The following is a 927,072-nucleotide window of genomic DNA, read 5'->3' as shown; positions in this document are numbered from 1 at the left end:
TTGTAAGAACACTAAATCTCTTCCAGACTAATTAAAGAGTTATGCTTCCCTGGCTGATGTAGTCCCTATTAAAGCTGCTATGCCCTATTAAATCCAGAACTTCCAAGGTGCAACTAATTGCATAAGTGACTATATAACACGCTGATTGGGTGAAGTTCAGATTTCCTTACACAAGTCCCATAATATTCTTGTTTATGAATGGAAATGCGGGAGGAATTCATCCCCAGCCCTTGGGTAAATCAGATAGCACAGATGCCATCCTGCCCAGAACATATTTTGTAATAATTTGAACCCGCAGGCTGCAATCACTTCTGCTATCCCTCTGCACTGTGCAGCAATCTGGGGGTTCTGAATCACAAACAAATGGATTTGGTTGCCTTATTTCTGCTGATGCTTCTGTGGCCTTTGCTTAGTAACCAGGAGGACAGCAGGGCTCCCAATCCAGATACCTCAGGGCTCAAGCAGCATGGTAGCCTTGAATTTCTCCTAATACAAGTAGATTGCATTAATAATTGCAAGGTACACCTTGAAAATAGTATCTGAAAAAGTGTATTTCCTGCCATTTATAAATAGACCTTCAACAGAAATGTAAATGTTCATCTTGAAACTGATGTACATATTTCTAAGGCATTTTCTTCTGTATTCAGCTGTATATATGTGTCAGTCTGCTTGCTAGGTAGGATTCTGTTATGCATGGAGCTGAGTGAGGCATTATATTTGTCCAGTGTTTCAAGAGCCTTAAGCATGTGTGCCCTAACTTTTGAATGTACAAGATACTTTTTCTTTTGCTGTCAAGTAAATTTAAAACAACACAACAAAATCCTAATTTTCTACTTCTATTAATTTTCTGGTATTGGATTTCATTAGCTAGTTACACTTAGATTTATTGTTTTCACCTTGCTCAGAAATTTCCAAAATATTGGAACCTAGATATGGAAAGGTTATACATCTACTTTTAGGGACAGTTTTCCCTTCCACTCAGTAGTATTTGTGCCATGTGGGATACTGTTAAGAAACAAATGTTTTCAATATACTTCCTTTAATAAAAAAAAAAAATTTACATTACTTAAAGGTCATTTTGTTTCATTGGGCATGGGACAAATGACAACTTGGTCAAACATGCTGGCTTCTAGTCACTTCAAAAGTTTGACTGTAATCACATTTTGATTCCAAAATGCATATGAAAAAAGCACATTGAGTGAAGCAGCTGGGGGGAAGTGCCTCTCTTTAGGAGGAATTTTTTCACAAAAGCATTTTTCCTTTTTTTATTTTGCTAAAACAATGAGAGTATTTAAAGAGAAGCCTCAAGGTTCATTTTCCATATTTCCTAATAATAATGTTAAGTATCAATTTTGATTATTTGAGGGTTTTTTGTCTTTATAATGTAGATGGCAATGGCAATTTGTAAATGAAGAGTGTAATTAACTAGAAAAGCTTGTCAACAGTAACCGAAATTTAGGTGTATCATTATATATGACTGGCTGTACTTATGTATTTATTTGTCTAAATTGTATATATTGTTTTATCTGTAGTGTCTGTAGGAGTGCATTCTTTTAGATTAATGTATTATTTACAGTTTTGTGGGATTGCCAGCAAAGCTGCTAATCAAGATACTATTTTTTTGTATCAATGTCAAATAATAATAAAAAAAAAATCAAGATAAAAATGGAAGGTGTCCTGCCTGTAAGTTTTCTTCTTCACCTCTTTCTAGAAAAGTAAATTGTATTACCTGAAAACAAGTGTCAGTGACTTGGCTCATTTGTCATGAGGAAGAATATAGTGCTGTAAAAGCAGATTTAAAAAAAATTGAAAAAAAATTAAAAATAAATACTACTTTTATTCATTATTTGTGCAACAACTTCATCAAGCTGATGTCCACACGGATGAGGTGTACTACTTCATCTGAAGTTTCTGAACTTCAAAGCAGTAGTATCAGTGCAGCCATGGCAATATCTGGCAAAGCAGCACAGGGGTTCATCCTCTGCCCTGCCCTATTTAGCTGCTTTGGCATCCCCAGCCAATGAGACCCAGACTTGGCCAGTCTGAGGTGGCAAAGCTTTTTGACACCCTCAGCAGGGCTCTTCTGCTACTGGCATGGTGGCTTAACATGTGGGCTTGCAGCTATCAAAAGCTGCATGCAGGAGAAAAGGAGAAATGTCCCAAACCCCACATCACATCAAACCACAATGAAGTTGTTGGAAGCTGCTGTGTCACCAGCTGGGTCACCCACACAGAGGGAAGGGGTCCTCCCGGGTCTCTCACATCACAGTGACCATGACGGAGCCTTTTGACCCCAATATCCAAAACTCAAACTCATTCATGACATGGAGGGGCAAATAACCCCACCCCTGAGAAGAAAGGTAACTTCTGCAAACCAAAGTGGTCACCAGAAGTAGTTGAAGCCTCCATAGAGTCCTCAGGCATCCCAGGAATGTCGCAGCAACCTTAAAAAGCAACCAAGAGTTTCACATACAGCAAAACCCCTCCAATCGTTTTCATCTCTCATGTTTCCACCAAAGCAGCCTGAGTCTAATTGCAACACTTACATGGTGTTTAATTAATAGACAGCTTGGAGATATACAGATATTAGCACTAGTAGGGTAGATTTCATGTAGCTTGATTATCTTAATTACAAGCATTCTATTTTCTCATTTACTTAATTGATTCTCATAGATTTTCCAGAGAAATTTACAGTGCCCTGAGTGGAAATAGTATGCAGAAAACCTTCTTAAAACTGCTGACACTGGCCTATTACAGCAGCAATGCACCAAAAAAGGCAGATCTATATGACAGGGAACATTGTACTGAATAGCATCTGCTACCTTTTCTCTTGTTAAAAAATATGAATTTATGAAATGGAAGAAGAGGAGTCATCTGGGGAGAAAAAAAAAAAGAATGTACCTTATTTATTCAACCACACCTGCAATTAAGTTGTGTCAAGTATCTCCTCTGATGACTTGCCTAACACAGGAAAAAAATTCATTTTTCTGCTAGGTCTGCATATTAGCCGAATCTATATTATACCTCTGCCTCACCTGAAAGAGCCAAGAGCAAGAGGCATTTATTAGTCATGCAAGATTTATCCTTGAGCACTTGTTCTGCAAAGGCAGCATTACATATCAAGCTGGACAGAATTAAGTGCAGTGGTTTTGTAATGCAGACAACTTTTATTTGGGTGAAGCAAATACCCCAAACTTTGGGTGTGCTGGCTGATACCTACCATACTGCATCTATCAAGCATCTCTTAAAAAGAGTTCCTTTCTCTGGCCTATTTTCTAACATGACATCTTTCTCCAAAAAGAAATGGGACCTCTAGGTATCTCAGGATAGCAGTAAAAACATCATTACAAGCTTTTCCCTTGATTTTGAAAAGTCGCTTAGCCACTTTCTCCAAAAAGAAATGGGACCTCTAGGTATCTCAGGATAGCAGTAAAAGCACGGGGGAAGCATCATTACAAGCTTTTCCCTTGATTTACAAAAGTCGCTTAGCCTTGCTCTGTCCTTCTGTCCTTCTGTACTTTTAATCTGATTCAATCTGGTACATTTCCCTGTTATTTCCAAAACTCTTTCCATTTTCTTTATGTGCTTTTGCATAGCTCAGCATTCTCCAGTCTAAAAGTATCCATTCAAACCAGCCACAAAGATAAGAACAGGTTGTTTCTCTGAAGACAGGGCCTTTGCCTGACAGGTTTACAGTCCTACACTAATATCTGGCAAACTGATTTCAGCAAGTTTCAAGGGACAAGTAGCACTTGAAGTTTTTCCTTCAAAAACCTTTTCTTTCATATTTCCTAGTTCAGGTATATGGGGGGAAAAAAAGATCTATCATCTTTCATCTTGCCTCTGCCTGCCGAGATCACTATCACAAGTCTAAGGTTGTTTGGCTTTTTTTCCTTATTCCTTTTACATTTCCTCACAATCTTGGATAGTTCATCACAACTCATGTTTCACTTTAACTCCTGCTTAATCAGGAATACTTTATTTCACAATTTCAGTGTTTTAACCCTTTTATCTGCTTGTGCTCTCTGTGCTGCCCCCGCTGCCCCCATACCTGGCTAAGTCAGACATGTGGTATTGAATCAGAGTATTTGCACGAAGGCTGAGCACAGCAGTACTTCTCTCTGTCGCTGTCATGGAGCTATCAAAAACGGCATTATCGGATTCGTTTCACCAGACAGGACAGCTTGTCTTACTAATATCACATTTGCAGCAGAAAAGGAACTTCCGCTAGCCTCTGGAGCAGACACCAGGTCTGCGAGGCTGCAGCAGCCCCGGGCACGGCAGGTGCTGGGCAGGGATCTCCCCGGCGTGCCCATTCCCGGGGCTCCGGCAGCGGCTCAGGAACAGCCTCGGCGGAGCCTCCCAGCCAAGGAACCCGGCCCTTGATCCCTCCAGCCCCAGCCGGGCTGCCCCGGCTCCTGCCGTGTCCCTGTGTCCATCCCCGCGGCTCCAGCGCCCTTTGGCTCACGGGTCTTGTGTCCCCGAGCTCCATCTGCAGCCTCCACCCGCGCCAGGAATTCCCCACAGCCGCCTGCACACCCAGACTCTTTAAAGTCCGCGGTTAATTAGTTTTATACAGAACATCATTCCCACTCACAAAGGCCACAAAAAGGCCCAGATCATTCAGGACTGTGAAAAATGTGTATTTTATTATTAGCTTTTCGCAAATATTAAAATTAATATTGCATGTATTATGTTAGGAAGTTATGCTGTATTAATTTTCTTAAGTAGTGTGTTAAATATAGTTTTAGGTTATAACCTAATATTAAATAGAAACTATGCTATGTAAGATTTTTTTAAAGAAAGGAATGAGGTACTCCCATTAGACAGCCACAGGACACCTAAAATTTCGCTTTCAGAGAAAGAGAATTTATTGCTCTTTTATCAGGAGAAATGAACTTCTTCCCACCTTGCTCAGCCATGAAGGCGCCGTTAGGATTAGGAGCAAGAAGGTGATGATGACCAGGCAGAATCCTTTGTTTGAATGGAACTTATGCATCATGTATGAGATGTAAGAATATGCAATAGGCTGTTGTTTTTAAGGGTTAATCCTCTGTTAACATGTGTTCTTTTTTGGGCTTCTTTTGCCCAGAAAAAGGTACCTGGACATCTGTAACTCTTTGTTTTTTGTCTCATATTGTCCTAATCCAAATTGTCCAGATTTTTATTATTCTAATTATATTACTACTTTTATAACCATTTTATTACTATTAAACTGTTAAAATCTTACAAACAAGTGATTGGCGTTTTTCACAAGGACAAACTGTGCAAGGTGCACCCAGCTCTGTATGATGTTTGCCATCACTTTGCAGGATGGGTTATGTGATGAAGAACTGCTGCCCCTGGAGAGTGGTACCCTGTGAGGACGAGCCTGTACTTCCCCAGCACCGCTTTATTCCAAGCATAGCTGTACTTTGAATTAGTAACACAGCTGATGCCAAGGCTGATGATAGGCTGCTTTAATTGCTCATTAAAAGGCAGCATTATTTACTGCCTTGTTTCTTGGATTCAGCATTTCTACACATGGGGATAAAAGTAATGGGCTAGAATAAAGAATATATACAGCATGTAATTAAAATTACATTTTTTAATAGGGGAATATACATGCACACAGTGCAGGTGCTGTCACAGAAGTAGAGGTTATGGAAGTATACTTTTTTAATCGTATTATACTGCAATTTAGATGTCAATTCAAACAGATGGGTGAGTTGTGCAACATTTTAAAACTGATTTAATTACTTGCAAAGGTATTGGCTTGTGTTAATTGGCACAATAAATTACACAATGGTTCACAGATTCCATTAAAAGGGACTTAGAACATGTAGTATCTATAGGAAAATAAACTGAGCCTTGCAAGTCAGTATTTGACAAAACAGTTACCGGCTGTTTTATCAACTCATAAACAAGACCAGAAAAGCCCACCATTCACACAAGACAACGCGCCTAACATGATAGACATTGATGTATAATGGTATCTCAGAGACATATTGAAGACAATATACCAGCCATATGCCCAGAAGAATGATCAGACTAAGTAAATGTTAATAGGTGACCCTTACTTTCCCAAAAAACACCCCACTGGTTGTGTGCAGTTTATCTGGTGTGGGATGATAACTGCTGTCCTTCATCAGGACAAAGCCATTTACTGAAACATGAGACAAGGGGAAGAAGGTCCACAAGCACATGTAACAGCTTTTGAAATACCTAGGCCTCTGCTCTAGGCAATTTAAGGTTTAAGCTCCAGAGGTTGTTTATTGTCTCAACTCCAGGAATACCCCAAATCCCCTAAATCAACAAGTAGAAAAATGTCTAACCTATAAAGTACCATAGCAAACTACACCTGTATCAGACAGCCAAACAAAATCTGTAGGGCAGTAATGGTTATCAAACTCTGTAGTAGCAATATTAGGAAAGCTTTCCAGCACAAGCAGACAAAAACCTTGCAGGATCGTTGGTTACACTTGGGCACAAACTTTACACTGGGGAAGAGCACACTTTACCTTGGAGAAAAGATCATGATGGCCTGAAATATTAGATTTCGGGATTTCTATGAACTAAGGAGGGTAAGGAGAGTGAACCTTTAGCAAAAATGTTACTTCATTTGTGACAAATCACCTATTTCCTGACCATTTAAAATGAAATGTTTTTGATTTTTTTTCATGGTTTTGAAATTGCTGTGCATGAAATGTCATTGAAAACAAGCTTGCACTTTTATCTTCTGCTAAACACTAGAGATATACCACTTCAAAGGAGTACATAACATTTTATTTGAATGCTGGGACAGACACATCTGTAAGTAAAATAAAAATCATATGAATTGTCAATGTCAATACTACCACCTGGCCATATTTCCCCTTTACAGCAATAATTTCATTATTTTCTTTTCTATGCCTTTCATTTCAATAGCACCTAACAATTTACTATTTTTTAATGCATCACGATTTCTGTAAAGCTGCATTTTGTTTAAATGAAACAAAAATGTTTCATGTACTGCAATTTTAAAAGAAAAACCAGAAAAAAATCCATCTGGAAAATTGTATTTGTATGCACGTGGCTGGCTGGCAACATGGACATGAAATACAGAAATAAAATGAGAAAATTTTGCTTTTTCCCCAGCAAGTACTGTGAGGATGGGTGACAGCTCATAAGGACACATTAGAGCAAACAGCACTGCCCTTTCCCAGGTATTACTTTTACTGGTTGTGATATGGCTGGAGACTAAGAAAACCTGATCTAATTAAAGATTGAGTGTTGGACTAGAAGACCTTTAAAGGTCCATTCCAATCCAAACTAGGAATGATTGTGTGTTTACTGCTCCCTGCAGGGGGCTGGACCAGACGACCCTTTAAAGGTCCCTTGCAACCCAAACCATTCTATGACAGGAAGCAAAGAGAACATCACATCATCACCACCCAGAGGTGCAGAACCCTGGACAGAAGGAGGAACAAAGGAGCCTTATGTACAAGGACTAGACAAAAAACGGGAACTGCAGAAATTTTCATGGAAGCAACACACTGCAGATGACAAAAATACTAATTTCTTTGAAACCTATGTCAGATAACAAAGCTCTAGAAAAATAAATATGTTCAGAAATTTAATGTACACCACTGATTCTAATTTGCATGTCTATTCTCAGTTTGGTGTAATGCCAGGACGTGTATTTGCTTTAAGCAATAATTCACAATGGGTGAGATATCATAATCTGTGGGATTTTCAGCTGCCTGGAATACATCAGACAATTGGCAACAGATTTATCTGAACAGTTCTGAAAGTACATATTTGTAAAACTGCAGTTTTAATCATATCAGGACCCACACCATGATGAAAAGCAGCATTTTCAAGAGGAGTAGTACACATTCTGTCTTCTTCCCACAACTCTAACATCTATTCCAATAAACTCAGATCATTGCATTTAGGCCAAAATTACATGTTTGATATAACAAATATAAATCCATACACATAAATATACAGAATTCCATGAACACAAAGCACTTCTAAATAAGTAATTAACATAACTAAGTTGTAGCTCAATAGCTCTTATCCAAGAGTCTAGATTCATCTTTGCAAAAATCCTTTTGAAGAAAAAACAAAAAAGAAAGTATCGAGCAATATAGAAGTGCAGGAGTTTCCTCACCTTTCCATCTTTTGTAGAACATCAGGTTTATGGGTGATTTGGCAGTGCCCCACCTGACAGGCAAATTTACAAGGTTAGCACTGAACCTAATCAGAGATAATCAGAAAACTCTTTCTCTCTGGTGTAATTTTCTGCTTGGATAGCTCTGCTATGCTATTATAAATAAGAAAAGCTTGCAGCACAAGGAGGGTAGAAGACTTCAGAGAGATTTTAGTAATCAACTTCCATTCAAATCACACCTACTCTTTAATCAGGATTGGATCCTTTTCCATTTTATAGCCCCAGGAGTAAACTGAGGAGCTCATAATCGACACAGACTGGGAGTGAAATTTTAGTCCCACTGAAGCTGTTGTGAAGTATTAGTAATTCATGGGGCCGAGATTTCAATAATGGTCCTTCCCTCTGGATCCTCTGTTCTAATTCAAGGCAGATTTCTCCACCTTCTTCCTATTTCTCATAATATAGAGTAAATGCTCCAGTGCTTTGTTTTAATCAGAGGTGATCTAACAAGGAGAGAGAAGAAAGATAGTCAGAGAGAAATAGATCCTGAATGCAACAGGATTCCTAGCTGATTCTATGAGATGATGGGAATAGGTTCAGGTTTAACAACCTCAACCAGATAACTATTGCACTTTTCCTCGCTGAAAACACTTCACAAAAAGCTTTCCACAGAGCTCAAAAAAGGGGTTAGGAATTTTATTTAATTTCACAAATTGCCCATCTTGCACCATCAGAAAGCTGCAGCTTTCAACATATGTGATAAGATCTCTCCAACAGAAGCAACCTGGAAGACCGTAAAATCAATTTCTTTGCCGAAGTACAAAGTCCTGCAAAAAAGGCACAGTAAATTTACCTCTAGGAAGGTACTCTTTACATCCGAACGGAGCACTGCTAACTTCTTGCTCAGGCACATTGTGAGGCCAAGCCCCCAGCCCAGGTCTCGCTGGGGCAGCGAGCACCGCGGCTCGGAGCAGTGAGCACCACCTCGCTCAGCCAGCGCTCAGCGAGCAGCAAGGCTGACCCCAGCGAGGCCGGGCACGCGAGGAAGCACCGACACCCACGCCTCCCTTCTTCCCAAACACTTGTGTTTGCCGACCATTTGATTTTATACTCTGCTCTTTCCTGGTCAATAATAGAGTAGCACAATGCAGAGCACTGGAAAAGGATACTCATTTGCAGAAGGAAACAACCAAACTTTCAGCAACCTTAATACAAATACCAGAGGTGAAGGTAACCTCTTCAAAAGTCTTCAAAAAGCTTTCCTTGCCCTCTACATTATAAACAACCACAGGCACAGCACAGGTGTGGGTTGAGGGGAGCAGTTTGGTGGGGTTTCCCCCCTCCCAATACTAGAATGCTTTGTAAAACCAATTCCATGCTTTCAAAAACAGAGATGCAGGTAGAAATGCAGGCTTCTCCCTTAAAGCAGCAATTTAGTGCTACACAGCCTGTCCTCCAGAACACAGCAGTTTTACTACCTGTGAGGTTAAATCTTTTTGCCTACTGATTTATTTTTATAGGACAAGAGTAGTGCTAAGTCCACCTACTCAAACCCTCTAGACACTCTCTGGTTCTTCTGCTTCATTATTTACAATTGCCAGTTAATGACAGCTACGCACACTGCTTTTTATGTGAAAAGACAATTGTATTACCAAATAACCACACATTCCTATACATTTTGAGATATCACAACACAATTTTCCTCAAAGGAAAGACAACTAGATTGATGGGGTCTACAGAGTAAACATGACACAACTCAAAAAGCCTTTTTACTAAATCTAAAGAACCCCAGCACTCTTACACATGAGCAGCATGTTTCCTTAATGAGCCTGAATGATTACATAGATGGAAAAGAACCAGGTAACAATTTGGTCTCTTTCCATAAGAATAAATAAATAAATACATTTCCCTATTTGAAACATTGCTGGTTTTTTTATTAATTTTTAGAAGTGTAGCTATGGGGAAAAAATTGAGTAAAGGCATGTATTTTCCATCTACTCCAATTCCATTTTGTATAGCTATCCCTCTACATAAACACATCCACTTGCATAAGTGATTTTCTACACCCTACTGAGACAATAAATAAGCACAGCCTTTCAAATTCATGCTTGAAAATTATGCATATCCCAAAAAGGACAAGATTGCCTCCTTATTGATTTATGCAGGGAAAATTATATTTCTCCTTCTTACCACATACTCTTCCACGTCCCTGTAATTGCTCACTGAGCCACCATTGCCCATATTCTCAATGTTATTAGTGGCAGACAACTTCACAACTACTGAGTTTGATTCAACATCTCAGATGAACACAACTGTGAAAGCAGCTTGATGAGCATCAATCTAACAATCATAAAGCAGATATAAAACCACATTTTTATGTGCATTGCTATGTTACTCTTAGTCATTGAGGGAAAATGAATAACTAAAATGGCACAATGCTCAACTAATATGCCTGGATTATTTCATCAGCTGGGCCACTGTGCAATAAAATGCAAGGAAACCAGGCTTTGCTGGAGTTTTTGTGGTTTGAGTAAACCTGGCTGTTCATTAGCAGAGCTCATGCACAGGGAACTCAAAGATGTAGGTTCCTGATCCTTTTCCAACTTCTCATTTTAAAATAATTAGCATTCTTTGTGCATGCACATGCATGAGTACACTGCAAGGGCATGGAAAGGCTGCCCACTTGATGCAGCAGAAAAACCCACAGCAAGTGACTGAATAAAGTTCTATCACAATTGATTCAGAGAAAAAATAGACTAACTGCTATTTGTTATCAACAAGGTTTCTCTTTTTTTTTTGGTTTTTTTTTTTGCTGCTTTGATAAAATGTGGGAGGGTAAGGTGGGAACGGGTGGCAACATCCTCTGCTCCCTGCTAAACAGAAATCAGCATTTCCAATGCACTCAATTAGCAATGTTTTAGGTCTGTGTCAGAGTCCTCATCAGAGCTAATTGATTCCAGGCACAGGCAAATCTCACCATTCAACATCATTATGCAGAGGTAGGTGGTGAAAAGGAAAACAGATCTCTGATTAAAGAAAAGCATGAGGGGGAGGCACACCATTTACAAGCTGCACACAGCATTCCCACCCAGAGAAATAACAGTGTTTAAAAACATTCTGAAGAGAGATGCTTCACAATCAAATTTCATAGGATTGATCTGGAAGCCCAAAAATTGGAGCTGTGACAATGGACCAAGCTATGTGAAAAGGCTTTCTTTATCTCAGGAGAGAACATGGGAGAGAGAAAATTCAATTATATTTCCTGACTTATTTCCCTACTCCTCCTTCCACTCCCACTCACAAAGGGTGTTCTAGGGCAATAGAGGAAATTGTGATAGTACATAGGGTAATAGTTCAGAAAACAAGAATACTTATCAAATGAGCTAGCTGAATTGCAGTTTGAATGCACAACTCTGTAGACGTTGGTGGGAAGATCTGAGGTCAGCACTTGTCAGAAGGAAGAGATGCTGTGCTCCTGTTCTCTTGGCACAAAAAGCATATGTTGCCAGCATGGGAAACAGCTTTCCTGGCCTAAAGCCCACGCTGGAGTCCCACAAGATAAAAGGCTGGAAATGTCCCTTCTCTCCCACTCCTTTACACATGCAAAACCAGTCTCCAGATCTGGTTTTGTGCTAAGCTAAATTCTATGTTTATATTCATACTAACACTTTGAAACTAATAAATGCAGAACTGTATTTTGACTGACTTTCATCTCAGTCCACAGAGCTACTTTCAACAAGCTAAAGCACAGCACACTGGCATGGCTGGCTCCACGGACACTGACATTAATCAGCCCACAGAGCCTGCAAGTGCCCAGCTGCAGGCACTGGCATATAATCACCATACAGATGATTATATTTTTAGCACCATCTAATTAAGCCCTATTTTCCTGGCCTTAGAGACAGCTACATGGCAGCTCCCCTGTTCCAGCTTCACCTCATTAATTAGAGACCTTTTCTTTCAAACAAGACAGGTGCTGTAGCCAGCACCACAACTATTTTGGGGCAAGTAATGTCACATCTATAAGAACTTCACCCAGCTTCCTAATGCTTTTTATGTAAACATGAACGAATGAATAGCTGCTAGTTTTTTCCCTTATTATTCAACAGAGGATGTGTATATAATAATAAAAAAGCAAATTGCTATGACGTTTGCTATTTACTTCTACTCATCATAGCTTGCTCACTGCTTTCTACTGCAATGTACTATACATTTTCACCTTCTTTTTACCTTCTGTATATACTAAAAGTATAAACTACTTACAAATGTCATTTTAACACACTAAAGCCTTAATTACCCTTTCTTTCTACCTTTTCAAAAATGCATTTTGCTCACATTGTGTTTATACACAATATCTTAGCAGTAAAAACAAGAAAAAAGTTTTAAAACCCAACACAGTTGTGACAAAAGTGCAACATGAATTTGCTGCCTCATTGAACCACAGAAGTATCACCATGTTTCTGCATCAGATCACAAGTGAGCAACAACTGTTAGGACTTTATCTCGGTACAATACTGCTGACTGCCTCAATTAAAGCGTTAGGTTCTTTATTTAGATACCTCCTGCAGCCCCAACCAGCATAGCAGATGAGCACTTCTGACAGTTGCTACTCATATCCCAACACTTTTTCCCACCTTCTGGGGAGGTGTATAGTGAACATGGAACATTGTTTTCATCCAGATATATATATTCTATATATATTCCACTTCTTTTTCTAGAACAGTGGAAACAAGAAGCTTCCCTTTGAACATTCACTTCATCTGAGAAAGTATTGTAGCAGTAGTACAGTGGATTAGTCAATAACGGTGCAATGCTTAGAAATGCACATTAAAATACATAAAAATAACCCCATAGCAACGCTCAGAATTTAGCCCCTCCCCGTCGCAGTGCTACAAGTTATCACCTGGGTCACTGGTATGTGCACGTTTCAGGAACCTTTTGTTACACTCGGGCACACAGGTGAACAGCCAGCTGCGAACCGCAGCCGGACGAGCAGCCCTGAGCCCTCACGGCCGGGCCAGCCCTGCCCGGCACCGCCGGCCTCGGGGCCCGGACAAAGGCTCGCTCACTCACGCCGCTGCCCGCCGGCTGCCGAGAGCCAGCCCAGCGCCGGGGCTCGCCCGCCGGGAGCCCTGCGGGCACCAGCAGCCCCGAGCGGCCTGGCCGGCCCCAAGGCGCCTCAGCTGGGCCGCCGAGCCCACCCCGGCCCTCCCGCTCTCCCCCAACACAAACCTGCCCCGGGAAAAGCATTGATTTATTGAAGTAACCCCTTGGGAGCCTTAAAAATGGCTTCGGTAAAGCCTCGGAGAGCAAGGAGCCAAAGCAATCCTTTCCTCCACCTCCTCCTCCTCAGATGCCTCTCCCAAACTAAGGGCAGCAGCCTTTTGTAACAACTCTGTAATCCAACCAGAACATGGAAACTCAAAATACAAACCAGTTTGTGCAATACATCTTTATTTTAATTTTATTTTTTTTAATCTTTGCAGTCATCTTGGAGTAATCATCATGTAAACAGTAGGATGGGATGGGATTACATTTAGTCGAATGCAAATAGTTCTAGAACACCTCAACGATTATGACAAGGCATTATAAATAACTTCTCTTAACAATATATATTTGCCATTTTCAGTACATTAAAGAGCTGCCACTTATCTAGGATTAACTAGGAAGTAGTTTAAAGTGTAACCTCTGAGAAACATGTCTCCAAATGTGGAAGTCTTTCTAAGGTTCCCTAGCTCCATAACATCTATGTCACAGGTTAAGCAGAGGACTACTTGGGTCAAAGTGTTTTCTTTGTAATAGTTTTACTTGATCATTGCACAAAGCCCTATTATTCCACCTTGGTATTTAGCAGGACTTCAAATAAAGCTTCAGTTCCATTCTTCAAGTTTTTATTCGCTTGTATACAACTGGTTTCTATCATTTAGGGTAAGTCAGATCAGAGATGGACACAGTAAGCATTCTACCTTAACAACGGTTCACAGTAGCTCTAGCTCATAGACTCCCCAATAAAGCATAGTCAAAATACTCTAACACCTTTGCTACTGTATATCACCTCCTCGCTCAGATAACTATATATATTTATATTTATTGTACCATATATATGGTACTTCTAGAAAATGGAGATTATTTATATAAGCAGCCTCAGGCACATTCTTAAAACATTAATATCTGCAAGGCACCTCCCACTCCCTTGAGGATCAGTTTGTGGACTGGTTTTTTGACACACAGCCAACAAAAGCTTGCTAATGCCGGATCAAATTATTTCAAAAAACCCCTAGAAGTTACCAAATACTTCAAAGATATACCTGAAACTTTTTTAAATAGTGGGAGATTAACTGCAAATAGCACATAATCAAGTCAAATAATTTTCTTATTACTAGTATGTGTAATGCATAAATATATGAAAAATAAAATTCACAGTCATTTTTTAAACTAGAATTCAAGTTTGGCTAATATTTCTAAACTTTTATATGTATGTTAATTTCTAAATGTAACAGAACAGAGGCAGTATTATCAACCACAAGTACAGGTAAAATAGTATCACTCAAAGTCTATGAAAGAAGTAAGCTTGATAGAAAGTTCCTTTTTTAACCAATAAATACAGCCACCTGAGAGCAATTCCACAGGCTTTTCACTTTGGGGCAATCCAAATCAACTGCTAAGAGACATTTAGGAGCATTTTGAACGTTAACAGCAGCGGTGTAGCTGTGGGCTTTGCTTGTTCTGACTTTGTGAATTGCTAGATAATGAAGCAGAACTCAGTGTGTGGTGCATTAATTTTCCCTTGTATCTAAGCTGGCTTTTTCGCAATCTCACAATTCGGCTTGGGGTCAAGGGACAGACATCAGCTGACACTTAACTGAGCAAAACCAATCAGTTTCACTTCATCAGGAATCTCAGTGCCATCACAGCCAGAGGCCTGCAAGTACAAACAGAAATGTTTAGTATATCATGCTACAAAGGAGCATTTGACAGCCAGGATATAAAATTTCCCCATATCACCCAGTCAGCAAACAGCTTGATTGAAGGAAAGCTTTCAGACTGCTTCAAGTGGCCTCAGTCAGCATCAAACAATTGCATCCTTAATTTTAGCAAACTCTTGTAGTCAATACTAAAAATTATGGGAAAAAATACTGGAAAATGGACACTGAAATACCCAAAATCTTTAAACCAAACCTTCTAGACTGGAGCCAAATTTGCTTTTTCATGGGAGTAAACAGTTTTCACTCATGAAGAGCATCCAATATACATGTATAGAATCCACTTTTTACCACTGTGCTGTACACAGCAAATGTCTCATGAGTCCAGCCAGCAAGTTAGTTCAGCAACCAGCTGAATTCTTAAACAAGAAACTGAAGCAGTCTTCAGTAAAAGAGTAAATACTAATATTTGCAAAAGACAGCTCCAGCTGACAGTACAATCTAGTACTTAAAACTCTACATTTTAAATTCTTCAGTAAAGCCTGTCACAAAACAAATTAGTACAAGTGATCAGTTCATTTTTCATATATAACAGTAAGAATATAAAACCACTTTGCTCAGGACTAAACAATTACTTTAGGTCTGTTTTAAAAAAATATTCTGGAGGCAGAGTATTTCTATGTTTTGATTTTTAAACACAAAAGCTGCTTCTGTAGGACAAAAGTGACATTTTAAATAAAGGGGTTTATATATTTTTATCTGTATGGTAGATAAGTCAAAGTATTAATATAATTGGATTAAAATGTGCAATGCTAACTTACTTATAACAGATGCCTTCAGATTCTTTTGCTTATCACAAAACATCTCCAACACAACAATTGGTCCACCCTATAAAAATTATTTTGATCCTTTTTTGTATTAGTAGCAGTTGACCCCTTTAATAGAACTGGTTTGTGAACATGTGCTGTAAGGTTAAGAGCTCTCAGATTGTGCACAGAAGGTGCACTGACACAATCCATGGAATTTGCATGACCAGAATTAACACTGTGTTGACACTTGTGGAAATATTACATCAGGCTACTCCTTCAAATTTACTTTGAGAAGACACAGAGAACAGAAGTTCTCTCTTCAGGTAGTATTTCATATCTCTTACAACACAGAAGCACCAAGTTAAAGGTCTGAGCTCATCACTCCTGGTAACTATTCAGATATCTGAATGATGCTTGGATTGGAAATTTACCAAATAAATGGAGTTTGAATTTTGCACTTAAAATGTAATGCTAAAAAGTGCTACTACTACTAACACTGTTCTATACTCTAACTAGCTATCAATCTCCTCAAAGCCATGCTAAGTAACGTGTCTAGATGCATATAGATATTTAAATGCCTTCCTTATCAATAAATATTATCTTATGGATATTCAATGCATCTGGAATCTATTAACTTATATTTTGTGCCTAACATAAATACAAATACTATACACAAACTGCAACATAAAAGTACTTGGTAGAGACTGAACACACTCTTTCATTATTGGGTTTCTTTCCACCCTTTTTCATAAGCAAAGTCCTTATACAAAATGCAAGTTATGCCGTGCAATGATTTTGTGTTTCCTTGAGTGTTTCCAGGATTATTTGTGCATTAAAGCAGCCTCCTTCCCAAAGTGTGGACAGCTGGATCCTTCAGGGAAGTTTTCATTCCATATTAGCCAAGACAACTAGGGGATATTTAATACTATATATGTTCTGCAGAATTACATAATTTTAAGAGCAAAGATATATTGTTTATAAAATATGCAAGAGAAGGAATCCAGCCCCTGACATCCAGACACCTCACCTTAAAATTTTTCTTTACTATTTCTGTAATAATTAGATATAAAAATAGTTAAGACATAAACTGTTCCTTTTTCACCACAAAGATTAACAGCCTGCTGTTTGAATAGAAATATTATTTACCAGCAACAGCAACCTGTAAGCAGTAAGATACTAACCAGACTCCTTGTCCAGAAATAGTAGCAACTAATCCTAGACTAAGAAGTAGTTTTGAATTGAGTTTTCTGAATGGATATATGCTACATTTAGACCTTTAATCCCCATTAAATATTTCCCAACACAATGTGTTTTAATCAAGTTGTATATAAGTGTTCAAATTCAGTGAGATGTTGCTAAGAGGTAACAAAGACCCAGTAGTGCATACAAAGATATGAGAGAGTTCTCATAGGCAACAATTCACTTAGCAACTTCATTATACAATACAGAAATAGGCAGAAGCAGAACATATATGAAATTAATCCAAGGAGAAAAATCAATTAGGATACTTCTTGTTATAGTCTTTCTCTGTGTAAACAGGAACTAGTGCAGGAAACCTAGGTCAAAAGTATGAGGAAGAAAGTAAGGTTAAAAATTAACCTCCAGAATTCCTACCTATCCAGTGGAACTTACCTACAGCGGGGACAAAGACATTGAATTTGGATTGTCTGCTAATTCTGAGTATGGTAAGGAGCAGGATGATAGCAGCATTCACTCACTGGAATCTGAAGTTCTAGGTGACATTGACTAAACCTCAGCAATAAATCCAACTAGATCACCAAAAAATAGAAAAAAAAATCCCAACCTAAATTTTCAAGTGGATTTGTTTTCAGCATACCTAACCTGGATACTACAGGATATTACATTTTGGAATCATAGACCTCTATTTTAAGTATGGGAATGAGAAATCCAGGCTTCTCAGAGCCTCTCGAGTATCTGTTACTTAAATGCTCTTGGTGAGATGCCATTTACTACACAATAAAGCCAAGTCAGATGTTTAGAAGACAAGAGCACAGATCAGCTGCAAAAAGAAAAGACTAGCTTTTAAGCTATATTTATAGCAAAGGCCAGAGAAAGAAATGAATTTGAGTTACGTGTCTTTATTCCCCTACCCCAACCCCTTCTCACAAGGAGGGTGGAAGTTCAGGGGATTTCACTGGACTGTACAGGAAAAATGAGTTCAAATGAGTCAGCTAAAACTCCTCAGATCTGTATAAAGAATGACATGGGAAGAAGAGTCTTGAATTAATACATCATCATCAATTAGGTCTAAAAATGGCTCTCTACAGCAGCTGCTTTTATAAACAAAGCTGTGATTCTGGAGACCTGCTTATCTAACACATTCAGTCTAGTCTCTCATGTGACTGAGTCACTCTCAGCAAAAGGTGCTGAAAGCTAATTGGTATTTACATAACTAATAATTCAACAGCTTCAGATATATACATTTTTCAACTTAATTTTAACAATAAATAAAAACAAACACAGCACATCAATTCTAGCTCAAGTTTTTGCAATTTAAATTTATTAATATCAAATTAAGTCTATCATGCTATGATCGATATTAACCAAAATTAAGGACCCATGGTCCAGTGTACAAAATGCAGCACAGAAAGGAGTCCCAAGCCCCAAGCCCCAATCCAGGGTCTGATGACATACATACAGAAGATAGAAAGAGGTAGAGAAGGAGAAAACAATAAAATACAGTGGGAGAAAGACCAACATGCAGGTGTGGATGGTCAACTGAAAGAAGGTTGAAAAGAAGAACTAAGGAGAAGCAAGCAGTGGAGAAGGTGACCTGCATGCAAGAAAAATGAGGGCAGGTGTTTGAAAAAAATGGGATTGGAACAATATGTCCATGAGCAGAGGACACTTCAGCCAGGGTAGATCTAAGGGGGTGGGGGTGAAGGAGTGTTAACCTAGCTATTAGAGTTTTCTCTGCTTTACTTGTTTCTGCAATTCTTCCCAAGGGTTTTCTTACTGCAGCTTCTCCCCTAAACCTCAGGCTGCCTCAGAACTCATGTGACTGAACCCCCTTCCCCATGGCACTGTCCCATCAAAACAGGGTTTAAACTTTTTCTCTAATACATGGAAATTTCAGTCACTTTATCTGTCAACACATTCAACAAAGTAGCTGTAACTGAGATAGAACCCAGATTCTATGTGAATATTGTGATATATTGTCTGTTTCTTCCATAGATGCTTTTACTTACCAACTTAAAAGTCAATGTTTTCAAGGCCTTTGGATCATCTACTATCTTCTGTAAGTTAGCAGCAACTGTAAAACAAAGACAAAAAAATATGATTTACAGAAAACTGCATTCAACTTGACATCAAGGCTTTTGCTGAATCTTCTACTTCATTCTACACATATATGTGTCTGTAAATTACCACTTGAATCATTTAACCCTCTCTAGCTGTGGTTTCAGAGGGCAGTTGGGCTGCCATAAATCCTACTTCCTTTCTTTCACAGTCACTGATACTTTGTGACTATGTGAACTGATTCAGGGGGATAATCTGCCTGAAAACCAAATTACAGAAAAAAAGCCCAATTTACTAATTCTCAGTTTAGTCTATTCCATAAATAGTTAACAATCACACAAATACAAGTGCAAGGAAGATGGGAGAATCAGACAGCCAAGGATAAGGTGATGGCTAGCATGATTTATATCATCTTTCTGCCATAGCCAGGGTCACTATCAGCATCAGTTTCTAGCAGAACACTGAGCTCACTGTCCTCTCTAACTGGTTTTATGCATGTGCTTCTCTCCCTTTTTGGGGCTGGCACTAACACAGACTCTAGGTGATATGTTACAGCTCACTAGCAGAAAAAAACAACAAAAAAAGTTAAAATACAAGAGTGACACAAAAAGAGCTGATCTTCAAACTACTCTCTTAGAAAACATGATCAAGATGTGTCATGTAACAGCAATAAACACTTTAACTGGATGAACAGAGCTTGAGTGTCCAGAAAAGGAAGCTCTGTGCTGTAACAGAAATATCAGGAAGGAAACAATTTACTCTTTGAAAACAGAGGAGAATGCAGGAACTTAATAAACACTTTTTCTATCAAAACACCTAAGTTACATTTTAAATTGGTCTGTTTTACAAATATTGCTACCATTAGTCTTGACTCCAATCTGCTTTCAGCTTTGTATGTTTACTAAACTGGCTCCCCAACTTTGCACAGTCACAGATCCTGAACTAAATCAGACCAAATCATTAAGGGCCTTGGTTCAAGACTGATATATGAGCACAAGATGTAATCAACAGGATATGAGCATGAGATAAATATTTCACACCTGGCAGAGCTGTTTAAACAAGATTATAAAAAGAAAATGAACAGGTATTAAGTAGCAGACGTTTCTTAGTACACTGACTAGGTGCGTACCATAGAGGCAAGAAAGAAAATGCTGCTCATAAGTAACTCTCTCCACATCATTCATATGGTAGAAGATCACACCAAACATTTGCATGTTCCATGTCCTACAGCTACAAGCTTAGGTTTCTGCTTCCTCCACCTTCTAACATTGTGAGGACAACATTTTCACTCCCACTGTGCCTGACCATGCATGATCCACTGTGTAATAACAGAAATTCACCTCACAGGGGAAGTACACTACCTGGCAAGGGAATTTAGAAAAGTAAACAATTCAGCCAATCTGTCACTGTTAAATGCAAATCAGTTTTCTGTGGGTCTCATTTTCTTTATACAATTAAAATAGCATCAAGGATTGTTTATACACTTGTAATAAATTTAACTGGAGATGAAAGTGTATATGAAATTAAAAATAGAACTTAAAAGCAAGCATAAGGTACATTTAGTAGAGAATGTTTTTTGTAAAGAAAAGACTTAACCTTCACTGTTAAATGAACTCAACTGCAGGCACTACAATAGGAAGTCTTTCAATTTTTAAAGCCTCATTATTAATAAATTTTTTTATTCTACCAGTTACAAACAGCTTTTTATTTTAGTCACACAATTCACTTCCAAAATCTTTACAAAACTTTTATTGCAGTACCTCCTACCTGATGAAATACATGCAAATACATATAATGCATATTAATTGCAATTAATATTTAGAATCTTAGGAACATTCAGCCTTGTATCTCCTGAAGCCAGGATAGAATAGCTTCAATTTTTTATGTTTTAAAAATGTATAAAATACGATCATGCACTCAAGAGCAGCTCAGGTTTATCCAAATCTCTGTAAACAGTATCTTAAAAAAAAAAAAAGAACAAATTCTCCAGCTAGTGCTAGCTGGCTGCATTGAACTGAAGACAGTGCTACAAAGCCAGATAGGCATTGGATCCTAAATCCAAAGATTTCTAACTTCACCTAAATAAAATGTTACAAAAATATGAGCTTCAAGTGCATGCATATCTTTCGGAAGGGCAGCCTTTGATTTAATGTCGACCTGCTGTGGAACAACCAAGGCAAGTGAGCGTGCTCTGGGCTGCTCCCCCAGGAGCAAACCTTCCAGCTGCCCTCAGGCAGTTACTGGCAAAGGTATTATTAGTGCTTTTGCAAACAGCAGCCCACGACCAGCAAGTGTTTTAATGAACTAGCATACATTGGTAAGGGGCATCAGGATGTCACAGGTAGTATTGAGTCTTTAAAAACCCTAACCCCGCTCATGATTGATTCTTTAGCAGGGAAGAGATTAAACATTTCCAAGTAAAAATAGCAAAATTGGATTTTTTATATATGTAAATAGTTAATGGTAATTACTTTGTTGTTGTTGTTAAACACTGTATCAGAAATGAGTGGTATTTTAGATGGTTATCATTCCTGAAGAAAGCCAAGAATAGTGCTCAGTAAAAGGCTATGGGACACAGTTTTATTTATTCACTTGTTTTTACTTTTAATATGAACTCAAGTCAGAAACTTTTACATATTAAATATGCTTTATTTTTTTTTCTGATGGACCATAGCTAGAGTGGGATATGTGTAATCAAATAGAAGATTAGGAGGATTTAAGGGCAAAATGTCACATATTTGCAGGCTATGCTTGAAAATAAGAAAGCAGACCTATAGAATTCATAATATTAGAATACAGGTTCACATCAAGAATAGTCACACCTGCAGTTTCCTACAGAGAGATCTTTTCAATTTTAATTGTACATATTCAGCATTTTCAAGTACAACTAGCATTTCACCTCTGACTTTGGTACTGTGTTTTACACTTTCTGGCCTTTAGAGAAAGGCAACAGAAATCATCTAGCCAAAATAATGTCATTAATCACAGTCAATCAAGCCACCATGAATGCAAATCCTCCCAAAAGCCTACTCTTTCTGCAATATCTGAAAGCATATATAATTATCATCAACTAAGAGCCAAGTATTTGCACATACTTATCCAGCAAAACCATATCATCCTGCTGGTATCTTTTTCATTTTTCTAACTCCTTGCTTTTGTTTTTCTAGATCTGAATTTGGATACCTAAAGTCAGTATTTCAGGAAACTCTAAAATATGGTTCATTACCTGTAGGGATGAGACAATCATTACTCTTTTCACCTTAATACAAGCCAAACTTTCTAGGACCTCAGTTAAGTACATAGCTTTGGATGTGTCCCTCTGCACCCAAAATGTTTAAGATCTGTGTTCAAGTGGTAATTGAAATCCTATGGAGCCTGATGAAGTCACCTAAGAAAAACATAACACATAAACTTCAGGTGTTCATGGGATCTCTAGTTTAGGTAAATTCCACTGGAAACAGAGCCTGCAGCACAAGCAGTAGAAGCCATCCCAGCATGTGAAAGTACTTCCTGAATGCCTGCAGTCCCTTCCAGTTATTTCTCCAGAAGATCTGGGGATCCCATGCAGTGAAGACATCCTCAGAATTATAAATACAACAACATACTCTACAGTTGAATGCTCATCCTACTTTAAATGCAATTAAAGATATCATTTGCAGTAATTATATCTTGTAAATGTATTTCTAAAAATTTAGGACTATTACTAAACCTACACAGTTTGGACCACTAGGTATGCAAATTACCCTCAAAGACACCAAAAAAATTCATGCCAGGCATACACTCGTGACAGTAAAGAATGCTTTCCCTTACAAGCAGTTGCTGTTACTGTTCAGCCCTATACAGAATTACTTGTCCCTTCAGGCAAGTAAAAAAACCCAATTATTTTTAATTTGAACTATTAGGCTTTATTGACGAAAATCTTCTCCAGCTACTGGATTTAGGCTTCTCTCATTCAGAAGAATTACTTACTAGGCTAAGACTCACTAACCCTCCTAGTACAGTTCATGTGCAAAGTTCTAATTTGCCTTAAATACGACAAATGAGACTGAAGTTTCTAAATGCTCTGTTTCTAAATTAACCCAATCACATCTGCAAACCATAGTGAGGAAAATAACCACCCCATTCTCACCACCTTTCCCCACCCCCCAGTCCCAACAATTCTTGTGTTGCAAATTGGTGAACAAAATCAATTTAATACAGTAACACTCCCTAAAGTGAAAAGGAGTTTCATACTAGGACTTTCTAGAGAGGCAGGAATTGTTTCCTCCACTGATACTTAGATTATTTGGAAAAGTGAGGAGCATTGTAAAATGTCTCTTTACACCTTATCTCTAAGCTAAGTATACTGCAGTTCTGATTGACAAAGCCATTTTTCTTTGAAATAATCTGAAGCCATGCCTTGGATGTTGTACTTGTGAAATTCATAGATTAGCAATTGCAAGCAGCACTAACTGATATTAAACTCCTTTTGGGAATTCCCTGTTTCTACAAGACCTGGATATTCTATACTCCTTTATTTTGCAGAGTGTTTTCTCAGTATGTTATGGCCATGCACCTATAAAAGTCAGAAGAAGAAACATGAACAAGAAAAAATTAAGTGGTGATGGAAAAATCTTTGCCAGCAGTAACCTCAGGTAAATAGAGTATACTTCAAAACATGCCTTGGAGCAAAAGCTCTCTTTAGACATTAGTAACAGTTAGGACAAGAGGCTTTTTGTTGTTTACAACAATAAATGAGGTGCTGTTCACTTTCTTCAGAAGGCTTCTGAAGGACATGTAATCAACCTACACACCACAAATCTTTCCAGGTTCTTTTGCAGGTTTTGCTCAGTGACAAATGGTTGTGCCACTCTGACAAAATAAGTGTCTGCATTTGCAGAACATGCAATAGGAGAAAAGGTCAAACCCAGCATATAAATATACAGAACACAGGGTGTTAATTGCAGATGATATCAATAAAAAAAACCCCCACATAACTAGAGGCTTTTGCATGTGTGTAATGCAAATTACTTACTCTTTGCAATATTAGAATTTTGGCCAACAACATAAATTACAGTTCTTAAATGAGTGATTGATATGAGGTAACAGAACAAAAAAAGCCTCTTCAAATCTTACAAATACAAGATAATAATTAATAATAACCAAATAACAACCAAACTTTGGGCAGTCTCAAATAGCTGGTTTTCTCCTGTGATGTGGCAAAGCGCTCTCTCTCTGGTTACTTAAAATTCTTAGCACGACATGAAACTTAACCCTAATAGCTTCTGAAGAGGGAAAACTTCTGGAAAAGTTAAAATTAATGAGACAGTAAATAAAGCTATATGAAGTACAGTTAAACTATTTCCAGTACAATGCCCACCCAGCCAACTAAGCCAGAGCCATCTGGCATAAACACAGACACAAGCAGAATCTAAAGCTTGAGATGATATTTCTGGGGTGCTCTCAAAAGAATAATGATTCATCTGCTTTTCCATTTTGCAAAGAATGGATGGGTAACCTCAGAAATAGCTTATGAACTCATGCTTAGGTTCAACAGTTTGCAAAGCTAGTGCATATTGTAATCCTGAAATTCAGATATGGGGAAAGGGAAGTATTATTCAGGCACAAAATTACTGTCACCAAAAAAAGAGAAAAATTATAACCTTGGAGAAAATGAAAAATATTTTTAATAAGTTAGAAGTGAAATATTTTTTATGTAGTCTAAAACTCAGTCTATAAAAAATAGCTACCTTCAACTGCTCCCTACTTCATCAACAGTACAGCTGTTAGAGAAGACAAGCTCAAACCTCCACAGATTTATTGGCTTTCTTGCTGATTGTTTCAAATATTACCTCTTCCCCAACAGCAGGCAGTTATTTTACCATTTTCATCTGATACATGGAGCTCACCATAATTAACTGCCTTGGGAGTCTGCTGGTTTGAGGATTAATGCTGTGTTCTCCTGTATAGGTCTTAGGACACAGGGTGCCTGAGTAAGTGGAATTATCACTCCTAAAAATTCAGCTACTGGTAGGGTTTTCCTCCAAAGGGCTGAATTTATTATGCACGCTCTTGAGGCTCACATATTGCAAGATGTTCATTGCAATCTATGCACTCATTTATATTTCATATTACACAGAGGTGTTCACGCATTTGCAAGTTCAGAATGAAGTCAAAACTAAGTTTTAAAACCTAGATAGTACTGTATTATAGTATATTGTGCAAAAAATGAAAACAATCAGTGTTTAGAGCTTTTGGTAACAATTCCTCCAGATCTCTGTCTTGTTATTATCTAACAGCTCACCAGCTGTCTGCCTTGAAAGATTAAAGGGCTCTTCAAAGAGAGATCAAAAAGGTCACTTAAGTGTAATGTGATTCCATTAGTTCAACCATTCAGGACGCTGTGAAAAAATTCCTTTAGTTTATGTTGCTTAGTAGCAAGGGAAATGTTGAAGCATTTGAAGATCTGTGGCAGCTAACCAGCAAGTGTTTATTGGTAAAGGACTGCAAGGATCTAGACATGATTCTTGTAAGTAAGAAATAAAAGAAAACAGAAAGATCAACAGCAAACCTGGCTTCTCTTCTGAGAAAGCTATTGGACACTGATATGGCAGAAGCATTAAAAACATTTAGAAATTTATTATTTATGAAGTGTCATTAGGAATTTATCAAAGGGAGATTAAGGCTCACAAATTTGTCTGAATTCTCAAAGTGTGCTGCTGAATCAGTAGATATAGATAAAAGACAGTGGAAATTATCTCCATTTCAACTTTCGATACTATGATAATTTCCTACAGCTCAATTAGCAGCCTCACCATCAGAAAACACAGATTAAAGAGAGCAGGTGCAGGACAACAGAAGGCCAAAGCAGCTCTGCTTTGAAAGGAACACCAAGACTGGAAATGGTCTCCTACAGCATCCCAGTGAACAGGGACCCCAGTGAACAATTTCCACATGCACTTTCCACAATTTAAAGCAATTATTAACACCCCTTGAATTCTGTGGTTCATATGAGTTCTGAGTCCCAATACTGTATTAATTCCTTATTCCATACAGACATCCTAGGTTTAGGCTGATTCATGTCATTTTAGACATTAAGGATATTAACCAGCATTTGGCACCAGGCAATCTCATTCCAAAAGGAAAAAAAAAAGTTTTGGATGGGACCAAAGCTTTAACAACTAACCAATTACCCTAGGTTATTTAAATGAATGGCAGAGACATCAGGGGGATATATTCCTGATTGACTTCTACCCACAAATAAAGACTTTAAATATTTACCCTTGCTCAAACTGAAAAAAAAAAATCTCAACACATTTACAAAATAATAGCAGATCTCAAATGTCTTCACATTAAGTGAATTAGGATTGATTACCATGGAGTATTGATATCCAGGGGTCACAGGCAAAAACTGGAAAACTGAGAATTGGTAAAGTAATTACAAGTTGTAAGTTTTCTTTAGGTAACTGATGGAAAAATTCACACCCAACAGAAGCAGTATATTTTATGAAACAGGAGTACTGTATCCAAATAGAAAGTGACATAAGTTAGTGCTAGAAGTCTACCTACATCAATTCCAATAACACATTATTAAGCTCCTGAATTCTCAATTACTTAGTATGGATATCTGATTCAAAGGAAACATTTTATATTCTACAGTCTGTGAGAAGAGGAAAAAAAAAAGGAAAAAGACCATAACTGTGACAATTGGTTTTATTGATAAATTAAAATATTAATTGTACAACTGGAAAATTGTAACTTTTCCCAGAAACTTGTAAAAAAAAGGCGGTTGATATTTCAAATTGTTTTTTCTTCCCCCAGAGGATGTAAAAAATGCTTAGGGTAGCCACTGCATGTTTAAAACAAACTAAAAGGATAAGCAAACAAAGTAAAAGGATATTCTACTTGTCTTTATAAAAGGATAGATGGAATATATTTGGATAATTAAATACTTATGTATTTCAGACCTTGATTCTTCATGTGCCTAATGGAATAGATTATTTAGGAAGGTGAGGGATGAGTATATACATATTTCATCACTTCCCCTTCATTTTGAGGATTCTGAGCAATCTAGACCTCAGTCTATTCTCAAATGAACATTTATAATAAAAATTTAGACCTGCTGCCCAGCAGCAGGGCTGCTAAATAGCTAGTAGGGCTATTTAACAAGCCTGAGATATTACAGTAAATTGTTCTCTTAAATTCTCTACACAAAAGAATGAGAGTACTAGCTTGAAAAAATCATTTCCCCATGACTGAATGTAGAAATCAAGTGCTAGTTTTCTGACACAGGTTTTGACAACAGTTTGATAATCATCAAGATAGTGAAGACAGCTCTAACAAGTATCTCCATCACACTGGATTAGATCTGAAATATAGGTCTATGCAGAAATAAAGCAGGTCATATTCTGCTATGCATATTATTACTTTGCAATCTCCTTTCCCTATCAGGTCTTCACAAGTACTCCTGTCCCAAGTTCAGCTATGAATTATAGATAATGTTCTGACAAAACTATTAAGAAGATGAAATAGCAGCCAGGCTACTTCAATACCTTGTATCTGAAACTTGAAACAAGAAGAATATATTTAGAAAAGACTCCCTGATGTGCCAAAGGTAGGTTCTGAGATAGAATACATCTAGCTTGAAGAACCTCAATAAATCCTTATTTTGACATACTAGCCCCTGGCAGAGAAGTGAATGCAAAGGAAATAAAGAACAGCAAGTAAATTGCTATTGAAAACAGGAACATTACATACATTGCTGCTTTTGCAATTTCTGATTCAAATTGACAATTGTTTTTGTTTTGTTGTGTTTTGTTTTCTTCTTAACTAGAAGGGAAACTCATTGAAACTTTGATTCAGATCTATGAGGGGCAGAGAGTTTATCACTTACTGTATCAGGCAAAACTCAAACTAATCCCACTAATAACCATTGGATTTATTCATTTGCACATTTGAGTAGGAAGCAGTAGACTGCAGGTTGAAAAAAGGAACTTTCTTTGAAGGCAGTTGCCAATTCTACCTTTTTTTTCTTCAAAATAACTAAAAATTATTAGTTACTTTATCATGGCTGTAAGACAGGCACATTCATTATGACACATGAAAACACATATGTATGCAGAATAATTTGCACACTTGGAGAATTTCTTATATCACATGTTTATAGTTCAACAACAACAGCAACAGTGATTATTCACCTAACACAAGGCTTTTTGCATCTTGAACCTTTACATTTTCACCAAACTGAAAATTCATCATGTTAGGATCTTCCATGAAACCTGCCAGCTTCACACAATACACTTTCTCCAGTGCACCTTTTACATCCAACATAGAAAGTCTAAAATAACTTAGGTGCAATTAGACACAAAATTCATTAGCTGCAGGTGCACCTCAAGCTTCCAGAACTCCCGGCAGTCTCATCATTATGAGTCACCCTTCAGTGCATTAGCTCTAAGTGAGCCAGATGTGTTGAAATATTTAAGTCCTTGTTAAAGCCCCCAGGGATTTTAGAGATATTCTTCCACTTGTAATGTATTTGCATATCTTGCTAAAGAGATACTGAGTTATGTACACATGTTGAAGGCACGTAGGTTTCTACAAAATGCCTTAAAATACAGTCAAGTCTTCATTAAATCTATATGTTTTCGTTCTGAATAATATATTAAAATAAACACAAAATATTTAGTCTATCTAATTTTGTTGAAATTAATTTTTAAGGATCTATAAAGGCATTTTCTCATTAGAAAGTTTATGGGTACACTGAGCTTTGGAATAAATAAAGCTGTGATATATTTAACTAAAAATTTAGTTGTTTCACTTGGTTTGAACCACAAGTAAAACAAACGAGACTTCTAAAAATTTCTTAAATATTACAAAAATCAGTGCATTTCAAAATATCACTGATATTAAATGACAAACCTAAGGTGCCCTCAAATGGTAGTGCTATTCCAGTTAGCCACCCATCCTGCTCTTTGAGCACAAAAATATATGCAGCATGTCTTCCACTCATGCAGCTCTAGCCCATCTCCTAACTGCAGTAAGATGAGTTGGAATTAGTTAAACAAAATCATCATTTTGTTTCAAAGATGACTAATCTAAAAAGACAAAGTAAAACTAGGTATAAGCAAATGCAAGGCAAAACCTAGGAAAGCAAAAGAATATTTACTGTTTAAGTCCATGGCTTTTCTAGGAATGTGGATTATCAGTGCCACCATAAACTAACTGTACTAACAAACTGGGCTGGTGCTTTTTCATCGTTCCATTTTAGAATCAAAGTACCTTCAGCATCAGCAGATATCACATTGTAAGACAGTCAGCTGTTTCAATTTCAAATGCTGTACTACTGTGAGTAATTAGTAACTATATATTATTGCTACACTATGTTATATATATTACTTACTGTTTAGCAACATGAAATAATGTTATTCTGGGTTTGGTTTGATACATGTTCTCTGAACTCATGGTCATTAACCTATCCACAGCCATGGTGGGCTTTCTTTATAAATGTAGATGCTAATTTAAGTTCTGTTTACTTACAAAGTAATTGTACCAAACTATTCTGGTACCTATTGTATTCACACTTATAAGAAAATATTCAAGATATTGATGAAAAAGCTTGCTACTTTCAATATATGACCTTATTACAAAATAGCATCTGTTGGGTTTTCAGCTGGTTCTTCTAAACACATTAGGCCTTTCAGCAGGAAGCTTTATTTTTAACTGACGAGAAGCTTTTCTTCTGCTTACTAAGTGGATATCTCCAACATCTCCAACAAAGACTTTCAGCAGTAGTTTATGTCACATGTATTTAAAAGTGAAGGTGTATCCTTCCATGATGCTCAACATAATGAGAGATACTTTTTTGACAAAAACATCGTTTAAAAGGTACATTAATAGAGTAGAAGGCAACTGGACAGTTCTTGTTGGCAGTATTGCCAACAGTTGACAGTTCTTTTATTAAGCAGTATTCAGGAAGGGAAGGAGGTGGTTGTTATGTATGTACTGCAATTTAGTAATTACAAATACACCTTCAGGTTCTGAAATTTAAGCAAGGACTCCAGAAAATTAACTGTAGTCTAAGGCTTCATTTTAATTAAATGCACATTGTATATACCAGTGGAGTAGGACTGCAACTATGTGATTTTTAACAGAATCGACTGTTGATATGATTTGAGTTTTCCTTATGGTATCAAAAATATAATGAAGCATTATCTGATGAACATTTACCAGCTAATATACGTGTATTACCTACAGAGACACATTATCACAAAAGAAATTTTGAAAATATTCCAGATCTGATTTACCTGATATCTATTTCAGCACTGCATAAAAATCCCTCATCAGCAAGATATCACTGGCTCCAAGGCTCATTCTCTTCTGCAAACACAAACTCTAATCTGCTTTTGAACAAATCTCTGTGCTGATTCCCATGATCTAGGGACCTTCTGTGAAACAATGCTAAAGGAAAAGAAACCAATCAGAGCCATGTGATTTCTCCTTTTCTGCAGAACAGGTAGCTGACCTTCATGTACATCAGAAAGGAAATCTTCCTGGGAAGCCTGTGTTAAGTGAAGCAAATCCAGCAAGACTCAAAAGGTGAAGCTTGTTGATGTTTTTAAATTCTATACACTAACAGCTTCAGCTCACACGTGCCATGGCCATACTTCCACAGCATCCGCTGACTCCTATTTAAATGCCCTTTTAGGAGATCGGCCATTATGCCAACAAATTGTTGAGTTCAACATAAAAACAGGTATTTTCACCTTCCTCTTTTGTCCAAGTCTACTTGTTTTAACATCCATGAAAAGAATCTACAGGAACAACTTTCATGAGACTATCTCAGAATCTTGTTTTCATTCAGGTTACAGAGGCTGAATTTCTGCCTGCTTCAGCTAAAAAATGAAAGGTAATTTATCACCTGCTTTCAATCTGGAAAATAATGGAATCAGTTCTTCTGGTGAAGAAGGTTAACCCTGCTTTTCTATACTATTCCCTTCTTCCTATATAGGAAGATTTTAAACCTTTTGAGTGAATGAGGTGCTAACATAATTTCACACAGAAAATTAATTTTGTAAGCAGATTTACATTTTAAGCACCATCTGCTCTCTCATATGACCTCTGGCTTTAAACTAAAGCACTTCTTAAGATTGTACTGTTACAGTGAAATATTCTAAGAAAGTGCAAATTTAATTTTTTACTTAATTAAAATCAAAATCACATTTTGCAGAAATCTTCCCTCAATAAAATATGAAATCTGAAATAATTTTCTAGGAAGGTAACAATGTCCAAACATATCTGAAAACTTCACAGGTGAAGCAGACACAAGATTATAACACAAATTCACTCAAGAATTTGTACCTGTGGAGCTTGAGGTAAGTTACATCATAAAAAACCCACCATATAAACTAAATAAAGATTAATATTAACTAAAAATAAATTACTGACATTAAATACAAGTTGATTCATTCCATTACATACAAGAAATTTTATTTCCTTAGATTTTTTTAGTACCACAATAAAAGATAAAACATGAAAGTACAGAGAAACCATCATGATCCTAAAAATCAAAGTCTGATATAATTCAAAACAGGGACTAAGCAAGAAGTAAACTTTTATCACTAACTAGACAGTGCCTCTAACCAAGCCTGATAGGGCAAATCTTGTTTAAATATTTGTGCTTCTTCAAGGACCAAAATGATACCACTATGGGATGGGAATTTATCACATGATGGACATCTATTTTCATTTGCATTTCCCCCACCTTGCTAGGTGATAACAAATTCCATTCATGCTGCCATTTTTACAGAAGTACTGGCACTTTGCATTGAGAGAGAATTTTGCAGCAAAGGGAAAATGAAGAAGGGAAAAGATTTCTCACTAGTTCCCAGCAGGCTTTGCACTACAGCATCACCAGCTGCCAGTCAGACCTGACTGCCCAGGCAGTCAAATAACAATTCTTTTGAAAAAGAAAAAAAAAAAAGTCTTATTTTTTAAATGAAAATTCTGCCAGAAATATTATCAGTACTATGGTAATGACATTTTTCATACTGGATGTTTAAATGACAACAAACCAAGGCCAAGCAACTCCTCTTCCCTTAAAATAACCATGCAGTAGAAGTGACTTTAAAAGTACCTAAAGCTTGGATCATCTGCAAGCCTCCCTAAAATACTTTTTCTTCAGAAATAAAGGTAAAAGATCAGATAAGAATTTTAGTTCTTAGATCAGCTAGAATTAATTGGTATTCTGATCATCAAAAAGCAAAAAGTACTGAAGTACTGGTTTCTCTCAGAAGGAGTTTAACTACAAATGCAGTGAGAATGTATTTTAGATAATCTTCCAGGCAAGTAATGAACTTCTGGAGCTGTAAAACACTCTCCATACCACTGAGGAGTTTGGTAAGGAAATCTTAACCTACTGATAAGAATTTTATTGACCACAACACAAAAATTGACTTGGTTGTATCCCTCAATTCAGTTCTCCCTCATCTAGCATATACCATTCCCTCTGATTCTGGTGACTATACATCTACTGGTCTTGAGCGTCCAGAAGAAAGGAAGAAGATGCAGAGAAATAAGCACTTCCAAATTAATCATCTTTATGAAGCACTGAAACTCAAGTAAAAGAAAAAAAAATTAAACATTACCAAGCCTGGAACAGAAAAACAGAGAAGCATCTCTCAGGCACCAGAAAACATTTCTGATTACCTTTTTTCTTTTTTTTTTTTTAACCACAGAAATAACATCACTAGATGCAATTTTCATAGTCCTGAACACTGTCTTACACCTCCTTCTATGAACCCAAACAGAAGACTTACTAACTTCAGAGTTGCCAAAGCACACTCTGCAATATCCTACTGACAAATCATTTTATTGTTACACAAAAAATAAAGTTATCACAAAAATGCTCAATCATAGAATTGTCAATAATCCTTCAGGAGAACTATATTATATCACCCCTCTCAAACCACTGAAGAGTTCTGACTTCCAAAAGCAATTCTTGGACTGGTATCAAAATCGCCTTGTTGATTGAAATATGCATACATGAAAGCAAAATTAGGACAAAAAAGATTTTCTGAAAACCAGCATCAGAGAAAACATTTTTTCACATCCATTAACACAAACTTGTCACAAGAGCATAATTACAAACAAAAATGTAATTTACCTATAACTACATCATGGCCATCAACCAGGCCTGCAGAGAAGAGCTCCTGAGAAACGCCATCTGCTGTGTCTGTCCAAAAGGTGAAAGGAATAAGTGTAAGAGTCCACAAAAACAACAAAAAATATCAGTCATCCAATGCACTTCAACAAAAAAATATATTTTAGTTCCAAAACACCCATGGAGGCAGGATTGAATTCAAAATTATCTTTAATTAGGAGAAAAAAAAGATAATTATCTTACCAGCCTCAGCACAGCAAATCACATAAGGTAACGACTTGACTCATTGCAAAGCCCCTACAGACCTTTCCTGGCCACCAGCACTGCTCTCTTAACTAACTACATCCTCGTACACATTTTGCAAGTTCAGTATCTTCACAACCAAGAAAATAAACTGTGCTTTAGTGTGGTTTTCACTGTTTTCTTTATGCCCTCCATTGTTCTGCATATCTAGACAGAGACATGATTGAGTAGGCCTTCTGGCTTGTTGCAAGTGGTGTAAAGGACGTACATGAACAGTCATTATTTTGAGATCTAGGTTTTAAATAGCTTTTAAATATTGTGACTCAGGAAATTCAAAGCTTGGATGGATTTCCTATTAACTGCTGTACCTGCGTGGGTGATTCCTAAGTCCCTGTGACTAGTACTTGCCCTGGATGAAGACCTTAGAAGGCTTAGATGTAAGTAGGCAGGAACAGCAGGAACAAGCCTAAATTCCAAATAAATCTCAGCTGTAATCTGACCCCAGCACTTACTGTGAAAGAGACACCTCTTCCAACCTGGATTTAATTTTAGGTGAAAGCTCTTTGAAGGTTTCTCTAAATAAAGTGAATACTGACTTCTAAGGAATATAAAATAGGTTCATAGTTCAAAGGGTTGCAGTTTTACAAGGATGATACCTTCTTACTCAAAATATTAGCCTTCTGTGCATTTCATCCCAGTAATACCTGATTTTTTTTTAAACAAAGGCAACTGTACAAGTCCTTACAGCTATCAGCACTGGAAAGCCTAGAGTTCTATAAGCATGCAGTAGAGTTTAAAGTTTCAATAGCAGAATTTCTTTCTGGTGATAATACCAAAGCTAGAGATACAGCTAAACTTTCAGCTGAAGACAGCATTTGAAAAATGGTGTGCACTTTTTACTCGTTAATAGACCGTCTTTTATTATAAAAGGGAAAGAAACTTAAGTATTACTACCATCACCACATACACTTTTATAGCTACTATATTCTATTTCCAAATGTGAAAATGAAAATATTGCTAGGCAAGTTCTTATATACCATATAGATCATTTCAATAAGACATGAAATTGATAAAAGTATACTGTGAATAAAGTTTTCTAATATATATATTATGCAACCTTGCGACTAGAATTTACATACATTTACAATTCTTACTCCACTGAGGTTCAATATAAAGCTCTGCACAGTAGGAAACATTCCAGAGAGCCAGTCTGCATTAAGCATAAGCAGTAATCCATTTCTGAAATGCCTTTTTAAGCAGTAAGAGAATAATTCAGTTGCAGGAGCCTTACCTCTGCCTGGAGTAAACTCAAACCGTATGTCATTAAGTTCTTTCCTGGAGTTCCTGAAAAACAGTCAGTGCATACATTAAAATGTAATGAAGAACAGAACAACTATTCAGTTCCTACACCCAAAGAATACCTCTGGCATTGACAACCACATTTTTGTTGCATGTGCTTCCTTGAAAATACTGCTGTCACAAAGCACCTAGACTGGAAATACTCCACTGCATTTTCATGGCAGTATTTTGGGAAAACTAGCAAAAAAATATGCTTAAGTTGAAAATGCATTCAGTACCATAAAAGATAAAATAAAGTCCTCTGATAAATACTTTCCTTTTCATCTTCAAAAGACATTCTGCCATACTGACTCTAATAGTTAAACACAGTTGGAGTTGGATACCTTATCCTCCAAGGACAACAGAAGATTCACTTGGACTTAAAGCTCCCCATTTGAGGTCACATTTATACAAAGATGTTTAAGAGACAAAGTATCCAGCAAATGGTACATGCTGAGAAGTAGAGGTGATGCACACTGTTTATAAAGGGTAAATTCTTTACTCCAAATGAGTAAATTCTTTCACTGACCATCCTTGTCTCAGCAGTGAGGTTCCACCTATATACAAAATGAGCAGTAAAATGTTAAATCCCAATGTTTCTTGTCTTCCTGCTTGCCACAGAGTGTTTTAACCAGTTCAGTGTGTGACACAGTCTTAAGGGAATTAACAGCAATTTTAAAGAATTTCTTTGCAGCCTTATACTGTGCCCCATGCCATACATGCTCTCTTCCATGCATGTTTACAGCTTCAGGTTTAGTTAATACTTTCTTCCATCAACAAAACATCAGCCTCTGCAAAACAGACGTCCATCTCATTTTTGGAAATGACAAGTCAACTGAGCACAGGGAGGAACCTAATTGCTGTAGCCCGCTCTTTTTCTAATGAATAGCTCAATCCACTTGAAATGCTAATAGCAACAGAATGTGTTTTGCAGTTCATTATTCTTCTCCTCAGCAAGGAAACTGTATGCAAGCTCCTATTTCAGCATACCAAGCCATGAAGTCTTGCTGGGGGAAAACTGAATCCAACAGGCAGGCATATTCAGCTGTGACTTACATCTATTACTGCTTGCTAAATACTTCTAAGAATATTACAGAGCCAAAAACAGCAAAATGCAGAAACACAAAACCCAGAATGATTGGCAACACACACAACAGCAAGATAGCAAACCCTGAAAAATGAGTATGCCACATGCAGTGCTTAAAATGAAAAGTACTCATTTACTGAATCCACTAAATGCTTCAAAGCTGAAGGAGTTTCGAGTTCCCAAAATTCTACTCTAAATAAAGAACTATAGGAGTTTAAGATCACTAACACAAAGCTTCAGATAATGAAGCTAGCCAGCTTCATTACCAACTTCTTTCTCTCCCTCCTAGAAAAAAGGGGATGGCTTTCTGTTAAAACAAACAACAACAACAACAAAATAATATAAAAAACATCAACTTAAACCCTATCTCCAAGTTCCCTTTTGACAAAAACCACTTTCCAATAAAAGGAAAATGCACAGAAATGTAACATTATTCTTAAATAAGAAATGTTTTGACTGAATGTGTGATGTAACTCAAATCCTCATTTCCTGCACACTTCAGAAGAAAAAAAACAAGTGAATAAAGACTTTTGCACCTTTGCAGAGCTAAACCAGGAGGTAAGAACTAGATGACCTTTAAGGTCCCTTCTAAGCCAAACCATTTTGATTCTATGACCAAGAAACCTAATACATTAGGTTCTCTGATTATATCTTTCCACAGACCTCCCAAAAGCAGAACACCTACCATATAACAAGGCACCAAGTAATTATGAGCTCATGAAAATTGCCAGCCTTTCACAGCTGTGTGAAAGATGAGCTGCTCCTATACACTCTTTCCTCACGCAGGATGAACATGGCTTTTATGTTATTTTCTTTCCAAATTCCAAAATATCCCAAATAAAAAGTTAAGGAGTCAAATCAGTTTATTTTAATCAAGGTGAAAATTCAGAGAAGGTTGATATGTATTCAGCAATCCAACTTTGCTATTGAGAATTATTTCACTCTGAACTATTTTGAACTTAGGACACTGCTGCTTTCTCTATAATGATATACAACTATTCAGGAAAGAAAAACAATGAAAGTTTGGCAAGATTAATTTGCTAGAAGCCTGTAAGTGCTTTTGCTTATTGTTCCATTACCTGCCAGACATTTATTGATTTCCATAAATTATGTATCCCAATATATAATCCACCAAATAGCAGATGCACTTGAGTTCTCCCCTAAAAGCTCCTCATGCTCTTTTCCAGCCTTTAGACACTTCTCTGGTTCTAGTTAATGTCACTGTAAGTGCAAATTAGTTTGCTAGTTCCCTTGGTGAAAACAGTTTGGATTTGTTGATTTATTTGTAGGCAGAGTTTCCAAGCAGCGTTTCATTTCTTCCTTTTTTTCTTACATCCATTACACTCTTATCATGCAGCAGCATACAGACTTGATTTCTGCTATATAGAAATAGGATTGGAAAAAAGGCACTTAGTATCTTTGTGATTAATAATTTTATCTTCTTCATCATTTCTTAATGGTTCCTATTTTCTCAAATGCATTTTTGAAAAAGTTATTTCTGTTTTAAAATGCCGACTCAGACCTTTATACCATCTCTTATAATACCTCTTATGTGCTTCTAGCTCTGTGCCATTACAGACTAATATACCTTGATTATCATGGATATAACCAGCCCATCCCTCATCTCTTTTTTAAAAGTAGTACATTTTAAGTACTTTGTGCATTTTTATTCACTTCAATTTGATTTTCATTATGCACTCACCTCCAACAGGAAGAATTCCAAATGTTTTGAATAACGGTGATACCAAAGCATGCCATGCTAAGACATTTTGGCAGCCATCTTACCAGCAAAGTAATTTCAGAATCTAAAACTTCCCATTTTGTGAAAGCATGTTCTGCAATTCTTCACTGTTTTTTTGTTTTCATCAGAATCACCTGATGTGCACACCAAGATTGCAAAATCTGATTTTCAAGGGAATAATGCTTCCTCAAGGAAGCAGAAAAAGCACAAAGGCCACCCACTTAGCCCCTCACCTACAAACTTTGGCAATCCTGTCATTAGGATATAAAAGAAAGATATTCTGTTTTGAAGGAAGTATTTGCAAAACAATGCTAATATTGACCAAAATCAGGATTAGAGAATAAACAAATTATGTAACTATTCAGATTGACATGGTTCTACTGACAAAATCATAAGACATGAGAGAGATTTCAAGCATTTGCATTTAAAGACAAAAGTCTTCAAATAATTACTAATGATAGCATGATTCCTGCTACAGTCAATTATCTCTGTTCCACATGATTGACAAAAGATGTGTGTTGTTGAATTAAAACAGAAAATTGCTTGTGTAATGATACAACTTTAAATTAGAGACATTAAATGTCATTATTTCTTTTGTCCTTAAAAGCAGAATGTCTGTCATTCAAAGCAGAATGTCTGCAATTCAAGAAAATGAGATGCCTTGGAATTAAACTTTAGGACTAAAACATGCTGGAATGCTTTGGTTATGTATCAAGCAGTAGATTTACTTTCAATTTTGCCACCTTTTTTACCCTCACAAATTTATCCATCATTTCTTATGCAGGGTTATAAAAAACATCAGCTTCTATTTCACACAAGCTTCAGCATCTCCCATACAGCATTCAGGGAGAGTCTGTGTTCCTGGATGAGATGCATCCTACCATAGCTAAATAACTGTATATTCTTCCTTCCCAATGTAAGAAACAAATTTCTCAGACAAGGTAAACCAAAAGAAGTGTGTGTGCAGGTGTGTAAGAACATCCACATTCTGTCTCTGCACTGCTTGCGTAATTTTCAGAATTCAGCTACTCAATCATCACACGTGGTTTCCAAAGACTGATGTAGGGAGCTAAGTGTCCAAGAATGCAGGTACTGACAGAATGGCAACCACCACAGCTGACTCATGGCTGGAAGAGACAACAGCAGAATGCAGAATGTGTATTCTTTTCTAGAACCAGAAATAAGCTCACCTTTAACCAAAACTGTAGAAACTTTATTATGAAAAGCACCATAACAATGGTGCCACATGGCACCCTCCACCAGTCAGATTTTTCCCTCCTCATATTCCTAATAAGCCCTATTCCCACCAGGACAGAAGCTCCTCCACCACCAGGGACTAATGACACTGGCCAAGCCAGTGTGCTTTAAGAAAAAACACATGCTTAAAACAAACAAACAAACAAAAAAAACCAACAACAATTATCTCACTTGTACAAAATTTCAGTCCCGCAGGTGTTCCTACCATCTAAAATTTGAACTGCATTGAAACTACCATGGAAGCAAAGTTAGAATGGAAAAAACAAGACAGCATAGCCTAAGAAGCAAGGGCGAGCAGTTTGGCATTTGTACTACCTCACTGCAGTGTTGCTGTAATTAAAACCACAGAAGAATTCAAATGACTTGCTCATTTAGACTGCAGAGAAAGCAGAAGTTCACATCAAAATGAAGTGGACTAATCAGAGTGATAGGTGGGTTTTACATCCTAGAGCTGTACTCATCCAATTTTCATTCTACATCTCTGGGGCAAGATCTTGGTGCATACAATGCAAGAAATATAATTGAGGAGGGAAAAGTACAGAAGAGTGGGGTTCGCAGGTTTGTTTAAAAGAAATTTTACTTGCATTATTTTTCTTGCTGGAAAAAATGCTGGAGAGACAAATGTTTGGCCTCACCAAATGTCACTCAGATTTCAAAAGGTCATCTGCCTTTTCTCAATAAAGTGTCACCCATTTTTCTCTTTCACCTGCTTAAGGCAGAAAGCCCAGGATAAATACAGTTCCCCCACGTAGCCTACGTAGCCTTGTTTTCACACTGCCAGCTTATTTCACTGCACTTATTTCATTGTATTTTTTTATTAAAAGCAGAATTTTAAGTATTAAATACCTGTACTGATGATCTGCAGTACCTGTTTATTATCTCAGTTTTGATTAATTAAAACTTTATCTCAACTTTATTTACAGAACATAGTTAATATATACACAACAGTGAAATACAAACTGTCACTTTACTTTCAATATTATAAAGAGGATGAGGGAATAAAATCTTGGAATAAACAAGTAAACATATTCATTCATGCCATATTTGAGGATTAGCCAGGTCTCAATCTTCTACACATTTATGTTCTCTGCCTTACAACTTTTTTATGCTTCAGCTGTGGAATTTAGTTATTAATCTAGGGTAGAGCAAGTGAGAATCTCCTACCTAAACAGAAATCACAGTTTACTTTTTTCCTCCTCCTGCCCCCACTTTCTTGATTTCTGAAGTCAGGATAATATGCACACAGATGAACCAAAGCAGGAATAAGAGGAATTTATATTTATTAATGTAATTTTGTGAATCAGAACTCAAAGGCTCCTGTGGGATCATATAAACACAACAGAACAGAGCATTTGTAAAGAAGCATTAGCCTCCTGAGGATTCACCACATGCTTGTGTAAACCTCTTTATTTCTAACCCTTTCATGCTCAGCTGTCATTTACTAATCAATACCCAGGCTCCTCCATTACAAATTACCATCCTATCAAGAGCAGATCATGCCTGTTCAGCACTGCAGAGATGGCTCTGCTCTACTTACTTTTAATTACTTCAGGTCAATTCTAAATTAAACCAAAAGGCATTGCTGCTAACTTTTGGTAAGAGCAAAAGAGATGCTTGAATTCTCTTCTGCTTCCAGATTCCCACCAAGAAGAATGGGACTAAAATCTCTCTATTAATAAAATGTGGTCCCAAATAATTATTTTAAGTTCATCAAAATCTTACCATTTACCTCGGTGGTTCTGGAAAAACTCTATGATTTTATAACTTAGCTCCCTCTATAGATATTGCTGGAAGAAGGAAATACATTTAGTTTATGATGTTTCACAATCAAGTTATAGGACTCAACAGTCTAATACACAAAAAAATGCCACTACTATTTAATCATCACATGATCTTGGGTGAAGAGCAGACCCCTCACTTGTTAATCAGTACACATCAAGAGGTAGCAGCAACACAAACCACAAAACACACCCAAATGATGCTTTCAAAAGTGAACAGCCAATGCCAAAGTGAAACGCTGTCATTTGGCTGTTAAGCTGTTGGAATGAGACAGCAGCAGTTACCTATTAAAAGATTTACTGTCTCTATACCACTTACCAGACAGAAAAGGCAAGTGCACATTAAAAAATCAGCCAACAAGGGAATTGTTATGGTCCCAATCAGATCAGCTGGGAACACTGTCCAAGCTCCAGGGCAGCTAATAGCTCCTCTCTCAGGAGGGGTCCTTACAAGGCTTCTATACATAGCTGGTATGTCTAAATTGCTTAAGACTCAAAAGAAACTAGAGTGCTTTCCATCTAGTAGAAATGAATGCGATATGATAGTGAGACTTAGAAAATGTGTGACAGAAGAAACACAAGAAAACTGATACTATTTAGAAGTGACATATATACATTAAGTCCTTTCTCTCAATCCACTGGTTTACAGCCCCAAGTCTACATATTATGACAAAGAAGTGTTAGAACTAGAGACATTTTAAACATATCTATATCCAAATATGTTGTTAGAACTAGAGACATTTTAAACATATCCAAATATGCTGCTTCTCTCTTTCTGCAGTTGCTGATGCCAGAAGCTAAATCAGAAGAACATTAAAAGCCCTTCAATTTTTTGACTTGCTATGTTCATTTCCAGCTAAGTTAAGCAGCAAATTCTGAAACAATATTTTTTGCCTCAGTTATCAGTGACTCATTTCACTGCACAGGCAGTGAAAAGCAGTATTCACTTGCATCATCTTTTTTGAAATTCACACTTCCTACCTGCTCTTATACATCAGCAGTGGGAATAACTTTGGCAAAAAGCTATCAGTTTTTTTTGCAGCAGAGATGGCAATATTGATCATAAGTTTTTTCCTCTGAAATTATTCTGAAGTAGCACAGAAGTTGTTTTTTTTAAGAGCAGTGGTAAAGATTTAACTTCTGAAAAGCATCAGTTTCTAACAAGTACTTGAAATACAAGAAAGGCATACATAATTATACTTAGAAATTATTAATGTGGTAAAACCTTAATGCTTGGTGAAAACCAGAAGTGATCTAAAACAGATTTTTTCCTAGAAGGAACTGGAATTAAGTACAGAGAACATCAGTAATGTTAAAAAAAACAATCACCTGGAAGTATTCAGAGAGCATTTCAATAACACAGAGGACAACATGCACATAATTTGATCACTTTGTACAATATTACAGCACATTGTGGTTATAGCTCCCTTTCTGGATTTGCCTGTAATTTGACTTATCCACTCTGAGTGTATCTCTTTATGTAAAAAAAACAATCACCTGGAAGTATTCAGAGAGCATTTCAATAACACAGAGGACAACATGCACATAATTTGATCACTTTGTTAAACATTACAGCACATTGTGGTTATAGCTCCCTTTCTGGATTTGCCTGGTAATTGACTTATCCACTCTGAGTGTATCTCTTTATGTTTTGATACCAAATATTATTGATCAGTGCACACTTTAAGGAAACCTGTATTATCTGCATGACTGAAGTGATACATCATCTGCCTGACTGATAAGAAATACCAGTGGAACTTAGAGATTAAGCAAACAAAGCCTTGCTTTGTATGCTTCTGCATGCCTGGTGCACAAGAAGAGGGATTATAACCTGTTATTCCAGTGACAAATTCTTCAAGTACAGCGCTGAAAACCAGCCACAATGCTCGAAGCCAAATGTCAGTTCCTTAAATCAGAAAGCGTGAAAGGCCAATCACTGCCAGGAGGCTGGGGGTGTTTCAGAATAGAGCTCTAGAAAAGTGATTTTATTTATGAAATCAAGACACAAGATTTACAACAAGTTCTACAGGTATATGGAGATTTTTTAATAGAACCTTGTAATTTCCCAGTGCACAAAACAGGCTTCAAGGGGAAAGCACAGAGAAACTTTTGACTTTATCCAAATCAAAGAAAGTTTTAAACAAGTTGAATCAAAAACTCCCTGAAAGTCTGCATCCTTTCAGTCCTGCTGGCTCAGGGTTTTACAGTGCTGATCACCTGTCAGTATATTACTGTAAAACAAAAGGAGACTTTTAGGCAAACCAGAAAGACTCCTGACCACCACAAAAATTACAATCTGTATATTATCCATCTAAAAGTCATGCATCCTGACTAGCTTATCAAAAAGAGTGGGAAGCATGGAAAAAAAGTCTAAGCTTTGTTTTAAAATCTTCAAAGGTTTCATCTGTTTATCCCACCAAACTTTCTCTTTACAGTAAATCAGCTTCACCAGCAAAGTCTGCTCCCATTTTTGTCACACCTGTGTCCCAGTGCACCTCTTGTGGCCATTCACTTGCACCACTACAGCAATGACAATTGTGAGGCAAAACAAAATAAATAAAATCAAGTTCATTTAAAATTTTGCCTTCCCCTCAAAAATATCAGAATTCACAAACCAACCAACTGAAAGGGGGCTGCTTTACAGGGACCCAGCACAGTGCAGAACATCCCTCCCAGTGGAAAGATGGAGAGCCACACCACTAAGTGGGAACACACAAAAAATTATTTCAAATTATTTCAGCCCTGCCCAATGTACTACACCAGCACATTCACAGGCATCTCTAGAGCAGATGAATGGAGATGGAAGAGTGTGATCTCTCAAGGCAAAATAAATGTTTTTAAAAGTATTAGAAAAATATGTAAATAGAATCGAATTTTGAGCTATCAAAATGCAAACCCTAATTACGGTTCACAATGTACATACATTAGTAATGTACATACCATTAATAATACAAATAAAATTATTTTTAACACTGAGATCGATTCAAGTTTTCAATTGTTTCCTTTAACATAAAGAAGGTTGGGGGTGGTATTTAGGTTTCATTGTTATTTTTTATTTCTCCTCTTTTTTCTTTTGCAAATAGTACCATAAAAAAGGCAGAATGGAATAAAAAAGTTCTAATTATTTTAAATTTTCAGTAGAATCAACATCCCCAAATGCAATTGCCTGCATGATTTACAATCTCAGCTGCGCAGGTTAAAAGCTTATTCCTTTCCATCTCAATATTTAGACATACAAATCTTCTTGATAACCTAAATTTAATAAGCAAAAAAAATATATATTGATTCCTTGACTCAATAATTATAAATTTTTCATTGTTTTGATAAAAAAATACCATTTTTCTATAAATGAGTGATGATATAGCAATTGCATACAGGATTATCTAGGTGATAATTAAAGTAAATTTTTCAATTTTTAATTTATTTTCAATAAAAATACAGCAACGCATAAAAACATCCTTAAGTAGTGAATAAGAAATACATCATTTACCATGTTTAAGAAGCAAGCTTTGAAGGAAATAATATATGTAAAAAGGAAAAGCAGGATTAAAATCAATAGTTTAATCAAGGGTTCCTGCTTATGATTTCAGTCATAATTTAATCACGGTTATAAAGGGTATTTAAATGAAATCTCCCTGCTATGAAAATAAAATTCAGTTCAGTAACAACATCCTCACACCTCGCAGATTCCCAGGACAAACCCCTTAGATGTGGTGACAAAATACAGCTTAATGCTGTAATCAAAGGTACATTTATTTCAAGAATCATACAAATGTTTTTGTTCTTGAAATTTTATTTATGATGTTTGTAACTGGATCAATTCCCAGACTACACAGAAGTTCTGTTACTTTACAGTTGTAAATCTATTCCACAGCTTGGAGTGTGTTTGTGGATTTTGTCATTGAATACACTTGATAACAGAAGCCACTCAAATGGTAAAAACGAGGGTGAAAAGATATACATTAGCCCCACTTCTTACAAAAGAGATTGAAATGATGGAAGTTTTAGTTTAACATATCAAAACAAACATATAAAACCATTTTAAACAGAATGAGAATTGAGAACATTGATTTGTGGTACTAAGCTAATTATCAAACTCATTCTGCCCCCAGCCAGACCAGATTTTGGGATTTGCTTGTTCATAGTTCTTGGGGGTTTATTCCTATAAATGTAAGCTTCAAACTTGGGTATTAACAAACACAAGAGTAGCTCTACTAGGTACCTCCAGCCAAGTACCTTTTTCTTATGACTTTACATGTAATTAATTTTGTAAGAAAGATGTCAAAAAGCCAGGCCAACATAAAAGCAGGAAGATCAGCACTTGAGCTCGTGCTCAGACTAGTGAGTGATACTCCATTGCCTGTGTCCCGGTGCACACAGGAAATCACGTTTGACTCAAGTCCTACCAACTCTGCTGCTGCAGTGCTTGCTGCCAGCTACTCCTTGGACTTGTGTCTGTCCAGATCCCCAGGAGGTATAGTTCACAGAACTCATCAAATGCCACAGTTTCCAGCTACATTAGCAGAAGAAATGTTTTTCTATTATATATACACACAAACATGCAAGTAATAGAGTGACATTACAAGCAATTTTGCCTTAGCATTTTCTCTACACTTTATTCAAGATAAGATACACAATATCAGAAATATCCCAGTAAAATATTTGGCAGTAAAATATTTGCATTTGCCCCTTTATTCTTCCATAGGCTAAATTCATCTAGTGTGCAGGAACTGTATTAAATTAGGTCCTGGGACCTTCCAAATTACTGTCAATAAATTATCTTCCTGTCATAGATGCTAATTTAACCATCTGAGATTGCTTCAGATAATTTGCAATTCTTTACTATTAACCATTAACAAATCTCCTAATTTAACATGAAATATCTCTGTTATTAATCCAAGTAGTCAAACCTCTAACAGTGACCTTCCTAAATCTGTAACTGCAGCAGCTTGGTGGTTAGATTGGAAATTTCAAATCCAGGGTGGTAATTCCTCCCCACTTGCTTTCCCTGGTGCTGTGAACAGTCCTGTTGGAGGACTAAATCACAGACAATTGCCTTGGCCTCTCTTTATGGAGTTCCTGCCAGGGTCTGCTGCTGAGACACGCGGTCTTCACAGCCTTACTGGAAACAAATTTGGATTACAGATTTCATTCCTCCCTACTCTCAAATACCACTTCCTCTTGAGGGTGAGGATACAGAAGATACAGAAGAATGCATCAGCATTTCCAAGTGGCAATTGCTCAGGCTGGGTCAGAGTTGCACACTGTGGTAACAGATCCAGCCAGTCAGAACCAGTATTTTCAGCTCACTGCAAAATTCGAGCATGGTCTCTTAACTACATTTGAGCTTTAAAACACTAATGGCCCATATTAAGCATTTAATACTAGAGCCTTTCAAGAGCTTTGCATGGAATTACCTAAAACAGCCTGCTGATAATTTCCCTTTTGGGGCAATGTACTCCAAGACACAATACAGAAAAAGGTAGAAAAAATTTGGAAATTGCTGTCTCCAGCCAATGAAGTAATCCTGACAGTAGAGAATTTTTTGACAAATTAGCTCACTGAAAAATCTATGAAAACAGAAATGTATTAAATACAAGGTAAGGACAGATAAATCAGTTAGTTTTGATGGTTTTCCCTTTTCTTGAGTAGGGGAGTTAAATACCACCATTTGTATAAAGAGTACCATGGAATTCTTCAAAGATTATTTCAGACTTTGAGTTGTGTTTCTGATCCCCAACAAGGCATTTGCAGTAAACAGAGGATGGTGTTAATTTAGCACACCCTACTGAATTACTTAGTGAGTCCAACCCTGCTGTGACTGGGAAAAAAATAATAGAACCTGACCATCCAGGTAAAGAACTACTTAAATGCATTGATTCTTCTGCCAGAATTCCTTTTTCATGAAAACAGTTTTTAATTTTTATGGGTAATATTAACCTTGTTCTGGAACATACTGCTAGGAAAAAAAATGCAAATACCTTGCTAAAGACAATACTTATAGACAGCAAGTGGCTACCTGAGCTTTGGTGAATGTTCCATAAGAAAATAACTCTTGCCTTTAAATTAGTAAATATAAAGAAATTCTAAATACTGTCTCAGAATCTGTTGCTGGGCAGAGATATAGGCAGCTTGTAGCCCCCACGGTCAAATCAGCCCTTCACAAAGTGCCAAACAAAAGAAAAGTGTGTTACTTAGAGCAGCCCACACCCCTGCACTTCTCCCAAACACACACACACACACATTCTGACCCTACTCACATGCTCAGGCTGCCAGCAGAAGCAAAGCCTGTGCCAAGATTTATAACTCTGCCCCCCTCCTGCCACTGAGACCAGACACAGACAGAGCTTACATGGGACAGAGGTCTGCACCACAGAGCATTCTTCCCTCAAAAGCAGGACAGTTAAATTAACAAAACTCTGCAAAATTACACATCAGATTTTTGGTTTTTTCAATGCTGCTAACAGTGTTGCCAGGCTCGAGAGCATATCTGCTTTTCAAGACTGTTTTTTTTTTCTGTTTAAAGGAAACTCTCTGATTCCTAAAACAGAAATTCTTGTTTTTTCCCTTTCTACCAATAACTACTTATATGTTCATAAATATAAGAAATTAACCTCATTACTACAGACTTGTTTTTAAGGAAGGTAGGGAGAGGGAATTTTTTCCAGCCATGAATTAAAGAGGATCCTTAAAAAGAACAGAAGTTCATTGTGCAAGTAAGAAACTCAAGTCTCCTAGGATCAGTCCTCCTTCACTCGTGGCTTTGTGCAGAAAACTGAAAGCATAATTCTTGATGTTTCACTGTACTTGCAGGTCTAAAATGTTTGCCCTCTGAATATGCAAACACTGCAAATAACTGGGTAAAACACTAATCTCTCTCTGGGATTCATGATAATTTATGCATTAATAAATTATTGGTGCAATATAAAGCACCTCACTGGTACATCCACACAGCAGTACAAATTGGTCTGTTTGTAAATGGTTTCATCTACCTGCCAGCAGAGAGATGAAAAAGAATATTGATAGCATAACTAGGCTGTTATGCAAATTGGACAACTAAAATTATTCCAAATAATCTCTAAGTCTTTCCTATTCCCACAATAAAATTCATTAATCCTCTCTTTTGTATACAACCTTTGACAGCCATGCACTTTTTTTTTTGCAGCTGCCACTAGAAAAGAAAAGGGAAGAAATTAGATTTTGAAAGTTGGCACTCATTCTGTATAATTTTTTTTTCTGCTTACAAACAGTGGAAACAGGACACTAACAATTTTTGATGTTACTGTTTTAAAGCTATTTGTTAAGCATAAATCTGCTATTTGTTTCTAACATACTGGTTGTAATTTTCTAATTATTTCAGACTTCTCATGTTTTTGTTAGCATAAAAAACAGTAACACTTAACTTTTCTCCATAGCAATAATTAGGAATTTACAACCTCACATAGATATCCTGTCAACACAAACTGGATGTAAGCAAGTTTTAAAGTGAGTGGTAATAAGCTTTTTAAGAAAAAACATTAAAAAAGCTATCATACACATAAAAAGCTATCAAAGTTTCGTATGAAGAAATAGTTTTATCCAAGAACTAGACTGCATAATTAAGCAATTCAAACCTTAGTTATAAACTAATTTTAACTAAAGGTAATCTGACTAATTTCGACTAAGTAAAATTTTAAGTCAGACAACATATTTGTATCCATTTTCTAAAATACCCATCTCTTCTCCACAGTGGCTGATCAAACTTGCCAGTGAAAAACATTTTGAGTAGGCAACTTGTAATACAGCTATGGTTTATTTCTGTCAGAGGCTGACTGCTGAAGTGTGAAAGAAACTCATTAAAAACTTCTCACTGTGATTCTGCATTATAAGGAAAAAAAGAGAGAGAAAATACTTAATGAAGGGTACACTTAGCCTGAAGACACATTCATATTCTGCTTTTCATTTTACACTATTTCAGTAAACTATTAAAAGACAGCAATTAGTCCAGAAACACTATTCATACTGGTCATACTGGGAGATTATACACTTCAGCACTGATTTTATGTTAATATTATGAAAGCAATGAGATAGATCAAAATAATACAGCTAAATAAATAGAAGGATCTTTTACCTTAATCTTAAGACAAGATTCACCGCACATGGAACTTCACTGTATTCCTCACTAACAGCAGGCTGAGACTATTAAAGAAAAAAGCAAAAAGTCTTGTAAAGGATGCCAAGGGAAAAAAACAAATCACAAAAAACTTTTCATGCTAACAGTTTGAAGTTAGCACAGAATATTTAACACATTCTCTAACTCTCAGAAACCCTTTAAACATTTTCAGTACACAGCCTATAATATAGCTGATACCAGTAAAATTCCCATATTTCAAGTACAGAGAAACAAGTAATAAACAAGGCCTGCATTAAAGCACTGAGTGTAGGAGCTTATAATCCACCTTGCACCAAAGCAACAATTACCTATTGAATAATATGCACACAGTAAGAATTCCAAACCTCTACTCACATTATTTTTGCATAACAGTTTTGGTTGTTAAGGGAGTCTTACATCTACCCATATGCAAGGAACTAGCAGCACATCAAAGCAGGTATCAAGCTCAGAGGATGTCTTCCACAGAGAAAAATCAGGAACACTGACATCTTTCACCTTATCACTCCTCCCTCACACTGTGATATCCTCCAAGCTCTCAACTAAAATCTGTACGAAGTCTCAAACAAAAGTGTATCCTACATACAGAATGCACCAGGCTCCTCTACCCTACTATGATTTCTTACCCAACTTGGCATATTTTCACCAGTCACAGAACAGCCTGTTCAGAAGTTACAAAGGGTTCAGAAGCCCTCCCAAAATAAAGACTTACATTACAAATTTAATTTTACTTTTTTTAACAGTTCCATATCAAAGCTACTTTAAAAAAAGTTACATGAGATCTGTATTTTATTGTCTGTGTATTTTCAGCAAACATAATTGAATTTTTGGAAAATTCTTTTCACAATCACTAAAATGAGAACGGGGTTTTCTCTGCTTCAATTAAATTCCTTTCATTCATATAAGCTAGTATTATTTCTGCATCTTCAACAGACATGTTATGCCAGTATATAAGAATGTGGATCCCAAAGACCCAAGAGGCACACACCAACAGTGACAAGATGCACTCGTCTCAATTCCAAGTTATCTGCTAGAGCATTTCAGGAAACAAAAATCAACAGAAGACTTCAAGCAGAGGGTTTTTCCTCTTTTATAAACTAAGCAACTATTTTATTATGAGTTACCTGTATAAACCAGGTCACAAGTAGTAGAACTCTCAACATTTAAGACAGTAAGACTGTGTGGTGAAAGTCCTTTTTCTGTACCCTGCTTACATCAAGTATCTGAGATGCTAAAGAGCTTTGTAACTTAGGCTTGCAATGGAGACATTGGGTCATCACAGGAGCTAACAGGACTAGGCAGGAAGCTGCTAGGTTTTTAGAAGATTTCTCTGACACCAACGAAAATCAGAGAATCTAAAACAGCAGGTGAAGTGGCAAGGGTCACCCACCCAAGGAACAGACATTTTTAAAGACCATTTAGCCTGTAAGCCATAATCCTATTAAACAATTTATTATAGCAGCAATGCTTAGCACACTTAGCACAGGCCATGAAATCCCATATAGCATTTCATTCTTCTGAATTATTTAATATGCTTCAGTACTGAACTATTTTACTGTGTATGGAAGGAAATATTTTAATTATAACTACATGTCATGATATGGATACTAAGAAGAAAAAATTATTTGGAGATGTTCTGGCTACTCCAACGCAGCCTTCATTACCCTTATAGACAGCAATTAGTGTGATCTAGTTACAAAGATTCATTAAAAACAGTCATATTACCTATCTTCATAAATTTTCCTGGGCACAAACATAACATGACTTTTAAATTCCTATCCATCTTATCCACTGTGTGCTGAAGTTCATTGTTACAGGCACAATGGCATAACAGCTCTCTCCTCACAAGCACTTGCCATACAAGGCTGCAGAACACTACTCCCACCTCAATTCTCATTTTTAACAGTAGACATGAAAAAGAAATTCCTTTACTCAAATGCTTGGAAGAAAAAAAATTTGATAAAGACATTTTTACCTCTGCATTCTCCTCCTCTTTCAGTCTTCGTGACTGGAAAACAAATGCAGTGAGATATGAGCTTTATGCAACAAAGATCCATAAATACTAACAATTAACATAAAGACAGAATGTCTTTTAGAGTATAAATGTCTTGGCACAAAAATACCTTTTCCTGAGAAATAGCAGCTTTGCCTTCCTCACTCTTCTCATCCATTTCATCATCACTCCACTCCCAGTCCCCATCTTCTGTTTTATGGAGGTGACCACTGGAACCTGGCACTCGTCTGACCTACCAAAATATTGTTTACTATTACACAGACATCTTCAGTCTTTATTGGTGTTCTGATTAATCAGCAATTATTTGCAATTTTTATTCTGTGTGCTCTCATAAAAATGCTGCAGGAGCCACTAACATGTTCTATTAATATCTGACCACCTTAAGCCAGGTGTGTTTTGATGCCTTGCATCATATAAGCAGTGATCAACTTGGTTCTACATTCTGCTGGTTCGTGGCAGTGATGGAAAACACAAAACAGGGAAAAAAAACAACTAAATATACAAATCTGACTAGAAAAATTACTGTGTTTTTCAGCATAATGAAACTTTAAAGAAAGACTGAACTGGTATTAGCCCTGCTCTAAACCCCTGTGGTTTGCTGCAAACTATAATGTGCAGAGAGATGCAGCATGGGACAAATTCCAGCTGCTTCTAAATCCCATTAGGTACCATAACAGCAAGATGCATGACATGAAAATAATTTAGAATACTTCAAGTCTGAGACCATGAGAAAGGAAATTGTGATTCAGGCATTAATACAATTTTTCCAAAACTCACAGAGAGCTGGACACTTAGGTTATTCCTGTACTGGGTTTAGGCCACGCACAACTTTGAGTTGGCTGGCCTGACACAACAAGAGCATGAGTGATAGGAGCCTTCTTCCAAAACATTGTCTGTACACAAACAGGTATCTTGATGTCTGTCAGGACTCTTTTCCACTCTTCACTTCCCAAGCACCCACCTGCTCCTTCCCCTTTGCATATGTAAGACTAAACCAGAGAAGAGGGTGACATTTTCAGACCTCACCACCCTTCTGCATTTTCTTATGATATTCCTCCCTTACATTTCTTCCCTGTACAACGGAATTAGAGTGCCCTACTCAGTTTCTCCATATTTTGTTCTCATTTCTAACTGAGAAGAGGGGAACCTTATGCAGGACACTGAGGAAATACCCTACTCCATCTCTTGATGGACAAATTCTGCACAATTTTCCCTGTTTCCCATACCAAGCTCCTGTTGGACCAATTTTAGCCTAGCTACCTCCAAGCTTGGTAGAAACAGCTCTGTTGTGTTTGGGAGGGAGGACCAGGCAGACATCAAAGCAAGCAGTAGCACAGCAATTCTTTCCTCAGCTGCAATCAGCCCAGGCACAATCAGTGGGCTCTTACTGTCTACAGCATCAGGGATCAGCACAGACACAAGGTAATCTAGCAGGAAATTTGCCTGCTGCTTATGGATGTAATTTATTATCCTTCAAGGAGACTGAGGTAGGTTTTTGTTTAACAGCACAGGCATCTTCCAAATGCCTCTACACAAACCTAGCAGAGGACATCATCCACAGCTAAAACCACGCTCTTCCAGCACAATAGGATATATTGATTTACAGACACATTCAAACATTGCATTGTGCACTAATCAGTATCTTCTTCTTCTGCTTCCATTTTCAGTTGTTTTGAAGACTTATTCTAAACAGAATTATTCTAATGGGGCTTAATGATGCTCGCATCATTTGCAGAGAGGAGCGCATTTCAAGTTTTTAAATCGACTGCCTTTTAATAAAAAATAAACAAATGGCTCAAGTACAAAGCAAAATACCATATTAAATTAAATTATTTTCTTGAGAGGTTTCTGAAAGCAGAAAAACAAGTTTACTGGTACTCTGTTTCAATCAGATTGATTCCCACCAACACACATATTCACAGGAAAGAAATTATAATTTCAGCTAGAGCAAATTACCCAACCTATTCTACTTTCAAAAATGTGAAATTGTTGTCTAGAACATTTTTTTAATTGGTGTGTGTGCTTAGCACTTGCAACACTTGGTGAACTAATTTGCACAATTTTTAGACTAACAAGCCTGGCTTTGATCACTCAGTTCTGGTTAAAGCCACAATGAATCAGTCACATATGGAGGGCATGTGCCCTATCTAGGTGAAGGAAAGAGCACGAGTGGCAAACATCATGTCTGCAAAATAATTGGGGTCTTTTTTGTTCATAGTAAACATCTCACTCTAGTATCAGATTTTGGATGGAAATATACATGATTTATATAACATATTAAATTTCTGTCCTGGCTATCATTTGAGATACTAGTAGCAGACTGATACCACAGGCAGCATGCCTGCGTTTCACTCCAATAATAACAGCATTGAGGCAACTGAGAATATTCCACACATTTCTCCTGATACCCTGCTACAGGTTGTCCATTTTACAGAGAGAAATAAAGCAGAAAACAAAGGAAGTTACAAGGGCACAAAGCAAATCCAGGACAGCGCATGGAACCTAAACAAACTTCTTGTGCATCTACAAAAATAAGAAATAAGTTGGTTACATTGCATGCAGTAGCTGTACAAATGTAATTTCCGCATCAGCTTTGGTCAAAATACACAACATTGATAATTCCTTATGCTGGAATTGTATATCTCTTAGAAAGTATTTTAAAGGGAAAGGAAAACAAATTAAAACATGCTCAATTCTAATTTGGACTTTTCTGATTAAAAATCTAAAGGATCCTTCCAAATAAGAACTAAACTGAATATTAGCTACATAACTGTAGCTTATAAAGAAAACAATGAAAGTTCAGTTTTACGAAACAAATTAACTCATATTAGAAAACATATTTCACACAAGTCAGAAGACACAGAGAATAAAAAATTACTTTGAATGACTGGCAGTTAAACTATAGCCAACACAAAAGCAGTTCAGAACATTGTAATGTACAACCAAAAGCTGTTTCTAGAAGGAAAAGCTTAATAAGTGACTGTCAACATCACCACAGCTGTGGAGGACATGAACATCAGTTAAAGCAGAGAATGTTGGACAAATCAGTAAGTGAAAAAAACATGACCACCACAGAATATTAAGCATTATATTAGTAGTAGTAGTATTGTTGTATATGTTGTTCCTGGTTAAAGCTTATTGCAGAATTCAATACAGTCACAAAGATTTAAGCATAAATTAAGCTGCTGACAGAACTCTTTGTCCCCACCTTTTTAAAGTAGGATATAGATAATTTAACATTCCCTGCCAATAACACCATGCACTAGCTTTCCAGGAGAATGTGTGTTAACAGATGAACAGGGCAATTGTAAATCCCACCCAGTGAAGGTCAGGCCTAATCAGCCTGACAGAGAGAGAACTCCATCAGCAGAATGCAGAAGCTGCCACATTTCCCAAGGCTTGATGAAAAAAAGGCTACAAGGTAGAGAAGCAAAACATAAATTGTTGTCTTCCAGGCACGATGTGCTTGCTATATGTAGATGTTAGAGACTGGGGAAAGAAGAATCTATTATTCATTACTGATTCTTTAGCTGCTGCAATCTCTTTACAAGTTTATTTTTGTAAAGAGACAGCAAAGGGAATGAACACTTTCTGAACACTAAGAATTTTCTACTTCCTTATTCACAACTGCTCAAAACAGAAGAGAACTGGGCTCATTTACAGATGATTTTATTTCAGTGTCTAAATTTAATAAAAAAATAAATAAAAAGTATACACAGCGGGATACCAGTGCATCCACATAAAGCATTACTGCATTTCATACATGGTACAATACATGATCTTAGACTACATTACAAATCCAGTCTGTCAGTAAGAGCAATATTATGCATCTACTGTATTTTTTCCCTTCTGCAGGAAGATGACTGAACTAGTATCATTGACTTTCCTACTACCTGAAATATTTAAGGTATTCCTATTGAAGCTCTGGCAACTGAATATTTGCAATGGAGTCCTGGGGAGATTTAAACCAGCATTTTTAAACTTTGTTCCACAGAAAGAGTTTGGTGACCTGAAAGCATGGGAAGTAAGATGCATTTGTGTAAGTAAAACTTATGGCACTAATAAGCACTAGTATTGAGTATCATGGGAAGTGCCTTGCCACCCTCCATATACAGGTAACAGAGAGCCCAAATTTAATTTGTTCCTGAATTCCTGGAGAGTAGCAAATTGTAGATTCCACACATTTAAAGCACCTCTGCAGAAGTCTTTGTGGAACCCTGACACTGCTTCCTATTAATTTCTAACTAGAGAACAGTCAGTGCTGTTGTCCAGTTTTTGCATTTGTGTATCTCTACAGAGGGCAAGCTATACTTTTTTATTTTAAATTTTTAAACACATATCCTTCCAGAAATACTGCAGCTGGAGATAAAATTGTCTTTTATTTTACCACTGATTGTCTTTTATTTTGCCAGAGGTACATATATTAGTATAGTAATGAAGATACACTAAATCCCACATACCCCTAAGAGCAGTAATTACAAGGTGGTTATTTAAAAACCTCACTTTCATTTTCTGCACTCTGTCCTCATAAAAACCTAAAATTCATTTTCAGGCAGAAAAAAAGAAAGGCCTGTCAAATGACACTGTATACCTTCACCGCACACTGGTTCTTACAGGAGACTGGACTCCCACTGCTACACAGATCCCAGAAGATCTTATACAAAAAATATACTCTGCAAAGTATAAATATTTACTTGGTAATTGATAAGGAGAGGGTTTTTGCATAGCCAGTGATCCCCTCTTTTTTTGTTTTTTTAAATATCAAGTTTCAAGAGCTTCACTTCTCATACAACTTCATGAGAAGTATTTATAAAAGCAGTTCCATGCTAGTTATTTTATAGAAAGAACAATGATGAGGAATAGGACATTGCTGAATAGTTTTGGGTTTAGCACCGCACTTAGCTCCATCTATTTTTTTCTCTCAAAAGAAATACCTAGACCTGTTCCTTCCATACACAGCTTAAGTTTTTAGAGCAAACAGATTTTATAATTTTTACATTTCACCATCTTGCATACCTTTCCTGAATGTTTCCTAAGACAAAAAAACTTTCATCTCCACCCCTATGCATTTATTTCTTTCAGTGCAACAACAACAAAAAAAAATCAGCCTATCATTGTGTATTCGATTGTGGCGCAAGTGTTTTGCTTAAAACAGTTACAGCTTTAATCACAGCTTAGCTCCTGAGGTTAATGGCAAGAAACAACAACCTACAATATATATACAATATATATACAATATTATTAAAGTAAAAGAGCACTGTTCTTTTTGCATAAGAACACCTCTTCTGTAACCACATTTTTGCAAAAAAAACCAAATCCAAACCACAAAAACCCTGAGTTTCAAGACAGAACATGAATTCCCACATGTTCACATCATCCTTTGTGGAAGAGTTGAAGCACTGTCTCAGGAGAAGGCCAGTCTCACAGATCATGTGAACATCCTAACCCCTTCACTGCTGGCTATTCTTAAACTCCTCTGAATTCATTACATTGTGAAATCTTATTTTTATTCTGATGGAAGCCACAAAACTTCTGCAAGCCTGAATTTGTTTTATGCAATTCAAACCCTTTGTTTTTCCCACTACAATTTATGCAGGCTATTGTTATTAATGGGATGTACCACTGCCTTTGTAAAAAACTACTCTGGCAATCTGCTTTGTAGAACTCAAAAAGTGATAAAATATCACAGCATTTGGTTTTAATGTCCCCTCCTCTTAAACCAGTCTGAACACTGCAAATATCATAATGGAAAAAACCCTCAGTCTTTTGTTTTTCTCCAACTTGGGAAAAAAGTTAGTATTTGCAGTGTTTCATATTCATATGCAGAAACTATTGGAATACTCCCTCCTAGAGGAATCAGTTACACTGGCAGCTTAAAGTCAAGAAATACAAGATCATTATCTCTTTCTTCATGAAAGAACACTGAGTACAGGAGACTGATAATTCTGCATCGAATGGGATTTCTTCAGCTTTCTACTGGATATGGAAGAGCACCCTTTTTAAGGGATAAAACAGCAGAAGTCAACAAAAGCCAGATATCTGTTACAAAAAAAAAAGACCATTTGCTTTAAATATTTATGGAACTGGTTTGTTTTTATAAGCCAAACAGTATCACGGTTACATGATGACAAGTGTGACACCCAAGGGCATGGCCATCAGTTGAGAAGACTGCCATGAAATCTTACCTATGCTCCCAATTTAGAAATGGAATACAGTGCAGCTGTCAGTGAGAGGAAAATAAAGCCATTATTAGCTGAAGAGAGACGGGATGAGGGAGCACATTCCTGCACCTCTAGAGGAAACGATGAGAAAAGTACCAGTGAATCAGTATACCAAGTCCTCACCCGCTCTGGGAGATTCTTTATCCAACACTCTCCCCCTTTCCACTCTTCGCCAATTCTTCTATTGCTGGGACAATGTTGCTTAGAGACAGCAAAATGTAGTGGGTCAAAGTAAGACATTATTTTGTTACCTAAACATCTTGTTTACAAGTGCAGGTGTTCCCTGAACGCCTAATTCTGCTTTCCTTAAACATGAGGTTTTACCTAAATACTACAAAATACTTATTATCTCTGCTTTCAGCCTGGGTCCAAAATTGGAATCTGATTTTGCTCTGAGAAATTGCGGTTTTGCTGAAATTCCAGTCACATGGGAAATGTGAAATTTAGTAACTCAGTATGATTTTTGCTTTTCAGACATTATTTCTCCATTTATTAGTTCCACTATGTAAACTTCATTACTGAATGTTATTAGCTGCAAATAATTCTTTCACTCATATTTTAACAATAGTCCTTTCAGGCATGAATGTGTACCTGTGCTCAGGAGGATGTTTTCAATTAATTGTGCAGAGGAGACACATTGTTCCACAAAAGTGTCACTCTGCCTTGAACACAAGGAATCCCAAATGGCTGACAGGCATGACCTGATGGCTAATTCACACATGCAGAGTGAGGCTCTTTTCTATCCTCTTTCTTTTCTCTGCCTGCTTCCCTCCACCCTTCCAATCAAATTAAGGTGCCAAGGCCAAGGGTACCTGGCAAGAATCAAAGAAAGCAAATCAAAGATATAGCAAATTGGTGAAGTAACTTAGTACTCTGAAAGATGATGAAGACAGATCCAGATCTTTAGAGCTCTCTTTCCTGGTTGCTCAGACAAATGCACATCATAATGGTGAATTGTGGTATTCACATACTCTTTGAAAAGAGAGAGACATAATTCTCTCTCCCAGGATTTTTCCTGGGGAAGGCAGCGAGAAAGCTCAGAGAGAGAAGAGAAAACAATTCTTACCTCTACTTGCTGTTCTTGTTGTTTGGCACATGTAGAATGTGTTATGGAGATTGTTTACCAAAAGGGATTTGTTAAATGGACTCTGGTGATGGTTCTTTTGACTGATTGACCATTATTCCTAGGGCTCCCTGCATCAATAGTGAATCACTACTAGAAGACTTTCCACTAGAGGGACCACTACAGTCATCTTGATAATCATCATTTTCCAATTCCACCATGCTTTTCTACCATCCAAGCTGTTTACTTTCTTAAAATAACCAGGGGTGAAAAGAAAGAAGACAAATACAGCCTTTCAAGCTTTCATTATTCAGTATTAAAAAACTCATTATAAGGTGGGTTTGACTGTCAGCATTAGAGACACAGTAAAGAATATTTAGGAAAATAGTATATTACTATAGAATTCAAGTAAGAAATTACTATGACTTTCACTTTCAAACTCAGAGGCTTGAAAGTACCATTTCAAGGTGAAATTCTAATTTTTACCTTTTTCTCTTTTCTCCAAGGTTTCCAATTGCTTATGTACATAAGAGAAATTACTGTAATACACATTCTCCATTCCACACAGATTTTAAAGAGACCTGAATTTATTCAAGGTCTCTCTCAAACATTAAGGTGATCAAATTTAAACTTGCGTGTAGTTCTCCAAAAAAAAGTCATAAATTAACATGAAAATGATTAACAGAGTTCTGCAATTTTTATAAAACCCGATTTTCTAAAACCCCCCAGTGTTTCTATTTTAGTCAGATATTAAGAAGCAGCATGCATTCAACCAGCCAAGAGCATTTAAAATCCCAGAGCTGGAGCGAGATCTCCAGCCTGTGAGTGCAGACCCAGCTGAGGCAGGATGGGTCCTGCCAGCTGCACAGCACTGGATGTGGCTGCCCTCTGCTGCCAGTAAATCCCACACTGCTGGCATGTGCATCCCTGACACTCCTTTTCTCTTCCCATATTGCCTGACTTTACCTTTAGCTGCAGATGAACTGTTTGAATAACCTTCTCAAGGAGCTGTTTTTCAGAGCTAAACAGAACTATTACTGTTCCAGACCTTCCTTCTGCTCTGCTGGTCTTAATCTACTTGTTCTGGTTAAAGAACAAGTACTTTACTTGTTCTTTAAGTTTTCAGCTCCAGACATAATTTTAACTCCTTGAGACAAGAGCATTTTTCAGCTAAATTAAAGCCCCTATAGTATTACTGGGTAACACCATCTCAAGTATGTCCTTGAGATGTCCTTGTCACCTGTACTTCCCTTGCAGCTCTCCCCAGAAACTACCAAGAATATCACCAGTATCAAGCACAAGTGTAGGGGGAAAAGGAGTGTCAAAACAAATGACACACAATTTTTTTTGCTACTGTACTTGTAAAAGCTTTACAGGGTCTAACCAGGAAAACATGTTTACTCTACACTTCCTTCAGATTCTTGAGCTTGGCCTCTTTTTCTTTTTAATTCCCCCCCCCCCTTTTTTTTTCTTTTCTTTTTAAACTATGAGGGCTAAATATTTAATTTCTCCATATAAAAGCAAAAATTCTCACATACCTATTCCATCAGTCTTTAAGCAAATGGTAACAGGTGGGAATGCTGCTTCTGAGCCACCTGGCTTTTAGAGAATCCTCTTTGTAATTCATCCAACTGCATGACTTTCCAGACAAACTTCACAAAAATATACAAAATCGCAAGTAACACACACTTCCACATCCTCCCAAAACTCCTTGTTACCTTTAAGAACAAAGACAGGCAGAAAGGCTGCCTCTTCCACAAAAGGAAACCCCATGACAGTAAGGTGATCCCAGCTAGCCTTCGGATGCTGCCTGCATTGACACAATATTGATTTGGCCTATAAACTGGGAAAATTATTAAATACAAACTAATTCCATTGAGACACTTTCACTTAGGAAGCCATTCCAAATCCAAGAGAAGCGATCTGGTATTGGATGCCATGCGAGTGAAATGTTTGAGGTTTCATTTCTCAGAAGGTAAACAGGTAAAACCAGCACCTTGCTGCACATTTTCAGCAACAGAAAACCAAATCCTTACAAAACAGAGCAATAAAATAGGATTATCTTCTGCTTATTTACAAGGCTTAATCCCTGATCAAAGACTACCACCAGCCTCGTACACACCCAGACTTCCTTTATCCTGTCTTGATTCTTTAATCACAACTCCTTCAACAGCACTTTTAAGAAAATCCTCCTCCAGTTCTGCAAGTTTCAACAGCTTTGATAAATGCCAAACACTTGGAGCTACTGATCTAAGCAGAGAAGTACTCAATACGCACAACTCTCTGTCAGTCCATGTTCAAGATGTTTTTGAACAAGCCAACAGGTCATGAACACAATATTAGCTAAGGAGCAGTTCAATGCAGAGACACTGAGGCAGGGACTCACTGCAGAAATGAATTCTGAAGTGGAACCACGATGGCCCATGGACTGGAACATGCCTTCCAATAGGGAACAGGGCTACTTTGCAACAACTAAGATGAATCATGTACAAGCTTTTAAACTGGCATAATAAGTAATCCAAGTTATTTTAGACATGCATATGGCTATCTGAAGTACAAAGGCACTCAACTAAGCCATGGTTTGTTTCAAAGCTCACTTCATTATGTAACAATTAAATCCGTTTGAAAAGGCACAAAATCCACCCTTACAAGCAACCACACAGACGGTAAAAGCACCCTATGAAAGAAAAGATGGACAAACTCAAACACTGCATGAAGTTCCTTGCATCTAATGGCACAACTACACGGTGGCAAAAACACTAAGCTGTCTTATTCCTTTATATGAAATGTTAAAACAAAGATGGTGCACGTGCATGTGTCTGCCCCTTAAAACAATTTCCAATTCTACTACCCACTAATGCAGGCACTGCTTTCTCCTTATTTGAATTGCTGTCAAATTTACACTGGACACTTGGAAGAAGTGTTTTTATTAAATTTCCCTTCCAATAACTTCTTGAAAATGAAAATATTACCTGACATGGTGTGAGTGGAAATTTCTTTTTTTTTTTTTTTAGTAATATTCAACCATATAAATTCAGTTCCACTAGTTTTTTTTAGATTTGTGGCAGTGTTCTGGATAACCTGAACAATTAATTCTCTGCAATGCAGGGCCCTCCCTCACACAAAGCCTTGCCAAACACATATTCATAGTTCAGCTACTGCCTTCCAGAAAAAGTGTTCCAGTGTAGCCCATGTCCCTTCCCTTTATACCTCAATATTATTTAAATAAGATTTTCTTAGACTGTAAAGAAAAGTTAATACACAATTATATTAACAATCTGAGCTCAGGTTCATATTTCTCCCTGCTGTTCAATTCAGCTGGAGTCCAGCTGTATTAACATACATCACTGGTCAGATGGATCTATCAGATTAAATCCATTACTGAAGCAAGGAAGGGCTGCACATGTATGTCTTGCTGAGGTGCAATCATGCTGTTATAGCTGTCCAAGAAATCTGGGATATAATGATAGTTTTCTCATTAAATGCAGGGGATTGATGATATCTTATGTAATGAAATATGACCATTACCTTAAAATAGCTGTATTGAGGAGCTAGAATTGCAACCCATCCATAAAGGCATTTTTAGTGAAGTATAATAAAAACCGGTATCACTCACACTAATCAGCTCTTCATGCTGTCACAGGTTTTTTCCTACTAACACAAAACTCTCAGCTCTAAAAAAAGTTTCTATTACAAGCAACTATTACAAGTTTTCTGCTACAAGTTTCTATTACAAGCACAATGCAATACCACCATTCCAAAAAGAGAAATCAAGCCCAATTATTGCTCAGATTTTTTTTTTATTAGCAGCACTTCAGACAGCAATAAAATTAAATGCAAATACATGTTTTTCCCTTTTTACTTTGGAGAAGTGGCAGTCATGCAGGAGATTTTAAAAATAAAAAAATAGGATTATAAAACCATAAAATTGACCCAGGGCCTTTGGGCATACAGAGTACTTAGAGTTATAATTAATTTTTTAGTGTGACAAGATTTGAAAACTGACTGTGGAACTCTAAAAGCTCTTTCAAATTTTAAACTGCTCTCTTCCAATGCAGCAATCCTAATCACAAAAGAAACAACTTAGTGTTCAGTTCAAAATTAAAACTACTTCAGCACATGTTAATGAATAGTATAAGCAAACTCTTGGTGAGCCGTTTTATGCCAGCAGTGCACACAGCCCTCATCCAAGCAGGACAGAGCAGGCTGCTCTCCCATCACACCATCTAACCAGGCACAGGCACGGGATGTCAGGACTCCTACATTTATATCAATGACAAAAGCATGGCTCCAGAGCATGTCCCTGCTTACCTAGCCATACTGAGCTTGGACCATTCCTCACCACCTTTTCTCCAGCTCTTGACAGCAGCAGTGCTCTCACAGGTGAGCAGGCCCATTAGTGAAACCCAGAATTGCCAGTAAGAAGTTGCATGGTGTAACACCCATTCCTGTGGGTCAGTACCAATCTGTATCCAACCAGGTCCTGCACAGGAAGAGGCAGGACATGCTCCTCCTGCATAAGGGGTTCAGCTTTATCCTTAATTACTAGGCTAGGGCATGGCAGAAGTACATCATTTAAAATTCAGCAGAATTAAAAGCAGTGGAACAGGGGAAGCGTGCATAAACATGTCGCTTACAATCCCAATGTTACACAGTATTTTAAACACAGTGAAAATGTTGCTCAATTATCAAATTGGAGTTTAAAGCAGGACACATCTTTACAGCACCAAATGTTTTCCTCACACATACAAGACCTGTGTATTTGCTTTCAGGATTTCACAAACAGACCCAAACTCATATTTAGAAAAAAACAGATGCCAAGTATAAGCTATAAAGGCAGAAGCAAAACGTGGGAACACTATGTCAAGAGAGAAGAATTTAAAGTTAAAACTAAACTGAGGCTGGAGTTCTGGGCAACAAGGCAAAGCAATTATACATGTGGTAAATGGAAGAAAAATTAGATTACCGGAGGGCAGATCTGACATCTGTACTAGCAGTGGTGCTACAGATCATTAGTCATAGGCATTTTACAGCAAGTGCCACAGAAGATAATTTAAGCAGTGATGACACCAGCTCCTTCCTATCTATTGCCCTAGTAATATTAGTTTTTCAATTACAGGGGTTACTTCTTCCAAGAGCAACCTCTTAGACATTTTACATGTTAATGTTTAAGCAACCAAACTCAACTTATACAAGCTTTTTAAACAAAACCCGAGTTTTATTATTAAAGTACATTTATATTTTATGGTGTTTTAAAACAGCAGCTACATGCACAGTTCTAACAAGTGAATTAAACTTTAAATCCCCAATGAATTTTAATATTGTGTCCTTTTAAAATATAAATAATTTAGCATTTTCAGTAGCTAAAACCCAAACATTTCTCCCATTTATGATGTAATTAAAGACATATTAATTTGTTTCCACCGCTTTGATTTCATAAGATTCACACCTCTTTCAAATTAGAAATAATTGTCAAAGAAGCAATTCAGAAAATTATTTCTGGTGGTGTACAGCAGGCTATCCTGCATTCATTCCCTTCGTAATTCCAAGTGCTATGTTACCTAAAGAAATATCAAGTATACGTGCGTGCATGCGTGCGCTCCCAGGCAGTCTGGGAAGCTGCCCCGGGGATGCAGCTGGGAGGAGGCAGGGCTCTGTCAGCTCCGGCTGCCACCGGCACGCGTCTGGATCCCTCCTGCGCCCCGAGGTGCGAACCGAAGCAGCGGACGGGCTTTCTGCGGCTGGAGCACGGTTTGTGCGGGCATTGCTGCCACCGCACGGCCAAACCCTGAACTCCTCCTCGCCCCTTGCAGCGCGACACCCCTGCCACAAACCCTCAGCAGCCCTTCCTACTCCAGCCTCTCAGAGCCCACCACTGAGTTCCCGAAATTACTTCCAAACACTCAGATCTTGCTGTCTCTTTCAAATGCGAGCCACCAGCTGTGAGAACATTTCAGTGTTGTAGAACTATGTTAAACCAATAACCCCAAAGACAACAGAAAATTGTGCAGGTGCTGGTCAGGGTAGCTGCAGCCCAACTGACCTGCAACAAAGGCTGAAACAGCTCCTTTTCTAAAATAGCCTCCTCAAAATATCTCCCCAGCAAAGGCTGCTTTTAGAAGGCTGGACTCAGCACGCTACTGTGTCTGTCACCTGCAGAGGCTCAGCAGCCTCTGAGCAGGCATCTCATTCTGAAGAGACATGGTGAGTTAAGTCACAAGAGAAAGGGAAAAGGGAGTTCAATAATTTTTCACACACAACAAACAGGAGTCTACATTCATTCCTTTTTCTTAGCTCTTATGAACAGCAGTTTGCTTCATATTTAAATATTTTATAATACTTACCTGTTAGGAGTCACTATTTTTTTTATTCTGCTGCACATGACTTGGCAAGCTCATTTATACAAGTGCCAAAGGCACCACAGAAATACAAGCATATGCCATAGCTGTGGGTTTAACTCTGTCACCTGTGGAATAAAGCTCCACTGGTCTGAAAAACTCAGCAGCACTCTTGCAGAGTTTCGACCTGACTTTTTGAATAACATTTGAAAAAGTCCAAAGAACCAGGCCGTTTTCAATAAATAACATTTAAAGTATCTTCACCCTCTCCCTAGGTGATCAATGGAGATATGAACTGTGCAGTTTATGAACCTATATGTTTGCAGGTCACCTTTTCTCCTCACAACTACTTCACCTGTGGCTTTCTAAGAGGAAGTGAGAAAAAAAATCATATCTAGTACGACAAACATCATGTATCATTTTGACAAGGTCAGAAAGGAAGTAAAAATGCCTCAGGCCTTCCTAGAGAAAGCAAGGTTGCAGAAACCATTCATTGAACACTCACTATCTTTGAAGGACTACATTAGAAGTATGACTCAGTCAGCTCAAAATGTAAGGCAACTGAGGGGTCCCTGCTTTATCTTCCACACCAGTCAAGAAATATATGTGAATGCACTCACCTTTTTTGCTCTTTGTGCTATATTAGGTGTTCTAGTGAGAAGCTTTTCAATCAGGTATTCTCTATTCTGCAAAACCAACATTGGTTATGTTAAAAATCAATACAAGGAAAGAAGACATTTCACATAGATTTTAAGGCAGAGCAAAATTTACTCATAGGGTTAAACGTTTTACCTTGGCTTTCTGGAAAAATTTGCATTTTAAAAGTTCTGCTGCTGTGGGCCTGAAAGATCAATAATAAATTAGAACAGAAAACAAAGACCCCTCTCAGTGAATACAGTACAAGACGTTAGTTAAATGGTACGTCTCTAATACTTTTGAATTAGTACTGTATGAATGGGGAATGAATGAGCATTGCTACTGAATTAATTCACACAAACTCACTTACCACACATGAAAAAAATTAAGCCTCTCTATGGCAAAATACCAAAAAAGAGAGAAAAAAAACCAGTCTCTTAAGCTGCCAATTTCCCCCCTTTTTGTTCAACACAAATTCATTTAACATTAAAAAAAAACAAATAAGACAAAAAGAAAAAAAAAAAACGCAAACAAAGGCAGGTATTGCTTTCTTCCCCAAATGACTCTATGAATACAACTAAAACTTTGCTCCGCAGCAATAAAAGCATAATTACATTTTCCATACAGCAGCATCAGTACCTCCTATTGGCATTCTTTTACCTCACTGATGTCAGCAGATATTCTCAAGAAACTATACTGACACTATTAACAAAGAGTCACCAGGATGATCTTTCAATCAAACAGACCAATACAAACCAAAACAACAGCCGTAAGGTAAAACCCGACACACTTCATTAATTTCACTTGCAGTTCTGTTTAAGTTTGTTTCAGCATTTCCAAGAGATAAACACAATCTCACAGCTATCAAAGTGATTCCAACAGCAGGTTTTGTCTCCCTAGATTCAGGGATCCAAAAAGCCACTTATCTAGCCAAAGCCAGATTCTGGTACTGAAGCAGACTCTGAAGAGAAAGTGAAGCATCACTTGGGATGAGATGAAATCCTCCATCATTTCCATTAGGAGCCCATACCATCATCCAGGACTAATTTTGACACAGCTAAATTTAGGGAAGTCAATATCTTCAAGACTCATAATTTCTAAATAAACAGAAGAAACATCTGCTCTAGTTTTCCATTTGAATTCCAGCAAGAGATTGAATGTAGAAAAAATAGGTAAAACAGTGAGAAATCTTCCATTTGGAAAATCTCAATCTCAAGAAAACTCAAAAATCTGACCTAGTTTATTTCTTTGAGGACAGATCTGTAAAGTAAGTGAGCAAAAGAGTAGTAGTAAATAGTCTGTATGTATATACCACTTCATAATTGCAAGGAATAATGAAACAACTTGACATTAACAAAAAATTCAATTTAGACAGACAGTAGGTTCCATAGAGCACATAGTTTTCTTCACCTCCAAAGCACCAAGCTCTACAATAAAGCAGTTCCAATCAGTAGTCCCATGGAGACCACCAGACTTGGTAGTAATTAATGCATGTATCTTGGATGAGCAAAAAGGAAAGGAATACTATTTAAAAGAAAAAACAGCTTCTGTGCCAAAGTTTTAAGTTCTCACAGTACCATCATATCTCATAACAGGGCTATGCACACTTAAAAGCTACATTTTAGTAAAGTTTTATCCAAACTAGTGTTCTCCATTCCTCTACCATTAATTACACCAGACGCTTCTGAACTGGTCTGGACCTGCTTTCTGGCCCTGTTTTTCCACACAAGCTGCAACAATGAATTGCAGCTGTGGACTGTGAGCAGCATCCTTGGCACTGGGGCAGAGAAACACCCACAGAGATCCCAGAAAGAAAAACGTCATAGTCTGAAACAGTAGCAGTGCAATGCCAGTCCTAGAATTTGCCACAGAGAGCAAGGACTTCTCCCACTTCTGACATAATGGCTGCTGGAGGGATCTCCGTGCAAAATTACATCCTGGATTCTAAGAAATATGATGACACCCCCACTATAAAAACAATTGCTCTCTACCTGTTTCTATCTGAACATCTATTTGCTGGTCTAATTGTTCCATTCAAGGCAATCTTGAGTATGAAGGCATTGCATGTGTTTTAATAAATGTATAAATTCAAATAAGTACCTTAAACACCAATGCCTTTACTACATGTCAGGTAACTCAACATTATGTATTCAAGGAGACAAGGAAAAATCATTTTATTTACTTCTCATTACTTTATACCACTTTAATCTTGCCCTGAAAATTACTAGATACAGGAAACTAGAAGAAGATGGATTATGAAGAGCTTGATTATCCATTATTATTATTATTTTTCCTATCTGTAAGCACCTAAACTGCAGTACTCAGCTTGAAGCATCAGGACTTGCTACTAAGACCAATAAGGTAAGGGGTTTGAGAATCTGAAAGCAGTACACAAATGATCATTGAGTGAAAAAATTTTCAAGTATTTCAAGAATAAAGATGTAGCTACAATCTTTGTTGTTAATTATACTTGTTCTCTGGTATTCCTGCTGTCACCTTTTCAATGTGACTCCCTACAACCGTATCCTGGACTGAGGCTAACATTACATCAGGAAGTACACATCATAAATGACACATACAATCAGGATTGCTCTCTCAGAACAATCTTTCCCCAAGAAGAGTAGCTCTGAAACTCTACAAAACAGTGATATACTAAACACCTTAAGAAATAATGCTAATTAGAATGTGCTTCCTACAATTCTTCAGCATAAAAAAAAAGCCTGCAAAAATGAGTCTGCATAAAAATAAATAAATAAACTAATCATTCAGGGAACTTGGGATCTCAGCAATGGTTTTGAAATAAATGTTTAATACTTTCATCACCTTAGCTATTCAAAAAACATAGCCAGAAAGAACAAACAGCAAAGACACCATGACTTGCAGTTCCCTACATAAACATGAGGAAAATTCAACAAACTTGGAGCCCTAACTTTACAGTAAAAAAATAAAAATACATCTTAGTAAAAAATTTTCCCTAGATATATCCCAGTTAAAAACAACACTTAAGTTTATGTCACACAATGAGAAAAATCAACATTAAATTATTCATTTTTAATTTCTTTTAAAGGCCAAGAGAATTATATATTTAGTTACCAACTGTTCTGCTGCTCAATCTCAACAGTCTTGTTAGACTTGTGCACAGTATCAAGATTTATATCTTACTTCAGATGAGAAATTAAGATGTAGAGCAAGGACTTTTTATTTGATCAATATTTAATTCAATACTGTGTTTAAGTAAAAATATATTAGGTTAACAATCAGAAGAAGTAAACTTAAGGAACAGTAAAAAGGCAATTTCTTCTCCCCAGGTGGAGGTGACTGAAGACCGCTACTTACAAAATTCAAACCATACGCTTAAAGATTATATCACTGTAATTTAAAGTAGTCTACATATTTTCAAAAATAATTCTGTTTTAATGGCAATAGTGACGTACCTTTTGGAAGGATCTTTTTGAAGGCATAATGAGATTAGTTTTCTAAAGGATTTGCCATACTTTTTCATCATCTCCTTGTCCTCTACACCAGTCTCTAAAGTGGGAGGGTCATTTTGAAGCGTTAGCATTAAGACCTAAAATAAACCCAAAAATGAAGTGTCATAAGCAAAACTAACTTGAAATGTAGAAACTAAGAGAAAAAATACTCCACAGAATACATCTATTTAGATACCCTGAGTTGCTATTGAAGTAGTACTAACTATCTAGCAGCATTAATAATACAGCTAGCATCATTAACAATTACAAAGTGATTGTTACTTTCATAGGAGGGTATTTGTGATAAGGTGCTGCTCCTGTTGCTAACTCAATGGCTGTTATCCCAAAACTCCACATATCGGCCTTGAAGTCATAACCTCGCACCTGAAACAGAACCACAAGGGAAAACCAAGGTGGTAAGGTCTCAAGTTCCAAAATTAAAAGACAAAATGTTTTACATTTCTGATTAGCATTAGAAATACCTGCTCCATTACTTCAGGGGCCATCCAACAGGGAGTACCAACAAATGTTTTCCTTACTTTGTTACGCGTAACATCACCTCCAGTTGCTAAAAACGCGCTAACACCAAAATCTGGGAAAGAGGAGAAAAGTTGAAATCTGTTAAACTGCCAATAACAAAGCAAAAGTTTTATATTTTAGAAATAAAGTCAGTTCCTGAAGGAATGCTTATAGAAATTCTCCATTGCAAATCTGACCTTTGCTGCACAACATGCTGTTCATGAAATGCTATGGAATAGAAGGTATAGCTTTATCAGGGAAATCCACACAAAAACATCCTCAAGTTTATCCTCCTAGTATGTATCTTCCTGGATAAAGTTGCAAAGGACTCCAATACATCTGTCACCTAGGGTTTTCAAATATTCACTTTGTGCCAAGGTTTGCATCTGCTATTGTTCAAAGACAGGGAGCTTCTTCTGCATAACAACTAAATACGAATGTGATTTGAACAAGAGAGAATACTATATGTCATTTCAATTCTTACAGGACTTTGACAAACCAAAGGCAATCAGAAAAGCTATCACTAATATGTACTTAATAGTAGACCAGGACATGATTAGCTTTTTCCAAATTCTGAAATAGAACAAAAACCAAAAGGCTCAGTGTTCTGTTAACCCATTACTACATAAATGACAGCTGTATGGGAGAGGTAGGCTGTAAGTGGATGAAGAGCAGGTTCCCAATGTATGTAGAAATTCTGTCAATTTTGAATGGAGCTATATGAAGAGTATTTTCAACTGTACTATTTACAATCCAGTTATACTGAAATTTCACTATAGACTTCTATTCATTCTCTATTGCTTTCCTGTTGTTACCTGATTTTAAGGCTGAAAACACCTCCAACAATTACAGAAAAATGTAGTGTTATCATTATTTGACACTGGCATATTAAAGGCCTTAAAATATATGTTTACATGGTACTTTGAAAGCACACTTTATATAAAAATTACAACTTCTGTCTATAGCCATTTTCATTACCGAGGGCTCTCAGTGCTCAGTCACCCACTACAGACTGTGGAAGGCCTGGCAGTGTGCTGGGGGAAGGGGCAGGTATCACCACCTGCTTCCATTGTTTTCCAGATAATCTGATACCAGCCTGAGGGATGGGATATGAGCCTTGCTCTTAGGAGACCAAATAATTCAATTCTTACAGACTACAGCTCAAGAAGCACATCAACGCAGAGGATGTTTAAGATGCTAAACTGTATCCAACAGATACCACTGCCAGACAAATGGCAGATATGCCAAAAATAATTCTCAATGAGATTTATCTCTTGAATCTCAGTGACTAGTAAATTTATAGTCAAAGTCCTCACAAAGGACAGTACACACAGATTGTTGGATCCCCAAGACTATTACAATTACTTGCAGGAAAAAATGCAATGAACAGAAATATCAGCTTCTACCATTTGCAAGCTGTTTAAGGTTCATGGGTGAATCAAATGGAAACATGAGAAAACTTCCTTATGTATTTGATGGGACACAGAGAAATATTGAATAATTTCTGAGTCAAGTATCATTCATCAAGAATCCTGAAATCTGAAAGTGGGTAACTTGCGGCTACAACACTCCAAAAGGAATAGTTAAAAGCCAATAGAAAAGCTTTCCCCCTTGATACCAGTTGCCCCTGATCCAGCTTCAACTCCCTTTTGCTTTTATTTATTCATTACTCTACCACCACCATTACCTGCTATTTGTACAGAGCCATCCTCACCCAATAGAATGTTGCCAGCCTTCAAATCTCTAGAACATACAAACAGGTGTTAGCATGAAAGTGCACACTGCACATTTTATGCAAGCAAATAAATATTGCACACTGAATAGTTTCACAAGATAGCATTTTCAAATTTATAACAGGAAAAGGATACTGATGTGTAAAATGTAATTTAATAACATTAAAACAGAGTGCAGAACTCAAATTCTAAGGAATTTCTGCATATAAAAAGACCAGAATTCACCTCAAGCATAAAGAAGCAAAATTCAGGGATAGATTTTAATAAGGTAGATATACAAGTTCAAAGTCTGGTTTACCACCTTTTATAAACATAGTCTCACAAACTGAAAACCTTCAATAAGCTACAGTCAATTTTGAAAATGCTTTTCACTATGTATATGCTCCTACCTGTGAATTTGCCCATTCCTGTGTAGATAATCTAAGCCCTCCAAAACTTCTTTAAGAATTGTTGCTATTATGGGTTCTTCAAGCACACCATTTTTGTGCTCTCCTCTGTTGACAATATACTTTATTATATCAAGCATTGAACCTGTATTGCAGATCCAGGAGAGAAAAAAAGAAAATACAAAGCATTATCATATCAGATTCCTTAGAAAGCTGTATTTCTTCATTCTTTCTATGCTAGTGCAATTTAAATTTTTGCATGTATGTGTAAAAGCTTCATGTAACTAGCTCTTAGAATAAAGCCCACTAACCCATTCAAATGAGATACAAAGTACTGCTTTCTGTCAAAAATACTGTAACACTTAATGATCCATTAGAAAGATCTGCGAACACTTGCAAAGCAACCACTAATTAAAAATTCAGGAGTACCCCATATTTAAACAGACATGTACTGCAAAGGTCTTGGTTTATTATCCAGTTTAGATCATGGTTCATGTATTCACAATGTAAACACACAGCCGCAAGATTGGAAGGAGACAAATGCAAACAAATGATAACATTCCCTGTGACACATAGTTTGACATTGAACCTCAGTTATTACACACTTCAAGGCTTTTAATGGAAACATTTTGTCTTTATCCAAGCACTATTCCACAGCTCACAGTAAATTCCTGTCATGTATCACTTGTTTCTCTCATGGGCTATGCTTGCTTTTGCTTGAACTGACCAATTCAACCAAATGCAACACAAGTGCTATGAGCACTTCCCCTCCTTGTTTTCCAACATCATGGTGAAGCAGCCTGCTGCCATCAAGATTAATCTTGAACAATATCGTGTAACAACCAGGACCATCACATCTTATTCAGGGGGCCTCTCTTTTCTAACCTACAAATACATTAATTTCAGCCTCCTTTTTCCTCTTCCAGAACTAAATAAGAATTTTATACCAGTAACTATTATCATTAAAAAATGCAATGAGTGTTTGGATAGCTTAAGCAATAAAAAGGATGCACTGTGTGTAATACTTGGCCTAGGATGGATCTTGCTTGAATAAGGAATGAGTAATACTCATTATGAAATCAGACATTTTTTATAAAAATACAGAGGATTCTAGAGAAACTCCATAAAAGATCACACTGACAAAATTGAATTAATTCCAATCAGTTTTCCCTACACAGCCTTAATAAAGAATTTTAATAAATTGGTTCAGAATGAAAATTAAATTCTCTTTATATACTATATTTCAGTAATTCTTAGCCTGTCCTATGACTACAGATATACAAACTTTGTAAGTTTGCACATTCCTCCTTAACATGCCTGCATCTCGAGGTTCATCCTATGTAGTGTCTAGCCCTTTCTCATTAGTTTAGCTCAATGTACTCACAGGTGGTACATTAGCAAAAAAAAAAATAAAAATCCTACAATTGCCTTGCAGCTAAACAAGTAAAACCAGTAACTTACCCCCACTTAATAGCTTCATAACCAGCCACAGTTCATCCTTCACCACAAAAGATGTGTAATAGGTCACCACATTAGGGTGATTGCACTGACTCATTGCTTGAATTTCTTTCTGTAAGAAATACAGAGCCCAAAACAACAGAGCCAGCTATCAGTTTTGCTAATATAAAGTTTCATTTCCAAAGTGAAATACTATAACAGAGCTAAAGTATGTACAGAGTATGCATCAAGGCATTAAAACATTTCAATTTACCTAAAGATCTGCATGCAAGAAAAACCATTATTGCTAAGAACATGAGGGAAGTTTGGCCATGAGATACAGGCATAGCTACATCACTTTTCTCCTGAGAACAGCAAAGAAATTACTGTTAAAGTCTCAAATTCAGAGTAAGCAATGAAGAATGAGTAGTCTCCAAGAGCTGAAGATGTGGGTACAGGCTGGACAACAAAATGCAAGGAAAGGTCAAAATCTACTGCATTTTCTGTTCAAAAGGGATATGAAGAGTAGAATGGGAACAGGTAGGAAAGGAGGAAGGAAGCCATCGAACAAAGGACACAGCTCCACTGGCTCAGCTACTGTGGGACAGACAGGTAGACACCAGAGCCACACAATAAACAGAAATAGAAAAAAAGCAATATTACAGGCCAAAAGTCATAGGAAACAATTGACTAGAGGAACACACAGTCACTAACAGATGCACAACGTGGCACTACCAAGTAACAGCATCTATGACATGCCACAGCTGTACACATTAAGAATGACTGTCTTGTGTCTGTTAATTCAAGCAGAGTTCTTTTTCTCTTCACCCTTTCACATAATTGCTCTGTAACACCTTTTCAGCCACTCTCATTCTCCTGCCAATCCTTTACATAGGAGCATGAGGCCTCTTGCGTACCACAGGGTTTGGCCTCAAACCCTACTTGTCTCTCTCTACTTCCAGCCACAGAGCCCCGATCCACCCCTTGTGCTAGAGCATATGCTCCTGGAGGGTGAGCCAGTCTGGAAGCCAATCCAGCTAAAAAAACTCTTCTTCTCCTCTCTCCCTGAACAGCAATTGTTTGAGGTGAACTGTTTCTCTCTGACTCAAAGCACTTGTGCAAGTTACGCACTATGCAGGTCCCACTTAGGTTGATTAAAGCTGCCACAAATGCCATTTTCAACTTTAAATTTCATTTTAGCAATTGTTTGAAAGAGGTTTTTTGTTATTTGCAAAGCATTTAAAATCACAGCTGGTTTCTAATAAAAAGTTAATTATATGTATTAAAGACTGGGATTTAATCTCATGGTGCTTGTAGGAGACTATTAAAGTCAGGCTGTAGTTTGACATGCATTTCAGCTCGTTCTGCTGTCCAAAGTCCTCCTCCTTAGACAATTTCTGAACCCTGAAACACAGAAGGAAGAACGCCTGGATAATGAATCAATGAGCCTGAATAATAAGAGCAATTTGCAAGATAGCTCCCTGACATCCCCCAGAAGACAGTAGGTGAAAGACAGAAGACAGACATGTAGAGTACATTTCCCTCTCCCAGAAGACATGTCATCTTAAACACAAGTCAAATTACTGCCTCACGCTCTTAATTCAACTACCCATTCCAAACCTTAACTGTAACTCTCCCAGTCCTGGTTACTATTTCATTTCTTACACTGTTTTATTATTTTCTATGCTGATAATATATCAGTGACTCAAAAAGTCCAGCTGATACCACTGGGCAAAAATGCATCTCATCTATTTGTCTCAGACATTAATAATGCAAAAATGTAACTAATTGACTGAGATAAGCTTCACTATCTTTAACTGAAAAGTGCTTGGAATATTTTACCTCCCTGCATCAACTCATGGGCAACAATTGAGCTACCACAGTAACCATTGCCAAAGGCACCTTGCGTCTCAGCTTTCATGACTTTTTTTCCAAGAGTCTTTGCAAAACAAAAATAAACAAACAGAAAGCACCTCATGAGAGATAAGGGATGAAATTTTAGTCAGGAAAGAATTAAATCATTTCAGACTTGTGGTTCTAGAAAACTCCTATCACCAACAGAGTAATAAACCTCCTCAGACTTCATTTGTTTGGCTGTGGCCCGCAACGTGCACAGGTGAGAAAGAAAAGCATTCATTTAAAATACACTGCCAGAGAAACAGCTTGCAGCAGAACATTCAGGAGAAAACACTGGAGCTTTCTTCACATTTATGTCACCTCAGGCATTCAACAGCAGCAAAGAATAACAGCAATTTAAGTCTCCCACATCCCACTCTTCCCCCTGCCTTGCACTAGCACAGGCATTTGTGCGCTTCACCAGGCAATATGCCCAGGTTAAAAGCTAACCTCCTTCAGCCAGGTTATTCCTGATCCAGTTTCAGGGAGCAGCTGCACAAAAATGTCTTTCAGCCTCAGGGCAGGTGGGTGACACAGTTAATAAGCAACTGCGAGACAGCTCCTTTCGGTGCTGAGCTGCAGCAGCCAGGCCGGGCCCGGCTGCCGCTGCCCGGGAGGTGCCGCCGCGCGGGCCCGGCCCCGGCCTCCTCCACACGGCCTGCCGCCGAGGGCAGCCACCGCAGGAACTGAAACAGCCTGGAAAACCCCTTCAACCAAACCGCCATGCTACAGAACATTCTGGAGTTGTGGACTTGAAGGTTTGATTGTTCAAAAAAACTGGAGGTGAAAGAACGGGGAGGATACCCAGCCAGGACAGTACTAAGGACAGGACTCTTTCCTTGGCTTAGGGGATAAAGTTACACTTAGGTTACAATAGTGAGAACACAGGACATTGCAGGAAACAGAGTATCGAATTTCAGGAGTTTGGCAGTTTGTGTAACCTCAGTAATATTTAAACTCCCTCCCACACTGCCTTTCTATTTTAATTGACACTGGCCCAAATCCTAAGTCTGCTTGCATGGGTTGATGCATTTCCACTTCTCTGAAGGCCACACAGCTGAGAATTTGTGAAGGGTGCCTGCGCACAGCATTCATAAGCACTCTGCACCATCCTTTTAAAAAACAGCGTGTTCAGAGAACAGACAGTTTTAGAACATTCCTGTGCCAACAAACACTGTTTCATCAGAAAAATAAGTGATTAAAAACTGATTAAACTCGGAATTTTTAGACTCAAATTCTGCCAAAACCACAAGAACATTTTAAGTACTATTAACTGAAATGAAAATGTTAGTACAGTTGTAACAAGAGTTTTGAAGGTCGATTATGCCTTTTTCCAGAAAAAGTCTCTATTTTTCAAACAAAATTTTAAAGTTTCTCTAATAGAGTCATAAGTATACTGAACCTCACAGAACAAAGTTAATTATATATGTGTACGCATGCACATGTGTACACACTTCTATAGCTCTCCTAACCAGGAAAATCCCAATTCACGTTCAGATTAAAACAGATCAACAAATTAAAGAAACTAAAAATCTGAGCACAGAAAAGCAGAAATTGACTTATGTTATAAAATAAAACAGATGGTATGGACAGTTGTCTTTGTACCAAAAGAAAGCAATATAGGACCAAAAATTCAAGACCTACTGCCTCATTTGACAGACAGTGGAGACATGTCAACAGTAAAGACACTCAAGCATTTGGCAAGGTAACTTTTTACAAGCTTGTAACTAACTGCAATCATTTCTCCAGACCACAAGAATTTTTCTTGCAGATTTCTGGCAGTTTTGTCTGGTTTTGCTTGTTTGCTTGTAACATTTTAATTCTTAATTCCCAGCATTAGTTCAAATTCTAACCAAAAATTTCCAATTTTAATAAATTTATCTTAGTTATTAGTATTTATCTTTCTATAGAAATGTTCTTTGGGGACTGTAGCTGTTAACACATCATGCACAGCATCTCACCTTGGGCTTAAAGACAGGTCAGAATTATCTTTTGAGTTTTCAGTTGACAGAATTCTCACTACCTCAGAAGTAACTTCCACTACCACAATCCTCGTAAAAAGCACAACAATGTTGCATACAAGCGGTCACATAAACTGAAGGTGAATGCCATCAATCACCAGGGGAAGAGCATTTTGGGTCCTCCACTGTAAAAAAGCCATTTTATCTGAAGAAACTGGACGGACCATACCCTCTGTATCAAATTCAAGATATCTTTTGCACTGGCAATTCCCTGCTGAGGAGCTCATTTCCTTCAGAGGCAGGAATTTCTGCATTAGAAAAAGCCCACAGTCTCTAGGCTGTAGTATAACCTGTGGAACAGAAGAGAGTGTTCTCACTTTTAGAATGGTTTTGTGTCCTTCAAATCTTGTTATGCTGCCTATACATAAACACACATTAGTCTTACAAGCACCTAACTAGGAGCATTAGAAAGCAATAGGTTTTGTGTTTCAATAATTCTTTGTGAATTTTCTGTATTGCCATAACCAGTGCAGAGGAAAAACTCTTGCAGTTCCTTTACAAATGGCTTCTTACAGGCCCCTTTCTTCTCTGATCAGTGGCCCAAACAAATAATATTCTTCAAACATTCTTGATAATGTTTGTTACAATAAATGTGTATTAGCTTTAACAAGAGTTTCCTTGTGTAGATGGCAGTGTAGCCATTCCTCCTTTCCTCCTTAAAAGTTATTATGAAATGATCCAACATGTTTTCGTGCTTTAGACATTTTAAGGAGACCTACTAAATTTTTTCTTCATGTTTTTAATCAGTGTTGAACTGAAAGAAAATGTATTTTTCCTCAATATTAAAAAAGACAGACAACCAGACAGCAATCACTTAAAAACTGAGCTTCCAGAAAACAAGAGTTTAGGCTCTTCCCACAGTTATCCCAAGCTGATTATTTCAAAATTAAGTTTGCATATTTAATTTTTGTGACATGAAAAAATATGCATTAAAAAATTATATCTTTAGGGAATAGTGTAATTATTTCAGATTATTTTCAAATCCTTCTCTCATATCCTGCATAAAATTCTACCCTCACTCTTGGACCAAGCTAAAAACAAAGTCAAAACAGAAGGTAAGTCTCCATGTAACATGCTGCCCCTTTATTTACTTACAAGTAATTCATCCATACTGGTTTGGCATTTTTCTAAGTTGATCCTCTTTATTGCTACACGTTCTTGCCTGGGTTTGCAGAGCGCTGCCTGGACAACTGCTGTAGCACCGCTACCTGAAAAAGGGCAGAAAAGGAACAGTCTCAGAGATTAACAGAGTTTAACAGATGAGTTAAACCAGTGACCAGCATGAGAAGCCCATACTGACAAAGAATTTCAAAGCTGCTGTTTATCCCTTTTCAGTGCTTTCTCCACATGCATACCTTTCCACTAGCAAGACACTTTTCACACGTCTCAGATGGAAAAGAAAAACCTGAAAGTTTCTTTTCCATATACCACAAAAAATTCCAAGGCCAATGATATCAAATGATGTGCTCATTTATCAAGACATAACCATGACCTCAATGCATTTCATAGTTCATTACACTTCTGTCTTTGGATACATCTGTTTTAATCAAGAACATGACCTGCACAGTTGATACATGGAGTGGTGGGTACTGTGAAAGCACAGATAAAGATCAATTGTTGTTTTTCTTCTGTTCTTTTAGGCCAGTCCCTGTTTAACCAGGTTTTTTGTTCCCTTATCCAATGAACAGAAAAAAATCAGTAAACTGTACATGCCAAATCTTCTACAGTTCCACCAGTGTTCATGCTCATTCATCACGACTGGACTAACACCCTACAAGGAGCATGCTGATCCTTGTGAAGAGCACAGGAGCACAAGTACCACACCAGCAGTGAGAAGATGCAGGTTACTGAATGGCCCAGCAGAGAAAGTCACTCATGTTTGCTTGGCATGCAAATCACATATGGTCACACAACCACACTGATAACAAAGCCCAGGGAAATTGAACAAATGTGGAGGAAAGAAATAGAATAATTTTTTTCTAGAATGCTTTATTTGTGAACCACAGGAGTAAAAGGCATTGTTGCTTCTTTTATCAGGCACCCGCTCAGTATTGCCTCACTAAATTAATGAAATGATTGCAAGTAATATTCAGAAGGAGTTTTGCTCAAGTTGCACATCTTGCTGCCACATCAACTATAACAATGTGTGCTCCCTCAAATAATTACACTGTGCTCATCCATGCAGAAATCTAAAAGCTCCCAACAAGCTTCTATCTGTAATTAATATTTTGATGTAAATTATGAATTTCTGGTAAGTCATTTGAGCAACATATTGGCCTGCTTATAAACTATGTTCTATTTATTTGGCATGTTCTAGATGAATACAAATTGTGAACAAAAAGCCTTTTGTTGTCAAGCTCTACAAACGTGGATTCAGTTACCAGCCGACTTAAGAACAATTGAGAGCTTTTCCCTCTGCACATCTGAAAACAGCACCAACAATACCTCATGACTGAAAGTTATTGTACATGTTTTAATTGCTATTTGCTTAGCTATATTCATGAATTGTTTGCTCTCATGATGTTTTCACTCAAATCACAAAGCTTTTTAACTGCATATGAATTTTGTGTCAAAATCCTGAGCTCATCTTCAAAAAAAAAGTCTCTTTAAAAAAAAAACTCTCAACAGGACTAACTAGTCATGTTTCTGCAGGATGTGGTCACAGACAAATATTGACATGTCCTGTTCCGTCTGCTTACAGAACAAAGCTTTTAAAAATTCCAATAATGTAGGTAATAAAAGAATTAAGAGATTTTAAAAATTAAATAAGACATCCCAAGGAAGAAACCACCAAGTCAGCACAATTCAGCTAAGACTCATATACATCACTTTAATGAATTCATCATTCAGTAGACATCAAGACACAAATACTCTCATTACTTTGACTAAACAAACATACATTGAAACAGGAGAAAGAGTATTTTTAGCTATTAAATATACAGGAAAAAAAAGACCAAGATTTTCCTTATGTATCTTTTTCATCTATGCTAGTAGTTTTATCTACTTGTAGAAAAGAACCAAGATCTTTGCTTTTAAATTAGATTTGTATACAAAAGCCTCAAAAAAGACAAACAGAATAAGCACACAGAGAATTTATTCACCCAATGCCAGGATAAAATCTTGACTACTTCCTCAAGTTAAATGACAGCAAGTAACACTTCAAAACATTTTGGAAAAATTAAACTACAAAAAAAGGATACTTTTCTGTGTTTACTTCTCAGACAAATGACTTGCAATGGGATGTTCTTCACCACATTAGTAAGATGTGCTGACAACGCAAAAAGCTTTTTAGGTTTAGAATAAAGCCAATATACCTAGCTTCTTCCTTCTTCAGCTTTTCTAATTCTTTACACAATACACTAGTTTGAGAGTAAAGTCAAATTGCGCAGTCTTCTCAGCTGGACCTACGTACATCTAAAACCTGCTCGAAAAAGCAGTTTCACATACTGAAGCAGGAGCCAGAACTGAGCAGCTATATGCCTCCTTCCTCTTAAAGATGTTCTCTCCTTCTCTGGCTCACAAAGTGAACAACCAGGGACAGAGATAAGGAAAACCTGCAGCTTTCACATCTGGTCAAAAGGTTCCTTTTGTCCCATCTACTAAACAAGGAGAAGTGTGAAGTGTTCCATAGGAGCAGCTATTAGAGACTAGACTACATAAATAAACATTTCAGTTGAGAGGTAACAGAATACAGAAGTAATGCACTATCATACAGTGAAACTGAATTGTCACAGGCAACCATTTAGCATAACAAATTAGGATCACAGAAAACTATTTCATAGAATAGATTACAGTCAACCATTCCTTGTCAGAAGGTAGGGCTTCCTGAGATACACTGAGCCTTGCAAGTCTTCCAAAACCCTCAAAGCAGAGAATACTAACTACAACATAACCAAAACATAGACTGGTTTAACACTCAGTCTCTGTTTAGGAAACTGATATAGTATAATGAAAGCTCAGGTTGCATAAACCATGAAGCCTTTACATCCAGTTGTCTCCTGCAGAACAAAACAAAAGTATTTCCCAGGGTCATACTAAAAAAAAAACCAGCTTTGTAAGAACAATGGGGTTTTCCACTACTAGAAAAGTCTTTCTGCTACAGACAATTCTCTTTGCCAATTTCAAAAGTTAGCAGTGAAACAATGCAATTTCAGACCACATCAAGATGCCTACTACTCCCATTTCACAACAGACAACAGGTCAGAGTTTCATCTTGTCCTGGTGTTTTTGCTGCCATCCTCTCTAGTGTAAGCATGCCCTTACAGCCAACCTGTCCCTTCATGCTGCAGACCACGCACTCTCTACCACCCCATCCTCAATGCAACAGAGCCATTAGAATTGCTTTTAACCATCTGGGTTCACACAACAGAAACCTTCTCAAGAGCTACTACATACAGCCACACCTCACCTCTTCTGAAAGGATGTAACCTAAAAGCAGTTTTCTGCATTCCACTTTGCACACACTTCACAGAGAGCATATAAAAACTCCACAAATACTCATCTGGGATTTAAGCTTACCTGAACAAGTTCCTTCAAGTTGTTCTAAATTTGACATAAAGGTTTTTTTTTTTCTCTCTCCTTTTTTTTTAAACATGAATTTAACCCTGCAGAACCTGACTCAACAAAGAGAAGAAGGATATTTGACATTAACCTTTTAGTTTTAACTGCTCTCCTCTAGTCAAGTCTCAAAAAGACAGTGAGGTGAGATGGTTGGTCCATATCACTCACATATTGCACATGCCCACATCCTTCATACAAGGATGCAACACTTCATTTATTCCATTATTGCTAAAGGTCTGATACTTTCCACTTACCATGGCACAGTAACTGTATTCAAAATAGATCACAAACATTTCTTTTCAATTTTCTTCTTCTCCTTAAAAACAAAAGCCCATTAGCCCATAATGACTCATCAATCTCTCTTTTAGAGGCTCAGTGTTAGTCTCCACAGTATTTCAGCACAAACTTCCTTTAAAGATCTCTGCAGTTTAGGTCACTCTAACAAAAGAGACCTTTCCCAATACTACACTGGTTCTAATTTCTGAAGAGGAGGATGAAACTTGTTGATAATGGTAAGTTTTCTTGTTGACTAAGTATCTTCAGATACCTAGGCTACAGAACAGCTGCAATTGGAGAAGACTAAATATCTCAGAATCTATAAAGTCTTACATACCAACCTATGCCAGCTGCATTTTTGTACACTTCTGCTTGCCCAACCTACAGAAACCTCCTATTAATATTTCATCTCCCATGACATCCTAGTTCTGAAGAAGAGCCCCCCAGGTAATTCTTAAACTTAACTCCTACACTGCAGTGTAACTGCAGGACTCCTTTTGCATGGAGCAGAATGCATATGTGTACAAAAATCTAGATTAGGTTTCTACTCATGAATACATGTGGAGTTTTTGAATGTAATATACAAAGCACCCGTATTACATACAAGCTTGGAAAGCTATGTTGTATGTCCTGCATGTTGCACACAATATCGTGTAGCATATTTCCAGCATTGCTAAATGTGCTATGAACCAATCAGCCCTTCAAAATATTCCAGAGCAGCACTGGCCTGAACTAGTCTCTTCTGTTTCGAAAGAATGAATTCTGTTGGTGGCAAAGCAATACTTTTGGTTAACAAACAGAGAACAAAGCAGATTTAATTCCTTTCAATTTCTAGATTTTAGCCCACAATACTCTAGACAACTTTCAATATTACTCTTTTTCTTTCATATTACTTCCACTAATTAAAATAAGTTATAAATCAGCCAGGTAAAGCTCATTTACACCTCCATACTGAACTCTAAATCTTTCTGAAACTTAGCTTCTTCACAGAAAATGACCCATTATTTCCCTTTACATCTTCACATGACAAATACTTGAATTCTTAAGAACTTCACAATAATCATGTAAATACAATTCACTAACAATTCCTGCCCACTTTGTGTTCTGAATTCATGCTGGGATCAAATCTCTCTCCTTACAGCTCACTTGGATACTACTTTGCTTATCCTAGCAATTATGACATAATTCACTTAAATACACTAAGTGTTACATGAAATCAATGCCCACACATAGAACTGTTACTTCTGCATTTTCAACATTCAACAATTCATCTCCAACTCCTCAATGAATTTGTTTTGCAGTTGGAGATTTAAAAACATTGCCATTATGGCTACAGAACCACTGGGTTACTCAGTTATTGTATTTGACTTTTTGTGGGAAATTAGCTTACACAAAATCTGAGATCTAGCTTATCCCATACTGCTTTTTAAAAGCCCATTGTATAAACAATCCAGAAAAACCTATCCAAATATGCTGTACAGATATTTCAGTGATTGCAGAGAAGTCATAAATAGCCCAAATGTTGATGTCAAAATGATTATGCATCATAGAAAAGTTCTATGCAATGTTAAGACAACCTGTGCTAAGGCTAAGATAAAGCAAGCTTCAGCATTAACCAGATATCATATTCTCCATACAGAAGGAAAAAGGCAGGGGGATTCACAATCAGCAATAAACCCTACCTGCATGAAAAATAGCCACAGGAGGAAATGACCTAGCTTTCTGAGATATTCTCTTTGTTATCTCACTAAAATAGCAAAAGAACTGGTTATAACACATGTTTTGCCTAGATAAATCACAGAAAATATTTTGAGGTTTGCTATGATATAGTTCCCTGTCAAATCTGCAGAAGAGACTAAAATTTTCTGCCAATAGCACGTGAAATAGAACTACCCCTGAACACAGGGGGTACAATCATCAGAGTATAGCAAACATGTGTCATTACAAATTAATTATTCAAGAAATATGACAAATTGGAACTGTACAAGAAAGTAGAGACGCTCTGCCAATTATCTGGAAAATACAAGACTTACTTCCCTCCATCAGAGAGCTCAGACACACTGTATTGCAGGATCTCTTCTGAAACATCTTTCTTATCTAAAGAATAATCAGCTATCACCACCAGCCATGGGTAAAAGAATTTTAAGAGTTCTACTGTCACTGACAAAGGTATTTAAGAAATCTGTGGCTAGAAAGTGAAACCAGATATATTTAGATCTGACATAGTTGTTTGTTTTTTTTTAATAGTGACTGTGTTCAGCTTTAAAATGCAGTATCAGCCTAAGTGATGGCTTTTTGCTTTCAGACACTTTCTTGCTAAGGAGACTTCTACCTAGGGTCATACAGAGCTCAGCACTTGTCAGCTTGATACGATGCCATCAACACACTAAGATTAGACTGAAAAGTCCAAGGATGATCATTAACTATGTTTGGGGCATTCAAGTAAACCTGTCATGGAAATGTCAGCATCACAGCTGTTAAGGAAAACCTAAACAAAAGCAGTTCACTTTCAGTAGGTGTTATTTTCTCCCTGACTTGTCCTTTAAAATAGGTGAGTCATCTAAATAAAGTTGAAAGAGAACTGTCTAGGGAAACCCCCTATTATAAACATTACTCAAGATTAAATTCCTTTTGCTCTGCTCCACATCTCAATTGTTTTCATAAGAAGTTTTATTTATAGGTGAGAAATGCCTATATAAAAAATTCCACAATCACCACTATTTGAGACTTTGGGGTTATCAGAACTGGAATGTGCTTGTGGAAAGGTCAGGACAAGATGGGTGTGACCTGCAGGCCCTGCTCCTGACCCCTTGTGAAGTGGCTGGCATAACTAATGCCACTTTATAAGGCAAGCACCCTGTGGCTGAACGGGTGATGTATTCATTCCTTTCCCCCTTATTCTCAGGCACTGGAGGTCCTGTGAACCAAGTAGACAAACCAAACAGATTTCTCCCTCCTCTCACTGTGATTCCTGGGAATCACAGTGATTACTCCCTCCTGTACAGCACTGAACATCCCAGGTCCCAGTGCTGGTGATGAACCCATCACTGGGAAATGCAACAGTATAGGGAATACTAGAACTGCCTGTAAGATCAAGCACTTACAAGTTCTGAGGAAGGAGCTTGGACTCAAGCTGCTGGTGTACAGTGAGACCCATGACCCTTGTGGCCAGAGATGCTTCCATCATCATCTGCTACCTCTAAGGAGTGGCTCGTATCTTCCCTATCATCTTGCAGTCTAGATTATGATTGTAATATTGACACATGAAACAATGCATTGGATTTTGACCTGATCTGCAGAGGGTTCCAGTCACTGGAAACAGTAAGCTAAGTTGTATTAAAAATTCTATGGTACTATGCTGGGGCTGCCATGGGATAAGGACAAATGTGGATGTACAGTACTCCACATGAATACATCCAACAAATCCATATTAATTCTGAATTTTTCCAACAAAAAACATGAAAAAGAGTGAAGGCTACAACTTGATTAAGAATTTATGGATTTTATCTGCCATGTTATTATCCATTCATCCTCACTTGAAAAGAACATGGATTCTGCTAATTTCATTCTCCCAGTTGTTTCATCATCAATATAGAAACCATTATTCAATATGCATACAACTCTAAAAATCTGGAAGGCAAACCCATGCTGAAAATGTCTCTGTATAACCACGGAAGAACTTGGTATCTGGTATTCACTGTGGAACCGAAAGTTACCTTACCAGGGTACCATCAGAACTCCCTGATAAAAATAGAACAAATTGAAGATTTGCTATGCTGAGTCAGATCTCCTGCCTAGAAAAATAGCTGTTAAAAAAGAATTACTATTCATTTCTGAAGTAGCACTATAAACAAATTCTGGTGTTGATTTAGTCGGCATATTTTATTGTTTCTCATTTAGTTTGAAAGTAAACACTTGGAACAATTCTAATACCATGAATGCAGTATTTTCCAAGTATTCCGGATGTCACCACATAGTGCATCATTCTCTTCCGAGAATGCAAAACAGCCATCTACCAAAACAAAGGCATTATTGCTACTGTAGCGTCATAAAGATCTCTAATTAATACAGCAGTGTTGAGTTACAAATGTTCATCTAGTTCACCCCAACAAAATGTGCCTCCTAAAATTTGAGTTTACTGTGACCACACACTACAAGCAGAAAACTTACCTATTTCTCATATATTGCTTCTCATGAAACAATGGAAGAGTTGGAGCAATATTAACACTATCATATAATTAAATTTTTATTAGGCAATTCTAATCCTATTCTAATGATGTTCCTATTATTAGTCTGAAGTGGCTTAGAGTCTGGAAGCACAAGACACTAAGAGGAATAAATTACAAGCTTAAATTCAGTCCCTGTAATAAAACGTCTTCAAAGCAAGAAAGTGAGAAGGAAAAAGCAACTTTATAATTAAATGGCTATGCTTCTGAGTCCAAATATGTTGCTTTTGAGAAGTCTAATGCAATAGCTCAAGTTTATGCTCTTGTTCACATTACTCCTAAAAGACAGAAGCCACAATTAACAAATACACAGTATTTTTCTGGTCAGTTAAATTAACTATTTTTCTACCTCTTCCCTAAACCAGGTATACTTGGCACATAGCCATTCAATATAGATCTTGACTTTCAAGACCTTTAAGTACACGATTCTTCTGAAAGGATGATCAGGAAGACAGAAAAGCTCCAAATTTTCAGTCTGCTTCTAATTCTAGTTTCTCTAAGTGCAGAAGCATAGTTCAAAAGCTATGTAATGATTATGTTACATCAGCCTATAGGACAGTCTCAAGTTTCATCTATATTTAACTTACAATCAAAATACCTCAGAGGCATTTAGACATCCACAGGAATAATTAGGCTAATAAAGTAATTCAGAAATTGTTATTTGTAAAGATAAAGAATTAATGGAGACAGCTAATTTATCATAGTGAAGTTTCATTTCTTGTAAGGAAAAAGTTACGTTTGAGAGAGAATTCTTTCCTCAAGACTTTTATATCATACCAGTCTCACCTCATTCTGCCTGATAATGTTCTTACATTTCTGCTGCATGACAATGTTCTTCAACTCACAAGCTTCAACCATGTAACCCTTGTGTACATCCAAAGACCTTCAAACTTAACAAAAAACAGTGAAATCTAGTAGAGCTGTAAGGATTTCATCCCACTGGAAAGGTTGTGCTGTAAAAGGCAGAAATATGGAAAAATCCACTCATTCAACACAGCTCATTCTTTATTTACACAGGGTAAGTATCAACACATATTAAGTATGATTTTTGGGGGATGGGGAAAACTCACTTTTAATTTTGGGTACCAGAAAATGTCCTAGTGACATATTTGTTTTCCAAGTGCTGCAAGCATAGTACTCCTCTGCAACCTCTGCTCAGCAGTATCCCAGTGACTTCAGCAAACCCAAGAAGTTAGCAAGAGTAGCTAACTTAATTTGATTTTTAGGGCCCATTCTTTAAACATCAAGAATTACTATTATTACTGAAATTAAAAAAAAAAAAAGCCTCTATCAACTGCTGCCTTAAGTTCTAAATTATTTTGGAAGGGCAAATGGAGGAAGAGAAAGAGAGAACCAAGTACACACAAGAATTAAATATGACCTAGACAAGTAGCCACTATATGAGCCACCCAGATCTCCTTTGCATGGAGAGCTAACTGTGTTTTCCCCTCAAGCCAACCAGAACAGATGTGGTTTTGTTTCCAGTTAACAAAGAGAGGCTCCATTTGACAGATTCTGGAAAAAAAGCAACTGGTGTAGGACCTGAGAGAAAGTGATTCTTCACTAAAAGAAAAAAAGTAAAGCAGTTCTTAAGTTGTTTCAGAAGAACATCTGACCCAATCTAAAATAGCTCTGCCAGGTCTGAACTTGGTCCCTGCCATCAGAGCACAGGGCTGGTTACAAGAAGCTGTACTCTGAAGATGAAAATCCTTGCTGCTGTAACACTTAGCAAGGGGCAAAATCATGCAATGCCTTCAAATTTCTACACGCTCACCAGTAGAGTGGCTCCTCTTCTAACACTCAAGCAAATCCTGTGGAGCCAGGACTTTGCAGATTCCAGAGGTATTGGGCCTTAACTGGAAGAAGAGCTTGGATGGAAGGGAAACAGAAAGCACAGGGAGAAGAGAGCAATCAATAGGGAAGTAGGCAGATTGGAAGAGCAGGAAAGCATATCTTCTATAAATTATCATTACACAGCACCAGCCAGCCAACTGATGTTTTGATATATGTTCCTTTACCCTTACAATAAAAAAAGCAAAATTCATTAGATTATTTTAAAAAGTTTGAACATTGAATCAATTAAAGTTTTACTTCTATTGAACCAAATGAAAACTACAGCTATGTACAGCCATGTCTCCAATCAGGGTATTTCTAATGTACCTCCATTAAAAAAAAAAGGCACCAAGACAGTTCCCTTCACCAACACTACCATGTGGAGAAAAAGCAAATAATTAACAACTTCAAGCTCTGCACAGCCTCATTAGCAGCACAGCACTGTGAATGTTCCACAAGGTGTTTTTAAATTGCACCATGACCACTTTTACCCTGGCAACTGAATTAAAAGCCACTTCTTATTAAAATATTAAATAGGGATTTAATATTTCCACAATTTCTACAGATGGATATTAGCAGACAGAAAATCTCAACCAATTACTTCCCAAAATGTAAAATTTAATTTACAAAATTAAACTCTTCCTGCCAAGCTGCAATAGTATTAAGTTACAATTAATATTGCAAAGGCTGTGTTTAATATGTGCATGTAAAATATGCTTAGGCTACTGTAGTAACTTTTAAAATTTATTGGTAAGGAATAGAATATACTATGGAGCAGAATTAAGGCAGACACATTTTTCTTTCTACAAAAAGTTTTTGTAAAAAGACGTTAGGTAGCATTAACTATTACTTATCAAATTATGCAGATTCTCATGCAAGAATTATGGAGGTTTTTCAAGAGCAAATATGACATGTTGCCATAGCTTTAGTTGTTAGTGTGGTATTTCATTCAGTACAGTGTGATTTACTTTACAGCAGATACATAGAAACTACTGCAAAAGAACGACCTTCAATGTTTGAAAAAAAAAATCCTGATTCAGCACAGGGATAAAACATTTTGGAAAATGTGAATGAGACATGAGCATCTGAATAACAGAAGAAGAACACAGAACTGTAAATTTACCTCTAATTATAGAGGCTTTTCAAAACAGTGTACAGCACTACGAACGTGAACATGGGTTCCTGAGGATCATAAACAGAGACAGTAAAAGATCTCTGATAACAACAAATATAGGAGAGTCTATTCTCTGTCAGACAAAGAGCCATTAGCAATAAATGCAGCAGGGGAGAGAAAAAAATAAAAAGTAAATAACATCCTGGATACACCACCAAAGACCCCAGAGCCATTAACCAAGAGCGATTCTCAGGCTGCTTGTAATAAGAACCATAAAATCAGCAGAACAGGCTCACATAGTAACTTGTTCTACTCAAAATCCCAACACACTTGACTTAGCAACACTGCACCTTATGAGGCAACAAACCAGAAGGTATTTTTAAGCTCAAAGTTAGAAAAAAAAATAGACAAACACAGAAGTTCAACTAAGGTAACTTTTGCAGCCAATATAGATAATCCACCTCATAAAAGTAACCCTTTATTTCAATCTAATTCTGGCTGTTTCCCAGAAGAATCCTTGTTCTGTGAAAATTTATATTGCTTCTAAAAAACCTCATATGTACATGACAAATGCAAAGAAATCTATTTCAGTTAATTTATTCTGAATACTTGGTTATAAATCCAAACTGCTTAAGAACACCTCTCACAATATTGCATTTATTAGGTGCTATTTTTTTAATCCAAGTCATATTCATCTTACAAAAAAAAAAGACAAAAACCAACAAAATCCCCTCCACACATATTAAAATCCACTAAGCATTTTAATGCATTTAAATCTTAGAGATCTCCCAGGTCTTCACTAATTTAAATCTGGCTCTACTTTAATAGCAATTATAGTTCTTATCTCTGTAACTAGTGCCAGAAGGTTGGTTGGATCCTCCTTTCCTAACAATTAGGAATCCCATTCTAATGCCTACATGCTTTTATATATGGACAGCCTGTATTAATGTAAAAGTTTCCTCTTTACGCTATACATTTACAGAGAGCAGCCAGCGTTTTTCTCCCACTCCAGAAAATATAAGCACCTAGGCATTAATCGGAAGAGCCTCTTCCTTGCATCAAACCTATCAATCACAAAGGCATGCAGCAAGTCAAACAGGGAATCTGATCCAGCAGAAAACTGACCCGGCAGAAGAACTAGTTCGCTGTCAGATCAATGTGATCCTTTCAGCAGCTGCCTGTTAGAGCAGATTAAATGTATCATGAAACTGCACACAAAGAGTTTACAGAGAACTGGCAAGCCACCTAAAAGTAAAGCAGACTTGGAATAACATCTCATGAGAAACACACTCCTTAAAGCTAGACTTTTCTCCTCACAAGACTCTTGACTCCCAGCCATCCTGAAGGACACAGTAGTCAGAAGATGAAAAAAAAAAAGCTTTTTCATTGGAAATCCATATCATATGGCCTTGGTTTTCAACATAGCATGTAGCTAGACAAAGATGAGGAATAAGACGTGTTCATGTTCTCACAGAGAAGAATCTAACTTCTCCAACTGCTAAATCCAAGGGATGGAGATGGCCCACAAGACTAACAATTACTTTAACGTCATAATCCCCACCAAAACTTCTAAAAATACCTAAAATGGCTATTCCTGCATCTCTGCTTCAGTTACCAAAGAATCTAAAATCCATTCTGTCAGGAAGATCTGTCAGGTTGTGATAAACCATTATGGTGTATCTTTCCTCCTGCAAAGCCCAAAATGGAGCTTCACTGCATTGTTATTTTTTCTCATTTAACAGGGAAAAGGCTGTTGTAGCTGAACCCAACTGACACTACACAGCTCCTCAGGGAGAAGAAGTACGTGGTGCTTTCCAGAGGTGATCAGCTGTGTTTCAGCAAGAGGTGACTACTCCTGTTCACAACTCAATTAACCCTGGCAGAGCGCATGCAAAGGGTTGCTGCTGAACTAAGCTCAGACTGTGTCATTCTCTCCTCCCTCAGATATAAAAAAATATTCTTTAAGAGTCCCTTACCATGTTCATTAAAGACAACAATACTAAAACCTACTGCTCCAAAATTATGTTAGCATGTGGTCAAACACATGGAATTTACATGGGCCTTGGTTTGGCTGGGTTTTTTTTAGAAAGTGGGGTGGGGTGTGTTCAGTTGAGGTTTTTTACTATTTTTAATAGTATACAGACTAAATTTAATCTCACAGTGAGTCTCCTGTAAATTAAGAAGGTATTAATGAAAAAAGACACGTTCATTGAAGCACAAGATTTTCTAGTCAAGTGGTACAAGATAAATCTCAGCAACTTTCAAAGAATGTCATGGAACAAACCGAAGTTTAGTGAAATTACAGCAGGCAAGTTCAGTGTGTCCAAGAATCTGACTCAATATACCCTGACCTCACTTTACTCCCTAGGCATTCAGTTAAATAACATCAATATTTAGGAGGTAACTAGCACACATAGGTAACTAGCAATAAAGTTTCTCTACAGATCAGTATCTGTAAATTCAATTTAACATCCACTCATTCAATGGATGTATATAAATATATTTATTAGCAGTTAGGATTACAGTTTACATATCAAAAGATACAAGCTTTTAAGCAGAAAAAATAAAGTGGAAAGGAGGTTTTAAAGGAAATTCTCACACAGGCATTCTACAGGTACTGTAACAGAAAACAACTATTATTTAAGTAAATCATATGACTCATATTACACACTAGACAAGGATTAGTCCTACATCTTTGAAGCCTTTTTCACCTTAGAAGAGAGATCTTCTCAGCAAAGATACACCTTTATGCTAGTGGAATCACTTCCACTTGGCTAATTTGATCTATTCCCCAGGCAGAGGAAGACACAGTCCTCTGTCCAGTAAACCCATACTTTTGGGGGACCTCCATAGGCAACACCTGCTCAATACCAAACATAGTGAGTCACCTCCAGGGACCTGAACACCTGAACCCTCATCCCTCTTTAGTCCCTATTCACAGGGATAGGGAAGTACAAACTACTGGAAGTACAAACAGAAACACAAAGGTACCACCTGGGTCAACAAAAAGTCATCCCATTTTAAGGAAGAAGTACTTTTCTGAACTATTTTGTTTCTGCCTGTGGAAAATAAAAAAGCTTAATGACAAAGCTGAGTACACACAACTTCCAGATTGATAACATGCAGTTCTGGTTGTCATCAGCCTGACAACAATTAGCAATAAGTGTAATACTGAAGATAATCAACAGCATCCGCAGGCAAGTCACCTGGACTTTTCTCACTTAAGTGGCCTTATTTGTAAGAAACAGAAATCAGAGTTGGCCTTTGCCATCTGCAGTATTTGCCAGAAGTTTAAAATGTTACATACAAATAAAAGCAAGTTTTCCCAAAGTAGAACATTAGCAACAAGCAGCATCTAGGGCAAGAGATGAAAAACTTTCCATCGCACATACTTTCAACAACAATTAGCATTTCACAAAGTAAAATTCAAAATAACCTTATCCAAATAAAGGGAACGGAAACTGAATACATCTGAACTGAACACATCTGATCTGCATTAGTTGGATACGTGAACAAAGTGCTGAAACACACAACCAAGAAAGTCCCCTTCCTACGGGGACACGGGAGGGGGCCAGCAGACGGGTTAAACTTCCATGGCAAACCGAGTCAAAAGCAGGTTGGCTGGCGTGAAAACGAAGCTGTAATCCCCCGCTGGCCTTACGTGCCACCGACGGGCATAGGGCCGGGGGGCATAAGGAGATGCGAACAAGATGAAACGGTGAGGGAGAAGAGGAAATAGTTTAAATATGTATACACGTATATATACAGGTTAAGAGAGAGAGTCGTCACGTGAGCAGCAGATCTACGGGTGAGATTTACCTCCCCCATGAAAGCACCGGAAAAATGCAGAGTAATCTAAGCGGATGCGCGCACATGTGCGCATCCACGGACACACACAGCGCAGACACACAAAGCACACAGAGCGCATCTGCGGAGTTGCCGGGGTCCCAGCGCAAAGCAGCAGGTCAAGGCTGGAGTGACGATGCACCGCAGGACAGCGGCGCCTCCGCCGAGCCGCACCGGGCGGGGCGCGGCGGGTTCCAGCAGGAGCCGCCGCCCCCCGGGGCCGCCCGCTGCCGGGCGGATAAAGTTTGCAGCAGCCGCCGCTGCAGTGCCGGGTGCGTCCGCCGCAGTGAACGAGCCCTGCCTGCGGGAGAGCGAGCGCCGGTAGGCCCGGAGCCGGCCGCGGCATCCCTGCCTTCCTTCCCCACCTCCGCCCCGCCGCGCCCCCGCTCCACTGACCGATCACCTCCTGCAGCTCGTAGGCGTCCCTGCAGATGGGCCAGCCGGCGGCCGGCGCGGCGGGTGCGGGCGCCGGCTGGGGCTGCTGGACGTGGACCGGCGACTCGCCCTGCTCCGCCATGATGCTACCGGAGCGCCCAGGCACCCGACGACCTTCTCCAAACTTCCCCTCCAGCAACACCTTTCAGCCGCGCTCTGCCTCCCGCCCGCCCTGCCCGAGCAGCCGGCCGCCCGCCCGCCCGGCGGAGGGAGGAGGCAGGGCACCGAGGGGGAGGAGGCAGAGCGGCGCCGGCAGAGCGAGGCCGTGCCCCCGGCCGCGCCCCCGCCCGAGGGAGCGGCGCTGGCAGAGGCGCCCCGCGGGAGCGGCCCCGGTGCTCGCCGCCTGCCCCGGCACCTCGTAACCTACCTGCCCGCCTGCTGGCGGCAGCTCTGGCCGTCGCCCTTCCCCGCTCATCCCGCGGCTCGCTGGGATGCTCCGTGCGTCTGGAAGCACGGCGAGGTCCTGCCCAGGGCGGCGGGCTGAGCGTGTGCAGGCCACGGCCCTGCCGGCCGACAGCCGGAGCCCGCCGGGGCCGAGCGGGACGGCAGGGAGGGAGGGAAGCCGCGTCTTGTGGCGGATGCTAAAGCACCTGTTAGGCCGATGGCATAAGCACACAGGCTGATCTGGGGCACAGCTCACTAGAAGTGTCACTGCTGAGTGTGCTGCTGCTGCTCAAGATGACTTGTATTCGAATCTGAAGAGATGAGGAAAGCATTTTCTTTCATCCGTGATCGTGCTGCAGTCCTGCAAAGTGTTGAAGTCACCACATGATGAGTAGCCCTCTCCAGGACGAGTAGGACAGCTGCACCGTGTCACTTCAGTGCAGACACTGCCTTAGCTCATGACACCGAGAAGGACTGAGGACAGTTGAAAATGCTCCCCTTGGCTAACCACCACCAAATGATTTAAACAAATAAGAATAATGATTAAATGTCTCTAATGTTTCCCATTATACAGTGCAAGGTTTAACAAAACAAAAAAAAAAACCACAAAAAATAAAAAGCACACCAACCTGGGCTTAAAAGAAACTCCGCTGTTAATAATAGTATGGATTTTTTTCTTCTACACTCTTAGTAGTGTCAAGTATTCAATGATAGCATCAGGATTTTACTTACTATGAAGTAATTTAGAGACTAGTTATTTGTGTACAGTCTCAGTCCTATCAGTCCTGTTTTGAATGTTTTGCATTTTAAGACTTATGGAGCTCTGAGAAGAAGAATGATAACATAAGATATCCGTATAGTTCAAAATCTTACTTCCTGCTACAGAATGAACTTAAAGTAATTAGAACTAATACAGTATGTGAGCAGGAAAGCTCTAGCGCTGTCTAAAAGAACAGAACCTCACAAATCCTTAGGAAGTGTGATGAAGTGTGATTTAGAGTCAAGAAAAGATACATGTAACAACTAAAAGCTCTTAGATACTTTTTTCCGCTTGGGATAATGCCCTTTTCTAACTATTTTTTTGTGTGTTTCGTTAATTCCGTGAGAACAACTAAAAGCTGTTAGATACTTTTTTCCGCTTGGGATAATGCCCTTTTCCTAACTAATTTTTTGTGTGTTTCGTTAATTCCGTGACTCAGTTAATTGAAGGTTACTCCAAAAAGGAAAGCAAGTTACTTCTAGTTTATTGTGTTGCTGAGAAAGCTGAAGGAAGTCCTAAACACTGCTTAATGATTCATCAGGTGTATCAGCAACTTGCAAATATTTGTGCACTGCACTTCCATTTTCTCATAAGCAAAAGTTTAGCTTAGTATAGAGACTTTTAGCAGTCGAATTTAAAAATTGCATGTTTTTGTGCTCATGATTCCTCTCAATCTCATTTTTAAAAGCTATGTGATTGGAGTATTTTCCTATATACAAATTAGAAATTACTTGCCACAAAACTGAAGGTCAGCAAGACTTGGAAGAGGAAGTATTAAATTGTCATTCGTCATTAAGTTTAATGCCAAGACCTTTCTGCCAGAAATAGCATAAAAAAATAGTAAAAGAGCAATAGCACAGGCCAAATCAATCAGCAGAGAAAATGGGTTACTCACTATTGATGGAAAACAGCCAAGTTCTCCATCTGTACTCAGTTGTTGTTGGGGGGAGGAGGTTGGAGGTGGTTAGTTTCTGAGCCATGAATTTCTGTGATGCTACTGCCATATCACTCTTTAAATTGCTGGTTAGCATCTGATACCATTATAGTTACTTTTGTCCTGATTATTGCCCAATTTGCCCAACTAATCCCTACAATTTTGGGGATTTCTAGAGTGCACCTGCACTCTCCGGGACCTGGGGACAGGGAAGGGCCCCGCAGCCCCGGGCTCGGCTCCGCCCGCAGGCAGCGCCCTTCTCCTCCAGGCTTTCCAAACACCGGAAAGAACAGCAGCCTGCCGGTTTAGAAGGTTCCAGAGAAACTGATAGGACTCATGTACAAATCATTGTTCTCAGAATTGATGACGGTTCAGAATGATCGTGTCGGAATGTGATTTGGTCTTTCCCAGTGCCTGAACAAAGAGGGTTCCATGAGATTGTCAGGGTCACTGAGTTCTGTCACCAAATTACTGATTCCAAAGTGAATAAAGGCTTTACATAGCCAGGTTACAATCAAAACTGGTAGAAATAGAAAACCACACAGAAAACCACACAGGCCACTATGGCAGGAGAGTTAAAGGCACACTCAGACCTTTTGAAAGTTCCGTGCAGTACCCTCTGCAGATGGGACAAAAATGTGTTCAGAGCAAAATAAGTCAGACTTCTTTTCTAGGTTTGCAGAATTTAGGCAAGATAACATTGGTGCTTATCTGTTATCATGCTATTGGTGCATAACAATGACATTGCAGACCAACTAATTACTTTCAAACATAAGCATACCTATATAAATCACAGACAAGCATAAGGACTGGGGCTCATAAGCATATGGTGCATATGCTAGTAGCATAGACAAGGGACAGCATCCACCCAAACTACTTTTTTTCTGAATAGAAAGGCAGCAGATGCAACCAAAACAGCAATATAACCTACCACAGACTAACCCAGAGTGAGAAGAAACTCTTCTCTCTACTGTCACTCAGTCTACCTCAGAGAAATGAGTGAAGTAAAACCACCCTCTCTTCCACAAATGGCCTAAAATGCAGATATGACTATCACATACAGCAGCACTGCTCTCTCCAATTATGTAGGTAAGGTCTGAAAGCCTCTAATTTGGTAGCACTGAGGGGTGGCTGTGCTTTACACAATGCCATGAGATATGAATGCTGACACAACAGCAGCTGGTGGTGATGGGAACAGATTAAATGCTTTCAGCCTCCCTTTCTCCTCTAGTGAATGTAGAATTAAATAGGTACCATGCCCATTATTATTACTAGGATGCTTCCTTTCATCAAAGCTTACAGCTTAGGTTGGTTTCTGCTCACAGAGAACACATGAGTATCTTCTTGGCAATTCACATTACAAAATGCATTGTACTTAATACAGAATCATTTGGGTTAAAAGAGACCTCTTGAGATCATCCAGTCCAACCCTGCCCCAACCAAGGCAGGGTCACCTAGAGCAAGTTACACAGGAATGTTTCCAGGTGGGTTTCAAATGTCTTCAGAGAAGACTTCACAACCTCCCTAGGCAGTGTGTTCCAGTGCTCTGCAATACTTAATGTAAAGAAGTTCTTCCTCTTGTTGAGACAGAAACATCTCAACATTTACACTGCCACATTTACACTGAAAAGCCTTCAATTCCAATGACACTGTCATTGCAATTGGACACTAAGTTTCACTGAAGTTAATGTCCATCAAAGCATAGTGATGCTTTACAAAATAAGCCATTTCTATTTTTTTCCCTAGGTTGAAGGCCTTGATGCCTTCATCTCTTTTCTTCTCTCTTCCCCCCCTTGTAAACCTTTGTAAGCTGTTCCACTCAGCAGATTAGTCCTTTTAAGATCCTAGGAAAAGCTAGTTATATTATTGATTATTGAGCCAACTATGATTAAGCTAAATTTTGTTGCTATATAGTGAAATGGGTATTTTAATTATTTACTTATGCAGCACACCCCAAGCTGTTACTGGTCCTGCAAAAGAATTTTTTTAGGTATTTTTTTGTTAACCTGGTTTTCAGGCTACAGGTAGAGGAAATGCTCACATCTTTGTCTCAACCCCTTTGAAAGTGAGAAGGCCTGACAGGCATATTGAAGACATAACTTAAAAAGAATAAGGGAGCCTGGGTGAGCTTCTCTGCAGAGAGCAGATGCAGCCTGTGTGCTATCAGAGCTTGTTCCTCTGTGTCACAGCTGGCTTTGCATGTTGGGAACCCCTGTCACAGCAGCTAAGCCTCCCCATCCTCCCAACCAGCTTTTCAAAGCAGGCCATGGGAACACACTGTGCTGTTAACTTGCTCTTGCTGCCAAACCACCCAAAACTTTACCATTACCAGATAAATATTACTAGCTCATTCCAGCACCATGAGTCCCAGTGGCTAATTACCTAAATCATGATGGCACATCAATCATTATACATTTCAAACATTCAAAATTCAGAATTTTGCATGCATTTAGAATATTTACATGCTAGCCATTCATGTATTGGCAACATAGCCTTTTTGGAATCTGCAGGAACCGCAATCTCCACAATGATTATTTGAATGAATTTAGGATACAGTCACCATGAAAATGACAGTGAACTAAATATTATTGTTGCTTTTGAACTACAGTTTAATATAATTAAGATGTTGTGGAGGTGTCCAGCTTACTGAAGCTTTTAGCAGGAATAAACTCTCCATTGCTGTGAATGAATAAAATTCAAATATATAAAAGATTTGATCTAGGAACTTCTATGGCTTTCATCACTGTAGGATATGAACATCTCATGCATATTAATAAATTAATTTTCACATACAAAAAGACTGGGGAATATAATTACCTCAGTTCACAAGAGGAAACAGAAAAAGCTTAAGGGATTTGCTAAAAGTCATAAAAGAACTGGGTAGCAAAACTGTGGGAGTGTAACACGTATTTCCTAAGGATGAGATTTCACACAGCCTCATGAGACCAGGGATCTAATCTGGTTGACAGCTAATTCCAGTTTGGTTCATCTGAAAACATTGGCTGGTCACTGGTTAGCCAAACAAGCCATAGACAGGATAAACAAGGGAGACCTGAAAAAAATGTGGCCAACAGTGGGGAATAGGAAACGCCACCATTCAAGCAGAAGAACAGTTTTAGCTTTGTTAGATGATCATGGAATGGCCAAAATAATACCTTAATTAGAAAAGGCTATTCATCATTTGAGTAAATGACCCTAGCCTTTTTAAATTTTCTTTTTATACTATCAGAGAAGAAACAGTCCATATTTTCCTGGGAATCTACAAGCTTCAATGCAGCAATGTGCTTGAGTTCTTGGGATTTAAAAATTCCTAAAGGTTTTCCTTTTAGTTTTGGGGGTGTAAGTTGAAATAGTTTTGAAATCTATATGCCATAAGTGTGCCTGTATATGAAACTCAACCATTAAACAAAAAACTGTGATTACATTTAGACGTTCTCTTTTTTCCTTCTGGTGTTTGGTTTTTTGGGTTTTTTTGGTTTTTGTTTGTTTGTTTGTTTTTGTTGGTTTTTTGGGGGGTTTTTTGTGGGGTTGGGGTTTGGTTGGTTTTTGCTTGTTTTGTTTGGTTTGGGGTTTTTTGTTTGTTTGTTTGTTTGGCGGGTTTTTTTGTTTTGTTTGTTTGTGGGTTTTTTGTGTTTTGTTGGGGTTTTTTTGTCCTGGAATATTTGGGGTCTGATGAGCAGGGCTTCCTGGGAAATCAAAATGGCACTTAAAGCCAAAATAAACTTTGCTCAAATTTTATAATTTCTCTCTATGTTGCTGCATAAATTTCCCTTCAAGTAAGTCAACAAGATTCCCAGTCAAACTTGAGCATTATAAAAACCTCAGGCTCCCATCTCTCAGGGCAGCTTGCTTGGCTTTTACAGGACTGGCAGAGTTCCTCAGTCTAGGTCACCCTTGAGGAAGAAAGGTGTTTAATGAAGAGCTTCTGTCTGAGCAAGTCATGTCAGCAAGCAACAAGGGCTGGGCTGCCTTGGAGGCCAGGAGCCACAAGTGCTAGTGAGGCAGCAGGGCCAGTGGCCACGCCAAGCAGAGGCATCCTGCCAGGAGCCCAGACAGACCCAGGGGCAGCAGCCAGAGTCAGCTGACAGTCCAGTGACTGCCAGGTGAGTCTAGGGACAGGGCAGCTCCAAGGTGCAGCCAGAGAGCTCAGCCAGCAGGCAGGGTCAGGAGCATCCATGTGCAAGACTGGGCTCTGCTGCTGTGTAAGTAGGGAGGCAAGGACCAAGCACAGCCATTGCTCAGGCAAGAACCACAGGCAAAGGTAGGAGCTTGAACACAGCAGAGGACCCAGGCAAGACTTCTCACACCTCTGTCTTGCAACTTGGCTGTTTTCACAGCACTTTGATCTGAGATTACAGAGCAGCACCATGTCTGAGCTGGCCTTGAGTAGAGACAGTAAAACTCTAGGTGTAGGGAAAGCAAATCCAGCTGGTGTGCTCAGAGCCCTGGCAACGTGGGCTTAGCATCAAGAACTCGAGTGTTTCTCTTGTTAGGAGTGTTTGCCATACCCACCATTAATTTCCAGAGTCACGTGACAGATCAAAAGTACTGTCAGTGTAGGTTCAGACTTTAATTCAGAAAATTACCTATTGCTCCAATTCCCTCTACTCTAATAAAGTGCTGAAATGCTACAAGAAACTACCCAAAGGGGAAAGTACAGAAGTTACCATCCTTTCCTGTGTATCAGCTAAATCTCTTCCTGGATTAAGACAAGCTATGGAATAATATCTGAATCAAAACCCCAGTAACACAGCGTAAATCCACCAAATGAGCAGCCTCTACTCTAGGAAGATTAAAATACCAGTTAAGGCATTAAAAATAGAACTCAAACTAAAGAAAAATCTTCCTCAAAACAGTTAGGTGCTTTAAAATTCCTAAACACTTCTTTCTCTCCTCTCTGTATCTCCTAGGATGTCCACAGTATTAAAAAAGCCCATTGACTCAAAAATTTAGGTGTGAGTCTTCTTTTAAAGACCTTTAACAATTACTTTGGATCTGGCATAATTTGTGTAATTCACAAAAAGAATTTAAATGTAGAATTAAAAATAACATTTTTTCTAACACATCTCTTATTGTTTTTATGATTTCTTTAAAAATCTAATTTATCCAAGAATAACAGAAACCTAAACTAACCAACATCGTGGTTTTTTTACATGAGAAACAGAAATTAAACATGTTAAGTGCAACAATTTTTCAAGTTGTACTGGCATATCATCAAAATATACAAAGTATACTGACATCATTATTCACAGATGATGTACCCATAAAAGCCTTACTTTTAGTATAAACCACTAGGTATAACATGCCAAGACAGAGCTCTTAATTTTGTTTCCTGCTTTACCAATAGTAGAATCAACTGTGCACAAATATCAGCTACTCTAGTTTAAGCAGGCTTTGCTGTTGCGTCCTGTAATGCATCCCCTGCAAATACAGCTAAGTCCTCACTCTCACCTGGCATTCTGGCCAGCACAATTGCACCTACAATATTAGGTATAGCTGCAGAAGCCACACTTTGACTAGTTCTTTTTGTTGTGCTTATGTAAGGGTGCTTGTTGTATTGATATAAAAGCCTGATTTTGCCAATATACCAAAAAACATACTAGGAAATGGTGCCAGTAAAATGCAAATTATCTCAGTTGGTAAACATGTCCTAGCATAGGCATAGCTGGTTTTTGGGGTTTTTTACCAGTGATTACACCACCAATACATGGCTTAGTGCTGGTATGAAAGTACTCACTGATCTAGGTCACACCACTTAGCCAGAGCATCAGCTGGAGAGGTGTAGTTCTGGGATGTGATCTTTGAGTGGCACCAGAGAGAGCTGTATGGGAAGAGCATGCTACGAGCCAGGGCAGCAGGCACAGCTTGCTCTGGGATGTGTACGGTCCAGGGAGAGTATTGAGGGGTAACAATCAAAAGGCAAGAAAGTTGTTTCATGGGAAGAATGGGGTATCTGGAAGCTCTGGTAACAATTAAATATCTAGAAAATGGTCTTCAGAGGTCTCTTCCAACCCTAACAATTCTGTGGTTCTCTGATTCTGTGATCCAGCAGTACAAATTACAACAGGAAGACACTTAAAGAAAAATTTCATCTGAAACTGTACTATTAGTGTGAAAAAAAAAAAGAAGAAAACTCTTGGGATATCAGCTCATTTCCTACAATAGCACCTTGGACACGATTTACTTAGAATAAGTTTACTATGAATTTTTATTACAAAGACTTGCGCAGTGTATTACACATATTTTTGAAATGGACATGTGCAATATCTTTTAACCAAAGGAAAGAGAAACTCTAAGGAAATATGCAACCTGTCTAAGCTGTGTGCCTTTATGAACTTGTCCTGTTTTTTTACAATTGAATGGGTTGTGACTGGAAGTGTGAACAGAAGCATCATTCCCAGACTTTCAATAGTCAGAATCTTGGTTAGCCTGCTGACATGCTGAGACAACTGAAGTTATCCACTCTAGGAAGAAATCTGCAGAGGGTGGAAAACATGACACTGAGAACTAGCACAGTCTTGAGGGAGGAAAGGTGGCAGACCTCTAAATCCAACTGGCAGAGCTCTAAATCCAGGAAGACTGCCAGGTGGTCCTAACAGTAGCACTGAACATCATGAAAGCCCTGAAAGCCTTTGCCTCCATGAGCAAAGAAAAGGCAGGCAGGTAAATAATTATTAGATTAAAAAAAACCTAAACAAACCAGAAAACTGACTCGAACAAAATGTGGGCTGTGATTGTCAAAAATAATATTCTTAAGGGCACACCTTACAAAGCTAAAGCCATTAGCACAAACAGGGACAGGAGGTGGCCAGCTCCAGTTAACAATTCTGGAGCAAGATCCTACTGATATGCTAACTTTAATTTTTTGTAAGACAGCAGAGATCTGATTTTTAAGATCAAAATGTATTAAAAATTGTAGGCTATATGTGGATTTCACAAGCAAACAAGATCTGCCACAACACAAGTTCAGTGGAGACAAAAGAGTATTTCCTGAAGACAAAAAAAGGAAAAAAGGGCATGGGTAAAATCTTTCATAGACCTGTGTATGTTGATAGCAAAAATACACAATTTAATATTCTCAATTTTCTGGAATAGATATGCTAAAGGAATATCTCAGCTAAGCAGCTGATTGACAAAGTCAGCCTTTTTTTAGCTTTGTAAATATTCTAAATTGACGTTTGTGTGGAACAAGTTTGGGCAGATCACAGCAAAGTTGATTGTCTTTATCCCTTAATTTAGTAGGTTGCTGCAAGTCCCTTGCCAGTAACACAATCCCTATTGAAAAGGATTATAGAGAAACAGTGTCAGATTCAGTTTCATTGATGCTATATCCTGTTACTTGATAGCACAAAGTATAATTTGACAGGTAGCATTTGGCAGTAACCTGCAGACATTTTTGATAGAAAACTCTCAACTTGAATACTTATAATAGAGGAAGCTGGAAGCAGAAGAGATGGGAACAGGTATCAGATGACAAATATCTGATCTCCTACCAGAGACATTCAAAGAAAAAAGGAACACGTGGCACCCAGCTTCCAGAAAGGTGTGATGCCAAACACATACAAAATGTATGAGATGTAAGAATAATGGCTTGCTGCAGAATTGAGGCAAGACCACCAAATCTCCTGATATAAAACAAGTAGAACAAATGAACTTTCTGTATCCATAGTGGCAATGGTATTTCAGCTGAGAATCACTGTCATTTCAAAGTTGTTAGACATCTAAGTAGACTCCATTTATAACATGAAATTTTAGAAATATTCATATATTTTTAATCTACCCACAAAGAAATTTGAAGCATTAAAAACAGCTAAGGACTTCCCTGTGGTCATTTACACCACCCCAACTGAAGGCTAGAAACTCTTTTTCTGCCACAAGCTTTTTAGCAAGCAGATGTTTGAATGTATTCCAAGAATGTATTAATACCATGGTTAAGGAAGCTCAGAGGGTTTTTGCTTCAAATAGGATAGTTTTTCTCTAATAGGCAGAAACATGGTAGCCTTTAATAATGGCAAAAGAAATTAATATTTCCTTTGCTGCCTTGTCAAGCAAAGAATAAAATATGAGTTTGGTTTTGTTAATGCTTCCAAGTCTCCAAGCAAGTGACAATACATAAAGGGCTTTTTGCTGTCTCCCACTTAAAGGAACAAGTTTATGTTGTCTCTTTGATGTATTCCTGAAGTTATATATTAATATATTTCACTGCTTGAAAAAGTACAATATGTAAACTCAAAATGCAGGAGTTATAATATTTGCAAGAATTCGCTATTCTGCTTCACTAAAATGCCACTATTTTTAATAAAATAAACAGCACAAAAGCTTTCTTTTCATACAAATTGTGTGCATATTTATTGATATTCCCTGACAGATTATGCAGTATACACGCTATATTGAACAATTAGAAGAAGAGCATATTGAGAAAATATGTTTACTTTTTAGATTCAGATCTTGTCCTCCAAATGTCTTAAATCAAATAATAAAGACTTACACTTTTAATTAGTGCCATAGATTCTGGGCTGTAAAGTAAACATTATAACAAAAAATTAACTGCTCTAGGCTTATGCAAGATTTTTCTGTAATAAGAATAAAATAGTTTTGGATATGTTTGCTTGAATTAACATTTGAAGTGCACATAATACTAGTCCTCTTCAAAGCTGCCTAGAGATTCTGGTAAAGTCTTTATCCAACTATGTAACTTCCATGAAGCATAGTCAAAAATCAGGAGGAAGGTCTTAAATCAGTTTAAGTATTTTTTATCCCACACCAATAACACAGATTGGAAAAAAAAAATATTGCCAGCTACATTTGCAGGGAATGTAAAGGTGACTTGTGAGAGGTGCAGGACTCAGTCCTACTGTCTGAGGCACACTGGGCACAGTACAAGTGATGCACCAGCATATGAATGATGAACCCTTCAGGAAACTCTCCCTGCTGACTGTGATGACCCCGAGCTGGAAATAGTGATGCTCATTCACCATCATCGCTACATCACTAGGGCTTTTCTCAGGGCACACATCCAAACACATTTAAAAACCTGGGTACAGGTTGACAATGTTGAATGACAATATGAAATCCCTCAACAAGCCTCAAAACTCACTATTTCTTTTAAATGGATATCTTATATTCTGCAGAGCTGGGCATGGATTCAAGTACAAATAAATATATTAGCCAGGCTGCCTTCAGCCATGGGAACCTGCACACATCATGAATCAGAAAAGTAACTTTTATTGATTTATACTAGTGCTGATCTTACATTCCTCAGCAAGTTTCAGGTGACGTTTCCTCTCTCTTGATGAAGTATAAGTTCATACTGCTTGTAGAGACAAGTCAGACAAACACAAAAAACTATCACTTTCAAATGAGAGGTTTCAAAACAGAAAGAGCTAATGTTTTCTCAGGTTTTGAAGCATTTTAACCTTGTGGCCCGAATGTTGCCAAGCTGGCTAGCCTGGATGCTAGAACCACTTACTTAATGGAAGAAGAGTAATACTGCAGGGCAGGCAGACAGACTTCCTATGGTTGCATTATCAATACAGTTCCAGGCTCCACCACCCCATCCATCTTCAAGGTCTCTGCAGAGACTGCCACACAGCATTATTTAGCAGTGCCCCCAGACTGCAAGGAGAAAACGAACTGATTTCTCTCCACCAGGTGACAGTGCTGGGGACACTGTAATCAGAGGCAAATAGACCTACCTAACCTGCAGACTGTCAGTTTCTGGGCTTGAAGGTTGATCAATGCTCTATAAAAGATGTAATCTCTCATATTTGTCCCACCATAGCTTTACAATACCACTCCTTACTCTTCCATAAACCTTGACTGCTTTTACCCATGGGCTTATTCCTGGAACTTATCACAGACCACGGGGTGAGCACACATCATTTAGGTGCATACAAGGGAGAATATATTTTCTGGTTTTGTTTAGCTTTGGCTGTACTCCCAGACTTGAAGCTTTCTGGAAGGTGACTGTGTACATCTGCATCAATCAGGGTGCAGCAAGGACAGGGTAATCTGGGAGCTCTGGGTGCCAGCAAGGCCAGTGGCAGGGCCAGCCTGGCACAACCCCAGCCAGGGAACGAGGGCAGGTCCATCTTTCACAGCAGGCTGGTGAGCTCACCAAGCCATGCTGTGTCAGAGTGGGCCTCGAGAACAGGCAGAGCAATCCCTGAAAGGTAACACTGGGTGGGCCTCAACAGTCATGGCTTTGTTTTAGCTCAGGTCTGTCCATTGGGAATTGAGGTTTGCAAAGGACAGGGCCTGCTGGTGGGACCTACAGTCAAAGAAGGAGCAGTGCTCCTTCGCTTGGGTCCATCAGGTCTAACAGAGCTCTAAAGTTTGGGATCTCACAAGTGCAGTAATGCTGAAGAGAAGATGATGCAGGTTAACATTCTGTACTACTTATATTGTGCTTAATGGTAATCAAACCAAAAACTTCAGTGGCCATCTGTGTAACAGTAAAATTATCAGAATTCCATTAATGCACAGGGATCCAGAAAGTTCACAGCTGTGCCTGGCTCTTTCTAGCACTCCCTAACACTGGTCAGAAAATGTGTGTCAACAAGTTTCTCCCAACGTATATCAGACCACTGCTGTTTTATTTATTTAACAATGCTCTTTATCTTATTCTCATCATGTCACCTGATTTTTAAGCCATCTTTTTTTTGTCCCTTTTTTATCTTTTCCTTGTCTTTAGAGAAAAAAAAAGTTATAAATTAACAGCAGAATTTGAATGCTGAGAACTACCATCTAAAATATTTTCCTTTAATCAGAAAGGACATCTACATTGATGTGCCTGAAACAAGTCTTATAAAAGTCTGTATTGAGATAACAGAGGGACAAAGAATTGATGCAGGTTTACTTGTTCAAGAAAGTTTTCAGTGTATTTGTTTGCAGCAGCTTTATTGCCTGGTGGATACATGCATGCATAAGGAATGTGCAACATAATTTTGTTGGTATCCAGTGCAGTTAACAAAGCTCTTTGTAAAAGAGCTACAAAACCACATGGATTGCTAATATGAAGATACTCAGAGAAGTTGCAAGCTACTGGAATTATTCTACCACCTTCTGTCCCTAACATTCTCCTTGGAGGGTTAAATAGTTGTTTTGCAAAGCTCTTTGGAAGTGCGTAAAAATACATCCCACCATCATGCCAGCATACCAAAAAGATAAATCCTTACACAGTTTACTTTACTTCAAATATGGTATTTGGCATTAAATGCTTTGTTTAAACTACTTCTAATGCTTTGATTTTTTTCTTTGAAAGATACCCCAGTCTAGAGTTTACTGTTGGACTTAAAGCATTCGCCAGAGTGCAGAGGGATGGGAGAACAGAGACACTGGCTTCTCCCAGAAAAGCCTGCTGCTTCTGTGAGGAAGGGGTAAGATTAGACACAGAGAAGTGAGACAAATATAAAACAGAGTCACAAAAAGCAAAGCCCTTCCATTACCACCACCCTGTGGTATGCTTGCTGAGATGTGCCAATGGCTGTGGGAGTTGCTGCTCAGAGCACGGGGGAGCTGCGTTTTGCTTCCCGGAGGAGCAAAATCCATCTCCTGGAGTCAGGGACATCTGCACTGCACCAGGCACTGCTGAGAGCTGCGAGGACTTCCAGCCTGGCACTGTGCACCAGAGCAGGGCTGTGCTTTTCTCTGATTGTACCAAATTAAATTGGGATTATGGAGCTGAAATTTATATCTACTTCATTATTGATTTAATAAAATCTTCTATTGGAAAGCAGAAATTGTGGGCCACGCAACACTTAAACTGATAAATTACTTAAATAGGAGCTGAGAAGGAAGAAGTAACTTTTAATTAATTACCAACTCAGAAAATTCTGTCCCCAGTTTTTTGTTGTGATGTATGTTTAAAGTCTGTTTATGGCTTCTACTGTAAGAACTGCCTCAACAGAATTCTTATGTGCCACAAATTTTAGAATCAACCAGGCAATCTCTCTACAATGTCATTATGGCAACTTAAATGACCATCATAAAATTTAAATGTAAAAATACTTTCCTTTATGTTCCAATCATCATTATTATGACTCAAGTGTTGGAGAGAGTGAGGGAAAGAAGAGAAAATGGAAATCACTTCACTTTCCAAAATCATTGTTAATGAATCATAGTTAATCACAGTTGGACTCCATGATCTTAAAGGTGTTTTCCACCCTTAACAATTCTATGATTCTAAGGCATGGATTTATTTTAATCAGTATTACTCTAATTTGGGCCAAGGTTATTTAAAACCTGTGTCTTGCCATTTGTCTGCATTTTGCTTTTGGAATACAGTGTTTTGGGGTGGCACAGACTGACCAGAGTAAATGCTTCTGGAGGCTCATGGAGGCTTTATTTGACTAGGTTTCACTTGGTGTAATGGTGCTTCTAACAAGTATCCCGGGGGGCCTCAGCTCTCCATGACCAAAGAATCTGGTGTGACTGAGGGTTAGACCTGGGCAACAAGTTACCATTTGCAGTTACCATTACAGAAGGCAGAGTCTATCAATGTGTGCCAGTCAGTGAAACACTTCTAAGGATAAATACAGGCAGGTCCCAGGAATAGTTTAAGAACACTGAAGAGCTGAGCCAGATCCTGCCTCACTGAAAAAGCAAGAGATCAAGCTAGAAATGGTGCCTGAATTCTGTACAGACCAAGAAGATTTGGATGCACAGCAGATCCAAATTTCAGGACGAATTACCAAGAATCCTAGTGGACTTTAAGACTCTGCCAGTAATATTATACACCACCACACCACCTATTTGCTGTGGAAATTACTTTTTTTTTTCCTGTTCTGCAGACTAAAATTATCCCTGTTTGACAGCTGGAGAGGAAGCAGAACTACAGTGATATGAAGCAATTTGTGTAAGGCCATGTTGTGTTCCTTTCACAGATACAAAAACATGAATTCATATTCTTTAGCTTTCAAGCTAGTTCTGGTTCCCATTATTATTCTTACACTTAATCAAGTGATCATTTTTTAATGTTTTTACAAATTTCTCCTCCTGACACAATGATAAGTGGTTGTAAGCATTTAAATAGCTTGCTAACCTTCTGTTTTGAGACAGCAGTGGAATGTACTTGAAATGAATGACAGAATCAATTTCTGAAAGCTGAAATTAAGATATAGAAGGAGTTCACTCACCTGATAGAAGTACTTTTGTGGCCAGTTGTTAGGCAGCTCTGCTAAACTGGTTTCACAAAAGTATTTCATGGGGTACTCATGATGAGAAGTGCTGCTGAACGGTTCATTTTGTGTAGAGCAAAGCACTTAATCCTCAGCTTCAAGGAAATCTTTGATCAGATTGTTCACACAAGTGTTATTGAAGGCTTGTCATACTTGACATGGCCGGAAAGTACCAAGCAAGGAGGGTAAGCACATATGCTATGGTATCACTGAAGTTATCAGAATTTTCCCATTACTATACTAATAAAACAGCATCATTATGTTTAATTTAGGTAACTAATAAGAAGTTATTTGCCATATTTTTTAAAAGGTTAAAAAAAAGCACGTTTCATTAAATGAATACACTTGACTTAGTTGGGTTCCTAAATAAATTTTTAAGTAAGGTTTTAAAATTCTTACAGCAAACAGGCTTGTTCCATAATTGCCAAAAAAGACAGTATTAGTATTAAAATAGCTTTAAAAACTTACCCTACAATTCCCCAAGACTCACAATTTTCTTGCACGTTTTATATTGTGAAATTGTAATATAAATGTAAATAAAGAAGTATTTTTAAAAATTATGTTTTCTTTTTATCACCCCGGTTTACTTCCACAACAGAAAAGAAGCTGAAATTATCTAGGAGGTCATCATGCAGGAAATTATCTAGGAGAAATCATAGCTCATGAAAAGAGAGTGGAATATTTTAAAATGGTCTCTTTGAAGTTTGTCAGATGAGACAGAATAGATTTTTCAGTGTTGAAATATGCAATCTACTGTAGATTGGAAGTGAAAAATTAAACTAATCATATGTTTCATAGGAGTCCAAACTAATTTACCAGCTAAAATGAAAGATCACTGCTGGTTTCTCAATAGGCATTGGCGGCCAAAAGAGCAAACAAGTCACTAAAGAGGAAGAAAAGAATAACAAATACACTGAGATGGAAAAAAAATCTGTCATTGTTTGTATTGACACTGCAGCATCAGCTGCACAGTCTTCATAACTACATTTCAAAAAGGGTATCACAGAAAGAGTTAGAGTGGTTTCAGAAAAAAAAAAGGTAAATAAAAGATGGGAATGGAATCAAGGGAATGGAAAAACTTTCACATGGAGACAAATTAAAAATACATTATATGTTTGCTTTAATGTGAAGATAATTAAGAATAAGGTAGATAAAAATAATATTATGAACTTGAAGCTGTCTGTCTGCAGTACTTTTACAGGAAAGAACAAGGCAGCATTCAATTACATTAAAGAATGGGCATATAAAAGCAATGAGGCTCTACACTGGCAGCTAATATAATCTTTGTATTCCTCCAGCATGAGGAAAATTATGAAGACTGACAAGTGACAATCAGAGTTTCTCTAAATAACAAATAGCCAGAGTTTTAACTATGGTCAAAACTCTCTGAAAGGTATTTTTAAGTATTTAAAAAATCTCTATTAGATCAGGGAGAAATCTAAAGCATGTGCAGAGTGAGAATAGAAGACACAATATTTCCCTCATACACTGGCTGCAAAGGTCTTACATATTCTTCTGAAACACCTTGTACTGACTGCTGGCAGACAAAAAGAATCCTTGGTCTGATTCAGCTGCCAAGTTCTTGATTTGTTCTGGGACTCATCAAAATATTAAATTTTTGACCTTACCTTTCAGAAATGTATTAATTGCTTTAACTGCACTGACAATCAATCATCATGATACAAAATTCTAAAGTAGCACGTGCCTGATGATGAATTTCAGGGGCTAGTTTAGAAGGCTGGAATGCACCCTTAAGTCTGTTTGCAATGGCCTGCACTATGTGTCAGAAGAGCTGCAGAGCCTTGTCTCAGGCCACCTGCAAAGGCTGTATGTGCCCTGAACCCTCTGGGCTGCATTCTCACCAGGTGGCTCTCTCTGACACGACGTGTTTTTCTTCAGTCTGCTGCAGCCATCAGCTCCAGAGCCTCTGCTCTGTCCTCCTGCAGATCTCCTGGTACAGCAGGCCAAAGGATTATGAGAGGTTCTCCCAGCAAAGCAGGATTTCTCGTGCAGAAGGTATCTTAAAGCCTCAAACACAAGAGGCCTCCCTAAAACTGTGCCAAAGGGAAGTGTTCTCTGGCTGTAGCTGCTTGAATTTTTGAGGTAACTTTGCTCTTTCTCTGCAGGGATATTGCTTTGTATTTGGGACAAGGGTGGGCTGCTGGGACAGTCTTCCTTTAAGTGAGGAGCAGGCTAGGTGTGGGTAGAAGGAAATAGTTTCAAACTATTTGTGTTTCAGAGGTCTCAAATTAAAACACATCAGAATACAAATTACTCAGCTTATGTTAGTATTTCCAAACAAAGCAGTTATTGAAAAATGAATACACTTCATCTAGATATTATTATTCCTAGCACAATATTTAAATGGTGAGCAATCACCCAGTAACTGCTTGTGTTCTGGTACAATGACAGTCTGTGGTTTATATGCTGTTAGCTTTTCAAGCTAAATCCTAGCCCTTATGCTAGGGTTAATTTTAACCTGCTCATGACTGCAAACTTTTCACAGCTTGGTTTACACTAGGATTTGAAAAGGTGTTAATAAACAGTTCATGTTAAACTGAAGCTTTCTGCAGCAGAGCGTCAGTAGGGTAAGCATAGCCACAGGGTACATAAGGATAGCAGCTGCCAAGTGAACTGAAGGATTTCTCATGATGGGGTATCCCTTTCTCCCCATTCCCAGCCTGGCAAGATGGATATGATCTTGCTGCCAGCAAATGTCACTGCCCGAAACTCTTGCATGCCAGAAAGCTGACTATTTGCAACACTCAGTTTCCAAACAGCATGTGCACAAGGAGGCCAGATTTCCAAACAGCAGAGTTTGCCTTGCAGGTGAGGCCACATCACTCAAACTTCCAGGGAGTTACACAATATCCATACCAGCCTCCTACCTTCCTGCCAGAACATGGTCTCCAGTCTCCCTAAGGTTGATGGCTTGGCTTTTTTTGATTGTGCCCTCAATTTTGCATAAGGTTCTCCTGGACATCTAGCCCTTGGGTTAGCTTTAAGGTATGGTAGATATTGCACATTCTTCAGTAAATTGTCTGCTATTGTGAAGTCAGGAGGAATGCCCCAGGAGAAGACTGTGTCTTTGCTACGGGAATGTATGCAAAGCAATTGGAGTAAAATGACTTCTCCCCTGGGGAAATCTGTCACAGAAAAGAACTCTGGTATGTAATGACGCCTACAAGGGTGAATACAGAGTGAATGACTGTGGGACAGTCCCACTGTGCCTTCCAGAACCCTGGGCATGTGGGCAGCATGTGGGCTGCAGCTGCTGCTCATCCCTGTGGCATGTTTCCCTCCTGGCATGTTCACATAGGTGGCATTGCAGTGCACAGTTTTCTTTGGAAGTCTGTGACTCTACTTGTTTATGTTTAATTAGTGTATTCCTCATTCATCATCAGTTGCAAAAGGAAGTGAACCCCCTGCACCTTGCCCTGCTGGTCCATGAGCACGGAATCAGGAAGGCAGCACCTGTAGGAGCCCAGGGTCAGGTGGGAGGACAGGGCAGCATGGGCTGTGCTGCACCAAAGCCAGGTGTTCCACCAAGGCCACCCCTGTGGTGGGGCACCAGGCACCCTTGTAGCAGTGGCAGGTAGAAGTCAATCAAGAAGTCAATAATTTCTGCCCCCCCACCTGCTGCCTGATGAGCCACAGCCTGCTCTCCCCCAGGTTATGGCAACCGAAGACAAAGAATTCAAAAGGTCCATTAAACAGATTTTTCTCTGAGTAAATCCCAGTCTAGAAGCCTGAAGCATAATGGAGTGACAAGTCAATTATTTTTCTTCCAATTGCTAATCTTCCTTAGCTTCTGGCTGTCTTTTTGCTGATTCTCAGAAAGGGTGATTTGTAGGTGTTTATTGCTGGAATTTGAAGTGATTTAAAATGAATGATTAAATGTAGCATGACTTTCAGAACTAAGTTATTAATATATTACTAATTTTCTAAGCAGTTAATACTTTTTAAGGACTCTTACAATTTAGTAGCACACTTCATATATTATAGTTTATGCAGAAATGCCAATTAACCCACAAAATGTGCAGTCAAGATAGATGAGGATTAAGTCCCTACAGCCATTGTAATAGAAGAGATGCAATGACCTGAAAATTGTGTCCTTAGTTCCTTTGCCTGTAATTAATATAAATTCACCAGTGAAGTGCCTTTCCTCTTTTTATTAATCCCTTCTCTGCAGTCCTGGATGTCTGTTGTTCAAGCAGTTAGGACAGATGGCATATGTTTTCCTGATTCTTCAGATCTGACTTCAGTCTTGCAAGGGCTGCGCAGCCAGGCTTGATAAGCTGGGGGCTTGGGAACAGGATACAGCCATCCTGGATATGTGCCACAAATTTCCAGTTATGCAGAAAATGCCAAGGCATGAGACCAACCAGCTCTCCAGCTCCTATTTTGTGTGCATTTGTCTTCCTTGCACATCTCTGAATATGCATTATGTCTCTTCTTCTTTACTCAATGTCAGCCCTTCCACATTAATTTTTTTTTGTTGCTGTCTGCTAGGCCACAAGTAAAAGATTCAGCGCCAGGACTATGGAGGATGTTCTTTGGGGCCTGGAGCAGAAGCTGAAAATGAAGACTCATGATCTTGTCTGCAGTCACAGAGGCATGGATCAGGACAGGATGGCCAAAATATTTTAACAGGGAGCAGAAGTTACTGCTTCCATGCTGTTCCCCTTGTTTCCAGAGGCACATGGTGAAAGTAAAATCCTGACTCCAGTTGCTGTGGACTGCACACATTTTCACACATACTTTGTTTCTGGTTTGCATTTCAGAGCTACACAGCTGTCATTGGAACCAGGGAAATGAGTAGAGCTGTACGTGCATGTGGTTAGCTGAGTCAGAGAATATTTGAAACTGCTCAAATCCTGATGTGGCTATCAGCCACACAACTCAGGATATTAGGAAAAAAGGCATAGCTGACAGAGGCTCTGAGAGGCCAGCTGTGGTGAATGCTGTGAGGCAATTCAGATTTCAGATTGGCAAAGAAGTTCATTACAGTATTCCTTTTCTCCCTGTGAAATTAGTTAAGATTTAGCCTCAAAAAAAAAAAAAAAGAAAAAAAAAAAAAATACAATCCCTTGTTTGTCCTTGAAGACAAAACATGCTGCATACTGTTTCTGCTATTTTACAAATGTAAAAATTAAGGGAGGTAGCAGGACTTCACTGAGACAATAGAATTTTAGAAGTAATAGGATGCTTATGCTGCTTAAAGTTGCAGAAAGACTAAGCTGTGTTTTGGTTCAGAAAGCTTGTCCCATCAGCTGAGTTATTTATAACATTACACTCCCTTATGCATGTCCTTATATATAGCTCATTTTTTAAGAAGGAGGGGGTCTTAAAATTGATAAAATATTCCTTTGAGAATTTCTTAAATCAAGAAGTACTGGAAATCTACAGCAAAATGAAATGATGGAGAAGGCACGAATGAATGTGTTGGGAAACAAGCCAGGAGTCATGGTGACAAAAGGATCTTAGTCACCATCTCACAATCATACAGTAGGCCTATGGAAGGAAATACATCTAGTGACTTAATAGGCAAAATTGAAAGGATTAGATCAGTGCTGAGGAGCAGCTGTAAAGTCATATGTATAAGATGGAATTATATTAAAAGTAGAAGGTCAGAGGATTTAAGGATTTGGAATATTAAGCTTAGAAAAATGGTAAAGTCAGAAGTCAAAGCTGCTAGACAATTGGTCTTTGGCACAGTATCAGTTACTGCACCAGGGGAAGAATAGTGGCATTTAATTGACATAGCTATGTAGTTTGAGCCATGTAAAGAGATGCATTTTTCCTGCTTGTAAAACCACCAAAGTATCTTCAAGTTATGCATACTTTTTTTTTAAAGGCCTTTAATGGCTAGCCTGGGAAGGCAAAGATTGTTAAGAATTTTTCATTCAATATCCATGCAGATATGTGTCAACATTAGCAGACAAGATGAGAAGAAACTTGCTATTAATTGCTGGAAAATACCATGGTGCTCATGGTCATTTCTGTATGATAGTGGAACAGTTCACTGGTAACAAAAGGTAGATCTGCTTTCCATTTACATTTTCTATACAGGTAAAACAGACATGCTGTCAGCAGTCACCCAATAGTATGACATGGCCAACCCACAGAGGGGTACTCAGTGGTTGCTCTACTAGCAAATCTCATTCATGGGTCATGGCTCCATAGGTATTTTTGTAGTGCTTTTAGCTAGTAGATTGGGAAATAGCATATGAAGTGTCCCTTAAGGTAAGTGCTGTGCTGTGCTGTGCTGTGGACAAGCCACTGATCTCTACTCCTGCCAGGCAGACAGGAGCCTTACCACCCTTAAATAATGTATTGTCAGGTGCAGTTCTCTTTATATCTTCTTCACCTGATCCTTGAGTCAATCTGAGTTACCATCAGAGCTCAGGCTTCTGCTACTGCTGCTTCCTGCTCCTGTGAAGTCAGTGGCAACAAAATCCTGCTGCTGGGAGTGTTTCTCGTGCACCTTTCAGTCACTCTTTTTCTCTGTTACCTCAGCTTTTTTGCAGAATTAACAGCAAATGCTGAGGTAGACAAAGAATGAAAGATGAGGTTTTAAAAAACACAAATCCATTTATCTCCTTGGTAATATGCATTCCTTATGGCTGGTACCTTTTTCCATACTAAAATTGAAAATCCGGCAATATTGTTTCACATGTAACTGGTATTAGATGCATCCTTACTCGTATTTTCCTTGCTGGCTTACGTGATGACTAAACATGCTGAAAACGTTTTGGTAGACAGGACAATTTTCTCCAGTATTTCTGGGTGAGTGATTTTAAAAGCATATTTTAACACCCTCTTAATTCCTATTTAAATCATCCTCTACCTCTATACTCTTTGCTGGTTTCTTTCAGTTCCTAGGATAATCTAGTAATCAAATCAGCATGAAGTAAAAACATCATAATTCTGTGAGTGCACTAATAAACACAGTAAATGTTTCAAATAATACTTCAGTAAAAAGATACATATTTTCATGACTTAAATTTATCAAACATAGTGTTTGAATAATAAGCGAGTGGGAAAATGACCACATACACAGGAAAGAACAGGCAAGTGAGAAAGAACAAATGGCATAGAAGCTAAAAAAAATGTCTGCTGAAAGAAAGCATTAAGAAATTGTTGATGCAGAAAGTCAAGGAAATAAATAGCAATTACAGATTTAAATACCTAATTAATGTTATCATGTTACAAAAGAACACCTGCAAAGCACTGGTGGCTGGTCTTTTTACACTTACTGATTGGTGGAGTAAAAATAAAAGGAGAAAATTGTCACTGCCAAATGTGGCTAAAAGAAGTTGACAAATTGACATTAAGTCCTCCCTCACACGGTGACTATCCACACTGTTATTAGCTCAGCCCATCCTTGCAGATGCTTGCACTTTGTTTAGTGCTCAGTGTTATGATCCCTTATGATCCTCCTCAGTTTGTTCTATATCATATAGTAGGTTTGGTGAAACACCATTCAACACAATAAACTAAATTTACCAAAGGAAAAGCAGGAAAGGTTTTCCTATTTTACTATATTTCCTTTAATTTTAAAAGTCATTAAAACTTAAGTATATAAGATACTTGTATTTTTGAAGTGGGATTTGTCTACATTTTATAACACTACAGAGTCTGAGTCAATATACTGTAGTGTATAACTCCTTCCCACAAGATGTGTGTTGAGGGTTTAATCCCATGACTTTGTTTGGACCCTCTACATTCAGACTGACTTATGGAATATTATTGTAGTGAAATAAAGGCTGTTATGGTACATGGACAATCCTGCATACATACTGGAACAAGCAGAGGATTATAGCAATTGTATTGTGACTGTACCTGCTGACTAACTTCAAACAGGATGTAAACACTCATTTAGCAGGAAGGCACAGCATATGATCCAAAATAACATGCCAGAGAGTTTTTATTTTTCTATTCAGTGAAACAACACAAAATTTTCATTTAAATGGTAGAACTGTGTACATCCTGTCCCCATCATGCAATAGCCTACCCTCCCTCTAGAGGACTTGAAAAACATAACACAGCATTAGTGTGTTTTAAGGAAGTGTCATTTATTTAAAGACAGGCAAATTGGGGGGAGGAGGGGTTTGGTTGGTATATTTTGGAATTCAATGCAGCTCTGTGTGTCTGCCTCTGCTTAACCACAGCTCATGTAAAGAGTTTTTGTGTTTGAAATTATATAGCTACAGGATACTGCCTGTCTTGCTCTATCATTTCCTGAAAAAGTTTGCTATGGTGCGAGCACATCTTATTCCAAAAGTGAGGCAGCAGCTCTATTCCCCATTTGTAAGGGCCACAGCATATCCCAAGCAGCACAAATTGAGCTCTGAAAAAGAAGACCGAAGAACCTGAACTTGTCGTGGCAAGACTGGAGAACACTGACCTCATTGAAGAGATGCGGGTTCAGCTGTAATAAAGTCAGTGTTTCTTTTCCTGAGGGCAGAACAAAACTAAGTTGTACTTGGTGATCAAATCCACTGGAAGGTGCAACAGGATAAAGAAAGATAGTATTTATCTCGTTGAAACTATGTCCCTGTCACTCCCTTTCCTACTCCCCCTGCCAACACTATAGCGCCAAGTCAGCTGCATCTTCATCCTCTGCTGATATCCTAAGTGCACAGTTAGAAATGAGTGCATTGTGGTTTGCATTATTTCATTTGTTTCTGTGACGAGTTCTTATTTCTAGAAGCAGCATTTTCTTACTGGGGTTTAATTACTTAGGGTTTTAGTAAATGAAAGTCTCTTTCATTGATAAACAATAGCAAATAATGACAGTGATGAGAATGCTAGTTAAAAGATTATTATTTAAATTAAATTATACAGTTTTTCCCTATGGAATATACCTTCCAAGAAAAAGTCATTGTATCGACTGAAACTCTGGGGATTTTTTTTTTAAGAAAAGTCTACCAATGTTAATTGATATTATTCAGCTATCTTCATTTGCTTGGCTCAGAGTACTCCAGTTTAATTTAGCTGTCTTGATGTGGACCTTATCCACCAGGGAAACTTTTGCAGCTGTATTTATTCTGATCTTTTATGAAGTGGGTTAGCTAACAAAACGTAGTTTTCAATGTACAGTTTATGTTTGCAAAGTACCCAAATTCCAGCCAGGCCCCCTTCATTGTGCAGAAGGAAAAGATTCCTCAGAACTGCAACAAAAGCCAAAGTGTAAGGAGGCCACATTAGCATGAGCAGTGTTTTGCAGCAGTGCTGATCAGCATGTAGTGTGATACCTGAATTTGGTTAGTCTGGAATGAACACCACCCACCTCAAGAATATCTTTAACAATCCTCAACAATAACTTTAATTTGGAAATGAATGAAATTGTACAACTGTGCTGCATGTGGCAAAAGGGTGCCCTCCACCAAAATTCTACTTCCAGAAAGTTATTCATTGGTGTACCTGGTTTGTTCAGGTCAATTTTATAGAAATTCATTAGATGGTACATCTACTCAGTTGAAATAGCCTTCTACTATTTTTTTGTTTCCAATTTATATACAAGTTACAGCAAAATAACAACAGTCTGATGACAGGGAGAAAATAATAAGCTCAGCCCCTACCTTTTCTATGAGTCTGGTAATATTCCTTAGAAATCAAAGACAAAACTGCCACTGACTTCAGAAATGGATTGCAAGGCCTTTGGCAATAATGTCAAACGCCTTCAGCAAGGCTTTCAACACTGTGTCTCACAATAGTCTCATAGGCAAACTCAGGAAATGTGGACTGGATAAGTGGACAGTGAGGTGGGTTGAAAACTGACTGAATGGCACATCCCAAAGGGTTATAATCAGTGGCATGGGGTCTAGTTGGAGGCTTGTCACTAGTGGTGGTCCCCAAAGGCTCAATAGTGTTTAACTTATTTGTCAGTGATTTGGATGAAGGGGCAGATGCCTACTCAGCAAGTTCACTGATGAGACAAAGCTGGGAGGAGCAGCGGACACCTCAGAGGGCTGCACAGCCCTTCAGGAGCTTGACTGGTTGGAGAGAACTGAAATGCAAAAAAAGCAAATGCAGGATCTCTTAATCCTGCACCTGTGAGAGAATAACCCCACAGACCAGTACAGCCTGGGGACCTGGGGGTCCTGGTGGACAACATGCTGTCCATAGGCCAGCAGTATGTCCTTGTGGGCAGGATGGCAAAGATATCCTGGACTACATTGGGAAATACACAGAAACGGATGCACAGGAAGTTCCACCTGAATATAAGGAAGAACATTTTACTGTGTGGGTAACCACACACTGGAACAGATTGCCAAGAGAGGTTGTGGAGTCTCCTTCACTAGAGGTATTCAATAACCCTCTAGATGCAATCTTGTGCTCTAGGATGAACCTGCTTGAGCAGGGAGGTTGGACCACATGACCTGCTGTGGTCCCTTCCAACTTGACCCATTCTGTGATTGTACACAAATTATATAAAACCACAAAACCACTAATACCTAGGGGTTTTTTTCCTTAACATTACATGCTTTTAAGAACTCTGGCTTCTAGATCAAAAGAGACAAAGACATTAGAGCTTTGGAATATTTTCTTAAAAAATCACCTCAACTCTAGATACATATATTATTGTGCTAAGAATAAGTCTTTAATAACCACTTTTAGTCCTGTTTGAAAAAAATGCTGATCTAGTTAAATATGCAGATTATAAACGTCTAGCTGCATGTCTTTTCAAGTACTTCTTGTTTGGCTCACTAAGCTGAATGAGAAATTTCAGAGCCTTCCATACCATTCCATGAGGCTGGCTGCGATAGTCACTTTAGAATCAGCGTCATTTTATGGAGCAGGAGGAGCCTTGATCACACCAGGATTTTCCCCTACACCTCAGAAAAGTAAGCAACCGAGTCCAAATATTCAGCATCTCTTTCTTTCTCTTGGTGTAAAATGCAATGGGGAAAATTCCACCAAAAAATCACCCAGCACTGAAGTCAATTCTACCTTTTCAAGAAGGTAGTATTGAAGAAGTGTTACTTCAGAAAATATAGTCTTTCCTATAAATAAGAAAATATTTAGTAACAAGGATCCAGGAAAAAAATCATTCCTCTTGGTTGATCTTCTCTGGATCTTTTTTTATAAATTAATGTTTCAAGCATATAAAAAGCCAGCATTGTACATATGGTTTTGATAAATGAAATTATTCTCAATGAAGTTTCCATAAAACAATCTTAGTGATTCCTTTGGAGCCCTGTGAAATGTAAAATTCTTGAAAAAGTTTCTCCAGCTTTGCGTTGTCTTTCCAGTAAATATCCCCCAGACATCATTATGGTGCTATTCTTGAGCCCTTGGAAATAGTAGTGCTGAGATGTTGTGCAGCATCAGCAAGAGTATACCAGCTTATTTGCTGCGAATTTCTGCAGTCTTGTATCACACTGGCAATCCAAGACTTCTGGCAGTGAGGACCTTTTGTACTCATTTGATTCCTCAGTATTCAGATTATTCATCAAGCACTGAGGTAGTAGCAACTGCATGGATTTTTTTAGACACATCAAACATGAATTATACTAATTGCATTAAATTCTGGACAAATTCTCTCCCTTACAGCAAACAAAACAACAGTAAGGCAGCTCTGATGCTCTGTATATCACATGTGCCATGTGGGTACAGGGGGGTTGGTTGAGGTTATTCCCTCTTTTACTAGCACACCTCAGGATAAATTAATTTGGATTTCTCTAGATCCTTACTTCCAGATGAGGTGGTTACTGGGCTATTGCATAAAGCAACATACTCATTTTTACTCATATTTATATTACATTATCTGTGCAGGCTTCCTATTTCTGTACACAGCAAGACCATGTGAGGGTGAAAACCCCCCTCATCTTGTCTCCTGGATGCTGGAACTGACATTTATAGATCTTTACACTTTTTATCAAAAACACAGTTGCTAAACAGCTAAGCCACTATTTATCCCCCCAAAAAGGCACTGTGGATGAGAATAAATTGAAGGAGAGCTAGATCCCTGAACAGATTTTGCTTCTGTGTCCATGCTGCTGTGCCTGGACACAAAGCAGCTATTAGCCTGGGCTGACCAGCTGATTTGGAGGGTGGATGGCAGCTTTGGGTATCAAGAGGGAGACAAAAGCTCTGAAGAATACAAATGGGCTGCAGCCACTAATTAGAGGAGTGTTACCCATAAGAACAGGTAAAAAGATGACACGGGTCAAAGACTTAATACAACACTTAAATCAAGTTGTAAATATAATGTTTTGTGTAATAATATAGTACCTATACATATAATCTGGCAGACAAAGTTTGTTGGTGCTTTTTTTTTATAGGAGGAATAAAAACAACCCCTTTTTCATAGCTGGGATGAAGGTACTCTCGTTTTTCTGTTGATTAATTATCCCCCATAAACTTGTAAAAGAGGGAACACACACTGGGAAAACTTGAAAGGTTGTTCTCTGGTTTTGCCTCTCCACAAGTCCAGAGAAAACAGAAATAGAGTATTATATTTCCAACTCAGAAAATGCTTAAAGCCATGCCTAACTAATCCACTGTGTCAGTGCCCATAATAGATGCGGCCTGTATCAGAGGGAGGAGATAAGATAGTCAGCTTCCATTTTTGGAGCCAGGACTGTATTTGCAGGACACAGTAAGTTGTCACGTTCACTACAGAGCATAAACAGTGGTAGTTACTCCAGCAGGGAGTGTGGCCTGTTGAGTTACCACTTCAGCTTTCTGGTCTTTTCCACTTAACTGATTTAAGCACAATAATGTGTGACCTTTAATCTTGAGAATTTTGACACAGTCAGTAAAGCTAAGGGAATCTTTAATTACTATCTAGAGCTTTAAAGATAAACTTGTATCAAACAATTACTGTATGTTTCATTTTACCCAGTCCTTTGATGTGCATTTTATTTCCAAGTCACATAAAAAAATAAAATTACCTTACTCCTGCAATGCCATTATGAAATAAAAAATTGATGCTTTGGTTTAAAAATGTCAGAATACATACATGATAATTGGTGGAAATTAAAATGTTAATTTAATAATTTCAGCATTAATTTAGCAATATTTTCAGTCAACCCAAATGTATATTTTGGGTGAAAATAAAATTCTGTACAGCTGCGACATAAGTATAACTGAAATTCATAAGGAAGTTATTTAAAACTGTGATAAGAAAATTCAAATTTATTGCTAGCCTGTTAACTGTCCCCTTAGTTCCTAGGAAAATAGTAATTTACATCTAGATGGGGGTCTTAAAACCAAATACTAAATAACATTGTCTTCATTCAGATATGAACACAAAGTATTACCAGGTAGCCAGCAGATGACATTGTGACAGTAATGTTAGATGAACTTTGAAGAAAAATCTGAGATGACCAGGTGAATATTCTTCTGAACAGAATGTAATTACCTTGGAAGCTGTCTGAAAATTACTAAAGAATAAGAAAATTTAGCTCTGACAGTAATTTCTGGAGTTTTTGGGACTGTAGATTAATAAGACAGCAAATGACTGCCAGGCTGACAGGATTGGAACTCAGCTTGCAGGCACGAGATGGGAGGTACTGATCTCCAGAAGCTCCCACTGACAATGCGAATTCCCTGTGAGTGATATGACAGGTCAGCATTGTAGTAGCTGACATTTTATGCTAGATTAGAGCTCCCATTGCATGGAGAGCCAGGTATTGTCTGTCGCCTCATAGCTGACACCAAGCTGGCAGAGACCCCAGGTTGCATGTTCTTTGGCAAGCGGGGCACACCAGTGCGGTTGGTCAGAGCCCAGATTTCACTGAGCATTGGAGACAAGGCCTGGCTGCTGAAAGTCTGCAGTCCTGTGGGCATGTCTGGATGCTGGGGAAACAAGATGCATACAGTATACAATATATTTTGGTATCATGCAGCTCTGAAAGTCCCTTTACTGAGTAAATTCTAATGTGACTCTACAGCCCAAACCTGGCCACATGAGTAGGCATGAAGCAGATGTTTCTGAAGGGCCAGTTGAAGTGTGACACAATGTGTCTAGTTTAAGCTAAAACTGGCACTTTTTTCAGCTGCCTGTCTTTGCTCAGAGTTGTGCAAGCCTCATTACAAGGTTTGGGGTTTTTTCCATGATAATTTAGTTACAAATTGGTATGGAAGACTCTGACTACTCTTACTGTAGTTTGAGTGGGCCTAGTTCAATGTAGAATACATTTGGGTAGTTAAGCAACATTGCAATCAAGTGAACTATGATGGTATCATGATTAGGACATACATTTTCACACACTTTCTTTAGAAATCTAGAGCAGGAAGCTAACACAAAGTGAACAATGAAAACAAATGACGCATGGAGACATACTGACTCAGGCAAACCCTGCTTCCTCCTCTCCTTCTGAACTGTCCTCACAGGGCAGTTCTGCTTCAGCTCTTGACTTTAATTGGAGCTCGACACAAAGCAAAAACCATCCCAAGGCTTGTAAACCTTTCTTTCAGCTAGGGCTATTTGTCCACAAATCTTTCCATGGCAGCCAAACTAATTACCATGGCATGTCTTTCCAAGTAACAAAACCTGTTTGTCTGCCAAGATAAAACATTTGGAAGGCTGTGAAGTGATGTAACCTGGGGACACCTTTGTACTGCTGTATTTTAAGTGCTATTACACAGAGCTCTGCTAGTGATTTGAATTCAGGGCATGTTATTTGATAATTGGGTGAAGCCAGACTGGTCTCTTCAGACTAATACAACCCCACATAGGAGTCAGGACTGGCAGAGGTTTTGTAATGAAGACGGCTGCTCTGTTAGTGTGATTCTTAGGTGAAATTATTAGAAGAGCTGGCAAAACTAGTAGCACAAGAAGCTAGAAGGGAGCACAAAGCTGCTGGGACCAGCAGGTAGAAGACATGTTAGAAGAATGGCAGCTCATTGCCATGACTTGCACTGCCACTTCCCCTGGGCCCATGGTCCTTCATCTTCCCCAGGAGGTCACAGAGCAGTCACACAACACCCAGGCAGTCCTTGGCCTTTCTGCTTGGAACACCATTAGCAGTCTAGTGATACTGACCTATGGAAATGAGACCGGCCCGAGTGCTTTTATAAGTACCAACCATAGCCATCTCTTCTGCTTAGGAGCATTGCAGTTCAGATTTGGATAACAAGAAGTCTCAGTGGATTGTGTTATTGGCTCCTGTACTACCCAGTTCATTAAAGGCACTGGTCCAGAGTCTTATCACAGTTGCCTATTTGCAAGTGTGATGCTACTCCAGAAATACAGTAGACTAAATGAGATTTTTTTTAAATTAGCTGATTGCTTCCAAATCTTCAGCAATCTTTTAAAATCAAGAGGTTTTTCCAAAGCTTCTCCTCTTTTAGTGGACAAACTCCTCCAGGTGTTCAACAATATGGCTCAAGGTCTTGAACTAGCAATGTGTAGGCTGTCAGTTTTCTCTTCTCCTTTTTGGAATGGTAACATAAGTTCAGTAATTTTGCAGAATCCATGTATCTGTTTTTGTTTAGCTATTACTAATTCTTGTGAGTAATTAACAAGTGCCCAGGCTGGGCTGTTGAGGAACCAGTCTCAGTTTCAGCCCTTTACCTTCTTTTAGGACAGCCAAGTTTTAGCACTATCTTGGAGTAAGTTCCTTCAAGGTAGGAGACCACAGTTTTTAAAGTTCTACTGGGCTCCATTTTGTGGGGGGCAGGAAAGAAAAACACCGTGGTAAGATCTCCCTTCAAAGCACAATATTCAAGCATTCTTATTCCACAGTCATATCTTGGCTACAGCTACAGTTTGAATTCAGCTAAAAGCTTTTAATTGGTCATCCTTCCAAACATTTCCAAACTGTCATTCATTTTCAGGTACGCCTAGAGATCTATTGTCCTAACATCATTAAAAAATTTTAGTCTGAGACAGAAGTCAATTACACTAATTGTTCAGCAGGAATTAACCTCTTATGCATCATCAGATTATTACTGTTGCTAGGTTCATTTTGCAAAGATCTTTCCTTTATCTGTACATAAGCAAAGCTAAGCACCAGCACTTGTGAGTCTCAGTACTGACTGGGAAATAACTACTTTATTGGAATGAGAACGGACATGTATATTGAATGTACTTCTGAACTGATTGGAATTTTGAAATAGGCTGCAAAAAGACAGGTCACCTTCAGCTATGGGAATGACACCAATTGTCTGACTAAAAATAGCTTTGCCATAAACAATTATTAACAAAGTAAATGGTTATCTGTGTGTTGACAGTTATTAAAACAAAAAATATCTAATAAAACTTTTAATCAGAGGTGATGCTTCTGAGGTCGTTCTGAGGATGTGCCCTCATACCTCCATTTAAAACTCACTTATGCACATCCATTCAGCAAATGGAGTGATCTGGACGATTTGAGAGGTGTATGTGTATGTGCAGGAGCCAGCTCAGGTGTATGTGACAATGTGCTGAAAGATAAGCTCCCAGGGGAAATTCTAGGGGAGTTCTAGGTCAGCTGGAAGAGAGGTGAAATCTGACTGTGAGGACAAGGCAGAGAAGTTGGAAGGAAGGACAGGCAATTTTTTGGCGCTGGATGGAAGGACTCTTGATGATTTGAGTGCATAAATATTTTCCTATGCTCAGAAAATCTTATTTTTATGTGAGTAAAACTTCATTGGGGTGTGGAACTCATATTCTGCTTTCCCTCCGAACTGAAATTCCAGCAAAGCCCTGGATTTTGACAGGTCATGTCAGAAAAGAATCCTGACACAAAATGAAGGAAGAACTGGGGCCAGGCAGATCTGGCAGTGGTGCCAGAACTCACACTTTTTTCCAGACAATTTGAAGGAGAGACTGTACTCTCTCCCCTAGAAGCAACCACAAGAACTGAATTGGAATAATAATACAGCCACTTAGGAAATTGTCTCATCAATAAAACAGAAACATTCACTGGCAGGTTTACCTGCATGGCTCGTCAGCCATCCTCCAAAGTATTTCCTGAAATTTCCCTGAAATGTCCTAGATGGAAATTATCTCCATGTAGAGAAGTTGTTTGCTTCCTTTAAATTGATGTGACATTTTCCACAGCATTATGTTTGACTTATGATTTTATTCAGCACATAAATGTCAGCACAGACACAAGGAGCTGTGCAATTAATTTTTCAGGAAGGGCAAATAGAGCCAGTGGGGTAAAAAGAGCAAGTTAGCATAAAACATAAAAGTGGGATGATAAAACTCTGAAGTGTGTGCAGAGGTCTGGGTCGCTATTCAATAGCCTGACAGAAAGTATGATGATACAGTGAAGAAAACAGAAGGCATCTAAAATAAACTGAGGCAGGGCAGAAAAAAAGTGATGTTCCAGGAGCTACTATTTCAAGTAATTCTGTGTGTGCCAGGACCACCACACGTGCAGCCCTGTGGCTATAGCTATACTAAAGCCTGCTGTAAAGTTTAGTCAACTCAATTGTAGTTTTCCTCTTGCAGCATATCTCTAGCAAGACATGGCAATGAGATAAGGAATCAGAGATAAAAATCTGTGTTAAACGAAAAAGGTTTTTTTTAGCCAGGAATGCAAAGCCACAGTCCTAACCTCAATCTTGTTGCTGATGAGTCGCGTGCTTTCCCACGCCACATTTACACGTGTTTGCTGTAGCCGCGTTCAGAGTAAAGTCATTGAATGTTTGAGAGTCCTTCCACCCGGGACAGTTCCGTGTTAAACACCCCAGCCGAGAGGGCCGGGAGCAGCGCTCGGGGCAGGGGACACTCTCGGGGACCGGACTGCGGAAGCCCACCCTGGCCCGCCTGGCTCTGCAGAATTCCTAGAGGGCTTTTCACTCCTGCCCCCTGCCTACTCCTACCGGGCGACAGCCTTTCCAGGCTCGCCGGGACCCCGGCTGGGCGGCGAAAGGGCGGTGGGTGACGGCGCGGGGCCGCCAGGGCCGACGCTGAGGCGGAGGCTGCCCCGGTGGGCACAGGGTGGGCCGCGGGGAGTGCCCCTGGGACGGGGTCCCTCTTGCTGGGCTGCGTCACTTCGGTTTCGGGCTTCGGAGCGGTCTTTCGCTAGGGGAAAGGGGCGGGGGAAGGCGGCTCCGGACCGCCCGGCGGGGCCCCGAGCAGCGGCGGGCGCGGGCGGGAGCCAATGGGTGCCGGCGCGGCCGTGTGACAGGCGGGGCGGCCGCTGCCCCCGCCGGGCGGGAACCTGCTCGGCGGCGCTTGGCAGCATCATCCGCGGCTGCGGGGCTGACACACGCCTCCATCCTCCTCTCTCCCGGCAGCCGCTCACACGCGCCTCGCCGCGGGCGGAGCGGAGCGAGGGGCGCCGCGGCAGACAAAGCAAAGATGGCAGGGATCCTCGCCTGGTTCTGGAACGAGCGGTTCTGGCTGCCGCACAACGTCACCTGGGCGGACCTGCAGAGCACGGAGGAAGCCGCCTTCCCGCAGGCGGAGGACCTCTACCTCGCCTTCCCCCTGGCCTTCTGCATCTTCATGATCCGGCTGCTCTTCGAAAGGTAACGCCGAGCCCCTCGCTCTGCCGCGGGCTTGGCTGGGCTGGGCGGGCCCAAGGGCAGCCGAGGAGCTTTGTCAGCCCAGCGTCTTCCCTCGCCGCTGCTTCTCCGCCGGCCTGGCCGGGCCCCTGCGTTATGCCTGCCCCCTCGGCTGGTCACGTAGCGGGCCCGATGCGGGAAGGTGGAGGGGTTCGAGAGGCAGGCAGCACGCCGTTCCCGCTGCCTGCAGCGCGGCCCGGCGCGGGCGCTAGGAGGCGAGGTCTGCCCGGGAATGGGCGCAGCCCTCCCGCCACCTGCGCCGGCCGCGGCGGCCGGGGGACAAGGGCCCTCCGGCACCTGTGCGGATCGCGGCGCCTGCCCGCGACCCACGGGCTGCGGCGGGGTCCTGTCCGCCCCCCTCGCGGAAGAAGAGTGGCGGGAAGTGGTCCCGGCAGGAGAGTTTGCCCGCGCCCCGCCGCAGGGCCGCTCGCCACAGCGAAGCCCGCGCTGGGTCCGCTGCGCGGCCGGGAGCGGCGGCGGGAGCCGGGGCCGGCGGCTGTTCAGCTGTTCAGCGTGGGGCCTCAGGTGGGAAGGGGCAGTTCTTGGTGGGGGCAGCCCGGGGCAGCGGGGCTGAGCAGAGCTGTGCGTGCCCAGTGCAGATGGTATCGGTGAGCGGTCCGCGCCGAGTGTCGGAGCGCTGTCAGGATGTGGAAGCTCAGTGATGAAACGCGCCAGACGCTGTTCGTCTCTGAACCTAACTCACCGTTCCTCGAGGCTGCTGAACTCATAAACCACGTTTCACGAATACATAGACACGAATATATGTACACTTAAGCACAAGGCGTCAGACCGGCTCGGTCAGCAGGGACGGTGTTTTCTGTGGGTGTCCTGAGCAGGGCCGCCTGTCAGGGGCAGGCAGCGGGAGCCCGGCCGTGCTCCCTTGAGCACGCTGCTGCGCCGCCTGACAAAGGTGCTGCTCCCTCAACAGCGGAGAACAAAAGAACGACTCCTTGTGCCAACACCTACGTGTTTTCAGTGTTGTTTTCTTAGGCATGCTGTTAGGGTAGTCAAGGAAGATAAAGGAAGACCTGTAGTTACTGCATGCCAGAGAAGGGCTGTAAATATACTTTAAAAATGATAAAAGATCTTATCTGCCAGGTACCACTTCAAATTTCCTAAGCATTCCCTGTCCCTGGTTAGAACTTGCCTATATTCCTTTCTTCGTTCAGAGGACCATATTTGTTTTGAAAAATAAGCTGTCACGGGCTGTTGTTATCTTGTGTGTGGTTTTACAGATTTACTGAACAGCAAAAATTGTCATCTGCCTGGAAATCGGAGGTTGTGAAAAGTTAATTGGAGCAATTGAGTTAAATACTGCAATATAGTTACAAGTGGAGTAATGAGTACAATTACAAGTATTTAGATTATGTCAAATAATTATTTTTTTTTGCAATCTGTATGATGTGTACTTTTGACTGTTGAAAGCAGGTGCATGATATTGCATCTCTTGTCATCTGAACTGCAGTAAGCATCACAGCAGGACTGTGTTTTGATGGAGGAACAGCTAGTCAGAGAGATAAACTTGAGGCTGAAACTAACTCACATTTCTGCTAATCCTGATGCGGCTATTGTTTGCATTTTAGAAGCTACTCTGATTATGTTGTAGTTTGTATCCACTTACTCTGATTATTTTTCTTCATTCATTTAAAGTAATGTTTAATTTTGAAATGCATTATGTTATAACGTGTTAGTTATAGATGAGAATACCAGATTTTTTTTAATTCTCTTGTATTCATTAGGCAGATTTTGAAATTTATATCTAGAAATGTGTTCTGCTAACCTGACTGCAGGTGGGAGACCTCTGAAGATGTTATATTAACAATTACTTAGGTATGTGTGTTTTCCTTTTAAAATTAAAATAAATTTCATAACTCTGCTGTGAGAGTAGGATCAGGCTGTTTTGTGTGGGATTAATCCACATAGCATGGTACAACAGTGATTTTTCATGTAGAGCATTTTATTAAAGCAGGCTGAGCAAAAGCAACTGGACCTGTTTCCACTGATGAAAGCAGGGGGATTGTGTATGACTTTGAATGGGGGAATGGTCAAGCTTTATTATTGTTTATTGTTAATTGTTTTTTTTCAGATTTCTATGCTTTGGTTGTTGGGAGCTACAGAAATCCTTCATGTACATCATCAATTAAGGTCTGAAATTATCCACGATTAGAAGGGGGAAGAGAGGAATATCTTTAAAACTGATTTTTCCTTTCTTCTCTGTATTAGAATATGGGGGTTTTTTAAACTCAGTTTGTGGATGACTGGTGTATGTGATGCATCCTGCAACATACTCCTACAGATGTTTAGCAGTTGCAATGATAGCAGCTAAAGAAGAAATAAGAATAGATTCTGTTACACATTTTAAAAAACTTGCAGATTTATTTTAGATCTATGACTGTACTGTAGCATTTGCAACATCAATGTATTCTCTCTTTTGTTTTGTAAGATACCCTAACTCTAATGCAGGTTCACTTGTAATTCTGTACACTGGTAGGTAAGCAGACACAAGGTGTTAAGAATCTGATTATGTGTTTTATATCCTTTATTTTCAGACTGCTTCATAGCAGCTGACTGCTAGGCTGCTGTAGTAGTATGGTTTATTCCTCTGCTTCATAGGAATGGTTACTAACTTCATGAACCCTCACAATAGTAAGAAATACAGTATGGGGGAGTTGGACTTTACATGTCTTTGCTTACAAAGTTCTTGACATGTTTGGGGGATGCAACTTGCAATGCTGAAAGTTGATATTATGTTTATATTCTATATACATATGTGTTTGTGTGTACATATTTGCAGGTGGAATTGAAACGATAGAACTTGGAAATTTTGTTCTCTACATAGACACATATTATTTACAGAATTAATCCTAGGAGGATTGCTGTTGCTGTTTTTTACTGGTTTGGTGAATCAGCTAACCAAGCCAAGAAAATAATCTAGATGCTTCTTCATTTTTTTTTTCTGCTTTCAAATGAGTTACTTTTTTGTTGATGGTATGTTCAGTGGCCTCAGCAAGTGGATCCGATGATGATGAGCGCTCCTGAAATAATCTTTGGTCTGAGGTACAATCTCACAGTCATGAGATTTAATGGATGTATCCACTGAGGTTATCATAGTTATGGATGAGGTGTTAAAATACTTTAACAACTTTGTTTCCCTTCCTTCTCATTCATCTTTCTTTAAACACAAAGTACATTTTAGAAAATTACAATAACTAAGCACAAAGATAGTGTTACCTAGTAATTTGGAAGATGGCAGAAGTTTAGCAATGCAGTGAGTAATGTGGGAACATATTTCCCCCAAGTATGTATCCATTTTTTGTGTCTTACTCTGTTTTTTCAAGGCATGTAACACTTAAGGATACCCCTTGTACTATACAATGCCTTCAGGTAACGTAAGTGCTCAATAGTATGTCTTGTCTCCCTGGATCCTTTCCAATTCTAGTGTGGGAAAGACAGCTTAAAGCTGAATTGAAACTGACCTTACTAAGAGCAGGGTGTTGTAGTTTTGATTGGCCTAAAAAAATAAACAAACACCTGTTGTCCTGGGTAAATGCAATTTTTCTTCTTTTGTTTATGGGATAACATGGCTCTTCTCCCTCTGTGCTAGACCTCACTGCTCAGAAGCAGCATCCTTTGCTAAACTCCTAAGCATGTGCTCTCCGAGGAGTGTGTGCTTATACAAAAGCTGTATTCACTCAGCAATCAGTGTGCTTGTTGGACACAAAGCACGAGGGTGACACTCCTGTTTTAGAGACTTCTCTCAAGAGAGAAATTGACTGAATCCTCCAAAAGGATTCCTCATGAAACAGATTTCTGATGAGGTCCAGCAATCTTCTGAGTCAAGTAGTCTTATATTACTGCTTTCTTTACAGTTGGCTCACCTATTGAAGTTACTCATACTTCATCTTTGTACTGTAGTTGCGCTGTATTTTATTTCCCTCATCTTGTAAGCAGCAGTTTGGGCTCAGACCTAATGAAATCACTCAATGAATCAGCAAACTGCTTGTACTGCTTATATTGTAATCTGGCCTTGATGGGGAGCAGTTCTCCAAGGTGATGCTGATATTCTGCAGTTGATGGAATGGCTCATAAGGTCAGAGATAGCTTGATTATATATAGCAACAGCCCTTCAGCTGCGCTGACTTGAGCTGAGCCAGCCACATCATTTACTATTACTCCAATCAAGATACTGTAGACACTGAGCATATGGAAATTCATGGCTTTTATTTGAAACTGCTTTTGTAATGATAATTCAGTCTCAAAGGTAACCTCAGCTGATTTTCATTTAGTATGACACAGTAGAATACCTAGTGGATCTGGGTGACATGATACAATGACTGTATGGGCATGTATATATATATTTTTGCTAACTAGAAAAATTCATTTGGATGACAATACATCCAATCTTACGAGTTTTTCTGGTGTGTAGTGTATACATACAAATTTTATTTTTGTGCTCCCTAGGACATCTAGTATCGGTGGTTTTTTACAACAAAAAAGAGGCTAGACAGGATACAAATTTTGGAAGTGAGTGTACAAACTTCCTGTACTTCCAGCAGCCCAAAACCTCATTGGGAGAGGTTGGGTGGAGCACTGATGGTTATTTCTGTCAAAACCTTTTTCTAGGCTGTAATATTTATAGATTTTTTGCTTACTTCCCCTTGTGTTAGGCAAAATCTGATCATTCAGGTGTATGTAAATGGATGCATGTGTTCTGACAATAACTTTCTCAGTTCTTTCTTTACCTTTTTTTTTTTTGTAATTTCTTTTTTTTCCATAAGATGACATGTAGGGCTTTTTGCTTGATTGCTATTTACTAAGTGCTTGATTGTGTCAAAATTGAATAGGATATTGAAATTGCTAACGTGTATGAAAAGACAGACCCTGGAAAGAAAATAACTGAAAAACTATTTCTTTTCAACTTTAAATCAATTTTATTTTAAAAAGTAACAATAGAGCCTTAGCAGTAAATAGCTTTAAAATGCATTTATATCTTGCTGATTGTACTATTCATTTCCCTGTGTTTCTTTAAGCTACTAATTTTCTGTCATTTATCTTTATATAACCAGTTTTTGTTTCCTAGGGTTGCAGGATTGAGCTTCAGCCACTAACACTTGCAGACTAACACTTCCCAACAAAAGGATTGTTTTACCTGCAGAGCTGTTGTCTGTCTTGGCCGCTCTCTTACCAGCTCACACCAGTGCAGTGTATGCTCACACACGCTGCTCCTGCTGCCAGTGCTGGCTGGTACTGTCTCTGTTGTTCAATGCAGTTGTGTGTTCGCACATAGGCTTAGAGTGTTCCTTTGAAAGAAGGTGGAGTGGATAAAATGCACACTGTTTGAATGTCCTTCATGTAAGACCATTTACAGATGTGCATTAGTGTCTGTCTTAAAATTAGGAGTTAAATGGGAAATGTGTGCTGAGCTCCAGAAGATAATGCCATTAAAAGTGATTCCTAAAATATCCATGTGAGAGAAGTGTGACAGCTAAACCACAGCTCTGCCAATGGAAAGGTTTCAGTGACAGGTCACTAGTGGGTGCTGGGAGCCTGTTAGGTTAGTGGGGTTTTGTCTGAGTGCGGGTTCCAGTTACTGGTAGCAACTCCAATTTGGTTCCTGCCTGGATTCCTGCAACCATGCAATTGTATCCAAATTACCTGTGTTGTGTCTCTTTCTGCTGCCCTACTTCTGCCTCTGTCACTGATTAATAGGCATTTGCCAAGGATTTGTTGTTGGGAAAAGAATAGCTTCTGGTATGCTGCCCCTTCTATGCATCTGCAGCCCAGTGTCTTATTAGCCCTTACAAAATATTTAGTAAATTAACATTTGGGATATTCTGTTCCCTTAAATCTATCACTGTTCCTGTCAACAGGGTTGATGCCTGAGCTGAACAGTGTTTATTTGACTATATTTTGGGGGGGAGGTTTGTTCTTTTTTCTCAAGTTGTTAAATATCCCATGCCTGCCGTAGGTTGACAGTTTATTAACATGTGGTGTTTCTGTGCCTGTCTCGAGATGGTCTTGGAGTTTTGAGAAGAAAGTTAAAATTACCCCATAAAACTATATAGCTTTTGTAAGTGATGTAACCTTATATAATATCCAGTTGTATGCTTAAGACTGTGGTTGGCGCCTGATGGACAATCAGATGCATACGACGTGTATCAACAGTTCCTTGGAGGAGTTGATCTAACACCTGGATTGCTTTGTGTTTCCCCCCAGAATGACTTCCTTCACTCACTGGGCACTTGCAGATTTTGCGGGACAGCCAAGGGAAAAGAAGGGTCTCTGATCATAAACATGTGGGCCTCTGATTATTTGGAACAGGAGGAATCACTAATGTCTTGCTTTAAGGCGAGCAAAGGTTCTGACAATCAGATGGGCTGAGAACTTCTGTCCTCTTGGGGGGAAATGTTTTTAGCGCATAGTCCTTACAGAGGACTAACTACACCTCTGACAATCAGATGGGCTGAGAACTTCTGTCCTCTGGGGGGAAATGTTTTTAGCACATAGTCCTTACAGAGTAATATGGCATCCAGCAGTTTCTGGTGATGCCTTTCTGGTTATTGTAAAGTAGTCAAACTGCAGCCAGGGTGAGAGCTGGAGTATTTAGCACGGTCAGTTGAAATCTTAGAGATGGTTTTTGTAATACAAAGTTGTGACTTCTGCACATAAAATGGAAAGTAAACTGTATTTTTTTCCCCTATGTAGTTAATACCTCTCTTAATATCAAATTTTGCTGCTTTTAAGCTTTAATATTTCTGAGCAATTGTAAAACCTTGTGTAACTATTACTGATGTAGCACAATCAAATTTTAACTTTCAAGGTAATTGTACAATTACTAAGAAAATTTAAGAATTGTAAAGGAGTGTAACATCCAGCTAACTATGTCATGTATATTGGCTATTAATCCAAGTTATGTTTTGCACAGGGAGGAATGAAATGCTAAGGGTCTCCAGACTATGTTGTATTAATGAAGTATCTTTCAGGTTCACTAAGCTAAAACTCATTTTAATATTATAAATGATGCACATTAAAGTTTGGTCTGAAGTGATGAAAAGCCTTCTCTGTGCTCACAGGTCACACTAGAATAGTTAAATCAAAATACCTAATCAAACAGGTAAATCAAAATACTTGTATTTTTTCACAATACCAGTGGAGTAGAAGCTTCCTTTTAATAATATCTTCACTGTATTGGTTTCTCCTGCATGGATGAGGGCAATAGCCTATAGTACTATATTAAAAGAAATAAATCTAGCTGACGTAGAACAGAGCACTGGTGCACAAACAGAGGTTAGATCTTGGAATGTGTTCATTGGCATAAAATCTTCTTGAGGCTATTTGAGTATTTGTGCTTGCAGTAGTGTTTATCATTTCCAAAAGCTAGTAGCTCTATTTTTATCAGTAGTGAAATAATGTAACATGTGGTGTCATCAAATCTACTCACTGCCCATTTGCCATCCTCTGAGGTAAACTTAGTATTTTTTAGTTCCACAAGCAGAAACAGAAAAAGGCTTAATAGAAAAGATGCTGAAATCCTCACTTCAGCATTGGGAACTCTTCACTCCCTTTTCACCTCTGTTCCTGACTGATTTCAGTTCTATATGACATTGAGAAAGTTCAGATACCTGATTTTTTTCATTGGGACTGCTGTTTACCATGTCTGTGGGACTCCTATCTTTTCACTGAGAAGACAGTGGAAGCAAAGACTACTCTCAGTTTATACTTTCCTAAGGTGTTTGACAGAACTTTAAACTATGCTGTCTACCTTGAAATGGTACAAACGAGCTAAACTGCCTAGACTAATGAGAGATGCTTTCCTGCAGTGGCAGGGAATTGCTTATTTGGAAATAAGACTGTGCTCCATAGCTCAAAGTAAAGAGCTTACTCAAAAGGAGTCCCTGATCACAGAAGTAATGTGAAAGGAAGATCAGAGTGCTGCGTTGTAATATCCCTTGTGCTTGCTCTTCCTCATGTCTGCTGTGACTGTGCTGTGTGTATTGCTGAGACACAGTTGCCTCCATAGTTAGACAGTTTGGTGCACTTTTTTAAGGGGACTGCTCAAACAAGGTATGTTCCTTGAGGTGCACAGAAATTAGCCTTGATATGGCAACTGCTGAAACATTGTAAGTGGGCAGTGTAAATGTGGAATGCTAGTGTAAACCAGTGGGCATTACAGTGTGACAAAGCAGACAAAATTAAATCTACATGAAATGAAAGTGAGCTCAGAAATTTTTGGGGTGGTGGGTGAACTCGGGTAGCACTTCTCAACCAGGAGGAGACCTGTGCAGCTGGGGTGCTGGAGGGCTCCAGTCTTTCATCAGCTGACTATCAGAGCTACAGCTCTCCTGAGCTCTGCTATATCAGATGAGACCAGTGCTTTGTCAGGACCAAAATCCCCCTTAGACCTGGAAAGACCAGTTGTTTCTGTTGAAAAAAAAGTTCTAGGAAATGAGTGGGTCATGAATATGTGCCTGTTGACAAGCATTTTCTGCATTTGTCCATTAGCTTTTCCCACTTCAGTACTTGTGGTTGTCCAAAGCATGCTGCTGGATGAGACAATCAGGTCCAGTTGGGTATAATTAATTCCTGTTATGGGCATCATGTTGGAAAGAAACTGTTGAGAAAAAGAAATGCAGGTGGTTAGACCACAAGCAGAAACGTGTTGTGTATATATTGAAGCAATAATTGAGTGGTAATTGAGTGGTTGATTCTTATCTGTCAAGTTTTCCCACACAGTAGTATGAGAGGAGGGTGAGAATTGATATGATAAGAGAGTAGCCTGAAAATATTTCAGTAGTTCTGGCACCAAACATTTCCCAGTGTTACAACACTTGTACTAAATTAACAGTGATTGCATTGTTATGATGATGACAAATTGAACTGTAGATGGAGTCCTGGGAGTGCAGGTGGACAGTTCTTCTTAGTGGTGTACAGTGAAAGAACAAGAGGCAACAAGCAATTGATAGGCTGAAAATTCTGTTTAAACAAACTTGTTCTTGGGATGGTTGTGAAACACTGTGACAGGTTACTCAGAGAGGCTGTGGAGTCTAGCTGTGGATGTACTTGGAGAACATGGGCATGGTTCTGCACTGACTTGCCATCCAGCAGACTTGGTGATGATCTCCAGAGGTCTCTTCCAACCTTGGTGGTTGTGTGAGATCATCAACCTCACAGAAAGACAGTGCAGGCCTCCAGGGCCCTCCTGAGACCTATGTCTGGATGAAGTTTGTAAACCGTGTGGGAAAACTGAATAGGAGAGGATTAAGTTGAAGTTTACTGGAAGCTTACAGAAGAAAATTCGGGCAGAGCACATAACATTTGATTGAATGGACATCTGGATTTTCCATTTTCTGTAAGATGGATCTTTTGATTTTTATTGTAGGCTGGTATGTGAGCAGATGGGATGTAAATTGAGAAATAGGTGTGGACCTCCTCTACCTAAGACAGGAATTACCTTATGGGTACCCAGAATGAAGTTTGAGTTGCTTTGAAGTAAACACATTCTGTCCCCCTTCTAGGATCAATGCTTTGAGTCTCCTACAGCATAAAATTTGATTATAACAGGCCATTTTGAGGATAATTTTAGTTTTGTTCCACTTAAGTTTTTTCTTCTCAACACTGCAATATCTTTAAGATAATTTTGGGTTTCAAAAAATTCATGGAAAAAGATGCTTAGACGGCAGAAAACAGAAATCACGTCCCTTACTGGAAAAGCTTTTATTCCCTTTGTGTTCAGGATAATAAGAGTAAATCAGACTTAGGGGGAAAAAGAGAGAAGGCAGTCTTTAGTCTCGTTCACTAATTCTTTATATTCTTTATATTGGTAATAAAATGCATAGTTGAAAATACATTTGTATATGTGTGTGACAGAGAGTAATTTGTATGCCACAGTGGCATCATGTCATTCTGATACAATGTGCTTTTTTCTATTTTGTTTTTAATATCCTTACATCAAAAAACAGTTGTAAGGCGTGCATGTAAAATATTGAGCGCTCTAGAAAATGAGATATTTCAAAATGTCACTTTTTGGGGTGATACTGAAACAGTTTGGCACAAGAAACATACCTTTTCTCCTAATTAGAGGTCCTGTCATGTGTGCTAATCTGGAATTGTTATTTTCAAGAGCATTTACAGGAAACATGAAAAATACTTGATTTTCTTCCAGTTTGGCATGAAATGGAAAGTTAGAAATGTCAAAATTTCATCAGGAGCAGATGTCCTGTCTTTCAGCCAACACTGATAAATGAGTTTGGTTAGAAGACAAGGATGTAGAGATAAAAATGAGATCTCCATAGTGTTGCCAGCCTCCAGAATCACACGTTCTTCACCAGTTAACCAGTGTGTATCATGCATGAGACACAGAAAGTTTCATTGTATTTTTCTATTTGTTTGGTTTGTGTTTTATCAAAGGAAAAAATACCCCTTAACAGGTAATCTCTAAAATCACCTCTAATAGGTTGATTTTTTTGAAAATAGGCTGATGGTTTGTTAGAATCATGGCAAGAGTTTGAATCTCTAGCATGACATTTACCTTCAGTTGTCAAGAGAAGAGTGTGCTGGCAGAAATAGGACTTCATCTTGCTTACTCTTCCATCAAGAGCTGCCTGTGAGGTTTCAAGAGAGCCCAGCTGCTTGTATCCATCACATGAGTATTCCTTGTGTATTGCTTTGTTTCCCAAATAATTCAGGTGAAACACTAGAGTGGTTTAGAGCTTTAAATACTAATAACAAACCTCTTAAGTAAGTTGCCTCAAAGGAAAGAAAACTTCAAATTTACCTTGAAGGATTTGCTTTTCCACTTATTTTTAAGGGTTCTCAAGGGTTTCAAGCTGATCATAATTTTATCAAGGATCTTTCTCAGTTTGGTGGAAAAACAATGTGTTGGTCATCCTCATCTCAAAACCTTTCATGTGCTTATCAAAAAGAAACCGTAGCTTCTTTCACATTTTCTTTCTGTAAAGTCCTGTATCTATACCAGGATTTTTTTTAATGGTTTTAAAATAACCCAAGTGCATTGACTAAGAAAATGACATCTGCTAAATAATCTGCCTTCCTCTTCCAGCTCTCAGACTAGAGCACAGCACATTGAGAAACTATATACAGAGAGGATGTATCTGTCAAAGCAAGGATGTTGCCAGCTATGTGGTCCATAAAGTGATTCTTGGATTTCAGTCCTCCATATCCAGTGTTTTGTGTACAATATGCAAGGGACTTCTGCTTCCCTTGAGTACCCGTGGCTGACTTGAGACCTTGGCCACAATAGGAAGATGTTATAATGGATTTTGTTTGACTTCTTTGTTTTCTTTTTTGTGGTGGTGGGTTTCTGTCTTGGAGCAGGCTTGTTGGAATGAAGAGCCAAGGCACTAGTATCCAACATCTGACCTTCTTTTCACATGTATAAATTACAAATAAAAAGCGAGATAAGTTCATCTTCATATATAAAAACAGTCCTTAGAATCCAGATATTACCACTTGCATCTTGTCTTCTTTTTCGGACTTGTATTAACTTCGCCTGGGGCTCCTATGAATCTCTTGCAAAGCTTTAGGCCTGCCTGGTGCACATGGACTGGTAAATCCTAAGTCCTACATGAAAAAATATGGGCCAGGGGTTTTCATGCTCCCATCCCAGTGACTTCATAGAGCTTTCTGTGAAACATCCTGGATTCCATACATCAGGCTAGTTGTTGGTCTTCCAACATTAGCATTTGTTTTCCTAGATGAATTTTAATGTAGAAAGAGCATTAATTTTGTGAAACAGTATTACATGCATAAAGAGTTTTGTCACACAGTCTTATCGGGTCATTGCAAACAGTAAGGTGTGCGGGAGGTGTAAATTATAGTGTCTTTGAGGGTGGTTGAACTGATTTGAGGATCTGTATTACACTTGAATATAATTTATTTACTCATATGTCCTGAGTCTGATAATTTGCCAGTATAAATTAGAAATCAACTTTTGCTGAGTTCTGGTGTTTTATCAGCATATAACTTCTGTTAAAGACCAGAAGTTTTATGATATTATGCACGGTCATGTGTATCCATGGAATTTTAGTAATACAGTAATCTAATAATTAGGTTGCTTTTTTAGTAATTATGAAGCAGAAACAATTCTATCTCTATATCTCTATATACATATATATAAATATATTAAAAATATTTTTTTGCATTGCATTTTTCTTTCCTCTACTAAGTGCCAAATTTTCCTCCCTCTTCCATTTTTTCAGGACTAGTTGTATGTGTGCAGCCAAAAAGTATTAATTTTGTCTGAAAATCCTCACACAAAGAAGGTTGGATAACATTTCATGTCAACTAGAATGACTTGTTCTTTTTTCACAGAGTAAGAACTGCTCCTGCATTCTGTAGGGTGATGGAGCAGTGAGAGGGACCACATGCTAGCCTTGCTGCTCCTTCCCTCAGCCCCTTTAACAAGAACTGCTCTAATAGTGACTGAAGACTGAGCCTGCTGCTGGTGTGCACCTTGTGGACTGCTTTTCTGTGTCCTGCCTCAGTTCTGCTCTTGCACAAAGCTGCTTTATGGTGGAGAAGACGGTCTGGTACATCTGTGCAGTGGTTTTAGCTCCTCTCTACACGTGTAGGGTGGCTGGAAGTAGTATTCAGGTGTTGCCCTAGCAGGCAGTGTGCTGCAATGTGCTGCAACTGCATTGCTGTCAGTCCATGTGACAGGTAGTTTAATGTGAACCCAAGCATTCTATGTCAACTGCAGTCACAGCCAGAGTAACAATATAAGCAGCTATTAAGAGCTTTGAGTACAAACAGAAAAAAAAGCGTCATCCTTATGATGATGGTGATGTTTGTTCCACATGTGATGATTTTGTGATTTAGAGAGTACGATGAGGTGTGTGTACATGTTGATATTAAAATAGGTTGTAATGACGACCTCCATGACTGTCTCAACAAGTCTGCCACTCTGCTTCACAACAAGGCTTTTTTTGCCTTGCCTGATACTGCTGCAGGTATTTGTTTATACTGAATGACATAAAGAGGCCTCTGAATGAGTACACTTGCATAATGAACAGTGCATTCATTGGATCCACCCTGTATTTTCTTCCAGCTTCCATTCACTGAGCTTTCTTCAATTGAAGGCTTGGCAGATGTTCCCTCTCAGCTTTGCCTACAGAAGAGCGGTTGCCGACCAGAAAACTTAACCACAGGGGTGGGCCTTGCATCCTTCTGGCCCTCCACACTTCTGGCCTATGAGAAAGTCATGAGAAGTATTTTGGTCTGGTTTTGCTGTTGACATTGAAAGAGTGAGGCTTCTGATCTTGGAGGTCTAAATTTGAATATTATAGTCAAGTAGAGAACTAAAACTTAGTGTGCTTGTGTTTTCTGCTGATTATTTTGAATAATCTATCACGGGGCCTTGGATCCCTTTTCTATGGTATGAACATAACTACAGTTACTGCTTACTGCTTCTAAAAAGTTTTCATACTTTTTAGCTGAAGCTCCTTTCCCCTTGGACAGTTTGCTCAGTTTTACAGGTGCAGTTGCTTCTGTCCTAGAATAATTTCAGGATGTGTCTGGGATATGTGAGGATGGAGCAGAAGTAAGAAGATGGAAAATTTCACCTTCACACTGCAGTTTTATGGGAAATTTTCTACCCGTCTTAAATAAGACTTACACATATAAGGTCTCAGTGATTGGCAGTGACCCTCAACTGTGTGAAGCATCCACTTCTAAGGGAGCAACATTAATCAGTTCCCCCCTTCATGGTTTGACAAGGGCAGATCTGGAAGAAGATGAAACTACAAAACATGCAGGGCTTGTGGGAGTCCTTACCAGAAATCTGTTTTGGAGAATTCTGATCTTGAAAAAAGGCACTTCTTGCAGCTCTAAGCTCTAACAGCTACTGAAGAGTTGATTTATTTTTTTTTTACTTCTTGACACCTTCTTGAATATTGTCTTGTCTGGAAATTTTCTAGCTTATTACTTAAAAGAACAAAAGAAACTCTTCATGGTTGCAAAATGCAAACTGTCAGATTATCTTAATTTGAATAGTATCACCTTGTTCATCCCTTTACAGTGTGGCCAGATGAGTCATAGACATTTTCCTTTCTCATTTCTTACCTCAGAAATTGTATTGAAAGCATAGTAATAACAACAAGAGTAATAGTAGAGTTGATTATTTGCCCGTTTTGAAGGGGCGTTTCTGATGCAGGTCTATAAAGTGAACTTAATGCATATGAACAGTTGAGAAAGGTCTGAACAATAATGCGATGGCTGCATCACTGCCTGTGCCTAACAAGGCTGTGTAAAAGTGAAAAACAAGCAGAAGGAAATGCTGATGCTGTTCTACATTAAGCATGGGATAATTCTTGGCATGAAGACCTGTGAGTGGAGGAGGGCTGCTGCGTGTGGCAGTGCTCTGTACCAAAGGGATGTGTCCTCTTTGTTTGGCTAGAAAGAAATAAATTTTGTAGCTCACTAAAAATAGGGGTTTTAATAATGCTTTTGGACACCTGAATGTTATCTAGGACACAAAAGAAAAATACTCACAAAGTTATTCTCCCGTGATTGTTGTAATTTTAATGAAGGACTTTTTACTCATAGGCTTTATTTATGACAATAGCACACTAGTGGAATATGCTTCAGCTCTGAGTTTGTAGTTCTGTGTTTAGATCTTCCTTCTGCAGCTGGATTATTTATGGTATAAACAAAATTATAAGTTCTTTTGGTCCTACTGCAGAACAAGCTGACTGAATTTGGCATTCCAAAGCCTCTTAACAGCATTAAAAGAATGAGTTATAAAAGCAAAAGTTGGAATACTCTGTGCCATCAATAAATATTTGCATCTCAGATGACAGATCACGACAAGTCAACCCCCTCATGAGTGTGAGTAATGTAGATAATTTTTGTGGAAATGCAGTGCAGCAGCCACATGACTTGTGGTATGACAATCTGCTGCTCTTCAATATCTTGACACTTCTATTGCTTACTTGGAATTTAAAGTTTAGAGAACTAATTGCTCACCAAACTTTTCCCATACTTGCTAGGTAAAAATCGTTAATGGAGAGGTTGAGGAGCAGAGGTAGGGATGAGGCAGAGAAGTAGAATTGGAAGGAACACAGAGATGTCTTCTGTAGTGTGGGAGAGGGGAGTGGGACTACAGATACACTGTGTGTGGGAAAACATGACTGTGATGTAAGGCTGTACACCTGGGGGGAATGTGGTGTAACCAGGCATGCCTGTTTGTTTGTGTCACCAGAAACAATGTGTTTGCAACTGTTCCCTTCAGATATGCTTCTAAATTCCAAGGTATATGAGAACACTTCTATCCTAAGCAAGGAAGAGGCTTGATGGATGTATGTCTTGTCTTCCTCAAGTTGTTTATGAAACAGACCTGAAAATTCTTCAGAAGAATTCAAATTTTACCTTTTTTTTTCCTTTTTCTGTTTTTTTTTTTTTTTTGGCAGTAAGAAAGGCATAGTGTTTGTATAATTACACTCTGGTCCCACGTGGAAAGGTGTAGCATGCCCAGGCACCCCACCCACCTTCTTGCATCAAAAGAATTCAAATTTTCCCCTTTTTTTTTTTTTTTTTGTTTTTTTTTTTTTTTTTGCAGTAAGAAAGGCATAGTGTTTGTATCATTGCACTCTGGTCCCACGTGGAAAGGTGTAGCATGCCCAGGCACCCCACCCACCTTCTTGCAAAATCATTGATGAAGACAGATGACAACTAAGAGATGCCAGCTGGGTCAAAATGATTATGGACAGGTATATATTTAGCTCTTCTGATGACATCTAGAAGTCTGTTATTTGGGAGGAACAGCACCCTTTCTTCTCTTTCCAAAATAAGTCAATTAATAACCTTCCAGGTTTGGCTGGAAAATGTAGGTACTGTTATTTCTGGAAGATCTTAGTGATTGGATCCTTGTCATTCAGCAGAACCCTGGATGGTCAGTTAGACCAAGAAGTGGTCTGAAAGGTAGCTGAAAGGAAATAAAGGAGATTTATGTTAAGTGTCATTGGGGAAAGTGATTTGCATCTGTAAAGGTTAAAAATAGTATTAAAATGAGACAATTTCTGATTGGTGAGCTGGGAGTTCCAAGAACAGAGGAGTTACAGCTGAGGTGATAAACCTCAATATAGCCAAGAAGAATGGGAGACCTTGAGCATGGAGCAAGTAGGTGAAATTTGAGTCTGGTGGGCCTTTTGCAAGAAAGAGAAATACTGCTATTGTTAGTTGTCTAAAGTGGACTTTTCTTTGCCCATTGCAACTGCCTAACAAACTCTGCTGTTGGCAAACCAGGACTGACAAAAGGATACTTGATTTTAAGATAAAGAACATTTCCAATCAGCTAGGCAAGGCATCCTTCATGTTCTTAAGCTATCACAGTGCAAAAGTACTGCTTAAATCATCTGGGGAGCCTAATAGCGTGCTACTCCTATGCGTTGAATAGCACACAAAGTTTCTTTTGTGACATTAAGAATAATGCCAAAGAATTGTTCTTGTTTTATGATGTGCTGTAAGGGGGGGATGTGTGCCTGTGTGTGTGAGAAAAATGGTAATGTTCTCTAGTAACCCAGAACAGTTATGATTGCCTGGATCATCTAGAAGCACAAGATGTTTTTAGCAATTAATTTATAGACTGAGCAGATGTTCATTATGGCAAAAACCCAATAAAGGACTAGAGCTGTTCTCTGAAAGACTCACAGATATTTTCCCATTAACTGAGGTTTAGGGAAAAAATCTGCAAACTTCATTTCCTTATTGTGAAACACCTATTTCATAAAGGAGATCTTCTATTAAGTTTGTCATTAGACTATCAGTCATAAGATACATTAATGATCTAACACAAGGAATTTAAACAATTGAAAAAATTTACTTTCTTTACTTAAAATTTTAAGTGTTCTTAAGAGCTGTTGTTAATATGTATAAAACATTTGTTTTAGTAGCTTTTTTTAATAAATGAAGGAGAAAGTAATTTCCATCTTAATTTTTGTAATTTCAGACAGTATTTTAGAAGTAAAAATAAACTTGGCATCATGTAAGAAGCAAGCTTAGCTGACAGTGTTGATCTGCTAGACATCGTTAAAGAACAGCACCACCAGTTTCTGATCAATTTGGGAAAAAGAAACCATACTAATGCAAATGAAGTTTCACAAGTTATTGTACAATTTATCTGTTGAATAGGATAGTGAAAAAACACCTTGTTGAATCTCAGTTTCTCTTTGTGGGGCAGTATTTAAAATGAAAGATAAATGAAGTATCATTTAGATAAATACAGACATACTATCTCATGACTGTTCAAAGGATTAACACAAAACGTGCTTTGCATTTTTCTAGAAGCAAAAGATCTGTTTTAGACCATAATGCATGAGCACAGCTCAAGGAGAAACACTGAGCATTAAAGTACAGGCTTCAAAACAGTAAATATGCCAAATGTTGCTACCTGACAATCTAGTGGTTCCAGAATGTTTTTAGTTTGTCAATTCCCTTGCAAATGCTTGTTTTTCCTACCTCACTTTGTCAACTCCTCATATCTGCCTCAAGAATTCTGTCCTTGCATTTCTTTGCTAACCCTCTGATCCAGTATATATTCAGCAGAGGTTTCCTAATGTCTTTTTGGGTTCAGGTCCAAGATGCTTCCCCCCTCTAAATGAGCCACTATCGAAAAACCTGATGAAACAAACATGAACCAGTCAGCCCAAAAGAGAACCCAGATGTTTTCCTCAGGATTTCCAGGGTTGTTTATCTAAGGTACTGAGGCAATAATTGTTTATGGCTTGCTGAGTTAAGGGTGAAAAATTATTCAAGACAATGAAAGTTCAGCGATGGATAAGATGCTACTCAGGAACAAAAGCTAAATGGGGCTGGTTTAGATGAGTTATGTGTAGCATAGCCTTAGCTTCAAAGGAATTTAGCCAAAGGCAGAAATGGTAAAAATAAAAAAAATATCAAAGGCTCCCTGTGCACATTCTTGAATTTAGGATGCAGTCTGTGTAGTCTGCTACTCAGCTGCATACTGTGCTCCAAATGGCTTTTCTGGGTGGTCTGTGATAGTCCTGGGTTTGCTGGTGAGAGAATGGCTTTAGCAGCACAATATACACTTTGCATAGCACCTGTGTGGAAAGTGAAATGATGATGATTTCCATTGATTTGAACTAATAGGGCTCAAGACTGGTTGTGAATTTTGCCAGCCGGATCTGCACGTGTCACATTCCACAATGGTCTTTCTTTTCCACCAAAGCAAATGAATGAGGCACTCCTGCCTAATAGCAGCACCCTCCCCTCTGCCCCCAGCACTTGCTTGCCCACCACTGCAGTCCCTTGGCTGTTTCCCAGTCCTCCTCACATGGAAGGCAGCAACAGCAGCAGCATGCAAGGCTGCTGGCACCACACGCTTAGAGGAGGTGCTTGCCAGTAAGAGTTGGGACTGGTTCTCCCCAGCCTTCAACTGTCAGTCAACAGTCCTGTGGCCCTGTGGCATTCACCCATGTGGAGGTTGTGGTATGAGGCTTGCCAAACCAGTTGGGTTGGCCATCACTGCAGAAAGTCAGGAAGTTGATTTCTTCACCTTCTTGCACAAACTTGTCCGGTGGCATATTGCATTTGGTGGAAAAAGGGTTCAAGAGTGATTTGTTTTAGTATTTGCCTGATACAAAATGGCAATTTTTTTATGGTAATGAAATGGAGTTCCTTCTGTCTCTGCAACAGAAGGAAAGAAATGAGTAAAAATGAGTAAGCTGCAATTGGACTTAGTCCCTACATTTTGTGAAAATTTAAAAACCCACTTAATGCCTTTGTGACAGTGAATATATGAATTCCAGTGTGTGAGTCCTTTTTTCCAGACAAGAATTGTTTAAACATACAGAGGGTGATGAGTAGATAAAAACCTAGTATTATAGTTTTCTCTTTGAAGTCTAGTGTCAAAATGGATATATTTATGAGATTTCTAAAACTGTTCACCAGGAAGCTGTACAAAATACACTAGCAAGATGTCATTAAAAACAGCAGATGCTATTATGGTTTTGCTGCAAGTACAGCAAAACTGAAAGCACAGTAATTCCTCTATTTTTGCCTCTTTCTAGCCTATATTTGTCTGTCTCTTGCCCCTTTCCTTCTACATCTATTTTCTGACATGCATCATTTATTTGATTGCTAATGGATCCTAGCAGCATTGAGTATGGGTGCTCTAGGATTAGGATTTGTGAATAGGAAAGATGATAATGATTTAATTTTTCCCCCTTCCATCTGTAGTTGCACAGATGACCCCCCTGATATGTACCAGGCAGAAGCAATTCTAGACCTGCATGACAGGTCTGTTAATTGATTCCTTCAATAACTGCTGAAATCTATAGGGGGAGGAGGGCTGGGGAGGAATGGCAGTGAGGTTGACTAGCAAAAGATTTGACCTAGTTTTTTCAATCTGCATGGCTGTGCAGACAGCCTCAATTATAAATCTGCTGCTTTAGAAGAGGGTTTTTTTTTCCTTATGTGAACAGCTGCATTGATTTTGAGTGTCTAAATTTGGTGTGTTAAAACATAAAATTTTGTCATCATTGCATATAGTGTCATGAAATATGCACGTGTGGTGAGGAAGTAAGGGAAGTCACCTACTTCTGGTGGATTGCTGTGGGGTTTGCTGCTTTCTGCCCTGCTGCTCGATCTTCTCCTGCGTGACATTCCATACTTGACTTTTTGTCCTGCCTGCAGTGTTAGTATATGTGTGAAATACACTCACTCTTTACTTTGCATGGGAGCTATGTGGTACTGCTTTGCACAGAAAGCTGAAGGAGGCTGAAAGACTTTTGTTTTAAATTTTTTGATAGCATCTCTAAACTAATAATTTGATCTTCTTATATCTATTTATACCACTTGCCCTGGCCTTTGCTTGGTTTGCTTGTTTGTTTATTTTTCTTTCCTTATTTAGCAGTGAAGCACCAGGGATTAGTACTAAATTCTGCAGCAGCATGGGGATTCATGACAGGCTTTGACCAGAGCTTTGATCCTCCAGATGCTCTGAATAAACACGACGACAGACATTTGAAGGGGGATATTAATTTGCTGAATAGATTTATGCCTAATATTTTTCTTCCTTTTGATTACAGATTCCTTCTAGAGTGCTTGGTTTACTGAATGCATGGCTCTGGGATTGGCCAGCCCAGCAAGGGATTTTTTACCTGTTCTGCATTTCTTAATAACTGGTTTCGTTCTTGAGCTGCTTGCATCTGCTACAGGAAAACCATAACCAACTGAAAACCAGGAAACTGACTTCTGTTCCTGAAGCTGCTGTGAGATACAGTTGAAATGGTATCAGGAGGCTGCATAAACCTATCCTTGCTGGTTACCTGGCTTCCTAGCTCCTCCCTGGAGGCTCTCTTTCATTGTGCTGTAGGCAGTGGCCTTGGAATGTGGCTTTATGCTGCTTTGCAGTTTCTCACTGCTTGCTTGTGATCTCTGCTCTCTTATGGCACTGGCTGTGGCTCCAGTGTTGCTTTGTGCCAGCTGGAGAGGCTCTTGAAAGGGCAAGAGTTTGCAGCTCTCAGCTGGCAAGGTGACCAGTGATGGGGAAAGGGCAAAGCAAACGTGGTGCTTGGACCAGGGGAGCTTCATGGGAACTCCTCCTTTAGCCAGCCTGTATGTGTCAGTCAACAACATTGCCCTGCATTAGGCTTGGAACTGGATACATGCTGCTGTGCCCTTGGTGTAACACCATTCATTAGACTTCCTTCTTCCTCCCCACTTTAGTTTGCCAGTGCTTCTCTCTGAAGCTGGAAGGCTATCCCTGTAGGTAGAAGCTGGTCTTGCAATGGAATAATTTTGTCACTGTTTCCTGTTCTAAAGGAAAATTTGGAATTATGCCATAGTCCAGGATATTCTGAAGACTTTTGCTTTTCTTTGTGTGCCTTGCTGTAGCTGGTGGAGACAGCAGTCATGCTTTTTGGGAGCCAGGTTGTGTCAGTAAAATTTCTCTAGGGGATGATGACTAACATGCATGTCAAGAAGGTGACTGCCAGCCCCAGGAGCTGAAAGGAGGTGCCTGCTCACAGGAGCTGCTCTGAGTATCCTTCTTTGGCATCATACCTGCTGGCCTGACATTCCCAGTCCTGCTCTGAGCAATGGTCTTGGGCTGAGGTACTTGGTCGTGTATCTTGGATGTAGACATCATGTCTAATTTGTTCTCAAGGGAAGACAGAGACTGATCTGTGATTCTCTGTAAAGTCACTAATTACCATGTCCTCAGTGCCTGCAAAGCCTCACTGCAGTTCAGGCACTGTGCAGATACTAAACTGATGTGCTTGCTGAGTGCTTGGGAAGTGTGAGGGTCTTGGCAGCACGCTGGCCAAGTGCACATGGTGGGTGTAACATCTGCGTTTGCCTGGGAAATAGACTGTTATGGGCACGGCTTCAAAAGGGGTCCTGCAGTAACTCCTGCCTCGGTATTTCTCCTCCCTACTCCATCTTCTCCTTTCTTTGTCCTCTTGCCAAGTGTACAGCACTCCACATGGAGTTCAAGTGCAGCAATATTCCACATGGCTAATCTCTAACCCATCTGGGTGAGAGACTGGCTGTCACTTCCATTTGAATTGTCAGATGAACAAACTAGATAACATTCTGGATAGACTTTGTGCTTTTTTGGCTGAGCTGCCTCATAATTGTCCATGTGCACCAGAATGCTCAGTTTACTGCAATACCCAGAGCAGTGGGAAGAGCTCTGAAGACCTGTGGAAGAGCTGATCCCCAACAAGGCAGTGTGTTTGTGTCTTGTGTTCTGCCTGCAGGGTTTTGGTGGTTGGGCAAGCTTTGTCTGTGCTTTCAGAAGTGTGTACACACTGCTGCTTTGCTCAAACTGCACCCAGACATTGCCATCAGAGCTTGTTGCAAGGGAATTTTTTTCTTTTTTAGTTATAGTCTTAAACAAGAATTATTCAGTGACTAAAAATTATGTTTCTTGCCATTAAAAAATGTAACTGACAATCTACAATTGTCTAAAAATCTGCTATAATTATATAACTCATATGGGTTCCTGGTTTTGGTTTGCATCCCAAGCAGCATGCATTGTGGCGTGTTTAAAAACAAATAAATAAACAAGACAGTTCTAATGACCCAAAGGAGATGAAAACAGTTATGGCATCCTAGACAGGCATTCAAAGAGTAACAAATACTTGCCACTTGAAGGTTTTGAATAACTTTATTTTTCACGTAGTTTGTGACCAGCCAGGGCAGATAGGTGCTCTGTCTAGTTTTCAGCATGAGGCACCCTTCTTCTCCTTTTTTTCAAATTCTTAACCTTTTCTGTTACTATCTTAGCATCACTTATTTGAGGCGCCTAATAGCAACCGCTGGGGAACAGCGTTACAGTGTCAGGTCAGGCTTCCTCAAGTACCCACCTGCACGATTTTATTTTTTTTCCCCTTCAACTTCTGCTGGTAGAGGTGGGAATTTATATTGCAATACTAGTAGGGAATCGTGTTTTAGTCAGGTGTCCTTTGAAATTGTAGTGTGCAAAATTGCTGACAAAAATCTTGTAATGAGCTAAAAGAAAATATGATTGCAACAGTTTCTTGTGTTTTGATGTAGAAAATAAATTTGCTTATAGATCCAAAGTGTAAATCATTCAGAAATACCCAAGATATGAGATTACTTCTTTTCTTTCATTTGACACATGCTGCAGCATGTTCAAATTCTGTCAGAACCGGTGGGCCAGCATTGTTGTTGCATGGTGAGCTCCTCTAGATGGCTGGAGCTGTGCATGCAGCTCACCAATGTGTCCTGCAGCGTGGCTCCCTTCCCTGGCTGAGGTTTCTGGCTGCAGCAGCCCAGGGAGTTGTATCCAAAGTGTCATTTGGGTGATCCACAAACAAATCCCTTTATTTGTTAATAGGATTTGTTCTTGCACTGTTTGGTCCGATCACTAATTGTTTATCAGGCATTAGGACTACAGTGAGATGCCTGTCAGCTGTGTTTGGAGCTTTTTGTGTGCAAGACTCATTGTTTGTCTGTGATGGCAGGTTTTGCTTTGGGACAGCCTTAGCGTGGAAGGCAGAAAGCATAAGGCTCTGCATTTCAAACAGTGCAGTGTAGTATTTCCTGCACTCTGGTGGGCACTAGTTTCCCCAACTCCCCAGGACAGGGTCAGAGGGTCAGTAAACTCATTTGGAGGGCTGGGTGTTCTGCACTTTTGCATACAGAGCTGCAGCTGCCTTCCAGATTGCTTCCCTGCCTTTCTGAAACAGTGTCCTGTTGAGCTGGCAATTAAACAAGAAAGCTTTAAGAATATTCAGTAATAGAATAGAAAGGTGAAAATGTACAGGAAGACTTGGAAGCTAGTGAGGCCTTGTTTTTTATCTTTGTTGAATGTTTTGATCAGTCCAGATGGTATTTAATGATCATACAATGCAGGTAGAAACTACTTCTTAAAAGGGGTCCATCTGAGCTGGTTTTTAAGATTTTAGGTGTGAGCACTTGTATAGGTATTTTAATAAATCTTTTGCTGAAGCACTTATTTTGGAAAAAAATTATAAATCTTTGAATTATAGGTATCCTAATATGTTTTAAAATCCTTTTTCTCAGAAGAGAATACATTGTAAGAAATACAAAATCAAATTTCCAAAGCATAATCTGAATATGTCCTTAAATTGAGCATCTAGAGAGAGTTCACCTTCAAGTTTGCCAGTGTCTCAGTTTAGTGATGCTGTGTTAATAGAGTGATTCGGATCAGATCACTGATCCTGCTGATAACTCCATGCTCTTCTGGGTGTTGTGCAGTGACAGTCATCAGTTTCTTGAAGGCCAATTAGTCTTCTGTGGCTGCAGTAAAAGTGGCAGAAAGGGACATGTGTGGGAGAGGGAGCCCAAGCACTTCAGGTGGCTGCCCTTTCTTAGGGTGTGGTACCTATGCTGAAGTTTGATTGTATATACACAATATATTAAATATGTACGCACACACAAATATATAAAAATCTATGCTATTACATATGGTTTATATATGTACGCTTGTTTCAATATATATATTGTATATATATGAACACAATATGTATTTGTGTTCATATATATACAGAAAATACAGTGAATTAATACTATTGTGTTCTTTTTTTTTTTTTGGTTAATAGCTGCCAGCCAGAATGAAAATTGGTTCCTCTTGAAGCTCCTGCAAAAGATTTGATGATTTTGTGACCTAGCTCTTGGAATCAAAGCTTAACCTCCAAGTCAAACCAACCATCCCTATTTCCAGTACATACAGAAGTACAACCATCCTGCAGGGAGGTATCCATGACCTGTTCCCTCTACAAAGGGAACAGAATAAAGGTTTAGTGTGAGCACGCAGAGCAGGAAAGTTCCTGAAACATGCCCTACCTCTTGAGGTCGGGAAATACGATTTGCACCAGAGGTAGCAGTTTGCCTGTAAGATTGAGGTACATATTGAAATTCTCTATGTCTTATGCCATGACAGCCCACCAGCAGTACAGAAGCTGAACTCACACAAGGACAAAGAGAAAGCTTGAAAATATTTAAATCCTTTGTTGTGTGTGCTTTTCTTAAGTTTGTGCCACTGCCAGGTAGTGTAATGCCAATATTCAGGAGCAGAGCACGCCTTCAAGTTATGCAGGCAGGCTGGGTCATTTGCTCAAACACAAGTGCACACTTGGAGCAGACAGACAGAGGTTTGGGCTTTACTTTTCTTGCAGCTCCTGCCCTTGCTCAGGGCCTGGCTGCATAACCCGTGGAGCAGGGCAGGAGGTAGGATACTTGTGCCCCTGAAGCCCTGAAATATTTTAGGGACTTAAAATTTATTTTAATGTTCCATTGAATATAAAGCATTATTTATCTTCTCTGCTTTCAAAAAATGTTTTCTAACCTGATGTAACTTAATAAGTTTCTGTTCTTGGTGAATAGTATAATTTCCCAACATTTCAGATATTTGTTAATATTTTCCAGGAAGTTGTTGCTGAACTCTTCAAGTGCTGTTCTGTGACTTGGTAAGGTCTTTAGTAATAATATCAGATAGACTGTTTGTTGTTAGTGATTGCTAGGAGTTTTTAACAACATCCTTCATTATTTGGCCTTCTGGTAGTAAATAGATCAGAAAGCAAATACATTAGAATTTAAGGGGACATTGATGAGACAAGTTACCACATGCTGATCAGGCTAAGACCTACCATGGGGGAACCTGGAGGAGTAGCATTGACTTTCTAGTGGGTAGAGCTGTGTTCTTTATCAAAATGATTGATGAGGCTTTTGCTTTAAACAGTTGCTATAGGCCACTTAGCAACTTTTGGGTCTTGCCCAAGTGGCAGGTAATTGCTGTTTCTTTTGCACCTTGGAATCTGCCTTGGTGGATGAGGGAGAACTGCAGTACAAGAGTGTGCACCTATCAAGAAGCCAGTGGATGGCATGCTTTGGTTGTTCCTCTTCTGTAGACATGGGGATCAGTAACAATTGAAAAAATATTTTTTTGCTCACATGTTAAAGATGTGACCAAAGTAAAACATTAAGTAATGCTGAAGGGCCTGGAGGATTAGAACAGTGTCATTGTGTTAGGGTAACCTACTGCAATTTAAAAATTAATTTGTCAGTCTTTAATTTCTTTCTGTGCTGTCTTCCTGCCCTTTTCTCTGTCCAGCATCAAATCCCATTTGGACCGTGTGTCTTTTCATATGTAGATGTTTTATGGTTGGTTCTTTGCTTTGGTTGTCCCACACCTGCTGAAATGAAGCGACTTATCAGCTCTGTATTTTAGAAGTGCCAAAGGAGAGTATGAAATCTATAGTTGCAGGAGTGACAAAGGATGCTTTGGGATTGACTGTTCATTTTTACCCAGTGAAAGAAATAAAAAAGCAAAACCAAAACTGACTGACCAGCAATGTGTTCAAAATGAAGTGGGATGGTTATCCTCACAGAGTCTGAATTTACATTGGAGAGCTCTGCCATAGACTGTGGAAAGTTTTCACAAGCTCAATGAGCTACTAGTGCAGCTTGGGGATGAAAGGTCAGCTCTTTGGGGACTGCTGTGTGCAAAGATGCCTTTTTTGGTCTAAAAAGTCCCTAAGCCACAACTTTCTAGAAGTTGGGAGAATATTTTTGTCTTCATTGACCTTTAGCAGCGGGCTACAATTTTGGAGCCTGAATTTTACCATTGACCCTGACTTGTGTGTCCTGATTCTAGTGCAAAAAGGGTGAGAGTGGTACCTTCAGAACTGTATTATTCATACCTTCTACAGCCTTGGTGAGGCTGGTGGAGGGCAGCTGAGAGAAGGCACCATGTGTTAGAGGTGGGGGGACTGGAGTCTATCACCCCTTCTGTTCCTTCTCCCTTTCTCTGATCTGTGCTTGGAAAGTTACAGAGTGACTAAACTTTATTTTTAGAGATTACAAAGAAAGAAAGCATTAGACAGCTGGCTGCAAAAATATTTATTTGTGACCTTTGTCTGCATTTGTGCAGTGCTTGTTGCTATTCTGGAGCATGTAGTTTCCCCTGATTTCAGTCTTAGAGTTTAAGGAGAAACTGAAATGCTTAAAACTTTATACATATGTATATATTTTTTAAAAATGCTTGCATATTTGGAAAAAAGGACTACTTCTGTTTGTAAAGTGCTGGCCTTATTTGCTTCCCATTTTTGTAGTAACATATGGACTGGAAAAGCAACTGGAGCACTGCTGGGAGAGGTTGGGCTGGAGTAGTCCCATACTGGTGGCAGAACACCTCCTGCATGAGTCAGTCCTATTATGAACTAACCTGGAGAAAGGATTAAATAGATATTCCAGTTCTGTGGGGCACAAAGGATTAGCAGCATGTGTGAACAGGGTCTGGAATTGGGTCAGTGATCAGTGGGGTCTGACCTCCCGCTTGTGATGGGAGCTAGCAGGTATGCAAAGGCAGCTCAAACCAAATGTTGCTCGTCGTGGTTTTTGTTATTGGATCAAAATCTTCAGAAAATGGGAGTATTTTTAACTTTGCACCATGAGGAAATGTGTCTTTTAGTGATGTATTTTCAGTCAAAAAGACAGGACAATATAAATATGAGAAATCCACTGCATAAATGAAACAGTTTTACAGTGATTGAGAGAAGGGTATGGGTTAGTCATATCAGTTGTGTTTCCTAAGAATAACTCTGTTAGGACAAAGCTTTTCCTAATACTGCTGTCAAGTGATAATGATAATTTGTTTCATTTACTTAAAATTATGGTTTTGCTCTGTACTAATCAGTAAGTCTGAAAGCCGAAATACAGATACCAAATCTGTTCTTTTTACACAACTACCTTTTACCTTAGCTTTTGTTTTTTTGGAAACACATGTGGATTGAACCATAGAGTTTTTAGTTTGTATAATTTAATGTGAAGTATGGGATAATGATGCCAGTGTGGGAGGAGAGGAGAGGAGGAGAAGCACTGAACATCTCAGATGAAAGGCAGGTGTATGTGTGTGTTTTTCTGAAGTCATTGCAGGAGGGTTTGGAATAGGTGCCCATGGAGAGGTTGGCTCTGTGCTGTCCTTTACACTGCTCTTTGAGATGCTGCTTGGGATGCTCTGTGGAAGAAGGCTCTTGCTGACATACAGAGTTGTGTGCTTGGCTTTTTGCTTCACCAGAGAGGTTCTTTCCTTTGGAAAGGTTTCATTGTGGGAGTTCTGACCCATTTCTCAGCAAATCCAAAAAAGTTCAGTGAAGTTAACTGTCCTGTGTACATACATTTTGGATGAGATTGCCTCCATTAAGAGCCCTGCCTGTGCTTCAGACATTGTGTCCTATTGGATCTTCTGCAACGTAAGTTGTGAAACATAAAGCCAAAATCGCTTCTGGGATGGGTGTACTGAAGTGACAACCCTGTTTATCTACTGATTTTGTTCTGGAACTATTAAGAGGTTTTGTGGGGGGTTTTTTGTTTGTTTTATTTTAATTGTTGCTAATACAAGTAACTTCTGAATTAAGTAGGTCAGCTATACCAAAATAACAAACTCAGTAATTGTTTTTGAGTGTTGTGGCAGTAAATCGGTTGAGCATCTGCTCAGACACAAGCCTCTTCTGCTTTTACTCATCCTTTGAGCAAATTTAGATTGTTTCTGTTTAAAACCAGCAAGCAATGTTCAACAAGTTAGACAATTGTAATCATAAATCCCTGGAATAATCTGTGTTTAGTGAGCATAAAGTAGATGAGCTGGGAAAATTTGCTCTGCATCACTCTTTCAAAAAAGGAGTCAGACTCCTGTAAACAGATCTGTGTACATTTTTAGCACAGAGAGAAATTTTTGCTGGTTTAACTGCTTTCCCTGATATCTTTAAGTGCACTGATAGGAAACTGAGATTTTATGGACATATTTGATTGGCAAGGAATAGTTTGCTTGTTTGTTTTTTGGTGATTTTTGGAGCTCCCAGCTGGCTGGTGTTAGCAATGTGAGCAGCCTTTTATGCAAGCATCACTTGAACTATGCCAGTGTGTGAGAGTTTTTACTTGTTTCACAGAGATACTGAATGTATGTAATCAGAGCCTACCACTTCACTAGAGTTTGGTATCCCAGAATGGTTGCAGTGGGAAGAGACCTCTGGAGATCTTCTAGTTATGCTTGGGGTGACTCAGAGATGTGCTGCACACCTTAACATTCACCACAGTTTTTTCACTGCTGTACATAGATGCATGCTCAGCACAGGAAGAGGAGACTCAACTCTCATTGTGCATTGACAAGTAATTAACTCAAATGTTTTTGTGGACATGAAAGGCTAAAACAACCTTGCATATTGTCAGAGTACATGGGGACTTCATAGCTGAGGTCCTGCCTGTTTGCTCCGTTTTACTTTTTATCTGTTAGCAGAGGTCGTGTAGGAGCAGTCTCCAGAGCAATTTTGTGCAGATCCTTTGTGCCATACTGAGGTGTCTTCTCAGAAAATAGATTATTAGTTAGGGGATGGATGATATGTAATAACAGGCCTTTAGTCCTGTCTTTTGGTCCATAAGGTGACCTACTTTTGATAAAAATGAATGACAAAAGTGACTGATTTAAGCTGTGATTAACCAAGATATTTCAGGAAAGTGTGAAATATGCACTGGCTTAGCTTTTCTCACTTGCACTAATGAAAATTTCTGAGTGGGCTTCTGTATTGAAGTTGGCCACAAAATAAAGTTACTTAAGCGAGGGAATGAACTTTGTGTACTTAAAATACTGCAAGGGAAAAAAAAGGTTTACTAATGTGTGGGATGATGTGTACCTAAATAATAATAATAATAGTAGTAGTAGTAGTATTGTTATTATTTAAAAATCTAAACGTACTTTGCCAGTTATTGCTGGGTTTGGGACCTGGTAAGACTCTTGCATATCTTTTCCTCTGAGGATGTTTTAGACATGCCAGTTTTAAGTGCAGAGTATAAGGGTTTTTTCGTCTGTAACACACTAGGAGCAAATAGTAAGATCACTGATATATTGCACACTGCATTGTTTTTGAATATGTCTTCTCACTCTCAGTCAATCACCAACATGATTTCAGTCTATAGAATTGCCTTTCATATGGAATTGTGTCAATGTATCAAGAATTTTTCTCCGGGAAAACAGGGTAGTCTGGCATCACCCATCTTTCTTTATCACTACCACTTTACCACTTTCACTACCACAGGTATTGCTGTAACCATTATCACATTGATTAGGACTTAATTCCCTTTAATCAGCAGTGCTGTCTTAAACATGGCAGAAACAGCAGTTGTAGCTCATAACAGGGCTTAAAATGGGCCTTGTGTGTGGGTAAGAATTCCAGAATTTTTTTTTATAGCTTGTGGTCATTCAGCTGGATAAATGTGGAACTGCTTAAGCACCAAATGTTGTTTTGGTCCTTGTTAGCAAATGAAGTTCTGGGAAACAGAGGCTGTTTAAGTGAAATCACGAGTTCTATAGTTCAAAGATGGCAGAAGTTCATAGTGTGCAGATAGGAATGTGATTCTAATGCAGTGTTTATGGCTTTCATGGGAATTCCAGATTTAGACTCATATTTACAAATAATTCAATTTTTTGTGAGTACAGTGGTGATCTTTGACGACATGTAATGCAAACTATGCAATTCAACTCTAAAATGTCTCAGAGAACTTAGAGATAGGTGTTAGGATTTTGGACAGCCTCATACTTCAGCAGAAGAGTATTGCTTGTGTCTCTGTACCATGTAAATTTTATGCTTTTAGAAAATTGTATTGACTGGGCAGCTTAAGCTTGCTGCCTCTCAGGATTCTGAAATTCCAGTGTGCCAAAGGAGTCCTGAGGCAGTAGCTGCTTTGGAAGCTGATTTTTAAAAAGGCTGTGTTTGGAGGATAATATTATATGCTCCTCAAGCTGCCCTGCTCTGCTCTTTAGTTGGTGCTTCTCTAGGAGGTATTCTTCTCATGCTTTTGTTGTAATCTCTTTCTTCACAACATGAAAGAAAATCCTCTGTTTCATGTGTTCCAGGAGTTCCTTTCATCCATCAAAGTGATGTTCCTTATTTTGTGATGTAATTGCCTATAAGAGCTTGCTTTTGAGCTGTAAAACTAAGTATTGTTTTTGTTGGCAGGGTTATAATGTTTGCCCATTTACCAAATTGATAACAGTAATGAAGTAAATAACTGAAGGATTTCACCTGTTTTCTTCTCTCATTTTTCTGTTTCTCACAGGTTCATTGCTAAACCATGTGCCTTAGGCCTTAAAGTCCAAGCCAATGGACCACAGAAAGCTCAACCTAATGCTATCTTGGAGAAGGTTTTTACAGCTATTACAAAGGTAGTGTGTCTGACTAAAATATTTACCTTATGAAGTGGGATGTGGCACTGTAAACTATGTCTGAACAAAGGGTGGCTAACAGATAAACACAGTGCTGCAGTGCTGCATTTTGCACCTCAGTTCAGAAATTCAAATATTGAGGATGTCATTAATATGCCAGCTTGAGTGGTTGTCTGTCTGTTTGTGATGTCTCCTGTAAGTTTTCAATTTTAAAAAAATTGTCACAGAAACACCTTTTAGATGCCATATGCCACCTACGTATTTTTGCTTCTTATCTGTTTTTGCTTCTTATCTATTTTGTATCAATTTTTGCTAAATTGTTGGGGGTTTTAGTAAAAAAAAAAGGGCTCATTGTAAGCCAGTAATATTGATACTGAGTTTTCCATGAAACTTCAAAGCTCCTCCTTCTAGGGAAAGGCCTGTCTTACTGGTGTCCCAGCTAAAGGGGAACAACATAGAACAGTGGGAGACACTGACTGAAAAATGTTTTATTTACAGCTTGCATATCTTTATTGTACAAGATTCTCCCCCACAACCTACATATCTGTCTCTACATCTCTCACCATATGACATCTCAACCTGTTTGTTGATCTGTCCATGCTTTTCAAGCATAAATTTTTCTGCAGGAGCTTTCCATTCCCACCTTGGCTCCAGACTGCAGCTAGGCAGCAGTGTAAACTTCAGAGAGTAGTAAAGTCTTAAAGGGAAACATTGGGTTCAGTGTCACAGACAGTGAAATAGGCAGTGGATCTGTCTTGCTTGTGTGTCCTACACTATCCAGAGATCACCATGGCATTTGCTGTGACTTTTGTCCTGTTTTTAGGGAGGGAATTGCATGTACCTTGTTTCTGAACACTGCAGGATATACTCTCACACAGACTCAGCTGAAGGAAGAATGCTTAGGTTTTGTTAGTTGTGGGGTTGTTTATTTGTTTGTTTTTAATATTTCATCATAAAGTCTGGTAGTCTGACACAGGGCCTGAAATACCTGTGAGTGTGAAGAGCTCCAAACAAAAGTATCTGCTTTCCTGCAAGAATCTGTTAGCTGCTCTCAGAGAAACTGTCCAATTTAGTAGCTACGTGCCTTTTTTGAATCTTACATAGCAAGCCTGTGAATTGAGCAGTTCACTCTAGTCAAACTCCCAAGAGCTGCATCAAACATTTCATTTTTCTAAGGTTACAGAAATTGCTTTTCTTAACCTTCGATTGAAAAACTAGTAGATACTGTGGTTGACTAAAAAACTTTATTGAAATGGATGGGAATACTTCAACCTTCTCTTGTCTCATCCTTTCATTTCCCTCTCTTTCCTGTGTTTTCTTGGAGGCTGACAGACAAAACTTCAGCCTAACAGAAATTTTGCTGGTTTGTGTCTTGCAACAATTAAAAATTTAAAGCTCTTTGTTATAAGAGCTCTTGTACTTCAATATACATAACTTGTTTGCAGAAATAAAGCTAAAGTTCCAGAAAACAGATTGTGTATTTTTCTGTTTATTTAAAAAAAAACTGTGTGATCAGGAGAAATATATAAGTAGTATGTATGTGTCACTGTACATATCAAATTGTTGTATGATTGGAGCTTTGTCCTGTACTGCTCTTCAAATTAAGGACAGATTCATTTTCTTTTGCCTTACCTCTGCTCTGGTTTGCATTTTCTGCTTTGGAGAATATTTGTGTGTATTTAGTTTTACAGAAAACAATTCTGTCTCCCTGTTGTCAAGGTAATGTTCCTTTTGAAGTTGTCACTTTGTTTAACGACCTCATTTTTGAACATTATCATGCAGAAACATGGGACTTATCTTCTTCGTGTGTCAATCAAACCATCTTCCCTAGTGCAATAGTCGATAGGACAAAGATCCTGATGTAGGAGACTGGAACAGGTATCAGTATGTGGCAGGCAGTGGGGTGTTTGTAAGAGCCACTGCTCCAGAAAGGCATGGCATTTTATGGCTGCTAAACTTCACTTCCAAGTTTCAAGCAAGTTTCAATCCCATTGTCTCTTTAAAGTTTTTTATCAGTAATGGACCTGCATGTCATGTTACAGCATCTGTACTTCTAGATTAGTAATGATGGGAATCTGCCAATAGAGATTTCTGTGAACATATTTCTGTGTATCCATGTGCCTGACAGACAGCCTTGGTAAGAAGCAAGAGTCAATTACAGTGGTTCTGAATTTAAAGTGTTAATGCAGTTGAGCTAGAAAATAATTTTTGTGCTTCTCTGTTTTGTAGCATCCGGATGAGAAGAGGCTGGAAGGCCTCTCCAAGCAGCTGGACTGGGATGTACGCAGCATTCAACGTTGGTTTCGACAAAGGCGCAACCAGGAAAAGCCCAGCACCCTTAGGAAATTCTGTGAGAGCATGTAAGGATGCATGTTCTCTTCTTGAGTCTTGTTGAGCCTGTGTTCTCATCAGTTTGCCCCTTTCTTTTTCACAGGTACTTTTGCAGACAGTTAGAAAATTATACAAATTGGTAGAATATAACTAATGAGAAACATAATCTTCTTTCTCCTGAAGGAGTCAGATTGTACTTTTCGGGTATTTTCAGTGGTCAAAAGCTTCCAGTGACAGCTTTGTTTGGAGGGAGCCATTGGCATTTCTGCTATATATGTGTATTTATTACTAATGATAAAATGTGTCCAAAAAGGAGCAAGATGGCCTAAATCATAGGTTGATACTTAAGGTTCTATCTGTTCATGGTTTGCAGGAGGTGCAGTGGGAGCTGCTTCTCCATTTCCACATGTATGTAGTGCTGAGAGAATGTAGTGTTATCCAACTAATTGTGTGTGCCTTGCCCTGGGAGCATTTCCAGTGTGCCACCAGCTGACCTGACACATCTTGGACAAAGTTGTTGGCACATAGACTGCTAGTGGGAACCCAGGGTTACCCTTTATCCCCTCAGTATGGATTCAGTTAAAGTGTTGTTTAGTTAAATCTGTCCATCAGAACACTAAGTGAGGTACTTCAGAAAGTTTTGACCAAGGAAATCCTTTGGTATTAGTTCTATAGCCTTTTCATAGCTGTTGAGTTAATGGGGTGGCTTTTCAGAGGTATAGTGACTGTGTGACAGGTGCTTTGAAGCTCTGAGCTACCTGAAGTATGTGTTCCCACTGCAGTCATGGGAAGAAAAGCACTCCAGTCTTCAGTAATTCAGGTGCCAGTGGAGAGTTTCGACAGAGCCAAGTGTGCCCTTATCTCATAAGCAAGAACAGAGCAAGCAAAATAGCAGTGATCTCTGCCTACACCTTCATACTGCTGAGCTGCTGTTGTCCCTCCAGAGAAGGCTTCAGTTTGGCTGGGAACAGCACTAATTGAATGGTGCTTGGGAAGAAAAATGAAAGAACCCACAGCAAATGTGGATCTGCTTAAAAAGAACTCCAACTCTTTTTACATGGAGACAATTGAATTTACTGCTAGACAAAGTGTTCCTTGGGCCCAAAGTTGCTTTTCCATGATGAAAGGGAAGAGGAGCTATGCCAGAAAGGCTGTAGGCCATTTTTGACTGCCTTATGTTTCTTGCAAATGAATAGCTTGGGCACTATCTAAGGTAGAGTAACTTCAATGTGACAAAAGCTGAGAGTGAAATTTAATGATAAACACACTTGCCTGAGATGAATGATGCCAAAGTTCCAGCCCCAAACACACTCTGCCAGTAACTTCATTACTAGATTGTTATTGTCACAGATTTCTCACTTTCTCCAACCCTTCCCTTGTTTTCAAGCAATTACAATTCTGGTCATGAGCAGAGTGCAGAGAAACTCCAAAACCTACACTACTCACTGCTTCTTGAGGGGGAAGGGGTGTTTGGTGTTATTTTTGTTTTGTGTTTGTTTGTTTTTGTGGGGGTTTTATGGTTTTGTTTTGTGTGGGTTTTTTGTTTGTTTTGTTGTGTTTTGTTGTTTGTTTGGTTTTGGGGTTTTTGTTTGTGTTTGTTTTGGGGGGGTATTTTTTGTTTATTTTGTTGGTTTTTTTTCAAAATTGAATAATTCTTTTGCTGTCAGTCTTTGTCAGATATTCAGGCCATGTGCAGATGATGGTTATATGAAGAAAAAGGCAGTAATGAAATCTCCTGTTTATAGACACTGTTTGTGTCACAGCATTATCGTGAAGATAAATTACTTTTTCAGGAACCTTAACCAGTATTCATGCCATAGAGTTTTGTCTGTCAATCTGAAAGAGAAGGTGTAATTTGATTATTGGAGCCATAGAAACCCTAATCATGAGATGTCAGTGGTATTACATAACTGCTTAAGCTTTCAGGTGTTATGGTGATAAGTATTTATATGAAATAGATAATTTCACTAGGTGGTGATTAATGTATATAATCACCAGGTGGTGATTAATGATCCAGTCAGAAAGTAATAAATGCAGCACTGAGTATTATTTTACTAGCAAGTCAGTCCTCGTATCCCAAGGATTTGGTGGTTCTAGCATGAAACCTGGAGTTAAAGTTACCGTTTGTAGTCGCTAGGAAGGGTGCCCACCTAGCATAACCTCAGATTGCAAAGCTCAGGCACTTAGCCTACTGTATTAGCTGCAGGGGATAGTCTGTCCATAGCTTTTCTTTCTGTTTTGTGAATTTAGACTATTTGCACTCTTTTCTTCAACTTGAAAGATCCAAGATGCATAAAGGAGGCAAAAAAGTGGTCAACTGGGTGTGCAAAATGGACTTGTCTATTTCCATGTATTTCTGTTGGGTTTTTATTATTCTTTTCTCTCCGTTCCTATGGCACAGCCTAACATCAAGAACATTACTTTGCTTATTGCTGCACAGAATATAGGATCCAATAATCTCTTTCTTAGTTAATGTTTGATGTGTCAGAAAGCCAATGCAGCAGTGATTCCCAAAGCACTTCCAGTGTCTTCCCAGTTTCAGTGTGTTGTTTCTGCTCATACTACCAGTGTGTAGGCATGTCTGGTTTTCTCAAAGAAAGAGACAGCATTCTGTCCTCTCCCCTTGTCGTCTGTCTCAAAGAGAGAGAACCTGTGATGCTGTAAGTTCCTAGCCTGGGATTTTGGAATGTCATCAGGCCGATGACTTGTCTGTCCTACAGCTACGTACATTTAAGCAAGCTGTTTATTAGAGACATTTATATGGTTTCTAAGGAGTGTCTGGAAGAAGCTTATGGCCAAGAGAGATGTTTTGAGTTTATGCAACATTCTGCGTGTGAAAACATGGAAATCTGCAGACTGAAGAGCCAAAGATCTATTTTTACCCCTCCTTTATTCTCTAGAAGAAGCTTGGATACTAAATTGTCTGTATGTAGGGTGTCTTTTAGTTTTGATGTAGGGGAGAGAAGAGCCTCTGTCTCATACCCTAGCTAGACATTCTTTTTCTTAAGGAATTGAGATTTTGTTTATGCACATTGCTTTGGAGGAAGATTTTATCTATCTATGACTGTATGTGTGTGTGTGTACATATATGTGTTTAGGTATAGAGAAATACTGATTGGGGTTTTTTTGCTTGTTACACACATTTGTGTGTAACACAGAAATTTTATTGGCTGTTTGCAACTCCTTGGGCATACTGCTTTTCTCACTAGCAGAGTAATTCTCTCCTGCAAAGTTTTACTGGAAAAATAACTGTGCAAGGGAAAGAAATGAAGACAGCTGTTTGGTTGTTGAAATTCTGAACTGTGCTGATGCACATGATAAAAAAAAAAATGTGTGAAAGAATTTATCAGTCTGTGCTTTGTGTTGAGCAGTAAAGCATTAGAAAATAAATAGGCTTTTAGCTCTGAGTATTTAATAGCATCAGGCTCTCCTAAGCCAGCTTCTAACACACTTCTGATCTGAGCAAAAATTTGTGGTAGATGGTACTTTGGGTCCATTTAATTCTGATTTGGCAACTGCTCCAGTGCTACATGGAGTGAAGGACTAACCAGTGTTTCATGACCAGAAAAGCAAAGGGGGATGGGTCTGTGAAGACACTCAAAATGCTCTGCAGCAAGTGTGGTAGTTTCTCTTCAGTGGCCACAGAACTGCACTATCTCCCTTGTTTTCCTTTGCTGTTTTCCATGGAATGTGAACTGCTGTTACTTGGGCAATCAGATATTTGGTATTGTGTTGATAAGTGGATTATGACATGAGGGGCGAGTAGGCTCAGGTGTTGGCAGAGTCAGATTTGTGAGGCAGCTTGTGGATCAAGGACATAGCTGTTGAATGAAATGTGAAAGGAGTTGGGGTCTGTGAAATTGTTCCAGAACAGGGAAGATGTGATTTTGCTGGGTGCAAGAAGTGTTTATTATGGCTTCAGGTATTAGGGGAGTTGAGAAAGGAGACTCTTAATTGCTAGCAAGTGGTAATTGAAGTGCAGAGTAACAAAGATGATCTGTCAATTTTTATCTATACTAAGCATGTAAAATATTGCAGTTTTACAATAGAACTGTGAGAGCTGCATTTAGACTCTGTAGTTCATACATTCAAGGACCTATTTGTAATAGTAAAATACTGGATCTGGGTCTGCTTTTTTTGCCCTCCTATCCTGCTGCACTGAAAAGCTGAATCATCTGGAGAAGATGGAAGTAGACTTCTTGCAACTCCATGGTATGCTGCTCAAAAGGCTGCAGTTAGCTCAGGGCTCATCATATGATGCAGACCCCAGCATTGGGCAAGATTGGCAGCCATGGTATGCTGCTCAAAAGGCTGCAGTTAGCTCAGGGCTCATATGATGCAGACCCCAGCACTGGGCAAGATTGGCAACTTCCCTCATGATTCCTCTCCTACTGTGTCTGCCATACCCACATATGAATCTATGGTGGTCTATGATCACCATTCTGTCTTTCTAAGCTGGGCCTCAGGACTTTTCACTGCCCAAACATGGTATTAGGGGAAAATTACAACATTGGTTGAGTGTCAGGAGTTGCCAGCCCTCTTTCCCTGCTGTTCTGCTGTGCCATGTCCTCATAATATGCTCACTGTGTTTTAATATTTGAGTGCTTTAAGCACGTAATATTTTGCATCTTATGAAATTTCCTCTTCCCTCAAATTGAATTACTTAAAAGTCTGAATTCCCTGCCCTTACTGCCTTCTGTGACACAGTTTTTAACACAGTTAATAAATTTAAATTAACTCATGTGTTCATCCTGCAGACACCATCACTTAACATTATCACTGTACATTAAGCAAGGTTATAATTAACTAGGTTTCCATTCTCTTGTGGGTTGTATGGGCTCACCATTATCTTATATTATGGAAATTAAATAATTCCTCCCTAAGTTTTAGTTAATGTGAACACAAATCCAAAACTACAGTCACAATATAACAATTTAAGCAACTGAAGGAAAATTGAAAAGGCTGCAGTAGCTACTGCTTTCTTGTGTTCTATGCCCCTTAAACTGTCTAGTTCCTGATTGTGGCAGAGACAAGCTGCCACCTTCAGTCAGCCTCAGCTTTAAATGAAGTTGGCAAACACTGGAGACAAGTGCCTTGAAACACTGAAGAGTTAAGTGGCAGTAAGATGTTATTTTATACACAGCAATGAATGAATTTTATTTTATGCACTGCAAATCCTTACTTCTCTCTTCTGCTTTGTATTTATGTTGTTACACAGTTTTGTTTCCTATCTGATTGCCTTTCATTTTATAGATACATGGACTGTGCCTTTTCACAGAGACACAGAGTTAAGAGGAGAATTAGCTTTCACATTGTTTAGCATTTTTCACTTACATATAACTAGACATACTACTACACTGGTTTTTGTGTGTTAGTGAGTTGTCTGCCAATGGAAGGGGGCTTGCAGTGGCCTGTAGCTGAATTTATGTAGTGGTGGTGGTCTGTGTGAGAACATGTACGTGATGCTGATGGAGATGAGAAACTTGCTAGTTCATCTAATGCTTTTTGGGATGATGGTAGGTAATGTAGCTACAGGCATGTGGTAACTTAGTGTTTGATCCAGCTTCTGTCTTCTACTTTGGTGTCTCAGCATAGACCTGCTCTGACAGCACACAGAGCCCAGGCTGCAGTGGGGACCTTTCTGGTTACTTCATCTTTGTGCTCCTGTTTTGCATTATATTAAATATATATTAAATCTATATTAAATCTATGAACTCGTTACATTTTACATATCAGTGTGGCAGGTCCTTCTGCTTGTATTGACTGGTGACCAGGATTTGCTCATACAGGCATGTTTATTTTTCAATTCCCTCAAGTTCAAGAAACTAGCAGATTAAAAAAAGGTATATGTGATTTAAATTCTTCACTGATTTTTTCAGAGGATTCAAGTAGTGCATCAGCTCATGTAGTTGTGGTTACTAGCAGGGTAAATCTTCTAAGATCAGGCCCTGAAACAGCCTGAAATTGTGGCTATCAGACAGGAAATATTTAGTATAAGGTGCTGCACAAAGTGTGCTTTGAAATTCTTAATGCTATCCCTTATGGTTAGTTATTTAAATACTTTAATGAATATATTTTGGTTAGATGGTTCTTCCTGGTAAATTTGGGTTTCTGTCTTCTTTAGTTTCATTGCTGCTGCTCTGATAAAAACACTTCTGCAAGAAAAATAGTGCAAAAATTTCCTGTCCCTGTTTCTTTATACAGTGCTTGGAATACTGAGGGAAAATAAATCTTTAAAAATGAAAAATGGACTAAAAAAAGCCTTCACTGTCATGAGCAACTTATAGAGGTTTTTCTGAAGTTTTCAGTGATCCAACAAGCAATGAATGGGAGACAGGGAAAGGGAAGGAACGTAAATGACAAAGTAAATACACTTTAGCATGTAAAAGGGAAAACAAAATTGACAAGATGAGGTTTCAATACTCTGCTAAAAACATTGCTTGTCCTCCAATCTTAGCTGTGCTAGCCCTGCAACTCCCACTTGGAAGTTGGGGAGGTTTAACTTCTGAAATGGAAATACCGAATGTGACAAAGCAGGCCCTCCCTGGCAGACTGATCTCTCCCGTGTAATCAGAGGGTGTGTGGTTGCTGGGCACAACCTTGGGAGGTGCTGCATGGATCGAGCACAGCTGGCAGCTTCCTCGGGAAATGGGGAAACAGCGCTGACACCTAGCCTGCCTCCACAAAGATCATACTCCTGAGGGTTCAGCATCTGCTTTAGCAGGCTAAAAACCACTCTGGGGCACACTTAATGCTACAGGAAAGTAACATTCAGCATGGGAGCAAAAGAAAACAGGTAATGCAAGTTGGTCTAAGAAGGCACCTGACACAAAGGTACCTTATGCATACAAATGTTGGCCATCGTGGCTAGGACAGTATTGCTAGGTGAAATTCAAATGCAGTCTGGAAGATTCAAGTTTTCATTCCTCTGGAGCTGTAAAGGAGTGGGACAGTGAGCAGCTGTTGTGTCTGCAAGCAGGCAACTTGTGAGATCGCTGTGAGAATGGAGAGTAGAGGTCCCTGCAAGAAAGGCTTTTCAGTTGGTTTCTCTTTCCAAGACTCATCAGCTGTTTGCATTGAGCATCACTGATGAGAAAACAGGTCTGCTGGTCAGACCACAAGGGACAGTGCATGGCAGTGACATCTGGTTTTTCTGTGTGTGCTTCCCATGAACTTTCCAGATAGTATCTCTTTGTAGGGCAGGATTTGGCAAGGATCATAGATCTCTGAGGTCTTATCAGTCCTTTATTTTATGTAGCCCTCAAAGTACTCAGAAGAGAACAGTTGCATAATCATTGAACAGAAACTACATAACCTAGAATGAGTTATCAAAACACCTTTTGTATTATACATATTTTCTGGCCTAATTATATAAACACACTTTATTATTTATAAAACTGCATCACTTCAAAATTTAGTACTGTGTTTCCTTTCCTCTTTTCTGCACTACTAAATTTTGCTCTTAAGACTTTCAGAGCGGCATTTTGAGCATACAGATTTAGGACAGGACTGGTCTCAAGTGGCACTGTAATACTTAATATTAAATAACTGATTCAAACTGCAACCAAGAGGAAAATCAGATGACAGTCAAGTCTTAATCCAGAAGATTAAGAGGAGAGCCAATACAGTGTTCTCAATTTATCACACCTGCTGTTTTGCACATCTTAGTGAGTTGTGCATAACTGCCTTCTTCCTGATATAACATCTGCTTAACCACAGTGCAGGAACATTTACCATTTGCATGGTCCTGGCTGACTCAACAGCAATACTGTGCCAAAAGAGGCAAGAAGATTTTATTCATTCATTTATTTACCTATGTATTATTTTTAATGAACATTTTTTGTATCTGCTTGCATCTGTCAGGCTTTGTGGAAATGCAGCAAATGGTCATTACAGAAATCTGGGAAGGCAGGGAATTGGAACAGTGGAGCTACTTCCATCAACCATGCAGTCATACTTGCAGCTTTGTATGAGACGAGGTATCAGCACTGAAGATAAGGAAAGATTTAGTGGAGTCTACTGTTTGACCTCCTATTTATTGGATGGATTAAGCATTATTTTTCAGTGCTCTGTCTTGTATTTTTACATGATTTGTTGCCTAAAAAATAGTATCTCTAGGGAAATTTTTTGTTCATTTAGGGGAGAAGGGTTACTGTTTGTTGTGATTAGTTTTGGTTTTAACTTAAAGTTGGAGTAATAGGTAGGTAGACAATGTCACAAATATTAATAAGTTGATCCAGAAGTTCAGAGTCTGTTTTTTTTAGGTTTATCCTATAAATATTTGTCTTTAGAGGTAGTCATCTAGAAGAAATGTATACCTCTGGCTATATCAGAAGCAACATTAATTGGATTAAGTCTTCTTGAGTGAATTGAAAAGTTGGAGGCTGTCATACTGTAGTTGGGGGGGCAGAAAAATGCAAATTGAGGATAAAACAGACTGCTTTAAGTCACAGTGAGCATGTGTGGAACTTAATGATGCTTCCCATTTAAAAGAAATAAACATTGAATACTGCTTAAACTCAGCCTCGGAAATGCTCCTTTGAGCACTTTCACAGTGAATAAACTTTTCACAACCAAAGGAAACCTTTGCAGCAAAAAGTAGTTTTCAGTCTCAACTAATGATTCCATAGCCCAGCGACATGTTTGTGCAGTCCATTCAGTGTGGGGATTAAAATGGAGAACAAGCTATGTGATGGTACTTCAAGCCTTCTCATCTCCAGAGCCAAGACCTGCAACTGTGGTGTTTGCATGAAGCTCAGTGTGACTTTCAGTCCAAAGCCTGAGCCCAGAGGTCTGTCCACCACTGCCAGAAGGTGAGCAGTAGATGATGGAGAACAGCAAATCTTACATTTTACTGGAATCTTACATTTATACATGGAATTATATTTCCATGGAAAAACTTCAGGCATGTGCAGTTTCTCTGAAAATAGTTTTCAGAGCCAGAGAGCCAGTTTCTTCAAATGCAGGCAATGTGGTGAGCCTATGACTAGTTGCTAAATAACAATGAGGTTTTTTTTAATGTTAACTGTTTTGAAGTGTGACATTCTTACGTTGCTGTTAGTGGCCCTGTCTGTAGCAAAGCAATGGCAAAGGCATCTCTGTAAATAACAGCTACAATTCTGCAAGCATAATGACTTTTATGTTTTTAACATTCTGCATTTACTATGTTTGATGTTTTGTTGTTAGCAGTTGGATAGCCTTGGATCCTTGCACACCATTGCTGAGCAGCACACACTGGTTTGGCATCAGAGCCATGAGCACTGTGCACTGCGAGGTGGGTGCTGCAAAGTTCTCAGGAGTGCCACGTCCACAGCCTGGCCACTGTCTTCGTGCAAAAGAAGTGGAAAAAAGGGAAAATTGCAGGAGCAGAGAGGCCTTGTGCCTCTTCACCCGTGCCCTAGGGAGAAGTGTCCATTTTTTGTAGGGAGGCACCCATGCTGAGCTCACTCAGCTGGGCAGCAGGTCCATAGGGAGGATGGCATCTTCCTCACAGAGCATGAACCCCATGTGGTGAGCTCTGCAAAAAGTATGGAGTAGGGGGGTGCTCTGCTTGACCACTGATTGATCCTGGGTTTTTTGGTTTTGTTTTGTTTTGGGTTTTTTTTTTTTTGTTAGCTGAAGTTTAATTTCATATCTCAGTGCAAAAATTCAGAACAAAATTTGAAGGACAAAATTTCATCAGTGTGATGAAGGGAACCTGTCAAGACATATGCATGAAATTGGTGAAGTGCTTGCTCAAGTGGGCACTTCAAATAGTTTTTGTTGAATTGAGCATACCATGCCTTGTATCAGGTTAGATGGTGGAGGCTCTCCAACTTTTCCATCTTTTTAGATGATGTTCTGTGTCATGCTGAAGCATCTTTAAAATTTCATTAGCAGCTCAAAGTTAAAGGGGTTGAGACTGTGCTGTGGACTGGGAATGCATTCAAATGCAGAAAAGAGCAGTCAGATCTGCTGCTGCACCTTTGAGGGACTCTACAGCATTCTTTTTAATGGTACATTAGAAAAGAATTTATTTTTGGCAGAGTCACTTTTTAGCTTGACTTTTTTGCTGCAGTGTGTCACATTCATGTTTGAAGCACTGGCCCGGTAAGCAACAGCACAACCCAAAGAATTTTATGGAAGGTCCATAAGTCCATTTGATCTCCCTTATTCCGAGTTTCAGCAGACCAGATGTAAGCCTGGTTCAGTTTGTAAGTCTTTTAGTGGAGGACTAAAGTGAGCTCATAAACCTTATTGTGAGCAGACAGATCGGGTCTTTCAGAGCTCTTGTGCCTTGAGTGCTTTCATCTAGGTTTGCTGGATTTAAACTAACTTCAGTCTTTCAAGCAGCACACTTTGTAAATGGGTAATTCAAATTTTGTCTCTATACAACTGACCAAAGGAATGCTTGAAGTCTGAGGGAGAGAGTAAATTCTCACAAAACAGAGAAGCTTCAGTTGTTTTCATCTTTCAGTTAAGCATGAATTGAAGTGGCAGTTGCCCACGATGGAGTGCTTCACCCCGTGGCCTCCTCTGTATGTCTTTAATAGGGCAGAGAATTTTGCTGGAGGGAAAGGGGAATGAGAGATATTTTAATATGCATCTTTCCTTGCTTTTCCTAGTCTCTTGGGCTCTGCTACTGCTGCCTTAGAAGAAATTGCTTTCCCTGTTGGAGGCAACCAGCTGTGACCAAACAACAGCAGTATCCAGTGACATGTGGACACTCAGCATGAGCTGCTGATGCTTAAGGAGGACCTTAAGCAGGATATAGAAAGGGTACTAGGAGGTTTTATACCACTGGCTAGGCATCTTCCCTTTCCTGGATTCTGTAACTGTTCAGACTGTGCTTAGGCTAGGGGCACTTTCCAACATTAAATTTGGGACTATTACCTAGGACAAATTCAAGACAGCACTTCATCAACTACCACTTTGTGAATTCAGTTGGAATAAAACTCAATAACAACATACTAAGAAAGATATTCTTCTCTTCTACAATGTTCTGTGCAGACAGAAAAAACATTTTGCCCAAGTTCCCAAAAGGCAGAGATGTTTTGGACACTGGGCTATACTGTGAATAGGTGTGATTACTGCTTATAACATTTTCCTTTTATTTGCATTTCCTCATCAGTGGGCTTCAGTGAGACCCAAATAGAGGCATAAAGAAGTATGTACTGTAGATTGAAATCCATCATTCGTATTAGAATACTTGTTGCAAGAGAATTGATTTGAGAGTTCACCTTTGGAGGAATCTTGCTTGGATATATCTGCACTGTATGGAAGGTATTTCTCACATGCATTCTGTCCTTGTCTGTATGATTTTGAGTGAATAATGCAGCTTCATAACCTAGTTCCTGTACCTTTTCTCCCTGTCTTTAAACCCAAATTATTGAGTATGCATTCATCTAGTTTACCTTGGTTTGTGGATGTTGTACTGTTAAGTGCAGCAATAAACCATCTACAAGTACTGGTAAAACAATGTGGGAAACTCCTTGGACCTTCTTGTATGGGATTGAGATTCCTTTTGGGGTATTGAGCTGGGAGAATTGCCCTTTAAAGTCTGCAGAAAAAGCAGCTAGCTGACAGCTACAGAGCAATGAAAGTCTTTTGTTGATCTGCTACCACCAGAGTTAGCTGGTAAATGGTGATAAACATGCCAGGGGCCAATTCCAACTTTGCTTTGCTTCAAATTTTTGTTTATTGGAGTTTGACCAAGCCGGAAGTTTGTAGAATAGCTTTTGTGTTTGTTGTTCAGCAGGAATAAGCTTTTTTTTCTATCAATACTTTTCTTTTCTTTAAGAAGTTAGTACTTTGACCTGCTTGGTCTATCATTCAGTTCTTAGCCTTTCATCTTCTGGTGCTAAATCCAAGTCCACTTGCTTGGTAAATTCGGGAAGAAGAACATATCATCTTATTGTGTGCATCTATCACCTTTGTAGCAGTTGAACAGTTGAAACAAACTGACTGTTTTCAGCAGGCTCAAATAATACCCAATGGCTCTTGTCTCTGAGGGTTTTCTGATGCTCCAGAAACTCTCCTCCAGGGCAATCCATGGCTTTAACACAAACGTATAGCAGTGTCAGTGCTTTGGGAGGTGGTGGAGACTTAGATGGGAATATCGGTGTTTCTTAATTTCCCTGTTTTGGGAAAGGGTCTTTTTATTTTTTGAGGGGTGGTAGCTGCAGGAAATTCTGCAATCAGAGTTTTCCAAATGTCCATGCAGACTGGAAAATCCCTGATACCTACCAGCTAAACTCAGCTATTAGCATATTTCAAATACATCAAACTGCCTTTGAACTCCTCTGTGCAATATTGCATCTCCCAACAGCAAGCTAGAAAAGCCCTTGAGCATGTTATGAATTTTGCTTGGAGAAATGTGAAAGGTGATAAGACCCTTTGCAAAGAATTTATCATAGTTGCTCACATTTAGGAGTGAAAGAAGGGCACTGAAAGTGCTCATCAGTGAATAGGGTAGGCAGGGTTTTCCTCCTAATATTTTCAGTGACAGCCTTCAAACTTTTCACTAGATGATATATGTGACTGTGAAATTGAATGGCAAGTTTACTGGCTGTAGGACTGGCCTAACGAGAAACTTTCCACCCAAATAAATCCTTCCTTCATAATACTATCCTTTCTTTGTCTTTCATCTGCATGATTTGAAGGTTTCTGCCACAACTAACTTCTTGCTTCCAAGTACTCTATTTTCACAGTATCTTGAAAGTGCCAGCATGAAAACGGTGTGCCATGTTATTTCAGTGGCCAAACCCTTGAAGGGTTTACTGTTTCTCTCATATCAGTTTAATAAATTAATTTCTTCCATGCTATGGAGACCACAATGTAAAATAGAGTTTTTGTTCAACTGAAGTATCACACTTTAAATCTCATTGATGTTCTTACACTCTCCTCAAATTGTCAGAGGGTTATTTATGTATGACACAACTGTCTTTCTAAATACTTGTAAAAGTAGCTTTGAAGAGAAAGGTTTGGATTAACCTTTGGCATAGGAACGTTTTCAGTTTTGTAACCATTCCAGTAACATTTGAAAGCACTCCAGTGCCAATTAACTGGAAGCTAATAGTTTTGCCAGTGGAGAGAAAGTTGTAAGTGCTGTAAAATATGTCATTGAAGATGATTCACGTTGCAGCATTGCTTCACACTAAGGTAGCTAAATCTCATCCTGCTATAAACATTATGATTATTACTTCTCTGGTGTTTATATTAAGCATGTGTGTGTAATCAGTCCAACCCTTGGGGAAAAAAAACCCCAAGGAATTCCTCTTAAGAATTTATACTGCACAAGGTTATGATTTTACTTCCTCAGACTTCCAGTAGCTCTTTCATAAGTAAGTAATGGGTCCAAAAGATAGGAAGTTACTGTGTCTTCTTTTCTTGAAGACTGGAGAAAGACAGAGGAGACAATAATTTTTTTATTAAATCTCCTGGTGGTTTCTTTTATTTACCATAGCATCCCATTCTTAACTTCTACTTTGCCTTAATCTAAAAAGAAAACCAGAAGCTCAGCAATTATTCTGAGTGGATTTGGGAAAATGTAGATCATTTTTATCAAGGGATACATGGGAAGTGGATGTAAATTATGGATAAATATCTGTATCCAGCATATCTGTCTGACGCAAATGCACTCCCTAAAACCAGATGTGGAGTGCTGGAATCTGTCAAGTGAATTTCCAGCTCATTGTGAATGACACTTTTTACTAAAGAGTCTGTTTGACATTCAGTACTCCCAAGTCACCTGTTGAAGTCTTAATAAAATTTCTTATTATCTTTTTCCTGGTGTCTAATAAGAGATGAACTTTCCTGCAACAGATGGTTAAATTGTCCTCTCTCCTCCATTGTCCTGCTGGTTTTCATTAAACTTTTAAAAACTTAATATCCTCGAAAATGTGTGAAGAATTTTTTTCCTGTTTAGATAAAATTAGCAAGTATTTTCAGAGAGCTAATGAGAAGCCAGGAAAAGCAGACAAATGAGCACGATGCTTGATAACAGAAGTTGTAGAAAACCAGACCAAAATTTTGCTTCAACTTCTGTTAATGTAACCAGGGTGTGCTGGTTTGGTGGTGAAATAAGAAATCATGTGTTGATTCTGTAAAATATGTAAACCTGATATTTTAGAGTTAATCTCTTGTACCTTTTGCAGGTGGAGATTTACATTTTACCTTTATATATTTACCTATGGAGTACGGTTCCTGAAAAAGGTAGGCACTTATTATTATGCTTTCATGACATATCATAGAATTGAAATCTTGTACAGGTATAATATAAAGCCCAGGCATAAAGTCTATGTTCATGAGGAGTGAAAATGAATTTGCATTCATAAAATGCTTTGCTACTAGCATTGGTAAGGAATATAAGTTCTTATCAATATCTAATGGGATTTTAAAAGAAAAAAAGGCATAGCAGCATGCCTATTTCACTTGATTACTTTTCATTATAGGTATTAAACTGGCAGTAAGTCTTACCAAAGTATTAATGTCAATTTCACCATCATCCTTGCTTAAATGCCTCTGGCAGAGGTTATTTTTTATTAGCAAACAAAATGCATTAGTGTTTTAGAAAAAAATACATTTTTTGCCTATTCTTTGTCTAATGTACTGTGGAAGGAGGTTTCTGTGGAGTTTCTCATCAATGCTGTGTTTCACCTGGTTTAAAAAAATAAGGGTATTGAAAGCTTCTAAGCACTCTGACATAGGTCTGTTAACCCTGCAGTAGAGAGCAGTATGGATTTTGGTGCAAACTGTTTTTACAGTGTGACTAGTTCTCAGAGCTCCTGAAAGTTGGGCCATATTTCTGTAATTCTAGGAGGTGAAATTAGGGGAATGGTGTACTTAGTGTGTTCACGTAATCTTTGTTTTGGTCAAAAATTTGACACAAGAAAATGTATCCTGATTGTCATTGGTGCTTTGTAAGTAAAAATAGGTTTATTAATCTTTTTTATGTCTGTAGTTCTTGAGGCTGTCTCAGGTGCAAGGCAGCTTGGTGTGAGCAGGAATAACGATGTGCCTGTGCAGGGAGGGCACATCAGTGGTGTTCTCAGCTATTTAGCAGTAGTCAGCCCCAGGGGAAGTGTGGGCCAGAGCAGCATGCAGTTACATTCTCCCTCTGTCTCCTTGAGCACTTACATTTTATGTGTACTTCATCCATTCACATGCTGTGTGGTGGTCACTTGATCCCATAGCACTGTGTGTTTCAGAGCATGCCCTGCAGTGAGGTGGCTAATGCACTGAGGGGATGAAATAGGTTATCATAATCAGGATTTGAACTCACCTGTGTCATTTCTGATACTTTATGAGAAGAGGGAATCAGTGTAATTGTAGGTTAAGTGTTCAAGTTGTCCACCTTCTACCTCAAATACTATTTTCAAGAGCAGATTTGGTAATGAGTGTTCTTCTGTGTGAGGAAATGGACCAAGGTACCAACTTTGAAAGAAAATATGAAGCTTTCTGTGTTACTAGCTGCCAGCTCCAGTCTTCATTGTTTTCTAGATCAGGTTTAAATTATTTGTGTCTGCCGAGTGCCCACATAATCATTTAATGTGAAGCATTCACCTTTCCATCTAATCCTCATTGCCTCCACTCTTGGTAAGATGGCAAATGCTAGATGTGACCATCCCCATCTTAATTTTGAAGACTTCTGAATGAGGTGTTTTAGCACTGAAGGACTGAAGCCAGCATTCACTACAACATTCTTAGTGTCTTTATAAATCACTAATATTTGAAGCATAAAAGATAAGCAACCAATTATATTTCCACTTTGATCATGTATATGCAAGTTCTTTCTTTTCTGAATGAAACTGAGATTTTTCAGCTCTACCATTTGTTTCATTTGCATGTCTATAAAACACTTCTTTGCAGAGTACCACACCAGTAGTCATGCCAACAAAACATTAAGTTCCAGTGAGTTGCAGTGGCATTAAACTGACTGCTTTGCTTATCATTAACACAGGAATGAGATAATGTTTTTGTTTTTCTCAGTAATATTTGTAGTTAAATAAATGGTGGCTTTGCTAATTAAGAGTTAATGGTCTGATCATGCTCCAATTAAATGGAAAAAATATCATTATCTTTGGTGATAAAGAAACAGAGCAAAGAGTTCAGGATTGGCTTGTTTCTTGCTTGCTCATCCTTGGTGCTGAGCAGTGACTGTATAATGTTGTAAGATCTTTACAGGCATACGGAAGCAAAGCTTCCAGGTGGCATATATAGACTTTTCACATTTAATTTCCTTCCTTTAATTGCCCATGAGAATTACAAACTCACAGAAGAGAATGAATTTTCTGCGAGTCTTCTGAAGTCTATACTGAGACTTGGAAACCTGAAGTTGCATGTAGGTATTCTACTGGGAAAAGAATCATCTGCCTGCATAAACAAATCCTGCTATTTTTCAAATTCAGTGTTGAAGTAAGGCAGATGATATGAGTATGCTGTGGCTATATTTAAAAAATGCTGGGTGCAACAAGCTTCTGTGTATATGCAGCTGATGGAGTGTCCTTCCTAATGAGTCATCCCCTACAGAAGAACTGAGAACTGTCTGGTGGGTAGTTACAATTTCTAGTGGTACATCTAGAGGGAAAGCCATGTTGAAGTGTAAATTTGACTCCAAAAGCCTACCAAAGGGACATAAATGTATGGAAGGCAAATAAAAAATAGCAGGGTGGTATGAAGGAAAAAATCCCTTCATACAGGTAGATCTCCAGTTCTTCTGTTACGAAAGTTCCCCTTTCTTGAAACTGTAGGATGTTTCAAATTGAGAAATTGAAGTGCTTATCCTCATGTGTACACTAACCACTGAGCCAGTGAGCTTCTGTGTGACAGCAGGAGATGTTCTGTTAATGGCCCACAGTTTCTGTGTGCACATTGAGAGGAACTGGCTTCGTGCTTTTTGTGAGAGAGAATATGGGATTTTGTTGCTCAGCTGAGTTGGCTGACTCTTTGCCTCTTTTTGGAATGAAATAGCAGCAGTGATACATGCACATGTTACAGTCCAGAGAGAGTAGTGTAGAACTTGTAAATGCCATTTCAGATTGCTTGTACTCCAGAATTTTAGAGCCTGAAGTCAGACCACCTTCATTTGAAATACAAAAAAAGACCTTGCCAATAAACTGGTGGCTGGTTATTGACATTGTTTCTGTATTACAGTTCACCTGCTATCGAGATTGTTGAACATAAATGAAGAAAATAATGATTGTTATGCAGAGCCACTTCATAAAATTAAATTGCTATATTCAAAATGTCTGGCGCTCTAGACAGTTTACAGTCTTTGTAGCAGTAGGACAGACTTGGTTTTGTCGTAAAAGTTCCTCAGCTGTTGAAAAGCTATTTGCAGAACACATTGCATATTACATTATTTGGAGCTGAAAAAAATTACCTGCATCAGAATATTCAGTATTCCATTTGTTGTTTCCATCTTCTGTTACCCTATCTGCTGGATCTACTTTTTCATGGAACTAATGCTGCTGCATATTTTGTGGAACAGAACAATAAGAAAAATGCAGCATCTTGGAAAAATTCATACCATTGTTTGGATTATGTGTGATCATCTGATTCATAGAATAAGGCTCCTTAAAGCAGGCTGATTTTTTTTCTGGTTTTAGCGCTGAGATACCAAAGCACGAGTTTGGAAAATACCTACCCCCTTGGTTTAATTCAGAACTGACTCTAGAAAACAGCACTGTGGCAAAAGCTGGGAAGCTGGGGTTTTACCTCCAGAGCTCTTGGTGTCTCTTTCACTCTTGAATCAATTGAAGCAGGCATTCTGCTGGGCACTTTTTCTGCTCTAGTCTGCATCTGCTGTGATGTTTCCTTCCCACGTTCTTCCCGAAAGGTTGTATATTATTGTTACTGAAGCCTTGTAATTCCTTTTGTTCAGTGAGCTTGTTTGCCCAATGCTGGATAAATATTCTCATTTAAATGAAGAATGCCAGAGGCCACTGTGGAGCCCTTTTAACACAACGCTGATATTTGATATTTTACTGTGCTATTAGCAGAGGGATAATGTGATACATAGGCCACTAAGGAAGGAAATGAAGCCCGCATTTGGTAGATTGTGCTTGCTTTAAAATTGATTTGGATTCTCTGGAGGGTTTGATTGTCTTTTTTATTTTTTACTTGTAATACCAATTGCTGAGTTTCTGTAAGTGATGGAAATTTTTAAGCTGAAATCATTTTGGATGTTAAAATTGAATTATAATCTTATTCCTTTCCATGAAAGCAGGACTGAACATTAGGTGATAAATAAAACAATTTATAATTCACTGAGTGAGCAAGAAGGAATACCCATGCTCTGGAGTATTTTGAAGAATGCCATTGTGAGAAAGGGGAAATGCCATATTAATTTTTAAATAAACATCACAAATGGAAAAGGTTTCCAGGAAGACCATAGTTAGATGCCATCTCATGGAAAAGGAATTTGTTTCAGATTTATCTTCAGAAGGGCATAAAAATTGTTGAGAGCATTTAGGAAAGATTAATAGAGTGTTTTGGATGCTTGAGATATAAATCATGAGTCATGCTGTGAGAAAGATCAAAGCTACTGGAGAAACTTAGTTTTAAATGACTGCAGCACCTCAGTGTACATCAACAAGGAGAATGAATGCATTTTGGACAATGAGGCTTTGTAAGAGAAGGCAAGTCAGCATAGGAAGTAATTCATTGTGTAAGCTGTTGCAAGTTAAGATAATAACTGGATCAGGCAAAAGAGGACAAAGCTAAGCAAGCTGGCAGAATTTATTTGTGGCTGAAAGGAAACTGAAGGGTTTTGAAAGAAAAAGCAAAAGGAGAATATCAATGGTATCCTAATTCAGTAATAGGATGGCAACAGGACTTTCAAATGTATACAATGGGGACAAATTTTACATAATCATGGGAAGAAGAAGCAACACACTAATTCAAAAAATGCATCTAGAATTGAATTTCACTTTATCTGTTTTGAATCCAGCTGGGGGTATTTAATAACATCAGAGTAGTAAGTAAATGCTATGTAATCATCAAATTGGCAAGTTAAGCTGGTACTGAGCCATATACAGCATCTCTGCTGCTTGTGCATTATGCTGTTGTTTGGGGCAGTGAGGAGGGGCTGCCACACCTCGTGTCTCCCTCTGGACTGGTGGCTAATTTTGCCTTCATTTCCTTGGCAGCCCAGCTTTCTGAAAGACTGAAATTATTTCAGGGCCATATCATACAAATGGCACATATAGAAGAAGTACTTCGTAAAATGTTATATTTGGGCAATTTTATGATGAAAATAGTTTTAATTCATCTATAAACTAAGGTGGCTCACTCATACCTGTAGTAAAGTATTAGCTCAGTATTAACTCTATTGCCATGAGCTTTTCATTCATCTATAAACTAAGGTGGCTCACTCATACCTGTAGTAAAGTATTAGCTCAGCACTCTATTGCCATGAGCTTTTCACGTTTCTCTATTCAAATTAATGAAGCAGTCCTGTTTTTCACAGTTAATTAAACCTGAGCAAAGAGTACGTGTTTGGATGTAGGAACAGGTTATTGCTAATGTAACTGAAGCTTGCATTGCCCTTGTTCAGTTGAACTCACTGCTGAGGGAATGACTTGGAGAAGGGTAACTGTATTCTCAATTAAATTAATAAATCCTGTAGAATATGTATGTACAGTAAAACCTGTAGAATATGTATTTTTATACCATAACTGCTTTATTTTATCTTTCAGCAGTAGAGGCAAAAATCTTGGCAAAAAATAAATACATCATTGATGATCTTTTGGGTTTTTTCCTGTTATATTCCCTCCCAGTGCTAACCTGTCACACCTCTCAGAGCTTTATAATTTCTTCTGCCTACTGATGCTCTTGGCTACTGGCTATTGAACAGCAGCCAGGTTAGCATGGGGAAGTACTGCTGTAAATTTGAGACTAATTCAGAGTTTTGCTTCTATTTTTTAACTGCTGTTACCTCCCAGGTAACTTAAGGAGTTTCAACAGGGATTTTTGGCCCGTCCCCAGGAATTGTAGGCTCAAGATGAGGAAGAGGAAATTCTTTTCCCTTGCCCAGTTACTTTAGGTTTTTGGCGGTGGCACAAATTCACTATTTATGGTTTTATACTAAAACTTAATACAAATTTGCAATTTATGAAACAAAATCTTATGATAGTTCCCCTGTTCTCATCCCTACCAGCCAGCCTTATTGTTAGTTGTTTTAATAGATCAGTTGCAGAAAACTGCAACTTATGTCAGAATCGATCCATCAGCAGATGACAAATGGAAACATCAGAAGACTTGTGTCTTTGCACTTCCTCAGCAGGAGGGGAAGGTGAAAAACAGAGGGAAAATGAATATAACATTTTATGTAAGTTTAGACATTTTGGGAAATTATTTTGGCTGTCTTCATTTGCCTTAGAGAAGGAAATGTTGTTATGGTCACTGACTCAGAACTGAGCAGGAAAAAATTCCTTGCAAACTGTGTTTTTATATTTAAATTAATTAACATTTCCCCCTTCTGTCTTTCTGTTAGAGGAAAGCACAATATAAGCGAGATTCTTTCAGTGGGATTTTTTTCATTTAGTACTTAGTACTTGTGGCGTTATTACATAGACCAAGAAATGTGATTCTTGGGGTGCTGTCTGCAAGGCCAGGAGTTGGACTTGATGATCCTGATGGGTTCCTTCCAACTCAGCATATTCTGTGATTCTAAGTATTTCAGTTGTAATGAAACAACGCAGTGGTTGCAGGAGTGGAAGGGGAAGAAGCTCCTTCAGTGTGTCCTTACTCACTGTTGCTTAGGGTTCTGCCTCGTTTTAGAGACCAGGGTGCTTAGAGGTGGGTTCTTGTCTAGTGACCACACACTGTGCTGGCTTTTGGCCTGCCTGTTCCAGCACCCTGTCTGAAGGAGTTCTGCTCTCTCATTCATCACATGGGACTTGGTGGTGTCTGTGTTGAGAAGCAGTCAGCTCCTTCTGCCAGGGCTTTAGTGGCAGTGCTTGAGAGCGAGGAGTTCACTAGTCAAAGGTCTTCTTCACCACCTGCCCATAATGGCACTGTGTGATTCAAATACATTCTTGCCTCTCCAGGACCCTGTAAACTAGAGAATATTGGCCCTGTGAACTAGAAAAAAACTGTATTTCCTATTAAAAATTCTGTAGTTGCAGTAACTTCCTAATTTTCAGACTATCAGGGATGACCCTGAGACCTTGCTACAAGGTGCCTATTTGAAAGTACAGCAAACACATCAGTTGGGGCTTTTGTTTGGCTTTTCCCTATACAGTGTGCTTCCAGTAGGCAGTGTAGGTTCATAAATACCACAATCTTAAACATCTGGGTTTAGGTATGACATTTTATTTGATGTTTACCTTGGTATGGAGTTGTTCTTATTATTAAAATTTTACTCTGGCTCTCTTCATGTACTGCATGCAATGGTGGAACATATTATATGTCAGTGAAGCAAGCCACAGTGAATCCTGCAAAGGAAGACAGCTGCCTGAGGATTTCCAAAACTCAGCATGAGGAGTACAATGAATCTGGTAAACACTTGCCATCAACACATGCTATTGGAAGGCAGTGGCTGGCAGAATCAGCTGGCAGAGCAGCCACAAATAGGAACATAATTACAAAAAGTAGATATGTAATGATGAGTTTAATTATTAACCACTTTCCTGTATGCCTTTGAGTAACCATAGCATCAGAGCACTGGAAGCCCTGGAGCTTTGTTGAAGCTGCATGCTGTAGGAAGATTAGGAGTAGTCTGAAATAATGCTACTCTGCAATGATCAATAAGGGTTGAAGAGCCCTATTTTATTTTTTTAATTATTTGCTCTTGGGATTTTTCCTGGTCTCTTAAAGGTTTGATTTTATGCAGGTCTCCCTCCTAGCAAGGTAAGGTTTCCCAAGTGTGAATTTCAGTACTCCCTCATAACAAACTAATTCCAGGCATGCAGTTGTGTGTTGTCTTTTTAAATAAAGTAACTCCATAAATATCCTCTTAGATGCAAATGCTAGGCTAATTGATGTGGTCTGGCATTGTGATCAAAAATAGAAGGCAGCTGTAAAGCTAATGTACAGCTGCTTTGCTTCATCAAAGGGTTATCAGGCATCTGCAGTGCACGGGTGAATGTGTCCACTACTTTCTATGCACAGTTCTTACAGTGTAGATTGAGGAACTACAAAATACACTGAATAGTGTTTCTGAGAACTTAGCCTAGCTCCTGTAATATTTATGTAGACATCCAGGGGCTCTAAAATGTCATAGCATCCCTGGCCACTCAGCTTACTCATGACCAAGCAGTCCTTGAAAATGTTGCCATTACACATGAAGGCAAAAGTTTTTAGAAGTTTTGTTTACTACAAAGCAACCAGCAGAGCAAGTGTCAGAAGAAAAGGTACACAAAAGAGCAAATATTTTGATAGTTGAGCTTGGTAAGGGGACTGGTGGCTTTCTGGGGAAGGAGGGAGAGGAGATGCTGAAGTCACCAAATTCTCTGTCTGGAGTGTTTTTCAATTATGTTCAGTGCATTGCCTTAATATTAGGACCCTTCCATATTCTAATTATCAGTTCATTTTGCCAGCTTCATTTTCCTCATAAGCTGTAAGTTGAAAGTAAACTTTTATCAACATGAGACATAAGCTCCAGATCTGTGTACAGAATATTTTTAAAGAGAAAAGTGGATGTGTGCGTGGAGCTTACTCTGCCTTTCCAAATATCATTTTATATAATACATTAAAACTTATTTTTTCTAAAACCTTTTTTTGAACACACATATATTTGCATTTGAATGTCAAATGCATCTTGCAGTGATTGTTATTAATCTTGGCCTTTAGAAGTTCTTCCATATTTTATGGTTTACCATTAGAAGAAGTATAATTTTTAATTATGTTTGGAAGTCAACAGTGCAGATTACTGAGAGGAAACACTGAGCACTCTCCATTGCAGAAGCATTTTTTCCCCTAAAGCCTTTTTTCTACAGACACAAAGCACTGAACTCTAGAGGGAAAAAAAACCCCTGTTCTGCAGAAACTTAAAACAGCTTGCTTAGTCACAATATATGAAAAAAGAACCTCAGGAGGTTCATTGACAATGTGTCATATTGTCTTCACTTCTGTAGTTAGCTGTGCCAAGAAATACGAACAACTGCTTGGATCTGTGAAAGATTTATGGAAATTATGAAAATTTATCTATTCCTGGTGTGAGAAGCAACTGCATTCTAAACCAAATTAACAGTCACTGGAAGGAAGAACTTGCACAAATTGATGCAAAAGAGTAGCCGTGGATTTTGTTGTTTTGCTGAGTTCTCTTTGTTCCCAGCATGGTGTTTGATCAGAGCTTGGTGGTTTTGTGGCTAGAGGGAAGCCTGCATAATTTTGATGTGTAGGTGACTTGCAGTGGTGCTTGCAGAGTGTCAGTTTATTGCACACCTCAGCCTGTGCTGAGGCATCGTTGCCTGCTAAGGTTGTGCCCTCAGAGCCTGTTGTGCATGGCCAGTAGAGACTGGAAACTGCCTGTGGTTTTGAAATCAGTGAAACTTTAGTGTGAGAAATTCTTTAGTAGCAAAACAAATACAACAGTAGCAAGGAATGTTGCTATATTCAGGGAAGTTTTTCAGAGGATAGTAGGAAAAAGCACACATCTTTAGGAAATCAGTGAGTTTCTGAGACATCATAAGGCAGACTTAGTGGAAGATGGTAGAAACTTTGAAAAGCTGACTCAGTTCTGGTTGTTGCTTTATGAATTTTCTGAAAATCAAGGACAATGAGGAAGAGTTTTATTTTCTTTCTGCTGGAGAGTAAGAAGCTGAAAATTATTTATACTTGTGAACAAAAAGAGGTCACTTTCTGTAACTTGTAAAACTGTGGCTTGTTTTACAACAATTAATACCAACGAGTTTTTCTGTAGTTAAGAAGAATAAGAATGTATTTTTTGTACATTATATGCAGAAGCAAATATTTTCATGGATATATATGCTCCTTAAGAGTGAAAAACTGCAGTAGTGTACAGTTATGCTGACCTTCACTGAGCCAAGATAGGGAAGGAAGCCCAGGATCATTGTGGAATTTGTATCTAAGAGACTAACTTATTAAGAAATCCATGTTTACCATACATGGATGGAGTAATTTTAATAGTAGAACATACAGCAGCTGGCAGAGGAGAGTAAGAAAGGATGCTTTTTGTATTGCCAAGTAATCTAACTTTATTTCTAATGTCAGCAGCCATCCAGCACACCATACAGGTGTTGCAGGGAAAAAAAAAGAAATCAAGCATTTCAATTTACCTCTAAGCAAGTGCTGATTCATCCAAGTGATGTCCAAAAGGAATTTTTATTAATACATTGTAAAAGAAAAAAGTTGCTATAAACCCTAGCCATAATGGGGGAAAAATAAGCATTGAGGTACTATTTAATTTAAACAAGTAGAAATGCACAAAAACAAAACCAAACCTAACCTAACAAAAAAGAACTACTACTCAACAACCCAAAAAAATGTTAATTATGAATAATTGTCCTTCTCCTAATGTTATGAAAGGTGCTGTTGACTAAAAGGCTATCAGTTTCAGTTCCTGAATAATGAAAAATCTGTGAAAAATGTTAAATGTTACTGTCTTTCACAGTTAACAGAAAGCTGGTCGTCTCCTCTGCTGTTGCAGTTGCACTCTTGGGTAGATGAGGTGTAAGGCTGGGGATGCACCAAGGCAGGGGACTGCCCGGGGCAGCAGGAGCTGCTGTTCTGCCTGCACTGGGACAGGGCAGCTGCTGCTGGGGAGGGGAGTTTGGCTGTGTCTGCCCTGTACACAGGTATCAGTGAAGGTTTGCTGCTGGGCTAGGAGCAAATTGCACTCAGCATTTTGGGGCTAAGTGAGCGCTGATCAGGAGGAAATCTGCCGGCCTTACTTTGTACCGCTTGTTTCTGTGAAGAGCAAAGCAAGGACCTGCTGTAACTTGATGAATGTAGGTATGAATGCCATGAGACATCTCTGGCATCTTTCCCTATATCAGCCCCCAAAAAAATGAGATCAGTAGAGGTTTGCTGAAAGTATATGTTATCTTGACTGTAATTAATAGTGCTAATTTCCATTCCACTTAATATTGCTTGTAACAAATGATACAAAATTGTATTCAAATGCATTAACCAAGCCAGATAAAAATCTTGGCAGAGTAGTGAACATATACACAGTGAATGCTCTGTATTTTGCTGGTTTTGCTCTACAGGTTCAAAAGCTCTCTAATTTGAAAAGCAACTTAAAATATTTTTTTTGGACTAAGGATGTCTTATTTGATTTGAAATGTGTTTTGAACTAAATTGACTCTAGTGGGGATTCTGTCTTGATGTTCCTGGATTTTTACATTCTGGATTCTGGTAAAAACAGCAGCCAGATTTCTTTATTTGATGGAAAAATCAGAACATTTTTCTTACTTACCAAAAAATTTTGGAAGAACCCCTTTGGGAGCTACACCATGACCTCATAGGCATGACTAAATCAGGTGCATAGCAGCTCTTTTGTGATAAAGGGGAAGTTTTTTATTGTACTGCTTATTTTTCCTCCTTCATTTACTATCATAACTGACCTTTCACATATACTAAATACTAGCTGCATTTTGAGCAAGACCTGGAGATTTTAATTTCTTAGTGCTTTCTGAAAGCTAGGGGCCAATTAGATGCTTTCTCTAGAGATAAGTGAATGAGACAATGGATACAAAACAACCCAAGGCTTCTGGTTAAGCATGCAAACATGAGATAATTTTGGAAGGCTTTTTTTGGGTTTTTTTTTCCCCAAAATCCTTAGTCATTCCCTTGTCTCAAGAGAAGTTTTATTTCTGAAAGAATTATTTAAAATTACTCTATTTAATCACAGAGTTGGAGAGAGATTTGATGGAGTTTTTAACAGATATTCCTGTAAGGAAATTATGGTGATTTGTTCCTTAATACTGTAAATCTCAACAGATTGAACAGCTGTTTACATCCTCTGTCACTGCTACTGCATTCATTTCACACTGCACCTAAGTGTGGTAGAACTTCAGTTCCCATCTGGACTCCTTTATGGTCTGTAAGGCAGGGTGTCAGCATTGTAGGGCTGGTGCTCTGTGCCTAGCATAATTGGTACTGAAGTTTCTAGAATTCTGTTTCCAGCTTAAGGGGGGACCTTTTGTTATCAAGATCTTTGCATTTCCTCTCTTCCCCAATCCCCTTGTGTCCGTCCCTTCCTCAGACATCATATACCAAGAATAGGAAGTAAAATGAAATTGGGTATTCAGCAGGCAGCAAAAACAGAAGCATGCTTTTATGTTCATCAAAAAAGGTTTTGTTGTGGAGCCAAGTCACTGACCTTTTCTTCTCATCCAATGGCACTTTCAGGCAGAGCTGTGCTCTGCTTCACAGTGAACTTGCCTCTTATGAGGAAGTTTGCAGACATATCCAAGGAGCACACACAGGACTCACTTGAGCCCTGGAATGTCGGTCTTAGGTCCCTTATGATTAATCCACCTTTCTCTGATGGGTCTAGGTCTCACACTGCAGACTGTGTGAGCTTTTTTTAGATTGTTGCTTCCTACTGAAGCCCCTACGCAGTATTCCACAGTTGTGAGGTTCACAGAGGACTAAATAAGGTGCTTCTTGGTCCAGATGTAGCTGTGGTTTACATTTAGGTGCTGAGTGCAGTCTAGGGCTGTGCTCATTGTGGAGGTCAGAGAGAAAGGTTGTGCTTAACCAAGCTCTTCCTCCACCTCTTCCCTAAAACCCTCCGGGACAAGCATAACCAAAGTGCCCTGCTGCTAAAGCTATTAAGAGCAATTCAGAGATGCCAAGGCAAGTCAAGGAGAAGGGAGACTGAGGAGGCAAGAAGGGTAAGAAGGTGCTGCAGGAGCCCTGCTATTTTAAGTGCTCTTGCCCACAGAGGATCCATTAGGTTTCCAAACAGCAACTCAGAAGAATTTTGTCTGAGATGGCAGCATGGCTTTCTGAGCCTTATGTGGCTCAGAAGGGGCATGTATTCTGCTGTATTGGTCTTTGAGGCTTAATGCATACATTACATTATTTGTCAGTTGTGATACCCTGTAAGGCTTTGTGGTTATAGGTTCATCAAGAAAGGCCTAATTTATTTAGCAATCAGCATTTTAATTGCTTATAAACCTTTGTATCTGTAGCTCCTGCAGCAAGCATCTCTATGAAGAAGACTTAAGATGTCATAATATTTGAAAGACAAAAATATGCTTTTTTTGCTAGGACCTGTAATTTAGGCAGCAAAATAATTGGGTAGGAAGCATCTCTTATCTTTTGATGAGTATGATATGAAAGACAGTTACAGCTTTTCAAACCTGGCTAAAACTATGAATTATCCTAGAATATTTGTGTGGATCTAATATAGGCAACTGTCAGACAGAAATATTTTAGATTCTTTATATTGTCTTGCAGAGATACTGTGGCTGTTTCCAAATACTTTTTTTTTAAATTTTTTTTATTGCATGAAATGAGGGGAACTTTTATAGCACAGTAAATATTGTGGAGACATTCAAATGAATTAATTGATTAATTGGTTCCCTGAAGAAGTTATATCTAATGGAGGGAAGGATAAGTTTGGATGGACTTTAAGCATTCTTACAGCATCCTTGAGAGAGACATATCAGAAACTCCAGGAGGTCAGTTACTTCAAATGTTGGCATACCTTTCAGGCTACTGTAAGAACTATTCTTTGTCATTTCAGGAGCACTGGGGGTATTGGTGTGAAAATTTTATTTTGTCTTCTTTTTCATTAAAGGGCATATTCAAAAATTCTTCCTACCTAGCCTGATTCTCAGCCTGAGGGCTTTAACATTCTGCCTAGTGTCGGTTTTCTTGCTTTGACGCTCACCCATTGTATTTTGGATGAGTTTGATATGGTTTGCCTGAGCTGAGCTGCTCCACCTGATGGTGAAAACAAGAACATGCCTCCTCTAGGCAGTGAGGATTTATTTGAAAAGCTGTGATCTAGGGGAAGCATTTAATGCTGTAAGTGTAAGCTGTGTGCTGCCTTATTCCAGGAGACTTACTAATGATGCTCTGTTCCCTTTGTACTCGAATGTAGAGTAGGTAAGGCTATGTAAAGATGAAGGATGGATCCTATATGGAAGAATGCCTATATATAATGGCACATGCAAGGAATTTTCTTTGAAATATTTAAGCTGGATGAGGTCAAAATTTCCTGTGGTATTAAGAATATAGTGTGAGATCTGACCATCCTAACACGAGCTGGTTACTTTTAGTCTGCACTCTTGCAAAAGTGAGGTCATGGGGTACCAACAAAAAAAGACAAATTGCTCTAATTCGTGTTGTGAAACTGAGAAGTCTCCTTGTGGTCTATTTGGTTTTCATAACCTCTATCAAAAAATGTGAATTCTAAGCTGTTCTTATATTTTTTGTTCTTTGTTAGTATTAAATATATACACTTATATATACACATATATACACGTAGCACAAAGTGGTCTGTACTGACCTTTGTTTTGCTTTTTCTTCCTTTCAGACACCTTGGCTCTGGAATACCAGGCAGTGCTGGAGTGGGTATCCATATCAGGTAAAAGTTACAGTGTTGTCTAAAACCAAGCATGACACTTCTGCAGAGCTCTGGTTTTATTATGGTGGAGCTTTGTGCCAGTGTGTTTGTGTGAATGGCTACTCAGCATTTCAAAATGTTGCTAGATTCTTCCCATCTTGCTTGAGTTCAAGATGGGAAAGATGAACATAGCTGTCACACCTGAATTCCATACATTAAATTCCAAAAGCTCCAGAGAAGAGTCTGCAGTTTAAGGAATTCAACCTAGGGTATATATAGCTATGTATATACCCTAGATGTCTAGGATATATGTATTTTTTTTTCTTCTTCTTCTTCTTCTTCCCTAAGAGTAGGGAAGGGGAAAAAAAAAGCAATTGCCCAACTGGAAAGTGTGAATAAGAGTATTGTCCCAAAGACACATGAATCCCTGTGACAGTCAACAGCCCTTGAACAGAGACTGAACAGAACTGTGTTTGGATGCTGCTGTTCTTGAAGGTTGTGTCTCTGTTGGAAATAGATGAGTGGAGACAGTTCAGCAGAAGTCTTGATCTGAGAAATGTTGAGGGAATTAAGTCATGTAGCCTCAGAAGAAATAATGGCTTAAATTCTACCCAGAGCCAGGAGGGTGAACTGAACAACATTAGGGAAGCAGCAGCAGAAATTGAATTGGGGAAGTGCTGAAACTTAGTCCCTGAGAAACTTCAGGTACACTTGTTTCTTAGATTGATGTAGCTACAGTTGCTGGTGCCTCTCAGCCCTGTTTCCTACTTTTTTTGTGTTATTACATGCAAGAAGACGTTGGCTGAAAACAAAAGACTATGAAGCTTACTGATTGAAGAATATACATTTACCAGACTTACCAGATGAACAAGGTCATTTAGAAAGTTGGTTACAGCTTTTAGAACGTGGGAGCTAAAATTACTATATCTAATATCATTCTGGTAGTGGTGAGGAGCCGACATAAAGCAAATTTTCAAATTAAAGTCATTATGAAAATCATTGTCTCAAAAAAAAAAAAATCTACTGGGTGCTAATCAGGGCTAAGTACTGGGTTTTCAGTTTGTTCTGTTATTTTTTCCACAGCTACATAAAATTTCTAATCGTTTGTTTGCTAAAACTCCTTTTTAAATTACTTAACAACGCACTGCAGAAATCTAGCTGGACTTCAGTGTAGACATAGTCAAATGGATCATTTGGGTGATGACACAGCCATAAGCACAGGTTAACCTATTGAGGTTAAGTCTATGGAGAACTGGAACCTAACATTTGAACTAAGTTAAACACACTATTGATCCAAGAAGGAATCTGTGACATCTTTAGAATTGCCCTACACTATCACCATGTATGGCTTTAGAAATACTAATGCTGTTGTTAATAAAGCAGCTGAAATTTTACTTGAAATTTTCCCCAGTGAGTTCCCTTGCAATAATGGGTATAATAGTTGCAGTTCATTGCAAGCTCTTATTTTCTTTCCTTTTTTTAATAACACATCATTAAAAGTCTGTTGGCAGTGCCTCTGACTCAGAAAAGAGTTATATTGGCCCAAGAGATGGCTTTAAAGGATGGGTTTTGAGTTACATATTTTTCATAAAACATAAGCATATGTCTGTATTAAATTAACACCCATAGCACATTCCCTGGGAATCCAAGGACTGGCTTTCAGCTGCAAAGAATTTGTCTGCAAAAGGGAATGGGAATAAAAGGTGCAACTGAAATACCTCTTGCCAATGGAAACAGCTCATACCCTGCTTGGGTGCGTAGCTGTGCCAGTGCAAGGTGCTCTAGAGATGATTTATCTAATCCCTTGGGAGATGCCCTCAGGAGGTTCTCCTTTGCCAGTGTCCCTGTCTATCGCTGCCATGGAAGGTGTGACTATCATGGGGGCACATTTGCATGGAAATTAGAGCAGCTCCTAGGAGTGGCTCTCTTAGCTGAGGGTGGAAGTGTTTATGTACACTACCAGTTACCTTCTTTGAAGTTACCCCAAGTTGGGTTTGGTTGTGAATTTCTTTTATTTCTTTTACTTTGAAACAACTCTGTAACCACATTGTCTATCAGACAAGATGCTTGGAAAAATTTGTTTTATTTTCTTCTTTCCAAATGTTAATATGTCCCCAGAAAATGGTTAAATTTTTCAAAAGTAGGCATTTCTATTATAAAGAGCCCTGCTCAAAGCCCACATTTTCATAATGAAAAATGAGATTATATACTAGCATTAATTTTTTTCTAGTCTACTCTAGCATTGGTTTTTTGCTATGCTTTACATCCACATTTATAATCCACTGATATACAGCAAGATGTTTCAAGTAAACTTTCAAAATAGACTTAGGAATACTCAGAATTTAGTTTGTTCTGGGTTCCAAATGGACAATGTCATAATTTTTGGTATTACAGTATTGTCAGGGCTAAAACATTAGAAGAGAATATGTTAGGGAGCTTTATTTTTCCAGAGCCATCAGAGTTTGAAAGAGGCAACCATCATCATTTTTTTCACATAGGATGTTTCTGTATAATTCAATAATCCTGTCATTAAGCATGTTTCCTATAGAGCACAGCTGCCTGTAATGTCAGTTAGACTCTCTTAACCTTTTCTCATCTCCATCTTTCAGCCCCTGATGCCTGACCTTCATTACTACTACATCGTTGAATTGTCATTCTACTGGTCCTTAATGTTTTCTCAATTCATTGACGTCAAAAGAAAGGTAAGAACAAGAGACTAAAAACACAGAGAGCTTTAAGCTTTAATATATAATTTTCTTTACTTGAGGAATAGCTGTATCACAGGTGCGGTGAACTGGAAATGCAGTTCTTTCTAGTGTTCAACTCTTGCAGATATTCATCACTGTGATTGTCTTGCTCTGCTCCTTGTTGCTGTAAAGTGAGATTTTTCTGCACATGGAAAGAAGAGCCTGGAGAAAATATTGAAGGGCAAATAGCAGAAGCCAAAATAACCTTCTGCTATCATGCAGTGACTTGAATGGAATTGAACAGGTAGTATCTGGTAGATGTACTGCTTCTTCTAAGAGTTAAACAATGAAAGACCAAGAAAAGGGCAAGACGGCCTCATAAATTCACAGTATCACTTTGTGAGATAGGATCTATGAGGGCTTTCAGATTTTTCTACAAATGGACAGCAAAAACTTTAAAGCAAAAATTTTAAAAAGTGATGTTATATTTAATTGTTACCCTTCCAGTCATGTAGCTGAGCATTGCTATTAGAGTGTTGTTAATGAAAAAAACCAAGACTGTATCCAAATAGAAGTATTTTCCAGAATTAGTTGCAACCTGTTCCATATTCCGAGTTCTCTCCTCCAAGATGAATCCTAGTCCATAGCAGAACAAGCAGCACAACAGTTACTCTGTAATAACTGTCCATTGAGCTATTCTTGCAGGGGCTTTAATGTTTCAGAATTAAATTTTTTAAACATTTGTAAGGATTTTATAATATCTTTATGTGCTTCCTTCAGCTGTCATTTAAATAAATTATTGTAGGCTATGCTAATGAAAAAATTCCTGTTTATTAGAATTTTGTCTGGAGCATAACTCTGAAAAGAGTAAACGGAGGATGCATTATGACCTGAATAAACTTACCTGTCACTTAGAGCCAGAGTATATTTCTGGGAGTCCTGTGCCAGAGCTACCTATATAGAAACACACTCCTCTATTTGGATTTACAGATTATGCCAGAAGTAGAAATCTCAAGAAAGCATCCACAAAATTTAAATCCATATTGGAGGATAAATTGTAAGTAAAACAACCAATTTAGGATGAATACATATAAGTCCCCTGCTTGCATTGTCTGTAGATGCTAAACATTCTGTTAGCCATGAGCTTAAAATGAGTATAAATTCCCTGTTTCACAAACAGATAGAAACAATGCTTAAGGGAGCTGTATGATAGTGGAGATGAATTTAAATCAAGAGTAATATTGACTAAACTGTTACGCTGCAGGGCCCAAGTCTGTTTCTAGTTATATATAAATGACTTGTACCTGTTATCATAAAAACCTTAGGGCAACCAGCTGTGGAAATAGGATGGGACATGGAGGTGGGGAAGTGAATTGCTAAGAGCCTATTGACACCCCAGCCACAGCTCCTGCACCCAGAGCACCAGATCCAAGCAGTGTCCCGAGCACCAGCTCTGTCTGAGAATGTGCAGTGTCCAGCAGAGAGCAGGAGCACATCTGCAGTGCAACGATAGCAAGTCCAAAGCCTTTCATTATCAGCACCCAGCAGGGAGCACTGGAGATGCCGTATGCATAAATGACCTCTTAGATCACTCACCCGTTTGCACTGTGGAGACAGCTCTTTTTGTAGTGTAAGCAGAATTGATAAGGAGGAAGATCAGATTGGAGAAATGCAGCTGTGTCCTGGTGTCACACAGTAAAACTGTTTGGAGTGCAAGCTGCCAAGGAAACCCACTGAGCTGAAAAACGTTAGGACTAGAGACTTACAATAGTTGGCAAAAAGGAGTGCAAGCTTGACAGAGACACCAGTTATTGCAACACCATAGTAGTTCTCTTTTAAAAGAAGCCTGAGTTTAAAAAAATGTGGAAGCCTTGTAATGCACTCTGTTTGCAATGTGTGGAATGGTGCCCATATGAAATAGGGATCTGTTTAACAGGAAGCAGGAAATTTGTCAGCTAATATCAGATACTATTGTAATATTTCACAGTTGGCTTATATGGAGCAGATTAACAGTTCTCAACCTAAGTAAGCTGTTGATGTTTTCATGTTACAGTGAAAGGAATATTTTTATCTAAATCTTGGTTATCGTTTTAGATACTTCAAATTCAGCAGCAGTAAATGTGTTGTATTCTGGGATGGTCAGAAGTGTCCAGGCAGTATTGTGCACTGCAGGAATTCAGCCAAGTGGGTTTTTTTATGTAGCTGAGTTTGTCTGAAGGAGAGGTGCAGTGTGTCCTTGCTGGAAGCAGCAGCCCTCAGCACTGGCCTTACTCCAGAACTGGTCTTTTATTTACTGTAGATCAAGAGAAATGTACTTACTGTTTTTCATCTCCATTTTATTCTTCTCTGATAGTAAACTGTGTATAACTAAAGTCTAATAGGTACCATCTTCAGAGCATAGTATTAATTAATGTCTTTAAAAAGTGTCACAAAGAGGAAAGAAGCAATCCCAATAACAAAGCAGTCTTATTTCTATCATTGCTACTTTTTTCCAATCGTTTTCTGTAGGTCAGTCCAGCACTTCTGTTTCAGAGGTGTCAAAGTCAAGTAACTTTCTTTTTAAAGAAACAGTATTACAGGCATTCCCCAGACAGCATTTCTTTAAGAAGAGTCATGCAAAAATGCAGAAGACTGCTGCCCAAGAACATTAGGATTTCTTAAGAATAATCCATATTGTCAGGAATGCCTTGAAGAATATCCAAGAGGGACTAGAAATCTGGTATTTGTAGAACATGAATGTGTCAGCTGTGAAAATAGAGGAGATCATCTGCTTGACTTTTTGCCCCATTAGGACTGCCTATGTGCTAGCATAATTGCATTTGGAAGGAAAATTAAGAACAGTGCCATAGTGCCTGCAGGTGAAGGAGGTAAAGAGCTATGCTGCAGTATGGCCATAGGGCAATAATAGTAGCTTACTTGTAATCCCATGGAATAAGGTAGGTGCTGTGCTGGTTTATTATTGTGAAGTGGTGAAATGATCTTCGTGTGTGTTTGTAGTTCCTGAAATGACTGAGATGCCATACCCTTGTTTTCTCTTAGGACACGCAGAAAGGGAAACAGCCTTTAATTGTCTTTTTCTTCTGTCTGCTTGAAGAAAATGGATTTAGAGCAATGGCTTGATATGACTGCTAAATGTATTTTATTGTGTTCCATGCTTCTGGGGGCCAGATAACCTGGCTGGGAAATGTTTGGTACATGCTAAAGTGGCTTATGAGTCTCTGCTTTTCTTATCTTTTCTCCCTTTCCCTGCCCTCCTAACCTTCCTCAGCTTTGTGTTGGAGGTACTGGCAGTACCTACTGAGGAGTAGGAAATAGGATCTTGTAGCACCTGATAGCATTAAACATAAGTGATAGGCTGGGAGCAGGTCCTGTCCCTCTTCAGTTAGTGAGACTGCTCAAGCTGCAGGTTTTTCCATGGACTGCAGGTGTACATTGCAGGGAAGGCATGTGCTGGGGCTGAGAGGCAGGGGCACTGCACGACCTTAAAACCAGTGGTGCCTGCTACATTCCCAAAGAGAGCTGTGGGAGCACTGTGCAGGTTCTCAGTACTGAACAGACAGTGCAGTCGGGGGCTGGAGTTGCTGCTTTTCCAGAGCTGCCCCTGTGTTAATTTGAGCTTGTGGCCCTTTCCATAGGGCCTCCTGCCCAACACAGGTATCTTCAATTCCTTTGCAAACCAGGTGCTGCCCCTCTAAAGGCACAGTTTTGGTTTTCTCTGTTGTGGCCCACTTAGCTGAAGACTACCACAGCTCAGGACTGGCCAACAAAAGCTATCAGAAAGCCAAATTCCAGCTCCCAATACACTTGGTGAGCAGGCTGCCTGAAGGAGCTGCTCCTTTTGACTGCCTGGATTTCTCTCCTTTCTGACAGCTCTGCACAAGAGCCGCTAGATCTGCTGGGAGCTGTGCTACAGATTTTACATCTGGTGCATAGAGAAACTTCCCAGTTAAATGTTGCCTGTGATCTTATCTCAAGGGTTTTAATATCACTTCCTTAAAGTTGTGCAGATAGTTCAGCAAATGGCAACAAGACTTATTTTTTACTAATTTAGTGCCTTGCTGAGAAGAGTCTCGTTAGGTCCTGTTCTCTCATTAATCAGTCTGGGAGCCTAGTCCAGACAGGCAGGTTGTTCCCTCTGCTTTATCTGCCCTGTGGCAAGTATCTGGGAATGTGATGTTACTTCTGGGAATGCCTCCACTCCCAAATTTTTCAATAGTAACAGTTACTTTATGGCCAAATAACAGAGTTACTGGTGTGGAGACCAGCTAGCCTGCATCATTTGGGAGGCAGTGGATTAGAACCAATTAGGAGGAGATGCTCCAGCTCATTTGAAGACTTTCCTGACCCTGTAACAGTGTGAAGACAAAGCAACTTGATTAAAAACAAACAAATAAAAGCCTGGATCTGGGATTCTCCCAGTTGTTCTTGGCAGGTGTCTGCTGTCCTAGTGCACTATTGCCTTCCTTTGTAGCTGTTTTCTCTCTTCTGAATGGTGCATTATTTGGCACTTGGTTATGCATATTGTTATAATCATATGTTACTTGATGCATAAAAAGTATGGTGGAATTTGATTTGCATGTACATATGCCTTTTCAAAGTAACTTCAACTGCAAATGTTTATTTTATTTGGTTAAATTACTATGAACTGAGAAGTGTGGCCATTGCTTAGCTTTCAATAATATTTTTGCATTGGTTAACAATGATTATTTTATTCAGCCTAAATGAAATATAGAGAAGGGTGTATAATACACTTATATAAGTAGATATTTTTATAATTTAAATATAATGCTGGATTTAAGAAACAACCCTCCAATTTTGTATATGAGTACAGAATATCAGTGTTTGCCTCATTGAATTTTTGGTTTTTGTGTCTTTTCCTTGCTTCTGCTTCTCTAGGACTTTGGAATCATGTTTACACATCACATTGTAACAGTCACCCTGATTACCTTCTCATACGTAACGAATTTGACACGAGTGGGAACCTTGATCTTATGTCTCCATGATGCAGCTGATATTGTCCTAGAGGTGAGATCATTCATATGTCATCATTCATATGTTTGCCATGCAGAACAAGTGTTTCCTAAGGCAGTTCAAGATGGTAATGGTGATTAATATATTCTATTTCCTTGCTTAAATCTTGCACTTGTAGCAGCGCATATTTCTGATTTCTGGTTTCTCCTTTGATATGTTGCTTGTACAGAGCAGAGATTGTAGTGCATTGCATGCCAGGGAGGGTTACATGCAGATTCTAAATACAGCATGGGAAAATCAAAAGCTGAAGCTGCAGAGTCTGGAAAGTGGTGCAAGTGAGTCACGTGGTTTTTAACCCCTGTGACATGGTGTGTGGAGCAATGACCCTGTCTCTGAAAGAATCAAGGTGTCATGGTGTGTTTCTGCTCTGCTTTACTGGGCAGAGGGTGTTGGACCATTAGTGGCTTATTTGGGCATGGCCAGTGTGAGCTGACCTCTGACTTGCCAGGTTCCCGTGCCTCAGGCTCCCAGTACCTGCAGTTGTATTTGGAGAAGAAGGGATGATTGAAATTCTTTTAAGTCAAGTTGGTCTGAACTTCCATAGGGCAACGTAGAGATGTTGTCATCCTTTATCTGCATCAGTTGCTAGAGAGCTGTGGGTCATGCTAGAATTTGGCTGTCTCTGAACTCTCCTCCAAAGTTAATAACTATTTTGTCTGAAATTATTTTTATTCAAGTACCTGCAAGGATACCTATTATGCAAGAATATAGACTTACTGCATGAGTCACCTATTGCAAAATCAAGATCCTGCCATTCTGATTCAGTGGTGCTTTAAATATGGTTTTATTTTTTAATCTTTTTTTATCTAGAAGGCACATGACTGCCTGAGATAGAAAGCAAAAGAGAATATGGAGTTTTCATGATAAAAAGAATCACATCTTTGCAAGTTTATTTTTCTATTTTAGCAATGTGTATAGCTAGCTGTGACTTCACCTAAACGTTCTTCATTCCTCTTTTCTCACCACTAGAAAGAAGTACTTAAAGATGTTTATTCTGGATCAGACCAGTGTCTGTGGAACTATAAAAACACTAGAGAGCAGCTGTACTAGGCTAGCTAAAACTTTACCCTCTGTTCATTTACTAAGATGAAGAGAAATTGCTGGTATTCCCACCAGAGTTGCAAACTGCAAATTGCTCAGATATGCTTCCTCATGAGGCACATATATACGTGGTCTTTCTAGTCAGTTCTTTCAGTCTGGTTTAACTGGAAATTCTGCTAGGGCAGTGAGTCACAACACTGGTGCCATATGAGAGGAGATGGACTCATGCATACTGCTGACATTACTGAGGGGAAAGGCAGTGCAGAGGAAGAAAACTATCAAACTGCAAAAGAAGTTGATTAAATAGCTTGCCATGATGGGTCAGTTGTGCACCTGACTTGTGTTACCTATTACATATTTGTAAAAATGAAAAGCTCTTTCTGGAGGGCACTAGACTCTTTCCATCTACCATTTCATAATGAAGCATATCCACTGGAAAGCTGGAAAGCGCCATTTTTTGTTATTCTTGTTACAAAATGTAGTGTGCCTTGGTGATAATACTGGAGGTGAGATTTTTTTCACAGGTATTAAGGTGTCTGGACATTTGGAAGAGCCATAGTAGGATTTTCAGGAATTTGAAATGCTGTGTTCCTTAGTTGTAGTAATGTTTTTTTTTAATTCAGAAAATTGTGTTCTATTGTCTTAGGTGGCCAAATTCTATCCAAGAACAGCATATTGTAGTTTTTTGTAGTCTTTCTTTATCACTATAATTTGTAGTCTTTCTTTATCACTGTAATTTGTAGAATTATTGTAATTTGTTATTTGAGAACCAATGTCCCAATAGCTCTACTGTTTTTGAGAAATGACTTGATGCTACTACAAGTTGCTATAGTAATATCAGCTTCATGCACTATGAAACCAGATTTTTAGACTGCCACCATAGAAATACAGCCAGAATTCTTGGACTGAATTTTTTATCATCTGAAAAGCAAGGAAGTTAGTAATGCTTCTGCTTTGTATGTTGGCCCCAAAGTGTTCTCTTTTCCTTTAAACTAGGCTGTGAGTACGAACCGCTAGGAAATTTGTATGTGTCCTCTAGAAAACTGAGCTGATTCAGAAGGGTTATGTTTTCTTCACAGCAGTGGTGGCTTTGGTGGCTCATGTTCTGGGTGCTTCCTAACTTGGTTTCTTTAGTGAGGAATAATCTTCATGTTCAGGTTTTTAGTGGGAACATTGCAGAAATTGGGTAACAGGCAAAAGTGCACGTTTTGTTTTGGCATCCAGATTATCTGTTTCTCTGGTTTGAATTCTGCATTCAGAATCGTATTCTGTATGCATAGTTGTAGTAATTTTGCTCCCTCTTAGTACTCTGGAAAGCCTGCACAAGTATCTTCTGGGGTGCTGGGAGCTGGATGCAGGTCCCCTCAGAAAAGAGCTTTGAAAGGGTTCCCAGTGGCTTAAGTGGACACAAAAGAGTTCCCAGTGACTTAACTGGACTCTGTGGATACACTTAGCAGAAAACGTGAAGACTGACCCTGTCTCAAAGCAGATGTTGTTTTAAAATAATTAACTGCTTGCACACATTGACACTCAGGGAGCAGAACAGACATCTTTAAACAAGCTTCCTTCCCTAAATACCATTTTCTTCAGGGAGAAAAGGGTAAAGAAACTTCTGGGAAGATCAGTGCTTTAATTAGCAGTTTCAGAGAAGAGTAATGAATTAGTGAGCCCTTCCCTGGGAAAGAGTCAGCAGATTGCATGAAGACAAGTGAGAAAAGCATGTAAATATACGCATAAGACAACAAGTTAGAAAGCAGAAGCTAAAAAGAGAGCCTTGGGTAAATACTTGAAGGGGAGGGGGTATAATCTTTGAGGTGGAGACTGTTCTGTATAGGCAGAAAAGGAAGAAGAGATGCTTCAGAAAAATGTAGTATATGGGGTGTACTGGAGGAATTGAGACAAAGTTTATGTATAGCAGCTACTAGAAGGTCAAAAAGCATGGGGCACATGGAAGGTAGATGGATGCTGAAAATACCAGTGGAGCATACTGGAAAGCTGAGAGATAAGCAGGTAAAGAGGTTGGTGACAAAGACACCATAAACATACTGGGGTTCAATAAAAGGTTTAGAAAGAGTTTTGCAAATCTGAAATCATAGAATCTCAAAAATGAAATTGAGTGGGAAATAAAGAAATTAAATACATACTCTAGTTTTATGTAGTTTGGTTTGTTTTTTTTTTCTAAAGAAGATATTTTCCAGCTGGTTGGTGGAGAGGAGTTCCAAGATCACTGTGAGGTGGCCCAGTGAAAATGTTAGGGATTTCATAAAAAATTGATTTCTTCTTTTTCTTACAGCTTATACACAGTACAATAGAATTCAGTTGTCCTCATGGAAGTAAAAAGACATATTTTTCTTTTGCAGGCTGCCAAAATGGCAAACTATTGCAAGTGTCAAAAACTGAGTGATCTTCTGTTCCTTACATTTGCCGTTGTCTTCATTGTCAGTAGGCTTGGCATATATCCCTTATGGTGAGTAAGGACATTGTTTTCCTCAAGCTCTAGGCACCAAACAAGCTTGGAAATAACTATATTATAATTGAAAACTATTCACTGCCGTTACTCTGTTTCCCAAAGCACCAGGGAGAGTTTCAGACGGAACCAGGTGCTGAAATAGCCTATTTGCTAGAGTGCCATTGTGTTTACTGTGTGCTAGATGAGAAACATCTGGACCTTCTGCTGGTTTTAAGCTAGAAGTGGGTTGGAGACAGCATAGATTCAGACTAGCAGGTGTTGGCAGAAAGGAGAGGAAAATTAAAATATTAGTCACCAAAAAACCCAACCAGCAGCTAAGCTTGAAGCTAGAATGTTCTCAATAGCTTTTAATGCATGCTTCATGAACACTTTCATCTTAAAGAAAAGCACAGTGGAGTAAGTGAAGTCTGACCTGCTGAAATTGGTGTAAGGATGTTATTGCCATGCAGATTGCAATACTGCAGGCTACTCCTTTTCCACCTCTCCTTTGAATTGGGTTCCTGGGGCAGCTGTGTAACACTTATGTCTAGAAGGTAGTTACACAGCTCTTACTGTAATCTCACACCTTCCCAGACAGTCAGCTGCTTGCATGTGCTCACATTCTTGTAGGTACACAGACACGCGTGCACACAGTCTGAGCGTAGATGTTTGGTTCTTTAGCTGGGATCTTCTGCATCCAGGGGGCAGATGGCTAATTAGGAAACACATGGATATACTTCATTGTAAAAATGCCTTAAAGTTTTTCTGCAACCTGTGCACTATATATGAAGAGGGCTGAGAGAAGGTGTTGGCATTGGCTCTTTTCTATTCTCAATCCTTTCTTATAAACAGGACTGGCACAGATATCTGTATTTCTAGGGAAGTAAGAGAGGTCTTTCATTGCATCAGAAGATAACAGTGACAGTTTTGTTTTTGGGAAGCAGCAATAATGACAGAAATTGTACCCTTTGTAGTGTTTATTTAGATTACCACCAAGCTCCTTATTCAGATATGCAGAGGATTTACAGATGCCAATGTCAACCTCCCTGCTACAGTTTCCTTTGCAAACCTCACTAATGGTATCTCTTTGAGGTTTTGTTAAAGCAAACAGGGTAAGACCAAGATGCCCTTAGGGAGCTGTGTCATCAGCTCTGCTTAACCCTACAATGTGGAAGTCTCATTTAACATTTTATGACTCTAGATATTGTCATAATGCCTGGTTCCTACTGTGTTGTGAGTTGGTGAAGAAACATGACAAAACATGAAAATGGATAGACACACAAACTCCATGTTTAGAAACATGTTATTATTACTTGTTATTTTCTTCAAGGAGCATTTTTTTCTTTCTTAAACAGTTTTGCTTTCCTTCCTCAGTCCTTTCTTGAATCCAACTGGACCATTCTCTGAATTTCTCTAAATTAAATAAGCTGGTTTTTCTACTTCCATGATCTCAGATAGGAAAAATGTTGGCATTCCTGCTCATAGGATTTCACCTGACCCTTGCTTTCTGTTTTATATTGAGAAATGGAGGGAGGACCCAATTTCACCAGTGCATTTCTGCCACTGGAGACTGCAGTATATGACTGTGCTTAAGGGAAGGCTTAGTCAGATGAGGGCTGGAGGGCTGGATGGGTTTGCAAAGGGGAACTCATACTTGGCCAACCTGATAACCTGCTATGATGAAATTACTGGCTTGTAATTACATAATTACTGGATTATTGGGCAGAGTGCACCCTCAGCAAGTTTGCATGTTCCAGCGAGTAAGGAATGGCTGATAACCCCAGGGTTGTGCTGCCATCCAAAGGGAAGGAACCTCAACAGGCTGGAGATACAGCAAACAGGAACCTCAGATGTTTAGCAAAAGCAGTGCAGAGCCCTGCACCAGTATTTTCTGGGGGCTGACCACAAGGAAACAGCCTTACACCAGAGGAACTGGGGGTTCCCGTGGACACCAAGGTGAACATGAGCCAGTTCTGTGCCCTGGTGCTAACGAAAGCTGGTGGAACTCTGGGCTGCCTTAGGAGGGGTGTGGGCAGAGGCTGGGAAAGGTGACCCTTCCTTTCTACCAAACCTGCTGAGGCCACATGCAGAGCACTGTGTCCAGTTCTGGCCTCCCCAGTATCAGAGAGGCACAAAGCTACTGGAGACAGTCCAGCACGCAGTCACTGAGATTCATTAGGGGACTGGAGCACCTCTCACATGAGGAAAGGTTGAGACAGGCAGAGTGGTTTAGCACAGAAAAGAGAACGTTTAAAATGGGTATTATCAGTGTAGAAATACATGAAGGGAGAGTGTAAGGAAGTCTGAGCCAGGGATTGTCCACTGACAGGAATGCAGCAGCTGACAGTGTGCTGTGTGCTCCCTGTCACAACCAGAGTGGTTGCCCTGGTCATCCCTCTGCCTTTATGCTTTAACCCCAGCTGCCAACAAAGCCCCACAAAGCTGCTCACTCACTCCCACCAGTGAGATGGGGAGAGAATCAGGAGGGTAGAAGTGAGAGAACTCATGAGCTGAGATAAAAACAGTTCAATAGGTTAAGGCAAGAGCTGTGCACACAAGCAAAGCCAAACAAAGCTTTCATCCCCCACTTCCTGTGGGCTGGCAGGTGTTCAGCCATCTCCAGGACAGCAGGGCTCTATTTGTAATGGTGACCTGGGAAATGTAAACACCAACACTCTAAATGTGATCCCCTTCCTCCTTCTTCCCCCAGGTTTGTATGCTATGCATGACACCATATAGTGTGGGATATCCCTGGAGGCAGCTGTCCCAGCTGTGTGTCCTTCTAACTCCTTCTGCACCTCCATTCTCCTCACTGAGGGCTGTGTGAGGAGCAGAAAATGCTTTTGCTCTCTGTGAGCACTACTCGACAATAACAGAAACATCCTGAAATTACTGACAGTGTTTCCAGCACAAATCCAGAATATAGCCCTATACTACCTACCATGAAGAAAACAAAGTCTGTGGAAGCCCAAACCAGTGTATCCCTCAATCAATGAAAAATACATTTATTTATTTGAATACGCAGATAGTTTAGTGTGGTATAAAAAAAATTCTTTGATTTTTGACCCTTTTATTGCCAACCAAAGCCTTGATGTATGTCAATCCATCTATGGGCCATTTACTTAAGAGTTGGACTCGATCCTTGTGGGTCCCTTCCAACTCAGAATATTCTGTGCATATCTATCCCTTAGATAAAGCCAAAGGCAGTTTCATTGTTCTCAGCTCTACTGTAAGCAATGCATGTGGGAGTCAGAGTTGGCAGGGATGAGCCATGGCATACATGAGCTTCTGTCTCCCAAATCCTTTTCCTCTATGAAACAGCAATTCTAAATCTTCAGCTCTATTAGTTTGCATGTCAGCAAAGATGACTCACTGGAGTGGCAGCAGGCCAGGAAGTATAGTTTTGCTCTCCTTTGCTGAAAATTCAAAATAGCGAAATTTGGTGCCTGATTAATATTACATAAATATGCAAATTTTTCTAGCATAAAGGCTGAGAGGTATAAAATCAGTGTGCATGTAATGTAAAAGCAAGGCTGTAATTTATAAGAAAACTTCCCCCGCGCAGGAAGGTGAATGCCCGAGACGGGCTGGCAGAGACGTCACTTCCGAAGCGCTGGTGTGCTGCCCCTTTGCACAAGTGCCATTTCATAAAGGTGCAGAAAGGTGCTCATAACGAATTCAGAATGTATCAAATGCTGTTGTTTGAAGGGTGTTTAACAGCAGGGCTAAGACAAAAGAAACTGGCAATTAGGTATATATTTAGCAGTCTTTCTGCAGGCATCTGGAGTTCATTTCAGCAATAATTCAAAAACCCCAGGATGCTTTCTGCCTCCTGCTGCTAAGTGAATGTAGGAGTAAAGCTGCTATTTTCACTGACAAGACATTTTGCTTGTGAAATTCTCCCACTTGCACATAATCACTGTTCTAGCAAATTACAGCATAGAACACAACTCTCCATGAGTCAGGGGGAACACGTTGCCTTCTCAGGTGAACCAGGATTGTAGAGAGAATGAAAGCAATCTCAATTAAAAATTAATATAAATTATACAAGCCCTTGGCTAGTCTAATCAGGCTGGGTAAAACAGTTACTTCAAGCTCTCAGGGAAGCTGGGCTTATATTTGTTTACTAGGGTAAGGCACCAAGCCAGTAAAGTTAAGGCTCTTTCAAATTGCTCTGACTAGTTACCAGCATGCAGTTTTCTGGAGTTTTTCACTTCTTTTGATTACACAAGTAATCAAACCCTAACCCAGGCAGTAAAAGCAGCCTTGGGCTAAGGCTGGTTCCAAGGAAAAAGCTGTGGAGGATGCCATGTTGTGGCAGTTTTTTGTTCCCCTTGGCATGCCTTTTGCAGCTGTGGTGTGCCTGGAGCTGTGTATTCACACCGTAATTTGATTACACAGACAAGGAGAGAAGCAAACAGGTCGCATTCACATAACCTGTGGGGTCTCAGCATGCACATATTACATGCATGCACTGAGAAATGTAACAGTGCCTTAACAGTGCAGATTCAAGTCAAAGCCTGATTGAAGCAGGTTATAAAGAGCTGAGGTCATGTTCTGCATATGCTGTGACACAAGTTCTCATATGGGCAAATTTGGTATAACCCAGGTAGTCCTTATTATGCCCTTCCGTTCTTGCTCTCTTCATAGACTGTCCATATCCAGAGTATTGTATCACATTAAAAGCTGTGAAGATGGACTTTGATTAGTTGGTGTAGTCTTGTTTCATACCAGTAGGTGCATCTTAGCTGGATCTTCTGTTTGCGAGTCTGTTTGGAAATATTCTGGGTAAAAAAAAATATATAAAAAAAAATTCTTACTCTTAAAATTCAAAGCTGTTTCAGGTGTATGTCTTCTCATCAACTGCAGTGTGTGGCTTCTAAATGAGATTTTGGTGCCAATGTACCTTATATGAGTATGGGTCAGCCAGTCCTCAGAAGAACAACTTTCTTCCTTGCTATTCTTTCATTTTTAAAGCTTGCTCATGACAGTACACACAGTCTGGTTCATGGCTGATATGTAATTGCCTGTACATGGCAATGAGTATCTGCATGAACGAGACAAGCCTGGCGTGATTCTTCATGAGTTACAATTAACTTCTGCTCACCATGGTGAGCTGTAATGAACCCTAGTTACTTATTACCAGACCTACAGACAGCCCTGTCCTTAATGCACTCACTGTGTTTCCAGACAGTGATGCAGTATTGCCAATGTGCACTGTTCTCTTTCATTTATCCTGGAATCAGCTTCTCTCTGAGCAATAGGGCAGTGCAGAACCCCTATAAGAAGCAGCTGCTACAAAGATTTGCTGACCTTTTTTCCTTGTTTTGTTCTTTAGCTGATATTGGCTGGGTTTGCACAGCTCTTAACAAGCAGTGAAGTTGAATTGTTGTCTTTCATGCTGGTTTTCTTTCCTGGCACGTTTTCTCCTGACTGGCCCTTGGAGTACGTGCGTTGTGTGGGAGGACAGCATGTGGACCCCAGCAGAGTCACTCTGCCTCACTCCTCTGAACATACTGGTAAAACAGAAAGCTCCAATCTAGCCTTTAAAGCACCCTACAGTGCCAAAGCAATATGTAGGCAGTGGGTAAAGCAAGAGTCCTGGTCAGGTACTTCACGTAGTAAGAATTCAGGTAGCTAGATGAATCCCAGCTGCCCAGACCTTGTCTGCACTCTGAATGAACACAATTTGCTTTTACTTACTCTTGTTGGATTGTAAACCTTTCTAGCCTAACTAGGATAATAAAATAACTTTTTTGTTAAGATGATCTCTTCTGACACTGTATCAAGCTTCTTTTGCTCAGAATATTGTCTAAATCAGAGCATAATCATAATCACATGTTGCTTGTGGGTAGCAGATACTGAAAGAATAAATTATAATTTTGATACTTGATTCCTGATGCTATTCATACTGTCATTGAGTGGATGCTGTAGAACTAGCAAAAATTATCTGATGTGCTTACATTTCAGTCTGTTTATAAGGCAACTTATAATCAATCAGTTTATCAAGAGCATTTAATAACAAGGTTTTGGCAAACTAACAATAGTATATTCAAAGAATTCATAGACTTCAATTTATGGATTAAAAAGAAGGTTTAATTAACTAAGGCTCTATAAATTTACTCATAACTCTTGTCCTAGCTCTTTAGCAGAGTGTATATAGTGTTGTCATCCCATCTGCTTCTGACAGAACATTTTCAGATATTATCTTTTCTAATGCCTAGTTATTTTATTTCCTCAAATTTTTACAGCATTTGTAAACTCAGGCCTCTGGAGTTTTACAAGAAGCAAGGATGAAATCTTTGGAGTACCAGGTTAATACTGCTCCAGCTATTTACAGGGAAGCTATAAGAAATGGAAAGGTTAGAGGTGTCATTCACCATTATGGGCTTGCAATGTAAATAACAAAAAGCAGCATTTGCTCAGTGTTGCCGTTTTAAAATTTTCATGTGATCACAGCAGGAAGAAATTATATGAAAAAATATTTCATCAGACTTCCAAAGCCATTCTTATCCTCATTTTTAGTTTCTACAGATGGTAATCTGTGGTTATAAGAATGCTTTCTGTTGTCAAGGATAGCATATTCAGTCAATATTCTTACTTCTTTTATTAAGAAAAATGTCCTGTCTAAAACCTGTGCACCAATTGGAAACAGAACAGATACCTGTGCAGTGGCACTTCTCCTGCTCAGAATTATTCTGCCAAGCATAAATGTGTCAGGGCAAGGGAAGCAGCATGGTTGTTTTTGTTTTTCTTGTGGCCAGACATCTTAGCCACTTTTAAATCAACTCAGGTAAGTAGTTTGAACTTGTGCAAACGTTCTGCCTCTTCTCAGCCCCTTTTCTCTTAGAGATATCTTCAGCACCAGGGTTTGCTATTACTGGCACATATTTTGTGGTGCTACAGAGTCAATACAAAAGCAGAACAACACTACTGCAAGCTTCTGACTTATGTGGGATGTAAAAATCATAGCTCTGCAAAAGCAGGAGAGTAAGTTAACTTACCAGCTTGAAATAGTAAATGACTTTTGAACACTATGATCAACAGCCGTGATGGAGCTGGCATATCATTCATGTTCAGCTAGGAGAGGGTCATTGTGGCTGAGCACCCTGGGAAAAACCCAGTGCCCGTGTAAATGAGCACATTCTATAGCTTTCATTGCTGTTGCATAATAGCAGAGTTTGACCCATAATATCTCTGAAAGTATAAATAATTATTAAGAAAATTGGATTAAACTGAAAACTGTTTAGGGATGATTTCACAGACATTGATGTTGCACATAGTTAAGCACAACTGCACTTATTTTCAGCCAACAGAAAGGGGCAGGAGGATGGCTTTTTTATATTCTGATACTCTCTTCTGCAAAGATTGGAAACTATAGTTTACAACAAATGTTTTTCCTCTTTGGAGAAAAACATGCAGTCCAGGAAAATGGATCTTGATACATGTTCTCTGTTGCTCATATACAAGTCTTATATGTGCTTGAAGATTTTCAGATTTGGAAGTGTCATTCTTAGTATAACTTAGTATATAGTTCTTCAGTGCTTGTGAGTTATTATCATAGGCCTTTACACAAGCATTCTGCCATAACACACTACTGATACAACATCTTGCTGAGTATAAGTACATTCTGCTAGGAATCTTGAGTTCACTCCATATCCTGATGTCTATGAAGGACTCTTCTGAGGTTTGAGTTTGGATTGTGAGAGTGCCTAGGACCTTGTGTCTTTGTTTTTTCTGTCCACAAGAGTGTAAATACTACTATTCATACCAGTGGCTGCAAAATCAGCTAATGGGCAGTAACTGCTGATGAGAAGGAATTGAGTGAAAAGCACAGCTGAAACCAGGACAGTGACGGCTTGATCAGGTCTCTACTACAGTACATCAAATATGAATAAATTCCTGCCTGCTCCATCATTTTAGTTAAGTAATTGGAAATCCTATTGATCTGCACACAGGACTTAACACAGTTTCAGAGGCAGGGCTGTAATTTCTGCAAAGACATATTGTTTCTGATTAGAATTAGGACAGGAGCCACCCATCTCCACAGCAGCTGGGCAGGTGTTGGTACCATGTCAGGAGATCCTCTGATGCAGGGCTGCTGTGGTGAGCAGAATGCCACGTGGTGGTGACCTCACTGATAAAATTGAAGTGTGTGGATTTAATGTTGCTCTGAATACTGACTCAATAGTTTATATTCTTTCTGTCACTGCATTTTGCAGAGATCTTTCATCAGCTCTCTAAAAGAAGGAGGGTAATGAGCATCACCAACCAAACAATCTGATGAAACAGTCTGAGATGCTGTTGAAAGATGATCTCTCTCTCTCTCCCCCAGTCCTTTCCCTGCTTCATTGCTTCTGTGTGGGTGACTGGTTCATCTGACTGTTCTCTGTTCACAGTGGGTCTCTGCTACTTCTCATGTATTTGCCATGCACTGATACTCTGGAGGGCTGGAAATGTAAGAGACAGCAGGATCTGAAAAGGGAAACAAGCTTGTTCTCCCACTCAGCAAGAACCAAGAAGCAGAACAGTGATGTAGACACAGCAGCTGGCCAAGCTGAAACTCAGATGAAAAACTTGGCAGTATAGCCTTTATGTACTGGATTTGCTATAATTAAATATTTAACTGCACTGCAGCTTGAGGACTCTGGTACATGGAGTGCTGTAAACCAAAGTTTCCTGAATTTGATGACTGTTTTGTGTATGATTCCATACACTTCTCAGGTAAAAAGTTGTTTAACTCATTTGAAGTTTCATGCAGAAACATCTGTGTGTAAGGTCTGTTATGTAGCACTGTCATTAAAAGTAATTAGGACAGCCTGGGATATGCAGTCCTATTAGATTCAATCAAGGTCTAAATCCTAGAGGTGAATCTTGACCACTGATGAAAGGTATCTGATTTATCATCTTGTGGTTGATCAACACGTGCACACACATGTACTCTCACACTCCACTGCTCTTAATTTATCTGTGTGATATTTTTTCTACCTAACAGTTTTATGGCATCTGTTAAGGAAGTAGTCCACAGTGTTTTATAAACACACTAATTATTCTCACAGCATCTTTATGTGGCCAACAAGATGTGCCAGTACTTTGTGCCCATCTTTAACAAAAAAAGAACTGTGTAAAGAAATCTGAAAATTTCTTAGATCATATAAGTTAATATAACAGCTAAATCCATAATTTAGAACTCCTGACTCTTTATTCTCTGGTCATAGTCACTTTTTACCAAATATAATGAAGAAAAAACTGCTGTGTTTTGGTGGCAGAAGAAAGTGCAATTGTTTGGTTTTTTAAAGGAAAAATTTTAAAAAGGGGCAGAAATACTGAAGTGTTGCTGGTAGGACTACTGTTGAGTTACTTGCACTAAATGGGATAATTAATGTAACTACATAATTACATAAATGTAATTATGTATTTTCTTGGTAATGTATGCAGTATTGAAAGGTGTCCCAATACAGGTGTTTTGGTGCAGTAGAGTATTGTTGTCTGTTATACACATAATGGGGATAAAGGCATTTATTCTGAATTATTTAGACAAGCTGGTATAGTATTGTGCTGTCCTTGGTCATATCTGAGTCTTCCATCTATTGTGCTGTGTTAACAAGGTGACTTTAATTCAGCATGTTGCAGCAGAATATGTTGGGCAGTGGACAGTGCTGCAGAAGGGAAGGCAGCTTGCAGTAGCACTAATTTCAGCTGCACAGTTTCTGCTCCCATTGGATGATAATAGTGCCCATCATCCAGCTGTGCATCATTCTGCAGTTTATCATTAATTTCTTGCTTGTCTGGAAGAATACCTACTCCTTTCACATGATCCTCCTTTTCACCTCTTTTCATTTCTCTCAGGATCCTTTCAGAAGCAAACACAGAACATTTTTGTCAGTTCTCAGACAATATAGATAAGGATTTTACTCTTCCATGCACTCCTCTCTTTCTTTAACTCCCTTAATCTACAGGTTTTCCTTTCATCCTTGGTGCAAGACAAGGGATCAACTTGCCAGGAATTAGTAGCTGATACCCAAGAGCCTGGATTTGGGCCCACTGAGTTGTGGGAGGGGATTGTAATGTTAATGAGTTAGTGTGGATCTGTTACCTCTAGTGTCCCAAGTACTGCTTCGCTGGCTAGATAAAGAGCTAGTGACTAGAGGAAAAACCTGTGTTACTGTTGGTGTGTTGCGGGTGTAGTTGTTGAAAATGTGTCCATTTTATTCTGAGTGTTTAATTAGAGTGGTAGTACAGTAACGACAGGATTATCTCTCCCAGTGGCTCAGATATTGTGGCAGGGTTCCTGAAAAAATACCACAGATTTCTGTAAGAGTAGATTGGATCTTAAGTGGTGAATTTATTTTTATTTGCTTTCATCAGCCATACTGCTTAATTCAAGATGCTAAACTGAGTGCTTCACACAGCCAGGTGCACAACCCTCCTTGGGATGCATTTAATGAGGGAAGAATACCTTCCATGAAATTGTGTCATGTTCTCCAGCTAGCAAAACCTTCCAGGGGCTCAGAAAAAAAAAAAAAACAGTCCAGAAATTATTTTCAAAAGCAGAAACTAACATTTAGTTTCAAATTGCAAAGATCTGAGAAATGCTGACAAAAGTTTTCAGAAAGGTAGAGCACTTGCAGCTTGAAAAATAATTTTCCCTTGTGAGATCAAGTCCAGCTGCTTCAAGTCAGATACCGAAGAATCAAAGTTTTCACCATTCATTATGAAAAGCTGGGATTTAATCACTGGAGAGCTTTGAAAAGTCCCAGCGAGTGTGTTTACAGATATAAGTGCTTTTCTGAGTATTTGAATCTAAGATTTATTTGCATATACATCTTATAGGCACTTTCTCCTCATGTAATCTATTTTCGTGCTGCTATTTCCAGTCCCCATTATTTATGTAGTTGATTAAAATGTTTCCATTGAATACTTGAAGCAGTGAATTTGATGGAAAATGGTCTAACCTCTTTCTTCCTCAGTCTCTACAAGTAGAATTTCTCCTTATATTCTGACTCATAACCTTTTGAATTTTTCCCCATTTCAGAATTTAATATGAAATTATTTATTTATTTTGAGAGTTTATTTGCTTACTTCTATTTTTTCTGTAGTTTTCTGTTTTTCACTCAGCTTCTGCTCTGTAGGTGCTTAGACATAGCCTTAGCTCCACGTGAAAACCTAGCCTGCACATCAGACCACTGAGCCCTCTTAGCATTGCTGGGCAATTAATGAGATCCTTTTTGCAGCTTTAATAGAAAATTCCAGTCCTGTCCTTAGTTTGCCAGACATAACAGATTAGAAAGAAGTCTTCTTTTTCATTGAGGCTTATTTCCCTATCAAATACACAATATATGAATCATTTGCACAGGAGACTGTTTTTGATACCAAAAGCGCTCTTTTTGGCCTCGCTTTCTTCCTGACTTCTGCAAGAGCAGACTAACTCATCTCTAGTGCTGCTTTTTACATGACTTCTGTGGAAGTGCCCAGAGATTAATTTGGTCCAGTAAATAAAATATAAACAGAAACCTGCAGAAGCTTCATTTACAGTTCTGTGGCATTTACAGTTTTAGACATAGAGGCAGTTGAGTGTAAACAATGGTAACTTTATACACAGGAGTTGTTGATTTCAAGTTTGAATTTGATATAATGGTTAGAACTGCAGTAAGCACTGGTGAAGTTGAACAGTGCTGACTCCACGTCTGTTTTGATATGATGAGTGTCCCCTTGAACTGTAAAGTGGGGTGTTACTGTGACAAATATAGCTATCCCTGGCAGAACAGATTGCACAAAGCTGAGACTGAAGAGTTCTACCTGACAGAAGCAATAAAATGATGGAATTTTTGCAAACTGGAAAACATTTTCTGCTGTTCACACCATAAACACAAGACTGTGTAAAAACACAGCTGTATAGGAAGGTTATAAAAATTCAGCTTCTGTAAGAAGGCAAAAATGAAAAGGTAGAGGTACTATGAAATACCCCTGCAGTATTAAGTCCAGTGTATCAGAAATCACTGGTTGATTTTTGATCAATGGAGTTGCACACATTGGGCATGTATCATTACCACTAAACGTTCTATTCCGGATTTGTTGTCTGTACATATTTCACACTAGCACTACTTAAACTGGTTTTACGTTGCTGGAAAGGGCTGTGGCAAATGTTGTTTGTGTAAAAGCTGAGGTCGGTATGCACGAGTTCTCGGGAGCTGTGCGGGGTCCCGGGGCGCGGTGCTGGGCGGGCTGAACGCGCCATCTAGTGACCAGCGGGGATGGTGGGTGTGAAACAGGAGCAGTGGGGTTTTTCATGAATTCCTGCATCAGCAGGGAAAGTGGATGAAGTTTGACAGATCTTTATATTGCCTTATTTTTCTCCCCCTAATTAACAGACGTTCCTAAATCATTATTTGTTTTTTTAAATGTCATTGTTTCTATTGACTGTTCTCCACTCTGCTCTCAGGCTGTTTGCTAAGATAGGTTGAAATCACCTGCTGTGGCAGAGCATTTGAACAGAAAGTTAGTGCTTTATTCACAAAGCTTCAGAATTCATTGTAACATCAGTTTACTGCCTGCATCTGAAATGCTGATTCTCAAAAATTTGTTTCAAATGTGTAGAACTGCCTGAATTTCTTAGAGTCATTGAATGATTCGGATTGCAAGGGATCTTTAAATGTGATTTAGCCCAATCCTCCTGCAGTGAGCAGGGACATCATCTAGATCAGGTTGCTCAGAGCCCTGTCCAACCTGACCTTCAATGTTTGCAGGGGTGGGGAGTCTACAGCCTCTCTGAGCAACCTATTCCAGTGTTTTACCAGTCTCATTGTAAACATCCTCATCTTTAAATCTAGTCTAAATCTACCCTCTTTTAGCTTAAAACCATTAGCCATTGTTTTATCTCAACAGGCCCTACTAAAAAGTTTGTCCCCATGTTTTTATAAGCCCCCTTTAAGTACCAAAAGGCTGCTATAAGGTCTCCCCTCACGGTCCCATTGCCCCTGTCCTGGATGTAACTGCCCAAGCCTCACTCTTGGTTGTACTTAAGTGGTGTGCAAATCAGATTTGGTGCAGAACAATGGCTAATATGGGGGCCACTAATTTTTTTTATCAATCAGGGAAGGAGTTATTTGAGTCAACCAACACCTGCTAGCTGTATAGATGAAGAGAAGAAATGCACACTGAAGACCTTTGTTTTCTGTATGCAATGTTTACAAATCGAGTTAAATATTGAAAGCAACATTTTGATGTTGTTTCTCTCTGGAGACACCTGTGTGATTCAGTCCAAGTCACTATTATTTTGAAAATCAACTGTCCATGTGGATCCCATCTAATGAAGTGCTTGTCATTTTGATTTAAAAATAACTTCTTTAAGATTGTTGGCTTAAGGAAAGCGTTATTATTTTTCTATCCCTTTTTTTTTCTAGGATATTAAATACGACGTTGTTTGAACTGTATGAAGCTCTGGGCAATTTTCCTGCCTTGTGGGTCTTCAATGTGCTGCTTATGGTTCTTCAAATTCTGCACTGTTTTTGGTCTTACCTAATCATAAAGGCAGCCTACAAAGCTATTTCAAAGGGCAAGGTAAGACAGCACTGTTCTCTTTCATGATTTTAAGTTTTCCATTATCAATAGAGGTCACTTTTTGTTTGGGTTTGGTTTTTTTTTCTAATCCGTAACATGCTACTAAAGACACATCTTGTTTTAGATCTTCTTTCCTTTCCTGGAAACTTTTTCCCACTCCTAATGATTGTCAGATAAGTTAATATACTCTGTATAGTGATTGTCTTTATATGTGCTTCTGCACTTCCTTTTTACAATGTAGTACACTGAACTAAACTACATTAGGGAAATCAGGTTAAAGAAACCCAACAAGTAAACTGCTTTCTTGAGGCTGCCAGTTCTGTTTTTCTTCTTTACAGTAGTTGTTAGCAAAATGTTCATCTCACAGCTGGAAGTGAAATGAAGCAATAATAATACAAAATGAAATTCTGCTGTGTTTGCTAGTGGCAAAATTACTGATCACAGCCTCTTCTGGGTTTTGGTATTAACGAGGTATTGCAAAGAGCTCTGTATTCTCTTTCTAGTATTCCCAGAGCAAGAGTGTTTGGGCTAGAGTTCAGTGTCTTGCTGCCAGTGGTACATTTGACAGGAAGATGTCACTCCCAGAAATATATTACAGTTGCTGTGCAGACACAGGGCTTATGTGCAGATGGTAGAACTAATCCTTACAGATCATGTAAAGTCATGATACTTTGCCCTTAAAGAGCAGAGCACATTGATGTGACTGACCCCAAAGTGAATGGGATTGTTCTCCAGAAAATTGCTATCTATGAATGTACTGGAGAGCTGAGCCGTGCACTGGCAGAGCCCAGAATGTGCCACTCCATCTGTGACAGACAGTGCATTCACGAGCTCTATTTTGCCTGGAAGGCATGCTTTAGTCTGCTCTGCTTTTAGAAATTATTAGCCTCAGCTGTTCTGTCTGAATTATACCAGTGCCTTCAAAGACTGCTTCCTCCTCTCTTACTCTGCTTGTTTATCCTTTCCCTTGTGCTGTGCTGGAAGGCTGGGAAGTGGAACCCCTTGCACGTAAGTTTCTTTAAATTTACTATGCAAAAGATTTATTCTGACAACACTGGTGTTTGTGGTTTGGTTCTTTTAGTTTGTGGTTTCTACTTGGTATTTATCCATTGTTTGTATTTATATATATAAGTAAAGACTATCTTAAAAGGCTATTTTTTACTTCTTGGCTATGCGTCACCTAAAACCATTCAAACCCACTTCTATCTATAGTATCTGAGTGCTATTATGCTTTACCTTTTTTACATACAGAGGTAGATAGATAGATATGGGGCATACAGTTGAACTGTGATTCCTGTTTTAGAGACTGAAGTGGACTATGTCCACATTTACAAGTGCCATTCTCACCACTTGTCTGAAGTCAGAGACCAGAGCTACCTGATGTGGTGAGTTTTATTTCAAGCAGTACTTGTGTCTCCTCCTGCGAGCACACAACACTGTTCCTTGGAGCCATGTGGTCTCCAGTGAGTTGGGAAGCAAGGGGCAGGAAGTTGGGTTGAACATTTTGTACTACCAGGTCAAAGAGCAGCACTCCAAATGAAGGACAGGAAATATAGGTGTAGTTAGTAGGAGGGCAGAGGGACTGAGCCTAGGTTGAATTTGAGAGCTTGGATTGTTGTTTACTTCGGTCTGTGCAAAACCCTTTGCCTTGAGCACTTGGCCATAGTACCTTCAGTGCACCAGTGCTGAGTTCTCACCCTGCCTTTGCACGTGGCATATGTATGTGCAGACATCTGTGTTTGAAGCGAGTGCACGCAGGCAAAGGCGGAGAAATTGCAGCCAAAGCTGAAATTGCCTTCAAAACTCAAATTGAAAAAATGTGTGAATTCTCTGATTCTCCTGAACCAAAGAGCTGTTTCCTTACAGTCACCTGCTGCCTACTTCTTTTCCACATTCTACAGGTAGCAAAGGATTCCCGAAGTGACGTTGAGTCAAGCTCAGATGAGGAAGAAACAGTACCTCGCTCAAAGGCCCCGCACAGCACTGTCGCCACCAATGGGACCAGCGGTGCCAATGGGACAAATGGGTATCTTACTGGTGCCACTTCCTCAGAGGAGCATTAATCCTTCAGTTCAATCATGAGACACGAACAGAATGAACTGTTTGCTACTGGAAGTAAATTATAAGTTGTGAATGCAGTTTATTCATGTATTTCAGCACCAGAAAAAATTAGGAGTATCAAAGCATTCTGATAGCGCACTGCCATATTTCCTGTTTGTGAATGAAGACAGCACACCATTCTGTATACGTAGGCATGCTGTATGTGTATGTAACTGACACAATGGGAGCAGTATTTTCACTTGTACTGTCTGAAATATTATTTATTTTTTATTCTTTTGGGAACTTCTGGACAAAAGGGAATATCCATTCTCAAACTTTGCGTCTTGGATTCTCGGTAATGGAGAGCATCATGCTCAGATCTCTTCTGTCCATCCCTGTTGGTTTTGCTGAATCTGCTATAAGTAATAGTTGCTTGATTTGTTACTTACAGTAAGATAGAACATAGCTTTATAGATTTTAGATCTGCTTCAGATATTTTTGCTATCTTTGTGTTTTAAAGTACTGGTTTTGAAATCGTCTATCAAATCACAGTTACTGTTCTTCCAACATAATTTGGGGGGAAAAAAAGTGGTAATTGTGGGATGTTATTTTATCATAATTTAAAATTCCAATTTGGTGGTTAATTGCATTAGAAGTAGACTTGATTTGTTGTGCAAATACCCAAAAGCGTTGTTGTCAGCACTTTGGATAAATTCGTTATTATGGTTTTTTTTGGCCTTTCAATTTTTGACCTCTACAGATTTTAGCTTTTTGCAGAGATTCCATATAAAAAGGTGTTTCTTCAAATGCACCATTCTGAATCCAGACTTAACTCCTGAAATTGTTCTTGTACGTTCACCTGATTGACAGCAGGGATGTAATGGAAAAAACAGCAGATGAAAAGTTCATTTCTTCCTCCGACTCAGCTCAGTCTAGGTATTGTTCTCAAAATTATTGCCACTTCCTTGGCAGGGAGAAGAGAGAGAAGGCAGAATGTCATACATTACTAAAATTAGTTTCTTTTACAGTGTGAGAACTTGAGCAAAATTCACTTAGCATAATTCACAGCAACCTTTGGATGCTCAGCAGTATTTCATCACCTCTACAAATAAAGTTAGGGGGTGTTTGTAAAATAATTGTGCATTCCTTTTTCATTCAAGATTTACAAATAGTGTCCCAAGGAAGACATAATAACACCTTAAGTAAACATCTTTTTAAAAATTATATACATACTTCTTCCAGTCTCTAGATGAAAGTTTGATGTAGGATACTAAGGATCATACAGCTCTTGCAGGACACTCTTCTGTGATTTTGTGATTTGTGACAGCAGTGCCAAAAGTAGGCAGGGTTCTTGGGTAACAGACTCTATGCAACCTACTGTTCAACAGTATTGTGTGTGCACACAGAACCAATCTGCTTATAGACCAAAGACTTACACACACACACACACACACACATATATGTATAAAAGTTAAAAAAATAAAGGAAGGAAAAAAACCAGGGGAAAAAATCTCAAACGTGTCTTCTATATACAAAGGGATTGAAGTGCTGTGTTCAGCTGGAAACCTGAGCCACGAGGTCATTTCTGATTCCTTCCACCTATGCAAATAGTAAAATATAGATGATTTCTGATGCCATAAAACATGTTTAAAGACTCTGTTTTATATAGACTTCATTGAAGAAAGTTGTGTTGTCACTTCTTTCTTTTGAAAACTGAGATTTGTCCTATTCTACTGGTCCCTCTTGAAAACTTCTAAAACTTTTATTATCCATAGAAACTCCTGTGTGTTAGGAAAAAGGAGGTGTGATAAAAGCAAGGTTGGAATGGCATGAATGGAAATAGTACCTCAACTTAGTAAAGAATAAAGGTAAGAAAACTCAGAAATTGTAAATCACAAAAGGTCTGTCAGTTCTGCTACAGAGCATCTTTTGAAAAAGCCAGATAAACTTGTAATCCAGCAGCTGCATAGCTTATATGTCCATGAATATAACTGAGGGAGCAAAGGAGCCTTACTTAAATCTCCTTCTCCCCAAAAAGTTTCTCTGCCTCTGATTTTTTTCATCTGTCTTCTGTGCATTTGATTTAATACAGTTTGATTCAGGGTTATACATATGAAAATATGCTGATTGCAATAGAAAGTATCCTATCCATGATGTTTGCAGCTGTTTAGTAATTACTGTAAAGATTATTCCAAGATTTTAAAATAAAACCATCCTGGGATCAATTAAATTAAGATTATAATTTGTGAAATCTGACCTGCTAAAATGGTAATGGAGAATATCAGTTTAAACACACCTCTTTCATGGTGTTGGTTACTGCCTCCACTGAACCATTCCCTTCTGAAAAGTTGGTTACAAAAATGGCATTCTGGCAAAATATTTTGTCTCTCATGAGAACAGAATGTTGCTCTGAACTGTCAACATGCACAACATAGACCACACTGCAGTGTTGGTGATACCAGGGCATAGAGCAGTCCCCAACAACGATCCCTGTGCCAGAGGCCTTTAGTCCCTGTTGGTCCTCTTCAGCAATGCTCTGTAATGTTCGTTCAGATGTAGAGTCAAGGCTACAGCCCTTGAGATTATTTACCATCACTACGTATGCTGTTAGGGTATCACAGAATCTTAGATTGTTAAGGGTTAGAGGGGACCTTGAAGATCATTTAGTCCCAGCCCCCCTGCCATGAGCAGGGACACTTCATACTAGACCAGGTTGCTCAAGACCTTATAAAACCTGGCCTTGAACAGTGCCAGGGTTGGGGCATCCATAGCTTCCCTAGGCATTTTGTTCAGTATTTTACCACCCCTGAAGTAAAGAATTTCTTTCTAATAACTAACCTAAACTTTTCTCCTTTTTGCTCCAATCCTCTTATCAACTTCATGACTCTTTTCTGAATGTGCTTCAGCAGTTCTGTGTCTTTCTTATATTGGGGGCCCCAGAACTGGCTGCAGTACTCTGGGTGGAGTCCCACGAGAGCAGAGGGACAGAATCCTCTCCCCTGCCCTGCTGCCCACACTCCTCTGGATGGCTGCCAGGATACATTTGGCTTTGTGGGCTGCGAGTGCACACTGATGGCTCACGCTGAGTTTTTCACCAGTCATCACCCCAAGTCTCTCCACAAGGTCGCTCTCAATCAATTCTTCACGCAGCCTGTAAGAGTGCCTGGGATTGCCACAACCCAGGAGTAGGACTTTGTACTTGGCTTGCTTGAACTTCCTGTGGTTTCCATTGGCCTCCCTCTCAAGCCTGCCAAGGTCCCTTGATCCCCACTGTTAAATGGTGCATCTGGGATTGAAAGCCTTCCCTTGAGGTTTAAACTCAGTTGCATCTGTGATGTGCTAAAGTATGTACGCAGTTACCTCGGTTCAGGATGTAATTGTACCCAATTACATACTTATCCCCTATAATCCTGGCTTTTTGGAGTCAGTTCTTAGCAGTCTAGGATAAACTTCATACAGATATGTCTGGAAAGGAAGTAAGAGATTCAAATGACACATTTGGGGGAATAGGGTAAGAGGAAGCCTTAAGAAATGCACTAACCTTGCTAAACAATGACTGATCTTGCAAGGTAGAGGTTTATTATAAAAATCAGGAATTCACATTTTTTTTCTGTCTCTAGTGGGAAGGAACAAGTGATTTAGTGATGAGACATGGCAGTGTGCTTTCATTCATTGTTTCAACTAACAGGTACGAAAAGTTTGGCTTCATTTTCCACTCTGAAGAGAAAATGCCATGCAATTATTTTCTTTTTCATTTGAATTTGATTGCTTTTCTGATTAAGAGCTTTGCAAAGTACATTTGGAGGTCATCGAGTATTTAGAGGTTGATTGCACGTGTTTTAGAAGATTTGACTGAAATTATTCGCATGGTTCGTGGTACATGTGAGACCTTAAAAAGTTCCTTATATTCACACCTTTTGTAGAATTGTAATTTAGTAATTCTAGAAATGAGAGTTTGTACTCTATAACCTCTCTGTCTTTGAGCTATATGCTCCTTGTTTATAGTACAGTACATGACACAGTGGTTGAGATGTCAAAGTAGAAAAATGAGGAAATTAGAGTTTCTTAGTAAATAGTAAGAATTTGTCTTCTCTCCTTGACAGCCCAGATTACAGTAAAATAAGATTCAGGTTACCCTTTATGTGGTGTTTCCCATATTGGCATATTTTGTATCAAAAGAAAAATATATGGTGGGTTGGTGGTTTTGTTTGCTTGTTTTTCATAAAGAACAACATTGCAGAAAATGGTAAAAATACCTGATCAAACAACAAGGGTGGACATTGGAGTCTTTTGGGTCTTGGTCAATGTTAAGTAGTGCTAGTTTTAAAATACCAAAGTGCCCCATGCTGTTTCCTTCTTGCCCTTTTGTAGTTTTTTCTATCTGTTATTTATTTAATAAATTCCAGCAGAATGGGTACAGGTGTCACAGCTTCAGATCTCCTGCCTCAGCCTGTGACCATTCTGTGACTATGTGATTGCCAATGCCAAATGCTTTTTCTGAGACCAAGTACATGCACTAAAGCTTTGCTTACAGTGGAGTGATTCTTGTCTTAAATCTGTATCTGATTCAGGTGAAAATCATTTCCTGGTTCTGACCAGGACATGAGGGTGAGAGCCGTGACCCTGCAGCACACGCCACTGCTGATCACTGCTGCTCGATTGAGGCACTCCGTGTTTTACACTGACTGCTCTAGTGGGAAGCCTAATGCCCATTTCATTCATTTTCCCATTACCACAGCCTTCTGTATCTCAGAGAAATATGGGCTACCATTGGTTTTATACAGCTGATGCTTTGGTATTTTCTTAATCTCTTTGCTACAACTCATTTTTGTATGTCTCCTATTGTCTATTTCCTGTGACATTTGTGGGGAGAGGAGTATTAAATACTTTTTACCCTTCCTGTAATGTAGACCCTCTTAGGCCTAACTTCAGTGTTCTGCAAACTCCAGTTGCCTTTAAACCATGAAGCAAAACCAATTTGTATTACTTGTTTTGACTGGGTTTGATTTGGAACAGAGACCTAATGGAAACTTCAGTAAGACAACGTTACTCTTTTTTTCCCTTTTCTTTTAAAAAGCTCTAGTGGAAGTTTGGAAAGGTGGTGTACATGTACAGCCTTTACACTGTAAAGATTTCTGATTGTAGTTGCAATGAAAACACAGTGTTTGAGTGTGTCTCTACAGACTTCTCAATCTTTGAAATTGTCTTCAATTAAAAACTGGAGGAAATACCATGAAAGGATGTTTTGGAATCATATGTCAATGATCACATGTGTCAGACAAAAGGCAAAAAATACTGTCTTACATTACTTAAAATGTGTGCAACAAAACACATTTTCTGGCTTCTGCTGAGCTTCAGCTTTTTGCTGTTCTGGGGTTTACTTTACACAAGCCCTCACACCATACTGTGCATGTTGACTGCTGCAAGTCAGGGTGAGGCAGATGACACATTTTCACCTGTGTTTTCATGACACTCCTGTGCTTGAGCAACTCTTTCAGAAATGTGGTGATGTGTAGGAACTCCACTGTTCTGGATACAGTGATGCACTAGCTAGGAGTCCTTTCATGTATAGCTATTGTGTGGAACTTTGGGAGTTATTTTGTCTTTTATTTGACTGGGTTTGGGGTTTTTTCTAATACGGAAAATAATTATTCCTCATAAAATCTCTGGAACCAAGAGTATTGTGGGCTATTTTAATTTGGAGACAGTTTCATAATAAACATAAGTATTAGAAATGTAGATTTTGTTTTGTTATTTTTTTATGAGATGCAGACAATGTTTTCCATTGTTTTAGCTCAAAGATTGTTACCCACTCCAACACTCTTTCAACAGATCCAAGTATGTCTTTGCTGTGTTCATCACTGCAGTACTTTATGTTATTTCTTGTATGAAACTGTAACAGGAAGTGTTGGTAGATCAAGTTCTCTTGGTACAAACTAAAATATTGTCATTATCAAAAAAGGATATTTTTCTGGGATTTAAAATTAAAAATTTTGCATGGTAATAACTTCTGAATGTCCAGCTGAGCCCACTTTGGAAAAGCTGTCTTTTTCAGTCTAGGTGAGCAGAGTTTCTTTAGAAATACACATTCAGAAGCTTTCTTTTAGGAGAAACTGTCACTCAGCAAAGCACCACCTACTAGCCTCTTGTGTAAGTGAGAGATCACTTCGACCTATTCCTCACTTAGCCAAAAGGTTAATATGTGCAGTCTTCTCTTATAAGCCTGGATTCCTTTAAGGTAATTGCAATTGCCATCACTATGAAGTGTAGCATGCTTCTATAATCAAAATTTGGTGTTCCAACAGAGCTGGTGTTCTAACAGACCTGTTTCTCTGCCCAACCAGTTATTCCAGCTGAAGCTGTGGTGTAGAAGATAATGGATAATGAAGAATTGAGCCCATGATCCAGTAGCTAGTGCAAGTCAGTCAAAGAGCATGTTTCCATGTAGAGAGTTATCCATCAGTCACAAAACAGGTGAGTCAGTAGCAATTTGCATTGTTCAACATGCTTTGACTGAAGAGGAAGAAAATCACACTGAAGCTAATTGTATCTCATTTCAATTAATCATTTCAGTGCTTAACTACTTATATATATCTATGAAAATGTCATATGAAAACCACCACACACTTGCATGACTAAACATTATTTTTAGCTTCTGTCAGTCTCCCCAACAACTTTTGAATGTGTTGCTCAATTAGTCCAAATTTGAAAAGAAGATTGTGTGGCAGTTATCCCTGTCCTTATAATGTACTTAAAGTCAGCAGTCAGGTACAGAGGAGAAGCACAGATCAGTGTACTGGATGAAGAGTAGGCAGGATGCAACTGGTGTCCTGCAGCTTTAGCAGCAGCAAAGCAGGAGCCAAACTGGCATAACTCAGGAGTGCTTCTATGGCTCCGATCCTTAGACTGCAAAGAGCTGAATATCACAGTGAAGAGAATGGCACTGTTCAAGGACAAACCCACAGATCTGTAAGAATTTCTTACAGATCTGTAAGAAATCAGGCTTTATTGCCTCTGCTTCTACTGCAACAACTTATTTATAAGCTCAAGACTCCAAAGGGCTCTTCTGTGTGTAGAGCTGTCAGAGTAATTAGGGATAATATGGATAAAAAGAATGGAGTGTCACTGTCTGGCAGTCAGAGCCATTCCTCCCAGCCCTTCAGGCATACAATCCTGTTTTAGCAGTAATGCCTCATATCACTGAATTGCAACTATTGCTTTCAAAAACGTAAGACTAATACCACAGTCATTTAGTATTGCTTATTCACATAATTAAAATACGTACTCTTACTCTGCCTGTGGGACTGATTTATGCATGCTTATCTTTGTTACCTAAAGTTTCACAAGCCATTTTAAAAGTTATAAATTCCAAGTGAGTTCACAGCAATGTTATGGTATTACAATGACAAAACTAATTTAGATAATTTCAAAGTACTGAATAAATTCAGTTTATTGACACATTTGAGAAGACAGTATGGCACAAGCACAGCATACTTCCATGTCTTTTTTTATTTTCACAAGTGTAGCCAATACCTGTTTGTTTTTCAAAATATAGCTAACAACATCCAAGAGTAACCACCTCCACTCTTGTTTGAATAGGTGTGTAAAAAAACTGTTCTGTTAGCCAGGAGTGTCACGGTAATTTGATTTATTTTCAAATCTGACCTCCAGCTAACACACAAACGATAGTGATTAAATACATTTAATACATATGCTATTAACATTTAATATTACTTTGTCTTCCCAGCAGTCTTTAAATTCATTGTGTATTTCCAGTATCTCATAAATTCAGCTTTTCCCCAGATTTTTACAACATGAGATAAATTTGATGCGGTGCTGAGCACCAGTACATCCGCAGTTTACTGTATAGTCAGCATTAGTTCATAGCCCATGCATTTCAGACTTGACCCTTGGTGGCTAAGTGTGGGTCAGCACTTTGAAAGGGAAAGCAATGTTCAGCATTGTGCAAATTGATTTATTCAAAAAGCCTTTACTGACCTTCATTAAAATCTATGTCTGCCTTAAGATCCTGCTAATAAATGGAGCACCAGCATTAGCTGATTGTGTGTCACAGCCCTAAGCTGCATATTGCTTTTGAGCTCAAGAGCTTTCCCATCTGCTCTTTGGGACATTTCAGTCTGTATCTGTCTGCTAACCAGCATATCAGCTTCTCAATAGCTGTACCTGTTGGGTCAGTCTGTTCTGTTATCCTAGTTGTCTTTACTATTATTTGTTCTCACTTTATTGTGAAGCTTCATAACAAATAGAAAATAGAAATAAAAAATTCCAAATCATCACAGATCCAGGTGTGTGGCATTCTATAAGTACTAACTGTACATTTAAAACAAAGGTTTTAAAATGTCAAGACAGATCTTCCACTAGAATGAGGCTGTTTCATAGAAGTCACAGGCCAGTTTTACTCATATTTTAGAATAAGAAGCACATCTATTGTGTACACTTTCTTAGCTTAAACCCACTTTTGGAATACCTGGCTCTCTTTTAGTGGAAGTAAGATCTCTGTCTGATTTGCTCTGGCAAATATAAGTAGGCACATTATTCTAGCTCCAGAAGGAGTTGTAAAGGTTTTTATTGCACACAATAAATATTCCCAATTTCTTGCTTTAGACATATGCACAGGACATTTATAACCAGGCACATCATATTCTCTAGCATATCATTTCTAAGAATGCATATTCCAATAAAGTAGTTGTCACATATTTTATGTTCTGTGCATAGCAATCTTGAAAATTCATTCTGTCACTGTCTACTTATGCCTGGGATTAACAAGAAAAGAAAATGGCTCTAAGTTTGAACATCTGTCTTCCTTTCTCCAGGCATTTCAGTTTCTTTCTCCTGTGAACATGATCAAATCACAAATGTTACAGAGGGTGCCTGAGCAATACGTACACCCTTCATGATTAAACAGCTCCATTGGAAATCATGGAAAGGAGGAGGTTGTGTTCTGCCTGTCTTTCTGCTTTCATACTACAGCTGTAAACTATTTGGTTGAGCTTGCTGAAGTTTCCTTTCAGAGCAGCACAGAGGTGCTTGGCACAGACAGCACGTAGGGCAAGGCTATGTTTCAAAATGAGTAGTCATTCTGAATGTGAGCAATGCCATTAGAGAGAAGCTGGAAGGGACAGGCTTCACCTGTGGAAGGGCTTCTGTACAAGGGAGAGACGCCAACAGCAGCCATAATGCCTCAGAGAGATGACACAAGTGGGAAGTGCACTGCTGGCTCAATAAATTTTTTTAACCCCCTGGCTAGTCTACTGACATCCATAAAAATGCCTACAGCATTCTCTTAATGGTAGAAGCAATTAGTTGAAAGAAATACCTGCAACTTAAATCCTGTTAATTTGACTGAAAAGGAAGCAAATCCACTAATGAACAATGAGACCCCTGAAGTCAGGCTCCCATCACTCGCCTCTTTGGACCATTGCCAGTTACAGAATTCTCAGAGAGGACACAGGGTTTGTCCTGAGAGACGACACAAAGCAGAAACTGAGGATTTGTTTTATTTGAGATGTCATTATAGTAATGCTTAGTAATTCTCTGCTGCTACTCAGTTCCAAAAGTGCAGTGTAATCAGTTGGCACCTTTTACTGTTCTTTGTGTATAACTGGCTGTAACACAAGGGAAAAAAAAATCAATAGGACACACCAAGGAAAATGATGCACTACTTAGAAAGCAGCAAATTGTGCCCCATAGGGAAGAAGAAATGGAAGATTATTTCTTTTACTTTTTTTGTTAAGTTTTGATCCTAGAAGACGAGGGTGCAGTCTGTGGTATATCCATCAAGCTATATGGTTAAGTTCAGACAAACTAAATTATTTAAAATACAGTTCACATGTGACTGGGAAATATTCCCAACTGTACTAAGAATATCTGATCAGATAAGATCTGATGACCAGATTTAAACATGCCTAAATGACTAGGTCATAATATTAGTTTTTGATTCACTACAATTTCTAGGACTGAACTTAAGTCAACACCTTATATGAACTGCAGCAAATTGTGCCCCATAGGGAAGAAGAAATGGAAGATTATTTCTTTTACTTTTTTTAAGTTTTGATCCTAGAAGACAAGGGTGCAGTCTGTGGTATATCCATCAAGCTATATGGTTAAGTTCAGACAAACTAAATTATTTAAAATACAGTTCACATGTGACTGGGAAATATTCCCAACTGTACTAAGAATATCTGATCAGATAAGATCTGATGACCAGATTTAAACATGCCTAAATGACTAGGTCATAATATTAGTTTTTGATTCACTACAATTTCTAGGACTGAACTTAAGTCAACACCTTATATGAACTGTGGTATATTATCAAATTAAGCCTTTCCTTTCTTGTTGCAATAGTCCTTTTAAATATTCTTTAAAAAAACACTTTACAAAATAGAAAAAGAATATTTTCAATCAAAGCTGAGCATTGTGGTAGTAATAGTCTTCTTGATAAGATGCAAAATACTTACATTATTTATCTGTCACCACTATATTTCATACTTGAATACATTATACTTCAGGCTTTGCCACGTCAAAAGATTTCCAATGACAAAGTTTAACAGACCAGAAGAAAAGCATGAATAGAAATGCTAACACTGTAGATACAAATTAGGGTAAAAATCAAGACAATGACCTATGACACAAGTAACTGAAGTAAGTGCTAGGCTTCAGCACACGTTATTTTTTTAATAGGTTTCAGGTCTATTTCAACTACACAGAAACTTGAAAGAGACATCAATGCTTTTGGAAAAGATAAACAAACTACAGAAGGTACTTCATTTTTATTATCTCCCCAGGGCAGCTAAATACAAACCATTACATCATTAATGCATGTAATCAAAGCTTACCTGTCCAGAGACATTCAGTTAAGGCTGCAGTTACAGATACTGTTGTTCAAAGAATGATCCAAAATGTATCCAGATAACAGTAGACTAAAATACTGCTTTCATTATCTTTATTTAGAAATTAGGAGTCAGACATGGATAAATACACCATTTCAGCAACAGGAAGGGAGTAAGGATGCTCTACAGCCAGAAGGAGAGGTACAAACCAGTTTCATGCAGACTGTTTGTATGATAAAGCAGTGAAAGCTTTTCTGATGTTGGCAACAAATGCAGAAAAATTGTTAGTTTCTCTCAGTTTGAGCTGTAACTCTGCAATACAGTCCAGAGGAGGAGTACAGGAAGTCACTAAAATGACACAAATTTGCAAAAGATTAGACTATTATTAAAATAATAAATCAATACCAGTGTTTTCCTGCACCTATGAAATACTAATGTAGTTTGTTATCTTTTTATGTTTTTGCTCCCACCTGCATTATTTTTGAGAAGCCTCATTTTCTTTCAGCAAAGAGAAAGCCTCTAAGAACATAACAGGTTTTTAGCTTTACTGACCTCCCACTCAGTGCTGTGCTCCTGCCTGAGTTGTTACAGTAATTTCCAGCAATCCATAGCCTGCTCAAAAACTGAAACACATTCCTAAACTATTTTGTTGCTCTGTAGGCAAGCAGATTGTAAACTGAGGTAGCCCAGCATGTGATATACTTTTAACTTCAATAGTTTAGATCTGAATTAGTAAAACCAGAAATCAGTTCAGTTCATACCTAGAGCCATGGCAGAGCCCCAGTAGCATCTGTCTAGAAGCTATCCAGCACTCAAATTCCATAACTGAAGTAAGATCCATGCAGCCAAAGCAGCTTTGAGATTCAAAAGGCTGTGCCCTTACAGAAGGGGAATGCTGGATTTCAAGTTTTATTCTTTCACCTGTGTCACCCCCTTTCTGCCCTCTAGGCTCTTGGAACAAGTTGAAATATGCCTGTCAGCATACACACCCACTTTAGCAGTAACAAACTACAAATGAAGCATGCTCATCTCTGTATATGGTCCTTCTCTTGCTTTGCTTGATACAAAGTAAACAGCACCTCCACAAATGGAGGGCAGTGAACATTAGCAGTGGTATTTTCATGTAAGTTAACAAGAAAAACATAATTAAAGCAACATTATTGCCATTGCAAGATTTTTCATTTGGCAATTGGAAGATAAAAGATTACAATTAAACTGCACTTTACTCCTCTCCTTTTTTCAAACACAAGTGTCAGATTCAGTCCTCTTACTTAAGTATTCAAAATTCACGTACCTTCATAGTCCCCTTGTTCATTTATGGAAATGGTACACGTGTATGGCTTATCAGGATCTTTGTGGTCAATGTGTCTGAATATAAACTGTAATTGCTCGTCTAAAATAAACACAAACAGAAGTAATTAACACCATTAACCTCTGCTGAAGAGTCACAATGATGACTAAAATGATGACTATGATGACTAAACTAAACAATGATGACTAAAAATCACAATACAAAGTTAGTTTCAATTCATATTCTTAGAACACTGACAGATTAAGGAACACTGGCCTCTTTGCAAGACAAATGCATTTTAGCATATTTTGCCATTTGAGGGACAAATGTAGTAGCTGGGCTAAGCCAATGATCAAGTGTGTAAGCTGTGTGCTCTTCACTGCACAACCCAACATGAAGCACATTGCATCAGTGCACAGAGACTATGGAAACTACAGAAACCTACCTGGAATTCTGCGCATCTCCAGTGCAAGATGCTCTTTAAACAGTGTTTTAATCTTGCTCACTTGTTCCATTTTCTCCTTGGCAGCTTTATTTTTAGAAGCTTTTACTAGAATTTAAAAGTCCATCGTAAGTATCAAAGGCAAAACAAGCACATAAAAAACCATCTAGAACAGCAGAAAAGCCACAAAGAGCAAGTGTTAAAAACAACCCCTCCTTCAATTAAGAAAATTTACTTATTATCCTTTTCTTACTTACTTTCCATTTTCTTCATCAACTCTTCTTTAAGCTCTTGGATGCTGTCAGTCAAGTTCTTCTGCTGCTCTTGTTCTTGATTTAGCTTTGATTTTATTTCTGTCAACTCCTCTTCCTTTTCTGCTACATATTTGCTCTGCTGGAGAATCTCTGAAAGGAGGCAAGAAAATATGAACATATACAGTTGATTAAGTATGTCCCTGCTATATAAAACCTAAGTAGTTTGAAATTATTTATATTAATAAAACACAGTGGAACGCATGCTACCACAGCTTCAGAGAGAAGTCAGCTTAATTCTATCAAGAGCATTAAAGTGAAAGTTATTCTTGAGAGAAGCTACAAAGAAGCTGCTGTATCAGAAGCTCTGATACATTAAAGCACCAGAACAGCTATGGAGCAGCTCTGACACTTTAATGAGATGAAATTTGTTTCTGGTGCCAGTACTATATACATCTTCAGAGCATGAAGATGATGGCTCCTGCCCACAGATAATGACAGAAAGACAAGAATGGAAACACTGACTGATAGGAGAGTTGCAATTATTTTTACCTGGTATTCTGAAGTTTGCAAAATTCAGCCAAGTTAATCCTAGACTGATGAGCTGACACTATTCTCTCACTAATAGGGAAAAGACATAACTTCACAATACTTAGCTTTACTAAGCAATTTAATGTATTTTCGTACGGCAATCAGAAAAGTCTGATACTCTATTGTTTTAAATACTTATGCTCTATGCAGAAAACTTATATTTTTGCATCATCAAGGAAGTTTTTCATCAAATTGCCTTTGACTTGAAATTTACATCGTAGATTTATATTGTAACCAACCCTTTATGTTTGGGTTTAATTCTGTGTTCATTCTGATGTTATTACACACCTTTTTAAATGTGAAGTTAAACATACTATTTAGCTGTATTAAGTTAATTTTATAAAGGTTGGACATAATAAATAACTGTACCATTGTTATACTCGTGAATTTTGTCAATCATCACATCCTCTTCTTTCAGCTTCTTGGACCATTTCTCTGTAAGGGAAAGTTACTTCAGTTATTTGAAGAAGTTTGATGAGAACTTGCGAAAAGCAGAGTTAACAGAAGCACAGAACCTTTGTACCTGAAAGAGCTTCTAAAGTCTCCTTGCACAAATCTCTCAGCGCTGACGTCTGATTGTTCTGTTCAGTGCCATAACTGATTTTAAACTGGATCCAAAACTCTTTCATATCTCGTTCAAAGAGCGCTACTTCATCTTCCGCCTGTGCGTTTCCCATAGCGCCGTACCAAACCTGGCGGGAACGGCGGCGGCCTCAGCCCACGGGAGGCAGTGGCAGCGGGGCGCAAACGCTCACGGTTGCTTTTACGGCCCCGCCTTCTCGTTCAAACCTCTTCGCGCCAGTTGTCGCCACCGGCTCAGCGGGAGCCGCGTGTCCCTCGCAGCTCTCCCAGCGCTCGGTCCCCCGCCAGGGCGGTTCCCCGCCGCCCCTCACGGCCGCCCGCCCGCCCCGCAGCAAGCGCGCCGCTGATTGGCTGAGCCCGCCCGCCCGCCGGGCCGTTGCTGCGGTAACGAGCGCGAGGCGCGGCCGGCGTGAGGGGCGCGGCCGCCATGGTGGGGGCGGCAGCCGGAGCTGCCCTTCCCCTCGGGATTGCGCCTTGGGATGCCTCGTCCGGGTCCGCCGGTGGCCTGGCGGTGCGGCTGCCTGCCGGGCCGGTGGGGGAAGCAGCCCGTTCAGGGCTGAGCAAACAGCGCCGCTCACTTACGCTCCTCTGAAGGCACGGCTTGTTCCCAGTGTCTGGTTTACACTCATGGAACACACTTGCGGTAACCGGTCTTAAATTTTGTGAGTTTCCGAGTTGCTTTTTAATTCGCCCGGCTTGAGTTCTCTCATGAGTGTGGATGAAGTGCGTTCTGACAGGAGAATGACCTGTAGGGGTAATTGCAGTACTTTTTGGTACGAACAAAACCAGAATACAGTAGCCCTGCCTGTACCCAGTCAAACATTTGCCATAAACGTCTGTCAAAGTGAGTTTGCTCTTTATGACAGTGTGACAGGTTTTTCTCCAGTTGTTTATATTCCCTTTTAGCTCTTGATAAGCGCTAGTTTGTGATCCAAGGTCGCAGCCTTCGGTTTATTATGAAAGCTACTTTAAAAATTTTCGTTACCATAGCTAATGAATTTCTCCTAATTTTAGTTTATGTGAGTGCTATTTAGATAATCCCAGAATAATGTATATTTAGCATGGCTTTGAGGATTGCTGTCTAAAAGTACTAATTACTGTCTTCCACCTGTGCAGTGCTTAATGATGTCTGAGCTGGGACCACCAACTATTAGTTCCATTACTCTTGTACAAACTTCCTGGATAAACACTTTTACCCCACTGTATTCCTGCCTTGTTTGACTTGGACACACTGTTCTCCAGATTGCACAGTTTCAGCATTGTTCCTAAAGCTAACAGACCCCTGTTTCTTACCTGCCTCACACTTAAATGAAGTTGGGCTGGTCCAAGGATGATTACCTAGCCATGTATGAATTTGGGCACTATGGGCTTATACCTTATGGCTTTTTTTATTTAGGAACATTTCTTGCCTAGCCAAGTGCATGCTGTTAATCTAAAGTTTCGGTGTTGCTCCTGACATTATTAGCCTTTATTACTTGAGCTCATAACGTTCAATTAAATTAATTTTCAATTTCAATCAACTTTAAATACACAATTTTCCCAGGCCCTGGAGTTTGGTAAATACAAGTTAAACTAGTCTAAACAAGTCCTATTTTCTAATCCATAATCTTTTGGTGGGCTCTACAGCTGGTGTCTTCTGAATCCTTTTGTTAACACAGATAATGGGTTCACCCCACGGTAACTGGCACTAGCTCAAAAATGTTAGGTATCTTCTTCATCAGTGAAGTTCTTCTAGACTCATTAGTCCTATTCCTTTGTTGTACACTTTCACCCACCAAAGACTAAATGCCTGTGGCATTTACTGGCAGAATCCATACCTTCATTGATCTCTTTTCCAGTTCATTTTGAGGCTTTGAGAGACGTGAACTATACTATAACCTATCTTCAACCTTTCCCACTACTGTCCACCATGAGTTTACCAAGTGTGTGTTTCAGGGAAGCACACTTATTTTGGCAAGTCCTAATTTTCAGTTCAAACTGATGGTTTTTTGCCAGCTACAAACAGGAATGTGGCCTCATGGCCCAAACTAGTGCAGGTCAGGTGCTTCTGGGTCTGATTCAAGAGGCTCCATAGAAAGAAATGCTGGCAGCCACCATAACTCTAGCCCAGACAATTTTTTTGAAATATTGCTTTCTAAATGTCTGGCCTAGCAAGCCATGGAGTAGTTGTGGATGGAAAAAAGTTTCAACAGTGATTTACCCTATTTTTAACACTGTGAGCTTAGCTGGAGACCATTAATTATGGTATTTCTGCATTTTCCAGCTCTTCATGGGTGTCCTTTTAACCCCAGGCTACTTGGTTAACTCAAGGTTCCAAGGGGCACAGCAGCAGCTGCAGGTGACAGTTCCCTGCAGTCAAACTGAAGGGCAGAATGTTGCCAACAAAAATCTGCTGCTTTATTTTATTGGTAACAGAAAGTCCATCCTGGGCAGTTCAGTGCTGGGTTAAGAGGCAGCTGAAAAGTCCAGCTCAGCTGGTTGGAGAGCTACTGCAGCTTATGAGGATATTCTGAAGGAGCACAAAATTGACAAGCTGGTACTAATAAACTGGCTCAGCTACTTCTTGTGGCAGGTTTCTGACTCCCTGGGCTATGGTTGGCATTGGGCTAGTTTTAACAATGAGAGCAGGCTGGTTTCAGGGGTTGGAGAATGACAGTAAGACAGGAATCTTATTGGAAAGGGAATTGAAAAATGGTTTGGAGATTGTTGCACTAATGGATCCAGTTCCACTTCTGCCTTCATGGAACTTGAAGGAATTTTATCTTCTTTAGGTTGCTTCTAATTTCTAAATGGTAGTTCTTCATACTTAAAATAAGTAAAATTCCTTATATGTAACTGTCATAGGCATGCCAGAATTGTATTCCATGCATTGTTTGTATAATTTATACTGGTGCACTTATAAACACAATGTAATGTAATTACATTACTAATTTGCATTACTAATGTAAACAAATATTAAGCTCTGGCAGGTCTGATTATTGTTATAGTGCACAGATTAGGTTTTTTGGCTTTGTGTGCTTGCATAGTTAACTTTGTAGCAAAGAGTAATGACTGTACTAACTAGGAAAGGTCAGATTAAGGTGACAGAATGAAGTGAAGGAGACTGGGTCATATTAACTAGTGCTAAACCTCTATTGGTCAGCCCAGCCCTAAAAAAGCCTGGGTCCAATGAGGAATGCTTGAGGACATGGGATTTGAAAGTAAAAACTGGGAGAGAGAGAGCGCAGAAGCGTCTTGAAATATTCTTGTCTTTCTAATTCAAAAATTAAGTTGTATCTTTTCAGTGTTCCACTTGGAAAACATTCACACCTGAGAAAATACCTGTCAGCTGTTGTATACAGTGTCTGCTGGTGAATTTAGCAAATTGCTTGTTAATCCTTGTAACTGGTCCAGTGTCAATGGAAATACTGGTGTGGAAATTCATGTTATTGTTCAATTAACTAAGCATAATGTACCAGAAAGTCAGGCCCATTACACAGGCCTCCATTAACAGTGTTTCAAAAAATGTTTGCTTTGGTGGTTTTTCCATGCCTTGCAAACATTTACTTAAAAGCATCTGTTGACTGTTATGTAATACTTGCTCTAATATGTAGGTGCAAGGCAGCTGTAAACATTTTATCCTCCCTTCAGTGGATCATCAGCATGACTCTTGCTTTTACATTTTATGTGTGTATATATATACACACACACGTGTATATGAAGTCTTTGGTTTTGTGTGTCTTGGAAAACACAGTAAATCAAGAAATTATCAATAAATTTTAAAATATATGAACAGATAGCATTTGAAAGGCGTTTGCTTTGAACTAAGAACTAATTTATGTGAAGGCCAAACCTTGGCTCTCTAATATCAAAACAAGATTTAAAATCTTGATTGCCTCCACTTTCTGACCATTTTGTATAGATCATTGGGTTTCCCTGCAATTCCCCATACTAAAATACAGCAAGGAGTTTTATTTCATGTATTATTTCGAGTGACTTTGAAGCACTAGGGGGATTACAGAAGCTTTTTGCAGTGCTTTGCATAGAGGAATGATGGAAGAGGGAACTCTATTGAGGAATGTTTCTCCTTTGTCAAACAAGGTATTAAATATAGTATTTCAAGTGATGTTTCACCATCTTTTTTGGTTATTACTGCTTGGAAGGTCTTTAGTGTCTCAGACTTTTATTGGTTGTGTAATATGACAGGCAGGACAAGCGATTACTAACATGTCAGTTTTTGATTTCCTCTTGGATGGAGCAGGATCATGGCTCATTCCAGGCACAGTGAGAACTGCCTCTCCCACAGAAACACACTTACCTCTTCCAAAACCTCCATTGTGTCTGTTTTGTAGATTGTGGATTTGGTGAGGTTTTTTAAACATCCTTTATAAACATGACTCCTCTGGTATCTCTAAGGTGAGGATTTAGGAGCTTCTGAAAGATTCAGAAAGAATGTAGGAGAAAATGAAAGCTTTTTCTCTTGCTGTTACTCTTTATTGTGTCTGAGGTGCTTATCTTTCTTTATCTAAGCATAAGAATCAGCAGCAAAATCCTGAAAGTTAATATCAAGAGGTCTTCAGCATTTACACTAAAAGAGGTTACTTTACTGAAACATTGCAAAGACATATCTTCAAACATTAAATTTACAACGTTTCTGGAGAGCCAAAGTGTGCCTGAGGGGCTCTGTCTGAAAAAGAGTTCAGCCTGAGCAGATGCATCACTGTCCTAGTGCATAGATAATATGGGTGGGTAGTTTTGAATTTATAAATAAAGCAAACATGCAAAAAGCTATTGCGATTATTGCAATGCTTCTGCACATCCTGTGTCAGAGACAATTTTTTTGATACCACTGACTAACAGTGGTGCCATTAAAGAGGGACTGTAAAATGAACTATTTTATTACTTGGTAGACTCTCCTGAGGACATGAAGTGTATCTTGATGGAAACTTTTGTACTGCAAAATATTTTTTCCTAATAGAACAATAAAAATAACCTCATTGTAATTGTTGCTCTTTTAACCAAGTACCAGAAGTCAGATGTCTGTTATTCAGCTGCCGACTGACTTGGCATTTGCACTCATGTTTGAAGCTAACTGTTCTTGCTAAACTAGATTGGAAAACAGAGGAAGACCTCAGATTTTCTACATTTCTGCATACTAAACCCAGACATGTCTAAAAGAGTGATTTTTTTAAATTGTTATAGTAAGTCTTTTTTATCTGTAAAGGCAAGATACTTTTGCAGTAAAAAAAAATGTAGCAAAGGAGCAATTTTTTTAGCAATAAGGTACAAAGAGTTATTAGAGAGAGATTTCTAAACAAGTATGGTCTGGGGAGGTATTGGGAGAGAGCAAATTAATTCATTGATATCTATGACAGTTGCCTTGCTGCACACTCTGAAAAACAGTAAAGGTATACAACTTAGCAAGAAACAAACATCCTCAAATATTTTCAGCTAAAAAATCTAAGAAATATATTTTTAAAAATATCCTGCAATTTTGAATCTGGAAGAGTTTCCCTTGAAATCAGACAACACTAATTAATGTGAATAATTCAGTCAATATATAGAAAAATATTGTAGATATTCAGAAGCAGCACATTGAAACTTTTAACTTTAAGGTTTTCTATATGCCTTAATGCAATTGGTAGCAATAAACATATAGGATTTCAATCTGCTAAAAAATTCTAAAACCAGACTATTATTAGCTAAAGTAAATGGGAGTAGTTAAGGTAAATATGAGATTGTGTCATGAAGAGAAATCTTCTTTGTCCATTTAATTGTCATGCCTTATTTGTTGAACCTACTTAATGTTTCCATGTGACTTCCCTGACCACACATCATGAAGCCCTGTAAGCCATTAAGCCCCTCTTCAGCAAAAACAGTTAAGTGGTTCATGTCTTTGTCTCCACAGCCTGTGCAGTTTAGCTTGAAGCGCATGGGAAGAGTATTAGGGAAGTGTGCAGTCCATATATAGAGCTGCTTTTGTTTTCTGACTCACACTGTTTCAGGTACACAGATAATAATTTCATATAAGATATGAATACATCAGAATATTAGAGCCTGATAAAGAGCTTGAAGTTTTCCTCTGATGATATCAGAGGTTGGTATCATCAGGCTTTTAGTATCCATTTAATCTCCTGTAGGAAAAGTTATTTTCATGAAGCCACCTCAAATGAACATAATATTCTACACTACAGTTACTACTACTAATATTGATAAATCTGATATGCTAATATATTGCCTGCTGTAATCTTTTAAACTCCTGCTGTGTGGCAGAATCTGTTTGCTCTTGGCTGTTGGCTCTGGAGAACTGCTGTGCTTCACTTGGGAATGGTTCAGGGAAATACTCCTGGTGATGTGTTCCCAGCCTTGCTCTGGTTTGTGCAGCAGGTCTCATTCCTGCCACGCTGAGCAGCAAGAAGGGGGGGCTGCAGCTCCTTCTGGCAGGGGGGCACAGGACTGGCATCACGTAAGTAATGCCCAAGAATGGTGGTACTGAAGGATGGCTCGGAGACTGAGCATCATCTGCATTGGGCCCTGGATTGACAGGCCTCTTGTGGGAAGGAAACAATTGTTTTTCAATATTTTAATAATATTGTTGCTTTAAAAATAAATCTAGAGCGCAACAGCGTGGTTGATATATGGATGCTCATTGCATTTTCCCTGACTGAAAAAATGTGTTGTGCAAAGTATTAGTTACAGCCAAGTTCTGTTTCAAAGTGAAATGTACAGCTTCAATGACAGTTCTGTGAAGATCAGTAATTTGTGTATTCTTTCTATCCTTTATACAGGCAACACTTAATGAAGTACACACATTAGTAAGATGTCCATCTTGCTGAGAAATGAACTGTGAAAAAGTTTAAGTAAACATGTGCCAGCTGTTCCTACAAGGAATTGCACGAGTCACACATTTTGTTTCCACAAAACTTTCCCCACAATTTGCTGCTGCTCAGCATATACTTCACTTAGCTTCCTACAATTAAAATTTGCAAACAAAAAAGCTTTCCAGTGCTAAGAGACTCATATGCTTTTCCAGAGATTTGGAGCCACGTGTTTCAGGAATGACTGGGTACACCACGCCAATATAATATAAAGGCAATGTCAATCACCTTCTCTCACTTTTTAATAGCTCCCCTCCGTGATTCTCATTCTCTGTCTCTAGAAACTTAAGATTAAAGGAACTTTGCTATATTTCAAGTACAGTTTAATCCACTAACATGGATCTCCTTCACAGCAATGGAGTGCTTATCATTCAGCATTTACAGAGAGACTACAGGGCTTACCAGGATTTTCTTAATTTTATGTCACATGTTGGTGATCCTCGGAATATATTTTCAATTTATTTTCCTCTTTGGTTTCAGCTCAACCAAGTGGTTGGTACTAAAATGATATGGGTGGCTGTCATTGGTGACTGGTTCAACCTCATATTTAAATGGTAAGAAGTTGGATTTGTTTTAAAATTTGGAATTTTTAATAATAGTTACTATATGTATTTTAAGTTTAGAAAACTTTCTGTGAATAATGTACTAGTAGATTTTCCTTGGTAATTATAAATTAGTAATTCACAAGGAAGATATTTAAGATATGTTTGAAATAATATTGTAATAAGATGAGAAGAACCTGTAGAACTGTTATAGAACAGCTTTCAAATGTAGCTCTTCATATTCTTTGTATGATTATTTATCATGCTCTGCCGAGGCCTTCTTATATAAAAATATTTTCATTTAATTTCTTCTTTTCTCTCTCTCTTTCTTTTTTTCTTTTTGGGTGGGGGTCAGGATTTTATTTGGCCATCGCCCTTACTGGTGGGTGCAAGAAACAATGATCTATCCTAATCAGTCAAGCCCATGCCTTGAACAGTTTCCTATAACATGTGAAACAGGACCAGGTAAGAAATGTTGGAGATTTCCTTGGTTGGTCCGTTTGATAGTGATAGCGGCTTCAAGGGGGAGAGTGAGACTTAGGAAGGTCTTATATGATGCAGAAATCTCAGAGCTCATGTATAAAATGACAAGACTCTTGTATGACAAGAGTATTTCCATCATTGCCTTTAAAAGATGCAAGGGAGGGGGGCTGGCTTTAAAAATAACTACTACTACTAAAATGAACTGGCGTATTGGAAAGAAATTTTCACAAAACTTGTGAAATACATTGTTTAATGTGTTCCAAGACAGAGCCCAGGGCTATTGAGTTTGAGGTCTTGTTTGCTGTTGCAACAAATATTCAAACCCCATAAACTAAGTAGATGGTTCAGTGTAAATAACAATAGTCAGAGCAATCAATTACATAATTTATCACAAGTGGAAAGGAACCAGAACCAGACACTGCCACTGAATGTGTGTGGGAGTATGTGTACAAATATATGGGGAAAAAATATTTTTGAAATGCACCTTTTCAATATATTTTCACTTTTTATGTCTCATTATCTTCTCTGTGGAAATCAAATGCAATACTAATGAAGGTAAATGAACTTGTGCAACCCTATGTGCAATAAGATGAACTTGCATTGAGCTAAGTGAATTTAGTTTAATTTGTTGTGCAAGAAAATACTGACTGTGGAAATGATGTGCTTTGCATCTTGTTGATGCCACTGAAAGCTTTTAAGCAGTTTGCATGGCTGTATTTTGTTAACAGTACCCTGCATTGCATCCCATTGTAATTGTGAACAAGAAGCTTAAGCCCTTCTATGAGGCAGGGTTTAATAATGCCTTTATGTCTGCAGTGTCTTTCAAGTTACTTCATTTGGGACCTAACACAAGGTATTGAAGTCCTTCAGACCTTATCAAAAGCCTTCAGAACTGAGCCCATTCAGTGCCATGTAGATCCGAGCCCTGGCTCAGGAGACAGTCAGTGTGCTTCATTTTGATTCATTGAACCAGAAGGTGTTTCTTCTTGTTACTGTCTTTCTGAAAGGTCATTCCTATTTCTGTCCAGTGGGTACAACTGTCATATTGATTCCTTCTTTGCACTTACAATGACCACATTTTTTCCCACCTCAAGACTTACTCTGGACCATTAAGACTGTCACTGATCTGTTTCTCATTAGCGAGAGGAGGCACAGTCAGTGCAGGTGCTACATGCATCATGGTATGAGCTTACATGGTACTTCACACACTTTTAAAATAGCAATTTATATTAAAAGATTAGAGAAGCAGCCACAGAGAAAAGCAGATCCAAATACTGCTAGGATAGACTGAACCCCAAACTCCATGTCTCAGCAAAAGGGAAAGCTGAAGGAACTGTTCATATGACTACATGGCAAACAGTTTAGGACCTGAATTTGCTTTGTACTTCTGGAATTAACTGAACTAAAACCCAGCAGCTATTTGTTTTCTGATATTTGTAAAACTTTAAGAACATAAACCTTAAGGTGGAATTTATGTTGTTTTGATTAGATAATTTGCAATAAGCTATGAAATATTATTCCTTGATGGCATTTTCCTAGATGACAGAAAAGAGAAGCTCTTCCACTGATGACATACAATGTTACTGTTTCCTTATCGGTGACATTTGTTCCATTATGAGGTTTAGGAGTGCACATCTGATAGGAAATTAACAAAAGAGCTGGTAGAGTGACTCTAAATGTACTGCCAAGCAGAACAGAAAAATTTAATGCAGGGAGTCAGAAATCATTGTGCTTGTCCTGCCCAGACATTTCTGCTTTGCTACTTCACTGAAATATTCTTTTACTCTACACACTACTAGATAGTGCTGGCTCATAACACATTCTTGAGCCAAAATGATTTCTTCTGATAGTGAAATAACCCTGTTCCTTCTCTTTTGTCTCCACAGAAAGCCAAGATGTAAAGGTCCAAGATTTACAGATTCCAATGATCTAATTTTTTCTTTCCCTATTTTGATTTGCTGAATGTAAATCTGGTGAACATGAGAAAGGAAGTGACAGAGTAATTTTAGGAATCACTTCCCTTGCATCATGCCAGCATACCTTGTTTTATGGTGATTTTCACAGTTGTAGGAATTTCTCAGTGGTTTCATATTGCTTCCAGTAAAATAAAAATTTTACTTTTAAAATTAAAACAAAGTACACATATATTGTTATAGCCTGGACTAAAAAGAAATCACTGTTGTTATCTATATGAGAGAGTGTTCCTTGTCATAGACTGCTGTAGGTAGACTACAATGTGCTGTACCTGTGGGTACAGCAATTAGAGCATCATATCATGTACCAGTTTCTTTGACAATCTGCTTTTAATCTGGTTGATATTTTGCAGCACGTTAAAATTTATAAAATGAATCAAAGTAAAGCATAAAGACACATTTTTCCATGCTTCAGATGCATTTCTAAAATTATTATAAAACTACTCAAAATGTTAATTACCTGCATTGTAATATTGCTAATGAGACACAGCTTACAATTGTTAACACCATGGTAATTGCAAAAGCAGATAAAAAGCAGCTTGGAAGTGCTATCTAAAGTTATACTGGTCCTTTGGTTTAGATTGTTACAAAGAGCTAAATTTCTGTGGGTCCTGTTAATTATGGAGAGGCTCATTCAAAACTTTTCTTATGTGATCCTCATACATAATTTCTACATTCCATGCTACAGCTCTAAGACAGCCCTAGGTGCTTTTCAAATTTTTTTAATCCAAGTAATGGGAAAAGAATATGTTTTCCTTCCAAGATTCCAACTCACACCAATATAAAATGAGTAAGCTATTACCTTTTTTATTTCAGAAAAGTATTATGGATTCCCTATAGATGAACCTTCTGAACAATTCATACAGCAAAAATTAACTTCTAAGAAGCAGTTTACATTCTTTCAGCCTTTGTTAGCCATTTCCCTTCTAAATTATTAGGTGCCTGAGTAACTGCCAGTAGACATTTTCTGTATGACAGATATCACAGTCTTCATGCTTGAGTTGAATATTTCCTTTTTGTTTTTACTAGGAAGCCCATCTGGACATGCCATGGGATCATCCTGCGTTTGGTACGTAATGGTCACAGCAGCACTTAGCTACACAGTTAGATGGAAAGATAAATCAGCTGTTACCCTTCACAGGTCAGTGTCTTTCCAGTATTCCAACTCATTATTTTCAGATAGTTCTTTAAATATATGCTATGTTTTTAGCGGACTTAATTTAAACAAATATTCACAGTTTGGTCTATTTTGTGAAAAACCAACAACCCTTTATTATGACCTACTTCAGCTGAAGAAAAAGTATATTAAAAGGATTTATCTGTTTGTATAGTCTGGTATTTATTTACAGACATTGCATACAATTACAGACATTGCATACAATATCTGAATCAGCCCTAAATCTTCAGTGCTGGAAATTTTAAATTCTCTAGTTGTCACTATGTATTGGGGTTTTTTTGGATTAGTACATAAATTTACTGCTTTGATGGTTATTCTTCGCCCATTTTAAAGCAAGTGCACATAATGTTGACAAAATTTGCTGTAATGTGTTGCTCAGCTCTGTGGGAAAGTCCTGCAATTGCTTTGGTGGCTGTTCTTTCTAAGGCTCCAAGGTTGTTTTCACACTGTGTGAATTTTGTCATGAAATAATTGAGTTTTGCATATAGCTATGACTTCATGATGAGATACATGTTTATGGTATTAGTCCTAATTTAATATGCCATTGATTACTTTTATCACTTAAACCACAGAGGTTTCTTGGACCTGAAACTCCTGAGATCTGTTCCTGTAACCGCTCATGATAATGTTTTTGTACTGACTTCTAGTTTTTAATCATCTGATTCTAAACTACTCTGTTTAGTAAACCTCTGCTGGTAAAAGCATGAGCCTTACATGATGGATCTTGAGGAAAATAAGTAGATGAAATATCTTGTCTTAATTTTTAAGCATCTTCCTTTTCCTTCTTAGACTGACATGGTCATTCCTCTGGAGTGTTTTTTGGATTATCCAGATCAGTGTGTGCATCTCAAGAGTATTCATAGCAACACATTTCCCTCATCAAGTTGTTCTTGGAGTATTTGCTGGTAATGCTGCTATTTTTTCTTTCCCTTTTAACCCATATGCTTTTTTTTTTTTTTAATATGAGAGAAGACAAGAGATTTTTACTAGTTGGACTTGTCTTGCAACCCCAGTAGTGCTGTCCACTCTCTGGAAAATCAGGGATTTGATAATAGTCCGAAGGTAAAATTTGTGAGGTAGAATGTACCTGCTGCCTATGTAATTCACAGTGAAGGGAGTGAGCCCTTGTCCACCTGACAACTGATGCTGACTGTATTGTGTCCACGCTGCTCTAGACTAGCTCTGACTGCTTTGTACTGGCTGCATCTGGTCTTTAACTGTGCTGCCTGTGTGGAAGAGATCAGAGAGGAAGATGCTTCTACATGACTCTGACCTTTCCTCTCAGGAGGAAGTTGTTTGGGTCACTTCAAATGGTGTCCAGGTGCAAAATAGCATGTGTGCAATGTGGACAAACACAGAGACCTGGGGCAAAATGGAAAAAAATGTAAATAGCAGGACAAACTCCCCTGGGTGATTTAAGATGCTGCAGTACATTTTTCAGAGTTACTTAAGCATATTATAATTTGGCATTCAGGAAGTCCAAACTATGAGCAGTACCTCGGTATCTATCTGATTTTAAGGAGGGTGACCAGTGCATTGAGTAGGGGCTTCCTGCTCATGTTCTCTTTCATGGATGCAATGTAGCCTGGGGTGCCCTGGCTAACAGCTTTCCCTCTTCACAACCAGGTAAAATGAGTACAAGAGAAGATAAGTGTGTTCAGTGTCTTTTCCTTCAACACTCAAAGCCTGTGTGGGAACTGGTGTTGAATCCTGCATTGCTGGAGCGAGTCTTTTAGTGAGGGACTCTTTTGGAAAAGGAATGTTCCAGTTTACATCTAATGTTTGATAGGTTGTCATCTGGGAGATGCAGTCAGGCCTTAAGGTATGCCTCATATCAAAACCATGTAGTACTTGGTTTTTTTGGTTTTGGGTTGGTTTTTTTTTCCCCATAGTGGCAGTTTTGAGTGGTAGGAAAGGTTTTGTAATGTGCTAAATTGTGTGTGTATATGTGTAAGTATAAATATATATATATAGACACACACATAGATATTTATTACACAGATATATTCTTCTATCTTCAAAAGTCAAATTCTACAGGGACACTGTAGAAAACGCTTCTTCAAAGTACAAGTGTGTGGTTCCCTGTAACACTGAGTTTCTAATCCACAGGCATTCTTGTGGCAGAAGCATTTGAGCACACCCCTGCTATTCAGACTGCAAGCTTGAGAATGTACATCAAGACAAACTTGTTTCTTTTCATCTTTGCCCTTGGCTTTTATCTATCCCTCAAGCTTCTTGATATTGACTTGCTATGGTCTGTTCCAAAGGCCAAGAAGTGGTGTGCCAACCCAGACTGGATAAACATTGATACAACTCCTTTTGCTGGATTGGTGAGGAATTTAGGTGCACTCTTTGGTTTAGGTCTTGGAATTAATTCTGAAATGTTCATCACGAGCTGCAAAGGTAAAAATAGCTGCAGGATAAGTTTCCGCATATTGTGTATAGCTGCTTCTTTAGCTGCCCTGCAGCTGTATAATTTTGTTAAGATACCTACTCATACTGAGTATTTGTTCTACATTCTCTCTTTTTGTAAGAGCGCAGCTATGCCTCTGACTGTAGTTGCCTTGGTTCCATACTGTGTCCACTCGTTAATGAGGACAACTGAAAAGAAACTTAATTAGGTAAAGTTTCAAAGTGCTTAGCAATGTGGGGATGGATGTGAACTGTTCGAGAACCCTCTGCAAAGGCAGTTTTGCTAGTTCATTTAAACCGAGGGGATGCCAGTGCATCTTTGATGTACTCCTGGTAAGTAACCAGTACATCCAAAATCAGTACACTGAAGCAGCTGAGAAATATTAGTTGCCTGATTTTATTCCTAGAAATATTGCAAGCGCACTGCAGTATGGGTAGAAATGGCCCAATATCTGGGTCATAAGGAAGTTTTAAAGTATAACCAACCATCTTTACTTAGCTATATGGTGGTCTTTTAGTTCTGTCCATCTCTAGCTAGATAATGCTTCAAGCATGAGTTGTACATAGTGATACTCAGTATTTAATTTTTTTGTAAATAGATACTGTGTGTTATACTGCTACTGCTATGGTGTGACAGTATCACGCCACCTACTGTTCAGCTGTCCCCAGGCACCGTGAAAAAGGCCAGCATAGTCATAAACAAGGCTTTAGATTTAATTTATTGAGCTTCCTGAGCAAACCAACTTCTGATTAAGTCAGATGAGAAAAAAAAAAAGTTTCTTTCCATTGGACTCTGTAGAATATATTTTTTGCATTACTGTGTAATTTTTGTCATTTTTACTTTTTCAAAGTGGTCACATAAATCATGAATTATACAGATCACAGCTTCGATAGGGAAAATCCTTAAATATGGTGTAAAAAATCTTTGGTTTCTGTACATCTACACAGAGCAACAAATGAAAAAAGTTGTCAATAATGAAATTATCTCAGTATATGACTTGAAGAATGTTGTTCGTGCTCCTGTATTGCAAAGGTAATTCTCTGCTAATTCTCTCAATCAACAGTCACAAGCCTGAATCACTGTTAGCAGTTGTGTAAATCATGAAAATATGGTTGCAGACTGTCACTTCAAGTTTCTATACTTTGTTTAACTAAGGACACAAGTAACTAATATGTTGAATATATGTCTGCTATATAAAATGGATTTTCTAGAGGAGTACTTTCCATTTTATTCATTATTGGCATCTATTGTTGTATATTTCCTTTCAGAGCACAGTCTTTAAGTAGTATTTTGCTGATACCATTCCATAAAGCTCTCTCTTTATGTGTGTGTATATATATATGTGTGTGTGTGTGTATATATATATATATATATATAGCCTTAGTATGTCTGGCTATAATATGAGTAATGAGGGCTGCATATATATGATCTGAAAGCAATGAGGCTTAGAAGATGTAAACATGATATTGCTTCTAGACTTCCAATTAGGTAGGAGATAATTGAAAGAATTTTATTTAATTGGGTAACAAGGTGAATAGTTTGGTGTTGGCCTTTGGGAATGAACAAGATACAAATTACAGAAGCAAATCTGAAACAGGCATCTTTAATTAAGAGCCTAGTAAGACTACCATGACTTAAGAGAAGTAGTCATCTGTTTTTAAGTCTGAGGAGTATTCTGCTTTGTGTATCTCCTATCTTCTCTAATGGTTTTCTGAACTTTTTCCCACAGCAGCTGACCTGAAGCCACTCTTTTCTATAATTGTGACTCCTTAAGCAAAATCACTAAGTTCATGGGACTAGTCGCAAACAGGGAAGAACAAAGACAGCTATGACAAAGATTTCAGCTGTGTTCAAGTTGCTGTGTGCTTTGTTATTCCCTATCAGTGAGATGACCTACAGAGGCATTGCAGAGCAGCAGGTTAATTGAGTTGTGGGTCTGTTCCTAGCTCCTCCTAGCCAGCAACAGGGGATTCTTCATGCACAGCTGTCCAAGGTTCTCACAGTAGCATTTGCATTTAGTGGCAATTTGAAGCTGGGAGTTATGGGCAGAGATCACATTTCTAGGCTTCTAATCACGTGAGAGTCTCTGTTTCCCAACACTGACAAAGAATCTTGGTGCTTCTGTTGGGGTAGACACCACCATAAGTGTAGAATGACAACTGGCATTCTGCAGTATTCTTCTAAGCTCTGTAAAGACATGTGGGCTCTCAGTCACTTTCTTGGAGTGTCCTGTTAGTTCATTCTTTAACTTCAGTGCTTCAGGGAAAAGGCCATAGAACATTTTCCTCTCTGAACCACCTCTTAATTTTTCTTCAGTTATTAAAATGTTACTAAATCAAAGAATGGTGATGTTAATATGAATAATATCAAATGAATCAATTTAGTGTAATTTTGCTAGTAACTTCAGAAATTAACTGACTGATAATGCAATGGCTACAGGACACTTTCTGAGCAGCTGAGTGTGTTGTGGTATGAAGATTTGTGTAAGTGCTTGAAGAATCTCCAAAGAGGACTCCCAAACCTTCCAACAGGGTTAGCATTTTCCAGACTGGTGGAATAGAAGAGTGTCAAGATAATCATGATATTTTGATAGAATTAGAATTGAAAATCAGGAGCCAGGCATGTAGTTGTTGCAGTGAAATAAACCTGCATGTCCCTTACTCAGGCTTCAGTAAATTGATTGCAGTCGAAAATTACAGTCCAGACCTTATCTAAATAGATTGCGTGACCTTACTAAGAGCTCAAATTGTTAAACATTTAAGCTGTAATTTCACCAGGCCTTTGCAGCCATATTTAAATTGTTAATATTGGGAACAGATACAGCACATATACGCTTGCAGGATGAGCTAGCAACTCAGCTTAGTTTGGGCCACAAACCTTTTGAATTAAGGTTTTCTTATGTAATAGAGTGGAAAGTGTAAGACTGATCCCCTTGCTCCCACTAGTAGGATCCTAGGAGAAATTTAACCTTTTATTCTTGATTTAGAGATGCCAAATAATTCCTGACTTAGAAATGCCCGTAATAACATTGGGAAAATGCTATTCCAAAAGTACTTCCACCTCTCTGCAGAAAGATTCTCATGAGGCAGGAGTTATATGAAGTGAAGCTGTCCCCTGCTTCCCATATAAACTAGCTGACAAGTTGTCATTACATTCAGTTCACAACACTCTTGCTACTATGCAGCTATTTCTTTTCATCCTCCTCATTCCCTGTTTAGCCTTCCTGGTGGAGGGATTCTGGGCCCACACACACTCCTACCCAGAGGAATCTAGTTGGAGCAGACCAGTTACTCAGGTGCTATCCCAAAACAGTATCATAGTTATATCTGCCTAGAGGAATCGGGTGTTGGAAAATGCAGCTGCTGTGGACCATACACAGAGGCATACAGCAGGAGACACCAGCTACTGTCAAGACTAATAACCCAGGTCTGGCTTGAAAGATGTAAGCAAATGACTTTGGAATGGTTTGGGAATATTGCCACCAAGACCCAGGGCTGGGACATTTTACCAGTGAGGCGGCTGCAGCAGCAAGACCAGTCCAGCTCTGCACTGAGCATTCTATCAAGTCTTGCTGCTCATGCCCACACACCATGTAGTGCCACCTGCAATCCAGTCCCTTTTCCCAGGTACCAGAGGTTTTTCAACAGCACGCAGGAACAAAGTGGCAGGACATGGCATCCAATACACAGTGAGTGCATTTTGTTGGAGAAGCACGCTTCCCAAAATTTAGCCCTCCATGTTTCCCAGCTGCCTGGAAAGAAGGTAATGTTACACTGAAGAGCAGCAGCACAATCACCCAGCTTGGGCTGTGGCCCTGTGCTCCTGCAGGGAGACAGCCTGCTCCTGTGCAGCCTTCTCAGCAGTGCTGTCCTGAACAGCAAACCTTTGTCACAGACATGATACTTGCTGGCTGCTGCAAGATACTCATGTGCTTAGCTGAAGGGTAATAGAAGAAATGCTAGAGTACAAGAGCCAGTAAAAAAATACAATTTATTGGTTTAATTTGGGTCACAAAGGTATTGCCCTTTAGGAAAAAGAATTACGAAATAAGTTTACATAGTCATGGTAATTTTTAGTGAAGAGTCATTCTTTTTCTGTGTCCTTAAATAATAATATTAATTAAATATCATATACATCTGTCTGGCAGGTTATTGATAGTCACTCTGTCAATAGTTTCCTGAGCCATCAAACTACTTATTGCTCTGAAATGTAAAAAGGCTAAAAAGATTAAAGCAAATAATGCATCTTTTTCTTTTACTTTTCAGTTAAGGTTTAAAATACAGACTTCCTTAGAGAAATAGCCATTTCAGTGCTGGCTGTGTGATTTCAATAGGGTATGTGGCAGTGATTCTGTTAATGGAGTCATATAAAAGTTGAAATTGGGTTTTGCTGCCTGGAATTAAGGGATGTAGCCTAATAACCTTTTTACCTTTACAGCTCTATTTACATACTGCTACTGTTGCAGCATTTTATAAGAAGTGGTGTGACTTCTTATAAAGTAAGTGGAAACCTGCCTGCCCACCTGCCCACCCAGCCCAGATGCAGATTTTAGGACATGGAGAATAACTTTTCCAGTTAATACTCTGCTGCACACAGTTTAAAATCAATATTTAAATATTGAAACTGTAACCTATACTTTCCTTCTATCTGCTTTTCTCCAAGATCCTAGTCACTACAGGAAAGAGTCCTGTTGTGCTGCAGACAATAACCAATAATATATTTCAGTGAAACTTATGGTAGGTGTTACAATAAACTGTGACAGATACAAGGTTCTCCCAAAGAAGCTCCTTCCTGACCTCCCTCATTTCTGAATATATTGCTGCTCTGTTTATCAACTGTATTTAATACAAAGAACTAATTATGGCTATTTTTTCCACCTTCACTCATGACTGTGTTACCTTCTGAAAAAAAGAACATATCCATCACCATTTCAGTAGAAGAGGTTTAAATAACTGATGATTAACTGTAGAATTTTACATTAATTTAACCAAGGCATTTATTCCTATTCAAAAATCTTATTGACAGCTGATTAGAATGATCAGTATTAGCTGGAGAGTGGTAGGCTAGGAAATGATCCTCACCAGCTTCTGTTCCTTACCTTGCTTGCTTTCCTTACTTTTGTGGAGCTGCCTTTTTGTAAGTACTGACTGGTTTGTTAAAGGGGCACAGCTGTGTCAGTGCTGCAGGTGCATGCAGGGGAAGCCCAGCCTCCCCCACCAGCACAACTGACGTGTGTGGTACAATGGGTGAAAGAGTGGGGCTTCTGCATGCACAGGAAATGCCTCTGCTGTGACCAGCTGCAGACCAAACGTTAGGAAACTTTTGATCCCTTCAGATGTACAGCATCATTTGAGGGGTTTTCACTCATTCAGCTTACCTAAAGAAAGGGCAGTTTCCTGAATACCAGAGTCTTCCTTGTTTGCTAGTTGAGGCATCAGTCTGACTGCAGGTAGTGGCAACTCCCCAGATCACCAGGAAAGATCTTACCCAGTTTCAGGCTTTTTTTCCCTTATCAATGGGCTAAGATACTTCCTAAATTCATCAGCCTGTGCTTAGTGCCTTGCATGTGCTGGCCAAGTGTGCTTGATGCAGACAGCTACATACATTCAGGGTTCCACAGATCTCACTGTATTGTATAGCACTCACTCTGTAGCACAATGGAGCACCAACATACACATCCTTACCACAAAGCATTTGCTTACAGAAATCTTTCAAATTCAGAATCACAGTAATTCAGCTAATTGGAGCTCCAGTAGTAACAAGCTTCCAGTAGGCTCCTTCCATGGCCATCAGTTCATCGTGAGTGCCCCTTTCAATGATGAGTCCTTGAGACATCACAGCAATGATGTCAGCGTTCTGGATGGTGGACAAGCGGTGGGCGATGACGATGCAGGTGCGCCCTTCCCTGGCTTTATCCAGTGCTGCCTGCACAGTCTAAAGGCAACAGACAAAGTGTCAGAATAAAAATGTGCAAACACAACAGGGCTCAGAGCTGGAGGAACCCAGTTGCTTCAGATTAATTAACCATACTGTGCAACACTTGTAAAAGGGACAGTGAGACTAAATCAGAGGTTCTGCTATTGATGTGCTTAGCTGGGTCATGAACTCTGTTTACCAGTAGTACAAACAAGGGACATCTAAACAGAGGTAGAAATTAAGGAAGGCCTTTACTCTGCTGCCATGCTAAATGTCAACTGAATGCTTTGAAATCCAGGCAATTCAGACATTTTTGAAGTGCTGCCTCTCATAGATAGTTTAAGAGCACTTGGGGCTGGCTGCTTTTTCTTACAGCTGTATCTAAGTGCAGGCACTTTTGGAAAGATCATTAAATGTGAAAGTGCTGAATTCACAATGTGGAATAATGTGCAATCATGCAGCAGAATATGTTGGCATATCTATATAACACAAAAGGTATTGTATGTTGTGGACCATTGTGTTAACTTTCCCTTTATTATCACTGTGCATTTACCTTTTCACTTTCCGTGTCTAAGGCAGATGTAGCTTCATCCAGTAATAAAATTTTAGGGTCTCGTATGATGGCCCTTGCTATGGCAATGCGCTGCTTTTGCCCACGAGACAGCTGGGATCCCTGAGCCCCAACATTAGTTTCATATTTCTGAAAAATATACAAAAGGAGTATTTTATTCAGGTGTAATTTAACACACCAGTACACAGCTAGAGGAGGAGCAGGAGAGGCAAGAAAGTCAACCACTGCTGACCAGCTGCAGAACCTGGGGAATGCAGAAATAACATACAGCAGCAAACATATTTGGGGTGAGGTTTCCAAGCTCTGCTTTGTCTGCACATGGCCCTGAGGCAAAGGCAGTACAATGATGAGCCTGGAAGGAAAACGTGATAGCAAAATGTTGGCTGATTTGTCTGAGGCAAAAAGAATTCTCCCTGCCCTAGATTTGGGAGAAGAGACTGAAAGTGATTTAAGGCCTTTCTAGAAAAGTGCTTTGTTTGGGTGTCTAAATTGTATCCATACCTTATATGTTCTTTTAATATTATTTCAGTGCATTTAAATACTTCTCAAGTGTACATAAGCAGCAAGCTTCAAATATTTTTGTCTAAGTATCATTCCTACTCACAAGGCAAATCTCCCACAGCTGGGAACAGGATTTATGTATTTACCTACTGTGTAAGAATTCAGTAGTAACTCACACCCAGACTTTAAGGAACACAACAAATGGTCACAGCACCCTCTTCCTCCTACTGTCACAGCTGTAAAAGGACATAAAAGGTGCATGCATGTAGCAACTTCAGCTGGTTTCAGAGCAACTCCTGCAATGAACACTGAGCAGCCAAGGCCTCACAGGTACTTACATTAGGCAGAGACATGACAAAATCATGCAGTTGAGCCTTCTGGGCTGCTTCTATGACTTTTTCCATCGTTGCTTCTTTTGTGTTACTGCCATATTTGATATTATCAGCAATGCTGCAGTCAAATAGCACAGGCTCCTGTGACACTATTCCGATTTTTGATCTAAGAAACTGCACGTTTACGTTCTTTGAGTCATGTCCATCTATTAACTATGAGGAAATGGAAGAAAACTTGAAACATCATTACAAAACAACAGCTTGCAACACCCAAATTTCATAGCAAAACTAAATGATTTAACCATATCATTAAAACACAAACACAACTGATTTAAAGTGATTGGTTGAATTACTTGTCTCTGACTCCTTTGTTTATGATGTGTGTTTTGTGGTATGGCTTTCATCCATATCACAAAATACAGTAGACCATTTGCTCAACAGAAGTCCTAGTGAACTATTAATTGCTTAAAGTTAGGCACATGCTTTATTTGCCTTCCTGACATAGTGATCACCACACACATTTTTCCCAAGATAAATCAATATAGATGGGTAAGTATTTACATTAGGAAAACATATAAAAGCTTTCTTAGCTATCAGTAATTGAATAACTGGAAGTTAAATCTAGGCAAGTTCCTGGCTCTTTGTTGCTCCATTCAGACTTGATTTTGCTTGTGCTCTCACAATTAAAGCATATATTTGTATGTTTCATACAGGAGCTACCAAGGCAAATGCCTATGGCCTACCTAATGCATAAGAGTGCACCTGAGACATGTAGTTCTCTTATCTTGTCTGAATATATCTGATATAATACTTGGGAACTGTCCAAATAGTCCACATCTGTCCTTTCGAGAAGGAGAGGAAGCCTCAAAGTGCACATGTATGAGCCACCACTGCGAGGCTGGACAGTAGGACCCAGGCAGAAGGCCCTTGGAGTACTGCTGAAAACCAGAGCACAAAACCCATATTTTCTTTGCTTACCACACTTCCTTTCTCAGGGTCATAGAAACGCTCCAGAAGTTGGACACTGGTGCTCTTACCACAGCCACTACTTCCAACAAATGCCAAAGTCTGTCCAGGTTTAACAGATATAGAGAGTCCTTTCAGGACCTGAATATCAGGCCGAGAAGGGTATGTGAATTTACAGTTAAGAAAGTCAATGCTTCCCTTGAAATCATCCTGGTGGAAAAAAAAGGAGAAAGATGTTATAGTGAGCTCGAGCTCAGCTCTGAATTGTAAGTACAAGACAACTCTACCTCAGACCCATTCTTGCATCTTTTGCTTAAAAATTGACATTTGTACTTATGAAATTATCTCAGGAAAAGGGAAAAAACCATACTGGAGTAGCTGTCCTAGAGGTGAAGCTGTTAGTCATAACACTGTTTCTCTCCTTATGCTTCCCTGCGTGGCACTGGTCAGAGGCATAAATTGGAAATGGCATTGCCTTGCCAATGTGCATATTTTTCATTTTAATATAGACACTGTGTATAAAATAAATAATTTCAATTTTCTGGGTCTGACTTTCCAATTCACAAGAAACTAAGCATTTTCATTTTGTCTGACTCAATAATTCTTTGTCTCCTTATGAACACCCCCCGCCAGTTTGATGTGAATGGAAAAACCTCCATTATAATCAGCAATAGTAAGGTTTGCCATGAACTGTAAAGCAGGAAATAAAGAGCTTGCTGTTCTGTGAGTCATCCAAATCAGTTCCATTCCAATTTACAGGAGCTTTTCACTGACAAATTCCTAATGGCTGACTTTATATTACTCTTTATGTCTAGTACAGAGCTTGCTTCCAAAACAGCAAAGACAAATAAAAATTTTACAATCAGCATAACCTTCTTGCAAAGCATTGATTCTCATTGACTCCTAAATCACTAGTGCAACATCCATGCCTGTAGTGAGCTGACTGACATCACAAATTACGCATCTCCACTCTTACCCATTTTTCCCCTTGTTCACTGTAAACACTGATTTTAGGAAGCCGATCAATCAGTTGAAAAAAGCGTGCAGCAGATGTTTTGGCTTTGGCATAGTTTGGGGTGTAGGAAGAAGCTCTTCCCAAAGCAGTTCCACTGGTGACAATTGCAGAGATCACCCTGTGGGGAAAGGGGAAAAGTTCATTCTTGGAAAGCCATCAGGAAACTGAACACCACATTGAGTCCAGAACCTTTAGAGACCTGTCTGTGGCTCTGAGCAGGCTCTCACCTGAACACAAAGCTGTAATGGAGTCCTTCATTCTCAACAAGAAATCCCCCATATCGGTAAGAGACGGAGTTGGCAATGAACACAATGCTCTGGGCAAAGCCAAAGCAGAGTCCATACACGTGTGCTTTTTTGATTGCACCTCTGTAGGGCATATCCAGGTGCTTCTCAAAATTGTCAATAAACATTTTCTCTTTTCCTATCCCAGCTACTGTTCTGATGTTAGAGAGAGCTTCACTGGCAATCTGGAAGAGAGGAAAAAAAATTGGGTAAAAGCTCCTAATTTTTACTTTGAAATGTAGAGTGTGGTCTCACAAGTGCATGATTCTTTCATGAACTCAGTACACTGATGCAATATATAAATTCTTTCAGACATGATACAGACTGGCCCAAACATCAGACAGCCTAAAGAGAACTTTTCCTACAAGAATTTCTTATTCATTTCCTCAAGAGCAATGCTCTGCCTGTTCCACTGGAGCTGTTACTGTGAGCACTTTTAGGGAATCAGGCACGTGCTCTCACTTGTGACTTATTTCACATAATGTGAATAAATGTGACATCCACAAAAGGAAAAATTGTTTTAGGAACTTCTTTTGTTGCATGGAAATATTAATTAAATATGTTTATTTAAATTATTTTGTGTCACTTTTAGCAATAGTCAAAGAAAGAGTTAAAAGGGATAGCATCCCCAACTTCCATTTCATAAATTGAATCCACTTGAATTTAATAAGTTTCCCCACCTGCTCACCCTCCCTCCCTTTCATGTCCGAAAGGCTGGTGAGGTGGAACATACGAATCTTCAGTGACACAATTTCTAAGATTTTTACCTTGTACATAGGTAAAGAGTAAGCAAATGCTTGCCTATGCACATAGAAAAATGCAACACAGGAAATTATGATATAATCACCACAGAAACTTGTGTGGAACTTTTATTAGTTGTAGGCTTCATATTGTAATTTATTGCCAGTCAGAATTTCAGTATATATCCCAAGAAAAGAGTACCACAATTTCATCTACAGAAGTAAATTGATGGCTTGTTTGGTCCTAATTTCACCATTTTAATTTCAAGTAATTTTACTAAGAAATTGTTTTAAAATGCTGTCGTTTGCTTGGACTTTGATAGTAGATTCATAATGTAACACATTGCTTTGGGAGGGAAGTGTGGTATTGTAGCTTATGAATGTTTTCAGCATGTAGGAAAAGATCTGAATGTAGACAATCAAAAATCCAGTTTCAGGGTGGTTTTTTTCTGACCAAAATTGAGAGTCAATGCCTTGCATTATCATTCAATGTGAAGGAACAGATAATAGGTATTTTGAATTGAATTGTGCAGACTTTTTCCATGTTTAGCATGGCTCATGAGCAATTACTTTGGAAGAATTCAGTGTTTCTAGCATTTGGGTGTAGTACTGGCAAATAAATTAGAAAATAACACCAGACACAATCAATCATCACCAAAACTGCTGAAGCATTGTTTTAAATATGATTTCATCATAGCCTCTGGGTTGTTCTATTGAGTAAGAGCTGTTGCCTTGACTCATTAGTGAAGTTACTCTCCTTGTCAAGAAGTATTTTGATTTAAGACTTTTGTAAATAATTATTTTGGGTGTGGGCAATTGGTCAGGTCCTAATTCTTAAGGTGGGAAGGGCTATGAGCTTAATTCTTAAGCTGGTGTGACCCACCAAAGGAACAACTGTCCTCTCTAAAATCCACGTACTGATTTGAGGTTCAGTGCCAGATTCTCAGGTGCAAGCATTTCTAGGTGAACAACTATCACTGCTTTCTGAGGACAGCTTAATCACAGGTCATCAGCAAATGGGAGTTTAAATAAAACCCAACAAAGGTGAACCAGACTGCCGAGAGATCTGTGTCTACCACTTCAGTAACTTTTGCAAGGTCAGTCACATACCATGCAGCAAGTGCTTTTGCAGTTAGGGAGTTCCCATTGCAGTTTCAATGGTTTAACAAGCTGAAATATTGCAACTTATTCACAAAGCATTGCCAGTTTCATGACATTTGAATTACTGATGGTCCCCTTTCATCTAACAGTGACTGCAAATATAAATTAGTCTTTAAACAGCATTACCCGTCCAGTAGCTTCCAGTGCTTTCTTGTCCTGCGAGGCAAATCCTGTCAGCATTTTAGCCTGCACAGCTCCAGATAAAGCCAAAAATGGCAGGAAACACATTATTACCAAACTCAGTTTCCAGCTGAAATAGAAGGCAATGACCATGGCCACCCCAATGTTAGTAAGGGAATTGACAATCATTCCTATCTGCGATCCAGTTGCCTTTGAAGAAAAGAAACAGACATCATTGATGTATACTTCAAAAACAAATTAAATAAATCTTCCTATAAAACTTTAGAAAGCTGTAAATTAAAATAACATAAGACACTAACAGTTGGACTGCACTGGAATTTAGCCAGTCTGGATATACTGTTTCCAGTTAATCCGATCAAGAGCAGGACTGCAAATGTCCAATACTTCTTTGATTTCTTCCAATTTTTCCATTGAGAACTTAGAAGATTGTTTCTACTGTTTGTGAGAAATATAATGTAATTATTGAAATCTGTTGCCTTGGTTCCCTGGAGAATCACTCATCTGAATACATTGTTTAGCCTCTACATTTATCCATGTCGATATAAATAATCAACAGGACCATTTTATAGCTTAGCTATTAACAACAAACCCTCAGCAGTGCTAAAATCAGTAAGTAACATAACTGAAAAGGGATGAAGCAAAGTTGTATTTCTGCCTATCCCTTTATTAAGAAAAAAAGTTAAATACAGCTCTGACATCATCTTTATTGAATACATTTGTCTGCTCCTTATGTACTTCAATAATGCTATTCTTTCTGATAGACTTATTTACTCAAAAGTAATTTTCTTTCATAGCAGTAAACAGCACTCTAAATAGGAACTATATTGCTATGTATTAGAATAAAAATGTACATTTAATATCCTTCATAATTTTCAGTCAAACTCATTTGCTGGGTATGAACTTGGCAGCACAAAATGCTCATCATTTCCTCTCTGACCCGCAGCAAGGTCTGTGTCAGGCCGTGAAAGGTGCAGGGTACTGTTGCACAGGTAGCTCTGGTCTCCCTCACCCCCTGCAAGCTGTGGGTTGGATGGCTGTGCCTCACTCTTGTGCTTTAGAGATGTCCCTTAGGACATCAAATGGTTCAGTCAGAGTTTTACAAGTTTATTTATTTCAATTAAAAGATACCCTGTGAGGTTTGCAGCAGTTTTCCCTGATTCTGTAGAAATTGCTACTGACACGGCTTTTGGAAACCTCTTCTCTAAACCCCCCGTTAACTTACAATCTTCAGTCAAGCTGAAACATGGCAATATTTGCCACAAAAGAAATCTGTACGTCTCCTTCCTTGTTTCTAGAAAATTGCTTGCATTGCAGCCCAGCAAAATGGCATCTGACTTCTACCTAAGGATCTGTTCAGATAGGGGACATCTATAACTCAGCATGATTTAACCCTCAGCCACTAAGGAACACAATGCATGCAGCTAGTGTCTCACTTTCCCAAACACTGAAACTGGCTGCAGGATTCCCAGCTGGACCACCAGCCAGCACTGCAGAAGTGGATTGTCAGTTTAGATCAAAATTGCCACAACATGCACAATACCATGCTGAACACTGGAAAACACAGTTATTAATGACTGTCACTAACATATTATTTTGACATGTTTTTGAAATAAACACTTTAACATTGTGGCAAAAAGCTAATTCTTCTCCAGAAAAAAAAAAATCAAACTTCTGCACTGGGTGTTCCTTCCCATTCCATTGCTGGTTGATATTTTATTGATTTCTGTGTTCTTTTTTTGTACTTTCAGGGTATACCATATACTATTATTGGTTCCATGGTGGCAGAAATAGTTTAATTGGCTTACCAAGAACTGATCTACACTGATCTGGCTGGTTGCATGGTAGCTAATTTCTGTGACAACATGCCAAAATAGGCCTTCAATCAGTGTCTATAGCAAAATGATTCATAAGGTGCCAGGTCTTACCCCTTGGACCTGTGAGGCATCTGTTGCAAGCCTGGTAGTCAAAGCACCAGGGCTGTTCTTCCGGTCATCAAACCAACCAATGTCTTGCCCAAGCATAGCCTGGAAACCAATTTTCCTTAACCGTCTTGTAAGCAGCTCACCAGCCTTGGCAAAGGTGTATCCCTGGGGTACATGAGAATAAAAAGACTGTACAGAAAGAGACCACCGAGAAAGGGTGCAAAACCAAAAATATATATGGCTAAATTGGACTGTTACCTGGAGAAACTGTGTGAAAAATGAAAGAACTCCGACTAAGACAAAGAGCACACAGACACCATTGATCTGGTTTTTTTGTTTTCCTTCATCAAGAATGGAGAAGGTCTTTGAAAAGAAATAAACAGAAAGGTTAGTTTTGCTGTGTGTGACATATGTATTTGATTCCCAATTGCCAAGTGCAGAAACCCATTCTGCAACCAAAGCCAGAACACAGAGTTCTCCCTCACTCCCTGCAAAGGTCCGATTCCTTATTTTTCCTAAGATGACCCTGTATTAAAACATAAAGGGATTTACTCCTGTTAACCAACGAGTTCAGTATGCTTGGTGTCTGCACACACTACTCCTATTTGTGGCCTACCCCTGGTTATAATTAACTACTCACCCCCCACTGTAAATAATGATAGCCAGAGCATAGCAATGTAATAAACAGCATAGCAACAAAGCAACAACAGTAAAATCTGTCCTGTAAAATCAAACTATCCCAATTCTGCAGCTATCCTAACATGGTCAGTTATGTTTTTAATCTGTGCTCTTTATTAAAAAGGTAAAAAAACCACTGATCATGGCAAAATGCAGCATGGACAATAGCAGCAGGTTTATACAAAAGATTTGTTGCTGAGGTGTCCATATTCAGATCATATAAGTCTCAACAGTTGCAGTGTGGACTCTCATCTAGAGCCATGGACTCCATGCCCAGTAGGAGTAATAGCACACCTTTCAGCTGAGTTTCACTGGAAAGGATCCATACTCTGAGACAATTCCACAGGGAAAACCAAAGCATAAGTAAAAGAAACTACTGAAAACCTTGTTCAAAAGGTACATACACAGTATTATCTAGCTCTTCACTGACTTTTTGGGACCTATTTCTGAAGACCTTCAGGGCAGACATAGCTAAATTTATCCTTTCACTTCATAGCTGTGGGGATTTTTCCCTCACTTCCCCAGCATATTTGTCCCAGAGTACAAGCCCACGTGTCTGACACAACAACATTGCAGATATTTGGGCAGATCTGAAAGCACATGTATATTCCATCTGCCTGACTGCTTTGGCATCAGACAGAAATATTTTAAATTTATGAATAATACAACACAGATATTGGACTTCCGTCATGTTCATAATGGCTTGCTTTTTCTTGCAGCCTCTCTTCTTTGACAGACTGAGGCCTTCAAAAGTGGAAGTTCATCCTTGGCAATGAAGGTTAGTATCGTTAGCCCTAGACCTCCCAAGGTCTAGAATACTCCTCTCCAAAGGAATCAAAGGTAAGATTCACTGTGGAATGTGTACAGCAGTGTCTCACCTGCTGTCTAGTGAAAGCCACAGTCCTTGACATGAGGTCTGGACACTCAAAATGTGTTTGGAGGTGGCACACCTATGCCTAAAGGCATTGGGCAGAAATGTTAAGTGGATCAACAAGGACTGGAACATCCTTTTTTCTCCTGCTCATGGGATCTTACTTAAATGCAAAACTGGAAGTAAATGTGATTCAAAGTTCTAAGCAACTTCCCAGTGAGGAATGTCTAAACCAAAACAATACTTGCAAAAAAACAAACAACAAAAGGTCAATCTCTTTTTTTGATAGATTGCTGGCACTGCTCTTAGAATCCTTTTCTACCAGGAGCTCAAATGCTGGGTCTTTCATTCACTCATTCATCCATTTGCTTTTTCCTGCCTGTAAGGTTTTTGACCTCCAACATCTGTCTACCTTTTAGGGCATATATTTTTGCACCCATGTGTACCTACCATGACCTATGCAAGTGAGTGGGAAGCACAAGTTTTATCCTACATCAGATGGGTACCAAAACCACAAAAAACCCATGGCATTCCCATTTTGTTCTCAGTGAATGTGTTGTTTACTTAAAAAGATACAGCTTGAACAGATGGGATTTCTCTAGCCTAATTCTTGAAAATTCAGGACACTTTCCTAGGCACCAGTTAGAGCAGTGCTGAATATCTTCAGGCAGCCCTGCAGTTTCCCACCAACTTGGCATTTCCCCAGAAAGCTTTTACACAAAAGGGGACACATCCTTTTTTCTATCACCACAAGTTTTTGAAGAAATAAACACTCATGGCTGAACTTGACAAGTTTCAAGAGAGGTGGTGGCAGTGGATCTTGACAATATTGTATCTTTTAGTGACTGTTAAAGTTTAAAGCACATTCCTACTTCCTGCTTCCAAACCTATTGATGCAAGCCTACTCTTTGCTGGTGGCTGTGAACCAAGATAAAATTACCTACTTCTCCCTAGGCATCCTGCAGGAAGCAGGCAGCAAAAAGGTGCTTGAAATATGTAATCAAAAAAACTGAAGTATTTTTTAGATCTGATCCAAAGCTTTCTCAAAGGCTTTCCAAGTCTCTATAATAAAATTCTGCAGAAAATGACCTTTGCATGTATCTCTCTCCACTGTACCTGCATGTGAGGTATTTTTTGTCTCATCTAAAATAAAATGTATGCAAGTATAGAAACCCATTTCCAACAATTCCTGGAAAATGAACAAAAGAGATAATGAAGAACACATGACAAATGCTGATAAGCTTCCCCTTCAAAGAGCTCTAATGATAGTTTGATGACAGTGATATTTATATCTCTACTGAATAATTGTTTACAGGCAAGAAGGTTAACCCCATTTTCATTATGAGATCTAAAGATTTGCCAAAACATGTCAAGTTGTGCATTATATATTCACTCTCCTCTGTTTCTGAGCTAAAATACACTTTAAAATGTTACCATAACATACCCCAAGAATCTGACTGAATAACAAAGCATAGAGTGGACTGACAGCTCCATTCACAGCTGCTGCCAGAGATCCAAGCAGCAGGTATGGCCATTCAGAGGCATTGTATTTCAAAATTCTGGTAAATGGTACAGGCTTGGCATCTTCCTCCACAACAGATTCCTAAAAAAAAAAAAAGGTTGCATTTCCAAAGTGAATGCATTCCATCAGTGATGCCCTACCTTTGACAGTGAGATAAAATAGTTAGCCAAGTTTGTTAAACTAGTGGCCCAAACAGCTGCTCTAGCTTTGGACAGGAGGGGCAGAGACAGCTGCTGTCTGGAGCTCTTTTGTGGACCTAATAAGTCAAGTTTACTTAAAAACTTAAAGTAAACACTTAAATAAACAACAAACTTTACCATCCCTGGGGAAAAAGAGAGATATTCGTATCTTTTGCAGCCCTAATTGTTCCAGCTGCAGAGGTTATTTACAATCAGTTTGAGCTTTTCTGCCACTGAAACTCAGGCCATTCCCTTTCAGCTGTCTCCAGACAAGGTGTGATGAAATATTCAGTGCCAAAACTTAAATTCCCTCCCCACAAGCAGCTTTTTCTGTCGCTCATTCAATCTCTTAAATACCATTTTAAAGTATTGTGAGTGACCACACTGATCAGACTGCATCAAATTAACAGTATGTGATATCATTAAAACAAAAGAGATTTCAGAGTGATAGCTGGATTCAGGCTTTTTACATGGTAATTATTCCTCCCTTCTGTGAAACATCCTCAGACTATATGCTGAATTTCCATAATTATGCCCAGTAAGGGCAGAATATTCATCATCAAATTATAACTTATCCTTCAGTTTGATTTGTGCAGAATTTTTGTAACACTTAGTGAGCTCAGCCCTGCTCATCTCCCTCGATTCGTATGACTAGAAACAGTCAGACAAAAAACACACTGTGTAAACCTATCTTTTGGAAATATGCAGGGACGAGTGGGTGGAAACATCTTATATTTTCTCTTTTTTCTGAGCTGGTGCCAGAGTGATAGCACTCAAGCCCTCTATTTATTCACAGAATAGGCTTGGCAATAGCAAGAAGGGTAACTTCTATCTGCTGCTCTCTGTACTGAACAACTGCGGCCATGCAAATTGATGCAGGGAGCTTCATAGGAAACCCAGTGTGCACATTCCTACATATTCTGTTTAATTTTAAGGCATGCTGGCCTTTATTTTCTATGCCAATTGAATGAGGATAATGAAGCAAAAGGATTTTGAGTTAGCTTCCAGTGAGGGTGTCTCTCTGCTCAAGTCTCCAGATGATTTTCAGATGAAAGTGAATTTGTTCTTTACTGAACAGGAAACAGTGCCATTTGTATTACTGAGTGCCCATTAATTATATTTCACAGACTGAGCAGTTTGCTTTGTGTCATTTAATTCAGCTTTTAGGAATGTATGTTTTTCAACTAAATCTACAACATATATAAATTTACCAACAGGTAGAGAGCAAATAGCAAAGTTTCTCTGCTAGAAATTTTATATGGATCAATAATCAAAACAGCCATCAAAATGCAGCCTAGAGTTTACAGAGAGATAAGAATTGAAGCTGTGATTTTGTTTAAGGAGAGAAAAGGATCAAGCCAAGATGTACCTGCCAAGAACTCTTAAGCTACAAGCACGTAGGTACAGGTGAGCATTAATGAGTAATATAACCTATTCAGTTGAAAAATTCATGCAAACTATTGGACCTGACCTTTTTTGCTTTTCCATCATCTTCTCCATAAGAAGGCGTAAGATAGGTAGACTCTGCAGAATCTCCTCCAATAGACAGTGGAGGGTCAGGGATCACATTGGAGAGCTGGGATCTTGAGCGCTGCCGAAGTGAAGCTCTGCAGAGAGAACAGAAATGGCCTGCTCTTACAGCTTAGTAAAAACAATAATTGCTTGCAAAGCAGGTACAGTTGTCATGTCAATTAAATCAAAATGCATTGAAGCAATTCATAGGAATCCCACAGACATTTTCTTTCTTGAATATGTTCTCTCAGCTTCTTGGGAAGAAAATATCTCACCAATCGGGAAAATTCTTTTCAAAATCATATTCCACTCACACCACTCAGACATTGTCTTAGATGACAATGTACTGTGTATTTGTTAAGTAAAACTGTGGTGTGTCCTACTACATTTTCACAAGTTATTAAGATACCAAGTCAAATCACTGTTACCACTACCAGTAATTCAGTCTAGTACAACAGGAAACTGAAACAAAGCACCTCTCTCTCTGACAAAACATAACTGTAATGTAAGAGATGTATTCATTTGCACATGCCTGACATAGGCTTGCCTGGAAGAAATAGTAAGTGTCTAGCTACAAGAAAGTCTGGCTGTAAAATACTTTAACTTTCATCAAGTAGGGGCCATAATAGAAATATGCTTGTGGATTGCACTGATTTCTCAAATAACTGCACAAGTAATTTTTCAAACGACTGGACAGAAAGTGCATTAGATATTACAACTAAGGCTGTATGTTAGTAATATCAAAACCAGAACATTAACAGAGTAGATCAAAATTGGAGAGAATGTGCTATGGATAGAAAAGACCAAAATAAACAGCCTTGCTGTTTATCCATGAATTTCAATCAGTAACATTACTCAAGCTATTTCTTTGCAAGAGAACTCTCAGTAAACTGCTTGCAGCCCTTCGACCCTCTTTTACCCAACACACAGAAAAGTTAGTTATTAGGATTTTGGAATAGTGGGATGAAGCAGAAACATTGAGAGTAGTCTGGAAACATTGTGGTTTACAACCATTTTTAAGACTCACCGCAAACTGGCCTGATAGCTTCCCCTGGTGAATGACTGGACATTCTCAAGATTTGGCTCAACCACATTATTCTCTGCTGCTGCAAAATACAGTATATAAAGCTTTGAAGTTAGTGCCAGAATTGAAGACAACCTAAATACACTGTGGTTGTGCAAAAAAGTGCATATCCTCCAAGTTATAAATGGAATACTCCGTAGAAGGAAAGACGTGTAATATAACTGTGCTATTCAACCTACATGTTTCACAAGTTTTATATTTGTATTTGACATAATGAAGTTAAGTGAATATTAGCCCAATGACCATCTCACTTCAGATGTGACTACTAAAGCATTTTTACCTATTTTAACTCTGCAATTGCTCACTTATTTCAAGATAATAATATCCAATGCATGTTTCACAAAAATACAACAGATCATCTATTGAACCTTAATTTCCAGAAGCTTTGATTTAAATCTGCCTCTAGCAAAACAAATAGGATAACTTCAGCATAGTCTGTAATGTGCCTGAATTCCAAACACAGCAGAACTGGACTTTTGGCACTCAGTGGAGTTATAAAATGATGGATACTTCAGGTCAGAACTAACATTCCAGGGCAGACTTGTATTAGGAAGGTCTTTCAGTGCATATGCAGCAAAACCACTTTGGCCAGGGCTATCAGTGTATTGCTTCTATGAATGATAAAATTCAGCCATAAAAGCAGAACAAAAAAAACCAACAGTTACTAGCCCTTATAAAAAAGAAAAAAAAAAGAAAAAAAAAGAAAATCTGCATTCTGTGGGATTTCACATTATTTTTCATAAAAGAAAACAAAATGCTTACTTTGTGTTTCTTCTCTATTAGGTGCTTCTCCTTTGCTTTGTAAGGTCACCAACATGAAATAAACCCCTTTCCTCTGCAAGAGTTCCTCGTGAGTTCCTCTCTCTACAGCCCTGCCGTGCTCAAACCCGACGATGACGTCGGCGGCTTTGATGGCTGACAGGCGGTGAGCGATGGAGATCGCTGTGCGGCCGAGGCGAGCCTGAGGGAGACAACAACAGCCCCACTCCCAGCACAGCACACTGAAATGCTGCCAATGAGCTCTGCAACCTAAAGGCTCGTCAAATTAACTGGAGTCCTTCTAGTGGGTTCAGCCCACTTCGACTTTAGCTCCATCCACAGCCCACAGAGAAGCATCTGCTTTTGGGCAAAAGGAGCTATAGGTTTCTGTTGATGTCCCAAGGTAAGTAAAAATTATTCTCAGTCCATAATGCTACGGTTCTACTTGTACCTATAAAACAGTTAAGACATGTGTCTGACTGATTTGTTGCAGTTTAGGAGCACCCTCTGCAGAGTGCATCATAAATAACTTCTGCCCTTTCGAGTCTGATTTTTGCTATACTGTAGCAAACCTTATGAAGTGCTTCTTGGACAATTGCTTCACTTTCATTATCCAGTGCTGATGTAGCCATATCCAGGAGCAGGATTTTGGGGTTTCGCACCAAAGCTCGAGCAATAGCTATCCTCTGTTTTTGACCTCCACTCATCTGGCTTCCACCCTCTCCAACATGAGTGTCAAATTTCTGTGTGAAGGAAAAAAAATTGAAGAGATAAGAAAAAAGCCTGTTAAGATCCTGATGAAGGTATTGGTAAGAGGTTTGGTAAGAGTTTTCAGATTTGTCCTTGGAGTAGACTTTAAACAAAAACATTGTAGTGTAGCAGATTCAAAGAGCAACAGGTGAAATAACTTTCTTCATAATGTACAAGATCATTTTGCCTGAATCAGGTTTTCAACCCCACGCCAAAAGTATGCACTGGCCAAAAAGGTGAGATGTTCTGGTTCAGCTTGAAACAGCTATATCAGCAGAAGCTGAAATGGAGAGGAATCACTCACCCTCTCCATCAGATGACTCACAAGCAAACTTTTCCTGGCCTTGTCTGTTGATGACCTGTAACTCATGAACACTGTGTCTGTGATTCATGGATACCACGCTCTGGCAGCAGTGGGTTCAGGTAAAGAATTAACATACAAAGCCTGACATATTGAGAGACAGGATCATTATATTCACTTAGAGCTAAATCTTTTTTATTCCTCCATTTCTATGAAATAAATAGGGGCCTTTGAACAGCCTTTCAGTGAATAGTTTCCTGGAAGCCTTGAAATGCACAGATGAAGGATAAAGACCAGACAATGTACTAATACTAGTTAATGGTACTTGAATCATGTCAATAACATTCACTGTTGTAACGTGTCATTTTCAGAAGCTACTTGGCAAAACAATATTCTACAAAAGTAGAGAGCTTGGGTAGTAACCCAGTTTAGGCTTTGTAAGGAGGAATTATTGAAGCTCTGTCATCATCAGGGAAGAAACTGGAGAAGGAACCTCCAGCTGGCTTACAGAGCTTGTACAAGGAGGTGAGGTTGTGAGTATCAGTACGGATGGGTGAAGTAACAAATGCTAGCTGGTGAGAGGCTGAGCTCTACATTGCTTTTGGCCTGAACAGAAACATCTCCAAAACATGAAAAATACAAATTTTAAACCATGCTATGATTATTACCATGACATTGAATGTTGTGTAAATGATTCCTGAGGAACTAATACTCAGGGTTGTATTTTGTGGTGGGGAGTTTGCTTCTATAACATCATGGCATACATGTAGTAAGACCTAAATAACGGTAGTCAGAGGAAAGGTTGTTTCCTCCTGTCTGTATTAATCTTCTGTCTGTCCACTTGAGCATAAATTGCTGCAGGCTAGAAGGGACAAAAGGACAAAAATATTCTTTTTTGCTTACCAAATTCTTCCAAACACCTTCCAAGGCAGAGCATACCTGTGGTAAGTCCATGATGAAATTGTAAGCATTGGCCTGTTTGGCTGCTGTGATTATGTCTTCCATGGTAGCCTCGTCCCGCCCGTAGCGAATGTTCTCTGCAATCGTGGTGGCAAAGAGCACTGGCTCTTGTTCAACTATGCCAATCTGTGAGCGCAGCCACTGGATATTCAGGGAACGAATGTCATGGCCATCCAGGGTAATCTACAATTAGAACATGGACACAAAATCAGGAAAAAAATCAGGGACATTATGCCCTCCACTTCAGAGACAAAGAAAGATACAGTGGAAGTGAAGGGCCTGTGATGCAGTGTTTCCATAACCAGCATAAAAATCAGCTTTCAGATACAGAAGGTGGCAAAGCAGTGGTAGTAGTGTTGGCTCTTGGAGTTGTGCTCTTTGATTTCCTTTCCCATTTCTGCTTGGCATCAGAAATAAAACCAGGTGAAAAGTAATCATGAAAGTGATGATTATGTTATTTACAATAATTTGTTTCTTTGTTTTTTATATATTCAAATACAGGTCAACATGTATGTGATTATGTGTTCCTATTTGATATAGGAACACATAAATGGAAGGAGATTTTCAACAGCTATAATTCATATTCTTAGCCAAGCCATTACTGAGTGGTAATTGCATATACTGAAGTGATATTATGGATTAATGTTTAAATGTTCAATACGGTGTTTTCCAGAAAACATTTGTCACTCCTGAATTATCATTTCTATAGGTATTGTTTTTTCACAGATTTAGCACTGAATTTTTATTTTCTCCTAACAGTTTGCTCTTTCACTTAATTGTTTTTATAAGACTATTAAGCACAGTTTTATAAAAGAAATGTGCAAGAAGATATTTCACTAATTTAAAAAATAATTGGCAAAAAAATAAGAAGAAGGAATAAATGAAAAGGAAATTTGTACTCTTCCTTCCCACCTTGGAGAAGAAACCATGCCATTCTTTCAGTTTCTGGGGCCAGAGAAACACATTCTAGGCTGAGACACTCACCATGCCATCAGTGGGGTCATAGAAACGCTGGATGAGCTGTATTGCTGTACTTTTCCCAGCTCCACTAGCTCCAACAAAAGCTGTTGTCTCTCCTGCTTTAATCACCATATTAAGGTTATCCAAAATCTGGATAGGAAAAAAAAAGAAAATAAACAGAATCTATTTTCATTCTCCCACAGTCATACATCCAAGTGAGTATATTCTGTACCTTAAAGTAAAGATTCCAAGCAATTTTACAAAATTCAGAAAAAGTATTGTGAAGAAGACGATAAAGCAAACCACATATGTTTACACTGTTTGAAGACTTTGTAGATGCAGAGCACTCATTTCTGCAACAGGTAGGCAGATTTTGACCTTTAATTGTTCCTGTTGTTCATCATTAAGAACTAGTCAAGTTAATACACTAGAGGAGTTATTAAATTATATTCCCTTTAAAGAACACTGTGTGTGTATTGTGAATGTATGATACAGCAAAAATATTAAGAATGTAACCATGAAAACATGTGCTTCCATATTTAGAAGTAATAGCACTAACATGCTTGTCCAATAACATGCTTTTCCAAGGAGAATTTGTCAATTCAAACACAGGAGTAGAGAAATAGAGGGATATACAGCCTACACTCCTGTTGCTTTCCTAGCCTTTTAATGGGTCACATGGTGCATCCCCAGGGCAATGGAAGAGTTTTATAAATCTCCTTGCACCATTCAGTTAATTACTTTGTGTGCTATCTCCCACACATTGATACAAGGGCATCACTGATTGCAAGAGAAGCTGTACACAGGTGAATTTGCCCAGAATTACTGGGAGTTTATGTTCAGCAGCAAGGAATATGCAAATGTGGCAATGGATATGTCAGAATGGTAAAATAAGCCAAACAGTAAGCAGAAGAACACTTTAATGGAAGAATTATTCAGTCTACTTTTAAGCAAAGAGTCTGGGCTTCTGGAAGACAATCTCTATGGAAAATCTAGAAACTGATGGCAGAACCAGGATATTTTTCTTGTTTACAATAATTGTGTTCACAGGATGGGCGATGAATAATTACCTTTATGTCTGGTCTGGATGGATAATTGAATGTTACGTTATGAAATTCAATTTCCCCTCGTACTTTATCCAGCTTGTAGCCATCTTCTGACATGCAGTCAATGGTGGGTTTCTAGGATGAAATTTATTGGGTTATTTATTTGCTGTGAAACAGTCAGCAGTGATGCAGTAGATAAATACAATACCATACAAAGCCATGGCACTTCTGTTTGAACAGCACTTGGCTGCATGGAGCCAGCTGCAGGCTCTGCCCCAGGGATAGCAGGCAAGGGACATGGAATTGAGGGCCAGAGTGATGGGGGAGTTGCCACTGGTGCATAGCACAGACAAGAAGGATGCACCCTCTTCTCACTGTAGGCTTACTGTAAATACCACAGCCAACCACTCAGGCAGTTTTTGCTGGAACTGAGTAGCTGACTGACAGAGGCATTTTGGCTAAGCTAATTTAGCCAGCTCCTCAGGGATAAAATGGCACTACCTCACTCAAAAACATCCTCCCACAGCACTGAACAACCAATTCATTGCTGAAAATCTTCAGGCCTTGCCACTTGGCAATTAAAACATCTATCCTTGTGCACCCAGTTCTAAGAGCTGAAATACTGAAGTTTTCCTAGGAAGTGCTTTAGGTCTCCCATACTTTTGGCCAGGTCTTGGGTATTGTGGACTGCTAGACATGAGGAAAGAACTAAGAGAAATTTGAGGAATTACAAAGAAATAAAATTTTCTAAGGATAGATTTCTGAAGCATGGAATACAAACAGTAAATTAAAACTATAGCAATGAATATTTGATAACTGAAATGTGCATGCATTTTTAATATAGCCTAACAGATTGAAAGGAAGGTTAAAATGAGAAAGGTGTATGTTCTAAGATGTTAAAAACAGCTACAAGACTGGTTCAACTTTAGGAATATAACTTACTTAAATTCTGATACTAATCTATGAAGAAGTTTCACTGATCCTGCAAATGGGAATCTCAACAGGACTAGCTTTAATGCCAGGGCAGAGCTGTGCTTGTACTGTCTAATCACAAATCTACAAATGTGGCAAGCAGATGGATCTAATTTTGTCACCCTTTCTCTAGATAGATGAAATGTGACGTTGGTTTGCTTTTTTCCCCTAAGGTTATTTGACTCAGCCTTATCCCAATATTGTGATTAATCGTTCCTGTTAAAACTCTTTATGATTTTACATTTTTTCTCAGAAAACCACATCCCTAATTCATCTCTATTTTCAGTTCATTTTAGAGCTTTAGCTTATGAAGTGTATATGTTTTTTCATTATTACAGAAGTTTGAAGGGTTACTAAAAACTGTTAGCATTACCATAGCCTTATGTGCTCTGTAGAAGACAAGCAGCATTTTAATGTGTTTGCACAGCTTTCAGGACAACAAAGCTTGTCAGTGAACAGAGATAATACACACTTTAAGAAATCAACATTACATTTCCAACCACTAAATTTATAAAGCTATATTTATAAAGGTATCAAGAAAGGAATCAATAAATTTCAGTGGCATCTCAGGGTCTCTCATACAATTATTTCAAGTATCTGTTTAGATAATATTGTGATTAACATTTATGACAGCTGCATGACCAGTGCCTGTCCCATTTTTGCTCAGGGTAGCTCTGGGACAGGTGACTTCACCGCTAATGCCAACAAAGACACAGCTTTTGATGCCATCTGGAGGCTGGGAGCTATGGGTAGTTGCTACAAGTTTGGTTGCAGAGTGGCTATTACTGCCTGCCAGTACACCTTCCACGGGCCAGCACTGATAAGTAATTGCCTGTAAGGAGAAATGGGAACAAGGAACAGTAGCAGCTGAGGTAAAGCTTCAGAATTCAGAATCAGGCCACTTAAGAAATCTTGCCTGCCAGTACACCTTCCACGGGCCAGCACTGATAAGTAATTGCCTGGAAGGAGAAATGGGAACAAGGAACAGCAGCAGCTGAGGTAAAGCTTCAGATTCAGAACCAGGCCACTTAAGAAATCCGTTCAATGCATTCTCTGAGCCCATGTGCATCTCACTGGACTTTTCTATTGCACAGTCAATTTTTCTTTAATCAGATTCCTTTTTCCTCATTTACACTGCAGATAAAACTAGTACCACTTCAGGCTTATTTCATTTTTTTTGCACTGCAAAGTAACACAGCTTAGAAATGCATTACTTACTTTATCTATTGTCTCAAAAATGTTTGTTGCAGCCCCACGACCAGTGGCAAAGGCTTCCAGACAGGGAGATGCCTGGCCAAGATTTAATGCTCCTATTAAAACACCGAAGAAAACCTGAAGAAGTGGAAAAAGAAGTTAACAAAATATGACATCACATTTTTATTATAGCTTACAGCTTAGACAACCAAACCCAACTATAATAGCTTTATGACTTCTCATGCATCTGCTGAACTGAAGTGATTCACTACGTGAGCATTGTTAGCCAACAAGAAAGCAAATAAATGCATTTCAGAAGGTATTTTTGCTGTCTTTCACAGCTCTGCTTGAGGCTGAACTCATATTTATCTTTGCCTAAAAAAGTATGCATCTAGGTATTTACTGAGATGCCAGTGATGTATTTTTAAGCCATCTGAGTTTGACTGGGTGCCTTTTCCTTGTAACAAGGTCTTGAACAGGAATTGGTGGGATGTAGATTATTTCAGGGATGCCTTTTGCCAGTAAGGAAAAATAGAAAGGAGCTTAAAACACTGTATTACAATCTTTGTATATTGCAGCTCCTGTCTCATCCAATACTCACAAAGCTTACTTTTGAAGGAAGTACCTGCTATAGAGAATATTTTTTCTCTGTCTTACAAAGAAATTAACTGTAAGGGTTGCTACCAACATTAGATAAGCCACTTTTTGAGGTGAAATTATTCTATCAGTGTGGGTGGACAGTTTCTACAGGTAGCACATACCCAGTGGGCTCACAGTTTTAAGTCCTTTTCTAAGAACCAAAATGAAGAGTTACTCACTAATGACCCCCTTCTGAAAGCCCATGGACCCCCTTTTTGCCTAAGCCTAGGACAGCATGAGAGAAAATGAACAGCAGCTGCTCTTCCTGGGAAGACTGACAGACAATAAAGGCAGCTGGATACAGTATTGAATGTCAGAGGACCCTGAGTCCAAGAATTCAGCCTTGGTGTGTGGCCTTGCAATCAGAAGCAAGTGAAGCTGTAGCACATCAACTAAAATACACAAGTGTTTGTTCAAAATTTCCCAGGAGTTGCCAATACTTCATTTCTATGAAAGGTTTTTATGAAGGTTCTTAAATATAGACAGGAACTAAGACTGCAAATGCTGGCAGGGGCTTCAAAGCACAGAACACTGGAAGGTGGTGAACATAAAGAAGGTAGAGGCTTATCTAGCACTTGTATACCACATAGATGCAAATTATTTCATTGTCTGTTTCTGCATTGTATTGTAAGTACAGCTTATTCTCCTCAGTGCTACCATGTAGGGTGTGCTTTTGAACAGTTTTTGACAGTTTTTTTTCCTAGAATTTGCTCTGTTTTACTTCTCCTTAGTATTTCAATTACAGAGGTGTTTTGGCAGAACAGTTTATAAGGGTTGGACAATATGGAGTTCTATGCCTGTCAGTGTCCCTCATGAACATGAAGGAGCATGTTCTGTACACCTGGCAGAAGAAGAAGGGAAGGCAATACTTAGTACATCTCAATGCAGTATGGGAGGTGTATGACTTTTTGAGTGAGCAGGAAAAGCATATTTCAATGGTTTGTATCTAGAAATTCCCCCTCCTCCCCCCTGCCAAACTAGGAGTGTATGGTAGGAAACATGAAGTAGAAGAAAATGACTGGAAGCTCTGAGGAAGGGCATAAGGGAGGCTCTCTCCATTGACAGCTACAGTTTTTCAGCTACAGGGTAGCCCCCCACTGTTTGCCATTTGTCATTTGGAAGCACTGGACTATAGTTACTGTGAGCAAGGCAAAGAAATTGCTCATTTTGTTTTTCACAGCACTACCTCGTATCAACTATGGGTATTGAGAACAGGTGCAAATGTTTTCCTCCTTGAACAGAATGACTCAGGTTTACAATGTTCTCAGAGTAATTTGCAAAATTCCATTTAGCAGGAAGCTTTGCACTGTGTACAGCAGGTGGTTGGGAACTCTCATGGTGTGCAACAGGCAGAGAAGGAGCAAAAGTAGATGTCTCATCAGAATACCCAGAACTTACTAAGGTTCAGGAAAAGTTCTTCAAAGTTTGGACTGGAGTCTGCCATTTGGGCAGTCCTGGCTTAAGCAACTAGCCAAAATACCTGTAGATGTTGGCTTTGTTGCATTGAGGCCAAAAGTGCCTAAAGCACCTACTATGCAGAAGTGACTGCATGAGTGCCAATCAGGTCAATGTAGTTTTTGTACACGCTGCAGCAGCCACAGCCAGGTGTGTTTTGATCTGCATACATGTTTACATGGCCTTTGTAAAAACAAAACAACAGGAAATAGTTTCTCAAAGGAACTCAAAACTGTTCATGAGAAATTAGATGTGACAAGACTTTCTTTAGTTAGGTGTCTCTTTACCTCAGCATTTTTCATCATAAAATTCTTCAGAAAAGCCCACATCCCAGAAGCCCCATGCTGACCCACAAAATGGAAAAGCTAGTTTCAGGCCTCTGACAATTGTGTGGGCTGTCAAATGAAGGCATTATTCTGATAACCATAGGTAATATTCAAAATACTTAAAATAAACATAGAGGGTTTTTTAATCTTATGCAGTTGTGTCATACATATAGTGAGTAATGATTTTTAAAAGACATAAATAATTTTTGTTACCATGGAGCCACCAGATACCAGAACAGATATGTGTTCCAGAATTATTATTTTAAAGAAAAGTCCAGAAAGGTTGCATCAAGCTAAAATGAGTACCTGCAGAAGAGTGCCAGGTGAATATTCTTCTTCCTCAAGGACAAGTTTAGAGCCATACCAAAAGGCTAATGCATAACTTAGAAAAATTATAAACCACATGTAACCACTGAATAATCCCATTATCATTCCTTTTCGAATTCCCCAGTGCTGAGCAAATACCAAGTTTTTGTCGTATCTGTAGAAAGAGAGAAAAATAAGAGGGAATTAAATAAATTTGACAGAAATTTCAAAATGAGCAAAGATCATATGAGGCACCTTTGATGACTCAGCAGAATGTCCACATATAGGGTCGATACAGAATCACTCTGAGGTGGAGAGCACTGCTGAAACCAGAAATGCTCCCAGATCATTAAATCCTTGTATGTTCTCATGTGATAAGCACAAGAAAAGCCACACTCATTGCAGATACCTCATCATGGGATGTGGAGTTTTAGCAGATTAACACAGGATTTGAGAATCTGGCCAACACTCCAGAACACATCCTACAGCCATATTATATTTTCATAGAATTTAAGAGAAATTTGCAGAAGAAAAACCTGATGTTTTTCTAATGAAAAATGATGTCATGATTAAATGCCATCATGAGGATGTCCTGATGGAACTAATTCTCCTACTTAGCTTGAAAATACTCAAAGTTTTCAGAAATGCTGCAAAAGTGATATATCAGACAGCGTTTAGGGGAAAAATTGACAGAATGTTCCTACAAGTAAGCATGAAATGAAGATAGTATTGCTGGTGCTTTATTTTACTGACAGACTGAATTATAAAACTAATTCTGCATACATTACTTGAAACTTAAATTTCTGAAACATACATGCATGTAAGTTTCAAAGCTACTAGATAGTCATAGTTGTAGAATATAGAGATTAATTGTTATGAATCTGATGTGCATTACAGCATTACATCGCTTCAGGAAAAAGAAATCAGAGACCTTAGAGTTTGCTCAAACAAACCTTTCAACTTCTTTCTTCTCCCCACCAAAAGCAGCCACTGTTCTGATGGATGAGAGCACTTCATCAGCCACAGCTCCAGCTTTTGCATAAGCCTTTAATTCCCGGCCTGTTAGTTTTGCCACAGCCTACAAAAGCATAAGCAGTGCTGGTTACACCTGAATGTCAGGTACAGAAAAGTACAGAGATGAGCAATGCTGGCTATCATCCTGTGCTGGCTGCTCTGCACTGGGTCACCTCCTGCACTCCAAGCAGGCTTTTATTAGGCATGCTGCACACTTGAAGACTTAGGCCTTCTAGTGCCAGGAAATACACCTTTGTAGCATATGTTTTGCAACAGCTCTGCTCCAAGTAGCTGGAAAGAGCAGCTGACAACTCCTGTTTTCCCTGCCTCCCTCCCTCTCTGCTCTAACTAGGCTGAAGCAGATTGCATTCTGAGGGTTTGTGCACTGTGGGAGGAAGGGGGAGCTTAAGCACCAGGAGCAGCCCGTTAACCACCGTGGCAGATCCCAACTTCAGGAAGAAGAGGTAACTGTAGTGGTGGGGGAGGATAAAAACAGATGTTGCCACCACTGTGTTTTGTTTCATGGGCTGATAGCAAACAGGTCCCTACACAGCAACCAAGAGCACACTGGATACCAAAAGCTTGCTTAGACTCAAAAAAATGCTAAAATTAGTGGAAGAAAATGTAGTAATTCTACACAGAGATACCACATTGACCTGGAAATGAGATATCATTAGAAAGTGTAATGTGTCAGTCTTTCCTTTCTCTTTCCAAATACCCTACCCCTTGCATCTATTAGTCCTTTTTGAAGATAGGAAAGCAGGCCAGATTGACTTTGGGTCTATTTTCTTCTTGGTGTAAAACAAAGACTTGGGCTGAAAAGGCTCATAATGAGGAAAAACTTAAAAGTAGCTGTGTGACTGGAAAGAGATGGGTAAAGTAAGAATGGATAGGGAGAATAAGGTGGGAATAAGGGAGAATAAGGTGGAACAAAGAAGGAAAAACATTTTGGGTTTTATTTCATTCCCTGCCAAACTTCTGCTCTCCCACTTCACATGAGTCATTCATATCAGCTACTTGCAGTCATCACAAGGTGCTAAAGGAGAGCTGGAGAGCAAGAAATTAGTCAAAGTTATAGCAAAATGATAGCAAGCTGTTACTGGTGTGAAAGAAATGAGATTCCAGAGGACTGAACCCAACACGAATGAAGAGGACGAGCAGGAATTACCCAGCCCTGCTGAGTGTGGGAGAGGAGATGAGAGGGCAGAGGATCCTGCAGTTTCCCTTTTCACTGTCCTTTGTGCAGTGACAGGAAGTTCATAGGAAGTGGATGGAGAAGCAGGACAGAACAACTGGAGAAGGTGCAGCAGCTTCTGGGAGAAGGGACTGTTTGAGGTAAGTTTGAGTAGTTGTTTTCAACCATTTTATGTCTCTGAAACTTAGCACCCATAAAAGTCACTCATTTACATAGAGCAACCAAGTCCTGTATCTTGTAGCCATCTAAAGCAGGTGTGTAGTTTGAGAAAGGTAAAGGCCCGCTTCTGACCTCAGCATTAATACCCATCCACAGGACCCACAAGGAGGTAAGCTTACATTCATTCCCCTCTTAGAAGCAGAATTTATTATTCTGGGAACCAGAAAAAACAAAGTGAAAGCAAAACCCACCTCCCCTCTCCCACACTCCTCCCTCCATCCATCCCCTCTCCCTCAGTGCTACCGGGACCATAATCTGTCTCTCTTGACTTTAAAGGGGTGTAAATCAGCTTCACCAATCCTCACAGTTTTCTGGCCAGATCTTTCCTGTTCATTATTGCTCAATGTGAACCTTTCACAATTCACTTACCAAGCCATAGAGAGCTGCTCCAACCCCAAGCAGAGGGCTGACTGCAATGATAACCAAGGTCAGTTTCCAGCCACTGACAAATCCCAGCAGGAACCCACCTACAAAGGTGGTTATGCGCTGGATGAAGATTGCTACTTGATCAGCAATAGCCTCATTAATTTTGTTAACATCACTGGAAAACAACAGCAACAAAAATCAACAGAAGAGTGGTGAGCATAACTTTTGTTTGTGTTGCAGGTCTCTTGGCCACATTTGGGTTAGTTGCTTTTCATTGGAGAGGGCCCATCCTCATCCCTATTCTTTCACCATTACCCCATATAAAGACCCTGGAGTACAATGAGAAAACCTGATGCCTTTGCAATGGAGAAGCCTTTTAGGCATGAATACTGCAGAGAATATACTATCCTTTCTCAGGAAATGTTCTGGCAGCAGGCTGATACACTAGCTGGCTCTTACTACTGTGCCCCAGCTGATTCAGGAAGTGTGCACTGGCAGCCAAATTAGAGATCACTCTGGAAGGACTGGGCATAAAAGGAGAAGAGAGGAGAGGACAAACTGGAAAAAAAAAAAAACCAAAACCCTTCTAAGCCACCCACACACCCACACATTTGCTGTCAGACAAGGCATGAAATGGAAATAATTGTGGTTCAACAGTTATGGTACTGAGTACAAAGATGGGAGAGCTAATCAGTCTGGTTGCTGCTCCCACAAACATAGCTTTATTTCTACTAAAGGTGTTTGTCACATGCCTGATTATTGGCATTCTGCAGTGTTTGGAAGGAATTGCAAAATGTTTTCTGTAGCATATGGGTTTCTTAGATTACTTACTCCGAAATTCGGGTGTTCAGTTCTCCTACAGATGTACAGTCAAACCAGCCTATATCCATTCGCATTATTTTCCTGAAATAAGCTTTCCTGATTTTCTGTATCTGACGAGCTGCAGACATAACCCAAAAGCAGATCTGGGAAAAGCAAAAATAGCTGATAATTGCAGTAAAAAGTCTTTCTACTCCCAACAAATCAGAAAAAACAATTTGGCTAGAATGGGAAAGGCTATTGATAAAATTACTATTCAGGTAAAATACATTCTGGCTACATAGACATGATAGCTGTTTTGATCTTTAAATAGTCCAACAATTTTGTATAGCCTCTGGATCAGGCATTTGTCTCAGCTCTGATAAGATGGGAGGAGAGGCAAGTGAAGTTCCTGATGCTGTTACATGAATGCCATATGGACAACATTTTTCCATCTACAAATGTAAGTAATACAGGGATGGCAGCCAACCTACCTCTGCAAAATTCTTGGATAGTTTTCAGGAAGGAGATTGAAAAGTAATTTTTGCGATTATAAAAAGCTTCAAAAGGCATGAGCCCTTCAGCAAACTATGCAGGGATCATCCAAGCTTTTGACTCACTTCAGTCATAAGCCTGAACAATTACTACAGAATATGTAGGGTATAATTCTTCTCCAACATTAGTTTTACACTAGTAGTGCTCTGTAATATCTCTGTAACAGAAATAGGGCTCAACACAGTTGAGATGCCTACTGGGAATCTGCATGCCCTTCAGCTGTTATTTTTGGAGGGCATGTGGATTCCATAGTTGCCACACTTGATCAAGTATTGCTTGTGGTGTGGGTAAAATGCATCCTTTTACAAAGGTATGCATGTGCAAATCCAAGGAGCTCTCAGATTGCCAGAGCTAACATATTTCAGCAATGGAATGAGAATTGAAAGCATCTGTTCTGCTCAAATAAGTAGCTAAGCAGTTAAAACCAACACAATAATTATAAACTTAATTATTTAGTGATTTAAACTTTGAAATCAAAATGGAAAACAAAACTGACTTGGAGGTATCCTAACACAAGTATGGCACAACCAATTCCTGCATAGTATCCTGCAAACTTGGTCATTTCATATTCAATGTCCAGCAGCCTGAAAAAGGAAAAAAAAAAAGTGAGTAATACTTTTTTAAGTTTCTCACAGGTTTCTAATCTGATTCTCAAGTTAGATTCAGGTGGAAGTCAGCTTGTTTTGCTAACAGAGGCATTGTCTCCCAATACTGAGGCTATTGCTAGTGGCTGGTTTCCTTGTTCTGGCTGTTGCACAGGGGTTGGGAGCTGGCAGCTACCAAAAAAAGCTCCCCCATCCCACAGCACCCCTGTAGTCTCCAGGAAATGCCCGCAGCCTGCCTGCTCCAAAACAGCACAGGTGAGAGGGTGCTTCAGAGAAGAGCTGCCCACCAAGTTTTCATTAGATGTTGAATGTGCTTGCTTTGTGCCATTATAGCAACTAGTAACATTCAGATTTCAACTGCATTTTATAGGGAGAAGTGAGGGGTGCTAAAGTCAAATAAAATATTACTTTGTACCATAAACTTGCTAATCTAAAAGGATAACGTGTTCTGGTACACAAGTAGTAGTGATAATTACTCCTTGTATGAGTAAAGGGCACTGAATTGCTGCTTTTGCATTTAATCTACTTTGAAATAGGTTGTTATAGGTTATGCATTTAGATAACTTTTAAAAAAACATCCTGCAGAACAGCAAATTTTACTTAATTTACCCAAAATTTTGTACCCTGAAATTTTAAGCCACAAGCGAACATCTGCACCTGACTAGCTCTCTGACAAAAAACAAGCATGGAAACAATTTAGGTTGTTAACCTAAGTTATCTGACGCCAATATCCACAATAATTTTACATAATAATTAGGATCGTGGAGCAGATCCTCCTAGAAACCGTGCCAAGGCACATGATAAATGAGGTGACTGGTGACAGGCAATGTGACTTCACTAAGGGCAACTCATGCTGGACAAATTTGGTGTCATTCTATATCAGAATTACAGCACTGATGGATGAGAGAAGAGTGACTAACATAATCTACTAACTGGATTTGTGCAAAGCATTTGATACTATCCTGCATGACATCCTTGTCTCTAAACTGGAGAGACGTGGATGGTTGCACTCGGTGGATAAGGAATTGACTGGATGGTTGCACTCAAAGAGTTGCAGTCAAGGGCTCAATGTCCAAGTAGACACCAGTAGCCGATGATGTTTCTCAAGGGTTGGTACTGGGACCAGTGCTGTTTCACATCTTTGTCAATGACAAAGTGGACAGGGGGTTTGAATGCACCCTCAGCAGGTTTGCTGATGACACCAAGCTGTGTGGTGCAGTTGACACGCTGGAGAGAAGGGATGCCATCCAGAGGGATTTTGATAGGCTTGAGAGCTGGGACTGTGTGAACCTCATGAAATTCAACAAGGCCAAGTGCAAGGTCCTGCACCTGAGTTGGAGCAATCCCAAGCACAAACACAGGCTGGGTGAAGAATGGATTGTGAGCAGCCTTGGGGAGACAGCTGGGGATGTTGGTAGACAAAGTTTAACGTGACTTAGCAATGTGTGCTCTCAGCCTAGAAAGCCAACCATGTCCTGGGCTGCATCCAGAGCAGTGTGGCCAGCAGATCAAGGAAGGGGACTTTGCCTCTCTACTCTGCTCTGGTGACACCTGGAGAGATGCATCCAGCTCTGGGGGTCCCAACATAAGCTCCAGGAAATGCCCGCAGCCTGCCTGCTCCAAAACAGCACAGGTGAGAGGGTGCTTCAGAGAAGAGCTGCCCACCAAGTTTTCATTAGATGTTGAATGTGCTTGCTTTGTGCCATTATAGCAACTAGTAACATTCAGATTTCAACTGCATTTTATAGGGAGAAGTGAGGGGTGCTAAAGTCAAATAAAATATTACTTTGTACCATAAACTTGCTAATCTAAAAGGATAACGTGTTCTGGTACACAAGTAGTAGTGATAATTACTCCTTGTATGAGTAAAGGGCACTGAATTGCTGCTTTTGCATTTAATCTACTTTGAAATAGGTTGTTATAGGTTATGCATTTAGATAACTTTTAAAAAAACATCCTGCAGAACAGCAAATTTTACTTAATTTACCCAAAATTTTGTACCCTGAAATTTTAAGCCACAAGCGAACATCTGCACCTGACTAGCTCTCTGACAAAAAACAAGCATGGAAACAATTTAGGTTGTTAACCTAAGTTATCTGACGCCAATATCCACAATAATTTTACATAATAATTAGGATCGTGGAGCAGATCCTCCTAGAAACCGTGCCAAGGCACATGATAAATGAGGTGACTGGTGACAGGCAATGTGACTTCACTAAGGGCAACTCATGCTGGACAAATTTGGTGTCATTCTATATCAGAATTACAGCACTGATGGATGAGAGAAGAGTGACTAACATAATCTACTAACTGGATTTGTGCAAAGCATTTGATACTATCCTGCATGACATCCTTGTCTCTAAACTGGAGAGACGTGGATGGTTGCACTCGGTGGATAAGGAATTGACTGGATGGTTGCACTCAAAGAGTTGCAGTCAAGGGCTCAATGTCCAAGTAGACACCAGTAGCCGATGATGTTTCTCAAGGGTTGGTACTGGGACCAGTGCTGTTTCACATCTTTGTCAATGACAAAGTGGACAGGGGGTTTGAATGCACCCTCAGCAGGTTTGCTGATGACACCAAGCTGTGTGGTGCAGTTGACACGCTGGAGAGAAGGGATGCCATCCAGAGGGATTTTGATAGGCTTGAGAGCTGGGACTGTGTGAACCTCATGAAATTCAACAAGGCCAAGTGCAAGGTCCTGCACCTGAGTTGGAGCAATCCCAAGCACAAACACAGGCTGGGTGAAGAATGGATTGTGAGCAGCCTTGGGGAGACAGCTGGGGATGTTGGTAGACAAAGTTTAACGTGACTTAGCAATGTGTGCTCTCAGCCTAGAAAGCCAACCATGTCCTGGGCTGCATCCAGAGCAGTGTGGCCAGCAGATCAAGGAAGGGGACTTTGCCTCTCTACTCTGCTCTGGTGACACCTGGAGAGATGCATCCAGCTCTGGGGGTCCCAACATAAGGAGAACATGGACCTGCTGGAGCAAGTCCATGAAGGGCATGAAGATGATGAGTGGGCTGGAGCAGGCTGAGAGAGTTGGGCTTATTCAGCTGGAGAAGAGAAAGCTGTGGGGAGACCTTAGAGCACCTTCCAGTACACTAAGGGAGTCTACAAGAAAGCAGGAGAGAGACGTTTTACCAGGGCATGGAGGGGAAATGGCTTTAAACTGTAAAAGAGCAGCTTTAGGTTATAAAGAAATTCTTCACTGTGAGGATGGTGAGACACTAATACAGGTTACCCAGAGAAGTTGTGGATTCTTGATCCATGGAATTGTTTAAGGACAGTCTGAATAAGGCTTTGAACAACCTCATCTAGTGGAAAGTGTCCCTGTCCATAGCAAGGGGATTGAAACTAGGGGATGATCTGTAATATCCCTTCTAACTAAACTATTCTATGGTTCTGTGAATGTGTTCTGCTTGGTCTGTAGTTGCTGCTTCAGAGGTACAGAGGTCAGTAGTAAATCCGGTATTCTATCTGCCAGCCCATCTCCAAAGGCTGGTTTGGATGGCCTGGAGCAAAATAATTTGTCCCTAGTCACCTACATCTAAGAATATGAATACCTTCCCATGTGCCCTGAATTTCAGAGACCTTTAGACAAGTAACTTTTAATTCCAATTAAGTATGTAATGAAATGTCACTCAGAGATTAGAAAACTTTTGTAATGATGCATCAAGAAATGATTCTTAGGAAAGGTTACAGGTTCATATTTGGTCTTTACAGATATCTGTATCTGAATGAATTGTCTAGACTACATTTATTATATTTAATGGAAAGAAACAGCCAGTCTTATGCGGCAGTTCTTTTGACCTGCCTCAGACATCCCCCATAAGCTAAGATGAATTGCATTCTAGACATGCTCATTTCTCTCAGTGACAAAAGTTTAGCTAACTTGCTCAGAAGTCAGCAGGAACCTACAGGTAGCTAAGTCCTGGCCAGAATGACCGTAAGTCATTACTACCTACAGTGTAATCACCAAAAATAGATTAATGAACTCAGATATGTAACATATATATCTGTTATCTGAACAATCAGAATTGAAAAATATCCTTGCTGACAGCTGTAACTGAAAGACCAAGATCCCAGCCGACCTTCTGTCCCTCCAGATAATATCACCAGCTCAGAAACAGGACTGTGTAACAAGAACCATGCCTCTTTTCTACTTTATGAACAGAAAATATAACATTTAGAGGCTGAACAGGACCTTCAATAGCAATGCATTCTCTGACAAGCTATGATAACAATGGGATATGAAAACAATGATAACAGCCATACTTACCCACATCTTATTGTGGCATTCTTTTCATTCTGATGAATAGTACCATTAATCCACACTATGGTGTTATTTACACATGTCTTGTTTGGGTCTTTAAGCTCTTGCATTTCAATGTCATATTCAATAAATGTGTCTGCCATTGCACCAAACACAAGCAACACAGCTGGTTGGGCTACTCCATGAACAATAGCACACAAACTACCAGCAACCATCATTAAAATCTCCATAGATGATGAAAATCGAAACTAAAGAGGGAAGAAAAAAATATGATCTCTGCTGAGAGCGAGTCTTCATACTGGTTGTGTAACAAAAAATCATTAATTAGGTGGATCACATTAAAAAATTCTCTTTAAATTTCATAATTATCTTCAGTATAGAAAGAAGACAAATCTCTCTGTCCAATCTAATCTAATTACATCTGTGATTACAGCCTTATAAATTATTACAAGCTTCCTTTTAACATGTGAATGAATGTATTATCAGATAACATTAATAACTCAATATCATTCCGCATTACCATCATTCCAGAAACCAGGTAAGAGATTAAGAGTAGTAACTGTAATTCATATCTACATTCTGCCTTGCAGACTTCCAGTGGAGAGAGTGGGAGGGGAGGAAAAAGCCTTAGGGCATTATGTAGAGCCTCTGAATATAGTTAGCCAATTTCTCAAAAGTCTGCGGTGCTGTGGTAGGAAACCAACTAAACATCTCAGAGCAAGTTTTCATAGCTAAAATTCTAAAATGCTTTGGCTGAGCCAGGCAGTTGTGGATTGGCTCTTAATCTGAGAGAAATGTGTAGAAAAGAGTTTTCACACAGGTTGCTTGGTAAAGGTACAGTGATTTGAGTTGCCTTTGTAATGACTGTATGAAATCTGATTCTCAGGGTGAAGTCAGGTGCAAATATATAGATTAAAGTGTCCATACAGAATATCAGTATCAAATACTATACATTTTAAAATAGGTGTGTCAAGAGGAATCGTAGCCTGCTGAAGAACCTATCCAGGTTCTGTAGGTGCTATATTGTGTCCTAGAGAAGAAAGGGTGGGAATTTACAGCATATAGGGAAAGGCCATTAGGGCAAAGAAAATATAAAAGAAAAACCAGTTAACACAAAAAGAAAAAAAAAAAAAAAAAAAAAAAAAAAAAAAAAAAAAAAACCAAAAATAACAGTCAGAGAAAACTGTAACTCCACCACTGTTTTACAAACCTTGCTCATAAGAAGCCCAGGAATTCATTGATTAAAAAAAAGCACACAGAAAATGCACAGACATGTGATATCTGATCTCTCAGCACATCTGAAGCAAACATACTGTATTTACCAACTGCACTTCAGGAGTTAAATATCTGTGCAAAAGAAGCTACAGAATTCAAACCTGTCTGCTTGCCCTGTGTGGGGACAGACTGTTCTCTCCACCCAACCAGGAGCTGAGATGCTTAGCCTGGTACATTGCAAGGGATGTTACTGCACTAGCCTGCTGCTACAGTCAGGACATCCTCGTTTGGTCACATTACAGACTGACTGGGCTGTGTGCAGAACAGGAGTAGTAAGATCTCTTAGCTGCATGCTGCTCAGTTGGATACCTCTTGACTATATTTATTTTAAAATTTAGATGAACCCAATGGAATTACATCAAAGGCTAGATGTAGCTCATACCATATGGTATTGTGCATCCACAAGTTCCCATTGCAACCAAGTCTTCTAAAACCCATGAACAATTATGAGGGAGCTCAATTATCTGCCAAATATTACACAGAAAATTTTTGGCAGAAATAAGAACGAACCAAGGTCACCTTAATCCCTGCTATGCAACTTACCTCATTTCCATATATGTACCTGTAGCTTAAATATGATATGTTTAATAGACATTTTTGACACCAAACTGACAAGATGACAAGGGGTTCTGGTGAATTCCCACTGAATTTTATTGGTAGGATTTCAGGCCAAAAGATTTAATCCTTAAGAGTTCAGCTAAGTCACTGCTATACCCCAAAACAACCTTATTGGTTATTGTCACTTATTCTGCAACACAATACACATCAAATATTTATAGACATTGCTTTCATTACCAGCTGAAAGAAGCCAACATGAACACTGTTTTCTTTCTTCTTTGATGACCTTCAACAACAGAAAACATAAAATTATGAACTTGTATTTTAATACTTATTTTGTTTTATATGCTAAGTATAAAGAATTAAACTTAACTCACTTTTTACTTTTCTTCTCTATAAAAGGTTCTTCATATGCATAGAAATTTCTGGCAAAAAGGATAAGATTTTACATTATTACTTTTACTCTCTTGGTTGCTCTGAAATTACATTTTACTTGAGATATTTTGCCCAGAATTTTAAGAGACAAGCTGTTTCTTTTAGATTTCTTTGGAACCAGTGATTTGATGGTTCTTTGAAATTTTAGACAGAAACTAGAATGGAGGTTACTTTAAAATTCTCTAAAGGTTTATACTTTGTTTCATAAGCAGCTCCTCAACACACTGTTCCTATAATGTGGATTGTGAGTTCTTTGAGGTCAGCTAAAGAAAAACCTACTGGCCAAATTGTTGGTTAATCCTTCCTTTAAGACAGAGAAATTTCCTGTTCCCATAGCAAGGAATCATCATCAGCTGTGTACATTCAGTGATGAATGAGTAGGTATCTTCTGTTTGTGGGGGTTGTTTTGGTTTGGTTTTTAAGGAAGTAAACTATTCAAGCCATATTTGTCACAAAGTGTTTTCAGAAGCCAGATGCCAGAAAGCCTAAAGGAAGCTTTCCTTCAGGTATGTATGGATCACATGCGTGTTAGATGTGAAAGTCCAACATGGGTTTCAAGGTGGAAAGATGTGGTAGACTTCTGACAGTGGGCTGGTGCTGTCTTAGATGGGCAACCTGACAATGGGAAGAATGAAGAGATACTCTGGTTTCCCTGTTCTAGAGGTAGCTCCCACACTGGGTAAACAGTGTCAGAAAGAGTTGGCTCAAATTATAGTATTGTTACTGTCCAGCCTGCTACAGAGTTGTCCAGAGGTCTAGGAAGGAAGGTGCTCTTAATTCCAATCAGACCTCTAATAATAGCTGAAGGTCAAATTCTCTAAATCATTCCAAATTTTAAGTATCTGGAATTCTACCCTGAAATCTTAGTATCTGAGACCTTTTGTTTTAAGATCTCACAGTTAAGTTTTGAGAAAAATTAATCAAGGCTGATTAAAATTCCTGAAAATGTGATTTCTCAAACTAAATACACTGAAGAAAGATAAATTTGAATATCAAAAACATTTTCAGAAGGAAGATCATATTCCTGGCATTTATGTTTTTAAAAGTTTCTAGGACTGCTTTGGTCTACCTGTTTCAGTTGTATCAAATAAGGAGGTTCAACCACTAGAGAACAGCTTTTTAAAATAAATAAATATTCCATCAATTTGAGCCGGTAACATTAACTTCTTTGAATATTCCTAGAAATATTGATTGCTCCAATCATGTGCATGACTTACTCTGATTTCTTGAAGCTGTTACCTGCGAGGGAAAATAAAAGCACAGTCTAGGTTAATGATTATTGTTAAAGTACATAACCTTATATAAACATGTGAAATATAAACTCTAGAACTCCATGGGACCTGATCATTCCTGAGTTATAAACATCTTATTCTCACTAATACATATAGCCAGGATGTGGTTTAAACTAAGAACATTATTGAGGACATTTGCCAAAAGTAATTTTCATTGCCAACTGTTTGCTAATATTCAACTAGTTGTCTTGGACACTGCCTCCTTAAGGATACTAAGCTAATGCTCACTCCATGCATGCTCCCTGAAAGGAGGAATGGTAGCTCTTCACTCTTGTCTTCACAACTTACCTGTGGAAGATGAGCACTTGTGATCTTGGAGGGTAGGATTAACTTTCCACACTGATGTCTGTTCTTGAGATATTGTCTAAGGAACCATAGCTTAGAGAAATGGAATCATACTACAAGATTTAAATAAGTTGTAGGACAATTCCTTAGTCCTCAGAAAAGGTCTGGATATAGACTCCTTTCAAAAGAGGTTGTGAAAGACATAATAAAGCACAGCTTGTGTTATCAGGGTCCCCAAAGAAGGGTCATCTGAAGGCCTGATGTAGAAAATATTTGTTGTACATCACTTGAGATGACAATGAATAAAGAGTTAGTTTTGGTTTTACTTTTATTAAACATTTATTTAACTTTTTTTTTATTTTTACATCACAATATGGATAATATAAGGCACTGAGCATGTGTACTTTGCTCAATTACAATGCATTTGCCAGTTCAACATTAAGTTCAGAACCATAGTTTGCATTTCAAGCACTGCCTTCCTTTCTTCACATCTAGAGACTCATCACTGAGCATGCACAGGGCTGTTTCACAGAGCAGTCACAGAGGAAGTTTGCATCACAATTCACAGAGGATACAAAAGTTGCTGAAACCACAAATTTTGCCTCTATAATATTTCTACCCAGGGAAGAAGGCTTTTCCATTACCTCCAGGGTTTTGCATTTCTCAGGAAAACAATGTTAGATGGAAACAGTCTGAGTTTGGGACTGAGAGAACACCTGAGGCATCTCCTTTTTAGGGTTAATAAGATAACTTTATTTGGCTTTAGTTAACAATTACTCTGATGGTTGTATTTTGCTCTCTTTTACTTTGGGATGGTAAAAAAATGTTATTTCAGTAAGGGCACATGTATCCCAAGAATCCCAGACATTTTCCAGGAAAGTTCTAATTTCTGAAACTGTTATTACAAAGGATCATTTGGTTAGAAAATCTTTCTTTTGTGAAGAAAGAATATATCTGGTTATTTGAAGTTTGACAGCAGGTAACAGTAGTGTTTTGAAACCATTTCTGGAGGATTCTTTAAGGTTTATCAGAAAAGTCAAGGTTTAGAGAAAGCTCCTCCTATAGGCTGGTAAAGCCTAGTGTTTTGCAAGAAATAAACAAAATGGCTAGTGGAAGGAAAATGGGAGAAACAAGAGCCAAGTGTAAAAGCTCTCTGAGTCATGAATTTAGAGAAGCAAAACAAGCACTCTCCAAATGTGAAAAATCCGTAATCTATGAATTTGAAAAGGGAAACAAGAGTGTACCAATGCTATTCAATAGTGCAAGAAATTGCAGGCCAGCTCCTGTGGGCCAGCAGTTTTTAGGCAAAGAATTTATAAGACAAAAATTTGGAATTATGTTAATTTGAAAGAAAAAAATAGATGAATAACAGTTCACACTGTGAGTACTGAAAAAGTAGAAAAAGAGGACATAGCATGATGTTCACAGAAGAGAAAAGAATGTAGGGAAGATAAAAGAATTTATTAACCCAAAAGGAAAAAAGCCATAGTTATCTTTGAATGCCCAAAAAATTCTGAAAGAGGAATTAAGGCATTTAAGAAAGAAATTTTACAATTTGGAAAAACAAAAACAAAAAAAAGCAGCAGACACTCAATGAAAAGATGAAAAATACTGGCAAGAATTTGAGTGTTTACTGTTAAAGTGAGAACACACAAGAAGGAAGTTCCATGAGGGTCAAGTGATGAAAAATTATACTCAAAAAGTTCCCAAATAAATCTGTCTCTTAACTACACATGTGTGGTGTTCAAGGGTTGATCCAGAGAGGGCTAATCCTAACTAATTTGCACAAAAGGTGGTTATTGAAGAAAACCCCACTGGAGATGAGATCAATCAGCAGAATCCCAGTGGGGTTTTAAAGCTTTATCTGCTTTGGGAATGGTGTTCTAGCAGTTTAACAGCCTGCTCCTTACATTAAGCAGAAAACAGGGCATATTTCCAAAAAAACCAAGAAACCAGAAGCAACCTGACTTGATAGCCCAAAAGAACAACCCAGCTGCCAAAAGAAAAATGGTCTTTTGCCAGTAGACAGCCTTTTGCCAAAATCTCATAACAAGTAAAGGCAACAAGTGTGTAAAAAACCAGGCAGACAAAGAACAACTCCTCAAACCAGCAAGATAAGTCTAAGCAACATGGGAGTTCAAAGTAAGTGTTTGGAAGAGATGAACAGTTTTCTGTCCCAGAAGTTGGCCAAATCCCATTAATCTGTATGGCAATTTAGCTTCCATTATGAACTATTGTTTTACTTTCCTTTGTACTTTATGATCTGTATAAATATTTAACATCCTCTATTTTTTATTGCTTTTCTCAGGTCTTACAAAGAGAACTCAAAATATTTAGCAGTTTCTCTTCATGTTTCTCCTTGACTCTTTTTGCATTTCAACTGACAAAGTGGAAAAATGCATATTGCAAAGGAAAAATGGAAAAAAAAGACAAGCTCTGATAAGAAGAGGGAATGCAGATCTTAGCATTAGCTAAGATCTTAGAATTAGCTCATACCTCTATTTTTTATTGCTTTTCTCAGGTCTTACAAAGAGAACTCAAAATATTTAGCTCATGAGAATTCTGCCGATTACACGTGTGACTACAAATATGAGTGTTTGCTGGAAGAAACTGTGTAAGACAGCACTTTTTACTTTTTTTCTTCAATAGAACCCTTTTACTTGTACAACAAAGTACTGAGTATAAAAACCTATGTAAATACCTTGAACTTGTTAATTTACCTGTTAACACTGTCCATAAGTAGGGATTGTTATATTTTTTACAGAAAAGTTTTGGGGACAGCATACTTATGACAGCAGGTACCATGTAATACTATTTATTTCACAGACTACTTGCTTGTATTCTGTACACTACTTCTTTTGCTTAGGCCACCCACCACCTATTTTCCATGCTTTATAACATAAGGAGGTGACTGAAGAATAAATTTCTTACATTTGCCATCCGAGTCAAAAGCATAATTATCCTCTCCCAGTCTCTTGATGCTACGCAGAACTACTGGGTCAGACATGATGATTATTGACTTCAATCAAAAGTCCTGAAAAGAGATGGGGTGTGGGGATAGGGAGAAGAAGAGTATCAGCTTACATTTGTCTGTGAACATGAAAACATTATGTTATACTCCCCTTTGCCCTCATGATCCCAGGACAACACCACTGATTACAGCACAAGTTGTAACAGGACAGATGTCATGGACTCAGTGAAACCACAGTGTAGAAAAACACCTTGGAGAGTGCCCAACCCACCCCTGCCAGGCCTCTGAGGCTTCAGTGCCTCCTGCCTCGAGTGCAAGCCACCCTGCAGGGCTTGGCAGCTCCTGGCAAACAGCCCTGTCCCCAGGCATGGCTCTGCTGAACTACTGCCTCTGCGAGGGTGGCATCTGGGAGGGTAGCTTAGAGTCTGAGACCATAACAGCACAGATCCTGCCTCAGTTACAAGGGAGCAGCAGGACCTGCCCCTGCCTTGTGCTGTCCCAACTGGCAACAGCTGGGAGAACCATGACAGGGGACAACTGGGGCTCAAAAAGGGGGAACAGTGAGAGCCCCAGGGCCACATTGACATCTGCATCATCACCACCCGCTGCACTCCCACAGCTCTTGGCTACCAGAGCTGCTCCCCTGGGTAGTCTTATTCCTGTAGTCACACCGACATGCTGAGCAGATATCATACATGAAAAGAAATAAGAAGACAAAGTTAATACCTTTTTGTTAAAGTTAATACCTTTTTGTGCTTTCGTGAGGAAAAATCTGCCAGGGAAGCCTGGCATCCGAGATGCACCCAGGAGGAAATGCTGCAGAAGTCATCCCCAGAGTATGCCCTTTCACAAGTAATGTTATCTCATCTACATCTTGCTTAATGTAATGTATGCCAAGGCATCGTTACTGCACCTTCTTCCAGTCTTTAAGTATCAACACTTACATGATTATACATCTGTATAAAACACTCACAACCTCTCATTTTAAGCATATTAAGCATTTAGATAACATAGTTCAGTTGTCCTTATTTCATTTTAACAAATGTTTATCAATTTGGTAATTGATAATTGTAATTGTAACTTTTTACTGAATTCTGATACAGTTTTAAGTAACAGGAAAAGTGAAAAAACCCCAATGATTGACAGACTTGACTGTCCCACATTTCTGAAGCATTTTTCCTGTTTTGTCAAAAGCTCAACACATCAATTATTGTCCTGTTCCATAGGCATCATTCATTAGTTTACTTAAAACCGTTTAGTACAGCAGATTAATGTGCTGTACTAGATTATTAAAATAACCTTCCTCAGGGTCTGAATGTTTAACGGGCATCACTTAGAACATCTTGAAAAATACTGTTGCTGATGTTGCAATTTAAAAACAGAGAAAATAGAAAGCAATAGATCTACCCATGTGTGTGCAGAATACAACCTAGTAGCAGAGAATAACTCAAACTGCACTCAAATGAAAAGCATCTTACTCTAGCCAGTTACAGTGAGTGCAGTTGTTGCATTTTTGAGAAACAAAAATCTTTGAGGAACTCAAAATCCAGATTTAAATAAGTAATATTGAAAAATGCTAACAAAGGAACACATAGTGTAAATGGAGTAACATTAGGATCTCATCCAAAGTCCTTTCAAATCTATTTGAAATCACCTTTTTATTCAGATCAGATCTTTATTTAACATAAATGGGAATGGAAGGGTTGAGGAAAAAGAAACAATTAAGACTGGTCCTGAAAGCACTATCCTTCATGTTTCTCTGAAGTTAGATTCCTCACATATTGGTGATAGAATTTATGCAGAAAGCATATATTGCTTCAAAACAGAACTTAAATGTCTTGTTCTTCAAATAGTCACATTAAAAAAAAATTAAAAACTGGGGAAAAAAATCCAAAACAAAACAAACAACACCAGCACTAACTGTGCATAGTGTGCACAGGAAATGCAGCATTTAGGTTAAATTGTCCCAAAAGAAAAAAATACAAATACCTTTCAGTTCAGGAAGTGTCATCAGTTAACTCTGAAATAATAAACGGGACAAATTTGTTACTCACCTGTGACTGTGAAAAATCATAGGATCATAAACAAATTGCAAGGACTCTGTTCAATTCGTCAGTGAAGCACTCAAGCATTTTCCAGCATATTTTGATTATTTTAACCCATTTGTCAGAACAGAACCTTTCAATTGGGCATTGGCTATTTGCACCTGGGTCAATGACCATGTGGTCACAATGTTTTCAGTTCATTGACATCTAATGGAGTGTTTAAATTTGACTAATGCAATCTCAAAACAAAGTCAGTGCACTTGGAAAACAATTATACATGAGGAGACCAGACAGTTTTCTGGAAAACAACTCACAGTTGAATGCACAGGAAGAATTATTATAGCATAATTTTATCAGCAACTTTATTTGGCAGACAATAATTGTGTACGCTCTTGTCCCCACCATACATGGCAAGATCAGCTGAATAACATGACAATTGGTTCAGAGATTAAGCTAAATTCAGATTAAAAACTTGCTCAAAAGCTTGGTTTTCTAACTAAGATTGCCTGTCTCCACATGGATTCTAACTTTTTTCCAATTTTTCCTTTGAAATGTAAGATTTTACAGCCTGGAAGCTTGTGCATAGTAGTGAATTCTCATTGGATACAAGCCCTCCATGGATTTTTCAATAAGGGACACTGATGAGGACAGTGCTATGACCTCAGACAATATCACCACATAGCTTAGAGGGAAATGGCAAACAGGGTTTAGTTCCTCTCTGAAATCAGTTCTCACTACAGAGGGTCCTGACTGATATGACAAGATAGAAAGACAATGTCTTAATCACAGTGACTGTCAGGTCTCTTCAAGTCTTCTGTGCTCTCACACTTCCTAAGATAAAGCCCCATGCCCAAAAGAGTGTCACAATTAAATGTAGACAAGCAGAAATCCAATTTTCCTCAGTAAGCATCATTACTGTGTTTACAATGACAACATAACTAAGTGCAAACCCAATGTCTCCTCCCACTATTTTACGAAAAGAAGTCTCCAGCTATACCTCTGTACGCAGCACAGATTTGAGAATAACACTATTGGAAGTAACATCACAGTGATAATGATTTAGTCCCCTACAGCACAGAGCCAGAGTAAAACAAACAGTTACTTGCAGTGCTGGGACAGTTACCTTCATGGTAGTGGAAAGGCTGGAAGAAAAATTATATGATGAGCCGAACCCTGCTTTATTTCAATCCCCACTGAGAGCTTCTTCAGGAGCAACATGACCAAAGGCAGTGCAACGCCTTTGGTTTTCAAGGTACTTTAGCAGAGTTCACACTGGTCCACTCTTGATGAGCCCTTTGTGTTTTTTGGGTTTTTTTCATATTTGGTTTGTGGCCTCTATAAAAAAACGCAGGTAGATTTTTACATTGCAAAGTTGGACGACTGCCAACAGACTGGACCTGTCAGTCTCCCTGGCAGGCTGGAGATAAAACAGACTGTGGAAAGCACTCTAAATGAAAGCCTTGTAATTACAGCACTCCTATTAATTTGATATAAAGTTCCACTCACTGATTAAAGCCCACAGAGATCGGTTTAAGTCCCGTGTTTGTAAACATGTCTGTTGTCATGGCAAAAACAGGCTTTCTCCTTCAGTCCAGCTAAACTGGCTTTTTTGTTTATTGGCCAGACTGCAGATCAAGCCAAAACTCTGTTGTTTTTATATTGATTTACAGATATACATTATAGCTGATGAAACACAGTCCTTCCTCCTTCTCTAGAGGGACTATTCTCAGAATGTCTCTGAGCCTGGGCCCCTGGGTTGCTGCCATGGCCCTGCACAAGCATTAGCAGACACATGGTGTAGCTCTCTGGCATGGCTAAAGTCTCAGGACAGGTAGGTGTGGGTGGGCAGGAGTGTCAGGAAAACAGGGATTCCTCTGTGCCAAGGAGGGCAGGTCTCTACACAGCCTCCAGAAGGAAGCCTGGTCCTGGCTCTGATGAGCAACAGCCAAGGACTGCCCAGACTGCATCACAGCTGCAGGCAAACAAATGCTTCAGCAAAGGTATATGGCAACTCCAAGCACAGTAAGGGATATTATAAAGAAAATGTTACTTTTAATAAGGTTTGCAAGAGAAGGAAAGCCAGCCTGTGTACTGGGTCTGTTCTGCTTGCATACATATGCCAAGAGAAAATTTTCCTCGACCTAAAGGAACTCAGAAATACTAAACTGGGAAGGCAGTTACCTAATCTGTTCTTCATACTTTCTTCACTACTGATGCTGCAGAGGAAGTAAAGCAATAAAAGCTAGCATCTCTCAATTGCAACTTTTACAACATGCTGGGTAACTTCCAGCCAGCACAAGAAGCTGCATTTCACCAGCATACATGCTTATGTAAAGCACAACGAGCAGCCATAGGGCTTGCAGCAAAAATGGATATCTTAAATCTGCCATGCCAGAGCAGAAAGCAGATGTATGAGCAGAAAATAAAAGCAGTGATCCTGTTCCTACTATTATGCTTAAAAACATAATAAGTGATTGCAATTTCATTTTTAATTAAGCTTAGCCAGAGCAGAATTTGGCCATAATAAGTGCAAATTCATTGCATCTTGCCCTGCAAGAGACGGATTGTCCACAAGCAATCTCTAAAATTTCTGTTCTTTATTTAAATCTTTTTTTAGTTGATTGCATTAGGCATTCTCTGTTTTCTGGGCCAAGAGTGCTCATAGAGAAATATAACTGAACTTTTTCTCTAAGCAGAATTCCATCCATCATCAATAATTACTTATAAATTCACTACTAAATCAATTGGAGTATAATCCCAGATATGCAGGCTCTTCCCAAGTGTATTTTGCAGTATTGATGTTTCCACACAGCCTGAGCTTCAGTTCAGCAGGTGAAGTGCTCCAACCTGCACCCTACTTCCTATGCTCAGGGACCACAGGCAAACTCCCACAGCCTAGTGGTGCAAATTTATTGCTTCAGAGGCAAAGAGGCAGTACTTGCTCCCTTCTTTTCTGAGACTTCAGCATTGACAACAAAAGGTTTTAGTAAAGTAAAGCTTTTCTGGGTAGCACTACTTCAGTATCCATAGTAATGGAAAAGGTTCTGGGTCCTGCTTACTTTGCTTGACTTCTTGTTGGCCTCAGTCTCACTCATATCACCAGTTCTCATTTCTGCTAAAGAAAAAAAAGGGAGGAGAGTATTCCTGAAAATATCATGCCACATTCACAGCTTATTTTACTTGACATTTGACAAACCTGTGTTTGTTAGAGGGATCTACCACATCTAGTTAGTGGTAGATAAATATTTGGGAATGTGCTCAAAAAGGCAGGGTTATCAATACATCATTGTCAGAACAGAAATGCAATTCCTGGAATCTTCATTGGGACTTTTTGCATTCACATGCTTATCTAGGTTTTGGCACAAGTGCTCAGCACCTCCCATGCTGTGTTACCCAGCTAGAAAACAAATTAAATAAATTCCACTTAACAAGTGTCATTTTGTTCTAAAATTTGAATACTTGTAATAAATGACTTCTAAGTTATCACTCATTATATCAAAAGCAAAAATTACATATGCGCTCTACTGAACAAATCTGAATGTAACTGTTTTGGAATACTCCTTGCAAAATATCTGAAAGCTGGAAAAATCCCATATGTCTGACCCAGCAAGATGAAAGACAAGATGCTGCTGCTGGTCCTGGTGCTAATTGATTTCAGCAGGAGAAGCACTGCAGGAGAGCTTGCAAAGGCCCAAGATCCTACTGGGTGGATCCTACTGGGTGGATCCTACTAAATTTGAGTTTTAAATTTGGTCTATTATGATGTGCCATAGTACCAATTATACTTATTGCTAAATTCCAATCTCCATTTGGGATTTCATCTCTTCATAAAATTGCTTATAACTTGACAAATTGCTTTTATTTGAACTATGTTTGTTTTCAGGCCAAAAGTGATTTTTTTCCCCCCTTGAAAAATTATGAATAAAGTCAGAACAGCAAAAGCATTCACTGAACTCTAAGAGCTGATACAAGCTGATTTATATTTTTTTCCCCCTCCCCCAAATTTCTGAGGGCTCAGAAATGTTTTCCAAATCATTTCCAAACTGAGATGCCTTTGCAACATGAAAAGTGCACCTAGAAATTTCTCACCACCACCCATCCAGAAAAAATACATACCATGAGCTACTGCACAATAATAACTTCTTTCTAAGCTTTCTCTTCTGAAGTGTTTTTTCTTAATTATCACAATTGTTACAAATATCTAGAGAACACAGCAAACTAATTCTGGGAACTACCATGGTGGCTTCTTGTAGCACAGACAAGGAGCAATTTGTGTGTCTAAAACATATACTGCCATTTTAGATACCAGAACACTTACACAGGACTGACTGATACCAGATGGGCCAGAAGAAACCCTACCACCAGCCAGAGGTCTTCCCTAAAGAAGGGATTTCCTAAGTTATAAATTGGCTCTACATACGTGCATTTAGGCAGGCAGGCAGTCAGACAAGTCAGATAACTGATGATGTAGTGCATTGAGAACTAGGAGCTGAATTACACTGTCAGCTACTCCACAAGCACATTCTCTCTCTGGGAAGTAGGTAAGATAGCTCACCCCGCTTTCATTTATGGATAACAAGCTGAAAGTTCACATGAATCATGAATAAACCTTGCAGTATTTGTGGGCTGAGTGCCATATAAAGACAGAAATAGAAGTGTTAATACAGCAAAAAATCCAACTGTATAAATATTAATAATGTCTAAAGCAATTAAATCATAGGGCTGCCTTCAGGAAAGATATGGAAGCTTTTGGAGTAAAGGTTTGTTGCATTCAGCCCAGAATGTTCAAAACAACATTATGAAATCCAGCAAAGATTACAAAAGAGAAAGTTATATGAAGCAAGATTCTCCCAGATATTAAAATGCAATATTAAGGAAAGGAGCACTTTCAAAAAGGTGAGGCAATGTCCAGACATTTTTGTCAAAAGAAGCAATACATTTCTCACTGAGAAAGCCTTGCAAAGTAGCATTATATCTCCTCATAATTCTGACTTTTTGGAAATACTGTCATATGAAAAGCTAATCTTAAATGCATCTGCACCACAATATGACTATCCACATATATTTGGTCTAGAAAGATTTATTCAAATCTCAGTTAAAGATTAATTATTCATGTTGGCATGTAGTTTAGAGTGAACTCCCAAACAGAAAAATTTTTATCTGCTGATGTATTCAATGTGCTCAATGTGTTTTTTCTGTCATTATTGTTTGCTTATTTATTTAGAAATCAAACAGAAATCAAGAAAGTCCCTTTCTTCTGCTAGCCCCAGTGAGGAACCAACCATTCAGGACCTGTCAAACAGACACTTGCCAAGCCTGTTGGAGCAGGGGCTGTTTGTCTTTTGATCCTTGGACTTTCTTGTTTCACACAGAGGCTTTTTAGAAAAGAAAGCTTTTTATCTTTTCTCCACCAAGATTACTCAGTTAAAAGGATTGATTAGGGAAACAAAGAAACTGTGAAATGACAGCACCTACTATGATCTTTATCTTTAGGAATTAAAGTTCGGTTGGTTGAATTCAGTCCCTGTCAGACCACAAGTATACCATCAGCTGCTGTGAGACACTATCACTGCAAACTTTAACATTTGTAAGAAAATATAAACAGGATTTGAGACAGGCCACACTAGTTGTAAATACATTATTTAAATTATAAATGCAGGAGAAAAATACAATTTGCCTAATGCATTACTTCTCACTGTATGGAGGACCAGATTGTGCTGACATTTACTCTCCTGGGACCAGACACCTCATTTTGTCAAATGCCAGCAAAAGAAGCCAGTGACTTCTGGAAAGAAGCAAACCACGGTGTGCTGTGCTATGAGTAGCAAAATCTGACCTGTTCACAAGGCTGTATGAGGCAGATGAGAACATATTTAGACATACATTTTTAAGGACTAGAAGGGACATTTCATGGGGGAAGACCCATAACATCCACAAGGTCAGAATGTCCTGGGGGATTGCATCCACAGAATATGGATTGGTTTACTTGTTAGAGTCAGCACAATGTGTGCTTCAACACCTTCACCTGTCAGCAGGAATAACTCCAGCTTCTTGCTTTTCCCTGGAGAACCAAATTTTCTTCCCCAATGTTATGGTTCAAGTATGGCAATTTTTCCTTTCTAAGAGTCAGAGATTTCATTACAAAATATACCTAAGGAATCAATAGGAAATCAGTCAAGGTCTGCTTTCTGCAGAGAAAAGCCTGTCTCATGCCACACTGACAGAAAACTATGAATAGAGCTCAGATTTTCCTTATGTGATTTCTTTTCCAGTAAGGTCCCCCACATGCTGTGTTCTGAGAGAGTTGGAGGATACTCTGTGAAGAAGGGAACTTATTGGGAAAATTCCCCATTTTAATGTTTTCTGAGATGCTAAGCAGGTTCTATTCAGCTTTCTGAAATTACTTTCTGCAGTTCAAAAGCAATTTACTGAGAAAAAAAAACCAGCAGTACAGAGAAACTCCTTTTATGTTTTTATCTCCTATTCTTGCATGGCAAAGGATTGCTACCCACAACAGCAGGATCCCTGACCTGACACTGATTGAGCAGTGTTTCCCTGCCACGGGCTTTGCATGCTGATGGAGTGCTGTTCTGTAATCATTCCAACCACACTGCAGAGCCTATCATTAGAATCATGCCAGACACGGCTCTGCAGGCACTTCTGGCAGGCTTGCCCCAGAGAGGAAATTTTTGCCAGCCACCTGTTGAGCCCCATGTCTCCAGCAAAATGCACGCACATCCCAACTGGCCCAAGGGTGCTGAAAGTACAGTAATGACCAATACGCAGCCTGTGGCACTCACAAGGCAAAAGAAGAATTTCCAGGCCCAAGCCAAAGGGAGCCAGGAGAGAAACGGGGGGGAAGAGCTGCCCACCACGGAGAGGATGAACTAACAACCCTGCAGTTCTTGTCAGGGACCAGCCAGACCACATGTCACCAGCCAGCCTGGGACAGGCTGCCATTACCATCATCCACTCAACTGTATGGGCAAGATCATTTCCAGCTCCCTCCTACCACTTCACTTGGTTTCCTCATTTTTCATTTCCTACTCATTCAGTTAGTTTCAAATCAATCTTCACAAGAAAGCTTATTCATTCATTTTGCTGTTGAAAATGGTCTTTGCCCAAGCCTCCTTGCTGACTGCAGCACCTGGCACCACAGAGCACTGCGAGATAAGAGATATGAGAAGCGAAAAGAAATTCTGCTGCCATGTTTATGCAGCAGTACTCAGAGCTGGATCAGAAGCGCCCACCAGATTCTGAGCCAAAGATTAAGCAAGCAAGACACCCAGCAATCACATGTTAGTATCTGTGCCCATTCAAGCTCTAGAGATTCTGTTTGTACAGTTTGTAGTATCTGAGCATTTATTTGAGAAACATTGAAATTGGTTTGTTCTTAGTATCAAAAAACTGTCCCTAGACTAGTAAAAATAATTTAATCCCTGACAGTTTTTATACATAAAGAGGTATTTTAAGAGATTAAGTCACAACAACAAAAACATTGTTCACATGCAAAAGAAAAGCTGGAAGTCTGAAGCAAGCTCTACTAAATCAACAGAAGGACTCCTGATTTCATGACAGAGCACAGATCAGTGCTTTCAGCTCAGTAGATTAGTTCTCCTTAATGAGCCTTGACAGTCTCCCAGGCTCTTTAAATCACTATATATAGACAGCAATGCTTATACAACATAGATAGGTGGGGCAGGCATAGAGCATAGCCAGAAGATTAATACCAAGTACATCCCTAAAATAGACAGATCACAGTACAAGTCATTAGCAATAGCAGGGAGAGGGGCCCTGCTGATGTGCTGATTAGAAAAGTACCACCAGACACAGAATTTATGAGATTTTTTTTTAAACCAACATGCAGGTCTTGGCACACAAGTTTATGAGTAATTTGGGCTGTTTCTATGTTCTGACACTGGAAATAACTGGTGCAGTCAACTCATGAGCATGTGGAGGTACAGACTGAGCTTGCAGATGTCTCCCCAGAATGTAAGTAGAACTTGCTTCTACTGTTATAGTGAGCAGTACCTATTATATGCATTTGCAGGATATCTAAGAGAGCTAAGCATTTGTTTTCTAGTGCACAGACAAGAGACTATGCAGTCCCTTCCTTTCTAGAGTAATTTTTTAAATTGTTGCTTATCTTTAGCACCTACAGGGTCTGAATAAAATGCAAACTCAGAAATGTTCTTCCCAACATGTGGAATCTTTCCCCACTTCAAGTTTCAAATATTGGGTTGGTGACCTAAGATTTTAAATGGTTTTGTTTTCCTGGGGCTTTTATGATGCTGCGGTAAAATTATGGAGTGGACCATACAAAGAAGATATAATCACAGGGTTTTCATCAGCTGAAAACTCACTGTACCAGACTACATTTATCTCCCTACAAAATGCTCTGTAGGAGAGTCTGGAGGTGTCTTTCTTTTCAGGTAACATATTAATAAAGATCCCAAATTATTTGTTGATCACCAAACCAAATTATCACCTATTTACACAGCATACCAAAAACCACTCCTTTTCCATGAAACAGAAGTGCAAAGCTCTGCATGTTCAACTAAGAGATCTGATGTTTTGTGCCTGCCAATTTGTTCAATTAATTAACTGAAAACTAGAGGTTTGTTGCTATGGAAGGGTGACTCTGGAGAGCTCTTGGATGATCTTTTAGTGGGCTGCCTGATATATCTAAACCTTCCATTGTGTGCTACGTGAGTGCTCATTCTGAAGAACCACAGTGCCTAAATTTCCCATTGGCAGTTCTTCCTCAGAATGCCTGGCAGGTTGTTGTACCCATTGCAGAGCACTGACTTCTGCACTCTTGCACTGCCTGCACAGTGAGGGGTGAAGCAATCCAAAGCACACACACCCTGCACATCACCCCAGCCTGAAATTCTGTGGCATAAGCAAACTGCCTGTGGGAGTAAATTAACACCCTCCTTTGATATGGTGTCTATGTGCTTCGTTTCCTTCAGTGCAGAGCAGCAGAGGGATGCTGTACTTTGCAGTCATCTAGGGATCTTAGAGGGCTCTCAATGCAGTCATGCTGCTTTTCTCTAAATTCAATTGCTTTTACAATGGCACATGTGTAGACACGAGCAGCCAAGTTCTATCACACAAGTTCTCAATTTGCCAGGCAAATATCAAAGTTTGATGGAAAACAGAATTTGCCTTTAATTATTTACTGGCTACATTATTAATCCAAATGCAATATTTATGAAGATACATCAATACTCTTGAAATATCATGCTGACATTTTCTCTGGAAATCCACTGTTTGCCACTCCATGCAGCTATTTCAAAATCAATACGATCTAGGAAGCCAAGTGGCTTTTTTTTTTGGCTTTTCTAGAACTTCACAATTATCAAACAATAGATATTTTGGATAACATTGTACATTCACAGAATTAGACGATTTTCTTGTAAAAGAGCTTTAACTGAGACTTTTTCTCTTGGTCCTGGCCCCAGATTCCTTCCAGTAATGACATCATCTAGCAGAATACATAAGGCAGAAGGCTCTACCAGAGCAAAACCTACCATGATACCGTGTTACTGCAGAAGCAGTGCTAGCACATGGCAAGAACCAGGCAGGTAGGAATTACAGACTTAGTAACACTGGCCCAGGGCTGACAGGGAAAAGAAGAGCAGTGGAGACTCCACAGTGCTGCCCTCTCAGCTGTCTTCCCTAGAGCCTTTTGTCTTACAGAGCTTCTGTGCCAATTATTGCTACATAAACAGAGCGGCTAGCACTAACCAGAGCAATCCCTGGTGTTTTCCTTACAGAAGCCAGGTTGGCATCCTGGCCAAATGCTCCAGGATTTATCTACAGGATACTGTTTCAAATTTAACTTGCTTTCCAGTAGTGCAAGCTCAACGCCCACTGCACAGCCAAGAAAGCACAGAAAGAAGATGTGATTTACAAGTCCGGATTTCAATTAGGTTAACTGTTTGCCCAAAACTTGAATTATTTTGTTTAATTTTGTATTGGGAAAAAAAGGAAACTTGAGTCCTAAAGTTATGTATATATATCACTGCATCAGCTTGCCAAACACCTTGCTGTGATTTAGTGGCACGGGGTTACCAGAGTCTGCTGACAGCAGCTCCTCTCTCTTTTTGTGTCTAGCACTGCTCCAAATTCTAAATGGGCAGTCAAAAGAAATGTCATTGCCTGGCACACCATTGCAAATGGACTGGGGGATCCATGAATAGCTGTTACAACATTCTGGTTTCACACTTTATTTTACATTACAAAAGCCTTCATTAGCCTGAGTACTTTCACATAGTTGTGGTGACAATTTCAGAGCACTCTCTGCGTCCTCTCAGAAAATAAATGTCACCAACACAGGGAAAAATTACAAAGATTATTTGAAAGTGCACACATTCAGGAGCACTGCAATCCTTGTCAAATTTAACAGGGACATTCACAGCAAGAAAGCCAAGTGTCTAATCAAGGTACCTGAGCTAGAGGGCTGATTACATCAACCTCAAAAGAACAGTGAGACGGGCCACTAAAATAAGCAGTGCAAACATCCCAAAAATTTGGGATTTCAGTTTTCTTCTCCTTCTACTGCAGTAGAAGAAAACTCTTACCTGTATATATTTGCTTAATGTTTTAAAATCAGAGATCGTGAGTCAATAGCTCAGAAGTTCATGTTGATGGCTACTAAGGCACTCAAATATCATTAAGTGGCAATGGATGTTGTCACTTGTTATTCTTTATTAGCTTTGTAACTGACTTAATTATTTAATGAGAGTTCAACATCCATTCACTATCAGATTCTGAGATTTCTTTCCATACGTACTTGGTGACATGACAGCAAAATTTAGGGTCAGAATAAATGCAAAACAGTTCATGAACTCAGTAGGAACAAGAACAACAGACAGGGTCTAGCAAACAGGCCCAATACATTGAGCTTCCATTAATATTCATGTCTTGAAATAGAAATAATGTTATACAGAAGACAGCCTTTAAAAATGTCACATTTTAAAGGTGAGATGTCTGCACAACTATATATATGTAGGTAACTAGAACCTAGGTGACTGCTTAGAACCTGTGAAAAAGTTCCTCTTAACAGGATGTCTGGAATGTGCTTATTGGATGTCCCATAAATATTGGCTTTAATGAATTAATTTTGTTTAGTTCTTGTAAAAACCAAAAACCAAAATACAAACAGAAAACTAGTAATCAGTTATCAAGGTTAGGAAACTTTGAGTTTCCTTAATACCTTTTTTTTTTTTTTTTTAAAGGCAGTATCTCCATGCATTTCCACATTTCTTTAAACAAACACACTTTCTATATAGTATGTTCTGCTGTGCTTTGTATTACTCCGAAACAGGCAAGAAGTGACAGAAGATTCAGGCACTGCCCCAAAGTGTATCTTGTCTAAAGGGCATAGAACAAATCACTCACTGTCACACAATACAAGTCACATAACAAATTAGTCATCAGATCCACCACTGCAGCTTACACTTCTCATGAGTTTTCTCGGGGTCACTGTGCTTCCGTGTTACAGATTAGAAAAGCAGCCTGGGTAGCATCATAAAAGTGGTCAAAGAGAATCATCGTTTTTCCCAGAGCAATTTCTCTCTCTGTTATCAGCATAAATAATGACCAATGTCCACAAAAAAACCTTTCAGAACTGATAAGGTCATTCCTTTCAGTCTGAAATGTCCTTAAAGGACAGAGCTGACTAGAAAGTCGGGTCAGCAAAGCTTGAAAGCAGTGAAAATCTATTGAAGAAAGATACAGAAGGTTTTGTCAAGGCGCACACCATTCATGGCTTCTGATCGCATTGTGCCAAAGCTCCTACTCCTGCTCTCCTCAGGGACCCAGTGGGTCTGGAAGGGCTGCAACCAGAAACAAAGCCCCTTACAGGAGTTGTGTCTCAGGAACTTGGGGGGTTGGCTGAGCACATTTGCTTCACTGCACTTCTACTTCATTAACTTATTTGCTTGTAGCTCTCACTTTCAGACTCATTGAACATAGCAGTTTTGGCTTCCATACTTTCTCTTATCATTTACTGGATCATCAGAGACAGATACAGAGTGAGAAACCTGGATGGAAAGCATATCTTTATAACAGGCTGTGACACGGGACTTGGAAACTCACTGGCTAAATGGCTCGACAAAAAGGGATTTTGTGTCATTGCTGCATGTGCCACAGAACAAGGAAGCCAAGAGCTACAGTGCTGCTCTTCACTCTCACTGAAGACAGTGAATCTGAACTTAGCAGACTCCAACAGCATTGCCAGGGCTGTGGTGTTTGTGACTGAACAGACAGCTGGAAAGGGTAAGTGACAAGGCAACTTCTCAGAAAGATGATTCAATATAACCAAATCTGGTCTAGCTAAAACTTGTGTTGCCTCTCTACTCACTGCAGAGGCATTTTTAATCTCACTGATGAAACACATTCAGTCCTCAGTTCTGTCATTTCTCAGTTCAAAGATATTCCTTCCAGCAATGCTGCCCATTGCTTTCACCAACAGGACACCTAAAAATCTATTTGCTCGGTCTGTTAAAACCAGATCATTCCCAGCTGTGTTTTTTAAACTCCTTCTGGTGCAGTTGAAGTATGTCAGAGGAAGGAAGTACTAACTGGTACCAGAAAATTTTCTTGACAATTCAGCCCACTCAATTAAAAATGGTTAATTCAGGGCCTCTGCAGTCCTCCTCTAGAAAAGAGTATATTTTTGCATGCCTGGATAAGTCTGACATTTGCATTGTGCTCCACAATTGCACTGACTATAACAGTTAAACACTTGCAATTTCAGCCAGTTTTGTTGGAGGCAGCTCTCACTACCCCTATCATGAGTACTCCTGTACAAGAAGAGGAGCTTACCCCTGGATACCTATGAGACTTCTGTGATGGGTTTGGCAAAGGCTAAAAAGATCTGCATGGTAAATATATTCAACTGTGGCAATACCCATTTATCAGCATTGGTAGCTCAGACTAAAGGCTAGCAAAGGGCATCACAGCACTACAAATACCAGTTGTTACACAGTTATACCAACTATTCAATAGGCTTATTAATAAATTAAGTACCTAAAACAGCAAAACATGTATCTTCTACCATAAGACTTTCTCCTCAAAGCTTGTAAAAGGCTTTTGGCCTTATCATGAGTATTCCAGACCACTGCTGAATGCAGAGATTGAGAGCAAGTTTAACAAAATTATTAACACTTACGCCCTCCAGCAGACTCTTGCTCCCAACTTGTAGAAAGCCACACGTTCTCAGCCAGGATAGCCACTGCTAATGCTTTCACCTCAGTGTGTAAGACTCTTTATGGAGGCTGAGTGCTGGACTTTCAGCCTCTCCCCTCAGGCACAGGCTGTCCTCAGCAAACTCTAGGAAACGTCACTATTTATCTAAAGTCCCTCGAGTAATTTATAAAGGTAGTAAAACAGTATTATCAATACACAGGGGTAAGCTAGTATCCTTAGAAGCATTGACTAATTCTACACATTTGGTTCAGACCTTTAGACCCCAAACCAGAACTATCAGTCTCTCCACTTCTATGCAGACTATTTGACTTTCACAAGAGTATGTGTATTAGGAGCCTACATACCTGAGTGGATCTGGATAAAGTGGCCCACATCTCCAAACAAAATAGTTTTCCTTTAACACTTTAGCCATGCTCTTCAGCAAATTCTAACAGGCGTACAAAATAGACCATCCAAGCAAACCCCAGATAACTGTATTAATCTCACTGAAGCTTTTGCAGACTGTGTGATTGGTTTCCAATGCACACATGATACTCCAGGGTAAGATATTGCCATATGCTGAAATAAATGGTTTTGCATTCCTCCTAGGGCTTTTTGGCTTGGTGAGCAATGCTGAAGGAACAGCACCTGTAGGACCCACCGACTGGCTGAGGATTGAAGACTTCCATTCGGTCCTGGATGTTAGCCTGCTGGGATTGATTGAAATCACACTCAAGCTTCTGCCACTTCTGAAAAAAGCAGAGGGAAGAGTTGTCAATCTAATTAATGCCAAAGGTCTCATGGCTTTTGTAGGGGGTGGCTACAGTCTGTCCAAATGGGGCATGGAAGCTTTCTCTGACACCTTACGGTGAGTAGCCAGAAACACATGCATGAATCCAAGAACAGATTCCAGACATGCTAAGGAAGGGTGACTGTATGTTTGCCCATTTTGATTCCTCTCTGGATATCTTGCCTAAAGGGGAAAAGGAAAATGGACTGGTCACTTTTATAAGATTTCAGTCTCCAGTACTATGGACAGACCCAGCAAGGAGGTGCACTTGGAAAATTTTCATGTACCAGACAAGTTGTTAGTGTGCAGATTGCAGGCGTGTGAATCCAGTGCATATCTGAAAGTAAATCACAGTAAATCAACAATATAGCCTGGTCAGACATCCATTTTCTTGGGCAAGTTATACTTGCCTGTATATTTTGCAGTAATTCTCCACACCAATCTGAGCTGGGTAATTCCAAACAGCAACCACACTAGCAAAGGTAATTGTAACTTCAGAAAATTAAGCTAAACACCCTTTGCTGAAACAGTTATGCTGCACTGCTTCTAGAAAGCCAAGGCCCAGCCCAGTGAGTCAAGTCTTCATGAGTCAGAACAACTAGGAAAGCTGGTTTCAAACCATTATGAGTACTAAAAGAAACCATATAACCCAAAGAAATAGAAACACATGGCTAATGTACATGTGGTCCATTTGTTTACACACTGTAGAACATGGCTTACTTGGTCTCTTGAGCTGCCCAGCAAGACAAAGTTGTCATTTTCACCCCAAAGGAGCTGCACTGCAACTTGAAATTACATAGAGGGAACTACATTACGAGGAAGCCCACTAACCTTTATTGCATTAACATCTAATTATTTAACCATAACCATTTAGCCATAGGCTAAAATTCTAATCCAATTGAAAATTGTTTTCACTTTTACATTTTCTCAGACACTTTAATAATCTGCTGGTGGTGTGAACTAAAATAATGCAACGGTATATTAAATTGTCTAAAGTTTTAGTGTGATAATACGTGACTAAGATGCACCTAGCTGTTACACCCTTTGCAAGAGTCCAACAGAGAATTGTGGATCTACTTGACACTGCTTTTTTTCTCTCAGTTGTCTGCTCTGCTTTTACAGAACAAGTACACTGCTATGAATCTAATTTGAACCTTTCAAAATAATTCTGATGAAGATAATCAAATTCTCAAATATTAATGTGACAGATTTTCAACTTACTTATGATTCATAGCTGTGCCGTTATTGGATGGTCATGGAGATTATTGGGTTTTTTTTCCTTCTAGGATAGAAATGCAGCATTTTGGAGTGAAAGTAAGCATTGTTGAGCATGGTTTCTTTAAGGCAGAAGAAGTTAATTCAGATATCATTGAGAAATACCTCTTCAAACTTTGGAACAGACTGACTCCTGAGATCAAGGGCTCCTATGGAGAAAAATACTTAGTTGAATGTAAGTAGAAAAAGGATTCCATGAAAGCTCAGGGGGGATATAATCAAAATATATAAATACCTGAATTGAAGCTGTAAAGACAACAGAGCCAAGCCCTTTTGAGTGTTGTCCAGGTGTAGGACTCAAGGCAAAGGGCACACACTGAAACAAAGGATGTTCCTGCAGAACATTTTGGTGTGAGGGTGACTGAAGAGTAGCACAGGTTACCCAGGGCAGCTGTGGAGTTCCCCTCTTTGGAGATATTCAAAACCATCTGGACATGTCCTGGGCAGCCTGGTCTAGGTGACCCATCTAAAGTAGTGGCGCTTGATGCCAGTGGTTCCTTTCAACTTCAGCCTATCTGTGATTCTGTGAACATTTACTAGACATCATTAATGATCATTAAGGACCCACCACTGACTGTTCTTTACTATCTGCATGTTAGATGAGGCCAGAGATATTAGTTCACACATGAGAGTGGTGAGATACGAGGTCATGCTACTTTTCCTTGTCTCTCAATACTTACAGGTAGGATGGCCAGTGGGAATGAGCTGCTATGGCCTTATGCTACACTTATTGTTTATTGGTATCTGAAAAGTTAGTGCAGTGTGACACAGAACATACCGTATGGAACATCAGCCTCCCAGTATGGGCCAGGGAGGTTTTTGCTTCTTGGACTTCTGGGTGTTTTGTAGCCTTTATTGTCTCTGCTTTGCTGTAGTTATACTGCTCTCAGCACTTGAGACAGTAGTTTAAAGCAAGCCTGAAGCTGTAGCCAAAGCTTTGGATGTAAAGAACATTTCTCGCAGAGATGTTGTATATAAATGCTTTCAGGAATATTTTTTTGTTTACAGATATAAAAGCCCAAAGATCATCAGTGAAAAGACTGTGTGACTATGATATTTCTAAAGTCATAAAATGCATGGAACATGCCCTGATAGCAAAGTACCCCAGGACACGATACAGAGCTGGATGGGATGCAAAGTTCTTCTGGCTGTTTCTCTCCTATGCCCCAAGCTGTCTGTCTGATATGCTGCTGCGCATTACATTTCCAGCTCCAGCAGAGAGCAGGAGACCAGTTCATGGAGTTCAAATGAATGTTTAGTATTAACACAGTATCAGTTGTGCAGAAATAAATATTTATCCTATCAAAACTAGATGTTCTCTTCTTTATCAGTTACTAGACTGCTAAAATTCTTTTCAGAAAACACTTTCTCCATCCCTCACTCCACCTTACCAGAAATTCTGAATTCACAGGTAGGCTTGTAAATCCAGCAAGTTTTTGAAGGCTGTTACTCAGAAATTATACCTCTATAAGACCTGCATTCATAAAATTTTCAGCTACAAAGCTAGTTAATACTATTCACACAAGACATGAAGTCAAATAATAATGAAGTACAGCTATTGCAGCATATTCCAGAAATTACAATTATAGCATCTGACCACTTGATTATTTAATTCTGCGGGAAAAAAACCACAAGCAATTTTACAGATATGCAGCTCTATGGAAAATCAAAACTTCACTGTTCTATGCAAACAGAGTATCAACATGCATACTTTAACTGTCTTCCTAATATTAGTATAGTTTATGGGGAAAATACAAAAACAATATGCATTTGTATTTCTTTCATCCTCAGTGTGTTTTTCAAGTTAAAATTTTTATTATTTCACTTATCAGATGAAATAGGTCATTAGTGTAGGCTATAGCAAATTCTTTCAGTTGTACAGAGCGTGTTCAGAATGGCAAAACATTAGCTGACGTTACTGTGCCTTTTGTACACTATTTCTGTCTCAAGCTGTTGGCCAGAGGCTCACAAATTGGTGCTCCTAGAGATATTAAAATTGAAGGGGTAAAGGTTTTATTTGCTGAAGTGCTGTGCTGGTGATTAATCATTAATGTGCAATTCAATTAAGCTTAAGAAAATACCATGTGCAGGTCAGAACTCCAAACATAAGAAAAGAAGTTTCATCACTATGTGTGAGAGGGCATGTGTGTGTGTTTGCAATGGGCAAAAAAATGACAGTATGTAAAAAGGGATAGTAACCTTCAAGTATTTCACTGAAGTTCTATTCTCTAGCAAATGGCTTCAAGAATAAATTTATTTTATTTCATCTCACAATAAATACCTGCAGAGAGAGAAATCTTTCTATCTGGCCTGGAAGCTCTCAAGAGAATGTATATGAAAAAGTTAATGGTAAAATTGATCAGCTCTATAGTTGCAGAATACAGACAGTTTTTGAAATCTCTAAAAATCAGCTTTCTTTGAAACAGAGTGTCCAAAATTTAAGAATTCAAGCAGGGACTGTCCTGATAAGAGAAAAAGAATACAAGTGAAAAATGAAGTCATGAGTATCATCTAAAACTTCTGTTGTACAAAGTACCAAAACCTAAATTTTACATAATCAGAAGGGTATTCAATAGCTATGCTACTGAGAGGAGGAGTCCCAGTTGAAGCTTAGGAATCCTTCACTTTAGCATCAGATATGCTAAACAACCAAACATACATACTTCCTAACTACAGAGTAACCCAGGGTTTTCTTCCGTATCTGAAAAGTTAAAATTATTACAGGGAAAAAACTAAAAACATTTCTGATACATGGCTCATATATTAGGAGTTTTCACCAACACTGGTTCCAAATCTTTCAGTTGACAAAAACTATTCCCAAAACTGACACTACTTTTTCTCATGGTATGCAACTGCAGGCAAGTCTTTTGGAAGGGTCAGCCCTGCCTTCCCCCTTTAAAACCTTGTGAATTCTTTCCTTAAGAACAGCACCTTGCATCTCAAAGAAATCCTTACAGATGTGCCTGCTGTGTTGCAGAACTCTAAGGAATTTTCTACATTAATGCACTCAGAAAAAAAACTCTTAAAAACACATAGTGTGCTTAGAGAAAAAAAAAATTACGTAGCATCAATTTTGACATCAGATATAAAAGGTAATTGAAATAAGGTTTTAATCACTTAAGTCCATACTACCTTGATTGCCAGTCTCTCAATATTAAGAGTTTCCTGTTTCAAGGTCCAGTTTATTGAATGTGTGTAATAGGGCAGCTTTCACACTTACAGAGATACCGTGTCAGTATCAAGACATCATCTTCCAGGAAGAACTTTAGACAGTTGTGTGAAGCAGTAAGCACTATTCTTATTTGACTTTATCTAAAGCATTGTTGTTTTCATCTCAGAGTGCACGGAAGTCTCCACAACTGAAAAAAGTACATAGAGCCTCGACACAAATTATAGAATAGGAATGTGATAAAATAATATGTTTATTAGACTTATTCAGCAGCATAATTTTCCAGTTGTCTTTTCTAATCAAAGTATGTTACAATGTAATTACAAGCATTCTAATTAGAAATAGCATATATTTTGAGAATTTGGATATAAAACAATCAAATAGCAAAAGTCTCAATCATTAAAAAGTTCAGGAAGCTTTTGTATGAGTAGCTAGCCAGGAATACTGAAGAACATGGTCCTGTAATCAGAGTTTTCTCAAATGGTTCATGTTGTGGAAACTATCTTGGCTAACTAATAGAAGAGCTAAAAAGATCAACAGTATATTCTGATGGAAGGTTAGAGGAAAAAACAGATAACTACAAAGACTGCATTAGTAGAAATTGTTTCCCTTTCTATCAATATCCACCTCAGGAAATAAATAGTCAATAAAATTAAATTTTCACATTTAAAAAAAAAACCTGAAGGATTTCTGAAATGAACCAATATCTTTCATATTTTGCTGTTTGGAAATAAGCTGTTACAGAAACCTAGCTACTTCATAGTACAAATTAGTTCCAGAGACTCCAGCCAAGAACAGAGGTATTCCATTGATGAGCAAGAGAAAAGCTCATTAAGTACTTGTGGCACTAAAATCTAAATATATCCAGTCTTCATAGGAACACTATTAATGGAATTGGGTTAATTGGAACCTAGAGGAAAAGTATGTGTCTTATAGATTGAGAGGAAATTACATCAGGCAATTAAAATATTGTAAGAACAACATTTTGCACAGGTAACTATTCAGCATAATAATGCTGTATTGACTCTTTCATCTTTTGTTCAACACAAGATAAAGAGATACCCATTTTTATATACAGTACTATATAAAATAGGTGGCAAAGATGCCCAGAGCACCAGTAGAATTTTTAAAAGGTGCTGTTATTAAAGTACACTCTAAAGATCCTGTAAATCAGTAATTCCTTTATTTGCCTTGTTTGGTTCTCTTTTTTTTTTTAGTTTTAAGCATTTATATAATTAATTTAGCCCTAAATATATGACCAATTCCATACAAATTTCTACTAGCAACATCACTGAACAAGATAATCTTAGAAAAATTTACAAATGTACAATATATTTATAACATTACTTTCAGACAGCTTCAGTGCAAAGATATACATATAGTACATCACGATAATTGTTCATAAAAATAGAAATTGGCATTTGTCAAAAAAACAAGGCATAGTTTCAACGTATGTCTCCAGCCACTGGCTAAGAGATGTATATATTTTTATAAAGCATTTGAATGTGAACCTTACTCTTCTGTTTATAAAAAATATATGTGCAAATGGATGTGTCTAATTTTCCCTAAATGAGTTACCTAGTTACACCACAGAGTCCTCTTTAACAAGGTTGGCGGTGTCTTTAAATGTGTCCTCTGTTGCTGTGTAAGCTAGTGGTTGTTCTCTCTTCAGAATAATCTTGGGAGGCAGTGAAGGAGAATGGGTAGGGACATTTTCTGTGTCCTGTTGCTGTTGCTGCTCCTTTTCCATCTGAAACAATAATCATAAAATAAAACCTTACATTTGAATGCACCATACATCCAATATTAGCTTTCAGAAACAGTAAATAAATACTTCTAAAGTTAAATGTCATGGTATAAATTATTGCTGCAACACCACCTGTAACAAAATGAAATGCTAATTTCACCTTAATAGTACAACTGAGTGAAAACAATACTAGAAGCTTACTCCATACACTGGAACTACTACTTCAATGCTTAACGTCAGGAGCAGCTGTGCCACCTGAGCTGAGCCTGCTCAACACCTCATTGTTGATGATATTTAGTAACCTCTGACAACCACTTCATTCCCTAACCTGGACTGGAATTTCTGTGCTGTTCCACATAGCAGCAGAATCTACCAATAATCTTTATCCTATGAAAGCAAGAACAAAGTCCATCAGTACATCAGCTGAAAAATAGAATTATATAATATAAACAATACCTCTGCATATATTGGGTTTTCAAAATTAGTGTTTTGTTTCTTTTTTCTCTTGAAGAAACTCCACTTTGATTCCTGAAACATAAAAATTATTAGAACTTCACACATTTTTCTCAAAACTTCTCTAGAAACTGTCATTACAATGTTGGATTTCACTTGCATTGACTGCTACCCCAGTGACTTCAGATGGATGTTCTTACATCACTATGTTGTAATTCTAAGCATGGAATACAAATTTCTCTTTTTGCTAGATTACCAAGTAATTTCACCTAAAGAAGTAGTCACAAAAGACTAGGCAACAAAAATTACTGAATTACTTCATAGAAGCCTATATTCCAGATAAGTACATCAAAAAGGAAAAAAAAAACTGTCTTGAAAACAACACAAGAGAAATTACTGAGAGACATGAAACTACAATAAGTTGACTGCATCTTCCCTAGCATTTCAATTTTTCTGATCTGGAGCAGAAAACAAACAAGACAGCCTTAGAGCACTTTTATTTCCTACCGGAGGTGCATCTGTACTCTGAGGGGTTTCCTTCGGGCTAGTAGATATCACAGAGGAATACACAGGATTTTCAAAATTTTCATTTTCCTCACTACCAGCCGCTGCTACCTGTAGGAGAAGATAGAAAATCAGCATTCTCCAAAGAAGAAAAGGTGGTCATAAGGGAAAATGAAAGGTGAAAGTCAAGCCAAAATTTATCTTACAAGTGTTGGCCGAATGACTGTAACTGCACCAGCTGTGCTGGCTCCACCATCTCTGGTTGTATACATTGGATTTTCAAACGTGATTGGTTGTTTCCCCGACTCCACTGCAAAGTTTTCATTCTGTGGAGGAAAAAACCCAACAACCGCAGTGGAATAAACACCTCCATACTCCTAGGAATTAATGTCTAGTCAAACTCTTCCTCTTGGGGAACAACACATGTTTATTTTCACATAGGCTTAGACAAAATCTTTATCCATTAAAATCACAACGTTAATTTACTTTTACTCCCTGACTTGGCAGCCTGGACTACTGATTGTTCCAATATTACTCCCTTTCCTAGACGAACAAAAACCCCAACACACATTTCAATACTTGACTCAAAGTATTTTATGATGAGGACTGATGACTTTCACAAATCATACCTTCAACAGGGAAGGGATATCAAGGAAAGAATAATACCCAAATAAATATTTTAATTTAGAGACTTCAAAAGTACATACAAATTAATAAGCAGTAACTGATATATAAAAGAATGGGATTCATTCGTTTTGTCCCAGCAAGGAGATTGCTGTATTTTTTGAGACAAAGCAGTGTGTCCCCTCAGTCATGTCAGATGAGTTACATCAGGTATGAGGATAATAAAGGAGGATAAAACCCCACCCAGATGCACTTGTCCTGCTCTTTGACACAGCCTCATGACAGAACCAGCAAGGAATAGCACAGGAATAGTACAGCAGCTAGTTCTTTAAACCTGTCTCATTTTTACAAAACTACTGCTTCATGCCCAATGGATTCATGCTTTTTGCTACCAGAATATGGCCTTTTTTAACACAGTAAACTCTTGCCAGCTCCCTCAAACTAGATTGACTAAGAATAGCCCCACAGAAAAATATCCAACATCTACTCATGCATATGTGATGCTAAAATTTTAGGAGGCACATCCCACAGTTCATCACTGCTGTACACCAAACCCTTGGAATTCTTTCCCAGTGCACATAATAATTTTTTTTTGTTTATACTCCGATTACATAGGGAGAACTAACGCCACATAAGTAGAGATAGTCTGGATCCAGACCTGTTATTAGCAATGTACAAACTCGAGCTTTGGTATGTCAGTATCAGGCCAGAAAATGCCAAGCACAGCCAAGTTCTTTTATGCATGAAAAAGATTTGGGCAATATACAAGGCTAAAGCTATTTTTCCAGTATTTACCAAAATGCTCATGTGGATGTTTTGTCACATAAGCTGCCTAATTTTAACAATGACTGTGTTTCTTCATCTAGGCAAAGGTCATATAGGAGCTTATCTTCTTTAGCTGTTTCATTTCATATCTATTCACCATCAGTTTAGGGAGTTTCCACCTTATACTTGGCAGCAAGTGCTTACTATTCAAACATATCCATGATCTGTTTCCTACAAGTAAAAGTCATTTGTACATTGTACTTCTTGTGGTAAACAGGAATAACACAGGGATCTGCTATTTCTCAGATGTGCATAACAAAACATGGATGAAGTAGAGTTACATTTTACAATGTCCCTATAACTGTTAAACGTGATTTGTTTAAACTTCATAAATTAAGAAATTTTCAAATCTATACCGCACCACACAAAATAGTGAATCCTGTGGTTAGGAGTGAGTTTTACCTCTGAATTCTCTAACATACTATCTGGTTTTGAAAACTATGCATTTTAAACTGTTCTATGGAACACAAAGGTCCTAAAAAATTCCCTGTTACAATGCTGTCATTTGTCTACTCATTCCCTTTATATCCCACGAACATAGTGAAAGACAAAAGAGGGTAATTGACTTAATTTCTGCTACATAAATCTTGGAAAAATGCACATTATTTTGAAGAACATGCTATATTTGTCCTTGCTTTCAAATTACGAAAAGCTATTTCAGGAAACTATCAATCATTGTTCACTTCTTTTTCTAGAACACATTTATCATCCCACTATCATTTTATAGATAAAAGGCTCCCTTCTATAAGCTACTAATTACATCACAAGAACAAAATTTTAAAAATTATTTGAGAACTAAACCTTACCATTTGCATTGCTCTGTCTATAGCAGAATCTCCCCCAAAGCCAGAGACTCCTATGTCCATGGTCACATCTGCTCCAGATCGGAAAGTTACCCCATTGCCATTTTCATTAGATTTTACAAGACTGCTTAAACTATAAAAAAACCCAAACAAACAGACAAAAATAAAAAGAAAGTAGAAGAGATTACACAGAAAGAGAGTTTATAATACAGGTTTTTTCACTTGCTCTCTTCTAGGCATAATTATCACTCTGAATTTTAGCAATCTAGCGTCAGAAGTTGTATTTCTTTATTAGTTTAATGAGTTTTTTAACCTGTTAGCCCACTCAGAATCATCTCAAATACCTTTGTGTGCTCCTGTAGACACCAAATGATGTCAATGAAATAAAATTTCACAAAATTTACCTACATTTTGAACACTCTTACTTCAATGCTGATTTAAAGACAAATGTATGGATCCACTCAATTATTCAAATTTATTGAAACTGCTTTTTAAAACATGCATCTGAAATTTGACAAAATACATCCACGAACACCTATACTGAAAATTTATGCATGAAAATCATGAAGATACCTACAAGACACTGTTTTCATACTAGTGAATGTTCAATCTGTGTATTTATGACAACCACAAGTGCTCTCTAGATATTTATGATTAATACTGGAAATGGTCTGAAAGCACACTGTTGGGCTAAAAAATAATAAGAGAAGTGAAAGATAGAAATCAGTAACCAAATACAGGATATTCTCACACAGAAATCCAAGTATATAACATTCCAGAGGCATCTAACTACAAATCTGCTCCATAGGTAACCTTTGGTTTCATTTTGTCAAATGTGCCTAACTTGAAGGAAGGCAGAAGTACTGGAATTGTATATCCAGTTATATGTCCTCACTGGATCTGGCTCATGCTAGACTTCTTTCCTACAACTGGTGCAATAGGTCACCAGTTGGCCCTGTAGGCATCAGCTGATTCAATTTTAAAAAGGCAGCTCTTAGCTATGATTCCTGTACATGGACAGGTCTCAAATCACAGGCAACAGCTAAGCCACAGCTTGAGTGAAGTCAGCTGTAAAGGTACGAGTTCTGAATTTAAAGAGGGATTGAGCAATGGCAGCACTAAGACATACTCATGGCAGAAATAAATGCAAATCAAGCCTCATAGACAAAAAACTGACATCTCGTTTCCATACAGTCTCGTAACTTATGCGGGAAGCATTGTTGAATAGTAAAGATCAAGTCAGAACATTAAATTTCAGCTTGTTCACAATGCAGGAAAAAAGCAGGAAACGGGGAATTTCAGCGAATAGCTTGGCAATCTCCTAAAACCTCTTTTTCCTTCAGAATTTACCTGCACAAAAATTTTGCCCCGGTTTAGGTACATAGACTCATGAATAAATTGGATTAGAATCACAGATTCATAGAATGGTTAGGGCTGGAAGGGACCTTAAATATCATATAGTTTTCAACCTCCCTGCCATTGGCAGGATCCTCTTCCACTAAACCAGGTTGCTCAGAGCTCCTTCCAACCCAGCCTTGAGCAATGCCAGAGATGAGGCATCCACAACTTCTCTGGGAAATCTGTTCTAGTGTCTCACCACTCTCACAAAGAATTAATTCTTAATATCTAATCTAAACTTACTCTCAGTTTGAATTAATTCCCCCCTTGTCCTGTCATTATATGCCCTTGTAAAAAGTCTCTTCTCATTTTGCTTGTTGACTCCTTTCACCTACTAGAAAATCACCCTCAGGTCACCCCTAAACCTTCTCTTTTCCAGGCTGAACAAACTCAATTCTCTCAGCCTTTCTATGCAGGAGAGTTGCTCTGTCCCTCTAATTATCTTGGTGGTCTTCATCTGGGCTCACTCAGTGTCACTAGTTCAGTGTAATCCTCCAGTGAGGAAGCAGTTTTAGCTTCACCCACATTACTGACTACAGCAATTTAATTACATTGATTTAAGAGCTATAACTGGGAAATTGGTGCAAGGACTATGAAGATGTGTTTTTAGGCATTTTAAAACACGTATCTAGCTTAAAGCTAAAAAAAAAATCAAAGCAACATATTCTGACATCTTTTCTAAAACAAATTAAATAATTTAAAATATATTTCCTTCATCCTCATCTTCCTTTGATTTAAAACATTTAATATTTTTGATGACATTTCACAAAGCTGTTTTTCACTCAACAGTATGACTGTCAGCAGTGTAGGCACTGTCTCAGGCATTGGAAACAAAAGTTCACTACACCATGCCATATTTTTAAGCAAATGAATAAAGCACTGCAGATGAGTACAGCCTTTCACTGTTAAAAGACCTCTTCAATTCATCTCAGGTCAAAGTTTCATAAAAAATGAAAACATTTAACTTTGGTCTTTTGCATCTTTTTGAACTGAATATGCAGCTTCAGATCTAGTAAACAGTCTTCTATATTGTCCATTATTTAAAAGCTGATTTAGAATGTCAGAGTTTTACAGTCATCCTTTGTTACACAATAATGATCAGCTATGGTATTGTCTGGAATGAAAAATTCACTGGAGTTTCTGCAGCACTGCAGTTCCCATATTCCACCAGAATGTGCACACAGCAAAAAAACCTGATTTTTCAGAAATATTTAGAAACAAATATACACTTCCAGTTCCTAGCATTCCTGCTCTGAAAGCCTTCAAAACATACCTTGGTAGTTTGGGAAGTGCTGGTAAAAGGGAGCCTGTTCGTCTGTAGTTAAAAAAGCCGCCAACCGCTAACACTCCGATTATTATGATTAGTATGACTGTCAGCAACACTGCTACTGCTGCTGTCAAAGACAGAAGAATAAGAAAACATTCAAGCAAGCATTGTTCAGTGCAAAAAAAGAGCCGAGAGAATTAAAAGCCTGACCCTGAACAGGTATCATGGTGAGGTATTACAAATTCTTTAGCTCAAATGTCAAGTGGAATATATTCTTGAAGCTTACTTGTTCCAGGAGGGACTCCTTTTGACAATCCTATTTCACAATAATTCCCAGTGTATCCATAAGAACATCTGTAAATGTAAGAAGGACAGCTGACTGAATGGCTTTTATTAAGTGTGGGATCTCAGCTTTATGATTATATTCTGAAATGTTTATCTGCAACCCAGAAATTTTAACTCCATGCTCAGTAATTACATATTGCACTGACTGTATGTAAATATAGTATGTCTCCTATACTCAGAGAACTAAAAGTGAAAATAAAAAGTGCTGAGTCAGAAGGTCTGGTTTCAGTGGAGCATTGGTGGCACCTGCTGGCTGTTCCAAGTTACATTTATTGAGAGTTACTTTTCTATTGTTATAATTTTGGGGTATAGCATTTTATTAGAATCTTCAGAGGTTTTCCTTTTTGGGTTTTTGGTTTTGGAGTTTGTTTGGGCTTTTTTTCCCCAAACTGATACATTTACATTACTTATTTGTCGATATTTTTATGCATGTATTTTTCCATAATTGTTATAAAAATGCTACTGCAGATGTATGACACCTTCTGAAGTGTTTCCAACAGATTTCAAAGAGTTTAATTGCTTCATGAGACTAAACCAGCACAGGCTGAGCCAGGACTACCCTAACAACATACAGACTTACTTGCATTTGGGAAGACTGCTTTCATCTATATAGCAAGTTCCACCGTTCATGCACCTGCAAGCTGGTGGCATTGTGGGAGGTGATTCAATAGCTGCAAAATTCAGAAGCCACATATGCATTATCAAGACATCCTCAACAAGCTAAATAATATCAATAATGCATTTTCTTTGTCTCTATAGATCTTGCATGTGCAAACTCACAGGCTGCTTTTCAGAATTTTCAGTTTTGATAGCACATGTGCTCGTTGCTCTTGTGTCTGTTTTTTTCTGCCAAATCATCTTAAATTAATTGAAGCAGAACCTCTTCTCAGAACCTAACAACTTAGTAGAGTGTAGGCACAGCCAGCTCAAGAGCTGTGTGTCTGCTCACTTTCTTTTTTTCATGCAATACAGCCCAACACTACACTTCAAACCTCTCCATTCAGAAAGCAGCAAAGCTTTCTCTCTTTGTCCAGACCCTTCCATTCTACCAGCAGGAAGTTGTACAGAGAAGACCAAACTGGAATGCAATTACTTATGAAGAAAAGCAATGGATGGAAATACACAGAGGAAGAGCATTATTCTAATGTTGAATCAAGTGGGGGAAAAAATCATACTAGTCTTCAGTAAGAGCTCTGGACATACTGTCAGAAAAGTGTACTTAACATAGGAAAACCCCTAGATCTGAGCCATTATTATAGGCTATAGATTGAGGATGGACATAAATCACAAAATTATCAGGCAGAGGAAGGAAGTGTTGCTACAATGTTTCTTACAGGTAAAACACCCTTCAAGTAAAGGGAGTACAAAAACCAGGAAAGGCAGAGGTTTTGCAGGCTGTTTCTCAGTAGCTGCAATAGGGCCAAATAAACTAAATATATGTACAAAAGCTATTCTTGGTCGCTGCACAAGCACAGTTTTCTTAATTCCCAAGCATTTTATATAAAGCAGTGTGAGTAAAGAATATCAAATTCAGTATCCCCTGAGCAATAGGCAGCAATTAACAAGTGCAATCAACACAGCTATGGATCCCTAATTTAAACACATATTGCATACATTCATTCACTACTACATATTACTATAACCTCTTTCTGCAGCTCAAATACATGGCAGTAGGAAAAATCATTAATAATTATAAAGAAAGTGTAACTTAGAGGTAAGGCAGTGTAAAAGTGATGACATTTTCTCTTTCAGTGCAACAAGAATATAATTCAGAGAAGATTAACCATAGGAAAGATGCCAGACATAATGTTACAAGTAATAAAACCTTAAAGATATGTTTCAAGGACAAGTACAAGGACATCTGGCTACCACCCACAACACTGTAAGCTAAGAATGCAGACTCTCAGCTACAGAGAAATAGAAATTCTTCAGAGGTATTTTCACTGTTCTCACTAAAGGCTGAGAAATTCTATTTGATTTGTGCTCCTAGAAGCACTGTGAGGGTTTTGCTGCAGTGCAACAAATGCATTGCAAGCATGAAATTCTGGTGCCTAAAAGACTTTCCAGAGTATAAATATCCAGAAGCTATTTCTGTCCACACTCTTTAGTTCTGTAAACTTTAAGTTTCTATGATACTGATTAAGTAAGAGCTTCTACAGAATTGTAAACAAAATTGTTAACAATAATTTGTCAGAAATTCTAAGTTCTAAAATCAAGGTATTCTTAAAAATATTTTGAAATTTCAAAAATATTTTTGGAATTTCAAAACAAAAATCAGAAAGTATGACCAGTTTTGTAGCTGGGTCGGCCCTGGATGGATTGACAGACCTATATCCATTTTACAAATGACATACAAAGACATTAAAGAAAATGTACAAGATGACCACAAATCAGTGATGACTGAGAATATGAAGCCAGATATTACATCAGTTAGCATATCTCTCCATAATTCTAATGCAGTAATGCATTTGTATTCCTAAAGAAAAGCTTCTGCTGCTTTCACTTCCAGTTTGACAAATTATTCTACCTGCATCACATTCCGTGCTGCTGCCTTCTAGGAACCGAGTCCCTTGAGGACATGAGCAGGTGTATCCTCCTGGTCTCAGCAAGCAGAGGTGGCTGCAGACATCTTTACAAGGATTAGGCACTGAAAAAGTGATAAAGTGATAAAGATTTGAAGAAGCAATGCAGCATATTCCTGAGGTAAGGCAGGGCAATTCCATAGACAGCTGTGTCAACACACCACATTTATACTAAAACCTTCTCTCTGCCTTTTCTTGCACCCTTACATTCTTAAGGGAGAGACAATGGCTGCTAAGAGCCCATATAGCACCAGAAACAAACCACTCCAAGTATTAAATGATCAGCACTTTGCCAGGATAAATATATATTACAACTGTTCTCATGAGGGAGGGGGAAAAGTAAAATGACAGGGTCATATTTCAGAGACTCGAAAGACCAGTGTAAGTGTTCCACTGTTGATTTCATTTTAGGTGTGCAGAAAATACTTGTCATTCTCTACTTAACTTTTAGGTTTTCAGAAACTAATGTTATCATTTACTTCTAGACACATTATCAAAAGTTTACTAAGCTCTTTGCAAACATCAATACCAGCTTCAATTTCATAGCAGGAAATGGCTCACTGGGATACTGATCACCCACCTGACTGATTGTATCTGTGCTGGTGATAGATGCGCACTTGGGTAAGCCATGGATTTACAGTCAGCACTTTCACTTTTTCTCCACTTCCAAATTTATCCTTCTTCCAGACTTCTCCTCGTTCTTTAGCTATCCAATATAAATGGCCTTCAAAGACATCAAGGCTGTATGGACTGCCTACTTCTCAAAGGAACCAAATAACAGACTGTCAGCAAGAAAATCTCCAGCAGAACAGACAAAACTGCTGTTCTTCAGCTTAAATACATGATTTATTGCTTTCATTTCAGGACACATGCAGTCATATATTTATATCCTCATGTGCCTGGCCTCTTTGTGTCTCAGTGCTCACACTGATTAATACTGATTAATAGTATACATAAAAAAGCAAGAACCCAGTTTTCCATATTATTTCCTATTTGGGTCACAAACTCCACCCTGGGAGTCCGGTTACCAGGTATCCCTGAGCCTTGTGTGCCACTGATCATTGTATAAAGGAGAAAACACTACTAAGACTTAATGTGGAATAGCTCCCAAATGTAGCCCCACTTATGAAGCCCAAGTGCTTGTTAGGACACATCTTGGTTACTATTAATTGCATAGTACATTCTTACCTCCATGTAGTACAATGGTTCTGTCTGTCCCATCAGGTCTCATGGATTCAATTATATTTTCTTTAGAATCACTCCAGTAGATCCTATCATTGTTCAAATAATCAATAGAAAGACCAGTTGGCCAGCCAAGGTCTTCAGAGACCAGAGTTTGTCTTTGTTGTCCATCCATCCAGGCACATTCAATCTTTGGCTGCCTTCCCCAGTCAGTCCAATACATAAGCCTGAAAAGACAGAATGAGAAATGGGTAAGGTTCAGAATTTGGTCACTGTGATTATCCTTTGGAGTTTCATGGAAAAGGTCAGTAATGGAAAAAAAAGCTGTTCAGCAACTTATGTTTTGCAGATGTGATTGGGAAGGCACAGAGAGTTCACTGAACAATAAATACCGAAAGAACACCCATCAGTCACAATAAAGCTGTAGCATCCATATCACTTCAGGAAGCTATGCTGCTGTACTGCAGCTGAGAGAAGCACATATCACAGTATCTCATGATCTACCGTTTAATCCAAGTTGCAGCAAGCCCAGCTATTGAATCTACAAGTGCATTTACATTGCTTTTCCCCATGGAGGAGGCTATGACTGTCCTGCTTGGAGCTGGTGAAAAGACATTCCCATCTATTTCCCTGTTTCAGTAGTAACAGAGAAATTTGGTGGGTACATAATAATGTAGAAAAGATATTTTTATTTGAACCATCTGGCCTTGTCACAGGCATCCATGTTAAATCTAATCCTAAAATGCTTTCCCATGCTCACAAATTTTTCAGTGTTAGTAAAAGGAAGTTCCAGAAAACATTTCCTTAGTCTTTCCTGAAAAATTTACCACTGTGGGGTTTTTTGGTTTCGAATAGCATTGAAAATAATTCTGGTAAGCCCTGCAATACTCACCCACGTTTTGGATTGACAGCAATAGCTGCTGGTTGATCCAGGTGAGAAAAAATAAGCCATTTTCTATACCGTCCATCTAATTTTGCCACCTCTATGCGATTAGTCCCTGCATCAGTCCAGTAAAGATGTCTGAATTGCACAAAACACAAAACATTCCAAAAGTAAATAGTTTACACTTGGAAGAGGAATAAAAAAATTAAGAAGAAACACTCTATCAAAATTGAAGAAAATTAATATAATGAACCTGCATTGATTACTGAACTTGTATAGAATACACAGACCCTAAATATAGGTAAGTTTAGCAAATGCATGTGATCTGTTGGCTCACTTCTTTTTTTCCTGTGAAAAAGTTTCTGCAGCTACCTCTGGTCCCTGTCAAATAATCTTCATTGAAGGGCTACTGAAAACATTCATTGTTACTTTTAAGCAGCAGAAGTGGCTAATAAGCATTTTAAAGACTGTTTTTCAGGAGATGATGAGGTTCATTACAAGTAAAAATTCATTTACCATGTAATTTATGCAGCAGTCTAAAGATATCCAGCTTATTAGTTCACAGCTCCTTTCTAGACTTTTGTCTTCTGACAGAGATACTAATGAATAAATTGTTCCCACATCAGATGAAAATGCTTTTAATCCTAATAAACAGGGTGCTCAGTCCACTCTTCCTTGAATTTTGTTTATCTTTATCATAATGCCTTTATAAATTTTTTGACCTTAGATAATAAACAGACTCATTATTATGCACTCACTAATCACACGGTGCCTTCTGCTTGAATAAATTATCTCCTAGCTGTCCTGGGAACATGAAAAAATAATTTCTGTAATTTCTATTTGGCAGATATGCAGCAAGACTAAGTGTCTCAAGCCATGTGTAGCATTTTATATAATGTGCAGATAATTAAATGTAGTTCTTTAAAATACATTTCAACATTGTTCTGAAATCAGTGCAGCACTATGTTTGAAGTGCTGGTTGCTCACCAAGATGAAGCTGAAGCCTCATCAGGATGTTTGTGATATATATTGTGGATGCTTGTTCTCGTGACCATATGAATTTGTCAACAGAATTCCGACACTCTTTTTTGCCTTCAGAGACATTTTGTTTTCTAGGTGCCTCCAGTTTATGAAGCAAACAGCAAAATAACCTGAGGGACAGCCCAGAAGCTAATATATCTATCTCTAAACTGCTGGAAGAAAAGATACAATTTTTCACTTTTTCTCATCATTTTGTATCCAAAATCCAGCAATACCATTCAGAAGGTTGACTAATCTCTATAACTTCTGTCCATTCAGCTTCCAACAGAATCCTGACTACATTTTATAGTGTACATATTCAAACATCAGGTTCCTCTCAACATTATATCACACGAGCTACAGCTATGCCTGTCCACCATATCCTTTAATAGTTATATCACAAGATGAAATGACACCATAAACATTAAACTCCCAAGAGTCAGGCCCAACTTTGTCCCAGATCTTCCCAGGTAGTAAACATAGGGAGTGATCCCATGATTTCTATTATTAAGTTCAAAAAATTACCATGTTTTAGGCTCAAAAAATCCACAGTCAGTAAAAGAGAAAAAGACCTCTGAAACAATTACAAAAACTTAACCATTTTCTGAGAAAATGCATTTATTCATCAAACTTCAGAGCTCCTTGTGTTTTGGGATTGCTCATACAGCACAGGGTTGGTAAGGAATGAGCAAAGATAAAAGATAAAATTCCATTGTGGGTTGGGGAGCTTTCCTTCCAACAGCAAAGAAAGCTTGTTCCCTGGAGCATACCCAAGTCATTGAAGAAGAATCCATCTGACATGAAGGAGCAGTATTATCACTTTACACAGTTGCACAGAATATGTGATGCAGTCAGCCACATGCACATCTATTAACCTGCTGTCTGGGCAAGGACAGCTTACTACATTGTTCTGAACCACCTTCAGGCTACACATATTCAGAGACGATTCATAAGGAAGAAAAAATTGGATTTTGCACAGCCTGATCAAACTTACAAACGGACACATTGAAGGTACAGCATTTTTCTAGCTTTTCAGTGTACTTACCTTCCAACCCAGTCAACAGCTAACCCATCAGGATTAACTATGTATTTGAGATTCAAGTCAACTTCCTTTGTTGGATTGTTCCTACTGCTGTCAAACGTGGGGAGATAAGCACGTTTGATGGCTCCAAACTCAGAGCCTTGTCCCAGAATGCTGAAGTACACAACACCTTAAAAAAAGATGAGAAACGTCTAGTTAATTACATATTTGTCAAAAATTCTAATTTTTCTGAGGCTCTCATGTGAAGTTACCAGCCTCATTTATTTATGAGTAAGGTTGCTTTAGTGTGTAAATTCTAAAGTCATCCATCATATGCAAGACACACATCCAAAGTCATCTTGAGCTAGATTATCAAGAAATATTTATCACATTTTTCAAGAGCAGAGGATCTTAGCTCTGAAACCTTTACACATGATTTTGAGAGTAACTTAGACTCTCATAACCCTAAGGAGAAAGTATGGCCCAGGACAATAGCACTGTGGAAATAGCAAAGAGAGGGAACTTGAGGAATAAGCGAACATATAAGTTAATACAGGGATCTATTGGTCATTCCTGCTTAGTATAAATTCTTGCAAGACTTGGACCAGGTTTGGGAACTGCAGAGACAAAAGGAAAAGGAAGGGGTTAATAACAATCTTCTACTGCAGCGTAATCCTAAAAAAACACAATTCTACACCTAAACTTACACTATAATGAAAGGAAAAACAGATCAAAATACAGCTAAACTAAATTAAAGCACTAAAAGAAACCACAATGATGCTGGAGAATGAGGAGAGGGGAGGGACACATTCAGTGGAGACATGGCCAGTTGATCTAATTTGATTTTGCTTTCCAGTGTAAATTAAACACCCATGCTGCAGAAATGCATCTTTTTAAACCAACCATTGCATGGCTGAGTGTTAGCATACTCACTCAGGCCTATCCCTTCGGGGTCCCAGTCATAATCCAGAGCTTGGATGCGCTCCTGGTTATCAATATAGTCAGAGTACTGTTCTGATGAGATATTGTACCTTCGAATCCGCACATTGTCTGGCAGCAGTAACAATGGAGGATTACCTGGGAAACAATCATGAATTTATTTTTATGTATTTCTCATTTTAGAAAAAACAGATTTTATGTATTTCTCATTTTAGAAAAAACAGAAAAAAGTCATTTCTGATTAAAACTAGTTGTATCGGTACAAGAAGTAGAGGAAATCTAGGGTCTCTTCAAAAACTTCAGAGCTATTCAAATTTCATGGCTTTCCAAAATTCATAAAAATTGAAATGCTTACCACTTATTATCCCTTTCACCACAGACCTTGCACAGACATAATTCCTTAAAAATTCTTAAACATTACATTGTTGGCATATCACCACATCTCAAAAACAGAATGCCACTACACACTACACAGTTCCACTTTCCCCCTCAAAGTACAGCAAGCAATTTTGAAAGTACAAATAAATTGCCAGTCACTTAAGCCATGATATGTCCAAGTTCTACCTTAAAGTTTGTGAATTCTAATGTCTCCATATTCCGATGAATGTTCTCCTGGCCACAGTTTAGTTTTGGGTTAGCCTGATAATATCCCATCAGGCCCTCATTTATGAGGGCTATGAGATTGTATGACAAAGCAGGGCAGAGTTCTATTCTATAGAAATAGAACTTAGGCACATTGTTACCAGCTACAATTAGATTATCTTCTATCACTTAGCCATCAACACACTTCCTGTGTCTAGATGCTTCCTGAACTAAGCCTGTGAAGAAGGGTATCAAAGAACTGGATTTCTGACTCAGGCACAAACAGGCAGGCAGGCAGGCAGGCAGAAACTGAAGTGTAAATGTCCTTTGCATTTCCATCCTAACATTCAGCAGTAAATATTTGCTGAACTAGGCCCCTGGACGGTAACCTGGAGACCTCATTTTCTTATAGTATTTTTCATATTACAAATAATTTTTAGGTTTCAAAACCTCCAGTAGCATGTAAATTTGGTCACAGGCATTCTATCCTGAAGATTTTACCATTTGACTAGGCATACCATTTTTCTATCATTTAGCTCTTAAAGCTGTTAAAGTGTAACTACTTTTCTAGATACAGTACTGCTTTTAGTTTTTATATAACACCACTCCATTGTCACTTTTTTCTATTATCTTCACCTCTTTATTTTTATTATTACTGATCTATTACTATTATTTTCTGAGTCAGATCTGCCTACTGAAGGACTGCCACACATGGTAGTCACTGCACTGAGGTATGATAAAAAGCCAATGACTGATCTGAAACATTGGCCAAAGTCCTTCTGTTTGTGTGTATCAGTCCATGAACAATGAACAGCAACCTGTCATCAAACTGCCTTTGATTTATGCCAGTTTAATGCAACTTTTTTCTGATGCATTATTTTGTTGAAGAATCTAAGCTTCGGGAACAGGCAACATTAATTTCCTTCTGATGATAATCACAGGACAACGGGTTTTTGTTTGCAGAAAATTTCAGGAGAAATGAAGGCAGGCACACAAATCAAGGTATCATTTCTAATGTTTACAATTGGAAGCAGAGATGAGCACTTTAATTCCTAATTATGGAATAGGTGGAATACACAGATAGTATTATCTTACAGAATAAAGTTTGGCTTTCATTGTCCTCTTATAAAAGAGAGGATTACATTCATTAAGTTGCTATATTGCACTTGCTCTTTACAGGTGGCAGTCAATCTTGCTGTCATTTAACATACCATCAGCTGCACACTGTTTCCCTTGTTGATCACCCACAGACCTGAAGCCATCTGCACAGAAACATTCATAGCTTCCTTTGGAATTCTTGCAGTCCTGGGTGCATGTTCCAAAGATCTCACACTCATTGATATCTAGACACAAGAAGAGAAAAGATTCCTAAAACTTGATTTATTTCTAGTTTAGTCTTTAGGAGTCTCAGGGGTGACCTCATCACTCTATACAATTCCCTGAAGGGAGACTGTAGTGAGGTGGGAGCTGATCTCTTTTGCGCTGCCAGCAGTGAGAGGAGCTGAGACGGGAAATTCAGATTAGATATTAGAAAAAAAACTTCCACTCAGGGTAGTCAGGCATCAGAGCAGGTTGCCCGGGGAGATGGTGGAGTCACCATCCCTGGAGGTGTCTCAGAGGCATCTGCATATGGTGCTGGGTGATGGTTTAGTGATTTAGGGGTTACAGTGGTGATGCTGGGTTGGTGGTTGGACTGGATATTCTTAAAGGCCTCATCCAACCTTGACAATTCTATGCTGGTCATCCTTACCCCATAAAATGGTAGGGTTGTGCTTTCCCCACATACTCTAAAAGATCAGTGACCTAATAAGTGACCTTAAAATCAGCATCTGTTATCAAACAGAACTCCTCATCACTCATCTGCTGTTTACCATGTCTTAACTACAGATTGCCAATAATTACTGCAATCCAGCTTAACAGGTTTATTTTCAGAGATGCATTTTTGATCATGTATTTTTGTGTTAAATCAGTAAGGCAAGGCAAAAGATGACTAAAATGAGACACAAGAGCAAAGCTTTCTTGAAATGCTGACAAGACACACAGTCCTCAGAAACTATATCAGCAGGCAGGAAAGGGAGGGGTGGCCTTGGATTTTGTTTAATAAAACTACACAAATTGTCCACAGAAGCTGGGAGAAACAAGCAGAAGGGTTCTCATGAAAACATACTGAAACACCAACTGGGAAAGTACTATTTCTCATGACCACAAACCATGGCCTTTGAGTAGACTCCTCACCACATTTTATCTGCATAAAATCCAGGGCAAAAATATGGCACAACACACCTTTACTGAGGTCTATTCAAGAACAGAACACAAGGAGAGTATAACCTGCAGTAAGTTTGTTTTCAATAAGAAAAACAAACCCATCAAATTTCTATCCCTCAGATTGCAAAGCTATAACAAAACCTACATGCTGTAAAACAAAAAGATATCTACAGGTACCAAAAGCTTAAAAGAAGTCTTAACTGTGGAGCCAATTTTTTGTTGAATGAGGCATACATGTTAGAAAACATAATTCAGCAGTGGAACATCTTAGGAAGCATCTGATAAATGTATAATAATCCTATTAGAATGTGAAAATGAGTGGTCACATTAGAATGATGAAGTGACAGGTCACTGAACACTTATTAGCAAAAAGACATTTATAAGATTAAAAATACCTTCACAGGAGTTGCGATTACTTTCACTGGCCTTGTACCCTGGCCTACAGGAACAGATAAAGCCTCCTTCATTCAGATTGGTACAGTTATGCTCACAGATATTTTCTGCACAAGTTCGCTCTGTTCCAGGATCTGAAAGAAAAAAAAAGAAAGAAAGCAAATCATACCATTATAACAAAAAAACTCGAAGTCACAAGGGGGAGGCATAATAATTTTGATCATTACTACAACTGAAAATAGTTTTCAGATAGATGAAGTTAGTTTCCTTTTTTTTTTTTTTCTAATTAAAATTAGAAGACAATAGTAACCACTGGTTAAGAGAGCTGTCAACTAGTGAAGAGAGTCAGGAAAAGAGCCATAACCATTAAAGCACAACTTCCTTAGCAGAAATTACATTCTAAATTACCACCAATCTGTAGCAACTGCAGAATTTAAGAGATTTTAATCTAATGTCTAACTTTGCCAACAGGGCTCATTCTTATCCAGTGCTTTCTTATCAGCTGAACAAGAAATATTCTTAATTGATATCATGCATAACACAGGTCTTACATTATTAATATCAGGAAACTAGAAAGAAGATGACATGTAGTTCATGCCAAACCTAATCTAAAGCTCCTGCAGTCAGTGCAGGTCATTGCACAGAATGCACTGCCCTTTAAAACATTCCTATAAAGGAAAAGCCAAGACAGGGATAATAGTCAGTCTGTAACAGATAATGAAAATTATACATGTCTGAAAGTACATATAGAATTCTATTGGTTCACATATACTCTATATATGCATAAAATACTTGAGTACAAATGCAAATGTGTTATATAAGCAGAAAAGATAAATAGTATGCTTATTGGAAGATCATGAGGAAAAGATACAGATGTATGTAAAAACTTTACATTAAGCTGATTATCTCCTTTTTACATACACATTCCAATGCTGATTAAATTAAGTTTAAACAGCTCAATTTCATATACATGTAGAAGCATAAATTCATTACACACATACACACACAAATATTCCATTTTCATTATAGCAGGTATTTGATGTTGGAAAGGCTCCGAATGTCACCATCTGATCTGTATTCACATTTATCCCCAAAGAGCCAAATGCAGACATCAGGAGGTGTCTGTTTCACACTGCTTCATTGCCTTTTTATACGTCTATATTTTCATCAAGTCATTGCATTGGGCTATATTACCTAAAGACCATTGGGATGGTAATTGAAACAGAGAAATCAGCTGCTTCAAAATGGACTACACTATAGGCTTCCAAGTTATTTGTGTTTTGGAAGTCTGCTGGATTGCAAATCACCAGTGTAGCATTGGGCACACTTTCACTTGATGCCATCACGCCTGACAACGTGAAATTACAAGTGGATGCTCATATTACCACTCCATCTATACACTGACATAAAAAATTAGGGTTTTGTTTTGTTTTTTTCTGAGATTCATGGAATACCTCTCAAAGTTCAAATCAAAGCTTTTACATTTAAAATGATGCTAGTAAATATATAATAAATAGTTCATAAAAGCTGTACAGAGGATCTGAGAAGGCCAACAGGCAAAGAACTAGTGGTGCTTAGAAAGTTCTGTGGTCCCGTCTATAAAAATGAAAATAGAAGCATCTCAATATACTTTTAATTTTAACAGGGCTAGAGCAACATGTATCAGTTTGGAGTCTGCCCACTAATAACTCCATAGGTTGGTCTATTGCAGCTATGGTTGAAATAGATGGATGCTCTTACCTCTGTAACACAACCTATTTCAAAACAAGATCAAAACCGAGATCAAATTTTTTTTTTTGTGATGCATAAATACTCTAAGACTAAAATAGTCTGTGTTCAGAGCACTGAATTTCATGTAATGATGGAATCATTCAAGCAGGGAAAGATCTTTAAGATCATCAAGTTGTACTATAAACAAAGACCCACAGAGCCACGTCTCTAAGTAGCACATCTATATGTTTTTGGAAGATGTACAAAAAATAAAAACAGAAGAGAATTAAAACAAAATAAACTAAAATAATGAAAGAATGAAAACAGTAAATCTTGTCCTCGCTAACCAAATAATCCTAGAACAGGCTTATTAAAAAACAATAAGGAAATTCAATTCACAAAGGCTACTTTAAAAACTATACTTCTTAGTATGGCATTCAAGAAAAAAACACTCATTGCTTTCAGTTTCAGAAAAATCTATTTCAACAGCATTGTAATTTTGTATTTTATTGATATTATTACTTACTGCAGCCTATTTCATCAAAATGGTCTCCACAGTCATCATAATTGTCACAGACATAATGTAGGGGAATGCAATTTCCATTACTGCACTTGAATTCTTCAGTTTTACAAGGTCTTGGTGTTGGCTCTCTACCTACAATCAAGAAGAGAAATATTCCTCTGTCACAGTTTAAACTACAAAGTACTAACAGACAGCTCTATTTCCCATTGCTAATGGGGAAGCTGATGCCATCTGGTAAAACAGTGACAAAACTACTTTGGAAGTCTGTATAAAGTTAAAACCATAACCAGGATGTAACATCCTGATTTCTAGTCACATCTCCATGAACTGAAAGAAGTCCTGCAGTTTTATAAAAGAGACAGAAGAAAAAATTTTCATGTTAATAGTTGAGTAAACTTTCCTTTTAATAATGCAAACTTATTAATATCCTTTAATGATATACTTCATACACCTACTGCAGATTTCAAGAAATTATAGAGATATTAGCAAACTATTAACATTTAGAAGATTGTACAATAAAGCCAGTAAATAATATTATTAAGCAACCAAAAATATGATTACACTTGAAAATGTACAGCACAGTAAACAAGAACTACGTAAGGTATCTGAGGGCAAAAACCTACTAAATATTAACAGAGCTGCTGCAGGGTCTGAGCCTAAATATAAAGACTGTTAATACATGCTTAATAGTGCCACAACTTCAGGAAGTATTACCATTTGTTTATTTTAAAAGTCCCAGCTAGCTATCGCATCCCAATTTTACGATACAGCCAAACTCTTTCCTCTTCCTCCATTTAGGTAGAGCTCATAATAAGATGAACAAATATGTAGCTGGTGCTTATACTAAAATCTAGTATTGCTTTGAAAATCATGATCTTTACTTTTTAGACAAATGTTTGCCCAGTTTTGCTGCTTATACACATTACACAGAGCTATAAATACATAGTACCAATAACCACAGTTAAAATTATTTCATAGTGAGCTCTTGTTACCATTATCTAAGGTTAACTTTGACATCCCTTGGGTACTATTAAATATTAAGCACATCAAAATTACTGAATTTGATGTTCAATTTTTGTAAACGTACAGTGTTCCTCTTTCTCATCACTCCCATCTCCACAGTCATCCTCCTGGTTGCACAGCTCATGACTGTATATACAGCGATTGTTTTCACACCGGAAACGGAATGGAGATTCACAAGCAATATCCACTAAAAGCACAAGAGGTCAATCAGTCACACTTTGATACTTTAGGCCACTGGGTCACAAATTATTCATATAACTTTTCTCTTGGAATATTTTATATGTTTTGTATATTTCAAAAGATGAGGAGGCATTCAGACAAAAAATATTTTCTGAATACTTTGACGATTGCATGTTAGAATGTTACACATTTTTTTATCAAAACACAGTACCTCATCTTTGGCCAAAGACAAATTCTCTAACTACATACAAAACTGAGGTTTCTAGTTTGTTTATGAAGAAAATTGATTGGAAATCTAACTTGTTATTTAAATGCATAACTGACAAAACCAGTTTACATAGTACCTCCAACATTTAATTATTACACCTCAGGACTTCTCAGTCATATTTACAAAGATGTCCTGACAACACTAATAGCTTTGAATGTTCAGCACCTGTGACAATATACATTATCTGAATTAACCTTTTATTTCAAACTGATGTTCTTATTTTTGATAACCAACTTGAAAAACATGAAATAGTGACCTTATCTCTCTGATATGCTTCTCTCTATTTTCATAACAACATATACAAACATCTGCAAAGCAGTGAGACATACTGTCACAGAATGAACTTGCATGTAAAGCAAAATCCTTACCACTCATCCCAAATAATTACATTTATTTTCTAATTGATCTATTATATGTAGAGATTAAGCATATGATTCATTTTAATATAATTCCTCTCTCTTACAGCAAAGGTGAAGTTCTTCATCAGAATCATCTCCACAATCATTATCCCCATCACATTTCCAGTATGGCTGAATACAGACATGGTTTTTGCATTCAAACAGCATGGGTGGACAGTATGTACCATTAGGATACCGTGTTGCTGAAAAAAAGAAAATTATGACATTTTCCTTTACAATAAAAATTCTATGTCTTCATGAAAAATATTCAGTCCAACACCATATTATTGTTAAAAACACATAATAGGAGATAAGTGTAATAGGATAAGAGGTGCTTCAAAGATGCATAGCAACAACAGGCTGCAAGGACTGAAGAATTATTCGCAGCTACAAGTAATTAATTTAGGTTTAAATGAAGAGTGAAATAACTTATGTTAGACGAGCTTTTGAAAATAAACAAATTAATTTAACAAATGCTACTTGAATTTGTTATCGACAAATCTCGATCAATAATACAGATAATTAACCTCACTGGCACCAAATGGGAATGATTGAAGAAGCACATAAGATATGTAATTTCAAAAGGAGTCATGTTGTATATAGCAAAAAAACCCCACTCATATTCTGTAAAAACTGTGAAAGGAACTTAACTAAACCAAAGAAAAATCAAAAATATTCTTCTACCACCCTATATAAATAAACCATACACTTGTTCTTTCAATGGCTTCTCATACATTTCATCCTCCATTTAAGAACAAATGTAAAACAGAAATGGAAAAGTATATTATTTCATAAACCATCACTTGTTCTTTCAATGGCTTCTCATACATTTCATCCTCCATTTAAGAACAAATGTTTTATAACTCAGGTTCTGAAAGACAACTGGTATGATGTGGTAACCATCAGAAAAATAAAGATAGTACTGTGCAGATGCCCTTTCTTACTTAAAGTACAGGTGTTAAAATTAAGTACATGGAAAGACGTACTTAATTGGTATCATGTTGCCCTGATACCAACATGAAGAGAAAGGAATTCTCCCAAGTACTGAAGCATAAGATCATGGAAACATGTAAGTCAGAACCAACACATCAATATCACCCAAAAAGCCGATGTCAGTCAATGCAGATATAGCACAAAGGGAATATTTTCATTCCAACTGGGAACAGTACTTTCTGGGTAAACAGCTGCAGCTGTAGATTCAGGGAAACTACAGATATTTTTTTCACAGTAGATCAATATACCAAAAGAAAACAGAAATGAAAAAGTATATTATTTCCTTGGCTTCACTGATACTTTAGGACACTTTACACTACTTTGAGAATTATAGAAAACAATCTCATTACAAACCTTGTTAGAATTTGGTACAACTGAAATAGTTTGGTTCTTGCAGTGCTCATGGGATAGTGAAAATTTTCAATTCAATCACATGTGTATCTTCTCCTGGACTTGGTAAACACATTCATTTCCTACCATTAAGAATGTGTTTGCAATCAGTGTAAGAGATGGCAACACATCATCATTTTAAAAAGCTGATTCAAAACACTATGCTTACCCTGAATTTTTACTAAAATCACTGACCATTGCAGAATTCTATACCTCTAAGGAGTCATCTCACTTAAAAATATGGAAAAGAGCAAATCTTTCTGAAAGTGAGCACAATGGGCACCAATTGCAAAGCTTGCAAAGCTTTTAACTCACGACAAGTTGCTTCATCAGAGAAATCAAGGCAGTCCGCATTTCCATCACATCTGAAGCGCTCTGCAACACAGTGTCCACTATCACACTGGAAATAACCTGGGTGGCAGGTTCTCAGCTCTGAAAAGATTCAGAAGTAACCGTTGAAATGTCTTCTTATTCAAAGACAGAAAAACTTTTTATGTTTTGAGAGCAATCTTCTAAAAATGCTGGAAAATCCCAGGCTACTGTGGTGTTCTCTACTTTTGGTGGAGTGACTAACGTGACAGAGTGAATATCACTTATTTAAAGATGCTTCCCAAAAAAGATCGTTTTGCAGAATAATTTATCACATTAGAAACAAGAGACACAGCATTCAGATAATACACACCACAGTCACGTTCATCTGAATTGTCTTCACAGTCATCATCGTGGTCGCAGATCCACCGGGAAGGAATGCAGCGCAGATTGTCACAACGGTATTCACTTTCTGTGCACTCACGAGGACCTTCATTTAAAATCAGTGGACAAATATGAAAAGTTTCCCAGATGTAGAGTTAAACATCCACACCTATCTCATTGAACCCGACAAAAGTAATGTGGGCAGAGGTAAAATCTTAAAAATTGAATTATGTTAAAACATCATTACCCTCAAGTACTCTTTAAATATGGTAGATATTCCATGTCCCTCTTGACACAGAAAAAAAGGAAAATCACTGCAGACTTTGTTTCAACACAGAATTATACAGAATTATACAGAAGTTTTTAATTCAAGTAAGAAAAAAAATCCTCTATGATTGTTAATCCTCTATTATAAGAAACTATACATTTGCACACAGGATAAAATTCAAATGTCAGTTCTCAGTGGAAAACAGGAATTTGTGTTATTGTGATGACTGGATGGATTAGTGTTTTTATGAATCCTTGATATCAGTGTGGTATTTCAGCAAATAAAAGAGAGACTACCATATAAAACAAAGAAGGGCTGCATTTGACAGCTGCCTTGTTCTCATTAAAAATAGAAGGATCTTTAAGTCAAAAGTGTGGTTATATAATTACAAAGAAAACAAGAACTCACTGCAGTTATGCTCGTCAGAGTTATCTCCACAGTCATCATCTCCATCACACTTCCAGCGCAGCGGGATACATCGATGATTGTCACAACGGAAGTCTCCAGAAGGATTGCAAGTCATCTCCTCTGAGTTCAGACAGTTTGACAACAAAACAGCACACATTAGCATAGTCTTTGCCCAGGTACATTATTACTGAGGGCTTTCAGAAAATCTGGGCGTTTGCAAATTGGAGAAATAGTCTATGCACAAAGTAACATTGAAATGACCTTCTCCAAACTTACCACAGCCTTGTTCATCACTGTTGTCTCTGCAGTCGTCATTCCCATTGCACACTGCCCACAATGCTACACAACGGTAGTTGGTTCTGCAGCTGAATTGTGTGTGATTGTCACATCGATAAGCAGGTCCCACTGAAAGAGGGAGGCAGTTGTCAAAATTAATTGTGTTACTTAGCCATTAACCATCCTCCTTGCTTTTCTGCCTCTCCTAACCTTTTATGATTTACAGTCAATTATTTTGACTAAAAAGAGCTATCTGATAATTTTAGTGTTGTAAAAGAGAAAGCATTATCTGATTTCTGTATAATAATCTGTATCTGATTTTACTATCTTTTCCAATCTATGCTCCTTGTATTCTGCATATGCTACAAACCCATCACAGGATCAAATCACTCTCATTGTGTTTTTCCCTAAACTATTCAGAGTTGGTGACACTGGCAATAGCCCCAAATGTGGAACCCAGAGGAGGCAGCTTGTCCTCAGATGGCAAAAACTTGATCACAAGTTCTTGAAGACACACATTAGTTCAGAGAGACATGCTATAGCATCTAGAAAAATTCTAGCATCAAGAAAGTCAAAGTGAGATGCTGCCAGTTTCTGATAATCTGGCCTGCATAAACAGGCTTTCTCTCCTTCAAGAATATGCAAATAGTAAATTATCACATAGTCTCTATGTTTTCTAACACTCTTTACTATACAAATGCAATAAGCTTGCAGAAAATACTCCTTTCCAATAAACTTTCAATCTTAGGAAAATTAAATTATGTGGTTCACTCTGCCTTTAGTGCACTTTAATGTAGGCATTTTACTACAGCTGTGTGCTTACTGCATTCGTGGAATGGCTCATCAGAGTTATCACCACAATCATCATCCACATCACACTTCCAGGACTGTGGGATACAGCGGCCATTGTCACATTTAAATTGGCCTGGGGGACAGGTTCTACTGGCACAGTGAGTACTATCTTCATCCGAGTTGTCACCACAGTCATCCTCTCTATCACACTGCCAGGCTTCTGGGATGCATCGTTTGTTGGCACACTGCCACTGATGAGTTTCACACTGGTGATTAGCTGAAAGAATACAGATCAGCTGTTAAGATACTGAAACTTACAAAAATGATCTGCTGCTGTTATATCAATTGAGCCCTTATGTTGACATCAACAGTTAAAAACAAAGCCAGAGAGAAATTTAAAGAGACACATATACTTGTCCAGTTAAAGCAGTCAAGGTACACATTTCTAACATCACATGTCACATTTTCCCCAGGTACCTTCAGGCAATCTCACTAAGGCTCTACAGTTCTCTAGGAGCAAGACATATACTACCTTCTCCTAAAGCAGAGGGAAGTAAACCCAGCATTCAACATGATTGAGGCAGGGTCTCCCACTCACTTCACAGAGGAGCTAATGGCATATTGGCTCTGACCATGCAATCCTTATGAGTGTGTTGCCTAATGAGCCTGTTTCTCTATGAATGAACATGACAGACAACACAGGAGACCATGCTAATATCAGCTACAGAACCTACAAAAATATAGCCTCTATTCCCAAAGGGCAAAGCACTGAAAGGTGGTATCAGCAGTGCTGGCAAACTGGGGTAGCTCTGAAAACAGAAGTCAAAACTTATGTCTGCTTCCAGAATTTCTTGCTGTATGTACTTCACTCTACTACTTTCTTTTACATACACTGCCGAACTGTGCAAGAAAAAAACGTGTATTATAATTTCCATTGATGTTCTAGACCAAAGGATTCTGTTACCATGCATGAGATAAAAAGTAAAAGGAATTACATAAACCTAAACTGATTTTTATTGTACCCAGTATGTTATGCTGTACACAGCATTACACAGCTGCCATAATTCTACTTTTAAATTCCCCTGAGGTATACTTAAAATCTTAGCTATTTGAAACTCAGTTAAAATTGACATTCCATTTAATTCTGTCATTGTCAGAACCACGTTGGAATGGAAGGCAATGACACTATCAGTTATATAACCACATTGCTTTCCCCTTTCCTTTATATTACTTGCTTGCAACTGCTAGAACAATATTATTTACAAAAAGAGAAAGAAGGATATGCTTTTTAAATTAGACATAAGTATGTGGAATACCATAGGTTTTTAAAGAGATAACATTATTCCACAAGCATAATTATGCTACATTTCTATAAGACTGCTATCACAAATCGCTCTCCAAAAGAAATCTTTCCACATGAACTGGATTTCAGGATGTAATAATTTTGTCCCATCACACAAAATAGAATAGAGGGAAAATTAGAGTGACCTGGGCATTAGGAGGCCCTAGATTCTTCATAATCACCATGGCATTACTCAGAGCAAAACAAAGTGAGTCCTGTTTCTAATATTTTATACCTTAGATGGTAATTTACCTCAGTGCAAACCTGTCTTGGAGGTACAGAAACTGTTTATGTTTTGATATAGTATATTTTCACTCTCCTTTAACCTGCTTGCACAAAGGTGAATTGCTCTAGCAGGTGCAAGAGTACAGAAGACTGCATCTATCTATCTTAGCTTTTTATCTTTGAAAAAGGGATATTTATTATGAAATTTATATGCTGATTGCATGTTTTATACTGACAAAAAAATTAATTTATGTGTTGGAACATACCACAGAGTACAGGATCTTCATCTGATCCGTCATGGCAATCTGGCTGGGTATTGCATAAGAAATGTGAACTTGTGCAGTTCCCATCATTGCACTGGAACTGCCCCACAGGACAGTACCGGTGAGGACAGGTTGGTGGCTCATCAGAGCCATCTCGACAGTCCCTCTGTCCATCACATTTCCACCAGATGGGAATACACCTACAAAGAGAAAGCAGTGTGTTCTTTGTTGAGGATATGGCTTTACAGATGTGCAACCATCCTTTTACAGCACAAAAGACAGTCTTGTCTTAGCGATATTTATTGAAACATCCAAAACATCTTTAATTTCTTCTATTTATATTGAACATCTTTTATTTCATATGTCAAATGCTAATAAAATATGCCAGAACACTGTCACCAGAAACAGATGATAAACAGATAACATTGGTGGACCTCTAGGAGGAAGTTCACAGAAAATAATATTTAATTTTTATGTTTATTTATGGTAATCCTCGCTGATATTTTTTAGATCAATCATTTAATGAGACAATAATTCACCCAAACTTTAGCACAAAAAAATTCACTAGGGATTATCATTACAATACTGCTTCAAAAGGCAACCCAATAAGCAAACCTGCCTCATAGGCTCCAGGGTGATACATCAGTACAAGAGCTCTTATATCACCATTTCTCTCCCTCCACTGCTGTCTCAGTAAAAGGGTTTAGAAATGTGCTCTCACATCAGCTAAATGGCTTTCCTGGGCCACTGGCAGACAGTATATATTTGGCAGAAACAGATAATTGTAGAAGTTGTTTAAAAAAAAAAATTCCAGGTTAGAGAATTCAACAAGTGATTTCTGGAAGTACATGCTTCTAACAACCCAAACTTTGCTACATCAGCAATGCCTATAACAGAAAGAAAAGTTAAAAAGTACTACTTAAAGGAACCAGCCTAGAAGTACTTTTCCAAAATGAAAGCCTGTCTTCCTGTCTTTTCCTGGTTTTCTCTCTGCAAGCATGTCACAAATTCATAATGAGAACAGAAAGAAGGAAGCCCTAATTTCCTGCCCTTTTGAACAGACTAAACTGTAAAATATATCCTTAAAAACACATAGAAAAAGCGATGGTGAGCAGCAGACTTACCTCTCAGTGTCTGCACAGAGAAACTGGGTGCTAGAGCACATTGGAAGGCAGTGGGCTGTATTGCCAAACTGTATGACCATGAAGTTATCAGGACACTCACAGGAAAACCCCTGACCACCAGCTTTTATTAGGCAAAGATGGGAACAACCACCATTATTGGTGCCACAAGGATTATTTACTGGTAAAATAGAAAAATAAATATTACCATATTTCATAAATTCCGGAACACAAAGGTTTCAATCTGTGATAGATTCCTCTAATACTGTTTTGAAACCCTATATGTAAGAGGCTGAAAACCAAAACCTAGATATGTAGGCATTTCAGGAGAGAAATATATGCCATTTCATGTACACAAAATCTATGCTATCAAGCAACGATGTTTTAGAAACTAATTTAAAATTATGCATTAGCAGTTATTGCTTTTCAAAGAAAGGGCATGTTGTAAATGTAAACTAGATGCCTACAATTACTCTGTGCATTTTATTCCAGTCAGCAAAGGCAAAAGCTGAGTACACTCGGGGTCCTTTACTACCAGTCCCCCAAATAACAGCTGACCATCTAAATGCAAATCTAAGTCTGTTTTCTCACCAAATGGTTGTCTGTATGGATGGTAAACATGGATGTCAAATGGTCTGTGCGTGGTATTCACAAGAACAGTCCTTTCTGATCCATCATATTTATTTCCTTTTTCAACCGTCCTTGTGTTCCAGTCAGTCCAATATATTGTGTCTTCAAAAACTGTTACTGCAAATGGATGAGGTAGAGTCCCGTCGTATACCGTGTGACGATGATGTCCATCCAGGTCAGAGTACCTCCACAAAGAAAAATTTGTGCAAAACATTCAGATAAATGCTAAAACTTCTTTCCATCTTTTCTCTTCACATATTTTGTATGCTTATGGTCCTTCATTATTGGTGACCAGAAACATTAAATGTAGAATTGCAGCTTCTTTATGCCCTAAAGACAGATCACCATCCTTAGAAAATTCATTTTAGTATATGGAGGAAAGTAAAACAGGTTATTTCAGGAAAATAAATGGAATAGAGTAACATCCACTGAAATGCATAGTCCTCCAGAACCACATTAGCAAAGAACAATGAAATTTTGCACATTTATTGCCTTAACAGTGAGTTATTTTTGTCACAAAAGAGACTAGCTTGCCTAGATGATTCAGACACATAATAATGAAACACTAAAAACAATAGACTTCCTATATTCCTAAATTTTACATGTCTTTCTGATTTAGAGCTTCCTTTGCTGAGACATCTTTGGCAAGATTTTACATTTTTCTATCACCTTCCCCATGTAGGGGGAAATTATGAAATACAAGAGAGGAGAGAGAAAAACATATATGTAATTAACTTACATTTTTAAAAAGATATCTCTAATACTATATCATAGAAAAGGCTGCCAAAAGAATTAATGTACAGAAGAATAGAAGTAAATACAAACATAAATCTAAATGTCCAGGTAAATGTGAATACAAATATGAACACTAACATAAATACAAGCTACTAGTTTCAAAATATTTCAGTATTATGAGTTTCAAAACAATTTAAATAGCCAGATAAATATTACTTATTTTTACTGCTATTTAGGTGGGAATTTTCTAGTACTAGAAGCAATGTATAGATTTTTTTTGATTGACAAAAGAATCCCACTCGCCTACAGGAAATTCCATACCAAACTTATGGACATTCAGTCACCTTCTGAAGGTTTGTATACAACTTATTAGCACATAACTAGTTTAGTTACAGCTCAATTCTCATCTATAAGCAAAAACAAGAGAATCAGAAAATAGGGAATTTATAGTCATTTTTTCTTTGGTTCAGGTTGTATAACTAGACAGAGAAGTTGCATATTTTAGTACCGAGTGTGAACCATTTCACTGTAATTTTTGGACAATTTTCACTGAATGTAGCAACTAGGTTCCTGTGTAATCTAATGATCCATATCATCTACTACTCCAGACATTTTGACTCCAATTTTCTATAGAGTCAGTGGGCAGAAGTATGTATTCTTTTTACAACACCTATAAAATCTCCCACCACAATCTGACATGAGCAATCATTCAGTTGTTTTACTATTTCCTGTGTACATACTCAATATAGTTTAGGTGGGCATCTGTCCAGTAGAGCTTGTCATTGGTGTAATCTATGGTAAGTCCATTGGGCCACTCTAACTTTGTAGAGATGATTACAGTCTTCTCCTTGCCATCCATGCCAGCTCGTCCAATATAGGCTCGATCTGCCCAGTCTGTCCAGTAAATCTGTCTGTTCAAATGAATACCTAGAGTTAGGATTGTTGAAGTAAATACTAGAAGTCATGCTTCAAATATAGTATTTCCTCTCACAGAACTAAAGCAGAGATCAAGGAAGAAGAAAGCCAATATATATCTTAGTTTAACTGCAACAGCAGACAATTGTGCAATCACAATTTAATTCAGTCAGCCCCAACACCTACCAGAACATACACACTTCTATCAACCTTTTTAGCCTTGCAATCAGAACTTTCTAGTCTGTATGGAACCAAATTCCCCTTTCAATGGTAGCTGACAGCCATGCATATACACCCACAACAGGGAACCTACTATTTCTCCTAAGCTGCAAATAAGTGCTAACACCACAGAAATCCAAAGGCAAGCAGCCCATATTTCCTTCAGAATACTGCAAGATTATTTGCAAAATAAAGGAAAAGGACTCTTGGAAGGTCATACCCATATTTTGGATGAACAACAATTGCTCTGGGATACTGAAAGCAGAAAGTATTGTTGGCATCCACACACCGATCCACCAGTTTTTTCCGGAATCTTCCATCAAGTTCAGAGACATAGAGACAATCTCGATAGGCATCCACCCAGTACAATTTTCTGAAATATTTTAGAGTTAATTTATTAAATATTTTCCCCCTTATTTTGCTTTACAGCATCTTTAATTTTTTTTATCCTAGAAGCAATGTATCCACTGCAAACAAACACATACTTCATTGACATCTCTTCTACACCATGCTCCAGGCTGCCCTTTTCACTTCTGTTTTTCCTGTAACCACAATCAGTGATGCCAAATTCAAACTTGCAGGTGCCCAGTTGAGTAATAATATGCCATTTGCCTACAAATTCCTAAACCTCTATTCCATTTCTTTCCTACCAACAATGGCCAGGAGCAGGAAAACAGACATGCAGTGCAATGGACTGTGACCAGGGCTATAAGCCATTGTAGAGAACCCTCAACTGTTCCATGCTGCCACCTCTGCTCTCATCAAACAGGCAGAAAAGTCCTAAATGGTTTGACACCCTAATTTAAACTTCATCGTGAATTTTCTAACACTTCTATTACTTTGCCTGGGAATTACAGCTGTAAGCCAAGAAATCATACAAGCAGAAGCGATGATTTTTTTTAAAGCCTGCATAAAAGCAAAATATTAAATTCAATTAGAACTACAGCAGGATACTTTGAAATTCTCTGCAGAGCTGGTCAGATCCAGCATCCACAGTGTCATTCCAGAAATAGCCTCACAGATATAATTCTGCCTACACCACCCTAAGTAGCACCATTCCCCACCAGGGAGGAGGAGATAAGAGTCTTCTCCAACCTTCATCTCATGGCATCCTTTAATCCTCTCTCTGCACAGAAAACAAGCAGGATAATTCAACCAGTGTACTGTTCTTCAGCCTGCCTGGAACACCTAAACAAGAACTGACTGAAAGCATAACTAATGGTAGCTGAAATAATTCAATAATTCAAAATCTGTATTAGGAATGAAGCTGTAGGACCAGTTCAGCTAAAATTTGCCTTTTGCTTCATCATCTCTCCATGATTCATAAAGCATTTTGAGCTTCTGGCAACATTAATTATCACTAGGTTTAGAGTGGCCACCACACAATGACAGAGGTTCTGTGGCAGTAAATCAGACTACTTTTTGAAACACAGCAGGCAACTAAAAATTTACCATAATGAGATGTGTTTTCCAATTACCTCACCCACATGCTGGCCTCCTGACAGAAAATTATGTGGATCATGTTGCTTGAGTGTGTCAGTTAAAGGTTCAACTTTCAAGAGCCAAAGACACATGCTTTTCACATGGGTAGAGGAGCTAAATTTCATTAAGGCTTACTATTTCTTACTTCACTGGGATCTAGTTACCTGTTACAATATTTTGTTTATGCAGAGTGAAACCTTCATGCCAATCCCAACAACTGCTAGCAAATGATCAACGGAAGAGCAAGTCTGACAGAACCTCAGTATACTACATATCAGAGTAATTTAAGTGTTATGTATTAGATGCTAATAAACAATTTCAGAACAGTTGTGTAACACTGCATCCACAACCCAAAGTATTTCACTACTCATCTGGAATTTCATATGGAGTGGGGGAAAAAACCCCTAAGATAAACTCCTTCACACATCATTTCTTCAGTAGCTCAGAAAGACAAAAAATGTATTTTCTTACCTGCCAACCCAGTCAACAGCGATACCTTCCCCGTTGGGCACATCATCATTTATCACTGTCTCCTTATTTGTCCCATTTAGGAACATTCGTTCAATGACATTCCTCCCCACATCAATCCAGTATAACCTCTTTTCCACCCTGTCAAAGTCCAGTGCCACCACATTTCTCAGTCCTTGCAAAATGAGAGAGTAAGACTGGCCATCTGCTGTGAGATTTCTCAGATAGTAACGGTTGCTAAAAATAAGGTATGGGGAGATATTACTATTTTGCCGGCAACTTTTTCCATCAGGCTCCCGGATATAGCCTGGGGCACACTTACAGATGTAGGAGCCAGCTGTGTTCTCACAAATCTGGCTACATACTGATGGAGTTTCATTGCACTCATCAATATCATCACAAGTCCGTTTATCAGACATAAGTTTGTATCCAGGATGACAAGTACAGTAGAAACTTGTCTGTGTGTCTGTACAGTCATGATCACATCCACTGATTGAAGGGTCACTGCATTCATTTACACCTGGGGAAGGAAAGGAGTTCTATTCAAGGAGCCAGCTAGCAGAGTAATAGTGCAGTCACTTCTCTCCTTGCTACCCCCTGAAAATGCTGAATGTGGATGTGGGCTGCTGTAATAAAGGAAAAAAAGTAAAAAACATAATCTAATATAAAATTATTCTACTACCTCTGAAGTCTGTCACAAAACACCAAGTGCAAAGTATGGACTATGGCATATTTTGGAAATGCAAGGGCAATGCATAACAATGTATGAAATACATTTTGTTTATATCATTAGCTCATCGACATAGTCAGTTAAAGCAACACATGATAAGTATGACTTAATTAAAGCAAAAAAATTAAAAAGTTACATTTCTTATAATTTTAATTTCTGAAGAATAGCCATGGAATAGATAGGACTGGAATTAAGGAATTGTCTTAAGAGTGTATTTTTTCAAAGGTGCCTAAGATTTTTTAATTAGACAGTACAAATGAATGTATACATACCACATCCTTTTTCATCACTGTTATCTAAGCAATCATCCAGCCTATTGCAGACTTTAACCAGCTCAATGCAGTTTCCATTGTCACATTTAAAATGATGGGGAGAGCAGGTCGCTTCTGGTGTACTACAGAGATGTTCCAGCTCATCAGATTCATCACCACAGTCATTATCCCCATCACAGATGTAGGCTTTGGAAATGCAGCGCCCATTCTGACAAGTAAACTGGTGCTGTTGACATGGTTCATAGATGCATCCTCTTTCATCACTGCTGTCACCACAGTCATTCCGCCTGTCACACCTGAAGAAGAATGAACACTTCTTCAAACATAAGAAGGCAATCACTGTCTTCAGGGAAGATGGATACATACACTCTCCCAAACAAGGTTGATATTTTTGGCACAAATAGAAGAGACTTTCAGAAACTGTGTCATATTGTATAGTCTGATCTTGTGAGTCCTGCTAATATTCCTTGTGTGCATTAGGGGCCAGACAGAGTCACCCCAGGAGAGGTTACTAATAACAATAAAAAGGATTAAATGCTAATGGTGAGCAATGAGAATATTAACAGAAAATTCTAGAGCATATTCAAGTCAAATCTAATGCATGAATGCAGAGCAAATAAATAGTTTCATTACAATTACAACTAAATGGTGTGAAAACAAAGGTTGAATTAGCTCCTTCACAATAAGCAATTTTGGGAATTTCTACAACCGCTTAGGTAGTTACAAACCTGTATGTGTTACGGATGCACAAGCCATTACTGCAGGTAAACTCGTTTTCTGTGCAAGATCTTCGTGTGCAGTTCTGGTGTTCATCAAGAGCATCACTGCAGTCAGCATCACCATCACAGACCCATGCCCGAGGAATGCACCTCCTGAGCGGGGGTCGATTGTTGGCACAAGTGAACTCTGCTGCTGTGCAGTTGCGGTTTGCTGAAGGAAAAGCACACTCACTGACCAAGTTATACTCTGTGTATGTGACACCCTTCTCCACCACCTACACAAACAGCTTGGATATCCACCCATAATCCACAGCAGAACCATGTCCTGCTGCACATGCAGAGATAGATACCACTGTACCTTCTCATGTACAAAACTGCACATTGCTCTTCGTGGAGGCTGACTGGGAGCCAAAGCATTCCTTAGGCAGTGTTGACACATGCAGAAATCTGCACCTTACTGGATTCTCAAATAAGTTTTTTAAGCCAGATTTTCTGGGAGCTGAACAGCCTCTATTCCCTATTTTGTTCAAGGTATTCTGTGCTCCAGGGAGCAAGCAGAGGTAGAAGTATTACAGTTAATAAGGGCAAGGACTACAAGTACAACCAGTTGTTCTCAAAAGAATGAAGCAGGACCAGACTTGGTGAACCTCCTTCTCTTTGTTCACCCTCTACACAGATACACTTCTTTTGTTCACTAGTTTTTAAAAATTTTAAGCCACAAACATGGTTATTAGTATGCACAAGATGCAGTGCATTATAACTAGGGAGTATCTCCACTGAAGCTGCTCTAGCTGCCCAGATCATACACAAAACCCAGGTTAACTATATCTCCATTTCAACTCAACAATACAAAGAAGAATAATTACAAAATTAGAACAATGATTTTTGGTTTTTTTAACCAGTAAAATGTTCAATTTTGATTCAATATCATGAAAATGAAAGTATAGGAAAACTGTACCTCATGCTTAATGTGCACCTTTATAGGGTAGAAAAATTGGCAGTGAGTGAGAGTTTGGCTGTTTTCTAAAAAATACCTGCAGGACAAAGTGCAGTATCTACTTGCATTAACCACCTACCACAATTATGTCTTTGATCCTCATCGCTCATATCCCCACAGTCATTATCACCATCACAGATCCATGTTGCTGGGATACATCTGCCATCATCACATCTGAACTGGTCACTCGAACAAGTCCGCATTTGGGGCACTTAAAAATGAACACAATCACTGTGCTTGTTAACTAACCTGCACTGCCATGAAATCTACTGAGGACTACTTCAGGCAGAAGCTTAGGACAGTGAAATGTAAAATCAAAGCTGAATCGTAAAATACTTAATGTATAAGATGCAAAACATTTTCTTAAGATACAACTCCAGTAATGTGCAAAGTAAGCTACCAGCCCTGCTGAAACCACAGAAGAATCTTGTCATGTGTTATTCTTACTTTTACAGTGAGAATAATAACTATGTCCTTTTTTTCACCTCCTACTCTACTCCTCTGCTTATTCCCATCAGTTTCTATTGTACATACAGGATTTGTTTACTGTAATACTATGATACCCATGTACTGTGTCAACACTGCTCCCTTCTGCATCCCATATTCCCTTTTTCCCCAAATGTAATACTGCATGCACACTTTCTGTACAGCATGACATCTGCTTTTACATGCAAAACAATACCAAAATACTTGCTAATTTTTGCCATTTGATTCACTATGATCATAGTCTTATAGGGATAAGATGTTATATATTAAGAGTAATCACATTACAAGCAATAAGGTGTTGCAACTAAAACCTTCATATTCCATACACAGCTTTAAGTATTTAAAACTCAAATTACTCAGTGACTCAGATTAGAAAGAGTGAATAAAACTCAGAAGATACTTATTTTCTATCTAGTCTGGATTAAAGCTTTTGCCTACAAGACAAACTACTGATTTGCCATAACCCATCATGTTGTATCTTCTGAGTGCAGACTTACCACAAGAAGCAGGTTCATCAGAGCCATCAGCACAATCTATTCCTTGATCACAGTACCAATGAGCAGGAATACAACGTCCCGATGTACAACGAAACTCATTATTTGTGCAAGTCAGAGAGACTGGAAGAAAAAACCTATGCATGACTTTTTTTTTCTGCTACCTTTCCAACTTAAGTTGCTTTTGAGTCCATGTTATGCAAAAAATATTACAGTCCCCAAAAACGAAAGAGAAAAATTATGCTAGGGAGGATTTTCTCAGCTTCTCTGAAAAGAGTTCATTGTACAAACTAGCTTGTTATTTGTATGCAAAAAATGCACTTCATTTTCTCCTGGGCATGTGTATCAGCCAGTAAGTAGACAGAATTTGCCCTGGAAATAGGATTGCATGCAGCAACTGTACATATATTCTAGATTTATACTTGAGACTTGAGATTTGTACACAAGAAAATGACCACATTCCAGTGTACTCATTTCTCCAGTGCTCAAACCAGGTATAACAGACTCAGTGCTTTACAGAAAATCAAAATGTGCAGTAAGTAGTACCTCATGGTAGAGAATTTTACTCCTTCCATTTTTCTTCAATTGCTGGTAGGAACCTTTCCTTAATGACAGTGAAGAACAAACCATAACACTGAGTAGCTCCAGCTCAGCATGCTGCAAGTACTCTCTGCACTTTAGCCAAGCCCCTTGATCCTGGCATGTATAAGGGGTTTTGACAATTTCTTCAGTTGTTACCAATACTTTCCTGAACCCTCTGATAGTTTCAAAATACCAGAAGGATTAAGTCTGGCCTTTTAACTTGCTCTTCCCTGTGTCTTTAATGATGGAAATCAAAGACAGTTAACTATTGCTCATTAACATCTTAGTGTTCCTTTTGTCTCTCGTTCTTTCTCTCTCTCCCTCTTCCTTGCTCTTCACCACTTCTCAATTTATATAATTCAGCAGGGATATAAAGAGCAGAAGGGATAAAGCACACCTTTGACAAGCAGAACAAGGCTCACTATAGCAACATATTCTTGACACACGGGTGTCCATAGATAACAGTGGCCACATTTTGACTACAAAAATTGAACTCACATTTTAGAAAAACTGTGGCAGCTAGTTCAAAGCATGTACCTTTAGAAAAAATAGTGAAAGCAAAAATAATCTACTCAGGCAATACTAAAACTAAATCACGACCTGAAAATATCCATTATGTTTTACAAATTGATCCATAGTATTTCATATGGGAAAACTACTACCTAACTTCCACCTAATAAAAATGTCCTGGCAGAGTTAATCTGGTTTGTAATTAAAGCTGATTCAAAACTAGGCACTTCCATATCCTAACTGGAAGATACAAAAAAGAATGAATCATATGCTAAAGCATAACCACATGAAAGAGCTAAAAGAAATTCGAGACCATAGACAAATTCATTCAGTTAGAAGGAAGAATATTCTAAAGTTAAAGTTATGGAAAAAGACAACCCTCTATAATACTTAAGTTCCAAACACCTTGTAAAACAATAAAAAATACAGACCAAAATAAACAAAAGGAACAATCCTCAAATGCTATATTAAAACTCTGCAAAAATGTATAATCTTTTTTATTAGTTAAAAGCATTATTTAGATAATTATGAGATAATAGTATCATGCATATATAACCAGTATTACAAAAGTATAAGTTTTGAGAACAGTTGGAGTTATATTAAAATAAAAGAGCAGTGGAATAAATTACAGAAGTATCAGAGAAGTAACAAAGGCCCTTTAACTCTCTTAACTTACCACAGTGAGTAGGACTCTCATCACTCATATCTCCACAGTCATTATCACCATCACACAAGTATGTTCGAGGAATGCAAATATTTGTGCTTTGACATTTTGTAAAACCAGACTGGCACGTACGCTCCGCTTTAAGGAGGGAGGAAAAAAAGTGCTTTAGCACTATTTTAAACACTGTCATGCAGTTATTTTCATGAACTGCAAAAGTAGCCAATATTGAACTAATCATAGTTTACATCCTAAAGAAAACAAACATAACTGATAACTTTTATAAGGTATATAATTTTAAATTGTGCTATTATGGGATCACAATATACACTCCTGATTATTAAATATAGTATAATTAACATAGCATGACACAAAGTAAAAGGTCATTGTCAAATTACAGGCTAATCCTGCAAAAACATAAACCCTGAATCCAAGTTATCTGAAATAGTATTTTTAAATGCATGGAATTACTCACAAGAATTAACATCACATACTGCATGAGTATTTGTCGCCTCAAGGCAGACTACTTACAGCAACATTTATTATGTAATATCTTAGGGTGTTCCAGAATGTGATTTATGAACTCTATTTGCTTCAAACAGCACTAAACAGTACCTGTAATGTAAATTTTAAAAACTTTTGTCCTTCTTGTTGGTTTTGTCAGATTTCTTCACATATAACCATATTTCCCTCTTCCTTTGTCTAGAGAGTCAGACACCAATAGGCACTAGGTACTAAAGCTCAACTTACGACAATTCCTCTCATCTGATGTGCCATTGTCATAACAGTTGTTTACTCCATTGCAGACATACTGAAGGGATATACACCTTCCATTATTGCAAGTAAATTCTGTGTGGGAGTCACAGGTTCGGAACAAGCAGCCAATCTCATCACTGTTATCTCCACAGTCATTGTAGTGATCGCAGCGGTAATGATAGGGTACGCATCGCCCATTGCCACAGGTGAAAGCTGTTGGCTGACAAGTATGGAAAGCTGCAGAAAATAAAAAAGAAAAGAAAAGTGGATAAAATATAATCCAAGTTCTCTGACAAAGGAACAAGTAAAATCACAATATTTTTACCTGCCAGGGCAAACACAGCTGCAAAACGGACTGCATGAAAAGTAAAATACATATTTAAATTAAAAAATTAGAAATTGGCTATACATGACAAAAATTCAATACTACAGTGCTTCTGGATTCTACAGCAAACCACTAGTCTTTCAGATCCGAAATCTGTAAGCAAACAAGGGATTGTCTCTAAACTACAGCCATAAGATCCATGATCATAAAGCCATAAAAGTGATAGAGACTACAGAACAGGCAAGACAGAGTATACTTTCTAAAGCAGTCCTTTAAAATGCTTACCACACACACTTTCCAACTCATCACTGCCATCACCACAATCATTGTCATTGTCACATTTCCACCGCTCAGAGATACAATGTCCATTAAGGCATGTGAAGAAACCAGTATCACACCTGGTACCATTATCCACAATACAGTGCTTGTTGTTATTGGCTAAATACCAGCGACCTTCAGAGGGGCACTGACATTCTGCACCAGCTGGACCTAAATTTATGTTTGACAATTTAAAAAAAATAAAAATAGGACACAACAAAAAGGAAACAAATTTAACATTGATGTATTATATAGGTTTCTGTGAAAATGTTCACAGATGTAACACTGTAAAAGGCAAAGCAATTTTCGTAATTCCTACGCAATCTATTTACTTAGATAGTAGTCTGGTGACTTGGCCAGACTTTTTTCTCAGTTAAACATATGCATACCCATTAAAACACACAGAAGTTATTTCAGAGTTCCCTAGAGGAACTGAGACCAGAATTTGGAGTATCTTAGTACTTGTTTGTTGTCCAAATGCCTTTTTAGTGGCAGCAAGATGGCACGTGATGCTTTCAAATATCACAGCTATATACACGGATACTTTATCCCTCAAAATCAAAACAGGTGTTCAAAATTTCTTGCGATAGGTAAGCTGCTCTTCTCAAAATTAATGAGACGTTTCTGTTGTTTTCAGGAAAGATAGACCTTTAATGGTATGTAACACACTACAAATGAAAACAGGCACTGAATGACTTTTTCAATGTCAAGGATCATAACTCCCAAAAATCTACAACACATGAAAGAGCTCTCTAACACTTATGTAAAGAAATAGCAACCATAAATTTTTAGAATGTCTTGTAGGAAACAGCTGATCGGTAAGAGCATATACTCTTAAGATAAGCACATCCTGCAGCACTCACTTCATGTCTCATCCAAGGAAATTTTAAACCCCAGAAAACAATGGTTTTGTTTAAGTTAGAGAAACCCATAATTTTCACTTGTGAGGATTCTCAGACACAACCCTTAGGTGTGTTGGTGAAATACCATGATCTTAAATGGCAATTATTTTGATTGCATTTATAAAAAAAAGAGATATTAAAAATTTGTGAACAGTAAAAAATATTTCAGCTGTCCCCATGTGACTAGAATTGTTATAGTCTAAACCCTAATACAGGCAAGAGTAATAGCTCACAGTATCAAGCACAACAGCTTACCTGGTGCACAGATGTGACTGCAGCCACCATTGAACTGGTTGCAAGGGTTCATACACTGCTGCTGCTTACTTTTTGCCCAGACATGAATATCCATTGGTCTTTGTGGAAGATTCATGATCATTACAATCTGATCTGAACCATCGTACTTATTAGCTCTATAAATGCTCCGTGTGTTCCAGTCTGTCCAATATATGTGCTGATCAAACACTGTCATTGCAAATGGATGTAGAGCAGTGCTAACAATTACCTCACGATTTGTACCAGTGAGAGTGCATCTCTCAATCTTCTGCCTACAATAACAAAGAAATTATAACATCTTAAAGAAGTCTTTTAACTTATGTATAAAACCATGCCCTAATTAGTCTGGCAACTGACATCCACCATTTCAGTAGTGCTCACCAGTATCTCAGGTGCTGCTATGCTCCCCCAACTCCATTAACTAGAGTTTGAAACAGAAAAGTGTACGTTCCATTCCACACCCTGAATTCCCCTTAAAACAGACATCCCATTACAAGTGCCTTGCCCTCCTGCATGCAGATAAATCCAAACAGCCACCTTCTTCCCAGAAGATTCCATAGAGACACAGGCCATGGGACTCATTACACTACAGAGAACACTCTTCTGATACAACAAAAAAGTCTGAAAAATAACTTCTATGCTGAAGGAATCAGAGGGGAAAGGTCTGATTGCCGCAGTGGTTTCTCTGAGACCATGGGTAAATTTGAATACTTAGAAAACCAAACCATTTTTTAAAACTTTCCTGCTGATGGAAGAAATTCTGTGGCACAAATTCAAGGGTAGAGCTCTGTCTGGTAGGCAACAGCAAGAATATCAGGCCAAATTCCACCGGTGACAGGCATTAACCATGAGCAATGAATAATGTAAAATGTGTACTGCAATTGTATTCGTTGGAGAAGACACTTATGAAAGTCCCAAACTGCATGCAAGACAAACGAACTGACAGTGGGTGCAAGTGCATAAAGCAGAGAAAAAAAATCTACATTGTGACATAATATAACTTATTGCACAGTAGTTTCACAGCAATATTAAAACCTGACACTGTATTGCTATTAACTCGTAGCATTCTATAATGCCAAGTACCAAATTCAACTGAAATGCTAACCAGCTAAGAAATGAGGAAAAATAAATACAGCTATTAAAATATTAACTAAATGTAAACCAACAAGTGTGTTATCAATACATACAGATTTGCATCAGCCCAGTACAGCTGCTGTTCTTCATAGTCCAGGGTAAGTCCATTTGGCCATACCAAGTTTGTGCTCACAATGGGTGTTCTGAAGTTTCCTCCAAGTGTAGCTCGTTCAATCTTTGCATTTGAACTCCAGTCAGTCCAGTACATATACCTGTCAATAACACAATTATATTTTCACAAACAAAACTCACAAACTCTGCTTTTGGTGGTGTTTCCACCTTTGTGTCGCTCACTGAATTGTGCATTGCAAAACTACAGGAAAAGATGTTCCTCTCTTTTGGCTCGCACGGACAAGGGAGTCTTCTAGAGGGATCATTGGGGTCCACTACAGTGAACTTCAGAAAATTTTTTCCAGCTCCTATGTGAATCCAGTAAAGCCAGTTAAGCTCTTTCTTATATTTTTTAATTATAACATGTTTTAAGTATAACTGGTAATGAAATTAAAAGCACAGCATCATACAGTAATCCTCTCAGGAAATGTTCTGATACTGAAACAAGGATTCTTCTGAAGCATTCAAGGAATACAACAGAAAAACGGTTAGGGTTGTAGGAAGTCTCTGGCAGTCTTTGTCAAGGTCTAATTTGTAGTTTCACCTGCAGTCAAAACAAAGTGCAAGACATACCCTCTGCAGGGATCTAATACAATGGCTCTGGGCCGTGGCACCCGGGCGATCACTGTGCGGTTTGATCCATCCACAGCCATCGAGCTGATGGTCTGATTCAGGTAGTCACTGTAGTAAACTCTGTTGTTGATCCAGTCAAAGGCTATGCCATCTGGAGTCCCCAGGTCTTCGGCACATGCAAGCAAACACACACAAGCTCAGCACCCTTTCCTGATATACTTCAGCACTCTTCATCTATTATAATTTGGCTACACCGAAGACTTCTTTGAAATGCCATTGCAAATCTGTCCATTTAAAAACCTGGCGTAGTAATACCTGGGAATCAGGCAGACCTGGGTATACAATAGTGTTACAAAGAACCTTCCCTCACATAAATTTAAGTTCTGGTTGCTATTATTCAAGTAGCAAGAATCCTCCCTCACTCCATTATATTAATTTATTACATATCATTTTAATTTATTATGTATCATTTTATATACAGAATAATATCTATCCAGTTTTATATTTCCATTTAATTGGGATCAAGATTAAATAAGAATCTCAGAAAAGGAAAAAATGAGAAAGAAAAAGTATCATTTTATTAGATATCTTAACTAAGTGGTCGACCTTGACCTTTAGCATAAAAATACCTGTTGAGATAGTGGTAGGGGCTGCAGGTAATATTTTTAAAGTATCTGATTACTTTGTACTATATTTCAGTGCACTTACCAGATGCAACTACAGTTGGAGAGCTAATTCCTGAGTAAATACTAACATAACTGATTCTTCCTGTTCCTGAAGGATAACTTTGTGTAAAATATATTCGGTTATTTATGCTGTCAAAATCCAGGGCCACAGCAGTTCTTAACACATTGACTGTGCGGAAGGGAGGACTGTGGTTTTCAGGATCTAGGTGGATACTTCTGAGGGCATTTTCAAGAGCAAAAATCAGGTAATCATCCGTTGAAATGGAACATCTCTTGCCATCACTGCCTAGTGTTCCAAAGGCACAACCACATTTCGGTGTCTGAATGTCAGGGAGGGCAAAACAGAGGTGAGAACAACCTCCATTGTTGTCCAAACAAGGATTGTTGTTGACATCAAGGGGAGAACGTGACTGGAAATTACTGTTGTAAATTGTAACATCCCTTAGCCAATTAATGTTATCTCTTATTACTGTTGGCTGATCAGTATTGCCTGGCTGCTTGCTGGCTTGGAAGATTTTTTTCAGGTTTCGATCCACCCAGATCATGGAATTGCCGAAGATCGTGATACCATATGGAGTTGGATAGCGACTGCCATAACGTACAATTTCAACATCACCACCATCAGGCTGAATTCTTGCAATCATATCTAAGGAATCATCCACCCAGTAAACGTAGCCATTGCTGTGATCTATGGCCAACCCACGAGGTGTGACAATGCCCTCAGACACAAGAACTGTTCTGTTGGTGCAGTCAAGAAAAGCACGTTCAATCTTTGGATTTTGCCCATAATCAGCCCAGAAGAGATATCTGTTTTTTGGGTCAACTACTATGTGCCTTGGCATGTCTATGGTAGTTTTCAGAAGCACACGGCGATAAGTTGTGTTTAAACGTAGAACTTCTATAAAAGTCTCTGTCAGGAAGGCATTTGTAAAATAAAGATTTCCTGTATACAAAAAACCAAAACAAAGCAAATCAGAAAAGCAAAAGAGAAAGTTAATATTAGCATCAATACCTGAGAAACACAAGTTGCTAAAATACCAAACCACAAAATGAGTAACCATCATAAATATGTTAGCAGTTGGAAGCATAAGGTACTTGACTACCATCTGATGAATTAGAAAGAATACAGCCAAACTGACTGTATTCAATTAATTTCTAAATTCTCATGGATGGCCATGGGTATCTATAGCACAGTTGCCTTTTAAAACACACAACTATGAAATCCATATTATGGCACAAGACTATATACAGGAACTAAATTAAGTCTTTACAACAGATGATTATCCTAAAACCCATCCCAACAAGCCTATCCATCAACAGAAAAACCTTTGCAAAACATATACACAGTACGTATACATATATATACAAAACTAAAGTACTAATGGCAGTTGTTGATTAATACTTTCTGAAGAGTTAATATTTCAATTAATCTCTAATATGTTTAAATAGGAACAGGAAGTACAAGTGGAAATTATAGTTCAATGATAAATATTTCTTCTGCTTTTTTTACTTTTCATTATAAATTATAAAATGTGTACACATCAGTCTGAGGGTAGATAAAAAGTCCTTTCTTATTTACAATGTCATAACACAGGTTTTGTGCATTCTTCTCTGGTACGTGTTTTCACAATGATAGTTCACAGGTACATACAAACGTACAGACAAGAACAGAGGCCTAAGACAAATATTAAAGCACCAGGCTCTCTACATCTTCTCTGATAAACTTTCAACTTTACATATATATATATATATATATATAAAAATAAACGTAAACCACAAGCTAGAATGACGGCACATCCATTCAAAATAGTTCCATTAGAATCTGCTTATGTTAGCATAAAAAATTTATAATATGTAAAGAATAACATTCTCCTAAATTCAGCTGTGCTTACCTGCTACCCAGTCAATTGCAATGCCACGGATCCCATTTCGTCCTATTCCATTTGTAACAACATTTCTAAAATAAGAACCATCAGGTTTAATTTTACGTATTGCATTCTGAGAAGAAACTGTGCTACTGAAGTCACACCAGTAAATGAAACCAGAAGGCATGTGAACATCCACATGAAGTGCATTTCGTCCTGAAATATTTTGAAAAGTTTTAATTAATGATTTTTTATATAAACTAAATTATTTAAAGTATGTGCTATGCTAGAAAGAAATGCCAAAATCCTAGGCATGACAAGATTTTTTCCTATTATAATATTCACATACCTCTTCCTGCCAGTGGTACCATGGCTTCAGAGTGATCTGATGTCTCTAAACTAAATCCTTTAATTGCAGAGAGCATAGAAACAACTACAAATGAACTGTATGGGGAACAGGTTCTGTTATCAGGGTTTAGCTGAAAGCCAGTAGCACAGGCACAGGTGAATAATCCACCAGGTACAGGCAGGCAAAGCTGCTGGCAAACTCCAATATTATTACTGCAGCCATTTGTGGATCCAGCAGAATCTGCAAAAGACATACATGGCAAAAAAAATCTTAACTGTATCATCACAAACATCTATAGTTAAACACTCAAATGCATATAGTTGTATAGTATTAACAATCAGCTGACAAAAATAAAGGTCCTAATCAGAATACATTTTAGCACCGATGTGATAGTACTGGGTTTATTGGCCTCTTGTGATCTAAGATCAATGAGGCAAACAGTCAGGTAAAACACATTTGAAGCTAAAGTCACAACATTTCTTAGTCAACACGATTTTAATAAAACTACATGAGCCAATAGATGCCTTAATTAGATGGTGGAGCATCTCTTTACCAAAACCAGGCAAAATACTTCTGACACTTTTCCTGTAAGCCAAATAAAAGCATATCCTTTGAAAGAGCAACCATTCTGTCTCTAAGGAAAGTTCGAGTTTTTGCAAGTTGAATATCCTGAAACATCTCTCTAAGCAAATACTCACTGTCTCTGTAATACACTCGCAGGCTCTTCAGTCTTGGGACATTATCTCTCAGTGCTACTTTGTTTGCACCGGTGGCCTTGTCAACTCGTTCAATTACTTCATAATCTCGATCAGTGTAGTACAGAAAGGTACCGTACACAGCAACTCCCCAGGGATGAGAAAGGTGAACCACCAGAGTCACACGATTTGTACCATCCACATTGCCTCTCTCAATCTAAGAAAACATTTTAAAGATTAAGATTATATTTCCTATAGCAACAGTTCAGTGTTATAATATAAAACTAAAATGCAATGCATGATACTAAAATCTCTTTTGTGCATGAAATATTTAGGTACAAGGTAGGAAGAAAAGGTAGGCAGTATATGATTTCTGATCTTATACTTTTAATGGTATTTAATAACAGCTATCCAGATTTTGCTTGGTCCTGCAACTCCCATTTATAAGAGAAAACTGAAGTAACTGAATCACTCATGTGAACCATAGATACAGAGACAGGTAAAGAAGCAATTATTTAAAAAATATCTCCTACCATTCCTGTGCTTGTAACAGCCCAGTACAACTTTTGTTCCTTAATGTCAATGGTAAGAAACTCTACATGGTCCAGGTTGCCAGTGAAGAGGTTTTGTATGCCTGAGCCATCCATGTTTGCACTGGCAATCTTTGCCGGGACACCACTGTCAGTTCCCTGGTCTGTCCAGTACAACTTCCTGTAACAGACATTATCAGATCTGTTAGCAAAACTGGCAAGAGAAATCAGTGGACCAGAGTCACTTGAGTATATGCTTAAAGCCGATTCCTCTGTCAATCAAATACTCCAGGACATGCTGAGCAGAGCTCATGTTGAATCAAACCACAATGAAAAAGAGCTAATCTGAGAAAGAGAAGAATGCTTGTTCTCTTGACAAAGATAAACACCTGGCTCTCTTGGAAGAGAGGAATGCCTCTTAAATAATTTTTAGAAATCCATAACCTCACCTATTTCATCTCATGATACAATCAGCAGATAAATGCACCAGAGTATTACAACTATAATATAAAAGGAAGAGAATAATAATTCTGTTTCACAGATGGCTGCAACATTTCAGAGCGAGTTTGGTTTCAATTTTCAATTAAAACTACAGAATCAGAAAAAAACTAGATGAAACAGAGAAAAGGCAAATTGTCCTTTTTGGGAGCAAGCAGCAAAATTAAAATTAGTGCTATGCTTTTTGACATGTGACATTTTTCCAAGTAATACGTCTTTCTACTAGGCTCAAGTCAGACATCACAAGATATTTTACAGAAAGACTTTGGAGCGCTCTTTATTCTGGGTTCCCATTTTTCAGGGATTTGTTCACAATCATAATATTCTGATTTTTTTTTTAATTAAGAAATGGTACTATACAAGCATATTGTAAATTAAGGAGGATGAACATCTATGTAGTCATTTAGGTAGCTATGCACTTATTTTTTACAGCTTATAAAGAGTAAATAAATTCTGCACAAATATGAAACAAATAAAACAATGTCAAGTTTAGGATGAAACCTGAAAACCCTAAAAAACAAGAAAAATATGGAGAATACACTCATGAGCAAATACAACAGCAGTTTTGGAAATTTACCCTCTTGCTGGATCAACTGCCAAACCAATTGGTGTGCCAGCTCCCAGAGAGGTGCCATCATTGGTAATCAGTGTTTTCCTGTACATTATGTCACCATGCAGCTTCAGGACCTATGCAAACATTTAACTTATCAGACCATGCAATAGAGAACTTACAGTGCATTTTCAAATTACATGAATGAAGCCTAAATCAACACGGAGTTGAAATTGCAGAAGACTTTCTCAAATACCAGGAAAAAAAAAAAGCACATTGTTTTGTACTCCAACCATCTCTCTTCTCTAACAGGCATCCCTTGAAGGAGCTGCTTGCAGCTAAGAACCTGCCTATGATAACAAGGATCCTAGGTATAAAACCAGTTTATCTCTCAGTTTCCATAATATCTTCAAGGCCTGAATGGGTTGATGAAATTCTGATTTAGGAAGCATCCCATTTTATTTGCTCAAATTAGTTGCCTTTTAATTTAATAGTAGGCATTTATATTTTGGAACAAGAACACTAATGACTTAGTGATGAAGTCATCACTAATGAATGAAGTAAACACTAATGAATGTGTTTATTCACAGTCATTACTGTATTACATATTACTAACCCTCCATTTCTCTACTCTGAATGACAATTTTATCCCTCACATACCATGAGACTACTTGTCTCTAGAAAGCTACATGACACATTATCTAAGCATATGGGAATGGACCTTACTGCATTCAATGGCAGCACTCCTTTACTATCAGAGGCATTGCATTGGAATTATTGATTTGAAGTAAGGACAGTAGTAACTCTAGTCATCATAGATGCTGTGTGTTAAACACTAGAAGCCTAAGGTGTTGTAGGGAGAAAACAAAAAGAGAGACTGATACACAAATAAAATTTGCAGGATAGATCAATGCACAAATAAAGTGTCCAGAATATATTGCTTTCAATCTTTTTGACTATGTTTAAATTTAAGTTTCTGTTCAAGTTTGTAAAGTATTTTTCTACACACAGATTACACTTTAAATCTAATTTAAGTTTTTCATGAAATAAATATTACTAATTTCAACCTGTATATGTAGCAGTGAAAAATCTAGGCTCTTGTTTTCCAATTGTCCCTCTTAAATAATTACCTCAATTGACTGTGTTCCTGGGTTACTGTAATACAGGTTTGCAGATATCCAGTCTAGTGCCAGACCAGTAGGAGCACCAATAACAGCTGCTGGAGCAAAAACTGTCCTGTTGGTTCCATCTGACCTCACTCTATGAATTTCACCCTTGGAAAGAAAAATAACAAAAGTTTAAAAAATGTCAAGAGCAGAAAACACCCCTCTATTACAACTACACTAGCATTTTTATACTGCAATCTCTTCTAATGCTAGTGCAGTTCTAGGAGGAAGTAGGCAGAGGCAGAGATAGGGCAGAACAGGCACATAAAATGGAGCACAGAAACTAGAGAAATATCTTTATTGCAGAGGGTGATCCATGACTGACAAAAGCATTTCAGCTCTGTTTGGGAGCAACAGAAGCCTGAGGCCTGCAGGTCAGGGATACAGCTGGGGGGCACAGTCCAGAGGCACTCATTTGTCAGGCTTTGTCAATACCCACCAAAAGCAGACCAAACACTTGCCCTGCAAAGGCACCTGCCATTCCACTTGCCAGGATTTAACTTGCTGTTAATGATGTATCAGCCCTTGACCTCCTACACTATTGTATATGTCAGCTGTATCTGCTGGCTGACATCTGCCAAGAATATTTTTTTCAGACTGAAGGGAAGATGAAACAGATTCCCAAGTAGTTAAGGAGTTTCTCAGGCAAAGTTTTTCTTAAATAGGTCTATTTAAAATACTTTATTGAACAGTCTAACTTTAAAAGAACAAATAATTAAACAAATTGTAATTTCTTTTAAGTGGTATAGAATACAGTTTAAAATTAGTTATTTTAAAAATTTTATTTATTTCAGAGCTGCAAAATGTAAAGAAAGCAGGTTGGGGAAAAAAGCAAAAATCTTGTGTGGATGAAACATAACAAGTTTGTGTGAACTGTTTCTGTTAGAATATAATTACAGAAATCTCCTTATCTACCATCATACTTCTCCAAGACCTAATTATTGCTTTTCTTGACGAAAATAATTAAGTTTCTGAGAGTGAAGACATGTTGCAGAATCAGTAGTTTCCTATCACATCTGTCTCATAGATGACCATAGATATTTTCCCTTTAAAGTGTCTCCATTCACAAAAATTATGTATTTTTTGTCTTTTGTTTTTTGTGACAAGTTAGCCTTATAAAACACATAGAGTTTCTTAGTTCATGACCAGCAATAAAAGTAATTAGTCAAACAATTATAATTAACTATTAAGAATTAGTTCAAATTAATTTTTAAATCTATAAGCCTCACATGTGCTACCTGGAAATTATTGTGAGTTTGCAACCATTTTCTATTGAAAGAGGTGCTTCTCTATGATAGTTCATTAAGTGCTCAGGCTAAATGCACATACATTCATTCTAGTGCTAAGTGTCACTGTGTCCCATGCACTGCTCCCATGGGGAATGCTCTGGCTGTGTTTGCAGAATTGACTCCTAAGTCAAGAGGGTAGAGAGAGTCGACTACGGCACAGCAGAGTTGAGAGTGTGGGTCTGTCAGTGCTGTCCAGTATTTCCTGTTCATGCCTCCGAGGCAGAAAAAAACACTAATCAGATGTCTCTGCTGACAAAAATAAGAACTACTTTACAAAAGAGATGAAACTTCCTTACTTGTCCTAGGAAAACAACCAACCAAATAAGAAAAAAAAAAAATTAAAACCCAAAAACAAACAAACAAAAAAAAACATGAAAAAACCAACCCCCCCCAAAAAATAACCAAAAAAACCCCAAAACAAAACAAATAACCACTACACCACAACAAAAAAAAGCTAACGTATTTCTGTCCAAAACACTTCAAAAATAAAAAAGGTTTTAATTTAGTGCACATTTTGAACACAAATAGTAACATACCGGATTTTCAACCCAATAAATCATCTGTTCAGAGTCATCAAAGTCAACATCAACACCATTTTGAACTCCTGCTATTGGAACCATAGCATCATTTGTCTTCTCCTCAGGGTTCAGAGAAATTCCGTAAATTATATTATCTCTTACAGCAATAAGGAAAGGGTGTTCAACTGTGAAAACAAAGAGTAATTCAGAGTTGCTTCTGGTCAAGAAAAAGGCATTATGATACCTTTCCCCCTCCCAACCAAAAGTTCCCTGACGCTGAGAATGGTTCAATATTACTAGTGATGTTTTGAAACCACTTACATAAAGGTTTGTTCCCTCACTAGGAACACAGTTATCAGTTATTTAAACTGCTGTAACATTTTAAGTTTCAGCACTGTGCAATCACAATGCAAATTCTGAGAAGGAGGAAGTAAATAAGACAGGATCACTCATTGCCAGATGAGAGAAGGGTATTTGTGCAGCTGCTCTAAGCTGCTTTTTCAAATCTCAGAGAAGGGGAACCAGCCAAAGCTCTGAGGATTCTGCAGAACCTGCCTGTGATAGGTTCTAATGCATATTAAGCAGGACCCACAAACATGGAACGACATCACAGTGGAACTGCTGATCATTATTATGAAATATAACTGCAGTTCTGTTTTCTTGTTTTATCCCTAATGGTATATTTACTTTTAGGTAAACCTGTACCCTCTACGCTTAAATCTTATTAACAAAGGACAGTGCATCAGGTGATCTGGGAAAATGCATCAGAGAGCTGCAGATTGAGAGTCAGCAACTGCATTTCTCATCTGCTAGGGACTACGGGAAGAGAATCTCCTGAACACAGATTCCCTCTCCTCTTCCTTGTGCTTTGCTCTTTGGAGAACAAATCCTAGCCTCTTCTTCCCATAGGCACAAGGTGCCACTTAACAAGGAACTTGGTTGTTGTAGAAGTAACCCATTTCCTCTTTTATAATAGATCAAAGACTTGGTTCATTGGTTTGGTTTTGATTTTCTTTACTGGCTGCTTAACACATTTATATAAATTTTGCAGTAAATTTCTGGCATGAAAAAACACAAAACACAGCATCACTGCACCTCTCAAAAATTATTCTCCATACTTCTCTCTGTCTTCTTTCAGAAGTATTAGTCAAATACAAACAAAACAAAACCTACCAGTGCTAAAGGACAACTACTCGTGCTATTTATTGTGAAAGATAAAAATAGCATCAGAAATGGGAATAAAATGAGGAAAGGCTATATTTGAACAGAAAACTAGTTTTCCAAATATCAAAATTGTGAGGTTCAAATTGTGAATTTTAGGGGCGAGAACCCAGATTAATCTAAGACTGGAGCTTGACTGGTAGAAGGCAACATGTATTCACAGCCGAGGGCAACAAAGAAACAAAGTTCAGTGACCAACGAAGTCCCTTCCAGTCCTGCATCCTGACACTCTTACAATCACAATCCCCGCTTCCAAGCTGAACACTTACAATGAACACAATCATCTGACACAGCATGTTTTTATTTTTTACTGATACTAAGCTCCTTCAATATGTATTTCAACAGCCAGACATTCCATGTGGTGAGAAATTTTAAAGTGAGGCTTCTTTAAAGTGCTTATAAGAAAACTAATTTCACCCATTTTTCCCAAATGAAGAATCTGAATCTCTGATTCAGTTCTTTCCCAAACCTGTCTCCAAACCTTTAGGCCAAGTATATTCCATGTGTCCTAAATGAAGTCTGTCTGGAGTGGCCCAAACTGATTTCATGAGCAGCAGCCCACAGAAGTATGCATTTTGCCTGGGAGAGGGATGGATTTGACAATATCAGGTCTTTTTTATCATCTCATTAATACTGCCCTACCTCTCATGCAGTTCCTGTCATCAGGAGAAAGGATCCATCCTGAAGGGCAAGCACAGGAAAAAAAAAGTGGTCCAGATGAAGAAAGCAAGCAGAGGTGGCTACAGGGGGATGATGCACAGGAATTAACACCTGAAAATAAGAAAGGGACTATTAGCAGCTATAACAATATAAGCAATTAGAGAGAATATTCTCATTGTTACTAACATTAACCCAGAACTAAGACAGTTTTGCTATTTCTTTAAAATTAAAACAATGAATTTCTAAGAACCACAAGCAATACAATATACTTGTGACAGGATACAATATTCCATGGAAAACCAGTACATTATCATAGTGATCTTTGCAACTTTTCTGCATCACAAAAAAAACCTATCAAATTCTATTTGAAACTTTTCTTAACTGCATGGGGAAACCTGTGGGATTTGCAGTCCTTGATTGCAATAACCCTTCTAGATGGGACGATGTAAATTATTTGCTGAAACTTCTTGGAGAAACTAAAGAGAAAATAGTTGCAACATCTTACTCAAAAATAGTGGGAACTTCTTAGCTCACTTTGAAACTGTGAATCAAAAGTTGTAAAATGTAAAAAAAAGACACTGAAGATCTCTCCTGACTGCTATTATTCCTAGACTACACTAAAATTCAAACTAAACTACTTCCACAAACTTGCTGGTGAAGATTTTTCAGAATGAGTAATTGTCATAAGAAAATAAAAAATCAGATTTTTAGTACATCCTTAGCAATGGCAGCAGACCTTATTCTAAAAAGCTTGGAAGTTCCAGGAATTTACACAATTGTTACTAACATAAAAACTAACAAGAACTGAAAACAAATTAATATGACAATAAAAAAATGGCATAAACTCAGAACTCAAACTGTAAGAAAATTGCTCATGTAATCAGTATTAAAAAATCTAAACTCTGGTTACTGTAAGATCCAATGGTTTACAAAAGAGGAGAGTGGATGACAGTTTTATTACTGCATCTGGAATTTCAGTCAGCATGTAATTATTTCTTCATTTGTCAACATCAGTATATTTCGCTATTCTGCAAGTACTCTATTCCCTCCTTTTTTGCCTGGCCACATAAAGTACAATAGAATAATTCAGAATGAAAAATTATAAAATGTACTAAATACAATTAAGAAAAAGAAGAAAAAACTCTCCAAGGACAGAAATTTTTTTAAACCTTGAGTTGTAAAATAAAACCTCTCAAACCATAATTATGATGAATCAATTAATGCTATGCCCTGCTAACTGAACATTTTACAGTGAGAATAGGTGGCTTTAGTTCTGAACATGTCTGAGGAAGCCTTTAGTCCAAAAAAAAAAGTGGTCCAAAAGTACTAGTGCCTTACTCAGATACTCAGGGAAGACTCCACCCTCCCTGGCATGGGGGTGTATTTCAAGGAAAAAAAAAAAGTAATATTTATTAGCTGGAAACACTCCATACACAAGAAATATAACTAAGGCTGAAAGATAATATTCATATCAACATGCTCCCCACTCTTCAAGTCATGCCATGAAATAACAAAAAAGTCTGATATGAAAGATCTCTACCTAACAGAAATAATGTAGTCTTTAAGCTTTTAGTCTTTAAGCTGCAAGAGATCACCTGCACAAGATCTCAGAGAGAATATTTAATGCAATGAAGGGGATTACTTATCATTATTGTTTCATTGACTAAAATAGTGTAGAAGTACTTTCAGAAGAACTTGATGACAGCAATCTTTTAAAAAAAAATTATTACTGCACAAGAAACTAAATCTAGTATTCCACAGAGAGAATTTTTTTCATTTAAAATGCTTTCCAAAAATGCTTCAATTGTCTTGTAAAAACATTCAGAATAAAATACAAGAAAATGGTACATACTACCTCCTTGTTATTCTTTAAAATTCTTATTCCTGAAATGCTGCCTAGGTGGATACATTCCCTAGCACCAGACTGAACAGTTGCAACTCAGTAATATGAATTATTTGCTTGTTTTAACCCAACCTATTTGCTGAAAATACTGATTCTTGGTATTCCAATGCATGACACTACTGCACGCTTATTTCTGCAATTACCAAAGTTGTTTTGATGAACTTACCATTCGGCTGCCTTACAGGATGGACTGCCACAAGACCCAAGGGCTGGTGAATGTTATAAATCATAACTGTCTGGTTTCCTCCATGCCATTTATTGGCCCGAATTACTCGATTGGTATAGCGGTCACTCCAGTACACAAAATCTTCGAAGACAGTTAGACCATGTGGATGCTGCAATATCTGAAAAGGCAAGGTTGATTATCAATTTATTTCTGGAGATTTGCAGATGGAAAGCTTTGCAATGAAGTAATAACAGAGGTGAGCATAGTTTTAAATAAATAAATAATGAAGCAACTGTGTATCAAAATACATTTTTCAGAAAAAAAATGAAATATCATGTATTGTCTAAAAACAATACATTAATAATGAGGAAAATATATATTTTTTAAAAGTGGAATGCTATATAGACCCTGTGAGCTGAAGAGAATGAGGAATTAACAAAGCAGTCTAACTATTTTGGGCAGAACCCACAGATAAAGAGCCAACTGTAGATTTTCAAAAGCACAAGAGGAAATGTCTAGTGAGAATTATGGACCTGTCAGGAACCTGCATTCTTGTTAAGCTCCCCTAAAATTTACCAGAGGATCAAAGAAGGTGGCTTATCTAGATTTCAGACAACCAGGAGTGGAAATATTGCCTTGGCTCCTATATCACACTAATTGTCTCTCCAGTCAAAAGTAAAAGCCCCAAGAGTCAATTATTGAAAACATTCACATGGTTCTTGATACAGTTTCTGTGTGCCAGCTGAACATCTGCACTATTGTGTTGGTACAAGGACAGTGCTACAAGCTGTCAGCAGCACTTCACTGGGACATAGACTGTAAGAGGGATGGTCTTGATGGAGTTGCTGCACACAAGTTATAGCACAAAACCCTCCACTGCTGTCAAGAATAGTAGTAATAAACACTCACAAAAGACCAGGAAAAGTTTCTCCAGGCTTTCTTTACTATATTTGCCTACAGAAAATGCACCATCTAGTAGCAGCAGTGTTAGATGTCACCTTCAGATTTCATATATGCAGACAGAACAGATGAGAACGTTATAAAGCACCAAGTCTACATGCAGCTCTAGACTCTGCTGAGAGACTGAACAGGATCAGCAATTTCTCTTTTTTCAGCAGCAGGAAGCAGATAAAATACTCCACATCTGCTTCACTCAATAATTTTGAAGAAAAATACACACAAGTCTATGACAATGATAAAATATTTTTAAGTACTATCAGCAGGGACACAGGAAAACAAAGAGTCCATATTAATGTCTTACCAGATCACTTGCAACCACCTGTCGCCTGTTGTTTCCATTGTAATCACAGAAATCAATATAATCAAGATAAGCATCAGCAAAATAGAGAAGTTTATTTGGATAATCAATGGAAAGTCCATTGGGCCAGTAGATTTTATTATTAATAATCACTGTGCGCATTTTGCCATCCATGCTGGCTTTTTCAATGCGAGGGTTTTGGCCCCAGTCCGTCCAGAACATTACATGAGCACTGAAAAAAGTAACTCATGGTTAGCAATCTGGGAAAAAAAACTAGCTGCCTATTGAGAAACATTACATAAAGAGTCATTAGCCAAAAATAGCAGCAATCTTTCTGTGAACAGTCCTACATAATGATACTGAAATAATGTATTTTAGCAACATGCTTACTGAAGATATTACAGTAATTTCTGTTTTAAAAATTCTTTTAATACTTCTACTGCTGTTTCTATATTTCAATAATAGCAGCATACGGAAGCTACTGGTGTCACTGGTTTTTAATGTCGATTATAATCTCATTCTCCGGCAGCTACATAATAATTTAATACAGGCTTTTACTCTAACAGGTTGCATTGATAATGTTAACAGCACTGAAACTGGCAGTAAACAGAGTTCAAGGCATTGAAAACCTAAAAAAACCAGTAAAATTTAGTACATGAACAGCTCAAATCATCACATTAACTCTATACCATTTGCTGTCTGAAATGGGAAGGTGCTTTTGCGATAACAACACAATCTAGATAATTATTTCACACTTGGAACTATGAAGGTAGGCATATGACATGAAATCACATTAAGTTTGTGATATACCACCAACTGAAGAGATACATCATAATTTTGAATTAATACTTCTTAACTCAGAAGAAAATGTAGAAAAGTCTTTTATAGGTAAAAAGCCACCATGTCACACTGAAACAGAGCAACATATCACCAGTATTTACTTCATGACTTGAAATATTAATCAACTCTGCAAACACGCTAAATTGTTTTAAGTTGTGTCTGCCACTTGTCAATTACAATTCCAATACAATTTGGGCATGTCTTAAATTTTAATAGTTGCATCATAAAATAAGCATCTTAATAAAAAATAATTTGAAAAATCTTACTCAGTTCTGGGATCTAATACTAGTCCTCTTGGGTTTGTTATATTTTCACTGATCAGCACAGTCCTGTGGCTCCCATCCATTTTGGAGACTTCAATTGTTTCCAGAACAAAGTCTGTCCAGTAAAGGTTACGACCCACCCAATCCACCGCTATACTCTCAGTCACAGTGACACCACTGTCGAACACCTGTTCAATGACACAAAAGCAGGTGGGGGGAGGAAAAAAAAGTTAACTATATTAAATTTTTCCCTTTGCATTTCTATAGATATGGAAAATGATGAACCAAGTTTCCAATATCTTCAAGGTCTATTATGCAGAAAGAATCACGAGGTACATATTCAAAATTATGGCAAAGCATAAACACAAGCACTCCTACTAACTCTCAGCAAGTGTACTGAAGAAGCTAGAATTTACTAATAGGAAAACCATTTTTTATTTTGATGTTTAAAAAAGGGCTTCTTGAAAGCATTCGGTTTCCTTTTTCAAACAGCTATATGAAATGTTATCTTAGCATCTACAAAGTTGTTTCACTTTGCCTCTGTTATCTCTCTTCTTACTATATTTGGATTTCTCTCTTCCCTTTTTTTAGCTGAAGATACAGTGTCTTCATTTTGTCTCCATAAAAGACAAGAAAACTTACTCAGCAAAACTTACTATTTTTCGGTCAGTCCCATTCTGATATGCACTCCAGATCTTATCCTGTGTTGTATCAGACCAAAAGATCCGATCTGTGATTGAATCAAAATCAATAGCCACAATATTTGTGCCATCCCGAACCAAAGAATAAATACTGTGTGACTGAGAAGTGATGTTATCCACAACAATTTGATTACGACTTGCCACCAGCAAAAGAAGATTCCCAGATTCTGTCAGAGGAATAGAAATTAAAATAAACCAATGAGCTATTCAACAGTAACTGGGAGAAAAAGAAACACTGAGTAATTTAACATGACTTTATAGCATCAAAAATGTAGTATCTAGACATACGTATTGAAAGGAAAAATTCAAATCAATTCTCAGGCCAAGATATCCAGTCTGTCCACCCTGACTTTTAAATCTACCTTGGCTTTTCTCCATAACTTTTTACAGATTTCCCTTCCAGTCTCCTATCTGGACCTTAGGTCCTATCCCCCACTGTCTAACCAGTTTGCTGCTGACATCCAACACTCATTCCTCCATAAACCTCTTTCATCTCCCACTCCCGATTCAACTCCCAAAGTTTTTGGCACCTCCAATTAATCTACTCAGCCTCGTCTCCTTCCTTTGTAACCCAACCACTCTTTTTTCCACCTTTAGACCATGTGGGAACAAGGGAGAAGAAACAGATTACAGGAAAGCCATAGATTGCTGTAATTAGGTTCACAGATAAGATGCTGAAAAACAACTGAAGAGTACAACCATAAAGACAGCAAAGTACAAGAAACTCCCTATCAGTAACGGCCAAGCTTATGTGCAGGGAAAATGCAAGGATCTTCCACAACCTGAGTATATCCCTAAATCAGGAAACCTGTAGAGACAAATTCCACTGCGTTTATGGCTTCTCTGCCCTGTCAGTGTACTATGAAAGAGACAGAGACCAACTGGCATCCAGGCTGTACCAGTGATGTCTGCTCCTTACAAATGAGCAGAGTACTGCACAGGCACCAGGTAAATCTTATGAAAGGCTGGGATTAAATACTTCGTAAGCATTTAATTTTATGAACAGTTAATTTTGACCTATGGCTTACAAGCCTTTCACATTGCTTTTCTTCAAAACATTATTTTTGACCATTGCAGGCTAAAAATAGCAGTGTTCATTTAAATACTAATTCAATATAATATTAGTTTCTAATGAACCCTACAGCTGACAGTCTTAATTCTCAAGGTCATCTCCCATGAACAGCTCTAAATGACTGTTTACATCAATTCTTTTAAAAGAGAAAAATATCATAACCAAAGTGTTGGGGGTTAGGATTTCTCCTTTACTTGCTTTCTCTCAGGGAATTTTCTCCCATTTGATGCTAAGAGATAACAATGACTTGTACTTAAGAGGGAGACTAAGGATATAGCCAAGGAGAAGGGGGATAAGCGCAGCTGGCTACACTGTCTAGCTGGGGCATTCTCTTGGGAAGGGCAGCAATACCAGATTTTGGCTGGGGGGTGAGGGGCTGGGCTGGACACTTCTTGTTCTTGCTCTCGGCATTGGAGGAGGACGGTGGGTCGAGCTGTTGCCACTGCCACCGCCCAGCCCTGCACTACTTCTTCCTTACTGTGGGTGAGCCTCTGCTCGTAAGAGCAGCAGTTGGACTGGCACCTCTACTCGCTAGAAAGGACCCTCACCATCTACCGGAGTGCCTCAGGGGAAAACCCGGGACCCCGAGGCCCTTCCAAAGGAGCCTCACCGGGTTGCGCGGAGCCGGGCTGCCGCTGCCCAGCCCTGTGTTTTCTCTGCCACTGCTCCGGGTTTTTGCTGTACTAAAACTTCACACCCTTGCCTGCCTAGAAACCCCAGCGGCTCCTGCTACAGCTGTGGAGTTTCGTTTGCTACTCTGGGGTTCCAGCTGCCTCCCCGAGGTTCCTGCCGCAGCCCCATTCTCCATCCCGCCGCCGCCATTACCCCATGAGGGAGACGTGGCCGCGCTCGCGCCACAGCGCCCCCTGCCGGCGCAGGGGAAGCAGCGCAGCCGCCCTGCCGGGCCGGAGCCAGCAGCGCCCCCTGGCGGCCGAGAGCGGCACTGCGGGGAGGGGAAGCGCCCGCAGGCGGGGAAGGCGCCGCGGGCTCCGCTCCGCTGCTGCTGCTGCTGCTGCTGCTGAGCGTTGGCTGTTCGTCTTGTTACACGTATCTACATGTGTATATATAGTAACAAAGAACTGCTATTCCTCTTCCCATATCTTTGCCTGAAAATCCCTTAATTTCAAAGTTATAATAATTTGGAGGGAAGGAGGTCATTTTCCATTACAAGGGAGGTTCCCACCTTCCTCAGCAGACATCTGTCTTTCAAACTGAGAGACAAAGCTGGACAGTTTTCAGGCATTGCTGTCATTCTTTGACTGACATCAATGTTTCTCACCTGCTGCTTTACAAATCCTCCCATTGGCTTCTAGAATGTATCCTTCATCACAATAACACCTAAAAGATCCTCTCTCATTGTAACAGTGCTGACTACAAAAGCCTGGAGGGTCACATTCATTAATATCTTCACAGGTCTTGGAGTCATTTGCAAGCTGGTATCCAATAGGACAGGTACACTGAGCTCCAAAAGGTCCTTGAATACATTCATGAGTGCAGCCAGCATTATTGTCAGAGCAGCTTTCCTGATCTGAAGTTGGGTTGGGGAAAGAGATAAGCAAATAGTCAATAAATAATCCTCTGATAAATTTAAATCTTTACAATTGCATTATTAGCCAAAGCCTGCTACTAAAACAACTGCAGAATCATCATTTAGGCAGTGTGAGAATGGACTGTGGTCCTTAAGCAAAATACAACATACACAGTGCACATTAAGGCAGGTATCAACATAATATGTACTGAATCCCACCAAATGAATGCCAAACAGAAGGCTAAGTATATACAACAACTTTTTCAAACATAGCTAGAAATATACGAAAATTTACTTTACCACTCCAATCCTAAAGCTGTACAAATAATAATTTAAAATAGTTTATAATCATACCTGGCTGGGGTTCATCTGAGAATGTGCATTGATTAAAGAGAAGAAGGAGAAAAGAAGGAAAGAAAAAGATTATGTTTAAATCAATTCATAATCAATATAAATACAAATTTTTGCTACAAATGAACTTCTTGATTTTAATAATGATTCTTGAAGTTAAAAATTTAAAAGAGAATATTAAAGACTGAATCACATTTCATCTGAATATAAAGCATACTATGCTTTAGTGAATGTGTCCAGGAATACAAAGTTCATTCCCATGTTACATAAAAATCTAAAGTCAGTGAGAGTCACACTGGAATTCAGAGCACAAGATTGGACATAGCAGATTAATTCCTCAGTCATCATTGTAGTATCTTTTCACAGAAAGCAAGCTCCACTTAGAAATTTGAGCTGAAATTACATTGGGCTCACATTTCAGCCAGAAACATTGTGACATTAAATAGAGCATGCTGAATATCCCATTTCTTTCTGAAGACATGACACATAATCTACAATAGATACTTGAAGAGTAACTTACTGCACAGTGGGGATTCATCAGCTCCATTAGGACAATCAGCAGAATTATCACATACTTTGCTGAGATTCACACAGATACTGTGCCCTGGACACTGCCACTGCCAGCTGGGGCACCGGAAAGGCTGAGTTGGACAATCTCTCTCATCGCTCATGTCTCTGCAGTCGTTATCACCATCACAGATCCACGCTCGATACACACAGTTGCCATTATCACAGCGGAAAAGCGATGGAGGACACGTTCTGGCAGGACACCTGTGATGTTCATCTGAGCCATCTGCACAATCAGCATGGCCATCACATTCCCAGTTATCAGGAACACAACTGCCATCTGATTGACACTGGAATTCATTCTGGTGGCACATCCCTGGTGGTCTTGTAGCTAGAAAAGTGACATTCAACAGCTCAGAAGTTGTTTCAATTTTAGACAGAGAAGCAAAACCACTATGTTCAGTTCATCTCTTATATAACTAGTTACAGTGCTACTAAGAAATGTGTTGCTTTTAGATCAGGCCATAGATTCACAGTCAATCTACATGACATTTCAAAATGTGACTATTTTAACCTCTACTTTACAATGTGGTCAACAAGGCAATTAAACTATTTTTATACTTTGAGTAAGCACATATTTATACCTATGTACCTGTCCAAAGCTACAAAAAATCAGTTTCTTTTTCACCACCCTGTGCTGTAGCTTTTTAACCAATTTAAGTGTTAAAAATTACTCAAAAAAAAGTTGCAATCTAATTCTCGTGAATACCAGGTTTTTCAGATGAATAGACTTTATTTTACTTTAAAATCCTGAGACTGAAATGCCAAGTAAAACAAAATGTTATAGCCAAAAGGAATGCAAACTGTCCTCTTTGCTTGGACCATCTCTTCTTGCCAGCATAACCTGCTTAGTCTACTCCAATATGATTAGAGGGATGAAGCACCTCTCCCATAAAAAAAAAACCTAAAAGAATTGAAATTGTTCAACCTGGAAAAGAGTAAGCTTAGGGGTGACCTAACTGTGGCCTTTCTTATAGGCTCCCTTCAAATACTGAAAGATAGGGAGAAAATTTTTACAAGGGCATGTAATTACAGGACAAAGAGGAATGGCTTCAAACTGAAAGAAAACAGATTTAGATTAGATAGCAGGAAGAAGTTCTTTACAGTGAGGATGGTGAGGCACTGGAATAGGTTTTCCAGAGAAAGTGTGGATGCCATATCCCTGGAAGTGTTCAAGACCAGATGCAGTGGGGCTTTGAGCAACCTGGTCTAGTGAAAGGTATCTCTGCCCATGGCATGGAAATTAGATGATTTTTAAGGTTCTTCCCAACCCATGCCATTCTATGATTCTACGATATTCTTGCATTGGAACCTCTGTTTGAAATTCCTGCTCAGGAAAATGACATTAAGACAAGTTTCCCTGAAAAGAATATTAAGATTTCAAGGAGAGTATTTGACATAGCAGATTAAAGGAAATTTCCAGAAGCATCACTTAATAACTGAAGTCTTTCTTTCAGCATCAATATACTTACGGCAGTCAGCCTCGTCTGAGTGATCATTGCAGTCAAAAACACCATCACACTGGTAGTAGGTGCTGATACACTGGTCTCCACTTAGACACTTAAACTCTGTGGCGCTGCAGTTATATACTACAAAATTTAAAAATATTGAGTGTTATTTATTTATTTTACAGAGCTAGACTGCATGAGATTTACCCTACAGGTGCTTAAGTCAGATATGGTATAAATTCCACTGAAGACCATAATTTTCCTGAGGCACAGAAAATGCAGTGACTTTGTAATTCACAGAAAACAGAGGAAACAGATTTCAGCCCTCCACAAGCAGGCCAGAGATCAAAAGCATTACAAACAGGATTAATTTATGGATAGATTTATTATGCATTCTTGGAGCTGGTAATATGAGATCACCAAAGACTCCTTTGGGGGCAAGTGTGAGGAAACAATAAAGAGGCATTCAACAAAGAAAGTTACACTTACTGCAGCCATGCTCATCAGCACCATCTATACAATCTTTGTCTCCATCACAGACATAGAATGGGTCAATACAGCGATGGTCTGGACACTGGAATTGCCTGGGTTCACAAGTACCTGTGAAAGCTATTAAGAATGACAATAAATGCAAATGTGTTTCTTTCCTCTCTTTTGAAATCAGCATATTGCTTAGAAAGTAGAAAAAGATCCCTAACTTGCAGCATATAATACAGCAACTAGCAATCATATAAATTATAAGCACTAATAAATTAATATAATGTAATTTTTCATTTATATGTAGGCTTGGGCTCATGGAAAATAAACAAAAGATTCCACGTAGTGGTAAATAACTCAAAAGAAAAGCATACTAAAAAGCTTTACTATCTTACTTCTGCTAAAAACTTTCAGCCTAGGTTAGCTGACTACACCATTAGCCATCAGTGAGATCACTCATGAAGTAGGTGTTTAGAACATTTCAGCTTTAACTGCTTTTTGCTAATTACAGTGTATGACATTATGCAACACCATGATTATGATTATCACATTTGCCTCTTTTAATTTTTTTAAGTATTTCTCTGCATTCTACTTGGCCCTGGAACTTCAAATTAGACAAGTTTTCCACATCTTAAGGACTAAAAAATATCAGTCTAAATTAGATACTAGCCCTTTTTTCCCAATTTCATTTATCATCCTTATACCTACAGATATAGCTATGAAGATACGCACAGTTCACTACAAAAACAACACACAGTCATGATACTCACTGCAGTTTTTTTCATCTGAGCCATCACCACAGTCATTGTCAGTATCACATAGCCAGATTCTTGGAATACATCTTCTGTTTTCACAGGTGAAGTGGGTTGCAGGGCATGAAGAGGGTCCTTGTGTAGGACAATGCAATTCATCACTGCCATCAAAACAGTCATTATGTTTATCACAATGCCAGTGACCCGGAATACACTGTCCACTGGCACAGGTAAAAGCTGAAGAAGCACAAGTATTGTCTGAATAAAAATAAAAAAAAAGTCTTTATAAAGATCTCCAAAACTTGCCTTTCCTGCAACAGTTATCAGTACATTCCTTACACTTAGAGAACATACTAAAATATGCATCAAATTCTAAAGTGCACACTGCTTAGAATTAAAATGTCTGTTATGCAACATGCTACAGAATTTAACAGAATACTTACAAGTTTTTTGAAACTCCAAGAAGCAATAAAAAATTAAACAGTTAAGCGCTCCACAACCATCTAAAGAACAAGAAAAGGAACTTCTTCTAGTAACCATTTGCTTTATACTTTACCCCAAAAGATATTCTAGTTATTCTAAAATGACCCATTAATAAGAAACAGTTTACACCTCAGTCATACTAGTTAGTCCTGTGCATTAAAGAGCACATTTTACTACTCTGTCCTATTTTCTTGTTTGTGATTTAAAATAAACTCTGAAGAAGCACCAGATATGTCATCACCTCAGTCATACTAGTTAGTCCTGTGCATTAAAGAGCACATTTTACTATTCTGTCCTATTTTCTTGTTTGTGTTTTAAAAGAATAAACCCTGAAGAAGCACCAGATATGTCACAAAAGTCTCTTTGATATCTTCAGTATCTTATTCTCTCTTCCATGCCTTATCAAGTGTTATTAGCCCACTGTTCTTTCAATTCACTTGAAAAACAAAATACTTTGTGAGAGACACTTTAGTGTAAAACCAGGAAATGAATCAATGTGCTTTTAATTTACTTAACTGTTAAAATCCAGATGTAACAAATAGATCAGCATTGACTCATTAAATTTCCTGAACTGCAAACAAGGAACACTAACTGAAGATTACAGTACTACTCACTTAAAGAACCACAGTTTTGTTCATCAGTGTTATCATGGCAATCATCAACACCATCACACTGATAGTATCGAGGCACACATCTTCCATTGCCACAGGAAAATGAGTAAGAGCCACACTGCAGAGTGGGTGGCTCATTGGATGGATCTTCAACGCATGTCAGTTGATTTGGAGCCAGCTTCATGCCATAAGGACACCCACAAACTCTCTGAAAGTTTGGTACTGGGAAGCAGAAATGGCTGCAGTCTCCATTGGGATTTGTTCCTCTATTACAGTAGTTAGAGCCTTAAATAGTGATAAAGAAGTTCAATGCACACACTACATATAACATCTTGGGATCTATTAAAAGTGCAAAATAACTGTAAAAAAAGTGCTGTAGCAAGTCCTGATTCTACATACACTGCACAATAAGGTCAAGCTCATTGACAGTAATAGTAGCAGTAACATAAAAGAAGTGTTGCATTCTACATACTCTTCCTAACATAAATGTTTATGGAAGATAAAAACATACTATTAAATTTCATCCAATTTTCTGACAATATTCAGCAGCTGCCTGGAAATAAGTATACTACCACAAAAGAGAACCTTTGTCTGATCCAGGCTGCGAGACCAGATCCAATCTTTTGATACCAAGTAGTCAGTGAACCTTAAATTTAATCATATGTTTGATGAGTGTATTGGCTGTTTCACAGAACTAATTACAATACCAAATCCTTGGCTTAGATCATACAATCACATAGAATTTCAGAAAATAAGAAAATAAGAGAAAATCAGTGATTTATACATAGTAGTTACTTGACAAATAGTAATTTAACTAATAAACATGTACCTAATTCCTCAAAATAAATTTTTTAGTTTAAATAAAACTTCTACCAGAAAAGGAGAAATACGAAGTTGTAGTTGGTGATACAATTACCCAAAACACAATGGAATAATAATTTCATTTTGTTCAGTTGTTAAGTACAGTAACAGGAGGGGTAGAGGGAAATTGCATCCAGTCACAACTGGAGATAAACAACGTGTGATTGTAAGGGCCTGTGCTGCCTCCTTTGTGTGTCAGTTATGATGCAATGAAGCCATTCATAGAATTGAAACTGGAAATCTACTGTCCTGACATTTTGTCTCCTATTCCCTATTTCACACCCTCCCTCTGCAGAAGAAAGGGGCTCACCTATTTGGGAATGAGCGTCGTATGCTTTAACATGCATAATGTTACTAATGCCCCTCCTAATAATAGTCATTTCTCCTCCATCAGACTTCCTTACTCGAACTATTCCACCAAGTCTCCAATCAGTGAAATAGGCATAACCTGTTTTGAAAAATATTTAACATATTATATAGAAATATATCATAAAAGTTCAAGTATCATAAAAAAAAAATTTAGAAGACTTTACATGAAAATTTAACCATTTTTCATATTTGTTTCATAAAAAAGACAAAAGGACTTTCACCACTTATAATGCTGTCAAAAGTGAAACTTCAATCACAGGCAGACATACCATTTTTCATATCTGTTTCATAAAAAAGACAAAAGGACTTTCACCATTTATAATGCTGTCAAAGTGAGACTTCAATCACAGGCAGACAAAACTTAGGGAAGCCTTCTCAAATTTTACTGAAATTGACACATTACAAACCCAAATACAATTTCAAATTCCAAGGCAATTTTAAGTAATTGACTAACACTACTTCACAGAAAATTTTAGAATATTTTTGAAGATATTTTTATACATGATCAAAAAGGGTCACATACTGACATCTTTCTTCAGATACAACATAAATCCAGTAATAAACTTTACATATAATTATTAGAAATCCTGAAGTGTTGACCATCTCTGGAGTGGTGATTCACTTTGTCTGTTCAGCATGAATAGCTCAGCTTGGAAGCTATAATTAGTACAGCATATCTGACTTGTTGCACTACATTAATTACCTGACCTATCTAAAACTATTTAAAAATAAATATACATAAAACCAGTTCTATAAACAAGAAAGAACTACTAAATACATATTTTTCATAGAAACATTCAAGAGTGCTTTTGGGAAAACCAGTATTGCAAAATCTCTGTCAATTTATGTCACAAACTCACAGATCACCATATGAAAAGAAAAATCTGTGATAATAATAGATAATATTTTTCAGTGCCAGACTTACCTCCAAAAATTGTAAGGCCAAATGGGTGAGTCATCTGAGTAATATGTTCAAGAGTCCGTCTGTCCAGCCCATCAAAGGTGCTGTGCTCAATCTTATCAAAAAAAGCATCCACCCAGTACAACCTCAGAGAACTAGAAATAATGAAAATTTTATATCTTTTTAAGTGACATTATGTCCATTATGAAGCACTAGCATCTTCTTAAATAATAATCTTCAACCTACAATGAGCTATTGGAGTCTGTGGGGAGGGATTCCTGAGAAAACCTTATATTTTAAGGCTTTTCAACCAATTGAAAGATAAGGTCTTCAAGAAAAGAGTGCCAGTGCATGCAATCTGACATCATTACTTTGTTTTTACTCCATAACAGTTCAAAGGAAGAAACATGCTTGCTCAAAAAAGCCTCTCTGTCCTCTGTGTTGCCCTTACCTCCAGTCAATGGCGAGGCCATTGGGCCAGCCTAGTGTTGTATTGACAATCGGCAAGGCATGGGATCCATCGCTCCAGGCCCTCATGACTTTTGCTGGACGGAACCAATCTGTCCAGAATATATACCTGAAAGGACACATGGCAGAAGACACATAAACTAAATTATATAATGTGATTAAACAGAGCAAACATTTGAAACAGCATTAACACTTTTCTTTGTATCACATCCTTCACATAACTTAAAAAAATACCCTTTTGTGTTGTCCCTCTCCTCAATTGGCAGTAGTATCGACAACTCATATTTATCCTGTATACAACCACCAGAATATTTGGAAGTGTTTTGGTCCTTTAGATATAAAATATCCATTACTTGGTTAAAATTGTTACGGTTTTTGTGTAATTACTGACAGAGAAATAGACCCAATCAAAAATGCATCTTCCAGCATGAATGCTACAAAGAATTTTCTCCTAATCCATTTAACTTATGCTTACAGTCAAAGAGTTGAAGTTAATGTTAAGTAATTTTATAAACCAACAAACAAAAAATGTTAGGATATCCAAGGATCCAGGTTGAACATTATTCTTATGACTTTCAAAATAGTGTGTTTAGTTACACATGAAAAATCAATATCCAAGAATCAAGAAATTAAGTAGTACAACATTACAAACTATGCTGTGAAAGAAACACTGTCTTGGCACTGGCAAAGAACACAGTAAGCAAAGAACAAAGTAAGCATTTCCATCAAAGTAAGCATTTCAATCAAAGAAAAGCAGGGCTTTATTTTGTGTATGGAGTCACGTATTTTAAGGTCTGTAATCCAGGACAGCATCAAATACTACAGACAGTAGTATCCCATGTGTTTCAAATAAATAAATTCAGAGAGAAAAAACTACAGAACCAATGCTAGCAGTCTGGGAATTGAAAGTATATTAAAAACAATATACTGATGGAGTTTAGCAAGATGGACTTTAGCAAACTCCATCTTTCAACTATGAGAAATAGCTTTGTGAGTGATACAAACAAACCAAGTTTTTTTTGCCTTTTTATCAATGAACAGGAGTAAAATTTAAAAGGCATAGTGCTTTTAAAGAGAGTTCTTTTGAGTGCTTCTGTCATGTAGAATCTTTCTCACCATACCCTTGCCTCTGAGTGCTGAATCCTAGGCTGGAATAAAACAAATGAAATAAAGACAAGACAACTGAAAAGAGATGGTATTTTGAAAAGAGCAAAAACCCAGAACCAGATGTAAATCTAATCTCACCAGTTCTGCTTAAACCATGAATTTGTACATATAGTTTAAAATGAGAATCTAAACTTACCCAATAACAGGATGAACCACTATTGAACGAGGATTATTTAAATTCTGAACAATAGCTCTCCTGGATTTATCTGCCAGCCTCATCACACTAATGCTCCTGTATCGAGGATCTGTCCAGTAAAGATTCTTTGAGATCCAGTCAAAAGCTAAATCTTCAACACTTTCCACTCTATTAGCAGTCAAGATCTCTCTTCCTAGAATTTATAACACACATAATGATTGCAAATGTTTAGGAACAGGGGAAATAACATCAGTGCAATATTCTATTGACAAAACTTGTGGTTCCCCTTGGTAAAAATGCTACCTCTGTGCTACTTAATATAAAGACCAATAACCAAGGGGAGGGAGGGGTGCCCTTTGCTCTAGACAAAGAAGGTGTTTGTGCACGGGCACAACTGGAAAAGAGGGGAAATAAAGACTAGCCAAAGGTCAGAGAAAAATCTGCCACTAAGTTTACACTGAGGGTTTTACAAATGAAGGTGAGTAAGGTCAGTGCAGTAATGACATCTTGCTCAATAGCCAGACTTTACCTACTCTTTGCATAGTAATGGTCAGCTGCAGTCTACCATTAACCTGACCCAAGGCAGCAAGCAAGTACAGAAGACTATATGCTGACATTTGATCATCATTATAAATTAGACTGAAACATTACATTCTTTACACTAGCATAAATAGGATTTCCAAAAATCTTACAAAGGTAATCTTCTTTTTCTGTATTACAGTCTCATAGCAAACATCCTGCTCTCCAGATAGGGAAATTAAAATAGAAACACAGTTTCATACTAGTGAACGGCATACTTGTCTGCATAAACAGACTGCTGAGGGCAAAGACCAGTTCTGAGAAGTACTAAAAATAGTTCATTCCCAAATACATTCAGCAAGTTTGTCAAACAACAAGAAAATTCAACAAGCTTAATACGAGTTGTACAAACATTTTTGAGAAACCTTTTCCAGGTTACTGGGGTCACACTGAGATTTATCTGTATATCTCATAATGTGACTTTTTGCTATTTTTTTAAATATATATTACAGTCTCCTTACCATAATTACTCCACAATTCCCAATCATGATTCTCACCTGAACCATCAGTTTTCTGTTTATAGATCATGTCTTTACTTGTGTCTGAAAAAAAAATTGTGTCATCCTGAGCAGAGAAGTCAATTCCAACAAAGTATGAAGGGCTCCCTGTTACAGGTATGATCACATCTTCCTGGGTGGAGAGATTGAATGGGATTCCCCGCACTGCCGTCTGCGATGAAAACAGCAGAAACTGTCGCACAGCTGTGAAAGGAAAAATCAGACACATTCACAAGGGGAGACACCTGAGCATTAAGAAAACCCTTGTTTTATTTTGACAACACTAATAGCCTGGAAGTGGAAAAAAGAAGAATGAGAAAACAGGGATTTATATACGGACAAGATGTAAAAACTGAGGAAGAAAAACAAAACCCAATCCAGAATATTAGGTGATGTGGTCAAATATTCTACTTTCATTGTAACTGTGGTCCTAATACACTTTCAAAGCAAACATGCCTATGGAAGCAGAAATAATCTTCTATACTCTTCTCTTTACAATAATCTATAAAAAAAACCTCACAGGCTTTGTCAACCTACCATAAAACTAGACAATACCTGGGGTAGCCAGATAAATGAATGCCCAAATACTAAAGTTATGGACAACATATATGACATACTTTGTCAGTAGACAGTCACAGTAAATGTGCATCAGTGAAAATTCTGCACTCAAACAGAAAGCAGAAGATTGCTGATAGAAACACACAGCTCTAATACTGTGCCTATTATTCTTGCCATGTGTTCAAAGGGAGATAGGCCAACCTAATCTGCACAGTACTGCACAGAAAAGCAGGCTTATATGTTCAAAATAATGCAAAATCTGCGTATTAGCAAGCATTCATGCTTGATTTCAGGATTAAGAGCTCAATCATACAGCTGTCTACATATATTCCGTATTTAACTCAAAATCCTCATTAAAGGAGGTGAGTTTAAGTTCTGGTTTGAAACGAACATCAGCAGAAATTACTACATGTAAAGCTGTCGAAACGAATTGTGGTGAAAAGACAAGAAGTCCTCAGTATATTGAAGCTACTGAAGAGAGGAAAGATGTTCTAGAAGCAGCTCTAGAGCTGATGGAGCAGCATTACTTGCAACAATTGTAAGGCATTTTCTTACCAACACAATGTCGTCCATCCACGTGTAGGTCAAAGCCCAGGATACACCTACAGCGATAACCTAGGCCATCATTATCTGTTTTGTGGCTGAGAACACAGACCTGTTCACATCCCCCATTATTACTTCCACAAGGATTTCTTACTGGAAAATAATACAGATAGAATTATAACTTCCTCTGTTAACAGAATGGCATCATTATCTTGATTTTTCAGGATTTTTTTCAACACCCACAATAAATCACGTAGATCATGTGAGAGTCACATCACATGGACAATATACCCCACCAGTTCTACTGTGGAATGCACCAAAATCACATCAGGGGTAACCACCCTTAAGGAATTTAGCTTATAAAGAGACACTCAGCACACAGCATTAAGGCCATAATTTGGGCTATAGTCTTCTGCACACAGACCTACTTCAGAACTATATCTCACAGAATTAATTGAATAATGGTAGCCTTTTCACTGCATTCATTGCAGTGTTGAGGAAAAAAGTCCTAAACACCAATACTACTCAAACCCAAAAGTTTGACTCCACCAAGTATCAATCTATTTATAAAGCTCCCCCTACTCTTGAATGTTGCATTTGACAGTTCATCAGCTACAGGAGCTGGATGAAACAACTGGCTGATAAAAATCAGCCCAGTTTTACAATACCAAATTATGTATCATAATTACAGCAAAGTAAAAGTCTCATAATTTTTACCAGTTTTGGTAACATACTTCCTAAATCTCCCTCTATAATCTACTTATGGTCTTACCAAATGGCTGCCTGGCAGCGTGGTAAACTGTCACTCCATAAGGTCTCAGTGAAGACTGGTAGATCACTTGAGGGTTAGACTCTGAAAATTTGTTAGCTTTCACCACTGCCATTTTGGTCCAATCAGTGAAATAAACATTGTGTTCAAATAAAGTGATTCCATATGGATGAGGAATCAGTGAGCCTCCATGAGCTACTGTTTTCCTGTTATAAAGATGATTTAACATTATTTACCAAATATTACCTAGACAATAACATTATTAACAGATGAAAGAATACAGTGTTTTTAATTCATTCATGGATTTTGGTTTTAACAGAGAAGCTACTAAAGTACAAATGAAAAAGTTCAAATGAACTGAAGGGAAAAAGCTAAACATACACAGCTCATCATTCAAAGGAGACAGCAGTAAAAATAGAGAAAAAATGCTAGCAAATTCCAAGAAAATACAGTGAGTAAAGATGAGAGGAGAAAAGATACCAACATTAATTTTATAATTTAATAAGTAAAAAATACATTGAACAATAGACCTGTCAAAAAAGCAGAAGACTGTTTTCTGAAGTCAATACATAGAAGGTATGCTAAAGAGGACATTTTTTCTTGTTTTGAGTAACTTATACTAATCAGAAATATAGAGATAAGCAGTCTTCTAAACAACACTTGCTGTAAGACACAGTCACATAAAAACTCAAGGACTCCCTTCTTGCATGCTGTGATTTAGTCTCCCCAGCATCATAATAAGGTGAAGGATGACTTAATTTTTGACAGCAAAGATTACAAAATGTAAGTAAAGCATTTAACACCTATCACATAAATTAGTGCTTTAAAGTGGGATAGTTCATATGAATTCATTCATGAAAAAAATGCAAAGAAATTATGATGGAAAATAATGAATATAATTGAAAAATAATAAAAAGGAAATGCTGTAAAAATGTGTACTGTACTGGTGGACTATAAAATGTACATTACAAAATAAGGGCAAAAGGCATTCAAGGTCGTAAAAGAGCAAAGAATAATGAATTAAGGAATGTCTAGAAGTAGCATGACACCATAGAGACAAAGGTACATCACATTCATTATGTTGTAATTTTCATCCTTTGAGTATCTTGTTTTGTTAGAGAAATCTTTTTTTGAACTAGACATAAAATAATCAGTGTATCTGTAGCCTGCAAGGAATAATATTTCACCTACCTTTGAAGTCCATCATAAGTTACAGTCTCAATGTAATCAAACCGGCTGTCAACCCAGTAGAGCCTCTTTGACACAATATCCAGGGTTATTCCAGCAGGCCAGCCTAATTTTGTTTTTATCAAATCCTGACGATTTGTGCCATCCATGAAGGCCCTTTCCACTTTAGGATCACCAGACAGACTGTCCCAGTCTGAGAAAAACAAATAACTATAAAGAGATAAAAAAGAATAAAGGTCACATTTCCTGGAGATTTTCTAAGAAACCCCAGCATTTCACATGGAATTTAAAACCAACGCCCTTGCAGAACAGAATTTGTTTCTGGCATACTATGAAAACATACTTTATACTTTCTAAACAAAAAAGTAGTTTTTATTTTCTGTTATAGAATAAATCCATAAGGAAGCATGCTTTCACCCAAAAGACCTCAGAAGTACTAGTTTCCCTTATTAAATCACAGGCTTAAGTTTACTGCCAGAAAAAAAAACAATGACTAATAATTGCATCATGAAAGCAGCAGCCATGACTACAAGTTGCATGAAATTTCTCTTCCCATTCTCTGAAGATCCATGTTTTCATGGTTCACATATACTTCTGAAGCATATGGATTAGGAGACACTAATTTTCCTGGCTTCATTCCATCTCTTTATTTCAGATAGTAGGAGATCTGTGGGTGCTACCATAACTGAAATCTTTAAGGATAATACTCCTCTGCAGGGCAATTCCACAGGTCCCATTTTCAGTGCTGCTCATGCACACAGAACTCCAGCCATGAAACAGATTCCACACATCATAAATAAATGCATTGCACAGTCCTCTTATAAATTAAGGTGCAGAATAGGTTAGGATAGAGTGCCAATATTCAAAATATTTTATATCTGATTCTAAAATGACCACTCTTACTGTTTCCTAGTTGTTTTCCATTTACATGGGGATAAGAGAATTTCTGACATCTTTTACCATTATCTGATAAGTATCACTTACCCAACAGTTGGATCAAGTGCTATTCCTCTAGGATTTCCAAGATTTTCAGCAATAAGAGTCACACGGTTTGTTCCATCCAAGTTAACCATATCTATTCTGTTCACACTGGTCTCAACCACATATAGCTTGTTGTTAACCCAATCCACTGCTAGGTTTTCAGGCGTGTCAACTGAAATATTTAAAACTTCTTGGAAATCAGAGCCATCAATATTAATAGAAAAAACCTGAAAACAATACAAATATTGTCAGTATCCACATGATGTTTTGAATCACAAGTCACATGGTATTTGTCTTTTATCATCACATTGATCACCAATCTACAACTATATCTGTATCTGCCAGCAGATACAAGCAAGTTACCCTCTAAGTTATTCCTTAGGTAAGGATTTTTTGCAAAAATCTGGAAACCAATGCAAAAATTGAAGAAGGCTTGCCTTCAACTAACATTTCTGCAAATTGGACAAGATAAAAGACTAAAACAGTCTTGTCTGTTAGCAAATGGTTAAAAAAAGAAAAAAAAAGTGCATTTGCTTTTCTGGAATCTAGCAAAACCCAGCATTTTTATTGACTGAAAACAAACGATCATGCTTTGGTTAAGCTCTCAACAGTGGCCAGAAACAAGAGGGGGAGCTCTTACTACAGCTACCATTAAGGGGAAATAGCAAAATTAAGAAAGTAAGGGAAAGCTGTCCATCCTCACAGAAAGGAGGTCTCAGCTTGTGGTTTCCTTTATTTAAGGCTAATTTTAAGAGCATCCTGCTCAAGAAGAATCATGCTGTTATTTTACAAGCAAGTTCAGAGCTGCATGAAGCAAACAGTCCAAACACAATAATTTTACATATATAGTAATTGTGTGATTATAACACTGGGTAATATGAAATGGTATAATTATTTTTTTTTTTGGAACAACAGCATGAGATTTGGAAGGCAGTCAAATGAAAATAGAGATGACCAAGTAAATATATGCATGAAAAATAAGAGCTGAAAGAGTTGTATAATTTTTAAATATTCTTCAATTCCAAGTAACAATAATCAAGATAACCACTTAACTGTCTACTCTGTTCTTTGGAAACCCTGTTGATGAAAGAGCTTATGGGCATTAGGTTATCTGGCAGTACACTAAATGAGATAAAGATCACACAAAACACAACCCACAATTTTCTGGTTTTCTTTGTGTCTTAAACTTTAAAAAGAAAAAAAAAAAGAAAAAAATGCCCTGGTAATACCATTATTTTAAGATATCAGGTGGAAATATTCATAATTTAAGAAAATTCTAAATTCAAATGTTTTTGTCAGGATAGTCTAGCAAGGACTTAATTAGATTAATTAATCTTAATTAATTAATTAGGATTAAACTATATTGGGCAGATAAAAAGGCAGTCCTGGCCATCTGGGGAGTGCAGCAAAAAATCCCATATTATCTTTTATTTATATCTATTACAAAGCCAGAATAAATCTCCTGTCTCATAAAAGTGAAGATTTGACTCTGACTACATTCAGCCATTGACAAAGCAACTGCAGCAACAGGAACCTACTACAGCCACAATAAAAATGCCAGAACTATGAAAAAGCCAAAAATTGTGCACACAAATCTTGTTCTACTTGACAGCCATGCAGTGAATGTTCTTTCCACAGAACCAGCATGGAACTGTGGTGAGAACTAGTTTTTATTAGATGTCTTGTGTGTAGGTTCAGAATTATGACAGTGGCACCAAATTGATCCGTCAGTGGCATTAGAAGGAGCCAGGTCACAGATTCTCCTTCACTCTGCATGACAATCAACATGAGGACAAAGATTATGAAGTTTCAGCATTTGATCTAAGACTTTCTTTGGTTTACGTAATTTATGCACAGAAAAAAAGAACCAGGGTGCCATCCAACTTCCACAAACAGTTCTGGAGACTATTTTTTTTAAATTACTGTGCTCTACTGAAGCTAAAATAATTGCTCTTAAAAAAGAGAAAAGTAACACAATATTGGCTCATTACACAAAATACTGTCAATATTTGTTATTCAAGCTCAATTACAGTGCCATTTGAAGTACATGAAGTCTGATTTTTATCATCTTGGAAGGCACACGGCTTTTACATTTTAAATGATCATGTTTCAAAAATTACCGAGAAAAATTTGTTCCGTTTTGAAAGAATGTCTACTATTTCTCTTAATTAGTTTTTTGGACTCAGTCTCAAGTAAAATTAAAAGTTGCTCAAGACATTCCCATATAATAGGATTCTTTGTTTAATATGTCACAAGTAATAGTATAGTTGAAAAAATGCAGTCATTAACATAAAACATTTCAAGGAGCTTTTTTGTTAGAAAACAAAAATTCAGCCAGCTTTGGCTCTCAAAAATGAGGGCCTATCAACACATTCTGCCTCTTGAAGTTCTCTACTTCCAGGTACACAAAAATACATTCTTCTTGAAACTTCCACCAACCTTATCTTGCACTGTGTCAGTCCAAAAGATTCTGCGCAGATAAAAGTGAAAGTCCACTCCCACTGCAATCCCACGATTCTGTGACTGCACCAAAGTACGAAAATTCCTTCCATGAAGATCTCCAATCAGTAAATCACGGCCATTGGAAAAAATAATCGATGCAACACCAGCTGAAAGCAGGAGTGACAGAGACTGTGCAGGCAAGATCTTTTGCAAAGGGGCATTGCAATAGATACATACTGGCTCATACACACTGGACACAAAGTTTTAAATACATGCTCAGACTACAACCTGCATAAATGTTACTGTGTGAGTACTAACTTGCTGTGATTTGCCTTTGGTTTGTATACTTGGATCAAATCAGGCAGGAACATATATTTAAAACATTTAAAGCCATACCAGCTAAAACTTTTATAAAACCCCTGTGCACCAAAAGACTATTTCTATTAAAGCTAAAATGAACCTAGTGAGACTGACAGCAGGTACTAAATTCTCCCATTTATAAGAGAGACATACTTAGAAAATGGTGAGCTGAAGACTGGTGTGATGTGTCTGAAGAAAGAAGGAAGGGGGAGGGAACTAAGCAGTTCTTGTTTTTCTTAGAAACAAGACTGCTAATCAGTTATGCCAAGCAGGAACTCCCATTCCCACCAATTCTCTGCAGGCAGGATCACCTGTCTTACACAAAAGCCTGTTAGGACATTACATCTACACAAAGCAGAGTTTTCTTGGTCCTGCTCTCAGAACTGAGCAGGAGGTCAGGAGAAGGAGCCTACAGCTGATGAGGAAGTACACTCTGAGAGATAAGTATTCTTCAGAGTTCAGACTCTGCGACACTCAAAGCCAAGAGCATGGCTTCTCTCACAGGCAAGTGCTTGATCTCAACATTCAGCAAAACCATCTTTTGGCAGAGTTCTAGAAAAAATGAGGTTTCCTGATTTCTTTACAACACTAAGTGCCATAGAGAGCATGACAGAAAATTGTCCCTCACAGAAATAAGAATTTTTTTGTTCAGGCGTGCTCTGGCAATAACCTCCCAACTCTGCAGAAGTCAGGAGTGCTGAAAAAGCAATGGAGCCTAAAAGACATTTGTTGATTAGAGGAGAAGCAGCCCTGATGAGGCTACCAACACCAACCTGCACATGCCAGCTGATATTCTGAAAACTGTCCTGACCATAACTCCTTAAGGGCAGAGTTAAAATCAAAGAGAGCTGTGTGGCATAGACATTAAAAATACCTGATTTTACCTAGTTTTATCTATTTGCTCAACAAGACACTTGAAATGCACTAACCTGAAGTGTTGGCCCGACAATGCCGGTGATGCTCTAGGAAATAACCTTCCACACAGTGGCACTGGTGATGTCCCACACGATCTTCACACAGCTGGTCACAGACACCCCACATCTGACAGTCATCAAAATCTGTCAAGTGAATAAGGCATATTTATAAAAACCACTTTGTAGAAAATTCATGTCGTAAAGAAGCAGCAAGTTTGTCCTCTCTGTTTGCTTTATAACTATTTGCAAAACTATAGCATGAAGAAAGTGAGTTTGCATGTTTTTCTACAGTGTTTCAGTTTTTCTGGATAACAAAAAAACCTGCCCAAGGACCTACCTTCAATTCTGCCCCCCCCCCCCCCCCCCAAAAAAATACTAACCAAACAAACAAACAAAAAAAATCTAAACCACACCTGCCAGAAGAAAAGGAAAAATTATTTGAAGGGATGTCATTGTCTACTTTCCACAATACAGAATATGTCTATGAAGTATTTTTCCTGCAAAAAATCTCTACACTTGGCACACACAAGGACTTGGCTGGATTTAAGCTCACTCTGAAGGTGAGTTCCTCCTTTATTTTAGCGCAGTGCTTAAGCCTTTAAGTCCTACTTGAAGGCAGCGTTTATTAGCTCAGAATTAGTACCATGCTAACAGGTATCTGATTTACAATTAAAAGCTGTCTGTGCACCAGAACTAGCAAGAAAAATTTCCTTTTAGCATGCACAATACCATATAGGTAGAGTACTGGATCTAGAATTATACAGTACTGACTGTCAGCCTTTCCTCCATGACAAGTTTTGCTCTGGTCACAAATATGTGCCTAGATTTCAGCAAACCAAAATACATTGACTCAGATTTACAAGGCAGAATCTGATAACTAGGTTTACAGGGCAGTCAAAAAAACAACAGAAGACTCACTGAGACTGCACCACTTTTGGGAATGTGTCCTTCATTTATTTCCCACAAAAGCATGAAAAATTTGAGGAAATTTTATGCCTTATTTCTCTGCCTCTACAAAGAGCAACCATTCTGCCATTGCAGCTTATACAGCCTTAGGCCACCCAGTATTCTCAAAAATATAAAAATCTCATTAGAGACTGAGCATCTGAAATGCTTTTAATGGCACAAACACCATAGCTTGGGTTGAAAACTCATAACAGATATTTATTTTCTTTTATTAGGCAGTGCTAACTTTCATGATTCTGAAGTTACTCAATTGCCAGCTACTGAGATAAAGCATTTGTCTAATATTCTTCTTTTTCATGTAAATTATGTATATACTGAAACCCCAAAGAAGACCCAACCTTTCCATAATGCAAATACAAAACACCCTTTTTATTTTCAAGTATAATGTTCTGCTGTCTTCATATACAGCCACTTTCCAAAAGTAACAAACAATTCAACATCATTAACTGCTTTTTCAGGCATGCAACACACATTGCTGAGGCAGAAACAAACTCTCTCTATGTAAACACTTAAAGACCAGTAAAAACTTTTGAGAATAAGCCAGCCATCCAAGAGTACATATTTTTAAACCTAATCAGGCTGTCACAATGTCTTTAGGTCAAAGTGAAAGAGGTCTTTATGATGTTTCTCTGGTTTGTCTCTGTGTCAGCATGCTGCCATTGTGCTACTAAAATTTTCATACCTTTGCTGACTCCTGATATTTTCTTATTTGTCAGTACATCCACACAATTGGAACAAAGTCACCTTCCTGGAATCTCAACTTTCCCAATGAGTTGTGAGAAAGTACTGGATAGCTGTAGTCCCTGGACTTTACTCACCAATACAAGTACGACTGTCATTGGTGCTTATTGTATATCCTGCAGGGCAATAGCACATCCCTCCTGATGGAGAGGAATGGCAGCGGTACTGGCAGCTCAGCGCAGCGCAGCGGGATACGTCTGAAAGGCAAATAAAGTATCTCAGAAACACAGCTACTACAGAAGAACAGCTTTCTGCCTTATTAAGAGTTACAAAGCTGAAGTTTTTTCTATGACGAGCCTTCAATTTCAAGTACAGCTTCTTAAAACTAATCTGCAGAGAAAATGATGTACAAAGTTCCACAAAATCCAATACATTTACATACATGTAAGCAAGGGCATGGAACACAGAAGAAAAGGTACTGTTTTTAATAGGTTTTTAGAACACAGTTAAAGGATAAGCATCAATCCTATATGAACCACCAATGGTAAGTGCTGTGTAAAAAGGTAACCAGAGGAAGCCATCTGTAAGGCACCAAAACTTTCCATGGTTCCACAAGACCTACTTATGAGCATCACACCCTTGAGTTCCATCTATTGGTACATAACCTCATCATTTACACTTCTATGTGAAAAACAGTTAGTAATTTATATTAAGAAAAATATGTATATCATTCCAATGTACTAGAATATACTGTTTGCATTGTGTTCATGGACAAATGATTCTTTATCCTTTCATTCTCCCTCTTTCTCATTTTTCCTTCACTAATTCTACTAGTATTTAATAAACAATTAAAGTGAGTAAGCTATGATTGTAAAACACTTGAAAAAGAAGGAGGTAAAAGTCAGCATTTTCCTTTTCCTCAAATTTTTCTGTTAAATGCCCTGCTTTACAGCTCATATTTGCTGTAACTATCAAACACTCATCAAAGCAAGAGGTGCATTTTTACAATAAAGTTTCATTTCCTCTTTGTTTTTTTTGCCCTCCTATTCCAAAAGGCATTATTTTGTTAATAGGAATTTTTATCTTCCTAGAAATTAAAATACACTGGTCCTTGTCCTCAGAGGCATTTGATATTTGTAAGGTTAGAGTGAAATTAACAGGAACTATGCATGCTCATTGCCTCCAACATAAAAATGCAGTGTACTACTAACTGGAGAAACACACATCCCAGGTAAAAAGATTTTTTTTTTTAATCCTAATCTTTAAAGTGAATTAGTCAAAGCTTAGGATATACTGATTCAATTCTGTGTTCTGATCAGCACAAATCATTACTTCTTACACAAAGGGACAAACAGATATTTAAACAAAGAAGGCATGTAGCATACCTTTCCCTGACTTCACAAACATATTTTAGGGTATGGAGAGCAAGTTAAAATCCCTATTTGTGAAATTTAATGTACAAATGTTTTAAATATAAATTGTCTCTTTGCAGCATATATGCCTGTTTCAGATCATCCAGTCAGAACAGTGCCAGTGAAAATAGTGAGCTTCCAAAATTTCAGCATTGTTTAGGAGACAAAAGGCAAATGTAAAAAGATGTCAATGTTAATGTTTCTGCTAGTCTGTGTATGTTTTTCATTCTAATACATACTGCAGTGTCTGCCTGCAGTGATGTTAGTTTCATCTTCTCCTTCAGGGCAGTCTGCAGCTCCATCACACACTTTCCCAATAGGAATGCAATGCCCTGATCCAGGGCAGGCCCACTCTCCTGGGTAGCATTCACGGTGACCAGTTTCTATGGAAAAGAAAAACAATAATAAAAAGTATATTTCAAATACTAAAATTTCTTCTCTAAGAGCTTCCTAAAGCATCTCTATCCTTCAATATCCAGTTTCCATTTCTTGCACACAGATAGGAAAGACTATAAAGAAACATTATCTATACTTACTTGTCATGCTTTCTTTTACGTTCAAACTACAATGCCAATGATACTCGGGTAGACAACACATGAATCCCTTTAGTTTTCTGTTTTGTTAGAAACAGTAACACCATTTAGCTCTAAACTAACCAGTGCACCAGAAAGGGAACTATAGTTTTGTACTTTCAAAACATATAAATGCTACCTCAATAAAAAGAACCATGTTCATGATAGAAAAGGCCAATGAAAAAGAAATCTCATTCACACTTTCATTCATTAAAGCTTCTGTTTCTCACATGAGGAATCTTGGCAGGATCTGAGTAAATTTCATTTTGAATCAATGGGGTTGGGTTATTAGCAGCCTCATGTCTCTTAACAGATGACCTGAAAAACCTCTACAGACAGAAGAACCAAAACAAAATATAGAAGAGAGTATATATAAGAGAAAATATATATATTGCTATATGCTAAACTTAGTTTGCATCATACTCAGTATCACAATTATTCTCACACACAACAACAAAAATATTGCCAAAGTTAAAAAAATAAATAAAAATGAAGGTGGAATTCTAATTTTTAAAATAAATCAAAAGTATTTAGAACATCTTGACAGGCCTAAATTTCATAGATGTAGGTTAGTGTCATCTTCCTCTGAAAATACCATTGGAAGTTAGCAATAGTAATTACCACATCCTCTTTCATCTTCATTGTCTTCACAATCATCATCTCCATCGCAAATCCAGCTCTGATGAATGCAACGGCCACTCGGGCAAGTGAAGAAGTTGCCTCTGCAAGTTGCATAAGCTACAGAAAGAAACATAAGAAAATCCAATTGCTCTAAGCAGCTAAAAGGTTAAAAATAACAATATTGTCTCATATACAATCATTTATTACATCTCTTAAAAATTTAGGCAGTTCTATATTTTGTAAGTATTGCAAACACTGCTGGTTTCTTCTCATTTAGGGATGAATTACCTTTGTTTCATGCTGAAATTAAGAGGATGACAACATAAGTGTAACTAATATGTATTAAGAACCAGACTGTCACTCTGTCACTCAGTCCAGCAAATTCAAATAGTAATGACATACCCAGGTAACTAGCAGCAAAGACAACGTCTATCAAAGTAGCACTGCAATTTTTATCTTTCTGTACAGAAGAGTACTTGTAGAACAGTGCTTAGTTTTTGATGGCTGTACAGCCAAGCATCTGCTTCCTGCTATCTGCTTGAATCAGATCTTAGTAAAACAGTTAGAGAAAATGGGGGAAAAAAAGAAACATCATACTGCAAGAGTTTTCATCACTCCTATCTCCACAGTCATCATCGTGGTCACAGATAAAGGCTTGTGGGATGCACTCTCCATTGGCACACTGGAACTGCGTACTGGTACATCCACGTGCTGGAAAAGATTTTAGCACAGAAACACATACAGAAAATCTGTTTAACTCCAAAAGAAGGTCTATAAAGCAAATTTGTTTGGCATCACTCTACACAGGGGACTTACTGCAATTAGCTTCATCAGAAGAATCTCTGCAATCAACTTTGCCATCACATCGCTGGCTCGCATTAAAACATGCTCCATTTGCACATGATAACTGTTCACATCTTGGGTAGTCTAAAATAGAAAATCCTTTATATTAGCATGAAGTTAGACTATAATGAGTCATATCCACCTAGTGTCAACAGAATATCTTGGTTTAAAGGAAAAAGGGAATACAAAACTCCATTACAAGTAGTCCTATACTAGTAATCCATTTATACAGTATATTGTCTTCTCCAACAGATATTAAAGAATATCCTCCAGATGGAAGCTACAAAAATTTGCAAGCAACAAGAGAAAAATTAAGTGCCTTCCCACAGTCCAAAAAGTTTTGAAACCCAAACAGTTTATGATATGATAGAAAGCAATGGAATACAAAAGGAGAGCAAGCAGTGAACATTTGTTTTATTTCTTTATACCTCAGTTTCACACTATCCCGACCTTAATAAAAGTATTTTGATAGCAAAGAATTTCCTGAAATTTGCAGTTCCTAGGTCGTCTTCAAGTGACTTGAGTTCTCAGACTCAGAGACCTCAGGTTTTAATGGTTTTGTACCAATTAAGCCAAGGATATTAAATTTCCATGTTCCAGGAACAATGTTAGAACCGTTGTTTTTTATTACTTACTTCCCCCTTCACAAAAGCAAATAGATCATGCAAAAATAATGACTTTTTAAGTTTTGGATATTCTACTTATATAGATGACCTATATGCAAATACAAGGGAGTGTTTCAAATATTTCAAATTAAAACAAATTCTGAGAACACTTATTCATTCAAGCAGTCAATGAATTCAGTGGAAGTATCTAACAAATTAAGCATATGCACATGGTAGAGCTGAGTAGGAGAACATGAGCTCATAGTTTATCTTGTTACTATTCAGACAAAACTTGCATTTTTCAGTCAAATGGCAAGAAAGCAAAGAATTGGTAATTTTAGGAATCAGATTGATAGAACCTTTGTCTCTATATAGAAGATAAATGAACTCAAGACACAGAAGAGCCAAATAGCATTTTTTACCTTTTAGATTTTCAGTTTGAATTCTTATCCCATTTTACTTTTCTAGGAGTTAATAAAGCAGATCAAGAAGGCTGTCACTTAGGCACATTTTCATTCATACCCTTGGAATCCAAAACATGGGTTATAAAATTGCTTCAAGCAGATATCAAGAATCCTGCAATTTTTCCAGACAGTGGCAAACAATTTTGCTCGCTTCTGCTGTTTTGTGTATTATCACATTCCCACAAAACTTCAATTACCTACAGAATAGGCTTATATGATTTTAACTGTTAAATTGTTAAAATCAGGGGATAAGTAGCTGTGTTCATGTCCACTACATGTCTAGCCAGACTATCTCCCCAGCTGATTCATTTACATTTAATTTGTTTTCAGTTAATGTCATTTCATTTTTGTTTACATTTCATTATATTAACTGCAGTTAATATAAGGTGGCAACCTGCACGTAGGAACAGTGTGCACCTAAGCGAAGAAGAACAGTAGTTACAGATCAGCAGGGTTCCAGCTACAGCATTACTGCCTGTGGCCTTCTAGGGATAGTTCCCAATCTTCCATTCTGAAAGTCTGAAAATGTCAACATGTTCCCTAAGCATTCTTTGGTCCCTCTTCTCAACCAGACAATCACCTTTTTAATACATCCTTTTCTTGCTTCACTTAGGCTCAGATAAAACTCATTATGCTTTGGAAATAACATAGATTTTTAAGTGTTACCTCTGCCTACACAAAGGACTAAAGAAAGGCCTGACCTGGGGCCAAGTTTTAAGTTCACCATGGACTTAATGCTTCTTCCCTGTCTGAAAGCAGAGAACGTATCACAGGGAGAAACCATCAGGAGATCTATGGGCCAGCAGAAACAGCTATGGCAGTACACTGTATTATAGGGCAGCTGGAAGAAAAGGAGGAATATAAGGTGATTCTGTTTATATGGTATAAACACAATCACTATTAAAAAATACCAAGAAGATCCATAAGTAAAAATGTTTTGAAGATACTTCAAAGTATACATTCTGACTAAATTGGTGTTTTACTAGAATGTGAACAAATGCTTTTTTCTCTTATTCTCTTTTCAAAACTGGTGTACAGAGTCTTTATTTTAATTGTACTTGCATAAGCAAGAATGTTCTTTGAAAAGCCTGACAGAGATTAATATAACTTTTTAACTCTGTACAGGTAATCCCATTTCCAATCCCTTGTCAAAAGACCAAGGTTAGTAAATTATAGTTCTGATCACAGCCTGCTCACTGATCTGAAAGATATTTTTCACTGCATTCTGCACTGCAGATTGCACTCTTTGAATCTTATAGCATATTATTTTAATAAATTGGTTTTAATTATTTGAGGCGTTAAGAACTAAGCCTCATGAAAATAGGCAAAGCTGTGAGCTACACAAAAGGCTGTAGCCAATGCACTGCATGATCCAGGAGCATCTGTGCCATCAGGACAGTTCCTCAGTACCTGGGTTAGTTTCATGTAAGGAGAAGTAGAAAAGGTAAAAGAATCAAGGAAGAAATGCTGGCTTCTGTGAGGGCTCAATGCTGAGAGAACGAAGGAAGCCAAAACAGAACTTCATAACAATACTAGGATATCTGAAAACAAAGGAATGACTGTCCTTGCAATTGTAAAAACCCCAGGACTTAAACTCCCTTTCTTTCTCTCCAAATTTTAGAAGACATTGGTCCTGAGCTTAGTTCTTCTACACCTATCACCAAATTGGAACTTCCTAAAAGAAAAAGAAGAATCTGAACTTTGGCAGCAAGAGGGGAGGAATGGGATTAATTCCCTAAACAGAATGACCTGTACAATCCAGCTTAATGAAAACTCTCCAGTAAATGAAGTTGAAAAGTGAGTATCACAACATTTTAAATTTAAGAGGAAAGGTCTTACATCAGTCACTGCATTTGGGGATTGCAAAATAAATATTTCCTAGCTTTTATTTTAATTTTTATTTAAACTAAGAATCCTCTGTACACACCTGATTCAAGATTAGAGCATTTGAGTATAAAATCCCACAGCTGTGCAAGAACTGATAACAATCAGAGAAATTGATCCTACTGTCTCTGTTGTAGGGGACAACATGGAAAAAGTGTCAGTGCTCTGTGAATGACTTGAAGGGGTTCTCTTCCAGGCAATGGGACTTTTTTTCTTTCTAAGTTGTTGACAAATGGACTAGAAAGAGCAAAAAAGGAAGGATCAGGTTCTGAGTTAAAAGGACAACAAGGTAGGTAGTTTGCATCTGAGGAGGTCTGGGAATACAGCTGTACAAGAGAGTGAAAGGAGAAAATATGAACACAATATTAAGAGAACAGTGAAGGGAGAGAAAAAAATATAAACACTGTTTTCTTTCACCTTGTTTTGAGTGGTCAATAGCCTCCAACATACATACTGTTTCCTTTACCTTCTCCTCCAAAAAACATAATTTTACAGAAAATTAAAAAGAAATGTTTCTGTAGTCATGACAATTCCTAGAAGACCATACTGTTTCCTTTACCTTCTCCTCCCAAAAACATAATTTTACAGAAAATTAAAAAGAAGAAATGACAATTTCTTCTAGTCGTGACAATTCCTAGAAGATAATATGAGCCTTGTGAAAATAGGGGGAATGTTTTCCACCTATGTTCATTCCAATGCTCTGGAAGAAAGGGAGATCTTTCTGTCCCCTCCCCTCAGGCTTTTTCTTAGCCAAAATACTTCTACACAATCTGTCTCCCTGATGTATGCCAATGCTTCAGTTGCAAAACATAAATAACTGGCAAACACCAGCACAAATGACAGCACCTTGCTCCTTGTAACTGTTTTGGGGCGACACTTGCAAACATATTTGAATGGAATCTTCCAATGGACACATGGAAGATGTTTGAAACCTATGTCACAGCTGTTTTGGGGCGACACTTGCAAACATATTTGAATGGAATCTTTCAATGACACATGGAAGATGTTTGAAACCTGTGTCACAAGGATTGCTAAACCTGCATTATTTTGTGCTCTGTCTAACAGTTCTGTTCTGCAAGCTGGAAATAAATCCATGCAAAAACAGCAACAGGAAATAGTTGCAACTAGTATTTGATTCAGCACAAGCTGATTTCTGTCACACAGCCAGCAGCATAGGCTTCTATACCCTAACCCATCTTACAAGTAGCAGAAATAAAAAGGAAAAAGGCAATTTCCTACTAACAAGTGTCTTTTATTGCAACATGTAAAAAAATTTTACAAAATAAAATTAATTAAAACTCTTTGGTTCACTGCCATGAGTCACCACCTCACAGTGGTCAAAGCATTGCCCAGACAGCTCACAGCCTACCAGAGACACCAGGAGGGAGACTTACTCCAAGCCCAAGAGTCCTATGAGCTGCATGATACCAGGCAGTGCTCATAGCAGAGATGCTTTCAGAGCTGGCAGACAGACCAGACCCTCATTCCTGGCCTTAATTCCTGATTTTGATCCCTGAGACTCTGGTCTTTGGCTGCCTGCCTTAGATTGCTCCAGTTTTGCTACTTCCCTCTCCCAGACTCTTCCTGGTGGAGGTATGTCCTTCAGCCTGAACTTCTCCCTCATCCTATAGCTGCTACATGTAATTTGTCCAACATCCAGAATATTAGTCTCTGACTATGGCCTTTTTCTTCTTTCTTGGACTACATCCCTCATGATCTCCTCAGTTCTTGATCTCTGTTCACTTTCACCCTGGTCTCTGCAAATTAATCCCAGAGCTGGCTGCCCACTTCCTGACCACAACAGTTATTTAGCATAGCAAACAAGAGGCAGGAATTTACAGGTTAGGCAGCTAACCTATGGCAGCCGCTCAACATCAAAATTAGAATCAAAAATGCAGTGTATCTTGGAAAACACTCAGCCCACTAGCATTGAACAACATGTCTTTAAAGTACTGCCCCTTTCTCCCTCACAGCCTCAGTGTAGTGCTCAGCTGCCAGAGCAGTATCCAGAAAGGTCATTCTGTCACAGCAAAGCAAAATGGACATGGCTGGGATTTTCATTTCTCAGCTATGAAGCTGAGGCAGGAGAGAGAATTCTATATTGACTGAAAGAAATAAAGAATATAACAGAAAAATTATACCAGTATTGGCTGCCTACTCCCAAAAAGTGTTTGCTACCCCAAATAATCTGCCATGTCATTCTGTTTCTGAAGTTTTAACATTAAAGTATTTGCTAGCTGCTGACTATTTAAAAAGCTAGAAAACAGCTTGATATGTGTATTCAAAAAAACCTAAAAGCTGTAATTTTATGAAATCAAAACAGCTTCAGTGCACTAATTGTGAGACATGTAGCTGAAGCATTTGTTCTGATGTTTATCTTAGTCTCTGCATGGGCAGTTTTCCCTTGCTGCTAATCCCATTAGCAATAAAATGGACTAAGGCTCTGAATTCCTTTTTTCTGGTTTTTTACATGTTTAATTGCAGACTTACTTTATACTGGTGACATTTTGCATTTGACTACTTTCTTATATAATGTAACTTATTCAGGAATAAAAGTTTATCTTCTTTACAATCTAAATCTGTTTTCAGACAGATGAGTGAGTGTAAAGCGTAAGTAAAGAGACCTAAGTCTCCATTTTGTTATGCTCCATGAAACACCAAAATCAATTATAAATAGCTTTGTTCTTTCCTTGTTTATGGATGTTTCGTTTTTATTAATGAAAACTTTTAGTTCAAATTAAATAAGGGGGATTTAGTGACAAAGGAAAAGGCCAAAATAGTACTATTCCTCTTACATTTGTTTATATCAGATAATGTGGAAAAGGAAATACATTAAACACTGGGGAAAATGAACATTCAAAGCAAGTATTAGAATCTGCTCCAAAACTAATATGCTAGTACACTAATCTGTACTATACAGTTAATCATATAATCCCCAATTTGTAACTTTTATTTTATGGCTTCTGTTGAAATTTCCAGGCCTTGCAAAGACAAAAAGGGAATAAAATTAACCAGCCTTCCTCAAGAGCATTGTCATTACATTTTCCTTGGATCCTCTTGTCTTCAGCACTGTCACATTTTTTTAAACTAGTCTAACTGCTTTCAAGGTTCCAAGTCACAGTCATTCTTCTGTCTCAGAGGGACTGTCAACACATATTCTAATAAACCAGAGTGGAGGCTGTTGAATGATAGGAGGCAGTCCCTCTCCTTGGGGCTAAATATGCTGCCCCCACTACAGTCATGGGGCCCATTTGCTGATGCAGCAATGACTGGCTTTCCCTCACAGCAGTAGAGTGCTACTGCTAACATATCTAGAGGGTCCTTTCCCTCTAGATATGTTAGCAGTAGCACTTTTTAATTTACCTAGCTGAGAATGTTAAACATGAAATAAAATGTGTACTTCATTTTTCAAACACCACAGAAGCGTCTAGTTTGAAAAAAGAGTTTTAAGTATCTTACTTAGGACTCCACTCCACACTGACACAGATCTACTGCTTTATAACAATCACACCACGGCACCTGGCTGTTCCACACTGTATTCAATGACTACTCACGGGTTTCTCAGAGCTACTCAGCAATTCCAGTTCTATCTACTGCTTTATAACAATCACACCACGGCACCTGGTTTATCCATTAATTCATGGATAATACATTTTTAAAACAGGTACCTTTTCTTCAGGATTTTTTTCATGTGTGACAGATTTGCTAAATTAAGTTATCAACTTCATTTCTTACTCTAAACTTTAAGATAAAAAAATGCCAACCTACAGAAGATATTCTTCCACAATGAGATGGGGTACTTTGGATCTTGGCTTTTAGCCATTTGTATTGGTGACCAGAAGTGACTGTGGGTCTATCACATGATAAACTCCAAACTCGATGACTTAGCAACATTTTATTCCAGAGTATTATACAGTCCTAAATACCCTTTCATTCTACATAGGGACAATTTCAGCCATTTGTGAGTCAAGGATAAACTACATTAGCAGTCAGATGAACATACAGCCTTCCTTTACACAGCACAGGCATATGCTTGTTTTTCCTGTAAGCACGGCCATTAACAAAATTTAATTTTTTGCTTCTTTGTCTATCCATTACCACCCCACCTCCTGCCCTGGGCCTGGTTCTAAGTGGAGTTGACAGTTACGTCTGTTTCCCAAAGGCACACTATGTTCTAACAGCTGGAATAGCAGCTTATATGTTAGAAGTGACTCAGAATGTGTGAAGCTTTTCCTTAAGGCTAACAATGAACAGACATGCCTGTTACACACTGTTGTGTAGGAAATAGAAAAAAGCATTTCTGAAAAACATCACCTCTATTCTGGCCAGCTTTCCTTTCCATCAATATTCAACCCAGGCCATAATTTAGGGAGACTGTCACCTCAGTCAGAGAGGCAGCCTCAACTCTGGGGAAGTTAGGGTGAAAAAAACTACTTGTCCATCTGCATTTTTCTGGCACAATATAAACAACTCATCTGAATACAATATGACTAAATCATCTCCACAGGAAGCTGCAGTCTAGAATAAAATGCTTTTGAAGAGATCAAATCTCCTCAAATAAGTCATTTGGAGTCCAATTTTTCTTTTCTGTATGGGCTATAACTACTACTGATTGTATAGGGAGTATGCAAGAAACAACAATCAGTAAAGTTAGCTCTGAATGTCCCAAAGCCATAAGACAACTAAACATGGCTACCTTTTTACAGTGCAATATTAATTATCTTTCAGACAATGAGAAACAATATGACCTGTGAAGAAAGATAAACAGCTGATCCTGTGCTGACAGTTTGCACTTGAGTTCTGTGGTAACAGATCTGTATCAGAACATCAGCTCTAATACACAGAAGAATCTGAAATGAAACTCTTCTAACAAAAAGCATATTGTGGTCATCCTGTCTATCAACAAGCCCTTTAATCTTACAAATGTATTAAAATGCCACAGAGACACGAGGTGAAACCAGATCTGGTGCTAGGAGTTAACACTCACGGCAGCCTCTTTCATCTGTGCCATCGGCGCAGTCCTCCACTCGATCGCACCAGTACGCGCCGGGGACGCACTGGCCATTGGAGCACGTGAACTGCTGACTCGAGCACGTCCTCCCCGCTGCAACAAACAGGCACACTGTCAGTCCTCCCTATCAACCAAGGCTTTTTAGCAGGAAAAATATTTTCCTTCCTCTTTAACTACTTCATCTTTCTCATAAATATCAGTAAAACATTTTCTCCCCTGGTACCTTGGTGTGTTCAAGAGATTAAAGAACACTTGACAAGCACGTAGCAGACAGCATAGCTCTGGGAGGGCTCCTGCAGTCTGCAAGGTCACTGCTTTTGTCCACTGAAGAATTGACCTAGGTTAAAAAGTACCTCCCTATAATTATTCTGCCTAAAACATTAAATTACCAATTCTCACTGATTTAAAGTTTTCTCTTATTTTATTTACTGGGTCAAAATCTGTCAGTAACTCTTAAGTTACTCAGTCAACTAGAATGCCACAATGCAAACACAGCAGAGTTGGAGGTAAGGCACCACTTTCTAACATAGCCAGGGTCTCAACAGTGAGGAATAGTTTGCATATGTAACTAATGGAGCATTGAAAATGATTATATCTCTTCTCTTGACAGTCAGAAAAAAGCAACCCCATAAAACTGTTCAATTCTACTTTGATTTGTCTCAACAGTGAGGAATAGTTTGCATATGTAACTAATGGAGCATTGAGAATGATTATATCTCTTCTCTTGACAGCTGTCAGGAAAAAGCAACCACATAAAACTGTTCAATTCTACTTTGATTCCCCTACAGTTAAATGACATTTTCAGTTCTTAGGCAAACTAACATGAATCTGTGAAGATACAGTTGAAGGACAAGCTTACTACTAACTGTCCCTTCCCTCTGCCCCTGCACATTTGTTTCTTTCAAACTCATGTTGTTTCTCAACATCATCCCAGTCTATACATTGGCATCTTGTCATCTGCTGCTCTACAGGGGCTCTCTCTGCTGCCTTCTGTCAGCAGTGCTCCCAAAATAAGATCAGCTACTGGGATACTAGTGACATGAGGAAAAACAACAGCATGACAGTAAAACAAATTTCTGCATTTATGAGTTCCAGAGCTGTCAGACAGTTTTACCAAGAAAAAGTTTTAATATTTCAAAGAGGAAAATCTCCTCTAGCTTTCCCAAACACTGAGATAAAAAAGTCCTTTTAGAACAACAAGGACAAATACCAGGAGATGACTCAAAAATGGCAGCAGCACAGTCCACTGTGTAGATAATGACACTCGTGATTAACCAGTACATGGTGAACAGTGTTACAGTGACCCAGTTCCAAGGTCAAACTCAGAGCTTTTGCTCATTTTGCATTTTGTATCTACAGATTCTTTAGTTAAAACATAACCAGCATTTGTGCTGACTCCTTCTCAGAAGAAGAGGGGAGAAAAAGGTAGTTATCTATTATTCAAAAATTTCCATCCTCAGTGGATTAAGATGGAATCAATATACAAAAGCAAAAACCAAGTCTGTGAGCAAAATACTTCCAAAATAAACATTTTAGCCTCCCCGGGGGTTATGAGTAGCTCCAGAGCTGTTCAGTTCAAAGAAGTTATCAAAAAAATATACATACAATCAAAATGAAAATAAATTAATCTTATCTTCATCACTTAGAGTAACCTTTAATACTAGAAATGGCAGGAAAACCATCCTTCAGAACACTACATTTGTTCTCTTGTCTTATGCAATAATGCAAGAATGTAATTTGGTGCAGTAATCAGCTCAGTTCACCACTTCAGCATGAACTTGTAGCCCGTCAAATGCTTAGTCATGAAAATCTAAGCTAGAATAACATATTTTATTTGTCTATCAATACTAAGAAAAGAGCAAAGTCTATGGCTATGGCAGTTAGGCTGTTAAAATATTTTCTTGATCTAAACTGTGCACAGAACACTAAACACTTCACTTGAAAACAGCAATTCAAACATGAATAATACACTGTTTAGCACATTTAAAGTAAAATACTAATCAGAATTATGTTCTAAGTTTAAACTGTCCAAATGATAATGAAAGACTAGACTCCCACCAGACACCAAGACCATAGATATTTCTCCTCTCTGAGTGTGAGAAAGAATGGCTCTCTTAATTCTAAATAATAATGCTACTAATAGCATTGCTGAAAATAATGCAATACCGGCCAATGTTTGCTGATAATTGATAATTCCTCCTGTTTTATATATAAATATATTTCAAAGTCATCTAAAAATAATTAAATTTTGTAATATATAGTTCTGAGATGTCACTGTGAATTTTGCTAGCCAATGGATGGAGCACATACAATAATATGTAATATCACCATTTTTGAAATTACTAAACTTTTTATTAAGTATAAAACTAGTATACACTTTACATTTTTTCTCTTTTTAATTAAAAGAAATCTGAGTAATTTTCAGATTTCAAGACCTGATTATATCTTCTTAGACATATTTCCTGTATTTTATCTACTTCAGATTATTTTATTTCTATAAATACTACAGAGAGATTTCTGTACTTACAGAGGGCTTCTCTATATTCTCAATATGCTGTAATGTAAATTACATTGTTTCACAAAGCTGGTATAACACTAGAAGTTAAAATACTTACGACATTGTTGATGTTCATCTGAGCCATCATCACAATCCTCCTCATCATCACAAACCCATGACTGTGGAATACATTCCCCATCAGTCTGACACTGAAATTGATTTCCTTCACAGGTAGGTTGTGCTAGTGTAAGCAATGAAAAAAATTGTCATTTCACAGACATCTGTGAAAGCACTTTCAAAGAAAATAACAGCATAAGGGAAAAGAAATCTAAGATACAAGTGTCAATGAATTGTAACTTCCATGAAACACATGAAGCATTTAACAGATCAAAGAAAATGAACAGGGCAGAGAGGTGAAAGTGAACCAGCAAAAGGATGCTCAATGGCAAAATTCAGCTTAGTAAACTCCTGCCTAGACTCTTCAGCCTTTTATCCTCTCCTGGAGACACGGGGTCCTCTAGAAGGGAGACCCCAAAAAAGGCAGAGCCCTTCTTTTCACTTTAGTATAGAGCAACACTAAATTTCCCCAGTCTCACAGGAGGTCTGTTCAACTGCTCTCACTCCACCTCTGTTGCTTTATCCCTGGTAAGAACATGATCTCCCAAAACAAGCTCATGACTCTTCCCAGTGAATTCATGAGGCAAAAGTGAGGGTCAGATCAGAACAAGTTGAATGCTGCTCTTCCAGCTCCACTCTGTACTCTTCAAATAGACAAACAACAGGGAACCATCAAAGAGAAAGATCAAACTAAGTGTTTGAGACTGTGCCACAGCTCACTCCATTCCTAGTTAATACTCCTGGAAGAATCTCTAGTACAACACAGTCCAGTAAACAGGACTCTGGTCTTGATCATCTACATTCTCAGGATTACGTTTTTGCAGAAATACAAGGTCAACTTTGTGCTCATGGGATGATATGCAAGCACAACTATCAATTTAACCAAAGCACAAGGGAGAAAATTAAAACAATTTGTAGATTTAGAGTTGAAAAATACCAAATAACATCAGTAGTAAACTGATGTTTAGAGGGATAAAATTGATCACATACTACAGACATGTACTTCATGCATACTTTTTCCCACTTTAAGAACCAAAGAATAATCTTTTAGTATGATTTGAATCTCAGCTCAGTTTTAAACAATCTTGCTAGGCACTCACGTGCCCCACTACCTATAGCATATTAATATATTTTTTTTAAAGCACAACTAACTCAAAAAAATAAAGTTTAATTTTTATTACTGCTGCAGGACAACACCATTTTGTTTTGCCAGTTTAGAGGCATTGTTCACCCAGGACCATGCAAGATTTTTTGGACATAAAGTGCTAAGCAAAAAATCAGACTGCCAAGCCATGTCAGTGGCCTCCAATTATGATGTGGGTCAAGCAGCAAAGAAATAATAACAGTGTAAAAAGAACAGATATAAATTAGTCTCACTCCATATCAGCTGAGGGGCAAAAATTGGCCTAGTCTGTAAATGGGCTGATAATTGCAGCAACCCACAAGACTCAAAGAACACCAGAACTGAGAAGGTAAAATACCAGCAAGTTCCTGAAAACAGACTGTGGAAGGCAATTCTTCATTTTCACAACTTTTCCAGAGAATCCAATTTCTCCATATGAGAGAATCTTTGTGCGTGGATACTACAGTCCATATGAATAAAATTGCCTGTGAGCTGCTGACACAGCACAATCAACTCTAGACAATTAAGCATGACTCTGCTTTGAGCACAGTACATACAGTTAGTTGTCCAGGGTCTGAAAAATCCAAAGATTTTGAGCACAATTGATGCTGGTGGTAGCTGTATATACATCCAATATTCAGGATTACTACAGTAACAGAACACATTTCTACATCTACTTAGAACATTACTCATAATATGAAACTGCATTATGGGACAGTAAGATTTTTAAGAAAAGGTTAAAGTCATGTTAGAAGCTGAGCACTACTTGATTTTCTGTGTACCAAAGCTCATGGAATATGACTCAAATAGATTCTGCAGCATCTCATGACAACTCGTAGTTTTCTCTCAATTCAATATTCATTCTTGTACCATAGGCACAGTTCAGCACATTGGAATGTCCCAATTTCTTAGACTACAAAGGAGCTGCTCTGTATTGTTCCACTTACGGCAGCCAGCTTCATCTGTATCATCGGAGCAGTCTCGGGCCCCATCACACCTCCAGTCTGCAGGAATGCAGCGACCGTCGCCGCAGCGGAACTGCCCCCGCTCACATCCTGCGGTGAAACACCAACACGCAGCTCAGCAGGACAAGCACACGAAAACACAGTGAAAATCACCAAGAACTCTGGTTTATCCACTGCCTTGCAGCACGGAGATAGAATGATAATATGAAAAATTATAGAAAAGATACTACAAAAATATTTTAAAGTATATATATATAAAAAAGAGCTCTATACACCAAGTCAAACAAAAAGCAAAGAACCATCTTCAAGTATTACAGAAATCTCCAACTAAATTGCTAGAAAATTCCAATAATTTTAGCATTTGTATATTATACAAACAAAACAAAAATAGTTACACAAAAGGAAAAAATAACCCAAACAAGTCTCAGAGTACATACACTACAGAAACCTATTTAGCATGAATGTATCAATTTTAAATTCCAAGCAGTATAGACTTTAAATAAACGTAAGGCATCATTTTCTACATTATATCTAAGGGCTAAACATGCTAAACATTAGCGCTCTCCCAAGTGTATGAGGATTTAAAAACATGCAATAATAATCCCCTTAGCTGATGTGGAAATCTTGTTTCAGTGGTAGCAGCTTGAAAGTAGAGAAAGATCTCACTTTTGTTTTGCTTTTTAATAATGCCCTCATACTTAAAATACTTCCTCTGAAGTACAGGAAAGCATGTCTTGAGTCAAGATTTGAATAGCAAATAATTTTTTTTAAAATTAAGCTTTCAGACATTTATGGCTGATCAAAAGCTATCCTGCTGTCATTCTCTCCTGCTTGATCTACTAAGGATTAAGACCTGATAAAGAAGCATTCATTCCCAGGTGTAAATGCAGCTGGATCAGGCCTTTATTAGAGTCAACTAATGAAATCTCCAGACTGTAGGAAAGAGAAAAGGCACTGTTTATGGCCTTTCATTGTGACTACAGCCTCATAAAAAGGGAGTGAACAGTTTTATAGATCCTCAAAACAATAAGCTACAACATAATTAGGTTCAACAGAGCTCTGTTTCATGTTAATCTGTTGTCAGCACCTCAGAGAGGGGAACACTGAAAAAACCTGAAGTAGTAGCAAAGTCCAATTCTGAAAAAAAATCCCTTTTCCTGATTAAATTAATAACCATATAATAAAATTACATCTTTCAATTCTTGTGAGTGATCTGACAAAGATAACCTCAGTATACATAAAGCACAACCACCTATTTTGTGAATTCATGATGACATAAATAACACGCTACCTAACTTTCATGTAAAACCAGGCATATCAACACTGTCACATAAACATAGTTAAGTGATGTATTCCTCAGGGATATAGGCAAGCTACTTTATGCAAGGAATGTTCAAATCTGATTGTCTGTTAGTGACACCCTGATTTATAATGTATCCTGCAAATGGTCAAAAATTTCACTTGGATAAATGGTGGTACGGAGTGGTACAGGAGTATGTTCACCCAAATACCTTCTATAGACTAATGCATGATGGTGGTTGGTGGTGCAGGTCTGGGGTTGGTGGTGCAGGTCTCTTATCAACTACCTTTAAAACACAACAACCTCCCTTGCAAAAATGCCCTGAAGGAATGTACAAGTTCACTCTGGAATCCCAGGCCCTCTCACTGAATTTTGCCCTACAAAGCAACATTTTCATATAAGATTAGCAGTTAAAGCTCTAAAAACACAACATATAACCCACCATTTATCAATTCTAATTACTATGCAAAACAAATACTAAATCTTCTTGTATATTTAGCATATTATGGCTATTCAAAAATATTCATAGTCACTTAAAAAAGGAAGTTACAATATAGAATCAAATCTGCATCCACATTATTAGGATTTTTTATTAAGCATGCTTATAAACAAGCAATATCAGCAACTTGCATATTATTTCTAAATAATAACTAGCTAAAAAAATTTAAGCATTTTGTACAACAATAATTTATTTTGCCTATCTTGTTTTAAGTTCTTATACTTAAACATACCCTTATAGTGATTAAAATGAGGTGATAACACTGATAAACCTTTTTAAAGGCAGTATAAACACAGCAGTCTTTGTACAGTACCAGAAATGGTAACTGAATGTTAACAGAAAACCTGCAAGTCACACAATTCTGCTACTCTTTATAATACTTCTCAGAACTATAATTTAAGATGCTCACACCTATATACAGTAAGCACCAAATCAAAGTCCATTTATACAATTCTTCAGCAAACCTGTTACAATTCATTTCATTGTGGCGATAAGCTTTACAATGTTATCTGCTGTGCTTACTTATAACTGAAGGCAAAGAGCTCTGAAACACCTATAAATGTTATGAAAGAATATACGTCAATTATCACTGTTTTATATTATCTTTAGAACAAAGAAAATTACCTAGCAGATAATTATGTAAATTCATTTTAAAAACCCAATCTTTGAAAACCAGTAATATGAAAGAAGTAAAAGTGATCTGCAGTATTGAGGGCACTTCTCACAAAGGTTCTAAAAAGCTTGTGTTTCATCTGTGAGTGAAAACAATTCTAACTTTGATAAAGGCGAAAGTAATCGGGAAAAATACATGATTACAAAGTTACTGCTACAAATACCCAAGAGGAAGAACCAGAATGAAAGAAAAATAACCATGTCAGTAATAACCAGATTTGGTATATTCTATGCAATGTGAGTCTGCAGCACCTGGGTTTCAGCAAGAGCAGGATCTGTCAGAAAAAAGGGCATTCCCTTGTTTATTGATATTATTTGAAGCTTCAAGTCACTGAAGAATTCGTAATCAGTAGTTTTATGGAAGGTTTTCCTTTCAATAAATGTTTGTGGGTTTTTTAAATGGTAAGAGAGCTCATTAATCAGTCAGATATTACAAAAAAAAATTATAGTAATGAACTAATTTCCATAGAAATTCAGATTCACTGTGACAAACACTGATAGGAAGGAAATCACTGACTTTAAAAATGAGCAAAAAGTAATCAGTCTTTATTTTTATATTTAAAATTTGCTAATAGAACAGAATTTGGATGATTTTTGAAAGTTCAAGTTCCAGAAATTATTGAATTTTTGGTGATGCTCTACTATTACTATAATTCAGTTTCAGTCTTCTGACTGTGATTAAAGCACTACTAAAATACAGGCTAAAAAATGCATGGCAGATCTTAAGAATCACATCAGAACATATACACATAAAGAAGAATCTCTTGGCATTAACAAAAATAATTTTGAAAGGAAAAATTGGTTTCAACTGCTCAATATTAAGGAAAACACCAAAGAAATATATGATATTGGCTTTAATATAAGCCAGTCTAATACTGAGATTGCAAAGCAAGGATCAGAAGCATTACGGGAAAAGTGTAAACCAAAGCACTATTTCAAAACTTCTCATTATACTCACTATCTTGGGGCTTCATGCTAAATTGGTCACTGGAATTTAGATTGTTCTCTGTGTCTGGGATTCTCTTGTAAGAGATTCTCAGCAGATGTTTCAGATTCAGAATTTGGCCCAGGTAAAACAAGAAGTCTTGTATTACTAGCTCTGGGAAAGCTATTTGCAGAAAGGTTTTGTCAGGTAGTCATTTTCCACTGGAACAGAACAACATATTAGTGATTTTATCAGAGCAAAGACTGAGCTAATTACTAACTAAACACTTTTAATTTATTAAAAATAAGTGCATCTTCTTTTATATATATACCATGATGCAATATTATTCACCTTATTTTTCTGCAGGAATTGTTGCCTGCATATGAATGAAGTACCCTATGGTAAACCACTGCCAAAGACAAACCCCACTGCCAGTAGGGGATGGTACTCAACATTTCACACCACTAATGAATGTTACTCAGTGTCACATTAAGTCACAGGGAATTCCAGCAGAAGAGAGAGAGGTTAATAGCATCACACATTTCACAGCACAATGCTTAAACCCATAGGGCCACAGTCTTCATCAGGAAGGCAGGCCACTACATGCTCTCAGCCTCCACTGGCTTCACTTCATGTAGAAACATTTTGTTTCAGAATTAAACCTAAAATTCAATCCTTTTGTATTAAAACCAGAATGCTATGTTTGGCTTATGATAGAACCAAAACAGCCTTACCATTCGCCTCTCTGTGTTACTTTTGACTCCTTGCAGTACTTCTCTGAACAGTTCTAGTATTTTCTATTATTTTCTATTATTTTTATATATTTTCTACCTGCCCATTTAACCTTGAAGTCTCTCACACTTTTAACTCTGACATCACATCTTCTGAATTACATTTGTCATCCACAGATTAAGGGCCAAACAGATTAAGGATTATTCATTCTGACTACACAGAATATGCCAAAACCCCTCATTTATTCTTCCTTTCTTGTGCTCACAATGCCTTTGAGAACTGCTAACACTTCTTCAGCAGTTAAGTCTGAATGAAGAATTTAAAGTAATGAGGAATGTATTAAGCCCAGGGTAGATTGTATCACTCTCAAAATGTCCGCTCAGAAATCAAACTTAAACTACTGCAATTACTTTACACTTCAAGAATCAACACTCTCGAGAGATTTATTTGCATTTAAAAGAGTAATGTTCTTCCAGGTAATATTTTTTCAACTGAGCACTTAACACTTGTAATACAGCTTCAGATTTTCAACAAATAAATGCAAACAGACTGTGCATTACAAACCTCTTCCACACAAAACTGACAAATAGAAAAATAAGTGACAAGCTCTTTTTTCCTCTCTTTCTGGCTTCCAGGAAAGGATATTCTCTTTCCCATTTGGCCCCCAAACAGAGCAGCCCACTCTAGGGGCCTTGCAGGTAAAAGAATCCTGAAGAATCATCTTCCATTCACTTTGATGTTAGATTTTTGCCTAGCTTAATTACATGTCAAACAGCCTGAGGTTTTGGAATGCTCAAGGAGGGACGGCTGAAACTCTGGAAATTCCACCTCTGTTCCCCCTCACTAATGCAGAAAGAAGCAAAATTCAAAGTTTAGGAAAAACTTCAGCTTATTTTCAAATAACGCCCTACGATACTAAAAAGCAGTATTCTGCTAGCAATTATAATAGGAGAATGAATATTATTTAATAGACAAGAAAAATATCTGTCTGATGAAAGTCTGATGAAATTATGGTAACTTTCATATATCTCCACATGATATTTAACCTTCAGTCCTTCTACACTATTTAAACTTCATTACCTTTAATACAAATTATTCAGATTTTTTAAAAAACCACAGCACACAAACATTTATAGGTATTACATAAAGGAGAAAAAGGTTTATCTGCAGTTTTCAAGCCCTTGCAACACAAAACATATTTTGTACCTACATATTTCTAAATTAGATTAAAAAAGTAATTTTTGCTGGCAATATCAACAACAAGACAGTACAAATGTGCCTCTGCACCCACTCCACATGACTGTAAGATCTTTACAGACAGATTGATAGGCAGACAGAGGACTAGTCAAGGGACAACCTGAGGCAGAAAAGCTCAAGTGCCAGATATACAGCAATGCATTGTTAAAAGGGAAGTGTAGGATTTCTTTTACTGAATTATCATCCAATTACATATAACAATATTATTATTCGTATAATAGCATCTACAGACTCAGCAGCTGACCAAGAACTCCTTGTGCCTTGCACTGTACAATCATGTAACAACAAGGGCCATGCCCTGGATAGTTTGAACACAAAGACAGCAGGCTCTTGAACGCCCGGGGGTGCGCCAATGTCAAGAGGCCAAACAGACCTGCTCTTCCTTTCGCCAAAACAGATTCATATTTTATTTTTAATCTGTTACCACTCAAAAAAGAAGTCACAATACATGAGAGGCACAATCTGTTTTGCTGGTATGTTTTTTAGACAGTACAAGAAAAAGGAACATATCAGATTGTTTGGGGGTGGGAGGCAGAGGACAGTGGTGGAAATGATAAAGGACTGAACTTGAAGCAGGAGATCTGCTTCTTCACCAGTACTGGCTGGACGTATTTTTGAGTAAACCACATTCTGTGTTCAGCACAATGACAGGTATCAGAAACTATAATAAGCAAGTTCTACTCTGACAGGTAAGATCCCATACCTACATTTGAAATTTTTACTCATTGATTTTTTTTTTAAACACTTTAAAATTCAAGACCAAAAGTGAAAATATTGTTTTTCATTATGGACTTAGAAATACCATGTTTCCCTGCAGCATCAGTATATTTTTATGGTTTGCCTTTACTTGCCAAGCAGGAAAAAAGCCCAGCAAAATCAAAATTATATTCTGTGCTTTGTACAGATATTTGTCAGCTAAAGCAATTGTTAAAGCAGAAGCATCAAATATCCTTTTAATAATTCTCACATGCAAAATCTTTGATAAAAATACTTAAAATCATTGTATTCAATGTTAAACTATTTGTTTTCAGTTAATACAGTTATAAAAGGGCTATAGATTAATTTCTGCTAATGCCCCAACATAAATCCAAGAATTAAAGAAATTCAGGATTTTAATCTACTGAAACTAAGCAGGAAAGCTTTCCTGCAAAGAAAAAAGGGTTCAGGTCTCCTGCAGACAACAAGTTCAAACAAATGACACTGTAAGTGCTTCCTAGCAACATTAAAGATATTCATAATCCTCATCTCCTCCACCTTGCGTTTTATTAATTGAAAAAGCAGCAAACAGACTGATAAAAATGGAAGTGGTTTATTAATTTGCTCCTAACAAATCTATTCAATTTTATTTTTTTCAATTTTAAGCCTGAATCAATAAAGAGACCAAAAGAGAACAAACTCTCTTTTTTTCTTTTTTTTTTTTACCACATATGGACCTCCTAGGAAAAACAAACAAAAAAACCCAAAAAAAAAATCCATTTTTATGTTTTTTCTTAAGGCTCTGGTATTCACAACAAAATAAAAATGGTTTCTACATTACCACTTTCAAACCAATTATTCTGGGAAAAGTAAAAAAAAAAATTAAGATATTCAGTCTTTTAAAGTTGTTCACATTGATTCCAATGTAAAAAACCCAACCTTATAAATTTAAAACCATAACAGTTTATTTATCATACATGCTCACAAAAACTACATATCCACACTATGTATCTTTCCCATCATGCAGTACTACAAACACAATAACAAAAAATAGGTTACTTTATAATGTTTCAACTCACTTTTTTTAAGCAACAAATAAACTTTTACTATGTTTTTAGTCCTATAACAAGGCAGGAATAAGAAATAATCCTTTTAAGCTAAGACTAATTCTAACAGACAGGAGGTGATACTCCTTTCTACTGATAAAGTCAATATTCTTTATATTGAACAGACCAGGCTCCTTCTTTCATTTAAGTCACTGACAAATTTCTTGTATTTCAGTGATAACTGAGGGTAAGCCATTAATTTTTCTTGGACACCTTCTTTAATCTAAACTGTAAATAAAGCACTTTCCAGGAGGACACTAACAAAAACTATTTATACTCCTTAGAGATTTTAGTAAAATTATTATCTGTATGGCCAAATTCAAGAGAACCAGTACTCACAGTGTTGCTGAAAGATTAACCTTCTCAATATAAAAATGTGTTTCAGACATTACATGTTCTGAAGAAGAACATGTTCTGCCTTCAACTGGATAACCCCACCCAGTTGTCTTGACATTAGGTGTCTTAATCCACATAAATCAGATGTGACTGTGTTAGTTGGGGAAGTGAAGCAAGAACTGTGGATCTCTAGGGAAGCATACACATCCCAGCTCTCCCAAAGCTTAGTAGCTTCTTTTTAATGAATGGCAAATTAAGTATGCAAAAATCTGTTCTAATTGACCATATGACATAAAGAGGAAGAAGAACACGCAAACACCATAGAAATAAAGACAGCCTCAGTTACTCACAGAAGGAAGCATCCCAAGCATTTTCATAAGAATGAACCTTGCTAATGGCCCCAAGGCTGCTGTAGAATAACAATTGGGTAACAGAAGGTGGGGGGGAATATGATGAAAAGAGGAAAATCTTCAAGACTAGGAAGTATTTACAACTACACAGTGTGTGGAAAGTGAAAAGAAAAAAAAAAACAAAACAACACCAACTTAACTTAGAGAGAACATGTACAGTATATATCACTGAGAAAGTCAGATGCAGTAGCAGATGATAAAAAGATGATAAAACCCTCTCAGGAAGCTTTTATCGTTTTGAAATCCTGTACAATTTTTTTAATAAATTTACCAACCCATGTGCTGTTTTTTCTCAGAATTAGACCCCATGCTGAGATGATGACCTGCATTCAATTCTGTCATGCTCTCCTGAAAGCTGATGAGTCATTCTAGCACTAGGAACCTGCCTCAGTAAGAGCTTTCCTGCGCAGCTGGTGACTGTGAAATTGTTTCATTTTTGTATTTATTTTCTGTATCATAGAATGAAAAAGGCTATGCAACATATAATATTTTGCCAAATTATAAACCTTACTATAATTTTATATTACAAGTTATTAAACAGAAAATGAAACCTGCCATGCAAAAATTAAACCACTTTCCCTTACAGATAATAAACATGGTAAGCACATAAAATTAAAGCTATTTCTGTCTTCCCACCACAGAACCCATATCCACAACAAAATTCTTTAGCATCATACCAGTAGGACTCTAGATTTTAAAAAAAAATTTAAAAAGACCATTTAAAATGTGTCCCAAAGCTTCACAGGGCACTAGTAATTTTGCACAAATTTCAAAAATTGCACCAGTTACTCATTGCAAACAAAACGTGTGGGATCATTGTCAGAACAGCAGAACTGACATGTCAGTACAGAATAGGTAAGACCACATGCTACAAGCATCTAGTGTGCCTAGACAGACATTCTAATGCTTCTTACTACTGCCCATGACATTGGGAACTACATCTATTCCTTTGGATGCATTGACACATCACATTTCTCCCTCTTTCAGCAGTGACTGTTTCAGGCAGCAGCTAATGGCTGGTCACTCCTTACCAAGCTTCCCAAGAAGGAAATTCCATATGGCAAGGCAGGCCTGAGTAAATGATGGATCATAGAATCATGGAGGGGTTTGGGCTCAAAGGGACCTTAAAGATCATCTAGTTCCACACCTCCTGCCAGGATCACCTGAACTGAAACAAAAATGTTGACTGATGTGCTCACACAATGTGCAGTTTCATCTAAAAGACCCTGAACAAGAATCATGGAGGGGTTTGGGCTCAAAGGGACCTTAAAGATCATCTAGTTCCACACCTCCTGCCAGGATCACCTGAACTGAAACAATGTTGACTGATGTGCTCACACAACATGCAGTTTCATCTAAAAGAACCTGAACGAACAATAAGAATTAAATAATCCTTTGGCTGTTTCATTTCTAAGTGTAGCATATTTTCCTTCTAGTTTTTGGTTTAAAAAATAATTTAAGAAATCCTTTTACACAAATATTAATATTAGTGAGTGTACCACATTAAAAAGACAGTCCTTGAATTCATCTTACACAAATATTAATGAGTGTACCACATTAAAAAGACAGTCCTTGAATTAATCAGAAGAAGATAAATACAAGAATTATCATCTTCTCCTGAAACATTACTCTTCCTGTCAATCCCAATGGAAGTATTTTACCTATAATTTCTCTAAGCATCATTTTGACTTTTTAAGGATGTTTAATTCTGCTGTGATTCTCCATTAATGGCTGCTGGCCACTATGTTAAATAATTCTTATTTCAAATAATTCATAAATTGTTATTATTAAGACATAATAATCAATAAATTCATAAAAATAATTATTTAAATTACATTAGCTAGCTACTCTTAGCAGCATTCCAGACACAGAGGTTAATAGTAGGGAAGAACTTCTCTAGCTGGTATAGCTGCATAAGCCCTACACTTGCAACATGTTTGGAAACACAAAAGCATACATGTACTGCACCCTATGTCCTTACATCCAGAAGCAGCACAAAAAACTACAGGAAAGGCATACACTGTCTCCCAGGTATCTCAGTGGTAACACACAACATACAAATCACATTGCTCAGAGGATTGCAGGCACTTGCCTACAGGTCTGTAACCTTTAACTTGGAATCCCCTCCTCACAGCAATACTTTTTCATCAGTCTTTCACAATGTCTGCTAGGAGAAGATTGCAACCACACCTGTTATATTGCTGTCCAGAGAGTCAGTATCTCCACAAAGTCTGCTTAAAGACAAGATTTTTCATTTAACAGAGTGATCATTTGGGGCTCTCCCTTCCTCTACTGTGAGGATTTAAGTCTGTAAGAATTCTTAACTCCTATTAGAAAAAGTTGCATAGACAAGAATTAAAAGTTTTATATAAGTTTTAAAGTGCATTCTGTGGCTGATTTCACACAGAAAATTAATAACTGCAGAGCTAATAAACACAGCTCAAATATTCTTATGGAATACACCACAGATTTTGTCACTCATTTCAGACAAACTGGGGTTTGTTTCACACAAAAAGGTTTAAAAAAGTATTAGATCTTGGCAGAAGTAAAAGTAATTTTTATTAACACATCTAGAAGGCCAACAAGAACTGCAGCAACACTCCATGTGCTTGGTTATCATCCAATTCACTTCTTACATTGCAGGTTGAGAACAGCCCTACAACCCTGCTCAAAAGTGAACATGTGAGCAGCCCCATTCAAGTCAAGCCATCTGTTTACTCAAGACAACTTTACAAAAGGGTTTCCAGCAGTGCTAGCACATGTTCATAGCCCTGTTAGGACTACTCTTGTTCCCAGCATGGTAAGGTTTTTAGCAGCAGCTTTAGACAGTGGTTGCATGGCCACCTTGACTTACCATAGGAAAATGGAGTGTCTCTTTCTCACCCTCGTTCCCACAGCTCTCCTTGTGCATGATGCCAAGGTTCTCTTTCTTTTCTAAACTCCAGGAACTACCAGGCCTTTCTTTCTGCATGCTGCTTAAAATCCCTAAGCCATAATTCCATAGGTCTGGTTTCTTTTTCCCACAGGTTTCTAAGTGAAAAGAGCTCAGAAAAGGTCCAATGAGCAGTGACACAAAGGAAGTACCAAAAACTCAAGGTTGTCAGCAACAGGAGCATGGGGCATTGGAGAAGAGAAGGAAGATGAGTGGGGGCATCCTGCTCCCAGGAGCAGTGAGCTAATTGTCACTGCTCATCACTTCTCATGAAACTGTACCCTTAGATGACAAGGGCTTGATTAGATCAAAATAGGTATTGAATTATATGAACTTGACATAGCAGATTTCCTTCTTTGGGATAAATCTGGGACACATATGTCTGTATTCCAGTTCTGCAGGCCTTATACTTCCTCAAAGTAACCAGAACATTCTAAGGTATATTTATTTGAGTTGTTAATGTGCACCATGGTTTCTGAAGACAAAAACCTTACCTAGATTCTAAATACATCAGTGAATGTATCAGTTCCTGGGATATCTTGTGGACTATGCCTTCCTTTTTTGTTTTTGAGGGGTTTTTTTGTTTGGTTGGTTTGGTTTTGTTTTGTTTGTTTTAAGAGATACCACAGAACACAACTAAAGCCCCAGCCTTCTTGGTCCACAAAAGCATGACCCTGCAATGCCCTTCAAAGGGAGTCCCAATTCCCTGTTCTCTGACTTGACTCAGCAGGCTGTAGTACCATGACCTGGCTGTGCAAGAAAATAATTGGGCAGATATGCTGCTGCTGTAAAGTCCCTTTTTGCTGAAGATCTGGCTTCTTGATTGTAAAATAAAGGCAACTTATTAATGTTAAAACTATAAAATAGAACAGGTCATAGAAATAGAACCATTTCAGTCAACTTTTATATGTCGTTTCATTAATCCAAAGCAAAACCTGTAACAGCGATCCTTTGATCTCTAATCCACTTTAGGCATTGCAAAACAAAGAAAACATTAAAACCCCTGATACCAACAGTAAAAGCTTAAGGAATACACTAAAGGCTATCCATTTAATTTAACAATTCTATCCTTACTCATTAAGTTTATTTTTTATTCAACTGTTCTGTAAGTGTACCAAGTAAAGGGAGAAAAAAGTTGTTAAAAAATTAACATCATAACAAAATGGACTTCAAAATGGATCTCAAACAATTAAGAGCTATTTAAAGAGATGTTTACTCTTCACTGAATCACATTTTCGGTCTTAGATCAGTACAACTCAATAATTTCTTTGAAATTAAAGGAATCACACTGGGTTGACTTAGAAAAAACCTTGTTATTCTTTCATCTAGAAACAGCTCAAGGTATTTTTAAGAACAGTGTATTATTATCAAATTATATAAAGATGCACTTTAGTTGTAAGTAATTTTTAAAGCAGCTCTTTTATCTGCCACATATGAGTAAAAGCTATTAAAAAGAACCTGACAAATTATGATTATCATCACTAATTAGTCAAAGTAGAATAAAAACATCCACTTCTCTTTAAACAGAAGTCAGCCTCTAGATCCTTAATTAGAAGGGACCTTTAATGTTTTTCAACAATGACAACTTCTAGAAAGTGTAAGTTCCTTTGAAACAGCCAAAGTACTATATGTTTCCAGTGTGTTTTAAGTAGAGTTCTGAAAGAGAAGATTCCACTCCTGCTTTAAAAAGTGGTAGTACAGTGTGATTCAAGTTACATATTAGTCTATCTGAAAAGTCATCACAACCACTCAGATCTAAACATAAGTATCGTAGAAGACTGACTGGATCCAATAATATAGATAAAATAAACTACGTCTACAACATGCCTGCTTACTGCTCAACTAAAAAGAAGAGTATTCACATTCAGAAGAACCTAGTGCAATGTTAAAGAACAAGAAGCTGAGTGCAAGAAGGTGCATGGAGGGCAAAGGCTCCAAACAGTACAAGTGATTTCATGTCAACCCAGGAAGTCCAAAAGGAAAATAATTATAAGGCTGTAATGAAATTGCAGTCTACCTTTACCCCAAATGAATCTTTGCTATTTCCTGCAAAACACATGGCAAGTAAATCTGGATTAAAGTAGGATTTCATTGCTCAAATTTCCAATCAGCTCAATTTATGAAAGAAGGTTTTGGTTTGTCTTACAGGGAAATAGAAGCATCACACACATCCCACATTTATCTGACTTGAAATCTCCTTGGATGCTCTGTCTCTGTTTGTCTTCACTCCTGTAGCTTAATTATTTACTGTAATTCTAGCATTTGGCATAGAATCTAAATCTAACCAGGTGTCATCCAATTACTGCTTTCAATATTTAACTAAAATTCTGGGATTTGACCCATTCTTTGCTTTAGCTGATTACTTTGCAAATACCTGATATGCTTTACTGAACAGAATACAGAAAAAGAGTGAATTATTAAGAAAATTCAAGAGATGTACTAGAATTGGGCTATTCATTAAAAAGAACAAAGGAAAAAAAACCTAAACCCCTGTTAGTGCACAGAAAAACTCATTAAAATGTGAGCAGACTATAACGTGTTTCACTGACAGATACTTGCAAATTGTCAGGCCTCGCAAAGTAAACCAGTTTAGAAGCCAGGTAGGTGGACACACAGCGCAATTTGTGCTTTTCATTTTGTTTGAATACATCTCCAAGAGAAACCAAGAAAATTGTGCTAGCACAGGATTATGAACACTGAAATGTAAAATGTAAATGTAAATTGTATGTCAGAATTGCATCAGCATACTCATATTTCTTGCCATACTTTTTCCCTTCCCATTACTTCTAAATGTTCGGTCCCCATTCACTCGAGTCTCCAAACTCTAGGTCTTGGCAGGGCTGGAATCTTACAGACAGGCTTCTCTGTCATGTAAGAGTGTGCAGTGCTGTACAAGGAAGTATGAATAGTGACTCTGCCGTGTCGCCCGTAGCAATGTCACTGTACATCATCCTACAGACAAATTAAATAGTTTTGAGTGAAGACAATGTCTAAAAAACACTGAATTATTAATTTGGAGATTGAACTATTACAATGTGTTATGGAAAATATGTTTCTCCAAGACTTCCAGAAAGAACTGCTGTACCTCTTCTCTACTTGGTCTTACCGTATCTATTTCTTAATGGCCTGCCATGCTTCATGCAAATGTTCATTGTGATTTCTGATATCTCTTATCATACCATATGCATTCATTCTTAGAATAGCCTTCATTCTCAGCCTAAGAGAGACCTCATAATGGTAACAAATTTTAGTTGTATTTGCCTGGGATGTATCAAGCTGATCATTTATCAGAGGTGCAGGATACAAATCAAATTTGGTGCACTAACATCCATCCATTGTCTCTAGTTTATGGCTGAGTGTGAAGTACTTTGATATTTCTCAAAACAAACTCATCACAACAAACTCATCACAACAGTCCTGTGATGCTCTGCTTGACACCATCTACTTCACTTAACTACTTTTTAGATTCCAGTTACACTTTTTCTGACAACAATTACCCCACAGACAAAAAGACCTGTAGAGTAAAGGTTGGAGAAACAGGCCCTGCTGGCAATTACAAAACACAGCATTTTTATTCTGTTTATGAGCACTACAGTTACTCTCAGTAAAACCAGAATTAGGAAAATTGAGGAAGACTACTATCATTTGAGCAAGTCGTTAGGTGAAATTCTTCTAGAAACATCCATCTACACTCAGATATTGCCAACGAAAATCTCAAAAAACTTCAGTGAAATGCCTTTGGAAATACTGAGGATTAGGCAAGATAACAGATTTTTCCCCATTTTCCTTCAAAGGCTTGGGATTACTTTCATGGATCCCCAAATTTTCTTTTGAAAATAAAGAGTCTGACACAATCTCAACATTCAAGGAACTGTAATTTAAAGTTACCAAATGTTTCACTATCATAATCACAGTGCAGGCAAAATTGCTATCCAGGTATTTTGCTACTAACAGTTACCCATTACTAAAATTATAGTGTTTGATTTCCACAGCTATTCATTCTACTGTGGAGGCAGGGGGAGGGGAGAATGGGAGAAAGAGAGGGAGGAGCACCATAAAAGTTAAAAAAATTCTGTACTTCTACTACCTATGGATACTAGTTCAAAGCCTCTCTCTACTTATTCTGTCACATCTTATCAGGTATGTTCTGGACAATCAGAAGCAGCTGTAGAACAACAACAACAAAAAATTTTTTTATCTGTACTGCAGGTTCTATTCTATCCAATGTAAAATAATAGTGCGTAGGATTAATTCTGCCCAGTGTGACCTGCTTGGCTGGAGTTTTTGCAGGTCTCCAGCACATTAGCTATCTCTTATTTCCCTGTCCATAAGTGGGAGCTGCTAGCAGCAGTTGCTGTATAATTACTTAGTTGATTCTATCTAAGGAGCTTAAACTAAGAGTTGAGCAAAGAAAGCAGATTAACAATTTGAACACACACGTAATACACAGACACACACAGAAGCAGCAGGACTGCAGGTCAACACGCAGGGCGGAGGAAGTGCACTTTAGCCACTCTTGCTCCAACAAGACAGGCTTGATTTTCAATGCAAGGCAATTAAACAGCGTGAAGAAGGGGAGGCAGAAAGATCGGCTGCAGTCACAGCCGGAGGGAGGACTGGGGCACACGGCTGCTCCATCCCCAGCAGCCAGATTAGTACCGGAGGAGCGGCACTCAGCCTGCTCTGCCAGTCACATGCTCCTCGATGTCGCCTAGCAACGGTAAAGCCCAGAGAAAAAGTTCTCCCTCTCTCAACTTCAAATCTGCGTCTGAGACCGACTGAGGGGAGCTTATTGTGCTCCAGACTAAGCATCTGTTTCTTTCTTATAGCCTTCTGTAAATGACTGCATATACCACACGTACGCAAGCATGTCCATGCATAACCCCCTCCCCGCCCCCCCCCCGGCCCAACCTGTCTACGTGCAAGTGCTGCAGCCTGTGCACTCCTCACCAAAAACAGCTCTAGGTACAATTTTAGTGGTCACCAAACCAGCTCTTGGAATGCAGGTGAACTCTGCTCTGCAAAACCACCCGTATTTCAGTAGCAAGAAAGGCACAAAGATCACAAGGAAAAAATGCAAAAAGTCTGGGGATTTTTTTTTTTTCTTTTTTGGCCTTATTCACAGCAGTAATCAGGACTCACAGAAAAACCTGCCTTCTTGCATTTCCATAAAACCATGAGTTTAGACCGTGGAGTTGCAAAGTCTGACATGTCCCTCAAAATTTAGCCACATTTGTGTGTTGCTTTCTTACACAGCTAGGGGAAAAAAAAAAAAGTTTCTACAAACGAGAAAAACAATCAAAGGAAGCATCCTAGGATAATTTAAAACCAAGATGAAGTGAAGCTAAAGAATCGGTGGTGTTTGCAGTGCTTTTAAGGCGCTACTTACTTTTCCACAACAGAAACCGACTCCATCGAATGACTCCTGGAAAGAGCCACTGTCTCCCCTAGCTAATAGAAAGAACTCCTTGAATCAGCGCCCGTTAACCCTCTACTTTCAGACACTTTGGTCTTTTTCTTATAGAAGTCCCCAAAGTAGAGATATGCTCCTTGCGGTGCAATTCCCATTCCGGAGAGGCTGGAGCATAGCGCTTACCTTGGCAACTGCCCTGCATCACGCATGCAGTGAATAATATGAGCAGTTTGCAAGCAGTTGCTGCTCTTCCATCCATCCGATGGTGAGGTCCCATCTGGGCTGGGATGCTCCAGCTTCCTCAGAAGCTGGCTCCTGGACTCCGGGGTGCTGATCTGCACAGCAGCAGCACAAGGAGTCTGGTGTCTTTTTCTTATCCTGCTAGTTGCAGAAGAAAGGCGTGTTCGCCTGTTGAGACATCGCGTTTTCTATAAACTCCCACCCTCCAGACATTGCATAAAGCTCTTTATACCCGGCGGCCCCGGAACCAGCATGAGGGAATCAGGCACTGCTCCAGGCCCTGCAGCCACAGGCTGCCTCTGCCCCTCCTTCCACACTGCAGGATAGGCAAGATGCTTCCAAGACCCTGCACTTTGCTGACTTCATATCAGAGTCTGTGATGCTGTATTTAATGTGCTCATCTGTTTTGAGTAGTTCTGGGAATTGCAGGTGGCAAGTGAAGTATGTCACTGGTTTTTGTGTCCCAAATGCATGTTCCAAATAAGAAAAAGTATTTTTTGATAACTGAAAAAAATCCATCCTCTACTCACCAATGCAAAGGTAAAGCTTAGAACTTAGTAGTCCTCACACAAATACTATGAACAGAAGACGTAGGGATGAAACTTACTTTTGCACTTTCTTAGCAGATAAAATCAGTTTGGTAAAGTGCTTTGGCTGTGAATTCTCAAGATATCAGCTGAAGACATGCTCCTTTAGTTCTAACTCTCCAACAGTGTGTGCAATACACAAAGAAATATCTCCTCGTGTTTTACTGCTGCCATTTCAGGAACCATATACCCACTAACAAGGGAAGAGCAGTTTGTAGGATCACAGGGAAAAGATAAAGACTAACTTCAGGCTGGAATGCAGCCTTGGTAAAAAGAACAAACATTTTGGAGGCTTTGCTTGCAGGATCAGAAGCATCGTATATAAAATGTGTGAAGTTAAATCTTTTTTTTTTTTAATATTAGTCAAAAATAGTCTTTCATATAGGAAATTTAGTTATGCCAAGCTGTACTTTCACAAATACACATGCATGTCAATAATGACTATTGTGCATACATATCATGGGAGGAAGACTGTTCTATTTATCTTCCAAGAGGCTCTGTCAGATTAATTTTAATGACACCACCTTTATAAATACCACATTATCTTTTGCATTAGCATCATGCCATGCTCATTATACTGCAATGGTTGTTTGCTGATGCTGCAAAATAAGTTAAGCAATATTTCAAACCTTAACTCGTCTTTTTGCCATGGATTGCAAGTTCAATGAAGGGGTAGAGGTGCCTGTATTGTTCCTGCAGAAGTTGCACAGGAACATGTTGCTACTTATTAGCAGACTGTGATTTCTCTCCAGGTCCTGTAGGACGCTAATCCCTCTAAACCTTTCCGTAAAGGCTTTCTATCTATCAAGATAGTAAAGAGGGGGGGTGGGGAGAGAAGATGTGGAGCATAGGCTTTTGCAAGGTTGTGATTTATGCAGGTTCAGGGCTGTTTGGTGTAGTGGTACGACACAGCACCGGGGTCAAGCCACAAGAAACACTGGGGGCAGATCAGAATATTCAATTAGCTTCCTGGCACCTCTGAATCACAAAGAGAGGATAAGATCTCTCCATCACAAGATCCAGAGCTGCCGGGGGAGGGGGAGACATGCCCTCTTCAAATCTCCCTCCTCCTTCCCACCCTCTCTCCTTTCACTGTAGGGGAATAGTGCCTGAAACATTCCTTTCTGCACGGAAGGTCTTTTCCTATTGTTGTTTTCTTTGTGTTTCAGTGTTGCCAACTTACTGGAATTCTTGTCGTGGTTTCACAGCAAGGCTCAGGCTGACCAAACGGAACCAGCTGCGTTTGTGTATGGGGCCGCTGCTGCTTTAATCTCCCAACAAGGCCGATGGGGAGGGAACGAAGGGATCCTCAGAGGGGAGCAAGCAGATCTGCTCTCTACAGATGGGTGCCTGCAAAGCCAACACAGACTGACCGTACTTAATTAGAACAGGAATTGTTCAAAGGAGTTCACACCCCACCAACACACAGAGAGGGCAAACAGTGCTTGGGAGCTGCACCCCCAGGCTGGCAGCTATGTGTACTCTTCTGTCACTGTATGCTTGAAGTGACCTGGATGCAAACTTTGGGAGGCACCTACCTGTTTCACTCCCTCACTGCTGGCAGCCAGAAGGTGTGCCCCTGCCCTATTCACCATCACCATTTCTACACATCTGTATTTCCCATAAGTGAGAGGCTAGGAGTCTCCAACAGGAATGGCGGCAATGCTGTTCACAGGGAGCTGAGATGGTGGGTCATGCCCTTCCCACCCATTATTCTTTGCAGTCACAAGACAAAGTTTTCATTTAGAGACATATAAACTGATAAACCCAGATATTTTACTGCTGAATAATAACAAAGGGGCCAGCACAAAACAATGCTATCTCTTTACTTCATCTATTTTCTCCTCTCACTTTACCATGTCACCTCCTCATACAAATAAAGGGACCCTGTCCTGCTGGACACCATTAAATGGGACTTCTTTGAGACTAGAGATATCAAGATCAGAATAAAAATTCCTTTTGGAGTATGGCTTTCCCATAACTACACCCAAAACTGCCCATGTCGGTACAACACATCTCTTTCTCTCATCTTTCTGTTGACTGTTCCTGTTGGCAGCTCATGATTTCTTACTGAAGTACACCTAGGCATTTTTAGTTGATTATGCATGTTTAAGAAGATGCAGACTACGTCTGTTAGAAGGTCAGAGGCAGAAAACATAGGCAATGCTATTGTTCATTGAACTCTACTTTTGATTCAAAATACAGTTTGGGATGTCTTTGCTTGCCTGGTTTTTAGTGTAAGCAAGCACTCAGAAAAGCAGTTAAAGGTGTAATTTAGAACTAACAATGACACTGCTTACTTATTAAAGATATCTGCTAAGCAAGGAAGTTAAAAATTAAAAGGCTTCATTTTTGACCAAGGTTCAGTCTAAACTAGAGTCCAAACTCATGCAGTTTTTCACAGACAGATAGAAACATCCAGGTTGATGTATGACTAGATAAAGATAGAAAGCTGATGGTTAAGGAAAGTAAAAAAATGTATATATATATTCACTATAGGAAAATGTGGGTCAGATCTGTAAATTTGTCTCTTCTGAACTTCTTGGAGCTAGGACAGTTTAGAGAGGCTAAGGATTCTGCCCAGTGCATTATCCAATAAGGCTGTAATTGCCAGTGGCATTCAGTAATCTTGTGGTCAATCTGTCCTTGGATAAACCCAGGTGTTTCCACATAGAAAATATTTTAAGTTACAAGCTGTGTTTCCAATTTCACATTTCAAGTTTAATCATTAAATCCTATGCCTTTATCATGACAAGCTTTTTTTGTTATTTTTGTACAATCATGATAAAGCAAGGCTATATTTTAAACATACTAAAGCTGTGCTCATTTTTTGGGAGAACACTGGTAATGACAAGTCATACAAGTCTAAACTAAAGACTTTCTCTCTGCTTGGGTAATAATATAAGTACCCAACAGCAGCAATTAACTCTTCAGAGTTCATCCATCTTTGCTATTCTACAATCTAAAGTATCCCATTTCTTTAACTGAACCTTAGTTTTATAGCAAGCAACAATGTGTGTGTATGTGTGTGTGTGCGTGTGTGTTAGAGGCTTCCTTTCTTAACAGACTATTTATGGCAGGATGGGCTCTTTAGAGATACTATTTTTGAGACATTTCCTTCACCTAAGGCCCACTTCAGTTTGCATCAAAGACATGAGACTTCAGGGAGAGCAGATTAAGCTGTTTTCGTGGGGAACCACAGTAGCAATATGTATTTGGATTTCACCACTTATTTTTTCCAAACGCATGTGTTGTGAGCAGAAGTTTTCTTAAAAGGTCATGTTTTAGGGAACATGCATCTTGTACAAAGAACCAGCATTAATTTCAACTCTACAACACACGAAAAAACCCAAACAAACAGACAATAGCCCTAAGTTCACCACGTTTCTCATATGAGCCACATTACATTTCACAGTATCTAAAACAATAGAAATTATTTCCCAGGGAAGTATTTTCTTCCAAGGATTTAAAGACACAAAAAAAAATCCACCTAATCTCAAACTAAGAAAAAGAGAGACTTAGTTGATATAATACCCAAACATCTAATGCATATTTGTAACTAAAGCACAGATTTCCAGAAGACTGGATCAAAAGTGAGTCTCCAGGCCACAAAAAATGTGAGAAACATTAAGCTGAGGAGATATGAATTGGTCCAGAACAGAAATCACAGAGTCAGAATTGCACAATGCAGCTGGCACTGTGGCCAAAAGTTTCCTCAAGGTCTTCTGGTTAGTGACATATTACAACTTCTCATTTTCAACCTGGTATTATATTACTGCATCCTGGAACAAGAAGCAGTAACATGGGAACTTTTTGGGTAACTGCCACTGAACAAGTGAGACTAGTAGATCCAAAACACCCCAGCTATATTTCATCTGCAGAAATGGGCCTGTGGTGGAGTTTAACAGTAACCATGTAGAGATGAGAGAGTTTTTTTATTCACCTGGAAGGCAGAAGAAAGTGGAGAAAGATTAAACAGATTGCAGTTGTCCTTTCCAGTTGTCCTTTGGCCAGCACTCTCTGGTCCACCCTGGAAGTCCCTGTGCCCCATCCTGGAGACACAGTCACAAAGTAAGGGCAAGTATGCTCTACCTCAGCTGCATCTCTAACTACCAAAGATCTTGGTACTTGCCTTACTTCAAACAGATTTCTTTGGAATTTTCTCTGTCCATAAGGAACAAAGGTCCTCATTTTTGCTCCAATTCACTGGCCTTTCAGTGCCATTCTGCCCTGCAAGGAAGCAACACATGAGATTTGTACCTGAAAAGGAATGGGAGGTAAAGAAACATTTGCAAATTACTTATGATCCAAAAACTTTATAGGGAATTCACAAGGGAAATAGGCTGGAATAACTCTGAATCTCCTTCACTCTTTTCATTGGTTTACTTCCCTATTAATAACAGATATGAAGTCTGTTCAAGACAAGCACCTTTGTAAGTGGGATTCATACTAAAAATGGTTAGGTCTCATTCCTGCAATAGCTAGGATGAAATGCTTGAGAGATCACAAAAGCAGTCAGTCAAAGACCTGAGAAAAGATAAATAATAAGACCTCAGTAGTATTAATTGGAATTCCAGGGCAAACATAACAGTAAACAAATGTGAACATGGTTTAGCAGTATAGCGATTGCAGTTGACAGATTCTCAAGGTTTTGATATGTATTTCAGAACACAAATGTTCACCACTGCTCACTTTATAAAAAAAAGTTGAAAATATGGCTTAACTCTGAATTTTCTAAACAAGCCTCCACACTTACTGAAAAAGAGGACTAGACATCAATAGGCCTATTAAACACCAAGAACAAAGTCACTGAGTATAAGCTGAAAGTATAGCTATTCCGGCAAACCCTGTGAATGACAATCACTGATTTGTATACAGAGATATTTGTAGTATAAATATATTTTTTATGTTAAATTAAATGGAAAAACACAAAGAAAATCATAGCTCAAGATAAGCCACACTGTAGCAATTCTTAACTGATTGCAAAGGAACAATACCCAAAATATTTGGTTTGAAAATAGCACCTGATTCAGTCAACCCGCAAAACTACTTTGACAAGAAGAGACCAAACTCATGAATGCATGAGGTCAAAAGGATTACAATAATTAAAAAACCTAACCTCTCTCCTCCTTGGGGGACTTGTTCACAGGAATGAGATATAGGACAGTTCAGTGAGCACAAACTTTGGTAAGCAGGGTGACTGGCTTGACTAGTCTACCCTTCCCCCTTTATCCACTTTCCCTCAGAGCTGTAGCACAGCCACTGCCAGTCCCTTTTGTCCCCTCAGTCAGCAGACCCTTAGGGGAGCACTGGCAGCTGTGCCCACTTCACAGCACAGCCCCACAAGTGCACCACAGAGTGGCCAACGGCAGCGGGGACACAATAGCCTCACAGCGGCTGCACTGCTCTGCCAGAGTCTCAGCAGCTTGCACCTCACTGGCCAGGAGGAGCAGGATAGCATGCCTGGAGAAGCTACATCCACCTGAGGCACCACGAAAAGAGTCTATAATGGTATTTTTATAGTCACTTCACAGAATACCAAATTGTGAGGTAGAAGTTTGCCATCAAAAATAGCTTGATGGCGTGATTTGTACTTCACAAGATAGCTAACTGAATTCCTCCTTCCCGTCAGCATAATTTTTTTGCAATCAGAAGTTATTATTGTATAATTCAGTTTCAAAATTTAAGATTTTCCTAATTCGAATTCATCTAAAGACCTCGGCACAGTAAAAGCTACCTCCTGTTGCTTTATTATTTTGAATACATGATGATCAGCATTATGAAGGATGATATCTCAAAAGCCACATGGAAATTACTTTTCTAGTGAGAAAAGGAACTTTAAGAAAATTTAGATATGCAACACTTGAGTTTCTAGTGCAGCTGCACAGTAGCATAAGCTGAAGAGCATATTCAAGAAACTGAAACACATTCTTGACTCCTTTTGCTTAAGTTCTCACTGGAACAGTAGTTTGTGAGTTCTAAAAATATGTATGAGAACAGCTAAGCAATATACTCATTGTAATTATCAATGTCTTAAAACACCTTGGAGGGGCTATTTTTTGTTGGGTTTTTTTTGTTTTTTTTTTTCTTTAGGATAAATAATTTTGCTAAAGTGTCATTGTAAGCCAGAGCCAGAAGCTATTAAATGGAAATAGGAAGTTATATATCACATACCCTAGAACTAAAACTTCTTTGTTCCTTAAGAGCAACTTTAATACTTAGCCTTCTAGAAAAACTGAAACTATGTCACTTTGTGTCAGACACTTTAAGAGATACTAATGAAAATGCCCTCGGTCCCCATAATCCTCTGTGGCTGATTAGGTACAGTCGAAGAAGTTGTTTCATTAATTTGAAGGCCATTAGCTTGAGCTCTCATATTGACCTGAAAGTAATGTTTTATTCATATTGTAGTGTTGTAGTCAAAACTCCAGAAATAATTAAAAGGACAAGTCTCAAACCTTAGACCTTTGATTTATGAAGCTGGATACACAGTTAATTATTGCATGATGAAAAAAGTGGAGTAGGGAACCAGCAGTCCAGATATATTATTATTGCCATCTTCCTGTGAAAAACCGATGGGTAATCAAATACATATCAATTAGAATGTCTTCCATTCCACAAACATTCCAATTATTTCCACAGTCACAGTTAAAAACCTTCCTTCTAAATTTTAAAAAATAAAATAGACATTAGGTTAAATTCAGGCTCCAATAGACTTTGGAGGCAAAAATCCAAAGTTCAGTAGTTTCAGTTAAGATTCATCAGCAGTCAGTGAACCCATAGCCATTATTCAAATGAAACATGAGATGCCTGGATCTACTACAGGAACAAAAGAGAGCATTTTTTAATAAAAGATGACAAAAACCTAAGCCTGACTTTAGAAATTAGATTTCCAGTTTTCCTAGATATAAGTAGGAACTCAGTGTAGTCAACCATCAGTTCTTCCAGTCAACCTTTCAAATAATCAGTCCCCTGAATTTTTATTAGCTGTTGTTTGAGTGGTGTTCAAGGTTTGATACCTTTTGAATGTAATTAAATTATTCAGCCTGAAGTGCAAAGGCACATACATATGAATGGTAAAGTTTTCCAAAAAAAGTTGTTAAAAATCTGTTACAACAGGCAGCCAGTGACATTAAGAAATACTGAAATAAAGACTAGTAAATAGAATGTCTACTGATCTGTCTTTACCTTTTCCAGCAGAAGTTTATCTCATTTTCTTTATATCCAGCAAAGAAACATAATGAAATTGAAGACAAAGATTTAGCCTTTGTAATCAACACAGGCATCCTACACCATCCTTGCAGTATGATTTAGTCATATCTGTTCCTTTATGCACATTGTTGCCAAGAACCACTATGGATTCCATCTTGCTTGGGATTTGACAAGTCTCCTAAGTGTGGCAATACATTATCTTTAGATAAGCTTTTTAATATTTTATATCAAGTGAGATAAGTGAGCTTCAATGAACCTTACAGAACACACGCAAAATATGTGAAACTCTTCTCCTGTTTTACTGTCATTCAACTTTTCCATGTCATCAGACTACAGCTGCTTCAAATATTGAAGCACTGACTACAGTTAGCAGAGATTCAGATAATATATAGTGTTAGTGTCAGCACTCTTCATTTCTGCACCAAAGTATTTTTAATAAAAGAGAATATTAAACCCAAATTTTGTTCTCAGAGCCACAGCACCAATAACCATTTACTGTTCTCTTAAAGGACATCATGGTCTTCCCTTTATTTCTGTTGCTATACTTGTGCTTATTCTGGTATGGATCACATATTCTTCTACATTGCTCTTTGCTTTTCCTTCATTCCCAGTATATTTTGGTCTTCCTAGTATTTCATTGCAGATTAAGTTTCAAGACACAGCAAAGAGGAATGCAAGCCAAAACCAATATAATCAATATATGCAGAAGTCCTTACTACTCTTAGAGCAAAACACTTGCTTTTTATGTGAACTGACATACTGATCAAGCACTAGGAGACACAAGGTGAGATTCACAGCTGTGAAACTGCTGATTTAAACTAACTCACCAGTATAAGAAAAAACATATAAACTGAATATAGTTTAAGATCTCTCTGGTGAATCTTACTCCAGCACACAACTAGAATACATAGCAGAAAGAGATGAAGGTACAACACTATAACCTCTATATTTTCCTACTTCACAGGGATCCCTGGAAACTATGTATGAGATAGAACATTTCATTGACTACTTACTATGCCTGAGATGCTTAAATCCCCATAAACCAGGATTAGGAATGGACAAAAGGTACTTTAAAGACACCTGTCATTATCTCACACTCATCCTGAGTTAAACACAGTGAAATACTAGGGATTCGTGGCCAGTTTTCCATTTTCGTTTGACCTTTAGGTTTTAACAGTATAAGGTTATATTAGAAGAAAGCTATGCAAAATATAATTCTCACTGGGATCCAGTTAAGGACTGGAATAAAAGAATAAAGAAATAATACATAAAAACATGTCAGAAATGACTGATTTCCAGAGGGACACAATTGCACTCCATACCCTCAATCATATGCTGCAGGAGGTGCCTTTTTTTTCCCTCCATAGCAAAAGGTAGCTTCTCATGGGTCACATTCCCAAAATGATGCTAAAGAATCCATAATCTCTGTTCATGTTTCATTATTTCTAAATATAGAAGGCATAAGGATATTTCAAATAGAATTTTTCATTAAAACCTACCATCTAGTAGCCTAATCATATAAGCAATTTGAATACACTAAATATTGGTTTAGTGGGTTTACCCTATAAGATAATAAAATATTCCTTCTTAGTTTTAATGCCATTTAGATCTTTATGTTTTCATTCCCCTACCTGCAAAACAAAGCAGAGATCATAACTCCTGTCACTTGTTTTCTTAAACTAAAATAATAACCATTAGTGAGGAGGATCAGAGGTAAAGTTTTCCAGTGAACGTTATAATTTACATTTTCAGACTACTTAAGTTTGAAACTTAAGTCAGTTTAAACTAATAGTCAGTTTAAACTAATAGTCAGTTTAAATAAGCCAAAACTAAATTCAACAAGAAACCTCTCAGATTTTGGTTTGTAGCTCTTTTAGTATTTGATTTACACAATTTTCCATAGAGGATGAATGATACAGAGGAATCAACAGAATCTTTTCTATCAACTCAAATGCAACATCAGAAAAGAGCTCCACTGCACACACACGTTTGCCAAAATGAGCTCTATTTTCTTTGAATTTGCATTTGTGCACATTTGAAGTAGACTCAAATTCTGCAGCTAGTGTCTGCTCTTTTTCTCAGCAAATTTCTTCAGGTGGAAAAGTGGGAGATGCTTGGAAGGAAGCCTGGTTCTTTTAATCTTATCTAAGCAGTCCTGAAAGGAGTTGCAGCTAAAGATAAGGGATGTGGAGTCACATGCCTTTCTCCCTTAGAGTTTGTATTGTGTTATGGGGAATGATCCCATTTCTGTAGCACCAATTTGAAGCTACTGCAATTCCAGCATCTTTACAGGAGATGTTCCTGATACACACAAATATGAAGAGAACTAGGCATAGTCATAACATTTAATTGTGGCAGTAAAATTAGAACGACCATCTACTGCCACATTAATGCCATGTTAAAAAAAAAAAAAAAAAAAGAGCCATGCTTTGCCCCTTTGAAGTGATCTTTACTTGGGCTGTCCCTGGCTAAAAGGTTTTCAGGGGAGGAGGTGAAATTTTTCCTCATTTCTGAGGTGACATTTAACAGACCTGGGAAACAGACATCAGCTGTGATGGTCTACTCAGGAAGGGCTATGCTATGAATGACTTCTAAAAGCAAATAAAATAGTAATGCATTCAGTATATTTAAAGTCTCATTCTTTGACAAAGGACTTCTTCCTTCTTGACTTTATCTTCTTCTTGATAGCAACTGTTACCAACAGGGCTGAGATTGACCAATTACGTGACACAGTGAAGACTGTAGCAAAAAAACACAATTCTACTTCAAAATCCTTGTAAACTGCAAATTCCTCCTGCTTGTATTTGACAGAGTAACTGTACTATGCACAGCATGCTTAATAATATACAATGATTAGAACCAGGAGCAAGCATTTACATTTGAGACAACATCATTTTTTCCCCCTCAAATTATTTTTAAATCCTTCCACTAGAGCTGCATATATTTAGAGTGGGGTAAGAAGTTCAACTCCAGGCTAGAGTTCTCAAGAGGTTCTCAAGCCAAGGAGGCAAAAAGATCTAAGATCCACTGTTTTGCACCACAGCACAAGTAACAGGCAGGTTGTTTAAGTGGTTGTTGCTTTGTCTAGGTCAGGCCTCATGAGCATGCAGAGAAAAAAAAAAAAAAGTAAAAAAAAGTACTGCTGTTTGCTAACCTTACTGCATCCATAATCAAAAAAAAAAAAAAATTAAGAAAATGTACTGCTGTTTGCTAACCTTACTGCATCATCCATAATCTCCCAGTTCCCAATTACAGCTTAGAACCATCATCCCAGGACTCAGCAAACCTCTACAGGTATGTGGTAGTTGTCATTATATAACTCATGGAAGCGAGTTTTGAACCACGTTTTGAGCAGTTCTGTCCCACAGTGCTCCCAGCATCTCTAATGTCTACAAACAACTGTGAAATAATTAAAGACACTCCACCAAAAAAGTCACTAATCTGTAAATTAAACTGAATTCACATATCCACATAAAAAACTGCCTAGAACAGAAAAAAATGTAATGAAGATTCTTCAAGATCCTGCTCACAGGCACTGGGCCTTTCAATGTTCTCATATGCAGCTAGCATGTACTTGAAGTTCTCAGCTCAACATATCATCTCAAGAATATTAGAAACACAAAACTAAGAAGTTTCTTAACTTTAACCAGAAGGAACATTCCTTCCCAGTTATGACACCTTCATCAGCACTACCACCTCATTCTTGAAAACTTTCATCAGGGAAAAAAAGATTTCCTGAAAATGTGAGCAACGAATGCAGTTAATTAAAAGGAGAGAAGGAGCAGACTGTTAGGCTACCTTTGGATCCAGAAAAAGACGGAAAAGATGAGCTTGTAATCTGCTCACTTTAGAGAGCTTCTTAAATGAATTTCATTTAACTAGAATTATATTTTTACACATTTCTTTGAATTTGGTTACTCTTTTCTGAAGGTCTTCATACTCTGATATGATCCAAACAGAACTCATTTTAAGCACTAAAACATTACAGAATATTCATAGTCACAAATAGAGTGTAGCAAAACTAATTTACTATTTGATGCTCTGTAAGTAATCTTTTTATTTCCCTGTCCATGAGGTGAAGCTATGGTTAACATAAGGAAATGCAATATAGCCTTAGATACTTATTGTGTATGCAGTACCCAAAGCTCAGTAAAAAACACTTTTGTGAAGAGAGTGTAGAAATCTATTGTTCAAAAATCCACTTTATTTTCCACAGTACAGAAAAACTGAAGATCTTCAAGAGGTTTTCAGAAAAGAATGTTGAAGGTCTATCACATTAAAATAACACTAAAAAGGTCTAAGTTTTTATAAAAAGGAAAAGTACATGCGAAGGGCAACCATATACTAAGCAGCCCAGGTTACCTAACAAACTCTCTCTGCCATTACAACAGGTGACACTTTCATACAAGAGATCTTTCCCATGTCTCCCTTTTTCTCTACTTCAAGGACACCTCCAGTAGCCCACACCACATTACAAGCCAGGTAGGAGGATAAATCAGCTATTCCCATCCTGATATTTCTAATCCATAGGCAGTACACATTGCCCAAATAGACATTCAAAAGCAAACTATAAAAACATCTACCATATAACGAGTTTTGGTCTCTTTTTGAACCAAAGTGGCTATAGTGATAGCACTGTAGCTCCTACATTACATAAATTGCCTGAAGTTTTAAAAAAAGCTGTTAGCGGTAGTACTGATATTAACAGCCTTGCTCTATCAATCATCTCTCAGCCACACTGTGCAGTCAGCAATAACCATGCAACCTTCAAACGTGAATCAAGGCTGACACCCCGTGGACATATCTTGTAACTGATTTGTTTGGTTTTATTCAACCTGACTTTAAGAACTGAGATTCTACATTGAAATTTTACTCCAGACCTTCGGGACCCTTCTGAAAAACATTTGAAAAGATTCAGTTGTTCAATAAGATTCATGAGACAAAAATAAATCAGCTGAAAACTCACATTATGTATAAAATTACTTGCTTTCTTAAGAGCCTCTAACAAGTTAGATGTTTCCTAGCACTACACATAAGTATTTAACAAGTTAAGAATCCTGTAAGCTTTAAAAATTCAGAAAATCTAGTCCCACCTCTATAATCATTACAGTTAATATATGATAATACCAAAAGCAGAGTAGAAAGATGTTTTGATATTAAAGTTTTGTGGTAGGTAAACTACTTCAGAAATTGACATCTATTTTCTGTATTTCCACATAATCCTTTTTACAAGCATTAAAAAGTGTAAGCATGATATTAGATTCAAATATTAGTTATTATTTAGAAACTACAGTATTAATACTCACTTCTAGCCATTGAATTTCAATCTAACACCAAGGGAAGTAATTTTTTGTGGAAGTAGAATACACAACACATGTAAAATGACCACTTATACATAAAAAAACAAGTTCAGTTTCTATGTCTCCTGCTTCATTTATTTCAAAAGCATCAGTGCTATCACAGACAAGTCGATTTTGATTGGGGGAGTATCATTAAATCTAACAGAGAGATAGGTCAGCTTCGCATATGTTTGCAAAATATTGCAAAGCAGAGAAGTTTACATTATTCTCCCTCAAAGACATCAGCCATCAAATGTTTCCAGGCATGATACATCTGCCACATCTCTAAACAATCTGGTCCAGTCTTTTATCATCTTCATTGCAAAGAGTGTCTTCCTTATATCTAATCTACCCTCTTTTAGTCTAAAAACATTACCCCTTGTCCAAGCTCTGCTAAAAAGTTTATGCCCATCTTTCTCATAGGTCCTGTTCAAGAACTGGAAGGCCACCATGAGGTCTCCCTTGAGCCTGCTCTTCTGCAGACTGAACAAACTCAACTCACTTAGCCTTTAAACACATGCTTATACATACCTTTTTAAAAAGCTCTGAATGAGGTAGAGGTTTACTAGTTTATGAGTGTGAAGACCTACCCCTGCCTCCTAGCAGGGGTAGCACAGCATTTCACCACAAGCAAATGCTGTGTAATAGGGCTGATGTTTCACTGAGGGCTCTCCGAGGGGTTTGTGAAGAGCTGCAGATACCCACTGACATTGAGATGCACACCAGCATTCATGATGACCTGTAAATAATGGCACCAATTTTGTCAGGAGCAGCAGAACAGCTGCATTGCTGGGACAGGGGAACAGGAAGTCCCAAATGGGACAGCAGAGCTGGGCTTCTAATCCCATTGCCCACAGCAAGGGACATGGGCTGGGAGCAGCCCCTAGCCCAGGTTGAGACAACATCATACAGGACAGGACAGGACAGGACAGGACAGTATGGGACACCAATATACCCAGACAAGGCTGTGGCAGAGCCAGTGACCCACCAGCCCTTGCACTACTATGGGTAAGGTGGAGGGCCTCAGGCTGAGCTGAAATGGAGCCCTCAGGTGCCAGGGGGGGAGGTGTCAGCTGAGGCTGGTCAGGACCACTAAATGCTCTGAGAGCTAGTTTACAAGCACAATGACTGCTCTGAGCTCAGAGGCTAATGTGCATTACAAACTGTTTAAAAATAGGTCAAAAGATCAAATTCTAACACTAATGCAAGTTTGGAGTTATGTTGACAACAATGGTTGTAAGATAAATCTGTGCCTCCTTACAACACTATAATCACCTCTCTGAAAGACAAAATCTATTCCCAGCATGAAAAGGATCACAATTTTAGAACTGTATAGAACATGACTTTTTCTATCAAAACTCTGTCATTTGCTAATATCTTGTACCACATACAGCAACACACTTTAACTATCTGATTATATTTCCAGCAGAGTTATTCCACTTAAAATTATTGGAAAATATCTTCTCAAAATGTGCCAGGTGAAATTAATGCATCTGCTATTTATTGCACCTTCCTTAAAAATATATCAGCTTCCACTCCTTAAAAATGTATTTATTGTATTATAAAAAGAGTTTTGTGTTGCTAATTACAGTTATCAACATGAAAATCATGCAGGTGGAAGAAAATAATTATGCGAAGTGTACTGTACAATGAGAAGTAACTGGCATGTAATGGCAAATTCAAAATAATTACTTGTCAAATACATTTTCATTGGCACCAACGCGGCAAATCAAATGAAATCTTTAAGAAATAATGTTGAAAGTATTCTTGATCTAGTTAAATGTTCATGTTTGTACCATCAAATGTTAAGTCAAACATTTAGTATGTTAGAACTGTAGCTGTACTATTTTATTAGCATGCTTTCATTCTCTTGTTAGGCTAAATGCTTCAAATACTTTTGAAAATAACTTGCTTATGTATAAATAGACTTACATACTTAGGCTGTAAGATGAAAAATATCTCTTGGTGAGGGAAACTGAAAATGAAAGGAAAATTATTAGAATAAAAGTAGAAATAAACAAATACCTTAAAAACAAAACGGAAGCTTTGACATTGATACTGCATGCAGATTATGAGTACTTAATTACCACTAAAATTCTCAGAGTGAGTTTTTGGCTGTATTGTCTCTAGATAAAATAGAATAAAATAGCAAAGTACTGAACACAGCCTCCTCCCTTTCATGCCTTGTTAGAGTCTTTTTCTTGCCACACTTCCTGAAAAAACATTGCATAAGAGCCGTATCTAAAAAGAGGAAGATGGAGACCCACATTTATACCAGCTGCAAAAGAAAAAGACATGTTTACTACTCCAGTCTCAATCACTAAAATCTGTTGGGAACTATACAAAGAGCAAGTCTCTGCCATCAAAGCCTTTGCTTACAGCATTTTTGGTGACAGTGAGTTCAGAGGAAAACAGCTGATTTACTTTGATCAGCTCTTTCAGTCTACATGCTCAAGACCTGTACTAAAAAGCAAAGATAAAATTCTGATTTTGCTGGAATCAATAGTTCTGCAACTGCCTTTGTGTACACCAAGATTTCATTACTGTTTTTATAAGGCTGTGCCATTAGATTATAATTTTTCATACAGAATAACAAGGCGAAGTTGCAGAACATAAGTCCATATTAAAAAAAATTAAACTGTAGCCTCACGAGTTGACAAACAGAAGTCAATTTGTCAAGAATTAACCATGATTAACTGACTGCTCAGTTGAATCCTGGGCTGTCAAATTCACTAGAACACATTTTGTAGTCAAAAGGTGAAATAAGGTTTTTATCTTTCTTGAGATATAATCCTCAGTAAAGTTCTGATTTTTTAAAATTTTCTTGTTCAATTTCTTCAAGTATTTGAACTTCTGAACTGTTTTTTCACAAAATTTGCCTATGTGATACAACTTACAGAACTGTGAATCACATTCTCTATAACATTGTTCCTTAGTGTCAGGATTCAAAATGTTGTAAATTATGTGCTTTCACTATTTTGCAAGTTCAAGTCAGGTAGGTTTTTGTTTCTTCTGGACACTTTGGTCATGTACTGACTTGTCTAATATAATGAAAAAAATACTCTTGAAATACCATTACACCATGATGCAATCAGGTTAAATGGTCAAGACTGTCTTGAGGCCATGAAACACCAGAAGTTTGTGTGAAGTATGCGTATTTTTAACAGTTCACAGCAGATTTGATATGTGAATTATTCACACTGAGGTAGCAAAAAAATGCAAACATATTTCAGGAACATCGTGTCAAGCTCTTTGGGACCAAAAAAATTACCATCGGAGCAGAGGAAAATTGAAGGCATGGTCTGTCTGCTTCATGCTGCTCCCACAAACTGGCTTCCCTGGTTCAGTATTCCTTTAGCATATGGAAATATTCAGATGGTATTTCGCCAGCTATGCTGGCTCATGATTACTCCACATCCAGTGATGTAGGACAGCTGAAGGGCTAGTCAGGACTCTGTCACATTCTAGTGACATGATATCCTGCTAGAAGATATTAGTTACTCTATCTTAAGAGAAATTAGTCAAGGCTTCTCAATAACGTATTGAATTTTGTTAAACAGTGGAGGAAGGAGTTACAGTTGAGCCAGACCAGGCTCAAGAGTCTGTGTAAAGTATGCACCCACAGACAAAAGGGAGGGGCAGACAAAGAAGGGCGCTCTAGGGAAGAAGTTTGGAACTGTCAAACTTGCTGCTACTTCTGCCCATCAGGAGGCAATAGTGAGGGCTGCAGCTGACACGAGGTCATGCTACACCACAGCAAGTGGCATCTAAGCCCCAGTTCTTCATTCAGTGTCCCTGCAAAGTGCTCTTGCAACCTCATGTCGCTCTGAAGCTGTCACCACCTATGCAATGGTAATGACACCAACAAAGGGTCATAAATATCACCCTTTTTTTTCCTTTCATAAAAGTGCTTAAACACACTCACTTGCAAAAAGATCTTGCAGATCTTTCTTCATGATGCCTTTCCTCATGGTTCTGAAATTGTAAGGAATTCCCTTTGACTGAGTATGACCTATTTAGATGTGATTTTAAATAGCTCTCATATGCCCCTCTATTCTTTGGAAAAAAGTGTTAGACCTCATTGCAAAGACTAGAAATACTGGGATCAGACAGCTGAGAACTCTTGGATTTCAAACAGTGATGGAAAAAATCCATAGATCTGAATATGCAGCTATATCTGTGATCTCAGCTTCATTTGGTGCATTTATATTCATGTCAGTCTTTGACTCCTGCAAAGATTACCAGTCCTAATGTAGGAAGCATATATGAGGTAAGATAGTTGGGCCCAACTTACATCAACTGAGTACAGAAGTCTGAAGTGTCATCTTCCAGAGATGTGCCTGTGATAAGTGGGCTGAGCTGGTTGGACACTGAAGATCAACTTACATCAACTGAGTACAGAAGTCTGTAGTGTCATCTTCCAGAGATGTAAAAGATACTTAAATATATATAAATATGAGTGGAATGGAAATTCAATTAATTGTGTGCAGAAGCATCTGATGCCTAGATTCCTCAAGAAAAAAATACACTTTTTTACTCCTTTACAAAAAAAAAAAAATCAGCAATAAGTTTATGATACTTAAATGACAGCATGAATGTTCCTTAGCATAGGTTTTAAGGCATTTATTTTATTTTAAAATACATACAGAATAATGCCATTAAAATATTAAATAAGCACTTAGTAGAGTTTGTCGTACATGAGACAAGAAGTCTTGCTGTTAATTTTTAGTTTTAAGAGCTATCTCAGATGTATCAGGGCATGCATATTTTACATTGGTATCATTCAGGTTTTGATAAGCTGTCACTATAAGAATAGTGCAGGTATTGTGAACTTCACAAGTTCAGAAGACTGCAAGTCTAGAAGTGTACTGTGTTATGTCACATAGCTGGAATGGACAGAATAATACCATGCAAACAGGTATAAAATGTGGAGGCCTCACTAAGCTTTAAAGTAGCACCTGGCCAAGACAAAAAGAGAAAAGATTGTCCCGAAGGTAAACATTATTCATCAATAAAAGGAAATATCCTGAAGCCAGGAACTTGCTACTAAACATGCAAGCAGAATAGTTACTTAATTAAAAAAATATTTGCCAGCTATGTTTTGAGGTAGGAATTAGTAGTGAAAATGAAAGAATTACAATGTTTTGCTTATGGGAGGCATACAGTTCCAACCATAAATAACATGCTTTTTCTTGCTGAAATTAAATTGTTTTCTCAATAAGATTTAGGGACTATGGGAAATTTATTATACCTATTTCAGTTAACCATATAATTTGTGCTCCTGAATATTGCCTTTTCATTCCTTGCCTTAATCAAAATCTGAATATGACAGTCTAAGCACAGAAAAATCAACATGGCTGGAGAGAAATAAACATCAATTGTTTCCAGCCCTGAAAGAATATTTTTTCTTAGCTGTAATTGTGGCACAAATAGCTGTAGCTGAGTTAGTTTCAGCTTAGGTAAGGATAAGCAGCCGTACAATAGGTAGAATTGCTTTCAGCCATCCTAGTTCACCAATTTTGGACTAATTACTGCCAAATACGGAAAATAGAAACTGGGGTTAGAACCATAGCAAATGGCTTCAGCATCCAGCTGCATTGTCCTGTCTCTCACGTATCTAAACTGGAGCCAAGCTACATTCTTTCCCCACAATCTCCTCAGCTGCCTTGGCTGTGCCTGTGATAAGTGGGCTGAGCTGGCTGGACACTGAAGAGGAAAGGAGGACAGCAGTTAGCAATGGGTCCTCTTTGTGTGCTTGTTGGTGGAAAATGATGAGTCCAGAGTAAAAGAAAAAAGGTTTTTCTGTGAAAAAACCCTACTTGTTTAATATGTTAATTTGGAATGAAAAGTTTTCTGAGGATCTTTGAAGAATTAGGTAACAAGCTGCAGTCACTGGTAAAAGAGATAGCCTTCAGGATCCTTAGCCATCCAGCTTAGATCTTGAAGGCATCATACTATGTGTCAGTCATTGTTCCCTATTACAGTCTTTAAAAGGAGATGTGTGACAAAGACAAATCTGCAGAAACTGAAACTGGCTTTCAGACTGGCCTGCTTTTTTTGACGACCTCATCCTGAACAGTTTCACCGGGAACTGAAATTTAAGTTGGCCAAGTTCATGAGACAGTAAATATCTTTTTAGTTCAGTAGTTAACAGTAAGCGCTCATTATGAGGAGATCTTTTAGGTTTGAAAGGGATCCAACAGCCATCAATTGCTAAGATGATGTTGACAACATGATGCCCATTACAAAAAGCTGTCTAGTCAAGCATGAGAGATGTCAAAAGTATGAGGGTAAAGTGTGTATAGTAGTGATGGGAGAAGAGAGTGAACAGGGCTGGGCGGGTGTGTAGGGAAGTGTGTTGGGGTAAGAACAGCCCTCTTCTATTCATCTCCCAGTTAGGGATGAGCATTTTTGTGTGTAAACGGCTGTGGGGGCTAAACCTAGAATGTACATGCATAGCCTCGGGGGGAGGAGAGGAGCGGGTGGGTGCGGAGGAGGGGGAGCCAGGATTGCTGCTCTTTGCCTTACTCGTTTCTGCTGGCCCCTCCTGACATACGACACCGATCCTCACACGAGCTCGTCGCCCGGCTTCTCCCTCCTTTCCTCACAGAGCACCCATCACAGGGAGGGCAACGCAGCTGCCAGCGAGCCCAGAGCAGCATCCTTCATCCCTGCACAGCCTTTTGCTTAGGAGCATTGAGGTAAGGACCCCCTGCCCTCTATGTCTGTGTCTGTGGACACAGGAATTCCCACCCTAAACTATCAGAAGCCAAGAAACCCTGCAGACAAGGCTGTGTTAGGGAATTTTATGAGTCAGATGACTTATGCTCAGTCCTGGGAGGTTCATTCCTGCCACCAAACTGCCCTCTTGGTATGCACATTCATTGCCAGGGGGATGGCAATGAATCTGAAGTGCAGCAGGAATGATTTATCAGACCCTGAGCAGGCTGTGAGCTACTTTGGGTGTCCATGTGAGACCAGGACAAACTGGTATAATCCCTTCTGAAGGAAAAATTCCTATCAGTAGGTAGCTGTTGAGCCTAGGCTCAGCACTCCAGGCCCATGTCCCCAGGACTGCACAGCAGGTACATTCATGCCTTGACAGCACCCTCAGGCCATGACTGTTCTCTATAGGGGAGACCCTATGGAGGCCTGGGGGCTGGGATAGCAGGGAGAAATGTGCACAGCAATCAGTTCTTAACTAAAGAGAACAGGGAAAAACTGAGGTTTGCTTCAGTACCTCCTTCTCTGCATGTCAGCCATGAAAAAAGCAGGTTTAAAAAAAACACCCCTGTGAATTACACTTGGGGTTCACAGTGCATCCACATGGGTACAGCCATGGCTTGTACAAACAATACCAGGCAATGAGTGAGAACTGAAGTGTGTTTGTAAAAGTCTGTCTCCAGTGTGTCACATGCTAGAACGATATGCACCATGCCTGAAAATCATACCAGTATGTCTCTATTTATTATTTATAGTGTGGTTTTGGAAAGATTTTACCCAAAGAAAGCAAAATCAGCTTGTTTTTAGGGATGTTAGTTTAAAATACAAGACTGCTAAGCAACCTGTTGAAGCAAAATTGAACAATGTTTTATCATCCTTGTACTGCTGTGCTTCTGTATTTGTGTTGTTTAGGAAACAAACAAATGATGTTCCTCAGATTCTGGTGGCTTTTGTGGATACTTGAACAATTTTTAGCAGAAAATCTCAGGGAAGAGAAGATATATGGATTGAGAAGATCAAAACCTAAGCACATTCTGTCAAATATTGTAGAAAAATATCCCAGCTCAAGTGATCAAGGTGAATATTGTAATTTTAAAACAGATGTGATTTTAAACATCCTGATTTATTTGGATTCTGTAGTATATGGTTAATTTGCCTTCTAGATGCTTATAATCAGCCAGGTGTGCCTCATCCTACTTGTAGTAAGGCACATCCCTTACTTTTGCACTTTTATCTTTTTACTCCCATCTTTTCCCTCCCTTTTTGTATATTTCAGAAAAGGAGATAGCATCTGTATTTTGTTATGATGTGGCTGAGAGCCTCTTACTGTCATAAGAATAACAGCCCATATAACTATTTTCATAGAAGTAATGTCATCAGTATTTCAGAAAATTAATACTCTACAGAATCTGCTTTTGGAAATTTTTGTCACTGGATGCAAGTTTTAGTACTAGGAACAGTACTAACACTCACTCACTCACTCACTCACTCACTCACTCACTCACTCACTCAAAATCCAGCTCTGTCAAATCACATTCCAGTGTCTTGTTCAGTAAGCCTCCTTTTCTTCTACATCACTTTCACCTATGTCAGTAGGATATACAGTGAAATACCAGGCAAGATGACAGAATGAAATTTAAAAACCACTACAGTATTTCTCATTTTATACTACATGACATCAACACACCTTCAGTTTTTTATTCCTTGGGGCATCTGTTCTGGAGCAAATCCCTCAGCCTCTATCAGCTCTGTCTTCATGAAGGGCTCACACTTGTGAACACAGATGTCATCAAAAGTTTCCATTTTTTCAATCCCACTCTTCAACCCTAAAATACATGTAAGGGTAGAATGAGATTTAGTATGAAGTCGCTCCACTCACCTACATACCTATTTATTCTAGCTGAAGATTGCATTCTGGAAATTGCTTTTTTACTGGACAGCTCCGAAAGTGCTAAGGACTATAATCATGAACAACAGAAAAGATTTGTACTGCAAACAGTAGACAGAATGAAAAGTCTGCAGCTTAGCTCTGGACGTACCCTGCGCTGGAGGATGGCCTTACTTCAGTACAGCAGCACTGTTTTCATAGAGCAAACTTTCCATGACTGGAAAGGTCCTGAAGCATTCAAATCCCACATTGCTCCCATCGCCCACATAGGTCATGGCACCTACACAACTTATGCCATAACTAACCTTACCCAGCTCTACATGGCTGAAGGGACTTTGGGTAGTGTCAAAGTAGCCGTGCTTTTCACTGATGGAGTGGATCATCCAAGAAACCCGGATATTTTTGCAGCTACAGCTGATGCTAAACACCAAGGAATTGTATTTTTCACAATGGGAATGACTAGAGTGGCTGAGGAGGTTAGCAATGCTGCCAAGCTCCGGCTCCTGGCCAGTGTCCCAGCATCCAGGTTCGTTTTCAACCTCCAGGAGAAAGGAATTGTGGAGAAGGTTCTCAAAGAAATGGTATGTATGAGAAAGAATTTGAAATAGTGGTAGGAACATAAGTAAATCTTTTTTTTTTCCAATATTTTGAAAATACAATTCTTCAATATACCATTGAAGAAACTTGTACATTTTACATGTTAAAGTAGCCCAATTATTAATGAGATCACTGTGCCAAAATACAGTCTTCATTTCTCTTCCCACTATTCAGATCTTGTAATCAAAAATATTTGACACTGCAAATTGAATTCGATTTAAACATTATTTTTATCTTTGTTTTTCCTCCTAAGAAGGGTATTTCAAATATCTTGTCTTAAAAAAACCCTTTTTTTTACATCCTAGTACTTTATTCTGTAGCATGTAGGAAAGTGAAGCTGCCTTTTGTATCAGAAAAAGATGCAGCTCTTGAAGAAGTGAAAATAAATTTGCAGACCATGGAGATAGTTTGATTTAGATAAAATTTGAACTTGGTGATAGACATCTTTAAATTTCCATGGAAAATCTTCCACATAATCAAGAGGACATATGTAAATTGAGCTTGAAGCTTTGTTTGGATGTCTTTCTTCTCTATTTAAACTTAATATATAAAAAACATTCCCTGCCAAGTATGGAGAATACAGCCATATTCTAGCCTATAACCCTGGTGACACAAGCTGTGGATGGAGTCCTTATCTGAGCATGCACAGCGATATAAACTAGAATTATGAATAACAACCGGGAGACTTCTGCAATGAAATGGACACCAAAGTGATCTCACACAGGCCTGGAACGTGCACCTGGGCTGGTTTTTGTGTCTCCCTGTCCTTCACTTTGACAGCCTGCTACTTTGCATTGGTGCCCTGAAGAACAGACTTCCCATCTTCTCTGGTACTATCCCTGCTTTCTGTGTCACAGTAATCACCTCTCAAGTAACAAAACACACTTTATTTCACCTCTTCTAAACAGGCAGTCATCCTCAGGTGCCTTTTTTCAATAACATGGCTGCTGTTTGGTTTAAATAATGGCTTTGTCATAACTATACGTGTATAGATGAGAATTTTAGAGAACTGTATTGCATTGCTGCTCATCAACACATTTATGTCCTCTCAAGAGACTTGCATTAGTTGTGCAAAGTGGGAGGAATGCATTGCATGAGGGTGTCTCAGCTCTACAGATCTTCTCAAAAATAACAGCTAAATCAATGATGATAACTTTATGTGATCATTGGCAAAGTCAAATCTTTTCTAGGGTGCTCTTCTTGCTCTCATTTTGTGTGTGCTTAACAGTATGAATACAAGAGCTTCTGATTTCCCAAGTGTAGAACATTCATCCTTCACTCCTACTATAGAGCAGCTGCCATTCAGCAGATTGTAAAAAATGCAGTTTGTGGGTGCACTGTTCCCATATGTGTAGCTAACCTGTTTACTGTTGTAATTTTAGAAAACTATGGCTGGATATGGAGAGTCAGTGATTTCAGTCAGCAATCTATAATAAGAATTGAAAATATTTAAATTATTTTTTTAGAATGGAGAGATTGCTAGAATGCTTCTTAGAAATTAAAATTTAATTAAATGTTAGTCAATATATTAATTTTAGAATTGAATTAGCTAGTTGCTGGATCTATTTATTTTCACATTCTGCAGTGTGTTTTCTGTAGAGTTGGACTAAGGCTTTAAGTTTCTAATGTTGTTTTCAATATCTGTCTTTTACAGAAAGACCTGTCTGAGGAAGAGGTAAATATTTTAAGGTTTTAAGGTTTTTTTCCTGTGCAGACTTACTGCTTAATACAGATATTTACAATTATATGGAAACATAATTCAGGACAACTGTCAGCTCAGGGAGCTGGTTAAATGGTGAGTCTAATGGGATTGTCTTCAAGTTAAACATGTTTTTGAATTTGCAGGACAGAGCTTTAATTTGCTATCCTAAGGTAATTTACTAATGTATTTAGTAATAAATAATTTATTAATTTCCTAACTACTAATGTAAGTTGCTAACCTAAAGTATTTTCAAAAAAACAAACAATGTGTGAGTATTCAGGCTTGCAAGAATTTGCTGATACATCTTGACATGTCCTCTGACAGACTCAGTGAAAAAGAAAACATGATGCAGAGCTGAAGACAGAGCAGTTCTAACCCTTAACCCTCTTCCTATGTGGGAGGGTTTAAAAAGGGTAAGATCTCAAAGCCCCACCACTGTGTTCTTCCAGTTTGTCCGTGCTGTGTCACCCTGACTGCAGGCATTGACAGGTCTGGCTGGCATTTTGTGGACAATAAAATTAGTTTTCCTTTTAAAGATCTTAGTGCTATTTAAGGCACAGTTATCTCAGACAAAAAAATGTTCTCCTAAGCAGCTAAAGCAAACTGCTAAATATTGTGAGTGTTCGCAAAACTTTCAAACGTTTCATTTTTCACTCATTTCCAGTGACATGTTGATTTTTTTCCATCAATATAGAAGTAATAAGACACACAATGTTAGCCTTAGAAAACATATTATGACTAATATGGATATTCAGATAAGAATGATATTTGAAGCCTTCACTTATAGACATCTTCAAGATGAACAGAGGTTTAACAAATAACTAAACCTAAAATAAAAATTACATTCCTTATCCCTCCTTCAAAAACAATTCCAGTATCTGTGATAACTATGCATTTATGTAATGATCTTAAAGTTTCAAAAAGACCTTAAAAAGCACATAAATACATACCATAATGATGTTCGACTGCAACACCCAATGGTAGAGATGACAGATGAGAAAGAAAGATAATAGTGTTATAATGAGTTGCATTAACTAAAAGCATATATCCATACATATTTTGTTTATAGATCTAGCTATACCTAAACTATGAACTATCCTGCATGCAATGGAATTAAGTAAAGGGATGTAAGATGCTTTTTTACTTCATCTTCTTGGCTATTTCTACAGTGCATAGTAACGAAAACAAAACAGACACAGCATACCCATAAACTGACCTTGTGAAGAGTTTGGAGGTAAAGCCATTATCAAGATTATTGAAATTTTAGGAGTAGGAATGATACAAAATTTTGGATGGAGTATAGGAGGCCACATTCTGGATGAGCTGTAAACTGATAGTTAAAAGATTTCTGTAAAACAGGTAAATATAATTGCTGCTCATTACAGGTGTATTTAAACTAGCCATACAGTAACTTAAAGGAAGTGTCTGTGTGTTTTCTATCTCTTCCATTAAAATGTGCTGATTTGTACTATTTTCATTCAAAGTGTCCCCAGGTTGACACATGTAACTGTGAGAAGGGGGAAAGAGGCCTTCCTGGTCCTGCCGTAAGTAGCTGTCATTTCTCAAATAACTGATATACAGTATAAGTTAAAATGTAATTCACTGTTAAAATTTTTAAAAGAAATTGTTTGAACCCAAATCCTGAGACAACAGAAGTTCAAGGGTCAATACATACTCCCCCATGGCTACATTGCATGAAGATGCCACAGCAGCAGGAAGTGCACAGAGACCTGAGAATGCCATGAGACACTCCCTCTGTGTGGGGACAGACAGGAGGAGGAACAGTGTGGTCCAGTAAGGCTCTCCTTTGAGCCACAGCAGTATGAAAGGCAGAAAGGAACACCTTTCCTGTTGCAATCAGACACAAGCAGATGGATCTAACTAGCCTCAAATCAAACATTAATATCCAAAAAGCTCTTTGAAAGCAAGAGAGAGAGCAAAATACTGAAGCATTAGGAACAACTAAGACAAGAATAAAGTGGACTGGACTTCTTTCAGAATATTCTTACAAATAGGATCCCTTAGCAAATCTAGGGGGTTGCTTCATACAAGGCTTGGTGATATAAACTGAAGGGCTTACATATGGAAAAGAACTGAATAATATGACATTATACCCCTGATACTGAACTAAAAGCACTATAGTACCTTATAGCCCTTGCTCAAGGTGAAGGGACAGTGTCAGAGCTTGAAAGAGAACACTGAATTTGCCCATCTTCATCCTTTTGACCTGAATATCCTATACATACACAAACAGAAAGACACCCTGGGTTTATGCATCACAGTACAATGCACTTGAACTGAAAATGTACCCTCGACTGTGTGCAAACAGTAGTTTTGTTTGGGTTAACATCTGCTGTCTTTACTTGGAAAGTGCAGGTATTGCTTACACAGAAGCATACACTCCAAAGAGTTGAGAAGAAAACGAAACATCCCCTTAGCAAGCTGGGTAGTTACAAAAACAGCTGATCACCTCTTTACCTCAGAGAAGAACTGAACAAACTAGTTTTGTTCAGAAAATAGCATATATATTGTAAAACAAAATTATGTTTATTAACATATATCATAAGAATTGTATTTTGCTGTTTCCAGGGTAAAAAGGGTCGCACTGGGGATGATGGAGCTCCTGGCCTGAAAGGAGCAAAGGTGATTGGTTTTTCAGATTTAGTAGAAAGATCTGTCTTGTCCTTATTTCACTGATCTTGATGTTGAATTATTCACAGGGGGAACCAGGTCTTAATGGAATCCCAGGACAAGATGGAATAGAGGTAAAAAATACTTTTTTTTCCTCCTTCTCCAGTGAGCAGTGTTCCTTTAAAGCAAAATACCACCTTTTCTTTTTTGATTGTTATAAGAACAAATTTCAGTTCTGGTTTACCATCTAATGATTCATTAATGTTAGAAGAACTGCAAACATTCTCATTGCTTAATGAAAAGGATAATTCCTCTTTATATGTGTGATCTAGAAAATACTCTCCAATAATACATAGTACCTCCAAAACAATGAAATGCTCTGATGTGATAATCTAAGAACATTACAGAAATGTACACTCTGCCTGCATCATTCTGGGTTTATTTAAATCTGACAAATGAAGGACCCTGTGTATAACAGCAGTGAAAAATTTGAATGAAATACATATAGGGAGTAAGTGTAGGACCAGTCTCTTAGTGCATAATTCTGAATATATTCACATATGAATTCCTCTATTTTATGCTTTCTTATTTATTCGGTATATCCTCTTTAATTAGTATCTTTGTCTTGTTTTTTTTTTTTTATTTTAGCATGTTTTTCACTAAGACAAAAATATCAACTTTACTTGATCTGCTTTTACATCACCAGAATCCCAGTCTAAAATGACACATTAAAACAATTTATTTACCCATACAACAGCATCTGCCATGACTAAAAAGCACAATATTTCAAATAATATTGCCATATTTATCAGAGTAATCTTTTCTATTTGAATAACTATTTTTCTGAAGAGAATAGAATATTAAGCATGCCAATACTCATGTTCCTACTTTTGGGTTATATAGCATCACAACCTGCTTTACTTTTTTGTTTTCCCAGGGGAAATCTGGATATAAAGGAGAGAAGGTACTTCTTTTAGTCAGAATTGATGCCTACATCTTTGTTGTTATTTATGATATATAGTGATGCATTGAACTTACAGCACAGTTACTATAATATGTCTTGAATAGAATAACATTTAGGTTTTCAACTAAAGCACCTAGAGAATAAGGATGATATGCCAATGTAACTCATAAGTATTTATTCCTATTCCTTTCCAGGGTGAAAGAGGTGAATGTGGAATCCCAGGAATAAAAGGAGACAGAGTAAGTAGCCATAAAGTTGTTATGTTTCCAAGAAACACAGTTAAACCACAAAAAAAAATACAATTCCCTGAATAACAGCCGTGGTGATAGATTTAAGGCATATATTAGTTCTAAGGCTGAGGGAAATTGACATCTGACAGTTTTGAAATATGTAGTGAGCAAGGACACCATTTTTACTGACTTTCTGAGCTCTTCCTACATTTTCATATGATCCCTTTTATGGCCCAAGGCTGAGTCTGTTTAAAACAATGCTAAAACTCTACTTTAACAGAGGCAGAAGGCTTGAAATAGTAAGCAAAGATAATGAGGCATAAAAATGAAAAAAGATTTCTTACTCCAATTTAAAATTTAGTGCATAATTGCTTTAAATATTTCAAATAGAGCAAATAGAGTTTAATCCTGGATTACTGGTCCTTGATAATGAACTCTGTTCATCATTACACTGTATTTTCATTACCAGTCAATTTTAAAATATTTACTTAATACTTTGTGGCTGCTGAACTTCTCTTAAATTTAGTTTCAATTTTAATGTAAAGATATCTAAATAAGATACCTTAGTAAAAAGTTACCTAAAAGTGGTTTTGACAAAATCTAAATATACAGAAATATATAATTTTTTTTTTACTTATCTTTCAGGGCCCTGAAGGTCCAGTAGGTCCCAGAGGAGTAAGAGGGATACAGGTAAAAGAAAAAAAAAAGAAAAACTAACTATGAAAACAACAATACCTGGTTCTCTGGGATTCAAAGATCTGAAATAATATCATACCTCTACTGACATGGAATCTTTTGAGTTGCTGTGTTCAAGGCACCCAAAATCTTCTTAAACACCAAAATTAATAAGAATTTGGAGAAGAAATCTAGACAAATAAATCATCCTTATATGAAATGTATGAAAATACATTTCCATAAAAACCAGAATCACTAATTTCTCTTTCAGCGTCTCAACTATTTCATTTCCTCAAGAAGTACATGGAAAATATTTAGTCTCTTATCATCCCAATAGTCTCAGATTAATGGCCAAGAAGCTTAGCCCATCATAGATGTTTCAGTAGATCTTGACTGTAGATTACCTTTAATTGTATTCAATAAAAGGAGAGCCAATTTCTCTCCCAAACACCAGAACCAACTCCTACTGGGTTGAGAAACTAAAAATATACATGCATCACAAAGCAATTTTCAGTTCTGCTATGTTTCAAACTCTTATTTTTATGCAGACATCAGCAAATAATAGATTGTTTTTCAAGCTGCCATTTTTATGATTGCTTGAAAGATCTCATTGAAACCACTCCTGTTTTAATAGGGTCTGCAAGGACAATCTGGAGATCAAGGGCCTGAAGGCCTGCCAGGAGCAAAGGCAAGAACTGCTCTATTTCTTCTCTTTATTAATGTTAAAAGGTATTAATATAGCCTCACAACAATTATTATTTTATCCTTACATTCTATACCCTTCTTGTAGTGGATACAATTTAACTTGACACAGATAGCAAATTGTGTACTTTTTGTATTCTACAAGGCTCTTAAGAAAGGTATTTATTACTTTGCTCTTTGTATTGAATTCAGGTCCAAATCACACTCTCATCTTTAGTAATCAACAGTCAAAATATGGTAGAGTCACAGAATACTACTTAGCATTGCACTTCTTCAGTTTTCAGTTTAAAACTTTTTTTTTTCCCTAAGTGACAAACAGGAATTCTGTTTGGCATCTCAAATCAAGTCTTTTCCTGAAACTGAACATTCTCAAGAAGAATTCTGTAGTTCAAAAGGAATATTGTCCTGAAGAAAAACTTGAAAATAAGTGTATAAGGAACATTATTTGTTATCTGTCTTGATATCTTCTTTGCACCAACTGGCCAATAGTGACACACAGAACAGTTGAGTGTCAACACTTACATGATATGAAACATTTTTCCTTTTGTTTAATCTCTTATCTTTATATGAGAGGAATCATCACAAGGGAATTTTGAAGCTTTGAAAGAATGAACAGATGAAGTACTGTGTAAGACAATTCCAATGGGCGGAAATTCAGGATGCACTAAAAATTAATCTACAATGTGAGTTAAACTGATTTTCCTAGATACTAATTTATAAGCAAAGTCGTTTTCTTTCCGTTCTTTGAAAGGGTGAAAGAGGTCTCCCGGGGCCACCTGGCTTGCCTGGAGAGACTGGAATAGGACTGCCAGGCCCAAAGGTACAAAAATCTCATCTTCTGCATTGCATGTATTGTAGGACAAGGATCAAGACAGCTAATAGGCTTCCTGATTCACAAGAGAATTCAAGACTGTAAATGCTGGTTTTGTGGTACCGGAAATGTATTTTGTATGTTATCAAAACTGTTTACAAACAGTTGCAAACAAAAAGTACATTTTAAGTATATACTTTAAAGGATTTTTTATAGTAATTGTTATGCTTGACATAAACTCAACCCAAGAAAGCTATGGTTAGGTAAAAACACATTTGTAGTCTTAAACAGAAATTAATCTGTGCAAAACAGGCTTGTTGGTTTAGATGATGGGCATAAAAAGAACAGAAACTCCATGATAGAAATACTGACTTCTTGGGAAAGGACAGTAAGTGATATATGACTGAGTGCATGAAGGGAATAATTAATTTTTTAGACTCAACATTGTCCTCTCTCAAATGCAGAACTGACCTCCCCTAAAGCTGTGAAACTGTCCCAGTTCAATGCCTGCTGGGCCTTGTGTTGTGTACAACTCTGAGAACACTCAGATTTTCTCTGCTGTTCCTGTATTCTCCTACATCCAATATTTCAATCACAGAATGCCTGATGAGTTGTTATATGCTGCACACATAAAAATACTAAATCAGGAGTATTAAAGTACATCTTTCTTTGAAGGGTGACACTGGTTTGACAGGAAGACCGGGCCCTGTTGGCCCACCTGGAGTTGGTGAGCCAGGATTTATGGTATGTCTGGTTTTTTATTTGGTGAGAGGAAAGCAGGACAGAAAGCAAAAATTCTTAATGCTTCCCCATAAAAATGGGGAAGATTTAGCACATGTAAAAATGTGTGCTAAATTATAGCTCTTTCTTCTACCATTTCTACCATTTCTTATACATATTACATTGTCTGACTCTCATTTCCCTCAATAAACTGGAAATATTTCCAATTTATTAACTTTTCTAATTATCATATCTCCAAAACAGATATGAAAATATAACATCTGATGTAAAACCATACAAATATATAAATAAATCTGTCCCCTAACAGATTTAATGGTGTCAAATCCCTATGTGATAACTTTGAAGTCGACTGCTTTTCAGTATCAATAGAACATTAACATCAGCATGGCTTTGAGGAGGAGACTTTCAGAATTTATAGCAGGTTTGGTTCTGAAGTGTCTCCCTGCTTTCCCTTCTCTTCCTCTTCCTGGCAGTTGTAAACTCCATCTCTTTGTGGTAATTCAGAAAACCAGCATGTTAATTTTACGGTCCTTTTTTTCCTAAATATCAGGCAGCACCTTTTACTGAGATATTTACAATAAAACAGACTTAAATTCATTTCTCTTCACTTGGATGAAAGATTTCTAGTGCAACCACAAGGGAAATTTTGTTGTTTTTCACAAATACCTTTTCCCCATTAACAAGGCAAAATTTGGAATGAACATTTCATAAGAGGTGCTCCCATGAAAAAGAGAATCATTGTTTGGTAGGTGAACTGACTGATTTCAAACCTGCTTGAAAATACACCACTGGAGAGCAGTGAGTTCTTGCTGAAGAGCCCAAGGAGAAGAGCATTGCAAATAAGGCTGGTGGTGACAGTCAGTCCAAGCAGGGCAGTAACACTTCCAGAGTCTCCTCAATAACACCATAGAGCAAAGACCCACTCTGTGGGGGAAGAGGTGCCTATGATGTGAATCTTTCCTAGATAAAAAAAATTACTACTATAAAAAGAGATTCTGATTTTTTAAAAAATATTCTAGATATGCTTCTTTTATTTATTTAAAGTTTATTTGCTTCAAAAGAAGTTATTTTTAATGGCTTAATAGAATCCAAATATCTATACCTCAGGAAATATTCTAAAGCTCTGTGCAGAAGGAGAAGCATATTTAGGCTATGCAGAGACAAATCTATGAGCATTCTATGATGTATGTGTAACCCCAAGCAATAAATCTGAGGAAAAACCCTCAAAGAACAAATGCAAGAAAACACTGTGAAGCAGGCTCAATATGCACAGGTGTTGGACATGCATTTTTTTTGTTATTTGCCCCTTGTGCTTCTATCAGATCTTTTTTCAAGAAGAGAAGGGCATGCTACTTCTCTCTTTGCCAATTACAGTCAAATCTTTCTACTGCTTTGTCTCTTTCAGCATTACTCTGCATGGGTTTTAATCTGGTTCTGCCTCTCATGATTATACTGATACATTAATAAAGATTAGCAAGAATTTGTAAAATGTAAATTTAGGGAGTGAAGATTTCCAAAATGTAAGGAATAGAAATTTCATCTGTATAATCTGTGATTCCTTAGTAACCTGAAGGGTATTGTTACTGCTACAGGCAGGAATGCTCATCACTTATTCACTGGGAATGCTGTGTTACTGCATTATTTGTAACATTATAACTACACCAACATCTGAAGATACCCTTATAACAGACAATGCCATAGAATACACTGCTGTTCATCTGAGTGATTAATACATATTCTAGTTCATTTTAAACTTATGTTAACAGGGGCCTCAAGGACCACAAGGTATTCAAGGAGAAAGAGGTTCACCAGGAGAAGGACTTCCAGGAGCAAAGGTACAACAATCAAAGGGTTCTAAGACCAGAACATCACCATTAAATGAGTGCATGCCAAAACAAGTCCATAGAAGGCACAGGAATCTGAGACAGTACCTTGTAAATTAATACTAAAATATTCCATCAAACAATCCAATATATTTTGATGGAATTCACTTGATCCAAACATGACTTGTAGGCATAGCTAGCCTTTGGGGCCTATAAAGCCAATATTTAATTTACCTGATGCTTGATTTGTGGGTCTAAGCCTGGAATGAATTCCATCATTTTAAAACAGCCTCAAGCATTTGCCTTTAAATAAAATACCATTAAAATGTTCCTAGATGAAAAATTTAGCATTTTGTTGTTGGGTTTCTTTCTTAATCCTTTTATAGAGATTTTTACTGTCACTATAAAGACAGGCTTCTAAGCTTCTTACATACCTCAGCCACTGACTTACGTATTTTAGCAGAAGACTGAATTCAGTTTGTTGGAAAAGAAAGGTGCTGTTACTAATTTGCAGATCCAGTGGAAGCAATGAGAGTGGTAGTTGTACCTACATGGATGGAATTACTGGAAGATTCTTTTGCTGCCCACTGAAAACCAGTTCCTAGGCGGAGTTGTTGCTTTGGCCTTTGGTTACAATAACAAAGAGAACACAAATTCTACATGAACTAAATGAGCAACTAAACAGTTTTCTCATATTTATGCAAGTACTAATTCTGCTTGAGAAAACAATAAAAAATGGTTTCACAGATGCAGAGCACAACTAAAAATCAGATTTTCTCTGAGAGCAGCCCTTTACTAAAAATCTTAGGATTTCTGTTTAACACAATACTGTTGTCAGCCAGGTTGAAATTTAACTGCTGCTAGCAACATATCTTCAAACATCCACTGTGTATTTTATGATGATGAATTATATAAATTATTTAACCTCATTGTTGATGGCTTGTATCTGCTTAGCAGATCTCATAAATGAAAACTAACAAAAGTACAATTTGAAGAAAATGCATTTCAAAATAACTCAATGGCCACTGCAATACCAATTAGTGTGGGAAGAAACACTGCAAGTAATAACTAAAACACAGCAACAGGGCACAGTGGGAACAAGTACAGATGAATGCATAATCTAACCAAAACTATTAAGCAGTTGAGATGGATAGGCAGAATGAAATAATCAAAGTGAAATTCAGCATTATTGGAACTCTTCATTCTATGAAAAATGTATTACTTTTTACTGCCAAGTCTGACCTGGAGCCAAGCATGTATCAACAGAGTCCATATGTATCTCCAATCCAATCTGTGGCTGCCAAGCATGTCAGTTCTTTGGTTTTAAACACATTTTAAACAGGTGATTTGTTAATCTTAGCAAATTTTACAGTTGCTTTCTTCACGATTTTTTACTACAAGCTCACAGTTTAGTAAAAAGGATAATGAAGGCAGATGTTCTAAAGCATCAGGAGCAAAGAATGTTATTTCAAATACAAATCTTCATAATGAATTCCTGTCAAAGTTAAAATGATGGAATTGGTTAGTAAGTATAAAAAATATCTGTCTGGGGCATAATTTTGTTGTCTTGGGTGATTTTTTTACAATTTGTACAAGCTAACATCTGCCTCTACATGTTTTATTAAAAGAAGTACAGGAAAGCACAATATTTTTACCTTTATTAGTAACTGGCACTTTCCCCAAGACCACTGTTTTGCAAATGAACATTTAGAAAGACAATGACACGTACAAACAGACTTCTAGAACAATACAGTCAACCTGGTCTTCATTCTGGCAAATTCTTAGTGGGAGCCAGATCCTCATTACCCCACTTCAATGAGATTAACCCACACTTTAATGAGATTAACCCATGATAAAAATATGCAGAATTCAGTTTTTAGTTAGTCTCAATACTCAGGCCTGCAGGCATTTAAATCAGTTGTGGTTTTGCCATTGATTTGAGAGGAAGCAGAACAGGACCTTAAGTAATTGAGGTGGGCAAAAAGATAAAAAAGAACCTTGTTCAGCTCTTTCATCAGCAATTTCAAATTGCAGGGCAAACTCTTTTGAAAAGATAATCTCTTTGATATCCTGGAACACAGATCCAGGAGCAGTTCTCTGGTTCTTTTCATTTTGGTTTTCATTATGACAGAGAAAACATTGTCTCTAGTTACTTCAGAGAGAACAGCTGTGTGTCTCCACAGTTAACAACTTACTATTTTTTCATGTAGGGAGACCGTGGCTTTGAGGGACCAAAAGGCCCTCGTGGACTGCCAGGCATCAGCATAAAAGGTGAAAAGGTGAGCAATAAATACACCAGGGGATTAATGGAGTGCAAGTAAATAATAAATCTAATGTTGGGAATACAGGGTTGATACTACAGATGGTACAGTGGGGAAAGGAACCCATAAAAGACACCAGGTAATGTGGTATTTAGTTGAGATTTATGCCCAGTAAATTCTCTTAACCCATTTTAACATCTCCTCATATTAAAATAGAGGATGTTAGAAAAAGCATCTGATTCTGTGTGAAAGTTAAGTTTTTAAAAGGAAAAAGAAGACTAGAGGTTGTTTTCAACTGAACCAGTGGGGAATAAATGCATGGGTTAAAGATAAAAGATCAGATCCCCAGCTTTACTGACTTCAAAAGAAGTCAACATGTACTGACTAGCATGGGAGCTGTCCCAGATTGCTTCTGTATCTTTGCACAAGTAAGCAACTGTACTTTGTTTGCCAGGGTGAGTGTGGTCCTCCTGGTTTACCAGGATTAGTTGGATTACCTGGAATTGGAATTCAAGGAGAAAAGGTATCATTTTCCCCTCACCCCACACTTCAGTGTATAGTAACAGAGGTTATTTTATTTTTAATAATTACTTAACTACTCTTCTCAGGGAGTGGAGGGCCCAAAAGGACCACCTGGCTCCAGAGGGCTACCAGGACAGGGGATACCTGGACCAAAGGTTAGGGAATTTTCTGAAGTAAAAATTTTCTGTGCTGTTTTTACTGTTATGTTTCATGATCAAGAAATGGTCTGTCTCTATAATTATCCACATTAAACTGGATTCCTGAACACCAATCTAAGTATTGACATAGAGGAAGGAAAATATTTTCTTTATTAATATTATAAACCGTACAGCAGATCCTGCTCCACTGAAAAGCCTTGGTAAACTCATGCCACTCATGTCATGCCTATTCATTTAGCTTTTTGCTTGACTCACAGAGAAGCTTTCAGGTACCACATACCAGACAGTGAGTTGCACTTTGCCTGATACACTTCCACTGAGAGGGCTGACTGCCTTGAGCTTGTGGTTTCTTCATGGCACGTGGAGGTGCAGTAATCCTGTTACAAAACCTAGTTGCACTTAAAAGAGAAGACCATCCCAATTTCTATATCATCTTTTATTCTCACTGTACTGTTTCCATTCCAGAAAAATACATACAAAGATACTTTAGATATTGATTGCCTTCCTTGCAACTTCTGCTACCTATTGTCTCACCGGAATTTGTGTATCCACTGTATCTAGATGTTAAAAATGGTACAAGGTGTAAGGAAAACTACTTTTTCAGAAGAAAAACTGTCAGAATAATTTAGCCTTAACTGATTCACAAAATAGAAAACAGTTAATGAAAGACATCACCCTAGAGGTGTTTGGAATGGAGATTTAAAGTAATTTCCTGAAAGATGTGACAAAGTTCTGAATGACTGAAAGCTATTGAAGCATGGTATAAAGGAACTAGAGGTGCAAGTGGGTCAAGTGTCCATGACAAGTATAGAACTTTGCAGGATTAAGTGTCACCTCTTGCACTTTAAGTGACTGTGCATGGATATGATTACTACTGCTAAAAAGTTTTTAAAAAAAATTGTCTTTGGATGTCATATATGCTCCTGAAATATCAGCTCTTTGGCAGGAAAGATTCCTGGGGACATACAAGTGTAGATTTAGAGCACGAAACTGAAAGCTATTGAAGCATGGTATAAAGGAACTAGAGGTGCAAGTGGGTCAAGTGTCCGTGACAAGTATAGAACTTTGCAGAATCAAGTATCACCTCTTACCCTCTAAGTGACTGTGCATGGATATGATTACCACTGCTAAAAAGTTAAAGATAGAATTGTCTTTGTATGTCATATATGCTCCTGAAATATCAACTCTTTGGCAGAAAAGATTCCTGTGGATATACAAGTGTAGATTTACAGCATTATTAATTTCCACCAACAGCTCTTTGGTGACAGCTCAAAACATGTGGCAAATTGCCAATCTTTGTGACCAAGGGTTTTTAACACTTACTACAAACAATATTACATTAATCTTTCTTAAAATTTAAGCAATGAAGCATATGTTTTTATATTTTTCATAATAATGCTGTTAAAAACTAATATCTGCTTAAGGGTGAACAAGGCTTACCAGGAGAGACTGGCGTGCCAGGAGAAAGAGGTATTGGAGAACCTGGTTCTAAGGTACATTGTTAATAGAGGAATTATTTAATCTATTTATTCATTTGGATTATAAATTTATATTTCCTGAGTATGCTTTCAGAAGCCACATAAAAACAGGTTTAGAAATAAACCTGTTTATTTCTTATATTTATATTTACCTATATTTATTTTAGGTTCTTTGTCTTTTGAATTTTTAACACAGACTTTCAATAACCTCCATATGGCAGCATTTTAAATACCGCTGTTCTGTAAAAAAAATAGTAAAAATTATGGTGCTTATATTTCCCTATATTTATTTTAGGTTCTTTGTCTTTTGAATTTTTAACACAGACTTTCAATAACCTCAATATGGCAGCATTTTAAATACCCCTGTTCTGTAAAAAAATAATAAGAGTTATGGTAACTGGAAATTTCCACCTGCCTGGCTCATGCTCCAGTCATCATTGCACACAGCTCACCTACAGTTCTGTGCAGAAAACCACCCAGAATATGAAACAGCTGCCAGAACTCGCAGTCCCAAGTATAAGCTACACTGTAGCCAGAGAGGTGAAAAAGGCCCTGAACAGTGGTTATTGTGATGCTCCTTCCCTTTCCACACAGAATATGATGGAAACAGAACAGCTAAATCCTCACACCTTCATAAAAGAAACAAGCTGTGCTGGTGGACAGAAAGAACAGTTGAGTTGCTTAGAGGAGAGGAAGCTGTAACCAGGTTATTTTAGTGCTGAAGTGCCCAAGATAGTAGCCAGTCCCTATGCCATTAACAGCCAGATTAACACAGAATAGGGGAATCGATGAAAAAGTACTTTTGTGACAGTGGAAAGGCACAAAGCTGTCCTGGTTTTGCTCTTGTTTGTTAGGGATTTGTGACAGGGGCTGGAAAAGAAAATAAATTATTCAATTTCTCTCTTTAATTTCACAAAATACCGTAATGCTGATTGAACCCATTTGACCCCAAATTCATCAAAAACCAGGTCAGGCTCCTGAATCTTACATAATAGGGCGATGATAATTCCACTGACATTAAATTATTTGCATTCATATTCATCAGCAAGATGTCAATCATTGTGTCACAGTCAGTTAAATTTGATATTTCCTTCAAATGCTGCCACTTAATGAAAAGACTGCATTATTTTTTATGAATAAGCTGAATCATTAACAGGTAATAATTTTAATTGCATAGACAAAATGCACACTTGAAAACAACCAGACAGTAGGATAGTACCAAGTAATGAGAACTGTCTTTATAAAAAAAGACTTCATATGCATAAATGTTTTCTACAAATATATTTAAACTTTTAAAAAAATTAAACAGATTTCCTTAATTCAGAGAAGGAATAGTACTGAGTCTGAATTTAATAGAAGAACTTACTTTTTACTGGTGTCAGGGTGATCCAGGGCCTTCAGGACTAGCAGGTCTGCCTGGTCTTCCAGGAGAAGATGGAGCCCCTGGACAAAAGGTTGGTTCATCTCTCTCTGCAGTCTGTCTGCTTCACCCCAAGCATTGCTACTGTTCTCCCTGACACCCAAACCTAGAAGAGAGGGTGTTCATGGACAAGGGAAAAAGTACCACATTTTTTTCAGCAAAAAAGAAATCTCTTTTGAATATACTTTTTTAGTAAAAACCTCACTTTTTCTAATTTTTTGGGGTGGGGCATTGCTTTATCTTGTTTACCTTGTGTGCTTTGTGTAATTCATTAAATGCCTTGCAACTCAGGAAGGAAAGCACTAAAATGGATACGGGCAAGCTTTCATGGCCTTCTGACCATGTTTTTTTCTAGATTCAGAAACTCCATTATTTAAAGTTATATACTCAGAGTTCAGCTGTCACTAAGGAAATGTGCTATTTCTTGTACTCCACACCGAGTTGTACAGTTCTTGCTTCTGAATATAAGAAAAAACCCCTGAACACACCTGACATCAGTGGGAGTTTTGTCATTGACTCTGAAAGGTCTATGGTTTTAATGAATTTATTCAAGGGAATACAAAGTTTGTCTTGCACCATGTCCATGCAGTGCTCTGAAACACTCCTTTGATTTTTCTGTTCAAGGGTGAACCAGGGCTGCCTGGTCTTAGAGGTCCTGAAGGTGCTCCAGGGATTGGAATACAAGGAGAAAAGGTGAGGTTTTCTTAGTAAAGGTGTCACTCAAAATTGTAATGTTCCAGGAATAGGTTTGTCAAAGACTTCTCTCTCTTTTTTGTCCAGTACAAGTAACAAGAAGATATGATTCTGGAATCATAGTTGTTTCATTTCTGTTGTAATTATTACAGCTCAGTAATCTGCCTGAACAGCAGTTTTCTCTTTAGAATTTTACAATATTCTTAGCTTTTCTTTATGATCAATTGATTTGCCCTATTTGCCTTCAAATTAAAAAAAAGTATTAGCAACTGCATTCTATTTTCCTGTTTTGATTATTTTTCTTAGTATCTTTTTCATGTAACTGCTTAACTTGCTTTTCAGCTGCAACTATTCAACCTTTTAGATTCCTTGTTGGCTTTTCTGTTTCTCACAGTATTCTGGGGTAAACTGGTTTATTTAATTTCAGATGAAATTGATGTTATTATAATTGTACAAACTCAACACTGGACAATTCCTGAGCAGAATTAACTGACTTGCCCGTGAAGGCAATAGGAACAGCTCATGTGCACCACCTACAAACAGAAGTTTGCTATCTTTCACTGACATTTACAATTGATTTCAGTTAATACATTCTCAAATTATTTGACATATGTGACATGTCTTTTCCATTTTTGTAGGGAGATCAAGGGCAGAGAGGAATACGTGGATTAACAGGCCCAACAGGAGTGCCTGGACCTGTCGGAGCTAAAGTGATTTCATTACTATGTTATACATGTAAAATACTCTCCCAAAGCTGTACATTGTTCCAGATCTCAGAAACAACCATTCTAGAATGAACTCCCTTCATAAAAAAATAATTTCAAAAAAGTTCAGCAAAGGCTTCTCTTAGCAAGAATCACCATGATTCCTACAAACAACTAGCAGTGTTTTTTAAAAACCTTTGCATTTATCATATTGCTTCCCTGTTGGTTTGGAAAAAGTAAAGCTATATATTGATATTTTTATACAGAAATATTTGAGAAGATAGTATGGTGTATGGCATATAAATACATGACAGGACTTTATTTCCCCTTGCACTGACTCATGGCTGATATTCTTTTATGGATTTGGAGTTTCTGTGAAAATATTAAGTACTTACTGAAAGTGAGAGAAGAGCTACTCCAAGTTTCTCCTCCAGTTTCTTATTCTTCTATTATTTATACACACGAGTATTTCCACAAAAATGAAAAAGAGGTAAAAAAGTAAACTGAAATATAATTTTTTAAAAATCTACTCTAACAGAAATGTATAAATGTTTTCAGTATACCTACACAACTGGGCAGAGAGTCTTGAGCACATTATGTGATGGACCAAGTCTTGAATACACCAAGAAAGGGACTTCTAAAAGCTTCAAAAATGTTTGTTTAGTGACCGAGAAAAATCTCTTTTCCACGGAGAAAACAAAATATGTTTGTTATCAGTTCTCCAAATAGTTAGATTGATCTCTGCATAGAATAGCTTATTAGAAATTCTAATAGAATTTTAATGGAATTAAATGTAAAATGTTGCATAAATATTTTCTCTATGTGGTAGTCATGCTCACTTTCAGAAAAATCCATTGTTTTTTCTCTCCTACCTTCACTGCAGGGGGAGCCTGGTGCACCAGGACGTCTTGGAATGCCAGGCCCTCCTGGAAGATCTGTGCCTGGACCAAAGGTACCATCCACATTCCATCTCCTAGTGCTTAGAAATGCAGGGTGAAAACTGAAGTAGGCCATGCTAATATTTGTGTAAACAATTCCAGCCTTATGAGGTCAACTAAAACTTCTGGATTGCATCCAGTCTAATTATCACTGTGCCCTGGTATTAATTGTATGGCAGCTTGAGGTATGGCCTACCTTTGTTCATTTCTTTATTTTGAATAACTTTGCATATCAAAGCACATTTGTTTATTCCTTGTATTTTTAATTTATTCTTTCATTTTATTTATGCTTTTGGTATTTAATGTTTGCAATAGCAGTAAATAAAATAAGCTGTTATGTTCATTATATATGAATTTGTATAAAAGAAACCCACAGCCTGTGGTGTTTATTAAGATATGTAACCAGAGGATTTATTTTCTTCATTGCAGGGTGACATTGGGTTACCTGGTCTTGCTGGACCAATTGGAGAACCAGGTTTTGGGCTTCCTGGGGCAAAGGTAGCTCCTAAATTGTTAAACTAATTTCTGATACAACTGTAAAATAAGGCAGGAGGATTTAAGTGAAACAGCAACAAATCTCCTAGGACAGCCACAGAGTTACACTAAAATGTTCCACAGTTAATGTGTGTGTCCTACAACTCTGGCAGCCAGAGTAAAAGGATTTGCAGAGCTGGAAAACCATGGATGGCCAGTCCTCCAGAGTCTGTAACTGTAACATTTCAGATGGCAGAGAACCAGGGGAGGAATGACTCTAACTCATGAGGAGTGAATTCAGAGAGAACACCCGATTAACCCTGCTTACAACAGCCTACATGTTAATTAGCAAGCAGCTGATTTTTCTCAGCCAGGCTCCTTTGCTTCATTCATAACTTCAGGGTTAAATTCATAACATTCATAACACAGGGTTATAATGTAAGAAGAACATGAATATCTAGCTAATCTCCAATGGCTTCTGTATACCACTACCTCAGTGGTACCTAGATTCAACTTTCATAAGCCACTCTTCATTCCAGGAAAGATTTTGTCTGAAGACCAACAAACTCAGGACATATAAACCTGTGTTTCTCCAAATATACTGGATCTTGCCTGCTCCTCCCTCACCTTTTGTTCTTAGTGAGTTTGACAGTACTTTTGAATACATCACTAATCCCTTGTTCTTTGAGTGAACTGCACAGAGTAACAAAAGCATGAGAAACATGTGACAATCTCCATCTCTTTTTGATCAGTCAGCAGTTTTCAATATTTTTACATTTATTTTGATCAGGAGGAGATTATGCTGATGGAATCACATAATTTTCTGGTATAGTCAAATCAATTCAGAGAACTTAATGTTGTCCCATTTCTGAGGATCTAACAGGAATTAATCAGCTGGAAGCACATCCTTTGCTCAGAGTTGCAAGTCTCTCTCCCTCAGCCTTGAGCCCCCCGAAGCTCTTTCAATTTGGTGATACTGCATGTTTCTGTGACTACATTCCTCACTTTTTGCTGTCTTTGTCAGCATTAGTGGTCCTGCTTTTGCTTAGTTCTTAGACACACAACCATACAGGGTAGAGCCATAGAGGGTAAAGATTTTCACAGCCTAATTTTTTAAAGTTATTTTTGCATGGGTCTTTTCTTGCCACTGTTTTAAATGCCCATGTTTTGTGTAGCTACAGGAACAAATGCAATCTTGATCATCCATTCTATGGCAACTGAGCAACTCACTGCACCCCCCAGTGTGGCTGGGAGGGTTAAGGTCCTCTGAGTTTTCTTGGTAAATCTGTTCCCAAGATACTCCAGCTGTCTTGACCCATGAAACGAGTTTAGTTGTACATTCCTCATAGGAAGATCCTGTTATACTTCAAAGGTTTAATGAGGTTCCACAGCATTACAGGAAAATAGAATTCTAGAACAAATTATGATAAAAATATGAGAAATACAACTAAAGTAATTTCTTCTTATGTGTAGGCCACAAATGACAACAGACAGAGGTCTTGAAAAATATTAAAATTAGTGACTCAGGAGTGTAGATCATGATCACTATGAAATGTCACTGGTTTAGTCCAAGATTAAATAAACCTAAAATAATAATTCACATAGTAAAATATATTAGCTGATAGATAAAATCAAATGACAGCATATTTGCCAAGTAAGTTTCACTTTCATGGATAATTTCCTGCTAGCAATTGTCTTGGCATTCACTGAACTGTTTCTCCTGCCTTCATCAGGGTGACCAAGGCCTTCCAGGACCCCCTGGGCCCTTTGGGCAAAAAGGAGATGGTTATCCCGGCCCACCTGTAAGTTTATAGACTTTTCTTTTATGTGGATAGGGAAGAAATAAGTGCTATACATAAGGGATTATCCTACATGTCTGACATCCTAGGAAAGATTTGCTGGTCTAAAAGCCTAAAAAGTCTAAACCTCCTCAACTGTGGAAATGCACTTCAACACAGAATAAAATGAAATCTCTCTCTGAAACAGCACAAGATCATCCCTGTCCTCTTCTCTTGATTACACCCTGAAACATATTCCAAGTGGGTTCTTTTTGCCAAAGTATCACTGATGTTTCAATCAGTTCCCTCAAAATCTTCCTGCAGGGTGCTGTCTTCTGCCCAACCACACAAAATTTATTCCCAAACAGGAAAATACAATCTAGCTAAGCAGTTGGATCCATATACATCCCAGAACTGCTAAAAAAGCAACTGGTGTGCAAAGAGCCAGAACTGGTCTTTACAGAGGCCTTTATTGGGAGATATAACCAACCCCTGCAAAAAGGGTGCAAAGAGAAAAGGCTCCTTCTTCTCCCTTCCCTGCACATGTGTGCAATGCTGACCTCACATGTCCAGTGTGCTCATCAGCATGCTCCACCAGCCCTGGCAGTCACCTGCCTGTGCAGCGAGGAAGTCTCAGAAAGATTGCTGGCTACAGCCAGGGAGTTTGGACCACACATACTTGCATTTGCCTATGCTAAAGACAACAGCAGAAGTTCTTGCATTTGCCACACTGAGGAACCAAAATTAACAAACATCAACATGGAAATTGGAAATTGATTTATAATACTTTCTGATATTTTTGTGTAACCCAATGAACTGCTTCTGCAACTGCCTCTACAGATTACATTCCTCTGTCTTCAAACACACTGAAGCCCCTGCATGACATGCAACACACATGTTGTAAATGCTACTGACACTACTTCTGCATCAGAGTAAAGTTTAACCAGTTGTAGATCACAGTGATCCCATTAACAGACAATATAGTTAAGATACTGCCATATAAATATTAACAAATGCATGTAGCCAATGTAGCTGTAAATTAAATTTATATTTTGTCTGTGCATAAAATTTCAGGGCTTGCCAGGCCTCCCTGGAATTCCAGGTGAACAAGGCCCAGATGGAGTTGGACTACCAGGACCTAAGGTACAGACTTCAAGTTCCAGAAAAGCAAATGCTTGTGTATACTCTACTTCATAGAGATACAATTCCTACTTATAGGTCATAGTCAGAACACCTATTTAATCCAGCTTTAACTTTCTTCTCAGTATATAAAAGGTAGATTTTTTTGGTTTAGGTTTGTCGGGGTTTTTTTTGTTTGGAGAATCTGGAGTTCATTTTATAATATGGGAATTGCAATTCCTGTGTAACTGTGCATAATTGACTTGAATATGTTTAGACCACCAGCCACTGTTCATCCCCAATAATTTCCTTGCCTTGCCAGCAATATTCTTGGGTTAGCATTGTTTGGACATGCACAGTGCAGTTCAATTGTTTTCTTCTCTTTGTCCCATTTGGGTGTAACAGATGCTTGGAGTTCTAGAGCTACATTAAACTTTGGTATTCACTACTTATCTCTTAAAGTATCGGCTTTCAGGGTGATCCTGGTAGTAGAGGACCAGTTGGCCCTGCCGGTCCCCCAGGGAAAGGCTTGCCAGGACCAAAAGTAAGAGATTTAACTATTATGTCTCTCTTTGTCTAATTTCTAAAATTGGAGGGGGGGGGTCGGGGTGGGAGTATACTATAAAAATGTGTAATTATATATAGATATCTGCATGTTTTCTGTCTTCACTGGAAACAACTAATCCAACAAATAATCTTTATTTTATGGAAAATCAAAAATATTTCTGGTGAATAGCCATAAACCATAGCCTCCTTGTGGCTGCACATGACAAATGATAAGGTGATAACCACCAGTGAAGATCAGTGACAAAACATTTAGCTCCTGCAGACATTAGTTGCAACTGAGTGGCAAAAATTTATTCAGACCTAGCATTGGTCAGAATTAAGGGCTGGGCAAGCACTTAGTATGTCTTGCCTATACTATTTGTTACAGCTATAGGTACTACTGTTGAATTCTTCTGGGATTAATTCCTCTTTTTTATTGTGTAAATCAAACAATCATCTAATAGCCAGTATGAGGATTGATCCCTGCAAAAAGGATTATAATTATTTTGTAACCATGACAAAGGCCTGAAAATAACTAACTATAAAAAGCAATTTTCACTGTGAAACTTCCCAAATTGGAAACTCATATGCTCCTACAGCTGTTTTAGAAGTCTACTGAATACAAAAGAAATTGTTTGAATGTAAATATAAAGGAAGTCAACAATGTCAAATGCAAAGATTATGCAACATAATAATGAGTTACCTGCACATTGTGACTTATTGGTCCCTGAGATACAGTTTCCATTGACAGGAAGACAGGGTCCAGAGAAAAGCAGTGGTGGAGCACCTTCTCAGGCAGCACTAGTACCAAGAAATAGCATGTCCATGGGATCCTTACAAATGAGGAAATCGAGAATTTCATGTAGGGGTACTAGAATAGCAGTATAGACATAAAATTAATATGTTCTATGTGGGTTTTGATTGCTTCCTGTGAGCAACATGGAATGGGAAACTTTTTTTCTAGAGTTCCATTGAAAAGTAGCTTATAAATTAGCAATAAGTGTTTATTCGCAATGCCACATTAGTGTGTGTATGTGTAAAGGTCTTACTGTGTAATGGTGGTAAAAGATAAAAAGCCAATAATAATCTTCTCTTAAATTCTAGTTCAGTCCCCAGTGTCCTACCAATACGATCCATCCTTCAGTGCAGCATAGATCTCTATCAGCAGGATGATTCATGTTCACTAAGTATTAAGCCAACTGACTCCTTCAAAGTATAAACTGGATTATTAAAATCTGATAAAGGCCAAAAAGACTCTTTTTCAGCTAGAGCAATCTTCTTCTTACTATTTATAAAAAGACATCTTTGAGGGTAAAGGAAGGACAAGAAATTACACAGTGGTATAACAATTTATTGTGTATTTTTATTGTGAACATTCTCTAGGGAACCACAGGACGCCCAGGGCCACCTGGCTCTCTGGGACCTCCTGGTGAAGGTATTCAAGGAGCTAAGGTAAAAAGACTCGGTGTTTTCAATATTTAACTTGTGCTGAGTGGTCAATCTGACCATCACGGTGTTAAGGAGATTTCACATTGTTTCTTTTATGAAGAGAGCCTCAGGCTAGAAAATGAGGAGGCTAATGTGAGCACCTGCAAAGTTTGTTCTGTCTACTGCTGCAAACTAGCCCAAGCATGTGTGCATTGAGGAAAGAAGAATGAACTTTTATCAGTTAAAGATACCTTTACAAAATTAAAAATACCACTCCCTCTTCCTCAAATCTCATGCCCACAGAAACAGTCTGAATTAGTTATGTGTACTAACACTCTATTCAGTAGAGAAAAAGGCTCCATCCTGAATGTGAGTACTATTAATTTTTCCTTGTAATATGCACTTTTACCCAAAGCATCAGTCAGATAATACAGACTCAATAGATAGAAATAAGAAAGGCAGAATGAGAAGGAATAAAATGGGATGGAAAGAGGGAAAAGATTAAAATTGCAATCAAATTAAAATTGCAATCAAATTAAAATGCAATCAAATAATGATCAGATGCGTTTTCAATATTGTTTATCTTTATACTGAAGAAGTATTTGAGAAATATAAGTTAGCCACTAAATTGTCTCAAGTGCCTCAAGATCCTTGTTAAAATGCAGTTGAAAAAAAACTTTCTCTTTTAACATTTTAAATTACTGTGTGATGAATGATTACAAAGGGTTAATATCACTACGTGGATTATCATTAGGGAGAACAAGGTATTCAAGGAATGCCAGGACCACGAGGCCCCCCTGGAGATGGGCTTCTGGGAGAGAAGGTATGATATCTAAATGAGAGATATAGTGAGATAATGCCCTAAGTGGAAACCAACACATTCAAAATGCTCTTTTGCAGTCAGTTCTTATTGAACGCATGTGAATTCTGTATAAAAGGAGCCCCAGACACCAGAAGATTATATTATTGTTAGAAGTTATATTGTTATTAGAATTTATATTATTCTTTTATTATTAACATAAATATTAGATTTAATATCACTTTCACTGATCTGCTATGCAAAATTTTGTAACTAAATCAGTGTTAAGCAAAAGAGAACAGTGGGTTGGAATAAGTTTTTAGATGTGAACACAATGGCTCAAAAAGGCTGTACAGTCTTCTAAAAATCAAACCAAGATACACTAATACATCTGTTTGCTATGCCAAACATCTTTTCTGGCCCAGAAGGTTTCTCAGAGTGATATTCCCTTTATTCATTCTATTGATACCCTTGGATTTCTTTTCTATTTCTCTAGTGTTATCTTATTTTTCTAAGGCATAGATAATAATTTCCATCATGCAATAGCCCATGAAACCCCTCCGTCTGCATGTAGTTGTTTGAGATGCTTCATTGTTCAAACCACTTCAGGTATTTTTCCCATAAAAATGCTTAGTCAATACTACAAGTTATTAATGAAATTCACAAAGTACCAATTTATTTAAATGATCCCTAACAAAGAATTCTAACTCATGTCACAATCTTAATATGCATTCAACAAAGGCTATGAGAGAGAAATTTGAAAAGTGTAACAAAAACTGACTTAAAATTTCTTTCTGCTTACCACCATTTTAAAGGGAGATCGAGGAGCTACAGGTGACAAGGGGAAAAAAGGAGAAAAAGGTGATGTGGGTGACCCTGGTCTATCTGGAGAACCTGTGAGTAATTCAGGTTTATCACAGATGTTTTCGTAAAGCACTCAGAAACAAAGCTGGGTTGTGTGTTCTTCTTTCTCTTTAATTACATGTAATCTGAAACATTTTAGAAACTGAAACTATTAAAAACTTTAAAAGCACAAAGAAGACACTTACTTGATTAATACCCCACTTCCCACATGGATGTGGTTTCTTCCTTAAGGCAGTTGTCAGGTTTAACCCCAACCAGCAGCTAAATACTACACAGCCACTTGATCATCTACCCCCCAACACTGGTGTGATGGGGAGGAAAATCAGGGAAAAAAAGTAAAAAAAAAACAAACTAAACAAGCAGAAGACTCGTGGATGGATATAAACCAGTCTAATAACTGAACCAAGGATAATCATAGCCATAATCATAAAAAAGCCAGGTGAAGCCCACTAAGGCTGCTCACCACCCACTGCTGGATGCCCAGCCCATCCCTGAGCAGAGATGGGCCCCTCCCGACCGACTCCCCAGTTCCTGCACTGAGTGTGCCCTCCCATGCTGGGGAACATCCCTTTGGCCTGCCCAGCCCAGCTGTCCTGGCCATGCTGCCCCAGCTCCTTGTGCAGCTTCTCACTGACACAGCATGGGAAACTGAAAAGTCCTTGACTAAGGGTAAGCACCACTTCTAATATCCAAAACAAAGAGTGTGTTATCAACATGATTCCCATAATAAATCCAAAACACAGCACCGAACCAGCTACTAAAAAAATGAATTCTATCCCAGCCAAAACCAGGACAGCAGTGAAAAACAACTGACAATCAGTGACCCAGTGGGAGACTTGAGGTCATCCACTTCCCATAAACCACCTTAGGAGGTTGCAGGTATTACATGCACAAGGCAATGCATGTGCATCAGAAGCACACGTTTTCTAGTTTAACTTTCTGTTGGAAAAATATTATTCTAATAAAGGTATTGATGAAGTCTAATTCTGAATTACAATGTTACTATCTAATTGCAATAGCTTAATTAGCAATCACTGTTACAGGGCAAAACCGGACCAAAGGGAGACCAAGGCCTAACAGTAAGCAAATTCCATTCTTTAAATCCCATTACAGCAAGATATAAACAACTCTATCAGATGAAACGTAGCCTTTTAATTATTTTGGAAAGAGCTTTCTGATTAGAAGCTGCCTCAGCAATAATACAGAAAGAAACCAACTCAAAGATTTCTGATTTTTTTCTTATTTACTTTATGTTGAAATGGAATTAGAAGTTCCTGGTGACTTTGGGTATTTTTCTGCTATATTTTCTTTTATAGCTAGTGTTAGATCACCCAGGTGTGTACTTGCTGCAGGAAGGTTTTTTTGCAAGTATTTAAGAGTATAAAGAGCAAAGATCTTCAAACTTGTCATGGTCTATCATGCTATGAACTTATTTCTATTTCTGCTAAGCCTGTACCACATTTGAGTCAAATTCAGTAAAATATGTCAGTGAGAATATAAATACTACTACAGTTTATGATGAAAGCTGAGAAGCAGTAGCAGAAGGTTGTATTTGAAAGACTGACTCAATGCCAGATGAGTCCTGTCTTGCACTTCAAAATATATAACAAATGATTGCTCTGAGAAACACTTTGTTCACATGTCACATGTCACACATGTCACAGAAGCTATCATTGTTCTGAACAGGCAGCTCTGAAGGCAGCAGTTTTGGGGTTTTGTGCTGATGAAGGTTGGGTAATAGTGGGCCAGGTATATCAGGGCTGACAACTCCTAATTCCATTCTGTATTGGTGCTCTGGCATATGTCACCTCACTACAAGCAATCCTACTTCCTAAAGCTGGGTCTATTTCTCTGCTCCCACAACATTTAAAAGGGAAATTATATTATTCAGATGCTAAAATATTTATGCCTTTCATTTTTAATGAGAATCAATTAATCACAAAACATTTTTTAAAATAACAGGAGTTAATTGTTTTAGATAGAGACGTTAATGTTTGTCAAGTTATTGATCCTTGTATGCATATGAAATAGTTCATTGTAAAATGTGGAACTCAAGGAGAAGTTTGGAAGTAAAACAGTAAGATTTTTGTAAGTTACTGTAGGACACAAATATTAATTATAACCAAAATCTTTGTTAAGTGTCAATATTATAGCTCGTTTGAAAGAGGCAAACTGTAAAATATTTTAATATTTAATTTTTTTCACATCCAGAGAGAAGATATCATTAAATTAATTAAAGAGATATGTGGTAAGGACTCAGGAAATCTTTATGTTCAAATTCTATACTTCCTTCATGACATTTGCATTCTTCTGTTTTCCTAAAGCATGCCAAATTAAGTCATTGTGATCTGGGTTTCTTTTCCCTTTCCTTTGTAGGTTGCAGTATTAAATGTAAGGAAATTCCTATGGAGCTTGTATTTGTGATTGACAGTTCTGAGAGTGTGGGACCAGAAAATTTTGAGATTATCAAGGACTTTGTAACTGCTTTAGTAGACAGAGTAACTGTAGGCAGAAATGCTACCAGAATTGGCCTTGTGTTATACAGTTTAGAAGTTCGGCTAGAATTTGGTCTCAACAAGTACCCAACCCGCCAGGATGTCAAGAGAGCAATTAGAACAATGCAATACATGGGAGAAGGCACTTACACAGGAACTGCTATCCGCAAAGCAACCCAGGAAGGATTTTCTGGTGCTCGAGCAGGGGTGAGAAAAGTAGCAATTGTGCTAACAGATGGCCAAACAGACAAGAGAGAAGCTGTAAAACTAGATCTTGTTGTTCGAGAGGCTCACGCAGCAAACATCGAAATGTATGCAATAGGAATCGTAAATACTTCAGATCCAACACAGGCTGAGTTTGTGCGTGAGCTAAATCTGATTGCTTCAGACCCAGACGGAGAGCACATGTACCTCATCGATGACTTCAACACCCTCTCAGGTGCGTTCATTGAGGTTTTACTCTGCCTTGTATCCGATGCTTCTCACAAGGGGGCAGGGTGGGAGAGGAGCATTACCTTTGTGGATATGTTTGATGCTGCAAAGTAATAGGAATCTAGAGATACAGATCCCCTTTGTTTATGGTGTCACATTATGGGGCAACATGCCAATGGGGGAATGTCAATCACCCAGTCTAGGAAAACAGCTGCTTAAACAAGTTTTCTAAGATGAGTAAGTGCTCATGCACTGAAAATCTGACTGTAAACCAGAATGAAACCCATTGTTGTAAATGCTACTTGTTCACTCCCCTGGGGAAATAACCCATTTTCATGTGGTTATTCACAGGAGCAAGATAAGCAGTTATTTTCCCATTACCAACTAGTAGTTGTTACTAAGCTTAGATGAACACCCTAACGTGAGTTCACTGTATTTTCTACCATGTAGAGGACTTACATGCTGGCAAATTTGTGACCAAAAAGTCCATACTCCAAAGAATCTGGAATAATCTTCTTAGATGCATGTAAACAATCCAAAGGAGATCTGGATTACCTGTGAATTAGTGACATATATAAGTAATCTAAATTTTAACAATAATTGAATTTCTCAGTATGATAAGTTTTCTACTTCTTTTTTTTTTTTAACAGCTCTGGAGTCTAAATTAGTGAATCAATTTTGTGAAGATGAACATGGCACCTTAGTATACAACCATAATGAAAATGGTGCAAGTATAAGTGGGCAATCCTTCCATTCAGTATCTCCAAGTTCTTTACATTACATACTTCAGAAGAACAATGTTAACAGACAATCACTTTCAGCACAGACACCTGGAGTATCTACAGTAGAAAGTCCTCTGAGTCTTGGCCATCTTCCTCAACCATTAGCGCCGGTATGAAAATTCAGGAGGCTTTAACGAGCAGAATCTTAAAGTATATCTCTTTCTGTGCCACCTAACGTAATTTGTACCATTTCCCTTAATTTTCTGCAGCACAGGTACTTTAACTTGGTACGCTCAGAGCTGGTTGTTCTGAGTAAGAGCTGTGATGTTGTATGCAGGCAATTAACTGATAGCTATAACTTATTCCTGATACTCTTACACAGATTCCTTTGTTTAATAGAGTAATATTTGTGCCACAGTGTGAATCATAACAATATTAAAAAGCAATTACACTGTTATAATTAAGTCTAAGAACAGTAATTGAACTCAATTGTAGATTATAATTTTAAGCCTATAAATAAACTTCTGTAAAGCTCAACTAAGAAAAATATTTATCTAACATTTACATATGACAACTTTCCTGGTAAACCAACCAGGAGAAGTTAAAATTCTGGTTCTTAACGCTGAAGTCAGGGTAAATGGAAAGGAAAAACACTAGAAAATCTCTAAGTCATGGAGGGCTTGTTCATTTTGAAACACTTCACAGTATCTGGAAAGAAAAAAATATCAAATGCTTATTTCAGACCAATGTACCTCCTGTAGTCTATGACACCTATGAAGAGGAACAAGATGAAGAACAACAGCCAACCTTAACAGGAAACACCAGAGGTATTTCTATTGTCATTAATTTCTTCATTTTCATTTTTGGCTGATGAAAAATCAATGTCTCATTCTGTTTCTTTTCACCTGCAGCTGTGTTACCATTACTGTCATCTAAACAACCATCATCCAATAAAGTGATGACATCATCTCTTTCAACTGCAGACCCCACACCAAGACCTGGTGGGTAATAGATAATTTTTCATTTTGTTACCTATTTTCCTGGTACTAACTTTTAATAAGGCTTTAAATCAGAGTAATTTTGTTCCCTTCTCCAAAGATTTTGTGAGTCTGTGATGCAGAAGAGAAGTCGTTTCGGGATTTTATAACAGATCTAGTTGCAGTTCTTGTCTTCCTAAGTCCCAGATCCCACCTCTCCACTTAAAGCAAGGCTGTCTACAACCTGAGAGGGAGCTCCTAAGGGGCATCAAAAAGGGAACATAACGCTCACTGAGGGGGGAGCAGTCAGCAGGCCATTCATCAGCCAAGGAGGGGCAGTCCACAGAGCTGGGAGACTTCATCAAAGACAGCGATTTCAGAATTGGACAGAAAGAATGTGTTTCTCTTTCAGAGGAGCAAAAGGAAAAGGAAAAAACAGTGTTTAGTCATTTTAAGTATAATAATTAGCTGAGTGCTTAAAGGGTCGATTCTTTATTATGAAATGTCCAAATGTATTTTGTTCACCATTTGGGGGATTTTCAGTTCCAGTAATAGTGTATTATCATGGGAGCAACAGAAGAGAGTGATGGAAACATGTTCCCAATGTTTCCTGGGAACAGTGGCATGACTCATTCAGTCTCTGGCACTAACGTTTTTTTCAAAAAAAGTGACAATATACCAGTTTCAAAAGACAAAATAATAGTCACAAAATTAAAATTCACAGAAAACTGTTTTCTATCTCATTTAGAGATTATTAAAGTGAGACTAAGTATTATTAAAGTGAGACTAGATTAGTATGTCACAGTCCTCTAATCCATATCTGTAGGAGTTTTAAATTTAAAACTTATGTACATAATTACTACAGCTCTTTGGCCTACAGGTTCAGTTTGCTCACAAGACTGGTTGAACACAATCAGATTTCAAAAAAATATATTTTTAAATTATCATATTCATATTGTTTGCTCTTTTTGTATTTGGAGCCATAATACTTTTATTTCTGGGAATTACTAGAATCATGCCAGTAAAGGAACAGTTTATTTGACTACCAAGATGCACTTATAACTTGTCTTCAATATTAACATCTTTAGAACTAAAAGTGAATCTTATACTATTGTATAAGACCAGCAGAAAAAAAAAAAAAAAAAAAAAACACCAAAGTAAGAGTTTTAAAGGTAAGATCTATGGAATACAATTGGCTTTTACAAACTGAATGGTTTCTATTGCTCTTTTTTTGTTTTCATTTCAGAAAGCCCTGTGGACCCGCGCTGCAAGCTAAGGCTGGAGCAGGGGCCCTGCCGCGTTTATACCATCAGATGGTATTACGATGGACAGGCCAACGCCTGCGCTCAGTTTTGGTATGGGGGCTGCCATGGCAATGCAAACCGCTTTGAGTCTGAACAGGAATGTACACAGGCTTGTGTGGTTTTTTCTGGAGGTAGAAATTAGTCTCTACATTAAAAATTATAAGGTTGAAGCTATTGATTGTTTGGCTTTTTTTATCAGGTATCCAGCATGGTATCTAAAATCAAACAAAGTAATTTAGAGAATGCTAACATTATGAAGTCACATGCCCACTAACTAAAAAATGTCTACATATGCAAGCATACTTAAATACTTCTTAGCATTTATAATATGACAGAAATTACAACAAAATAGCAAATTTTCAACAGTATCAAGAGTACAAAATTTCCTTTTTTACTCCCTTATAGTAAGGACAGTATAGCATTTGCCATAGCAGTTTCCCTTCCTTCACCTAGATCTTTAAATACTACCATTGTACAATCATTAACTAGATCTTATTTTAAACTGCATATATTGCTTTGAAAGCCAATCCTTGGTCATTATGTAAGTTCTTCTTTTGTTATGGAAATCTAATATTTGGCATGGATTCTGCAATGAAATCTTCACTTCTTTTAAATGAAACTATTCTCACAAATAGTATTTTACTATTTAAAGCACAAAACATCAACTTCCAAATGAGATGCAGAGTACTGCTTAATACAGATAAATACATCAAATGCATCAACTTGTAAGCAACAGAGAACCTATATGCTCTCTGGGTCACAAGACAGGGAGTTGTTCACTTACCCACCTTTCCTAAGCCCATCACAGGTACATTTCATCCTTTTTTTCAGTAAACTCTCCTCAGTTTTTATTAGCTATCCAAGATCCATTACAATTACAGTTGAAACACATCCACAGACTTCTATGAGTGAATACACCAATAACTGGCATTACTGTGTTGGGTTATTTCATGTCTAAAATGGTTTTTCCAATGTGTGGCTTCTGAAAGCCTAGTCTAATTTTTAATTGCATTTTAGTATTTTCATCTTCCTTAGTTAAACATTTAAACTTATGCTTAAAACATTAAACACAGCACACTGTGTTTATTATCTGTTTCTGTGATATTGCTTTTTACACTTGTGTCTGCTTGTATATGTCACATTTCCTGTTATTTAATACACTTTAAAGCTTATTTCTAATAAAACATTTTTGGTTTTACTGCCAGGGCAGAAAATGGATAATGGTACATTTACAGGACTGAAAACTTACCTCACAGCTAAATGACATTCAGTGTGTCGTGTGTTTCTGATAACATAACTGGATTTCTGCCACAGCCCTTAACAAGGCCAAACATCTCAGCTTATGCACTCCTGTAATGAAACTCGTCAATCTTTTTTTATTGGGTTTCCGTGGTTTGTTTGGTTTTGGGGTTTTTTGGGGGGGATTTTTTGGGTTTTTTTTTGGTTGTGGTATTTTTGGGTTTTTGTTTTTGTTTTTGTTTTTTTTTTTTTTTTGGTTGGTTGGTTGGTTGGTTTTTGGGTTGGTTTTTTTTTTGTTTGGTTGGGTTTTTTTCCCCCTGAGCAAATGGTAACTTCAAGCGTATCAACAAAAAGCGGAGTTTGGCCTCAGCTAAGACACCCTCCGCCCTTTGTGCTTTGAGGACGCTCAGCCCCTCTCCTGAGGGCCCGGGGCACTTCCCGCCCGCTGCTTCATTTCACCCAGCTTGTGTCAATTTCCAGACGGGTACAACAGGCTGCTCGCCAACCCACGGATAAGCTGTAAGGGAAGAACTACCAAAGGACGAGTTTTTTTCTTATGAGTCTTATTTGGAGTGTTATTTTTTACATTTGAAAGTGGTAGGGCACTGCAATTGAAATTTGGATGCAGTTTCCAAGTAACTCCAAATTAGAAATGGCACATCTCATCTATTTTAAAATAAACCCAAAACCACCAAACAAACACTCAGCCCCGCAAATCGCGAGGGCTCCAGGCTGCATTACCGAGAACGCCAGGGTCCCTCAGGTTTTGTCACCTGTCAGACCGCTTGTCACCCTCAGGTTTCGCGTTAGAGCCCCTCAGCCGGGCTGAGGGGGAGGAGCCAGGGCGGGCGCGAGTGCGCTCGCGCTGCCCGCGTGCGGCGCCGCAGCCAATCCCGGCCGCCGAGGGAGCGCGAGACCCCACCCACCCACCCCCCCGCAACTCCTCCCCACGCCGTTGCCAGGGCGGCGCGCGGACTCGGCGGGACGGGTGGCGGCCATGAGCGGGGTGCTGGACGTGCTGTGGGAGGACAGGGATGTCCGCTTCGACATCTCCCCGCAGTGAGTGTCCGTGGCCGTGTCCCGACCCGGTCCTGCCCTCACAGCGGCGCTCTGGGGCCCGCCCGACGCCGGCAGGCGGGCGCTTGGGCTCTGCCTCCGCACGCTGAGGCCGACCGGCAGCGGGAGGGCCCCAGCGTGGGCCGGGAGCGCCCCCGTGTGGCGGCGGCGGGGGAAGAGCGACTTCGCCTGGCGGGGCGGAGCGGGGCGGGCAGAGCTTGCGGCGTGGGGTCCGCGCGCCGTTTCCAAGCTATAAAAAGAGGATAAAAGAAAAGATTGGACACTGGAGGATTGAGGGAAGGGTGTGTACTTTTCTCAGCTGAGCTTTTTCTAGCCCTGAGAAGTACAGCCAAACTGAAGGCGTGTGTCTGCGGGGACGGGGCCACTCCTGTTACCAGGGCTTGGCATCCCCCGCAGGGAGCGGGGCGGCGGCCCTGCAGTATTTCACCAAATTCGTGTTTTAATAATACTTTTTGTTTCTGTCGTGCTATACATGCAGAGTTTTGGCTGCTTTTGACATCACGACTAAAGTACAACAAAAATTCACGCTGCATTGGTTGTTATGTAATTAAGTGGTTAGATCAGTTAAATAAAGCAAAATAATAATATAAACAGATAAATAGAAGACTTCACCACAAAAAACCAAACAAACGAAAAACCAAACCACACCCTTTGTGGGAATTTAGCAGAGCATTTCACATATCCTTATACATCTGATATTTCCTTTGCTGGCATCTCTTCTTTCCTGAGCCTAGCTCCACTCCTTATGACCTGAATTTACATAAAGAGGCAAAAAACTCTATCCCCTAAAAATTACATTAATGCAAATGGGTTTTTTTGTTTTTTTTTTCTTTTTCCTCCATTTTCCACACAATTTATCCTTATTTTGGAGTATAGGTTTCATGGTCACACTTTCTACATAATATATTTATATTTATTGTTTAGTTATAATTTAGTAGTAAACATATTAATATTTTTCATCCATGAGATGTAGTGACAATTTCAGGTATGTAAAGTTGATTTGTATGTATGTGTGCATGTGTGGATTTTTCATTACATGATGTACTGAGCAGAAAACAGAGGAAAGTGAAGCAGGGAAATAAAAATGACCTTATTTTTGGAAGATAAATCATATTATTTGCCCTTTTTTTTAGACAAATGAAAATGAGACCTGGAGAGGTCCTTATAGACTGCTTAGAGTCTGTTGAAGATACCAAAGGAAACAATGGAGACAGAGGTAACTGCATATTCAGGGAAATTGTAAACTTTCTGCTCTTTAACCTGTGTAGATTTATGAAAGCCCTGTCAGGTTCCCATTGAACTCTGTATCAGTGCTCTGTTGCACAGAAGAGATCCTGCTTATTTCTCAAATCTGCCTTGGAATGTTTTTTTAAAGTTGTAGGAACATGATTCCTGTCTCAGAATTTGCTTAGAATTGAAAGCCTGGTGGGAATAATCCATTTATAAACAGTGTGGTGCTGTTCTGCTGTAATCCTCTTTAATGCTTAGCTTGTCCCACCCTGTTTTTAACTGAATCAGTAAGGAATACCTAGTGGGCAGGGGCTGAAGCTGCCAGCATGCTGCATGGCCCTTCAGGGGGGTTGGACGTGCTGCTCTCCAGGGTCCAGAGTGGAATAAATTAGCATATGGCAAAGGGGTGAGGTTTTTCATGAGTACTGCTGTGATAGTTAACTCACTGCCTTCCCTTCTCCTCCCCAGAGCAGTTCTGCACTAATTGTGTCTACATTTTTTTTATAAGCATCTGGATTGGAATCAATAACTGCTCTTGGTTTGATTTTGAGGAATGCTGGTATTTATTAGAGGTTCTTTAATTTCTTCCTTGTTGAATTTTCTCTGCTAGCATTTTAAGCATTTAAGTATTTAGTGCTTTAGTGATTTTTCTGTGCTTGTCTTCTTTTTCTTCTCAAGGGAAATGAAGGGAAATGAATATCCTGTTATTTCAGAATATTTCATTTAATGGAATTTATTTAGATTAAAAATAGCTACACTCTTTATCTCCAGGCAAACTGCTTGTGACAAATTTGCGGATCATTTGGCGCTCACTGTCGTTGCCCAGAGTCAACCTCTGTAAGTATTACCTTTTGTTTCCTTTCTGGTGGCTTGCTATTCCTTCACAAAGTATAGATTTCAGTACAGAATACTGAAGTATGGCTGTGTTGCTCTGGAAAGTCTGAAATAAACTTGTTACTAATGAATCTCTTTATAATGTAGGAATGCAATGATAATTCATAGCAAAATAGTAATATTCAATATTCTGTGTTAATTTATCAGAAAATAAATTAAATTCATTAATTTCTTGAGGCATGTTTTTCATTTGGCCGATGTATAATACCATAATGCCATCTGATTCATGTGCTTTTTTAGAAGAAGTTTGAGCTTCATCATACATTGCTTTACTTGTAGCTCTTGTTGCCACCTGTTTATTCACATTCTGCATTTCTGTATTTATTCCCCACAAGTACCTGCCTTTCCAGTTTAAGAATTGTAAACTCTGAATAAATTCATTTTAACTGTATGAGTTTAAACTGTATGAGCAGTGAGAGGTTTGCTCATATTTAATTCAAAGAGCTGAACCAGGAGCAGGATGCAGTTACTTTGTACATGAATTATTTCCAGTGCTCAGTGTGAAATTCCCTTCTGTGGAAATACTTACTGGATTGGTTGGTACACTGAGCAGCCAGAGTTGGTCCTGATTTGAGACCAGCACTTGACCAAAGAACCTTCCAAGATCCTTTCTAGCTTAAATTAGTCTTCAGGGTTGTGATGAGGACCCAGGGTATTAACCACAAGGTGTAATTCTCATACATACCATCCAAAGCTGCACTAAAAAATCCAGTAATATATTTTGTAATTTTGACTGTTATTTTTTCTTGTTCTAAAAACAATGTTTTTTTCTCCCTTGACTTTCAAGCTGTCGGTTACAACTGTGTTATAAATATAACTACAAGAACTGCCAACTCAGTAAGTTCCAAAAAATACTTTTTAAAATAATAAAAGAAGCTGTAATTAGTTTCTTATACTTACTGCACTATATCAACAATAATCTGAAAGTTTACTTGCAAGAACAGTAAAGAATAGTAATAAATAGTAATAAAAGTTTTGTTTTAAAAGTGGAGAGCTCTCAAATACATAGCCTGAATGGAATTGCTTGCAACTGGGAAGCTGTTTGTTTGACCTGCCACAAAGAACTAGCAGGAAGATGAAGTAGATTTCCTGGGCAATCATATGGTAACAAAACCAAAAATACAGTTTCAGTCATGATATTGCAGATGTAGAGCAGGCAGGCTGCATTAGTTTTCATGTTGATGGAACTGCTAGTTGGTCAAAAAGAAAAATAAGTTCAGTTGAAGACAGCAGTGGATTAGTGGTAGAATCAGGATTACACCTCTATAAACACTATCTTAGACAATATCTGAAAATTCTTTATGATTTGTACAATCAAGCTACTATTTTGACAAAATGTAAAATTTCATTTTTTCCTTACAGAAATTACGAGGGCAGACAGAAGCTCTGTATATATTGACCAAATGTAACAATACTCGGTTTGAGTTCATATTTACCAATGTTGTTCCTGGAAGTCCCAGACTCTTCACTTCAGTTATTGCTGTGCACAGGTAGTGTGCTTAAAATAGTGTTTGATCAAGGACTCCAATATGGGGGATTACAACTGCTGATAGACACAGTATATGACTGCCCATATTCAACATTCAGAAAACTTTCCCAAAAGAGAACAATCTCTGGAAGGAAGGGGGAGAATGATCACAAATTTTAGTAGGTAGCTGAACATCTTAAAAATGAATGTGTATTTATACTTTATTGATCACAATTTATACACCTCATGTGTATAAACTATCTGAACAAATAAGAGTATAAAGGAGCTAATTTTAGTGTGCATTTTCTAGATACAATTTCTGTGTGCAGTAATTTCCTATAATTTCAGACCATGTAAAGGAAATGAAGAGTTAAATCCTGGTCAGAACTCTTCATTGACTACAAAACACTGTATGCTTCCCACCTAAAGACAAGTCATCTGAATGAATGCGTGCATAATACATAACCATGGGTTATGTCTATTTAAGAGCTATGGAATGCTGTCATATATATTGGATGTTTGTGATTTAACTGGCACTGGAAAATAAATGATTGTTAGTGTCCATGCTATGTATATCATGGGACCCAGAGAACTCAGGCTTTGCAGTAGAGGCTGGGTGATGAGTGTCTTAAGGGAAAAGAAAAAATAGTATAGACATGAACACTGCAGGAGATCAAAAAGTCATTAAAAACCTGTGTTAAGTTTAAAGATAATTTCATTAAGGAAAGCTGGAATATACTTAATTATGTTGAAAAAGTTTTAATAGTACTCTCACTTTTGTGCAATGTGGTGATAAGAAAAGCTGAAAATAAGCATTTCATATCTGTACTGAAACAAAAGGCGAAGATGGCAGAAAAACAGAACTATGTATGAACTAATACATATTTTATATTTTTTGCAGAGCTTATGAGACTTCCAAAATGTATCGTGATCTGAAGCTGAGAAGTGCATTGATTCAAAACAAGCAACTGAGATTGTTACCACAAGAACAAATATATGATAAAGTCAATGGAGTTTGGAATTTATCAAGTGACCAGGTAAAGAAATAGAATACATTGACTATAGAAAAGTTAAAATGTTTCAGCTTTCATCTAGCAATTGTACTATAGTTTTGTAACCTCCAAGGAATTACCCTTAATGCTGTTCATCAGCTGATGCGTGCAGAGAATCTGATCCTATATATTTGCTACTGACTACAACAAAATCTCCTTTTGGTAACCTGAATTCTACATGACCTGGCTAATATTCCAGGAGCTAGATATACAATTTTTGTTAAAAATATATATTTAGGAGCCTAAAGCTCTGTATGATACTGAAAGAAAACCATGTTTCTGAAGTGCTCTGCAGAATATTTGTATGTTTACATGCAGCTTTGACTAAACAGTAGTAAGACTATATTGTCTTTTGATTAATAAAAATTGAAAATACTGGCAGGGATTCTGTGTCTTAAAAAAATACAAACTTAAAGATAAAAATAGAAAACATTTATTATTTTACAGGGCACTAGTTGCAAGCATTTCCCGGAGCAGTGAAACAAAACAGGAGCTGATATTTCTGTCTGTGCAGTTTTAATCCAGAATAGAAATATGATCCACTCTGACAAGCTAAAAAGTTCTTTCCTCTGCATTCCCTTGGCACACACACATCTCCTCAATTACCTAAGTTTAACCCACATGCCTTTATAGTTACGCTTTATGCCAATTCCAGATCTGTACAGTTAATAACGCTCTCAGATGCTTCATGTACTCCCATGAGGCTGGCTGGGCTGTGACTTGATCCAGCTTTGCTGCAGTAGTAGGCACTCACAGCTATTTTCATTACTCAGGTTCTGGAAGCCTGCTTCCTTGCAATCAATAGAAACATTTCAATTGGGTTTGGCAGGGAAGAATCAGACTTTTAGTGAATGTAATAGGAAGCTGTATCTTGCTTATAGATAAATGGATAGCAGTAGTCATCATGTTTGGGAAAAAAAGCTCTGTACTTAAAGCAATTCTAACATAACTTTTCTTTAATAGGGAAATCTGGGAACATTTTTTATTACTAATGTGAGGATAGTTTGGCATGCAAATATGAATGACAGCTTTAATGTCAGCATACCATATCTACAAATCGTAAGTATCTTACACAACCATTTTCAAAATGAAACAGCATATGCTCACATCCTTGGTTAAAACTCCCAGCTTACCAAAGTTTTATTTCATATCCTTCATTCAGAGAGGAATTTAGTCTTGCTAGCATCAACGACAGGGTCTATTTTCTTTTCTGTCCAGATTAGTTGGGTGATTTCCTGGGCAGGTACAGGTATTGAAAATGGCTTGTATTTCAAACTTTTTAGTATTTACTCTGATGCTTCATGGCACGTACATAAACTGGGATTAATGATCTGTGAAGCTGATGTTCAGAAATTTACTGTTACCATTGTTATCACTTCTAATAAAACACTTTTCCCTGAGGTTTCTGGGGTTCAGATTTGTAATGGTAAATGGGAGGGAATGCTGGTAGCCAAGCTTCCAGAGTCTGTAATTGTAATTATTACACTGTAAAAGAACAAATTGAAACAATGAGATTTTTATCCAGTAATTAGAAAATTTTTAACAGTGTTATACCTCTTTATCATTAGCGTTCAATAAAAATGAGAGACTCAAAGTTTGGCTTGGCACTTGTGATAGAGAGTTCTCAGCAGGTAAGAAGCTTTAAAAGCCTTTTTCTATTAATTATGTGTTTATTATACATATATACAATATTTCTCTAGCAATATCTTTATATACAATATTTCTCTAATTCTGAAATGTCATGGGTTTACTTTTAAGTTACATAGAGCATTTCTTCTGTGTGGCATTTTGAAAACTTTTAGAAAGTTCTCTTTGCACTGCTTTAAGTGTCTGTTATGGTCAATGTGGCTGTTGGGAGTTACAGTTTCTCTAAGCAACAATAGGCCAGCATGATTAACTTGTAACTGTCAAATACACTGTCTTCTGACAGATTATCTTTGGGATCTAATTAAGTCTGTACTTAATTAAGACTACTCTTTTAAATATTTTTCATTATTTCTGTGTATCTGAAAGCTTCTTTAATGACATCCTCAAGACCTAACAGACTCAACATTTGTTGAGGGGCTGGGAATAAATCATTAATACACTTCTGAATTTGTCCCACCCTTGTTTGCTTGTGTTTTTCTGTATAAGGAGTTTGTTCCCCTTTTATATAATGGGCTAATGGTTAAAAGCTTACCTACCTCATAGAGAAGCATTGTCATTGTTTTTATTTCACCCATGATTCAAGTTTTCTCAGCAAGCTGAAAATTACTATAATTAAACTGAAAATCATTATCAAGGAGAAAAATAGGTTTAAAAAACAACACTAATAAACAGATATTGTCTTTTTTCTCTGTTATATAGAGTGGAGGATATGTACTTGGTTTTAAAATCGACCCTGTAGAGAAACTACAGGAGGCAGTGAAAGAGATTAATTCACTTCACAAAGTTTATTCAGCTAATCCTATATTTGGAGTGGATTATGAAATGGAAGAAAAGGTACTCAATTTATTTATTTTAAATTAAATATAATACTGTGTTAACAATAATAAAAATATATTAAACTTATTAGATATGTAAATTTACTTACTACAGTGTTACAATTTGCAGCCTCAACCCCTTGAAGATCTAACAGTGGAGCAGGTTCCAGATGATGTGGAAATAGAACCTGATGAACATAGAGATGCCTTTGTGGTAAGTGGCTCCACAAAAAAAAACCAGAAAAACAGAATCATTCTTGTTTGATTATTCAGATTTAAGCAATGTACAGCTGTAATCCTCTGTTAAAGATAAGCTGCAACTGCACTTTCTATATTTAAAACACATCAACATGCCTTTTATTAAACATCTTGATTATTACAGGAATTTATTCTGTATATGAATTTTTTATTTAAGAACAGACTTACTCAAAATAAATAGTAGTAGATGTTAAAACAAATAATTGTATGTGGTTTCTCAACATATTAAAATTGGGAGTGGCTTGGCAATCAGCACTACAATATAATCGGATACATTATGTTGAAACAATAATTCACCTTCTCTTAAAACAGATGAATAGGTGGTGATATCTATATGCTCAACATTTATCTAAGATTCAAACTTGGAATACTTTTAGAAAGGCAGCAATAATTTTACATTATTATGTCTCCCAGTATTTTGGAAAACTTACTTTAAAATGAATTAGGTTGCTTGATTGACCCTCTTTCAACAAATTTCCAAACTTATTGTGCAAACCAGTAACACTCGGTTCCGTGATTGACTGCAAGGGTAGGTGGCACATGTTTTCAAGTAGTAGCTCTGATGCATTGACCAATCTCTGAAATTTGATAAATTAACAGGCCTAGCAGGAATGTTATTTCCACTCCTTTTAATTTTGCAGCCTCTTACTAACACAGATAAGCTCTTGTTTTTTCCTTTCCCTCTTTCCTAGCTTTTTGGCTTATGTCTTTTCCTTTTTGCACATTTTTATTCAGTCTTCAGCATATTTGAAGACATACCTTCTCCTTAAATGCAGATCTGTTTGTTCTATTGGTGCCTTTGTCACCTGAACTAAATAACTGTGCTTTGTATATTCTCAAACAAAAACTGGAAGCTGAAAATGGTTAGAAAGTTGTTGCTGTAGAGACACAGGTTGCCCAGGACCCGAGGAGCAGCTGCCCACCAATATTCCACAATCCTTGATGCTGCAGGAAAGCACTTTCTTTGCTGACCCTCACCACAGGGACAGCTGAAGCAAGACTGGGGTCTTTTTGGTAAATAAGATCTAGAACCTGCTGATCCAGAGATTTCTAGAGTGTGGATATTTTCAGAGATCTGATATTCCTAGGAGTTTGAGCCTCAATTTCCACCCACACAGAATAGGAAAGATGGTATCTCTTTCCCACATCTCTGTTTATGGAGTTGTTCTGTTACTCTGTGTTCTTTTCTTAGATGGAGTATGATGTCAACTGAATTTTGATATTATACATTTTAAGCTAGTTTTTGATGTTGAATAGTAAAAGCTGCTGCACATGAGGCAAAAAGATACCAGGATGCTGTCAGTTTGTCTTCATATTAATATTCCCTATAAAGTGTTTGTCAGTGTAACAAAGATAATACAAAAATGTTGCTATTTAAAAAGTCTGTGTTTATTATGATGGAAATTTCAGAGGTTGGTATTTAATGAAAAATACCATAATCCAGTGGTATCTAATCTATAATCCAAAACAGAAAATTCTCTTTGAACCCTTTTGTAAATTATTTTAACATAGAAGTAAAACCCATATAGACTGGATTCTTGTGGAAGACCTACTCAATACAGTTTTGACCCCAAGGAATTATTAGCAGATGTGGTTTTTAGACTTCTGTTTTCATGGTTCTTTTTTGTTTTCCTTTGCAGGCTTACTTTGCTGATGAAAACAAGGTAAGGAGATACTTTTTCATATTATAAAATTCCTGTTGATAAAATGGGATAATGGAACTAAAAAGTGCCTTCTGTTTTATTTTATTTTCTCTTATATGTCACATATTCAAAAAGCAACATGATCGGGAGCCTGTTTTTTCAGAAGAACTGGGACTTGCAATAGAGAAGCTAAAGGATGGATTCACACTCCAGGGACTCTGGGAAGTAATGACCTGATTTAGATTGGCACATGTTTGTTTCCTAAGCAGGGAAAAACTCGGTTCTTGCTGCATTTAGATCTGTAGAAGATCATTTAGAAATATCAGAGTAGCAGAGAAAGAACACGCCAAAGCTAAAGAGCAGGCAAATATTATATAACAAGCCCTCAGGCTATGTCATAAAAGCACGGTTACTCAGAAACCTTGTATGCTTTAGAGCTGGGCATTTCCTGTGTCGCCTGTGTAAGCACGGGCGAGAGCCGCTGTGCGGGAGGCGCTGCCCCCTGCAGGCCCCGTGCCGGGCACGGCTGTGCCTGTCACACTGGGGCACCTGGGCTCTAGAGCCGTTTGACACGCTGGTAACCTCCGCTCTTTTCAGGACTGGCCTCTTTCTCCCTGCCCTGACAACACAGATTGGACCATGGTGTTTCAGACACCATTTTATGGCAGGTAGCCACCATTTTTTTAATAACTTCATGGCTTCTTTGTTTGTGTATTGCCCTTTGGCTGCCAGGACCAGGCACTGCTTGCCATTTTACACAGCACTATGTCAGAAGAAGTCTCTTCTTTTCTGCACATGGAGACCACTGCCTGAGACAGGGCAGTGTGGGGTATGCAGTTTGATGCTCAGTTTCAAGTATTCATGTATTTATACAGAGTGATGTACTTTCCCATAATGATTGTGTTTGAATTACATTTCCATAACTTGTTTAATGATTTGCAACACAGAAATACCATCATAAAGAGAACACTTTGTATGTAGGCATATTGGCTGTGTTATTGATAGCTTTCAGCAAAAGCAGTTCTGTTCCAAATAATAGCTTTCGTATATCATAATTTTGCTAAATGTTCAGCATGTATTATTCCAAATATTTAATTGTAGTCCAGATATCCTTTTACAGTTGTTGTTTGTTTGTTTTTGCTAGAGCACTTTTTAAAGCAATGATCTAGAAAACAGGGCACATGCAAATAGCTTCAGTGTGTGAGTCATTAGACCTTTTATGATGTTATGTGTTACAGAGAAATGAGTCATTTATTGTTTAAAGGAAGACACAGCTGTTACGTTTTCTAGTGAGATAAAACCTCTGTGCTGTTTTCTATAAATGGAAAAAGTCAAATGAGCTGTCCTCTCAGCTGTTGTTTCAGCAGCTGACTGTTAAAGTAACTGTGGTGCAAATGTAGTACTGGTGTTTGTAGAAAATCTTTCAAAGTATACTTTAATGATATACAACCTATATTGAAAAGCAGTCATTACTTCAATAAACTTTGATAATATTATATATTGTTGTAAATCTTGCATTCAAGTAGTTGTATTTTGTATTTTGATCCTGTTTCCATTACATTCAAAGAACATTTTACCATATGGGTGGGGACTTCAAATTGAATTATTTTGGAAAGCAAAACTTTACCTGAAAAAACACATATTTTATGTCTAAATGGTAGTGTTTGATTTAAAACCAAATGGCTATTAAGAAGCAGCCCAAAATTTCGAGGCCTTAATATCTGAAGAAATTGTATATGTGATATGGTTATGTATAAAAATAATCTTAGAACAAGGGCAATTGATACAAAGTTATGGAGTCTTTTAGTATCTTTGTGACTGCAGCAATGAACTGTATTAAGCAACTCTGAAAAAGTGAACAGTAGTTAAAACTGACAACTTGATTAATAATATTTCTATTTCAGAATATTTAGTAACATGTATCTGTGCAATCTTGCTCATAGCTGTCTCACTGAGGGTCAGATTCTGCTCTCCTTACTCATGTCAAATAATTTATTACATTACACATAATCTTACTGATTCAATGTGGAGAATGATGGCAAAACCTGACCATAGTGACTAAGAGCAACAGTTGCTTCTTTCAGTCTTTGACAGCTGCAAGAACAACTCTGTTTTTCCAAACCGTCCATCCCAAATTCCGACCTGTAGGAGTATGTACCTATATTTAGCTAGTGAGATTAAGTTGCAGAGGCTTCAAGCAGGGCAAAAAGCACATTGGTCTGCCTTTTTCACAGACAAACCTTTGGGCAGACAACAGCTAAAGCTTTCTACTCCCTCCCCTTTCCCAAGTGTTTGCGAAATGGATTCCCAAAGGGAACTCACTGAAGAGCTCAGACTTTATCAATCCACCCTCCTTCAGGATGGCCTCAAGGAACTCCTTGAAGAGAAAAAGTTTGTAGATTGCTCTCTAAAAGCTGGTGACAGAAGCCTGCCTTGCCACAGATTGATTCTGTCGGCATGTAGCCCTTATTTTCGTGAGTATTTCTTATCTGAGCAAAATGAAGAGAAAAAGAAGGAAGTAGTTCTAGATAATGTTGACCCCAACATCTTGGATATGATTGTCAAATACCTTTATTCAGCAAGTATTGATCTCAATGATTCTAACGTGCAAGATATTTTTGCTTTGGCCAGCCGCTTTCAGATCCCTTCTGTATTCACTGTGTGTGTCTCCTACCTTCAGAAGAGACTTGCTGTTGGTAACTGTCTGGCCATCCTTCGGTTAGGTGTTCTGCTTGATTGCCCAAGACTTGCATTTTCTGCCCGTGATTTTGTTTCAGATCACTTTGTGCAGATCTGCAAAGAAGAGGACTTCATGCAGCTTGCCCCTCATGAACTTATCTCAGTTATTTCACCTGACAGTTTAAATGTAGAGAAGGAAGAACTGGTATTTGAAGCAGTAATGAGATGGGTCCGAACAGACAAGGAGAACAGAGTAAAAAGCCTGGTGGAAATTTTTGACTGCATACGTTTTCGTCTAATGCCAGAAAAATATTTCAAAGAACAGGTTGAGAAGGATGATATAATTAAAAGCAACTCAGATCTTCAGAAAAAAGTAAAGATTATTAAGGATGCTTTTGCTGGAAAACTGCCTGATTCTAGCAAAAGCACAGAAAAGTCAACCAAAGGGGAAGTGAATGGCGATGTAGGAGATGAAGATTTACTGCCTGGCTACCTAAATGACCTTCCCAGGCATGGCATGTTCGTCAAAGACCTGATTCTTCTGGTTAATGACACAGCTGCAGTAGCTTATGATCCTCTTGAAAATGAATGCTACCTAGCAGCCCTTGCAGAACAGATTCCCAGAAATCATTCCAGTATAGTCACCAAACAAAATCAGGTCTATATTGTTGGAGGACTCTATGTGGAAGAGGAGAACAAGGATCAGCCTTTCCAGTCATACTTCTTCCAGGTACAAGCTTTATAATTGTTGGTATAATAATAAGTGCTTATAAGGGTTACTGAAAAGTGTCTCTGTGCAAGTGAGTTGTCTAGTGTCTTTGTATGGTGATGGAGAGAAGTATCTAGAGAGAGTTATTTTTGTCTGAGACAGAAATGAAATGGAGGGACTTGCATCTTCTTTTTCAAGATTAACCCCTGGTGAGATCTCAGAAAATATGAAAAAGATAAGTATATTCTCTCTAGGCACTGGCTTTCATTAAGGCCCAGATTTTTCATTGTACAGATGTCTAAATTTAGGTCTAATAATATTTTTGTAAACTACTTCTTGTGTATTTTTGTTAACTTTGATTAAAGTTGGAGTGCTTTAGCTGGTTTAGACCTGATGTCTTTTGCATCTGAAATACTTTCATGACAGCAGTAATGTGTGTATTTTAAGTGCAATTTATGCCACTAAAATTACAAAGTCCTTTTTGTCATATCTACATTTGAAAGCCTATGGGCCATATAAATATGTAATTTAGAGGCAGAAGGTTTTTTTCTTGACAAACTGCCAGTACACTAAATACCATATTTCAACTGAGTGTAATTGTATATCTTTGTAATAAGGCTGATGAGTACTAACTGTAACTCCACAATATATTTCAGGAAAATTAGCAAAAATGCAGTATGTCATGCTTATACCATAAACTAAGTCTGTTGTGTTTTTAGCTACATGCTTTGGTGTATATTTAAACTATTTTTTGCTGAATTATGCAATATGCATAATTTAGGCACACTGATCTGAAAGAGTAAAAGTAAGCCCTGTTTCAATATGAAATAAAGCAGAGTAATGAGCAGTGATAGAATTTTGAAGCCTTCAGATATTAAAAAATGCAAATATTGTTTATAGGAGTATGGCTTGCTCATTTCACACACAATAAAAGACTTGGTTTCAGACATTTGTTACATTGATGAGAGGGAAATCTTAGTTTGTAGGGAAGGGACTAACACTGTTTCATTTCCTTATGTAGGTGTAAAGCACTAATCACTGAAGTGAAAAACTTGTTACAAAAATATTCTTCCAATAGAAGTAACACATTGATGTAGTAATGTGTATTTGGTCCAGAACTGAGTAAGTCTCACGCTACTAGAAAGGGGCCTCTGAGAAACTAAACCTCAAGACTGATACTAAAAATAGATGTTTTTGAAATTCTACTTTATATGTCGACATCCATTTCCTGAAATCATGTTTGCTTGTCATCTTTAAGCTTGCTTACTGCTGCTATTCCCTAGTTAACAATACTGGTCTGCATTATCCATGTGGCTGTTCTCTTAAAAATATTAATGCAGTGCCAAACCAATTTTCACTTGCTGGTCTTCCTTTTTCTACCAGTGAAGCATTGCATTTGGTAGCTTGCAACCTGGGAGAAAACAAGGCTGCCAGTGGCTCGAAAATGCATGACAAATTGATGCCCTATCAACAGTAGTAGATATGTCATCTTGAAGACTTAAAAAGTAAGCTGTGATCCCTGAGGGGTACATCTTCCTATTACCCCACCCAGATCCAGCTACTGGGAAAATCTGTGTCCACAAACTACATTTCACTGTTGAAATAAAACTGTCTGTCCAACAGGGATGGTCTGTCAAATTTGGGAAATGCACTTAGGATGGAAACCTTGACTGTGGAACATACTTCTGGAAGAAGAATGTCACCAAGCGAAATCCTGAACTTTATTTTGACTGAACTTTTTACCTTCTATCAAATGCCTTTACACCCACCCAAACTTATCTTACCCTCCCTTCCTATACCAGTGTCCAGCAAATCTATATACAGTAGATCTGAGAAAATATTTCTTTTTCAACGTTAGAGGTAATTCAGGTTCAATCAAAAATTCTCAGATCAAAACAAAAAATAAGTACCACAGTTCTAGGAAAATCCTGGTTTATTTTGTCATCTGTCCTCCTGCTGCTACTTCTCCTTAGGTGTTTTTGGCATACTGCATGTTAATTAATTGAGAGAGCCCTGAGAGTACTACAGTAGAAATGGCATCAGTATTACCGCTGAGGGAGGCTGCAATGATTTCCTATTTTGCTTAGGAGTGAGGTGGTTTTTGTGTCTTCAGAGATCTCATGAACTTTTGAGGGTATTTGTGATGAAACACACATCTGTGCCCTAGGGTTTGCAAAACAAACATCTGTGCCATGTGATGCCTCCTGATCAGTAAGAAGAACCATGTAAGCAAGTCTGGCACCTCACTGTAGCAATGAGCACAACCAGCTAAACATACAGGTGTGGAACTGCAGGAGTGGCTGCTCCCTCGGGCAGGAAGAAGAACCACTTGTTCTTTCCAACGTGATAGGGAACCGAGAGTGCGGGACCTTTGTGTAAGGAAGAAAAGCCTAACAAAGAGGCAAGGAAACACTGAGGGTGAGCAGACACAAAGAGAGTTGTACGGCATTGACTCTGCTAGATCTCAGCACAATGAAGCATGGGTGGGTAGAAGACATCATTCATTAGCTGCACTGAGGGAAAGGCACGTTGTTCAGGCAAGCAGATTTGTTGCTGAGAGACACTGAGTGCCAATAGATAAATTCTGTGGAACAATATTCATTGTGTGGATTTTTAGTCTTTGCCTTTGCTAACCCTTCCTGTTCTGATGCTCTTTCAGCTGGATAGCATTGCTGGTGAGTGGGTTGCCCTTCCTCCACTGCCGTCAGCCAGGTGTCTCTTCGGGCTGGGAGAGTCAGACAACAAGATCTATGTGATAGCAGGCAAGGACCTTCGCACGGAGGAGTCGCTAGATTCAGTCTTGTGCTATGACCCTGTGTATGTTTCAAATTTCATTACGCCCACTGAGGACATGTAGTTGGCCCATTGTTAGTTGAAAAAACCTAACAGTGATCTTCTTGTTCCAGGGCAATGAAATGGGGTGAGATCAAAAAACTGCCCATCAAAGTATATGGCCATGCAACTATCTCAAACAATGGACTGATATATTGTCTTGGTGGAAAAACTGATGATAAGTGAGTCTCTAAGTCTTTATATGACAATAACTTTATCTTCTTGGTCCTTAGTAGATAATATGTCCTCACACTCAGAAATGACGTTTTCCCTTTTCTGCATCTCTGGATTAAGGTTGGTAACAGTCTGGTAGAAGGGAACACATTATGGTATGTAGGATATATTTTTTAGTAATAAGGTAAATTACATGTAAATTGTAATCCAACTTGCTTTTTTAATAACCATACTTATTTCCAAGGTAAATTTTACTTACACTGCAGACAAATTAGTAATACCTAGCTATGAGGACATTCACTGAAAGAACTCTTTCCTTTCAGATAGAAATATCTAGGTGCCCTGGATTTACAGTCTCAGTTTTTCCAATTTTCTGGCCTGTGATACCTATTATACCTTATTGGAAATGACATTAGGAAAATATAAGTTTTCTCTCACCCTGAATATGGGGTGGTAATTTTTAAGTGTTTTATAGGGGATATTTAAGATAAAAGTTTGTTGTATCAGCCAAAACACCATCATCTTTCCTTTACATAAGCTTTGCTATATATTCCTCCACAAATCCATCTAAATACAATATGCTAGGAAAGGATGTTGTCTTTCTCCTCAAAAGTACAGTGAAATGGCTGCCCTGTGTAATGTAAACCACATTTGATTTAGTCCTATGGATGTGAGTAATGCTTGTAGACATTGCAAGGATTCTCAGATTAGATAGAATAAAGGATTCTCCAGGAGAGGAAAGAGGTGGTATAGATAAACCCATACAGTCTACCTCAATTAGATCTACTTGGAACAAGTCAAAAGTTCATTAGAAATGATCACCATTTTTCTTTTTGCTCCCCAGGAAATGCACTAATAGATTATTTGTGTACAATCCCAAGAAAGGAGACTGGAGAGACCTGGCTCCAATGAAAGTGCCTCGCTCCATGTTTGGAACAGCCATCCATAAAGGCAAGATTGTCATTGCAGGTGGTGTCACTGAGGAAGGCCTTACTGCATCTGTTGAAGCTTTTGATCTGACCACCAATAAGTGAGTGCAATATTCAAGCTATTTTAATCAAGTGTTTTATCATCTAGGCTTTTAGGAGCCCTGAGATAAGAGTCACAAAGCTGTTCAGGTACCTATCCTCTCACTGAGACATTTGGTCTACAGTCACATCTTCAGCAACAACAGCAGCAGTTTACAGAGCAGGTCTCTAGATGTTTTTCCTGCACCTGCACACACTGCAATTACTATGCTAATACTATTTGAAATAAATATGCATTTTGGAAACTGTAAGGAGAAATGAGAATAACTGGGGAACAATATGTCTGTATGAAGTATATTACTTCAGGGAATCTGTAAGAAGTTGTCCCTCGGAAGAGATGTCTTAACAGTGTAATTGTGTCACTTAAGTTGCACAAGTCCCTGAGGGGATGGAGACACTGGAACTTACTGCTGATCAATCTCAGAATTTTTTTCTTTTAATAAACCATGGTCTTGATACCTGAATTTCTTGCCCAGACAAGTATTTTAGTGCATTCAGTTTGCAATATTTCTTATGTGTTTAACTTGACTTTTTCTTTTGATCCTTAGATGGGAGCTAATGCCTGAATTTCCCCAAGAGAGAAGTTCCATTAGTTTAGTCACTTTAAGCGGAGCTTTATATGCTATTGGAGGCTTTGCAATGATTCAGCTTGAATCTAAAGAATTTGCACCTAGTGAAGTCACTGACATATGGAAGTAAGTTTAATTTTAGTCACTGTTTCCTGGTCTAAAGTCTTATCTAAAATTGAGGTTTGTAGACACTGGAGGCTAACACTATTTACAGCACAGGCTGTAAAGCATTTGTTGACAGATTAAAAAGTTTGTCAGAAAGTAACTAATAAATGTGAGGCCTGGATCTAATGACTACTTCCACCTACTAATTATTTGACCAGTCCAAGTCATGATCTTCAGTTTCTTTCAAAGAGTAAATTGCCACCTTGGCATGTTTAGCCTTGCCAATAAAAGCATTTTTTTGTGACACTGATGCAGCAAAGCATGTATCTACTGAGGCCTGTATATACTGATGGTCAAATGAGTAACTGTTCCAAGAGAATCACAAGTCCCTATCTCCTAGGTTTTTTTGAGCTAATCAGAGCAGCAGTAATGAGACACCATATCTCTGCTGTGACTCTTAGATGCTAATGTAAATTCAGAAGCTTTAGTTGGCAGTAGGAAGGAAAACCTCCCAAATTTATATGCAAGAATCTGAAGAAATTCAGAAGGGATGCTTAAGGAGGAAGCTTTTTTAAAGCATGACACAGGTCAGCAACAAGCTTTAGGGACCAGGAAAAGAACAGCTTATGTGCATGAACATCTTTCTGTTCTGGAGTAGAGGACAAAAGCAGCCTTTTGTGGCACCCTTCAGCACATGCTTGCTACAAGCCTTTGCAACAGATGGACTATCGTCCTTTCCATGTATGTGTGCTGAAGCATCAAACTCAAATTCAAAGAAGCTATTTTCTAACTTTTTTTTTTAAAATGCAGGTATGATGATGAGAAGAAAGAATGGGTTGGCATACTGAAAGAGATCCGATATGCTACTGGAGCCTCCTGCCTGGCCACACGCTTAAACCTCTTCAAGTTATCAAAACTGTAAACAAAATGCTGGAAGATACGATATGGTGAGGGAGTTTTGACAGGCTGTTCTGGTTTTGTTGCATGAAAATGTCCCCAGATTGTACAGTTTTATAGCAGCATACTAGTCATACTGGGAACTGTTAAATAGTTCATTTGTCCCTCCACTTATTAAGATATTTTCTAGGTAACCAGCAACCACTGAATTTTTGCCAGTGTTTAAATTTCTAAAGGGTTAAAATTAATATTGATTAGATTAAGATTTTGGCAAGAACTCAGTTTTCCACTCTGTGAAATTGCAAACAACACTAGTTAGCTTTCCTTGCACTCAATACAATCCAGGTATTGGTGGCTTGTCCTCCAAACAATGTGCATGAATTAATTGTTAAGTTAAATACAACTAATAGGTAGCTAATTTTATTCTAACTGGCTGTTTGTATGGCCAGATTTCCCCTTTTAATAATTTATGTAAATCCTTCACTCTTCAGCGGTATCTTGGAAAAATTCTCATCACAGACCTCAAAAGAAGTTTAGCTTGGCATTGAAATGAATGTTTTAAACAAAAGTGGCTTAATATTATGTGACCTAATAAATGCCAGTCTCAGACAAAGCTATACTAGTAGACAGAGGAGAGGGTAGAGAGAGGAGTTCATAAGGTTAGTAGCTCTACTGTTTTACCTACTATTTTTAGACTTCTAATAACAAGGATTTTCCACTTTTTTAATGCTTTTATATTTATTTCCAAAGCAAATATTTTATGGAAGTTTTTCTCGGAGATCTGAGGCCAATAACAAGCATTCATGAAAAAGTCCTAAAAGAGCTATCTTTAGCAAATACCTGTGACAGAGAGGACTTTTTCATTTACTATAGAGTTGATGCATTTTGACGTTGAAACTTTTAACAATTAAACTTTGTTTTTAAAACTGTAAAAATATCACTTGATGGTGTCTTTTTTTAGTGATTAGCTCATCATCACTATCATATTGACAGGACACATCTCTTAGTACAGACTTTGTCCAAAATAGAGCACTCAGTTTTCTTCAGAGCTTGCTTACCATTTTTTGTCGAGTAGCTCTTCAAAGGATTTCTCCATTTCATAAAAAGGGTGTCATCAATGTAAAGGATTTCATAAATTTAAATCTAAACTGGAAAAGAAGGCCACCACACCTGACTGAATAGCAATGCCAACTATCTTGCATTGCTCTCCTATGAGACAGAAGTAAACATAGGCAGAGGCACAGGCATCATAGTTCATTTCAGTATGTTACTGACCACTAGTACTTAATCTGTGGGGCATTTTCCCTTTAGTACCCACATCTGCAGCTGTGCTTAGCACCTATTTTTATTGGCTCCTGTTAGATCACTGGTTTACACCACTCATCTGCTCTAACACTTGCTGATTTAATATAGAAAGAATGAGTGCAAAGAATCGAGAACAACACATTTTACTGAATTGCTTTTTCTGGTTTTCTTCAATGCCCTTTCAAGACCACTCATATCAAGTTTCAATCCTCTTCCCATTGTGCATACTCATAACTTTACCCATACACAATTTGAAGAGAACTGGCTTGGTACAGTGACTGCTAGAACCCTGAACAGCAGTGTTCACCTCAAGCACGACCACCCTGACTGATAACTTCATCCACTGCCACCTTTCTTATGCTCCGAGGCTGCTACTTGAAGGCTCTGTACAGAAGCAGAGTCACACGAGACCTCTTTGACAGGTAGTCCACCTTCTGAAATACTAACCTGTGATTGTCTTCTCCATTTTATACAAAATCTAATGCACACATAATCTATGTGCTGTGCCTTCAAAAACATTTCCTCAAAGCAGTCATTACATCCTGGAGCCCTTGTCCATTTGATAACCCTGAGTGTCTAGACTACTCTCTGACTAGTTTTGTCAGTCATCCCACAAACATGAGGGCTGCCTCAGGAGGAAAGTACCTTACAGCTTAGATCAGTTCTTCTGTTTTTTTCCTGACTTTCCATTCCTATCCTGACTTGTATTCAGTTAATAAAACATTTTTCTTCTTCTACTGAAGAGTAAAAAAAAAAAAAAAGTGACAGCCAGATGCATAATGGCCAATTCAGATATGTAGTTGCTTATCTCTGCCAGGTTTCAGGTGAAGTGATAAAAGAATGTGTCCTGTCTCTACTAAATAAGCAAGAGAACATATCCTCTTTGCACATGTGAGAAAACAGGCACAGCTGGCAGTCACCCTAAGGTGATGGCAGCTGTAGGCACAATGTGGCTGCCTCTGGAAATGGGATGATTTGCCAAGCATGATGCCCCTGCAGTTACTGCTCCACAATGAACATTCTCCTGGCTATTCCACTTCTTCCTTCTGCATCTCAGTGTCTTACACCTCCTGCGCAAACCCTGGCTGGATTTTCCAGTATGTGAAGGTGTTCCAGAAGGCTCAGCCATTCTTATGCACACAGCAGATCACAGGGTAGGAGCAGCAGCTGGAGGTTCCTCACCACACAACTCTCCCCCAGCACAGTCCTCCACAGTACCTCTGTTCTGAGAATGGAAACTGAAGGGCTCTATAAAAGCAGCCTTATTCTTAGAAAATCTGCATTTCAGTTTCTTGGTTTCAGAGTACAAATACTGTTTGATTCCTAACTGCTTCTTCTGTCACATGCTGGAGAACAGACATAGTTTCCAGTAGATTGCTGACTCCACTCTCCTAGTCAATAGTATTTCCAACTTTTTCTGTGTCTGGCTAAGCCTCTGTGCTATTTATTTAGGAAATAATAATGTAATTTGATTGCAAAACTGCCAGATTCAAGTGGCTGTAGTATCTTCCAGATAATGAGAAATTTTAAGCATCCTTATCACATCTTCACAGCCCACTGTGACCTGCCTTTTGCAATCCCTAAGGAAATGAGGATTAAATCTCTTTACATCTGATGACCTTGGCAAGCTTTTGTCTAGCTGATACAGACAAAGAGGTTTTTGAAACTTCCGTATTCCAGAGACGTTTGATGACACATCAACTGTTTTTATAAAAGTACTTTAGAAGGCATGTCTGATATCACTGTATTCCATATAGCTGCTGTCTCAGGTATTCCAGCTGTTCACTTTTTGTTGACAGAACCATGGAATTCCATTCAAAGTGAGGAATCTGTAGAACAGAATGGTACAAAGTGACTTTTAACATTGGTATAAGCCACATAACACATAAGAGCAAAGAAAAGGCTCTCCAATATCTGTTGTTCTTCACTTGAAGATATTTACCACCTGAGTCCTTCCAAAAGCCTGGCTTACTCTAATACTGAAAAGATCCACTTCTTACTGTAAGATTCTCCTTTATGTAAATACAGTCAGTCTGCTTCCAAAAAGCAGCAAAGTTGCAGAGATATAAAACAGATGCCCACAAAATACAGGCTGTGACAACTCCACTACACCCTCCCCTCTTCTAAAACCCAAATTGAGAGAAAAATCCCAGGTCACTGTAGTTTGTAATGTTAATCTATCAGACTGCAATGGTAATGTAGCAGACTGGAGTAGTGTATCAGTAGTATAACATGAAAAAGGATAATTATTCTATTCAAAAAAACTCCCAACCAACAAAATTTAAGCTTAAAGAAGGATTCTAGCTAAAATTAGATTAGGTGAGTAATTAAATATATAGGAGCCTCTGCATTAATGAGTCTACAATTCCCAAATGTTTCAGTGCTGGTGGTGCATTGTGTCTGGCTTTTAGTGTTCCTTGTCACAGCACTATCATTGCAGCAGACAAACAGCATCCATATCCCTTCTGGCAGCTGCCAAATTGTCTTGTCACTCAAGGATATGTTCAATCTTTTTCTACCATAGAAATCTTCAGTGAATTGAACTGAAACGCTCATTTGACTTTTTCTTCTTTACTTAGGCTACAATGAGATTGCTAGTTTGCCTGCAGTAAGGTCAGACTGGGACCTTTTAACTTCAGTTTTGCTTCACCCTCTTTCAGAGAAGAGTTTTGTGAAGGCCTTTACACCATTTTGAGAACAGCTTAGAGTGTCTCTCCAACTACAAAAAATGCTTTCTCCCAGTAGGTGCTTTTAACAATAAAACTGCCTCTAAATCTGTTGTGAGGAAAATGGATCATTTTGCACTGCTGATACAATCCAGAAAGGACAAAAAATATTGATAACTGCTCACCTGAACAACTCGGTACCCCAGCATTTCCAGGTGTCGCTTTTTCACTGCAGGTTCTCCTTTCAGGTGACGTGAATAATCTTTGCTAAAGGCTTTTGAATCAAGAAATTCCAAAGCAATTCTGCAAACAGTAAAAATGTGCATTTACTTCCAGGTCCTACCTGAATAGCAAGAAGTGATAGTTCTAGTTCAGTATTGATAGTTACAGCAAGACTAGATAAACCTGACAATTCTCAGAAAAGAAAAATTAAACAACTCCCTGGAATTAGACAAAACATTTTCCTCCTATATATCTAGAGATACTTGAATTCAGAAAAAAAAATTTCTCCCTGGATCTGTTTTTGTTCCAATGGTAAAAACAGCTAACCAGCATTTTCAAGGCTTGCATCTGAAAAAGTGGGAGGAAAACACTATTCCAATCTCATGAAACACATGTCAAGAACCTGTACTGGGTTTGGCTGGGATGGAGGTACTCTTCCTCATGCCAGTTTGTATGATGCTGTGTTTTGAACTTGTGACCAGAACTGTCAATAACACACCAGTATCTTGGCTACTGCTGAAAAGGCTTGCACAGCATCAAGGCCTTCCCTGTTTCTCCCTGTGCACCCACAGTGCACACAGGCTGCGTTGACAAGAGGAAGGGACACAGCTGGGAGGGAGCCCCAGCTGCCTGAAGTGGTATTTCACACCATACAACATCATGCTCAGCAGTAAAGCAGAGGGGACTTCATCCCACACAGCCATTGCTCTGGCACAGGTCTGCTGAATGACTGCATGCCCATCAATTGCTTTGTTTCTCCCTCCCCCTTTTTTTTCCTCTCCACTTATTAAACTGCCTTAATTGCAACCCAGGAGTTTTCTTCCTTGCTGTTTCCCTCCACATTCTCTCCCCCATCACACTGCAGGGGCATGAGCCATGCCATGCAAGTGGGAGGGAGCAGCTGTGGCTAACCCACCACACCCCAAAAGGCTAAACCTCATTAGACTTTGGAAAAAAGGAACAGAACATTAGGACACGAGCATCAAAAACCCAATCTGAACTGCATGTAAGCTTGGAAGAGCTAATGTGCAAGAATTCAGTGTACTGACCTTTGAGCTCCTGGTGGCAGAGCCTTTCTCCCTTCATCCTTGATGTCATGTCTCAAGTGTATTCCCCCCACACCACCCAAAGCTATATTCTGAGCCACATAGGAAAGAGGCTTTTTATTTACATCCAGGACACACTCAAAATCTGCCAGAAAACAAAACAAACCTGTTTACTGACAAAATAAAAACAGAAGAATTTGATCTGTACAATGTTTCCATCAGAAAAACTGATAGCCATAATTAGAGATAGCCAACATTATTTATACTATAAAGAATGTTTTGGAAACTGTATTTTATACAACAATTTCTTCTTTGCAATATCTTGTGTTATTTCAGGGCCATATGACCAGGAGCTTCCTAATCTTGGTAATAAGTGATATGAAAGGACTTCATAACAATTTTTAGAGTATTAACTTCTCACCTATTTCATAGTAGTATGGTGTGACAACAGATACTCTTGAGTAATGGCTCCCTCCTAAGATCTCTGTCAGCATCCTGTGAATATGCTGTCGCTGTGGATTTATTTGGCTCATGCCTACAAAGACAAAATAAAGAATTCATACATCAAAATTTCCACAGCCAAAATTCTGAAAATAGTGCTTTGAGACATTGTATTTTTGACAGCCAGGCTACTGAATTAAATCTTTTCCACAGACCCCAAGTGCTACTCCATCATAATTCAGAGACAAAGTGATCCTATTTTAGCTAGAAAGTGGCAGGTGCATGCTATTAAGTAAATTTCAAATCCAGAGTTTGGATCCCAGGATTTTTTCATTCACATGCTACAAAACCTCAAGTTTTAGGTTTCACCTGGTGGATTTTGTTTCCTTTTAGTTATGTTTAGATATGTATTTACTCACCTTTGGTTTATTACAGCCATATCACACTATCTGCCACTTCTCTGTCCATTGCAGATTAACACCTTGCTCCATTAAACATCTTCAGTCTTAGAGACAAAGTAGCTGAGTTCTGTGGATAGCACAGCAGATCTCCTCATGAGAATTAGTGGAGGAGATACTGTGTTTGCATTAGATGGATTCTGAATTGATCACTATTCTGAAAGATCTCGGCTGCTACACTTGATCATTAGCCTACTTCTCTGTCTCTCATCCCTGATGAATCTTGATTCTTGTGAAGAAAAAGGGAGGATCAAGTTCAAAATGAGGCAGTAAAAATGTTTACCTTGAAAAATTTAAGTCAAATGTTCAGTTTTCTAAGTGAAGCAGGGAGCAAAATGACCCATCTCCTCCAGTACAGAATAATCTTCTTCCTGCCTTTCCATCCTTCATGCCATATACACTGTTTCTGTGTATTTAAATTTTAATTCTTCTGCAGAAACATCCCATCTCTACTACATTAATTCTCACAAGGAAAACCAGTTTGCTCCCAGTTACACTACTAAGTGGTTGCACTACTAAATGCTCAGCAGAGAGGGGTCTGCCTTCTATTGTGTGCTAGTGTCAGTATGACAGTTTTAGAAGAAACATCTAGTGTATTGCTAAAAAAATAGACTATTATGAGTAACAAGGGCAGTTTTTCCTGTCCTAAATTACTTACTGTTATGAAAGACACGTTTGCAGTATGGCTCATGAAACCAGGGGATGTGAAACTCTGGGCACTCCAGACAGACTGCTCTGTTCAATTTCATGAGGCTCAAGTGGACTCTCTTCTTCACCGTATCAGGCAGGACTGATTAAAAAGAAACAACAAAACAACATAGAAATGTGTGAACTGAAAAGTGAAAAATCCAGCAAACTGAACTAAATGGTAACCTCTGCATTTTTTACTAGAAACACAAGTATCTGTATACTATAGCATTTACACAACTCATGCTGCAGAATTTTAGAAACGTTCTCAAAATCCCTGAGAAAATAAATGAAAAAAACACAGTTCTGCTCAACATTAAGAAAGACAGCAAGACAGAAGACAGAAATTGCTTCTATTGTGTAAATTTAATTAAGTAGTTGAGGGCAAAATGGCAAGAGTACATTGATAATGAACAACGTAGGGGTAGAGAAACAGCCAAACACTCAGTCTCTTATTTAGAGGAAAGAGACAGGTAGGATACATTTCTTGCAGACAAGAATTCCTTCAGCTTTGTGATTACTTCTAGTAATAAACACCACAGTCAGGCAATTTTATTTCCAATAAAATTGAAGAATTATTAAATACAGAGTGCAATAAGATGACTATAAAATTCATTTTATATTACTTTCTGTCATCTGCAATACAGGTCTGTACTTTTAAAACAAAGAACATATTTTTGTTCATTCCTGCCCTTTTAGCACTCAAACTATGACTATATTATAAAGATGGTGTCTTTCCCAAAAGCAGAATAATTTAAAGAGTAATTCTATATCTGAAGTCATATGTAAGTCCAAATTGCATTTTATGCCAAATGCCACACAATCAAATTCATCAAAAGCTAGATAGTTACCTTTAAGTTGAGCATCCAGTTTGCTTAGGAAGGAAACATTAAATATTGTTGTTATCAGAACTGGAGGAAAATATCCAGCCATTGCCAAAACATGACCAAGCAGCACCAAGTGATAAGTTTCAAGATGACCTTGAAAAACCAGAGAGAAACCCATATTAACACAAGACAAAGCTGAAAGGATTCGCAATGCCCTCTCCCTGGCCTCTCAAATCATCTGATTTTCCCCCCTAATGTACAACACAAATCCATACACACTTCTTCTACAATTTTCACTATTTCTTTGTCATGAATAGCAAAATGTACCCTGTTCCCAAATGATGATTCCTTAGGGAACACAACAATTCTCTCCAATAACAGCACATTGAATTAATCAGAATTTTCACTTATATTTTACTATGCCAAAAAATCCTTTGCTAGTCCCTTATCAATAGTCATTTTTAGCAGGTGAAGCAAAACCCAAAATTGAATATTTGTCATGTTTTAACCCCAGTAGGCAGAGTATTAGCAGTAACATTTTGTTTTGCTTAACAAAAGTACTATTCTATTCCCATTTTTATTCAGTAAAAATCTTTGTCTATTGCACTTACTCAAGTTAGAGGTAAGATGTTGGATACAACTCTTAAAGAATTCTTCATTGTCAGGAGGGTCATAATTCAAAGCAGAGAAAAGGAAGAGAATAAAATAGATTTCAGAGGTGGGAATCTGAAAAAAAGACATCCTAAATCAAGTTACTGCAAAATATCCTAATATGGCTTTATAATAAAGAAAAGCTTTATAATTAATTCAGAATTTGGAGATTTAGGAGTAGATTAACTATTTTCTATTTTGTTTTCTTTGGTCAACTCTTCCTAGACAAAATAATAAAAAATAAAATTGTTAAAACTGCACCACAACTAAAAATTTATTTCATGTAGGCAATCCAAGTTGTTTCTATACACTTAAAGAAACTTTTAAGAAGGTTTTGCATTAAGTGTTCTTAAAGAAACTAAACTGCAACATAATAAAATTGAAGATTTATATGAACACCAGATTGAGAGTGAAAAAAAGAGTAATTTTGACCAAATAGACAGGCTATTAGAGAAATCCCCACAGCAATTAGTACTCTTAAAATATCCACCATGTGATATGATATTTATCAAGAAGTTAAAAAAAATTTAAGATGGTCAAATGTAAAGTTGAATGTAAATGATTATGGCTGATCTGACACTGAATGAACAATAAAGAAATTAAAATTAACGATAAGTGCAAATTTATATACATAGAAGTAAAATGGCTTTAAGTGAGCACAAAAAAGATGATCTCCAAATCAGCTACACTAAAGAAAACTGTTAAAAACATGTGTGGATTGTGCTCTGAAACACACCAACTACTAATGTGTCCTTTCTTACTGAATAACTCACAGTAGATAGAAAGAAAAACTGGGGCACCTTGTCTATATTTTCAACTGTCACAGATGCTATTCTGTCAAATAATGCAGGACAACGATGCTCTGATTTTATGAGAAAATAAGACAAGGGTAAAACATTTGCCCATGTTATTTGATCTCTCAAGTGCTGACACATGGCCAGAGTTTCCTCAGTCAGGACTTCTTCAAACCACTCTCCATTCACATATGGAAGTTCTTCCAACAGAAGATTTAAGTTGTTGGCTTTCTGAAGCCTCTGAAATCCATAGTCATTTAGTTTTTGGAGAAGCTTGGCACAGAGCTCAGAGCTGTTTTGCCAGTGAAACTGGCCATGGTGATTCCACTTGACAAGGGCTGTAGCAATGTAATTCAAGTGATGGAGTCTGCATTGAGGCAAAACTGCTGCTGCTTTGTTTATAATCATTTCCTCCACTTGGAAAGAAGGAAGCATGGCCAGAACACGAATTACAGCTGCAGTATCAGCAGGTATCACGCTAGATTTTAAATAACTGGAAGAGAGATAGAAATAAAAAGTCCATCAGTAGTGACAAAGTGCAAACATTTAAACAAAACAAAAAAAATTACATGCTTGAAACATCTAATTTGGAAGTCAAAAGCTACACATCTAAAATGAAATAAGAAGAATATGAATGACTTGGCAGAAATCCACACATCTTTGTTTTCAGTGAGATTAACTTCTTCCTTGTAATTTATTCAAAACTGAAGAAGGGAAAGAAGACAGTGAGCATCTCAGTCAGCTGGTGAAACTCCACCAGTTCTTAGTAAGGCCAGAAGGTCCACATTTGTCAAGGTTATCTGTATGTTTATGGGCCTGGTTAATTTCTGTGATTTCTGTCCTAGGGAGCACCAGGTTTTGAGGAGTCTGAAGAACATGAAGACATCATCCGCCAAAAAAAAAAAAATTTACAGCCAAGGCATTACATTCCCATAGAGGCTGAGCAATCAAAGCAAGATCTTTTGTCTGGCAACTTTCTGTTTTTCTCTAGAAGCCTAAGAACTAACTGGACCGTTTTCAATCAAAAGAGTACTTCTGTGTCACACTTTCACTTGTCCCAACCAAGGCATTCTGTCTCTTTTTCATTACTTCTTCCTTCAAACATCAAATACAATATTAATATCTACCCATCCTATCAAATACCAGTCAAAATTTATTTTCAACATCGTTATATTACAGTGGTCAGAAGAAAAAGGGAAAAAATATTTTTTAAAGATATCATAAGTATTAGCAGATACTGTTGGGTCTATAGTCAAATCAGTATCTACTTTCCATCATCTGATTTACATGTTTAATAGAATCAAATACTTGCAACAGTTTGTTACTTTCTTGTATTTTATGGGAACAAAACACTAACATCTAAGACTGCTATTTTAAATCTTAAGTAGAGAACTGTTTAAAACTCAAACAGCTACATTTCTAAGAATATACACTTACCCTAACAATAACATTTTTAGTTTGGCAAACAGCTCCAGATCCTGGCAATGCAACGCCACCAAGTACTGCGTTAACTTTACCAGCTGTAACACATGATAGCTATCCAAGTGTTTGTGCAGAACAGAAGCCATCCTGAATACAAGGAGGAAAAGATTACATGGTGTTAAGCTAATACAGAAGATACTGCAAACTCCAACATGCCACATGAAATAGAGGTCTTGTGATGCACAGTACCTAGGTGGAGGGTTTTACACTCCTGCACTAGTCTCCACATTGATTTTGACACTTTTCCACTTAGAGCAGCCTCTCTCAACTTACTGTATTGCAAAATTGAAGTCCTCATCACAACAAATCAGCTACTTCACACTACTAATTTCTGTTGCAGATTTCACAATTGTTTAAATTTAGAGTGGACCAAGAACATAAACTAGAACAGCACCAGCAGCTTCAGCACCACCACACTCACATAACAGTGGTTGCTACAGCTGTGTTGGTCTAAATCTGCAGAGAGGGATAGATCTGTAGGGAAAGGTAATACCCTAAGACCTTCTTTAATCAATGAGACTCAGGAAGAAAAGGTATTAATTCACCTGATCTTCCTTTCCATATCCCTTTGTGCCAGAGAACACAAAAATGTCCTTTTTCTTTCAAGGATCTATTTGATTCATACAAGTACCTTCGATCCAGTAACTGTTCACAACCTGCACTTAACTCTGCTGTATCTCTGACATATCTAATGCTACCTCCCCTGTGCCTGAAACATCAACTTCTCCATTCACTGTATGACAGACACTACCCCTCCCTATAAATAGCTTTCAGCTCCAAACTGTAGAAAATATGGCCCAGGATCTTAAAAACATAAGGTTTAACAGTTCAAAATAGGACACAATGACTTTTGAACAAACAATTCACAAAAGTAACAGGACCTCCAAGGCAGGATATGTTCTCTGCAACTTACCATATTTCATTTGCACTCTCATGAGTTTAGAGTAATTGTTAGAGGTTCAGTTTAGTGCAATAGGACAACACATTTGTAAATTAGACAGATGCTATCCAACAGTAACTTGGTAAGGATGAAATGCCTTTCCTTGAAATTCCTAAATTGCCTCAATTACTTCTGAGTCAAGCTGCAATATTCTAGAATATGTAATAGCCAATAAGTTATAGTGTATATACACTTGTGTGCAAGTGATGCACCCACTGCTCCTAACTTACTGGATATGTCAAAGTTTTCCACACTACATGGAAGTTTACCCAGAGAATACAACTTCTTAGTAATATCAAAAACATTACTTTTTGAGTAGATGAGAATTTCTGCATTTCATTTTCCGCATAGTCTTCAGTATCATCAATACTTGGTGACTGCTAAATTCTTCTGCCATGTTTACTGCAGTTGCTAGCAACCTAAAGAGGAAAAGCATATTTTCCAATGAAAAACAGTTGAAAATCTCTGACAAAGACTGCAGCCAGTTTTTCTACCTATGAGGAAAAGAACCAAAGACTATTTCTGGAAGCAAAATTCTCCCAAACTAGAGACTTTTGTTCTGTGGACTTTTCTTCTAAACAGCTGGTCTGTCTAGCACAGATAAAGGGGTGTGAGTGTGTTGGAACAGTGCATGTTGTTCTGATGCTAGATGCTAGCAAGTCCAACAATTCTAAAAGTAGACAAGAAGTAGGGAAGGCACTCTAAGACCTAGAACAATTCATGATCAATCAGCAAGTTACAGATAACAGAATCAAACATGAACTGTACTGCTTCTGTGGTAATTAAAGACAATGTTTATCATAAACAATATAAATTTAAAAAAAATTAAGAAAAGCTTTTGGAACTAAATCAGCTATGGCAAAACCAACACAGGCTTGCAGCATGTCCAAAATCTCTGAATAAAGGAAATGTTCATGAAGAAAAGTATGAATATATGACTCATTGTAATTAATACAGAAAATTCTGCCTAGAACTGCATGCTTTGAGAGACCCATGAGTAACATCATCCCCAAAGAGGATTTTGTGGCACAAGAAAAACAGGCAAAGGAAAAAAAAATGTGTCACACAATACTGTGCTCTAAATAAATGCTGAAGTGTTCTCCGATGATGATCTTTCATAAAGAATAAGATGTCAGCAATCTAGTATAGGACAAACTCAGGCTTTTTCAGCTACTGACAGTCTTTAAAAGGAAAAAGCAACACGTATCACTGCATGTATTTCTCAGGAGAAAGACAGAAAGGTTTTTACTACCACCCTCAGTGAAAGGAAGGCTGTAATCTAAGAGACAGAACTACAGGATGCAAAACAGCATTCACATCCCCCTTAATTGATGGATCTGATTCAACTTAATAAAACATACTGCTTTGACAGTGTTTCCATGATGAAATCATCCATTGCTACAATGTTACAACCAGGAAACCTAAGGCTCAGCTCACAGATGGGCTCAGAAATTCCTCCAAACATGGGTACATTTTTAATTTCTGTGTAAGAATACATGTATAATAAATAAGACAAAATTATTAATAACTTACCTTTCTCTAACCTTGGATCCTGCCATAGGCCCAAGAGAAAAAAATAACTTTGCAAATCTTTCAGGATCAAAATGATCATCTACAGTTTCAGATAGCAGCTGTTTAGCAATCAAGCGAAATTCAGCATTGTCAAAACCCAGCTGCTCATACAGTCCAAAAATATGACTAATACTGCGTATATCAAGATGAGAGGCACTTTTAAGGAAAATCCTGTTGCATTTTTCCAGCAGTGGATGATATTTCAGTTTAACAGTTTGGAGAAACTGTAATGTTCTTCTGGCATAGTTGAAGTGGGCTTCATGCTCTTCTAAGAGCTGTTCAGCCTTGTGTAGTAATCGATCTCGAAAACTCTCCGTGATAACTTCAGATATGCTGATCATCAAAACTGACAAGATCCTAAAAAATTCAAAAGGTTTCCTATTTACACGTTGGACACAGTAAGCAATACATTTTATATTTATTAAATGAAGTGCACAAAGAAAGGAAAGGTAGTTGATGTGTTGTTAGCTTCTGTGCAAAAAGAATTTTAAATCTAATGCAGAAAACATGGATGAGTAAAACCATTTATCCTACTAAAGTAAAAATTCTGCTTTCAGTGAACTTCTGAAATTATTCAAATTTTTCAGCCATGATAAAAGTATTTGCCTAAGGCAAGACCCTGATTTGCCTGATTCATATTTGCAAAAATATCTTTAACGTTCAATAGACACTAAAGAAGCCCAAACAATTCATAAGTGACAGCATGAGGAGAAGAGTCATTGTCACTCCTAAAGAAAGACTCCCTTCCTAAGGGAATAAAACTTACGAACACAGAGAAATTGATTTCAGTAAAGAAATGCAGTCCTGTTCAAGGAGTTTCATAAGCAGGCTGCTCACATCTGAAAAAATCAGTGTTGGGACTGCTGGTGTTATATAAAGCAGAAGAAAGAAAGAGAAGCCTTTGCTGTAACAGCCCCAGGGGAACAGAAACAAGAAAAAAAGAGCTTGGTCTTCTTTGACTAGGGCTATGTTTAAAGTAGTTTAAGTATGAAGGTGATGTGCTAGACACGTTAGCAAGATAATTTATTAATTCAGTTTGACCAGAAAAACAATGCTCTGAAGATAAATAAACACAATATTGCTTTAAAACCTGTTACTGCTGTTTTCAAAGACACGTCAAGGTAGAGAAACTATCAATATCAAGGGAGAAAAAAGGGAGAAAAGCATCTTCTGGTGAGTCAATAGCTTCTAAATTACCAAAAAAAAAGTCCATATTTCGAATCAGGATAATGCTGATTGTAAATATCTGCTGTACTGTAAGTAGAACAGTGGAAATTAATTAAATTTCTATAAATTAAACAACCAAGCCGTAGTTTCAATTATTTAGACTGGTTATAAGGAAATTCTTCGTAAAGTCATTGAGAAAAGGCATTCTCTTGTCAATCAATGCACAAATACAAAACACTTCCTTCCCACAAACCCCCAGCTGAAGCAAAGCTGCCTCCAGTTGAGGAAAAGGGAAAGTTCAGAAAAGACAGACCAGTAATTGCAACATTTTTCTTCTTCTGCTTCTGCCACTTACCTTATATCCTGTATAGAATCCAGTTTCATGTCCACAATATGAGCAACTTGGCCAATTATGGGACTGAAGTGCCTGTGTTGCTTGTATAAGCACAGAGCGAATTTGGACAGAGCAGGCAAACTAAGCCTGTCAAGACATTAAAGACAGTCAGACAGGATATCTACCTTTTATTTCTAGTCAATAATTAAAGACAAAAATCTATTTTAACAATTATATAAAATCCAAGGTTATAGTCAAATTACAAAACAAGGAAACAAAGTATCTAAGCAAAAATCCTAGGTGTTTAATATTAAAGCATGTTGTGTATATGGAGTTCTACAAGAATTAGTTGTCTTTCACTTAACCAGCCTAAGAAATCTATAGAGATTATATTCTCAAGCAATTATGTCAAATTAATAAAATCAATGTGAGCAATTTATTACTTGAATATAATTTTGTTTTTAAGCTACACTGTATTTATTTACTTCAAGATGCTCTACATATTAAGAAGAGGCAATTCTGTGATGCGGGTACAAAGACCAACACTCAGTTCTGCCATTATCCCATGTAAACTACAATATGCCTCCTCCAAAAAGAAATCAAAAGACAACAAAATACAACAACAAAATGCACAAAGGGAAAATGTTGCTGTTTAAATACAAAATGTTTTATAAAAATTGATATAAGCATGTTCTAATAACCATTTAAGACCTGGTCAGCAAGCACGGAGGTAAAATTGTAAATATGAAAACCTGCAATTCATTTCAAAATAAATCTACACAGATAATATATTCAAAAATCTCAAATGTTGGACCCTGTTGTTGCAGCATCTGAATCTCAAGCATTTATGTACCAAATAATTTGTGTCATTTTCAAAACCTTCAAAAATACAACTGACATTTAAAATACTCATATTTTAAACATAAATTCTCTTTGAGAACTCTTGAGTAACCTCACATGAAGCAAATCACGCTTGCAGCTTATACCTTTCACAAAGCAGAGCAGGACAATACTTGCCTTTCTAATCTTTTCCATGCTTCTGTAACAAGCACCTTTGCTAGAGAAATATGGTCTTCAACATTGAGCCTTCAAAATAAACACAATGCTTTACTTCAATAGTTATAAAGAAATAAGACATATGTCTTTTCATTATTTATCACAATGTTTTACTTTTCTATCATTCCCTCCATTCAAACAGATTGTAAACATTTGTGCATGAATAATCAGAATTCATAATAATCATAAAACATATTCAATGGGACTGCAAAACAGATATGTTCTGCCTGTACTCTCTCCAAAACTGAGGCACAGGACATTATGCTGTCTGTGTCACACAGTCAAGAGTACAGGGCAGTCTCATCACAGTCTCCTCATGAGACAGCTCTGTAGTCAAAATTCCTTCTTTTTTTTTTACCAAATACAAAATGTATTTCATGCTCTTTACCTCAAGATGCTATACAAGGTGTCCACTATCACCTCATCTTCCATGTGCTCCACCTTGTTTTCTGCCAAAACGCAAAGGGTAAGAAACTGGGAGTGATTTCTTACGTAGTCACTGGTCCTTAAGAGAAAGGGCCTCTTCTTTTGCAATTGCCACAGCATGTTCAATGCATTTCCCACGTGCTTTTCAGAAAGTCTGGCCTTGTTCCTTCCAACAAGGCTGAACACTTCATCTTCATGGGTGCAGTCATTTATCTGGCTCAAAAGCAGATCACTACACAGAGTCCGAGCCTGGTAACGCCTCAGTGTGAACAAGCAAACCTGCCTCACACAAAGCATTTTGCTTCGCCTACCAGTTAGCTTTAAACTGTCCAGAAAGATTCTTCTTTCACTTTTCACAGGCAACCATGCTTTTACAGACAACAAACTCAAATATTTGAAAAACAGCAGACCATTTTTCTTTGATCCTCTATGGTCACTGTATTTAGAAGTCAATTCTGAGGTACCTGAAATGAAAAAGTATCAAAGCACTTAAATTCAGTCAAAACAACCAAGTAAAAATCAGTGTCTCTACATTATGATGTTCTAAGTAAGGTAAACTTAAGAACCTACAGCCTGGACTCTTCTCATAGAAAATCTCCCAACAAAACACTGCCATGCTCACAAGTACTACGAAGTTAGTCCACTTGATAAGTTTTCAAATTTAGAGAACTGCCTTTAAAAGGTCATATCAATGCTAATACTGAGAAGGAAAAGCTGAAGATTTTAACAAGCCAGTACTGCATGACTAAGTGAGGCTTGCTTTCACTAGACCATATTCCCAAACTGAGGTACAGGAACTGCCAGAAAATACAACTACTGGTGGTAAAATGAAGTGAGATGGCTTCTAGTCAAGAAGATTGATCACCTTTGTATTACAGGATACAGGATCAATCACACACCATCAGCTGAAATTGCCATTGCACTAAAGAAAAACAACCTGATTCCAAATTATAATAGAAGCTACAGCCTTATCTAATGGAATTTATTATGCATTCATTTGTTTTCTTAGACTATACCCCTATTTGTACAGAGTGCTAACAACTACATATTCTACAACCTACACAGTTGATTCCAAGCTGGAGTACACAAACCACTAGTGATAAACGTCTTAGTACACCAAAGAACCCTCATCAAATTCCCTCAACTAAGAGATCATGGAAAAGTCTAGAAGTCTTGCTTTAGAAGATATAATCATTAATCAAAAATTATCAATACCTTCAGCAAACTTGAATGCTCTTCAATTGTGGGCATGATTCCATCAGTGCAACATTATCAAGGCGATGGCAGCAGCACCCACTAGGTCTGTTGAGGAAGAAAAAACCTTTTTTGTGCAGCCCGCACCAGGTACTGAGATCATTCCAGAAAGATGGATATAGGTGGATTTCCTTTGACATCTGTACAGTCCTCTTCCTCAAACAAAAAGCTGTACAGCATATTGCACCACACTGCTGTCACTGACACTGGGGCAGATACAAGCAAAGCTAAAATGAAGTAATTTTAATTTATGAACTGCTATAATAAGAAATCTTTTCTTTCCTATTCAAAATTAAAGAATACAAAAAAGGTACAAATTTTTCACATACTATGTATTAAGTACTTTTTATAATAATGATTTGCTTCATAGTCCCTTTTCAGATACTACTTTTTTTTTTCATATGGTAGTTGCCTTTAGCAAGAATTTACTTCTTACATTAGTGGCAAGCTAAGCTGCAAGAAGTCAGGATAAAGTAGATACCTGAAGTAAATATAAACATCTTCAGACTCAGTTGCCTGTAAATCCACGTGACACATCCTTTCCCCTTCTCGTGCTGCAAAAGACTTTGCATATCCTACTGATGGGGAACCAGGATCTTTATCTAAAACAGTTTCAAGAAGCTTCAAAACATTTCTCTATTCCATTGAGAAGATGCAAGTGAATTACCACAAACTTTTATACCATTTTAAATCATAGTAAATTCCAGCATCTTTCAAAAAGTTCATCAATAGAAAACATTGGATATTTTCAAAAAACCAGTTACACAGAGTAAAACGAGAAATTTGGCTCTACTTAAAGAACTATTTCTAAGATGTCCTACTTACCATGCAAAACACACACTAGAAGGACAAGAAGGTCTTTAAAATTATTTTCTATCTATTATTGAAACGCAATAAGCACTTTCAAGTCTGTATTACAAAACACAGCGAGCCAGGAAATATCCCAAAAAGCAGAAAATGCGGACACTCACCACTCCCCAAGAACTGCGAGAGATTTAAGTAACTAAGCCTTAAGAGAGCTGCTTGCGCAGTACAGGCACCGTTCTCGCCTCAGTGAGCCCAGCCGCGGGCAACGCAACAGCCCTGGCCCCGGGTACGAGCCCGGAGAGCCCGCCCGCTGCCACCGGGGAGCGCGGACCCACAGGGCCCCGGAGAGAGCGCGGGAAGGGGAGAGCGCCGCCGGAGGGGCCAGACTCCATTCCCCCTCCGGGGCCGCGGGCACCGCTGAGGGGCGCTCCCGGCAGGCACCGGGAGGCCGGGAAGCGCCGGGAGGCACCGGGCGGGCGGGCACGGCCCAGCTGCCGGCCGGCACGGGGCGGCAGCGGCTGCCAGCGCTGCCTTCAGCGAGGGCTCGTCACACGGCAAACTCCAGCAGCCGGCGGGGTTAAACGAGACCGCAAAGGAGCCAGTGCCAGTTCCGCAGGGCCGGACCCGAGCAGAAGCTCTCGGTTTACCTTCGCTTTCCCGCTTCCCAGGCGCAGCCGGATGCCGCTCCCCGCGCCCACGTGCCCCGGCACCGCCATTGGCCGCGCGCATGTCCCAGGCACGGCGCTTCCCGGAAGGGAGAAAGGGAAAAGTCCGGCCAGTTACGACTTTCCAAAGGAAATAAAAATAATAATTAAAAAGGTCCAAGGTTCATACTGACTACTGCATATTAAATAAAGCAACGTTTTTATAACTCATTCTGAAGTGGGGGAAAGCCTTCCCTGACTAGGAAAAGCACAAAGGGACTGAAGTTCGGAAGGGTAGAGTTGAAGAGCTAAGCTTTGTTGTACTGCAGTTAATGTTATTTTATTTTACCATTTTTTAATGCTTTGCAACAACAATAAATTTAAAATTATGAGTTTTGGGAGAGAAGTGTTGCTTATGTGGAATATGCATAGCTCCAGGTCATCTTCCTGGACCTTTTCTCAGTGATAGCAGCAAAGACATTTAGAAATAATGATAAGAATCTCAGATTGCTCTATATTCCATCCAAAAAGCAGAATTAGGACTATGACCATGACCAGTTCTGACCAGCTGTATTGCAGCTGTCTATCAAATGTTTTGCATTTTTAGTTTTTTTCTGTCATCTCCTAATATATTGGATACCTATGAATATGGAACTCAAACAAATAGAATAGACCCTAAATTATTTATCACAGGTATGTGCTATTTTAGAAAAAGAGCATGTATTTTTTTTTTTAAACTGGATTAGTTACAACTTTTGTAATTGTGGAATTTATAACTTGGACAGGTTCTGTATCATCTTGCTAACAAATTCCAGATTGCCCCAGTTCCAGTTCACACAGGCATGCAAGTAACCCAAACCCTGTCAGGTAAGCTCAAAGGGTGGCACATAAAGTCCCTCTTTCAAGAATGTCAGGCCTTGTGCAAACTCACATAGCAATTCCAAGGCATCTGAGAGGAAAACTGTAGCAGAAAACAATTCCATGTTCATATAAAGGAGACTTCTGTAAATCATAGGTTTTTCATTTACAAGATGCTGAACTTTTCACTTTTGACCTGTGAAGTACATTTGGATAAAATGCCTAAATCAAATTAAAAATGCTAGATAAAATGATGTCAAATTGTAAACTGAAAACATAGGGGAGGAAAGCAAGACTTAACAAAGCATGCTGTGCTGAAGCCAGTGTTGATTTACTGAACAGATGTCCACTCATCAGCTTCTTCAGGATTTCAGAACTCACAGGTGTAGGTTTCACATTTTAAATAGGTTTTGTTGTTGTTTGTTTTTTTTTTTTTTTTCAGAAGATCATAAGGAGATCATTGGGTTTTCTACTTCTAACAAACTTCCCATCAGCCAGTCACATAAGTTGCATTACCTCCCATTATGTATGTGATTACTGACCCAAATGCCTACTGGTTTGAATTAAAACCCATCAAAGGAGGTACATACTTCAGTGCCAGTCTTCCTTAATGCAGAAGGTGCTCACAACTTCAGGCATTGCCATAAACTTTCATTCCTTAATTTTTAGATACATTAACTTTGAATTGCAATACATACATATGGGACACTATAATCAGTTACTCATTTTTTTTGCACAGTTGGCCTAAATTCCCGTTTAAATTCTTTACAAGCCCCAGCGAGGCGCACTGCCGGAGGAACCCTGCGCTTCCAGCACCGTGCAGGACGGTTCCTTTACCAACCCTTGGCCATTTCGCGGGCTCAGCGGGGAAGACCGGCACTGTTCCAGAGACTTTTGGCTAGGAAGGGCCCGAGTACCTGCGGCGCTCCGGCCTCGGGCTCCTTCCCGCGCCGGGCCGCTCGGGCCGGGGCGGCGGGGCCGCGGCAGGGGCGGAGCGCCGCTGNCCGGGCAGCGCCGGGCGCCGCCACGGCCGAGTGAGGGCCGGGGGCCGAGCCGCGCCGGGGGCCGGGCGGACGGTGGAGGAGGAGGAGGTCGCAGCCCCGCGGGGCCTGAGCCGCGGTCGCGGCGCGGGTAGGAGCTCCGGCCCCTCCCGGCCGCCGCTTCGGAGCGGGCCTGGGGCGGCCGCCCGCGCTGCCTCCCTGCTCACGCCCCTGGCAAGGCCCGGCCGCCCGTGTGCGGGGATCAGGCAGACCGCAGCGCCCGGCGCATCCCGGGTGAGGGCGGCCCCTGGGAGGGAAGGGTGCGAGGAGCCGCGAGTGCGGCCCGAGGCGGGCGGGAGCGGCAGGGTGGGTGAAGCGGCGCACGGGGCCTGGCGCACGTCGCGCCGGGGGTCGGCTCTGCCAGGCCGGCCGGGCCTCGCCGCAGCCTGGCCAGCCGCGGGTCTGTGCCCGCAGCGAGCGCCCTGCTCGGGCTCGGCTGCTGCCTGGAGAGTTTGAATGAGTCTTCCCTCCTCCCCTAGACGAGGAAGGAGCGGGGCTGTCTGCGTGCCACATGTTCTCCCCTCTGCAGGCCTCTCCTAGGAAAGTGCAGCCTGTAGGAGCTACCATGTCTGGCAGGAGACTCCTCTGTCCCTCTTTTAGGGATTTCTTAAGGCGTTCCAAAGATTTCTATGAGTATTGAGTTTCAGGCTCATTTTGTTTGCAGCCATGACCAAACGAGAAGTATTGCGTATATATGGCTGTACTTTGAGGCCTTGAAGAGGCTTTGAGAGACTTAAGAGAAATAGCTCACTGAAACTGGACAGAATATCTGTTGTAGTGCTAAACATTGCCTTTAGGTTCAGTCACAATTAGAAAATTTATAAATGATGATTAAGTCATTTTGGCCAGCAGTTTCCTAATGTTTGACTGGATAAGTTAATTATATTTAGTACTCATCTGAGACCTGATTTAAGAGAAGCATCAGAATATTATCTTGATGTATTTTTTCTGAGAGAATATTTTGGAAGTTTCATGGGTTTTTTCTATATTGTCAGCAGAAGAGGCTGTTCTTTGGACAAGGATAAATGTTACTAGGTGTTTTTTGGGGTTTTTTTTGGTATGGTTTTATGTTGTTGGGTTTTTTTTAATCTTCTTCCCGCCATTTTGTTTCACTATTCCCATGGCATTGGGGTCCAGCATTACTCAGATTTTTAGGTGCTGTCACGACAAAAATATGGTAACAGTTTGTAGGTTAGACATGATTTATGAAGCATTAGTTTGTCTAAACTCGCAGGGCTTGATTTATCGTTTATAAAAATTATTTACAAATATTTCAGAAATAATGTAGTTTCCTGTAGGTGCAGTAGATCTGAAGGGTAGCATAGAAAGGATAGCAGCATCAGTAGCTCTCTGAGAGCACCCTTTGGGACTACGTTTCTCATTAAGACTTCCCATTCTTTCAGTCCTCTTCTGTGAAACAAACATTATTGCTTTAATTAGCTAGCAGTCATCAAGCTGCTATCAAGAGAAGATTTGGTTTTTTTTCTTCATAGGAGAAAATCTGGGGATTATGAGGGAATTTAGAGGGAAGAATATGTTATGGAGTGGAGGATTTTACTGTGTTGCAGCATAATTTCTCCACTACCAGTTCAATCCTCCATGTGATGGTAATTTAGGAGCCAGCTTCCATTTGGATGAGAGTCAGTGAGTGCCAGGAAAAAAAATGTGGCCATCCTCTAATGCAGTGAGGTTTAGGTCAGAGGCTGGGATGAAGCATAGAAGAGATCTAGAGGAGTAGAGAAGGGGGTAGAACATGAGAATAAAACGTGAAACAGCAAGGCTTTTTTGGTTCTGGTTGACAAATATGGGTCGACATCCAGAGCTGTCTCTTACTGTTGCATGGTTGTCTTGCCTTGCTCTCACCTTCAGTAACAGGTAGGAAAGGATTCCACTGCTGAAATTAATTTTGGGATTTGCATGACTTGGAGATTACACCCTGTAAAAGGTTTTTTCCTCCTTTCATGCAAGGCATACTCTTGCCTTTTCTTATTAGCACTTTTTAAAATTTAAAATAAAAGTTAATGGATCCAGACCTATTCAAATTCACACCAACAAGTGCACTTATTTGTGTACAGACCTTACAGAAAACACCTGTATTTTTTTACAAATCAGAAGAAAAAGTACTTTACGTATAAATTAGATAATAGAAAATCATGACTAAGACTTGACAACATCAATTTTTAGTTGCACGTGACAAGAGCATGGTTGGATATTTTAACATTTTCATTATAGGAATCCCTTTTCTAGAAAAATAAAGGGGATGATCCAGTGGGAACCTGTATTTCTGTGTGAACAGTTTCAGAATGTTACTACCTTCTCAGCTGAATTTTATGCTCTCCCAGCTGGGGTGTTAAAACTGGGTGTGCATTTGTTATACTTTAGTACAAGAAGAAATTCATGTTTGTAATTGCAAGAAATCATACTGAAAGTGGTATAAATGATTTACTGGTGCAGTAGGGTTAGGGTTATGTACTGCATATTTAGTCAGGACCTAACTAAGGGTGATATTTTCTAAAGACTCTCTTGCCTCATGTCTGTAGAAGACAACAGTTGATATTGTCAGGTGTCTGATTTCCTGTTTTAGAGGGAAACAAATCCTATGTCAGTAGTCCAGTAAATACTTTTAACATTGTTGTAGAGAGGAGGCCTGATGAAAAGTTTTGTGAATCCCTTTTTGCCTGCAAAAATGTTGAAAGTTTTATTTTATAGATGGTTTTTTTTTGAAGGGACTGTCAGATTGAAAGCTTCTAATGCATGATTTTTAATGATTACTTGAAAATCTTCCTACATAAATTTCATAGAGCTGTGTAGAAAGCAAATATTTTCTTTCTTATAGGTGTGTTAAATCCATCTGATTGCAAAGACGTCATCCTAAATCTGAAATTTGTTCTAGTGTAGCTCATTATTCCTAAATTTGGCAACAAAAATCCTGTGCTGCTGATTAGTGAAATGAAGAAAAAATCATTTTTTTAGATGTCATTGCTGCTAATTCAGAGTTTTGAGATCATGAAGCACAGAGGAAAAGGTGGTGGTATTTAGGGAAAAATGCTTAGGAAATTATGGAGATAGAGGGTTGATCTGTTAAGGTTTTTCACGTTCATGTGAAACATATTGTTCTTATTTTTGGTATCATGCTCACACAGCTGCAAGCTCGGTTACAGGAATGGATCTATGAAAAAATTTTCATGTCTCCCAGTTCAAAAATCATAAATTTACTTCTAGTTTAATCCATACTGGAAAGAGCTTGTAACATTTTTAGTCTGTGCCTCTGCCATCACTTTGGGCTGGTATGTGCTGCTGCTGTATCATCCTGTGGAGGGAGGAGGAAAGGTTCTTATGCAGCCAAGTAGCCTCTTGTCTGCAGGCTAAACATGTGGGTGTAGGAGCCCTCTGGTGTAGTATCAGCCCACATTTATGTTCAAGTGACTGCAACCACAGCCTTAAAGAATATATGTTCTGTGTTCACTTTGTGCAATTGCATTTTCTGAATGCAAAGTTTTGCTTTAAAGTACATTTCTGGAGATTCTGCATGCCTGTCTTTGAAATATGTAGCAATGTAGTTTAGTCTTGCTGCCTTTAGATGGTGTGAAACAAAATGCTAGGAATGTGAATTTATGTACTTTATTGTTTGCCTTGTTTGGACATTGGATGAAGATCAGTGCAGGTAATTGTAAGGAGGCACATTCAAAGGCAAGGTAAAGGAAAAATTAAAAATATGGAAGAATTGGTGATGACAGGGGAGCAAGTGAAGGAATAGGACACAATGTATCTTTTTCCTGCTAAATATGTCTTTGCTTACTATTCTGTCCTGTACTGGGACTGAAACAAATCAGTAGTTCAGCACAGTTATAAAGGATGTTGTTTTTCCCCCTCCTGTAAAACAAGGAAATACTGCTGTATTGCTGCTTGCTGTCACTTTCTTTGGGATGCATGACATGCTGATACTCAGTTGATGTGCATCTGTGAGTGCTTTCTAACCTGTTCAGTCAAAAGGCTCCAGTACATGTTAAAAAAGTATTATTACCAGATCCCTGCTAGCACAGGTGATTTTGGAAATAAAATTCCACAAGATGTGTTTTTTAAACATATCAGCAAATATCACTGATAATCCCTGGTGGATTGTGAACAGTTGGGGTAGTTATCTTTTTCCATTAGCACAGATCGTTTTGGAGAAATAGAGCTGCTGGCAGCCTGGTCTTGAGCTGGCCAGCTTTATCCTGCAAATATTTAAACAAAACAATGAGTGATGGAGGTGTGAAGTAATGTAAACCCTGAGGGACACAGTTGGTGAGATGTTGGTTGTGGGTGCAGCTGTTCTGACGAGACTGAGTACTTTTGGTGTAATCGTCAACAAATACCAATATGCTCTAAGCTGAACTGTAATTCTCCTTTCAGACATAAAAGAAACAAGCCCTTTTTTTAGATATGCTGAAATGATATTCTAGGTGCTTGGTTGGCTTTGGGGCTTTTTTTTTTTTGGTTATAGGTTCTACTTAGACTTAGCAAGAGCCTTTTCAAACAGAAGGTGCTTGAGAATGGTGAATAATTTGAAAATTTCAGAGTAGTACTTGGGCTGATATTTTGTCCTTTCTTAGAGTTTTGGAAGGAAAAAGTGAACTGACTTACCAAGGCTGTCCTGCATACGCATTTTTTGAATGTATGTATAGTAAGCATCTTTTGGGTTGACATCAAATTCGTTTTCCTTTCACTAGTGAAATTCATCAAATTCACAATTAAAAAACACAGGGTATTGAGGGTTAAGAATATCCATGTTCTAACTGAAAAGAAATTTTGAGAGAGAAATAGCACAAATCATTTAAGCCTTATTGTTATCAGATATGTAGTGCTACTGAGTCTGTGATTTTCTGACTTCATTGTTGATATTTTGTGACTTTAGTCTTGGCATATTTTTGGTGGTTTTCTTTGCTGATTTTGTATTTAACATTCAGACCCCCTGTACTTGCTTTCGATATGGACAGGTTTTGAACAATCATTATGTAGAAGATTGTGTTTGGTGTTACTACATGAATAGAAATTATTACTTTTAAGGACCATTTGTAACTTGGTACTTTGCCCTGTAGCACATCAGGAAAAGGTCTGGCTGAAATAACAGTGCAGAGGATACTTAAGTATATTGGAGAAGAAACGCTCACTTGACTTGAGAGGTGGGTAGGATAAATGTCACTGATAGCTTAGCCTGGTTTTTGGGCACCATGAGCTTGAGAGTGAGATACGTTTGCTTGGCCTGGTGTCTGTTAGGGGGTTCATCCTGACCCACTGCCATACCTGTCATTTAGAATCTGGTGCAGCTGGTGTTTAGGGGATATTATTGGAGGATTTAGGGAAACTGCAGGGTACACTGGAGGTGATGGTTAGAATATGGACTAACTTTGTTTGTTCCACTGTTCATGAAACAATGTAAAAGTAGAAAAACATCAAATTGAGAAAACTTGGTAGGGATAGGTAGTTGGGTAGAAGTCTTTATTTCTGATTTTTCTCTCCCATTCTCTACAAAACAGAGTTAAAAATTAACTGACATAGATATATTTATATTTATTTTGCAACATAGCTTTAGTCATTATCAGTGTTTGAAATAAAAGTTATTTCACATATTATTTCACATGTCATGTATTAATTATTTCACGTGTCACATATTAAGATAGTTGTCGTTTATTTTGGCTAAAATACTGTGTATAAATGTTAAGGCATACCTCTACATTTCTCAAGCAAACTGCTTGCAAAGCAGGAAATTCCTTCTCACTTAAGCATTAGGATTAAATGCTTGAAGTTTGAGTACAAGCAGCCAATCAGTTGTGGTACTGATGATCCTTAGAGGTCTCAGCTCAGTTAAAACTGGCAGTTCTACCACCAAACAATATTTATTACAGCATTTATTGTGAAAGGTTTTGTTGAAAGAAGTATCCCCGTGCAGCTGAGTGGTCTGTTCTGCCCCTGCCGTGGGTGGCTGTGCTGTGGCTGGGGTCAGCTCTGGAAGCAGCCTGTCCACACCCTCCCCTCTCCTCCCCTCCCTTGGCCACACCCTGCCTTCCTTGCACTGCTCACAGTCTGTGCAGCCTCCTGCTAACCTGATGGCATCAGAGTTTTCAGCTGTGGACATCTTCTCTGCTTCTCTGCTAGCTACAAAATTGGTTGTACTAATAGGAGAGAAATACTAATTCAATTCAAGCAGACTGAGATAAGCCTGCTGTTTTGGACCAGGATCTGGCTTGTGTGTATGAATGTATTTGTTACACACCTAGAGAATATCTAGTGAGATTGTGCATTGTTTTTTAAATCTTCTCATGCTGAAAGTCTCATGAATAATGAACTACTGAGTTGTGTTTCATTTAAACCAGTGCTGCATGGTTCCTGTGATTTTTGCTGCGTAATCTCAGCAAAATGCTAGGAGTGACAGGACAAGTGGAGAGAATATAGGCTAACATGATTACACTGCTGTCTTGGTTTTTTACAGCCTCTTGGTCATATGCTGAGAGTGGCAGATGGTGACAATTGAATTTTTCAAGGATGTTCTGTGGTGAAGCTTTAGGAGAGATGTGTGCAGTATGTCAGCTAGATTTGAGCCATGTTTTGTGGCAATAAAAAATAATTAGGACTGAAAATGTATGGATTACATTCCAAATTCTGGAAAAGATACTCCTGTCTTACAGATCCTTTTGGTGTCACTGTTTGGGTTTTTTTCCCAAGTCTGAAGTAACTCAGAGAGGATAGGGATTTAGAAAAGAAAAAGAATATGTTTGTACATAATGTTGGAATGTTGGAGAGGCAAATGGAATTAAGACATAGCTTGTTACACAAAAATAAAAGGATTTATGCAGTATAAGGCAAAAGTTGCTGTAAAATTCTCTATAAGGAATCACAGAATCATTTAGGCTGGAAAAACTCCTCTAAGACCATTGAGTCCAATAGTAAATCTAACAGTACCAAATCTACAACCAAACCATGTCCTTAAGCAGCTCTATGTATCTATAGGTCTTTTGAATGATACCAGAGATGGTGTCCTAAGAGATAAAGAATGACATAAAAGGAAAAGGGGCAATGAAAAACCAAAATAATTGTACTTAGCAGTTGTGGAACAGCTGCACCTTTGTATTATTTTTGTCAAGAGTGGTTTGAATCCTAATTGGAGCAATGCCTGGTAACTGCCATGACAGGAATCCAGGAAATACTGAATTTTGAAATTTGAAAATTGAATTCTAAAGTCTTGCCCATATCTCACAGTATCTTTTCCTTTTGTATTTCCCCACCTGAAGTATGGCACTCAAGTTTAAATTTAATGTTATTGCAGCAGACATGAAGAAAATCAGTGATTTGGTGCTACAACACTTAAAAATGACCTAAAGTACTTGGTGTTTTTTGAACTTCAAAAAATGCTAAGGTTTGCTGTCTGTGTTTGCTTTTCTGCAGTTTTTATTGACTTTTGTATTGACTTACACCTGTATTGAGTTACACGTGATTTCAGTACACAGAAGGGAAAACTAAATTTTATTTTTATTGCTTACAGTAATTAGAGTTCTGAAGCCATGGGAGTAAAGGTCCAGAGACCTCGTTGCTTTTTTGACATAGCCATCAACAATGTACCCGGTAAGAAAATTAAAAGTATCAATTCAGTAGCATGATATTCATATGTGATATGTATAGGAATAATAAAAAATACCATTTAACTTCACAGTAAATACGGTGTTTTTTTATTTTTCTAGCTGGAAGAGTGGTCTTTGAATTATTTTCAGATGTGTGTCCAAAGACATGTGAGAATTTTCGCTGCCTTTGCACAGGTTTGTAGATTTTACTATTTAATCTGTAATTTTTAATGTAATGTCATCTTAACTAGTTTGATGTCTATTATTATTCATGACATTTTGTTAAATATGAAAGTAAGTTCAGCATTGGTCCTTGACACCTCTGAGTATTTAGCTGATGGCACACATATGATCCTACACATATGATGCAGAGTCAAAGCAGTTGTTATTTAATCTGTAATTTTTAATGTAATGTCATCTTAACTAGTTTGATGTCTATTATTATTCATGACATTTTCTTAAATATGAAAGTAAGTTCAGCATTGGTCCTTGACACCTCTGAGTATTTAGCTGATGGCACACATGATCCTACACATACGATGTAGAGTCAAAGCAGTTACAGCTTTGGCTTAGTGTGTTCAGGGAGTGTATACTAACCAACTTTAAATACAGGCACAGTAAGCTGATTTTCTGTTACTAGCACAGATATTAGTGTTCACATTATATAACATCATCCAGTCTTGAAAGGTAGCCAACAAGAGGTCAACCATGCAGACTTATGTTTCAGTCTTATGATACTTTGTGGAATTTGAAAGGTGATGCTTTTATTCGTCAGTTGTTTTTTCTGTTATTTTAATTTCTTGATGGACACTGGTAATTTCTGCTCCTATTGAAAGTATATTTCTTGAGGAAAATACTCAGGAGATTCTCCCTTGGAAACATTTACAAACAGAATTACTTTCCTGTGGACTGCATGTTTTTGTTGCAAATGCTGAGAGCTTAGCAAAACTTGAGTTTACTGTCACAAGAATAACTCAGTGAATACATAAATAGCATATCTGCTTTCTGTCTTTAGCTTTTTCTGCTTCCTTTCCTTCCAGCTAGGTTGTTTTTCAGGTCAAGAGTTTGCAGCTGTTAATAGTGAATCCCTCAGCAGTACTAATATGATCTGAATCAGATGTGGATACATGATTATATTCCTGTTAACTAGATCATGCAGCACACCATTGAGGATGTCTGCAGGAATGTAGGCATTATCTGATCTGACAGTAGCTTTACTGGCACAAAATCAGATTATCAAAATTTGTTAACAGATTTGAACTTTAATAATTTTTAATGGCTGTGACTATGTTAACATGTGACTGGCATTCTTTATCTGCTGTCAGCTGTCCAAAAGTCAAATTATTGAATAAAGGTGTTACTCCCTACTGCTGCCTTATATTTGTGAATTGAAGTCTGCAGCAGTGTTTCAGGTCAGCAACAAGTATTACTAAGTTCATCCTTTGCTGCTGACATCCATAATCAAATTCAGATCCTGAACTATTATGCTGCCTTAACACATATAAGAATAGTGAGACAAATATGCAGAAAGTTTATTATTGATCATCAGCAAATTATTAAAACTTTTAATTTCTGTTTCCTTACTCATCTTTCTTTCTGGAAGTTTTGAAAAGTGTGTGCTGTCTTCATAAAACAGGGATCAACAGCTCCATGTTTTCCTGGCGTGTGCCAAGTTAGTGCAACATACACAGCTTCACATTTATCAGAGTTCCTATCAAAAGTGGGTTTTTTTCTAGCTGTTCAAATCCGCCAGTCTGTAAGTTCAGAGTCAACTGCCCTTGACAAAAGCTGCCAGTTTAATTGCTCAGAATAAGATTATAGGAAGATGTCTTTCCAGCATGAAGAGGAAGTGGTCTTCCCTGAGAAGTCCCATTGATTACCTTACTGTTACCTTCACAGAACCCACCATGAGCCATTCATCTTGCTAACTCAGCAGAAATCCTCTCTCTTTGAGCATTGTGTTGTAGCTGAAGCAGAGTTTGCTTAAATGGCAGAGCTGATGCAAGGGAGGAAGATTGCAGTTGTCATCATGAGCAGGGGAGGGAATGAGAGTCCTCCTCCTTCCCCCTGCCTCTATGGCTTTCTTACAAATTTTTATGGTACCTTAACCTTGCTGTGTTTTAACTACAGGTCTGATTGTTTCTCGCACGTTTCTGAGCCATACCAGTTGTCATGAATGTAAACTGGATGTTTAGCTTCAGTCAATCTGCTTGGCAGTGACCAGAGTTGTATACTAATGTCAGTAAGGAATTCTTCTAGCATAGCTGTAGAGACAGAAAGTAGTTTCTGCACTGCTTTCTTAAATGCCAGTTTCTTACTGGTATTACAGGTAAGTGTCTGCCTCACAAGCCAGTTTTTCAGAGCACAGAAGATAATTTTGGTTGAGTGCTTTATATAGAACTGTTTTTGTAATGAAGATTCTGTAGATGCAGGGAGTAATTTCTGGTTTTGTTCATTCTCTTCTTTAGGTGAAAAGGGTACAGGAAAGTCCACCCAAAAGCCATTGCATTACAAAAGTTGTCTGTTTCACAGGGTTGTGAAAGATTTTATGATCCAAGGAGGTGACTTCAGTGAAGGTATGACGTGAATCTTTAAAGAAAATTTGCCACTTACATAATAAAACACTGCAAAAGTTCTTTTTAGAACCATTTACTTAAATTAATTATTCTCTGACAGATATCCCTGCTTTCCCCCCTTTCTTCTGTGTGAGAACCTTTCCATGAAAACTTGTATCATAAACTTATGTATGTGCATTCACACACTTTTGCTCAAGTTATCTCAATCATTCCAAGAGCTAAATACCTACTATTGAAAGGTTGAAGCATGAGAAAAAAATACTTTATCTGCTGCTGGGAAATAAAGAAAAAAGGGAAACAACTTTCTTGTTTTCCAAGTTTTTTGCTTTTGGATTACAAAGATGCATCTTGATTGTGTTTGCATATCTTAAAGAATAATGTCAGTGACTTGAATGCAGTTACATCAGTATTATGAAGTACCTTCCACATAATCTAACTCTTTTAATCACTACTTTAACTGTCACTTCTCTTTTAAGGAAATGGCAGAGGAGGAGAATCCATTTATGGTGGCTTTTTTGAAGGTAGGAGTTCTATCAGCCTGTTCTGTTTTGGTGTTAAAATAAACAGTCACCTTTTTATGTTCTGTAGTATGTGTTCTGTAAACCTGAATTCCATTTTTTAAGAACATTTTGTCTGGTGTTGAAGGCCTTTGACTGTCCCATTTAAGTTATTTTACTTTTAAGACATGAACCATTTTAATGAATGAAAAACTAAAGCTGAACTCCTTTGTATTTATCCCTTTTACCAGACATACATTTTTATTGCTGGTTTTAGATATCTATTTTTTGCTTGCTCAGCTTAAAAGCTGGTTTCCCTTTGAGGGAAAGGGAGAAAGGTGTTGATGGGGTTGTGTTTCCTTGCAAAGAGCCCTGCTTTCCTGAACCCAAGATGAATTAAAGATGGAGCTTTTTGTTTTCTCACAGTCCTGGTTCTTTTCAGGCAGTGTTGCAGAAGAAGTTACACTTGCTGCGTTTCTCAGCCTGTGTTTGTCCAAAATGTAGTGGAGCATTTCTGTTTATTGGAGCAGTTGTTGTGTTACACCTAAGCCCAGGTGCTGGGTAGCTGCCACCCAGGCAAGGTTAAGCCCCTCTCCCCTCCTGGATACTTTTTTTTGCCATTGGTTGTTGTCCAGGCTTGCAGCTCACACAATAATTGTTCACTGCTGTAGTTGGCCCAGGCTGCAAATTTATATCAGGTCTTCAGTGGAATGAACAGTTTGCAACTGCCAAAAAAGGGAGGAGGCCTTACCTTGCACTGACTCTCTGATCAAACTTTAGCCTGATTCAGCTTGCTAAAATGCCTAAAGATGATTGCAGCAAAAAAAAAAATTAAAAAATACCCATGTTAGTGAGTGGATCCAATAAAATGCCTAAAGATGATTAGAGAAAAAAAAAAAAATTCCCATATTAGTGAGTGGATCCAATTTTGGCAAGCATAAGAACCAACACCAATGAGTAGCTGGATTTGAGGAAATATATGGCTGGGAGAAATGGAAAAATGAGCACAAACTCCACTTACCTTCTGACAGTATTGGGCTGCCTGTTCAACTTTGCTGGTCACAGTATGGAACTGAATTTGTGAAAAGTTTTGCTCAATTAACCAATGCACCACAGGATTAGATTGACATTTGATGCTATTGTACAAGTGATTAGAGAGTGAGTGGGACCATCCCTTTCATGGCTAGTGACAGTAGCATTATGAATATTGTACATTTCTTTGTTAATACTTCCTCTTGCCATCTGTATCCTAACAGAATTGAACAAATGTCCTCATGGATGCAGAATTTCCTTCTCTCAAAAGCCTTTTTGCTGTTTTGGGAAAGAAGGGAGAGGATGGTTTCTTACAGGTGTTTTAAATGAAGAATAGTGATTACATTTTACACTTCATTTCATAGTTTTGTTGGGATTTAGTTTGAACTATTAACAATTCCTTGCTCATAAGAAGTAGGATTCATTGAACTTAAACTAGTTAAACTCATTTTCTTAACGGCTAACTTGATAAATTCATTTGTCTGTCAGACAAACAAATTGTTTGGGATTACTATCAAACTATCTGTGTGTACTAAAAAAAAAAAAAAAAAACCAAAACAAAAAAAAAAATTAAAAAATACCCATGTTAGTGAGTGGATCCAATTTGGCAAGCATAAGAACCAACACCAATGAGTAGCTGGATTTGAGGAAATATATGGCTGGGAGAAATGGAAAAATGAGCACAACCTCCACTTACCTTCTGACAGTATTGGGCTGCCTGTTCAACTTTGCTGGTCACAGTATGGAACTGAATTTGTGAAAAGTTTTGCTCAATTAACCAATGCACCACAGGATTAGATTGACATTTGATGCTATTGTACAAGTGATTAGAGAGTGAGTGGGACCATCCCTTTCATGGCTAGTGACAGTAGCATTATGAATATTGTACATTTCTTTGTTAATACTTCCTCTTGCCATCTGTATCCTAACAGTATTGAACAAATGTCCTCATGGATGCAGAATTTCCTTCCCTCAAAAGACTTTTTGCTGTTTTGGGAAAGAAGGGAGAGGATGATTTCTTACAGGTGTTTTAAATGAAGAATAGTGGTTACATTTTACACTTACTTAATTTCATAGTTTTGTTGGGATTTAGTTTGAACTATTAACAATTCCTTGCTCATAAGAAGTAGGATTCATTGAACTTAAACTAGTTAAACTCATTTTCTTAACGGCTAACTTGATAAATTCATTTGTCTGTCAGACAAACAAATTGTTTGGGATTGCTATCAAACTATCTGTGTGTACTAAAAAAAAAAAAAAAAACCAAAACAAAAAAACCAAGCCAAAAACCAAACAAAAAACCAGAACAACAAAATGCCTGAAAATTAGGGATTTATTAAAAGTTAATACACAGCTTTTGTTCCAAAGAAAAATAGAACAACAACTTAAACATCTCTGCTAACATTGGTAGGAGACAGATCTTTTGTGCAAGAATACTAAATTTTAATTTTTTTTTCCTCTGAGGCTATAAACCATTGTATTCATATTTCTCCTTGTTACATAGAATGAACAGAATGATGCTTTAAAAATAGCTGCTATTTTTAGTCCATTTTTAATACAACTTTTCATTCAAGTGACTAACAGATTTATTTAATTAGGTTTCATTTACTTAGATGATAGCATTTACTTAAGCATATATCGTATGCTTAAAAAGTAACTGAAAACACTTTCTTTAGATGAAAGTTTTGCTGTAAAGCACAACAAAGAATTTCTCCTTTCAATGGCCAACCGAGGGAAAGATACAAATGGTTCACAGTTCTTTATGTAAGTATTGAAATGTCTTGAAATGTGTATATGGTTTGCTATTTGTAAGCTGTAAAGGGAATCCTTTTAAATATTGAAGACTAGCTCCTGTGCAAAGCCAAAGTTGATGGTTTTTTACCAGCTTGCCTGGAAGTAGCCATTTTCCAAAATAGTACTTATTTTTACCCCTAATGTGTTTATTTGTATTTAATTTTCTGTGCAAAAGGGCTTTCAGTAGTTTTCAGTAGCTGTGTTCTAACTTGCACAAAAAAGCAAACCTGTTAGTTTCTTGTAAAATTCTTAGTACTCTAATAAATTGTTTTCAGGAAGGCGGCAAAACAGCTCTGGGGGTTCCCTACAGTAGTAGAGGGCTTTTTCTAATCACAAAATAGTTTTCCAGTACAGTCTTACTTATAGTAAAACGTAAATTCTTAAATTTATAAAAATATATTACAGTAGACTCTTAAATTCTACATTATGTAGAGAAAGTATTCTCAAAATACATCACTCTACTCTTACCCGTATATCATGGCCTTAGTTAACATAACAAGTTGTGGATGTCAGCATTAAAACCTTATTTTGGGATTCCTGAATGATCCTTACTCTAATCATCTCAGTTTTCTAGTCTTCCATAACTGACATGCATGCCTTAGTAATGCTAGTGTGGGGGAAAGAGAGAGAGTCAGTTCTGCTTCTGTGTCAAGTAATCTCTACATGCAGATACTTTTTCTTCCAGTTTTCTGGTTATTTTCTAATGTGTAAGAGGTTATTTGCATTTTTCCTGCAGATTTTTGTATCTGTTCCTGGTAGTGTTTATATAATTCAATAAGAAGAAATTTATTATATCCTATATGAGGATTCTGTCTAAAAATTTATGTGCAATTTTGTTTTTTCAGTAAAATGTAATAATCAAAGTGTTTCATTGAATAGGTAGTTTTACATAAACATTAAATATATTTAACTGCACACAAACATAGACTGATATGTCTTGGTTTTGTTCAATTTTATTAGTGTACTCAAAATAATGTTCACCCTCCTGTGTGTAGATTATATGATTTGAATGCTACCTGCTTTTCACTAATACTGATTTTGTTTTTCTCTTTAATTTAAAATCTGGAAACAACAGAACAACTAAACCTACACCTCATTTGGATGGGTAAATATCTCTTCTTTTTTTCTTACATTTCTTTGGGAGCTGCCTTGAGAAAGTTAAGTGCTAAGAATACTTACTTTTGTTTATGTTCTTCAGGCATCATGTTGTTTTTGGACAAGTCATCTCAGGTCAGGAAGTTGTGAGAGAAATAGAAAACCAGAAAACAGATGCATCTAGTAAACCATATGCTGAAGTACGCATACTCAGTTGTGGAGAGTTAATTCCAAAATCCAAAGGTAAAGTTAAATTGGACATATGAGGTAATTTTGCTTGTTTTCTTCCATGCTGGCCGCTTATAAAAATATTTAGAAACTTGTAATAGATGATGGCATGGTTGGTGAAAAGGTGTATAACATTGCAGAGCAGTCTGTTTTCTAAAGAGCTTAAAAGTTGTTGGTGCAAAAGACATTAAAGAACAATCATGTACCTTTTTTCAAAGCTTCTCCTGTCTTGAATTTTCTTATACTCACTACATTTTAGTACAAAGCTGGCAAGCACTTGTCATATCAGCTAGAGTGCTGTGTTAGGGAGATTGGTGGCAGTCTGTCTTCATTTGATAACTCATACTTCTTCGGAAGGTGTTGAATTTGTATTCATAGTATTTAGAGGTGAGGTGAGATTGTTCTTTGTTTCATTGCCACCTGGCCTACACCTAGATCCTTTGATTGAAATTATTTAGAAAAATGTTAATTTTTCTTTTATAAATATGTACTTGTTACATTCTGTAAATACTTATGTATTTAGATAATCTAAAAATATTGCAGAGACTTTTTATTAAATATAGTACTAAAATAAGGATGTTGAGCAAAAGTTTGAGAACAGAGAGCAATTATCTTGGTCTAGACATACAAGAAAAATGAGAATCATAGAGAATTGTCTTTTGGAAGCATTTTGCAAGAAGCCCTAAAATTTTCTGATGAGAACGAGCTGATTCCACTCAGCAGGCTGTCCTAAACTGGTAGGAGTACTTGCTAGTTTGTACTGCACCTGGAAGTGACTGGAAGGCCAGTATACTCTGTGAAAGGTGGAAGTTTTTCAGTAGGTTGGCAGGCTTTTGTTAGTCTGTATCAAGTGAGGCTTGTGAATAAACACATGGAAAACACCTTGTGTAAGTCACAGAATTACAGTGTATTCTGAGTTGGAAGGGGCACACAAGAATCATCAAGTCCAGCTCTTATGGAGTGTGAATTATGGACCAGGTGAATGGTCTGGTCCCTACCAGGGTCAAACCTTGGTGCTCTGACCAAGCTCTGACCAGCTGAGCTCATCTCAGTTGTCACGCAGCTATGAGTTGGGTCTGTGATGCTAAGCTGAAAAATAAGTGAGATTTAGTGCAATGGGGTCGAATTTCATCCACACTACCCGTGTGGGGATTTGTTAATGATGTAACATGAAAAAAGGTATCCATAAAGTGTATTACCATAAAAGTAGGCCAGGATTGTTTCTGTTGGGGTACATGCCACAGCTCTGATCCTGTTCTATGAATAAAGCTCCAGCTAGCTTGTTGTTCCCCAGAAGTGTAATCTCAGCTTGTTGAATTGGAAGTGAGTGTGCTACATCACTGTGAAGAGCAGACCTTTCACCACTCTTTGTATCACTGCTTTCTGAATGTAAAACCCAACAAATTAGGATAGTGAGGTAAATTCAGTGAGTACTTGGTTTATTAATCTGTGCCTCTTATTTTCTGCTTCAAAATTTCTCTTATTAGTGATTTGATGAAGTCAGGTGAAACCTGAAGCTAAAGAATTTTTTTTATAAACATGTGTAAATAAGTTTTAAAGAATTCTTTGTATGTTGCTTATGTTGTATAAAACATCATCAGAAAACTTAGATGGTTCTGCAAGTGCTTGACAGTATACAGTTTAGACTTAAAGTTTCATAAATCCAAATTATGAAAATGTCTTGTTTTTCTAGACATATCCTTTATTGTACTATGGAGAAACAATGTTTTTCCAAAGTGTCAATTTGTTCTTAAGTGTTTTGATGAAGTAATCTCACGACACAATTACAAGAATCTGAGAGATACAAGATACAATAGTCTGGTCCATACCAGGATACAAGATACAGAGACAGCTGCAAGATGGGTGATTTTTCTGAGATTAGTTTAGAAGTGTTTGATATTAAAATGTGTCTTTGCTATTCTGATCTAAAGCTAAGAAAGAAGAAAAGAAGAGACACAAGTCATCTTCCTCATCCAGTGACTCGGAAAGTTCAAGCGATTCAGAATCATCTTCTGATTCATCGTCGGATTCTGAGAGTGCTTCAGAAGAGAAATCTAAAAAACGAAAAAAGAAACACAAAAGAAATTCCAAGAAACATAAGAAAGAAAAGAAAAAGAGAAAGAAAAGCAAAAAGAGGTCAGTTTTGAGATTTTTATTTTGTTACATGTACACCATACAGTACCATTCTCTTGTCTTAATAGCTACAGACTACATTTGTGTAAACTAGCAATGCAGGTTTCACAGTCTGGGAAATCATTGGCTTCCATATACAAGAATAAATTTTCTGATATGATCATGAAGGATCATGTTCATGTGCCTATGTACTGCAGCATGTACAGGTGTAAACAAATGAACTAAGACTTCAGTTGAAAGGTTGGAGTGGTAGGCTGGAAATGGGTAGGACTAGTTTGTTGCCATGAATTTACTTCTGTACAATTCAGTTTGAACCATATGCAATGGAACTTAGAAAAAATGTAGTATGCAGGAATATAGCAAAAATAAATATAAAATTAATAAATTAACGTACTTAAGTTTTTGGGTCTGATATGCCAAAACTCTTGCAGTTCTGGAAGATGATTAAACTGAGAAAGCAGCCTTGCTTCTGAGAATATTATTTTGAATCTAATAATTTTGTTATAGTTCAGTGTGAGATAAAAGTAGTGTCAGTTTGTCCTGGTTTAAGGCAAATTTGGGAGGAAACTCCTAAAGGGGTCCTTCTAGAAAAGCAGATTGAAGTGGCCCTTCCCCCAGCTGATTTAGGAAAAGATATCCTTGGAGAAAAGTGGAAAAAATTGTTTCTTTAAAAAGCAAAGTATTCACAAGCATAAAAAATGAATAATATTAAACAATAAAACAGCACAGTCCAGGGGAACGATGCAGGGGAGTAAGTGCAGCTTCTGATAACAAATTCTGAGCTTCTTCTCCCCCACTTTGCTCTCAAACCCATTCTTTAAGGTGCAGAACCTGATATCCAGCATAAACAGAACAGATGACTGAGCATGCAAGCATCATAAAGTCACCCTAGGACACAGTGCAAGTCACATTTTTCTAAGATAGCAGTGAAATTTAAGAAACGTTCACTTAGGGCAGTGCTGCCTAAATACTGTTTCTGTGCACCTAAGCCCTTTTCACAGAAGTTTGTAAATTGCTTGAAATTAGTATCGTCTGTAGACAGTTATATATACTGGTGTAAAATCTTAATTTTTTAGTCCCTTGAGATTGTTTTTAACACAAAATAATTAGAACTAAGAAGTTGCATCTGAATAGACAGTATGTATACATCTGGTGTTGCACCATTGTAATAAGTGGAGAAAGAGTGTTGGTCAGAAATCTACTGCTGTTGCATACTTTGGAACAAATACATCATGGGGGGAAAAGTTGTTTCTGAAATAGCTCTGTTTTCTGAGATTCTTGTGGTATCGTTGTATATTAAATTAAGAGAATTTCTGAATTATTTAAATAGATTGGAGGGTCTCCCTAATCCAAATAACTCATTATGCATATTTTCTGTACAAAAATAAAGCTCATCCAGTGAAAGTGAAGATGAAAATACTGAAGCACAGCCATTATCTACTGTCCGTCCTGAAGAAATTCCTCCTATACCTGAAAACCGGTTCCTGATGAGGAAAAGTCCTCCTAAAGTAGATGAGAAAGAAAAGGAGAGAAAAAGCAGAGAGAAGGAAAGAGAGAGGTAATATATCTGGTTTAAGTCTGACCATATATGTGCTGGCAGGGGTATGATCACATTACTGTTTTAGAACTCTAATGTTGAATCTTTTCCATATTGAACAGTTCCATGTTGTAAGCACTGCTGGATGGAAAATAGATTTCTCCGTTTATTGGAAACTGTTTTCTTCGTCCTAGAACAAAGGCTTAGTCTTTGAAAATGGTTTTAGTGAGTAAAGAATGTATAATGACAGGCATAATTTCATTTAGCATGCATTGGAACTGTCCAGTCTGAGTCTATAATTTTTTCTTTAAAAATTGAAAAACCTGGAAATCTTGTAAAATTATTGTGGTCACAGATTGAAGTTTTACTGTGTGGGTGTTACTGTCTGCTGAAAAATAAAATGGTGTGTTTTTATTTAGTTTCTGAAGAGGTTTAATACTGATTTTCATTATTTTTAAATTATTTTTAGTAATCTATCAAACTCACAGTCAACATACCAGAGAAGACTGTTAGTCACCAGATCTGGAAGGAAAATAAAAGGAAGAGGACCAAGGGTAAATGCTTGTAATCTGTTCTTCAAAATAAGCAAGGTGGTAGCACAGTCTCACTGCTGGTGGTACTGATCATATTCATTGGGATAGTTGATTTTTAAAAAAGAAGTGCATTGTAATTTATTTGAGGACTGAGGCTTGAAGGAGGACAGAAAAGAGAAGGTGGTGAAAAAAAGCATTAAAATATTTTATTTAAGTGAATATGGTAATATTTGAATTGGTGAATGGAACTAGCTCAAGAAGGGTTCTGGTGAACACAGAACCAGTAACATCAGTGCCAAGAGGGTTGGGAAGGCTTCTTCCCCTTTGGGCAGGGGGTAGCTGTCAAATTGGCTCTTTCAGTATTGTGAAGCCATATGCTATGTGCTGCATGTAGCAAATGTTTTTCATAACTGAAGTCTATCCCTCAAATTTTTAGTAAAATTCTTAACCAGTGTGAAGTATTGTTTTTGCATTGCCTGTCAAAGATATGAATCTTCATTGTTAGTAAACAAACATTTGTGCAAATTGAAAGTAGCAGAAAGCCTCTCATCAGACTACAGAAATCCTGATGTAGACCTTACCTTAAAATCAGTTATTTGATCAGACTTTGTATTCCCGCTTTAGTTAAATGTCAGATACATTTTCAGTAAGTTTAGAATTTGTCAGTGGAAACTTGGTGTATACATGTGAAGTGTCATGTTAGGTGCAATACAGAACCGAGTGCCAGGGGTGAAAATCTTGCCTAGGTGTCACAGCATGTGAAATTCAGACTAAGACAGGATTTTCTCTTTTTTCCTCCAAGCGCTACCGGACGCCTTCCAGATCCAGGTCAAGAGATCGATTCCGGCGCAGTGAAACTCCTCCACATTGGAGGCAAGAAATGCAAAGAGCTCAAAGAATGAGAGTGTCTAGTGGAGAAAGATGGATAAAAGGCGACAAGTAAGACTATTCTTTCTGGAGCATGTGCATATGGGGTTTTTAAAAAATTTTTACTTCTTAATTTTTTTTGTTGTTTATTTAAAAGTAATACCTGTTATCTTGGATTTTCAATTACAATTGCATTCAAGAAGCCAGGGTTCTGACTTGATTATTCCATTGTTTAATTGTGTGAGAGTTCAACCATGCTACTGCAAATACGTAGTTATTAATAAAAATTATCTGATGTGAAGTTTTAGTTGTGAACCTGGCTCACTTCTGGTTTAATTTTTCAGAGTGGAGGAAAATGAAAAGTTTTTAAAAATTGTATATTTTCTCTCCAAGGAGTGAAATAAATGAAACCAAGAAAGATAATCAAAAGAGCCCAGGAAGAGGTAGAGAGAGAAGAATATCAGACCACAGGCAAGTTTCTGAAAGTCCAAGCCGAAGAGGAGAAAAAGAGAAGAAAAAAGATCACAAATCCAGCAGTAAAGACAGAGAGACAAGAAGAAATTCAGAAAAGGATGACAAACATAACAAAAGCAAAGCCAAGAAGAGAGCTAAATCTAGAAGCCATAGTAAAAGCAGAGAGAAATCAAAAAGTAAAGAAAGAGACTCCAGGCACAGCAGACATGATGAAAAGAGACTAAGATCAAGAAGCAAAGAGAGAGACCACGAGAAAGGTAGAGAAAAAGAAAAGCACTATGATTCTAGAGGGAGAGAGAAAGAAAGAAGTAGGAGCAAGGAGAGAAGTAAAAGAGCAGGCTCAAGAAGTAATGAACAAGAGCATAGGAAGAGCAAAGACAGGGAGAAACGCAAGTCAAGAAGCAAAGAGCGTGAGCATGCTAGAGGAAAACACAGCTCCAGCAGCAGAACAAGGGATCGAAGCAAAAGCAGAGACAGGGGTAGGAGAGGAAGATCAAGGAGCAGGGACAGGGATCGCAGTCGAAGTAAGGACTATTCCAGGAATAGAGATAGAGAAACAAGAAGGAGAGGAAGATCAAGAAGCAGAGAAAGGAGAGGTACACCAGATAAATACAGAGGAAGAGAAAGTAGGAGGAGGAGAGAATCAAGGAGTTCAGAGAGGGATGAAAGTCAAAGCAGAAACAGAGAGAGGTATTCAAATAGGGAAAGTAGAAGCTCATATAAGAGGAATGATAGTGAAAGCCAAAGGAAGAGGCGTTCAAAAAGCCGTGAAAGTAGTAGTCCTGAATCTGGCAGAGATAAGAAGTCTAGTAGAGATCAGGATAGAAGTCCAGACTCAAAAAAGAGACCAAGTAGCAAAGAGAGAGAAGCAAAAAAATCATATTCACGCAGCAGTAAAGAAAAGGAAAAGACCAGATCCTCAGCAGAAAAAGAAATTAACCAAAAATCAAAGAGTCAGGAGAGAGATCATGTCCCTAGTAAGGATAAAAAGTCTGATCGTGAAACAAGTCCTGGAACAGATGATGACAGGCATGGATGAGTTTGTGGACTTAATGTTTCCATTGTCTCAAAGTTTTAGAGACGTTTTGGGGAACGCCTTTTTTAAAGATGTGGACTTCAGTTTGGTCTTTTGATAATCTAAAACCTGGATCATTTGTACTGCTAAAGTTTTAATAAACTTGAAATGAAAAACAAATTACATGTGTAATACAGTGTGCTGTGTTTTAAATATTTCATTGGATTATGTATCCTTCCTGTGTGTTGTCAGCTAAAAGGTAACTTCCATGCCACTTCTATTTTTTACCTGATGACCATAGTTCAGTGCAAGCAATGGCTGCCTGCAGAGAGGCTTGTTCCATATATGAAGAAGAAAACTGCAGATAAACTACATGTCATCTTAAAGCTAGGAGGATATTGCAAGGTATCCATTACTCCAGTCTTGCTACATCTGTTTTTCAGTAGGTATAAATCCTAAGGAAATTTTTTTGTAGAGGAAAACTGTGTTAGTTTTTATTGTAATCACAAAGTGAATTAATTTAAGTAAATCTTTCTTTGTACTTCTGTCACTGCCAGCAGTAGAGTTCATTCATGTAGTAAGGCAGTCATCTGTGTTTGGGAGTTATTTCTTTGTCCTAAAAAAATGTTTAAGTGCTCATCAGCATGACTTTTTTCCCTGTAACTCTCCATTCCGTGCTTTCATGTCGTCTACTGCAGAAATGAATGCTTCAGACTACCCTGCCTCAGTTCCTCAGTTGCCTAATTAGTGGATGCACAGAGAGGAAGCAGATTACCAGAATTTACAGTGGGATCAGATAAGGAACCAGGAAATCCTTCCAACATTGTTTCTTAACAAGTCCATGAGAAAACTCTTGCAGTTCTCCAGTACTGGTTTTTGGAGTAGTTGAAACAGAATTTCAAGTAATGTTTCAAAACATGCTCTTAATTTTTTTTAAACTGAAATTTGCTTTCTTCCTTGTTTCCCGTCATTCTAAAGAATGTAACTGTGAATTCCTTCTCATTCTCTACTGTCCCTCAAACCAATTCCCTCCCTTTTCTGCTTTCCTCTCCTGCCTCTAGGTCCCACCCCAGTTTGTATTTAACCACCACACCTTCACGGAAGAGAAGGAGTTTGGCTTGTGCTGCTGCAGCAGTGCCCCCATATGTGCAGTCCCCAAAGAGCAGCTGGTATGCGGTGACTCAGTGCAGTGGTCTGAAAGAATAGATTTGGTACAAATCCCAACCCTCCTTTCAGTCCATGGAACTATTCACATCTATGACTGGCAAATCTTGAAAGTCGTAAAGGGAAGTGACAAGCATTAATCTTAAACTGTGTCAAAGCAAAACAATATTGTAATTGTTTGAATTTTTGCCAAATCTTTCACTAGATGAACCAACTCGCTTTTACTGTCTTGGTAATGAGTTTGTTAACATTTTCACTTTGTGATCAGTGTTTGTTTACAGGAGATTAGGAGAAATGCCAAAGTTTGCTTGACATTGTGATCCAGACAGTTGTTTATTCTAAAGAAAAATTATTGTGTCTTGAAAGCAAAAGCAAACCTAGGATTGTGACCAACGTAAGCAGTGTTTTTGAAGGACGAAAACTAGAAGTGTGTAGAGTGACTTTTTAGCAGAATAGTTACTGGAGCTGCTTTGGCTGTCAAGTGCTTTTTGACTTTTTTACTGTGTTTTAGAAACATCTCCTATGGATTTTGTATTTCAGTGGTCATTTTACATAGAAGGCTTAAAAATGTTCCTGGTCCACCTGTGGGTGAATGACACAGCAGTTACTTAAGAGAACTCAGAGGAGTGAGCCAAAGACCTTTATAGTGGCTCTCTGAACTTTGTAGGACTTTGGAGAAGTTGTAGTCCTGCTTTGGGGGACTGTAGTAAGAGTAAAGGTAGGAAGTCAGACTTCAGAAAACTGTGTGGCAGCTTAACCGTGCATTTATACTGTGCTATGCATGCCATGTGCTTCAGAGTCTCATTTAAAAACTGTTTGCAATGTTGTTTCGTTATTTTAAATAGAGCTGACACATGAGCAAGCTATTGCAGAAGTTTATTTGCACTACTGGGAATATTCTTGCCAATATCACTGAAGCTTGTATAAGCATGTAAACAAAACAATCTACAACTATACTGACTCTGCTGTAGAAGAAGGGGGGAAATTACAGGCAGTCAGCAATACAACAATCCATAGAATATATTTTTTTTAATTGTGTTTAGTTTAGAATTTCAAAGTGGATATTAAATCCAATTGTAGTTTGCAGTTGTAGCTACTTATTTTAAAATATGCACTTGCATACCCTTTTGTATGGACTTTGTTACAGTTCAGAAAATTATTTGCACAACTTAAATGAACTTTAATTCTTTCATAACACATTAAAAATTTATCTGAGTTGGTGGCAGAGAGCCCATTTTCTTTTTTTTTTATTGTACTTTATTGGTTTTGTTTAAAAGCTGGCTACACTAAATTGCAGGTGGTGGGATACAGTTGCCTGTGTTGTATTTGGTGGTAAATTGGGTTAGTGCTGAGCACTTCCTTTAAACAGATACACAACTGCAATCTTTTACAAGGGAAGGTTTGCCAGATTTGTGCTTTTCTTTATCAAACTGAAAATTGAGAATGTTGCTTAAGAATTTGGTGGGACTAAAGCCCAATCCCAGGGGGACAGCAAGATGTCCCCAAGCACTAGTCAGTTCTTGCTGCCTTGTCAGGAGGCACTGAGGGTTGCTCTTGCAGTCCTGAGTCTGTTTATTCCCTCAGTGACAGAGCTTTCCTGTTCTCAGCCTCACAGCAGCCACCTTGTGCTGTAGTCACAGTATAGCTCAGTGCCATCTTTGACATCTGTGTCAGGTCATTCATTGGCTTGTGGCTCAGAGGACTGGTTTGGAAGAATTTAAATATTCCAGAGGCAGTAAAAACAATGCTCGTGATCTTTCATTGTGAATATGGGAAAAAAGAGTGCAGCTTTTTCTGCTGGTGCCCCAGAACTGACGTTATTCCAGGGAATTAATGAACCCCAATACACAATGTAAAGTGAGGGCAGGGATTACTGACTAACTTTGTAAGTGTATGTTTAAGTGTCCATACAGGTTTGAAATAACTTCCAAAGGTTAGACATGCTTTCTCTGTTGTATCCACAATAGATGCTGAGATTTTACTCATACCATGCAACATAAAGATACCTGGAATGTTAAATTTATAGTTGACATTGGCTTTTCAAACTTTGTTAGAAACAGACTCTTTATGCTGGATTCTCTGGGTACTGCCATCAACTCAGAAGCAGAAATTCTTGCTGAGGGTGGATAGATAGAATGTGCAGTTATGTAGACACTTTACCTGTAAAAAATGTGTTGCTGTCTGCTAATTCTTTAACACAGCCATAGTGTTTCAGTTGGTTGTTTTTAAGAAAGAAAAAAAGGCAATGGTTACATTTTAATGCTTTGTTCTATTTGATTGTTAGAATTTTAGCCTGAAACTTTGCACTTTGTGTTTGAAATTCCAGACTACAGGCTTTTCTTGCAGTGTTCTTTGTCAGATGCGTTGAAGAATTTGCAGTGATCCCCAATAATGTCTGATTTGTAATAGTGTCAGCCTGGCAAATGGATTTTAGGTTAATGTAAACAAAAGAAGCAGTCCTTTAGCTGCCTTTTCTGGAACTGTTGATTTATTGAAGCAAATAAAGTATTTTTGGAAACACCTCTGGGGGCATAGTAGACTCATTGTTTTTCTGATAAGCAAAAATGTCTATTCCTGCTTTTAGGACTTCACTTGTAAAAGAAAACCTAAAGCTATACATACTATGCTTTTATAAAAGTAGCAGCCATGAAAGTGTTCTTTTTGGGGGGATTGTTAATTTTGTTTTGGTGTTTTGAAGGGTTTTTTTGTGCAGTTGGCCGCCCTTCTAGAGTCGATGTAATGGAAATGTAAAGAACTGTTATGTACCTTCCCTTTGCTGAAAATAGTAATTTTCATAAGGCAGTATTTAACTAAATTATTAAAGAAAATGCATATCAAAAGGTCAGTGAACTGCATTTTGCAAAATTTGAATTTACTACAGTTCTGCAGTTGCAGAAAACTTTAGCTTTCCATTTTGGTGCTTATGTATTTCTAGTTTAACTACTTCTCACCCTTGAAAAATTCATGTCATTAAGAACACTGTTTCAACAAAACTTTTTCGAGTAAAGGCCAAAAGTAATGTCCACATGTTTGTTTTTAAGGATCATAAATATGAAAATAAGTTTTCTAGTTCTAGTATGAAATCTCACAGAAGGAGTAGCAGTAACAAAATAGTAAAAAAAGTGATGAGTGTTCATAGTAAAACTACATAAAGGTAAAGGTATACTTTGTGAAAATATTATTAAATTAGTGTCTTTCCTTAAACAGTTGTTGTTCAGATAAAACTAATAGGGCAGTTAACATGCATAGGTTCAGAGGAGAACTCTTGAACCGCTGAATATGCATATGATTGGTTTTAAATTTCTATTTGTACTCATGGAAGTTCTAAGACATTAAAAGGACTAAAAAGCTGAATTAATGCAGCACCCCGATTTTGAATTTAAATTTTGCAGTATGTAAAGCACTTCAGGAAACTTGCTATTTTTAGCAGGACGTTAGACATGGCTACATACCCCCTTTGTAAAAGGTAATCTCTATGTGGCTTTAGCCATAGCTGCTATTGGAAAGAGTGATTGAAAGGATTGGAAAGAATTTAGGCATATTAAATTCTTAACAATGGTAAGAGGAACTAGCTGATATCTGGGTTCCTTCAGTTAAAATAATTGTTAATTATACCAGCAGTATTGTGCATGCAGCATTTAGCAGAGTATTTTGTAATTAATCATAGTCTTTTGGACATTTTGTAATTTATAGTTCATAACAGGGCAAATTATTTAGTTGTAAGCTGGGAGAATGAATTATTGATTTGAAATGTACAAAATTGTGTACTAAATTACTTCTCAGAAATAAATGCTTTTCTTACTTATTTGTTAGAGTATTCCATGTCTGCCACATGTGCTTCTTGCAGTATTAGCATCTTCTGCATTTAGAGAAATAATCGTTTCTAAGTCATATTGTGCAACCTGTGCTTGTAAATTCCCAGAATATTCCAAGTTGGTCCTACAAGAATCATCAGGTCAGCTCTTAGGTGAGTGGACCATACAGGATCAAACCCATGAGCTCAGCACCATGCTCTGACCAAGGGAGCTCATCTCAGGGTAAATGTGCTTGGCCAGCCTCCAGCCTTCTGACGTGCTGATACTTTGAGTACAGATTTACAAGGCAAGGATCGCAGGTTATTACCTCCTCAGTTAAACCAAGATTGATAATTTTTTACTGAAGATGTGAAGTTAGATTTTTATTCCACATTACATTAGATGATAGTGTCAAACAGTAGATGCAATTAAGAATTTCTATGACTGAATGGCAAATGACAGTCTATTATGTTTATCTTGTAACATATAAAAATGCAGCCATGTAATGAAGCTGACCTAGTGTCTAATTGCAAACTCTGCTTGTTGCCAGCTATGGTCTTCTACTTGAAAAAATACAAGTCTTTGTGTGTGTGTCTGTGTGAAGCAGAATAGTTTTCACTAGTTGCAGAAGAAGTTTCTGTTCAATATGAACATAAATGGAACGAACACAGCTTACAGTCAAGTTTAGAACTGAGCGAAAAAGCAACTTTCAATCAAGAGTCACCTACAGCGGTATCACAGCCTGGCTGGTTGGCAGCAGAGTGCTTAGGAGATGACAGGAAAGTGTTTTTCCCATTTGGTGTAGTCAGGGTAGCTGGAGTGGTAGACAGAGTCTTGCTGCAGACATCTCCCATAAAGGATTAAAGGACTCAGACAATGCCACAACTTCTCAAGATACTGTTTCTACCTTCCGTTGCATTCTCCAAAATAAAAGTAAGTAGAAAACTGTCACAAATAAAAGGTGCAGTCAACATGGATTTTATTCTTACAGACAGATGTACCCAATTTTATTTGCTCAGTAAGATTTTTCTTTTTTTCAAAACAGAAGGTTTGAGTTAAGCCTGGAGGCGCAGCAAATATTCAGGTACAGTACAGATGAACTGATAGTTTACCTTTGGTTGTTACCTCTTGACTTTCTGAAAAGAATCTACTGCTTTGTTCCATAATAAGATTAGTTACAGTACAGTTGCAAGCTATGGCACTTATTTCTTGAGCTTGAGTTATAGGCAGGTTGTAGCAAATAGCATGTCTTGTAACTTGGTCCACAGTTAGCTTCTGCTCTTGGGCACTGATTGGTTTTGCAGGCACACAGAACTTGGAAGGAGTGAGTGGCTAGCTTCTTACTCCTTTGTAGATGCTTCTGTAGTTTTCTGAAGAAAAAAGAAACCGTTTAAGTGTATAATTAGTAGCTTCTATTAATTGTATATGCACTGAGAGATTGTAGCTGAAACTAATGCAGAAATACTTAGAAGCTTTCCCAAAGATCATTCCAAACTTTGCCCTTGTCCACTGTGCCAGCTGTTGCATTTTCCTTGCTCTGCTCATTACTACGCTTCGGTAGATGCTGCTTTTTCTTTCTAATCTTTGCTTATTTTCCTTTTACACAGAAAAGGAGTCAGACCAGATGCTACTCATTGGGCAGGGAGGGGGGTGTGCAATTACTATGTTAACAGTGCAGTGTTGAATTTTACTGCGCCTGAAGTTCTGATGTTCCACCCGTCAGTACCCAACAGAATAGTTAATTTCTCTGGCTAATGTGTTGGAGCTGAGGCAATCCACAGAAAAGTGCTGTGCTGCTTCATATAAAATAGTGTCAGCAAGCTACAAACAGCTCTGCTTTAAGACTGCTTATTAGAGATTGGTTTACCAGATCAGAGGCCAGATTTGAATCATTCATGTATTCACTTAAATAGCTAGTGATATCAAAGCCATGATATACCAAAACAAAAAGCAATTTAGCTTAAAGTGGTGGGAGTGCAGTAGTATGAAAGCAACGACTTCACACATTACAAGCTTAACAAAGACTATACCACAACTTATTCTAAACAGAAAGAAATTAAGAAAACATATCATAGGGTCTTCCTTAATCTCTCACCTGCACCTCGCTCCACCATCTTAGCCTTCACTGATTATGGGGATTATTGCATGCTATTTAGAGGTAGTGAATTTTCTGTCTCAGAAATACACTACCTGAACAGAAGGAAGATTAGTGTCAGAAACAGGGATGCACTGCCACAACAAGGAAGATTACAAGGAAGCTTTGAAACTTTTTTTTTCTTTTTCAGAAGTATAGAGCAAGTCTGTATTGAGATGTGAAAATGTTCATCCTTGATGCTCCCATGGTTCCAGCTCTTCAGTTCATGGGCCATTTGTTTCAGGTATGTATCTTCTTCAAACTTCCTCAGAGCTAACTGGTAACAAAGTTTCATGCAAAAAGAATTTGCACAGACCTAGTAACTCCAAACTGGAACATTCCTAACAGTAAAGAGCTGCAGTTATTGAATTCAAATTCCCTTAGGATAAAAGGCATTTTAGAGAGCTGTTCTCTTCCATTTCCTAGGGAGGAGTTGTATTAGATCCATGAGAACAGTACTCTTGCATGTGTACTGCCACACAGGTATGAGTTGAAATACTCATGGGAGAAGTACCGTGTTAGACACTGGAGGCCCACATGTTCAAACTAAAGTTGCCATTCTATCTCCAGAATTGGATCACAAGTGTGGAAAAAACGCAGTTGGATTTAAGGTCTCTGTTTCAGTCCCTCTGAGGATTGCCTTGCATTTCTAAGGTCTTGGTCTTCAAATAAGGCTAGTATCTGTCATGACTCTCACCTGCTGCAATGTCCTGAAGCAGAACAATATCTGAGAGGATGCTGTTTTGAACAAAACCAATAATTAAAATTTACTAGTTAAATTATTTCTCAAAGCATTTTCTGATTTGCTAGCTATTAATTAAAACTTCATAGAATAATTTAGATTGGAGGAGACCTTTAAGATCAAGTTCAGCTGTTAATCCAGTACTGAAGTCCAACACTAGCTAATCCATGTCCCTAAGCACCAATGTACACATCTAAATACCTTTGGGAATGATGACTCCAGCTAGTAACTAACACAAGAGTAGCCCTAGGCATTAAATGAGAGGTTCCTCTCAATAAGTAGATTCTTCCAGGTCAACAATTTCCCTTATCAGCTGCAGTTCATCTCCCTTTATTTTAGTCTCCCCATCTTTAAATGGCAGCTGAAAAGGACTCTGGTAAGCAGCAAGACCAGCCTCCTGCCTTACACAGGACACCTTTTACCAGCAACGGTCCACCACCTCTGGCCATTCTGATCTAGAGTCATCATGCTATGCTTTACAGAGGTTTTACAGAAAATTACTAACTAGAATTAGTTATTTAAAACAAGCATAGGAAGTATGTACATCTCAGAGTCAAGAGACTAAATGGAGATCGTGATTGCTGCTAGATTTTTTTTTTTCATGCTGAATTTGGGTAACTAAATCTCTATTTAGCCAACGTGCTTTAAAAATACACAGAATTCCCACTTTATTCTAGGTGTACTGAAATGAAGAGTTGTTTTCTGGTACTGGAGTTTACTGGGTTTGATGGGTGTTCAGTAGATGTTCAAAGTAGAAGCCTGATGGAAGCAGGCTGTAGACTTCAAACGTAGACATACATAATCTGCAGAACAGGACATTTCTGGAAGATGAGTAGGAAATGAGGCTGCAATCCACCTTGTTTCTTGCTGCTGTGGAAGTAGACTAAAAACCCATTTAACTCACCAATTGCATAGTAGTGAGCATGTGCAAATTTGCACTTAAGGATGCATTTGGAGCATTAGCGAGCTCTGCAGGTTTCAGCACCACTCCTGCTGTAGTCAGTACTTCTTAAGGCTCCAGCTTCTGCCATCAAAAGGCTTTTATAAAAGTTTCCATTCTTTCTGCTTGCTGCAAAGAAGCTTGATGTAATAAAATGAGCACTGGCTCAGAGAGAAGGGAAATAAATTTTTCATTAGTGAATAAAAGAAAAAAGTACTGAGGGACAATTTCACAAGTTAATTGCCATGTTTCTTTTTGTAATATGTAATTTTCAAAATTAACTACTCCAAGATAATTGGAGACAACGTGTGACTTTTAGTTGATAGTGCAGCAATGTTGGTCTTTTACTTTAGGTCAGAAGTGAGGTTTTGAAACAAGTGTTCATTGTTTCTACTTACTGTGCTTTGGTTCACATTACAGAATAATGGGCCATGCTAATCGACATGGGTACAGACTCAGTCAGCTCCACCCAGCCATGTTCTTCTATCCAAAAAGAATGCAGCCACCCAGACCACAGCAGGACTGACCAAGACAATAAAAGTCTGTGCTGGCCCTGAGGAGAGTTCTTGGCCCTGCCCTCAGGCAGAGCTTTGAGGGCCAAAGCAGGCTCTAAAAGTCATGGCAAAATGCCAAATGTGTTCTCAGTCCTGAGCAAGCTGGGGGCTCATATACAAGGCAAGAAAGCATTGCATGAACCATCTTCGCCCACCCGCCCCCCAGTTTTTACTGTTTTCAACACTTCAGGTTATCCATTCCACCATTCTTGCAGTTGTCCTAATTAGGAAGCCCACATCTTGTTCCTTGCTTGAATGTTTGAAGAGAATAGAAGTTACATCCAGTAATGGCACTGATTCAGTTACTCACTGTCTTTATCTCCGAAATGCTCGATCCTGATAAAAAGCAGCCTCTCTCTGAGCATCACAGGCCAAGTCTGCTTGCTTTTCCTGCTCTTTTCTTGCCTGCTTTTCAGCCTGATGAAGAAAACGGAATAGCAAAGCTTAGTATTTTGTTTTCAACATCACCATCCTGTAAAGCCAAGAGAGGGTAAAAGCTTACAGAGGGTTTATGGCATCCTTAGCTGAAACTTGGCACCTGTCATCCCTCCCCACTTCTCTCCCCTGCCTTATCTCCCCAGAAAGGGTACATGAAATAGCTGAGTGAACATCAGCATTAGCTGCTGCTCTTTGGTGACCTGTCCAGAAGATGCAAGAGGACAGCAGTGCCTAGTTGAAAAAATGTCATAAAAGCACAGGACAGGATGTGACTGGCCCTTATTGATCTCTTATTACCAGCCCTCACAGAAATCCTCCCTGACCCACATGGGCCAAGTCCACCTGGAAGAGGCTTCTGTTCTACTGCTCTAAGAGGAGGCCCATAAACCTCTGAAATGTGTGTTGTGCATTGTCAAGTTTTCAGCAGTAACCTTCTCATTCCACAAAAGATGTACATCACACCCACAGCAACCTTTCTCTCTTTCTCTCTCTCTCTGTCTCTCTCCCTCCCCGCTCTCGTCTCTTCTGCCCAAGAGGTCTAGGACTATGGATTTGTAAGTGTGCTTCTCTCTGAAGGGGCTGACAGTATACAGTTCTTCTGTTCACCATTTGCTGGAGCTGAAACTTCTGTACTTCCATGTTTGCATCACGCTGTCTTTGTTTCTTGGCTTTTTCCATTTCCAAGTAGACGTCATTTTCTGTCATCCACTGATTACGATCCTTCTTATCCTCTTCTTTTTCCTCTCTCTTCTTTTCCTCTTTCAAATTCATCTGTAGTTTACAAAACACACAAAAGTTAAGCAAGGAGCTGGCCTGCTAAGCTGGAAGTTGTATCTCTCTGCAGAAGCAGCCCTGAGTCATTATCACTCTGGTAAGCAGGGTCACTGTGGCTGGCCGGTGTCCAAGCCCAGCGCTTTCTGCAGCCCTGGCAGAGTGCACCCAACCCAGAGGGGAGAAAGGGAGAGGGGCTCCAGGAAAGGCACCAGATGCATGGCACTCTGATGCATGGCACCAGAGTCACCAGCTGTGGCCTAGGCCAGGCTCCTCAGCTGGGATAAGCAGTGCAGAGTTTGCACAAATTACAAACAGTTAGAGAGCCTTCCCCATCTAATTTTTTTGAAGTGAGGATCACCATATATGCTGCTTGCACCTTGCTTAAGGATTTAGTTCTAAAACTCTAGATGATGAATGAAAAGCATCTGGTGAAAACCTGCATGTGTGTCTCACTCCAGATGACTGTGCTAGAAACTGGCATTTCCAAACCCTATTCCTATATACAAGTATATGACAGAAAGAGGAACAAGGACAGCCCCCGTTTCTTACCACAGTGACTCTGTTTTCTTCAATGGATTCCAGAGCAGCCTTTTTTTTCGTTTCTTTCTCTTTAGTTTTTATTTGGTACTCAACTTCTACCTCTGCAGCTCCTCTAGCAAGACGATCATCTTCAATCTTAAATTTCTCATTCATCTGTGCATTTAATTTTTCAAAAGCTTTGTCCTTTTGCTTCTCTATCATCCTGCAGGAGAACATGACCTACTGTAACATCCCAGGACATCTGCTCAGATTACCAGAGGCAATTGGTACCTGTTGCTTCTAGTAACACCAGCAATCCCACCTCCACCCCAACAGCACCATTTACTGCTGGAACTGGTAGGCATTTTTTCTGCACCTTCTACTCCAAGTTTTAATTACAGAAAACTTGCATCAAAGTTTTGATCTTGCTGATATAACAACTGAGAATACTGTTTGTCACAAAATGAAATTGCAAGTTTGAATCTTAACACTGAAAATTATCCCTGGACCCACCTGTTTGTCTCTGCACTTTTTTCTCTTGTCAGATCAGCCATCATTTCTTTTCCTTTAATATAAGCCTTAATCTGATCATCATCTTTGTCTTCTTTTTGTTTGTCTTCAGCTTTCAATATTTTCTGTTCAGCTACATATTCCTGTTGAAATGGAAAACTACGTTTATTTTCACATAGATCCAGATTTTAGAAACATGAACTAAAACAGATCCTAGCAAATACTTTAGGCTAGCCAGTAATAAGGAGTTCTTTACATCAGTGAAGAAGCTACAGAAGATAGAAACCCAGAGATAAAAGAATTTTTATTATCTACTTATCACAAACCACAGCAAAAGTAAAATTAGTATGTGGTTGCGGCTCCAGGATTATAGCATCTTTATATTCTCTCCTCTACATTCCCAGTGGCTCCAACTGTACTGTTCCCATCCTGTGTATCATTCATATGGTGCAGACTCTGAAGGGCTTGAACAATAAGTCTGTAGACCATCAAAATAAGGCATTTTGTAATGACTTAGAAACGGCTCTTGTACAGCTTGGCAGTATGTGTGGCTTTTGTTGCACGTACAAGGTTGGGGGGAAATTTGTGTACCAGGGAAGAGGAGTATGGAAGGAAAAAAAGCAACTAGGGTTTTAGCAGGAATTCTCTCCTTTTACTCCCTCACATGGTAATGAATCATCACAGTACCTCTACTTCAGTTTCCCTGCTCAAGCAGGTATTGGCAGGGAAAAGTATGTGTGGTAAGTAGGTCATCACCAAGTTTATAAGGTATTGTCATACTCAGGCTATTCCCTCTCCCTAACAAAGAGCAAGTACATGGAACCTAAATCCAGTTCTCAAGTCAAGGACAATCTCCTTGCTGACTCTAGCAGACTTCTCCATTGTAAACCAGTCAAAGCTCAGGTGCCACATTAAAACTTCCAAGAGGTCTTTCTCAAAAGCACAGAGGAAGGACATGGCCTGCAACTGGCAGGGTAGGCATTTGATCCCAGGCTACTAAAGCTGTCTGCAAAGACCCTGTTACCCATAATCCTATTTATTTGTGGGCTGAGTCCAACCATCACAGTCAAGGTGAAATACATATTTTGAACTGTCTGCTTTCCTGCTACTTACATGATGCTGCCTCTGGAATTCAACTTTTTTCTCCTGATCCTTTTCTTTATCTCTCTGAATTTCCAGTTGGTACAACTGGCTTGATCGCTGTATTCGTTCCCCTTCTTGTCTCTTTTCCAGCTTAGCCAGATCTGCTTGATCCTTGTGCTCCTTTATTCTGAATCAGAAAAGGGAAGTGAATAAATGAGCTAGAAACAGCATGAAGTGATAATGAACAGACATAGATTACGCACATCTATGAGTACTTAACAGTAAAAAACCCTGATACTTTGAAGTAAAATACCAGCGATCAAAACCAATAAGTTTCTATAAGCTAGCACCAAATTCTTTGGCCAAAGCTCAGTTCCAGTCTGAAGGCACCAGGGAAGTCTATACCAGCAAAAGTGAGCATGAACAGTCTATGGACTGAAATGTTAGATTGGATTTGATTTGCCTGTTTCATTGTTATCCCACTCCCTGTACAACCTCGGCCTCTTCCAGCAAGCAGTCTTGTAAGCTGTGCCACAGCACCGTGCAAGACATGGCCGTGATGCCCGTGCCAGCTGGAAGGGTGAAGGCTTCTGGTAGGGAGAGGCAGCAATAGTGAGACAAACCACTTGCTCTCGGCGCCAGAATTGAACCTGTCTTGTTGGATGTGTTGGGACAGACATAACCCCCTGACAGCAAGAGACGTTTCCGAAGCTGGAGAACAGAATTACACAGGGTGGGGAAAGGTCCATCTGACCGCGAGGTGAGGATGATCTAAAACCCTCGCTCAAAAGCAGTGAGTCACGGAGCCCCGGGCGCGGAACTCGGGTCAGCGCCCAAGAGCCGCCCCTTTCGGCGGGCTCTGCAGCCGGGGCCCGCCCGGGCCGGGCTTCCCACGGTGAAGTTTTTAACGCGAACCCTCTGGCCCCGCTCCCGGCCCCGCCGCCGGACTCACTGCGCCAGCTGCTCCTGGGCCACGGCCCGGCGGCTCAGGTAGCGGCCGCGCTCCACCTCCGCCTCCCGCCGAATAGCGTCCGGCCCATCGCGGTCCATCGTCGGCCTTCTTCGTCGCCTCTGTGCAGACGGAAGGAGAAGCAGGGATCCTCACCGACGGCTCTGCTTCCCGGGAAATGGGGGCTCCTTCTCCCGCCCCCAAAGGCGGTGGCCACAGGAACGCTCCGGCGCCGAAGCGGGAATGGCACCCGAGTGGGCGGCGGGCGCTGTGTCGTGAGAGATGAGCGGCGCCGCGCCCAGCCCCGCCCCGGGAGCCGCGGGCGGGCGGCGTCCGCTCCGTCACACGGAGGGAGGGGAGGGAGCAGCCATCCCCCGGCCCCGGAGGCCGGCCCATCCTCCGAAGCCGGTTCCTGCACATCTCGTTTCCCTGCGGAACGTCCGTGCCCGGTAAGAGGCTGAAATGGCCCCTCCGCCTCTGTCCTGCTGCTCCAGCCGCGGTGCGCTCCCGCCGGTTCGCCGGGGCCGTGGCGCTCGGCCGGGCTCCGTGCGCTGCCGCGCCTCGCTGGAACCATCGCCCCGCCAGGCCTGCCTGTTGCCGGGGCCCAGAGCCCTTGGCGGCCCTGGGAGCGGGATGAGGAGGTCGGGCCTCCTTCTCCTTCCAGGAATTCATCCCTTGCCTTGCCTGGAAGAGACACCTCGGGGAGGTGGCTGCACCCGGGAAGGACAGCGCCCACCTTACACCCAGCGTTTGTACAGTGCAGGGGAGGCAAAGCCGCTTCTCCTTGGCCCTCGGCTTGCTAGAGGTACCCTGCCTCCGGGGTGGCCTCACATCTTCCTCGAAGCCCTGTGCTTCCTCCAAGGCCTGGCTGCTTTCGGCAGCTAAGCCAAGGAACTTGAGGAAACACCTAAGACCCACTTTCAAACCTAAAATATTGGCAAGCGTCCTTTTCTTTATTTAAAGACTTGTATTATTTTCTGGTCTGGCCAGCAGAGACTGGCAGCTGTGGGGTGCAACAAAGCAAAGCTTCAGGTTTCTGGGACTGTGCTTGCAGCGGACACCAGGATAGAGGGAGACCCTGTTTAAACCCAGGTGCTGCTGGAGGAAGTCATTACAGGAACCCCTAACTTCCAAGGCAAGGGGATGAAAGGAACCTTAGCTTAAGGAAGGAAAAGTCTCTGTGGCTTGGGTGTTGGTGAGTAAATCTGCTGAGGAATCTGAGATACAATTTTAGATCACACCTATTTGCAGAGTGAAATGCTGATAGTCTTTTTGAAGCCCAACTATGCTGTCTCTTGATGTGCTGATTTTGTAGGCCCTATTTACAGCTGTATTGGGACCTATCTGCCTCTTTGGTGACTTTTAAGGGCTGGGATCAAATTACATTAATATTTTCATGTAATAAAACTGATTTATAGCATGACATTTTTCAGACATAGTTGCAAAATACTACCAAAACTGCACACCCTAACTGTTCAAAGTCTCACATATGTTCTCTTTTTTTTGTCCCCTGTAGTTATAGCCTGGGACAGTGAATTTTTAGAACAATGAATATTAAAAATATAACAGAAGTAATGAGCTTTTGGCTGGAATGGGTTACAGTGAGAGTCAGTTATATAATATGAATTCCTGTCTCAAGTTTAATAAACTAACATTCATGAAATACAGGCTGGGGATGTTTGAATATAACCAGTTATACGGCAATCTTTTATTTTTTCAAATGGAAGTCCAGATTCATGGAATATATTTGACATCAATAATTTACAGTTTAACTGTGCCTGTATGGTTGAAAAATTTATTTAACTTGAAAATGGCTTCTGCCTTTCCTTGGTGGACAGTTTAAGAATTATTTCATATTTTTGTTTATTGAGCAGCACTACAGCTACAACAAGGTAACTGGGTCCCAACATATGTTGGGAAACTAGTATTTATTTCTTCTTCTCTCAGAAAAATGGCCTATGTCCAAGTCCTCTTCCATCTTCACATGCTTTGAGAAGAGGATAAAGATGATGTGTTGTCTTAGATTCTGTTTCTATTAATTCCTTTGCATATTTCTGAAACTCTTGCTCTTTATAAAGTGCAATAGCCTCTCTCTGAGCATTGTAGTCCAATTCTGCTTGCTTTTCCTGCTCTTTTCTTGCCTGCTTTTCAGCCTGATGAAGAAAAGGAAATAACAAAGCTTAGTATTTTGTTTTCAACATCACCATCCTGTAAAGCTGAGAGAGGGTAAAAGCTTACAGAGGGTTTATGGCATCCTTAGCTGAAACTTGGCACCTATCATCCCTCCCCACTTCTCTCCCCTGCCTTATCTCCCCAGAAAGGGTACATGAAATAGCTGAGTGAACATCAGCATTAGCTGCTGCTCTTTGGTGACCTGTCCAGAAGATGCAAGAGGACACCAGTGCATGGTTAAAAAAAAGTTATAATGGCACAGGACAGGACGTGATCTGTCCTTGCAAACCGGCCTTGGTTTGCACCAGTGCTCTGGGGAAGCTGGTCTCCAACACCAGGTTATGCCAAACACACATGATTAAAAATAACCCAACAAACAATAAAATCCAAACAAAACACCTAACTTCCTCTTTCTCTCAGCAGGAACTAGTGTATTGGTTTAGGTGCAAGCTTCTTTCTGAAGAGATTGACAGGGCACAACTTTCTACTTACTATTTGCTGGAGCTGAATTTTCTGTACTTCTCTGTTTGCCTCATCTCGTCCATGTTTTTTGTTGTTTTCCAGTTCCAGGTGGATGCGATCTTTTTCCATTAACATATCACGTTCTTTTTCAGCCTCTTCTTTCTCCTGTCTCTCCTTTTCCTCTTTCAACTTTATCTGTAGTTTACAAAACACACAAAGTTAAGCAAGGAGCTGGCCTGCTAAGCTGGAAGTTGTATCTCTCTGCAGAAGCAGCCCTGAGTCATTATCACTCTGGTAAGCAGGGTCACTGTGGCTGGCCGGTGTCCAAGCCCAGCGCTTTCTGCAGCCCTGGCAGAGTGCACCCAACCCAGAGGGGAGAAAGGGAGAGGGGCTCCAGGAAAGGTGTCAGCAGGCTTGCTGAAGCCTGCTGATGCATGGCACCAGAGTCACCAGCTGTGGCCTGGGCCAGGCTCCTCAGCTGGGGTAAGCAGAAGTAAGATCAGTTTCTTACCACAGTGGCTCTGTGTTCAGCAATAGATTCAATAGCAGCCTTTTGTTTTGCTTCTTTCTCTTTGTGTTTTTTTTCTTCTTCAGCTTCTTTTCTTGCAACATCTCTAGCCAATCGATCATCTTCCTTCTTTAATGCCTCACCCATTTGTTCAGCTAATCGACTAATGATTTTGTCCTGTTGTTCCTGTACTTGTCTGCAGAAGAACATGAGCTTCCATAACGTACCAGGGCAACACACCTGGGTCTACCTGAAGCTACCAAACTCAGCAGTTCTAGTTCTAGAGTTCTCTCCTCTTGACCACCCAGGCTGGCCCACCCACCCAACTCATGATCTCCTTCTGTTCCTTCTGTTTGGTTTATTTTTATATTATCTGATTTAGAAAGTAAATGTTCCCAGTGTTCTTGTATCACTAGTTTCTCTTGCAATAATGAGCTGGATCACTCGGGAACGATTCCAGCATGCATCTTGCCATCAGAAAGGGAATGTTGGTTAGAAGCAGGAAGGGAAGAAAACTCTTTGATTGACTCAGTGGTATCATCACATTGTACCCTTAATGTTAAACTGATAAAATATCTCCCCTTAAGAACATGACGTAGTTAATTAATGTTTGTGCCTTGCTGAGAAGTCAAATCATTTTTCTTGAGCTGACTCAGAGAAATATAGCTTATACTCAAAAATATTTTCATCAAGGATCTTAATTGTCTTTAATTATTGAGGAGGTAAAGATTTGGCAGGCTACATGGAAAATCTCTCTTCTCAATACACTGGTGCAAAGCTTTGCACTTTCATAAGCCTCTGTACTTTAAAAGGTGGAGAGGTTGCTCCCTCACACTTACTACAAGGAACCTGTGAAAAAAATTTCCTTTTTCTCTTGAATTCCCTGCTCTCCCTATCAGTAGAATTTACAGTAATGTGTTAGAATAACTGTTTCTTGTGTTATATCATTAGTCTAAATGATCTGAAAACAACTACAGTACAATTTTTAGATCATTTATGATTTATACTCTAGCATTGCACCTACCTACGCATTTCAGCTTCTTTCTTTTTTCTCATCTTGGCAATAATTTCCTTTGCTTTAAAATGGGCTTTGATCCGATCATCTTCTTCCATTTGGTTTTGTTCCTCTATTGCTTTGATTATTTTCTGGTCATTTACATACGCCTGTATGGGCAAAACGGTCCTGATGTAACAGAGGATGTTTAGAATATCTGGACCTGGGGTAGCAGCTTACAGGAATCACTCCCTGTTCCCCCTCCTTAAGTTTCTTTCAAAAACAGAAGAGAGAAAGGGGATCCTCAGGAAAGGAGAGAGAAGACAAGAAAGGGATACATCCACTTCTGCCTCCCTATTCAAACATGCATCAAGATGAGACAGCAGACGTGAGGGTGGGGAACTGGAATTGAGCATCAAACAGCTCCTTTTCTGGAGCATCGCACCAACAAATTGTTGAGTGATGGAGAGAGCATTGTCCCTGCTCCCAGTGACACACATGGGCCAGGGCGATGGTCCAACACCACCCACACAAGTTCATTCTGCTCCTGGCCCCACCTCATCTGAAACTACCCCTAAGAGCTTAATCCAAAACACAATGGAAGAGCAGTTTTCTGTACTTTTATGTAAAAAACCAACTGTCTTTTGCATGCTGGCCAGAACTGCTCTGAGGCACTTCTTGTTTGTACCTTAGCAGCGTGCCTTTAAAGGTTAAATGAGATGGCAGCAAGTCTTGACTAAATCCCAAAACTTCTGCAATCATAAAGTCAAATTAAAAAGATACATTCAGTCCCTGTCTATTCCGTCTTTCTAACAAAGAAAAATGGGCTTAAAACAGCAGGAATGTGAACTTAAATCCAGTTCTCAAGTCAAGGAGATATTCCTTGATGTCTACAGCCAAAGACCATAGACCAGTCAAAGCATCAAGTGCCAACATCCCTTCAGACAAGAGAGGGGAGGGGCCTTCAAAAGGTCTTTCTCAAAAGCTCAGAGGAAGGACATGGCCTGCAACTGGCAGGGTAGGCATTTGATCCCAGGCTGCTAAAGCTGTCTGCAAAGACCCCGTCGCCAGTAGATCCCTTTATTTGTGGGCTGAGTCCAGCCATCACAGCCCAGGTGAAATACACATTTTGAACTGTCTGCTTTCCTGCTACTTACATGATACAGCTTCTGCCGTTCAATTTTTTCCTCGTGTTCCTTTTCTTTTTTTCTCTGAGTTTCTAGTTGGTACAGTTGAATAGATCTTTGTATTTCTTCCTCTTCTTTTTTTTTTTCCTGCTTGGCCAGATCTGCCTGATGCTCACGCTCCTTTATTCTGAATCAGAAAAAGGTGAATAAATTGTCTAGGAACTGTATGAAGTAACAAACTGCATAACCGTAGGTACCTTGCAGTGAAGAATGTGATACTTTGAGTTGAAGGTAGGTAGAATATCAGAGGTGAATAACAGCATGATTGTTTGTAATGGTAGCCCTGATCAGAAATGAGCTACCTGATATGCTCACAGTTTGCAGTCTCGTGGTGATAAGTTTTAGCTGGATGACTCATTAGCACCACTGCATTGCTAATGCTCTGGCCTGTATCTGCAGCACCCTTGGAGAACAAGATTTCCCCAGTATGATCCACCATAGCTGTGTCCCTTCTGGGCATGCAGGCAGCAGCTTAAACTGGTAATGTTCTATACTAAGTTCTGCAAGAATCTATGTGTTGCACCTGGAATATGTAAGACCCGACTTTGAACCCTTCCTCTGCCTTGAGACATTTGATTCCTTCTATCAGACCACCAGGGCCAGTCCTGTAAATACCACTGGGGACCTCTCCATAAGATTTACAGAAAACCTGAGAGAAGGAATAGAAGTGACAGTAATGCCTTCTCTTGTTGTGCAGTCTGGAAGCTCATAATGGATAAATGGAAAATCTAATTTAACATTTTCCTTGTCTGGAACAAAAACTGAGTAAAGTACACTTAAATTTCATTAACAACATTTGAACAGTGATTTGACTAAAGCCTGCTGATGCTTCCCAGAGGCAATTTTGCCTACAGACTGTTGGCAACTAAAAATGCAGATAGCTTTTCCCTTTCGGGCGAGATCTTCTGTGATCTTCTTTAAAAAGAATGCCATTTGTGAAAAAAATTATTAGCAAGTTTCTGTAAAAGCCTCATAGAATGTATTTTGAGAAGAGTTTAAGTAAATAATGAAGTAGGGTTGCTTTTAATTATTACTTACTGTTGTAACTGATCTTTGCATAGTGCCTGTTTATTCATATAACGCTGATGTGCTTTTTCTTGCTCACTGAGAATGTATTCTTTTAATTGACGTTGCTCTTCTTCAAACTCCCTCTTTTTGTTATCAAGTAATCTTGACTTTAGAAATTCAACTTGAGCATCTCTTTCTTTTAGGACCTTAGTAAGTAGAAGTGCACTCTGCAAGAGAACATTTAAAGTAATTTTTATGCTCAGAAGTCTTTAGAGACATTCAGTACAATTTCAGTGTAAAATATGTAAGTTGTCAACAAACATGGAAATGTCTCATTCTGTCGTCCTGATAACGTAGGTAGGTTTTTGCACGATCAATAACCTCCTTCCGTTTTGCTGCCTGGAACTTTGCTTCTTCCAAATCAAGTAACTTTCTTTCTTCCTCTTCCTTTTCTTCACGTAATTTTTTGGCTTGAAGTTTCTGTTGTATCAGGCTCTACAGTGCAGACAAAATTAAAAATCACACTTAAATTTTGGATTGTTTTTTTACTTTGCATTTTAACTTTAAGTAAAAAAATACCAATGTTTCAGTTAGATGTTAAATATATTTAAATGGTATTTAGCTGAAACACATATTCAAAAGCAAATGTTAAACAAAGGGAGTATAACTAGAAATGTTACTATGTGTGGTTTTGTATATACAAAAGTGACTACCCTTGTTTCCAAATGTATCTTGTACTTACCAAAGTGGCACTGCGTGGATCTTCTTTTCCAGCAGCTTTGGAGTCCAAGTGCACCTCTTCCTGTTCTTTCTTCTCATCAATGTGTGGTGCTTGTCTAATCCTGTCCTGAATCCTTTCCCATTGTGCTTTTGACAATACAGTGACCTGACGAAGATCTGTTTCATTTGGAAGGAAAAACTCATCTAGAACATCCTTTTCTTTCCAGTGATGTGCTGTGCAGAGGGAAGATAAAATACAAAGGTTACTCGATCCCAGAAAATCCAATAATCAAACATGTATCAGGATTTGAATGCGGGCATGGTAGCAATACTAAGTTATCCTTAGTGTTTCTTAGTCCCCCATGCCAAACCCCAGAGCTAAGACAGGGTATCTGTATCTGTAGTGTGCCTGTGCCCAGTGCACGGACTTGGATGGGCACTGACTGCCTGCACTGTTTGTACGTGCCCTTGCCTGTTTGTGTGTTTGTGTGGGGCTGGCCTGTAGTAACACACTTCCAGGCAGTACTTGGGCATGATTCTTAGAACAGCAGGGAGCAGAAACCATTCCCAAAATGAAAAAGAGAATTGGTAGAGCCATTCTGCTTCCTACATAAGGCAGCAATTTGGGCACAGACTGTGCCTTCTTACCATGTCCTGCATACTCATCATGTTTACTGAAATAGTTCTGTTGTAGAACAGTTTTTGATTTGTTGGCAAGACTAGGATTTCTTAGTTGCAGTAGGCTCACATACGCTCACAGGCATAAATGCAGCTTTTCTAGTTGATGTCTAGGTTTTGTGAAATGCTCTTTCAAGTGTCACCACCATTTTTGAAGGGAGTGCCACTGTACAGAACGGTGTTCTGTATTAATTGTGTGGTTTGCAGCAGACTGACAGCCCAAGTCTGAAAGGTAAGGAGGCTTTCCCTTAGGGTGACACCGGTGTCAAAGTCTGTTTTCCAGACGCCGTTGCTGACCAGTCTCCCGACAGGGGTCAGACCTGATGCTCTCCCTCTCTCCTAGGTGCAGACAGCCTCACCAGAAGTACAGGCGCACTGATGCGGCTGCGCCCTGCAGGCAGCAATCTGCCAAGCCCCTCGTTCTTGCCCAGCTGCTGCCCCTGGAGGCGCTACACCTGCGCTGCCTTCAGGTCAGTTCTCCGTTCCTAGGGAGAAACAGCCGCTCTTGCCGTCTGCAGCTGGGGGAGCTCTGGGGAGAGTCACGCTGAGCGCCCCTACAGCCTCCCGGAGCCTTGCGGCCGCGGGCTCGGCACCGCCCTCCCGCCGGCTCCGCTGTCCGCGGGGCAACCCCGGGCCGTGCCGCTTCCCCTCACGGCCGGGCCCCGGGCGCTGCCCCTTCCCCTGACGGGCCGGGCCCCGGGCGCTGCCCCTTCCCCTGGCGGGCCGGGCCCCGGGCGCTTCCCCTTCCCCTGGCGGGCCGGGCCGCTTCCTCCCCGCCGCCGAGGCTGTGCCGCTGCGGCAGGCTGCGGGCCCGGAGCAGGGCCCACCCGCCCAGGAGGGGTCGGCAGGTTCAGCTCCGCTAACGGCTGCGTTTCGTTTCTTTGGCTTCTTGGATTTTGTGCGGCCTCGGTGAAGGCACTGGCTCCATCTGATCGGTGAACGTTTCCTTTCAAAATATCTATTGAGGCGTTTTGCCATGAGAATTCCAGAATTTGCATTGATAAATGCTGGTGGAGAAATTAGTATCTGCTCAAACGTATGGCATATGGATACAAGAACATTGATGCTGTGTTAGCAAGTATTAGTAACATTAGCAGCATGAGTTAGATACTGTTGCATATTTTAAACAGAAGTTGGACACTGAACTTTGACATTTATGAGTTGCACTTTTAGCTACAGCGCAACTTCCCATCATGGTAGTGGCCATAAATAGTTTATTTTGTTCCGATGTTTTCTTCCAGAATTTTTCTCTTCTGAGCACAGGGTCAGGGTAGGAATATAGTACTTCTGTTTATATAAATAATTTTCTTATTTGTTTATTTTGGAAACTATTTTCTCACAGCTATGAAATTTCTGTTGGTTTTTGATTTTGACCATACAATCATAGATGAAAATAGTGACACCTGGATTGTGAAATGTGCTCCTGAAAGAAAACTTCCTAATGAATTAAGAAACTCTTACCAACCAGGACATTGGACAGAATATATGGGCAGAGTCTTTGTCTACTTGGGAGACAATGGTGTCAAAGAAGATGAGATGAAAAGAACTATGACAACAATTCCTTTCACTGCGGGAATGATAGATCTTCTGGGATTTATTGGCAAGAACAAGGAGTTGTTTGATTGTATAATTGTTTCAGATTCTAATACAGTATTTATTGACTGGATTTTGAAAGCTGCTGACTTCCATCAAGTGTTTGATGAAGTGTTTACAAACCCTGCAGCATTCAGCAGTACTGGCTATCTTACTGTACAGCACTTCCATGCTCACCATTGTGCAAAGTGCCCTAAAAACCTTTGCAAAAGCAAAGTTTTAAAAGAATTTCTAGATAAACAGTTGGAGCGAGGAGTGAGTTATACACAAATTATATATATAGGTGATGGTGGGAATGACTTATGTCCAGTAATGTTTTTGAAGAAGAATGATATTGCTATGCCCAGGCAGGGGTATACCTTGGAGAAAAGGATTTCTCAACTGGCCCAAAGTCTCAGTCCTGTACAGTGTTCTGTTCTGGTTTGGTCATCTGCAATTGACATTATGTCTTACCTGAAACTACTTATAAAGGAATGATTCTAATGATAAAAGGAAACTGATAAACTTCCATTTTAACTTATTGGGAGAGAAAAACTACATGTGTATAAAAGTTCAGCATTGTAAAATTGGGCTATTATCTGAAATTATGGAGCTTTTAACCCCAAACAGAAAACTGTTTATGTTCAATCCTGGTGACAACGCGAAAGTGCAGTAAAAAGCCTTCTAACACAGTACGGACTCCAACATAAGTGGAAAAGGGGCATTGGGACAGGACTTGGCATTAGTTTTTGGCTACTCCCTTCCCTCCAACCCTCTACAAGTATATAGCTGATATATACTTGCAATCCCACACACTTAGGGGAAGGAGGAGGATTCCTGTTCAAAATAATGAAATTCTTTATTAGAAAACATTAGGTGCCAGGAGCATGGTTCTAGAGCTGTTGGCTTTTATACTTCTTTGATGTCAAATTATTTGCTTGTAATCTTGTTTAATCCAAAGATGCATTTATATTTTCAATTGATTATTTTACCAAACAAAATTACTTTTTAATACTTTGTATTATCTTGTATTGTAAAGACAATAAAAGTTGCTGTCACTGACAAATGCAACACAACTAATTTGTGTCATGTATTCTGCTGGTGTTTTATCAGGCCTGGAGAGAGCAGACACAAGTGTAGGTGTCAGCCTTTGGCTGGTCAGACCCTTTCTCTTCTGGAAAGCTGTAAGGATGTTGCTTTTTTGTTTAAAGAAAAGTCTCTCTCCCATTCTGCCTACAGAGCGTGCTGCTGCCTCTCTACAGAGCTGACACTGGTTTGATCTTCCATGCTGACAGCTCTGAGCCAGCCAGATGCCTTTCTTCCTCCTTGCTTGCTGCTGCAGTGCACAGGCTCACAGAATGGTACATACATTTACATTGTATACACTGATTTACCTAGTCATTCTCATTTTTATCTATAGCACAATCTTTTAGAGTCTGGCAGGAAGTGTCTATGTCCATTTTAACTTTTAAACAGATTGTTCTAAGTAGTTCTAAAGGATTGTTTGTGAGCATGCAGTCTTTCTCTTTATGACTGACAGTGAGATGAGCCCCAAGTATTGGACTGTGCATATAAAGGTATTAAAAGTAAGTCTCATTAAAGTTTAATAATGTGTTTTCATGCCAAATGTTTTTATTCTTATATATCAGAAAAGGTTCAAAATGCTGACGTAGTTTACTATTAAACTGAGATCATATTTAGCTTAAGTGCTTTAATAACTGAGAGATTAGGCCAACTTTCACAGTACCTCAGTTGCAGATGTCTGAGGAGTAGCTCAGCAGCCTGCAGTTGCCATATCTGTCTTCTTTTGTTTTCTGTGCAATGTTATTCTCATTTTCTTCTAGACATTTCATTATGTCAGTACCTGCTTTTTCATTAATTGAAGATTTTTGAGTGGTCTTGCCTGTTTTCAGGCTGCTGGTTTTCATAAATTTCCCTTGTGCACTTCTTTCCTTGTCTCCACCTATTTTACTGTATTGTGGAAGGTTCTTTGAACACTCTGCTGTCTAAGATGTCCAAAGTAATACACTTCAGTTCTCAGGAGCCTGGCTTTAGTGATGGATATTTGGTAAGCGTCTGAGATGTTCATATTTGGGATCTTGGCCTATTGTTTTACTGAAGGACACAAAGACACCTAAGGACTGGTGGGTCTCAGGCTGTGGCAGGTTTAAGTTTTCTGGTTTATAGGTCATACAAAAGAAAGGTAATGGCTGTTGCATAGGACAATTTCATATATTACTTCGGGTTTTAAGTTGTTGCCATCGTTTGAACCCAGCTGGCAGCTAAGTAGAGCAGCTTGTGCACTCCAATCCCCCACTCAGTGGGGAGGAGAACTGAGGAAAAAATTAAACCCTGTGAGTTGAGGTAAAAACAATTTAATAATTGAAACAAAATAAAATATCGCATTACTAAATTGATATAATTGTAATGAAAAGGAGAGAGAAAGGAATGAAGCTCAGGAGAAACAAGTGATGTATAATACAGTGCTCACCACCCACTGCTGGATGCCCAGCCCACCCCCGAGCAGCGATGGGCCCCTCCCAGCCAACTCCCCAGTTCCTGTGCTGAGTGTCCCCTCCCATGCTGGGGAATACCCCAGCTGTCCTGGCCATGCTGCCCCAGCTCCTTGTGCAGCTTCTCACTGACAGAGCATGGGAAACTGAAAAGTCCTTGAATATGGGTAAGCACCACTTAGCAACAACCAAAACAACAGTGTGTTATCAACATGATTCCCATAATAAATCCAAAACAGCACTAACCAGTGACTAAGAAGGAAGTTAACTCTATCCCAGCCAAAACCAGGACAGTTGGGTGTTTCCTTAATTCCAGATGTGATTCTGCTGAATATTCCAGATTCTGTGCTGGTCTCTTCTGTGTTTTTCAGAACTTAGTTATGGAATAGCTTGCTTTGAGTTTGTCCCCAGATCTTGGATACAGCTTGCTTAAAACCAACAAAAAGTAGTATATCAATGATTACTCAGCTTTTTCTTCCACTTACACAAAAGAACTATTGTTCTTTTAGCCTTAAGGGACCTACCTTGTAATTTGCTGTGAGAGTGAAATATTGGATGCGAAATTGTTCTTCACGCTCAAAAAAGGATTTTTCTGTGGCTTTGATTAAAGTGCTGAAGCAGGAGTTGAGAGTAGATTAAGCAGAGTACTTGAAATATTAGCAATTATGTTCTAATCACTTCAAATGGAGGGTAGTGCTGATGATATTTGCCAGACAAAGTGCATGTTGGAGACAGAATAAATTTTTCAATTCCAGTAGGCAGACCATTAGGCTATTAATCAGGTCTTGTTTGGGTTTTTTTTTCCCCACGTAATAAAAGTGAGAACTTCTCTGAAGCACAAAATTACCAAAATTTTCTGCGTTTGGTTACAATGGAGGGGAGATGAGTATCTCCAAAGAGTGAAGCTGGTTCAAGCTGGTAGCCCAACCAAAAGACAGGGAAAAGGGATGTGAAGGGGGATTCATGTTCAGTACTAAGTGTTGCTGACTTGCTCTCTGCAGGGGAGATGACTTAGGTAAAAATGTTATGAAAAAATGCATAAGGGAAGTCGTACCTGTATGGGAAACGTTCTGTATGGTAGCAGGGGTGCTGTCGTACACCATGACTGCGAGTACTTAGCCTTAGTATTGTGAGCTAGTGCAATAACCAACACTTCAAAGAAGTTCCTGCTTGTCCATAGGAAGCTGATGAAATGGAAAATGCAACCAAAACAAAGCTGTTGGCATGGGGATGTATGAAGGCTTAGGGCTGCACAAGAGAATTTTCTGGATGAAGAAATGGAGTCATGTAGCTGAGGGACAGGCCTGTGTCAGACAGCAGGGCTGTTGTAATTCCTGGGTTGCACTACAGAACTCCAGTTCTCTGGGCTGACAATGCATCGAGAGGGGTTTTAAAAAAGGAGGGCATAGATGTGTGTAGGTATGGGGAAATTTTGGTTTTGTGTGTTTTTCTTTTGGTTTGTTTGGATCATTTTATTTTTGTCTTATATTACTGTGTAAAGGCCAAGGGACACTTTGAATCCTGGTGCAGGGTTAGCAAGGGAGCAAGGATGGCAGGTATGACCATATACACTTTCCTGTTTGGATTTCCTTAGTTCATACTTCTGCTGGGCATTGTGACAGAAATACTACCAGTAATTAAAAGAAAAATATTATGCTTTTTCATCTGTGTTGAGTGGGAACTATCAAAATTTCTCCTTTTGGGTATTGCTGGCACTTAGCTAATAATAATATTTTCCTCCTTTTGGTTGAAGAAATTACTGGCAGTTCTTTCAATCTCCCTGCTCTGCTGGGGCAGGGAGAGCCTGGCTGCTGGATGCAAAGACTCCGAAGCCTGCTGCAGATGGAGAACCCACCGCTGCTTGAACCAGAAAAAAAAAAAAAGACTTCTTAAATTGTGAATCACATTTTCAGGAGTTACAGATGCCAATATAGCCTTCTTCCTGAAAAAATTACTTATTGTTGGAATCTGTGGGCATAATTTGTTACTGTCCTTCTTAAATTGTGAATCACATTTTCAGGAGTTACAGAAGCCAATATAGCCTTCTTCCTGAAAAAATTTCTTATTGTTGGAATCTGTTTGTGGGCATAATTTGTTACTGTCCTTTGAACCCTGCCAGATTCAGGAGTTTGGGGAGAGCTGTGGCTGTTCCCTTTCGACTCCTGCTCTCCGGTAATGGGGGAGCCCTTGGAGCTTGCTGCTCTTCCCAGTATCGCTCCTGCAAGCGCCCTGGGAGCGCGGGGCGCCGCTGCGAGAGGCGGCTTTAGGTCGCTGACAGCGGCGGCCGAGGCCCCCGCTTTGTTGTGCGGCTGAGTGACACCGAGCTGGTGACGCTCCCCAGGCATCTGCTCCTGTCCCTAACACGGCCGGGCCTTCTGTCACCCCCGCAGACAGCCTCTAACCCTGCCCGGGGTGGGGAGCGCCTGCACGGCGGCGGCAGCGCTTCGGGCCGGACCTTCCCGAGGCGAGCGGGGGCCGGGCCGGGCGCGGGGGGGCCGGGGCACCAAAATAGGAGCTGTCGCTGCGGCCCCGCGGCTCCCTCCGGCAGCGGCTCTTCCAAAGACGGTCAGGGGCCGCCGCGGGCTGGGAGCCCCCGTAAGCGCCGTGCCGGGCGGGTCCGCAGCCGGGGGCGGCCGGGCTGCGCGGAGCGGCGCGGAGCGGACAAAGCGGCGGGAGCTGCGGGGCGCGGCGATGGCCGCGGCCGGGCAGGAGGAGTACGCGTACCTCTACAAGGACTCCGCGCACCCCGCCGGCTTCCTGGCGGCGTTCCGGGCGTTTTACCTGGACGGGCTGTTCACCGACATCAGCCTGCAGTGCGCCTCGGGGGTCATCTTCCACTGCCACAGAGCTGCCCTGGCAGCCTGCAGCAGTTATTTTAAAGCCATGTTCACAGCCGATATGAAAGAAAAATCCAAAAACCAGATCAGCCTTCCCGGGCTCAGCCATGCAGTACTGGAAGCTCTCGTGAATTATGCATACACATCACAGATCCAGATAACAAAGAGAAATGTCCAAAGCCTACTCCAGGCTGCAGACCTGCTCCAGTTCGTGTCAGTAAAGAAAGCCTGTGAGCAGTTTCTGGTAAGGCACTTGGATACTGACAACTGCATTGGGATGCACTCCTTTGCTGAATATCATGATTGCTCAGAGCTGGAGAAGGAGTCCAGAAGGATATTGTTATGGCAGTTTGAAGAAGTGTGGAAGCAGGAAGAGTTTCTGGACATTGGCAAGGAGAAGCTCTCTTATATCCTCTCCAGAGAAAATCTCAATGTGCAGAAAGAAGAGGCAGCCATTGAAGCTGTCATTAAGTGGGTGGCACACAACGTGGAAGGAAGAATTGAAGACATCTGCGAAGTGCTGAGCTGCATCAAATTAGACTTAGATAATGTGTATTTGAGGTCAGCTTTAAGCCTGCAAAAAAAATGCCGACTCAATGACAGTAAGATAAGGTCACTCATATATAATGCCCTGAACCTCAATCCCAAAGGTCTTTCCAGAAGATCCACAGCAGCCATGTATGTAATTGGAGGATATTATTGGCATCCCTTATCAGAAGTGCATGTTTGGGATCCTTTAACTGATGCATGGGTCCAGGGAACAGAGATGCCAGATCACACCAGAGAGAGCTATGGGGTCACTAGTTTGGGGCCGGACATATATGTGACAGGGGGTTACAGAACAGAGAGCATTGAAGCTCTTGACACCGTGTGGATATATAACAGCGAGAGAGATGAGTGGACAGAAGGCTGCCCCATGCTCGACGCAAGGTATTACCACTGCGCCGTTTCCTTGAGTGGCTGCATTTATGCATTGGGAGGGTACCGGAAGGGAGCTCCAGTCCAAGAAGCTGAGTTTTATGATCCTTTAATACAGAGATGGCTTCCCATTGCAAACATGATCAAAGGTAGGTAAACTTTTGTATGGTGTCTGCCTCCAATGCCAACTCTTTTATATTTGCCATTTTTAATTGCCATGGAAACATTTAGGATTTGATCCAAATTCTAGAGAAGTTCATGGGAATTTTCAGTTAATGTTGGTGGGCTTTGGTTCAGGTCTTCAAATAACCACAACCATCCAAATGCTATGCTGGGCTGTGCCATAGAATAGCGGGTAGAAAAGTAAGTAGTAGTCTCAGTTTAATTTTGCCTTCTTTCATGACTAAAATTTTTGTTCAAACTAGAAAGAAATCAGAAAACTACCCAGGATAAGAGTCCATTCAGTACACAACCAAAGAGCAAGCTCCAGTAAAGGGACTGTATTATTTTTATATACGATTTTCCATGCAGTCATTTATAAAGGTGTCATAATTTAAAACTTCTTGCATGGAGTTCCCACCTATTTCTGTGTATCATCTGTTCAGGATCCTTTGTTTAATCTTTAGTGAGAGGATAATGAAAAGCACTAATACCTGTTTCTAGCAGCCAAAGTAGTGATCTACTAAAAATGTATGAATCACAGCCTAACCAAAGGGTATTGACTGAGATGAGCTCAGCTGGTCAGAGCCTGGTGCTAAATAATGCCAAGGTCACCAGTTTGATCCCTGTATGTGCCATTCACTTAAGAATTGGATTTGATGAACTTTCTGGGTCCCTTCCAACTCAGACTATTCTGTGCTTATTTTGTAACAGTAACAACAATACTACAGTTATACATGTTATCATACATTTTTATAAATGAATGCAAATATTTATAATTAGTTATAAAAATGTACTGTAAGTTAATGCAACATGATATTTTTCTATGTACAAGAGATTTTTTGGATGTATATGTAAAAGAAAAAAAGCAGGCTTTTACAACTTTCTCCACTGTATGTTTTCCTCAGACATTGCTACTATTTTCTTTTAGTTTCCTTCAAAAGTAGAAATGCTGTGCTAACGCTATGAGTTACATATTCTATGCAGTTGTTTTGCCCAGTTTTTATAAGTGTGAAACTAAGATGCTCAGACCCCCCCCTTTGCTTTATTTCATTTTGTTGTCCTAGAGATGCAGTTAAAATGGCTCCATTATGTTTGTGTCCTCATATATATGATAGTTTAATTAGTAATGTCATGAGAATGACCAAAAGTATCAGAAAAGATACCCCAAGACACTGAATAATTTCAACTCCCATTGTCTTTGCTCTTGCCATCTAAGTGATTTTTTAATAACTCTAACTTAGTGAAACAGTGAAACTAATTGCCTATTCCAAAATCAGTAAGACAATGTGACTTTACTTACTGCCTAAAAGTCCTGTGAACTATTGGGTAGCTGTATTATGTGCAATATATACTGGTTACTGCAGTTTTATTTAGTCATTCTTGACTTTTGTTAATATCTTGATAAATCTGTTGTATTCACATTCAGTTAAATACCTGCAAGCATATAATGTTAATAAATATTAACAAATCATTTGAAATGGAGTTATGTATGGAAGAGACCATGTTTATTGCGTGAAGTCTGAATGCATGTTTGACTTTCACACTGTGAACAGGAGTTGGAAATGCCACTGCCTGTGTCCTGCATGAAGTCATCTATGTCGCTGGAGGCCACTATGGGTACAGGGGAAGCTGCACCTACGATAAAATCCAGAGATACCATTCAGGTAGCAATGAGTGGAGTATAGTCACCACAAGTCCACATCCAGGTAAATAATTTCTCTAACAAACACAGAGCTTGATTTGATTACAAGTGTACCTGGGAGTCCTTAAGCCCAGTTAGGGGTTTTTGGCATATTCCTAGTTAAAAAAAGAAATGCCTGTAGGGCAGCAAGGGCTGTTTCCAAACTCTGAAAGTGGAAAGGAAGACCTTCTTCAAGTATCTGTTCTATAGAAATCACTGTATAAATACTGAATTAAGGAATGTCCTCATTCTATTAAATAATATAACTTTCTGTTAAAATTCATTGACATTTGACAAAAACTATATTGATTTTAAAAGGGTTTTCTCTATGTTCTACATCTGGTAACAGTAAGATTTTAAAGCAATTTTCACTGAGTACTGGTGCTGTAGTGTAGCAGAAAATCCTGAGGTGCCTCCTAAGCTCAATGAGGACATTCAGCTGCCCTCAGTGGTGCCCAATGTTTGCCATGTACTTGCAGTTTAAGTTGATGTTATCGTGCTGAGTTGTACTGTATTCCTTTCTTTCTGAAGAATATGGATTGTGTTCAATTACGTTACAAAACAAGATCTATTTTGTGGGTGGCCAGACCACGATCACTGACTGCTATGACCCAGAGCAAAATGAGTGGAAGCAGATGGCTCACATGATGGAGAGAAGGATGGAGTGTGGCACGGTGGTTATGAACGGATGCATCTACGTAACAGGAGGATATTCCTATTCAAAAGGAACATACCTGCAGAGCATTGAGAAATACGACCCTGAACTGAACAAATGGGAAGCAGTAGGTAATCTTCCCAGTGCCATGCGGTCACACGGCTGTGTCTGTGTGTACAATGTGTAAGCATTTCATTTCCATCTTGCTGTTACAGTATTCATAACAGTACTGATTACCTCATGAGGGGTTGTCTAATACAATCACTTAGTGCACATTGTTAATAACTAGATGTAATTTGTTCTTGTTTTAAACAACTCAGAAACATAAATGTGGTAACAAGATTTCCATATATTTTTCAGTCCAATCATACTTTGTCACGGAAGTTCTCAAATTGCTCTTTTATAATACTTTATACAGCAACATAGGATCTACTGTGAAAAATGGATTTGTTTTTGTTTCATCACTGGATGAAACTATGACTTGGTGCTAAGATGAGTAAAGCCAAACAAAATACGATTCTAAGGACTACTGGTCTTAAGATGAAATCTTTGTATTCTGAAGGTAGCTGTAGAAATGGACCACTGACACAAGTTAAGTGTATGGTATATGCAGAGCAATATCACTGGGATAACTAGGTTATCAGATTCAGAAATGGGCATTTACAGGATGCCTCTAACTCTACCTTCAAATGCCAGAGCAAAGAAGAGCTTAGGCTAGGAATGAGGGAAGAAATGTTGGTAGTAGCCCAGGCACAGGCCAAAAGCATGCACTAGTTTTCCTGAAGGAGAAGTAAAAGAGCATTTCTCTTTGCCATTTTCACACTCCCTTCGACATTGCCAATGAGAAATGAAAAAAGACTCTGCAAGGCTTTGCAATGGGATCTTTGGCTGATGCACAGGTATTTGTAGTTTGGGTGTTTTTGTGTGGGGAGGGCTGTTCAGAGAAAAGCCTTAATGTGTTAACTCTTTTTTAATATCAACTCAAGATGTGTGCCTGTGTGGAGTGGAAGGAGGAAATGAGAGAGACTGGAGAACTAACATCTGCTTGAGATTCAAACTTTTCTATTTTGTTTAATACCATTTGATCTTTTCTAAACTGTGGCTTGAGCAAAGGTAACAACTAAAGGAACTTGTCAAAATATGTTATGCATGAAAAACATGGCTTGAGCAAAGGTAACAACTAAAGGAACTTGTATGTTATGCATGAAAAATGTGATCTATAGGATTGATTTATTTATTATTTCTCTCAAAACTTAATAGGAGAGCTTCAAATTTTGTGTAGAAAGTGGATTTTTGTAACGTGATGTTGTATGTTATGCATGAAAAATGTGATCTATAGGATTGATTTATTTATTATTTCTCTCAAAACTTAATAGGAGAGCTTCAAATTTTGTGTAGAAAGTGGATTTTTGTAACAGACAAACAGACAAACAGATCACACTCTGTGGCCTGACAGTGGTGATCCAAATGAAGAAATGCTTTGGGGAACAGAGAAGGCTCTTTTAGCACTGATCCCCCAGTCCACTTTATAAAATGACTGCAGAAAGAGCTGTTAGACGTTGGTGTGAGAGGCAGGGACAACAAAGAGCTGCCATAGGGTGTGGTGGGAATTTCCCACACAAGCACTGCCATCTAAAAATAAATTTAGGTTTTATTGGATTTCTCACATACAAATAAAGGACTTTTCCAAGCAGTAACCTCTGAGTTTATAATATTTCTTTGCTTGATCATAAGCATTTTTGGCTTTTTAAAAATTCTTTCACATTTTTATGCTATCTCTGACTTGCATTTGGCTGCTGGTAGCAGGTGGCACTCAGCTCTGGCTTTGATGTGAAGTTCTGTGGTGTACATGTACAGTTCTTTTTTTGATATTTTCGTATGTTGCCTCACTATGTCAGAAGCTTGTGTGTGTGTGTGTTTTCAGTGTTTTGCTTTGTTACCCATCTCACTGAGATCTATTTAGGGATCCGATGTAACTTGTTTAAAGACTCTAAAGAGTGGAGAATTGAACTCCGAGGCTGTTTGAAATGTGTGGGCCAAGCAGGTGAGCAAGAAATAAAATTAATTTGTTTCTCCTGGAAATCTCCACAGCTGACAATTGCTCAAGGGCAGGTGGAGATTGAAAGGACACCACAAGAACATGAAGGTGATCTTTGTATTGAATGAAACCACATTGAACTCAACGTGTTTATGTAATTTTTCAGTGCAAATTATGTACCCATGAAGTTTCATGTTTGTTGAAAAACACGAGCATAGAACAGCTGCTTATGGCTGGCCTTGAGGTTCATTCTGGCCTGTATCGTGTCACCAACAGTCATGAGTCAGTGAAAGGATCTAAGAACAAGGTGAGGACTAACAAAACCAAACCCCTAAGCAGTCCTCTTGCCAACTGCTTGCAAACTAGGTGCTTGGTGTTGGTGAAAGACAGTGCAGTTCCAGAGCTGGAGCATAGGCACAGGAAGCTGGACTCTGTGCCCCTGGGCAAGCTGCAGGCAAGCAAATGCTGCTTTTGGCCTAAATGGTATGTGCAAAGTGGAAAAAAAAGCCTTTAGTTGGTCTGGTATAAATAAAAGTGAAAGAAATTACAGCTTAGTACTGCATGTGAATCCTAATTTCTCAGAGATTTTCAATGCATTAGAATAAATGGAGAGATGAGTAAGTTCAGCCTAATGGTTAAATTTCAACTGGTGCTATTTTTCACAATAACCTACAATGCCCTTTTAAGCTAACTCATGTAGCACATCCCAAGAAGATGTGTTGCAGTCAGGTCTTGGGCACAGGCAGGAAAATGAACTCAGGAGCAATAGGATTCTGACCTCCGGTCAGCAGCCTACCAGGAACTCTTAGCCACGTGTGTAATACGCTTTTAAAAACAGTTGAATGTAAACACTGAATAATCGTGCCATTGGATATGTACTACGGTAGACACTGTTTTACTGTTTCACCCATTAACTAGAAAGTGAAGTAATGTGGCAGTGAAATCAATTGTGAAGTCAATACTACTGCTTAAAATTTTCACGTCTGCGATCCCCGTGTTTGTAGCGCTGCAGATGCCCGCAGTACATCTGTAGTGTTTAAGTGAGCCTTTGCACTAATTAATAAATGTGAATATAGCACTGCAGTACAAATGCGAGCTGTTACATTTGTTCCCGGCGCACAAAGGCCGGCCGCCATCCCGGCGCGCGCGGCCCTCTCGGGCTGTGCCGGGCAGGCGGAGCCGGCGGCAGCGCTCCCGCCGCGGGGAGCCGGGCCCGGCCCGAGGGCAGCGCTGCCGCTCCTGCCGGGCTGAGGTGAGGCTGGGCCGCGGCGCCCGAGGCTGTCCGAGGAGGGCATGTTGGCGCTGCAGCCATGTGAAAGTGTCAGCAGCAAACTCATGGTCTCCTGGCACAGTTCAGGGGCCGACGTTTCCATTACTTCAGGAATTCTAAGAATTTTTTTCTACATTGCACCGATTCTACTAAAACCAAATCTGTTAAAGTTAACATCTCTGAAAATGTGTGGCTGTAATTAACCCTTACCCTTAGGTAAAAACCACGCTCAGACCTCTTATGCAGGGGTTCTGAAGGAGGCATAATATGATCCCTGTTACCTTATTGGGGAAGCTTTATTATTAAAAAAAAGCTTTTCGCTCTATTACAGTAATGGTAGAATACTCAGCCCTCAACTAAACTTCGTCTTGAGCTTCAAGCTAAATAGCTAGTAAGAGGAAAATCTACTAGGGAGTTCTTTTGGGATGATGTAGCTAATACAGTGTGGGATCTAATTGTTCTAGTTATGGGGGTTGACTATAATTGTTTATAATTTAAACCTAATGACTACTTGCTTTATTTTAACCTGGTTTCTTTAATGTTTCATGTGGTGCTGATGGAGACTTTTGGCACATGAAAGGAACAAGTCAGTATAGTTTATTAAGAAGCCTTTAAAATAAAATCTTTTGTAGGATTTTGCATGCAGTTCAGACTGTGATTGCTGTTCATTGCAGCTGTTCATTGCAGCTGTTCATTCATTTATCAGTCTTCACTGCTGCACAGCAACTGAAAACTATTGATCTGGAAGTTGTCTTGTGCCAGATGACTGAGCTGCAGAGTCTGAAGTGAGCATGTGCAAAGACTAGAAATCTCTCTTAAATTAGAAGGTTGCTTCTGCTTTTCTTCTAAATAGGTTAGAGCTCAGTCACTGAACTGAATTCCATGCATGGCAAGTTTGAGTCTTTCTTAGTCTTCCCTACTAAGACTACTAAGTTTGTTACTCGCAGCTAAAAGGATGCTTTTTAGAAAAACTCCTCCATGTGTAAGACTTATTTTAAAGGACTTGTTCTAAGTCTTGTGTTGGATCATGCTTTTTGGTATTAACCTTGAAAACACTGCTAAGGAAGTAGACTTTTATTTTTTTCTCTTCTTAACAGTGAAGGTGAGCCTTATGTGGAAATTGACTTTTTGGGTTTGAGTATTTTGGTGCCTGGGCTGAGGCAGACTGGGACAGCAGTCAGAGACTGCTCTGTAGGTTGCCATTAAATTAGATTTGGTATAATGTAGAAGAGAACACTGATTTCTCTCACAAGCAGGGTGTGGAGACAGTACCAGCACCTGAATGGTGGCAAAGCTTTAGTCTCCTGTAGTCAGGGTGGCTCATGTGGGACCTCTCTGAAGTAACTGCAGCTCTTGGCTTGGGTGCTCTGGCCTGGGTCTTGTCAAGTGCTTTACAGATAAAGGGATCACACTCAGCATAGCTGGCAACTAACACTTGCTGAAATCATGCTTCAAAGAGTGCTGCAGTGTTAGGTACAGGTGCAAGCACAGCACCTTTCAAGGCTGTGGGTGCTGAAGAATTACAAGAAGTTCCAAGGACTGAATGTGGCTTTGAGATCAGGAAGAGGAGGAAATGGGAATACTGCAGACTGCAGTAGGCTGAACAGTTATTGGGGAATTCAACTACTAAAATAAGAAGATGAGGCTGCCAACGGGGCATTCTGATGAAGAACATAATTTCCTGTATTAGGGGCACCTCAGGGGAGTTTTCCCTGCCTCTGTGTTGCCAGTCATCTAGATGCTCTGAAAGATGTTACTGCCCTGCAAGCAGCAGAAGGGCAGAAGGTGCATGGTCAAATCTCCTGATAAACCTCATGCAAGACATGAGTGCAAAACCATCTTTGCCAGCAGCCTTTGTTCACAGATCTATGAACTGGGGTAATACTACCAAGAAACCTCTTTATCATCTGCAGCCGGATTTAAAAAGTGTGTTAGTGCTCAAAGGGAGAAAGAAGAAATCTCTGCTTCATAGTTCAAAATTGAACTCAAACTAATTTCTGACAGCTTCATAAAGTTACATTTTTTTCTCAAGGATTAATCTTCACACTATCCTTATCTTAAAAGCAACTAGATAGAAAATGTTTGATCCTAGTTAAGTTTCTGGCCAGTAGCTGCTTTCGTAGTGACTGCATCTGATGTACTGGGATTATACACTTGCTGCCAGTTAAGTAAAATTACTTCAGAGTTAAAATGTCTTACGTTATAAAGATACTTGATTCACTACTCAAGCAGAACTGCAATGAAGACACATTTGTAAAGGAGAGAACAAGACATCTTTAGGATGTGTCACTAAATGCAGATATTTTCATTCTGTCCTCCAGTAAGTTCTGTGAACTTTCCAAAGATGAAACATTTCAGAAACACTTTCTCATTATACCTATGTAGGAATTGAACATTTTTGTTATTATTGTGCCTAGTGATGAGAGGTTGGATTTGACTTAAACACATGTTGTTGGCTCCCAGTTTTGTTATTGTTGTTCTAAACTGAGGATCAGTGGCTAGAAAAAGATAAATAACAAATAAGGCTGAGAAGTGCCAGCATTTCCTGATTTTTTTCTTGACTGCTGAATGCCAAAAGCTGCCCTAACAACCAAAGTGAGGGGATTTTTTTTTCCCCCAGTTGTTTCATAGTTTCCCCTTGAGTTCTGCAGTCATGTTAATAGTTGCTTCACAGACATAAATGTATGGCTAATGAACTTGGCTGTTACCTTATCTAGATGAGGCTGCAGTGAAATGCAATGCTACATGAATGTCAGTCTGTAGAAAATACTATTCAAAACTTTGTGCTTTTGCTCTGTATTCTCTTCAAAACAGCTGGTGAAAATGGCTGAAAATGGAAATGGTGAAAACATGTCTATCTTGGAAAGCAAAATCTGTCAGCAAATTGAGGTGAGTTCAGTTTATAGTTTGGGGTCTGGACTGAGGTGTTTTGGAGGCATTCATTGGCAGGGCTTGGCTAAGTGGAAGTTAACTTTATTGGGAGTTAGACTTGAATCTTCAGCTCTTTAAAAAATGTCACAAGTCTGTAACAGGTATTTAATACTTTAGGATCATAACTGTAGTTTACATTGGAAGCTATATTTGTCTGTAGATTTGCTTGTAAGAACACAATTTCAAAACAAAAGGTTGCATTTGCTAGCATTTTAGGTGCTATAGCAAGTGAATTATTAAACAATTTACTACCATGTTTGCTGGGGTTATTCTACCTGTGCAAATAGGAGGAGAGTGCATTTTAATTCAATGTGCCTTAATTTTTGTGGGGAAAAAATTCTCCTCCAGAATCTCTGCTGGTCAAAATAGTAGCACATTGCATAACTTTCTACTATGATTTACTGCTTTGTAATTTATTGCTAAAAATTACAACAAAACTTACGCCTACTTTGGATAAACTCTGTCTCTCTAGAGCCTTGGAGGGGTTACCCTACAACAAAAAAGCTGAGCCCATTGTTTTAAGTGGCATGTAGAACAAAACCACTTTCCTGAAGGACAAAAATGTAGCTCACTGAATGCCCATTACCATATGGAGCCATTATTTATATATAACACACAAACAAAATGTGGAGATTCCTCAACCTCTTTTTTTTGTTTGTTTGTTTGTTATACGTAAATAGTTGACAAGACTAGACTTTTTGTAATATGAGTTTGAGATGTACTAGAGGAAGAGGTAACGTTGTAAAACTTGCACTGACTTTTCAAAGCACCATGGTATTGGTGAAAATATTCCAGCTTACCTTAAGGTTTCAAGTATTTGACCTTTGCTAGATGGCTGCAGGGAAAGAATCAAATTAACTTGTCTGTCTTGAAGTGAATTGTGTTCCCATGCCAGACAAGATCAAAATAAAGAACTTAATAATTAAAAATTAAATATAAAATAATGATTTCTTTATCTTACAGTGTTTTGTTGAATGAGACCTAGAAATTCCAGTCTGTATGACTTTTCAGTGTGCAAATACAATATTCTTGCATACGTGCTCCTTAAATAAGGAGTACAACCTGGATCTGCTGGTGACAAATTTGGCTTTTGACTCTGCAAAGCTTGATCAGGGTGATAAATGCTTATCATGTTAACAGAATAAGCTTTGCTTCTTTCCTAAACAAAACTGCAATCTATCTTTGCCTTATTAATTCCATTGGATGAAGCACTGTTTCAATGTAGGGTTGGTTTGTTTGCATTTTTGTGGAGCTTGTTTCTGGTGATTTTGTTTTTACAGCTTATACATTGCAGCTAACTTTTCACAAAGTATCACATTAGAGCAGGAAGTAATAATTGCAGAATTCCCAATTGTTCAGATTAATTAATTTTGGTATGTCTCAATCTACTGCAGTAAGCTGTTAGATGAAAATGAGCTTTTAAGACTGAAAATCTAAAGACACATCTCTCTTTCCTCCCCTTCCCACTTCCTTTTTGCAGTACTATTTTGGCAATCACAATCTACCAAGAGACAAGTTTCTAAAGGAACAGATCAAACTAGATGATGGCTGGGTACCTTTAGAAGTAATGATCAAATTCAACAGGTAAAGCAAAGTACAACTAATGTGGATAAAAGAGTAACTTTCAGCTACCAATCTCTATTTGGAGCCAAGTGTTCATGATGTGCATTTACATTTCCCATTGCTTTTTTAACATCTGGCTTCAGTTTTGCCTGTGTATTTGTAATAACCTCTGTCTGCTTGCTCAATAGGTTAAGTCGCCTTTCAAAAGATTTTGGTGTTATTGTAGAAGCACTAAGAAAGTCCAAGACGGGTTTAATGGAAATAAATGAAGACAAAACTAAAATCAGAAGATCTCCAAATAAACCCCTTCCTGAATTAAATGACCAGTATAAGGCTGCAATTAAAAACAGATCTGTATACGTTGTAAGTAATTTTTTCTTTGTACTCTCCTGCACGACTTTAACTGATAACCATCTGAGAGTAAAGCTTGAATTAACTTGTGCTATTGAGGTTATAGTTTTTAAGTGTCACTCTGTGGCATACAATTGAGGCTCATTGCTACCTTGCAGAAAGGCTTTCCACTAGATGCTACTCTTGATGATATCAAAGAATGGCTTGAGGATAAAGGTCCAGTGGAAAATATTCAAATGAGGAGAACATTGCAGAGAACGTTTAAGGTAATGATTATGAGCATTTAGACCTGGGGCAGGGATCCCCCCTGGACAACATTGCTTTCAATTACTCTGACAATATCTTTTATCATTTAACAGGGCTCAATATTTGCAGTTTTTGATAGTGTTGAATCTGCTAAGAAGTTCACAGAGATACCAAATCAAAAGTACAAAGACACAGAGCTGATAGTACTTTTCAAGTAAGTCCACTTAACTGATATATGAACTAACAGTGGTCAGGGGTGGATTTACACAAGAACCAGGCTTGGCCTGAGAAGTGAGTTTTTCATGGCATGTACCTTTGATGTACCTTGTGGAGACTGAGACTTAGCATCTGAGCTTGGGAAAATAACTTCAACTGTTTCACATGTATTTTAACAGAATATTTTAAATTAACCTGTATTCTGTTGAAGGGAGGAGTATTGTACAAAGAAGAATGAAGAAAGGAAACAAAACAAAGTAGAAGCGAAAGCAAGAGCTAAACAGTGAGTCATTGCCAATCAAAGTGTGTGTCTTGCTTGCCTGACCTTGCTTGAACTAACTCAGAACTAATTTAACTTTTTTGCAGGGAAAAAGAAGAAAAGCAGAAACAAGCAGCAGATGCTGAAATGGTATGGGTTTCTTAAATCACCCACATTTTATAAAGCTAACATGAAATATTCTGTTTCAAATGCTGTAATATAGAGCACTTTCTAGAAAGTCACTTCATCTTTTCCAGCTAACTTACAGTAAGAGTGTTTTGTAATGGTGTTTTAATATTATTTTCAATAGCCTAATTTTGTTTAAAGGCTCATGTCCTGAATTTACATTATGCACCATGGAGATGATGGTTCTTCTATGATGTTTAAAGGATCCATTAAGGATCTCATCAGTACTATATAAATTTTCAACTTATCAGCCTTCAGAAAGCTGTTTTGTAAAATTTAAAGAGTGCAATTAATATGGGAAAGGAGTGCTAAGTTCCATATAAGTGTATCACAGTAAGCAAAGAAAACTCAAAGGAGGGGACACACTGTACAAGACTTGGACATCAGCCGAACTAGGTTATGCAGGAAAAATACTCAAATTACTGTAACTTCAACTGCTTATTCATCACTACCATGTTTAATAGGATTGAGGGGGGAATATGAATGTTCACACTTGACTGTTCAGTGATAATGTGGGGGTTTTTATTTTAATTTAGAAGTCTCTGGAAGAAAAGACAGGATGTCTTTTGAAGTTTTCTGGTGATCTAGATGACCAAACGTGCAGAGAAGACCTCCATGGAGTATTTTCTGGTCACGGAGAAATCAAGTGGATACACTTTGTCAGAGGTGCAAAGGAGGTCTGTAATCTTAGACAAGGACTTAAGATTTTAGTATTGAAGTTTGAAAATGAATGATTAAATGTTTGTTCTTTTATGTTATTGATAAGTTATTGTCTTGTGAAATTGCAGAATATTTAGAGAATTAAATTTTTCCCTTAACTTCTTTCAGAAGAACAGATAGAGGTTCCAGCCTTGTTAGTTGATAAGGTCAAAACTAAGAAAGTTCATTAGCACAGTCTGAGGGCTTTGCTTCAGTCTAGACATGTTTTACTATCATACAAAAGTAATGAATTTGCTGAGGATATATTGTTCATCATCTAGCTGAATGTTTTTGCAGTAAAATTAATGCAATGCCACTCTTCTTTTAAAGGGAATTATCCTATTTAAGGATATTGCCAAAGAAGCTCTGGAAAAAGCCAAAGCAGCACATAATGGAAACTTGCAGCTCCGGAACAAGGATGTTTCATGGGAATTGCTAGAAGGAGATGCAGAGAAAGAAGCTCTGAAAAAAATTCTGGAAGATCAGCAGGAATTGCTGAAACAGAAAACAAAAGGTTCTCCCTCATCTTATTTAAGCCTTTATAATGTCCTAGAATTGGTGGATGAAATTCACTAAACAATCTCTGCAGCTGGCCAGTTAAAAGAGAAATGATACAAAGTTCCTGATCTTGTATCTCCACAGGGCGCAAAATGAAAGGAAAAGGAAGAGGGGGAAAGATACCTCAGGGCGGACAAAAAGGAAAAATACAGTTTCAGGGCAAGAAAATAAAGTTTGAGAATGATGAAGAAGATGGTGAAAATGATACTAAAACAGGTATGTCATTCTGTGCACTTGGTGCAGCTTATTCAGTACCTTTAGAGAAAGTAGCTCCACATACTTATGTTTCTGACAAGTGTTTCAGATTTGGCTCTGCTCTGTAGCATTTCTGCCCTCCTGCCAGTATCTGCCTTAATAGTCTTGTGCTCAATTCCTGCCACAACTGTCCAAAAAGCATATTAAAAAGAATTACTATCTAGATAGTAATTATCTATATAATAGTATATAGATAAGGCTATACTGCATATTTGTGTAAAACTATGCATTGAAACATGGTGATTGTCAGTAGCACTACACAACTGTACAGACTCAGTCTCTTGAGTAGTGCTTTTTTTTTTTTCTTTATATTTAATAGTTTGGCCTGTCAGTATTTAGCTTGGAGCAGAGGAAGAGCTAAGCTCCTGTTCATTACATACAGCACTTGCTTAACTAAACCCTACTCCTGGTACATTCTATTCCTTCATTTTCTTACCTGCCCTCCTGCTGTGGAGTTAGACAGGGGTGAAGCTCTTCAAATGGGGCATTTTAAAACATCTAAAAGCAAACCCTCTAGTGTAGCCATGGCTGTAGATAACTGGGACTCAAAACTTAGATGATGGGAAGAGTTTGGGTTTTTTCAGATTTCAGGTAAAGCTTTCCATTACTCTAAATGACTACATATTCAATCTTGCAGAACCATCAAGTCCCAAGAAGAGACCACTAGAGGAAACAGAAAAGGAAGAACCTGCACCAAAACAACTGAAAACAGAAAATGGAGATGGCAATCAGTAATACTCAAATAAAAGAATTTAAAAAATTAGTGGTTTTATTGTTCCATTTTCAGTAGATTTTAAATACCTGCCTCAATTCAGGACTTTTTTGGCAGAAAATCTAATGAAATCCACTTCAATGTCAACCTACAATTAGAGAAAAGTTTCATTTTATTGGGTTACAGCTTTTTTTGTTTAAGAAGCATGCTTACTGCTAACATAAAACCCTGGAAAACTTTTCTATTTATAGTTTTGTTTATACTGTCAATTTTTCTGGCATCTCATTCAAATGTAAAAGGTTTTGGACTTTGTAATCTTGTGGTTATGTTTAATAGCAGCTGGCAATAAATTCAGAACTTAAAACTTTCTGCTGAAGCCTGGTTAATATAGTATAATGTTTCAACTGTGAAGTAGCAAAGGTAAGGACAGACTTAAATAATTCTAAGTTCAAGTCAGCAGCTGATTAAAGCTTCTGTTCTTTGCTGGAACATACTTAACAGTGTTCAACTATTGCTCATTCTCCTCTCTACTTGCCCTGTGGTAAGGGATGGGGATCCATGGCTTCCAAGGCAGCACTGAGTAGCAAGGAGCTTGCTGTGGGCTTAGGCTGCCATACTGTGGTGTCTTGACTGTATCTTTTACCAGTGAGCATAAGTTCCTCCAGCTGGCTCTGAAATAATGCTACTGCTGTAACATCCTTGGCACTGTGGCCTTCAGCTCTGCATTCACTCAGGTCTGAGCTGCAGACAGGATTGAGCAGAGAGCTACCCTTAGCTTTACCACATCTGACTGCAGTGCTGGCTTTTATCTTTGTGTAGAGCTTTGACTGGCATCATCATGATGCTCTTCCATGTTCAGCTACAAAATGCAGTAACAGCAGTGATGTGACTGAATGCTGTGACCATTCTTCATCCAGTACATATGGTGCTAAAACTTAAATTTCAGTAAGGAGAATTTATTTACCTCAGCATTTTCTCAGTTATGTTAGGTTTTATACTTACTGATTTCTTCTTATGGAACTTGTATGATGCTGGTAAGTCAAACCTAAGTTCTGTGAACAGTATAAAGAATATGTGTTAGAGACAAGGATGATAATCAGCCATTTAAGTCCTACAGCCATGGACTTCTGTTTCTAATATCTGCTGTTTTGCCATATCTCTTTTATCTCTGCACTACATCATGACTAAACATTGAAGCTGTCCACATCAGACAGTTAAGTGGATGGCAGTTGTGTTTCAAGCACTTGTGCAACTTCACATCTCAAGTTATATGACTAAAAACCATCTGGTTATCAGAAGAACTGGGAAGACACTTTAACTGGCAAAAATATTTATGTGGCTAAGAGCAGGATGATTTTTTTGTGTGTGAAAACTGACCTGTGCTTTGCTCTACTTTTTCAGCAACATGCCCTTTGAAGCAGGAAGAGAGGTAGCTTCTGCTTGAAGACAAAATCTAGTCCAGGAACAAACCTAATTTTGCACAGAATATGTATTTCTCAGAGCTTTATTAAGTGCCTGCTTGTATTCTAGAAAAGTAGCAAAATATTTAAACAAACAGTTTTTAAAAGTGTGCTAGAAAGACCTGTATAATTTCTGTGTTAAATCACACTTAAATTTATCTTAGGCTGTTATGACTGGCTGGTAGTGTTAGAGATAATGTACAAAGCCAAAAGGTTTTGGTTTTTTTTCTGTAAAAATGAGTAAGTATTACCTGCTAAGACTTCCATCTTCACTTCCCATTCTGCTGCTTTCTTTTGGATATGCTACAATAGTAGAGTGTAGAAAATGAGTTTTTAAAATGATCTGGTTTATAAACATCTACACTTCTATACTTAATAAGTCTCCTGTGCTTTTGGTTTTCAAGCCAAAGCATTAGATCACATAATTTTCTTGATGTATGTCAGACTGCAGTTATTTGATGTAATTAGTATTTATCCCAAACATACCCCACAAAGTAGTTTGCAAATCAGTGAAGCTATAGACAACTATATAGCCAAATATTTTGTTGTCTGGTTAGTTCTTGCCCTACTAAAATGAAGAACTTACCTGTCGTGTTGAAGTTTTGTGAAGGGAATATACAGCTGTTTTTGCCATTTGTAGAGCAGTTTTCAGAAAAATCATGTCAATTCCTAAAAGAATAATGAATTTATTAGAAATTTAAATGGAAGTGCAAAGATCTGCTTTATTTTTTTCTGGATTAATAGCTACTTGAGAAACAGCACTCAATATATTAAGGTACAGAAAGTATTTCTAAAACATACTCAATTGCTTTTAATAAAATAAAAATGATAGGGATATGAAATATTTGGTATTGTTTATTTCAAACCCCAGTGACTGTTAGTTACAATGTTGAAGTTGCTAATCTTAGGAAGATTATTCCAGATAACAAAACATTAAGAAATTAGAATACATAACTAATAAAGAAGGGACATGCTTCATTGAAAGCATTTCTCTTGCTGTTTTGTTTGTGATAATTTCTAACTGAGCTTCACAATTACCAACCTTTGTTATGCTTGGTACCAAAAGGAGGGTTCATAATAACTGTGTCAAAAGTATCTGACATGCTGTCAGATAAAGAACAGATGTCACACTGAACCATGTTGACATTCGTGAGCTCAAAGTCTTCAATATTGCTATTAAATATTTCCAGTGCATCTGCATCTATGTCAAGCCCCACACAGAATCTATTAAGAAAAGTGTCACATGTTAGTCTACTACAAACTAAAATGGTGTTTAAACTCTACAGTAAGGGATCTATGTACACAACTGTTTTACCTAAGAAATGTAACAAGCATACATAATAAATTCAGTGCTGATAAAAATTCAAGTACTTCTGTTGCCCTTTCTCAAGTATAAATCTAAATTTTGTTACGGAAGTTTCATGTTTTCATTTAATGCTTATGGGGAAAGAAAATTACTTCCAAATTCTTGACAGCTGTCCATCACTTTCACTGTATGAATGGCTATTGATGGTCAAAACTTGGTAAACAGTTTTATGCAACAGATTATAAATCTGAAATGTTTTAGTTCAGCATTGCTACGTTTTAATCTTACTTTCTACTCTTCTATGCCAGAAAGAAATATAACCAGAACTTAATATTAAATACTTACCCTGCTCCTAACATTGCACTTCCAATGCTGAGCATGCCGCAACCGCATCCTAAATCTGCAATTGTTTTGTTTTCAATATCATCAAAAGTATTGTGAATTGTATAAAGCATACATGCTGGGGGAAAAAAACCAAAACAAAACAGGTCAATAATACCAAATATGTACATGATTAATCAAGAAAAGCTGTTTCTGCCTTCAGAAAGCTCTTTAATTTTTCTTTAGAAAACACCTTTAGTTAAACTGATGTTCTCGCTGCCTGTGATTCTCTTTTTCATTTATTTGTGAAGAGTCAAAAACATTTTGACTAGTTACAAACTGGATCTTTGGTGGAGAGACAGAGCTCTGAGTATTGCTTGTGGAAAATGTATGCCTCTAAACTTTTTTGGGGGAAAACAATAGAAGGATATAAAATACAGAAAAGAGCATAATTAAGGTATAGATGAGTGTCTGTATATACACTTTTACTGGTTTTGTGGGTCATGACAACTCCATTTCAGCTTCTACAGTTACAGATTACGACTGCTTCTATCACAATATTATCTATTAGATTAATTAATTTGATTTTTGGATTGGACATTGTCTTAGGTTGCATTTTTCAAACGAAGACGGACATTACCAGAATATTACTATACACATTCCTGCTGGATATACTTTCTTAACTACTTTTAATACAAAGCTTTCAAAGGAGACAATGCAGTATGAAAAACGTTTTGAATTAAATGTGGTGATGAACTAGTAAAAGAGAAAACAGTGGTGTGGGTCACCTACCTGCAATATGAGGTCTTGTTGGATACTGTTCAAGGAGTAGTTTTGGACTTTCAAAAGTATCAACTTGTTGAAGAGAGCTTTCCAGTTCTTTAAGCTTTAATTTCTTCATGTTTATGTTTTAACTAAATAAAATAACGTGTAATCAGTTACAACAATATTAAAAAAAAGTATGATCTTAAATTATTTCCTACTTAAAATCCCCTGGTACTCTTCAGCTTCTCCCGGGTGTTTTCACGCTGCCGTTTCCCGGGACGCAGCTGGCTGCTCATGATGGGGAACGAGGGCGGACCCGGGCGGCGGCAGCCCCACTCCTCACCGGCTCCCGGAGCTCAGGCCCTGGGCTCCGCTTCTACCGCCCGGGCCCTCGCAGCCCTAAGCTCAGGAGATGAACCCCAGCGCCCGCCACCGCCCGTACGGTCCCCGCTGCGCCGCCCTCGCTCGGTACGGCGCGCACTCACCGCAGCGCGGCCGAGCCGGGCCGGGCCGCTCCGAGCGCCCGCGCACTTCCGACACAGCGCCCGCCCCGGCGCGCACCGCCCCGCCCCTTCCGCGCCGGCGGGACCTGCGGGCACGAAACGCCCGGGAGCCTCCCGCGGGTCCTTAGCGAGTGCGAGCTTTGCTCTCGCCTGTTATAAACACGAGACGTTTTATGGCAGCCTTACGTGTCACGGCTGCGCGGTGCCCGAGAAAGGGCCGGAGGACACACCTGGCAGACCGGGCTTTCTCGGTGGTTCCGCTCCCGAGTGCCCTTAGGGACAGGACAAGGAACTGGAATTTTGCCGGTGCGCTGGGAAAAGCGGTCGTGAAGAGTAACGTTCACCTGGCACCGCAACGCGCCGCAAGCCGCCAGCCATAGGACGGGCAGCCATAGGAAACGCAGGCAAAGCCAGAGGGAGGCAGCTGCCTTGAGGCCCGAAGCTGTCGGGTTACTCTCATTTAGGAACAGATTTTTTTTTCGTATAAGGCTTTCCATTGCACAGTCGAACATCTATTTATGGAGGTTTAAAACCGCCGATCGGTGTGCGAAACACGATAACTCGCATCCCCCCACGTTCTCTCCCGGGAGCAGGGCGCAGGGAGCCGCACGCTGGTACCGCGGCTCTGCGGACACCCGGGGTGCGGTGCTGCCGCCGGGGCCCGGCCTGCTCTGCACCCCCAGCGGGGCCAATCGATGGCAGCGAGCGCAGAAACGCCGGCCCGCAGCCTCAGAGGTGCCTCCCACATTCCCCGCAGCTGCTCCTGCCCTCAAAGCCGCCACCACCTGAGCCCGGCGGGACCCCTGTAGCCAGGGCACACGGGCGGCCACCGGATGTCTCACGGCAGCCGCTTCGCTGCAGGCACGGCTCGGTAACAACGGAGCTCCGCTGCCGTCGGGGCCGCCGGCGGCCCAGGTGTACCCTCCACGGTTCCCGCGGCTGCCGGGACCCCGGGAACGCGAACTTTCGGGCCGGCGGACGGCGACATTCCGGGCGGCGGCGGCGCGGGGCGCGCACCTGCGCGCTGGGAGGGCGGCAGGAGGGCAGGGGCGGAGGAAGAGGAGGGTGGTGTCAGGGGAGGGGAGAGGCGGTGTCGGGAGGGGGGCGCGGGCGGCGGGCAGGGCGCCGGTGCCGCGGCTATCGCGAGAGGGCGGCGCCGCGGGGCGGGGAGCGAGGGCGGCGGAGGGATCGCGGATCCGGAGCCCGGCGCGGCCGTAACGGCCCCTCGGTGTCCCGTCATGGCGGGGGCCGGCGCCAGCAGCAGGGACAAGCGGGCCACGGCGGCGCGGCTGAAGGCGGCGCTGGGCGGCGAGAGCGGCGCGGCGGCGGCGAAGCTGCGGGCGCTGCTGGAGCGGGTGCTGGCCCCGGCGGCGGGCCCTGGCGGCGGCGAGGCGGCGGGCGAGGCGCTGGAGTGGTGCCGTTGCCTGCTGTCGGGCGGGGAGCCCTGGGACAGCTTCGTGCAAACCGTGCGGGCCTACGACCCCGCCACGCTCTGCGGCCTGGTTTGGACCGCCAACTTCGTGGCCTACCGGTGCCGGACGTGCGGGATCTCGCCTTGCATGAGCCTGTGCGCCGAGTGCTTCCACCAGGGCGAGCACGCCGGGCACGACTACAACATGTTCCGGAGCCAGGCGGGGGGCGCCTGCGACTGCGGCGACAGCAACGTCATGCGGGAGGCCGGGTGAGCGCGGGGCGGCCGCGGCGGGGCGGGCGGGCACCTGCCGGCGGGGGCGGCCCCGCGGGCGGCAGAGCTGTGCCCGGGCCGTGCCGGGAGAGAGGGCACTAAGTGAGGCCCCTGCCGCCTCCTGGGCCGCCTGCCTCCGTCCCTGGCTGCGGCTCGGACCAAGGGCTGAGCGACGAGTCCGCCGGGGTTCGGCAAGGTGGCTTTGTTGATGTGGGTGTGCCTTTTTTTTAGGACGCTCATGCGAATGTTGTTGCCCTTGCACCGAGTGCCAGCCCTCAGGGAAGTTGATAAGGCAGAGTGCATGGGAGGCAGTACCTGTCAGCTTCCAGCTAGCAGCCTTGGCCTAACACAGCTAGCCCTGAAGTCAAAATACTTTGGGACAGCGTGTGAGCAGATAAGCCAAAGTGAACAGATTGAATAAGAGGGACGCACTTTTGTGTGATTTCCCTGTCTGCAGTTCATTTTGCCACCTTAGATTTAAATCAAGGAATGTGGTAGCGCTTGGACGAATACAACAGGGCAGGGTTTTTGGAAGTCAAAGGTCTTTTGTATTCTGACCTACTGGAGACGAGACTGAAGTGCCTGGTCAGAAGAAGAGGAATCAGGTACCTCATTAAACCCTTCTTTGTTCTCGTATGTACTCAATGGTGAAAGGAATGATCAGTCAACCAGTTACTGGATAAAGGTGGTACCTAGCCAGTAAACTTCAGGTTTTGCAGCTGAGTGTCTTCTGGAGCTCCTTGTGTTCCTGTTGATTCACCAGCTAGCTAAAGGCTCCACTAGATGACAGCTTGGAGTGCTTGAATGAGGATTCTCTTGACAAACCTTCTGGAATGGTCTGTCTTGACTGTCTTAGCCTGGATGAGATGATATGCTGTTGAATTGTAAGTTGTGGCATACCTCGCAGAAAACACTAGGAACATAGAGAAAATTTAAAACATTTCCTTGGTTATTTTCTTGTTTTTGCAGATTTTCTTGTTTTTGCAGGCTCTAACTCTGTATCATTCACTCAGCATCTTAAGATTCCTTATCTTTTTGCATTCCTACGTAGACATTTCATTAATTCTGCTTTTTCTGTTCCTTGAATGTCATTACCTTGACTCCTATTCTTTAGGTCTGCAATCACTGTTCTGCTGCAGGCCTTGACATGGCTTCAGTTTTTGTTTCTTATGCTTTTCTCACCTTTTCTTTCTCTTGCAATCTGTCTTCATCATTTACTCATTCTTTTTTGGTGGACTCTTTTCTTATTGATAGACTTACTCCAATGTCAGAATTTTTTTCCTCCTTTTGTTTTCAGTAATCTTCAGTGGTTGCAAGTTGCTACTGCTGAAGTGATTCTTTCTTTATCGTTCTTCTTCAACTTGTGGTGATTCTGCTTTCCTCATCATCACTGAAGTAAGAGTTTCCATTGATCTTGAGAAATAGGAAAGAAAATTAATACTACTTCTTCCACTGTTCATTGTGGAACAGACTTAGGGCTCCTCTTAGTGGCCGGATTTTAACAGAGCACACACAAATTGAACTACTTTAGGGTGAATATTAAAACGACTTGTGATGCTGCACTCGTCGCAGACTGTATAGCTTTCACAGTTATCTTTTCTTATTTTGAACAGTTTTCTTCTTGAGGAAATCTGGTTTAATAAAGAAGAAATAAAAAATGTTGTTAAATTTGCAATGTAAGCAGATGCAAACCCCGAGGGAGTAACAATCTCATTTCTATGTATTCTACTTATTATTTGTAATGGTAGAATTTGAGAGTAAATTGTCTTGTTTGTGAGGTAGGTCCCTTCAGGAGTTTTGGTCACTAAAGCTAAAGAATTGTTGAACAAATAAATAATATCTGTGCAGAAACAACACTTGGGATTGTGCAGTAGATTTTCCAGTCCTCTTGGACATACAAGGAGGGCAATACATGGCAGCATATGGAGTGTCTGCATTTAACAGAAGGTCACTTCTGCTTATATAGACAAGAACTGGTGTTCAGCCATTGCAGTTAAGTGAACTAGAAACTTTGTTTGCTGTGCAAGACAAAGTAAAATAAACTTTAACCAATGTAAAAAACATTATTGTGTGCAAACACACAGTTTTACCTATTGATTTGAATTGCTACAATGCAGCATGTTTAGATAGTGTTTTAACTTTGTGTATACAAATCAACTGCACGATTACAAAAGTCATGCTTTGCATGTCAAAGTTAGGAGGCCTTCATGATGGACTTAGGAAACTGGAGTGTGTCTAGCCTGATATAACCTTGGCCACTACAGCCTAGGCTTCTATTAATAGCAAGGGAATCAAATGTGGAGCCTACTTACAAACTTTATCTACCATCTGTCTGCTCAGATACAATTTGGTGTAGATGCTGTATATGAATATTATAGTGGCATTCTTTTGTTTCTGTTCTTGTTATCTGGTCTTCATATTCACATTATTTATTTGATGCAGCTCAAAAATACTGTTCATGAAGTCTTAGTTAACTGATCTCCTGTAAAGGAGATCTCTCCAGTTTAGAATCTGGAATATCTTTTTATTGCCTTTAGGATGGCTCATGTAAATCTAGAGATGGTTTATCCTAGAGTATAAGTGTGTGTTAATCTTGTAATACTAATTAAATATGTAATTTGTTTTATAGGGATACCTGAGTGTTAGTTTTTTATTTCCGGTGCCTTTATAAAAAGAAGTTGGAATATAGCATAATAGATGCATACTGATTTGCCTTAGGTACCTAGGTTTGCTTTAGGTGTTGTGTGTAATTTTCATTTGTTCTAGAAAAATCAGACTGTCACATTTTTGAACCTTTTGATTTCCATGCAGATTTCAGTGTTTTTGATGTTTAAGTTATTTGCAGTTGGTCTACTAGAATGTAATGTAGACTTTAGAAAATATCCAAGATTGTAAGTGTAGCTGTTTGTGAAAACATTAAAAATTCTACCTGTGGCAAGGTTGAATAGATTTTAAAATCCATTGATGTGTCAGGAGGCAGAAATAATTTGTAGTTGTCTCCCATATGGTGTCTAGCTATTTGCAAATGAAATTTAACAAGTCCTTCAGAGGTAATTAATAATGTTCTGAAGAAGCACAAACCTTCGGTTCTAAAGCATTTTGAGTAGACATATGCTTATAGTTCAAATGAGTTCATCTGTTGGATTAAAAAAATCCCATGCAGTTGGACAGGGGAAAATTCAGACTGGAGTAATTTTTGGTTGGTAGATGGTCTTTTATTATAATGAACGTGATAGTTTATGAAATAAACTTGAAGAAGGCTGTGTGCCTTATGGTTATTATAACAGTATAGCTAGTCAATAATCTGTTACTGCTGAGTACCATCTTGTTCCTATGGCTGTCCTGTTCTGATTACCCTCTAAGTTTGTAGACAATAACCTGACATACTAGAGAGCCTCAGCACTTTGGCTATTGCGTGCTGCCGTGTCCTGTTTCAGAGTCTGTCAGTTTGGTGACTTATTTGTTAAATTAATCATGTGGAAGGCAGATGTTTTAGTACTGCATTACAGTACAACACGAATAATACATCCATCAAGGGTTGCACATCCTGAAAGGTGAAAAGCCAGGTTAAGAATCTTGTTTAATAGGCTTTTGCAGTGATGTTTTTTGTGTATTTTTGGTGGTTATGGCAGCCAGTGGCTCCATGGACATAGTGTTGTGTTCTCTTATGACTTACATCAAAGGGACCAAGGTGTTACCCATTTCCACTTGCAACAGGGGGCTGTTTCTTTATCGAGTAACAAATCCTATAGTTGTAAGAAAGGTAACTCTCACAGATTGGTGGTATGTGCTGTGTGTTCAAAAGCACCTTCAGGTACCCAGCTCTAAACTTCCCACAGTTCTGTCTTTACTGATCCCTGCTTATCTTTCCATTTAGTTCTGTGTTTTAAAGTGTGAATCAGTGTAGGTTTTGTAGAAATCCTGTATGAGCTGCACAATAGATCAAACTTCTCTCTGTTTTCTTTTTTTTTTTATCATTATGTCTCTCTTGGAGACAAATGTATCTGTTGGCTCTGCTGTGATCCCCTTATGAAAAGGCTGGACAATTCTCTTTGCCCCCTCTTGCTTGGCAAGTATAAGTATAGTCTTAGTTTCTAAATGGCTTGGTTTTTTTCTGCTTTAATTTATTTAGAAATGGCTCTGATTTTTTCAGTGTTTTAAAATGTTTGCACCCAGCAAGGATTATTGAATGTTTTTGTTAAATTTTGGATACTTAGTAGTAGATATGTAATTTTGATGACCTTTGCTATTCTGTCCCCATAAAATTATATCCTTCCTTTTATTCCTTTTCAGAGATACTTGAGAGATTGGGAGCTATGGAAGATTATATTCTATTTATTTTACATTCTATAGCTAAGTAAGAGTAAAGGAACTTTTTCATATTCTAGACTTTTAGAAAATGAAAATTTTAGAAAGTGAAAATTGTAACAAATAGAGTGACCATAAAAAAGGAAGCTTGCTCTTGAGAAAACTATTATTGCTAATTATCTTTGGATGCATTCTGTGCATGTTTATCAGGAATAGTCTCTTTTACCATCTTGGGTTTGTGGCACTGGGATCCTCTTAAGATCAGAAAAGTCAAATGTGCTTGTGGCTGCATTTTGGGACATGCAGTCAGTTATTGTTTTGCTGGCACAAAGTGGATTACTTGGCTATTTTATGCAGTGTCTTGCAACAGCAAATCACCTTCTTAGCATATATATAGCATGTTGCTGCTTCAAGGTTGTCCCTTCCAGTGTGACTCTAACAATTGTCTTGTTTAACAATTACCGAGAAGTTTTCTGTTCTCCAGGACCTAGGCTAGGTTTGGTAATGCAGCCTCAAAGAGATAAGGGTGCTCTTTTGGAGCTTTCTTCAAGAGGTTGGTGAAACAGATGCTTTATCAACAGGCTGAGAGCCTACAAGTAGCCAGCTTTAGCTTAGTCTCAGAGTTTTATGAAACCATGTTAAAATGCCTGTGTATTCAGAATTGTTGAGCTGGTACAAATGGTGTTTTGTAGGGTCTCTGCCAACTCCATGCAGCTTTTCTGCCACTGAAGTCCTTTGGGCTACCAAGGCGGGACTGAAGAGAAGTCTGAGCTGTAGTGGCTGTTAGCTTGGTGTGAGAGTTTGCATATCCATAATCACATATGATGGATGTGACTCTTCAGAGCAAAACCTCCACCGTGTTCATCCACATACAAAGTACAGGAATTCATACTGGGATTCACAAGGATCATAGAAGTGGAATTTACCATGCATTTATAAATAACTGATTTCCTCTGTCCTCCTTCATACCTCCCCCAGACATAAAGCTCAAGATAATGTATTGCTTCTTAGGATTCCACAGTAACACTGAGTACTTTACCTAGAGCTTTGTGTTAGGCCTTATCCTTGGAAAGTAAAAGACATTGCAGATCAACATGTTGATTAAATCTATCATGTCATACAGTCAGCTCTCAAACCTGCCTGACTTGATTTCTTTTAAGAATGTCTCTAATTAGGACTACATCAGCCTCTAAATTACTCTGAGATGTATTCCGAATGGTTAACAGCCAAGTGCTAATTCTGTATTACTACCTTTAGAGCTATGACCTGACTAGATGCATTATTACTTTATACTTGCCTCTGGAATAATGTATAGTTGTTTCAAAGTCATCAGTAAGATGTTGAAAGATATCAATATACATAACTATAAATATTTACAAGCCTGAACTATTGCTGTGTTAGTTACTGAACAAACTTAAATGATGGTTTTACCCCAAAGGTTTGCTGATAGGATCAGTCTGATTTGAAGAACACAGCAGTGCTGTGAAGGCTGAGCTCACAAGATATGGCTGCTATTTATCTTGCCTTGACTGAAATTTGTCTTATTTATTCTATCACTTGTCTGTTGCTTTATAAATTGCCTTGGTATATATTCAGTTTAAGAAGAGCTGTGTTTTAGAGCTCTCTGAAATAGTTTTGTTTAGATTTGGGCTAACCAGTTTTGATTTTCAGTTCCTTTACTTTGATCCCACCCAATTGTAAAGCTGCTTTTATACCTTTCATGGACATATGCCCAGGATTCTAAGTTCACTACATCAGGGTGGAGTGCTATTTGTCTGGTATATATCTGATCTATATGGAGCTGCCAATGGATCTGTTGGCAATGGAGCAAATGTGATTTTGGGAGTATATTTAGGGAACACGTTCCTAAAGAACTATTTTTTTTTTTTGATCGTTCTTGGTGACCATATAGGTTGATTCAGTTTTCAGGTCATGCTTCCTTATCACTTGTACAGTATCAGGAATTTTATATTTTTTAAATATCCTGGAACAGTATCTGACAGCTGCAGGTGATTTTAAATAATAGTATCTCAGGTGCCTTCCTCTGTAGAGGGTTCTGGTACTAAGCTTTGAAAACCATGTATTTTCTTTGCATTAAATTAATAGAATGGCTATACAGTAGCAAGGACTAAATGGACTCCTGCCTTCTTCAGGATGCACCTCTTTGTTTCTGCGTAGTACCCGCACTGATAATAGCTCCGGCATGAAACTCATAAGTACTCTCCAAGAAAACTGCAAATTACTTATATGTACACCTAGTCTGTTGGAGGCCTGGCCAAAGCTTAAGTTGATAGCTATTATTAAAATTCACACATCTTACTCAAATCCTGAGGAAATGAAGGTTGTTTTTGCATTTTCTAGCGCTGTGTAGTCACTTAGAACTTTATAATATGAAATATTTGGGTCAAAATACTGCATGCTTGACCTGTTTAAATTCTCTTGGGAGAATTTTCTTAACCAGAAAATGTTTTTGTTAACTGTATTTTGAAAACTTGACTTTTGTTCTTTCAAGTAGATATACTGTCCATGTACTTCAAGGTCTCAGAAGTCCATTCCTTCTCATTCTTACCCCATTTTTCTTAAAAAAGCCTTATGATTGAAACTGCCAAATCTACTGTTTCTGATTGATAATGCGTACTTGTATACTAATGAAAATCATTGTAGTTTTGTCTACTATACAGGATGTTTATGTCTCAGGACTAACAGAGAATACTAGAAATGCTCTGCAGAGCAGCTTTGTCTGCTTTTTCTTTAAACTGGTGTGCTTCTTCATTGAATGTAGCACCGAGCACCGAGAGCTTCTGTGAGTCATTGCCGCTCTTCCTGCTCTTCTGCAAGGACTGGAATAACTTCTTAGTGTCCAGTCTCTGATTTCTACCCTCCTAACCTGGCCAGTCAGCTTTGTCATGAAAGCTTAAAGCGTGAAAAGATGCCCTTTAAAGTTGTTGTGGTTTTTTTTCTTGAGAAGCCATTAGTTATTCTGCTGTGTTTCATTGTCCTCCGCTATTGACTGTGTTGCCTCTATTTCAGAAATTTTCTGGTTAGAAGAGTTAGACTGACATCTTTTCAGTTGGCTTTGCTCCTGATAGCAGAAATGCAAGTATTCAGTTTTGTCTCTGAACTCTGTAGCTTGCAGTTTTCATAAAGAGCAGAAGAGTGCTCATTCCTTGGGCCTTGGAGTCAGTACCACATGGATTCGCTTTTGGAAGCCTGTTTTGCAGGTGAAAGGAATTTAACTAATGAAGTGCAGTTATGAGGGTGTGGGGGGAAACATGCTAAACTTAATTTTAATAGGAGTAGTAGGTTTATTTCTCTGCATTTCCTCAGTTACCATTGTATTTGTTTTTGTTAGGGACAGTGGATTTACATAAAGCAACTCTACAATATATCAAAGCCCATTTTCATCCAGACAAGTTTCGAATCCTGGTTGTGAAAGTTTTATTTTGTTCTGAATTAAGATTGGTTTGATATTTGAACTGCAAAAGCAGGAAAAAACATTTAAACACATAAGAAATTATGTAATGGGTTTGTAACTACTCAGAAATAATTGTAGCATTCAAAAAGTACTTTTTATCTTGCATCTATTTTGAAGATTCAGAGTATGTAGGAGTAGTAGTTGTGTGTTAGTTTTACAGTGGAGACAGAACACATGCTTTTAAAAAAACTTGTATTGAATTCATATTTATAAAACTTCATTTGAATACTTTATGAAGCCTTCCATGATGTCAGTCATAAGGCATACAGTGTGAATATGTATTATACCATATATGTACATATGAAATGTATATTATGTTTTAAATAAGAACTCAGTTTAGGTATAACTTACTGAATTGAAGGATCAAGTAGAGCATTACTTTCTTTGCTTAGGAACTGATTTGCAGCAGTTTCCATTTGGATTCTGTTGCTTGGGTTGCAGATCCTTATCCCTAAAAGCTTCTGTCAGAGTCAGGTACTCGTAGTGCTGTAGTACTGTTAAGGGTGTGAAATTGGGATGCTTTCTTTTGGCAGTCTTATGATCCAGTTTAAAAAGAAATTACTTTTAAACACAGGGAGGCAGGGGGAAAATAGTAAGAGAAAAGTGAGGGTAAAAATAGTCCATCTGTGTATATGTGAACTTATGTCAAGTTTCTGGAATGCAGCTGCAACTCGAGACACTGTGGGATGTAGTGGATGAAGGGCTGATCAAATGCTGTAAAGGTGTGGTCTGGCTGGTACTGAAGGTATTTATCAGCTGCTGTGATAACTGTGGAGTTTAAAAACTCTCCTTTGAAGTGATGGAATTGCCTCCACAGTGAGCATTGTGTCTACTTCTTGTGCTGGTTGGTCAGGATGGCATTTTCCTGCATGTCTTTGTTTGAGAATTTGGTTTATTTTCTTCCCTGTGTTTTGCTCCCTGTCAGGTTAACAAGGAAAAAGGGATGATGTCAAAATGGTTTGGGGAATTCAGTGTAATTTCCAAGGAAACTGGTCTGTGAGTTTTGGTGGATTTAAACTGCCCCAGTGAAATTTTTTATATATTCTTATAAGTAAATGAGTTCTGCTGGCTTAGTTTCTAAGCTGGTTTAACATAGGATCAGTCAAGTGCTAGTGCTAGAACAAATAAGAGGGCTGAAGACAGAGTTGTGGCAGGACTGATCCAGTTCGATAGGCTGTGAAGCTGTAGTCTAAAGGAGTTATTTTACCTGAAGCCACTTGTAAAATGCATGGTTGAAATTCACAGTAGAATTATTAAAAATGGAAATAGTAGGAAAGAGTGGAATGAATCTGGAAAGTTTCACATTGAAGTTGTTCAGAAGCTATTAATGCTTGGTCATTATTTTTGAGCTTCTTCAGAACAAATACATTTCTTATCTAGATTATATCCACCTTTCATTGCCCCCCATTAGACATTTCTACCTGCTGCAAGTGATGGATTTCTGGGGCTTGATGGTACCAGGAGACATCTGGATAGTGCTCCTTTTTGTTGCCTGTTAAGGCCTGGCTTGGTAGTCTCAGAAGCATTTTGAAACATACATTTATGTAGATGTACAGTTCTTTAGCTGATGCTATGGTAAGGAAGTTCTTTCAGAAGTATGTAAGGAACTGATTATGGAATAGCTTTGGCTGCTGTTTGTCCAGTGCCCATGCAACCCACTGAGCAGTTTGTCCAGGTGTCCCTTTTGGCCTGTATAAGAAATCCCAGCTTGTTTCTTCCTGTGCACAGCTTGGGTTTCAGTCTCTTCTTTAGTTAAAACAGCTGTTGTCCTAACTCTGAAGACCTTCCAACTCATTGTCTGGCAGTTTGGTCAATATTTATAGAGGAATTAATACAACACTGCAATAGAACTTTGGGGAATTCTGGACTTTACTACTTTAACACTGTAGCCTTTGAACCATAAACACAGAGTATGGTGCCTTTTGTAAAATTACATTGGTGTTCCTACTTTAAGGTTTAGGGCCTGATATCTAGAAATTGTTTCCTGTTTGAACCTGCTGTGGTTTATGCATGTGACAGTGAGAGAACTTTTCCTTACAGGGAATCAAATCCGGGTCCTTTATTGATCTTCTAGGATCTGTGTTAATATAGCAATAATAGCACACCTTATAATTCAGTAATACTTTCTTGAGACTCTCAGGAGGCAACATATTCATAACTTTCATTTTCAGGATATGTAAAATTTGGGACCGTTAATCCATGACCCTGAGGTTGGTACAGTTGTTAGAGCACGGTGTAAGTGATGCCAAGGTCATGGGTTCGGTTCCCGTAGGCACCATTCACTTCAGAGTTGCACTCCATGATCCTTCTGGGTCCCTTCTAACTCTGATTCTGGTGTGATGGATTCAGAACTGGCATGTTGGCACAGACTTCACAAGGAGCAGAGCTTCCTTTCTGTGAAAGGAAGCTTTGTGCTTAGCAGAAACTGGGATTCAAAATGACTTTACCTGTGTGTTTTGTTACAGTGGCTTCCTTAGCTTGCAGTCATAACCAGTGAAAACATCTTTTGACAGAATGGAAAATGTATGGGGGAGTGGTGGGCTGTGAAAGAGTTCAGAGTGCACTGTGTAGTAGTTCCTTCCTTTTGTGTCTTTTAGATCTTTATTTACTTTTGATCCCTTCTTACAAGGACAGTGGTGAAAGGAATCCAATTGCTGTAAAAGTGGGAAATACCATATTTTAGCATAGATGAAGCCACATTTGTGATTTCTAGCAGTTCAGGTTTCTATATATGGAAAAGATAAATTTTGGTTGACTAAAGAGAAAAAGTGAATGACTTTTACAGGCCTCTTTGAATTCCCTGCAGTTGCAAATTGTGCTGTTTATATGTACTTGAACAATTAACATGGAATGACTTTTCATAACTTCTGTGAATGTAGTATGGAAAATGGAAGGCAAAAGTGAACACTATTTTTTTGGACATTAATTAACAGAAAGTCATCACTGAGCTCTTTCTGTTCCAAGGATATAGTGGATGTATGTACAAATAGCAAATCAACTGGCTAGTACTGTTCTTCTGTACCTTTTTTTAATAAAAAGTCTCATTTCTAATGTGCAAAAGCACAGGAGAAGCTCTTAATCTTTAGTCTTGTGAATTTGCTAGCCACTTTTGTGAATTGCCATTTTAACTGTTGGACTGGTACTGTCTTTTATTTTGGCCATTTTTTCTTGATTCACCTACTTTCTTTGTGCCTTTCTTCTTCTCTTGAAGGTGGTTCTTCAATGGTCCTCAAAGGAGAAAGGGTTAAGTTTTAGAAAGTAACAGGCTGCTTCTGGAAACCATGGCATACATTTGGAAAACAGTTTTCATAGTCAAACAAAGCTGGTTTTTTTTCTCAAATTTTGTGTTGAAAAAGTGTTAGTAAAATCTAGTGAATCTTTTCAGTTAAAGTTTATTCTTGTGTGATGTATTTTTAGACTATTCTTTGTTTAGTGTGGTTTTTGATGTGGATAAATAACTCTTTGATGTTGGTATATGTCCTTTCTAAAAATAGCTTTGGAGTTGAAAAGTATTCAGTGTCTCTTGAGTCAGGCTCATGTTAAGTGAGTAGGAAATCATTCTGTCTGCTCTAATGGGGTTTGGCTCAACGTCATGTCACTGTGCATTAGCCAAGCCTCAGCTACTACCATGCAGGAATTTTCCAATGAATAAATGTTTTCTTTTCTTTTTAAGTGAAAGAATTTTGTAAGGATTTTGTAAATCGTAGTTGCTGTACATTTGAAATACACACTGATCCTACAAGGTCTTATGCTTTTAAAGTTGTTTTTATTGTCAAAAGACATTTTTTAAAGTCATTGTCTGAATGAGGACTTGAAAAATCAGTCTAGCCTCTGATCATGTCACAGAAAGGAGAAGAAAGTCAGTGTTCTTCTGTTTGTTCCATGGAAGATACTTCTGATAGGTATGGGAAGAAGCTGAGATGTTACATATGTGAACTTTGAGCAGCAGAAAAAAAAATTGGCAGCTTTATAATTCTTTGGCCTCAGAATCAGAATGGGCTTGAACAGAGTAGTTGGAATTTCAGAATATCATTTCCATACCACCTTTAATGTAAAATCTACTCTCTGAAAAATGCAAAAAGGAATGCTTTTCTTAGTATATGTTAACACTGCTGAGCTGTGCTTGGCTAACATTTTTCTCATCTGTTTTATAGGTTTTGTAAAAGACACCGGATTAAATCAAATTCAAATGTTCCATGTGTTCCGAAAGACTTGTTGATGATGTCAGAATTAGTTCTTCCACAGTTCATCTTTAGTCTGATTCAGCATTTAAGAGAGGGATATAATGAGCCTGGTATGTTTTGAATTTGCATGTATCTTATCATGCTATTACCTCTTGCTTTGCAGTCTATGAAGACACAATACATGAATGCTGTCCATAGTTTATGTATGTCATTGTATTTTGTACCTCTCTTCCGAACAAAATTACAGCCTGACTAGGTGATTTAATTTTATTACTTGCTGGCATACTTAAATATGTTTTAGTGGTTACCTAGCATTGTACTGAGCTCTTCCAGAAAATGAAATTAGATAGTTTGAAATTGGTATGTGTGAATTTTAGAGCATTATCAATATATAAATTATTTTCATTTGTGGTGGTTGTAACTGTTCTGCTTTTGGCAGTTTTGGCTGAATTATATTACATCTACACCAGAAGTTCTTCTTATGTGTTTTCAGCTCTTGATCTGCCGTCAGAAAAAGACCTTCATAAAATTCTCCAGGTCTTGGAGCCTCACGTTTCCTTCCTAGAAGACTTGACCAAAATGGGAGGTGCAATGAGATCAGTTCTTACCCAGGTTTTAACTAGCCAACAGTTCTACAAAGATCTTAGCTCTGGTATGTTTGTGTTATTTCTAATAATTAGATTTAGATTCTTCACATCTTAATTAGATGCGAAGAATTAAGGGCATAAATTTTGTTTATAACTTCAGTTTCTGCATGTTTTTATTTGACATCTCAAAGCACAGAAAAAAGCATTTTTTAAGGCTATTACGTTGATAGGAGGGTGAGCTTCAGGAGTGACTAGAAACATTTGTTATTAAGACCTCTAAGAGCAAACATCTGATCTGTGTCCCAATTAAATTTATAAATAAATATATTTTTATAAGTTTTTATAAGAAATCCATTCTAGCTTAGTAGTTCCAAACTAGTCATAACAAGGTTATTTGAAGTGGAATATGTCTAACTCATTTTGGGATCTACAGAGGTTACTGGAAGAGACCTGAATGGCAAAAGGCCACTGTCTGTCCTGCATTTCTGTGCAAAGCCTTTTTCATTTTTTTTTCTTAAACTTTAACCCCCCCCTCCCCCACTATTTATTCAATCCTGTACCAAATCACAATGAATCTGAAAATGTTGGCCAGTCACAACTAACCCCAAACTCCTAGTGTAAATAAACTCCATGTTGTTTTCTTGTGATTAAGAGTCCTTTGCATACGTACAGAACAAATAGTGATTCATGTAGTTTTAAGTTGCCATAACTGGCTTGGGCAGCAGCTGGTTAAAGAAGAGGCAATCCCCAAATCTTTATTTGAAAGGAGGAACACTTAGAACTACCCCTGAGGCAGCTTTACTCTTTATTCTTTCCTTCCTTTCTCTCTCCTGTTATAGTATTCAAATGGGAGTAATTTAATTACTTCTCTTTCCTATATGTGATGGATTTTCTGATACAGAAATACGGAAAGGGAATGGAAGGTAAGACATGCTTATCTGGGCTCCTGAAATGGAGAATATGTGTTATTAAATTAAAATATTGGGGGCCATTTTTTAGATTGCTTCACACTCTATGCAAGCATATGAACCAAGGAGCTGCTTTTGTGCTTTAATACTGTTTTATGTGTCTATTCAAGGTGTTGGAGAGAATGCATGTGCAAAGAAAAGTCATGAAAAGTACCTCATTGCTTTGAAAGGCTCTGGGTTGGCATTTCCTGAGGATAAAATTGCATGTAATATGCAGGAACAAGGAGCTGGAACTAGCACATTATCAGTTCAAGGTTTGTGTAGAAAAATATTTTAAGAAAAAAATTGATTATTGATGGGTTTTATATAAACTGCTTTGGATTTATTTTTTAAAAAAGCTAATCTTAATGAAACTTAAGAATTGCCTGTTATTTATTGCACTACCAAATTACAGGACTCTTACTTCAGTCAACAAAGCTAAAGGCATGTAAACTTCTTGTTGCTGATACACTAAGCACCATTTTTCCAGTCATAATATCAGTGGAATTTGAGTAGGCAAGATGTAATTGCTCATAGTGGAATTTTGCCACTACCACAAAGTGATTATCAATCCACAGCACTTCTTATAATGGTTCTGTGGATTTTATTTCGTTGATCACTGAAGTCCATCAAAGTTTTTTATTCAATTTCTGAAAGAATGTTTGTTAACACAGTGCATTGAAGTTCTGCAATGGCATGGATTTGCAAATCCCTGGTTTTGTATTGCTTGAAAATCTTACTCCAACTTCAGTCCACTGCTGTATATCTTTTAAAGAAGATTAATGTAGTGTTCCATTTAATTCTGGCCTAAATATCTTAAAGTACTGTCTTTTCAATATAAGACTTATGAAAAGAATCTTTTTTATTTCAAAAGGTTTGGCAGGTGGTACAGCAACATCAGGACAAGGGGATTCTTCAGATGAGGTGAGACTTTTTAAAGACTGTAATGAACTGCAACAGAATATTAAAGGGAGAGAATGCTTGCAGCCATATCCCACAAACCTTGCGACTTATATCTGCCATACATTATCCCAATTTTAGCAATTAGGAATAATGGAGGTATAAAGGAATAGATCTCATGCCTTTGATTTACTAAGGACCTCTTGAAAAATCCAGAGTTTTGCTAATACTGTTCCAGTTTCATTTATGTATGTAATAGAGAAGAAACCTGTGTAGGTATTCCAGAAATCACTATCAAGTAAATTTGGCTTGATTAAAGCAGACTTAGAGCAGGTAATGCTATAAGTGGTGTTAGCAGTTTTTGGCACTTGAGAATCCAGCTGAACTGGTGATAGCAGCAGTGAGTATTTCTCTGTAGATAAATTCCCATGTGTAGTCTTGACCTTACTTACCAAACATGTGGAGTGGAAGTAAAAAGGAGAGAATGTCATTTTAGGTTGAGCTTTAATAAATAAGTGGAAGAAAGTTAAATTCTGGTAGAGTAACTTAATCAATTTTCTCAACTATTTAAAACCTAATTTCAACTAGTAAGCTTTAGCAGACATTTTGGTAGGGTAACATAACAGAATTCAAATAAAGTAAAAAGGTATCCCATATAAAAACATTAATCCCTTAGTGTGGCAAAAGCATTCATGGACTGTGTTTCATTTGATTCCCTGGAACATAAAATCTTAAACAGGAGGACAGGTTTAGAAAGGGCCTTTTTTCTCCTTTTGCAGAAAGGAAAACATGAAAAGTAACAGTCGTCCTTCAGATTAATCTTTTACTTAGAACCATCTACTATTGTTGAGGTAAACCTAAGTACTGAACTGTGCAAACCTTTCCATTAGTTCCCTGCAGACATACTGCTCTGATTTGTTGTCTATGTAAATTTTGTAATCTAGTGTTCCATCTGTGAAACAATGCTACCATCAGATCTTGGTGAGAAAGAACATTTTTAACTTTTCTACACTCATTTTAAATACTGGTGGAAGAAAATCCTGTTAAAAGTGTACTTTTGCTGCATTTCTTAATTATGACGTATTTACTCTGCTGTTAGAGAGTATAATCAGGCATTAAAAACAAATTGTAAATGCCCCTTGTAATTCACATGGGAGTACAGAGGAGAGGAATGTTATTTTTCTGATAAGATTTCAGCTATCCTCCTGCACAGTCTATTTTGAATTTTGGATGAAAGGTGTGCACTTCCTTTTCAGTAATTTGTATTCGTAAAGCAGCTCATGATTAAGAAAATAATTATAAAATAAATAATTAATTTCTTTACTGATGGTTTTTTCAGGGCAGGAGACTTGAGTTGCAGAATCCTGCAGTTCATAGTAATATTCCAGTCTGATTTTTTTCTTGAGAATACATGGCCCCTGTGACTGGGGACTGGCAACATCCTGAGAACTTACTGACTCATTCCTGATGGAAGTACCAAAGGTACCCTGTGTTCACAAAGACCACAGGATGCCTAGGTATTCAAATGTGTGTCCATCTTAAAATGAATTTTCAGATGGAGGAAATGAAAGGGTAGACAAAATCAGACCTTTTGTTTACACCATACTTGTGGTCAGTCCTTAAATATAAAGTGTGAACAATCTTCTTCCTCAAAGAAGGATAGTAACCTTGAGATTCAGGTTCATTATCATTCCAGAGAAATTTGGAAGTAAAACATGGCATTTGCTTAGGGGAAAAGGATATCGAGTACTTATTTTTAACAGTAGGTATCTGCATTAATTATATCGCATTTTATTAGCTTCAGTAAAAATCTTTATTTCTAGTTTCATTAGGACTACCAGTGTTGGCAAAGATCCATGCAACATTTAATATACTTCTGTAATGTCACATGCTTTTTGTGAACTGGTGGTGGTGATGTTTTTAACTTGTATTACATTTTGGAACCTTTGCTGTTTAGTTTGTGGAGTACCTTGAAAGCTTCAGATGACAAGTGCCTGTGTAAAATGTTTCTGTTATTCTGTAGGGAACAAGCAGTTAGAATTGGCCTCTTAAAGGTGTCAAAACACTTTATTCAAAAATACATCTTTATACAAAAATGCATCAAAAGTTTATATTGATTAGAAAGTATATAGCTAATTATATAAAGTTGCCAACTTTGATACACAATATGTTGGCTGGTGTTTTTTCTGTGAAACAAAACCTACAGTGGATAAGGTAAAATCTTAGACGTGCAAAGGTTAGAAATTGTATAGTGTTAAACTTTTGTAGCAATCAGTTTTAGAAATGAAAGCAACTGACCTTAAAAAATAAATGAAATAAATGTGAATTATAAGGCTGCCTGTAGGGGAAAAAAGACAATTTAAAAAGTTGTTTTTCTCTAAAAGGTTGCACACGATGCGTGATTAATTTAAACAGTAGAAGTGTTTTTCTTGTAAGAATGTATTGAAGGCTTCTGTGTTTTAGTTTAGTAGTTAAACCAGAATTTTGAGAGCTTACCATCTCTTGGCAGTAAGTTTCTAAGTATATGATTGTCAATGTTTAAAACTCTTCCTCTACCCCAGGAGGACCAGGATGGTAGCCAAGGTGTGGGAAAGCGCAAGAGGGTGAAACTAAGCAGCACCACCAAAGGTATTTATAAAGTACTGATTTCAGTTATCATGTTTGCTTTATGTTTGTCTTAAAAATATCCAGGGATACTCAATTCACTTCCCAAGCACTGTAGTGCTGCATGTGACAGCTGTTAAACATAACAAAGTCTAAAAATGAGTAGCAAGTGAAAATGTGGTAATTGGCAGGTTCGATTTCCCTTGAGTGAGTACCTCTGTCTGGGACTCTGACCATTTTGTCACCTCTGTGTTGTAAGCTGACCTCCAAAAATTCATTCAGTTTACACTGTGTGCCTATGAAGGCAGCAATATAGCTTTACAGAACAGGTGTTTGATGTATTTGTTCTTAGCAATTTTTTTTTATTGTGCCACTGTGCAGTATGATTGTGTTTGCAGCCAGGCAAGAATGGTTCTCCCTGGTTCTGGTTGGTCTTTTTGTAGTGTTTATTAATGTTTAAGATTAAATACTTGAATGCCTCCATTATTTTTCTAGCTTGAAATTGGTCCCTTTGTAGTTTCTAGTCCAACACGAGTAGCATTGAGGTCAGTGGAAGTTTTAATTCAAGAATAACCATAGGCTAGACTAGGTAGTTCTATCTTATGCTTGACATGTTCCTGTGCTAAAAAGTGTTTAATAATATTGAAATACTATTGTTAAATAAAGACGACTTTTTTGGTTGGTTTGTTGTTTTTTTTTTTTATGAGTGTGAGGAGACTGATATAGGAAGTGCAAAGGATTGAAAGCCTTGAGAAAAGAATATTTGGGTAGAGCAATTGTAGTGAAAGTTGGAATAAAGTTTCTGCAAGGTCTCTGGAATGAAGGTTTGGAGCCTGAGTTTTAAATGCAGAGGTTCATGAATCAGTGAAATAGTATGATGTGAGGAGTATGGGAAAGTAAGATTGACTGTTTCTAGTGTTTCCACATTGAAGGAAAAATGATGAGGAAGCTGAAAAAACAGAGAACTAAATGTTCTGGCAACAGTGTTGTTTAGAGGTGATCTTAAAAATGGTGTGAGAAAGATTGTGGTAGAGATGTGGAAGAGGCAGTGGTTTTGGAGAATGCAGGAAATAGAGGCATCCAAGGAAAGTTCTCTTACTTGTATTAAAGAGGCTGTTAGCTTGTCTAAAAGATGAATTAGAGTCAGGTAACATGAGAAAAAATGCTGGTGTTCTGATGCATAATAACTAAATAGGGAAAGAGGCAGGGAGGAAGCCCAGATTTAGAAGCTTCCTGATCAGAAAACCAGTATCAACAGTGGCATTCAGGATAAGTGATACTTGAATTCCACATTTCATTTTCCCCCAGGATTGTAGTCTTCCCCCTCTGAGGCATCCCAACATGGACTATGATCATGATGTTGATAGCTCCTAATATCTGCCCCAGAGGAGGGAGTCTGCCAAAGGGGGAAGGGTAAGTATCTGTTTTTATTAAATATCAAATAGTTTTCTGAAGTTTTCAGTATTCATATTTTATGTCCAATAGGGTATAAAATAAGAGTACGAAAAGAAAATTTTGGAAAACTGAGTATTGAATAAAAACAGATTTACCTTTTCCATATAAGCAAACTCCCTATCCCTTCCTAGCTCTGCAGTAGTACTGTCTTCATCCAGGGTTATATACTGGGGGTACATTGGAATGCTGTCTTATATTCCAGAGAGATATTTGCGACACTCTGTGATGTGTTTTGTGGCACAAAGAAAGATTAAAATATTTCTCTAAAGAAAGTACAGTTTTTAAGCTGAGGTTCACTCATACAGGACTGAGTACTGAGAATTTTTTTTTTTACTCTGTTTTAAAACTTCATCCTGCATCCATCTGAAATACCAGATTTTTTTTAAACCTAGGGGCACTATTTTTTAAAAATAAATTTAAAATCTGGTCATGCTTTTCAGAAGAGTGGGAGCATTAGCCCCATCATTCTTGACAAATTTTCCAGGTTTGGTAAGAGCATTCTGCCTACTCAAATTGTGTAGCAGGTGTAAGCAGATGTGTATTGTTGTGTCCCTGCCTGAAACTGCTGCATGGAGTATTGGATATGCACTGTTCACCTATGCTGTGTGTCAGAGAAAGCTGCACGCTCAGTGGCAGATGCAGTGCTGTGTCCTCACCTTGCCTGGTGTTCTCACTCAGAAGCATTTGGCATGTACCTAAACTTGTGTTCTCTGTTCTGTGGGCAGAGGACTTCAGTCTTGCATGGTCACCAAGCTTTTGTGGGCAGTCAAATCACACGTGCAGCTTCATAACAAGAGCTGAGGAAGAGAACATAAATGAGCATCACATGTTTCTTGCTGTAGGTGATGTGTAACACCTTACAAAATAGTTTAATATTTATTCATATTACAAAATATTATAATATTTTAATACATTTTATGATTCTGTGAAGATAATATTTTATATCAATGCTTGTCAAATATATTGAATAAAACATATTCTTTTTTTTTTTTTTTTTTTTTTTTGTTACTTGCTTAAGTCTTGAGGAGAACCCTAAAATTTAAGTCTGTGCAAATTGGGTACTTGCCTGGGGAACTCTCACACTTGGTAATGGTGGAAAATTGAGGTAATTCCTGCTTAGGGAGAACACAAATGTGTGTCTTGCCTAGAACAGGCACAAAGCTATCCAGTGCAGTCTCTAAAGCTGTCACACTTCAATGAAGGCGTGAGTCTTGAAGGCCAGATGATGTTCAGTGTAAATGCTTTTGGATGTGTGCAGATGGGAGCACTTCAGGCACTGCTGTTGGACTGTGTGATTTCGTGAGGAGTTATGTATCCTCAGGTGTAGTTGATTTCTAGGTGTAGAGAATTAGTAGTATTAATACTTTATTCTTTAGTCCTCATATGTTACTGGAGTGAACACCACCTGTTGTAGTTGTAAAGCATAAATAATCAGCCTCTTGAAGAATGATAATGAAGGGTCTTTATATTTTAGTTTTTTAAAAACAGAGTTAATATGATTTATGCTCTCATTTAATGCAGTTTTTTTCTAACAAAGGTCAGATTGCAGCTTTGCAATCAGGCTGCTTAGGGAGAACACAAATGTGTGTCTTGCCTAGAACAGGCACAAAGCTATCCAGTGCAGTCTCTAAAGCTGTCACACTTCAATGAAGACTTGAGTCTTGAAGGCCAGATGATGTTCAGTGTAAATGCTTTTGGATGTGTGCAGATGGGAGCACTTCAGGCACTGCTGTTGGACTGTGTGATTTCGTGAGGAGTTATGTATCCTCAGGTGTAGTTGATTTCTAGGTGTAGAGAATTAGTAGTATTAATACTTTATTCTTTAGTCCTCATATGTTATTGGAGTGAACACCACCTGTTGTAGTTGTAAAGCATAAATAATCAACCTCTTGAAGAATGATAATGAAGGGTCTTTATATTTTAGTTTTTTAAAAACAGAATTAATATGATTTATGCTCTGTCAAGTGATCATTCAATGCAGTTTTTTCTAACAAAGGTCATATTACAGCTTTGCAATCAGAAAACTGATCTGCTTGAAAACACAGCTGACAAAATGGAAAGGTCCTGGACTTGATTCCTATGTGGTCCCCCACAGGGATCTACTATCAGTATGAGTAAAGGGGCAGAGTGAATGGACAGAAAAGGGGAAAGATGAGACTGTCTCTCCTGCTGCCATCAGGAGCTAGTGCCTCCTGATTATCTGGTTATGGTAATTTTTGTATTAAAAAAACCCAGCAAACAACTTAGTGGTTGGCCGATCAGTGCATGTACTGCTTTGAAAGTAAGAATAAAGGATACATTATTGCTTCTATTTATTTTGTTTAGAGCTTGGTAAAGTGTTGTTTAGGTAATAGAATTCATCACTTAATCATAAATTGTATTTTGTTGTTTTGGTATTTTAACTTCAGTTAAGTAGTAGTCTGCAGTGTTTCCTTTGGTTAAGTGGCTGTGTAAATATTGTGCAATTTGCTGTCATGCATTATAATCAGTGCAGCTGTTATGGTAAGGTGATGTGATTCCATGCAATCAATGGAGGTTGTGCTCTGTGGTAGAATTGTACTGAAAACTTTCACTGGCTTCTCTGGGAGGTGCTTTTTATAGTTACAGACCCTGACACTCTGCAGTATTGGTGATCTTCATTTTCCCAGTGTTTAAAAAGAAATTATTTACAGAATGAATTAAGATGTTTTTAAATTTTTGTTCCTGTATTGTTATATGAGTGCAACCACACTATTATTGTTCTTAGTTTTAACACTTATTGCATTACACATGCCCTGCTTCAACTTTTTATGCAGATCAGTCTATCATGGATGTTTTGAAGCATAAATGTTTTCTAGAAGAATTATTATTTTGGACAATAAAATATGAGTTTCCACAGAAGATGGTGACTTTCTTACTCAACATGCTACCAGATCAAGATTATAAGGTACTTGGCCTTACTTCATTTAAACCTAAGTGTCTTTTTATATTCACATACTTAGTGTGTATTATCCCTTGCATGACACCATGTATGCTTATGTTTGAGTAATAAGCAGTAAAATAATACATCTCTTTTACCTTGTCTTGAGTATTTTATAAGGAGTTCCTAAGTGTTTAGTATTTGAAAACCAATGTGGATAAAACAAGATGGATAAATCTGGAGCAGCACTACTAATTTTGATTTCATTATTTATTTTCCATTTTGTCTGTTAGTGCATGTTTGCATGTGTTGGATTTTGTTTCATTTTATTTTACTTTGTAAATTGTTTTTTATCACTTAAAAGATGTGGATCAGCACTGTATGATTCTGTAGTGTGTATGATTAGGGAATAATTGCTGTGATTTCATTCCTGTTTCAGTTATTGTAGTAGACAGTGGTTTTCCCACACAGGCCATTACAGTGTGAGTGTTCTTACTGCAGCTATGCCCTAGGTGATTTTGGCAGCCTTCCAGGTGCTTCCTTACAGAGTTTTGCAGTTGTCCCTATGAAGTATCTCCTGGCCCAGAGTTGTGGAGACTGGATGTCATCTTCCTGTTTTAAATCTTGGTGTGCAGCCAGGTTTGGTTGTTTGCTCCACATGTTCCCAAGACCTAGTATACATAGCAATCAGGCTTAACATTTTGCTCTGATCATGTCATACCCTTGAGCCATGTAAATATTTTGGACCTTCTCAATGCCTGCTGGGAGGAAAAATCAAGAAATTCTGAAGTCCGGGCATGCAGATTCCTTCAAAAATGTCTGCTTATAATGGGGTAACCCTGTATTTGTGCCCCCATAAAACCTTGCTGCATCAAAAGAAAGGACATGAAGATTGCTTGCAAGGAAGAAAAACAAGGATATGGGCCTTGAGCACTACTGTGTCCATCTCAAGATACCATTTTGATTTGGGATACCAGCGTAGATTCGTCTTGGTCTTAGATTCAGCTAGTACATGAGGAGACATTAGGACTTCTTAACTGATGATCCATGGCTATGAAGCTTGAATTCTTCTTGATATTTGGACACACACATGGACATCCAGTTCTCCTGATCCATTGCCAGCTAAATTCCTGCCTTTAAAAACACCCAGCTGCTAGCAGCATGCAAAAGAATCTGGTAAGTGTTCCCGTGTTTCCCTTACAATTGTACCATGTAATAACATCAGCTTCTAATGATTGTGGGATCTTCCTTCCTTTGACAATGAGCCATAGTCTTCAGTGACTTTATTTTATTCATTATCTTTCTTCACTCAGAACGGAGATCATGGTTTTGTTTGGTCTCTTTACTGACTGCTACCTTTAACAGGAAATAGTCCATTTTCTACCCACCAATACTGCATGCTCAGATTAAAAGGTTTTTATAAACTCTTTTGGTTGGTTGGTTTTTTTGTTGAGAATTTCATACTGTTTTTCATTGAACAGTTAATTCCTATGTTAAAGCTTTAGTAGAAGCACAAATACCAAGTGTTCAAAAATTTTTTAGAATCTGTGTTTAATTATTGTGATTGTCTAAATGGCATTTTTAAGTAGTAAGAAAACTCAGAGCAGAAAATATATCACATAGGGAGGCAGTAAACTATTTTTTTGCAAGATATGTTTGCTTTGTTGCAAAACTGTCAATGCTGCATGAATTTTAAACATGTTTATGAGGCCTGTGGTTAATTTACAAGGAGTGGCTCTGCCTTTTACATGGAAAAGAGAGAATATAGCATTTTGGGATGAGTTAATTTTATCTTACATGCTTCCATTTAGTTTTTTTGAAAGAAAAGCTTGTTTCCTGATTAATCATACTGCATTCTCAAACAACAGCAATACCTCTAGGGACTTAAACTCTTCCAAACTATCTCTCAGCTTTCTGCTACTTTCTCTCATCCCACCTACACTACATGTACTGTTCTAATTTTTTCTGTATCTGCTGTTGTGCAATTTATCTGATTCTTTGTGAGGTGATTTAGCTCATTAAATCAGCAGAACTCTGCTAGGTTGGATTCCTAATAAACTGAGGGAGGTGGCTGGACACAGAGCGCAGAGCTGGCTATCTGTATATGCTTTGAAATTGTTGAAATCTCTGACCTCCAGCATAAGCATATGAGAACCCATCATTGCCCTGTGTAGCAGTCACTGAACCACTAGCAATCTCAGTTACACAGATTTTTTTTTTGAAATAGGAAAACAAACTTCCCTTTAAGGATTCCCAGTACTGAAAAGAGATGTTGAAAGGGGTGGGCTAAAACCCTGGGTTTACTAGCTCTTCCCTCTCTCCCCACTTTGGCAAATGAGAGAGATAGCACAACAAAAAGTGTGGTCTTTGCCTTACAGATTTGTGCTTGAGGCATCCCTTCCATCACTCTCTGACATTTGAAGCTTGGAAGACTTACAAGTGAAGAAAAAGAAAGCCGAAGAAAAATTTATTGAAGCTTCCAAGAAATTAAAGGTGTTATGGTGTGCACAAGAGGAAAAACAAAAGGCCCGAGAAAGAGAATTTCATGTGACCAAGGAGAAGGCAAAGAATGTGTTGGCAGTAAACAGGAAGATGGTGGAAGATTGTAAATCATCCAAGAGCAGAGCCTTGCTGAAATCTTGCTGAAAAATGCAAAAGCATCTGGTGGACATAATGAACCAACAAACAATTAACAGAAATGCTGTGCTGTGTCAGGCACCTCCCATAATAACTCTTGGGGCAGCTATTACAGCAATTGAACTTCACTAACTCCTCGATATGCTGTTCTACAAATTCTGTAGAACAGTTTTTCTATTGGAACCTTAATTGTAGTGCAGCATTCAGCTGGCAGAAATACTTTCTATCTTAGCATTGAGAATATAAACATGGGAGATGTAAGTTCTGACTGAAGCATGGGGTTGTTGTTAGTCTCCAAAGAGTTCTGGAATTGAAGTTGAGTGGTCACCAAGAGGAAAGGCTAGCTGAAAAAAATTAACTTTGTTTTTCTATAGGTAGAAATTGAAAAGCTGCTCAAGATCATAGAGAATATGTCAGTGAAGATAATTAGATGCACAGAAAGCATGTCTGTCTTAGGAACCATTTCTTGCAGGAGGTTGGAAGCTGAGTGTTTGGAAACATGTTATGGCAGAAATTGCACTCTTGCTGCATTCTATATTTTTCCTTATTTGTGTATATATCTTTGGCCACTGAAAGAAAGGATATGTGGATGGACTGGCTTGGCCTACTATGGCTGGTTTTATGTACTGACTGCAGTTTACCACAGTATTTCAGCTTCTTAACTTCTGGAATGAGTTCAGTTTATTCCTCTCAAAATTGGAAAGGGTTGTATTTGTTTGTTTAACATGCAAGTGAATGTAGGAGTAAAGCTTCTGTCTTTCCTTTAGTTAAGTGTTTTACAGAATCTCTACCATTATACTGTAGTGAGGGCAAATTTACAGTACTTTCAAAAGTTCATTATTGTAAACAAGTGAGGCACAAAAAATTTTGATGCATGCCAATATAAACTAAAGAAAAAAAAACCCTCAAAATTTGTCCTTAAAGAAGGACCTTGTTTTTTGCAGTCAACTTGAATGGAGCGTGCTGTGTAAAACAAGTAAAACAGTTTCTTCATCACAGAACTGAAAAATCCTTTTTAAACATAATACAGTGTGAAGAAGTAATACATAAATAAAATATACTCTATTACTAGCAGTGTTAATGTACTAACTTCTTAAAATACCGCCTACATAATTTCTGTCTGAGGCTTAATGTGAATTAGTGTGTAATTAACATTAGTGTGAATTTCTTGATGATAAGTGCTAGTGCCAATGATGAAAGTTGTTTCAAGCCTTTAGCTTAAAGGAAATTATGTGATGGGAATATCTGTAATATCAGAATGATATTGTATTAACTTTGCTCAAGTGTTGAGAATACGTTGTGCCAAAAACACCTTAGGTGAAAACAGTGACCATTGCTGGGTGCTATATGTGGAACCTACTTTCAGTTATTGTACAGGTTTCCAGCACTGCGGGCCAGGTATGGGAAGGCAAGTTAAGTATTCTTGCAGTGTTTCCTGCAGTGATATCCCCATTCTCACCCTGGTTCAGTTTCTTGCATCAGCAACTTTATCTTTGGGGATAATTGGGGAGAAGCAGTTGCTGTACCTAACAGCAGAATTAGGTCATCATATTTTTGGAAGTATTTTTTAGGTGATAATAACATGATAGTGCCATAATAAAAATATGGGAGCACTGAATCTAAGGCAGATTAAATACTGATCTGTATATGGTCTGACAAAAACATGGCTACTGAGTGTGGTTTTAAAATTTCTAATTTTATGCTTATGAAAGATTAATATTTCCAGAAGGAATAGGCAAGGGATTTTTAGACTTTGGATTTTTATCACTACACAGCTTGTCATCTTACTAAGCCAAGCAGGTCCAGATGGTGTTAATTCAGAACCTAAAGTACTAAGTGAGAAGTGATTTCAAAGCTAGCAGATATGTTCATGTATGTGCACTGAAAAGGTTGATTTATAATGCATTTTGAGGCTAATGGAGTGGAATACAGAACTGTACTAAGATTTTTATATATGTATATATATATATATGTACAATGCATTTAAATAAGAATCTGGTTAAAAAAACCCCACTAACAGCTGTATGAAGAATAATAAAGCTGCATAATTAATTTAGTTATTGAGGGAAAAGCATTGAAGATTTATTTAAAAAGTATAGGATGCTATGACAGTAGAAATGAAAATCAGTGTAGAAATGTCTTGCTTGAAAATGAATTAAAACCTTACTTCATGGTTAGAAATTAAAACCTTACTTCATGCTTAGATGGCTGCAAGTGATAAGGCAGCTTTATAAGGCACTACTAAACTAATTGTTCATAGTGTATCATTTTAGGATGTCCTGTTGTAAGATGTACAAATTTAGGATAATTAATTATTAGAACTTTACTGTTTCCATGGGCATGCTGAGACATATTCCTTGTTTGAACATTTCTGGGTTGGCTTTCTTTAGTGTGGAAAGTATAGAATGAGAAGACTAGATTCTGGGGAAAGGTGATAAAATTAGCAGCTGAAGATACCCCTCCCTATAAATAGGTCTTTCATTTGGTTTGTTTCTAGAAAGCAGTCATCACTTTTGGTTTGTCATAGCAACCGGTGTTTCCCAGGGTATGTTGATTGTACATTCATAAAGGAATATTTTGTAATGAAAGCAAGCTATAAATTTTGTATGATGCTTATTAATGTCAACATTTCTTTATAATTTTCAGATTGCTTTTACAAAAACATTTGTTCAGCATTATGCTTTTATTATGAAAACACTGAAGAAAAGCCATGAATCAGACACCATGTCTAATAGAATTGTGCATATCAGTGTTCAGTTGTTCAGCAATGAAGAACTAGCACGCCAAGTAACAGAAGAATGCCAACTGCTGGATATTATGGTCACTGTTCTGTTGTACATGATGGAAAGCTGCCTTATTAAAAGTGAATTGCAAGGTAGGTTTAGTTGTTTGTTTCTTTACATGAGTAATAAATTAATTATAGAGCAAATTTAATCTTTCTTTGGTGGTCAGTCTGCCCTTCTGATGCCTTTCCAAAAGTGTACTGGATCTAGAAATATATGGTAGAGGATGAGTCTCAAAATTCCCTGGAAATACAAAGGTAGTTATCAGGAGTGATACTAATATTTTATCCTTTGATTTGTATGGGTTTTTTTAGGAATGTTACATGGTTTAGAATGCAGGCTATTACTTTGCTACTACTTAATTTGTTCTGTGAAGTGCATAAGCAACTATTTGAATGAAAAAGTTATATACACAAATTGAGACCTGTATGAATTTAAAAAATATTTTCAAAGAATTTCACAAGCTATTTGTGGTATTTAAAATGGTTTTAATCTTTAAAACTTGTGATTGCCTTGATATAATTAGAGGAGAATAATTTAATAATTTGTCAATATAGCAATTTGATCAATCTTTTGTTTGATAAAGTGGCAGTTTGAATTTGAGCTATTGTAGATTGCATAACTTCTTTAGTGAAAACAGCTGTTCTATTTTCACCCTCCTTGTTTTACCTGTCCTTATATGAAACTGACACAATTAATCTTTCTGACTTCTGTCATTCACACTTTTACGTGCCTAGCAGACTGGAGACCTCTCAGCCGTCTTCATCCTAGTTTGAATCTGAAAATAGCCCCTAGACAGGCTGAGTGCTGCTGATAAATAAGTATCAGTTCTGCATGAAATAGAATTTTTCTTTCCCAAAGTATCCTTGTCTCACAGTCCAGTCTATGTATAGCCCTCTTCATCCTAGTTTGAATCTGAAAATAGCCCCTAGACGGGCTGAGTGCTGCTGATAAATAAGTATCACTTCTGCATGAAATAGAATTTTTTTTTCCCCAAAGTATCCTTGTCTCAGAGTCCAGTCTATGTATAGCTTAAACCAAAATGACTGTGCAGAAATGGGAAATCCTCACTCATCTAGCTACCAGGAGTGCCCTCATTCAGCAGCACTTCAATATGAATTTTTTTTCTGTTGTCCTACATACACTGCTTTACAATATTAAAAAGAAAATGCTGAATATTTAGCAGTTTGTATATCAGGTGATTTTTGCTAAATTAATGCCATATTGGTGGAAAGTAATTTAAAACTATTTCTAAGCATTTCTTGAATGTTACTTTTTGGTCAGTATGGGATGTTGCTAGCATGGTGGTAAGGTTCTGTAATGGATGAGAATTGCAGTACAGCAGAAAAAGGCTGTGACTATGATTAGTCATTTTCTGAAGAATCTTCCTGGTAATTAATGGATGTAAACTGGAGCTGGTAAGCTAAAAATTGTTAGATATATTTGTGATAGATGTGTGAGAAAAGAGCAGTTATTCTACTGTTCTATTACTCTTTTCCCAGCACCAGTGATTTCTCTAAGCTAAGATACCATTATAGAATCTTTTATGTTTGTTGTTGAGTCCAGCAGTAAACTAGTACTGCCAAGTCCACCTCTGGGATATGTCTGGTTCTTTTCAGTGTTTTCACAACATTTGCCCCTCACTGCTTTATATATAAGGGGTTGGGCATACTGTAAATGGACAGAAAAAAAAAAAAAAGAAATTTGTTATTGTGGTTTTGCCCTCTAATGTTCTCAGTGGCCTACTTTTGCAGTTCTTTGGGCTTGTATCTTGGGTTTAGTTCAAGTTATCTTTTATAATGCTGGAAATAGTGAGAAGTCTATGCTGGTGAAATAAATTAAGAAGAATTTTGTTTGTGCAGCTACTGTAAGCAATAGATTTTTTGGTGTCTGAATGAGACAAAATTTACAAATCCAGCCAATGGATAGGTAGAGAAAGCATGTTTGAAAGGAGCAAGGAAAACATGGAGCAGAACTTGTGTGAGTCACAGCATATTTAATTTGCATTGCTCACAGAACCTAGCTGTCTTTGGAACAGCTGACAGCTGTTTAGAATGTACAGGACAAACTGTTTTAATGAAACAGTTGGCCTCTGTTGATACCAACTTTATAAGTGTTACTAACTCAGCTTACCTCTCTCACACCTAGTGTGAAAGGATGAGGGGTAGAAACAGAGATGCAGGTAATAAAACTGGCTCCCTAAGGAGATTTATGTCCATATGTTCTTAGAGAATTTTTTCCTCTCTATCAGCACTTTCCTCCTAATGAACTTTATATGGGAAAAGGATTTTATTTATAGCCCCAAGGAAAACATTTTGGTAATGGTTTATCCTTTGAAAATCTCAAAGTGACTTTGCATTAACCCTGGCTTGTGGAGTACTGTGAATAAGAGGCAATGCCAGTGTCCGTTTGAAGTAACTTTGCATTTGTCTAATCTATACGGGAATAGATGTAATTGTTGGTCCTTTGCAAAATCCTTCAGCAGATTCAGTCAGAGATGCTACCCTGTTCTTGGACAGACCAAAGAGAACCACTCTACATAGAGTTTTACCTCACCATCCAGTGACTGGAGTCTCTTAATAAGTGTCTTTTTTTCTGTTCTTCTTTCTGTGGAAGTAGGGTATTAACTGACATGGGTACTGGAAGTTGTTTCACTTGGATCGTGAATCCAGAACCAATTATGTTTCCCTTCTGATCTTTCTAGGATTCCCTCTTATGAAGAGAAAACAAAGAAATTTATTTGGCAGGTGGAGAGGATGAACTTCTGTGATTTGGGGTGGGAGGGAAAGAAATCCACCCCCTGCCTTTCATTTCTTATCCTCTTCTAGGAGCCTTCTCCTGCCCTAGTCTTGGACAGGCTGCATAACCCCTCTCTCTGTCCCAAATTCAGAGTGGAAATGTTTTGCTCTGCCTTTTTCAGACTCAACTTGCCAGTGTAGGTTTTGATCACCAGATTTCTTCTTGAATACTGTAAGGTACCTTGCTCACTGGGGTTATGTCAAATTCAAAGTAGAATTCAGGTGTTTGTAATAGGAGTTGTATTGTTTGGTTTTTTAATAAATAAAAGTGTTGGAAGAGCCATAGCTGTGATAGTTTTCCTAATGTGCTACTTTCCAGAGGTTGTGCTACTGTTCAAAGTTTAGATGACTCTTGCTAAATGGGATCTGTGTAGGTCAGTCCATGATGAAAAAACAGCCTCAGGTACCATGAAAGAACCATTTTAGTTTTCTGCAGTTTTCTCTGTGTGTCTGACCCCAGCATTACAGTACAACCTAATGGATATTTTTGCGTCCTTTTGTAACTTTATTAATAAATGAAATAAATTTTTCTTCTCCTTTTGTTTTGTTTTTTTCTTTTTTAAATCTAGATGAAGAGAATAGTTTACATGTTGTGGTGAATTGCGGGGAAGCACTACTGAAGAATAATACTTACTGGCCCCTAGTTAGTGATTTTATAAACATACTTTCACACCAAAGTGTGGCAAAGAAATTTTTGGAAGATCATGGTCTTTTGGTAACATGGATGAATTTTGTATCATTTTTTCAAGGTATGTGACTTTCAATCAGTACTAATACAAGGGTATTAAGACAGATAGTGTTCACTGTAGCAAAATCCCTACAATGCTGTATGTATATATTTAATCTAGTAGTATTCCCCCAAGATTGTATTTCTTGAAGAGAACAGTATATTCTAGAAAACAGATTACAAATATTATCTAATGGATCTTTTTCTTGTGTAAAGTAGTTGAAGAGCAGTCACATCACACTTAGTCGACTGAGATCTGTGGTGCAAGAATTCTGAGGCTGTACTTAAAGTGCAGATCACAACTGTAAACCCAACTGTTTTACTGGTGAAGTTCTAAATTTAATTATACAGGAAATTAATCTCATAAATCTGGAGATTTTTGTAAGTGTTGCTGTAAATATAATTTTTTCATTATAAAAAATAATATTTTAAGGTGGTGTATCTCAATGCTGATAAATGTTTTGCTTAGAAAGAGGACCAGCATTCATATGTTCTAATTGACTGAGTAACATTCATAGTGGAAGTTCATGTTCCCTGAACAGCAAGGACTGCAGTTATTAGCCAGTCTTTTCTCTTTTCTGGTATATTTCTGTTCAAACTTTGTTTTATCAAATATTCTTCCACTAGATGAAATAGATTCTTACACTTTGTGGAGTTGTTTTTAGAGGTGTGTAAATGCATAATACTAAAAAGACTGCATTCCATTTAGCCCTAATTAAATCTTGGGTTGTATAACTCTGCTTAAATCTTTGAAGGTATGAATTTAAATAAACGGGAGTTAAACGAGCACGTGGAGTTTGAATCACAGACATACTATGCTGCCTTTGCTGCTGAGCTGGAAGCCTGTGCACAGCCAATGTGGGGTCTGCTGTCACACTGCAAAGTTAGGGTAAGGCAAACATTTCCCTGTCATGAGTCTTGGTTTTATTCATGACTTATTCTAGAATTCTCAAACCTGAAAAAGCTGTCTTTTGTGTTTGAAAATACTTTGGTCTGGCTGTATTTTTTCTATTTAAATAACATAAAACTGCAGTCAACTCAGATTCTGTGCATAATGAGTGTAGAATTCATGCTTGTAAATAATTTGTTGTCTCCAATACTGGGACTACAAGTTCAGGGTGTGTGCAGTCATTTCATACGACTGTACATATGGAATAACTTCTAATCTAATGAAGAACTTGATAAATGTCTCTGAGTCATCCTGCCTTTGTTCAGTGGGAACAGAGATACATAAGTCATCCTAATGTGATTCTAATGTTGGCTGTGTCTGTGAATAGACACTTCATTATGATGGGAGATGGAGTTATTCATGGATTTTTGTGCTTCTATCAATTTGAGGTGAAAACTCTTGGGTTCTGATGTCAAATGGTCTCCAAACTAGAGCGAAGACTTGTTGCTTTTTGCTAGACTGTAAATTATATTAAGTTACGGCAAAAATAGAATCCATTAGCTTTTAGGAATACTTAACATATGAAAAAATACTTTTTATTGTTTTTCTGTGAAATAAATACTTGTATTTGAAATTAGCTTATTAAGATAATTATGTGTCAGTGAGACAGTACAGACTGGATTGAACTGCACACTGAGAAACTGCGCAAGCAGTCCATGTGATTTTAGAATAGTTTGAATCACACAGTTGTAAAAGTCTTTCTGTGATGTAAATTACACTGATACATTGTGAATTTGTTGATTTATAAGTCTATATTGGTTTTTGAAAACGGAATTACAGCTTCTGGCTGTTTGAAATGTTCCTTTCATTTTTGCTTAGGGATGGGATGTTCTTTTATTTAAGGCCATGCTCCTCCACCAGTTGTCTTGTCAGTCATGTCTTCAGCCACGTGAACCTTTGGGTCATTATCAGTAAATCTGAAAATGTTAAAGAAATTTCCTAGCTTAGTTGTTGTACTTAGTGAAACCTGGTGGGTTGGAAGCTCATGTCTCACAGGATAGGGAAAGCCAGCAGAGCCAGTACTTCATAGAGTGTGGAGCAACAGGATGGGAGCATGGCTGTTGTGTGAAAAGGCACCTGACTGAAATAGTTGCCACTTGCACAACTTTTGGCTGGCCTGAGCACTGCTGCCTTTTGCATGAGAAGTGTGTCATTGGATATCCTGAGAGTGTGAGGCAAGTCTGGACTCTGTGTTTAGGGGGAAGTGAAGATTAAAGGGAAAATCTGTTAAGAACAGAGGCTTTGTAAGTTCTGCTGGTCACAGAACAATTTGGTTTAGCTTCTTTTCTGCTTTTTTGTCTTGCACATGACTGCTCCTCTCCTGGAAGGCAATGTACAGCTCTAGTCCTGAAACATGATTTAACCTGAAATATAGTGTAGTTTTCTGGCATTGTTACACAGCTATATCATACAATCATGACAAGGTTTGCTTACCATTGAAATCTATGCAGTACTGTGGTATCATATCATTTAGGGTGTCTTGCGTTAGCCAGCCGTAAGGACCTTTTAAGTAGATAGAGCTTGTAGGCCATTAGCTATTCTTTTTGGTTACATAGAAAGACTTTCTTTTATGCTTACAGCTCTAAATTATGGCTAAAAGTAAATGGATAAATTAAACAACAGTAGGCACTGGGACCACCTAGATAGTGAGTCCAATGAGGAGCGGCTGAGGGAACTGGGGTTGTTTAGCCTAGAGAAGAGAAGGCTCAGGGGTGACCTTATCATTCTCTATAACTCCTTGTAAGGACGGTGTAGCCAGGTGCAAGTTTGCCTCTTCTCACAGGTAACCAGCAACAGGACAAGAGAAAATGATATCAAGCTGCAGCAAGAAGAGGTTCAGGTTGGGCAATAGCAAGAATTTCTTAGTGGAAAGAGTGGTTAAGCATTGGAGTGGCTATCCAGGAGTAGTGGAGTGGAGTCCCAATCCCTGAAAGTGTTCAAGAAACAACTGGACCTGGCACTTGGTACTGTGCTTTAGTTGACAACGTATTGTTCAGTCAATGATCTTGGAGGTCTTTTCCAACTTCAGTGTTTCTGTGTACTGTAAAAATATTCTTGAAATAATTGTATTTACTTGTAGTAGGAAAACAATGGCACTTAAAACTGTTTTGGCTCATAAGAGTGTGCTGGTTTCTCTTAACTGCAGGAAACACAAGAATACACACGCAATGTTGTCAGATACTGCCTTGAAGCACTTCAAGACTGGTTTGATGCTATCAACTTTGTAGATGAGGTAAATATCCTTAGTGAATTTAAGCAAAGCACTGTGAAAATCTGGTTAAATTTAAAAGGTGATACACGTCCTACACCCAGCCCCCTCTCCTTAATTTAAGTGACTATTCAAGCTAGTGATCAAAAAAGGATTGCCTTGCTGAAATTAGAGTTTGTACTTAATACTTACAATGTTATGTCCTAGGACCCTTTTTCTTCTGTAGTCTTAGTGATTTAGATTTGCTGGTGCAAGCTTAAGCTGTGAGTTTTAAAGCAGTATTATGGATACACTACTGTTGTGCTGTATGAAGAGCCAAAAGAAGTAGGGGCAAAACAGAAGTCTTCTTCTGCTTTGGCAATTGGGGAGCAGCTTTACCACTTGGCAAGCAATATTTAGTCAACTCAGAGTGCCATTAGCTTCTGGAGACTCAGTAAGAGAGAAACTCCCTGTCTGAGGTTTCGGAAACTTATGAATAATCAGAAAGACAGGGGAATGAAGTACTGCTCTGTTAGTGGAGGGTAAGTCTGTCAAATGAAGACGTATAAGATATATAGGTGGTTGTGCCAAAGATACTTGTATGTTTGTTTTTTTCAATATATTATATTAAATACCTTTATTTTACTTTCAGCCAGCACCTAACCAAGTTACTTTTCATTTGCCACTGCACCGTTACTTTGCCATGTTTTTAAGTAAGGTAAGCACATGTTGTAGTTTCACAGAAGATGGAAATTCCCTGTTGAATGTAATTATTCAACACAGCATATGCTTGCTTTTGTTTCTAGGCTGTTAAATGTCAAGAACTAGATCTGGACACTATCCTGCCAGATCAGGAGATGCTGATGAAACTAATGATTCACCCACTTCAGATTCAGGTATGGGCAGAATTTTAACTTAACAATAGGAAGTATGTGTTAACTGTGGAATATAAAAATAAGCCATATATGACAATAATAACTACAATATACCAAGTAGTTAGGGTAACATCTTTTTTTTCCCTTCCTATTTGCAAAATTAAAAATGTGGCATTAGTTATACTCTGAGAAGCACATAATAATAGTATTCACTATAGCTCTTTGAATATGGTAGGATGGAGCAATCCTCTGAAAACACAAAATTGTAATGTGAACAGAATGGAGTGCAGGTTGACAAGAAACTTAAATCTGGAAGTTTTGTATTTTAAATTGAGAGTGAGTTCCAGAATGGATGCACAACACTTTATTTGCAAATTTGGACTTAATTGTGCATAAGTGGCAGTGAGTAGTATTTGTAATCACCGCTTTTAGATTTAATCTCTTTTTAGCCTTAATTTTTGGTTCATTTTGGTACCACAATACCTTCATTTTGAGTTAGTTTCAAGATTTTAAGGAATACCTACATGTATGAATGATGTCATTTGTCTTTGATTACTTTTGTTTGAAATATACTCTCATATGTGTGGCATCTGATTCATAAACTTGCAGTGGTTCTTTCTATCTCTTACTCTCCAGAAGTAAATTAGTATAAAAAAGTCTATGAAGTTGTACTATGTATGCATGTATATGTGTGATAGTGAATAAAATGACTTTTGGTACCACAATACCTTCATTTTGAGTTAGTTTCAAGATTTTAAGGAATACCTACATGTATGAATGATGTCATTTGTCTTTGATTACTTTTGTTTGAAATATACTCTCATATGTGTGGCATCTGATTCATAAACTTGCAGTGGTTCTTTCTATCTCTTACTCTCCAGAAGTAAATTAGTATAAAAAAGTCTATGAAGTTGTACTATGTATGCATGTATATGTGTAATGATAGTGAATAAAATGATGAGAGGGCTGGGGCACCTCTGACAGACTGAGAGATTTGGAGTTGTTCACTCTGGAGAAGAGAAGGCTCCTGGGAAACATTAGAGTAGCCTTCTAGAGACAAGGGCCTACCAGAGAGCTGGGGGCAAACTTTTTAGTGGGGCCTGTTGCAATAGAACAAGGTTAGTGGGTTTAAAATGAAGTAGGGTTGATTTAGATTACCTGTAGTACTTTTTTTGCTATGAGGGTGGTACAACACTGAAGCAGGTTGTGCATGGAAGTGGTAGATGCCCCATCCCTGGGAGCATCCCAGGTTAGATTGAATGGGACTCTAAACAACCTGACCTAGTAGAAGATACCTCTGATCATTGTAGGGGGATTGGACTAGATGACCTTTAAACGTCCCTTCCCACAAAAACTATTCTATGACTCTCCAAGAAAGCCCCAGAGTGACATGTAGTCTTACAGTGACATGTAGTGACAGGACCAGGGGCAATGGCTTTAAGCTGAAAGAGAGTAGTTTAGATGAGATATCACAAAGACATTCTTTGCTGTGAAGGTGGTGAGACACTGGAACAGGTTGCCCAGAAAAGTCAAGGATACTCCATTCCTGGAAGTGCTCAAGACTGGGGTGCATAGGGCTTTACACAGCCTGGCTTTAAGCACTTGGAAAGTGTCCTTGCCCATGGCATAAGGGTTGGAAATCTTTAAGGTCCCTTCCAATTCAAACCATTCTGTGATTTCTATTTTTCTGTGATAATATACTGATGATCTGGTAACACTGAGCTGAGTAGCTGAACATCCCTGAAATGTTTATAATTTTTTTGTTCCCTGAACAGGCAAGTCTTTCTGAGATTCACAGCAATATGTGGGTTAGAAATGGTCTACAAATTAAAGGACAGGCCATGACTTACGTGCAGTCTCATTTCTGCAATTCAATGATTGATCCTGACATTTATCTGCTGCAAGTAAGTTATGTTTTCTGAGAAGCCAAACCAGTATTATTTATCTACAAACTATTGAATAGAATTAATTTAATAAAATCAATGTACTCTCTTTCTACAGGTCTGTGCCTCTAGACTGGACCCAGATTATTTTATTTCATCTGTTTTTGAAAGGTAGGACTAAAAGATGAATGCTCTTGTTCAATGTTGTGCTAACTTATAGTGTGTAATACAAAAATTGCATATCTGATACATATCTTCAGTGGTACAACCCTCCTTAGACAAAATTAACACCTAAGGACTCTACTGAAAGAGGTATCTCTTGATTTTAAACAGCATTGACTTTTGATTTACAGGGCAGTAGTGAAGATACGTGTTTCTGAACATCTTTAGGGTTTTTTAAAGTTTCATACGTGTACATATGCTAGGATATTCTGTCCTGCAAAAGTAGTAAGAGACACGGAATGTTTACTTTTCTGGAAAAAAAAAAATCAGGATTTGAACACCAATTGATATGCATTAGTTTTTATATGTTGATAAATCAAAGGTGTTTTCATGTGGAGAGAATATCACTATAGCACATTCCATCAATAGTTAAATAAAAATTGAAATTTATAAAGATGAGGGTTTTCATGTATGTTTGTTTGTACTTTGGGTTTTCATTTGGGCTTTTGTATTTCATTTTAGGTTGTTGTGAGTGCAATCCTGAGTTTATCACTATATTTCACATTGGTGCTTAATGTTGGAGAATGCTTAATTGTTGTTTCTGACTTTCCTGTTTGCTATGTAGATTTAAAGTGGTAGATCTGTTAACGATGGCTTCACAGCATCAAAATACAGTTCTGGACTCAGAGCATGAAAGGTCCATGCTGGAAGGAGCCTTAACATTTTTGGTCCTTTTGTTAAGTCTTCGTTTACATTTAGGTAAGAGTCACTACTTCAAGAATATCTGTATGTAAATAACATTATTACACCTTCATTTATATTCAGTACTTAGTTGGTGCCTTAAAGCTGTTTAACCATATAATAACTTAAACATTCAATAGTCAGTTTCATCTTGACCAGTTACTGAATTTTAGTTTCATCTTTGAATTTCAATTTCATTTTTGCCAGTTACTGAATTTTAATCCCTAATGAAGTAGAAATAGATATAATATATAAAATGGAGAAAAATGGCTTTAATGGAAGTGGGTGATTTGTGTAAGTGATGACATCAAGATTCTGTATCTTTTCTAGAAAGACAGCAATTTGAGTTTATACTGGTATTTTCTGATTGCGATTGTGCCTTTCATAATATTTGCACACTCCCCCTTTTTTTCCCCTCTGTATTTTTATGGCGTCATTACTTAATATTAATTTGTATCATGTTTGACATGCTTTTAATGTCAAATGAAAACTGAATGTGTGTCTTAGAATTGTGCTGTTTTAACAGCTTTTTACATTTCATTGTTCTAGGAATGACAGATGATGAGATCCTCAGAGCAGAGATGGTAGCCCAGCTGTGTATGAATGACAGGACACACAGTTCATTATTGGATCTCATATCCTTGGAATACATGCACTAATGAGCCTGAATGACACGTGTCTGGATAGTAGTGAGACTTGAACAACATGTTTTTAGGTTACGTAATTAAAAAAAACTGTGTGAAGGTGTGTTTGTATATACTTACTATATTTTTATGTATATATATACACACACAGTATATAGTGTATATAGTTACTAGCAAAGGCTCCAATTTTGATTTTTCTTACAATAAATACAGTACTTTTTAATAGTTTAAATTAGTTTTGATACAAAATGCTGTACTGGTCTTTAGAAGTCTTTTAGGTATGAGGTAAAACGTGTTTTCCAATGACGTAGAGAGTTTAGCAAATCATCACATTTGTGTGGATTTGAGCCTTTGATTTTTGGTAAGTTCATGCCAATATGAAAAGAAGGCAGTCTACCTTACATGGACTTGTGCTGTCAGTAGCTGAAAGTGCAAATAGTAGCAATCCTGCATGTTGCATTGACATTAGAGTGAAGTGCATGCGTTATGGGGAGAGAAGAGCAAACGAAGTCCTTTTGCACAGGCATAGGGTTCATGTACCTGGACAACTGACTATAAATATGAAGGTTTTCCTGCTGTCACTCTTGTGTGTAGGTAAAATTAAATACTTGTTGTGGTTGCATACAAGAGCTTGCAATCCAGGCATGGGCAGTGAGCAAAAATATTAGGAATGTAAAGACGGGAAAGGATGAGATTGAGACTAACAAACGCATAATAAGAATTATTATTATAATATGCTCTAGTAACTCAGTCAAGTATGTAAAATAAGTGATTACTTAAAGCAATTCACTTAGGTGAATGACTTAATTATGTAAAATAAGTGAATAATTTATATAAGCAATCACTCATCACTGAGCAGAAGTTTACTTATTTCTGAGTGCTGCTTGTGTTTTAGGGTAACGTTAGTAGGTCAGTTAAGTATTGCTACCAAAAATGAGAACTGTGGAATCCAAGATTCAGAATTATTTATTGTGTTTATGGATCCTGAACAGTTTGCTTGCTTTTTCTGCACTTGGATGTAAATGCAAAATATTCTCCCTATGAAGAGAGACAAAGTGTAAGTAAAGACAATCACTTGTCTTTATATACACTACCGGCAGTGGGTTCTGATTCTTATTAAGTTCTAACAGCTTGAGCCAAATATGTAGCAAGTCTTACTTAAAAAAGTTTAACCTCCTAACTGGGAGGCTTAGATTCTCTTCAGTAACAGTTACTGTTCCTAGCAGCTGGAGCATACAGACCTCTTGTGGTAAGCACAGAGCACTGCTGAGATCTGGTCTGAAATGACTGATGGAAAATATCGAGAGGGGAGGGAAATTGTGTGTCCTGCAACTAAATTAACTTTGGTTTCCTTATCGTAAGCATTACATTCCAGAAAATCCTAATCCTAAAAGTGGCATTATTCCAGGAAGCTTAAGCTTTGAATCAGTCCTGTCAGCAGTTGCTGACTTTAAAGCCCCTGTTTTTGAGCCTGGAGGTTCCATGCAACAAGGAATGTACACACCTAAAGGTATGGTAATCAGTATTCTCTTGCAACATAGTCATTGTTAAGATGTCTAACCAGAGTTTGTTTGGTTGTGTTGTAGTGGGCTATTTTCCTTAAAAAACCCAAAAAACAAACCCAACCTCCTGGTGTTGAAAACTGCCCCCCATCCTCCCCACAAAAAAGCCAAACCTACCACAGCCACCAAAACGTCACAAAACTTGACTTTTTCATTATTGCCCATTGCTGATATTTAAGAGCATTGCTAAAGAAAATCAGTAGTCTTAAATAAATTGATTTTGATCTAGAATGAAAATGAGCTTCTCATACTAATCAGGTACCTTGAGAAAGCAAAAGAAAATATAGAAATGAAAAATTATCTTATTTGTATTTTATTGATCTGCATACTTTATTATTAGTATGATTTAAATAAATGTGGTGTATATTTAGTAGAGTTTAGAGCTGTTTGCACTAGTGAAATGTCAAAGATACTTTCTTTGAACTTCTCCACCTTTTGACTATTAAAGATACCATGATACATAATTCTTCATTTTATGTTGCCTAGCTGTATTAGTATCCTGTAACAGTTTTTGCTGTCAGTAGTGAGGGCCTAAAAAAAAATTCAGGCTAGATTTACTACAGAATATTGTTCTGTAATTCTACAGTGCATACAGTGCAAAAATGACAAGTTTCTTTCCCCGACCAGCTTGTCATCTAAATTGGACTCAACACAGCATTGGTATATCAAAGAGAGAAATAATTTAAGAACTCAGTGTTCCATTACTGTGTCATGTCACTAAGCAGATAAGCCTGTAGAAATGTGAAATGCTCCATGTGCTCTGGTTGTGCTTCAGGCTAATGGCAAAGCTGAAGAGACATTAACTCCTTCCTCCCCCACATACCTCCCTTGAGAACTGGGAAGGTTAGAGCCTGGCAGTTTTGAAACCATTTGGTTTCATGGATTTTTTTGGGAGGGCGTGGTGGTTAATGTAGCTATTGTAATAACTTGTAATTGTTTGCCAGTTTTTGTACTGGTAGATTGAAGTGTCAATAATGCTCTTTTATACAAATTAACAACTAATGAAATAATTTTGCAAAACCAGAGTTTTGGAAATTGATTCATCTTGGTTCTTTGATGTGTAATTAGGCAGCTTAACACCCATGTATCTAAAATAACTTAATTTTAATGTTACATAAACTACATTTCCTTATGTCCTGTTCAGTTTCTGGAGCTCATTACATGCTGGTCATTTTCATAACACAGTGTGAAGGAAAAAAGAGATGGATTATGCTGTTTTTAATTATAGCACTTCATATTTAGGAAATCTAATGCTAGATTACAGTGTTTGGAGTTTTTTGTATATAGTTTGGTTGGATTTTTTTTAACTTAGTTTACCTCTGGAATAAATAGTTTACCTGTCTTAAGTATCTCTCCTATAGCATTGAATAATGAAGTGATTTATGACACTATACAGATTACCTTTTTCTTAAAGTAATAAAAGCTGAAAAATCTTCTGCAGGAATAAAAGCCAGCATGGCTTTCTTTACTCTCTTAAGTGTTCATGTTCCCTGTAAGTTTATATAGGTTCTCAAACTCTTTGCTTTTAAGAATTGTAGTTTGTGGTCTGTCATAGTTAAAGCAAGTCATGATCAGATCAATTCCCTTTAATCCTCTAATCCCTTGTTTCCCTAAATTTGAGGGGGTGGAATCTGCTTTATGTTCACAGATCCCTAGATTTTGCTTCCATTAACCATCATTTAAAAAAACAAAATCAACCCAAACCAACTTCCAGAGCCAGCTTCTTTCTACACACTGTAGATTTGTGTGCTGAAGATGAGCTGTATGTGCATTTCCAATATTCACTGTATGGCTCACTCAGTCCTTTTTTCTCATTAAGCATTAGCAGCCCAAACAAGCTTGGTGTGTGTTTCAGACTGCAATACTAAATTCTGTTCAGAAAAAATGTGCATTTCCTTCACAAGCTAAACTTGATTGTATTTAATACATAATGGGAACTAGGTGTTCTCCCTCAGCAGTCTGTGAGGATGTGTGCAGAACTGTTAGCAGGGGTTAATATATAGAGGATAGATGACTGGGTGTGAGTATAGACACTTGTCTTCCTGCCTGGAGAAAATTAATCTCAGAAGTGTGGTAAAGCAGCTTATTTCTGCCTGTGGAAGCTTGGAAGAATGTTGTAAGCACTTGTGTTACGATACACCTGCTGGTGGAGCTAAAATTCTGTATCCACTGGGTTTCTTCCTCGTTCTGGGGTCATTGAATCTTGCCTTCATTTTTTTGTGTTATGAGAGCTTAACACTTAAAACAATTCATAGAATTAATGTCTTCATTTGGCTTTAGATTGGAACTTAGTTTTGTTTTTTATTAACTTGTAAGTAGAAAAAAAAAGGCTATCAAATGGGATATTTTTATAGACTGTTTAGACTTTTCTGTTTGTCATTGCTCTGGACAGCCACTCTGGATGTTACTTTAGAGCTACTAAATTAAATGGATTTAACTAAGATTTTAATGCTGAAATAATGCATAATACTATGCATTAGTATAAAACAAAGGCATATTTGTAAAGGATTGATCACACATATCATTTGATACAAAGTTTGACCATTTTTGATACTGAACAAGAAATTGTGTTGTTGCAGCAGTTTTGTTCACTACACTTAATGGTAAAATATCATCCACCTGCTAACAACTCCCTAGCCTTTACCTCCTACTTTCAAGAGACTTGTGCTTATCATGTACGAAGTGAAAAATAATGCAAGCCTTTCTCACATGTACTTGGAAATGAGAAAGAGCAAAACAAGATGCATACAGAAATGATATTTTGGGGGTTGCTTAATAGAGTGTTATTTTTTAATTTTTGAAACCAATCAAAATTTTGCAAAAAATATTTTTCTAGTTTGATAAGAGTGGTAATTATTGCCATAGAAAGTATTATTAGTAAGAATTATTATAAATTGCTGTAGTTTGCCAGGAAAAATTATATAATAGAATTGACATAATTAAAGCTAGTTAAGGAGAGAATCTAAAATAAGTGGTAAGGTCTTTAAAGAGAATGTTAACATGTAATTGCTTTTAAACAACAGCTGAAGTTTGGGATAAGGAATTTGACCCTGTCATGGTAATACTTCGAACAGTTTACCGCAGAGATGTGCAGTCTGCAATGGACAGATACACAGCATTGTAAGTTGGATCATTTTTACAAATGCAACATCATACTCTTGCTCATTCCACAACGATTTTTTTGTTTTCACTGCCTGGTAATGCTAATCACTTTATCAGTGTTTTCAAGCCCCAGATTTGTTCTTGAGTAAATAGTCTATAAAATTACATGCAGTATCAGAGTTTTTGTTGTCTTAGTCTGTTACTCTTACATAAATGTTTAAAAATACACCACAGGTCACAGACAAAGTAGTGAATGTCATCACAGATAAAATACTTAACCAAATACATTGTTTAAAAATCATTTACAACTTACTTGAAGTAGTCTTATCTATTTTTATTTAGTTTACTCTTAGGTACACAAAGCAAAGTTTATCTATAGCAATGGCAGGTTTCTGCATTATTGCAGAGTTTATCAGTGATTTCAACATTTAACATTTGTTTCAACAGCTTGAAGCAAAGTGGCAAATTCCCTGGAAACCCATGGCCTCCTTACAAGAAGAGAACACCACTACACCCAAGTTACAGAGGTCTCATAAAACTTTTGCACTGTAAAACTCTGCACATTGTGCTCTTCACACTTCTTTACAAGGTACAGGCATGATTTGCATTAAGTGCATTGGCTCACTTCCACATTTTCTGCAGAAGTTCTTAGAAGCATGATTCTTTAAAGTTTATTTGGAGTAATCGGGTTCCATTTTTATAATATTTTTGGTTTTGATTTTATTTTTCAAGTCTAGTACAAGTTTTTTCCTACCACTTTGATTATTCATGAATGATTGCTTCATATACACATGCACTAAGTCAGTACCCAAGTGGCTGAAAGATCCTGTTCTACTTTGAGGAACTGTATTAACCATCAGAGTTGCCATTCACATTGTTCTTCCGTGGTGGTTTCAGGGAGCACAGTGGCAAGAGTGGTGTTCCTCTGGCTCCTGTTGCAGAGTTTTAAGGCATCAGCAGTGACTGTTAAAAGTACACAACTTTAATGGCTTTAAACCCTCAGTGTCAAATAAGTCTCATAACTGCAGTTGTTTCTAACATCATTTCCCAAATACATTCTGGCTCTTGATAATGTTATAACAACTGTTTTTCAGGGTTAATTGGTGCCTTTAAGTTATGTTTGGTTTTATCTTTGATAGTTTGCTGAGAGAAGCACATCCTTTTTGAAGAGTCCATTCATCAGAAAATGGACCTTGAATCTGTACTTAGAAAGTGTTTTCAAAGCAGTGTGCTGCAGAAGCAGATGAGGAACTGTAAAAATTGCTTTGAGTAGCTTTTTTCCTGGGCAGACTTTTGTGCTCATCAAAGGTCTCCCAGTTTACCTAAAACTCATATTCTGTTTCACTGTTAAATTTAATTTTAAATTTCTTTAATTTTTATTTAATTTGTTGAATAGAAAATATCTGTTGTACTGCAGGAAGGCTTGTGAAGGAAAGGAGAGCTTGGGACTACATAGAAGATCAAATAATGTTTTGACATGGAATAAAAATGGAGACTATAGGGAAGGAATGCATAATCTTTTACTGTCTTGCTTGGGTGTCTTTGGCCACTTTTTCTCATAATGCATTAAGAACCTTCAAGGGCTTAAATCTTGAGAATATTAGCCATTACTGGGTTGCTGTTTTAGCTGGAATACTGAATACTTTCCCACCAGATTTATGGATGGTGGAAAATACATAGTGGTTGGTTTTGTAGGTCGGCTTAAATAATGCCCGCTCTCTTTGTGAAATTTTGCCAATTCATTACAGCCTTTACTATATCTCTTGGCTTTTATGGAAGAGAAGTAAACTATATTTGGTGATGTTACTTTTCAGAAGTATTGGTCAGTATGACTTTTGATTCCAACTGCTACAATTACACGTGCTCTTCCTATTAACAGAATACTAATACTAAGTCCTCTTTTAAATTAAATAACCTCTTATCATCTCAGATTTGTTGATTAAATCAGCTCCTCAGTCACTTCTTAGAAAAACTATTGTAAAACAATATTATTTTTAAGAACTTTGTCTCTCTGATGTTTCTAATGGCTTTATCTACTTAGAAAATTCATCCATTCAAAACCAAGTCATATTTAAAACTTTACTAGGCTACACTCTAAAAATACTAATTTGTATAGTAGCCTGTCTACAATGAAATTTTAAATGTATTTTCTCACCCACTTTTTTGGTAACTTTAAACGTATTTTGGTAATTTTAAACGTATTTTTCTCACCCACTTTTTTGGTAACTTGCATTTTTTTGCCATTTTCTTTCCTTTAGTTCAGACTATTCTCAAGAGAGAAGTTGTCCTGGATTTAGCTTTAGCAGTACTGGTTCTTCCTCTCAATGCATTGAAAGCTGTGTTAGAAGAAAGATATGGGCATTTATTAATTTAAAGATAAGATCGTTCATTATTTGTAGCTAAAAAAGATTATGTGAAGGTGGTTATGAACTAAATTGATGTTAACCTTTGTGGTACTCCCAGTTAACCAGCATCACTGACAGGACTAGGACCTCGTGAGGCCTTTGGTGATTGATCACATGAAAAGGGGAGGGAAGGCTGAGGAACAGTTTTTTGCATGTAATTGGCAGCAGTGGTGTCTGTGCAGCTGTACCTGTCACTCTGGTGTTAAAGTAAATTGCAGCTTGAACTAGTAATAGCTTTAAGGTACAAATATGTTTGACTGGAAAGACATAAAATCAAATTTTGCTTTTGTGGTGATGCTCAAAGGCTAGGTTTTTTCTAAATCTCAAAATAATTTTTAATCAAATTTAAAACAAAAAAAAATCCACAAGAACTGAAGAGTCCAAAATATATTATCCAAAACACCTCTTCTTAAATTTAAAAGTACTGAAGCCTTAATCTTCTATGATGTGTCTCTTTTCCTACCTAGATATTAATGGATCATCAGAACTTATCAGAGCATGTGCTTTGCATGGTTTTATATTTGATTGAGCTGGGGTTGGAAAATTCTCCTGAACAAGAATCAGATGAAGAGGTAAGAATAAATGCCATCATTTTCTTAAAAATACAAAGTTATTTTTTAATGATTCAGTATTCTTTAAAATTAGGTTTTACCATAGTAGTTAGAATAAAGCATCTTTATTAACTTATATGGGGAACAACTAATAAAAACATCCTGTTGTGGGGAAGACTATGGTATCTTGTTATGTTTTTCAGCAGTTTCTGTATATGTCTGACAACACAGATTGATTAGATCTTTACCACTGTGTAAATTAGTACTACAAATTGTGCAAAAAAATTAAATCATTAAGTCTATAAATCTCTAAATTTTCACCTGAAACTCTTATCACAGAACATTTTATTGCTACAGATCTGTATCTTCAAAAATCTGTGAATAAGTCAGAATTTTAATTCTACTTTTAATGATATTTGAATATAAAGAGCCATTATTTTTGTGATTCCAGATTCTCTTTTATTACCATAGTTTTTTATCTGATCAGCCCTGTTTTTGACTAAGAATTTGCCACATTTTTTCCCAGAGATTTTCTTCTGTATAGTTGTGATTTTTTTATATTGTACACATGAAGATTCCTTTCTAGAGTTCCTTTTACTTCTGCCAGCTAGCACCAATGGCTGCATTTGATTATATTCAAATAAAATACTTAGACCTATGTATTTATTATCCCTGTGGTCCTCATGGGACTCACATCAATTATCAAAATGTTTAAAAGGTATATTAGCTTTGTTGAAGTATATAATGTTCAACATGCTGTTCCTATCTCATGGAGATATTATGGCCTCTGTAATACAGTTACAAAAGCAGCACCAATTATTTAATGTGAGAAATTTAATAAGAGAAAGTATATCACCATTTTCTTCATTGTTTTAGGAATCTGCAGGTGGACAAGAGCGTTGCCATGATAGTTGGTTTCCAGGTAGTAATTTGGTTTCTAACATGCGTCACTTCATTAACTATGTCCGAGTGAGAGTACCAGAAACTGCTCCTGAGGTGAAGAGAGAACCACCTGCAAGTACAAGTTCTGATGGTTTAGCTTCATCACAAGTAAGTAGATACAAATACCAGATTCTCTAGCTTAGTTTAAGTCACTGCCTTTGTTGGCATTTTTGTTAGTTTTTTTTACTGTTTTTATTAATTCTTAGGATATTTTTTCCTTCAGTTATTTTTCCTATATCTACTGATAGCAGAAATAGAAGTTATTTCCAATGATGCCTCCTTCCAAATGATGTATTTAATGACTTTTTTTGTCCTCAATCTACCAGAGTTCAAGGCGGAAGAGCCTCCAGAGAGAGGTAGATCTGTGTGCAGTTTGTTCTCCTAAGCAATTAACTAGCAACATGCTTTAATTGTGCTCACCTTAACGTTCAGTGGAACCTTCTAATTTTCCTGAATTTCCTTTTAATTCATCTTGCAAGGGCTCGTGCTTTTTTCATGTTCTGGATGGTAATCCTAGGTGGTAGACTTTTAAGCAATAAAACGCCTTTACATTTTTAATATGTATTTGGAAATAAAAACTTCCTATCAAACATAGAATGCCATTGATACCTTACTGCTTGAGCTTTGTGTTTAGGCCTGTTTGATCTTGCCGAGATACTACTAACATTGAATAATGTAGAATAGTCTTAGCTTTCTTGAGTCTAGGTAAGTTTAACCTTATATTGAAAGTGTTTTTGAAGTGATTAATAGTAATTTGTTGTTGTGGTTGTGAAAACAAAGGAATATGTAAATGGTGGGATCCTGAAAGATTTATAGCCAGTAGATGATACGATCTCTGTGTCAGTGTTGCTTTTGTATCTATTGTATGCAGCACTTCAGATTACTGTGTGCCAAATGTAGCAAAATACACTATATAGTTCTTTTGCATGTTAATGTCAGAAAAATAGACAAAACCTAAAGTAGGGAGATGGCATGCAATAGATTAAAACATAAAGAAGGTAGGTGAGATGATAGTCAAAATTCCATTTTTATATTTGATATTTGTTAATTGCCCAGCCTTCTGAGGAGGAGAGGGTAAGATGTTAGTGTGCTGAATTTTATGTTCAAAACCTTGAAGAAATGCCTTTCTGCTGTGGATTTAGTATATGTATCCTTAATTTGATACTGCAAGCAATAGTGTAAGATAGATCTAAATGGGCTCTGTCATTAATGTAGCTGCATTCATGCTCACATGCCCTGGATAGCAAGTTCTGCTGGCAAACAGGGGTGTGTGGCTTCTGGATCTTACCTGATAAATCCAGATAAAATGCACAATGTTCATGGGGATGTGTGGGCTCACCCGTATTCACCTGTGTGATGTAATGAGTTACATTGTGTAACAGTGCTCAGGCATTTAAATGGTATAAAGATACTGAAGTTATTACTATTCTGGAAAAAACAAGGAAATATTACCTGGATAACACAATTGTTAAGTTAGACTAGAGTAAAACCAATTGTTAGTTGTTTCAGTATGGATATTTTCCTTTGGTACTTGGCTTTTTATGCAGTTGTATGTAACAGACTCTTACAAAAATACAATATGCAGGTTTAGAATTTTGCTACCCTAATTTTCAATAGATTTTGGGAGTGGAGAAGAATCTTTAAGTTTCATGATTTTCTTCCTAGCTTCAAATATTTTCTGTAGTTTTAGAAATGTGTGTTGTTTATACTTGTAGTTTTGCAAATTAATCATGATAATTTTTTTCCCAAGAACTCAGGGACAGCTCAAGTGTTCAGTTTGGTCGCAGAACGCAGAAAGAAATTTCAGGAGATCATCAATCGGAACACCAGCGAGGCAAATCAGGTGGTTCGGCCCAAAACATCAATGAAATGGTCAGCACCTGGTGCAACTCCACAGTTAACCACAGCCATTCTAGAAGTCAAGGAAAGCATCCTGTCTTTGCTGATTAAATTGCATCACAAACTCTCAGGAAAACAAAACTCTTACTATCCCCCATGGCTGGATGATGTGGATGTTTTAATCCACCCAGAAATTCCGAGATACGCTCATGGAGATGGAATGACGGCAGTAGAAAGAATTTTACTGAAAGCTGCTGTACAGAGCAGATTGAATAAACGTATAATTGAAGAGATATGCAGGAAGGTGACGCCTCCTGTACCACCAAAAAAGATTAGTTCTGCAGAGAAGAAAACTTTGGATAAAGAAGAAAGGTAACCGTAATAATAAGATAAAGGAGCAGTTGAAGGACAGTGTGTGTTGTGCATCTATTGCTTGATCTTTAGGGTTTTGTATTAATTACATACTAAAATAATAAGTCTTAATTCTACAGTTCTCTTTATCTGATTTGATTATCCATGATTTACATGGGTAGTGAGGAAGAATCTGTACCTTGCTATTTTAAATCTTTAAATTAGAAAATTTAAATAATTCAAATAATTCTTTTATGTGATATACATGCTCACACTTTGTTTTATAAAACTCATACATACTAAGGTGTAGAATTAAGATTGTGTTAGCTTTTGTGGCTTAACCTGAAGGTAATTAGAGTTTTTATTTGTATTGTGTGTTCATTCACATGCACACATCACACCATGATTGTTTGGGGTTTTGTTTACTATTTATGGGCTTAATAATTCTACCTATTTTTTTGCTTCTCTGACCCATGTTGCCTGAAAACTCCTGTGCCAGATATCTGTTTAGGGCTGAATTTTGGGGTTTTTTTTAAAGTTTGGACAGTTTTGAGTTTATTTTGAGAGATGAGTCCTGAATGTCCCCAGAATACTGGCAGTATTGAAACTGAATGTAGAGACCCTGCTTCTTGTGGGCTTTCAGCAAATGTTTTGTTGGCCTGAGAGTCCTATGGAAGAGGAATCAGCTAGGGGATGGCAACTAGAGCTGATAGAGGTGAAAGATAGAAATAAAAGGGGTGGTGTTCAAACTGGGATGGAAGGAGAAACCTTGTGGTCAGTGTACCAGTGGAAAATAGAGAAGATGCTGGGACACGTGATCAGTTTATGTGGCAAGGCTCATGCTGGCAAGTGGGCATGTTATGAAGTTAGGAAGAACTGCGTTGTCAGGACAAAAATACTCAGAGAAGAGTAGTAAATGATAAAACACAGAATTTAGAGAAAATCTCAGCAGGGAAGAATGGGGTCTTGAGAGCTGGTAGGAAAAGAAGAATGTGGAATAGGAATGCAAATGTCTGGAGGGTATGAGAGACAGAGATTGACATTTGCGGGATGTCAGACTCAGCTGCAAAGAATTGGCTGGAGTGGGAAGAGAGTGACACTTGGCTGGTGCAAAAGGCTGGAACACGGGATTTGAAGGAAGTGGACAGTGCATAGTGTTAGAAGGTTAGAGTATACAAAGTAGGGAATTCAGATCAGAGTACTTACCACAGCAGTTGAAGTAGAGAGCACAGGCTGGAGTGGACAAGAAGACAATTGAGTACTTGTTCATCCAGTATTTTGAAGCGTTTCTGTAACCAGAATATGTAGTTACAGTTCTAGAAATTTGAGTAGAAAAGTGCAGTCCTCTGACTCAGTTGGTTTCTGGATTACTTTTATTTTTCTGCTATTTTATTTGTTTGAAAATACATTTTTCATTAAAATCTCTCTGATATGTCCAAGGCCTACACTGTAGTGGAAAATAACACATGAGAATATGGCAAATAGATTTAATATATTTGCATGCTACGTACTGTACAAAGGAAAATTATTTTTGTCTTACTAGTGTTTATTTAATAGTTTAATTTTCAACATTGCTTGTAATAGAGAGAAATAGTCAAGGTTTAGCATGTAAAATTGCTAATCAGAAAGAGCCAGAATGAATAGCTGCTTTAGATAAAACACAGATACATCTTGGGTACCTAATCATGAATATGGAACTCAGTAGTGCTAGATTTATGTACAAGGAAAGCAGGGGTATGGATGAAACAAGTAACTTTTCATGTAGTAAAGGGTAAGGTTAATCAGTTTCCTCTATAAAAAGATGTGATATTTTTAAGGATCTGTGGGAGGCCCAATAAATTTTCAGTCATGTTTAGGGGCTAAAGCAATGGTAAAAATGAATGTTTCCCATGTTTTGTTGTTCTGAGTGATTATTATATTCTTCTCAAATCTATAATGGTATTGGTCAACCCATGAAGTTTATTGAAGGACATTGTGATAACTGAAATTACTAAACCCATGGAGTGACAATGTTCATAAAGCCAGACTGCAATTTTTACTGTTTCAATTGTTTCAATTTTCCCCCCAATTCCAGTTTTGTGTCAGTGAAGACTGAGCAGACTGTGAACGTTAAGCAATCACCTTTTTTAGCTTCAACATATAATGGCATCACTCAGGCAATGGATTGTTGCCATAGAAACTGAAATACAGGACTAGAAACAAGCTTAGCTGCTTGCAGTATTTTTTCAATTGCAGTGTCATATTCCCATGGGCCATCATGGAAAATTACTGAGCTGTACTGAATCTGTCAGAGTTTGTTTATGTCTTTGTATTAAATGCATCTATTTACAGTCACTCTGCTTTTAGTTGAGGTGTTGAGAAATTTCCAGGGAGAAATAAATAAAATCAAGTCTAATGAATGCTCTGGTCTGATCCTCAGAATAATGAATCTTAGTGATGTAAATAGAAGTTATTTTGAGAAATGGTGACTATAAAATGTAGCAGACAAAGGACAGAGATATTTGGGTCTTTCAGGTGCCTTTAAGAAAACAAATTAGAAGCTTTGACTGACAGTCACCTCAGGATGACAGGTTGCCCTATATGAGCTGCTTTGGGCCTGTGCATGCCAGCTCCTGTGCCAGGACACTGATAATCACAGAGTGCTTGAGACTTCAGAGGACTTACCCATCCCACGTGATGTTTTTAAACCCCATGTTAGTTATCTGGATCATCTCTGATGCACAGAATTTGTAGTTATGATAGAAATTCTGTAGCTGCACTGGGGAGGTGCCGTGTAAACCCCCTCAGCTGAGGACATTTTCTGTGTAGTGAGCAGCTGTGGTACAGGGCTTTTGTTTGGTTTTCTCACTTCCATTCTCCCATTTCCTCTATTTATAAACTCATGTCAAAGAAAGGAAAATTAATGTCTATTTTCTTTATCATTTTACGCCCATCAATATTCCTCTACCCACTGCAGTATATATTTATATAGGGAGTTATAAAACTGATCATGCAGCCTTGTACAGGTCACTGAAACAGTTTAAATGGAAGGATAGACAAGAGTAAGTCTCTGGTGTTTTCCATTTATAAATCCAGAGCTGTGACAAACAATGGGGAAAAGTTAGTGAAGTCAGCTTGGCCTCAGGGAGATAAGGGCTTTAATCTGGATGCAATCTCACGGTTCTTTAAATCCCAGAATAAAAGCCAGTATTTTGGGTGGAAGTGGGGGAGAAGGAACCACTGTGAGGAGGCTTAGCTGGAAAATAAATTATTCATAATTTTTTCCCGTGCCATCAAGCTTGATATCAAGCAGGAGTGAAGTAGGCTTTTACTATTATTGTTATTAACTTTTAGAAGTTGATTTCTCATTGAAGTACTCATTTTTGTACAAATGACATTGCTCTCTGGTTTTCTTCTCATGTGTAACAGATAAAAAAAGTTCCGAGATTAAGATACTGAGTTCTTTTTCTTCTGATGTTATGGCCTAATCTGTTAAAATATCCTGTGGTGATCACCTTTGAAGAGTGTTTTAGGACAGGATTTTATTCTGTCTTTTCAGGCTCAAAAGAAAGTAACATTAATTTCTTTAAAAACTCTGCTTTAGAAAAGCAAAAGACTCCTTTTTTAGGCTTGATAATTATTCCTTTATATCAAACTTAATTTGGAATGATACTGTTTAAGGAGGTAATTGTAATCAGCTTGACATTTCAAGGGTTTTTTTGCTCCATTATGTAAGTTTATTTTTTATTTTTCCCCCTTCTTTCACGTAGACGACAGAAGGCTAGAGAAAGGCAACAGAAACTGTTGGCCGAATTTGCCTCGAGGCAGAAAAGCTTCATGGAAACTGCCATGGATGTTGGTAAGTTTTTGTGTGGTTGTCTGCTTGTTTTTATTTCTTTTCCCACATGTTAATATTAAGGTTTCTACTCAGTTTAAAAAACAAAGATGCACACAAAAAAACCCCAACCATCTAACCAAACAGGAAACTCTCCCATCAGATTCTACTTTTGTATCCACTTGTTAACTTTACACTTCTTAGGGAGCTTAACTTTGTTTGTAGGACAGATATTACTGAATACGTAATTGCTAAAGAATAGATTAAATCTGTAGGACATAAATTTATTCCTAGTTTTTGTTAATATACAGTACATGAAATTATTAAATGTGTGATATGTTTTAAAGTATTTACCTTTACTATAAAATTGTCCCCAAATTAGCTTGTCTTTTTAAGATTGTATTTTTCTTTAATCTCTAGTAATAAAATTTAAGATTATTTCTCCATAGAGCCTCAAAGATTCATATGGTGAAAATTTTAGCTTTTAAATGTGTCTATAGATCTAAGGAAAACATAATTTTCAGATCACCTCAGTTGCTATAAGTGATAACATATTCTATTTCAAATACTGTCTTTACACACAATCAGGCCTTGTTTTTCTTGAGGGTGAGTTCTCTCAGATTCTCCTGTATAGAAGTGCTTAATCCTGATTAGTTTCTTTTCAGGTGAGGAATGGAAGATATTTTTGTCATTTGGGTCACTTCATAGAAAATGATCATTTCTGAAAGATAAGAAAAAGCTGGAATCTTCCCCCACCTTCCATCAAGTATCATCTACTGTGAAGTTTTGATTTGAGTTGAAGCATTGGTTAGAAATACTTTGACAAATTTATTTGCTGAAAACTTCTGTCTTTTGAAATTGTTAAATTCCCTATAGTTCATAGGTTGCTGAGAAGATTTATTCATTTACATTTATAAAGGTTTTGGTACCTTAGTGATCTTGAGTGGGGCTCTGAGCAACCTGCTCTAGTGGAAGATGTCCCTGCCCATGGGAGAAGGGTTGGAACTTTATGATCTTTAAGATCCTGTCCAACAAGACTTGCTAAGATTCCATGAAATTAATCACTCTATATATGATGTTGTTTGGAGGGTGCGCAATACTCTAATTTTCATCTGTGAACTTTCTATTGCAAATCAACCTCACTAAAAGGCAGCTATTTGTTGAAGTAAGGAAGAAGGCAAGAAGAACCTTGCAGTTCTCCTTATTAAAATTCAAGATTTTATATGGTCATGGCTAATTGAAAGTAACTGGGAAACCTCTATTCTTCAGTGACTTATATTTTGAATTTTTCGTATTGCAACTTTGAAATTGATGGGGTTTCTATATGAAATCAGATATATGTCTAGATATATATATATATATATATGCATGTAGATGTACCTGTCAATAGGTATATAGCTATATTTGCATATATACATAAATGTGCAAAAATACTTCCATGTGTAGATTTTATAAGCTATTTTAAGATAACTGCTTTTGTGGATGAATTATGGTAGCTAAATCAGTAAATTACACAGCATTTATTTTTGTGAAGGACTGTGAATACCTAGCTTTTAGTTAATTCACATTAAATTCTCAGGTAGGCAGACCTGGGCCTTTATTTTTATGATTGTGCATTAAAAAGTTCTTGGGCATGCAAGATTTAAATCACTTGCTTCTTAGTATTTAAAGAACTAGTAACTTCAGATGCCTCAATGTAAAATGCAGTGTTTATTGTCAGTTACACCAGATCATGCACAGCACTAGATAGAATCAACTTAATGAACTACATTTTCATAAAGTTAATTCTTCATAAAGACATTTGGCACCAACTTAATAGAATTCCAGGCATTGTGTTAACTAATAATTACTTTGCCTTTTCACTAACTGTTCTCAGTGTCTTCTATGTTGTCATTCCATCTTCTGGCTTAATTATGAAAATACACTGAAGTACTGCTATAGTCCAGTACTAGCTTTTATGTTCTGACTGGCATTAAAATAGCTCTCAGAAAGTAGGTTCATATACCATTAGAGTGCATAGGATTTGTTTAAAAATCTAGCCTAATTTTTGCCAGGAATATTTTTTTCAGTTTGTTGAATCTAAGTGGTTTGTCTAGCTGTGAATTCAATCTCTATATGATACAGAAAATTACTGAAAATGTTGCAGAAATTATTGTTACTCTAATTTTAAAGCACAAAACACAGTAAGAATTTTGAAACTAGTCTTTCTTGAGTGATTCAAATTAAAGCTACTCTTATGTAATTCATAGGTTTACCCTGAATCATAGCATAACAGTGCTGAAATAGCTGCTTGAAAGTAGAAAAAATCCTTTTGTACTAAGATCAGTAGGAATTCACTCCCCTCTCACACAAAGTCTGTTAGCTGTTACTTATAGATTGAAGCCCAGCAGTAGGTTTATTTCTTAATTTTGTTCATTTGTTGTAACAGTGATACTGCCAGAAATGCAGGGATGGTGAGGCCTCAGCTCCCTTGTTTTGTGGCTGTTTCAGTTGGTGTCATTGGGGCAAATTTATATTATTATCACTGGTAAAATGTGAGAACTGTTGTAATTGGTTTGGGGTCTAGCACTTAAAAACTACATACCATTCTATTGACAATGCAGAAGATTGGAAATACTCAGAAAATAAATGTGCCTAGGAAGAGATAGGAATAATGGAGAATAGCCAAAGCTTAAAGGTTATTGTATTATAAACCCATATAATTCTTAGTTTCTAAAGTGTTTAATAAAGTGCACAGAGGCACTGTTAATCCCCTGAGGTATTTCTCTTTGATTGTTGGGATGCTGCAATGAAACATGGATTAAAAGGAAGTTACCTAATTACATGTTAATTATTCAATATTAAATGTGTCTCATTTTACTAGCAGAATTTATTTGTTTGAATTGACATACACAAATTCATCTGAGATTGTGAAAATAAAGGTTGGCATTTTCTTTCACATAGCTACTGTAGAAAAAAATTCCAATTATGTAGCACTTTCCATTTGTGCCCCCTGTTACTTTCTATTTATATTCTGTGACATCTGCAGAACTGCATTGCCATTCAAGCTTGCCTGGAAGTAATTAGGTGAAATTTAGAAACAGTTATGTTAATGAACTAGGCTAGAACAGCATCCACTGTGCTGTTTTTAGCTGTTTGACTGCAGGATAAACAAAAAATGGAGAAAAATAAACAAGAAAACTGTTTTAAGAACAGCAGATAGAGCTCTTAATGTGTCTGAGGGACAGTCCAGAGAGTCAAAAATGGAATGTTGGTTTCAGCTCCCGAGGTCTTCCTGCTCCTGGTTACAGCTCCTCTGAGCTGCTCACAACACTGCCCCAGGGTGAGACCATGGCTTATCTTGTGATGTGGAACTCTGTGCAAGACATCTTTGAAACTTCATAAGCTTCAGAAGGGACTTGATAAGAACAAAATTAAACCACTCGGTTCTAGGTTAATGGTAGCCTTTAACAAATCACAGTTATATTTGTGAAGCTCTGTCTGAATTTTATAAAAACGAAATATGATCTGTTCCAGGCAAGCTGCTGAACTACTTATCATACTGAAAATTGGTAAATTGGTTAAGTTTTTAATTATAAGGCTAAGATTAATTTCTTCAATAGTTTCACGTCTCTGTAGTGGCCAGTGTGATTTTTAAACTTTTTAAATACATCCTGATAAGTAGACAGGTAATCTTTTATATCTTTCTTACAATGTGTGTCTTAGCAGGATGCCATTTTGTCCTTCATGAAACATTCCTTAGTTAGACTTAAAAAGAAGCCCAGAGTCTTAATGCAAGGTGACATATATTTCCTGACACTCAATCTTCTGAACCCAGATAGAAAAATAAATTAGGTACTGATCTCTTGAGAATGTATATGCTGGGTCAGGGCAAAGAATATTAGCATACTAATGGTTGCTTTGATACCAAGGGGCCTCTTTGACACAATGTGTGCAGCAGGACAAATGTTGACTACAGTCAGTGGAGATTGTGCACTGTGTTTACAAAGCCCTTTTGGTTTGGGGGCTTTGCTGGGTAGAGGAAATAACAGAATGTATCATTAGCTCTGGAGAGTAGAAATGAAATTAAGTTCAGGTAGCAATGCATTCTGCAGTACATCAGTGTGCTAGTTTTGAGCAGATTGATCAGTATTTTTTTAGGAGGTAGGAAGTGCTAGGTTTTTGTAACTTTGTATTTCTGCTACTATCGGTACAAAACTAAACAAAGAGCTAAATAATTAACTTTTAAAAAACTCTTGAGAGCTGCAAGGTTTGGCTTTTCTCTGGATTTCTGTCACAGTTTAAATTTGTCCATCCTCATTCAGTGTTTTAAGGTTCATATTTATTCAGATTTTTGAAATAATTCTCAAGGACAAAGAAAAGTTCTAGAACCCACTGAAAGGAGATTAGGTATACTGCAACATAAGACAAATCTCATGACAGAAACTTGGTGAACTGAAAGCAGCACCATGTGTCTCACCTTGTATTTTTCACTGGCTCCTTCTTTACACACTGCCATCGTTAGGACAAGTCTGTGAAACCAATTAGGTTAAATCCTTGGAACTAGTTTAAGTGGGTAATTGAGGTTTATCAGAGTCCATTCAAAAGAAATGAGGGGTTTTGTTTGGTTACAGTTTTTCTGGTATGCCTACTTATTTGAGATTTCAATTTCTTGCCAATATCCCTTTGTTTTCTTTTACTAGCTCAGGTGCAAATTACTTTATTAGGAAGTCTTCCTTGGTGCTAGTAGCTTACTTTCCTTGAAAATTTATTGTTTGCCAGAATAGCCTAGCTACATCCACATCTAAGTAGTTGTGAAGGAAGCATGGACTTAATCATTGAGCTCTAAAATTAAATTAGCCTGATTTTTATGTGCCTGTTCCCCATAGGCAATAAAAATATAAATTGCATATATTGAACTGATTTTAAACACCTTTTAAATCCTAAGTTCTGGGGTTTTTTTTCCTTCAAGTTAAAACATAGGCAATTTGTGATGAATTAATAGTATTTTGTAAATTAAATATTGACAGATTTTGATGACTTACATTGAATTGCTCTAAATTACATTGATACATTGTATTCTCTTTCTACACTCCTGGAAAATATTGAATGGTTGCATATTTTTTGTTCTATTGACAATATTTTAGAAAAGGAGGAAAAGCAAACTGAAACTCTAGTCCTTGTCATTTCTTGTCATTTGATACAAAGGTGTACATGATCATGCATTACACAATTATGAGGTGATGTTAAATATAAAGAATTGCATTTAGTGTTTACTTCCTCCCTACTCTGCTACCATTTCCTTCTAAGTTTCCTGGATGTTTTAGACATTTGCAGTTGATGCATTGTGCTTTTTATTTCATTGTACATGTGGCTGCCACTAGATGGTGATAGACATGTGTACAATATTAACAACTGCACATCAGTGAAGATCAGGGCTCATTTCCATATGACCCTCAATAATTGACTAGGAAATCAGTACTTACTAGAACAGTGTAATTTTGATTCAGCCCTGTGAGCAAGAGCATTGCATGGAGCTTTTTATAGCAAAGAAATATTCTGCCTGGCACCCAACATGCCTCTCCTTATGGCAGCAGTCTCCTGTGCCAAATTTGTAGTAGACTTTCAGAAGACAGCAGTTCTCCTAAAAACAATTCTGCATGAGGACTGTTGCTGTACTCAAGGTTTTTGGATTCTCTATTCAGTACCTCAGCCTACTTAATTAGAGGGATAAAGGGTATGGTTGAAGTTGGAAGTGTTTTCCTTTAGAAAAATTTTGTTCTAGGAAAGACGCAAAGAACCCCCATGTTCTAGGTCAAGAGGCTGACTGTATGGGTTTCTGAGCAGCCACGAGTGGATCGTTTAGTCCTGAGGTGTTTTTCTTTCAAATCAATAAAGAATTCTTCACTGTGATTGTAACATAACCTAAAATGGCTTGCCCTGAAATCAGCACCACCAACTGCCACGTGATGGAAGCTGTGTGAAGTGCAGTGGATTTGATACTTCTGAGCTGGGCATTAGCCTTGAACATTTCTGTGCACCTAGGAAGGAGCAAGGTGGAACATGAAGAAAACATGGTCATTTTTCCTTAAAGTGGTTGTTTCAGTCAGCTAAATCTGGTTTTACTAGAGTGTCATATTGTTGCCCTTCATCTCTCTATGTTCAAGATTTTCAGTATATCTAATGAGATAGAAATCAGATCTCTGTTTTATAGAAGTTTTTAAGAGATCAACTTTTATACTAAACTCAAATGAAACATTTAATTCCACAGGGAGTAATTTTGCCTATTGAAAAAACATACATTCATCTTGTAGCTGTCTTTCTTGGAAGCAGAAATGTTCATTTCAAGCAACTGACAGTATTTTAGTTGTAGATAAACTATAGAAATTATTTTGTAGTTTTTTCGTCACTACCTCAATGCAGATGGACTGTGCATCCTCAGATGGAAATCCTCAATTAGATTGCTTTACTTCTGTTTAATATAAATTCTCTTATTTGTTTTTAGAATCACCAGATGCTGACATTGCCATGGAGGTAGCAACATCTGAACAGCATGTTTCTGAAGCAATATATGACTGTGTTATTTGTGGACAAAGCGGCCCTTCTACTGAAGACAGACCTACAGGGCTAGTTGTACTATTACAGGCATCCTCAGGTATGAATGTGTGGCTTGTAGGAAAAGCAGTGTTTCTTTAGCTTTTAGCATGTGTGCATAAATCCTGTTGTGTCTCGTGAAGTCTGAAAGCACAGGGTTTCCTATGTTTTTTGTGGATGGTCCTCTATGAAACACATAAGGAGCTTTTTAAAAGTTTGGAGAAAGAACAAATAGTTTAATTCTCTCCTACTTTCTATTAGCTTTTGCAAATGCAGCTGTGCATTACAGGAAGGCAAAGACAATTAAACAGCCATCAGTGTATCTGCATGTGAATACAAATGTTAGTGGGTATAGGTGTTTGTGTATATATATATGTATGTGTATATATATATAAAATGCACAAGTGCAAAAGATCAACTCTCAGTATTGACATTCTTTAGCAAGTTTTTACTTTTTACCATCAACAAAGCATATTATAGTTACAAACCAGAATTGCCTGATTGTTTGTTACCCATGGCATCGTGTGTTGGTGCTTCTCTTCTGGCAGTGTTGGGGCAGTGCCGCAACAGCAGCGAGCCCAGGAGACTCCCCACCACGGAAGAGGAGCAGATCTATCCCTGGGACACGTGTGCGGCGCTGCACGACGTGAGGCTGACAACGCTGCAGCGATACTTCAAAGATGTAAGCATCTCATGTGAGCTAGACTAGCACTTAAAGAAAAATTTGTTTGTAAAAAGTGAAATGAAATTGCAACTTAGAGTTCTCCTAGTTTCATTTCTACATTTAGTGAATGCTTTTTCATGTTGCAGTCATTCTGAAGTGTTTGCATTTGATAGGGTTTTTATTTTTAAATAGTTTCTGGCTTTCTCCCATTATATTTTTGGCAATAGGCATCTAGTATATCTACAGGCTACACAGTCATTAAACATCCACACAAATACTCTCTAGAAGGTGTTTCACAATCCAGTGTGACCACACAATTGAAATTTGGGTTCACTGTCTAAGCAAACACCAGTTCTCTTGTAGCCATTCAGAAAACCCAGTCAAGGAATTACTCTTAATCAGGTAAAAGTATTTTGGAAGTGCAAAGTGGAAAGAGTTGTTTTAATCTGTAACAGATTTCTGAGCCACTACAGAGAAGGGGAGTATGAGTAGATGGGAAGAAGAAACCAATAGAATGCATCCTCTTCTACTGAATACTCAGCTCTGCAGAACATGAGAAGTTCAATTTTACATTAATTGATAGTAAATGTCTGCTTTACAGTTCTGTTAGCTGTTCTGAACAGTTCTACACTACTTCACAAAGCCAAGTGACAGCTTTTCACGTTTAATTTTGAGAACCAATTTTTGTTGCTTAGCAGGAGATATTCAGTTGTAGACCTTTGTGGAAGGGCTGCCTGTCACTTCCCTTGCTAGTGCCCAAAACAGCTATGTAGGATAATACACAACTGTTCTGAGAAATCATTTTTGGGGAAAATAATACGGAACCTGTGATGCTAAATTAGCTTCTATAGACTAGACCTAGGTGAGATGCCAGCTTTTCAGTGTATCTAACTAAATAATGAGCCTTTAGAAGCTTAAAGATTGTCTTTAAAGTGGGAAAACTGGCAATTTTTATTCTAACATATTTGCTAGCTTTTTCATAATGACATCCACCGATAATTAAGATTTGCCGGCAGAGAAAGTCTTTCTTATTTTATAGCCTGAGAGGCTTACAGCACTTTATGAATTACAGGTGGAGGCATGGTAAACAGGAGCATGTCCCATAGCTAAAATTTGTGATTTTGTTTTGATTTCCTGCTCATATGCAGGGGAAAAAAAAAGGTACTAGGACACACATAGAAAATGGAAGTATCAGAGTTGTTCATGGTACTCTGATTTTACATCATACATTAAGACTCTTTTAGGGTTGGTCCACACTAAAAATTATTTTCCAGTTCTGGCGGCCATAAATCTTTGTGCTTTAAATGTATAACCAGAATGTACACTTCAGTCTGTGTATGAAATTTTTGAGAAATGGAAATTTAATACTTAGACTGACTATAGTTGGATATTCTGCGAGAGAATTTTCTAGAATTCTTTATAAATTTGCCAGAGGTGATTTGTTTCTTCAGGTCATTGTTTTCTGAAAAAAAATACCAGTGTGGTAACTTTTTTGGACTTGTGGGCTGTAAGTGCAGTCTTCCAATAAGGCCAATGTTTTCAAGACAAACTTACTATACAACTGAGTTCTCAAAACAAGTATTTGTTCTCTTTCCCAGTTATGATGAGTTATATATGATGCTGTTCAGCAACTCATTAAAACCCCCAAATGTTTACAATGAATTTTAATAACAGATTGTGGTTTAATTATATAACTATGGTATTGTTATTTTGGTTATCTACTTAACTGAATGAAATGTGTTGGAACAGTATATTGCCCTTGTAAATGGGATCACTTCTGCTATTGGAACAGCTGTTGGAGTTAGAGCCACCTTCATGCAGTAATACAAGAGATTCCTTAAAGAAGTTATCATCTTGAGTGACAAGAACTGCAGAGGTTTAACTATTGCAAAGAATAGCATAATAGCTGCTGTGTCAGTCAGCATAAATAAACACTTTTTATAAATTTTTTTTTGTTTATTTCCTCAGGATATCTTTCATTAGGTGGCATGCAAATAGAAATCTGTCTGTCTTGTAAATCTTGAAGTTTTAGTGAATACTTTTATGGCTTTATATATAATAATTGCTTATTCTTACTGTTGTTGCTTTGATTTAGAGTTCCTGCCTACAAGCAGTGTCAATAGGCTGGGAAGGAGGTGTTTATGTACAAACTTGTGGTCACACTTTACACATAGATTGTCACAAATCTTACATGGAATCCTTACGGGTAAGTAAAACTGAGGGTCATAGCTGTTTATTTAGATCTGAACTGCTTTTACTGAAATCAGTTGGATTTATGCTGTTCAGATCAGATCAATCCGATGTTTTGTATGCCTGTACAAAATAGTTTAATATGTTTTGAGAACTTAATAACTTAATCTCTTATTGCATCTAGACATTATTAACAAAAGTACTTTGTTTTCTGTTATTCTGATATATCAAAAAAAATCTTGTGCAAAATTAACCAGCACAAAAAAATAAAGACTAAGTGATGATTTATTGTTTCATATGAACCACCATTTTTGTTCAAGACTACTTTACAGGATGTTTCTTCAGATTTTGTGGGTCTTTTGGTGGGGTTTTGTTTGTTTGGGGGAGGGGGATGGTTGGTAGATGTGAGGGTGTTTGTGGCTTTTGTTAGTTTGTTTTTCTGGTTTAGGATTTTTTGGTGATTTTTGTTGATTTCTTTTCATTTTGAGAAAAACTGTGAGCAATTCCTTGTATTTTTAGTATCAGCATTGCTCCTACTGTGTGAACCTTTACCTCTAAAGAAACTAGGTGTGCAACCCTTCTTGGATCCCATGATGAATTCTTTTCTGTATTCATTTAAATTTGCTTGCAGCAGTAATTGTATCATCAAGATAAATAAAAAATGATATAAAAAATCACATAAAGTAATATAGCAGCAAAATCTGGACTTTCATGGTATAGTTTCACTTTACAGAATTTTTGAAAAGTGATTTTTTGCATCATATAAATTTTAAAGCAATTTTTCTGGTGGATTTTCTATTAAACTTGAAACAAACTGTTACTCCATGTAATTGTATTCTTGAAGATTCTAGATTATTTAAGTGAACTTCTTATCCTAGCATGTTTTACTAGTACGTAGATGAGTGCATAATAAATTCGACTATTTACTACCATTTTTAGGACTGAAATAATTTATATAGACCTTTATTGAGCTGGATAAAACATTTATTTTTACATAATACAGTTAGATGTCAATATGGAAGCCATGGAGGTAGCTCACGAAATTGAAGCAAGGTTTCTTGCCAGTTTACAGGAGTACTGAGGACACATCCTCACTTTCCAAACGTGTACTTCTGTGCCCATTCTTTCATCCTTCATGTGATACAAGAAATAATCAGGGTTTTTTTCATGCTGCCTGCCTATGGCTACTTGATTAGGCTTTTTCCAGCCTGTACTTGGAGTCTCAAACTTTATGGGAATTGTCAGAAAGAAACAACACACATGAAGTGTTGGAAATACTCCATTGAAGTCTTTCTACTCTGTTATGGGGATATAGTTGACAATGGAGAGTGCTTGAAAATCAGGAAAATTAATTGAGTTGGAGGATTGTAAGACATCTCTAGTAGCTAAGACCTTTGTCAGTAAAATGGGTAACTATTCTAATTATTCTTTCTTTACAGTTTAGGTTTTAGACTTAGTTTTTTCAGCTATACACCTGAAATATCAAGCTAAAAACCAATAATCGTTCACAAATTTCAGCTCCATCTTTTTTATTTTCTTTTAGAATGACCAAGTCCTCCAGGGTTTTTCAGTGGACAAAGGAGAATTTACCTGTCCCCTGTGTAGGCAGTTTGCCAACAGTGTTCTTCCTTGTTATCCTGGAAACAACATGGAACGAAGCGTTTGGCAAAGTCACAGTAACAAGTGTATGCAAGATCTTGTGCAAGAGGTGGAAGAACTTCAAGAACAGCTGGGAACTTTCCCAGTAAGCATCAGTGTAAGGCAGAAAGATCCTTGTTAATTTGCCTCTACCTTTCAGTTTTTACGTTACATTGCATTTGTGATATCTTAGAATCCTGGCAACCTCAGAAAGTTCCTTTTCTTCTGATATTGAAGGCAACATACTATTGTTTTCTTGTCAAGAAACTTAGAGCATTTACTGAATTACCTACTGAAAATAAAAAGTTGAAAAGCTGTGACAAAATGTCATTAATATAATTTTTATTGAGTACATTTTCAGTTTTCTCCATAGTAATTTATACATAACAAAATCTTGTAATATAAAATATATTTATAATTTTCATGCAATGAAAAAACAGCAATAGTCTTGTAACAGGAAGCTATTTAAACAATGTCTCTTAAGAACTTTGTAAGGTATTGGACTATTCATTTTACAGAAAGATCCATTTGCAGATGCTCATGTGTTACAAAGCTTCATGAGGTCCTCTGAATGGCAGAATAAATTATATTAAATTTTGTTACCTTCAAGTCTTGATGGAGATGCTTTGTGGTTCTGCATACCTGTACAGTGCAAATATACTTTAAAATAGCACAAGTACTGAGATTCTTAAACTTAGGAGATGGACAAACCAGTTATGTTTTCATATTCAGAACAAATCAGAATGACTTTCCAAAATATCCTGACACTTCTGTGAGACAGAATACTGACTTTTCATGCATATTTTTTCACAACCTGCAAATGTGTTTTACAGATATTAAAGTGCTACGCTTTACAATCAGCTACTGCATTTCTTCAGGTAAAATTAACTAATCTTCTTTTCTGTCTTTGTTCATAGTCTGAAACCAACCTCAGTAAAGAAATGGAATCTGTAATGAAAGATATAAAAAGTACCACACAGAAGAAGTATACAGATTATAGTAAGACTCCTGGATCACCTGACAATGATTTCCTGTTTATGTATTCTGTAGCCAGGTGGGTATGTTTTTCTTTTTATATTTTTTTCTTTTGTATTTCTCACTAATGGTATTGTCACTAGATAGCTTTCTTCTTTTAAAAAAAGCATTTAAAAATATTTCATCCTCTCAAAAAAGGACTTTTTGCATACTCAGTATATCAAGGTTACATTTTCTGATTTTCATATACAGGCATGGTGCAAGATGAAAACATGTGTCTTTCAGTTCATTTTTACTATGTGTAGCAGTGGCACAAAACTCAGAGAACATTGTCATATGCTTCTTTAGTCTTCTTAATTCAAGGTTTTGCTTTCCATAAATCAAAATTTTATGCCACATTTTTTTTTTTGGCTTTCCTTTCCCAAATTGTCAAATCTACTTTATCTGTCTTCTACAGAGTGAGATTTTTTCTGTATCACAGCCATATTGCTAGTTTTTTAAATCACAAGGTGTTTTTTATCTCTCTGCCGCACATTAGTTTTATTTACTTAGAAGAAGATCACAGAAGGAGCTTTTTTATTACATCAGTAACCAGGAATTTCTCTTCATTCAGTCTTTAGACTTCTAAAAAACTGTCAAAACCAGCAACATTTTTTTGGTGATGTTTAATTGTAGTTTTAGAGCTGTCAGTGTCACATATGCTCTCCAAGAAAATCAGCCCCTCCTTCTATACCATTCATGTTAAGGTAGTCTGAATGGTTAATCCCTTCAGAGTTGCTGGGATACCAGGTTTTCCCATAAGAACTTGATATACTCACTAAGCAAATAATTTTCTAAAGTCTGACTTACTGAGGCCTGCAGGGAATGTGCTGACTGCAGAGAAACTGCAAGCATAGAAGTGATGCCATTGAGTAGCAATTTTATTCTGCAGTTTTATAAACTCTCATGGCTGAGTGTCTTTAGTATAAAAGCAGTGGAAATATTCAAGGCTTGGCTCAGCAGGACTTGGAGGTTCCACTCAGCAGGACTCTCTAAGGTTTCACTTTTCACGGAAGGTTAGACCATCTAATCTCTAGAATTCTCCTCCCACTCAGATTATTGTATTACTCTCTTAAGAGAAATACTATCTGTATTCTTTCAGAGTATTTTAACTGATACAGAAGAGCTATGAAATGGTATATATAGCAAGCTAAAGGATTATTCTATATTTCTAAATGATATATGCTACACGAGGATAGGCAATGTTGGGATTTTTAGCAATTATGTGTTTGATCAATACAATTAAATACCCTTCCAAAAATACAAAGGACTCAAAATTAATATTCCACGTATCAAAGTATGATTGCTTACAGCCATAAGTTGACATGGCATTTAAGATAAAAAATGGTGTTAAAATACATTTCTGGGTGCAATGTTATGCAACTTCTAAAATGCTAGCTAAACATATTTTAAATGTATCTGTGTATTACTTTTATATTTACACTCAGAGCTCAACATTTGTTTTCACTCAAAGAGTTAAAAATACCTCAAACCAGAAGAGCATTTCATTGCTGCTTGCACTGCTGGAGAGAGAAATTGTGGTTGATCACTAAGATTATGATCTGTCACTTGTACTCCTTGTGACCTCTTCCTGTTAGGGTTAGACTTGTCTCACCAATTTTCCATTTATTCATGTCTGAGGAATTTCAGGTGTTGGATCCAGCCTTCTGTAATGTTACTATAACTCATAAGATCACTTATGAGGGAACCTGGCAGATCAGCTTCAAGGTGGTTAACTTGTCTTGCTTTTCAGTGCAGCAATCCAGATTTACATGCTTCTACTGCTTGTTAATTGCATAAGAGCTACAGGGTTAAAAAATATTAAACTTTTAAATAGACATTTTAATATAGCTTTACAGTTTGTATTTATGGATATAAATTTGTACATCATCTTCCAAACTGGAATAGTTTGCTTTGTAGGATTTTATTATGTGTTTAATTTCAAGAAATCAAACAACTGACTATCCATTGTTAAAATTACATACTCAATTAGTTTTACTTTCTGTAAATTACTCCTGTCGTTTGACCTGTTTCTCTCTTATTTCCATGCAGAGTTTTTCTTGAGGTAATGATACCCTTGTGTTGCTGTACCAGCCAGTAACCTTTTGAGCACTTCTAGTTCCAGGTGTTCTGAAGCATTTAATTGTTTTTGGTCAGACCATCTACAGCTGTTTCACATTTTTTCCTGGTATTTAACCTTTGCTTAGAGGAGCATTTGAATTCAATGATATTTTTATTAACTCCGTATATTTCCGTGTGAATTAAATGCTCTTAATCTTCTTATAAGTCATGTTCCATTTTCAAGCAGAAAATGACATCATCTCCTGTCCTAAAAGATGCTGGTTTACAGCTGAATGCCAGCTTTGCAGTGGATTACTGCATGCTGGAATGAGAATGTGAAACAATAGGTAGCCAGTTGCTGCAGGTTATTCTTACTCCTTCAGGAAAAAAGGAACTTACTTTTCTTCATTTTTGCTTACCTGGGTATATGTCACCAGCAGCAGAAAAAAAAAATTACAAAAGAACTCTACCACCTTATGGAAGGGCTAGCTGCTGTCTGTTTTCCTAGCAAAAGAGGCATTCTGGGTTTTGGCATCCTGATTTGCATGCACAGCTGGAACAGCAGCTCCTTGGCTACCTCCTGCTTTTCCAAGAGTCATATCTTGTTTAATTTGTACCCTTTTCATGCATTTCTCCTTGTCTTTGCTGACATTTATGAGATGAGTGTAGGTGTCATTCCCAAATCACGTGTGCCTAGCTGTAATTGTAATAGTTCCACATTCAAAGCATTGAAGACTGTCATTTGAGGTGATATCTTTGAGAGGACTGCTTATGTATTGCACAGCAGTAGTTTCATGCTTTTGTTTGCCATGCAAACAAACCTTTTGGTTTTTCTATCAGCTATGTACAGACTAGTGTAAGAGCCATGTGTTCTTTCCTTCTGAGTCTGTGTCTCAGTATCTGGGGTTTTTCCTTGTATATGTTGTGTTTCAAAATTGAAGTGAGAAAAATGGTAGTGCTGGGTGTGCTTCTTCTGTCCCAATAGGAAGAGCAAGTCCATCCAAATATATTCCCTTCCTGGAAAGGTCACTGCATTTTTACTTCTCTCTACTCTGCCCTGGTATGATTTCTCAGAAATATGAAATCACCCTTCCCACCCCCAATACATTCCTTTAATATAAGCCCCCAAGAAGGGATGTAGTAGGTCTGGTTTTAATCAGGAGTCAGGACAGCTGAGCAAAATCCATTTTCGCAGGCTTTTTTCTGTGACTGAGGAGGATAAAGGCAGTGTCCTACAAAATGTTTTGCTCTACTGAATGACACTGAGATTTCTAGATAGGAAAAGAAGACACTCATATAGATTTTCTTTCTCATTCTCTTTCCTTTATGTTGAGGATTCTGAGACAGCAAAAGATTCTTTCAGAGACCGCTCTGTGTTCCACGTTTCTATCAGATGCCCCCAGTTTTTCTTCATTACTTTTCTTCAGAAAAGGGCAGAGGGTACACAAATCCTCAAGGCAGAAGGGAGCTCAAATTAGGGAGAAGATTTGCTGGTCTCCTTCAAAAATGATTGAGGTCTGTACCTATGTAGGATATTTTCTGAAGGATAAGTGTTCATTTTCACAGAAGATGCTTTCTCTACTCTGCATTTTTATGCCAAGTTACAGATATGTTTTCAAAGAGACATATTGAAGGAAAAGGTTAATACTTACATTTCCAAGAAAGCTGAGCTATAAGGTGCTGCCTTTGAGGAGCTGGGGACAATGAAGAAGTGTGGGAGGTGAGAGTTGGTATCATATATGTGAACAGAGTATGTGATTACCAAAATAACTTTCCTTACTTTCCTTACAGTAAAAAGTACTATACGACACCTCATATGTACCAGCAAGAGGTGTTTTTCAGAATTGTCCCTGAGGTTTTCTTTTTTGTGAAATGGCACATATGCCTTCGTGAAAGGGAAATTTATTTAGAAAATTATTCTTAAACATTCAGGTAGTCTTTTTGATTTAAATCTTAATTATCTTCGTTTTAATGGAAGACTGTCATTGATTTTGTTCTACATATTAGTTATCAGAATGTTCATAGAAATAACACATACTGATTTCCTTCATATTCCCATGATGAACTAGCACATGCTGATCTACAGTTGCTATTCTGGCCACTAATATGAAATCCCTGTCCCTGCTTCCTTGCTGGTAGATTTTCAGAAGTTCAGTGAGCACTGCAAATCGCCTGAAGAGTGGAAAATTCCCCTGTCACACAGATGCCCTTATCAGCAGCAACCAGATGGAGCTCTGAGCAGGCACATTATCAATGTTAAATTGCCTTTTCTGAGTAGAGAGGATTAAAGCATTCCTTCAGAAATGGATGGCATAAGCTGCAAACTTAGGGATAGGAATATTGAGAAATGTTGCTATTTTAAAAACATAGGAAAATATCTTAACAAACACTGCATATCAAAATGTATTATTCTTTCAAGCTGATGAAGCTGAAATTCTTGAAAATAATTTGTTTTGAATAAAAATCATCCTCTAGTTTCTTCTTAAATAGGGGGGAGGGGTGTTCTTAGGTTGGATGTTATGTGCCTAAAATTCTAGAATAGATGTTAATTTGGATTCAGTCACATTATATCGAACCTAAAATAGTTTCATTTTTCATTAAAGGACAAATTCTGTTTAGAATGAGATTTGCAGTTTGGATTGAATTAGCAAAACAACACTTCAGAATAATAGAATTATATTCCTTTGTTCTAATTTTTAAAATGTATGTTGACTTACTAAAACAGGCTCTCAGAGAATATAACATAAATTGTTTGCTCCAAATCTTGAGAGTAAAAGATAATGCAGCAGTGAAACATCCAATTCCAAAATTAAACAAAATCACCAAATTTGGCTTAAACAATTGGTGCCTAAGTATGAGATTACAGCAATACTGAGAAATCAGTGTGGCATGCAGAGATTCAGTGACACAACTATTGGTTCATGCTAATGAGCTGCCATGAATAGCATTTCATTCAGAATTAACCTCCAAGGCTTTTATTAACTAACTTATCTATAAAGGGCAGTGCTTCAATTATAATTTAGACTGCATTCATATTTAGTTGATGCCATATCTATTGTACTTTCTGATTGTCTGAAGTGAAACAAAAGCTCTGCCAGTGGAGAGAACACTTTTTAGATGCATATGATTGACTGAAAGTTAGCCAATCTGTATATCGTCTTTCCAGATTTGAACATAAATTCCCTTATTATGCTGTGTGTGCATATAGAAGAAAGCCACAGGATTAACAATTTTTAATTCTTCTATCACAACTCATTGTAGTACTGTGTTAATATAGTACTGAAAATCATATATGACAATATCTCAATAAAGTTTGTTTTGTTCTGAGCTGTATTTTGGCAGTATTTCACAGTAAAGATTAGTTCACAGTATTATTTAGTGTATGCTGGGAGTTTGTCATGATTCATTTGTGTCTGTAGAAGCTTGAATAATGTTCCATTCGATACTGTCATGTTTTTCTTACAGAACAAACTTGGAACTTGAGCTGGTCCATCGAGGAGGAAATTTGTGTTCAGGAGGTGCAAGCACAGCTGGGAAAAGATCATGTTTAAGTAAGTTCCATGTTATTAAATGCAGTATAAATTATTAGAATATTGAATAAATATGTCTGGTTCTTTCTGATATTTTCTAAATTACATCAACTTTTTCCTTTTAAAACCATTTTTTTTCCTGCCATAAAGAGTCTTTGGTTTTTGTTTCTGTTAGAGAAATCTGAAAACTAATTTGCACAAATTCTTCATTAGAGCTGTTCATGTCTTGTGAGTACAATTATTTAGAAACCAGTTGTCATACTATGCATGTAATATTTTTTAATATGTTTGCATTTTTGTGAGTAACTAGAAGTAAATACTACTGGTATTTTAAGGGTGAAATAGGAAAGCTTTGTTTCACCCTGGTTGTTGCTAGCAATAGGAAAGAAGTTTGTTTTCTGAATGCTAATATAGGTCATGTCTTAGTGTCATACTTAGAAATATGCAGCTACCACATCCCATGACTTTAATTTGCCTAGTTGTTCCACGAAGTTTTGCAAATTTTCTTTCATAGAAATTTTCAAATTTTGTTGTTCTAAAACCTTTAGTAATTGTAAAATAAAGCAGCTTCTTGCTGCCACAAGTGGTTTTTTTTCTTAAAATATTTTAATCTTTTACTGGAATATAAACAGTTACAAGTGGACATTTTCTTTGGTCATGAAAAACTGGAAAGCCTGCCAGAATACTGCTACTACTACTAATGCTTATTTAAGACAAGCTTATGGAGCAGTAGCAGCAGATTTCGTAGGAAAAAAGAAAGCTTAGGCCCATTTCAGTCTTCTGGTACACAATTTCTGGGGGATGCTTTCCTCATCCTTTGAGGTGACAAGCCACCCAAGAAATCTCACCAGGTGCTGTGCTGTTCACATTCCACCTAGGACAAAAGTCTTCTGTTACTGCCCAGCTAATTTCATTTGTATGTTGTTAATTTAAAAAGTAGTTTTAACCTGTACTGCACATTGTCTTTCCCCACCATCATTACCCCCCTTTCTCAGGCAGCCAAAGTACCTGAAAAGTGCATGGGTTAAAAGAACATATCTAGATCACTGTCTGCAAATTTAGTCAGCCAGGATTCTGCAGATAATTTATACTTAGATTACAATGTATTTTTAATTGTATGTTCTCCAATAAGATACAAACTTTCTCCCTGAATTTTAGCTTCTTACTAATGTATTACCCATTTCACAGGAATGTATTTGGAAGAACATGGATGAGCAGGTTAGGGTGGAGATTTCAGCTTAAAATAGAAAACTTTTTAAGTGAAAAAAATTGTGATGATGTTACACATAATGAGAGTGTATCTTTGTTTTGACATGGCTTTACTGGAAATAAAATTTCTTGACATTTTAGAGTTTAGAAGAATGTATGCAGTTTAGAAGAATGTATGCAGGGAAGTGGCCAGTAATTTGCAAGGTCATATTTTTATCTCACTGAGATTTTCAAAATCAGAACATCTCAGTTTTTAGGTGTGATTTGTATTTTAATATACAAGTGAAATGAAAGACATTCATTACATCTTAAAACACTGTGAAATGTTTGACATCACATCAAATTTTTGTTACAGGTACCTATTTAAAAGCTAGCTAGCTAGATAAATAGCTCTAAAAGGGAATGGATTTTCTGATGGTGTCTCACCAACTAATGTCACTATGTGCTGGAACATTATGACTTTGCAGAGTGCTTGAACCACTGGATTGGTGGGCAGCTTCCTTTGTGTACATCTCTGTAGCTTCACTGTTGCTATTTGCACTACATCAGTTGATACAAAGAGAGAAGCAACCTCAAATTTGGGGTTTTCTTTTTCTTTGTCATTATTTGAGAAAAAAATAAGGGAAAAAATGCTACTAAGCTAAGGCCTGGTAGCTGATACTAGGTGATTTGTATAATACATTATTTCATTTTTTTCTTAGTCTTACCACACCATCCCTTCAACATCCTCTTGCATAAAGAAGGACTCTTACATTCTTAGGACCTGACTTTGCAAGAAAGCATACCTTTTGCTGACAGTCTGTGAAAAGAATTGTCAGGAATTTTAATACATATTTCTCAAGCCTTGAAATACATGGAAAATACTTTAATCACTGGATAAATTTCTTTTTGGAGAATTACAAAGTTGGAAATTATAAGGGAAGGATGTATTTCAACTGGAGAATTTTGTTATGTTGAATGGAGACTTCAGCTAGGCATGACAATTTTAAGCCTTGTTTAAATTCATATGTCATATTTACCTATGTTTCCAGCTTTTTTGGTATTTTGCCACTGACTCTGTATGTCTCAGAAAATGAACAGGTTTTCCTTTCATCAAAATAGATTACTGAAACAAACTAAATGTACTAAACTTACCAAAACTTAGAGATTCTTCTCACACGAGAAGTAAAGAAATTGTCCTTTTCAAGAGAAGCTTTAAGATCACATCAACTGTTGCTTTTAAAAACATGTGCTAATTTACAAAATATGAAATTTTCATAAATACATCTTTCACAGTGGATTTCCAACCAAAAAACTTTGCATTAATTGTCTGTAGGAAAAGTAAAATAGCCTGGTAAGAAAAGCTTTGTTTTCATACAATCGCAGAGGCTTAGGTTGGAAGGGATGTTAAAGCTTATCCCCTTTGTATTCAGAATTGTGTACATATTTAGTGAGAAGAAATATTTTTCCCCGTGATGTGATTTGACTGTTTTAATATACTTGCACACAGGGGTTTAATCTGAAATTGCTAGAATATTGATTAAAAAGCATATTGATGATTTTTTAAAACCTGATAACATATCTTGATTTTATTTTCTTTTTCTACTTAGAATACTTTGCACTTTGTTTACAATAATATTTTTCTGCTCCTTTCTTAAACTGTTCTGTAATTTTAAGTGTGTTGTATTAGTGCTTTTTCCTTTAGCACTTGCTAAAAGGATTATAGTCATATTGATAAAGGGGTGTGGACAGCATCTTACCACAATGCACTTGCTTTTTTCCACAGCTTGGGGTAGAATGGTAAATTTCTTGTTTACATCAAAGTCAGTCATATTGGTGTTTTTAATATTTATCTTGCACTCCAGAAACATTCAAGGCCTTCCAGGTAAAGGCACCACGTATATGAATGTGTTGTTGTGTTAAGCAGCACAGAGAGGTGAATGTCATCTATTCATTGTTAAAATGTCCACGTGTTGTTTATGTTCTGCATTGCTACTCCGAAAAATTGTTATGTAGCAATCTAGTCATATTTAATCTTGCATTAAAATAGACTTGTTTTTTAATGTAAGGTAATGGGATTCTCCTAGAACAGACCTGTACAGTATTTCCATTTAATATTATTCTATTTATGTTTGGACATTAGGCTAAATATGACTAGTGGGAGCAGAGTTAGCTTTACATAGCAGGGTTTGTTTTCATTAAACCATTATATAATTGCATGTTTCCTTCATTGCCTCTTCCATGTCCTTGCATTTAAGTTACGAAAAATTACAGTTCTGTAGATTCATATTCTGAAGTGAATTTTATCATCCTTCCATAGTAATTTATTTTTCTAAGAACAATTCTGGTTTTGAAGTTTCGTTTTAAATGTACCTTCAGTTTCTTCATTGTCTTCTGCAGTGAGGAAAGAATGTTTTTTAAAATCCATACCCCATCTAGAACTTGAGTACTGTTTTGGTCAAGTCTTCCTTGCACAGTATTGAAACAGCTTTTGTTTCTAAACATCATTCATGTCAGGTTCAGCAGAAGTAATCTAAAACATAACCTGGTTTGACTTTTTCTGTGTGTGAGATACTGAGGGGTTTCTTTTGTGATTAAGCATACTACTCTGTAGTAGTCTTGTGACAACTGTGAAATTTGGTGATTAGATATTGTGGAAAATGGAATATGTTGTCCTTGTCCCAGGTGAGCTGTTACAGCAGCAAACATCAGGGAAGATGGGGGGAACAAATAGGTCAAGAGCTGTTTAAGTAGATTGCACCGTGAGGGCAGCTACTCTTGGGAAGAAAAATTAAGAATGATTAATGTAACTCTCAGTATCAATGACCAAGTGTGTGTAAGAAGAATGGTGAGGAAAATTTGCCTGCAAAATTGCCATTTAAAGGCTTAACGTTTTGTATGTGTGTGGAACTAAAAAATGCAAATAGTATCCTATTACTTTTTACTTAAAAATCAAGTCCTATTTGAAGGACTACATTACAGTTTTAGAGTCTATGGCCTTGCAAATTCTCATGGGTTTAGGGAAAATTCTGATATATAACAACTGTACAAGTCTTATTTCTCTGTTTTATAAAGTGTAATAGACCTGTTTGTCTTCATTGTTCCGTATTTATCAAACAGGGTCAAAACAAGCATTAAGGCTGAATTATTGTGATTCTTCTCTATGGTTTTTATATAAGGCCTTGAGCAACCTGGTCTGATGGAATATGGCAGGGATCTGGGGGGGTTGGAACTACATGATCTTTAAGGTCCATTCCAATCCTAAGCATTCTCTGATTCTGTGACCTCTCTTTAACTTGTGTAGATGTTTTACTTTGCTATTCATACTCTGGTAATCTTACACTAGTTGGTGAACAATTCCACAAAATTTAAAAGTTACATATAAGTGAATTTATAATCTTCCTTTTTAAACTTTGAAGTAGTACTTTTCTTTCTGTCTGTCTAGTCTTTGTTTGTTTGTTTTGTTTTTTGGTTTTGGGGTTTTTGTTCCTTTTTTCCCCTTTGTGAGAAGGATAGGATTAGGGTTTTGGGTAAAGATTAAATATTTTATCCTCTTGTCCTCTGGCTTCAGTTTCTCTGTAAATGAGCTCCTTATCCTTATGCTTCCCACAAATAGCAGTCTGGCATTGCACCATCAACTGCATTAATTGGAAAGGATGTTATTTACAACTGGACACCAAAAAATTATTTAAGAGTTGTTTAAATTCTTCTTAAGTAGGACATCTAGCACCTTTGTAACTTCTGGAATGGCTCTAAACATTGAGCTTCATGGGAGTTGTTTTGGTTGCTTGGTTGGTTTGTTTTGGTTTTCTTTTTCTCATTCATTTGAAGCCTTTATCTTGATTGTGGTGTTAGTATCAGTTTTATCAGTGCTTTTAGTGTTTTTGTGAACATAGAAACTCATTGTTTCTCTTCATGATTCTTCCGTATCAAATTTTTCAACCATGCTGAAAGTAATGGCTGTCTCCATTTTATCAATGTGGAAAATGGCACTTGGAGCCACTTAGTATTTCCTGTTGGGAGAAAAATCTCATTCTTTTATCATTTGCAAGTTTGAGTTGCAGCTGTCTCTTTCCTATAATCGTTGATGTGGATATGGTTGCAAAGAGTCCTATGTAACTCTCTGCAGCCACTGAAAATAAAGAGAATAAAAGAAGTTTTCAGGAATGCCTTGCTACATTTGGTTTCTGTGGTTGGTTGGGCTTTTTGGTGTTGCAGGATTTGGGTTTTAGGATTTGTTGGTTTGGTTTGGAGTTTTTTTCAGTTAGGAGATGTCAGTCTGCCGATCCTTGGTGTTCGTTCACGCTAACTTGGAAAAAGCAGCATCTGATCACCAGATGGTCTTTAAGTATTTTCTAAAACACTTGGTATGCACTAATATCTAGTGTGGGAGAAGCAAGGATAGGTACTGTTAGAATTCTGTTGCTAAAGTTGATTTCATACACTGGTGAGTTTGGTGTAGAGGGTAATTAGCTGCTTCATCAGCAATTAAGGCTTAGTGAAGATGTGAGATTTTGTAAAGGTTATCCAGTCTTAATGCCTTAATAGGCTTTTCCTGGCCTTCATGGTTTTTTACTGATTCAAGTCTGCTGTATCAGGGATGAATGGGAAGATGTTATCAGCAGGTCTTTGCTAAGTGGACTGTGTAAATCTCTACCAGGAGAAAAATATTTCTCAATCTCCTTATTGACAAGTCCCATCTGGCTGTTGGTGGCTTTAGTTATAATCTACATTCTTCTTGATAGTCCCAGGAAACTTTGGGAGAAGAAGGAGGAAGCATCCCTGGTCTGGTAAGACCTTCAGAGTTGAGACAAGGATGCTTTCAATTCCACCTGCAGTGAACTGCTGTATCACTTTGTGATGTTTTCACATTGTAAATATGAATATTAGTTTAGGGGATGTAAAAAGGGAAATGTGGATCAAGTCAGAAAATTTCATGACAGTAGTATATGTCTTGAAATAAAGAGAGGAGATATAAACATATTATCTAGACTGTTGCAAGCAAGACAAAGGCAGCTAATTCCTTAGTTTGTTTTCATTATGGCAGCTTATTGTTCTACATTGTGGAATTGGAATTAATAACAGAAAACATCATCTGATTTGAACTCTGGTAATTTGAGAGTTTACTTTACCAGTCAAGAGACCAGAAAAAAATATGTAGGAAAAAAGGGAGCAAAAAATAAATAGAAATTTGGGATCACTTTGGCAAAGATTAAACCAAGATTACAAGACCAAAACTTAAATCTGAATGCAACTTCCTGAATCACTCATTTTTGTCAGTTGAGCACAGCATTTTTAGAATTTCTACCATTCATCTACCAAATTGCTGCCTTTTTATATCTTGAATTTAGTCTTCTTTTGTGTTGTGCATATCACAGTAAACCTGAAAAAGGCTGTGAAACTGCCTTTGTAGACTCCAGCTTTTTGTACTGTAACGTAGCAGAATATTTTTAAGAGCTTTGTCAACATTTGTAGAATGAATGTGCTTTATTATTAAAAATAGTAAAGAATTCAGCTACAGGTGCTGGTGCAGTGTGGAAATATAGACAAAATACCCATTATCTTTGGGGTTTGTGAGAGGAGCAATATTACAGTGCTTCCTCTTATAGCTTCAGTCTCAGTGCAAAGACAGTGGTCTTATCCATTGAGCTGCTCTTCTGAAACTACAGAATTCAATTGAGTTTATTGCTCCTCTCTCACAATAGATTAACTCCAAAAACTAAATCTACCAAGAACAGCAGTGACAATAACAAAATAACAATAGTTATTGTCATTATTTTTAGAAATGGATTAAGGAATGCTAATAGGACTGAAAGCTAGTTCTAACTGCTAATCCAGATGATTCTGTGAAGCATTGTTTAAGCTTTACATGTATTCTGTGAAAACAAAGATGTAAACTGAGAGAGTTTGCCAGCATTGCATCAATGTAGGCAATACTCGAGTCTATGATCATGTTTTAAAACAGTAGTAATCTTGCCCACTCAAATGTCTAAATTTTTGAGCTCTCCCAAGCCCCTGATAACTTGCAGCAATGAGTTATATTGTGCATCCAAATTGTGTGACTGTTACATTTATTCAAATTATCTGTATGCAGCCTGCCTCAGATATTACCAGGTTATTAGGAGTATCGTGTTCAAATTTTTCAAAATTTTGTTGCTGCTGTGCTTTCCGAAATTAATATTCTTCCTACAAAAATTGGTTTAAGAATGATCTTTTGGTGACTCAGAGCTGCAGCCAGGTCCTGCCTTTCCCCCTTACAAGGCTGGGCTCTCCTGGAGAGAATCCTGGAAGATGGACTGTGAGGGCCAGAGGGCTTTGGGATACCTGGTGAGGTTATGGCCTTCTTCCCACTCTTCGCAAGCCTGGCCACGATTGATGTTTATGGGCCATTGTCATGGTAATGTTTTCCTGCTACTTGTTAAAAAACTGTCCTTACATGTATTTTAAAGGTTTCAAGTAGGGTATAAGAAAATGGGAGGACATTCTGTATTTTTATGCTTATGGTTTGGAATTATGGACAAATACACAGGAAAAGCCCTCGGGTATTCCTTTGGCTCAAGGCAGGTTTCTGCCAGTCCCTCCGGCATAAGGACGTGCTGCAGCACCAAGCACTTGGCGCACATTTAAATTGCCAGTTCTTTGTTTCCCAGTGCTCGGGTGTTTTCCTTGGCTTTCTCCAGTAGCTCGTAGTCACAGTTAGTGTAAGTAAAGCAGTTGGAGTGCCTGTGGTGCAGAGCAGAAATGGAGCTCGGTGCGTGCCTCGGCCGGGCTGTTGCGGGGCCGGCCGGAGCGCTGAGGGCCGGGCGTGCCCGGGGCTCCGCGGTAGCCCCGGTGTGCTGTGTGCCACGGCTGCTGACCGCCATTTCCCGGTCACTCTTGGAACGTGTCTCCATTCCATAAATGGTACACATTTGGAGATTACAGAGAAATTCTCCAGGGCTAGAATTTGATGCTTGCCTGCTTAATTTCATATTAGTAAAAGCTCTGGAGAGTAGCTGGTAGAGGAACAGGGGATGAATTAATTACCCGGAACAATTTTCACTTTTTTTTTTCCATGTTGTGTAGTTGCCCGTTTCTGTTTAAAGCAAGGAGCAGTTGAGGGAGGAAAAAAGCTTCATTTTAGTGAATAGGCAGGAGGGAAGGTTGGGATGTTTTCATGGGTTTCATTCCAAATAAAACCATTCTTGGGGGCTTTTTTATTATTTTGATGGAATATAAGTATATTTTCAGACTTTGTATTGTCAACTTTATCAGCAAAGCAGTGTTTTGCTAAGAATCTCTTGCCAGGAGGAAAGATAACTTATTTTGTCCTCATTGACTGTTTTTATTCAGAAAGCAGGTGGCAGCTATCAATTCCAATGCTATCTACAGCTCCAATTATTTTACAAACCCCAGGAGCTAATTACAGCCCTCAGGCTCTGGCAGTCAGCTGATTTCATCATGCGACTCTTTTGGCCATTGCGTACCTCTGAGTAATTATCTATTTATGGAAAATAAATTAATAGCTGCTATTTCTACTTGAAAAAGAGGACCTGTGAGTGTGTAGGTTGAGCAAGTGGGTTTTAAAAAGAGGTAGAGAGATTTACAGGGAAAGAGGCAAAGGCATCAGTTGAAAGAATAAGGGGTGGAGAAGAAAGATGATGTCAGGATATTAAGGGAAAAGTTAAAATGAAAGGGAGAAGGAAAGCAGGGTCCTAGAAAATTGAACAGGAGAAAAGCATGACACCAAATAGCAAGATATCGTGTGACAGGAAGAAAAAAGTAAGCAAAATTGTGGGAAATTATACTTCAATTACTTCACTATAAACGTATGAAGACAAAGATTCATTGAAAAAGTGAAGTCTGAATCCCGGATAGTTCCTGATCTAGTTGAAGATGTCCCTGCTCATTGCAGGATGCTTGGAAAACAATTCTGTGCTTTTTGTTGCGTCTACCTTTCTGAAAATGCTCTTGAGCTAAATGGTGTTTGCCTTCTTGAATAGCTTAATGGAAGGAAGGGTTAGATGTTGTCTTTGTGTGATCATGTGATTCATAGGTAAATATAAAATGTGCATTTTAATATAAAATACTGCATTAATTCACCATGAGTAATTATGTATCCTCTCTTCGAAAAATTGTAGAAATGTTTTGCAAATCATATTTTTGATACAGTGGAAATATAGAAGGTTTTGAAATTATTAATATCAGCAAACTCTGCCTGCAGGTTGCACAGACAAATCTCTGACATTGTAAAGACTGTTGCTACTTTAGCGTCATTGATGTTTTTTGGGTTTGGGGCTATTTTTGTCCAAAAGTTACCTACAAAATAACCATATGAAGGCAGAAGGAATAAACCTTTTGAAAATGAAGAACCAAAGTGATCCTGCCATAGGCCAGGACTTGTAGCAATTTTGGATTAAATTTCAAATATACGATGCACAGAAATTAACAGTAAGAGAGAGGAATGAAAGTATCTCAATTAAAAGTATATCAGTCTCTGTTAAGAATAATTGTTTAAGAAATCACCACTTCTAGCATAAACTGGAGAGGCAAGTGAAGTGAGCACGGAACTTTGGCAACATAACAGCATATGAAACAGGATTTTTTAGAAAGGCCTGTAATTAAGTACATGGAGCACCAAAACAAATGAGATCTGGTCAAAGCTTTCTAAACAGTCTTTCTCTGAAACAATTTTCTGTATATATGCATGTGTTCACTGCCTTCTCTTGAGATCTTACTTCTTTTCAAGTCCTTTTTTTAAAAATAAATCAATCCTTAATAAAAACTGCTTGTTAGGGTACCAGCTTATTTGGAGTGACATGATAGGCTTCTCAGAAATCTTGTAAAATACATTATGGCAATTTAATGTAAAACAGTTCATATCCCTGTATGTAATACTCAGCAATCTGTCTTCTTCCCCTTTCAGATCAGCTGTTTCACGTGTTGGCCATGCACATGCGCCTCTACAGTATAGACTCTGCATACAATCCCTGGAGGAAACTAACCCAGCTCTCGCAGGATAAAAACTCAGAGCAAGTATTTTAATTTACCCAATATCAATTTTACCTGCTGAAAGAAACATCCTTACAGAGGGACTTCGGGTAACTTTGTCTTAATTTAAGTTCTCTGTGAGGCATGCTGATGGACTTAACATCTAAAAATTGTATGTATGAATTTGTAAAAATATGTTTTCCGATTTCTTTTACATAAAAATCTGACAAATACCAGTTTTGAGCTAAAGTTTAAATACACCTCTTGCAGGCTTAAGCACATGCAAATTAAATAGTATTGGGTAAGTGGATAGGGCACTGCTGTTCTTGATATGGATGCTCAACAAAATTTACATTGAGATAAACTGGTAGCTTATTGAAAGTTGAGTAATGATTAATAGCTGTAAATAGGTCTAATATATGTGAGAAATAATTCTATTTTAGGCAAAAAATTTTCATCAAGCTTATTATTTTAAGCAAGTTACTTACCTGAGTTTGCTTTTAAAACATGAACCTTATATACACAGCTGTAAAAGGATTAACAATAGAATAAATTAAACCATGTACTTTGTTCTGCAAGGACTCATCTCCGTACGTGACTTAAGACCCATCACTTTTCAGATTCTACCTTAATGATGAGGAGGAAGATTTCTTGCCTTAAACCAGATTATGACTTTTCCTCATAAGAGGAAAGCAGTACTTTTTTTTTTCTCTTAGCACCTTAAGCATCTTCTTCACACTAAGCTCTACATTTTGTAGCTTGCAATTACGTCAAAAGACTGTCCTTTTAGTGCCTCTCCAGCTGTGTGTTTGTCAGTGCTTCTAGGAGCCTGAGGTAGAAAGCATCATGCAATTTCAAAAACTGATCTAGCATTGTGATGCCACAATCCTAACTGCAAACTGGGGAAGACTATTAAAACAATTGTTCTCATTTCTAGTTTAAGATTTTATTTTTCTCTTGGACTCAGGCTTATTTTTGCCATAAACATTAGGTTATTGGAGTAATTAAATTGTATTAAGAGATTAATTTATAAACTATTGGCAGAAGAAAGCATCAAGCATTTTATAACCTGAAAACCTGTTCAGCATGCATTCAGACTGCTTTGAGGGTCTGTTTTGATGTGATTCTAATTGAGCCCTGACCTAGACTGAGCAGTGGGATGATGTTAATAAATTTGGTGTATGGTTGGCAGAATTAAGATCATGTGGCCAGCATGGCTGTGGGAAAGATCATGCACTTCTCATTTTAGCATTTGAAGAGCTTGCTGGCTTTTGGAAGCAGCTGTTAATAGAGGGGGCCTAGAGAGCTGGTGGAATTCACCATGCATTGGTCATGACAAGGCTAAAGTGCAGTATGTTAGATTTCATTAGGCAATATTTTGAATCACCTAGAAATTAATGGTACTGTAGGTCTGTAACGCCTTGCTTTGCAGAAGGGTTTGCATGCTGGGGATGTATTTAAGGAGTTCTTATGTTTTCTGCACTGGTTTTCAATATTTCATGATGGACTTGATGATACTGGTTTGGCACAAAGTTCTAAATGGTTTGTAGGAAGCTACAATAGAAATAGCTTCCATTTTGCCATGAAATAATTTACTGGCAAGATATACAGATGCTTTTGAGCTCGAATATTTTTGCTCCCTCCTTGGAATGTTTTTCCTTCCTTAGTTTGCAGGCACCAGAACACTACAAAGGAGGCAATTTGAGGACATGTTTTTCATGTATAAATTGGAGCATAAAATGAGTAGCTGTAATTATACTGCAGAAATTTGAAGTAGTAGGATTGGCATTCATAGGATTGGTGTGTATGGTCTGATTGCACACTTCTTAGAGTCACACAGCCTTTTGGGAGACACAGAATACCAGATTTTTTTCAGGTACAGGAAAGAGTGCTCAGAGCAATTAGAAGGTGGGACTGCTGAAAACTCAAAAAGCTTAAGAGGATGGTGGAGAAATAATCATTGCAGATTTTAGATGTGAATGGCATTCTGCTGCTTTGAAGTTAACCAAGTCATCTAAATCATCAGTCTGACCTGCACAGGAAACTTCAAGAAAAGACTTGTAGAAAAAAAATGTCAGTAAGAGAAAAAGTTCTGTGTTTTCTGACTGTATTGCTGTGATTCCAAACAATTTAACTTTAGGGAAGTCACAGAAGCAAAATAACTTCAAACCAATATGTCATCTTTTTCTATTTGATTTTCATTTTCAATTATTATTTCAGTTAAAAACATTTTTTCTAAAGAAGCTAGTTTAATCTTCATTTATTTAAAAGGATAATTTTCAAAATGGAAAGAAAAAAAACCCCACACATGCAAAAATCTGTGGAATAAAAGTCCCCATTACATTGTATTCTCATTCTCATTTAATTATAGCTATTTTCTTTAAATATACATAAATATTTACAAATAGAACTACCCAGATGTAGAACCCACAATTTTTATCCTAGTTTTCTACAACTCAGCTGTCATACTTCTTAAATAATGCCGTAGATTTCCTGTGTCTGGGAGAACTGATCACAGTAACTTGTAAAGAGTCTCACAGAATTGCTTCACTGTACTTCCCAAAACCACCGGTTTTGTCCAGTGTCTTCTACAATTGCCTTTAGATCTCCTTGTAGCTGAAAATGGCAACTGAAAGCAACGATAGGGAGAAGCTCAAGCAAGGTTAAGTAGAAATAAGGAAATCTTGAGCAAGAAGATAGCCTATCAAAAAGGGCCTAAATAACTTGAGCTGTTTGGAAGATGAGGGGGAAAAAGAAGAAGCTAAATCTGGTGAACTGTGAATGGTTTAGTAATTATTTCTCCTCTGCAGTTTATGTTGCAAAATTCAATGTACGCTTGGTCCCACGGGCTGTACTTAAGCAAATTGTTCTTCTGGGGCAGATCTGGTTTCAATAGTGATCAAATAAACAATTATTGTGGTGCAAAGGGGAAATAATAGCTTCTGGCAGGGGGCAGGCAAGGAGCAGCTGGAGGCAATAATTACTAAACCCAGATGTGAATTTAATGGACTAGCCCAAATAGTTGCAGTTTCAGGAACAACAAACATGAAATGAAAGGATATACATGTTTTTTTTTTAAATTTAAATCTCTATGAAGGCTGAAATTTTTGTGTCTATTTTGACAGACAGAATATATCAGCAAAGAATGGATTGAGAAAACATTATGAATCTTTGCAGTAGAAGCACTTGGAGGGAGGAACTGCATGATAAACTGAAATGCTGGGTTATTTTTTCTGCAGTGTTTTGCCGATGTTTCATTCTAAGCTAGATCACTTCGGAGACTGTTTATGGTGTCATACTGGGGCAACAAACTGCAGCTCAGGGATAGGACTGAGCAGCTGTGCATAGCTGTGCATGACTTCTTAGGTCACATCCCCATCACAGAAGCTGTTGTGAAATGGAGAAAAAACTCACAGTTGTTATGAAGATAGTCCAAGACAGAGAGAGTAGGATGGTGGGACAGCGGGGTTTAGTTAAGGTTTATGCGAGAGGTGGTCTATACATACATGTGATGCAACAGGACTTATGTGCTCTATTCCATACAACAGAAATGCTGCCTGAAACAGCTGTCTCTCAGGACATGTTACAGTACATAGGTTTTCACAATAGTGCCAGCTTTGGAGTATTTGCTCTTGGCTGTTTCTTCCTTCCCCTGCACTATAGCTCACCATCTTCTTTGGTTGTGCTGATGTAACTTGGGCGGGCTGCATGAGCAAAGTCAAGCATCAAATCCATGTTTTAAAAAGCTGAAATTGAATAAGTTTGGGAACGGGTGACAAGGGACTGCTGGGGGCACCGTGGTAAAAGAGAACAGGACATGCCCAGTGCTGTTACTGTCAGTGAATGTATAATGAGAAACTGACCTGCTGTAAAATCTGCTGTGACACGATGAAGAGCAAATATGAAATTGTGATTGTATCCTAAGGTGCAGCCAGAATGAATAGTAGAATTCTGCTCTCTTGCAGTGAATATCAGAAGCTGTGTATTAGTTTGACCTCTCTGCCATATGGGATTTGTGTGCTTTGCTTCTTATCAAGCAGAAATATAAGTTTGCCCTAGTTGGAGCCTTAGTTTAGGTGTACCTATATCCCTGTATCTCAAATTTTCTGTGTCTGACAGTTCAAAGGGATGTGAGGCTCAGAACCTCTCCTTTACTTACTGAATTTCTACCTTTATAATTAGTTGCAGTTAGCATCATCCAAAAACTTTAAAGTTTCTCTGGTTGAGAGAAGAGGGAATGGGGAGCATAAATATAAGGAACCACCAGCAGCAAAATGCTGCTTATTTTAGAGTACAACAGAATTTCCCATTTCTCTGTATCCATTCCCAAAGAAATGACTGCTGCATAACAATTCTTAGGAGGAGGATGCAGAATACAGAGGCAGCTGTCTGTTTCTCAGCTGTCAGGTGATAGGCAGCCCTGGTTTTGGCACAGAGAGGTGCAGCCCAATTACCTTGGGCTGGAGGAGAGGTCATTTCCATAGGAAAAGCTGAGGTTTATGTTTTTCATTTTAGGATATGTTCATTTTGTACTGTATAGCTTATTTTCACCACCAACTCCCTTTTAAAACTTGATTCAGTGTACAACTGTTACACATTTTAATAATTTGATATTACTTTGGTCCTATTTGCTGTTGTACTTGCCTTCTTTTTATTAAGTGCTTCTGTGGCAAAAGTTTTTGTAGTCAGATTTATCAAGCTTGCATATATGTGTTAGGGATTAACAGAAATGGAAAATTTCCATAAAACATACTTCTGAACACATTTTGTAATTTCAGTTCCATTTTCATAATGAAGAATTTTCTGAGGCTCTTAACAAATGACAGAGCAGTTTTTAAGTGCTTCATGTGCTGCAATACTTGATGTAAGCAAAAGCAGCTTATCTAAACCCCTGACATTTAATGTTGCTGTGCTTCTCAATTCTTATGAACTGAATAAATTAAGAAAGTAATTCAGTTGGTCCTGCATGTGCAAATGAGGTAATTTATGTATGATGTTGATGCCAATCAATTGTAGTATTCTGTGTATGAATATATATATATAAAATAAAATAATTTTGACAGAAGTGGTATTTGACCTAATTGTTACATGACTATTAAACAATACTGATACCTCTGTCAGAAAGAAGTGTTCAGCTAAATGTGACCAGAGGGAGTCAGATTTTTTTAATGTTATTCCAAATTAAATTTTTCCCAAGTATATATAAAGTCTATATAAATTTCCCAAGTATGTATAAATTAGAATTAAAAATGAGAAGTAATTTAAGGGATATCCATGATTTTAAAGTCCTTACATAATGTGGGTTGTTTTAAAATTCAGTGTTGTAGATCATAAAGTAGAACTAGCTGTAGATGAAAGTAGAATTACAGAGACATAGTGAGGTGAATATTTTCATGGCCGGTATAATTTTGAAAATTAGATTTGGCAGTGTGATACAAATTTTTTTCCCCCATTGTCTTCTTTAGAATTCAATATACTGATTTTTGGAATATTTGGGATTTATTTAGGGGGCACACACACACACACACATATATATATATATGTATGTATGTATGTATATATTTATGTATATTACAGTGCTTTGAAGCATTAATTTTATTAAATGATTGATTATAGCAGAAGGGTTATAGATGGTGTTTATTCTGTAGCTGTCTGGGTTCATTAATTCAAAAGGACCAGTTAGACCATGTTTTCTCTCCCTTCATTTTGCAAGATCAGTCAGCCATGTGACTGTAAGTGTTCTTTTAATCCTCCTCTTGTATGACTGCTTTCATGTGTTAAAACTCATATCACAGATGGCTCCTGGAAGTGCCTTCTGTACAGAGATACCTGAGTTTTCAGGAAATCAGTAATTATGTAGTCTTTTTTCAAAAGCATGATCATGTTTATGGGCCTCGGAGATGATGAACTGGTTGAATCCCCAAAGGTGTTAGAGGACACTAAAATCCCATGCATGCATCCACATCCCACCACACGTGGGCAGCCTTCTGCAGTCCATAGACTGGTTCCTTTGCAGCACTGGTGGCCCTTGGTAGAGGACAGCTTTGCAGGGGAGCCTCAGGGTCAGCAGAGCAGGGGTTCACAGTGTGGCTCCTGCAGCGCGGATCCCCAGCACCACTGCTTGCCACGGGCAGTAAGAACCCACCCAGCTCTTGCACCTGTGTGTGTGGCAGAAGGGGAGGGCTCAAGGGGAGGGTGTGTATCATATTTTATCTCGAGCTGCTCCTGCTTGAGATCTCCATCACGCCCCATTTCAGTTAAAACTGGGAAGAATTATTTTGCATTATTTTGCACCGTTTGATTTCTTTTTTTTTTGCCATTTTACTAAGCTGTTGAACCTGAAGAATACTGGTGGTTGGAATTTTGTTGAATATTGCTACACAAAGCTAGAAACTACCTCATATCTGCAAGCATTTTTTGCTTTTTGGTGTAGGAAAACAGGATGATGTTACGTCAGTGAATCTGGATAGTTGAAAAGTTTGTTCTATCTCTGTGCTTATTTGCTTCCTTCTAGACATCCAGGGAGTTTCATAAAGACTGTAAGATTGCATAATCCCACCTGTCATGGCTGCTTGAGCCTTCATTTCTTTGCATGAAGGAAAACAATAGCTTTTCTAAGGTCTCTGGTTTACAATAGCAGCATTCCCTGTAACTTTAAATGTATTTTGAGGATTCCTTGTTGTTACAGCCTGGTTACATGTATACATGTGAAATGCCATGCTTTGGAAACCAGTTCAACTGTTTGAATATTCAGTGACTCTACATAGACATCATGAGTTCAGGCAGTTTGGAATGTTTTAAAACATTTCAACACAATCAGGTACCCAAATGGTAATTTCCTCGTGAGTTGTTATATGAGTAATATTAAATTTTTGAATTGAGATACATTCTAAAATTGAGGTCATTTGGCAAATTGTCAGGTATTAGGCTTCTGCAAGCTTGATATCAAATGCAGTACTATTTAAAATAAATACAAAATAAGATATGAAAATGGGTTTATAGTATCAGGAGTGATTTTCTTTTGGTTTTATTTCCAGGCTGGTAAGTGAAGAACTGCCAGAAGTTCCTGTGCTTTACAGAGATGTCTCATCCCTTTTGCTTATCCAGATTTTAACCATGCCTCAACCATTGCACAGAGGTATGTTACAAAAATATATATATTTAAATTATTATGTAGATGAGGCTGCTTTCCTGATGGTTTGCAGGATGGTGAATCATAGCTGATCTGCTGTGTAGTCTAAAATAATGTTTCTGCCTTATCTACAAAAGGTGGCACTGAACAGAAGTTTTTGTTCTGAGTTGACAGGTTTATCTGTGTTCCCTGTCTTTTTACCTTATCAGTCAACTATTCATTAAAGATACAAGAGCTGAGCGGAAACCATTAAGTATTTCTACTGAAAGAAAAGTGTCCTTTGTTTGACCTTCATCTTTTGCTTAGAGGGACAGCTCAATCCTTCAAGTTGAACTGAGTGCCTAAGGGTAAAAAATTTGTAAGATTGTAATTCAATTTGAATTTCAGAGTTTAAATTGCAGCAGTCTTATGTAAGAGTTCATATATGAAGATAATAATTGCTGTAATGCAGCAATTTCAATAAAGACAGCATACATATAATTATGAATAAATATTAAAAAATTAAATATTTTGTTACTAAAATCAAAACTGTCTTAAAACCTAAATTTCTTTTTCTGTGTAAAAGGAACAGCTGAACCTCGTTCCTCTTTCTAATAGGTAATGTATGTTCCAGAATAGGGGTTCAGACCATCTGGTCTCTGGCTTGATTATTTGTAATTGTTCCTTTATTTGAAAATGGGGACAAACAAAGCAAATGTCACTTTACTGTTTCATTGACATTGAACAGAATATCTCCCATGGGATCTGTGTGGCAGTTTTGATATCTGCTCAGTTTGGGTATTTTTTGAATAGGTAAATTCAGGAACTATTCTGCTCTTGATTCATACACCTTAGTAGAAACTGTTTCCCCAGGAGAGGTGTTCAGTCCTCAGTATTGAATGTTTAAATTCAGCTAAAGTGACCCTCTGTGTATCCGTTAACATTGTGGGTTTGCTTTTTCAATTCAATACACTTAAAATCATAGAATCATTTAGGTAGGAAAAGTATCATCAAATGCTTATGGATTAAGTATATCCAAAGATTATTAGAATATGAAAATACTAAGAAGAGTAAAATATTTTGCATAGGAAGACTATTGTCAAAAATGTACTTTTTTTCTAATGACAGTTTTAACTTAAATTGACTCTATTGGAAGGACTCAATCAAACCAGTATAAAAACAGCAAATAAAAGTTTAATGAGACTAACATCTGAAATTCAGGGAAGTGTTAAAGTACAAACCAGTAGTGTCTTTGTAGTCAATACCCAAGCATTGAATACCACCATTTAAGAAAGTATATTTTATTCTAGAAAAGACAGCATTCAATTAATAGTAAGGCATTCTGTGGAGAACTCTGTGAAATGCCTCATATCAGCAGCATGTGTTGTCTTTGCTCTTAAGTTTATTGTAGGTTGAAGTTGAGAGGGAAATGGCAAGTGGCAGATAGAAAATAAATGTATCTATTTCAAATCTGTGAAGCATTAAATTGGAAATAAATTGCCATTTATCTTCCTAATTTTTGTTTCATCAAAATAGTTAGGCAGAATGAAGAGAAAGTCTTTCATAATTCTTTGTTTGGAGGTGTAGAGTGGTGTTCACAAAAATAAGTCCTAACCAATTTGTTTAGTACTTTTACACAATGGGTGTGTATGTCACAGAGTGGAATTCAATATTATTAATTCTTTGTAGAGGGCTGAGGTATAACTAAGGTAAAGTGGCTTGTGAAATGTCTCATGGTAAGCACAAGGTCAGCAATAGGGGTGAGCAAAATCTCTGTTTGACCTTAGTGCTTCCTGAATTGTCTGTACTGCTTTGCCCTTGTCATGGGGTGCAGGAGCTGTGCACTGGGACACACACAGGAGGCTGATGCCTGTGTGTGCTGACAGATATTTCCAGTATATTCCTTTAACAATAGACTTAAGTTACATTGTGTCCTTCATCAAATATGACATCTTTTTCCCAAATTTGTACTTAAAATCCTTTTTGTTTACACCATGTGTTTTTTTAAAAATAGGGAGTGCTCTTTAAGGAGGACTCAAAATCTCATCTCTTGCCCTTCAGATGGCAATTGTATTAACTTCCCTATTAACTGTTAATTTTAAATTCAGACTGGGAATTGCATTAACTTCCCTATTAACTATTGGATGGGTGTTGGTATCTTTTTCAATCTGACATAGATTAAAGCAATGAAAATGTCATTACGGTTCAGCCTCTTCATTCAAAAGAGAAAATTGATCTGAACCTATCAGAAAGAAAGAAGACTGCTACAGAAGAAACTTTGTGGTGGAGGTCAGAGCATTTACAAGCATTAACCAATTTGCAGAGAAGGGAATGAGACTGATAATGTGTACCTCTGTGTAGTGTAGCAAGCAAAATAAACACTGTGTTTAGGATACTAAAACCATTTGTCAAACTTCTTTTTTCTTTTGAGTTTCACACTAGGACATGGGTAGAACTTTTAAAGGCTTCAAATGTTTAGCATTTTGTTTGAAATTTTTGAAATTGTAGAGGGCTAAATGCATAATAATCCACATAGGATTTTTCTGGTTCAATTCTGTGGCAGTTGTTCTACAGAGGATGGAGTGTTCATGATGTTGTGAATTGGGACTCCATGCAAAACAAAGATTTTGCTTCCAGCTCTTTTCTTACAGAAATAGCAAATGATGGTGTGTGTACCAAATGGCTTGGTGGTTATCAAAACCTAAATCTGTATTTGTAAATTGAATTCAATACCCCCCTCGCCCCCACCAGTTCTTTCTGTGACACAGTTTTTGGATGCTGGAGTCATTTAATTGAAATTGGATATTGTTTCTTGTTACCATCAATTGTAAAAAGTTTTATTTTCCCACCACCTGATAGCTTCTAGTGATTTCACTTTCTGCATTGCACTGGGTGTAAAAAGTAGCATACTGATAGAGAGTGTCTAAACCCCAGGGTGTGTGCAAGGATCTTGACTAAATATAGTTTGGATGTAATCAGCTTGAATATGATCTAGTTTCAATGTGGAAGCTCAAATATTTATCTGTATCTTGGAACTTTAATATACCTTTCATGGATTATCTGAAGTTCAGTGCTGTCTCCCTTTGTTCTGAAGCTGTGTTTTCAAAGAAGGGTTCAAGCTTTTGATCAAGAAGAATGTTTTTCAAAGGTTATTTATACGAAGATCTTCTAAATTTAGTAAAAAAGGCCCTATGTCCTTAATTGTGCATCTGGTTCTCTTTGTGGATTCTTTCCATCATAGGGTATATAATCTAATTTTATGTTGAAATGATTTGTGTTATTGGTAATATGCTTATTTATGTGCACATTTCTTGTACTAACATTACAATTAGAGTTCCAGAAGTGTTTCCTATTTAAACTTAGTTTTTAAGGGTATGCATATAATGGGATGAGATGTTTTAAAATTATTTGATTCCAAAAGGTTTTAAAAATAGGAATATAAGAGCATTTCTCAGTATTATTCAAAAATAATTACAAAAGTTCTGGATTAGCCTGTTTTGATTAGATTGGCCTAGCCATAGTAATAATACTTTCAGACTGTCACACTATCAGATTAGGGGCAGGAGTCCTAAATGCATTTCAGTGCAGAACTTTGCTCAGTGGTTTGCTACACATATTTGCACGCTTTAGAATTATTAAATTGAAAAGATGATGTAGCAAAAGCACAGCCTGCCTCAGGGGGCAGCAGGAAAACAGCACACAGCCCCCACAGGCACACTGCAGGAAGTCAAATAAAGTTGCTCCTTGCAGTAGACAAGAATGCAACAGCTCTAGCATTACAGGTACCTACAGCTGTCAAATATATGGCATTTAAAGAGATAACGTAGTAATGAAGTGATAATTGATGCAGTGACTGATGTTTTAGTATATTTCCCATGGGGTGTTTCTATGACTATAAAAAAGCCTTAGTGCTCATTACACAACATGTGGCCTCTGAGCTGCTCCTGAGATTTTTTCCTAAAGGGAAAAAAAAATAAGAAGTTTGTGCAGAATTCAGGACTTCTTAAGGGTGACCCAGATGTGGGAGTGTGCAGTTTTTGTCCAACTGTGGATTCTCCAAAAATGTAATTCATAGTAATTTATGAGTCACATACATGTAAGTAAATACAAGAGAATTAATTTAATTGAAACATATTATGTTAGATAGACATATTTCTGGTGAATTGAACAATTAGTATTAAGGACAAAGAGTAATTCTATTTTGCAAAAATCAGACTTTTTAAAATGTGCAAAGACACCCAGTGTTTAGCACTGCAATCACCTGAGCAGAGCTACAGGTTGGAGCAGGCTGTGGCAGGCTGGTGCTGTTGCCTTTGCTGCCCTGCATGCAGGGCCTTCATTCATGCTTTCAGTGTGCAATTGATTTGTACTGCTTCTATCTGCTGTTGAGGGGTGGGAGCTCAGTACCTGAGCTCAGTTCTAGCTATGATTACAAACTCTTAACTGTTGTAACTATGTTACAAACTCTTAACTCAGGCCAAAGAGGCAATTTTTACAGTTCTCTGAACGTGTGTGGTTTCATCTTGTAGATTTCAGTCCCAGAAAATTTCCTGCAAGCTTGCTTGCTGTTATTCCTCAGGGACAGGATTGCTAAGAGAATGGAGGTTTCAGCAGAGATAAAAAATATGGCCTCAAGGTCTAGTGGGATCTGGTAAATCCTCCTCTTAGGGAGATGGGAAGAGGAAGTGTCATTATAATTCTGCCTGCTCTGGAAGGGGCAGATGTAGTGTAGGACCATTCATTGTCATGTTTAACACAAGCTAGGAACATAATACAGAAAAGTTAATTTTAAATTGCATAATAAGAAATGATCTTTTAGATGTTTAAATTGTGCTTATAGTTGATATGTAAGATTATACTCAGAGACATTAAAAAGTTTCAAAATCCATATCTGCATTGATTTGTAAACATTTGTTACATAGACAAACAATTGTTATTTCACAAATTATGTACTCTTGTCTTGGCTGTGTATATTTTATAATCTAGTAGTGGGTTTTGATATTAGATGCAGGAAAGGAGAAGCAAGGTATTTCATTTTCCTGACCTCCTCATTTTCACATATGAAACTCGCTTAAATCCTTTGGGAAGAAAATGAATTTAACCCAGTTTTTGTGAGGTGCTTATGTAAATTGTTTTGCTTGACTTCAAAGCCTGAGAGGACTTCTTAAACGCCTCATTTTTGTCTACATTTTTTAAGATATATATTAGTTATGTTTATGCTTAAGGAGTGGTGTAAGTCATGACAGAAACTTCTTTGATCTGCCTAGATTTAAAAACAAACTAGATAATTTGGGACTGGAAATAGAGCCTAAAGTAAAAAGATAAAAAAGGACTGCTTCAATGTCTTCATTTCAATGAATGTTCTTTTTTTTTCTGTTTCCATTTTAGGAAGTCTTATTTTGCTTCTGTTGCTAGCGTCCCCAAAAACGTTTCAAAACCTTTCTCCTGCAGCCTAGCTGTAGGAAATAGTAACCCTTTAAATATTAAAAAAAATCATAAAGATCTTTGAAGCTGCAGTAAATGCCAGTCTGCCTTCTGCCTTCCTTCTGTATGCATGTGAGCTGCAGTAAATGGGTACTCACTCAAGAGTGTTTTGCAGCAAGTGTTTTATGGCAGAATCCATATCTGTGGAAGTGAAGGGTTAGAAACTGATATGTTAGATGTTCTTGTGGTGATTTTTTTGAAAATTTAATTCTTCCAATATCTGTATGAGTGTCACCCCTGATGGGAGCCAGAAGAGATGGTAGGATATGCATTTGCTTACATCTACAGTAATCAGTAGCTTAACTTATGTAACCTTTGAGCAAAATACAATCTTGTATTATCACGAGGCCACTAGATGAAGTCACTGCTAACCAGGACTAAGATGAAAATAAGGAACAAGTAGAAAATTACTTGCCCTGTACTTGTTCTGTTCATTATGGCTGCCAAGTCATTTCTGAAAGCCAGTAAATATATGTTGTTTTGTATGTTTTGAGGGGCTGTTCTTTGGCACTTTGCTTTTCATTTCAGAATTATTATTTCCATAACTACAGACTCTGTAATCATTATATTTGCTAAAACCATCACATGTTTAAAAATTACTTTTTTGTTTTACAGAACACTTCACCTGCATTATAAAAGTGCTTTTCACTTTATTGTATACTCAAGCCTTGGCAGCACTTTCTGTTAAATGCAGTGCTGAAGATAGGATGGCATGGAAAGAGTCAGGAGCTCTCAAAAAGGTTGGTTAGTTTATTAAAACATTTATGAAATTCTGCTTAAGTATTTCTAGTATGAATGTAATAGATACTTCTGCTTTGCATGTAATAATTTGCTTCTGCTTCAAAATCCAGTAATTTGTTTCTGTGTATGCAATTTCTGCAGGTTTTTGTACATGATGAGACTCAAAAGTTTCACAATCTGTGTCTTTTGTTTCAGTCCCTACTTTGTTGCAGTGATTGTAATCAGTAAAGGCAGCTTTCCTTCCTGTGAAATTGAAGTCTTCCTATATGAACCATGGGCACTGATCTGATGCATTTCTCTACAGGAAAAGCAGGCAGCCTTGTTGGAGGAAAAAGCCCTCTTGACTTTTCCAACTTGCTTGTGCTATTTGTGGCTAGCTATATAAATTTCTCTCACTATGTGGTTGAGAGTGCTCATGTGATGAAGAGACAGAGAAGGAAATTTGTCACTATTGTTTCCTTGACTTTTGGTAGTATTTACAAGTGACAATGCATCTTTCTATTTGAGTTCAGCTGATTGAATGCCAGTTGCCGCCAAAGTTCTCTGCACTAGCACCAGCATTCATTTAATCCTTCAGTTAACTTTTTGCTCCATAGATTGGTTTTCCCAGAAGGTCAGAAGAATACCAGTGTCAGACCAAAGGAAAGGATACAAGTGTTGGGACCAGGAGAAGAAATGGGTATTGCCCCTTTATACAACAGCTGGGCCTTAGATGTAAAATGAAATAAAGAGTGAGAAGCATGACCTGCCTTTTCACGTGTAACTTAAATTTGTCATAGTGGTCAGTCAGAATTCCAAGGTCTTAAGGACAAATTATCTGCTGGCCTGCTACTATGAGACTTTTTTTTACGTTGGGATCACTGGACAGTACTTTATTTTGTTAGGTCCCTATCCAGCCCTTATTTCAATATAATGTGATTGTCTTAGAAATACAAAGACTTTGCTTGAGGTTGTTGCTAGGATTGGGTTTTTTCATTGTATAGTTAAGTGGTTCTCAGGTGATACATAATTTTTCAGTTTAAAGCACTCAGGATTGGCCAGTGGTAATCACACAGCTCCCTGTTCCTCTCTCCCAGCCCTTTGGCTGCCCTTCTTATCTTGAGCCTATCCCTCATCCTCATGCAGCACAAGGGAAGCTGGTTTTTAATTTAGAAACCCAAGCTCTTTCTTTAAAGTTTCTTTAAGCCCCAGTGGTTAAAAACATATGGTTCAGGTTGGCTTTTTCTTCACTTCTGGTAAGATAGACATTTTAGTCCTGGGATGACTACACAGATGACACCTCACTTAACTTTTGTCTATGGATAATGCCAAGTGAATCTATCACAGTTTGCTATTCCAGACATTAAGCATGGGCTGAAAACTTTGCTCTATATTTATGTCAAATGATCAAACAACATGAAGAGTTTAATTTCTCACCAGGGCTGAGAGGTGGGTATTGTACTTTTGAAACCCAGATTCACCCTCATCTTCGCAAGGTGTGCAAAGATAATAGGAAGCACACTGTAAATGCCTGTGGAGTAAACTTCCAGGAATAACATGGAAAGAAGGTTTGTCGTAGCTGCTGAATTAAGTGTGTGTTGCCTTCTGGTTCTTTGATTATAAGCATAAACAGTATCTGTGTGGTCACAATATGAAAGGTGAAGACCCCATCTAAAATGGAGAATGAAAGTTGATGTCAAAATGCACTAAAGAAACGAACTGATGAATTATATACCTCACTATGGTCTGAAGTATTTGGTTTCTTTAAAGAATCAGAGTAATGATCCACTCCCTTGTTTGTTGTGTTGATAATATACTAACAGAACTCAAAATTCATATCCAGTCATCTTTTTCCAGGGTAGAATTTATTCTGGCTTGGAAAAATAATTATGAGAGAATTTCCTTCTATTTCTTAAAGCTTTCTGTGTTGCCTTTAAATGTAATTACTATGGCACAAAGCTAAGTGGCTGTTTATTCTTTACCCTAAATATATTTTCCATCTGTAGTAGACATTGTTCATTCCAAATACAACTTTGTACTTTCTGATAGCTTCACTTTAACTTAAAATACATAGCAAGTGTTTGTCATTCATTCTGGTTGATATGTTTTCGAAAATTACTTTTCTAAAAAAAATCTTGTATTAGAATTAAAATTCTATTGGAACAAGATGTATCTATGAAGTGATTCTTTCTAGTTTTAAAGTAAACATTTATATACTCACAGAGAAAATGGGAAATGCAAACATTATACAACGGCTTTCATAAAGCACTCAGTTTAGAACATATGTAATTCAAGTAGCAATTCATATTTCACTCTTGAGCTAAATGCAGTCCCTTTCTGTAAAATTAGATATTTGTTTTTAAATTTTTTAAGCACTATGTATCTTTGTAGGTCAAAATTCACATGTTGATCAAAAGGAAATACTCTTCATTGCTGTTGCTATTACAGAAACATTTTCTCCTTTTTATAACCAATTCTTTTTGGATTTCTTTTCTTCTCATTTGCAGAATACACCCAGTGGAGAAAAATCTTGGGAAGTATTGCTGGGTCATGTGATTAGTGAACTGTCTAAGGGGAAGATATATGAAGAAGAAGAGACTGAAGAATTATCAGTGGTACTGGCAGATTTCTGGAAAATTTATCCAGCATGTCCCCTTGAAGTTTTTTTGCCTCATTGTTATAATGATTTTTCTCTGATCTTGCTAAAGACTTACAGCACAGCTCTTTATTTTCTAGATCAAAGCACATCCCTTTGGGACAGTTTGCCTCTGCAAATGCCTCTGCCTCTTTTAATAATATCTGATGTGGTCAGTGCCACATTGAGAAAGTTATTGACAAATACTTCTTATAATTACAGGTTTTAATCATGTATATGGGTTTTAATCATAAGTACAAAAGTCCTTTCAGAAACTTGAAAAAGCGATTATTTAAGTTGAAAACCTGTTTGTTGAGGGGGAAGAAAACCTACAGAGGTATTTGAGATTATTAGTGAAATGCTGGCCTTTGGAATGTGTGTTTGATGCAGTCATTTATATAATATGCTTTAAAAAATATTTGGTTCATATTGGACTTTCCATATTTAGGGGATAATTTACCTGGGACAGAATTTAGTAATATCTTCCTCCTGTCTAGGTAAATCCGGATTCTGTAGAGTGCTATCTGCAGCAGTTCTGCCTGCCTTTCCTCAGGATCACAAGCCTTCTTCAACACCATCTCTTTGGAGGGGATTTGCCTAGTTGTCAGGTACAGAATGAGAGGGGCACACTCAAACATTTCCATATAAAAGCTAGAGATCAAAAACTAGAACTTGAAGGTGTGTTTTTCATGGTATACATTTTCTATCCTAAGATTTTTTTAAATCATATATTACAGCACTGCAGTTTTCAAAAAATTGTATTATATTCTTAAACTTCAGCAAAGTCATGCTTATTTAATTAGGTCATAGGTGATTGTCTTGTAAAATACCAACATACTTTTAAAACTCGTCCAGCATTTGCAGAGATGGTGTAATTCCACACACAATGGAATTCAGTACTAATTTTCTTAATGCCTCTTAATACTTCATTCTCAGAGAATCTGCATCAGCAGGCAATTATGTTTTGAGTTCCACGACTAATTTAATTAGAGCTTACTGCAGGTCAGCTCCCTCTTTGCCTTGCCTCAACATCAACTCCTTTGTAAAACAGCTGTTAGCTAGTTTGGGGTGCTAAACAGAAAAAAAAAATATTGTGGAGTTTGGGGCTTTCTTGTTTTGTTTTTGGTTTTTTGGATTTGTGGTTTTTATGGGGGAGTTATGTTTTGTTTGTGGGGTTTGGTTTGGCTTGAGGTTTTAAATTTGGTTGGTTGGTTAGTTGATTTGGGGGTTTTTTTATGACAATTTTTTTGTTTCAAGAGTCCAGTTTGAAGTTATCTCCTGAAATTGAACCTTCCTGTGTCACTAAGCATGACTATTTGCATCCTAATACTAGAATACTTTTTAATTGAAATGGATATATTTTTAATAAACTATTTAAAAATTAAGAGTCTAGGTATTAATCTAAACCTCTCTGATTTCATGCCCAAAAAGGAAGATGAAGAATTCACCGTTCTTGCAAGCTGCCTGGGTCTGTTGCCATCTTTTCAGTCAGCTCATCAGTTCACCAGTGCCTCTTGTCTTGATTGGCCAGTGCCAGCATTTGACATGATATCACAGTGGTGCTCAGAACTGGCTTCATTTGCAGGCAGACATCCTGATCAAGTAAAGGTATGGAGCAAAGTTATTTTTTCCAAAACAGTCCTGATATGGAAGCAGGTATTTATTGCTTGATGCGTTATGCACATACACTGTTGCTTTGGCTAAGGATCAGAGAATATAAATTGTAAGTGAGAGAGAAATTGTAATGGGAAATATTGGTAAGTGGATGTGGCTTGAATTGGCTAAAAACAGGAATAAGAACACATGTGAATTCCCAGATTAATCTCAAAATACAGTTCCTGCTAATCTGTTAGATATTATAGATTGCAGTGAAATTAATAGCATTCTTCCCATGATTGGAAAGTAACCAGGTATAAATGCAGTATTTCTTTTCTTTTCTTTTTTTTTTGCAATTTAGGTTTCAAGGTCATGTGCTCTTAAAAAAAATTTGGACCTTGCAAAAAAGATCCCATCTGACCACTATACTCATCAGTTATAAATGCAGAAAAAAATTACTACTTTGAAGGAAAACAAATTTCTGTTTAAACCCACCTCCCCCCCACCACCCCAACATAAAATTGGACAGTGTTTTTAAGAGCAAATGAGAAGAGTTAGGCTTTTCAAAGGAGTATTTAAGACACAGGTAGTATTTAAGACAGGTAGCCTGTCTTGTCAAAAATTGTGAGTTCTGGTAACTTCTTAATGGCGTGTGTCCAATACAGTTTTGAAAAATGGGCAGATGTCTTCAGTTATCATTTACAGAGATTAACTTCAGTTCTGTTTTTGAAAATTTGATTCTGAATTTTTGCTGGGAGAGAGCTTTCATAGTCAGTGCCAGAGTTTGGGAGCAACACCTTGATACTGCCCAACAAACTTAGTGCAGGGAGTGAGAGTCTTTCCTGTAGGTGACTCTTAATCCTCTTGTTTTAGCACTTAAAATATGTCACATGTAGAAAACATCCTTGGGAAAAGTCTGGTGCCTATTTTGTACCTGTTACAAAGGATGAAATGTAATTGCAGTTGGGGAGGGTAATCAGCCAGGAGCATGTGACTATTACAAGGTGACATTTGACTTCTAATTTTGTGAAATGCAAAAGAAATGAGATATTTTTAAACTGCATGTTTCTTTTATTTGGTATTCTCTTTTTTTTTTTTTTTTTTTTTTTTAGAAAATACGAATGCTTTAAAAAAATTGACTGGACTGATATATATTCTTCCCTTATTTGTAGGCTTTGCTTATCCAGGAACCTAAGTGGGACTTGCCACGCCTCCTTCAGCTGCCTGAGAATTACAATACCATTTTTCAGTATTATCACAGAAAAACTTGTTCTGTTTGTACCAAGGTTCCTAAAGATCCTGCTGTTTGCTTAGTTTGTGGTACTTTTGTATGCTTGAAAGGACTGTGCTGTAAACAACAGAGCTACTGTGAATGTGTACTGGTAAGAGAGAGTTAATTCAAAATCTGTAATTGAATCTCACACTCATTGATATTTGTTTAACTCAATTGCTTAGTTTTGATGGTTTCCTTTTCAAAATGTGTTCATATAATCATAGAATAGTTTGGGTGGGAAGGAACCCTTGAAGGATCATCTAGTCTAACCCCCAGTGATAGAGTTTATTAGTGCTTATTTCTGAGGGATAGACCTAGACTGGATTCTGGAGGGCAGTTTACTTGCATAGCAACCTATTTCTCCTTTTTGTGAAGGTCTCACAAAGCCACTGTGTGTAATGTTGACACTTGGTTTTGATTACAGCCAGCTGAAATTGGTTTACATTCGGGTTGTTCATATATTATTTTAATTTTCCTCTGGTTTGTTTCCTTGCTTTCCAAGTACACAGAAAATCAGTCTGTGGTTGATCTGAGTATTTTCTGATACCTGACCACCTACTAAAGATCTACAGACTGTTGTAACTACTTATGTGCTGATCTAAGGTCTTTGACTTTTTCAGTAGCAAAGTTTTCTAGTCAGCATATATCTAAGTTCTTTTGGGAGCCTGAGTTGGATGACATCTATTATTGTTTTTCATACTATGATAAAGGTTTGCTTTGATAGGTTTTCTCTTCCATTGAACATTTATGGAACTATATGGACTTCACAAAACTGTGAGAGCAGTTTCTTAGAGAGGTCTTTACAAATGGGGCATAAAATGTCAGAGAGATTTTGGACTGTCTTGAAATAGTTTGAACTCACCTTTCTCATAATGCTAATATGGTGGAAGAGTAAAGGGTGGGCAAAATTTACAATAGAATTTATAGTTACATTTAAGGTTTCAAGCTTCATGAAAACAATGTTATTAAAAAAGGAATTAAAAATCCATATAATTAATTAATTGTTGTAGTTGATGGGATTATAGCTTCTAGTTGTGACCAAACCATATAGGAAGGGTGCATTTTTTAATTGCTAAATGAATTGATGAATAGAGATTGTGCTAGTCACAGAGATGAATGACATATTCAAGAAAGCAAGAATTAGTTTAAAAAAATTTTTATTAGATTTGTAGAGCCATAGACTAGATCTGTGAATATGGATAGAGAAAGCAAATGTTTAACAATATAGACTGTTGTAAAAAAGGTAATACTATGTTTTTCTGAATACTTTCTCCTGTTTTTGCCATCTATGGAAAATATTTAGTAATCCTATACAGTTTGCTATACAACAACAAATTCAAAATATTGTACATAATGTTTTTGTTTATTTTTTGTAATTCAGTTTTTTACATGGTAACAAATATCCTCCCTTGCTGAGTAGGGAAACATTTTTATATGCAGGTGGTGCTATGGCAGCCCAAGACACTGAATTCTAGTTTGGAGAATTTTGGGGCAGGCTGTCCTTTTGCAAACTGTCTCTTATTCAATAATGTCTGCATGTTATTTGAAGGCAAACAAAATACTATTTTTTAAATTTCTTCTGTTACAAAGTTGACAGCTATTAACATAATCTTTGCACTTTTGCCTTTCCACACTCATAACATTACAGCATTCTCAAAACTGTGGAGCTGGGACAGGAATATTCCTTTTGATTAACGCGTCTGTAATCATCATCATACGAGGCCATCGTTTCTGCCTTTGGGGTTCTGTTTATCTCGATGCACATGGTGAAGAAGACAGAGATCTTAGGTAATGTTTTCTTTACAGCTGTCTTTCATTGTTTGTGCCTCTGTGTAGATCAACTTTGTCTTGTAACATGCAATAACAGATAATAATAGATATCTACCTTCCTTACGTGGAAAAATGGAAAATCCCCATTTATTACAACTTGGACTGACTTTTATTTGCTTGGGTTTTTGGGGATTTTTTGGCTTAGAGGTGTGTAGTCATGATCATTGAGTTATACCAGGAACCCAGCAGACAGGTTACTATGTTGCCTTCCCAACTATGGTTAACTCTGTTTTGTGTTGGGAAACCCTTATCTCCCAATGTTGTTGTTTGGCCTTTAATCAAAAATGCAGTTGGATTCCAGTGTAGGGACAGAGGATAACTTCCAAGCTACACGACTGAGGGAAAAAAGTGATTGTTTCTGGATTCTGCTATCCAGTGTAAGGAAGGGAAGTCCCAGCAGCTACCCTATCAGAAGCAAAAATGAAAACCCCTCACCAATAAAAATGCATGTTTACCCTGCAAAAAAGTTGTATGAGTATTGTGTTGATAATGTAATGAAGCATCTTTCAATTTAATTGGCATATTAACTATTTATTTTCTTCTTCCTTTTTTTTCCTCCACAGGCGTGGTAAACCCCTGTACATATGCAAGGAAAGATACAAAGTGCTTGAACAGCAGTGGGTGTCTCATACTTTTGATCATATCAATAAAAGATGGGGGCCACATTATAATGGCTTGTAAATCATCGTCATCATCACCTACACACCATGTAACTGCTGTTACCATGAATGAATGCATCCTGACTGACAATAGCTTTAACTGAATGGGAGTTTAGCTCCTTGGCTCGGGTGGAAGTGGGTATGGGCATAAAAGGGAAATGGAACTTTGTCAACATGTGTAATTTGTGCAAAATGACCTGTTGTTGCTACAAAAGAATGATACAATAATTGAAATTAAATCCTCAAAATGGTGTGAGCAATCTTACTGCACTCAGTAGTCTATTTTTCTTGTGTTTTTTTAAAGTCCATTATTGTTAAGAAGCACAAATTTACTTGGAGTTGTTTAGAGGCTCCAGGGGTAGCTGTCTGGGTTTTATTTTACTTTGCATGGAGTTGAGTTTTTAGCAATTTTTGCTGAAATGGTGTATATGTCTATTACATCTACTAAGTATGTTGGATAAAATTTCTTTGCCTTTTTTGTGTTGGCTTGAGGTTTTGACTTGATAGGCATTTGTAATTAGGTCTGTAAAACGACTGTGAGACTGCATGGTAATAATTGGTCTGAAAGGTGAATTTTAAAGAGTATTTCACTTATAGAGGTCTATTGAAATATTTCAGGCATTACTGAAAACTTACACATTCTCAGGAACTTCATTTTTTTTTTCTCCATAAGTAAATGAAATAACTGTAAATTAGGTATCTTACTGCTCTTCATGTAATCCAGACACATTTTGTCTTCATTTTTTTTCCAGGAAGGAGCTTTTCTTTTTTTCCTATCATTTGAATGAATTGTTAATGGTAACATACAGAAATTGCTGTAAATAGGGAATTTGTTTGGTGCCCAACATAGCAGATCCCAGTTACAAGCGTAATAACCATGAGCCTGCCTATCATTCCAAACCAGATGTATGTTTCAGAATGATTGGATTAGGAATGTGCAGGCTACTCTAAAAATGAAACGTAATTTTGTATCTTTACTGTCATTTCAGGAGGTTCCTCAATATTGTATTTGTTTAAAGTAATCACAGTTCTTTCTGCTTGGTTTCCTAAAAAGGAAAAAAAAAATTCAACAGAGGTAGCCAAGATGAGCTACCAGTGCATGTGCAGCCTCACTGGATGAATGCCAAAACAATTTATGCTTAGAGGACTAAAAAATTCTTGAGAAGAGGCATAACTGGGCTAAAATCCATAGCGTAAGTAGGTGGGAAAGACTATAGTCAAAATACTGGTATGTAATATATTCCTACTGTTGTTTTTCATAAGTCTTGGACGTTTGTGGGCTATTTCATACTACCAAGCAGTTCCCTGGTAGCTTGGATTTCCACAGCTTGTGTGTAAAATAAACTTTGTATGTGTAAAATAAAAACATCTTATGATAAAGCCACATATACAAAGAAAACAATTCCCCAGTGGAAATCATTATCTAGTGAAAAAGTGTATAGGGGAAATAAAATGACTGTATAGCAATCAAGAACAGACAGAAGGAAAAGTAAATACAATGAGTTTTTCTGGATACCTGCAATTTGAAAAACCCTACAATAAAGGATACTGGTTTTTATACATACATATAAATATATATATATATATTTCAAAAGTATTACACTACTTCCTATAAGATTAGAATTACTCTGTTTCACTGACTAAATGGCTGTGTCTTTTCCAAAATACTACTTTTTTGATACTGTATTATAAGTTCTGCCTGTGATATTTTTGCATTGCTCATTAAGAATATCAGGCCATTTTGTAAGTGTGGTTAAAGAGCAAAAAGATTCTTTACATTGCCAGCATAACATTATTACAGGGCTCATGAACTTGAGTGATCTGTAGTTTGAAGCTCCAGTGCTTTATTTACAAGAGATAATGTGTCCAGAATTTGATTACTGTGTTTTATTTAAAACAGAATGTTCTCTGATTGTGCATATGGATGTGAAGTAAAACTATTAGCCTTAACTTTAACATTTGGGTATTTCATAGTGGTTATTATAGTACTGGTGAATTAGTCACCAGTCAATTTAAAAACAACAAAAAATTACTTGGTTGAAAAATTGTACTTGAATATCCTTGCATGCTGCTAAACAAGGATTTTTATTTCCCCCATAACTTTTAAAATCCTACTTTATTAAGCTAACCTTGAAAAATAACAGGTCCAAACTAGAGTGGTGTGTGTGCGTATTACTCAAATGTTCTGGTGTGATATCCTGTATGAATGATCATTTAAGTACAGTACATTACTGTAGACTCTAAATCAATCTTTATAACACATCAGAAGAGTACAAAACTAGGAATACAATAATTGGCATTGTAAGATATGTTAATAAAAGTCTACTGTCAATCTGTGTGTTCATGAAATTTTTTCTCTCTGCCCCAGTAATCCAAAATGACACTGAATTCCACCCAATAGCCAGGCAGTTATTTAAATGTTAAAACCTTATGCATGCAAAGTATTTTGCATAGAGAGTAAACCTAGTATGTGTTTTAATTTATTGCTTACAGTCTAGTATTTTGCAATAGTAATTTGGATTATTTTACTCATAACTATAGCACTTAAAATAGTGCTTCAGTGTATTCCAGCTATTCCAGCATTGCTGCTGCAAACTAAGTTTAAAGTTAAATTGTTGAGTTGAGAAACTACTTTTGGGAAAACTGCTTGATCTTTTCTGTCAAGTCTTATTCTGGAATAACTATTACTTCAATTTGATGAATGTAATATTTATGTATTAAGTTTTTTCTTTTCTTTTGACCTTTGGGAGATTTGGTAGAACAGTCTTCTTTTAGCCCTGACCTTTGGATAACAGCATCTTTCCTTTTTCAGTGGTGGCCTGAATTTTTTTATGAATATTTTCATCACCCCTGCAATAGGAATCCTACAGTATCCAACAAATGTTATTCTTTACTTCAGATTCCCATGAGATCAGTTCATGTTGTGTGTATAGCCGTCATGGGAGATTTGAGTTTTGTGGTGATTTTGATATGATTTCTATCTAATTTTCATCTAACCCAGATTCTGCTGTTCTGTTTTTAAATTTCTTTTCTCAGAGGTGGGGGCAGTGATGAATGGAGCCTGTCTGACTATTAGCACAGATGAGAATGAAATGATGCTGTTTGCAAAGAAACCCACAGGAATGATCTGAGCCAGTGTGTGGAGGTTCACAGTTCTAAATTACCAACCACAGGATATAAGGAAGTGCACGTAATCAGACAAGACTGGCTCTGTGAGGCAATTTGTGTTCAGTTTGTTTTTGTTTGAGTGAGATTGCTCACTGCAGTAGGTGAGATCTGTCCTGCTGGGCTGATGAATGTCTCCTTTTGGTAGGGCACAGTGCCCAAAGCCCCTACTTGCATGCTTTCTCAGATGGGCAGTATTTCTCTTACACTGAGAAGCTGCTGTGAGTTCAGCCTTGTAGCTTACCCTGCTTCTTGTCCGACTGCAATGTCTAATACATTTCCTATTATAGGATACCTTTGACTCATTACTACTAAGTTTTTTAATAATTTGGATTGAAAACAATTATGCTGGACTTATTCCTCATAGATGGATTTATTTTTCAGTATTATAACAAAACAAAGCAAGATAACCTTCAGAGATTAGAGCTGGAAAAAAACAAGTGTTCTTCATGCCTGATACTGAGAAAAGTATAGTTCAAATATTTACTGTCCCTACATTTTGGCCTTAATCTAGTGACCAGATATGCATGGGTCGCATTTGAATGTAGAACACAAGTGCATGTAAAGCACTTGCCACATCAGAACAACATGTTCTCAGGGATTACTTGTAATACTGGCAAATACCTAAAGTAGATAATGAGCCTTTGTTTTTCAGGTGTCAAGGAATATACTTTGCACCTTGCAGTTGAAGCCACTAATACAGTTTGCTGTGAAAAGTTACTTTCCTTCTGTTTCCTTGAAAGACTGGAGCTCTCCTTTCTTTCATGCCTTGTTGTCTCCCTGTTGTGTATGTGACTGCTTTGTTTGTGTAGTACTGTGCAACAAAAGAAGCCTAAAGCAGCTGGAGAGCCTGCTGCAACTGTACAGCAGTACTTGTGAATAAATTGTATTTTCTCAGGGTACCTGAAGTAGAGATAGCCAGGGGGTGCAGCTCAAAAGTTAGTTTGTAGAGACTGGCTGCTTTCGTGCTCTATGCTGGTCATTTTGGCTTTGTCACACACCAGCTTTGAAAATTTAAAATTAACTTCTCATTTTTTCCAAGTATCTCCACAGGCCCTAAAAGAAACTGCCTTTGTTCTAGGATAATTTCCCATTGTTCTCATAAGAGTTTAGTATGGAGATGGTGTTTTAATCTCAGTTCTGCAACAAGGTACTTGGTGACCATGCTGGTGTAGATATACATATCGTATAGAATAGAGACATGTAGGTTTTGTTACACTGAGATCTTCAGGACAGCTGAAGGGACTGTTACTTATTGTTTCCTTTAGGTTCTCTAGCTGTCTGCTTTATCCTCCTTGTTTTGTCTCAACTTGTAGGCTCCTTTATCCAACAGGAACACTTCCTGTTTGGATCAGTAAGTTCTGCTCTATAATGTTAGATCAACTGGTATTCGAGCAAATCCAGGTAGTAGGGTCTTCCACCATGAATAAATACAAATGTGCACACAGGACTTTAGTGAGATAGGGCCCTTTCATGTTTCATGTTTGTGCTTTTTGCATTTTTTCAAACTTTGCTGCCCTTAACCTCAAATATCCCTCCTCACACAGATATGTTGGCAGTAATCAAAGTCAACAGGAAACTAAAATGGGGTTGTTTCCATAGTCAGGCGTGATTCTGGACAGAATAATATCTCTTCAATAGCTCTATATCAACTTTTTCGTCCTGCCAAAAGCTGTTATCTCAAGAAATAAGTACTTTCTGAGAGTTAAAGAAGATTATTGCCTTTCAATACTTAGTGCAGTATTTGTATGACTAATGCTCACAGCAGGTGCCTGATGTAATTCAAATAACCTTCAGATACCTGGCTATTCAGAAATGGCTCACACTTCCACTTTCTCCTTACATGGATTGGGTATTTTTAGTTACATAACTTCATAGGAAGTCTTCTTACAGAATATTTCCCTTATACAATAATATTTTAAAAAAATTAATTAGAAGGATGCTGTTTTAGCAACATTTAATTCACAGACTGGTGTTCTTTCTCTTTTAATCCTGGGTAAAATTAGGGACTATTAATCAGATTACTCCATGTAGTTTTACAATTCTAGTCTGTCTAAACGAACAAGTAAGAAATCCACAGCAATCTGAAGCTAAGGTACTACAGTAGCAGTGCTCCTCTGCAGGAGAATATTTCCAGGAATGCTGCAGTACATTTTTTCACTGTATATTGCAGAGCTGTGTTGCATCTTGTCCTCTGAAACATATGCCAAAAGACATGTTATGTGTGTGAATACCAAGGTGGTTCCCTAGCAACAGTAAATAGAAGAAAGCTCAGCCCATTCAAGTGATTTACCTTTGTAAGTGTGTGGCAGCAAAGATGGATTTTGAATACTAAGGGAACTCATTAGCTGGAAGAAGAAAAGCAGCAAATAAAGAACTGTAGATACATCTTACCCTGCACTCCTATTGTGTACAGCATAATTGGGAATTTGCATAAGATATTCTTAATGTGAAATATCATCTCATTTTACTCTTTTCTCAGCAGCATTTAATTTTCTGTACTGTGGGGGGAGTAAAATGTTGCTTGTGGGAAAATGTAAGGAGAAAGGACTTAGGTTATTTGGATACGTTCACCTTCTAACTTAATGTCCTGTGTGCTCAGACTTAAAATTGAGTGATAGAGGACACTCAGTTGCTCAGATGTTCATCCACTAAGGGTAAATGCATAGATTTAAATGTAACAGGCATGTGGTGTGACTCTGGGGAATGGTCCATGCAGACCTAATTGGACTCTGATCTTTGTGGGTCCCTTCCAAGCAGGATATTCTGTGATAATAATTAAAAAATAATAATTAGCTATGAGATGTTGTAATGGCACTCCCAGCTCTGTAGAATAAATAATAATTTTATAGTATTTGGGTAATGTTACAGAACAGATTACAGAATCACTGAGTTGGAAGAGACCCTCAAGATGATCGAGTCCCACCCATGTGCTAACATCTCAACTAAACCATGGCACTGAGTGCCACATCCAGTCTTTTTTAAACACATCCAGGGATAGTGACTCCACCACCTCCCCAGGCAGACCATTCCAGTACTTTGTCACTCTTTCTGAAAAAACATTTTCCTAACATCCAACCTATATTTTCCTTGGTGCAGTTTAGGACTCTGTCCTCTCGTTCTGTCAGTTGCTCCCTGGAGAAAGAGACCAGTCCCCACCTGACTACTGCCACCTTTCAGGGGGTTGTAGAGAATGATCAGGTCACCCCCGAGTCTCCTCCAGGCTAAACCACCCCAGCTCCCCCAGCTGTTCCTCACAGGGCTTGTGGTACACGTTGCCAGCTAGACTCTGGCTATTGCTGTCTAGAGTATACAGTGTGTAGGCTCTTCTATGTGTATTTTTGTTGGTTTTTAAAGAAGTCCTTTGAGTCACCTTCATCTGGAGTTTAGGCTGGAATGAATCCAGTATAATTCCAAGTCACTTTAGTTCAGCCATGCTATTTACATTTCACTGCTCTCCCTACACCAGGCATTCCATCTCCCCCCTTCTGTTTCTTGGTGTCTGCCTGAGGTCTGCAGTTTGTGCTTGTGATTTGTAAGGGCTGAACTATGGTTATGTACCTTGCACTTCAGTCTTGGCTAGAACTTTTATATTGTTGACCTGCTTCTCTGCCCTTTCCTGATGCAAGTGTATTTACTCTTCAATGCTGGGCTGCTGCCTATGTAGTTTTGCTGTACTTCTGTGGTCCTTATCTGAATACTCTGCAGCTGTTGGCTTCTTTAAATTATCTTTGCATATATGCATGGAGCTCCAATATTTTTCTCACTACTTCCATTGATTTCAGAGATGTGGTGAAACCTACTCCTACATTAACATTGCTGATATTTCATTTCCTTCACTACTGAAGAATTTTTGAATTTTCACACCCCTTTGCTGTTTTTTTTGCTTGATCCAAGCAGTAAAACTCAGTTGCTTTGCCCTTTCTGTCTTCAGTATTCAGGTAATGCAGTAGTTTCCTATTCAAGCTTTTTCTTCTACTAGTTCAAAAGAGAAGAAAACTACCTGTCTCAGCTAGGGCAAGTCTTTGTATGCAAGTATGCACAGACACATTAAAGGCAGATAATGCCATTTCAGCTGTCAGTTTAAAAACATAACTGCCACAAGACCTTGGCTACCAAACCTCTTGGACAGTTTGTTTTCTTCAAAATAGTGGCAACCCTTAAACAAAGTGCACTTGCATTTATTTTAAAGCTAAAAAAGGAAAACTGGAGCAGCACCTGTGTCACCAGGTAGGACAAGACAATAAAACACAATACACAGTCACCTGGCTACTTAAGAGTTCACATAAAGGTGCAGCTATCTGCATACCCAAAATTCAGAAGTGCCTCAAGATTTTCATGAAAGCAGTTTGAATTTCAGTGGTGTCCTTAAAGTCTTCAGCACTCTTTTTTTCCCTTCCAGCAAACCTGTTTGGTATGATTACATTAAATTTAGATTCACCAGTGTTTATGATATGTGTAGCTTAATGCAATCATACATTCTCTTTTTAATTGCAAGTCCATCTCCAGGCAAAGAAAAATGTACAGAGAGATGAACAGGTATTTAAAAAGTAAGACATCCTAACTTTAAAAGGGATTTACTGTAGTGAATAATGCTTGTGTATTCCCATTTAGATAAGGAGATTTTAAGATTATAAATCAGAGTAAGACAATACACCTCAACTTTTTAGTTACAGATAGCATAGATTCCATTGTAATGATATGTTTTATGATTAAAGTGTTTCCATTTATAATTTGTTGGTTACATGTTTTTCTACAAGTCAGTATATTGTATGACAGTTTAAAAATTAATAGATTGTCAAAAAAACCCTACTTAATGTAGACCAACTGAAAGCGTCTGTGGACTACACTTTGGATTAGCTCATCAGTTAAATTCTGTAGATTATTTATGGCCTGTGAAATATTTTGTTTCCATTCAGTTCTTGAGGCTATAGCATTTTAGAACATTTCATTTAATAACAGCTTTTCACCTTTTGGCATTTAGGCATGACCATATAAAGGACACATTATTTAATTTTCTAATGCAGTCTAAAGTAAGGCTAGGACAGGCTTGCATTAGTGCAGCAATTCTGGAATAGATCTATCAATATTGCACTTATAATCAGAAGTAGTACAACAATTAAGAGCTGTCCTTTTTCTACCTGAGAAATCTGAGATCTGCAAGCAACAACAAAAAGTAACAGCTGCACTTCAATATGACTTGTTTCTGTCTGGCTTCAGAATAAGCAACATTCCTATAAATTGTAGTTTAGGATGGGCAGGTCTTCCTATTACTGCAAACACTACCATTTCCCTGTATAACATTACAAAAATTGAAGGGTTATGAGATCCAGTATTTCTTCCAGCTGAAATGCAGAAGTTAGGATTAAGATACAGGGGAAATAGGCTGGGTTTGGGGTTTTTCATTGTTTGTTTTGGGGTTTTTTTTTAATCTTATATTGCGATAAATGTAGCTGCCTTTCCAAATTCTGTGTTATGGTATTTCAGTGATTCATGGATGTTTCCCTTTTTCATGGTTTGATGCTGGTGCAATGCTAGTGCACCCATGAAAAAATATTTTTCTCAGATGAGTGCTGTGAGATGCAACCAGAAACAGAGCAGGGCAGGCTCAAGCTTAGAAATAAAGAAAAAAAAAAAAAACTATTAACCTACAACTATAATAAAAGCAACACACAGAATTCAAAATGGAAACCTTCTGAAACATTCCTCCTCCTCCCCCCACCGAGTTTCCACCCAAGCACATGAGACAAAACCTTAGATTCTCAGTCAAGTTACTACCCCTCAGATAAGCAATTCTCAGTTCACCAAGGGAGAGAGGAGCCTCTCTTGTACCATAGTCTTCCCCAGGAAACAAGCTGAAAGCTCTTGTGTTTCCATGTCACACATGGCACCCACTGCCCAGAGAAAATCTGCCATCGTGACACCCTCCCTCCCTCCCTCCATGATAGAGTGCTCTCAGCACCATTCATGGACCAAAACTGCTTATGCAGTTCCCTTTTAAGGGTGCTTTGCAAAGTACCAAAGAATAACCATCTCTCATCTGGGAACAACAGTCCCCCCCATTTTCACTCCCTCTGGAGTTTTTTCTGAAATACTCACTTCCTTGTCAACCCAGGACACCCATCCCGAAAGGAAATTTCATTTCCTTTCATGAAGGGAAATGAAATTTTGCGATTTCAATGGGGATCAATCTTTGGTCCAAGTCCCTGCACTTGATGGCATCCCATGCCTTTTGATGGCTTTGAGTTTGGCGAAGATTTTTTGTTTTTAGTATCCATGCCATGTGTCTCATATTTTTCCCTCAAAGTTCTGTCTTCCTCCTTGATTTTTTTCTCTTGATTTTGCAACATCTGTGCGGTTAGTTTTGGCATCTTAGGCCCTTTGCACTGCACCTCATGTAATCCTGGTCCATTTTCTTGTAGTCACTAAATGTCCTAATTTCCTGGTATTTTGGGGTTTTTTCCAATTGCATTTCATTTTATCATATCTCCAGAGTGTTTGTAAGTTTTTCTTTTCTTTTCACAAGATTTCATTTCCCTTACTGGAAGTTCAGTTATACTTACAAAGCCACTACCATGCAAATTGCTGCATCATGGAAGACCACTGTGTTTGGAAATCCAGTGTGGGATATAAGCATGGCACTTGTGTAGCTCCAACCCAGTTTAGTCACCCATCTCGACTGTACCTTGACTGTAAGTGGCTGTGTTGAACAGGCTGCAGTGTTTGGAAACACAATTCTAGCTGGACAGCCAGGGCCTAGTGAAAAGGGATTAAAAAACCATCAGCATCAGAACAAAACAAGTAGGTAAAGGAAGATAAAGAAAATTATGAAACAAAGAGTTTTGTAACAAAACTCACAAAAGTCTAGATTGCGTGAGCCAAAATTATGTAGCTATAAATTAGGAAATTCCTATGGTTCAAAAACATAAGAATCTGGGAAAAATGTGGGAATAACTAGAGCTTCTGGATTTGACTATGAAGGAGTTCTTGAGAATAATGAGGAACATTTAAGGCATACATGCAGAGTATTGCACAAAGATGTAATTTTGCCGAGTCTTCGTGCTTCTTACATGGTAAGAAATATTCACATTTTGGAACCATGTACACGACTTATGTTTTAAAGTATGTTATAACTTCTGTAAACTCAGGGCATATAGGATTAAACATTTGGATCCACCTTGAACAAGCTTTTTGATGGTCAGATGTGTGTCTCATTATTAATTGCTGTCTATATTACAATTTGTTGTCACATTGTTTATATAATTCCAAATACAACAGGGCCATTTACTTAAGACTTGGGCTTTATGATCCTTCTGGGTCTCTTCAAACTTTGATTCTGTAATTTTAAAATTGCTGACAAAAGAGAAAATAATGGCTTATGATGAAGAATTTGTATACTACAGTGTACAAAATTTGAACAAAACAATAGTGTGAAATGTTCATCAAAACTTTAGAGACTCCTGTATCACCTCAGATTCTTTCTAATGCTGTGAGGGGCTAAACTCAGAACATGCTTAGAAATCATGTTTTCTACTGACCATCTGAATCAAGGTTTGACATCAGTTATTTTCAGTTTTGATAAAAGATTATCTTGATATAATTTACTAGAATGTGGATAGCAGGAAAAAAGTGTGTCTATAAGATTACAAAGTACAGAGTTCACTAACCAAAAGAGGGTAAAATAAATTACTGCACCTTGGTCATAATGATAGTTTCACTGTTGGAAACTTGTTAAAACAACGCTGGTACAGCAATTAGTCAAGGTGGTTCTGAAAGAGTTTTGCAGAGAAATCCACTGGTCCTCAGTCTTTAAAGTTTGCATCTTAAATACGTACGAAAAGATCTATGGATATAAAGCTCTCCGCTGCCAGCCGCGGGGAGGAGCAGGGATGGATGGCCATGATGGGCTGGCCAAAGGCAAAAACTGCTGCAGGAGGCTGAGAGAGACGGAGCCCCCGTGATGGGTTCGCTTGGAAAAAGCATCGGCATATCGACCAAAAGAATAACCTCTCGGTTTCCTAAGATTTTTTGTAAACAAAGTGTCAAAGAGCAATACATACCCGCATTTCTTCTCATCAATCAACCTGAAAATTGGGTATGACCGAACTCAATTAAGTCAAATAGTTACAAAAGGAGAAGCCCAAAGACGGGACTTCTCCCCGTCCTCACACCTTAAAGGGAAGAAATGTTTTATAAAACCGTTTCCTTCACCACGACCCATTTCTCAGAGCACAGACAGAGCTGCACTCGCAATTCATTGTTTTCCACAGTGAACTGAATGCTCAGATGGGACTCAGGCGTTCACTCCCAGCGATGCCGCTAACTATGCCCACCTTCCCATCTCTTTTATTCCCTCAAAGCTCACTAAACCTCGCCTCCCCTTCCCGCGGGCCCCTCTCCGGGGTCCCGGGGCCGCGCCCGCCCTGAGGGGCCGGCACGCGCCGCTCTCCGCGCGGGGCCGAGCGCCGCCCCCGCCGCTCTCCGTGCGGGGCCGCTGCCGCCTCAGCGCTCGGCCCGGCGGGCGAGAGGCCGCTGCCCCGGCTCCTCGGCCGTGCCGAGACAGAGAGAACGGGTCTCTCAGGTGTGCCCAGCTCCCGCCAGGTCTCCGGCCCTGCTGGGTCGCCCCGCCGCCGGCTGGGGTGGGAGTCGCGCCTCAGCCGAGAGGGGCTTCGAGATGGCGTTCGCCATTTGCCTTGCAGTCCTCTGGCGCTCAGAGCCGGGCAGGGGTTGTCACCTCTCTAGCGAGTCGCTGCTGGCAGGGCTTATCACTGTCGCCGGGAGCCGGTCTTGGCCCCAGCGGAGTCTGCTCGCAGCCCCGCGGACTTAGGCGGGGAAGGGAGGCGGCCTCAGCCCCGCTGCGCTGGTCCGGGCTGCCGGGGGACGGGGGCAGCGCCGCTGGAAGCGCTGCTGCTGCGGCCGTGCCGGTACCCCGCCTCCGAGGGGGCGACCAGCTGTACCTGTTTTTCCAAAATCATAGGTAATGAGTGCTCAGGGAAAAAAAATCTCCATGATTAAAAATGGCAGAAGATACTACAAGGCAAGAAGTAAGTAGGCGTGACACGGGATTCAGGTCCATCGGAACAAGGCCATGAATAACTGAAGAGAAGTTTCTGTAAGTTCCCTAAATAGATCTAGCTCTAGTGTATAGTATTTCCTTAAGCGACCTATAGTAACCAGTGGACCATAATATACATTGCAAATACTATGATAACACTTGATAAATTTATTTAAGCATATGGGTACATAGAGGTATGCAATTGTTAGCAAAAGAAAGGAAAGGTACTGTTATCCATAGACAATGCTGCACACAGATTGAGACCAGGGTTACTTAAAATGACTTCCTATTTATTCTCTGAAGTGGTGCTGAAATGCGAATTTACTTTTGTGAATACAAAATGGTTTTTGGTTTTCATTTTTGAAAGCTAGGTTTTCTTACTTCATCTGCCCTTCAAATGCTGCACTCTGGAATTTCAGTTTCATTGCACTGGAAACCAAGGATCAGTGTTTTGAGGTTTTCTGGAATTATTAGGTGGAAAATTATGTTCTTGTACAGAAATTTCAGTTAGCATGATGTATAGTAATAGAGGTCACTGTCAGCAAGTTAGATGCAGTTACTGAGTTTTTTTCTGTCAAAAGCAATAAATTGTATCTTAACCTACTGTGAAGTCTTGCAGAATATGTTCTGAAAACACATAAAATACTTTTTCAAGACCCTTTTTATATTCCCAAACTGAAGTCCAGCTCATTCTTAATGTCAAATTCAAATTGTAATGCAGTTAATATTCCAGATTTTTATAATTTAATCCTTCAAATGTTAATCGAAGTTGGTGTTAATTTTTGACATTGTAACACAAAAATTAAAATAGAGGTCACCCAAGTTTTATTCAAACAATAAAAATGTTGCTTAAACAAAGCAGAGCTATTTTTCCTTTGGACTAAGATTTTCTTATAGTAATCTGGCTAGGAGACAGGGTGGATATAAATTTCTAAAAGCCATTTCAGACCCTTTTAAAAATGAAAGTCAGTTTAAGTGGCAATGGGTTGTTTTAGAAACAGGGAAAATAGGAACTTCTGTGCTGGTATGTGCTGCTTGGTGGTGTTCCATGGTTAGGAGGCCTTGGGAACATTATCTGCAGCACTGTGTGTGCACGTGGAGAGAGGGCCACTGCGTGATCCCTTCCTCCACATTATGTGCTGCCCTGCTGGTGTATGTGCAGAGTAAGTGAATTCTCCAGTATCATCCAAAATCCTTGATGTGAAGAAATAATGTATCTGTGTTATTGACTTTCTGACTGCAGAGAAGAGGGATTTAGTTAGCAGTGCAGTGGCTATTTGGTTGCTTTAAGAACTTGCAGGACTGGTTTTGCAGTTTTTGCCAAATGCTTTCTCAATAAAAAGTTCATTGGACAAAGACAATGATTCTTGCTGTGCTAGTGCCTGGAGAGGCTCACTAACAAGGGATTCCTCAGTGCAGGCTGTCTGGGGAAGAGAAACATTCTGTGTTACAAAGACAGCAGTTACTGTCATTAGCAGCCTTCTGGCCACTGAGAAGCTGGAGAAGAAGGGGGTGATGAATTAAGTGCTGATGCACAGTGCCATGCTGTGAGAGTAATCAAACAACATTTGTGTACAGGAAGGGGGTTTGAAGTCCTGAAAGTTATCATAATGGTTTACTTTTGTTCTGTTTAAAGATTGGGGTTTTGTTGTTTGGGGTTTTTTTAACCTAGCCCTAGTTTTAAGTTATCACCTGAACACACTTAGTGAGATACATTCTGTGCCTGTAGCTTCTCTTTTCCAAACTTACTGCCCCTAGAAGTGAATTCTCATGATCCAGGGAAATACAAGGGAGGGCCTATGGATCAGTAACAGAAAAGGAGAAGGAGGGAAAAGCCTGAGCACAACTGGTCAGGTGAACACTAAACTTTTTATCACTCTACTCTACAGCTGAACTTGACTAATGTAGAGCCAGGGAACACAGAGATGTCTTGGGCTTGACTGCTGTAGGGAAGTTGGGAATGCTCTGCACCTGCAGGAAGAATCAGTACTTCATTCAGCAGAAATTTTTCTTTTGTTGTTAGTGTTCTAATTTTCATGAGTTTAAACTGAACTGTACTGCAGCAGAATAAGCAAGCTGCAGTGGGGCTGGCAATCATCCAGGACAGAAGTTCAGAGTGGCATTTTTAGTAAAGACTCCTGGATTACATGTGAAAATATGGAGGCATATTCCTCATAGTGCTAACCTGAGGAATTTAACATGAGGACTCATTTGCTGTGATGGATTATGTCTCTGCTGTTTGATAAAGCTATGTAGCTCCTAAAATTGAGAGGGGTGATAGGAAGGTAAGGGAGCTGCAGCAGGAAAATCTAAAAGGACACAGTGAGGGTGATGTCACCTGGGGGGTTACAGTGTGCAGCTGAGGGAAACATCCATTCCTCCGTGGACAGTGGGGTAACTGCTCTTCAGGTAGAAATGGAGATGATAAATTAAATGCATTAAATCAATCTTCTGCTAGTTCCTTCCTTACTTGTTCTGTTTTTCATACATCTTTCACATCTCTGCACAGCTCTTGTTTTGAGAGTTGAACGTGTGACATAAATAGTGAAGAAACACAGCACCACATCAGAAATCTGGAAAATAATTTGATAAACTTTTTTTATTTGTGCAAAATTGCTGCAAGGATTTTTTTCCCTCTCTGGGAAAGAGACTTCTCTGAATAATGCCTTGTATAAGGCCATACATACTTCCCTGTTGCCAAAGCTGAAAAGCTGTATGGCTGTAACTAGAATGGCACTGCTCTGGGATAAGTGACTGGCAGAGTAAGGCTGAGCTTTTCCATCTGAATGCTGTGCAGTAGGGAAAAGCTCTGCTGAGCACAGCTGAGAATTGGCCTGTGGTAATGGCATGTGGCTGGGGGCAGGAAGTGTGACATTTTTCATTCACTGGTGCTGCTGCTTTCAAAGGAACAAGTCGTGTCACAGCTCCTTTCTGACTGGCCCTCTTTTCCTCCACCCTCATCTAGTTTGTTCTTCACACATGGCCTCTGTCCTCTTGTGTGGAGAGGGAGGGACTGACACTGTATGTGGGAAAAGGAGACATTTGCAGAACTACATGTACGAAAACAGTGGACTAAGCTAATTTTACAATATTTCTTATGAAACAGATGAAAATTCAGGAAAATTTATTAATCTCCTGAGGCATGGTAGCACACTGAATGTGGAGAAAGGTGCATTCAGTACACTGGGGAGTGTGGAATATGTTCAGCCCACCTGAAATAATAGCATAATTATTGCTATCAGTCTCTTCAGCTGTTTTCCTAATATTCTGCATGGACTTTTTTTTTGTTTGTTTTCCTTTGACCTTTCTCACATTACATATGCTTTCCAGAATGTACAGGAAAATTTCATCTCCTTCAGTCTCATGCCAGTACTGTGGCAGAAATAATAGCGATTTGTTTACCCCTCCAAGTCACAAAGCAATGCTTGCAGTAACCCCTGGAGATTTCTGTAGTAAGCAACCTGAAACACTTGAAAGGGATATAATTTCCAGTGGGGTCAGTGTTCATGGCTGAAAGCTTCAACTTTATATTAAGCTGGGCATTTTGGTGAAAAAAAAATAAAATATCTACTTGTATTTAATCTGAGTTGAATTTCTATTCCCACATTGTGTGCAATGACTGAAAATAGTGTATTAAATAGCAAGGTCAAGTCTATAAAGCATATAGTATCTCTGTTAATAAACACATGCTTCCTGCCTTGTTACTTGGAGGAACTAATATTAATCTCAAGAACTAATTGTTCATCTTCCTTTGTGTCTAAAGGTGGGAACCAGCCACTTTACTTTTGGCTGCATGTGATTCAAACCTGTAGGGAGTTGAGATTAAGGTATAAGAAACAAAGGTGAATTCCAAGTAAGGGGAAGCATTTAAGTAAGGAAGTTAAATCTCTCGATCCTAGTTTCCCAGAGGCACCATGCAGACAAATACTTTATTTTCCTGAGTGATGCTCCCCTCCAGGCTCTATATGCTGGTCCTATTTTCTCATTGTTGTGAATGTCAATTTAAATGTCCAACTTCCATGTGGATATTCACATTTGAATACTTAAGATGAGTCCTATGTCTCCCACCCCTAGAATTAGGAACCTAACATCTAGATGGAACAGTATGAAGTGCCTGGACAGATAATGTAATTTTCTGAATGCTGTCCTAATCATTAGTGTCTGCTTCATGGCATTGAAAGTAAGAATAAGAATTCTGCAGAACAGAATACAGAGGAACTAGGAAATTCTCTTTTGAGAGGATAAATTTGTGTCAATATCTCCTTTTGTCCTGGCAAGGTTTCTTACCTTGGTTGGTACTTTCTAGTTGCCATCAGCAATATCCAAACACACAAGTTATGTAAATTCCAGCCTTTGCCCAGATATCTGTAGCTTTCATTCCTACTGTGCCATATTAAAAGTTAATTGGATGACCCAGTTTTAAACCTGAAATACAGTATGAACCTAGAGACTGTATCAGGGCAGTTGTAAGTTGCTTGAAGAGCACATCCACAGTGTTTGGTATAAAAAGCTGGAGGCCAAAATAGAGTGTTGGAAGCACATTAGCAGTTAATGACTGAAAAGAGAGGTGACCAGTGGAATGGGAATGTATACAACCACCATATAATAAAAATCAGGTATTTCTATTTTAGTCAAATTCTACAGTGTGAGAGACTGGTATGAAGACAGTTGAAGGGACTGTGTTCACCATTCCCCTGCATTACAATAAAACACCATCTGCTTCTTTCCATGTGCTATTTAGTGTTCAAAATAGATAAACTGAGCTAAGTTTCCTTTACAACTAAATCAGACTGTAAGCTTTGTATTTCTGTTTCATTCATCGTGTGCTTTTAAGGCCTCCTCATGTTCTTGTTAATAATTCAGCTTTTGCCTGTTCTAGGTGTATTGCTCAGAGAGACAGTACATTTTGCTGGGTTGAGCATATGGCTGACAGGAGCTATGTCAGGTAAGGATTTCAACCTTTAGTTTTTCACCTATTCTCTTTTGTTGTTAGTCAGCTTTGGAATAGAATTATAATGCAGTCAGGTTTGTAACAACTGCTAGCTTGGGTGGCCTGTTACTTTGAAATATCTGGAAAAATGCCAGAGATCTCAAGTGTCTTGAAGACTGTCAAGCTTTTGCTTTTTCTGTTTCTTGTTGCAACAGATGAGAACGCAGCAAGTCCTGAAGCAAATCAGTTTAGGTAAGAAAGTTTTTAAATGTTGTCATCTGTGGCACCCTGGAGAAAAACTAAGTGTGTTGTTCTTACTTCCATAAAATAGATGAATTCTTGTCTTGTCTCATTCTGCTAAAATGTCATAATTGTCTTAGAGATGTCATCTGGTAGCTGGGGACTGTTTCTCTGCTTGGAGCTGTATTTATTAATTTTTTTTTTTTTGCTTGTTTCTCTTGTAATGAAGTTAAGCTAGTGAGCTGGGTAAAATTCCTAATTTCGTGTTAATGTCAAGAACACTGTGAAAATTATGGAGAACATGTAGCTAAAGTTAACAGTTACTGAGAGTTGTTGCTTTGCAAGAGGCCTTCATATTTTTCTGTATGCCCATACTTTTCTGTAACAGCCCAGCTCTACTTGATAGGTTGCACTAGAGGTGTAATTCCCTTAGTGAACACTCCCTAAGGGTCCAACTGCCCGTGCAATTTTGGGCTTTTTCAGCCCCTTCTCTTTCTAGTGCTGTTCAGAAACTGCTTGCTGAAGAGAGACTTTTGAACTGAGTGGTATGTGGCATGATGAAATACAAATCTCTTTGACTGGTAAAATTCTTAGGTATGGTTTTTAGGTAGCTCTTTAGTCTCGTCTCTGAAAGGAAATTCAGTCCTGAGTTTTCTACAGGCCTTACCTGTTTTCTTCCTTCAAAAGAGTGATTGTTATAAACCATACCTTAAAGGCTATTAGTTTTGACTTATGAGTTTGTAGTGTTGATAGTTATGATGTGGGGCAGTGCCTAAAGTATTGGAGGAGGTATAATCTTTTACAACCTTGATACAATAAGAAAGGATGGATTGTGAAGAGTGCAGCCTGTACTGCTTTCATTATAACTCCTGTCTGAAGAATTGACTCATGGTATACCTTTTCCTGCTTGGGTTCTTTGCCAAAGAAATAAAATGGTAGCTTTCTTTCTCATCGGGATTCACGGCCCTGTCAGTGTCAACCTCTTGTGAAATGAAACCTGGGGCTTTCATTATCAAAAAATTTAAAAAGTAGAATCAATTCACTGAAAATATTAATGCTGTTGGTAACAATTTCCAGCTAAGGATTTGTACATTGTAAGTATTAGCTCTTTTTTAAAAAAAGCCCAAAGTTCTTGCATGGAATACCTATGTATGTGTATAATAACAAGAATAACTCTTTTTAAGTCATTGTGATAATGGAGCTAATGACAAGACAGTTGGCACTGTCGCGCTAAGGTGATCTTCACCCTTGCAAGACAAAATGTAGTTAGATTAGCACAATTTTTGCAGAGATGCACAGTTATCCACAGTTAGCATGACTCCTGCTAGCTAGCAGATGCCTGTGTCCTTGACAAAGCTGTTTTTTGCGAGATAGATATATCTATGGAATGCACAGTGATTTGTAGTATATGCCATAGCTTCTTCTCCAAAATGCTTTGAGACTTGAAAACATATAAATGTCTTTTGGGGACTATGTAGAGGATCTTGTGGGGTGCAGTGATGATACCTTTACTGGTAAGGCTGCTCTAAACCCAATCTGTGTCAGATTGTCACAGTACCAAGTAGATCTTCTACTCTATCCTTGACACAGTTGTGACTCTCCAGTGGAGGCTGTACTGAACTTGTAGGTATGCAGTTGTGCCTTACTTTTGCTGCCTTCCCAGCCTTTCCTCTTTCTTACATTTGGACCCAGGTGTGCAGGTCTCAGATAGAACAGCCGGGACAAGGAGATGCAGGACTGCAGGTAAAAAGCTCTATCTTCTGCTTGTGACTTTAAGGAGATAGAAGTTTTTTGCACAACAGTTTTTTAGGAGAACTCTGTGTTGCTAATAAGCAACATATTGTAAATGTTTTGGTAAAGGCTTTATAATATCCTACAGTGGTGGAGGTATCTTGCAAAGGGGAGGTCACTTATTTTACCATGGGCAGCTAAGTACAGCTGTAAGCAGGCACTACATAGAGATTTGAGATTCATATGGAAATGATGTGTTGTATGTAAAAATGGGTAAAAGAAGGTAGAGACACCTCTGGCACTTTTTTGTGGATAATAAAGGAAAATGTAGAAATATTTAAGGAACATTTTCTCCTGGCACTGTAATCTGATACAACAGAAAATACTGCTTAAAACAGTTTGGAAGAGTGCTGTCTCCACTCATTATGATTTCCTGGGTAGGTACAGAACTAGAAGAGTGGTCTTGATCCCAAAGGGAATCTTGTCTTTGCATTTGATTGCTTCTTGGAAAAAGAAAAATCCCATCCACTGTTTTGTTTCCTAAATACTTCCCTGCACAAGCAGAATTTACTGAACTCTTCCAGGTGAAAATTTTCCTGATTTCTAGTAGTGTTCTCTGCTACTTCTACCCTCAGCTTAGGCATTGTGCAAATGTGACAGAAAGAGGGAAATGGTTCATGGTAGTTCACTGTAAGAATAATTTGTTCTATTAGTCTTTGCTGACCAATGCTCTTGAGAGTTCTAAATCTCTTCCATGGACTTCCTTCTGCTATTCTCTGTTCCCCAGCCTGGCATGAACAGAAGGTAGAAATGAACTGTGATTAATTTGGGCCTCAAAGACAGACAGGACAAACATTTTCAGTAACTCTCCCCTCCACCCCCTTTCTCCCTCTCTTTCACTCTCTCTCATTTTTTATTGTTTGTAACTGTGTACAGAATATATATGAAATTTTAACAAAAAATAAGAATTACTATGAACAAGAAAAAATAGAAATTGACAAGTAGCTTAGTGTGATGCAAAGATTTTTCAGAGTAAAGGTTGTCTATAGGACTAAGGTATCCTGAAGTCAGTCCTCTGAACATATACCAAGACTCTGGCTGATGGATTTTATTGCAAATGCTTAGCATCTCACTGCAGATTTTGCAGAATCTGTCATCCTAATGAGGCATTTGTTTTAAAAAAACATTTTTAAAAGCTGTTATTCCATATAGGTGAGGTTTTTTTTATTCTGAAAAAAGGAAAAATTGTTGCAAAATTCCCTGTCCCAGTTATTGCATACTTTTTAATACCTTAAAAAGTATTAAAAACTGGAGGTATATGGAGAGCAGAAGCTGTTCTGCTTCAGGGTTCTTCAAGTTACTGATCTGTAAATATGTCACTGGACAGCCTGGATGTGAGTAATATTCACTGACCTCCTCTCTGCCATGGGACAATCCTGTCATGTTGTAGTTTGTCCATACAACTTGTCTATAAGCTGTTTGATACATCATTCTATTTGCTCTACAGAATTGGTATAAAATCTGTTCTGAAAGAAAAAAAATAAAAACCTGATATTGAAAGAATGCAATATTGCCTTTGATAGCAGTTTTCCTGCAGAAAGGAGGAGGAGTTGTAAAACATATAAAGTGGGATGGCCATTTTCATGTCTCCTGGTGTATTTTTACACTGTTATTTGAAAGCTACTGGAAGGATGAATGATAGATGTGATTAATTCCAATTCACTTGTAAGAAGAGGGCATGTTTGGTGCACATCTTGTTGTCTCCACTTGTTCTCTCATCATTTCTGTCAGTTGTTACATGAATGATCTTTACAACTTGTGTTTAGCCTGTGAAATGGATATGAAGACCTGTCAGACTACCTTTTGCAATATATTTTCTTCTGAGGAAACAAACCTAACGTAAATGTCATCTGCAGTATGAGCAACTGTAGCAGATTGAGCATTGAATTAATGGTTCTGAGAGGCCAGCCTGGAGAGATGATGAGATAAATACAGTAGATATAGTACATAATTCAGAAAACTTCCTGTGATTAAAAATGAATTCAAGGTAAAAGAGCGTATCTTCAAAAGTTAAGAGTATTTAAAAATCACTTTATCTTTTTTAGTTTTGGAAAATCATGAAAGTCATTTACAACTATGTTAATGAGGAAAATTCCCCATTAGTTAAATTAAAAGGTTATTTTTCAGCTGTTGATTTTACATTGTTTTGTAATAAACATTTTATATATGCCAAAAGGTAAGCAATTTGCTTATAGGTATATTCATGGTTTGTGGTGAGACACTTCTTCTTAGTGAAGAATGATTATAAAACTAAACTTTTTGTTGTATTGAACACATATTGTCATCAAATGAGGAGGAGGGACTGGTGATGGATTAGGTGACTTGAATTTAACAACTGCTAATATGTAGGAAAGTGATGTTAGTTCATCTCCCTTGCTGATGTTTGTTTTATAGCTCCAGAAGCAATTTATATGCTGGCAGAAGGTTTGGAGTCTCTGCAGAAGTCAGCTAATGATAAACTAAAGAAATATGTGGATGATTCATGTAAGGCTAAGTTGCTTCTCACTAGGGATAGTTTGATCTCGTTCCAGTTTCAAAGAGTGAAGGAATATGGTGACTGACCATAATAATAGATATTGTAATACAGAGAAACTAACTGATTTAATAACTAGGCAAAAGGTGATAATATGGTGATTTCTGATGGCTTGAGGTTGCTCAGCTGGGAACTTCACAGAATTCAGCAGCACTCCCCAGAAAATGTGTTTGGTTTCATGTTCCCTCATAGCAGCAAATTGGCTGCTGTGAAAAGAACACCTGTTGACCAATCTGCCAAAAGCCTTTGGAATAGAAAATTCATCTACTGTCCGAGCTGGAAAGTGAGTGCTCTTTGTGACAGGCTGAAAGACTGGGGATGAAATATATACAAGGAGCACCTGAGAATGCAATATTGTGTACTTGTTAAATCAGATAAAGTGCTTTCCCTTTATGCAGGGTGTGGATTCTTCACCATAAAAAGTTATGGTGAAGAATCCACACCCTGCTTCCCCCTTCTTAAATTAGGGTGATGTTTCCACATGTGAAAATTCTGTGTCCAGCGTCACATCTTTTCATGTCTGATTACTTCCACAAGAACTGAAATGGAAAAAAACCCAAACATTTTAGGCTTCAAGGTTATACTGTGGACAAGAAGGCTACAATGATGGCATTTTCTCAAGGTATGGTTTTTGATAAAGTTGTCTTAAAGTTTTGTTGTATTTGCCTCCCCATGCTGTAGTGTTGCTTTTATTCTTTATTTAATATGATTTTTCTGATCTTAATGATACATCTGGAAAGATGTGGAAAATATAGTGGTAGTTGAAGTTTTAATGGTGAAAAACTACAGTCAGTTTTGGGTGATGCACATATATAAGCTTTATTTTTCTACCTGAAATATGGAGTCATCTTCCTAAGTAAATTTTAAATATATCTAATACTGTGTTGTACAAGAAAAGGAAATTATTAGGAGTGGTTCAGGAGACATTCAGAATTAAATGATCTTTGCTAGTCCTTTACAGACAGAAGTGAGAAGGCTGTATTCCTCCTTATTAAAGTCTTGATGACAAATGAGTATTAATATTTCATTAGGCAGAAGAATACTTTGTTAGTGTTCAAACTTGATCTTACTCTTGCATGAATTCCAGAGATGTACAAATCAGAAAATTTTTATAATTTCTGGCAAAGACTAATTTTGTTAAATAATGCATACTGAATTGCCAGGATTCTATAGGAGCTGTTATTTAATAGAAGAAAGAAAATTATTAAATTTGAAATTAGGTTTTAGGAGAGAGGATGTTTTTAAAAGCTGTCTCTAAAATTAGATTCTACTTTACAGTGTGGCTTTTTGTGTAATTAAATATTTGCTGTCTAAATAATTACTTAACTAAGAACAGAATGTCCTTATAGCCTCAAATGCTTCCTTATTCTGTGTGAAGGAGAAAAAGAAAAAGAAAAAATACAAAAAGGAGTTTCCTTGCCTTAAAGTATTTGCATAACACATTCCACACTACATTCCTTTTTATTTCAATGAATGTTTTCTATAGAAACAGTGTTGACGTAAGGAATGGACAATAAACATTCGTTTAAGAGTCTGTGAACCCAGGTAATGCTGTAGCATGTGCACCTTCATTTGTCTTCCTTTTTAGAAGGTGAAAATAGTGATCATGAGAAAAATGTATCTGGCTCATCTGTTAATCCGGCTCTTTGATCGCACTGGGTTTGCGTCTTGATATACGCTCGGGGATCTGTAGATCTGCAGGTCTCACTGCTCATTGGTTTGAAAAGTGTGCCAGCTTCTGCATGTTCTGAGGGAGGCTAGCAGAAAAAAGGCTTGAGTAAAGCACCAGTAGGCACTCTGCAGTGTGGGCTGGGCTGCCCTGTGAGGGCAGATGAGCCAGGAGCCATGGGTGCCAGTGAGGCAGCAGGCCCACGGCCACACTGAGTGTGGGGCATCCTGTCAGGACCCCAGGCAGGCATGGGGACAAGCCCAGGGATGGCAGCCAGTCAGCTGACAGTGCAGGGACAGCCAGGCCAGTCTGGAGGAGCAAGGCAGACTGCAGGTCTCTCAGGAAGATCAAGTCCGTGGGTTAGTGCCTGAGTCTGGATGAGTGGGGTACATGCATGGGCAGAGACATGGCTGGAGGGTAGCCTGGACAGGGACCAAGGGCGATAGCCTCTGACTAAATGCAGCTTCCACAAGAAGGAAGTGCCCTGAACTGCGAGCTTTTGCAAAATAGCTGGGCATTATTCTGGGCTCATTGTTGTAGTTGATAGGCAGTTTTATATGCTGCTCTTCTTTTAGTCAGAGCTCACATGGATTCATGAACTCCTTCATTATGTCAAAGTACAGCCCACTCAAGACTGTAGTTCTTCTGGCATGAATGACTTCAGTTGCTGACACAATCTAATTGCCTTGTCAAGGATTAATTCTGGATTTTGCAGTATTTTCCTTAAGTTCTCTACCAGTGACCTATTTAACTTTGAAATTTGCATGATCATCTCTTCATCTTTTGACAGTCACAGTTTTAAAGTGTTTCCTTTGTACATGTAGGGAAATTCAAACCTGCAATGGATTTTGTTTTTATGTGGAGTGCCGTATGGCTTCTGATTTTGACATTGCACTGCACTTCCTGCACTGTACTTCCTTTCTACATCTGAATTAGCAAATATATCAACTGCTTTAGAATCTGTCATCTGAAAGATTTTTTCCTCCTTTTTCACTGATAATCAGTATTTGAAGCTACAGAATGAACTGTGGCATACATCTCATTTTTTCTCCTCCCTTTTTATTCCTTTAATCTAGGAGGCCTGTGAATAATTTCTGAAATCACTGTAGATTTTGAGGTCCTTGAAAGAGTTATTGTTCAGAGAACAAGTCCAGCAGAATGTAGCTTTTCCTAACCTGTCTGTGTCAGTTGGGTTGGTTTTTTCTCCCCTAAATCTAAGACACAAATTTGCAGTTTCAAAATCATTATTCATTTGTAGCTGACCTTTCTCAGTAGTGATGAGAGCAAAGCAGCATGGGTAGTCTGTAACATTGCTCCTTAATGTTTGCAGTAGTACCTTTGCTTCGTTACAACATCCTTCAAAAATAGGATTGCATGCTAAACCACGAACTTCAGCAACGTTCATTATTATCACATGCAGCTTCTGTTAAAAGACTTCTTTAAATATGAGACATCTTGATTCCATTTATGTGTCTGCTTAAAGGATGGTTGTGAATTTACAACATGACAAATGTATAAAAAGTAAATGTTACCATTTAGAGAGGGTTTTTTTTCCCTGAGGTTTGGCCATTTTCCAGATAATGTTATCCTTCACAATGGACTAATAGATTGTAAGAATTTGAGCCAAATGAGAATAATAAAGTGTGTTACGGGGTAGGTGAGACTTTTCACATGAGACCTAAAGCAGTCAACTTCTCCAGAAGGTGGAAAACAATTATTTGATGGACAAACAGATTACTACCTTCTTAGATAAATTACTTGTAGTTTGTGTTTTATAGGTGCAGACATAGGTCAATTGCCCCAGAGAAAGGGATGGATTGTGAAGGGGGAATATGAGCTGAAAAGAGCTGTGTGTTTATTAGATAAGACCTTTCAGGACTGATCCGAGTCTAAATGGATGCAGACTTTTTTTTTTTTTTAAATTTTCTATTATCTTTTGAGTTTACAAACTTGGTAAACTGCATTGTCTTATTATGAATGCAGTAAACAAATTCTTTTTCTAGCTATTTATGTTGACCTGGTTTGGGTGCAGGGTGATATCAGTACAGCCAAATAACTTGAAGGAATTTGTGACTGTAGACTTGTAATCCATAGGTGGTACTGAATTACTTTCATGCAGCCAGCTACCCAAAATATTTCTTAGATGCTGTAAAGACAGTGGAGTTGCACAGGTCAGTACACAAAGCAATAACTCATTGTCTGAGATCTTTCCATTGCTGAAGAGGAATCTCTTTGGAATGCTTGTGAAAAGCCCAGGGATTTCAAAGGAGTACGATTAGAGGATATTACCACACATTTTACAGATTGGAAGAACAGATAGAGACAAGTGAGAATTTTTTTCTGGGATACATACAAAAATACTCTGTCTTGAGACCTTAGCCCATTGCTGTACCATGCTTTCAGGAGCAGGTTTCTTCCACCTCCTGGTGCTTCCAACATAGTGGTTGTCTTCACTAATGTAAAAGTTGAGCAGACTGTTAGATCCCCATGCCTCTGAGATAACATCCCATTTTAGAATTACTTCAGTTTTCATTAGTGAATTAACTGAACATATAAATATTTATGACTATCTCCGGTGTCTATTACTACAGGAAATAAATAATTCATTATAGAGAATTACCTTTATAAAATTGATAACACAAGGATATAATGCAGATATGGCAATTTCCAAAAATGCAGCACAATATATATAATTGTTTTTGCTGAAACACCCTCAAGGGAATATCTTGTAGATGCAAGCACTGTTTTTGTAAGCTGGATAACAAAGTTTCCATTATGTGAAGAGTAGTGATGAGAGAAAGTCCATTTACAGAAATGTGAGTATAGTAAAAATACATTGACAGCTGGGACAATTCAAGGAATCTATATACAATATGTAATTTTTGTTTGACATTGGGGAGGTTTTTGTGTAAATCTATCCGACTACAAGCATCGTTTTGAATGTGGTTTTATTTGCCTTATTTGATATGCTCTGCTTCTGTAGATTGGTTGAAATAAACTTTGCACCTGCCAAAAGCAAGAGGAAAAAATAACAAAAGGAAAACAAAGAGGAAAAATTAAATTATGATGACTGAGTAGCATGAAATAAAAGGTTGAACACTCAGTATGACAAATCAATTATCAAACTTTAAACTTAAAGTGGGATGCTAGAGTTCAGTGGGAGGCTTTGGTCACATAGTGTGTTTGAAGAGGAATGACCTAGCAAGGCAGGGCAGAAGATTAAAGGAAAGGGATTCTTATCAGCCATTTTGAAGGAAAATCAGCCTCTCTTTTCACAAAAAGATCTCTGGCATGCTTCAGAGATCAGGAGGAGGGATTTAGAAAATAAGAGCAAATCTGTTTCAGAGTAAATGACCCAAGCTTGAAATGAGAGACAGGGGACTCCTGGTTGTGGAGAAAAGCTGAAAGAGTTTGAGATGTCAGGAAGCTGAGACTGAAGTCAAAACAAGATGTCTGTTCTTTTATTGTTTATTTATGTTCCTTGTAATAGCTGAAGAGGTTTTTAGAAATCCTGTTAAGTCTGTGAATATATTCATTTCATCACACACATATCTTTAAAAATACCCTTGCTGTGGAGCTGAGAGAGGGTTTCAAGGCGTGGGAGAAGAAGCTGCCAGCATGCCTCTGTGGCTGACTCAGGTAGTCTGCCACAGCACGTGTCTGACAAGAGAGGCCAAAATGTACCTGCTTTGAGCTTCAAGGGACACTTAGAGCAAACCATGGGGCTGCCTCTGCACTGGTACCTGGCAACAGCTGATGGCACTTCTGAGAGGGCTGTTGCGCTGGGACACTGCCATAGTGTGTAGAGAGCTGTAGTTGGGATGCCTGTGTAGGAGACGCCTTCCAATACAAAGTGTTGCTGTTGGAAGGTACTACTTTGTCCATTTTGTAAATAGAACCTGAAGCATATATAAAATATGATTTCTGCAGTACAGGAGGTGAGTTCTAGTCAAGAGTATCTCTTGAGATCTCCAAACTCTTAGGACTGTATTTGAAATGTAGTCTCTATTTGCAATGCTACTTTGTAAAAGGAGCACCCTCATTACACCACATCACTCACACTATATAAAGATATCCTTCTTACTTGGATCGTGTCAGTTTCCATTTTGCTCATCATGCTTTTATGGTGCTTCAAACTTTGTTCTTTTAGCAAGTACTCCCTGCTTAAACAGTAAGTTAGGAACTGGGGTATTGCAAAAGGTATCCTTACTAAAGGGGAAATGATCCACTGTCATATGAAGTGACAGAAAATGGCTGAAGGTGAAACATTGTTAAATATGTAATACAGTAGATCCTGTTTCATATTGTCTATGCAATCTAATCTACTTTTGGTCTGCCTTAACTGATATCTCAGTTCAATGCTGCTTGTGGTGACAAGCAGCATACAACTATTTTATCTCTCAACTATTTTATCTTGTCTCTTTTTCTGATTTTTTTTAATGGTATCACAAAATGTTTTTCTCTTTTGAGTTCTGAAACTCCACAGTATTGAACACACAGCTGTTACATAAATTGAACAGTATGTATAAAAGAAAACTAAGTAGCTGCTAATGAACTGCTAAATGTTGATTATTCTAGGTCATAGTTACTGTACCCAGTGTGTGATACAGCATTCTTACCTGTCATATTTTCTCTTTGTAAATTAAGTTCAGGAATTCTCTAAAGTTTCTTCCAGACCATCTGCAGCAACCCAAGAGTTAATCAGGGAGGAATGCCAGTTTGGTACTTTATTCAGTGTTTAAATTCTATTTTGAAAGTTCATGGACAATTTTGTTATTAAATTGTTTCTCTTCAAGATCTCAGCTCTTGGAGGCGTTAATCTTCTTCAAATCCCCTGAATCAGTAGGAATTGAAATTGATTAGTGCTCCTTAGTGTGAAATAGCTGACAGGAGCAAGTTCTGAGAATTTTTGCTCTTGTCAGTATTGGCATCTATTTTTTCTCCTGGGGTGCTTGTATCTTTTCACTTAACAGGATAGCTGAGTATTTTGGTGATGTGTTTTTGTATTAGTGGACATCAGGCCTAAATGTCAATTGTGTAGACTTGTGTGATAAAGATAAATCAGATCTTTCTTATTTATGACCATATATCAGAATGTGTAGTAAAGTGAACCGAGGTCTAAATTACTCTTCAAATTTATAAGGCCAGACATTGTATTGGATTACTATCTGAGAGAATTGGAATACTGCAGCAATATTACTTGGTATTCCCAATGCAGAAATGCATGAGCCAGAAGATAAGAAGAGGTCCACCAGTAGTTATATCAGTATGTTAAGACATTATTCTTCTTGTTTTATGTTAATATTAACAAATGGTATGGTCTCTTTCGAGTTCAGATCAGAAAAAAAAAAGAAAAAGAAAAAGTTGTTTTTGTTATTCCCTGTAGAATAAAGCATTATTTAATAATATACACTAACATAGCATAACAATAACAGCTCTGAGCTGCTTCTGTTTTTATCACTATCTAGTTTTTTTTATCTGTACCCCCAAACCCTGTTTTTCAAGTTCACTGTGAGCAGCAGTGAATACTGGCATTGTGCAGCTACATTTAGACAGTCACAGAATCACAGAATATGCTGAGTTGGAAGGGACCCACAGAGATAATTGTGTCTAGCTCCTGGCACTCCAGAGCACTTATCCTCAAGTGTCACACCATGTGCCTGAGAGCATTGTCCAAATGCTTCTTGTACTCTGTCAGGCTTGGTGCTGTGACCACTTCCACGGGAAGCCTGACCACCCATTAGGTGAAAGAGCTTTTCCTGATGTCCAACGTAAACCTCTCCTGACACAACTTCAGGCCATTCCCTCAGGTCCTGTCCCTGGTCACCAAGAGAAGAGATCAGTGCTGCCCCTCCTCTTCCCCTCACAAGGGAGTTGTAGAGCTGTGATGAGGTCTCCCCTCAGTCTCTGTTCTCCGGGCTGAGGAGCCCAAGTGACCTCGGCTGCTCCTCATACAGCTCCCCTTCAAGGCTTTCACCATCTTTGTTGTACTTCTTTGGACATTTCTCTATAGTTTGATACCTTACATTGTGGTGGCTAAAACCGCACACAGGACTGGAGGTAAGGCTGCCCCAGAGCAGAGCAGGACAGTCCCTCCCTTGCCCAGCTGGCGATGCTGTGCCTGATGCCCCCAGGACACACCTGGCCCTCCTGGCTGCCAGGGCACTGCTGACTCACATCCAACTCGCCAGTGACCAGGTGCTCAGGAGCCCCCGTCCCTCTCTGTGGCACTGCCCTCCAGCACCTCATTCCCCAGACTGTACATCCAGAGCTGCCCAATCCCAGATGCAGAACCTGGCACTTTTCCTTGCTGAACTTAAAAAAATTGGTGATTGCCGAGCCCTCTAATTTGTTGACATCCCTCTGCAGGGCCTCCCTGCCTTTGAGGGAGTCAGCAGCACTTCCCAGTTTGCTATCATCTGCAAACTTGCTTAGTATCCCAGTCCTGCCTCTTGTCTGGGAAGACATCAAGCCAATTGCTTTGTGGTTTTGTCTTGGTCTTTGTTACAGAATTCAATGTCCATGGCTATAGGCCCAGAAAGCCTAACCAAAATAATACATTTATAATTTATTAAACTTAATTCTATAGAGGTTTTTCTGATAACTGTTCCTTGAAGATAGCTGCTGAAATAAGTTTAAAGTAATGGATTCTATCTCATATGCCTATTATTATTTTTGAAGCCTGTTAGAGGAGAGAAATTATGCAAATTGGTGTCACGCTAGGCTACTGCACACAAGCTGCTAATGCATGACAACTAGCTCACTGACGAAAATGCTTCATCTTAAGCAAGAAGTCATTGTTAGCACTAAGAGAGATTCTTCATATCATGATTAATAGTTTATTATTTTTCTTATGGATAAAAGAGAGTATCTCTTCTTATTAAAATCTGCATTAGAATAAAACTGCTGTAAAATAAATACTGGAGAATTATGGTGGTGAATTATGATTGATTGCATTATACAGTTAAGGTATATTGTGAAACAACAGGAAGATTCCTTCAAAATATTGAGTAGTTATTGCTCACTCTATGTGAAAGACAAAGTGGCTTTAATTCTTCAGCTCCTGCTTGTAAAAGACTTGATAAATAGATCAAGCTCAGTATCAATTAGTGTCACAACGATCTTTCGCGTTAATGATGTGAAGCTGCTAGGATTGAACCAATTTATTAGTAGCTCCATGACTGCATCTTTAGCTAACAGATACTACACACACTGCTGTTGTCTAATACTGGGCATGAAAACCACTACATGGAACACACAGTTCTGTGCAGCACTGGCTGAAACAAGCTCTCCCTGTGAGGAAGCAATCTTGGTGCTGAAGAATTCTGATATGCTTAGCAGGACAGAAATCCAATATAAAATCAGCTGGTTTCAGAAAATAAGTCATTAAGGTTGCAGTTATTTTCTTCCAAAGTTTATCCTAAGTCTATCTTAGATTTCTTCTTCCTTGTCCATACACAAATCTTATCAAACTTTTTGATTAAGACTGTGGTGAAGAGCCTGGGTTTGGTCTCTTGCAGCCCTTCGTCCTTCCATTTTAGCACTAACACGTGCATTTTGTTTGCCCTGTTTTGTTTGCTACTGGAGGAGGCAGGGAAAACCTTCTCAGGTATTGATTTTGCACACATGGGGAGTGCACCTGGTAGTCACCTGATTTGCCACGTGCAGTTTATAACTGAATGGGGTAATGGGATTATGAGCTTTGTTTTAGTGCTGAGTTCACAACCTAAAGTGGAACTGATGTGTTAGATGTTAGTATTTGTAACTACTTTAGTGTATTTTGCTTGTTGACATTCTGTTTCCATAGCCAATGTAAATAGCATTTCTGCAACAGGAATACCACTGATCAGAACTGATTGTTTGGGCTGTTCTTCTTAACAGGCTTTCAGATATTTGGATCTGGTTTTGGAAAATAATTTCTGCTTAATAATGTTTAATTGTAGTTTAATAACTATGGTAGCTGACTAGGTACATGATTTTATTCAGCATTTAGTTCTTGGAGTTGAAGATATGGAACTAATTAGTTAGCAGTCAAATAAATGTAATGTATTGTAACCCTGTGTGAATGATCAGGGGCTTTATTTTCAGTGGTACTCAAAATTCCAACGGAAGTTTTTGTTGATTTCTGTTTTAGTAGGAAGATACTCTTTACCTCACAGGATAAGATGACTCTCAAAAATACTTAGCTTATCATGTGCAGGAAATTGTTTTGCAATAATTTGATTCTCAGCAAAGCATTCGGTCTTTCCTCACTGAATACAATTTTCTGTGTTAGTTTCTTAAATACACCATGCCTACCACAAAACCTTGGAAGTGTCATTTTCCATTAATAATACATTTTGCTAATTTTGTGGAAACAAAATAAAAATATATTTTTTGCATACTGGCAAGAAGTGCGAATTTGCTGCACTAGTCATCTCTGTGAATTATGCAGATGCTTTGACCATTTTTTTGGTTAATGTTCAACGTCAACAGTGGTGTTAGGATATTTAGCACATGAACCTGAGTGAAACAGTCTTGAGGTTTTGTGAGAAAGTCCTTTCTCACAGAAGATTGAATCCAGATTTGACCGAGAAGTAGATATCCCCCAAATAAAAAAGTTCCTACAGTGTTCATAAAAATCTTTGTTAGGCAAGAAGAACCAGTGCCCTCTGAGGAGTGATATATGTTGAATTTTGTTCTTGATACATTCTGCTTTGGTTGTTTTACCCATGTGCTAACAGTGCCAGCTACAGCAGATACTTTCTTTTGGAGATACCAGAGAAAAGAAAGAATGAAAGTCATTATGATTGTATCTTGGGTAAAAGATGCAGATTGATAAAATTCCTTAGTTTAACTTAATGAAACAAGTTGCTTTTTAGCTTTCTTAATTTTGTGAATTACTGTCTACAAATCTTCCCATTCTAGTTAGATTCCAGCTGTTGTGCATATTCAGTTATCGAAATTCAGCTATGGAGATCAGAATAAAACATATGGTATCTATAAAATACTGTGTAAATTAATGGGATTTGATAATTTTAACAGAAAGAGATTTGATTGTTAATATAATATCATTGACATGAGTAAAAAAATAGAAGAATCAAAGCACCAGGAAACTTCCTGAAGTATTAAGGAATATGTACAGGAAAAAGATGGAGTGACTAGACTTTACCCTCACCTTTAAGACCTTCCTACTCTAGAAGATCCTGGTGGTTTGCTTTTTTTGTTCTTTATTCTGCAGTAGATTGAGGGAGTGTTTAATTTATCTAAAAGTGTATGACACCATTCTGTGCATGTTAAGCAGATCTCTTTAAGACCATTACTACACTGCTGGCAAGTACCATTCATCTAGAAAATGGCTTGAGGTGAAACAAACTGGTATGACTGTTATATTTACACAGAGATTACTTGCAGCCATGGGTCTGTGGTAAGAGGGAAGCAACTTCAGAATTAATTTCTTGTTACCTGGACCCCACAAAAGACGGAAGTTCGTCAAGAGTGTTGTGGCACTTGGGAGTCACAGGATGAGGTACGAAATAGTTCTGGAGTAAAATAACTTTGTGACTCAGCAGTGGAGTCAGGAGTGCCTCCTGATCTGACACAGTCCTGCTGAAAAGACTGAAAATGCACACCCAGTCAGAAGATTGCAGGAGAGCTGGTCAGGGCCAAAGCTGTACTTGACCTTTACCTTTATTCATCCTGGATCTGTTTATGAAACTGGCTGATCAGGATAATGTATTCACCCCTTGCCTGAATAGTTTGATTTATATGGACAATACAAAAATGATTAAACATCACTGGACAACGATTAAGGGTGTTCTCATAAATACAAGGGTCCAACACGAGTTTACTTACAAACATTTGTATTGCCACGCATTATTATGCAATGAATCTAAATGAAAACATGTACTGGATTGTCTGGACTAGGCACATACATCTTTCCTACCATACATTTTCCAGGGTATTAGTGGAGAGTTTTCTGGTTCAGATTCAAATATTTAATCCAAAAATTTGAGTTAAGGTTATGATCTTAGAAGTACCTTCAGTTCAGGACTGATTTAGGAGTGGTGGTGTGAAACTTTTACCATTTGACTGGAGTGTTCTTTGTTCTCTTTATTTCTAGAGAACTAGGTGACATTTAGATTTCTGTTCCGTGATGGTCAGTAGCTGGTTTTGTGGTCAGGTTATTATGGTTGATACTAGGAATATGATTGTGATTCACACTGTGATGAACTGGAAGCATAGGCAAGACAAGGGAGTGAATAATCATAATGCTTTCATCAGAGCTGGCATCCAGACACAATCCATTGCCACTGGTTATCACTCAGCTCTGGCCCTGTGGCTAATACTGCAAGTTCTAAAAGCCTGGAGTGTCTAGTCCATCCATACAAAGGAACAAAAAGAAAAGAAAATAATGAAGATACTCCTGAATTTAAAGGACTTTATGTAGACAAAGACAGCATATGTAAGCACAAATAATAAAAACTTTAAGTTAGAATGTGGAAAGAGAGAACACGTTTCCCACTTATGTTCTCTCTGTTTCCAGTTTGAACACCCAGAATTGATTTCATGGCTTGTATATTCAAGCGAGACTGGTTCTATGAACTGAATTTAGCTGGAGTGTTCTCAGGGATCTACCTTTCATCTATAAATAACAGCAGCTCTATTCTGGTTGTCTTGTTTCGTCCCTTATGTTTGCCTAGTGAAAATGTGTGGTCAGCTAAAGTATGGTTCTTTTTTTTGTTTGTAAGTTTTATAGCATCAATAATAGCTTTTGAACATGCTTTTATCCTTCTCCTTCATCTTCTTCCATCATTAACTTTTATCTCAAAAAAACTATCCACAGCACATTCTGCAGTCTGTCTTCTGGGTCCAACTGAGAACAATTATAGGATGGTGTCTTGATAGATTTTTTTTTTTGTATGCTTCATTTCAAGATATTGACATTCTCTTTGTTTTAATGTAGCCATTGAGAAATAGCAGGAGGAGAGCAGCAGAGGATGCTGTTCTGACTATTGATTTTCTTGTGCCTTTTGTTGGTTCATTAATTCCTCTAACAATTGCTTCTGAGGTGGCGGTCTGTGTGTGACCACTACTAGCCAGCAGAATAGGGTCTGTCATGGCTTGGTGAGGCCATAGCTAATCATGTCAACTTCACCTTCTGAATTCTTCTACCAAGGAGTTACAATTTAGTGTGGGACCAATACTGTGTTCTCTACAAATAGTGAAATACCTGACTTTTGAATATGTCATTCTTACTCTTCCACAGGGCTTGTAAATGCCAGAAGTGCATAAGCCAGCTGTTTCAAAAGACAGACAAGAGGGCTCAGACAAATGGAACATTGCAGAGAGGAGCCCTGTCTGGGCATTATTTGTATGAAAGCAGTATTTTCACTACTTTCACAAGTATTGCCTGGTATTGCTAACATGTCCCTACCAGCTATAGGAGAACTCAAACCTGTCTAATACTGTGTATCATGACTGTTAGAAAGCACCAGGCTGAAGTGAGACTCTTACTAATTCTAAACTCTACAGATAATGCATCTTGCTGGAAGCTAGAAGAGGGTGCATTTTGGAATGCAGAAGGGAATCACTGTCGTGTGCAGGAATTGCATGAAGCAGTAGTGAAAATAGAACAATAACTGTGAAGCTGTTTCTCTGGCTTATAAGTCCCTTTTCTTCCTATAATTTTTGAAGAAGAGAGCAGTGATAATAAATTTGTGAGAAGTTCCTGATTTTATTCCAGTTGTAATTATTTCATTAACAATATCTGCATGTTATATATAGAGTTTGGCCTTTTTTGTTTTGTTTTCACAACTTTAGGTAAGTATCACAGTTAACTTCTGGGACACCACATATTTTTCCAGATGGCTTTTGTGAGGCTGTTTAGAGCCATGGAATACAGTTGAAAGGCTGTGGTTCACAGACAGAAAAGTGATTTGTGCACTGTCTGTAACCTATACTTCTTTAATTATATGATATACATAATGCATGTAGTCTGTTTATCATGGGGTTACTGTTAAGTGATGATAATATCCAGTCATTGATTCTATTGTTGATCTTCAAGACAAATATTTTATTTAAAAGTAGAAAAATGTTGCTTGCACATTTGTCTGACTGCCATTTAAGTTAGTCTGTCATGCCTGGTCTGATTTAATTTTTTCTGACAGTAAAGGTTTACAATATAGAAGAAGTTAGGTGTTATGAGAGAATAAAATTTACTTTGATGAGGAATATCTCTTTTCATGGATAAAAGAAAGAAACTACATCAGTGGCTGAAGCCTATTAATAAATATTTGTCTTATCCTATTGTTCGTCTTGGTTGATCAGCTTTTTCAAGATTTAAGTTACTATCTCTTAGAAGAAAGAATCATGCTCTTTGTCCCTACCAGCCTCTGAGCAGCTTGAGTAGACTCCATCAGGGTGGCCTTGTACTTTCATTGTGTCTTTTCCCAAGTATGCAAAACAGGGTAGAGTGCTAGGGGTTTGTTGATGGCATATAGTCCTGCCTCAAACTGCATAAACATGACAGCTCTAGAGCCTTATTTACATAGGTATTACTTGATTTCAAGAGGAGTTTGTTTTGGTTTAAACAGTCTTATGGTACAAATTTCACATATCTGATTCCGAGTAATGCTTAAATATGCCATCTGTAGATACTGCCATGTTATCACAATGCACAAAAATGCTCACTAAAATTTTTCTTCAGTCATCCATCATGACTCCATCTGTAAAAATTTTGCATTAGATTTTATTTTGCCAACATTGTCTTCTGGTACAAAGAAATGTTAATGTATTTCTTCTTAAATTAGGACAAGATTTGATTTCTTTATCATAAGATACCTTTAGTACCAAGTTACATAGGGCTTCCCACTGTATGTACGTCTGCTTTATTTTCCAGGAAACCATTGTATGGATTGTTTCAATATAATTCCAGTATGATTGGACTAGAATCATTAGCTGATCCCTCAGATACCTGGGAAATTATAGAAACTATTGGGAAAGGCACTTATGGTAAAGTCTATAAGGTTGCTAATAAGAAAGATGGAAGCTTGGCAGCAGTAAAGATTCTGGATCCTGTCAGTGTAAGTAAAAAATGTGAAACTGTAACTTCAATGTTAATTTAAAAGAATTCTTAAACTTGAAATGTGAATCAAATGTGTAATATATTGTGAGCATCCAGAAGGTAACAATTTTACAGAATGCATTTATAGAAGTTTAGTACCAGCAGCTGAACGACAACTTAGAATTTCATCATGCTATCTGAGGACAGCATTTGCCTAGTTTCTGTTTTAGATCTGTGTAAATCTTCTGCTATAAATTTAGTTATCTTTGCTTGGAGCATGCAAATCATGAGAAGGCACAGAGGCATTCCTCATAGGGCCCACTGTAGCAGGGAAAATACAAGATGCTGTTAACCTTAATGAACTTGTTTTATTCTGTGTACTCCCTAAAATAATTACTTTTCCCATCATAGAAACACTGTGAACTTCAGGATATTTCAGAGTTACCTTTTATAAGCAGATAATAATGTGAGGCAATAATTAAGATAAAAGGAGAAGTGGACATCCCAGATCCTCAGAGGTAGCTCTGTGCCAGCTCTGGTTTTAGTGGGTATTAAATGCCTGTCTTCCCATGAGAGCCAAGGCCCTAGTTTTCAATGGAAAATTTAACTGAGAGCTGTTCAGGTTGGATCAAGCTGGAGTTTGATCATGACAGCTGAGCTAAAATATTGACTAAAAATGTTATGTTTCTGTCATCAGCCAGTACTGAAATTCATCGTTGTTTTCTCTTGTATGGATCTGAGTAAGGCACAGGCTTAAATTTTCTAATAGCCAAGTCGGTGCAGAAATGAGGAAAGTTTGAGCACTTAAGCACTGCTCTGAGTTGTGGCCTGTGAGCTGGTATTAACATTATTTTGTAATTGTCACAGTATTCTTTCATTAACAAGTACCTGGTAACCTTTTCTTATTTCATGGGTGGTTGTTTTGTCTTTCTTTCATTGTTTCTGGTGTATGTCTTTGGTCACAAGACATTGTTTCTGGTGTATGTAATTGGTTTTATTGATGGCCCCTTTGAGGCTTAGTGAAATGGTTCTCTGTTTAGTCCTATCTGATGACCACAGAAAAAGGAATAAATCAAAGGTTCATGTATTTACATTTAGCTCACATGTTAAAAACATGCATGATTTAAAACAGGTTAAAAGTCATACACGTGTAAATTTCAAGTAAGAAATTTACTTAGACAACTGAGCAGAGTTAAGTGTTATTTCTAGTTTTCTTGTTAAGTATATTATGTACAGAAAGAATTCTTGAAGAACAACTGCTTGACTTACATAGGCTTCACTTTTTATATATAAGAAGAGCACAAGTGGCACAATTCTATGTGCATTAAATGTCCAGTATAGTGTACTTTTAGTTGCATTAAAGTAAAACTATTTAAAAGTACAAACTGAGAAAAAATTAGTTCTTTTTATCTATGAAAGTTTGTTCTTGCTTTATTTGGAGTTACTGTCTTTATATGTTCTGTATGTTTGTGTTTTTTATTTAGGATGTAGATGAAGAAATTGAAGCTGAATATAATATTTTGCAGTTTCTTCCCAATCATCCTAATGTTGTTAGATTTTATGGAATGTTTTACAAAGCAGATCAATATGTGGGAGGACAGCTCTGGCTAGTACTTGAGGTAAAATAATTTTGACAATATTACATCTTACCTTAGCCTATGTGGTTGGACTTTTGTTTGTTATTGCTAAAAGAGTCACAGGCTTTCATGATTTTCTGATAGATGATGTGTTGTAGCCTACTGTTGAAAATCACATCCAAACTTCAAAATTTGTTCAATAGGAAATGGTCTTGCATTTAATTTCTGTTTGAATTTCTACTTTCTGCCTCCAAAATAAGCAGCTCTTTTTTTCCTTTCTTCTTTTTTTTTTTTCTTGTTAGAGGAAACATTAGAGAAGACATTTATTTAAACTTTTTGGAGAACTCAAGCATTTGAGAGAAATGCAAAAGATGATGTAGTAGGGACGTGGAGGGTAGTTAACAAATAAGCAAAAATACTGCAAAAGTGAACAGAGAAAGTGTAATGGGAAGGTCTGTTTTACTGCTCTGATGAGCAGTAACAAACCATTCAAGCATTTCTTTCCTTCTTTCATAACTAGACTGGTAAAAGCTAGGATTCACTTTTTAATTATTGATTGTATTAAAAATTCCACTCCCCGTTCTTGAATGATGACTAGAATCAGAATAGGGAGTCTTTATCTCTACTACAAATTGTGGAATCCCAACAGAACATCTAACTTTGTTGTACTGGAGAAGTATGTAGCTTGAATGACAACTTTTGAATGTCTTTCCTCTAAAATTTCAGTAACTGTTGAAAAGTGACCTTAGTATTTTTGATTTGGTGTTGGTTTTTCTGTATGCATGCTGTCTTTGTGTTGAGTTTGGGCCTGGTTTCGTCCTTCCTCTGTGTTTTCTTTTTTAATAACAGAGTCTTGTCTGTAAAGATCCATCAAGTGCCAAATGACAGAATTTCGTGGAACAAAATCATCATATACTCTGAAATAAAACTGAATGTAAAATTTAAACAAGTTGTATGTATGTATACTTTATCAATTAAGTATGTGTATTTCAGGTGGCTTTTGGTGCACATAATCCAAAGTTTGGAAGAAATTTGACATGATCAAAAATGTGTTTTCCTTATATGGAAAAATTTATTGGACAACCCAAACTATTCATTGCCTTGCAATTTCCAGCATATTTTTGCATGCATAGCAACGACTTGTGATATTATAAATTAATGACTCATTTTCAGTAAAAGGGAATATACAAAGTATTCAGACTTTGATCCCTGAGTCTTTGATGAAATACATACATTTGATGTGTGACTTCCAAAATTTGTAATAAAAAGGAGGATTTTTTTTTTCCTTTAGGCACAGTTCTGCTATGTTTACTCACTGCAAGCAGGACCTTATTTTGTTAAATGTTTGTGATGAGGAAGGATGGCAAAAGTGGATGCCTTAAGTATTTTTATGATGATGCAAGTCTTGGACAACTGTAAAGCAAACTTCTCAATTTTCATATAAATGTGCATCTCTCCACCTATTAAAGTATTACCATTAGGTGTAAAGTGGTAATGAAGCTTTCAGATTAATTTTTTTTGAGGTCTTTGCTGAGTTTCAAGAATAGTGTCACAGACGGCTGTAGTAGTGTTTGTGGGATATATTTTTGAGTCAGGCGTTCATTTACGATATCCTACCAAACAGCTGTCAGTCTGTATTATTTTTCAGTTACAACCAGCTTGGTGTTTTGTTTTTTTTTAAGTTAGGGCATACTTTTATATATTTTATTTGTGGGCTAGAGGTAAATTTAGTACAGTCTGTCTAAACAGAACATTTAATGCAATAAAAGCAATACAAAGAAAACTTCAGCTTAATGACTTGTCAGCAAATGGTTAACCCTGGGAAGAAAAACATGCAATTTCATGTAAATATATTTGATACTGACCTGAATGCTCCCACAAATTTATGAAATATAAGAAAAGCATTCCTTGCTAATGAATTAAAAAATAAAACCAAATTCCTACAGAACATATCAGTGTTTTAAGTGATGAAATTTTGCTTCAAGGTCCTTTTCCATTAACTCAAACTTCTAGTCTAGTGACTTTTTTTTTGATGCAAGGGAAAGTTTAGTAATAAGGTAAGGAAAGTATTAGCATATAACAGAAATTGAAGTGATTCACAGTTTCATAAAAGCCATTTGAAAGATGCAAATCTTGAGAGTTTGTATAACTTCATACTATTGTCCTGATTTATGCTGTGGTATTTTAAACTGATAATGTTCAATGAACTTGTGTTGAAATGCATGTGATTCTCTGGCAGAAATGTTGGTAAGGGTACTGGCCACAAAACCAGCATAGAGGAGAAAATTCAGCGAAAGAAAGTTAGTCAATTCTCCCATATTTTTTCTTTTTTTGGTCAAACAGTTGTGAATATCAAGGTAATTAAAGGAAAGAGAGAGGAGAAAGGATGGATATCAATACCTGCCTAGAATGGTGTGGACAGTAAACTTAAGGTGTGGATGGGAACATATTTTCAAAGATTCTAATTTTACTTTTTCTCATCCTCTGTTGATATTTAGCAGCCCATTAGGAGAAAATGCTTGCAAGAAGCGGCTTCTCTAGATTAGAATGTTTCTCTGTTGTTGACAGTACATGGCATCAAATCTGAGTATAGAGATATGGCTTCTGTCTATTTTATATTGCCTGCCATCAGGAGCATTAATGAAGTGAAAGTTTATAATTACTAATTTGTTGCTTCCCAGTTATCAAGAGCATCAATCTTTTCTGTCTGGCCTTTGCACAGAAGGATTTTTTCAAAAAGACAATGCATGTATTGTGAAAATACTCAAATAATGTAAATTGGATTATCAATCCTCTTTTGAAATACAGTCCTGTTAATATTATTTTTATCTTTTTTGTTGCATTTTATAAATTACACTTCATAATTTTCAGTTTTCTCTTCCCTCCCCTTCCTCAGGCTGCTGTGTTTTATATTAACATCGCCAATAAAATGAGTTCTGTTGTTCCCAGACTTGTGTTGTAGCACAGTTTTGCATGCTAGGTGTTTATAGCCTAAGCATGTGTATTGAGTAACTGAGGACTTGCTTTTTTTCCCTCCTCACAACTCCCCCTTTCCAGCTGTGCAATGGAGGTTCTGTCACAGAGCTTGTCAAAGGGCTGCTGAAGTGTGGCCGAAGATTGGACGAAGCTATCATCTCATACATCTTATATGGTGCTCTCTTGGTAAGGATGTTCATTGGGCTTGTAATGGCAGCAGAGGGTGCAATTCACTTATTGCATACATACATTTTCCATTTATAGAGTGTGGTAATGGGAACAATATTACATGGGCTGTTACAACAGCAGGGGTTGTATAAAGGCATGGAATCCAGTGGACAGCAGTTTCTGTGGAGTGTGTGCAGAATTTCTTCATTACATTCCCTAATAGCAGGGTAATTGTTTTAAATAAGGGAATAAACTTATTTTTGTTACTGCTGGTATATAGGGCCTTCAGCATTTACACAATAACCGGATCATTCATCGTGATGTGAAAGGGAACAACATTCTCCTGACAACAGAAGGTGGAGTCAAGCTCGTTGACTTTGGTAATGACCACTTCCCCTTTGTTTTCTTGATACATGCAGTTTAGCCAAAGATGTCTGTTTACTTTCCCCTGGGAAGGCAGAATGTTACAGCCAGACATTTTCAGAAGCATACTCAGAATTATTTTAAGAAGGAAAAATGCAAAAGGAACCTGATTACACTAAGAATAAAAATTCTAACTAAAAATCAGTAATAGAGTTTTAATTTTTAAAAGCTTAAACATAATTTAATAATTTTTAAAATTCTGAAGCTAGCATTTTATTTACAAAGCTCTTTTGCATTTTAGAAGAAATGTCAGTTTCAGGGCAGTTGTCCTCCTAATTTAAATTTAAATATTCTGTCTTTTGCATATGAAAAGGAAACATTATTTCTGAAATGGCTTTTGATAGCCTTAAGCATATTTTTTCTCCCCTGAGCAGAAGGTAAAATAGTCCCTTGGGTCCAAAACCCAACATCCATTTAATTAGTGATTATTGCTCTTAGATTTGAGCATTGCCAGTCTGGATATGTCATAAGAAACGAGAGAGAAAGGGAGGGAGGGTGGTAGAAAGGCACTTGGCAATAGGTTTAAAGACAGTTCCAATTTTATTCCTTTGAACATGCACTTAGAAAGAAAAAGAAAAAAAAGCTTTTGTCCCTCAGATATGTATGCATGGGAGTGGATAATTTTATTAAAAGTAACAGAAGCAGATCATTAGTAATATGATTTATTAATGAAACCATATAATGCATAAGGTAATCACGACTGAAAATAGTGTATGAATGATATGTTTGTTTAGCAGTGCATGAAGGTAAGGAAAAATGTTCACAAAATGAGAGTAGGGTTGAATGGTATGTCAAAAAATCTGCAAATAATATTTTTTTAAAATCCTAAAATACTACATTTATGCAGTGGAAAGAAAATTGTGTCCTGGTGACGTCATGGTATTATAAATTTAACACACATATGTATTGAAGATGCTAAAATAAGTCGTCACATAAGAGATTCCTTAGTATCTTCTAGGGACAAAATTTCATTATTTTGAATTGTAAAGGCAGCAATTAAAATAGTGCTAGGAGAAATATATGACCTGAAGCAAAACTTGGAGTGAGTCCCTGACCTAATAGAAGAGAGGAAGATCCCTTCTCATTTGGGGGAATTTTGGCAGTCTAATCTTTGTTTTTACTCCATTATGGGAAAAGTTGGCTTTTCTTCCCAAAGCAAAATGTTTTTATCAGATGTATTAAAGGCCTTTAAGACAGACCAGTGTGCTCCAACCCCAAGTGGCACATTCAAGGAAACTGAGACTCCCAATCTTTCTGGTGTCCCATAGGACTCTCTGATTCTAATTTAGGTTTCAGGGGTTTTCTCTTTGTATGTTAGGACAGTAGCACTAGAAAATCACAACAAATATGACTGGCTCAGAAAAAAATGAGACTGAAATCTCAAGTGTTCCCTACTGCTTAAGAGTTAGGAAATGCCAAGAAATGCCAATATATCTATAGGCTTGCTGACTAAAGAAGTATCAGGCACCAAGCTTTTATTGGGTTGCTCTTTTTCCTGTGTTAGTCCACTGCTATAGCCACAGAGTGGTCTCTGGAAATGATCTAGGACTGAGTCACAGGTGATACTGTTTGTAGAACTGTTTTGTCTCATTTTTTGCAGAAAGTAGAAGATAAATAGTGAAATTGCAAGGAATTCCGGAAGAGAAGGGACTCGCAGTTGAGACAGTTGAATGATATCAAATTGGAGATTATTCTTGCTTCTGCTTGTGTTTCTCTGTGATGCTGGAGGGTCACTTACATCAAACTCAGTTCCTCATTTTCCCAGTAGTCAGTTTGAAACATCTTGTCCTGCTTTGCAGAAGAACTGTGTGCTCTTGAACTGCATCTGAGATCTATTCTAGCTGTACTTGAGGCTTGTGGAGTGCCTGACAACTGAAAGATCTCAGATTAAGTACCCAAACACAGTGGATGCTTTGGATATTTTTAGGTTAATCCTTGGAACTAATAATCCTCTGCCATTTTGTGGGAATGTTAAGTAGATTAGTTGCTTGGTGAGTGGGGAAGAAAATATGTCAAAAGAAAAAAAAAATTAAATTTAATGTAGGATTGGATATATTAAATAAGAAATGAGAATTCAAATCAATGGGGTTAAAAAAATTAAATTATGACCTATTCATATGAGTTATTATGACTGAATGTTATCCATTCAGTCGAGAAAATGAGGCAGAATCTTGATTTTAAAAAAGCTGCTTCATATTCAAGGCTGTAGAGATGGATATTAGGTCACAGAGAGGGTTGCACAGATATCTTTAATTAAGGCTTTTCTTTACTGGATGACTTTACAGTTTGTTTTTTCAACATAACACACATTTCTTCCCTCAACTGCTGTTGACAGCATAATATATTTGAATAAATGATGGTCACAGTAAATTGACCTAAAATGTCTGCAACTTATCATTCATTTATGCTCATGCTCACCCTCTCTCAGCTCTTTGGTATTCTGCACTGTTTTGGAATATCCCTAGATAGCAGCTGTGAATTAAGGTGACTGAAGAGAGATCACACTGAAATGAGTAGTGTGTGCTAGCTGTTAACTGTTTCCCAGCAGTACTCACAAAATCACTGAAGACTTGCAATTACACTGAAAAATTAAAAACAAATGTAAAATTGAATGTTGAAATCAGAAATCAAACTATTTAACTTATGAGTCTATTTTTTCATTTATTGGCAACAGTCAATGTGTATTATATGTGTTTCTGCTCATTTTTGTCTCTGGGTAATGCCAAAAGAGCAAACCATTATGGCTTTTGTTTTTAAAAAATGTTAAAGCAAAATGTATTTCTAAGTTAATATTGGCTTTGTGTCACCTCATTGGACTGCTACTGAACTGAACTCATTCAAAAATATGTTGACCAGAGCACAGAAGATTTGCTGTCAAAGTTCATTCTGATTTGTTAACATTGTTTGATTGCACTCTAGTTCATTCTTTTGGTTTTTTCAGTTGTGCTTCAGTAGTCCAGCCCCAGTCAGCAAAGCTCTGAAGCTAATGTTTTAAGTATGTGTTTAATTCCCTAAGTACAAGCTGCAGTGTGAGCTTGAGCTTCTGAGCTTTTCTCATTAGGAAAAGATTTAAGCAGGTGCATAAGTGTTTTGTTGAACAGGAGCCTCTGCAGGTATGCTAGTGAACACTTTCCCAGTTCGTGATGTTCAGGCAGTGCATTCTGAAACAGAAGTTTTAAAGTCAAGATGTAATTTTAATAGTTCCCATTTATACTTATGAAAACAGCAGAAAGTAACCTGGGATATTTATGTGACAATGGAATTTTTGAGTTTGAGTAAAAGTGCTTCAAACTGAGAGTCATTCACAGAAAAAAAAAAATCTCTGATAAACTTTGTAGAAAACAGCAAGCTGAAATCAATCAAGCAAATAATTTGCACCTACTTTGGCCAGGCATTCTGCAGCTTTGCTCACAAGTTTGGGTTTTGTTTTCCAGCTATTTGAAATAAACTTACTGAAATGACAGTGAATTTGAAGCCAAGTTTCTTTGATCTGTTTTGCTGCAGGTGTTTCAGCCCAGCTCACCAGCACACGGCTGCGTAGAAACACCTCAGTGGGAACACCCTTTTGGATGGCACCTGAGGTAGGCAAATGTGCCTGTCTGCCTTGTCTCCATTCCTGGCAATACACACTTTGTTGCCACTTCCCCATGGTAGGGGTATTTTTCCCTCCCTTATGGCTGTGTTTCTGCTTTACATCTTGTCCTCTGTTCAGTAGAAGTAATATACTATTAGAGTATACAAAATGGATTTCTAATAATAATTATTTTCTTCTCTATAGTGTTTGCATAAAATTACAGCAAATCTACAAATAAACGAGGGTCCTAAGAATGTTATGACTTTCCAGTCAAATATTGTATGTTTTGGGGTGCTAGTCTGTGATGTAAATATGGACTGGGGGAGAAGGAGGAATTCCTTTTTCCAGTCTTGCATACTGCAAAACCCTGGCTGACCTATGTGTTCTTTAACCTTAATCATTAACTGGGGCCTTAAAACTTAGACACATGGGCTAGCATAGGTTAAAAAATTGATAAAAATAATATATAGGTAGCTTAGCCCATTTTGAAGTATCTCACTTAGATAATTTTACATACTACTATCCAGACATAACCCTTTGCCTTCTATTTCATGAAGCTCTAAAAAGTTTTAACACACTGTTGAGCAAAAATATGTACTTTACCAAAGTAAAGTTTGTTCGACAATGTGTTTTATCTTTACAAGGTATCAATCTTTATATTCTCTGCTTTAAGGACCACAAAGTACTTCTGAAAGATATGGATTATGAAATTTAAGAACAAGGATTGAAACAGGAGTTGTTTGTTTTTTTGTAAGTTTTCCAGCCTTTGTAACAGTATGAGGCTCTTTTCTGTTAAAGGCCATGTGAGTTTTGGGGAATTTGGGGTGGAATTTATCTATTACAAATGCACACAGGTCTACTTCTGTAGTTTGAAGAGTTAAAAGTATTGTGCAAACATTTGTTTTAAAACAGTTCATAGTCTTTATGCATCTATTTTTGTTGCTAAGGAAGGCTGATTATGGCTGAGCAGAGAAAATATGCTGCTGCAAGGGGTCTAAAATTGATCTTGCACAGTCTCACAAAGAATGGTTGATATTTCACCATCTCCATAACAACCAGTTTACGTCACAAAGGAGATACAAGATACCTTAGAAACCACTGTGAAAACATTATTTATGGAATCACCTTGATTGGAGACATTTCTAAAATGAGACCTCTATAAAATACTACTCAGATAATAATGGACATATTATGAAAGATTTTATAGAACATGGATTATAATAGGTTATTTTCGTGGTACTGTTCTGCTTGAATAATTGCCATCAAGGGCAGTAATTATACCAAATTTATTTTCCTTGCCATGTTGAAGATATTTATTCTCGTGGCAGAAAGCCAAAGAGATAAGCAGATATTTTGATCTGAAAAATTTTGACCTGAAAGTACAGCACACATGTAGTCAAGGTATGATATGTACATGGCATATCAAACAGGAACAGGTGTGGCTTTGAATTCTTGCTCTTTTGAAAAGATCTGTTGAAAGAACTGACCCAGTACCATAGGCATAGTAACCCATATTACATTTGCATGCCATGAGTCACACCAGGCTTCACAGCTGTAAGGGGCTTAGATACCCATTGTGCTGTTGTGGAAACAGCTTTTAAATGACAGGTTTCAAGTGATATGCAGGATGCAATGTACTTTATTTCTGGGGAGATCTTTCTTGTATTTTTAAAATATGCACCCAGATTTTTATGTGAAAGATCGAAGATTAGGACTGCAATAAAGGAAAAAGAAAATGAAAAGGTGTGCTTGGGTAACAGTTTATTAGGAAGAGTGTTTTCTAGATGAGATTGTGGTGAGATCAGTAAACACTAGAAAGGCCCTTAACTCCGTTTTTTGTACTCATTTACACAAAATCTTTTTGTCTAGGATAGAATTTATTTCAAACGAATTTATTTCAAATGCCAAAATATCATAAAATAACTGAACAGGAATGAAATGTTCCTAATCAGAGAAATAAAAAACATGAAGGCTTTTTTTTCAATTGGACTTCATCTGGATGTGAAGCATAGGTACCTCAGTCAATGCATAAGGTAATCATGGGATCTCATCTGGCAGTGAGAAGGATGGATTTAATCTGAAGGGGGAGTGAGAGGGGAGATGAAAAAGCTTGCCTTGGAGGAAGAGACTACAGTACTGTTTCAGAGTAGAATATAGCTGACAGGAAATATTTTCCAGTGTAAACTCCATAAAAAGAAAACCTGGAGAAGAATGATGCAGGATGTTTAAAGCTGACAGATGGGAATAACTGGATATAAGCAGGAGACAAACACACTGAAAACTGGAATCACTAGATCAGCCTGGGCCATGAATGCTCTATAAAATGAAGAAAACCACATTTTAAGATTAAGTTTGCAAAACATTTCAAAGAGATTATAAGGCATGGTACTTAAAATAGCAGAAGCTCATAGGAAAATAGCAGTGTCTGAGGGTGGTGTAAGGAAGGTCTTCAAGTCAGTGTTCTTACTGACAGCATTCAAAGTAGCAGCTTAACTGCTTATTATTTGAGTGACTCAAGCACCGTGGCTCCTTTTTTTCTGATGACTCTGAGGCTTGCTTAGCAGTATCAGGACAAAAAAGAGCTGTCCTTGAGCATTTGTTTTGAGCAGAGCTTGTGATTCACAAAAAATTTTGCTGAAAAAATGAAAATACAGGTGAAAATTAGGCTGTGAGGAAGCAACAGAGAATGTGACAAGGATAAGCCAGTTTGAGAGCAGCTTTAAAGAGGAGTCACTGAAAATTAATAATTGTTGTTTAACCTAATTAATATTTTTTCATACTTACAAATGTAGACTCTCAGAAACTGAAACACTGAATACAAGCATACCAATAAAAGATAAATAAGGCAGGATAGTATGTTTAAAGCTGCTTGTTATCAAACAGTTAAGTTACCTAAAATCTGCTTCTATTGTGCTAGATATTAGAAATAGATAAATAAATTGTGTTATGTGCTAGCAGGATAAATCAGATTTGAAGCTTTTGTACTGAACTGCCTTTATGTCTGTAGTTCTAAGCATGGTAGCATCCCTTGGTGTGGCATGTGATCACACTCAAGATGATGTGCTCCATGTACAGATATATGTACATGTGTGACCCAAATTTAGTTTTAAGAATGGAAATAGAAAATGATACTTGAAGTTAGAAAGAACTGGAGAGATGCTGAAGAAAATTTAAAACTGAAGGGAATATGCTGTTATATTTTACTGATAACTGCTAAAAATTATACTGGTGAATGTATATTTATATTTTAAAAGAAACATAATTAAAATATAGTTGATCCTTTGAAGGATTATCTGTTGAAATATGACACATGAGTAGGAAAAGCTGTGATACTGTGGAAAAGATATAAAAATTCTGTAATAATGAGTTAAGCAGAGGTAAAATCTTGGGTCTGTTTTCCTATTTTCAGAGCTATTTCAGATGTCTCAGTATTAGGTAAAGCTGTTTCAACTCTGTGTTTTGAATATTTGTTACCCTGCTGGCAGCAGGAAGTAATGATCAGTAAGATTGCCCCAGACACAGTTTCCCTTTCTCCTGCTGAATCAAGGCATTCTCCTGGGATAAAATTCAGTACATCTGAGGATCAGAATAAATTTCCAAAGTGTTAGAACAGTGGGTGAATAGCTTAAATTGTCTTTCTTTTCCCAGTGTTCCTTTGTATTCATTTAAAACTTTAAATCTGATCATGTGTGTGTGAAATAAGTCTAATCCTGAAACAATGAATAATATTTGCATTGTTTCAGTACAAAATTGTGTGTCTGCATAATCGAATAAAAAATTAACAAAACTAGATGGTAAAAAAGCACCCCATAAGTAACTTACATTAATGTTTAAATTTACATTAAGTTTAAAAATATGCAAAAAGAAAAAAAAAGTTTGCAAAAACCTTGCATAACTTTTCTGCTGAAGCCAATATTTATTACAATAAGGGCTGTATTCAAGTCTTAGAATTTGGGAAAAATTCATTTAATTGTAAATACATTTAATGTGTAGTTTAAATACCGAATTGGGAAAACAGCATAGAAAAGATAATCCCACCACTACTAATACTAACTGCCCAATACTAACCTGGGCCTATTGAATCATACAATCCTAGGTTTGGGTTGGAAGGGACCTTAAAGATCATCTATTTCCAAATCCCCTGCCCTAGGAAGGGACACATTCCACTTGACCACGTTGCTCAGAGCCCCATCCAACCGGACCTTACACACTTCCAGGGATGGGGCAGCCTGTTCCAGTGCCTCACCACCCTCACAGTAAAGAATTTTTTCCTAATATCGAATCTAAACCTACTCTCCCTCAGTTTGAATCCATTCCCTCTTATTCTGTCACTATATGCTCTTGTAAAAAGTCCCTCTCCATCTTTCCTTTCACGTTTTTAATTAACTCTAAACAGGTACAGTGATACATTCTTATGAAGTAATTTAGCAGAGTCTCATCTTGTCATATTTCAGCCTATTCTGTTTGTCAGCCCTTTGCTTACATCAAGAGATTCAAGGTCAATTTGCTAAAATTAGCTTTTCTCATATGCATATTTTCACTATACTTTTAATTGCCACCTAAATAAGGAATTTTGCGCATGCTGATTTATGATGAGCTGTAGGAATCCACCACTTAGTATAAATAGGATATAGATTTCAGGAATGGATATGCACTTACTTTTCTGCCTGAAAGCCATTTGAAAACAGTTGTACAGTGGAAAAGAATGCTTATTTTGTGATAAATAATATTACACCTTCTATAATAAAGAAAGTTTTGAAAATATTTTAATATCTTCTGTGAAAGTATAGTAGCAATTCTTGTATAGCTAGTGATAAGAGATAGATTATTAAATTAGCTCTTATTACAGTTTCTCAGTTTTATAGTCTTTTTGCCTTGTAAATTACAGTACATGAGATAATATTGAAAGCATAATTTACAAAAAAACCCCAAACAACTGTCCTCAGAGTAAAACTGTACTGATAGAAACAAATCTGCTGCTGCTTTTATAGAACTTGTGTGTATCTGGCATCACAATTAATCAACAGTGAAATATTTGAAAATCCCACACATTTAAGGGGTAAAAATAATAAATGCAATAAAAAATGTTAAAGTTGAAGGTAAGTAGCATGAAATAATTTGCCACATAGGTGATGCTGTATTAAGCCTAGGGTGAAAAGGAACTTCCCTCTTGACATACATTATGCAATTACATTCTGTTTTTCGGGAGGTTAAGGTGCTGGGACACTGCAGTGTACTGGCAATTATTTTTAGGAAATACTAGCTGTCCTCTCAAAATGCAGCACTGCATTTGAGTGCAGCGCTGTGCTTCATGTGGAACCAGGTACAGGCATGCCAGGGAGGAGCTACAGCAGTGTAAGTGTGGGAAGGCATGGGGGAAGAGTGGGAACAGTTGCTCTGAAGAGATAGGGCAAGACTGCAGGGATGAACTGAGGGACATAGAAGTGAAGTGATTTGCTTAAGAACTTACAGCAGATCAGTGGCAGAATGTGGGGTAGGATTAAGTCTCTAAATGGCTGCACATGGTTGAAATGCCTATGACTCTGAGATTCCACCTTATGACAGCTGACAGATGATTTTTAAAAAGATTTCCGAATACAGATTTTTATTTCTTTAAAGAAATGAAGGAAATTGCCTTTACTGTCCTGGCTTTTCCTCTGCTTTCTTCTTTTCTGTGACTCTCAAACTGAAACTTTAACAAACTGCTGTAGTAAGGAGTTATACTGAAGTTGGTTAAAGTCCATAATGAAAACAGTGGATTTAGGAGTCTGAAATGGAATACAGAGGTTTCAAACTTTAAAGGACATTACATACAAGAGAGGCAGAAAGCACAGCAGGACAGCACCAGCAAGCTCTCCCTCAAAAGCAGAATCTAGCAGAATGCATCTCCTCCTCCTTTGCCTCCAGGAGAGCCCCACCTGGGCTAGCATGGCAAGTGAAAATAGATGGCAGCTGGAGGAAACCTCAGGGAGCATTGCCAGTAGCATTGATGACATAGCTGTAGTCTTGTGAAGGGGTGTGGAGGAGTTGTTTCTATTTTGTTTCAACAACTATGAAGGGGTTGTAAAGCTTTCATGTAGGGTGTTTAAAGATTTAAAAGACAAATCAAAACAACAAGCCCAAAACATCAGAGAAAATCAGTTCAGTACCACGTGGGTCTGCACTGAGTTGCCTACATGAAATATGTTTAGTTGGAAGGGTGGAGGAGGAGGAGCTCTTAGTTTTTGCTTTCTTTGTGAAAGACCATTTGAAAATCTGTGTGAGGTGTGTAGTATATACACTCACTATTAAGGAGTATATTTCTAGATCAGAAGCAAAATGTGCCTGTTGTATTATTATGAGTAGTGATGGTCTCATGATATGAAAGCAAGATTTCTGTGCTTGAAAGCTTGTTTTTCTTTGCTATATCATTTGATCCAATAAAAGGTATTATGTTTCCCTACAAATGTAGCCTGTTGCCAGAGCAGTCTAATGGTGTCAGAAATATTTCCCTTGGGCGAGTTAAAAATAAAAATTTATTACTCACAGCTGGTAAAATTTGACTGCTTGACATATAATTAATTTACAATAAATCAATATTAATTGTGATAATTACTTATAGGACTTATTTTAAATGTTATTTACTACTTATTTTGGGAAAATTTATAACAAATTATTTTCTGATATACTATGGAAACATTTGTATAATGGTACAAAATAAGGAACTGAAATCCAAATAAGAAAATGCAGGAATATGGAACCAATTTCAATCACAAAATTGCTTTTTATTCAATGTATGAATGTGCTTGAAGAGGAGAAGGAAAAGATGGAAAGAGGAAGTGATGGAGAGATAGATAAGTAGCAGTTTGGTTGTCTAATTGAGTATCCCCAGTGCTGCTATGTGCTATCATGAAAGCCTTTTCTGGTGTTGCTACATAGGGATTTGAAGAATATGTAATATATTACTGATGTAAACAAATGAAGTTGGGTTGTGTAGTCTCAGATGGAGCCCAGAAGTTCAGTTGGTTGATTTCAGTTGGCTGGCACAGCTGGCAATCTTGTTTTCCTTGCAGCAAGGGTGACATTTTGCATGCGCAGTGCTTCTCAGCAGTGCTCACACGGCACATGAGCTGCTGGGCTGGCTGTGTCAGCTGAGCCCAGCCCGCCCCGGCCGGCTCCGGGCTCCTTCCTGCGCGGCTCAGGGCGCTCATTGTGCAGCAGTGCTCTCCAGTAGCACACCTGCACTGCTGTTACTAGCCTGTGCTTGCAGCTCTGCTTTGTATTTACTGAGGCAGAGGGAAAGTAAGTTCACTTCTAATAATTCTGGGTAAACTTAAAAGGGTTTGATGTATTTTGCTTCATCTAAACATGTGTACAGCTTTCTCTCTCTGCGCAAGTCAGTATGTCCACTGTCCAAATAATAGGTAGTTCTCTGTATTAACTGTTTTCCTTCTTCTAAATCCACCTTTGATCTGCTGCTGCACTTGCTGAAGTTCAGAGAAATGTTTATATTGATTTCAGAACAGGCAGAATTAGATCCTTGAATACAAAATTTTCTTTTTAAGATATAAGTCAACTTATGTGTCTCTGAATTTTTGTTTCTGTACAACTTGTAAATCACACAGAATGTCTAGGCACTGACTTCTCTAAATTCCCTCCACTTAGTATGACTGATTTGTTTGTGTATCATTTTTCCAGACCTGTGAATTCCCTATCCCCTCATTCTGTACCAGTGTAGCCCTCAGCACAATTAGTGTTGACAGCTACCATCACACTTTCTGTTCTCTCTCTAGTGTTTGAATGGTTTTCAACCTACAGCAGTATGACTGGGCATGAAATTGTGATGAAATTACATCTAAAACAAAAGATGACAGCCTGTCTCCTTAGCAACCCAGGCCACTGTGTCCATGCAGCTAGCCCAGGCTGAAGTGAAAGACTCAGTGTTTATTCCTGTGATGTTTACTAGCAAATCTCAAGATGAGCTACATCACCCCCTGAGGCTTTGCCATGAACATAATGCTTGCAGCAAAGCAAACTACGTCTTCTGTTTCACTTTTACAAGCAGGGGAGGATTTTGCTGGATATAAAATTGGTAGAAATGTGCTGTCTTTGCACAAAGAAAGAAAGGGAGAAGCATGTTCTGCAGTTTCACATTGTGTCTTCTGGGCTCTCTGTCTTCATACCCCACTGGGCAGAGCAGGCCTCAGCAGTGCTGAGTGCTACTCTCAGCTCCAAAACTCCAACGAAAAGTAGAGATGTTTCAAAAAAAAAAAAAGGTGTCTCTGAGTTCCTGACAGAGATAGGAATATAAAGAAAGATAAGTCAATAGGCCCTGTTGGTTTTGTCTCTTAGAGATTTTTGCTCTGCAGGGAGTAGAAATAGTTTTCAAGGCAATACAAGACTGCAGCATTCCCAAAGACTTGGCTGGCTTGTAAACTGTGACTCTCTTCACATTGCAAGAGAATGTTCTCTGCTAGCCAGCACATAAAGCAAACTGCAGATGCACATCTTTCATCAAGGAAAAAGCCGAAAAATTTGTTTGTTGTTTTAAAAATCAAAATTAGTCGCATCTGCATTTCTCCAAAGAGTACATCAGTTGGCAAGATTCTAATAATAAATTTCACAGAAATTGAGCAGTCGTTTCAAACCAAAGTGGTTGTTGCATGCATGTACATTCTGCATACTGGGTGAAGACAGTGGTTAATTTTGGATCTTTTCTGTGAGGCTAATCTCACTATTGTCAAGCTAATGGTCTATATGGTCCACTGGTTGAATGTCTTCTATAAAAAGCATATATGTTAAGGGGAATATTTTTTCTAAAATAATCACCATAGCCTCTATAATGGGATGGAAAAGAATCTAATGGTGTCCAGTTCCCTCTGGTTAGAATGGCAGTATTTTGCCATAGTGTCGTTGTACTGCCAGGTACTGGAGGTGTATCTGTTAGGTGTGGAGCAGAAGACATAAAGATGTGCTATTCATTCCTTTCTCTTTGATAGGAAATACACTGTGAAGATGAAAAAAGCTCTAAGTGTAGTTTGTTAAACTTTGTAAGACCAACATACACAGCAAAGTTTGTCATGCCCTGTAGTTAGAAGCAATTGTGATGTGCTTGCAGGGAAAAACCATAATATCTTTGAATGTGGGAGACCACATTCAGCTATGTGTGGGGCATTGCTGATGAAGTCCAGTGTGACCTTGAGCAGATCCTTCTTTTCCTTCTTTTGAAAATGAGATTGTGTTCCTCTGCATCATAGAATTAGAGAACAAATAGGCAAGTATTTGCAAAGGACTCAGTATGCATATGAGAATCCAGGCAACTTCCAAGGTATTCACCTCCAGGAAAATGGGCTTTAACAGATTTTATACTAAGCAGATAAATATTTTTCATGGGTTAAAAAAGGAAGGAAAGCACAGTGCATAAAGTTAGCCACATATGGATAGGTTTCCAAGTCATGGCCTTAGAAGCCAACTTGGATGAATTTTTTTTTGAGGAAGTCTTATTCAATATACAGCTTATTTGGGGAACTGTATAGAAAACTCCCAAAATAAACAAGAAATATAATCTTCCTCTTCAATCTCTGAGCAAAATTTCAATGATAGCCTCTTCAGAATATATTATTTAAGTATCTCTGATGGATCTCTACACTGACTTTCCAAATTTTTGCATTTGACTTTTCTCTCTCATAAATTCTTTTAAGAAAATGAAATTATCATAAAGGCCTCTGAAATGGATATGTTTTAAAACACTTTGCTTGAGCTGTGTAGAAGATGTCTACTGTCAATATTTTATGAGATAGAGAGATCTCCATGATGAGATCAAAGCTATAGTGAACATTTTGAAGAACTAAAAATTATTCCAGGGCTTTCATTTAAGACATTCTGTTGAAGAGAAGGGAGATGGAGAAATTATCTTTGTGTGACAATTTTGAAAAACACTGGATTAACTAACAAAGCTCTGCCTCTTCAAATTGAAGGAAAAAATCTCTGAAACCTCTTTTGTGGTGTGTATTTTAACTTTTCCCCTTTCTCTGGGATACTAACTGAAAAAATTGAGGAGAAAGAGTGATCTCAACACTTCTCAAAACATTGATAAAAAATTTGGAAGCGTCTTCATTTTTCTTGACTGATTTGCTCTAGGAAAAGAAAAAGAATTAACTGATGTGCAACTTTAATGCAAACCTCCCCCACCCCCAGATATTTCAGTATTATTTCAACTGTATTGAGCACCCCCATTTCTGATAAAATAAATGATGAGTGCACTACAGTGGGTCAAGAGTCCCAAATGAGAGACAGACAATTTCTATGGGCATGTTGGATGGAATCACTGCCAGAGTCAGGAATGCCTTTGTTAGGTGCAGTTTATGGAGAAAGTAACTCAGAGGTTAAGATGAATTCAGCAGCTTCTCAGGAAAGGTTTTTTAATAACAGGTGACTCTCTGCCAGCAGCTACTCGCATTGCTGACTTGTATGTTGCAGTCTGTGCAAAGTGTTGTTCCAAACTGAAGCCCTAACACAGGAATTGAGAAGTAATACAGAAGTTTAAAAAATATAAACTCTCTTCTAGAACATAGGTACAGCCACCCTAGGACATGTTATTTTTATCTTAAGTACAAATTATTAAAGATACTTGAAAAACTATGGGAAAAGATCTGGAAGTTTATACTAGCAATATGCCAGGATCCCATAAATTATTTTAAAATACTTATTTAATTTATGAGATTTTGGAAGACAAACATGAGACACAATTCCAAATCATAGTAAAACACAGTGAGGCTGTTATTTTTTGTCTCATCCCTTTGTAAAGATAAGGGCTAAATTTAAACTTTGCTTTGAATCTCACATTTAGATTCAGCTGACATGAATAGTCAGTGTATTAGAATGTGATCAGTGAGCTGGCTGGAAGCGTGCATTAATTCTGTGATGTAAAACAGTTCTGATATACAAGGAGAGATTCCTGCTCACTTCCATTTTTCTTAGACAAGGTATATGGCATGTTACCTAAGATTTTTTAAACTACTCGAATGCAGTAAATACCAAACAGAAAACAAACAAACAACAACAACAACAAAAAAGACAGAAATTACTGATGGAATATCCTTATCTAAAAACCAGCTATGCAAATCGGTCTATCCCCATGAATAGTCACAGAAGTAAATAAGAATAACATCAGTAGGGTTCTCTGCTATTATAATAGGTCTCTGTAAGTCATTCTTTAAAAAAAATTATTATTGATGTTCTTTGTGTAGATATTTGAAGCATCCCATGAAGCTTAATGTATTTAAAAAAATAAAGATATTGTTTTTAAAGAAAACAAACATAAGAGATGTTCTAATTTTCTGTTACCTTTTTGTGGTGTTTCTTCTGTCTGGTATATACAGGTAAAAGTGATATGGATTTGATAGCTACATAGCCTTTTAGACATGACTCAAAAAAGTACCAATGTTATATTGGATGATATGAGTTGTAAATTATATTAAAGCATTGGTTTCTCTGCTTCTCCTCTGATAGGTCATTGCTTGTGAGCAACAGTATGACTACTCCTATGATGCTCGATGTGACGTGTGGTCCTTGGGAATAACAGCTATTGAACTGGGGGATGGAGACCCTCCTTTATTTGACATGCATCCGGTGAAAACCCTTTTTAAAATTCCAAGGTATGGCACTAGGTGGCTCTCCTCACTCACTAGTTTGTTCAAAGGCAGTTACTCAAAGGAGAACTACTTGGCAAATGTTTGTGCTTAAAATCCTAAGAATCTCTTCTAGAGAAAGACAATAAAAATCTGGAATGTTAAAGATTTTTTTTTTTTAGTCTGGCTTCTACAACAATTTTTATTTAGAATGCCTTGAAATTATAAAGACTTATTTATTTTATTCTTACTTTAGAATATAAAATCACATAATATCCAGGTACCTTACTTCCAACAGAACTTTTCTTACCTACTACTGATGAAAACATTTATTTCAAATGGAGACGGCAGCATTTGTTACTTTAACATTATTTGTTAAATAATGTTTTCAAATATTATTCCCCTAGAGCATTAGGCTTGTTTTACTGTAAAAGAAAAACATACAATTTTATCAGTGCTATGAAGCAGTCTGGCAGTTTCAGCAAACTGTAATCATAATTTATTTTTTCATTTACCTGAGGATGTTAAAATGTGAAGATTTGTATTGTCATCCATGGACAATCTCATATGAATTAGATTAGATTAGATATGAAAAAGGGATATAAATTCCTTTCTATATATAGTCATGTAAATTAGCTGTGTTATTTCATACTGTCTATATTTGATTTCATTTGTTTTCATTTCATTGAGTCTTCCTGAATAAGTGAGATTGACAGCATGAAATAGAGTCTAGCAACAGAACAGTTGTAATAATAGAAAAAATATAGAAATTGTCCATCATTGATTAGGCTGGCATGTACTAGTCTTTTCCACATTTTGGCTAATGAAGAATCACCACTGACTTAACAGTTTAAAACCTTCAGCAATACAAGTATTTGACCTTTTGTTATCTACCCAGTTATCATAGGCCTTTAAAATTTTGTCTGATTGCAATTTGCATTTCTGATTAAGTCTATTTATATGCAGATGCAGTTGTGCTGGGTTCTGGTTCATACAGCTATCTTCTTCTCCCCAGCTCAGACATGAACTACCACCACTTTTTCCAAAATTATTTATACTGAAGCAGCAATTAATCTTGTTGCCTTTTCATGAATGTAAAACGTGTCTGGCCAGTTAAGGCAAGGGAGGCTTCAGATTACTAAAACAATATCTAAAAATTTTATCAGTGCTCAAAATAGTGTAAGAGGACAGAAGTGGTACCAAAAGTAAGAGCAAGCAATAGGAAGATACAAAAAAATAGGGCATGTAGAATCTTTGATTTCTGTCTACAGATTACCTGTTTCTCTATGTGCTGTTGCATCTCTGTATGACATAGATAATTCACCTTTGTTTTGCTATCTGATTAATCAAATAATCTCTGTATATTTACCAAGTAGAATAATATCAGTTTTTAAGTTGAGATATTTTGCTCTGCTGTGCATTACATAAGCTATAGCCCTACTGCTTCTAACTGTGCATTCTTGTTAGATGAAGTGAACTATAACGAGTGCTGGATGTCATAAACACCTGGGGTATAGGAGACAGAGCTTTTCTCCTGGTACTTGTTTGAAATCAATTCAGAGGGACAGTAAATATTACAAAAAAGTGCATTCCCCTCTTAGAGTAGCTTGACAGTTCAGAAGAATTCTCGGATCAGTTCCTGATAACTAGGCTGAAATTCCCACATTTTTAACAGCATTTTCAGCATGAGCATTGATGCTCTCAGACTCTAAGTGGTTCTTCTGGGCACTGGGTGTTGAGTGTCCAGCAGTGACATGGAAGCATTGGAGCTCACCTTCTGAGATTGTTCAATCCAAAATCCTCTGAGCACAGTTATGGTGTCACTGTGGTTCCCTACAGTCTAGCTCTGTTTATCTGGAAGTGCAAAAAGCTTCTGCAAATAACAAACAATAAATGTAATGGGTAATAATAAGCAGTAAACTTAATGGGCTATTGATTAATTGATTTTTGTATGTGATTTCTGTATGTGTTCTCCCAGGATAATTTTTTGTTGATTGGGCTGACTTGACTGTAGTTGGGACAAGAGGTGACATTGCCATTTACAGTAAAAAACACTTAGACATCACTCAGTCAGAGAGTTATCAAGAATTAATTACTTGTTTGCTTACATTCTTGACTCCAGTTGATCCATATCTTTCTATTTGTACTGCGTTCTGTGTACTAGACTGGTCTGTTTTCTGTGATGCTGGTTTCTTTACATTAATAGAAAGCTTTGCAGTGGTTTTCAAGTTTTGTTATCAAACACTGTTTAATACTCTATTCTCATGAATATTTTAAAATGTTAGTATTGGCAAAATTGCCAAAACTAGATACAGAAATGGCTGTGTGTGTGTTTCTGCAGACTTCTTCCATTCTCAAATGGTCAAGTTTCTATGTCAGTTTAGTCACTGGCTTTTTTTCTAGTGAGAGCCAATTGTGCTTTTAGCCTTTGCATTGAGTTTCAACACAGTGAGCAGCAGAGCTAGACCTTAGTCTTAAATGAGTATAATTTAAATCAATGAGTCTTTACTTTGGCTTTATGGGATTTGAATCAACCAGTAGATGAATGGTTTTGTACTGGCAGTCAGAGCAGTCAAATACCCTCAAGATCATTGGAGATATCTTTGTGTGTAGAACTCAAGTCAAGGACTTTTGTTAAACTTAACTGCTTCTAGGTTCATGTCTGTGTTATGTAACTTAACCAGGGATGGACTAATCTCCAGACTGAACAGCTCAGAGGCTGGCAGAGGAGCACATCTGTGGATACACCATAGAGTCCCAAGATGTGTTATATGGCATTGTGGGAAGAGGAGGCCATTTAAATTCAGATTTTCTATCATTGGGTCAAGCAATATAAAATGTGATTGGGGACTGAATTTATCTTAACAAAATATCTTATTTCTAGAGGACAGGTGAACCCTCAGAAATCACCAACTACTTCAACTTGGTGTAAGAGAAAAGGTGATCCCACTGTGCTGCACTTCTCTCAAAGCCTGACTAGTTTCACAACAGAAGATGCTGCATGCTAAGTGTTTTTGAAAACACAATGGTTTTTTTTTAAGTTGTCTAGGTATTAACTTCATACTTTTGATAATATGGCCTGAGCTGTGAACGAGATGTTTAAGCAACTTCCCGTGGTTAAACTTTTCTTGTCCTACAAAATTTGTCTGCAGCAAATATCTGATAGCAAAAGTGGAGTGGAAAAGAAAATGCTAGTTAATTATTACATCACATGTTCCATTAGATTCCGGACCTTATTTCTATGTATGTTATGTAGATTTAGAAGAGGAGGGGATACAAGTTCCTTGACTAATGCAAATATAAAAAGCCTCTTTCATTCATGAACATTTTGTTGTATGAAGGTGCATTATTTTAGAAATAGTTGTGATGGCACATGCATGGGACTTTTCTTAAAACTAATGAGAAGGAGACATTATCTTAGAGCAAATGTTAAGGTTCTGTTTTGCAATAATGCACATATTCTCTCTCATCAAAATGGATTCTTGGATCTAACTAATAAATCTCCTGAAAAGGGACCTCCAGTGCTAAGAGATAAGAGATAAATCATACTGCGAAGACACTGAAGCATGAAATTATTCTGTTAACTTGTCATCTGCCTAGAATATATTTTCAAATCTCCAACAGAAGGGTCTAAATTATGAAAGGAAGGTGGCCTAGAGAAGTTGGTAATTTGGGAGTTGATACTTTTAACCTCTTCCATCTGCTGTCACTACTTAGGTGTGTCGGTTTTGGCAAAAATATTACGAAGTGAAAGATTCTCAAATAGCATTACACCTAAGCTTTTTCAAGTAAAATAGGTCCATAAATTCTTCTAACTATGTTATCTCATGAAAAATATTGCATCATCTCAGTACTATCTCTTAGGGTATCGTGACAAATCACTGGCAATTATTTGAAATTTTGAAAAGTAATGGCTATAAAAAATAGTGTGGCAAAGAGGAGATAAAGATGGTATAGTAGTGTGGAAGGGGTGGATGGGGTGTATGTACGAGTGTAAAGTGAGGATTTCACATCATGTTGCAAAGATCCTGCTTTTCAGGATCTGTCTCTTTATATATAGTCTTTTTTACAGGGACATGGTAAAGAGCAATTTTTCTAGGTTACACTGACAGCTGACACTAACAGGAATTAAACCAAATTCTTCACTCATGTCTATCACTCAAGTGTTCTTGAGTGATAGACATGAGTGGAGAAGTGGAAGGCACCTGTTTTAAAATTGATTGGTGATAAGAAATGGCAGTTTGATTTTCTAACTCACAAAATCTGAGAATTAAATGAAATTTCATTTAAAATTATTATGCTTCATTAGTTCATGTTAAATAGCCAGGAGTGGAATGGAATTGAGCTTGTGAGTAGTCATTGAGTGGTGCTGTTCTTAAACTGTGTTGTACTGTGTTGAGACTTACAGCTTTTGGGAGTACTTATTAGTTTGATTTTACTGATGCTTGATGCTTCAGCAGCTGACCTGCATCCAGCAGGATCAAACCACCTCCTACCCCATTGCAACTTCAGCTTCGTGGTGGTTTGTACACAGGCAGTTCTTAAACTGTGTTGTACTGTGTTGAAACTTACAGCTTTTGGGAGTACTTATTAGATTTTACTGATGCTTGATGCTTTAGCAGCTGACCTGCATCCAGCAGGATCAAACCACCTCCTACCCCATTGCAACTTCAGCTTCATGGTAGTTTGTACACAGTTTGTACATCTTCATAATTTCTGTGCCACCATAACTCACCTTTTATGTTGGTAAATAAACTCTGAAGAAGTTCTTCATGTGTACTCAATTACTGTCATTTTTAAGGTATGATCTTGTTAAGAGAGAAAATAGACAACAGAATATAACTTCAGTAGATAAAGTGACTGTGGCACAGCCCACTGCACCTTCACCTTGCTTTGTTGTATACACGTTAGGCAGCTGGTGTACTACAGGTAGTTCCATCCATCTGAACAGATCCATTGTGGGGACATTTTAAATACTAACATTTTGTGACACAGCCTTTCATATTGCAGCCTCTCATATTCCAACTTTTCTGTAATTTTGCCATCTGCATTGGTGTTGACATGATCCTGGTATATCGTGTAGCATACACTTTTACTGCTGTTGCTTGGAATGGGAAAGAAGCACAAGCGTGTGTTGTAGGACAGTATAGCTGCCCACACCCCTCCTAAGGCAGCCCAGGGTCCACCAGCCTTCGTTAGCACCAGGGCACAGAACTGGCTCATGTTCACCTTGGTGTCCACGGGAACCCCCAGTTCCTCTGGTGCAAGGCTGCCTTCCTGGTGGTCAGCCCCCAGAAAATACTGGTGCAGGGCTCTGCACTGCTTTTGCTAAACATCTGAGGTTCCTGTTTGCTGTATCTCCAGCCTGTTGAGGTTCCTTCCCTTTGGATGGCACAACCCTGGGGTGTATCAGCCATTCCTCACAGGTGGGGAACATGCAAACTTGCTGAGGGTACACTCTGTCTCATCATTAAAGAAGATGTTGAATGGGACTGGACCATTTTTACCCCTTCAGTACACCTCTAGTGGTGGATGGAGGTGTTTGTATGATTTGGCAGTACATGTGTTAAGTCCATGGGGAAACAGTTGTGTGCTAAGATGACAAGGTATTTTAGTATTGTTACTGTCACTCTCTCAGATATGCAGCAGTGCCAAAATACTTCAGGGCAAGGACTCTGCCCTTATAAGGATGTACAGGACTTATTCATTACTAACAGGTATATGACTTGATAAAAAGTCAAATGCATCCTTGGGTTTGAATACCAAATTCAGATAGATTTGTGCCAGAGTTTAACAGAATAATGAGTACCTTGTAGTACTTCTACCTTCATTATATCATGCTCATTTAAAAAGCAGAGAGAAGGCTGTACCAAGTATGCATCTATAACTGGGCTTTTAAGTCTGACAGTAGGTCTAGAAATTGAAGTGTGTGGAGTTAGCAGCTATATCATAACAAAATGGGGTCTGTTTTCCATTTACCTTATGACATTTTAATATATTTGAGAAGGTGGTAGAATATTATAAGTATTTTTATCTATTACATAAGACAGTAGGGAATTAGCCCTAAAATCAAATCATCTTGGTGCAATTTCCCTCCTTTCCTTTCTTTAACTATTCAGTTATCACATAACTTATCTACAACTGCCTGTTTCTCATTGATTTTGTCTTACTCTTCCTTTTAGAAGGCATTTAGAGATAGAATTTGATTTTGCTAATGCACTCTTTGTTCATATGTATTCATAGCCTAATTTCAGCAAATAATTGTAATTTGTGCTCTGTGGCTTGCTGTTGAATAGTCTGTTGTAAGCATTTACTGTTCTGGCTGTTAAGGAGGACTTTGCCTGCACAGTATGTTTCTGATTTTTGATTTATTAAGAGTCTCTCCTCCAACTGGCTTTCTCATGAATAGAAGGGTACTGTTTTATAGGTATATTCTTTGGTGCTTATTTAAAACAGACTGTTTCACCAAATGTTTCCTGCCAGTCTGGTTGTTGGTAGAACACAGAAGAGCTAAAATGCACGCAGCTGAAATGAATTCATCAGGAAACTTGAATAAACGTGAAAATAAACATGCTCAGCTCTCAACCATTTTTTGAGCAAATAAAAAATAATCACTTCTGATGCTCTGTGTTACTCTCCATGCTCCACTCAACTGCCTCTAAACCCTAGGTAAAAGCTGAAATGCCTGACAGATATTTTTAGTGACTCCATATGCAGTTAATTTTGTGCATTAAATGCACATAAACTGTTTGAGTCATCCAGTTTCTAAAGTAAATTATTACTTTTTGAAATCCATTGCATAAGTAATAACAGACTGCTAAGATACTGTGAATGCCATTTTGTTTTGCTCTAGTGGAAAATTTCTTGCTGACAAGGTCAAGCCTTGCAGTCTGAGAGCAGTCATGTGATGAAAGGCACATCCAGCAGGAGGAGAGGTGGGAGATGGACATCTACTGTTGTCTCCTTCAGAAGTGAGGATTTGAAATATTTTTCAGTTAGATTTAGGGGATAGAGCTGACCTAGCAAGTCTTGCTTTTATTATTGTAGACTAAAATTATGTTGGTTTTAGTGTGCTTTGAAAAGTGCTCCCTGTTTCTTGACAGGACTTCAGCAGTTAACAGCATTGTCTGTAGTTGTCTTTTGGCAGTAATACTGTCAGTGTAATCCTTACACAGAGTACATACTGATTTTTAAGGAGATTCATGCTATGGTGCACACTAAACTGGACGTTGCAATGGAGAAGATGTAGCATAACTGCTTTTTATTTCTAGTGCAGCAAAATACTTGTGCTCTGCATTTATAATGGGTTTGAAGATTGTGAGAAAATCTCACAATAGTTACAACCAATTTTCCACAATTTACCCCAGGGTATAGCTTCCTTTCAGGTAGATAGCTCATATGTAATATTGCATTGCCCTGAGACATTTAATATTCAGGGTTTTTTTATGATTGATTGATATATATTGTTATAGAGATAGATTCTTAGGATAAAAAGAATTAAGATAGTCCAGGAGTCATGTTGCTCAGTAAACAACTAGGCAGCTTTATTTTCCACATATAACCCTACCTCCTTACCATAGGTTGCTGAGAGGCTGCTGATGCTTAATAGATAAGGTTTAGATAGATTACCTGCAGTACTAAACAATTTACTGGGAACAGAAAATGGGCTTCAAATACAGTCTAGAAATGAAACATCACAATTATTTGAGGTACTCTGTAACCTTGGAAACAATTTGGAGCAGTGACATCAGCAACAATTATGTGCTATTTTGTCTTCAGTTTATCACCAAGGTAACCAGAGCAGGTTTCCCTGCTTGAAATTTTAAGAATGTCATGGTCTGGTATTAAGTGAACATTCATGAAGCATACTTCTGAGGGTCTGTTAAAATTGCATTCTGCTTCCCTTTTAAAATGATCCTTCAGAATTTAAACTGTGTAAACTCCTCTGTTTGTTTGGGTTTTTTTCCTTCCCCCCCCCCTTTTTTTTTTTTCTATGAAACAGCTGCGGGCAAATAAAGCCTTAGTTATGCTGCTAAATTCTCTAAATACTGGAAAGAAGGAAAATTTATTGCCTTATTGATTCCTTCTTGTGGCTCCCAAATACCAAGTATTGCAACTGCATACAAAGGCTGCAAATAGCACAGTGTTATTTTTGGGCATGAGATTTGCCCACAATGGAGGACTCATGATGGTCCCACACTGAACTTCCTTGAGGGAGCTCTGCATTAAAGTCTAGTTGCACAAGAGACTTGTATTCAGTGCTGCCAGAGGAAAATACTGGATGAGTTAAACTTCCAGGCTATCAAACATCCCTTAGACTTCTTGGCTATCAAACATCCATAGTCAGCCTACCTTACCTTGATAACCATCTTCATGCTTAGTCCAGAGAGGTGTTTGGTTGTTTGCAGTGGATTTGGAAAAGGTGATGTTTAAATTAAAGTTTGTTGCATGGTAGAAAACCTGTACTCCCCTTTTTAATTGCTTTGTGATTGGAAAGTTATGTGGTGTCAGAGCTGTAATGATAACAGACAGGTTACTCAGACCATACAGTCTCTTGTGTGTGTGACTAAATTTTAGTGAGAGGTATTTATATGAAATTGTGATAAAGCTTATCTGTCAGTCATGGAGGAAAAAGAAGAGACTGCAAAAAACTTGCTTTTTTTTGAAGTCTGGAACACTGTCTTGGTTGAAAGTCATATCAGTGCTATAAATTTTCATTCATAAAACTTTAATATTTTGCCTGCAATGTCTTACCTTGTCAGACATCAAAACACAAACTTGTGTTCTGTTGACTTATTGTGCATTTAACAGGTGGTTTTGCAGGTCCATTGGTGTACAGGTTGTACTTGTGCCTTGGAAATACAAGTTAGAACTTATTGTTTGAAGGAAAGTTATAAAATTCTGTTCTGTAGTGCAGTCCTAAAGAAGTGAAACTTCATTACATGCCATCAGCCTTGTGGGGTTCTGAAATAAGCTTTATAGCCTATGTTTAATATTGGAGTTCAGTAGCCCACATAATTTATAATGAATTGAGCCAAGTAAATGAAATTAGATTTTTGCATGAACAAAAGATAATCTCTTCACATAGTTTGGTCTTGCAGACTGAATAAGACACCTTGTACATTTCACAGTTCCAGGGACTTTCATGGGATGTAGTCAAAAAATAGATGCCTTTTCTCTATTCAAAATAGAATATTGATGTTCATATTTATAAAGGAATTTATTCACTGGCTGATAGAAGCAGAATAAAGTGAACCTTTTAGGTGCTAGCCACATTCCAGCAAGATTGTAATTATGCTCAGGATCGTAATGAATGCGTGTTGGTTATATTTTTGTAATAAAAAGTGGCCAAATACCTATGTCCTTTGCTCTGTAAAGTAATTTTCAGAAATACGCAATAAAAAGTAATCACACTATTTGCAAACATATTTGTTGAAAAGGAGCTGGGCTTTGAAAGGTATTGATTTGCTTGTTGCAGATATCACGTTGATTAATGTTAAGATTTTATGCAGTATATTTAATAATTACTCATGATTAGTGCAGTAATAATGCACTACACATATCTGTACATTTACTATTAACAATTAGTGGCTTATATTTCTTTCCTATCAAAGATATAGTCATAAGTTGGAACTCATAAAATTTTTAAAGAAATATTTATTGGAGTAGGCATTGGTCATAAATCTTTATAACTCCAGTATTCAGGAGTAATAATGATTTCAGTGGGCTCATTTCATGATCATGAAATGCCATTTAGATTTCTGTTGTACTGCAGCTTCTCCCAGGAGGTCCTACTGGAGGTGCAAATTTCCACAACTGTCATGAGGCCAAGGAAAAACTGCCTGGCAAGACTCTAGATAGGTCATTCTCTGCAGAGAGGCCACATTTTACATATGAACAAACAGGAACGTAGTCAGATGAAATGACTTTGCAGTGCTAGATTCACAAATGTTACAGTGCTGTTGGAAGAAATAGCAAGCAGGGAATGGAGAAAGGAAATAGAAGAGGGGGAAAGTGGTAAATAATGATGCAGGCCTGGTGAAATGGCCTGTCAGTCAGTTCAGTGCTAAGGTTTAGTATTTATATATGGCTAAATGTGATCTCGGGAGTGTAGGGATACAAAGCAATGGCTGGGGTTCAAGGGCTGGGCTTCAAAGTGCTGACTTCCATGATAACTGAAGAGTTCTTACTGAAAATTGACTGAAAATGAATTTGAAGTGTGAAGACCTGAGAAAATAAAGCCTTGAGAAACCTGAGCTGAACTCATAAATGATCCTGCTTAGAGCAGGACGTTGGAGTAGAGACCTTCTGAGGTTCTTTCCAGCCTGTGTTAGTCTGTGCTGTGGGGAAAAATGTTCACTTCATCCATATAAGGGTTTTAGGAGGAAATTGAGTAGTAAACAGGGTAGTTTACTTACTTAGCCAGCCTGAATAAACAATTACTGGACTAATTTGTCTAGTGTTGTTAGTAACCCTTAAAAATTTGCATTGAAAACAAACAGATATAAAGGTATAAAAGGTTTGAAGACTGAAAAAAAGCTGGTAAAAATTATCTAAACAAAGTGAATTTTCCAAGGCATGTGTAATTATTTTTACAGAGATTTATATTTGCTTTATTGAAAAAGTGTAAAAATTTTTGTAGTTTATCTAAAAAAAAGTTAGTGGTAACTTGAACATGGCCCTGCTTATCTCTAAGATATAAGATCTCTAAGATATAAAGTATATACCTAAGATCTTGAAGGCTGGCATTTTATCTACTTGGCAAGTGATTGTTGAGATCCCATGAATGAGAGCTGTATTTACAAAAAAAAAAGGTATGTCTGTGATAACAGAGGAAGCAACAAAGCAACCTTTGTGCTCTTGGAAAAGGAGCACTCTTCTTTCTGAGCAAAGCTTTCTTCAGTAGCTTGGACAGTGGCAGGGGAAAGGAACATTTTTCCTTTTGAGTGAGTCGGTATCTCTGCTTTGGCATCCAGCACCACAGTCTCTGAGAGCATTAGGAAAAAAAATAGTAGTAACATCTTTCATCTTTCTACTTGGCTGGCTGAAGTGATTGACTTTATGCAGTTTAGTTCGGTTAAATTAGCTAAAATGTGACTGCTAGGTTTCTTCATTCTCAGTATAGTTATATCAGATTCCCTCTTATCAGACTGTTCACATATTACTGTAAGTGCTGGATAAAGATGTTTTGAATTACAATAAGGTAGATTCATTGGGCAAGTTGATGATCCATGATCTGTTGCCAGCTTGCAAACACATCAGACTTTGAGAGCAGGCAGCATCTGCTTGAACTGTCTGGGGACACAAAAAGAACAGAAAAAGTCTTAAATTGCAACAAAACCAGAGATCTGAATTTGTGAAAGTATAATTTTCTTCTTTGTTTAGACATTCTATGTGTTATTTAAAATTGAGTGCTCATGTCATGTTAAAAAGTATGTAATCACCTTAGTTACTCATAATTACTGAGAGGAAATTCAGGAAGCAAGGAAGAATTGTGTTCCATCTTATACCCTCTGTTTTTATTGTAGATGTATTTTTGCTTCTCTATCCTAATTTTGCCTTTGGGGAGTTTGGTTTCTTTGTCTTTATCATCTTTTTTGTCCCTCATTTTTTCATTTTGCTCTTCTCACTTTGTTAGTACTTTGATATTTTTCCCAATCTTGACATTGTCTTTTTACTTTTGCTAAGGTGCCACTTCAAAATGTTCCCTTGTCCTATGTCTGTCATTTACCATTGCTTCTTTCAACTCTTCAATTTTCTCTGAGTTTTTAAACATATCCAGGAGATCCTTCTTTTCAGAGCTTACCGTAGAATATTCAGCATGAGGTGAGGATTAAATCTTGCATTAAAAGAAAAAATCACCCCTCTTGATCTTCATGTGTTCCATGATGTTTTAATAGATCAGCTCTGTAAATTAAATCTTGCATTAAAAGAAAAAATCACCCCTCTGTGTTCCACGATGTTTTAATAGATCAGCTCTGTAGCATTTTTTTTGGTCTCTTATTGCATCACTAATTACTTTGCTACACATTATGTCCATCATTAGTCCCATGTCCATGGCTCTTACCTTCCATGTGGTTTAGCTGCCTTCATCCTTTCCTAGATTTCCGAGCTTACATGAGTCAATATTTTCCCCAAGATATTTTCCATGGCCTGTCTCAACTGTTTCAAGGAACACGTGAGTTTTACATTAGTGTCTTTACAGGTTTATTTGGATACAGTCTTATTATATTATTGTCATTTAGTTCTGCCTAAGAGAGGGTTTATTTGAATTGCAGTCATGGGACCTTTTTGGTAATGAATAAATTTTTCATGTTTCTCATATTGTGTTTATTAGTCTTCACCCCAGATATAATGTACAGGTATTCATAAGCCATGAAAGTTGGGGTTTTTTTAAGCAGACAAAAATTTAACTGTTTTGGAATAAAGCTTATTGGATGGAATAGGAGAGTGAGCAAATAAATTTCATTCCACATACAGTCCTCTTGCTCAGAAGGCGCATTACCTTAAATGATAATTCCTTTTTTTTAAAAATGGTACTCTTACACATCTTGTACATTTCTTTAGGTTTCAGCATTTTTTCAGTCTGTTGCTTCAGAATATTTATAATGATCTTCCTAATGGTCCGTTGGAAATATGCCACCTTTAATGAATGTATTCCTTCTGCTAATGTTTATTTCTGAACTAGACTGACAGAGCCATCAGAATAATACCAGTTCATACAATACGAAGCTGAAAAAGATAAGTTTGAATCATAACATACAAAGATCCTTACTTCCTTTGAAAGTGCAGGGTTTAAGTGCTTGCTTTTTCTGAGTGTAATGACTGACTTGCATGTTCAGTACCAGCCACATCAATCATGTGGTGATAAACTTCTTTTATGGGGTTACTGTTAGGTTTGTTTGTACTTCTGCAGAGCCTCAACTAGGAAAATGCTCGCCTTTGTGAAATGGAGGGGTAAGAAGGTGTCTTCCTCTCTGAAAATAAGAGCTAAAATAGACCAAAGAAATTAAGGTAAGGAAGCAAAAACGGGAAAAACCTTGTGTGGTTTTGTGAAGCAAGTTCCCCTTTTCAAAGGAGCAATGTAGTGAAAACATTTTATTGTTGATGGAAAGAAGGCCCTGAAAAGCATGTCTCAGTGAGTTGAAAAATCACAGGTACCCTGTATTACCTTGTTTCTAGGGCAATATGGAACCTACTGGCAGAGTCACTATGGCATGACAGAGCCTTTGCTCTGCTTTGCCCTCCTGGGCAGAGGGAGATCTCAGCAGGAGCACTGGACAGTGGCACACTGTTCCATGTCAGACTACAAATGGTCTAGTTCTTCCCTTGGCAATCTTCCTATGCCTAAAAGAAACAGTTTGTAGCATCCCTCTGAGTCTTTCTTGAGCCAACTTTTAGCTTTCCAAGAGTGGATCTGCTTCACTGAGCAGTGCTTTCAGGGAGGTGTCCTACTCGGGTCTCTTAAACTGGCTGATGTACAGTGGCAGTGTGAAACACACACAATTCGGGAATTGTCCTTAGAAATTTATCTGTGGGATTTTCACTTTCAGATGTAAGAAGATATTTTTCTTCCCCATAAATTTCTACAAATATGCTGTGTAACTGCAGTATTTTAATATTCCAGCTACAGAAGTGTAGTGTCTAGACACCACCATATGTATTTCAGTCAGGCACAGAAGTATTGCTGTCCTATTTTCATTTCTTTGGCAACTGACATTCTACTGCTTTGCAAATTCACAGAGCAATGATTTTAATAGAAAAGCAAAATACTACATTGCACTAAAGATGAGAACTGGTTATAAATAAAAATTGTTACTGTTACTTCCCTTGTCTCAATTGCTCTTAATTTGCTTGTGCCACTTTAACTCTCTGAAACTTCTGTGAATAAATGAGATAACAAAGCATAATTATAAGTCAATTATGCTGAATTTTTGGTTGGAAGCTTGACCACTGGAATGCAAAGCTGTATGTTTTCCCCTCCATCCAAAAATATTTCTGAAATGAAACACTTGTTTCTGTCTCAGTGAAGCCAGAAACTGAAACTGAAGAATAAATGACAGAAATAAATGATGCCTTGTCAGGTTCTGAAAAAGGCTAATGAAACCTTGCAGATGCCAAATCTGACTGAAACCAGTGGCCTGTGAATTGCAATGTTCAGGGGAAAAAGTCAAAGATAATCCAGATGTTCCCAAGCAGAACACTTTGCAATACTTTTTCATCCATTTTCTTTCTGTTTGTATGGACTAAAAAAATTACATAACTGAGATTTGGTTTGATACATTTTCTGAAGGTCCTTATTTGACCTTCAAGATAATTCAGTGTGCTTAGCACATTATTTCTGTCCATACTCATTACTTTAAAGGTGGTGTTTATCAGATATATACCATTTTGAACCACAGATTTTTCATGTGATGGAGGTTTCTTAGAAAGCATCTTTTGACAGCCTGTTTATAGTCTTCCTGAAGCATCTCTCTTTCGTCAATGCATAAAGTGAATCTTGACAGTCAGAAGGAGATTGTGCATAATTCTGGAGCTGACTACCTTTTACTATTTATTTTTACTCATTATTTTTCTGCCTGATGAACTATTATAAGCAGGAGACATGTGAATAAATCTTGATTTAAGTGTGCTTTAAAGAGCTAGTTGATATTTTGTTCATTGGTGAGTTTGAATTTGTTTTGCAGCTGAGCCCATATTTCATTGTTAATCTGCTAAGTCACATACTTAGTGGCAGCAAAATTAATAGTCATGTAAAAACATAAGCAAAAAGAAGCAAATGTGTATTTATGTATTATAGATCACATTGCCATCATTCTCTTGCGAGAGAGGGAAAACAGATATCTAGTTTGGCTTTTACTAGATCAGGAGACTGTATTACAAAAAAAACTCCAAAGCCAAAAAAGTGCATTACTACCCTTGACCTTTCCAGCTAATTAGAATCCTGCAGTCTATTTAACTTTCAATTCAATATAAATTCCTCATATGCTGTTGGATTGAGTCCAGACTTCTGTCACTATGTATAGCCTATGGAAAATTCCAGCGAAGAGGGAATATCAGATAACTCTGTTTCTGTAATTAAAAGATAGTAAAATACTTAAGCAAGAAGAATATTTTTGTTTCAGTAATGAGGCAGCAATGTCTTGTGTTCTACTTGGTTTTAACCGATTCTTTTCCCTCAGTAGTTTTGGCCCTGGTTTAAAGCATCATAGCCTTGCTAGAATTAAGGTGCTTAGCCATTATTTGAATAGATATATGGCTTTGATAATTCTAGAAGAGAGGTTGTTGAAGTTGTATGTTAACACTTTTGAATTAGATATTTGCAGAAGAAAATGAGTCCTCAGAGAAAAGGGAGGGGGGGAGAGTGGGAAAGGAGACGACACTAGGTGAATCAGTTGCTAGTGAAAAGGTCTCTGGAGAGCAAACTCAGCAGGAGCATACTCCTTCTTCCCCCCTTCCTCCAGTCTTTCCCTAGGATGTACTGCATCTTTCATTTTCACAGAACAAAGATCATTTTACCAGTGTTCCCTAGGGGCTCAGGAAAGAGACATTACTGGAAAACTTTCCAGTCTCGTAAGGACCTCTAATTGCTGTCTGTTATTGGTTGCTCATGCTGGTAGTGATGAAATAACAAATAGAAACCTGAGGACAGTCAAAAGACACTTCAGGGCCTTGAGACATTTGGTTGAAGGATCAGGAACATAGGTAGTGATTTCGTCAGTCCTTCCAGTTGCAAGGAATAATACTCATAAGAATAGGCAGATCCATCAGGTCAATGCAAGGCTCTGAGACTGGTTTAATTGGAAAAACAGTGAGTTTATTTGCCATGGGATGATCTGTTCAGCACCTGGTCTACTGTCACCTGAGGGGGATATGCCTTTCTCAAAGGGGAAAAAGAGCTCTAGCAGAGGAGCTAGCAAGGACTCATTGACTGAACTTTAGCTTGAAAGAGGAAAATACCAGCCATACCAAAGGAAAACATCAGTGATGAGTAATGGGACGGTGTGCCAAAAGTTGAGAAAATGAGTAATCATGGGATCCCTCAATCTGCTTCACGAGACATTGGCTACCTGAAATGTTTCTAGACTAGTGCACACAGCAGAAAGAATAAACAGGAGCCTGAAGCTTTGGCTCAGTCCTAGAGATTTGATGTCACTGGCATAATTGAAACCTGGAGGGATGAGTCCTCTGACTGGAGTGCCCTGTTGGATGGTTAAAGGCCTGAGGAGGAGAAGGCAAGTTGGAAAAGATGGGGATTAGGGTGGCATTGTATGTAATGGAAAGGCTAGAATATATGGAGCTCACGGTTGGCAGTGGCACAGTTGAGAGCTTCCAGATAAGAATCAAGGGACAAACAAATAATGCAGATGCTATCATGGGAGTCTCTTGTGTACCTCCTAACCAGGACAGAGGTCTACAGGCTGAGGGAAGGCCTCACTGCAGCCTTCAATATTGGTTCAAGGGCTTGGGGAGGGGCAAGTACCAATCTCTTCACTCTCATGACCACTGGCAGGACCAGAGAAATTATATGAAGCTGAGTCAGGGGAGGTTTAGGTTGGATATCAGAAAAAGGTTTTTCACCCAGAGGGTGACTGAGCAGTGCAACAGGCTCTGCAGGGAACTGGTCACAGCAGCAAGCCTGACAGAGTTCAAGAAGCATCTGGACAATACTTTTAGGCAGGTGGGATGTCCTGTGTAGGGCCAGGAGTTGGACTTAATGATCCTGATGGGTCCCTTCCAACTCAGTATTCTATGATTATATAGAGTACTATGATTTAGCATTAGTCTCTTCTCTTGCCCAAGAAAGTTTTAAGTAATTGGGCTGAGTCCTAAGAAACTAAAGATGCTGTATGTAGCTACTACCTTTCCCAATTCTCTCACATGCTGTGATTTGGTATGTACAGTCTTAAGATATGGTTTATGCCTTGTTGTCTGTATAGGCATGGAAATGCAATGCTTGCAGATCTGGTTAAGAAGACTTAAGGGAGATTGGTGCCTGATTCTGTCAAGAATTCTTGGCATTTTGCCTTTGGAGTCCCCTAGATCAACGTAATTGGCAGACAATTGCATTAGGCCTGGAGCTATTTTGCCGCAATCCCACGCTTCTGATACAGCTTCCAGTTTTGTTGTAAATCCTGTGTTCTTTCTGATCTCCTGGTCTCCTGAGCCAATTGCTGCTGTGGTTCCCATCCATGGAGGCTCCATATAACAGCATTCAGATTGGTGATATCTTTCCACTGACCTAAAAAGCAACTTCAGAGGCCTGCCTCTATATACAGGGATGATTTTGTACTGATTCTCCACTTCTGCAAGTTTCTACAATTTCTGTCTAAGCTTCACGGAGCTGATAACAGTACACTGCTTCCTGCTGAGTGGGCTTTGGTGAAATACATTAATGGAAGTCAGTTGAACTTCAGTGGACTTTAGTAGGGGACAGATGAATAGGAGAGTGTTTAGGGTCTGAATTTTTCTTTCAGATCAGTGAACACCTCTTATTAATTTGGATGGGCCACAAACCAAGTGTATCAGGAAATCTTCTGAGCCCTTTTGAGAATTATCTGGCTGGTTTTGGAGGCTTACCCAAGGTGGAGAGTCCTGCTTTGGAGTGTCAGGACTTCAAACTTGCATGAGAATTTATATTCTATTAATTATTGTCAATTATGCATGTATTTTAGTAAAAATAATTATTTTTCTTTTTTAAGGAAATCTTATTATTAGATGTGGTTGAACTTGTCCTTTTTCTTTGGCTGTTTCACTTAATGTTTTGAAATATGCATGAAGAGTGTATTTTTATGTAAAAACTAGCTGTTTTTCCTAGGTATAAACCTAGGAAACTGTCAACAGAACTGTAGTCTCTTCAGTCTATCAGCTAGAAGAATAGTTTGCAACATGCTTGTGGGGGATGGTGATTGTCAGAGCCTGTACATGGTGACAGGTGTTGGTTGTTCATCTGCTAATTTCTCATTAGAAACAATGTGGTGGGTTGATCAGTTGCAGTTTGGTAATTGGAGGCACTGTTGTGATTTCTGTTGGTAAAAGGTATGAATATGTTTACTGAAGTACTTTAGAAAATAGTAGATGTGTTTTCCTTTTTTTAAATTTTATCATAAATAGAAATATTTATTTTCTCATTACCAAAAAATATCTATTACCCATGATCTGTAATTAGTTCACAGTTTAACCTGTAAAGGATGAGTGGTTCTCACTGGACTGCATCTTACCTTACTGTGGTAAAATGACCAATTTTGCCTCACCAGCTGTGACTTTGGAGGCAGTTTGAATGATGGGAACACATAAAGCTGTATAGATTAAAATATTTCCAGCATACAGCTGTGTGTGTATCAGTCAGAATTCAGCAGCAGTTCTTGCTTGATAAGCTTGCTAATGTCTTCTTGTCCTTAGAAGGAACATTGTTCGCCTGTATGGGGGTCTTGTACAGTCTCAACCCTGCATTCTTTGCTGAAGCAAAGCTCCCAGTGAAAAACAGCGTTAGTGTGACCGTGGAAAGCACTGAGCACAAGGATAGAAAAGCTACTCACAAGGGCAGTGCATTTGCGTAAGGAAATAGAGCATGTAGTTCTGTGACTAATTAGGAATTATAGAAAGAACTAAAGGAAAAAAGACAAAGTTGGGAAATAAATGGTTGATTACTCATCTTGTATCAAAAGAGGACATTTTCAAAAGACAAACCCAATTATAGCTGCTTTTCCCAATAATATTCCTATCTACTTCTCACAATTTCCATCAAATATAATAGAAAATAAGACTGTATTGTGCTTCATCTTCTTGTACGTGTGGCAAAGATGATTGAAAGATTGCACGCAGAGTGTTCTAATTATATATTTAAAAATTAGATTCAGTTATGTCAGCAAGTTAACGAGAGGTAGGTTTTTAGTTTTTCTATGAATGTGTTTGAGTGCTGCAGAAATAGGAGTTGGCAAAATGCAATGTTGTTGGCTGGTGAAAGTACACAAAAGCCACAGAACTCCATATAATAGAATTAACACAGTCTGGAATCCAAAATTGTTTGATCCTTGAGCCGAAGTGGTCAGGCAAATGTTGTTTCTCTGTGGTTTAGCATCTGATGATGCATGTGAATTGTTTTACCTTTTCTCTTTAATGAGATATGACTCAGGATATGAATTACAGGTATCTTAATGGATTATTAATTTCAAACTGCAAAAGACCAGGTGTGCTTATGAAAAAAGATTAGGGTTACCTTTGCATTTCTGCCTTTTCCTAGTACCCTAGAACTTAGAGTCTTTATTGCAAAGTGCCCAACTGAAGGTGCCATGGAAGCAGTGGTGTTTTCTACTATCACCACAAAACAGTTTCTAGTGTCTTAGGCAAAGTGGAGGTAGGAAGCTGATGCTCTTATGCCTCTTTCTGGAAATCATTTATTCATATGATACCAGAAAAGGATGGACTGATTTTTTACTTTGTATTTAAGGTCATGTTTTTCACCAAGGGAAACCAATGTAATTTACAGATGCTAATGAATTAAGGTTCTGGTTTTGTTTATCAGCTTAGTTTTGCAGGTAGGGTACCTGAAACATTAGTTTATAGTTGTCTAAGTACAGAGTTGAATGGTTTGGCTACAAAAGCACTAAGAATAATAATAGATACTTGATAGTATCTTCTATCAACAAATGCAAAAGTATCAAGATTAGGATAACATGTGTAGTTACTACTTCCTTGGTTGTTGATTTGGGTCAGCCAAAGAGAGTAGGTATCAGTGAGAGCTTAGTAGTTTAGTAATTTGTTAGATAAAACATCTTCTTTATGGTTAAAAAGATGGCTTTCTCCATTAATCATTAACCTGCAAACGACAAGCTGTATTTCCTGAATGACATGTCCTCTGCTGATCTGTTCTTCCATGATGAAATCCCACCTGTCTCCATCATAACATCTGCAACTAATGTAAAGTATCTCTGCATCTTTTTTCAGAAAGTTCCTTGTGAGATTGTTAACAAAGGCTGCAAACCATATGCTTTTTGTCAGCACCATTGTTACCATCTGGAAAGCCTTTTGGAACATTGTGAATAGAAAAGGCAAAACTGCATATTTCATTAATAGTAATTGAGCTTCTGAAAAAGCAAATTACTTTGCAATGAAATTCAAAACTTCACTGTAAATATTCAGTAGACAGTGCTAGTATAATTCTAAAAGGAAATACGCTGTAGTTCGCTTCACAGCATAATAGAAGCTGGTTGTTCATCAGAATCCAAAATGTCTGATAGAGTACCACTCCTTCAATATAAAGACTGAAACATACACTAACCCCTGGCTGTTTCCTAAAGCTGTTTGCAGTGATCACATATGTGGGATGTCTGGACTGATAACCATTTTTATTTTAGACAAAGATGTTTTTAAAGTTTACCCTTCTTTGACATAGGACTTTTTTTTCTTATACTTCTTAGAAGTATACCTAGAAATAGTATTTTTTTTAGTGCTTGTAAAAAAGATTCTGTGATGCGCATAAACATATGAGCCTGGTAAAGGGGAGACAGCCAAGAAATGTTATTGTCATTGAAAATAACCAATCATATCTTTTTCTCTTTAATAACAAATTTGCTAAGTAATACGCATTTCAGACATTCTGGATTTCTTCACTTCATGAAGAAAAGTGTATTCCTTTAGTCTTCTGAAGCAGAAGAGAAAGGTAATAAGATAGTAATTTCAGCAAACTTGTCATCCTGCAGTGTAATTTGTTGGCTGAATTTGTTTTCAAAAAATGTAGATGAACAAAATGGTCCATCTATTATAAAGCCACATTGCAATTTTTTTCAAACCAATTTGCTTGCATTTTTTTAGAGTAATTGTTCAAAGGAACTCATTCTTCAACGAATATGCATTAAAAACTCGTGACTATTGAGCAAATCAGCTCTAATTTATGTTGCTTATGCTGTTTTCCTTTTGTGAGATGTTTCCAAGCAGTGTTACTCTGTGGAATGTGGCCACAGTATAAATGATGTGATATAATCCACAATGTTATTGTGTGTTTCCGTTGTAGAAGAAGTCTTACTGTGATGGTTTTTCCCTGACACTTCAGTAATATGTGACCTCAAATGCAGTAAAAGATAAATCATTAAGGTTTCATAAACCACCTCTCTAAGTTTAATCTTAAAAAGTTAAATTAGGCTTCAGTATTTAGCAAATTTTAAGGTGCAGAGGAAACCTCTGGAGGATAACATAGTATGATATAATATATGATTTTATGAACAATTCCTGCTGTAAATTTGTCCTAAATTTGAGCCTCTTAAAATTTGGTTCACTTAATATGATCTATAGGTCTTGCTTTGTATGTTTATGGAATTAAACTGCAACACTAAAAATCAGGAAGGCAAAGAATTTTATGTCAACTACCATGGGATGTACCAGAGTTGAAAAATTATTTTTACAAAGGCTGTCTTACTATTTATTATAAAAATACTGTCTGCTAGATGTCAGTTTAAAAACAGCATCTATTGTTTAACAGTTCTAGAGTTTACAGTATCATCCAAACTGAATATAGATTGAAACCCAGACTGAAAATCCTACAGGTCATTCTTATCCATACTATAAAAGTTGTGATCAGAATAAGTGATCTTGGGCAAAGGGTTAAAGTAGTTTGATGGCTAAGTTAATATTGCATTTTCAGTCAGGCTGAATTGAAAGGGACATGTTGGGAAGTACACTGTGAGGTAAACTGACTACCAGCTTCAAAGGTATTGACATAAAAGGAGAAGGACAAGAAAAGAGAACTGTCAGTAAATAAGCAACAGCAAGAAAAAGCCAACAGACATCTCAAGGTGTCACACGGACAATTTAGCTGTTACTTTCTCAAGTAGCATTTTCTCCCTGGTGGAACCAGGAGGATCTTTGATCTGTGAGATAACATTAACAATTAAAAACTCAAATCTTTGTTTTTCAGAAACCCTCCACCTACTTTGCTACATCCTGAAAAATGGTGCAGAGGATTCAACCATTTCATTTCGCAGTGAGTTTTTTTCCCTTTTAAAAACAACTTATTCAGCAAGACCTGTGTGTGCCAATCTGAAAACAGAATTTTCTTATGGAGTTATTGCTTTTTCAGGTTTTTGACTACAGTTCTCTTTTCATAGATTCTAGACCATGCTTCACTTTTCAAAAGCTTTACACCACAGTTTGATCATCTTACGTAATTTTCTTCATTTGAGTATCTCTTGATTTTGATGGAGCTGGAACAGGTTTATAAAATATACCTGATTTTCTTGATAGATTTCCATTGAAATTTTGTGTTGAGGAAAAAAAGGGATTGGTGAAAATAACTGCTGGTCAATTTAAAATAAGAATTTGAAAGATAAAAAGAAAATGAATGCCTTTTTTCCACTTTAGTGAGGTTCAGTAGGTTATGTGTATATATATAGGTACTATATATATTTAATTGAGCACCAATAGTATGGCAAGCATAATGAATGCAGCTGCCATCAAACTAAAATATGCTTTTGCTTTACTTTTTTCTTTTTACAGTGATACTAGGAAATCATAGTTCAGTAGTTGTATTCAAAAATTTTACTGCAACTTTTATGAGTGATTTTTAGTATTCGTCAATATTTCATTGGAACTGAACTCCAATGTGAAGCCCAAATTGTGTAATGTGGGGAATACTACTATAACACCACTTGTCAGTACTGACTTTTCAAGATAGTTTTGTAAATATGCATATCTGCATTTTGAATCTGTTCAGTTCCTTGGTGTATCCAATTACTTGTAGAGTATAATATCCCTGCCTGATACTTTCTTCAACTAGTTGTGTAGTAATGTCTTTCTGTATTAGAAGAAATTTAAAATAAAAACACTAATGCAAGTTTTTTTAGTAATCTATGAAAAATACTGTTATTTACTATGCTGATCTTTAACCAGACTGGAAGGTGAGATACAGTTTGACCTACAGAGGAAGGATGTTGTTATTGTTATTGCTACAATGTGACTCAGAATCTCTTCAGTGTAGGTAGCAGAAGTACATTCCTCTAAAGCAGACTGATCCAAGTTCTGATTCTCCATAATGCATATCCTTGTTTACACAGCAGGGTACATTGGGATCTATGGCACATTCAGTGTTTAAGACAAAGGTCACCAAGTGGTGGATGAATTTCATTCTGTTATAAAAAACATTGGTTGCATTGTATTTAAAGGCTGTAGTCTATATTCTGGGGGACCAGCACTAATGGATTATATTCCACTTGTGCTGTAGAAAGTCATTGCACCTGGTAAATAAGATTACATTCCTTTGTCAGGAACATTGTGCATTCACCTTCAGCATTGTTATGTAAGTTTTTCTTTCTGGGTGTCTTCCCTTTTAGAAGTCCCTGCTGAGCTTTAGAACAATACAAAAAACTCAGTGAAACATTTCTTAGCATTTGTTCAGTCATTTAGTTCAACATGCACTGGTCAAGTCAGATGTTAATATTTTATGACTAAACTTGTTTTTAATCTTGTCCTTTGAGTTTTTTATATATTGAAATTTAATCTTATTAATCATATGGATTATTATTTACTTTTGCTTAATTACTTCCTCATCATCAATTTTTGCAGGTTCTTAAGCCTTGCTTTTCATTTTTACAATGATGTGCACAGTGAAGTAAGGAAATATGCTCATACATGGTTCTCTTAACAGAGAAATGCAAAAATTGTAATAAATACCCTATGCTATAGCTGTCTTTAAGAGACTACTGAAATTGAATTCTCTCTAACATTACTCTTTTCTTGGGCATGTGTTGGTAAAGTTGTTACGATACAGAGGTTACAAGATGTTTTTATGGAGGCTTAGATTTACATTAGTGGACTTTCTAGAAAAATTTAGATAATGAAGCATTGGATCATACAGCTGCAAACCTTTTAGCCATTACTGATAATTGGCTCATTTATATGCATTAGTTATGCATTTGTTGATGCCTGTCTTGTGACAGCCTAGTTATGATAAATTAAAAGCAATGATTGTATAAATTCCATACTGCCTTTTATCCATATGTTAGGACCTTGCCTGATGTTTCTGTCACCCTTGTGATGAGTGGTTAGCTTTTGAATAATTTCATTATCTGCCTCCTTCTTGATGCTAACATCATTTGCATAACAAGCTTATCTGTTCACGTTGCAGGCCAGACCTGTGTACTGACCAAAACTGAGCATGTAGCTTTGGCTAAGCTTTTGATTTCAGTTTGGTTTATGCAGTAATTTTGTTTATGCTGAGATTGCCAAACCTGGTCACTGTAGCTTTTTTCACCCCATTTTGCCATCCCTTAAAATGATGTTGTCTCGACAGGCATTTTTTTATAAGTGGTCTCTAACATATTACAGTGATTTACAACATTCCTGAGCTGGAGTCTCATTGTTGGTAAATATTTAAGCTGCTAAAATAGTGAACATATAAATTTCAGGAATGAAGTCTATATTTTTAACTATGTTACTGTTACCCCAAGAGATTAATGTTTTGCAGCAGCATTTTAGTCAGATGAAATGTTTACAAAATCTGAATTGAGAGTGTCAAGATGGTTTTTAGCTTGGTGAATCTGTTTCCATTCCCAGCTCTGTTGACCTTGACTCGAGATGAAGACTGTAATCTGTTGTTCCCATAAGAATTTTTACAATGAAGATATGGAATCTGAGTTAGATATTTTGTTTTTAAAAAATACACAATTATTTAAAGAAGAAGACACGATTTCAGCTCTCATTTCTGGCAACAGCCTAATTTTGTATTTGGTGTCTACTAAGATACAGGCAGCACATACATACTTTATTGATATAAGGTCAATAAAGTTCTGTGTATGTGTATTCATCTATACTACTGTGAATTGTGTATGAAAAATTTGGCTTTCCAGTCATCATGTGAGAAATAATTAATTATCTTTGTTTTATCTACATATCCACAGGATTTTTACCATTCCTGTAAGACCGTGTAAACTACTACAGCAGTGACAAATAATTTTCTTGGCATTTTAAGGCTTGATTGATCTTGAGGGATAAATAGGAGTTAATATGTTCTTGTAGCAGAAGAATCCAATAACTTTTATTTACATTACATCACAAAATGGTAATTTTAATTAAAATTAGTAGTGGTATCTCCAGAGACAGACATTCTCCTTTTAAATTTATTTAACCAATGATGAGCTCTTATGATTATTTGAATTAATTAGTCATTCTTGAGCTGGAGGGAATTAAAGAATTAAGAAATTCAGGAAGTAATAAAGTCAAAATGTGAACTTAAGGATTTATGGTCATGTTTATCATCAGAATGTAACTTTTAGCAATGACATTGCAAATACAGTACAGAGATAATTTTTTGTCCTGATAAACTCACTTTTTTGTACTTAATTTAAACATGGTTTAACAGCCTGAATTTCATGTTGGTGAGTCTACATTCTGAGTTGTTCACATAACAGATCATCTAGATTATATAGGTTTTAAGTGGTCCATTTATATTTAATTTCTCTGAATGCAGATAAAGTATTTTCACAATTTAAGCAATTGTTTAGTGACATTCTGTTCATGTTACATGAAGAATATTTTACATTTCTTTCACTGACAACATGATATGCATTTGACATAACTTATTAATTTCACAGTGTCTGGGAAAGGTTTGCAAATCTCAAAAAGATACAGATTGCGATGAGGTTATCACCAAATCTGTACATTTTTGCATTTCATTCATTAATGTAGACTCTCAGAATCTGTCTGCAGATGAACTTGAAATTCTGAATTATAGTACCTGACAAAAATCTCCACCACTTTTGAACATTGCATGAAATGTATGTATTTATACAGAGGAATGGACATATACAATCAATACAGTTGTCTTCAACTTTCTCAAGAGTAGTTGTAGTAAAAATCCTACCTCAAATCTGCTGCATGCTAGTGTCAAAGTGGGATAGGTACCGAAGGGAGAATATCTGGTACACATGCCAAACATACTGTTTCTAATAAAAAGCTTCAGTTGTACAAGGTTATGGAGGGCTTTTGTTTTTCTGGGCCTTCAAGGAGAGACCAAAGAAACAGAGTAGACCCATTCCTGGTGAAAGGCTATTCATAAATTTCATCATTCAATAAATAAATTTATTTGGTGGTTTTGAGATGCTCCATAGAGTTGTTCTGATTGTATTTCTGTTGTCACTGGTAAAATTTCAAAGATTTCAATATGAACAGCTGTGAGGTCCATGCCAAAGAGCTGCAAGAGGTGTGACTCCATAGAGTTTCTGTTGTTTGTTCTCCAAACCATGTATATGAGCCAAAATAAATTGTAATGCTTACTCAACCCAAACAAGGTTGGGAAACCTACCGTAAGTTTTGAATATTTAGAAGCAGTAAAGGTGTTTACTACACCTAATTTTACAATTTCAGTGTGATAGAATCTTTGTTATGTTTCAGATGTGTGCTCTAAATTATACCATATGGTGCTTGATGTTGAGCATTAAACTGAAAGAAGATTTATTAAGAAAATAGGTGATGGTGACATTTCAGTGTTTGAATATTTGTCTCATTCTTAGGAGGGATTAGTAATTTACAGCATTTACTACCAAAAGGCAGATCAATAATGTTATAAATGTGTTCTGACCATCAGAATTTATACCGTGCATGTGATGATTGAGTTCTTTGTCATAAATTCAGTCTTTCATCCGGATATCTGATTGTAGCAGAATGAACAGTAAAATCCTTATTATTTATCATGGGATGCTGTGCAAGACAGGAGACCTATTTAACCTACACACATATCCCTAGTGCCCAGCATTTACTTTTTGGAAGGGACAGCTATATATAGTCCTGAAGATAAGGTTATTTCCATCCTGTGAGTCCTGCTGAATTAGGACTGAAAGCAGAAATGCTGTTGGCAAAGCTGTCACAATTTTTTAGTTCACTTTTGCAAATTAGTGACCTGGAGCAGTGGGGGTTGGGCAGGCCTGTAAGTGGAAAGAAGTTTCAGAGAAGCAGGCACATTCCTCCATCTTATTACAGATGTAGCTAAAGAAATGTCTTCTCCACCTCTTGGCTGCATGTAACTGACCAGTGCCTGCCACAGCTACATGTGTTTCAGAGGTAGAAGGAACACTCAGTTACTGAGCATTTTAACCAGCCAAAAAAATCAGTAAGTAATCTATAAGTAATCAGGTAAGTATGCAGAGTCAAAAAAAAAGTCTCAGAACCGAGACACCTCATTCTCCCTGCTTAGGAGAGAATGCTTCCTCCTTTCAAGAGGATATGACCTTTCTCTTCTTCCTCTGGGAAATTTCCACTCTAGAACATCAGCTGAACCACTCTAGAACATCCTGTCTTTGAGGGTAGTCTGGTAACTGAATTTTCAGGGACTGGGATGAGAGGATCTTAGCACCTTAGGATGACCTGGAGTCTGGTTCAAGAGCCTGGAAAGTTCTTTATCCTAATAGCAGAGTCCTGGAAACATTCCTCACTGCTAGACAGCAGGTACTTGTGCAAGGAGTGAAATATGTGAAGGGCAGGGGAGGATGGTCTAGAGGTGTGAGAGGAGCAGGTGATGGGGAAAGCACCCTGATGAGGCACGGAGGGGCAGGGAGATAGGGACCAGAGGAGTGGCAGTGAGGACTTTAGCTAACGGATTACAGTTGAACAGCACAGCAACTTTCTATCACTGGTACCCAGAGGCTGTTGTGTGAATTCCCCAGCTCTAATATAGTCTAATACACAGTCATAATTTCTTCCAAATATTAACCTATGTATCTTCCGTGCATGGAGATATTAAATAGTTGCTTGAAGTCTGGTTGGATTTTTGGGTTATGAGACAAAATTGCTTCCAGCAATATACTTCTAGCAGATAAGAAATAATCAGAAAATGTAGCATTCACAAAATGTAATAATTGAAAAAAACCCAAAATACTGGTGATAAATCATGATGTAACTAAGATAAGAGAGTTGCAGCTGCTTGATTTCTTTCTTTTTAAAGGATGTACATGGGGTCAAATAGATCATAATATATCTAATGAAAGAGAATTTCTGAAAAAAAGAACTGCTGCTGCTCTACTTAGATTTGGCTGCAATAGTGAGTGACGTTAGTTTTCTATTTCTGAACACACAGAAGACTTAGACCACCATTGCAGTTCTTATGAAATCTGTTTCTTTCCATTTATTCATTAGTAAATATTAGCTCATGAATGCTGATAAATATCTGTCCTATTCAGCCATCTGATTCACTCCCTGTGAAATGGCTGTTTACATTGTCAGACCCAGCAATTCCAACAATGTTATCATCCGAGTGCAAGCAGCCAGTGAATTTTTAGAGGCTGTCTCAGATGGGCCTGTGTGGATGGAAGGCTGCTCTTATCCTCTGCTAATAAATGCTTCATCTTTGCTTGTAATTGTGGCAGAATGGAAATGGTGCTTAGGAGCCTGGCTGTGAGATTGCAGCAAATGGCTGCAACCTATGTTTAATGTAGTGATGCTAATGAATTCTGAGAATTAATTTTCAGCTAAGAAAGCATGATGGAAGATACTAGAATTTCCAATTAGATAATGGATTGACTTCCATCAAGGCAAACATACAGTTTTTATTTCTTTTTCTATCTCTACTTGCTTGGCCTTTCTATTATTTTAGATCCAAAAAATAGGAGACTAAAGTGATACTTTCATCATACCGTCTTTGAAACCTATCTTGTAGTAGATTTGCTAGTCAATTTGCTCCATTCAAACTAATGCACCACCTTTTTCTTTTATCTTTTTTTTTTTTTTAAGTTCCATGAGCCAAACAATTTGGCTGAATTTGCAGTGCAGCACATTTATTGGTTTTATGAATAATTGCAGTATGGTTGATGTTTGACAGTGCCTGAGCAAACTGTCCAAACTGGCCTTAAATGAATGTTCATATGAGAAGCTGAAGATGTTTTAGTTTTCTTTTTTCCTCAGAAACAAATCCTTCATTAATAGGGTTTTTAATGTTGTATTTCACTTGTACAATGCACAGACTGATTTCAGAGTATTTCGTGACGAGAGAAATTGTAAAAGCTGGTTTGTTACTGTACTCTTCCAAAAGCTGACATTACTGAATGTTTATTACTTCTTGATTTCTTTTTTTCTGGCATATATGTTGGATACATCTTCTCCCTGAATTTACTGGCAAGTTTGAACTCAGACACTCATACAGTTAACTTTTCCACACATTATAATTCCATGTCAGAGTGCAGGTCAGTAGAAAACATGATAATTCTCACCCTTGTGCAGGCTTTAGCACTGTAAGAGCTGATACTCTATATTTGTTTTTTCCTGAAGAGCATTATAAAGTCAATACTGCTTCCAGTAGGATGATGACACCTTATTGAACACCTGCAGTGACACCAGCAGTCTGATGCATCATTTTTCATTAGCACTTAGGTGGTGGTCCAAGAATTTTTATTTTACAGATGATGTTTACTAAGAACAGCAGCAGCAGGCATTCATGTTGCACTAAAAGCAACACAGCTGAACTGACAGGGTGTAGAAGCAGAATATCAATAGGCCTTTTCTACATAGAGAGGAATAAGGGCAAAGGAATATGCACTGAGAAGCATAAGGGCTATGTTTTCAATGTCGCATGACAACTTTCCATCCTACATTCCATCACAGCAAGCCTGGTGAGACATCAAATTGGCACTGAACATTTGAGTACAGACTGAGCCTTCAGTACCTACAGTGACTAAGCTGCAAGCTGTTTACTGCATTTGAAACATAGTAAGGGCTAATTTCTAGAAGTGACTATGTCAAAACTTCTGCTGTTTAGAGGCAAAGGAGGGTGTGTTCCTCATACACTACAGTTCCCTATGGCCTGCCTGCTCTTTCTGCTTGCTGTGTTTTTGTGACACGAGTGCTAGGAACTTGCCATTTGACTTGATGGATTAAACCAACTCCAGTGGAAATGTTCTTTCTCCTGTTAGTCTCTTCCCTGAAGCTGAAATACTCACACATGCAATTACAGACATGAATTTAAGCAGCTCTCCCTCACCCTTGCACAGCTGTTAGTTACTAGCTCTCTGTTTTGTTGTGTCATCTCGTTAACCTTCTGAAAGGACTCTGTTCTTCCCATGCAGGCACAAACTTGGCACAATAGGAGATGTGCTCTGTCTGAGCTTGGAACAGAGAGAGTTTGATCACAGAATCATGTTGATGTGTCTTGTGTCATTAACTTAGTCATCCTGCAATTTAACAAAGTTTTGGTCGTGTTTCAAGCGAAATCCTACATCAACACAAACTGCAGCAATATCCTACTGCCAGAGGATGAAGGCTGCCTTTAGATGAGACAGTAAACATTGATTGTTGCAAAGGGGAAGCATGCACACAAAGTGAATGGTCAGTGGGGGATTGGTAGGATTATGGACAGAAGCAAAGGTAATCTGAAAGATCTCCAAGACCACCTCCTTCACAGAACTTACCTGTGCTCATTGAAACATCTACCAGACCTAAAAAGCTCACATTTCAGGCATGCTAGAGAGAAGCTAAGAACTTTTTTCTCCAAAATGTCTCTTGTTAGGCTTCCACAATGAGTGCATTATCCTGGACATTTTGGTGTCTCACCTAGAGGCCATGTATATAGAAAAACTCTCATGCAACTTCTGTATCCTGTCTTTAAAGTGTCTTTGTGGATGCATTGTTCAGACCTCAGAGAATTCATATTAATAACTCCATGCTACCAGGTCTAAGGTTTACATGTTCTTCACACTTTTGATGAACACAAGATATCCTGTCTGGAACTGTATAATTTTTTGAAGATAATCCATTTAAACTCTAATATTATTATCAGAAAAGCAAGTGCCTTTTGTGCTGGACAAGAGATGATGGTTTTAAACAAAAAGAGAATGAATTCAGACTAGATATCAGAAGGATGTTTTTTGCATTGAGATGAAGCACTGACAGAAGGTGGTAGATGCCCCATCCCTGGAAACAGTCAAGGTCAGGTTGAATGGGGTTCTGAGCAACTTGATATAGTTGATGTGCCTGTGCTTTGCAGGAGGTTTGAACTACATGACCTGGAAAGGTCCCTTCCAACACAAACTGTCCATGATCCTTTGATGTAGATTCACTTGGATTCAGTTATAGTACTGAAAAACTCTAGATGAAATGAAATTTAACAAGAACATTTATTTATTAAAAATAAAACATAAATACTGTAAAGTTGGAATTCTTGATAGAATTATTGGTGATAAAAATCATGAGTGCGTGAGCTTTTCAGACTGAAATCTCCACTTCAGATACTTGCCATCAATCTGTGAATTTGTATAATGCATAGCACTTATTGTTTTGTTCTCTTTTGCCCTGTTTTCCTGATTAATGTCGTCTTCCTTTTCAAATGCTTTTTTCCTTTTTCTCAGGAAACATGAATTTAAACAGGATTGGCATGGATTGTATTGTCTGTGTGGGTGTATTGACTTTTAAAACTCCCAGATTACAAAAAGGAAAGGGATAGGGGAGATTGTCAGAACCTGTTCAAGGCTAATGATGGATCTTTTCCTGGAGGGGAAGGACTGGTATTTATAGCCTTGTGCCCAGAGGGATGGAGATAAAGCAGGTTGTGTTGCTTTAGTGTTTCTATCAGGAGGCTACAGTTCTAGCCTATAGCAAAATTCACCAAAACAGTTCCAAAACTGGTAACACATTTTACAGACTTTCTTTTCTGGAATAGATGTACAGAAGAGGTTAGTAAAATGATTTTCAGGAACCTAAAGTATTAAGGTTATGTTCAGAGATATCTCAGGATCATTTTAAGACCAGACTTTAGTCTTCAGTAAAGTCTTTGAGGTGAGGCTGAACTTTAATAACTTGCTGATGTGTTTGGTAGTATTTGAAATCAATTAATGTGTATGATTTTTTGTAATGTAGTTTAAATTTTGTATATTGTTACTTTTATTACTAGAATATAAATTCTGAAAGTTATTTAAGTTTCACTGAACTTTTGGCTAGAATGATAATCTTGATTTGTGGTATTTGGCCCTGCAAGGGAAGTACTTAGGTACTTATTCAGCAAATATGAAAGGAAATTGTAAAGTATGTAATATGAATGCATCTCATAAAATAAATTCATCTTGAGCTATAATTTGCTAAAATTATAGATACTAGAAGGGAGGTACAGATTGAATTGCAGCACTTCTTTTTCACATTCTCAAATAATGTCAATATCATTATTATTTGAGCAAGATGAATAGAAAGATTTAATATTATTAATTAGAGGATACTTGAAAGCAGTCTTATCCTGTTGGATCATTCTTCTGTTTGAATGGTATTATTTCAGCTTTATTATGCAGAAAATAATTCAGCTTGAGTGATGGCTTCTCCAAACTTAAATCTCCATTATATAAATTAGTATGGTACTTTATTTGATGCTGAGTTAATAGGATGTATTTCTTTACTCATTACTAGTTCACCTGTACTGCACTAGTTCACAGAAAGAACTTAGGTACCGTGGCTGGCATTTAATTCTGACTGATTCCTTTCTCTTCCAGACTGAATTGTGCAGGTTTGCAGAATTTTCTATGATTCTTATGCTAACACACATCATTGCGATATAGAATATCTACCCATAACATTCATTTTAAAACCAAAGCTGTATATCAAATCCTTCTGAGCAGCATTGTTCCACAGATTTCAGTTGTGGTTTTCAGCTGTATCCTACAGTTCAGAGTCAAACTCTCATTGGAGAACAGATAGAAAATTAAAGTGAATTAAGTATTGTCTATTCATCTTAATTTTTATGTATGTTAACTGTACAGCTCTTACAGGATACAATATGTGCCATTTTTTTTCTTTTACCTAGTTACAGGTAAAAAAGAGACATTACATAAGCTTGAATTTTTAACTTTTATACTAGTATTCTTGTAGAGTGCACTCACTTAACTAAGTATTTTATGCCAGATTTATTGCAGTATGAAAGAGTCTTGTTACATATTGAGGAATTCAGATTTGTGGAAGAAGAAAACAGTAACAGCCACACAGTAAGCTGACTCAATTCATGCTGTAATGATAACATCTTTGTCTGAGACCCCTGTTTCTCTGTCACAGGTGTCTAATCAAAGATTTTGAGAAGCGTCCCTCAGTCACCCATCTTTTGGAGCATCCATTTATTAAACAAGTACATGGTAAAGATATGTCTTTGCAAAAGCAGCTGGCTGAGCTCATCCAAGAACAGCAGCAGCTGGGCTCCACAGCCAAAACAAGGTACTGTACAAGGTGCTGTATGTAGGAGCATTTATGCTGTGTCACTCCTTCCCCACACTTACACTGGAAGCACAAATTGAAACTTTTAATGTGACTTTTACTGTTTCGAATTATCATATTAATGTGTTGAACGCCAATATTATAAGCAACAAATGCTGCTTGCCATGTGAATGTAAGAGTCGTGTTGTCCCTTTGATACTTTTTAAAGCTAGTTTGATCAGCCATAATGCAACTTTCTTTGCCTTTCTTTGCCTTTCTTTCTCCCACTGAACTCTGTTCTATACTTGTTCTCATTTGGCTCAATCAGAAAGATGTTGATAATTCCAGAATGTTCTGGTTTGTGGAAATAAATGTTGGCACAAAACCTTGTATCATACTTTGGAAACAGATTTTTAAAAATAGAACTGTAAGCATTCAAGTGACTACTAAAAAAAGTTCAGAACAGAAAATATTGAAGTTTGCTGTTAGATTAAATCCTATTAGTAAGAAGGCTGATCAGTACTGAAAGTAGCTTAATAATATCTTCTATTTTTTCATTCAGCCCAGTAATTAATTTTAAAATGTGCTTAAAAAGCAGTACATGTTTATTGGCAGAAGTAGCATCTTTTGAGGCTGACTGTAAATGTGTCTTAGTTTAGTTGTTGTCCAGAGGGTGGCAGAATTTCACTGCTTCAAAAGAGAATTAAATGCAAATGAACATACTGTCCCAAGCTCAGCGATCATTCTGTAATATGAAATTCTAGAGTTAGATAAGCTCTGGCCCGTTATTATAAATAACTACTTACTAATGTTGATGAATTAAATTAGATGTTATGATTCAGAAGTCATAAACATGTATATACTTGCATGCCATAAATCTCTTGTGGCTTAAATACTAAAGGTCCAAACAAAAAAAATAAGGGAATGGTTGTTAAGTATAGTTTCAAGGTGAAGCTGACTTGTGTGGGTGGTGAGTTTTTGTTTGGTTAGTTTTGTGGTGCGTGTGTGTTTGATCTTGTTGGTTTGTTTGTTTTCTGGGAAGACATACCTGGAAATGCTCACTGTGGGTAGGATTTATGCCAGCATTACAGTACAAGTTACTGCGTTATCTAGTTTCCTAAGATTCCTTCCCCATATAGCACCTCACAGATCACATTGCCTACAGCTATGGCATGGCAGGCCCAAGAGGTATAAGAATTTTCCAGCTGTTGACCTGATTGCCCATATAGACAGAGTGAAATGATCCTTGTGCTAAGAGGAGCTCTGAAATGGATTTGTCATGGTATTCCAATACATTCTTCTGGGATTGAGCTCCATAATGTGGAGTGACAAAGAACCAAGACTACGACAGCATTTCTTTCTCAAGCCTTTTCATGTATTAACTGGGTATGCTGTGACAGACAAGCTCCTGCACCTTAGACATGACTGGACTATAAGAAGGATTTTGCTTCTCAGCACCCAGTATGAATCAGTGCTCATCTAAGGGAGTTTAACTCCCTGTCTGTCCTGTCACCACCTAACCCAGCTTAAATATTTTATTTTCAAACAAAAATCTTTCTAATTGTTTTAGTATTATATTATGATGTCCTTACTACTTCTGTGAAGCAGCAGCCCACTGTGATCGGGGTTGAGAGCATGCTCAGGGAGGACAAAAATCAACTTATTGTTTAGTTCTGAAATCTACAACATATTGTTAGGTATGACATTCTAAAGATTTTAAGTTTGATGAAATTGGTACAAATTTCATGAGATAGCAAAAGTACATCCCTGCAAAATATTGTCTGTGGGCCAGACAGTTAATGCTGGACTAAAAACATAAGATTATTACAAAAGAACCAACCACTAAGAGCATCTAATTAGAATTTTCCCGAGAGGATTGACATAGCCTCATAACAGTAAAATACTTGGCTCTGCAATAGTGATATTGTACCCTCTAGAAAAATTTTTACCCATTAAAAGCCTTTAAAACCTCTGTAATGCATCTACAACATAATTTTCAATACAAAATTTGACATGCAGGAGAACATATGACCAGATGGTACTGTAAAAAATGTACTGACGTTCATTGTAATGATCTGTAGAAGTCATCTGAATGTATAGTCACCATTTCAAAGTAAATAAGGCAAATTGAAATCCATGTTGGGTAAAACTTCTCTATTTCAACATTGAATATAGTGCATGGTTTTTTTTTTGTTTATTGATGTGCCCATGACAGGCACAATGAAATGTACATTAACTTCCCTGTGTTTAGACATAAAGAGAAATAAACACCCATTTTTAGGAGTAGAACAACACTACAAATCAATAATTTAAAACATAAGTAAGAGAAAATGTTCTCAAGAGCACAGGCTGAAGATTTCCAGAGACTGGTAAATCATCATTATGCTTATGTTAATAGCACTTCTTCTTTGAAGGAGCCCAGGGACTCACTGGTGATGACAGCTGATCAGGAGATGTTTTGTCTCATATGAAAAGTCTTCCAGGATGGTGCTTTGGATTTGTGTCTTTCAATTCTGTACTGACTCAGCACCTGTGGGGTTTTAAATAGAATTCTATTTCCAGTGGAACCATGTCAGTTTTGCCTGTTTTGGTGCATCACTTCAGGTCATTGTGCCTAAGAGTAAGCCTGCAGCCTTGAAAGTCACTACTAATGACTTAGAGCATGTGAAGAAGAGACATAGAGAGCTGATCTAGCAGTGCACTGCGAGTGAAAAGGAGAGAACTGCTTCTTTCATTTTCCCTCAACTCCCAGGAACAAACTCATGATGCTGTTTATATTGCAGCTTCAGGGATTGTCAAAAACCTCCTGAGCCTGAAGTTCTACAGTGAGAGAAAACTAAGCCAGCACAGACACAGATAACTTTCTACTCTGTTTGTGCTAAAGTGAATGGAGGGAATGCTTCACATGGCCAGGAGGAATAAGCAGGAGAGTGGCAGAAAGAAACAGGCTGGCCCCTTTTGGTAGGACCACCTGGGTTGGCCTCTGGAGTTGCAGACTGAAACACCACCTTATTTTAGTTTCTTTTGTTCTTCTTTTGTCAGCTTTGTGTGCAGTATGGCTAGGCTTAACTTCAGTACATTTCTTCAGACTTCTGAACTGAAGCGGCTCTTTATTGACCTTCAGCTCAAAGTCTGTTAACACGACACATTTGTTCCTATCATCAGTTTGTTTCTGATGAACATACTGTTGTTACTTTTCCATAAAGCAACGTCCTAGAGAATTTTATATTCTGATTTCCTTTTAGGTTAAAAACTAATAATAAAAAGAAAATGTTTATGCTGGTAAAAGATCACTTTTAAAATTAAAAATAACATTAACAATTCATCCTGCCTTTTTACTGAAAAATATACACTTTGAAACTTTTCCAATAGTTCTGTTTTTCCCTAAATCATTTTCATTGGTGAGGGGCAGATATCTTTGATCCTTATGCAAATAGGCATTTTTAGAAAACCCAGCTGGAACACCCCTCTTTCCACACTTCTAAGGAGGAAGAAGATTCTTTTTATCATCTGTTGGCATCTTTTACACTGAAATTCTTGTGTTTTGGCATTAGCTCTCCACTCCTGCATTGCCTGTGTCTTATACTCTCATGAGGAAAAACTTTGTGAGAAAGTCTAATGTTACAGCTGCGTAAAGATGAGCTCTGGGTATATTACCTTTCTTATCCATATCCCATTTATAAGCTAGCAGTTAACTGTATTTGTTTCATAACAATCAAAGCATAATGACTAATTAGCATCAATGCACTTTCCATTAACAGCTTTGACATAGTAACAATTATATGAAGTTTAATTCTAAGAAATTTATTCAGTGTTAAGTAGTCCACTAGTTCTATTTTTATAGAAGTTCTTTAATCCTTGAAAAATAAAGGTTAGTACATCAGAACATTGCTTCACATGTATTCATTCCAGCCATGCTGAATTTTTCTTCTCCATCTATTCTGAAGTCAAACAGAGAATTCCTTTTTAGCACATGGATACCGATTTCTAGGTCATCTTGGTAGTCACAGCAGTCTTATTCCTATGAATATGTAGATGCGTCTAGGCAGGAAGCATTTCTTAAAATCAGAGAGGATGCTTTCACAGGGTCTCATTCAGTTTTTTCCTATTTTCCCTTCATTTTTTTTCCTTTCCCACTTCTGTATTCACACAAATACTGCAAGATGGTTGTTCACATAGTGTCCTTATGCATAGTAACATTGTGAGAACAAGAAATGTCATTCATTCCTAAAGAATGGTACCTCATGTAGCACAAAATTTGAGAACAGAGTTAAAAAGAAGGAATTTAAGTTACAGCAAAGTGTGCCAACAGAACAGGCAAACGTTTGTCAGGAATTATAAGCAGAACTATAAAATGTTTTTGTTATAAACATAAAAACTGAGTGTTGATAGACTCAGTGTGTCTGAGTGTGATTAATAATGTATTCTCTAAGTAAAAAGGTACACAAGTCAATCTTACCATAAACTTGCTGTATTTCAGGGATAGGTTCCTCAAGATGAAGATCCATATGGTTGCTTGTCGTTAAAATACCAAGAATGTTTAGGCACCTCCTGAATTTAATACAAAAACATAGTAGAGGTTTGTGTTCTGTTCCTCATTCTCACTCTGATTTGCTGTGTAATCTCTGTTCTATCACTTGCCCTCAATATTTCTCTGTTCCTTTCACTTATGAAATGGTTATTAATAGTTTAACTTACTATATCATACCTGTGGAAAAGTGATAGCAGTTTGCTGAGGCAAGAACTTTGTCTTGTTCTATAAAGCCATACTGTACTGTTAGGTCACTGTAAACCTGCTAATGAGGAGAAACATGTATAATGCCTGGAGCTCTAGCCATTTTTATTTTCATGCTTCCTGCCCTAGAGCCTGGGGAACACTTTGGGAAGGCTCTAAGCGAAGATATGTTACAAATTATGGCTATTTTTCATTCTCATTTAACAGTAAACATTTTCTTTGTGGAGATTATATTTTTGTTAAATAATGCTTGAGTGTGTTTGATAATCCATTAATGAGGTTATGAGAGAGCTGCTCACTTTCCAAATACACCTTTTGATCTCTTGAACTTATTAGTGTGGTTGGTTGCTTTTTTGATTCATAGCACAAGAGATTCCAACGTAGAGCCTGCTTAAGGAGAAAGTCAGAAGAGATTTAGTGTGTTTCCTAACATTGCTAAATTTTAAATGACTCTTTGTGCTGTGTACACTGGCAAAATGCAGTGCAGTAAGTGGGTATATTCTCTGGTGTCTGTTTATAAACATCAAATATTTTCCCCATATTTTCTCCTTGTCAGGACTTTATCTCAAGCTGGCAAAGCCAGCAGCTGCTTCAGTGTTGAAAAAGTTGAAAAAGAGATGTAAAAACTTCCAAAGCCTTTTAAGTTAGGAATTATACCAAGTTCTATAAGTAATGTTTAAAAATACAACAGAGCTTGTTATGGAGACATTTAAAAGGGAAACTCATTTGGAGCCGTGGTATTCTGTCTATTGTCCCAGCCCTTCCTTGCATAAATTATGATGATAAAATCTTGCATCCTTTGAGAAAACTTTCTCAAAAAAAAGTGAACTTTCCATTTTATTCCATTTAAAAAAAAAAACAACAAAAACTGTTTCATGGCTTGTGAGTAGAACTAATGGAAAACTGTAGAATTTTAAATCTTTAATTGAAGGCCTTGGAAAGTACTGACCATCAGCAAAAGGGAATGAAATTAAAATGTTTGGTATTTTTCCTTTCCCATTGGAATGTACCACAATTAAGACATTATCTACTTGTGCTCAGTCTTAAAATAAGAGATTGCTCTATCCAGAATAGCATGTAGGAGAAAATCTAAAAAAGAAATGTCAGAACAGCACATGAGATGGAGAAATTCAAGTGTAGTAACAGATCTATTAGCTGCCCTTTTACTGTGGTGGGGAAACAGAACATCAGGGAGGAAAATACCTGATTAAAAGCTTAGAACTGGAGGCAGGGAAGAAGAGTCTTCACCGAATGCGCTCTATAAATTTTACTCTTGGTAATATTCTTTGAAGCTGTCTTAAAAAATTTTAGATGTTGTGGGTTTCTGTATGGCATTTGGCTGTTCCTTCAGAGGAGATAATGTAGAGCTCCTGTATGAATTGCAGTAGATAAATCTATATTAATTTTGAAGTAGCAAAAATATTTAATAATCCCCAGTTGACATCTACATTTTTTTAGTTAGCTCTGTCTGTCGAATGTCACTGGAGGTGAAGTTAAGAAAAAACAGGATCTTCTGTATTTCCTCAATAACCTAATGTTATTAACCTCACTTCCAATGTAAAAGTTACATAATTATTTGATGTTTAAAAGTTAATGTTGATCAAGCATTGAATAGTTTGGGTTTTATGGTTCAAAGTGGGAGCTTCCCAATTATCAGCAGGTTCAAAGAGGCCAGCTCCAGACATGGCTCATTCTTCTCTTGGATGTTTTCCTACAGAATAGGTATCTTATGCCCCTGTCTGTAAATAGGCTTCTTCTTCATAGGAGTCAGAGATCTACTAACCTCTGGTTTCAGTTTTTAAAATAATTAAAAAGCTTCAACATTTGCATGAATATGGTTGTAAACAAGTTTAAGGTAGACTATTGATAAGGAGTTCAGGGTTTACAGGTTTGGATGACACTGGGTCAGTGTGCCACTCCTGGTCACCATTTAGAAGTTTGTTTCTGTAATGAGGAACTGGCACTTGTGAAACCTTGCATTTTGAAGGATAAAAAGTAAATCTGTACATTGGGGAGAATCAAACTTGAAGAAGCCTGGGGAAAAAAATAGAAAATTGGAAAAAAAAAAAAAAAAAGAAAAGAGCATTTAATGTTTGAGAAGGGCAGGAATGTTCAGGCTACCTTGTCAGATATTAGAATGACAGTACCATGTCTTGGCATCTTCCCCCTTCCCGTGAACCAGCTGGATTACAGCAGCAGTCCACCCAAAGAAGTAATTCTAAGTACCAAATATCAAGCTTTTCTGCCAGCTCACATTTCGATTTGAAAGCAATTAACAGCAAGGAACTTGATTGCATCCAGCCAGTAATTTTCTTTGGACTCAGAGATAATAACAGAAACAGAACAAAAATAGTTCTCTGATGCTATATACAATGTAATTTAAGGCAATTCTTACAGCCTGTGGCCCCCAAAAGTGATCCTGTTCTGAGTATAGTGCATGTGTTTTTACTGGAGGTTGTAAAATGTAGCTGTAGCACATATATAGTAATTAAGGCTGTGTCGGTGTCTCTATTATGACCTTGCTTCAACAAATTAGTTCAGGCTGAAACTTGATGTAAAGGAGCAAAATTAAGTCTTTGCAATGCATGGGAAATAGTCTGTGTATCTTTTTGTGGCACTATCATACTCTCTCCTTTTTTCTTTCTCGTTATGTTGAGTATTTTTCCTGTAAATCTCAGGAATTAATTTTAAAATTGGCAATAATCTAAAGAAGACCAAACACAGAAACCATTTTACCTTTGTGAATCTTAGAAACAAGCAAACAGTAAACATAAGTGCTTAATTGCACCAAGAGGCCAAAGTAAAGGCCACTTGGAAGGCCCTAAAGATGTTAGGGGTGGAGGAGAGAGATTAGAGAAGAAACTTGCAAAGGAAGGCAAAAGTTCTTGGTCTGTGTTGCTTTGTTTCTCAGGTCAGACCTGCTAGCAAAATGACTTTTTGATCTAGAAGTCAGTGTGGTCCATCTAGCTTTTCTTTCCCCATCCCTGGATAGCAGGATATAGGAGTGTTCACCTATTTACAGGGCACTTCTATTCCTGTGACTGGTTACTTTCTCTCAAACTGTGTCTTTACAAATCTTTACAGTAGAACAAATGAATGCTTCCTGCCTTTTCATGAAATGGTTCTCTCAAGGGAGAAATGCTTCTTGCCTTTTGCTCCTCCTACAAAATCCAAGAAAACTTTCCCTTCCAGCTACTCCTGCATGATAAAATGGTAACAGGAGGGTGCTTCAGAGCATAGAGCCTTTTCCAACAGACAGTGCTCATCACTAGATTTCTAGGATCAGTCTAATGGTGCTCTTCAGATCTCTTCTGACCCAAACCATCCTGTGGTGCTATAATAAAGTTAGGTACCTTAAGCGACTGGCCCTTTGCGCCCTTTATGGAAGTTGTTTTGTTTTGTGAAGAGACTGCATCTTGCAGGGATTGCTTCAGAAAATTACTGGAAACTTAGGGAAGATAACATAACTTCTTTGATTTCCCTTTTTATTAGAGTTTGTACTTTTTTAAATGTTGCCAAAAAGGAAGGGTAATTGAAAAAATGGCTGATAATTCTACTTTTTATGCAAAAAATATACTGATGGTTATTTCCCCAATTAAGAGTGTTTCTTTCTGCTTTTTAAGAATTTTTAATGTATGTATTAAAAACAGATTGTATTTCTGATGTAAAATTGTGGAAATAATTAAAGGTCTGGTTTTTTTTCTTTCCATCTCTGTCAATGCACTGGAGGACATAGGGTCGGTAGAAAACTGATGAGGCCAGCAGGAGATTTGAAGCTAATGTGGTGTTATGCTCCTAATATCCTCTTTCTAATCATGTACTTAGGAAAATGAGTTAAGTGCCAGAAAATATTTGCACAAAGGAATATATGTTTTGCTTATATTTAATGCATATTTATTTACATGGGCTTAAATGGAACCATTTCCAATAAAAAAATAAATCATTTATCACTTAAGGTGAACAAACAGCAGGAGTTTAATACACAATCAGATAACAGATTAGTTTACAAAGCCATTCTTCAATTAGACATGCTTAGGTTTGCATGTGCCCTCTTCCCCCTCCTTCTTGCACCTCTGGTAGATGTGTCCCTACTTGCAGTTTGTTGCAATTCAGTATTGTGGCTATGAAGTTTTGCTCCAGGAAGAAAAAGCTTCACAGATGAGTTATGTTAGCTAAAATGTCTAGCTAGTCTTTGTTAGTTGCATCTTCATGAAGTAAAGCAACTGTTAAAATATTTTCTTTGTTTGTAGACTGAGGGACGCTCCCATCTCTAAATGATTTACATTATTTACAACAATATTTTTCTATACAGTAAAATAAGAGCTTGAGTTCTGGTTTGAAAGGGAAATAGCACTTAAAAACCCTAGTAGTACATCAGTCATTCTTACACCTTTGAGGATGTGGCTTGTCAGCAAAGTGTAATGTTTTTGCATATAGTGACTCAAAAAAAAAAAAAAAAAAAAGCCAAAAAGAGCGCACAACCCAATACCTAATCAAAGACCAGAAAAGGGAAGATTTAATTGAATAAAATTTTCAGCAAATTCAAATGGTCACCATGGGAAATAATACCCACTATAACAATTTTTCTTTCATAGCTTCTTGTCTTGCGTCCTTTCATTGCTTCTTCGTACGTATAACATGAAGCAAACTACCGTCTGTGGGAGTGTAGTGGGACTGTCAGCAAAAGCTTCTGTCTTCCACTGTTTTATTTCCTAGCTGACAAACAGTTTGCACGGTTTTATTTAGTTAAAATTCAAATAAACCATTACAGTTTTCTAAAACTCATTGAGTAGCCAAAAGGAAATGAGGAAAATGAATAAAAATAGGCAAAAACCTATGATCATTTGATGTGATTCACAGTTATTAGGGAAGCTGTATTCATGGCTAACACTCTTCTCCTTCCTGTGTGTTAGAGGCTTTCCTTAATTCTTCTCATGATCAAGCTCTTGGATATTAAAACATTCTCTTTACTAAATGAAAGCTGATTAGCTTGAAATATAGAAGTGTACATAAAGGGGGGAAATTCAAATGCCTCAATGTTTATTTTAAAAAAAGGATTCCAGGAGCATATGAAGATATGATTAAGGAAACCTGCTACATCTTCATATTAACCTTGAACATTGTAGATAAATAAGTGTTTCCTGCCAGCTTACGGTGCTTTTCTGTTACTGCTTGTTATAATATTTAGCCTTGTTTTGGGATGCTTGATCATGTGGCTCTTACTTTCTACATGGCAACCAATGCAAAAACAATCTGTCAAGGACTGTCATTGAGGATCAATGCTAAATGTTACTCAGCAGGATGCAGACTGTATCTCGGTGGGTGTCCTTCTACTATGCTTTGATTATATTTGTTGTAAAGAAAAGCCTAGTTGTGCTTACAGCATTCATATTTCACACCCTCTGTGGAAGACATGTTACAGCCTCTTAATTTGCTCCCATTTCAATGTGATGTGTTCTTTAAAAACATATACGCCACATTTTCAAAGATTCCTTCAGTATAATCTGATTATAAAGGGGTTATGTGACAGTTTGTCTCTGCTGCTTGTTGTGTGGCTTAAATCTCTGGAGACAAGCCGACTGAACATCCATACAATTTAGAGTCTGATGGCAGCTGCGGTTCAAAAACGTTGTTTTGGGCCACATCTAGGGTCATCTGAGGAGGCACTTTGGCATACATCAAGGTAACAGTAGGATTTTATCCTACTTACTGCTTCTTTTATCTTCTTTAGATGACAGTACTATGGCTGGGCACGTGGGGGTAACATTTAATTAAACTGAGTGGTAGTTTATTAACTTAGACCAGGGAGGGAAGGGAAAAGAGGAAGAATTTTTTAGTTTACTGAGTGTGAATGAGGAGTAATAAGTCTGTAAGTAGTAAATCTTTGCTGAACATTGATAAATAGATAGGGTTATATATTGTGAAAGAGAAAACAGGTAGTGCACAGGACAGCGAGGTGATCTATTGCTTTTATAAAAGGATATCGCAAGCAAAATTCTACATTTCAGAGAGCAAATCTGTGTTTGTGCATGACAAAAACATTCACCCAGGACATCCCTTTTCATCTTAATATTTCCTGTCTCTAATACACTTTCATAACACTGGTGCTCTACTAACAACTTCCAGGCATGAACGAATACATACGAGAAGACCCTACCATGTGGACAGAGCTGACAAGTACTCTCTAGATGATGATCTGGTAAATCTAGAAGTTCTCAATGAGGTACTGTGCTGTCTGGGTAGCAGCTTCTGACAACTGCACCTCACATTCTTGCCTATTTCTGCTTTTTAGGCAACTCTTAGCAGAATGAGAATATTTCCTTCTTGCAATCTTTTGTCCCTTCAAGGCAAAAGAATTCTCACATGACTGATCTGCTGCCCTCACTTTGTTAATTTATATAGTTGCATAGAAGTAGTAGCAGTGAATACTATAGTGTGGAAAAGCTTAATTATGAATGATGCTAGTGTAAATTATTTTTGTGAGTTCCCTCAAATGCAAAGTTTAGTCATAAAGATGTAGTTTTAAGTGATTTTTTTCTAAAATAATTGATTTATATAGGATAACATATTACCTACTGCTTCTGGCTAAAAAATGACAAAACTATCCATTTCATATTTCACTGTATCAGCTATTTGCAGAGTATTTGTAAATTTTTGTGTTGATAATCCTTAAATTACATGCCAGGAAGAAAAAGAGATTTTACTAAATTGTACTGTTGTCCTGTGTTAACAGTTCTACCACTACTTAAAAATTAATCTTTGAAAAATTATTATCCTTGTTTCGTTGGCAAATGAAAAAAAAATTAAATGGACATGTACTATGAAGTGCAACAATAATGTGTTACCACCATTTTCTCTTCAGAAGATATACTTCTCAAGCTGATATAAGAAAATGTTCTAATTTGCAATTAGGAGTTGCCATTTAACTTAGTTTTATGACATTAGCAAGAATTTTGAAAATATTTTATTTTGTGGGTTTGGCATTTAAAATATAATTAGAAACACTTAAAATAAGTATTTCTTAAACAATGTTCTCAGTATATTTACAGAAATCTTCAGTGGGAAAATACTGTACAACTATCAAACTTTCTGTAATCTCCTCAGGATACAATTATCCATCAGCTGCAAAAACGTTACGCTGACTTACAGATTTATACTTATGTTGGAGACATTTTAATAGCCTTGAACCCCTTCCAGAATCTCAGCATTTATTCTCCCCAGGTAAGAGAGACTCCAAGCTGAAGATGGAAGTTGCTTTACATTTTATATTAACACCACTAGCTAAAATACTTCAGTGATGCTGGAAGTTAGAAGCACAGACTAAACCTCAGCCTTTTCTTTTTCCAGAACAGTGTTGCTAAAAATTTTGTTTTGTTTTGTTTGTTAAATTTGGTTTCATTTTATTTCATTTACTTCTTGGAGGCACAAATTCCACGGGAGGGACAGAGATTACCCCAGGCACAACTGTCCTTCCTGTCTAGCATTTAGGGCTTTCTTCTTGGAAACAGAAGATGGTTATATGAACCTCCTCATGCTAAGGTTTTTGCTTGCCAAAGAATTGCTCTGACTGAGGCTTATTACATGTCCTGTGCCATCATCTCTGCCTTAAAAGAAGCAAATGAATCAGATGTTGTAAGCATAAAGGCCAGTTTAATTCGCTATAAATATGAAGAGAGGTGGAGCTAGAAATAACTTTGTCTCCATGGATGCCAAAATCAAGGCTTCAGATAGTGGGCCAGAATTCAGATTCACTGTAAGTTTCTTTTGTATGAACTGGATATTTCCTTGATTGAAGGCTTGTGTTTGAAATTCTCTTCCTTGTGATAGAGTACTCTTCATTGTCTTGTGCGGGAAACATCAGAGTGTGTTCTAGGTGTTGTAATTTGTGTTCTAGGAACTGGGTAGTGCCAAGAATTACCACTCCTGTTCCAGGTGATTGACTGGAAATTCTGTGGTACAACAGGCAACTTCTTTCTGTTGAACATATGGCAGTCACTGTCGTCTTCTCAGTTCTTAATTATGTAGCTAAGTTGCACATTTTGACTATTGTGTGTATTTCTTTTAATTTAGTTCTCCAAGCTTTACCATGGTGTGAAGCGTTCATCAAACCCCCCCCACATATTTGCCTCTGCAGATGCTGCCTACCAAAGCATGGTTACATTCAGCAAGGATCAGGTAAGGATCTGTTCATTTTGGTTTAGGTTTTGTATTAGTCATACTGCCACTGTGCTACAGGTGTGGATAATTTTCAATTAAGTTGTATTTTGGGAAATTTTTTCTTTAAGCCTTTTATTCCTAAATCAGCAAAACCAGAGTAGAAATCTGGTCAGATTTGGGAGTTTTGAAAAGGACACAGTGATATGAAAGGGATTGAAAGGTCAAACAAGATGATGGAGGTACCTGACCAATATAGTTTCCTGGACACCCATGAAGTTCTGGCTGTTGAGTCCAGCAGCAAAGTATTGCTGCACATTCTCATCCTAGGCCTGTCTTGACCTATTTATTTCAATAATTTATACTTGTGTTTAATAGAGGGTTCTCAATACCATAGCACCACTTTTCTGTTGCAAAAAGACACTAAGTCACAAAGTAAAGGAACCATTTGAGAATTTTTTAGTAAAATAATTTAAGTATGGTTCTATTATAAATGTAATAATGACACAAATCCAATTATATCACAATGATTTTAATGAGAATAAAATACCATGTTGTAGAAGATTTTTCTACATTCTTAAGATTATAACTTCATACTCTTTCTAATTTGATGTGCTGTGTGTATATGAATATTGAAGGCTGATAATTATTTTTGTTTATAAAATCCTCCTGATTTTACCCTGCACATCCCACAATAATTAATAGAAAATGTTCTCTTAAAGTCACAAAAGCCTGAAATCAGAAAATGCCAAGAAAATAAAACAAATAAAAGGGACAATAAAGAGGAATAAAACAGGAGTTTTACTGTTATGTGAAAGTACACTGGCCTGGGAGATGGTTAATACTTCTTTAATGACTTACATGTTCTTTGATTGAGGCATTAAGAAAACAAGTACTCATGTTAGAGTAACTTACGTGAGAATTTGTTATCTGAGGAAAAAGATTGGTCACCCTAGGACAGTTAGGTAGTGTAATCAATGTGGTACCTGTTCCCTAGAGCAAAAATAACTGACAGGAAGCAAATAAATGAGCTGCAAATATCATATTGCATATATTACGTAGAGTTGGTCCCTGTACCTGCTGTCAGACACCACAAGGTACCATCAGATAACTGCTGCATCTTTCAAACCTTTTCACAAAGCTCAGTTCCATATGAAGGGGCATTTCATCAAGTATTTTAGGACCTTGTATCTTTTCCTGGCAAAGAGTCTTGTGTACGCACAGTATCATGCAAATAGTTTTTGGATGTTTGCATAAAAATCTGTGAATCTATGCAACTGCTCAGTGTTAACATTTTAATTATATGTCAGTTGATAATTTGCTTTAAGTAGAATAATATTTGTACTGGTGGTCTGTAGAATACATGGGGAAAAAAGAGTAATAATAAATGCTGTTAGAATTCAAAGTTCCCATGATCTGCATTCTTCAGTGTTCTGGTTGGAAACTGGTTTTCAGCTTCCATTTTGCCCATGAAGCATTACAACAGAGAGAAGGAAAGTGATTTAGACCACTCTAGGTAGCCTCTTGAGTCTGGAAGCCTTTTGAAGAGCCTATAAAATACCATGTGTTAAGGACTGCTGACACAGGAAGAAGGTGAATATGTCCTCCCAGAATCATCCAGTGAACAGTTGCACATTTTTCTAAAACCTAGGTGCTAGTTTGCTGTTCTGGCTTGAATATCAGCATCACCTACAGAATAGCCTCTCTCCACAGGACCTATTATTTAAAATGATTTTTCAGAACAAGCTTTTGATCAGTGTGTCAAAAATATCTGTACCCTGTGATTCATATGAAGTCAATGCAGTGAGCCTCAGTCATGGTCACTTGTTTATGTGTTCTAGCCCTTAAAAATTCACACATGCACCTTGGGAACAGGCATTGAAAAATGCATTTTAGCAATCTAGGGAATAAATTACTGCACTGAGCCTTTGCTGATATCTCCTTTCAGAAGGGAGTTGACCCTTAAAGTATTTTATAGTTTTGATACTAAACCTGAAATAACAGAAAGGAGTAGTAATAACAGAAAACAACCATATAGTGAACAATGCACTTAAATATTTTGTTTTGTGTGTTCAGTGCATTATCATCAGTGGAGAAAGTGGTGCTGGAAAGACAGAAAGTGCCCATCTGATCGTCCAACATTTGACCTTCTTGGGAAAGGTATTTCCTAGCCAATTCTGTAAAATTACGAAGAAATCCTCCCAACCTTACCCCAATGTTCACTTTATTTAATCTTTAATATTTAAAGCTGTTCATGTGAATTGTCACACTTGATTTAGGGACATAGTAATCATGCATGTGAGAGTATTGAATTAAGATGCAAGAGTGTGACTCACACCAAGCCAGTCAATAGTTTTTAAAGAGAAGGTGCCAGATTCTGAGTGTTCAGTACCTGTAGGTATGTACAGTGTTTATCACATATAACATTATTTATAGAGTAAAGAATGAAAAATATTATTGTGCCTCTAATCTTAGACGCTCTTACACATATAAATGTTATGAGTAATACTACTAAAACAAAATAATTGGAAAATCGACCATGTCAGCTTAACCCTAAGTAGGCATCTTTAGTCCATTGTGCTTTTGGTACTCTTACAAAACAAGTCTAAGGTGTAACAATTGCAGAGAAAGAAGAATCTGTATTTTGCTACCTGTGGCAGATTTTATCAGTTTGTTGAACCTCTTGTTGTATAAATAGAAAGGTTAGCACAGTACCTAATTCCACACAAGCATGAGAAAAGGATTCTTTGCTTCTGGAGCAAGAATTGGATTGGTGGTAAGCATTCTATTCTTTTAACTATCCTTCTGATTTGTATCTCTTCTGTCAAGGCCAACAACCGTGCTTTGCGTGAGAAGATTCTTCAGGTGAATCCTCTGGTTGAAGCATTTGGAAATGCCTGCACTGCCATCAATGACAACTCAAGTCGCTTTGGAAAATATCTGGAAATGATGTTTACACCTACAGGAGCTGTAATGGGGGCAAAGATTTCTGAATATCTACTTGAAAAATCAAGGGTCATAAAACAGGCTGTGTAGGTATATTAATTGTCCTATAGCATTTATGTAGTGTTTGAATTTATTTAATTATCAAAAATTCTGTGGTTTAGATACCTTTCTGTCTTCTGCTAAAATAAAAATCCTTTGTACCAGTCTATGACAACAAGAATAGTCCTGTTCTTCTGGAGTTGAAGCAGAGCCACTTAGTTCTTTGGGGTAATGTTGTGTTCACTGAGTTTTCTGTGTTCCAGAGCTGCTAATCCTACACTATTACAACAAGTGGGAGATTTGCTGCCTTGCTTCAGTGAGCTCATAATAAGAACTACTTTTACATTGGTTGTATAAGATGCCGCAAGAACAAACACAGGTGTTTTAAAAGGATACTTTCTTTTTTTCCAGGGGAGAAAAAAATTTCCATATATTTTATTATATTTATGCTGGCCTTTATCATCAGAAGAAACTTTCTGAATATAGACTTCCTGATAAAAAGCCCCCTAGGTAATTATTGCTCACTTGTTTTAACTGCTCATTGTAATTAGCTATTGATAGCACTTGCTTTCAGTATGATGCCTTCAAATCTCTCTTAATCCTTCTCTATTCCTTAAGGATATTTTTTAATCCTCCCAAGGTGTGAAGAAGATGGACACTAAGGTATTAAATTATTTGCCTTTGTTTGAGAAGTTGAACTATTAAAACAGAAGGAGGAAAAACCAAGCTCATTATGTAGATATTATGTCATACTTTCAATGCAGACAACCCTCCTTATGATTTCTTACCATAATGCTTCAGGTTCAGGAAGAACCCAGAATATGCTTTGGAGGTTTTTAATTGATGTTTGTACTTCGAGTGCATCTGATCTGTACTGGGTGAGGTGATGTGTGTGAATTGTTGGTAACATTATTGGACATCAACAAAGAATAATGCAGATATTAATGCAACAGAAACAAAAGCTTCTTATGAATTAGCATCAAACTATATAATCGAAAGTTATTGAAATAACTGTTCTTTCCAGTTACTGAGGTACTTGCATTTAAGTCACTGGAGCTTGTATTAGTATGTGTGGTAGTGTGATGCCTTCTTTCTCCCACTCTGTTTAGATATATTGATAATGAAACTGGAAGAGTAATGCATGATATTGTTACTAAAGATTCATATGGAAGACAATTTGAAGCAATTCAGCACTGTTTTAGAATTATAGGATTTACTGATGAGGTAAGAGATTCAGTTGCTAAACCATTATTGACCTTATTTGTGAAAACTACCTCCAGTGCTGCCCTTTGGTTTTGTGGATGTACAAAATTTTGTGAGCCACAAAATCTCTGTTATGACAGAAGTGAACTGTGAAAGCATGACCTCCCACTCAGAAGGCAAGACCAGCCTGAGGTCCCAGTTAATACTCAGGAAATTCTGTTGTGCTATTTCTTGTGTAAATAAGAGCTTACTTGAACTTGTAGAACTTGGTCTCAGAAAAAGCTACAAGCTTTAATATCCATTCCAGTATCCATTATGTTTTCCCTTCATAGCCTAAATATGATGTGTGTGTCTAACTGAATTCCTTAAAAGTGCTTCTTGTCATCTTTTACAGGAAGTGTATTCAGTATACAGAATACTGACTGGAATCTTAAATACTGGAAATATTGAGTTTGCTGCTATTTCTTCACAACACCAAACAGATAAAAGTGAGGTTCCTAACCCAGAAGCCTTAGATAATGGTATATATCTTTCAACCTTGCCAGTTTTGTATATGCAATTTGACTCTGTTTGTGATAGTCTCTAGCTCATGGTCAATGAGCTAGAGACTTATCATGGTCAACGAGCAGTTGGTTGGTGCTGGTGATTTCTGCTGCATAATCACAACTGTGTGTCTTTTTCCACTGTCTTTTAGCTGCTGCACTACTAAGTATTGGGTCAGAAGAACTTCAAGAAGCCCTGACCTCCCACTGCGTTGTAACACGGGGCGAGACTATAATCCGGACGAACAGTGTGGACAAAGCAGCGGACGTGCGGGATGCCATGGCTAAAGCTCTCTATGGCCGGCTCTTCAGCTGGATCGTAAATCGTATCAATACGCTGCTTCAGCCAGATAAAAATATATGGCAAGTTACACATCACTGAATCATGTGTACTTACTGTGCATATGTCGGATGGCTTCATCCATTTGTATATTTTTGATTTTGCAGAAAAAGTGCTGTGTTTATTTTGGCTAAGGCTTCAAAATGGCTTTCATGCTGTGATACTGAATCCTGTTTCCAGGACATTAAGCCCATCATTTTCAAAGAGCTGAATAGAATTTAGCTGTTCAAGTCAATGGAAATTGGGTGGTTGAAGTGCTGTCCAGTTTTTTTGAAGGATGCTTCCTGCGTAGTGAACATGAAAATAATACAAAAGGCTAATAAATAATTGAAGTACACTGAAAAATTCAGTACACAGCTCTGCTTTTGTAAGCAAGTAATGAATGCAGATTTCAGATTATTATTGTGCTGCTACTTGAGATGTGATTATTTTTAATTTTTTTTTACAATTGCAGAAATATTATATTGCACATCCTTATGATTTCATTGCCAGGCACTGAGCTGGCTGGTTTGATCTTTTGAAGAAGCTGTAGATATTTTAGAAACAAGGGAACCTCTCAGCAAATGTGAAAATGCCTCTGATCTGAGATCTCTACTTGCTACTTCACTATGTCATATAGACATATTCTCATCCGTTTCTTGCAGTTCTGGTAGTGACTGAGTGTACTTGAGTTAGCACATGGATCATTAACAGTCCAGCTTGTAGCAGCAGCAGATTTGGTAATTACCTTTCTGAATAAGTGTAGGGAAAACGTACCATTAAACCTTGACACCTTTCCTCTGCCTGGAGGAGCAGACAGTAGATTTTATTTGGGATCTGCCTACTGAAACCCCTTGTTTCAATATGGATGCTAAGTGTCTGTTACTCTGTACCTATGATTTTCCTACCTTCTTCATGAAAATTTGCAAGAAGCAAGTGGGAAACAGAAGTCTTAGCAATGCTGAACAAATGCACAAGTTGTCTCAGGTTCAGGCATACTTTTCCTCCTTTATTTTTGCAACAGAGTGAATCAGTTATACAATCTTAGTTAGCAAATTTGTTTTTATTTTAACTTGGTGTTGCCCATAATGAATTTTATTTGTATCTTCACGTGCAGCAATGCTGAAAGTGGGATGAATGTTGGGATACTAGACATATTTGGATTTGAGAACTTCGCAAGAAATTCTTTTGAACAGCTGTGCATAAATATTGCTAATGAACAGATCCAGTTTTATTTCAATCAACACATTTTTGCACTGGAACAGGTAAATTCAACTCTGTTGAGGTCTAGCTGAATCCAGCATCCTACACCATAATCATATTCAGGACTACTTTATAAAATGAGTATGTGCTTTAAATGTGAGATAATGACATTGTTCTGTTGAAGTTTTGTAAATAATGTTGTTGACGCCTATAGAGCATTGCTGGGCATCATAAATGCTCTAATGATGATGTTGCTTTTACTGTTTTGGCATTAAAACTGTGCTGGTGACTTTTGTAGATGGAATATCAGAGTGAGGGAATTGATGCCACTACAGTGGAGTATGAGGACAACCGTCCACTTCTAGATATGTTCCTTCAGAAACCAATGGGTCTCCTGTCTCTGCTGGATGAAGAAAGTCGATTTCCTCAGGCAACAGACCTAACTTTAGTTGGTATGTGCAAGTAAAACTCTAGGAAAGATCTGGGAAATGACAAATGTATTATGAGTGCAATGTCATCTTTGTTCGAGTTTTCCTACCCTGGTTGTCCTGATGCTGTGTCATTTCATTTGAGGTTCTAAGTATATTTTTCATTGTGCTTCATAATTTTTCTCTGCTCACATGTTTTCTATCCTTTTCAAATTGGAAAAGTTGTCTTAAGTATCAGGTGGCAAGGACTTACTGTTTTTTCAGTGTTACAAGGAAATACCCTGTGTCTTGTCCATGTATGTAGCATTAGTGTTGAAAGAAAAATTTAGACCTCCCAGGCTCCTAGGCCCATGTTTATCCAATTAGAAAATACTGCTTCACTCCAGATTATCTCATAATAATTAGGAAGTGTGTGTTATTTCTGTTGTGCCATTTGACTATTTCCTTGTCTTCATACATATTTTACATATATTTTGACAAATTTTGGTGCCAACTTTAAGTACACAGCACATGCCCTGTTTAAAGCTGTTATCTTGAGGTTATTTACTAGAGCTGCATGTTTCCTGTGATATGAAACCAAGTTCCATTTCCTTCAATGGAATGTGCTGCAGAGACCCAAACTGTTAGAGAAAACCAGTTTCCAATTAAATTGCACAAGACATGTACAAGATTTTTCACTACTGCTAGGCTGAGTTGAAACTGGAATTCAGGTCACAGACAGAATGAGTACTATGGTTTGATTCTGCTCCTTGTCTTGGTTTGAAACAGAGGTGTCTGCCAAGGAAGGCAGGCACCTCCTTTGGAATGGAAAATATGACCGCTTTCTCTCTGAATTATTATTGTAACTTTGAAATTAAGGGGCTTTCAAGCAAAGATATGGGAAAAGGAATAGCAGTTCTTTGTTACTATATGTACACATGTAGATACGTGTAACAAGACGAACAGCCAACGCTCAGCAGCAGCAGCAGCAGCAGCAGCGGAGCGGAGCCCGCGGCGCCTTCCCCGCCTGCGGGCGCTTCCCCTCCCCGCAGTGCCGCTCTCGGCCGCCAGGGGGCGCTGCTGGCTCCGGCCCGGCAGGGCGGCTGCGCTGCTTCCCCTGCGCCGGCAGGGGGCGCTGTGGCGCGAGCGCGGCCACGTCTCCCTCATGGGGTAATGGCGGCGGCGGGATGGAGCATGGGGCTGCGGCAGGAACCTCACACTCCAGGGTCGGCCTCCAACAGTCCTTCTTTGTGTGCTCAAGTTTTCTGCCTCCCTGTCGACTTGTATAAATGAGTTAATACCGAATATTGAACTTCTGCTTCCAGTGGTACTTTCCCTTGTCCAGCGTTGATCGGCCTTGCTGCTGGTCTGTACACAGCAGAGCTGGGTCCCTCAAACAGACAGCAGAGTGGGATATTTTGCCCTGTCCAGGTGTTCCAGGCAATCATTAATTCCACGACTCTTTCCCAGCCTTCAGAAATTCCAAACTTAGTTCTTTTTGCTTTAAATACAAGCTTGATTAAGTGGTAGTAGAAAGAAAAACCTAGCAAGAATGTTAATGGATTCTAACATTAGAAAAAATATTTTGATAATATTTTCTGACGTACACAGCATGACAGGGAATGTTATCAATTGTTTCTGGTCTCAGGTCTCTAGTTGCTTATTCAGGTAAATTAGCATAAAAGCAAGTTTCACTGTATAAACACTAATTCTTACTAAATTCTTACTTCAGGTTCCACCCCTTCTTTCCAGGGATGTTTCCTTGGCTCAGCAGGCAGGAATTGCTACCTGGGCCCTCAGTGTTGGACAGACAGCCCTAATTTAATTATAAAATATTAAAGAGCCTACAAAATATCTTCGGGCATAAAAGACATTTTTCTTAGAAACCTGTGTTCCTTCTTCTGTCAGCTCTTTAGAGGCAATCACAGGAAACAGAAAGTCTCCTTAGAAGGGGTTTTATAGAGAAGTTTCTTTTTTTCTGTAGAAGTCCAAAGGTACATGAGGGACAGTTCCAGACTGAGCACATAAACATATCCTTAAAACTTGGTGCACAAAGCTAAATGAATGCAAAAGGAAGATAGAGAAAATACAAATAGTAGACATTTAAGTGACTGTGATATATGCACAGTTTTGAGTGTACATAGGTATAAGAAATAACCTCACCCCAAACCCTGCATATACATTAGTAAATTCATTGCAAAATATGAGAAATCATCACATCTTCTCACTGGGTCTTCCTGCTTAATATTTTTCCATGTACAAAAGCATCCACAAACAGTGATTTTTAAAGATAGTCTTACTGGGCTAGTTGAAAATGAACTGTTCCATTCAGATGTGACAGCTTGGTATTTCTGAGCAATCTGATAATATGTGTTTATAGCAATTCTGACTTCTTGAGCAGCAATTTAGCAAGCTAATTAGGATGAAGATTGTAGTTAATCACTCTGTGACTTAAATCAACATCTTTTCTCAATGTCTAGATAAGTTTGAAGATAACTTACGATGCAAATACTTTTGGAGACCAAAAGGAGTGGAACTGTCATTTGGCATTCAGCACTATGCTGGAAAGGTAAGGTCATGGGATTTTTATTTAGTTCAGATAATAGTGGTATGGTCATCAGTTGTTTTTATCCAAAGTTTCTGCTTTTTTTTCCCCTCATTTAATAGAAAATATGATAAACTTTATGTAAATGTACACTCTACAATGAAACTTTTATGTGTAGCAGTCCATTTTGGAGCCTGTCCTTAGGGCTCTTACACAGATTCTGTAGATAGATTTTGTAGCATCTTTTTTTCTGCAAGAAGCCTGGCCTCAGAAATGCCAGTCCTACAGTCACTTCAAAGGAGGGACTCTGGAGCCAGGGCAGGCTGTGTGCTTGGTAACAGCATGTGAATGCCACAGTAGTTCTGTGTGAGAGTGTCTTGCAGAGTGTCATGCAAAGTATATGCATGAAAAAGCAATGTAAACCAGTATCTGTTACAGAACTTAAAATCCTACAGAGTGCATTGGAAAGACTGGGACTTGCTGGTAGAGGCATTTTCTTGTACTTTGTATCATTGGTTCTCAGATGTTCACATTCACATACTGTTTTATATGAGGAGTAACAGTCCAGCTTTCACCATAACATGAGCTTTGCATGCAGTTTCAGGCCCAAATATTTGTTCATAGACAAAGTTGAAATATCCATGTTTTGTATAGTTATTGATTAAGTCTCATCTCTGGATCATTATAAGACTCCAAATTTTAAGATGTATTCTAGTAACTTCAGTCAGGCTTTCTGTCTCGTTAAGAATAACTATTAAAATTCACACAGTTTTAGTTAATTCTTTGTACCCACATGGCCAAATAATAAAAACAATACAGGCCAAGTTTTCTTTTGCCAGAGAACATTCACTTTCTGTGTAAATTAGTGGACTTCAGGAAAACTGGGCTAGAGAGGAATATTGCAAGTGATAATAAAACAGCTCTAAAAAATCATTGCAATTAAACAAAATGAAAAATTAAATAATTCTTATATTAATACAAATATCCAGGCATTAATTTCTAATCAAAACTGTTAAAATAATTGAAATAGAAGAATGTTTTGTTGTCCTAATACAGTTTTAAGTGCTATGAGAAGCTGATTTAATGTACCTACATGTGTCCAACTTATTACTGTTCCTCCAGCAGGTCCGCTTATAGATCACAGGTTTGATGCAGACAACCAATAGACTGACCACCTGAGAACCATTTCTTACATCACAAGTAAATGATCAACTGAAGCTTTAATGAAGTATCTCTGTTGTATTTTATCATGCATAGGATTGTTTGACATGGACAAGCATAGCACAACAGGATTTAAGCCATTTAACCCAATTTGATATGCAGTGGCATTCTATGAATATAGATAATCTGTGTAGCCAATTTGCATTCTGAACACACTGCTGTAGTTCACTTTTAAGACCTTTGCAGGTAATTCATTTCCTTTTCGGACCAAGCTAGCTGATCTACTTGGTCATCCTGACTGTTCATGTTCTAAAGAACATGGTAAGTTTTGGGTAACCCTTTTCATCAAAATTCCTGACTGTTTTCCCACACTAGGTATTGTATGATGCCTCTGCATTCCTTGAGAAGAACAGAGACACTCTCCCTGCTGACGTAGTGGTGGTGTTGCGAACTTCAGAGAACAAACTTCTTCAGCAGCTGTTCTCTAGCCCATTAACAAAAACAGGTATGTTCTGCACAGCTTTGCTGACATTGTAACTTCTTCAGCTACCTGTTCCTCTCAAACTCTTACTTGATTCTGCACAATTTCTTTTTTTTCAATGATTTTATCATAGCTCCTTTCCAGAGTATTTGTTCTCTGATTTCAAGATTTCATTTCCTTTCATGAATCTTGTGCAGCAAGATTCTTCCCTGACTTCAGAGGAAGGGAGATTATCAGATGTAGGGCAAGAACTCATTCTCAGAGCAGGATAAAAATATGGAAGTTTCTAGTTCTTAGTCCTTTACTAAGATCAGTACTCAGTTGGTAGATTCTTGTGTACCATGTCTTACAGTTCATAAATCATGTGATGTACATCAAGGTGTTTTGGAGGTAATACCCATCTATTTAGAAGCACTGATGTAATACATAGTTTCTTACAAATTATAAAAGCCATGTACTAATAGGCTAGAAGTAATTCCGTTGATTTAAAGCTTGTTGACTTTGACTTACATGAAAGTGCCTGATCTGCAGCTAAATAAAACAGCAGGATGAAGTTTGATTACTCCATGGATAGATGCCAGAATGCCAGTACCATATGCAAATGATACTTCTGCAGTATCCATGCAAACAAGCCAGCAAATGAATACTTCTCTCATACTTACTAAAGCATCTTTTTCATAATGGGTGAGAAAAATATGTAAAATACTAAATCCAAATACAATGGATTGTACAAGATTGCAAAATTATTGTGAGCTAACATATAGAGATGTGGTTGTATGTTTAGGTAGAAATACTTGGAGGATGCATTAGATAGTGCTGGGTAGACTTATTGGACATTGGCTGTAGATGCAGTCCTGTGCCTGTGCAGCAGCTCTCTGCCTTGAATTTCTTGACTGTCAGTAACCCAGTCATAGCATCTGGTGATGCATATAACCTCTCCTGACATTTCTGTGTAGAAAAAGAACATCTGGAGAAAAAATTATATTGAGCTTTTTTTGCACATGTAAAATTAATATCATAATATCTGTTTATATACTACAGAGGATAGGTTCCTGTTCCTGTTACAGGGTAATTTTTCCTGTAATTGAAAGGCTTTCAACTACCCCACCTCAAATTACACTTTTAGAGGTCCCTGAGAGGTGAGGATCCAGTGAGGAATCTGAAAGGCTTCTCCTTTCAGCTATAATGAGTTTAGATGGAAAGGAATATAGTTTATGGTGGAGGATTGGTCTGCCAAGTGGGGAACAACGAATCTTTTTGTCTATTAGTGCTCTACATTTGAGTCTGTGTTAAATTGATAAAAGAGATTCTGATCAAGCAAAGCAAGAAAGAAACCTCACACATGGTCAAACGTGCCTCCACACCCCTCTTTACAAGCTGTTTTATACCTTGGAGCTATTGTCAGAATGAAACCTATTAGGTGCTTTGTCCCAGTTATCAGTCCGAATTATTGCAAATATACTTTTTATTTTATTGCTATTTTAAAATCAGATTGCTGATGCCTTCATGCAAATGTATCTTTTTCTGGCCTTACAGAGTTATTTTCAGTAGCAGCAGCACTTAACTTGAGTATTTTGCCTGAGATGTATAGAAGGTTCAGTGAGATACTTCTCATTGCAGTTAATGTAGAGTTAGCGTGCTGGTATATTTTACCTACTTTTTTAGGTCTCTTATATTCCTTGTTTCCCATTTACATTCATTGAATGCTTTCTCCCTCCATTTACCTTTCTTTGGAAAGCACGCAGCAAGTTAAGTGTTTTCTGTATTTGTCAAGTTGGTAGAGGACATCCTGATAAAAAAATTATTGTGCATGTGCTTCTATGCGTGGTGTTATAAGAATAGCTTAAAGCTCTTATGTAATTTTTACTTTTTAAAAGCCTTTGTGATTTTGCTCTTTTTTCCCAGCTGTCTGATATAATTGACATTCACATCCTGTATTGGGGCCTCTGTGTTCTAAAATCAAATTGTTGCCAGGTTTAGTTTTGGCAGCTTGCAAGATAAATGAAAGGTTTGGCTGAGAACAGAAGGCATTGCTGGCAATACTACTTCATCTGCTCACTGGAAGATAATGCTATTCTTTTAACTTTCTACAAAGATGCTTTTGTAAACAAAAGAATAGTGAGTGTGTACGTATCCCATTGTACTCTGTCCCTGTCTCTTAGCCCTCTTCCTCCACTCAACATGTGCTTCATTCCTAAAGAAAACCAAAAAAAAAAAACCAGATTAAGATTCATAATCTTGGGACAGCTTTTGGTCAATTACTAATACAAAAGTTAGTAATTTACATGGAAGCCATATTCCGTCTTTCCAGGTAACCCTGACTTGAAATGGGCTTTCTGCCAGTGTGTGCTGTCCAAAACACCACACATTCTCCCGTCTGCTGGCAGCTGTCTCTGCAATGTGCGGTGTAGGTGGGTTTGCCGAGCCGCGGTCTCCCGTACGTGTTGCAACCACTGGGTGGTGCTATCCCAGAGGCATGAGGGAGTGCGAGGCTGAAATCGTGGCGCTGACAAGGACTGGAAATGTAGTTCTTTAAATACCAAAAAAGAACAAAAAGATGCCTTTCCCACCCTGAGATGATCCTCTGTTTGAAGTATATTTATATAACTGTCATATCTTCCCCTGTCAAAAACTGAGCAGCATGAAGAAAATAAATACTAAAAAGCTAAATTCTTTTACTAATTTAAGATCATGTTAATCCTTGTAATTTATCAAGTACACTTATCCCTTCTCAACAAATGCTTCTATTTCACAGTAGCAGTCTGTGCAGTTTAAAGGGCCAGAAATTAACAGCAGGACATTAAATATACATTTGTAATAGTAATTTTTTGTTAATAGAGTATGCAACTACTCATACGAGACATGGGAACTTAAACATTCTGGAACCAATTTTGTAGCATATACAGCTTGTTTTGTCATCTTTCAGTGGAAATTTAGTCATGTTCAGTGTATTTTGAAATCTGCACTTTCTAAGGGCCTTTCACTTCAAAATTGAATTAATGTATTCTGATTTAACCTAACAGTTCTCCCATTTGCTTCCATATCTGTCACTTTTTTTTCTATAGACCAGCTTCTTGTGCTGCCACTACTGTAGATGAATATGCTTGTTCCCATTTAGATAGAATATATTCCTGGTTGTCTCTGGGTTTAGTTTATCACTGTTGCTGGTAAAGCATCAGAGAGAAAAGGAATCACATGAAGTAGAAAATAGAGTCCCCTTGTAAGAAGAGAAGATTTTTGTCGGAAAAATTAAGGACAGGATTGATCCATTCACCACTGAGGAGTCAGACCATTTTGCTGACTGTCCTGATATTCGATAATTTTTGCAGCATCACCTGTAAGGGTTGGTACTGTTGGATTACTTGAGCAAAGCACCCAGGAGGGTTTTTGAGACTCCAAGGTTTTTATCTTCTTAGAAAAGCCGCATCACAGCAAGATCTTCTACTCTTGAAACACAATCTCTGCAGACTTTTGTCCTTGCCATGACTCACAGACCTTTAGAACTTTGAGAAAGTTGTCTTCTGCAGGGAGGGAAAAGGGAAATCCTCCAGCCTTCCCACCAGAAGAGTAGAGATGCTGCAAAACATCCTTGTCCTTGCTCTGAGGATAAGTAGGGGTTTTGCTTGGCTACAGAGAAGAAATACAAGCAACAGAAGAAATACTACAGCAACATCATATCTAATAATTTTAGTAGCATTGGGTATTGCTCACGGATTAGGGTAATGGGGTAGCAATATATCATTGCTTAGAAACACCTCTTGTATGTGGTGCATATATATTTAATCATAAATATAATATATATGTAAACACAAATATAATTCTCTGTCAAAGAGAATTGGGATGAGAGTTTTCACAGCTGGGATGAAGGGTTTGGTTAGTCATGTTTTAACAAGGTAATTTTTTTGTCCAAAGTAGAATTTTTTCCAGACACAAGTTATTTATAATTCACCTGTCTAAAGGTCATTTCCCTTCCTTAATATTGATTTTTAGTCTGTGTTCTTTCTGCCTTTGAGTCTCTAATCTTGCTTACAAACCTTAGATGAAAAGTAATTATAAATAGTGTATATTTGTTTACCAAACCAAACAACTAATGGACCATGTGCTAAGAGAGAATGTGAAAAAAAATGTTTCAGGTTAGCTTTATGCACACTACTGAACAAAAGAACTATGGCCTTTTGCAAAATCACTTTAGAGAACTGCTTTTGACCACTTCTTGGTGACTAGAGTACTATCTTTAACTTATGTGTAACTTGGGTGTAACTGTGATACCGTGTGATTCCTCGTGATGAGTCAGAAACCAAAGGAAAGAGATTTTCTTGCATTTCAGTGCCATGAACAGGTACTACTGGGCATACATGGAGTGTAATCTTGGCAAGTCAAAATCATAGGTGCTTTGCCACTGTTTTCAGCAGAATCGTAGGTTTGAGCTGTCATGTTTGTCACTGTGCACTCCTGTTGAGCACAGGCCCTTGCTCTAGCAATATGTAGTGGTGGGTCTCTTGGTTTGGTGTGTGTCATTCACTGAAATACAGCATGTTTCCACTTGGGTTTAGTGTATTTTTTCCTCTTATTTCCATACATCACAATAGAATCAAAGGCTCGATATATATTTTAATTTTACTAATGTGTTCCACAATAAAATCTTCTTATAATGATACTTTTGTGTTAGTATTTTCACCTTTAAGAGATCAGGCACTTTTAAGTTAAATTAATTGGAAAAAAAGTCATTCTAATTACAGTATCTCTATTTAAAAATTAATCAGAGTTTATATTTTGTAAGAATTTTGGTAAAGTTAATGGAAGCTGTGTATTTCACTCAGTATTTCACTCAGGATATGGAGGCTTTCATACTTCTAACTGGTCTGTATGTTAAAAACACAAAAATAGTTTTAGCTCTGCTGCCAGTGAGTTGTATGCAAAGAGAGGCTTTAAACCACAGCTGTGCAGCGTAACAGTCATGAACTTTACTGGGTTGCAGATGTGGGACATCAGTAAACTCAATTAATTGTAGCTTAACTGATTTTGGGAGGTAGAGTTCTTAGAGTTCTGCACTTGAGCATTTTACAGCTCAGTGTTTATTTTTCTTCATGTCGTAAGGTTTTGCATCATAGGACAAATGCAGTACAGATACTCATAAAACTTGCTAGCAATAGGATCCAAAAAATGCTCTGAAATAGCCCTAAAAATGGAACTCATCTAGAAACAGAGCCATCTATCAGATCAAAGTTAAGGTCTCAGTCCTGCTAAAGCTTTATATAAAGCATAACAATTATTTACTGTTGAGAATAACTCCCTATAAATAGTGTCAGTGAATCTCTGGAATTGCACATGGCACTAAGCACAACAGCTGAGAATTGTCAAGTTAGATTTATCACAGTTATGTTTGGTAAAGGGTGTTACCCAAACAGAATTATACTGGTTTTTAATCTGCGACTTTACAGATTATATTGTACTGAAAATGAGCAAGGGGGCGTAGATTTTCTTTGTCTCCAAGTGCTTGAAAATTGAACTCTAATAAAACTAGAAGTGGGCAAGTTTAAGAATAGATCTTAATTAATTTACTGATTTGGTTTATAATAGATAATCTCTAGAACAGATATTGAGAATAGTTTTTCTTTACCTTTTTCTCAGAAGAGGTACCTTTCCCAATTTTCATGTTTCAGGCCTAACTTCTCAATCCTATAATGAACACGATTTCCGTTATCTTAACACTGCATTATATACTAATTAAATTCAAAATCTATTGATAGTGAGGAAACAAAAGATGCATCACATAAAAGATGTTCCTGTTTTTAATACTAACTAGTAGACTGTGGGATTTCACTGTGCACCGTATACAGAACTTAAATAGAGACATATTCAGAGAACATTATACCATTGTTTCAATGAGTAGTTGACAGTTTTCATAGGCACTGTGTGCTATAAGGTCGAACAAACTATGTCAAAGATGCTCCATATGTCGTTGGAAGCATTCAGTAGCTCTGAAGATCAAATCCTAGAAGAGCATTATTTTAAAATTTCCTAGTGAGTTTTCAGGGCAGATAACTTTCTTGAATATTCAGATAATCTTACTCATATGAATATCCATGATGTTTTTTGGTGTGCCCTTAACAAAGAATGTGCTTATATTTCCCACTCCTTCAAAATAATTGCATTAAGGGATTAATATATCTAAAGAATGAATGTAGTGGGTGGAAAATAAATCTCTGAGTCTGTGCTAGAGCTTGTATATTCATTTCAGAGTATTTCATGCAGTCTTACTATGATTTTGTGCTTTTATCATTTTTCTTTATTCCTTCACCTTTCAGCAAGCCATAAAGGCCAGTACTACTGAACCAGCATTATCTGTTATTATTTGACTTTTTCTTCCTTCCTCCAACCTGACTTGCCTTGATGCAGGAGTGGTTAATTGAGCTGCCTGGATAGCAGGTCACAGTATGTGACAAAGAAAATGTGTTTGTGGATATTTGTATGAATGAGTGTTTATTTCATTAAGAGTGGAGATACAAATATAATTAATGTTTTGCTTTACCGCAGAAGTAACTGATTTTGTATCAACTGTGATAATACACAGAAGTGCTGACATCCGGGGAGCGCCGGTTCCATTGAGAAGCCTTTGAGACTTGATTTAATTAGTTGTCAACATCAATAATGCCTAGATTTCTGAAATGGGAAGGTCTGGGACTTTTATAAAATTCTGTAACCTTGTTTCATCTTAAATGAACACTTTAAAAAGAAGGTTCTTGCCTTGGAGTTTTAAACCCTCGTTTTGACACCATTTTTTAGCCTGTCCTTAGTCCGGTGTTTGGACAGAGGTGCCCAACCTATGCTCTCCTGGCTGTGGCCAGATAGCAGTCTAGTCTCTGCTCTGCCACTCTGTTTTCCAGAACCACATGATCATCCCTTGGCCTGTGACCAGGAAGCTCTTTATCATGTTGTCAGGCCTTACCATACGTGTTCTGCCTAGTGTCTGTAAGTTTGGTCATGTCACAGGATATGAGAATCGCATAAAGTTTCTTGTATGTCCTCTGACCACATACTGTGCCCAGTGTAATTCAGGAAGGGTCTGTGTTTCAGTGAACATACTCCCAGTCAAGTAGATGAATAACACATTTGGTTCAATTTAGCTTGAAAATTTGGCATATTGCTTAAAGCAGCAGTTAGTACTCAAGGTCGTGTTAGAAAAATACCTTGGGCAGTGCCATTAACTAGTTCAATTAGTACCATAATTTGTTCTTCTTTACTAGGTAAGGATAAAAGTTAAGACCTTTCTTACTGACATAATACATTCACTGATCTATAGTATGTATAGATACTATGTATGTAGATATGTACAGAATACAGTAGGCAGTTTGACCTACATTTCATCTCAGCTGCTGTCAGTGTCTCTGTTCCCTTCCATTCTACAAGAAGCCTACTAACCTACTGTGTTGAAGCAATACTTTAACATGGCAGTGTTGATGCTTACAAGCAAAATTTTATTTGTTGCTGTAGACATGGTGCTCTGTATTTGCCAGTGTGTGCCTTCCTAATGTGGGAAGTGACCACTGAAGTGCCTGCAATGTATGCAATAGAAAGCATAACAGCACTTACACTCAGGTTCTCCAATCCCAGTCTAACAATATAAAGTTTTTAGTTATCTGTAAATATGATTGGTGTCTACATCATGCTAAAAAGACTAAATAAATCCTTAATCTAATTGAGAATCATTATCAGAATTCCTCAGTTCACTATGGTGCGGGTTTTTCATTTCAAATAATCCGGGCCAAAAACATGCTTTTTTTTCCTCCTGAAGCAAATATTCATAATTAGGTTATTCCCAGGTGGGCTTCACTATTACTAAGCTTTTTTGCTGATTAGATTATGTTTGGTAATATGTATCTGATTTTGGAAATACTGTTTCTTGATTTTATTTTGAATAGAAAGTGAAGCAATTGTCTTTTCAGAAGAAGCAGTAGTTGAGGTCTATCTGTATTGATAGTCGTGCTCTACAGACAGTATTTTTATAAATACATTCTTGTGTAAAATGTGTAGTATATGAGAAAATTGGATTCTTAGCTTTCTTATTGCACTAGATTAGCTTAAATTACTTCAATGACTCTCAATGACTCAAAAGAACAGTTTTGATAGACAGGTTCAAATTAGTACCCAATAAAAAAAGTACATGTATTCATTTGTAGTTGAGCTAGAAGCTTAGTCTTACAGTAGCAGAAGATGAAAATGCATTATGGAGATAAGCAGTCGACTTCCTTTGGCCAGATAAAATGTACTGAAAGGAAAGACAGAGAAGAATCTGTGTATGTCAAAGACATTGTCTGGCCCTGTACCTCTTCTGGAGTGTGAGTGCTTAGCTGTGATTAGAAGGAACGTCAATGAAATATGAATGCATTGTAGCATTTCTGACCATATTATACTGGATCTAAATGGTGTTTGAAGTAACCCCTCTTTATCTGAACTAGAAGCATGAAAGAAATTAATAAAATATATGAGGATAAGGAAAGAGCTTGTACTGGCCCTCTCTATAATAGTAATATCCCTGGTGCAACATATACAGTAAAGTGACATTGTCATTAGGCTTTTTCTCAATAAGTCATTTACACTTCACAAACTGAATGTTGTATCAAAGCTTAACATATTTCTTACCTGGCTGCTCTTACTTTGGGAGGAGTGATCTATTGCAGGTATAACCAAAATGAGATTATAAATACAGTGCTGATATTAATAATATTTGCTTGGTACTGCTTGCAGAACCCATCACCTAAGAATAAATGAAGCACAAACCATAGGTAACATCAGAACATCCAGCCAGAGTGTGTACTTTTCCTAATTAGTGCATGAAGTCGACAGCCAGACCAATCATTAATTCAGCCAGATCACACAGTGAGTAACTACAAATGAGGAATGCAAATGAGAAGCCAGGAATGCTGACTTGTGCTTTTTGAGATCTGGAGACCACTTCCAAAGTCCAACTTGAAAAAGAAAAAACCCACATTTCTTCTTTGTGTGTGATGTAAAGACTTACAAAACTTCTCCAGCTTGACTTTGCATAATAGAAGAGATGCAGTTCTTTGATAGTATGGTCTTTCTCACCTAGCTGAAATGAGGCATCAGTGAAGTACATTTTGCAGAGATGTGAGATTTTCTAAACAGCTTCAGGACAAAGGGAGGTTTGCTAAGCATTGATGCTCAGCTTAGCCAGGGAGTGCATAGATTTTGTGCTGCTACTTCTTTTTCCCTTGAAAATTCTAAGACCATTTCACAAACTTCAATGTCTGAAACTTCTCAAAGCATTAAAGAGAATGCTGTAACTGAATTCTTAACTTTATTGAAGAGAGGAAAAAATCAGAAGTATTAGGTCTAACTGACTCCTTAATTGTCCCAATGAATCCCAGAGACCTTAGTCTCTGATCCAGGTGCATAGGTATGAGCCTTAATTGTTCAGATGAGCAGTCCCATTGAACTGCAGTGCATGTGAGTAAAATTAAACATGTGCATGTTTCAAAGATTAATCCTAACTTTTACCATTAACTTTCTTTCCCCTCCCAAAAAAAAACCCCAAAAAACCCCAAAAAAAGCAAAAAAAACCAAAAACCAAAAAACAACCAAAACCAAAAATTCCATTAACTTTCTTTCCCCTCCCAAAAAAAACCCAAAAAAACCCCAAAACAAAGCAAAAAAAAAAATCTCCAGAACATAAGACAATTTTGAGAGGGTTTATATGACTTAGTTGGTCCATTTTATGGACTTGGATTTAATGTAGGTAGCATTTGGTGTGCAGGGGTGTAATTTGTATTTTGTCTAAAGTTTTGAATTGGTGTGAAGCTGGATTTCTGAAAAGCACAGTGCAGTCTTTCATCCTTTAACCAGTTTAACCTTTTAAGGAACCCATGGCAGTTCAAGCTACCCATGTTATTATCTATAAACATTTGTTCTTCAAATATTGATGCTTTTCACAAAGGGGATTAACATTTAATTATTTTTTATGTGTTAAAGTATAAATTACCTTGTAAATGAAAATCAAATGCAGGGATAGGTAGCAAATTTTACTGACTGTGAACACCATGCTAACCCTGGGTGAAACATCTCTTATTATGTAGACTAATTTTCAAACCACATTAATTCTGTTCATTAGTTTTAATGGCTTAGACATGTAAAGATTGGTAGTTATTTTTCCTGAGCATGTGAGACACAGTAGAAATCCATTTTGATTTAGGTGAAATGTACATCTTTGAGTTAAGTTTGTTTGTTTCTGCAAATCACATGAGCTACATGAGATCAGTAATTCAGAAATTTTTATTGAAGTATCATTTTGTGTTTCAGCTGAAAAAGAAAATCCTAGTAATATTTTTTCCATGGATTCAATGTAATACTACAAATAATTACATAGGAATTCACTTGACACATGAAATAAACACTGGTAAGAATCCATTCCTAGAAGGAATTAACTACTGAGCAAAGGCATGATAGGTAAAGCATTTCTTTTTTTTTAAGTGGGCACAGAACACTTTGGGGTTTTTTTTTTGTTATTGTTTGTTTGGTGGTTTGTTTTGTTTGGTTTGCTTTGGGGTTTTTTTTTGTTTGTTTGTGAAGTCATTAAAGATTTGTTATTAATTAAAAGGTGTATTTATTTGCTTGGCTTACCAGATTAGAAATGTTTCATTCTAGTTTTGCATGAAAAACTATGGGAGACTTCAGGGGTATTAATTATAAACCCTAGAAACCTAATGCCAGCAGTGAGCATGGTGAACCTTGAGCAGATATAGAACCATTCTAAATTTTATTTAATTATTATAGTTTTTTAAGTTGTTACAAAATGCAACAACGTTTTAGTAATTTTTAAACAGTCTGATTCAAAGTCCTTTCTTCTCCCAACTCTTTTGTCATGTGTTATCAGTTCTTCAGTGCAAGGCTTTTAAGCTTCAGACTTGCTAATCTAAAACCTAGTCAAAAACAACCTTTCCAAGCTATTTTAGCCAAAAAAGGCCCAAAAGAGTAATTTTTAACATACAAAAATAGCAAAATTGCAACTGGGAGAAAAACTGTTTCATCATCTACTTGTTCATTAAAATCCTCAAAATTATTTCACCATCTACTTTTTCATTAAAATCCTCATTTTAACTTTGGAGAGATACATGTATTTACAGTATGTACCATGCATGTGCATCGATATTCAAGATTTCCCAAACAGTTGTGGTTCCCATTTACATCCACAGTATAATAGCCTAAAACAGTTTCCAAAATAGTGGACATACCTTGTGTTCTGGGCCATGATTTAAATTGTCAGGTAACATATGATGTTAGATCTGGAAATGACATGCCAGTTTTGCAGTATTGTGTCAATACCAGTGCCAGCAGCTTAAAAGATAAATACTTCTTTAAATGAATTCAGAATGTTGGAATGAAGAGTGCTGTGTTTGAGTGCTGGCCTCCAGATTATTTTCGGGGGTTTGGTAGTTTTTTTTGTTCAGAGGAAAGTAAGAGCAAAAGTTCCTTTAAGTGTTACAGTGGCCACTGGATTTGCTGTGCTCTCTTAGGGAATTATTACCAGCATTTGGGTTTCTTTACCAGCGATTTGGTGTTCTTGGCTTTCGTTTTCCCATCGTGCCTCCTTACTAGTTATGTAATGCAGAGTTTAGCAAAACTCTGAAGACTGTTTGGAGTTACTGCCTTTCTGTAAAGCTAGCAGCTAAACACCGGAGTTGATGCAAACAAGTCATTTAGCATCTGAAAGAAGTGTTAACACTTTATTTACATTTAAATTAAAATAGACACTTATTTATGTGTTCTGGTTCTGAAAGGTGTGTGGTACATCTGCAGAGGCCTATTGTTTATTCATGCTGTAAATCCTTTGAAATGTGTTAAAATGCTTCCCACTCATTATAAAAATCCTGCCACCCATGGATTAGGGCTTTGATGTCACCAATCCTGCTTCAAAGGGTTCTTTCAATGCTATTAATCACAGTTTAGCCTCTGAAGATATAGCCAGAGAAAACATTTGGACATCTTGTGCTAGACTTGCTAAAACTTTGAAATATACAGAGTGTCTTGCATATGCAAGTTCGATATCACTTCCTCTCTCTTCTCCTAGGCTTTATTTTGAAAAGCTATTTTGTGATGACTTTGGCTTTCTCCAAGTACAGAAGAAAAAGTTTAGGACACGTTGCACCTTACATTTTAAAAAAGCACTGGTCTTTCGCTTGACACCGCAATATATTTTTGCCAGGGAAATTGAGTCAGTCTTTAAAAACCTGGAGTTACAATAAGATGGAGAATTATATGTCAAAAGGTCAAAAAATGGTGCTGTCTTAGCATTTTCTCATCTCTCCCGTTAGTTTGTGAGTTTAAGATACTGTCTTAACACTTGAGGACCCATGTGATTTCATAGAAACAAGATTGATTCTGTAGTCTTCTTGCTCTTTGAAAACTCTCAATGAGTCACAGAGAAATTGATTACTAGTGATTGAGCTGTATGCCTTTGTGCTGTCGTTGTTTTCATCAGCTCAGTAGCTAAGGTCAGTGACATACCACCTTATCACTGACTTTTTCCTCCTCTAAATCAACACTGCACTCTGTCATGCCTGTGCTGAATGCTCTGCAGGCACAATTGGTAATGAGAGGGGTGTGGAAGAACTGTGGTGGTGTCTGCTATTTTTAGTACTATTGTACAAACTGATTTGCACAGTAAAAATTTTCTCTTCTAAGCTTCTTGAAGAGTTTTTGCAGTATGAATTTCTTTCTTTTTGAACAGGCAATTTGGCACAAGCAAGAGCCAGAGTGACAGCAGCATCTCGGTCTCTGCCTCCACAGCTCAGTGCTGGGCGTATCAAGGTCAGTAGTGTTCCCTTTGAGGACAGGCAGTTGTTTATAAAATACTACATTGAGACTATGTACACAATACTTAGCTGATGTGGCTATAGAGTGAGTTCCTACCAAATAAGAGTCTGCCTTTACTACCAGCAACATGCACCTTTTCTTGGAGTATGGTTTCCAGTGTGAGTGATGAACCTATTGTAGAATTCAGTGAAGAATCAATTTACTACTGATTAATCTTTAAACCTTTGGAGTGCAATCTGTGACATTAATATCAATAGTCGTCTTTACTCCAAAAGGGTCAAGGTTTTCCTCTGACAAATTTGATCTAGAAAGAGGTCTTACTAGGTAAAATTTGAGTAGTGTATTTAACAGTATGAAAGGCAAAATTTCTATTTCTAATAGATAATAGTATCTATTTCTTTTTTATTCAACTTGGAAGTGAAAAACCAGGAGACGTTTGTGACTGGTAGATAACTGGAAAAGCATTTTTCAGCAAAACCAGTATTCTGTAAAATAGTGGTTTTGCTGAATAATGTAGAATTTAAATGCTGCTGAATTTTGCCATGAAAGTATGTGGCATAACTGCAAAAAGATGGGATACTTTTATGGCAATTAATAGAACTACAACCGAGTACACTTAATTTGTGAGGAAACCTGTTGTGCCTTGAGGCTGATGTATGTACACCCCCTCCCTGCTTCTTAAGTGGTACTTGTTAGAGTTAGCTTAGTTAAGGTTTGGGGGTTTGGGTTTTTTTTTAAAGCAAAGAGTAATAATTTTTTTTTAAAAGAGTGGTAACAGCAGCTGTTCAAAAGTCTACAAAATTTTATGTTTTGGGTTTTCTACTTCTTCTCGTTATCTTCTGCTATTTGGAGCTCAGGCTCAAACATCAGTGTGGTGATTTATGTCATCCAGATGTCTATATCCTTCACTGTACCTGCAAATACAGATGTGGATTTCAGACTATTATTTCCTGTCTGGTGTAAATACTTTCAGTGCTGAAGGGTGGCCTTTCCAGTTTTCTTGTTACATACACATTTTCTTCTACATCCAGCTATATTCAGCACAAGCTTTCTAAGCACATATTTTATTGATACAGCAGGATTGTAATGGAGCAGTTCACTTCTAGAGCTTTACTAAACACAATCAGTTAATAAGTACTGTTTAAGTGGGCTTTACTCATCCTTCAAACTTTTTAAGAGGAGCTAAAAGACATGCAGAACTGCAACACTATTCCAAAAATGTTAATTTCAATACTTTTTAGATAAAAAAGCCTCTATTCCTTAGAATTTTTAAGCATCTAATTAAAACAACTTCAGGAAACATTTTAAATTATTATTTTACAATTTGTTTTAAAAAATCCAAATGTAATAATTTTGTTTGGAAGTTTTTTATCATTATTTAATTTAAGAGGGTTTTTTGCTCAGCATATTTTTTGGTTTTATAGTATTTCATACCATGCCAGAAGCAGGTGTGGTCAATATGTAGAAAGTCATAATTTCGACTTCATAAGGTGACATGATGTCATAAATCATTCTTTTAATAGTGTTTCAAAATTATTAGAGGGAATCATTTTAGTGATGCAACAGTTTGACTTTTGTAGGTCAGGCTGTTTTCCATTACAGTTTTGTAATTATATGAATTTGTGTTGTAGGTCACTATGGCTGTCATGTAAAAATGTGACTTAATAGTTGAAATATCTTCATTTTTGTTTAAAAAGAGAAGCTAGTGATTTAAAATATGAGGTACCATGACATTCTTATTCTTAGATCATGACATTCTTTTTATGCTCTGTCACTTTTTAGCAAGCCAGTTGTGAGAAGGCCTATTGTCTGTTGTATGTGAGGTTGTTGCCCTACTGTAAGATTGTGTGGCTTCATAGACAAGCAGTGTTGTACATTAATGAGAGACAAAAACTTCTTAAAAAGTTTTACAAGAAGAGCCCCTCAGCTTCAGGGTCTATCAGAATTTTTCTAATGAAAACTTTAAACATTCCTTGTCAAAAAGATTTGGAAAATTATTCTAGTTCTTACCTATTGCAGAGATCTGAATTTACAACTTCATTCATAGGAAGAGAAATCTAACATTACTGCTTTCAGCCTAATTTTCTGAGAAAAATTGTTTTACATCTCTGTGAGTGTTTCCGACCATCTGTCTTTCTGTGCATTTGTTCCTTTTGCTGCCCCAAGAAAACTCAAACCAAAACCACTCTTTTGAGCCCAGCAGTCTGTTGTAAGCCATATTTGATAGATTGGCAGTCCCAAGATAGTAGATTCTACAGTTTTGGTGAAAATAAGCAGCTGTGAAAATGAGATGATACTGCCCTTTATTGACCAGCAGATATATGAGATATGAATATGAGACATTGTGAGTGGTCCGTCTCCAACAACATCACTGAGTCTCTGCTTTTCTTGGCAGAGGAGAATCCTATTTAGAACCTCATATTCATTGGCATTTGGGCTCAGATCAGTCCTCAAACTATTTGCTCTTGTTCTTTATTTGATCTTACTTATAATTAAATTGTGTGTCTTTTAACATTAAATATTACCAGTTATTCCGAACTTACTGTCAGTGCTCACTGTTAAGGCTTTTGTCTTTTACCTGACATTTACTAGAGATTTAGATAACAATCCTCAGAAACTAGATGTCTTTCCAAGATAATCTTGAAACATTCCCATATCCTTCCCCATGGGCTTGCCTGCTGTTTTGATTAGTTTATTGATATTTACTTTGTCACATAACCTCTTAAGATGTTTGATGTTACCTGTGCAGATAAGGCATTTCTTCTGGAATATATTACAGAGCGTTCTGTTAACAAACTGCATCTCTCTTTTTTTATTCTTTTTTTGAATGTATACCAATGCATGTATGCCATTCTGGGCCAGAGCTTCACAGATTACAAAAACATATTTAAATTTTTGTGGTCATCCTTATTGAACTCTGTCTTCATTTGTGCCATCTGTGTTCTGAATCTTGACCTCACTAGATTTCTTTTGATTTCTTCCCCAACACAAAATCCATTTTTTTACCTATTATTACTTAGCACTTCATTTCCTTTATATTTTGCATGCAGTCTCCTAAATACCTCCTGAAGGTAAGAGTCTCAGTTACTTTATTGAGAACTGTAATCTTTCAGCAATTATTTCAGTGTCCAGAAGAGTGTTTTTAAGTCAGTGAATGTTAGAAATTATTGTGTGGAGCAAAGTCCAGGAAGTGTAGCACAGGTGCTGACAACGGCATTATCTGGTTTATACAAATGCCACCTGGTCAGAGCAGATGGTAAACTGCCACAAAGTAAGTGAATGCTAAGATGCTGTTAATGCTCCATGCAAACAGGATGCTGGTTAATTTTCTTTAATTTTGTTGAGCTGTAATGTAGCAACACAATCTGCTTGTTGTGGACAACCACAGTTATATTCATTCATAAATTCTGGTTTCATTTTGATAAGAACAGCTGTACTAACAATATAACTAAAATCTATAAGGAGCAGTATGTTCACTGTCCATGTATATCCTCTAAAAATAACTCTTCTGCAATGCTGAAAAAGTGACAGTTCAGCAGAATAAGATTGCTGAGATTCTTGGCATGAAAATGGTAATATAAAGTAATTAATACTGACCATAGTAGGAGAAGGGAACAGACTTACATATTCTGAGACTACCTACTTTGTTTGCCATTCATTATCCTACAGTATTTTTTCCATACATGAGCAAAATGAGGCAGTTCAATTTACATCCTGGCTATTACAAATATGATAACTTTTCTTATATGTACAAGTCCTGCTGGAGTTCATTGTAGTGGCAATAAAAGGAGTACTTTTAGAAATCAGTTCCTAAAGTATTGCAACTTGACAGTTATTTCACTGGCTGAGTATTATACTATCCTCAAGCTAGAGTGCTCTTATACTATGAAAAAAAATTCAAAATGCTTAGAAACCTCTTCAAAATCAGTGTGTTCTGCATCTATTAGAAGCTGGCCCTGCTATCTCTGATAAAGTATTCTGAAGTACTCACACCTGAAGGAATGACTATAACAAAAACTGAACCCAGCTTTCATGGGCAAGGTGGGTGGGTCTGCAGTGTTTCTGGAGCAGTCCTCACATCAGAGTTTTGTCTTTCAGGTTGACACAATGGAGGTTATGCGGCATCCTGAGGAAACAACTAACATGAAGCGGCAAACTATGGCTTCCTATTTTAGGGTACAAAAATTAAAATGAAAGCAAGCATTTTGATAATAAGACCGATAGATATATATATAAAATATTTGTGGGATAGTAAGATCAAAGAGCAATATCAGAGAATTTTTTTATTCTGTTACATGGCCTCCGTAGATTTATAAACTTTTTTTGTTTTTTCTCTTTGTTTCCTCATATTTTTGTTATTTGATTGAATACATTGATAACAGAATCTAGAGCCTAGACTATTTTCTGTCTGAAATGCTAGAGGTCTAGAACAGGTCTCATTATAAACAAAACACCAATTTTGTGCAAATAAAATAGATGCTATCACTAAAGTCTCCATATTTTTTAACAAGCTGAGGCATACATACCTTTAAAGATTTAGATTTTTCATTTATGCTAAAAAGTAAAAAACAATCCGTCTTTTGGAGTGCTGTTGTAAATCATACAGGTTGCCATTTTATCAGTAGTGATCCTGTCTGAGGTAGTGCACATTCTGCTCATGTGTTTAAATAAAACAGGCAGGGAAAGGGCATTGAGAATGTTGGAACTGGAAGCTTAGGAGGCAAGAAAGTACTAGTCCAAGACTCTTGGTTACTGTTTTTTCTTCTTGCAGTCATTGCAAAGTGGAAAAGTTTTCAGCAGTTGGCTCTTGGGCTGCACTTGTGCCATGCAGAATAGGGAAGTTCACAAAGGTGTGCTAACCAATGTGAGTCAAAGCTTCAAGCAATGTAGGAATACCTGATCAATTTGTTCTGTAGAATAGTGTAAGGAAGGGTATAGAGGAAGCTGGTGCATACTGAGATGTTGCTCTGGTGTGGAGAGCACAAGGACACTGACTTTCAGACTTACCATACAGGTGTGCACTTGGAGTGCTCTTGCACAGAAGCACAGAAATGCCAGCTCTGTAGCAACTGTAAAAAGAAAAAAAAATAAAAGTAATGGAGGAGTGAGTGTGGAAGTAGACTGTAATACACATGCAGCCTGAGGCAAGGTGACAACAATCAGCCTGGAATTGTATGTGATTTTGAGGCATATATGGTTATATGAGATTGAACATAGTTGGCAACACACACTTGTTGTGCAACAGCTTAATGAGATGAGTATAGAGCAGGAGAATCAGTATTCAGATGGGTCAATTAAAAAAATATATACTCTGATCAAACATTTTTCATTTTAGTTTAAAATGAAATGGAGTGAATTGTTTTGTGTGTCTAGTGTGGACAGGAAAAGAAGTAATGGACCTACATTTCAGAGGCAAGATTTATGTTAGATGCTAAGAACTTTATGAATAGTTGTGATCATATAGCACAACTACACAGATTTCTAGGGAGACTGTGCAGTTTATATTCTCAGTGATTCTGAAAAATTAATGTAACAGAGATGTGCCTGAAACCTTAAAGATACATCTAGTGTTCTCTGTGGACAGAGCACTGAACTGATGACTTCTTGCAAGCCTTTCCTGGGTTCAAAAATTCATTTGCTGTGAATTTCAGTGATTGATTCATGGTAAAGCTTGTATTTCTGTTGGGGGTATTTGATCAATCAAATGTGTCTACAGTAGAATTACAGTTAGGACAATTTTCTACTTTATTTTTTTTAATGGACATTCTTCAACTATGGAAATGTGATATAAGGAGAAGAGAAAGGTGTAAGAAGTAAGAGATCAGATTCAGAATATTTAAATTTTTTTTACAACTGAAATTTTTAATAGGTTCCGTGTTTCAGCTGAAATCTTAAAAATTAATGAAAGGGCAATGGAGATTAACATTACAGATTAAGATATAATCAAGCATTACAAACTGCTTACAAATATGAATCTCCTGCTTAAGTCATTCCATTGCAGTTTTTTTGCCAAGTATGTGCATCTTCTTTATTTTCCTCACTAGTATTCCCTCATGGATCTTTTATCCAAAATGGTTGTTGGGCAGCCTCACTTTATCCGCTGCATTAAACCTAATGATGATCGAGAAGCATTGATGTTTTCTCACGAGAGAGTTCTGCTGCAGCTAAGATACACTGGAATTCTGGAAACTGTCAAGATACGTCAGAAAGGGTATTCTCATCGCATCCTCTTTGAAGAGTTTGTAAAAAGGTAAGACTTGTATAAGAGGGCTGTTTTCCTAATATTTTATTCAGTAAGATATAGTCTATGTTTAAGTACAGACAGTTCTACAAATGTTGTTCATAGTTGTGTGGCCTCAATGTCTAATGAGGACAGGGACTTTCAGAGATAAAGACTACAAGAGATATCTGATCTCTAATGGAAAACAGTCAGTGTGAAACCTGCAGTGAGTACAAGTATTAAGCCTGTCTCTATGGTTCTGTCTGTAGAGGCACCACGTGGAAATGGTGCATTCTGCTCAGATAATTCGAGGATTTTGGAAGGTCAGTGACCTTCAGCCATCAGATGAAGCTGAAGGTGCACGTGTTTAAAAATGAACTGATACGAAAGCTTCAGATTTAGCTTTGCAGAGTCCTTTATCTTAGAGATATCATGAATAATAATCAGATCTCTGTTCACCCTATCCCTTCTCATGGCTGCTATTACTGGCTTTAATACATAATCTCAAAAAGATATAAATTTTATTCAAGAAATGCAATTGTCTTTATGCTGGCAATATAGCATCATGATAATTATGGTTTCCTCTATATTTTAAATGTGTCTTTGTGTAGTATTTACTAGTTTTCAGTGTGCAGGACTGGCAATTCAACAATGAGCAGAAGAACTACCATTAACCATTTAGGCAACAGTAGGAACAAGTAGTGAATGACTAGGTCACGGTGTGATATTTTTTGAACTGGAGGTTGCTTATCCAGACAATACAGAATTAATGAATCTACTGAAAGCAAGTCATTAGTCTCACTTCAGTGCCTGATGAAGTTAGGGAGAAGATTATTCTGGGAGGTACTAAAAAACAACTGGAAGACAGTGCAGTCACTGGTCACAGCCAGCACAGCATCATGAGAGGAAAGTTTTGCCTTATCAAACCTGATTTCCTTTTATGACAAAGAAACCCACCTGGCTGACCCAGGAAAGCCAGCTGATGTCATCTTCTTGGATTTCAGTAAGGTTGTTGATGCTGTCTCTCACGGTATCCTCCAGGAGAAAATGTCCAGCACATGGCTGGATAAACACGTCATTACAATGGGGGAGCAACTGGCTCACAGTTTGGGCACAAAAGGGTTCTGATGAATGGGGTGACAGCAGACTGGTGTCCAGTCACTCATGGGGTTCTACAGGATTCCATCCTCAGCCGTGTGCTCCTCGATGTCCTTAGAAATGTCTTGGATGTAGGCTGGAAGTGATACTAAAAAACTTCACAGATGATGCAAAACTGGGAGGAGCTGTTGACTTCTTGAAGTCAGGAAGGGACTGCAGAGACACCTTGACAAATTAGAGGGCTGGGCAATACCAACCATATAAAGTTCAGCAAGGAGAAGTGCCAGGTTCTGCACCTGGGACTGGGGAACCCTGGATGTACAGACAGACTGGGGAATGAGGTGCTGGAGGGCAGTGTCACAGAGAGGGACCTGGGGCTCCAGGTCACTGGCGAGTTGGATGTGAGTCAGCAGTGCCCTGGCAGCCAGGAGGGCCAAGCATGTCCTGGGGGCATCGGGTACAACATCTCCAGCCAGGCAAGAGAGGGGTTGTCCTGCTCTGCTCTGCTTTGAGGCAGCCTCACCTTGAATATTGCATGCAGCAATATTCACCACAATATAAGGCATTAAAACTATACAAAAAGTGTTAAAACAGCACAGCAAAGATGGTGAAGGGCCTCAAAGGGGAGCTGTATGAGGAACAGGTGATGTCACTTGGTCTTTTGTGACCTAACTAATTTTAGTAAGGTGACACCATTGTAGAGCACATTTAACAGATTAATTTTTGTGATCATTAATAATGTAATCAATTTGCAATATCCTGAAGCAACTGAAAGCAGAATTATTAACCACAACTTTTATTCAATTTACATGTACGTGAGCTAAGATTAACTCCACAGGAATTAGTGTAAATTGAGAGGAAATTGAGCCTTCTCTTACCAGGAGATCCTTTTATTCAAAAATGCGCTGAATTTGAGTACAACCTTGAAAGCTAAGGGTAATAAAACCAGCATTGACCGTAGCTTTCCATTCCTGCAGATAAGGGCAAGTTGCAGTTAATATCTTGTCAATTACTCCCCAAGTTTTTAGTCCAACTTGATGGAATTTGTTAAGGAAAGAAAGTCAAGACAAAAGGGGAAAGAGAGGGGAGTAGATTTAGCAATTTCTACAACAGCAAAGATAGCTTCTGAGTTCAGAATATAAGTGAGGGTGGGAAAGGAGATGTTCTTTCTCCTTTGTTCAGCTCATGCTTTATTTTAAAACAAATTCTGTTCTCTTTTGCTCTTGCAAATAAAATCAAACAATACTTTATAAAGCTATCAGTGGAACAAGAAACATTTTTCTTCAACTTACAGCTATAACTAGTCAAGTGTTTTTAGGAGCTAAATAGTTGAATACATAAAAATGTTTGAGAAAACAGGTCAAATGCTAAACAGATTGGCACTTCTTTGTTCATAATCAAAAAGACATTAGGCAAGTATGAAGAAGAGTTTCAAAATGTCAGTAAATGTAAGGATATCAAAGATTTTTTTTAAGCCAGCAAGTTAATTGGTATTTTGATCCCTTTGAGCAACTGAACAACAAAATGGATGAGCCAGCATTTTTTCTCCCTTGATGTTATTAAACAAATAGGTGTGCTTCTTATCTGCCTATTCAATAATGCTGTTTTGTAAACTCTTAGCAGGAAATATGAGGACAAAACAATCAAAGCCAGGGAACAGACCCATTCAGAGTTTATCAGGTGGGAGGTAAACAAAAGATAAAGCTCTGTCTAATGTTACTCTTTACATGTCTTCTGTTTTCATGTAGAGCAGATTATTTGCAAACCTGGATATAGTTTATTGGGTTAAAAAACAGATGGTGAGGAGAGGGCTTAATTGGGAAACTCATTCACACAATGTTTCTTCAGCCAAGTGTATTACCATCTGTTTTATGTATATAAATATACATATTCTTTTACTTAAAGTAGGAAAAATGTAATCTGCAGTCCCTGTAAACACTGTATCCCTAACAAGTCTTAGACACTTTGTCTCCCTTGGCCCTGTCTTGCACCCCATGACATCATGCATCTGTCTTATGTTTGCTGTGAAGCAACATGGCCCGTCTTTCAGGCTGGGATCTCAGATTGTAGGTAGGAGTCATTAAGTGATCAGTCAGCCAGGTGTGCCTGAAATGCGGGGTCATGTGGTGACCATGCACTGCATAGCAGTTTAAAGGAGCTGTGCTTTCTCATGGGGACCTGCACTGAAGGTCCCACTGGAAGGAACACTCCTTGCTGAGTGCCCCTGGAGCTTCACGTGACATGATGTGTGTGCAGGTGTCCTCACCACGTATCCCCCAGCTGGATCCTCCTTTTATGTTGCATATACTGTGCAGTGGTTGAAAGGTGAGGGACTCGCTAGGCCAATGGTACTAAATGCTGTCATACTTGTATTGCTTCATCAGCTCATAGGAGTGTGTTGAGAACTTTTGCACAAGTTTCATTCAAGGATTGTCTTTTTTCTTTCCTGACTGTTTATGTTAACATTACAATTTTTGCACTGCATTAAGTTGCAGCATAAACTTTTACTATAAGCATTACCTATTCCACAGTAGTCAGATGATGTTACTCTGATCATACAATCATGGCAATACCAGTACTCTTACTGAAACAGTGATCCCAGTGAGGCTGGTTCTGCTTTTTCAATCTCACAGGACAAATTTGCATAAGGTCACTGTTAGTACACATGGTATACACAGTTTCTAAACCACCAGTGTTACATTTCTCATGACCACATAAAGTCTCATTGGCCTTAATAAGTCACATTTTGCATGGAGTGGAGCTAGGTATTAAAACTGGTCAAACATTACAAAACCCTATAAAACATATAACCTCAGTAAGTGCTTTCTTCTAACACCAAAAATTTGGTGGTTATACACTTGCTTATTATGCAAGATCAGGGAAGCACTGAATTAAATTAGAAGCCAACAGACTTGCTACAGATAAAAAATTCTTTCTTTTTAAATGATGCATGTTTAATGCAAGCCTACTTTTAACAGTAAACCTGCATTATATCAAAGTTCACAAGTGATTTCTGTAAACAAAATTTTAACATTGCCTGATACCTTGATTTTACTATCTACTATGGAAGTGTTTATTTGTTTCAGTGGCTTTAAGATTTCACCAGATCTATAAAATGTTCCCATACACTTTAAATATGGTGAACTACTGGACCTTCCATATACACTTCCTAGATGTCTCCCATTCACAAAACACTGGTAAGTGGTTGCAGGATGGAGATGATAGGAAAATATTAGGAGTGGACAGTCTGCTATCTGCTTATGAATAGTATATGCACATTGCACCAAATTGGGCTTTTCTGAGAGTATTTCTGATTCTGTATTTGTCAGATGATTTACAGCATAAGTGCTAGATATCTGTTACTGAATTTCAAGAATATCTTAGATGTTGTATCATTTTTATTTATAAAAATGATAGAGTATCTTAAATGTTGTATTGGTTTTTTATTTATATTTTTAAGATGGAGTTAAATGTAATTATTTTTGTGAATTCAGATTTGAAAATTTCTGAAAGAGGTGAGATACAACCAATAACCAAGTTAGAAGTTTTTGGAAGTAATTTTACAGCTCTTGTAGTTCTTAAAAAAAAAGTCTTATTTTTTAAAAAGTTTCTGATTCCAGGGCTTAGAAGGAACAGATAATTTTGTGATTCTGAGAATCTTCCTACTGTTGCTTGTGGTCTGGCTAGAAAGAGATTTTGTACCTCATGCTTTTCACATATCATTATCCATTATCCACCTCAGGCCATTACATTTTAGTACAAAGATTTGTTTTAAAGAGAAAAAGGGTTAATCATTACTGTTTTGAGTTAATTATGTAGAATTGATGCAGCCTTTAAGTCTGAAATGTGAAGGGAACTTCAGTGAGAGACACTGGTATAGTAGTTAATGGTGCTGTTTAAATGCATTTTATGGAACAGTTTCACAGTTTAGCCTTTGGGGGGGTGGGAAATTGAACCATTTGTTTACAGTCAGTTTATTTAGTCTGAAACCACCAACACTAAAATGCCTTGTCCCTAAACAGATAGTTAATGCATAGAAGTTTTCCATATCTTAGTATACTTGGGTGTCTTTAGCATTTAACCTTACTTCTGCACATCCTAGCTTTGCATTCTAAGGTTAAATTCAGCTCTTAAAAATGTTATTTTATTTCTAATGACTAGCAAGTACAGTTAATCCCATTTTAATATAAGTTTTTTCTGAAATAATATTCACATCCATGAAGAATAATATGTATTTCAGAGTAAAAACCTCTAATTAAGAAATGTAGAATTCCAGAGTTTCATCAGGTTTGAGAAATCAGTTCTTCTGAGGGGAAATTACTTTCCTTCTACTTAGTCTTACTGCTAGTGAGAATGTGATTAGTCAAGTACTTTTAGGAAACATGTAGATGACTTTGTGCCAGGTATAGGAAATTTTCAAGCAGGATGTATAACTCCGGAGAAGGATATGTTTTTGCACAAATTTGTGCATGTTTATGAAATAGCATGTGAAGCATCATAAACATATATTTTTAAAATAACAATAGAAGTATTGGTTTAATGTAGAACACTGAAATATTCCTGGCTACGATATTTCATGCTGAAATAACAAGTGCAAATATGGAAATAAAAAGGTAGAGTTGTGAAATTTTCATCTTATCTGAAAGCAAATGTGATTTCTAGCCCTACGTTTCAGAAAATAAGTTTCTGGTTTCTTGGTGATAGTTGCAAGTAGAGGTCACTCTGTGATCTCTGCACAGTAGATTTACATAAGTATGACAGAGATTAAATTAGACCAGTAAATCAAATGAACAGTTGCATATACCCCAAAGCTTTTTTTCAGGCATATTCTGTGCCATTTTACCGTGTACAATATTTGCATGCTTTTGCCAGATACATAAGGGTGAAACATTTTACCTTCCTCCAAAATTCTCCATAGGGTCCATTACTGTACAAAGATTTTTAATTAGATAAAACAATTGGATGACCCTGTCTGGCACATGCTGTGCTTCTGTACAATTATCCTGAGCACATAATGTCAAACTACTTGGGTGTCTGTAGTTATGTGATTCAGTCATGAAAACAGGCACTAAACCAAAGTGTTTACTTAAAAATACCCACAAAACACATGGATTTGAGCTTTGGAACACATATTTAGAGACCTAATGTGGTACAGAATGCACACTACAAAAGGAGTTCTGGAGGAGAAATAATTAAAAATAAATAGCTGGTCTTATTGATAGTCCTTATTTCTGATGAGTACAGTCATTTCTGCCTTCCTTTCCATGAGGGAATGGCCTGACGTTGTGCCAGGGGAGCCGCAGGTTGGATATCAGGAAAAGGTTCTTCACCCAAAGGGTGGCTGCGCACTGGAATAGGCTCCCCATGGAAATGGTCACAGTACCAAACCAGACAGAGTTCAGGAAGCATTTGCCACATGGTGTGACTCTTGGGGATGTCCTGTGCAAGGCCAAGAGTTGGACTTCGTGATCCTTATGGGTGCCTTCCAACTCAGAGTATTCTGTGGTTCTATGACATAACTGGAAAGCAACAGTAAATATATTTAACCAGATACAGGTGCAGTGGTAAGATCAATCAAAATGTTTGGAAAATCACCTTTTAGAGGAAGATTGTAATAAATATTGGGAGACAGTATGTTTACATACAGAAACTGTAGTTATTCCCATGTAGTTACTCCCATGGTTTGTAAAGTTCTTGTCATTCTGAATAGCTTGTTTTCTTAGATTATAGATACGTTTAAATTTATAAAAACATTTGTTAAAATAGGAATTGATAAGAAAAATACCCATTGTTTTAATTATGGTTTTTTTGGAGCACCAAAGCAACTGCATTCTAGATCATGAAAGAAAGCTATTGGAGAGGGTACTATCTTTGACAGATAATGAAGTTTGTCGTGAACAAAATGGTGTAGTCAGGAAGATACTTACTCAGATATTTGTCACAAATAAGTCAACTTTTCAGTAAGTGGAATGTCAATGATAAGATTAAAGAATTATGAGATTTCCCTTGAATATTTTATTGCGTCAGTGCCATCCAAAAACTGTTCAGTTGTTTTAAAATTCCCATCAGTAACATACCTTAAAAGATACATGAACAACCAGTGTCCCTCCCTCCCACCCTCCTGATGTGTAACTCACATGGCTATCTGAACTGGCTTTTGAAGCAAACAGCAATTTACTATGAGTGTAATTTCCCCACATATCTGTCAGCTATCTGTTTAAATTGTATGATGTCAAAAATATTTGTGATACATATATTTTAAATCTGAGTTTTGTTACTGCAACTCAGTACCATTTGTTTTGTAAAAACTGACGTCATTCACTTCAGTAATGAGGTGGAGGAAATGTACTTTGTTCTTTTGCGTACACCATGTTTCTCTAAACCTCCTAATAGGCATGAGTTGATATTTTGAAAGACTTGGTTAAAGAATTTGCAATGTCACATTGTTGAGAAAGTCACTACATTAAAAATAACTCAGTAATACATAATATCCTGTCATTATTCAGAGTTAGCAATGTCTCCAGTTGGTGAATATCTATGTCTCTGGTCCAGAACTTATTCCAGCACTCACTTCAGATGTCATTTTGTTCCTGTTTGATCTTAACTGACTGTTTTAGTGGTTTTTTTTCTTTCTTGTGACAACTGGAGCTAATATATAGAGATTAACTGGAACTAATAATTGAAAATCATACTCTTCTGACTTAAAAAAATAAAGTATTACAGAATTCTAAATTTTCTAATTGCTTCTCCATATTTTCTTCAGTATAAAGTGGGATATTTTCCTGACTCTGTGTGGATACAGAGGAATCTGTCTTTGAGATTCACTGATGACATTCTTCCCTTCATGTTTTAAAGAACATCTGATCACTCTTCCCCATGCTAATAATTAGTAGAATGGTTTGCTCAACCTGCCACCTCCTCTCAATCCCAATGTAACTAAACTAGAACCTTTAGAAGTATAACTTAATACCAAGACAACACATGGCAGTTAATAAGTGAGAGCTGAGGTGGCAGTTGCTAGCATCCAAATGTTATTGTGCTAAAATAACCTTAAATTTGTAAACTAACTGGCACATGTTCTAGCTGTTACTTAACGTAATTGTTTGCAAGTAGGTTTACTTAAATACTATAAAACCAGTGTTCATAAATGCATAATGGTTTTCTATAGGTAGGAAGGAACTGGTTCTTAATTCAGTTCAAACATGTTTGTAACCCTTTTTCATTAACTATAGGTTATTTAATGTAATTGTTAGGAGCTGTTCTTTGCAGGGGAACACAGACCAAAAAAAAAAAAAGACAATACTGTTTTGTATGGGTCTGCTCCAGACTCCTAAAATTGATCATAACAATTCCAATTAATTGTTTATCCTAATAATTTATATGTTCAAGTATCTATTCATGACACCTATGTCATGATTTATGAAGACACAGCTGTCATGAAGTATGTATAAGGAAGAATTTGGCCTATTAATTCTAGAGATAAAGTTAGGAGCTAGAGAAAAACAGTGGAAGTACATATTGATTGTCAATTCAATTCTTTCTTTACCATTTTGCAGGTATTACTACCTTGCGTTCAAGGCACATGAGACTCCCCTTGGTAGCAGAGAAAACTGTCTTGCCATTTTGGAGAAATCTAAACTAGACAACTGGGTTCTTGGGAAAACCAAGGTATGTGTAGGGTGCTAACATTTCCACAAGGATAGTATACTTTTGTAAATCCTGTCTAATAGTGGTTCAAAAAGTACTGCATGAATGAACAAAAGAGCAAATAATTTGCTCCAATGAGCTTCCCAGGTTATGGAAGTGCCCTCCCAGCTGAGTTAGTGCTGCAAGAGGGGTGCTTTGGGTACCTCCCCAAAGTGCATTCAGCACATGGCTGCCTTGATAAGGACAGTGCCTCTGTCAGTGCCTGCTGTTGTAGTGACTTTCTGAAGTTTCCCATTTTCTTAATAATGACGTGGCTGAAATGTCACAATTTGACCCATCACATGAGCCTGGCTAGTACCATTACCCATTCATGGAGTTTCAGGTAAGCTCCTTCTCTCTCTGTCAAAAGCCTTTGTTGATGGTTTAAAATGGAGTGATTGACTTCTTTTAAAAGGATGTCATACAGTACTTTGAGTTATTTTACATTACACAAAGGAAAAACTGTGAAAATTTTCTTGTTCAAGATCCAGATAAAATGTATGTAAGCACCTATATGATTTGTCTCCTTAGGGAGAATGCTTTTAGACAGTATTATGTCTAAAACCAAATTCAGTCCAGGATTTGTGTTTCCACTGGGAAGAAAGGTCATCTTTCAAAATTGTTCATACCTGAAAAGATCTCACTGTCCAATTTACTTTGTAAAGAGGGTAAATGTGGGATGTGTTTCCACAGGATCACAAAATATTCTGAGTTGGAAGGGACGCACAAGAATTATCAAGTCCAGCTCCTGCATGAATGGCCCATAGAGATTGAACCCCAACCTTGGTGTTATTAGCCCCACGCTCTAAGCAACTAAGTTAATCTCATTTGCAATGGGGTGATTATAATCAGTGGAATAAAGAAGTTCCACAAGTACACAAGAGCAAATAATTGATTCACAAGATTGCTATGATAGGTACAATCAGTATTTTTCTAGTTTTCTCAGCAATTACACCCTTGAATAGGCTGCTGGAGGACTAATGAGAAGGCAAAATACAGGAGGTTATAATACTGATTGTAATACTGATTTATTTGTTTTGCTGTTATTCCATTACAGGTTTTCCTTAAGTATTACCATATAGAGCAGTTAAATTTGTTCCTTCGAGAAGTCATAGGGAGGGTGGTGGTCATGCAAGCCTATATCAAGGGATGGCTCGGAGCAAGGAGGTACAAGAAAGTAAAAGATAAAAGAGAAAATAGTGCTATTACAATACAATCAGGTAAATGTTCATATTCCCTGTTTTACTAAGTGTCTTTCTATTTCAGTCAATTAAATTGCATGTACGTTGTTAATTTATTAATTACAGTTTATTATGAAATCTGAATGACTGGATGTGTTTTCTCTCCATCTCATTGATGCAGATATTATTGATTTACTTCGAAAGTATCATCTTAACATTTAGGAATGTCTTTATTTAAGTATTTTAATATTTTGAGTGTGGTGCCTGTGCACAAAATAAAAATATTGTTATGTATGTCTGTAATAACATGCAGCGCATAATTGAAATGCAGTAGCACACGTCCCTGCCCGTGTACCAGAATTGCAGACATAACATCAAAAGATGAGCCGGAGAGGCTGATTATCAGTAATTTAGCAGGTTTCCTTATAGTGATTTGGGGAACCATGTGAGCAAGAATGATGACACACCCTTTTTTTTGAGTCAGGATATCAGTGAGCACATGGTGGCAATTAAAATTTGAATGAGGGAAGCAGTGTTTGAAGTTGTGAGGATGTGAATACTGCAGTCATGAACCCAGAGTTCAACATGTGGGAGGGTGGGGAAGAGCTATTGGGGGTGGGGGCTGAAGTAGTTATGGCAGGAGAAATGAAAGTTTCAGCACATCTCTGACCCTGTAGACTCTGTAGCAATTTCTTAAATAAATGTAATTTCCAGCACATGGTTTTGTATTTTTAGCCTGGAGAGGATATGAAGCTCGCAGGAAGTACAAGGAAATAAGGAACAGAAGAACTGATGCTGCTATACATATTCAGTCAGGTAATTAAAACAGTATTTCAATTGCCAACACCTATTTTTCTGTGGGTGATTTTGCGCGTGTCAGTGTTTATAGCCAAAAAAAAAAGTCCAACCAAAAGCTATCAAAAACATTACTTTTGATTATTTTTGATTTAGTGTCAAATGATATCAGTGACAGGTATCATGCACTTTAGACCTTTTATAAGTACTTCTCTGAAAGCAATATATAGTAATTAAAAGCTGTTCAGTTAATTCTTGGCTAAAAGTGTGGATGGAAGACACAAGACATGCATTTCTCTGTCTTTGTTTGGAGCACTGATCTTGGCAGGTTGCCAGCTTTTTGTTTTGACTGCTTGCTGGGTTTGCCAGCTTTGACCAATCTTTTGACAATCTGCCAGACTCCTATGCAGCCATATCAATATGAATTTGAATAAACTTTAAAGAGATTATTGGAGGAACAGGCCCATAGGGCTGTGTAGGTCTCTAGTAGAGAGCAGAGTACCATATGGCATAGAAATCTAAGAACCAGCGCTGTGAATGCTGTGAACTCAATGGTGTTTTCAGATGCTGCCAATATGAAGCAGCCTCCATATGATGCAGTGCAGTACACCTTCTCTGTCCAATTCCAGGTTCAAAGATTGTGACTGATAAAAAACCATTGTAGCTAATGTGTTTACTGATAAACCAAGAAACCACTTTTAGCAGCTTCCTGTGCTACAATTCCTTAAGCTTTGTCACCTCTTGTTCTGTATCTTACAGTATGAAATCTAGATGAAGAATTTTGTTGTAATATTTTTTTACTTGTTCTCAAACCATTCCCAGTAAATTCATTCATTTTTGTGTTGTCTAGTTTGCTACTCTGAAATTAAGCATTGCTGTGACTTTCAGGAGAAAACAGAATGTCATTGTAGTTACCAAAAGGAACAGATTATCATTAGGATAAATAATAATTTGTAGCTTTGCATATGTACTGTTATGTAAAATCATGAAGCTCTAGGGTTAATTGCAATATATTCTGTTAAATTGAAGAAATTTTTTTCTTGCATTAGCAACAAGCACTGAAGGATTGCACAAGTACTCTCTCTCATTCTTCCTCTCCTTTGTGTTGTCATTTTCAGTTGTTTTCATGATAGCACAGAGAGTAGATCTTAAAGTACCCCCCTGCCACTATTTCCACTGGAGTATTTGCTACCTTTACAAACACATGCATACCTGGACTTAGATTACAACAGCCTTTTGTTGAAGAAAGGAAAGTGAAACTCTTAACCCATGACTGTCTCACTATTACCAGCTCCTTAAGATGAGAGTTACCTCAGGTGCAATAGGAAGCTTGTGTGTAGCATTATCACTTGGAGTCTGCAGGGGACATTCTGCCTCAGAGTTTTATCCAGACAGATTTTTAGCTCTTTAGAGAAAGATACTGATGTATTCTGCTGTTAGCACACATGGGAGAGATTCAGAGCTCTGTTGCTTCCTGCCATCTTTTAGATACTGTGTTAAACATGGCAGAGCAGAGGCAATGGGAGTGAATTGGGACACTGTTAGTCCTCTGGACCTAATGCTGGAGGAATGTTGTTAGTGCTCTTCCCTCCAACACACACAGTGTTTTCCTTTGTAACCTGGCACTTGACTGTTTCAGTGATCAGCCTGGGTGAATAAACATTAGGGACTACAGGGTTAAGAGTGACACAGTGAACCTTTGTATTAATTAGGCTGGCTGCTCCTCTTGTCTTTGGTACTCTAGTAGAAGGGGAATAATGATAGCAATAACAATAATAATAGTAATCCTCAATGCTTTTCTGTCTGCCTTTGGAAACCTATATTTAGGACTTCTTATTTGAAAATATTTCTTGTGCAGGTTTTCTCTTCTCGATATGCTAATTATTCAGTGTTTCAAATCAAAGCTTATGCTTGCTAATCATGGCCATTTTCCAGGTTTTACAATACACTGACAGTTTTTGTGTTGTTTACATAACATTACACAGTCCAAGTGCCTAGTGACACGGAGACAAAAGGTACTCTAAATCTCTCCCTTCTCTGCACATCTTACAGTGTGAGGGTAGTTCAAGGCAGCTTTCTAGTAAAATGGAGTACAGTCACCTTTGTATTTTTTTAAAAAGAGCCATTTCAGGCAGGGAGATAAATTGTTTGCATTTGTCATCCACATTAGCAAAACCATATCATTAAACTATATGTACTTCCCTCTCCTTTCCCTCCCCCCTGCCCCGCTCAAGCAGGCCTTGGAATTTAGGAAGCATTTGGCTTACATGTTTCTACAGAACAGCGCATATTGAAATTTGTTTTCCTTTCATCTCTTTCCCAATAAAAGCAGCCGCTCAGCTTATCCCTTTAGCTTCCTCAGAACTTCCTTTCAGAATTCCCGATCTATTACAGCACATTCACATACCAGAAACAAGATGCCTTTTCATGCTGTCAACCTTTTTCATCTGAAATGTAAATTAATTCTTGCTGGTACGCTTTGACAGAGATCAAAGTAGGGGTATTAACCTTATTGGGCCTTCTCCTCATCAGAATCAGTTCCAAGGACTGCAAGGGTAGTGTTAGGAGGCCAGTCTTCACTGTTATCTATGGCCCTCCTCCAGGCAGTCCTCTGTCTACAAGTCAGCATTTCAAAGGCGCTGATTTCTTTTGTAAATGACCTTATCATTACTTTAAACTGTGTGAAAAATGATTTGCCTGAATAATTCTTGCAGGATTATCCTGCTCATTTTAATTGTGGGGGGACTTCATTCAGGTTCCAGGATATTGTTTAAGTGGTTTTGACAGCAAGTGATCATAGCCTGATAAAAAGGAGGAACACAGCTCCTGATTGGAAACCTCTTGACTTGTTCAGATTGTTCATTTCTTGCGAGTCAGTCTTTGAGGTAGGCTGCATTTGCATTTTAAAAATAAACAGATGCCTTTCAAATACATGAGCTGGTGGTCTGGAGATCTCTGTGGGCCCAACAGTTCACTATCCATTGAAGAAATGTTGGAAGAAAAAACAAACTTAGAAAAAAAACAACCCTCACAATATACATGAGGGTAAAATTCCTGAGTGTATTATATTACAAGAAAAAAAGTCATTATTTCAGATGGGGGGAAGCCCTCACTAAGAAACAAAATATTAGTGAATTTAAATTAAATAGGGAAGAAAAAGCTACCGTACTTCAGCATATCTACATTTCAGGTTCTCAGAATATACAGATGTTATTAGACTCATGGCTAAAATGGTACACAGGATAAACAAGGTCTTTCCTCATACTTCCAGTCACACTTTCTCAAACTGTGAAGGTTAGGAAATGCTACTTTTTAACTCAGAAGCAAATTGTAAAGAATGATTTTCTGTTAAGTGTTTGAGTTGGCAATACTTTGCACTTCTGAGTATTTCTTTGTAATTGGAATTTACAGTGTTTCAATTCACATCTACATGAGAGAGAAAAATATATTGTCAAAGATTTTTTAAAATTATTTTCCAGATTCACAGCTGGTTTAAATCAGTGTAATCCACTGAATAATCTGACTGAAATTTTGCTTCATTGATTTACCTCACATTACAGTCTCATTAAATGTTTATTTTAGAATAATTAGAATTTAGAATTAATTAGAATTTAAAGCAACAGATAATACAATTATGAAAATATGTTTTCTAGTTAAGATAGCATGTATTTCCATGCAATGTGACTTGTCCCAAAAGACTTAAGGGAGGATTTTAATCTGGTTATTTTATTTGTGAACTGACATTGCCAAAATGCCAAATGAGTGGTGCATGCAATTCATTTAGATCTGAGGTGACATCACTGAATTCATTTTAATTAGGTCCACTTTAGCCATCTGGAATACACTGTGCAGCTCTGGTCAAGACTCAGTTTAACTATGCTTCCAGAGGTGAAAGGCAAATGACTAATCCACTGAGCCACCGTCTCCTCCTCCAACACGTGCTCGCACACTCACCATATGTCATCTGTATTAGAAAATTCTTTATCAACAACTCTAGATTTGGGCTCTTTTCCTTAAATAAGAAGTGATGGATGTTCAGAAGGAAGCATCCCCTTGTAGATTGCTTTCTTTCTATAACTTCTGCTGATGCAGTATTGCTTACATATCTCTAACATGAATTTCTGGCAAAATTTATTCCCTTTTAATAAAAAAGAGGGACGGAGAATAGCTGTGATTTACTGGTTTGCATTTATAATAAATGTAAGCTTTTAATAAAAGCATTGCCTTTGGGACTTTCAGCAGCAAAAATATAATGTTAGTTTCAGTAGAAGGCAAGGAAGTATTTTTTGCATATTTATTCCTATATTTATTCATCTATTTGTATTACTTTGTGTGTGTGTGTGTACATGCACTCAGCTAATACCATTGTATAGGTCTGAGAATTACACAAGTAAAATGTTCCAAAAACTTCTAAGCCCTTGATAAATATATCTAAAACTGTTTTCTTTAAATTTTCTTGGTAATGACTCCAAAATAGCAGATCCATTTTCCTATTTTTTTATCAGTAGTTTTCCTTCTTTTAACTACATTGTCAGTGTGAAAAACATTGGAGACATGTCTCTCCTAATGGCAGCTGAACTGATTTATCATATTATCTTAATTTCACAGTCAGGGTGAACCAGACTCGTTTGTACAGCCTGCACAGCTATGGTTAACTTTACTCTCCCATCGCCTTGTGTCCTGTACTAGCTTACAGCATCCAGTAATTCTTCATGTTTAGTATGTCTCTAGTAACCATTAAAGGCCTAATAAAATGCTCATATGCAGGGAGCATTTTAGAAAAGTGAGAAGGCCTTACAGTTTTAAACTCTGGGGCTTTATATTCCATCCTCATCTCTGAGCTAAGCTCTGTCAATGCTCAATTGTCTGATTTTACTTCTGATTTTGAGGAGAAAAAATGGAGACTATTCTTACTGGGCTTTGTGCTAAAATCAGGAAGGGACAATGTACAATAAAATCTCTTCCTTTTCCTTGCTGATACTGCCAGAATTTCATAGTCATCTTCACTTTTTTTTTTGACCAAGTCTCGAGATCAGAGACTGTGATACATGGTGGTTGGTTTCAGGCACCAAGCCTGAAACAATTAAAGAAGCGTTTGGGCAATGCTCTCAGGCACACGGTATGACTCTGAGGATGATCCTGTGAGTCAGGAGTTGAACTTGGTGAACTTGTTGGTCCCTTCCAACTCCGCACATTCTGTGATTCTGTGAATTCCATGTCCAAGGGTTGATGTGCATCAGTGACACCAGACCTGATGACAGCCTCAGTGAGTCTTGCTAATAGTCACTGTTCCTTACTGATAGTTACTGCTTGTACGTGAGAATTCATAATTTCTTCTCATAATACTTCTGCTGGAGAATTTAGGAATTTTTTTCTGCTATTAAACATGCATCACCCAATATCCATCTAGAAGGTGAAAGAGGGGAAGTATTCATGGCACCCAACAAAGGATGTGACTCTATGCCTTCTACTGCTCATTAGAATTAATTTGGCATGGAATGAATAACCAGATTTGTGGGCTCTAATTTCTCTCAGATGCTGTTAGTTAAGTTGCTGAATGCCCTTTTAACTAGACAAATTAAGGAAGTGATGTGCTGTTCCTGGGAAATCAACTGCCTTCTCTTTAGCAAGCATGAGCTTTCACTTCTGAGTTGCTGTTGTATGCTGTTTTAGGTGATGTTACAGAACAAAAATGTGTATGTGTAGAAAAAGTCTGTTTCACATGATTTTTTAATGACTGAGAATTAATCCTTCTACTGTTTTAAAACTACTTCATCTCCTTTCTTTATAGTTCTCTCATAGACCTGTGATTGTTTAGCTTTGATCTTTTTACACTGTGCTTCACAATTTGCTCTGTAATTCTATATTTCCTGTGGGACTTAGAAGGCAAATGCCTGGACTTTTCCTATCTGGAATTGGGCAATATTGTGTGTAGTGTATATTGCCTTTGTATTTAGACCTTAAAAGTTTGTAACTGCAAGATGCCACACTTCAGACTCCCTGAGGTAAATAGATTCTTGGTTTGCTAGGTGCTGAAACTGAAAGAAAACTCTCTTTGTGTGAGAAATGATCAGTACAAGAAGTAAAAATTCATGTCCTAATTTGTGGCACATAAAGCATTTAACACCGAGTTACTAATAGAAGTGTTAAAATTAAGTTCAGTTCCTATGTTGCATGTCAGATCCTGTCATCTTTGTCTATGTAAAGATCAGGGTTAAAGCTACTGTTGCTGGAAAGTTTGGAATATAGACTGAATAAGGTGAAAATGAGGTGACAGCTGGTAATCATTCTTCTTCAATGATGCAGTGATTGTTCATGGAGCAGTAGCAACATGAGTCTGCTAATTTCACACTCTTTGAGCCAAGTGCTTAGTGTCAAAACCAGCACCAGTCAGTAATGCAAATTGCTGTGATGGAGCAGCTTCCCAGCCTCTTAGACTCCCCCAGTAGACTTCTCTGCATATGTATTTCTTTTGAAGCATTATAGAGCCTGTTAATAAATGTTGAAAAGATGCAGTCCTACAAGTGCTTGACGAAGCTTTTGAGAGACTTAAAGAAGTTTGTTTGCCCTGTACTTCAGTTGTTCCAAGAGTCAAAAGTAGTAAAAATTCAGCTATTTACCTTTCAGATTCAAGGTAATTTGAAAGAAAGTTAGAAACCATCTTGTGGGAAGAGGAGGTGATTTTGAAAATACCTTTGAAAAGAGAAGACAGGGGAAAAAACTATGCTTATTAAGTCAGATACAGCAGATTTTTACATAGTGGATGGGGCAAAGACCAAATGGTTATACTGACATTAGTAAGAATCCCTGATAAAAAGAAAAACAATATTTTAATATAAAATTGCAGGGTTGATTTTATAGACACATATGCAAAGAAGTACTAAAAGCTGAGAAACTACAAAGGATAAAACTGAAGTTTATTTTATCAGTTCATTTGTTTCAGTGCTTCTTTCTAGTTCATCGACTGATGAACTGCAGAGAGGTGACTGCTGGCCAGCTGTCTCTGCTGCTGATAGCAGAGTAGGATTCTTGTCTGGTCAGTAGGGGATAGTTAAGGATTGGAAGCCTGATCACATGGGACAAGTGAGAGCTTGCCTCATCTCTGTCAGATAGGCAGACTTTCCTAGTCTGATTATCAAGGGTGGAAAGTTCCTCAAGCCTCAGGATACCTGAGCTGTGTATTTGATTCAACACCTCAGCAGGCTGAACTTCTGTCATGCCGTCTGTAAAGGTTCTGAATGGTTGTTTATTTTCATAACCTCTCATTAAAAGGCAGCTTTTGTTGCTTCTTATCCCAGAAAACTCAATGCTTTCATAAAAATCAGAAGTGTGAGATACAGAGAAATCTTGTTATCTTCTGATCAATTTCTCCGTTCCTCAATTTATTCAGAATTTGTCCTACCTCCTGGTTTCCTTCAGTAGCCTACAGTGTTGATCCTGATCCCACATGAGGTTGCCTTAGGCTTTATTTCTGTGCCTATTTATGCCTGTAATGTGGAGCTCTGGACCCCAGTGGGAGGGTTGCTCTGCCCCTTTGGGAGAATCTTCAGAATAACTCTGGTTTGTATGCATTTAGTGTGCATAAAAGCTTTTTCTGGACAGGAAACATTTAAAAAAAAATCAAATCTCCTCAGCTTAGTTCCACTATTCTTTTACATACTGTCTCTCTGTTAAAACTGCAGTCCTGCTGGACTAAGCTGGACATACCTCCTTTCTCTCACAACCCTCAGCCTTATTCAGCAACTGCTTGTTGTAAACTGAAACAATGGCACTGATACTCCAGTTATTTTTTCATTATTCAGTCCTTTTTCCCCTTAGGTATTTCTACTTAAAATAATGCTTGAAATAAACCCTACAAAATCAAATTTTGAATTTTGTGAGTTTAAGTGTATATTGCAGTCTTTTTAGTCCTTTGCCCTAAGTGCAGTATGCATCACTACCTTTGTTTTGTGCTGGAGCTTTATTACTGCTCACAGATGTAAAAAACTCAAGATAAAACTATCGAAATAATTATGGTATTTAGGTACCCAAACTCAGAGAGAGTTTATGGAAATAAAGAATGTAGATATCTTCAAAATGTTATTAATTGTTATTTTATTTGCAATATCATTCCACTATGATTATTTTTTCTGCTTTCTTTTTTTTAAATTTTTATTTAAGAATGGTATGAATTCTAATGTCTATAAATTTTCCCCTGTTTTTGTGAGAGGTATTTTAAATGTTTTATCATGGTTACAGTTAATATATCTGTCCCTGGCTCTGCACCCCATTGTCCCACAATAAAAGAAAGTAAAGCCTCTGATTCTGTAAAATTATTACTAACCCAAAGGGAAGTTTTGATTAGAGAAGTAGTTTTGGGAGTGATTTTATTTTAATAAATTCTGAGTTGGATTCATGTTTAAGTTAGACACATTTTCTTTTTGAAGCCTGTTTTCCTTGCCTGGACTGTGCCAAGTGGTCAGCAGTGAGAATATAAGGCCCCGTAGAATTTCCGGGTGTTGGTAACATTGCAAACATCGGAGTCATTCCTGTGGGGTTCTAAGGGTTCTTGTGCACTAATTCTGTAAGAGCTGGGGACATTCAGGTCTATGCTGCAGGGCCAGTTTCAGTTTCTGCAGAATCTTTCTGATTCAAAACTATGGTTTTTAGCTTTTAGGGGATATATTGTTCGTAAAAACTACACAAGATTGAAAACCAGCCTGGAGCGTGTAGCAGATCCTCAGTTTACAAGCAGCTGCTCTACTTCTGATTTTGGCTGTGAAGAAGACTGGTAAGTTGAATCCTTTGCTATCTATTCTTTAACAAAAGCTATTTCCCACACAAAATCTGAAAGGAGCAGATTTGTCATCATGATTCAGTCAGCTCTTAAAAATCTGCCATATTCTGAGGATGACCACATGTAGGTTAACAAGTTCTCCCTTCAGCTTTTGTCATCTCAGTGATCTCCCAATGAGTGGAAATGTGCTGTTTGCTCTGGATTGCTCTCCTGGTTTTGTGCACTTATTGTAAGTACCCAGGATACTGCAGATTCTGCAGACAGAATTGCAAGTGCTCAGCATTTCAGCATTTACTGCAGTGAATGTTATTAGATGTCCAAGAGTGGGAAGTTACCCCTCTGTGCCTAAAAAGCCCCATGCAGACCAGCAATGAGACCGGCAAAAGAGCTGTCAAGACCAGATGGACACTTTGTGTAACTGACAGAAAGCCTAGGAATGCTCTAAACCATGGTGGTACTCTCTTGAAGAGAAGAGGTATTTTACCACTTTAAGCAATGGATTCACTCCAGACAAATCTTCTTGTGACATTTCCCGGGTATGGGAGGCAAAAGGGATCTCTTACGTTTGACTCACCAGCATTGTTCTAGGAGGGTGGCTGCATTTGCAGGACAAGCAATGGATTCACTCCAGACAAATCTTCCTGAGACATTTCCCTAGGCATGAGAGGCAAAAGGGATCGGTTACATTTGACTCACCAGCATTGTTCTAGGAGGGTGGCTGCATTTGCAGGACTAATCCCTTTCATTAGTTTCAGTGACTGAGAGTTACTAGAATGCTGAAGCCATTCTGGAGAAGTTAACAGTTCTTTCTTTTTCCATGTATGCTCATAGCATTGAGATTTGTTAGCTTCCCTGCTGACTCTGCTACATGCCCTAGAGGGTTATTATAGAACTTTGTTCAGGTGTAACACCTGCATTCTTGCAGGTTAGTAGTGCTCCAGCATATTTTCCTTTAATCAAGTATTCTATTTCAGCAAGAAAAAGATTCAGACCATTGGACAAGGACTAAATAAATAAATAAATGGTTTTGGTAATGATTTTCAGGGTGAAGAACAAACCACTACATTTTACCATCATAGCTCTGTTTTGGGCTTGCTTGACTGCTCACTGGGGAAGGAGATTCCTAATTTATGAGTCCCTTTATGCGTGTGCAGCACCTTCTGTTTCTTTAAGTCTTTAAGGGGTGTGTATCTTGTGATCTCTTTAGGATTATTGATGATCACATGTTCATGTCTTCTCCAGTCTGCACTGATGATTGAAAGCAAGAGCTAATAAGATGTCTACTGTCAGTTTTCTTTGGCATCCAGAATTATAATTATTTACAATGTAAATAGACATTTTCATTTGGAGATGTTTGGAGGCACAGAGCCTCTTTAAAATTTTTTTATTCATTTATTTTGTGTGTAGGAATGGTTCTCTTCCATTTTTTTGCATTAAAATGTCTCTGGAATTCTTTGTTACTCGCTAGACAAATGTATTTGGATTTGGTACAACTTGGCTTAATTGTATATCTTTTGAGGCTCACAGAGAATTTATTGTTTGTTTACTGTTGAGGTGAATTTGGGCTTTGTGTAGCATGTATATACAACCTTTAAAGACATGTAGCCACCAAACTTACATTGAAATCAGTGTCTAAATGCATTTAGATATCTGACCTGAAGATGTCCATGTAAAGTACATTGGCAGTTCAGGTCTTTCACCCAGTCCAGGTTGCAGTTTGAAGTCAGATAGATAAATAAGTTCATCTTTTGCCTGGAGTTGGGAAACTGCCATTACTGCTGGCAGTTCTTAATTTAACCCAAACAAAACCTGCACATTATTTGCCTAATCCATACATTTCTCAGCAATGGCCTCAGGTTCCAGTGATGTCAGCAAGACTTGAAAATGTCAGCATTTCACAGGTAGTGTTCAGAACCCTGGGACTAAATCCAGTAATTTAGTTGCCAAAATCAAGCATCACTTTATCATGTAGCTGTTACTGGGCTGTTGTTTTAAGCACATGGATGTTCAGTCATACAGAAAACTTGTTGGAAACAGAAAGATGAAGATACTTAACACGGTAGGTTAAGCAACAAGAGAAAGCAACTTCAGTGTGTCTTCACATATTGTGGAACAAAAGTAAAGGAAATAAAGTACTATTTTCTCTTAATTTTCTTTCATTTCTACTAATTATTCTTTCTTTTTATTTATTTTTCTTTTTTTCCCCCTAACTGGTAGTTCTGGACAGTAAGAAATGAGCTTAAAGGTACTTAAGATCAGAAAGCATAATGGCACACAGTTTTGTTGTATGCATGCAGAGGAGTATAATGTTGCAGTTAAATGTATGGCAACCTGCTGTTCTTTTAAAGATCTGTGTGAAAGCTGAGTTGCAGTGTTATATGTAAAGCACTCAGTTGTACTAAATTGTGAATTTCAAAGTGTTCAGAAAAAATGAGCACATAAAAAAAATTAATCCCATAGAAGAAATTGAATCACTATACCTAGTTCATGCTCTTGAGTCAGTGAATGCAGGATATAATGAAAATGAAGCTAAAAAATTACATGGCTTTCTAATTAAATGCACACATTTGTTCATTTAGCATTACATGTTAAAATGTTTCATGCATTTATATGCTTGACTTGGTTATCAAATGCAAAGCTGATGTCACTAAGGTAACTAAGGCAAATTGAGAGTTGGCAAATATCTCTGGTTGGAGTAGAAATAGATAGTGTAAATGTTAGCAGGGAAGTGGCTTTGTCTCATTGAAAAAATGCTTATCCAATCAGTTCCACAAAGCTGTGGAAGTGTTTGTGACTCCTGCTGAAACAGGACCCTGGGAATAATTGGGCACCTGGGAAGCTGACACCAAGATTTGTGTATGAAACACCTGCCAAGCCTTTTCCTGACATCATCAGGCACTGAGAGGAAGCTGCAGGCCTGCGTGGCATCAAGGAGCTGAATCACAACCAAACCTTAAAAGGGGCAGTTATTTTAAAGTCAAACATGACTTTAAAATAACACGACAAGACATGAGTAAAACATGGTTCAAATGAGGAAAGTGGAAATCTTTCTGAGCCGTTTTTACAGTAGCTGAATAGCAGATTGACCATTCTGTATAGAGCTGAATAGGCAGAAGAGGAGGGAGGAGTGTGATGGGGTCTCCTCTTTCACAAGGAGAGCACAGACACCAGCCTTACTTAATGTGTGCTTCCATTTTGCAATGGATCATTGCAGAAATCAAAAATGCTGCATTTTTCAATGGCATAGTTAAATTTCAAGGTAGTATTAGGGATCTTTTGAGCTAATTAGGAATAATTTATGGAGAAGTGAGAAGTAATTTTCTAAAATATCATGTGATTTGAACTTGTTAGATTGACACATCTCTAGTGAATATATTTTTCATAAATATTCTTGCTTAGCAGGATAATCTACAGTTCAGTGACTAAGGACCTTAATCTATACTACCTTGTTCATCTTCTTGTTCAGACAGAGCTGTCATTCTTAAATATCTTTAAATCCCTTTAGAACCCATCAAAGTATCTGTAACCTGCATGTTCCACCATCATTATCCTTTCCATTTCCTTCCCAAATGAAAATTGTGTTAAGTACTACTGATTTGATACTTCCCCCAGAAAACACTTACTGTATTGTTAATTTTTTTCCTCTAGCTCATTGTACTATAGCTCAATGACTGCTAAACATCACAATAGAAGTTAGTTACATGTACACAATCAGTGCCATCATATTATGTTGTATAGAAGAAGGCATTGTTTCCACAGAGTGACTTAGTTACACATCAGTTGGGTTTGTGACTACAACTGTGTGTCAGTGAGTATCCCTTGCTCCTTGGTTTCCTTTGGAGCTCTGTGTGTTAAGAGTAGAAGATACTGGACATCAACACCAGTTCACACTCTTGAACTGAGTTCATTGTGATTTTTTTCCCTTGTATCTTTCTCTTTTTACCTGTTTTGTATCATGTCCAGACTTTGGTCAGCTAAGGTTCTCAAAACCATTATTTTTAGTAATGACATTCACATGAGCCTTACAGTACAGAATCAAGATTTTATAATAGAGTCTGTACACAAACTAAGCTACACAGGCACACCAACTTAGATGTTTATAAAATTATAGACAAAGAATAATTATCAGCATTTTTCTCTTCTTTGGGATGTATGCTTGTGAAAGTCAAGTTCTAGAAATGAGTCTATTTCTGCTCTCTAATGACTTGACTGATGAAGCAGAATCTTATTACTAAATTTCTATCAGTACTAAGTGAGTGGTGGTACAAGGGCTTGAGAGGGTAGGATTTAAATTAGAAACAGTTACATTAAATGTAATGAACTGCAATATCAAAGTCAATAGTGCTCCAAAGTTTACACTGGGAGGTTTACAGCAGTGAAGATACACCAACTCACTTGTGCATCGTAACATTTTGTCATCACTGTCAAGACTTGGTTAAGGTAGTATATTAGAGACTGCCCTTGAAGAAAATTATCAAGTCCTTTGGCAGCAGAAATTATCACATATCTCTGTAAACCATGGTAAAGGAAAATACCTAAGAAAGATGAAAAACTAAGGGAGACTGCCCTTGAAGAAAATTATCAAGTCCTTTGGCAGCAGAAGTGATCACATATCTCTACAAATCATGGTAAAGGAAAATATCTAAGATGAAAAACTAAGGTTCATATGGTATCATTTCTCCAATCATGAAAGAAGAATGTGAGAATAAACTGTTCTCAGTTGAGAATCAAGAAAGAAATAATGGGCTTGCATTGCAGCAAAATAATGTTAGGTTAGACATCAAGAAAAGCTTACTAATGGTAAGTTGAGTTAAACCCTGTGTAGGTTACCTTGGAAAGTCTTGACAGCTCCATCACTGGAGGTTTTTAAATAAGGTTAAACAAATATATGGGGAAAAAATAGGTGTAACTGATTTTTCTCTGAAAATGGGGGTGACTTAGATGATTTATCATTTTCAAGTGAACTGTAACATTTCTGTGCCAGTGGGTTTGGCATTGCAAGGCAGCTTTTATAGCTGCTTTTATCGTAGTGCCACCAGATGCTGCTGCAGCAGTATGGGGAGTAAGTACAGAAATGGGTCTAGAGGAATTCTCCATGTGTCTGCTTGCAATGGCATTGTTGCTGTGCCTGAAAAATGAATGAGGTTCATTTCTCAATGGCTTGCTACAATCGGAGGCCCATTGAAATAGCATGCAATGTGGATTTACCTGCATGGGCACTGGTAGATTAGCACATAACCACAGTATCCCGTGTATCACTGAGAGATTGAACATTATTTCAGTCACAAATGAGAACAAATTCATTTAGAAACTGGTTTCAAGTGAATTCTCCTGTTACATCTAAAAGCTCTTCTGTTTTTGCTGTGGTTTCTTTGGCTTGGTCTGCAGCCTGCATCTCACTAAAATGAGGTTCACTCTATCAGTCAACAACAAAACCTCCCAAGAATTCTTTTGATTAAAACAAAAAGAAAAATAATCACTATGTTGTTGTGTTTGTGTTCTTCATGGAGAGCTGATTGAAAGGGTCACATCTCTACATTTTAAACCAATTTTTTTCAGGATCTTCAGAAGAATGCCACTGGATCTTGGTAATTTATTCCCTTACACCTTTCCCATAGTTTCTCCTTGAGTGATATCAGTTTCTGTCAAGATCACATTCCTATTTTTGTATAAGGCATCTTTTCAATATGAATTTTCATTTATTTCCACAAGAAAAGCTGGTATAAAGACATTCTGGTTTCCTTTAATAGCTTCACTTTCCTATTTTTAATCATAGCAAACATTGAGATTATTGCTTATGATGGAAATAGGAAGTCTGCAATCCTTGTGGCATGCAGTAGTATCCATGGGCCTGATTCTGATGTCATGTAAGCTTCTAATTACTGTTCCTAAGTTCAGTTACTCAGGATTTTTAAAGGCATAAATGGGAATTTGGGAACAATTTTCCAGTGTCATCTAGTTTTTACCTCCTTCCCACCCCTTTGGAATTTTTCATCTACCCACACTGGAAGGATTAAATTTGTTCTATTCTATAAAATATTGCTTTTGCAAAATGAACTGAATTATTTCTGGTAGAATACCTAGTAGTGTTTCTAACATTTTCAAAAGCTTTTCATTTACTTTCATTTAAATAATGAAAGTAAAAGTGCCATTACTTATACTAGTAATGGCCAGAGTAACTCCAAAACTAGGTATTTTTTCTCCAGCATAAATTAATCTCCATAGATTAACAAGATTTATGTGGCTATGGTTCAGCTGCTTTCAGTGCTAAGGATAGTGAGTCTATACACTATACAGATGTGTAGACAGACCTTAAGAATCAATGTTTCTTTCTTTTTCCAATGTTTCTTGCAAGTGGAGTGATTTATAGACAGCCTGTATGTGAAGACTGAGGCATATTACAGCTCAGTAGCTGAACAGTCAGCAGCAAATTGTTGAGTTGCCTGACTGAAACCAGGCCCATGAACCCAGATCGGCCGCTGATACCACATTTTCAGAAGTATTCCCTGCCAGTTTGACATTGTGGTGGGCTGACCTTGGCTGGCTGCCAGGTGTCCACCAAGCTGTTCTGCCATTCCCCATCTTGTCAGGACAAGGGAAGAAAAATGCAATGAAAATCTCACGAGTAACAGCTAGTAGTCAAGTGCATACTTCTGGTAGCAGCAGTAATTCTGTGGAAGGATGGGCTCTCTTGCGGCAAATACAACCCACTTTAGGATTGTTTTAATCAGAAACAGTGCATCACTGGGATCCTGACAGAGAGTTGGGGTTTAGGGGCTTCCAAATTCCAGAGGCTGATTTTTGCTAGCTTGAGCTGTACAGAAGGGAAGTTGTGGATTTTTACCTTTGTGCTTTAAACAATTATATAAGGTTCTAGCTGTGGCAAGGTTGTGTAATTTTTTTAGTAGAAGACAGAGATATTTTCATGCTGCTCATTTAGATCCAGATCCAAACCACCACAAAATCTGAATCTTGAAATTGATATGATGATTCAGTCTGGTTTTGGCATTGTAGGCTATTTGCAACATACTGATCTGACAGCAAATTTTGATTTTGACATCCACCACAGTGGTACTGGAGGATTATTAATCGTTTTTACCTTGTATTTGATTTATTTTCAGAAATGTTGGGGGAAAAGGGAGTGCATCGTCTCAAAAAATGCTTGAGGCAATTTTGGGGAGAAGTGGTAGGTTATCTAACCAGTGCCACTAAATAAATTATTATCCAAATAATATATTTACAAGATAAACAGTAATAAAGAACTTTACAGATAATATAGTATATGCACAAATGCAGTGTAAAATACAGTCCTAGACATAGGTTGTACTTTCCACTTTAAGAGGTGTGCCAGTACTAAATGATAATGCATTTCTAAAATGGATCCCTTCCTTTTCTCCAAGGAAAACACAAGTTTAAATTCAATTTACATTTTAGGGAGAATGTTTTTTTCTCTTTCTTTGTGTCAAAGAATAAAGGGGGACTTAAATTCCCCTTGTCTGACATGCAAGTCCGATGTTCCCTCATGAAATTGAAACATTACAGAAAGGGTGAATGTTTATCAACTTCATTCTCTTTTGACAATGAAAAAGTCTTTGTATTAATCCCAGTTTGAGGACCATGAGCATACCAAATAATTTCTGTGAGCCTCAATTTTTTTAATCCACTAAATGAAATTGGTAGCATCTTTTTTGGTATTGGATAGCTGAAGATTCTGAAACAAGTTCTGTCTGGGTGGACTTTACTGTTGAAGAAATCCATTGACTTCAAAGGCCTGACAATGAGGATCACAGCCTGCAGAAGGTTTTTATGTTACTTTAATCAGCATTAATGAAGTAGGAGTTGGCCTTTAATATTTTTATGGCGACATAATGTGATGGTAAAATAGTAACAGATATAGACAAAGAATCTAAGACATTTTACTTCTTGCTCTTTCTTTAACCCACATGGCTCTAGGAGAGCACGTGTGTTTCACTTCTTGCTCACCCATCAAATTTTGAGTGTCTAAGTTTGAATTCTGTGAAAATAGCTTCTCACAGCCCTGGGAAAAATATTTAATGTAAAATCTTAACGAATTAATACATTACTTCAATTTAATTGAATTCTTGTAAACTCATTTTACACATCTGCACAAACGCACAGATTTTTAATGACAAATTCATTGTTCATAACCTGTTGCTGTGTTTAACAGTATGCACTTTTTTATAAAAGGAAATGGGACTGGTCTGTTTTTTTTTCTGAATTGATTGTATGTGCATATTTAGAAATTGGGGAGGGAGAAAAGGGAAAATCAACAAAAAAAGTGTGTATGCCAGTAAAGCTTTTACAAGAGTGAAGAAATTACAATATTTAAAATAAATTTTTTCATTTTCTTTGCTTTTAGGCAGCAAACCAGTAACCAGTCTTCTCCTGTGGTGCCTGATTTTCCTGACAAACAAACTAAAAAGGTAGTACTAAGTTTATATTCTAAAACAACATCCCATTATAACTTCAAATTCCTGAGTCCACAGTTCTGCAATGTGTTCATGTCTGCTTGGCATAGCCATCTGAACATGAAACCGTTAGTGATGTTTTGAAGTCTTTGAGACAAAAGCCTGCTTGCTAAGAACTTTAGTTCTGTAGAGAGACAGGGAGGTACAGTGAATAAGAGAATCAAAAGGCTGGAAATTTGCTGCTGAGAATAAATGCTAGCTGCTCCCTGAGGTGATTTGTCTGTGCACTTCACTTTCTACAGATGTTAGAGACTCTTTTTTAGTAAGGACCTGAGGTTCTTTGGTAGCACTTTGATATCCTGCTCGAATTCAATATGTGAAATGGAGGAGTCGCTCTGTGACTTGGAGCACAGCATAGTCTTTGAAGTCTGATCCAATTTTTGCTGCTTACCATTTGATGTTGAAAGGATGAAATGGAGAAAATGTACAGTTTTTGCCAGTAACTCTGCTGAGCATATGTAAGATTAAAAAAACAAAATCCCTTGGATGATGTACTTAGAAATGTTAAGCAGATTAATACCTTCCTATAGCTTTTTCTAAAGATACAAATTAACTATGAGAGGAAATCAGCATACAGTGCATGCTATGATTTAACTGCATGAGGAAAGGGGATAAATAAGTTAAATGGAAAAAAGTAAACAAATGTTTGTGACATGGGTGCTAAGTCAGTGTTGCTGAAAGCCACAAGAATCTTGTGTAACTTAAATCTAGCATTAGATGTTTCAGAGAGTCTTGGAAAATAGCAAGTTGCTCGCTATGAGATCACAGCTGTAAGTTATCATAAGCAAGTGGAATCAATGCATTTCTTATGTGCCTAAACCAGCATTCTTTATTCCAGGATAATTTGGATGAGATTTCTGCTTCTCCATTTATTCTAAAAACTTCATTTGAAACTAATGATTCACAATCAATTAGCCAATCCCAGACAGTTTCAGACCATCAGTTGTCAAGTCTCTTGACATCCTGTAAAAAAGGAGGTAAGAAATAATAAAGTAGCAGAGATATTTTGTTTACTGCTTATAAGCTACATGTTTTCAGCATGCAATTTGCTTTATATATGGATGAGATCATTTAACAATCCCTTGAAAAGCAGGAAACATAACAGAAAAACTTTCTTCTACACATTTTCACTCTGGAAATATGAAAAAGCCCTTAAGTCTCTGTATTATAGAGGCAAAAGTAAAATGATTTTTAAAAATACACCTTCTGTTAAAAGTGTCATTGCTAATCTCAAAATACCCTTTTAATGAAATCAAATCTACCTTCAAGAGCTTCAGCTTTCCTTTGCCTTCCAACCTCAGAAGTCAAAGACGGTAATGAAATCTCTCATGTTGGGCAGAATGAAAGACGACTAGTTTGTTCACACACACAAAGATTCAGTCAGCAGCACGGGAACATCTGCAATAATTCTGCAATCTATGCAGGGCAATTTTTTTAATTTTATTTGCTGTTATGTTATTTTTGCCTTGTTTAGCAAGAGTTCCAAAACTTAATGTAAAACATTTTGACATTTTTTGAATTTTACCTGGTTTATCTGTGGATATTCCAGGAAATCATTACCTATCAGAATACCTTTCTCTTTTCATGGGTTTTGTAATCGTCCTATCTTTGCAAATCCATGAATGCAGACTTCATTACTAGACTGTAGAATAACTTTCACAGTTTAAGATTAAGTAGGTTGATAATGTGATATCTGTAACCAGAGCCAAAATGTATATGATAGTAAATTAATTTGCAGATGAATACTGAAAATTAGTAGTTTATAATGTCATGCTCTTAATTAATATTACTGTTTGTTTATTTATTTAATGGGACACCTTTCATCTTGTAAATCTACAAATATTTATCTGAATAATTAAGCCCTAATCCTGCAATTTATGTGTTTAAATTTTACAGAGTTCAGTAAAACTATTTACAAGGTAAAGGTGAGAAGAGAAGTATTTATAGGGAATTTGTTCTGTTGATTCAATGTTTTTCCTCTTTTAAACAGGCATAATGTGCTTTCCATGCTAAAAAGAGAATCGTATTTAAACAGAGCAGATTGAGAAATCCATTCTTCCCTTTTCATGCATTTCAGTCCATATGGGCTTTGAATCCGTAGTGTGGAACTGCAGGGGAAGTTTGCATTGCTATCTTAAATTATTGCATGTTAAACAATAAACCTGTCAAACAGAAATATCTTCATTGCAGCAAATCCTCTTGAGGAAAGCAGTCAGGGCCCAAATCCATCATCTTTACTCTCACTGCATATTGTATGTTACCTTGCAACTGGTCTCCTTGAAATCAAAGACCTTGTGTCTGAGGTAAAACAATTAGAGTAAAACTGGCAGAAATACACCCTTAGCAAATATTATTCAGAACCATTACCCAGTAATTTAGAGTGTCTTCAAAAATGTGGAATCATAAAAGAATAAAATTTGAAAAGGAGATAAATGCAACATTGATCTGAACTATTGAAGAGACATCTATATTTAAATGAATAAGCATGCAAATGCAGAGAAGTAAGTTTCCTAGTTAAGCATGAAAATATTCAAATGGATGATCATATAAATCACATTTCAATGAGTAACTATTAAATAAGTAAAGCCAGTGATGAATAATAACTTCTTTGGGTGCTTTTAAAAGCATGGCTTGCATTCAGACATGCAGATGCTTTCACCTGGTGCTCAGTCTGTATTCAGCCGCAGTGTATGAAGTACACTTTTAAGCAGGTAATATTCTTCCACTTCTGTGAAAACCAAGTGAAATAGGAAATATCTCTTTGGAACAAGAAAGCACTTATAAAAATATGTGAGTTTTACAGTGTGATACTAAATAAGCTGCTATTCACACTAAAAAGCTGCCCACTAGGTAGTCCAAACAATGCAAAGACTGTTACTTTTCATAGTGAAACATTTTTCTGCAATGTTAGAGACTGTTTTTTAATTCTCTGTGAATTACATTACAGACAGCACTAGTCTGCCAGCTTGGTGGTACTTGGACCTGAAATACAAAGGCCAGTGGGAAAGGGAATGTGACAGGTTTCTGCACTGGTCCATGACCCAGTTATGAAGCAGCGTTGGTGTTTGCTTAAGGAGGAAGTCTGTATGCAGGCTTAAGCACAAAAGGAAGGACAGGCTGCTTATTTGTCTTGAGGCCTTAGTAGGTGAGGGTCTAGTTCAGTCAAGAGGGGACAGAACACAAAAGGACAAAATGGTTGATATGACTTTGCATGTTTTTATATTCATCTGTTCTCTCATATCTTGTTATCTGGCTGTCCAATAGCACGGGTGCCTGTTCTTAATAACAGATTGGCAAAGGAAGAATAGAGTTTGCATGTTTTTATATTCATCTGTTCTCTCATATCTTGTTATCTGGCTGTCTAATAGCACAGGCTGCCTGTTCTTAATAACAGATCGGCAAAGGAAGAATAAAGAAAATTTCTACAAAAATCATGCAAAGACTATACTCTGTAATTAATACAGAGACAAAAACCTGTTTTTCACATCAAAAGCCTTCTCACTGGGTCATAGAAAGACTGAGCAGTATGGCCAAACCGCAAGCACAGCAAGTGCATGCGTGTGCTGTGATTCTATAGAGTCACAGGAGCTGGTTTTACACTGCACAGACATTCCCCTGAGCTCTGCCAGAGCACTGGCACAAGAACAGTGACAATGCTGAGAATTCCCTCCAATGTTTCTGCTGTACACAGTGCCTGGGCAGAGAGTCCAGTCATTAGTAACAATTAAACCAGAAGTTAATTATTCTAGTCACAATATAGTACCGAAGAAATTGAAATAATATAATCTCAAGAGGCCAAGTAGTGATACTCCCATAGATGAGATTGATAGTGAGAATGTTTGAAATTATTAATGAAGGGTGCTTCATAGGGAATTGGCCGATGTAACTGTGCTTCAAAGGTGTGACAGATTATCTGAGATGCAAAGGAAATACGTCTGCAAAAGGAAAGCTAATAGTACCTCTGCATTGACCAAACAATGACACATTTTTTTATGCTTAGCACAGACATTTTGGACAAGTGAGAAAATACACAGAGTCTCTGGCCATGGACATTGTCCCGTGGGAGAACAATGTGACTTGTGGATATGTTCAGTTTATGCCTTTCACCCCATATTGCAATGCTGAAACTTTGTGAAAAGTAGAGAAATTTGCCAGGATTCTGTGAGATCTGGAAGTATAGTCTGTAGTGTTGTCTATAGCCACAGTCAGAGGCAGTGAATAGTCCATTTCAGTATAGCCTTTGATTTTAGATTCTTTAATCTTTTATATTTTCAAAACTAGGGGAAATTAGGGCTTGGTATGTTTCAAGCTGGAGTCCCATTAGTCAGTGACCCATTTCTAATGTTTTTCTTGCAATATGTATTTTTTTTTTATGTTGATAATTTTCTCTTCCTTTCTGGTAAACCAGTCATAAAATGGAATTTGGTGAATGTAGTTGTGCTGGGTTTGGACAAACGTATGAAGTCACTGTGTTTTGCACTGATGGAGGACAAGCAGATAATTAAATATGTCAAGTTACTGCTTGATGGGGAGGAAGTCTGCTGCCCACCTTGCCCACTGTGGTCAAGTTTTAGTAGGGGCACTGTGGGCATGGGAGACATTATTCCCAAAATTTTACTCTGTGGTTGTCGTCACACAGATGATATTTACCAGTTCATCACCCTAAACAAGAAATTTTAAATAATGATGACTTCATTAGAAGTTCGGACTTAACTCCAGTTTTAAAGAAGTGATCCAACTTTAATGCTAAGAAGCATGATCGTGTTAAAATACCCAATCTAAAAAGAACAGTGGCTTGGAAGTTTGATCTTTGCTTTAGAGTACAGTTTTCTTTATGCCAGACTTTATTATTGAAAATACTTTAAACTGCCTCAGTCTAAAGTACAGTCTTAATTCAATGTCTTGTGATTGCAAATGAAAGGTGCTTAAATATAGAGATGTATGTTACACTACATGGAAGTTTAATGTTGCAGTAGAGTTTTAACTCTGGTCTCATTTCATTCCTATTTTTACATTTTTTGAAAAAAGTTAACGGCTCTGGCAAAGCAATGATCAGTAGTGGCTTGGAAATGGGGGCACTTTTTATCCTTGAATTCACAGAAATTCAATATCCCAGCATGACTGTAATAGGTATTATAGTAAAGAACAGGCGGTATCTCACACAAAATGTGGTATCAAGATCTGGGTTCCTTGTAACAAAAGATGCCACTTCACTTTGTGCGAGTAGAGAGGGATCAAGCCATTCAGCTGTTTGTGTAACTCAGCTTCCTGTTTGATTTCATTGTAACAAACCTTCCTTTCTAAGTAAAAACAAGACCACTGCTACATGATGTAGTGTAGTGAAATACTGCATGGACTTTCAACTAGTTGTCACTGACAGATGGGATGATATTGACACATAATTCCATTCATTTCAGAGTCCTATAATTCAAGAATTTAAAGGAAAGAATTTGTAATCTATTTAGAATTACTTTTGGTTGTTTAAACAGGAGTTTCATTTCATCATTTTTAAGCTCTCCACTGAGACTAATCTTACACTGAGGGAATATAAATCATGAAAAACTTGACTGTAGTCAGTAAAATCATAACAGTGAGAAGAATCGGGTCTCTTGGTTATAAAAAAATTACATGAAAAGTTTTCTATGTATCTGGGATTTAGGGGAGCTTGGGGCAAAATATTTGGTTTTGTTTCAGGTGATTTTTCTGAGTGGGTCAGGTTTGAGTTGGTAATTCTTTTACAAATAAAATAGCATGATCACAGGACTGTTCGACTGTTACAAGGAACTCTGAAAAGGCCAAGATAGTGTTACATATTATGATCTGATTGTGCTGAGCATGCTGCAGCTCTGTGCGAGGCCTGTGAGATCTCCATAGTATTCTCCTACAACATACCACACTCTAACAGACAAATTACTATCAGCCGTGTTGCAGCTGAAGGCTCCAGCAGAGGAGTTGCTGATCTGCTATGTTGTCCAATGAATTTCCAGTGAAAAGAACCTGCTAGTGTTCTGTGGCTTTTGAACCAAAATCTGACTGGGCATATGCAGGAGAAAAATTAGCTTCTTTTTATTTTTAGTGTCTTCAGTGATACTAAAAGAGTATCACTAGATTACTGATCTCATCACACCTGGGATACATGCTTTGGGCTTACTAAATGGAAATCATATTTCCAGATCATTCATTTATCTTCCAAATGTATAAGTAAAATTCCTCATAAGAAAATATTTTTTAGGATGTCTCTTGAGAAAATAAACTGGTAATAAAGCCATGTGTCAAAGCAGTCATTACTGTTAAGAACTGCCTGGATGGCCAGGCTCAGAGAGTGGTGGAGAATGGTGCTGCATCCATATTTTCTGGTCACTAGTGGTGTCCCCCAGGGATAAGTGTTGGCCCAGGTAACCAGTGACGGAACAAGAGGTCGTAGTTTTAAGTTGTGCCAGCCAGGTTGACATTGGACATTAAGAAGAATTTCTCCACAACAAGGGTGATTAAACATTGGCATGGACTGCCCAGGGAGGTGGTAGGGTCACTGTCCCTGCAGGTATAAAGACTGAAAGTGGCACCCAGTGCTATGGTCTAGTTGACAAGGTGGTGCTCAGTCGTAGGTTGGACTCAATCTCAGTGGTCTTTTCCAACCTAGTTGATTCTGTGATTGTGTTTCTATCCTTATAGGAAAGGATAATCACCTTTCTAGGCTTGTGAGGCTGCATGGTTATGCAGGTAGATGCTTTTGGTGAGCCTGGTACTGTGCATTGCATTGCACGTGGTGGGACCCTGCAGAAGGCCCCAGGAGGAACCATCACCTCCCATCCAGTGGAAACCCGAAGGCCCCAGGAGGAACCATCACCTCCCATCCAGTGAGGTGAATTTTCACTTTCTGGAATTGAACAGGAGCCTTGCAGCTTCACTAGCCATTAGGGTGAGAAAGATTACCTCATTTTTAGACTTTCAGTTCTTTACCATGTAATTCAGTGTGAATTTAGAAAATCTAACTGTAAACATAAGTGACATCAGTTGCACTTCTCTTGGCCTTATGTAAATTTTTCAGCTGAGACTTGCAGTGATGATGTTTGCATTCTGAACTGATTCACCCATCAATGGTTTCTGTTAAATCTTTTGCTACTGTGTAATGGCATGATATGCAGCCTGAATTTTGCCAAAGTATCAGACCAACAAATCTGAAAAGAAATTGGCTGTTCATAAATCTTTCTTTACTGCACAGCTTCTTAATTGTTTTTTTCCCCTCCAACAGGCAAAGACACAAACAGTGGCAAGTGATAAATACAAGCTTTGATTTGTTAAACACATGTTAGCTCTATGTTTAGCCCTAGGCAGTGAATTTCATTATAGGCTGGTTTACTTCTGGATTGGTTATTGTGATTGCTTCCAATGCGAAAAGATTTGACCTGCAGCCATGACTGATTAGTATCAGAGGTGAGAGATAAAATAAGATGCAAGTAAACTGCAGAGATAAATTGCAATAGAGTTCTCCAGAGACAGCTCAGTACTTGTTCTATGTAAAACAAGTTGAAATTCAGCTTGTAATGACTGCATTGCAATAAAAATGGGTTGCAGAACTCTCTCATTGAAATATCAAAAATTGTAGTAGGAAATCCAAGAAATTTAATGATGTTGAATAATAAGTACATGATAATGCTGTGCCAAAACCCTGTAGGTTTTAATAGGGGTTCAATTTCTCCTCTTAACACGTAATGTCCACTGATCCAAGCTGCTGTTCACCTGCTCTTTGTCTTCATTTTCTATCCACAACATACAGGTTTGTTTGAACGCTTCTTTTAGTTGTATCTTTGAGGGTAGTTACGTTTTTTTGTCAGCATTTCACTGTCCTGTTGTTATTGTTTGAAAATTCTTTTAAGTGTTCCATATCACCCTTATTCTTTTGCCACAGTTATTAGTGCTCTGAATTAGCAGCATATCTCAGATGACTGATGTACATATATGCATATGCACATATAGTGTTGCTCCTAATTCATTACTCTTCTGTTTCTGAAAAAAACACACAACTTTTATAAGTAAACTTTGTTAGAGTAAGTACACCAAAAATAACTCTAATAATATTTTCTCAATGGCTTTTTTTTTTTCAAATTGCAGAAATTTTTAACTTTTTTCCTCACATCAGAAAATTTTAGATAATTTCTTTATTTCTGGGTATTTTGTAATAAAAAGGCTAAGACCATTAATTGTTTGCTTTTATAGAGCTGTGATTTAATCTGCTAGCTGTATGTTAACAATTTCTCGGTGTTTGCTGGTATTTAAAAATCTGAATTCTCTGTACGGAATTCCCCACCACTAGTAGTCATAGCTGGAGTAGTAATAGCTGGATTTCACATCTTTCTAGAAGACACTGCATGCTTTCACAAATTATTTTACTCATTCTTCATAGATACTGTGAAGAGATAATATACTACTAAAAGCAGTAACATAATTACTGTGATGTTGCAGAATGTTGCATGAGGTGTGTGGGATAGGTCAGAGAGTACAAATTAACTTCTTAAGTATTTTGTATGGGTTTGGATTTTTTTCCTATGTTCTAAATTTGAGTTGTAATTCTAGTGGATGTGATTAGCTGCTGAAAATCATATACGGCTCAGTAGAAGCCCAAACCATGGCATATGATATGCATGGTTGATGAATGCAATTGAGAAAACAAAACCAAAACATCTCTGACAAGTAAAGGGGACAAAATGAGGACAAAATGTTTGCAACCACATATGTGAAGATGTAGGTACTACAAGTTACTCATAGATACAGTTTGATAAATAGGTATTCCATTCACTAAATTATGAACTGGTTCTGAGGCATTTGGGTGGAAGAAAGATTGCCTTACATGACTTATTCATTAGCTCTGCTCATGACAATGATTGCATTACTTGGCTGTCCATCATTACTTCTCTCTACTCACTAGAAGTATTTTGTATTTCAGTTCTCTCATGGATAACCTCAGATGATTCTAATGATTAGGCTGAGTAAAGCAATAGCCAATACTAGCTTGTCACAGTGATTGTGAGTTTACGAAGCTCCCTTCTGACCCCAGGCTTGGGATAATCTTTCTTGAGGATCTTCCTTGCCTATGGAGAGAATTCCAGGAAGAAGTTGTTGTGCTCAAGTGTTGGCAGTACAGCAGCAAAATAATGCCACACCCGCACCTTCCTTTCTTATAACACCTTTCCCCTAAGGGAAGGTCAGAGTACCAAAATCACAGGAAATATTGTTACTGATGCCAGTGGGAAAAGAGGAGCTGCTTTCCTCTGTGTGGTCAGGCAGGCAACAAGCATATCTTAATTATAACACAACATGTATAAAAGAAGAGTTCTATGAATTCTAATATTCCTTTTCCTAAAAATACCTCAGTACCTGTTCTTTGTCCTTAAGGTTTGTCCTGCCTTGTGCATGTGAAAACATAGGCAATGAACAGTGTGAGAAGGCAAGAAGCACAACTGTGTAATTAGCAATTACTGCCTCTTGCTGGTCAGGTTGGTCTGCCCTACCAGGCTAAGTCTGACAGGGAGAATGCAGACATGACTTACAAGCTGAATAGCAGTAAGAATACCCATGAAGATTTGATCATCTTTAACATGTCCTTCTTCATCTGACTGTCTTACATGTTGTTGGGAATCAAATATAGATGATGCATGTGATTACCTAGTAGTAAAAAGTTGGAAAGCTGTGCCAGCTCTTTACCTTCAGTTGCAGCTGGTTTTTGTCCTAGGAAGAGCTTCTTCGATTCTTTGTCTGTGGCTTTGTGAATGTAGTGCTGTTCTTGAGACTCCCATCTCACCAATGTGCTTATGTTGCCTCCTGCACACACACACATGTTACATTCAAAATAGGGAAAAAATACTACATTGTTCCAGCCTCGTTTTGTAGTTCTGGGATTTGCAAACACCAAAAATGCCCTGCAGCAAAGTGGTGCAATTGTTTTTTCTACATTCTTTTAATGCTGTTCTTTACTGCATATTCTTAGTCACGATAAAGAGCATGACTATCAAATGAATAGCAGCAAGCTTGTCAGTTTTAAAGGACTTATTTGGAAAAAAAAAAACCAACAAGTAAGTTTGTTGCTGCTCAAAAAAAAGAAAAAAAGCTAATTTTAGTAGCAGCATAGATAGGTGGCGTTTCAAAAATTAAGAACATCTACTTGCTGTAGTTAAAAATTGGTAAAAAGGATATTTGTGGTACAAAAATCTTTGAGCTCTTGATTTGTTTTCAGAGACAGGTGAATATATATGGAGTTCAGGTCTGCGTACTGCCTCGCCTAATGTCCCAAAAGGGCGCAGGAACAAGATTCTAGTTTGGGCTAACCCTCATATTTTGCTCATCAGACTTTGAGACTAAGTGATGTAAATTTCTTTAATCTCTTTGTTGTCCATGTGCTTCCAATTAATATTTCATTCATAAAAACTGATAAATTGGAAGTTCTTAATCTCCTCATAAGGATTTGCCCCTTGCAATGGTATTCAGAACAGCTGTAAGTTCATGTCTGTAGTATATATCAGTTTTCTGACTGCATATCCAGGCTCACACTTAGTGCCTTTTGATCATTGATTTAGAGCCCAAGAAGGGTAAACTCCTCGGCTTCATATCCAAAGGAGCTTAACTGCTTTAGAAAAATGAAATTTTGCATGACCATATTTAGATACTCTTATTTGTAAACCATGGTCTTCTTAAAAACATTCCCTGGGAAGAACATAGTCATCAGACAGCCATAGGCAGACATGTCTCAGGGCATTGCAAATGAAGCAGGATTTTCATTATTGTCTTTCATCATCATAAGCAACTTACAAACTAAAACTTTCAAAATCAGATTGTCTGCATGGTAGTAGCATGCCACACAAGCTAATCATTGACACATATTGAAGAAAATCATTGTTAATTCACAGAACTCTCCTTCTTGTCCCACCCACAAAATAAATATGCACAGTCAGAAAGCATCTGCCAATTTTCTGCTTAAATTCTGTTACTTGTTTGTGGAATTGTAGTCACTTTTGGTGTGACTTGCAAGGGGGGAAAAAAAGAGAGAAAAAAAAAGAGGAACCAATCTAATTTTTATTTTTGAAAGAGATTATAACAGTAGGGCAGAAAATGGTGACCACGGTAGATTAAACCATGCAGAACTTCACATGTAGGGAAAATGTGTGACAGACATGGACAGACATCATGGAATTAAAACCAATCCAGAAGTGGAGTGGAGAGGCAATATGCCATCAAAGAAGAAAACCTGTGCAGACAAGCATGATAGAGGAAGAGGCAAATGAGATGAAAAACTAAAAAGATACTGTTCAATTTCAGTAAAAACAGAAGGCTTGGTAGCCTTGGCAAATGTCCTGCTGCTTTCTGTAGTATTTCTTTGCTCATATCTAGTTTTTCAGGGAAAAGTATTATTCTAGTTTAGAGCGTTTGAAAGGAGAATTACAATTCATTCTCTGTTTTAAAAGGAAAAATCTTTTTGAATGGCAATACTTACCAAAAAATTTGCTTTGCTGTACTGTCCATAGTATTGCATCACAGTTTGCAACACTTTATATCCTTATTTGCAACATCGTTTTTTTGTTTTGCTTAGGAAGCCTGTGCCTCTGAAAGGGTAGAGCATTAATTGGTCCAAAATCTTTGAAAATAAAGAGACCAGATGAAGTAAGGGAAATTTTTCCTTGTGTAATAACAACTTTTTCTTTAGTGATCCTTTTTCACGTTCTGTTCATGAACTTTGGAAGCTAACCAAACAAACAAACAAACAAAGACGTTACAAAGAATGTAAATATCTGTCGTCTCATCAGGAGAAGAGACAAGGTAAAACACAGTACTCCAGATAGTACAGTAAGTTACACAGTTAATTCAGCCTTAAAACAAGATTCCAGAAGTTAACTGAGACAGGAGGAATTGAGATTACCCCTGCTGGATTTCTAGGATTTACAGTCTTACATTCTGTATTTCACTATCACATCTATTGCAGGTGTACAACCACGATGTTTTTGTCTTTGCAGACAAGGACTGAAGATATTTTCAGTGTTACTTCATAATGTTATTTTTAATTCCTCTGTTTGTGCCCATCTCCATGTTCAGTGTTGGACCTAAGCAAAAGCTTTACATTTTTAAATTTAGTGATATGTAGTGTCAGGCCTAAATTCATTACTGTGTGACTTTATGACCTATGATTAAACCTATGACTTTATGACTCTAAACCTGTGAGCAGGGCTTGAGGGTTCTCATGGATGAAAAGCTGGACATCAGCCAGCAGTGTGAGCTTGCAGCCCAGAAGGCATGGCTCCATCAAAAGAGGAGTGGCCAGCAGGTCAAGGAAGGGGATTTTTCTCTTCTACTCTGCTCTCATGAGGCCCCACCTCGAGTCCTGTGTTCAGCTCTGGGGTCCTGAGCACAAGAAAGCCATGGACATGCTGGAGCGAGTCCATAGGTGGCTGTAAAGATGGTGAGAGGGCAGGAAAGCCTCTTCTGCTAAGAAAGTCTGGGAGAACTGGGGTTATTCATCCTGAAAAGAGAAGGCTTCAGGGAAGCCTCACTGCAGCCTTCCAGTACTTTAAGGGAGCTTGTGAAAAAGAGGGAGAGCAACTTTTTGCACAGGCTGATAGCAATAGGAGAAGGGGAAATCATTTTAAACTAAAAAAGGACAGATTTAGATTAGAAGTTAGGAAGTTCTTTACTCAGAGTATGGTGAGGCACTGAACAGTCTGCCCAGAGAAGTTTTGGGTGTCCCATCCATGGAAGTGTTCAAGATCAGGTTGCACAGGGCCCTGAGCAATCTGGTCTGATAGGTGACATCCCTGCCCATGGCCAAATATTGTAACTAGGTGATTTTTAAGATTCCTTTCAGCCCAAGCTTTCTATGATTCTATGGCTTTCTGCATCTTATCTATCTTTCCAAATGTAATAGAATGTTGGCAAGGGCTTTAAATGAAGTCACACTCTTCTAGAGCTTCTTGTGGTAGCTTCTTGACGTCTTATGATTATGCAGGGTCATCCAGAACACAGGATGTGGATGTGCCTTTCTTTCTGGACATAATTCTTCAAAAGTAACAGCTTTCAGCTCTATTGATAGTTGCTTCTGAGAGCCAGAACCAGATTTTTTATTTGAGTTGACAAGTTAGGATCAATATTTAAGGTCTGCCTTTACCAGTGGGTTATCAAGATCTTTTATCCCTTGTTGCTGAATGAGTGTATCCCAGATTGGTCTCTGGGTAAAGCCTTTAGCTAGTAAAGTAATATTACAAAAAAAAAATTACTGGGAAAAAACTTTCTTTGTGTTCTTTCTTTATGTTCTTTTAAAAAATAAAGTAAAATTAGTGGCAGATGACATACATATTCCCTCAATATTGTCAAATTCTGCAAATAAGAAATCCTAGGAATAAGAGCACCATTGTCTGCCTTTAGATTTGTAGTTGCTTTACTGTAGTCAGAAAAAGCCAAGCTCAGGAAGTACATATGCTCTGTAGGACAGCTGAGTTTAAGAGTAAAGGAGTTGTGTCCATCATGTGCTTTAGAAGCCATCTGAAAAATTGCAAGTGCTGGGTTGATGCAGGACGAATGTCTCTCTTGACCTCTGACAAGGTACAGCAGAGGAAGATGTCCCTCTGTCTGCAGAGGTTGCTTCAGTTCAGCATCAACTGAAAATGAGAAAGTCTAGAGGCTATGAGAGAAAGATTATTTCTCATGGACTGCACCCTTTATCCTGGTGGCTTTTGTTCAGGTTTGTGCTGCCCTGCCTTAGAATGATTCCTATCCTGGGACAAGTAGGAACAAAGAAATGGAGCTGGCTCTGCAAGCAGTGAGCAGGCCCTCTGTGCTAGGGGTGTTCTTCTCTGAAGAGGCCTCAGGGCAACTCTAAATCCGGCCTATTATGCTCAACATCATCCTGCATCTTCATGCTACACCATGAACAAGCGTGGCTGGTCTGTAAATCTAGCCCATTGTATCTGGATTACATTTGTTAAACTAATGCTTGGGGTTTTGTCTGGCTTTGTTCATACCAATACCGGAACATTGAGTAAGAACAGCAAATCAGAAACAAAAAACACCAGTGTTTTAAAATATTGCTCCCACAGATTTGAGCCCCAAGTGTGTTTTATATAAACATTTTGAATTGTGGCTGGATTTTTGACCAGATTATTTTCCCTGAAGGATCTTGTGAAACAAAAACAAACTGAACAAAACAAGTTTTGGAGGGATGGGCCTGTGCTTGTTTTCATGTAAGCTGATGACAAAGCTCAGAGCAGGAAGGCAGCAGTGTGCTGGAGTCTGGTGTACATTGTGTTCTGCATATTCCCAGCTGACTTGCCAGGAGTGATCTAGAACTGAGACAAGAATCCATTTTCACTAGGGCACAGGAAAAGTCATCATTAATCTAAAACAATTTGGCGTTTTTAAAACAATAGACTTGACATGATATCCTGCTTGTGCCTTCTTCTCACGTGACCGCATGGCCTATGATAGGTTAAGGAGGTGAGTGCATTTGAGATCTATCCTGTCTCTTGTATGGCCCATGCAAGTAGTTTGTGTTCTATCACTGTGCCCTCTGTGCTTCAGTGTGAGTATATAATTTCACAAAGGAGATGAGGAAGTGGTTGGCTTTAGCATGAAGCTGTTTCCAGTGGAATTCCAAGGTTATATTTGTGTTAATGTGCCATGCATCATGGGATTGCTGTGATGGAGGCAGAAGGTTTCCACATCCTAGTGATGAAAAAAAATTGAAGATGAGGAACCTTTTGCTTGTAATAACTGTTTGAATTTATTTTAATGGGGTCACTTCTATGAAATACTGTATTGCAGTTTCTGTAGATGCTATATCATTGAGCAAAGTAAGTCTGCTGCCTGAAGCAGAGGTGAAAGTGGAGTCCCACTGTGTAGTGTTGTGCTTAAGTTTCAAGAGAGGAGACTGGGTAAAAGTGGTTCAGATTGTTAATGGTATTGCTTGTCAGACTTTTTATTTAGCTTTCAGTTTGAAAGAGCTACTGCTTTATTTCTAAACCTTCACATTTGCATCCCTTTGATATGAAATACTTGTGAACTAACTAGAGAACAGAGCTGTGAGTTCAGTAGCCAAGAGATCCTTTATTTATTAACATAGAATTTCACAGGCTTGTGTGCATCATCTCCTTGTTCTGTGTACAACAAATGCAGCAGTCAGAAGCAGAGGTTCATCACAAAGGTCCCAGCACTTCAGGGTGTGGCAGTGGTTACCCACACATCTTCTTTAGTGTTATTACAATCATTGCCTAAGACCATTCAAATTCAAAAAAAAAAGATTGACATCTGAATTCTAAGGTAACTGCTTAGAATTAGATGTTTGTAGTACAGCTTGAAAAGTAAATGGGTTGAACAGTATAGACAATATAGCATGGCTGTGAACAGACTTTCGTGTTTTATAAGTTTCTTGTTTAAGACAAAGATAATATATATCTGTGTTGTGAAGCAGTAATGAGCAGTAATTATGATTTAAGTACATAAAGCATTTAAACTGCAATAACTAACTGCTGCATTGTCCCCTACAGTGTCATTAAGACACTTAAAGGGGAAATTTAAATTACTTCTAAGACATTCTGTTACCTAGTTACTCTAAACACAGTTGGGGATATACAGTTGCTGCTTCAATTACTAACACCTTACTAATTATGCCTTTGCATGTTTTCAACTGTGGGAAAACATTTTAATTTAGTTGTGTAGAAATTTCAAAATAATATTTGTGGTGCTTATCAGACTCCCGCAAATTTAAGAACTCTGATGTGCCTTCTTTTTGCTGTACATATATGACTATGGCCTACAGATTAATGTGAACAATGTATTTTTAGTGTAGTCTTCTGCAAGATGGCATTTGAAAAAAGAAGTCTGCACTGAATTTTCAAGTTAGGTTGTTTCTGCAGTTAGAATACTTTGAAACTGTAACTGTACTGCAGATGTACGACAACAAATTTCCTTTCTGGAAAGACATGCATCATAGGAAAGAAGTTCTTAAAGCAGTTTGCCAAATGGATTGAGTTGTTCTGGTCAAAAAAACAACAGTATTTCTGGCTGAGGACTTCTGCCAATCTAGATGATGTCAAGAAATAAATGCATTGGTAGTATTTGCTGGTATAGACTATTCCTTGAACTAGACAACTAGGCTGTTGTTCACAGCAAGGGCCTTTTTTTTTCTTTTTTTTTTTTTTTTCTTTCACTGCCTTTATTGTTATGGACCTTCTGCTTGGTGTGCACCCAGGGAAATCATGGTTTATACACAACTGTTGGACCATATTATTGAGGAGCTCAGACTCAGGTTTTCATTTTGAGTGGACCTTGCCAAGCATGGCCTCGTGATTCAATTTAAAGAGATGTGATGTGTGCTCTTAGATGCACTTGAATAAACACCAGTATTTTGTCCTGTAGATTCCTAAAATAACCAAAATAAAAGTAAAGTTCTAAATTCATCAGGCTGTCAGGTTTCTGGCCTGTACTTAGAGTTCAGTCAAGACAGTGGAGAAGGTCCCAGAGGATTTTGGATAAGATCAGAAAAAATAAAAATAAGAGGAACTAAATGGACCCTGTTGTGCCCAATTTCCCCAAAAATGCCTTTTCTGATACTGAGGAGCAATTTTTAAATTTTTAACCAATTTTCATGTGGTATTTCTCAACAGACACAGACATTTCAAGGCTGAAATGTTGGGAATGGGTACCTTACACAGGCATTCACACATGCTCTGGAGCAGGCAATGTGGTTGCGGCTGCACAGCGTCCTCCCTCCACCTCTCAGAGCGTGGTAGTTCTGAGTAAGGTCTGGTTTCCACAACTACATTTGCTTAATTTATCCTGAAAACTCTCAGCATACATTTAAGCAGTATAATGTAGGTAGAGAAATTTGACAGGGCTAGCTAAAAATATTATATATTATAGGAAGAGCAAATGTGAAATGATTGGCTAGACTTTTGTTTTCAGACTAATATATTCATTAACCATATTCATTCAACACTAAATCCAAATGCTTCTCATATCATCAGAGATCATGTACAGTGTGAGCAGAGGCCAGTCTCATGTATCCTCTCTCTCTTTTTTTGTACTGGTAAGTCCCATAAGTTTCTCCTTTCTGCTTAACCATAGCGTTCAGACAAATGGAAATGCACGCAAATGCAAGTCTATTCATCAGCAGTGTGCTATGGTGTTGGAAAAACAATAGATAAGATAACAGGATATTCTGTAAATTTGAAAATAAATCACTGTGTTTTTCATATTTTACATTGAAGGTGAGTTTTAAAAAAAAACAATCATGTTCTTCTAAGGCAGTGCATCTGGAATTAGCTCAACCTGTGAAAACATTCTTTTCTGTACAGAAATTAAGTTCATTGATCCCTTTTAAGTGCATGTTCTTTAATGGCCTTTCACTACTTTTAATGTCAATTTTAGGCACAGCTGAAGCTAAACAACTGCAATTTATGTGGCCATTATATAATTCATCCTGATTGATCAGCTTAATATCTGATTTTTCAAGATTTCCTCACAATTCTGGAATTTCAGCAATGCAGATATTTTCCTTTTGCCCAAGGCAATAATAGATGTGGTGTGCAAACACTGCTTTAAAGAGGGTGTCTGTCTGCTGATTTACATATTTTAAAAGTATTAAGATCAAAAGTAATGAGAATTTAATCCATATGGCATGTAAAAGATAAATAGGAATATTAATACTGTATCAAATACTAATTAAAGGAAACACCAGTCCTATTTTTAAAATCTTGCATGCAGATGAAAAAGAAGTCATTGCAAAGTTAAGATCTGATTCTTAAAGAAATTAATAATTTTTTCAAGCCCAGATTCTAACTGAGACTGGGTTCATATGCTGGGCCAAATTCTGTTCACATAATACTTCACAGTGTCACTGGAGTACCCCTTTCTTTCGAAGTACCTCAGGTGGTTCTAAAACTGAAAACTGCCATCAGCTTTACTACCAGCTTTTAATATGGAAATTCCCTTCCATTATCCAAGAATCTGAAATACCAGTGTTTTCTAACACCTAAGCATACATGTCTAGGCTCTAAAAATAGCTGATTCATGGCAACCCTGTTGGATTTTGATCAAGTCCTGTGTGCAGACTGTAGCAGTGGCTGAAGAAAATCTTGTCATCTCCTTCGGAGAAAATCTTAGACAAGAGTGGTCAAAATGAGCCGTAAGTTTTCTATGTCTTTGGGCTAGACTAAACTTCTGTCTTTCACTGTTGTGGAATTTGTAGGTGAAAGTACCTTGGGATGTGTTCTCCTGGCACAGTAACAAGTACTCAGAAAAACTGGCACTGGTTGCACTAGAGTTAGAAGCTTTAGTGCAGTGCCAACCTAACACTCCACACAGTCAAATCAGCCATAGCTAGACATGTGTGTATCGTGGGGATACATTTAGAGCTTCATTATTTCTAAGACTTCTAGAGACTTCTAAGAGTTCTAGAGCTTCATTATTTCTAAAACTTTCTAGAGACCTTCAGATCTCTATTAAGTCTTCGTTAGAAATACTAAAAGGTAGAGTATACTTTTAACAGAGGAGTTAGCTTGCAGTGCAAAGTTTCCTTTGAAATACGAGAAAAATAAACAGAGTTTATAACAAGTTTTGCTGGTACTGCAGAGTCTTGTAAATGAAAGAATAAATTTATCATTTGCTGTAGCAGGCTGAAAAAGACCTGTGAATAGAGTAATTTTTCTTCATTTGTGCCTTGAAGAATACGTGTACACCAAAGCTGTCTGAGACACAGCTGACCCTGCCGGAGTGGAGAGAAAAGTCTGAAATATTAAATCTTGCTTAGTCTTATGTATTACTCAAACTCTAATTCTTTCCTGTAGATCTATGGTTCCTATATGTTTCTATACAGCTACAGCAAGTAGTTATGTATCACTATAGAGTAAATCTTGCCCTCCACATTTCATGTGAGAAAATGGCCTATGATCAGAGGATTATTTTCTGCTTAGAGGTGGCAGTGATTCTACTGTAGAAGGCAGTAAGACACTCTGCAGATTGCATAAACCTCTGGTGTTGCTGCTGTGTTCCCTTCAGCCAGATCAGAGTGGTCAGGACAAAGTTGTTTTGTCAGTGGATCAACAAATTACAATTCTTCTGCAACCTTCCATCCACTCTGAAAGTGCTACACCATTCTAAAGAAAATGGTACAGCCACACAAAAAGCATGTACCAGTTGTTCCATGTATGCATGGAGCAAAATTGTCCAGGAACTGTCCTCTTCATCCAAGAGGCAATTTGATGTAGAAGGAAAAATGCAGTCAACTAGAGAAAGGATGTGAAGGAGAGTGCTGTAAAACATTCCCAGCTGCATGTGTGTAAGCCAGTTTAGCCAATCCCACACATGATAAGTGGGGATATAGAGCCATCTGCTTCTTGTCCTCTTCCAGGTGATATTAGGTAGATGCAGTAATTGCACACTGTGCCCCTTCTTTGCAGCCAGTCTAAGGATGATTTCACAAAGGTACCAGCCTGGATACATCTAGAAGAAGCTGAGCTTTGTCCTGGGTGAGTTAATGCTTTTTTTCCTCAGTTACAATTTCAAATATCTGGCAAGAGTGCATTGGCTCTGTGCCTTCTGAGTCATGGTCTCCCTGGGAAGGAAGGATGTGGTTAAGCTCACTGAAGTTGTTTTGTGGCCTGCTGAATGGCTACAGGGCCTTGTATCCCAGGTGTGGGGTTTTTTCCTGTTCACTTTCCTGCAGAATAGCCCAGGTACTGTTTTAATGGTTGATGTGTATTTTGTAAAAGACCTTTTAAATATTGAATACATTTTCATTTTCCAGCTGGAAAATTAAAACATAGCAGTATATCATCACATGGTTCATTCAGTCTTGAAGCAATTTTGAAATATTAACCGAAAAAAATCTGCCTTGGAGCATTTTTTACATCAAACATTCCTTGAAAATATTTTCCTGAAACTCTTTAAGTATTTCCAAATATTAAAGAATAGAAATGACTTTCTGAGTATTGGTGATGGGTTAATGCAGATAGTGTCAAGTTCACATGTCCAAAAAAAAAAAAAGTAAGCATTACAGTGGGGGAGAGTGACCAGCATCACTTGTCACTGGCACAGGCTGACACATTGCTGATGCCAGTTCACATTCTGGCAGAGGTGTTGTAGATACCAAATAAACAGGTAAGCATTTTTACAAGCAGAGACAAGAACCAAAGAGAAGTAAGCAAGTGACACAATGAGTAGTTTAGGAAATAAATATACAGATATACAGATAGGTATTTTCTTCCCTCCCCATAACATTCCCTCCTCAGCCCCATCTTGGTTTAGATTTTGAAATGGTTTCTAGTAGCCATGCCTTCATTGCCCTTTTGAGAGCTGGGGAAGAGCAAATGATGGTGGTTGGAAGAGGGATAATAATCTTTTCCTTCAAAACAGGATGATTTCCCAAAGAGGGAAGATTTTTCATTCCTGTAGTGTAGTACCTGTGGATATATTTAGAATGTACTGTTGGCTCTGTGTCTATCAGATAATAAAACTCATCTTGGATCAGCATTAAGGTTAGCTTAGGGACCTCTAGAAATTTTCTGGGCAGAAGTTTATTCTTGGAATTTATTGTGGTTCTGAACCTAAATGCTTTCTTTACATCCTTCCTTGACTTTTGTAGTTTTTGTCTGGATAATTCTTAGCCCTGTCCTTTAGCTGGAGAAGCAAAGTACTTCCTAATCCCTGCCTATGGATTTAAAAGGTCCCTGCTTATTTCAGGGGGCAACTCAGAAATCTGAAGCCCTTATCCTCATCATATACTCCTCTGTATTTATGATCACTTTATATCTGTAGTCCAGAAAAAAAAAATGTTCTGGTGGACTTCTACTTGGAGGTGAGCCCAGTGAGTAGAGCTGGATTGAAAAGATGCTAATCCTAGAGCACACACTACTTCCCTAGGATGGTGCCTGTGTTGCCTTCGGGCTTGTGGTTTCCAATCTAATTGCTAGACAGGGACAGTCTCCCAACAGCTCAAACACTGCAGTAGAAATTCCTTCTGTGAGCCTGGGCTGTGTAACACCTCGTGTTTACAGGTCTGAATGCTAGGCTCTGGTATTCACTGTGAATCAGTGCCATTGGGACAGCACTGCTGAGCTGGGCAGCTGGGTCACTAACGTAGCAAAGCAGCATCTCAGTCAACTCAGATAATACTCAAGAGCAAAAACTCATTCAAACTTACTTGACAGCCATTTTTTCCATTCTTGGCCAGATATTTTGCAGGACAGACTGAAACACTGCAGTAGAAATTCCTTCTGTGAGCCTGGGCTGTGTAACACCTCGTGTTTACAGGTCTGAATGCTAGGCTCTGGTATTCACTGTGAATCAGTGCCATTGGGACAGCACTGCTGAGCTGGGCAGCTGGGTCACTAACGTAGCAAAGCAGCATCTCAGTCAACTCAGATAATACTCAAGAGCAAAAACTCATTCAAACTTACTTGACACAGCCATTTTTTCCATTCTCGGCCAGATATTTTGCAAGACAGACTATCATTTTATTGGCCATTTTTGCACCTTTCCTGAAACCTGGGTTCTCAGTACAGACACGTGTGGGTTTTTCTGCCTTTAAGAAAAAAAGTTTCCAGAAGCCTCTGACCACTAACTGGCAGCTGTGTGTGTGATGTGAGTATTACTGATCATTTGTAGAAGTCAATGAGTGCAAACTGTATTCTGAGACACTTTAAATGAATCTCTGCTCATAAAAGAGGTTTTGAATATTGAAGTGTTCCTGTGGTTCAGGTGGTATCCTGCTACATGGACAGGATATTGTAGCTGGTGCCTGATGCTGAAAGATGTCTTTCCTAGGTGTCACATGCTGCCAGTTACAGAGCAGCTCAGAGAAGCAGCCTGCAATTTCTTCAGCCTCCTCATCTTCTGCTTAGGCACTGCAGGATGCCTCTGTGTATGTTTAGATTTATTGGTTTGTGGAGGAGGTAATGCTTAATTCAGCATGCCCAGAGAAGATGTGGATGCCCCATCCCTGGAACTGATCAAGGCCAGGTTGGATGAGCCTTTGAGCAGCCTTATGTAGCAGAAGATGTCTCTGCCCATGGCAGAGGGGTTGGAACTCAGTCTTCAAGGTCACTTCCAACCCTAATCATGCTGTGATTGCCTAGAAACTTCCCTTAATGCAAGCTTTGACTTACAAAGTGAAGAACAAAGGTATCTTTGAGGAATGCAGGAAATAATAAACCTGTGCTTTATTTAATCATAGTTAAAGGAAAATTAAATGAAAAATTGTGATTTGATTTCAGCATATTGCCTAGTTCCCCTGGCCAACCAAATCAGGGACAAAGGTTTTTCTGCCTTTATTCTCATTTCACAGCAGGACATCAGCTAAATGAAGTTTTTTTTTTAGTGACTTGATTGATCATTTCATGTCTGTTACAATTTTTTATCTTTCTCTGATACCAGTCATGAATATACCTTTTGAATACCCCTCTCTGTTGATGGACTTCATCTGAACTGAAAAATCTAGGCATCATATCATAGTCATTTTTCAGTTCAAATGCCAGTTGCTGCAGTGATACTCCCTCCAATGTTCACAGGCAATTCCTGTTACTACCACCACAATTGGGTTAAACACAAAAACAAAAGGCAAAAATATCTTTTCTTAGCAGGCTAACACAAATTTTAAAGGCATATAAGCAAGAATACTAATGCATAACATTTAATAACATATGATTTCAGAACTTTTTGTATACAAACAATGAATACAGCTATTTACTAGCACCTGAAGCAAACTAGAGATGGCAAAAATAAATCAATTTAGTAAACAGCCTAAATGGCCTTTAAAATGGGCATTGAGCTTCACTTTTATGACTTTAGCATATTCCATCTTTGGAGCACCTGAAGTTTGGAACAACCCAAAGATTCCTATTGTAAGAATAAGGGTTGTGAGAAAAGTTTTCCTTTCATGTGCAAACAGAGGTGTTGCAGTGTGAAGTTACACCCATATGGGTCAGCTATGAAAGCTGCAAGTGGGTACCTTAGCTTTAGGCAGCCTGGCTTTCCAGAGCTGTGAGCAGTCAACAGAACTGTGACTGCTCAACTACCTCCAGTAAGTTGTTCACCTAGGCAGTTACCTGCTGAGAAAATTCCAACAATAATTGTTATATCACAGTTTAATTCAGAGCATTTGGAAATGAGATGCTTTCATTGCTGGATAGTTGTTTAACCAGTTGTGTTATGGACACTTACAAAATATATTCGCTAAGAGGATAAAACCTGTTGCCAGATTTTGCAGGCTTTTTTCTCTTTCACTCCCTCATCCAGGGAATGGTGAACATTGTAGGACCAGGAAATATGAAATCCTGTATCTCAAAAACCCAAGGGCTGTAAAGGGATCACCAAACAATGCTCGGAGCATAATTGCCCTAAGGATGCCTTATCAGCACCAACATGCAGCTTGCTATATATAAAACTTCTAAAGCAACTCCAGCTATATTGCTGTCCTAGTATGATTCAGAAAGCTGAGCACATGCCTTCCTGTCCATGGAGCACACTACAGAGAAAGCATGCCCTCAGCAGACTCAACCAAGTCAAAGAGATGAGGATGACCCTATACGTCAGGAATTTAATTACCTAGAAAAGGATCAAAAACCATCATTGGTGCTGCTTCAAGCCATGGGTAAAATGGCAACTGCAGTGAAGCTGCTTCATAGTCTTCTCCAGTCCGTGTATGGAGGGAAGATTCTAGTCCTTCCAACATTCCTCTCAAGTGAATCTCAATTACTTGGAATTTGTTCAGGAGAAGGGTGAATTTTACCCTGAAGGAATTAGGAAGCATTATAGATTCAACATATGGGACCATATGTCATTTGTATTGTTTCCAAATGTTTCTTTTTGAGCTTTTCCCCTCCATTGCAAACAGATTATTTCACCACGCATTGTCTAGAGAAGGGGGTTTCATATTCCCATTTCTTTCATTTAGCCACTATTAAATCTATATCAGTTTCATAATACTGTTTTTCAACATTATTTCATCCTTTGTCTCAAACATGTACTCCATAAGCATAGTCTGAGGCAAGTGCTTTTAATATGTTTTTCAGGCACTGGCTAAGTCAATGGCAGAAATAGAGAACACAAGCAGAGATGGTCCTAAACCAAAATATTCCATTTGTTTATAAGGCTGTTCAAAATCTTACCAAGCCTTTTGCTTGACCCTTAATAGAGGGAAACCAGCAGTGATGTTTGATTGTGAGTCTAATTAAACTAAAATTGGAGATGTGTGGATTCTACCCTCTCTTTGCTATGCAGATCAATATTCTCATGTAATGTAAATTGAGCTGGTCTTTGTCTCCCTCTTTTCCTGTTATTTTCTACTCCAGCCTTGGAGAAGAGCTCTGGTGTCCAGTGACATCTGTTCTAAATCGTGTTTTAGAAAAAATGTAAATACAGAAAACTTGAGGTCAGACCCAGACAAAGCACTGGGCTAGCTCCCAAAGCCTCTCTACATCTGGGTTTGTTTGATGTCAGGAAGGCTGTCCACAGAGTCTTCAGTGATGGTAGCAAAAGCCCCTTCATTTAAGGCTTTCCATGGATTTTTGCACAGGTATTGTAAATATTAAAACCTTTTGCTGAGCTCCATAGCCATAAAAATCTGTGGCTGGCTGGGTGCTGGCATCTTCTGAAAATGAGAATGTTCTGAAGTGCACAGATTTTTCATCCTGTCCAAATCAGTGGAGATGGTCTTCTGTGACCTTCTCCAGCCTCAGGCACTCTCATACTTGTCATGTTTTTTGTAATTTGTTTTTGTTTGTATCTAATTCTGGTAGTGTTTAGTTGGCTGTCTGCACAGGCCTGCATAGTTCCCAGACCTTTACTTTATCAGAATTGATAGATTTAAAAGATGCAAAGTTTTGCTGGGCTGTGATAACTTCATGTTGGACTACATGAGGGCAACATTGCATTAGCAAGTGCTGAAGGTCACATTCATAAAAGAGTTCAAGTGACTTAGTCTGTTGCATTGTACAGAGCAGACATCAGCAGACCTTAAATTCATGGGTGTGTTAGAAAATTGCCCTAGGTAGGGGATAGTAAACTTCTTGGTCTCTGTAAACTTGATAGAGTTGCTTTTTGTTTTCTTATTCTAAGGCCTTTTGGCACTCTTCTGGGCATTATTGTTTCCCTAAGATCAATAACTGTGAAAATTGAGCTCTGTTGGAAAAGCCACAGAGAAGCAGAGACTTCTTAACTAGAAAACAGCTTTACAATGTGGTACAATGTGGAGTTGGCATACATTTTACATTTTTATCGAGTGTGTATTTACCAATTAGTCAGCAGCCTGAGCCAGTGGATTTAATGAACTTTGTGTGATTTATGCATAGCTTTTATTAATTGTGCCAATAGGGATAAACAGTGGATACAAATAGATGCAGATGTCTCACTTCTTTCTCCTTTAAGTAATACTATTTCTTGTAATTGCACTACTTTATTTTTTTATCTACTCTGTGCGTTAGAAAGTGATAATTTCTTACCTTCCATACTACTGTCCTTCCAAAGGTAAAGCTCAAAACTTTCACCAACCCATATTCTCACTGGTCTGGGATATGCCCAAGGCCAATACAGAAGTTCAGAGAAGAAAGCATTTGCTTCTTCTCCACTCTCTCCCATCAGTGGAATTTATATTAAATAGTAAGTAGGCCACAGAAGCAGAGAGCATGTGAATGACTTGAGATCCTGGTAATTTGAGCAGTCAGAGAAAAAGGGGGCCAGCACCTGGCTTTCAATCTCTGTTTGAATGAATATTTAACTACTTTATGTAAAGTGGGACACTTTCAACAAATGAGGCTGAGAGAAACCTACCTAAGAATATTTTCTAACCCAGCAGTTAGGCTGCTCTCCTGAGAAGCATGATGTTTGGGTTCAGGTCCCTGTACCAAATCACTTTAAGGAGGTGCTTGAAGCTACATCTTTCACAATCTAAGAACATGGCCTAATCACTGAGTTTTTGGATATCAGGGGTGGCAGCACTACCTCCTCTGTTTTGGGAAAGGAGTCCCCTTGTGACAAAATCAAAATGTTTTGTTTTTTGAGATGCCAGAATGAATTCTTTCAACATCTCTGAAGTTTTTTCATGTTATTTCAGCTGAAACTGTTAGTTAATATGACCTGAATTCTCAAAAAAAAAGTTTCTGTTGCCCTAAAATTCCAGTGTTAGTGAGGGAACAAATTAATAAAAAAGAAGATGCATTAACTTCTAACTCAGGTTAGACACTCTACAGTTGTCTGGTCGTGGCACTTCCTGAATAGGGCCCATCAATGGCTGTGCTTTATGGTTTTTATTGGGATGCTTCCCTTCCACATAAGTGGAAGTTCCTCCTCTTTAGAAGTGAGGAGGACTGTGAGTCCTCCTTGAGCATCCAGAATGGAAAAAAAGATTTAAATTATCCTGCTGCAGAATGCTAATGGCCAAAATGTAGGAACACCTTTCAGAAATCTTTAGGTATTTTCATCCATTAAATGCCATTTGGAACTTACACAGCTAAATACTAGGCTATTTTAAAAGATAAAACTCATTATGCACATTGACAAGCGTAGTGAGATCATGTTATTGACTTTGTGTGCTACTTCAATAGTTTCTTATCTTCAAATGCCACCTTTTGATACCATTAAAAAAAAAAAAAACCAAACCAAAAAAACAGAATGCAAAATATAGTCAGTTTTTGTGACGTCATTGACTTTTTCCTTTCATTGATGGTGGAAAATAAGTACATTTTTCTGATGTTCTACATTAAATTGCCAAAGTTCTATGTTTATTAGATATTAGAAATATGTTTGGGTGCCATTGTAGTTACACTATGGCAGCAGCAGAGTAACTCTTATTCACAGGTTTGCTATAAATTCTTTAAAATTATAAGAAAAACTCAATTGCTGGCAAGATTTTTGGTTTTGTCCTTTCGTTTCTATATGAAGGACAAACTTTGTCACCTCTGTAGTGGTGTGATACATGATAGGACATGAAATATTTGCTTCTGGATATTTTCATTACAGAAACAAAACTAGAAAAGGTAATCAGCTGTGCTCTCTCAGCTCCATGGTCCCCTTGGACCCTCTCTTACCTTGGTGTTTCACTGAAGTCTGACGAGCTCAGCCTTCTTTTGGTGAGCCCAGGTTCCCAGCTAGTGTTTGGACACTCAAGTCTTTCCTGAACAGTGGCACAATTCATGGTAGGAATTACTCTCTCTCTCTGTGCATTGAGCTGCAGTGAAATAAGTAATGATAATGTTTAGAATGTCATCATTAGACATCTGAATTTAATACTTCAGCAGAGATAACTGGGAAATTCATCCCTCACATTCTGTGTGTGTTCAAATGGTTATCCTAGTCCTGGCTGTCTGCAGCCTTGGAGGAAAGAGAGAGGACAATGTAATGAAGACATTGGCCTTTTGCTGGCACTGTCAGATGGTGCAGGCACCTCCTCCTCACAGGCCACACAGCAGCTGTGTAGCCAGCCTGCCTGCATCCTACTCTGCCAGGGTTTATGTTGAAACCTAGTAACTCTGAAAAATAAGTACACAAAGCATGTAAAGCTAAGACTTCATATGCCAGAACAGCTACCTGATGTATTTTGTATCTCTGCACAAACTTTCCAGATCAAGTCCTAATAGCAGAGATTGAATTGCAGAATGCAAAAAAAAAGTACAATAAGTATAGTAAACCTCTCCTATGTATTTTACAAATAAAAAGGATTTATGGCTATGTATAAATAATATTTTGAACAATGCTAAAAAATGGTGAAAGAACAGTAATTTGTTTTGGAAAAACATGTGTTATTGGTTGAGAGTAAGAAAAAGGAATAAATCACTAAAAAGAATATATTTTAAGGAATATTTGTGCCATCTCATAAGACCTCACATGATCCATCATTGTGCAATGGGATAATGCATTGACTTCATGTAGACTGCTGGCATGAATGAGTGTTTGCAGCAAAAACTGAAAAGCTTGTTTTCCTGTATGTGGTGTTATAGATAGTTTTTTTCTATTAGTTTCCATCTTCAGAGTAGAAAAAATATCTCTGGGACCTCTATTTTTTTGTCTGCATTTTGAAGTTACTAATAATGCAAAATGACCTAATCAAAAATCAAATGTATGACAAGAGGGAGATAATTTTCTACTGCTCTACCTTGTGAAAACAAACAATGAATTGGAACTTAGTGTTCACAATAAAACTCATAGTTTTATTTGTCTTTTTGAAGTAATTTATGTGGTTTGCACATTATTTTAAAACATAAATTTTACTGATTATCTTCAATTTGCTTTTGTCCATCCAACAGTCCCATATTCATTTAATTTAGACAATGATGAGCAGCTACACTTGATTCATACTCTCCATGAAAGCACAAGTTATTCTTACAATTGTTATATTGAAGAACCTAGCATAAGGATTTTTCATCAAAGGTTAGCCTTAAGTACTCTTACATATTATTGTGGGTTGCTAGAAAGTATATGGCTCTCAGTTATCTCTGACTTATAACTGCTGCATGAGTTAATTTGAGTATTGTGTAGATCGACTGAGTGATGAAATTTAAAAATTTAATGTGTCTTCTACGAGTGAAGAGAAATGCATACGTCTCTCTGCCCATAGCCTTTTACTTCACAGTGCTCTTTAATAATGGGAATAATTAAGCCAGTCCTTTCTAAAGACTGGATTTAAAATTCTGTCTCACATTTTTGTTTTAATCTTACTTCTCTAAGCCATGTTAATATCAAGGTGTTTTTTCCATACTTTCCAATTTTTCCCTTGTATTCATATGCCAAATGTTGGGGCTGGCTCCAGAGGAACTCATTCTAGTGGGGAAGGTGTGCACCTATGTTAGTGTTTTCAGGATATGAGCCTTCCTGCTGGGCCAGGGTATTGTCATCACTGTTATGGCATTACTTCAGTAGAAGACTTTGATGACTGTGTTCACAGCGGTAAAGCTGATTTTTAGGTTTTGTCTCCATGGGAAAGTTAGTAAAGTGTAAGGCTAATATAAATTTATGATATAGCAACTCAACGCGTGCCAGTGCTTCGCAAAGCTGTTCAGGCTAGATGTGAATCAGACCCCCAGGCAGTATAGCTGGATGAGTGCAGTGCCGTGCCTAAGCTAATTAGTCCTACTGAGAAGCAGGATATGTTATGGAAGAGAGTTATGTTAATATGGCCATACTTCCTGGCTATTCAAAAGAGAGAAATCAGAAGTGGCATTCTGTGGCAATAGGTACACTTGCAATGCACTGGTTTGTTCATGTTGTAATTCTGTGGGGTCCTTGTAGGTCATTCACACAAGGAATAAGTGCACAGTAATTAATAAAGTGTTAATTCACAAACTTTGCATACTCTGCAATACCCACAGACCCAAGTACAGAATCAGGACACAAACAGATTTTGATGTTATATCACAAACTACTCTATAGGGATGTGCTATTCAATAGCAGCCAAGAATCTAGTATAGACTTGTAAGAAGGGGGTTGAGAAAAAAAAATCAGATATCTGTAGTAATTAGGAGGTAAAATAATATCCAAATCAACTCCACAAAAAAAAATTCCAGAAGTCACTTAACCTGTATTTTCTGGAGTGACAAGAAATTACGTGTACCTACAATAACACACCTGGAGCCTTATTTTCTAGAAGGGCTGAGCTGTAATGGTTTAAAAATCTGCCTTTCAAGTGCCTCAGCTTGAGCCTTGAAATCAATGCTCATTTTTCTAAAAAAGAGGAATAAAATGTCATCAAAGTCACTTGAATTAGTCACATATTTATGAGAGAAATAAAGACTCTAATTCCATAGCATTTACCATTTTTAAAAAGTACACTCAAGTACAAAGATTGTCTTCATAGGAGAATATAATACAATGAGCTGATATATTAATGCAAGCTGTGCCCTGTCAAGAACAGTGTTTTCAGAACAAAACAACATACTGTCATGTGAGCAGGTCACTATAATACCAGCAGGTCAACTTACTTTGTTTGTATATGTGCACATATATGTACACCTTCCTCTGGCTGCCTGAGCTGAAATCTTCACCAATATTTTATTTAGAAGCATGTAGGAAAGACTGGATGAAAATTACACATATTCTGTTTGCTTTGCACTTTCCAAACTCTTACTACAGGTAGTGTTGCTAAGTACCACGAAATACACAAATTTGCTATATTATTACTGAGATCCCAGGGTCGGAATTCTTTGCAGACCTCCCTCACTCTTCTTTAAATATCTCTTCTACATTTTCTGAATTTACTTTGGTATTACTGGACACTCCCCTCTGCTACTTCAGGATGAAAGATAAGGAACTGCACCACTGGAAATGATGAGCCCTTATTTTTATATGTGTCTAGCATTCTTCCACTAGATTCATAGTGTGAGTTGTCAATAAAAGGTTGTGATTTGGATTTGGAAGTAGTTAAAAGAAAAACCTAGATGCTCTTTCACAGGTTAACAGACATCTTTAAAGCCTGAAGGTTTTTTTCTATTCCTGCTTATTTTTCACAATCTGTCATTGACTGAATAGTTCGCTTATGCTTCTTCAGTTTTTCTTTCAAAATATTCCTTCAGAATTTAGTGGCCTGAGTTTGATCTGTAGATCACTTCTGAACCATCACTAATTAAGTGTCCCAGTAGCATGTAACAACCCCTTAAAGAAATGGATTGCTGTAGAACTTAGGTCAGCAGCATTAGTTTCCTTTATCTAGCCAAGATACCTCCTTTAGTTCCAACATTCACAAATGTCAGACCAAAGTACTGTAGCAACACCAGAAAGCAAATACCTTAACTAGTTGTATTTTTACAAGCTTCAGTCCAGCTTCCTTTCATACCCCCTTTAAAAGTTACTGCTGCCAGCTACCTTGAATTCAGAAAAAGACCTTCTTTCTTAATGAAGAAATCTACTGAGAGTTTTATCTTGGGTTCTACCATTTATTCTTTGAAATATATGCTGAATCTGCTACACTCAAATTTGAGACACTAGTTGTATCAATATGGACCCATGGTTTCAAGCCTTTAGATATGCAAATTGTGTTTCTGTAACGAACAAAACCTTAGAGACCACGCTGTTGTGGTTCCACAGAGCCTTTATTGCGCCTCATCATTATGCTAAATTAATACAAATTTCCTGTGTGTCCGGAATTCAAAGTCAATCAAGTGGCTTAATCTCTGAGGGCATGGGATAAAAATGCTATTATTACAGTTTGGAGGAAGGTGAGGGATTACCTTTAAATGTATCCAGGCTATATGCTACAACAGCAACTCTGAAACACAGACCATTATGAACCACATCTTAATAGAGTGTGAACTTACAGATTGCCTCCTGCCCTACTTTTGATCGCACACACTAACTCCCCACAATTGTACAATGCATTTTTGGCAAATGCACTAGTTGGCTCTGTAGAGAAGTAGTACTAGGAAGGTATTTGTGATTTGTTACTCTTCTTTAATGCACTGAATGTTTTGACTATTTTTAAAAGTTAATCTCACTGTTTACTTTTCATGTTTATTTCATCTTTTTTCTCCATATGCTTTCCTTTTCTTAGCATTCACAAAATGAACCAGTGCCAAGTGTCCAGTGAATTTTCTGAAGCATATTAGCACGTGAGATGCAGCTCTTAAGATCCACAATCTGCAGTTTGAAAACTTGTGTATTAGTAGCTCCAAATGTCTTTTGGAGACTATCTCTAAAACTGATTATACTGTCATGTTATTTAGGATTTGTATTTTAAAGTTGTGTTTGTAAGAATTTTTTGAACGTTTTTGTTTCTGAGCAATTTTGAAAATTTCTCATACCTCCGACATGGTGCATGGTTTTACTTTGGAAGACAGGGAAGGACAAAACATTCAATTGAGATTTTTTCTAATCCTATTTTCTTTAACTTCACTAAACAAATAAACTGTGTCAACAGTCTGAGTCCCAACCATGGCATAATGCTGAAGAGACAAGCTTGCATCGTGGCGTACCTCTGAGTGCACGATGCCTGTGTAGGTGTCCCTAGGGTAGGTGTTTCTACTTTATGACTAGTACCTCAGATAAAAACTCATGGAGAAGGGAAAATGGGGTGTGTGCAGAAAGCTGAAGAATTACTGGCTTTCCTTTGTCTTCATCTTTGCACAGAATTTCAGCTTCCAAAAACTCAGGCTGATCTGGTGCACTGCTAGCAAAGAGGCAAGTTTAATACAACCTTCCTGCCATAAAGAGTTGATCTTGAAATATTTTTACAATGAAGATTCTGATATTTACCTTGTGAGAAGTTACCTCAGTCTCCATTTCAGGTGCCTCTTAGGGATTTGTTCTGCTTGAATGTATTTATTTTAAGTTGATCTCTTTCCTATCATTCAAATATTAGCCACCTTACACACACACACACACACACACACAAATCAACAAACAGAAAAACCCACCCACACACGAAAAAGAACATTTCCAGCCCCATCCAAGTCTATTTATCTTAATTTTCTCTTTCTCACAGTAACCAAGAGGAAAAGCCTAGGGTATAGTATAAAAGTAGGGCAAGCAGAGGTATTTGCCCAGAACACTCTCCAGCCAAACATGGTTTGTGGCTCAGGGATGTCTTGATCTGGAAGTGATCTCTTCATATTTATTTGCCCTCCATAGGCTTTTCTGCTGTGAAGTTCTTCATTAACTTGTAGTGATCATATGGCATTGCTCAAACAGTGAGAGAGACATCACTTAGCTCACATGATACATATGTGAGATACATATTTTTTATCACCTGGTGGCTATTGTATTAACCTAGTCTTCTAGAACTAGGAAATAGGCCATGATATGTAGTAATTCTAGCACACCCAGAATGACCTGGTTTTCCTCAGTAACCATCTCTTCTGAAAAGATCACCAGCCAGCTGTAATGCGGGATGCACTCTCAGCAGCATACCCAGCTGATCATGGGAGGTGATTCTGCACCTCTGCTCTGCTCTTGTGGGACCCCACCTGGAATGCTGCATCCAGTTCTGGGTTTCTGAGCACAGGAAAAGCATCAATATTTGGTCCAAGTTCACAGGAGAGCCACCAAGTTGACTGTAGGGATGGAGCACCACTCTGATGAAGAAAGGATGAGACAGCTGGGGCTGTTCAGCCTGGTGAAAAGGTGGCTTTGGAAATACCTAATTGCAGTCTTCAGTGCCTAAAAAGGGGGCTCACAAGAAAGATGGAGAGGAACTTTTCACAAAGGAAATGTAGTGTCAGGATAAAGGGAATGGCTTCAAACTGAAAGAGAATAGGTTTAAATTAGGTATTAAGAAGAAATTCTTAATGCTGAGGCTGATGAGGCACTGGAATATGTTGCCCAGAGAATTTGTAGGTGCCTCATCTGTGGAAGTGTTCCAGGCCAGGCTGGATGGAGTTCTAAGTGACCTGGTGTAATGGAAGATATCCCTGCCCATATTAGGGGGGTTGAAACTAGATGATCTTTAATGTTCCTTCCGACACAGGCCATTCTATGATTTTATGAATTAACCAAAAACTTCCCACAACCATTTGGGTCAAGTTTGAGGAGGGAAAGAAAAATAATGATAAAAAGTTTTCTGCATTGTCCAGAAGCAGTTTCTGCCATTCAGATGGTTTAGCATGAATTATTTTTCTCTGAAGTTACAGTTGTATTTGTGGTAAACCTCTTAGACTTTGACTAATTGCCACACCTCTCTAACATATTAGATGTTATTATGTGCAGGGTTTTTAAGGGCTTCTGTATGTTCAACATATAGGAAGACATCTTTGGGACCATACTTGTAGAAGCGTGCTGTTTGCTGACAGGTTTGAATCTTAACCCGTGTTAGTCACTGATAGTTCAGTTCTTTGGTATGCTTTGTTTAATCTTTGCCTTTTTTCCTCTACAGTCTAATCACTCACAATAGAAACTGAAAGAACTGACAAATACTGAAGGATCAGAACTGTGCTGGAAAGGAAAAAAAACAGCAAAAGCCAAGATTCTAACTATTTATGGATCTTGTTTCCCAACAAAGTGTATCTAAAAGCCATTGTCTCAGGGTTCAGAGACAGCTGAATGATTGATTTCACATAAAATATTTGTTGTTCTAATTACAGTATCATCTGGGTCGTTGGCAACAAACGGATGCAAAACCAGCCTTTACATACCATCTTGAAAAACTTATGATTTGTTTAGTGTGCTTTATAATCCAAAGCATATGGCTTTGCACATAACTGCAGTATCCAAAATGAAGCTGTATGTAATGAATCACTGGGTGGGAGAAAATGCATTGCTTCTGTTACAAGTTCTTTCAGTGTGTGTATTCAAATGGTTCTGTTTAGGGTTATAAACAAAAGGATATGCTCACAGATTCAGCAGTGTGTTACAGATTCTGGGATGCACATGACATCAAAGGAGCTACACTAATTTCCCTAGCAGTCTATGGCTCTTGGCACTATGAGCACACTCCATCTGAATAAACAGAATTCTAGTTCACCACAATTGTGTGGGGGATCCAAGGTGATAGTGAAGCTTAGTTTTGTTTTATTTTATATCTTTCTGTAGGATTTTTTTACTCCTTCAGATTCTGTGTGTTCAGTGAATTGGGCAACTACCTTTGAGCTATAGACTACAAAGCACTTGACACTGAAAATTATTAAATCTAATATATTATTCTTACATAATGAATCCAGGTAACAGCTTTAAGCACACTGGAGTTGCTAAGGATTATTCATTCTTTCAAAGCATTAATATATATTTTTTAAAGTAGTTAGCATCCTTTTCATTAGCAGCACTTACGTGAAGATTCAGTAAGATACTTTGTGAGTTAGCAAGAGATGAGGTTTTGTAACTCCTCAAAGCACATCTGATTTATTGTTCTTTCCATGCTTGCTTGTCACTAGCAGCATGAAGAGTGCCAGCTCCTATAAATATTCCTGGACACTCTTATGTACAGGAAGGGACCAAGGGAATTTGGTGGCAGGAATGGTTCCCATCATACTTGATCTCATTATATCAACAGAATAGATGGCCTTATTGAACATTTGCAGACGTCTGAAGGTACTGGTAGGTAAGCATGAAATATTCTGCAGAGAATTACAGTTGTTAGTAGTATTATGTCAATATGCCTCCAGGCTCCTGATGTTACTAGATTAATTTAATCCTCTGATGCCAGAACATAGGTTCTAATGCTGCAAATTAATGGTTTTTATTCCCTTTTCTTCTTTTCCTCAGTTTCTCAGTACCTTACTTAATGGTTTATTTTTTTGTCTTTTACCTTATTTCCTATAATTTTCTCTTTTTCCTCCTACTAACTTCAGAAGGGAAAAGAACATAATGAAGACACACCTTATTACTCAAGTCACCCAGGAGTCTTGTCTTTATTCTCACCTACCCTGTGTTGTTGTCTCTTGGTGTGGTTTTGCCTGTACTGAGATTAAAATCTTAAAGAGACAGTGTGTCTATTTTCTACCAGCCTTTTCTACCTGCATTTTTGTAGAACTACCATAATATAATTGAATTTATAGTATGTCACATAGACACGGTAACTTCATTATTTCTGACTGAAGCTACAGATTACTCTACAGGATGTGTTTAGTGAAGCCTATTAGACCTGTTATCCTGTCCTTGTTTCTGATACTGTTGTAGTTGGTAGCATTAATAGGCAGTGTACAAATACCCTGTGATGTGAGCCAGGTATCTCTTAATGTGTGCCCATACTAAAGTCACACTGACTGCAGCTTAGTAGAGGCACATACAGGATAGTTCTGCACTAACGGGATTGAGTGTGGCAGGCAGATGCAGCAGGTGCTCAGGGGGACTAACTGCTTGAGTATTCACTCTGCTTCCCAAGCACATTTTTCATCTTACTCCCATTTTACTCCTATTTTACACTTAGGGCATGATAAAAATTTGTACAAATGGTGGAGAATCATGGCAATGGAAAATGAAGGAAAATACATTTGTATGAACACTCATAGCTGAATAACATTGTGTGCCCTTTGTAAGTCACTCTTTTTAAAAACAAAGCTGAAATAATGAAAATCATGAAGTCTAGTTAATTTGCAGCAGTTTTTACTGTGTAACTGATGTTCAGTCAGTCCCATTTAACACTGATATGAGTGGGACCAGAATCATTAGCCCCTTGAGTCCTCTCCTTGAACAGACTTGCATAGCACACAGGAAAATGTAGCTGTTCCTTGAAGTCAACATGCTGCACATAATTATCCACTAGCATGCAGTCCAGGAGGAGGATGTATATTATCATTGTCTGTGAGGTCATTTCTGCATTTGCCTAAGACTTCAAGAGGAAAAGTGAAGTTAACTTGCTGCCTTGAAAAATGATTCAAAACTGGAAACTTGAAAACATCAAAATGTGTATAAATTATCAAAGGAGAACAAAGACAAGTTTTTTCACAAAAGTCTTCTCCCCAGGCTATAACAATGCTTTACATAGGCATGATCAATATATCCAGGCTTGAGAACCAAAGTCTTTTGGAATAAATTAGACTGGCAGGAAAAGAAACAAACAAAGAACAAATTAACATGATTTTAAACATTGCTTAAATTTTCATGAATGTAGACCTTGAGATGTTATGATGAGATCCCATGAGTCTGTGCTAATATTTGCTTATAATTAAGGGTTGCACTTTCATGTTTCATCTGATATTATAGATTGGAAATCAGCTACATGCTTACTATTTTTCTTGTCATAGTGATTTCTCTACTTTATTTGCTTACTCTGTTAATAATACATATGATTAGTTAAATTGCCCCATTTCCTTTCCTTTGACAAACTGCCCCTTCTCACACTCTCAATCTCCTTGTTTGAGTAATTGGGAAAAAACTACCCTTCCTGTGATACCAGGTTTGTGTTCACCTATGGCAGAAAAGGAGATAAGACTAACCCCTCCCAAACTTGCTTGGGTAAATGGCTTCAGAAGGAAAATGGGTGTATTCAGCTCCACTCTTCAATATGTGTTGTGGAGGATGAAGTCCCCTCACCGAGGGAATTGGCAACACAGCCTCCTCAGGGCACTGACACATTGGCAAAGAACCCTTGTGTGCATTCCTTGCAAAAAAAGTAAGATGTCATCCAGTGTTTAGAGCCCCAGGTGTGCTGCACCACCCTTAAAACAATCTGATGCACATAAATTTATTTTACAAGTTCTAAATGCAATTAAGCTGCTTACTCACAATTTCTGTGCAGAATTCTCCATGTAAGAAAAAAATTAGCAATGTTTGGCAAGATTATCAGCATCAAGAGGTTTTTGAAGCAAGAGTTCAGACATTAAGAGTTTATGGAGCTCCTAACTTCATTTCAGCAAGCAAAATCTGATGACATGGCTGCCTGGTACCCATGCTTTCAATACTAAGATGATCAGGACAATAAGGACATCTAAGATGAGATCTTCACTGAATATCAAGTGAAGTCACCTGCTCCATGGAAAGTCATTAGAAAAATACATTTTTGCCACTACTCTTTCGAAAGTATTGGTCAGATCCCAAATCCTAGATGCAAAAGTCCATGTGTCAGTGCTAAGGAGCAGTTTGAAGGCTTTTGTTAAATCTTACTGCTTGGTAATCTGTGTGTTTCTGAAAGAGTCCTTTGCAGCTTATGGAAAGGATGGGTTTTTAAACAGAAAAATCTTCTAAATAAGATAAAAGAAATGTGCTAATCACTCCAAGCGAAGAGATATCCTTAAAAACGTCAGTATAATGGGTATGTTGGCTAACTGAAGAAAAGTATTTCCATTTCAGCCATAAGAAAACAAAGAAGAATCATGTGGAAATTCAGAAACTAATTCCAGAATTTAAAAGATCAATACACATCTTCTGCAGACTGAGACTTCTGATAAAAATTACATTAGAGAAATTAATTCTTGTTAAAGTAGATGTGATCTCTATCACATCTTCAATAGTTTTTGCTTAAGTCAAAACATGCCTTTTCTAAAAGTTTCTAGTCTCAACCTGAGTTTCCATCATACTGCTAAATATTTTTTCTCCTAATTGATTGCTTGTAGTATGTGCTGTAGTTCTGGTCTAAAATTTTCTTCAGCTTCTACCATTAGTTAGTCTAGATTTTGTTTTTGAATGTGAAAAACCCTTCACCTTCTATATAGGGGTTTATACTTGCTTCAGATCACCACTTCACCTTCTTTTGAAAAGAATGAAGTAGAAAAATCTTCTTATATTTCTCGCCATGTGGCAGATTTTTCAGAGTTCAAATTGTTCCTGTTTGCAAAACATTCTGCCCTTTATTGCATCCACTTTAAAATAATTCTGTACACAACAATAAAACTAGTTTTCTGTTTCTGTTGAGTCTTCCCTTCTTTGCACCCAGTGTATGTCATATTCAGCTGAATATCTGTAGCTCCCAATTTATTTTATTGTATTATTTTAAATGTCTCCTGGAGACATTGCTTTCCAACTATGTAATTCCCAGTTCATAAAAATGTATCTTGAATGTTTGACTTCACATTTACTTTTAACCTGTCTGAGCTCTGCAAGTCCTGTTTTTTTGGCTTGGGCTCTTATGTATCAAAGAAATAAAAAGGATAACCAACAGTGGTAGTAGAGGACTAAACAGAAACACCATCAGTTTATTACTTATGAATACCTTCTACTCCAACAGATTGATCCAGTAGCCAGTTTCTATTTCCCTTCACTGTAAGCCACATCAGTTTTGTGGTGTCTTCAGGAAAGCATCCACATGATCCTGCTCACCCATGTGTCACCTCTCTGAGCTCAAGTGAGACAAGGATGCCCAGCACCTCAGCTACCCTACACTTAGATCAGCTGATGTAGTGCACTTGGCAGAAAGCATTTTACCTACTCTCATGTTATTTCTGCACTGCAGTAAGGGATTTATCAAATAAGAAATTGTAACCTAAGGAATTTCTGTGCTCAGAGTTTCAAGAAAGGGTTTTCTTCTAGACAAAAGGGGGTCAGATCTCTTTCTTAAAAAGTGGTGCTGAAGGACAACCTGAAGAAAGTGCATGTGTTCACCCTCTCATCTGGTTTCTAAATTTGTAGCAAACTAAGGTGCCTGGACATGCCAGAGGGACTTGGCACAATTTCTGTGCAGTATAGACAATACGTCGTTAATGATAGTGGTGCTGCTACTATTGCTATTAAATTACAAGTGACTTTTTTTCTTACTGGTGGCTTTAAGTTTGTCATCAAAGCAAAATATTTTAGAGCAGCATTTTAAATGCCTATTCAACTGCTGAGTGTTGAGCACATGTTAATGCCATTTTCTCCAGATATGGTAGTTTATGATAAATGTTACCAGATTTTGTACTGTTCATGTAGTGTGCAACTAAGACAAATGGGCCCACTGAAAGGGTGTTTCCTTTGGAGAACACAAGCTGCAGACCACCCGTAGGATACACAGAAATAATTAAGTGTCAGGATAAAAAGGTAGAGCAAAATATTAGTGACTCAGAATCCTAATGGATGAAAGACATTAAAAAACCAGCCTATGTATATGTGTGTTTTAAAAAAGAAAACATGTGAAGGCCTCAAGAGCACTTAGGGGAAAGGAAAAAAAAAAACCTACCCCATAACATTATTGTACTGTTTAAAAATTTCTAAATATTTGTGTGCGGTGTTTTTACTTGTGACAGCAGCAGAGAGGTGTGTGAAATTATGCAGAACAGTGAGTACCTGAATTCATACCAGCCTCTTTCTAGAACAAAAAAAAATCATAGAGAGGTATTCAAAAACTATATTGCTGTAAGAAAAAAAAAAAACTCAACTAGCTTTGTGATTGAAAATATTGCTTGCAAAAATTGCAGACCCTGCTGTCATGAGGGAGGAAGCTCTAAGAACAATTTGAGTAACTTTCAGGGCAGAGAGAGGCTAGAATGTAGTTATGACAGGTCTTCTGCAACATTTTCAGACTACAGGGGGAACAAAATTGCATTTATATCCTATCTGAATCATAGTGAAAAAACCAGATATTATTTGGGCACCCAATTTTCTCAGAAGTATTTTCTGGCACAGCTTCTGCCTTGTCTGTTTGTATACAATATAGGCAAGTAGCAAAGGTTGTAATATAGGCAAGTAGCAAAAGTTGTGGTTCAGCCACCACAACCTCTTTAGCAAAATATAAAGGTTTACTTAACTTGAAAGTATAAAGTATTGAAGCATTAGGTATTAAATTAGAAAGCAGAAGGAATGTATTATTTTAAAGTTTTTTTGTATTAATGGATAAATATAACCTTTCTCTATAAAACTGGGTTTGAATTTTAGACCCAGCTCTGCAGTCAGCTCCCTGGTGGTCATTTAAGCCACCATCCCTCCCAGGTGCTGTGATGGAATGGAACAAGTGCTCCTCTCCCACGCAGACATTGGAGTTGCACATTGAGAGGAAATTAATATTTTTAAATTTTATTGTTGAGCTGAAGAAAGTGAAAGAGAGAAAATCTCTCAGAACAATCAGTCTTTTGGCTAAAAAGGCCAAAGTTCAGACATCTCCTCTACCTCGTTCAGATTGCAGGTACAAACTATAAGCCTGAGTGCACAATAAACCTCCTTTGTAATGTTACCTGCTCCTTAAGGCCAGATCTTGTCAATGGATTTGTGAGATTAGAGCCCTGCATCTGCAAAAGGCACATTAACTTCAGTTTGAAGTGTTTAAAGGAATTCATGCTGCTTGATCTTTGTGCTGGTCTTTTGTATAGGAGCAAGTTCCTTGTGCAGTATGGAATGCAAATGTATGAGATGTGTATTTTTCCTTCAGTGCTGCCAAAACCTGTTTTTATTCATATTGTCACTAAAATAATTTTTAACAGGGAGATATGAGAAAAGTCAAAGGCATTGGGACAATTATCTGAGAAGTAAATCACCTTTGCTTACTCCCACAGTATATTGTAGTAGCTTACTAATTTATTAAAATAGTTACCCTGTAATCCAAAGTATGTGTCATGGAAAATGCCTGGTAAAATTGAATATAGCATACCATAATGGCTTTTCTCTATAATACTAGAAAAAAAGCATTAAAAACCCCAAACAAACCACACCCCCTCCAAAACAAAACAAACCCCCCCCCAAAAAAAAAACCAAACCAAAAACAAAAAACACCCCCCCCAAAAAAGGCAAAACTTAGCAAGCTGTTAGTTCTTTTTTCAGAAAACCTTCTGAAATTCTTCCTTCATCTTTAAATTCTGCTTTCCAGATGACTTTAAGCAACTGTTACTTTACAGCACATCACAAATTATATGAAGAAAGTACAATTCCAAACTGATTCATTTAATCTGATTAAACGGAGAGCCATGTCAAGAAGGTAGCCTTTTTATATAAAGAAAATGATGATAATAGACTAAGTCTCATCAGTCAAGAGACTTTATTACTGTCTACTGTAGAAAAACTATTTTGTTGTTGCTGAATAATACGTTCCTAGCTAGTCACAATATACCTCATTTCCTGCTTAGATAACAGAAGATATTAAGAAAAAGTGTGAAAGTAATAAGGAACTGTGTGATATAGATATATGGAAGAATAAAAAATGTTAAAAAGTGAAAATTAAGTTCTGCATAAAAACTTGCATTTGAGCTAAGTTTCAAAAGAGAAAACAAAGATTCCCAAGTTTCTGTTTGCTTACTTTGAATAGAACAGACTTGCTAATAAATCCAGGACCAAATAGGACTGAAGAAAAGACTGTTTACAGACTAAAATGTGCTAAGACGTTCACAGCACCTGGCACAGCTTAAAACTAAATTGTGTTATCTTACTGTAGGTTCAGAAAACTCTCTTGAACAGAAGCTGAGAACACCTCGTCGACGATGTCAGCAGCCCAAAATGCTGAATAGCCCTGAGGATAACATGTACTATAACCAGTTAAATGTGAGTTCAAAGTGGCAATAAAGCTGTTTTACTGGCTTTGTTTCCAGTTAATAATTCTGTTATTAATACCTGTTTCAGCCCCTCCAGCCCCACCCCCACGTTCTTCTGCTCTCGTCTTGAACATGTGCTTATGCTCTTTATCTGTTGCTTTCATGTCAGGATGTCTGCCTTCACGGTGAATAATTGATGTGGTTTATCAAAGACGAGCAAGATGCATGCTTCATCAGGCTCACTTGAGCCCTTTGATCAAAAAAATTATGCTGTGACTTCTGATATTATCAGCATCTGCTTGCATTCAACACAAAATCACTTTGAATTAAAAATTAACGACTTGCTGCTTTGCTTTGACTGTATGTTCTTGGCCCTCTCCACAGGGAACTCTAGAATATCAAGGGAGCAAGAGGAAGCCAAGAAAACTTGGGTAAATATCTATCTTCTTAGTTCTAAGCAACTGTAAACAGAAGAAGTCCTTTGTGATATTACAGAATATGCAAAACTTTCTAGAGAGGTTTCTAAAAATAAACAATTAACATATTTCTGTGCATTGACATTGGACATTTTCTGCAGAAGCAAATGTAAAACTTGGGTGTACTGCTGTCTGCAGACACTAGAACTGATTCTTTAAAAATATGCTCCCCAGCTCTCTCTGTGTGCTATTACTACCAAAAAAATAGCATTGTTCATATTTTGAAGTGTGTTTCACACTGGTGAAAGGTGCCAGATGAGGGGTGTTAGAGCTGGAGGCCTGTGACCTAGAACAGTGCCAGAAGCCCTGCCAGCCCCACTGCAGCACACTCGCAGTGGGCCCCTTGTCTTCCTGGGGGAGCACGTGTGAGGAGCTGACAGAGGCCACTCTGCACAAAAGGAGTTTCTCCTTCTCTGTTAACTGAGTCATTTCTCATTGCTACGTGAGCAGTTACCTCCTGGTATAGGTAGAATAAACTAGACAGGCTCTTATACAATTGCCCAAATATTCACTTGCCTGATAACATGGATTGGAGAGAACTGATGGGTGCTTACAGACACATTTAGTCCAAAAATTTACCAGAACCTTCTGGATTTTTTTCTTCTGGTTTTTATTAAACTTCTGTATATAACTTTATGAACAAGAGGTCTTTGAGTCAAGCTTAAAGTCCAAATTTTTTCAAGACTGTGCAAGATTTGGTTTATTTTCTCTCCCTCCCCTAGTTTAAAAAAGTTTGTATTTTGGGAATAAAAACACTAACATCAGGCTGCAGTACTCATCATACATCACAGAAAAATGAAAGCCCCTTGCTGTCTATAGGGCTTTTCCCAAAAATTGATACTGTAGTCCTTGGCTCATATTCATAGCAAACCATCATCTGAAATACGATACCAAAATCATATCCTACTTGTGGAACATGCACAGACAAATAAGCCACATTGCTCAAATTAAATGCCCATTTGGTGCAAATAGTTGTTCTATCATTCTATACTCCCAAACTGAAAGATGATATTGCATTTCCCTGATCCTCAGAACTATTCAGGATATAAAATGTAATAGCAGTTGGAATATGTATAAAAGCTGTATCTTTCTCATCAAATCATCCCCTTTTTTTTTTCCATTCTTATAGTAGGGCTTTTCATTTTCACATCCACAGAGTAGTTTCTATTTCTGAAGATATTGACAGTGTTTAACTTAAGGAGTGTTGTTTGTTTATTTTCAAGCCAAATCAAAGTACTGGATGGAGAGGATGAGTATTATGAATCATTGTCAGCTGTTGAATCTACCCCTGAAGATGACAGTTTTCTCAGTTCTCCATCTCCTCCTACAAGAGATGTGTCTTTTGCTCAAAGCTGAACCTCACTCATTCTATTGACTAATACTGGTAAGAGTATTTTCCTGCTGATAAGCTCTTCCAGTTAATTTTGTTTATGTGTGTTCATATAATATATTAAAAATACCATGTTTGCTAGTTACTTTAGTTCACTGATTTAGATCTGGGTTTTCAGCTGTCCACTGTCACATTTAGCTGTATTTCTATAAACAATTGCAGTAAAGGGGAGCAACACTACCTGTATGTGTTGATGTTGATAATGGACATATTACTTTAGCAGCAAGGTTAGTTTATACAATTCTGACCCCTTGTTTCCTGCCTCCCCCTCCCCTGGCTGCTGTTCCCACCCTGTGCCATCCCTTCTGTTGTGCTGGCACAACTGCTGGTAGAGCTGTATGAAAAGTAAGATCAAGGAACTGAACTAGATTATAAGAACACTGTACTAAAAATTTTAATTTGGGATCATAGTGAAAATGTTTTGTATTTCATTAGATTTATATTAAACATTGTCCTTTATAACTTTCTCTGCTGTGTATGGCTTTTAACACTAGAAAAATGTACAGAGTAAAATAATTTAAAATATAATTGTGTCTCAGTTTACCTTGCAAATAGTTTTCTTCTAAAATATTTCTTAACCCTAAGTCTAACTCGAGGAATTATTTTAAATATAAGAAGTAAAACCCTTTTAAGGCTAATGTTTCACACACTGATGCATTTAGTCCTTGTGACTGAAACCATCATTATGACTAGTTATTCTTGTTATCCATGCAAATATTTAATTTGTTCCTTAAGCTATATGTCTGCGATCCAATGCCTCCTACATTTCCACAGCCCTCTTGTAAGTAGCAATGGGGAAAAATTGCAAATCTTTCTACTTGCTTTTCACTTTCTTTGAAAATCCTTAATGATAACAGTATGTGACTTTCTACAGAATATTGAGGTTTTTGACAGTTACTGTTTCCATGGCAGAAGCCAATAATTTCACCTTACTGTTCTATTTCTGGTGCAGAAACCCCGTTTTGACCTGTGACCATTCTTTGCTTCTTTTCCGTACATGCTCTTGTCAAAAAGTTTGGAAATAAAATGTTCACATTTACTGCCTTACATATTTGCTCAAAATTATTCCTTTTTTTCTTTTTTGACAAACCGTACTGATTAAATCTGACCATATATTTTACAGACCTGGTTATGATCCTTGTTTTTATCATGCTGCAATGAGTTTACCCTGATCTGTGCTAATAGATCTTCCTGCTGGAGATGCACCTCACACCTGTTCCTTAAGCTACATAATTTCTTACTATCAGTGTTCACTGGCATCATCTTTTTGACTACAGGACAAGGGAGGGTGCTATGAGAAATGAGACCCGTGCAGTCACGATAGCCTTAGGCTAGAATAGGGTTCCAGGGAAGAAAAGGTAATGAAATAGATAGTTCCACAAAAGCTTTGTTTCTCCTAACAAACAGAGAAATTAAGTTAGGCAGGGCAGATGAGGATGAGCAAAGGATTCCAGGAAGAGTAATTCTTTAGTCATTCTTCACCCAAAATACGAGAGAAGGTTGAAGCTGGAAGTTATAATTCTGACAGACATTGAAGTCTTTCAGTTCACTCCTCGTTCTCCTCTGATGTACATCGAGGTAGGTGTAGTTTAAAGGCACTTAAGAGCTTTTGAAATTTAGGAACTCCTTAAACAACAGAGAATTGGTGAATAGCTGCAGATGAATTAATGGCATTAAAAAGTGCAGCACAAATAGAAATGGCAACTAACATGAATGCATGTGTACAGATCAGTTTCTTTACATTTTGTCAAAATGTAATGAGAATTAGTATGTTCTGGTAACTCGTCAAAAATTATGTCACTTTTCCTATGCAATGAGTAAATTCTCAGTTAATTTGTAACATCTGGATGGAAAATAAGATCTTTTTTAAACAGTCAGATTACTTGCTCTACTCTTGCATGGCGTAGATCACAGAGAGTTCTAGCAATATTGATGCCTTCTCATTCCATCCTTCCTTTTTGAAAACTATTAAGGAAAATGAAGCTTTGTTATTACTGCAGTTCACATCATTATGCATAGTTAAGAATTCATCAGTTATTTTAGTTAAATAACAGTAATGTTTCCAGATATTATGTCACCTGCCTAAAACCAACGGTTTACCTTACACTGAGTAATACATTACTCTGAGTAGTAAAGTTCATAGAGAAGTAAGGGAAAGTGAAAAATATTATATAATTCAGTGAAGCACTTAATCCAAAGCTGAAGTCCCATTGAAATCAATGAAATTTTGGCATGTGATTAAGTGCTTTGCTGAATGGGGGCTTGAGTTAACAGGAGCAGCATCAGAACATTAAAGAATAAAGTACAGGCAAAATGCAGAAACTCTCCAAGTACATCCCTTAGGTTTCTTCCTTTCTTCTCTTCCAATTGTCAAGTTCATATCAATCTCAGCCATCAGAAATGGACTTCAAAGAGATTTTAAGCAGTCTTTAATTGCATGGAAAGGGTAGAATACAGTATTTTCCTTGTTACATACAATACCACTATCTACATCTGCTGTACTTTTTCATATTAGTTAATGTCAGTAATACTTTAATACTGAATTTACTACCTAAAAGCTGCTGTTGAGTAGTATGTTTTCGTTCTTGTTGCTTCTTAGCTAAACACTGTGCATTAAGTCAATCTGTGTATTTTATTCTTTCCTAACTTACCCCCTTTCCTCATTTGTTTGCACTTCATCCTCAGCAGATGACCCTGTGAGGTGGTCTTCTCTCATCTTGATTTTAGAGCCCATGTATACATTTTGATTATTAAAAGCCTTGCTATAGAGCCAGGCAGTCACACTAAGAATGACCAAAGAGCTGAACTTCTGTTATCATATTGATAGAAGTGTGTGTTTGGGTTGATTGATTTGTGTGTGAAACAGGAGCTATGTCAGTGTGATGATCCTGGTCAGTGGAAGCATAGCAACAAGAATTGCTTGGGTTTTCTTATTTGGCTTTCACAACATTGAAGCATTGTTCTGATTTATTTCCTTTCATGTATATTGTCCTGAAATATTAATGTATTTTGCTTAATAGTTCATAATATATCCTGTTCTTAATATTTTATAAAAGTAAAGAGTTTAAATCCTGTTAGGAAGAAGAAAATTTCTTAGACAGTGTGTAATATAGTAAGCAGTTTTCAGCAGATGGGCGAGAAAAGTATGAAGCTCAACAAGGGATTTTAGTAGATTTCTTCTGTAGACCTCAATGGCACTAGAAACTGGTTCTTGCTAAAGACAATTTCTGCCTTTCAGTTATGGCAGCTTAAAAACTTGTCTCTGTGCCAAAAAAAAAATCGGGCAGGGAGCTTTTAGAGATTAGCCCCTTTCATTTGGTAATTTTAAATGTGCTTCTGACTTAAACATTTACATCACTTTAGTAACATAAAGGGACCTTAGAATAGGAGTAAATTGCAACCATCTTAAATTTGCCCTCATCGTGACCTCCCTCACCCATACACTGTAAGAGTTGTGGAAAGGTCTTTTGTGCACTGAAGGTCTTTTAAGTGGCCCCTATCAGACTATCCAAGGACTTGTTGTTGCTTACAAAATGTGGCTAGAAATGATGTGAAACTGGGTACTGCTATCTGTTTTACGCCATATAAAAATTGATGTGAAAATGGGGTTTAAGTCCCAATTTTAAAATTTCATCTTTAAAAAAATTATAATTGAATGTTTATACCCTTCTGTTCTAAGATTTGCAATTATAAAGGAATATTGCTTGTTGTAACATAGCTAGCAATGAGATAAATAACTCAAGTCTGCCATACTCTTATTTCTCATTCCTTTTTTCATTGCCTCAAAACAGAAAGAGAATTTTGAGAGATAGCCAAACTGTGGCATTTTTAAATGTCTCCAGGTTAACCAGATAAATATTGTTCATACAATTGAAAATCAAGCCATATGGCACAAAAGTATCCTCCTATGAGAAATGGGTAAATGGTTTTAGTACCAATATATGCATGAGATGTGGCAAATACTAAATTTACTCATCCTGCTTTTAATTCTGACAACAAAATGTGAGAAGTAATGTCAGTTTTGTTGTTAACACTAGAAATACATTTTGATAACACACCTTGTCTTTAACAGTACCCACCCTAGGAGGAGTTGTAGCAGAATGCATTCTTAACAGAAACTGTTTCTGCTTGACAACAAAGCAGTTCTCCCAAACTGACAAAAGTAGCACAGGATGCTGTGAAAACCAAAGGCTAGGGAACAGCTCTCTGGGTCAGAGCTAAAGATTACAGAACTCATTGAGAGGCTTTGTGTCTCATTTGTGATGGGCACTGGAACAGATAAAGGAGAATGTTGACAATTCATAATAATAGAGCCTGTGTCTTTAAATATACAGGCTGATGACTAACTTATCTTAATAGATTTGTCAAGAGTTTTTTGATATTATTTTATTATGTCTATAAACCCATGGTCAGCCAGAACAGTAAAGATATACATTGTGTAAGCATGGAGCTGTTTATTGTAGTACTTATGCTGTGATGCTAAAGGATATACAAGCAGATAAGTGAAAAGCATATCTTGGAGTAATGTTTCCAGAAACTAGATTACATATTATTGATCAGGCCAGTAATAGATATTTCCTTGCTTTTGTTTGGCAGGCTTATTTTTTACTTAAATTGCAGAGAGATACTATTTTTTCAATAGTTTAAGTAGGATTTTATAATATAGTTGGCAAATGGAGAAATGGAAATGGCAAGTAGGTAGATCAACATGTGTGCTTTTTTCTGCAAAAGATCCAAGCCTCAATTTCTAACCCATTACCAGTGAAAATCTCATCTCAATCTCTAAGTGAAGTAATATCACCACAATAAAAACTGGATGTCATCCATTGGGCTGGAGTGCAGTGCTGGGAGGCAGGCCGGCCTGTCACAGGTGTTTCCAAAAATTGTTGTGCTGCTGATCGTGGCAAGTCCCTGACAAAGACCTATCTAAAACTGGAATAGTAGAACTGGGGGTCCCATACTGTCTAATGCACTGGTGGGGATGATTGAGGCCAGGACAGGGGTAGCAGAATCTTGAGGTTCTGGTGGAAGTGATGCTCAGAAAGCTGGATTCTGGAGCACAGCATCGTAGTACACCTGAGAAATGGGGATATGGAGAGGCTGCACTGAGACCCCTAGCAAAGGGAGAGGACTGGGCAGGAGGTACTTCCACAAAATTGTGTGACATGGTTTATTTAGTCATTTTTGGTTTTGCTGCTGCTCCCTGTTATAAGCAATAAATCAACACAGTTGCACAACTGGAGAGATTATGTAAAGACTTCTGTGACAAAATGGCTCTTACTGAGATTGCAAAGTCCTTGAAACAGAAACATTCAGTTTTGTAATTTCTACTACCCCAGGAATGAGCATTCAGTCCTTGTTCTGTAGGATCAGTTTGATGGAAGTTCAAATTCAGAGGTAAGTGCTGTACTTAATGCAGACACAGACTTGATTTATTTGATTAAATTCACCTATTAGAAGTGAAGTTTTGAAAGAAAAACAAAATGTGAGGCTTCATAAAACTGTAAGTTTTGGTAACTTGTGTTGCAGTCTCTGATATCTTCAACTCAGTACAGATTTACAGCTGAGTTCCAATTAGCAATTGGTATTGATTGATTAAGTTGCTCATTTAACATTCCAGCATGCTACAACAATAATGCAACAGACCATGATAAAATAGGATGTGATCTAACAGGACATGAGCAATGGGATGAGAGTAAAACGCTGGGTTTTCTAGAAGTGCTGTGGAGTAGCTCAGATTGGCATCTTGTGTGCTTTGATTGTTCATTTCATTTTACTGCCATCCTACTGAGTTGAACATTTTAAAAGACAACGGTGTTTTTCCATCTGTAAGTCATGGAAAGACAGATGGATGTGGAGAATCTCCACCTACAGCTCCTTGACTGAATGCCACTGCCCACTTAGTGGTAGAGAAATCCCTTCTGGAAAACCAGAATGTCTTTAAATATATTATATTGTGACATGCTTTTTTAATATGGGAATTTAGATATTTTTAATTCTTTTTAATGAGTACAAGTGAAACAAACTGGTTCTTATCAACATTATATTATATATACTGCTTCTGTTACACTGAAGTTAATCCCCAGTCCTGTTACAAGAAACTCATCCTTATTAAAGTAACATTAAGAGCTTCTTTTTATTGATCTGTTCCTTTCACTTAATGATAGGAACTTACTGATGTTTTAGTAATAACCTTGCAAGCTTTATCTCATTTTACTTCAATGTGTGTTACAGATAGATGCTGTGGAAACTAACTTAGCATAAACATTTTGCAGATGTCTTTAAAGGTTAAGGAAAAAAGGTTTAGTTACACTGCATGTTAACAAAGATGGCTGAAAAACTGCAAGATAAAAGAGAGCCTCGAGTATGAACATCAAAGAATTGTTAATGACAAGAAATACCATTAGGGTTAGCATCCCTTTTGTTTCAGCCCCCTCACACCTGCAGTGTGTTGCAGATTCTGTCTTTGTTGGCACATCTGAATTACTTCCATTAGCATTTATAGAAAAGTGGCTGCAAAACAACAGAAATGTACTCCTGATTTTCTCTGTTGCTCCAAAAAAGTAACATATTAGGTTCTCTGTGGGTTTCCTTCAAGGTACAGTATCTTATTGTAAAGGAGACTGTAGACCCGGGATTCCGTTGATTGCAAATGAGCTAGGTTGAAAGGAGAGAGGAGCTTTTGATACTGCTAGAGAACTAATATAAGCAACTACAAGAAGCACACATAAGAAGCTCAGACATTAGCAATAGCAAAATCAGAGCGTGAAATTCAGATTAGCCCTCCACAGGCTGTGAGAGGGAGGGGGTATTGGAAGACTTGGCATGGCTAAAGGTGTAACCTGTTTCATTTGGCCCCTGAAAATTTTTAACAGATGGTGGGACCAGCTGTCTTTTTCAGCCATTTAATAAACTCTTCGGTGGTAACAGTTTGGAAAGTGGGGGGTTTTGAGTTTTAGGCCAGAGGAAAAAATAAAGAAATCTGTCCCAATTGTCTTTGCCAAATAGAGAAGTCTGGAAACATTATGGAAAGTTAAAGTGAAAAATCTAATTGATGATACTGTCCTGATTATACATTTCAACAGAAGAGAAAAAAAGAGCTGCTTGTGCCCAAGTGGACCAGTGCATTAAAAAAATGCCTATTATGTTGTAATCTTTATCTGTCATTTTAATTTCAGCTCTTGCAAAGAGGCACATAATGAGAAATTTTAAATGAACTGTAGAATTAGAAACTGCCTTATTTTTTGAGACATGATACTATGTTAAAGAAACAGGCAGAGTGATTTCCTATATTAAAAATGAAAAATACCTTTTGGATAAGATTAGGTTTACACTGCGTAGGTGAGTACAGTAGTCACTGAACTTGCATAACACGGTGTTATAAAATGACAATAAACTGCTGTTTTGGAAACGTACTATGTTGAGCTTCTAATAAAAGCCTTAGTGATATGTGGGACTTTATTTGAGAGTTTACAAAAAAAAAAAAATCAGTGCAACTGTATTTCTTCAATTAAATTATTTTTTTAAATTAACATTTCCAACACAACACTTAAATGGCAACTCTCAATTATATGAGATGTTTTATTTAAAAAGCATGTCTAGTGTCTTTGAACAGAACAGTTCTTTTTGCACATTTACATGCTACCCAGCTGAGCAGCCAACCCTTCCATTTGACAAGGGCTTTGTTCTGCCTACAGGCCTATTATAAGCCCTAGATTGTTTGCCCTTAATAAATTGCAACAATAAGACAGAAACCTCTTTCAGGTTAAGAGAAATAAAACATGTTGCCTACATAGCAAAGCATATGAGGTTTAATAATGACAACAGAAACATATCTACTAAATCTCATTTGCTTTGCTCCCGGATCACTACAGTTAAGATAGTACAAAAACGTTAGCATCTTTCCATGCATCAAACAAAAGATTAAAGAAAACAAGAGTGGGACAAAACAAATCTAGCGACAGAATGTTGTTTGTTTTTTTTTTTCACAATATAAAATCATACTGAATGCTATGTAAAGAGACTAGTGGGAGCTAAACAGAAAGAAATATGAACATGATTAAACGTAGAGCAAAAAAATGTTTTTAACTGAAACAAAGCATGATTTCATATTATCAAGAGGAAGAAAAGAGTGCAAATTATTTAAATTGAAGAATTTATACTACTCTCCAATGTGTTGGTGTGCATCTGCTTGTATGTACCTTTCAGACCCTCCACTGAAACACAAAGCCCTACCAATTTTACTTTTATAACAGCTAATGAGCATTCTTCTGTGGCTCAAGTGTTGGTGGAGAACTTGTGATCTTAAACAAAATTGTTAAGCCCTTTTTCTGAGGCCCCGTTGGTAACATTCAGCTGTCAGCTGTGTTGTGTTTGCTGAGATTGTTAGAGATGGCTACCTTTGTTGAACCTAGATCTGCACGGTTTTTACACTTAAGCTGGAAATTCCCAATAGTTTTTAGAGTATATCTGCAAATTATAGAGAAAATAGGAGATGAAAAGGACAACGTTCTGGACTCCCTGTGCAGCAGCACAATTGAAGAAGGTGGGCATAAGTGCTATTAAACCACTAGGTATAAGCAGTTTGAAAGAGTTTTCTCTATTAGAAACTCATTAGTAACTCAATATAGTGCTTTCAGAAAGAAATTCCAGTCACTGTTCCGTTTATAGCTTATTTTTTAAATTATTTTTTTAATTTGCACATGGAAGTTCTGACAATATAACTATTTCCTTCCTTTGATTATAAGAGAAGTACATACAGGTAGTACTTGAAAATGTTGCTGACAGGCTAGAAGTGATACAAACTTTCAAAGGAAATACAGTGTTTATGACAGGTATTGATTCAATTGCATTAAAGGCTACTTTTCTTTCTTTTAAGGTATTTTTGAGCTATGGACAATACTCTTGAGGACTATAAGGTATTTTCTTGGGAAATTTCAGTATTTCCTACTGAAATTTCTCTTGCCATTTCTGCTCAATCACAACATGCAGGAAACATGGTCATGGTTTTTCTCTTTGTGTTCCTTTGTGTTAAAAGAATTAGAGGGGGATTCTTCATTGTCTCTGCCACAGTGCAGTGATAAGGTGCCAGCTTCACTGCTTCTTCCAACTGCTGCATGGAACCAAATGGAGAGCACATAATTTGTTATTTCTGAGAGGGCAAAGCTTGCTTCTTTCACCCTGTGGCTTCCTACAGTGTTAATCTCTGTTGTATCCAATTTCTGGGTGACACTTGGAGGAGGACTTTCAAACGATGGGCATGAAGAGAGAGGTATTAATGGTCTTTCATAAGGGAATTAATGGCCTTGGGAGCTCTGGAGTAGAAAATTTCTATGAGAGAGATTTAGAAGAAAAGAGAGGAAGCTACATAAGACAAGAAGAAAAATACATGAACCATTAGGTTTCATTTTAGAGGCAACCTTTAGTAAATTTTGAAGATTTTTCTCATCATATATTATAATAAGGCACTAAATCATCTTGCACAGTGTCTTAAAATGTATGTAATACCTGTAGTAGAAAACCACTTTAAGATGCTTTAGGAGCTTCTTGAGAAGCCAAGTGGCATAGTTTAGAACAAAATTACAAATGGACTAGTAATTCAAATTACAAAAGTAAAGGCAAATAAAATGTTCCAGGTATAAAATTCCTCGCTTTTCTACACTGAGATATTGCTGTAATACTGCAATCTGTATCTTGAGATCTGGTTCTTCTTTCAAAGATCAGGGGAAAAAAACTTCAATTTTTGATGGTTCAAAGTAAAACATTTTCTCTCCTAGACCTGCAGTACTTCATCAGTATCGAGTTTTTAAAGGATTATTTTATAATCATTATCTTATATCTTACTGTAAGCTTTGGAAAAAGTATATTCAGTCATAAGTTTACAGAAAATGTCAGCACAATAAAAAATCTGGAATTATTAATTTTCAAAAATAGTAATTGTTCAGTATGCTAGAAATTTGGTGGTTTTAACTTCAGAAAGATAGACTACCAAGCAGATGATAAAAATCATAAGTGACGTATAGTAAATACTATCAGTAAATCAGTTTCTCCAGGTGTCTCTCTATAAATATGCTACTAGATGGTGTGATGGAAGTATCTTTTCTTTGATTTATCTTTTTTTTAAGCATGTTGAAGCAAAAATGGTGGTAATCTTTCATATGAGGAGATTGTTTTCTTTCTTTTCTTCATCATGAGAATTATGTAGTCTGAAAATAACTTACTTTTCTCCTTTTACTGAAGTTCATTACATTGGCTTGTTTAGACAAACTGTGCAGAGATGGATATTGCTAACATTTATTTTTCACCTTCAAATTAAACAGAGCAAGAGATAGCAGAAAAATACCCAAAGATCAAAACATATATCACTTCCAGATTTTTCCAGATCAATCTTTTAAAAACGCTTGCCTCTCTCAAGTATCTACGTATAGATACTATTAGTTTCTCAGTATATAAAGATCTCAGATGTTTACAACCCATTTGCAATTAAACACATAATCTGTCTGCTCAGCCAGCAAACCTGTTGTGTGTTTGTGCCTCGTGTGTTTGCAGAGCATCAGATTCACTGTGTTTGATCATACACAGTAGTACAAGGATTCACTGGAAAAAGTTGGTGGAACACTTACTGAGGGGAAAACTGGCATGGAAAGAGGGTCTACTTGAGGTGGAGGAAAATTAGCTCTTCTAACTGCTCCCATGTGTGAGATGAAGGGAGTACAGGTGATAGCGTTACTTAATTCCCAAAGCTGTTTCAGGAGCAAAGCTTGCAGCTCTGTCTGCAGGGGAGGTCATCACCACTGAGAATGGTTGTTTTGATGATTGGTAAGTGAAACTAGTGCCTTGGATAGAATCCTGCAGTGAAGAGTGTTCTAAAGCAGAGAAAGGATGGGCTGTAAAAGAAAGCAAATATCTCATTATTTCTGCTCAATATGTTCAGTGTTAGAGTTATAGAAGCACATCTGGTTGTTAAGTACAGCCCACCTAATGAGTATTTTGGCTTTGTAAAGCAAAGGTGTTGGGCTCTAGGTGTTGTTGACTTTGTAAAGCAAAGGTGTGATAAGTAAGGTGTTTTTACTTATCATATGCTCTCATCACTGTCCACCAGGAAGAGTAGAAATATAGGTGTTGTGGCTGTGTTGGCTCATGCAGCTTTATTTGCATAGGCTGCATGTTTGTTTGTCTCTTTATTGGCTTTGCAGCCTCATTGTTGCCCCTCTGCATGTCCAAGGTTATTTGGGTTTTACTCTGTCTGAAAGATCAACAACTGCTCATAATTTAAAAGTTGCTAAGAGGGTGTACAAATGTCAGAAGAGACTGATGTTAAATCTGGGGGATGGGAGTGCTATAGAAAAGAGTTTGGATTTTGCAAGGGAAATGAGTTGTGACATCGTATTATTTGGTCCCAAGTTGTGTGCCTCTGCTCATCAGTCCAACTCTCTGCTCTTCAGTAGGGTTAATAGATTACACAGAACAAGGTGTGTGATCCCCTGTGTTGCCTTTGATAAAAAAACTGTAATAACATAGTACATCTTTGTAGAGGATTTGTGAAGATAAATGCTTTAAAGATGATGTGTTCAAAGTGACTAAAGCTTCTCCCAGTACATTCACTGCAGTTTGACCACCTTCTTACTCGGGACTGTCACAAGATTTTGCTTGTTGATCCTATTTCTTTGTTTCCACCCAGCTTGGCAGCTGCACTCCTGTTACTCAGAAAAATATCCTGAATATTCCTCTCACACCTGGCTGGTATATCCTTACATACTCTGTCACTGGTAAACTTGGCAAGTTGACAGTTTACAAAAAGAAGAAAGGGAAACAGTGTAGTTGCTTTTCTGGCTGGTGGCAGGAGAGAGCAGGGAAGGGGAGATGAAGTTTCCACGCCTTATCTAGGTTGAATGTATGTATGAGTTGAGTGTCAGAGGTGGCAGTACATGGCTGCATAGAGCGAAATGTTGAAGAACACCCCACAGAGATGAAAACAGCTTCAATCAATTGCTCAGGCTGAGCTGCTCCATTCATCTTAGTATTCTCATAATCAGTGTTGCCAGCATTAACGTGTAATTCCATGCTCATTCTTAGCTTCTATAGTCAGTCTCAGCACTGATGTGCTGTATGCTTGGAGCTTACCTTTTCTCTCCACCTAGATGGTTAGGCTTTTGCTTCTGACTCCTCCCAAACTGCTGGCTTACATTCAGACATCTGACCAGTGTTAGTTCATAGTCTGTGTAGCTGTTTTTCCTACATTCCTCCTCTGCTGTCTTCCAGTTGTTGATGCTTTACTTTGGAGCACTGCAAATAGTGTCTAAATGATAGTGGAGAAGCATATACCAAAAGAAAGAACAAAGCAGACTAGATTGTGCTATTTCTAAGTATTTGTAAGAAAACACTGATCAGCTGGAACTTGTCTGACTGGTAGAGCAACAGTAGGTAGAGGAAATTATTAGTTTTACAGGCAGTGTGACTGAGAGCCTGTGAAGGCTGCAGCATAGAGAGCAGCAGTTGAATTGATGACCAGTGAGGCATATGGTATCTAAATTAACAGCATAGGATCTCCCAGGAGGAGGAGGTCACCAGGGTATCAGAAGGCTCAAGCAGAAAGTTCATTTTGTCTCTCCCATATTAAATTCCTGAGATGAATGCTATACTAATTTGGAAAACTAGATAAAACTGGAGATGCAACACCTTCTCTTGAGTCTTTGCAGTAGAGTTTAATGGATAAAGTTATACACATTGCTAGAACTACCTCTAGCCTCACTGTGTACATTTCTAAAACTTGATTTAGAGGGATTTTGATTACTGTGTTCTCTTGTAAACAGTCTTACTTCTAGAATGTAAATTACCTTACCCTTAATGAGAACAGGCAGCAGAAATTCATAAATCAACTGATAACTGTATCTCATTAAAGAGAATCACTGGCACTACAGAGCAGCTTCTTTTTGAATCACTCCGTGTGCCAAGTACACTTAGCTTGTGTAGCAATGGAAGTAGAAAAAAGTAGTAAATCATGAGCCCAATGCAGTTTTTCTGGGCATCTACTCCACTCCCTTCTGTAAGAATCTTGAGAGAATATTGTTTTTCAGTCCCATACTCTTGTGCATTGATAAGAATGGCAGTATTTTATAAAGTTAGTCTGATTACAGATGAAATTGCATGACTTGGCATTTGAATTTTTCCCCAAGCTTCATTTTAAGACAAAAAATATGGAAAATAGTTCTTTGTGGTTTAGTGTGACCTCCTAAGAAGCAGTCAGTGGTTTTCAGTTACAGATTTCTATATCATTTGGGCATTGGAGTGCCAGCACTGCAGCATCGTAGTCTTATTCTTACTTCCTGGCATAAGAATTAGGTAATTTAGACTAATACATTTCCACTTTGTTGCAGGATCTGTGTTTTGCCATGTACTCTTCTTTCTTTCATATATAATCTGTGATTCTCTCAGCTCAATGACCATAGAATATGCAAGTTTTCTTCATGTAATAGGAAAATAGGAATGTGAGATTTACTGAGGGAGAAAAGCCAAAAAATTTAACCCTCTGAAGATTTAATCTTTTTTCTCCCTCTGTCTCAGAGGTTCCAGAAGTGTGAGAAAAATTGTACTGTTCGTTAGACTGGTTCATGAGTCACGGCCATGCTGACACACTCATCTTTGAGGAGAATTTCCTTTCTCCTCATCTTGTCCTGGGTTCTCAAACAGCCGGTCAAGATGTTTGTCCCTGAGCAATAGGAGCTGATGGAAGGCTGAAGTGAAAGGTGATTTATTCCCAGATTCGGGTTGTTTGCTTTGATTGGCATGGCCAGCCAGCCAGCAGAAGGTACATGCCTCAGCCAGTACTCCTGAGGTTTCAGCTGAGCTGGGGTAAGTTGTTTAAGTGTTTGGTGAGGAGCAGCCTCATAATCTGTGTGCAGAACTGAGGCAAGGAGATCCTGTTTTCAAGCCTGGAGCAGTTGTGTGTATGGCAAGGGTCATTCCCCTTGTAAAGAGGGCTAGCTGACTCTGGCATATAAGAGTATGGTTAGAATGAAGTTTTCAAGCCTGGAGCAGTTGTGTGTATGGCAAGGGTCATTCCCCTTGTAAAGAAGAGGGCTAGCTGATTCTGGCATATAAGAGTATGGTTAGAATGACTTCACCTTTTTCTGGTTCTGTGAAGATGGAAAGCATAATAAAAATATTGTGTTTTTTAAATACATTTGAAATTATTTTATTGATGGTGTTTTAATTTTCAGAATTGGAGGGAGGGAAATTTACATTTGGGTAGTTAATGTAATTTATGCATTTAACTATTTATGTATTATTCTGCACCACTTAAGGCATCAATTTATGAAATGACACAGAAACATACTGTACCCTGCTTTCCTGAAAAGACTTTTCTGCCAGTCTATGAGAGCAGTGTTCAGCTAGGGAGAGATAAGTCATTTCAGAATTGTAATTTAAGTTTTCCCCAATCTTTCACGGGATCCTGAACCTCTGGTGGCAGTCAAGAAGACTGGCATTTAAAAAAAAAACAAAAACTCAATTTAGAAATCTAGTTTTTCTAGGTCCTGTTCAAAAACTCTCCCCCTGTTGGGGGCACTCACCTATGTCATAGTTTATAGGCTGCCTTTCACTAATATGTATGTAAAACTGGCAAAATCTACCTTGAAAGTATTATACAGAGAGGGTCTTGAGATTCTCTCCCATAGTGTGAAGACAGTATCTGTTTCCTGAGGCACCTTTAATGCCAGTCGTGTATCATATCTGTGTCCCTGTTTAGACCCTCACAATGCAACCATTAGGCTTTTTCTTCATGTCTGTATTTTTTTACCCCAGCTAGAGTGGAGTTGTTGAAGAGTTTATATAGAGCACTTGCCTTTTATAATAAAGATTGTGGACATTTTTATATGTTCTTGTTCAGTAGTCCTTGAAGAGTGGGTTATTTCAAAAGTGCTTCTTGAAATATTGAAAAATACTGCCATTAGAAAATACTTACTGTTTTCTCTACCAAAATGTTCTAAAATTGCAGCATGAGTTCATTAAATAACAGGTGTATTTTTAGTGTTGGATTAATCCACTCAGCCAAATTAATAGTAATGTGGCAGCCATGTGATCATCCAGTATTTATGTGTAGATTAAACAATGATCTTTCTGGATAAACTTCATGCTGTTTCCAGTTCTAACACAGTATAGACACAGACAGCTGTTTAATTTGTCAGTAAGTATACTAAGTAACTAAAATTACTTATCATGAGACCAAATTTTTAGATAATACACTCTCTGTAGTTAAGAGGAAGCAAATAACAATTTAATTACTTTTCATTCTATACTAATTGCAATGTAAAAAAAAATAGCTGTATGTAGTTATAAAAGTATAACTATATCTGTAGTTATAAAATTAAAAGTTCCCATCCAGTCTTCCCCAAACAAATGAATTCCATCAAAAATACAGAGGCTCTTTTTACCTAGTGTTTCCCCAAAGGAGAGAACAAGCAGGATGCACACAGCAGATCCTTTTCAGCTGCTCACCAGAGTTCTTGGCTTGCTTTCTATTTTGTAGAAGTCCATTTCTAGCTGTTAGAGCTGTGACAAAAATGCAGCCATGTATGCCAGAGGCAGAAAGCATTTCCAGGGAATTTGAAATTATCATCTTGAACTAAAAGTGTACCAAGCATTCCAAGTAGAGCCAAGAATAACACTTTCAATATTGTTATGATTAAGAGTCTGATTATTTTTTTTAAATATGGAAGCAAGGGAAGTAAGTATATCCAAGAATGTTCACCAGTGTTCCCCAAGACAGGAGGAAGAGTCACAAAGGGCCAGCCAAGGATGTAGCAGAAGATGAATACATTAAGATATTGAAAACTTTAACAGGTTTGTGAGGCATTAAACTTTGTGTGGCATAAAACTTGTTCTACTTCTCATAAAGGGCAGCTCAGCTTTCAGAAGTTTGGGATATCCTCTATTAATCTTTGTCAAATCCACACCTACACTGAGAAATGTTGAGGCAAGCCTTTAAATCCTAAATATGCCTTAACATGTGCCAATCTTGTCTAGAATTTTGTGGTTTTCCCTAAAGCACAGAAAAAATTGAGCAGGAGATACCATAGCAGTTTTTAATGTTTTTTATTTTCATCTACTGATGTTTGAATTACACTGTGTGAACTGGTTATTCCTCATCTTATGCCAGTCATGTTGTCTACTGTAAAAATGTGACTATGCTGAAGTAAATAAAAATAGTATTAATGGCATATAATTCAGAACTGTTGGCAGTGTATCCACACATGCCTGAAGCTGTATACCTGGGGTTACTTATCTTCTGGTGAAACTTCTTGCTCTTGTGGATGCGTGGTTTCTGTTAGTACATCTTTAAACCAGAAAAAATAAGAGATGGTGTGAAGACACTGCCTTCTGGAACAAGCTTATTGAAGCTTTTTCAGGTTTAAATTTTGCCACCTCTTATGGACAACTTGACTAGGAGGCTTGGCTGAATGTTAATGCAGCTGTTCACTTCAGAATGATCCTGTCTCTGATTCTTTGTCACAATTGCTAAAGAACAGTATTTAATGGAAAGGAACCCCAAGCTGTGGACAGGCAGGTGGCCAGAGCCCATCCAGGCTTCCAGAGTCGTTCATGGGGTGGGGGGGGTCAAGGCAGGTGACTGCAGACTTTAAAGGGACTGTGAATGTCATGAGAGGACCTGGCTGTGGCAGTGTGAGCTGTCTCTGGGACAGGTTTTGGGGTAGGCTCCGGGATTAAGTACTTGGGGCCCTGAAGTCAGAGACACAGCAGAAACCATGGAGGGTATGAAACCACTGGCACACAAGCAGCTGTTATTCCTTGCATTCAGACCAAGGGCCACAGAGCCCTGCATGGTGGTACAGCCATGTACTGGGATACCGTAATCTGAAAAAATCCTGATTTTTAAGACACCTGTCTAAGAAACGGTGATGGTGACTGGTGATTTACTTGTACTCTGTTTAAATCGACAGTAGCCATGCAGCCCAGGGCAGCCTGAGCCCCTCTGGCCCTGGGGCGGTAGGGGTCTCCCCGCCTGCCGTAGCAGGCAGGGTCCCATGGAGGCAGCGGGGCTCTGGAGCCCCTTGCGCCTCAGCCCCGTGGCTGGAGCAGTTCAGGCTCCGGCTCTTTGCCTCCGGGCCGCCGTGCTGCCGACGGCGCTGCCGCTGCCTCCCTGGTGGGCCCAAGGGCTGCTCCGGCCCCCTCAGCCCCGCCGCTCGGGCCCGGCCCCTTGGTCTGCAGGCCAGAGCTCCACGCAGGGCCTGCTTCTCAGCGCCGCTCCCCTGGCCCGGCTGCGGCGCCGGGAGCAGCCCCCAGCCCCCCGGCGCCGCGCCTCCTCCCGCCCTGCAACTCATCTCTGCTGTCCCTTTGCTTTACACTAGGACGTAGCGGCAGCCCATTTCTCATGGAAATCGTGCTTTGTGTAACTGAATTGACACTTGGCCTTGATACCTGTATCTCCTGATAACTGAGACAAATTTCTAAAATAAATATTGTACTTTGATCTTCCAGCCCTGCATTTTTAATGACAGCTCTGAACATCACTTCATTAAGAATACATTTCAGGAGACTGAAATGCTCCGAGTTTGAACACTAATTATTTGTACAGAAAATTATGATTGCAACGTTTCATTTTTCAGCCCATTGGTTTCTTCCAGAAATGGGAATTTATTCTCGATTTTTAAGTAATGTACTTTCTTGGATGCAGATTTATGGCATTTGTAGTGTGGCAGCTGTATAGAAACTTATCCAGTTTTCCACTAACTCTTTTGCAACTTGACAAATCATTTTGGTTCGTCGAGCTATTTGGGGAAATACCGTACTTTAGAGAATGGAGGGAACCTCGGGGTGTTCAGTATCTCCTGACCTACCTATCCCCTCTCATTTCGTTTAGAAACATTGTTCTGAGTATTCATCTGGCAATTACTAAGTAAAACGAATTAACAAAAATCGAGGTAGGGGTTAAATCGGGCACCTCGCATATCTCTGGGTTTGACATAAGTTTGGGGATACAGAGGTTTAGGGACAACGCAAGCGCGAGCGCCGCCGTTCCGCTCGTCTAGCGAGTTCTTGCTCCTCCAGGAAGCAGAGGTGCGGGTCGGGCTCCCCACGTGGGGTTCCTCCTCGCCTCCGGCTGTCCAGCGACAGCTTAGACTCGAGGGGACAACAAGTGCGCTCCTGCCCCGATGCGGCTCTAGCGGCGCGGTGGAGCTTGGCACTGAGCGGGGGGCACCCGACGGCTGCGGGCGGGGTGCGCGGGGCAGTGCCCGTGTGCGTGTCCTCCGGCCGGGGCTCGCTGTGGCTCTCCGTTAGCCGCCATGTCCCGTGTTGACGCGGCGCAGTCTCCGGATCGCTCATCGGCGGTACTGGGTTCGTGTGTGGCGGATGGAGGTGCCGAACCCCGTGAGCCCCGCACTCGTGCAGGCGGATGGGGAGCTCTATCGCCCGCAACCTCACGCCCTGGCGGGAGCTGCTGCCGGGCCACGGCGTCCTGCAGCAGCAGCGAACCTTGCCTCGATACATTAGTGCGTGGTAAAAGCGCTGGATGCGGGACCCTTGTCTTCCTGTTGCCAACCTGGTGAAGTGGTTACCTGGCACATGGGAAGAGCTTGATACGGCTGCTGCGTAGTGTTACATGGGGTCGAGCTTTTATTTCTCCCCAGGACTCAATATGGAGCCGTGGGAGAGCACTTGGCACTTTAATCCCTTCAAAGAAACCGATCTAATTCAAGCCCTACAACTCTTGAAAGTCTTTGAGCGGACAGTGATTGTTTCCACAGGAAAGGCAGATAAAGATCTCTGTGTGCTGGCGTTTAAAGAGACTTCAGTGGCGGTGCGAATACAATTGAACCCAGCGACTGCGGGGAGGATCGAGTTACCTGTGCAAACAGCTCCGGAGGACCAGAGCCAGCCGGCATCTGCCCGAAAGGGTACCCTCACCTCCTCAAGACGGAGATGAACGTCCTGGTTTGGTACCTGGCCAAACAAGCCGGCGTTTGCGATGGCCTCGGAGCAGATGGGGAAGCGGGGAGGAGAGGAGCGCGTTTCCAGGGCCCCCGGCGGAGCGCGGAGCTGAGCGGGCCCGCGGAGAGGCGCGGGGCCCCGCCTGCCCCTTGCTGGGCGGCACATGCGAGGGGGCCCGCCAGCTCTGCAGCCCACTGAGCTCAGCAGCCCACGGTGGCGGCAAGCTGTGACCCAGATGTGCCTGGTGCTGGTTAGAGGGTCAGTAGCCTCACACATGGTCGAACGCAAGGCAGGTTAGATCCTTCATACACACATGCGTATAGAGATGTATAGACAGAGGCCGAAAGGTGCGGGATGAAGTAACAAAGCGCTTGGGGCCGGCTTTGTCTTTAGGGCAGGAGGTGAGAGAGCAGGGGAGGCAGAGACCCAGTAGCAGCGTTCGCTCCCGAGGAGCCACCCCGATCTCCACACTCCGCCGGCGCAAGACAGGCCGGCTCGGCAGGCCCGCCAAGAGAGACTCCGGTCTTCATTTAAAGAAATTGGGTCTCTTACACCCGGCTCCCGCTAAGGAAGAGGAAACTTTTCCCTTCTGTCTCCCGGCTGCCCGGTTTGTCGGTGTGTCTGTCTGAGAGACCGCTTGCTGCTGGTGGCAGCCCGCTGCTCCTCCCCGGGCCCGGCTGGGCGCCTGGCCTGGCCCCGCGCCAGGCGGGGGCTCCCGGTAACAAGGGGGCAATACCGGCTGAGCGAAGTGAAACAAATCCAGCTACCAGAGGAGAAAATGCGCGGTTATTTGCCGAGTCATATCGAGGGCATACCCCTCAGCCTCGGGGGAAGGGCGGGCGGAGGGAGGGAGCGGGGAGGAACCACCGACAATTACTCCAGGGAAGTTTTACGGCTGGGATCTACCAGCCCCGACCAGGTGAACTCGCTGTACTATGTTACCTTCAGTCTTTAAACACTATCAGAGGAATCCGGAGGCAGATTCCTCGAGCGATAACAAAGACGCGTTGTCACTTTAGGGCTCTGCCACAAATTTAATTGAAAAAAAAAAAAAAAAAAGAGGGGGGGATCCAGTGTCTTGCACATCCAACGCAAGGGTCTCTAGGCGGTAAGGGGTCCTTTGATCAAGAAAATCCAATTATTTGTGTATATACATTTCCCACATAGTGATTACTTCATTAATTGTCCCGCCTTTATCTCCTCCCTTCCCATCCCCCCTAATAATCAGTTCTTTTATCCAGACCAACAAACACACCATAGGAGCTTTGTGGATTCAAAGGATTTGCTTTCGCTTCTGAAAGAGCCGCTATTCTTTGATGATTGGGTAGCGGCAAACTTCAAAGCCATAAATCTTCCCTCTGACTGGTTGGCGGCCCGGCAAAGTCCTTATCAAATTCTTGGAGGTGATCCTGGCGCAGTCAGACAGTCCGCGGAGATCGCGCAGCGCGGGGGGGTGGGACGCGCACGGAGGCGAAGAGATCAGAAGGAAAGGGAGAGAGAGGGGGAGAGAGAAGGAAACTGGGCAGCTTCTCGTCTTCCCCTCGGCGTCCTCATGCCTCGGCAGTGCCCCGGCGCCTTCCCTTCGCCCCGGGCGCAGTAGCCATGGCCGCGGTGGCTGTCCTCCGGAACGACTCCCTCCAGGCTTTCCTCCAGGTCAGTACCCGCACCCGGTGTTCCTCGAACTGCGCCGCGTCCCACGGCTGTGACCCGCATTGCGCGGGGGCAGCTGGCGTCAGCCGCCTCCCTCCCGGGGCTTTTCCCGGCGGGCGGCCCGGAGAGGAAGGTGGGGACCCCCGCGGTGGTAGGAGGCCGGGCTCGGGCTTCTCGGGCTTGTGACTTCTGTCTCCCGCCAGCAGCCCGTTACTAACTCCAGGCAGTGCTCCGTGGCAAGGGGTGTGGGGGGCGCGGGGGCTGCCTCCCTGCCCACAGCGGCTGCTTCCCCGGCCCACGAGCGGCGGCGGGGCCGGCGGCACCGGCCGCGGGCGGGACCGGTCTCTGGGCGGAGCGGGGGGGCCGGGCACGTCCTGCCCTCTGGGTGCGCATTGTTTTCGGAAAGTTTACCGGCCGTGCGGGGAGCGGCGGGCCGGCCCCAGCCGCGCACGGGCAGTGGTGCGGGAAGTTTCTCGCAGGCCGGTGTCTGCGGGCGGCGAGTAACGCGCTCTCTTCCCTCCTTCCCTTCTCCCCTCCCTCCCGTTCCTGCGCAGGACCGCACCCCCAGCGCCTCCCCAGACTTGGCCAAGCACTCGCCCCTGGCTCTTCTGGCCGCTACTTGTAGCCGAATCGGGCAGCCGGGCGCAGCGCCCTCGGATTTCCTGCCGGTTTCCTACGACCCGACGCTGGGATCCCCCTCTAGGATCTTCCACCCGTGGAGCGGCGAGATGCCAGCGCACTCCCCGGGAGGGCTGCCGCCGCCGCATCCCAGCTTGGGGCTGACCCCTCAGAAGAACCACCTGCAACCCTCCTTCGGGGGTTCTCACGAACTGCCCCTCACCCCCCCGGCGGACCCCTCCTATCCCTACGAGTTCTCCCCCGTCAAGATGCTGCCCTCCTCCATGGCCGCCCTGCCGTCCAGCTGCCCGCCCGCCTACGTCCCCTACGCCGCCCAGGCCGCCCTGCCGCCCGGGTACTCCAACCTGCTTCCGCCCGCCCAGCCCTGCCGGCAGCTGTCGCCCAACCCGCCGCCCGAGGACATCCCCTGGTGGAGCATCCAGCAGGCCAGCGCCCCGGGCGGCTGCGGCCACCGCTTCCCCGCAGCGGCGGCGCTGCCGCGGAGCCTGGTGCTGGGGCACTCGGACTTCGCTCAGTACCAGACGCAGATCGCCGCCCTGCTGCAGACCAAGTCTCCCCTGGCGGCAACGGCCAGGAGGTGCCGCCGCTGCCGCTGCCCCAACTGCCAGTCGGCCGCGGGCAGCGCCCCCGAGGCGGAGCCGGGCAAGAAGAAGCAGCATATCTGCCACATCCCCGGCTGCGGCAAGGTGTACGGCAAGACCTCGCACCTGAAGGCGCACCTGCGCTGGCACACGGGCGAGCGGCCCTTCGTCTGCAACTGGCTCTTCTGCGGGAAGAGCTTCACCCGCTCCGACGAGCTGCAGCGGCACCTGCGGACTCACACGGGCGAGAAGCGCTTCGTCTGCCCCGAGTGCGGGAAGCGCTTCATGCGCAGCGACCACCTGGCCAAGCACGTCAAGACCCACCAGAACAAGAAGCTGAAGGCGGCGGCGGACGGCGTCAAGCGGGAGGACAGCCGCGACCTGTGACCGCCGGGACAGCCGGCGGCTGCTGCCTCTGCGGGCCGAGCCGAGCCGCGGCGGGACCCGGGCGGGGGGCGTTTCTCCGCCGGGGGCAGGGCGGTGGGGAGAGAGCGGCAGGTTCTCGGACTCTCGCCGGGCACGGCGAGCAGTACCCCGGCTGGGAGAGGCCTCCGCGGACCCTCAGGCCCGGGACTGGACGCTCATAGGGCCCCGGGGCCGTCCGGGGGCAGGCGCCCGGCCCGGCCTGGAGCGCGGCTGAATGGGGGGCCCGGGCGCTGGGGCACGAGCGGGGCCGGCCCGGTCCGGCCGCGGGGATCGAGGCTTATAGACACCTGGGGGTGAGGTGGCAGCGCCGCTGTGGCCGTGCTGGGGCTCGGCCTTCGTGCTTTCAGGGTAACAGACTGAAGTTTTGTGTACAGGTTATTTAATAGTTACGTTTGAATACATGTGTTCCCCCCCGTCTTCGACCCCGCGCGGGGTCTAGCATGAGATGTTTCTGTAAAGCGACCCGCGACCGCAGCGTGAAATAAACACGTTCACACCGGGGTCACAGGGACGGTGCGGCCGCGTCGGTCTCGTTTGATCGTTGCCGGGTGCCCCTTCCCGCCATTTCCCGCTGAGGCGGCGGGCCGGCTGCGGGCCCGGCTCCACCGCGGCGGCCGAGCGGAGCGCAGCCACGGGGACCTGAGAGCTGCTCATGGTAAACACCTTTAAATCCCTGGAGCTCCTTCGGACGGGTGTGCCTGGTAGCTCTGGTTGGTGGGTTGGGTTTGGGTTTAGGTTTTTTAAATTAGTTTTAATGTTTTGTTTCCCACACATGAAGGTGAGAGTAAAAAAAGAAATGCATGGTGCCAGTACTGGGGATGAACATACAGGTCAAGTTCTACAGAGCAGGATATACATTTGTGCAGAAGTGGGCAGCAGTCAGTGTTAGTGATAGCCCTTCTCAAAAAGGTCCAGGCCACAGGCCAGCCCCAAACAGCCAGTCCCAGCCTAAGCTCTCTGTGGCACAGCAGAGCTAACACACACTTCCCAAATGTTAACTTTCTGTAAAAGTGCAGAACTGAGGGGCTGAAATATGTTACCCTGCCAGTACAACAAAATGGCAATCACTGTGCTGCAAAGGGGAAGACCCTTGGCACTGGTTTAAAACCGTGTTTAGAAGTACCTAGTAGATAGTGACAGCCTTTAGGGTTTCTTGTCTCTCACTGGGCATCACGTAAGTATGGGCATATTTCTTTAAAAATAATAACTTTTCTTACTGCAGCGAGATCCATATTTATTTTTTTTAATTGAAATCTATGTAGCCAAACGAATTGAGGAACCTGATCAGTGATTTGCTAAATTTTGCATTCTAACATTGAGAATATTCCTTATTTACTCCTTATATTTTTACAACATCAGCTTTATTTTCTGATTACCTAATGAGACAATGAGATAAAAAGTGCCTTCAAAACTTCACCAGGACTAATCTGGAACTGTTCGGCTTCAGGTGAGATCCTCTGGTGGCAGTTGTCAAGGAAGCTTTGGCACAACTATGTTTTTAGAGATACACTCTGCCATGGACTTCTGCATCAAGAAAAAAACACAGCTCGCTAAGTATTTGTAATGACAGGACATGTAAAATGAACGTGTTTATATGTATGCCAAATACCACCAAGAATCTCTTCTCCTGGGGAATAATGAGATGAGATAATACCACGAGAACACTTGTATCTGAAGTAATGAGAAGTTAAAGGACAGTTACCAGTTACAGTTAACAGGTCGTTAACAATATTTTAATATTTATTATTCTGAATTAATTTCCCACACCATATTCTTATGGTCAACTTACTGAATTAATAACCAAGCAGCTGTCTTCTTTTCCACTGAAGAATCTTGTATAAACTGTCATAGAAAACATTCGAGAGGAATATGTTTAGTTTCACCAGTTAGCATTCCTTTGATTCAGGTGTCAAAAGCGTGTGGTTGAGGGATACTGGGCAGAAGATGTCTTTAGTGTGCCAGATGGAGTGACAGCAAGGCAAGAAATAAACAATGGACCTGATCCAAAAGTCCTTAGTAAAAAAAGTCTTTGAGACAAAAGTGCATCCTCTTTACTACTGATGTAGGATTGAAATATTTCATCAGGAATTACAGTGTTTCTGTAATTTTAAAATGTGTTTATGCAAGTGTTTCATTTTAAAATGTTTAATGGCACACAGTGGCAATCTGGTTCCTTTTTTTGATATTAAGTTACATTAAGAACGTAGAGTTAGAGAATTTCAGATTGCTTTAAAAGAGAGTTTGTTTCATTAAATAGTCTTTCAATTCTCTGTATGGATCAAAACTACTTAAAATGGAGAGTAGTGGAAAGTGCTTTAGTTGGTAGCAGTACAGGAGAAACAGCAGTATCCCAGAGTAGGAGAGGTCTCTTACAGGATAGAATAATTCCCACATGGCGAGGGCCTTTCCTGCTGAGGGAGTGCCAGGATGAAGAGGAAGTGTTCAGTGAGCTGAAGCAATGCCTTAGATGCTTTCTGGGGCAAGTCTAGCCTAAGAGCCAGAGACCCATTTCTCTTAGAGCAGATGTAACCAGCACAAATTAGCCTGATAATGGCAGATGTGGTGATTTCCAAGCTAGACCTTTATGGAAAGATTTTGCTCCAGTTTGAAGACGTGCTGAATTTGCCAAGCATCTATGTTGTCTATTCTAGCAGACTATTTTAGGTTGTTATTCATTCCACAAGACACAGCTTGTACTGAAATACAGAAAGTTTTGCCACTCACTTAAGTATGAGCCTGCAAATAATCCAGGTTTGAAGCAAAAGACTGTAGCCCAGCGTTTCAAAGGGGTGGTGGTATCTGATTTACCAAAAAAAAAACCAAACCACCACAGTGGCGTTGTGTTGTAGGCTGTGCACCTTGTATATATGTGTAATGACTACATTAAAGCTTGAAAGTGCACAGGTTAAAATACAGTCAAAATTAGTTAAAAGCCTGTCATGAGAGAGAGATGTATTTAAGTGAAAACCCAGAGTATCAAATGCTAATGAAAATCTTAATCTCTAAGAATGGCACACACACACAAACAATTAGGGATTTAGGAGACTTATGCAAGTGAAACAGTTTATAATGTAAAAAATATTTAATAAAACTATTTCTTTGTAAAGCTTTTAAATAGTTCGTTGGGAAAAGGAAGTATACATGCATCATAGCTGTTTCATACTCATCTGTAAATAGCTAAATCATATGATAGCTTTTCAATTGAAATAATTAAACTTTTTTTAGTAATATGGTATTTAAATATACATGTGACCTTTCTGATATATAGGTAGAGCATTACAAAAATATATTGCTTGCATCTCAAGAATTTATTTCTAGTTGCCAAATTGCACTCCATAATAAAATTACCTTTTAATTTTGCATTCACAAAATACATTTTATACTTTTAGCTGTTTCCAATCAACTAGAACAGCTGTTCATTTTATAAAATTAAATTATTAATATTCTTCTTAATTATAAATTTTGAGTACATATGCTGCTCAAGGTCAATTCATTTCCTCATTTTAAAACTTAAATGTCATTGGTATAATAGACATATCCTATAAACCAATTCATCTGGTATTTAACTCAAATAAATTAACCTCAACAAAAAAATGGGATATAGTAAAAAAAAGTTGAGATTTGGTCTTTAAGCAGAGAACATTAAAAAAAGTCCATAACTAATCACCGTTGTTTTTCAGATAGTTTGGGGTTTTTTTAATATGTTCTTAATCAAATTATTTTTAGTCAAAGGTCATATAGAATAAGACTTTCACCTGGGAGAAGGTTGCAGGATTGCCCTTTTTGTCCCAGCTGACCAGATTTTCATTGCAATAATCCAACATGAAATTATGTTTCTTACCTCCTCAACTACTATTATAGAAAAAGAGAAAGTTTCAGGAAGTACATTTCCCAGTATTGCTTAAAAAAACTATCATAATGTAATTCTTCCTTCCATATTAAATTAAGGGTGTAATTTTTGAAAGAAATATTTAATCTTCATTTATTTGCAGATTTTGATTGCATTTTAAAGTAACTACAACTTAACTATCTCACTTGGTAAATTCACATATCTAGTAATAGTGCTGAATACTGAAGAAAGAGGGGATATAATATGTTGCTGTCTTGAAACTCTTAGATGAAAGATACCTTTTACTGTTCATTGATGTTCAGTGACTCAGGAGACCACTCAGAAGTTCATACATAGGTCAAGTTTGTGTCTCTGTGCAAGTAGTTGCACGATTACTGAGGCCCTTTTAAATGAGTCCTGTAATATTTCATGGATCTTGTCAGCCTATTCTCATACTGAGCAGTAAGAAACAAAAGCATAATGTCCAGCTTGTTGTCAGATTTTTTAGTTTTCAGTTTTCATAGAACCTTGTTTTTCCTCTGTTAGAGTTTTCAGAATTATTTCAAACTTTTTATGAGATTCTTGTGAATCCTGTGGTAAAGATGTGGGGTCTGCCACTCTGGCACATGATAGAATCAGCTCAAAGACCTATTAGATTTTCCTGCCAAACTTTTAAAAAAACTTCTTACCAAAGAGGATCCCTTAAATCTTCAAGACTACTGAACTTTCCTTCAAAGGATTGCCCAGCAGGTATCTTCAATAACTTTGTATTGCTCAAGCTACTGAGGAGCTGGAGCTGTGCAGCGCCCAGCAAGGCTCACCCTTGTCAGGTAAGTGTTAATGTGCAGCATAGAGAAGAAGGATCCAAGGCCCTAGGCTGATGGAAGGAATAGAAGTGCATGTAATCCAAAGGGTCTTTTAAGTAACTTTGTGGGTTTTATTCCCTGTTAATATTTACTCCAAACTGATTTGAAGTCATGTAGGTGTTTCAGTATGGATAATGAAAATCAGAGAAAGCAAACATGTATTTTGACCTTCTGACTGTGACAAGTCAGTAGGGGGTTATGGATAGTGAGATTTGGCATTTAGCCTGGAGGACATCAGTGCTGTTTTTCTTCTCATCATCTCTTAATATCTTTTGTGTTACACATTTACTTAAGGACACACCAAATCCCATCGTGTCCCTGACCCAGGCCTGGTGATTACATCATTGCTTAGCCATGTCAGCAGGAGCCGACCTGGGGCCGTGTACAAAGCCTGTGTGCTCCTGAGAAAGGTGATGGATGTGCACTCAAGGGCATGTAGGGACTTGTAGATACGTGGTAGGGCTCCATCTCCTCTTCAGGTGGCTGTGGGGTGCATCCTGTGCTGCAGTGTACTGAAGTTAGTGGCCAAGACCTGAAGAACTGGCAAGTTTGTACTGAGGTACAAACTGAGTTGCTCTTCACTGCAGCATTTAAGTGCACTTTTTAAAGGTGCAGAGGCCTTGTACAGAGTGTCTGTATAAATTCAGATTCTACAGTGCTCCTGTCTTGAAGCTCTTGGACAAAATACACCTTTCACTGTTCAGTGATATTCAATGAATTTAGTAGACCACTCAGAAGTTCATAAATAGGGGGAATTTCTATCTCTGTGCACATAGTTACCAAGTCACCAAGTTAAAGGAGCCTTGTACTAAGGCAGTTCATCTCAATCTGCCTTCCCTGGAGTATCTGCTGTCGCCATTAATGCCAGTAACGAGCAAGTAACTCACTTTAGACAGCATCCTAATTTGCCCTTCCTGTCAACCTGTGCTATCATAAAGTGCAATCTTCTTTACATTTTTAATTTTCTGTTGCTGCTGAACTATAGGCCTTTACCATGACAGTGACTGACACATTCTAAACTGAGTATATTACATCACCACAGCATTTAGTATGGAGGAATGATGAACCACAAGGGGGAAAATGAAAAATAAACCCACTGTTTTTTAGGATACTCATATTCAAAATGAAAAATAATACTCAAATGCCATAAACTGATATTTTTCACAACTTAAATGTGTCAGTTTGCAAATACCAAAGTCAATAGCTTTATCAGAAACAATAGTGTGTACCTATGTTTTTGCATTCGTAAAAGATAGTGTTGTCTGCAAAAACAATATATTCCTATTATCTGTAAGTTCCTGTTCTTACAACAGTACTGGCTGTTTAAACAATGTTCCAGTATTACCTTGTATACTACTAGAAAACATTTTTCATTTTCCTTTTTAACAGGAACCAGACATCACAGAGCACGCTTTCAAACAGGCTCTAATTATAAAGCAGGTTAAAAGAAATTTTATTAGCCAAAGCCCATCTCTTCACTTAGGGTCATATCCCACATGCTTTTTTCAGGATCAGATGGTGTGCCTGTGATCTCCACATGCAGATCTCTCATCTGTGTGGAAAGGAGATGTCAGTCACACTGCCACATTCACCCATATTTCAGACAGCTCGCCACAGGTCTAGAATCCACATGTGAAGAAGAGAAAGGAAAATGCACACTATTCACTCATTAAAGATTAGACAGGAAAGATAACACAGCCTGAGAATGTCAGGTGGTCTCAGCTATCATATGTTAATCCCAAAGGAGTGTGAAAACAGCTTAGTTTCTTCCCCTCACATCTAAATAATTAGCTTTTCTTCTGAGCAGGGATAGTGGTAGTGCTTTGCTCTTGTTTAATTCTGCAAAGAACAGCCAACACTTGACATCTGCTTGCTTTGCATGTTCTAAGACATTGCTTGTGCACCTTAGTAGCCTAATACAGGAAGCCCATTCTTGCAGCATTACCTGACCCTTCAGCAATGTGGCTCCACTGACTTCTTGCTATTAATTTGCTCTGAAAGAACTGAAAGAGTTTTAAGCTGGCAAAGATTACACTTTTATATTTTCCAAAATATTAACCAAATCTTCTTATGTGCCTACATGAGGCCTAAGGCTATGTCTGAGCTTCTTAATAAAATGCTTAAATAAATTGTATGACACTGAGAAGCTACTTGCAAAATACAGTAAAGCTGTGTTTGGTGGTTGAACACTTAGGTTGAGAGAGCAAACCATGGGCAATCTTTCTAGGGGAAGTATGTTCTCTGTAACATTTTAAAACTGCACGTGGGCACTGGAACTGTAACTCTGCTACCCCAGTGGGATCATGAATATACACAGAGCAACACTAAACATATTCAGCATATTCTGGCAGTCTACAGGGAAATGTTTTTTTTTTCTCATAAGAGGAAGGGCTTGTTTAAAATTTTTCCCACAAGAGGGGGAAGAAGACCTTCATGGATCTGAAGATCATTATGCTTCTGTCAAGGAGGAGGGAGAGAGAGAGAAGACAAAGTAGACAGGCAACCTTTCCTTTTCATGGGCCACCTTTGCTTGCCCTTCCAACTCTCAACACTACTAAGGAGTCTGAGTTCCCCTCACATTCTAGATGAAAAGAGGAAGCATAAGACCCAAGAAATTTTTAGAACCCTCTAGCTGCTTCACTGTCCTCAGTTCCCTTACACAACTCAGGAGAGTTTGTGGTATAATCCCAGAGTTTTCTGCAGGGTGTTCCACTATGCAGCTGTTACATTGCATTCATGGGGTTTGCTCTCTCCTCTGTCCACAAAACTTCACATCTTTGTGCCTCACTACACATGAAGATGAAAGCTTCCTAAGCTAAATAAAGTGATAGCAAAGTACTGAAATCACTGAGACTTAAATGTGGGAATTACCTTCTAGATTTATCATTCAATTATTTTTCTCATTAGAACCACAGTTTTAATCTGCTAAGAAATATCGAATATTAAACAGCCAGTAAAGCAGAATAATATGTTAAACTAATTCCTTATAAAGTACCTAAGTATATTACAATCTCCTTTGTCTTTTTATTATATGTATTCTTTCATCCTAGATTTAATTTAAAATAGGTGTCAAGTGTCAGATGTAATACTGAGATCTAGATTCTGATGTAGTTGCTAGAACCTCTGACACTTAGTGAGCATGTTCAAGAAAGGACAAGGAGGAGGGTAAGTTCAAGCCTGTTTTTAATTAGCTACAGCAATTAGATGTTTCAAATACCCAGAATTATGTATTAGAATTACACAATTATTTGGTTTGTTTGGTTGCTTTTCAATACACTTGAGAACCAGCTCCTAATTAAGATACACACACTATCAAAGATTAAAAACTTAGATGATGGTAAAAACAATTAGAATGATGATGTATGTTTAGATTCCCCATGGTTCTTGTACAGAGCTGCAAGACAGCATGGAGTGTGAACCCATGGAATTTACTTTCTCTGCACAAGTCAAGAAACAGCTTCACTGTTGATGTGCCCTACAGGGGCATGGGCCACCCCAGAGCAGGGGTGATACACTGGGACGCGATGGTTTTATCTGAGCTGGCTGGGTCCTTTGACAGCAGGAGCTTTACCCTTCATGGGAGCTGCTGAGTTACCCATTGCCTCTGGGTAAGGACTTGCTCCTCTCTGCACAAGTCCTTCTTGGGGTGCTACTGTCCTTTCCCTGCTCCCAAGGCTACACTACTAGATCACAGCAGAGCCTCTACCAGTTCAGAAAAAATTATTTCCAATTTAAAATGTGTAAAAGAAAAACACAACATACAACAAAACACATTTTTTAAAACAGAACCTAAGATCTAATGATTCAACCAAGATTACCTCCAATTACAGGTATGCCTCACCCCTTTAAAATTAAATATGTAATATACCATCCTTAATATGTCCTGAATGTTTTGCTCTTGATCTCAAAAGCAGTAAGCACATTCTCTCATGAAGTCTTGCTGCAGTAATGACTGAGTTCCTAACATCTGAATGCCATGCAATAACCTTAATCAAAGCAGCCAAATCTCTTGCTGCTGATTCCACAGCATTTTTTTGTAGTGATAACCACTTTTCTCTATCATCATTTATTCAAAAAGGTAAATCAAAAGCATAAAATAGTCTCATCTTAGTTCCTGCCTGCAGGAGATGTTCTTCTCATCAGTTAAGCCATGAAGTCTTACATCAGTCAGAGACAAGCAATGGCTCACCTGACTTTCTCTTCTTCTTTTCCATTTATAAAGGCTTCTTATACACCAGTTACTATCTGGTCTTAGAATAAGAATTTTTAAAAGGAAAATATTTTTCTTCAGCAGTTTGGCTGACACAAAGAGGTACTTGCTTTTAGAAAGCTGCAACACCTTTTTATGTGCTGACCAGAAAGCAATTCTCTATTAATCCTAACAAAATAATTAGAATATATCACTAATACCTGTTAGTGTGAGATGCATTTAGAGCTATATCAATGATGATTAATACCAAGGATTTTACAATGTGAATTCTACAAATAAATTCTAACATTTGTACATGCAAAGTCACACTTTTTCACATTTTGACTTTTACCAAGCTTATTTTAATTTAAAACAAGTCATTAGAAATTCGCTTTGAACTAGACTGCAATAAGCAACACTTCAACCAAAAAGGTTCACTAAATGATTGAATCAGCCCTGAAGACCTGCCCAGTGACGGGTGGCATGTCAGATTACACAGCTAATGCCCCCAAGTTTTTGTGACAACAGATGAGTGTGGTTAAGATCACATCTTCCTGCCCTCAGCTCTCAGGCATCAGTAATTAGGCTCTTATTAGTACCTCTTCACCAAGTCTCAGCTTTTTCCTAACTTCTTGGGGAGGGCTCTCATTCATATTTCTGGGATCATTTTTCCTTTCCCACTCCCCTTTAATGCTCTCAGGGAAGCCTTAACAGTATCCCAGCTACATCTGTTTAAAATCATTTTGGTGCCTTTGGGGGAGCGTGTGTTTAAGGCCATGAGGAAACTGCAGAGCTGCACATGCCCCTGGAGGGAACCACAATCATTAGAGAGTCCCAGAGTGCAGGATGAGCCCCTGCTACATGCAGCTCCCCTCAGCAAACAGGAATGGAGTTGCTTGAAATGGTTTTCTCAGGGGAAATGGTAAACATAATGGAGATGCACAGCTACCATGAGCCAGACCAAAGGTCTGTTTAACCTACGAGCCTGTTTTCCACTAACAGATGCTATGGAAAGTGAATTAAAAACAAGGCATATATAAAACAGATATTTCCCTTGGCACAGCCTCTCAGCTTCTGGGGAACAGTGCTTCAGAAACTTCCTGAGCTGGAATAACATTTTGTTTGTTGTGTTTAATAGTCACAGATTGGTCAATCCATCACAGATTTGTCTCACCCCGTTATGACTGGATTTACACTTTGTGAGTCTCAACATCCTTTGAGAGTTGTTTGAGTAGCCATGATGACTTTATGACCATTTCAGTGCTGCTCGAATGCCCCTCAAAACCGAGGAACGGCACAGAACCCCCTTCCCCAGGCCGCTCCCACCCACACGGTCCCTCATGGCAGGCGGCTCTCCCGGCCTGGCGGTGCCCGGGGGCGGTCTCCGGGGCTGGCGGGGCCCAGGGGGGTCCCGCGGCTCGGGGCAGGCCGGCCGGGCGGGCGCCGCTCTGCTCTGGGACGCGTGGGAGCCGTGAGGGCTTGAGGAATAAACCTGGCAGGAACGTTGGACGTGTTTTTGCGGCAACTTGGAAATAATTTCACAGAGTCGTAGGTCCACTTGTAGATACCTAACGTTTTTTGTATAGTGGCTTTTGGTGTGGGTTTTTTTTTTTTTTGGTTTTTTTTCTTTGTTGGTTTGGTTGGTTTGTTTGTTTGTTTGTTTGTTTTTTTGGTGGTTTTGGGTTGGTTTTTTTTTTTGGGTTGGTTTTTGTTTTGTTTTGTTTTGTTTGGCTGTGAGGGGGAAACCTAGGAACGGCACAGAACCCCCTTCCCCAGGCCGCTCCCACCCACACGGTCCCTCATGGCACTCCGCCGGCGCACAGCCCCATCCGCAGCCGCGGGCAGCAGCGGCTCGCAGGCCGCCCCTCTGACCCCAGCGGGCCCTTCCCGCCCGGAGCACCGCGGCACACCGGGGCGGCGGCAGGTGCCGGGGGCAGCGCCCGTTGTTGGGTTTTGTATGATTGATAGTTTGGTTTTCGTTTGATTTTTCTTTTGTTTTGTTTTAAATGCACGTGGCCCTCAAGACTCCTGGCTTTTATTTCTGTGACGTGGCTTGTTCGTCTTCCACTGCGTTGGGATAAGCTTTGGCACTGTGAAAGTTCATTTTTTCTGAGGGTCAGATGTGCAACAGCATTACCACACAGAGCTCTGTCCTCACAGCTTGTCCTCGGGCTACAAAATGTCCCTGTCTCTGAAGTAGGTTCTGTGAAATCCAGAGAATCTTTTCTCTTATTAGCAGACAACTTTGGAGTTAAAAGAGTGAGTTGAAATATAAGGTTTTTGGCTTTGGGTTTTTTTTGTTATGTGCCTGTATAGTATGAAAACTGATTTAATTTAAAATATAAGACGCGATTAGACAAGCAGTCTTGACTTCTATTTTTTCCCTTTATTACATCATACAAAAAGGTGAAAGTATTTAAAACATCCAAAAGGTGATAGCCCTTGTGATACTTTATTTTTCCCAGGATAAATTTTGTAACACATTATTATTGTCTGACATATATATTCTCAATCCAATGTACAAGATCTGTCGAGTTTCCTGAATGCTTCAGATGATGGATATTTGTTGCAAGAGGCATGGTCAAATGTTTGGACTCTGTGCTACTTAGGTGACGTTGAATAATTACTGGTCTTCTTTTTTTCTTCCCTTTGTCTGACTTTTTTGTTCCTGCTCTTGAATTAGCCCATGCAAAGTGTCTTTTAACCAGATCTAGCTAGTTTGAGCTGACTGTAAAATGAGGTACCTGGAGGAGCAGGAGGGAACACTGAGTCTCATCAGTGCCCAAGTTACAGAAAGCAGAAGCAGGTGACAATAAGGCAAGGGTAGAAGCAGCAGCTGTGTGGTGGTGCTACCAGCTCTTGGGGCAGCCCTTAAGTATAGGCAGAGTTGCACTAAGAAGTCTACTAATCACCTGTGCAGTGCTGCCACCTTATTTCAGTGGCCTCTTCTCTCTGTTGTCAAAGAGTGAGTAGGATCACACCCGGGGTGTTGATGAGCTATCTGAAGTTCAGCCATTTCCTCAGGCAGTAGCAGTAGTTTTGTGCCTGTTATTCACCCCCTTGAAATCCCCTCTACTCCCACCTGGAGAGCTGTGTCCAACTGTGGGCCTCCTACAGAAGAATGAAGTGAACCTTTGGAGCAAATTCAGAGGAGGCCACAAAGATGATCAGAGGGCAGGAGCACCTCTCCTATGAGGAAGGGCTGAGAGAGTTGGAGATGTTCTGCCTGGAGAAGAGAAGGCTCCAAAGGAGACCTCAGAGCACCTTCCAGTACCCAAAGGAGCCTACAGAGAGTTGGAGAGGAGCTTCTTGCAAGGCCAAGGAGGGACAGGACATGAGGTAATAGGTTCAAACTAAAAGAGAGTAGGTTTAGATCAGATATTAGGAATAAATTCTTTACTGTGAGGGGGGTGAGGCAGTGGAACTGTTTGCCCAGAGAAGTTGTGGCTGCCCCATCCCTGAAGTGTTCAAGGCCAGGCTGGAGGGAGCTTTGAACTGCCTGGTCTAGGGGAAAATGTCCCTGCTAATGGCAGAGGCTTTGGAATTAGATAATCTTTAATGTCCCTTTCAATCCAAATCTTTATATGTTTCTATAAATACACACAATGCTGAAGAAACTTGCTACTCAAGACCTCTTTCTGCTCCTCATTAACTTAAAGGGATAACTTTCTCTGACTTTTAAGGGAGCAGGGTCTGGCCCTGCAGTGGAATTCAAACATAAAACATTGTGCCTTCCTGACAGCTGTGTGCCTTCTGTGAGGGGAGCCCAAAACCCAGCAACACAATGCAGCTTGCTGTAGCTGCTTCAAAGTGAGAGAGCAGCAAGGGGAAAACATTTATAAATGCCAGTACTGGCAAGGAGAGCAGGGAGATGTTGCTCTGTTGCTTGC

General features: G+C 38.1%; 22 protein-coding genes and 1 long non-coding RNA gene across 63 annotated transcripts; 13 read left to right on the top strand and 10 right to left on the bottom strand.

Annotated features, from left to right (window-relative positions):
* Window positions 1-13,570: 13,570 nt before the first annotated feature.
* Window positions 13,571-94,331, bottom strand: STK39 (serine/threonine kinase 39). 4 transcript variants are annotated; one of them, XM_039701609.1, is made up of 18 exons: window positions 93,246-93,262; window positions 77,684-77,796; window positions 76,758-76,878; window positions 72,696-72,804; window positions 71,238-71,379; window positions 70,803-70,858; window positions 69,079-69,188; window positions 68,879-68,980; window positions 68,561-68,694; window positions 65,283-65,331; window positions 65,111-65,176; window positions 50,978-51,100; window positions 50,830-50,862; window positions 48,816-48,883; window positions 34,796-34,848; window positions 33,265-33,333; window positions 19,076-19,140; window positions 13,571-15,056 (listed from the first exon to the last, which is right to left on the bottom strand). In XM_039701609.1, the coding sequence occupies exons 4-18, from the start codon at window positions 72,787-72,789 to the stop codon at window positions 14,982-14,984; spliced, it is 1,239 nt and encodes a 412-aa protein (XP_039557543.1). In that variant the 5' UTR covers window positions 72,790-72,804; window positions 76,758-76,878; window positions 77,684-77,796; window positions 93,246-93,262; the 3' UTR covers window positions 13,571-14,981. The 4 variants fall into 4 exon arrangements, with proteins under 4 accessions (XP_039557543.1, XP_039557535.1, XP_039557528.1 ...); XM_039701601.1 differs by lacking the exons at window positions 76,758-76,878; window positions 93,246-93,262 and adding an exon at window positions 93,469-94,331; XM_039701594.1 differs by lacking the exons at window positions 76,758-76,878; window positions 93,246-93,262 and adding an exon at window positions 92,840-93,085.
* A 31,856-nt stretch (window positions 94,332-126,187) lies between these two features.
* On the top strand, window positions 126,188-220,627 carry CERS6 (ceramide synthase 6). 3 transcript variants are annotated; one of them, XM_039700965.1, is made up of 12 exons: window positions 126,498-126,557; window positions 128,680-128,738; window positions 157,173-157,278; window positions 159,508-159,638; window positions 173,745-173,802; window positions 188,051-188,101; window positions 190,690-190,782; window positions 195,664-195,792; window positions 199,200-199,306; window positions 212,692-212,848; window positions 213,833-213,856; window positions 214,750-220,627. In XM_039700965.1, exons 2-12 carry the CDS (start codon window positions 128,686-128,688, stop codon window positions 214,909-214,911), a joined length of 1,071 nt encoding a protein of 356 aa, XP_039556899.1. In that variant the 5' UTR covers window positions 126,498-126,557; window positions 128,680-128,685; the 3' UTR covers window positions 214,912-220,627. The 3 variants fall into 3 exon arrangements, with proteins under 3 accessions (XP_039556890.1, XP_039556883.1, XP_039556899.1); XM_039700949.1 differs by lacking the exon at window positions 128,680-128,738 and having other exon boundaries at window positions 126,193-126,557; XM_039700956.1 differs by lacking the exons at window positions 128,680-128,738; window positions 213,833-213,856 and having other exon boundaries at window positions 126,188-126,557.
* Window positions 220,628-222,370: 1,743 nt separating this feature from the next.
* Window positions 222,371-229,219, bottom strand: SPC25 (SPC25 component of NDC80 kinetochore complex). Of its 2 annotated transcripts, XR_005626833.1 has the most exons (7): window positions 228,837-229,219; window positions 228,683-228,748; window positions 227,729-227,875; window positions 227,475-227,579; window positions 227,033-227,131; window positions 225,198-226,086; window positions 222,371-224,883 (listed from the first exon to the last, which is right to left on the bottom strand). XR_005626833.1 is itself a non-coding variant. In XM_039702844.1 (6 exons), the coding sequence occupies exons 1-6, from the start codon at window positions 228,988-228,990 to the stop codon at window positions 225,953-225,955; spliced, it is 705 nt and encodes a 234-aa protein (XP_039558778.1). In that variant the 5' UTR covers window positions 228,991-229,219; the 3' UTR covers window positions 224,989-225,952. The 2 variants fall into 2 exon arrangements, 1 of the variants encoding a protein (XP_039558778.1); XM_039702844.1 differs by lacking the exon at window positions 222,371-224,883 and having other exon boundaries at window positions 224,989-226,086.
* LOC120498143 (testis-specific gene A8 protein-like) lies at window positions 229,130-233,308 on the bottom strand. The gene is made up of 2 exons (XM_039700534.1): window positions 233,193-233,308; window positions 229,130-229,641 (listed from the first exon to the last, which is right to left on the bottom strand). Exons 1-2 carry the CDS (start codon window positions 233,254-233,256, stop codon window positions 229,130-229,132), a joined length of 576 nt encoding a protein of 191 aa, XP_039556468.1. The 5' UTR covers window positions 233,257-233,308.
* G6PC2 (glucose-6-phosphatase catalytic subunit 2) lies at window positions 229,423-243,596 on the top strand. Of its 2 annotated transcripts, XM_039696582.1 has the most exons (6): window positions 229,423-229,557; window positions 236,233-236,306; window positions 236,650-236,759; window positions 239,780-239,891; window positions 240,717-240,832; window positions 242,037-243,596. In XM_039696582.1, the coding sequence occupies exons 2-6, from the start codon at window positions 236,257-236,259 to the stop codon at window positions 242,546-242,548; spliced, it is 900 nt and encodes a 299-aa protein (XP_039552516.1). In that variant the 5' UTR covers window positions 229,423-229,557; window positions 236,233-236,256; the 3' UTR covers window positions 242,549-243,596. The 2 variants fall into 2 exon arrangements, with proteins under 2 accessions (XP_039552516.1, XP_039552440.1); XM_039696506.1 differs by lacking the exon at window positions 229,423-229,557 and having other exon boundaries at window positions 236,089-236,306.
* Window positions 243,597-246,310: 2,714 nt separating this feature from the next.
* On the bottom strand, window positions 246,311-289,691 carry ABCB11 (ATP binding cassette subfamily B member 11). 4 transcript variants are annotated; one of them, XM_039731729.1, is made up of 29 exons: window positions 289,302-289,436; window positions 287,208-287,310; window positions 283,917-283,938; window positions 282,642-282,689; window positions 282,502-282,550; window positions 280,438-280,679; window positions 276,047-276,134; window positions 275,029-275,162; window positions 274,201-274,372; window positions 272,357-272,481; window positions 271,404-271,578; window positions 268,702-268,815; window positions 266,536-266,646; window positions 265,490-265,615; window positions 264,485-264,688; window positions 263,067-263,237; window positions 262,498-262,696; window positions 261,679-261,757; window positions 260,611-260,746; window positions 258,883-259,041; window positions 256,148-256,252; window positions 255,893-256,054; window positions 253,953-254,156; window positions 251,869-252,110; window positions 251,603-251,759; window positions 250,639-250,836; window positions 249,667-249,873; window positions 248,810-248,956; window positions 246,311-248,274 (listed from the first exon to the last, which is right to left on the bottom strand). In XM_039731729.1, exons 2-29 carry the CDS (start codon window positions 287,281-287,283, stop codon window positions 248,074-248,076), a joined length of 4,053 nt encoding a protein of 1,350 aa, XP_039587663.1. In that variant the 5' UTR covers window positions 287,284-287,310; window positions 289,302-289,436; the 3' UTR covers window positions 246,311-248,073. The 4 variants fall into 4 exon arrangements, 3 of the variants coding, with proteins under 3 accessions (XP_039587663.1, XP_039587753.1, XP_039587831.1); XM_039731819.1 differs by lacking the exon at window positions 289,302-289,436 and adding an exon at window positions 289,237-289,254 and having other exon boundaries at window positions 248,074-248,274; XM_039731897.1 differs by lacking the exon at window positions 289,302-289,436 and adding an exon at window positions 287,994-288,324 and having other exon boundaries at window positions 248,074-248,274.
* On the top strand, window positions 286,833-305,814 carry DHRS9 (dehydrogenase/reductase 9). 2 transcript variants are annotated; one of them, XM_039732161.1, is made up of 6 exons: window positions 286,833-286,890; window positions 297,160-297,284; window positions 301,247-301,577; window positions 303,099-303,357; window positions 304,566-304,729; window positions 305,563-305,814. In XM_039732161.1, the coding sequence occupies exons 2-6, from the start codon at window positions 297,237-297,239 to the stop codon at window positions 305,811-305,813; spliced, it is 1,053 nt and encodes a 350-aa protein (XP_039588095.1). In that variant the 5' UTR covers window positions 286,833-286,890; window positions 297,160-297,236; the 3' UTR covers window position 305,814. The 2 variants fall into 2 exon arrangements, with proteins under 2 accessions (XP_039588095.1, XP_039587997.1); XM_039732063.1 differs by lacking the exon at window positions 286,833-286,890 and having other exon boundaries at window positions 296,789-297,284.
* A 3,077-nt stretch (window positions 305,815-308,891) lies between these two features.
* LRP2 (LDL receptor related protein 2) lies at window positions 308,892-421,374 on the bottom strand. Of its 3 annotated transcripts, none has more exons than XM_039699454.1 (79): window positions 421,124-421,374; window positions 404,645-404,752; window positions 402,576-402,698; window positions 399,937-400,053; window positions 391,970-392,080; window positions 391,751-391,864; window positions 391,154-391,270; window positions 390,200-390,343; window positions 388,686-388,805; window positions 386,917-387,045; window positions 385,625-385,794; window positions 383,189-383,412; window positions 382,208-382,414; window positions 381,020-381,222; window positions 380,260-380,400; window positions 379,147-379,350; window positions 378,071-378,263; window positions 376,751-376,876; window positions 376,324-376,454; window positions 375,340-375,477; window positions 374,172-374,453; window positions 373,093-373,332; window positions 372,335-372,454; window positions 371,870-371,986; window positions 370,351-370,728; window positions 369,231-369,479; window positions 366,835-367,046; window positions 366,182-366,366; window positions 365,079-365,307; window positions 363,818-363,995; window positions 361,731-361,859; window positions 359,886-360,052; window positions 358,025-358,168; window positions 356,922-357,031; window positions 355,850-356,027; window positions 355,320-355,533; window positions 354,622-354,861; window positions 354,300-354,488; window positions 352,430-353,350; window positions 351,722-351,887; window positions 351,091-351,249; window positions 349,886-350,175; window positions 348,696-348,899; window positions 348,080-348,322; window positions 347,345-347,470; window positions 345,580-345,699; window positions 344,676-344,807; window positions 343,609-343,810; window positions 342,881-343,176; window positions 341,882-342,398; window positions 340,149-340,301; window positions 339,535-339,705; window positions 338,021-338,244; window positions 337,433-337,610; window positions 336,312-336,508; window positions 334,510-334,755; window positions 333,687-333,815; window positions 333,411-333,530; window positions 332,724-332,840; window positions 332,357-332,473; window positions 330,724-330,861; window positions 329,877-329,999; window positions 328,793-328,921; window positions 326,559-326,690; window positions 325,110-325,241; window positions 323,311-323,454; window positions 322,402-322,567; window positions 320,346-320,474; window positions 319,460-319,680; window positions 318,852-319,031; window positions 318,217-318,336; window positions 316,270-316,360; window positions 315,631-315,698; window positions 315,351-315,471; window positions 312,683-312,812; window positions 310,634-310,753; window positions 310,431-310,538; window positions 309,927-309,998; window positions 308,892-309,473 (listed from the first exon to the last, which is right to left on the bottom strand). In XM_039699454.1, exons 1-79 carry the CDS (start codon window positions 421,215-421,217, stop codon window positions 309,306-309,308), a joined length of 13,995 nt encoding a protein of 4,664 aa, XP_039555388.1. In that variant the 5' UTR covers window positions 421,218-421,374; the 3' UTR covers window positions 308,892-309,305. The 3 variants fall into 3 exon arrangements, with proteins under 3 accessions (XP_039555388.1, XP_039555402.1, XP_039555395.1); XM_039699468.1 differs by having other exon boundaries at window positions 315,351-315,468; XM_039699461.1 differs by having other exon boundaries at window positions 318,852-319,028.
* A 20,590-nt stretch (window positions 421,375-441,964) lies between these two features.
* On the top strand, window positions 441,965-475,059 carry LOC120498535 (collagen alpha-1(XXVIII) chain-like). The gene is made up of 35 exons (XM_039701423.1): window positions 441,965-442,118; window positions 442,942-443,510; window positions 445,181-445,201; window positions 446,713-446,772; window positions 447,818-447,871; window positions 447,949-447,993; window positions 448,797-448,823; window positions 449,018-449,062; window positions 449,699-449,743; window positions 450,363-450,416; window positions 451,182-451,250; window positions 451,917-451,985; window positions 453,749-453,817; window positions 456,016-456,084; window positions 456,521-456,589; window positions 456,675-456,743; window positions 458,171-458,239; window positions 459,607-459,678; window positions 460,269-460,337; window positions 460,976-461,047; window positions 461,925-461,993; window positions 462,409-462,477; window positions 464,187-464,255; window positions 465,306-465,374; window positions 465,826-465,894; window positions 467,280-467,348; window positions 468,079-468,147; window positions 468,939-469,019; window positions 470,031-470,066; window positions 471,199-471,235; window positions 471,364-471,921; window positions 472,565-472,806; window positions 473,379-473,463; window positions 473,548-473,637; window positions 474,860-475,059. Exons 1-35 carry the CDS (start codon window positions 441,965-441,967, stop codon window positions 475,057-475,059), a joined length of 3,582 nt encoding a protein of 1,193 aa, XP_039557357.1.
* A 2,031-nt stretch (window positions 475,060-477,090) lies between these two features.
* On the top strand, window positions 477,091-487,740 carry BBS5 (Bardet-Biedl syndrome 5). Its single transcript, XM_039697576.1, has 12 exons — window positions 477,091-477,215; window positions 478,367-478,449; window positions 479,235-479,300; window positions 480,145-480,194; window positions 480,720-480,847; window positions 481,727-481,862; window positions 482,841-482,936; window positions 483,446-483,508; window positions 484,224-484,358; window positions 484,470-484,553; window positions 486,238-486,261; window positions 486,376-487,740. Exons 1-12 carry the CDS (start codon window positions 477,154-477,156, stop codon window positions 486,475-486,477), a joined length of 1,029 nt encoding a protein of 342 aa, XP_039553510.1. The 5' UTR covers window positions 477,091-477,153; the 3' UTR covers window positions 486,478-487,740.
* A 719-nt stretch (window positions 487,741-488,459) lies between these two features.
* On the top strand, window positions 488,460-496,168 carry KLHL41 (kelch like family member 41). The gene is made up of 6 exons (XM_039697447.1): window positions 488,460-489,649; window positions 492,288-492,445; window positions 492,535-492,642; window positions 493,479-493,664; window positions 494,211-494,357; window positions 495,147-496,168. The coding sequence occupies exons 1-6, from the start codon at window positions 488,540-488,542 to the stop codon at window positions 495,256-495,258; spliced, it is 1,821 nt and encodes a 606-aa protein (XP_039553381.1). The 5' UTR covers window positions 488,460-488,539; the 3' UTR covers window positions 495,259-496,168.
* FASTKD1 (FAST kinase domains 1) lies at window positions 495,777-515,856 on the bottom strand. Of its 9 annotated transcripts, XM_039696898.1 has the most exons (17): window positions 515,788-515,827; window positions 514,016-515,066; window positions 512,523-512,767; window positions 511,270-511,771; window positions 510,843-510,911; window positions 509,847-509,972; window positions 508,286-508,681; window positions 507,061-507,171; window positions 505,768-505,899; window positions 504,337-504,823; window positions 503,497-503,611; window positions 502,910-503,038; window positions 502,030-502,161; window positions 500,894-501,007; window positions 500,476-500,617; window positions 499,390-499,507; window positions 495,777-498,367 (listed from the first exon to the last, which is right to left on the bottom strand). In XM_039696898.1, exons 4-17 carry the CDS (start codon window positions 511,602-511,604, stop codon window positions 498,278-498,280), a joined length of 2,496 nt encoding a protein of 831 aa, XP_039552832.1. In that variant the 5' UTR covers window positions 511,605-511,771; window positions 512,523-512,767; window positions 514,016-515,066; window positions 515,788-515,827; the 3' UTR covers window positions 495,777-498,277. The 9 variants fall into 9 exon arrangements, with proteins under 9 accessions (XP_039552832.1, XP_039552747.1, XP_039552666.1 ...); XM_039696813.1 differs by having other exon boundaries at window positions 512,523-512,788; window positions 513,533-515,856; XM_039696732.1 differs by having other exon boundaries at window positions 513,533-515,856.
* Window positions 515,857-515,983: 127 nt separating this feature from the next.
* On the top strand, window positions 515,984-537,469 carry PPIG (peptidylprolyl isomerase G). Of its 2 annotated transcripts, none has more exons than XM_039723616.1 (13): window positions 515,984-516,144; window positions 523,433-523,512; window positions 523,629-523,703; window positions 525,977-526,084; window positions 526,561-526,605; window positions 529,290-529,377; window positions 530,483-530,512; window positions 530,606-530,745; window positions 532,662-532,866; window positions 534,254-534,421; window positions 534,870-534,954; window positions 535,736-535,872; window positions 536,194-537,469. In XM_039723616.1, exons 2-13 carry the CDS (start codon window positions 523,452-523,454, stop codon window positions 537,311-537,313), a joined length of 2,262 nt encoding a protein of 753 aa, XP_039579550.1. In that variant the 5' UTR covers window positions 515,984-516,144; window positions 523,433-523,451; the 3' UTR covers window positions 537,314-537,469. The 2 variants fall into 2 exon arrangements, with proteins under 2 accessions (XP_039579550.1, XP_039579474.1); XM_039723540.1 differs by lacking the exon at window positions 515,984-516,144 and adding an exon at window positions 521,057-521,075.
* Window positions 537,470-543,211: 5,742 nt separating this feature from the next.
* On the bottom strand, window positions 543,212-551,167 carry LOC120499820 (coiled-coil domain-containing protein 173-like). 7 transcript variants are annotated; one of them, XR_005627014.1, is made up of 8 exons: window positions 550,894-551,167; window positions 549,972-550,128; window positions 548,862-549,001; window positions 548,379-548,571; window positions 547,662-547,826; window positions 546,028-547,034; window positions 545,079-545,119; window positions 543,212-543,617 (listed from the first exon to the last, which is right to left on the bottom strand). XR_005627014.1 is itself a non-coding variant. In XM_039704134.1 (7 exons), the coding sequence occupies exons 1-6, from the start codon at window positions 550,989-550,991 to the stop codon at window positions 546,933-546,935; spliced, it is 855 nt and encodes a 284-aa protein (XP_039560068.1). In that variant the 5' UTR covers window positions 550,992-551,167; the 3' UTR covers window positions 543,212-546,224; window positions 546,928-546,932. The 7 variants fall into 7 exon arrangements, 3 of the variants coding, with proteins under 3 accessions (XP_039560068.1, XP_039560293.1, XP_039559982.1); XR_005626996.1 differs by having other exon boundaries at window positions 544,438-547,034; XR_005627005.1 differs by having other exon boundaries at window positions 543,212-545,119.
* Window positions 551,168-551,267: 100 nt separating this feature from the next.
* PHOSPHO2 (phosphatase, orphan 2) lies at window positions 551,268-561,271 on the top strand. 2 transcript variants are annotated; one of them, XM_039704492.1, is made up of 4 exons: window positions 551,268-551,339; window positions 551,555-552,085; window positions 558,963-559,089; window positions 559,962-561,271. In XM_039704492.1, exon 4 carries the CDS (start codon window positions 559,964-559,966, stop codon window positions 560,687-560,689), a length of 726 nt encoding a protein of 241 aa, XP_039560426.1. In that variant the 5' UTR covers window positions 551,268-551,339; window positions 551,555-552,085; window positions 558,963-559,089; window positions 559,962-559,963; the 3' UTR covers window positions 560,690-561,271. The 2 variants fall into 2 exon arrangements, with proteins under 2 accessions (XP_039560426.1, XP_039560515.1); XM_039704581.1 differs by lacking the exon at window positions 551,555-552,085 and having other exon boundaries at window positions 551,328-551,339.
* Window positions 552,800-559,597, bottom strand: CCDC173 (coiled-coil domain containing 173). Its single transcript, XM_039700322.1, has 10 exons — window positions 559,163-559,597; window positions 558,694-558,718; window positions 557,964-558,175; window positions 557,543-557,716; window positions 557,252-557,448; window positions 556,184-556,340; window positions 555,057-555,196; window positions 554,036-554,228; window positions 553,555-553,719; window positions 552,800-553,043 (listed from the first exon to the last, which is right to left on the bottom strand). The coding sequence occupies exons 1-10, from the start codon at window positions 559,595-559,597 to the stop codon at window positions 552,834-552,836; spliced, it is 1,908 nt and encodes a 635-aa protein (XP_039556256.1). The 3' UTR covers window positions 552,800-552,833.
* A 162-nt stretch (window positions 561,272-561,433) lies between the features above and the next one.
* Window positions 561,434-565,486, bottom strand: LOC120500329. The gene is made up of 3 exons (XR_005627075.1): window positions 565,429-565,486; window positions 563,229-563,239; window positions 561,434-563,132 (listed from the first exon to the last, which is right to left on the bottom strand). It is a non-coding gene; the product is annotated as an uncharacterized LOC120500329 (long non-coding RNA).
* Window positions 564,718-570,258, top strand: KLHL23 (kelch like family member 23). Of its 3 annotated transcripts, XR_005626946.1 has the most exons (4): window positions 564,718-566,608; window positions 568,175-568,327; window positions 568,834-570,070; window positions 570,131-570,258. XR_005626946.1 is itself a non-coding variant. In XM_039703656.1 (3 exons), the coding sequence occupies exons 1-3, from the start codon at window positions 565,396-565,398 to the stop codon at window positions 569,142-569,144; spliced, it is 1,677 nt and encodes a 558-aa protein (XP_039559590.1). In that variant the 5' UTR covers window positions 564,718-565,395; the 3' UTR covers window positions 569,145-570,112. The 3 variants fall into 3 exon arrangements, 2 of the variants coding, with proteins under 2 accessions (XP_039559590.1, XP_039559714.1); XM_039703656.1 differs by lacking the exon at window positions 570,131-570,258 and having other exon boundaries at window positions 568,834-570,112; XM_039703780.1 differs by lacking the exon at window positions 570,131-570,258 and having other exon boundaries at window positions 568,890-569,053.
* A 4,821-nt stretch (window positions 570,259-575,079) lies between these two features.
* On the top strand, window positions 575,080-580,607 carry SSB (small RNA binding exonuclease protection factor La). Its single transcript, XM_039703906.1, has 11 exons — window positions 575,080-575,154; window positions 576,677-576,780; window positions 576,948-577,122; window positions 577,269-577,376; window positions 577,470-577,570; window positions 577,784-577,855; window positions 577,939-577,981; window positions 578,554-578,694; window positions 579,047-579,230; window positions 579,359-579,490; window positions 580,167-580,607. Exons 1-11 carry the CDS (start codon window positions 575,089-575,091, stop codon window positions 580,262-580,264), a joined length of 1,224 nt encoding a protein of 407 aa, XP_039559840.1. The 5' UTR covers window positions 575,080-575,088; the 3' UTR covers window positions 580,265-580,607.
* On the bottom strand, window positions 580,278-586,263 carry METTL5 (methyltransferase like 5). Of its 4 annotated transcripts, none has more exons than XM_039704701.1 (8): window positions 584,579-584,733; window positions 584,121-584,242; window positions 583,353-583,467; window positions 582,744-582,925; window positions 582,288-582,370; window positions 581,953-582,004; window positions 581,244-581,293; window positions 580,278-580,389 (listed from the first exon to the last, which is right to left on the bottom strand). In XM_039704701.1, the coding sequence occupies exons 2-8, from the start codon at window positions 584,227-584,229 to the stop codon at window positions 580,336-580,338; spliced, it is 645 nt and encodes a 214-aa protein (XP_039560635.1). In that variant the 5' UTR covers window positions 584,230-584,242; window positions 584,579-584,733; the 3' UTR covers window positions 580,278-580,335. The 4 variants fall into 4 exon arrangements, with proteins under 4 accessions (XP_039560635.1, XP_039560722.1, XP_039560809.1 ...); XM_039704788.1 differs by lacking the exon at window positions 584,579-584,733 and adding an exon at window positions 586,126-586,263 and having other exon boundaries at window positions 580,284-580,389; XM_039704875.1 differs by lacking the exon at window positions 584,579-584,733 and adding an exon at window positions 584,827-585,192 and having other exon boundaries at window positions 580,284-580,389.
* Window positions 585,687-690,060, top strand: UBR3 (ubiquitin protein ligase E3 component n-recognin 3). 6 transcript variants are annotated; one of them, XM_039703198.1, is made up of 40 exons: window positions 585,687-586,277; window positions 598,218-598,357; window positions 598,741-598,899; window positions 599,913-600,056; window positions 600,656-600,705; window positions 603,243-603,309; window positions 607,536-607,666; window positions 612,923-613,151; window positions 616,427-616,606; window positions 617,340-617,473; window positions 619,680-619,766; window positions 620,374-620,439; window positions 620,528-620,617; window positions 622,372-622,500; window positions 622,598-622,650; window positions 623,267-623,400; window positions 623,932-624,017; window positions 625,395-625,536; window positions 628,612-628,708; window positions 629,138-629,279; window positions 631,563-631,667; window positions 632,523-632,696; window positions 632,915-632,944; window positions 634,339-634,799; window positions 638,528-638,616; window positions 645,077-645,226; window positions 645,714-645,847; window positions 647,925-648,035; window positions 649,563-649,763; window positions 650,575-650,711; window positions 656,198-656,283; window positions 666,356-666,461; window positions 673,458-673,558; window positions 679,631-679,755; window positions 682,243-682,350; window positions 682,868-682,978; window positions 683,802-683,978; window positions 685,139-685,348; window positions 686,888-687,027; window positions 687,633-690,060. In XM_039703198.1, the coding sequence occupies exons 1-40, from the start codon at window positions 585,835-585,837 to the stop codon at window positions 687,748-687,750; spliced, it is 5,577 nt and encodes a 1,858-aa protein (XP_039559132.1). In that variant the 5' UTR covers window positions 585,687-585,834; the 3' UTR covers window positions 687,751-690,060. The 6 variants fall into 6 exon arrangements, with proteins under 6 accessions (XP_039559132.1, XP_039559289.1, XP_039559217.1 ...); XM_039703117.1 differs by having other exon boundaries at window positions 585,705-586,277; window positions 649,563-649,775; XM_039703355.1 differs by lacking the exon at window positions 632,915-632,944.
* A 9,892-nt stretch (window positions 690,061-699,952) lies between these two features.
* MYO3B (myosin IIIB) lies at window positions 699,953-892,020 on the top strand. Its single transcript, XM_039729329.1, has 37 exons — window positions 699,953-700,005; window positions 704,828-704,893; window positions 705,094-705,130; window positions 723,992-724,175; window positions 725,641-725,775; window positions 728,791-728,895; window positions 729,158-729,257; window positions 732,805-732,881; window positions 744,365-744,510; window positions 766,397-766,462; window positions 777,487-777,642; window positions 788,483-788,579; window positions 789,461-789,577; window positions 790,427-790,531; window positions 792,587-792,670; window positions 793,340-793,542; window positions 793,907-794,005; window positions 794,605-794,719; window positions 795,093-795,219; window positions 795,393-795,603; window positions 796,677-796,824; window positions 797,061-797,214; window positions 799,650-799,738; window positions 801,251-801,380; window positions 814,105-814,184; window positions 817,241-817,261; window positions 818,289-818,366; window positions 820,235-820,440; window positions 829,065-829,176; window positions 830,252-830,414; window positions 831,111-831,191; window positions 839,820-839,940; window positions 848,327-848,390; window positions 849,274-849,412; window positions 890,092-890,198; window positions 890,573-890,619; window positions 891,888-892,020. The coding sequence occupies exons 2-37, from the start codon at window positions 704,887-704,889 to the stop codon at window positions 892,018-892,020; spliced, it is 4,044 nt and encodes a 1,347-aa protein (XP_039585263.1). The 5' UTR covers window positions 699,953-700,005; window positions 704,828-704,886.
* Window positions 892,021-912,073: 20,053 nt separating this feature from the next.
* On the top strand, window positions 912,074-915,782 carry SP5 (Sp5 transcription factor). Of its 2 annotated transcripts, XR_005629928.1 has the most exons (3): window positions 912,074-912,655; window positions 913,207-914,953; window positions 915,719-915,782. XR_005629928.1 is itself a non-coding variant. In XM_039729883.1 (2 exons), exons 1-2 carry the CDS (start codon window positions 912,605-912,607, stop codon window positions 914,257-914,259), a joined length of 1,104 nt encoding a protein of 367 aa, XP_039585817.1. In that variant the 5' UTR covers window positions 912,074-912,604; the 3' UTR covers window positions 914,260-914,982. The 2 variants fall into 2 exon arrangements, 1 of the variants encoding a protein (XP_039585817.1); XM_039729883.1 differs by lacking the exon at window positions 915,719-915,782 and having other exon boundaries at window positions 913,207-914,982.
* Window positions 915,783-927,072: the final 11,290 nt, after the last annotated feature.

The sequence above is a fragment of the Passer montanus genome, unplaced genomic scaffold (genome assembly GCF_014805655.1).
Source record: "Passer montanus isolate IOZ18808 unplaced genomic scaffold, ASM1480565v1 scaffold1, whole genome shotgun sequence".
Classification (NCBI taxonomy): Eukaryota; Metazoa; Chordata; class Aves; order Passeriformes; family Passeridae; genus Passer; species Passer montanus.
Note: the sequence above shows the minus strand (reverse complement) of the source record. Positions and strands in the feature narration are given on the sequence as shown.

Bases quoted from the DNA above. Each gene is read 5' to 3' on its own strand.
- STK39 (XM_039701594.1), bottom strand. From the start codon at position 92,960: ATGGCGGAGCAGGGCGAGTCGCCGGTCCACGTCCAGCAGCCCCAGCCG. The intron at 71,380-72,695 runs GTAAGTTACTGG...TCTGCAATACAG, and splicing joins TATGAAGCTATTAAGTGGGG to GTTCAATGCTTGATATAATA. The intron at 68,695-68,878 runs GTAACAATCACT...GGTTTATTTTAG, and splicing joins ACAAATACCCTCCTATGAAA to GTCTTAATGCTAACGCTTCA.
- CERS6 (XM_039700949.1), top strand. From the start codon at position 126,388: ATGGCAGGGATCCTCGCCTGGTTCTGGAACGAGCGGTTCTGGCTGCCG. The intron at 188,102-190,689 runs GTAAAAGTTACA...TCCATCTTTCAG, and splicing joins GGAGTGGGTATCCATATCAG to CCCCTGATGCCTGACCTTCA. The intron at 213,857-214,749 runs GTAAGTTTCTTT...CACATTCTACAG, and splicing joins GGAAGTGGAACCCCTTGCAC to GTAGCAAAGGATTCCCGAAG.
- SPC25 (XM_039702844.1), bottom strand. From the start codon at position 228,990: ATGGGAAACGCACAGGCGGAAGATGAAGTAGCGCTCTTTGAACGAGAT. The intron at 227,876-228,682 runs GTACAGTTATTT...GCCTCCTTTCAG, and splicing joins AATTCACGAGTATAACAATG to AGATTCTCCAGCAGAGCAAA. The intron at 227,132-227,474 runs GTAGGTTTCTGT...TGTTTATTTTAG, and splicing joins GGAGATGCGCAGAATTCCAG to ACGAGCAATTACAGTTTATA.
- LOC120498143 (XM_039700534.1), bottom strand. From the start codon at position 233,256: ATGTTTAAAAAACCTCACCAAATCCACAATCTACAAAACAGACACAAT. The intron at 229,642-233,192 runs GTAAGTGTGTTT...TTACCCCTACAG, and splicing joins CAATGGAGGTTTTGGAAGAG to GTCATTCTCCTGTCAGAACG.
- G6PC2 (XM_039696506.1), top strand. From the start codon at position 236,089: ATGGATCTCCTTCACAGCAATGGAGTGCTTATCATTCAGCATTTACAG. The intron at 236,307-236,649 runs GTAAGAAGTTGG...GGTGGGGGTCAG, and splicing joins TTCAACCTCATATTTAAATG to GATTTTATTTGGCCATCGCC. The intron at 240,833-242,036 runs GTAATGCTGCTA...TCTAATCCACAG, and splicing joins TGTTCTTGGAGTATTTGCTG to GCATTCTTGTGGCAGAAGCA.
- ABCB11 (XM_039731729.1), bottom strand. From the start codon at position 287,283: ATGTCTGACCCAGTAGTTCTGCGTAGCATCAAGAGACTGGGAGAGGAT. The intron at 283,939-287,207 runs GTAAGAAATTTA...TTTCCCTCGCAG, and splicing joins TTTTGACTCGGATGGCAAAT to GTAACAGCTTCAAGAAATCA. The intron at 266,647-268,701 runs GTAAGTAATGCA...ATTTCATCCTAG, and splicing joins TTTTTGAGACAATAGATAAA to AAACCCACCATTGACTGCAT.
- DHRS9 (XM_039732161.1), top strand. From the start codon at position 297,237: ATGAGCATGTGGAGGTACAGACTGAGCTTGCAGATGTCTCCCCAGAAT. The intron at 297,285-301,246 runs GTAAGTAGAACT...ATTTGCTTGTAG, and splicing joins TGCAGATGTCTCCCCAGAAT to CTCTCACTTTCAGACTCATT. The intron at 301,578-303,098 runs GTAAGTGACAAG...CATTCCTCCTAG, and splicing joins TGAACAGACAGCTGGAAAGG to GGCTTTTTGGCTTGGTGAGC.
- LRP2 (XM_039699454.1), bottom strand. From the start codon at position 421,217: ATGGGACCTCACCATCGGATGGATGGAAGAGCAGCAACTGCTTGCAAA. The intron at 365,308-366,181 runs GTAAGATTTTTC...TACTTTTTTCAG, and splicing joins GTATTAGATCCCAGAACTGA to TGCTCATGTAATGTTCTGGA. The intron at 310,754-312,682 runs GTAAGGTTTAGT...TTTCCTCCACAG, and splicing joins TAGACAGAGCAATGCAAATG to AATGAAAACTTTGCAGTGGA.
- LOC120498535 (XM_039701423.1), top strand. From the start codon at position 441,965: ATGATGTTCCTCAGATTCTGGTGGCTTTTGTGGATACTTGAACAATTT. The intron at 450,417-451,181 runs GCAAGAACTGCT...GTTCTTTGAAAG, and splicing joins AAGGCCTGCCAGGAGCAAAG to GGTGAAAGAGGTCTCCCGGG. The intron at 467,349-468,078 runs GTAAAAAGACTC...GATTATCATTAG, and splicing joins AAGGTATTCAAGGAGCTAAG to GGAGAACAAGGTATTCAAGG.
- BBS5 (XM_039697576.1), top strand. From the start codon at position 477,154: ATGAGCGGGGTGCTGGACGTGCTGTGGGAGGACAGGGATGTCCGCTTC. The intron at 477,216-478,366 runs GTGAGTGTCCGT...CCTTTTTTTTAG, and splicing joins CGCTTCGACATCTCCCCGCA to ACAAATGAAAATGAGACCTG. The intron at 478,450-479,234 runs GTAACTGCATAT...CTTTATCTCCAG, and splicing joins AGGAAACAATGGAGACAGAG to GCAAACTGCTTGTGACAAAT.
- KLHL41 (XM_039697447.1), top strand. From the start codon at position 488,540: ATGGATTCCCAAAGGGAACTCACTGAAGAGCTCAGACTTTATCAATCC. The intron at 489,650-492,287 runs GTACAAGCTTTA...ATGCTCTTTCAG, and splicing joins TCCAGTCATACTTCTTCCAG to CTGGATAGCATTGCTGGTGA. The intron at 493,665-494,210 runs GTGAGTGCAATA...TTTGATCCTTAG, and splicing joins TTTGATCTGACCACCAATAA to ATGGGAGCTAATGCCTGAAT.
- FASTKD1 (XM_039696813.1), bottom strand. From the start codon at position 511,604: ATGCTTTGTGTGAGGCAGGTTTGCTTGTTCACACTGAGGCGTTACCAG. The intron at 507,172-508,285 runs GTAAGTTATTAA...TTTCCTCTTTAG, and splicing joins GGATCCAAGGTTAGAGAAAG to GTTGCTAGCAACTGCAGTAA. The intron at 498,368-499,389 runs GTGAGCAGTTAT...TCTGTTCTACAG, and splicing joins TGGGGTACCGAGTTGTTCAG to ATTCCTCACTTTGAATGGAA.
- PPIG (XM_039723616.1), top strand. From the start codon at position 523,452: ATGGGAGTAAAGGTCCAGAGACCTCGTTGCTTTTTTGACATAGCCATC. The intron at 526,085-526,560 runs GTATGACGTGAA...TTCTCTTTTAAG, and splicing joins AGGAGGTGACTTCAGTGAAG to GAAATGGCAGAGGAGGAGAA. The intron at 534,955-535,735 runs GTAAATGCTTGT...TTTTCCTCCAAG, and splicing joins TAAAAGGAAGAGGACCAAGG to CGCTACCGGACGCCTTCCAG.
- LOC120499820 (XM_039704048.1), bottom strand. From the start codon at position 550,991: ATGGACCGCGATGGGCCGGACGCTATTCGGCGGGAGGCGGAGGTGGAG. The intron at 548,572-548,861 runs GTGGGTCCAGGG...GTTCTCCTGCAG, and splicing joins AAAAGTGCAGAGACAAACAG to GATGATAGAGAAGCAAAAGG. The intron at 547,035-547,661 runs GTGAACAGAAGA...TTTCTTCATCAG, and splicing joins AGTTTCAGCTCCAGCAAATG to GCTGAAAAGCAGGCAAGAAA.
- CCDC173 (XM_039700322.1), bottom strand. From the start codon at position 559,597: ATGGCAAAACGCCTCAATAGATATTTTGAAAGGAAACGTTCACCGATC. The intron at 554,229-555,056 runs GTAGGTGCAATG...GTTCTTCTGCAG, and splicing joins AAAGAAGCTGAAATGCGTAG to ACAAGTACAGGAACAACAGG. The intron at 553,720-554,035 runs GTAAGAAACTGA...TGTAAACTACAG, and splicing joins CTGAACACAGAGCCACTGTG to ATAAAGTTGAAAGAGGAAAA.
- PHOSPHO2 (XM_039704492.1), top strand. From the start codon at position 559,964: ATGAAATTTCTGTTGGTTTTTGATTTTGACCATACAATCATAGATGAA.
- KLHL23 (XM_039703656.1), top strand. From the start codon at position 565,396: ATGGCCGCGGCCGGGCAGGAGGAGTACGCGTACCTCTACAAGGACTCC. The intron at 566,609-568,174 runs GTAGGTAAACTT...CACTGTGAACAG, and splicing joins CATTGCAAACATGATCAAAG to GAGTTGGAAATGCCACTGCC. The intron at 568,328-568,833 runs GTAAATAATTTC...TTCTTTCTGAAG, and splicing joins CACCACAAGTCCACATCCAG to AATATGGATTGTGTTCAATT.
- SSB (XM_039703906.1), top strand. From the start codon at position 575,089: ATGGCTGAAAATGGAAATGGTGAAAACATGTCTATCTTGGAAAGCAAA. The intron at 576,781-576,947 runs GTAAAGCAAAGT...CTTGCTCAATAG, and splicing joins GTAATGATCAAATTCAACAG to GTTAAGTCGCCTTTCAAAAG. The intron at 577,377-577,469 runs GTAATGATTATG...ATCATTTAACAG, and splicing joins CATTGCAGAGAACGTTTAAG to GGCTCAATATTTGCAGTTTT.
- METTL5 (XM_039704788.1), bottom strand. From the start codon at position 584,229: ATGAAGAAATTAAAGCTTAAAGAACTGGAAAGCTCTCTTCAACAAGTT. The intron at 582,005-582,287 runs GTAAGTTCTTCA...CTACTATTGTAG, and splicing joins ACAAAACTTCAACACGACAG to CATATCCAAAAGAAAGCAGC. The intron at 580,390-581,243 runs GTAAGTATAAAA...CTCTAATTGTAG, and splicing joins AGTTCCATAAGAAGAAATCA to GTTGACATTGAAGTGGATTT.
- UBR3 (XM_039703117.1), top strand. From the start codon at position 585,835: ATGGCGGGGGCCGGCGCCAGCAGCAGGGACAAGCGGGCCACGGCGGCG. The intron at 625,537-628,611 runs GTATGGTAATCA...TTTAAACAACAG, and splicing joins AGGAATGTACACACCTAAAG to CTGAAGTTTGGGATAAGGAA. The intron at 650,712-656,197 runs GTGGGTATGTTT...TTTTTCTTACAG, and splicing joins TTTATGTATTCTGTAGCCAG to AACAAACTTGGAACTTGAGC.
- MYO3B (XM_039729329.1), top strand. The intron at 818,367-820,234 runs GTACAAAAATTA...TTTCCTCACTAG, and splicing joins CTATGGCTTCCTATTTTAGG to TATTCCCTCATGGATCTTTT. The intron at 839,941-848,326 runs GTAAGTTGAATC...CTTTGCTTTTAG, and splicing joins TTTGGCTGTGAAGAAGACTG to GCAGCAAACCAGTAACCAGT.
- SP5 (XM_039729883.1), top strand. From the start codon at position 912,605: ATGGCCGCGGTGGCTGTCCTCCGGAACGACTCCCTCCAGGCTTTCCTC. The intron at 912,656-913,206 runs GTCAGTACCCGC...GTTCCTGCGCAG, and splicing joins CCCTCCAGGCTTTCCTCCAG to GACCGCACCCCCAGCGCCTC.